At 41.6% G+C, this 859668-nt stretch overlaps 3 protein-coding genes, 1 long non-coding RNA gene and 1 pseudogene across 6 annotated transcripts; 2 read left to right on the top strand and 3 right to left on the bottom strand.

Moving 5' to 3' along the window:
- Positions 1 to 27768: 27768 nt before the first annotated feature.
- Positions 27769 to 44444, bottom strand: OSTC (oligosaccharyltransferase complex non-catalytic subunit). Its single transcript, XM_089668495.1, has 5 exons — positions 44296 to 44444; positions 44073 to 44221; positions 36776 to 36869; positions 31217 to 31414; positions 27769 to 27987 (listed from the first exon to the last, which is right to left on the bottom strand). The coding sequence occupies exons 2-5, from the start codon at positions 44209 to 44211 to the stop codon at positions 27969 to 27971; spliced, it is 450 nt and encodes a 149-aa protein (XP_089524621.1). The 5' UTR covers positions 44212 to 44221; positions 44296 to 44444; the 3' UTR covers positions 27769 to 27968.
- A 15166-nt stretch (positions 44445 to 59610) lies between these two features.
- RPL34 (ribosomal protein L34) lies at positions 59611 to 72294 on the bottom strand. The gene is made up of 5 exons (XM_089668494.1): positions 72215 to 72294; positions 69112 to 69185; positions 68929 to 69028; positions 66186 to 66289; positions 59611 to 59740 (listed from the first exon to the last, which is right to left on the bottom strand). The coding sequence occupies exons 2-5, from the start codon at positions 69174 to 69176 to the stop codon at positions 59656 to 59658; spliced, it is 354 nt and encodes a 117-aa protein (XP_089524620.1). The 5' UTR covers positions 69177 to 69185; positions 72215 to 72294; the 3' UTR covers positions 59611 to 59655.
- A 121040-nt stretch (positions 72295 to 193334) lies between these two features.
- Positions 193335 to 498725, bottom strand: LOC149469884 (uncharacterized). The gene is made up of 5 exons (XR_016311486.1): positions 498510 to 498725; positions 478435 to 478569; positions 226186 to 226706; positions 221742 to 221929; positions 193335 to 193904 (listed from the first exon to the last, which is right to left on the bottom strand). It is a non-coding gene; the product is annotated as an uncharacterized LOC149469884 (long non-coding RNA).
- LOC149469885 (U2 spliceosomal RNA) lies at positions 483950 to 484065 on the top strand (annotated as a pseudogene).
- Positions 498726 to 499416: 691 nt separating the features above from the next.
- LEF1 (lymphoid enhancer binding factor 1) lies at positions 499417 to 677887 on the top strand. 3 transcript variants are annotated; one of them, XM_089668492.1, is made up of 11 exons: positions 499417 to 500637; positions 521685 to 521742; positions 537469 to 537605; positions 608635 to 608767; positions 613747 to 613837; positions 618426 to 618548; positions 622526 to 622688; positions 635306 to 635413; positions 640799 to 640847; positions 648320 to 648363; positions 676297 to 677887. In XM_089668492.1, the coding sequence occupies exons 1-10, from the start codon at positions 500425 to 500427 to the stop codon at positions 648355 to 648357; spliced, it is 1113 nt and encodes a 370-aa protein (XP_089524618.1). In that variant the 5' UTR covers positions 499417 to 500424; the 3' UTR covers positions 648358 to 648363; positions 676297 to 677887. The 3 variants fall into 3 exon arrangements, with proteins under 3 accessions (XP_089524618.1, XP_089524617.1, XP_089524619.1); XM_089668491.1 differs by lacking the exon at positions 648320 to 648363; XM_089668493.1 differs by lacking the exons at positions 499417 to 500637; positions 648320 to 648363 and adding an exon at positions 517873 to 517934.
- The last annotated feature ends 181781 nt before the right edge of the window (positions 677888 to 859668 follow it).

The following is an 859668-nucleotide window of genomic DNA, read 5'->3' as shown; positions in this document are numbered from 1 at the left end:
GCTTGGATCCAGGACAGTCCTTAAACTTGTCAGAGCCTGCTCATCAACAGGAGAGTTTGGGTGGAAGATTAAGAGGAAGTGAAGCTGGAGAGAAGGAGCCTAGGAGGGGGCCCATATGGAGAGGGGCTCACCTACAGGCAGACAACCTTAGAAGGAGGAAAGCTTTGGACTTCACTGACCCCCAGAGAGAGGACCACCTGTAGAGCAGGGAAGGAACGGCCCAGCTAGAAGGCCTGGTAGCAGCCACCAACCGACCAGCAGCACAGGAGAAGGACTGATTGAGTAAACCTGCACCCCTTGGGCCAGAACAGGGAAAGAGGAACTCAAGTGGGAAACTGGATTAGCTATCCTACCCAGGACTGTTTCACACTGCAGTGACAGATACTGGATCCCCTTCCCAGAGATTCACCCAGTACAGCTGGATAAGGAGAAGAGTCATCTGGGGTCTGGGGTGGTACAACAGGAGATGCTTGCTAGCTCTCCAAAAGAAAGATAATTTTTGCAGTAAAGACCTGTACATAGTTGCTAAGGAGTTTGTCCTCCATTGCCATTCCCTTGGGCATCCCATTCAGCCTTTACCCTATCCAAGTTCTAAAATCCCCTAAAAACATTTCAAAACAAGCTCAAGGACTGGTTACTGTCTCCTGGTTGCAAGTCTGAGTGACGGAAATGTGTGTTTCCTGGCTGTGCAGGACTATAGGGGGACCCAAATCTCAGCAACTCCTAAGGGTGTAGTGCTACAGTTGTGACCAAAATTATTCAACCCCCAATGCTGTAAAGGGGTTTAGGGACTATAGTGTACATTTGGAATTGTATTCAGAATCAAATCCTACAAGGACGTTGTAACTACCCAAATGCAACTAAAATGACATCAATTGTTTATGTAATACAGTAGTAAATGGTTCTTATGTGGTTTCTTCATTGCCACAATTATTCAACCCCTTAAAGACTACCACTCTGAAGAACAGAGGTTCATACAGGTGCTTTCCATCAGGTATTGAAAACACCTGTGGATGTCACCGAGCAGCAATCAAGCATAATAAGCACCAATTAGGCAGCTTTAAAATGACTGTGATACTCAGCTCCTTCTAGACATTTACTGGTGTGGTTACAAACATGGTGAAGGCAAGAGAATGGTCCAGGAAGACAAGAGAAGAGGTGATTTCTCTTCACAGGAAGGGCAATGGCTATAAGAAGATTGCAAAGATGTTAAACATACCAAGAGACACCTTAGGAAGCATCATTCGCAAATTCAAGGCAAAGGGCACTGTTGAAACGCTACCTGGTCGTGGCAGAAAGAAGATGCTGACTTCGACTGCTGTGCGCTACCTGAAGCGTAGAGTGGAGAGAAGTCCCCGTGTGACTGCTGAGGAACTGAGAAAAGATTTGTCAGATGTGGGTACAGAAGTTTCAGCCCAGACAATAAGACGCACACTGCGTAATGAAGGCCTCCGTGCCAGAACTCCCAGGCGTACCCCCTTGCTGTCTCCAAAGAATAAGAAGAGTCGACTGCAGTATGCCAAAAGCCATGTGGACAAACCACAAAAGTTGTGGGATAGTGTTCTGTGGACTGATGAAACAAAATTAGAACTGTTTGGGCCCATGGATCAACGCTATGTTTGGAGGAGGAAGAACAAGGCCTATGATGAAAAGAACACCTTGCCTACTGTGAAGCATGGTGGAGGGTCAATCATGCTTTGGGGCTGTTTTGCTTCTGCAGGTACAGGGAAGCTTCAGCGTGTGCAAGGTACCATGAATTCTCTTCAGTACCAGGAGATATTGGATGGAAACGTGATGCAGTCCGTCACACACCTGAGGCTTGGGAGACGTTGGACCTTTCAACAGGACAATGATCCCAAGCATACCTCCAAGTCCACTAGAGCATGGTTGCAGAGGAAAGGCTGGAACATTTTGGAGTGGCCATCGCAGTCACCAGACTTAAATCCGATTGAGAACCTCTGGTGGGACTTAAAGAAAGCAGTTGCAGTGCGCAAGCCTAAGAATGTGACTGAACTGGAGGCCTTTGCCCATGAAGAATGGGCGAAGATACCCGTAGATCGCTGCAAGACACTTGTGTCAAGCTATGCTTCACGTTTAAAAGCTGTTATAACTGTAAAAGGATGCTGTACTAAGTACTAAGATTGAATGTCACTTGGGGGTTGAATAAAACTGATAATGCTGTGAGCACAGAAAAGACATTTGTGGTTATTTCATTATAACTGTTATGTTATATTTGTCTGACCTACAAGTGCCTCTTTAATGTAAATGTAAGCAAGATGACTGAATGATCAAAAGCAATGTCAAACTGGCCAAAACACTCAATTTCAGTGGGGGTTGAATAATTTTGGTCACAACTGTATATACTCTTTATAAGTGAGGGGACTGGCAGACAGCAAACCCCAGTTTTATGAACACACTAAGGTCCCATGCTCCCTGAAGCTCTGGCATTTAAATACAGGCAGAAGGTACAGTTGCATCGTACAGTCCTTCTGCCAGCAGCCTGCTAAACTCTATGGGAAGCTAAACGTTTCTGCAACTGGATGGGGCTGGATGATGCTACACACTATTAGGGTACCCTGTGCTCAGGGATGAATAAATGCTTAGAATGCAGATTTCTTGCATTTTTAGCATTCATCCTTGGGGAGGTACTACTCTAAACTTTGGTAGAACTTGACTCACCATCCAGCGCCATCCAGCTGCAGCAGCTTTCACTTTCTAATAAAGTTTAACAGGCTGGCAGTAGTGGGGCTGGATGGTGCACTTGTGCCTTTCACTTGCATCAAAATGGCAGAACCTCATGTACTGGGGCCTAACCCTGCTGACCGCAGTTGATAGGTCGGGCAGGACATTACAGGTTCTTAGATTTCGGTGGTCAATTTCACCATTATTTCAGTAGTTCTGTGAATCTCAAAACTCACATTTTTGAGGAACCCATGAAACCACCATGCAGGAAACTCAAACGTTATCCCTAGTCAGCAGCCCTAGCAGGCTGTCACTCAAGTGACCCTGGCAGCTACACAAAAGTTTACATAGGAAGATGAAGGGAGGCACAGAAGAGTTGCACCAGCACAGAAAGTAGTTAGACTCAAGCAAAGAGGGTTATGAATTTCAAGAGGAAGTGCTAGGGAATTGACTCCTCCTAGTGTAATGCTCACACCCGAAAGGTTCCTCTGATTTGGTCTCAAGGTTCTTTCCCGAATAAGTGCTGTATCAGCCAAGCACATAGTCTCAGTCACTCTTCTGGATCAATGCAATGCTTAATCTAGGGGTATCCCTTTTTGATGCTTTATTGAAAACTTGAACTTGAATGGATATAGGGTAACCATGGCATACTTCAGTAACATTAAATAGTAATTTGAGAACACCTATCTTCATCTTAAAGATCCTTAGCACAGTCCTTGCAGCAGCAAATTATGAGCTGAGCAACACAGGGACACCATGAGCAATGTCCACTTTTAGTACAAACTGACTCTAATGCAGGAGGGATAATAGCAGCACACAGTCACTGGGATCTCACTATGGTCTGTACTCATAAATGTCTCTGGATAATTGGATTCCTCCTTCCAATATCAGCCACATATTTCTCCCGTGAACTCTTCAGACCAGATTCTCAAAAGGAAATCCCTCTGTCAGGTTCAGCAAAGTTCAGTAAAATAGGCCCCCCAGCTAGCACAACTGGGACCTCGAGGAACAAATGAAGAAGCACAACTGGACTGCCCAGAAGAGCAGCAGAGCTTCAGGCTGGGATCTTCTCCTCCTGAACAAGAACAGGGCAGCACCAGACTCCAGACTATTTATGCTCACTCACTGCCACCATCTGGGCACACTCCCCCAGGGATTGGCTGGGACAATATTCAGCTGCGGATTTGCTTCATCCAGCCAACTTTCCATCCAGGAACCATCCAGAAAACATGGCGAAGCAGTCAAAACCACAGCCAGCGAAACTCAGAGCAGACCAGAGCAACCACAAGCAGCTCCACTGATTACAGGGGAACTAAAGAACTATATTTACCTAACCTACACTGGAATAGAGGTTGCTACACTGGAATAGTTATATTTGCATGCAAGTTCAAAAGCACATTGTAAGTGAATAAAAATAATTTCTAGAAAGGAAAAACACTACAAGTAAGCATTTCAAATACTTTATTTTTCTTTGCTGTTACCTGCAGTTGCTGACAGGGTGTCTGTAAGATCTGTAAACAGGCTTCTTTCAGCTAAAAAGATAAGGTTAGTCACTATACTTTTGAAGAGGAACATAGAGCACCACATGCTGGCTGATGATATACACACACATTTTTAAGTGCAATGTTTCATTTCTTCTAAAAGACAATTTAAAACAAACATTTTGATTGTTCTTCATAGTTCAGAACATAATAAAGGAAGTAAATGTATCCCAAAATTCTATACATTTCTTTGAAAGGCTGCAAGCATGTTCCAACAGACCGCTAAAGGATTGGGATATGCTGCCGGAGACTGAGGGTGTAGTTTTAATTACAGCTTAGGGCTCATGTACACTGCAGCTGATAAACTCACGTTTAGGAGCTTTTCTCTGTTTTTGTTAGCAGCCCCTGAACTCTCCCTAATGTTTTCCTATGTGTCCATGTACACTATGTTGTTTACAGGCAGTTAAGTTTACAATCGTTTTTTTAATGCACCAAACTTGCGTTCAGCAGTAGATTTTATCAGAGTTTCAAATGCCAAACGCTTGTAAACATGTTTAAATGTAGCTAACCGAGTTTATAAGCGTTTGCTTTTAGAAGCGTTTTTTAACTGTTCCATATCCTGATGGTGTCCAGAGCCTTTTTTCATCATCAGAAATGTATGCAAAGTGTTTTCCATGTATTCAAATGGACCCAGTACACCAGCGCAGTCAGTTCCAGGTTTTGCATGAAGGAAAAAATGGTAGAACGTGCTGCATTATGCTCATGATGGGATCCATAGTGAATACAACCAAAAAAGACAGGTAAACTCAACACATACTGCTCTCTCTGCTTCTGCTCGCTCTATTTCTCTCAAAATGTCTGAAATAGTTAATTATTTACTGTGCATTCTGGGCATTTTGGAAGGTCTCCTGAGGTTATCTTTAAAAAAGGCTTCTAAATGCAAACGCTCATAAACGCGCATAAATGCGGTATGCAAATGTGACTGAACAGACGTTTTTTAAGCTACGTTTTCCAGCAGTCAGTTTCCATCATTCAGAAGTGTTTTCCAAACGTCCTGTGTACATGGAGCCTTATTCTGATGCCCACTCCTAGATTGCTTTTATTTTCTCCTCTTTGTCCTTACTTCCATGTCATGCAGAAAACATTGCTTTGTCCTGCACCTGTGCAGTGTCCTGTGTCTTCTAAGCATTGGTAGAAGATACTGGGTCCAGCACTCCCCTCTAGGTGACCTGATGCTTTTGTGATCCAAGGACAGTGAGGGTAAAGATGAGGCTCCAGATCAACGAACACCCATAAAAATTGCGATAAAACTACTGGGTGTCAGGACCCATTGGTTACATGGTAAGAACTGTGGGTCCTGAGTTTGGGATCCAGTCATTTAAATTGATTGGTAGCTTTAGGATTGAATTTGTACTGGTATAAGAAACCCTTTAAAACTTTGCATATTGTTTACATACATACTCTAAATGTGCTGCCCTAAGCTTTCTCATAATAGGGCATAGTCTCTCAAAGCTATAAATAAAAATTGGTTTAATATTCAGAGTTAAATAGAAACTAAGGTATGCAGCACAAATATAGACTATTATGAGTAAGCATGATTAGATATTCCACTGCACTTACAGAACAAAGTCTACAAGCAGAGGTAACCTACAGATACTGTTTTCTTGATAATGAGATTCTGCCAAGAACTTAATGAGCGTTGGAGTTGGAAGGTGTAAAAGAGCAAATATTAATTTTATATCATAAAAAAAATATTCCACAAGGAAAAATAAAGAGGAAATATGTGGGTGAATTACTCTGACTGCTGTTGTGTCTGCGCACCCCTGCCACCCTGTACCAGTATTTCTGGAACATTCTTAGTCTTAATCACCTGAATCCTTTTTCCCCCTTAAAGTGTATAATACTAATTTGCATCTTTTGTACCATGTACTTATATGAAAAAGTATCCTGCTCTCTTTGCAGAGGAACCCTCCTCTTCATCTAGCTGTAGTGAGGGTATTCCCTGGGCAAGGGGGCCCAGAAATGTCCAATAAAGTACAACAGCCCCGGATGAGAAGCTATTTGGGTTTTCCACCTGACTGCCTCCTCCCCTTACACAACCCAGTGGGTGTATGCGTACTCAAACGGTCCTCTCGTGATAGCTTAATGGGTTGGTGGCTGCCTTCAGGCCTTTTGCTGGGCTCACTCCTTCCCTGTTGCTCAGGATATCCTCCCTTGAGGATGGTGGTACAATGGAGATCCTCTTCTCTTCTTCACCCAGCTGCACCGAGGGTAGGCCCCTTCCCTGGGACCCCTTCCAGGCTCCACACTCTGGACACTGACTTGACTCTCCCAGGCTCTGTGATAGTTAAGGGTTGCCTTGATCACCATGCTCAGCCCCCTGCCAGGGGATTGGCTAAGGTCTCTTAAGCATGCAAATCCGAGCTTCCTCCCCTCCTATATTCCTCCTCCAGAAAGCTCTCAGGTTTCTGGAGAGGTGGGGGGGCTACAGAAGCTCTGACTTTCAGAACCTCCCTGGCCTGTACTTGGGCACCCTTTCTACCTCACTCTCAGGCTGACTCATCCCAGGCTGCTACTCAGCCTCTGCCTACATACGTTACATTCTGCCTACATTCATTGCATTCTGCCTACATTGTTACAGCCTGCATTTTGGGGTTTTTTTGGGGGGTGGGGGAGATAGGACTTTTATTTATTCCCAATGCAACATTTACATAATTTGACCTGATATTTACCCCAAAATATAATAGCCAAAGTCTGTTGATTAAAATAATATCACATAAGTTTGGATTTTATGTAACTTAGCAGAATAGTAAAGCTCAAACTGAACATTCGTGTTTTACGTTTTTGTTTTAAGAAAGCTTTATTCCTCTCTCAGTACTAACTGGAAATGCTGCACATTCAGGAGAAAAAAATGTTTTTGGGTAAACTGTTAGCATAACATTAAGATAAGTTGGGGCTGGGTTGGTAAGGGCACAACAGCATAATGGCGGTATTGCATTCATTTCTGTGAGCATTTATTTAATGTTATCGAGATCATCCAACATCATTGCTGGGACCTGGGGATTATTGTGGAGACAGAATATTTTTTGTTAAATATTTTATCTTTTTTTTTTTTTCTAAATTAAAATATAACTGTTTCTTGTTTGCCTGAAACAGATTCTTTCACACTGATAAAATTACTCATTGACCTAGGAGGACATCTAGTGGTTATGTACAGATACTGTTTTATACATACAGTACATAATGTCATCATGTATAATAGTCAACATTACATACAGTTTCACACTTGTTTGTCACTTTGACCTATTGTTTCACATATGTATAAATCAGAAAAGGAGGACAATTCCCTGTTCTTACTACACACTTGCTCCTAGACGTTTTCTCCTACAATGGATCTCCTCTTTCCTTACACTCTATCCACCAATTTAAAACATAATTCAGTGTGAAATTGATAAAGTTGTGGAAATAGCTAAAGTGTATGTACAACCAAAGAAGTTAAAGGGTTAGAATCCCTGTCTGCTCTTACTGCTATTCAGCACTCTATAAGAAGAGGGAAGGCAGAAGAAAGACCAAGGGGTTCATTAAGTCTCCCCATTTATGCAATCTACAGTATACAGTCAGGTCCATAAATATTGGGACATCGACACAATTCTAACATTTTTGGCTCTATACACCACCACAATGGATTTGAAATGAAACGAACAAGATGTGCTTTAACTGCAGACTGTCAGCTTTAATTTGAGGGTATTTACATCCAAATCAGGTGAACGGTGTAGGAATTACAACAGTTTGCATATGTGCCTCCCACTTTTTAAAGGACCAAAAGTAATGGGACAGAATAATAATCATAAATCAAACTTTCACTTTTTAATACTTGGTTGCAAATCCTTTGCAGTCAATTACAGCCTGAAGTCTGGAACGCATAGACATCACCAGACGCTGGGTTTCATCCCTGGTGATGCTCTGCCAGGCCTCTACTGCAACTGTCTTCAGTTCCTGCTTGTTCTTGGGGCATTTTCCCTTCAGTTTTGTCTTCAGCAAGTGAAATGCATGCTCAATCGGATTCAGGTCAGGTGATTGACTTGGCCATTGCATAACATTCCACTTCTTTCCCTTAAAAAACTCTTTGGTTGCTTTTGCAGTATGCTTTGGGTCATTTTCCATCTGCACTGTGAAGTGCGGTCCAATGAGTTCTGAAGCATTTGGCTGAATATGAGCAGATAATATTGCCCGAAACACTTCAGAATTCATCCTGCTGCTTTTGTCAGCAGTCACATCATCAATAAATACAAGAGAACCAGTTCCATTGGCAGCCATACATGCCCACGCCATGACACTACCACCACCTTGCTTCACTGATGAGGTGGTATGCTTAGGATCATGAGCAGTTCCTTTCCTTCTCCATACTCTTCTCTTCCCATCACTCTGGTACAAGTTGATCTTGGTCTCATCTGTCCATAGGATGTTGTTCCAGAACTGTGAAGGCTTTTTTAGATGTCGTTTGGCAAACTCTAATCTGGCCTTCCTGTTTTTGAGGCTCACCAATGGTTTACATCTTGTGGTGAACCCTCTGTATTCACTCTGGTGAAGTCTTCTCTTGATTGTTGACTTTGACACACATATACCTACCTCCTGGAGAGTGTTCTTGATCTGGCCAACTGTTGTGAAGGGTGTTTTCTTCACCAGGGAAAGAATTCTTCGGTCATCCACCACAGTTGTTTTCTGTGGTCGTCCGGGTCTTTTGGTGTTGCTGAGCTCACCGGTGCGTTCCTTCTTTTTAAGAATGTTCCAAACAGTTGTTTTGGCCACGCCTAATGTTTTTGCTATCTCTCTGATGGGTTTGTTTTGTTTTTTCAGCCTAATGATGGCTTGCTTCACTGATAGTGACAGCTCTTTGGATCTCATCTTGAGAGTTGACAGCAACAGATTCCAAATGCAAATAGCACACTTAAAATGAACTCTGGACCTTTTATCTGCTCATTGTAATTGGGATAATGAGGGAATAAACACACACTTGGCCATGGAACAGCTGAGAAGCCAATTGTCCCATTACTTTTGGTCCCTTAACAAGTGGTAGGCACATATGCAAACTGTTGTAATTCCTACACCGTTCACCTGATTTGGATGTAAATACCCTCAAATTAAAGCTGACAGTCTGCAGTTAAAGCACATCTTGTTTGTTTCATTTCAAATCCATTGTGGTGGTGTATAGAGCCAAAAATGTTAGAATTGTGTCAATGTCCCAATATTTATGGACCTGACTGTATATATATATTCAAAAAAAATTAAAGGAACACTTATTAATCAGAGTATAGCATCAAGTCACTTAAACTCCTTGGATATTGATCTGGTCAGTTAAGTAGCAGAGAGGGTTGATAATAAGTTTCAGCTGCTTTGGTGTTAATGAAATTAACAACAGGTGCACTAGATGGGCAACAATGAGATGACCCCCAAAACAGGAATGGCTTTACAGGGGGAGGCCACTGACATTTTTTTCCCTTCTTACCTTTTCTGATTGTTTTTCACTAGTTTTGCACTAGTGTCACTACTGGTAGCTTGAGGCGATACCTGGACCCTACAGAGGTTGCACAGGCATTCCAACTCCTCCAGGATGGAACATCAATATGTGCCATTGCCAGGAGGTTTGCTGTGTCTCCCAGCACAGTCTCAAAAGCACTTAGGAGAGTCCAGGAGACAGACAGTTAGGCTGGCCATACATTATACAATTATCTGGAGATTTTTGGTTTAGATTTACCAAAAACCATATAATAGGAGGACAAACCTAAACAACACTTTCAGTTGTATCCAATTAGGCAGGCCCTTGCGTTACACAGTTGAAGGTAAATCTAAAGGAAATTGGGCAGAAAATTGGAAGATAATTGTATAATGTATGGCCAGCCTTACTCTAGAAGAGCTGGACAGGGCTATAGAAGGTCCTTAACCCATCAGCAGGACTGGTATCTGCTCCTTTGTGCAAGGAGGAACAGGATGAGCACTGCCAGAGCCCTACAAAATGACCTTCAGCAGGTCACTGGTGTGGATGTCTGACCAATCAGAAACAGACTTCATGAGGGTGGCCTGAAGGCCCAACGTCCTCTAGTGGGCCCTGTGCTCACTGCCCGGCACCATAGAGTTCGATTGGCATTTGCCATTGAACACCAGAATTGGCAGGTTTGCCACTGGCTCCCAATGCTTTTCACAGATGAGAGCAGGTTCACCCCGAGTACATGTGACAGACGTAAAAGGGTCAGGAGAGGCCACGGAGAACGTTATGCTGCCTGTAACATCGTTCAGCAAGACCATTTTGGTGGTGGGTCAGTGATGGTCTGGGAAGGCATATCCATGGAGGGACACACAGACCTCTACAGGCTAGATAATGGCACCCTGACTGCCTTTAGGTATCAGGAAGAAATCCTTGGACCCATTGTCAGACCCTACGCTGGTGCAGCTGGTGCAGTTTTTCCTGGTGCACGACAATGCCGGTCTCATGTGGAGAGAGTATGCAGGCAGTTCCTGGAGGATTAATGAATTTATACCATTGAATGGCCCCCACGCTCGCCTGACCTAAATCCAATAGAACAGCTCTGCGATATCATGTTTCGGTCCATCCGATGGTGCCAGGTTGCACCTCAGACTGTGTAACGTACCTGGTGGTGGAGCCTGATGTGGAGAGAGGGCCTCCTCTTACCACTCCCATTCGGGACCCCTGATAGGGTAGACAGGAAGTAATGAGCTGTCAGGAGCACGAGTGCCTGTCGGGTCTGTGGTGACAGCTGGCAGGTGAAGACCCGGAATACCAGGATGCAGGGAGCAGGATGCAGATGAGCAGGTTCAGCAGAGAGGTGTAGCTGAGATGCGGATGACCGTGTCAGCTGGTAGCCAAGGATAGTCACTGGCAGTGTAGAATAGTCAGGCAGGCCGGGTCAGGATCAATAGGACGGATCAGGTACAGAGGAGCAGGAAAGCGGTTAGTCAAAGGGAGAGCCAGGTCAGTGCAGGTGGAGTTCAATCATCGTCAGAGTCAAGCAAGTGGATCACAGGAGTCAGGATACAGGAAACAGGAAGTAGTAGACCAGAAGGCACCTTTCTGTTTGTAGCAGGGGTTTAAATAGCCCGCCTGTGCACGTCAGCACCTGCACGTGTGCGCAGCTGCAACATTCTTCCACCCTGACAGACTGTCTAGGAGCTCAGTGATGCCCTGCTCCAGATCTGGGAGGAAATACCCCAGGACACCATCCGTTGTCTCATTAGGAGCATGCCCATGACATTGTCAGGCATGCATACAAGCACGTGGGGGCCATACAAACTACTGAGTACCATTTTGAGTTACAATTTCAGCAAAATGGACTAGCCTGCTGCATCATTTTTTCATTTTGATTTTCGGGGTGTCTTTGAATTCAGTCCTCTGTAGGTTGATAATTTAAATTTCTTATTACTGTCTGCGTACCTGTTCTAGTGCTGAGGTTACTGGGTACTGATGGACCATGGTATATGCAGGGCTTTTTTTCAGCTGGAACTAGTGGAACTCAGTTCCACCACTTCTGGATCAGGTCCTCTGCTCCCTGCTCACCACTATTACTTGTAAACACAGACGTCCAGCTTCAATGTTTACAAGTGATAACTTGTCTCCAAAAGTTCCCACAGATCAGATTTCCTGAGTAGATCCCACTGAGTGCAGGATGGGGACAAGGGAAATGCAGGTGTCCCGGGGTGCAGTGCAGTCATGGGTGAGGGAGGCCGCGTGGTAGGCTGCACCCTCTGTGATCTTTTTCTTCCTTGGCGCCAATGCCCTCACTGGATGATCTCCCTGCAAGTGAGGGAGGCGGAGCTGTATCCAGTGTGCAGGAAGGTACTAGAGCTGACTAGGTACTTCAACTTAATATTGCAAGAAAAGTAAGATACATGGAAGATGGTGGAACTTTTAAGGTGGGGTAGAGAAGATGAGGGCAGTGGTAGAGGTTCCTGTGCAGATGTCAGGGCTGGAGAGAGGTGAAAGTGAAATGTTGATGGGGAGTGCACAGGTAAGCAGCTATGGAAGAGGCCTAAACTCTGAACTCTGTATGTTGTGCACCCTCTAAACTCAGCACTCTGTGTGTAATGCAACCCTGAACTCTGCATTCTGTACATAGAGCAGTCCTGAACTCTGCACTCTTAATTCTGCACACTGTACAAAATGCACTCCTGGTATCTAATGCCCCTTTGAGACCCTCCCACTGTTAGTGAAGTTTGGCCACACTTTCTTACTTACTATTTGATACAGATACATACAGTGAATTGGCCCAGGTTTAAATTAATTGGTATTTAGAAAAGCGCCACACCCTCTAATTATACAGCAGCAACTCTAACTCCAAAAAATATGGATAAATCAAATCAAACATAAGAGTGCGCTAAAAAAACATAAAAAAGTCCATAAATCAAATATGTGAAAGTCCAATATATATAACTCGTGTGACAAATATATAACACCGTGAGCAATCCACCACCAAATCAATCGAATGCACTCACCAGAGCTAAGTGCTGATCAAATTATAGACCAGCCTTAGCGCTTTTGCTCTGGGAGCAAAGAAAACAACAACCTCCAGACTTTGGATGTAATATTCTGCAGTATTGGATTCCAGCTGATAGACACCCTTCTATAGTATAGGCAGGAAACGGGGCGGACTGACAACTCATGGGGCCTCGGGCAATAGGGGATCATGGGGCCTCTGTGTCCTTGCCCAAACTCAAAAAAGTCTATGAAAAAGGTACCAGGGGTATCTCATGGGGCCCCCTACTGACCCCGGGCCCTCGGGCACTGCCCGAGTTTCCATACGGTCAGTCCGCCCCGGGCAGGAAATGAGGAGGACTACTCTGCAGCCACTCTTCCATGAGTGGGCAATCACCACAGCTCCATGTGTATCGGGACCGCAATGTCCTCACTGGATTGGACTTTCACATATTTGATTTATGGACTTTTATATGTTTTTTTAGCGCACTTTTATGTTTGACCAGGTTTAAATTACCCTAACCCCTTTAACCATTTTGTGCTCTATGAAAGTACGTAGTACATCCTGTCCAGTGCTATCATGTGGTGTTTTGTTAGCCTCCTTTTGATAGCAATAAACTTAAATATAAATAAAGTTTTTAAAAATTAAATTGTTATAAAATGTATATAAAAAGAAAAGATGACGTGTATGTAAACCGTGATGCATCAAACGTGAGGTACTGCCATGAACATCAGAGTCAGAGCAATAGTTCTAGTGCCATATCTCGCGCTTAATTCTAAACTGATGAGCAGTAAAAGCATTTAAAATCGCCTATAGATATTTTTGTGTGCCACAGTTTTTTGCGATATCTTTTTGAAGCAATATTAAGACTTGACACGTTTAGTATCTATTTACTGGACACAACCCTATATTTTATATTTTATCAAAAAGTGGGTATTATATTGTGTGTTTGTACTAAAATTTAAGTGGTTCTAAAGGTAAAACATTTTTTATCTTAATGCATTCCCTAAAATAAGGTAAAAAAAAAAGGTTTTGCCACTTTCTGTGCACAACCTTCCCCCCACCCCCCTAATACTTATCTAAGTCCTGTATCAGTCCTATGTCATGCCCATGTGCTGGTTTTCTCTCCTCTCTCCCCGCTCCCACAAACTTAGCTGAGAACAGCGGGAGCCATTGGTTCCTATTGCTGTCAGTCAAATCCTGTGAGGAGAGAACGGGGGGGTTGGGCCGAACCACGTTGTGTGTGTCAATGGATGTACACAGCCCACTTGAGATCAAGCCTGCACGTCTGCCTCCATAGCAAACGCTTGCTATGGGGGCAGACACTGCAGAAGAGCCAAGGCAGGGGACCCCAGAAGAGGAGGTTTGCTTCTGCTCTGTGCAATACCATTGAACAGAGCAGAAGAATATTACATGTTTATTATGTTCATTTGTAAAAAATTGCCTTTAACCATTTCAATACCGTGCAATTTTACACCTTCCTGCCCAGGCCATTTTTCAGGTTTCAGTGCTCTCACATTTTGAATGACAATTGCGCGGTCATACAACATTGTACCCAAACTAAAATTTTATCATTTTCTTTTGGTGGTATTTAATCACCGCTGGGGTTTTTATTTTTTGCTAAATTAACAAAAAAAGACCAAAAATTTTGAAAAAAAAACACATTTTTCTTTGTTTCTCTTATAAAAGTTTACAAATAAATAATTGTTCTTCATAAATTTAGGCCGAGATGTATTCTGCTACATGTCTTTGGTGAAAATAACCCAAATTAGGATGTATTATTTAGTTTGTAGGAAAGTTATAGAGTTCACAAACTATGGTATACAGTTGTGTCCAAAATTATTCAACCCCCACTGAAATTGAGTGTTTTGGCCAGTTTGACATTGCTTTTGATCATTCAGTCATCTTGCTTACATTTACATTAAAGAGGCACTTGTAGGTCAGACAAATATAACATAACAGTTATAATGAAATAACCACAAATGTCTTTTCTGTGCTCACAGCATTATCAGTTTTATTCAACCCCCAAGTGACATTCAATCTTAGTACTTAGTACAGCATCCTTTTACAGTTATAACAGCTTTTAAACGTGAAGCATAGCTTGACACAAGTGTCTTGCAGCGATCTACGGGTATCTTCGCCCATTCTTCATGGGCAAAGGCCTCCAGTTCAGTCACATTCTTAGGCTTGCGCACTGCAACTGCTTTCTTTAAGTCCCACCAGAGGTTCTCAATCGGATTTAAGTCTGGTGACTGCGATGGCCACTCCAAAATGTTCCAGCCTTTCCTCTGCAACCATGCTCTAGTGGACTTGGAGGTATGCTTGGGATCATTGTCCTGTTGAAAGGTCCAACGTCTCCCAAGCCTCAGGTGTGTGACGGACTGCATCACGTTTCCATCCAATATCTCCTGGTACTGAAGAGAATTCATGGTACCTTGCACACGCTGAAGCTTCCCTGTACCTGCAGAAGCAAAACAGCCCCAAAGCATGATTGACCCTCCACCATGCTTCACAGTAGGCAAGGTGTTCTTTTCATCATAGGCCTTGTTCTTCCTCCTCCAAACATAGCGTTGATCCATGGGCCCAAACAGTTCTAATTTTGTTTCATCAGTCCACAGAACACTATCCCACAACTTTTGTGGTTTGTCCACATGGCTTTTGGCATACTGCAGTCGACTCTTCTTATTCTTTGGAGACAGCAAGGGGGTACGCCTGGGAGTTCTGGCACGGAGGCCTTCATTACGCAGTGTGCGTCTTATTGTCTGGGCTGAAACTTCTGTACCCACATCTGACAAATCTTTTCTCAGTTCCTCAGCAGTCACACGGGGACTTCTCTCCACTCTACGCTTCAGGTAGCGCACAGCAGTCGAAGTCAGCATCTTCTTTCTGCCACGACCAGGTAGCGTTTCAACAGTGCCCTTTGCCTTGAATTTGCGAATGATGCTTCCTAAGGTGTCTCTTGGTATGTTTAACATCTTTGCAATCTTCTTATAGCCATTGCCCTTCCTGTGAAGAGAAATCACCTCTTCTCTTGTCTTCCTGGACCATTCTCTTGCCTTCACCATGTTTGTAACCACACCAGTAAATGTCTAGAAGGAGCTGAGTATCACAGTCATTTTAAAGCTGCCTAATTGGTGCTTATTATGCTTGATTGCTGCTCGGTGACATCCACAGGTGTTTTCAATACCTGATGGAAAGCACCTGTATGAACCTCTGTTCTTCAGAGTGGTAGTCTTTAAGGGGTTGAATAATTGTGGCAATGAAGAAACCACATAAGAACCATTTACTACTGTATTACATAAACAATTGATGTCATTTTAGTTGCATTTGGGTAGTTACAACGTCCTTGTAGGATTTGATTCTGAATACAATTCCAAATGTACACTATAGTCCCTAAACCCCTTTACAGCATTGGGGGTTGAATAATTTTGGACACAACTGTATATCTGAAAATTGATCAATCCTGAAGTACTGACGGCCAATCTAATTTCTTGAGGTCCAAGAATGTCAGAATAGTACAGATATCCCCAAATGACCCCTTTTTGCAGAGTAGACAGTCCAACGTACTTCATAAGAGGAATGGCGAGTTTTTTGAAGTTGTATTTTTTTTGTCATAATTTTTCGGAAAATAAAAAAATTAAAAAAATTATTTTCACTATTTTTTTTTTACATACTGTCACCAGTGCAGTACAGCATCATCATATAACTGGCATGGCGGTGAACAGGGACACTGACTGGTGACAGTATGAAAAAAAAAATATTTTTATTTTTTTATTTTTTTTAATTTTTTTATTATTTTTAATTTTTTATTACATTTTTTTAAATTTTTTTAAGATTTTTTTTTCATATTTTACTATGACCAAAGTAGTACAATGTTACCATAGTAACATTGTACTACTTTGGGGAAGTGATCAGTATTTTTTTTTTTTTTTACACAATTTGCTTATAGCAAAGAATTACTTCGCTATAAGCAAGCATTTACCTGAATGAAATCGATTCATTCAGCTTTTTTTTTTTTTTTTTGTGCTTAGCTGTGATTTGGTCACAGCTAATCACATGACATGTGCATGTGATTAGCTGTGACCATTCACAGCTAGGCACTAGTATACAATGGATGGCATGAATGAAGCCATCCATTGTATACAACTGTCATGTGACCTGCTGTGATTGGTCACAGCAGGTCACATGGTACCAGCACCGGGAGCCGGTACTCGGATCTGTCATCGGCCGTGTCCGAGGTACACGGCCGGTGACAGATCGCGCTGCTGCGCCGCTCTGCATTAGCGCAAACTGCGCATGTGCGGGAGCACGCCAAATGGTGTGCACCCGGAATGCAGCAACACTTTTGAAGCCGCCAAACGGCAATTGGCTGGGCGGCTAATGGTTAAAATCACTTTTGTTTTAAAATATTTTATATTTCCTGAAAATATGCTGGTTTCCTGCCTAGGCAAATGAGGTCATAAATCCCAGCAGTCTTCAGGAGGGGAGGGAGGGTTCTAAGCTCTGCCAATGTCTGAGTTAAGGGCAGATAGATTCCAGGAAATAAGTGCTACGTGAATCATCTGCCCTTACTTAAGATGACCACTACCAGAAATGCTAGGGGGTGTTTTTCAAAATTATATCTCAGCAAAATAAAGCATGGTGACATGGATGGATGAGGGAGTTTGCTTTGAATATTAACAATGAATTAAATTGCATTTTTGGTTTGTGGTGCTCAGATGCAGTGTAGTTCCACTTTAAGTGATTTTATGGCCAGAAAATGCAGATTTTTACATGTGTGCTAAAAAAAATTGCTCTTCACTTTAGCGGAACTAAATTGCATCTGAACACCACAAACTAAAATAGCTATTTTTTTTAATATTCAATGCAAACTCATCCATCCATCCATGACTCCATGCTTGAGAAATCACTTTGAAAAACACCCCATAGCATTTCTTGCTACAGCCATCTTGAGTCGGCAAATAATTCATGTAGCATTTACTTTCTGGACTTCATTTTCCCTTAGCTCAGATATTGTATGACATCATTTGCCTATGCCTAGAAATTGGGAAACACATTAGGAAATGTAAAGAAAAGGTTTAAAACAAGAAAAAAATTATATGCTAGCAGAATAAAGATTAAAGATAGTGTTGATTGAGAAAGTGAAGTTCCACTTTCAAGACAAAAGTAACACTTTATTGCGAAGCTGTATGTGTAGAAATATGGGGACTGCCATCACTGTTTTTAAAGATGCGTGCTCAAAGACTTTTTTGACTGCATACCTGTTCCAGATCAATGACTATGTAGTGAATCCAGGATAGGTTTAAAGGAAAAGCTCACCTTTGGGAACATGTTCCATGTTCCACCCATTCTGAGGGTGTAACATGTAACATGTTCCCAATGTTGCGACAAGTCCCAACACCCTTAGCGGCTGTCGGCTTAGACAGGCTGGTCTGAGTATTTCAAAAACTGCTAATCTCCTTGTATTTTCACGTACAACCATCTCTAGGGTTTACAGAGAATGGTCTGAAAAAGAGAAAATATCCAGTGAGCGGCAGCTGTGTGAACGAAATTTCATTGTTGATGCAAGAGGTCAGAGAACGGGCAGACTGGTTCAAGATGTTAGAAAGGCAACAGTAACTCAAATAACCAGTCGTTACCACTAGGGTATACAGAATACCATCTCCTCCCTTTGGTTCATTGTTGAATGTAAGAGTAACTTACAAGTCTGTTTAATATTACAAAATAGAGGAAGATCAGATCCTACATCATAGGGATTCATTCAGGAAGACATTCCCTAAGGATTAGAAAACTATCATGACTATGGGTTTACTTCAGTGACACCATGTGCAGCACAATTATTAGGCAAATTTATATTCCAGTTTTCTGGAGACTGCCAAGACAAACTGGAACAACCATACATTTAATGAAAGAGTAAACTAAGATCTAACCAAAAAACGAATGTTTGTTATGAGGAAACACAGAGTTCCCTTGCCTGATGAATACAAATGACTTAGGAAAATCTTCAGCACCTAGCAACAAAATGAAAGGCTTTCTTTCTACTTGTCATCTATTAGCCTTCTTATCATGAACAACTCTCTCCTTTCACATTTATCATCTGCTCCCCTTAAAAATCTTTCGGACTAACAAAAACCTGAATTCTCCCTTACAAGGTGCCAATTCTTCACCTAACATGAATTTGTTACACTTTTTTGAGATATGTTAAACTTTCTGTTAACTTCATTTAAAGTGCTGTTATATAATCATACACAATACACACTCACTAGCCTCTTTATTAGGGACACCTGTTCAATTGCTTGGTAACACAAATTGCTAGTTAGCCAATCACATGGCAGCAACTCAATGCATTTAGGCATCTAGACGTGGTGACAACTTGCTGAAGTTCAAACCAAGCATAAGAATGGGGAACAAAGGGGATTTAAATTACTTTGAATGTGGCATGGTTGTTGGTGCCAGACAGGCTGGTCTGAGTATTTCAAAAACTGCTGATCTACTTGGATTTTCATGCACAACCATCTCTAGGGTTTACAGTGAATTGTCTGAAAAAGAGAAACTATCCAGTGAGTGGGATTTGTGTGGACGAAAAATGCCTTGTTGATGTCAGAGGAGAATGGGCAAGATGATGAAAGGCAATAGTAACTCAAATAACACTCGTTACAACCAAAGTATGCAGAATACCATCTCTGGACACAAAACACATTGAACCTTGAAGTAGATGGGCTACAGCAGTAGAAGACCACACTGGATGCCACTCCTGTCAGCTAAGAACAGGAAACGGAGACTACAATTCACACAGGCACACCAAATTAGACAACAGGAGATTGTAAAAATGTTGCCTGGTGTGACGAGTCTTGGTTTCAGCTGCGACATTCAGATGGTAGGGTCAGAATTTGGTGTAAACAACATGAAAGCATGGATCTATCCTGCCTTCTATCAACGGTTCAGGCTGGTGGTGGTGGTGGTGAACTGGTGTGGGGGATATTTTCTTGGCACACTTTGGGCCCCTTAGTACCAACTGAGCATTGTTTAAACACCACGGCCTACCTGAATATTGTTGCTGACCATGTCCATCCCTTTATGACTCCAGTGTCCCCATCTTCTGAGGGCTACTTCCAGCGGGATAATGCACCATGTCACAAAGCTCAAATCATCTCAAACTGGTTTCTTAACTCATGACAATGAGTTCACTGTACTCCAATGGCCTCCAGTCACCAGATCTCAGCCCTATAGAGCGCCTTTGGGATGTGGTGGAATAGGGAATAGTATCATGGATGTGCAGCCAACAAATCTGCAGCAACTGTGTGATGCTATCATGTCAATATGGACCAACACTTTGTTGAATCCACAGTATGCCACGAAGAATTAAAGACATTCTGACAGCAAAAGGGGGTTCAACCCAGTACTAGCAAGGTGTACATAAATATAGTGGCCTGTGAGTGTATGAGTCCCTTAAGAAACAGGGGATCCACCATCAAACCGCTTATATACATTTTCCACAAAAAAGGTCATTCAGAGGAAATGAAATATAATTTGTGAGCCACTACTACTGTAAAATCCAAATTAAAGTGGTTCTAAAGCCTCGATTTAAAAAAAAAAAAATAATAACCATATCATACTTATCTGCTCTGTGCAATGGTTTTGCACAGAGCAGAGTGGATTCTCCCCTTCTTGGGTGCCCCCAGCGCTTCTGGCTCCTCCCCCTTGCCAAGTGCCCCCAGAGCAAGTCACTTGTTCTGGGCGCACTCATTCAGGCTTGCTCCTCAGCCATCTCTATGTGTCTATGGGGCACACAGAGTGTGGCTCAGCCTCACTCCCTCCTTACTGGCTGTGATTAACAGCAGTGGGAGCCGATGGCTCCCACTGGTGTGTCGCAGCCAATGGGGAGACAGAGTGATCCAGGAGAGCTGCTGCTCTTGTGCATATCACTGGATTGAGATTGGGCTCAGGTGAGTATTGCGGGGGCTGTGGGGGAAGCTGCACATTGAAGGTTTTTGTTTTTTTTTATCTTCATGCATAGAATGCATGAGGGTTGAAAACCTTCAACCTTTACAACCACTTTTACAAAGTAGTCAACAGTGCCACTATGGCTAGTTGATCTTGCTGCTTTACATTGCAACGTATGGTTACTGGTTAATACACTGCTCAAAAAAATTAAAGGAACACTTTAAAAACACATCAGATCTCAATGGGGAAAAATATGATGCTGGACATCTATACTGATATGGACTGGGTAATGTGTTAGGAACGTAAGGATGCCCCATCGTTTGATGGAAATGAAAATTATCAACCTACAGAGGACTGAATTTAAACACACCTTGAAAATCAAAGTGAAAAAATGATGCAGCAGGCTAGTCTATTTTGCTGAAATTTCATTGCAGCAACTCAAAATGGTACTCAGTAGTTTGTATGGCCCCCGTGTGCTTGTATGCATGCCTGACAACATTGGGGCATGCTCCTAATGAGACGAGGGATGTGTCCTGGGGTATTTCCTCCCAGATCTGGAGCAGGGCATCACTGAGCTCCTGGACAGTCTGAGGTGCAACCTAGCGGTGTAGGATGGACCGAAACATGATATCCCAGAGGTGTTCTATTGGATTTAGGTCAGGTGACGTGGGGGTCATTCCTTCATTCTCCAGGAACTGTCTGCATACTCTCACCTCGTGAAGCTGGGCATTGTTGTGCACCAGAGGAACCCAGGACCCACTGCACCAGCATAGGGTCTGACAATGGGTCCAAGGATTTCATCCTGATACCTAAAGGCAGTCAGGGTGCCCTTGTCTAGCCTGTAGAGGTCTGTGCGCCCCTCCATGGATATGCCTCCCCAGACCATCACTGACCCACCACCAAAACGTTCATGCTGAACGATGTTACAGGCAGCATAACATTCTCCACGGCTTCTCCAGACCCTTTCATGTCTGTCACATGTGCTCAGGGTGAACTTGCTCTCATCTGTGAAAAGCACAGGGTGCCAGTGGCGGACCTGCCAATTCTGGTGTTCAATGGCAAATGCCAATTGAGTTCTATAGTACCAGGCAGTGAGCACAGGGCCCACTAGAGGCCATTGGGCCCTCATGCCACCCTCATGAAGTCTGTTTCTGATTGTTTGGTCAGAGACAATCACACCAGTGGCCTGCTGGAGGTCATTTTGTAGGGCTCTGGCAGTGCTCATCCTATTCCTCTTTGCACAAAAGAGCAGATACCAGTCCTGCTGATGGGTTAAGGACCTTCTAAGGCCCTGTCCAGCTCTCCTAGAGTAACTACTTGTCTCCTGGAATCTCATCCATGCTCTTGAGAATGTGCTGGGAGACACAGCAAACCTTCTTGCAATGGCACGTATTGATGTGCCATCCTGGAGGAGTTGGAATGCCTGTGCAACCTCTGTAGGGTCCAGGTATCGCCTCATGCTACCAGTAGTGACACTGACCCTACCCAAATGCAAAACTAGTGAAAAACAGTCAGAAAAGATGAGTAGGGAAAAAAATGTCAGTGGCCTCCACCTGTAAAACCATTCCTGTTTTGGGGATCGTCTCATTGTTGCCCATCTAGTGCACCTGTTGTTAATTTCATTAACACCAAAGCAGCTGAAACTGATTAACAATCCCCTCTGCTGCTTAACTGACCAGCTCAATATCCCAGGAGTTTAATTGACTTGATGCTATACTCTGATTAAAATGTGTTCCTTTAATTTGTTTGAGCAGTGTATGTTACCAATATGTTAAAGGATAAGTTCTATTTTATAGCACTCATTCATAGAGCCCCTTTCCATCCACCAGAATTTTTGTCATACACCATACATACCTAAAATACAGCTTTGTGCCCATCTTCCCTGCACAGTCTGTTCAAGGCCGACAATTCTTCAGAATCTTCTCACTGTGGCACCTTGTCCCCAACAAACAGCCTAAAGTCCATTGCCTATACTAGAAAGGCCGTATGCAGCTTGTCAAGCTATAAAAGTGAACCTGTTTCCATATCATGTATTTGCATATTTCGAACAAGCAGTAAGAACACTTTGACCCAAGCTCATTTCTATGTCTAAAAGCATTTTGGAGAAATGCGTTTCCAAAGTTCACAACACAGACAGTTATATCTTAGCAGGGGTTTCTAAGCTGCCAGAAACCACTTCAGGGTGTGTTGTGATCTTTGGGAATAAAGCATTTCACACATGAAAAGCAGCTAGAGAGGTCAAGGGTGACTTGTTTTAAAGCTGCTTAAAAATATGTAAAATAGTTTAATGTGGATAGTCTGGGCATAGGTCCATTTAAGGAGCTTTCACACTGAGGAGAACAGAGTGCAGGCATCAGGAATGGGGTGAATAAGTGATATGTTATCAAAGAGTTTCTAGGCAGGCTGCAATGATAGCCAGGGAACTGTGCAGCCAACCAGAACAGAACATGTGTTTTCACAGAATTACCCGGTAAAAATAAAAGAGAAAAAAAGGTTCAATATATTACATTTTTATTCTTGGGTTTGGTTATCCTTTGAAAAGTACTAAAGCCAAAAGACAGGCAGCTAGCATTTTCAAAGGAAGGTCACCAAAAACAAGCTGCATGTTATGCCCAGTATGTTTCCTTTAAACCTGTTATGAAAAAAAGTATAATCACTTGAGCTCTGGAAGGTTTTACCCCTTTCATGACTACGGCATTTTTTGCTATTCAGCACTGCACTACTGGCAATTATGCAGTCATGCAACACTGTATGCAAACTAAATTTATATAATTTTTTCACCCAAGTCGAGCTTTCTCTTGTTGGTATTTGATCGCCACTGAGTTTTTTGTTCTATAAATGAAAAAAAGACTGAAAATTGTGAAAAAGATATTTTCTACTGTGATAAAACAATTCCAATAAAAAAACCTCAACATTTCTTCATAAATGTAGGCCAAAATGTATTCTGCTGCATGTCTTTAGTATAAATAAAATCCCAACAAGTGTATATTAATTAGTTTGTGTGTAAGTCTACAAACTACGGTATATATACTGGAATTTATGCAGCTGGGACGCTATACTGGCATTGGCGGTGATCAGCAACTTATAGTGTGACTGTGATACGACAATTTCGTGCTAGCTGACACTGGCTGGTATGTATACTGACTGACACTAATGGGAAAAGGTTCACATCTAGGGGCAAGGGTTAATTGTGTGCCTAACAATGTGTAATGTGCTGTTTTTACTAAAAGATGTGGCTGTGTTTTCTCCCTGTAAAGCAGAGAGAAGAAACTGCCACGTTGCTGCTTTGTGTAAAGAGCCCTATGTTGTTTGTAAACACAGGGCTCTGTGCTGTAATTGGACACAACTGATCAGGAAGTCCCAACCATAAATCATTGGATGGGACCTGCTGACAAAATTGCGCAGTGCCCAACCACATCGTGGGTCAACGCCCTAGACCCGGAAGCAGGTTTGCAACATTTATTGATGTGTCGTCCTTCCATGTGCTCCTTGCTGTGAAGGCCAGTTATAGATTGGGGCAGTGGCCATTTTTTGTACTGTTGACTTGGTGAGGGGGTGCAATGGACACCTTGGCTGCCATTGTGCTCTATGCTGGGTGTCCAGTGCACTCCTGTACCTTTAAGGAGGGGTGGGTTCTCCTGCCCTCAGTCTATCTATTAAATACATGTGCCTCTACTATGGGGGCTCTCAAAATTTGTAGAGTTAGGAATTGCAGAATATCGGGGTGCTGTAGAGAAGATCTGCAGCTTACCCATGTGTTTGCAAATATGTGCTAACTAAACCTGTTTTTAACGCATACTGTTAGACAGGCTAATTCGGTTTGTTTGCAAGCTGGTTGGTAAGTAGAGCTGGGAATTTTTCTCTTTTATTGTTTGACATGAGTCACCCTTCCATGTGCTCCTTGCTATGAAGGCCAGTTATAGACTGGGGCAGTGGCCATTTTTTGTACTGCAGCTGCCACCCTGTGCAGCCGGCATGCAGAGCCCTCTCTGTTGGCACGTGAGCCAAGTCGCCCCAGCAGTTGAGCAGCGGATAACAGCACACATTGTGGCCATGCGTATGCTCGAAAAGGAGTAGCGGCACCAGACAATGATGTCGAGTCGTGACTCGTTCGAGCTTTCACATAGCCAGTCAGTGCGTTGCCAAGGATTCACATTTATTGGACTGGCTGTGAGTTATAACACATTTGTTTTTAACACAAGATTTTAGCTTGTGGTGGTGGTCAGTGGAACTTTGCCCCCTTGTGTTGGTGATCAGTGGAACTTTGCCCCCTTGTGCTGGTTGTCAGTGGAAGCTGTTATTGTGTTTTTCTTTTAGCACAAAAGATGGTAATGTATGGGTTGTTTTTTTCTAAACCTCAGTATTCAGGCTTAATTGCAATGTTGGTGATAAACAAGTGGGTTTTGGGTTGCAGTTTGGGCACTCGGTCTCTAAAAGGTTCGCCATCACTGGGTTAAGCAATACAATTAAATAACAGATGGGGCCACAAGGAACCAAAATAATTCAACCACTGTGGTTTGTACAAATATTTGCTAGTACAATTTTTTTTCTTTTGGTCCACATACTGTATCTTATTTTTAAAAGTGGTGGTCACAATACAATCTGCTGTACATGGGTGTTGCTAGACCCAAACATTGCTGTCCTGAGTAATCTCAGAAGATGTTCTTCTGGCTAAAAAGCAAGTAATGTAGACGAGATCCCTATACTTGGCTTATAAACGAATTCTGAAGAATTGGACCTCGTCTGTGCCTCAAACATACATACAATGGAGTGCTGAGCTTAATTCTAATCTACGGAGGGAGGAGTTAACTTATAAACATAGGGTTTGCCCTAAAAAATAAATAAATTCAAAAACATGGTCCCTGTGGCTGGACTCTAGTGAATCAACACATTTTTCACTGTTCTTAACCACTTGCCCTCCCGAGGATTTACTCCCCTTGATGACCAGGCCTCTTTTTGCTACTCGGCGCGCACTAATTCAACTGATAATTGCGCGGTCATGCAATACTGCACCCAAACTAAATTTACGTCCTTTTTTCACACAAATAGAGCTTTCTTTCGGTGGTATTTGATCACTTGTGCACTTTTTATTTTTCACGCTATAAACAAAAAAAGACCAAAAATTTTTAACAAAAACAATATTTTTTACTTTCAGCTATAAAAAATATATAGTAAACTCAAAGTTAGTTATAAATTTAGGCCAAAATAAATTCTGCTACATGTTTTTGGCAAAAAAAAATCCCAATAGGTGCATATTGATTGCTTTGTGTGAAAGTTATAGAGTCTACAAACTATGGCATATATACTGCAATTTACGCAATGTTTTTGCTATACAGCACTGCGCTAGTTTAACGGACAATTGCGCGGTCATGCAATACGGTACATAAATGAAATTTACATCCTTTTTTTCCCACAAATTGAGCTTTCTTTCAGTGGTATTTGATCGCCTGTGCGTTTTTTATTTTTTGCACTATAAAAAAAAAGGCTGACAATTTTGAGAAAAAAAACGATATTTTGGACTTTTTGCTATAAAACATGTCCAGTAAGAAAAAAATTTAAAAATCAAATTTAGTCATAAATTTCTGCCAAAATGTATTCTGTGACATGTCTTTGCTTAAAATAAATCCCAATACGTGTAAATTAATTGTTTTACGTGAAAGTTATAGCGTCTACAAATGGCAGGGAAGATACTGGGATTTTTTTTTTATTATACTAATAATGGCGGCGATCAGCGACTTATGACAGTGATCAGCGACTTATGGCGGGACTGCGGCGGACATTTTGACACTGGGGGGGAACTGACTTGGGGTCACTGACATCCCCAGTGACACCAATACAGTGATCAGTGCAAAAAAAAAAAAACACTTGACACTGTACTAATGGCACTGGGGAGGAAGGGGTTAACTTTTTTATTAAATGAAAGGGTTAACTGTTTGAGAGAAGTGTTTTACTAGTGGGTGGGGGGGGGGTGTACTGCACAGGAACACGCTGATCCTGAGAGATAAAGTCTTCTCTCAGGTTTAGCGTGCTCTGAACTGACAGATAGCTGTGCGATCTGTCAGTGATTACCAGTAATCGCCAGCACGCAGCGGCTAATGACCCGCTGAGATCCAGTGATGGACTCCCGCTGTCGCGATCTGCGGGACAGGTAGGGCGGGCACGAACCTTGCGCGCGCCCCCTACCTGTTTTGCAGAGCGTCATTAAAAGCCGGCGCTGTGCTCACAGGTGCCGCCCTGCAGCAGTAAAAACACTGCGGAGGGTCGGCAGGCGGTTAAGAGCTGATATGGGGAGCTAGGTGGTTGCTCTGCCAATGAGAAAGTTTTATGACCTTTTATCTGCTAAAGATACACTATACGAACCTCTAAAGTGGAATATTAATGGGTACTTGAGTGTAACTTTTCGCTAAGAGAATTGTTACGATTTCAAAGTTTCTTATGCCTGTGGTGGGCACAATCTTTGTGTCGTCTGTTTTCTTTGTACACTATGTTTCTACATTTTGAGAAGCTTGGCTTTGTTCTTGTTATAAGAAAATCTAATAAAAGTTACTTTATTACTATACACAGGCTCAAGGTTGGAGGAGAGACCACTATGTAACTTTTGTTCCTCTGTTGAGAGTACATTTCCCTGCATTTCTCATTCTTACACAGTATGTACTGCTCTGAGAGCAATGTATTAAGGAGGAGAGGAAGGATGCACTACAAAGGAGAGTGGGCAAAAACTATAAAAGGCATGTAACTGTGACAGCCAAGCTGCAAAAAAAGATGCTTGTGGTACTGAGCGTCATTCATGCAGCAGTAAAAGTTTGTGCCAGCCTATTAAGACTACGAATAGCTCAGGACTCTGTTCTGGGGAAAGGAATAGCTTTTAAGGCAGAGATGACATTGAAGAGAAGACAACATGTCCTTCGCATTCACAGGTATGAACAAAAGAATAAACTGGAGAATTTCTTCAAATTTTCCATAAAGTTTCTTCTGGGTTCCAGCATGCATTTTGCACCAATTTTGTCTCCAGGTCAGACAATTAGCTTGGTTATCCTTGTCCAATCATACGGACAGGTAAGGATCTCTAGTTGCTGTTCAAGGTCCACCTTCAGACTGTTCCTGTAAACCACATACTTAAACAGCTCATGTATTTTGCCCCAATCCACTATGGAAGCACACAGAATTACATCAAATTACCAAAACAAAACGTTTTATTCTAAATGAAATAAGGATATAATGCATTGGAAAAATTACAAAAATATTTTGCTGTTGGTAACCCTTGGTTATTTTCTTGCCTCTTGCACACAATTTCTACATCTTTTTACAGTGTGGACATTGCATTCCTTCCAATCATTACTGCTATAACACTGCAAAGTGTTGACGATATGCACCTTCAGCTCATCAAGTATCCTCTGTGAGAAAGAAAGAAAAAAAAAACAAAACTACTTAAATATTCTATTGTTAAGAGTTTGTATACGTAAAACTAAGAGTTAGCAAGCAAAACCCACTGCATACTTGGAATATGCTTCTATGATCAACATCACATTTAGCCCTTTCGCTGCCAGAGCCGTTTTAGCATTTTTTTGCACGTTAAAAAAAAATGATTTTAGATCTGAAGATCTCAAAACCCCCACACATTATACATCGGGTAAAATAAGCATTGAACACTTTACCATTTTTCTAGGTAAATATATTTCTGAAGGTGCTGTTGACATGCAATTTTCACATGTCGGTAATAATCCATACATACAAAGAAACCAAAACAAATAAGTTCAGAAATTAAGTTATGTGTAATAAAATAGAACAAGACAGGGAAAAAATGTTGAAACATGTAAACATAGATACAGCTTTGTTCTTCCTCCCTGCCCGACGAGCTGCGTGTGCCGGCGAAGATCCGTTCAACTGAACTGGCAGATCGGGTTCTGCTGTGACAGTTGACAGCAGAAACAATCTGCCATCCGTGCGCCCGCGCCCCCCGTGAGATGGAAGTGCAAAATCACGTGTATACGTGCTTTTGCACCGGAGAGCCACCCTGTAGCAGTAAAGCTACAACTGGCTGGGTGGTTAAAGTTTTCTGCACAACATTTAGACAAGCCTATTAAATATTGGGAGAATATAGTCTGGTCAGAGGAGACCAAAATTGAACTCTTTGGATACTATAATACACACCATTTTTGGAGGTCAAATGGCACTGCACATCACCAAAAAAACACCATACCAACAGCGAAGTTTGGAGGTGGCAACATCATGGTGTGGGGCTGTTTTTCAGCATATGGTACTAGCAAACTTCATATCATTGAAAGAAGGATGAATGGAAAAATCTCCCAAGACATTTTTTGTAAAAATCTGCTGCCATCTACCAGGGTGATGAAGATGAAAAGAGGGTGGACATTTCAGCAAGACAATGATCCCAAACATAAAGTCAAGGAAACTCTCAATTGGTTTCAAAGAAAATAAAGCTGCTTAAATGGCCAAGCCAATCACCTGATTAAATATCAATACAAAATATATGGAAAGAACTAAAGATCCGAGTTCATAGAAGAGGCCCACGGAACCTTCAAGATTTGAAGACTGTATGGAAGAACGGACCAAAATCACACCTGAGCAATGCATGCGACTAGTTTTTCCACACAGAAGACATTTTGAAGCTGAAGAAAGGATTTTGTAAGAAGTACTAAATAAATTTCAGTTAGCGCGTTCAATACGTTTTCCGTCATTCCATTTTGTTACACATAACTTAATTTCTGAACTTATTTGTTTTGGTTTATTTGTATGTATGGATTTGCATGGGTTGTTACAGACATGTGGTGAAAATTTCATGTCAATAGCACCTTTAGAAATATATTTACTGAGAAAAATGGTGACGTGTTCAATACTTATTTTACCCGCTGTATATTTTCTGAAAGTAGACACCCTAGAGAATAAACTAGTGGTAGTTAAAATGTTTTTATTTCACACAATATTACTGTAAATGTCTAGGAAATGCAGAATTCAGAGAAAACACACTGAAGTGAATTTTAGGGCAAGGAAACGCAATAAATTACCCAATTTTTGATAAAGTATAAAGATGAAGTTGCGCAGAGTAAATAGATACCCAACATGCCAAACCTAAATTTGTGTGCGCCTCAAAAGCCCCTACTGGTCATCAGTTTAGTGTTCTGGAGGAGGTCTTGTGCTAGAATTATTGCTGTCACTCTGGCATGCATGGCGATATGCAACGTGTATTGCAATCAACGTTTTCATGTGTAGGAGACCCTGACACATTTGTTTACGTTCGTACGTGTGTATATGTGGAGGTGGAGGAACCTCAAAATTGTTTTTGAGGGGGGATGTTATGTACTTGGGTGTAACTATTTTTTTGCAGTAAAAAAAAATAATTTTTTTCTACTTGACCTTTTTATGTCTGTCCCCTATGTGATGCTCTAAAAGTAAGGATGCAACAATGCCCTTTTCTGATCAGCGAGTATGTGTATGGACGCAAATTGCACCGCAAAGAATGGTATGTGAATTGAACAGGAATGCGGTACAATTCCTGTCCAACTCGCATGCAGTTTTCCCACTGCTCCTGTGTGAAGCCAAGCTTGTCATAGCCTGAGTTCACACAGGAGCGGGGCAGGGCCAAACACATGATGCTATTATGCACCCTGGCAGAATCTGGTGATGTTCATCGTTTATTATATGCTTGTGATTGTCTTCTTATTGTAAGTACATTACCATATTAAAAGCCCTTGGTTTTAACATACTGCACTATGGTGGTCCCTGGTGCGTGTCTGAATATTTTGTGCTGTGGAACAGCAAGGCGCTTCATGATCTCTATGTGGGATCAGTGTTTCTACTAAGGAGTTCACCTTACATGTGGGTGGTGTGATTTCCTGGCACCCTCTATTCCTGCAGCACAGAATGCTCCCCTTCTTACACTTTGAAGTGCGTCTTCTTTTCCATCTTGATTTTGGACTGTTCAACAGGACATTTTTTCATCTGTTCAGACATTTTGCACATTTGGTTGCTTTATTAATCTTCAATTTTGTTTGCAGTATTGAAAATATCTTTTTATTTATGCTTGTTCACTCAATTTTTGCCCATATGTACTCATATACACTTTTTGAATGTTTTTTCTATTTTGAGAGTGGAGTACTGGGTTATATCACATACACCTTTTAAGTTTGCGTGTTTGTGACATATTTAGGCATCCAGCTTATTATTGTCTATACACACATTTGTCCATCTGTACAGATATACACTCTTCTAAGTTTATTTTTTCCAAAGTGTGGTATGGTGTTTTGGCACAACCTTATTTGTGATTTTATCTTTATATTTATTTAGGTTATTTCATATATTGAGCTCACATTAGCAATTTTCTCTATAATAATATGGTTTGATAGTTATATTTTATGCACAATTGCAATTTAGAAATTTTAAGATACAGCGCACCCATTTTATGACGTAGTTGTTTTACATCTAATATCTAGATTGTGTAGTGGATGCAGCAGTCTATATTTTCTGTTTTTGCTAGCACAAGGAAATCATTTGGTTTGTTTTTAAACTATTTTAACAATGGGTATGAAATGACAGAAAAGAGCAGACAGACTAAAAGAGGACATTTATCTTATGGTAACATAATGAACGTAGCTGAAAACTTACGGCAACTTCATCCTCATGAAGACTCTTGCCATAAAGAAACTGAGCAGAACACAAACAAATCCAATAAAAAGCAGCAAGAATCTGTTCAGCTTTGGAATATTTGGTGCATTGGAACGATCCAGAATAATGAATCCTAAACCTCCCATGGTAAAAAGGAAGCTCGATGCCAGTCCTTCCATGATGTACTGACCATTCACTCTGTGGAGACATCACATCAATACATTTATACACAATCCTCCTAAACCATTAAAGTGCAATATATTCTACCACTTGTACACAAACATACCTTACAGGAACCACTTGAAAAAAATGCTGCATAAATCACAGTGATGTAAAATTATAAAAATATGAGGCATCTCTAACAAGCATTAACAATTTTAATCTTATAAAGTGCAAAAATAGCTAGGGGTTGGCAAGCTGCTATGGGTAAACACACTTTACTTTCCAACATTTGGCATTATTGCAGCTCCGTGTTGTTAAAACAGGCCATAAAGATAACCTATTTATCCAAAGGATAAAGAAACAGCTTCCATTTGTCAAAGGCACTATTAAGTAGTCAATGCTATTCTGCACTGTACAGTTACCCCCTAAAAATACACGGTACATCGAGGTATAGAGGAATATGTGCCACTTGTGGCCCCATGATACAAAACTCTGTACCTCAGCAGCCAATCAACAGGCTCAAGCTCTGTTACATGCATAGACCTGTGTATGTTGTAACTTGAACAGAAATTGAAAACTTAAGAGAAATTCTGGCTAGTGTTGGGATACAAAAAGAGTTAGCACGTATTGCTTTAAGTGGATTTCACCCGCTTTTTCTGCTTTTAATATAATTGCTCCTTTTCAAATCACAATATCATATATTTTTTCTAATTAGCCAGGGTGAGAATAAAGTAGCCCCAGCTGCATGCAGCCTCCTGGGATACTCACTTTATGCATCCCAGGAGGTTTTTGGGCAATCTACTGCAGATATGCATGCACCGCATCATCAGGTGTCGGCTAAAATTAAAGCGACAGCCTGATCCTGATTAAATGTGGCGGATTAAAGCAGGACAATGCTGGAAGACAAGTATATATGTTTTGTTTTTTTTTTCAGAATGACCCAGCAAAAAGTAGCAGAAAAAAACAAAAAAAAACAAAAAAAAACAACAACACACACAGTGGGGGTGAAGTGAACCTATTACTTTGGCCATGTACTAATAACAGGTTAACTTTACGTTGTTGAAGTGGTTAGACAGAGCATGTCATTTTTGATCAATGTACCAAGCAACTGGATTCTGTGATGGACAGTAAAATGTGTTATAATGGGCACTATACCTATATGTTTGAATCTTCATAAACTATACCTGATGTTCAAAATTCATTCAGGTCATTCAGACCAGTTAGAGTTGGCCACTGTGGCAGATGGTCAAAATGCGACATCCACTCCAAATTTAGTTTGGGGACTCATATCAGCACAGCAAGCACCACACCATCAGTTGATGGAGACAATATTTACTTAGAGTTGACAGGATTGTCTAGCTAGTTACCAGTAGAAATTTGATAAACAGTGCCTACAATATTCTTTCCACTTTGTGTAGATGGAAGTACAAAGACATCCTGGAAACTAAAATCTTGTTTAGTTTGCATTATTTTCCATATTTACAATTAAGCACCCAATTTTTTGTTTCATTATACATACGAATGAAAAAATTCTCTCAAAGTTCAAATAATCAAAAAAAAAAAAAAAAAATGTCTTCATTACAACCAGAAATCACCCATGTGAGTGGCCACCACTGTGTAGGGCAAATTGGAGGCTTACCAAATCACCAGACCCCTATTACAGGAGGTCGGATTAGGCTCAATGTGAATAAGGCTCTGTCAGGCAGATGGATTATACTGAGACCCACCGCCCCGCTCCAACCATTCCGGGTTAAAGATCAGTATTGGCTCATAAAAGATAATAAAGAGGTGCCTCTCAGTGTATTATCTCCAGTAATTTTACTAGAACAAGACAAGATTGCACTTACAACAGCTCTAAAGTGACAGGCATCAATCGCTATGTTTGGGTGTTCCAAGATGGCGGACAACACAATGACGTCAGAACATAATCTTGTCTTGTTCTAAAAAATTACGGTGGGTCTCAGTATAATCCATCTGCCTGACGGAGCCTTATTCACATTGAGCCTAACCCGACCTCCTGTAATAAGGGGTCTGGTAAGCCTCCAATTTGCACTACACGGTGGTGGCCACTCACATGGGTGATTTCTGGTTGGTTATTTACACTTTGAGAGAATCTTTTCATTCACAGAGACTGTTTTGCAATTATCTTTCACATTTGAGAACTTTGAGCACTTCAGGGTCCCGTATGGACTGTCATTATCTATTTATTTAGTACATTTTATGGTGCTTTCTTTATATTGTTTGGTTTATGTTGTTCACCCTTAGCACAATACCTTTTATATATTTACACATTGTGTAGGAGGGGGATATCCCTTTTGGTGAGTTTTGCTGCTTTGTGGGGTTGTGGATGTGTGACATTTGTTCAGGTTTTACTTTTATTCTTAATTTTCATTATACGTATAACAACATTTTAAACACATGTGAGAAATGAATTTGGCAACTAAGTGAAAACTGCATATCTTGTATGCGTCCTTGCTTGGGCAGTCTGGAAAAAAAACTAAAACTTTTTTGGCACTAGAGGCTTTAGCAACAAAGGCATTTTTTTTGCCCCTGTATTGCGGAGGATTCACTTTCAGCCCCTCAAGAGAAGTCAGCTGCTCATTTATCCCAGTGCAAAGTCCCTATACTATCTCTAAAAGTGCCTTCTAGTGGAGGCCAGGAACAATGTCCTCTAAAGTAAAGAAGGCTGGAAAAAGATTGCAGGCCACTAAGTGTCTAATGTCATATCCTGTTTTTCTGCAGCTGTAATGGCAAGGACACTTAGGATGTGTACTGTAAGTGAAACACAGTGCCTTGAAAAAGTATTCATACCCCTTGAAATTTTCCGCATTTTGTCATGTTACAACCTAAAACGTAAATGTATTTTATTGGGATTTTTATGTGAAAGACCAACACAAAGTGGCACATAACTGAAGTGGAAGGAAAATGATATATGGTTTTCAAAATATTTTCCAAATAAATATCTGAAAAGTGTGGTGTGCATTTGTATTCAACCGCCTTTACTCTGATATCAATAACTAAAATCTAGTGGAACCAATTGCCTTCAGAAGTCACCTAATTAGTAAACAGAGTCCACCTGTGTGTAATGTAATCTCAGTATAAATACAGCTGTTCTGTGAAGCCCTCAGAGGTTTGTTAGAGAACATTAGTGAACAAACAGCATCATGAAGGCCAAGGAAAACACCAGGCAGGTCAGGGATGAAGTTGTGGAGAAGTTTAAAGCAAGGTTAAAGTTATAGAAAAAATATCCCAAGTTTTGAACATTTCACAGAGCACTGTTCAATCCATCATCCGAAAATGGAAAGAGTATGGCACAACTGCAAACCTGCCAAGACATGGTTGTCCACCTGAACTGACAGGCCGGGAAAGGACAGCATTAATCAGAGAAGCAGCCAAAAGGCACATGGTAACTCTGGAGGAGCTGCAGAGATCCACAGCTCAGGTGGGAGAATCTGTCCACAGGACAACTATTAGTTGTGCACTCCACAAATCTGGCCTTTATGGAAGAGTGGCAAGAAGAAAGCCATTGTTGAAAGTAAGCCATAAGAAGTCCTGTTTGCAGGTTGCGAGAAGCCATGTGGGGGACACAGCAAACATGTGGAAGAAGGTGCTCTGGTCAGATGAGACCAAAACTGAACTTTTTGGCCTACAAGCTATGTGTTGCGGAAAACTAACACTGCACATCACCCAGAACACACCATCCACACCATGAAACATGGTGGTGGCAGCATCATGTTGTGGGGATGCTTTTCTTCAGCAGGGACAGGGAAGCTGGTCAGAGTTGATGGGAAGATGGATGGAACCAAATACAGGGCAATCTTAGAAGAAAACCTGTTAGAGTCTGCAAAAGACTTGAGACTGGGGCAGAGGTTCACCTTCCAGCAGGACAACAACCCTAAACATACAGCCAGAGCTACAATGGAATGGTTTAGATCAAAGCATATTCATGTATTAGAATGGCCCAGTCAAAGTCCAGACTTAAATCCAATTGAGAATCTGTGGAAAGACTTGAAAATTGCTGGTCACAGACGCTCTCCATCCAACCTGCCCGAGCTTGAGCTATTTTGCAAAGAAGAATAGGCAAAAATGTCATTCTCCAGATGTGCAAAGCTGGTAGAGACATCCCCAAAAAAGACTTACAGCTGCAATTGCAGCAAAAGGTTGTTCTACAAACGATTGACTCAGGGGGGGCCGAAAACAAATGCAGGTCACACTTTTCACATATTTATTTGTAAAACATTTTGAAAAATCCCAATACGTGTAAATTAATTGGTTTACGTGAAAGTTATAGTATTTACAAGTGGCGGTATATATACTGGGATTTTTGTTTTTGCTAGTAATGGCGGCGATTGGTGACTTATAGCGGGACAGCAGTGGGCATTCTGACACTGGGGAGAACTGACATGGTGTCATTGATATCCCCAGTGGCACCAATACAGTGATCAGTGCTAATAAAAAGCACTGACACTGTATTAATGACACTGGGCAGGAAGGGGTTTACATGTGGGATGTGGGTATTGTTTACTTACGGTTCTCTCCCTCCGTTGGTAATGATTCTCGATTACCGGGTGCTGGCGAGTAATCACCGGCCAGGACCCTGTGATTGACAGCCGAGGCCGCGAATATCGGCTCGTGCACGCCTCCTACCCGGAACTGCAGTCACGTATATATACACGTGATTTTGCGCACCTGTGCCACCCTGTAGCAGTATTACTGCTATAGGGCAGACGGGAAGTGGTTAACTATGTCAATTGACTCTGAGGCATATGTTTTGCCATACGTTGGCCTGATCTACTACTACAGGTCACAAAAACCAAGGTCAATAGATATTTAGGTGGCAGAACCTGGAACACACTTCAGAATGGGAGGCATGAAGAGCAGTGCAGTACCCACTCTCTTCCTCCATGGATACCCGACATTATCCTTTAAAGTGGCTGCAAACCTCAGACATGAAATATGCATAAGCATATCCCTCAATGGTGTGCACTTGTCTCAATCCAGAGCACTAAGTGTCATTTCTGTCCACTTATGACGCCAAGAGAAAAATGATGACAGGTGAGGGCACAGTCTGTGATTGACAGCATCAGCTCTGTTCCTGTATGAAAGGGGTGTCCCTTCCCTCCAATCAGTTCTCAGAACTCCTATCTGATGTAACTTCAGCTCTCTGGTCCCTGCTTTTCAGAGCTGAGAGATCCTGTGTAAATTCTATACTTTGAATGAATGTAGAGGACAGATGGCTTTCCATAAATGGGTAGAACTTATGCAGAGGATTTGTTTCATCTGTGTATCACCTGAGGCCAGTCACTTCACTGGGTATATGTAAGGGTTAGTTACTGCCATTTTAAAAATGATAAGCAGAAACCAAGTTACATAAGTTTACACATCTTTCGTGCTCACCTGTAGGCCAGGAAAGCTACCGGTCTTTGGTGTCCATGTTCATCTGTCATGGATCCGACACTAGGTGGTTCCACAATCACATCATAAATAATCCCTAGAGGCACAGACATGAAAATAGTGAGGTCAATAAGACAAAATGCTGTACAAATAAATAAAAACATTTTCCTAACTGAACACAAAAACATCTTACACAATTAGTATGTGAAAAAAAAAAGAGATGGACAGAGATTTTACAATGGAAAAGAATAAAAAAAATCTTAAAATGCTTGGTCCCATTTGCTCTCATAGTGAAGAAAGCTCCTGACCCCCAAAGACAATGGGAAAAACTCCCTGGATCAACACTCCACAATGGTATATTTATATTAAAACTAATAGTTTGTGCTTTTACATACAGTCATGGCCGAAATTGTTGGCACCCTTGATATTTCTCCAGGAAATCATGTATTTCTCACGAAACGTATTGCATTAACACATGTTTTGCTATACACATGTTTATTCCCTTTGTGTGTATTGGGACAAAACAAAAAAAGGGAGGAAAGAAAGCAAATTCGACATAATGTCACACAAACCTCCAAAAATGGGCTGGACAAAAGTATTGGCACCCTTTCACAACTGCGGATAAATAAGAATGTTACAAGCATGTGATGCTCCTGTAAACTCACCTGGGGCAAGTAACAGGTGTGGGCAATATAGAAATCACACCTGAAAGCAGATAAAAAGGAGAGACGTTCACTTAACCTTTGCATTGTGTGTCTGTCTGTGCCACACTAAGCATGGACAACAGAAAGAGGAGACGAGAACTGTCTGAGGACCTGAGAACCAAAATTGTGGCAAAATATCAACAATCTCAAGGTTACAAGTCCATCTCCAGAGAACTAGATTTGCCTTTGTCCACAGTGCGCAACATTATCAAGAAGTTTGCAACCCATGGCACTGTACCTAATCTCCCTGGTCGTGGACGGATGAGGAAAATTGATGAAAGATTGCAACGCAGAATAGTCCGGATGGTGGATAAGCAGCCCCAAACATGTTCCAAAGACATTCAAGCTGTCCTGCAGGCTCAGGGAGCATCAGTGTCAGCGCGAACTATCCGTCGACATTTAAATGAAATGAAACGCTATGGCAGGAGACCCAGGAGGACCCCACTGCTGACACAGAGACATAAAAAAGCAAGACTACAGTTTGCCAAAATGTACTTGAGTAAGCCAAAAGCCTTCTGGGAAAACGTCTTGTGGACAGATGAGACCAAGATAGAGCTTTTCGGTAAAGCACATCATTCTACTGTTTACCGAAAACGGAATGAGGCCTACAAAGAACAAAACACAGTACCTACGGTAAAATATGGTGGAGGTTCAATGATGTTTTGGGGTTGTTTTGCTGCCTCTGGCACTGGGTGCCTTGACTGTGTGCAAGGCATCATGAAATCTGAGGATTACCAAAGGATTTTGGGTCGCACTGTAGGGCCCAGTGTCAGAAAGCTGGGTTTGCGTCCAAGATCCTGGGTCTTCCAGCAGGACAATGACCCCAAACATACGTCAAAAAGCACTCAGAAATGGATGGCAAAGAAGCGCTGGAGAGTTCTGAAGTGGCCAGCAATGAGCCCAGATCTAAATCCCATTGAACACCTGTGGAGAGATCTTAAAATTGCTGTTGGGAAAAGGTGTCCTTCCAATAAGAGAGACCTGGAGCTGTTTGCAAAGGAAGAGTGGTCCAAAATTCCGGGTGAGAGGTGTCAGAAGCTTATTGATGGTTATAGGAAGCGACTGATTTCAGTTATGTTTTCCAAAGGGTGTGCAACCAAATATTAAGTTAAGGGTGCCAATACTTTTGTCCAGCCCATTTTTGGGGTTTTGTGTGACATTATGTCATATTTGCTTTTCTGCCTCTGTTTTATATTTGTTCCAATACATACAAAGGGAATAAACATGTGTATAGCAAAACATGTGTTAATGCAATACCTTTTTTGTGTGAAATACTTGATTTTCAGGAAAAATATCAAGGGTGCCAACAATTTCGGCCATGACTGTATATAAGTGTACACTTTTCCAAACAAACTACTTAATATTTTAAATTCAATTTATGTGTAAAACTATTCCACAAGTTCACATCTCTTACTGTCAAAACCACTTTACATATCACAAAGGTTAAGGCTGAACTCCAGTCACACTAACACTTGGCAGAGCTGTGTGCTATGAGTACAGTGAAGCCTTTCAACAGAAAACATTTCAAATGTACTTTAAAATAACTAAAGGCAAAACTTTTTTAGGTTTTGGATAGAGTAGAAAGGAATTAGAACACCTGTCAGGTTTTGATTGTTGTCTGTGTACCCCTTTTTATCACCATGAAAGGAGAAGAAATCGCAAATTTGGGGAAGTCACCAGAATCTTCTGATAGGGATGCTGGTTCTTTTGACAACCAGGGATTCCCTCACTTTGGAGGGACTGCCTCTCACTTCCTGTTTTGGCTATTGGACAGGAAGTGAAGGGAAATCTCCCCAATGGAACACAGTTGGCAAAAAAAAAAAGGGGGGGGTTATAACCCTCCCTTACACTATCCAAAATGAAAAAATAGTTAAACAGTTTTGAATTTAGTTCTACTTTAAAAACTTTACTGTCTGCTTCAAAATATCAGTCAAGTGATCTGATCAGACCGCTTTTCTTGTACACTTCAGGGCTGCAGGCCATTTACCATCACAATGTAACAGGCAACATAAATAAATGTCTGTGCATTCCACACCTACCATCAAGGCAGAAAGGAGTGGCAACCTACAATCAATGTCATTCACAAACTTACACAGCAATACACAACTTGTAATGATGCTGCAACCATGGGTGCATCATCAAGGCCACCATAAGCTGCATTTTGTAAAGGTTTAAGCATACATAGGGCTTGAGATATTGGTGTTAATGAGGACTATAAGTAACAAAGCAACAGAAACACCCACCCAGTTGCTTTGAAAGAAAGTCTCTTGGTCATTTTGGATTTTCCCAATAGCTGTGAATCCCTACAGATAACTTGGTGCAGAGGATTTCTGTTGAGTTTATTGAATTGCCTGCAATTCAACAACTACCTATCGTGGGGGTGGGGGTGACCAAAAAACAATGCAGCTTCTGTGCTCTCCTGTCACCAAACCAGACATATAGCAACTGCTACACTTTCTGCCATCAGTGAAACAGAAAATAGAAAAAAAATGGTAGCAATCCTGGAGCGATCATTGTTGTCAACAATTTGTTACCCAGCACAATGAAAAAAAAGCTGGCTGCCATTTTTGACAGCTGTTTCCAAAAATGTTAGCAGTATACTAATCATGCTGATACTTTGGATTCGATGCTTTCTGAGCTATCAACCCAGAGCAATTACAGACTAAGAATTACAACACTTTTCTCACACTCATATGCTGCAAGGGTCCAGATCTGTATAATAGATACAGCCAGGCAATCAGCATTTCCAGAACAAGACCTGTGATGGCAGAATACATATTTCTCACCTGAGAGATGGGCTTGGTTAATTGACGCCCATTCAACCATCATCCAAAGTCTATGGCCTGGTTTGCATGACAAAATTTCCTTCCCTGAACCACTTCCTGTCCGGACACTTTTACCCCCTTCCTGTCCAGGGCAGTTTTCAGCTTTCACCGCAATCACACTTTGAATGACAATTGCGCGGTCATGCAATACTGTACCCATATGAATTTTTTACCATTGTTTTGAGACAGATAAAGCTTTATTTTGGTGGTATTTATTCACCGCTGGGATTTTTATCTTTTTTGCTATGTAAATGAAAACGTCCAAAAATTTTGAAAAAAAGTGTTTTTCTTACAAAATTTTGCAAATAAATAATCTTTCATCATAAATCTTGGCCGAAATGTATTCCGTTATCTTTATAGTAAAAAAAAAAAATAAGCCAAATTAGTTTATAACCAAAAATTATAATTTTTAAAAAATGTTTTACATTTTTATATTATTAATGTTTTTTTTTACATACTGTCACCCTAGCAGTACAGTGTCACCATGGTGACACTGTACTACTTGTGGGTGGTGATGATTTTTTTTTTTTTTTTTTAGCAGTGATTGCTTTTACACCCATATAGGATGTAAAAGCAATCATTTCTCTTTCTCTCTGTCTGCATTCTTGCAGCCATTGAGAACTACTGAGTGAGCTGTGATTGGTCACAGCTTGTCACATGGTACAAGGCTGTTGTGAATAGCCTTGTACCATGTGACCTCTGTGATCATTCACAGATTTCACACCTAGTAAGCAATGATGTCACAAATAACATCTTGCTTACTACTTTGCATGTGATCACTGATTGGCCAATCAGCGATCACATGATCGGGACCTCGTACAGAGGTCCCGTCCGACGATCGGTGTTTCACTGTGTCCGGAGGACACAGCGGGTATCGGATCGCGGTGCTGCGCGCTCCCAGGGAGCGCGCACAGCTAGAAATGGCGTGCCACCGTCCTGCCATTTATAAATAGCAGGTGGACAGCAAATGGTTAAGTCACGCATGTTGTTAAAAAAGCTAACACCTCTAACACAAATCAGTGGACATGATCAATGCACATATTTTACCTGTGCAATTATGTATGTCTGAAAAAAATGTTCGATAAACCAAAACATGTACATTCATTAGATTTAGAAAAAGTTGGTGAAGTACAATCACTACATAAGACTTAAGGAGAAAGTGAACTTGAGGCAGATATATTGCAAAAACAAACAATTCTTTAAAAAAGTTTGTGTATGTATATTTTTAAACACAAGCATTTGAATGTGACTTGGTGTCAGTTTCCTGCAATCTCCTGTACAGTGTAACCTGATTGGGAAAGGGAGAGAATAGGAGGCAATCAAATGTGCTGGATGCAAATGAGCTGAAGGAATATGTTGGTAAAAAGGCAGGGGGATGACTTCATCATTGCATTGCTTTGCCTTTTTTTTTTTTTTTATTACAGGTACGTATATAGCGCCATCAATTTACACCGCGCTTTACATATACTGTACTGTATAAAGGACAGTGCATACGATTGTGACCTGAAATAAAAAAATAACTGCTGCAAAAGTGAAGACTGAGATTGAGCTCCAGTCACTTTTACAGTTTTCTTAGTTCAGGTCATATCCTGCGCAATACCATTTTGTCTCTTTCGGTCAGTTGATCAGGTTGACCGCGCTTATGCTTATCAGACGTTTTCCAGGAAACTGTATAAGCTGTGATAACTGATACTGTACCTCACTGCAAATAAATTGCCAACAGCGTACCATTTTGTGTAGTGCAAGGTGATTTGATTGGCATTCAGAGTGCTTTAAAAAAAAAAAAAAAAAGTGTGTCCAATGCCACATTTTGAAACAAGTGTAAAAGAGCCCTTACATGGCTGGGACAAACCACTGAACATTGACAGGGGTTCTTAAAATGATCAGCTTTTATGTAAAATCTTCATCCCAATAGAAAAAATAAATTTACTGTAACTTTTAAAGTGTAAGTTGCAGTTTGTCTTCTATTTGTTACTGTATTCAAATCTGCCTATACGTTAAGCCCCCCCTATCCAGACTGACAATGCTGCTGTCTGCTGTGCCCCCCTGTGCTCCTTTATCCAGAGTTGCGTCTTACTAATACAGGATGTGTTACTGGCCAAATCACCAGGTGAAAACAGGAAAAAAAGAAAACTAATGCAGTCACCACATCTAATTGGTAAGCTGCAATATATTACATTTTTGGTTTTAATACTGCTTCAAGGTGCAGTCACCCTTTTAAAGCAAGAGCTGTGAACACAGCACATATTGCTGTGATTAACCAATCCTTGTCATTGTCACCCCCTATTGTTACTTTGCAGCACCTGGAAGACAAGAAGCAGATATATATACATTCACCAGCCACTTTATTAGTTTCACCTGGGCAATTGTTTGGTAACAAATTGCTAATCAGCCAATCATATGGCAGCAACTCAATGCATTTAGATGAGAACAAGGGATGTCTGATCTGCTGCACTGGGGGACTGGCAGGTAAATGCGTTTCAAGCTACGGGTAATGAATAAGCACAGTCTTCAGCGTGAAACACATTTACCTGCCAGTCCCCCACTGTATTACCACTGTCTGTATTGGTTTTATCTTTGTTCAATAAAGTGGGTTGTTTGACAGCCTTTGTTCTCATATATGCAGCACACGAGCTGGACTGTCACCTACGGGAGGAGTTGTGCTTGGAGATTGGGAGTCTCTCTACATTGAGCAGCGGTATACATATATGTGCCAATGCATTTAGACATCTAGATGTGGTGAAGACTACTTGCTAAAGTTCAAACTGAGTCTCAGAATAGGGAAGAAGGGATTTAAGTGATTTTGAACGTAGTATGGTTGTTGGTGCCAGACAGGCTGATCTGAGTATTCAAAAACTGCTGATCTACTGGGATTTTCAGACACAACCATCTCTAGGGAAATCAAGACTCATCAGACCAGTCAACGTTTTCCAATCTTTCCAATCTTCTATTGTCCAATTATGGTGAGCCTATGTGAAATGTAGCCTCCGTTTCCTGTTCTTAGCTGACGGGAGTGGCACCCAGTGTTTTATTCTGCTGCTGTAGCCCATCTGCTTCAATATTTGTCGTGTTGTGCATTCAGAGATGGTATGCATACCTTGGTTGTAACAAGTGGTTATTTGAGTTACTGTTGCCTATCACCTTGAACCAGTCTGCCCATTCATCTCTGACATCAATAATACATTTTCGTCCACACAACTGCCAATCACTGAATATTTTCTCTTTTTTGGACTATTCTCTGTAAACCCTAGAGATGGTTGTGTGTGAAAAATCCTAATAGATCAGCAGTTTTTGAAATACTTAGACCAGCCCGTCTGACACCAACAACCATGCCAAGTTCAAAGTCACTTAAATCCCCTTTCTTCCCCATTCTGATTCTTGGTTTGAACTTCACAAAGTCATCTTCACCATGTCTAGATGCCTAAATGCATTGAGTTGCTGCTATGTGATTGGCTGAATAGCAATTTGTGTTACCAAGCAACTGAACAGGTGTACCTAATACAGTGGCCGGTCAGTGTACATCAATCAAGGCTTGGCAATGACAGCAGGGAGCTAATGTGGTGTACTGAGCCCTGTAGAAAGCACAGCATTCACAGCTGCAGGATCCATGTTCAGCTGTCTTCCCTCCCTGCTCAGGTACATGATATAACCCCCACCCTCCAGATACCAGGTATGACTGTGGCAGTGGATGAGGCAGCCAACCCTGCAGCACTGTGTATACCTCACTGATATGTATGAATGGGGAGTGCAGAGGAAAGCAGCAGTGCTCACCTCCAGTGATGAGGAAGTAGGAGACCACCACCACGGCGTACACCGTCATAGCTGAGGGCATATGGAGCCAGGACGGCTTCTTCAGCTTCAGGTTGGGACATTCCAGCACTGTAAACGGGATTCGGTACAGAGTCTCCATCCTTCACCCCCTGCAAACAACACAGACACGTCATACACCGATCACAGAGAACACCCCCTCCCCCCTGTCACCACTAATACCTACCACTGAGTACCGGGATAGGAGGGGAGGGCAGCGCTGGCCTGACGTGGCGGAGCAGCCAGAGAGGGGCGGGACACACAGCGGAAGTGATCAGACGGGGTAGAGCGGGCGGAACACACAGCGGAAGTCGTCAGAGAAAGTAGACGAGGAAGAGCTGAGTGTTGGAAGAGGAGTGAGAAATGAGGAGAATGTCATCACTAAATTCCGGCTGTATAACTCCCATACATTCACGGTGCTGATAGTAACATGGGAGGCACGTCAAGCACACAAGTCTATGTTCACACCTAAGCGTTTTCCAGAAAAACACAGCACTCCATTTAACATGATTTTCTATGAGACAGATTCACATGTCTGCGTTTTCACCCAATGTGGTTTTTTTTGGAAAGGGTCAGCCTGGGTTCACATTGATGCAGTACAGAATTCGCACTGGTTTCTGTGTGATGGCCGTACCCTGTTCATACGAACCACTGCTGGTGTGTATTTTAACCGCTGCCCGCCATGCAAGGAAATGATGGGCGGGCAGCGGCTCTCGTTCTGGGAGGACGTCATATGACAAACTACGCATGCGCACCGATCTGTGGTGCGCTGTGTCCCTGGGACACAGTGGATCACTGATCACAGTAATGAGCCGATGACACAGGCTCTGTCATGTGATCAGCTGTGTCCAATCACAGGAAATGCTGATTATCCACAGTCCTCTCCTCATGCAGACAGCTCATGAGGAGAGCCAATAATCAGCATTCCTCAGAGGGGACATCTAAACTGATCTTCAGGGCAGCCCTGTCAGTGCCTACCAGTGCACATGAATGCCACATATCAGTGCCCATCAGAGCTGCCTTTCAGTGCCAGTCAGTGCTGCCAATCAGTGCCAAATATCAGTGCTGCCTTTCAATGCCCATCATCAATCATTGTAGCCTTATTAGCGCACATCAGGGAAACATAAAAACTACTTATTTACAAAATTTTATAACAAGCTACAAAAAAACGGGGGGGGGGGGGGGGGTTGTTCACAATTTTCAGCCTTTTTTTAGTTTGTTTAGCAAAAAAATTAAAAAACCCAGAGGTGATTAAATACTACCAAAAGAAAACTATCTAAAAAAAAAAAAGATAATTTTGTTTGGGTGCAGTGTTGCATGACCGCACAATTGTCATTCAAAGTGCAACAGCTTTGGAAGCTGAAAATTGGGCTGGGCAGGAAGGAGGTAAAAGTGCCCGGTAGGCAAGTGGTTAAGTTAACAACACCCCGAAATCAGTTTTCAAACTGCGTAGCAATGTGCAGAATCAGATCGCATCAAAAAGGGTCCTGCACTTTTTTGGTGCAGATGTGGTGCAATTTGAGCCATACAAAATGTATGGCTCAAATTGCACCGCACAGGATTCCTGTGCGAATCACGTGTGATGTGCAGCACCGCATCAGGGTGCACACGGGCTTAGGGACCTTTTTAAAAATGTTGCGTTTTTGTTTCTATAGACTTCAATGGACAAGCTGCAGAAAAGCATGTAGTGCGTTTTTGATGCGTTTTTCGTTTTATTCTGCCCAGCCAGAAATTGGAAAAAACCGCAAGCTGTGTCAAAAACGCATGTGCAGGGGGGCGTGTCCAAGATGGCGACCAGAGCAGCCGCATAATCCAGAGCTCCGTCGCCTCTTCTGCTAATCCGCTGCCATCCTGGCGACAGAGGATTAATCATAGTAATCGGAGGTCCCGTTACCTCTGCCTACTACCAGAGGAGGGGAGCTGAGTGGCTCCGGCCCCTCTCCAGAGCACCACGATCCCACGGCCTACTGCAGCTTAGTGCAGCCAATGGACTTTCCTGCCATCGGAGCCGCCCAAAGCACCGCCGCTCCGCCTCCAGACCTTGCGTGGCGTGCTGGCAGTTGGGGGAGGCTCTCGGAGGTGGTTCCCCAATTGACTGCAGTGGGCTGGGGCCTACTCATACAGAGCCCAGGAGCTCCTACCTGAGGTGGTGCAGCCCCCACAGGGCCCAGGGTCTTCTCTAAGCCGTGACAGCCAGACCCAGGACATATTACAACTGGCAAGCACCTGGGGGGTGAGAGTCCGGGTGTTCCACAACCCCCCCCCCCTCATAGGACTCTGGCACTGAGGTCTGGGTGGTGATGGCCCCTGCATCTCTTCTGGTACTGCGACGGAGGCTGCTTCTCTTCTGAGGCCTGTACCTAAGCTGATTAGGCCTTCCATTCTTATATGGTTTATCAAATATAATTGAGGCCTACACTATGTACACTAACCTGGCCGCTAAATTCCAGTCGGAGCTTCATAAAAGTACAAACGTCTTTTCTCAGGAAATAGCTGCGCGGGGTTCTAGAACAGATCGCTTGGAAACAAAACATGACGAGCTCAGCTTGGCCTATGGTGAGCTCTCCAGAGATCATGACCATCTACAAACGGCCTTTACAAAGCTGCAGGCGCAGGTTGAGGATCTTGATAATCATAATCATAGGAACAATCTACTCATTCGGGGAGTCCCAGAGACGGTAACAGATCTTTCACAGGCTACAATCAAATTGTTCAAATCCCTCCTTCAGGACCACGACACTAGATCCTTTGCATGCGATCGGATACATAGAGCTCTGCATCCAAAGCCTCCTAATGATAAACCACCTTGTGACATTGTTCTCTGTATGAAAGATTTACTTATAAAAGAAGATATACTCAGAGCTGCTTGCAACACCCCTGTGATCTCCTTTGAAGGCTCAACTCTGCAAATTTTCCCTGATGTCTCTCCGGCCACATTGGAGAAACGCTGGAAAATGCGGGAAATCACATCTGCTCTTTTCTCGGCCCAAATTAGTTACAAATGGGGTTTTCCCTTTAAGCTGATAGTTCCACACAATGGCAGCACATATACAGCCACAACTCTTCTGGCAAAGTTGGGTCTGGTGGACACTCCCTCACCTCAACGCCCACCTTCTACCCCTCGGATATCCCCTATTTGGAACACTCCATCTCCACGACAGGAAAGAAGTAGAGTCAGACAAGAACCGGGATGAAAGGGTTTTGCTCTTTTGACTATTATTCATTATTTTGATAAGATGCTGAGACATGTGGAAGACTCATCATAATTATATATGTCTGTTAATTTTGTCTTATCCCTTAGCTGTTAGGATGTGCAAAATTTTTTAATGGGCTCTCAGACCCTTAACTCACAGCCTGCATGCAGATCCTATAGGACTCCTTGATGCGTAACCCCACCCTGTTGCCGAGCATGGCCACAGAAGTCACTGCCCTGATATGGAGTGGCCGCTCTGCATCCCATGTTTTGCGGCGACGGGGTTTGTGACCAGTTGACCCTTTAATATTTTCTCTGTCTTTTCAGTTGAGGCAGCTAGCCTACCTGATCCATGGTTTGTTATGATTTCTTTAGCCATAGGGGTTCTTAGGACCCTACTACTGTTTTATGTTTCTGTTTTTTTGATAATTATGGTACATGCTATTAGTCACATACAACTTTGTGGAATTCCTTGCTGCAAATTTGTGGCTGGGTTATTCCATAAAATGATGCTGACAGACTTCACCTTAAAAGTTATAGATCCGAATGCTCCACAGATAAGACCAACTTTTTTGATACAGCTCAGATGGATACGATAATGTTGTCTGACAATATTTCTCTTATGCTTAGCAATGGTAATTCATTGTATATCCCATAATGTCCAGGGTTTCAATTCTCCAAATAAGCGCAAAACTGTCTTCTTTCAATATAGATGCCTAGGGGCGAAGATTATCCATTTACAAGAAACCCATTTTGCAGGCACCAACCATCCCATGTTCTTTCACAGATCCTATAAGCAAGGGTTTTATACTTTACATTCCACGAAAAGCAGAGGTGTAGCGATTTTTCTCCACAACTCGTTTCTATCTGATGTTCAACATGTAATTTATCATTATTAAAGGCATCATTTCAGGTAGGGAACTCACAATAGCCAATGTCTATGCACCGAATTCGGCTCAAGCATCCTTTTTTTAAATTTCTTTAATGTGCTTGATAAGTTCCTGTCCCCCGATCTATTGTTGGGAGGTGATTTCAACTTGGTGGCTAACCCCCTCCTAGACAGAAGTTCATCCTCACCCTCCTCCCCGGTCTTTCTGAATTCCCTCATCAAAAAATGTGAAATATTTCAGCTGGAGGGCACACAATGTGGGAAAAGGGACTACTCATTTTACTCCCAGCCACATGACTCTTATGCTAGGCTGGATTTTATCTATTGCTCCCAAATTTTGCTGGCCAATTCCATGAAGGTGGACATTGGTCCTTGGTCAGACCATAATATTGTGGCACTGTCTATCACCTTCATAGGTCTAGCACCTACACCCTACTCTTGGCAGTTGAATGACTCTATGCTTACTGATGTTAACTCCCGTCAACACATAGCTACTTCCATGTCCCTGTTACCTAAACCCTTAAAAGATCATCTTCTATCTCAAAACTATAGACCCATCTCAGTGATGAACAATGATCTTAAGATATTTAGCCGAGTTTTGGCAGATAGATTGGCCCCTATTATCTCCTCTTTGGTCTCACCTGACCAATCCGGATTTATCCCGGATAGACTTATCACAGACAATATATGCCTCACTATAAATGTTATTCAGGGTGCTAACCTGCACTCTAAAGAAGTGTTGTTGTTGAGCCTGGATATCAATAAGGTCTTTGATAGTGTTCTCTGGCCATATTTATTTTCACTGTTGCAGAGGATGGGCTTCAGTGATTAATTTCTGTCGGGTGTACATGCTCTGTATGCCTCCCCCCAAACAAGAATTAGACTCCCAGGCTGTAACACTGACTTTTTTACACTGGGCAGAGGTACCCAGCAGGGCTGTCTGCTTTCACCCTTACTATTTGTGCTAGTTTTGGAACCCTTGCCAATTGCTATAAGAACACACCCAGGCATTTCAGGATACCCACTTTTGGTCTCACAATTTAAATTATGTATGTATGCAGATGATGTTATGCTTTTCCTTACTAATCTGTTAGGATCATTGCCTAATTTATGCACATTATTGAATGATTTTGCATCCATATCGGGTCTTACTGTAAATTTTACTAAATCAATTGTCAAGCCTATTAATGTCACTGAATCCCAGAGTGCATCCCTCCATACCTCTTTCCCATTTCGCTGGTTCACAGACCGGATTTCATACCTGGGTATCTATCTTACACCTAGATGCTCAGGATTATTTGCAGCTAATTACCCACCATGTGTGTCACACCTGTCTAGTTTGTTAAAGATCTGGCATGGATATCCTATCTAATTTTTAGGCAGAGTCACGGCGGTGAAAACAAATGTTTTGCCGAAATTATTTATTCTGAGCACTCCCAATCTCGGTCTCGAAAGCATTAATGATCATTTTCAACGGATGATTAACAATTTTATTTGGCATAATAAACATCTTCGTTTTACTTCATCCATCCTTTATCAGTTGCAACAAATGGGTGGCTTCGGACTCCCTGATTTTGGCTTTATTACCTGTCGGCCCACTTTACACAACTATCGCAATGGGCGTCTATTAACTCCCAGATCTCTTGGGTCAGATTTGAATCTCAATCTATATGCCCATTCTATTTATCGGGTCTACTATGGACAAAAAAAACCTCCACACTCGTTGTCGACCCATAATTCAATTGTTGCCCACTCATTGATACTTCGGTCCCGTTATAAACTTAAATTAAATCTTGTCTTCTCTGTTTCACCAGGTTTGTCATTTTTTGGTGATCCGAATTTCGTAGCGGCATTTTTGTCTCCACAGGCATTTCACTGGTGGTACGATCGATCCCTCATTAGATTATCTGATTTTCAAAGAGGTGGGTCTTATATCACTTTTGAGACGTTATGAACACTTTTCGATATCCCACTATGCGAATATTATCGTTATCGGCAAATAAGACATTTTTTCAACTCACACTTTGGTTTGATACCTTCGTCCCTGATTACATTTTTTGAACGTATCAGCCATGACTCCTAGAGGAAGGGGTCTTATCTCAGATTTGTACCGCCTTTTTTTGGCAACTATCTTTCCCTCACCCCCTTTATATAGACAGAAATGGGAAGATGATAATGGTGTCACCTTCTCTGTTGAGGACTGGGACTCCATGGTGGATAACATACGTAAGAGCTCTAGATCTCTTTCTGTCCGCGAGATGGCCCTTAAAGTATTAACCCGCTGGTATTATACCCCCTCTAGACTACACATCATGTTCCCAGAGATATCCCACCTCTGCGTCCGGGGTTGTGTCCTAGCTGGCACCCTTGTACATACATTTTGGGCTTGTCCAAGCCTTTCAGTGATATGGCGTAAGATCTCTGTAGTGTCCCCTGCGGTGGCTGATGCCCCGGTGCATTTGTTTATGCAGACGTGCCTACTGGGAGCCCAGATATCGGGAATACGGACTGAGGCTGATTCACACCATCTGTGTCTTGGCCCTATGGGCTATTGCCCTTCATTGGAGGTCGCCCACAGTACCGTTGACCTCAGTTTTACGAAAAGTCGATACGGGGATGCTCATGGAATGTATTCACTATACGTTATTGGATAGGATGCACTTATTTGACAAAAAATTTAATGTTTGGAAAACTTAGACATTTACTGTCTGACCAATGAATAATCATGATTTAATTGATGGTGTCTTTCTGTTGGTGGCCTTATTGCTCTGCCTACCTTGCTCATGTACTTAACCTTTTTGTTCTACATAACTGTACCTTATTGGAATGAATATTACAGATGTGCCTTTTTTTCTGTTGTATGTTATACCTTATGCTGTTAAGCTGTTTGTGCAGCCTATTTCTTAATAAATAAAAAGTCTGTAAACAAAAAAAACTGCATGTGCAAAAATGCAAAATGACTGCAGAAACTGAACAAATGCAAACTGCATAGGTGTGAACCTAGGCTAAAGCTGACTTGCAGGTGTAAGGATTTAATTGTATAGTTACATTGTAGTACAAACTTTCTAAACAAAAGGACAGTTTGCTGTCCTTCAGGCTTTAGGAGGACTGTACTGTGGCCAGTGGGAGTGGAAAATTACCTGGTGTCATTAGGAATAAAATAATCATCCATCCTTGGTTTTAGTTGGGGTGGGTTGGTATTGCCTCACCATTGGTATGAGTGGGAGAAATGGCAAAGCAAAAGGTCACATCTGGTGAAAACTCGCGTACCGTGTGAGTCACTGATCACTGCCAGTATAAAAATGAAAAAATTCCAGCATATATACTGCCATTTGTAGATGCTCTAACTTTTGCGCAAACCAATCACATGCCTTTTGGGGTTTTTTTTTTTAGCAATATGTAGCAGAATACATTTTGGCCTACATTTATGAAGAAATTTGATTTTTGAAAAAAGTTTTATTGGATGTTTTATAGCAGAAAGTAAAAAAAATACATATATATATATAAATTTTTTTTTTTAAATGTCTGTGTTTTTTCATTTATAGCGCAAAAAATAAAATAGTGCACAGGTGATCAAATACCACCGAAAGAAGGCTCTATTTTTGTGAAAAAAAATTGTAAATTTCGATTGGGTACAGCATTGCATGACTGCGCAATTATCAGTTGAATAAGTGCAGCGCTGAGTAGCAAAAAGAGACTTAATCATTAAGGGGTGTAAATCTACTGGAGGGCAATTGGTTAAGCAGGTAAAAGGTCTGTAGTAGATTCTAAGTGTGGTATTTGCATTTGGAATCTATTGCTGTGACCCAACATCATGCATTCAAAGGAGCTGTTCATGCAAGTGAAACATTGTAAGGCTTCAAAGACAAACACATGTCCATCAGAGAGATAGCAACAACATTAGGAGTGGCCAAATCAACAGTTTGGTACATTCTGAGGAAAGAAGAAGGCACCAGAGAGCTCAGCAACATAAAAAGGCACACAGAAGACAACAGTGGTGGATGATTACAGGATCCTCTCTATGGTAAAGAAAACCCATTCACAACATCCAGACAAGTGAAGGACACTCTCCAGGAGGTGGGCGTATCATTGTCAAAGTCTACAATCAAGAAAAGACTTCAGGAGAGCAAATACAGAGAGTTCACCACAAGGTGTAAACCATTCATAAGCCTGAAGAATAGAAAAGCCAGATTAGACTTTGCCAAAAAACATCTAAACAAGCCAGACCAGTTCTGGAAAAGCATTATTTGGACGGATGAAACTAAGAATAATTTGTACCAGAATGACAGGAAGAAAAAAAAGTGTGGAGGAGGCTTGGAACAGCTCATGATCCAAAGCACACAACGTCATCTATAAAACATGGTGGAGGCAGTGTGCTGGCATGGGCATGCATGGCTTCCATTGGCACTGGGCCATTGGTGTTTATGGATGATGTGAAAGAAGACAGAAGCAGCCGGATGAATTCTGCAGTGTTTAGAGATATACTGTCAGCCCAGATTCAGCCACATGCAGCAAAGTTGATTGGATGGCGCTTCACAGTACAGATGGACAATGATCCAAAACACACTGCAAAAGCAACCCATGAGCTTTTGAAGGAAAGGAAGTGGAATATTCTGCAATGGCTGAGTCAATCACCTGATCTCAACCCAATTGAGCATGCATTTCACTTGCTGAAGGCAAAACTAAAGGCAGAAAGACACACAAAGAACAACTGAAGACAGCTGCAGTTAGAGCCTGGCAAAGCATCAGAAAAGAGGAAACCCAGTCTTTGGTGATGACCATGGGTTCCAGACTTCCGGCAGTCATTGCCAGTAAAGGATTCTCAACAAAATATTAAAAATGAACATTTTATTGATGATTATATTAATTTGTCCAGTTACTGTTGGCCCCTTGAAAAAGGGGGGATGGCTAATCTTAAGAGATGTAATTCTTAAACCCTTCCTCCAATTTAGATGTACAAATTAAACCTGAGAGTGTGCACTTTCAGCCCATATCCATTCTATAACTATGGCTTGAATATGTATTGATAAATACCTGGAAAAAACCCTAAAAATTGTACCTGTGTCCAAATATATTTGGACGTGTGTGTGTGTGTACAGTTGTGCTCAAAATAATAGCAGTGCGTTGAAAAAAAGTGAATAAAGCTCAAAATCCTTCTAATAGCTTTTATTTCCATACACACAAATGCATTGGAAACACTACACATTCTATTCTAAATCAAAACATGAAGAAAAATATATCAAATTTGTGTTGTTCATCGAAGAAAAGTGAATATTAGACTGTTCAAAAAAATAGCAGTGTTTGTATTCTTCTTTTCAAACTCAAAAATTCACTATATAAACTGAAAAATGTTGGAAGATTTTGCTTTCCTTTGAATCACTTAATTAATATTTAGTTGTATAAGCACTGTTTCTGAGAACTGCTGTACATCTGTGTTGCATGGAGTCAACCAACTTCTGGCACCTGTGAACAGGTATTCCAGCCCAGGATGATTGGACTACATTCCACAGTTTTTCTCTATTTCTTGGTTTTACCTCAGAAACTGCATTTTTGATGTCACCCCACAAGTTTTCTATTGGATTAAGATCCGGGGATTGGGCTGGCCACTCCATAACGTCAATCTTGTTGGTCTGGAACCAAGATGTTGCACGTTTACTAGTGTGTTTGGGGTCGTTGTCTTGTTGGAACACCCATTTCAAGGGCATTTCCTCTTCAGCATAAGGCAGCATGACCTCTTCAAGTATTCTGATGTATTCAAACTGATCCATGATCCCTGGTATGCGATAAATAGGCCCAACACCGTAGTATGAGAAACATCCCCACATCATGATGCTTGCGCAACCAAGCTTCACTGTCTTCACAGTGTACTGTGGCTTGAATTCAGTGTTTGGGGGTCGTCTGACAAACTGTCTCCGGCCACTGAACCCAAAAAGAACAGTCTTACTTTCATCAGTCCACAAAATGTTGCACCATTTCTCTTTAGGCCAGTCAATGTGCTCTTTGGCAAATTGTAACCGCTTCAGCATGTCTTTTTTTCAACAGTGGGACTTTGCGGGGGCTTCTTGCAGATAGCTTGGCTTCACATAGGCATCTTCTAATTGTAACAGTACTCACAGGTAACTTTACACCTTTGATCTTCCTGGAGCTGATTGTTGGCTGAGTCCTTGCCATTTTGGCTATTCTTCTATCCATTCGAATGGTAGTTTTTCGCTTTCTTCCACATCTTTCAGGTTTTGGTTGCCATTTTAAAGCATTTGCGATTTTAGTTGAGCAGCCTATCATTTTCTGCACTTCTTTATATGTTTTCCCCTCTCCAATCAACTTTTTAATCAAGGTACGCTGTTCTTCTGAACACTGTCTGGAATGACCAATTTTCCTCAGAATTTCAGAGAGAAATGCACTGTAACCAGCATTTGCTGCCTTCCTTCCTTAAATAAGGGCAATAATTGCCACCTGTTTTTCAAAGAATGAATGACCTCACTAATAGAACTCCACACTGCTATTATTTTGAACATGCCCCTTTCAATTAGTGATTCAATTACACAGAATCAGCAGCATGCATGTCATGACTGTTGGATTTCTATTACTCTACTACACCTGCTAGTAAATTATTTGCCATGTAGAAATATAATTTCTACCAAAAACAGTGATTGCTCAGGTTAGTGATGTCTGACTGCTATTATTTTGAACACAACTATATATATATATATATATATATATATATACACACACACACACACACATACACACTATATTGTCAAATGTATTGGGACACCTGCCTACTACATGCACATGAACCTTAATAGTGTCTTAGTCTGTAGAGTTCAATATTAAGTTGGCTCACCCTTTGCATCTATAACAGCTTCAACTCTTCTGGGAAGGCTGTCCACAAGGTTTAGGAGTGTGTCTATGGTAATGTTTGACCATTCTTCCAGAAGCGCATTTGTGAGGTCAGGCACTGATGTCAGATGAGAAAGCCTGGCTTGCAGTCTCCGCTCTAATTCATTCCAAAAGGTGTTCTGTCGGGTTGAGGTCAGGACTCTGTGCAGACCAGTCAAGTTCCTCCACCCCAAACTCGCTCACCCATGTCTTTATGGACCTTGCTTTTTGCACTGTCATGTTGGAACAGGAAGGGGCCATCCCTAAACTTTTCTCACAAAGTTAGTAGCATGAAATTGTCCAAAATGTCTTGATATGCAGACACTTTAAGAGTTCCCTTCACTGGGACTAAGGGGCCAAGCCCAACCCCTGGAAAAACCCCACACCATAATCCCTCCTCCACCAATCTTTACACTTGGCACAATGCAGTAAGGCAAGTACCGTTCTCCAGGCAACCGCCAAACCCAGACATGTCCATCGAATTGCCAGACAGAGAAGCGCGATTGGTCACTCCAGAGAACACGTCTCCACTGCTCGAGTCCAGTGGCGGTGTGCTTTACACCACTGCATCCAAAGTTTTGTATTGCACTTGGTGATGTAAGGCTTGGATGCAGCTGCTCTGCCATGGAAACCCATTCCATGAAGCTCTCTATGCATTGTTGTTGTGCTAATCTGAACACCACATGAAATTTGGAGGTCTTTAGCTATTGACTCAGCAGTTGGCAACTTCTGCACACTGTGCGTTTCGGCATGCGCTGACCCCACTCTGTCATTTTACGTGGCCTACCACTTCGTGGCTGAGTTGCTGTTTCCAGTTGCTTCCACTTTGTTATAATACCACTAACAGTTAACCGTGGAATATTTAGTAGTAAGGAAATTTCATGGATGGATATTGCAGAGGTGGCAACCTATCACGGTACCACGCTTGAATTCACTGAGCTCCTGAGAGTGGCCTATTTCACAAATTTTTGTAGAAGCAGTCTGCATTCCTTTAAATGACAATTGCATGGTCGTGCACCCAAATTAAATTTACATCCTTTTTTTCCCCCCCCCACAAATAGAGCTTTCTTTCAGTGGTATTTGATCGCCTATACATTTTTTGCTCTATACCTAAAATGACCAACAATTTTGAGAAAAAAAAAATTGTTTTGATTTTTGCAATTACACATGTCCAGTAAAAAAAAAAAGTCATCAGTTTAGGCCAAAATGTATTTTGCTGCATGTCTTTGTTGAAAAAAAAAAATCCCAATATGTGTAAATTAATTGGTTTACAAATGGCGTTGTGTGTGCATATACACACACAGGATTTTTTTTTTTTTTTGTTTACTAGAAAAGGCGGCGATCAGCGACTTATAGCTGGACTGCGGCGGGCATTCTGACACTGAGGGAACTGACATTCCCAGTGACACCAATACAGTGATCAGTGCTAATAAAAAGCAATGACACTGTACTAATGGCATAGAGCAGGAAGGGGTTAACATGTAATGCGATCAAAGGGTTAACTGTGTGCCATTTCACTGTGTGCGTGCTTAACACTGTAAGCACACTGCTGTGTTTGGCTCTGCTATGCAGAATTTTACTGTAGAAATGTTTGAAAAATGAAAACCTTAAATATCACATTGTCACAAGTATTCAGATCCTTTGCAATAATGCTTGAAATTTAGTCTAGGTGCCTCTTTATTTATCTTGATTGTTGTCGAGATGTTTCTACACCTTGGAGTCCACCTGTGGTAAATTAAATTGAGTGCCATGATTTGGAAAGGCACATGCCTCTCTATTAAAGGCCTCACAGCTGACAATGCATACTGTACCAGAGCAAAAGTCAAGAGTTCAAAAGAACTGCCTGCAGAGATCAGATGGGATTATTGCATGGCACAGCTCTGGGGAAGGCTACACAAAACAATTCTGCTGCACTGAAGGCTCCCTAGTGCACACTGATCCCCCTTGTTCTCAAATGGAATAAGTTTGGCACAGCCAAGACTCTTCCAAGAACTGGTCACCCGACCAAAATGAGCAATTGAGGTAGAAGGACTCAGTAAAAGAGGTGACCAAGAACCCAATGAGATCATCCAGAGATCCTGTGTGATGGGACAACCATCATTGCAGCAGTCCAGAGCTGGGCTTTATGGCACAGTGACTAGACGGAAGCCTCTCCTCAGGTGCAAAAGCAGGGATGGTCACTCGATGGTGACCTACCCAAAATTGTGATCAGTGTGTGGCCAGATTAATCCTGGGAACAGTTTGCTTAACAAGAAAAAAAAAAAAAGCATTGTCTTTTAAGATGCATGTCTTTATGGTGATATTAAACACATGACAATCATAGTAATGCATCCACACTCCAGCAGCACACACAACCTATAAATTCTTTTCTTTTTTTACATTCAAATAAAACCACCATCTACCTGTTCTTTGTAGCAGTATGCAGTGATCACGCAGCAGTGTCCGGCCGAGTGCTGAATGTTCTTGTAGAAGACTTCACTCTAATCTGATGTCTCCTGTGATGCTCACAGATGCCCAACCCTCTTTCCAGCCAGTGCTGACTGCATGGAGAATGGATTGGCATGGAGGGAGGGACTAGGATGTCATTTAGGATCTGTATACACGTTCCAATGTGTGATGTCAATGCCATGTGACCTGCCTAGCTCAAATTACTTTCCAGCAATAGACACCAAACTGAGCATGTGCAGGGTGACTCCAAAGACTGTCTTATCAGGTCAGGGACAATTGAAGGGGAGGATAGTAGAGCCTTTTTACACAGTACAGAGGATTAACCCTTTAGGTTCCACAGTACGTATAACAAGCATGCTTTACTGCATATGCAGGCCGATATTTACTGTTGTGGGTTTAGTTACATTTTAAGCAAACAGCAAGTAAGGACAGAAACCGCAGCCTATGAATTAATGCCATAATTGCTTTTCTTTAAATCCTGCTCTTGCTTTTTGAGAATACAAAAAAGGCTAAACAATGATTGAAAGAGGTTATATGTCTTGGTTATTAAAGCGGAGCTCCACCCAAAAGGGACAGTACTGCTTTAAAGCCTGGTCCCTCGCTCCCGATTAAGGATTGGCATCTTTGCGGAGCGGGTACCCAAAATTGACAGGTACCCGCTCCCACTTCCACTGCATTCGCCTAGGCAATCGGAAGTGGAAACTGTCCTCCTACCCTCCCTCACCATAGTCTTCTGGGACACGTGACTTGTCCCAGAAGTCTATGGGGCCATTCAAGAAGCGCATGCGCAGTAGGCACCCGGCTGTGAAGCTGCAAGCTGTCACAGCCAGTTGCCCACACTGAAGATGCCGGCGCCTGGAACACCAGATGACTGGTGAAACAGGCAGTGGGGAGGACACAGCGGGATCATGGGACAGGTGAGTGGCTGGTTTTTTTTTTTTTTTTTTTAAGTCAGCAACTACAGTTTTTGTTGCTGCCGACTTATTTTTTGACAGTGCGAGTGGAACTCCGCTTTAAGTCCTCTATTTGAAAAAGTGATGTTTAACCAATGTAGTCCTCTACACCAGTGTTTCTCAACCTTTTTTAAGTCACGGCACACTTTAAAAGTATTTTTCAGTCTTGGAAGCACATTCTAAAAAAAGCAGTCTCACCAGCATAGAAAAGCAGTTCTGATCGTACAGAGTGTAGTGGTCAGGTGTTTAGGCCTTGTTCACACAGGTGTATGTCTACATAGGGATGCACAGGTGTTCCGTGCATATTCTCCCATTCATGTCAATTGGGATGCAGTGGCTGCACAGACACAGCCACTGCTCCCAATTTGACATCTGTGTGGGCGAGTTTCCCTGAACACACACTGTCTGCATACGGGGACCCACACGGATGTCAAGTTGGGAAGAGTAGATGTGTCCGTGCAGCCTCTGTGTCCCAACTGACATGAATGGGACTTCCTGTGCATCCCCATGTGGGCAAACATGTCCCTCGTATGGGCATATGCTTACGTACGCCCATTTGAATGGGGCCTAACAGTGTACAAACATACATACCTTCCTACCTACACACAAACTCACATATGTACACTCACTCACGTATGCACATACATAAACACACTCATACACAGCCCTTTGTAAACAAGCAATACCTGACAGAGCGAGTGCCATGTACAGTAAAATGTGTTTTTTCAGAGTCCTGCATGGTATAAGGAGGTGGGGCAGTCGGTGGGACATAGAAAGTAGCCTTTTGCTATTCATGTTCTCTCCATTACTGTCCTAATCCAGCTCCCATTCTCCAATGCAGCACTTCCCTGTCTCTCAGTGACAGCTTCTCAGCCAGTCGACCTCTCTCAGTCAGGAAGCTACAACACCCCTGATGGACCCTGACAGCATCCTGGTTGAGAAAGGCTGCTCTAGACACTGAAAAACTAAAATCACCTTTAAAAAAACAAAAACAAAAAAGAAACAACAGTTTACGCAAATTGTATTGCTGATTTTGATCCACTAAATTTGATGTGGTGTAATAAAAACTGGTATCCATTTTACTACTGTGTTATGCTACCAGTAAAACTTCCACATTATAAAAAAACAAAAAACACCATATACACAATAGAAGTATTTATTCTGAAGTGAACAATACAAGTCATGTTATTTTGCCTTCTGGCTCTGTGCTTGGGCCTTCAGTACTTTCACAACAATCTTCTGTTCTTCAATGAGGAATGCCCGCTTGATTCTGTAAAATAAAAATACCACTCTCAGCCAAATGCAAGAATCTAAGTATTAACCACTTCCTGTCTGGACACTTTTACCATCTTCCTGTCCAGGGCAATTTTCAGCTTTCAGCGCTATCACACTCTGAATGACAATTGCGCAGTCATGCAATACTGTACCCATATGAATTTACCATTTTTTTGAGACAGATAAAGCTTTATTTTGGTGGTATTTATTCACTGCTGGGATTTTTATTTTTTTTACTATGTAAAGAAAAACGTCCAAAGTTTGAAAAAAAGTGTTTTTTTAATAAAATTTTGCAAATAAATATTTCATCATAAATCTTGGCCAAAATTTATTCGGTTATTTTTTTAGTAAAAAAAAAAAAATCCAAATTAGTTTATAACCAAAAATTATAATTTTCAAACATTTTTTTTTACATTTTTATTTTATTTTATATTATTTTTTATTTTTATTTTTTTTTTTACATACTGTCACCCTAGCAGTACAGTGTCACCATGGTGACACTGTACTACTTGTGGGGGGTGATGAAGATTTTTTTTTACACTGATTGCTTTTACACCCATAAAGGCTGTAAACGCAATAATTTCTCCTTCTCTCTGGATGCATTCTTGCAGCCATTGAGAAAATACTGAGTGAGCTGTGATTGGTCACAGCTTGTCACATGGTACAAGGCTGTTGTGAATAGCCTTGTACCATGTGACCTCTGTGATCATTCACAGATTTCACACATAGTAAGCAATGATGTGACAAGTGTCATCTTGCTTACTACTTTGCATGTGATCACTGATTCGCCAATCAGTGATCACATGATCGGGACCTCGTACAGAGGTCCCGTCCGACGATCGGTGTTTCACTGTGTCCGGAGGACACAGCGGGCACCGGATCGCGGTGGTGCGCGCTCCCAGGGAGCGCGCACAGCTAGAAAAGGCAGGTGCCGTTTATGAACGGCAACCCGCCCATGGACTGCCACCTCCCTGCCGTTTATAAACAGCAGGCGGACGGCAAGAGGTTAAAGATGATATTGACAGTTTATACAAACTTATAGCCAAAGTACCCCACACTATGGTAACCTCCCTGTCCACTTGGTAAATCCCACTGAAGACAAAAAACAAAAACAAATGCTTGTTAGGTCTATGGGAGAGAAAGTGGCTCCATCACTAACCATGAACCCTGCTCCAGCGCTCTCCTCCACCTGAAGCTCTGGCCTGTAAACAGGGCCTTGGAATTTTATGTACAATACAGGAAAATTAACCCTGTGTGGTACACCAAGAAGGCTAGAGTGCAACTGGAGCTAGTTGCTGCTTACCGAGCAGGCTGCAGAGAATTGGTCACAGTGCTGGAGGGGAGCTTGTTGGAGCAAAGAGGCAAATATTTACTGCCCGATCTTCTGCCCATAGACTAAAAGATCATTTACCCTTGCAGTGCAGAGGTCCCAGTGCAAGATTAGATTTTTAAATGAGTGTTTGGCTTTAAAAAGCAGTATGGACTTAGAAAAAAGAAATACGCATTTACAGTCACCTAGGTGAATGCAGCTATGACACCTTCTCTGCTCTGCACATATCATAAACAGCTCCTACTTTGTTCACATTTTGTACATCAATTAATTTATGGATGCACAGATAAATCCTGGATCTCTCCTGAAATCCTAATGTTTGGTAACAAGGTGCTTCTCAGGTTCCTGCTGTCTGCCTACATCATAGCAGGGGAAGGGGATAGGAGCCAGCACAGACAAGAACTGACAAAAACACCATGCAATTTCCCAGCCACTGCCTTTTTGAAATGCTGCAGGAACCTTTTTCCCGCGTGATATGCGGGCACAGCAGCCCATAGTGTGGCCTGGCCTACGTATCTACCATAAAAAATAACTATTAGCAGTATGAAGTAAAAGCAGTATAGTATGCACACAATATAAGAGAACATCTTGCACAACCACTCTAAAATCTGGGGCGCAAAATAGCTAAATTACACGGCAACTGTCAAATGGAATAATACCAGATTGGGGAACACCAATGCCTATGCAAACACAGGTTTTCAGAAATTGGTATTAGTAGTGGTGCACTGCAATGAAAATTCTGGACCAAAACTGAAAATTCAGGATGCATTTGGCCGAAAACCGAAATGGGCAGGGTTTTTTTTTTTTTTTAAATACACACACACACACTAAAAAAAAAAAAAAAAAAAAAATCTACACCCCCCCCGTGATGTTTCTGTGATGTGAAGGAAAAAAAAAAAAACACAAGAAAAATGCATCCCTTTAAAGTGCTTCTAAAAGGTGTTTTTTTTTTTTTTTTTAAAAACAACAAACATGTCTATACTTACCTACTGTGTGTAGTGGTTTTGCACAGAGCAGCCTGGATCCTCCTCTTCTCAGGTCCCAAGCAGGCTCTCCTGGCTTCTCCTTTGTGTTGGGTGCCCCCACAGCAAGCAGCTTGCTATGGGAGCACCCACTGCTCCGTGTGTCCGTTCACACACACAGCTGCGGCTTGGCCCCACCCCCTCTCCTAATTGGTTGACTGGCTGTGATTGACAGCAGTGGAAGCCAATGGCTCCTGCTTGCTGTCTCAGCCAATGAGGAGGCAGAGAACCGGGGCAGCCGAGGCTGTCATTCACATCGCAATGAGGCTCAGATAAGTATTGAGGGGGCTGAGGGAGTTGCTGCACACAAGTGGTTTTCTTACTTTCATACACAGAATGCATAAAGGTAAAAAAACTTGAGCCTTTACAACCACTTTAAATTCAATGTATGTCTTTACACTGGTCCGTTGTGCTTCCTTTGTGGTGTTAAAAATCCCGGTTGCTGCATTTTTGGCAAGAAAAAAAAAAAAAAAGCACCCCCGCACCTTTTTGCAGAAATGCACTACAGTCCATTTAACATGGTTTCCTATGGGGTACGTTCACATCTATGCTTTTTCAGCCTGCTGCGTTTTTGGAAAGAGCCACGGACTTTTTTTTTTAAACGCAAAGAATTGCGTTTTTGGTTCAACAGACTTCAAGGGAGACACTGCAGAACATGCATGTATTGCGTTTTTGACCTTTTTCATGCATTTGTCACGGTTTGCATTTTTTATCTGCTCAACAAGTTGGCTCAAAAAATTAAAATAAAACACAAAACGTGCATGCAAAAATGGCAAACCGCACTGCAAAAAATGGACAAAAACAAACTGCACTGTGTGAACCAAGCATGAAATGCATTGAAAACACATCAAAATTGCACATGTTGCGTTTGCGATGCACTTTACACTTTTAATATGCCCAGCAACAAGTTGGCCAAAAACAAAAAAAAACGAAACAAAAACCACACGCAAAATGCATCAAAAACATGCATACAAAAAAGGATAAAAAAAAAAAACGCAAAATGCACTGCAAAAAGTACTGGAAAGCAGACAAAACGCAAAAAGTGCATACGTGTGAACCAGGAGCGAAATGCAACAAAAATGCACGTGTTGCATTTTTGATCTGTTCTTAATCTGCCCAGCAACAAGTTGGCACAAAAAACTTTAAAAAATTAAAAACTCAAAAAACGCATTAAAAAAAACCCACGTTAAACACGCGTGCAAAAACGCAAAACGGACTGCAAAAAGGACAAAACGCAAACTGCACTGGTGTGAACCAGGCCTGAAAAGCAAAAACGCACACGTGTTGCGGTTTATGCTTTTTTTGTCACATGATCCAAGAAAAACATACCCTAAAATGGCAAAATCGCACATTTTTAGCAGCCATTATCAGCACCTTTTTTCCCTACTGACAAACTGCCGACAACACTATTTTTGGTCGCCAATACAGCGGAGCATCCCTAGGCATTAGCAAAGATATTTCTGAGCAGTTGTGGTGATGACAGGAATTTTTCTGCACAGGTACCCTTTGAACTAATGCAAAACAAGATTTTTCACAATTCCATTATATACCGAAACCATTTTATTGTAGAAAAGAGGTCTACAAGTACCCATTACCACTGTTCATGAAGATAGTTCATATAGGCACCGATAATGGCTACATGGCTAACATTCCAGCTACAGATAAGTAATGTCACTAAGGCTCCATGCACACTAGCTTTTTTAAGCTCTTGAACGCCCTGTGGGAGGGGCGAAACGCGTCAACGCACTTCCGGTCTGCTGTCACTTCCGGTGAGTGGAACGCACGCTGCTGGGGGCGTTCCAGGCGGCCATCTTCATTGTTGGAACTATTGTCTGTTATCCTCTGCAAACCAGGAGTTAGTGAGGTCCCTGGATTGGATTGCGGTCTTATGGATATATGTGTGCCAATGGAGGCAATAAATCAATGTTTTTTATTCTCTTTAAGCATGTGAGTGGCCTGGTGTTATTTTATTACTATACATGTTACTAGCAGTTTTACACTATGGCTGTTTTGCACCGGTATGGAGTTCTGAATAGGAGTATATCAAGCCATACAGGGTGAAAGGAGTTTTGGAAGATTTTGAGAGGGGGTGTAGGATCCCTAAAATCCTAAAAGGCGCAACAGTCATATTTTTTCACTGGTGAATGTGGAAGCACATTTCTTTTGGAGAAGATTTTTTGCTTGTGTTTTTGGGAAGAAAGAATTTGTTTTTACACACAGAGTTATTTTAATTTTTGGACACCAATTAAGCATTTATTTTAATTATTTTTTTTCACTGATATATATATTTTTTTTAGATTTTTCAATTGATTTATTTACTTATAATTTTTGATTGATATTTACACTTCTTTGATTTATATTGTTTATGGTGAGGAGGTTGATTTGCGCTGTTTTTATCTTATATTTTAATTGGTGTGATACACTGGTGCGCAGCAGCATTTTTTACCTCTACTACTTTTTGGTAGGTAGTCCTGTGCACTGGGATGTGAGAGATATTTATAGCAGGGGGTATGTATGACTAGTAAGGCGATGCACTCATTTACATAGAGTGGCACAAGTGTTACCCCTCTGTGACTTGCATCACATACACAGCAGTAACCTCTAAAGGCTCATTCACACAGTGAAAATATTAGACGAAAGATTGTTCGGGTTTTTTTTTTGCATGCTAGTCTCATCACTAAACTTACGAAAATTCTTGTATAACAGAATAAACCTTTCCGCGGTGATGTAATGAATTCTTTCATTTTTGAGCATGAGTGGTATTGGTTTTTTTTTTACGACCCAATACTGTACTGATTGAACAAAAGTCATTTGTTCTGTTATCATATGAGAAATTTTTCAAGCTCATCCCTTTGGATAATTACATGAACTGTCATGATCAGCTCTTGAAAACAGTGTACCAAATTATTGGACAACCGCTTCAAAAGTGGTATTTTTCGTCTGATTTTCTCAGCACATGTACTAGGCATTAATCTGTGTGCCATGTTCCAGAACCAGCAGCAATTTTGATAGCAAGGCTCCAGCTGGGAGCTGCTGTAAATCAGCAGCTCCATGGGGACATGCACAACATGCTTTTGGCACAGCTTCCTTCAGCTCCCAGCAGCAATCCCAGGGAAGCTGGCAGGATCACCAACCATGTAACTTTTAAAGGAATAGAACTAGAACATTCAAGGTTATCTTTAAAAAAAGAACTATACATATAAACATATGATTAATCTTAATTTCTGGGGTAACATACATAACTTACAATAAAAGAGCTGCATCTAATACTGAAGCTGGTAACGCTTATAAAAAAAAAAAAATCTTTCCATCACTAGAGCTACCAAAACATTCAATTTTCAAGAGTCATTTCAACCTACATACACCAAACTGAGTGGATCTACTTCTCTGCAAGCAGCAACTTCAATTTCACCCATTTTAACTACAGTAATACAGCAGTTCGTACAGTAATTCACACAAAGTGAATTTGCCCACACAAACAATTGAAAATTAACAGTTGAAATGTTTATTGAAGCAATCGCATCAGTGCAACGTTTCAAGGCCATGTAGGAACTCTTTGTCAAGAATGTAGTGATATGACATCACATACCTGATGAGGTCCTACGTGACCATGAAACATTGCACTGACAGTCTGATGTGATTATTTCAATAAAAGTTTGGACAATTACAGATCCATGGTATGCTGGTGACATGTTCTTCTTTTCTACTTGTAGCATTTAAGGCAATAAAAGAAAAAAAAAATCTCTACTAGGATATGTATATTTATGTGGAACCTGCACACTACTGTACTAGTTTTTAATGCATCTGCACTGTAACACATGAAAATGTATTCCAATGCATTGCCTCTTAAGTCTCCAGCAACCAGCATATGTAATACTAACAGAAGTCTACAGAAACACATTGTAAACTGATGTAAAATGTTTGTAAATAAATTGATGCTTTAAAATTATTCTGGGATATTAAGTGAACAGCTCCCGGTTGAACTGTTTTACAATTATGGCACATTACCCGGATATAGATTTTTTTTTCTCCCAAACCACCAAAGATTTACTGCAATCCAAATGAACACACTATCACACCAAGCTTACCTGTCACGAACACATTTAGCACACATGGATCCACCATAAGCTCTGCTGACATGCTTTTTTGTTTTTGAAAGCCTCATAAGCACCTTTGGTCTGACTGCTCGGATCTGTAGAATGATTAGAAAAATTGTTCATAAAACATTTCCAAAACATCTAAAAATATCCAACATTTTCCAAGAAAAACAGACTTTTCTATACGTCACTGTACAGTAGATTAAAGTATGGCTAAAGCCAAAACTCTCTTCCATTTTGAATACAGTAGGTTTAAAAATGGCTGTCCGTTTTTCTCTTGGCATCTGTATCTCTTTACGAACCTTCACTTCCTGTCCTGTAGACAGGAAGGAAAGGATATCTTTCCAATGTGAGGGAAATCACCTCATAGCAGCACTTCACCCAAAAGGGGAAGTTTTCTCCCCCCCCCGTAGCTGGCCAGCTAAGACCAGTCCTAGGTTGCTAATATGGTTCACATATATGTGTATACCAAACCTGCCAATAAACCTCAGTACAGTGTATATGTGCATATGTTAAAGCCAAAAGCAGAATCATTGCTGTAATTTATGTCTTTGATTGTTATATGACATTTATATATTCATTGTGTTAGCAGAAGCAGAAAAGGAAAATATGCCTTTAAGAGTTAAAGATGAGCCAATCACAGACAGCCTCATACTGTACAGAGCCTTAACCAATCCCAGCCAGTTTCACATTTATGCCTGTGTAAAACTCCCTGCTAGGATTTTCTAGAGACACATGCTCACCAGACAGAGGAGGAAACAGACAGTTCCAATCAGAAAAGCTTTATGGAAGCAGAGAAGGCCAAATAGGTATTTAATGCACTTGTGTGTTCCTCTGTTGTTTAGTAATACAGGTAGATCTGTATGTAAAATCTGTTGTGTTTACTTGTAGTTCCACCGAACTTACGAATTAAACGAATCAAGTCACTGTAGAGTAATCTAACGAATTTATAAATCCAAGTGAATTTATCAATCTATCGAAATATACAGAACAAATTTATCAAATCTATTGAACCTATCGAGATAAGCTATTGAATCAACCCAATGTAATACAAATTAAACCATTGTAATATGAAAGAAATAAGCCATTGTAAGCAGTGTTATATGAAGATTGAAGTTATTAAAGAAGTTAACTAAAGTATTCGGTGTGCTCTTTAAACCTACTGCATCCATAGAGCGGCATTGGAGGAATTACAGAGTAAAGTCAGTCTAATCAAACAAAGAAACAGCAATTGCATAATTTTTCTAATGCCACAGCGCACTAGGCACCAAAGGGTGCTACGCCTGCCACCCCCCCCCCCCCCACCCCCCCCAAGTCCCAGTGGACTGGGGGACCATTCAAAGAGCAGCATGGCTTGTACATGCAGAGTGGGCAGCTGGCTGTGAAGTCACAAGGAGTCACTGCCAGCTGCCCACAGTTAACATGCCAGTGCAGGAAACTGAAGACTGGCGAAGAAACCGGCTTAGGAGAGGACAGTGCTGGATCCTTAGGCAGGTGAGTGCTTGATTATTTAAAGTTATCAGCTACAGTGTTTGTAGCTGCTGACTTTTAATTTTTGCAGAATGAATGAAGAACCACTTTAAGCTGGCCAAACATGGATCAAAAGTCAGGCAGCTCAGCAGGGACAGGCTAAATTTCGATCCATCTATGACCATCTCCATTCGAGAGAAGATGTTGGAAAATGTGGGTTCTATCAATGCATGCTGCCAAAAGACTACAGTGGTGGTCAGTGTATTCAGGCAGTGGAGGAGTCCTGCTGTCATAATAAAATACTGTGGAAAGATTTCCTTAATCCACCTCCAATGTGTGGTTGGGGAAGGTGAGGATTTTTTTGAAATCAGCAGGCTGACTGGGGAAAAAAAAAAAAAGGGGTAGGATCCATCTATGGTTATCCTCACTCACTTACATTTCTCATGGCATTGGTAATCAGGACAACTACAGAAAGAGCATCTCTTGATGGGGCAATAAAATCCTGACTGACTATCTAAATCTAAAGAATTTTCATCCATATTTATATGCTCATAACACTATAATGAAATTTCCACAAGCAAAAGGCATGGACAGGAGAAAGTCAACTGATTCCAATAGGCTGTGCAGGCAAACAATTAGTTGTCACTTTCCCGCCAGCTAAAAGAAACAAAGTTTCCTTTTAGTTTATTTCCGGAGGTGAAAGAAACAAAAGTTTCCTTTAGCTCCGGGAAAATTACAGCTAATTCTGTGAGCTATAGCGAAAAAAAGAAAAAAAAAAAAAAGCCGGCAATTGCATTTAAAAATCTGCACCTACATATAGTGACAGCCAGTAAGGGAGCCTCTCTGTATACACTGCTCCCTCCTGCCCCCTCCTTGCACACACTGCCCTGACCCCTCCCCCTTACAAAGAGAACCTGTCACTCATTTGCTATCACATAGGGGACTATTGGTCCCCTATGTGATAGCAATAAAATCATAAGTTAAAACACACACACATTGGAGCCTCCCCACCCCCACATACGCAGCCATTTCGGTTCAGTTTTCAGCCACATGCATTCTGAATTTTCGGTATCGGCACAAGACTTTTAATTCGGTGCACCACTAATTCTAGTCTATGAAATATGTAACCTGCTCTTTTCATCCCCAATACCATCATTTCTCAGACTTGGCAGCTATACAAACTAAGAATATTACACCCACACAACTATAGAATAAGCCAGGTTTTTCAGTATCACCTCAATGTGAAAGCAGATAGCACACTTACACCACGGAGTCTTCCTGGGCAGATGCCACATGCTGATTTAGGGGCTTTGCCAACCTTCTTGGTGTACAAATAAACAATTCTGTTTCCTGGTGTTCGGGACCTATAAAATAAAGAACCATTCAATAAGAGCCCCAACATTAGACATGAACTTATCCAATGCCAAGAGGATACTAATATACTTACAGCCGGGTCTTGTTTGAGGCTGTATTGTAGGACAGCCTACGACGGTAAGTCAGGCGTTGAACCATTTCTGATATCTATACAGAAATAAAAGGAATACACCTTAAAGTCTCTAAAAAAAAAGCCCTTCTGATACAATCACTTCAAAATGTGAAAAGGCTGCCGGCTCCCCATATACCCCTAAAAATCAATTCAATAAATGCAATCGACAACACGGGATTCAAAACGACTTCCAGCACACATCCAATGCTGACAGGTTTCATCTCCCAAGACAGAACCATGTTAACGTTTTTAAAAGAAGAATCATATGATTAGAAATAAGTCTGGGCACCAATAATCCTCATAACCTTATACCAGACCTAAGTAATTGTATATGATCAGCAGGCAGTCCTACTTTGTACGATTTCCCATCTATTACCAAGCTGACCAACTACATGGCACAATTGGATATAAATTGAGGCAGGCGCTCACATAGTTTTGGTGAGAGTTATGCATTGTAATGTGTTAAAGTGCACTGCTAGACAGGTGCTTTGGGGTGCCATTAAAGTGGACTATTAAAGCGGAGTTCCACGATCCCGCGTTGCCCCCGCAGCAGCCCGTTTCACCAGCCGACCTGTATTCCAGAGGGTACTTGTCAAATTCGGGTACCAGTTCCCCTCCTCTCCCCAAAGGTGACAATCCTTAAAGCGGAGTTCCACCCAAAAAGGGGAAGTTGCGCTTTAAAAAATTGGTCCCCCGCTGCTCCCCATTAAAGATTGGCACCTTTGGGGAGCGGGGTGAGGGGGTAACAAGTACCCAAATTTGACAGGTACCCGCTCTCACGTCCGCTGCGATCGCCTAGGCAAGCTGTCACAGCCAGGTATGGAATACAGGACGGCTGGTGAAACGGGCTGTGGCGGGGGCAACGTGGGATCGTGGGACAGGTGAGTGGTTGTTTTTTTAAAAGTCATCAGCTACAGTTTTTGTAGCTGCTTTTATTTTTTTTACAGAGTGAACGGAACTCTGCTTTAATGGGGAGCGGGGGACCAATCTTTAAAGCGGACCTTCCCCTTTTGGGTGGAACTCCGCTTTAAGTAGAAATTAGAAGTTAACAGGTGGTCTTTTATTGCAGAAGAGACCACTATGGGGATACAAGGATTCAACAGAGCATTTGTGATATATATTTCTGTCTCAGATCGCCGTGGCGCATCTGACCAGCAATGGGTGCAGGTACCTGTCATAACCAGGTACCTGCTACCCACTCCCCCCCAAAAGTGACAAATGTGGCAGTGGAAGGGGGGAGAATGCAAACAACTTCCCCTTTGGGTGACGTTCAACTTTGAAGTGTTACTAAACCCAGGACCCTGCATCCACTATATCTGGTCTCCCACAGTACACACAACCTGAAAATGCAATTATTTTAGAGCAGTTTTGTGACATCAGTGTCCAGCAGAACACTGGTTAAAGCTTGTAAGAGGACTTTTCATTCTGCTCTAGGAGGATGCAGGACCCCTGACCTCTGCCTGGACAGTGCTGATTGGCCCTGTGATGCACTCTCCCAAGTGTAAAAAAACCAAAAAAAAAAACCACTGTAACAATACACACCAAACTGACTCCACAAAATATGTCTTATCAGAAGTTAAGAGTGGAACACTGGAAGAAGGGTAGGATCAGAGAAGACCAAATTAAAACAGCATTTTTTTACACAATGCAGAGGAATAACCCCTTAGGTTCCACAGTGAGTAAAACAAGCATGCTTTACTGCCCAGGTGTCAAACACAAGGCCTGGGGGCTGATTCCGGCCCTCCAGGCCATTTCATGTGGCCCTTGCACCTCTCATGTAGGTACCTCCTTGTCTCCACCCCCACTTTGTCTCAGAGAGGAGAATAGAACTCCTCTGCCAAATCCTGCACCTCTCAGTGCAGCACCCCCTCATCTCTGCCTTCCCTGGTCTCAGCAGACTCTGGTAACTGACTTCACTCCTCTTCTGGTCCTCCTCCAGACCCTGCACTTTCTTCTTTCCAGCTCTTCCCCCAAAGGGTGTGCATGGTGATATTAGGAAGGTGTGGGGATTCTTGACATCTGATGTAATGGGGGGTGAGGTGCTCTGGACATTGAGTCTCAAAGATACAACCATAATGCTGATACAGCCCGCGAAGAAATGGAGTTTGACACCCATGCCTTACTGCATATACAGACTGATTATACTGTTGTGAATTTAGTAACACCTTATATAGGCAAAAAAAAAAAACAAATAAGCATTTTCAGGCATTTCCATTGAAGTCTATGGGGACAAAAATGCTCAATTCTGCCCAAAAAGTATCTTGTGCACTTTTTGGAGCGACAAGCGTTTTGCTACAAGGGATAGAAGCCTCGGATGTGAACAGGGGCCATTGGAATGAATGGGATGGTTCTTGTTAAGCATTTTTGAAGAGTGGACGAGGCCTTAGACTTTAATAAATGCCCCACAGCACAGCCATACACATGATCAGAGGAACTATGGAAATCCGACCTCAGGGATGCCATCAATGATGTGTACACACCACATCCCTGTGCTTAGAGGAGATCTCCTGTCCTGAACACACCACATCCCTGTGCTTAGAGGAGATCTCCTGTCCTGAACACACCACATCCCTGTGCTTAGAGGAGATCTCCTGTCCTGAACACACCACATCCCTGTGCTTAGAGGAGATCTCCTGTCCTGAACACAGAACACACCACATCCCTGTGCTTAAAGGAGATCTCCTGTCCTGAACACACCACATCCCTGTGCTTAGAGGAGATCTCCTGTCCTGAACAAAGAACACACCACATCCCTGTGCTTAGAGGAGATCTCCTGTCCTGAACACACCACATCCCTGTGCTTAGAGGAGATGTCCTGAACACAGCACTGCCCAGACACCCGGCTCCCAGGACAACACTGAGACAAGCCGCCTGACACTAACATTCCCGCACCGCTGTCCCCCTCACCTCCCGCCTCGGCTGACAATACAACTACCAGAAGAACAAGGAATATCCCCGCCACTACCACTCCGGCTTCCCGGAGCTCCGCTCTCAACGCACAACGAGGATTAACACGGATTGAGAACGCAAAGCCCTGCTTGTGTACTGTAAAAAGCCGCCATACCTGGTACCGCCGTCACCGGAAGAGGAAAGAGAGAGGGCGGAGCTGAGCCAAGCGGAAGAATTTACTGTCAGCCCGCCCACTTAGTCCTGAGCCGCTTCCGGAGCTATGTGTTTATTTTTCCGCCGAAGATAGATATTAAGAGTATACCTCTGCAAAGACTAGTCACATCATATCTGGTATTGGTTCTTCCCCAGCTATGCCTTCTGTGCTATCTCTGCAAAGCTGTTGCAATCTGTGTGGCAGCGAAGTGAATAAGTGGGCATGTTTCCCTTAACAAACATGGCAGCACAGGCGTCCCCGGTCATCACATGGTTTCTCTGCTCTTGGAGGATGTCATATTAGACTGAGTTCCATACTTTATTAACAACTCGCCTACCGGACACTTTTACCTCCTTCCTGCCCTGGCTAATTTACAGCTTTCAATGCTGTTGCACTTTGACTATTACACAGTCATGCAACATTGTACCCATATGAACTTTTTATCACTTTTTTCACACATAGAGCTTTCTTTTGGTGGTATTTAATCATGATGATTTTTTTTCATTATACTAATAATGGCGGCAATCAGCGACTTATAGAGGGACTGCGGCGGGCATTCTGATACTGGGGGGAACTGACTTGGTGTCACTGACATCCCCAGTGACACCAATACAATGATCAGTGCTAAAAAAAAGCGCTGACACTGTACTAATGGCACTGGGCAGGTATGGGTTAACATGAGGGGGCAATCAGAGAGTTGTGTGATGGGAGTGTTTTACTAGGGGGCGGTGTGCTTCACTGTAAGCACACTGCTCTGGATGGCTCTGTTCAGCCATCCAGAGCAGTGTGCCCAAACTGAAAGGGAGGAGGGCTGTTGGTAAATAATGAAGCCCTCCTCCCTGTCAGACATCGCCCGTAACCCGGTGATTGACACCCGGGGCCGCGATCGGAGGCGCAGGTAGGGCTTGGCTCGCGTGCGCCCCCTACCCAGGAGTGCATAATTTGTTAGACATGCATTTCTTTTGAATTTTTTGTTGCTATTCTGTCTCTCAGTGTTACAATACACCTACCATTCGATTTTAGACTGATCATTTCTTTGTGAGTGGGCAAACATTGTAAATCAGCAGGGGATCAAATACTTATTTCCTTCAATGTATATACGTGATCCTGCACACAGGGGCCGCCCTGTAGCAGTATATGTACTGTGGGTGGTCCTTAAGCGGTTAAGAACTAAAAGCTATCAGTCACAATGGCTGACAGTACTTGTAAACATTCATTCACAGAACTCTGTGAATGAATGACGTGTGGGTAGATCCTTGCATGGTCTTGCTGTTTTCAAACAAAAGGGGGCAAGGAGAAGCAGATCAAGGGGTGAGGTGGTTGCTTAACATGTTACATGTTACACCCTAAATACAGGGACCCTAAACACAGGTGTAACATGTAACATGTTGAGAAAGGTGAACTTATCCTTTAACACAAATTACTGTACATCTTATTCCTGAAAAAAATGCCCCCTTACTTGGGTACAAAAACAAAAATGTCAGCTTCTTAAAAGTCGTAATAGATTCTTCTCTATTAGGATTTGTCTATTTAATTTTTAGTTGTTTTAACTTTTAGTTGACATTTCTATTTTTGTTTTTTTTTGTGAATCAGTAGGGGAACTACTTTATTACTAAAGGGTGCTTCCATATACCAATAAGCCCTCTTGCTCACAGACCCCCACAACCACCATCCAGGGTTGTGGAGAAGAGGCTAGGCTGCATGCTTGGACTAAGGGTCTGGTGTGGATTTTTAGGGGGACCCCTTAAAACCTATACTGGATCTGAAGAGTCATGACATTTCATTGCCAGATTCTTTTAAGAAAAAAAGAAAAACACAGGCCCTTTCAAAGGTCTGTCTTCTGTTTGTTTTTGAAGAAGAAGAAGCCAGCGAAATGTCATTTGCCAACAATTCTAAACACTTTTTTTCTTTGTAGATGTCAGTGCTGCTGTGCTGCAGCACCTTCTGTATATCACAGAGGCAGGATTTCTGTATATTCACAGGCAGAATTAGGGTAACCCCCAGCCATGTTTTTTACCTCTTGGCGCCAGGCCTACACATATATGCAGCCGCTATGCAGGTGGGCCTTAACACTGCGGCCCTATTAAAACAAATAACCATGCTGAGAGAGCGCTCGCTGCACGCTTCTAGCACAGTAGACAGCAGGGATCAGTAAGCTACTGATGCATACTTGCAATTGGGAGTTTTTCCATCATGTGATCGCTGTGAGAGGCAATCACAGCGGTCACACGACCCAAATGCCTGCGTCTGCTTCCTGGCTTTTACAGCTCATAAGGGGCCAGGAAGCGGCCAGCGCAAAGAGGTTTAATAAATTGGGCATTTTTAATGTTTCACTTTAAGCATTTAACAAACAACATCACCTGGCCAAATGAATACAATTTTTATACACTGTCCTCTACAGGTTCATGCTATAATTTGCTAGTATGCACTGCATACTAGCATATTGGGACAGACTTACCTGTCAAAGGATACCCTCCAGCACTGCACTGTAAGTGCTTGGGCACGTCCAGTATTTTTATTAGGGGGAGGCTGGACACATGCGTTTTAGAATGCGCGGGACTGATGTCATCGGTGGCTCGGCCATTTAAGCAGCCATAGCCCGGGAACTCAGAAGGAAGACCGGGTGTAGATGGAAGGCTGTCAATGGTGACAGCGCACCACTGGAGGGCTTCGTTTTAAGGTAAGTCTATCATAATGTACTAGTATGCGTTACATACTAGAACATTATGACATTACCTTGCAGCAGGAACTTTTTTTTTCCAGCAAGTTTACTACCACTTTAAACAAGTAAAACACGTAATATACTCACAAGCGCATGATCATGAAAAGCGTGTCATAAAATCCATTATAGTGATATGACATGTATACAGTAATCATTACTGTATACATGTCATCACTATAAAGGAATACAGGGGAGCTGGGATATACATTACTGTATACATGTCATCACTATAAAGGAATACAGGGGAGCTGGGATATACATACTGTATACATGTCATATCACTATAATGGAGTACAGGAGAGCTGGGATATACATTACTGTATACATGTCATATCACTATAACGAGTACAGGGGAGCTGGGATATACATTACTGTATACATGTCATATCACTATAATGGAATACAGGGGAGCTGGGATATACATTACTGTGTACATGTCACATCACTATAATGGAGTACAGGGGAGCTGGGATATACATTACTGTGTACATGTCATATCACTATAACGGAGTACAGGGGAGCTGGGATATACATTACTGTATACATGTCATCACTATAAAGGAGTACAGGGGAACTGGGATATACATACTGTATACATGTCATATCACTATAACGGAGTAGAGGGGAGCTGGGATATACATTACTGTATACATGTCATATCACTATAATGGAGTACAGGGGAGCTGGGATATACATTACTGTATACATGTCATCACTATAAAGGAATACAGGGGAGCTGGGATATACATTACTGTATACATGTCATCACTATAAAGGAGTACAGGGGAACTGGGATATACATACTGTATACATGTCATATCACTATAACGGAGTACAGGGGAGCTGGGATATACATTACTGTATACATGTCATATCACTATAATGGAGTACAGGGGAGCTGGGATATACATTACTGAGTAATGTATATCCCATCTCCCCTGTACTCCATTATAGTGATATGATATGTTGTATACAGTACTTACTCCTAGTCCCTCCGAGTCCCCCGTGGCGGTGGAGAGGGTGTCTCCTCTCAGCGGAGGAGAGCGGACCTCTCCTGCACCTGTCCCCTCGGTGGTGGTGCCGCAGAAGCCGGAAACCGGAAGTTATAAACCGGAACTCGCTCCATGCTTGATCGTAGGTCTTCTGAGAGCTCTTTTCTGCGAGGCATGGTTCACACCAGACAGTGCTTCTTGAAACCAGTAAACCCAAAACAGGTGTGTGTTTTTTAAGGGCAGGACAGCTGTCAGCAACACATCCAATATCATCACACTGATTGGAGTCAAGGTTGGCTCACTCCTGGCTCCAATTAGCTCTGGGAGAAGTCATTAAGCTAGGGTCTCATACTTTTTCCTCCCTGCACTGTGAATGTTTACATGTTATGTGCAACTAAACCATGGCAACATCTAATGTTTGTGTAGTATTATGTTCAGCAGACTGTGTTCTTCTATTGTTGTGACTTAGATGACGTTCAGAGCACATTTTATGCCCAATTCATGCAAAACTCCACTTAATCCCAAGGGGTTCACATACTTTTTCTTGCAACTGTATATTAATTTAATAATCTTCAATAGCTATAGATTAGTGGAGTGTGACATGATTTTATATAAATTGGTAATGGCAATGTCTACCTTCATTTTGTAAAGTGCTTTGCAAACTGTTGGTGCTATATAAATCCTGTATAATAATAATAATTCTATTTGAAATTGAATTTCAGAAGATGGCTATAGTCTTTCTATTCTATTTCATTCTGTTCGAAATTAAAATTTCAGAATACAGCTATAGTCTTTCTAATTTATTCTGTTCAATTCGATATTCGAATTTCAGAAGATGGCTATATTCTTTTCATTTTATTCTATTCTGTTCAAAATTCAAATTTGAGAAGATGTCTATATTCTATTTTTTCTATTATCTTCTATTCTACTTTTTATTTTCTATTCTATTTTATTCTGTTTTATTCTATTCTCTTCTTTTCTATTGTATTCTATTATATTCTCTTCCATTCTATTCTGTTCTATTATTTTATTTTCCATTTTATATTATTCTATTGCGTTTTATTCTATTCTATTTTACTCTAGTCTAGTCTATCTTATTCTGTTTTACTCTAGTCTAGTCTATTTTATGCTGTTTTACTCTAGTCTGGTCTATTTTATTTTATTTTAAAGATGCTGGCTAATATTCAACCTGAAAGACTGGGGACATCTAGTGGTGGAATATAAGTACTGTAGAGATGGTTCTGGACTGAAGGTAAGTATCGACACAAAAGTTGCCTTTTTATTTTATCTTTCCATAGGCTATTTGCTTTTTTATTTTTACATTTGCTTTTCCTTTGCTGGAGTTCTCTTTTACTTGTCAATAGAGAAATACAGGGACTGTCTTATCTGTTTGAAAACCTATTGAAATTGCCAGTTGCCTGACTGTTACAGTGGCACATTGACTTCAGTATTTTCTGAGTCATCATCCTGGAACAAATATCCATATTTTGTAATGGCGGGTTTACTTTAAAGGAATCCAACTGTCCAGCTCTTCAGGAAAAAGTTAACTTTCAAAAGTGAGTAGTTTCCTGACACTCACATATTTGAACTGCTACTTTAAAGGAAACTTATTTTGAGAGAAATATGGAGGCTGCTGTTGAAGAAACTGCATGGCTGTCATCCTGTTTCTTTAGTTTCAGCAAGTTAGAACTCCTGATCTGCATAGTTGTTTCAGCTCAGTAACTCGGAAAGTGTTAGAACCCATTCATACTGTTGGGATGCAGTAACACATGGGTAATTGCAACTATTATTATTATTATTATACAGGATTTATATAGCGCCAAGAGTTTGCACAATGCTTTACAAAATGGCAATTTGCAATGCAGTGCCATTGATTATTAATGAGACCTCAATGTACCTGCGATGCATTTACCGCATTGCATAGAAATGCACTGCTGTGCACTGTGGTGTTCTGTGTTGCAAAAGTGTGCACGGTGCATGTTAAATTTTTAGTGTGGTCTGGTGTGTTGCCAACCCATTCAAATTAATAAATATGTGGCTATAAGACAATTCTGCTATAAAAAGCATAGTATATAGCAATGCCATTGGATCAGTATGACAACCAAGCAACTATCATTTTCAGAAGAAGAGGTCATCACTGGCACAGCAGGTTCCCTTTAAGACTTGCTTATTAGCCCAATCTGGGAAATGCAGCACTAGATTCAAGCTAGGTTTACCAATCGAAGAATAATATAACAAAAGGATAATACTTTCACAAGACAACTCTACACGTACTGGCTTTATAATGAATGCTATATAAGAGTTTTTTTTAATGTAGTTATCCTTTCCTGATAAGCCATACTAGATGAACTAGTCTTAATTTTTTTACTAATAATGCAAATGCAGATATCCAATTTATTCATTGTTCTTAGAAAATGTCTGTGTTGTTATCTTTTCTCTTCCTAGCCCAGTTTTCCTTATTCCCTCAATTAATTCTTTTCCGGGAGCAGTGAGATGATTTCACATACTTACCTGTCAAGATCTTTCCTTTCATCTCTTTTAGTAGGTGCACTCACAGCGGGGTCACTAGGCAGACATGTGTGCTAATCAATGACAGCTCTCTCTTTGCTTTAACGCTTTTGCTTCCTGCTGGCTCCTTGTGCTTAATATTTTGTTTGCACCACCATCTTGCTGTTTCATTTTGAACTGAACCCATCAGTGACTGCTGCAAAAATTAGGTTATATATTTATGATAGGAAGAAACAAATAAAAAGATCCAGTGACTATGTCCTCATTTCTACACAGTTGAAAAAAAACAATATTTTATTTATTATTTTTCAAAAAAGAAAGCGAGTTGCAGATCCAATCTTGGCTAATGACAGTTTGCTTAATCCTGAACTGAATTTATTTAATCTATCTATCTATATGTCTGTCTTTCTGTCGTCCTTAAAAAAAGTTTAAATAAATAAAGATTACACACAATGTCAATCATGTAATTTTCATTTTAGAAAACCTTGTGAGCAGTGATAAGTTTAGAGTCCAAACCCACTCTCAGCTGCACATAAACATACCCCTTGCATATGTGCAGCTGTAGGGTGGGGAATGCCTCCACTGCCTATGATTGGCTGTTGCATTTGCCAGATTCCTGGTTTGGTCAGACTCATGTCCTAAAACACCTGAGCTCATTCCTATTTGTGACATAATCCTGGGATCCTGCCTGCCCATCTCTTTATTCCAGTATGAATGGAGTTTTCCCTAAGTGTAAAGAGTTTAAAGAGACACAGTGATTAACATGTAGTATCCTTCTTGTTAGTCTGCTAGGCTAAATTTAGTTTTTGGCTTTACTTCGATCAGAGGAGCACATTATTATTATATTATACAGGATTTATATAGCACCAACAGTTTGCGCAGCGCTTTACAAAATGAAGGTAGACATTACAGTTACATTACAATTTGGTACAAGAGGAAACAGAGGGCCCTGCTCATTAGAGCTTACAATCTAGGAATCTATTATTTTTATCAAGTCGGTGTTTCCTAAACTGAGTGTTCGATTTCTTCCATCTGCTTCTAGAAGAAGCGTCCAGGGAGAGCCAAATTACCAGGATGAATATTTATCATGCCCCAGCCAACTATCTGGAAGGAGGTGACCAGAATATAGATTGGAAGGTTATACATGTTTGGGAGTCCTTTACAGAGTGTTCTTTCTTCTCCAGGGAGGGTTCCAGTTCTTCTGGGGCTCTTGCACCTGGGAGATAGCTGGTGGGACAAGGAATTGCAGTCTTGGCTTCATGAGATGCTGGGCTGGAGGCCTGGAGAAGATTTCTGATGGATGTTTGCTGGAGGGCATCATCCTGGAGTTCTAGTATGGAGAAGGATGTTTTCTCTCTTTCACTGATGAACTACCTGTGGACGCTGGGTGGCAGACAGTCCTTGGGACATTGTGAGTAAACACCTTGCTGTGGACTAGAACTAAGTGCCAGTGAACCTCTTAGGTTATTAACAGGTGGATGAGTCTAGCCGCTGAGTTCAGGATAGACTGGAGCGGGGATTGCGTGTGTTGGGGTAGGCCGGTGAGGAGGGAGTTGCAGTAGTCTAGGCATGAGATAATAAGGGAGTGTACGAGTTGCTTAGTGGTGTCTGGGGTGAGGAAAATATGTATCCTGGAGATGTTGCGGAGGGGGAGCCTGCATGAATTTGATAGTGATTGGAAATGAGGTTGGAAGAAAAGGTTTGGGTGGGATTGATGGTGGCGTTGTTAGTCGTGATGGAGAGGATGGGGGGGCGTGGGCTGAGGGGAAAACTAGGAGCTCAGTTTTGGAAAGGTTTAACTTGAGGAAATGGAGCGACATCCAGTCTGATATGTCGTTTAGGAGGTGGGTGATGCGGGCGGAGAGTGAGGGGGTGAGGTGAGGGGTGGAGAGGCAAATTTGTGTGTCATCGGCATAGAGGTGATAGTTGAAGCCGTGGGAGTGTATCAAATATCAATTAAATACATTGGTACTAGCAATCATAATGTGTAAAAAAAAAAAAATCCTGATCACTTGCCCAGAGTAGTTAAATGTTACTATGGTAACATTGTATTGCTTTGGTCACAGTGTGCTGAAAAATAAAAGAAATAAAAAAAAAATAAAGAACAAATGTAATAAAAAAATTTAAAAAATAATAGAAACATTTGAAAAAATAATACAAATTCAATTATTATTATTATTTTCACCAAAGAAATGTAGCAGAATACATTGTGACCTAAATGTATGAAGAAATGTTATTTATTTGAAAAATGTTATAACAGAAATGAAGAAAAGTGCTTTTTTTTCAAAAGTTTCAGGTGATTTTTTGTTTTATTTAGCAAAAAAATAAAAAACTCAGTGGTGATTAAATACCACCAAAAGAAAGCTCTATTTGTGTGAAAAAAATGCTAAAAATTTCATATGGGTACAGTGTTGCATGACCGCGCAATTGTCATTAAAAGTGTGACAGCCTGGGCAGGAAGGGGGTATACAGTTGCAAGAAAAAGTATGTGAACCCCTTGGGATTACGTGGAGTTTTGCATGAATTGGGCATAAAATGTGCTCTGAACGTCATCTAAGTCACAACAATAGAAGAACACAGTCTGCTGAACATAATACTACACAAACATTAGATGTTGCCATGGTTTAATTGCACATAACATGTAAACATTCACAGTGCAGGGAGGAAAAAATATTTGAGGCCCTAGCTTAATGACTTCTCCCAGAGCTAATTGGAGCCAGGAGTGAGCCAACCTTGACTCCAATCAGTGTGATGATATTGGATGTGTTGCTGACAGCTGTCCTGCCCTTAAAAAACACACACCTGTTTTGGGTTTACTGGTTTCAAGAAGCACTGTCTGATGTGAACCATGCCTCGCAGAAAAGAGCTCTCAGAAGACCTACAATCAAGAATTGTTGACTTGCATGAAGCTGCAAAGGGTTACAAAAGTATCTCCAAAAGCCTTGATGTTCATGTGTCCACGGTAAGACAGACTGTCTACAAATGGAGAAAGTTTAGCACTGTTGCTACTCTCCCTAGGCGTGGTCGTCCCGTAAAAATGACTGCAAGAGCACAGCGAAGAATGCTGCATGAGGTAAAGAAGAATCCCAGAGTGTCAGCTAAAGACCTACAGAAATCTTTGACACATGCTTACATTTTTGTTGACACATCTACAATAAGGAAACATTAAACAAGAATGGAGTACATGGGAGGACACCACGGAGGAAGCCATTGCTGTCCAAAAAGAATATTGCAACACGTTTGAAGTTTGCAAAAGAGCACCTGGATGTTCCACAGCACTACTGGCAAAATATACTGTGGACAGATGAAACCAAGATTGAGTTGTTTGGGAAGAACACACAACACTATGTGTGGAGAAAAAAAGGCACAGCACACCAACATCAAAACCTCATCCCCACTGTAAAACATGGCGAAGGGAGCATCATGGTTTGGGGCTGCTTTGCTGCCTCAGGGCCTGGACGGATTGTTGTCATTGATGGGAAAATGAATTCCAGAGTTTATCAAGACATTTTGCAGGAAAACGTACGATCATCTGTCCGCCAACTGAAGCTCCGCAGAGGATGGGTGATGCAACAGGACAATGACCCAAAGCATACAAGTAATTCAACAAAACAATAGCTGCAACAGCACATAATACGCCTTCTGGAGTGGCCCAGTCAGAGTCCTGACCTCAACCCGATTGAAAAGCTGTGGCATGACCTTAAGAGAGCGATTCACACCAGACATCCCAAGAATATTGCTACACTGAAACAGTTTTGTGAAGAGGAGTGGTTCAAAATTACTCCAGATCATTGTGCAGGTCTGATCTGCAACTACAGGAAACGTTTGGTTGAGGTTATTGCTGCCAAAGGAGGGTCAACCAGTTATTAAGTCCAAAGGTTCACATACTTTTTCCTCCCTGCACTGTGAATGTTTACATGTTATGTGCAATTAAACCAAGGCAACATCTAATGTTTGTGTAGTATTATGTTCAGCAGACTGTGTTCTTCTATTGTTGTGACTTAGATGACGTTCAGAGCACATTTTATGCCCAATTCATGCAAAACTCCATGTAATCCCAAGGGGTTCACATACTTTTTTTTGCAACTGTAAGTACCCAGTATTGAAGTGGTTAAGCAATACATTTTAAAAAAACATCCCCACAAAAGGAGACCTGGGCATATTCTCAGTGGCCTCTCTGGGGGCGAACGCTACAAAAAAAACCCAGCATTTTTAACATACAAACCATTAGTCATCTGTTAATTTCAGTCTTTGATCCCTTGCAAAGCTAAGGGTAATGAGAGAATGCTTACCAAATAACACTTCTGGGTGTAACAATTGCCTGTGTCCCTTGTCACTGTAGCTCTGAAATGACACAATTTTAGAAAATTGTTTTCAGATAATTATCGTAATTTTCATCTCCTGGCCTATCTTCATGTCAGCATCAGTTCCTATACCCCTGAACCCATAGGACCATATAGTCTTTAAAAAAGATACAGCTGTCCTCATCTGTGCTTCATAACAAGGACCTCATGACAAAATTGTGGGAACATATGAGGACATGAAGATACTGTAGGCTAGGAAAGGAAAATTGCAGTAAGTATCAGAATACAATTTTCTGTATTCCAAGCCACTCCATGTCAGAACACTACAGGACATAACAAGCAAGAACAACCCAAGAACAACACAAAAAAATCCACTGTACATAAGAACTGCTGCAAAAGTAATATTTGCTTATGCTGATGATACAGAAGCTCCAAAGGGCAAAGATGAAGAAGCCACCACATCGACTAAATAGTGATTGACAAAGGTGTTAGAGGATGCCTAGCTTATTATCTTGCATAAATTTTCTATTGGGACCCTGGCGAGTACTGCCCAGGATGCCTCTACACTTTCCATAGAAAGAGCTTTTAAAATGACACTACATGATATCCTTATTCTCCACAATGAATCCATACACATCCACTACTTAATGACCCTGTAATCCATTTTTCATGAAATTCTTTTTTTACTGTGTTTTTCCTTTCTTGGACCATTAGGGAGCATAGTTCTCTGTCAAACTCCATGAACTTGTTCTTTGTAGGTAAAATGAGATAAGAAAAACTTGTTCCACAGGATTACTCTCTTTTCTGTTGGGAACTTCAAAAGCACTGACTCCCAATTCTGATTAAATAGGGTCACCACCTTAGGGAAATACTGCAGAGATGGATGCTACACCCCTCTCTTGAAACAGCATACAAAAGGGTTCTTTGGCTGAGAGAAGGCTGACATTCTTCTAGTCAAATCCATGACAATGAGAAACACTGCTTTAAGAATCAAATCATATAAAGACCATTACTTTGCAGAATGAAAGGGAGCCTGACTATTGGCAAACCTCATTTCAGGAAAAACAATTCTGTGGCAGATTAATTCTGAAGGCTGCTTGCAGGAGCTGCACTACCATGGCATAGGTTGCCCATCTGGCTCCTGTAAAAGTTGATAAGGCAGAAATCTGCACTTTAAGAGCATACGAACTCAGCTTCTTGCCCAACCCCATGCTACTCACTGATATATTCATCTGGTTATAATTACAGTCCCTGGAAAACTGAAAAAACTGAAAAAACTTTTCTCATATATGAAATATGTCTTGTTAGTCAAAAACCTTCTGGACTTCAGAAAAATGTTCAGATCACCTTGAAAGAGAGGCCTAATTATGTAAACCTCTCTATTTTAATAAAGTTATTAAATGTAGAAGTTGAGGGTCTGGATGACAACAATCTCCCTGGGTCAAGAGGTTCCAAACAGGAGGGAATGGCCAAGATGGAGCTGTTTGCATTTTCAAGAGAAGCAGAAGCCAAGGCCCCTGGGTCAGTATGGGATGATGGATATTACTTCCACTGCCTTCTTTTGTACTTTGCAAGAATTCAAAGGATGAGCTTGAATAAATGTATACCGTCAGAAAGTCCCAGCATTCTTACAGGGCGTCTTGACACAGGGCTTTCGACACTTGAATTGGGAGATGAAAAGAGGGAGTTGGTGATTGCGCTGAGAGGTCATAAAATCCACAGTAGGTAACCTTCCCCAACTATGAAATTTTTTTGAAGTACTTTGGAATTATTCATCCTTTCATTTCTGTCACCCCTTTACCCAATGAAAATCACCAATACCAGTTGCAGAAGATGTCTTGTTCCACACTGTTTGGCTATACTACATTAGTACCATGACCTGCTTGCCCTCCAACAGACTGGAGAAGTATACCCAATGTGTTCCTTCTACTTAACCAGAATGTGAACGGTACCACATCCCTTTTGGAATATACAAAATGCAAAGGAAAAGGGGGAATGTGGGACTTTCAGGTACCTGATAAGTTCATGAGATTATATACAATACTGGAAAAATACAATTTTATTAAAGACAAATAAAATAAAAAGCTCATAAAGCTCTACAGCTTGTTACAAGCAATGTATGCCATAAAAACGTGACAATGATACAATATAAAGTGTTGACATCATGGTACTATAAAAACATCAAGAGTCTAGAGAGAAGGCCAGATGCGTTTCAACTAGCAGATAGTATGTGTCTTCTGCAAGGGGTTTACTCTTCATGATGATTTAACAATTATATAGCATCAAAGCACAAAACAGGCAAATGAGGCTGAGTGTCTCAAGGAGTGCCCTCCACAGGGCAACAGTAAGGACAAGGGATGTGACAGGGCCAAAAGGGGTTATGGGCACCCTAGATTAAAGTAGGTCTTGCTAAAAAATCTCTCTTGAGTCATATTAAGTATATGCTTCAGTATTCACAATTCCCCGGATGATGTAGTCCCAAGGGAAAAGAAAAGTATATAGGTCCCCAGATTTAAATCATGCGTTTATTGACATATTCCCCCCAGATGGGCCAAGTAAACACCTGTTTGGACCAACTGCGCAGCCCATCAGTGTACCTCTCAGCACAGCCCATCAGTGTGCCTGTCAGCGCAGCCCATCACTGTACCTGTCAGCGCATACATCAGTGTACCCGTCGTTTACCCATCAGTGTACCTGTCACAGCGGCCCATCAATGTACCTGTCGTACAGTCCATCAGTGTACCTGTTGGCACAGCCCATCAGTGTACCTGTCAGCGCAGCCCATCAGTGTACCTGTCACTGCAGCCATCAGTGTACCTGTCACTGCAGCCATCAGCTTACCTGTTAGCGCACCCCGTCAGTGTACCTGTCACAGCAGCCCATCAATGTACCTGTTGTGCAGCCCATCAGTGTACCTGTCAGCGCAGCCTGTCAGTGTACTTATCAGCGCAGCCTGTCAGTGTACCTGTCACAGCAGCTATCAGCTTACCTGTCAGCACAGCCCATCAGTGTACCTGTCAGTGCTTCCATCACTCTACCTGTCACAGCAGCCATCAGTGTACTTGTCAGTGTAGCCCATTTGTGTATCTTGCAGCGTATCCATCAGTGTTTCTGTCAGCACATCCAACAGTGTACCAATCAACACTTCCATCAGTGTGTACCTGTCATCAGTGCAGTCTAATCAGCCACCATCACTGCTGCCCATTAGCAGTTTACCCATCATACAGCCATCATGTCCAAAAAATTGTACACTAGTGAAGAGGCATTGCAAATCCTCAGTATGATGGACAAGAGCAGCGGGGAGCTCTCATCGTTCAAATACGTTTTGGAATACGAGGCAGTTGAAAGTAGTAAATTGGCGACAGAATCGGAGGAGGAAGCAGTCCCTCCTAAAAGAATAAGACGCCCTGAGGACCAGGCAACCACCAGCAGTGCCATGCACCCCAGTGGTGAATCGGCAAACACCAAGGGCACTAGACCCCAGGATGAAAGGAACAGTACTAGCACTGGAATATCACACTGGACCCCAAGAATCAGGGCCCAAACATCCTCCAGATGCCATGGCAAACCCATTATGGCTGCCTAGGTGTACAGGCCAACACTGAAAAATTTTCAGAAATTTTTTTTTTAAATTTATTTTTCCCTGCCAATTTACTTCAATTCATTGTGGACCAGACTAAAATTTTTGCCCAATAATATATTAAAGCAACCCCAATTCATGCTATTCCTGTCCGTTTGAATGGAGATGTCTAACAGTGGAGAAGTTTAAATTGTTTTTGGGCCTTACGATCAACATGGGTTTACAAAAAAAAAAAAATGAGTTACATGCTTACTGGTCCACCCACCCCATCCATCACATTCCCATTTTTTCAGCTGTAATGTCCAGGTCACACTATGATATGATCATGCATTTTCTGCATTTCAGCGCCATCATCCTGGCTATGACAAACTATACTGAAATCGCCCCCTAATTAATTTTTTTCAAAGAGGTTTGCTAAACTTTATGTCCCTGATCAAAACATCTGTGCATATGAATTCCTTGTCCACTTTACTGGAAAGCTGGGAATCAAGCAAAACATTCCCAGTAAAAGCGCCAGGTATGGAGTAAAGCTCAGCAAGCTCTGTGAAAGAGCCACGGGATATGTGCATGCCTTTTCCATGTACAAAGGCAAAGACTCCCAGCTCCAGTCCCCTGAGTGTCCAGCCTACATCGGTAGAAGTGGAAAAATTGTTTGGGACCTGACTTTTTCAGTATGCCAAAAGGGGTATCACATCTACCTATATAATTATTACACGATTCTGACACTTTTCCAACACCTGTACCATGAGAAAACCTTGTACCACCTGAACAAACAGGAAGGGCATTCCACAAAGTCTAGTGAGCACAACTTTACAACAGGGGAGAATCAACAAGTCTGAGGAACAAGGAAGTGTTGGCCGTTTAGTGAAGGGATAAGAGAGATGTGTATGTCCCATCCACCATCCTCAGTGACAACTCAGTAGAAATTCACGTAAGAAACGGTCCCATCCATCCTATTATTAAATTATAATTGATGAAACAATCAGATGCTACAAGCCCTATTTATCAGCAAGAAAGTCCCTTTTCTGGTAAAAAATTGTTGCAATTTGCAATTTACCATTTCATTTTTGCCATTTTGTAACACATGTCACCTATCAAAAGTCACCACCTTCCTCAAATTTATATTCATATCACTGTCCTAACCTACCTATGAGGAACTCCACCAGAAATCATTCACTCCAATTGTACCAACAGACTTCATGAGCGCCATTTCCCTGAGCACATTCCACCAACAGAAACAGGAAGAAGAAGCCAAAAAAACTGTAGGGTATGCAGCAGAGGGGGAGTTAGGAGAGACACCAGTTTTCACTGTCCCCAATGTCCCTCCCAACCTGGCCTATGAATCGGAGACTGCTTCCGACGTTATCACACAGCACTAAAATATTAGTTCCCCTCTTTTGTAACAGACCATTTCTAATTTCTACGCTGATCATTTGCCTAATACCTTGAATGGCCATGCCGCTGTCTTCCATGTTAACTGACCCTGGCCTTTTTACCGACGATGCCTCTAACCTGTTGTCTAGATTGTTGCTAAACCATGTTTCTGCCTTTCACCTGAACTGACCCTGGCCTATTTATCAACAATGCCTCTGACTGCCGTCTGGATTGTTTATCAACCACATTTCTGCCTTCCACTTGCACTGACCTTGGCCTGTTAATCGACCATGTTTTTTGCCTGCTGCTTGGACTGATCTTTTGCCCTGCTACTGTAGCAGTAGGATTCAAGATAACATAGGGGTCTCACATAAGTGAGGGGCTTCAGAGTAGTTTTCAGAGTAGAGAAAAACATTTTTTTTGTTTTCTCTGGTTTTTGTCATTCCTAGATCAGGGTCTTTTAGTCCAGAATTTTAAGCCGTTAAAATTGTATTGCACTTTGTTGGCTTTAGAGGCCTGAAGCTGTAAAGAGCAATACTAATGAATGAGAAAATAGACACAAAAAAACGAAAAAGTCCTTCAATCGCAGAGCTCTCTCAGCAGAGAGCACTCAATGGGGTAATGCAGGTTACACACAGCAGTCTGCATTTTATGAATGGCCTGTGAAATGAGGGCTACGGTGTGCATACCCCAGCAGAGAGTGGATTTGTTTGACATTATAAGGCCCAAAGTTTTTTAAACAATGCTTTCTTTAAAAAGAAAGGAGGCCATAGAAATCAGAAGAAAGTTTCATGCCTGGTCCAACCACTCTCTGGTATCTGAATGTTCTGATGTTTACCTAAACACATAATCATGTGGCCATTCCTGTTCGGCCAATTGATAGATGCCACAGAGGTTCACAGCAGATATTTCTGACACCAGTTTGTTAGGGCAAATAGTTCCATTCTGTCTGATCTCCCCACTTGCAGTCCTCATGGTATTCATAGACATTAGAATGTTTTTTTTAGTGAAAAAGACACAAAGGACATCACTATGAGAGAGGAATACCTAATATCTAACATCACTGTGACCACTATTCTGTCCTCCAATAAAATGAGGATCATCTAACTCCACTTTGACCTCTCTCTGTCTTAAGACAGCTAAATGAACATATAGTAACCAAGGTGGCCTTTCTCATCTTACAAATAAAAGATTATCTACAAGCTCTGTCATTTTTCTGATCCTACAAATAAAAGAATATCTAGCACCACTGTGACATCTCTCTTTAGGCAGCTAGTGGAACACTTAGAACCACTTTGACTTTTCTCTTCTGACATATAGAGGAAAACCTAGCTCTACTATTACCTGTAGCACTATCCCTTTAGGAGTTCTTGAAGTTTTGGGTCCCCCTATAGTCCTGCACAGCCAGGCAACACACACTTTTCACAGACTTGCATTCTGGAGTTAGTAAACAGCCCTTGAGCTTGTTTTTAGTAAGTTTTATTAGGGGTATTGAACTTGGATGGGGTAAGGGGTGTATGGGATGCCCAAGGAACAGTAAACTGAGGACAACTCCCTAGCAACTATGTACAAGTCCAAGATAGAAAATGCTCTTCTAGGAGAGCTGTCCAGCCTCTCCTGGTGTACCACCCCAGATCCCAGATAAATCCTCTTCTTTACCCAGCTGTCTGAAGGCATTCCTGGGCAAGGGGCTCTAAAGCTACCACTTTAAATGTAGCTGTCTCGGGTGTAGAGCTAGTCAGGTTTCCCACCAGTATGCTCTTTCCCCTTAACTGGCCCAGGGGGTGAAGGATTACTCACTCAGTCCTTGTCTGTGAGCTGGCTGGGTTGGTGGCTGCCTTCAAGCCTTCTCCTGAACTAGATCCTTCCCTGGCTCCACAGGTAGTCCTCCCTCCGGACCAATGAAGCTGAGTGATCCTCCTTTCCAAGTCTCAGCCTGTAGGTAGGCCTCTTCCCACTGGGCTCCCTCCCAGGCTCCTGCATCTCAGCCTTCCTCACATCTTCCACCTGAACTCTCCTGCTGCTGAGCAGACCCAATCATACTTAAGTGCTCTCTTCTGCCTGGGGAGTCCCTCAAGTATGCAAATCAGCCCCTACTCACCCTTGCCCACTGCAGAGCCTCTCAGCTCTGAACTAAAATTGACCCTGCTGACCATTGCCCAGGCTGCTACTCAGCCTCTCTAACTGAAAAAAAATTAACTATCTCCACTTGGTTATTTAGAGGGGCACTGCATATCTCACTATTTTGACAAATTGGTTGATACCTAATGTGTGACCTCTCTGCTCTGATAAATAGAAAAATGCTTAGTACATCCTGTGGCCTCTGTCTCTCTTCTGACAAAGAGAGGAACATCTAGCTTCACTGTGACCTAACCTATCTGACAAATAAAGTAACATTTAGCTCTACTGTGACCTCTATATTCTGGCAAAGAAACAGAAACAGCCTCTCTTTGACCCAACTCTCTCTCTTCTGACAAACAGAGGAACATCTACACTGGCAATAGTGTGGAAGACTGCATTATAGTTATGAATATTTCTATTTTAGTGGCCAACCTCTAGGAGGTTTACTGCCAGTGGTGTAGATTGGGAGAGGGTTTAAATATTTAGCTCCCTTCTGGGCCTCCTGCCTTGGGGTGGGACATAGATGACTATCTGATTCTCCTAGGCCTGGTGCCAGCAAATGGTGACCATGTGTCTTGATAGAGGCCTACTGTATGTCTGATGCCTATATCAAAATCGCCGTTCACCAGATCCGTATCAATAAGCATATGTGGTGGCCTCAACCAGGTAACAGTTTCGGCTGAGGTTACCACATATGCATATTGATATAGATCAGGTTGGGTGAGCGGCCATTTTTATTTATGTTACTTGACACTACTGGATGTAATATTTGACATGCCAGTATCCCCGCTTCTAAGCCAGTGGGATAACACAGTCTACTCCAGCTTTGAGTAGCACTACAAGATATTTATAGGTCTGAGGCATAGTATGCTGAGCAAGGGGTTCTAAGCGCTATAGAGGAACATCAACCTAATCATGGTACCTGAGAAGCTGGGCAGAAGCTTGGTCCTTCACTTAAGTGTGGTGAGCTCTCCCCAAGGATTTGTAAGACTAATGTCTTACAGTTAGGAGCTGATTTCACAGAAAGCCGGATTCGCTTAATAGTCCTTTATCTGTGAAGACTGTAAGTGCTTTTTGTCCTTCATCTGGACTCTGCCAAGTCCATGGGTGTCCTGTGCCCTATGCCTCTCTCCCAGGAATGTTGAGAAAGTCCATAAAATACATTTCTTTCATCAAAAAGTGAATGGTGCTCATCTGTTCATATTACTTCATTATTGCTAAGCAATATACTCTGTTAGCCCACTCTGTCTCTTAGGTACTTCATATGTCAGGAGGGCCCTACAATAAAAACAAGAAAAGGAGACCAAATACCATGCAACCTCTCTTTTTAACAAACAGCGGAGGGACCTAGTGCAAATGTTGCCTTTCTTCTTTTTAAAACTTGTACATTTTTTTAGGAATTAATTGCAAACAAACCATGTGATTTTTTTATAGGAATTCATTTTAAACCTGAACTACAGACATTTTCCAGTGTGCTGGAACGCTTCTACAAATGACACCACAGAACTTTATTTCTGTTGAATGCTTATTCATTTCTGTAAACCCATACAGTATTGTCAGACATAATCCAGGGTCTGTTAAACTGTTTGTGGAAATCACATAGTACATGACCACTATCAGAATCTTATTTAGCTTCATCCTTTTTCCCCCTCCCTGATTAGATGTCTGCCTAATATCCCAGATGATCTGCAACTGACTTCTCTTCCTAAACTCCCATGAGTATGGAACCAGATGATTCTTCATGAAGTCAAGAAAATGTTAATGCTTGAAAAATTAATTCCAGTGGGTTTTTCACATTTTTAAATCTGTTTAGAGCTTAGAATGCATGCTGCTTAAAGTAACATTCAATTAGTTTAATGCATAAAATTATCACAGCAAATTATACCAATTCTATGTATGTAGGAAGTGGAAGGGGCGGATTTGTATATCTCAATTATGGTTTACAGGGGTAATTAAGAATGTGTCTGTAACTCCCACTTCAATTTCAGCACATACCATTACTTAGCTCCTTATGTCAAATCTATCAGATTATTTATGTACTTTCACAATGAAAACAAAATAATCCATTTCCTTACTTCCTAATCCTATCAACGTGAACAGCACTGTAACTTCTGCATCATCTTTGTAGGAAAATTTTAATTTACATCTTGTTACAAGATAAGTAAAGTTATCATCAGAATTCTAATTAAAGAGGATGATTGACAAAGGTAGAACATCAAAGAGCAGAAACGAATATGATAACTCCAAGTCTTATTAATTAGTCCGCGTGGAAGAAATTTTCTGGGACATCAAGCTGTGGCTTCTGCAAGAGCGAGAGAGGGAGAAGGGGGAAAAAAAAGACAGGCTAGGAAAATGTGTGTTTCTTTGAAGTTAGCAATGGAGAATGTGATGGAGGTAATTGTGCCTGACTGTATCCAGTAATGAAGAGCTGCAGATCAGTGCTTGGAATGGAGCAAGAGAGTCTAGTAACGAATATGGCTGCACCCCCTGCTGCGAAGAAACAGAATGCAGAGCCGCCTAATTGACCCAGTCCCTCTCCCAGGAGCACACTGTTATTATTTATTAATTTTTAATTTCTGAATTATTTACGTCCTGGGAAATTATATCTGACAGCCCGTTAGGCTCAGTAAGTTAATGGTGGATGAAAAGCCTGACTCCCAGAATTAGCAGGGATGGAGGCTCCGGCATCTGAATTTAATGATTTTGGAAAGGAAAATTGATTTCACACAGCGTGTCACTTTACACTACTTTAGGGACACACCAGCTATTTGATTATTTGAGGAATAACCAACTGAAAGTCTATTTGAAGTGTAAATGAATCACAGTGCTTGGCTGTTTATTTTATCTTGTCTAATGAGAGTTCTGGGTTTGCTTAAAGTTGCAGATTTTAACAGATGCAGAAATGATCCTCTTAGCTGCTTGCTGGAATTCATGGCAATATACAGGGAGATGAAAAGCCACAGGTCTTTTCGATTATACCATCTCTTCTCTAATGCTTTCAGCCATCTATTTCTAAAAGTATAAGGGTGGGAGCGAATTTATGGCAGAATGGAATTAGACTCTCTAAATATATTAATTTGCTGTTTGGTTGACCCATGTTTCAGAAGGGAAAATAATCTGGTATGAATATTTATGATAACCAGTCAGTATGCATCCAGAAGGTTCCAAAGACCTTAAAGCGGAAATTCGCTCTCTTAATAAACATTGACTATGTTTAATCCTTATGCTGCTAGCATTAGTACATTCATAGGGAAGTATATCATATTTACTTGTTTTAGCTTTTTTTTTAACATTTCTTCAGTTACTTTCTAGTTTCAATGCCTAGGCAAATGATGTCATACATCCCAGGAATTTTTAGAAGGGGAGGAGGGAGTTTTCCTAGCTAAGCACACCCTCCTGCTTGCATGCCTGAGCTAAAAGCAGATGGAATCCAGGAAGCAAATGCTACATGAATCATCTGCCCTTACTCAAGATGGCCACAGGCCAGAACTGCTAGGGGGGTGTTTTTCAAACTGAGTTCTCAACAAGGTAAAGCATGGAGACATGGATGGATGAGTTTGCTTTTAATATCACAAATTAACTAAATAGCGTTTTAGGTTTGCGGTGCTCAGCTGCAGTGTAGTTCCACTTTAAGGTAAACCATTCAGTAAGAAAAACAATGATATCAGTAATAACATGAGCAGTAATAAAAATTTGGTGGTGCATTTTAAAAACAGGAATGAGCAGGGCTGAGATTTGATTGGGTCATGTCATCACATAGTTTATTATGTGATGTGCAGTGAAGTTAGTGATGTGCAGTTATTATTCTGATTTTTTTCATCCTAAGCAAGCTCTGTAACAGTAAACCAACCACAGTCCTTGCCATTTATACACTTCCAAAGACAGATCATCATCAACATGAGTCAGTACAATGCATTATGGAACATTGCTCTCATATGCATCTTTTGACACTCCCTTTTAGTCTGTAAGCTCTAATGAGCCTCTAAACCAGTGGTTCTCAACCTTTCTAATGCCGCGACCCCTTAATACAGTTCCTCATGTTGTGGTGACCCCCAACCATAAAATTATTTTCATTGCTACTTCATAACTGTAATTTTGCAGTGGGAGGACTAGCGCCCCATCACTGATGTCAGTGGGATGAATAGTGTCCCATCGTTGGTATCAGTGGGATGAATAGTGTCCCATCGTTGGTGTCAGTGGGATGAATAGTGTCCCATCGTTGGTATCAGTGGGATGAATAGTGTCCCATCGTTGGTATCAGTGGGATGAATAGTGCCCCATCGTTGGTATCAGTGGGATGAATAGTGTCCCATCGTTGGTATCAGTGGGATGAATAGTGCCCCATCGTTGGTGTCAGTGGGAGGAATAGTGTCCCAATCAGTGGGAGGAATAGTGCCCCATCATTGGTATCAGTGGGAGGAATAGTGCCCCATCATTGGTATCAGTGGGAGGAATAGTGCCCCATCTTTGGTATCAGTGGGAGGAATAGTGTCCCATCATTGGTATCAGTGGGAGGAATAGTGCCCCATCATTGGTGTCAGTGGAAGGAATAGTGCCCCATCATTGGTGTCAGTGGGAGGAATAGTGCCCCATCATTGGTGTCAGTGGGAGGAATAGTGCTCCATCATTGGTGTCAGTGGGAGGAATGGTGCCCCATCATTGGTGTCAGTGGGGGGAATAGTGCCCCATCATTGGTGTCAGTGGGGGGAATAGTGCCCCATCATTGGTGTCAGTGGGAGGAATAGTGCCCCATCATTGGTGTCAGTGGGAGGAATAGTGACCCATCATTGGTGTCAGTGGGGGGAATAGTGCCCCATCATTGGCATCAGTGGGAGGAATAGTGTACAATCATTGGCATCAGTGGGAGGAATAGTGCCCCATCATTGGTGTCAGTGGGGGGAATAGTGCCCCATCAATGGTGTCAGTGGGAGGAATAGTGCCCCATCATTGGTGTCAGTGGGAGGAATAGTGCCCAATCATTGGCGTCAGTGGGAGGAATAGTGCCCCATCATTGGCGTCAGTGGGAGGAATAGTGTACAATCATTGGCATCAGTGGGAGGAATAGTGCCCAATCATTGGCGTCAGTGGGAGGAATAGTGCCCAATCATTGGTGTCAGTGGGAGGAATAGTGTCCCATCATTGGCGTCAGTGGGAGGAATAGTGTACAATCATTGGCATCAGTGGGAGGAATAGTGCCCAATCATTGGCGTCAGTGGGAGGAATAGTGCCCAATCATTGGTGTCAGTGGGAGGAATAGTGCCCCATTGTGGGTGTCAGTGGGAGGAATAGTGCCCCATCGTGGGTGTCAGTGGGAGGAATAGTGCCCCATCGTGGGTGTCAGTGGGAGGAATAGTGCCCCATTGTGGGTATCAGTGGGAGGAATAGTGCCCCATTGTGGGTGTCAGTGGGAGGAATAGTGCCCCATTGTGGGTGTCAGTGGGAGGAATAGTGCCCCATTGTGGGTGTCAGTGGGAGGAATAGTGCCCCATTGTGGGTGTCATTGGGAGGAATAGTGCCCCATCATTGGTGTCAGTGGGAGGAATAGTGCCCCATCATTGGTGTCAGTGGGAGGAATAGTGCCCCATCATTGGTATCAGTGGGAGGAATAGTGCCCCATCATTGGTGTCAGTGGGAGGAATAGTGCCCCATTGTGGGTGTCAGTGGGAGGAATAGTGCCCCATTGTGGGTGTCAGTGGGAGGAATAGTGCCCCATTGTGGGTGTCAGTGGGAGGAATAGTGCCCCATTGTGGGTGTCATTGGGAGGAATAGTGCCTCATCATTGGTGTCAGTGGGAGGAATAGTGCCCCATCATTGGTGTCAGTGGGAGGAATAGTGCCCCATCATTGGTATCAGTGGGAGGAATAGTGCCCCATCATTGGTGTCAGTGGGGGGAATAGTGCCCCATCATTGGTGTCAGTGGGAGGAATAGTGCCCCATCATTGGTGTCAGTGGGAGGAATAGTGCCCCATCATTGGTATCAGTGGGAGGAATAGTGTCCCATCATTGGTATCAGTGGGAGGAATAGTGCCCCATCATTGGTGTCAGTGGGAGGAATAGTGCCCCATCATTTATGTCAGTGTGGTGGAGGGGGGAATAGTGCCCCATCATTAGGGTTAGGGGGGGGAATAGTGACCCATCATTGGTGTCAGTGGGGGGGGGAATAGTGTCCCATCGTTGGTGTCGGTGGGGGGAGGAATAGTGCCCCATTCTTGGTGTCAGTGGGGGGAGGAATAGTGCCCCATCGTTGGTGTCAGTGGGGGGAGGAATAGTGCCCCATCGTTGGTGTCAGTGGGGGGAGGAATAGTGCCCCATCGTTGGTGTCAGTGGGGGGAGGAATAGTGCCCCATCGTTGGTGTCAGTGGGAGGAATAGTGCCCCATCATTGGTGTCAGTGGGAGGAATAGTGCCCCATCATTGGTATCAGTGGGAGGAATAGTGCCCCATCATTGGTGTCAGTGGGGGGAATAGTGCCCCATCATTGGTGTCAGTGGGAGGAATAGTGCCCCATCATTGGTGTCAGTGGGAGGAATAGTGCCCCATCATTGGTATCAGTGGGAGGAATAGCCTCCCATCATTGGTATCAGTGGGAGGAATAGTGCCCCATCATTGGTGTCAGTGGGAGGAATAGTGCCCCATCATTGATGTCAGTGTGGTGGAGGGGGGAATAGTGCCCCATCATTGGGGTTGGGGGGGGAATAGTGACCCATCATTGGTGTCAGTGGGGGGGGAATAGTGACCCATCATTGGTGTCAGTGGGGGGGGGGAATAGTGTCCCATCGTTGGTGTCGGTGGGGGGAGGAATAGTGCCCCATTCTTGGTGTCAGTGGGGGGAGGAATAGTGCCCCATCGTTGGTGTCAGTGGGGGGAGGAATAGTGCCCCATCGTTGGTGTCAGTGGGGGGAGGAATAGTGCCCCATCTTTGGTGTCAGTGGGGGGAGGAATAGTGCCCCATCGTTGGTATTAGTGACACAAATGATGGGGCACTATTCCTTCCACTGACACCAATGATACTTACCTTGCTGACCCCTGCTCCAGCCTGGGCTCGCTCTCTCCCTCTCCCATCTACAGCCTGCATACCTGGCTGCAGCAGCAAAATTTGCACTTACCTCTCAGCTGTCTTCCTTCTCTGGCCTCTCTCTTCACTCGCTCCTGCAGCTCCCTCGATCTTCTTTGATCTCCGCGCGCTGCCGCTCGGCTCCTCCTCTCCAAGCTCCACCTCTTCGCCGGTGATTGGCCGCCTGTGTGCCTCTCCTGAGCTACAGTTCCGGTGGCCAATCAGCGGCGAGGAGGCGGAGCTGTTGAGTGATCCCGGAGGTGTGGCCAGGTTACAGGGGCAGCATATCATCCCGCCCACAGATCGCCTGAGACAGGAGCGGTGTCTCGGTTCCTAAGACCATCGGAAATATGTGTTTTCCGATGGTCTTAGGCGACCCCTGTGAAATGGTCGTTCGACCCCCAAAGGGGTCGCGACCCCCAAGTTGAGAACCGCTGCTCTAAACTCTTCTAAATGGCTATGTGTGCATAGACACATAGGAGGAGATTTATTAAAACTGGAGCACTCAGAATCTGTTGCAGCTGTGCATGGTAGCTAACCAGCCTCTAACTTCAGCTTGTTCAATTAAGCTTTGACAATAAAACCTGGAAGCTGATTGGTTTCTATGCAGGGCTGCACCAGATTTTGCACCCTCCAGTTTTAGTAAGCCAGGCCATAGAAAAGTTGAAAATAAAACGTTCTGTTGTTGGAAAAACAAAAATGGCGCATAAGATTGTGCCATCATTTGTTTCATTTTTCGAAACAAAATCCAGCATGTTGGATCAGGTACTTTCGATTGCAACACAAAATTTGCATCACAGCTGGCACACTAATAATGCAAAAAGCGAACAACAAAGAGTTTTTGTTCAATTTTTGGCTTGTCTATGACCTACTTTAGTCTCCCCCATAGGCTAACATAGAGGGACGTTTTGGAGCTGAAAAAACTGTAATTCCTGTTGATACAACAGTGTTTGAGTATTGGGGCTGGCTGAAGGAGCTAAATAAATTACCCAGTAACGTTTACCAAGTAGTTAAAAAAAGTGTATGTATAGTATAGCCAAGTCTTTTCTTTTTTAAGTTTACAGAATGATTAGAAGCCCCATCAGGTTTTACTACTAAGTCTTTGTTAGAGATATTTTGCCTTACTACCACATTGACAACAATTTTTCCAGGCAGGAGGTTAGGACAAATATGTAAGATGGGCAATAAAAGAAATAAAACTATTGCAAGGATTCTAGCCTTCCCCTTATCTACTAAAGAAAAAAATATTTGTCTGTGTTGCTGTTGTAAATTGTTCATTCAGTCCCTGTCTAGAACAACCAATGCCTGGATAGCAATAAAACCCTGATAGTGGTTCTGATTCCAAAAATCTCCTTCTAGCTTATGGGCTTATGGAGGACATCTGCTTGACTTAACATGGTGGCATTTCCTGGCATATCTGTTAAACCTCAAAAATAGATGTTCTTCTTTTGGAAGCCTGCAAGCAAATTACATGAAAAAATGCAATTAGCATAGTTTTTCAGAACTTTCACAGTAAAAGTCAGCAAAACAGGAGATTATCTATGAAAGTCAGGAAAAAGTTCTATGACAACGTAAGTGGAATTAGGGGCAAAATCAAAAACTACATACATGATGCAGTCTGTCTCTAGGATTAATACAGCAGTTTTTGCTTTGTCTGATTCCCGCTTTAACATAGTTTTATTACAGGTGAATCCTTTGTTCTGCAGTGAAATTGTACAGTAGCATTGTCACCATGTGGACAGAGTAGTCCAAGGTTGGCATATATAATTTGAAATATGATGTAAAGTGCAACTGTAATCACTTGCCTATTTGCTTCATCAGCAATTATGGATCAAAGCTGTCCATCGGTGCACTGTCCACTAGCACCACCATCTTCTCTGCTGTGTCTTCTGGGTCCTACATCATTTATTTTCACCCACACGGCTGCAACTTCTCTGGCATCCAGCTTGGATAAGTCAGGTTGTACCCTGCACTGTGCACACACCACAGACGCACTCACATACATTCATTTAAAAATTGCTAGGAGTGGGAAGGTTCTTTTTAGTAAAAGAAATCTTTGCAGTAGGGTGACATGGTGATGGTACCCCATCCCATACCAACCAAAATGTAAATAAAGTATCTGGACTTTGGTCTTTTTACTTAATATCTTCCAGCTCATTCCACCCAACCAACCATTCTCCTTGCTGATTTAAATTGAATACCTTGCATAGCCCATAATAATATGTTATGTTTATCATTATACAATGGTATAATATTTCCCTAAGGCTAAGTTCAAACCTAAGCGGCTATGCAAACCATGTATGTGCAGGCAAGGCAGCCCATTCATCGGAGTTTCTTGCAGGAAAAAGGTTTCTGCACCTTTTTTAAAACGCAGCCACAGGGAAATTGCATGGTGCTTTTGTGATTTCCCACAATCAAAAATGTGCTGCATTCTCAGATGCATTGGTGGGCCATTAAGAATTAAAGGCAACCCCACACATCTGCAAAAGAGCACCGCGGTTTTACTGTGGATGGATGCAGATGCGAAAACAGGTGCGATTTACATGCTGTCCTGCACCTGCAACCACCTGGACAAATGTGAACCTACACTTATGCAGCCCTTCCCCACTTAATCTCTCTACATAAGAGTAAGTATAATAAATGGCAGGCTGGGGTGGTGTTGGAATGGGAAGAAGGATTGCATTAGGATCCATATAGATATGCTACTGACACTAAGAACAAGTGATCTGGTCAAACTACCAATCTCTGCAATTACAAATTTAACTGGAAGATGGCACAAGTTTGTAGAGCAAAGGAATAGGTTTGCTTTAATCTCCCCATCCTCAACAACACTGAATAACCTTTTTTTTCTCTTTCTTATTGCTGTATACCCAGTACTTCCAGGTTTGGAGGCAGGAGTGTAACTATAGGGGTTGCAATTGCAGCCCGGCCCCATGCTCCAGGGGAACCCTGCTGCCCCTGTACACCTGGATAGGAGGAGCGGTGGGGAAGCATATAGGGGAATCAATCCCCTCCATTTTCTTCCTGCATCCACTGAAAGACCACTTCTCCTCCTCTCCCTCCCACAGGCATTCAGCGGCTGCAGGAGGAAAATGGAAGGGATTGATTCTTCTATATGTCGCCCCTCCTATCCAGCTTCCTTCTTTTGCCCCTGGGCCTCTGTTTACTCTCCTGGCCCCCTCTTGACTCCCCCCCTTGCCAGAGCTGCTGGGTTCCCCCCTCCCTTCTCTCGTTGGCTGCTGCGGGGGATGTGTCTAGATGGAGAGCAGGGAAGGGACCGGTAAATGTGTCATTTACCGATCCATTGTCTTAATGAATAGAGTCAGTGATCGGTACCGATCACTAACATTGTCCATTCATAACTGAAGCATAGTAAGCTGTGTTTACTATGCTTCAGTTTGTGAATGAACGAGAAGCTCTGTACAAAGCTATTCCTGTCCATTCTTTTTGTACTGCTGAGGCTGCAGAGAAGGAGATTGAGGGCTGTGTCTATTTAGATCGCAGATATCTCACCAAAGACCCTCAACGGGGCTCCTAAAAAAATTGTAAAAAAATTATAAAAATGTAAATAAAATAGTAAAAAATAATAAAAAAATAACAAAAATAAAAAACTACTGACGCCAGTGACAGAACTACCAAGATCGCAAAGGTCGCAATTACGTCTGGGCCCTGGCTTTCTCCCTCCTTCAGAGGGAAGAGCCCTGGCTGGGGGTCAGTGTGGCCCTTTGTGGTTTCTTGCACCAGGGCCCTGAAGATTCTAGTTACACCTCTGTACCGAGGAGCATTTTACTCACTTCTCATAGCTTCTCATAGCTTTTGCAGGATGACTTTTCCTGCTCCTTGCATCTGAACAGAAAGGCATAGTAGCAAAGAAAAAGGTAAGTATTTACTACCTGGGGAGGAGAGGAGGGGTGGAGGGTGAAGTTGTTAAGGTGAAGTTTTTTCACTCAGGCATCAATTTAAATTTTTTTTTATTTCACAGGTACAACATACTAGTGATAAAAAGCACCCCAAGACAGATCAAATGTTATTTTATTGGAATATGATTCAAATCAATTGGTCAGTGTCTCACTAAGGTGTCATTAAAGTGGTACCTGCTGCTTAGACAAAATAAAGTTCATTTTGGGTACAATTTTTCAGTGGTTCATTTTAATACTATTGCGTTTTTTCATTTAAAATCATTCAAAAGATGACACAACTGACAAAATACACTCCAGGATATTCACTGAGGGCTCTACTGAAAAACAACCGCTTCTGAATTTCCTATTTGGATTGGAAGATAATGGCAATTAGGGTGACAACTGGGTCATGTTTTTACCCACACAGCATGCCAATGAAGAATACATATTTGTACAGTAATCACTGACGTTCTTCCTGACAATGGGGATACCCTACACTTGTGTTCTACTAGCTGCTAAGGCATTCTATAGGGTGTAGAATTAATGGTGTACATTTTGGCTTTCCTCTTACATTTCCAGTAGTTAATTCTCTAACATTTTATCCTTTAGGGCCTTTTCACACTAGAATGCAGTGCAGGAAAGCCGATTTCCCGTGCTGCTACCCGCACGGAATTCCAGCCGCACTGCCCTTGCAATCTGCTGTGTATGTCAGTGCAAAGTTAGCAACACCCCAAAAGCAGGTTGTACAAAAGTACCATGCACTACTTTTGGTGCAATGCAATTTCAGACCATTCAAAATGAATAGAGCTGAAATCGAACTGTATGTGAGTCACACAGGAACCATACAGCATTCCTGTGCAATTCACATGCAATTAACTGAACCTCTCCAAAACCGAGCTCCTAGTCTTCCCCCCAGCTCGCACGCCACCCCCCACTGACTTCTCCATCATGTCCAACAATGCAACTATCAGGCCCGCCCCGCAGGCCAGAGTACTTGGTGTCATTCTGGACTCCAACCTATCCTTCCAGCCCCAAGTCCAATCATTAACAAACTCATGCAGACTCCACCTCCGCAACATTGCCAAAATCCGCACATTCATAACCCCAGAAACCATTAAAAAGCTCATCCACTCCCTCATCATATCACGACTCGATTACTGCAACTCCCTCCTCACTGGCCTGCCTCGCCACAGGCTATCCCCGCTTCAGTCGATCCTGAACACGGCAGCCAGACTCATTCACCTTACCAACCGCTCCGTTTCCACCACCCCCCTCTGCCAATCCCTCCACTGGCTTCCAATTGCACAACGGATCAAATTCAAAATCCTAACACCGACGTACAAAGCTGTCCATCATACTGCCCCGAACTACATCACTGACCTAATATCCAAGTACCACCCAACACGCACACTCCGCTCCTCACAAGACCTCCTTCTCTCTAGTTCCCTGGTCTCCTCCTCCCATGCCCGCTCCAGGATTTCTCCAGGACATCACCTATCCTCTGGAAGTCCCTGCCCCAATCCATCAGACTATCACCTACTCTCCTCTCATTTAGGCGCACCCTGAAAACCCATCTCTTCAGGGAAGCCTACCCCACCCCCTGCTAATTGCCGACCTCCTCCACTCTTCCTACCACTCCATCCCCCACAGCTATCTCCTCCTGTACCACTATCCCCTCCCTCCTAGATTGTAAGCTTGAAAGTGCAGGGCCCTCGAACCCCTCGTGTATCACATTGTATTGTTTTCGTACTGTCGCATGTTCTGTCTCCCTTTGTAATGTACAGCGCTGAGCAAACTGTTGGTGCTTTATAAATACTGTATAATAATAATAATGCAGTTCCTAGTGTGAAAGGGCTCTTAAAGTCAACACCCCAAAAAGAAAAATACTACTAAAAAATAGCCACCCCAGATTTCAAAAAGTATTTTCAGAAAGTAATGAGGTCAAAGAAAGTTACTTACATGTAGGTGGGTCTAAACGGACACATGCGTTTATGCCGCATTTCTGGTGTGTTTTGCACCTGTGAGAAGAAAAGTGATTTAAAAAAAATGCACCAAAAACACAACCACGGGTGCATTTTTGATGCTTTTATGCCATGTTTTTGATGCGTTTTCCATTCATTTTTAATGGAGAGGTGCATTTTGGTGCTTTTTTTTACTGCAGCAAACGTACTAAAAATGCAGCAAGCAGGACTTTGGAAAGTGCCACGGAGCAGCAACTGACCACTATGAAGAGTTCCATAGAATTTATTGGTCATGCATTTTTCTTCTGCTTTTTAAGCCTTAGGCTGCTTTCACACTAATCAGTTTTTCTTTAGTTTTATTTTCACAGGTGCAAAATGCACCGGAAACAAGAAAAAAGTTTGACAAAAAGGCATATGCGGTTTTGCCACATTTTTGAAAGGGAACAGTTTGAAAGTAGCATTATTACACATTTTCTTTAAAGATGAACATGACTAACAGCTGTATTTGAATATTCTGCTTATAAGATGCAGTTCTAAGTATGCTCTTGTATAAGGGTGGAAATCCCAACACTCAAAGATCTGTATAGCCCAACCTAAGGTTCCTAACAAGAATGGCTGAACGTGAATGGGTAAAATTAAAGAGTACTGGGGGTGTTCTGTATCATAATAAGGGCTTCAGTAAATGGGTATTTGTTTGCTCTTTTTCCCCATGTGATGCAGAGGAAACTTAATAGCAACTTAGAAAGAACTCAAAAGGAAAAGCAAAAGTAGCTGAGATTGTGCTCAGAATCGCACTCAGAAGATTTCAGAAGCAGTCCAAATTCCCGTCAATGTGTACTATAGCCGTGGTTATACGTCATACTTATCTGTTCTGTGCAATGTTCTTGCTTAGAGTGGCAACGATCCTACTCTTCTGGGATCCCCGCAAGCGTTCCTGACTCCTCATCCTTGGCAAAAACCCCCATAGCAATCCGCTTGCTATGGCGACACTTGTTCAGGCTCATACCCGAGCCGTGCTTCCTACGTCCATAGCACAGCTAATGGCTCCCGCTGCTGCCTCTTTTTTCAGTGAAGAGAAAGAGCAGAGAGAGCTGTTGCTCTAGGGCACAGTGCTGGATCAAGTTTGGGCTCAGATAAGTATTTAGGGGGGCTGGAGAGGAACCTGATCACAGAAGATTAAAAAATTAAAAAACCTTAAGCCCTGGTTTACACTGGATCTGACTTTGAAATCGTGCAACTTGACTTGAAGTTGCACGATTTCAAATTCGGATGGCAGTGCGACTTCGGGTGCGACTTCATAGACATTTGTGTGACTTAATGCACAGATGTCTATGCAGGCGTACCCCAAATCAGGAAAAGTAGTGCAGGAACTACTTTTCAGAACTACTAGAACAGTTCCATTGCCGATCATTGCATGAGATTTGTCATGCAATTTGAATGGTCAAATCGCATGACAAGACACATCAGTGCGAACGGGGGCTAAGTCTTTACAACCACTTGAAAGGTTATTTTTTGTTTTGTTCAAATAAAAAAGATGTTATGCTTAAATGCTCTGTGCCAATGCATTTTTGTCTCAACCTTCTTTTAAAGTAGAACTTTAGTCAGAAAATCAAGTTCTGATAGATCACTTTAGGCTGTCCCCTTTTGCAGGTATAGCTATGTGAAAAATTAAAAATAAGTGCCTATACTGTTTAAAATCCAGTAATGCACTGTCTTCCTGCTCTGCACGTGCTCAGTTGCTCTCTATTCTCGGCACTGTGTCTAAAATCAGAGCCACTAGAGGCTGATCAGCTGATAGCTTTAACATTTACTGCTGCTGAAGAGGGAAGAAAGCAACAGGAATGATACTGACTGTGGGGGGAGAATGATCGGGAGAGGGGAGACCCCACTCCCCTACCATGCATCGGCATGTGGGATACCAGATGTTGCACTAATTACACTTCATCCAGGGTGTTCTGTCCCTGAGCTGGTGGCGAGCTCAAGATATAAAAGAACTGGACTCATCATGGACCTGTGTACTGAAATTTGAGGGCTGTCAGCCTATGAGGATTTAAGACACCCATGTTGCTGGTTACAGATCACTGCATTCAAACCATGCTATTGCTGCAGAAGAAATGAAGAAACCTCTCTCCCACTGCTTCCCACCATAAGTCTTTGGAGGCACCTGAGGGAGCCAGAGCACCCCATTTCTACTGCAAGCATCCAGTTTGCAAAAAGGAACTACAGAGCCATATTGGCTGCCATTCTGTGCTCCCACAATCACCTGCAGCTGCTGAACTCAATTGAAAATACAGCCTAGAACAGCCAATCTGTTCATTGAAGCAGTTGCCTTGCGCATCCAAAAGGTTTTAAAATGCTTATTGTCCAAACTGTGTATGAAAAATGAAAGTTAGAAGTTGACGCCTTGTTGCCAGCAGCACCCACAGCCTAATGATTAGCACTTCTGCTCAGCAGTGCTAAGGCTTCTCTACAATTGTCAGTCTGTGCAGTTAGGGGATTAATGATATAACCACTGTAAAACAGCACAAAGGAGTTTTTTTAATATTCATTGTGGTAGAGGGAAAAAAATAGGCGCTAAGGTTGTGGGTTCAAATCTCCTCCACAATGCCACCCAACAGCTGCCAGTCCGCTCAACCACTGACAGGGTATCAATGGTATAACCCCTGCAGAAGAAAGAGGAGTACATTGTCAATATTTATTGTGGTGGAGGGAAAATATATACATATATAATTGTGACAAGTTGGGGCTTTTGTAGTTCCTTGGTAGTGCAAAACAGTGAGTTTACTCCATGCCAGAAGTACGTTTCAGGGCTTTCCCTGCCCACTTTTATTTAAAAGAAAGCAAAAGTTCTCATCAAACATATTCCCACACAGTAGGATTCCATCATCAAACGAACATAAACAGTAATCTGCCTTGTGGTTCTCTTTGCAGCTCTATTGCTCTGGCCTCATGCCTTGGTCCTCCAGACCATCTACACAATACCAGTGCTCGTGCACAAAACACTGTACCTTTGTCAGCTTGACTTTGTCTATCCTGCAGCTCCCCGCTGCTTCTTCCTTCACAAGCTCATGCCTTTGACTGTCCTGCCCTGGACAGCATGATTCACACATGCACCTCTCTGCTCCTTTACAATCACAACCCCCCCAGGAGGGTGGGGCCCGGGCCCTAAACTCTAATCCTGTTTCCAAAGGCAACACACACCTGTACCATTAGCGTGCCTGTTTTCCACAAATCCTGGCCTACACTGCCATTTTATACAGTGTCGTGGCCTTGCCCTATACACACACTATATGCCAAAAGTACTGGGACACCCCTCCAAATCATTAGATTCAGGTGTTCCAATTACCTCCATGACTACAGGTGTATAAAATCAAGCACCTAGGCATGGAGACTGCTTCTACAAACATTTGTGAAAGAATGGGTCGCTCTCAGGAGCTCAGTGAATGCAATTGTGGTACCGTGATAGGTTGTCACCTGTGCAATAAGTCCATCCGTGAAATTTCCTTGCTACTAAATATTCCACGGTCAACTATTAGTGGTATTATAGCAAAGTGGAAGCAACTGGGAACAACAGCAACTCAGCCACAAATTGGTAGGCCACGAAAAATGACAGAGCGGGGTCAGCACATGCTGAAGAGCACAGTGCGGAGAAGTCGCCAACTGTTTGTAGAGGCAATAGTTAAAGACCTCCAAACGTCATGTGGCCATTAGATTAGCACAACAGCAATGCGTAGTGACCTTCAAGGAATGGGTTTCCATGGCCGAGCAGCTGCATCCAAGCCTCACATCACCAAGTACAATGCAAAGTGTCAGATGCAATGGTGTAAAGCACCATTGGCCACCATGCCGCCACTGGACAGTAAAGCAGAGTATAACTTCTCTGTCTGGCAAACCGATGGATGTGCCTGGGTTTGGCAGTTGCCAGAAGAACAGTACTTGCTTGACTGCATTGTGCCAAGTGTAAAGTTTGGTGGAGGGGGCATTATGTTGTGGGGTTGTTTTTCAGGGGTTGGGCTTGGCCCCTTAGTTCCAGTGAAGTGAACTCTTAAGACGTCAGCATACCAAGACATTTTGGACAATTTCATGCTCCCACCTTTGTGGGAACAATTTGGGGATGGCCCCTTCCTGTTGCAACATGACTACGCATCAGTGCACAAAGGTCCATAAAGACATGGATGAGGGTGTTTGGGGTGGAGGAACTTGACTGGCCTGCACAGAGTCCTGACTGCAACCCAATAGAACACCTTTGGGATGAATTAGAGCGGAGACAGCGAACCAGGCCTTTTCGTCCAACATCAATGCCTGACCTCACAAATGCGCTTCTGGAAGAATGGTCAAACACTCCCAAAGACACTCATAAACCTTGTGAACAGCCTTCCCAGCTGAATTGAAGCTGTTATAGCTGCAAAGGGTGGGCCAACTTAATATTAAACCCTACAGACTGCGACTGTGATGCCATTAAAGTTCGTGTGCATGTATAGGCGGATGTACCAATACTTTTGGAAATATAGTGTGTGTGTATATATATATATATATATATATATATATATATAATACAGTAAATACACTGATCAGCTATACCATTATGGCATTTATTCTGGGCAGCACCTGTAGCCTAACGGTTAGCTCAACTGGCTGGCTGCACTGTCGGTTTGCTTCCCTACAGCCAGTCTGTGCAGCTATTGACAGGGAATCAATGGTATAACCAGTGAGGAAGAGAAGCTTAGGTCTTGTTTTTATTGTGTGGTGGGGGTGAAATATTGTACAGCTCAATTCTGTTAAAGGTTTTTTTTTTCAACATTCTTTTAACTGTAGAAGTTGCCTAGAATAGCCAATCAGCTGTAGTATTGTCTTTTTCATTTTTAACACTTCTACCTAGCAGCACTAGGGTTGTGAGTTCAAATCCCCCCATTGTGAACTATTGCTGTGGTTATACCTACCATTGATATGCTGTCAATGGTTTCCAAATAAATTAAAAATCTAGTAGTGATGGTGAGAGCCCCTCATTATGGTCACAGCAGCTGTGTAGTCCTGAGAACTCGGTGTGTGTGTGTATATATATATATATATATATATACAGTCATGGCCGAAATTGTTGGCACCCTTGATATTTCTCCAGGAAATCATGTATTTCTCACGAAACGTATTGCATTAACACATGTTTTGCTATACACATGTTTATTCCCTTTGTGTGTATTGGGACAAAACAAAAAAAGGGAGGAAAGAAAGCAAATTCGACATAATGTCACACAAACCTCCAAAAATGGGCTGGACAAAAGTATTGGCACCCTTTCACAACTGCGGATAAATAAGAATGTTACAAGCATGTGATGCTCCTGTAAACTCACCTGGGGCAAGTAACAGGTGTGGGCAATATAGAAATCACACCTGAAAGCAGATAAAAAGGAGAGACGTTCACTTAACCTTTGCATTGTGTGTCTGTCTGTGCCACACTAAGCATGGACAACAGAAAGAGGAGACGAGAACTGTCTGAGGACCTGAGAACCAAAATTGTGGCAAAATATCAACAATCTCAAGGTTACAAGTCCATCTCCAGAGAACTAGATTTGCCTTTGTCCACAGTGCGCAACATTATCAAGAAGTTTGCAACCCATGGCACTGTAGCTAATCTCCCTGGTCGTGGACGGATGAGGAAAATTGATGAAAGATTGCAACGCAGAATAGTCCGGATGGTGGATAAGCAGCCCCAAACATGTTCCAAAGACATTCAAGCTGTCCTGCAGGCTCAGGGAGCATCAGTGTCAGCGCGAACTATCCGTCGACATTTAAATGAAATGAAACGCTATGGCAGGAGACCCAGGAGGACCCCACTGCTGACACAGAGACATAAAAAAGCAAGACTACAGTTTGCCAAAATGTACTTGAGTAAGCCAAAAGCCTTCTGGGAAAACGTCTTGTGGACAGATGAGACCAAGATAGAGCTTTTCGGTAAAGCACATCATTCTACTGTTTACCGAAAACGGAATGAGGCCTACAAAGAACAAAACACAGTACCTACGGTAAAATATGGTGGAGGTTCAATGATGTTTTGGGGTTGTTTTGCTGCCTCTGGCACTGGGTGCCTTGACTGTGTGCAAGGCATCATGAAATCTGAGGATTACCAAAGGATTTTGGGTCGCACTGTAGGGCCCAGTGTCAGAAAGCTGGGTTTGCGTCCAAGATCCTGGGTCTTCCAGCAGGACAATGACCCCAAACATACGTCAAAAAGCACTCAGAAATGGATGGCAAAGAAGCGCTGGAGAGTTCTGAAGTGGCCAGCAATGAGCCCAGATCTAAATCCCATTGAACACCTGTGGAGAGATCTTAAAATTGCTGTTGGGAAAAGGTGTCCTTCCAATAAGAGAGACCTGGAGCTGTTTGCAAAGGAAGAGTGGTCCAAAATTCCGGGTGAGAGGTGTCAGAAGCTTATTGATGGTTATAGGAAGCGACTGATTTCAGTTATGTTTTCCAAAGGGTGTGCAACCAAATATTAAGTTAAGGGTGCCAATACTTTTGTCCAGCCCATTTTTGGGGTTTTGTGTGACATTATGTCATATTTGCTTTTCTGCCTCTGTTTTATATTTGTTCCAATACATACAAAGGGAATAAACATGTGTATAGCAAAACATGTGTTAATGCAATACCTTTTTTGTGTGAAATACTTGATTTTCAGGAAAAATATCAAGGGTGCCAACAATTTCGGCCATGACTGTATATATATATACACAGTATATTCTATTTCTGTTGATTACCCACAAAGCGTCTGAGACAAATTCTCTTATTCTCTAGAATTTGGTTGCTTGGTAAGGGCGCAACGGCACCAGTTGGTTGCTATTGACGGTGAACCAATATCACTTGTTTAACCAGTGACATACTGTAGTACACAATGGACAGGATTAACAAAAAACTGTCTAAGAGGTGTGCTGTCTCAACTAGTGAGTAAAGATAGCGTGGAAAATTATTTGCTCACTTGTCTAAGGCATGAATTGCATCAAATAAGTAAGCCAGATATGCCTATAATCAAACCTTAAACCTTCTTGGACAGAATTATCTATCCACTACAAATGACCCTCTGGCTCTATAAATACTTGCAAATTGATAACTTTCTGTTAGACATCCTTAAGCTGGGTATACATGTACCTGTGTACCACTATCTGTTTAGCAGAAGCTGGTCTACTGACTGGCTTCTGTCAAATGGCCCTGCTAGAAAACCAGCTTTCGATCAGTGGCTGCAGTTCTGATCTGTGTATTCTGACAGAGGGAGTGCCCACTGTCAGAATACAATAGGAGGGCAATGGGGGTGATCCCTGCACCTGCATAATTTTTGTTGATCGCTGAGTACACATTATTTCAGGGCTGAGTTCAATATTATTATTTTATATGCATTCTTAAAGGCCTATTTATTAATGTTTCCATTGATTTTCTTGCATGAAAACATTGATAAATAGAAGACACCTTAAAAAGCTAACATTAAAAAAAAAAAAAAATTATAATAATAATTTTCAATGGCACCTGATTGTGATGCGGTTCTACCTTGACTGTTGCGCAATCAATTATGCTTCAATCGTGGCAAACCGTATCGCACAAAGCATGTCGCCCAAAAAAGGGCAGGAGCTTCTTTCAGGTGCCAAATAGAATGGCACCTGATTACGCATGGAGCGTTTTTCCACTATTGCAATGCACTTTGAAATTGCAGGCTAAACGTTTTCCATTATAACTGGTCTTGCTCAGTTAACAAAATTAGGTGAACTGATTTAAGCATACAGTATACCTTTACGGATGCCGATTTGTCTTGGCTATGACTTTTGGTGGTACTCTTTGGAAAAATACTACCAAACTCCAAAAATAGGCTTGCTCAGATTTGCTCTGTAACGTGATGCTTGCTTGCATCTAGATCAGGGTCTTACAGTACCACTAAAATGTATTGTATTGTATACTGTATATAAAGTAATTCACACTTTAAAAGTCTTACTTACTTCATGACATACCTAGGGCAGGAGCACCATCAAGACTGTCTGGCAGGCAACTTAGACCAGCCTTCCTCAACCATGGGGCCACATATGGGTTCTTCGGGGATGTTGTAGCAAACTGCCTAAAAATTGCCCCAAATTTTCAAAAAATTGCCAACAAGCTGGTGGGTGGATCAAGCCTTTCTTTTTTTGCTACCCAAAGCCACAGGTTTTAATTGTGCAGTATTACACCCTTAGGCACCATGCTGGCTTGCAGCCGGCATTATAGTAACTGATGCCACCACTTGCACACCATCCATGTTTGCCCCTCTCCTGCTCCTCTCTGGATACACATTATAAAGGGGGATCTCTGTGCTTAGGTATTAGGGTAGGCAGGCTGCCAGCAAGATTTGTGATACCAAACCAAAAATTACTTGGTACATATTACCTGCATGAGGGAGAAGAGAAATGCTGGAATACTAGTCAGTACCAATGCACAGGTAGATTTGCCTTCTAAAAATAAGTCACCTCCAATGTTGGGTGTCCTATGTGTGTTGATACTGCTGAATTATGTAAGAATATTAGTTTAGCTTTTTTAAATTTTAGAATGAGGTACCTCGAAATTGGGCATAATTTTAAAGGGCACCTTGACTGAAAAACGGCTGAGAAATACTGGTTTAGACTGTCCTTTAGCTACTGCAAGGAATCTGTACTACATTTAAATTTGCTAACTTTACGCTTCAACTTCTGCTTTTCCTTTCTTACTCCTTGGGCGATGATTAAAAAATTGAAAAAGCAAAGAAGAGACCAGAATAAAAAATGAAACCTGGTTGGTCATGAACTCTAACTTTTCATTTCTCCTGATTTTATGGCACAGTCTCTATAGTATGACTTTTCCACCACTATGAAAAGTAAACTCATACAGAAATGCACTGAAAGAAAAAACACCTAATACCCTTTACCCGATATTATACTGTACTGTATTTCACAATCCTTATTGTTATGTGATCTTAGCCAATGACACTCTTTGACTGTTACATACACAATCTGCACTACTAATTTAAAGTTTAATGCAAATTAATTACCAAAGTAACCTGTTAACCTACCCAGGGGCGTTTTATGAAATCATTGGGCATGTGTACAGGATCATATATTGGGCCTCAGACATAAATGGAAAAAAAAGTAGGCATGGTTTAAATTGTGGCAAATCATGGGCGTGGCCCTACAGGTCATCAGTTTAGAGTGAATTGTGAATAATGGGCCTAGAATTATTGCTCTTATGCCTGAGTGTGCAGCAATATGTAACATATGTAGTACAAAAGATGTTTTCATAAGTAGTGCTCCCAATGGGTGTGGTTTCTTTTTTACAGTAGGAGTGGTTTAAATCACGCTAAATATTGGGCAAAGCCCTACAGGTCCGCAGTTTGAATTGAATTGAATTGTGAATAATTGGCCTAGAATTATTGCTCTTATTTTTGAGTGCACAGCAATATGTAATATATGTAGTGCAAGCAACATTTTTAAAGTAGGTGCCCCGAACAGGTGTGTTTACTTTTTTACATTTGCTTACATTGGGAGGGGAGGGGGGATGGCTTAATATATTCGGGGGGGTTTCAAAGTGCTTGCACGTAACTACTTTTTGACACTTTTTTTTATTTTTCACTTAAACTAAGTGATATGATGTTGTTGTGATAGTTGCTCCTTGATGAGGAAGCCACAATGGGCAGTGTGAAAGGGGCCTTAAGGAGATCACGGGGGTCTAAGGAGGAGAGGAGTGGTATGGGAGGTCCGAGGAAGAGAGGGGGAATCTGGGGGAATCTGCAGAGCAGAGGGGGTCTGGGGGTTTGAGATGTAGGGGATCTGAGGAGTAGAGAGGGGAGGCCTGGGGAGTCTGAGGAGCAGGGAAGGTGTCTGAGGAGGAGAGGAGGTCTAAGGAGGAGAGAGGGAAGGTTCAGGGGGTCTGAGGAGGAGAGGGGGGTCTGAGAAGGAGAGAGAAGTCTGTGGGGCTTCAGGAGGATAGGGAAGTCTGGGGGGGGTGAGGAGGAGAGGGATGACTGGGGGATCTGAGGAGGAAAGGGGGGTCTAAGGAGTAAAGATGGGATGTCAGGGGGGTCTGGGGAATCTGAGGAGGAGACATCTGGGGGTCTGGAGAGGAGTGTCTGAGGAAGAGAGAGAGAGGTCTGGGGGGGGATGTCTAATGAGGGGGTGGGTTCTGAAGAGTAGAGATGGGAGGTCTGGGGGCCTGAGAATGAGAGGGAAGGTCTAGTGGATCTGAGGAGGAGTGGGAGGTCTGGGGGGCCTGAGGAAGAGAGGGGAGGTCTGGGGGGGGGGGGGGTCTGAGAATGAGAGGAAGGTCTGGGGGGTATGAGGAGGAGAGGTGGTTTGGGGTGGGTCTGAGGAGGAGAGGGAGATCTGGTGTGTCTGAGGAGTGGGGAGCTATCTGAAGAGTAGAGAGGGGAGGGTCTGGGGGTCTGAGATGAGGGAGGTCTTGGGGGGGCCTGAGGAGGAGGGGTCTAAAGAGGAGAGGAAGGTCTGGAGGCTCTGAGAAGGAGAGGGGGTCTGGGAGTCTGCTGAGGAGAAGAGAAGGGTTCTCAGGGAATCTAAGGAGGAGAGAGGGGAGGTCTTGGGGATCTGAGGAGGAGAGAGGGGAGGTCTGAGGAGGAGAGGAAGGTCTGAGGGCTCTGAAAAGAAGAGGGGGGTTTGAGGAGGAGAGGGGGGTTTGAGGCAGAGAGGGAGGGTCTGGAGTGGTCTAAGGAGGAGAGGATGTCTGGGGTGGGGGTCTCAGGGGAAGAGGAGAGGTAAGGAAAGTTAGAGGAGGAGAGGGGGGCCTCTAGAGAAAGGTCTGAGGAGTAGGGGGGTCTGAGGAGGAGAGGAAGGTCTGGAGGCTCTGAGATGGAGAGGGGGTCTGTGGGGTCTGATGAGGGGTAGAGAGGGGAGGTCTGGGAATCTGAGGAGGAAAGGGGGGAGGTCTGAGGAAATGAGGGAGGTCTAGGGGGGGAACTGAGAAGGGGGGTTAAGGAGGAATGGGGGTCTGGGGGGTCTGAGGATGAGGAGAGACAGGAACTCTGGAAATGTGAGGTGGAGACAGAGGAGGTCTGGGGGTCTGAGGAGGAGAGGAAGGCTTGGGGGCTCTGAGGAGAGGGGGGGGGTCTGAGGAGGAGAGGAAGGTCTGGGGGATCTGAGGAGTAGAGGGGGGTATGAGGAGAGGGGGTCTGAGGCAGAGAGGGAGGGTCTAGGGTGGTCAAAGGAGGAGAGGGGGGGTTTTGGGGGGGTCTCAGGGGAAGAGAAGAGGTTGGGGGGTCTGATGAGGAGAGGGGGCCTCTAGGGGAGGTCTGAAGAGAATGGAGGTCTAAGGGGGGTCTGAGGAGGAGAGGGGGGTCTAAGAGTAGAGAGGGGAGGTATGGGTGGTCTGAGAAGGAGAGGAAGATCTGAGGGGGGGGAGTCTGAGAAGGAAAGGAAGGTCTGTAGGAGGTCTGAGGAGGGGAGGGGTCTAAGGGGGGTCTGAGGAGGAGAGGAAGGTCTAAGGAGTAGAGAGGGGAGGTATGAGTGGTCTGAGGAGAGAGAGGTCTGGGGGGTCTGAGAAGGAGGGGAGGGTCTAAGGAGGAGAGGGAGATATGGGGGGGGGTCTGAGGAGTAGAGAGGGGAGGGTCTGGAGGGTCTGAGGAGAAGAGGGAGGTCTGGGGGCAGACTTGAGGAGGAGGGGGGTCTGAGGAGAAGAGGAAGGTCTGGGGGCTCAGAGAAGGAGAGCTGGTCTGGGGGAATCTGAGGAGGAGAGAGGGGATATCTGAGGGGTATGACGAGGAGAGAGGTTAAGTCTGAGGAGGAGAGGGGGGTTCTGAGGAGAAGAGGGGGATCTGGGGGGTCTGAGGAGGAGGTGGGTCTGGGGGGATCTCAGGGGAAGAGGGGAGATCTCAGGAAGAGAGGAGGCCTCTGGGGGAGGTCTGAGGAGGAAGGGGGTATAATGGGGGTCTGAGGAGGAGAGGGGGATCTGAGGAGGAGAGAGGGAAGGTCTGGAGGTCTGAAAAGGAGAGGGATGGTCTGAGGAGGAAAGAAAGGTCTGGCAGACATGAGGAGGGGAGGGTCTAGGGAGTCTAATAAGGCAAGAGGAGGTCTGGGGAGTCTGATGAGAAGAGAGGGGGATCTGAGGGGGAGTGGGGATTCTGAGGAGGAGGGCTGGGGGCCTGAGGAGGAGAAAGGAGGTCTGGAGCTTCCCCCTTGTACTCACAGATCACAGTGTGAGGTAGCTTCTTCTTCCTCTCTTCAGTCATGTGACATGTTGCATTACAAGGGGAGAGGAAGAATGGCAGTCTGCCCTCATTCCACAGTAGCACCATGCTGAGGAGAGTTCTTAGTCACTGCTCCTTGTGAGTGGCGATCACGATGAGTGGCCACATCCAGTACTCCTCCCCTCAGCATAGTGCTCTTTCAGCCCCCCATTTGTCCTGGCCCTGGCTGCCATCACCTAATGTTACTTCCCGCTTGTCTCCAACTCTCACAATCCCACTCTCAAGTCAGGTATCACTCCGCTTCCAGATAGTAGCCGTTAGCGGCAGTAGGCCAAACTATAATCATATCACCGGCAAATGTGGCTTGGTGCCGCCGCCTACGGTTATGATCGGAAAAGGTTACAAAGCTCATGGTGCCTATAAGCAGTACCTTACCCACTCAGGGAAATATTGGTTGTGGATTTATTTTTTACAATCCATGTGGGCAGTGTAGGTCAGGCACAGTGGGCCCCCCCTTTACTCTGGGGCCCGTATGCCACACACACCTTGCACACATGGATGATACACCACTGGACTTACCCAATATTGTTAAATTATTCACAAATTGGTTAAGTAATAACTTATTAATTTGTTAATTGACTTGTACAGCTACAAATAGTAAATTGTCTTACCAAGTTTAGCTGCAACTTCAGACAAAACAGTTTTACTGACTGTGTCCCCAGTGGGGAGATTTCCATATTCCTGTAATTCATGAATGGAAGGAGGTGGGATATCTCACCATGATGATAGAGATTGACAGAGACTACAGATTGTGGGGGGGGGGGGGGCGGGTTGGGGTTAGGATCTCTTTAAATGTATTTCTATATATTTGACATCCTGGTTTTAAAGTGAGGAGAAGTCTCTCTATCTTGGTCCGAGGCAGCAATATTATTCTAGTTTTTGGCTGAAGGCACATCTTAAGACTTTCTGATATTCTAATAAAGGCCTCATATGCAATAACATACATACAATAAGCTAGTAGTAGTCACATTCAACTGGACTTGTTCCAAAATAGTAAAGATGTTCCACTGCTCATGCAAGTGTAGCAAGTGAGAGAATAAATCTTCCAGTAATGAGATTACTAGGCTGCAGCTAGAGGGAGCTCTAATGATTTGTAGTATGACTTCAAGAGACTAACAACCAACAAGTTCACATTAAACTCGGAATGAGCAAGTAAGCCACATGTGTTTTCTGTTCACCTCTTTAAAGACGAGTTAGTCACACTTGGTTTATGCTATCTTTGTTCAGTTTTGTGTCTGTTCTGGCACTCACCTTTTCTGTTTAGTATTCTATATGTTAGTAATGGTAACTCTCTAACACAAATTCATGTGCTTTTCCATGTGGCCTGCACTTCCAATATCAAGAAAGTAATCATCTGTATAGTGTGATCCTTTTCTGTATGACACATTAAACTTGGAAGAGCAAGTGAGCCACATGTGTTTCCATTTCAAATACAAATAGTACATATTTTCGTACCTTGCAGTCAGATCCTGTAACACAAGTAGCTTTATTTAAAGTTTTAAATAAGCTGCTTGGATGAGCAGTGAAATGTCTTCAACATTATAGAACAATTGACCAGCTGTGACTAGCAATACTATAACCTGGATAAATAAGAACCTTCCCAGACATATCTCACTCAGAGATTAGGAAGAGTAGACACTTTAAGAAAAGTAGACACTTAGGGAAGGATAGCAATAGATATTGTCTTTTCTTGGCTTGGCTTTTTTTTTTAATCATCATGATTGGCTAACAATGGTGACTCAATATTAAGAAACCACACAGGTGGTTTCCCATCCTTTATGAAGGACCTGGGGGTACAAGTTGCAGCCCATTCATTAGTGTAACACGCATTCCCTCAATTCAGCAAAGAGATAACGCCATATAGCATAGATATATCCCCATATAGCACAGAGCCATCTCCATATAGCAAAGGGACAGCCCAATCCTGCAAAGAGACATCCCCATATAGCAAAGGGACATCCCCATATAGTAAAGAGCCTCCCCATATAGCAAAGAGATAGCCCAATCCAGTAAAGAGACAGTCCGATCCATCAAAGTGACAGCCCCATACAGAGGCAAAGAGACAGTCCAATCCAACAAAGATACATCCCCATCAAGCAAAGAGACATTGTTAGGGAACGTACATTCTTATGCACAGGTGCAGGATTCCTGTAAGCCCTGCTTGTGGCTGGTTAGCGCGTGTGCGAGTGTGCATGCGTGAGGCGCATTGGCACCAGGCGGGCTATTTAAGCTGCACTAGTCCTTTGTGTCAGTGCTGTTTGCTCTACTACATTCTTAGCATCCGTGTATCTGTTCCTGTATTGATCTTCTGTTGCCAACCTGACCTGCTATTGCCTGAACGCTGCCTGTACCGACCCCTGGCTTGTCCTCGACTTCTCTTCTGCCTTCTGTTTATGCCTGATCTGCCTGCTAGTTGCCAACCTGGACTTTCTGACCTTTCCTTTATTGTGCTCTCTGCACCTGAACCAGCTGAGCTCTGCCCGATTCTAGCTTCTGTACTTCTGCCAGCATACCATCTGCCAGCTGCTCCTGCATACCCAGACACACATCAGCATCCAACAACAGAAGTCTTATCAGGCACTCGTGCCACTCCTGTAAGGGATTTCCGGCAAGACGAATCGCGATTAGAAATGCGCATGCGCATAGGAATTCCCGGAGAAGAATTACCGTTTGTGCGCATGCGTGCAGAAATGCGCAATCGTGCACGTGCACGGTGAAGATTGGTACCAGACGGCCTATTTAAAGAGTGTCTCTGCCCATGTTCAGTGCTGACTGGTCTTCAGCTCCCCCGTGTCCTGCTTGTTCCTATGTGATTCCTTTGGTGCTGACCCAACTTGTTCCTCACCTGACTCTGATTGCTCTCCTGATTGATACTGGTTCCTGACTTTGGCTCTGCTCCTGACCTTGGCTTTCCTTCTGATTCTGTACCGTGCTGCCCCTGTTATCTATGGCCCCCTTCTGCCCCACCAACCCACAATCATCATGGTTTTCACTCCCTGCACGCACACAGTATTGAGCAGCCAGGCCCCCAGTGAGGGGGTGTGGGCAGGGGGATGTCAGCAGCACCCTCATTGGACACAGGGGTCTGGGGGTTCATGTAACTTCTGATTGGCAGGCTGTTTGGTGGGCGGGGCACGGTATGTACCGTAGATGGTCAGTAAGCAGGTAAGCAGTGAGTAGATGGGAAGCCTGGGGGTAATATACTGTATGTGCTGAAGGGGGCACCAGGTAGTGTTCGGGGTTTGCTGTGTCTGAATTTTCATTATTAATGCTCTGGCTGTCTCTGAACAAGGAGCAAGTGAACTTCACATGGGGCGGGTGAGCCTCTCAGGAAGCCTGGACTCCCTACATATGTATGGGCTGTCCCCCCCTGATGGCCCTGACCACACCCTTAATCAGACAGAAAATAAAAAGAAATATCTCAAACATGACACCATCATCAATAAAATGTTGACAGAAGTTCTCACCTTTCCCCATTCTACTCAAACCTAAAAAAATTAATTGGCTGGGGTTGGGTTTTAAGGTAAATGTGTCTTCTTCCAATATGGTAAAATATCATCCTGGCTGTAGACCAGACTGCACCAGCTACCCACATGCATATTCAGATTATTAATTAGGCACCCAAGGAACTCACAAAGCCAAGGTGCTTTTTAATACAAATTGAAACTATCTGACTTCATCCCGTCTTGCCCTCTGCTTCCCTTGTAGACAATGAGGCCACCCATATTTATATATGGAGGTGGAAGAGGACAGGTCAGAGTGCAGCCATCCTAATCATGTTTTCAATAATACAGTTTCCCAGGTTTTAGGGCTGTGTGGAAATGAACTGAAAGTGCATGCGGGTACTTGGTGGTGTCTGTTCTAAAGCTCAGGTCCAGTTTATCATTCTGAAGAAGCCGCAAGCACATCCATAGTCTATGTCTTTATTTCATTTTTTTAGGATGGTTTAGGAACAGTAAGCAGGAATGCCTGGATCACACTATAATTCAAGATATTTGCTTATATTTCCACTGCAAAAATGAATTCAATACCAAGGGACTCTATGTATTTGAAAGTATATCACTTGCCCATTCACTGCTGGAGGGACTTAGGTAACAACTTCAAAAGATGAACATTTGCCTACAGCCTTTTCGCCTGATACAGAATCCTCTGCATTTCAAATCAGCATGGCCATCTATAGTATGTGAAATTCATACCTAACATTGTTATTTGCTGCCATTTCAGATAAACATAGTTATTTAAAAGGCAAACAGAAGTACAGCAAGTAGAAGGCATCAGTCTGTATTTTTAACTTTAGTAAACTGAAATCTTATAGGTTGCATTGGGTTTTTTTTTATAGCATATGGGTTTGGTACCTACTTCACACATCCCCTACTTCACACATATTTACAATATAAAAATAAAAAAATTATGGTGATAATATTCTTGAACAATCAAAAACTGTGCAGAAATTACAATAGATGAAAAAAGAGGTAAAAAAAAGAAAAGAAAATAATTTTCAGCCAATGAACCAGATTTGATCAGTGGTTTTTTAATTGGATTTAAACGTAAAATTCTCAGCATATGTATGGAGTTAACCACTAGGGGGAGTGAATTAGGGAGAGTACAAACGAGGCTGCACTCATATATGGGTAGTAGAACAATATCCATACATGTAAATGCATGTTTAGAAATAGCCCACTAGATGATGGTGTGCGCATTGGTGGATTAGGTCTATGAATGCCAAAAAAATGAGTAAAGTAGGGAGCATGTATTAATACATTTTTTAAATATAATTTTTATATGAGGTTTTTTATATATATGTGGTCTTTGAGAAGTTTTACTAATATAAGTTTTGGTTCTTCTATATTTTTATTTTTGCATATAAAGATGATTTTGCTAATTGTAAATGTCGGCACAAATCTACAGCGCTAATGAAAAAATTAATGAGGCACCGAAAACGAAATGGTAACCATTCTCCTGTAGACAAAAAATTATCAACCAATTAAAGGTTTGGGTACACTATTTAAAGCTTTGAGAATATGGTGGACTGGAGCTTCCTGAGGACGCCAATTGGCGAAACATGTAGAGGCAGTTGATCTGCCCGCTATATCCGACTTAGTCCTGACATCACTTCCGGTTCCAGGGATCGGAATGCACGCCGAGCTCCAGATAGCGGAGATGTGAGCTGAGTGTATTGGTGCTGAGGTATTGGGCACCTAAGTATGTAAGTGTCTTTCCTATATTTATGTATGGCATGTAGAAATGTATTAAATACTACACAATGAGAGATTATTTTTTATGAGGGGAAGTTGCTCAGCATCACAAAGACCTTTTTATCTACAGAAGAAAAGTGGAAGCAGTGAGCTGGATTAAGATTCTGGAATACCAGGCACATTTGACCTTCCTTTTAATTAAGGTGGTCATAGATCTGTGGTGAGGGCATTGGAGTGGTACAATTGGTGGAGCACTATCAAGAAGATTGTTTTTTTGGCACAGTAAAGAGCTTATTCACATAACATTTGGTGTGGAACTTTTTTGGCACTTATATTTGAAAAACAGGACTATATGTATAGAAATATGTGTGAGCACTGTACCGTTTTTGTTGTTATTTCTATTGCATTGGGTTAGTGGATCTTATAAACCATTACGGCTCATCACAATATTTATTCAATAATCCTACTAATGTTAGATATTTGTTGTTATTATTACCTAGAATTGTAATTATATATCTTTTAGTTTTGTATGCATTATGTAGCAAGACTATCTGTAACAAATGCACTTTTGTCTCTAATTTCAAAATAAAAACATTTTCTAAATTTTGTATAAAAATAACATTTTTATACAAACACATTTAGTGTCTGTAGTAAAGACATATTACCTAAAGAAGTTGAACATTTATAAAGGAAAGCCAACAATTTCAGCTTTTTTTTAAGAATATAATAAGACAAAAAACAAGACCATAGTGCTGCAGTATTTTGATAACTGTGCCTTTTTATGATCAAAAAATGTATATTTCAGTAAACTATAGTCATCTCTATACATATCAGTCAAATGCATTACTAAAATATTTCATCCATTTTTCAGGTAAATAAGTATAAAAGGCCATTTACATAGATTATTTTTGAATGGATAAAATTGTGACAGGTTAGATTTCTTTCAGTTTTTTTTTATTGTTTTCTGTTTTCTGCTGGGTAGATTTACCCTCTCTTTTTGTCCTGGTGATCATTGTTTTCAGGTCAGAAACCGAATGGGAAAGCCAAATGTTTACAGTTGTCACTGTTATAGGAATAAAAAGAAAATATTCCAAAAGCTATTTCTCCTCACTTCCAGGAATAAAAGGGAAATCTTCCTAACAGGACTCAAAAAACTGATAGTGTTTAATCACTTCCTACTCTATCCAAAAGATGACAAGTGTAAGTTTCAATACAGCATTTGGCCGAAAACCGAAACTGAAATGCGCAGTTTTTAAAAATGAATTTTTTTTTTGGAAAAAAATACACTTTGATTAAAATATATATATACCCCAATGTACTTTGTAAAATATGAAAGAGAATGTTACGGCGAGTAAATAGATACCCAACATGTCACATTTTAAAATTGCGCACACTTGTGGAATGGCATGAAACTGTGGTACTTAAGAATCTCCATGAGTGATGCTTTAAAAATTTCTACAGGTTAGCAGTGTAAAGTTACAAAGGAGGTCTAGTGCGAGAATTATTGTTCTTGCTCCGACGTTCGTGACGATACCTCACATGTGTGGTTTGAACACAATTTACATATGTGGGCATGGCCTACGTATGTGTTTACCACTATGTGCGAGAAGGGGGACAGGGGGAACTTTAAACTTTTTTATAAAATTTATTTAATGTTTTTTTTTTTTGCAGTGTAATTTTTTTATTACTTTTATTCTTATCACAAGAAATGCATACATCCCTTGTGATAGAAATAATTAGTGACAGGTCCTCTTTATGGAGAGCTATGGGGTCAATAAGACTCCACATCTCTCCTCTTCAATGTAAAGCATTGGATCAAAAAAAGCATTGATCTAGTGCTTTAAAAAAAAAATGGCCGAAACCGGAAGTGACATTGCTCCGGTCCTCCAAAGGCATAGAGATGTGTGGCGGCCATCTTTCCTTCACACATCTCTATGCCCAGTGCTGGGATTGATGGTTTCTCAGGTAAGGCTGAACTACCGAGTGGTGGGCGGTGGCGGTAGCGGCCATCAGGCGGGCGGAGGCGAGGGGTGGTGGAGGGGCCGCGGCGCGGTGCTGGGTTTTTTCGGCACCTGTATCGGTGCTTTTTTCCCTTTCGGCCGACGGCCGAAAGAGGTGTTTTCAGCCGAAACGTTTTGGCCACCGAAATTTCAGTGCATCCCTACAGGAGACATTTGAGATTCCAATAAGATATTCCATATATACTAACTAAGAGATAAAACTACTTCTAAGAAAATAAGAATTTCACCAGATAACTACTTACGTCTGAAAAAAATAACAAAACAATTCTACTATAATGTGATATAAAAGTTTATGATTTTTTTCAGAAGAAATGTAACATAAAATAAATAATGAATTTCAAATACCATCTTATTAAGCTGAACATTGGAGTACCTTGGAAGTTTTGGGCCACAATACTAAAACATTTGTTATATATATAATGTGCTATATACAGTCAGGTCCATAAATATTGGGACATCAACACAATTCTAACATTTTTGGCTCTATACTCCACCACAATGGATTTGAAATGAAACGAACAAGATGTGCTTTAACTGCAGACTGTCAGCTTTAATTTGAGGGTATTAACATCCAAATCTGGTGAACGGTGTAGGAATTACAACAGTTTGCATATGTGCCTCCCACTTGTTAAGGGACCAAAAGTAATGGGACAGAATAATAATCATAAATCAAACTTTCACTTTTTAATACTTGGTTGCAAATCCTTTGCAGTCAATTACAGCCTGAAGTCTGGAACGCATAGACATCACCAGACGCTGGGTTTCATCCCTGGTGATGCTCTGCCAAGCCTCTACTGCAACTGTCTTCAGTTCCTGCTTGTTCTTGGGGCATTTTCCCTTCAGTTTTGTCTTCAGCAAGGGAAATGCATGCTCAATCAGATTCAGGTCAGGTGATTGACTTGGCCATTGCATAACATTCCACTTCTTTCCCTTAAAAAACTCTTTGGTTGCTTTTGCAGTATGCTTTGGGTCATTGTCCATCTGCACTGTGAAGCGACGTCCAATGAGTTGTGAAGCATTTGGCTGAATATGAGCAGATAATATTGCCCGAAACACTTCAGAATTCATCCTGCTGCTTTTGTCATCAGTCACATCATCAATAAATACAAGAGAACCAGTTCCATTGGCAGCCATACATGCCCACGCCATGACACTACCACCACCATGCTTCACTGATGAGGTGGTATGCTTAGGATCATGAGCAGTTCCTTTCCTTCTCCATACTCTTCTCTTCCCATCACTCTGGTACAAGTTGATCTTGGTCTCATCTGTCCATAGGATGCTGTTCCAGAACTGTGAAAGCTTTTTTAGATGTCGTTTGGCAAACTCTAATCTGGCCTTCCTGTTTTTTAGGCTCACCAATGGTTTACATCTTGTGGTGAACCCTCTGTATTCACTCTGGTGAAGTCTTCTCTTGACTGTTGACTTTGACACACATACACCTACCTCCTGGAGAGTGTTTTTGATCTGGCCAACTGTTGTGAAGGGTGTTTTCTTCACCAGGGAAAGAATTCTTCGGTCATCCACCACAGTTGTTTTCCGTGGGCTTCCGGGTCTTTTGGTGTTGCTGAGCTCACCGGTGCTTTCCTTCTTTTTAAGAATGTTCCAAACAGTTGTTTTGGCCACGCCTAATGTTTTTGCTATCTCTCTGATGGGTTTGTTTTGTTTTTTCAGCCTAATGATGGCTTGCTTCAATGATAGTGACAGCTCTTTGGATCTCATCTTGAGAGTTGACAGCAACAGATTCTAAATGCAAATAGCACACTTGAAATTAACTCTGGACCTTTTAACTGCTCATTGTAATTGGGATAATGAGGGAATAACACACACCTGGCCATGGAACGGCTGAGAAGCCAATTGTCCCATTACTTTTGGTCCCTTAACAAGTGGGAGGCACATATGCAAACTGTTGTAATTCCTACACCGTTCACCGGATTTGGATGTAAATACCCTCAAATTAAAGCTGACAGTCTGCAGTTAAAGCACATCTTGTTCGTTTCATTTCAAATCCATTGTGGTGGTGTATAGAGCCAAAAATGTTAGAATTGTGTCGATGTCCCAATATTTATGGACCTGACTGTATATATATGTAGCATACCCTTGGCTGATGCTTGGCTAGATATATAGGTTCAGCTCCCACCTGAATCTGGTGACACCTCCGATTATACCCAGAACACTTCGACACTCTGAGAATATTTTTTATGGGTTTTATTGAAGAAGACAAACCCTGAAAAAGAACTATCTGATTTAACACAGGTAATATACATAAACACAGATACCACTTTGCATAACACAGTAAGAAGTCACAATTCACTCGCCAAAGACTCCAAAAACTGACTAGTATCACACTGACTAGGGTGACATATGAGAGTGACATTGACACATGAAACAATAACTGTTAATGAGATTTAGCAGCTTATTGACATTTGTTATAGCAGTACTATCTAAAGCAGAAATATCCTACCTAACCACTGGCCAGTGGGATGAAACTTAAAGTCTCTCAACGTTGGGGCCCTTTAATCAATGGAAGAGCGCTCACTCTCTGCATGGGAGAGTATTTGTAATCAAGGGGTAGCAGGATAGCACAGTCTCCTTTAAGCAGAATCTTCCAGTGAACATTGCAATAGGAAACAACAACACTTCAACAAACTCTTTACCATACAGGTGAAATCCTGATGTACTGACACTTGCTCAGTATATTTAAAGCAGCAAGCTTCTGTGGGGATTTGGAACTAAAACACACTCTTCAGCTGCAGCACAAGTTTTGAAGAGACAATCACCAGTAATATACAGAGACAGAGTTCTCTCATCAATCAGCAGCAGGAATAGCTAATTCTGAGCATGTTGGGCTTTCCAAGATCTGTGTCACTCTGAGAATTAGAGAGCAGGCTTTCTCATGACCATTCTCCAGAGATGAACAGCAAGTGCAGCAATATCAAAATCCCCTTTCATCACAGAGTACTCACTGTTTCTGGATTGTCTTCTAGATAGCATTAGACAGTAGTAGAAATCCTCTCTCTTTCAGCAGCTCCAAACTCTGAGAGACACATGCACTTGAGTGGCTGTAATCCTGAGTGTCAGGCAGGACAATCCTTGGTTTGCACACTGTCCTCCTGCAACAATTCCTCTGCTACACACTCCCAGCCCAGTTTATGGGTTCCAGCAGCACAGAGAGTGATACTTCTGTGACTTTACACCAGGAGCCCTTGCTCCATGCGGTCCCCTGAAAATGTCTACCTCCCCACATGTGCTTATTCTTCCTTTTTCCTCTCTCCTTTCCTCCACAGCCAATCATAAGTCCAGCCGCAACAGTGCTGCCAAGGGTGGATCCTTCTCAGCTGTAGCAACAACCAATCAGAGCACAGACCTGCTTTCCCTGTCTGTCTCTCATAAAGTGGGAAAAGAAAAAAATAAATAAATAAGCCAAAAACATCATTTATTTTTAGAAGAAAAGGCAAAAAGCAGAGAAGCAGAGAAAAAATGGATAAAATTTGTGATTTTTCTTGTCACAGATGCATGCAATAAAGTGGTTGTAAAGAAAATTTTTTAAATTAACCACTTCAGTACCGGGCACTTTTACTCCCTTGCTGCCCAGGCCAATTTTCAGCTTTCAGTGTTGTCGCACTTTGAAGGACAATGTGTGGTCATGCAACACTGTACCCATAAAAAATTTGTATCGTTTTTTTTCACACAAATAGAGCTTTCTTTTAGTGGTATTTAATCACCACTGAGTTTTTTCTTTTTTGCTAAATAAAAAAAAACCTGAAAGTTTTGAAAAAAAAACAAATTTTTCTTCGTTTCTGTTATAAAATTTTGCAAATAAATAAAATGTCTTCATAAATTTAGTTCAAAATATATTCTGCTACATTTCTTTGGTGAAAATACCCCAAATTAGGGTATATTATTTAGTCTGTAGGAAAGTTATAGAGTCCACAAATCATGGTATATATATCTGAAAATCGATCAATTCTGATGTACTGACGGCCCATCTCATTTCTTGAGGCCTAAAAACGCCAGGATAGTATACCCCCCACAGAATTATGTAAAGGAAACTATAATATTTTTGGCTCCATTTTAATGTAATTGTTTATTTAAACAATGTTTGTAGATTTACATCTATTTTCTGTTATATATATAATTTTTGATTCCCAAATAAAAATTTGATACATGAATAAAGATTACCAGAGCACTATGTGCTAAAGAGACCACACAGCAATGCCTGCCTGCCTTTTGTCTCACTTTTTCAGATTAAAACCCCAGAATGAGCCATCCGAAAGTGATGAGCCTGTGGGAGAAAAGTCATTTCTGTGACTCATTCACTTGCCTGTGTGAATTGCATCTTCACCCACCGAGTTCTGTAAAAAAATGGCTTCTTTCAGTAAATCTGTTAACTATGGTCAGGTAGGCAGGTGAGAATGAAACTAGAGTTCCACCTGTTATCCATATATAAATATTCAATAACTAGAGAAACCTGTAAAAATGTAATTTTATTGTTCAGTACTGAACATTATAGGTATAAATGGAAGATATGTACAAACTACTCTGGTTACCATCTACTCCAAAAGAAAACTCATTCTCGACCAATGTCTTCATATACCCCAGTTCTAATGAAAATGGAGGCTTCAGTCCATTTTTGTACAGTAAACTGGGCAGAACTAGCACTACGCAAAATTGCAGCCATATCAGTCACACGTTAAATTAATATCAGTTAGAATTTATTCTCTGTGATGTCACTATAACCAGGACTGATGCAGTCTTTTTTGAAGTTGCGTTCTGCGACCAATGGCTTCATATACCCCAGTTCTAATGAAAATGGAGGCTTCAGTCCATTTTTGTACAGTAAACTGGGCAGAACTAGCACTACGCAAACTTGCAGCCACATCAGTCGCAAGTTAATTAGAATTTATTCTTTGTGATGTCACTATAACCAGAGCTGATGCAGCCTTTTTTGAAGTTGCGTTCTTCTGCGACCAATGGCTTCATATACCCCAGTTATAGTGAAAGTGGAGGCTTCAGTCCATTTTTGTACAGTAAACAGGGCAGAACTAGTACTATGCAAAATTGCAGCCACATCAGTCGCATGTTAATTAGAATTTATTCTCTGTGATGTCACTATAACCAGAGCTGATGCAGCCTTTTTTGAAGTTGCGTTCTTCTGCAACCAATGGCTTCATATACCCCAGTTATAGTGAAAGTGGAGGCTTCAGTCCATTTTTGTACAGTAAACAGGGCAGAACTAGCACTAAAATTGTAGCCACATTAGTCACAAGTTAATTAGAATTTATTCTTTGTGGGCGGCACAGTGGCTTAATGGTTAGCATGTCTGCCTTGCAGTAAATGGGTCATGGGTTTGATTCCCGACCATGGCACCTGCTGCATGGAGTTTGCATGTTCTCCCTTTGCTTGCGTGGGTTTCCTCAGGGTACTTCGGTTTCCTCCCACACTCCAAAGACATGCTGGTAGGTCAATCGATTCCTGTCCAAATTGCCCCTAGTATGAATGTAAGTTAGGGCCTTAGATTGTACACCCCTTGAGGGTTAGGGACTGACATGAATATACAATATATATGTAAAGCACTGCATAAATTGACAGCGCTAAATAAGTACCTGAAATAAATAAATACAAATTCTTTGTGATCTCACTATAACCAGAGCTGATGCAGCCTTTTTTGACGTTGCGTTCTTCCTATTAATATAGATTCTGCTTGCAAATGAATACACTATAAAGTAGCAGCAATAATTCAGAGAGCAGTGCTATGTGCTATTATATGTTGTATTATAGAACTGATTTTTTTCATAACAGTACAGGGATTATTATAGCTTCTTTGCAGCATCTATTATGTCCTGGTTTTGCCATACTTCTTTTAAAACAAAATATTTTGATTATGGACAAAGCCAAACATTTTCTCTACCTTTACTTTAACATTCACCAATGTGATTGATTAAATTGCTCATGTATAATTTGACAATACACACACAGTTGCTACATGGTTAGCACTTCCACCTTGCAGCACTAGGGTCATTGGTTTGAATCCCACCCAGAGCACCACCTTCCTGGAGTTTGCATGTTCTCCCTGTGCATGCATGGATTTCCTCCGGGAATTCTGATTTCCTCCAACACTCCAAAGACATGCTGTTGGTTATTTGGCTCCTGTCTACATTGGCCCTCATATGTGTATGAATGTGAGTTAGGGACCTTAGATCAGGGGTGTATGTACCACAAGGCAAACAAGACACTTGCCTAGGGGGGCAGTACCTTCCCCCAGAAGAAGGGATAAAAGAAGGGACACATGCACCAAGGGAACCAGGTGGGATTCGAGAGAGGCTGTGGGCTGCTTGATGGAGTATGTAGAGCCTGACTCTTGTTCCCGGGATGTCCGGAGCTGTGAAGATGAATGGGGGGGGGGGGTAGTCGAAGGCTCTCCCAGGTGGGTGCAGGGGTGTTGTTGGTCAATGTCAGGCTCTGTCTGCTGGAGAGGGAAGGAAGGGGTGGTGTTGGTCGGTGTCCATGGGGGCAGACAATTTTTGTATTGCCTAGGGCAGCATGAAACTTAAATAAATCACTGCCTTAGATTGTACGCCCCTTCAGGGTTAGGGACCGATGTGAATGTACAATATATATGTAAAGCGCTGCATAAATTGACGGCACTTTATAAGTACCTGTAATAAAATAATAAATAAAATACAAAATAAAGGCAGGAGGTGCACCACCACCAGAATAAAAAGGCAAAGCAGCTTTAAAAATTCCTGCATAAAGGCACAGTTCTGAAAATTCTCACTGGAGGGCAGTGTTGTATGAGACATACAGCTCCTCTGTTTAAATGTTTTTGATCCCAGTTAACTAATTTTATTTTCTTTGAACGTCACTCTTTCATCTCAAGTCTGAGGTATTTGCATGCTGAAATCATGCAGTCCCTTATTGTACAAATTACATCTCTTGTACAACAAATTGCTTGGTACATTTTCGTTGTTATCTATAATTTTTTTTCTTTCAGTGAAAATTATTTGAATAAAAGAGTGCAAGAACAAAATATAAGACATTGATGCCAGAATGTGGCTAATGCAGTCTGTATTGTGCCGAATCAACTAGCTTATTGCAAATATAAAACCAGATAGAGATCAAAATAATAATCAGATGTACTACTGTCAGAATTATAAAATAACATAGTGAAACCTCCGAATGTTCATACAGTATAACAGTCTATTTATTTAAAACAAATATGCAGCTATTTGTCCCTTCAACATTGCATGTACATTTATTCTGTGTCAATTAACCAGCATTTGCTCATTGGTTTTAGGGATTTTTCTAAAAAAAAAAAAATTTAATTAAAAAGCTGTGGCTGTTGTGAAAATGTATTTTGTATTTATTTATTATACGTACTGATATACCGCTGACAATTTACTCATGCTTTATATATTTTACAAATGGGGCAAAATCAAACGTTTTGGGGGTATTTTCTCTTCTTATTGAATGTTCTTATGGTTTTTTTCTCCTGTGAACAGACATTCTCAGAACATTTTCTCTTTTGATTTTTTGTTTTTAGGGTATTTTCTTATAAGAGAGAATTTTCTAAGACTATATTGCATCTAACAATGCTTATTGTCACTGGAGGAATCCATATAATTGTGTAAGTGCACATGTATTAAAAACACTGGAGTTGATTTACTAAAACTTAACAGGGCAAAATCTGGTGCAGCTGTGCATGGTAGCCAATCACCTTGTAACTTCAGCTTGTTCAGGTAAAGTGTCACTAAACCCAAAACAGTGAAATCAGTAAAGCATGCTTGTTATACTCACTGTGGAACCTAAGGGGTTAATCCTCATTGTGTAAAAAAGGATGTTTGATCCTACCTTCTCTGATCCTCCCCTTCTTCTTTGTCCCCCAGCTATCTGCCAATAGAACAGAGCCTTGGGGGCAAGTTTCACATGCTGTTTGGTGTGTATTGCTGGAGTGTTTTAAGGCTTACCTCTGGAACCTCTGTCTGGACATTGCTGATTGGCTCTGTGCTGATCACATGCACCCTTCCCAAGAAAACAAAAAAATCTCTAGCAATACACAGCAAACTGAGCATGAGCAGAGTGACTCCAAGAGCTCTGTACTATCAGCAGATGGACTGAGGACAGTAGTAGAAAGGGAGAATCAGAGAAGACAGAATCAAACAGCTTTTTCACACAATGCAAAGGATCCTGTTTTCTCAGATCCTCCCCTTCTACTACTGTCCCCAGTCTATCTGCTGATAGTACAGAGCTCTAGGAGTCACTCTGCACATGCTTAGTTTGGTGTATATTGCTAGAGATTTTTTTTTCTTGGTAAGGGTGCATGTGATCACCACAGAGCCAATCAGCACTGTCCAGACAGAGGGTTAGGGGTCATGCAGCCTTATAGGACAGTCAGGGGAGAATGAAAACTCCTCTTACAAGCTTTAACCAGTGCCCGGCTGGACACTGATAGAAGTCACAAGACTGCTATATGCTACTGATGAGAAAAGGTATTTAGCAGTTTATATTTACTAAAATAACTGCATCTCCATGTTATGTGTACTGTGGGAGACCAGATATAGTGAATGCAGATATAGTGGTTTAGTAACACTAAGCTCTGGCAAATGAACCTGGAAGCTGATTGGTTTCTATGCTGAGTTGCACTATATTTTGCACTCTCCAGTTTTAGTAAATCAACCCCATTCTAATTACATTCACGTTGGATCAAACAGGATTCAGCAAATGCATGTTATATACGCCGTGCGAAATACAAGTTAAATATCAGGGACTATAATTTTGCACATGTTGTAAACTTTCACAAGAATATTATTTGTGACGTTTACATGAATCCTACAACATTCACATTGTGATTTTATTTCTAATAAATACAAACCATAACGGTCTTAGTGTTCTTGTGTGTAAGGAGAAAAAGGTTATTTTACATGCATATCATGTCATACATCAAGCTAAGACCAATATACACAACTATAAGAAAACAAACATTTTATTTACAATGAAATACTCTTCTCTAATTGATAAAACATTGTCTAATCAAAGACATTTTAGAATCAACTATAATCAGACTTGGTTTTGATATAAAGTGGTTGTAAACCTCAGACATGAAATATGAACAAAGCATATCCCTCTATAGCAGCCATTCTCAACCTTTTTTAACATGGAGGAACCCTTGAAATAACTTTCCAGTCTCAGGGAACCCTTGCTCAAAATTACTATAGCTCCCGATGCATTAGTGTGGATAAGGGGTACTGCCAGTCCTCCTGTACGGGGCTCTGGCCAGCAGGGGGGGCCAGGCAGCTATGTGAATCGGATGTGGACAGGGAGGGTGATCAGCACAGCATGGGTGGCAGTTACTGGAACCAATCCCCTGTATGGATCTCTCTGCAGCAGCTGAAAGCTGGCTTCTTCTCCTCTCCATACATAGGATCGGTTTCAGTAATTGCCCCCACTGCACCCATGACCATCCCTGTTCACCATATGTTTCCCCCTGCTGCTCAGACCTACCTGTGTACCCCCACCCCACAGTGCTGCCGGCTTCCCTCCTCTGCTTTACACTAGCAGCTGCAAGCACTCAATAGGATCCTTCAGGATGAAGAGTGGGGGAAGGGTTCGGTAAGTATGTCACATTTACCAGCCCCTTCCTTTTCTGAATGGACACAATCAGTGATTGGAACCGATCACTCACTGTTGATTCATAACTGAAGCATAGTAAACTGTTCTTTTTTTGGGGGGGGGCTGTCAGGTTGGCTGTATGAGGCCCTATAGTTTCTAACAGCAGCCCTGGGAGGTACCCTAGGGTTCCATGAAACCCTGTTCGAAAAGGCTGCTCTATAGTATGTACTTGTTTCAATGTGGAATACAAAGTGTAATTTCTGTCTGCTGCCTCAATCCTCTGCCATCAGCATGAATCACTTCTGATGAGTTTTCCTGACACCAAGAGAAAAAGGGTGACAGGGAAAGGAACAGCCTCAGCTCTGTTCTTGTGAGCTGTGTGGAGGGCGGTGTGTCCATTACCTCCAATCAGCTCTCAGATCTCCCCTTACTGAGTGTAACTTCAGCTCCCTGCCCCCTTCTTTGCAGAGCTGAGAGATCCTGTGTAAATTCAGAAATTTGAACAGATGTCGTGGACAGACATCTGTAGATAAACAGGTTGATTTATTTAATTTGAACTCCAGCATTTAAAATAAAATTCGGTTTAAATTTCCTTGCCTGTATCTAGTGCCTCCACCACGGGGGCGGACTGACCATTTGGAAACTCGGGCACTGCCCTAGGGCCCTGGGTCAGTAGGGGGCCCCATGAGATGCCCCTGGTACCTTTTTCATGGGCTTAAGTTTGGGCAAGGACACAGGGGCCCCATGATCCCCTATTGCCAGGGGGCCCCATGAGTTGTCAGTCCACCCCTGCTCCACCATTTAGATATCCTCAACTTTACTGCCCAGGGATAGCACAGTCTGTATTATCTCTGGTGCCCCATACTTCCTCTAAGGCTCACCATGCACGTTACAATCTGATCCTGCAATCTTTGTACAATCAACATTAGATCTACCAAAGCTATGTCACATGAGAAGCTACCTAATCTATCATGTCAATTTATATCCATTCACTCACATGGAAGAAAAATATATTTGAAAAATATTTTAAAACTATTCTTCCCAAATATATTGCCATATGTTTGAAATGCTACAATTTTGGCCATATTCAATATATTTCAAAATATATTTCAATAAATATATTTATATACTGCATGTTGAAATGTGTTTTTATTACAAAATATATGAAAAATATTTTTAAAAATACATTTCAAATATACTGTATGTCTTTAAAAATACAAATCTACATTTTTGGAATGCATTTACAAATATATGTAAAAATATATGTTAAAATGACTTTTTTATATGTTAAAAAAAAATCTGAGGAATATATTTAAAAAATATTTATTTTTAAAAACAAATTGTTTTTTTTAAATATATTCTTCATATTTTTTTAACATATAAAAAAGTCATTTTAACATATATTTTTACATATATTTTTCTTTACAATTCATTTTATTATAGACAGCACAACAACAAAGAAACAGTCAGAAGCAAGCTCATTGACACAGAAAAGTAAGATGTACAATTCTGTTGATGAGGACATAACAAATGCACTAAAGTATTAACACGGACAGAAACAGAGTACAAAAACACAATTTACAAAAGGATGGAATGAAACCCTATAAATTGCAGTAATAGCAAACAAGTGGTGACCAATGAGCTAGTGGGCAAAGGCCAAGGAAAATCACCAAAGTCACATACAGAATTTAACATATATTTTTACTTATATTTGTAAATGCATTCCAAAATTGTAGATTTTTAAAGACATACAGTATATTTGAAATGTATTTCTAAAAATATTTTTCAGATATTTTGTAATTAAAAACGCATTGCAACATGCAGTATATATATATATATATATATTTATTGAAGTACATTTTTAAATATATTGAATATAGCCAAAATTGTAGCATTTCAAATATATGTCAATATATTTGGGAAGAATACTTTTAAAATATATTTCAAATATATTTTTCTTCCATGTGGGCAGGCAGGCTTTTGCTCAACATACTCGCTAGTAGATCTAAGGGAGTTAGATTATAAAGTGTGTGGTGAGCATAACACAGCACATGCAAAAACTGAGGATGGATTTCGCTGCAGCGAATAATAGCAGAATTTCAATTCTTTCTTTTCACACATGCCATGTGTAGACAATGGTATTCTTATTGGCCAGGCTCATGGCACATTCACATTACATACAACACATTGGGCAATGTTGCTTAATGCAGACCAAAAACATCGACAAGCTGAAATCTAATGTTTTCATAGGGCCAGTTCACACCATCATGTCTATGTTGGTGTAAACATGCAACATTTAAATGCAACACAGTGTGATGCAAAGCATTATGAAACACCATTGGCCATTAAGGAAATAAAAATAAGGTGTTTTGGCTCCATTGTTGAACAAAAGAACAAAAAATTACATCAACACAACACATTAAAAAAAATCCATGTCAATGCACATCAACTCAAATGATAAACCTGCACCTCCAACTTTCTAAATGGAGCATTTCTTGATGGTGAATGAACTGTGCAATAATTTTTAATGCAAATTGCTTGGAGTGGAGGGATTTTTTTGTTGTTTTTTAATGCACAGACTTGGAGTAGAGGGAATTTTTTTTGCACTTATCCTTTAGCTTTTGTATATATTTTGTATATAGCCCTACAGAACAGACAGTCCACATGTGTTTATCTGCTGCTTTTCTGCTAACAGGACACAGGAACTTTTTTTTATAGAGAAAAGACATACAGTTCACCATAGAGATCAGCTACAAACATAAACACTGCCATCTACTGGATGAAAAATAGATCTCTACTGAACACTGGCACAGATGTAGTTGTACAAATTAAATGAACAATGTATTCGAACACTAATGATCTTCTAAGTAGATTTCTATCAAAATATGTTTTTATCCAGTAACATTTTATTTCCTGTTGAAGACAACAGTTAGTGAACACAGTAATATGTACTGTATGTAGTTGTAGTTGTGCTTGATGAAAAACTCCTCTTTTATTGGTAACACTTAAAGTTTTACTAAACCCACAACAGTAAAATCAATCTGTAGATGCAGTAAAGCATACTTGTTATACTCACTGTGGAACCTCTGTCTGGACAGTGCTGATTGGCCCTGTGCTGATCACATGTTCCCTTCCCAAGAAAAAAAAAATCTCTAGCAATACACACCAAACTGAGCATGAGCAGAGCGACTCCAAGAGCTCTGTACTATCAGCAGATGGACTGAGGACAGTAGTAGAAGGGGAGGATCAGAGAAGACAGGATCCTCCGCATTGTGTGAAAAGGATGTTTGATCCTGTCTTCACTGATCCTTCCCTTCCACCACTGTCCCCAGTCCATCTGCTGAAAGTACAGAGCTCTAGGAGTTACTCTGCACATGCTCAGATTGGTGTGTATTGCTAGAGGGTTTTTTTTTGTTTTCTTGGGAAGGGTGCATATGATGACAACAGGGACAATCAGCACTGTCCATACAGAGGTTCAGGGGTCATGCAGCCTCATAGGACAGTCAGGGGAGATTGAAAACTCCTCCTACAAGCTTTAACCAGTGCTCAGCTGGACACTGATAAAAGTCACAAGACTGCTATATACTGCTGATGAGAAAAGGTATTTAGCAGTTTATATTTACTAAATTAATTGCATTTCCAGGTTGAGTGTATTGTGGGAGACCAAATATAGTGAATGCAGGGTCCTGGGTTTAATAACACTTTAAAACACTTTGTAAGAAATTGAAAACCTATAGAAGGCATGGTGTGTGTGGTGGTTGTCCTTTCCCAATTTCTTTCTTCTTGTGTGCTGTATAAAGTGCATAAAGAATCATGGATATGCCCTGAACTATACAGGCCTGGATTTTAGAAGAAGAGTTGGATATCACATGGTCTGGTGTGGGCTGAAAAATATGCTGGTATTAATGTGTGACTAACCTCTACAGTAGACACATGGCATGTCAAACCTTCTTAATAAATGACTACAAAATTGATTAAATTGAGTAAATTAAATTGCTACCTTGGTAGCGAGTTATAATTTTAAGGCCCCCTATTTAGAGAAATGGAAACTGGTTCCTTTCTACACAGTATTCTAATCTGAAAGTTGTTAAGGCCCCTAAAAGAGAAGCTATAAAAGGCCGGATCCTGACCTCGACAGAACAATCCAATGTAATGTTCAAGTGATTTAGAGATACCCTAGGGCACATTAACAACAACATCAGAAGTTCTCATTATTGCACACATGCAATGTGTACAGATGACAGGGCCAGTGCTACTCTCATTGCACATGTGTAGCTTCCCGGAAGTCACTCAAGAAACAGCAAAGCAGCCTTGGTGCTAAAGGACAGCAGATATCTCCTTTACAGGGAATAGCCAGCATTATATCCTAATTTCCAGAATTACATCCATGTCTAAAATTACCTATTTGATCATAAGATTTTGAAAACAATAATATTCCCATGTATTGCAATAAAACATCATACAAAAATAATTGCGAACATATAATAAAACAGCACAAATTAATGGTACTATATCACAGACAAAAATAACATAATATATATATAGTTTAATTGGATTTTCCTCTTAATGCTTGATTTACTGGACAAAAATGCATTAAATGAACTGGTGAATAGTACAAACAGGACATGAATAAAACAGTCTCTAAATGACCATGACTATGTTTTTAGGTTCAATATACTGATCCACGTGAAAGCCAATTTTCTTCTCTTCTATAGCTAATTGCATGTAAGAGGGCAGGAGAATGCCCGCACTTATTGTTCTTTCCTGGAGCTGAGAACCCGAGCTGTACATTTCCGCTGTTGACATTGTGGCATCGGCATAGATCCTGATATCATTGAAGAAGAGAGAGAGACACATTTGCCATCTATTCAGCTCATGAATAGCTTCCCCATACTGCAGCCAAGCAGCAGCACACACTTAATTGCATTTTAATAGCCAAATATGAAGTGTTCAACTCTACTCTTTCAAACTGAGAGGTACAGATGGCAGTGTTTCCAAAGAGACAAGCCTATCTTTTCATCTCAGTGGGGGACAGAGGAGGGGGTATAAGTTACTCTGCAGCAGACACTATTGAAGGCTCCTTCTCAAGCAGGTATAGAAATAATCTGTTTTTCATCATCTTGTTATTGCAGCACAGTTTGTTGTACAAATCTCACTCTACTCCTGTGTTACTAGTGTACCAATGTCAACATTACATGTAGGTCCTATAAAAGTATAAATGCTGCAAGAAATGCAGAGTCTTCTATTCAAAATTACTCTTTTTTACTAACAAAGAAAAAAAGGAAATATAATTCCAGATCTGGTACGTTTCAGCAGAGAAAGCAAAAGTAATATCAAGTTAATCTGCCACTTTGACCATTAAGGGCAGAGGTTCTCCTGATAGCCTGGATTTTCTTTTATAATTTTCCACAGCTCTTTAACTCTGTTCACCAACCAAAGCCCTTGGAAATACCCAATGCTTCCAAGTATGGGGAGCATGAGACCCTCTCACTCTACCACTACTATGCATGGCCTGAGCAGCCAACTACCAACGGCCCATAAAATGTCATGTGCGGTAGGGTGAAGGTTCATAGGCCTTGTGTAAGCACTTATTAGTCCAATATGGAGTTTACACAGGATCAGCATTTCAAGGTTAGCAGTAAATGTAGGGTTAGTGTAGCACCCTCCTAGATAGCTAGGGGGAGCCAGAGCCCAATTGTCAGTTAGGGCTGAGTAGCAGCCTGGGTGTGATAGCTAGCAGGGTCACATTCAAGTCAAGGCTAATAGGCTCTGCAGAGTAGTTCCCTGACACCTCCCCCTAATCTAGAGACTTGGAGGAGTCTCTAGAACTCAGTTGGTGGGAATGAGGAGGGAATGAGCAATCCCCAACAGGGGGCTTGGCATGGGGTTAGGACAGCCCTTAAGAGTGACCGAGCCTGTTCAGGAGCAGGAGATTTCGGGTGGAAAATGAAGTGAGAGCCTCTAGAGCAGGAGCCTGGGAGGGGACCCAGATAGTAAGGGGCTCATCTACAGGCAGGAGAGTTGGAAAGCGCAGGACCTCATCGGCTCCCAAAGTGATGACCATCTGTGTAGCAGTGAAGGAGTGGCCCAGTGGAAGGCCTGAGAGCGGTCACTGACCCATCAGCTCATAGACAGAGGATTGAGTGAGTAGACCTACACCCCCTGGGCCAGAAAAGGGAAGGATCGCTCTAGTGGGAAACTGGATTAGATTTCTACCTGGGACTGTCTTATATTTAAAGTGACAGACACTGGATCCCCTGCCTAGGGATTCCTTTAGACGGCTGGATAGAGGAGTATCTGTGGTCTGGAGTGGTACACCAGGAGATGCTGGCTAGCTCTCCAAGAAGATAATTTTTGCTGCTAAAGAGACTTGTACAAGAAGTTTGTCAGTTACCATTCCCATACATCCCTTACCCCATCCAAATTCAAATTCAAATCCCCCTAATAAAATTACAAGCCCAAGCTCAATGACAAGTTACTGTCTCCGTCTTAAGTCTGTGTGGAAAATGCATATTATCTGGTTGTGCAGGAATATAGGGGGACCCAAATTTCTAGCGACTCCTAAGGGGATAGTGCTAAATTAGTTTTTAGTGTTAAGGGATTAATGCAAAGAGCCCACTTTAACTTTAAAAACGCATTTGCTTCTAGTTTGCTTGCATTATATTTTGTCTAACTGTTTGAGCTCATTACTACACCTGCACTAGACACTTCAAAGACTTCTTATGGGCTGCCCTTTGATCTACATTGGCTCAATGTAGCTGGCATCCATACACTACAACTCCGAATTCCCCCCTAGCTTGCAGAAAGGTTTTCCAAGCAAGGATGGAGTCAGTGGGCCTTTATTGGTGGGTCAGTTTTTTCAACAAAGGTGTCTTTTGAGATAGATTAGATCTATCCAAGCTGACCCCCGATTTACTCTTTGGGCCTACTTGAAAATCCATCACTGGAGGATGGAGTGAATGGCCTATTGGCAGGGGCTTGGGGATTGACAATATATCATCTGATCTGACCTGCCTTGGTGTGTCACCAGGCAGGAAAACATGTGTCCTAGGCAGTGACAGCACACCTGGATGGGAAGTGCGAGGGGTCTCTTTGGAGGGGATCATCGGATCTCAGAGAGCGGGCTGCGGCCCTCAGCTCCAATCACCTCTCCTTTCCACGCAGGTACAGAAGCTGCTGGCAATGCCTCTGATAGATGGTGTCTGGATTTGGGAGGGCCCGGGGAGAGCTCACCGTGCTGTTCAGGAGTTGGACGGCAGAGTGTGTCTTTCCCTCATGCCTTCAGCCAACCTCATCCCCCAGGAGGTGCAGGCTGAATGGGCCAAAGAGACAGAGGGATTGGCGCAGTCAGGGATCCAGGGGTCAGCAAGAGTCTGGGCATCCGTGGTAGTCTCGATCCCCAAACAGGATCAGATGACCAGGCTTTTTGAGGACCTTGGAAAACTGAGCGCCAGCCCTGTGGGTGTGGCACACCCCATGTCCAGGGGCCATGAGGTAATGAAGCATCCGGAAGGTGCCCGCTGTTTAACCCTCATGGACCTGAGCAGGGGGTATGGGCCACCATCTCTAACCCAGGAGGCTCAGGACGAGTCAGCCTTCACCACCCCATATGGCTTACCTGAATTCACGGGAAAGCTAGTTGGGGTTGAGAACGCACCAACCACCTCCCCAGGGGTCAGGAATGCCCTGCAATGCGGAGTGGAACTGGGTGCAGTTGCCCACTTCAGGGGCCTTGCGGTGTTTGGCCCTGTCTGGGAAGAGCAACTTGGGCCCCTGTCACTAGTCAGGAACAAACTGCCCGTGCCTAGTCTGACAGTCAAGAATGGTAACTGTCAGATGGGGCATGTCAGTAGTTCAGCTTTGGGACCCACCGGTAGGAAGAGACCCCCAGAGGTCTGGGCATGGGGAGACTAAGGCAGTTGTGGCCTGGCCTACTCCCCAGGCCAAAAAGCAGGTTACGTCAGTCGTGGATGCAGCTGGCTACGGTAAGACGCCTGGGTGCAACTATCATGGCTCAGCTGTACCTGTGACTGACCTAGCAAACAGGAAACTGATGGAAATGGTGTCCTGGATGCTAGCAGGTAAAGAGGACTGTTCATCTGGGATGAAGGTACTTGTGGACACATCCGGGAGGCAAGTTCCCGAATTCGCCTGTCCGGTTCCAGTGCACACAGGCACCACTACCTTCGAACCAGATGTAGTCCTAGGCCTGAAGAAGAAGATGGGAGAGGGAAATCTCCTTCTCTACCTTGACAAGAAGCTACATATTAATATGTTAGCAGATGACACCCCTGAGCCGAAGTGTTTTGTGAACAGGTGGGCACCCCGGCAGTCGCCACGATATCCGGATAGTCACAGCCGACTGGTGCTCACCCGGGACCACTCACTTGGTTGGGACAGCAGTGTTGCCGGGGAGAACAGCTTCCTTTTGAGAAGGAACCTGGGTCTCCTGCAGTGCATATCACCCCAAGATGACCCCTGGGCACAGTGGCTCTGTGCCCTGGTCAGACAAGCCCGCGGCAGAAGTGGGTTGCGTCAGGAGGGAAATTGCAGTCCCCTCCAATGCATCCACCTGAGGGGGGAGGTGTAGCAAGCGTACACACAGAGATGGACGCGGTTCAACCATTTTGCTCCAACCCTCCATGTTGTTAAGAATTCTCCATGTTCTCCCCTCATTCCCCCCCGAGAGTCACAGAGACATTTGGCCAGTGTGTGTGTGTGCTGGAAGTCTCATAGGCCAGCCAGAGCCCAGCAGGGAGCCCATAGCTATACACCTCTCACAAGCTAAGCTCCTGGGTGTCTAAGAAAGCTGTGAAATATAACACCTCGTAAAAGCTAATGCAAGCCTTCCCAGGAGTTCAAAGAGATTCTAGCTAAGCAGAGCCCAGATAGCCCTTTTAAAATCCATTTTTCCCCTATGTCTCATATCTTGGAATATGAGGGACTTACATAAAAACCAGGCATATCGTCAGATTGGCGAAGAGGAGACGAACAATTTGATAGGTCACTCTCCTTGGCAGGGATACATAGGAAAGCAGAAAAGTAGATCTCCTGAACCATTCAGTGTATAATTTCATATCTAATCAATCCTCAGATGTGTCTGCATAATAATCTACCCACGGGTAGAGTGTCACTTGTGCAGATGGAAAGTTATGAGCCAAAATATGAACCGGAAGAGATTTTGGCTCTAGTTTAGGTCTACGCCCAGACCTTCACACCCTAAACGGGGTATTGGTCCTTGACTTCAGAGACACCCCTGCTGGGGAACTACAAAATGAGCTGTCAGGCCTAAGAGAGGGAAGTTGAAGAATTCTCCCATTGAACATCAGTACCACCTGGGGAGACCTGTGCCCTTTCGCTCTGAAACTTGATCTGCTAACCCAGGACCTTGGCAAGTACTTTAACCCTCTAACTTCTCTCTGTTATCTCTTTGCTGTGCTGTTGTTCTCTGTATATTTATATATATATTGGTTACATCTTTTTCTGTAAATATTTTCATTGCACCCCTTTTGACCTATTAGTAATAAATCTTTCTTTTTGAAAGTGTTGAACTGTTTCTATAGCTCTTTATTGCAATTTCCGAATTCCTGCCTCTAAAAAGAGCGCTACTGTGTTTGCTTAACCCTCTGTATAACTGGCCTGCGGTGACCCTGTTATACAGATGATTACCTCAACCATTATATTGTTATTGCGGATATCGCCGAGTTTCCTCTTTCTCTGTACAAAAAGGAGGTGGTGGCAGTGTGAAGGGTTAATTGCGTAATTAACCTGACCCAGTAACAATCTCTCCCAGGCTGCCGGTACATAGATTGTGGTCCAATTAGCTGAAAAATCGTTGTGCAGGGTGCAGCTGGGCGTGGCATTGTTACGTACGTGACATCGCAGTTTTAGATTGGCTAGTCCTTTGGTCACGAGTTTGGTGAGAAGGTCAGGGGCCTGACACCGCGATGGTCACATATTGGTGGCAGCGATCCTGGGATCGTCACAACTGCCATCTACTGGTTGATTTAGTTGTTGCACAAAATACATGAACAATGTATTCTAACAAGAACTCGCCCCCCCCCAACATGAGTTGATCACTTCTATCCATAGTCTCTTTTTTGCAGATTTCTCATCCAAAATGTCTGCTGAAACCTGGTAAAGGCATTACGCTATCTGAAATTAATTGGAGGGGGACTTTTACCAGTATGCATAAAGGTTCCCTAAATATAACTGCCCAAGAAGGCAATAAGATCTACTCCAGGTGGTACAGAACCATTTCTTTACTTCTTAAAATATTTCACAATACCCCTGATCAATGCTGGAGCTGTGAGGTCACCATGCTCCATATATGGTGGCTATGTCTCAAACTTCAACTGTACTGGACAAAGGTTCATGATATTACCAGTAGTTACTGCCTACCCCTATGAATTATCACCTATTTAGCTACTCCACCACTCAGCGGTCATGGGGGGGGGGGGGGGGCGCACACATAAATCTTTTGCCATGCATATGATTGATGTAGCTGATATGCGCATTCTTGTACTTTGGTGTCAGCAGCAGATGCCGTCTATGAGGGAAAGGTTCATGGGATTTAATAAGACATGGAGGAACACATACCTATATCTCTGGACAGGCTGAGGGAAATTTAGCAAGGTGTGGGTGTGCTGGCTCCACTTTCAACTATCCTCTGAGTATAAGGATATCATGTTGACTGTTCACTTGGGAAATGGGAACCCATTTGGCTCCCTGTATCTCTACTTTCTGCGAGATTAGAGGATTTGGCTGAGTGACATTTCCTTTTTCTCTCTTCTTTCTATTTTGTCTGCTCCTTCTCTTGCTCCTTTTTCTGCTTTGTTCCCTTTTCCCCGTTCTTCTCTATTCTCTCCCAACCCAACATTGTACTACTGTGGGAAAGTGATCAGTATTTTTTTTTTTACACATCGTGAGTTTCACTGCTATAGACAAGCATTTAACTGAATTAAATCTATTAATTCAGTGTTTTTTTGTTGTGGCCTGCTGTGATTGGTCACAGCAGTCACATGGTACCGGCAACGGGTTAGTACACAGATCGGTCATGAGCTGTGTCCGATGACCAGTGGCAGTGCTCACCCCAGCATGGTCTCGCGGGTTCGCATGAGGCAACGATCCAGGAGGATGTCATATGACGCCCACCCAGATCAACGAACGTCCTGCTCAGCCATCATTTTGCTATTGGCAGGGTGGGAACTGGTTAACTCCTTCACTCCCGTACCCATGTGATCAGGCCTTGGATCTCCGTAACATAGATTTGGTTCCGGTTGCTATTGGAAACTGACTGCTAGGGAGGAAGCCAGACATCGACCTCCTCGCTACTGAAGATACCACACTTAACAACTGGTTGCTTTGTGTCTTGAACTGTGCTTAGTTACTCTTAACTACTACACTTCTCCTTGTCTTGCTCAATTAACCCTTTTGTAGTGGTGTTACTTCATACCCCTTTGTGCTTTACAGACCCTGGTTCTTTTACATACACCAGAAGCAACTTGCACCCCTTTATATGACCTCAGATCAGGCACAGAACAGTTGATGTAAGTTTACTGAAGAGAATTCAATATAACAGTCCAATACGAACCATTCCAATCCCTAATTCTAAGTACAATTGTGTAGCTGCCCAGGCATATCTCTATGAGGTGGTAGTCCATGCTGGTAGTCCCTATAGCTTGGATATCTTTCAAAACCCCGGTGCCTTGAGTGGACTGTATGGCACAACATTTGCAACCCCCTGAGTCAAGCAAATAACTGGAACCAACCTTCGGATCTCAGCCTCCTCCCTTTTTATACCACAGCTGGATTGGCTGGGACCAAAAAGCCTGCAATGTAATCACACATAACCTTATCCTTTCTTCAGCTTGAGCCAGCCACTAACTTACCAACCCAACATTAACACAACCTGCCTTCAAACAAACCTTTGGCATAGGAGATACACTCAAAACAAATGTCTACAAAGTTCTTAGGGTTTGTCTCCTAGGTTCTGCCCCTCTTCTCTTGCCACCTCTCCAACGGACACTATTGCCAGTAAATTTGGCTGTCAAAATGACAACCTGGACTTGCTCTGTTATGTACCATAGGATCGGCTGGAGCAGCTCTTGTGTAAAATGAAGCAGTGTTTAGACATGTCCTTGGTAAATACAATAAAACATAATTATTGTTACACTCTATTTGCTGTGTTCTAGTAATATTTAGATTAAAGGGGTGACCTTCAGGGTGTATTTACCACAAGGCAAACAAGGCTGTCAGGAAATGCCTGCCCGTAGTGCAGGTGAAGTTCTGCGGCACACAAATATGCGCAGAAGCATGCGCAGAGTCCTTACGAGCCAAACAGATGTGCAGGCACTTGGACATAGGCACTCGTGCATACAGGCGCGTTTCTGTCACTAATGCTGGTGCCAAAAGGGCTATTTAAAGTTGCTGCAGTAGTTGTCCCATTGCCTTATGATCTTTTCCCTGCTCGTGTTCCCTGATTTCTGTGATTGTCTCCTGATACCGAACCAGCTTGTTCCTGACCTCTGCTTGACCGCTACCTGCCCTGACCTCTGGTCTGTCTTGGATTATCCTTCTCTCTCCTGTCTGATTGATCCTCCATTGCTGACCTGGCCTGTGACCCGACTACTCTTCCTCCTGGCGCTTTAAGCCTGATCTGCCCAACAACACCGAACCCGGCTCGTCTGACCCTGCATCCTCAGCACGCTGCGCTCGAGTATCCATCCATCCTGCATGGCTGCATCAGAACCCTGCTCCCTGCCTACAACTCATCAGCTTACCAGCTATTACTGGACTGATCGCAGGTACTCATACCCCACCGTGCCCCTGCGACCGCTGTCTTACCATCAGCGGTCCTTCAGCCAGAGTTGTACAGCAGGCCTGCCTCTTCACGTCAGGCTCACTATCCAGGTACATGACAAAGGCATTTGGCTAGGGCGGCATTTTTCAGGGGGGGCAGCACTGCCCTTTGGAAGAAGGGACGGAAGAAGGACATAAGGACCTAGAGGTTTTCCAAGAGATGCTGCGGGTTTCATGACGGTGTGTGCACAGCCCGAATCTCGTTCCCGGGGATGTCTGGAGCTGTGAAGGTGAGGGTCTTTCTCTCTCTCACCATGGGGGATGGTGTGGGGTGCAGTGGTAGTGGAAGGCTCGTGTGGAGGCAGGGGTACTCTTGGTCAATGTCAGGTAGGGCAGCACAAAACCTAAATACACCTTTGGTGACCTTTGATCTGCATGTGACATCAGTTAAGGCACCTTTTCCAGAAATGAAAAAATATGTTTGTTTTAAATTAAAATATGTTCATATTTAACTCAGAGTTAATCCTAATCAGCCTTAGTTTAGAGTGCCCACTAAACACTCTTGTATTTAATTGTATTGTAACTGTATCGTCTCCCTCTGTATTGCAAAGTGCTGCGCAAACTGTTGCTGCCATATAAATCCTGTATAATAATAATAATAATAGCCTAATCCTTAAAACCCAACTCCAGGCTAATGTTAAAAAAAAAACAAAAAAAACAATAGTAGTGAAAATGGAAAAAAAGCAGCTCTGGCTGCAGTATTCACCTCCTCTTGGGCACTGTCTCCCACAGTAATTTTTTTCCGCTTCTAGGTGTTTTTAGTCTTCTGTGTTGAATCACTACCTGTATCATGTATTTAAATACAGGGTACTATCATCATATCCTCTGAGGGGGTGGGTCCATGATTTCCCTGCACTCCCAGGATATCCTCAGTGCTCCAGGTTGAGTCACATTAGGCATCATTCAACTAAAAAAGGCAGAGAATATCTAGTGGCAGAAAGAAACTACTACAGGGGATAGCACTGTAGAGGAAGTGAATATTGCAGCCAGATCTGCTTTTTCATTTTTACACCATTAGCACAGAGTTGGGCTTTAACCACCTCCCTCCCGGCCCATGTACATAAACAGCAGTGCCGAAACGGGTTGCCGTTTATAAATGGCCCCCCACATTCCCTGCCTGTGGGTGCTCCCTGGGAGCAACGATCACTGTACGGGACCTCTGTGTGAGGTCCCGATCATGTGATCACTGATTGGCCAATCAGTGATCACATGAATAGGTGTAAGCAAGATGTCACTTTTGACATCATTGCTTACTACATGTGAAATCTGTGAATGATCACAGAGATCACATGGTACAAGGCTATTCACCACAGCCTTGTACCATGTGACAAGCTGTGACCAATCACAGCGCTCACAGTATTTCTCAATGGCTGCAAGAATGCATCCAGAGAGAAGGAGAAATTATTGCTTTTACAGCCTTTATGGGTGTAAAAGCAATCAGTGTAAAAAAAGAAAAAAAAAATCTTCATCACCCCCCACAAATAGTACAGTGTCACTGTGGTGACATTCTACTGCTAGGGTGACAGTATGGGGACAAAAAACATAAATAATAATATAAAAAACAAATAAAAATGTTTAAAAATGTTTTGAAAAATTATAGGTTTTGGTTATAAACTAATTTGGGTTTTTTTTCTACTAAAAAGACAGATGAATACATTTTGGCCAAGATTTATGAAGAAAGATTATTTATTTGCAAAATTTTATAAGAAAAACTTTTTTTTTCAAAATGTTTGGACTTTTTCATTTATATAGCAAAACAATAATAAATTTCCATGGTGAATAAATACCGCAAAAATAAAGTTTTATCAGTGTCAAAAAAATGCTACAAAATTCATTTGGGTACAGTATTGCATGATCGCGCAATTCTCATTCAAAGTGTGATAGCGCTGGGCAGGAAGGCGGTGAAAGTGTCCAGACTTGAAGTGGTTAAACACTTTTTCTTCATCATGTAGAGGTTGTCAGTTTGTTACAGGTAAGCCCAAATATTTGAATTGTTTGCATCTCCCTTACTTTATTACTTTAAAAAAAAAAATTAAATGTTATGTGCTCTCATAGTTGAAGTTGTTGGTCCTCTTCTATCACTCAGGGTTGGTACAAATAGAGACATTTCCTCTTTTTTTCTATAGATTCACTGGTGCAGATGATGGTCTTCTTCTCTATCACCCTTAGGTAAGAGCAAATACAAGAATTTTCCTTTTTTCCCATTTATAACAATTTTATATATATAGTTATTTTTCTACATGATGATCTTCTTCTCTGTTGCCTTTTATTTTTTTAATTATTTACCCAAAATATTATACTGTACAAACTTATACTGTACCTTGCTACTTTTTGTTATATGTATTATTAAAATTTACCAGTGACCAACACAGTGGTGCCATCACCTGATCTCTATTTATTTTGGTGAATTAGGGGGTGGGTAGAGGGAAGGAGTTTTACATTTAGCCTGGGTTCACATATGTGCGGTGCGGTATATTGCATGTGATTCGCACAGGAACAGCACCACATTCCTGTGCAAATCACATGCCATTTGTGTGCGGTGCGATTGGAGCCATACATTTTATATGGCTCTAATCGTACCGCACCGCACCAAAAACATGCAGGACCCTTTTTTGGGTCTGCACTAGAATCGGATCGCATAGTTATTCACACCTATGCGATCTGATTCTGCACATCGCACTGCGTTTGTGGACCGCTTTCGGGATGTTGTTAACTTAACATACACACCCGCAGTGGTTCGCATGAATGGGGTGCGATTCTGATGCAGTGGGGAATTCGTACTGAAAACACTGCGAATTCCCCACCGCATCAGTGTGAACCCGGGTTTAATGTTGCTGGTGTGTATCATACAGCTTCTTTACAGGTTCACTACAAGAATTATTTATAGTCATAACAGACTGAATGTGTGTTTTTAGAAGGGGCATCAATATCCGCAATGGATTTTTTCATAGCCTGTCCCAGTCCACATGTACTGCAGTCATAGCAAGCGTATTTTCTCACAGTGCATATTTCCTCATTGTTGCTGACCGCAATTTCTTTTTTTTTTACAGCCTATACCTCAGTCTACATACACTTCACTGAAAACTACCAGCATTCACTTTTTCACAGGGAATATTTGCTAATTGTTGCTGGCTGCAATTTTTACTTAAATGTTGTGTGCTAGGTGTTCCGTTATGTACTATTACGCTCCATGTACACTGCAGCTGATAAACTCACGTTTAGGAGCTTTTCTGCATTTTTCTTTTTTCCTATGTGTCCATGTACACTATGTCGTTTACAGTCATTTACAGGCAGTTGAGTTTGCAGTCGTTTTTTTGAAAGCACCAAACTTGCGTTCAGGAGTAGATTTGCTTGTAAATGCATGTAAATGCGACTAAACGAGTTTATAAGCGTTTGCGTTTGGAAATTTTTTTTAACTCTTCCAGTTCCAGATGCTATCCAGAGCATTTTTCCATCATGAAAAATGCATGCAAAGCATTTTAGTGGTACTCAAATGGACCTGGTACACCATACTTTGAGGTTTTGCATGAAATAAAATATGTTAGACACTACTGCAATAATTTCTGCACAGAAATGAGCTGGAACACATCCAAACACCACAAAAAAAAAAAAAGGCTAATCTCAACAAATACTGCTCTCTCTGCTTCTGCTCTCTCTATTTCTCTCAAAATGTCTGACATAGTTAATTGTTTACTGTTTTTCAGTGCATTCTGGGCATTTTGGAAGGTCTCCTGAGGTTATCTTTAAAAAACTCTGCTAAACGCAAACGCTCATAAATGCGGTATGCAAACGCGGCTAAACAGACTTATTTTTAACCTACGTTTTCCAGCAGTCAGTTTCCATCGTTCAGAAGTGTCCCGTGTACATGGAGCCTTAGAGTAGATTAATTCCCTGTTTTGTTTTTTTGTATTGCTGGTAGTCCACAACTCCTTTTCACAATTAGCAAGCTTGTACCTTAGCGATCCTGATCTTGGCTGTGCGCCAGGCTATAAAGCCCATGCACATCCTTCTCTGTTTAACATGACAAAGGGGGTGTTGCTCCTGAAACACGTAACCATGCCCATTTCCCCTCTTGGAGTGTGTGATGTCACGAGGTCTCCCCACTGTGCTTGCATACAGTGTGTGATCTGGCTGAATCTTTCTGGTAGTGGTGATCCCCTGCAACAGATAGTGATGCTGCTATTGGCTGACAATGTAGAATGGAGTGGTGTCCTGAATGTGAATGGATTTTTCTAATCTTCCTCTTCCTCAATCATGTGAGGGATCATTTGGCTTTATCATTTCTATTAAAATGTTTTCATTTAGTGCACTTACTCTATGTTTATTTATTTGTTGTCAGCTAAGATTGCCCCCAATCTATTTAGGTGCTGCAGCAAGAGCAGAGAGAGATGTTTTGTCTAACTAACACCTTATGATCCTGAATCTGGCTTTAGAGTTTATCTGCTGAAGAAGCTGGTAGGCATTACTTCTACTATTTTATTCTGAGATGGTATTATGGACTCGCTATTAATACTACTATTTTTATTTTTTTCCTTTTTTGGCAGATGTAATTATTCTGTGTGTACATAGTGTGTGCATGTATGAGTATACTGTATATTCTACAGTGAAGGAAATAAGTATTTGATCCCCTGCTGATTTTGAATGTTTGCCCACTCACAAAGAAATGATCAGTCTAAAAATCAAAAGGTAGGTGTATTGTAACACTGAGAGACAGAATAGCAACAAAAAATTCAAAAGAAATGCATGTCTAACAAATTCGTAAACCGAAACGCAGTTTCCCATAGGAATGCATTGAAAACCAATTCATCCGTTCTAGAGGTCAGAAAAAAGTAAATAAAAAGGTCTTTTCTGTTCAAAATTCTTTGCAAAGTGCACTTTAAAGTCATAAATACTGTACAGGGACATGATTAAAAATTAATTCGTAAATGCATTGAAAACCAATTAATCCATTCTGGAGGTCAGAAAAAGGTAAAAAAAGTCTTATCTGTTCAAAATTCTTTACAAAGTGCACTTTAAAGGCATAAATACTGCACAGGGACATGATTAAAAATTAATTCATAAATGCATTGAAAACCAGTTAATCCGTTCCGGAGGTCAGAAAAAAGTCAAGAAAAGTCTTACCTGTTCAAAATTCTTTACAAATTGCACTTTAATGGCATAAATACTGCACAGAGACATGATTAATAATTAATTTGTTATAAAAATGGGTATAAGTGAGCGCTAAAGGTAACAAAGCCGCTGAACACAAAAGGTACCAAAAACAACCTCCAAAGATTCACATATAAAAAAGTGCAACGCTTATATATTAAAACATGCAAAATGTCAAAGTGCAAGAGTATATAACTGCAAAACGCAGGCAGGGTATAATGTTTATACTGCCCCTTATAGTCTCAATTGACACACAAATATATAGTTCACAATCTCCCAGTGAGTAGGGTGAGGTGAAGGATCAAATGGATCCCTGTTGACACACGGTGATAGCCAAAAAAGGTGATGTATGGTGATATCCAAAACTGATAAAAGATTGTGCACTCACCAGATGCACAACCAATATGCGCATGTAAGAGATAACCCCTCTCAAGGTATAATTCCAGGACTCATCAAAGGCAAAATCTGGTCAATCTCTGTGATGTAGACCCTCAGCTGTCATGCATGGCTCTGTCCCCTATTGCTCTTTGCTCTGCAGGTAGTTGGAAGCTCACCAGAGATTGACCAGATTTTGGACGTACGTTTATTGAACGTACGCGGATTTTTCTCTATATATATGCATTATTAAACGTCCTGCGCCCAGAGCATACCCCCTATGAGTAAGTGCGGTTGCACAGTGACGTTTTACCACCGCCGGCACCACTGGGGTCCCGGCGGCCAACTTTCTTGTCTGGTCAGTATTGTCTTATTATACCCTTTTTGCTGGATGAAATAAACGCACGCATGTTTAAGCAGTATCACGCTATTCTGGCCTCCTTGTTTCTCTCTGGGGTTCTCTGGTGAGCTTCCAACTACCTGCAGAGCAAAGAGCAATAGGGGACAGAGCCATGCATGACAGCTGAGGGTCTACATCACAGAGATTGACCAGATTTTGCCTTTGATGAGTCCTGGAATTATACCTTGAGAGGGGTTATCTCTTACATGCGCATATTGGTTGTGCATCTGGTGAGTGCACAATCTTTTATCAGTTTTGGATATCACCATACATCACCTTTTTTGGCTATCACCGTGTGTCAACAGGGATCCATTTGATCCTTCACCTCACCCTACTCACTGGGAGATTGTGAACTATATATTTGTGTGTCAATTGAGACTATAAGGGGCAGTATAAACATTATACCCTGCCTGCGTTTTGCAGTTATATACTCTTGCACTTTGACATTTTGCATGTTTTAATATATAAGCGCTGCACTTTTTTATATGTGAATAATTAATTTGTAAATGCATTGAAAACCAGTTAATCCGTTCCGGAAGTCAGAAAAAAGTAAAAAAAAGTCTTATCTGTTCAAAATTCTTTACAAATTGCACTTTAAAGGCATAAATACTGTACAGGGACATGATTAAAAATTAATTTGTAAATGCACTGAAAACCAGTTAATCCGTTCCGGAGGTCAGAAAAAAGTCAAAAAAAGTCTTACCTGTTCAAAATTCTTTACAAATTGCACTTTAAAAGCATAAATACTGTACAGGGACATGATTAAAAACTAATTTGTAAATGCATTGAAAACCAATTAATCCATTCCGGAAAAAAAAGTCTTATCTGTTCAAAATTCTTTACAAAGTGCACTTTAAAGGCATAAATACTGCACAGGGACATGATTAAAAATTAATTTGTAAATGCATTGAAAACCAGTTAATCTGTTCCGGAGGTCAGAAAAAAGTAAAAAAAAGTCTTATCTGTTCAAAATTCTTTACAAAGTGCACTTTAAAGGCATAAATACTGTACAGGGACATGATTAAAAATTAATTTGTAAATGCATTGAAAACCAATTAATCCATTCCGGAGGTCAGAAAAAGGTAAAAAAAGTCTTATCTGTTCAAAATTCTTACAAAGTGCACTTTAAAGGCATAAATACTGCACAGGGACATGATTAAAAATTAATTCATAAATGCATTGAAAACCAGTTAATCCGTTCCTGAGGTCAGAAAAAAAGTCAAGAAAAGTCTTACCTGTTCAAAATTCTTTACAAATTGCACTTTAATGGCATAAATACTGCACAGGGACATGATTAATAATTAATTTGTAAATGCATTGAAAACCAGTTAATTCGTTCCTGAAGTCAGAAAAAAGTAAAAAAAAGTCTTATCTGTTCAAAATTCTTTACAAAGTGCACTTTAAAGGCATAAATACTGTACAGGGACATGATTAAAAATTAATTTGTAAATGCATTGAAAGCCAGTTAATCCATTCCGAAGGTCAGAAAAAAGTAAAAAAAAGTCTTACCTGTTCAAAATTCTTTACAAATTGCACTTTAAAAGCATAAATATTGTACAGGGACATGATTAAAAACTAATTTGTAAATGCATTGAAAACCAATTAATCCTTTCCGGAAAAAAAAGTCTTATCTGTTCAAAATTCTTTACAAAGTGCACTTTAAAGGCATAAATACTGTACAGGGACATGATTAAAAATTAATTCGTAAATGCATTGAAAACCAGTTAATCCGTTCCGGAGGTCAGAAAAAAGTAAAAAAAAGTCTTATCTGTTCAAAATTCTTTACAAATTGCACTTTAAAAGCATAAATACTGTACAGGGACATGATTAAAAACTAATTTGTAAATGCATTGAAAACCAATTAATCCATTCCGGAAAAAAAAGTCTTATCTGTTCAAAATTCTTTACAAAGTGCACTTTAATGGCATAAATACTGCACAGGGACATGATTAATAATTAATTTGTAAATGCATTGAAAACCAGTTAATCCGTTCCTGAAGTCAGAAAAAAGTAAAAAAAAGTCTTATCTGTTCAAAATTCTTTACAAAGTGCACTTTAAAGGCATAAATACTGTACAAAGACATGATTAAAAATTAATTTGTAAATGCATTGAAAGCCAGTTAATCCATTCCGGAGGTCAGAAAAAAGTAAAAAAAAGTCTTACCTGTTCAAAATTCTTTACAAATTGCACTTTAAAAGCATAAATATTGTACAGGGACATGATTAAAAACTAATTTGTAAATGCATTGAAAACCAATTAATCCTTTCCGGAAAAAAAAGTCTTATCTGTTCAAAATTCTTTACAAAGTGCACTTTAAAGGCATAAATACTGTACAGGGACATGATTAAAAATTAATTCGTAAATGCATTGAAAACCAGTTAATCCGTTCCGGAGGTCAGAAAAAAGCAAAAAAAAGTCTTATCTGTTCAAAATTCTTTACACATTGCACTTTAAAAGCATAAATATTGTACAGGGACATGATTAAAAACTAATTTGTAAATGCATTGAAAACCAATTAATCCTTTCCGGAAAAAAAAGTCTTATCTGTTCAAAATTCTTTACAAAGTGCACTTTAAAGGCATAAATACTGTACAGGGACATGATTAAAAATTAATTCGTAAATGCATTGAAAACCAGTTAATCCGTTCCGGAGGTCAGAAAAAAGTAAAAAAAAGTCTTATCTGTTCAAAATTCTTTACAAAGTGCACTTTAAAGGCATAAATACTGCACATGATTAAAAAATTTCCAGAATGGCTCCAAAACTCGATGCAAAAACCACTTCAACATCTCCAACACCTCCACACTCGATGCCACGTGCTACCCACAGACTCCAACATACAAGGGGTTGGCGCTATAAACCTCCAGGCGCAATGCATCCTGGGGAAATTAGCTTCTTATTTCGAAAAAAAATGTGTAAACCAAGGCATTATCTTCAATGCATTTTCATTCCTAAACCGAAAATTACGTTAACTGAGGTGCTCGTAAACCGAGGTACCACTGTACTTGTAATAAATAAATAAAATAAATTGTAGCATAATGTGTGTTGGTCCTTTTCTTCTATATTTATGCAAGTGTTTTCCACTAGAAGGCAGTACATATTCATAGATTTTATAAATCTGTTTCTACAGCAGTGACTAATAAACTGTATCCTACCCAAAGGGAATGTTTCTACTCTTACTACTAATTTCAGTAGGAAGAATGTTCGGTTTGCTGGGTTCTGAAATCCTTTTCACACATGAATTTTGTTGTAGGTAAACATCATTAGAGAGTCTACCTTTGTTCATCTTCAGCATTAACAGGGAAAACGTAGAAATAAGCTTGTAAGCTTTTTACTAAATGCTCGCCAACAAAGCGGCTTTTGAAATACATAGATTAAGCCGGCCTTTTTTTTCCTTAAATAAGAAAGAAAAACACACAAACATTTAAATTGCCCTGTAATAACACAATGAAACTTTCAGGATCATTGCCTCCTAATAGTCAGATTCCTACATGTAGAGACATGAGCAAATATTTTTAGTAGCATTCAAGAAATCACGCACATGCATGAATAGTCAGTTGTAGGACATCGGTTCCAAAACACTGTATTAAATCAGTTTCAGTGACATATTTTATATATCCTAATGTGAGCAACTTTCTTTGCCAGGACAAAAGCATCCTGTTTGAACAGGAATTTACTGGAAATCCAAATACTGGTTCATTCTGGAATTGTTTTACCAATATAAAAACTGAAATTTTAGAAAATTCATTACCTCTGAGGATTGCCTCAAAGTGGGGCTATCATTAACCACTTGACCTCCAGAGGATTTACCCCCCTTAATGACCAGGCCTCTTTTTGCTACTCGGCGCTGCACTAATTCAACTTATAATTGCGCGTTCATGCAATGCTGCACCCAAACGAAATTTACGTTCTTTTTTTCACACAAATAGAGCTTTCTTTCGGTGTAAGTTGATCACCTGTGCGCTTTTTATTTTTCACGCTATAAACAAAAAAAAGCCAAAAATTTTGAAGAAAAACAATATTTTTTACTTTCAGCTATAAAAAATATATAGTAAACTCAAAGTTGGTTATAAATTTAGGCCAAAATGTATTCTGCCCAATAAGTGTATATTGATTGCTTTGTGTGGAAGTTATAGCGTCTACAAACTATGGTATAAATACTGCAATTTACGCCATTTTTCTGCTATACAGCGCTGCGCTAGTTTAACGGACAATTGCGCGGTCTTGCAATACGGTACATAAATGAAATTTTTTTTCCCCACAAATTGAGCTTTCTTTTGGTGGTACTTGATTGCCTGTGCGGTTTTTATTTTTTGTGCTATAAAAAAAAAGGCTGACAATTTTGAGAAAAAAAAAACAATATTTTGGACTTTTTGCTATAAAACATGTCCAGTAAAAAAAAAATGCAAAAATCAAATTTAGTCATAAATTTCTGCCAAAATGCATTCTGCGACATGTCTTTGCTATAAAAAAAAAACCAATACGTGTAATTTAATTGGTTTACGTGAAAGTTATAGCGTTTACAAATGGCGGGAAAGATACTGGGATTTTTAGTTTTTTTTCATACTAATAATGGCGGCGATCAGCGAATTATGGCGGCGGTCAGTGACTTATGGCGGGACTGCGGGACTGCGGCGGACATTCTGACATTGGGGGGTACTGACTTGGGGTCACTGACATCCCCAAAAACACTAATACAGTGATCATTGCAAAAAAAAAAACACTGACACTGTACTAATGGCACTGGGGAGGAAGGGGTTAACTTTATTTTGCAGGGAAGGGTTATCTGAGTGTGGGGAGTGTTTTACTAGGGGGCGGGGGTGTGTGCTGGACGGGACACCGCTGATCGAGAGAGAGAAACTCTCCTTTCTCGATCAGCTCATCCTCGAGCTGTCAGGGAAGTGACAGACAGCACAGCTACTGCAGCTGTGCTGTCTGTCACTGTTTGCCGCCGATCGCCGGGAGATAGCCAGTAAGGACCGGTGGTGATCGGCGGGACAGATAGGGCGGCGGCACGCCTCGCGCGCCCCCTATCTGTTTACAAAACATGCGTTTTAAAACGTGGTTTTGCCTGCCAGTGCCACCCTGCCGCCGTATTTCTACAGTGGCAGGGCGGCAAGTGGTTAAAGTGGATTAGGGCTCCATGCACACTAGCATTTTTTTAAGCTCAAAAAACGCTGGAAAAAAACACTAGATAAAAAACACTAGCAATAGCATTTTTTAGTAGCGTTTAGGAGCCTTAGCATTTTATTAGCATTTTTACAGTACATATGTAGAAAAGAAAAGCTAGAAAAAGCCATTAGGAGAGTTTTAGTAGTGTTTGGTAGCGGTTATCGTTTTTTTTTCTGCTGGAAAAATGCTCCAAAAACTACACAAACAATTTTTTTCTGATGCTGAAGCCCAAAAACGCTCATAGCTAAGTAGTGTGCGTGGACACATACTGTAGGATAACATTATTTAGCTTCTAGGAGCAGAAAATAAATGCTAATAACAGCTTCTAGGAGCTTAAAAAAATGTTAGTGTGCATGGAGCCTTAAACTCAAGACCAAAAATGCAATATATTGCAGCTTACCAATCTTTAGATATTGCGGCTGCATTCATTTTCTTTTTTTAGGATTTTTTCTTTTCTCCTTGTGTTCCTGCCAGTAACACACTTGGACAGCCACCTCTGGACAGCAGCATTGTCAGTCTGGGAAGACGGTATTGTTAGACTAGCAGATTTATATGGACTTGACTAGCAAATTAACTGCTTCCCACCCAGACAACGTAGATTAATGGCCAGGCAGGTGCTCTGTTATTTTTGGAGGACATATGGGTACGTCTTCCCACTTGCACAGCAGTGCAATCTGTGACCTCTGTATCCACCGGACAATGCGCATTACAGTGATCAGTACTGGGCTGTTGTGTTTACCATGTGATTGCTGTGACCAATCACAGTGATCACATTATCAAGTCAACAACTGTCATGAATGGCATTCATTTCTGATAGTATTGTTTACTATTGTGATCTCTATGATTGCCTACAGTGATCAAATGGCACAGGACCAATCACATCAGCTCTGTACCATGTGATAGCTGTAGCCAATCACAGCAATCACAATAGTGAACAAAAGTCATGAATACAAGCCACTTTTGCCAGATAGCTTGGTCTGTTATAGGAAGGTGAAAAAAAAACAGACTTACTGTCAGAACCAACAGGTGAAAATAAAAGAAAAATATAAAAAAGTTTTCTTTTAGAAAAAAAACTAATGCAGTTACTACATTTAAAGCAGAACTACACCCTCCGATCTGTTTCTTAAAACAGTTTTATGTATGGCATTCCATGAATGATAACTGTCACAGTTGCTAGTATGCTTATGTTAGCTCTCAACCAAACTGTCAAGCCAATATATAGCAGTTGTCATAGCTGATCACACGTAAAGCATCCAGGCAACTGCATATCAAACAGAGGCTAATGTGGTCGCTTCTTTGGCTGTAAAGGATAGGAGGTTTTAGTTCCACTTTAAGAATTGGTAAGCTGCAATATAACATATTTTGCTTTTGAGTTTATCACCATTTTGAAACTCACACTTCAAAATTTTATCAAACAATTGAGACTAAAGGGTCCATTACAGATGGACTATAAGCCCCATTCACACTTGTGTGACTTTGGACAAGTCGCAGGCCATTCTTTTCACTTTTCTTGGCACTTGTTCAGATCTGTGTGACTTAAAGTTGCAGCGATTTTGAAAAGATGTCTGCACTACTTTGATGCAACTTTTGATGAGGCTTAGGTCCAGAGAAAGTAAAGTCAGATCAAGGTCGCAATCCAAAGTCGCACAAGGTTATTGTGCAACTTTGGAGTCGCACAAGTGTGAATGGAGCCTAGGAAACTGGTTATAAGATCTTGATTAGCCGACACTGCAGATTTGAGGTCAGTTCCCTTATCCACATCTTCTGGGTAGTTTTTCTTAACACAAAATGAAGAGTTTTTAAAGTATCTGTAGAACAGAGTCTATAGTTTTCAAACAGGTCCTGTCTGGTAATGATAAATGGAAAGGCAAAGGATAACCAAGAAACAGATATTGATGGGTAATAAATAAGACTTCCCAATTAACATACCGTATGTAATTATAAACTGTACATAGAAACACATTTTAAGTATAAACAAATGTAAAAGATCATATACTTTTTTATTTTATATTTTTCTGCAGTACTTTACAGAGACCACTGATAAACCATTCATGAGGCAATAATCGGATCTCTGATATGTATTATTAAAAAAACTAAAAAGTTCCCCAATAAACGTATTGAAGTAATAATAAAAGTGTTAACAAGTGCAAAAAAGATGTTTCCCAGACATTTGTCTGGCTGATTAGGACATACAACTTGTTAGCAAAGCACAATATGGTTATAGTGATTACACCTTAGTGTAAAGGGTGGGTTCGGGGTCCACACAAGGCTGTCTGTAACATGGTAAGAATAGGTAAGGCAACAATAGGCTATTTCTTACAAAAGGTAAGGTAACAATAAGCCATTCCTCAACATTGGACTCCTGGGGTCTGTTGAGCAGTGTCCATCCCTTCACTTGCATTGGAGTCATGCTCCTCTCTTCCCACTTCCCGAAGGGCTGATCTTTTTTTCTTCCATCCATAGCTTGGAGCGGAGCCATAAGGTATAATTTTCACTATATAGGTTTTTGAACTTGAAAAAGATGTTAGCTTCTACCTGATTATAATTGCAAGTTGCAGAGAATTGTTTAGGTCCCACTTTTCAACATTATTATTACTATATGTGATTGTACTTTATGGGGACCAAGTTGCATGATCCTTCCTTAGAGATGCACCAATACAATCTTTGGTTATTACCGTGTTATCATCATATGGCCTGCGATCCCTTCCTGTTTGACCTACTGCTATTACTGCCACATTGGCCCCTGCGTGGGCCCATACTGTTTTTGTATACTAGAAGAACATGTTTCATTCACCATCTCAGGTTGCTCTCTGTTAAGCTAATTTGTACAAGCACCTTTTCAATAAAGCACTTTTGGTACCAGAAAGGCACTGAGAATTGTTGTTTTTAGGAGAGCAAAAAATTGAGCCATTTAACGTGGAGTTAAAATAATGATTTGTTAAAAAATAACTTTTGCAGTGAATAAACAGAATGACTGCACACCTATGCGACATATTGATTATGGAACATTAATCAAATGTTTTGAAGATAAAAATACTGTAAGATAAAATTATGCTGTTTAAATAACAGTGAATTGCCCCCATTATTAAATAACTCATACTTCTTAGTGAATTAACCCCATTACTAGTAATAAATATATGGAATTCCAAGTAATTGGTCTGATTATTTCCCATATGTTCTATTGCTGCAGCTGTCTTGAGCAGCATGTTCTTTTGTATGTTGAAGTGAGCTGATGCAAATTTTCAAAATGGGTCAGGGGTCTATAATTTCAGTTGGTCACAACACGTTACACCACTTTGCAGTTGATGCATTTTTGCTGGTGCTCCAGTTTTTTCATCAAAACAATAAGAGATGCAGAGGGGGGTATTAATAGTTTCTGCTACTTGTGTATTTGTATAGCATCTTCAGCTTCTTAAGGCACATTGTGAAGTCATGTAGCAGTAGTGAATGCAAGACCATGTTGCTGCTTGGCAAATGTAGAGACTCAGGTTTGTTTCCCATGCTGTCCACACAAAGGCTGACTGTTTTACATATAAAGCAGTCACAGCAATTGAAGACTCACTCTATTCCAAAGGCAACCACACGTGCAGGCTAATATCGATATAATCCTTTGTGTTTACCTACATGGAAGAAAAATATATTTGAAATATATTTTAACAATATTCTTCCCAAGAATTTTGACATATATCTGAAATACAACAATTTTGGCCACATTCAATATATTTCAAAATATACTTCTATATATACTTTATATATATATATATATACATACACTGCATGTTGAAATACGTTTTTATATATTACAAAATTTATGAAAAATATTTTTACAAATATATTTTTTAAAATATATTCAGATTTTTTTTAACATATACAGTAAAAAAGCAATTTTAACATATATATTTACATATATTTGTAAATGCATTCCAAGAATAATGTAGATTTGTATTTTCAAAGATATACTGTATATTTGAAATGTATTTTTAAAAATATTTTTCATATATTTTTTAATAAAAACGCATTTCAACATACAGTATATATATATATATATATATATATATATATATATATATATATATATATATATATGTGTTTTGTTTTTCTTATATATATATTGAACTCTATTTTGAAATATATTGAATATGGCCAAAGTTGTAGTATTTCAGATATATATCAAGAATATTTTTAAAATATATTCCAAATATATTTTTCTTCCATAGGAGTAGGTACACCGTCTCAAAACCTTGTCTCAAAACTGTATTTGCCTCATCAGTATTTAAAAAAGAAAGACCCTGCACCTAGGACTAATCCCTCTTTGTTTTCCCTATGTGAGCATATTTCACAATTGTGTTTCTGCTGTACTCTACTGTTTTATTGCAGTAACAATGATAGGCAAATTAGAAGCCAAGCTGACAAATGTTTCTGAAATGGCTAATTTGTTCATGACAAGGGCCTCCTATACACTAGTATTAGTTTTTTTACTCCTCTGACTTTAGCTGCTGTTAGGAGGTTAGGGAATGAAAAAGAGAATGCTAAATCAAGACGGATTCAGTGGGCAACTGATAATATTTTGCATCTAGTTTTTAACAGATGCCCTAGAGCTAAATCATTTTGGCTTACGGTATGGTACCATGTTGACAGACCATGAAATGCTTGCGCTGTAATTATAGAATATACATATGTATGTTTGCCAAAGATCTTGTGATGCCCCATACAGTGCCAGCAGTAGCTATTTAATGCATACCTGTGTAACTCTCACCACCTGATTTGGTCACAAGGCTCTTTCCCCAGTAGGTACTCCAGTAGCCATGCCCACAGTCTCAGTCACTCCTCCAGTTCATTGATCACTCTAGGGGTATTCTATTTGATGCTTTATTGGAAAAAGACTTGAACTTGAATAGGTGCAGGGTAACCTTGGCATACTCCAGCAACGTTAAAGCGGAGCTCCACCCAAAAGGGGAAGTTCCGCTTTAAGAACTGCTCCTGTGCTCCCCATTAAGGATTGGTACCTTTGGGGGGCGGGGGGAGTGGATACCCGAATTTGACAGGTATCCCCTCCCACTTCCGGTCCGATCGCCGTGGCAATTGGAAATGGAAGGTGTCCTCCCTCCCTCCCTGTAGTCTTTTTGGACACGTGACAGGTCCCAGAAGACTACAGAACCATTCATGAAGCGCAGCGCTACTCACGCATGCGTAGTGGGTACCCGGCTGTGAAAAGCCACAAGCTATTACATCCGGGTGCCCACACTGAAGATACCAGCCTCCTGGAATCCAGGACAGCTGGTGAAAGTCAGCAGCTACAGTTTTTGTAGTTGCTGACTTTGTTTTCTTTATAGGTCGAGTGGAACTCCACTTTAAGTAGTAACTTGGGGACATCTGTCTTCCTCCTAAAGATTATGAGCACAGTCGTTACAGCAGCAAATAATAGGCTGAGCAACACAGGGACACCATAATCAATGTCCCTTTGACGCACGAGCAGACTCTGAGTCCTTGAATAATTGGATGTCTCCTCCTGATATCTTCAAGAAACATATCCTGTGATTTCCCCAGACTAGATAGCCAAAAGAAGTCCCTCAGTCAGCTCCAATAGAATAGGCCCCCCTGCTAGCTATCTAGCTGGGACCTCGATAAGCTGTAGAAAAGCACAGCTGGACTTCCTAGAAGTGCAACAGCCCTTGAGGCTGGGATCTTCTCCTCCTGGACAAGAATCCAGCAGCTCCAGGCTTCAGACTATTTATTCTCACTCCTAGCCACCATCTGGGCTCCCCCTGGGATTGGCTGGGACCACAAACATATTCATAATGTAGATTTGACTCTCCCAACCCACTACTTTCCAGAACCAGAGCAGATCAGCTCAGAGCAAAATGATTTCCCATGCTGGGCTATTGTAGCGTAATGGCTCAACAGTGTCTGCAGCTGTTTTACTTGACAATTTTTGGCCAAGCTTCTTTGACAAGAATCGGTTGAGTAATCAACTTTTGTTGCACTAGCAGGGCCACCCACTGTTAGAATTTTGTCTGATTCCTCTGAATCAGTTGAAATTCTAACAATGTACATCTAGCTTTAGTCATCCCTCTGCACAGAATTTTCCTTGCCAGCCTGTGTGCAAATCAGCTCACCTGATTGGCTCCTTGGCTCCAAGTGCTACCCCTCCCTCTCCTGGTCTGAATGCTGCTGTACAGGGGACTACAGAAGCCTCAAACTAAACCTTCAGGTACTTACACTAGCTAGTTAAAATATTTTACATAATTTTTGAGTTAACATATTTCTGCATTAAATAGTGTTTTTATATCTGTGCAGAGTTCAGTTTTAAAGGAAATCTGTCATATAAGAAATACTGGGCTATTATTACTAATGTCCTTTTAAATATGTTAATTTCCTGGTTGTCTTGCCAGCTCTTGGGGCTTCATTATAGTTTAAGCAAAGTTGTTAACTCCACTATGTGTTTGTTGACACATTTCCATTAAATTATTACCGCATTTGTTTTAACGGGGACATCACCAGTAGTGATGTAAACTGCTTGTATTAATTGTATTCTCCACCATTAAATTGGTATTGTTTTACTGTAAATGTTTAATTTTGGCTATATTTTAATTATTGCAGCCAATATAGCTACTTGTCTTTCAAGATTTTTCCTGTGTGTTCCTTGATAGCATAAAGCAAGCAAAAGCACCTAAAGTAATGTGGGATATTGTTGCTTTGGACAAATCAATAACTTTTTGGTGGTTAGCTCAAGTGAGGATCACCTTCCGCAGGTAAAGGCAATCCAAACAACAGGGTTTTCTTAAAAGTCTGACTTCTAGTCAGTTTTATTTTAAAAGGTTGCAAACAAAACAGAAATTAAATCCTTGCCATCCAAGCATAACTAAACAGGACAGATTCTTTTATGGCAAGTGAAGGACTTCTCCCAGTCACCAACACAAGAAATGTATTGCAAACCTTTTCTTTTTCTTACGGAGCCATTTCCAAGTGCAGCTTTCTCAGGTGGCTTCTTGAGTCTCATTCCAAAGCACCCTTCTTCTTTATCCCATCTACTGCTGGTCAAAAGTAGGAAGCAAAACCCATCTCAGATTCCTCACTGCCAAGGTGGCCCAGAAAATGTGGACTGGATTCAACATTAGTTTCCCACATAGAAAGCATGCAAGATGAAATATACCATCCCTCAACCGCCTCACCTTTCATTATGTCACACATTGTAAAAACTGACCAATTGTTTAATTTCTTCAGAGCTTCTGTAGTGCTGGTAGGATTCTACAGCAGCTTCAAAGACTTTAGTTTACTGCTATCAAGAGTTCAAAGAGCTCCTTTTTTTTCATTTTCCTATGACCATGAGCATAGCAAACTATTGTAGTCAAGTCATTGGTTAGCAGAGGACAGATAACAGAAAAGTGTCCATAACTCGCCTGTGCTATATTCACTTCTCTACAATATTTATTTTTATCCAGCGACAAACCTTTATTGAAAAAGAGAACCAGTATATAGCCAGACTTAAGACTGCCCAATAAGGCCACTTTCCAGAAATATTCCAAAGATAAGCAATTTCAGATAGTATATTCGTGCAAATAAAATGCATAACCACATGCCCAGGCAAGACATACCAAAAACAGTACAAAGACATGGAAATTTTTTTTCTACAGAGAGCAGAACCATGGACTGGACCTGTCACCTGGCATTATCCCTCAGAAGCCTATCTATGGTCTCTACAATATTTTAGTATGCTGCAAGATATGGAAACCTGAGACTGAAAGAGAAAGTCTATGAATGATCTGTGCTAGAAATAAAACATCCTTATTCATTATGGTTTGGACTACAACATTAATTGTAAAAATGTTTTTTTAGTTAAGAAAATACTAAATATTACTTTTCCAATGCTTTGTATTTTCAAATGTTGACACATGGAAGAAACACATATGCTAGACAAATATAAAATAATAGTACTTTAAAGAACAATTAATATATTTTTTTCATTTATTTAGCTCCTCAGGAGATCAAGTGTGTGAAATACTTGGTCCTGTTTTGACCGGTGGCCCCTAAACACATCTCTATATGTTGGCCATAGTTCCACCACTTTTGAAACCCAAATGATGGACATTCCTGTGGGCGAAGCCACACCACCTCTCTAAGCTCAGTGATCTGTCACTTTCATCAGTGGACCCTCAGGGCTGCTTGTTCATTAATAATAGTAAAAGATGATTCAGAGCTTCAGCGCTGTGCAAAGTATATACCTGTGCCGTTTGTGTGTACCAGCAGTCACATTAAAAGAGACGAGAGCAGCAGATAGAAAAAAAATATTTTTTATGATTTGCTATTTTTAGATTTCAAGCATAGCCCCAATTCCTCTTTTTTGAGGGGCTTATGGGCAGTTTGTGAGTCACTGACCAGGATATATAGTAAATAAAGTGGAGTGACGTTAGATCTGATTTGCCTATTGTTTTTGGGCTTGTTACTTAAAGATTTGCTTTAACATAAAGCTAGGTTAGGCATATTTAACTGCTTCCTACCTGGCATATTGTAATATGACGACCAGACAGGAGCTCTCTCGTTCTTAGTGGATGTCATATAACCTCCTCCAAGCCCACAGACTGACCATATGGCAAATGACATCCTTCAAGCCCACCAGACACAGAGGATGACAGATCAGTGTTCCGGGCTGCTTCCAGTATGATGTGATCACTGTGATCAATTACAGCAGATCACATGGAAATTGTACACAATGGATGGTTTCCATTGAGAGTCATTCATTGTCTACTATTGTGTTGCTCGCTGTGATTGGTCACAGTGATCATATAGTACAGACAGGGCCAATAACATCCCATCTGTACCATTTGATTAGCTGTGGCCAATCACAGCTAATCACAACAATACACACTCAATAAATGGATTCATTCACAACAAATGGTTGCTTATAACAGTGATTATTACTATGGTAATATTGTATTGCCCTGGTCACAGTATGTAAAATTTTTTTTAAATTAAATTAAAAAAATGTAATAAAAAAGAAAAAAAATCTCTTTTTTTCTCTACTGTCTCCAGTCAGTGTCCCTGATCACCACCACACCAGTTATATGATGACGCTCTACTGCACTGGTAAAAATAAAATAAAATATATATATATATATATCTCATAGCTTGTAGACTCTTTCCTACAGACTAAATAATATACACTGATTTGGGTTATTTTTACCAAGGAAATATAGCAGAATATGCTTTGGCCTAAATTTATGAAGAAAGATAATTTATTTGCAACATTTACAGAAATGAAGAAAACACATTTTTTTAAACATTTTGGGGCTTTTTTTATTAATTTAGCAAGAAATAAAAAACCCAGTTGTGATCAAATACCACCAAAAAAAGCTCTATTTGTGTGAACAAAATTATAAACATTTGGGTACAGTGTTGACTGAGTAATTGCCATTCAAAATGTGACAGCACTGAAAGCTGAATATTAGCCTGGGAAGGAAGGGGGTAAAACTGTCCAGTATTGAAGTAGTTAAGGTGGAATAGGATAATATAGAGGCTGAAATATGGATCTTTTCCTACAGAAAATTCTGCTCCAGTCTCCCTGCATTGTAGGCCAAGTCACAAAAAATTAGGTGGACTGGGGGAAACTCTTCTTCCAACGTAGATAATTGGGTTGATTTACTCAAGTAGCAGAGTGTGTTCACTTTACAAAGGTACATTTCACTTAGTTTTGTAAATGTGGTAACAAAAATACTCTGAACGGTATACCCCATGTTTTACATTTTTGCTTGCACAGGATTGGATGACTAAGTCTGCAAAGCTTAAAGTGGAGTTCTAGTCAAACTGTTAAAAAAATGAAAGTCAACAGCTACAAAAACTGTAGCTGCTGACTTTGAAAAAACAGCCACTCACCTGTCCCTTGATCTTGCAGTGTCTTCCCCGCAGCACGTTTCACCGGTCATCCTGTGTTCCTGGCATCTTCAATGTGTGCTCCCAGGTGTGACAGCCTGTGGCTTCACAGCCGGGTGCCCACTGCACAAGCGCGAGTGGTGCTGCTCTTTCTGAATGGCCCCGTAGTCTTCTGGGACCTGTCATGTGTCCCAGAAGACTACAATGAAAGAGGGGAGAAGGACAACTTCCGCTTCCGATCGCCTAGGCAATCGCAGTGGAAGTGGGAGCGGGTGCCTGTCATTTTCAGGCACCCACTCCCCAAAGGTGCCAATCCCTAATGGGGAGCGGGGGACCAGTCCTTAAAGTGGAACTTTCCCTTTTGAGTGGTGCTTTGCTTTAACAACATTCACCGAGCTAAACCTGGCCATAGATGGATCAAATTTTTCTGATTCAGCAGAGAGCGGCCGAACGTCGATCTATCTATGGCCATTCCCATTCAAAAGGAGTAAACCTAGTGATAGGCTCCTCTCAATCGGGACTGTTGAAAAATTGTGTTTGATCAGTGCATGCAGCCAATTGGCTGTAGCGCTGATCAATGTATTCTAGGAGTCCCCACTGTCAGAATACTATAGCACAGGATTCCTTCCTATAGGATTCCTTCATCCACCTCAAATGTGTGGATAGGCGAATCGGCCTGCTGTCTGATCAAAAAAAATGTATCCATCTATGGTCAGCCTAAGTAAATAGGCAAGTAAGCAGCCTATCACAGGTCATGTATCTTTAGAAACTACTAAGCATTTTAATTACTCTTTATTGTTTGCTCATAATGCTTTAAGTTAATATTTCAGTATATAAATACTTTGACGAAGGTGTTTTTTGGCTTTTTTAGATTTCATTTAATTAAGAGAGATTAACCTACTTTGTCCATGATATATATAAAATATTGATTAATGTTTTCACTCATATGCTTAATACAGAATTTAATAACGCCACACAGAAGTCTTATCACAAGGTGCTATATTGTAATAGGTATAATCAAGTAAATAAGGAACTACTTATTTTTTTTTAAAATGACTAGGAAATGGCTTGATTATAAGCCAGTTGGTCAGAGCCCAGCTGGGGTCTGTCTTTGTCTAATCCACTGCAATTAATGGAGAAAGGCCAGTGGCCACTTTACATTGTTTGTAATGTTGTGAGCTGATTTTGCACTAATCTCATCTTTTCAGCGTAATTCATTGAAATTTTAAGATGGTGTAATTTATTTATTTAAATCCGCCAAAAAAGTGCCTTAACCAGAATGAGTGATAAGAATAAAATAAATTCAGATCAAGAAACTGGCTTGGAATGACAGTTCATTGGTACTGTGATAGTTTATGTTGTTCCAGGGGGTGTTTTTTTCTAGAAGGTAAAATGGGAGCTATAATACTTTTAGGCCAATTTTAATTATTTTCCCTACATTTTTTTTTTTTGGGGGGGGGGTTTAAATAAAATACATAGAAAATGCAAATGGTTCCCAAAACACTTTATGATTTCTAAGGTTTAGTTGTCTCCTTTTCAGGCATACTGTCTCTGATTGAACCTTCAGACAGAACTCTGCAAAGGAAAGGGAAGTGAAGTGGATGAGTCAGTGCTCTGACTCATTTAATTGTGCATCAATTTTAGTTTGAGCTAGAGAGCTCTGTAAACATTAGGGTTTGTTTTTTTTGTTGTTTTTTTTTTTTATAAAATAAGGTTATAAGAAACTGAAAAGAACATTGAAAAGAAACCTTTTCAGTTTTATTTTTATTTATTTTTATACACTTTTTAGTTGATACAAAACCACTACACATCCTCTTAAGCAGACTACTTGATGTCAAGTGTTCTTGTTCCTAGACCATTTTTTATAAAGCATTTTGTGTTGTTGTGATAATAGATTGAGCTCAACTAAGCAAGACACTAATGTATAATAATAATAATAAAGGGCCCCATGATGGCAGTAAAGGGCCTCAGGATCAGTGGTAATGGCCTCAGCTGGGGGTCAAGGGGGCCTTTCATTGTTTGTGGCACCAGAGCCCTGAAGGATCTAGTTACACCTATGACTTTAGAAGATAGCAAGTGAGGCAAAATATCCCTAACAGGATCATGGAGAAATAAAGGCCTGATAGAAACAAAACACTTCTCCACTCTATACAAACTAAAAATAACTGGATAACTGGAGATAGGTGTATAGGGTTTTTCAGGAAAATAGGAATGCCCTGTTTATGTGGGACTTCTCTACCACAATTAAACCCTTTCCTTGTGGTGCACCCATGTTTTTAAAACCAAGAGTTGTAATTTTAGATTTACTTTCAGCATCATATTCTGGAAAAATGATTGTTATACCATAATGGAATACAACAGTTCTCCAAAGAAAAACACTAATATTTGCCCCTTGGAATCCAAGTAATATATCACAGTTGTTTACAGGGAGCTTAGGTGGGGCTTCTTGCTTCAAATATTCAGTGTTAATATTACTTGGACATTCCCTTGAAAAGTCAAAAGGAAAAAAGGAAACACTGCCACTGACCTCCCTTGACGTAGATCCTCTGGAACTCCCAACCACAGCATGTCCGGTCAGCCCCCACCCTGTTTGCCTTTAGGCGATCTTTGAAAACTCACTTCTTCAGGGAAGCCTACCCCTCCTCCACCTAAGAACTGTACTTTAATCACCTCCATCAGACCATCCCTCGCAGCTATCACCTTTTGTATCACCTCCCCCTTCCTTTAGATTGTAAGCTCCACGAGCAGGGCCCTCCTATTCCTTCTGCACTGAAATGTATTGTAATTGTACTGTCTCCCTTATATTGTAAAGTGCTGCGCAAACTGTTGGCGCTATATAAATCCTGTATAATTATAATAATAATGTATGGCCTGAAACTGTGCCTTCATTTTTTCATCTAAAATTACAGAGCGCCAAGTCCACTAGTTGGGAAAAAGATAGTGTTTCACTGTGACAATCTATTGTAGCTGCTACTTTAACGTGTCAGCACCTCAATTGCGGAACTGCTTTTTTCAGAAGTTAAGTAAGTGACATCTCTGGTATGTTTTAATTAGTTTGAGTGCTAAAGCATATTGTTTCTGGTAGAGTTTCAGTTAAAAAAAGTGTAAGACACTAGTGAATTAACAGAAGTCCAGGGATAAAATTACTAATATGTGTTATTTAAATCCACTCTGTTGCTTAAAAAAAAGTGCCAATAGACCTGTACCCTGCAGAGAAGCTCTACTGACACTTCTAAGAGTATCATTCTCTTGAGTCCTCATGCTACGAACATCCTGTGGGCAGGTACAGGAACACCCCCCCAGGGTCAATTGGCCGAAGATATAAAATTTAGATATAATATAAATATATCAACAGTATTTCAGTGTTTCATTGCAACAATATTACATTATACACTGTGTTAGTAATCTATACTGATTTCATGTTCCTTGTTACACAAAATGTACATTATGTCTCTTTGTACAAATATGTTTTGTTACGCTTCTTGATACTACATTGCATATTTTTATGTAATGATTTATCTGTTGTAATGTATACTTCTTTTATACAAACGTTTCAAATAAACAGTTTGTAAACAAGAGTGCAACTCTCAAGCAGTGCTGGAGTGTCTGTTAAATGGACCCTGTCACCAACTTAAGCAATTATAGATAAAAAAACACAAAAAAGTCAAGTATGTTAACGCTAACTTGCAGTTTTTTTCTTTTCCATAAACAATTGTTGATTTGCAATCTACCTCTGTACTTGCTAGGGAATTGACACTCCAGAAAGTGTCAAATCACTATCACAGCCTCCTCCCTCAATAGTCCTCTCCTCTTCTGGGAGTATCTAAATAATGTCTGTGCTGGCCAAGTTCCTCCACCCTTCTTCCGTACATAACCTTATATAAAGCTGCTTTGAGAGGCGGGGAGCGAATACAATACTATAGATTGTCACTGCGTCTGCTGGGGCTGCTGACATTACATCCAAGATCACGACATTCAAAAGCAATCTCAGCACTTTTGGATGTCTACACAAGGGAGACTTTAACAAGTAACATACACAAAATATTTTGATTGCACATATAATCTTATAGGAAGATTGTTATTGAAATGAATGGTCTGGCCACAGGATATTTTTAGGTCTAACAGAGGATTCTTTAGTAAGGACTCACCTATAAGTGGTTTCTTGTAATATGTGTAACATAACAAAAAAAAATCTTTACAACCATAAATAAATAAATATGTAATTTATGTTACAATAAATGTACTGTATATTTGTCCCAAGCTACTATTATTCTATTGTGGACCTTACAATTATATATATTGGTAGACTTGGAATAGCCTGTCTAACCGTGCTCACAAGGCATCATGGGAAGCATGATATAGAATGATAAGCTGATCATACATGATAATACATTGCAGATAGACGTGTGGAAGCATCAGTCTAACAAGCCCCTTACTGAGTGTGAGTTAGAAATTTTCAGTCACCAAAGATCATGTTCCCTACTGATCACAGAAACATCACAGAAAGGTCTGACTCAGCAAGAGGAACACAGCTTTACCCTATTTACCTTAATATTACTTAATATTTACTATGCAAGGTGAACATACACATTACTTAAAACGGAGCTCCACCCTAAAGGGTAAGTTCTGCTTTAAGGCCTCGTCCCCCACTCCCCATTAAGGATTGGCACCTTTGGGTAGCGGGAGGAAGGGGGTACCCAAATTTGACAGAAAGTTGTCCCCCCTCCCTGTAATCTTCTAGGACATGTGACAGGTCCCAGAAGACTAAGGGGCCATTCACAAAGCGCAGCGCTACTTACACATGTGCAGTGGGCACCCAGCTGTGAAGCCGCAAGCTGTCACAGCCGGGTGCCCACAATAAAGATGCCTGCGCCGGGGATACAGGATGACTGGTGAACCCGACTGGTGGGTAGATCGCTGGATCATAGGACAGGTAAGTGGCTGTTTTTTCAAAGACAGCAGCTAGTTTGTAGCTGCTGACTTTTATTTCTTTACATTTTTACTAGAGCTCCACTTTAAACCCTTGGCACCGGCGCCTCCCGGCCCTTTAACCACTTCCTGTCCGGACACTTTTACCCCCTTCCTGTCCAGGGCAATTTTCAGCTTTCAGCGCTATCACACTTTGAATGACAATTGCGCGGTCATGCAATACTGTACCCATATGAATTTTTTACCATTTTTTTGAGACAGATAAAGCTTTATTTTGGTGGTATTTATTCACCGCTGGGATTTTTATTTTTTTTACTATGTAAATGAAAAAGTCCAAAAATTTTGAAAAAAAGTGTTTTTTTTAATAAAATTTTGCAAATAAATAATATTTCATCCTAAATCTTGACCAAAATTTATTCCGTTATTTTTTTAGTAAAAAAAAAAATCCAAATTAGTTTATAACCAAACATTATAATTTTTAAACATTTTTTTTTACATTTTTATTTTATTTTTTTTGTATTATTTTTTATTTTTATTTTTTATTTTTACATACTGTCACCCTAGCAGTACAGTGTCACCATGGTGACATTGTACTACTTGTGGGGGGTGATGAAGATTTTTTTTTTTTTTTTTACACTGATTGCTTTTACACCCATATAGGATGTAAAAGCAATCATTTCTCTTTCTCTCTGTCTGCATTCTTGCAGTCATTGAGAAATTCTGAGTGAGCTGTGATTGGTCACAGCTTGTCACATGGTACAAGGCTGTTGTGAATAGCCTTGTACCATGTGACCTCTGTGATCATTCACAGATTTCACACGTAGTAAGCAATGATGTCACAAGTGACATCTTGCTTACTACTTTGCATGTGATCACTGATTCGCCAATCAGTGATCACATGACTGGGACCTCGTACAGAGGTCCCGTCCGACGATCGGTGTTTCACTGTGTCCGGAGGACACAGCGGACACCGGATCGCGGTGGTGCGCGCTCCTAGGGAGCGCGCACAGCTAGAAAAGGCGGGTGCCGTTTAGGAACGGCAACCCGACCTTGGACTGCCACCGCCCTGCCGTTTATAAACAGCAGGCGGACGGCAAGAGGTTAAGGGTTTCAGAAGCCAGGAGGCATGGCGGAGTTTTAGGCTTATGTGACCGCCATGATTCGCTGTCACGGCGGTCACATGCTCGGGAAAGGTCCGGATTGCAAGAGGAGACCGGGACTTTTCGTGAGTACCGGACATGTGCACTGGGAGAGCACAGGGCGCACACTCTCAGCACATATGTTTTTCTTCATTGCACGCAAATGTGCAGCCGCTCAGTGTCAAGGCCCAGACGCCAGGAGGCTGTCGCCAAGAGGTTAAGCCAGTCATAGATGATGCAATTTTCTTTCCTGCAGCCAAAGGTTTACAGGAAAGAAAATCACTTGATTCCCCTATCAACACAGTTAGTGTTGATGAGGGAATCCCTCCTATGGAGCTATTGTGTTCTCCCAGTGGGGAGGCATGGGGGAAAACTGTACCTGCAGGGAGAATACAGTGATTATTGCTAGTGGGTATAGCTGCTGGCAATAATCACATTAAAAACCTGACAGGCTGGTTGTACCCAAGTAATACAACAATCCATTTGGGTACAATCAGCCTGCCCATAGATGGTTCAAATCTCAGCTGGTCCCTGCTGAACCGGCCCAGATTTGAATCATCTATGGTTGGCTTTAGTAAACCTTCTAGTCTCTACCACGCTAGCAAATCCTATTTGTATCCTTTAATTAAAGTAACATTTACATGAGGCATTCTAGAAATAAAATTATGCTGAAGTTTACATCACATGCATGGCTGTCATATTTAAGGATGATTTTTTAGTCTGTTTATTAGTCATCCAACTACCTTTAAACATAATGTATACGGCCATTTTATTTTTGTAATGGATGAAAAAAAAGCAATGTTTGGTACAATTGTCATTGTTCCATACCTGTATTCAGATGATAACAGTAAAGAGACAAATGTTTTATGAGACCTTTTTTATTTAGAAGTGTGTTTAGAACTTGTTTAAACATCTATAGAGAACGTTTACACAAGCCACATCAATGAGTTCCTGTAGTCAGCAGCAAGCAGTGCAGGTGTGACAATAGACGCCTGGGTTCCGTTATCACTTATCTCGCTGGCATTCTCTTAGACATTCCTGTTTCCCCGGTAAGACAAATAAAAGGGCACCCGCAACCTATCTGTTTTGTTAAAGATAACAAGGCAGATTGTCTTCTCCAGGTGATACTTGTTTTGCTTTTTTAGACTCTGTCTTAAAGAAAAGTGTCACCAATAACATTGCCTTACCCATATTGTCACAACGCATAAATAATTTATTATTATTATTATTATTATTATACAGTATTTATATAGTGCCAACAGTTTGCTCAGCGCTGTACATTATAATGGGAGACAATACACGAGACAGTACAGTAACAATACAATACAATACACGAGGGGTTCGAGGGCCCTGCTCCTTGGAGCTTGCAATCTAGGAGGGAGGGGAGAGTGGTACAGGAGGAAATAGCTTTGGGGGATGGAGTGGTGGGAAGAGGAGATGGGCAATTAGGTGAGGGCGGGGTAGGCTTCTCTAAAGAGATGGGTTTTCAGGGTGCGCCTAAAGGTGAGGAGGGTAGGTGACAGTCTGGTGGATTGGGGTAGTGAGTTCCAGAGGATGGGGGAAGACCTGGAGAAGTCCTGGAGACAGGCATGGGAGGAGGAGACCAGGGAACTAGAGAGTAGGAGGTCTTGTGAGGAGCGGAGAGTGCGTTTTGGATGGTAGATGGATATCAGGTCAGTGATGTAGTTTGGGGCAGTGTTATGAACAGTTTTGTACATCAATGTTAATAATTTGAATTTTATGCGTAGGGCAATCGGAAGCCAGTGGAGGGATTGGCAGAGGGGGGTGGCAGATACGGAGCGGTTAGTAAGGTGGATGAGTCTGGCCGCAGAATTCAGGATAGACTGAAGCGGGGATAGCCTGTGTTGAGGTAGGCCGGCGATGAGGAAGTTACAGTAGTAACATAGCAACATTAACTAAATCATTGATCAAGATTTATCAACAGTTTTTTTAAATAGAAAATTAATGTGGAGGATAATGGATTAATCTGTTATGAAAGTAGTTGACCAAAGGATGGGACTCAGATCTTTCCTGATGGCCAACAGTTATCATCATGTAGTAATCAATATTTAACAAATACAAATCAGACATAGAGGTATTAGCATCTGCAATCATATGATCATACACAAAGAGCTGGCTGTGATACATGGGGCCCATCAGAGGAATTGAGAGTGGGCCCAAATGGTGAGGCAGCGATATGCTGTGAAGGTTAAAATAAAAAACACTTGCACAATCACTATCTCACAAATTTTACCAAATGTTAATATACTGTAGCTACTGCTTGCATCACCCAGTGCTCCACACACTTCCAATCACATATACCAAATCTTACAATCCAGTGCTGCTTTCCACCTTGTATACCGTCAATCTAATCATCTACATGTCAAACAAAACCAAAATACTGGTATAAATCTAAAACAATTAAAAAAATAATCCCTAAGATGGTAGAAAATCTTCATATTAAATATTAGTACCACCACATTTATGGTGATAGTCCCACTTTAAATCAAAAGACCTCTTTATGGTTAAAAAGTTTTGTGCCACACTAATCCTCAGTGTTGATCTCCCTTGTGTCCTTCACGTTCCTCACAATGCGCTCACCTTAATCTTTGATTTATGAAATATAGGTCAGGATGCACCTATCCCTTTATGGGGCTCATTAAAAGAGAAGTAGGGCTTTTTTTCCCTATTTATACTTACCTAGGTGGATGCAGCATTGGTCCGGTGCTTCATCTGTGCCTCTCTGGCTCTAAGGGTGAGAACTCAGCGATCACATGACCACTGATCACTGAGTTCTCACAGCCGCTCTGAGCAGAGAGTGGGACTGTCAGTCACTGCTCTCTGCTCAGCCTCCCAGAGTTCACTGGAGCGCTGAACAGTGGAGGGGAAGGGAGTGGCTGGCTCAGGCTCTCAGTGGCTCGCTGAGAGGCTGAGTCAGGTGCCGCTCCAGACTCTAGGGTGGATCCTAACTTTGAAATTGGGATCTTTCCCCAGCCTGGACCGGCTGAGTGACATCAGCCGACAGCAGACTTCAGTTTGCTATCAGCTGAAAACGGGTCACAGGAGTGCAAAACGAACTGCACTCCTGTGGTCCACAAGATAAGTACAGCCAAAAAAAGTTTTAGCTGTACTTCTTTAAATGAGAAGTGTAGACTTAAAAAAATAAATGAATAAATTATGATCACATAGATGGATGCAGCATCAGTCCTCTGCTGCATCTGTTCCCTGTCTGCTCTGCAGTGAGAGATCAATGCCTACTGATCGCTCAGCTCTCCCCCTCTGCTCTGAGCAGAGAGCCGTGTTAGTCTCCAGCTCTCTGCTCTGCCCCTCCAGTGGGTGCGGCTGGCTCAAGCTCTCGACCGCTGAGAGACTGAGCTAGGTGCCAGTCCAGGCCTCTGGATGGATACAGTTCATATGGTTGGAATCTTTTCAGAGTCTGGACCAGCAGAGTTACCTCCACCAATAGGGAACTTTAGCCCATTGTCAACTGAAAACAGGTCACAGGAGTGCAGAATGAACTGCACTCCTGTGATACATTGGAGAAGTACAGCTAAAATAGCTTTGGCTATATTTCTCCTTTAATTCTTGGTTTCACAATCCCCTGTTTTGATCATGCGCTTCCACAACACCTCCGGTCCTCTTCTCCAACAATAAATGTAGATGATCCCTTTTATAAATGGTGCTCTTTATATAATCATTGATAGGTGCTCAAGAAAAAAATAAATCTAAAGATAACTCTTTAAAGCAATACTACGCACTTCTAAAGATGTGGTGAGTCTTTAAAACAAACAAGCAGTAGGCAGTTGTCTTATAACAAATGTCAACCGACAATGATTTTGAGTTAATGGCACATAGCAATCCCTCACATAACAGTGCTTCCCTCCTAAAAATGAAAAAAAAAAATAGAATTAAGCAAAGTTAATTAATGAAATAATATTCTTCTATAGTTTCCACCACCAGGTGATAAAGTGCAGTTCAGTCCACCAATAAATGCCGTCTTATATATGGAAAAAAGTTGCAGACTCCCAATTTAAATTCTCAACTTGAATAAACTTGTCTGCAGACCAAGGATGAAGTTATTATTGATAATTAAGGAATTAATGCCATTTAGGCCGATCAGGCAAATGTTTCTGGAGAGTGATGTGTCTGGAGTAGAGTGTGCCTCTCCAGATACACTGTGGTGATTCAAGTTGATTATTTAAAGTGGATGTCTACAACTTATGGACTTTTTTACATATATAAGTGGACATTCATTGGTGGACTGAATTGCACTTTATCACCTGGTGCTGGAAACTATAGAAGAATATTATTTAATTATTTACTTTCAATTACTTAATTCTAATTTACTAATTTTAGGAGGTGGAGTACAGTTATGTGAGAGATTGCTATGTGTCTGTAAGGGACCGCCCGGCGGTACCACTAGCACTCCACTGATCGGATGTTCCCAGCGCACGGAGTCTAAGCCCCAGAGTACTTGTTCACCAGGGCCCCTGATGGTGGGGATGGACTTGGAGTACCCCAGGACCAGGTCGTGACTACTGAGGACACCCGTCAGTGGTAGGGGTATTCGCCAGGGGCTCCCACGGGAGAGAGCCAGGTATGAGGAGGTCTGGAGACCCCGTTGAGAGGGACGGATGGATGGCTGAGCAAGTGCAGGGTCATACAAGCCGGGTCGGTAACTATGGGGACGGTGCGGTACAGAGCAGCGGGCAAAGAATAGTCGGGTCACACGCCAGGTCAGCAACAGCAGGTCAGATCCAATAGGGGGCATTCAGGAGAGAGGTCAGGCAAGCAAGGGTCAAGAACAGGAGAAAACAGCAAGGTCAGAGCACAATCCGGGTCAGCAACTTACTACAACAGGTTCACAGGTTCACAGGATACAAGGAGACCAAAAGGCACTGAATGACAGCTCAGGGCCGTTTAAATATCCCGCCCTGCGCTGTCATTGGTGCCAGGCGCGCGCCCGTGGTCACTACTGCGCATGCGCGAACCTGATTGCCGCGGTCGGCCAAGTCCCGGCGCCCGCGTACGGGGAGGTGTACTGCGCCTGCGCCGAGCCCAGCGGCGCGGCGATCTCCGACAGTGTCATTAAGTTATAATTATTGTTGATCACAAAAAAAATCATTATAGCGTTTTCTGTTGCCCTTGTCCCACTTTTATTAAATATAAAAAAAAATCACTCACATTTAATCACGCACAAAGTCTAGTGCACCACAGAAAAAAACATGTACTATCTGGCCATAAATGGCCATGTGGCTGTGCTCCAGGCAGACTCCTCTTACTTCCTGTGTGAGAAGTCCTGATGTCGCTAGCTCTGCCCTTTATGCTTTGCACCACTGCCACATGGCTCCATGTTGGAGAGGTGGACTGAAGGTCTTGTGGAGACACTTGACCAAGCCAAGGGACTGTAGAACATGTGGCATCAGGAATTAATCAGCCCCTTAAAAGGGAAGGCACATCCTGACCTATCTTTCATAGGTCAAAGATTAAGGTGAGCGCATGGTGTGGAAGGTGAAGGACACAAGGGGAATCAGCACTAGTAGTGGAATGTGAAGCACAAAGTTTTAAACAAAAGGAGGACTTTTAATTTAAATTGGGACTTTATCACTATACAGGTGGTGGTACTAATATTTAATGTGAAAATTTTCCAGCACGTTGGGATTTTTTTTGTTGTTTTAGATTTATACCACTATTTTGGTTTTGTATGACATGAAGGTGATTAGATTGATGGTACACACTATAGTATATGAGGTGGAAAGCAGTACTGCATTATAAGTTCTGCTATAAATGGTGCTTGTGGAATACTGTGAGTGAATGTGAAAATATCTTCATTCTTAGGGGTATGGTTTGATCGGCAAGGGTTGATGGTAATGGGGCTGTACATTATACAATGCTGCCAAAGTACATTATATCATAATACTATAGCACATTATATAAAGCCACAACAGTACCTAATATGACAACACTATAGCACATTATACAAGGCCATCATACGAAAATATAACAACAGTTATTTTACTCCCATTGGCCTTCATCCTTGCCTCTGAGTACTACTCTGCAAAACTGAAACTAGGCGCTCAGGACACAGCTGGCAGAGAGTCATCTTCGGGGGCTCTAAAATAAAGTGTCAGCTGGACCCAGAGCAAAGCTCCTGGAAAAAAATCAATCCAAACCAAGAGGCTAGTCTTTAACAAGGTGCCTGTGTCAGTAGCAGAGCAGAATGGCCTTTGTCAGTCAGGTGACCTCTACCTCTTGAAAGCTGGCAAACACTAGCCATCTGGCTTTCTAAGGACTTATCTCATCATATACTGTATTAGGGATCCTTATCCACCACTCAATCTTCATCTCTCTTTCGGATATTTTACTGCTGAAGAGCAGGTCTGTGGGGATCACACCACTGTGGCCGGTGTTTGTGTGCTCAGCTGTATTGTTGGGGTTTACCTGAGGATCCTTCAGATCTCCAGCAGGCCAGTTTGAGCCTCCCTGAGCGCAGGGGTTAGAAAATGGTGACATGTCCAAATCACTATTTCATGATGCTACAGGCCTAGCCTTTAGAAATCTGATCAATGGCAGAAGCAAGTCAAAGATTATACAATTTTCTTTCCTTCAAACCATGGGTGGAAGGAAAGAAAATCACTCAATTTCCCCATTAACGCTCCAGCAGAGCTATTGTGTTCTGCTGGCTTTAGTGGTTAGTGTGACGATCGTGGCGTCAGACCCCAGCCCTTCTCACCAAACTCGTGACCGAAGGACTAACCAATCTAAAACCACGCTGTCACGTGCGTAACAATGCCATGCCCAGCTGCACTCTGCACAAAGATTTTCCAGCTAATGGACCGCAATCTGTGCATCTGCAGCCTGGGAGCGATTGTTACTGGGTCAGGTTAATTACGCAATTAACCCTTCACACTGCCACCACCTCCTTTTTGTACAGAGAAAGAGGAAACTCGGCAATATCAGCAATAACACTATAATGTTTGCATAAGCGTCGGTATACCACTGTCACCGCAGGCAGAAATATACCGAAGTTTAAAACACACACACCGTAGCGCTCTTCAGAGGCAGGGGTTCTTAGTTTGCATTAAGGAGCTTTAGAAACAGTTCAACACTTTCAGAAAGTAAGATTTATTACTAAAAGGTCAAAAGGGTGCAATAAAAATATTTACAGAAAAAGATGTAGCCAATATATATACATAAATTTACAGAGAGCAATAACACAGCATAGAGATAACAGAGAGAAGTTTAGAGGGATAAAGTACTTGCTGTGAGCCTTGGTTTAGGCAGATCAGGTTTCCTGAGCCAAAAGGATGCCTTATCTCCCAAAGTTAGTTCCGATGTTAAAAGGGAGAATCTTCAACTCAGCTTAGCTTAGCTTTTTCTAGGAACTCAGCAGGGTGTCTCCCTGAAGCAGAGAACCAATTGCCTCATTTGGGCAGGTGTTGCAGGCGGAGACCCAAGCTATGACCGAAAACCCTCGCAGTTGATGTCATGGTTCATAACTTACCCTGGATACATAAAACATTCTATCCACGAGTAGATTAATACGCAGAATCTTTGAAATATGACATACCTGTTGTGACGGTTAAGGAGATATAATTTTCTGCTTTCCTGTATATGTCAGATAGGGGGTGTAATATATCAGACGACTTGTATTAAAGTGACCGGGTTGAATATCTGCCTGGTTTTTATGTAAGTCTCTCATATTCTAAGATATGTAATCATAGGGGAAAGTGGGTCTTGAATGTGATGTCTGCTTTATTGCTTATCTAGAATGTCTTTGAGGCTCAGCGAGGGACTTGGTTTATGGCTTTACGATCCCTTTCCAAGCAAGAGTCTCGCAGACATATGGGCACCAGCTAATTGGGGATTATAGCCAGGACGCCCTCCCAATGAGTTTGCTGCCTGTGATCTCTGCATCAAACAGACCACATGTCACTCAACAGAGAGGGAGGGGGATATCGGAGGAATCTGATTTGGGAGAGAGAGATACAAGATGGAGGGGTTTGGAGCAAAATGGATGACCGCGTCCATCTCTGTGTGCACGATTGCTACAGTTAGTAATGTAGACTTGCAGATCTATAACTTTGGATTCCATGTCCCTTTGGAACACTCTCTTTGTGGAGGAAATATGTTGTGAATATGTTTGCATGCATTTCCTGCAGGTATTCTGGTACTGGTATTTTTGATGGCTTACATACTGGTAGTTTTGATGGCTTCCATCCAAACAGGCCCTGACGTCTGTATCAGTGGTGGGATGCTTTTAAACTGCAGTACCACTAGAGATATAAAGATGACCCATAGTTGCTACTCTCTAGTCATAACACTAGTTCATGAAGTCCTTACATGGTAAAGGCACACATAGCGAAAGGTTCTCCGGGTGGAGCCGTGTGTTGGACATCGCACAAGTACTGAATCGTGGTTGTACACACATTTTTGTCTTAAAGGAGCTTTAACCTCAGATTTTATGTAAGTGAAATACTTTTAATAAATTGCTTGATTTTAAGTACTATACTATGAGAGGCTGTTCTGTGTTTATCTGAGCATTTGCACAATGGAAGAAAAAGGAAACGTGAGTGTCTATAAGTCCTGGGAAAAAAGATTGTCTACTTTCCCAAGGGGAGACCATTTACCTCATATTTATCCCGTAGCCTCCCTAGCGGTCTGATTATGTCAGTATTTCTGTGCTCAAAGCAGTACATTTTTTTCATGGAAATATGTATTTTTTTTTATTGTAGGCCTGTAATTTTTAGGAATAACTCACTGAAATCTGTCCGAACAAGAGTTTAGTAAACATCCCGGGTATGTTAAAATTTGAAACACGAAATCATAAATTATAATTTAATAAATAATCATAAAAATAATAATATAATAATAATACATTTAATTCAATAATATAATCAAACCAGAAACACTGAAACTGAGACTAGCTGGTTGCCCCCTCTACTTCCAGCACTATTGGAAGCTGCTACTAAAGGATTAAATACAGCTAGAATAGAACTTTGCTTCAGAATTTGTCCTCTAATACCTGCGTTTATTTTTGCAGTATCCTGCACCCTCATCATCCTTCCTTTCTACGTTCAAGTACTGCAATAAATCTTCAAAAATATACCCCTAGATTGAGCCTGAATTGTTTGGTCTGGATATGGTTCCTGGGCTGGCAGCCACTGAACAGGAAAGGAAGATCTGTATTATTTCCAGTGGCCCCATTTGTCTCATCTCAAGTGTGCTTTTAGCATCTTTTTTGCAAAAATCAGTTTGTTTAGGAGCTAAAGTGAAACTAAACGATATCCTTGTTCTGCAAAACAAAATCTATACACATCCACAGCTTATGGCTCTGTAACCTGTTTTCCTGAAAATGTTTCTTACTGTGTTTTTCTGTCTCCTTGTAATGTCTTTCATAATCCTGTGAACTCCCTCTTTTCCCTCCACACGTCCGTTTGTAACAAGCACTGCATGTTAGCTGTGGTCATGTGCACTTCTCTATGCACACTACAAATCCCATAGTCCATAGTCCATCTCTGGAGCAAGCAAGAAAGGGTGGCTATGTTCCCACATACAGTAGGACCATGGAGACCGAACGTGTTGGCAGGTGTTAGTGCCCCTTTATCTGTATCCCCTCCTGAGGTGGTGTAGTAAGTGGAGTTGGTGTCCCTTTATATGCCAGCTGTGGTTAGGACCCAAAGAAGTTGGGGTATGGGAGAAGGACACCCTTGATCAGCAAATGTGTGTGTGAAGGGAACACCAAATTGTGAACCACCCTTGAAACAGACAATAACATCTGGGAAGATGGCTACAAAGGTACACTGAGACTGTAACAAATGTTCTGCACTAAGAGACTACTATCAAAAAGTCATGTAATGGAGGTATGGTGCTTTGCAGTGGCTCTATTACCTGTAGATGTACAGGTGAATGTGCCTGAGTTATGCAGTAAAGTGTTAAAACGCAACTGGACTGGACATTCCTTTATTCCGGGTAAAAGGCCACTGGCCAGGAATATGTGAGTGGGCAGGCTTCAAGCCAGGAGAAGAAGAAGACAGCAGGTAGGTGACTATATCCCCCAAGAAGAAGTGTGGCGGGTCCAGAGTCAACAAGAAGTTTGATCACAGCAGCAAAAAAAAAGGATTTAGAGATTTGGAGATGGGTAAGAGCAATAGAATGGACTTTTTTTTTCAATTAAGAATGCATACTTGAATTGATTTTTTTTATTATAAATTAGTGCTTACTGTCACTTTAAGATGCGTGGCTCAAATCATAGAAGGCAATCCTTGCTGCATGCAGATACTTTTTATTGAATTAGAAACATTTTCAAGAATGATCACAACTGTTTTTTTTGTCGTAGGTACACTGCAATAAAGCCTATAGCAAATTTCATGGGTTTCTGATTTGAGCAAGGATGAACAGATGCATCCCTACCTCTGTCATTCTTAGTGATAGATATACCTGTGTATGGAGATCCTTGCATGACACATACATTATACAAAGATTTTGTTTTGCCTATTTTTAATTTTAATGTCAGCTCTTCTGTTATGGCATGTGTGCAGTGGCTAAACTACTCGTCTCCTTTTTCATACAAAGTAACAGGCGAGGATTATCCAGAATTTGCATGCATGTTTCATTTTTATATACCGAAATCCTTTCCATTAGGCATATGGCCCCCGAACCTCTGTGTGTTTTTTTCCAGGATAGTTATTCATGTGAAACCAAAAGTCTTTGTTTTGATCAGGGATGGAAATAAAGGGATTAAAAGAATCAGAACAGTGATTTGTAATTGGTCTCTAGACTTTTCTACTTACTTTGGTAAGATACCAGCCAGCAAGGAAAGACTTTAGCACTGCATCTAAAGCTTTCTTTTCTAGCCCTGGGATTATAAGAGTTCCTTAACCTTGTCAAGATAAAACTTCAATATTAACACTTCATGTGCTGTCAGGTGCAGCCCACATTTACAAAGCTGTTATTAAACTATATATCAAATGAACAAGTTATGTATGTTAATTATCCTAAATAAAATCAGAAGCATTATGCAATGCATTTTATTTTTTTTTTTAAGCGTACATTAACCCTCATTCTAACATCTATTTATATATCCCTCAAACAGCAATAATAGTTAATAAGGCTGGATTCCAGGTAATTATAAAAGAACTCCAGGCAAATATACATTCATTAAAGCATACGTCAAGGCAACAAAAAAAAACATATTTATTACATCTTGTCAATACATGCACATTTCCCCATGTTTTATTCCCTTAAAGCAGTATTAAACCCACAAGCAAACATTTTGTATATTACAGCTTACCCATTCTTAGATGTGACAGCTGTTTTCTGTTTTTAGGCTTTCTTTTTTTTTTTTGTCTGGTGATCTGGCCAGTAACTCTGTTGTTTTTCAAATTAACAAGCTCTTTTCCAGATGTATCAGTTACAGGGATGAGACAAGCCATTTAACACTGGTAGGTGTACTTGTGTAGCCAGGTGCCTGGCTAGGAGTGGAGAGTGAGAGAAACACTGTCTGCAGCTGCTCTCTGTAGCTATTGCCCTGTAGTACTGAACTGGTTAACAGCTGTATCAGTGAGAGGAGGGAGCTGCTGACTAGGAAGAGTACAGTGGACTGAGTCAGGCAGCACTGCACTGTGGGAACTGTAGTCCAGAGGATAGACTCTACTGTAATCAAGAGCTTTTGAACTGCATTTCCCAGAGGGAGATTGCCAGGAGGAGGGGAAAGAGCTGTATTTTCTCAGGTCACAGCTTGGTCTTGACATGATGGGAACAGAGAATGCACATTGCTGAGCAGTATGCAGCATCACTGTTGCATATTGGCTGCCTGAGCAGTATACAGAGTGCTTGGTTTGGGGGTTCTGACAGCCAGAGTCACTTGGAAGCAGAGCACTAATCGCTGTGTATGACCAGATGGTGAGCTGCAATATTGCTAAGACTGGTGACTTGCTGCTGTGGGGATTTATTATCTGAGGCTGGAGAGACTGAGCCCTTTAGGAACTAACCATACAGCCATTTAGCATACAAGAAGGGAACAAGCGAGCGCACAGTAGAATATAAAGAAGCTAGCATGAAAGGATGAACCCCTATATCCTCAAATGTGAATGAAATGTAAAATGCAGTGCTGTATAATATGAGAAAATAAATAAATGAGCAAATAAAGTGACAAAAGTGACCAAAATGGAAGTGAAGCACATATGATTAAGCGTTAACATGAACTATATTCAATAAAGTGTCTCGCCAAGCAATAGCGAGAATGGTGATTATAAATATATATTAATATATATAAAAGTTACAATAGTGAATAGTCCAGCATAAATATAATGCAAGATAAATAATAAAAAATAATAAAAGAAAAAACAACAAAGTCCAAAAATGCTCCGTGAAAAATCTGTGCAAGTGACTCCGTGCTAAGGGATTGCTGTATGAATGCACTCACCAGAAGCGCATATACAATACAACACTATTAGCACTCCTGTTGTGACTTGTTTATGCAAGCCATTTTCCTTAAGGTGGAACACATAGTTTTTGGCATCATTTTGGCTTGTTTGATCTATGGTGGAGAGGGACCATTTGAGCCATCCCTGTATGCTGTGAGAGGCCAGTGGTTGGTGTTCTGGTGTCTTCCCTGTATGCTGTAAGAAGCCAGTGGAGTTCTTTTCCTGCATCCATATTTCATCACATCCACCGCGGAGGAGTTGGATACAATATTATGCGCATTGTATATGCGCTTCTGGTGAGTGCATTCATATAGCAATCCCTTAGCACAGAGTCACTTGCACAGATTTTTCACGGAGCATTTTTGGACTTTGTTGTTTTTTTTTTTTATTATTTTATTATTTTTCTTGCATTATATTTATGCTGGACTATTGTCCACTATTGTCACTTTTATATATATTTATAATCACCATTCTCGCTATTGCTTGGCGAGACACCTTATTGAATATTGTTCATGTTAGCGCTTAATCATATGCGCTTCACTTCTGTTTTGGTCACTTTTGTCACTTTATTTGCTCATTTATTTATTTACTTTCTCATATTATACAGAGCTGCATTTTACATTTCATACAGCCATTTAGTAGCATTATTGATGCCGGCAGGCTTGACTGGGGCTATTCTTATGTGCACCAATGGTACAATTGGGCCCCAACACTAACTGGAAGAGTTAGGACTAAAGACTGCCCCTTTACAGCTGTTACACAGACACCTTTATTTATTGCCTATGCTAAAAGGTAGCTCTCAGGGGACATTGCACCATATCCTAGCCATCCTCCTAGAGTGCTCTCTAGACTAGTTATAGTATTACTATAGACATAGCAATTATTGCTTAGGTGCACTGTTTATTGTTGACTTTGCCAATTCATAAAATAATCTCAGTCTAGTGTTACAGAACTCTATTCTAAGTTACTTTGGCATAGTGATCATACAATCCAGCAGACTGTGTCTGAACCTACCTTCTGCATGCTTATTTATGCTCAAACCACCATTTACTCAAACCCACACAATACTTTGAGTTCTTTTACCACTGAACAGTCTTGTGTCTATTTCCTGATACTATTTCAGAGTTGAGTATTCATGCTTGTATTCCTCTAAGTCACAGGTATCAAACTAGCGGCCCTCCAGCTGTTGCCAAACTACAAGTTCCATGAGGCATTGCAAGATTGAGTTACAAGCATGTAGAGGCATGATGGGACTTGTAGTTTCGCAACAGCTGGAGGGCCGCCAGTTTGACACCCCTGCTCTGAGTGCATGCAGTACCTTTCACTCAAGCAAGTGTGCTTAAGGGGCTGAGGTTGTTCTTAGAGTCAAAACAAAGAGCCCAAAGTACCAATTGGCTCCTTTGGTGGGTAGCACTACACTTACAAAGATCAGCTTTTATTTATTCATGTAAAACCCTTATCCCAAAAGGAAATAATTGCTGCTATAACTGATTATAAAGCTTAAACTGGGATTTGGCTTTAATGTGTTACTGTATCTAAATCTGCTAGTACACATAACACTCCCCTCCCCCTAGAATTGCAATGCTGCTGTCTACTGTGCCTCCTGTACTCCTTCATCCAGAGTGGGGGCGCTCTGATACAGGAGTTGTGTTACTGGCCAGATCAATAGGTGAAAACAGAGGGGAAAAAAGCCTCAATAAAGAAAACTAATACAGCCAACACATCCAATGATTGGTAAGCTGCAATATATTACATTTTTGGTTTGAGGTTTAATACCACTTTAAACATGCTACAAGTACAAAAATAAATAACTATTGATGTTCCAGAAGTATAGTGTGCTCTTAGCTCTCTCTTTGAAATATCAACAGAGTAAGGGGAATGTATCCAAACTGGAGCAGACAGACTATAGAGTAGCTGTGCATGGCAACCAATCAGCTTCTAACCTAAAAACAAAAATGTATATCATTTGTGGCGGCGGCATTTCTTTCTTTTTCAGGATTTTTCTCCTTCTTTTTCACCTGATGATCCAGTCAGTAAGTCTGTTATATTTCACTTTCCTTACTAGATCAAGCCATCCAGCAAAAGGGGAAGGTTGGGACAAACCATTTAACACTGACAGGGGTGCTTACAATGGTCAGCTTTATTCACTTATGTAAAACCTTTATCCTAAAAGAACATACAAAAACTGTTGCTGTAACTGCTTAAACACTGTTAGCTAGAGTATGGCCTTAATTTGGTAGTCAAGTCCATCTAAAACTTCTAGTGCATCTAACACTACCCTCTTCCCAGATTGACAATGTTACTGTCTAAAGGTGCCATCATTGCTCCTCCATTCAGAGTGTAGACATCTTTAGGTAGGAAGTGTGTTTCACCAAGTGAAAATAAAGGAAAAAAGTCTAAAAAAAAATAAAATAAAACTAATGCAGCCATCACATGTACAGTTGTGACCAAAATTATTCAACCCCCACTGAAATTGAGTGTTTTGGCCAGTTTGACATTGCTTTTGATCATTCAGTCATCTTGCTTACATTTACATTAAAGAGGCACTTGTAGGTCAGACAAATATAACATAACAGTTATAATGAAATAACCACAAATGTCTTTTCTGTGCTCACAGCATTATCAGTTTTATTCAACCCCCAAGTGACATTCAATCTTAGTACTTAGTACAGCATCCTTTTACAGTTATAACAGCTTTTAAACGTGAAGCATAGCTTGACACAAGTGTCTTGCAGCGATCTACGGGTATCTTCGCCCATTCTTCATGGGCAAAGGCCTCCAGTTCAGTCACATTCTTAGGCTTGCGCACTGCAACTGCTTTCTTTAAGTCCCACCAGAGGTTCTCAATCGGATTTAAGTCTGGTGACTGCGATGGCCACTCCAAAATGTTCCAGCCTTTCCTCTGCAACCATGCTCTAGTGGACTTGGAGGTATGCTTGGGATCATTGTCCTGTTGAAAGGTCCAACGTCTCCCAAGCCTCAGGTGTGTGACGGACTGCATCACGTTTCCATCCAATATCTCCTGGTACTGAAGAGAATTCATGGTACCTTGCACACGCTGAAGCTTCCCTGTACCTGCAGAAGCAAAACAGCCCCAAAGCATGATTGACCCTCCACCATGCTTCACAGTAGGCAAGGTGTTCTTTTCATCATAGGCCTTGTTCTTCCTCCTCCAAACATAGCGTTGATCCATGGGCCCAAACAGTTCTAATTTTGTTTCATCAGTCCACAGAACACTATCCCACAACTTTTGTGGTTTGTCCACATGGCTTTTGGCATACTGCAGTCGACTCTTCTTATTCTTTGGAGACAGCAAGGGGGTACGCCTGGGAGTTCTGGCACGGAGGCCTTCATTACGCAGTGTGCGTCTTATTGTCTGGGCTGAAACTTCTGTACCCACATCTGACAAATCTTTTCTCAGTTCCTCAGCAGTCACACGGGGACTTCTCTCCACTCTACGCTTCAGGTAGCGCACAGCAGTCGAAGTCAGCATCTTCTTTCTGCCACGACCAGGTAGCGTTTCAACAGTGCCCTTTGCCTTGAATTTGCGAATGATGCTTCCTAAGGTGTCTCTTGGTATGTTTAACATCTTTGCAATCTTCTTATAGCCATTGCCCTTCCTGTGAAGAGAAATCACCTCTTCTCTTGTCTTCCTGGACCATTCTCTTGCCTTCACCATGTTTGTAACCACACCAGTAAATGTCTAGAAGGAGCTGAGTATCACAGTCATTTTAAAGCTGCCTAATTGGTGCTTATTATGCTTGATTGCTGCTCGGTGACATCCACAGGTGTTTTCAATACCTGATGGAAAGCACCTGTATGAACCTCTGTTCTTCAGAGTGGTAGTCTTTAAGGGGTTGAATAATTGTGGCAATGAAGAAACCACATAAGAACCATTTACTACTGTATTACATAAACAATTGATGTCATTTTAGTTGCATTTGGGTAGTTACAACGTCCTTGTAGGATTTGATTCTGAATACAATTCCAAATGTACACTATAGTCCCTAAACCCCTTTACAGCATTGGGGGTTGAATAATTTTGGTCACAACTGTAGCTTCCCTAGCGGTCTGATTATGTCAGTATTTCTGTGCTCAAAGCGATACATTTTTTTGCATGAAAATATGTATTTTTTTTATTGTAGGCCTGTAATTTTTAGGAATAACTCACTGAAATCTGTCCGAACAAGAGTCTAGTAAACATCCCGGGTATGTTAAAATTTGAAACACTAAATCATAATTTATAATTTAATAAATAATCATAAAAAATAATAATATAATAATAATAAATGTAATTAAATAATATAATCAAACCAAAAACACTGAAATTTGAAATATAGCACCAAGTTCGCACATCGCTGAGCAAAGTCGCAAAATCGTTTTCGGTGTCTGATGATGAATTTCCCCACGAATCATTATCACTCAATTCTGCAAGTAGTTCTGATTTACTATCGCTGTTCTCTAGCTGATCTAAAACCGCTTTTGACCTAAAGGGACACTTTTTGGACGCCATGGACGTTTCTCAGTTTCCAGGCAGAAAGAACAGTAAAAATGCAGGCAGGGCACAGGACAAAGCAATTGGGACAAAATGTATGTGAAATGCTTTGATACAGTAATGTTATACTATGAGATTTTAGTGTATTTAGTGAATGTCACTGCCATTCCATCCCCCGTACGTCCCGATGTCACAGAGAATGGAACCCAGAAGACAGATGCCGGCATCAATTGGAGGACATTGCCGGGGACACTGCAGGAGGAACATTGCGGGAGCAAGGGACAAGGTAAGAGAAGAAGAGATCCCGGGGCAGCGCTGCAAGGTATTCCCGAGTGTAGCCCGGGGTTACCGCTTGTGGTGCTGAAACTTTACCCCGTGCTACACTCGGGAATACCGCCAGGGAGATTAAGGATTGATAAACTGCAATATATTACATTTTTGATTTTAGTCTTGAATTTTAGTTTAATACTGCTTTAACTGAACAAGCTGAAGATGAATTTGATTGGTCATTGTGCACAGTTGCTTCAGATTCTGTCTACAGTTATCAGTTTTGATAACTATCCCCCCGGTGTATTTTATGCTCTGAGAACACAACTATATTTATTAACTGTAACTGGCTGGACTCTCTATGAGGGCTGTATAAATCTCAGGGATGGATGGACAGAAATATAATCATTCGGTAGATACAAGAGCTTCCTTACATGTTTTTTGTTTATTTAGAGGGAGTTGAGCTTGGAGTTTAGCATAAGACTTGTTTCATACTGCTGTGCTGCAGTATGTACCGTGATGCCCCAAACACTCAAATGTGTGTTGGTGCACTGTGGCGCCATTCATTCTTAATTGCACCTCAACCCAGTTTGCCAACAGATTACAATGCACTACAATACACTGTATCACACTTCTGTGCATCGTGGTGCACTAGATGAATTGACAAATGCAGATAATAATTAAAATTTCAAGCATTGCTGCTGCTATTACTGGATCATTTCTGCCCTTCTGCTCTTCCAGCAGTTGTAGGCAATTATAATGCCACAGTTAGTTTTTGGTAACTGAGACACTGTCAACATCAAGTAGCTATAATGGTACTATGTGGCATTTTAAAGTTGGCTATGCATTAGTAGATTTTAGAACGAATGTTAGTAAGTACAGTTGTACAAAACTTAGTATGAAAATCTTGTCAATCTTGTCAATACCTCTGAGAAGACTGGAAGGACCCAGTACCTCCTGATTTGGACGGATCTACCTTGGTCTGGCCTGGGGCTGGGGACGCAAAAAGTCCGCAAACTCAGTGCCCCCTGAGTAGTCGCCTCAGGGGTGTCACTAGTAACACTTGGGTGTGAGACCCCACGGTGTGAAGATGACACATGGTCACTGTTTTTCACCTCTTTTTGCACAGCGCCCTAAGGACCAGGTCTTTTGGCTAAGTCCAGGGCAATTTTTGCTACGGGCCTCAGGGCCTGGTCTGTGCACATTTCGGCACGGTACCATTTTTTTTATTTTATTTACTTTATCTTATTTATTTATTTATTACGCACTCCCACGTTTGTCACTTTTTTCTTTGCCTTATGTGTGTGTTTTTCACGGATGGAGGGTGTGGGTCCTCGGGCCTACCCTGAAGTCTAGGGGGAGGATGTGTGGCCATACGGTTCCTTCCTCCCCTGATCCCTAGAGGACTCTTCTTCGGGAGAGTCCCCTTGCCTAGTACTGAATGTCCGGCTTCGGCTGGGCATAGGGAACGGTGGTCCACCAGGCCTTTTGGCCAGGAGGACCAAGTGGGAACCTTGTCCCCGTCAGGAGCTTCGTGCCCCGGGGGATCAGGGTAAGCGGTCCAAGCCCCTTTAGGGGTAGGACACAGCACACCCCTAAGTGCACTTTTTGTGTGGTGTTTTTGCACTTGCACTTTTTTGTGAAACACTTACGGGTTTTTTCGTATAGTTGCACGTTTGCGGACTTAAAAAAAAAAAAAAATCTTGTCAATACATTCAATGACTTGATGAATGTTGTTTGAAAATACTTGCTTTTAACATTTAATTTTGGAGTGATGAATTTTCTGAACGAAAATACATACATACATACGTTCATTCATTTGAGAAATAGTTTTCATCCTACTCCTTCAAATTTTTGCATCACTGCAGTTGAAATTGAAAATTGATTTGACCCCGCTAATGCATTCTTAAAATGAACATTTCTGAACACATTCCATTAGTGTAACTTTACAAATTGTACAAGGATGGGCAGAAATATTCACCTCCAGTCTTCTTAGAGACATATTTACCCAATGATGGCGAGCTTGAGAAATTATCCAAACACAACGAGATCTTACTTTCACACAGTGTACACGTATGCATGAATGCACATGGCAGGGTGGCTTCTTTTTTAATGTAAGTCTTGTGATTGTGCCTAAATTACAGGCAGCATTTGATGGGTATGTAATATCATTGGGCAGCCTTGTACAAATGGGCAGTTTATTATAGAAACAATAAAAACGGAATGTGTACCAACATGAAATGTGAGTGTAGCACTACCCATTTAGGAGTTGCTGAGGTTTTTGGTCCCCCTATAGAAATGCACAGCAAGGCAGCATGCCTTTTCCACAGACTTGCATTCTAGAGAAAGTAAACAGTCCTTGAGATTTTTTTTTTTAGGTTTTATTAAGGGTATTGAACTTGGATAGGGTAAGGGGTGTATGGGATGCCCAAGGAACAGCAAACTGAGGACAACTTCTTAGCAACTATGTACAAGTTCAAGGATAGGACTTCTCTTCAAGGAGAGCTCTCCAGCCTGTCCTGGTGTACCATCCCAGACCCCAGATAAATCCGCTTCTTTACTCAGCTGTCTGGAGGAATTCCTGGACAAGGGGATCCAGCGGCTGCTGCTTAAAAGGGTTAACAGTCCTGGGTATGGAGCTAGTCAGGTTCCCCACCAGAATGCTCTTTCCCCTTTAACTGGCCCAGGGGGTGTAGGATTACTCAGTAGGGCCTCGCCTTTCAGCTGGTTGGGTTGTTGGCTGCCTTCAGGCCTTCTGTTGGGCTGGCTCCTTCCTTGGCTCCATAGGTGGTCCTCCTTCCAGGGACCCAAGAAGCTGAGTGATCCTCCTTTTCAGGTCCTGGCCTGTAGGTAGGCCCATTCCCACTGGGCCCCTTCCCAGACTCAAGCATCACAGCCTTCCTCACATCTTCCACCCGAACACTCCTCCTGCTGAGCAGGCTCAATCATACTTAAGGGCGGTCCTGACCCCATGCCAAGCATCCTGCCTGGGGATTGGTCAGGATCCCTTAAGTATGCATATCAGCTCCTCCTCACCCCCACCCACTGCTTCTAGAATCTTCTCTAAATTTCTAGAGAAGAGGGAGGTATCAAGGAACTGATCTGCACAGCCTCTAAGCCCTGACCTAAAATTGACCCTGCTGACTATTGCCCATGCTGCTACTCAGCCTCTCTAACTAAAAAAAAATGTAAGTAGCCCCTTCTGGTTATCTAGAGGGTGCTACATGAGCATAATACTTTGCCACCCATAGGCCTTGATGCCTGTTATCTGTCTGAATCAGAACAGGAGTTGAATGACAGATGCTGACCTGCCTTCATCAGGACCCACCAAGTTGTAATATAGTGTATGATTTAAAGTATATGTGAACCTTTACCTTGTAAAACAGTCCATTCAGTTTAAAAGGCAAAATGTTTGTGTATAGATATAAGAAACATTCTAAGTACCTTTTTTCTTTTTTTTTTTCTTTTTTATAAGTGATCACATAATATCTGTTCTCAGCTGTATATGGGGCTAAGGCAAGCCATAGATGATGCAATTTTCTTTCCTGCTACCACAGGTTGAAGGAAAGAGATTTGCTTGATTCCCCGATCACAAGTCATTATTGATGGGGGAATCCCTCCTGCAGTGTCATTGTGTTCTGCCAGCGGGATCCCTTTCCTGTCCGCAGAACACAATGATCACTGCTGGCAACTATAGGTGCTGGCAGTAAATGCATTAAAAAAATCTGACATGCTGGTTGTACTATAGTTGATCACTGGATCAATATAGCTGCTGGCAGTAACTGCATACAAAAAATCCAACAGACTGGTTGTACTGAAGTTGATTGATGGATCAACTTCAGTATAACCAGCCTGCTCATAGATGGATCAAATCTTTGTTGGTCCTTGCTGAACCAGTTAAGATTTGTTCCATCTATGGCTGCTTTAGAGAGATGGGAGTGGAGAAACAGCAGTACACTGATCTTCCCAGTGAATGGCTGTGCAGAGGGGATGTGTCAGCACAAGTCTGAACATTGGAGGACAGGCAGGCTGTTTTCCCAGCACAGCCAGAAAACTGACCACGCTGGGATGGACATGCTTCTATGCCTACCGTGGTCAGTTTGAAATAGGAAAGCAGAGAGACTGGTGGGTTTACCAGGTATTTCACACAAAGGTAGCAATGCAAAGAAAATAGGATCTTTTTTAAGAGAAGTACATGGTACAAGAGACCTATATCAGGAATATGAAATGTTGGGGTGATATATTCTTGAAGACATTGAATTTATTCCTCACCTTGGAATCGGAAGCACTGAGTGAATTTATTTTTCTTTTACCAAAGATTTTATTAAGCATGTTAAAAGAAACATACAAACCATGACAAATCGTATGATACAAAGCTACAACAAACAATTAAGTGAATTTATTTTTAATTATAACTATTTGTTCTTTGCTCTAGTTTTTAGAATAAAGTACTATCACGTGCATTTTGCAATGACTAAAAATATATAAATGATATAAAGGCATGACCTGCCAAGCTTTGGTAACAAAGGGTCTACTAAAGATGAGAATGATTCCTTTTCTATTTTCTGTTAAAATGATATACACGAGTTGAGCTTGGTTAGGCAGTAATGCCAAAAGGTAGGCATGAAAATTTTTAGGAGGAAATCATGCAATAAAGCATAGCAGAGGTCACAGGTAAGACCCTATTCCACTTACGATGATAACTGCCCAGTATTCTTTAATGAAAGGCACAGATCTCATGGAAGATGGATATTCTTCATGCTTCATGTGTATGTCTATGTGTTCCCTCTTGTGTCATCTCTAATGGTTCTACTGCAGCTGGATAGCTTATTTGTCGGTGAAGAATCCTTGCAGGCAGAGGCCAGATTTAAAATCACTTCCTTGTTTAGAAGCTCTTTCATGTCTTTGTTTCAGCTATGGTTTTGTCTTTGTGAAGGCAAGGGCTCGTCAGCCAGGGAAGTTAAAGCTTCTCTCTATTCATAGGGCAGGTGCAAATTCTGTGGACAAAATAGACAGTGTGACCACCCAGCTTATCATATGCCCATTCTCCTCTTGTGTAGAAGACAATACATTTAGATATATTCCGTTTTTTTACTAGTGATTTATTAATATAGTTAGTAACTTGGTAAAAATTAACTGGATTCAATAAGCTGTATGCTGTATTTTAACTGTTTACTATTTCTAGATTGATAGTTTTCTCATCAAAACACTAATTTCTCATCCATTAATTGCATTGGGGTGTCATCGTTATTTCTTAAATATCGCACTGCTTTATTTTTCATGAATATGATTTTTTTCAGGAAATGTTATTCTCACCCATAAATGGCTCATTTTCTGCTATTAACAAATACACCTCATACAACCTCACAATTATTGGCAGTAATAAGCTGTGCAGCTATTCTTGAGAAACGACTTTAATATACATTATACTTCAAAAATAAGCAGTAATAAAAACTATAACACTTATGGTGCATTTGTAACTCTTTAATACACATAAACCTGTAGTCAACTAATAACATTATTATTATTATTATTATTATTATTATTATACAGGATTTATATAGCTCCAACAGTTTGCTCAGCACTTTACAATATAACGGGAGACAATACAGCAACAATACAGTTCAATACAAGAAGGATAGGAGGGCCCTGCTCCTTGGAGCTTACAATCTAATATTATGAAACATATAAATGTAGCGCTACCCCCCCCAGGGTGCGCTTGATAATGATTGCCCCCAGTAGTTGCCCTGACCTTGCAAGCCTCCCGACACCTCTAACACTCTAGGGTTTATTTACACAAGCTGGAGAGTGCTCACTTCTGCATAGAAACCAGTTGGCTTCCATATTTTATTGCTAAAGCTTAACCACTTGCCCTCCAGTGGATTGACCCCCCTTCCTGACCAGGCCATTTTTCGTGATACGGCACTGTGTTACTTTAACTGACAATTGCATGGTCATGCAACGTTGCACCCAAATGAAATTTATGTCCTTTTTTTCCCACAAATGGTGATTTCTTTTGGTGATATTTGATTGCCTCTGTGGATTTTTATTTTTAGTGCTATAAACAAAAAAAGACCGAAAATTTTGAAAAAAAAAAAAACAATATTTTTTACTTTTTGCTATAAATAGTATCCATATCCAGTAAAAAAAATTTAAAAATAAAATTTCACCATAAATTTAGGACAAAATGTATTCTGCTACATGTCTTTGCTAAAATAAAATCCCAATATGTGTAAATTAATTGGTTTACGTGAAAGTTATAGCGTCTACAAATGGCGGTATATATACTGGAACTTTTTTTTTATACTAGTAATGGTGATCAGAGACTTATAGTGGGACTGCAGCGGGCATTCTGACACTTGGGGGGAACTGAATAACTGCCAATGACATCCCCAGTGACACTAATACAGTGATCAGTGCTAATAAAAAGCACTGACAATGTACTAATGACACTGGGCAGGAAGGGGTTAACATCTGGGGTGATCAAAGGGTTAACTGTGTGCTGCTTTACTATACAAGAATGCTGCTTTGTAGTGCTCTGCTTTGCAGACAGAGAGAGGGGGTGAGAGAGATAGAGAGAGAGGGGTGAGAGGGTGAGAGAGAGAGGGGTGACAGAGAGAGGGGGTGAGAGAGAAGGGGGAGAGAAGGAGGGGGGACAGAGGTGGGTGGAGAAGAGGGATGAGAGAGAGGGGGACAGTGAGGGGACACACCAAACTGAACATGTGCAGAATGACTCCACACGATATGTCTTATCAGGAGATAAGAGGGGGACACTGGAAGAAGGGGAAGATCAAAGAAGTCAAGATCAAGCAGCCTTTTTACACAATGCAGAGGATTAACCCCTTAGGTTCCACACTGAGTATAACAAGTATGCTTTACTGAATATACAGACTGATCTTACTGTTGTGGGTTTAGTAACATTTTAAGGATGAGTTCACCTTTGGATCATGTTACATGTTCCACCCATCTTTAGTAACATGTTCCAGCTCCTTCCTCCTCTCCCACCCAATCCCCCCCCCTTTCCTGTGACAGCAGGCAGGGGATATTCTCCCTGCACCCACTGTCACGGTTATGTCATTCATTCACAGTTATGTGAATGACTGAATTACAGCTACCATCTACCACTGTGGCCAACGGCTTGTAGTTCTCAATGAACTGTGAGGGCACTGTTGAGGTATGGGAAGACAGCATACTGAGTGTCAGCAAAATCCTGGCATTGCACCCACGATCTGCTGATTGCGGGTGTAATGCCTTTACAAGCTGCAGAGTAAAAAAATAATAAATGCACGTTTTTCTACCTGCAAAAAAGATGAGCATTTATTATTTTTTTAAAAGGTGAACTTATCCTTTAAAAATCCTGAGATCTAAGATGCTTAAAATTACTGGTGAACTACTGAGGACAGAGCGGATAGCTGGAAAATTGTTATTTTCCTGCATTTATACCCCCTCTTCCCTGACAACTTCTTTCCACAGCACTGGTCCCTAGTGTACTGACTATGCTGACGGCTGCTACCTGTTCCTCCTATAAACATAATATTAAGATCAATCACAGTGTTGCATCCTCTAGTGCGCTGCTAGAATAGTGTAGTCGTGTATTGCTGTTAAAATCATTCTGTAAGGCTCATGGTAACTGTGTGAGTCTGTGACTGAGGTCAGGTTACTGCAGGTCAGCTAGATAACTTCACAGGTTATGGCTCTATCACCTCCTCCTGACCCTAGAGGACCATAGAACTTTCCAGAAGTCGGTAAGCAAGTAGGAGTGGAAACCTAATCTGCATGTTTATGGGAGTCTGACCAATCCCAGGTTTTTAAGGAGAAGAACAGGCCAGGAACAGTCTCTGTACATAGGAAGGAAGTTGTCCTCACTTCGTTGATTCAAGCCAAACTGGGTACCCCATAGGTACATAGTTAAATAGTTAGTCTGGCTGAAAAAAAACAAAAGTCCATCCAGTTAAACCATAAAAAAAAAGTTATAATCCTACACCCACAGTTGATCCAGAGGAATGCAAAAAAACACAGGAAAGCATGATCCAATTTGCTCCTGCAGGGAAAAAAATTCCTCCTGACCCCGTGAGAGGTAATCGGATATTCCCTGGATCAACTTTACCTATAAATAGTAACCAGTTATATTCTGTGTATCCTAGAAAGAATCCAGGCCTTTTTAAAGCAATTCACTGAGCTGGCCAGAACCAACTCTTGAGGGAGTCTAGTCCACATTTTCACAGCTCTTACTGTGAAGAAACCTTTCCGTATTTGGAGATTACATTTCTTTTCCTCCAGACGTAAAGAGTGCTCCCTTGTCCTCTGTGATGACCCCAGGGTGAATAGCTCTACACCGAGTTCACTATATGAACCACTGATGTATTTATACATGTTGATCATATCCCCCCTTAATCTCCTCTTCTCAAGAGAGAATAAACTCAGTTCCTCTAATCTTTCCTCATAGCTGAGCTCCTCCATGCCTCTTATCAGTTTGGTTGCCCTTCTCTGTACTTTCTCCAGTTCCCCAATGTTCTTTTTGTGAATTAGTGCCCCAAATTGAACTGCATATCCCTATTACCCTATCCAAGTTATTTTGCCTAATAAAATAAGAAAACCAAGCTCATGGACTGTTCGCTGACTGTGGATGAAGGTGTGAAAAGTGTATGTTACCTGGCTGTGCGGATCTTAGGGGTAGCCACAACACAGCGGTCTCATGAGGGTAGTGCTACAACAGTATTTTTACATATGCTGTCAAATGCCACAGAGGGAGGTCACCAGTGAGCCCCATCAAAATTTTGATACAAGGTCCCATGATCTGTAGTTATGCCCCTGGCTGAGGACATGCAAGACAAATGTCTGCTCATCGACTGGCTTATGCCAATACATTTGTTGATTTTTAAAAGAAGACAACAGCATTAAATGGTGTTTTTATATCTATCAGTGCAGAATTGACTGCTGCCAAATCTTACAACAGAGGAGTTCAGATGATCTGCAACAAGGAGCTTCCTCCACCTGCCCCCTTCTCCATTTAGCAAATCTTCTAGAAGTCCCCCTTGTGTTTTTGTAATACAATGGTTATCAGTATGTACACCCATGAATCTATTTGATATCTGACTAGGTATTGACCTGATATTACATAGCCAGGTGATACACCTAAAATAAAGAATTTAGCATTTAATTAGGGTCCAGCATACAGCTGAACATCCTTGAGGGAGAATATTGACAGTCGCCCATGTCCACCACTGATAATAAATGGATCAATGCTACCATAGCCATTTCAGCTTCGGATGGTTTCAACCCTTTATGACAAGGCCATTTTTTGCTATACTGCATTGCGCTAATTTGACTGGTGAGTGCGCGGTCATGAAATGTTATACACAAACTAAATTTATATAATTTTTTTCACTCAAATAGAGCATTCGTTTGATGATATCTGATCACCACTGGGTTTTTACTTTTTGTGATATAAATGAAAAAAGACCAAAAATTTTGAAAAAAAAAGTAAATTTTTTTTACTTTCTGCTATAAAACATATACACTAAAAAACATTGTATATGGATAAGTTATAGTGCCTACATACTATGCTATATATACTGGATTTTTTTTATTCTACTAATGGCGGTGATCAGCGACTTACGTATAATGGAACTGTGGGAGTACAGCGGCAATCTGACACTAACTTACACTGAATAACTGCCACTGACATCACCAGAGACATTAATACAGTGATCAGTGATAATACAATATACACTGTCATTGTACTGTGGTAAATGTGTGCCTTACTCTGTGTAATGTGTGTAAAGTTGCTGCTTTTACTAAGCTATCTCTAAGTTTCTGCGGGGGGATATCTAAGTTTTGCAGGGATGAGAACCTTATCAATTGCTCCCTCTGTACAGAGCTCTGTGTTGTTTACCAACACAGAGCTCTGGCCTATGATTGTATAAAGGTGATCAGCAGGTCCCGGCCATGAATCATTGGCCAGGACTTGCTGACAGGTTTCTGCTGTGTACAATCACAGCATGTGCCGACGCACGGGGTAGGGGAGGGCACGCACCCAAAACACAGAAGTAGGCAGTGAGGTACCTGTACGCAGGGGCGGACTGACAACTCATGGGGCCCCCGGGCAATAGGGGATCATGGGGCTCCTGTGTCCTTGCCCAAACTCAAAAAAGCCTATGAAAAAGGTACCAAGGGCATCTCATGGGGCCCCCTTCTGACCCCAGGCCCTCGGGCAGTGCCCGAGTTTCCAAATGGTCAGTCCGCCCCTGCCTGTACGTCGCTTCGCCTGTCTGCAGTACATTGCAGGTGGGCAGGAGTAAAGTAGACAGTATGATGCTTTTATAAATTATGACCAGGGGTGCCAAATACCAGTGCCCACTAAACATGTCTGGCTTTAAAGCGGTATTAAACCCAAAAGCAAACATTTATTAGATTGCAACTTACCAATCCTCAGATATGATGGCTGATGATGGCTGCAATAGTTTTCTTTTTTTAGGGTTTCTTACTTTTATTTTCACTTGTTGATCTGGCCAGTATGTGACCATAGTGCGGCAGCAGTGATGACACAGAGTCAGGTTGAAGATAACTGAAAAATTGTATTGAGGAGTATGCTCAATTACCAACAACCTGAGCAAAAGAGCATGACATTGGGTAAAACTCACAGTTCAGTGCACAGAGGTAGCAGGTAAGATGCACCGACAGCGTCTGTCTTTAGAGGGCAGAATGCTGGTCTGGTCCCAAAGGGTAGGCTTCCGTGAATGGTTGCATGTCCCTACTCGTCAGGAACCTTTCCCTGCCACCAATCACTTTCCCTGACAGATGTGTGATCTTTCCCTACTCTGGCCACTTCACGTAAGCACACCAAAACTAGGGGGCAAGTACCTATAAAGGCTCTGCTGACCCAAGATGGCTGCCAGGAGTCACCTAAATGCAGCATAGCCAATACGAACACTGTTCCCAGGGCCTAGGAAACCACAGAGAAACCAGGTTTCTCCTGACTTCTTCTCCAGCTGTGGCACTGCTCCAGTTGAGCGCCACCTACAGCGGAGGAAGCGGACTGCACCTGCCTACAAGTAAGTCTGAGGTTTTTCAACAGAACAAGCTGTTCTGCAGATGTAGCAGTTACATGGTGGAGACAAACCATTTACAACTGACAGCGGTGCTTACAATGATCAGATTTTATTTATTTATTATTAATATACAGGATTTATATATCGCCAACAGTTTGCGCAGCGCTTTACAAAATGAAGATAGACATTACAGTTACAATACAGTTTGGTACAAGAGGAAACAGATGGCCCTGCTCGTTAGAGCTTACAATCTAGGAGGAAGGATTGACTGATACAAAAGGTAATAGCTGTGGGGGGGATGAGCTGATGGAGGAAATAAATAGCGGTTTTACTAGGTAGAAGCAGGATAGGCTTCTTTAAAGAGAAAGGTTTTCAGGGATCCTCTAAAGTTGGATAGATTAGGAGACAGCCGGACAGATTAGGGGAGGGAGTTTCATAAGATGGGAGAAGCTCGGGAGAAGTCCTGGAGGTGAGCATGGGAGGAAGTGACACGGGAACTAGAGAGCAGAAGGTCTTGGGAGGATCGAAGAGAGCAGTTTGGTTGATATTTGGAGACCAGGTTGGTGATGTAGCTGGGGGCAGAGTTGTGGATTGATGTAAAACCTTTATTCCAAAAGAAACAAAACTGCTTATGAAAAGTGAGTTGGAGTTTGGCTTCAATTTATTAGTGTATCTAAATCTACTAGTACATCTAACACTCCCCTCAGATTAACAATGCTGCTGTTCAAAAGTGCCCTCTGTGCTCTTTCATACAGAGTGGGGACAATCTAATACAGGAGGTGTGTTACTGGCCAAATCACCAAAAGAAAAAAGAAGGAAAAAATCTAAATAAAACTAATGCAGCCAAAGTATCTAATTAGTAAGCTGCAATATATTACATTTTTGGTTTTGGGTTTAATACTGCTTTAAGGTACTGTTATATAAATCATGCTGTATGCACACAATTTCATATTTCTATGCCAAAGAGTGCAACACTTCAGATACTGATACACCCTGCTTTGTATTACGCCTGGCAGCAGTACAGACTGGGTTTTCTAGTAAATATGTATCCAAATGAAATGAAGGCTGGGAAAACACAGCCCCGTGCTTCATGTTTTATCTTGCTGTGTGATCAGTTTTCATACCACAGGAATGAATACACTGACTCAGAAAGCGAACATGAAAGTGTAAATACTGTTTTCTATAACTATCTTTATTTATGTACAGCCTCCAACCAGATTATGTGTATTTTCCAGTAAAACAATGACCAAAAATCTATATGTGAATGAAATCCCAAATTTTACAGCTCTCACCAGAATAAGAAGTGAGGGTATATTTTCCATAGAGGACACCTGTTCTGGTGACGAAGACTTACTAAAATTTCCTCTCACTTTTGTGGGAAAATTATGAGAAATCTCCCCAACAGGACACACACAGCAAAAAGTAATCTGAGAGAGGTTTTAACCCTTCCTACCTGTATCTTTAAATCAATACCGGTTTGTTTGTTTTTTTACAAATAGAATCAGCAGAGATCCAACATTAGAAAACTTAAGGCTGAACTCCAGGATAATCAAATATCTAAATACAAGAGGTATGCTGTATGCATTCTTTTTTTAATCTTGGTGTTCTTTGTGTTTTCCTTTTTCTTCAGTTCCACACAGTAATCCAGTGTGAAAATATACCTCCATGCAGGAGCTTCTAGTAATAAAGACCAGTCACTGCTGCTCTCTCTTCATGTACATGGTGACTGGTCTTGCCTCCACCCCCTTCCTGCAGCTTTCTGCAGGCACCCTGCTGTAGGTGGACCTATTGGGTTCCACTGCTCTGCGCAAGCTATTTGCAATACAGTGATGATGTCACTGCTACTTTTGCAAGGTAATAATTGGGTTTGTAAAGGCACCTGGTGCACACAAAGGGGTTTATTTACTAAAGCTGGTTCACTCAGAATCTGATGCACCTGTGCAGGGTAGCCAATCAGCTTCTAAGCTCAGCTTGTTCAATTAAGCTTTGACAATAAAATCTGTAAGCTAATTGGTTTCTATGCAGAAGTGCACGAGATTCTGAGTGAACCAGCTTTAGTAACACATATAGAATAAAAATATATTTGCAATATATTTTAAAAATATTATTCCCAAATATATTGCCCTATATTTGAAATGCTACAATTTTGGCCTTATTCAATATATTTCAAAATATATTTCAATACATATATATATACATATATATACATATATATATATATACACTGCATATATATTTTTATTGCAAAATATATGAAAAATATTTTTAAAAATGCATTTCAAATATACTGTATGTCTTTAAAACTACAAATCTACATTTTTGGAATGCATTTACAAATATATGTTAAAATTACTTTTTTATATGTTAAAAAAACTTAATATATTTTAAAAAACATATTTTTTTAAAATATATTCTTCAGATTTTTTTAACATATAAAAAAAGCAATTTTAACATATCCTTTTACGTATATTTTTAACTGCATTCCAAAAATGTAGATTTGTATTTTTAAAGACATAGATTTTATTTGAAAGTGTTTTTCATATATTTTGTAATAAAAATTGTAGCATTTCAAATATATGACAATATATTTGGGAAGAATGTTTTTTAAATATATTTCAAATATATTTTTCTTCCATGTGAGAAATAAACCCCAATATGTGTTTATATTCTTTAGTTAATATACGCCAATGAAATTTTTCATGCCCGGGGTTCAGCTTTACAGCCCAACTCCCTGCTCAGGCAAACCCCGACATCTGAATAACTGGTTACTTCTTACTGGAGTCTCCACTGCAATATTTATTTTTTAGTATTTAATTTCTGCATTAATAAACTCGTGTTATTATAATCTAAGTGGTATATGTTGTGAACACCTTGAAAGTAAATTTTCAACAAAATTCATGGTTGCCAATTTTATTAGGATCTGGTACCAGGTAACACATTACATACATATCTGATACATATCATCTACTTTAGCTGACTACAGCCCAGGGCAGGGTCCTGACTTTCCCAATTCTTAACCCAATCCCCAATCCCCAAGAATCTAAAGCTTAAGCCTTAACAACCTCCACACATGTAAAATTAACCTTTAACCTAAACTTGAAATGAACCCTTTCTAGGTAAACTGACCATAACACCTGAATCTTAAAATGCAACTTCAATTTTATTTTGTTGCAAATATTTTTTCTAAGCCACTACTTTTCCCTGTCAGTCTTCTATTCACCTGCTCCCCAAAGAGAGTCTTTGAGATGGCTGCACAGGTGAGATTTTGATGGTTCAGATACAGGTGAGTATACGACTGGGAAATGGAGCTAGGGGCAGAGGGCTTAAAAATGAAACTGTAAGAAGTAAAAAGTATAATAAGTGGGGTAGCATATGGCTCATATGGTTCCTTTCATGTGATAGTGCTGTTACTTTATTGGCCCACTGCCATCACATGGGGGCAGAAGAAGACTCCTCAGCTTGTATAGGTGCCAAAGCTTGGAGCTTCTACAGTGATTGTACTCCTGATCCTAAATACTGAATGGATCACTAGGGGAGTCATGGGATGGCAAGAATGTGCTGCTGTTTGGGGATTTAGTTAAGGGAGCCTGTTGTTTTACCCTGCACAGGTTCAGTTTAAAAAACAGTTATCTTAACCTAATGTTTGTCCTCTTAAATCAGTCCAGTGCCTACTATTGGTACTGAAATTTTGTAAGACTTGGACAAATTTTGAGATGGCCTTGATATAGGAGTAAAGTCCTGTGTGGAAGAGACAAGGGGTAGGCCACAGATGGGCTCCCCTTTAGAAGAACAAGTCATAACCCTGATAGATACCTTTTGTAGGCTTGGAAATTAAGCAGCGCTTTAGAGGGAATATGTGAGTTTGCCTTAGATAGTAGAGAAGTGTCTCACTAATGGGAAAGTAAGTTATAGACTTGCAGCACCCACATCCTGTGTAGATGAGGAAGTGAGCAAATATCAGCATGGGGCTGAACTGTGTTTATGTGAAACTGTTTATGAACGCCAGTTTGTGGAACTGTTATTACCATTATTTGTAACTCAAGTAAAGAAACATCCTGTAGTAAACCGCCTCGTCCCACAATGATGTGGGCCTCCATAGGCCATAACACAGCCTATGAGCATTATCAGGGAAATGGTAAAAAGGAAAGCAACAGGTCTGGAACAGGAGCAAGAGGCTACCAGCTGATGGTGGGGACTGCTGTTGGAGTGGTCAAGCCTGAGACCACGCAAGAAGCAAAGCCCTGCTTATGAGTATTGTAGTGGTGCCTGCCCTTGCCTAAGGGCAGAAGAGTGATACAAATCTTATGCTGTATTTATTTATTACAGGATATTTAAATAGCGCCATTAATTTACCAAGCGCTTTAAACATATATATTGTACATTACATCAGTTCCTGTCCTCAAAGAGCTCACAATCTAAGATCCATAACTCACATTCATACATACAAACTTAATGTAGCCAAGCAGCAGTGCTTACCACTTAGCCACTGTGTTGCCCACTATGCTGTATAAGTAGAACTGGTAGGAGGACTTTGGCTATTTCTTTTCTGAAATGCATGGACGTGAATGAGCCAGGATTAAGGTGGTAGTAAACTCTCGTTTTATATTTTTACTTACAATCAAACTTATAATAAAGTTTACCTGTAGGCAAGGCTATTTATTTCAGAGAATAGGTGCAGTTACTCCACACCTTTTGAGTCACCCTTGTCTACAGCCCCTACCCACCTCAGCGCACCATCCCTTGGTTTCACCCACTACCCAACTCCCACTACTGCCCCTTTTAGAGAATACAGAACCAAATATAATTTTGTGGTGCTAAGTAATGTCTATGGAATTTGTCAATGTTGGAAAGAAAAGCAGTAAAATAGATCCCCTGCAGCAAGAAACAACAGACACCCTAGCAACAACAGACTCCTGAAACAAAATACCCCCAAGCAACAATAGACCCCCACCAGCTTCAATAGACCCTCCAGCAGCCAGCAACAATAGATCCTTACCTCAGCAGTGTGACGATCGCGGCATCAGACCCCAGCCCTTCTCACCAAACTCATGAGCGAAGGAATAGCCAATCTAAAACCGCACTGTCATGTGCATAACAATGTCACGCCCAGCTACACCCTGCACAAAGATTTTCCAGCTAATGGACCACAATCTATGTACCTGTCACCTGGGAGCATTGTTACTGGATCAGGTTAATTATGCAATTAACCCTTCACACTGCCACCACCTCCTTTTTGTACAGAGAAAGAGGAAACTTGGCAATATTAGCAATAACACTATGATGGTTGAATAATCATCTGTATACCACTGTCACCACAGGCAGGGTATACAGAGGGTTAAACACACACAGTAGCACTCTTCAGAGATAGGGGTTCTTAGTTTGCATTAAAGAGCTTTAGAAACTGTTCAACACTTTCAGAAAGTAAGATTTATTACTAAAAGGTCAAAAGGGCGCAATAAAAATATTTACAGAAAAAGATGTAGCCAATATATATATATAAATATACAGAGAGCAATAACACAGCAAAGAGATAACAGAAAGAAGTTTAGAGGGATAAAGTACTTGCCGTCAGCCTTGGTTTAAGCAGCTTTCAGGTGTCAGAGCAAAAGGGCCTTATCTCCCAAAGTTAGTTCAGATGTTAAAAGGGAGCTTCTTCAACTTCAACTCAGCATAGCTTAACTCCAAGCATAACAGCCTTTTTCTAGGAACTCAGCAGGGTGTCTCCTTAAAGCAGAGAACCAATTGCCTCATTTGGGGAGGGGTGTTGTAGGCGGGCAGCTCAGGCTATGACCAAATCCCTCACAAATTATACTATGGTCAATAACTTTTCCTAGGTATATGTAACATTCTATTCATGGGTAGATTAATACGCAGAATCATATGCTGAATGTCTAGATATGAAATATGACATACCTGCTGGGATGGTTAAGAAGATATCAGTTTCTGCTCTCCTGTAGATGTCAGATAGGGGGTGTAATATATCAGGCTACTTGTATTAAAGTGACCAATCTGAATATATGCCTGGTTTTTATGTAAGTTTTGCATATTCCAAGATATGAAATCATAGGGGAAAATGGATGTTGAATGTGATGTCTGGTTTACGACTACCTGGAATGTCTTTGAAGCTCAGCGAGGGACTGGTTTATGGTTTTACGATCCTTTTCCAAGCAGAGTCTCGCAGACATATGGTGGCCAGGGTAATTGGGGTTTATAGCCAGGAGCTCCCCTGCTGGGCCTTGATGCCTTTTTGAACTCAGCATCCAGGGACCAAGTGTCACTCAACAGAGAGGGAGGGGGGATTTGGAGTAGAAAATGATACAAGATGGAGGCCATCTCCTGTACCACTATCCCCTCCCTCCTAGATTGTAAGCTCGAAAGAGCAGGGCCCTCGAACCTCTCGTATATTGTTTTGTTACTGTATTGTCTCATGTACTGTCCCCCACTATATTGTACAGCACTGAGCAAACTTTTTGGAGCTATATAAACACTTCAAAAAAATAGGTTGCGCTTAAATACATGCAAAAGTATAACAAGAAAATAAATAACAAAACAATAAGAAACAATATTATAAATCAAAATAAAATCCAGCAAAAATGAAAAAGTCCAAAAGTTCAAATAATCAATAATGTCCAAAATAATTCATCACCAAGTAAATCCACCACCAAAAATGGTTAAATAGAACTCACCAGAGTAATATGCTGATTGTTGAAAAACCAGCATATAGTACTTGTTATTCTGGGAGAAATGAATAATATGGTGACAACAACACTGAAGCAATGAGGGATGAACTCCAACAGATGATGTGCTGCAAAGTAGAAAATCCACTCCAAAGATGATTTAGTATCCAAACTGAGAGATGATCAGACCGTCACTCAAAAGAAAAAAGCGAACAATCATGGTGCAGTATGTTTTAAAAAGCATCAAACTTTAATAAAGAAATACACTTACAAGCAAGGTGTCCAGACTGACACCAGTGTAAACAGCATGTATAATGAATATAGGCGACTCAGACCCAGCCAAACATGCACAAGCAACGTGCAGACAAACCAGGAGTATTCGGAACCTCACATCCAAAGGCACCGCCTTAAGCTTTTCGTCATGGAAGTCCTCAGGGAGGGGATGGATGTGAGAGGTCAGCTGTTAATTAAATATTCACTGCACCAAACTGACAGCTGGTGACTAATGAGAGTGGACTGTGCAAACAATCCTATCACAAACAACAAGCTGTCATATAAACAAATGGATACAATAGATGGGTAAAATATAACAATATGGTAACTAGCAAACATAACTTCAATATATACAGATAAAAAAAGATAATTAGGAACATAAACATCTTGGGAGACAGTAACAAAATAAAAGATACATGTGTCATTTAAATGAAAATCTTCATTCAGCATAAACACGTGTCTTGTAATGCACGTAGATATCTCTGCACACCTATCTAAACAAAAACCTAATATATCTAACATAAGAATATATAAAAATATCTATACAAAACATAAACATAATGAAGCAACATATGAGAGAAAAAATTTTTTTTTTTTAATTTTTCCTCCTTTTTCCCTTTTTTTTTCTCTTTCCCCCCTTCTCTCTGGCATATAAAATGTCAAAAATTTGTGAGAAAACAATTAAGATCAATATCAACGTTCATTACATTAGGTTTAAGAGCATTCAATTCATAAATCCAATAAGTTTCTTTCTTGGAAATATTATTAATTAAATCCATGCCCCTCCAATGTGATTTAGCCAAATCAATACCATAAAAGGTTAATAAGCTCGGATCACAATTATGTTTCATCTTAAAATGCTTCGAAATGCTTTGTTTTTCAAAACCCTTTTTAATATTGGCAATATGTTCACCTATTCTAGTTTTAAGGCATCTCCCTGTCCGTCCCACGTATTGAAGGTGGCACGGACATTCTAGGATATAAACTACATGGGTTGAATTGCAAGTAATCAGGGAATTAATTTTATATTATTTATTAGAACAAAACAAATTAAAGATTTTTCTTTTTTTCTTTGACTCTCTACGTACTGTTCTGCAACATATACAGTTGTTGCAGTAGAAGAAACCTTTTAGATCTGGGAATAACTCTACTCTTTTAGGCTGATCTATAACATTCTGGGCTATTCTTGTCCTTAATGACCCTTTTTTCCTATAGACAAATATTGGTTTTTTTAGGAATAATTTTCTTTAAGGTATCATCTTGTAACAAAATAGGCCAATATTTTTTAAAAATTCTTTCAACCTTACGATATTGCATATTAAAATTGGTAATGAAGCTGATATTATTCTCAAATTTCTCATACCCCTTCTCCACAAATCTTTCAATAATAATATCTGTTTGATTGATATAATCTGTATTTTCACTACAATTTCTTTTATTTCTCATAAATTGGCTCCTAGGTGTATTGTGAAGCCATCTAGGATGGTGTCCACTAATTGTAGGAATATAGCTATTTTTATCAACTTCCTTGAAAAAAGTTTTAGTCACAATCCTTGAAAAAAGTTTTAGTGTCACTCAACAGAGAGGGAGGGGGGATTTGGAGTAGAAAATGATACAAGATGGAGGCCATCTATAGTACCACTATAGTACCAAGATAGTACCACTATCCCCTCCCTCCTAGATTGTAAGCTCGAAAGAGCAGGGCCCTTGAACCTCTCGTATATTGTTTTGTTACTGTATTGTCTCATGTACTGTCCCCCACTATATTGTACAGCGCTGAGCAAACTTTGTGGCGCTATATAAACACTGTATAATAATAATAATAATAATCTCTGTACGTACACGATTCCTACAAGCAGTAGCTCCCTCTGTGCAACAATTGAGCCTCCAGCAACATAAGACTTCCCCCAGTAACAATAGACCACCCCCCACAACAAAAGATCCTCTGAGCGACAATAAACCCCCCAGTAGCTGTCATCAATAGACCCTCCAGTACACCTCAACACCCCTTGCTATTACATACATTCAGTGTTGGAGGTGCTGGAACTGCGTTCCCTCTCGTTTCTACTGAAAAAAAGTCTTGCCTGTAGGTAAAATGCTTATCTGCTAAAACATTCACCATTTAGGAGATATTCTACAGAGCAGTAGCCAGTGACAGCATGGGCGCATGCCCTTTGAAGGAACAGCACAGGTATGCCAAGACTCCCGTGGCTGAGACTCCCGTGCAGATCGACGGCTCTGCCATTCAAACAGTTGCAGCGAGGGAACCTGGAAGGAAGATTGGGTGAAGATGGAAGCTCTGTCAGTGGTGATAGCTTCGTTCTAAGGTAAGTCTTTCATAATGTACTTGTATGTGATGCATACTAGCACATTATGATATTCCCTTGCAGCAGGAAACTTTTTTTTTTCTTCAATGAGTTTACTACCACTTTAAGCTAAGCAACCCATCTCCGCAGTTGCTGGTGTACCTCTGTGAGTCCATCCCCAGTGCAAGCCCCTAGTTATGAATATCGGCCATGATGCTCTCTGGAAGCTATGGGATGCTTGCAGGTGCAGTACTGTGCTGTGTCCTCAGGTTTTCCAGGAGCTTAGGGCATAGAGGTGCAGTTATCTCTCTAATACTTCTTTCAGAAGGTACCGAATATAAGTTAAGACTTCTGCCCTGTCTAATTTTAGCAAGAACCCTAATTAATAAACAATACGCTGTTATAAATATGTTATGTCTGCCGACTGAATGCTATGACAGTTTCTTCTACCAGCTGACAAATAGCACGCAGTGGGACATAACATAATGACATTTTTTGCATTCAGCTTTCAGGAAACAGATGTGGAGTTTTATATATCAAGTATTTGAGAAGATCAAAAGATTTTCCTGCAAAGCGTCAAGTCAGGATGTGTGCGGAGCATGACTTCTGTGTCGGAGAAATAAACCACTTTTACCTCTGAGTATGCTCCAGATGCATTTCAATAACCTTTTCTCCATTATGATGAGTCCCTCGCTTCGTACACTGCTACTACCATCAATCAGAAGCCTGCAGCTTGTAAAATATATACATTTAAAAAAATGTTGGCTTGAAAAGGTATCAGTGTGGAATGAAAGAGAGGGCATATGCAAGCACAATAGTCTGCTCTGACAAGATGGTATCAGTGTAAAGACAGATGGATTGAGATCTTGTTTGAAGAAGTGTCTGTGTCAGATCGAGAAGAGTGCTTGGTGAGTCACTTTGACAGGTGTGTTCTTGAAGTGATTCAGGTGGTCTGGAATGTCACATAAAAGAGCGAGAAATTATCCATAAACAAATTAGCTGCTTTAGAACCATGAGGGGAAAAACAAAACAGACTATGGCAAGAATACAAAGTTTGTTTTTAAAATGGATTAGTGTTTAAAAAGCTAAGGTGCTTCAACAGATATATAGTATTTTGTGTATTTACTCAGATATGCAGTCTATAAGAAATATGGCTGCCTGTCAAGGAGAATGGTTAGATGCATGTATACGTACCCTAAATCTGGAGCAAAGACAAATCTTGTGCTTGGTTGCCCCACATTAATTATTGGGATTCTACATTTTATTTCCAGTGCTAAGTAGAAAAACTTTACACTTTGAGGACAAATAATAATGCCTTAAAACATTTATTGTGTTGTGCAATACATTGCAGCTAGTAAATCTCTATTTGTTTATTTGTTTATTTTGTATTTGTACTTCTATAGCGCTTTTCTCCTTGGGGACTCAGAGTGCTTAGGAGGTGAGGCAGCCATTTTAGGTGCACTCAGTGAGCCATCCTACCTACCAGCATGTCTTTGTCTACTATGAGTATGTGGGAAGAACAAGGAGAACATTCAAACTCCATGCAGCTTTTAATATTTATATAAATATATATATATATATATATATATATATATATATATATATACAGTTGCAAGAAAAAGTATGTGAACCCCTTGGGATTACGTGGAGTTTTGCATGAATTGGGCATAAAATGTGCTCTGAACGTCATCTAAGTCACAACAATAGAAGAACACAGTCTGCTGAACATAATACTACACAAACATTAGATGTTGCCATGGTTTAATTGCACATAACATGTAAACATTCACAGTGCAGGGAGGAAAAAGTATGTGAACCTTTGGACTTAATAACTGGTTGACCCTCCTTTGGCAGCAATAACCTCAACCAAACGTTTCTTGTAGTTGCAGATCAGACCTGCACAATGATCTGGAGTAATTTTGGACCACTCCTCTTCACAAAACTGTTTCAGTGTAGCAATATTCTTGGGACGTCTGGTGTGAATCGCTCTCTTAAGGTCATGCCACAGCATTTCAATCGGGTTGAGGTCAGGACTCTGACTGGGCCACTCCAGAAGGCGTATTCTGTGCTGTTGCAGCCATTGTTTTGTTGAATTACTTGTATGCTTTGGGTCATTGTCCTGTTGCATCACCCATCCTCTGCGGAGCTTCAGTTGGCGGACAGATGGTCGTACGTTTTCCTGCAAAATGTCTTGATAAACTCTGGAATTCATTTTCCCATCAATGACAACAATCCGTCCAGGCCCTGAGGCAGCAAAGCAGCCCCAAACCATGATGCTCCCTCCGCCATGTTTTACAGTGGGGATGAGGTTTTGATGTTGGTGTGCTGTGCCTTTTTTTCTCCACACATAGTGTTGTGTGTTCTTCCCAAACAACTCAATCTTGGTTTCATCTGTCCACAGTATATTTTGCCAGTAGTGCTGTGGAACATCCAGGTTCTCTTTTGCAAACATCAAACATGCTGCAATATTCTTTTTGGACAGCAATGGCTTCCTCTGTGGTGTCCTCCCATGTACTCCATTCTTGTTTAATGTTTTCCTTATTGTAGATGTGCCAACAAAAATGTTAGCATATGCCAGAGATTTCTGTAGGTCTTTAGCTGACACTCTGGGATTCTTCTTTACCTCATGCAGCATTCTGCGTTGTGCTCTTGCAGTCATTTTTACAGGACGACCACGCCTAGGGAGAGTAGCAACAGTGCTAAACTTTCTCCATTTGTAGACAGTCTGTCTTACCGTGGACACATGAACATCAAGGCTTTCGGAGATACTTTTGTAACCCTTTCCAGCTTCATGCAAGTCAACAATTCTTGATCGTAGGTCTTCTGAGCGCTCTTTTCTGCGAGGCATGGTTCACATAAGACAGTGCTTCTTGAAACCAGTAAACCCAAAACAGGTGTGTGTTTTTTAAGGGCAGGACAGCTGTCAGCAACACATCCAATATCATCACACTGATTGGAGTCAAGGTTGGCTCACTCCTGGCTCCAATTAGCTCTGGGAGAAGTCATTAAGCTAGGGCCTCACATACTTTTTCCTCCCTGCACTGTGAATGTTTACATGTTATGTGCAATTAAACCATGGCAACATCTAATGTTTGTGTAGTATTATGTTCAGCAGACTGTGTTCTTCTATTGTTGTGACTTAGATGACGTTCAGAGCACATTTTATGCCCAATTCATGCAAAACTCCACGTAATCCCAAGGGGTTCACATACTTTTTCTTGCAACTGTATATATACAGTGAGGAACAGAAGTATTTGAACACCCTGTGATCTTGCAAGTTCTCCCACTTAGAAATCACGGAGGGGTCTGAAATTCACATTGTAGGTGCATTCCCACTCTGAGAGGCAGAATTTAAAAAAAAAAAATTCAGGAAATCACATTGTATGATTTTTAAAGAATTTATTTGTCTTGCACTGCTGAACATAAGTATTTGAACACTTAAGAAACAGCAGGAATTCTGGCTCTCAAAGACCTGTTACTGTGCCTTTAAAAAGTCCACCTCTATTCCACTCATTAATCTAACTTAGTAGCACCTGTCTGAGCTCTTTAAAGACACCTGTCCACCCTACAGTCAGTCAGACCCCAACTACTACCATGAGCAAGACCAAAGAGCTGTCAAAAGACACCAGAGACAAAATTGTGGACCCCCACAAGGCTAGAAAGGGCTACAGGGCAATTGCCAAGCAGCTTGGTGAAAATAGATCAACTGTTGGAGCAATTGTTAGAAAATGGAAGAGGCTAAAGTCAGTCTCCCTCGGACTGGGGCTCCATGCAAGATCTCATCTCGTGGGGTATCACTGATGATAAGAAAGGTGAGGAATCAGCCCAGAACTACAAGGGAAGAGCTGGTCAATGATATGAAGAGAGCTGGGACCACAGTTTCCAAGGTCACTGTCGGTAGAACACTACGCCATCATGGTTTCAAATCATGCATTGCATTGAAGGTTCCCCTGCTAAAGTCATCACATATCCAGGCCCGTCTGAAGTTTGCCAATAACCATCTGGATGATCCAGAGGAGGCATGGGAGAAAGTCATGTGGTCAGATGAGACCAAAGTAGAACTTTTTGGTCTAAACTTCACTCGTCGTGTTTGGAGGAAAAAGAAGGATGAGTTGCATCCCAAGAACACCTTCCCTACTGTGAAGCATGGGGGTGGTAACATCATGCTTTGGTGGTGCTTATCTGCGAAGGGGACAGGACGACTGCACTGTATTAAGGAGAGGATGAATGGGGCCATTTATTGTGAGATTTTGAGCAACAACCTCCTTCCCTCAGTCAGAACATTGAAGATGGGTCATGGCTGGGTCTTCCAACATGACAACGACCCGAAGCACACAGCCAGGATAACCAAGAAGTGGCTCTGTAAGAAGCATATCAAGGTTCTGGAGTGGCCTAGCCAGTCTCCAGACCTAAATCCAATAGAACATCTTTGGAGGGAGCTGAAACTCCGTGTTGCTCAGTGACAGCCCCGAAACCTGACAGATCTAGAGGAGATCTGTGTGGAGGAGTGGGCCAAAATCCCTGTTGCAGTGTGTGCAATCCTGGTCAAGAACTACAGGAAACGTTTGACCTCTGTAATTGCAAACAAAGGCTTCTGTACCAAATATTAACACTGATATTCTCAGGTGTTCAAATATTTATGTTCAGCAGTGCAAGACAAATAAATTCTTTAAAAATCATACAATGTGATTTCCTGAAAACACTGTAAAGGCAGAAACAGGAGGCTTAAAACTGGATGAGAAACAACCATAACTCTGCTACTAAGGTGAGGTTGTGGAAGACAGTTTCATGTCAAAGGTCAAACTCCATGGCAAGACAGAGAACAGCAACAGGACACCAAGTAGTTATACTGCATCAGCAAGTTCTCTCCCAGGCAAAGATTTCAATGCAGACTGGGGTGTCAAGATGTGCTGTTTAAGCTCTTTTGAAGAAGCACAAAGAAATGGGAAGCATTTAGAACCGTAGACATAGTGGTCGGCCATGTAAGCTTAATGCAGCAGATGAAGGGCACATCATGCTTACTTCCCTTCAACATCAGAAGATGTGCCATCAGTAGAGAATTGGCAGAAATCAGTGGGGCCCAGGTAGATTCATCTACTGTCTGGAGAAGTCTGGCCAGAAGTGGTCTTCATGGAAGAATTGCAGCTAAAAAGCTATACCTCTGACATGGAAGCAGAGCTAAGCAAGTCAAGGGTCAGGCTCAGAGGCCAGTAGCTATAGCAGTAGAGAGGCTCCCACCAACCAGCTGGATACATACAGCAGCAAGTCACCCTGATGAATGACACTGGCTCACCTGAGGTGCAGAATCTAAGCACTAACCGGTGGTCACCAGAGCTCCTTTTGGTGGAGATGGGTTTTGGTGCATGTTAGTACCAGGTCGTTGTCCTCTGGATCATCCCTGCAGAAGGTGAGCAAGCCAGGGTCCAGTAGCAGATTTAGCAGGCAGGGATAAAGAAAAAGTCAGTCAGTAAAAAAAGCCAAAGGTTGGTAACATGTGGTTGCAGGTTTGGATTAAACAAAAGTGTAGTCGAGAAACAAGCCAAAGGTCGGTAATGAGTGGTAGAGGATATAGAGATAGCAGCAGGAGTGACAAGAGTGAGATATTGGCTGGAGAGAGCACAATAATCTGGCAAACAGGAAGTGCAAAGAAATGGCTTAAAATGGGAAGTTCATGGGAGAAGCAAGGAGTTCAAAGTTCAGCAGAAACAAGGCACAATGCAGGATTGTTCAATGGATCAGACACCTGGCTGTCCAGTATTTCAAGTAGCTCAGCATGAAGAGATTTCGCCAGACACAGCAGAGGTCGTAGGTTAAGAACCGGGTCTTTGAACATTTGGGGGCTGCATTTTTCTGCAAATGGAGTTAGATTTGGTCAGGATTAATGGGGTCCTCAATGCTGAGAAATACAGGCAGATACTTAACCATCATGCCATACTATCAGGGAGGTGTGTGATTGGCTCCAAACGTATTCTGCAGCAGGACATCGACCCCAAACATATGGCCAATGTCGCTAAGAATGATCTTCACTGTAAAGAAGAACAAAGAGTCCAGGTGTGAGATGGGGAAACAGCTCTCATTGTTTGAACACTGTTTGTGTGGAAGTAAATAAATGTTTTGACTGACATTCTGCGGTTTAGCCACAAGATGTCACTGTTTTTCTAACACAGGCTCAGACTGCATAGATATTTGTATATTCATGAAGAGGTGGGATTTTGCATTCAGAGTTGGAGTTTAGTGAACAGGAAGAGGAGACTGCAGCCATGTTTTGGACGATGCTGAATGAAGGGGCCGTGTGAGCTGATGAGATTGCTGGCAGGAATGCTGATGAGATTGCTGTCAGGAAGCTGATGAGATTGCTGCCAGGAATGCTGATGAGATTGCTGCCAGGAAGGCTGATGAGAGCAGAGAAACTAAGCAATATATACGGCAAGACCGCATGCTTGTTGGACAGACATTTGTTCTGTTCAGAGTCACCAGCGGATGCAAAGCAGACCCCGGTCGGTAAGATCGTGCACGCACCTCATTTCATTGTTGGCGCCTTGAGACTGAGTCCAGGCCTATAGCTAGTTAGTTAGGGTCTCTGTTTGTGTCAGACCACAAGTGTTGTTACTGATTATTGGAAGGACTCCACAACTTAAAGTGACATTTCACATTGGGGAGCTGATAAAATCCTACAAACTCAAGCCAGACTGGCGTTTTGCTTAGAAGGAATACTCAGGAACGTGCTACAGGACCAGTTATGGGAGAGGGAATACTGTAGATTTGTGTAAGATTGTAAGCTGTTGTGCTGCACCGCAGACTAGCCCATACCATACACCCATACACTGATTCCTGCTCTTTTAGGGTAATAACAGGTAAGGTGTGGCAGCTTATTTGTGCCCGCCCGTAGGTAAATTACTACACCTTCTACTTCATCCATCAGGAGGCGCCGTGCTGTGCAGCACAAGGGTTTCAGCCTTTGGGCTGGGTGTATGTAAATTTATTGAATATTTCCAGCATTTGTGGTTGTGTTTATTTGCCACATCTAAGTCAAATTCTGTTGTGGTAAAAGCTGGTGTTGGGGTTGCTTTCCTGGTTCGTGACTTCACTGTATCCTGGGGAGCCCACCCCAGTACACGGCTTACACAGGCACAGAGCTATGTTCTTACCATCATCAAATCTGTCTGCAAATACATGAAGAGACAGAAGGATTTGAGGCAGTCTACATCCACAGATGATCAGCGTTTAGGTTGGTTCTCCAAGATGTTTGGAACAACCTACCTACTAAGTTCCTTCAAAAACTGCATGCACGTGTACCTAGAAAAATTGATGTTGTTTTGAAGGTAAAGGGTGGTCACACCAAATATTGATTTGATTTTGATTTCTCTTCTATTCATTTCTTTTCCATTTTGTTATTTGATAAAAATAAACTATTAACATATAATATATATATATATATATATATATATATATATATATATACAGCCCCACAGATAGGACTCAAAACAGACTCCCCTTGTCCCATTGGAAAGAGGGAAGGTGGGTATAATGACACGAGTATAAAGCTGGAGCAAAAGTCGAGGTTTTATGTTTTGTCCCCTTAAAACACTGCAAGTACTGAAAAATACCATATGATGCTGCCATAAATCTACAGAGCTTCTAAATTCCTTTTGTTGGAGGACACCATTCCATCTGCAGCACTGAAATTCCAAACAGTGGTGTCAGCCCTACCGGAGTTTTTCCCTTCTGGACTGCAGAACTCCACCTATGCCCACTCTTTCTGTCTCTCTCTCCCTTTCTCCACATGCATGTGCTGATTTCTTTCCAAGCAAAACAATGCTGCTGCCTTGACTCCCAAGAACGCATTGCTTATGCACTGTATATAGGGAAGGGCTCACGGGAGATGTAGATTTGGGGGTGTGCCAACATTAGTAGTAAATGCCCAAGGGCAGTGGTTCCCTGAACTTCCAGGACATGGCCTTCCTTCTCCTGGTCCTCTAGCCAGTTTCTGATCCCTTAACCTCCCCACAGTGCTTTCTAGTTTCCATAGTGCCCCTCAACCTTTCATAGTGGTCCACACTGCCCCCAGGCCCCCTGAGATCAGGAATCATATAAAATTTGATCTTTGTATGGTCAGCTTTACTCCTATCTCTGTATTCTAAAACTAACAGAAAATCCAGTAGCACATATGGAACATCTTTACAATGACCTCAGCAAGTGGATACAGCTCAGGTATAGAGATCTTGTAGCTAGAGTCCATAAAAGATGTAACAATTCATATTTGTCTCAATCTTGGACACAAGTGTAACACTTGTTCATGTTCGGTGTGATCGATACTTCTATTTGATTCCTCTGTCAAAGAAGAATTATTCTTCAGCTACTTATGTTGTGACTGCTATACACTTCTAATGACACCTGCTGTCAAAGAACATCTGCTTCTCTATTACAAACTGTGCTGAGAGTCTGCTTCTTGTGTATCTCTCTTACAGGGATGCTGGCAAACTTTCCAGGATCAGGCTTTGACTCATGCATCCTCCAGCTGTCAAGCCATCCTAATACTTCAACATCTGGTATAATTTTTCTATTAGTGCAAACAGTCTACATACCTGGATCGTATTTTCTTGTTCTTTGGTAAAGTATAAAATTACATTTCAGGTGTCTGAACCTGCTAGGAATTTCCTTACGAGCAATACCCATGATAAGGATTACCTTGATCTTTTTAAAGGCATATGCTGTTCTGAGGAAAAGCAAAGCTAATAGTATAGAACTAAGATTAAAAAAAATACTTTTTAACATGATCAGTGTTCTATCATTTGTGACATCATTTTAGGAATGTGAAGAATCTTTAGCAGGTGTCTTCAAGCGCTTCTGTGAAAAAATATATTTATTGTGTTAAAGGATGAAAAAAAAACAAATAAAAAAGTTACCTTTTTTTGTAAAACTAAATCACGAGACATTTAGTTGACTAAAGCACTATGCATTGCAAAAACTTGCCATTTTCTAACCATTTTTCATACTTACTTGCTGTGACGATTGTGTGAAATAGAGACATGGACACTGACAGCCATCTTGTTAGGTTGCGGCCATGTTGTCTCTCCTGTCCTCCCTCCTCCCTTTTGAATGGAATGTGAGGCTGTAAGTGAATGGAGTTCAAAAGTGCCTCTTATCCTAAATAAACACAGCTACATGAGCTCCATGGCTGTAAACCACTAATTAGTCTGGTCCCAGGGGATCTTCTTTGAAAAACCACTTTCCTCTGCCCGATCATAAAACAATAACTCAGTCAGTCATGACCTGTTAGGCCATTAGGGCTAAAGCATACCATAAAACGTACATTCCACATGAGTCATTTTTCATACAAATTCATACACTTCAGCAGGAACTGGGCACATTAATATGAAGTACATATTCGGATAGGTCATTTTAATATGAGTGAAACTAGACCTTGCATGACTATATCAATACCTACAAAAGAAAATAAAGCAGTCTCTTTTATCCAGAGTGGCAGGATATGCAAAATTTGGTGTGTGTTTAGAATATAATTCTAAATATTAATCTGCAAGTTGCTAGGATGCTACCTGTACCTATTGAAGGTTATTTACCTTAGTATGAAATTGTAAGGGATTTGGTCATAACCTTGGTTACCGCCTAACACCCATCCCCAAACTGGACAATTGGTCATTTGTTCTCAGGAGAAACCCCTTTGAGATGATAGAAAAAGACTGACAGCCTGGGAAAAATTAGCTCTCCTTTTAACATCGATCAGGAACCACCTAAGAGACTTGAGAGCCAAAGCAGCCTTTTGTTCAGACGATTGGACTCTGCTCAAACCATGGACATTCGCAAGTATTCTGCCTTCTGAACTTCTTTCTTTTATTTCTCTGTTGCTTTATTGCTCTCTTTATATCTTTGTCACATCTTTTTCTGTAAATATTTTAATTGCACCATTTTGACCCTTTTAGTAATAAATCATATTTTCTGAAAAGTGTTGAACTGTCTCTAAAGCTTTTAATGCAAACTAAAGAATCCCTGTCTCTGAAGAGTGCTACTGTATGTAATAATCCTCTGAATACATCTGTCTGTGGTGACAGAGTTTATTACAGATGCTTATACTAATATCATAGTGTTACTGCTAAGATTTGTGAGTTTCCTCCTTCTCTGTAAAAAGGTGGTGGTGGCAGTGTGAAGGGTTAATTGCGTAATTAACCTGACCCAGTAACAATCGCTCTCAGGCTGCTGGCACATAGATGGTGGTCCCGCGAGCTGGAAAATCTTTGTGCAGGGTGCAGCTGAGAGTGGCATTGTTTTACGCAAGTGACAGCGCGGTGTGAGATCGGCTGGTCCTTCAGTCACAAGTTGGTGAGAAGGGCTGGGGTCTGATGCTACGTACCCTCACACTTGCATCTCAGTTTCTCTTCTAATCTATTCCACCCAACAAATGATATTTTAGCTAAAGATGGAGTCTGCCCATTCATACAGTACATTAATTCATGTTTGCAAAGCAAATAAAGGCAATTTGTATGTTTTTTTAGCTAATGTTACAAGATTTTACCCTAGTGTGTTTTCTATGATGTGTTATATCTTTTTTGATTATTAAACTTAAATCTTTACAAACAAATATACTCGTATAATTCACAGTGAAACCACAACACAAGCTTGGCAGAATATTATATATAAAAAAAGAGATCCTAGCAGAATCTTTTTCCTTGCAGACTGTCTCTCTTTAACTGAAACTCTTTCAGAAATTGGACAGAACAGGTGTAAGAGGAATGAGTAACACATCTGACTTATTCAGCAGAGTGTACAGACTTAGCTGCAGCTATCTAGGTCTGCAAACAACAGGCTTTTTCCAGAAAAACAGTTAAAGTGATTCTAAAGATTGTAATTAAAAAAAAAAACAAGCAAAAAAAAACCATGTTATACTTACCAGGTTCGTGGAATGGTTTCGCACGGAAGAGCTTTGATTCTCTTCTCTTTAAGTCCCCCACCAGTGAACCTGACTCCTTCCCCCCTACTGAGTGCCCCCGACAGCAAGCTTCTTGCTCTGCGGGCACTTGAGCAGGCTTGCTTCTGAACCGTGCTCCTGTGAATGGACATTCACACACAGAGCGCAGCTTGGCCCCACCTCTCCTCGTGGGCTTACTGGCTGTGATTGACAGTAGCAGGAGCCAATGGCTCCTGCTTCTGTATGAGCCAATGAGGAAAGAGAGATTCAGAGAACCGTGGCTATCTTGTACATTGTTAGGTCGAGATGGGGCTCAGTTAAGTATTAGGGGGCTGAGGGGGGAGTTGCACCCAGAAGGATCTTTACCTTAAGGTGCTTGTAAACCCTTACATATATAAAGTGAAGTGACTGACTTCAGGTAATGAACAGAGATTAAACAAATCCTATTACACAAATTGCACCTATTTATCTCCAGTCATCTCTTCTCTACATCCATTCAAAGTGCAGAATTTATACAGATTGTCAGAGTTCAGAAAAAAGGGGATGGGGTGCTGAAATTACACACTACAGAGCTCAGTGAGGAGAGTTCTGAGAGTTGATTGGAGGGAAGAGACACATCCCCCTCCATACAGCTCGCAGGAACAAAGTTGAGGTTGTCAATCTGGTGGAAGTCCCTCCCCTGTCACCATTTTTCTTTTGGTTTCAGGAAAACTTGTCAGAAGTGACTCATGCTGTTAGCAGAGGAATGGAGCAGCAGACAGAAATGCCACTTAGTGCTCCTAATTGAGACAAGTACACATTATTTATTCATACTTCATATCTGAGGTTTACACCACTTTAATGCATAGAAAACATCCTTATGCCTTTAGAACCACTAGCAGAACTTCACCCATCTTTTTTTAATATTTTAGATTGACAACGCCACCCTAGCTGCCTTTCTGTCCTAGATCAGAATGATGTTTTTGTGCTATGAAGGTTCTTTGCACTTCATATGCACTTCATATGTCTAACCAAGATGACATAACTAGATACGCTCAGAGGACATCTCACTTTAGCACAAAGCAATCTTCTAGCCACAGGTCCACCCACACCATGAGGGAATGGTTCTAGTACCCTTTTTATTAACTCTTTATGTGTGCATAAATCTTTTTGCCCTACAGGAACCCCACCCCTAGTGCCCTAGAAACACAAATCTCAATTCTCTAATACCAAAAGATGAAGCACATTCGTGTGGGGATGGCACCCTTACATCCCTACAGTATAGCACAAATTAAGCAGTAAAGGTACCGATAAAAAATAGTACAATATTCCAGCTGGACCTGTGGGACCTGTGAGATACTTCAGAATATTCCAGGTGTTGGGCTATATTACGAACAGAATACTGGAGGATTTATCAACTCTCAGACAGATATTTCTGCATAGACTGCCCAAAATTTTTTTTTATTTCAAAATAGTCAATATTAAAGCAACACTTTACCTATAACAGTTTGATAAAAAAAAATAACGTTCTTTAACAAACAAACATACATTCCACATTAATAGTTATGTTATCAAAATTAGTGGGTGCTGTGATGCCTGCAGCATTGCTCCTGTATCTTCTTACCAGAGGCCGCCATTTTGGAGAAGCCCACATCAGTCACTTTCTTATTGGAAACTCTCTCCTTCTCCTTGGTCTCAAACGATATGTCACTTTTTTCAATTTAAATATGCACATTTCCAGCCTTGAATGTATGTTTGGCTCAGTTAGAGAAGAAGTATGACAGATTTACAGTGCTGAATTCACAGATCTGCCTACAAAGGGAGAAAGAAGAGAAAATTAGGGAGATAAGATACTATCCTTGTCCTGCCACATCTCCTGCTTTTCCTTTTTTTCTCTCTCTAATCTGTGTTCCCTCCACACAACCTGTGTCATTCGTGTTGCTTTCTTCACCTTCAGCAACAGTAAATCCTAAAGTTGTCAGCTGATTGGCCTCTCTGATTTTAGGTACAGCCGTTGAGAATAGAGAGCAACTGAGCATGTGCAGAGCAGGGTAAGATTACTAGGTAGGCACCCATTTGTAATGTTTTACATAGCTATACCTGTAAAAGTGGCCAACCTAAAGTAATCTATCAGGACTTGATTTTCTGACTAAAGTTTTGCTATAAAATACAACTGTGTAGTCCAAAGAATTACTTGAACAATACATTAACACTTATATAATATGTTACAAAGGTAATTTAAGATTATGGAGGAATGGCTAAGCCATGCTAGCCCTTTGTATATGACACACACACATACACATGGACACTTCATTTTGAGGTCAGGCGTTCCCATATCTTTCTATTAGGTCCACAGCTGTACACTGAAAATACTAGTCTAAGTCATGGTCTACTTCAATTGCAAAGTAAACATACAGTATATATACAATTATGTTTTATATACCTTTTTTTAAGCTAAAGCTGTGTTTTGTGGCCATATCATGGCCCATTGCAACCCCCATACACAGAGGTTATGTGGGTTGTTTTTCACAGCTGTGGCAAACATTAAAATGGGAAATGTATATATACAAGCATAAAATGCTAATAGCTGAAGCGATGTGTATCACATCCTCAGTTATGGAGTACTAATGGTATTCTGATGTATTGAACTGTATTGTAAATGTACTGTCCCCCTTTATATTGTAAAGCACTGCGTAAACAGTTTGCGCTATATAAATCCTGTAAAATAATAATAATAATAATAGATTATAGGCATAATGTGATGTGATGCTATGTACCGTATTTTTCGCTCCATAAGACGCACTTTTTTCCCCCCAAAAAAGGGGGGAAAATGTCAGTGCGTCTTATGGAGCGAATATAAAGCGGCCGGTCCGGTATTTCTGCCGCCACCATGTCAGAATACCGGGCCGGCCGCTCAGCTGTTCTCTCCTGCAGGGCCTTACCTGTTCCTCGCTCCAGCGCTGCACAGTCTTCCCGCGCTGGCTTCTGTGACAGCCGGGTGCCCACTGCGCATGTGCTGCGCTTTGTGAATGATCCGGTGTCTTCTGGGACACATGACAGGTCCCAGAAGGCGCCGGGCCATTCACAAAGTGCAGCGCTTCTTGCGCATGCGCAGTAGGCACCCGGCTGTCACAGAAGCCGGCCCGGGAAGAAGGAAGGAAGGACCACTCCGCGGAAGTGGGAGCGGGTACCTGTCAAATGCATGTACCCGCTCCCCCTCCCTCCCCAAAGGTCAGCAGTCTCTGGTCATTCCCTGCACTGTCTGCAGTCTCTGGTCATCCCCTGCACTGTCTGCAGTCTCTGGTCATCCCCTGCACTGTCTGCAGTCTCTGGTCATCCCCTGCACTGTCTGCAGTCTCTGGTCATCCCCTGCACTGTCTGCAGTCTCTGGTCATCCCCTGCACTGTCTGCAGTCTCTGGTCATCCCCTGCACTGTCTGCAGTCTCTGGTCATCCCCTGCACTGTCTGCAGTCTCTGGTCATTCCCTGCACTGTCTGCAGTCTCTGGTCATTCCCTGCACTGTCTGCAGTCTCTGGTCATCCCCTGTACTATGTCCGCAGTCTCTGGTCATCCCCTGTACTGTGTCCGCAGTCTCTGGTCATCTCCTGTACTGTGTCCGCAGTCTCTGGTCATCCCCTGTACTGTATCCGCAGTCTCTGGTCATCTCCTGTACTGTATCTGCAGTCTCTGGTCATCTCTTGTACTGTGTCCGCAGTCTCTGGTCATCTCCTGTACTGTGTCTGCAGTCTCTGGTCATCTCCTGTACTGTGTCCGCAGTCTCTGGTCATCTCCTGTACTATGTCCGCAGTCTCTGGTCATCTCCTGTACTGTGTCCGCAGTCTCTGGTCATCCCCTGCACTGTGTCCGCAGTCTCTGGTCATCCCCTGCACTGTGTCCGCAGTCTCTGGTCATCTCCTGTACTATGTCCGCAGTCTCTGGTCATCTCCTGTACTGTGTCCGCAGTCTCTGGTCATCCCCTGTACTGTGTCTGCAGTCCATTGGTTCAGAATATTTTTTTTCTTGTTTTTCCCCTCTAAAACCTAGGTGCGTCTTATGGTCAGGTGCGTCTTATGGAGCGAAAAATACGGTATATGCGTGCAATGCAAGTAGGCTGTTTTTATCCAACAATAAGCTGTTTTAGACTTCATTAACATATTTCATCACATAAAATTCCATTTCTCTGCTGTAAAATGCATTGCTTGATGGCTAGTGGAAGTCTTGAATGTTTATACTGTCTGAGAAGCGGTTATCTTTATACATGAAGGTACTGCCATGGCTATGGAATATGATGTCCTTGGCACCAGAAGTATATGTACTCTTTAAAGTGAAGCTTTGTGGGATGAAATCTTGTATGCACTCAACTTCTTTGGTCCCAAAGTGTGGCTGTAAAAAGAGTTCTTTTACTCTAGCTGTATGTAGCCCACATCTTTTCTAAACTTAGCAAACACAAAAAAACCCTATATGAGGGATAAGGTCATATTCCTTAAAGTAATGTACATTTTAACTGGATAATATTTAGTTTGCTAAAGCCCTGTGCATAATAAGTAACCACAATTCCTGTAAATATCTTCTTCTTTTCCTTTTTTCTATAAGCAGACATTTATGCAGTCCAATCTCTGTAACAGCCATGGCTCCTCCACAGATACAATGGGTGAGTGAATGTAGCTGTCAAGAGACAGGAAGTTATTAGAGGATTCTCATGTAAAACAGGGGAAAACAAGCTTGACAAAATAAGATGAATGCAGCCACCACATTTAGGGAGATTTGAATAGGCTTTTAAAAGAACAGAAAACCAGATAGCTGGTTCTCCATAACCCCTGGTTCACATATATTCGGCGTGCGGGCCACGTTTTGCACGGGCACAAGGGCCCATTCATTTGAATGGACTCCCGTGCCCCGTGACACGGAGGGGAAGAAGTCCTTGCACTTCTTTTGAAAACGCAGTCCACACGGGAACCTCGGTTCCCAGTACGGTTGCATTTTCCAGTACGGGCGGCGTGCCATTAGAACTAATGGCACCCGCCCGCGGGTCCGCATTTCTCTGTGCAGGTGGTGCGGCTGCACGGATTTTCGTGCGCATCCGCAGCGGCACCACCCGCACAGATGTGAACCTAGGGTTAAACTGGAATTTACAGATATATATTGATGTTTTTATGCTGTTAAAATTATGTATTTATTTACATCACAACTAAAAACAGCTTGATTAAAAAATTTAATCTACAGGAGATACAGTCATCCATAGCGTGGTAGATCACTTTAGCATAACATCAGTCAGACCACATGCCAGGTCATCATCTGTAAAGTGATATAAGAAGGGTGATGCAACGCATCTACTTAAAGAGCTTGATGCCTATGTTCTGGAGAAAAAAACACTGACACCCGTTATTGAGGATTGGAATAAAAGGTTAACTCTATCATTGAGGCTGAGTAATGGTTACATACCTGCCAGGATAATTAGAACAAATTTTATAAAATATGGGCAACATGGAGCAATCATGGGCAAACTGAGAGCACCCCTAACCTCTATCTAAAGTGCCAGCTGACATACTGAGGACTATATACACAGCTCTTTTTGTTACTTGAGTGAACACTATTACTGTATATATAAAAGAAGAGAATCCCCAGCGCAGCCACCCATAGGTTATTTGTTGGTTTGGTTAACCCCTTCTACCCCCTGCTACCATCCTCTTGACATTCCCCATCTTCTATGTTCTATTTTTACTAAGCTTGGTTTGTGGTAGTGACAAATAGTTATTGACTAGGATGTACTAAGAGCAAGAGAATGGTACTCATATGATGGAAATCCTAGTTTCTAACAATGTCATATTATGATGTACAGTTTCAAGAATGCCATGTATCATATACATGGTGCGGCAACATAACTTCCTTTTTTCAAAACGCAATAAAACCCATTTTGTGAATCAGAATTGTTTTTATTGTCTTTAATAATGTAGGTACATATCTAAAGTTCTGTTTTACACAGTTTTGAAAATCATATCAGGTAGGTGACGCCCCCTATTGTCCATACACTGATTAAGCCGATTTCTGGCGTTTTTCATGACCCTTACCAGCATAGCAGCGGGTATGTTGGCAATTTCTGCATGGATGTTGGCCTTCAGGTCTTGTAGGGTCCTTGGACGGTTTACATAAATGCGGGATTTCAAAAAAACCCACAAAAAAAAGTCGCAAGGGGCCAAATCGGGGGAGCGGGCTGGCCACTCCAAATCGCCCCTTATTGAGATGAGGCGCTCCGGGAGGTGTTCCCTTAAAACAGCCATTGATGCTCTTGAAGTGTGAGCCGTTGCTCCGTCCTGTTGGAACCAAATGTCCCCTAAGTCCAATTCATCAAGTCGTGGAAAAACAAATTCCTCCAACATGTTCACATACCAGTCTGAATTCACTGTCACTGTGACCTCATTTTCTTCAAAGAACCAGGGACCAATAATCCCAGCTGAGGCAATTGCACACCACACTGTGACTTTAGATGAATGCAAAGGCCTTTGATGCAATCACAGAAAATCCGTTCGAAAAGTAGGCCTCTACGGCAAACGCACGCTGCTCACTGTTCCAACGCATGATGATGACTGACCTGGAAGAGAACAAAAACTTTAGAACTACGCCTGTCGCCTGAGACCACTCCCGCCCCGCTATGGCCGCTACAGCCTGAATTGCATGCATTTCAAAAAAAGAAGTTATGGATATGTTGCTTCTATATAACAATGCTATTTACCACCTTGAAATGTAAACCTGTAAAATGAAAAATAAAAGATTATATATAAAAAAAATAAAGGGTATTCAGCCTCACCCCCTACATGAATGTAAATTAATAATTTCTGCACGATGTGATTGACGATGGATTTCCATTGTGGAATATTTTTTGGCTTAAAAAAAAATACGTTTCATAAAATACTTGCCTAAGTGTGTCTATGTGCTTATTTACGTTACATTTTATTTACTGTGTGCCCCTTGGGGGAGCCAGATATCTGCCCTTCCCCCTTATTTTAAAGATGGCTTCCATGTTCCTTTAAGCCCCCCATCTGCAGATCCTTACAGATATTGGGGCCAAGGTGCTCTGCCATGGGGCTTCATCCTGGCAAAGTACCTTCCCCATGTTAAGAGTAGATAGAGGGAGGCACACACTCATCTCCCCCCTATTTTTCTGTCCTGCCAGGCTGCATGTTTACATAATGTTCTGATATAAATTTTAGGGAGTACCCATTTTTTTTCTTTTTTTTTTTTGCATGCATTTCCCCTGTGTCTGGTATAGAATTTGGGGGACGCCCACATCATTTCTTTTTTTCTTTGTTTAGAGGCCCCCTGGACATTTATACCAGATCCTCATCAAGGACTATGGTCTGGTATATATTTTTAGAGGTAAACCCACACAGGTTTTTCTTTGTGTGTGAGGTCTTCCTTTACCATCCATACCAGACCCTCATCTAGGATAAGGTTTTGGTATAGATAAAGGGAATTCTTAGCTGTTTGTTTACAAACATAAGTAAGCAGCCTTTTACCTGTAATTTTCTTTGTAAATGCAAATTTTGCTGTAGTAGGTTGAATACATTGTACACATGCACCACTATACAGGTAGGTTCAAGGCATCTCTCAAGCTTTTTATTGTAAGGAATTTTGCATTTTTTTCACTTCAAGCATTATTAAAATCAATTCTGCTTGCCAAATGAATTTTAAATACGTTATCTGCATTGGGACATATCCCCCAGGGCAGTTCTCAGTTCCCCAAATTAGAAATGGTAATTTCTAATTTCTAAGATTCTGCTCCCATTGATTTCAGTGTGGTTCGTATTCAGCATCTGAACTTCAGTCAGGTTCAGCGAACCCATCCCAAATCAAACATGGGTATATTTTGCACATCACTAGTCCTGATGATGGCACATAACTAATCAAATCTGTGTATAAATTAATGAGGAATTTATCGTTAGCAAAATCTAAAATTTAATGGTACAACTTTGGGGTTGATAGAAAATGATTATGGACAGGTCAGTAAGTATGCGTTCGTTACTAACAGAAAGATATTTGGAGACCTTTATAAAGTTTTTAAATTCACTGCTAGTTGACCAGAATGTCACGGTGCCTTTGTGGTCTGTCCTTAGACTGGAAAGCCTTAGACTGAATCCAATCCATACCAACTGTGCAAATCATTTTATTTGGTTGTGCTTTTCACTTTTGAGGACTATGATTCCCACATTGAAAGCTATGAATCACACATTTTTGTGGTATGGTATTTTGTTAGTAGGATATACATTTAAATGCTCTTCCAGCTATGTCTGATTGGCTTATCTTGCTGAAAATGCAGCAACCACAATACCACTCTGATGACTGAGAAGCACAACTTGAATGACAGCTGATTCCTTTTCTGCTTATAACAAAAGGTGCTCGAGAAAACAGACTTCTCCCTCCTTCCTCTAGCACACAGTCTCTAAAACCAAGTTCTTTGCTTGCATGTTTATGTAAAAACTCATAAGGGCTTTCGACAGGCAGTTCCTGCAGGTGGATTGAATTCTACCATATGTGCACAGAGATTAGAGCACAGCAGGAAGGCAACAGAAGACAAATACAAAATAAAGAAGTCATGCATTAAAATGTATCTAAATCCAAACATTTAAATAAAATATGTTGTTGCACATGTCCCTTTAATTTTATCAAGTGCAATCCTTATATATTTGGTGACAATGATTATTCAGAAAACTCTTTCCTGCAAACTCCCAAACTGGACTACAAGCAGTGTACTGGCAAATTCTGCCAGAATCATTGCAGTGTTCAGCTGCTGCTGTAGGGCACCCATGTCCACAAGAAGCTATGCAGTTGGATTGGTGGTACCTTTGGATACACTCATTTTGGCCCATGTTACATAGTTAGTCTGGGTGAAAAAAGACAAAAGTTCATCCAGTTCAACCATTAAAAAAAAAAAGTTATAATTCTATACCCACAGTTGATCCAGAGGAAGGCAAAAAAAACCCCAGCAAAGCATGATCCAATATGCTCCTGCAGGGAAAAAATTCCTTCCTGATTCTCCGAGAGGCACTTGTATATTCCGTGGATCAACTTTACCTATAAATGTTAGTATCCAGTTATATTCTGTGTATCTAGGAAAGAATCCAGACCTTTTTTAAAGCAATCCACTGAGCTGGCCAGAACCAACTCTTGAGGGAGTCTATTCCACATTTTCACATAATTTCACATTTTCAGGGTAATGGCATATTAGAATGACATCACCTTTCCTCCATGTTTTAATCAACTTCCGGTGCACACAGATACCTTCAAGCACCAGTGCAATTCCTTTGTTAGACAGGATAAGAATTTGGTCTTAATCTGGACATAACCTATGAAGTTTTCAGCTGTTTCCTATTGAACTGACCCAACATCTTTCCCTAGGTGGCCCTACTGCCCATTGGTATTCTGACAGCCACTGGTGTTGGCTGTCAGGAGGCAACATCTGTAGTGGGAGATTCTTCCATTTGCACTGTATAGGATGAATGAAGGTGCAATGGTCGTGGCACCCGAATAGCTGTGTGTGTGACAGCCATTTTGTTCAGGTCACATGTCTTCCATGCGATTTTGTCAGAAGAGAGAAATGGTCACAGGGATCTTCTCCTCTCTCCCCCTCCCTACTCATTTCAGCTCATACAATCCACAACATCTTAGCTGCTGCCAGACACCCCTTATCAGTCTGGTAATAGGACAAGCAGGATCTAACCTCCAATACACATTGCAGGGCCCAGCAAAGTGTCTGAGTTATGCAGGCCATAGACGGGTCGAAAACACGCCGTTTTAGAAAAAAAAAAACGAAAAATCGGTTGTTCAATAGGCAGACGTTACCACTAGAGATGAGCAAATCGAACTCGGCGAAGTGGAATTCGTTTCGAATATTAGGAAAATTTCCAAAAATGGCGGCGACATGTGCGGCGACGGAGCGGGGATCTCTGGGAAGGCGCGCAGACAAGGCGCGCTGACCCATAATGCATTCATTCATGACATGTGATCGCATTAGCCAATCAGCAGCCAGCCAGCCAGCACTGTGTAATGGTCGAGCTATAAATTGCGGCCATCTTACAGTTCTCCATTTGCCTCTGGTCATTCAAGAGAGACAGACCTCTCTGTATTAGGGACACAGAATCGTTACTTAGGGATACAGAACCGTTACTTAGGGACACAGAACCGTTACTTAGGGACACAGAACCGTTACTTAGGGACACAGAACCGTTACTTAGGGACACACAATCGTTACTTAGGGACACAGAACCGTTACTTAGGGACACAGAACCGTTACTTAGGGACACACAATCGTTACTTAGGGACACAGAACCGTTACTTAGGGACACAGAATTGTTACTCAGGGACAGACACAGAATTGTTACTCAGGGACAGACACAGAATTGTTACTCAGGGACAGACACAGAATTGTTACTGAGGGACACAGAATTGTTACTGAGGGACACAGAATTGTTACTGAGGGACACAGAATTGTTACTCAGGGACAGACACAGAATTGTTACTCAGGGACAGTCACAGAATTGTTACTCAGGGACAGACACAGAATTGTTACTCAGGGACAGACACAGAATTGTTACTGAGGGACACAGAATTGTTACTGAGGGACACAGAATTGTTACTGAGGGACACAGAATTGTTACTCAGGGACAGACACAGAATTGTTACTCAGGGACAGACACAGAATTGTTACTCAGGGACAGACACAGAATTGTTACTGAGGGACACAGAATTGTTACTGAGGGACACAGAATTGTTACTGAGGGACACAGAATTGTTACTCAGGGACAGACACAGAATTGTTACTCAGGGACAGACACAGAATTGTTACTGAGGGACACAGAATTGTTACTGAGGGACACAGAATTGTTACTGAGGGACACAGAATTGTTACTCAGGGACACAGAATTGTTACTCAGGGACAGACACAGAATTGTTACTGAGGGACACAGAATTGTTACTGAGGGACACAGAATTGTTACTCAGGGACACAGAATTGTTACTCAGGGACAGACACAGAATTGTTACTGAGGGACACAGAATTGTTACTGAGGGACACAGAATCGTTACTCAGGGACACAGAATTGTTACTCAGGGACACAGAATTGTTACTGAGGGACACAGAATTGTTACTGAGGGACACAGAATTGTTACTCAGGGACACAGAATTGTTACTCAGGGACACAGAATTATTACTCAGGGACAGACACAGAATTGTTACTGAGGGACACAGAATTGTTACTGAGGGACACAGAATTGTTACTCAGGGACAGACACAGAATTGTTACTGAGGGACACAGAATTGTTACTGAGGGACACAGAATTGTTACTCAGGGACACAGAATTGTTACTCAGGGACAGACACAGAATTGTTACTGAGGGACACAGAATTGTTACTCAGGGACAGACACAGAATTGTTACTGAGGGACACAGAATTGTTACTGAGGGACACAGAATTGTTACTCAGGGACACAGAATTGTTACTCAGGGACAGACACAGAATTGTTACTGAGGGACACAGAATTGTTACTCAGGGACAGACACAGAATTGTTACTCAGGGACACAGAATTGTTACTCATGGACAGACACAGAATTGTTACTGAGGGACACAGAATTGTTACTGAGGGACACAGAATTGTTACTGAGGGACACAGAATTGTTACTCAGGGACACAGAATTGTTACTCAGGGACAGACACAGAATTGTTACTGAGGGACACAGAATTGTTACTGAGGGACACAGAATCGTTACTGAGGGACACAGAATTGTTACTCAGGGACACAGAATTGTTACTCAGGGACACAGAATTGTTACTGAGGGACACAGAATTGTTACTGAGGGACACAGAATTGTTACTCAGGGACACAGAATTGTTACTCAGGGACACAGAATTATTACTCAGGGACAGACACAGAATTGTTACTGAGGGACACAGAATTGTTACTGAGGGACACAGAATTGTTACTCAGGGACAGACACAGAATTGTTACTGAGGGACACAGAATTGTTACTGAGGGACACAGAATTGTTACTCAGGGACACAGAATTGTTACTCAGGGACAGACACAGAATTGTTACTGAGGGACACAGAATTGTTACTCAGGGACAGACACAGAATTGTTACTGAGGGACACAGAATTGTTACTGAGGGACACAGAATTGTTACTGAGGGACACAGAATTGTTACTCAGGGACACAGAATTGTTACTCAGGGACAGACACAGAATTGTTACTGAGGGACACAGAATTGTTACTCAGGGACAGACACAGAATTGTTACTGAGGGACACAGAATTGTTACTGAGGGACACAGAATTGTTACTGAGGGACACAGAATTGTTACTCAGGGACACAGAATTGTTACTCAGGGACAGACACAGAATTGTTACTGAGGGACACAGAATTGTTACTTAGGGACACAGAATCGTTTAATTAAAGAGTATGTCAGACAACATGCAGAGGAGTGGCAGAGGAGGCAATGTTTTAGGAGCGAGCAGACGTGGCAGCAGAGGAAGGGGTCGAGGCAGCACTAGTCGCAGCCAGAGGCCAGTGCTCCCGGTGTCATCCAGCGGTCGTGTCTCCACCGACAACCCTGCCGTCATCGATTGGTTGGCTCGGTCGTCTTCCTCTTCCCAGGTCACCTCTGACACCTACAGCCAACGGTCGGTGGGTACGTCAGACACAACCGTTAGTTGGCATGGCCCGGGAGCAAGCCCACTGAAATCACGTGTCCTCTACCTGCCCCTGTCCTTTGGTGTTCCCTCACCAAGCGAAGTATCGCATGCTGTGGGCTCAGCCCCACTGTACAGTGAGGAAGAGCTAACAGAGGGCGGTCAGGAACAGGGGGAGACATCCGCCTCTTCAGCAGCCAGGCGAAGAAGTACTGGCGAGGAGAGTGGCTCGGTAGCCGGTCTAGAGACAGGTCTGTCTCCTGACCCACACGCAGCCGAGGGGGCTAGTAGTGAGGCGGAGACCCTAATTGATGATGATGAGGCTGATTGCACTTGGCAGCCTCGTCGTCATCAGGCTATTGCTTCCGCATCATCAGGAGAAGAGGGTGCCAGCTTGGCAGCGAGCAAAACAGTCGGTGGGTTGCCCAGGAGGCAGCAGGGTCGCAGCAGTGTCAGTGGAGGCAAACGGCCACGGAGTAGAGCACCAGCTCCACTGCAGCCTACCACCACGGCCAGTAGTGGTGCCGGTGTGCACGGAGGAAGTAGCAGTCAGCCAGTGAGGAGTAGCGGGGGCAAAGTTTCCTACTCGGCGGTGTGGCAATTTTTCGTCAAGCCGCCCGAGGAAGTAAACGTAGCCGTATGTCGACTATGTGGCCAGAAAGTCAAGCGTGGCCAGGGGGCCCATGTTGGGACTACAGCGTTGCGTCAGCATATGCAGCGTCGCCATTCGGTGGCCTGGGAAAACCGTGATAAAGATACGGCGGTTCTGCCTGCCCCAGCCCCCGCTCCATCACCCGCTCCGTTACTTGCTCTGTCACCCGACGTCAATCGCCCTCTATCAGCCAGTCAATGCTCCAACACCTCTGCTGAGGGGAGTTGTCGCTCGTTGGCATCTTCCGCTCGTTCAGATGCTCCTTCTCCTGCTACTCCTCTTCACGGATTCCGTCAGCAGTCTTTCTTGGAATCCGTTTCCAAAAGACAACAGTTTGCGAGCACGCACCCGACGGTGCAAAAGCTGAACGTCCTCCTGTCCAAGTTGCTGTTGCTGCAGTCCCTCCCTTTCCAAGTGGTGGACTCAGCACCTTTCCGAGAAATGATGGCTTGTGCCGCGCCGCGGTGGAGAGTGCCAAGCCGTCATTTCTTCGCCAAAAAGGCAGTGCCAGCCCTGCATTCACATGTAGAAGAGATGGTGGGCCAGTCTTTGAGCATGTCGGTCTCTGCCAAAGTGCACGGCAGCGCCGACGTGTGGAGCTGTAACTACGGTCAGGGACAGTACATGTCATTTACGGCCCACTGGGTGAACGTGGTGCCGGCACAGCCGCACCAGCAACTTGGACAGGTCACGCCGCTTTTGCCTCCACGTTTGCACGTCCTTGGTCCGGCAAAGATGTCCGCCTCTACCACCTCTTCTTCCGCCGTGTCCTCAGCCGCCACCCCCGTGCCAAGTCCCATTACCCGACCAGCATATCACATGTGCAGGGCGCAACGGTGTCACGCTGTGCTGCACCTGGTATGCCTTGGCGAACGTAGTCACACAGGGGAGGAACTTCTGAGTGTAATGAACAGAGAAATCGACAGATGGCTGTCTCCGCGCAAACTGAAAATCGGAACCATGTTGACCGACAACGGAAAGAACATGGTGTCTGCTCTGCGTCAAGGAAGGTTGTGCCATGCGCCATGCATGGCTCACGTGTTCAATCTGGTTGTCAAGCGGTTCCTAAAATCCACCATCCCACTGCAAGACATCCTTAAAATGTCACGTAAACTTTGCATGCATTTCAGCCATTCCTACACCGCAAAGCACACCCTCCTTGAGCTGCAGCGGCAGAACGGAATTTCACAGCATCGCCTGATCTGCGACGTTGCAACAAGGTGGAATTCAACCCTACACATGTTAGACCACCTTTACAAACAGCGAAAGGCCATCACCGATTTCCTGATGTTACAAGCGGATAAAGGTACTCCCCTGTGTAACTTCGATGTCAGCCATTGGCAGCTCATGCGTGACACCTGCCACTTGCTCAGGCCCTTTGAGGAGGCCACGCTATTCGTGAGTCGGCAGGACTATGGGATGAACGACGTCATTCCTCTGTTGCACGTCCTGGAACAAATGCTGTTAACAATGGCTGGTCAGGGTGCGGTAGACGTGGCGCACAGATCTCAACGCCACATGACCCCTGTGGGGGCAGGACAGGAAGAAGAGGAGGAGGTAGAGGACATTGGTGCTCAGGAATTATTGAGTGAAGTGGGTGGTTTTTCCACTCAGCGGACAGGAGTGGAGGAGCAGGAGCATCTGGTAGAGGAGGAGGAGGAGACAGAGGACCCAGACGCACCGTGGCAGTATGCTGTGGAGATGGAGGCAGGGAGTCCCTCGCATTCCTTGGCACAAATGGCCCATAGCATGCTCGGTTGCTTGCGTAGCGACAGCCGAATAATAACCATCAGACAGAGGGATGACTTTTGGCTGTCCACCTTGTTGGACCCTCACTACCGTTCAAAAATGGTGGCCTTTTTCACACCTGCTGAGAGGGAGGCCAAAATAACGTACTATAAAAACCACCTATGTAGTCAGTTGGTCTCTGCCTTTCTGCGCCAACGTCCATCCTCAGACACTGTGGGCCCTGTGCGCTCGCGTTCCGCTGCCATGGCAGCAGGGGAGGGGTGGGGTGGTAGGAGCAGTGGCAGCTCCACCAGCAGCGGCTGCCACAGTCTGCAGTCGATGATGAGTAGCTTTCTTCACCAGCGCAGTGAGGAAACTACTAACCAGCCGCAGCAGCAGCAGCATCAGGTGGACCTGGAGCAGGACCTCAAACAACAGGCTTGGGCCTACTTGGACAGCACCCTGCCAACCGAGGTAGACAATCCCCTTGACTACTGGGCAACGAAACTTGACCTTTGGCCCCAACTAGCTGAATTTGCCCTTGAAAGGCTGTCATGCCCGGCCAGTAGCATGGCATCGGAGCGCGTGTCTAGTGCGGCAGGAGGTATTGTAACTCCGCGGAGGACACGACTGTCCACCCAAAGTGTGGAGAGACTCACGTTTGTGAAAATGAATCAGGCGTGGATTAGTCTGGATTTCAAACCACCAGTTCCTGACACAACTGACTAAATCCGCCATGAATCATGCCCCAAACATGTGCCACTTTCAGGTCTCCTCACACTGCTGGTGGGTTCCATTTTGTCATAGGGTGCTGGCAGATTACGGGCCTCCCATTGCTGCTGCCAGGCCCGTAATCTGCCATGGGCCCCCGTACCACCTCCTCATGCTGCTGCCAGGTCCAAAGTCTCTCATGGGTCCCTGTACGGCCTCCCATTGCTGCTGTCTCCATCGCCACACTCTGCCATGTGCCACTTTCAGGTCTCCTCACACTGCTGGTGTGTTCCATTTTGTCATAGGGTGCTGGCAGATTACGGGCCTCCCATTGCTGCTGCCAGGTTCGTAATCTGCCATGGGCCCCCGTACCGCCTCCTCATGCTGCTGCCAGGTCCAGAGTGTCTCATGGGTCCCTGTACGGCCTCCCATTGCTGCTGTCTCCATCGCCACACTCTGCCATGTGCCACTTTCAGGTCTCCTCACACTGCTGGTGGGTTCCATTTTGTCATAGGGTGCTGGCAGATTACGGGCCTCCCATTGCTGCTGCCAGGCCCGTAATCTGCCATGGGCCGCCGTACCGCCTCCTCATGCTGCTGCCAGGCCCGTAATCTGTCATGGGTCCCTGTACGGCCTCCCATTGCTGCTGTCTCCATCGCCACACTCTGCCATGTGCCACTTTCAGGTCTCCTCACACTGCTGGTGTGTTCCATTTTGTCATAGGGTGCTGGCAGATTACGGGCCTCCCATTGCTGCTGCCAGGCCCGTAATCTGCCATGGGCCCCGGTACCGCCTCCTCATGCTGCTGCCAGGTCCACAGTGTCTCATGGGTCCCTGTACGGCCTCCCATTGCTGCTGTCTCCATCGCCACACTCTGCCATGTGCCACTTTCAGGTCTCCTCACACTGCTGGTGGGTTCCATTTTGTCATAGGGTGCTGGCAGATTACGGGCCTCCCATTGCTGCTGCCAGGCCCGTAATCTGCCATGGGCCCCCGTACCGCCTCCTCATGCTGCTGCCAGGTCCACAGTGTCTCATGGGTCCCTGTACGGCCTCCCATTGCTGCTGTCTCCATCGCCACACTCTGCCATGTGCCACTTTCAGGTCTCCTCACACTGCTGGTGTGTTCCATTTTGTCATAGGGTGCTGGCAGATTACGGGCCTCCCATTGCTGCTGCCAGGCCCGTAATCTGCCATGGGCCCCCGTACCACCTCCTCATGCTGCTGCCAGGTCCAGAGTCTCTCATGGGTCCCTGTACGGCCTCCCATTGCTGCTGTCTCCATCGCCACACTCTGCCATGTGCCACTTTCAGGTCTCCTCACACTGCTGGTGTGTTCCATTTTGTCATAGGGTGCTGGCAGATTACGGGCCTCCCATTGCTGCTGCCAGGCCCGTAATCTGCCATGGGCCCCCGTACCGCCTCCTCATGCTGCTGCCAGGTCCAGAGTGTCTCATGGGTCCCTGTACGGCCTCCCATTGCTGCTGTCTCCATCGCCACACTCTGCCATGTGCCACTTTCAGGTCTCCTCACACTGCTGGTGCTGTCCATTTTGTCATAGGGTGCTGGCAGATTACGGGCCTCCCATTGCTGCTGCCAGGCCCGTAATCTGCCATGGGCCCCCGTACCGCCTCCTCATGCTGCTGCCAGGTCCAGAGTGTCTCATGGGTCCCTGTACGGCCTCCCATTGCTGCTGTCTCCATCGCCACACTCTGCCATGTGCCACTTTCAGGTCTCCTCACACTGCTGGTGGGTTCCATTTTGTCATAGGGTGCTGGCAGATTACGGGCCTCCCATTGCTGCTGCCAGGCCCGTAATCTGCCATGGGCTCCCGTACCGACTCCTCATGCTGCTGCCAGGCCCGTAATCTGTCATGGGCCCCTATACTGCCTCCTCAAGCTGCTGCCAGGTCCAGAGTGTGTCATGGGTCCCTGTACGGCCTCCCATTGCTGCTGTCTCCATCGCCACACTCTGCCATGTGCCACTTTCAGGTCTCCTCACACTGCTGGTGGGTTCCATTTTTTCATAGGGTGCTGGCAGATTACGGGCCTCCCATTGCTGCTGCCAGGCCCGTAATCTGCCATGGGCCCCCGTACCGACTCCTCATGCTGTGACGTTGCAACAAGGTGGAATTCAACCCTACATATGTTAGACCGCCTTTACGAACAGCAAAAGGCCATCACCGATTTCCTGATGTTACAAGCGGATAAAGGTACTCCCCTGTGTATCTTCGATGTCAGCCATTGGCAGCTCATGCGTGACACCTGCCGCTTGCTCAGGCCCTTTGAGGAGGCCACGCTATTCGTGAGTCGGCAGGACTATGGGATGAACGACGTCATTCCTCTGTTGCACGTCCTGGAACAAATGCTGTTAACAATGGGTGGTCAGGCTGCGGTAGACGTGGCGCACAGATCTCAGCGCCACATGACCCCTGTGGGGGCAGGACAGGAAGAAGAGGAGGAGGTAGAGGAGGACATTGGTGCTCAGGAATTTTTGAGTGAAATGGGTGGTTTTTCCACTCAGCGGACAGGAGTGGAGGAGCAGGAGCATCTGGTAGAGGAGGAGGAGGAGACAGAGGACCCAGACGCACCGTGGCAGTATTCTGTGGAGATGGAGGCAGGGAGTCCCTCGCATTCCTTGGCACAAATGGCCCATAGCATGCTCGGTTGCTTGCGTAGCGACAGCCGAATAATAACCATCAGACAGAGGGATGACTTTTGGCTGTCCACCTTGTTGGACCCTCGCTACCGTTCAAAAATGGTGGCCTTTTTCACACCTGCTGAGAGGGAGGCCAAAATAACGTACTATAAAAACCACCTATGTAGTCAGTTGGTCTCTGCCTTTCTGCGCCAACGTCCATCCTCAGACACTGTGGGCCCTGTGCGCTCGCGTTCCGCTGCCATGGCAGCAGGGGAGGGGTGGGGTGGTAGGAGCAGTGGCAGCTCCACCAGCAGCGGCTGCCTCAGTCTGCAGTCGATGATGAGTAGCTTTCTTCACCAGCGCAGTGAGGAAACTACTAACCAGCCGCAGCAGCAGCAGCATCAGGTGGACCTGGAGCAGGACCTCAAACAACAGGCTTGGGCCTACTTGGACAGCACCCTGCCAACCGAGGTAGACAATCCCCTTGACTACTGGGCAACGAAACTTGGCCTTTGGCCCCAACTAGCTGAATTTGCCCTTGAAAGGCTGTCATGCCCGGCCAGTAGCGTGGCATCGGAGCACGTGTTTAGTGCGGCAGGAGGTATTGTAACTCCGCGGAGGACACGACTGTCCACCCAAAGTGTGGAGAGACTCACGTTTGTGAAAATGAATCAGGCGTGGATTAGTCTGGATTTCAAACCACCAGTTCCTGACACAACTGACTAAATCCGCCATGAATCATGCCCCAAACATGTGCCACTTTCAGGTCTCCTCGCACTGCTGGTGGGTTTCATTTTGTCATAGGGTGCTGGCAGATTACGGGCCTCCCATTGCTGCTGCCAGGCCCGTAATCTGCCATGGGCCTTTGTACCGCCTCCTCATGCTGCTGCCAGGTCCAGAGTGTGTCATGGGTCCCTGTACGGCCTCCCATTGCTGCTGTCTCCATTGCCACACTCTGCCATGTGCCACTTTCAGGTCTCCTCACACTGCTGGTGGGTTCCATTTTGTCATAGGGTGCTGGCAGATTACGGGCCTCCCATTGCTGCTGCCAGGCCCGTAATCTGCCATGGGCCCCCCGTACCGCCTCCTCATGCTGCTGCCAGGTCCAGAGTGTCTCATGGGTCCCTGTACGGCCTCCCATTGCTGCTGTCTCCATCGCCACACTCTGCCATGTGCCACTTTCAGGTCTCCTCACACTGCTGGTGTGTTCCATTTTGTCATAGGGTGCTGGCAGATTACGGGCCTCCCATTGCTGCTGCCAGGCCCGTAATCTGCCATGGGCCCCCGTACCGCCTCCTCATGCTGCTGCCAGATCCAGAGTGTGTCATGGGTCCCTGTACGGCCTCCCATTGCTGCTGTCTCCATCGCCACACTCTGCCATGTGCCACTTTCAGGTCTCCTCACACTGCTGGTGGGTTCCATTTTGTCATAGGGTGCTGTATGGCCTCCCATTGCTGCTGCCTCCACCGCCACACTGTGGCTCCACACTCTGGTTTTGGCCCCGTGACTGCCCAAATGAGTGAAGTGTGCGGTGATTCTAAGATCGACGGCACTCATCTGCATGTCATACTGACTGACAGTATTATTTCTCTTCCCCAGCAGACTCCAAGGGCATTTAAATTAAAGGTACAGTGTTCTGCACTAATATAAAGGCTCTCTGAAGCCTAGAAACATCCTTTTATAAGTTAAATTCGCAGCAAATATATTCGCCTCGAATCGAATTTATTCCTCGAATTCGCCGAATCAGCCGAATCAAATTTTTGAATACTTCGCTCATCTCTAGTTACCACCAATGGTAGAAAAAATTGGCCAATTGTTGTCCCGTCTACAGCCGGCATTTAATTACTTCTGTCTTGACATGAAAAAGTATTGCGATTGCAACAAATTTTCCATTTTGTATCCATTTCAGATACAGATGTTTTTATTCGGATACAAATAGATACATTGTTGCAACCACAATACTTTTTCATGTAAAATATAATAGCAGACTGGAATTCTTTTTCTTCTTCTTCTTCTTCTTCTTCTTTTTCTTCTTCTTTTTCCTCTTCTTGCAGGCCACAGCTCATGCGCAGATTTTTTATCGGTAAAAAGATCAGCCGATTTGCCCATCATTGGTGAGAAAATCGGCCGAACAGCAAAATTGGCAGATTTGTTTCCAACTTCACCAAAAAAAAAAAATGTGCCAAAACCCCAAAAATGGCCGACCAATTAACCCATTAACGGTGCGAAAATCGGCCGATTTTTTTTTTTCGGCCGAAAAATCAGCCGATTTTAGACCCGTCTATGGCCTGCATTAGCCTCTTCAGTGACTAGAAAGTTAACAGACATTGGGTCATAAATACATTAGTTGGAATCTATAGAATATGCATATCTGTCTTTCAGCAGAACCCATCATCCTGGTATGTTCCATGGCTTCTGAAATCATGGCAGTATAGCCAGAATAAAGTGATATTCACCTTCATCAGTTATTGGGTACCATTTTGAACCCAAACACTCCTGGTTGTCATTGGTGATGAAATGCGCACTGGAACGTGGCGGCCATGTTGGAAACATCTACCTGGTTTGGTGATATGCTGTTTTTTATTTGATTTGTGTACGTTCAATATTATAAATAAATGAGTTAATTTGATCAATTTACTGCACTATGAGGAGGTCTTTCCTTCTTGGGCTACCATCTGCGTAGATTACTCTTGCCCATTAGGTTGCATTACTTTGGAATTTAGTCCTGGAGGAGATATCTGTGGGGAGTCCTTTTCACTGATGTCCACATTGGTACAACTCTGCGCAGTTTAACCATTCCTTTATAAGGGGGTCAATACATTTTGCTAAGAGGCTGTGTGTTTGGGCTGGTGAAGGCTCTCCCTCTTTCAACAGTAACATCTATAGCTCAATCTGTTGAAGTTCTGCGGGTGGACTTGCTCACACATTTTTTCCATCTGAAGTGCACGATTTGTTTCATGGAAAGGTCTGACTTTATTGGATTGTTATGATTTATTATTTGCACTGCAACTTTTTTCCTGTATGTCTTATATATTGTATCCTGCAATATTGTGCTAGCTGCTGATTTTTTTTTTTTTTGTTTTTAGGTTATATTTTTATAAGTTTCTAACCTAAGCATGATTATTTGTGGTGTTAAAATATGCATACACCATACACTGTAGAATAATGAAAAACAGGTTCAGGATGGCAAAGAACATGCATAAACATGGATCCTTCATAGCAATGTCTGTGTGGCTCATTCAGGGTAACATGTGGCTCAATAGAATACTCTCTATAAGACTCTATACAGAGCACAACAGGGAATCAGAGAACAATGAGAATAAAGCTGAGAATCACTTCAGTAAAACAGTTTAAAACACAGTCACATGCAATTATCCTCATAAACCTTATCTTTCAAAGTGAAGACCATAGTAGGTGTGGTAATAGGTGAATAGCTTTAGGAATTTAAGGGTAAAGAACTACCCCAGTGAAACTGGAGTACTTTCCTTGGTAACAATCATGTATCTGGGTCTTCTAGAGAACCTGCATGCTATTAAGTTCTGGCCTGGCTGCCTGCATGCTGGTTCTGATAGTGGAGGGCCTCTCACCTGTCTGCAGATCACGTGTTTGGCTACCTCTGCCACACCACCTCTCTGAGCGTCTAAAGGGAAGAAGCTGATGAATTTATTCTATTCTACATTCCTAGGAACCCAGAGAGTTGTGAAAAACGTAGTTAAAGGTACCTGGTGAGTAAACGGGCAATCTAGAGCTTGCCCCAGCATTATTTTTTTTCTTCACCTTGTTGCTGAAACCACTTTTATAATTCCTTGTGACCTCATCATAAGAGCTATATAATTTTTTTCAGGATAAGCTGCCAAGAAATCAGTTCCTAATGAAGAAGCTGCTCTCCTAGAACTACAGCTCCCAAGAGCCCTTTACCTATACACAGCGTGGAAAGGCTTTTGGGAGTCAAGACAGCAACATTGTTATGTTGGGATCAAATCAATGTATATATACACTATATTGCCAAAAGTATTGGGACACCTGCTTTTACATGCTCATGAAGTTTAATGGCATCCCAGTCTTTGTAGGGTTCAATTTTGAGCTGGCCCACCCTTTGCAGCTATAACATCTTCATCTCTTCTGGGAAGACTGTCCACAAAGTTTAGGAGTGTGTCTACGGGAATGTTTGACCATTCTTCCAGAAGCACATTTGTGAGGTCAGGCACTGATGTCGGATGAGAAGGCCTGGCTCACAGTCATCCCAAAGGTGTTCTATCCGGTTGAGGTACAGGCCAGTCAATTTCCTCCACCCCAAAGTTGCTCATCCATGTCTTTATGGACCTTGTTTTGTGCACTGGTGCACAGTCATGTTGGAACAGGAAGGGGCCATCCCCAAACTGTTTCCACAAAGTTGGGAGCATGAAATTGTCCAAAATGTCTTGGTATGCTGAGGACTTAAGAGTTCCCTTCACTGGAACGAAAGGACCAAGCCCAACCCCTAAAAAACAACCGCACACGATACACCACTGCATCCGACGCGTTGCATTGCACTTGGTGATGTAAGGCTTGGATACAGCTGCTTGGCCATGGAAACCCATTCCATGAAGCTTTCTACACACTGTTGTTGTGCTAATCTGAAGGTCTCATGAAGTTCGGAGTTCTTTAGCTATTGACTCTGCAGACAGTTGGCTACTTCTACGCACTGTTACTCTTCAGCATGCGCTGACCCTGCTTTGTAATTTTATGTGGCCTACCACTTGGTGGCTGAGTTGCTTTTGTTCCCAGTTGCTTCCACTTTGTTATAATACCACTTACAGTTGACCGTGGAATATTTAGTAACTAGGACATTTCATGGATGGACTTATTGCACTAGTGGCAACTTATCACGGTACCACGTTTGAATTCACTGAGCTCTCAAGCGACCCATTCCTTCACAATTGTTTGCAGAAGCAGTCTGCATAACTAGGTGATTGCTTTTATGCACTTGTGGCCATGGAGGTGATTGGAACATCTGAATCCAATGATTTGGAGGGGTCTCCCAATACTTTTGGCAATATAGTGTATGAGAAGTTGGACAAAGAGGGCTGGGGGATAGGAAGAGTTCTGTAGTCCAGCAGGTCGGGCTGGCAAGGTTGCTTGGGATTTCAGCATAGCATAGACACTGTTGTTAGTGAGAACAGAATGTTAAGGGTTCACCAGATCAACAAGTTTTTTTTTCCATGCTTGCAGAGCTTCTAAATTGATCATGTATATCATTAAGCGTGTATTGAAGGGATGTAATGAATATTTGTTTTATCTTAATTCTCTTTCAAAGAATAAAAAAATGTTAGCAGTTGTGGTTTAAACCATTCAACTTACCAAAATATTTAAAGCTGAACCAGGGCTTACTTATGGGACAATGGTGACAATGCCTATTCTTAGACCAAAGTGCATTGGGAAGGCAAAGTGACATAGAAAGCTGCAAAACACAAATGTAAAAAATGTATGATGCTTGCCTGGCTGTGTAATGTGACTTGGGTTTTTAATCGCTTACAGGTCCCTTGATAATGAACAGTCCACACATATGTATTAAAACTGTTTCTTTGTATGTTTGCCTTGAGTTTTACTATAATGAGACAAATATAATTTGTTACAAGTACAGTCTGTATAATATTCAATTTTAACAAGTGGAATCTGTATCAAGACTGATTCAACAGCTGAACCTGTGCACAGCTTGGCTTGAATAATCCTTTAATACAGGTGCTATGTGTACCATGACTGCAGGGAATAGTAATGTGATAGATGTTAGATTTACAGAAGAGCAGAAAATTGGCTACTGAAAATCAAGCTAATTACAGTGAAAGAAAGGTCATGTCAAACCAAGAATGCGGGCGCACAACCTATAATATTAGGCAATGGCAGGTTTACAGGATCTAAATCACAAAGCTAAACAAAAGCTGAAGAACTACGGCGGACTAAAATGACGTTAATGACATCAAACACTGTAAGGACAATTGCTGACATATTTCAAATCACTAGAGCTTGACTTGGGATAACTATTCATATTCTGTACCACTGAAGTGTAGATGTTCTCGCAGTTTGCTTGTTCACAGGAAATTCCCATATACCTGACTGTATGTGATCCTCACTAGCAGTGTAACCAACCACAGCACTGTTAGCAGTATAGACTCGATAAAATCCAGTTTATGTAAAGCGGCCTTTACATTTGTTAGAGATTTTCTAGTATGCTTAAAAATGTCTGAGAATCATTACTGCTTCATATGTTTTTTATATGTTTTAGGAAAATGCACTATAAATACGTGTATACCAGGGTGGCACATGAACTGTTGTACTATCGGTATCACAGTCTGAATGGTCTGTTGTCTGTGTGTACTGTTACATAGTTTTGTGATATTTGCAAACTCTTCCAAAACTTTAAAAGCATCGTTAACAACCAACCAAGCCTATAAAAAAAATCTGAATATCTAGTTTTAAATGATTAAAATTTTCCAGACTTATCTATAAGGGCCAGATCACACCGCATGCAGTCCAGTGCGTTTTTTTCTACATCAAAAACTCATGGATAGTAGGTTATATGGTTTCCAATGGCATAGTTCACACCAGTGCGGTCAGTGAACTTGTGTTCCAGTTCCAGAAAAAAAGTAGAACATGCATTGGAAAAATGCACTGGAACAAATCAAAAACGCACCAAAAGTGGCGTCACTACGAGGGTGCGGGCGATGGGCTACAGGGCTTTTTTTCTGCCAGAAAGTAACAGAACAGAGTTCCACTACCTCAAACACTAGCCCTGTGTTTTCCTCGAGCTCTTACTGGCTTCTCTCATTTCTAAATACAGAATCCCGGCTTCTGTACTTAAAAGTGACTCGCTGGGCAGTGCAGCTGTACTAAATCCTCCCCTCCCAGGTGCAGCTGAGCTGGTGTGAAGTAGGATAGCTGGTGTGGTGGTCAGCCATCCATCCAGGCTTGTTGTCAGGCTACCTGCTGCAAATGCTGGCACCCACAACATTTTCTCTTTGTTCATTTCTATCCAGGCAGATCCCGTGACATTGCTGGACACTGGTGCAGGGAGGGCATCCATCCAGAAATGCCCGTAGCGAATAGGGAAGAATGGAAATAGTGCAGGGCATACATGACTAGGCCCAGAGTGGTGTACGGAACAGAAAGGGTTAAATTTAGCTCCAGGGAGTGGGGAATTGATTGGGGAATTATAGGATTGGCAGATGTGGAGTGTAGGAGGGGTCTGTGGCACCTTAGGGTGGGGGATTCTGTGGAAAGGGCTTCAGTGGAGCTGGACGTGTGCAAGGACCAGAGCTTCCCTCCCGCCCTCCCTGTTTGGTTGGGTATAGGGTCTCATCCGGGGGCAGGTAAGAAGAAAAAAAAAAAAATGGACACCAGTTGGAAAGGGGGGTTTTTCTGTTGGTTCGTGGGCGGTTGTTGGTCTTTGGAGGCGGTTCTCATCTTGGAAGGTAAAACAATGGTGTGGGACCCCATCCGTGGTATGGGGGGCCCGGTGGATATTCCCAGTTAACCAAGGTTTAACTGGAAGGTGGTGGTGCTGCACTGCGGACGGTATGGTTGTCTCCGAGCTGGTTGGTTGCGGCTGGAGGCCTAGTGTATAGGGTTGTCCGCAGGTGCATTTTGGATCGTTTGTGGGTGCCTTTGAAGACCAACAACAATTCTTTGGTTTCCGTTAAGGAACGGTTGATGTATGTTAAAATGTGAAGTTGTTAATAAAAGGCCATGTTGGCCATTTACTCCAAATGGTGTCATGTTTTTTGTAAAGTTTATTTGGTTAAGGGGGTGTGGAGTGGTATGGATAGGTAATGGTGGAAGTAGGAGTGGACAAGCCTATCTATGGTGCATTAGTCAAGGCACTGCTGCATGCAATTGCCGGCACCTGACCCACAGCATCTTCCCCACAGGACCATACTATCAAGATCCTGATTCCAACAAACCATTCAGGTCCGTGCCAATCCCATCCAGATCCCCCTACCCCCTCTCTCACCTCCCATTTCTCTCACCCCTCTTCTCTCTCACTCCCCTCTCTTTTACTCCACTCTCTCACCCCCCCCCCTCTCTCTCACTCCTCTCTCTTTCACTCCCTTCTCTCCCACCCTCACCCCCCTCTATCTCTCACTCGTCTCTCTCTCACCCCCCTCTCTATCTCTCACTCTTCTTTCTCACCCACCTCTGTCTCTCACTCTTCTCTCTCACCCCTCTCTATCTCTCACTCTTCTCTCTCTCACCCCCTCTATCTCTCACTCTTCTCTCTCTCTCACCCCTCTCTATCTCTCACTCTTCTCTCTCTCGCCCCCCTCTATCTCTCACTCCTCTCTCTCTCACCCCCCTCTATCTCTCGCTCTTCTCTCTCTCACCCCCCTCTATCTCTCGCTCTTCTCTCTCTCACCCCCCTCTATCTCTCGCTCTTCTCTCTCTCACCTCCTCTATCTCTCGCTCTTCTCTCACCCCCTCTATCTCTTGCTCTTCTCTCACCCCCCTCTATCTCTTGCTCTTCTCTCACCCCCCTCTATCTCTTGCTCTTCTCTCACCTACCTCTATATCTCACTCTTCTCTCTCACCCCCCTCTATCTCTCACTCTTCTCTCTCACCCCCCTCTATCTCTCACTTTTCTTTGGCTCACCTCACTCTATATCTCACTCTTCTCTCTCACCCCCCTCTATCTCTCACTCTTCTCTCTCTGCCCCCCCCCCCCTCTTTTTCTCACTCCTCTCTCTCACCCCAACCCACCTTATTTAACCCCTTCTTCCATTTCTCTCCTTTTCCATCTCCCCCATCTCTCTCTCTCCTTCCTCCTATTCCTATCCCTTCTCTCCCCCCTATTCTCTCTATACCTTCATCCCCTCTTAGTTTATAATGGGCGTTTCTGTCATATTCAGGTTCTCAGTAAAAAAATACACTGTCAGTAGATTTTCCATGTTTTCCATGAGTGGGAGCCGAATGAATACACAAGGCGTTTAACCCCTTAATCATTGGGCATCTTTACTGTAGTATGTAAGCAGCAGGTGCTACCTAGAGTCCCTGAAAACCACACCCAATTTTTGCCGTGGTACACTGCGTGTCACATTGCTTTGTCTGATATTAGGGCATAAAATTATGATCTTGCACACAGGCCCACTGCTTTCATAAAAGACCCCTGGTTATGCCATAAAGATGGCTGCTGTGCACTGTGGCAGGCTAGCGGGGGGGGGGGGGAATTAATGGGAGAACTGTGGCAGGCTAGCGAGGTAACACACTGCCAACAATGCGTCAAAAACATGCATGTAGAAATGCATCCGGAACACATCCAGACTGTGTTTCTATGGTGTGAACCGCCCCTAAAAGATTTTTTGGCCCCCTATTTAGCTGTACTTAACCAGTTGGAATCTGACTTTTTGAGCTAAGGGGCTGATTTATAAGGAAGAGCCGATATCTGCTCTCTATTATACTCCACAGTATTTCTCAGTACAGCAGACCTATTTTTGTGGCCCATTTGTAAAATACAGGCGGTTATGTTGAGCCTGTGATAATTCTTAGAGAGTGATAGTAACCCAGAACTACAAATATATTATATTGAAGCTCCAGTCAATAGAAGTGGTGGCTGCATTTGTTTTCTTTTCTTAGGCTTTTTCCTCTATGTTTTCACCTGGTAGTCTGGCTAGTAACACACCTCCTGTATTAGAGTGTCCCCACTCTGGATGAAGGAACACTGGAGGCACATTTGGACAGCAGAATTGTCAGGCTGAGGGGAGTGGAGTGTTCGATGTACTAGCAGATTTAGATACACTAACAAATTGAAGTTAAACTCCAGCTAAGTAAGCCAAGGACGCAGGAGTTAATAAAAACATTGTAACATTTTTATTGAAACAAATGTCCACACTTACATTCAAGGCTAGGGGAGTGCAGCTTGGACATGGGGGGTATTTGGCAGATCATGCAGGATGGAAAACAGAGCATCTAATTATAGCATATTGTGGACTTTTAACATTTATTTGACTGTGAGTTTTTCTTTGTGTTAAAAATTTATAAGCAGTTACAGTAAAGAGTTTTTCTTCTTTTGGGAAAAGGCTTTACACAAATAAATAAAATCTAATTATTGTAAGCACCCCATTTAGTGAAAATTGGTTTGTCTTAGCACTCATAACTGATACAACAGTCCTACTATCTAACTCTAGGTCATCAGGTGAAAATAAAATAAAGAAAGCCTAAAAAAGAAAACAAATGCAACCATCACATCTAAGAATTGGTAAGCTGAAGTTTATTGCCACTTTAATGCAGAAAATGAAAGACACATAACCGGGCTATCCTTTCATCTTTATTTTCTTTTGTTTGACACCCCCATTCATTTTATTGCACTCCCCTGGCTTTGGTCTCCCAAGGCTAGCATTAGCTATGGCTAATGTGTTCTGACATCCGGTCCTGACAGCCTACATACCTGAACATCTGATCGGATGCATCTGCTGATCGACCAACAATTTTCCCTCTGGATCTTTCCATTTTTCTCAATCAAAGGATGTTGGGTGGGAGGGGGCTAACAGGCCCCACACAAAGCAAATGTTGGTAGGTTCATCAAGAACCAGCCTAAATTCACATATTGTATGGCCAGCTTAATTGTTACTGCCCTGCCAACTGTCTGAAATCGTGCTGGTGACACAGCCTGCGTCTTCTGACCTAGAGGTGTATAACATTTACATGGCAGAGCCCTTCAGCAAAGGGTAATGTAAACAACCATGGGACTCTGCTGTGGATACAACATATACTCTTGTGGAGAACTGTTGGAATAAAGTGTTCATGTACTTTGTACAACTACATTAGTATCAGTAGAGATATATTTTTCAACCAGTAGATGTCACTGTTTATAAGTTTGTAGCTGCATCTATGGTTAACCTCTATGTCTTTTCTCTATAATAAAGTTCTTGTTTCCTGTTTGCAGAGAAGCAGCAGATAAACACATGTGGACGGTGCGCAGTCTGTTCTGTAGGGCTATATACATAATCTCTAACAAGAAACTAATGGATAATCAGAATTTTTGGTTACCTGCAATTGAAAGGAGTGTCCACAAGAATATATTAGAAAACACCTGGGGGAACTAGGAATTCTGGCTTTCAGTTAACCCAAAGTTGACTTGATAAGGCTGGGAAAAGGGAAGGTGCCCCTGCTGGAGTCACAAAAGTTTTATGTTGGGTGGTGTTCTGCTTTAATCCTAAAATGAGTAAAGGCATATCTGTATTGATCAACCATTTGTCTAAAATAATTTTTATAATATGACACTGTAACAGTGGAGAGATGTTTGGAGGAAAAATGCAATCTTATGGTATGTGCCTGCCTGAAAATACAAGGAGTTAATTAGTGCCTGGAATGTTATTTAAATATTTTAATATTTCTGTTGGGGCAGTATTGCAACTATTTAAGAATAACCTAGAAAAACACAGCACAAAACTAGAGCATGAAAAGTACTAAAAATACATAAGCAATATTTCCATTTTATTGCCAAAAGGTGCAATTAATTTGTGCTCCTAGTTATGTCCCAGCACTAACAAGCATAGCATGTTTTCAAATGGAGTAATAATTTATACAGAATACAATTAGTGACATGTTGCTTTTCTGCAGATGCAGCACCATTCTCTTCATTTTGGGTGCCACGCTGTTGAGGATAACTTGGAGGATGTACAGGCACTGTGACTTGTTATATTAAAAGAGAACCAAATTGTTTTTATACAAGACTGAATATTCAGTCTTACCTATTACAGAATATGTAGTACCCCAACATTCCATATTCTTGATATATCCTGATGTCTGTTATACACTGCTCAAAAAAATTAAAAGAACACTTTGAAAACTCATCAGATGTCAATGGGGAAAATATCATGCTGGATAGCTATACTGATATGGACTGGGTAATGTGTTAGGAACGTAAATATGTCCCATCGTTTGATGGCAATGAAAATTATAAACCTACAGAGGACTGAATCCAAAAACACCCCAAAAATCAAAGTGAAAAAATTATGTAGCAGTCTAGTCCGCTTTGCTGAAATTTCATTTTAACAACTCAGAATGGTACTCAGTAGTTTGTATGGCCTCTCACGTGCTTGTATGCATGCCTGACAATGTTGGGGCATGCTCCTAATGAGATGACAGATGGTGTCCTGAGGTATTTCCTCCCAGCTCTGGACCAGGGCATCACTGAGCTCCTGGACAGTCTGAGGTGCAACTTGGCGGCGTCAGATGGAATGAAACATGATTTCCCAGAAGTGTTCTATTAGATTTAGGTCAGGCGAGCGTGAAAGCCATGGTATCAACTCCTTCATCCTCCAGGAAAGGCCTGCATACTCTCGCCACATGAGGCTGGGCATTGTCGTGCACCAGGAGGAACCCAGGACCCACTGCACCAGTGTAGGATCTGACAATGGGTCCAAGGATTTCCTCCTGATACCTAATGGCAGTCAGGGTGCCATTGTCTAGACTGTAGAGGTCTGTGCGTTCCTCCATGGATATGCCTCCCCAGACCATCACTGACCCACCACCAAAACAGTTGTGCTGAATGATGTTACAGGCAGCATAACGTTCTCCATGGCTTCTCCAGTCCCTTTTCCATCTGTCACATGCTCAGGGTGAACCTGCTCTCATATGTGAAAAGCACAGGATGCCAGTGGCGGACCTGGCAATTCTGGTGTGCAATGGCAAATGTCAATCGAGCTCTATGGTGCCGGGCAGTGAGCACAGGGCCTACTAGAGGATGTCGGGCCCTCAGGCCACCCTCATGAAGTCTGTTTCTGATTGTTTGGTCAGAGACATTCACACCAGTGTCCTGCTGAAGGTCATTTTGTAGGGCTCTGGCAGTGCTCATACTGTTCCTCCTTGCATAAAGGAGCAGATACCAGTCCTGATGATGGGTTAAGAACCTTCTACAGCCCTGTTCAGATCTCCTAGAGTAACTGCCTGTCTCCTGGAATCTCCTCCATGGTCTTGAGACCTTCTGGCAATGGTATGTATTGATGTGCCATCCTGGAGGAGTTGGACTGTCTATGCAACCTCTGTAGGGTTCAGATATCACCTCATGCTACCAGTAGTGACACTGACCCTAGCCAAATGCAAAACTAGTGAAAAACAGTCACAAAAGATGAGTATGGAAAAAAATGTTACTGGCCTCCACCTGTAAACCATTCCTGTTTTGGGGGTCATCACATTGTTGCCCATCTAGTTCACCTGTTGTTAATTTCATTAACACCAAATCAGCTGAAACTGATTAACAACCCCCTCTACTACTTAACTGACCAGATCAATATCCCAAGAGTTTAATTGACTTGATGCTATACTCTGAATAAAAAGTGTTCCTTTCATTTTTTTGAGCAGTGTATTATGTGATTGTGTTAAAAATGATCATGTTCTCGTTGTATTGCTTCCTTTGTGTGAAAAACCTGGTATTGCTGCCAATCCCTGTGTTTCTATTTCAAACTGACCACACTAGGCACATCCAACCCAGCATGGTCAGTTTTTCCAGCTCTGCTGGGAGCACAGCCTGCCTATCCTCTAATGGCCAAGACCTATGCTGACATGCCACCCCCCCACACCCATTAGCAGGGAAGATCAGTGTTCTGCTGTTTTCCCTTATGCAAGCCCCTTGTGCGGCTGACAACAGGAATTATGAGATCACTTTAAAAAAGTGTATATATATATATATATATATATATATATATGATAATGAACATCCTACACAATACAGACGGGGTTAATTATTAGGGGCAGCACAGTGGCTAAATGGTTAGCACTTCCTCCTGGCAGCACTAGGGTCATGGGTTCAAATCCCACTCATGGCATCACCTGCCTGGAGTTTGCATGTTCTCCCTGTGCCTGCGTGGGTTTCCTCCAGGTATTCTAGTTTCCTCCCACACTCCAAAGACATGCTGGTAGGTTAATTAGTGCCTGTCTAAATTGTCCCTAGTATGTGTATGTATGAATGTGAGTTAGAGACCTTAAATTGTACACTCCTTGAGGGTTTAGGGATTGATGTGAAAATACAATATATATGTAAAGCAGTGCATAAATTGATGGTGCTATATAAGTACCTGTAATTAATAATAATTATGGCATACACAGATCCCTGTAGAATTTGGACTTGCTGGAGGATCAAGAATGGAGCATCTTAAAAAAAAGGTTAGCTGTAGTATTAAGTTTTCTTTTTAATTTATGCTATGTGAATGGGGACATGTAACAAATATAAAGTTGATGTTATCCAAATTTGGCTGCAAAACTGGAATTACACTTTAACCCAGTGCCATGAACACTGTCCTGGGTTATCTGTTTCAGGGTGACTCCCTTCTCTTGCAGCATCCTATGGAACCACCCCTGTATGCAGGCACTAGACTTGTGTCTCCGTACACTGTGTGCCTCCAGACAAACACAGAGCCCCATAGCCCAGAATGGCAAGGTACTCCCAAGTTCCTCCTCACCCCTTCCTTCTCCAAGCTAACAGATTGACTGGAAAGTACATTATGCACTGTTATTTCTTTCTTATGAAGACCAGAGGTTCAGAGAAGCAGCACTGAAGGAGCATGAGCCAGCAGCAATGAAAGTTGTGAACTGCAGAAGCTAGGGTAAGAGTCTAAGGGAGGAATGCTGAAAAATTATTTGATAAAAAGACATTAGATATGATCAGTTGATTGTTTTCATTATTTTGATAGGAAAGGAGTTTTGCAAAGTTTGACAATTGTGACATTTAAAGGAATATTTCAGTTTGGAATATTCCCAGAAAATACCTATAAGGTTAAAATATCAATAAGATTATTCTGCTCTCTATAAAAACAAAATAAAACATTTTGGTTGAAGCTGAGCTCTAGGGTCAGTTCACACTGCATTTGTTTCAGTTGTGTTTTTTTGCATCCAAAATGCACAGAAAGTAGGTTATATGGTTGTCAATGTCATAGTTCACATCAGTGCTTGCAGTTACAGTGCATTCTGGTTGCAGAACACAAAGTATAACATGCTGCATTTTTCCTGCACAGAACTGTACTGGAACGTGGTAAAAAGGCTCAAAAACGCACTGGAACATGGTAAAAGGCATCAAACCGCACTGGAACATGCCAAAAACATGTCAAAAATGTGCATGGAGAAATGCATCTGGAATATGCATCTGGACTGTGTTTCTATGGTGTGAACGGGTCCTTAAAGCTGAACTCCATTCCTCCCTTCGGTCTTGAACAGGTGTATAGGCTCCTCTTCTGTAAAGAAAGTGCTTACTCTAATTTCACAGAGACGCTTCAGCAAGCCAGATAGAGCCCACCCTATTTCCTGACTGGAGGACACCCAGCATCTCCTCGCTCTCGCACCTTTCTCTTTAGCCTTACTGTCCCTGGCCTGCCCTGCCCCTTTAATTATTTGGATTTCAGCTCTTTCAATCATTAAGGTTCAAAAACAATAATACGCATTACCTATGGCAGTCTACCTAGAAATGTCCACTCCTCAAGACTATCAACCCATCATAACATTTACATAACTATTTCCAAAAGCCAACCCACTGGGCTGAGGGCTCTTGACTACAGAGGTAGGGTACTGCTATGTTTTTAGGAAGCTACTGTATGTACAGCACTCTGATGGCCCCTCCAACCAGCCATTACCTGCCTGGATTGCATAGGGAAGCACAGAGCTCTAGTGATGACGTCAGAACAAGAGAACCAGGAAAGCTAAAATTTAGCCTGGGTTCACATATATGCGGTGCGGTACATCCACATGTGATTTGTACAGGAACCGCTCGACATTCCTGTGCAAATCACTTGCGATTTGTGTGCGGTGCAATTGGAGCCATACATTTTTTATGGCTCGAATCGCACTGCACCTGCACCAAAAACATGCAGGACCCTTTTTTTGGTCCGCACTAGAATCGGATCACATGGGTATTCACACCTATGCGATCTGATTCTGCACATCGCACCGCGTTGTGCAAACCGCTTTCGTAGTGTTGTTAACTTAACATACACACCCGCATCAGTGTGAACCAGGGTTTAAGCAGATAAACTTTAGCTTAGTTATATACTGTATATATATATATAGATATATTTTATATATATATATATATAAGAAAAATAAACAACTCAGCGAGCGCTCAATACAAATCAGCAGCTATGCACCGTAAAGGAAACCATAAACCTTCTAAAAGACATGTAAAGTGAAAAAGTGTAGCACTAACAATAAAACGTGAAATAATATAAAGGTGAAATGTAGATAAAATATAATATCTCAAGACATATATATAATAAAAGTTCATAATAGATATATAGAGCTCCTTGTAATTTCAGATAACTCAGTACACCACTTCTTCAAGGTATAGGTGAGAGGCAAAGTACAGATAAAGTGCGCACTAACCGGACGCGCAAAAGAATTGCGCAATGAGTAACAAAATTGAGGTCTGCCAATGGGTCCCTCTCATGATAAGAATGGAATCGACGCAGAAGAAATGGATGTCATCGGGGATATTCAACCAGAGGTCCCCTTTAAGGACCCGAGTGCAGCCTCTTCAATGTGGTAAGGTGGTCACCAGGGGGAGCTCAGCTGGAGTTATGTACTGAGTTATCTGAAATTACAAGGAGCTCCATATATCTATTATGAACTTTTATTATATATATGTCTTGAGATATTATATTTTATCTACATTTCACCTTTATTTTATTTCACGTTTCATTGTTAGTGTTTTATTGTTAGCGCTGCACTTTTTTCACTTTACATATATATATATATATATATATATGTGTATGTGTGTTGAAAATGAGTTCAAAAAGTGCTGAATATATTAGATAAAACCCAGCAGCTAAATGCATTAATAATTAATTGGGAAGCACAGTGGCTAAATGATTAGCACTTCTGCCTGGCAGTATTAGGATCATCGGTTCAAATCCCAGCCTTAGCACCTCCTGCTTGGAATTTGCATGTTCTGCCTGCGTGGGTTTCCTCTGGATACTCTGGTTTCCTCCCATCCTCCAAAGACATGCTGATAGATGATTTGGCTCCCATCTAAATTGGCCCTAGTGTATGAATGTGAGTTAGGGACCTTAGATTGTACACTCCTTGAGGGTTAGGGACTGATGTGAATGTACAATATACAGTTGTGTTCAAAATAATAGCAGTGTGTTGAAAAAAGTGAATAAAGCTCAAAATCCCTCTAATAGCTTTTATTTCCATACACAGAAATGCATTGGGAACACTACACATTCTATTCCAAATCAAAACATGAAGAAAAATATATCAAATTTGTGTTGTTCCTCTAAAAAAATTGAAGAAAAGTGAATATTAGACTGTTCAAAAAAATAGCAGTGTTTGTATTCTTCTTTACAAACTCAAACATTCACTATATAAAATGAAAAATGTTTGAAGATTTTGCTTTCCTTTGAATCACTTAATTAATATTTAGTTGTATAAGCACTGTTTCTGAGAACTGCTGTACATCTGTGTTGCATGGAGTCAACCAACTTCTGGCACCTGTGAACAGGTATTCCAGCCCAGGATGATTGGACTACATTCCACAGTTCTTCTCTATTTCTTGGTTTTGCCTCAGAAACTGCATTTTTGATGTCACCCCACAAGTTTTCTATTGGATTAAGAACCGGGGATTGGGCTGGCCACTCCATAACGTCAATCTTGTTGGTCTGGAACCAAGATGTTGCACATTTACTGGTGTGTTTGGGGTCGTTGTCTTGTTGGAACACCCATTTCAAGGGCATTTTCTCTTCAGCATAAGGCAGCATGACCTCTTCAAGTATTCTGATGTATTCAAACTGATCCATGATCCCTGGTATGCGATAAATAGGCCCAACACCGTTTGTATGAGAAACATTCCCATATCATGATGCTTGCGCAACCATGCTTCACTGTCTTCACAGTGTACTGTGGCTTGAATTCAGTGTTTGGGGGTCGTCTGACAGACTCTCTCTGGCCACTAGACCCAAAAAGAACAATCTTACTTTCATCAGTCCACAAAATGTTGCACCATTTCTCTTTAGGCCAGTCAATGTGCTCTTTGGCAAATTGTAACCTCTTCAGCACGTCTTTTTTTCAACAGTGGGACTTTGGGGGGGCTTCTTGCAGATAGCTTGGCTTCACATAGGCGTCTTCTAATTGTAACAGTACTCACAGGTAACTTTAGACCTTCTTTGATCTTCCTGGAGCTGATTGTTGGCTGAGTCCTTGCCATTTTGGCTATTCTTCTATCCATTCGAATGGTAGTTTTTCGCTTTCTTCCACATCTTTCAGGTTTTGGTTGCCATTTTAAAGCATTTGCGATCATTTTAGCTGAGCAGCCTATCATTTTCTGCACTTCTTTATATGTTTTCCCCTCTCCATTCAACTTTTTAATCAAGGTACGCTGTTCTTCTGAACAATGTCTGGAACGACCCATTTTCCTCAGAATTTCAGAGAGAAATGCACTGTAACCAGCATGTACAACATTTGCTGCCTTCCTTCCTTAAATAAGGGCAATAATTGCCACCTGTTTTTCAAAGAATGAATGACCTCACTAATAGAACTCCACACTGCTATTATTTTGAACATGCCCCTTTCAATTAGTGATTCAATTACACAGAATCAGCAGCATGCATGTCATGACTGTTGGGTCTGTCTGATTTCTATTACTCTACTACACCTGCTAGTAAATTATTTGCCATGTAGAAATATCTACAAAAACAGTGATTGATCAGGTTAGTGATGTCTGACTGCTATTATTTTGAACACAACTGTATATGTGTGTAAATTGATGGCGCTATACAAGTACCTGAAATAAATAATAATAAATTAATAGCCAGACCTTTTCTTGGATGCAGTTACATTGCCTGAAATTCATAGCTAACTCAAAAATTCAGCTTGTGTCTCTGCAAATGTTTAAACTGTTACAGGTTGAAAACGGATGTGATATGTTATATCCATGTATGAAACAGTGCATGCAAAAACAAAAAAGCAGGCATGAGTATATATCTACCCACACACTATATTCATTGCTGAATCTTCTGTTTTGACTGCAATTTTTTCTTTGAAGTCAAATGAGGGCAGTAGGTATATTGTTATAAGAACAGAGAGGATGTACATCTGTATGTGATTTAGTTAAACAAAAAAGGAAAAAGCAATTTTGCTATATTATTATTATTATGCTTAGCTTATAAAATACACTGTAGTATGCAGCACTGCACTATAGTAAGCGGGTGGGGAGTACACTTCCAGGACAAAGCATGCACACAGCTATGACACATTAGAATGAGTCCTGTTCACAGTGTTGCACTGCAATAATCATTCTGGATGGCCCACAATGGCATACACTGCAACTCACAATCATGGGGCGTCTTGCCACGCTACAGAACATGCTGTATGTACAGTATGTGTTTTAGTGCAGTCTAAGGCATTAGCACGCCCATTCAAATGAATGTTCTGTGTTACTGCAACACGTGGAATAACATGCAGCAATGTTAATGGAGCTTATGAGCTTACACTCTAGGACAGCGGTTCTCAACCTGTGGGTTGCAACCCTTTGGGGGTCAAACAACCCTTTCACAGGGGTCTCCTAAGACCATCGGAAAACACATATTTCCGATGATCTTAGGAACCGAGACACCGCTCCTCTATCAGTCTCCAGGCGGGTCCGCCCACATGCAGATACGTCCACATTTCCCTGGACCGCGATGTGTGCGCGGGATGACATGCCGCCCCTGTCATCTGGCCACATCCCTGGGATCACTCAACAGCTCCGCCTCCTCGCCAGTGATTGGCCGACGGAACTGTAGCTCAGGAGAGGCACACAGGTGACCAATCACCGGCGAGGAGTGGAGCTTGGAGAGGTGGAGCCGAGCAGCAGCGCGAAGATCAAAGAAGATCGAGCGAGGGAGCGGCCGGAGAAGGAAGACAGCTGACAGGTAAGTGTCTGTAGCGTGCAGATGGTGCTGCTGCAGCCAGGTATGCTGGCTGTAGATGGGAGAGGGAGGGAGCGAGCCCAGGCTGGAGCAGGAGTCAGCAAGGTAAGTATCATTGGTGTCAGTGGGAGGAATAGTGCCCCATCATTGGTGTCACTAATACCAATGATGGGGCACTATTCCTCCCACTGACACCAATGATGGGGCACTATTTCCTCCCTCCCCCCCACTGACACCAACGATGGGAAACTATTCCTCCCCCCACTGACACCAAGGATGGGGCACTATTCCTCCCCCCACTGACACCATCAATGGGCACTATTCCTCCCCACTGACACCAATGATGGGGCACAATTCCCCCCCACACTAGTATCAATGATGGGGCACTATTCCCCCCCCCCCACTGACACCAATGATGGGGCACTATTCCTCCCACACTGACACCAATGATGGGGCACTATACCTCCCACTGACACCAACAATGTGGCACTATTCCTCCCACGGATACCAATGATGGGACACTATTCCTTCCACTGACACCAATGATGGGGCACTGTACCTCCCACTGACACCAACAATGTGGCACTATTTTTCCCACGGATACCAATGATGGGACACTATTCCTTCCACTGACACCAATGATGGGGCACTGTACCTCCCACTGACACCAACAATGTGGCACTATTTCTCCCACTGATACCAACGATGGGACACTATTCCTCCCACTGACATCAGTGATGTGTCACTACTCCTCTCACTGTGGTTACACCCCTTTAGCACCTGATGGATAAATGCATGCACTAGCTGTATGGATTTGAGCACAGGGATCTCTTGTTTGTTGTATTGTTGGGTCAGTAGCCAGACCTGAACCTTGTAGCTCTCCCCATTGTGTCTTTTCCCCTATGCTAGCATTGTGTCCACAGTAGCACTTGTGTAGGCAGGGCAGAGTAGGACTGGCCATAGAGGGATTACTTTGACGCAGTTGGCCAGCTTAAACATGTATTGCAATATGTGTGAACCAAATATCCCTATTTGTTGCATAGTTTGCTTGAAAGGGTATATACCAGTGTGCAGAGGGTCCTTCAGAATTACTACTCCTCTCACTGACACCAATGATGTGGCACTACTCCTCTCACTGCAAAATTACAGTTATGAAGTAGCAACGAAAATTATTTTATGGTTGGGGGTCACCACAACATGAGGAACTGTATTAAAGGGTCGCGGCATTAGGAAGATTGAGAACCACTGGTCTAGGAGGTGGAGAAACATTAGACATAATGAATAAGAGACATATAGTAGCACTGGCTAGAGCTGGTGAGACTTGGTTAAGTTGCGACAAGCTGTTGGGGTAGAGAGAAAGATGGATAGTTTGTTGATTTTTACGTAATGCTTGAAGGCCCATTCACACTTGTACATTTACCTGTGCACCTGTTCTGTGTATGGTGCATTGTACTCCCATTCAGTGTGGATAGAACCTTGCTAAACTATACAGTAGAGTGCAAAGCACGATGCACCACAGTGCACCACAATGCGTAAGTGTGTGTTGTGATGCGTTGTGTTGCTAAAATAGGGTTAAGTGCTTTTTTATCTATATATTTTTTTAAATATTAATATTGGTTGCCGTAACACAATGCATGTTAACATGGGAAATAACAGGTTAACACACCACACTGGCTTACTAAAGGGTTCTTAAAAGAAATAGGGGTTGCAAAAGTCATATACAGTAGGTATAGCATCCTGCCCTAGTTAGGCTAAATTTAGTTTTTGGCTTTGCTGTATTCAGTAGAGTAGTGATCTTCTAGGTCTGGCCAGGTTCTCCTAAGCTTGGTGGTTTAAAACTCTTGCCTGTCTATGGTAGAAGCTTCCAGACAGGAGGATCAGCCACTGAAGTTATGAATATTTATCTGATCTTAGCATATCCCTGGGAAATGCACCCAGAAGGTTGCTGATGAAGAAGATAAATGTTTGGGGGGCTTGCTCAGAGTGTCTCTTTTGCCCGGGGCTGCTGCCCCTGTAATGGAACCTGTGTATTGAAGAGCTGATGTTAGGCCTCAACATGTCCTTGGCTAAAGGCATGAAGGAATCTGGACTGAAAGATATTTGCTTGAGAGCATCACAGAAGAGTGTTGCATTGAAGCTGGTGGACGACAGATATCCATGGACATAGTGAAAAGAACCCTTGCTTAAAGTGCTTGTTATACTCACTGTGGAACCTAAGGGGGTTAATCCTTTGCATTGTGTAAAAAGGTTGTTTGATCCTTTTCTCTCTGCCCCTCCTCTTGTTGAAATGACCACCTGATACAGACTGTGGTCACATGCACATGCTCAGTTTGGTGTGTATTGCTAGAGGGTTTTTTTTTCTTGGGATGGTGCATGTGATCAGCACAGGGTCAATCAGCACTGTCCAAACAGAGGGTCAGAGGTTTCACATCCTCCTAGAGCAAAAAGAAAACTCCTACAAGCTTTAACCAGTGCTCTGCTGAAGTCATAAACTACACTAACTGCTGATGATAAAAGGTATTTAGCAGTTTATATTTACTAAAATAATTGCATTTCCATGTTCTGTGTACTGTGGGAGACCAGGTATAGTGAATGTAGGGTCCTGGGTTTAGTATCACTTTAAGATTGCTGGTGTGCATGTGCTTATGGAGATATATGCCAGAAGTTTCCGTAAGGACTGGGACTGCTCATAATGAGTCTCAGATTAACTAGCTATCCCTTTCTACCTCCAAACAAGGCTGCTGCTAGAGGATTAATGTTTAAGAGACCATTTTCCTGTTTCTGTTTGGCATTTTGGAGTATCCTGACCCTCCTCTCTCTCTCCTGTTCACTGCTGCAATAAATTCACAAAAAGGCAATCCCTAGGCCGAGCCTGTGTGTCGGTGTGCTTGGAGATGGTGTTGGGTCTAGCAACCCCCTCAGCTGGTAAGGGAGACCTCGGTCATGTTCAGCGGCCCCTCCAGGGGTGAGTGCTACATAGGAGTGCTGGACCCAAGTGGGAAAGTCCTGTTTGATCCCCAGTTCAAGAAAAGCAACTTTCTGATCAGCAGGGTCCTCAGAAAAGTCTGAGCAAAGTACAAAAAGATGACAACACCACATGCTAAGGCCAGTGCAGTAGTTTATTCTTGATAAAAGACTAAAGTCAAAGCATTTTGGGAGCTTCGAACACCTTCTTCATCAGGGATTATGCTTGTTGTGCAGGCACCAGCATGCTGTCATAATCCCTGATGAAGGGGGAGTTCTGAGGCCCCAAAACATGCTGGCTTTATCTTCTGAAGTTTTATCAAGAGTAATAAAGTTATACTAGACTGACACTAACTGGTAGTGCTTGAATCTGTTTACACTTTGCTCTAAAGATATATGGAGGCTGTCATTACTGACCTTCTTTTGAGAGTGGTAGTTATGCACACTCCATATCTTCAGCATTTTCCCACTGACCTGGAAAAACTTATATCAGAAAGTCCCCATATACAGACGGGGAGGAATTCATGAAAGGTGTTATAGACACCATTTACAATTCTATCAGGCTGTCATAAATTTTCAGAGACAGGTACATGAATCTGTCAGAGCCCAGCACTGAAATTGAAGTGTCTATGCTGATCCGCTTTTTTCCTGCCATACCATTGCTACAAACGTCTTTTTGAGATTGGCGTGTTTCTTAACCAAATGCTTTCCCACATTTGTTGCACTTTCTTATGGGCAAAATTGTTCTTTTTGTTTGGTGGTTTTGGAGTGCCATGAACACCAGTGTTGCGCGTGAATTCGCCCAAAAATTGTGCCATTTTGTGCATGTTCATGCTCTACACTAGTGTGAATGCAGGTTTTATAAGCTTTAGTATGTGTTCTGTTTTACTTGACAAATCTTTATTATTCTGTTTAGCTAATCTGATGACCCATACATGCCTGAAAGGTTCTCCAAGCTCTCTAAAGTCTACTTTGCAGTTAAACAAGTTATGCAGTTTAGGTGCTTCTTTAACATATTACTAGTAGTTTATAGAATGGAGCCTAATTTACTAAAGCAAATAAACTAAAGCAGATATAAATCGCCATGGCAGTTGTAGGCAGGTTTCCTACTTGTAGCTCTATTTCTTTTGCTGCCCTGCTCAGGAGGGTTAGAGTTAATGTTGTGCTGTCTTTTCCGGGTCTGTTTTTGCAGGCTTTCTAGGGCCTAACCTACTAGTCCTGTGTGAGCATAAAAGGGACTTGGGTCAGGGTCCTTGAGTTCTTGTCTCCCGTGAAGTCTGGCTGTCAGGTCCCATTCCTGTTTCCAGAGCTGTACACCAACTAGGAGGACTGCTGGGACCTGTAGTCCACCCTGAGGACACCAACTGCTGGATACTGCCAAGATGGACTCAACCAAGCATGGACTCTTTCCTTTGCAGGTACAACGGGGCAGCCACAAGCCTGAGCTAGGGGTTAGGAAAAGATTGCACTTTGTTTGAAGTTGTAATGTTCAGAACTTTCAGTAAAGCCTTTCAACCTTTGCCTTTGCCTGGTCTGAAGTTTTTAAAAAGATGTATGTAATTAATCAGTACACACATGTAGTTTCCAGTCTGGGTCCGAAAGCACATTGGGGTATAAATACAGCAAGTGTTTACCAAGGGTAACAGAGATTTAACAAGCAGGCTGTTGTGAAGCGTGTACCTGTGAGAGGTGGGGCAACCTCTTGTAGTGAGGGAGTTAGTGTTGGAATGATTTCCCCTGGCGGTCTGCCTCCCATAGTAACGGGAGCAAGTCAGCGCTCGAGATCCCCAGCCTGGAAACAGGTATGGAAGAGAGTTAGGTGAGTGCATGTATGGAGTCTGTGCTAGGTATGCCACAGGATTCCATTCCGTTACTGGGAGTGAGGTAGCGGAGATATGATGAACAGGTGGGGAGGGCATCAGCTCTGCATGTCCCTCCTAAATCCAACAAGTGACTGTAGTGGTGTACATTGACATGGGGCTCAAGAGAGTTAACTAAAGCTCAGTCATCTGTTCAAGTGTACACAGTGTATGGCCATCCTTCAGTTAGAGGCCCACCATAAGGTTGAATTATCCCTGAAAGTGACCTCTGCCGTGTCCCAGGAAATTGGTGAACATGGCACAAGCAAAGATACTCCATGTGCAATGCAGTGACAAGTGACCCTGTTCTAGGTGCTTAGCGTAGCCCAGAAGAACCAATCCTGGGGTAGGCCTCCCATGTGACCCACACTTGGCATCCTGCGAGGAGGGGAACATGGAGAAAGTGTCACCATACTCTTACAGACTTGCATAAACATGTGGATATATGCACACATATTGAACTCAACCCCAAACCTAGCTTGGGGTGCATGTTGAACATATTAAATATTGCTGTTTTTGTGCTTTCTGTTCCTATAAAGTGGTTGTGATATGATGTTGCTGTATAAGGAATGAAGTGCAGATTGAAAAAGCAAAGCAACAGGTTTGACAAAGCAATATGCTGGCAAGGCAATGTATATACAGGTAGGTATCAATGAAATTTCCATTTCAAGCACACCAGTATGGAATTTTAGGGTGTGAAATGCTGTGTATGTGCACATAGATACAGACATGTGCATGTCAATACCCCACCAACACCACATGTGTATGGTCCAGTAAGTGGTTTACCAATACGTGTTTATTTAAACTTCCCTTAAAGCAGCATTCAGTTTTATTCAATACGATAACACTGGCTAGATAGTCAAAAATTTTAGAACAGGTCCTCTTTAGACTGCTCTTGAGACCCCAGGTGGTGTCATGGTCAGGGGTCAGGCTCGGAAACCAGTAGCTATAGCAGTAGAGAGGCTCCCACAAACTAGCAGGATAAGTACACAAGCTGGTCACCCTGGTAGAGGAAGCAGGCTCACACAAAGAGCGGGGTCTAAGCACTAACCGATATGCATGAGAACTCCTAATGGTGGAGACTGGTTTTACTGCTTGTTAGTACCAGGTCACTGTCCTCAGGATCACCACACCAAGAGGTGAGAAAGCCAGGGTCCAGTAGCAGGTTGGGATCAAGTCAAAGGTTGGTAACAAGTGATTTCAGGTTGGGATCAAGCAGAAGCGTAGACAAGGAACAAGCTAAAGGTCGGTAACAAGTGGTTGCAGGTTGGGATCAAGCAGAAGTGTAGACAAGAAAAAAGCCAAAGATTGGTAACAAGTGGTTGCAGGTTGGGATCAAACAGAAGTATAGACAAAGAACAAGCCAAAGGTCGGTAACAATTGGTTGCAAGTTGGGATCAAGCAGAAGTGTAGACAAGGAACAAGCTAAAGGTCAATAACAAGTAGTTACAGGTTGGAATCAAGCAGAAGCGTAGCCAAGGAACAAGCCAAAGGTCGGTAACAAGTGGTAGTGGAGGTAAGGACAGCTGCAGGTACCCAAGGGAACAAGATATTGGTATATTAATCTTGCAAACAAGAAGTGCAAAGGCTTAAACAGGAAGTTCATGGAAAAAGCAAGGAACTGACATTTCACCAGAAACAAGTTACAAGGCAAGATTATACAAAGGATCAGATATTGTCCTATCTAGCATCCCAGGTGGCTCAGCAAAAAGAGCCACTGTCAGATACAGCAGAGATTGTGGGTTCAGATCCCAGCCCTGACACGTGGCCTTAAAAAAGACTGCACTAGCACTTTCCGTTGGTGTTGAAGCAGGTTTGAAACCATGACTGAGTGTGGGCTGATGATGTTGTCACCTTTTATATTCATAGGGGGCCATTTTGGCAATTATTAGCTGATTCAATTACATTATAATTATTAACAAAAGCATTACATTCAACCTTATTTTATTTTCTTAGTTTTTTGAGTATCCATTATTTTGGTTTTCTATTCTATTTTAGGTATGCCACGGCTAAGCTGGGGTACATTCAGATGCTGGAGTATACATTCACTAGTAAACCAGTTAGTAAATTCAGCAAGATCACATTAAATACTGTGATGATATGATTTGGTTCTCTGTGTAAATCCTTTAGTAAATCAAACCCAATAAATTCATGACATGTTTACTTTAAGTCAACTTCAGACTGCCCCAGTCCTAGGAATACTTCTGACCAAGAACTCACAGCTTAGGTGTATATACAGCACTAAGCTGGTCATTAAATATTATGTACCACTTGAGACCATAATTCTGCAACATGTGACAAAACAAATTTCTGTATAACCTCTATTAGACAGCTTACATACCTGGATACCTAATATTAATAAAGACTCCACGAAATTGAATATGGCAATATTTTTTATAGTTTTTTCTGAATAAAATTAGATGTTATTACATGACTTTGTAGGCAGTTTCCATGAATGCCTCACAGGTGTTCCAGGTGCAAAAGATTATGGATAATGCAAATATATTAGAGCTTGTGGAAAAGATACATAGAGCGGAGGCTCTGCAAATCCAGAAACAGACACACATAAAACAGCTTGCTTTCCTAATGATGACATTGCAGAAATGAATGTGATTGCTATTTGTACAGCTGCAAATTTGTACATATATCGTGTATGATGAAATTAGTTATTGTGATGTTTATGGGTGCCTGTCCTACATTTAAGGCCTCATGCACACCAGAATTTTATGGTCGCCTTTCTTCTGATAAGAGAAAAGCAGCATTAACAACACCTTAAAGCTGAGTTCCAGCTGTTTTTGTGTTTATTAAATGTCAGCAGCTGCAAAAACTGTAGCTGCTGACTTTTAATAAACACGCACTCACCTGCCCCACGGTCCAGTGGTGTGCTCAACAGTACCATCTCTTCTCTCCCCCTTCTATGCCCGGCGCCAGCATCTCAACTGTGGGCACCAGGTTGTGACAGCTTGCAGCTTCACACAAGGGTACCCGCTGCGCATGCACGAGTCGCGCTGCGCATTCCAATTGGTCCAGCAGTCATCTGGGACCTGTCTCCCCAGGAGACTATGGAAGGAAAGAGGAGGGCCGAAACTTCTGGCTTACTTCGCCACAAGTGGGAGCGGGTACTTGTAAAACCAGGTATTTGCTCCCCTCTCCCCCCCCGGAAGGTGCCAAATATGGCAGTGGAGGGGGGGAGAAGGCAAACAAGCACAGCTTCCACTTTTGGGTGGAACTCCACTTTAATCACATACACACATAATATTCTATCACCGTTTTCTTGTCTTTTTCTAGGCTATGGGGTTGAGAGTGCAAAATCTGTTGCAGCTTTGTACCAGTCCATGATCCTTTTTTTAGTTGTACTAACATAAAATTTTTCAGGACAAGCTTTCAGGGTGTACGCCCTTCTTCAAGGTCCAAGCAATAATACTACACAGTTTTAGCAGAATATTAAAATAAGACAATCTCTAAGTGAAAAAAGAAACAATATTTGATCAACAACTTTCACCCATCAATCAAAATAAAAATGGTTTATTCAAACACACTTTTCAACTTCCTGGACACTACAGTACACATCAGAGATGACAAGAGGCACACCTCATTATACAGGAAACCCACTGACAGATGTAGCTATCTCCATATTTCCAGTTTTCACCCCCAGTACACTAAACAAGCCATCATACACAGCCAGGCCATCAGATACCACCAAATATGCTCAGACCCGGATGACAGAGATAAGCATCTTAGGACACTAGCAGACTCCTTCCATAGAAAGGGTTACAAGTACAAAACCATCAACACCAGCATAAATACAGCCTTGAAAACCCAAGAGAAAATCTACTTCAATACAAAGAGAAAAAAACAAATAACAGTGTACATCTAGCAACCGCATACAATCCAGCACTAGAAGGGATAAGAAAGATCATCAAAGATTTACAACCCATTATACCAGAGGATGAAACTCTAAAATAAATATTCCAGCAACCCCCAATGCTGGCTTTCAGACAACCATCCAACCTCAGACACAAACTAATCAACAGGAAACTTCCTTCTGATCATGAAGTCACATAAAATGGAAACAAACCCTACAATAAAAAATGATGCAAACTATGCAATCAAATCAATCCATCAAAAAGTGTCACACACACAAAAGGGACCTTTAATATCACTGGATCATACAGCTGCACCTCCAGTAATTTTGTGTACCTCATCCAGTACAATAAATGTAGCAAAGGATCTTATGTTGATGAAACAGGACAGAAGTTACAAACAAGGATGAATTTGCACAGACACACCAACAAGGAGCATAAGGAAGATAGTTTCTGCACAACTGTGGGACATCATTTCTCACAACCGGACCACACTATGGAATACCTCAATGTCTTAGTTCTTAAAGGATAAGCTCACTTTTTGACAAAAAATAATAAATGCACATGTTTTTTGCAGGTAAAAAAATGTGTATTTATTATTTTTTGTTTTGGGAGCCTGTAAAACATTGAACTAGTGATCAGCAGATCGCTGGTGCCATGCAGATTTCCAGCAGACCTGTCAGTATATCTGCTTGCCTGTACAGGTTGCACGGCAAGCAAATATACCAACAAGAAGGTTCAATGAACTACCACGGCGCTCCACAGCTCCGTGATCGCTTACTGAGAACTACAAGCCACTTTTTGAAAAAAATAAATAAATATTGCTGATTCAGGTCCCTCAGGGCAATACCCAAGTCCTCATACCCCTTTTATGGCCAATAACTTGCATATAAGCCTTCAAAATGTGCATTTTTGAATTTAAAAGTTTGAGTCCCATAAACTTGCATTGAGTTTGAAGTTCGCGGTCGAAGATTCATTATTATTATTATTATAATACAGGATTTATATAGCGCCAACAGTTTGCTCAGCGCTTTACAATATAAAGGGAGATAATACAGGAATCATACAGTTCAATATAACAGGGTTAGGAGGGCCCTGCTTCTTGGAGCTTACAATCTAAGAGGGAGGGGCTGGTGGTACAAAAGCTAATAACTGTGGGGGATGAACGAATATGTCAGGAATGGACTGGCCAGCAATGGTGGGACTCACCTGCCTTTTGATCTGCAGTACCAGGGCTGGCCAGCGGGTGCTCCCAGCAATCAGAGACTCAACTTTGCAGCCAGCTAACACCTGGAACTGATTATGCTGGGGTATTTAAGGGATGGCCAGACCCACAGACTCTGCCTTGGTGTTGTGTTTTTCCTGGGCCCTGTATCTGTCCTGCATCCTGTTTCTGTTCCTTTGCTGACCCTCTGTACTACGCTGCTTGCTACCTGTCCTGATCCCTGGCTTGTGACCCTGACCATCCCTCTGCCTGACCCTCTGTACTACGCTGCTTGCTACCTGTTCTGATCCCTGGCTTGTGACCCTGACCATCCCTCTGCTTGACCCTCTGTACTACGCTGCTTGCTACCTGCTGAACCTGGCCTGTGACCCCGACCATTCTCCGCTTGCTCCCCCTGTACCTACCTGCCCAATTGATATTGACCCGGCCTGCCTGACGACGCTTGCTTGTATGTACTGTTATCTGTGGGTGGTTGGTTTGGTTTGTTTGCACTGTATTATGTTTAGTATTGCACTGCGTTTATGTTTGTATTGTTAGTGTTAATAAATTACATTGTTAATCACATATCTGAAGTCTGCGTTTCCCTGCGTCAGTCACACATCTCTGGTCATACCTGGGAGCCCTGACAGAATAGGAGGAATAGAAGATTCCGTTATTAGCTGAAGGTGGGATAGGCTTCCCTGAAGAGATAGATTTTCAGAGATCGCCTAAAAGTGGGCAGAGTAGGCGATAGTCAGATAGATTGGGGTAGAGAGTTCCAGAGGATGGGGGAGGCTCTGGAGAAGTCCTGGAGATGAGCATAGGAGGAGAGACAAGGGAGCTATATAGCAGGAGGTTGTGCGAGGAGCAGAGAGGACGGTTTGGGTGATATTTGGAGACAAGAATTAGGTTTGAATGTTCGACCACGAACCGAACATGGGGGTGTTCGGCCCCCTCACTATTAATGACCAGACCTTCAGACCCTTGCAGTCAGGGTTGCCATCCTCCCTTGACTTTTTTTTTCTGAAAAAACATGAAAAATTTAGTGACAGAGTACTTTTTTTTACTGACATCCAGAAATTTGACAGAAACTCCGATTATAAACTAAGACAATCAATATTTAAGCAGTATAAACAATATGTAAACATTAACAATATTCAGAACAAGTAATCTGCTGGCTTTACAAAGAAAAATTCCACACAGAGTGACAAAATGTGAGCATGGTGAAAAGTAAGAGGGTGCCATCCACAAATGTAAAAAAAAAGTGTATGTGGAAAAATGAGAGCCAAAGGAAGCTACCCCTTTAACTGTACAATACACCTTCAATATGTTCACTATGTAAAAATTAGAAGTTGGGTAACCTTTCACAGAAATTACACATGTTCATATAATATCATAAATCATAAATATTACCCCACAGTGCAATCAAAATATTCCAACTCAATATACAGTCCAAATAAAATATAAAGTCCAGCACAATTAATGCAAAAATTCCCAATCAAATTGATCTTGTAGAAGTGATAAAACTCTTAAAAAAGGTGCTCAAATGAATTTCTCATTCCCCGGATAACATCGGCCATCAAAGCAGCCAACAAGCATTAGATGTCAACTCCCGTTTGTGTGGTAACAGCACATCTGTGTGGAAATCCTGAAGCCAGCCAACTTGTGGATCACTGTCCTAAGTTCTCGTTCACACAAAAAAGTTTTACAAGAAATCCCCAAAATATCCATAATGTAGTACATTTTATTAAAAAGAATGGCTAAAAACAAGGTGTAAATGCACTCACATGACATAGGTGTCTATGGGGGAACCAACACAAATAACTCACAAGGGGTATCCTTTCCCTCACACCGCTGCTTGAAACCACAGAGCTGGCGTGTGTTTCAGGAGACCGGGTGTGATGTTGGAGAAGGGCTGGATGTGATGTCAGCAGCTCAGCCTCTATGTATTTTGTGCAGCCGCACGTCCTCAGGACAATGAACACCTTGGTCAAGACTATGTAATGTACAACATAATGTATAGAGTGCAGGGGTATGGAGTAAGTAACATACAAAACAACACGTACAGTGCTGCAGTGAGGATGAACCCCGTGTTCACATCGGAGTCCTCCCTTATATCAAAGCCCTTTGCATTTCCCTATGCATCAGGGTTCCAAGAGTCCCTCCTTACATCACAGTGCCCCCCCCCCTTACATCAGAGACCACAGAATTCTCCTTACACAAGAGTTCCTGAAGTTCCCCCTTAGATTGTAAGCTTCAAGGAGCAGGGCCCTCCTATCCCTCTTGTATTGAACTGTATTGTTGCTGTATTGTCTCCCGTTATATTGTAAAGTGCTGAGCAAACTGTTAGTGCTATATAAATTGTGTATAATAATAATAATAACATCAAAGTTCCCCCCTACATCAGAGTCCACAGAGTTCCCCCTTACATTAGAGTCCACAGAATTTCCACTTACATTAGAGTCTACAGAGTCCCCCCTTACATCAGTCTGCAGGGTTCCCCTTTACAGTGCAAGGGGGAACTCTGTGGACCCTAATGTAAAAGGGAACACTGTGGACTCTGCAAATGAGATCTCTAATGTACAGAGAAATGCTGTGGACTCTAGTGTAAAGGAAAAGTCTGATGTCCCCCCTTACATCAGAATCCTCAGAGTTCTCCTTTACATCAGACTCCACAGAGTTTTCCCTTACATCAGAGTCCACAGTGTTCCCCTTTACAACAGATTCCACAGGTTTTCCCTTTAAAGTGCAAGGGGCAATTCTGCAGACTCTGATGTAGAGGAAATCTCTGATGTAAGGGGGTATCTGGTTAACAGAGCCTGCACTTCCCCATTTACCGAAGAGTCCACAGAGTTCCCCCTTACATCACAGTGTGCAAGATTCCCCCTTACATTGCAAGGAGGAACTCTGCAGACCCTGATGTAAAGGAGAACTCTGATATAAATGGGAATGAGGAGGGCCATGATGTAAGGGGGAATACTGCAGACTCCGGTGCAAAGGGTAACTCTGATCTCTGGTCACCAGAGCCCCTTCTTACATCATGGTCTGCAGCGTTCCACTTTACACTTTACATCAGAGTTCCCCCTTACATCACAGTCTACAGCGTTCCCCTTTACATTAGGTTCCCCCTTGCACTAGAAGAGGGAATTCTCCACACTCTGATGTAAAGAGGAAATTTGCGTACACTTATTTAAGGGGGAACAAAGGGAGCACTGATGTGGGGGGGGGCCTGATGACTACAGACCACCTTCCGTTGAGCTTCTCACATAAGGGGGAACATTTATATCAATGTCTCTCCTTACCTTAGTGTATTCACTCCCCAACCCCCCCCCCCCCCCTGTAAATGCTTGGGTGCAGGGCACTGAGGGCAGGCTCAGACAGCCTAGCTTTGCCTTTGATCGTCTTCTCCTGAGTCCTGGGCCAGTGCTCCCACTCCCTCTACTTGCATTCTCAGACTCAAAATTTTGAGAAAAGGCACCAAGTACCATGACGCCACCATGCGCCTGCCTTGAGCCCAAGCCAACCCCAAGCACCATTCAGCTGGCAACCCTGCACTCAGTGTTGATCGACTGGAGGGTGCTGTGGCAATACTCAACCTTTGCCACCAGTGCTCAAAGCCTCCAGTCAAAAATAGTATCTATCAGGGACAACCCCAATGAGGATATTGAAATCACTGTGTTTTTACAATGGGAAGTAAAAATAACCTGGAAAACATATGAGTAGGAACCTAGAGCTCCACCTGCTGGTTTATGACCTACAAATTATTCATATGCAATATTTTACATTTACCTGAGAAGTAAGGAGTGGACCCATTTAGGAGGCCAGGGGAGAGGTGTTACCAAATTCAATTCATTTTGTTATTTTTTTTATTATGCAGGATTAATATAGTGCCAACCGTTTGCACAGCGCTTTACAATATAAACAGATATATTTACTACTATAAGAAAGGTGTTTTCCCTATGTAGTGTCAACCTATGCTGATGTTAGCTTCAACACTGTGGTTACAGAATCTTAGTAAAGCATAGTAAGATCCACAAACTGCAAGAAGATTACACATTTCAGAAATCTTCTGTGCACCCCTGTACTGACATTTGCAAAGTGTTAGCATTCTCTGAAGACTGCTTTAATACTTTGCTTATTATTACTTCATAAGGCCGATAGTACATAGATATGACATTTAGTTTGGTCTTACACGCTGACACTCAATAATTATCCACCAATTTGCCCATTAGCAATTGAAACCCATTTAATCAACATGATAAATATCAACATCTGCATATGCAGCCCTCGCAGGCAATGTAATCTAGTCAAACTAGTAGAGGGAATTTCCAGCTGCTTCAGGATATTGGCATAAAAGTGATTTTGGCTTACTTACATTGAATGGAAATTCATTAACTCACTATGTTTGCATGTCTTGATTTGCTGTTGCTGATATATTAATCTGAAGATGCCCACCTGCTTCACATTTTACTGTGTATATCTTTTCAGTTAATTTCTTTCTTAATTTTTGTTTCCCAATGTTAGTCATTTTATTAATAAGCTCATTTTTTGTCACCTGGCTGAAACATCCCATGAAAACTAGAAGATTTATTTATTTATTACAGGTACTTGTATAGAGCCATCAATTTATGCAGCGCTTTACATATATATTTTACATTCACATCAGTCCCTAACCCTCAAGGGGCGTACAATCTAAGGTCCCTAACTTGTATTCATACATACACATACTAGGGCCAATTTAGACAGGAGCCAATTAACATACCAGCATGTCTTTGGAGTGTGGGAGGAAATTGGAGTACACAGAGGAAACACAAGCAGGCACAGGGAGAACATGCAAACTCCAGGCAGGTAGTGCCGTGGTTGAGATTCGAACCAACAACCCTAGCAGATAGTCTGATTTGCAGGACAATCTGAATGTCCCCACACATCCCCAAAGGAACAATCCCTTGATCCTAGACAATCACATGAGATGGACGGGGGCAACACATTGCAGAAATCTATGGAACTTATATTATAAGGAGGAAAACAATAGCATTCAAGGTTCCTGGCTGGAAGTGTCTGCTGAACATTTTTAACCTTGTCATTGCATTGACTGCTAAAAATACGCCTGTGATTTCTTTATTCTGACTGGAAGAAAACCCATAATTTGGTCCTTTTTTAATCAATGACTGGAATCAGATATCTGGGAAGAAGCTACTATGATTTTTTTACCGCTTTCTGCAGGAGAATCAACAAGGAATGTGTCAAACTTGGTACAAGTTGTACGTGTCTCCTCCCACCCTGCGAATCCTTCTCTATCCTTCTCATTACCTTTCATCTCTTCCATTCTTCTAGGTTGTTCATCTTCTCACAAATCCTATTCTTCCTCCCTGCTCAGCTGACTTTCTGCTTCCTACATTTGAGCTATTATCCTCCTCATTCCCTCTGTTTCCTCCTTGTCACTTGTCCTCCTCTCATCCTCTCTTTCCTCCTTTTCAACTATCCTTTTGCTCCTTCCTTATCCCCCTCATGGGACTGTAGTCAGCAGTCAAATAAACTATAAATTAAACAAATAAATACATTAGACAATAAACTGGAATAAACGTTGACCACAGACCTTTATTATTGGTATATTACATTTACTAATTATTTAAAATTACCACACCATATAAACAAATAATTTACCAATACCAACAAAAGAGACCCAGTTACTACGACTCGAGTCATTCACACAAATAGCAGGAATTAGAGGATCAACTGTTCTCCTTGTCAACGCAAGGTGACCCACCACATAGTATAGGCTGTCAAAAAGATGGGTGGATGGGGACCTCACCAGTGGTGTACCCTGACAGCTAAACAAATCAGGGGGTCTCCCTGGCTTTATATAGGATTAAGTGTCCCTTTTATACATTTCTGAAAAGACCACCTGACCTTTTCTGACCTATAGGAATAGGTCACATGGCCTTCACCTCACATGTCACCCTCCTCAGGTACATGTGCACGTGTCACATGACCCCCACCTCACATGTCACTCTCCTCAGATACGTGTGCAGCTGTGTGGGGACCTTAAAGCTCCTGACACAGTCCCATGAGTTAAGAGGGACCTTGAAACAGGCTTTCCCCCTTCTCCTATTCACTACCAGCTGTCTTTCATCTCCCTCCTTCTCCCCTCTACTTGCTCCTTCTCAACTCTACTTTTCCTTTTCTCTTCTTCCTTTCTCTCAGTTGTCCATTCTCTCTCCCCACTCCTTTTCAACCGTCCTTCTCCCTCACTCTCAACTGTTCTGCTCTGGGCTCATTTCATTCTTCCTTCCCAACATCCCATCATCTTCCTTACTCTCTTTCTGTTCTTCTTCTCCAGCCTTCTTAACTGTCCATTTACTTCCTACCTCTCTTTTCTCCTTCTCAACTGTCCTTCTCCTTTCTCCTTCTAAAGTTTTTTCTGTCCTTCCCCCTTTCCTCTTTTTCAACTGTCTTTCTCCCTCCTCCTTCTCATTTTTCCTTCTTGTCCCTCCCTTTCTTTCCTTTTTTATCTGTCCACTCCCTCCTACTCAGTTGTCTTTCTCCTCCTTCATATTCCTCCAAAGCTGTCTTTCTCCTTCCTCCTTCTAAATCCTCACTCTCAACTGTCCTTCCCTTCTCATCCTCAATTGTCCTTCTTTCCCATCTTATCCTTCCTTAGCTATTCTTTCCCTACTTTCTTTTCAGCTGTCATTCTCCTTCCTCCTAATTCCTCCCTCTCAACTGTCCTTCCCCTTTCTCCTTCTTAATTCTTCTTCCTCTTCTTCTTCATCTTCAGCTATTCTTTTCTTTCATTCTTTTCATCTCTCTTTTGATTCCCTCTTTCTGCATCCTTCCTCTCAGATGCCCTTCTCCTCCCGTCACTTCACTCCACCTTCTTCTTCTTCTTTTGAAGCCTGCTTGCTTCACTTCTCTGTGTAAGCTCCAGTGCTGCTTTGCTTCCTTCCTTGTCATCCATAATTCTCCTCCCTCCTTGTCAGACTTATATCTGCTTGTCTTTCTTCATTGTCAGCCCTGACTCTCCTACCTCTTTTTCAGGCATAGCTCTGCCTTATTTTCCTTGTCAGCCCAGCTTCTCCTGTCTGAGCCATCCCTTTCATCTCTCACTCTCAGTCATCCTTGCCACTGATCCTTTTTCAAAATTCCAAAAACTAATGTACCGTTATCCCTAAAATTTTAGAATTCATATTTTACTGAACATTGATGAATGTAAAATGTGAACCTTGTTTTGATCTTTCTATCATCATTGAGGGCATGTTATTCTTAGGAATTTAGGTTGCACCATAACTAAAAGATGCCCAAAGGGCATGCCTAAAAACAAGCTCTAATTAACAAAGCAATAGAACACTTGCTTTATTTTCATAAGGCCAATTAGGAGTGCCTAACACAATCCTGGAATGAATTACAGAATACTCCTGGGGTTGATTCAGGTAGTCAGGGAACTGAGCACAGTAATTCCATCTTCAGGCTATAGGCGCGTTCAGTTCTTCTACCTTATACACATGAGAGATATGGCTTTATTAAGCATTTCAACATAAAATAACATGTGGCTCTGAATTTCAGCAATATGCTGGTACTTTGAATAGACTCTTCAATTTTTGCAATATTTTTTAACACATTATTGAATAAAATAGATATCTTGCAAAATTATTGTGTTATTGCACATTGGAGGAAAACATAATCTAGAGGTCACAATAGTATAAACTGTGTCATAAGTTTTTTTTTTTTCAATGCAAAGTATATTTTCAGATTTCCAGGGACAATCCCAGAATGTTCCTCTGGAATTTCTCTTCCTAAACAAGTTTCCACTTTTCTAATGCTGATCAAATGTGCAAGCTCTTGATCTGCATACCAGACATAATTCTCAGGATTAAATCACATTCTATATGCCTAGGAAAGTTTCAAGTCAAACCAGGACTTTTAATTTTACAGGTATCAAAAGGGTGGCGGTACTACAGGCAGTAGTAAGTGGCAAGTGTGTCCTATTACTGATAGGTGGTACACATGTTGAGGGCCAGTCCAGAGACCGTTAATCAAGATGGCAGTGTTAGTGCGTGCAAGGAACGTGTGGTGATGACATTTCTTGTAAAACCCACGGATATCTATAGAAGACTTCAAACACAGTATGGTGATGAGACGCTCAGCCGCAGTAAGACATTTGAATGGTGTAAACATTTCAAAGATGGCGATACGTCCATCAGTAACGATTCCAGCCATGGTGCTTCCCAGCCCACAGCAGTCATTCCAATGAACATTCAGCACGTAAAACGCCTGATCTTGCATAATCGACACATAACCTTTCGTGAACAAGACAAACATGGCGCTATTCATGTGGATTTTCTACCCACTATCAACAGTGAATATTATTGTTGTGTCCTGAGTGATATGCATACACGTCTGTGGAAAAAAACTGACTGGTTTGATCACTAAGGATGTCCTGTTTCTCCAGGACAACACACAAGTTCATACTGCTCACTGCACTATGTAAAAGAGTTCCTCGGCGGTCAACATTCAGCACTGATGACGAAGTGAAGGAAGCTGTCCTAGGATGGCTCAGGCATACTGACAACTTTTTTTATGCTTTCCAGGCATTAGTTAAATGCTGGGATAAGTGTATAAATGTAGCAGGGGAGTATGTTTTATGCTGTTTCCACTCCTTGAAATTAGTTTTTTTTTAATATGAACTCAAAACTCCCTGTTTGACTTGAACACCCCTCGTATTTACAGTATAATAGAATTTTATTATGGATCAAAGTAATTTATGTTTAAAGGGACTCTAACGCCTTATTTTTTAAATTTTGTTTTAATTTATTTTCTTTGTTGTACAGATTAGGGGATTACAGTTGAAAAAATAACCAGTTTAGTGTAATACACTGCTTTTATATTTCCTCTCCATGCATAAATCTATCTATTTTCTGTATCTCTGCAGTCTTTTTGAGCTGTAATACAATTTGGAGAGAAATATAAGCTATGTGCCCTTTATGATACAGAGCTTCCATCATGGCTCATGGACCAAACAGTTGTACAGAGAAAGAAGCAACAAATACCCTGAGCCTGCACTAGCCATTTCTTGTTCCTATTGTCTAACATTCTGGACTCAATGAACACACCCTGTCTGAAGCTGTGTTCAAAACAAATGAGAGTTGCAATTTTATTTATGTAACTGCTGCCATGTTTAGCCTTTGCCAATATGCCTGAGGCTGAACCGGCTCTCCCGTAGCCAAGGAATCTTTGCTCGCAAAGAATAACTTTCCCGGTTTAACATAGTCGAACAACCTGCCAGTTCTTGTGACACACTGAGAAAAAAATAAGACAGATTCAATGTCAGGAGTCTCGTAGTTCATTTTCCTGTGGGGATTACATGGGCATTTCCACCTACCGCACTATAAGCAGTATAAGGTCGTCTTGGCTGCAAATAACCTACAGCTTGCCAGACACTACAAGCACACATTGGACTGCTGCTATTAACATATCAGCAAAGCTACTGCGCGAATGGCAGTTTTTTTTTTTAATTTGGTTAACAATCTAGTAGCAAAATTGTCATTCTTTCAGTGCTTTTGAATATATACCAGTTAGCTTAAAGGTTATGTCTGGGCCAGTGGCAGACTGACCATTTGGAAACTCGGGCACTGCCTGAGGGCCGGGGGTCAGTAGGGGGCCCCATGAGATGCCCCTGGTACCTTTTTCATAGGCTTTTTTGAGTTTGGGCAAGGACACAGGGGCCCCATGATCCCCTATTGCCCGGGGGCCCCATGAGTTGTCAGTCCAACCCTGGTCTGGGCTTTTCCCAAATGTACCCGAAATCCTCCCATTCCCCCTCCATACCACGTCCCAGCAATAATTTTCTTTTTTTACCTGTAGCAAGAAAACATTTTTTTAGTCTATGGGACATTATTACCAGGCTTATAATATTATTACGGGACAGCTACTGGGAACTCAGTTACCAGTGACTGGACATGTGCACAACAGAAATTTTTGTTTTGTTTCAGATGCATTTGTTCAATGAAGAATTTCGTTTAATTAAATCTGTTATGTTCAACCAATTCGTTTTCAGAATTTGCTTCGTATCTTCAGCATTCATTCCATATATTTGTTGGTCCAGGGGGGTTTTAAACATTTTGCAGTTTTTCTGGAAGATTGCTATATATTATCGAACCAGACTAATTCAAATCAGAAGGATTAAATATTTTCGGACGCTTGACAAACCCAACAAGAGAAATGGCATGAGCTGATTGGACAATATATATTATGATGTCATTGGCATCAGAATTAACAAATGGAATGAAATTGGGATCCATTTGTTATATGAATCTGAGTTATCGAACGAATTTGAATACTGAATTCATTTCACCGTGGGCCTAAACTATTATTGTATCATGTGAGAAAATCTGAATGAAATAAATGCATTTGTCAATTTCGTTATAACTTTTTTTCAGATTCGTTGACATTCATTACTAAGTCCATTTGGAGGTCTGATACAAAATGAAAAATGAAAAAAAAAATGAATCGTAAGGAAAGGCACATATCTACAAGGTGAGATAACCATGTCTTGCAGGCAGGGGCGGACTGACCATTCGAGCACTCGGGCACTGCCCGAGGGCCTGGGGTTAGTAGGGGGCCCCATAATATGCCCCTGGTACCTTTCATTGGCTTTTTCATAGGCTTTTTTGGGTGTGGGCAAGGACACAGGGGCCCCATGATCCCCTATTGCCCAGGGGCCCCATGAGTTGTCAGTCCACCCCTGCTTGCAGGACTACATCTCCCTATAACCCAAGCTGGGAAAAAGGGAGAGTCTGAGGATAGACAGCATTAACAATGTTGGTTGGGATTTTAGGACATGAAAGGTACTGTGTTGGCAGTAAAAATAGAAATTTAAGAACACAATACATTTCTGGCAAATTAAAAAGAAATCATACTTACCTAGGTGGATGCAGCAACACTCCAGTGCTGCATCTGTCCCCCACCGGCTCTAAGACTAAGAACTGAGTGATCAAAGACCACTGATAGCTCAGTTCTTAGTGCTCCAAGAGCCGAAAGCAGGTGACTGTCAGTCGCCGCTCTCTGCTCTGCCCCCCCCCCCGCCAGCATTCACTGGAGCGCTGGACTGTGGAAGGGGCAGGAGCAGGTGGCTCAGGCTCTCAGTGGATTGCTGAGACGCTGAGCCAGGTGTCGGTCCATGGATCTGGGTGGATCCCAACTTTAAAGTCGGGATCTTTCCCCAGCCTGGACTGGCAAAGTGACATCAGCCGATAGCAGACTTTAGCCTGCTGTTGGCTGAAAACGGGTCACAGGTGTGCAGAATGAATTGCAGTCCTGCAGTCCACAAGAGAAGTACAGCCAAATGAGTTTTGGCTGCACTTCTCCTTTAAAGTTTTTATCTATTGTTGCAGTATGTTTACAGGGATAAAATTGTGCATATACTGCAGAGGTGCACTGAATGTGTCCAATTTTCTCCCATCCTTATCCCAGTGTGAATATAAATTCTGAAGGTGCAGCTGCACAAGATGGACAAAAAAAGTTGGCCAATTTGTACGAAAAAGGAAGTTTGTATTTGCAATGTGGAGCACTTTAAGATTTTACTCTGCTTATGCCAAGATTTGGGTTGATTACCTTACAGAGAGACTCTAGCTTATCTCATCATACTAGAGGCTTCATGAAAGAATGACTACAACATATTCAAAGGAGTCTTGAGCTGGAGCTTATCTTTTCTTATAAAGTATTATATATTGATCTTTAGAAGTAACTGCACAAATAAACCAAAGCACATTTCTAAAGCAATGGTTTTCAAACCTTCTCTGTTCAGGCCTCACATGTTCCGCTGTAATGACCTTCCAAATTTCACTCTTTTCGCATGTCATCCCAAACCTAATCCTATGGGTAAATTGGACTGAAAATTGAACTTTATACTGAAACTGCAGCAAAAATATACAAATATATTTACCTTTAATTAAATCATATCATTTAAACTCCAAAACAGCATACATTTCTACAATAAAAATGCACATAAAACTTCAAGTGCCAAATGTCACATTTTTGTACTATAACTGTAAATGAAAAGTAACCTTAAATAATAAGCATGAAAAAACAAAAGTTAGGATATGAAAGAGTAAGAACATAAAGTAAACATGTTGCAAATATGGCAAGTTTAATCTGATCATTTGATGAAAAAGCACTTAAGCCTTGGTTACCTCTAGCAAAATTGTGTGCAAAATGTGACTTTCTCTTCAAAAGTTCAGCTCCACCTCCCCAGCCTATTGCTCAGCAAGACCACCCAACACCCAAGTTGGAAGTGATAGGAAAGTTGAGATTTGCATTACAATTACCTGCCAATATCTTTGGATCCAATTTTTTTTTCTGTAATAATTTAATTGAAAAACTTCAAGCCAGTATCAAGATAACATTTGCTTAAGTATTGTTTCACTCTATGATCAACTGGAATAATATGTAGCCTCCACTCCATTATCCCACATAGTAAAATCTCTTCCCTTGTCTCAGAGCATGCACCACTTCTCTGTTTATCAGTGGCGTCACTATGGGGGTGCAGGGGGTGTGGACCGCACCTGGGTGACACCCACCAGAGGGGTGGCATATCTCCGGTGTCCACTCCAGCCCATGGAAGGCCAGGTTCCCTGGCTGGGATGAGCTGCCATGTTCCCAGAGTCCAACCCCCATTCATCCCTTTAGGGGTAGCCAGAAAGATGGCTGCGCCCATGACGCTGGAACAGGAGGTAGAGACTCAGGGTCAGAGTGTGTTTGGAGAGGATGAGATAAAGATTTCTGCTGCTTGTGTGCTGGAGACCAGAGAGAAGACCAGAGACAGAGAGACAGCAGATCAGTGTGTACATCCTCCTCTACCACCAGGGGGAGACATCTATCCCCTGTCCCAACCCCCCTTTGATGTCACTGAGACATGGGGCATTCCAAACCTCCTCTACTGCACCCCTTAATACTGACATGGTACATTCTATCCATCACCCCCCTACATAGTGAGATGGTACAATTCATTCAAAGCCCCCAACATACTGACATGGTACATTCCATCAACCACCCCCCCTCCCACACACACATACTGTCATGATACATTCTATCCATCACCCCCCACATACTAATATGATACAATCCATTCATCACCCCCCTACATCCTGGCATGGTATATTTTATTAATCACTCCTCCCCTAACATACTGACAAGGTACATTCCATCCATCACCCCCCCCCCCCCCATACTAACATGGTACATTCCATTCATCACCCCCCCCCCCACACACACAAACACACACACACACTAACATGGTACATTCCATGCAGAGCCGGGAAGGGGTGGGGGTGGGGGGTGACACCATGTTTTACTGCACCAGGTGACACAAACCCTAGTGACACCCCTGCTGTTTATACGGCTCCAGTTATAGCACTTTATATCCTAAAGTGCTGTACAAACTGTTGACACTTTAAAATCCTGTATAATAATAATAGTTTATGTCCTCAGACTTGCCATGCGTAAAAGGTCCAGTCCAGCATGTTCAAATATCAAATATCATTGCACAGCATGAATAACTTGGACCTCTTTAAAAAAGGAGCTCATACAACATTCTGGCTGCTTGTTTGAAAATATACTAAAACTAGCCATTCACACAATAAACAGCACAGATAGAGGAATCTTCCTTGTCAACTATTGTATTTTGACAGCGAGCACCAGTGGCTTTCACAATACTTGCCCTCCAGAGGATTTACCCCCCTTCCTGACCAGGCCATTTTTTGCAATACAGCACTGCATTATTTTAACTGACAATTGTGCAGTCATTCAATGCTGTACATAAATGAAATTTATATAATTTTTTCCCCAAAAATAGAGATTTCTTCCGGTGGTATTTGATGACCTCTGCGGTTTTTATTTTTTGCGCTATAAACAAAACAAAAGACAACTTTGAAAAAAAAACCAATACAATATATTTGACTTTTGCTATAAAACATCCAATAAGAAAATTAAAAAAATCAAATTTCATCATAAATTTAGGCCAAAATGTACAGTATTGTGCTACATGTTTTTGCTAAAAAAAAATCCAAATAAGTGTATATTAATTGGTTTACTTGAAAGTTATAGTGTCTACAAATGGCGGTATATATACTGGAATTTTTTTTTATACTAGTAATGGCGGCGATCAGTGTCTTATAGCGGGACAGCGGAGGGCATTCTGACACTGGGTAAGAACTGACTAACTGCCACTGATATCCCCAGTGACACTAATACAGTGATCAGTGATAATAAAGAGCACTGACACTATACTAATGTCATGGGCAGGAAGGAGTTAACATCTGGAGCAATCAAAGGGTTAACTGTGTGCTGTGCTGTGTTTTACATGATGTGCTGTGTGTGTTTTACTAGGGAGACATGCTGCTCTGCATTCCTCTGCTGTGCAGAGAAATACAAAGAAGCATGTCTATGCTGACAGGGGAGTTACCTGTGTTGTTTACACACAGGTCTTTCCCCTGTCAGCTTTTCCCGACGATCGCCAGATGGCGGCGGGGAATTGCCGACCGGGACCCAGTGATCTACATCCCTAGCTGCCAATGGCGGCACGCATTACCCTACCTGGACATGCAAGTCACGTATAAATACATGATTTTTCGCAGTCCTGCCGCCCTGTAGCAGTATTTCTGCTATAGGGCAGTGGGCAACTGGTTAAATGCAGTCACTGTTTGGCTGACAACAATTGACTTTTGTTAAACTGGGTGGTGCCAACAGGGCTGACAGTGTATCATCCTAAACTTGTGAATGTGATTTTGGTTACTGTTTTCAGTTTTACCTCATTGCTAACCTTGCTGATTAGACCTTGGTCGAACTCTATGCATGTGACCTACATATTGGCTCTGTCCCATAGTTTCCGAATCTACTAGAAATTAAACCCTCATCTACAACTTTTGTCTCATTCTTTGACATTATTTATACCAGGACAGTTTTGACTTTGGTCTTTTTGACCACTGACCAGTCCTTACCTGTACCGTGCTGGATTAGTCACTCTGCCTAGGCTTCATAAACAGCCATACAAGTTCCTAGGGTATCCATGTACTGGACTACACATATAAACATTACCAGAAAGGCGCCTAAGCTAGTGTCTATACTTCAAACCGCATATGCACATCTGTCACTGTCAAGAAACTATTGCTGCAGGTGAAGAAAATATCACCCAACCCATCCCTTGTGGGCATATTCAATTCCACATTATTTTCCAGTTGTAAGCACCTAAGCATGATTTAGTATATTCTTGAACACTACTAATAGGCATGAAGTATCCAGAGGTATTGCTTCCAAGTGAACCTGTGCATATCTTTCAAAATGCCCATTGGCAGGACTGTCACCTCTCCCCACACAGGAGTCTTCTAAAAATAAAAACAGCTCTTTTATTATTATTATTATTATAATACAGGATTTATATAACGCCAACAGTTTGTTCAATGCTTTACAATATAACGGGAGACAATACAGCAACAATACAATGCAATACAAGAAGGTTAGGAGGGTCCTGCTCCTGGGAGCTTACAATATAATAGGGAGGGGCTGGTAGTACAAAAGGTAATAACTGTGGGGGATGAATTTGAAAATGTGGTTATTAGCTGAAGGCAGGATAGGCTTCCCTGAAGAGATACGTTTTCAGGGATCGCCTTAAAGTTTTTAGAGTAGGTGATAGCTGGACAGATTGGGGTAGGGAGTTCCAGAGGTTGGAAGAGTCTCTGGAGAAGTCCTGGAGATGAGCATGAGAGGAGAAGACAAGGGAGCTAGGGAGCAGGAGGTCTTGGAAGGAGCTGAGAGGACAGCTTGGGTGATATTTGGAGACAAGATTGGTGATGTAGCTTGGGGCAGAATTGTAAATGGCTTTCTATGTTATTGTTAATGTTTTGAATTTTTTATTTCTTTTATTGAAAATATATTAAAATCAGCAGTGAAAAAACAATTACTCCCTAAATTGAGTACATTTCATTTTTACAAGATAGGTATGCAGACTGCCAATATTTGCTTGGAGGTACCCTGAGGGGCTTGCACATATGTGCAAGAGCTTTAGTATCCTCAGCTTCACCTGGATGTCAGGTCGTTCTGGTCAAGCAAAGCTCTGACTCTAAGGCCCCTTTCACACTGACGGTCCGGTCAGGTCTACCTGTCAGTTTTTCAGGCGGACCCAATTGAACCATCCATAGACCTATATGTACCAGCGGGTGTCAGCGACATGTGTCTACTGGCATCTGATCTGATCCTGTACGCCAACAACAGATGGATGGGGATCTGTTCCCCATCCATCCGGCAGATCGGTCAGGCAGTCCGTTTCCATCTGACCACCCCACAGAAGACAGCAGGCAGTGTCTGTGTCCGCTCTGCAGCAGCGGAGCAGACACGGACCTGTCATCCGCCTGCTCAGTGGGGATCAGCAGAGAGATCCCTCGCTGAGCAGGTGGATCCGCTGATGGGTCCACGCCATTTGAAAGGGGCCTTAAGTGTCAATGCTTGCTGCTAAGTCTAGCCCACCCCACCTTGGCTCAGCATAATGATGGGCTGCCTCACTGGCCAGTAGGAATGTGTTGAAGGTGGAATTGGGCAGGCATAAGCACAATGAATATAATAAATACTGCTGCAGTTATGGGCTGCTACCTCTGAATGTTTGAACTTCATACCTAACAGCACCTTCCAGTAATCTTAAAGCGACAGAGCCTTTTTCAAATGTTATTCGAGCAGGACCTTGGGTCACAGCACTCATATGGGCAGGTCCTCAAAGAACTAACAGTATGATAGCTGTAGCAGCAATTGCCCTAGCTCCTTTCTGACACATCAGTAATTTATTTATTTATTACAGGTACTTATATAGCACCGTCAATTTACGCAGCGCTTTACATATATTGTACATTCACATCAGTCCCTAACCCTCAAGGAGCGTACAGTCTAAGGTCCCTAACTTACATTCATACATACACATATTAGAGCCAATTTAGACAGGAGACAATTAAACTACCAGCATGGCTTTGGAGTGTGGGAGGAAACCAGAGTAAAAGGAGGAAACCTACGCAGGCACAGGGAGAACATGCAAACTCCAGGCAGGTAGTGTAATGGTTGGGATTCGAATCAACGACCCTAGTGCTGCCATGCAGAAGTGCTAACCACTTAGTCACTGTACTACTATGAGTACAATTATCAACTCCTGCTCCACATTTTCACTATACACTGTATATATACTTTATTTTCATCTCAGAACTCAACTCAATTATTAATTGATATCCTAATTTGTATAAAAATGGCAGCAGATCCAAAGTATCTCTAGTTATGGTTAACGCATATCACTAGTCATTAGTGTGAAAACCAGGTAACCATCAACCATGAATGTAATAAGATCTTTGAGATTATTAAGTGGCTTCAACAGACCGTTTGAAAATGCTGGTAACTCCAAGATGATCTTTGCAAAATTATTCTTGGCATATTTCACTAAACAATAGTGCAATATAATAAACTTTCTGTCATATATAATAACAGCTTCATCAGTGCTGTGTCAATAGGCTCATATATTGGGTAACTTTGTAAGCAACAATGACCCCTGTGGTCACCAATAAATATGGATGTTAGTAAGTCCAGTCTTCTGACTCTTTGTTAAAGAATAACTAAAAGCAAAGCTTTTTTTTTTTTTTTTAGTTTTGGATAGAGTGGAGAGGGTTTAGAACACCCGTTGAAGTGAAAGTAAGAAAAAATCCCAAATTTTGAGTTGCCACCAGAACAGGAATAGGTTGAAAACCTTCCAAAGGGGACATGCTTTGGAGGGATTTCCACTCACTTCCTTTCTTCCTTTTTTTTAGCTCTGAGACATAAAATAAATGGAAATCTCCACAATTGGACATAGATGGCAAAAAAAAAATGACAGGGGTTATAACCAGGCATGAATACTGGCTTGTTCAGACATGAGTCTGAATCCACCCCAGAAGCAGGCAAATTGGACGGACATTCATAGTTGTCAGAGGAATCCATGCACTGCAGCCGTACGTATACATGTCCCTTGCATTTGTACTGTTGAGGCTAAAGAAATGCCTCCACTACCTATGATTGGCTGTCCACTTTGATGGCTTCCCAGCGAGATAGCTGGGATGGGTTCAGGCTCATGTCTGAACACGCCTGAGCTCATCCCAAGTTATAACCCTCCCTTACTCTATGTAAAAGGATCAAAAAAAGTTTTGCCTTTAGTCCTATATTAAATTCCTTTGGTATCCCTGAAATGTGGAAGTCAACTGCTACAAACAAGGAAAGGCAACAAAATACATATCTCCTTTCAGGATGTGTAGCAAGATCACCTGACTTGGTGGACATGAATGTTACAGCTGTCAGTCAGCACCTGCTGTTAAATGCAATGCAGTCATAATGTGTTTCAAGTTCTGCCAAGGGATCAAGATTTAATGAAGGGGGGATGTATCAGTTACACTGATTATTTCACTCTAGGTTCCCCTTAGGGCTCTGGATTTGTCTCAATGTACAATGTTGCCACCATGGCCTGCCTGTTTCCAGTAATTGTCTTTTTATGTTATCTAGCAAACACTTACTACCACAATATAGTTCCGGAGCACTGCCCTCAGCAAACGTGACATCTTTCTGGGAAAATCCCTATCTCAGTAAAAGCAAAATTAACAAGCATGGAGAACATGTCATTTTTTCATTGTTATTCTACTCTTATTTTTCTTACTTGCTTGAGCTTTTAAATGGAAAACTTAGTATTGTATAACCTCAACTTCCTAAGTACACAGCCAAAAGAGCAGTAGTATAGTAGTTATGACTCTGTCAACTGTATCAGTATCATTTTATTACTGGGCTTTATCTGTAAGCACATGTTGATAGCAACAGTAGTTTCCTGCAAAGACATTGGTGTTTGGGAGTTAACTCATAAATCTGCCTATAGTGATCCAGCAGGAGGTAAAATCGGAATTCAGACCAAAAAAATCATAAGTAATATGACAATATGGATAAAGGCTTAAAATAAAACAAATAGTACAATAAAGTATTGTTAACATTTATTACTACTATACAGGACTTATATGTCGACAACAGTTTGCACAGCGCTTTACAATGTAAAGGGTGACAGTACAGCAACAATACAATCAAAACAAGAGGATTAAGAGGGCCCCAATCATAAGAGTTTACAATCTAATAGGGTGGGGCAAATGGTACAAAAGATTATAATTGTGTGGGATGAGCTGATGGAAGTGATCAATGTCTTTTCAGAGGCATGATAGGCTTCCCTGAAGAGGAATTTTTAGGGATTGCCTAAAGGCTGCCAGAGTAGGGTATAGATGGACAGATTGAGGTAGAGAGTTCCAGAGGATGGGAGAGGCTCTGGAAAAGTCCTGGAGATGAGCATGGGAGGAGAAGACAAGAGAACTTGAGAACAGGAGATCATAGGAGAATGAGAAGGAGAATTTAACAACTTTCCGCGTGCGCCCCCTACCTGTGCTACCATTAGCGGCCTCACCTGCCGATCACCGGGTCCCGGATGGTGATTCCCCACCAGGACCTGGTGATCACTGTGTATTACTGACGGGGGATCTGTAAACAATACAGATCTCTCCCCTGTCAGCTTTCGCACACTGCTTTATATGGCTCTGTCATTAGTACAGTGTCAGTGCTTTTTATTAGCACTGATCACTGTATTAGTGTCACTGGGGATGTCAGTTACAGTTAGTCAGTCAGCCCCCCCCAGTGTCAGAATGGCCCCTGCAGTCCCGCTATAAGTTGCTGATCACCGCCATTACTAGTATAAAAAAAAAAAAAAAATCCAGTATCTATACCTCCATTTGTAGACGTTATAACTTTCACGTAAACCAATTAATTTACAAGTCTTGAGATTTTTTTTTAGCAAAGACATGTAGCAGAATACATTTTGATCTAAATTTATGAAGAAATTTGATTTTTAATTTTTTTTACTGGACATGTTTAATAGCAAAAAGTAAAAACTACAGTTTTTTTCTCAAAATTGACAGACTTTTTTTTATAGCGCAAAAAATAAAAAATGCAGAGGCAATCAAATACCACCAAAAGATAGCTCTATTTGTGTGAAAAAAAGACATAAATGTAATTTGGGTGCAGCACGACCGCGCAAATGTCAGTTAAAATAAGGCAGTGCTGTATCGCAAAAAATGGCTTGGTCAGGAAGGGGGGTAAATCCTCTGGAGGGCAAGTGGTTAATTCGCTGGGCAATTGGAAGCCAGTTGAGGGATTTTCTGATGAGGATACCTGTAGTGGTTTTGTTTCAGAACTGAAGCTGAGATCTGCACAGCGCAGGTCTTATGTATTGCTCTTACTGGTTTAGATTCTTTGCAAGTATCATTTCCCACATATGTCCTGTAGTGGATGGCACCATTTCCCTTGGGTAGTTTTACTGTGATGCGTTAGGTGTCTTTTCATTTTTTTTATTGCTTATTTTGCTGTGTTTATGTAATTTGTTTCTCTTTTCATATGCATACAACTTTAATCCTTGAAATAGTTTGGTTACAGTTGTCTTTGATCTTTTTATATGGGAAAATATGCTAGTTGCTTTGAAAGGAGTTTTATATAGTTGCTACATACTAAAGTATAGTCACTATGTTCAAAATGAGTTTACCCTATAGAGCACATATAACTTCTTTCATTCAGTACATATATTTGCGCCTATAGAAATAATGACTATAGGGGCGCGTTTACACCATTGTGCAGAGACGTCAGTTTTTCTACATGCGTTCTGCAAGGGAACACCAAAATCAATTTTTTTCTATGTGCCCTGTTCACACCACAACACAAGTGTCATGTGCAGATGTTTTCTGCGCAGGAATCTGCAAAGTGCAGTAACACTCATTGAAGCGTGGAATAAAACTGTTGTAAATTGATATCTGTGCAAGTTAAATCTGCACGTTCGTTTCCATCAGTTTTCATGCAGGCATGGTGTGAATGAGCCCTAAATGATAGAAATCATATGTCATTACTGATTAGCTTTTAAAGCACAGGCTCCAGGGCAGCCATACTAATCATTTCTTTTTTTGGTTGCTTCTAAGATACATGTCTAGAATGGTGCAATTGGTGGTATGATGCCAGCCTAGACAGAAAATTGATTAATATTCAGGTAGATATGAATCAATTGGCTTACTTTAAAATGTCCTTTTCTGTTAGATAGTAGGCCCTTATTTGGATAACTATAAAATGACAGAAAAGTGAGTCTATTTCTAATAGCAATAGATTTCAGATTTCATTTCTCAGTGCAGGTTAGGAGTCTATTGGGTAGATTTACTAAAACGGGTGCACTCACAATCTGTTGCAGTTGTGCATGGTAGCCAATCAGCTTCTAACTTCAGCTTGGTCAAATAATCTTTGATAATAAAACCTGGAAGCTGGTTGGTTTCTATGCAGAGTTGCACCAGATTTTGCACCATGCAGTTTTAGTAAATAACCCCAAATGAATTGTCAAGTTACTATTAACTATGACCTTCTTCATTTGCAATTTTTATTTAATCTCCTGACCAAACGTAAATGTATGAACTGTATTTATGTTTCCAATTACGCAACGCGTCTGTACGTCAGTTCCGGTGCCGCACTTCCGGTTGGAAGCCAGGCTGGGCTCTGTCCAAGGATCCATGCAGTACACCCATATTAAGTGGTGGCAAAGCGTTTTTTTCATCTTTTACATGTGAGTGGGCAATTGTATTTTATCTATTGCTGTTTAATAAACGTGTTACACTATGGAGGTTGTTCTGTGCTTGTATTTTGACAGTGTGGCTCTGTGGGGAATGTGACCTGGAATCATTAGCGGACAAGTATCCTGTGCAACATCTTGATTTGGACGTGGTATCGTCGTGGGAGTCATAAGGCGATCTGGCCCTTGTGGTCATTGCTTGGAGGTGAGGGGGCATTTCTGCCATTCAGGATTCCTGTCACCCTGTGTGAAGATCACCCATCACGAGCACCTACATCCTTTGCCTGCAACCCTTTAGGATTTTTATTACATCTTGACACCTGTGTGTCATACATAGTGTTGTCTAGACGTCTATATTTGTTTGCATGTTTTTTTGCATGTGCATCCATTTTGTTATGTGGCTGAGATTCCATCATTTGGACACTTTATTTTATTTTTCACAACTGTTGTGTGTTTTTACCCCCTGAGGGGTCACCCATTCACTCACTATTAGTCCCCTTTGTGGATGGGAGGTTGTTTTTTATTTATTTTTTCCTTATGAAATGGGACTATGTGTATAATTAGCATTTTATTTGATTTAAGTGGATTTGCACTCTATAGGTCCACTGCACTTTTATTGTTTGCTGTGTATTTATATTTTATTTTATATGTTATTTATTCTTTTAGTATTAGCGCTTCACCAGTGTGTTTATGAATGTTTCCAATTAAACTGCCACTGCTGATAAGTACAGAGCCAGCCAGATCATTAACATCCATACATACCAACTGTATACAAGCTGTATCCTCGTTTGCAGCGACATTCATACATAGCTGGGTCTCCAAGTTGCTTAAGATTTAGTAGTAATTTAGGCTACTTAATGCCACTGCCATCCTCTTAATGGCCCATCATATAGCATTTTCCAAAAATGTACTGCGTAATTAGGTATCAATAAATACCATTATTCACATAGTTCAGCAGAGACAATGCTGAAACATGGCGCTGGCTAGGTGCAATTAGTGTCATTCCCACCCATCCTTTTGCAGGTCTTCTTTATTAACTCTTTTATAACCCATGGCTAATAGGGCTCTCAGCAGTGCTCTGATCTTTAGTGACACACCTCAAAAGGTGGCTGCTCAAGGCTATGGTCAGTGTGTTAGTAATTAAACCCAAGCTACAACATTCTCAGGAGTCAGTATTTTGGACAACATAGCTAGACCATTACCAATTACAGAAATATATCCTTCAGGGCAACCTATATCTTTCCAGCTGTTAAACCATGGTGTTGTTATAATATTTTAAATGCTATGCATTAGTATATTTTATTGGTGAATACCATTTTTATGGTGGGCCTCAATACATCCACTAGTTGCCCTTGATATCCCAGGGCATGTGACCTGGTTTCCTTTCCCAAATCATTTTATATCTGAGTAGTATCAGTCAAGATTTAAAAGGTTTTTGGGCAACCATATGTGGTTAAGGGTTCTGAGGTTACAATTATTGTTTAATAAAGGATATCTGAACTATGTGGCAACTACTGTGCCTGACAGGGGCGGACTGACAACTCATGGGGCTCCCGGGCAATAGGGGATCATGGGGCCCCTGTGTTCTTGCCCAAACTCAAAAAAGCCTATGAAAAAGGTACCAGGGGCATCTCATGGGGCCCCCTACTGACCCGAGCCCTCGGGCAGTGCCCGAGTTTCCAAATGGTCAGTCAACCCCTGGTTCCTGACCTCCTAAATGCTAGTTTCCTGGCTGTCCTCCCCCCTGTACTTTCTGAATCACAGACCAAGAATAAAGTCAAGGAAACCCAGAACTCCATAGATAATTTTGGGTTGCTTAGAAAGCACATTGTCTTCAGACAACCAACAGTTTCAGAAGAACATGTCAGCAATAGCAGTCTCTATATTTTCTTGCTGTGGGGTTCCTTCATTGATCAAAGTTGAAAGGATATGAATTTTGTTTTTCAGCCAAACTATGAACTTTGAAAAATGGTGGAGAGTTTAGGTGTACACTCAAAATAGCATTTATTTCCTTGATGTGGAATATCTGGAGGTGCAGATTTTTAGGAATACTACAAGTACCAGATGCCAATATCAACTGCCTCATCTGTGACACCCCCAAGTGATGTGGCCATACTCCAGAGGCTCCACCAACATGCCATCAGTAATTGTTACGTGTTTCAATGATTGTTACAGTGTGATTATGCTACAAGAACAGAGTCTGGGGAGATGGGGTTCTTTTCAGAACAACGGATCACCATTCAGGGTGTTTGTAGCATTCTGGCACCTTTTGAAAAGGCAACCAAAATGATAAACTGTGACGACGAGGAAATTAGTGATACAATACCTAGAGCATATACTGTGTGGCTTGATGGACCAAACACTAGAAGTAAAGCAGTAGGAGGAAGACCAACTGTTTTCTGAGGATCAGCATGAATATTTGCCTACTTCTCCCATCCCTATAAGGCAAATGCAGCAGAAGGCCATAGAGGGAAAAGGGGAGGGTTGGGGAGTTAGTGATGGTCCCTCTTGAAGTCTGCCCCATTTCCCCCTCCTCAAACCCTGGCTATTATACAAGGATGAGGAAGATTATTGAGGATTGAGTCCTCAGTGACACCAAGGACCTTGTTTTTTTTTAATTCAGTCAGCTGAATGAAGAAAAAAAAAACAACAGATTCCTCAATGCATAGAATTGAGCTGGATGGAGGAGTCCTCCCCACTGAGACATTGGGGTTGATTTACTAAAGCTGGAGAGGACAACATCTGGTGCAGATCTGCAAAGAAACCAATCAACTTCCAGTTTTTTTTTGTCAAAGCTTAATTGAACAAGCTGAAGTTAAAAGCCGATTGGCTACCATGCACATCTGCACCAGATTTTGCACTCTCCAGATTTAGTAAATCAACCCCATTGCATTCCGACAGCAGGGACTGAAATAAAATTATGTCTTTTATATCTGCCTATTACCCTGCTTTGATGAACATGGTATAACCACCGCTAAAAGTGAAAGGGCAGTTTTAATCTCTAAGGCTACGTTCACACTAGCGTTGTGTGCAGGTGGCAGAAAGGCATTTGGGAAGCAGTTTTACCGCTTCCCAAACGCCTCGGACAATTCTGCATATTTTTTTTAACGCTCGGCAAACGCCTAGCAACCGCCGCTGAACCGCGCATGTGGCGTTTGCAGAGCGTTTGCCGAGCGTTAAAAAACGCTCCGCAAACGCCGGACCAATGCTTGCCAAACGCTATAAGGGCGTTTGGCAACAGTTGGTAAAACAGTCAAGTGTGAACGAGCCCTAAAAGATGAAAATACAGAACACATGATATACAGTCAGGTCCACAAATATTGGGACATCGACACAATTCTAACATTTTTGGCTCTATACACCATTACAATGGATTTGAAATGAAACGAACAAGATGTTCTTTAACTGCAGACTATCAGCTTTAATTTGAGGGCTCCCAGCTTTCAGTTTGCATATGTGCCTCCCACTTGTTAAGGGGTCAAAAGTAATGGGACAGAATAATAATCATAAATCAAACCTTCACTTTTTAATACTTGGTTGCAAATCCTTTGCAGTCAATTACAGCCTGAAGTCTGGAATGCATAGACATCACCAGACGCTGGGTTTCATCCCTGGTGATGCTCTGCCAGGCCTCTACTGCAACTGTCTTCAGTTCCTGCTTGTTCTTGGGGCATTTTCCCTTCAGTTTTGTCTTCAGCAAGTGAAATGCATGCTCCTTAAAAAAACTCTTTGGTTGCTTTTGCAGTATGCTTTGGGTCATTGTCACATCATCAATAAATACAAGAGAACCAGTTCCATTGGCAGCCATACATGCCCACGCCATGACACTACCACCACCATGCTTCACTGATGAGGTGGTATGCTTAGGATCATGAGCAGTTCCTTTCCTTCTCCATACTCTTCTCTTCCCATCACTCTGGTACAAGTTGATCTTGGTCTCATCTGTCTATAGGATGTTGTTCCAGAACTGTGAAGGCTTTTTTAGATGTCGTTTGGCAAACTCTAATCTGGCCTTCCTGTTTTTGAGGCTCACCAATGGTTTACATCTTGTGGTGAACCCTCTGTATTCACTCTGGTGAAGTCTTCTCTTGATTGTTGACTTTGACACGCATACACCTACCTCCTGGAGTGTGTTCTTGATCTGGCTAACTGTTGTGAAGGGTGTTTTCTTCACCAGGGAAAGAATTCTTCGGTCATCCACCACAGTTGTTTTCCGTGGTCTTCCGGGTCTTTTGGTGTTGCTGAGCTCACCGGTGCGTTCCTTCTTTTTAGGAATGTTCCAAACAGTTGTTTTTGCCATGCCTAATGTTTTTGCTATCTCTCTGATGGGTTTGTTTTGTTTTTTCAGCCTAGTGACAGCTCTTTGGATCTCATCTTGAGAGTTGACAGCAACAGATTCCAAATGCAAATAGCACACTTGAAATGAACTCTGGACCTTTTATCTGCTCATTGTAATTGGCATAATGAGGGAATAACACACACCTGGCCATGGAACAGCTGAGAAGCCAATTGTCCCATTACTTTTGGTCCCTTAACAAGTGGGAGGCACATATGCAAACTGTTGTAATTCCTACACCGTTCTCCTGATTTGGATGTAAATACCCTCAAATTAAAGCTGACAGTCTGCAGTTAAAGCACATCTTGTTCGTTTCAAATCCATTGCGGTGGTGTATAGAGCCAAAAATGTTAGAATTGTGTCGATGTCCCAATATTTATGGACCTGACTGTATACTACACAAACACACACACACACACACACACACACACACATATATATATATATATATATATATACACCATAATGCCAAAAGTATTGGGATGCCTGCCTTTACACGCACAAAAACTTTAATAGCATCCCAGTCTTAGTCCATTTGGTTCAATATTAAGTTGGCTCACCCTTTGCAGCTATAACAGCTTCAATTCTTCTGGGAAGGATGTCCACAAGGTTTAGGAGTGTCTATGGGAATGTTTGACTATTCTTCCAGAAGTGCATTTGTGAGGTCAGGCACTGATGTCGGATGAGAAGGCCTGGGTCGCAGTTTCCGCTCTAATTCATCCCAAAGGTGTTTTATCACACTGAGGTCAGGACTCTGTGCAGGCCAGTCAAGTTCCTCCACCCCAAATTCCCTCATCCAAGTCTTTATAGACCTGTGCATTCGTGTGTAGTTAGAACAGGAAGGGGCCATCCCCAAATTGTTCCCACAATCAATTCCATGAAGCTCTCTACGCACTGTTGTTGTGCTAATATGAAGGACACATGAAGTGTGAAGGTCTTTAGCTATTGACTTTGCAGACAATTGGCGACTTCTGCGCACTGTGCACTTCAGCATGCCGCTGATCTCGCTCTGTCATTTTATGTGTTTCTTTTGTTCCCAGTTGCTTCCACTTTGTTATAATACCACTAACAGTTGACCGTTGAATATTTACTAGCAAGGAAATTTTACTGATGGACTTATTTTATTGAGCTCCTAAGAGTGACCCATTCTTTCACAAATGTTTTTAGAAGCAGTCTGCATGCGTAGGTGCTTGATTTTATACACCTGTGTCCATGGAGGTGATTGGAAGACCTAAACCCAATGATTTGAAGGGGTGTCCCAATACCTTTACCAATATAGTATACATATATATATATCTATATATAGATATATATATATATAAACTGTGCTTGGAAAAATGCATAATTTATACTCATTCATTATATCAATACATTAAAAAAAAAATTAATTAATTATAGAAGTAATTAGAAAGAGAATTGTTTACATTATTAGTATCATTATAATCATTATATCATTTATTTATAGAATGTATTGTTTGCATGTTTTAAACTACTTTGAAATTATATGGTATTCATTTCTGAGTGGATTAAAACTGATTATTATTTATTCATTTGAACTGGATGGTTAATTTAATTTAGTATAAAATGTAAAAGCAATACATAATTTATAAACATTCATTAGCATAAACCATACACAGATTTACAGACTGTTTTTATTTGCAGATGGGCACATTCAGGAATTAATTATTAGGAAGCAACAACAAAATGTCACTGAATTATATTTCACTGTATATTCTGTTGATTTAAAATTGTTCTTTGATTAAAACTTTTTGTTTATCCTCAGAATCCAACTGAAATTACGAACTGTATTATACAGAATGGCAGGTTAAACAGTCTATATATGGGTCAAAATTTTGCTGGTTCAGCAGGGACCTGCTGAGTTTCGATCCATGTATGGCCACTGTGGTTGAGCAGAAGCCAATCTACCAATCAACTTCTGTTTAACCACCCTGATGGATTTTAGCAGCTTTGTTGTAGCCTGCAACTGATCTGTGTATCTGTGAAGTCTCCCATTTGTCAGAATACAAAGGAGACAGTAGTTTTAAAGTATATCCAAAACCAAAACGTTTACATTTTGGACAGAGTATGGAATGGTCAAAATCCTTACAAGTTTTTTTTTTTTTTTACTGTCAGTGTACCAATGGGGAGATTTTTCACTTCACTTCCTGTCATGTACCCACAGCAGGAAGGGAGTAGAAATCTATCTAAAGTGAAGGGAAACCCCTCCTAGGCACTTTCACATGTCAGTGTGGTAAAATCAGGCAGTTTAGGGGTATTTTTAAAGCACCTCACCACCTGTCAAGACCTGATTGTCAGATACCCCATCCACATTGTCACGGCCATAAAGCATGCTGAGTTTGGGAGGCAATCCTGCCTGTAAATGCACCCAAAGAAAGTGAAAGTGGCTGTGCTGCAACCACATTGCAACCACATTGCAACTGCATCAAATGGACATTGTTCAGCACAGTGATGAGGGATCCTCTATGATATAATGTATTCTCTATAACATTAAAAAATAAACATCAGACATAGGGAGTGGTATACTTCATATAGGCCACAGTAGGTGAGCAGACACAGGTACTCAAATGCAGAGATCATCTTAGAGACAGTTGCTCTCAGTAGTGAATCAGAGGGAAATAATTTGAGCATTTCTGGGAATCAAATGTATGTTGACTGTGTGTATTAGCTGTAAGGTAAGTTTAAAAGAGGGATTTTACATGCCTTGCTTTTCCTAAATAAAAGCACTTGTGGGGCCTATTTATAGTGGTGAACTGATACTGCTAGACATTGCAGTATTACTTCACACTGTGTCTGCATTTTCACAAGTCATTCATAAAATGCAGGCCATGCTGTGGAGTCTATAGTGACTCACTGAGTTCTGTCTGCATGATGCTACAAAGAGCATTGTATAGTTGGAGGACTGGTCAGTTAGGTATTTTTGACACACTCTTCCTCCAAGAGTTTTTCACATTCATTCCTTTGCTGTATATGGGACCTCACATGCTTGGGAATCCGATAATACACTTCACATTTGTAAAACAAAATGCTGTGCTGGAGAAGGGCTATATATATATACATATACATTATATTGCCAAACGTATTGGGATGCTTGCCTTTCCACACACATGAACTTTAATGGCATCCCAGTCTTAGTCCGTAGGGTTCAATATTGAGTTGTCCCACCTTTTGAAGCTATGACAGCTTCAAACCTTCTGGGAAGGCTGTCTACAAGGTTTAGGAGTGTGTCTATGGGAATGTTTGACCATTGTTCCAGAAGCACATTTGTAAGGGCAGGCACTGATGTCAGACAAGAAGGCCTGACTCGCAGTCTCCACTATAATTCATCCCAAATGTGTTCTGTCGGGTTGAGGTCAGGACTCTGTGCAGGCCAGTCAAGTTCCTCCACCCCAAACTGTCTCATCCATGTCTTTATGGACCTTGCTGTGTGCACTGGTGTGTAGTCATGTTTGAATAGAAAGGGGCCAACCCCAAAGTGTTCCCACAAAGTTGGGAGCATGAAATTGTCCCAAATGTCTTGGCATGCTGATGCCTTAAGAGTTCCCTTCACTGGAACTAAGGGGCTAAGTCCAACCCCTGAAAAACAACCCCACACCATAATCCCCCTCCACCAAACTTTACACTTGGCACAATGCAGTCAGACAAGTACCGTTCTCCAGGCAACCCCAAACCCAGACACGTCCATCGGATTGCCAGACAGAGAAGCGTGGTTCGCCACTCCAGAACACACATCTCCACTGCTCTAGAGTCAAGTGGCAGTGTGCTTTACACTGCTGCATCCGCCGCTTTGCATTGCACTTGGTGATGTAAGGCTTGGATGCAGCTGCTCAGCCATGGAAACCCATTCCATGGAGCTCTCTACACACTGTTGTTTTGCTAATCTGAAGGCCACACAAAGTTTGGAGATCTTTAGCTATTGACTCTGCAGACATTTGGTGACTTCTACACACTGTATGCTTCAGCATACACTGACACTGTCATTTTATGAACCTACCACTTTGTGGCTGAGTTCCTGTTGTTCCCAGTTGCTTCCACTTTGTTATAATACCGAAATAGAGACAATATAAGTGCAGCGCTATAGATAATGTCCAAGTGGCAATTGAAATATATGATCATCAAATATGAAAGTATTCAAGATGATAGACAGTTCAGTGATGGGGGACTCGCAGGGAGTATAGGTGTAATCCAATCCCAGGAATAGATAAATTACCCGTTTACCAGAAGCGCAATTACAATGCGCATGTACAGGTTATATATAGCCGGGGTCCCATGTAGGCGCTGCTTTATAGTACCCAGATGGTCCGTCAGTGGTAAGACGATGCTGGTCTGGTCGGATCACACTGCTCCTTGGGTCCGCACAGAGAACCTAAAAATGCTGGGGCTGAGGTATGGGAACTCAGTGCCAGGTGTAAGGAGTGAAAATACTCATAGTGTAGTATGTTTTTAAAATATTTATTAAATCCAATACGTAAAAACCATAAGAGTTACAAAACACATGCCTGCAGCCTGTAGCCAGTAAAAGCAGCTTGAAAAAAAGATTCTATACACTGACCAGTGAGAAACATGGGTGGGCCGCCGGACCTCCTGACCCGGCGGCGTGACGTCAAGGCGTGCGAAGGCTCCTCCTAGATGCGTTTCGTGTCAATACACGTCTACTGTAGGGGTGATACCACTAACAGTTAACTGTGGAATATTTAGTAGCAAGGAAATTTCACAGATGGACTTATTGCACAGGTGGGAACTTATCACAGTACCACGCTTGATTTCACTGAGCTTCTGAGAGTGACCCATTCTTTCACAAATGTTTGTAGAAGCAGTCTGCATGCCTAGGTGCTTAATTTTATACACCTGTGGCCATGGAGGTGATTGGAACACCCGAATCCAATGATTTGGAGGAGTGTCCCAATACTTTTGGCAATATAGTGTATATCTATATATATACACACACATTTCTTTCCACATCTCAGCTGAGAAAACAATAGGCAACCTTTCTATTCAGAAGTATAACTGCTCATTTTAATGAACCCTTCAGTAGGTGTAATGTTTTTTTTTTCTTTTTTTTTTATGCTGTCAGGAAAGTCAATGAATTCCAACTAGTGGTCCAAAAATTAAATATTGAAAATCCTCCAGAACTGAGAAACAGAAGTAAGTGTAATGCACACACTTACTGCATCTTGCCCTGAGCTCTACACACTGGAGTTTTTTTTTAATTCTTTAAAATAGAACTAAAGGCAATTTTAAATAGAGTAAGGGAGAGTTGTAACCCCTGTCAGGTTTTCTTTGCCCATTGCAAAAACAAGGAAACAAGAGGGCGCACCGGCCTAGTGCATTACCTGAGAATTAACTTTATTAAGTTAAAAGGAGATATATAATCAAAAACGACTGTGTTGACAAAGGTATATCGGTATCCACAGCAATCACGTCACCAGGTCAGCTCCCACAGCATGGAAAGACCCTCAAATTCGGAGGTGTTTCGAGGGGCGATCCCCGCTTCGTCAGAGCCTATATCAATTGTTACATAAGCAATTCTTTTATATAAAAAAATGAGGTCACATGGGTAAAATAGACTCCTCCCACAAAGGGGAAAGAGTGATGGCCCAAATACTATACAGCTATAGAACAACATATGAGATTTTCTTTCACTTTCAGTTTTACTTGACTGGTAACAGAACCAGAGAGAGTGAATTTCCCTACCAATGAAAAAAACAACAATAAAAACAGACAAGATTTTCTAATCCATGCAAAAGTGTAAGTATGGACTGCTCTGCTTGCAGTGATTGACCTTGGTAGCAGATGTGCGTTTGTGGTGATGGTAGTGGATGGCAATGGATAGACCACAGTAGAATGACAAACTGTCACCAACCCTCTGGTGCAAAGAGTATGCACTTTTATTGGTGCAAAGTCACATATGTAATGTGCAGCCAACACTTCAGGGGCACACAGGGTCTCTTCCTCTAAGCAACATAGTGACCCAAGATCTTGCAGTCCTGATTCCAAAGGTGACATAAAAATAAATGTTATGACAAGAATACTTATAAAGGCTCATTGAACCTCATTTAGGGAAAGGGAGCCTAGACTACTGGAAGCATGGTATCACTGTGGACATGAACCTAAAAGAGAAGTGAAGTGGCTCCCTTAGGATTGGCTACAAAGACCAGAGGTGACTAGGTGGAGCCTGAACTCTAGGAAAAGGTTACGCTGGGGCACGTCCAATTGCTCTGCGGAGATTCAGCTGTCACAAGAGTTGCTCACAGTCCCGCCCGTTGTGATGTTTTGTCACAGAATTATTGGTGGTGTTGACCTTACCAACAGTTGATGTTGCTTTATGGGCTAAGCCCTCACGTTAGTGGGGTTAGTATAATGCCTGTCTGGCACTGATGGTAAGAACAGGCCTCTTAGACTATGTGAGTTTATGTTTTATGGGTGCTCACAGTATAACTTTGACTGGAATTGTTGTTTGGTACATTTGGAAAGTTGGTACATTTGCATGGATCAATAAATTTGTGGCCTTGCCTTATTTCCAACTTAATCAGCTTCCACGTCCTTTTGGGGGGCAAGGTATTGGGTTATCAGTTGGCCATAAATGAGCCTATGCTTCTCAGCAGTCAAGCACTGTAGGTGTTAGGCAATGAACTGCGATTTCCTACTCACTAAGTCAGAGCTTTCGAAAACTACGAATGTGTGTATATAATTTGTCATACAACACTTCTTTGGTATAATTATTAAAATTGCCTATGGCTTTTTGTGACACTTCAAGTGGATTAGTCAGTCGGGTCAGTATTTAGCCTGCCCCCTTTACTTAAACACCGGGAGCAAAGGATTACCTGATAACCAGAGGCTTAAATGAGCTTCACACATGTGTCATTAAGGACAACATGATCTTGTTACACTCCTGTAAATATGCTCTCTGTTTACAAATTAGCAGTGGTCTTCTGAAGAAAAGATCTGCTTCAAGCTACCCCTTATGACCTTTCAATTATTTGAAGTCATAGTAGACAAATGGGGAGGGGTGGGAAGGTATATATTTAAAAGAAACACATCTTATGTTATCTGGAAAAGTCATGAAAACTGGACGAATGGCGTTTACTAGAGGTATTTACAGTGGCTGTCTCACATCACTAAAATGCAAGAACAGATGTATTTTCAGTGAGGGTGACGCAGCTTTAAAATCTAGAGAAGGACAATTACTTTGGTTGTTATCAGACTCAGATTTATCTGTCTGTGAACCTACTCCGCTTATTTTTTATTTGTTCGATATGTGCAAAGATAAATCTGTTGATCCTGTCAGAAATTTAAACCTGTCCTGTTCATTTCTGTGTAATTTGAAGGTGCCTAATCAGTCCTGACAATTCCTATCTTGGGTTTCAGAACAATTTTTCTCCATGTTGTGGAGATGAGGCGAGGAGGAGAGATTCAGTAGCTTAGCAAAAAAAATGGGGCAGGGCTGACATTATTACTTGTGATTTCAGTCTACAAATCACAACAGAGCTGAGTGCATTTGTGGCAGTTCAACAGGTATTTTTTTGTACTTGGGTCTTAAGCTCTGGAAAAATTTATCCCCTTCCTGACCAAGCGATTTTTTTTCAGTACTACGTTACTTTAACTGGCAATTGTGCAGTCAAGCACAATTGTGTGGTCAAGCAATGCTGTACATAAATTAAATGTATAGAATTTCTTTCACACAAATAGAGATTTATTTTGATGGTATTTGATCACCACTGGGTTTTTATTTTTTATTATATAAATGAAAAAGACAGAACATTTTGAAAAAAATATTTTTTTTTACTTTATGCTATGAAAAAAATCCAATAAAAAAAATAAAATAAAAAAATTGATTTTCTTTATGAATTTAGGCCAAAATGGTTACTTTAACTGGCAATTGTGCAGTCAAGCATAATTGTGTGGTCAAGCAATGCGGTACCCAAATTAAATTTATATAATTTCTTTTACACAAATAGAACTTTATATTGATGGTATTTGATCACCACTGGTTTTTTTATTTTTTATTATAAGACAGAAAAAGACAGAAAATTTTGAAAAAAAAAATGTTTTACTTTTTGCTATAACACAATTATAAAAAAAAATAATTTCTTCCTGAATTTAAGCCAAAATGTATTCTGCTACATATCTTTGGTAAATAAATCCCAATAAGCGTATAATAATTGGTTTGCGTGAAAGTTATAGAGTCTACAAACTATGGGATATATACTGGAATTTTTATTTATTTTTTTTATGCTAGTAATGGCAGCAATCAGCGACTGCGGGACTGTGGTAGAGCTACAGGCAATCTGACACTAACTGACACTTTGCGGGAACTGACTAAATGACACAGTGATTAGTGCTAATACTGTCACTGTACTAATGAAACTGGCTGGGAAGTGGTTAATCAAAGGGTTAATTGTGTGCCTAACAATGTCTATTGTGTTTAACAGAGTTTACTGTGTGGTCCTGTTTTTCCTAAGCAATGTGCCAGTGTTTACTCCCTGCTTTGCAGAGAGAAAAAAAACAACACTTTGCTGCTGTCTGTAAAGAGCCAACACAGAGTTCTCTTCTGTCATTCGCTCTGCCATCAGCAGCTCCTGGCCATAAATCATTGGCCGGGACCTGATGATTGGTTTGTGTGGTTGCGAAATGACAGCACTGCTGGGGCAGCGTGGAAGTCGCCAGCGACACTGATACAGTGATCAGTAAAAATCGGTTCACTGATCAGTGACACTGGTGACAGGGCAGTGAAGGGGTTAACTGGGGGGGGATTAAGGGGTTAAACGGGATTACTGGTGTACTTGCGGGCAAACTGGTGCTATCTGGGAGGGGCGCTAACACTATTGGAAGTCGCCAACGACACTGATACAGTGATCAGTAAAAATCTGTTCACTGATCAGTGACACTGGTGACAGGGCAGTGAAGGGGTTAACTGGGGGAGGGGGGGGGGCGAAAATGTCGGGAGCGCGGAACCAGTTTTAAAACATGGTTTTGCACCCCAGTGCCGCCCTGCACATGTATATATACAGTGGCAGGGCGGCAAGCGGTTAAACAATAAAAAATAATATTAAAAAATAAAATAAAATATTGATAAAAAAAATTTTAAGCTTTTTTTTTAAAACTGCTTACCGACTGCTCACAATGTGCAGGTGAGCAGCGGTTCTGGGCAAAGCAATGCACCCTTACGCTGCTTTCTATTTCCGGGTGTCAGCGTGCATGCTTGCAACCCTGCTGCCCCCCTTCGGTTCAGGGAGAGAAGAGAGAACACCACACTGTGAGTAAAAGCCCTACATTTTACACACAATTTAGATTAGAACATTTAACCCTTTGATCACCCCTATTAACTTTTTGATCACCCCTGTCCCCCAACCAGTGCCATTAGTACAGTGACAGTATATAGAATTTTTCACTGATCGCTGTATTACTGCCACTAGTGACATCAGATAGTGTCAGGGTCAGTTAGCGTCCTTCCCAGCCGGAGTCAGCTAGTGTTAGATTGCCCGCAAACTATCACACTCATGCTATGGGTCGCTGATCTTACTAGTATAGTGTTTGTAGAGATCAATATATTGATCATGAACAGAACTATACTAGCACCCCCTTAGTATAGTGTCTTAAAAAATGCAGTGTTAGCAGAATCAGCCCTGTTTGCTGTTAGCACTAGTGTTTAGCCCCTCCACTGCTTTTCACTTGTATCAATTGATTGTGGACCAAAGCAATTTATATGCACAATACATTGCCGCCCACACCCAAATTCAGCTCTTGCCAGACAATTCACATGGAAATCTATCACGGTTTCCAAATGTAAAACTTTTTTGGGTATAACCCTCAACATGGGCATTACAAAAGAGAATGAATTGTGGTCGTATTGGTCCACAGACCCAAAGCCCATATCCTCTGCTGTTACAAATATGTCCAACAAGGACCAGCATTATAAAAGGTACATTTCTGGACTTTGAGTGGTTATACCAGGATGATACATGCAGCTACAGGCATCATCCTGGTATCGTTTTTTTCAGCTGGTGGTCTGCTTTCATGTAAAAGCAATCCTAGTGGCTAATTAGCTGCTGGACTGGTTTTACAAGCAGCGAGAAGGGACATCCCCCCTCCTGCCAGCTTCCACAGCTTTCTCTGGCTCTTCCGTCCTAACAGGGAACCCGAGAATGCAGCCAGCAGTTCTGCCAACTGTCCATAGAGCTGATCAGAGACCTGAATGGCTCCAATCATCTCTATGGTCTAAGAAACTGGAGGCAACAAGCATTTCATCATTTAAGTTTTGCTGGATATCAACAGCTCCATTTGTAAATTGGGAAAGCATCTGATCTTCGTGTGATCAGATACTTTAAGGGCAGAGGAGAGATATAGGGGTTTATTTACTAAAGCTGGAGAGTCCAAAATCAGACTCCCTTCTGCATAGAAACCAATCAGCTTCCAGGTTTCATTGCCAAAGCTTCATTGAACAAGCTGAAGTTAGAAGCTGATTGGTTTCTATGCAGAAGGGAGTCTGATTTTGGACTTTCCAGCTTTAGTAAATAAACCCCATAGAGTCTAATTATTCCCAGATTTCTCAGAAAAGAGTACCTGTCACTGCCTATTGCTATCACAGGGAATATATACATTCCCTGTGATTTAAACAAAATGAATGGGACAGTGTAAAAAAAAAAAAAAATGCAAAATAAACTATTTTTTTTTAAATCACCCCTGCCCCACGTGCTCATGCACAAAGGAGAACACAAGCGTTGGTCCAATGTTGGTATGTAAACAGTGATTGCATCATGCATGTGAGGTATCACCGCAAACAAAATCTATCACTCGACCTCCTCTTTCAAACTAAAGTGGTAACCTGTAAAGGATTTTAAAGCGTCACCTATGGATATTAAAAATGTACTTAGTTTGTTGCCATTGCACAGGCGTGTGCAATTTTATAACATGTCATGTTTGGTATCTATTTATTTAGCATAACATCATCTTTTATATTTTATCAAAGCATTAGGTAATAGAATGTGTTTTTGTGCAGTAAAATTCAAAAAAAATCTGCGTTTGAAAAATCGCTGCGCAAATACTGTCACATAAAAAAAATTGCAGTACCCTATTCTCTAGGGTCTCTGCTTTAAAAAATACACTGATCAAAAAAATTAAAGGAACAATTTTTAATCAGACTATAGCATCAAGTCAATTAAACTCCTAGGATATTGATCTGGCCAGTTAAGTAGCAGAGGGGGTTGTTAATCAATTTCAGTTGCGTTGGTGTTAATGAAATGGTGTTAATGAAATTAACAACAGGTGCACTAGATAGGCAACAATGAGACGACCCCCAAAACAAGAATGGTTTTACAGGTGGAGGCCACTGACATTTTTTCCCTACTCATCTTTTTCTGACTGTTTTTATTTCTGTTTTTCATTTCATTTCTGACTAGTTCTACAATTGTCTAGGGTCAATGTCACTACTGGTGGCATGAGGCGATACCTGGACCCTACAGAGGTTGCGCAGGCAGTCCAACTCCTCCAGGATGCATTGCGAGAAGGTTTGCTGTGTCTCCCAGTCTCAAGAGCATGGAGGGGATTCCAGGAGACAGGCAGTTACTCTAGGAGAGCTGGACAGGGCTGTAGAAGGTCCTTAACCCATCAGCAGGACCAGTATTGGCTCCTTTGTGCAAGAAGGAACAGGATGAGCACTGCCAGAGCCCTAGGAAATGACCTCCAGCAGGCCACTAGTGTGAATGTCTCTGACCAAACAATCAGAAACAGACTTCATGAGGATGGCCTGAGGGCCCGACGTCCTGTAGTGGGCCATGTGCTCACTGCCTGGCACCACAGAGCTCGATTGGCATTTGCCATTAAACACCAGAATTGGCAGGTCCACCACTGGTGCCCTGTGCTTTTCACAGATGAGAGCAGGTTCACCCTGAGCACATGTGACAGATGTGAAAAGGTCTGGAGAAGCCATGTAGAATGTTGTGCTGCCTGTAACTTTGTTCAGCATGACCGTTTTGGTGGTGGGTCAGTGATGGTCGGGGGAGACATATCCATGGAGGGACGCACAGACCTCTACAGGCTAGACAATGGCACCCTGACTGCCATTAGGTATTGGCATGAAATCCTTGGACCCATTGTCAGACCGGTGGGTCCTGGGTTCCTCCTAGTGCACGATAATGCCCATCCTCATGTGGCAAAAGTATGCAGGCAGTTTCTGGAGGATGAAGGAATTGATACTATTAAATGTCCCCCACGTTCACCTGACCTAAATCCAATAAAACACCCGTGAAATATCATGTTTCTGTCCATCTAACACTGCCAGGTTTAACCTCAGACTGTCCAGGAGCTCAATGATGCCCTTGTACAGATCTGGAAGGAAATTCCCCAGGACACCATCCGTCATCTCATTAGGAGCATGCTCCGACGTTGGGGGCCATACAAACTACTGAGTACCATTTTGAGTTGCTGCAATTAAATTTCAGCAAAATGGAGTAGCCTGCTGCATCATTTTTTCACTTTGATTTTCAGGGTATCTTTGAATTCAGTCCTCTGTAGGTTGCTAATTTTCATTTCCCTCAAACGATAGGGCATTCTTACGTTCCTAACACATTACCCAGTCCATATCAGTATAGATATCCAGCATGATATGTTTCCCCATTGAGATCTGATGTGTTTTCAAAGTATTCCTTTAATTTTTTTGAGCAGTGTATATAATGTTTGGGGTTTCAAAGTAATCGTCTTCAAGTGGTTAGAAGAGAGGGTGGTATCTGGCATAAGCTTCTAATGTTCACCCTAAAATGCCAGGATAGTAGAAGTAACCCCTCAAATGGCCCCTTTTTGGAAAGAAGACACTCCAAGGTATTTGTTAAGGGGCATGGTGTCACAAGTTTTTGGAAAATGAAGAAAGAAAACAACAATTTATTTTTTCTTTTCTTTTTTTCTTTTTCAAAACCTTGTGATATATAGAAAATACTCACCATGCCTTTATCAAATTCCAGAATGTGTTTTAGGGTGTTATTCCACATATTTCCTTGGTATATGTGAGCAATATATCATTTAAGTGACAACTTTGTGTAAAAAAAAGAATATCTGTCATCTTCCAAAAATTTGGGGCAAAAAATAAAATATTCCATGGACTCAACATGCCTCTCAGCAAATCCCTTGGTGTGTCTACTTTCCAAAATCATCATTTGGTGTGTGTGTGTGTGTGTGTGGGGGGGGGGGGGGGGTTGACGGTGTACTGCCCTGGAATTTTAGAAGCTCAAGAAATGTGATAGGCAGTCAGAAAGTAAAATCTGCACAAATTCCAATGTATATACCATAGTTTGTAAACACGATAACTTTCACACAAACCATATATATTTATATACTGTGTATATACAGTGTATATAAACAGTCTACACAGCTTCTGTGATGTAAAAAATGAGACAAAGGTAAATCATTTCAGAACCTTTTCCACCTTTAATGTAACCTATAAACTATACAACTCAGTTGAACAACAAACTGAAATCTTTTAGGTGGAGGGAAGTAAAAATGAAAAACTAAAATAATATGCTTGCACGCCCTAATACTTTGCTTTGTTGAAGCACCTTTTGATTTTATTATAGCACTCAATCTTTATGGGTATGAGTCTATCAGCATGGCACATCCTGACGTGACAATATTTGCCCACTCTTCCTTGCAAAAACTCTCCAAATCTGTCAGATTGCGAAGGCATCTCTTGTGCACAGCCCTCTTCAGATCACCCCACAAATTTTCGATCCGATTCAGGTCTGGGCTCTGGTTGGGCCATTCCAAAACTTTAATCTTCTTCTGGTGAAGCTATTCCTTTGTTGATTTGGATATATGCTTTGGGCCGTTCTCAAAGCTTTCTAGCAGAAGCCTAAAGGTTTTGTGTCAATATAGACTGGTATTTGAGACTGTTCATAATTCCCTCTACCTTGACTTCTTCCAGCTGAAGAAAAACAGCCCCAAAGCATGATGCTGCCACCACCATGCTTCACTGTGGGTATGGTGTTCTTTTGGTGATGTGCAGTGTTGTTTTTGTGCCAAATATATCTTTTGGAATTAAGATCAAAAAGTTCAAACTTGGTTTCATCAGACCATAAGACATTTTTCCATATGCTTTTGGGAGACTTCAGATGTGTTTTTGCAAAATTTAGCCAAGCTTGGATGTTTTTCTTCTTAAGAAAAGGCTTCCATCTTGCCTCTCTACCCCATAGCCCAGACATATGAAGAATATAGGAGATTGTTTTCACATGTACCACACAGCCAGTACTTGCTAGATATTCCTGCAGCATCTTTACTGTTTCTGTAGGGCTCTTGTCAGCCTCCCAGACCATTTTCTTCTCATCTTTTCATCAATTTCGGAAGGATGTCCAGTTCTTGGTACTGTCAGTGTTGCGCCATATTTTCTCCACTTGATGATGACTGTCTTCACTGTGTTCCATGGTATATCTTATGCCTTGGAAATTCTTTTGTACCCTTCTCCTGACTGATACCTTTTAACAATGAGATCCCTCTGATGCTTTGGAAGCTCTATGCAGACCATGGCTTTTGCCGTAGGATGCGACTAAGAAGATGTCAGGAAAGACCTACTAAAACAATTGAACTTTATTTAATCAGAGGCACTTTAAATGATGGCAGGTGTGCACTGACTCCTATTTAACATGATTTTGAACCGTGATTGCTTAATTCTGAACACAGCTACATCCCCAGTTATAGGAGAATGTGCACACTTATGCAACCACATTATTTTAGTTTTTTATGTTTACTTTCCCCCCCTTAAAGGATTTCAGTTTGTTCTTCAATTGAGTTGTAGACTTTTTATATCTACTGTATGTATATATATATACAGTTGTGTTCAAAATAATAGCAGTGTGTTGAAAAAAGTGAATAAAGCTCAAAATCCTTCTAATAGCTTTTATTTCCATACACACAAATGCATTGGGAACACTACACATTCTATTCCAAATCAAAACATGAAGAAAAATATATCAAATTTGTGTTGTTCCTCTAAAAAAATTGAAGAAAAGTGAATATTAGACTGTTCAAAAAAATAGCAGTGTTTGTATTCTTCTTTACAAACTCAAACATTCACTAAACTGAAAAATGTTTGAAGATTTTGCTTTCCTTTGAATCACTTAATTAATATTTAGTTGTATAAGCACTGTTTCTGAGAACTGCTGTACATCTGTGTTGCATGAAGTCAACCAACTTCTGGCACCTGTGAACAGGTATTCCAGCCCAGGATGATTGGACTACATTCCACAGTTCTTCTCTATTTCTTGGTTTTGCCTTAGAAACTGCATTTTTGATGTCACCCCACAAGTTTTCTATTGGATTAAGATCTGGGGATTGGGCTGGCCACTCCATAAAGTCAATCTTGTTGGTCTGGAATCAAGATGTTGCACGTTTACTGGTGTGTTTGGGGTCGTTGTCTTGTTGGAACACCCATTTCAAGGGCATTTCCGCTTCAGCATAAGGCAGCATGACCTCTTCAAGTATTCTGATGTATTCAAACTGATCCATGATCCTTGGTATGCGATAAATAGGCCCAACACCATAGTATGAGGAACATCCCCATATCATGATGCTTGCGCAACCATGCTTCACTGTCTTCACAGTGTACTGTGGCTTGAATTCAGTGTTTGGGGGTCGTCTTACAAACTGTCTCCGGCCACTAGACTCAAAAAGTACAATCTTACTTTCATCAGTTCACCTCTTCAGCACATGTCTTTTTTTCAACAGTGGGACTTTGCAGGGGTTTCTTGCAGATAGCTTGGCTTCACATAGGCGTCTTCTAATTGTAACAGTACTCACAGGTAACTTTAGATCTTCCTGGAGCTGATTGTTGGCTGAGTCCTTGCCATTTTGGTTATTCTTCTATCCATTCGAATGGTAGTTGTTTGTTTTCTTCCACATCTCTCAGGTTATGGTTGCCATTTTAAAGCATTTGCGATCATTTTAGCTGAGCAGCCTATCATTTTCTGCACTTCTTTATATGTTTTCCCCTCTCCAATCAACTTTTTAGTCAAGGTACGCTGTTCTTCTGAACAATGTCTGGAACGACCCATTTTCCTCAGAATATCAGAGAGAAATGCACTGTAACCAGCATGTACAACATTTGCTCCTTCCTTCCTTAAATAAGGGCAATAATTGCCACCTGTTTTTCAAAGAATGAATGACATCACTAATAGAACTCCACACTGCTATTATTTTGAACATGCCCCTTTCAATTAGTGATTCAATTACAGAGAATCAGCAGCATGCATGTCATGACTGTTGGGTCTGTTGGATTTCTATTACTCTACTACACCTGCTAGTAAATTATTTGCCATGTAGAAATATCATTTCTACCAAAAACAGTGATTGATCAGGTTAGTGATGTCTGACTGCTAATTTTTTGAACACAACTGTATATATATATATATATACAGTGCCACAGTGCTCGGCATAAATGAGTTCACCCCTTTTGAAAAGTAAGATTTCAATCAATATCTCAATGAACACAAGAACAATTTCACAACAAAAACTACTATTTCTAGTATTTTGTATAACCTCCATGATTTGTAAGGACAGCACCAAATCTTCTAGGCATGCAATGAACAGTTTGGCGACATATTGCAACATCTAGCTTTTTCCATTCTTCAGGAACGACCTCTTTTAGAGCCTGGATGCTGGATGGAGAGTGATGCTCAACTTGTCTCTTCAGAATTCCCCATAGGTGTTTGATTGGGTTCAGATCAGGAGACATACTTGGCCACTGAATCACTTTTACCCTGTTCTTCTTCAGAAATGCAGTGGCCTTAGATGTGTGTTTTGGATCATTGTCATGCTGGAAAAGTGCATGACGACCAAGGGCACAGAGTGATGGTAGCATCTTCTCTTTCAATATAAAGCAGTATATCTGTGTATTCATGATACTATCAATGAAATGCAGCTCCCTGACATCAGCAGCACTCATGAAGCCCTACAGAAGGATACTGCCACCACCATCTTTCACTGTAGGCGCCATGCATTTTTCTTTGAACTCACTACTCCAGAGTACAGAGTCCCAGTAGTCTTCTTTTTCAGCCTGGGCCCTGGCAAATTATAGGTGGGATTTTTTTGTGCATGGGCTTTAGGAAAGGCTTCCTTTGTAGACGACACCCATGCATGTCATTCCTCTGCAGTGTATGCTGTATTGTGTCACAGGAAAGAATCACCCCAGTTTAGCTTTCTATTTCTTTAGCTACCTGCAGTGAACTTATATGGAAATTTTCTTTAACCCTTCTCAGCAGAAGACGCTCTTCCATGGATGGCCTAGACATCTCTGAGAGATGGTTGCAGTTCCATCTTTTAAAATTTTTGTATCACTTTTGCTACAGTATTCTGACTGTATTGCAACATGATCTTGAATGAATTTGTTAGGAAAAATACTTTTTTGTTTTGCAAATGAACAAATCTTTTTGCAATCAATGGCCTGCATTTGTGGTATTTTGTAGTTTAGTGTCCCTTAGAAAATGCTGATTCTGATAGGAAAGTAAAGGTTTTCTGACAAGTCTGTTGGGGTGCACTCATTTATACTGAAATATTTATATATACATATACAGTGGGGCAAAAAAGTATTTAGTCAGCCACCAATTGTGCAAGTTCTCCCACTTAAAAAGATGAGAGAGGCCTGTAATTGGCATCATAGGTAGACCTCAACTATGAGAGACAAAATGAGAAAACAAATCCAGACAATCACATTGGCTGATTTGGAAAGGATTTATTTGCAAATTATGGTAGAAAATAAGTATTTGGTCACCTACAAACAAGCAAGATTTCTGGCTTTCACAGACCTGTACCTTCTTCTTTAAGAGGCTTCTCTGTCCTGCACTCATTACCTGTATCAATGGCACCTGTTTGAACTTGTTATCAGTATAAAAGACACCTGTCCACAACCTCAAACAGTCACACTCCAAACTCCACTATGGTGAAGACTAAAGATCTGTCGAAGGACACCAGAAACAAAATTGTAGACCTGCACCAGGCTGGGAAGACTGAATCTGCAATAGGCAAGCAGCTTGGTGTGAACAAATCAACTGTGGGAGCAATAATTAGAAAATGGAAGACATACAAGACCACTGATAATCTCCCTCGATCTGGGGCTCCACGCAACATCTCACCCTGTGGGGTCAAAATGATCACAAGAACGGTGAGCAAAAATCCCAGGACCACACGGGGGGACTTAGTGAGTGACCTGCAAAGAGCTGGGACCAAAGTAACAAAGGCTACCATCAGTAACACACTACGCCGCCAGGGACTCAGATCCTGCAGTGCCAGACGTGTCCCCCTGCTTAAGCCAGTACATGTCCGGGCCCATCTGAAGTTTGCTAGAGAGCATTTGGATGATCCAGAAGAGGATTGGGAGAATGTCATATGGTCAGATGAAACCAAAATAGAACTGTTTGGTAGAAACACAACTCGTCGTGTTTGGAGGAGAGAGAATGCCGAGTTGCATCCAAAGAACACCATACCTACTGTGAAGCATGGGGGTGGCAACATCATGCTTTGGGGCTGTTTCTCTGCAAAGGGACCAGGACGACTGATCCATGTACAGGAAAGAATGAATGAGGCCATGTATTGTGAGATTTTGAGCGCAAACCTCCTTCCATCAGCAAGGGCATTGAAGATGAAACGTGGCTGGGTCTTCAAACATGACAATGATCCCAAACATACCGCCCGGGCAACGAAGGAGTGGCTTCGTAAGAAGCATTTCAAGGTCTTGGAGTGGCCTAGCCAGTCTCCAGATCTCAACCCCATAGAAAACCTTTGGAGGGAGTTGAAAGTCCGTGTTGTCCAGCGACAGCCCCAAAACATCACTGCTCTAGAGGAGATCCGCATGGAGGATGGGCCAACATACCAGCAACAGTGTGTGCCAACCTTGTGAAGACTTACAGGAAACATTTGACCTCTGTCATTGCCAACAAAGGATATATAACAAAGTATTGAGATGAACTTTTCATATTGACCAAATACTTATTTTCCACCAAAATTTGCAAATAAATTCTTTCCAAATCAGCCAATGTGATTGTCTGGATTTGTTTTCTCATTTTGTCTCTCATAGTTGAGGTCTACCTATGATGCCAATTACAGGCCTCTCTCATCTTGTTAAGTGGGAGAACTTGCACAATTGGTGGCTGACTAAATACTTTTTTGCCCCACTGTATATATATATATATATATATATACTGTATATATATATATATATATATATATATATATATATATATATATGCACACACACACATTATATTTCCAAGTATTGGGACACCCCTCCAAATCATTGGATTCAGGTGTTCTGATCACCTCCATGGCCACAGGTGTATAAAATCAAGCACCTAGGCAAGCAGAATGCATCTACAAACATTTGTGAAAGCAAAATGGGTCACTCTCAGGAGCTCAGTGAATTCAAGTGTGGTTCCATGATAGGTTGCCACCTGTGCGATAAGTCCATCCATGAAATTTCCTTGCTACTAAATATTCCACGGTCAACTGTTAGTGGTATTATAACAAAGTGGAAGCAACTGAGAATAACAGTAACTCAGCCACGAAGTGGTAGGCCATGTAAAATAACAAAGCGGGGTCAGCGCATGCTGAAGCGCACAGTGTGCAGAAGTCGCCAACTGTCTGCAGAGTCAATAGCTAAAGACCTCCAAACTTTGTGTGGCCTTCCGATTAGCACAACAGTGCATAGAGAGCTTTATGGAATGGGTTTCTATGGCCGAGCAGCTGCATCCAAGCTTTACATCACCAAGTGCAATGCAAAGTGTCGGATGCAGTGGTGTAAAGCACGCCACCACGGAACTCTAGAGCAGTGGAGACATGTTTTCTGGAGTGATGAATCACACTTCTCTGTCTAGCAATCCAATGGATGTGTCTGGGTTTGGCAGTTGCCACGAGAACGGTACTTGTCTGACTGCATTGTGCCAAGTGTAAAATTTGGTGGAGGGGGAATTATGGTGTGGGGTTGTTTTTCATCGGTTAGGCTTGGCCCCTTAGTTCCAGTGAAGGCAACTCTTGAGGTGTCAGCATACCAAGACATTTTGGACAATTTCATGCTCCCAACTTTGTGGGAACAGTTTGGGGTTGGCCCCTTCCTGTTCCAACATGACTGCGCACCAGTGCACAAAGTAAGGTCCATAAAGACATGGATGAGCGAGTTTGGGGTAGAGCAACTTGACTAGCCTGACCTCAACCCAATAGGACACCTTTGGGATAGATTAGAGTGGAGACTGAGAGCCAGGCCTTCTCGTCCAACATCAGTGCCTGACCTCACAAATGTGCTTCTAGTAGAATGGTCAAACATTCCCATAGACACACTCCTAAACCTTGTGGACAGCCTTCCCAGAAGAGTTGAAGCTGTCATAACTGCAAAGGGTGAACCAACTCAATATTGATTCCTACGGACTAAGACAGGAATGTCATGAAAGTTCATGTGCCTGTAAAGGCAGGCATCCCAATACTTTTGTCAATATAGTATATATATATAAATATATATATACATGACAGGAAGTGAGGATATTTTTATTTTTTTGTTTTTTAAAAACTTTAACACATATACAGTATATATTTAAAGTAGTGCCCCAGTACAAAAGGGACCTTGCAAACACCCTGCAATGTGTATGACCCTTACATTTAATGTATCCCAATCTCTGTGTTTAACTCTCTAAAGCATGTTTCCTAACTGCCAAAAAAATTTAGTGTAACATCCTGCTATTGTTCAGGCTGAAGGATTTTGCAAGAGACAGAAGGTGGCAGTGTCCTGCAACTCAGTGGCACACACTCTAGTGAAAAACTTTATAGACTTTGTAGGCTGAACCACGGGACTTTGCTGGATGGCATTGAACTAGGCAACTAGATTTCTCAGAGGAGCTGGCGTGTGGGCATATAAATGTAGACGCTCGGTAACCTGGGAGGCAAGAAGTGAGCAGAGAGAGATGTGGGAGTAAGGTGTGTTGAAGGCTGTGTGGAACACCGGAGGACCGGACCAGGCTGCAGAGGGGGATAAAGTGGCAAGAACAGAAGAATAGCTGACATCCCCAAAGAGTCTGGAGAACTACCCGGTCAGCCGTAGACCCAGAGAGCTGTTGTCATGAACGAGCTCAGCAAGAAGAACTGTAGAACCACTGGAAATTGGAAACTGCATTGGAAACTGAAAAATGGTCTGGTAATGAAGGAGTATTACAGACTGGCCCTCAAATTTTTGCCTTAACATATACTTTAACTGTCATTCATTTCAAAAATATTTATTGATATACTGAATAAAATATAAACCATTCCCAATGAATAAAACATACCATTCTAACTTTGTCATTCCAGGAACAGGCACGCTTTGTAATATAAAAATAGTAATATTTTGGAAAGAGCATATTGATTTTTGTATCCTGCTTTGGCATAGGCAATAAGTGGTAAATAAAGTAGGGTTAAGTAAATTTTTTTCATAAATGTTTTATTTGAGCTGTAAATCAAGATACAAGTTGCAAGCGTTGTTCAATGAAGAGTCAAAGACACTAAATTAACAGAAGGAGGGACAATATAGAAAGATAGCGTACAATAGAATTGCAGGTCAGTAACCACAAAATGGTAAATAGTATTTAGTAACCCAAACCATGAGATGTATAATATCAGTTCACAAACAGAAAATCCCCTAATAAGGTCAGGGTAATATCTATGTAGCGAACCTCATAACCACAGAAATAAGGCCATTGGGCCGTACAGAGGTTCCTTAAAAGAGCATATTCAATGGAGATTCCTGGCAGGGGCCGTATGGTAGCAGGGGAAGAAAAAGAGATTAAGAAACAAGAAATATGTAAATCTAAAAGAAAAAAAAGGGGGGAGGGGGGATCTTGGGGGCAGGATGGGGAAGGTGGAGAGGGAGAGAGGTGGGGGGAGGAAGGGGGAAGGGGGAGAACCTGTATACCACATCTCCCTCCAGCCCTCACAGCTCCCCCCTCTTCAAGATGTCTCATAGAAGTGTCAGCTACATCATGTACCCAAAAGTGGGAAACCCAATCACAATGCACCTATCGCAGAAAGGCCATCTATTGTATGTAGTTCTTGTATTGCTCAGTTGTCTTAAAATGAGACCAGCAAGACCAAACAGTTGTAAACTTGTGCAATCGGTCTTGGGATATACAGATCCTCCATCTCTTCTATTTTATTTATTCCAGTGAACCATTCTTTGACCAAGGGCACACGAGTAGAATGCAAAGTCTAGCCGATTGACCAAATGCATAGCTAGGGATTTCCTATAGTGTGTTTTACAAAGAGATGTATGATGTAATAAACATTGTTCAGGTGCGAAATCCAAAGTATACGTGGTAACCAGCGAGATAATATCATGGACCAGTCGCCAAAGAGGGCGGAGTCTCTCGCATGCCCACCAGATGTGGAGCATCATATCAACTCATATGCCACAGCTCCAGCACGTGTTCGGTATTGCAGGCAAGAACTTATGCAGGAGAGCGGGAGTTCTATACCAGCGGGTTAAAATTTTGTAGCAATTCTCCTGAATGACCACATCGAGGAACCCTTTATGAGAGTATTAATTTATGAGAGACCAGTCCTTGTCTGTAAGGGCATGTTGAAGCTCCATTTTCCATGCTTGCCTGGCATGGTCCAGAGGCAGGGAAGAGGTCTGGAGCAGAAAAGATTAAACCATAGAGATTAAGTGTCTTTGGGGGGTACGCTTAAGGCATAAAGATTCAAACTGCGTACAGGGTCTAGACCACTGCATAGCAGACGCCAGGTGGAATAGGATGTCCAAAATGGAAAAGAGCCTGTCTGGAAAGAAGCAGACAGTTGATCATAGCAAAGGAGCTTTTGCCTAGTAAAAAAAATGCTGCGCCAGAATATCATTATGTGGCCAGATCGCGGTCAAAAAATGATTGGACATACCCAGGGGAAAGTCCGGATTGCCCCTCACCGTCGTCAAAGGACCAGGATCTGTCACAAATGCAGGCTATCTGCAGGCTTGTCCAAAGCTAATTATGTTGGGGCAATGAGGGGGTGGGCGAGAAGGGCAGGGGAAGTGCATCTAGGGGGACGCCAAGGGAGCAGGTGCAAAGGCAGGGATGTAAAGGAATTTTCCAGGTGGACCCATGCTTTCCTATGAGAATTAATATTCCAATCCACTATTCTGGTGGAGATCTGGAAGGTCTATCCCTTCCTTGAGTTTTGGTAAGGTGAGACAGAAGAATTTATTGCGAGGATGACAGTTCTTCCAAATAAATATAGTGCAATGTTTTTTATATGCAGAGAAGAAATCTGGCGGAAGGAAAATCAATATGGTTTGCATTAAGTAAAGAAGACGCGGAAGGACATTCAGAGCTGATCGCCCGAAAAAGTTAAGTTAATTTAATGCAGATAGTGAACAGGCACTGGTTACTTTATTTAAAGGATATCTGTCAAGAGAAACATACTTGGGCTACTGTTGCTGAATTTTCATTGTAACAAGGCTAGTTGCTCAGCTGTCAGATTTTTTTTTAGTTAAAATAATTACTGGCTTGATGAATTGGTACATATATCGAGAAAAGGAATTTTGGCTTTTATTCTTTAGTTTGCTGCATGATTATTCTGGGTCTACGAGTCAAGCACTTGGAAGCCCAACACAGCCAGTCAGCTTGTATTTTCAGAAACCAGCAAAGGCAACAACCATTAACTCTTTATTCTTAAAATATATGTATAGGCAAAACCTTTTATTTAGTTTTGGATATAGTAGGGAAGGATTGAAACTCAGTGAAATATTTATTATTTTATTATTGTCTAAATCTTAGTCACCATCCCTCTTCATCTTCAAGATAAACTGTGATGGGAAATGCAAACATTCACAGAACAAGAGGTGAGGAGAAATCTTCATTACACCTTTTCCTGAGACAACTGCCCTCACTTTTTTGAAATTTCCCCTCACTACTTTTTGTGTCTTTGGAAAAGGAAGGGAATTGAGATTTTCCCAAAGGAACTAAGCAAAAATAACATTACAAGGCTTTTTTTTCATTCTCCATTCTATTCAAATCTATAAAAAAGTTTTGGCTAGCGATACACTTTTAGCTGGAAATTCTGTGTACCCTGGTCTAAACTGCTTGTTATCTGCTAGTTGTGTGAATCATGCTGTGTGACCACCCTTTGCTGAATTTTATTAGTATTATACAATTTGTATACTCTTAATTATGGCAGCCTATTATCTGTGATGAATGATACTCTTGGATATGCGTGACAACTAAAGAACTATCATTTATTTCAAAGGAAAGGTCATCAATGGCAGCATTTTGTGTGATGCACAAACCTCTGCTCAGGACTTTTTTTCTCAAAAAATTGGTGCAGACCTTCCCCCTTCTGTGTGACTTGTTGTCTCCATGCCCTATCCACCTCCGAGCACCGTCAATTGTTTCCACCCCTACCCACCTCCCAGAACCTCTCCTTTTAGAGAATACAGAGCCAAGTATCATTTTGTGGTGCTAAATATTTTGTATGGAATTTGTTAATGATAACAAGCAGAAAAATAGATCCCCTGCAGCCAGCAGCAATAGACCCCCCCCCCCACCCAGCAACAAAAGATTCCTCCAGCAACAATTGGGCCTCAAAACAAAATACCACCCCAGAAACAATAGACCCCCAGCAGCTACAACAGATCTCCCAGCAGCCAGCATTAACAGACTCTCCAGCAGCTAGCAACAATAGACAATAGACCCTCCCTCAACAATAAACAATAGACCTATTCCTCAACAGTGGATCCCTACCAGGAACAACTGACCCTCAGCAACAATAGACCACCACAAAAATATGATCACCTTAAGTGACAATAGATCCCCCAGCAGCCAGCAACAATAGACCCTCCAATACACCCCAGCACCCCTTGCCATGACAGTGCTGAAGGTGCGGGAACTGTATTCCCCCACGTTCCCGCTGAATAAAAGCCCTGCCTCTGCTAGTCAGAGACATCACTCTGCTACTTGATGATTAGTAATGAGCTTGGGCTTGGTCTGAACTTGAGTTCACATGGAACCCAAAAGGCAGCTTTAATTAACACCCACTGCCTCCCAATCAACTGCAGTCATGGCATTCCCCACCCCATAGCTGCATTTGGCCATATTGAGTCAATGATCTCACAAACATCCCAATCTCTTTGTGTTTATGCAGCTGCAGTTGATTGAGTGGCAGTGGGCAGGAATAAAAGATTCCTCCTAGATTCAGAGCAAATGGAAGAGATAAGGGGAGATTCACAGTGGTCATGAATACAGAAGAGTTGTAACCTTATAATCGTAATTGAATGTATTCTTGGCCACTGAATATCTCCCTTTGTCAGCTGGCAGGATGGTAATGCTCAGATCCCTACTAAGTGCTATACGAGCCTTCCTCTTTAGTGGAGTTAAGTTGGACAGATGGGACTACCAAGACTTTTAGACTGAATTGTTCAGCCCGTTCTACTAGTATTTGGTTGTTGTGGATGGAAGATTCTCTAGCTGTGATGTTAACCACCACAGAGATAGGTTGGGGTGCCAGAGCAAATTCAGGCCCTTGGCCATCTGTCTTACACATATTCCACTGTTTTAGCATGTCTACTCTAGTGTTTTGACAAATATTCACCCAGGTAAATTGAAGGATTAACACTGATGAAGCCTTCCTGACACCAAGAATGCGATTATGTAACTAGAACATCTATCTTTCCTTGCTAATTAACTCAAAGCATCGGTACTACCTTTGTGAATATAAATGCCAGGGTAGTTTCCCGAAATTCATTTGAACTTAGGAAGTGGCATGGATAATCTACAAAAGTCTTCAAAATGACAGAACAAATCCAGTTGAATGTGACTGTCACGTACCTGGTGAAGATCGAGCTGGAGTGGGGGCTTTTCTTGCGCCTCTTGTCCAGCACCCCTGGTAGTGATGACAGGAGGTGTGAGGTGACAGAATGGCAAGAGAGCCGGTATAACAGGCAGCGCCAGCTGGTGCTTTCAGGAAGCGGATGAATGTAGATCACCCGGCAGGAACTGGAATACAGTGACACTTGATTGGCAGACAGGAGCACAGCGAGGACACAAGCCAAAGAGTCCTAAAACACGGGCAGCAAGGTGCAGGTACAATGGGCAGAGGACAGAGTCAGGATACAAGCCAGGAACAGTACACAGTCAGGTCGTGAGGTACAGAAGCTCAAGACAGGAGCCAGAATACAAGCCAAGGTCACAGCAGGCAGGCAGAAATCCAAAGATAGTTCAGGACCTAGTGGAGTCATACACAGGTAGGCAGGTCAAGGCTCAGGATAAGCAGGAACTAGATGAAGACCACTCAGCAATCCATTCATGTCATAGTCCAGCTTAAATATGGGTCAGCACAGTGGCTAAATGAGTAGCACTTCCACCTGGCAGTACTAGGGTCATTGGTTCGAGTCCTAGCCACAGCACCTCCTGCCTGGAGCTTGCATGTTCTCTCTGTGCCTGTGTGGGTTTCCTCCAGGTACTCCGTTTTCCTCCCACACGCCAAAGACATGCTGGTAGGTTAAATGGATCCTGTCTAAATTGTCCCTAGTGTATGTATGAATGTGAGTTAGGGACCTTAGATTGTACATCCCTTGAGGGTTAGGGACTGATGTGAATGTACATTACATATGTAAAGAGCTGCATAAATTGACAGCGCTATATCAGTACCTGAAATAAATAATAAATAGGCAGTTTGGTACCAGCCATGAGCATATGTTTTGAGCATGTGCTAATACGTTCATGCGTGTGTACCAATGCCCATATCACATTGAGCCTTTGCTCAGAATTGTGAGCATGTGACAGTCTTCTGGTTCCAACACGTACTGATTTTCTCGTACAATAACTACTACTAGATGCCCCCATCTAACTGTTCCAGCCAATATGCAATGCCTCAGAGAATTTATAAATTCAAAAGTACAGAACAAGTTAATTTGAATATGGCTAACTACTACTAGATATACCATGACCTGGATAAATAAGACACAGACACAGTTAGAAGGCAGATGTTAACTGAAAACAGCCAAAGAACAGATATTAGTTTATTGATATCTGCCATGGACAATTGAAAACAGTATGTACGTTTTGCTCCTATTTCCCTAACAAACCCATCATGTTTTTAATGTATGGGTGAGTTTAAGCATGTCCAGTAGAGATCAGCAAATAAAACCCATTCTAATTGGTCTTGCTTTTCATGTAATTATCATATCCTTTTGTAGAGATAAAAAGGAAATTATCAAGTCAGTCCAATAATGGATCTATTACAAATCTGAAAATGCATACAAACAATTGTATCCATTTACTCGCTTTAGTCTAGAAATGACTCTGCTTTTTGTTTCAGAAAATTATCATAACTGTTTGACTGGAAAAGATGAAAAAAAGGGACTGCTGTTGCTTTATGAATTGGCGTCTATGGCAAGCTTTTATGTTGCCCATTATTAATAGCCTGCAAAGGCCTTTCATTGCAGCCTTGTTTGGAAAACACTATTCAGATGTAGATTGTTCTAAATCCTATCAGCCTATTCAAGCATTAGGCTGAGAGCGAGTGACACGAATGCCCATTATATATAGGACAGAAGACCATCTTTATTGAAATAATGGTATTTTTGAACAAATGGCATATATAATAATAACTGACTTTACATTTATCATATTTCATGTCACCGGTCAGATCGTTTGCGAAAGTTAATTTTCCCCTTGCACAATGGACTGAGGGATATTCACAATCTTCCTACTGAAGAAAGGGAATCTTCAGAAGCTTGGCTGCTATAGCAGCATGAATAGGCTAGCTTAGGTTGGTGAAAATGTACCTTGTATTAATTCGCTTTGAGGGGAAAAAAATATACTTAACACAAAACACATGGGTACCTTCTGGTATTCAATTTAAAATACTCAAGCATAGCCTTTTCTATTGCCTGAGTTTTGGGATTGTAACTCAGCCTGGAGCAGCGTAATGAAAAGTGACTTGCTTATGTAAATCATCCACACACAGATTTTACTCTTGTAAAACAGAGCAGTTACCGAGGGTTTTCTAATTATTTTATGCCCTGTGGTTCTGTGATGAGGGCAGAGATGACTATTTGAAAAAGTGTGTTGTGATTGACATAAGTCTGTCCCTCTGGATCTAATTAAATCTTGCTTTACAAGTGGGATACAGAAACATACCACTGAAAATGGATCTCCTGTCTCTTCTGTGTTTCTTTTTATCCATTCATTGAAATATCTATTTATGTCAGAGATAGGCACAAGTTTATTCCCTATCCCAAATTTTAAAGTTTCCTAAACAGTCACCCTTTTCTTTTCAATTTCATATCACTGCCTTGTAAATAATATGAACCTACCAAGTGCGTGTCTGATACCAGCACAGACATCATCAATACGCAATAACTTATGGCGATCAGCCTATGGTGATCACATACTTTAACCTCTTGGCGCAAATGTGCAGCCTCCCAGCGTCTGGGCCTAGATGCCGAGCTGCCGCACATTTGCATTCTATTAAAAAAAACATATGTGCTGAGAGCGCACGCCCTGCGTGCTCCCAGCACACATGTTCAGTACTCACAGAAAGGTCCCGATCTCCTCTTTCGATTGGGACCATTCCCGATCATGTGACCACCGTGACAGCAAATCACGGCGGTCACATGACCCTAAAACCCCGCCCTGCCTCCCAGCTTCTGGAACCCTAAAAGGGCCGGGAGGTGCCGGCGCCAAGGGGTTAAGTTGCACTCCAGTCAATGATTTCACTGCATACTGAGATCTTTTTTTGCCAAATGACAATTTACAGTGGTTGCTGATGAAATGTGTTGAGAATTGGCATCACCATTTATGCATCTGGCTGGCTGTGGTGGTCCAGTTGGTGTTTATAATGATAATTTTTTTTTCTATGGTTGAACTGGATAGACTTTTGTCTTTTTTCAGCCAGACTAACTATGTAAGTACTATGTAATTGATGAGAACTTATCTGTTCCCCCCCCCAGTGATAGTCACTTAGCCAAGAGGATACCCAGCAGCTACATCTTGATGCTTGATGCACTTTTAATATGAGATTGTCTTTTAGTCTTTTTTTTTTTAAAGCTACTGCTCTATGGAAGATATTTTTCTCCTTTTTTTCTGAGTGCTTAACTATCTTTTGAATTGAGATGAATATACCAGCTTTTTCAGCATAAAGATCTGATTATAGTGACAGCTTTAATCAGCTTTGGCTGTGTTTTACCAATTGAGGATACTGATAGAGGCTGGTGTGGATTTAGCTCAATGTATACATTCAAAAGCTATCCAATGGTTATATATACTGTATATCCAAGCTATTATAATTGTAGTGCCACTACCCACATGGAAGAAAAATATATTTGAAATATATTTTAAAAATATTCTTCCCAAATATATTGACATATATTTAAAATTTTGGCCATATTCAATATATTTCAAAATATATTTCAATGAATAAATATATATATATATTGCATGTTGAAATGCGTTTTTATTACAAAATATATGAAAAATATTTTTAAAAATACATTTCAAATATACTGTATGTCTTTAAAAATACAAATTTACATTTTTGGAATGCATTTACAAATATACGTAAAAATATATGTTAAAATTACTTTTTATTTGTTAAAAAATACCTGAAGAATATATTTTAAAAAATATTCTTCACATATTTTGCAATATATAAAAAACGAATTTCAACATGCAGTGTATATATATATATATATATATATATATATATTATATACTTTATTATATACTATATATACTTTATTATATACTATATAAAAGACATACATTATATTTGAAATGTATTTTTTAAAATATTCTTCATATATTTTGTATTAAAAACACATTTCATCATGCAGTGTATATATATATATATATATATATATATATATTATATATATATATATCTTTTTTTTAAATATATTGAATATTGCCAAAATTGTAGCATTTCAAGAATATGTCAATATATTTGGGAAGAAAATTTTTAAAATATATTTCAAATATATTTTTCTTTCATATGGGTAATGCACATTATAAATGTGAGTTGTTTCCTTCTCCTTTAACAGTAATTTTACTACTTTATAATAGTTTTCTGTTCTTTTTTTTATTGGGGTGGGGGGGGTGTATTAATTCACATATTGTCAGCCAAGAGGACTTCATTGGTAGTGCCATCTGAGGAATCAGTATCAGCAATTTATAATATTTGTCCGATCAGATTAGGTGGTGTATGGGTGCCTGGCTGAGTTTATTGGGAAATACAAGCTGTTGATGCACTTTATAAATGTGAATGGCTTTCTTTCTGGTGTTTTGCCCTAATCTCAACCATACTACTCTATGGGAGTTTTCACTTTTTTTCTCATTGCACAATTCCAAGTTTTGAGGCAGAGCTGATATACTAGTTGCAACATTTAAAGAGACATCACAGGCAACATATATAATCAACTTGATTGGAATGGATGATGTAAGAGAGTCTTTACTAGTTTGATTAACAATTTATGTTTATTTTGACCTTCGTATGATCTGAAAGGCAATACTCAGTGAGTGTTTTTCCATGAGGCGATGGCACAGTGGTGATTGTTATTTCAAGAAGCAAAATCTCTACATTTCATCACATTTGGAGACTTAAGGGAGGATTTATTAAAACTGGAGCGTGCAAAATCTGGTGCAGCTCTGCATAGAAACCAGTCAGCTTCCAATTTTTTTTTTTTTTTTGTCAACGCTTAATTGAATAAGCTGAAGTTAGGAGCTGATTGGCTATCATGCACAGCTGCACCAGTTTTAGTAAATATTCTCTTTACTGTTTGAAAAAGGGATTTTTTTGTTCACATTCAGCATTTTGGATGGACAGTTATAAGTGATGTTCTCATATATGTAGTGTTTTAATTTACAAAGGGGCTAATGCGCCTCAAACACCAGCCAAGGGGTTGTCATGAACGGCTGAGCTTGCAGGCATGCCTGGTAACAAATGCTGCCTTAACCTCTTCAATTCTGGACACTTTTACGCCCTTCCTGTCCAGGCCAATTTTCAGCTTTCATTGCTATCACACTTTGAATGACTAATTGCGCGGTCATGCAACACTGTGCCCATACAAATTTTTTAGCATTTTTTTTGAGACAGATAAAACTTTATTTTGGTGGTATTTATTCACCACTGGGATTTTTATTTTTTTGCTATATAAATGAAAAAGTCCAAAAATGTTCTTTTAAACTTTTGCAAATAAATAATCTTTCTTCATAAATCTTGGCCAAAATGTATTCAGTTATCTTTCTAGTAAAAAAATAAGCCAAATTAGTTAATAACCAAAAAGTATAATTTTTCATATTTTTTTTACATTTTTATTTTATGTTTTTATATTATTATTTATGTTTTTTTTAAAACATACTGTCACCCTAGCAGTACAGTGTCACCATGGTGACACTGTACTACTTGTGGGAGGTGATGAATATATATTTTTTTTTTACACTGATTGCTTTTACACCCATAAAGGCTGTAAAAGCAATAATTTCTCATTCTCTCTGGCTGCATTCTTGCAGCCATTGAGAAATACTGTAAGAGCTGTGATTGGTCACAGCTTGTCACATGGTACAAGTCTGTTGTGAATGGCCTTGTGCCATGTGACCTCTGTGATCATTCACAGATTTCACAAGTAGTAAGCAATGATGTCAGGAAGTGACATCTTGCTTACTACTATTCATGTGATCACTGATTGACGATTCAGTGATCACATGATCGGGACCTCACACAGAGGTCCTGTACAGCGATTGGTGTGCTCTGGACACAGCGGGCACTGCATCACAGTGCCGCGTGCTCCCAGGGAGCGCGCACAGGCTGTAAATGCGGGTGCCGTTTATGAACGTCCACCCGCTCCTGCACTGCTCCCATGCGGCCATTTATGTACATGGGCTGGATGGGAGGTGGTTAAATGTGCCGCAGGTGTGATGAGGGCTCCTTGACCCCCATAGGGAAAGGGAGCCTTGACTGACAGGGGCATAGCTTAAAATGGTGGTTACACGTGCTGTGTAAATTGGCCAAAGTCTATTGGTCAGATGCCTTGAGGTGACGGGGTGGGGCCTGAACTCATTTATAATGCTGTTCTGAGGTAAAATCTTGACATTTGAAGAACTGCGATTTGGAGGAGTTGCCCACTCTATTGTTGGTGTGTCACAGCTTCTTCAGTGGATTTTGGACCTTGCCAGCGGTAAAGTTGCCATAATAGGCTATGCCCTTGATTGGAAAGTTGGAATTGGTCTAATGTCTGTCCAGCATTTACGGTAAGGACAGGCCCCTTTAGACTTGTTTAACCTAGTTAAAATGTGCTCACAGTACAGCTGTGACTGGCACCGGTTAAAATGGGTATTTTGAATTGGTCCGTGTTTGAATTTAAATAAAGCTGTGGCCTTGCCCTTAGTTCCAACTAAATTGTTCTACATGTGTTTTTCTTAGATGGAGGCAAGGTTAGGGTAATATTCACCACTTTTACCCCCTACCTGCCCAGGCCAATTTTCAGCTTTCAGTGATGTCGCACTTTGAATGACAATTGTGCGGTCATGCAACACTGTACCCATATTTTTATACATTTTTTTCACACAAATAGTTTTCTTTTGGTGGTATTTAATCGCCACTGAGTTTTTCATTTTTTGCTAAATAAAACAACACCTGAAACTTTTGAAAAAAACACACTTTTCTTCGTTTCTGTTATAAAATTTTGCAAATAAATCACATTTCTTCTTAAATTTAGGTCAAAATTATTCTGCTACATTTCTTTGGTGAAAATAATAATAATTGAATTTGAATTTTTTTCCAAATGTTTCTATTATTTTTTTTATTTTTTTTTACATTTTTTATTTTTTTACTATTTTATTTTTCAGCACACTGTGACCAAAGCAATACATTATGATTGCTAATACCAATGTATTTCATTGATACAGTTGCAAGAAAAAGTATGTGAACCCCTTGGGATTACGTGGAGTTTTGCATGAATTGGGCAAAAAATGTGCTCTGAACGTCATCTAAATCACAACAATAGAAGAACACAGTCTGCTGAAGATAATACTACACAAACATTAGATGTTGCCATGGTTTAATTGCACATAACATGTAAACATGCACAGTGCAGGGAGGAAAAAGTATGTGAGGCCCTAGCTTAATGACTTCTCCCAGAGCTAATTGGAGCCAGGAGTGAGCCAACCCTCACTCCAATCAGTGTGATGATATTGGATGTGTTGCTGACAGCTGTCCTGCCCTTAAAAAACACACACCTGTTTTGGGTTTACTGGTTTCAAGAAGCACTGTCTGATGTGAACCATGCCTCTCAGAAAAGAGCTCTCAGAAGACCTACGATCAAGAATTGTTGACTTGCATGAAGCTGGAAAGGGTTACAAAAGTATCTCCAAAAGCCTTGATGTTCATGTGTCCACAGTAAGACAGACTGTCTACAAATGGAGAAAGTTTAGCACTGTTGCTACTCTCCCTAGGTGTGGTCGTCCTGTAAAAATGACTGCAAGAGCACAGCGCAGAATGCTGCATGAGGTAAAGAAGAATCCCTGAATGTCAGCTAAAGACCTACAGAAATCTCTGGCACATGCTAACATTTTTGTTGACACATCTACAATAAGGAAAACATTAAACAAGAATGGAGTATATGGGAGGACACCACGGAGGAAGCCATTGCTGTCCAAAAAGAATATTGCAGCACGTTTGAAGTTTGCAAAAGAGCACCTGGATGTTCCACAGCACTACTGGCAAAATATACTGTGGACAGATGAAACCAAGATTGAGTTGTTTGGGAAGAACACACAACACTATGTGTGGAGAAAAAAAAGCACAGCACACCAACATCAAAACCTCATCCCCACTGTAAAACATGGCGGAGGGAGCATCATGGTTTGGGGCTGCTTTGCTGCCTCAGGGCCTGGACAGATTGTTGTCATTGATGGGAAAATAAATTCCAGAGTTTATCAAGACATTTTGCAGGAAAACGTACGACCATCTGTCCGCCAACTGAAGCTCCGCAGAGGATGGGTGATGCAACAGGACAATGACCCAAAGCATACAAGTAATTCAACAAAACAATGGCTGCAACAGCACAGAATACGCCTTTTGGAGTGGCCCAGTCAGAGTCCTGACCTCAACCCGATTGAAATACTGTGGCAAGACGTTAAGAGAGCGATTCACACCAGACATCCCAAGAATATTGCTACACTGAAACAGTTTTGTGAAGAGGAGTGGTCACAAATTACTCCAGATCGTTGTGCAGGCCTGATCTGCAACTACAGGAAACATTTGGTTGAGGTTATTGCTGCCAAAGGAGGGTCAACCAGTTATTAAGTCCAAAGGTTCACATACTTTTTCCTCCCTGCACTGTGAATGTTTACATGTTATGTGCAATTAAACCATGGCAACATCTAATGTTTGTGTAGTATTATGTTCAGCAGACTGTGTTCTTCTATTGTTGTGACTTAGATGACGTTCAGAGCACATTTTATGCCCAATTCATGCAAAACTCCACGTAATCCCAAGGGGTTCACATGCTTTGTCTTGCAACTGTATTTGCAATCATTGTTACTGAATTAAACTGATTCATTCAGGCTTTTGTTGTGATTAACTGTGATTGGGCAAAGCTGATTACGTGATACGGATGGGCTGTTATTGGCCTTGTCTGTATCATGTGACTGCTTTGACCAGTCACAGCTAACAACATAATTGTATACAATGGATGGCATGACAGGAAGCCATCCATTGTATACAGTTGACATGTGATCTGCTGTGATTGGTCACAGCAGTCACATGACACTGGCAGGTGTAGGGATATGTCATTGGCTGTGTCCCGTGCGGCCCCACGAGTGGCTCATTTTGACAGGACGTCATATGACACCCAGTCACAATGAGGAGTGTCCCGCTGGGCCGTCAATCTGCTACAGGCCGGGCAGGAAGGTGTTAATTGGGATTCAGGCCTATGCTCATCAGCAGTCATGCAAATCATTAACCCCCGGTTCACATATATGCGGCCGTGCGGGCCGCATTTTGCACGGGCACGAGAGCCCATTCATTCGAATGGACTCCCATGCCCGTGACATGCAGGGAAGAAGTCCCTGCACTTCTTTGGAAAACACAGCCCACACAGGAACCTCGGTTCCCAGTACGGTTGCATTTTCCAGAACGGGCAACGTACCATTAGAACTAATGGCACCCACCCGCAGGTCCGCATTTCTTTGTGCGAGTGGTGCGGCTGCACGGATTTTGGTGTGGATCCGCAGCGGCACCACCCGCACAGATGTGAACATAGGGTAAGGCTGCAATATGTAAACAGCCCCTTCTGCTGTATTTTACACTTTAGGTGGGCAGTTGGGTGGCTGTAAAACCGAGGCACAGTCCTTTACTACTCCCCATCCACCCGTGTGAAAGAGTTCTTAAAAACTTTGTGTGCCGTTTAATTACTGCCATTGTGCCCTGATATTTAGAGAAGTTCTATATTATTACTTTTCCCAGTAAGTGCATTGATCACAGCATCTTTATTTTTGTTTGGTGTGGAGTTATCCAAACAAGTCAGGAAGCCAAGTATAGCAAATAGAATATTTCCATTAAAACATTTCTTCTGAAGTTCGCTGAACTATATACATATGATGACTTAATGAGTCTGCTAATCACTACTGATACTAACTCTACGATCTTGCTGACTTAATCTATTGTCAGTACCTTGGTCACTTACATCTTGTGTCACTGTGTACCTGGCTGATAATATTTACATAGATAGAACTTTCAAAGCATTAATTACTATTGTGTTTTTGTCACCAAGTGTTGTCCTTAATCCAAAAACAACACTCACATCATTTAGCTGAAGATTGTTAGTCAGCATGATGAGGTAATGGAAGAAAAGAGCTGACACTGCAAATCACAGGCTCCGTATTAAAAGTTTGTTTTGATGTTCTAAAGCAAGCTGTTTAAAATTGGGTTCGTCCACATAAGTGCTTTCCTGCAGTGTTTTACATTGATAAGTAATTGTTAGGGGAAAAAGGCTCAGTATAAACATTAGTGGGATTGTCATAGACCTAGAATGGGTAGTTCGTTCATGTTTGTAATCATTAATAGGGTCAAATCAACGTTCGTTTTCAAAGGCAGTGATGAGAAAATTCGAAGGGGCAGAATGGACAATTTTTCTTGAATGAACAAATTTCTAACAGCGTATGTGGTTTTCAATTGGTAAAGTCCATCATTGCAAAATTAAATGTTAAAAGGAAACACAATATTTTGAACAATATTCAAATGCACTAAGAATGTTTGTATGAACCTTCATAAGACTTCTAAGAATTTGTGTTTGAAATTCTACCAACCTCTGGCCAGCTTGTATAATGTATTAATTTACACATACAAAGGCACAAAAGATCTCATAGGTGTGTACAGCCTATTACATTTTGGTGTGCACCCAAAAGCTCAACACACATGCGTGTGTGTATGTATATATATATGGCGCTGACACCTTGCACAATGATCTCCACGCCGGCAAAGTCAAAGAGAAGTGCGGAAGCACTTCTGTTATGGCAGAGCTGGTCAGAGCAAGATCTTTCCCATCTCCCTGCCTGCCCTGAATGATAATGCTAATCAGGGTCAGATCCAAGCGGTCTGATGTGGGGGTGCAGTAATAAATCTCAGAAGGGCAGGTGATGGTAGGTCAGAAGGGCAATGTACAACGGGTCAGCAGGGCAGAGGACAAGGGGCAGCAGGGAAGTGCCTAGTGGGTCAGCTGGGCAAAGGATGGGAGGTCAACAGGTGAAAGTACAGGAGTCAGCAGGGCAAAGGATAGGAGTAAGTAGGGCAGAGAACAGTGGTAGCTAAGGCAGAGGATAGGGGTCAGCAGGGCAGAGAACAGGGTTCAGTAGGGCGGAGAATGGGCTGACGGGCTAATGCACATCAAGTGATTAGGGTGTGCCCAGACATTTTTGCTTGTATGTGTTTGGATGATGGAAGTCAGCAAAACATCTGTTCATTTACTAAGCTCGGGAGCAACTGCTCTTGCAGAGTGCAACTGCACAGTTTATTTACCTTTAGTAAATCAACACCATAGTGCATGTGAATCAACCTTGGAGAATGCTATTGAGTCCAGTTTGCTGCCTATAATTTGTGCAGCAATTCTTTCCGGTGAGTGCAGTTGGATTGGTGGTGGGACACACTGAGGAACTTTGGTGGAGCATTCGGAAAAGACTGATACATCACTGAGAAGTGTTTTTATTATAAGAGCTGTTATTTAGTTATTACAGGTACTTATATAGTGCTGTCAATTTGCTTTACATATACCGTATATTGTATATTCACATCAGTCCCTAACCCTCAAGGGGCGTACAATCTAAGGTCCCTAACTTACATTCATACATGCACATACATGGGTCAATTTAGACAGGAGCCAATTAACCTACCAGTATGTCTTTGAGGTGTGGGAGGAAATCCACACATGCACAACATGCAAATTCAAGGCAGGTGCTAATCATTTAGCTGCCCACATCAGAAATTCTTTTATTTATGGACTATTTAATCATTTATTTTTACTATTTACTTTGTATATTATGACACCTATTATAACTTTATCTTTTGAGCGCTGCACTTTTTATTATATAACTCTACAAAGGTTTGGGCATACTAACCTTTTAGTGCCAGCAGCTGTTTTATTTCCACAAAGTGCTGTAGGCGGCTTCCAAAAGCGTTTCTTATATGTTTTACGCCAGTCCTCACTACCACACGCTGGAGGCAGGTACCAGCATAAATACATTAGGGGTCTATTGCTAAGGAAAGTTTAAAGCTTTACTCACTCATTATTGATCCCTTGACTTTGGCAGGAAGTGCACAAGTCTATAAACTGGACTTCTAAACTTTTATCCCTTTATTTTAACATATAAAAAAGTAATTTTAACGTATACTTTTACATATATTTGTAAATGCATTCCAAAAACTTAGATTTGTATTTTTAAAGACACACAATATATTTGAAATGTATTTTAAAAATTATTTTTCATATATTTTGTAATAAAAATGCATTTCAACATGCAGTATGTATATATATATATTTATATATATATATATATTTTTTTTATTTAAATATATTTTGAAATATATTGAATATGGACAAAATTGTAGCATTTCAAATATATGGCAATATATTTGGGAAGAATATTTTTAAAATATATTTAAATATATTTTTCTTCCATGTGGGGGGGCCAGAGAAGACAGGATCAAACACTCTTTTTACACAATGGGGAGGATTAACCCCTTAGGTCCCACAGTGAGTATAACAAGCATGCTTTACTGCATATACAGACTGATTTTACTGTTGTGGGTTTAGCAACACTTTAATTTATGACACTTCAAAAAAAGCAGACCCCAATCACAGTAGTACCACTTTAAGGTGGGTGGACGATGTGTTGTATGGACTTTTAAATATGGTGGTGGGGTTTGAGCCACATGACTAAGCCTTTGTTAATATGTTTAACCTCTCGCCAACCATGCATATGTATGACAGCAGGAAGGGTACACCTTAATCCACATGCATCCCCGGCGACAAAGGATTCTGTGCTGAGAGCATGCTCACTGTGTGCTCCTAGCCTGATGACCGAGCTGTCACAGACAGTTCCTGTCCTATGAGCTTCTCACACAGACTGACATAGCTGAAATGGAATAATAATTAGCATAATGCACGCTAACAAACATATAAACTTGTGGACATTGTAAATTTATCAAAATAAGGGTTCATGTACACGGGGCGTTTGGAAAATATGTAAGGGGTGGGGCCACCCATTGACATCACCCGTGTGACCCTGCCCCATGTGACATCATCGATTGGGGCATGTTGATCACTGACGTCACACGGGGGCGTGGTCACATACGTGATGGCACCACCCCTTACATATTTAAGAACTGTCAAAGCAGCTTCTGAGCAGACGGCTGGGGGCCAGGGTCGGTAGCTGAGCCTTTTTTTTTTTCAGAGCGGTGGACATAGTGATTGAAGTTGGATCTACTTCGGGGGAAATTTTTTTATTAAAGAACTTGTCAAAGAATGACTCCTGTCTTTTTTCAGACTACAGCTTTTTTTTGTGAATGGGTAGCAGTATCATGTACCCCATACTCATTCACACGAGGGGGCAGGATCTGGGCCCCCCTTGCTAAAGGGGCTTCCAGATTCCGATAATCCCCCCACCTGCAGACCCCCACAACCACAGCCCAGAGTTGTGGGGAAGAGGCCCTTGTCCCCATCAACATGGGGACAAGGTGCGTTGGGGGGGAAGCTCCCCCTACCCCAAAGCACTCCCTCATGTTGAAGGCATGTGGCCTGGTATGGTTCGGGGGGGCGCTCATTTGCCCCCCCTTTCCTGACCTGCCAGGCTGCATGCTCGGATAAGGGTCTGGTATGGATTTTGTGGGGGAACCAAGCATGGGGCTGCCCCTTAAAATCCATACTGCTTAGTGAATTGTGCCCTGGATATGGACCAGACAAAAAACACTTATAAACGCAAATGCTTATGAACACCGTTAACCGTGTTTACAAGTGTTTACAAGTGTTTGGTGTTTGAAACGGCGGTAAAATCCTGAATGCAATTTAGCTGCGTTCGAAAAAACGACTGTAAACTCAACTGCCTGTAAACGACTATAAATGACTATGTGTACATGGACACATAAGAAAACATTAGGGAGAGTTCAGGGGCTGCTGAGAAAAATGCAGAAAAGCTCCTGAACGTGAGTTTATCAGCTGCAGTGAGCCCTAACTTTCAAAGTAGACTATCTTTGTTTTCACTAGTGAGTCATTTGAATAGTCTAGTAGTGCAAAGCCTCATAAATTAAACACCATTCTAACTAATTCGCAATAAAATGTTCAAACAATAGTGGAAGACAATATCTGACACAAAATAGCGCATTTTGTCATTGTATGTCAATTTTTTTTTGTGCAATTAAAAAAAAAAAACAGATGTCTTGGGAGGAGATCGAGTAGATTCATTCCAATATTAAACAGCGTCTTTCCAATCCTTCCTCAAAGAGCTCTGATTGCGTATATCAAGGATTTATGGTGCTTCTAGTCTGTGTGAGGGCCACACTTTGCATTGTTTAATTTTTACAGCAGTCTCCACGGGAGTGCCACACTTCTACAGTGAGAACAATTGTGGGAGGCGGGTGTGTAACATGTTTACATAGCTTGCTTCTCATAACTGTCTTGGGGACGTTTATAACTTAATACACCGATGCTTGTTCAGTCTTCTGTCACTGTTTCATGACGGGCATCACAATATGGTTATTTAGAAGTATCGAGTGTAACACTTCAAAGAACTTTTCCATTTCGAGACAAGCCACTCATTTTATTGGTTCGGCTTAAGTAATTACTGAAACTTTCATAGTTTAGTATTACTGAACTGAACAGGTAATGGACTGTAAAATGATCATAATAAGAACATACTAGACAACAGTATACGTATATATCACAGGTTTACAGGCTTTTACATCTTAAGAGGAGTCCCAGAACGGCTGACCCTTAAGCTGGCCATACACTAAAAGATTTTTTGAATTAACATTTGTAGGAAAATTATCCTCAGTAAATTTAATGATTTGAGTAATGTTGTTTAACCCCTTCACGCCTAAGGGTAAAACAAATCCTAAAGCCTAAGCAAAATTTTGCAATGTTGACATGTGTTAGTAAAACCATCGATATTATCACAACTACTCTGTACATCCAGGTGAATTATACCTTGTATTTTTTTAGGACAAATTGGGATTTCATTTGGTGGTAAATGGTAATGGATATCTCCTGATTTTGTTTTATTATCAAACGAAAGCTGGCCCAAAATAGTAAAAAAAAAAAATATTAGTTTTAAATTAGCTGTGTGTTTCTCGTTACTATCATAACCTAAAACCAAAGAACAACCAAAAATAAATTTTCCAGCTCTTGACGATCGCAGTGATACCATATATGTGTACGTTATTTGTTGTTTGTACCTGTAGTACAGCCCAGAAACAATAGTGCACATTTTGTTTTTTGTTTACCTAAAACACACTGACACTAACTGACACCAATACCAATTTTAAAAAAATAAATCCTGACCTTCTACCCTGACCTTTTGACCTTGACCTTTGACCCTAACCCAAACACTTACCCTGGCACTGAACTAGATCAAAACTTGATCTAGGTATTTTTTCTTTATTTTCTATTTTATTTTTTAAATATTTATTTATCTTTTTTTTTTTTAAGAAGTAATTTTTCCCCCTCTTTGCCTGGAGTTAGAGAGATACAATTTATCTCTCTCCTCCATTCATAGAGGATGAATTATTATTATTATTATTATTATTATTATTATTATTATTATTAATAATAATAATAATAATAATAAACAGAACAAAAATACATTATTATTGTTGTTATTATTACTGCTATTGTTATTATTATTTTATTACTTTTTTAGGTTTTAGGGGGTTAAGGTTATGGGTTAATTGTAGTTATTTTACATTTATTTATTAATTTATCATTATTATTGTTATTATTATTTTTATTATTATTATTAATAATAAGAATGCATTTTTTTCAGATTTAGGTGTTCTTTTTTATTATTATTAATAATTTGTTTAATATAATGTTTAAGGGTTAGGGGGTTAAGGTTAGGGGTTAATTATTATTTATTTATTATTACATAGTATTTATTTATAACTATTTTTATTACTTGTGTATTTATTTTACATTTATTCATTTTTTTATTGTTATTATCACCCTACCCTAACAATAAATAAATAAATAATAAGAAAATAATAAATAAAATATTAACCCAACCCAAATCCTAACCCTAACCTAACCTTAATTCTAACCCCTTACCCTAAAAAAAAATAAATAAATTAATAATAATAATAATAATATTAAAAAATAAATAAAAGCTGATGGAAAAGCTGAAGCAGAAAAACCTAGCAACAAATGATACAACAGATGATATTTTTCTCTATTGGCTAATGCACAAAACGTGCAAAAACTGCTGTAAAATATGCACGACAAATGGTGCAAAAAATGCTGAAAACCACTACGCTCAGATGTGAATGGAGCCTCAACAAAGAAAAACTATCCTGGTATTTGAAATCTACCAATAAAGATGAGCTAGCCAGTCAAAAAAATTAAAACTGCAGATGCCCAAATTTAACCTCATCTATGATAGCTCTGTAGATGCCCCAATTAACTGTTTGCACCACATTACAGATATTCGAATTAACTCTGGCCTACCATTACAATAACCGCTCAGAATAGGGTAGTTCTATCTACTTTGCTACACTTATAAAGAGAGAGATTGTATTTTCTCCAATGATTCATTCACAGCATCTGCTGGACATAGGGAATAGATCTCAAAAACACAGAAATAAGAAAGGTATATGGAGTTAGAAATATTGAACAATCCAGAGACAGAGGTGCATTACACAACAATGTGTAGTTACAGTATATTTATATTATTGGACAGTTATGGACATGCTTGTACTTGTAGCTCTACAGAAACTTGAGATGCAATGTAATCCTATTTCCTAATCTGTTTATGTGTTATTTCTTCATCATTTATATCCAGCTTCTCCAGTTGCTTTTGCCGAATGCACCAAGTGAACCAAATCTGATTGGATTTGCCTTCTCTATAGATAGCCCCAAAAATCTAAAATGACCAATCCCAATGAAAAAGTAAAGTATCAGAATGAGAACATTGCATTTTTATGTATGCATGTCGAGACAGGTGGCAACGGTTCATAAAGGGTACTCGAACGTACATCTTAATATATTTCTGACAAATACAGACTCCTTGCTGGCAATGTTTAAAAACAAGGAAAACTCATTAGCAATTTCCATAACTGTTCTATTTTTAATGATACTGGGTTGAATTTGAGGTGACATTAGGATACACAGACACAGACCCCGAACAAAAAGCCTACATAGCTCATCTGTCTATATATGTTTTTTCATATATATATATATAGATATATATATATATCTATATCTATATATATATATATATATATCCAGATTAATGATGTGTTCTTTGAAAGGGACTCAGTCAAGGAATCAAGGACTCCAGGACTACTAATTTGTCTTGGAGGTACAAGTTCCCTGGTCATCTTTAGCTTGCCTACTTCCCTGGTCTCTCTCTACAACAAAGAAAAAACTACTTTGGTTGGAGTTAGGCTTTAGTATCATACATCTTTATATTGGTCCTGGAAATAAAATTAACAGACATTATATTACAGACATTTGACAGATATTTATTGGCAGATTATACATGAACGACCTTCAACAAAAGGCCATTGTACAAACATGTACACTTGAATCAGGTAACCATCCATAGCTGTGTCTATGGAGAAACAAGTAGCTATCAGTTAGGAAATTGCAACCCAGCTAATTGGTTCTTTAACCACTTCAAGTCCAGACACTTATACCCCCTTCCTGTCCAGGCCAATTTTCAGCTTTCAGTGCTGTCACACTTTGAATGACAACTGCACGGTCATGCAACACTGTACCCATATGATTTTTTTTTAGCATTTTTTTGAAACAGATAAAACTTTATTTTGGTGGTATTTATTCACCACTGGGATTTTTATTTTTTTTGCTATATAAATGAAAAAGTCCAAAAATGTTTTAAAAAAGTGTTTTTCTTATAACATTTTGCAAATAAATAATCTTTCTTCATAAATATTGGCCACATTTTATTAGGTTATCTTTTTAGTAAAAAAAAATAATAATAAGCCAAATTATTTTATAACCAAAAATTATAATTTTTCAAAAACAATTTTACATTGTTTTTACATTTTTTATATTATTATTTATGTTTTGTTTTTTGTTTTTTTTTAACATACTGTCACCCTAGCAGTACAGTGTCACCATAGTAACACTGTACTACTTGTGGGGGGTGATGAAGATTTTTTTTGTGGGGGGTGATGAAGTGGTTAACCAAACAAGCCTGGCCAGGGTATTTCAGTAGCAGTCAGAGAGGGTCAACATACATATGATCTGTCATCACATTCTGTTATGATGGTACTTTCTGCAGTCAGGAAGGGTCTACATATATAAGTTCATTTCCAAATCTGATATTCTGTTATGATGGTACTTTCTGCAGTCATGGAAAGTCTACATACATACTGTAAGTTCATTGCCAAACATGATATTATGTTATGATTGTGCTCTCTGCAGTCAGGAAGGGTCTACATATATAAGATCATTGCCAAATTAGATATTCTGTTATGATGGTACTTTCTGCAGTCATGGAGGGTCTGTACACATAAGATCATTGCCAAATATGCTATTTCGTTATGATTGTGCTTTCTGCATTTCTGCAGTCAGGAATGGTCTACACATATAAGATCGTTGCCAAATATAATATTCTGTTATGATGGTATTTCTGCAGTCAGGAAAAGTCTACATATATATGATCATTGCCACATCTGATATTTTGTTATGATGGTACTTTCTGCCATCTGGGTGGGTCTACATACATATATCATTGCCGAATCTGATATTCTGTTATGATGGTACTTTCTGCAGTTAGGAAGGGTATACATATATATGATCAATGCTGCATCTGATATTCTGTTATGATGGTACTTTCTGCCATCTGGGTGGGTCTACATACATCAGATCATTGCTGAATCTGATATTCTGTTATGATGGTACTTTCTGCAGCCAGGAAGGGTCTACATATATATGATCATTGCCGCATCTGATATTCTGTTATGATAGTACTTTCTGCCGTCTGGGTGAGTCTACATACATAATATCATTGTTGAATCTGATATTCTGTTATGATTGTACTTTCTGCTGTCAGGAAGGGTCTACATATACAGTTTTGTTCAAAATAATAGCAGTGTGTTGAAAAAAGTGAATAAAGCTCAAAATCCTTCTAATTGCTTTGATTTCCATACACACAAATGTATTGGGAACACTACACATTCTATTCCAAATCAAAACATGAAGAAAAATATATCAAATTTGTGTTGTTCCTCTAAAAAAAATAAAAAAAAAAGTGACTATTAGACTATTCAAAAAATAGCAGTGTTTGTATTCTTCTTTACAAACTTAAACATTCACTATATAAACTGAAAAATGTTTGAAAATTTAGCTTTCCTTTGAATCACTTAATTAATATTTAGTTGTATAAGCACTGTTTCTGAGAACTGCTGTACATCTGTGTTGCATGGAGTCAACCAACTTCTGGCACCTGTGAACAGGTATTCCAGCCCAGGATGATTGGACTACATTCCACAGTTCTTCTCTATTTCTTGGTTTTGCCTCAGAAACAGCATTTTTTTATGTTTTCTATCAGATTAAAATCCGGGGATTGGGCTGGCCACTCCATAACATCAATCTTGTTGGTCTGGAACCAAGATGTTGCACGTTTACTGGTGTGTTTGGGGTCGTTGTCTTGTTGGAACACCCATTTCAAGGGCATTTCCTCTTCAGCATAAGGCAGCATGACCTCTTCAAGTATTCTGATGTATTCAAACTGATCCATGATCCCTGGTATGCGATAAATAGGCCCAACACCGTAGTATGAGAAACATCCCCATATCATGATGCTTGCGCAACCATGTTTCACTGTCTTCACAGTGTACTGTGGCTTGAATTCAGTGTTTGGGGGTCGTCTGACAAACTGTCTCCGGCCACTAGACGCAAAAAGAACAATCTTACTTTCATCAGTCCACAAAATGTTGCGCCATTTCTCTTTAGGCCAGTCAATGTGCTCTTTGGCAAATTGTAACCTCTTCAGCACATGTCTTTTTTTCAACAGTGGGACTTTGCGGGGGCTTCTTGCAGATAGCTTGGCTTTACATAGGCGTCTTCTAATGGTAACAGTACTCACAGGTAACTTTACACCTTCTTTGATCTTCCTGGAGCTGATTGTTGACTGAGTCCTTGCCATTTTGGCTATTCTTCTATCCATTCGAATGGTAGTTTTTCGCTTTCTTCTACGTCTTTCAGGTTTTGGTTGCCATTTTAAAGCATTTGCGATCATTTTAGCTGAGCAGCCTATCATTTTTTGCACTTCTTTATATGTTTTCCCCTCTCCAATCAACTTTTTAATCAAGGTACGCTGTTCTTCTGAACAATGCCTGGAACGACCCATTTTCCTCAGAATTTCAGAGAGAAATGCACATAAAACCAGCATGTAAAGCATTTGCTGCCTTCCTTCCTTAAATAAGGGCAATAAATGCCACCTGTTTTTCAAAGAATGAATGACCTCACTAATAGAACTCCACACTGCTATTATTTTGAACATGCCCCTTTCAATTAGTGATTCAATTACACAGAATCAGCAGCATGCATGTTATGACTGTTGGGTCTGTTGGATTTCTATTACTCTACTACACCTGCTAGTAAATTATTTGCCATGTAGAAATATAATTTCTACCAAAAACAGTGATTGATCAGCTAAGTGATGTCTGACTGCTATTATTTTGAACACAACTGTATATGATCATTGCTGCATCTGAAATTCTATTATGATGGTACTTGCTACTGTCTGGGAGGGTCTACATATATATGTTCATTGCCGCATCTAACATTCTGTTATGATGGTGCTTTCTGCAATCATGGAGGGTCTACATACATAAGATCATTGCTGAATCTGCTATTCTGTTATGATGGTACTTTCTGCAGTCATGGAGGATTTACATATAAAGAATCATTGCCAAATCTGATATTCTGTTATGATCGTACTTTCTGCAGTCATGGAAGGTCTACACACATAAGATCATTGCAAAACATGTTATTCTGTTATGATTGTGCTCTCTGCAGTCAGGAAAGGTCTACATATATAAGATCGTTGCCAAATCAGATATTCTGTTATGATGGTACTTTCTGCAGTTATGGAGGGTCTATATAAATAAGAGCATTGCCAAATCAGATATTCTGTTATGATGGTACATTCTGCAGTCATGGAGGATTTACACATAAAGAATCATTGCCAAATCTGATATTCTGTTATGATGGTACATTCTGCAGTCATGGAGGGTCTACTCTACACATATAGAATCACTGCCAAATATGATATTCTGTTATGATGGTACTTTTCATAAAAAAAATAAAACATGCATAGCCTGCTATTCTTTCGTCTATAAATTCGTTGGAAAAATATTTTTTGCAAATGTTTTATATAGTATATTTATAACTGTGCTTTGAAATCAGTATAAAAAAATCACAAATTGCTGCTTCACTGGATTCTAGTACTAGTATCACAACAGATTTAAACAAAGGATTTACAGTTATCTCTTTTTTCAACATTGATGTTTTATGGTTATCTAAGCTTTCTCAAACATACCCCATCAATATCAAAGGTATATTCTATAACTGTTTCATTCATCTTCACAATGATATGGATGTCAACGGGAATCCCTTTGTGTGTCCCAAGTAGTTATCTGTGTTGATAGTGAAGCATTAGGTACATGTGTACTGATATCAGTAATACAACAGACATATCTCATTTAATACAAATGCTACTGCTAACTGAATGATCCATCTATTCAAAGAAAACACTGTTACACATCAAAGAAGGCTTTTTTGTTTATCTATCACAAGCAGTAGCAATCTCTTTAGCACAACAGCTACTGATAAAAATGTATAATAAAGGCTGTGCACATCCATGGTGTAGCTGAAACTCAAACTGACAAAATAGCCTGAGATATGAAACAGCACACTGGGCATCATGATCCCAACAGGACGGAACACCAGGTTATATAACACAATTAAAAAAAATTCAAACATTTGGCCATTGCAGATGACAGAGAACACATCTTTACAAATGCCTAGTTTGATGCTCATGACACGCAAAGTAACATCAATGTGACAAACTCCTGCGCTCCTACCTAAAAACGAATACCTACCAACAAAGGCAAAGCTGCTACATACAGTCATATACCCATGAAACACAAATGATGCAGCGCTACTACCATAAAAATTCTTCACACATAAATGAATAAGTGAAACAGTGCAAAATTAGTGACACAAATAACATAAACACACAATATTAACCAATTCCATACCGGGCAATTTTACTCCTTCCTGCCCAGGCCATTTTTCAGGTTTCAGCGCTCTCACACTTTGAATGACAATTGCGCAGTCATACAACATTGTACCCAAACTAAAATTTTATCATTTTCTTCACACAACTAGAGCTTTCTTTTGGTGGTATTTAATCATCGCTGAGGTTTTTATTTTTGCTAAATTAACAAAAAAGATCGAAAATTTTGAAAAAAAAACACGTTTTTCTTTGTTTCTGTTATAAAAGTTTGCAAATAAATAATTGTTCTTCATAAATTTAGGCCGAGATGTATTCTGCTACATGTCTTTGGTGAAAATAGCCCAAATTAGGATGTATTTTTTAGTTTGTAGGAAAGTTATAGAGTTCACAAACTATGGTATAGATCTGAATATTGATCAATCCTGAAGTACTGACAGCCAATCTAATTTCTTGAGGTCCAAGAATGTCAGAACAGTACAGATATCCCCCAAATGACCGCTTTTTGCAAAGTAGACAGTCCGACGTACTTCATAAGAGGCATGGCGAGTTTTTTGAAGTTGTATTTTTTTTGTCATAATTTTTTGGAAAATTAAAAAATAAAAAAAATTATTTTCACAATTTTTTTTTACATACTGTCACCAGTGCAGTACAGCGTCATCATATAACTAGCATGGCGGTGATCAAGGACACTGACTGGTGACAGTGTGAAAAAAAAAAATATATTTTTTTTTTTATTTTACATTTTTTATTACATTTTTTTTCTTTTTTTTAAGATTTTTTTTTCATATTTCACTGTCCAAAGTAGTACAATGTTACAATAGTAAGATTGTACTACTTTGGGGAAGTGATCAGTATTCTTCTTTTTTTTTTTTACACAATTTGCTTATAGCAAAGAATTACTTTGCTATGAGCAAGCATTTACCTGAATGACATCGATTCATTCAGGGGTTTTTTTTTTTTTTTTTTTTTTTTTTGTGCTTAGCTGTGATTTGGCCACAGCTAATCACATGACATGTGCATGTGATTAGCTGTGACCATTCACAGCTAGACACTAGTATACAATGGATGGCATGAATGAAGCCATCCATTGTATACAACTGTCATGTGACCTGCTGTGATTGGTCACAGCAGGTCACATGGTACCGGCAACCGGGGCCGGTACTCAGATCTGTCATCTGCAAGCGCGCAAACTGCTCATGTGCGGGAGGACGCCATATGGCGGCCTCCCGGAAAGGAAATACATTTTTGCAGACGCCATTTGGCCATAGGCCAGGCGTCAAATGGTTAAATAGTGCCAAAAAACTCATAAATAATCACATGTGACAAGTGTCAATACGATGTCCTAAAAGGACCAAATAACATAAATGGTGCCCCAAGTAATCCAATGGGATCCAATAGTGCTCCAAATCAAACAAGTAAGTCACAACAGGACTCAATGTGCTAAAAAAAACCTCCCACTGGAACTAAAAATCAGTTCCCACCATACAACATAAAACACATGTGCATCCCAATAAACACATAAACTAAGAACTGATCATGCAAACAAACATGAATAAATGAATAAATATATAAAGTCCCGTGAGGTGTAAAACACCTGACAATATACAAAAAAACATATATAAAGTCCACAGCAATTCTTGAAGAAGGTAAAAAAAAAAAAGTGCTGATAAATGTTCAGAGATATCCAAAAATGGCTGAATTGCCCGCTCACCTCCCTCTTGCGACCCGCACAGGGTCAAAAGGCCTTCAGGATCACTAACACATGGACCCTTAATAGTAGGTAATCCTCCACAGCTCTCCACACTGACCTCCCCTCATGTACAGATTCCAGGACAGGCTCACAGGGCAGCAGATCTCCTCTTCAGGCACATAAGATGGCTGCAGCCACTTGATCCCTCAGAAAATATAAGTGAATGCTTGCATAGTGTAAAACTATTTATTCACCAAACAAAGTATCACGTATCGAATATGCTCACATTTAAAATCATCTTGTACATCACATGTAAATCAAACCTCAGATCAGATGTACTTGCATGGGTGTCCAATGTAAATAAAGAAGGCGTCCGACCGGAAGTGCGTCACCGCCAACGCGTATCGTCACACTTAACACGTAACTTCATCAGGACACTTGTCACATGTGATTATTTACGCAAAGTAACATGCTTACAGACCACATTCACTTCTATTGGAAACATGCAGTGCAGGTCAGAGCAGAGTGCACCGTCTGGATGTGGCAGCATGTTCCTATAGGCGCACTGCAGTTTGTATATACCGTAGACATTAACGTCTGTAATGACACATACAGTACATTCATGTTGGTTTGCAAAAGCTAGTGGATGGGTAAAGCTGGTCATAGATAAGTAGAACTTCATTTGAATATACATATAGAAGTTCAGAAAAATCCTTTAATTTTGCCTCAACTCATTTTATTTGAAAGCCCTTAAAATTTTGCTCAGACCTGCTAGTTGAATAGAATTCCAGACTTGTTGCTAGAATTTAAAGTCAGAACTTTTTGTTAATTCAGGAAAACTTTTCCATTCTGCTCCTTCTTTTATTTTCATCACTACGGTCATAAACAATTGACACACTGACCCCAAAAACCATTAGAAAATGTAATAAACCTTCCAATAAGAAGAAATTTCATACACAATTCCACTAGTGTATTTATTATTACAGGTACTTGTATAGCGCTGTCAATTTATGCAGTGCTTTACACATATATATACATTTTACATTCACATCAGTCCCTAACCCTCAAGGAGCATACAATCTAAGGTCCCTAACTTACATTCATACACATACAATGTGAGAAAACTGAAGAAAACCCACACAGGCACAGGGAGAACATGCAAACTCCAGGCAGGTGGTGCTGTGGCTGGGATTTGAACCAATGGCCCTAGTATTGCCAGGCGGAAGGGCTAACCATTTAGCCACTGTGCTGCCCTTAGTGTAAAAGCTGGGTACACATGGGTAGACATATGCGATTCATTTTGCTTGAATCAAAATTTAGACAAAATTTTCGTAATTCAGCGATTCAGATGTATCAGAATTTCTGAATCACAATAGTAGTAAATTTCAGCAAATCCCAAATAATTTATAACAAAACAAATTACCCAGATTGAAAATGAACTTGAATTTGAAATGGAAACATATTGCAATAAATACAGTAAGGTATAAAAGTGAAATTGGATGATGATTCCTACTTAGGCTGCTTCATAGAATAGAATAGAACAGAATAGAATATAAAGGAATAAAATGTAACAAAACAGAATAGAACAGAATAGAAAAGAATAAAATATAATAGAACAAAATAGAATAGAAGATAAAATTATAGAACAGAATAGAATAGAAAATACAATAACAGAATAGAACATAAAAGAATAGAATAGAATAGAAAAAAATAGAATAGAATAGAACAAAATAGCTGGCTTCTGAAATTCTAATTTTGAATGCAAATTTCAAATCGATTAGAAAATCATGAATATACAAAATGAAATTCCGAAAATCATCATTCTAACAAATATGACAAAAATTTAATTATTATCTTCCCAAACAAATCTGACACAAAATTAATTTTTCCGTCATGCACATCACTATCACTGCACATCGTCCAAAACCAGCTGGTTCGGCAGGAACGGGCAGACTATCGGCCTGTATGTACAGCTGCTCATCTGTCAGAAGCCAGACTGGCTTATGTCGAACGGGCATGGAAAGTCAGCATCCAATCAGCCCTGGCAGCCAACGGCTGCCAACGCTGATCACTGTGTCCTGGTGGGGGGTGGTCCCCCTGTCAGAACACAATAGCTCAGCGGGGAGATTTCCGCACTAACATTAGATGTGTTCGTACAGCGATCTGTACATTGTTTTTTTTTTTCGTTCAGCCCAATGGGTTGAATGAAAACAAACTTCCTGTGGGTAACCAGCATAAGAGTTCTGTTTGGCCTTATCTGGCCTAAGACATTAGATAACATTTAAAGGAGAACTGCCAGACAAATTACTGGAAACAATAGCACCTGGTAAAAAATATTAAGCATGCCCTGTAAAAGGTTTGCCCAAATGTATTGTATAGTGTGTAACAATCACCTTTTTTTATTTCCTTTTGATCCCTTAAATATACCAATCATACATTTTATTATATCTGGTTGATAAGTCCAGAAATTGGTGTCCTGTGCACTCTGAAGTTTTATCTCAATTGTCTTATCAGCCCATCTCACTTTACCTCTGTAAGATACAGAACACCTTCCACTTTCCATGCTATGGAGCAATGGTCTCCAAACTGCAGACCTGGGGCCAGATGTGGCCCTTTGCTTGCCTATATCTGACCCTTGGGCACTATTTCTCCCACTGACACCAACAATGGGGCACTATTCCTCTCACTGACACCAATGATGGAGCGCTATTCCTGCCATTGACACGAAGGATGGGGCACTATGCCTGCCACTGAGACCAATGATGGGGCACTAATCCTAACACTGATACCAATGATGGGGCACTATTACTCCCAGTGACACCAACGATGGGGCATTATTCCTTCTACTGACACCAATGATGGGGCACTATGCCTGCCACTGAGACCAATCATGGGGCACTATTCCTAACACTGACACCAATGATAGGGCACTATTACTCCCAGTGACACCAACGATGGGGCATTATTCCTTCTACTGACACCAATGATGGGGCACTATTCCTGCCATTGACACCAATGATGGGGCACTATTACTCCCAGTGACACCAATGATGGGGCATTATTTCTCCCACTGACACCATTGATGGTGCACTATTACTCCCAGTGACAACAATGATGGGCATTATTCCTGCCACTGACACCAAGAATGGGGCACAATTCCTCTAACGGACAGCAATGATGGGCACTAGTCATGCCACTGACATGAAGGATGGGGCACTATTCCTGCTACTGACACCAATGATGGGGCACTATTCCTTTCACTGATACCAGTGATGGGGCACTATTCCTGCCACTGACACCAATGATGGGTCACTATTCCTCCTATCAATAACCATGAGGGGGCACTATTCCTCCCAATGGCAGGGCATTGACACCAGGGCCAGTTCTACACACACTGGCCACAGCCCCACGTCCTCAAAGTCTGAAGGACAAGAAACTGACCCTTTATTTATAAAGTTTGGAGACCCCTGCTATGGAGGATAACTGTGGGTGTCCAGTAGTTCTGATATGCTTCCTGTTCTAGAGTGACAATGCTGCTCCTGCATAGATACAGCAGGGGCGGACTGACAACTCATGGGGCCCCCGGGCAATAGGGGATCATGGGGCCCCTGTGTCCTTGCCCAAACTCAAAAAAGCCTATGAAAAAGGTACCAGGGGCATCTCATGGGGCCCCATACTGACCCTGGGCCTTTGGGCAGTGCTCGAGTTTCCAAATGGTCAGTCCGCCCCTGAGATACAGTATACCCTGGACAGAAAGTGTGTTACTAGCAAGGTCAACAACTGTAAATAAAGGGGAAAAAAAACAGAAAACTAATGCAGACATCTAAGAACGTAGTATACTATTTTTTATTTTTTTGAGCGTAGCTGCACTTCAACTGCTAGACAAATATAAATGCCTAGACTAATGGCCACATGATCAGCACTGGAGGTAACCTAGAGTGGAAATTTCTCAGGATGACTGCTATTAAATTTCATGCCAAGTAAGTGTGGTGAATTAATGTCCTGACTATAGATGGCCCCACACAGGCAGATGTCTCCCAAGAATGGTGGGCAGGAATTCATGTATAGTGCCTGCACTTAGAATTGTTCCCCATCTGACTTACAAAGAAACAATATTTCTTCATAAATTTAGGTCAAAATGTATTCTGCTACATTTATTTGGTAAAAATAACCCAAGCCGGTGTATATTATTTAGTCTGTAGGAAAGTTAGAGTCTACAAACTATGTGTATATTTGAAAAGTAATCAATCCTGATGTACTGACTGCCTATCTTATTTCTTGAAAATGCCAGGACAGTACCTGTACCCCATAACCCATTTATGGAAAGTAGAGAGTACAGGGTATTTAGTAAGAGGCATGACTAGTTTTTTGAGGTTGTCATTTTTTGTCACAATATTTTGGAAAATGAAGAAATTAAATAATTTTTTTTTCTAATAAATTTTTTTTTTACATATTGTCACCAGTGCAGTACAGCTGTGATCATGGATACTGACTGGTGACAGGATGTAGAAAAAAATAAGTTTTAATTACATTTTTTACACTTTTTTTTTACTGTACTACTCTGGAGGGGTGAACAGGGGATTTTTTTTTTACACTCTGTTTGCTGTTACAGAGATGATCACTGTAACAGCAATCATTTGAACTATCATGAATGGGTTTCATTCATAACAGCTGAGCATATTGTTGACATACTGTGATTGGCTACAGCTAATCACATGATACAAGGTGCCAGGTACCATGCAAAAGCTGGGGGTTGATCACAGCATCACTACAGTAAGCACAGCTGTTATGAATGAAACTCATTCGTAACAGTCATGTACACATTGTGACATGTCCTAATTAAAAGGTATGCGCTAATAACAAACTTATACAAAGGTGTATATCATCTTCCAAAAAACATTAGTGTTTTAAATAAATAATTATAGTATCCAAACATAAATTAGTGTCCAAAAAATATATATATATCTTCAGTGACTTGAACCAATTGTGAAAAATCCACCACCAAAGGAGATTAAATGAACTCACCAGAGCTAATGGCTGGTCAGATTATAAACCAGCAACAGCACTTGTGCTCTGGGAGCAATGAACCCGATGTCCAAATAGTTTCGCCCAACCGGTTTCATCACACTGACGTCATCAAGGGGCGGTACTGAAGTCACTGAAGATATATATATATTTTTTGGACACTAATTTATGTTTGGACACTATAATTATTTATTTACCCGCTTGCCGCCCTGCCACTGTGTATATACGTGTGCAGGGCGGCAGTGGAGCGCAAAAGCACGTTTTAAAACGTGCTCCGCGCTCCTAACACATTCGCAGGTAGGGAGCGTGCGCGCTCCCGCCGACCCTCGGGTGATACGATTCGATCCAGGAGGGATCAATCATTAGATTTCAGCCAGTGATTTCTGGCTGAAATCACATGATCGGTCCCTGTCCTATCCTGTCCTGTGTTGACATTTACACAGGGCAGGATATGATGTCATTCTTCTCTGCCTGGACACATTCCGTTCCAGACAGAGAAGAAGACATCCAAAAAGGAAGTACACAAGCACTACACTACAGTTAGAACACACTAGGACACATTTAACCCCCTGATCGCCCCTCCCCCCCCCCCAGTTAACCCCTTCACTGCCCTGTCACCAGTGTCACTGATCAGTGAAGCGATTTTTACTGATCAGTGTCGCTGGCGACTTCCGATAGAGATAGCGCCCCTCCCAGATAGCGCCAGTTTGCCCGCCAGTACACCAGTAATTCCGTTTAATCCCTTGATTGCCCCCCCCCCCCAGTTAACCCCTTCACTGCCCTGTCACCAGTGTCACTGGTCAGTGAACCAATTTTTACTGATCACTGTATCAGTGTCGCTGGCGACTTCCGATAGTGTTAGTGTCCCTCCCAGATAGCGCCAGATTGCCCGCCAGTACACCAGTAATCCCGTTTAACCCCTTGATCCCCCCCCCCAGTTAACCCCTTGACTGCCCTGTCACCAGTGTCACTGATCAGTGAACCAATTTTTACTGATCACTGTATCAGTGTCACTGGCAACTTCCGATAGTGTTAGCGCCCCTCCCAGATAGCGCCAGATTGCCCGCTAGTACACCAGTAATCCCATTTAACCCCTTAATCTCCTCCCCCCCAAGTTAACCCCTTCACTGCCCTGTCACCAGTGTCACTGATCAGTGAACCAATTTTTACTGATCACTGTATCAGTGTCGCTGGCGACTTCCGATAGTGTTAGCGCCCCTCCCAGATAGCGCCAGATTGCCCGCCAGTACACCAGTAATCCCGTTTAACCCTTTGATCGCCCCCCCCCAGTTAACCCCTTCACTGCCCTGTCACCAGTGTCACTGATCAGTGAACCAATTTTTACCGATCACTGTATCAGTGTCGCTGGCGACTTCCGATAGTGTTAGCGCCCCTCCCAGATAGCGCCAGTTTGCCCGCTAGTGCACCAGAAATCCCATTTAACCCCTTGATCACCCCCCTCCCCCCCCCAGTTAACCCATTGACTGCCCTGTCACCAGTGTCATTGATTACAGTGAACAGATTTTTACTGATCACTGTATTAGTGTCACTGGTGACTTCCGATAGTGTTAGCGCCCCTCCTAGATAGCGCCAGTTTGTCCGCTAATGCACGGGATTTTTTTTACCAAAAACATGTAGCAGAATACATTTTGGCTTAAATTTATGACTAACTTTGAGTTTATGATATATTTTTTATAGCTTAAAGTAGAAAATATTGTTTTTTTTCAAAATTTTCGTATTTTTTTTGATTATAGCGCAAAAAATAAAAAGCGCACAGGTGATCAAATGCCACCAAAAGAAAGCTCTATTTGTGTGAAAAAAAGGACGTAAATTTCGTTTGGGTGCAGCATTGCATGACCACGCAATTGTCATTTCAGTTAGTGCAGCGCTGTATAGCAAAAAAATGCATAAATTACAGGATCTATACCATAGTTTGTAGACGCTATAACTTTCACACAAAGCAATCAATATACACTTATTGGGATTTTTTTACCAAAAACATGTAGCAGAATACATTTTGGCTTAAATTTATGACTAACTTTGAGTTTACGATATATTTTTTATAGCTGAAAGTAGAAAATATTGTTTTTTTTCAAAATTTTTGTGGTTTTTTTGTTTATAGTGCAAAAAATAAAAAGCGCACAGGTGATCAAATACCACCAAAAGAAAGCTCTATTTGAGTGAAAAAAAGGACGTAAATTTTGTTTGGGTACAGCATTGCATGACCGCGCAATTATCATTTGAATTAGTGCAGCGCTGTATAGCAAAAAAAGGCATAAATTACAGTATCTATACCATAGTTTGTAGACGCTATAACTTTCACACAAAGCAATCAATATACACTTATTAGGATTTTTTTTACCAAAAACATGTAGCAGAATACATTTTGGCTTAAATTTATGACTAGCTTTGAGTTTACGATATATTTTTTATAGCTGAAAGTAGAAAATATTGTTTTTTTTTCACAATTTTTGTGGTTTTTTTGTTTATAGCGCAAAAAATAAAAAGTGCACAGGTGATCAAATACCACCAAAAGAAAGCTCTATTTGTGTGAAAAAAGGACGTAAATTTTGTTTGGGTACAGCATTGCATGACCGCGCAATTATCATTTGAATTAGTGCAGCGCCAAACAGCAAAAAAAGGCCTGGTCATTAAGGGGGGTAAATCCTCTGGGGCTCAAGTGGTTAAAACACTAATGTTTTTTGGATGATGATATACACCTTTGTATAAGTTTGTTATTAGCGCATACCTTTTAATTAGGATTATTGTTGCCAAAATTTATTTTGGGTGGGATATGCTGCTGACATTTTGGTGTTTTTTGTAAGTGGCGCTTTTTTTCTTTTTTAATTTGGTATTAACATTGTGACATTTGATCGCGTAGTGATCACATGATACCCCACCCCACTGTGTCCTGTGGACACAGCAGTTAAAGGAGTGGCACTCTGTTTGCTGCCTGCCCACAGTAAAAGTACTGTGGGTGGACCTAAAAGAGGTTTTGCAGCTTATATAAGCCACTTCTTTAGTTCAAATGAATTTATATCCATACAGGTAACAACAACACCTTGACTCAGGCATCTGGAAAGGCAGATTATATTTTTTAAGAACAGGATGGGAGGTGACATTTGTGAAACCACCTTGTTATAGTGACATAATCCCATCCCTGGTGTCAAGAAGGCTTCATGGAGGTTATTTCTTTAATTTACATTGCTGAAGGTGTGAATTGTTGTCAAACTTCCTTCCTGTGTTGGGATATTCATTTAAGAGGTTGTTTTGTCTTCCTAATGTACAGGTCTTTGCATTCCTCACTAAACTGCAGTGCATATGTCAAGCTACTTTGCTTGTGTTTGGGTGTTGGGTCATTTGGATGTAAACGTTTCTGTCTCAGTGTATTGCTGATTTTGAAAGACACAGGGATGCAATGTTTGTTAAAGATCCTTCTGAGTTTTTCCAACACTCCAACTACAGTACATACAGGATAACTTTGTGCTTTGCTTCTCCTCTCTTGTTCCACGGACCTGTGCTTTTGCTTGACCTTGTGAATGTTTAAACAAAAGCCCAATTTGACAATTCACACCTTCAGCCATATAAATCAAAGAATTAACACCTATGAAGCCTTCCTGACACCAAGGATAGGATTATGTAACAAGAACAGGATGGTTCCACAATTGGCATACCTCCCATCCTGTTCTTGGACAAAAGCCTCTGCTTTATTAACTGACATTCCATAGAACTGAAGAAGTGGCTTGGATAAACTACAAAACACCTTCAGCATTATAAGACAAGTTCAGTTGAATGTGAACTAGATATACCATGGCATGGATAATGAGGAACTTTCACAGATTTTGAAATGAATCCTTATTTCTAAACCTGGCAATAATTCTTAAATTGCACCCTAACACCTAACCAAAGCTTATAATATATAATCCTTAAACATGTCCAGTAAGATGTAAAAAATCAAATTTCATAATAAATTTAGTCCAAAATGTATTCTGCCACATGCCTTTGCTAAAAAAAATTCCCAGTAAGTGTAAATTAATTGGTTTATGTGAAAGTTATAGCGTTTACACATGGCGGTATATATACTTTGATTTTTTTTTTTACTAGTAATGACAGCAATCAGTGACTTATAGAAGGACTGCAGCGGGCATTCTGACACTGGGGGGAACTGACTTGGTGTCACTGACATCCCCAGTGATACCAGTACAGTGATCAGTGCTAACAAAAAGCACTGACACTGTACTAATGGCACTGGGCAGGAAGGTGTTAACATGAGGAATGATCAAAGGGTTTACTGTGTGCTGTTTTACTGTGTGCTGTGTTAGTGCTTTCAGCTGTAAGCACACTGCTTTGTATGGCTGTGCTATGCACAGCCATACAAAGCACTGTGCAGGAGCTGACAAGGGAGATAACTTTATTGTTTTAATAAAGCTCTCTCTCTCCGTCGGTAATGCTCGGCTCTCACCGGGGTGCCGGAGAGTAATCACTGGGCAGGACCTGGCGATTGACAGCGGCGCAGGTAGGGCATGCGTGCGGTTCGCACGTGCCCCCTACCTGGAAATGCAAAATCACTTATATATACGTGATTTTGCACACCCCTGCCGCCCTGTAGCAGTATATCTGCTATAGGATGGCAGAAAAGCGGTTAATGAAGTATCTATATGAGCACATACCAAAACTTCTGATGTTAGAAGCATCTAATACCACTTCCTGGGGTTACCCCTAAACAGTTCCCTGTCCAAACTCTACATTGTTCTGTCTGATCAGGAAAGGATCAGGTGGTTTATGCACAGCCAAAGTAAGAAGACTACTAATTTATTGAGGTAATGCCTGCACATCATATGTTGTAGGACTTTTCAGCACCCTACTGATTAAACTCTTGTGTTGTCTAAAGCTAGCCATACAAAGCTAGATTTTTCTGGTTCAGCTCATGGGCTCAACAAGAGAAAATCAGTAGATCCCTCCATTCATGCTAAATAGCATGAATATAGAAATCTACACTTTACTTGAGCAGCAACAGCTGTTTAAATACCCAAACAGTAAATGTTTGATCAGAGGCCAAGCTGACAAGAAGGCTTCCCTTGCGGCTCTGGTCCAAGCACCCCTTAATATGGTGACAGAGGCACAAGGGTCAAAGTAGCATAGGTGCAGATAAATGGGTAGCAGGTGGAGACACACCAGGAGAGGATTATGGTTGGCAGACTACAAGATGGCACCTGGAAGCAGAACCTTGGGAATACAGTTTAAAGACTTGAGCAGGAGTAAACTCAGAAGTAGATGTAGGTAACTGCCAGGGTCAGAGACATAGTCAAGGCAAGCCAGAGTCATACACAGATGGGCAGGAGAAAGCGTAGTCAAATAGCAGGCTGAGGTCAGTACCAGGAAAGCAGGCAGTGCATGATAAGAGACAAGCCAAGGTTGGTATCTGGAATTCACAGAGTAAGGTCAGGAGGAAGCTGGGTTAGCAACGGGAGATCAGTTAGCAAGAGCAGGGACACAGATAATTGGGGATCTGAAGAACACCCAGAGATTACCAAACATCAGCACTTCCTTTAAATTGGCAGTTTGGTGCTATTCCCAGGTTTGTGAGTGTGCAGACGCTGTTGCACACAGATCAGCTGATGTGAGTGCAAGTCAGCTATTGGCAAAAGTTCTCTGTCTGCATGCCGGTGCATATGCACAGACATTGACTTCCTGACAGTATCTGATTGGATGCATTCAATATTTCTTAAACATTTGCCACCCAGCTTTTTTTATTTTTTTCAGCTGCGTTTTGTCAAGCTTTGTGGTGTCTACAAAGCCACGCACAGCTTGAATTCCATCTGAATTGGCTAATATTTGAGCCATATATGGCCAGCTTATTTATTAGAGGTTTATAGCTGACAACAAAGCTGTTGCTTACTATGTCTACTAAAATATACATGGTTAGGAAGAATTAAAGATTATATTACACTTGGTGTATCAGAATCCTTGACACCCACATAGGTCTTTATTCAGAATTATAGAAACAAGCTCAATTTGAAAAGATCTAACACAGGTTTTCTAACAATTAATTAAATTTTTCCAAGATTCTTGTCTAACAGAACATACATTTTTTTCTCTAAAAATAAACATCGAATCCTGCAATATTGAGTCATACTCCAAGATCTGCCAAGGATGGTTGACAACACATTAATACACAAAAAAAATGAACAATAGCTTTGTGGTAATGAATGTCTTCAAATGTCTAAAAATCCCCGTAGGCATAAGCTATTTAACCAGTAATAAATAACAATCTAGGGATATATGACAGATTTGCCCCAAAGCAATGCAAGAGATTACTTATCTGGAATCCTCATGGTTGTCTTCAGCAACAGATAGACATCTTTAACAGATGCTCTTTCCTCTTAGTACAGTCATGGCCGAAATTGTTGGCACCCTTGATATTTTTCCTGAAAATCAAGTATTTCACACAAAAAAGGTATTGCATTAACACATGTTTTGCTATACACATGTTTATTCCCTTTGTATGTATTGGAACAAATATAAAACAGAGGCAGAAAAGCAAATATGACATAATGTCACACAAAACCCCAAAAATGGGCTGGACAAAAGTATTGGCACCCTTAACTTAATATTTGGTTGCACACCCTTTGGAAAACATAACTGAAATCAGTCGCTTCCTATAACCATCAATAAGCTTCTGACACCTCTCACCCGGAATTTTGGACCACTCTTCCTTTGCAAACAGCTCCAGGTCTCTCTTATTGGAAGGACACCTTTTCCCAACAGCAATTTTAAGATCTCTCCACAGGTGTTCAATGGGATTTAGATCTGGGCTCATTGCTGGCCACTTCAGAACTCTCCAGCGCTTCTTTGCCATCCATTTCTGAGTGCTTTTTGACGTATGTTTGGGGTCATTGTCCTGCTGGAAGACCCAGGATCTTGGACGCAAACCCAGCTTTCTGACACTGGGCCCTACAGTGCGACCCAAAATCCTTTGGTAATCCTCAGATTTCATGATGCCTTGCACACAGTCAAGGCACCCAGTGCCAGAGGCAGCAAAACAACCCCAAAACATCATTGAACCTCCACCATATTTTACCGTAGGTACTGTGTTTTGTTCTTTGTAGGCCTCATTCCGTTTTCGGTAAACAGTAGAATGATGTGCTTTACCGAAAAGCTCTATCTTGGTCTCATCTGTCCACAAGACGTTTTCCCAGAAGGCTTTTGGCTTACTCAAGTACATTTTGGCAAACTGTAGTCTTGCTTTTTTATGTCTCTGTGTCAGCAGTGGGGTCCTCCTGGGTCTCCTGCCATAGCGTTTCATTTCATTTAAATGTCGACGGATAGTTCGCGCTGACACTGATGCTCCCTGAGCCTGCAGGACAGCTTGAATGTCTTTGGAACATGTTTGGGGCTGCTTATCCACCATCCGGACTATTCTGCGTTGCAATCTTTCATCAATTTTCCTCATCCGTCCACGACCAGGGAGATTAGCTACAGTGCCATGGGTTGCAAACTTCTTGATAATGTTGCGCACTGTGGACAAAGGCAAATCTAGTTCTCTGGAGATGGACTTGTAACCTTGAGATTGTTGATATTTTGCCACAATTTTGGTTCTCAGGTCCTCAGACAGTTCTCGTCTCCTCTTTCTGTTGTCCATGCTTAGTGTGGCACAGACAGACACACAATGCAAAGGTTAAGTGAACGTCTCTCCTTTTTATCTGCTTTCAGGTGTGATTTCTATATTGCCCACACCTGTTACTTGCCCCAGGTGAGTTTACAGGAGCATCACATGCTTGTAACATTCTTATTTATCCGCAGTTGTGAAAGGGTGCCAATACTTTTGTCCAGCCCATTTTTGGAGGTTTGTGTGACATTATGTCGAATTTGCTTTCTTTCCTCCCTTTTTTTGTTTTGTCCCAATACACACAAAGGGAATAAACATGTGTATAGCAAAACATGTGTTAATGCAATACGTTTCGTGAGAAATACATGATTTCCTGGAGAAATATCAAGGGTGCCAACAATTTCGGCCATGACTGTATGTGCCCTGTGTGTTTATTCTTCAACTATTGAAAGCTGGTCACCAGTGGATGCTTAGACAACATGCACATCTAATATCTCGAGGGGGGCGTGGCTTGGTGCATGGAGCTGTAGGACGTGTCCCTCAGCAGCTCCCAGTCCTCACTCCTACTGCAGTGCTATTTACCCTCACTAACTATCCTTAAACCCCACACATTGGCAGGAACCAGCACAGGGACCCCAAGAAGTCCGTAGAGGGCTGCTTTGGAGGCGATTTGGGCTGCTTTTTCACTAGATGTGCAGCAGCGGCCCCACATACCCAGGCCGGCAAGATCACGCCAGTGCCTCGTTCTCCTCCTGGTACGGAGCCTTCGGACAACCTACACGTGAGCTCCCACAGCCACATCTCCTCCCCTGGAGGCTCAGATGGGTTCTCTCAACGCTCCTATCCCAAACTTCATTATGTTTTGGGGATGGCTGGGACCTGAAGTCCCACATCAGGTCTCTGCATTCCTATATTAAATACCTACCTACCAAGGATGACTTTGAGCATTGTGTAAAGCACATTGAAAAGACATATAAACAGGAGATATCAGAGCTTAAGAAAGATATGTGTCCTCATGGAAGAAATTGAAAACACCTCTGATGGACTTTGCAACACCTTGCAATCCCATGAAGAGACTTTTAATTCTCACACGGTACTATTACAGCAACTTATGAACCAACAGGATGACATAGAAAACAGGAACCATTGCAACAATATTAGAATTCGGGGCATTCCGGAATCTGTGGAACCTAAGGACTTAGCAACAGCAGCTACTGCTATTTTCAATCAATTAATGCAACAGCCCAAAGATGCACCCATTGAATTGGATCAGGTACATAGTACCTTAGGCCTAAGAAATCCCAACCCCCTCATTTGTTCATGACACACTGTGTTGAGTTCATTATTACAAGGGCAAAGATGCCATCATGCGCGCGGCAAGTACGCAAGACACCATACTCTTTAACGAAACTCCTGTCATGCCCTTTCCTGACATCTCCCGACACACCCTGAATATGCACAAGGCCTTAAAACCGTTCCCGCAATTTCTTCAAGATCGCCGCATCCGGTACCAGTGGAGATTCCCTTTTCAACTCAGAGCCTCCCACAATGGCAAGTCTGCACAGTTTCACACTCTTGGGGGATTTACCCAACTTCCTTGGCACCTTTGAACTGCCCCAATTGTCTTTACCGGATTGACCTTTTCTACCAACAACGCCGAGATTACCTTTTGCCCTGCAATGGCAACGACAAGGCAAGAAGAAACATTCAAGGTTCTCCTCCCACAAGGCCTCAGATGACTGACTGACTCTCCGCCTTAACTGAGGGGTTTTCCCTCTTTGCCTCCTCCTTGAGGGTTTGTACCCCTGGCGTGCAACCTTATGTGGTTACGTTGGTTAATTGCTTCTGTTGATATCCATTAGTGATTTCATACTCTGACTACTTTGGATTGTGGTGGGCTCCCGCATCCCCCTGTATGTGTCCCCTAGGTGGGAGGTGTGGGGCTTCCTACAATCCTCTGGGATATTTTACAATTATTGCATTCAGGATATTCCCGAAACTTCCAATGCAGCAAACTTAATCTGTTTGTTTAGTTACCAAAAAAACAAAATTGTATCTTTTTTTTTGTATGAAGGTCTACTTCACCTTTTTTGTGTGTTACTCACTCAGTTGAGTGGCTTTCCACTCCATTCATTCCCTGCGGGAGGACTGAGCCAGGAACTGCTCTGTGTGCCTTTGACATTCTCCACCTAGGCCTCTCGGTTCTACCGTTATGCACTGCTTGATGTTTGGACAAATTTCTGTCTGTTGGTTATTTGTTATATGTTTACTGTACTCTTTGGAGCCACTTAGTGGCTCTCCCTCTTTTCTTAATTTTTGGGTGGATTCCATCTCAATACCTGCATTCATCCATGACCTGCCCTATCTGGAGTTGCCGATCCTACCCTCTCTCTCCTCTACCTTCCTTTCCTCTGTCCTTTATTTGTCCTCTCTTCCACTTCCTTCTGACCTTTACTTGGTCTGTATCTTCCTTTCCCTTTTTCCCATCCTTTTCCCCTTTCCCTTCCCCCTCCAGCCCCTCCACCCCCCCTTTTTTTTTCCATACATTTCAACATACCCAGCCTCCCTACGGCTTCTCAAAGATTCCCTGTGTAAGGCGGATGTCATGCGTGCCATTCAAAACTTCGTTCTTGACCATGCTACTGATACAACGGGTCCCCTCAACCAATGGGAAGCCCTTAAGTGTGTCCTTAGGGGTGTTTTTATCCAACACAGCTCTCGTTTGAAGAAAGTCTCAGCATCTGAGACGTGTCAGTTGTTCTCGGTTATTGCAACTCTAGAAACCTCCCATAAGCAAAAACTGGACCCCTCGGTTTATGTAGATTTATCTAATGCCCGTTATGGTCTCCTTCAACTATTAGATTACTCTCATTGCCCAAAATAAGGTGCATAATTGCCATTACTCTTTAGCTAATAAATGTGGTCAACATTTGGAAAAGGTGCTCCATCCACATCCACCTCCCTATCCAATGTATTCACGCGTCTGATAACACTAAAATACGAACAACTGGGGAATCTTCTCCTCATTCAAAAGATACTACTCTCAACTTTACAATCTACCTTCCTCTTCCTCCAGTGACCCTGCTGACCTCTATCTTACTTATATGTTGACATACATTAATGAGATGGCGTGACTGATTATTGATGCACAGGACGACTTGGACCTTGAGGAACCCTTTTCAGTGCTAGAAGTATTAGGTGTAATCAAAGGCCTATGTGTCCATGTTTCGTGCAGTAAAAGCTTCTTTCTGGCACCTCGACCAAACAGCTCATTTTTTTCAAGTGTAACCGTATTGTATTCCTTAAAAACAACCACACCATCTTTTTCCAGAGCAGCCTGTATTTCTTTTGAGGTTGCCTGTGGGTTTTTCTTTGAATCCTGGACAATTCTTCTGTTAGTTTTGGCTGCAATCTTTCTTGGTCTACCTGACCTTGGCTTGGTATCAAGAGATCCCCAAACTTCCCACTTCTTAATAAGTGATTTAACAGTACCGATTGGCATATTCAAGGCTTTGGACATCTTTTTATGTCCTTTTCCATCTTTATAAAGTTCCATTACCTTGTTACGCAGGACTTTTGACTGTTCTTTTCTGATCCCCATGGCTCCATATCTAGCCTAGTCAGTGATTCCATGTAAGAGCTAACAAACTCGTTGACTATTTATACACTGACACTAATTGCAATTTAAAAAGCCACAGATGTGGGACATTAACCTCTTATTGGCATTTTAACCCGTATGTGTCACCTTGTGTGTCTGTACCAAGGCCAAACATTCCAGGGTATGTAAACTTTTGATCATGGCCATTTGGGTGATCTCTGTTATCATTATGATTTAAAAAGGAGCCAAACAACTATTTGATAATAAATGGCTTCATATGATCATCATCCTTCAATAAAAGAGCATTTTTTTGCATGATCAGTCATATTTTCAATATCAATGCTACAATTTCAGAATTTCTGCCAGGGTATGTAAACTTTTGAGCACAACTGTAAGTCACAGGCTACTTGGCGTCAAATGTTGGGCCTTGTCCCCTCTAATGTGCCTCCACAGATACTTTGCTGCACATTCCCTATTCATCGCGGTCTCATTTTATACTATGTAAGTAAATTCATATTCTGTGTAGCCACATCTCTTTAAGCTACACCCAATATTTAGTGCAAATAGCACCAAGCCCATGTGTGCCACTGCGTGTGCAACAATTTATCATTTGCAGCCCAGAGGGCCCAACTTATAGTCTTGCACACAGGCCCACTGCTTTCAGAAAATGCCCCTGATGCAATTAGTACATTAGCAGTACACTTTAACAGTTTGGCAAATCTCTGTACAAGGATAACTGTACTGTATTTCAAGTAATATACTCAAAAGTTAACAAAAATGCACTTAGACTCAGGCTTCAGTCACACAGGCACTAAGGCCTGTACAGTATGAATGAGCCATATGTTTGTGTGGCTAGAGCTGCGTGCAGGCTGCCTAAGATATTGAAGGAGGATGCAGTGGCTGTATGGACATAAGTGCTCATCCTAATTAGACAGCAGTGCAAGGTTGGGTGCCCAACCCTGATGCACACTGTCAGTGCTTGGGGCTTGCACACCTGTCCCTACTCACCTGTCAAATTAGGACAAGCATTTGTGTCCGTACAGCCACTGTGTCCTCATTCAGTAACTTAGGCTGCCTGCATGCAGCTCCAGCCACACAAACAAATGGCTCATTCATGCTCTATGGGCCTCAGCGCCTGCATGAATGAGGGATTCAGCTGGCCATATGTGGATCAAACTTAAGCCGTTTGGCAGGGGCCAGGAGAGTTTCAATCCATGTGTGGGCAGGCTGGTTGTACACAAGTTTATCTATCGATTAATTTGTGTACAACCAGCCTGCTGAAAATGTTTCTGTTGACCAGTGCTGCCAGCTATAGCCGGCAGTACTAATCAGTGTAATCTACAACAGGGAAGTCTCCCCTCTGTCAGAACGCAATAGCTCAGTGGCAGGGATTCCCCTACCCATATGGAGTGTGTGGATGGGAGAATTGAGTCAGTTTCTTTTTTCAACCCACTTGCCAGAAAATAAAAGAATTATGAATGGCCAGCCTTAAGCCAGCCATACATGGATTGAAATTTAGCTGTTTCAGCAAGGACTGGCCAAATTTCAATCCATGTATGAGCTAACTGTTTGTACACAAGTTGATCTATTGGTCAACTTGTGTACAACTAGCCTGTCAGGTTTTTCCCAAATGCTGCCGATGGGGAAGGCTCCCCACTGACAGAATACAACGGCTCAACGGGAAGTATTCCCCCACCCAGCTCAAATGTGTGGATGGGGGAACCGGTTTATTTTTTTCCATTCAGCCCGCTGGCTGAATAAAAAAAAATGAATCATGTATGGCCAGCCTAAGGCTGAAAGACACATGCAAACACACACATTTTGCAGATTTAGCATTAGATAAAACACTTAAGAGGTAGAGACTGCATATTTATAGAGGAAAATCATTGCCCCCTCAAGCACTTCAATGATGGGATAAAATTTTAAGTCACATTATGTTTCGCAACCATTTTTGAGTGAAAATAAATCACTTGAGCAGAAAGTAATGTAATTTATACTTTCAAAATATTGTATCCTCAGGGTGTCCTCTTGAACTTCAAACGCAAGCTTTGTAATTATTGTACCTATCAAAGGAAACCTATAACTTTACCTCAGTCCAACCTTTCCGCCTGGCCTGTAATATTTAACAGTTAATCAATAAACCACATTTTAACATAAATGGCTTATATCATGCCTTATTTGGATCTAATCTGTAATAAGGCTGCCTTTTTCAGGTATATGGTGAATACGTTAAACAAGACAAGACTCTGTGAAATAAGTACTGTAGTAGTCAAAGGGTCGAAATAATAATTTGTGTTATCTGAAAAGAAAAAAATATATATGAAAACATATTTAGGCGTCTCTAGAGCAGAAATGATGGCATTTGAAAAAAAAACGAACTGTAACAGATATCTGTATTGACACACTAATGAAATCTTCCTAGAGTTCCATTTGATGACATTATCACTTTCAGTATAAGATATAGGATAGAACCTAACCAACATTTAGTTTACCAAAGTATTGGGTATTAGAGACAATTGTCCTTTTTTAAAAATAAAATACTTATTTTCATCTGTTTTCATCCCTTGTTGAATCACAGCGCAGCTGATTTCCGGCTGCATCTTTGCAGCCACTTCCTGTCGTTTGGTTGCAAGGCATTTCTTGATGGTGACAACAGTGGACCATGCCTGCTTTTTGTGATTTGAAACAGCAACATGTAGTGTCATAGCACATGTGACTGGGTAACTGAAAGACAGAGAGCTGTCACCCTATAAGAGGAAGTACAATATTGTGAAATGATGCAGCACCAGTGAATATAACAAGAGAAAAAAACTAATATGTACACAGTGTTCAATGTGCCAAATGTGAAGTCTCTCTTAAATCAAAGTCCACATATATTCATATGAAAAAAGATCTTCCAACATACACCACATCCATGTAGTGTACTGAAACCACCGAGTACTGCCATCTTAATCAAATGCACACTAACCAGAGTATAAGCTGTAACAGGGAAAGCAGACACAGTAGGCACATATCATACCCAGGTGTATGCACTTCCACTCCAGAATCACTCCTCTTAGGCAACAGCAAAAGGCAACTCCCACTGGAACAGAGAGAGCTTGAGTCCATGAGGACCCCTTGAAAATGTCTGTTTGGACAAAACTAGTTGAGGTGGAATCTCAGTGCTGACATCATGCCGCTGTACGATCCTGGGTTGTCAGGGGCTTTCTTATTGGCTGTTTGGTGAGCTCTCTCTGTTCCACTGGGAGTTGCCTGTTGCTGTTGTCTAAGAGGAGTGATTCTGTAATGGAAGCGCATACACCTGGGTTGGATTTGGGCCTGAGAATACTGTGTCTACTGTACCTGTAACAGCTTATCTGGTGAGTTGGTCGGTAGGATTCCCTGTCATCCTTAGGAAGGATTCAGAGTTAACACCCTTCAGTTTTTATCAGCTAAATTTCTATTCCCTTCTCTCCATTTACATTTTATGCTGTGAGGGCTCTTATAGCCATGGACTTCTCCTTAAAAAGGTGCATTCTCTTTTAGGTAAAGTTCTGTCTTTTCTTTAAACTTCCTTTTTCCCTAAAGTCAAGGATCAGGAATATTCAACTTGTCCTAAAGCTGTTGACCAAGTGGTCTTTTTCCAGGACATGTTCTACCTGTCAAAGTTTCCTTTCCCCTAAAGGGTTAGGTTTTCTAGGTTTTAGTCTTTCCTGCAGCTGTCCAAAATGTTTTTTCATTATTGGATATAATGGGGTTTATTTACTAAAGCTGAAGAGTCCAAAATCAGACTCACTTCTGCATAGAAACCAATCAGCTTCCAGGTTTCATTGCCAAAGCTTCATTGAACAAGCTGAGGTTAGAAGCTGATTGGTTTATATGCAGAAGGGAGTCTAATTTTGGACTCTCCAGCTTTAGTAAATAAACCCCAATGTGTCAAATCAGAATTGTCCTTTACAGATAATAAATGTCTTTAATTACACTGTTCAACAGATAAAAAGTTTTGGGCATAAAATTAGCTAATCTTACATAATTTTGGGGTGCTGAAAACGAAAATGACCCTAAAAAATGTTGATTGGCTCTAGTTTCCATGATATATTCACCCATCTAATGACGTAAGCCATTCAAAATTATGATGCAACTTCAGCTGCATATTGCGCAATTGATACTGGTGACCAATAGAAAATTGCATGTATACTGAGATGATGCAATATTAGCCTTTAATTGCATCACTTCACTGCATAAAAGCTGCAGTATCTGTAGCTGATTGTAGTTCGACAGCGTCTTTACATTTCGTTTTATGCTTATATAGGCTACTCAGTAATGCCTCGAACTTGTGTGAATAAAGCAGATAATTTCTGCTATATCTGCGGTGAAATAACTTTTATCTCACAAAAAAGGAGGATAACAGGAATGATTAAGAAAGCCTACAACTTGTATTTTGGCTGCAAGATAGGAGACCAGGACAAGAGCTGGGCACCACATATATGCTGCAATTCTTGTGGGACGGCACTGGAGCAATGGTTGAATGGAAAAAAGGCATCTATGCCTTTCGCTGTGCCAATGATTTGGAGAGAGCCAACAGATCATGTTAGTAATTGTTACTTTTGTATGGTGCCTCCAATTGTAAAAGGGCTAAATAAGAAGAAAAAGTTATCTGTGCACTATCCAAATATTCCATCGGCAATACGTCCAGTTCCTCATGGAGAGGGGCTACCAATTCCTAAAGCACCAGAATCCTTCGTGGTTGAGTCAAGTGAGGAAGAACCTGAAGCGTGTAGTCACGTGCAGTTGTAAGAGATAGCCCTTTCCTCGAATACAAGAGAAAAGCCAAGAGAAGCAAAACCGACACAAACTGAAGACAAAACTAGTGAGAATCCTAAGTATTAAAATGATTCAACTTAGCTTATGGCTATAATTTTTCTTGGTAATCCTATGCAATATATTATGCCATTTAGGCTTTGTTATGTAGTCAATATCACTTGCTTTATATTTGTGGAAAGACATCTATCTATATAATTATTGTGCATTATGTAGTCATTACGCCTATAGTAGAAAACTTTCCGTTTACAGAAAAACTAGAGCCAATTGACAAATTTCATTGTTATATTTGAACTCAGAATGTGAAATTCATTAAGAAAGGGATCCTTTTGTTTCCAAAACTGGCAAAAAATAAAAATTTGTTGAACAGTGTTATCTATTCAATCTTATGACGAACAGTAAACATGTGAACTTCTTCCTGTGTTGCACTTCTTGTGCTTAATCCAAATCATATGTAGTGATTTCCACCACTGTTCACCACTGCGCTCACCTTAGCTGATGGGCTGCCTCTTGGGGTTCCTTTGGTGACTAATCTGAATGTGATTTCAATAGCAATCAATATCCTATTGTCCCTGGATATGGGAGCTGTTCCTCCACATATATGGGTGTATGGTCCTTTACAAATCCGATCTCTCTCTCTCTGCAGTGGTCTCATATAAGACAGTAGGTTCCCATAGTGTAGTATGTATTGTTAAATACATTTAGTAATTAAAAATACACTTTCATCAATGTTTAAAAACATGGGCATATAGTACGGGGCCGCAGCTCCAGCATCATTTCCGGTCTCAGCATTCAATCGCCCGGCTCCACCTACACACATATCGTCACTCCATGTGACTTCTTCAGTAGCACTACTGAGGAAGTTATGTAAGTGTAATGTAAGTGCATTTTTGGAATAAGGTGGGAGAATGTAGCTGTGAACAAATATTGTACGTAGTACAGTTGTGTACTGTGTTGTGTGAGGTTTATGTTTGCAGGGCTTACTTTTTGACGGTGAACAAGTACAGGGACTGGTTTGGTACGTTCTATACATGGCCATCTAGTAACACTAAACCTGTTATGTTGCCTGCATAGTAGCTGTTCATGTCATTACCATTTTATATATTCATGAATCTTCCCACCTATGTCCTTATTAGAAAGATTTCTCTCACTTTTTCTAAATTTGGAGTTAATGGGGCAGAAAGTAAGCAAAATCTCTCTAATTTGGTCAGCAAAGTAAGCTGAAACATGGAAGAGGTAGCACCTCTGCTTATGTTTTTTCTATTTTTCATAATTGTGTGTAATATTCTGTTCACTCTATGTGTGGTCACCAGGACAAGAAGTAAGGAAAACTGTCCCCACTGTAGAGATCTACAGACATTAGCGAATGCTTGCCAGATCTAGCTGTTTGCAGTGGATTAGCAAACAGGTATATATGAACCTCCTTGACATTGTACCCAAAACTAAAATACTAAAAATGTGGGTGGAGTTGTGATTTTTTCTTGCCCCTGCAAATATTACTAAGCAAGCAGAAAGTTACTAAATTAGATTGTAAGCTCCAAGGAGCAGGGCCCTCCTTACCCTCTTGTATTGAACTGTATTGTTGCTGTATTGTCTCCTGTTATATTGTAAAGCAATGAGCAAACTGCTGGCGCTATATAAATCCTGTATAAATATAACAATAAATGGATTATGTAAAGTTTAGTATATTTCTTGCCCTATCTCTAGCACTTCATACCGGTGGAAGAATTTTCCTGCCAATGCTTATATTTAAGGTGTGTGTACCTGTATTTCATCCCAACTATGACAGTTTTAAGTAATTAAGCCGTTCAGAAGAAGACTCTTTGTTGAGCTGTTCAGGAACTGCTCCTCAACAATAGGCTAAAAATGTATGCATGAAATACTTTTATTGAGAGACAATACAGCCAACAAAGACATAGAGCTTGTGTCTAATACCAGACTCTAACAGACTATTAATTTGTGGTTAGCTTCCTTGTACCTAAGAAGATTTCCAGATGTTTATCCTTCTAAATCACTCAGAATAACACATCAAAGAGAATATTTGCATTTTCTATCACAGATAACAACATTGACATACTGCATGCTGACTCATACAAACTGCAGAACTAGACAGATCATTATTAATTTCCACTCTAAAATAACTGAGAATATGTTTTAAAAAAGTAATAGTGAACATTTGCATTTTCAAATATGTATTTTAAATATACCTCAGTTGGTATTTGTTGGAGATGCCATGGGGATAGGGGGATGTACCTGCATATCTGGTGGGAATGTGACAAGATATCTTCTTTTTTGGCAAAAAAAATCTATTTCATAATGAAATTTACAGTGAGTATCTTGTCCCCTCACTGGAAATTGCCTTACGTTTTGTCTGCAGTGCGCCAATTTATTGCATCCTTATTAAAAACTGCTATTACTCCCCCCATTGCTCATTGGGTTCATATAGTAAATTATATCATGGGGATGGAAGAGCAGTTTGCTATGAAAGCAGACATGGGGGATAAATTTAACATTCTTTGGATGATATGGATGCACTATTCCTCTTACAATTTTTTTAAAGCGTTACCCCTGCAGGCCTCCAGCCTACCGTATCTTCAGAGTCCTTTCCCTAGCAGCTCCACACAAAACTTCTTTGAGAGTGGATACATGCTCCTTTTTAACTAGTTTGCATATTTTTTATGTTTCATTCACATATCCCAGAGCATCCCCTGCCCCCCCCCCTTTTTTTTTCTTCTTTCCTTAAGCCTGAAATATCAATATCAATAGAAACTGGCCAACATTCAGCTCATGTGGCTGGCTCACTTGTCTGTCCAACAGAAGCCAGCCAAACGAACATGCTTGAAAACTAGCATCCGATCAGCATCGGATCAGTGCTGTCCCCCTCTCAGAAAAAAATAGCTCATTGGGGAGATATCTGTACTCACATTGAATAGTTAGTAAAGCGAGCTCCTCCTGAGCTCTTTAGTTTGTTTTTGTTTAGCAATTGAGCTGAACAGAAAAAAAAACGGATGGTGTGTACCTAGCTTTGCTTTACCTATTCTTTTCCCCTGTGTGGCACCAGTAAGTCATCTTGCAGATAATTTTGGTTTCTAGGGGGCGGGACCAGATGTGAGCTGCTGCAGAGGTGTCTGAGAGGAGCTCTAGCCATCCTGATCTAATCCGTTGACATCTGGGCACTATCGGGCCGGTGAGCACCCCTAATCTCCTCTGCCCCTATCCTCTCTTTCTACCCTTGCTCCCGATGCTATCTAGGAGCCGCTCTGCTAAACAGGCTACCCCATCTCACCCTCCCCAGCTCCGACCGCATTGCCACATCATCAGCCCCAGCTTCAGTTCTTGCTCTGCAACCCTCCGATGGCACATCAGTGATCCAGGCTGCTATAGAACACAGTAAAACCTCGCTCCTGGTGCGAGCGTTTGTGGAATTCTTCTTTAAAGATCTGCTGGACCCGCTAGTAATTTCACCGACCTATGTGGTGGCGAGGGCACACTGGGTGCCCACCAGAGGAACACCCTCCCTCTACCAGGATCCCAGTTGGTGGTCCCTTGAGTGGTGGCCATTCATTGTGGGGAGAGGTGTTCTGTGTCCCATGGGCATACACATGCTGTTTTTGGATGGGGTGGGGTTTTTTCCCTTCAGCCCAATGTCTATCTATGGTATTGACACAGCTCCAGATGATCCACATTGGCTCAAAATTGATATGATCCAAAAATATTTAGACAGATCAAAGGTGAATAATGCACCTGGACCTAATGGCATACACCCATGGGTCCTTAAAGAATTGAGCTCTGTCATTTCAAAGCCATTGTTTCTAATTTTTAGGGACTCTTTAATGACTGGCATAGTACCACTGGATTGGCGTAAGGCTAATATGGTGCCAATATTTAAAAAAGGAGTTAAAACCTTAGGGGTGTACTCACTTTTGTTGTCAGCGGTTTAGACATTAATCGCTGTGTGTTGCGTTATTTTGAGGGGGCAGCAAATTTACACTGTTATACAAGCTGTACACTCACTACTTTACATTATAGCAAAGTGTAATTTCTTCAGTGTTGTCACATGAAAAGATATAATAAAATATTTACAAAAATGTGAGGGGTGTACTCACTTCTGTGAGATACTGTAGCTCGTTTACTGGGGTTTTTCTGTTTTCTTCCAAATTCTATATCATAATGGAACTCAAAGTAGTCTCATGGAATGTTCGTGGACTAAATAACAAATTCAAGCGATCTCTAATGTTCAAGTTCCTTCACTCCCATAAACCACATGTCCTCTTTCTGCAGGAAACCCATCTCCTAGGTAACAAAATATTATCTCTCCAGAGGGCCTGGGTACAGCAGGCTTTTCATGCCACGTATTCTAGTTACGCGAGGGGGGTCGCCATACTCCTGAACAAATCCTTGTCCTATAATGTCATAAATGTGTGCACGGACCCTGGAGGTAGATATATTATTTTGATTCTGGAGATTAGGATTGTTAAATATGCTTTTGTCAATATCTATTTGCCCCCACCTTTTTCCGCTGAAGTACTGTATACAGTGCAGGAGAAGTTGGCACCCTTACAAGTTTCTGGGGTTGTTTGGCCAGAGATTTCAATACGGTTCTAAATGTCCCATTGGACTCCTCTAACCCTTGGGGGACCTCTAGTCCTGATTTGGAAGTATGGGCTCATACCTTTGGTTTGACTGAATTGTGGAGATTTAAACACCCACAAGATCGTTACTATGCCTGCTTTTCGGCATCTCATAAATCCGCCTCCCGGATAGATCTGCCTTTTGGATCCAGCCCCTTATTGGGGCTGATGAGCAATGTCACCTATCTACTGGCAGGCATCTCAGAACATTCACCCTTGGATCTTACTTTGGATTTAGGGTGTAGGAGACATCTGGGATGCTGGAGGTTGGATCCTAAATGGATTCGTAATGGGAAAATCCAAGAGTTATTGTCTGGCTCCTTGACCCAGTTTTGGGAGGTGAATGATCATTCTGCCTCTTCTGGTGTCGGATTCGTTTAAGGCTTTTACGCGAGGCCAGTATATTTCTGCTATTAAAACAATGAGGAAGGAATTTGCTACAGGTATCACTATGTTGGAACACAGCGAGATGGCGGCAGCCTCCGATTTTGCAAGTTCTCCCACAGAGGATAACTACACTAAATTGGCCAAGGCTCGTAGGGATTTGGAGCTGCATTTTACATCTCTTGCCCACTCCGACGCAGCTGCCCTTGCGGGTAGCTTGTTCGAATCCGGTGACAAAAATGGTAGACTACTGGCAAACCTAGTGGTGGATTTTAACCAACACACGATAATCCTGCTCCAAACTCCAATCTTCCACTGGAGAGCTTCTCTTAGAACACTCTCATATATTGCAAGAATTTTGGCTTTATTTTCAATCTCTTTATAGCCCCATCCCTCCACCATCACCCTCCACTTTAGTTGAAACTTTACTGAGCCTCTCTCTGCCAAGGTTATCAGATGAGGAAGTGAGAGCTCTTGATAGAGAAATTTTGGTTTCGGAAATAGAATCTGCTATATGTTCTTTTCCTCCCAACAAAACGCCTGGCCCCTATGGGCTGCCAGGGGACTGGTATAAATGACATGCCACGAATCTAGCACAGCATCTCTGTGGAGTCTTTAAAGAAAGTTACACCCAACAGGCCCTCCCACCCTCTATGTATCAAGCACATATTGTACTAATACCGAAATCTGGCAAAGATCCCCAATTCTGTTCCTCCTATAGGCCCATCTCACTTTTGAACTATGACCTCAAAATTCTGACCAAAGTTCTGGCGAAGAGGTTGATGAAACTCCTCCCTTTGCTGGTCAGTATAGATCAGACCAGGTTTATCCCAGGGAAATCGGCAGATATTAACTTGCGAAGAGTTTTGACATCTCCCTTCAACAGAGTCATCCTCTCGTATTTTGGTGATGTTAGATGTGGAAAAAGCGTTTGACTGGTGATGGGATTTGGGCATTATTTTTGTTCTTGGATAAATATTATGTATAGGAATCCATTAGCACAAATAAAATTCAGAGGTGATCTTTCTGAACCCTTATATAGGTAGGGGGACGAGACAGGAATGCCCACTCTTGCCTGCCCTCTTTGCATTAGTCATGGAACCCTTGGCACAAGCCTTATGTACGTCCCCCAGGGTTAAGGGAATATGGGTGGGCGCTATTATTGAGAAAGTGGCACTATATGCGGATGACTTAATCTTATTCCTTCATTCCCCAGATCCGTCTCTTGAAAAGGCCCTGACCTTGATTTCCAGCTTCTCCCCATTAGCAGGCCTGAGGGTCAATTGGGATAAATCTCAGATTCCCCATCGACGAGGAAGCTAAGGCCCTAGATGATCCTGAAATTCCTTTGCAATGGATCTCAGTAGTGAAATACTTAGGAGCAGGGGCGGACTGACCACTTGGAAACTCAGGCACTGCCCGAGGGCCTGGGGTCAGTAGGGGGCCCCATGAGATGCCCCTGGTACCTTTTTCATTGGCTTTTTTGAGTTTGGGCAAGGACACAGGGGCCCCATGATCCCCTATTGCCCGGGGGTCCCATGAGCTGTCAGTCCGCCCCTACTTAGGAGTTTCTTCGAATCCCTTAGATTTCTGCAAGCTCAGTCTGTCACCATTACTGTTGAAAATGAAACAGTGTATGTTAGCCTGGACCGATCTCCCTCTCTCACTAATAGGTAAAATTAATCTAATAAAGATGAAATTACTTCCCTCCTTATTGTATATAATCTGCCAGTTTGAATCCCACAGAAGTACTTTAAACAATTTGAAACAGCAATGGTTTCTTTCTTGTGAGGCTCGAGACAACCTAGATTTAAATTGAAGGTGCTACAGAGACCATGGACCAAGGAGGAGCTGGCATTTCAAGATTTGTTTACTTATTATATTGCAGCATTGCTCTCCCATGCTCATAATTGGATAGCGGCAGACGAGACTAATGCTGCTATGGTTTTGGAAGCGACTTCCCTGGGATTCTATGAAGCCCTAGGAAATCTTCTATATAGAGGGCCTTTGGCCCCCTTCCCTTTTACAATGTCCATGAGGGCACTCCTTAAAGCCTGGCATTTACAATTCCCCCCACATACTCAAATTTGGTTCCCCTTTACCCCTTTATGGTTGAATCCCTCCTTGTCAGAATTCTTCCTCTTCCCGGAACCCTCAGTTTGGGCCTCTAAGGGTATTAAGTATTTACAACAGATATGTGAAGGGAGTGTGCTTAGAACTTTTGATTCCTTGAAAGCTCAATATGCCCTTCCTAACTCATATTTATTCCGGTACCTCCAATTGCATCATGCCTTTCACCAACAGTTTCATGGTCAACCCCTTCTATTTGTAGTATCTGGTTTTGAATCTCTACTGAGATTCAAAACCAGATACTACAAACTGGTTTTGAATCTCTACTGAGAGATGCCTCCCTCGTAACCTCTCTCCTCTATATATGTGGCCTTAAGGACGTCTATTCATGAAGGCCTTGACAGGCTTCTCTCTGCATGGCGTGGAGAGGTGCTGGAGCTAGACTCAGAGGATTGGGAGGAGATATGGGAATATCCTATGCAACAATTGGTCTCTACCTTTGACCATTTGATTCAGTAAAAAATTCTTCATAGAATTTATTTTACCCCACATAGGTTGCACAGGGTGTTTTCATTGCACCCCTCTAGATGTTGGCATTGTCTAGAGGACCCAGCATCTTTTCTGCATGTTTTCTGGAGCTGTCCTATTATTCAGACCTTTTGGGCGCAAGTGGTTAACAGTATTTCCTCCATAACTACCATCTCAGTGACAATGTCCATTGATGTTTGTCTTCTGGGATTAGTTCATTTACTGGCTGTCTCTCGGTCCATGAAAACTCTGCCTGGCTTGCTACTTTTCTATGCCTGTAAGGCTATACTTTTAAAATAGAAGTTTCCCCAAGCTCCCACCTCTGATTTTTGGAAGCACTTGGTTAATACGGTCCTTCCACTCTATAAATACACCTATGAATCTAGGGGGTGCCCTGCAAAATTTACCAAAGTTTGGCATATTTGGATTGAATCGAGGGACTCTGTTGCCTCCACTTCCGACCAGGGTTAACTCAGGTGTGTCTAGTCCATTTATAGTTAGAGATAGTTGTGATTAATTCTGTATCCTAACCTCCACAACTTCTTTATATGAATATGGATTAAGTCTACGGTGAATACATTCTACCATTTTATTGGGTGCAGTTGCCTTTTGTTGTTGTTCACTGTGTTTGAGTTGATTTTTTTTTTGTTTTTCTTTTATGTTGTTGTGACCTAAGCCTGGGTATGCCCAATAGGCTTTGTTTTGTAATTAACAACAAAAAATTTCTATTATACTCAATAAAGAGAAATTTTATATATATATGTATATATCAGGGGCAGACTGACAACTCATGGGGCCCCCGGGCAATAGGGGATCATGGGGCCCCTGTGTCCTTGCCCAAACTCAAAAAAGCCTATGAAAAAGGTTCCAGGGGCATCTCATTGGGCCCCCTACTGACCCCAGGCCCTCGGGCAGTGCCCGAGTTTCCAAATTATATATATATATATATATATATATATAGGTTTCTACTGACATACTCTTTATCTATCTCTAATGGTTTTGATGTGACATGTTTTTATTTTAATTTTAGTAAATATATATTCAACCATAAATATACCTCAATCTGCAAATAGTAATATCAGATTGTTATAACCATATAAAATTGGCTTCACCATTAAGCTAATTTTAATGCACATTATTGCAACACAGAGAAACACAAATCGTCTAAGAAAAAGAATATAGTTTGATATATATAGAAATGATTCACAGTATATAAAACTCATACAGAAATATGTGTGAATGATTCAGAACCAAAGAAACCTCCAGTGAAGTTGCTATTAAAAACCTCCTATTAGGAAGCCTGTTCAAGATTACTAACCTGTTTTAGTGAAGTATCCTGTGTTATAGGTTTAAAGACTATAGAAAATTAAAGAGACTTTGTCACTTTCATTTTTACAGCCATTGCAAAATTCCCAGTACTTCCCAGTATGAGGGAGCATGTCACTTCCTCCTATGAAGGAGGGTCCATGCTCAGCAGCCAATCACCAGGCCTAATTACTGTTTTATGGCAGAGGAGGTGACATTACTAACCCTGTGTAAGATCCAACACCAGCCAACACAGTCACTAAGTTTACAGTCACATTGCAAACATACATACAGTGTAAGTGTGTTGACTTTAACCTGTTCCCGCCCGGGCTAATAGCAAAATGATGGCCAAGCGGGACTCTCGTCGATCTGGGTGGGTGTCATATGACATTCTCCCAGATCGCACCTCGCATGTGCCTGCGGGGCTGTGCTGTGGCAAGATCTGTCACCGGCTGTGTACTTCAGACACAGCTGATAACAGATCTGTTTACTGACCCATTGCCAGTACCATGTGACTACTGTGACCAATCACAGCAGGTCACATGACAGTTGTAAACACTGGATGGCTTCCTTTCATGCCATCTATTGTATACAATTGTGTAACTAGCTGTGATTGGTCGCAGTGATCACATGTGCAGACAGGACCAATCACAGCCCATCTGTGAAAGCTAATCACAACAAAAAAACCTGAATGAATCGATTTCATTCAGATAAATGCTTGCTCATAGCAAAGAAATTGTTTGTTATAAGCAATCATAAAAAAAATACTGATCACTTCCCCAGAGTAGTACAATGTTACTATGGTAACATTATACTACTCTGGTTACAGTGTGTTATAAAAAAAAAATATATATATAATAAAAAAATTAAATATTAAAAATGTAAAATGAATATTAATATATATTCTTTTTGTTTCATACTGTCACCAATCAGTCTCCCTGATAACAGCCACACCAGTTATATGATGATGCTGTACAGCACAGGTGACAGTATGTAAAAAAAAAAAAACATTTGTAAAAAAACATTTTTTAATTTCTTAATTTTCCAAGAAATTATGACAAAAAAATTACAACTTCGAAAAAACTTGCCATGCCTCTTACTTAATACCTCCTATTATCTACTTTGCAAAAAGGGGTCAATTGGGGGATATCTGTAATGTCCTGACATTTTTGGGCCTCAAGAAATTAGATTGGCCATCAGTAATTCAGGATTGATCGATTTTCATATATATACCGTAGTTTGTGAACTCTATAACTTTCCTACAGTCTAAATAATACATCCTAATTTGGGTTATTTTCACCAAAGAAATGTAGCAGAATACATCTTGGCCTAAATTTATGAAGAACAATTATTTATTTGCAAATTTTTACAACAGAAACTAAAAAGAATGGTGTTTTTTTTCAAAATGTTTGGTCTTTTTTCATTAATTTAGCAGAAAAAAAAAAAAAACAGGGTGTTATTAAATACCACCAAAAGAAAGCTCTAGTTATGTGAACAACATGATAAAAATTCATCAAGATAGTATATGGCGAGCACTGTGTATAACAAAAAGCAGCTAGCACAAGAGACAAAGACAGTAAATCTCACAGTAACATATGTGTGTAAAGTGCAGCGCTAAATCATATAATAAAACATCCAAGAGTTTTGCAAAACACCAAATAAAGTTTATACATAGGTGCAAACAGAAATATAAACATCAGTGAAACAATAAAGGAATAAAGTCCATACGGTGTAAAATATACAGTAGGTGCTAGTGTATATCACAATAACAAGGTGACAAAGTATACAGTAGTCCATATATGTGTCAGTGGTACTGCAAGACACAAAGCAGCAACGTGTCCAACTCCAAAACAGTGCCAGGGGATCCAGTGAACACTCCACCAGTACTATGCACTCACCAGAATGCTACTGGTATAGTAGCAATGATCGATGGTCAATCAGATACAATGTTCATAATCCTTAGCTAGAGATCATCCTAGAAGGAAAGTTTCCCACACGGTCTTTTGGGCTTTGTGTGGTGGGCTTTTCTTCTAGGAGGATCTCTGGCTAAGGATTGTGAACATTGTATCTGATTGACCATAGATCATTGCTACTATACCAGCAGCATTCTGGTGAGTGCATAGTAGTGGTGTGGACGCTGTTTTGGAGTTCGACACGTTGCTGTTTGTGTCTTGCAGTACCACTGACACATACTGTATGTGGACTATACTTTGTCACATTGTTATTGTGATTTACACTAGCACCTATATTTTACACCGTATGGACTTTATTCATTTATTATTTCACTGATGTTTATGTTTATGTTTGCACTGTGTAAACGTTACTTGGTGTTTTGCAAAACTCTTGGATGTTTTATTATAAGAGTTGGCGCTGCAATTTACGCACATATGATAAAACTTTGGTTTGGGCACAGCGTTGCATGACCGCGCAATTGTCATTCAAAATGCGATAGCGCTGAAAGCTGAAAATTGGCCTGGGCAGGAAGGGGGTAAATGTGCCTGGTACTGAAATGGTTAAGGAGACTTTGTAACTCTGCCCTGAATGGCAAAGTCTGTTTAACCGCCTCCCGCCTGCCACATAAGGTAATGACAGGCACAAGGTGGTTCTCTTTTCTGGAAGGACGTCATATGAAGTTCTCCCACTCTAACTGCGCATGCGTGCCCCCGGGACACAGCAGATCACCGATCAACAGAAACAGCTGAAGATGTCGGCTCTGTCATGTGATCAGCTTTGTCCAATCACAGCTGATCACATCTAATAAGGAAATGCTGGTTATCGGCATTCCTTTCCTCACGAGCTGTCACGCTGACAGCTTGTGAGAAGAGGAGAGCTGGTAATCGGCATTCCTCAGAGGGGACATCTACACTGTTCATCAGGGCACTGATGATCAGTGTAGCCCCATCAGTGCCACCTGTCAGTGTACACCAATGCCACCTGTCAGTCCCCATGAATGCCACCTGCCAGTGCCCATCAGTGCCACATCAATGCTACATATCAGTGCCTACTAGTGCACATCAATGCCACATATCAGTGCCCATTTGAGCTGCCTTTCAGTGCCACCTATCAGTGCCAGTCAGTGCCGCCTATCAGTGCTGCCAATCAGTGCCAATCAGTGCCAGTCAGTGCCACCTATCAGTGCCAGTCAGTGTTGCCTATCAGTGTGCATCAGTGCCGCCTATCAGTGCCCGTCAGTACTGCCTATCAGTGCCAGTCAGTGCCACCTATCAGTGCCAGTCAGTGCCGCCTATCAGTGCCCATCAGTGCCACCTACCAGTGCCTCCTCATCAGTGTGCATCAGTGCCGCCTATCAGTGCCCATCACTGCAGCCTCATTGGCGCACATCAGTGAAGGAGAAAAATTACTTATTTACAAAATTTTATAGCAGAAACTAAGAAAAAACTTTTTTTCTCAAAATTTTCAGTTGCTTTTGGTTTGTTTAGCAATAAATTAAAAACCCAGAGGTGATTAAATACCACCAAAAGAAAGCTCTAGCTGTCTCAAAAAAATGATAAAAATTTCATATGGATACAGGGTTGCATGACCGCGCAATTGTCATTCAAAGTGCGACAGCGCTGAAAGCTGAATATTGGTCTGGGCAGTAAGGGGGTATAAGTGCCCTGTAGGCAAGTGGTTAATATCATTATTATTTTAGTTTTTGTTTCATAGAGGAAAGAGAATACCAAGGTAATATTTTATACAGTTCAAAAAGTATTAACGGTGTTCAAGCTATGCTAAGGATGGCCATATGCAGCCAGATGAAAGCAATGCAAAGGATTTGAGCATAGCTTGTGACCATAGGGCTGTAAAGAAGTGCAGAGCCAAGAATTCCTGAATGTGGGAAATATTATACAACTTGTTGAAAAACCTTTTTGCAACCTAAAGAATCTCAAAGTTGAAGCAGGATGAAGATCGTAGTGAGTTACAGCTGTGGACTTGAAAATATCCACCTGTTGCTACCATTGATTTCCCTTTACTACAGTAATAGCAAAGAAAGATGATTTTTCATTAGTTGGTAGGGGCACAGTACATTGCACTAAACTATATCATTTATTTTAAATGCATTTTTTTTTTATCTAATGACAATTTTCTTGGCAAATTGTTACATTTACATACAAAAATATTACATAGAAGTAAAATCATAATTTTTTGAAGATGAAATAGTTAAATGACCATGGGAAGCCTAAATTCTTCATAAATAAGTATCTTTTCTCTAATTAAAGATTTTTTTTTCTACCTCAAATAAATACCTTCTACTGCCTCACAGTTATAACCAGCTGGAAGCTGACAATAGTTTGAGGAACTAGTATATGTGGGATAACTACTGAGAATTGACATTTAGGTTTAAAAAAATACTGTAGGTATAATATAAATACATGCATATACTGTAGTTATGATGATCTGTGTGATAAAACCTAAACAGTATCATAAATATTTAAATCACAAAAATGAGTAAACAATTGCACGGTAATGAAAGTACTGGTTGTGTTATGCCATATGCCTGTGTCTTGGTGCAGTGGGTTGCAGTGGGCAGAGAATGGCACTCCCAACACCCTAACTCAATACATACCCAACACTCCTCACTGCAGTGGACCACAACATGCGGTAACTATAATTTTGGCTCCATTTTGATGCACTTGTTCAAATTAATAGGCTGCTTAAATGCTATATCATTGCTGCAACACAAGACCATTTCTTAACGTACCACAACATGCCTTAATGAATGTTTGTTAACGTACCACAACCCAGCATATAGATTTGAAAGGGCCCTTAGTGATTGATGCCCATTTCTTATATGAATACCCATTTTACATATAAAATATTAAATCTTGTTTTATATTATGCTGTTTTACTGCTTATTTCATAAACATACCTAATTACATCAGTTTCAAAGTTTTAAATTTTTTGGCAGTAATATGCAATGAAATGAAACATCACACATCTCCATCCTAGCAGATATGTGTAGTGAAAGTAGTTAATCATAAAATGGGTTTTCATCGAGCTTTGCTGCTTTCATATGACTCTGCTCTGGCCTGCAGCTCCTTCATCTTAATTGCACTCGCTAAAGATAGGATGCCTTTAATGCAAAATTATTTTTTAAATTGAATGTCAGAAGTAGAGCTGCTCAGATGATTCACGTTATTGGGAGAGGGAGGATTCAAAGGAGGATAAAAATTACATAAAACACCTTTGGGTGTTATTTAAAATTAAATCATTCATCCATTTTTTGCCCCCTATATTCCCTTTTGTGACATGAAAGCCACCAGCTATTGAAAGCTATAGGTCTGCTAGAAAATGTAATATTTTATTATATCTTTTATAGTAAGCCTATCTTTGTTGCTCTTCAAATTGTTTTAAATGTGGATATTGTATTTCCATTTATGCCTCTTGCAGGTGTTTTATGAAGACATTTGGTTACCTTTAGATAATCATCATTGTACTGAAAGCTTTGAAAACAATAATGCGTATTTTACACTAATATAAATCTTAATGGTGCAGATAAGAAGAGTATGATAAAAGAGTTCACCTCCAGGACCAGAAATTTAAGTTGGAGGGTTATAGAGCCTCAACAGATGCCACACTCATCTGCATTCTTCTACATCAGAGATTTAGCACTCTGAAGTACCCACATGGACCACCTACCAACACCATCTGAGCCCTTTCCTTTTTATCATAATTGATCAGCTGTGCTTATTTTTAAGGCCAGTTGCTATTTTTGTGTTGAGATAAGGATGGCTCTAGGGATGTCTGCTCAATTAACACATTCAGTCAATACAAGCATACATTTTCATGAATTATTATTATACAGGATTTATATAGCACCAACAGTTTGTTCAGCGCTTTACAAAATGAAGGTAGACATTACAGTTACAATACAATTTGGTACAAGAGGAAACAGAGGGCCCTGCTCATTAGAGCTTACAATCTAAGAGGAAGGGTTGAGTGATACAAAAGGTAATAGCTGTGGGATATGAGCTGATGGAGGAAAAAAAGGCAGTTTACTAGTTAGAAGCAGGATAGGCTTCTTTAAAGAGAGGTTTTCAGGGATTGCCTAAAGGTGGATAGATGAGGAGATAGCTGGAGAGATTGGGATAAGGAGTTCCATAGGATGGAAGAAGCTCAGGAGAAGTCCTGGAGGCAAGCATGGGAGGAGGTGACATGGGAACTAGAGAGCAGCAGGTCTTGGGAGGATCAAAGAGAGAGGTTTGGTTGATATTTTGGGACCAGGTTGGTGATGTAGCTGGGGGGCAGAGTTGTGGATGGCTTTATAGGTTGTTGTTGTTATTATTTTGAATTTTATCCATTGGCCAGTGGAGGGATTGGCAGAGAGGGGTAGCAGACAATGAATGGTTGGTAATGTGGATGAGCCTGGCAGCAGTATTCATGATAGACTGGAGGGGGGATAGCCTATATAAAGGTAAGCCAATGGGGAGGGAGTTGCAGTAGTTGAGGCGAGAGATAATCAGGGAGTGAATTAGGAGCTTTGTGGTATCATTGGTTAAAAAGGGGTGTATGCTGGAGATGTTGCGGAGGTTGAGGCGGCATGATTTGGACAGGGAGTGGATGTGGGCCTGAAAGGATAGTTTAGAATCCAGGGTTACCCCTAGCATCCTGGCATGCGGGGATGGGTTGATCTTTAATCTCTCCCTCTCCTGCGGCACTTTCCCCTCCCCTCTGAAACATGCACACATCACCCCCATACTTAAAATGCCCTCCCTGGACCCCAATGATCCAAACAACCTCAGACCCATCTCCCTGCTCCCATTTACATCCAAACTCCTCAAGTGCCTAGTCTACACCCGCCTATGCTCTCACCTCAACGACAACAACCTCCTCGACCACCTACAGTCCGGCTTCCATCCCCTACACTCCACCGAAACTGCCTTACTCAAACTCTCCAACGACCTGCTAACCGCCAAAGCTAATGGCCACTATTCAGTGCTTCTACTCCTTGACCTCTCTGCAGCCTTCGACACAGTCGACCACCCCCTCCTCCTCAAAAAACTTCACTCCCTCGGCCTCAGAGATTCTGCTCTCTCCTGGCTCTCATCCTACCTGTCACAACGCTCTTTCAGCATTACCTATAATGCTACCACCTCCCCCTCACTCCCCCTCTCTGTTGGGGTCCCTCAAGGCTCCGTCCTCGGGCCCCTTCTCTTCTCCATCTACACCTCCTCCCTTGGCCAACTCATACACTCTCACGGCTTCAACTACCACCTCTATGCCGACGACACACAAATCTATCTCTCAACCCGCCACCTCACCCCCTCAGTCTCTGCCCGAATCACACACCTACTGAGCGAAATATCTGACAGGATGTCGCTCCACTTCCTTAAACTGAACCTCTCCAAGACCGAGTTTCTTGTCTTCCCCCCAGCCTGGACACCACCCCCCATTGACTTCTCCATCATGTCCAACAATGCCACCATCAAACCCGCCCCACAGGCCAGAGTACTTGGTGTCATTATGGACTCCAACCTATCCTTCCAGCCCCAAGTCCAATCTTTAACAAACTCATGCAGACTTCACCTCCGCAACATCGCCAAAATCCGCACGTTCCTAACCCCAAAAACCACTAAACAGCTCATCCACTCCCTCATCATATCACAACTCAATTACTGCAACTCCCTCCTTACTGGCCTGCTGGGTATCCCCGCTTCAGTCGATCCTGAATACGGCAGCCAGACTCATTCACCTTTCCAACCGTTCCATCTCCACCACCCCCCTCTGCCAATCCCTCCACTGGCTTCCGATTGCGCAACAGATCAAATTCAAAATCCTAACACTGACGTACAAAGCCGTCCACCACACTGCCCCGAACTACATCACTGACCTAATATCCAAGTACCACCCAGCACGCACACTCCGCTCCTCACAAGACCTCCTTCTCTCTAGTTTCCTGGTATCCTCCTCCCATGCCCGCCTCCAGGACTTCTCCAGGGTGTCACCCATCCTCTGGAACTCCCTGCCCCAACCCATCAGATTATCACCTACTCTCCTCTCCTTTAGGCGCACCCTGAAAACCCATCTCTTCATGGAAGCCTACCCCACCCCCTGCTAACTTGCTGACCTCCTCCACTCTTCCTACCACTCCATCCCCCACAGCTATCTCCTCCTGTACCACCATCCCCTCCCTCCTAGATTGTAAGCTCGAAAGAGCAGGGCCCTCGAACCCCTCGTGTTTTGCATTGTATTGTTATTGTTCTGTCACATGTTCTGTCCCCCTTTGTAATGTACAGCGCTGAGCGAACTATCGGCGCTTTATAAATACTGTATAATAATAATAATAATAATAATAGTTGTGCTATTGATCCTGACCAAGAAATCAGGGGAAGAGACACGTGGTGGAGCAAATATTATAATTAAATTGGTGATACGTGAGGAAACTGATGGGGTGAGCTGAGGAGTAGAGAGATAGATTTGTGTGTCATCAGCATAGAAATGGTATTGGAAACCATGGGAAGCTATCAGCTGACTCAAGGAAGAAGTGTAGATCGAGAATAGGAGAGGTCCAAGGACAGAATGTTGAGGGACCCTGACAGTAAGAGGAGTAAGAGAGGAGGAGGTAGAGTTGTAACTGACACTGAAGGTATGGTGAGATAGGTAAGATTCAAACCAACGGAGAGTACAGTCACAGAGGCCAATACATCTTATCAGTCAAATTGTCTGAAGCATATGTTAGATGGGTGGTGAGCTTTGGCAAACCAGATACAAGTTGATCTCTGATTTATACCTTAAAGTATTGTATATGTAAACTCAATCACAAAAAGTTCATGTATGGTTTAGCAATTTAATAACATTTCAGAAGTATGTTAACAATATTTTAAAATACAGATTTTTTCAAATAAAACCTGGCAATCCTATCGTGAAGGTCCTTGTTTAGGCACTTCCTGTTGACAATGTTCTGTGCTTATTTCTGAATTGTGCTTCTGAGTTGTAAGTCTGTCACATAGGCTTTCCATATCCATTTCAACATGCTTTATGCAGCCATGGACCACTGTTGTCGTCATCAAGAAAAACCACCCCAAGTAATACCAAGCAACCATCACCACAAAGCTATCCCTGAGAAAGATAGGCATTTCTATTGTAGCCCTTTGCTCCCTAAACAAAGAAAGAGCACACTGCTGTTTCCTCATGCATCAGTGGGCTGGAATGGAGTTGCCACCGTCCAGGTCACCCTTTTCTCACATTACCTGCTTTATGATTTGATAGATCTGTAAAGTGGCAACACTCTTTCCTCCCTTTGAAATTATTAATTTTTTTTATTTGCTTACTCAAAACAGAATACTTTTTGAGGTACAGTTGATTTACATTATGATAGAGGACTATTATATGCATGATTTACCAATGACCTTTATCCTTTATCTCCAGCACATGCAACATTTGGGTAATCATTGATACATTCATTGATTGGGTGTTTGATGATGAATAGGTTTGATTTATTCAGTTTGAAATATCTGGAAGAGATTCATCCAGCAGCTATCAATAATATGAATATTTTCCATTGTGCACTAATCTATAATTTTTTTTTGTCTTTATCTGTCACAGGAACTTTCCATTTAAATTTGACAAAATTCTCTAGGCAGCAGAAAGCAATATCAGTGATTGTGCAAACTCATTGAAATATCTGACCATCCATGGGATTTAAACCACAACTCCCGATAAAGCTTTTTTTCTCTGCTGTAGAAAAGACTGCTCTTTTTGCTGTTTTACCTGACACCCATCGCCTTGACAGGAAGTCAAGGAAAATCACCCTCAAATGGGATAAAGACAGCAATAAAATCCTGAATGAGATCCTGCAACCTTCTTATGCTACAATAAAATATGTGTTTATAGCTGCATGTATATGGGTTTCCCCACACTCTCTGTCCTGTATTGACACCAGTTAAAGAGGAAGGACGTCCAGAGATTTCTTTTTTACTTTTTGCGCTGTAAAAAAGATTGTAAAATCTCCCAAATGGGGATGTAGTAGAAATTTGATAGAGGTTCGAATCTAACCTATCTATGATATATTGAAAACTATAAATATAGGCTTTAAATGGTAATCAGACCACTGCTCCTACCAAGTATTTATGTGTAGCAAACCTCAGCACATCTAATATCTTTTAACTGCTTACAGCCACACTCCAAAGACAACCAAAACTGTCTGCAGCCTTGAATGCCCAGTAAAAAGCCTGAATGCCTTCCAAGCTGTTGAAATCAGTAGTATAGCCCACATTTTTTTTTTGGTATTGGATAAAATATGTAAGGGTTAAAACCTCTGCTAGGTTATTTTCATGTTGTGTGCAATTGACAGAAAATTTGAGGAAATCTCCCAAAGTCATGGCCGCATTAAGAACAGGTGTCCCTGTTGAAAGATTTTCTCTTACCTCATATTCTGGAGCTAGCTCTAAAATGTTGAGTTTCCCCTACTTTCCTTCTGGTCACCAGTACGGTGAAACTCCTCAATGAGGACAGAAACAGCAATAAAAACTTGACACAGGTCGCTATCTTACTTGATTTACAATTTATAATGTTTTAAGTTACACTTAATAATAGGCAATAAGTAGCCTTTGCATAATGTACACTTGGCTATAATACAGTAAGCACTACAAAATGAGAATATGCAGCAGTAACTTTTTTTTTTTTAGAAACGTGTTAGAAATGCTGTGGTGGCAGTTTATATCGATTTATAGTCCATTACTCCGCATACAGCTTAAATGGTGGGCTGTGTCTGCAGAAAGGGATTTAAGTCTGAATTAATAAAAGGAAAACTATAAAGGCTAATGAAAGCATAACATATTATTATGTTATTTACTTTAATGTAAAAATTACCACCACTTCCCCTATAAATTAAACTTGAGGTTGCCTGGACTTGTTGTAAACCTGTGAACGTAGCTTCTAGCCCAAATCGCTGTCACTGATTGTATCTTGAGTGTAGTATTACCCATACAATATATGCTCATGCATCTGTACATTTAAAAAGGAACTGCAAATGAAATGCAATTAAATTGAAGTACAAGGACTTTAAAATATTTTGGGGTTGAATTATTAAGGGCAGATAGGCAATTCACTTTGCAAGGGAATTTGCCCCAGAGCTTAGTAAATTAAGGGAAACTCTGCTGACGTCCATTATCCAATCACAAGTCAGCAAAAAAATGGCTTTTTTAAAAAAAATTGTCCTTGCATTTGATTGGGTATTCTTTGCAAAGTGAAACTTCACTACATTCACTAAGCTCTTGGGAAAAATCCCTTGCAAAGTGCAACTTCCCTATTTACCTTTAGTAAATCAATCCCATTGAAGCTGATATAGAATGTTTTCCTTCTGTCACTCTTTAAACCATGGTCAAGAAAACTCACACTGGTTTGATGTCAAATGGCAAAACAGCTTGCAAACTTAGCACACTGGCCATAAATAGCCCACATGTTTACAAGTGGTTGGACAATTCCTGGAATTCCAGCAAACCCTCTTTACTAACAAGATCAGAAAACATTCATGTGTCCATAGCTAGCTCATATTTATTTTTACTTGACTCATTTATACAACTCTGACACACAGCATTTTACAGAGTACACTGAACCATTTAAGTTACAATATTCCAACTGACTAACCTAAAATCAGGAATTCTGGGTAAAATGTACACTGTTATTGGTGCCAGGGGTGGACTGACAACTCATGGGGCCCCCCGGGCAATAGGGGATTATGGGGTCCCTGTGTCCTTGCCCAAACTCAAAAAAGCCTATGAAAAAGGTACCAGGGGCATCTCATGGGGCCCCCTACTGACCCCAGGCCCGAGTTTCCAAATGGTCAGTCTGCCCCTGATTGGTGCATTAGATTATTATTATTGTCCTCATTTGTTTTTATAAGACAACGATCTACCGTGGTGCTTTAAAAAAATAACCAGGAAGGGTCCTACAGGCAATGCAATACTGGAATGATGCAAAGACTAAATGTAACGTTGTTTAGTAAATTATAACCATTACAGGAAACAGTAAGAGGAAGAGTCATGCCTGTATGAACTCAAGCCATAGACATCAATATTTCCCTGAATGAGAGAAATCCACAAATTCCCCTCCACACTAAACAGCGTGGATGAATGAATCTCCCACTGCCAGCTATTGTACTATGACAATCAGCACCTGCAGTTCTCAGAATACCCAATCAGCTGTGATCACTGTTTGTCTGACTTTATATCACTCATCTCCTTAGATTTCTCAGTTGAAGTTCGTTCAGTTGATAGTGTCCAAAAGGCTAGCCAAGGCTCAGATTTCACAGAAATTAGCCAAAAATCAAGCCATGTATGGCCAGCCTAACTACGTATGGACATAATGGGTAGGAACACAAGATGTTCAACATTTTAATCACTAAAAGCAGTGAGTCAAATGACAGTTATTTGGCCTAGCAGGTGCATAGAAAAATGGACAAAATGACTCTTACTCTGGTATTAAAGCATCATGAAGCCACCAATGTGGTCTATATTCTGTCTGCTTAAACAGGCAGTGGAAAAACAGATGGTTAAGTTTAGATTTTGAACAAATAGTTCTAGGAGCAAAGCTCTGAAAGCAAAGTGCAGTAACTATGGGTACTCAGTTTTCTCTTTGAATTATATTGAAAACATTGTCGTGATAAATATATTGGATGGAGGGAAATGTTTGCTTTAACCACTTCATGTCTGGACATTTTCACCCCTTTCCAGTCCAGGCCAATTTTCAGACTTTAAAGGCAGACTCATATATGCAAGATCAGGCTATCTTAAAAGCAATATCAAACTTTATTGGTAGGCATATAATATTGATAAGAACAAAAAGACCACATAGGTCCATAAAACCACATAAACAGTGTGGGCTGGTAGGTAATGTTGCATACAATCAAAGAACGATACAAAATACAGGGGTGTATTTATTACAAGGCAAACAAGGCATTTGCTTGGGGTGGCATTTTTCAGGGGGGCAGCAGCATTTTTCAGGGGGGCAGCGCTGTCCCCGAAAGAAGGAAAGGAAGAAGGGACACAGTACGTGGACCAGGTGGGATCTGAGAGAGGCTGCGGGCTCCTTGATGATGTATGCGGAGCCTGACTCTTGTTCCTGGGGATGTCTGGAACTGTGTCTTATCTCTTGTCAGGGTGCGGGGGTTGCAGTGTATGGGGGGCGGTGGTAGTAGAGGGCTCTCTCGGGTGGGGGGGGGCTGGAGTGTTGTTGGTCAATGGGGGAAGCCAATTCTTGTGTTGTCTAGAGCAGCAGGAAACCTAAATACACCACTGACAGAGTACATATACCCTAACATATGGAGACACACCAACAGAACACTGCCAAAGAAGGTGTAACTTGGTCAGCCACGATGTAGTCTTCAAAATATCCGAACATGTTTCTGAAAAAACATTCCTTCTTCAAGGGAAAGAGTTGGGTATGAGTTGGGTGTCAATATTATATACCTACAAAGATTCATATTGCTTTTAAGATAACTTGAGCTTGCATATACAAGTCTGCCTTTAAAGTCCCAGGGGGATTCTTTTTGCCAGTTTTTGGTCTTTTCGATGTTTCAGAGAGGATGTTGGCAGAGTCTCACATACAGTATATATTTTTTATGCTACAGATCACTTGATCTAATATTGTTATATTTCCTGGTATGGGATATGGCAGTGATAAGGATGCTGGTATGGCATATGGGTTGATCAGGATGCTAGTATGCGGCATGGCAGTGATCAAGATGCTGGGAAGGACTATGGGGTGATCAGGATGCTGGTATGGGAATATTGGATATAGCGGCGATCAGGGCGCTGGTATGGTGTATGGTGGTGATCAGGGTGCTGGTATGGCATATAGCTGTGATCAGGATGCTTGTATGGCATATTGTGGTGATCAGGGTGTTGGCATGGGTTATGGCGGTGATAAGGGCGCTGATGTGGGATATGGAAATGATCAGGACACTTATAGCGGTGATCAGGACATTAGTATGGTGTATGGTGGTGTTTTTGTGCACATTGGGACAGATGACAGGGTTGGCTGCATTGTTTATTGTTCCTACACTTGGGCAATGATTAGGGACCCTGAGGTGGCAGGCACAGAAGTCTGTGCCGTAGCACCATGCGGCTCAGTGCAGTGAAATTTTAAAAAGATTCAGGGACTTCTTTCTCTGCGTTTCTGCAAGCAAGGCAGCCCACTGAAATGAATGAATTTCCTATACACAGAATGCAGGTCACAATGATGCAAACCTAGTCTCAGATCCTTCACATCACAATCCCATGCACGGAAAAAGACCCTTTCATCAGCCTACCTATCATCGTGAACAAAATTCTATCATAAGCAACAACGTCCCTTTTTGGTATCTCTTTTTAGCAAAAGTGTCCACTCTTCTGCATGCTTGATGGGGCCCTATTTGGTGCACATTAAGGTTCAGATTTTTTTCCTTGTGTGAAAGCAAGTTTCCCTCAAGATGGTGTAGTCACAGGAAAGGAAAACTCCACCTTAAAATGATGCTGAATTTAAATGAAATTATTTTAATACAAAAGGTGAAGGTAAGGATTTACTAAGATTGTAAAAAGTTCAAAAGCAGACTTTAGCAGAGATAGACTCCTCCTCAAAGATGGTGAGCTAGACTGAAGAAGCAACTTGCTTGGGCATCAGAAGAGACTTGAAAAGAGACACTAATGTGATACTGTATGCAGGGTGCCTGTACTGTAGCAAAGTTCTCTGGCTTAGGACATTAATAAAACACTAATCAGCAGGTCAAGAGCTTACAGTCTGGGCCTTAGTGTGATAAACTGTGATGTAAGGTGTACTGAACTGAAAGGAACAATTGAACAATTGAAATTAACACAGTCACTTACAACTTGTGATGATCTGGGTATGGAACCCTCTCACCTAATCTGTAGCCTTGGTAGCATAGCAGATAGTCTCTCAGTAGGGAGGGGGGCCCCATGTTCTCTTGGTCCCTCTGTTAAGGAGAGATGCCAGTGGTGCCTGCCTGCAGGACTGTCTGTCCTCCTTGTCAATGATACCAGCGGTCTGCGATTCCTTTACGCTGACCATGCACAGATCAAATTTCTGTCGATTACAGCTATATCGGCCAAAATGCATTTTTGTGGGTGGCCCTTTCGGCACCTCCAGCTCGACAAAAGTAAATTTTTAATTTACTTTTGGCACAGGAGCCAGGTAAAAAATTGTCAACCAAACAGTATCTGCATCCAAACAAATGCAGGCACTGTTCCAGTATTCTGACAGATGAGGGTGCTGGCTGTCAGAAAACAATAGCCAATACCGCAGACTCGTATACCCATGCTGTCTAGACTGTATGGAGGAACTGAGAGAATAATCTTGTTTAGTCTGTGGGGCTGAAAGAGATATTGTAAATCTTAAAATGTATGGCCAGCTTTAGGCTCCCATACAGAGTGACTGTGAGTAAGGCAAAGGAGAGTATATGGTATATTGTGGTGGGGGTTGTATACTGGTACTGCACAGTAGTAGCAATATGGTATATTTGGCAAATGGAAATTTAGCTGTCATTTTGCATTTTCAACTTTATTTGCAAAGAAGAATATAAAGCTGATAATTTAGCTGTGTAATAAAGCACATTACTACGTAGGCTGCAAGCTCTGAGACAGTTAATAAACACAGTATTTTCTTCTCTTGCAGTACCATCCAAGGATGTGAGTTTTGAAATTCTGCTAGAGGATTTCCTATGGGACAAACGTAGAAGAGATTTTCTCACAATGAGGAAATTCATGCCATATCGAGCCAAGCATCCCATTTCCGCTCCTTCGGCGTGCTGTGACCAGCTGCGTGTGAGGAGCAGGCTGATCAAACAGACTTATGTACTGCTCGGAAACATTCAGGTGACCTTTCTAGTCTTTTCAAAGACTTGACTTCCTATAAATGGCAGCCACCAGAAAGTAAACATACACAAGGCAAAACCCGTGGTAAGGTGTCATTCAGTTTGCTAATGTAATAATTTTGTCTGGTTTACTATATTTCTTTACTTCTTTATGATCTTTACTTGTGGTTCCTGAAAGGAAAACATCCAACAAAACACAAAATTCAGTAATAAATCTGCAGTAAGGCCTCATGCAGATGGACATAAAAATTTAGTGATGCTTTTATGCAGGATTTTGCTATCCAAAGCTGGCAGAAAGATTCTGAGTAAAAAACACATTATGTTCCATAAAGATTTTGCATATGCATATACATGCAAAAATGTCGTGTTCAACCTCTTCTAGCTGCCAGTGTTGCAATTTATGCGTATACGCTTGTAAATATACCTAAAGCAACATATAGTATATATATATATATATATATATATATATAGTGGGGATCGAAAGTTTGGGCACCCCAGCTAAAAATTTTTATTAATGTGCATAAAGAAGCCAAGGAAAGATGGAAAAATCTCCAAAAGGCATCAAATTACAGATTAGACATTCTTATAATATGTCAACAAAAGTTAGATTTTATTTCCATCATTTACATTTTCAAAATAACAGAAAACAAAAAAATGGCATCTGCAAAAGTTTAGGCACCCTGCAGAATTTATAGCATGCACTGCTCCCTTTGCAAAGCTGAGACCTGCCAGTGTCATGGATTGTTCTCAATCATCGTCTGAGAAGACCAGGTGATGTCAATCTCAAAGGTTTTAAATGCCCAGACTCATCTGACCTTGCCCCAACAATCAGCACCATGGGTTCTTCTAAGCAGTTGTCTAGAAAACTGAAACTGAAAATAGTTGACACAAAGCTGGAGAAGGCTATAAGAAGATAGCAAAGCGTTTTCAGATGTCAATATCCTCTGTTCGGAATGTAATTAAGAAATCGCAGTCATCAGGAACAGTGGAAGTTAAAGCAAGATCTGGAAGACCAAGAAAAATATCAGACAGAACAGCTCGCGGGATTGTGAGAAAAACAATTCAAAACCCACATTTGACTGCACGATCCCTCCAGAAAGATCTGGTAGACACTGGAGTTGTGGTACACTATTCCACTATAAAGAGACACTTGCACAAATATGGTCTTCATGGAAGAGTCATCAGAAGAAAACCTCTTCTACGTCCTCACCACAAAAATCATCGTTTGAACTTTGCAAATGAACATATAGACAAGCCTGATGCATTTTGGAAACAAGTTCTGTGAACCGATGAGGTTAAAATTGAACTTTTTGGCCGGAATGAGCAAAGGTACGTTTGGAGAAGAAGGGGCACAGAATTTAATGAGAAGAACCTCTGTCCAACTGTTAAGCATGGGGTTGGATCAATCATGCTTTGGGGTTGTGTTGCAGCCAGTGGCACAGGGAACATCTCACGAGTAGAAGGAAAAATGGATTCAATAAAATTTCAGCAAATTTTGGATGGTAACTTGATGCCATCTGTGAAAAAGCTGAAGTTAAAGAGAGGATGCCTTCTACAAATGGATAATGATCCTAAACACACCTCGAAATCCACGGGGGATTACATCAAGAGGCGTAAACTGAAGGTTTTGCCATGGCCTTCACAATCTCCTGACCTCAACATAATTGAAAATCTATGGATAGACCTTAAAAGAGCAGTGCGTGACAGACAGCCCAGTAATCTCAAAGAACTGGAAGACTTTTGTAAAGAAGAATGGGCAAAGATGGGCAAAGATACCTCAAACAAGAATTGAAAGACTCTTGGCTGGCTACAAAAAGCGTTTACAAGCTGTGATACTTGCCAAAGGGGGCAGTACAAGATATTAACTCTGCAGGGTGCCCAAACTTTTGCATTTTTTTGTTTTCTGTTATTTTGAACGTGTAAATGATGGAAATAAAATCTAACTTTTGTTGACATATTATAAGAATGTCTAATCTGTAATTTGATGCCTTTTGGAGATTTTTCCATCTTTCCTTGGCTTCTTTATGCACATTAATACAAATTTTTAGCTGGGATGCCCAAACTTTCGATCCCCACTGTACATATAAAGTAAAATGTTCATTTTTTTTCTTATGGCTCAGATAGCTCAGAACTAGAGATGAGCGAATCGAACTTGGCGAAGTGGAATTCGTTTCGAATATTAGGAAAAATTCGATTCGCACCGAATCCGAATTTTAGCAAACTTCGGGTGCACGAATCGAATTTTCCCCGATCAGCCGGCAAAAAGTGTCACTGCAGAGAGCTCCGCTATTTCTGACAGTTCTCTGACAGTTCTGACAGTTCATTTACAGCGGTTGAAACATTGTATCTATTTGTTTCCATTTAGGATACAGATGTTTTTATTCGGAAATAAATGGATACAATGTTTCAACCGCTGTAAATGTGAAGGAACTGTCAGAGAACTGTCAGAAATAGCGGAGCTCTCTGCAGATACACTTTTTGCTGTACTGGAATTCTTCTTCTTTTCATTCTTCTTCTTCTTTTCATTCTTCTTCTTCTTCTCATTCTTCTTCTTCTTTTCATTCTTCTTCTTCTTCTTTTCATTCTTCTTCTTCTTTTCATTCTTCTTTTCATTCTTCTTCTTTTCATTCTTCTTCTTCTTCTTTTCATTCTTCTTCTTCTTTTCATTCTTCTTTTCATTCTTCTTCTTTTCATTCTTCTTCTTCTTCTTTTCATTCTTCTTTTCATTCTTCTCATTCTTCTTTTCATTCTTCTTCTTCTTCTTTTCATTCTTCTTCTTCTTCTTTTCATTCTGCTTCTTCTTCTTTTCATTCTTCTTTTCATTCTTCTTCTTCTTCTTCTTTTCATTCTTCTTTTCATTCTTCTTCTTCTTCTTTTCATTCTTCTTCTTCTTCTTCTTTTCATTCTTCTTCTTCTTCTTCTTTTCATTCTTCTTCTTCTTCTTTTCATTCTTCTTCTTCTTCTTCTTCTTTTCATTCTTCTTCTTCTTCTTTTCATTCTTCTTCTTCTTCTTTTCATTCTTCTTTTCATTCTTCTCATTCTTCTTTTCATTCTTCTTCTTCTTCTTTTCATTCTTCTTTTCATTCTTCTTCTTCTTCTTTTCATTCTTCTTCTTCTTTTTATTCTTCTTTTCATTCTTCTCATTCTTCTTTTCATTCTTCTTTTCATTCTTCTTCTTCTTCTTTTCATTCTTCTTCTTCTTTTCATTCTTCTTCTTCTTCTTTTCATTCTTATTTTCATTCTTCTTCTTCTTCTTTTCATTCTTCTTTTCATTCTTCTTCTTCTTTTCATTCTTCTTCTTCTTCTTTTCATTCTTCTTCTTCTTTTTTTCATTCTTCTTTTCATTCTTCTTCTTCTTCTTTTCATTCTTCTTCTTCTTTTCATTCTTCTTTTCATTCTTCTTCTTCTTCTTCTTTTCATTCTTCTTCTTCTTCTTTTCATTCTTCTTTTCATTCTTCTTCTTCTTCTTTTCATTCTTCTTCTTCTTCTTTTTATTCTTCTGCTTCTTCTTCTTCTTCTTCGTCGTGCCCCGTGACTGCCCAAATGAGTGAAGTGTGCAGTGATTCTAAGATCGACGGCACTCATCTGCATGTCATACTGACTGACAGTATTATTTCTCTTCCCCAGCAGACTCCAAGGGCATTTAAATTAAAGGTACAGTGTTCTGCACTAATATAAAGGCTCTCTGAAGCCTAGAAACCCTTTTAATAAGTTAAATTCGCAGCGAATAAATTCACATCGAATCGAATTTCTCCCGCAAATTCGGCGAATCGGCCGAATCGAATTTTTGAATAATTCGCTCATCTCTACTCAGAACGTATCACTGCATCACGATCACATATCTTTGTGCAGCTCAGGGCTGGTGCTAGCACTAGGCAAACTAGGGAGCCGCCTAGGACGCACTGCTGCTTAGGAGACAGCCATGGCCACTGGTTTCCCTATTCTCCTCCATGGCTGGATCTAGGGGGGTGCTGGGATGGGCTACACAACCAAGATGTAAGTTGTTCCCCCCCAGGTTGGTCTTTCTATGGACACAATGCCTATCCTCTGAGTGCCTTCCTCCATTATTATTATACAGGATTTAGATAGCGCCAACAGTTTGTGCAGCACTTTACAAAATGAAGGTACAATACAATACATTACAGTTACAATACAATTTGGTACAAGAGGAAACAGAGGGCCCTGCTCGTTAGAGCTTACAGTCTAGGAGGAAGGGTTGAGTGATACAAAAGGTAATAGCTTTGTGGGATGAGCTGATGGAAGAAGTAAAAGGCAGTTTACTAGATAGAAGCAGGACAGGCTTCTTTAAAGAGAAAGGTTTTCAGGGATCGTCTAAAGGTGGATAGATTAGGAGATAGCCGGACAGATTGGGCTAGGGCGTTCCATAGGATGGGAGAAGCTCGGGAGAAGTCCTGGAGGTGAGCATGGGAGGAGGTGACACTTGAACTAGAGAGCAGCAGATCTGGGAAGAATCAAAGAGAGAGGTTTGGTTGATATTTTGAGACCAGGTTGGAGATGTAGCTGGGGGCAGAGTTGTGGATGGCTTTGTAAGTTTTGATTTTTATTCATTGGGCGAGTGGAGCTAGTGGAGGGATTGGCAGAGAGGGGTAGCAGACACTGAATGGTTGCTAAGGTGGATGAACCTGGCAGCAGTATTCATAATGGACTGGAGGGGGTGATATCCTATGTAAAGGTAAGCCAGTGAGCAGGGAGTTGCAGTAGTCGAGGCGAGAGATAACCAGGGAGTGTATTAGCAGCTTTGTGCTATCACTGGTTAAAATGGGCATATTCTGGAGATGTTGCAGAGGTTGAGACAGCATGATTTGGACAGGGATTGGATGTGGACCTGAAAGGATAGTTCAGAATCCAGGGTTACACCTAGCACCCTGGCATGCAGGGACGGGTTGATAGTTGTGCTATTGATCCTGACCAAGAAATGAGGGAAGGAGGCACGTGGGGGAGGAAATATTATGAGCTCAGTTTTGGATAGATTGAGTTTTAGGAAGTGGTGTGACATCCAGTCTGATATGTCTGTTAGTAAATCGGTAATATGTGAGGAAATTGATGGGGTGAGCTGAGAAGTAGAGATGGATTTGTGTGTCATCAGCATAGAAATGGTATTGGAAACCATGGGAAGCTATCAGCTGACCCACGGAAGAAGTGTAGATCGAGAATAGGAGAGGTCCAAGGACAGAACTTTGGGGGACCCCGACAGTAAGAGGAGTAGGAGAGGAGGAAGTACAGTTGAAAGTGACATTGAAGGTTCGATGAGATAAGTAAGCTTCTAACCAACAGAGAGTACAGTCACAGAGACCCAGTAAATAGTTTTTGGAGGAGGAGGGGGTATTCAACTGTGTCAAAGGCAGCAGAGAGGTCAAAGAGTAAGAGTACGGAATAGTGACCATTGGTTCTTGCGGTTAGTAAGTCATTTGTGAGTTTTAGGAGAGCAGTTTCTGTGGAGTGTTGTGGGCGAAATCCAGACTGAAGGGGATCGAGGTTATTCTCAATAAGGTGGCAGCTCAGCCGGTTGTAGACTAGACGTTCAAGGAGTTTGGGGGCAAAAGCGCATGTTTTAGAGAGTTGGGGAACTCACGACTGGGACAAGGGGAAAGCAACCTGGAGCAATGAAGCCTGCAAGGGGGGTTTTGTGCTAAAAGGGGAGGGGGATTTGGGTAAGGTTGGAGAATTGTATGCTTGGAAGGGTAATTTGGATTGGTTTTAGCTAGAGGAAGGAATTGGGAGAATTTTGTTCTAGGTGGGTTATTGAATGAAGAAGATTGGTGCTGGGAGGAGGGATTTTGCTAGGAGAGTGGATTGGGGGAATTTGTGTTAGAAGAGGGGATTAGGGAAGGGGATATTTATGTTAGAAGGGGGGATTGGTGGGGAATTTGTACTAGGACAGGGGATTGGGGGGGGGGGCTTGTGCTAGGAAAGAGGATGAGGGGGTGTGTGCTAGGAGGAAGGCTTGGAGGGGTGTGCTAGGAGGAGGGATTTGGGTGGGAATTTGTGCTAGGAGAGGGTATTGGGGGGAATTTGAGCTAGGAGAAGGGGTTGGGGTGGATTTGTGTTAGGAGGGGGGATTGGGGAGAAAATTGTGCTAGGAGGGGGATTAAGAGGGGTTGTGCAAAAAGGGGGGTTGTGCATAGAGGGGGGAGGAAGGATTGGTGCTGGGGAGAGATTTAGGGGGATTTGTGTTAGTAGGTGGAATTGTGAGGATTTAGGCAAGGAGGGAGGATTTGGGGGACAGGATTTGTGCTAGGGTAGAAAATTTTGAGGGGAAAGATGATGTGTGCTAGGAGGGGTGAACTATAACTACAGGTGAAGTTTTATTCTTTTGTTGGGGGGGGTGCAAGTAGCTGGTCTTGTCTAGGGCGCAAAATAGTCTAGCATTTACACTTACATGGGGAGCTAAGAGTAACTGGAGAACAGTTACTTGTAATCCAGTGACACTCCCTTCAGCTCTCTAACTGAAGAAAAAAAACGGAGCTAGGAAAAGAGTCTGCAGGAGGCTGGCATTGCACCCATGATCCAGTTATCATGGTTGCAATGCTTTGAAGGCTCATTTGCAAAAAAAAATATTAAACGCACATTTTTTTCCCTGCAAATACTGTACATGTGCATTCTTCTTTTTGTAAGAGGTCGAGTTAGCCTTTAGGGAAACCAGTCATAGAATAAATAAATATGATTTCTTAAATACGCTGTCTCTGACTTCATTAGTTGTTGAATTATTTACCCAGATCAGATATGGTATGCAGATCAGAAGCTCTGACTTCACTAGCTGCATACTAATTCCAGGCCAGTGACAAAGAAACAACCAAACTCAGAGGATTAGCATAGAAGCCAGTAAAATAGCATTTTCAAGAGGAGTTTAGTGGTGGCATACTAGGTAGTTCTCCAGTGCCAGATTTCCTTTAAGCAGTTTTATCACCTTTGTTCAAAGGCTTGCTTCCTGCTTCCTTTTCATGGTCCTCTTGTGCCTTCCTTATCCTTGATCTGGGTGTTCAGAGATAGCTGAATATGAACTAAATGAAACATGCAACACTAACACCAGCTGCTGTACTCCTCGAATCAGTTTCTCCATAAGAACATTAACTACCATAACTACAAGAGGAATCCACTACGAGTACCAGATGCCCTGGACAGTTGCTCTCTCTGCTATAATTAGAAAACTGTTCTCACACAGCACCACAATACTGCTTTACATACAGTATAATAGAGCCATGGTTGTACTACAGTTTTCCATTTGTTTTATTAGAGATAATGGAAAGGACTCCACATCCCAACCATCCTATAGCAGATATACTGCTACAGGGGTACGCAAAATCACATATATGTACGTGATTTTGTATTTCCAGGTAGGGGGCACGTGCGCCCTACCCATTCCACCATTTGTGGCCATGGCTGACAATTACCGGGTCCCAGCCAGTGATTACCCGCCGGCGCTCAGTGATTACCGAGCATCTGCAATGAGGTGGAGGACTGCTTTTTTTACTAACAGTCTTCCTCCCTGTCAGCTCCTGCACACTGTTTTGCACAGCACAGCCATTCAGAGCAGTGTGCTTACAGTGAAGCACCAACACACCCCCCCCCCCCCAATAAAACACTCCCGGCACACAGTTAACCCTTTGATCGCCCCTCATGTTAACCCCTTCCTGTCCAGTGCCATTAGTACAGCGTCAGTGCTTTTTTTTTAGCACTGATCACTGTATTGGTGTCACTGGGGATGTCAGTGACACCAAGTCAGTTCCCCCCAGTGTCAGAATGCCCGTCGCAGTCCTGAAGTCCCGCTATAAGTCGCTGATCGCCTCCATTACTAGTGAAAAAAAATCCAGTATCTATACCACCATTTGTAAACAGTATAACTTTCACGTAAACCTTTTCATTTACACGTATTGGGAATTTTTTAGCAAGGACATGTAGCAAAATACATTTTGGCATAAATTTATGACAAAATTAGATTTTTTAAATTTTTTTACTGGACATGTTTAATAGCAAAAAGTCAAAATAATAGTTTTTTTTCTCAAAATTGTCGGTCTTATTTTTTATAGTGCAAAAAATAAAAAACACACAGGCGATCAAATACCACCAAAAGAAAACTCAATTAGTGGGAAAAAAACATAAATTTCATTTGGGTGCAGTGTTGCATGACCGCGCAATTGTCAGTTAAAGTAACGCAGCGCAGTAACGCAAAAAATGGCTTGGTCAGGAAGGGGTGTAAATCCTCTGGAGGGCAAGTCGGGGGTCTGTCACTATTTTCAAAGGGTGAAAACGGAAAATCCCTGCAAGCAGTTTATACTTACCTGCCCCACTGCTCGTGATGCTATGTTGTGCTGTGTCAAAGAGATAATCTTGCTGAAAGATATAAATCAGGGTTCTCCAAACTTTCTAAACAAAGGGTCAATTTACTGTCCTTCAGATATCAGAAGGGGGGGACTCTCGACAGCGGGAGTTGAAAATGCCCCAGCACAATTAGCAGTAAACAATGCTTTAGGCTTGGTGGTAAATGGGGGTAGAAAATTACATATTGCCTGTGGTCAGTGGGAGGAGGAATTGTGCTCCATCATTGGTAATAATATAATGACTTGTTGATGTAAGTGGGAGGAATAGTGCTCCACTGTTGGTGTCAGTGGAAGGAACAGTGCCAAATCATTGGTGTCAGTGGGAGGAATATTGCCCCATCATTTGTGTCAGTGGAAAAAATAGTGCCCCATTGTTGAGTTTCAGTGGGAGAAATAGTGCCCCATTGTTGGTGTCAGTGGGAGGGATAGTGCCCCCATCGTTGGTGTCCATGGGAGGAATAGTGCCCCATCATTGGTGTCAGTGGGAGAAATAGTGCCCCATTGTTGGTGTCAGTGGGAGGAATAATGCCCTATCATTGGTGTTAGTGGAAGAATTGCCCCATCATTGGTGGCAGTGGAACGAATGATGCCTCATCGTTGGTATCTGCGGAACGAATAATGCCTCATATCAGCAGGAGAGAAAATGCCCCAAGTGCCAGATAAATGGGGGCAAAGGGTTGCATCTGGCCTGCGGGCCACAGTTTGGAGACCACTGATATAAAGCATCAGGCTGTTGGTGCCTAATTCCCAACCGCACTCTGTGATTGTTTCTACCATTCCTTACATTACTACAGCATGCTTTAGTTATATAAGAGCCAGTGAATGGAACTAAAGAGAGCAGTGGAGGAACAACAACATACCCTTTTTTTTATAGCGCATACCACCACAGCACAGTGATGTGAATAGAACTAATAGCATATACAGTAAAGCCAAGCGCAGCCCAATGAATATGGCATGCATGGGCTCTGACAGTCTGGGATGTGTCGAACGCAGAATATCTTTCAGCAAGATTATGTTTTTAACACATCAGAGTTCAGAGGTGCAGTTCAAGTGAGTATGAATTGCTTGTTTTGTAAAGATTGCATATTTTCCTTTTAAAAATAGCAACAGGGTCACTTTAGGAGATGCCATAGTAAACACTGTGATGAAGGTGTCTACAGTTCCTCCACTGAGGATGAATGATATCATAAACAATTAAGAAGTAGAAGAACTGTAGATTTTAGCGAGTTAAAAGCATTTGAAAACAATTGTAGGCGTGAAGATTTGTTTTGTTTGCTGTTTGATTTGTTGCTTTCCATCTCCTAGCTGCCTAGCATCCAAGTATAGAGCTGTGCTGCCACACAGCATAACACAAAGCTCAGGTTTCCTGTCTTTCTGTGACCATCCAGACATTGTCCTTGGACTTTAGCTCTTGCTGATATTTATATTGCAGTGCTGTGTCTCTGTTCCAAATTTGCTCATTATTGCTGTTATTTTTTTGTAATATACAAAATGCTTTACTCGCTGGGAGTTTTTTTGTAATAGATTTGTTTTTTAAGTTGTGATTCTTGTCCATTTTGGATTTCACTTGAAATTAGAATTCCAAACAATGGAAGACGTTTAGCATTAAAAATCTCATTAGTTGGTGGGTGGCTTTGGCGTCAGTGGAGTATATGGAGTAGATTGCATTGTCATGAGCTCCCATTTTGAGAATATCTGACACGGTTACCCATGCAATTAAATTCCATCTCAACTACTTTTATTCTCCACACAATGCTTCTGACTTGGATAAGTCTCCGTATCAGGACTTTGACACCTGGGATTGTACTGCAGCCTAAGGTGGGCAACTGCTCTCAGGGCGCAATGCATAAAGACTTCCATAAAATTCTGTCAGCTATTGAAACCTGCTGAACAATTCTCACAAAGAAAATAAAAGAGGTCTGAATCAAGGTATCACAACAAGATATTCAGGTACATTGCAATTGCATGCCTAAGACCAGTCAAATATAGGATATGATCCCTACACTCACTTCAGACATGCATCAGCTACAAAACTCAGTTTCCACACTTCAATGATGTACCAATGATCAAGAAAACTGCCTCTGGAGTTCTAATGTGAGGATGGTGGAGCAGTCCAAGAGTGTGAAAGGAGAAAACATTTCCAGAATGCTTGCTGATCTCCCTGTTTGGGCAAGCCATGTTCTTGGAGGCCTTCATTGTAAATTGGGCATACCCAAACCTCCCCCACTGAGTACACGGCCATGTACATTCATTGATAAATTACTCAACCACCTGGACCACTATGCCCTTCTTCGTGCAGCTAGGATGAAAGGACTAATCAAATATGAAAATAACACAGCTTTTTCTCTACCAATGCTCCTTTATGAAGATACAGCGTACCTAAATCTCTATGGTGAAGGAATTTTCCATGTTTTACCCAGTGAAACTTTGCATTGAAAACATGGGTAAAGTATTCTTCTTCCAAAAACCTGAAGCTGCACGTCACCGGATTTAGACCCATACTGGGCCTACACCCTGAGCTTCCATTTTGCCTTCTCCATAGACATAAAAAAAAAACAAGCACCCCCACCCAACCCCAGCTCCCTCAGGTCCAGTTTGTTGCTGTTACCTAAGTTTGGGATACAAGTTTGATTTGCTGTGATGGATGCAGAGCAAGGTAGGTTCTACAGTCCAGTTTGTTTATTACTTGCTGTCTAATCTATGTGATTGCTTTGTACAAATATTATTATATTTACACTTATGCCCATTAATTTAGATCCCTACCCTGATGCCCCCCTTTTTGTATGTCTACTGAAAGATTTAACTATCTTGAGCTTGAATGTTCATTGTCTCTATAGTAATTTTAAGTGATCAGTGGTCTTGAAGTATATCAGGAAACAGAACCTAGATGTTACATCATTGCAAGAGACACATATAATATGGCAGCACAGTTCTACAACTCTAAAGGGATTTGGTTGGCTGGGCATACCATGCCATATTTCCCCAGTAACCTAGAGGAGTCACATTGCTTATAACGAGCACAGTAAACTGAATCAATTGACTTGAAATTAAACCATGCCACTGATGCCAGTAGGTACATATTTCCACATGACATTATTGACTATAAGTCCAATAATATTTTGGTGCTGTACATCCCTCCTCCATATTCAGCTGAACTTATGCATGAAAGCGCAAACCTTCTAGCTACACACCCCAAATCAACAGAAAATGGTTGGTGATTTTAAGTACTGTATGTAACCCAGACATTCAAACTTGCTCTTCAAGCCCCACTTGTCTTCACCTACCCACTTTGCTAAACTCATTCAGGAGATGGGTTGGATTTAATTGAGGCACCAACTTCATCCTGATGAAAGTCAGTATTCCAGCTTTTCATCTTCACATCACTCTCACACCAGAAAAGACAATGTCTTGGTTTCTGCTGATCTATCTACCTTGGTAACTTTGGCTGAGCACCTCCTACGATGATCCCAGATCATAACCCCCTTTTGTTGTATATTGATTGAAACCAAATGTCTCTGTACTCTTTTGGAGATGTCATCCATTCTGGTCCTCCGTCTGACTCTAACAGTGTGGGACTTATTTAAGTATTCTCCCACAGTATACTTCCCACCTTAGGCAGTCCCAGAGTCGCATCTATGACTTGGCCTCTAAGACCACTTTTAATGAGCAACATACGCTAACCACACCTCTGTATCTAATAACCTCGCTGGGTGTAATGCCCTTGGACAACATGAGTTTGCTTATGCTCGAAGCAAACTCTTTTTAGAAAAATAAGTTGCTTTCAAGCAGGACGATAGAACAGGATCTATGCTTTCCTATCTGACTAAAAACTACACCTCCCTGCCATTATTATATTAGTTTGTAAGCCTAATGGTACACTTGTCATTACCTCCCCTGATATTAATCACACTTTTAGCGAATAGTGCCATACATTATACACCAGTTCCACAGTTGTCAAGCCCCAAAACCCTGCCTTACCTGTGGGCAATATGCTATGCTAGATGCCCAGATCTTTATTAATAAGAATACATTTGTATCATTCTACCAATATTCTGGGCTCCACGGACTTTGTGTCCTGTTTTATTAATTGTATAATAATGTACCTAAATTACAACAAGTCAACAATGACTCTTTGGAGTTATGCATGTTGTCTTGCCTGCACAAGCATTTCATAGCAGCACAATTCTCACAATTAGCCAACTGGACTATGAAAAATAGTGTGCACATGGCTCACTTTTTAGATTTCACCTCCTAACATGACCCAAGCTCATACTAAATGGAAAGTTCTTATTTTAAAATGTAGGAGAGCTGCTATGTGCTCTACTATTTTTTGGCAGGCCACTCATAATTGGGAATAGATGGTAACGATCATTCTTCACAACTGGATGATTACACACCCGTTTGGGGTAATGCAGCCTTGATTTGCAAAATTACTGGACACTCCTGCGTGGCAGACTAAAGAGGCTTGGTTCTTCAGTTAGATGGAGTCCTTAAATCCTGTTGCCAACTTTGTCCATCCTTTGAATTATCCCGAGGTTACCTCTTTCGTGAGATTACTACTTTTCCTTCAGCTGAGACATGTGATAAATGCACAATTTCAGAACAATCTACCCATTTTGAGCGACTTAACAAAATTTGCATTAATACAAGGTGTACTATAATACAAGATAAACCTACAGAAAAGGTTTGACCATTTTGCTGCTGGAATGCACACATACTAAAAAGCAAAGTTTGTACATGTAAGTTCACTTTAAATCCCAAAACATTTTTATATTTTCTGACAGCAAAATCCTGTAAAACACAGTATTATACCCATTCTTTTAAAATATAAAATATTAGGTCGTTTTAAATAGATAGATTTAAAATATATCAAGCCTTAATATTGCTAATTCAAGCAGTGAAAACCTTATGGCAGCCAAAATTTTACATAAGTGATGTTTCAATAGCTTTTATAGCTATGAGACTTGGCTAAGCAATCTTTCCGATCATAAAGTACCATTACGTGCAAGGAAGTGTCCAGTTCAAACCTTTATTACTCACCAGATATACATACTTAGCACCTTTCAGACTAGCTAAAAATCCTTGCATTGCATACTTGACCTGTCTTATGTGCCTTACAACAGGGGTTTATTTTTTTTCATCTGATTTGGTAATTTCCTATACTTAACAACTTTTGGGAGCAGTTCCATGCATCTATTTATGACTTCATGGGTTGCCTTGTCCCATTTACCCTCTAGGCTAAGAATTCTTCATAATTTAACACAATCTTCAGCTTTGTTTATTCTATTGCATAACTACAGTTCCAGAAAAGTAGTGGCTCTCAGTTGCATATCTCCCAACTTCCCTCAGCCTGCCCACTGGGTAATACTATGAAACAATGCTTTGTTCTTTAAAAAATTAGTTTACGCTCATAGAAGATGTCCAATTCGCTTTGACAAAATTTGGAATCTCTAGTTCGGTAAGACCCTAATATTTTGTTTACACTTGGTTACACTTGGTCTTCTGTCTTCCTTTTAGATGTGCCAGTTGTATATCTTAGATATCATATGGCTTCTGGATGCCCTCCCTTCCTCTTCCCGATGATCCCCTTATCCGTCCTCCTATAATATGGGTAACATCTTTCTTTTTTGTAAAGGTTCATGTTTGTTGATAATTTTTACCCAACAGTTTTAATATGTATTCCATTTGACCGTATCCTTGTGACATGGAGGTGATTGCTACATTTATTTGTAGCAGATTGGATGATATCTTTATGTTACCAACCGCTCCGCATCTGCCACCCCCCTCTGTCATTCCCTCCACTGGCTCTCAATTGCCCAACGCAATAAATTCAAACTACTAACACAGACATACAAAGCCATTCATAACGTTGGCCCAAACTACCTCACCGACCTGATACCCAAATACCACCCTACCCGTAATCTTCGCTCCTCACAAGACCTCCCCCTCGTGTATTGTATTGTTACTGTATTGTCTCATGTACTGTCCCCCACTATAATGTACAGCGCTGAGCAAACCTTTTAGCGCTATATAAATACTGTATAATATAATAATAATGTAACATGTTGTGGTCACCTTTTAATTGTACTGCATGTTATTGTGTCTATGACCTTCTTCTTTTCCTCAGTACACAACTATTGAAATAAAAAAAAATGGGTTAAATAAATAAACCTGTGTATAATTGAATATTCAGGAAAATGCAAGTGGTCCATTTACAAGTACACAACTTTAGGTGTCACAGTAGAAATATCCATCAGCTTTTACACCATCCCCATTTTAATACTATATGGTTGCCAACATTTTATTTGACCATGTCACATTTATTCCCCTTTAGTTATTTAGCTATCTCTCTATTGAATGATGTTGCCATTTGATAATACATTTTAATAAGTATGTGTTAGCCTTGCTAACTTTATACGCAGACAGATATATAAATATGATGTCATCTAATCACAGATGTCTGAGTAAGCCTGTCTTTGATGTCTGCATTCATATCAAATTAGCTCCTATCTTGTACTTTGATTGTATTATTGTAAATAGTCATAATGTTGTAATGCAATAAAGTGGTTATAAAAAAATGTCTTTTCTGTGGTATTGTAGAAATTTGGCATAAACTGCTTTTACTTCAAGGTAAGACAGAGCTTATCCTCAGTGAAAAGCATCAAACATTTAAGAGACGGCAGAACACGTGTATTACTTCAAAGGCTAGCTAGTTTTTGTTTATTTTAACAGACTGTAAATGCACAAAGCTCTGGTGGAGTGTGAGAAGAAAGCCATTTCCCAAAACATTGTATATTTACTTTCGGCTAAAAGACACATTCAATAGTTCAGTTCAAAGAGTTATGATCATGCGCTAAGTGCAGAAGTCTTTAGCAATTTCAAAAATCATCTGATTGGTTGTTTTAGGTCACTGCACTTTGCATATCACTACTACACTACTTTTTTGCTGGTAGATATATCTTGTAAAATTAGTAGGGAATAGGGAATATTTAAATCTTTTTTTTTTGCTGTGTGTGCCCAGTTATGGAAAATTTCCTCCACTTCCTGTCCCAGAGGTGCAACAGGAAAATAGATATAGTCTCTTCAATATAAGGGCAAAAGTTAGAATTTCCTATCATTCTTGCCCCATGACAATGATTGCAAGACAGATAGAAATGGACAACCTGTCCAGTGAGGGCACAGACAGCAATAAAAAAAACCTAACAGAGGTTTTACCTTTCCCTACTCTATAGAACACTAAAAAAAAGTTTCTGGCTACCCTTTAATTTTCCATATTTCACATAAATGTCAATACAAAGATCACTATGCTGCAAATGCTAGATAAATAAATAAAAAAATACATTATGTTCATTTGATTTTGACATAAGTATTATGTCAATCCCTGTCCAAATCATGCCACTCAACCTCCGCAACATCTCCAGAATACGCCCTTTTTTAACCAACGACACCACAAAGCTTCTAATTCACTCCCTGGCTATCTCTTACCTCGACTACTGCAAGTCCCCGCTCTTTGGTTTACCTTTACCTAGGCTATCCCCCACTTCGGTCTATCATGAATGCTGCTCACAGACTCATCCTCCTTTACCAACCGTTCAGTGTCTGCTACCCCTCTCTGCCAATGCCTCCACTGGCTCATGCAACAAATGCAATTCAAAATACTAACAACTCAGAAAGCCATCCACAAATCTGCCCTCAGCTACATCACTAACCTGGTCTCAAAATACCAAACAACTGCCCTCTTCAAGACCTCCTGCACTCTGGCTCCTTTGCCCCTCCTCCCATGCTTGCATTCCAGGACTTCTCCCAAACTTCTCCCATCCTATGGAACTCCTTAACCCAATCTGTCCGACTATCTCCTAATCTCTCCATCTTTAAATGATCCCTGAAAACTCTTCTCTCTAAAGAAGCCTATCCCGCTTCTAACTAATACACTGTGTTTTTACTTTCTCCATCAGCTCATCCCCTATATGTATTACCTTTTGTATCACTTGACCCTCCCTCTTAGATTGTAAGTTCTAACAGGCAGGGCCCTTTGATTCCTCTTGTACCAAATTGTATTGTAACTCTAATGTCTGCCTTCAGGTTGTAAAGTGCTGCACAAACCGTTGGCGCTATATACTAAATCCTGTATAATAATAATATTAACACTCTTTTACATGGGCACAGAAGCCTGTATACCAATAGAATTTGTCTTATTTCTGCACCTGTTTTTTGCATAAAGTCGTGGCCAGCAGCCTGTAGAAATCAATGACAGGCTGACAGATGTTGGCTATACACATCTGAACAGTTACAAGAGTGACTATGGATGCAGACAGTTTGCATCCATGGCCACTCATCCATCCTGTTACACATGCAACCGCTTGGATGTACATACAGCCACAGCATCCATCTGTCAGCCTGTCATTGATTTGTATGCTGACTTCTTATGGTATACAGCCCCCTGCACCTATGTGAATGAGCACTTATTAATGATGGTGGCTATGGATTTCCAAATGATGTTTCCAATCAAAGTATAACTTGCAATGATTCAGAGAGGTATTGGCAAACATAACTTCCCTTAGGGGTGAATAATAGGTACTTTCAGCCATCTATGTTCAATTTATATACTATTGTCCATCTATCAGAATGCACAGAAAATCATAGTGTGTAGAAATACATGCAGAACTACATAAGAGAAAAGGAGGACGTGTGACTGCCATCCAGTTTTGGTGAGAGATTTGCCAATCTATGGATAACGGATCCCATCTATAAATGGTATTTTCACTTTTGCAGTCAAGTTGGGATAACACCTACTTTATACTTTTTACATGTCCCTATTCACACAGTTGTAACATAACTTAAAAAAAAAATTAAAAATTGCAGCTTACCTTTTTTTAATGCTCTATTATGGACCCTCCAGCAAGAAAAAATGCTACATAGTTCTTTTTGTTTATGAGGGGGCCTGGCAGCTGTGTTTACCATAGGTAACACTGTTCATGCAGATATTCAGTATTAATTGTACCTAGATTTGAACACTGTCTGTCCTATCAAGGGGATAAAGGTGTGGAAGCTGGGATTATTGCATTGTATGTTAATGATGAAAGACATAAACTGGGAATAGATGGTTCAAATTTCATCCGGTTTATCATTCGATCTATGGGCAGAATGGTTGTATTGAAGTTGATCCATTGATTGACTTCAGCATAACCAGCCTGTCAGATTTTTTGCATGTGATTACTGCCAGCAGCTATAGCCAGCTGCAGTAATCACTGTGTTCTGCCTGCCAGGAAGGCTCCCCACTGGCACAATGTAATAGCAATAGGAGGTATTCCCACAGTCAGTGTTCATGGGAATACCTCCAGTGTTGATCTGTTTGCTGAACAGTGAATTAAAAAGCTGCAGGTACCACCACTAGCCAACACTTATGGGTATTCCAGATAGCAGGTCCCCACAGGGTGCTGTGTGTGGTTTCTCCTGCCAGCCCTACATCACTACAGTCCCCTATAGTAACATAAGAGTTGGTGGATGGAACCGAAGGGTACGGCCAGGGACACGCTAACCCACACACCCATATGTGGGTGCAGCAGCGCTCATAGTTTTTCAAGTGAGTAAAGCTTTTCCTCCTCCTGTCTGCAAGATAGACAACTAACTTTGCAGCCTATATTTTTACAGGGTGCCTTCCATAGTTTTTTTTTGGATAGACACAGGGTCATTTTTAACAAATGAAAGTGTAAGGAGATATAAACATGACCAAGCCTTTTTAGTATTTTTTTAAATTCATGGTCCCTATCTTTTGGCTGTAACATGTATTTGTGCCATGATGCTACACAGTCCCAGGTGGTTGTGTGAAAACGAATATCTATCACAAGTCAATTGGTTAGTCTGACCCCACAGTCTGCAGTGCTTTTCAGGAAAAAGGAATTGATCCAAAGAAAGGAAGAAGATCCCAGAAGTGTGTTGTGCATACCCACAGAGATGTCTTAATGAAGGCTTGAGGGAATACTTTTATATAATACAGAATATTATCGAGTACAGGCATGTTAAAAAGAAGATTAAGTGCTTAAGGTGGGGCTAGATTGTAACAAGCAGCTATTTCTTTCTTCAGCATTTGTTGTTAGTGGATGTTCCTTTGAATGATCCAACCTCAAAAGAAAAGAAAAACACAAATGCTTGGATAAATAAGGCACTTTACAGCTCATTTGCTTTAATGAGAGAGTGGTGACAATTTTGCCAGCAACAAGCATTACAAACTTCTGCATTGCTCTGTGTTATACTACAGCAATCAGCGATTACTACTTATGCTTAGATTACATCAGGGCTCACACATATCATCCATCAGCCTTGTCCATGGCTAGAAAAACAAACTATATATATATATATATATATATATATATATATATATATATGCAGAAACTTTTTGAGGACTCCTTATATACAGTATATGTAAAAGCTGATAGTAAAAGACTGTATCTCAACTGATCTTAAGGGTTTAAATTTACAAATTTATAGTGATGAACTGAACAAAAAGAAAGTACAGTTCTTGGGGATCCATTCCCCTTTCCTCCGTAGAGGTTGTATATAAACCTAGATTGGCATTTCTCCAGATTGTTGATCTATCTAAGAATAATTGTATGTGATGCTCACTTTTTTTTGTTTGTTTTGGTTTTTTTTTTAAAACAAAAGTCCATTTTTAGCCTGTATGTTTTACTCAGGCAACACTTGGGAAGCACAGTGGCTTAGTGGTTAGTATTTGTACCTTGCAACAAAAGGGTTCTCAGCTCAAAACTCAACCATGGCACTACCTGCTTTAAGTTTACATGTTCTCCCTGAGCTTGTGTGGGTTTCCTCCCACATTCCATAGACATGCTGGTAGGTAAACTGGTCTTAGTATGCATAGACATAAGCATGGCGGAAGCTAGGGGGGGCGGGGGGGGGCATGTGCCCTAGGTGACGCATTGAGAGGTGAGCCGTCGCTAGGGTTGCCACCTGTGCGGGTTTTGAATCATGTGTCTGGGTTTCAGTCCCCCTGAAACCTGCACATACTATTCAGACCAGACTGTGGCTCCCCATGCTTCGGGGGCCAGTGCAGCCTCCCTGTCACCCCTAGACAAGAGGGGCAGCATTTACTAGAATCAGTTGGCTGCATTTTCCTCCTACAGTCGCTGAAAGCCAAATTCTTCTCCTGTCCAGGTGCGGACTGACCATTTGGAAACTCGGGCACTGCCCAAGGGCCCTAGGTCAGTAGGGGGCCCAATGAGATGCCCCTGGTACCTTTTTCATGGGCTTTTTGAGTTTGGGCAAGGACACAGGGGCCCCATGATCCCCTATTGCCCGGAGGCCCCATGAGTTGTCAGTCCACCCCTGCTCCTGTCCCATTGGTATTCAGCAGCTGCAGTTGAAAAATACAATGACCTCTGCCCTACTGACAAAGTCCACTGCCCTACTGACAAAGTCCACTGCCCTACTGACACTGTACACTGCTCCACTGACTGACACTATGCACTACCCTACTGACACCAACCGCTGCCTTAATGACATGCCCACTGCTCTACTGACACTATCCACCTCTCTATTGAAATGTCCACTGCTCTACTGATACCATTCATTGTCCTACTAAAACCATCCTCTGCCCTACTGACACCATCTGACATTAACCTAAGCATACCCTACCAGACACCCTAGAAGAAAGCAGCAGTGCTTCATGAGGTGATTTCAAGCCTCACTTCTGTAGAAGATTAGGAGGGGTGCTGCCACTACAAAAGAAGTGAGCCCAGAATCAGGTCTTTAATAATTCACTTCTTTTTTCCTAGTGGCACCCCTTCCTAATCCACACCAGAGGTGAGGCTGGAAATTGCTTCATTCAATCCTCACCTCCACATCTCATTAGAAGGGGCATGGCTGCAACAACAAAAAAAACAGCCCAGTGTAGCCTGCCTTTATTAAACCAGCTATGACTGTAGAATGAGGCGATTACAAGCCTCACCTATGCAGCAGATTAGGAGGGGATTCACCAAGAAGGAAGAAGAGAGCACAGAAGTAGGCCTTATTAAAGACTTCTTTACTCACTTCTTATTTCCCAGTGGCACCCTTCCTAATCCACTATGGAAGCGAGGCTTGAAATCGCCTCATTCAAACCTCACCTACGCAGTGATTGTGTAGCTCATGTGCACTTTTACCAAAACACTGACATGACCAATGTGTGCGTGTATATATATATATATACTGTATATATATATATATTGCCAAAAGTATTGGGACGTCTGCCTTTACGTGTACATGAACTTTAATGGCATCCCGGTCTTAGTTCGTAGGGTTTAATATTGAGTTGGCCCACCCTTTGCAGCTTTAACAGCTTCAACTCTTTTGGGAAGGCTGTCCACAAGGTTTAGGAGTATGTCTATGGGAATGTTTGACCATTCTTCCAGAAGTGCATTTGTGAGGTCAAGCACTGATGTCGGACAAGAAGGCCTTGCTCGCATTCTCCGCTCTAATTCATCCCAAGGGTGTTCTATCGGGTTGAGGTCAGGTTTCAGGCCAGTCAAGTTCCTCCATCCCAAACTCACTAATCCATGTCTTTATGGACCTTGCTTTGTGCACTGGTGCGCGGTCATGTTGGAACAGGAAGGGGCCATCCCCAAACTGTCCCCACAAAGTTGGGAGCATGAAATTGTCCAAAATGTCTTGGTATGCTGAAGCCTTAGGTGTTCCTTTCACTGGAACTAAGGGGCCAAGCCCAACCCCTGAAAAACAACCCCACACCTTAATCCCCCTCCACCAAACTTTACTATTGGCACAATGCAGTCATGCAAGTACTGTTCTCCTAGCAACCGCCAAAACCAGACATGTCCATCAGATCACTAGACAGAGAAGCGTGATTCGTCACTTTAGAGAACATGTCTCCACTGCTCTAGAGTCCAGTGGTGGCGTGCTTTACACCATTGCATCTGAAGCTTTGCATTGCACTTAGTGATGTAAGGCTTGGATGCAGCTGCTTGGTCATGGAAACCCATTCCATTAAGCTCTCTATGCACTGTTGTGCTAATCTGAAGACCACATGAAGTTTGGAGGTCTTTAGCTATTGACTCTGCAAACAGTTGGTGACTTCTGCGCACTGTGTGCTTCAGCCTGACCTCACTCTGTCATTTTATGTGGCCTACCACTTCATGGCTGAGTTCCTGTTGTTCCCAGTTCCTTCCACTTTGTTATAATATCACTAACAGTTGACCATGGAATACTTAGTATCAAAGAAATTTCACGTATGGACTTATTGCACAGATGGCAACCTATCATGGTACCACGCTTGAATTCACTGAGCTCCACAGAAGCAGTATTCATGCCTAGGTGCTTGATTTTATACACCTGTGGCTGTGGAGGTGATTGGAACACCTGAATCCAATGATTTGGAGGGATGTCCCAATACTTTTGGCAATATAGTGTATATTATTAATACCATCCATTAGCTTATTTATTTATCTATTACACTTAAATGTGTCTCTCTGGGCAGGGGGCTGGGGCTGTGTGCATTGGGAACTTCTCTCTCGAGTGAAAAGAATATCTGAACTGAGTTTTTGCCCCAGATGAAAGATAGCTTTGCCACTGCATATGAGGTAGGGACCTTTGATTGTAAGCTTCTTGAGAGCAGAGACTGATGTGAATGTACAATATATATGTAAAGTGTTGGCACTGCACAAATACCTGTAATAAAAAAATGTCAGCCTTCAGCTCTGGGAGATCAATGGTTGTTTCCCAGCTCAAAGAGTGGTGCCCTACCCTAAGGGCCTCGTCAATCTAACGCTGACAGTAACATTAACACTAATAGTCTCTTTAGGTCTCTTTGGCCATAGTGCAAGAAACTTTGAAGGAGCGGCACTTTTTAACTATGAATTTGTTTTTCGTACCAGAAAAACTGTACATATTGTAATGAAACCTGCTTAATACAGCTGGGATTACATTCAAATAGCAGGTCTGCACAAAATGTCAAAGGCTTTCAAACAAAATTACTTGACTCAATAATGGCAAAGAAGAATGTTCTGATGAATGTCTTTTCTACAAATGTTTAAATGAAAATCTAACCATGGATGGCCAGGTTTGGTTTCCTCTGGGTCTTTTCTTAAAAATAATCTGTGTTCTAACTATGCAAGGAAAAGCAACAGTTTCACATAACTTCTACACTCATTGGCTACACATATTTATCTTCCTTTTGCTCCTTTGCTGCTACATTAGGGGAGTGGACAATCCCCACTCCCATGTGACAGCATGAAGAAACTAAGACCCCAGTCATTGAGCAATAGTGCTGTTGTGTGAGACAGGAAAGTGAGGCAAATGCTCCAAAAACTTGTATTAGGCAGATATTACTCTTCACTCCTTGTAGTTGAACAGAGCAGGCTTTCTCCAATGTAGGAACTACATTTTTATGGTGGGACTTTTTAGGCACCAATGTTTACCAAACTTTTTTGGCACAAACTGTATATTATATAAAAATAAATTCAACTTTTATTGTACAAAATTTTTTAAATATAATATACAGTTCGTACCTGAAATTTTGGCATATGTTGGTGCCTAAAAAATTGTACCACAAAAATATTGTTTCTAAAAATTTTTATAAATTGGGGTGTTGGCACAATTTCCTCCATTTTTTTTAATATTTCCAATGTAAACCTTATGCAATTCCCAAAGCCATTATAGATTTTCAATGTTTCCAGTTCTCTTTCCTCTTCCAAATGGACCTGGTGGCTGGGTTTGCACAACATATTTGTTTTGCATATTAGATTATACTGTAGTTCTAAAGAGTTGAAAAAAGATAATATATCAATTCTGCCAGTTTGCTGCTTTGCCATCTCTCACATACCCAGTCATATGTGAGCATATTTATTTATTTATTTGTGTACTCCTGTTATATGGTAGCATGGAGTGAAACATTGGGAGAGGGGTCTTTTCTTTTTTTTTCCCCCAACACCTTTATGTGTTTTTTCTTCTAAACAAGGGATAATCAGACACTATTATTCTCACATAAACAGAAACCTATTACTGATTCATATGTTTCCTAGCATCTGCACTTTCCTAAGTACATGCCCTACTAATAGAGTAATTGTCACACTTTTGCTCTCACAGTAATCATCTACTTATTAACCTCTGATCTTTTTTCTCTTTGATAGCATTACTCCTTAATAAGTCATATAATTGCATTTTAAATAATGAGATATTTTACATTGTGTATGTTTATGTATTGATGTTATGAAAACTGTACAATTTGACAGTTTACATTTTTTCTAGATTTTTTTTAGGTAGTGCAATGCTCAGCTGTTGCCCCCACTACATGTATCTAAAATGTAAAATAAAACATTACAAGCTGCACTTGTGTATGAACAAAGGCTGATTCTTTTCTATTAAGGGCTGCATAAGATGAACAGAGGGGCAGCTCCATAGAGCATGTAGGAGACATATCCATCTTCTCTGGAAAGGTGTCACTAAGAACAATACATTAGTTTTCAACATTAGGAGATCACCAATGACTGAAATGTTGCTTTCTAGTGCGGGTGTTGCAATGATTCCATACATGGCTGGTTTGGCTTGGGGTATAGTGACACCATAGGAACAGATAAGCGCTACAATAGCAATCCAGTGGTTGGCAAGTTGCTGCTAACACTGTCACTAGTTTGACATGATCCTAACCCTCCCTGTAACCTATCCCTAACCCTTATATTGGAAATCTGTGCAGCAGCAGACAGGGCCTCACAGTAAAGAACTCTGGAATGGGGAGGAAGGTAATTATTTGAAATTTCAGCCTGCTCTCAAGGGGGTTGGGGATTCAATAAAGGAGTATTTCACTAGTCCTTTAAAATTTGCATAAAAACTAAATGTTCATTCAAGACTACTCTGTCCAAAAGGTGACAATGATGCAATGCAATTTCACTACAGAGTAATTAGCAAGGCCACCCTGTTAAAGGAAACTGAAAAATAATTGATCTACTGACAGGATCAATGGGTAATAAGACTATGATATTAAAACAAGAAGCTTTGGGCGCTGTTCCATGTATCCAAACCTACTGTCTCTGGTGACTTGCAATAAGAAGTTGTCGACAAAGAAAGAGCCTGTCCTAGCTCAAGAAGAACAAGAAGTCCAAACACCACACACTAACAAAAGCACAGGTATAGACAAATAAAAGCGGCTTCAGCACGACTCCAACCCAGCCACAACTGGCGCTTTTTGCCCCACTCAAAGGGCTTAGCCATGGAGGTGGATATCCAATGTAACCATGCATTATGACCATAATAAAACTGTGTTACAGGGAAAAAACATAAACCTCTGTTAATGCTAGTTACAGACTGCATTATATAAGTCATTCTTTACCTTCAGTTATACTTTAACATATATTAATATCGCAATGATGTTTAATCATAATTTTTTCCATAAAATAGTCATATAATTAGTAGTATTTTTCTCCTGAAGCGTCATTTTTATTATCACCTCAATGACATAATTTTCTGCTCTCATCAACTCACAGACAACTCATCAAACCTCAAAATGATCACCTGCCAGCAGTTAGCAGCATTTTACTAGTGATGACCTGTGTGAAATTCTTTGTAAATTGACTTAATAATATACCTAACCTAAACGAAAAGCAAACAAACCAACAAGAAGTTAAAAACATACAGTAAAAATCAGCATATCTTATGCTTTAGCAAATTGACACCTTTTTAATTTTCCCCACATTTTGATAAAAATTGCGAACATTACTTGTAAGGCCCCATTCACATCTGGTCATTTGTGATCTGCCAGCAATCCCAAAATGCTCTAAAGAAATGACAAATTGCACCATGCCTGTTTTTTTTAATGGCACCAAAATGCAGTGTGGTTCTGCTGCGAATGTCGTATGAGAAATTGCACTGCAATTGCAGCAAAAAGCATTACGCGGCGCTATGCTCTGTTTAAATTGCCAAAGTTTGCAAGCAGGATTTGCAGAAAAAGATCTTAATAGAACAGTTGTGAACAAGTGGTAAAAACAGGGTTTCTCACATAGCATCCCTAGACCATTAGTAACAAGTCCTACTGAAAGGTAGATGGGCACAGGTCAAAATGTTATATTGCCGTGAATTATAAGATTTTTATTTTGAGACTCCTTTCTGTCATTAATACAAGTTCTATATATTTTGTTGCCACATTCGAAGCTGATAGACAAATAAATAAGACTTATTAATACAGAGTATAGACTAGAGTCTTGAAATAAATGGAAAAAGTCCACAACAGAAAAGGGATAATATAGAATAGGTGTGTGTGGGTATTTAAATGCACCTGTGATTTTTTTTAAGATTAGGATCATTCGTTTACATTTTCTTAAAAAGACATAAGTAATAGATATATGGCACAAAAATGTTATTTACAGCTACAGAGTATTGAATTCCATATGGGTCATAGCTATAATCGGTGAGTTAGCAGACCATTACTTTGGAATAAACATTTGTACAATTCGGCATTATTATATGCTATGCTATGCATTATATGATATGCTATGCAAACACAACACACATGTCCACAGCAGTTTTCCTAAAAGGCAGAATGTTTCCTAAACAATGGTTTTTTAACAATGGTTAATATTATTATAACATAGAACCCTTGCATGAGCATAATGGGTAGTTCTAGTGCCAGTCCCTGACAAACCCCAGAATGGGGAGAATAAGGAATTCATACCATGTCACCCTAATATTTCCATAATTAGCAACTTAAGCTGGGTATACACTAGTAGAATTTCGTTCAACATTTTTTATTGTAAGAATGTTTGTTCATTTACTTCCTAATCATTAGTGGGGTCAATTCGACATTTGTTTTCAACCACAGAGAAAACTTGAAGGAGCAGGATGGAGAATTTTTTTTGAAGGTACAAATTTCTAAACAGTGTATGTGGTGTTTGTTCAGTAAAGTCCATTTGTTCCAGAATTCCATGTTAAAAGTAAATGGAATAAAATTAGATTACAATCTAGTGCCGTGCTCCACTAACAATAAAAAACAACTTAAACCGTCCACAAATAAGTGTCTAAGCATCAATATACTCCGTAGGAATTGATTATTTCCCCTGTTGAAGCCATGTGACTGTGGTGTAACACGTAGGAGAGGGGCTTTGATGTCATGACACTCGGAGGAAAGTAGAGAGAGGTTTTAGCTGGCTGTGGATGAGCGAATGATAAACACACAGTGGCAATTTTTGGGAGTTACTTTGTACAAAGCGCTAACAAACTTCTTACATGTGAGTGGAATACTGTATATTTTATAAATAAATGTTTTGTAAGGATAATGCACTATGTTTTGGTCATCTCTTTTGGCATTGATCTGATGGAGTAGGATAACTAGGACAGTGAAGGAGATCCAGACCCAATAGACGTCTTAACCATCCTACCATAGTACACTAAAGGGACACATGCTATATAAGACCTCACTTAGCAGTTTGGTCATATACACCAGGTGAGAGCACGACCGGTGGAGGTGTACACACATTGGTGTCAGGGACCCCAGTGGCTGCCGCGATCGCGTGCTGATCTGCGCATGTGCGGTGTGCCCGGCTGCACTAGCGTGTGAGCATTGGGACCAGGGCACCCACGATTGCAGCGGCGCTCATGCATGCGGACTTGCGATCGCGGGCGCGAGCCTGTATGGTCTTATCTGTGTTCCTGAGTTCCTGAGAGTAGATTGTTTGTTGCCGACCTTGCCTGACCCTGATTTGCTGTCCGTCTCCTGCTCTGATTCCTGGCTTTGTCTGACCATTCTCCTGCTTAACCCCGTACGTTCTGACCTCCTGTTGACGAACCTGTTTATCCCTCTGCCTGCTGATTCTGTACCACACCGCCACCACTGTTACTGACCAGGCCTGCCTGACGCTGCTCTAGCTACCTCCTCACATCAGACTCTTACCCACTATACACCTTCAATGGTGCTTCTACCACAGCTGGGTGAACCCAGGGGCCGGGACCTGGTCTCGGCCTGCTCCAAGTCCATCCCCACCATCAGGGGCCCTGGTGAACAAGCAGGTCGGAGCTTAGATTCCGCGCCTTGGGGGATTCCGGTCTGTGGAGTGCTAGAGGCTACCACGATTGGATTCCTGACAATTGGTGTGAAGTAATAAATTGCATGAGGTGTACTAAGAAGCATTTATTCTCCATGCATCGGTGGATACATACAACTACGGAGTATATTGATGCATGGAAACTTATTTGTAGATGGTTTAAATTGTTTTTTATTGTTAGTGGAGTGCGGCACTAGATTGTAATCTTATTTTATTATATTTAACACATTTGTATGGGTATGTGTATGGTGTGAGCGATTCACAATCTCATTTACTACAGTTGCAAGAAAAAGTATGTGTGAATGTTTACATGTTATGTGCAATTAAACCATGGCAACATCTAATGTTTATGTAGTATTATGTTCAGCAGACTGTGCTCTTCTATTGTGACTTAGATGATGTTCAGAGCGCATTTTATACCCAATTCATGCAAAACTCCACGTAATCCCAAGGGGTTCACATACTTTTTCTTGCAACTGTATATATATTATTTGGAATTTGCATTCAGTATAGCAGCTCACAAGATTTTTTATATATTTTCATTAAAAGTAAATGAAAATGAAACTACTTTCAAATGACAATTGAATGTGCTGAGAATTAAGGGATACATTTTCCTATGAATTTTCATAAATTTTTGTTCTAAATTTTACTAGCGTACTGTATATCCAGTTTTACTGACATTACTGGTCTGGTTTAAATCTATTTCTATTATGGAAATCCAGAGATGGTGACATACTTTACAATACCCCCCACTAGAACACATGACATAAAGCAAATAATGTTAGATGGAAAGCAGAACCATAATAAATCTCATCAAAACAGTCCAGGCAACAAGCAGAGCAATTTTAATGTTCCTAAAATTGGCATGTCATAAATAGTCTGGCAAAAGTGGTTTAAGCAATACATCTAAATCCTTTACCAGAACCAAAACCCATTCATATTACATGATTCCTGCTGTGATGGAGTTATTTTTTATAAAGCAACGTGGTTCTGATAATGTATAGGAAATCAGTTGGACATCAAACACACTTATATTACCAAGTTCATCAGACTAATTAAACACATTACATCTAGGCAATAGATGCACACAATTTGTATCACATTTGGTCTCTATCAAATCATTATTTTAGTTGGTGCAATAATATGTTGGTTGTTGAATTGTGAAACCCTGCCACCTGGATATATAGCTATAGATAAAAAGTTGGCATTATGAGCGCTAAGTATCATAAAATACTGTAAGCTGCTTGAGGGCAGTGACTGATGTGCATGTATAATATATACAGTATGTAAAGCAGTGTGAAAATTGAGAGTGCTATACAAGTACCTGTAATAAATAAATAATAAATAAATACTTCCCAGCTCCTTCAGTACAACCCTCAGACTCTTTGATTGGTTGTGTTAAATCTGTAAATGCCCCCTTCAGGGACCTGAAATGATGGCTGCAGCTCTGGAGCTCTCATCCTATGAAACTGATGAAACTCTTCTTTTCTCTACATCCGTTCCAAGTCCAGAATTTATAAAGCTTGTCTGAGCTGTCAGAAAAATGGGGTGGACAGCTGAATTACACACTGCACAGCTCAGTGAGGAGAGCTGAGAGCTGATTGGAGGGAAGGAACAAACCATCCCTCCACACAGCACACAGAAACAGAGCTGAGACTGGCAATCACAGCTAGTGAGCAGAAAGTGGGGGCTGGGCCAAGCTGGACTGTGTGTTAATGGACAGGGGGTAGGAGCCTGGAGTGCAAGAGGAAGACTCCAGAAGAGGAGGATCAAGGATTCTCCGTGGAACACCATTGCACAGATCAGGTAAGTGCAACATGTTTGTTATTATACGTTTACAATCACTTTAAGGAATGCTAAGTTATTTATGAGAACCAGCGACTTAGATATCTTTAGATTGAACTTGTTCTGCAAGTGGATTAGAGTCTTCACAAAACCACCATGCAGACTTTGTTAATTACTTTTTACTTTTAATCCTGTTTATTTTCTGTTGCCAATTGTCTGTTTCATAATATTTTTCAGGTAATATTTTCTTTGACCAGTTTTCTTATCTGACTTGGAACAGCAGATTTTGTGAACTATAAATTTTTCCATTAAAACGTGGTGGTGGCTACCGTGTGTAACTTCATAATTAACCTACCCAGTGGTGACCACTTGCAAAATTTCTGCCTTGGGTGAGACTGAGGTTGTAATTTGTCACAAAGATCACTAAGGATGTGGGGGAGAGGAGAATGGAAGTATTGAAATGAGAATGGTCAGGTCAAAGGAGAATAGACAAGTTGGGGAAATGTTGCAGTAGTATTCCTAGATTGTAAGCTCTAACGAGCAGGGCCCACTGTTTCCTCTTCTACCATATTGTATTGTAACTGTAAAGTCTACCTTCATTTTGTAAAGCGCTGCACAAACTGTTGGCATTTAATAAATCCTGTATAATAAAAATAATAATAAAGGATGGATTGATGACATTCAGAAATCTCAAAGTACAAGTCCACTTTCAGATATCCATCTCCACTGCTTGCTTTGTTTTCTGAGGAACCTACAAAATTATAAAAGTTCACATTTAGAGGTAAAAACTGCAAAGTAATAACCTCTTTCTATATGTGTCCATTGTTTCCAGCTCCACTAGTAGATCCCTCAGTAGATTTACAGTATTAGCTAAGGGATACATAGCATTCCCTAGAATGATCAAATATTAGTTTCCATCTCACTAAGTTCCTATAGCTGGAAGAATGGACTTCCTATGCTGAAAAGAAAGGTAAGTACATGTTGCTGTGCATAAAGCAAAAAAGTGGGTGGCCAAATTCCAGTAAAAAAGATTCCTTGATTACTACCATTTGTAAGCTAGTACAACAAGAAGCGTGAGAGTTCTAGTGAGTTCTTAATCATAGAAAATCATAGAGACATGTTGCTGTGGATGGTGGATTGAAATAAACCTCCTACATCCTAACAGATACACAGATCTGACAGATGATTCCATATCTAATGCTGATACAGCAGGCCCTCCAAGCACAGTGACTCTTCTTCACCTCCACTTCGAGAACATAACAGGTAATAAACATCACTGTCATGATAGGTCTAACTCAGAGACAATAAATCTCTCTGGCTACACTATTCAAATATTTTTATAGAACAATGCATATACCCCTTCAAAAAAAAAAGGGGGGTGGGGGCTTTTAGACAAAAGCCAAATCCATTGCTTCACATTGACTTTGTTAACCTAAAATACAGCCCGTTGAGTTGCACAATAAAGGTTTAATGTTACTTTAAGTCAAAACGTTCATCTTTAAGCATTTCAACATTTCCATTTTGAAGGACATCATGAAAACATTAGTATGAATAGCCTCACTAAAAATGTAACGCTACTGTTTTCTAGGCATTTACAAACCTTAAAACCAGATGTGGAGGGTGAATTCTGGTGTCATTCTGTCCTTGTTGATATGGTGACACTCTACTGAACAAAACACCACTGTTCTGAGCAGGCTGTAGCAGTCAGATTTTTAAAAACCTTTAACATTTGCTTTGTTGATGAGTGCAACTTATTTGCTTTACATTATCAGAAAATTATATCAGGAAGAGGCAGACTACAGTGTTCTTCAACAGGAGCACTGGAAACAAATGTGCTTTATTCTGTATATTATTATATAAGTATCAAGTAACAGAGATGTGTAGTGCCACCCTTGTAAGGGCCGCTTGTATTTTTGGCCAGGTTTCCCCTTTATTTGCCCCTCAGCCAATCACAATGTGTTCTCCACAGCCAGGTACACACACTCTTTCACTCGTTGCCTAAAATGATCAGTCTAAGGGATGTTTGTTACATAGTTAGTCTGGCTAAAAAAGGACAAAAGTCCATCCAGTTCAACCATTGAATAAAAAAAAAGTTATAATCCTATACCCACAGTTGATCCAGAGGAAGGCAAAAAAAACTGCAAAGCATGATCCAATTTGCTCCTGCAGGGAAAAAAATTCCTTCCTGATCCCCCCAGAGGCCATCGGATATTCCCTGGAAAAACTTTACCTATAAATGTTAGTATCCAGTTTTATTCTGTGTATCTAGGAAAGAATCCAGGCCTTTTTTAAAGCAATCCACTGAGCTGGCCAGAACCAACTCTTGAGGGAGTCTATTCCACATTTTCACAGCTCTTACTGTGAAGAAACCTTTACGTATTTGGAGATTAAATCTCTTTTCCTCCAGACATAAAGAGTGCCCCCTTGTCCTCTGTGATGACCTCAGGGTGATTAACTCTACACCGAGTTCACTTTATGAACCACTGATGTATTTATACATGTTGATCATATCCCCCCTTAATCTCCTCTTCTCAAGAGATAATAAATTCAGTTCCTCTAATCTTTCCTCATAGCTGAGCCCCTCCATGCCTCTTATCAGTTTGGTAGCCCTTCTCTGTACTTTCTCCAGTTCCCCAATGTTCTTTTTGTGAATTGGTGCCCAAAACTGAACTGCATATTCCAGATGAGGTGTTACTAATGATTTGCACAGGGATAATATGATATCTCTCTCTCTGGAATCTATACCTCTTTTAATACAAGAGAGGATTTTGCTCGCTTTAGAAACTGCAGCTTGGCATTGCATGCCATTACTAAGCTTGTGAGCTACCAGATCCTTCTTGACCATTGATTGTTTTTGGAGTTTTATTGTAGAACTGGGGATAGGGATGGGGAAGTAGTAGGATACTCCAAAATTAGAACTATTCAAACTGAGGATATCTAGCTGATCTCTTAGTCTGGCACATTTTAAAGTCTTGGCTGAAGCAGATAGCTGACTTCCCATTACTTTGCAGCAGTAAGGAGTAGTAGTTCACAGTAGTAGTAGTTACTGGGCTGATCTCAAGTATAAGCCAGTAACGACAGACTGCGACAGCTCAAAGGTAACGTAGCTGAGCAAAGTCCTTTGCAGTAGCAATAATTGGACAATCTCTTCAGAACACCAGCCAGTGACTATCAAGTATCAGGGGAGGCAGCAAGCACACAGACTCCCCAAATTTCTCAATGTCTGTGCTGATAATGCCTAAGGACAGAATGGTTGCCTCCTTCCAATCTTCCAAGCGAAAGCCTCCAGTGATACCAGACAGAACTTTGGCAGAAAGCTTACTGGAGAACCAGAGTCACTCTGTCTAGGTTCAGTCCCTCAGGTCAAGCCACCTGAGGCCGAATGGCAGCCAGTGCCAGATGAGGCAAGCCTACCTCCAGCCCGGCTTGGTTTAATCATCTCCCGGGAAAGATGCTGAACCCGTGTGCTCACAGAACATAAATACCACTCCCAGCATGCAATGGGACTGCCCTCTCCTGCAATTGGCCAGGGCTGTATCCATATTCATGCTGCTCATTTGCCTAGTTCCCTCCCAGATTCTGGAAAGCTCTCATGGCTTCCTTAAAGGCAGGCAGAAGTCAAGGCAAACTCAGTAGCACCAGAGCATCATGAGCAGACCTGACTAATCCATCACAGCACTCTGTTAAGCAGAGAGCCCAACTAGATTTTCCCAACAGTCTCTCTGTTAGGTAGAGAAACACAGTTATGCTTAACCTAACTATACAAATCTTAGGACCTACCTAGGTGGGGGCTATAGAGGTTTATCCCATTTTCTTAGTTCTCCTTTTTCCAAATATACCTGAAAATATCTTTGCTTTGTTGCTAAACCTAGGACCCTGCATTCACTATATCTGGTCTCCCACAGTACACAGAACATGGAAATGCAATTATTTTAGTAAATATAAACTGAACTTTAATGGCATTCCAGTCTTAGTCCATAGGGTTCAATATTGAGGTGGCCCACCCTTTGCAGCTGTACCAGCTTCAACTCTTCTGGGAAGGCTGTCCACAAGGTTTAGGAGTGTGTCTATGGGAATGTTTGACCATTCTTCCAGAAGCACACTTGTGAGGCCAGACACTGATTTTGGAAGAGAAGGCCTGGCTCACACTCTCCGCTCTAAGTCATCCTGAAGGTGTTCTATTGGGTTGAGGTCAGGACTCTGTGCAGGCCAGTCAAGTTCCTCCACCCCAAACTTGCTTATCCATGTCTTTATGGACCTTGCTTTGTGCACTGGAACACAGTCATGTTGGAACATACAGGGACCATCCCCAAGCTGTTCCCACAAAGTTGGGAGAATGAAATTGTACAAACTGTGTTGGTATGCTGACAACTTAAGAGTTCCCTTCACTGGAACTAAGGGGCCAAGCCCAATCTCTGAAAAACAGCCCCACACCATAATCCCCTCTCCACCAAACTTCACACTCGGCACAATGCAGTCAGGCAAGTACCATTCTCCTGGCAATCGCTAAACCCAGACACATACATCAGATTGCCAGACAGAGAAGTGCGATTCGTCACTCCAGAGAACATGTCTCCACACTTTCTAAAGTCAATTGGCGGCGTGGTTTACACCACTACATCCGACACTTTGCATTGCACTTGGTGATGTAAGGCTTGGATGCAGCTGCTCACCCGTGGAAACCCATTCCATGAAGCTCTCTACGCACTGTTGTTGTGCTAATCTGAAGGCCACACAAAGTTTGGAGGTCTTTAGCTATTGACTCTGCAGACAGTTGGTGACTTCTGCGCACTGTGTGCTTCAGCATGCTCTGACCCCGCTCGGTCATTTTACCTAGCCTACCACTTCAAGGCTGAGTTGCTGTTGTTCCCAGTCGCTTCCACTTTGTTATATTACCACTAACAGAATATTTAGTAGCAAGGGAATTTCACGGATGGACTTATTGCACAGGTGGCAACCTATCACGGTACCACACTTGCATTCACTGAGCTCCTGAGAGAGACCTATTCTTTCTCAAATGTTTGTAGAAGCAGTCTGCGTGTTTCCGTGCTTGATTTTATAAACCTGTGGCCATGGAGGTGATGGAAAAACTTAGAGCAGTGGTGATTGGGAGGTTTATCCCAATACTTTCGGCACTATAGTGCATAATTTGTTTCCCAAAACAATCATAATTCATCCCAAAGGCACCACCATGATGTAGTTGTTTGCACTGAAAGTACTTTTTTTCACTGCAGTGCAGTGTGATGCAATGCACTGCCTCCTACTACGTTGCAGCCAATAAATTACTTACATGCCACTTTGTGACATTTCAATAAATTTCACTTAAAAGGAAAGTAAACAGTGAAACCTGCTTTGATTAGTGCTTTGGCACTGTTGTAATCCTACTGCACAACAGTGACTGCATTGTAGCTCAGTCATTGGTGTGAAGTGTCCTTAATGTCCATCTCAGGATTTTAGACTTTCCTCCCAGTGCACCCCTCTCCCCTTCTAAGGCTGTATTTTTTATTTTTTCCGCCTTTTCCAGATATCTTCATGGCAGTCACTTGATGCCACAGGATCCATTTCAGCTTTTCTCTGGACGGGTGGGCCTCAATGCAGAGAGCAGCGATTAAGTCTTTAACACAGCCCTATGATGCCCTGCACTCACAGTATATCCTCAGTCTTCTGGGCTGACGGTCACTCATTTTGGAAGACAAAGAGAATCCTGTAGAGGCAGTGTGCAGTCTGAGCTGTTTTTTCTACCTCCTGCAATTTTTTTTCTATTTAGGCCAGGGCTTTAAACTCATCTGCGTCCAGACAATTAACTCTTGCAAACACGTCACTGAAAGGATGTCAGTCTCGAAAGCCCCAAATGCACAAATTGGCCATACAGCTGCACAGATGCCATATTGGAAGCAGCGGCTGTGTCCGTGCAACTGTTGTTTCCAAACTGACATGAATGGGACTGCCTGCACGGGGATGCATAGAATATCTGTGCATCCCTGTGCAGGCAAACGTAGCCCGCTCACCTGCTGTGTGCTGTAGTATGCCCAAGTGAATGAGGCCTTAATGTTTCAACATTAAAAAAAGTAAAATAAAACAAAAAGGGTGGACTTCCACCTATACCCGGCATATACTGTATACATATACAGTATATGCCGGGTGCTTTGGCTGGAAAACTTATAATTTTATCAGATTTTGTACCTACAGCTTATGTCATGAAACCAACAGACTACTATTGTTTTCAAGTGGATGTTAAGAGTGCAATTACCATAGTCCTGCTATATCCGTTGAATTTAACATAAAGAAACCACCTCATCAAATAACACACTATTTCTTACAGCTGTCAGAAATGCTGTGCTAGAACAGTGTATGGGATGGGATGATCATCTGACAAAATGCTGGTGGGTTACCCTGGCACAAACATAAAAATATAAAAGGATCAAAGGCATTTTTTATGTTGGATAGAGTAAGGGGGGGCTATAACTACCGTACGTTTTATTTTCTTGCCATCTGTGTCCCATTGGGGAGATTTTCCTTCACTTTGTGTACCAAAGTCAAAACAGGAAGTGGCATTTGTGTCCCATTGGATGATTTCCTCCATATTCCTGATCTGGTGACAACCCAAAAGTGTAGATTTTCTTTCACTTTTACTTATGATTATAACAGTAAACAGGACAAACAGAGAGGGTGAATCTCCCTAACTGGGGCACAGACAGCAATGGAAACCTGACAGGTGTCCTAATCCCTTTCCACTCTATCCAAAACTAAAAAAAAAAAGTTTTGCTTTAGTTTAGCCTCATTCACACTAGTACTCCTGTGTTTAGCTTTTTTTTATGCAGTGGAAGGTGCTTGGGAAGTAGACACAACTTTTATGCCTCCCAGATCCCTTTTTTCCTGATGCGCCTTATTTAACCACTTGCTCTCCAGAAGATTTACCCTCCTTCTTGACCAGGCCATTTTTTTTTTTTTTTTGCGATACAGCGCTGCGTACCTTTTTTTTTTTTTTAAATGTAAACAACTTTTATTGTCAAGATAACAAAGAAAATGGAACAGTACTTACAGAATCCACAATGACATTACTGCAACAACAGGATTACACATAAATAGAACAATGTGGATACGCAGATCCTGTAATGGACAGAATAACAGAAATGGTAATCAAACAAAACAGAGACCACAAGGATCCAAAGCCTTCTTGACAATATCTTGCTTTTTCCTTTTTACCTTTTATTCCTTACCGTCCAGATGTAAACATAAATGGGGGAAAGGAACAAAGCCCAAAACATGCCTTCAAACAATAAAAAAAAAAAAAAAAACATCAACAACAACATCTGGATCACTGGAGACATCTCATAGGAAAAAATGGGGGATGCACATGAACTCCCTTAAGTGTGGAGCCACACAACTGATATAAAAGGTCACACCTGCAAAAGTCAGTCTGCTATTAATTGAGCAGGGACAAGCCCAGGTGTATCCAGCCAACTCCGCCACACCTGCTGGAACTTACGATAAGCATTACGATGTTGGTACATAAGTTTTTCCCATGGGAGTAAAGAATTAACATAATCTATCCATTGCTTACTAGTCGGAGGAGTTGATGATAACCAGTACCTTGCTATCAACTTCCTAGCCAGATATAAAAGTCTAGATACCATAATATACACTCCTGGTTGGAACAGTTCTTGGTCCAGTGCCTCCAACAGACATTGCAAGAGATCCTGGGGAACCGTATATTGCGATACTAGAGAAATAAACTGGAGAACCTCACTCCAATTTCTATGTAACTTGGGGCAGTGCCAGAGCATATGAAGCAGCGTAACTTTAACAAACAATTGCGTGGTCATGCAACGCTGTACACAAATGAAATTGATGTCATTTTTTCCCCCCACAAATATAGCCTTTTTTGGTGGCATTTGATCACCACTGCAGTTTTTATTTGTTTTCGCTATTAAAAAAAAGAGACAAACAATATTTTTTTATTTTCTGCTATAAAATATATCCAATAAAAAAAAATTTAAAATCTAACTTCTTCATAAATTTAGGCCAAAATGTATTCTGCTACATATTTTTGGTAAAAAAGTGTATATTGATTAGTTTTGCGCAAAAGTTATAATGTCTACAAACTATGAGATATATACTGGATTTTTTTATACTAGTAATGACGGCAATCAGCGACTTATAGTGGGACTGCGATATTGCGGCGGACATTTTTACACTGACACTTTGTGGGAACCAGTGACATTAATTCAGTGATCAGTGCTAAAAATATGCACCATTAGTACACAGTACTAATGGCACTGGCTGGGAAGAGGGTTAAACATGTAGGGTAATCAAAGGGATAACTGTGTGCCTAGGGAGTGTTTTACTGTACTGTCTTGTTTACATAGGCAGAGCTCCATTCTGTGCCTCTGCCCGAAGATTGCCTTCTTCTGTGAGTGTTCACAACGGAAGCGGCCTGCCAGTGGCATGCATGCGCGCCCCCTAGGCAGAAGTGCATAATCATGTTAATATATGCAATTTTTCACAAGAGGGCCACCCTGTAGCAGTAAATCTGCTATGGGGCGATCTTCAAGTGGTTAAAGCAGGTTTAGTCATGTTTACATGTGCTACGTTTAGAATGCCTAATTGAATCCTGGATGCACATGTGGAACATTCAGCCCGCTGTCAGCATCCTGCCAAAAATAATGCCAGGCTGAAACAACTGGTGGCTCTGCGCTGTTCCAAGTGTTCAGGGCCGTATGCATAGAGGGCCATATTCTCTAACGTTTGGGGCATACATCCCTGTACAAATATGGCCCTGTATGTAAATACCACTTGGAACAGTGTACAGCCGAAATATATTTTAACCTGTTGTTGATTTTGACAGGATGCCGACAGTGAGCTGTATGCACCACCTGTGCCTCCAAATTGTCAAAATATGTCCTCTTTTTATGCAGTATAGGCAAAGACACTCCTGTGCTTGAGGCTTAATGAAGTTCAGAAATGTGTCTCCATATTTCTCCAAGGAAAGTTGTACAACAGTTATAAGTTACACAGATTCACACGCAGTTATTGTGTACATGTGTGGTGGTGTTCACAGCCCCTCTGAAATGTGCTGGACAGGGGCGGACTGACAACTCATGGGGCCCCCGGGCAATAGGGGATCATGGGGCCCCTGTGTCCTTGCCCAAACTCAAAAACGCCTATGAAAAAGGTACCAGGGGCATCTCATGGGGTCCCCTACTGACCCCAGGCCCTCGTGCAGTGCCCGAGTTTCCAAATGGTCAGTCCGCCCCTGGTGTTGGAGCATTTGGCATCTAACAGGCAACTTGGAGGCAATGTCACCTTCTGTAAACCTGTTTTAACTACCGAAAGGGGGCAGCACCTCTTTGCATTACACACTATTGCAGAGCTGTTGCAGCGCAGTCCCAGGCACTTGAATAGAATGTATTTGACAGCAGTTCCACCTGCCGAATGCAAAAGGTTTATCATATTACGCCTTTTGGTTGGCAAAACCACAGCTTTACAGCTTATTTTTACTTCCCCTCCACTGCCTCCTAAACAAGGCCTGAGCTGGGTAAACTGAGTTTTATTTCTTTCAACCAGCGAGTTGAAGAAATGAAAAACTCACAAATCTCTACATCCACACAAGTGATGTGGATGCAGGGATCCTTCCCACTGCGCTATTGTATTCAGCAGGGATCCCTACCCACCCCACCGTCATAATCAGCAGTTTTTAAGCAGGTGCTTCCAAGGGGTAAAGTTTTTCTGCTGCTGTGCTCATGCTCTGGGGTTATTCAGGTCAACTGTGTTAAGTGTAAAGGCTAAATGTTACAATATATCTTTTTACAACATTTATCCTTGGTTGACCTGGCTTGCTATGTTGGTGCATCTGAGAAGGAAGAGTTAACACTATTGTCCAGGTTTTCCCACATTTTCTCAGAAGGTCACCACACACTGCAGGTCATACCACATAAAAGGGGCTCATTTAAAAGGTGCCCCAGAAGAGAGGGGAAAGTTGTATCCTTCAAGATGTAGCCATTACTTTGTAGGATTGATCCCCCATCTGGGGGTCCCAGTTGGGGGTACGCTATGAGGCTTGGAACCTGAGGACTTACAGCTGCCAATTATGGATTTACTGCCTTTTATGGATTATCACCAGATCATGGACTCTAAGGGATTACTTTTGCTTCTCTATGTTGATTTACTATGTTGATGGGCTCTTGCTTTGAAAGGATTGTTTTTATGAATTTGCCATCTGCCTAAGGTGCAGTCATTTTATAGGACACGTATGTATCGGGAGCTTTCCGGTACCCGCTGGCAACTATGCTGGGAGCACGCTGGGAGCGTGGTCTCGGCTCAGAAATATGTTTACATAGGGACACATATATATGCGGCCTTTTGGAGTTAAAAGTCACCCGCCGAGAGGGCATATATATGCATTCTTCCGACGGATGGTTGGACACATGACCACAGCTCCCTGTCTATGGTTTAGGCATTAGCAAGTGCAGTTCCACCGTGGTCCCACAAGGATGCCTTAAGCCCCGCCTACAAGTTGGCTGATCGAAAGCTGGTTTTCCAGCAGGACCATTTGACAGAAGTGGTTTTACGATCAGCTTCTGTCAAACAGAGAGGAGTCCAGTCGGATTGAAATTTGTCCGGTTCCTGTGTATACCCAGATATAGTGTGAGCGTTGCCAGGCAATACAGAGTTTTGTTTGTTTTATTTTTTTTTGTGTAACTTGCAATACAGGAGCAGAATCAAGCATTTTGGCCCCACAGACTTTTAAATGGAAGCACCTGAAAAATGCATGATTCTGCCGCAGAGAAACTTGTACTTTTTTGAGATTCCCATGACCAGCAATACAACAGTGTGAATGGGCCCATTGAGAATAATAGTGGCCTGTCTCGTAACTGATAGAAGTCTGAATTGACGAGGTCAGCCTCTCTTATATCTTCAACCCAGGCCCCACTGAAGGTGGAACAGCTGGTGCCGAGGGACAGGAGAAACATGAGTGCCTGCGGATGTTGATTATCGAACTTGGGGCTGTAGGTGTAACCTTGGTAAATCAAGCAGGGCATCCGATTATGAACAGAGGAGATGGCCAGCTGAGGTTAAGGAAGCACTCCACTGGAAATGCAAGATCTGGGTACGTGGCTTTGCCAGAACTTCTGATAAGCTTTAGGCCGGAACACACCGTGACAACTGGAGCTGATATAATAGTTAGCCAGAAGAAGCACTCAACAGGACTGTAGAGCCAAACTGGAGCTGGAATTAATATTCAGAGTAATAGCTAGGGTCAGCAACGAGCAGGCGATGAGATACAGGAACATCAGAGTGGGACAAGGTCAGGAGGAAGCCAGGATCAAAAACCGATGAGCAGAAGCATACACAGATCCAAGAGCAGGTCTTGGCAAGCCGGATCAGTAAAGGATAACACACAGGATACAGCAGGACACAGGGAATTAGCTGAAGACCAGTCAGCACTGACAGAGAGTAACAGCCTCCTTTAAATAGTCCATCTGGCGCCAAAAACTGTGGGCACGCTCCCACGTGCGTGCACCCGTGTGTGCGCATTCTTTCACGCATGCGTGAGCCTATGCTCATTTTTATTAGCAATGCGTCTGTGCTCATTTCTATGCGCGATGCTGCGTGCATGTCCATTTCAATGCGCCCGTCACTGTACAGGAATTCCCTTACAGGCCATATGTACTTTGATAAATGATTGATTTCTTTCCTGTCTTTCCTGTCAATATATTATATTAGACTGCATGTGTACCTCATCCCTGTTATACAATACAATAAGAAACAAAACCTGATAGGACTTTGTTGGTACATAAAGCGGACAACCTCATGTTGTACATTAAGCATATTTATTGAAATGCATCTTCCAAGCACATTATATAAAAACAATACTTGGTTAATAAGCCCAAGAAATCACAGCATCGTGTTCTATGGCATCAATGTCCTCCATAGGTCGACGCGTTTTGCTTGTTAGCTTCTTCAGGACCCCAAAACTGGAGGCAAGAAAATCAAATGCCTTAGCTGTAAGATGCATATATATGTATATAAGCCACTAATTGTGCAAACACAATGTTATGAAAACACCATAAACCCTACAGAATCCTTTCTCCGCAGACTCACATGCCAACATAAACAGTGATGCGGGGCAACTGCACCCACACAGAGGGTCAAAATATGCTCTTGGGTGAGCGTCCACATCCACAGCCACCTCCCCCTCTTTCCAAATCAGATGTAACCCTGCAAAAAAAAACGACAAAAACAGTCCTACTATGTAAAGAAAAAAGGGGGGGGCAGGGGAAAGAGAAAAAAAGGAAAGGCGGGGGGGTAATACATCCAAAGCATAGCTGATAGTAGGCCACTCACTGACTCAAGAGACAAGCAGCGGATATATCCGTATGCGAGTATTATTCATATGCAAAGCATTCCATGGATACGTTCCAAGAAGTAATCTAAATATAATAATAAGTATGAAAATCAGTATGGAATGCCGCTGAAAAATAGTTCATAATTTTCTACTCTGACTGATCGAGTTATAATGGCCATACAGGCTTTGATAAACAGTCGATTTCTTTTACAATCTATCTCTTTCAATAGGAATAATCGATCTGTGGTCCCCAACCCATTTGATCAACATGCCACAAACAGAGAAGTAGATTTTGATCAGTAGTTAAGATACTATAATCAATAACACAGCGCAAAAAATGAAATGAATATAGGAAAAATTATAAAGTCCACAATCTCAAAGACAATCCATGATTAAGTGCTCCAATCAAGAGTCCATGCCAAAACGAAATCCAAAATGTGTTCTTCAAAATAATATCACCACACAGTGCTCCGTGATCACTCTCTAATATATTCCACACTCACCAGATTTGATGGACTCTTAGCTCGTAGGGCTTAAGAGTCAAAAACGCTTGTTGCTGGTGAGATGTGCTCCCAAAATTGACGCAATTTCCAGTTCTGGCAAGTTTGTCGTGACGTCACATCCAGGGAGTGGAGCGCACGCGGTTAGCAGCGGTCCGGAGCCATTTTGCTGATTAGCGCTGTACTGATGTGGGCGGTCACGGATTACATACTATTGTAAGGCGTATTTGTTGTTTCGAACATGTGAGTGCAATATGTACTTCGATTTTATTTAAATAAAGGAGTGTTACAGTATTACACTATTAGTGTCCCCTTTTTTGCTTCCATTCTGCCTGCATGAGGAATTTTGGAATGCATTGAGAAATTTTACCCATATCCCATTCCGAATCCTAGATATTTCTGGAAGCACATGTCACTAGTAACAAGCGTTTTTGACTCTTAAACCCTGCAAGCTAAGAGTCAAATCTGGTGAGTGTGGAATATATGATCAGGGAGCACTGTGTGGTGATATTATTTTAAAGAATACATTTTGGATTTTGTTTTGGAATGGACTTTTTTGATTGGAGCACTTAATCACAGATTTTCTTTGGGATTGTGGACTTTATAATTTTCCTATATTCATTTCATTTTTTGCACTGTTTTATTGATTATAGTTGCTATGGTGATTTCACCTTGTGAACAGCAACATTAATTGTCACATATTGAGTTTTTATGTTTTGTCACATAAGCGCAGGTGATTTATTGTATATAATAGTTAAGATACGTTCATAAATTATGATCATAAATGAATAATCACTTCTCTGTTTCTACTACATAATCTCATAATCTGATCAATTGAAATATGATTGTATCCATGGACCAATCAATGCAAAATGACTGATACTTTTCAGTCCTGACAGATCAATTTACAGTAGTTAGACACACTTTGGTAAATGACTAGTTTCCTTTCTGATCGATCTCTTCCAATAGGATTAAGCAATCTATAGTCGACAACCCATTTGCTTGATATACCCACACACAGAGAAGTAGATTTCAATCGGTAGTTACCATAGGATCATAACTTACATTTAAATTGTGAGTAAATTGTAAGTTAACAATCACATCTCTGTTTCCACCATGTAATCGCACAATATGATCAATCAAACATATGAGTGTATGACAAAGTATCCTAGTGTTGCTGATCGTTGCTAAATGATTGATAATTTTCCGCCCTGGCTGATCACCTTTAGATCGTAAGCTGTAACAAGCAAGGCCCTCTGATTCCTTCTGTACTGAACTATATTGTAATAGTACTGTCTGCCCTCATGCTGTAAAGCACTGCGTAAACTGTTATATAAATCCTCAACTTCAAACCAGGGAAGCACACGTCTATTATATCCTGCAAGTTTGGTGAGCTTACTGAAATGCACCACACCTACAAGATACACTATATTGCCAAAAGTATTGGGACACCCCTCCAAACCATTGGATCATTCAATCTCTCCCTCTCTACTGGCATATTCCCATACATCCAAACTCCTCGAGCGCTTAGTCTATAATAGCCTAAGCTCCCACCTCAACGACAACAACCTCCTTGATCCCCTACAGTCTGGCTTCCAGCCCCTACACTCCACCGAAACCGCCCTACTCAAAATCACCAACGACCTGCTAACCGTCAAAGCTAATGGCCACTACTCAGTCCTCCTACTCCTTGACCTCTCCGCAGCCTTCGACACAGTTGACCACCCCCTTCTCCTTCAAAAACTATACTCCCTTGGCATCAGAGACTCTGCTCTCTCCTGGCTCTCCTCCTATCTCTCCCAGCGCTCCTTCAGTGTTACCTACAGTATAACGCTGCCACCTCCCCCTCTCTCCCCCTCTCTGTTGGGGTCCCCCAAGGCTCTGTCCTCGGGCCCCTTCTCTTCTCCATCTACACCTCCTCCCTTGGCCAACTGATACACTCTTACGGCTTCAACTACCACCTCTACGCCGATGACATGCAAATCTACCTCTCTACCCCTCGCCTCACCCCTTCAGTCTCTGCCCGAATCACCTGCCTACTGAAGGACATATCAGACTGGATGTCACTCCACTTCCTCAAATTAAACCTTTCCAAAACCGAGTTCCTAATTTTTCCCCCCAGCCCGCGCCCCCCATCCTCTCCATCATGACCAATAACGCCACAATCAGTCCCACCCCGCAAGCCAAAGTCCTAGGTGTCACTCTAGACTCCAATCTGTCCTTCCAACCCCATGTCCAATCGCTGGCAAATTCATGCAGGCTCCACCTCCGCAACATCTCCAAAATACGTTCATTCCTAACCTCAGACACTACTAAACAACTCATTCACTCCCTTATTATCTCACGATTCGACTACTACAACTCCCTCCTCACCGGCTTACCTCATCACAGACTGTCCCCGCTTCAGTCTATCCTGAACTCAGTGGCCAGACTCATCCACCTTACCAACCGCTCCGTATCTGCCACCCCCCTCTGTCATTGCCTCCACTGGCTTCCGATTGCCCAACGTATAAAATTCAAACTACTAACATTAACGTACAAAGCTATTCATAATACTGCCCCAAACTACCTCACCGATCTGATATCCAAATACCACCCAACACATACTCTTCGCTCCTCACAAGACCGCCTACTCTCTAGCTCCCTAGTCTCCTCCTCCCATGCCCGACTCCCAGACTTCCTCAGGACTTCTCCCGTCCTCTGGAACTCACTACCCCAATCCATTAGACCTACCCTCCTCACCTTTAGGCGCACCCTGAAAACCCATCTCTTCAGGGAAGCCTACCCCGCCCTCACCCAACAGCCGATCTCCTCCACTCCTCCTACCACTCCATCCCCCACAGCCACTTTCTCCTGTACCACTACCCCCTCCCTCCTAGATTGTAAGAGCAGGGCCCTCGAACCCTTTGTGTATTGTATTGTCACTGTATTGTCTCATGTACTGTCCCCCACTGTAATGTACAGCGCTGAGCAAACTTTTTGGCGCTATATAAATACTGTATAATAATCATAATAATAATTGGATTTAGGTGTTCCAGTCACCACCATGGCCACAGATTATTATTATTATACAGGATTTATAAAGCAGCAACAGTTTGCTCAGCGCTTTACAATATAACAGATGTATAAAATCAAGCACCTAGGCATACAGGCTGTTTCTACAAACATTTGTGAAAGAATGGGTCGCTCTAAGGAGTTCAATGCAGTGAATTCAAGCGTGGTACTGTGATAGGTTGCCACCTAAGCAATAAGTCCATCTGTGAAATTTCCTTGCTACTAAATATTCCACGGTCAACTATTACTGGTGTTATAACAAAGTGGAAGCAACTGGGAACAACAGCAACTCAGCCACAAAGTGGTAGGCCATGTAAAATAACAGAGCGGGGTCTGCGCATGCTGAAGTGCACAAAAGTCACCAACTGTCTGCAGTCAATAACTAAAGAACTCCAAACTTCATGTGGACTGCAGATTAGCACAACAACAGTGCGTAGAGAGCTTCATGAAATGGGTTTCCATGGCCGAGCAGCTGCATCCAAGCCTTACCTGACCTCAACCCCGTAGAACACCTTTGGGATGAATTAGAGCGAAGACTGTGAGCCAGGCCTTCTCGTCCCTCATCAGTGCCTGACCTCACAAATGCACTTCTTGAAGAATGGCCAAACATTTCTATAGACACACTCCCAGGGGCGGACTGACAACTCATGGGGCCCCCGGGCAATAGGGGATCATGGGGCCCCTGCGTCCTTGCCCAAACTCAAAAAGCCTATGAAAAAGGTACCAGGGGCATCTCATGGGGCCCCCTACTGACCCTGGGCCCTCAATAGGGGATCATGGTACCCCTGTGTCCTTGCCCAAACTCAAAAAAGCCTATGAAAAAGGTACCAGGGGCATCTCATGGGGCCCCCTACTGACCCCGGGCCCTCGGGCAGTGCCCGAGTTTCCAAATGGTCAGTCCGCCCCTGCACACTTCTAAACCTTGTGGACAGCCCTCCCAGAAGAGTTGAAGCTGTTATAGCTGCAAAGGGTGGACCAACTCAATATTGAACTCTATGGATTAAGACTGGGATGCCATTAAAGTTCATGTGCGTGTAAAGGCAGGTGCCCCAATACTTTTGCCAATATAGTGTATAACAGACATCAATGGCAAAGCTCAGCTAACCTACAGGAAAGCAGCAGGTGCACTATGCTGCACACACGTTGCAGGTAAACTGCAGCGCTTCAGTGGGAAAGCATGCTTATAGGGGGGCTCAGGACAGTAAGGGCTTGTTTACATTTGTGGATTGTGAGGACGGTAAAACTCCATATTTGAGACGTGTTTTTACCACACACACTCACACATACCCAACCACTGGTGTAGCGTCAAAGGTTGCAATGGTGACCCCACTCCATGCTCCAGGGGCAGCCTCCATCTCACATTCTGTTTTACACTTGGACAGGAGGAGCAGCGAGGGTGGCATATACAGGAACCAGTCCTCTGCATTTTCCTGCTACAAACACTGAAAGCTGGTTTCTCCTCCTCTCCTTCCTGCTGGCATTCAGCGGCTACAGAAGTGAAATGTTCATTGTGTTATTCAAAATAAAAAATTGGAAATCATGAACCATTTCATTTCATTGCGGCCCGCGACTGCTTACCAAATCACTTAAGTGGCCCTCACTCTTCAAAGGGTTAAGCACCCCTGCTATACACGCTTTGATAAATGATCAATTTCTTTATTGATGTCTTCCAATTGACCTACAGTTGACAACGCATTTGATCGATATAATCACACAGAGTAGATTTTGATCAATAGTTAGGATACGGTCATAATTTACACATAAGGCTGGCTGGCAAGTTGAGCTGGGAATTTATCTCTTTTATTGTTTGACATGCGTCACCCTTCCATGTGCTCCTTGCTGTGAAGGCCAGTTATAGACTGGGGCAGTGGTCATTTTTTGTACTGTTGATATACTGGTGAGGGGGCGCACTGGACACATTAGCTGCCATTGTGCTATATGCTGGGTGTAAAGTGCACTCCTGTCCCTTTAAAGAGGGGTGGGCTCCCTCAGGTTCACCTGCCCTCAGTCTATCCATTAAATCAGGCCTTGAAATTTCCACTCGCCTGCTCGCATTGGCGAGTGGAAATTATGGTGGGGGCGAGTGTGTCCCCAGGGCCGTCTTGCTGAACAGGCTTGGAACTCGGGGCCGGATCTGTCACTCACACTGGGAGCCGTCAGACTGCTCAATAGTTGAGCAAAGTGAGAGCAAAGAAAGGAGTGTGTGCTCTGCTCTCTGCCTCCCCCTAAAGTGCAGTACCCAGCTCTGTGAGTGAAGGTAACGAAATACTGCAACTTTTTATAGGGCTGTGTGTGTGTGTGTGTATTTGTGTGTGTGTGTGTGTACATGTGTATCTGTGCAAGTGTCTGCGTGTATGTACATGTGTGTATCTGTGTGCATGTACATGTGTGTGTGCATGTAAGTGTGTGTTTATGTATGTACATGTGTCTGTGTATGTATGTATGTGTCTGTATGTACATGTGTCTGTGCGTGTGTATTTCTGTGTATGTACATGTGTCTGTGTGTATGTACATGTATGTGGATCTGTACATGTGTCTGTGTGTGTATACATGTCTCTGTGTGTGTGTGTGTACATGTTTCTGTGTGTGTGTGTACATGTCTGTGTGTGTACAGGTGTCTCTGTTTGTGTGTGTGTATGTACATGTGTCTGTATGTAAACCTACATGTATGGGTGGTTTGGACAGGTTCAGGATGATGTGGTTATTATGGGTGGTAGAGTATGGGTCATTTGAGGTATTGCTGGGTTGGATAGAAGGTAGGATATGCTTGGTAGAGTTATAGTTTTGTGAGTGAGAGATTATGGGGCGTTATGGTTGTATGCAGAGCATGGTCTAAGTATGATGGAGTGTTTAAGGGGACATTGGAGGCCCTGATGTAATGTGGGGGGACTCTGGGGACCCTGATGTAATGTGGGGAACATTTAACAATGTAATTTCATGAAATAATTTACGAGGGCGTGTTTAGAGGCGAAATTAGGGGTGTAGCAGGGTAGGGGTTGGGTGGGGCAACTGGTGGCGAGTAACTCTTAAGGCCTGGCTAGTAGCTCAGAATTTGAAATTTTAAGCCCTGCATTAAATACATGTGCCTTTACTATGAGGGCTCTTCAAATTTGTTGAGTTAGGAACTGCAGAATATCGGGGTGCCGTGAAGAGGCTCTGTAGCTTACGCATGTGTTTGCAAATGTGTGCTAACTAAACCCGTTTTTAAAACATACTGTTAGACAGGTTAATTTGGTTTGTTTGCAGGCTGGTTGGTAAGTTGAGCTGGGAACTTTTCTCTTTTATTGTTTGACATGCGTCACCCTTGTTTTTATTATTATACAGGATTTATATAGCGCCAACAGTTTGCTCAGCACTTTACAATATAACGGGAGACAATACAGCAACAATACAGTTCAATACAAGAGGGATAGGAGGGCCCTGCTCCTTCCATGTGCTCCTTGCTTCGAAGGCCTATTATAGACTGGGGCAGTGGCCATTCTTGCACTGCATAATTTACACATAAACTAACAATAGTATCTCTGTTTCCATCATGTAATCTCATAATCTGATCGATCAAAATACGATTGTATTTATCAGCACAGTATCTCAGTGCTGTCAGTCGATGTTAAATAATTGAACATTTTCTACTCTGGTCCATCGACTCAGGTTGATCAAATGTGATCTAAATGAAGTTGAAACCAAAGCGGAAGGAAAGTTCTGGCTATTTGATTGTTTGCTGGTTTGATCACTATCATTGACTGGATTGTAAAATGGAAGTGTGTGGCCACCATAGTGGAATTCTTCACTTGTGTGAACGGCGTGACACAACGTGTCTGGTAGCGTAGTAGTGGTGTCCTGTACAGATGAGAGTGTACAGCTCAGGCTGATGATGAAGTTGGGAAGTTCCTGTGCACAGCTCTGCTCCAGCCTTTCCCTACACCCTCCCTTCCTCTCCCCGCCTGGCTTGGCTTCTCATTGTTGGAAGCTGTCCAGTCTTGTATTTTTTTTCTTCTTCTTCAATCCACAGTTCAGCATATCCAACTTCAGCCTCTTTGATCTTCGTCTCAGTCTTCTTTACCCGGAAGAAAACCCTTTTGCCCGCTCAGCTGGGAGCTTTGAGCACACGTGGAAAAAAAAATCCTTGCACAAGCTCCAGGATTTTTTTTTTTTTTCTTCTTCCAAATTTAGTCACACAAAGGGGGCCTAAGAAAAAAAAAAAAGAGTCATGGGAGGAGGGGGAGGGAGGAGAGCAGGGAGATGAAAGAGTCTGCCGCCTGGAGATGAAAGGCTCCAGCCAGAGCCCGCCCTGGTATATGTGTGCAGGCCGGCCCCTCACAGACTGCGCTCACACTGCTTCTCACGCAAGTCTGTGCTGGAAATGTGCAAGTGTGTGTGTCACAGGCAGTGCAGGGAACACAGAGCTGTTTGTCAACACCAACGCTCCACATGGACACACAGGATGGCACATGACTCTGGGGACATGTACCACATTTCATACAGCAATCACATTGTCCTGAACAGGGGCGGACTCGCCATTTGGAAACTCAGGCACTGCCCGAGGGCCCGGGGTCAGTAGGGGGCCCCATGAGATGTCCCTGGTACCTTTTTCATAGGCTTTTTTGAGTTTGGGCAAGGACACAGGGGCCCCATGATCCCCTATTGCCCGGGGGCCCCATGAGTTGTCAGTCCGCCCCTGGTCCTGAATGCTTCTCTGTAGGGAAAGTCCCTGGTTTACAACACTAGTGATGCATAACCAATCCCCCCCCCCAGTACATTCAATTCATAGGATGTGTTTACAGAACTTGGGAATTCCCAGGTAATCAGAGATTTTACATTGAGCCTAAAGATAAAAATACAGTGATACCTCATTATACGAATTTAATGCGTTCTCCGGGATGTTTCGTATTGCAAAAAATTTGTAAACCGAAACGCAGTTTTGCATAGGAATGCACTGAAAACTAATTAATCCATTGTGGAGGTCAGAAAAAAAAAAAGTATTTTATCTGTTCAAAACTATTTATAAAGTGTACTTTAACCACTTCAAGTCCGGAAACTTTTACCCCCTTCCTTTCCAGGTCAATTTTCAGCTTTCAGCGCTATCACACTTTGAATGACAATTGCACAGTCATGCAACACTGTACCAGTAATAGAGGAAAATTCACATAGGCTTACCAATATTGGACAATAGAAGATTGGAAAAACGTTGCTTGGTCTGATGAGTCTCGATTTCAGCAGCGACATTCAGATGGTAGGGTCAGAATTTAACAACATGAAAGCATGGATTCATCCTGTCTTGTATCAACGGTTCAGGCTGGTGGTGGTGGTGTAATGGTGTGGGGCAGGGGCGGACTGACAACTCATGGGGTCCCCGGACAATAGGGGATCATGGGGCCCCTGTGTCCTTGCCCAAACTCAAAAAAGTCTATGAAAAAGGTACCAGGGACATCTCATGGGGCCCCCTACTGACCCCGAGCCCTCAGGCAGTGCCCGAGTTTCCAAATGGTCAGTCTGCCCCTGGTGTGGTAGATATTTTCTTGGCACACTTTGGGCCCCTTAGTACTAATTGAGCATCATTTAAATGCCATGGCCTACCTGAGTATTGTTACTGACCATGTCCATCCCTTTATGACTCCAGTGTCCCCATCTTCTGATGGCTACTTCCAGCAGGATAATGCACCATGTCACAAATAATCTGAAACTGGTTTCTTGAACATCACAATGAATTCATTGTACTCCAATGATCTCCAGTCACCAGATGTCAATCAAATAGAGCACCTTTGGGATGTGGAACGGGAGATTCGCATCATGGATGTGCAGCTGACAAATCTGCAGCAAATGTGTGATGCTATCATGTCAATATGGATCAAAATCTCTGAGGAATGTTTCCAACACCTTGTTGAATCTATGCCAATGTCCAACCTGTACTAGCAAGGTGTACCTAATAAAGTTGCTGGTGAGTGTATACTAACTGCCAATGTAACAGGAGAATTTAGACAGACAGCCAAAGTAACGGTAATTTACACTGACCACCAATGTAATGGTGAAATTTATACTGATTGCCAGTTCAACAGGGGAATTTATACTGACCAGCAACGTAACAGAGAAATTTATACTGACTGTCAATGTAACAGGGAAATTTATATTGTCCGCCAATGTGACAGGGGAATTTACACTGACTGCCAACATAACAGGGAAATTTAGGCTGACTGCCAATGTAACAGGGAAATATACACTGACTGCCTATGTAACAGGGAAATATACAGTATAATGACCACCAACTTAACAGGGAAATTTAGGCTGACTGCCAATGTAAAATTTATACTGGCCCACCAATGTAACAGGGACATTTATACTGACTGCCAATGTAATGGGAGAAGGGATAATTTATACTGACTGCCAATGTAACAGGGACATTTATACTGACTGCCAGTATAACAGGGACATTTATACTGACTGCCAATGTAATGGGGGGGAAGGAGAATTTATACTGACTGCCAATGTAACAGGGAAATTTATACTGACTGCCAATGAAATGGGAGGAGGGAAAATTCTTACTGACTGCCAATGTAACAGGGGAATTTACACCAACTGCCAATGTAACAGGGGAATTTACACCACTGCCAATGTAACAGGGAAATGTATAATGACCACCAACTTAACAGGGAAATTTAGGTGGAATGCCAATGTAACAAATAAATTTATACTGATCCATCAATGTAACAGGGACATTTATACTGCCTGCCAATGTAATGGGGGAGGGAGAATTTATACTGAATGCCAAAGTAATAAGGAAAGTTATACTGACTGCCAATGTAATGGGGGGGAGAATTCTTATTGACTGCCAATGTAACAGGGAAATTTATACTGACTGTCAATATAATGGGGGGGGGGGGATTCTTACTGACTGCCAATGTAATGGGAATTTACACCAACTGCCAATGTTACTGACTGTCAGTGTAATAAAGAAATGTATTGATGCCGGGGGGTGGGGGGGGGGGTGTTACGGGTTGGGGGCAAACATAATTTCTGCATTAGGCCGGGACCCCTTTCTGATGTTTATCAACTCCATGTGTATACATTTTCCTAATTTTACAATTACACAGTGGTAACTTGGTTTATGAACGCCTCAGTTAACGTAATGTTCGGTTTACGAATGAAAATCCATTGAAAATAATGCCTCGGTTTACAATTTTTTTTCGCAATATGAAGCAAGTTTCCAGAGGATGCATTGTGCCTGGGAGGTTTATAATACCGCCCCCCGTGCAGGAGCATTTTCACGCACAACCATCTTTAGGGCTTACAGAGAATGGTCCAAAAAAGAGAAAGTACCCAGTGAGCGGCAGTTGTGTGGACAAAAATGCCTTGTTGATGTCAAAGATCAGAGAATAATGGGCAAACTGGTTCAAGATGATAGAAAGGCAACTGTAACTCAAATAACCACTTATTACAACCAAGGTATGCAGAATATCATCTCTGAATGCAACCTTGAAGCAGATGGGCTACAGCAGCAGAAGACCACACCATGTGCCACTCCTGTCACCTAAGAACAGTGGCCCCTAAGATTCTGGGGACCCATTACATGCAAGGGTAAATCCAACCAGTAATGTGCCCCAGGACCTCTGACACCCCTGTTTGCTTGCACGGGCTGCAAAATTGATATGCCTTCTACTGTGTATAAATATACATGTAGTATAGTTTTGGGTCTTCAAGATGCAGCTTTATTTTTCAGTTTTGGATAGACCTAGGAATAATAAATTCTTCTTTCATTATTGCTATTGCTAAACTGGGTCAGGAATGGTTTTGGATTTCAATATCATTAAGATTCTTGATGAACTACCAGATGATAGGCCTCAAACAGATCATATATTAAGCAGGCTGTTCTAAAAACTCAGGTCCTCTTTGCCCATTAGGGAAAACCTGACGTATCAATAAAAAAGAGGGTGGGGTGCCAGAAAAATTAATTGGCTAATTGGTTAGCTGTAAATAATCCATTTTAATCTTTATTAAAAGTTGATATCCTACGTGTTTCAGAATTTCCAAATCCCCCTCCAGGGCTTTTATTACCCACCAGACACCGGGTTGCTGCTTCTCTAAACTACCTCTGCATGATGTCAGAATCTGCTAGGGACAGAGTTTATCTTTGTAGCAACATCTCTAGGCAGAATGTTATTAAAGAAGAACTAAACCTAGAATTAAAAGTATTGCAAGGCAGATCTTTATTATAGAAGAGAAGACACACTTACCTGCCTTCTCGCAGTCTCCGCTCAGCATGCATTTCTGGCACACTGCAGCTGTGCTGGAATGAATGACTCCTGTGAGCTTGGGGGGGGTTACTGATCGGTCAATCAAAAATGGGGTAGGCAGAAGCAGCCTAGGGGGAAGATGTCACCAGCTGGCAAGGGATGTAACCGTCACATCGCTGGAAGGTCGAGGTGAATATCTTGCAGATGTAACACGCTCTAACTTAGCCAGAGAGAGTGTATTGTTTTATTTTTCTAGGCAGAGTCTGAGTAGCAGCCTGGGAATGAGTCAGCCTGTGATTGAAACAGGAGTTCACCTCAGGACAGGCTCGGAGGTTCTAACAGGTCAGGGCTCCTGGAGCCCTTCCACTCTTCCAGAATCTTGGGGAACTTTCTGGAAGAGGGGTGGAGAAGGGGAGGAGGCCCAGATCTGCATGTTTGAGGGATCCTGGCCAATCCCCTGACAGGAGGCTGGGCATGGTGTCCAGGACACCGCTCAAAAGTGGCATAGCCTGAGCAGCAGAGGTCAGTGTCAGGTGGAAAATGGAGTTAGACGCTGGAGTGGGGAGACTGGGAGAGGCCCGGGGAAGGGGCCTACCTACAGGCAAGTGCTGGAGAAGAGGATCTCCACTGTACCACCGTCTCCAAGGGAGGACAATCCTGAACAGCAGGTAAGATGTCAGCCCAGCAAAAGGCCTGAAGTCAGCCACCAACCCATTAAGCTATCAGGAGAGGACAGCGTGAATACTCTTATGCTGGATAAGGGGAGAGGGCAGTCAGGTGGAGAACCCAACTAGCTTCTCATCCAGGGCTGCTGTGATAAATTGGCAGTTTCTTGGCCCCCTTGCCCAGGGAACACCCCAGGCAGCTGGGTGAAGAGGAGGATTCATCTGGTGACTGAGGAGGTACACAAGGATGGGAGAAGAAGGTTGACAGAGGGAGCTCCACTGTGCTGCAGACCACTGAGCAAGGACAGCCTGTTGGCCTGGAAGGGAACCAGCCTGTTGGCCTGGAAGGAAACCAACCCAGCGAAAAGCCTAAAAGCAGTTTATCCAAAGCTTCTGTTCAAGTCCAGATACTCTTGCTTTGGGATACTCTTTAAAGACACCCAGGTGGATGGGCAGTTTCTAGCTGGAGTCTGAAGAGGAGGGGACAAAATGCTCCTCACAGAGACTGTGTTACTGATCCATCAGGAGACTCATGCCACTCTCGAGGGAGTAGAAAGTCCAGGATCCATCCTTTCTGTACAGAATTTGGGAAGTTTGTCCTCATAGCATTGGTTTCATGTCAAGTTGAACATCCCATATACCCCTAGACCCTATCCAAGATGTTTACCCCCTAAAAAAAACAACAAAAAACAAGGACTAGTTACTGACTCTGAATGGACATTGGAAAATGTTTGTTGCCTTGCTATTCGGGTAAATAGGGGGACCTATTACAAATCACAGTGTCTTGAGAAACAAAGTACTGGTTTCATGTCAATAAATAAAAAATGCTGCTCCCAAACACCCTCATATGACCAAAAACCTTGGCATCTTACATCAAACAGCAAAATCCATGCTGCCCTAAGGAACCTGCTCTACGTACTCCTAAGCAGCAGGAGCTGCAGATCCCAGACCTTACAGTTCTGTCAAATACAACAAAAATCCAAAACAATCTGCATAGTTCTCTGCTCAACTATGCAGAAAGTGCAAAAGGTATACACACACAGGTAAACATACATAAATAGAAATGGAACCTTGACGCATTTCACACAGCAGTGCTTATTCTTAAGGAACTTAGACTAGATAGTAGAGATGAGCGAATCGAAGTAGGCGAAGTGGAATTCGTTTTGAATATTAGGAAATTTTTCCTAAAATGGCGGCGACATGTGCGGCGACGGAGCGGGGATGTCTGGGAAGGCGCGCAGACAAGGCGCGCTGACCCATAATGCATTCATTCATGACATGTGATCGCATTAGCCAATCAGCAGCCAGCCAGCCAGCACAGTGTAATGGTCGAGCTATAAATGGCGGCCATTTTAGAATTCTCCATTTGCCTCCAGTCATTCAACAGAGGCAGACCTGGCTGTATGCAGGGAGAGAGTTAGGGACAGAGAAACGTTACTTAGGGACACAGAAACGTTAGTTAGGGCCACAGAATCGTTACTTAGGGCCATAGAAACGTTACATAGGGCCACAGAAACGTTACTTAGGGCCACAGAATCGTTAGTTAGGGCCACAGAAACGTTACTTAGGGACACAGAATTGTTACTCAGGGACAGACAGAATTGTTACTGAGGGATACAGAATTGTTACTGAGGGCCACAGAATCGTTACTTAGGGCCACAGAAACGTTACTTAGGGCCACAGAATTGTTACTTAGGGACAGACACAGAATTGTTACTGAGGGACACAGATTTGTTACTGAGGGCCACAGAATCGTTACTTAGGGCCACAGAATTGTTACTTAGGGACAGACACAGAATTGTTAGTGAGGGACACAGATTTGTTACTGAGGGCCACAGAATCGTTACTTAGGGCCACAGAAACGTTACTTAGGGCCACAGAATTGTTACTTAGGGACAGACAAAGAATTGTTATTGAGGGACACAGAATTGTTACTGAGGGCCACAGAAACGTTACTTAGGGCCACAGAAACGTTACTTAGGGCCACAGAATCGTTACTTAGGGCCACAGAAACGTTACTTAGGGCCACAGAAAAGTTACTTAGGGACACAGAATTGTTACTCAGGGACAGACAGAATTGTTACTGAGGGATACAGAATTGTTACTGAGGGCCACAGAATCGTTACTTAGGGCCACAGAAACGTTACTTAGGGCCACAGAATTGTTACTTAGGGACAGACAAAGAATTGTTACTGAGGGACACAGATTTGTTACTGAGGGCCACAGAATCGTTACTTAGGGCCACAGAAACGTTACTTAGGGCCACAGAATTGTTACTTAGGGACAGACACAGAATTGTTATTGAGGGACACAGAATTGTTACTGAGGGCCACAGAAACGTTACTTAGGGCCACAGAAACGTTACTTAGGGCCACAGAATTGTTACTTAGGGACAGACACAGAATTGTTAGTGAGGGACACAGATTTGTTACTGAGGGCCACAGAATCGTTACTTAGGGCCACAGAAACGTTACTTAGGGCCACAGAATTGTTACTTAGGGACAGACACAGAATTGTTATTGAGGGACACAGAATTGTTACAGAGGGCCACAGAAATGTTACTTAGGGCCACAGAAACGTTACTTAGGGCCACAGAATCGTTACTTAGGGCCACAGAAACGTTACTTAGGGCCACAGAAACGTTACTTAGGGACACAGAATTGTTACTCAGGGACAGACAGAATTGTTACTGAGGGATACAGAATTGTTACTGAGGGCCACAGAATCGTTACTTAGGGCCACAGAAACGTTACTTAGGGCCACAGAATTGTTACTTAGGGACAGACACAGAATTGTTACTGAGGGACACAGATTTGTTACTGAGGGCCACAGAATCGTTACTTAGGGCCACAGAAACGTTACTTAGGGCCACAGAATTGTTACTTAGGGACAGACACAGAATTGTTATTGAGGGACACAGAATTGTTACTGAGGGCCACAGAAACGTTACTTAGGGCCACAGAAACGTTACTTAGGGCCACAGAATCGTTACTTAGGGCCACAGAAACGTTACTTAGGGCCACAGAAACGTTACTTAGGGACACAGAATTGTTACTCAGGGACAGACAGAATTGTTACTGAGGGATACAGAATTGTTACTGAGGGCCACAGAATCGTTACTTAGGGCCACAGAAACGTTACTTAGGGCCACAGAATTGTTACTTAGGGACAGACACAGAATTGTTATTGAGGGACACAGAATTGTTACTGAGGGCCACAGAACCGTTACTTAGGGCCACAGAAACGTTACTTAGGGCCACAGAATTGTTACTTAGGGACAGACACAGAATTGTTACTGAGGGACACAGATTTGTTACTGAAGGCCACAGAATCGTTACTTAGGGCCACAGAAACGTTACTTAGGGCCACAGAAACATTACATAGGGCCACAGAATTGTTACTTAGGGACAGACACAGAATTGTTATTGAGGGACACAGAATTGTTACTGAGGGCCACACAACCGTTACTTAGGGCCACAGAAACGTTACTTAGGGCCACAGAATTGTTACTTAGGGACAGACACAGAATTGTTACTGAGGGACACAGATTTGTTACTGAGGGCCACAGAAACGTTACTTAGGGCCACAGAAACGTTACTTAGGGCCACAGAATCGTTAGTTAGGGCCACAGAAATGTTACTTAGGGACACAGAATTGTTACTCAGGGACAGACACAGAATTGTTACTGAGGGATACAGAATTGTTACTGAGGGACACAGAATCGTTACTTAGGGCCACAGAAACGTTACTTAGGGCCACAGAAACGTTACTTAGGGACACAGAATTGTTACTCAGGGACAGACAGAATTGTTACTGAGGGATACAGAATTGTTACTGAGGGCCACAGAATCGTTACTTAGGGCCACAGAAACGTTACTTAGGGCCACAGAATTGTTACTTAGGGACAGACACAGAATTGTTACTGAGGGACACAGATTTGTTACTGAGGGCCACAGAATCGTTACTTAGGGCCACAGAATTGTTACTTAGGGACAGACACAGAATTGTTACTGAGGGACACAGATTTGTTACTGAGGGCCACAGAATCGTTACTTAGGGCCACAGAAACGTTACTTAGGGCCACAGAAACGTTACTTAGGGCCACAGAATTGTTACTTAGGGACAGACACAGAATTGTTATTGAGGGACACAGAATTGTTACTGAGGGCCACAGAACCGTTACTTAGGGCCACAGAAACGTTACTTAGGGCCACAGAATTGTTACTTAGGGACAGACACAGAATTGTTACTGAGGGACACAGATTTGTTACTGAGGGCCACAGAAACATTACTTAGGGCCACAGAAACGTTACTTAGGGCCACAGAATCGTTAGTTAGGGCCACAGAAACGTTACTTAGGGACACAGAATTGTTACTCAGGGACAGACACAGAATTGTTACTGAGGGATACAGAATTGTTACTGAGGGACACAGAATCGTTACTTAGGGCCACAGAAACGTTACTTAGGGCCACAGAAACGTTACTTAGGGCCACAGAATTGTTACTTAGGGACAGACACAGAATTGTTATTGAGGGACACAGAATTGTTACTGAGGGCCACAGAACCGTTACTTAGGGCCACAGAATTGTTACTTAGGGACAGACACAGAATTGTTACTGAAGGACACAGATTTGTTACTGAGGGCCACAGAAACGTTACTTAGGGCCACAGAAACGTTACTTAGGGCCACAGAATCGTTACTTAGGGCCACAGAATCGTTACTTAGGGCCGTAGAAACGTTACTTAGGGCCACAGAAACATTACTTAGGGCCACAGAATTGTTACTTAGGGACAGACACAGAATTGTTACTGAGGGACACAGATTTGTTACTGAGGGCCACAGAAACGTTACTTAGGGCCACAGAAACGTTACTTAGGGCCACAGAATCGTTACTTAGGGCCACAGAAACGTTACTTAGGGCCACAGAATTGTTACTCAGGGACAGACACAGAATTGTTACTGAGGGATACAGAATTGTTACTGAGGGACACAGAACCGTTACTTAGGGCCACAGAAACGTTACTTAGGGCCACAGAATTGTTACTTAGGGACAGACACAGAATTGTTACTGAGGGACACAGATTTGTTACTGAGGGCCACAGAAACGTTACTTAGGGCCACAGAAACGTTACTTAGGGCCACAGAATCGTTACTTAGGACCACAGAAACGTTACTTAGGGCCACAGAAACTTTACTTAGGGACACAGAATTGTTACTCAGGGACAGACACAGAATTGTTACTTAGGGACAGACAGAATTGTTACTGAGGGACACAGATTTGTTACTGAGGGCCACAGAATCGTTACTTAGGGCCACAGAATTGTTACTTAGGGACAGACACAGAATTGTTACTGAGGGACACAGATTTGTTACTGAGGGCCACAGAATCGTTACTTAGGGCCACAGAAACGTTACTTAGGGCCACAGAATTGTTACTTAGGGCCACAGAATTGTTACTTAGGGACAGACACAGAATTGTTATTGAGGGACACAGAATTGTTACTGAGGGCCACAGAACCGTTACTTAGGGCCACATAAACGTTACTTAGGGCCACAGAATTGTTACTTAGGGACAGACACAGAATTGTTACTGAGGGACACAGATTTGTTACTGAGGGCCACAGAATCGTTACTTAGGGCCACAGAATTGTTACTTAGGGACAGACACAGAATTGTTACTGAGGGACACAGATTTGTTACTGAGGGCCACAGAATCGTTACTTAGGGCCACAGAAACGTTACTTAGGGCCACAGAATTGTTACTTAGGGACAGACACAGAATTGTTATTGAGGGACACAGAATTGTTACTGAGGGCCACAGAAACGTTACTTAGGGCCACAGAAACGTTACTTAGGGCCACAGAATCGTTACTTAGGGCCACAGAAACGTTACTTAGGGCCACAGAAACGTTACTTAGGGACACAGAATTGTTACTCAGGGACAGACAGAATTGTTACTGAGGGATACAGAATTGTTACTGAGGGCCACAGAATCGTTACTTAGGGCCACAGAAACGTTACTTAGGGCCACAGAATTGTTACTTAGGGACAGACACAGAATTGTTATTGAGGGACACAGAATTGTTACTGAGGGCCACAGAACCGTTACTTAGGGCCACAGAAACGTTACTTAGGGCCACAGAATTGTTACTTAGGGACAGACACAGAATTGTTACTGAGGGACACAGATTTGTTACTGAGGGCCACAGAATCGTTACTTAGGGCCACAGAATTGTTACTTAGGGACAGACACAGAATTGTTACTGAGGGACACAGATTTGTTACTGAGGGCCACAGAATCGTTACTTAGGGCCACAGAAACGTTACTTAGGGCCACAGAATTGTTACTTAGGGACAGACACAGAATTGTTATTGAGGGACACAGAATTGTTACTGAGGGCCACACAACCGTTACTTAGGGCCACAGAAACGTTACTTAGGGCCACAGAATTGTTACTTAGGGACAGACACAGAATTGTTACTGAGGGACACAGATTTGTTACTGAGGGCCACAGAAACGTTACTTAGGGCCACAGAAACGTTACTTAGGGCCACAGAATCGTTAGTTAGGGCCACAGAAACGTTACTTAGGGACACAGAATTGTTACTCAGGGACAGACACAGAATTGTTACTGAGGGATACAGAATTGTTACTGAGGGACACAGAATCGTTACTTAGGGCCACAGAAACGTTACTTAGGGCCACAGAAATGTTACTTAGGGACAGACACAGAATTGTTATTGAGGGACACAGAATTGTTACTGAGGGCCACAGAACCGTTACTTAGGGCCACAGAAACGTTACTTAGGGCCACAGAATTGTTACTTAGGGACAGACACAGAATTGTTACTGAGGGACACAGATTTGTTACTGAGGGCCACAGAAACGTTACTTAGGGCCACAGAAACGTTACTTAGGGCCACAGAATCGTTACTTAGGGCCACAGAAACGTTACTTAGGGCCACAGAAACGTTACTTAGGGCCACAGAATTGTTACTTAGGGACAGACACAGAATTGTTACTGAGGGACACAGATTTGTTACTGAGGGCCACAGAAACGTTACTTAGGGCCACAGAAACGTTACTTAGGGCCACAGAATCGTTACTTAGGGCCACAGAAACGTTACTTAGGGACACAGAATTGTTACTCAGGGACAGACACAGAATTGTTACAGAGGGCCACAGAAACGTTACTTAGGGCCACAGAATTGTTACTTAGGGACACAGAATTGTTACTTAGGGACACAGAATTGTTTCTCAGGGACAGACACAGAATTGTTACTTAGGGACAGACAGAATTGTTACTGAGGGACACAGATTTGTTACTGAGGGCCACAGAATCGTTACTTAGGGCCACAGAATTGTTACTTAGGGACAGACATACAATTGTTACTGAGGGACACAGATTTGTTACTGAGGGCCACAGAATCGTTACTTAGGGCCACAGAAAGGTTACTTAGGGCCACAGAATTGTTACTTAGGGACCGACACAGAATTGTTATTGAGGGACACAGAATTGTTACTGAGGGCCACAGAACCGTTACTTAGGGCCACAGAAACGTTACTTAGGGCCACAGAATTGTTACTTAGGGACAGACACAGAATTGTTACTGAGGGACACAGAATTGTTACTGAGGGCCACACAACCGTTACTTAGGGCCACAGAAACGTTACTTAGGGACACAGAATTGTTACTCAGGGACAGACACAGAATTGTTACTGAGGGACACAGAATTGTTACTGAGGGCCACAGAACTGTTACTGAGGGTCACAGAACTGTTACTTAGGGCCACAGAAACGTTACTTAGGGCCACAGAAACGTTACTTAGGGCTACAGAAACGTTACTTAGGGCCACAGAATCGTTACTTAGGGCCACAGAATCGTTACTTAGAGCCACAGAAACATTACTTAGGGACACAGAAACGTTACTTAGGGACACAGAATTGTTACTCAGGGACAGACACAGAATTGTTACTGAGGGACACAGATTTGTTACTGAGGGCCACAGAACCGTTACTTAGGGCCACAGAAACGTTACTTAGGGACACAGAATTGTTACTCAGGGACAGACACAGAATTGTTACTCAGGGACACAGAATTGTTACTGAGGGACACAGAATTGTTACTGAGGGACACAGAATTGTTACTCAGGGACACAGAATTGTTACTCAGGGACAGACACAGAATTGTTACTCAGGGACAGACACAGAATTGTTACTGAGGGACACAGAATTGTTACTGAGGGCCACAGAACTGTTACTTAGGGCCAGAGAAACGTTACTCAGGGACACAGAATTGTTACTCAGGGACAGACACAGAATTGTTACTCAGGGACAGACACAGAATTGTTACTGAGGGACACAGAATTGTTACTGAGGGACACAGAATTGTTACTGAGGGCCACAGAACTGTTACTTAGGGCCACAGAAACGTTACTCAGGGACACAGAATTGTTACTCAGGGACAGACACAGAATTGTTACTCAGGGACACAGAATCGTTTAATTAAAGAGTATGTCAGACAACATGCAGAGGAGTGGCAGAGGAGGCAATGTTTTAGGAGCGAGCAGACGTGGCAGCAGAGGAAGGGGTCGAGGCAGCACTATTCGCAGCCAGAGGCCAGTGCTCCCGGTGTCATCCAGCGGTCGTGTCTCCACCGACAACCCTGCCGTCATCGATTGGTTGGCTCGGTCGGCTTCCTCTTCCCAGGTCACCTCTGACACCTACAGCCAACGGTCGGTGGGTACGTCAGACACAACCGTTAGTTGGCATGGCCCGGGAGCAAGCCCACTGAAATCACGTGTCCTCTACCTGCCCCTGTCCTTTGGTGTTCCCTCACCAAGCGAAGTATCGCATGCTGTGGGCTCAGCCCCACTGTACAGTGAGGAAGAGCTAACAGAGGGCGGTCAGGAACGGGGGGAGACATCCGCCTCTTCAGCAGCCAGGCGAAGAAGTAGTGGCGAGGAGAGTGGCTCGGTAGCCGGTCTAGAGACAGGTCTGTCTCCTGACCCACACGCAGCCGAGGGGGCTAGTAGTGAGGCGGAGACCCTAATTGATGATGATGAGGCTGATCGCACTTGGCAGCCTCGTCGTCATCAGGCTATTGCTTCCGCATCATCAGGAGAAGAGGGTGGCAGCTTGGCAGCGAGCAAAACAGTCGGTGGGTTGCCCAGGAGGCAGCAGGGTCGCAGCAGTGTCAGTGGAGGCAAACGGCCACGGAGTACAGCACCAGCTCCACTGCAGCCTACCACCACGGCCAGTAGTGGTGCCGGTGTGCACGGAGGAAGCAGCAGTCAGCCAGTGAGGAGTATCGGGGGCAAAGTTTCCTACTCGGCGGTGTGGCAATTTTTTGTCAAGCCGCCCGAGGAAGTAAACGTAGCCGTATGTCGACTATGTGGCCAGAAAGTCAAGCGTGGCCAGGGGGCCCATGTTGGGACTACAGCGTTGTGGCAGCATATGCAGCGTCGCCATTTGGTGGCCTGGGAAAACCGTGATAAAGATACGGCGGTTCTGCCCGCCCCAGCCCCCGCTCCATCACCCGCTCCGTTACTTGCTCCGTCACCCGACGTCAATCGCCCTCTATCAGCCAGTCAAGGCTCCAACACCTCTGCTGAGGGGAGTTGTCGCTCGTTGCCATCTTCCGCTCGTTCAGATGCTCCTTCTCCTGCTACTCCTCTTCACGGATTCCGTCAGCAGTCTTTCTTGGAATCCGTTTCCAAGAGACAACAGTTTGCGAGCACGCACCCGACGGTGCAAAAGCTGAACGTCCTCCTGTCCAAGTTGCTGGTGCTGCAGTCCCTCCCTTTCCAAGTGGTGGACTCAGCACCTTTCCGAGAAATGATGGCTTGTGCCGCGCCGCGGTGGAGAGTGCCAAGCCGTCATTTCTTTGCCAAAAAGGCAGTGCCAGCCCTGCATTCACATGTAGAAGAGATGGTGGGCCAGTCTTTGAGCATGTCGGTCTCTGCCAAAGTGCACGGCAGCGCCGACGTGTGGAGCTGTAACTACGGTCAGGGACAGTACATGTCATTTACGGCCCACTGGGTGAACGTGGTGCCGTCACAGCCGCACCAGCAACTTGGACAGGTCGCGCCACTTTTGCCTCCACGTTTGCACGTCCTTGGTCCACAAAAGATGTCCGCCTCTACCACCTCTTCTTCCTTCGTGTCCTCAGCCGCCACCCCCGTGCCAAGTCCCATTACCCGACCGGCATATCACATGTGCAGGGCGCAACGGTGTCACGCTGTGCTGCACCTGGTATGCCTTGGTGAACGTAGTCACACAGGGGAGGAACTTCTCAGTGTAATGAACAGAGAAATCGACAGATGGCTGTCTCCGCGCAAACTCAAAATCGGAACCATGTTGACCGACAACGGAAAGAACATGGTGTCTGCTCTGCGTCAAGGAAGGTTGTGCCATGCGCCATGCATGGCTCACGTGTTCAATCTGGTTGTCAAGCGGTTCCTAAAATCCACCATCCCACTGCAAGACATCCTTAAAATGTCACGTAAACTTTGCATGCATTTCAGCCATTCCTACACCGCAAAGCACACCCTCCTTGAGCTGCAGCGGCAGAACGGAATTCCACAGCATCGCCTGATCTGCGACGTTGCAACAAGGTGGAATTCAACAATACACATGTTAGACCGCCTTTACGAACAGTGAAAGGCCATCACCGATTTCCTGATGTTACAAGCGGATAAAGGTACTCCCCTGTGTAACTTCGATGTCAGCCATTGGCAGCTCATGCGTGACACCTGCCGCTTGCTCAGGCCCTTTGAGGAGGCCACGCTATTCGTGAGTCGGCAGGACTATGGGATGAACGACGTCATTCCTCTGTTGCACGTCCTGGAACAAATGCTGTTAACAATGGCTGGTCAGGGTGCGGTAGACGTGGCGCACAGATCTCAACGCCACATGACCCCTGTGGGGGCAGGACAGGAAGAAGAGGAGGAGGTAGAGGAGGACATTTGTGCTCAGGAATTATTGAGTGAAATGGGTGGTTTTTCCACTCAGCGGACAGGAGTGGAGGAGCAGGAGCATCTGGTAGAGGAGGAGGAAGAGGAGACAGAGGACCCAGACGCACCATGGCAGTATGCTGTGGAGATGGAGGCAGGGAGTCCCTCGCATTCCTTGGCACAAATGGCCCATAGCATGCTCGCTTGCTTGCGTACCGACAGCCGAATAATAACCATCAGACAGAGGGATGACTTTTGGCTGTCCACCTTGTTGGACCCTCGCTACCGTTCAAAAATGGTGGCCTTTTTCACACCTGCTGAGAGGGAGGCCAAAATAACGTACTATAAAAACCACCTATGTAGTCAGCTGGTCTTTGCCTGTCTGCGCCAACGTCCATCCTCAGACACTGTGGGCCCTGTGCGCTCGCGTTCCGCTGCCATGGCAGCAGGGGAGGGGTGGGGTGGTAGGAGCAGTGGCAGCTCCACCAGCAGCAGCTGCCTCAGTCTGCAGTCGATGATGAGTAGCTTTCTTCACCAGCGCAGTGAGGAAACTACTAACCAGCCGCAGCAGCAGCAGCATCAGGTAGACCTGGAGCAGGACCTCAAACAACAGGCTTAGGCCTACTTGGACAGCACCCTGCCAACCGAGGTAGACAATCCCCTTGACTACTGGGCAACGAAACTTGACCTTTGGCCCCAACTAGCTGAATTTGCCCTTGAAAGGCTGTCATGCCCGGCCAGTAGCGTGGCATCGGAGCGCGTGTTTAGTACGGCAGGAGGTATTGCAACTCCGCGGAGGACACGACTGTCAACCCAAAGTGTGGAGAGACTCACGTTTGTGAAAATGAATCAGGCGTGGATTAGTCTGGATTTCAAACCACCAGTTCCTGACACAACTGACTAAATCCGCCATGAATCATGCCCCAAACATGTGCCACTTTCAGGTCTTCTCACACTGCTGGTGTGTTCCATTTTTTGTCATAGGGTGCTGGCAGATTACGGGCCTCCCATAGCTGCTGCCAGGCCCCTAATCTGCCATGGGCCCCTATACCGCCTCCTCATGCTGCTGCCAAGTCCAGAGTCTCTCATGGGTCCCTGTACGGCCTCCCATTGCTGCTGTCTCCATCGCCACACTCTGCCATGTGCCACTTTCAGGTCTCCTCACACTGCTGGTGTGTTCCATTTTTTGTCATAGGGTGCTGGCAGATTACGGGCCTCCCATAGCTGCTGCCAGGCCCCTAATCTGCCATGGGCCCCTATACCGCCTCCTCATGCTGCTGCCAGGTCCAGAGTCTCTCATGGGTCCCTGTACGGCCTCCCATTGCTGCTGTCTCCATCGCCACACTCTGCCATGTGCCACTTTCAGGTCTCCTCACACTGCTGGTGTGTTCCATTTTTTGTCATAGGGTGCTGGCAGATTACGGGCCTCCCATAGCTGCTGCCAGGCTCCTAATCTGCCATGGGCCCCCGTACCGACTCCTCATGCTGCTGCCAGGCCCGTAATCTGTCATGGGCCCCTGTACCGCCTCCTCATGCTGCTGCCAGGTCCAGAGTGTGTCATGGGTCCCTGTACGGCCTCCCATTGCTGCTGTCTCCATCGCCACACTCTGCCATGTGCCACTTTCAGGTCTCCTCACACTGCTGGTGGTTTCCATTTTTGTCATAGGGTGCTGTATGGCCTCCCATTGCTGCTGCCTCCACCGCCACACTGTGGCTCCACACTCTGGTTTTGGCCCCGTGACTGCCCAAATGAGTGAAGTGTGCGGTGATTCTAAGATCGACGGCACTCATCTGCATGTCATACTGACTGTCAGTATTATTTCTCTTCCCCAGCAGACTCCAAGGGCATTTAAATTAAAGGTACAGTGTTCTGCACTAATATAAAGGCTCTCTGAAGCCTAGAAACACCCTTTTATAAGTTAAATTCGCAGCGAATATATTCGACTCGAATCAAAATTTTTCCACGAATTCGCCGAATCAGTCGAATCGAATTTTTGAATACTTCACTCATCTCTACTAGATAGTATAAGAGGGTGAGTTGACTTTTTTGTAACACTACAGACAAAGGCATGAAGATTGTATAGTAACACTGGAGAGAGTAGAAAAGGGTGGCGAGCTGATCTCTGCACAAGCAATCTAGTGTTAGAGCTGTATCTATTGTTGTCCCAGAAAAGCAATGACTAGCAGAGGAAAGCCAGAGAAGGATCTTGGACCTTCATGAGCAAAGCACAGCTTCACCTTAAAAAAATACCCCCCCCCCCTCCTTTTAAATACAAAAGTAAGGATATAGGCTGGTGGTAAGCTACAATATATAAGGTAGCATTGTGCCTTTTCTTCAGGCTGGTAGGGGACCATTGAGGATTACTTGTCCCCTGTTATGGGCTTCATGCGGCCATCTTTGGGAGGATGGCCTTCCTTATTGAATGCCAAAATCCCTCAAGATTTAGAAGGCCATCTTGACACAGAAGTCCCTAAATAGGAGATTCTGCATCATTTGGTGTGCCTGTGGGAGTAGGTTAGGGACAGAGGTGTGCTGATCAGGGAGAAAGTAGGAGCAGTATTAGAGAGAGGTGTCTGACAACAAGGGAAATAGCAGGTTCTCCCTGTCTCACTTGCACGTCTTCCTGGAATAGTCTCTCACTGGCAACCACATAACATAAGGACTTTTTAGGGATCGCCTTCCTCTGGATCAACTGGGGGTATAGGATTATAACTTTTTTTTTCTATGGTTGAACTGGATGGACTTTTGTCTTTTTTCAGCCAGACTTACTATGTAACTATGCAGTGTGGCCCAGTAATACCATAGCTCCTCCAAGGAAAGTGATCCTCTGGCATTCTGTTGTCTGTAAGCGAACATTATTGGAAAGTACTTTGTTGATAAATATTACCCTCTTCTGCCTGAAGAAACATATGACCTGCAACATATGCAGTGCCATAGCTATAAACTGCATTGTTTTTTGTAATCATTCAATTCCTATAAGATTAACAATGTTTAGGTATCCATGTGTGTTGATTCCTCCCAATTATGAGGTACACTGGTTAGGCTCCACCTACAAGGTCATCATTATTTTTCTAGTTCATTTGAGTAAAATTGGGTGAATCAGTAATAGAAAGAGAAAGAGTGCATTTGTGGATCAGACATTTGCAATATCAAAATGCAGCTTCTAAAGGTAGCAAGCAAAAGCCAACTTTCTGGTAGACATCGTTCATATGACTGTAATGCCACCCAATAATTTCTACATCTACAGTAATGTGCCACCCCTGTGAAGGTAATGAAGTCTGATGAACCCAAAGTTGAGTGGGGAGATTTTGAGTCATATTGAACACTGTGCCAACTTATTTTCTCCAAATGTAGAAGTCAGTAATTGTCAGATTTATATCTCATGTCTGCAGTTAGAAGCCAGAGAAAGTGACACATTTCATAAAACTCACTACTAGAACACAGCTCAGCTTTAGACACAAAGCAGGGAAAGTTAGACGGAATGCAAGCAAATTAAATACGCCTATTTTAAGAGGGGCAGACGGCCAATGAACCACCTTGGATTTCCTAAGCAATATATGTTTCCAGTTTACATCATATTTGGTCTCTACTGAATCATTCTGTGCAATAATATGTTGCTTGTTCAAATGCGAAACCTTTTCATCTGGAAACACACCTATAGTTGCCATTAAGGGTATGTCTGCTGAGCATTGTAATATGCTCGCTATCCCCTTCAGCACACCCCTTATACCCTTTAGTTGATTATGTTAATTCTGTAAATGTCCCTTTCAAAGACTTGGCTGCATTTTCAAACAGGCAGTTCTTGCTTATCATCAAAACTATGAAGGGATGCTACAGTTGGCCATACACCAAGAGAAATATGGCCCTGTCAGCCACTTCCCATCTGACACTCATTAGTCGAGCCAAACAGCATTTGCATCCAATTCAGTGCAGCACTGTTCAGGTATTTTGACAGCTGGCAGGGCTGTAGGGGGAGATTTGTCCATCCATGCTGTTTAATGTGGATGGAGGAATCTATATTTTTTCTATTCAGCCGCATTTCCTGTATGACCAGGGTCATTTATGACAGCCAGTGACTCTTAATATATCAGGATAGACTTAATTTGGATAGACCCAAAGACCAGGTAAACTTTGCTGATTATTTCCTATGTTTAATCCCATTTATTTTACTGTTGCTCAAAGTCTGTTCTGTAATATCTTCTTCTGTAATTATTTTCTTGTACCATATTTCTTTTCTTTTTATGAAAATTACATTTCAGAATTGTTAAGCTGAATCTCTGAATGATCTTATCAGAAATTGGAAATTTGTACCTCTGTGAGGCCATTTTGAAAAGTCTTAAAGGTCAGAATTGTAACAGCAGATCCTGGAAATAGTGCCTACTGTTTGTATGTGTTAAGGTGTAATTGTGGAACTAACCTGCCACAGTGATGATCACTCTCAGTCTGCTTGTGCTTAAACTGTTGTATCGCAAACTGGAAAATCTCTGTGCAAGGGGTGCTGAAAATGAATGTGTCACAGCTGGAATGGGCTGTCTCATCTGTCCCTCTTGGGTACCTGGGACCTCCATAGTGGGTGTTAGGATAAAGAATGGTATGAGATCTGCAAATATTCACTCACTGTTCTTCCCTGTGAAAGATGAACAGAAAAGCACTCAGCTGTGAGCACTGCTACCATTTTATTTTGCAGGGTTTCTGCTTTTTGAAAATAATCTTTAGGGCCCAGTATATGCAAATTAACGTAAGGATGCCATCCTTCCCAGTTTCCAGGGGAAAATTCCACTTGTAAGGGGCGACCCCCCCCCCCCCCCCGTATACCCATACAGTCCCCAAGAGCCTGGCAGTGTAGCATGAACTTTGCAGAGCACAGGCACCAAATTAACATCCACACAGCACAAGTGTCAGTCCAAGATGGTACCGTTGTAGCACATCATTTGGATTGTCACTTGCACAGTGAGGCTGCTGATTTGGCACCTGTGCTCTGCAAGGTTTATGCTATGCCGCCTGTTGCACGAGGACAATGCCGGTGGACAAAATATTTTATTATTTTAACAGGGAGGGGATGATGTATCTCAAGGACAAAGCTGCATTTAATACAATGCAACCTGTGAATTACTTTGATGATGCATAATATAAAAATTTGGGACTCCAAATTCTTAATGTCTCCTTTTTTTATCTTTATTGGCAATCCTCAACAGTCTGCTATTTTCCCCTGTTACGGACCAGTTGAGGTCCTCTGTCTGATGAACTACCCACAGTTTCATCCATGTCCATCACTTTTTGACCTCACATACCTTTCCCACCTGGGCTTTTCAGCAGGAACACCATAAAGTGCCCAACACAGAATCTTTTCGCTATCTACCACTCCGGTACTGCATCTCGTCACTACAAAAGCACTTAAAATGTATCTCTTGTCAAAACTGTGTCCCTTTTAGGAGTTTTACTTGGCTTCCTCCTGTCCTGGAGACACGACACAATTTCTCCAAAATTCTGATGGACTTTTGTTGTCACTGAAACAGATGGTCCTACTGAAAGAGTTCCCTCACCATAACCCCTTCCTTTAGATTGTAAGCTCCACGATCAGGGCCCTCACATTCCTTCTGTACTGAAATGTATTGTAATTGTACTGTCTCCCTTATATTGTAAAGCGCTGCACAAACTGTTGGCGCTATATAAATCCTGTATAATAATAATAATAACCAATAGGCAGGGTTGATCTCCCCAGCAAGGACATCGATAGCAAATAAAATTAAACCCAGTTAAAAATAATTAAAAACTATGATCCTTCTCTGCACTCCCAAAAATACTGTAAAAACACGTCACCCTAATAAGGGTTCGCCAAATTCCCTAACACAAAAGTAAAAATGACTGGGTATTCAAGAAGTGCTAAAGTGCATATACACTATATTGCCAAAAGTATTGGAACACCTCTCCAAATCATTGGATTCAGGTGTTCCAGTCTCCTCCATGGTCACAGGTGTATAAACTCAAGCACCTAGGCATGCAGACTGCTTCTACAAACATTTGTAAAAGAATGTGTCGCTCTCAGGAGCTCAGTGAATTCAAGCGTGGTACCATGATGCTAGGTTGCTGCTTGTGCAATAGGTTCATCCGTGAAATTTCCTTGCAAATAAATATTCCACGGTCAGCTGTTAGTGGTATTATAACAAAGTGGAAGCAACTGGCAACAACTGCAACTCAGACATGAAGTGGTAGGCCATGTAAAATGACAGAGTGGGGACAGCGCATGCTGAAGCGCACAGTGCACAGAAGTCGCCAACTGTCTGCAGAGTCAATAGCTAAAGACTTCCAAACTTCATGAGGCCTTCAGATTAGCACAACAACAGTGCGTAGAGAGCTTCATGGAATGGGTATCCCTGGCCGAGCAGCTGAGTCCAAGCCTTACATCACCAAGTGCAATGCAAAGCATCGGATGCAGTGGTGTAAAGCACTGGACTCCAGAGCAGTGGAGACATGTTCTCTGGAGTGACCAATCACGCTTCTCTGTCTGGCAGTTTGATGGACGTGTCTGGGTTTGGCGGTTGCCAGGAGAACAGTACTTGCCTGACTGCATTGTGCCAAGTGTAAAGTTTGGTGGAGGGGGGATTATGGTGTAGGGTTATTTTCCAGGGGTTGGGCTTGGGCTTGGCCCTTTAGTTCCAGTGAAGGGAAGTCTTACGGAGTCAGCATACCAAGACATTTTGGACAATTTTATGCTCCAAACTTTGTGGGAACAGTTTGGGGATGGCCCCTTCCTGTTCCAACATGACTGCACACCAGTACACAAACGTAAGTTCATAAAGACATGGATGAGCAAGTTTGGGGTGGAAGAACTTGACTGTCCTGTACAAAGTCCTGACCTCAACCCTATAGAACATCTTTGGGATGAATTAGAGCGGAGACAGCGAGCCAGGTCTCCTCATCCGACATCAGTGCCTGACCTCACAAATGGACTTCTGGAAGAATGGTCAAAAATTCCCATAGACACACTAAACCTTGTGGACAGCCTTCCCAGAAGAGTTGAAGCTGTTATAGCTGCAAAGGGTGGGCTACCTCAATATTAAACCCTAGTTGTCAGTCTTGATATGTGCATATGATATGTACTCTATTAAACCCTGCAGTACCAAAAGATTACCAGTATTGGGTTAAGGGGGAAAGAGGACTGAAGATTTCAACTAAATCCGCAGCCATCAGCTCAAGGTACACTTTGTATTGATTGTGTGTACTGTCTCTTGTGCTAATTTTATTTTCTTTATTTGACTATGTTTTAAAGAATTACAGATCTCTTAGATTGTAAGCTCCAAGGAGCAGGGCCCTCCTAACCCTCTTGTATTGAACTGTATTGTTGCTGTATTGTCTCCTTTTATATTGTAAAGCGCTGAGCAAACTGCTGGCGCTATATAAATCCTTTATAATAATAATGATAATAATAATTATTATAGTATTGATATATGACATATTAGATCATCCCCTAGCCTAAATGAGCATGTAGCAACTGCAAAGTGGGTGAACCCAATGTAGGGGTATTTGTTTTTCTGTTCCAGAGTTCAGCTTTAAAAAAATGTACTCTATTGCTACAAAATTAAAGTTGACATCATCATCATCAATATATTATAGCCTCTTACCTCACCTGATCTGAATTCACTATATTTCCTTATTTATACTGTAAGTGACGCACTATATCAGTATATATAATTCTATTTATCATTTTGTAATAAAAGAGAAAAATGACTTTACTGAAATGCTCAGACATTGTGTCACTAGAGAGTCATGACTCATGTGGCAGTGAGTCCTACTGGGTCCCCTGGTGTTGAGTCAGTGTCAGGTAATAAAAACTTCAGAGATTGTAACCTGATGGTGACTCAGCCCCTGCATGCCTGTTGCACTAATGTACACAAAGTAAATCTGTTTTGCAATGGCTGCAGGCACTTTGTTTTAGTGTTGGTCTTGTTTGTCTCCTCTCATAGTTTTCATTTCTCATGGCGTAACGCTGGGTCTTCTCAAAGTAAGACTATTGTTATAAACATGTAATTAATGTGGGACTGGGATACACAGAGCTCACTAGCAAATCTAGTTTCTATAGAGAATGTATTTCAAAACTTGCCCTTTGTCTTGTAAAGCATTAAATAACTTGGTCCTTGGTAAGCCAAGGATACCCTGCAGCTTTGCATTCTCTCTTACCCCATACGGTTAGACAGGCGCATAGATACCGTTCATGCCAAGAGTCTATCCTAAGGCTGCAGGCTGGGTGCGGGTGCTGGAATCAATACAATTCACACACCGCAACCACCCGCAGCTGCACTATATTTCTCTTGCATGACTCAAGGGGGGTGCCATTCAGCATCTCATCCCGTACCACGCCCATGGGAACCGCGCAGAAACCGCATGGTCAAAAAGACCACGTGGTTTCTGTGCAGATGCGTTTTTTAACATCCCTAGCCTTCTGATTATGTCCATATTTCTGTGCTGAAAGCGGTACATTTTTTTCATGGAAATATGTATTTTTTTTTATTGTAGGCCTGTAATTTTTAGGAATAACTCACTGAAATCTGTCCGAACAAGAGTCTAGTAAACATCCCGGGTAGGATAAAACTTGAAATACAAAATCATAAATTAGAATTTAATAAATAATCATACAAAATAATAATATAATAATAATAAACTTAATTCAATAATATAATCAAACCAAAAACACTGAAATTTGAAATATAGCACCAAGTTCGCACATCACTGAGCAAAGTCGCAGAATCGTTTTCAGTGTCTGATGACAAATTTCCCCACAAATCATTATCACTCAATTCTGCAAGTGGTTCTAATTTACTATCGCTGTTCTCTAGCTGGTCTAAAACCTATTTTGACCTAAAGGGACGCTTTTTGGACGCCATGGACATTTCTCAGTTTCCAGGCAGAAAGAACAGTAAAAATGCAGGCAGGGCACAGGACAAAGCACTCGGGACAAAATGTATGTGAAATGGTTTGATACAGTAATGTTTTACTATGTGATTTTAGTGAATGTCTCTTTTTGTCATTTTCAAATTTCCGGCCGTTCCATCCCTCGTACGTCCCGACGCTCACAGGGGACGGAACCCAGATGACAGATGCCGGCACCCGCTGGATTACATTGCCGGGGACACTGCAGGAGGGACATTGCTGGAGCGCAGGACAAGGTAAGTGATCAAGGGATCGCGGAGCAGCGCCACATGGTAAGCCCGAGTGTAGCTCAGGGTTACCGCTTGTGGTACTGAAACGTTACCCCGAGCTACACTCGGTAATACCGCCAGGGAGGTTAAAAAGTGCATGCACCTTTTCCTTGCATGAAATGCGGGCACAGCAGAACATTCATATGAATGGGCTGCTGTCCCCTCGCAAATGTGGGCCACAACGGCTCGCACTAATGTGAACTGGGGGTAAAACACTGGGTGAAAAAAACCTTCTGACTTGTGTCTCTTGCATCACTAGCCAACTCTTCCCAGGATGATCATTAGATGTATTAAGACCAGTGCAAACCTGGTCATACACTGCTGGGAGAACTAAAAAATCAAATCAGATTCCTCCATCCACGTTAGACAGTGTATGGGCAAATCTCCTGCTGCGGTTATTGTATTCTGACAGCCATTGCCCCTACTGCTGACTGTCAGAATACCACATCGGTTGCATCTGATTGGATGCAGCCACTGTTCAACTGAAATGTTTCTATTTGGCTACTTTGATTTTTTAAGCAAAGGTTTTCATGGTGGAAGGGCTTCTTGTGGAGAGAATTTTGGCTGCTTCATCAGGAACAAATTCCAGCCATGCCAGCAGGAATCAGCCAAAATCTGAGCTTTGTATGCGCTGGTGTAGAGTTATTCACCCTTAGGTAATCACAGAGGACAAGGGGGCACTCTTTATGTCTGGAGGAAAAGAGATTTAATCTCCAAACACGGAAAGGTTTCTTCACAGTAAGAGCTGTGAAAATGTGGAATAGACTCCCTCAAGAGTTGGTTCTGGCCAGCTCAGTGGATTTCTTTAAAAAAGGCCTGAATTCTTTCTTGGATACACAGAATATAACTGGTTACTAACATTTATAGGTACTGTTAATCCAGGGAATATCTGATTGCTTCTTGGGGGATCAGGAACTGATCAACTGTGGGTATAGGATTATAACTTTTTTTTTTTTTTTTTTAAATGGTTGAATTAGATGGATTTTTGTCTTTTTTCAACCAGACTAACTATGTAACTATGTATAGCCAGCTTCATATTACATCACCTGCCAAAGGGTCTATAAGCCAGACATAGTCTGATGTCACTTATCACCAAACCCTGGTGCAGTGGGTTGAGCACAGAGATGGTCAAGGACCTCAGTACATATTACTAAGAACTGTTATATGCCCTAAAGTGACACTAACCTCTGGTTTTAAAAATAATTCTATTCAAGAATGTACTCAAACTCAAGAAGTACCTTCTATTGCCTTCAGTTACCTCCAAATTTTGTTTTTTATTCTTGCTGTTGTGATCTGATTTCCTGTTAGAGAGGTGGCTTTGTTCGTTCTCCATGGTCTCACTGTATGTTGGAACGTAACCACCATCTCTTGCTCACTCTTAAAATGGACTATGGTCTATGGGATGTGTGCTGTACATAGAGCAGTGTACAAGACCACAACAAACATGAACTGCTCATTGCAAGCAAACACAAGTGAGGGGGAAAATGATTGGTTTGGGAGCTCACAGAAGATGTTACATAGAGGCAGTAAAACACAGTAAGAAACAATTTCATGAAACATAGATTATAGGACCATTAAAGTGATGCTAAACTGACATTTTTTTTATAAAATAAAATAAATTCTATATGTCTTAATATAAGTAGAATTTACCTTTAATCTCTATCTTCCTTCGTTTCATCGTTCCAATGCAGGTTTTATTGTGGCTGTTCTCATGTTTCTACCTTTTCTAGGATGGCTACATTCATTCTCCATGCCCCTCTTGTGTATATTAACGTAGCTTTCCTTTCCTGCTTGCCCCCAAGAAGGACTACACATTTACCTGCAGACGCATTAAGTTCTATGGGAACTAGAGTATGCATAGAGCAGATCATGTGACCAGAAATAACAGCACTTCTTTCTCTACACTAACAGATGTCAGGTGCATCAATGGAGGATAAGGAGCATATTCAGGGGCACCCAACAGCATAATCTGTGACCACTGTGGATCACAGGTTGGGATCCAGGGTTGCTGTGATTGGCCCCTGTACCATGTGATCACTGAGATCACAGCAATCACATTACCAGTAGTAATGGTTGTCATTCATGACGCCATTGTTTACTGCTGTGATCTCTGTGATTGGTCACAGATATTACATGGTACAGAGCCAATCACGGTGGCCCTATACCATGTGATAACTCTGGCCAATCACAGTAGAACTCAATGGCTGCAGGAATGCAGCAGAATAGTGTCCACAATCAGGGGCGTATTTACTGTGAGGCAAAGAAGGCGTTTGCCTAGGGCGGCATTTTTAAGGGGGGCGGCAGTGTTGCCCCCTCCATTGACAACCACCCAGCTTTCAATTGTCTTCCACTCTTCTCCCCCTAGGTGATCGGTGATTTTTTTCCCCCCATGCTCCAACCCCACCCCACCTCCCTCTGGGTCTGCCTGAAGCAAGATTGCCAAGGAGCCGGAGAGCAGACATCCGAGCACAGCACAGCTCCTATGACAGGAGTTTAAGAAGAGGCTGCGGCTGGAGGAGTGGATACTAATTCCTGGCAGCTCATCCTTCTCTATGACTGGCAGGTGAGGGTAACAATCGTACATCTCACTCTCTCCCTCTCTCTCTCTTTCTTTTTCTCTCTCTCTCTTTCTCTCTCTCTCTCTCTCTCTCTCTCTCTCTTTCTTTCTTTCCTTTTCTCTCTCTCTTTCTTTCTCTTTCTCTCTCTCTCCATCTCTTTCCTTATTTTTATTTCTCCCTCTCTTTCTTTCGTGCAATAACTCTCTCTTTCTCTCTCTCTTTCTCCCTCTCTTTATTTATCTCTCTCTCTTTCCCCTCTCTTTCTTTCTTTCTTTCTTTCTTTCTTTCTTTCTTTCTCTCTCTCTCTCTCTTTCTCTCTTCCTCTCCTTCTCCCTCCCTGTCTCTCTCTCTCTCTCTCTCTTTCACTCTCTTTCTCACTCTCCCTTTCTCTCTCTTTCTTTTTCCCTCTCTCTTTCTTTCTCCATCTCCCTCTCTTCCTCTCTCTTTCTTTCTCCCTCTATCTTTCTCTCTTTTGTTCTCCATCTCTTTTTCTCCCTCTTTTTCTTTCTCTCTTTCTCTCCCTCTTTTTCTTTCTCTCTTTCTCTCCCTCTTTTTCTTTCTCTCTTTCTCTCCCTCTTTTTCTTTCTCTCTTTTTTTTCCTCTCTCTTTTTTTCCGCTCTCTCTTTGTCTCTCTCTCATTTGGGGGGGCACCCGATTTTTGTGTTGCCTAGGGCAGCACAACAGCAAAATACACCACTGTCCACAATGATTGTATTCATTATGGCTGTGTAAGCAATCACAGTGTTAAAAAAAATCACTGTTCTGCTCTAATGGCAGTATTTTTAAAATAATTGTAAAGAAAAAAAAATTATAACTTTTTTTACATACTGTCACCAGAACAAGTGTAATGTCACTATGGTGACATTGTACTGTTGTCGCAGTGATTATGTACAATGGCTGGCTGCTCTCATATTACTGTAAGTTAGTGCCACCAGCCATGTCTTCTGATCACTGCCACAACAGTACAACATCACCAGATCCATGCTGCCAGTCAGTGTCCCAAATCAGTGCCACAGCAGTCAGTGTTCCTTATCACTGCCATCCACTCATAATGTCACTAATCACCACTGCACCAATCACAGTGTCCCTGATCACCACCACAGCACTCATAAAGTCCCTAATCACTGTCACAACAGTCCCAGTGTCCCTGATCACTATCACAGCATCACACCAGTCCCAGTGTCCCTTATCACTGCCACACCAGTCCTACTGTCCCTGATCACCGCGGCACCAGTCCCAGTGTTCCTGATCAATGCCACACCAGTCTCAGTGTCCCTGATCACTTCTGCACCAGTCATAGTGTCACCAAAAGGATATTGAATGTGTGCTGCTCTCTGAAGAGCCACCCATGTTCCAAAAACTCTTCTGAGAGCATTTAACAGGCAGTGAGAAAGCATTGTATCACCTCCTCACCCCTTGCTTTAACTTTTTGGACCCCACACAAGCATCCTCATTCATTTGAATGGGTCTCGATCAACAGGTGTACATGGGGTATAATATCTGCCACAGCTGGGAAGCAAAGCATTGTAGCTGCTGCATGTGTACACTTCCAGTCACTGTCTCTTCAGCTAACGGGGAAGGGGGGGGTTTGTAGCAGTTAAGGGGTGGTAAATCTGCAGTTCATCCGCAAGGTTTTACCACACCCCAACCTAACATGTGACCAAGCCCTAATACTGCAGCCAGTCACAGTTCTCTGATGACAGCCACATCAGTCCAAGTTTCACAAGACCAATGTATACCAGCAACAGTGTTCCTTGTCACCACAACACCAGTCACAGTGTTGCCACACCAGTGTAAGCCAGCAACAGAGTCCCTGATTGTCGCTACACCAATCCCAGTGTCACCAATCCAGTGTAAGTCAGTAGCAGTGTCTCTGAATGCTGACACCCTAGTCCCCAGTGTCACTAGACTAGTGTAAGCTAGCAACAGTGTTCCTGATCACCATTACACAAGTCCCACTTGCACCAGGCCAGTGCAGCCAGCAACAGTGTTCCTGATCTTCGCTACAGCAGTGCAGTATTGTCTCTACCTGCCACCTGTACTAACCTTGGCCTGTTTATTGACCACATTTCAGACTGTTGCCTGGACTGATCCTTTACCTGTTTGCTGATCATGTTTCTGCTTGCTGCCTGAATCGACCCGGCTGTATATCTGACTTAATATGTTCCTGGTCCTGAAACCAGAGGAACGCTTTCATTTTTCCTTTCTTCAGCCTCCTGTACTTTCTGGTCAGTGAACATAGAGTTCATGGCTCAGCCTTGCCCCCTCGCTCTTCTCATTGGCTCACTGGTTGTGGTTGACAGCAGCGGGAGCCATTGGCTCCCGCTGCTGTCTCAGCCAATGAGGATAGGGAGTCCCGGGATAGCTGAGACTCCAGTGCACATCGCTGGATCGAGAGGGGGCTTAGGTGAGTATTAGGGGGGCTGCTGTGCAGAGAAGGTTGTTTACATTCATGCATAGAATTCTTGAGGGTAAAAAACCTTGAGCCTTTATAACCACTTTAAGGTGTGAAAAAGTCTCACACATGTGGTATTATCACATTTGGAGGATGTAACAGAATGTGTTTTTGGGTGTGATTCTATGTATGCCTATGCTGTGTATTAGAAATATCCTATTAACCTCCCTAGCAGTCTGATTATGTCCATATTTCTGTGCTGAAAGTGGTACATTTTTTTGCATGGAAATATGTATTTTTTTTATTGTAGGCTGTAATTTTTAGAAATAACTCACTGAAATCTGTCCGAACAAGAGTCTAGTAAACATCCTGGGTATGATAAAATTTGAAGCACAAAATCATAAATTATAATTTAATAAATAATCATAAAAAAAATAATATAATAATACATTTAATTCAATAATATAATCAAACCAAAAACACTGAAATTTGAAATATAGCGCCAAGTTCGCACATCACTGAGCAAAGTCGCAAAATCGTTTTCAGTGTCTGATGACGAATTTCCCCACAAATCATTATCACTCAATTCTGCAAGTGGTTCTGATTTACTATCGCTGTTCTCTAGCTGGTCTAAAACCGCTTTTGACCAAAAGGGACGCTTTTTGTACGCCATGGACTTTTCTAAGTTTCCAGGCAGAAAGAACAGTCAAAATGCAGGCAGGGCACAGGACAAAGCACTCGGGACAAAATGTATGTGAAATGGTTTGATACAGTAATGTTTTACTATGTCAAATTCATTTCTAAGAAAATGACAGTTTTAAAAAATTGTAAAATTTGCTGCCGCTCCGGCCCCCGTACGTCCCGACGCTTGCAGGGACCGGAACACGCAAGCCGGATGCCGGCATCGGCCAGAGGAGATGGCCGGGGACGCTGCAGGGGACACATCGTGGGAGCAAAGGACAAGGTAAGCGCTGCAGGGAATCCCTGAGCAATGCCGCATGGTAAGCCCGAGTGTAGCTTGGAGTTACCGCTTTTGGTACTGAAACTTTACCCCGAGCTACACTCGGGAATACCGCCAGGGAGGTTAACTGATAACTTTGTGTTAAAAAATACATTTCAATTTGCATTTTCCAAAAACTTGTGGCAAAAATTTAAAAACACTCTTTATATCTTTCAGAAACTACCCTGGAGTGTTTGCTTTCCAAAATTGCATTATTTTGTGGGTGTTTCCACTGTCCTGTTGCTCCAGGACCTCCAAAAATGTGATAGGTAATCAGAAAATTATTTGTGTAATTTATGCCCCTGGAACACCTGAAGGTGCTCCTTGGATTTGGGCCCACTGTATGCATCTAGGCTGTGAAAAAGTCTCACACGTGGTATCCCCATACTCGGCATAGCAGTATGTGTTTCGGGGTGTAATTAATTGCCTATACTGTATGTGAGAAATAACTTGTCAAAATTACAACTTTGTGTAAAAAACTAATTGCATTAAATGTATTGGATTTAAAAAATTACAAGTACAAATTACTAATTACAAAAGCTCATTATGTCTTACTAAATACCTGAGACTGTCTGCTTCAAAAAAGAGGTCATTTGGGGTATTTGTACTGTCCTGGCATTATATGGCCTCAATAAATGAAATAGGCAGTCAGTACATCAGGATTAATAAATTTTAAAGCATAGTTTGTAGACTCTATAACCTTCACACACACTAAATAATTTGAGTTATTTTTACCAAATAAATGTAGAATACATTTTGGTGCAAATTTATAAATAAAGATTATTTATTTGCAAATTGTATAACAGAAACTAAGAACATTTTTTAAAATATTGGTCTTTTTTTGTTTATATAGCAAAATAGAAAACCTCAGTTACTAATAAATACTACCAAAAGAAAGCTCTATCTCTCTCAATGAAAAAAACTCACTTAAGTACAGTGTTGCATGACTAAGTAATTGTCATTCCAAATGTGACAGTGCTGAAATCTGAAAAATGGCCTTGGCAAGAAAAGGGTGAAAATTTCCCTTCTTGAAGTGGTTAATTAATGGATGTGTATAGATTATTTTGGAGAATACAGATATATTGTTTAGTGTCACTTTATATGGAGATATTAATGCATTGCGGAACCATGCATTTTAGTAACAAAACACTCAGACTGTGTAATTCTAAATTCCCTCTTCTCCATTCTCATTAATATCTGCCTGTACCATTCTATGTCACATTCGTATAGACCCAACCCTCAACCTTTTTTTAATTTGCTAGTTTGTGTTAATATTTGTAACTCATAGTGTCCAAACTAGATTATGAATTCTGTCAACATACAAACAATTTCCAGCTTGATTTTCTAAACTGCACATATGTTTGGTGTTATTTGTGACTTTGTTCCAAGAAAGGGAGCTACCTCGCCAATGTTTTTTCTTACCGCTAGACAGATGTATTTTATTAAAATATTTTCATTGGTCCACTTTGTAGGTCTGTCCAGGGTAAAATGAAACCTGGTAGATAACTATTTTTGTGTTTACTGTTTTAGCCATATTCTGAGAAAAGTTCCATCCCAACTTTGGAGGCAACATAATCCTGGCACTGCCCTCCTGCTATCTGGTCACAAGACAAACATGCACTATGATGAAAGACATATCCTTTGACATTGTCATTCATTGTGTTGCAGGGATTCCTGAAAGCAAGGGTGGTGGTTTGTATCACACAGTACTGCTTTGTGAATCTGTCACAGCAGGGCAGCTAGTGACTGGAGAAAGGACACAAATGAAGGTGAGAACATTTGCTTTGTTGTGCCTCTAATGGTGCTACTAAATGAATGTTATTACTTGATTCATGGTAAGAATTACAATGCATATTTGTACAATGCTGAAGATGTTCAAACTATAAAAATCAATTCCTGCAACAACAACTTCACTTTTTCAGATAAGGGCTCTAATGCTTAGCTGAACCTAAGTACCACTGTGGTCCCTTCATCGTGGTTGGGTCTGTCCTTTCCTTTATTTCTTTCTTTTGCCAACTTATCTAGTATCTTATCTATCCCCACTACTTCCCGCCTCACCACCATTTTCTTTTTCCTCCTCTTCAACCTTTATTTCTCTGTATTTATATTTGATCTGTAATTATATCTTATTCCCTCCTATCTATTTCCCGTTCTATCCCAAGCTCCTCTTCCATTACTGTCCCTATCTACTCCATTCCTAAATATCCCTACCCTAAAATGGAAAATGCACTTCTCTTAAACTGGCAATAGATACATCGAAATTTGTCTGGTTCAACAGGGACTGGCCAAATTTCAACCCATGTATGGCCATCCCTATTTGACAGAAGTCGATTGTTAGATTGACTTCTGTTGTGCAGGAATGTTGGAAAACTGTTGTCAATCAACAGCTGCAGCCAAATGGGCTGATCAGTGTATTCTGACAGCTGAGTATTCCCACTTTCAGAATACAGTGTCCCAGCAGACAGGATTCCTCTATCTACCTCACATGTGTTGATGGAGTCATTGAGTCACCTATGGCCACCTTTATGCTCCTGCTCCCTACTACAGCCATTCTAAACAGTACTGATTAGACACACGCTCCCATTATATCCTTGGTAAATTGGTTGATGCCAGGCACACTGTCAGTGTTTCTGGAATGGTAGATATGTGGGCAAATTTTTTTTATAATGATTTTATTAAAGACTCCAGACCAATTCTTTAAGCCCCTTCTGCTTTTAGTGCAATTTGGCCACAACTGCCATGTGGCATGATGCACTCCATCCACCACTACTTCCTCAAACTTATTATGATTTTCAAAAGTTCCCATGTATGTCCATCTGTGGACAAAAGGATAGGAAGAAGTGGAACCATGACAGGGAAGAAACCCTTGAAAAAACTATGAATAAAAAAATTTAATGTGAGGGGTTCACACCCCAACTGGAGTTTGGTTTTAAGCAGCAGATCTTACTTGCTCATAGGAATTAATTGACTAAAGCGAATAGGCTGTTTATTTTGAAAGGGAAGATGCATTTTATAAAGGGAGATTACCCCAAAGTTTAGTGAATGTGAAGTTTCAGGCTAACCAATCACATGCAAGGAAAATAAAAAAAACAGTATTTTTACTTGCACATGATTGGATGATGGAAGTCAGCAGAGCTTCACCTCACTCACTAAAGTCTTCAACTCACTACTTAACACTTCTGCAGAAAATTCCCATGCAAACTACAACTGCCCTTGCAAAATGAACTGCCTATTTGCTTTTAGTAAATCAACCCAATTGTCTTCAATGTAGAACACATGCAAAACCTCTTTTAGGCTATTGTCTAGGTTACAACATCCCGCCTCCTCATTTACAGCACAATGTATGCTTACAAGCCTTTAACTCTTCCCATTGGTTCTTTTATTTGTGGAAGAATGCATGGGTGACATTATAATAAAGCAGACTGAAGTCTATAATGTATTGTGATGTCTCTTTCTATCAATTCAAAACATATTTACATGGCCATCTGTGCACAAGTGACATTTTTATACTTTAAAAGTGCCTTATAGTGTGCATGGAGCTTTTCCAACATGAAAATCCCAGAATTAAGGCTGAAATCTGGGTTTAACAAATAATGTCTAAATACAAGTTCTGTTTATTCTTACTTGAATCTTAGTGTCCTTTGGGTATTTTTTTCCAGATCTGTGCAGTAATCCAAAGGGAAACAATTCCTGCATGTTGCCACTGTGCAGGAGCTCCCTGTAATGAAGATCATCACTGCTTCTCTTTCCCTTTATGCAAGGTGGCTGGTCTTGTATCCGCCTCCCATAACCAACACAGTGTTGATGTCACATGTAATTTTACATAGTTATATCTGGGTTTGGAAAGGCATTTGTAGCACATCATTTATGGCTATAAAGGAATATATTTCTTGACATTAGAGCCAGAGCATTCTGCCAAGGAAAAATGTATATCTAAGGAGCCTATAAACATTGAGATCCTGGTATCCTAAACTAGTCCCATCAGCATATCCCACATCTTAAGGCAAATCATAATTTGAATAGGAAAGTAATAACTCAGAAATGAATGACTAAAGCCCTTGTATACACCTAGTTCAAGGGTCTCCAAACTTTCTAAACTAAGGGCCAGATTTTTGTCCTTCAGACTTAAGTGGGGCAGGACTGAGGCCAGTGGAAGTAGAAAATGTCACGTGTCAGCTGGGGTTAGAAAATGATGTAGGGCCTGTGGTTAGTAGGTCAATAGGAGGAGGAATAGAGTCACATCATTGGTGTCAGTGGAAGGAATAGTGCCCCATTGTTGGTGCCAGTGGCGGGAATAGGGCCCCATTGTTGGTATCACTGGAAGGAATAGTGCCACATTGTTGGTGTCAGTGGGAGGAATGGTGCCCCATTGTTGGTGTCAGTGGGAGGAATGGTGCCCCATTGTTGATGTCAGTTTGAGGAATAGTAACCCATGCCTAGTATCAGTGGGAGGAACAATGCCCAATCGTTGGAGTCAGTGGAAGGAATGGTGCCCTTATGGCCAGATAAAGGCAAGCAAAGGGCCACATTCAGCCCACAGGCTGCAGTTTCAAGTCCATTGATCTAGTCTAAAGGTGCTCACATATATAAAATTATCATCACCCAGTCAAATATAATAGGAACACAAAATTATCATCTGTCTATTTTGTGTCCTCTAAAGGCACCCTATATCAAACTGATTTTGGACAAAAAAATCTTTGGATTTACTGTCCCTGAGAGAAAGTCTATACCATGATTGTCTACTCAGTTAATAAACAGTTAATAAATGTAGTGCTACCACCCGCAGGAGCCGCTTGAATATTTTGGGTCCCCTGTTCTATGCCTCAAGTCCAAGAACAACTTCTACCCCTCTGGCACACCTGGTTAGATACAGTCACTGCAAACACAAATGTAAAGGACTCCAATGAAAAGATTAAGATTACCAGATAGTGCTTTACTAGAGGGTATTAAGTCAGCAGAGAAACAGATCGTAAATTGTGAATATTTCCCCACATTGCAAAGCTTAGCTTTGAACAGAATTGTAGCAGTATACAATGAGACAGTAATAACAGTAAACCTTATTGTAAAACTGACAAACCTCCAGTAGGTCTATAATCCCAGGGGTAAGAAAATGAAGAGGAGACCCTTGAGGTCAATCAGCTCCCTCTAAGCTCTGATGCCATAGGCAAAATAACAACACTATACTAGCTCTAAGTAGGAGTTCCCCTTAAACCACTTGCCCTCCAGAGGATTTACCCCCCTACCTGACCAGGCCATTTTTTGTGATACGGCGCCGCGTTACTTTAACTGACAATTGGACGGTCATGCAACACTGCACCCAAATGAAATTTATCTCCATTTTCCCCACAAATGGAGCTTTCTTTCGGTGGTATTTGATCACCTGTGTGTTTTATAAACAAAAAAAGACTGACAATTTTGAGAAAAAAGCAATATTTTTTACTTTTTGCTGTTAAATATGTCCAGTAAAAAAAATTTTAAAAATCAAATTTCGTCATAAATTTAAGCCAAAATGTATTCTGCTACATGTCTTTGCTAAAAAACAAATCCCAATACGTGTAAATGAATTGGTTTACATGAAAGTTATAGCATCTACAAATGGCGGTATATATACTGGAATTTTTTTTTTATACTAGTAATGGCGACGATCAGCGACTTATTGTGGGACTGCGGCGGGCATTCTGACACTGGAGGGGAACTGACTGTCATTGACATCCCCAGTGACACTAATACAGTGATCAGTGCTAATAAAAAGCACCGACACTGTACTAATGACACTGAGCAGGAAGGGATTAACATCTGGGGCTATCAAAGGGAAAACTTTGTGTTGTGTGCTGTTTTACTGTGTGCTGTGTGTGTCAGCACATTGCTTTGTATTGGTTTGCTAAGCAATGTGCAGGAGCTGACAGGGGAGAGATCTATATTGTTTACATTCAGGTCTCTCCCCCATCAGTGATACTCGGCGATCACCAGGTGCCGGCGGGGAATCACTGGTCTGGACCTGGTGATTGACAGCTGAAACCGCCAATGGCGGCGCAGGTAGGGCGCGCACGCACACCCTAAAATGCAAAAATCACATACATAGTGATCAATATTTCTGCTATAGGGCAGCAGGAAAGCGGTTAAATGACCAAGTAATAGTTCAGTAGTACTAATACACAGTTAGCGGCCACCCTATAGATGGAGTCATAGAGGTGAAGGTACTCATTTCCATCCTGCTTATGATGGGGCACAGATTAGTTACTGTGCAATAGCAACAAACCGAATTAAGGAAATTAGCAGATAATACTTCCCAACAGCAACTTCTGATTAGATGAAAGGGAGAGTATGGCTACGTTGACACTAGCTTTATCAGCAGGAGTCAGACAGGCATTTGGGAAGCGTTTTTAATGCTTCTCAAATGCTTATGAATATTCTGCACATGACAACACACAGTGCTGTTCACACTAAAGTGTTAGCGTCACGGCAAAACTGACGCCTCATGTCCAGTCAGGAGGAGATGAAGCCTCCCATTCAAGTCTATGCTGATGCTCCTCAAACGCCTGGCAGGCATTTGCGGGGTGTTTGCGAGGCATTTGCGTAGCATTAATACCATTAAACTTCATTATAGGTGTTTGTGGTGCGGTTTTAATGCTTGGTAAACACCTATCAAATGCCTCAAAAATGCTCATAGGGCATTTGAGGAGCATTAAAAACACTTCCCAAATGCCTTTCTAACGCCTGTCAAACACTATAGGGGCGTTTGGCAAGAGTTAGAAATAAGCGTTGTCTGCATGAAGTGTTTATATTGTAACAGGAAGGTTTGCTGGGCTTACACCAGACCCCTGGGGGATGTCACAACCGAAATCCGCTGCGGCTCTTGGCAGTGCAGGATGCATTACGATTGTCTCCTGACAACCGATCAAACCACAGGTAAAGGTGACTGCAAAATGACCAGTGATGGTCCGATCTCCAACGGTGTCACGGTCCCTGGAACGCTGAGGGTTGCCCCGCGCTGCTGTGTGGTACAAAGCTGCTGAGCAGGGTTCACTTGTTGTACGGTAGAGCTGTTGCTTGGAACTCCTGGGAAAAAGTCACACTCCCCTGTCAGTCTCCAAATCCCCATGCCAAGAGAGTTAGCATTGCTCCAGCAAGGAAATATATATCTCCTCCCAGAATCCCTTTGGTCTCCTTCCTTCTGGTATTTGTACCCCAGGTAATGCTGAGCAAACAGTGTAACTAGTCTGTGTGACTACAAGTCCCAAGATTCCAGATACACCCCACTCTGTCAGCAGGAAATCATGTGTTTACTCTGCACTGAACACTAGAGGGGAAGATAGGAATATCAGTCTGTGCAGAAAACGTCACTGAATTGCAGAATGACATAGCCTGAGCCCGGCTACATCAACATGCAGTAAACATACTAATACTAGCATGCATGTTTATGTACTTATGCAATACACATTAATAGTAGGAAAGAAGAATGTAGCAACCGAATGCATGTGCTCCTGCGCTGAACTGTGGACTCCACAATATTAGTATCCCCACATGAGTTAGAGAAATGCAGGCCTTGCTGCCCTCAACAGACCAGGGAAATCCAAAGAGAACTGTATATAGAAAACAAAGAGAGGGCGCACAGGCCTAGTGCATTACCTTAAAAAATGGGATTTATTAATAAATAGTAAAATACTCACAAAGAAATGTAAAATCAAATTAAAATGGGAGACATGTCGCAAGGGATGCAGAGTGGTTCAGGAACCCCTGTGGGTGGTCTGGTGGGGGACTCTGAGCCTCTCGATAGCTGGTGGCTGACGCGTTTCAAGGTTGTGACACTGGCTCTGAGGAAGAGGTACAACCTCGAACCTTGTGAGTATTTTACTATTTATTAATAAATCCCATTTTTTAAGGTAATGCACTAGGCCTGTGCGTCCTCTCTTTGTTTTCTATATACTGTTTTCTATACACTTTAATAGTAGATATGGCTGTTGGCTGATGAATAAATTACAAATTCATATTACAAACATTTGAACAGCAGCTTGCATATAGTTGGCTTTTTGTATTCTTGTTAACTGTGTGAATAAAGTTAATTGTTGCAGAGTTTTATTGCTGTTAAATTTGTAATTAGAATGAAAGTACTTTTGTTCAGATCTCTTTTTATTGGTTTTACAGAGACCTTTCACCCCGGCATGATATATTTCTTAAGGATAATTGTTCATTCTTGTTCACTCACTGGCTAGCTTTGGTCTCAAGAGATATAATAAGATAAGAATAGGTTCAGTATGTGGCAGTGTTGTACAGTGAAGTGTTCCTTGAATATATGTATGCAGATTGGTCTGATATATTGGTCTGAATTTTGTTTCACAAATGATATAATAGTATGCAGACGGCAATGGGCAGAATTGCTTGACACAGTCCCAACACAAGAATGAGGCAATTTGCCTTATGGCTCCAGTTCACACCAACATATTGCATAAAAAAGATCTCTCACAGGCAACGATTTTAAGGAACATGTGTAAAAAGTTCTCTCACAGGCAACAATTTTACGGAACATGTGTAAAAAGATCTCTCACAGGCAACGATTTTAAGGAACATGTGTTTCTGGGTGTGCTGTCCTACAGAAGCACAAAAAAGCAACATTAAGGACTGAAAACACAATTGCCCTTTGCAAAGTGCAAAGTCTGTTTACCTTTAGTAAATCAACCTCATCATGTTTGCAGTCTGATAAAAATCCAGTGGCACCATCAGACCAGACTTGACAGAAACCAGTGAGACCCTTGTACACCCAACTACAGTCCAGTCTGAAGTGGACTTCATGGAAGACCTGCAATTTAAAAAAATGCCTTTGAAGTGAAAACAAAGCCAAGAAACCTGCCTTTCCATTAAAAAACTATAATTGGTGTGCAAAAAAATGGCAGCAAGTGCTCTAAACTGATGGGCCCAAATTTGAAATATTTCGCTGCAATAGATGGCAGTTTGTTCAAAGACCTGGAAAGCAGTACAAGGATGAACATGTGCATGCAGCAGTGAAGCTTCCTTCCAGATGTGCATTTTTGTACACAGAGTTGATGATTTGGTCAGACCAATGGTCAATCCCTAAAGTACAGGCAGATCTATATCATTCAATACCAACAAGGGGTATCTGCAGCAGGACAATGACCCCAAGATACAGCTAAAGTCATAAAGAGCTTTCTCCACAAAATGAAGAACACAAAGTCATTAAACAGATTCTGTGGCTCCCACAGAGATCTGATATTAGTATCAATTAATTACATGAAGAGACAGAAACAACTGAGACAGCCTAATTCTATGGCTAATAAGAAAAAGAGTGAACCTTACAGTTAACATTTATGGTTTAGAATAGTGTGCAGAGAGAATCAGAGGCAGTAAGGAGAGGTCCTGTTAGTGAGGGGTAATTTAATATTTCCTATGCCTCATTTAGTGGCAGGGTCTCTATGTTGGAGTCCACTGCAGTACAGGACCCGCTTAGGGACCAAGCCTGAGGATCACAATGTGCAGGGCCTTGCAAAGTGAACTATGGTGGCTTCCCCCTGTGTCTACAGAAGGAAAACACTAGCTGGTGTTGCGTAAGAAGTCAAGACTAGCTGGTAGAGTTAAGTGCTTAATGCCACTTTCTGAAAATGTCACATCGGGACAGGTAAGAGCAGACCATGTTGCTGCAGAGGAGGCGCAGTTCTTCTAAAATTGTGTGTGAGGCCCTGAAGGGTGACCTATGGTCCAAGGGTGGCACCAACCCACACTAAAATTCAGTCAATGATGAGCGGTCATGATTTGTAGAACACCTGAGGTGCCCCGTCAGTTGTCATTAGGGATGAGCAAATCTGCCTGGGTGTGTTTCATGAACACCTTTGCAAATTTTGCTTAAAGTTCATGAGTTTTGTGGTGATTCCCATGGAATTACATGAGGGGTGAATCTTGGTATTCTATTCTGGTGATTTGTCAGGCTAATAAGCAGAACATTGTCAAAGATTGAAAGATTAAAAAAAAAATTAAACTTAAAAAAACAGCATCTCTACATAGAATTGTCAGCTCTCCCTAAAGATCCAACACACACTAAGAATACGGCTGTCTGAGCCCACCCTTTTATAGAAAGGGGGCTAGATTATCCCTCCCTTCAAATTATTGGATCTTTTGTTTCAGCTGGCCAGGAGCAAAAGATATTCACTGCGTTATAAGTTGTTCCTTATATATGGTGTCAAATTTGCAAAGAATATGGCCAAAAGTTTGCTATTTGCAAACTGTGAACCCACTGGTTTGGCTGTGAACACATGGTAGCAGCAAACCCAAACCTCATTCCTCAATCAATAAATGTTATAAATTTATTAATAAATATATAAATAAATTATATATATATATATATATATATATATATATATATATATATATAGCCAGGTGCTGAGCTAGAGCAATATGGAGATGGAGACGTTGCCTTTTATTCTTGTCTCCATCTACTGAGATACTGATGTTATGCTGCACCATTCTCTTCTGGCCAGCAGAAGACGTACTGTAGCCAAGCAAGCCCATAGACGTCTATGCATAGCGCGGATAATCCTGGAGTTGTACTTTGAGATGTTAGCCATATAATGGGCCCAATTGACTTCTTAGACTACAGATCCCAATAGGCACTGTGCAGCAGGAGGAGTGAGAGATGATTTTTATTAAACTTCCTTGATATCGAGGGAGTTAGAGAGAGCACCTCTGTCTGGATATTCACCTGTCTGCAGGAAATCATACCAGCAGAGATCCAAGCCTTCACCGCCCACCTCACAGCACCTGCATTGCTGATGCAGGGATACTGGAGCGTTCACTCACCCTCTGCTTCACACCGCTGATCACTAGAGGCCTTGGAGGAGAAACCAAGGGGGCCCCCTTTCTACAGCGAGAGGTCACCATAGCATCCCAGGGACTGGTGAGAGGGCTCTTCCTGTGCCAAGACAATACCATATCTATACTGTACCTGTACTGCATGCAGATTAACTGGGACTATCGTTAAGTGCACCAATGTTCCTAACGTACCCCAACGAAAGCTGGCAGAAGAACATCTCAATGGACTGCCCCTCTTGTAGTAATTATTCTGGAAGTTCCCTTTGTTTCCCTTCTCCATGCATACCCAGGCATTCTAGGACTAGCATCAAAACCATAAGAGCCAGTTCATATATATGCGGATTGGATGCGGTTTGAACCGCATCCAATCCGCATGATATGTGAAATAACATTGCTTCCTATGGTGCCTGTTCACATATGTCCAGTGCACTGGCAGTGTGGATTCATTGCAGACTGAAAAAAAAGTCCTGTATGATTTCTGAGCAGTGCAGTCTGGTTCAAGTGCGGATTATAGGCGATTGGCATCTATGGGAACCGTTTCTAAACCGCACATGTCATCAGTTGTGAACAGGATAAAATCCTGACCTGAACTTGATGTAAAAGTGTCCTGAACCTGATGTAAACATGATCTGAACCACTGAACAACTACTGTATCAATTAACTGTGAAACCTGAGCATCAATTTGCACCGCACATGTGTGAATCCACACTAAATGCTCTCTGGCAGTATAGTTACAGCACTCAGTAAAATAAATCTTACAACTACTCACTGCTGCACCTGTGCTGGCCTTGCTACTGTTTATGCTGATCTGCATGCCAAATGTCATCTTATACTTAGTCCTTACTGTTAATCACTTTGTATACTAAATTGTGCTATTACCATTGTTAATCCATTTTATGTTTGCCTAGTTACCAGGCACTGACATTTATTTACTAAAGCTAGAGAGTGCAAAATCAGGTTCACTTCTGCACTGAAACCAATCAGCTTCCAGGTTTTATTGCCAAAGCTTAATTGAACAAGCGAGGTTAGAAGCTGATTGGTTTCTTTGCAGAAGTGAGCCTGATTTTGGACTCTCCAGCTTTAGTAAATAAACCCCACTGTCTGCCTTTACTACCTAGTTTGGTGCCTGTTTTCTTTGATATAGCCCTACTACTGGGTACTATTTATTACTTTCAGTGATTTTCTATTGTATGTTTGTACACTCAACCTGGTGTGTTAGAGGGGCTGAGGTATTTGAAAAGGTTGAGGCAAGGAACAGAGGACCCACATCCTACACAGCATATCCAACAGGGATAGCGCTATATATATATTCCTCCTTGTCACAGGAAGGTAAGGGAAGGGTTTTAGAACTAGGGAGTTACCCCTTTAAGTTGAAATTCCTTTAACACTTGAGCTTGAAACTTGAAACAACTGGAGAGCTAGAAAGTCTTTTCTCCTGCACTTGAATAAAACAAAAGTGAGCAGCTGTCCTTTCGCCACAACAGCAGCCCACATAGACTTGACTGGAGGAAAAACGAACAGTTCTCTGAGCTTCTGGGGTTTACACCCTCCAGGTTGTGGTCCTGGGTGTTGAATAGTTGAAGTCCTCCTTTTTTTTCTCTCTTCCTGTGACAGCAGCAATCCCCAGATAAGATTCTCTTCAATTTGCAAGGATAGAAGGGGAGGGGGAATTTGGGAATAGAGGGATTGCCCTCTGACTGTACTATAATTGTAGCAACTTTGAACAAAAATTTCCACGGATAGTCCTCACCAGTAAAAATCTGGATGAGGTATCTGGACCATTTTTCCATCAGGGCCCTAGACATTACTGGCCCACACTTAGCTCTCTTGATTACCACCTTGTCAATAAAGATAGACCTTCCTAGGCTCCAATTCTCCTTAACAGATAAGAACTGCTCCCGATCTATTGCGGAAAGGCTTGGGGATGTACATAAAGTCCCATATGTCACACCAGGAATCCCTCTTGATCTCTATATCCTCCTTGACCTTCCTGGGTGCATATGCATAGTCATATTCGTACTCCAGGTCAACTTTCCGCTGCATGATGCACTGGAGGCGTGAGAAGACTCGTGGCAACATCTCTACCAGGTAGGGCATATGGAGTGGTGGCCTTTTGAATAAGGATGTGGTAGGCCTCATTTTCAGGTTGAGCTCGAGCATAATTCTTTGGAGGGGGCAGGTCAGGCTTCCTGTTTGCATATACCTCGCAGAACCCCAGATTTTTAGCACACTGGACAAGGATGGCATCTTCCTCATTAAACAGGTCAGAACACTGGGAGCCTTTCTCTTCTGTGGTCTCAAGGACCCATTCAACCTCCTCAGCTGGCTCCCAGTCTCCAATCCCTTCTTCCAGGGATATTGGAAACTTGGTGACCCTGTGTCAATTGCTCATAGCTCCTCTTCTCCTGAAGTGCCCGAGAACACTAGCCTTTGCATCCTGTAGGCCGTTGCAACTTGGGTCCCCACTTGCGAGTTGCTAATAGCAACTTGCGAGCTGGGTGGGTGTCTCGCACAGAGATGATGCTAGTCTCCCTGGTCTGGCTGATAGTCTTGTGGGTATTCACCACTTTTCCCAGCCACAGTGGCATCTGTCTCATCACTGTCTCCCCAGGGAGTGGAACGGGTAGCTGCAGCAGGTGGAGCTTCCGTGCTGTACCCCATCTCTTAGTTTACAAATAGCATTTTCGGCTGGCTGGCAGTTGCTGTTCACCCGCTCCATTAACATGTTTCTGCAATGACGGAACCGGTCCCATGCATGCAGCTTCACTGTCACATACTGGCATCTGCCACATACCAGTCCCAAATGATCTCCATCTTCTTCACTGCACAAGGCCGGACTCCCGTGAGGGATCAAACGCATTCCAGTGTTGGAAAGCCATACTGGAAGTTCACCACCTTTCTTGGCAGCGCCAGCAAGCACACCTGCTTCAACCATCTTGCTAATCCTCACACGTGGTTCTTCCTCGGCTATACCTGGAAATGGTGGCTTAGCTCCACCCCTCTCTCAAGATTGGCCAACCTTGGGCACCGACTCTACCCACTCTTCCTGATTGGCAGCCCCCCTTTTGGCAGACATTCCCAGAATGCTTTTTCCAGCACTGCACATTAACCCCTGAGCTATCACCATTTGAAAATGTCCCATTACTGTGTAGCAGACAACTTCCTCCATGGTACAGACATCGATAGTGATCCTGTCTCCTCTCACACAAACTTCACTGGTGCTCACACTCTCATATCACAAATTAACTCTTCTACTGCCACCACCTGGAAATGCCCCTGCACTGACAGTGTCCTTAACTGTAAAGCAGATGTTCTCCATTGCGACACAGCAATTCTCCAGCACACCGATTGCCTCCCCACAAGCTTCTCGGCCTTTTGGCTAAGATCAAGTGTAGTATCTGTTCTTATCAGTGTCCAGTGGGGGTGCTCCCGACCATTCTAGCTTTGCGGGGATGGTTGTTGTATAGTACCCTCACTGGTATGATGGGGGTCCGGAAGGCTAGTACCGGAGGGAGAGAAACCGGGGAGCGCCACGAGTTAAGCTGGGGCCCCGGGAGTAATTCCTCTGAGAAGACTGGAAGGACCCAGTACCTCCTGATTTGGACGGATCTACCTTGGTCTGGCCTGGGGCTGGGGACGCAAAAAGTCCGCAAACTCAGTGCCCCCTGAGTAGTCGCCTCAGGGGTGTCACTAGTAACACTTGGGTGTGGGACCCCACGGTGTGAAGATGACACATGGTCACTGTTTTTCACCTCTTTTTGCACAGCGCCCTAAGGACCAGGTCTTTTGGCTAAGTCCAGGGCAATTTTTGCTACGGGCCTCAGGGCCTGGTCTGTGCACATTTCGGCACGGTACCATTTTTTTATTTTATTTACTTTACTTTATTTATTTATTTATTATGCACTCCCACGTTTGTCACTTTTTTCTTTGCCTTATGTGTGTGTTTTTCACGGATGGAGGGTGTGGGTCCTCGGGCCTACCCTGAAGTCTAGGGGGAGGATGTGTGGCCATACGGTTCCTTCCTCCCCTGATCCCTAGAGGACTCTTCTTCGGGAGAGTCCCCTTGCCTAGTACTGAATGTCCGGCTTCGGCTGGGCATAGGGAACGGTGGTCCACCAGGCCTTTTGGCCAGGAGGACCAAGTGGGAACCTTGTCCCCGTCAGGAGCTTCGTGCCCCGGGGGATCAGGGTAAGCGGTCCAAGCCCCTTTAGGGGTAGGACACAGCACACCCCTAAGTGCACTTTTTGTGTGGTGTTTTTGCACTTGCACTTTTTTGTGAAACACTTACGGGTTTTTCGTTATAGTTGCACGTTTGCGGACTTAAAAAAAAAAAAAAAATCTGTTCTTATCAGTGTCCAGTGGGGGTGCTCCTGGCCATTCTAGCTTTGCGGGGATGGCTGTTGTATAGTACCCTCACTGGTATGATGGGGGTCTGGAAGGCTAGTACCAGGGGGACAGAAAGCGTGGTGCCCACGAGTAGAAGCTGGGGCCCGTGAGTAATTCCCCCGAGAAGACCGGAAGGACCCAGTACCTCCTGATTTGGACGGGTCTACCTTGTCTGGCCAGGGGTCGGGAAGGCAGAAAGTCCGCAAACCAGTGCCCCCTGAGTAGACGCCCTCAGGTGTGCCACTAGTAACACCTGGGTGTGGGACCCCACAGTGTGAAGATGGCACAAGGTCACTGTTTTTCACTCTTTTTGCACAAGCGCCCTTAGGACCAGGCCTTTTGGCTAGGACCAGGGCAATTTTTGCTACAGGCCTCAGGGCCTGGTCTGTGCACAATTTGGCACGGCCACTTTTTTATTTTCTATTTATTTAATTTATTTACACTATCACGTTTTGTCACTTTTTCTTACTTTTGTGTGTGTTTTTCACAGGATGGAGGGTGTGGGTCCTCGGGCCTGCCCTGAAATCTAGGGGGAGGATGTGTGGCCTTTTGGTTCCTTCCTCCCCTGATCCCTAGGGGGTTTTCTCTTCGGGAGAGCCCCCTGACCAAGTACTGGGTGTCCGGCTTCGGCTAGGCACAAGGAACGGTGGTCCACCAGGCCTTTTGGCCAGGAGGACCAAATGGGAACCTTGTCCCTGTCAGGAGCTTCGTGCCCCGGGGGATCAGGGTAGCGGTCCAGCCCCTTTAGGGGTAGGACAAAAGCACACCCCTAAGTGCATTTTTTCGTGTGGTGTTTTGCACTTGCACTTTTTTTTGTGAACACTTACGGGTTTTTTCGTTATAGTTGCACGTTTGCGGACTTAAAAAAAAAAAAAAAAAAGCCTCCCTCCAGCCTGGCTTGGTTAAATCCTCTCCCGGGAAAGACACCAAACCCATGTGCTCATAGAGCATAAATACCACTCCCAGCATACAATGGGACTACCCTCCCCTGCAGTTGGCTGGGGATGTATCCCTATTCATGCTGCTCATTTGACTAGTTCCCTCCCAGGTTCTAGAGTGCTCTCATAGCTTCCTGATGGCGCACTTTCATGTATTAAAAAGATTCAGTACTTTATTTACTATACAAAAGAAGTAAGCAACATTAACAAGCAGATCAACTGTATTTTACATCAAAATTGTACATGCTTGCAAATTTTAATATACAGTGCAGCATCATATGCATATAAAAGACTAGCATTTCTATCCAGATATTTAGCAGCTTTTCATTAATCAGATTTTGACACCCCTGTTCTCCATAATATAATGAGCTTAATAATACATTAAACAAATATACAACATTTGGTCATTGCTCTGTTGCTTTTACTAAAGTGGCCCCGGAAGGCCATAGAAACACCGCAAATCTTCCCTCTGTCATTACCTCAATAAACAATATTTTTCATCCACCTTAGTTCTGTGCACCTTTCCTGGCACTATTCAGTTGTACCCTGTTATGTTATTGCTCATTTTTTGTCTCTACTTTTCATGTATTTGCTGTTAGTGATTTAGTAATAAACACATTTAGTGAATGTAAGTACTTTAATTCTATCTATCTTTTTCTGTGAATGTGTTACATTTTTTGCAGTTTCAAAATTATTAAACAAGAAAAATGTGTGCACAGACAAGGGTTTGACATTCTGGTAGAAAAGTATATTTTTCCAACAGGTTGAAGATGCTATATTATTTATATATTTTAAATTTTTTTTTAGTACAGGTACTTGTATAGCTCTGTCAGTTATTTGTGAATTAAACTAATTACTGTAGGGTTTTAAATGTTTTGTTGTCAAATTTGAATGAAATTGATTGCAATAAAGAAAATGTATTTTTGGACCAATTTGGTGGTTGTTGTTTACCTCTTGCTGGTATTCAACCTTTACAGGTGTATATATATATATATGTGTGTGTGTGTGTATACGATATTGCCAAAGTATTGGGACGCCTGCCTTTACATGCACATGAATCTTAATGGCATCCCAGTCTTAGCCCGTAGAGTTTAATATTGAGTTGGTCTACCCTTTGCAGCTATAACAGCTTTAACTCTTCTGGGAAGGCTGTCCACAAGGTTTAGAAGTGTGCCTATGGGAATGTTTGACTATTCTTCCAGAAGCACATTTGTGAGTTCAGGCACTGATGTCGGACGAGAAAGCCTGGCTCGCAGTCTCCACTCTAATTCATCCCAAAGGCGCTCTGCCTGGTTGAGGTGCAGGCCAGTCAAGTTCCTCCACCCCAAACTTGCTCATCCATGTCTTTAAGTAAGGCCATCCGCAAACTCCAAAAGTTGGGAGCATGAAATTGTCCAAAATGTCTTGGTATGCTGACGCCTTAAGCCCAACCCCTGAAACACAACCCCACACCATAATCCCCCCTCCACCAAACTTTACACTTCACACAATGCAGTCAGGCAAGTACCATTCTCCTGGCAATCTCTAAACCCAGACACATACATCAGATTGCCAGACAGAGAAGTGCGATTCGTCACTCCAGAGAACATGTCTCCACACTTTCTAAAGTCAATTGGCGGCGTGCTTTACACCACTACAGACCAGACATGTCCATCGGATTGCCAGACAGAGAAGCGTGATTCATTACTCCAGAGAACATGTCTCCACTGGTCCAGAGTCCTGTTGCGGCGTGCTTTGCATTCTTCGCTTCCAACGCTTTGCATTGCACTTGGTGATGTAAGGTTTGGATGTAGCTGCTCGGCCATGGAAACCCATTCCATGAAGCTCTCTACGCACTGTTGTTGTGCTAATCTGAAGACCACGCAAATTTTGGAGGTCTTTAGCTATTGACTCTGCAGACAGTTGGCGACTTCTGCGCACTGTGCGCTTCAGCATGCGCTGACTCCGCTTGTGGCCTACCACTTCGTGGCTGAGTTACTGTTGTTCCCAGTTGCTTCCACTTTGTTATAATACCACTAACAGTTGACCGTGGAATATTTAGTAGCAAATAAACTTCATGGATGGACTTATTGCACAGGTGGCAACCTATCACGGTACTACGCTTGAATGCACTGTGCTCCTGAGAGCGACCCATTCTTTCACAAATGTTTGTAGAAGCAGTCTGCATGCCTAGGTGCTGGATTTCATACACCTGTGGCCATGGAGGTGATCGGAACACCTGAATCCGAAGATTTGGATGGGTGTCCCAATACTTTTCGCAATATTATATATATATATATATATATACACATATCAATGATAAAGGGAAAAATTGTCCCTCCTTTACAGTTAAAAGCAACACAAATGAAAGCTGATTTTACCAGTTATGTAAGCTAATTACAATTATTACAGCAATCACGCAGGGCTTTCAGTACTAATTACAGATTCACAATATTTAATTCAATATAAATAGTTTCAGGAAGGATACCTTAGAGGTGAAGAGGAATGATTTTTAAAAATCTCAAACTAATTAAGTAAAAAGTCAAAACAATGGTTTTGTGGGGGGTTTTTGCAGCACAAATATTTAAAAAATATTACTGGAATATTTTAAAACAAATATGAAATATGAAATGAAAAGGTTTCAAATAATGTTACATAATAAATATAACTAATTTTAAAAAAATGCCCTGTTCGCATGGGCCGCTGGGGGACAGGAAGCACAGATAGTTGATCTGCATTTTTTCCACCTCCCGTCAACACACCTAAACGGCGCAATTGCAGCCAAGGGTGTAGTATATAGAAAATTATACAGCATGTTTCAATTCCGTGAATAGGGCCATGCAGCAACCACAAGCAAAGCTTTGTTTCATGTCGTTTCAATAGAAAATCCCCTTTGTCTGAAAAAATGACATTCAGAAGGTGGCAGTATCCTGCATGCTTTTCAAGGGCAGCTCAACTATCCTCTGAAAAGTGATCCCCAACAGATTGATTTACAGAGGTGATGTTCAGAGGGATGCCTATGTGAAAAAGGCCTAAAACAGTCTTTGTAGTAACTAACACTTTCCAATAAATATAGCAAATATATTTCACAAAGCACACTATATCTAGTAGTTGGTTGCATTCAACTAAAATTGTTCTGTAATGTTGTATATGTTTCAGAGTTATTACAAGCAACTTCTTCAGTTTAAAAGAATTGAAGAAGTGGCTTGAAAGAATAAGCACTGAAACATTTTTAACATTACAGAAAAGTCCAGTTGCATGTGACTAAGTACTTCTATACTACAACCTGGACTAATAAGAACCTTCACAGATATCATCAAATATAATAAAAGCATGATGACCATGCAACCAATTTACATGAAAATACTTGAATACTGAAAAAACAATTATACCCTTCTGTTCATGTGAATCTCATCCATTCAAAGTTATGAGGGCATAGCTGCCCATACAACAACGGTTGTGCTAAGAGTGAGAGTATATATACAGTAGATTCTCAAGGATTCCGCATCATACGTAAGACAACAAGATGTACCCATATTTGAAAAAAACCTACTCAACCAGGTATCTATGCATCAGTTATGCAACACTATGGGGGTTATTCACTAAAACTGGAGAGTGCAAAATCTGGTGCAGCTGCGCATAGAAATCAGCTTCCAGGGTTTAGCCTGGGTTCACGCTGGTGCAGTGCAGAATTCGCACCGGTTTCTGTGCGATTTCCGCACCGCATCATAATCGCACCCTGTTCATATGAACCATTGCGGGTGTGTATTTTATGTTAATGACACCCCGAAATCAGTTCGCAAATCTCAGTGCAATGTGCAGAATCAAATTGCATGGGTGTGAACACCCATGCGATCCAATTCTGGTATGGACTAAAAAAGAGTCCTGCACTTTTTTGGTGCGGATGCGGTGTGATTTGAGCCATACAAAATGTATGGCTCAAATTGCACCGCACAGAAATCGCATGTGATTTGCACAGGAATGCGGTGCGGTTCCTGCGTGAATCACATGCGATGTGCCGCACCACATCAGTGTGAACGTGGGCTTATTGTCAAAGCTTAATTGAACAAGCTGAAGTTAGAAGCTGATTGGTTACTATGCACAGCTGCACCACATTCTGAGTGCTCCAATTTTAGTAAATCGCCCTGTAAATTTGTATGCTGGGAAATCTTTATAGACATATGATCAAATCAATCCATACAGTGCATAGCTGTGCTATATTATTGCTTTGTAAAACAATGGGATTGAATTATTAAACCAGTAGAGGCTCAAGGTTCAAGTGAATGTTCACTGAGCTTAGTAAATAGAAAACTGTAATCACTCTGATCAACCAATGATGTACTAGCAAGGATTTTAATTTCTCTTGCACATAGCTGGGTATTCAGAGTAAACACTTTGAGCAGGATAAAGTGTCAGGCAATTTGCATTCTAATGTTGGATGGGAAAAACCATTCAGTGACCCAAAGCTTTTTTATGGAATAACCAAAAGCTTTCATGTACGGGTGTTTTCACTCCACTCCAATCTGAAAATCTTAGTTAGAATACCCCATTAATAAAATAATTGTTTCCATTTTTATTACATTTATTTTTAGCACTGAAGTTTCATTTAGTTATTTATTTTACATACAAGTTTAAATACCCAAGTCCTGTACCGACCCCCTGTGATCCTCTGCACTGCCTTAGGCTAGGCTCACACTGCTGTGATCCGATTTTGATCTGATTTTCAGTGTGATTATGTGATGCAGCTTGGATGTGGTTTGCATATTCTATGGGGATACAATTATGCTGGAATCGCACAAAAGTAGTACAGGAACCTTTTCCAAGATCATGCTGTGCTGAGATGCATTGATGTGTGCACAGTGGCTAAATGGTTAGCACTTCCACCTGGCAGTACTAGGGGTGTTAGTTTGAATCCCAACCATGACACCACCTGCCTGGAGTTTGCATTTTCTCCCTGTGCCTGTGTGGGTTTACTCCAGGTACTCCGGTCCCCCCCCCCACACACACTCCAAAGACATGCTGGTAGTTTAACCCCTTTGCACTTGCACCTCTCGGTCCTCTAAGGAGTTTCTGATGCCGGGAGGCGGGGTGGGGTTTAGGGTCATCTGACCACCGTGACTGGCTGTCATGGCAGTCACATGATCAGAAAGGTCCCAGTCGCAAGGAGAGATTGGGACCTTTCTGTGGGACACCGAAACGTGCTGAGAGCGTGCAGGATGCGCGCTCTCAGCACATGTTTGTTTACAAATAGTACGCAAATATGCAGCCGCTCGGCGTCAAGGCCCAGCCGCTGAGAGGCCGCATAATTGTGTACACTCGGCGTGAAGAGGTTAATTGTCTCCTGTCTACATTTGCCCTAGCATGTGTATGAATGTAAGTTAGGGACTTTAGATTGTACACCCCTTGAGAGTTAGGGACTGATGTGAATGTACAATATATATATGTAAAGTACTGTGTAAATTGACAGTGCTATATAAGTACCGCTATATAAGTACCTGTAATAAATAAAAGTGTAATAAAATAAAAATGTGAACATGCACCATTGTAAACAGTTGTTATGTGATTCTGTGTGACTCAAGTTGCATCTGAAATCACACTAGTGTGAATTATTTATTTCAGGTATTTATATAGCGCCGTCAATTTACGCAGCGCTTTACATATATTGTACATTCACATCAGTCCCTAACCCTCAAGGGGTGTACAATCTAAGGTCCCTAACTTACATTCATACATACACATACTAGGGCCAATTTAGACAGGATCCAATTCACCTACCAGCATGTCTTTGGAGCGTGGGAGGAAACTGGAGTACCTGGAGGAAACCCATGCAGGCACAGGGAGAACATGCAAACTCCAGGCAGGTTGTGCTGTGGTTGGGATTCAAACCGACAACCCTAGTACTGCCAGGCGGAAGTGCTAACCATTTAGCCACTGTGCTGCCCCATGAATAAAACCTTATCAGGAGAGGGGGGCACACAGATGCATCACTATTCCGGCAGTCCCATTGCTTTCTTTTGAGACACAGTGGCTGCATGGACAGAGTCGCTGCTCCCAATGCGACATCCGTGTAGGTGCGGATGCAGGGATGAAAATACTGAATTGTGGACGCTTCCTTATGGATGGTAGAGCAGAGTGAAGAACTTATCAGTGCGGTGCTGCTCACTCATTGTCCAATAACAGGCTGGAGCAGGTTCTAGACTAAGCCATAGTGCTTAACTGCAATGTAGTCTTCAGAGAAGTCTCAGAGAGTGGAAGGCATGTTAGGCTGTGCTGTCTGGCAGGGATTTCCGGACCACAACACTGTCTGTACAGAATTGCAACTCCTTTTACCTGTGGGACAGTTTACATATTTTTTCAAGTGTGTATTTACCTGTTTCCTTAGAGTTCAGCTTTATAGTATTCTTAAAGCTTAAGTTTACTTAAAATCAGCACAAGGGATATTACTTATCCTCAATGGGATGTACCATATCTACTGCCATAATCTTCCAGTCTGGTGGGGGTTACTAGTGTGAGGGAGCTGTGACAGGCGCTCATCAAGAGTGCCCGATTATGCCTGCCCTTTGCACTAAGCTCCTCCATTCATAAAAACTGGAACTACAGCTTCTGTGAATGAAACACAATCTATTCAATAAATGGAGGATTGGCAGATGATTGAAAGGTGAACTTAGGCTTTAAAGCTGAAGTTGAATCTACTTATTTTTGCCTTTGCTGGTTCCTCCCCCCACCCTCCTCCAAATGCTAATTAAATATTTGAATAAAAACTTTAAATTTTTATTACATATCTTAATTTAGACCCAGTTATATCATTACATGATCTCTGTGCTTCTCTAGGCAATGCAGGCAGATCATGGCTGGAGGGCAGGTGAGCAGGGTGCTAAAACATCACAACACCCTGCCTCAGTACACATCTCAAGAGATCTTAGATCAAATGCAAGCAGTAAGTTGGCTGTTCAGAAGAGCTATGCAACTATCAAAATGCCTTGATAAGTTAATGTCAGTCTAGAGGAGTGGGTGTCCTTAGGCAGGCTTCAACTGTCCGCAGACTGCCCTAACCAATGCCCATATTTGTTTCTCACCCTTCATTATAGAAACTTCTGAAATCCAATAAATAAAAGGGGCAGGCCAAGGACAGTAAGTGTGGGGATGAAAGTGTTAGATGATACTGGACGTCCTCCAGCCAGGATGAGGCAGGCTGCTGCGTCGTATGCACACTGTGAGAATCTGACCGTGTGTGGTGGAATGTCAGTACAGGAGAGGAGTCTGTACAACTGTGCAACACTGAAGATAAGGCTGGGGTTCAGCTTCAACAGAGTGTTAGCACCAGCATTTCAGTGCAAGGTGTGTCCTTACATTTTTTTTTTCACCTACTCAGAATAAGGGTTTTCCTATTCAGTACTGAAAATTGTTGGTCTAACCACCAAGGCTAATGACAGGGTCATCTGACAGCATTCAGTAAATATTCCTTTTCATACCTGGCATGTTCCCAAAGGCCTGGGTCACACCAATGTGCTTTTTGCAGAAATGCGCTACAGTCCATTTAACATCGTTTCCTATGGGACATGTTCACATCTACACTTTTTTGAGCACCTGCATTTTTGGAAAGGGTCAGAGGCTTTTTTAAATGAAAAAAGCAGTGTTCTTGCTACAATAGCTTTCAATGGAGATGCTGCTGAAACGCATTTAGTATGTTTTTGCTGCATTTTTGCTGCATTTTTCATATTTATTCTGCCCAAAAACAAAAATATTTCCCCTTTAACAAAAAAACAAAACAAAACAATAAAACACTGAAAAAAAACGCAAAGTGTGGTACACACATGGCAAAAACACGTGTGTAAAAATGCTAAGCAAAATGCAAAAAGCATTGCAAAAATGGATCAAAAGCAAACTGCATTGGTGTGAACCAAGCCTAAACCTCAGTTCAAAAATGTAAGTACTTCCCATGAACCTAACATTCTCAAACTTCCATATTGACAAAAAAAATAATATAGAGCATCATGTGATCACCAAATCAATTATTCTTTGATATTAGTTATCTTCAGGTTCATATTCAGTCCATTTATTCCATGAAGGCCCCAAAATTGTATTATACAGTAACTAGATTCTGTGCGGGATTCACACAGGTGTCATTTGGCCTCATCCATGGCTATAAAATAAAGCCACTAGGTCATTGTAGAAAATGTAATCGGGCCCCCATCATAAAGAAGACCCTTTCAACATTTCACAGAATATTTCATTTTTTTCAAAATTAATGAGCCTAAGAGAGACAATAAGACAGGGAAATCCTATACACCCTATAGCTGTGCATTGACCATGGCCATAGTTTTGGTAAAAAAAAAAAAAATGTGCAGTAGAACACCTCTATAGATGGATGAATGAGCCATACACATTAATCTGGTTTAAACCAGATTGCAATAAAGTGTAGTAATGTGCAGAATGATAGGTTTTCTATGACTGTTGACTCTATGGCGGTTTGTTTTATACCATCGTCATGTGTACAGCTCGTCCATCCAAGGTATGCTCTGTTCTATTCCACCCTGCAGCTAATTCTAGTTTCTTCTGTATTTTGTCACAAGTGGCAGGGAAGAGAAACAGGAGAGATAAAAAAAATAAGGTGTACCAGCAATAGTTAAATGATAATAAACAGCTTGTACATACATATATGCTATATATATATATATATATATATATATATATATATATATATATATACAATTACAGTATATATTTGATATATATATATATATATATATATATAATTTATATTTAGCAGCATCATGTTGAGACAGATTTTAATTTAGGGTGCTGTGCACATTTACCAAACATTTACCAAAAGAACAGCAAATATAGTATGTTTTACTAGATCCAGTGCAGTGACTGTCATTTGTAGGAAATAGTCCTTTTGATTATTGGTTGATTTATTGAAAATGATTATATTTGGGCTCTCTCTGAATGGGTGCAGAGCACCATATAGGAACTGCTATCCTGTAGTTATACAGCTGTGGTACCATATATCAGGAAGAATAGAAAAATAAAGAAATGTCATTCTCCTATAGCTATGTTCATATCAGGTTGCAATAAATATATCATTTCTTTGCATTGGACACTCTTATCTGTACCAAGGCATAATGATCATGTGCAAATCACCAACCTGCATCTGCAAAGTAATCATCAATGCATCAACCATGTAAACTAAATGATAAAAGCAGGCACAGTAAAGATTTTTAATAGTATTTACTTTACCTAGGAACCTAGATTGCATTATTTTTACCTAGGAACCTAGACTGCAATATATATATATATATATATATATATATATATATATATTGCATGTTTTTATATTATATATATATATATATATATATATTGTAATTTACTGTTATGGTGTACATTTATATATATATATTACATACGCACACACACTATAATAATATATGCAATATATAAAAATATTTTTTATATATATATATATAATTTTTTTATATTGAATTTGTTTTTTATGCTGTACATTTACTATGTTCTTTTTTTTTCTTTTCTTTTTTTGGTGTAAAAGCAAATACTCAACAAATCAAACATATACTATTTTTTATATATTTAATTTATTTTTTTCTGGGATATAAACATATACTTGACAAATTATAAAATACAAAAAGGCAAAAATAATGTAAAAAGCTATATAGTTGAATCAATTCTCGTTGCAATACACAGAACAGTATATTGACAGTCCCAGTATCAATAATAATTACGTTAATCATAAGAACTGGAGCAGCAAATCTTATACAAATATTTGGATCCCTTTCCATACTGTGCCTATAGTAGATGATTAGATGGCCTATTCAGTGTGAGATCAAAGGGTAAGAATGTACAAAGGAATCCAAACACACAAGTGTCACGAATGAAATGACATCATCAGCACCTATACAGTAATGTTCTGTAAAATGACAGTTCAGTCCTGTGTGCAGTACGTCTGACATATAAACCATTCCTCTAAGCACAAGCCACGTATTGTTACAACTGGTAAATATTTGGACTTCTTTTCACTCCTATCAGCAGCACAACGAATTTCTTACAGATCTGGCTCAAGTGCAGATGTCGTTTGAAAGGAAACGGGTAAAAAAAAAAAAAAAGTATTTTGATGTCGGTTTCCCTGCAGCTTTTTCCTTTCCTGCTCTCCTAATGATCAGCATCCTCTCCTTATCAGTGCCATCTCCTCCTCCCCCGAATATTGCACAGCGCACAGTCGTGCAGGATTGTGTAGTCTACGGTTCAGGCTGGGGAGACCCCATGACATAAATCATCATCCTTCTCTCCTTTATGGAACTGAAAAGTTTTCAGAGTCAAACAGGACTGGGATCATCTCCAGCCCACATGAAAGGGTCCAGAGATAGGGCAGACAGCATCCCTTTTAATGAGACTCACACAGCTCAGTGCTGAGTCTAGAATAAACACACCCTGCAGTCCCACAAACTTCCTCCCCACTTAAAAGAAGCAAACAAACCTGAAATTCATTAGTCCATAGACCACAATTTAGCGCTGGCTACACACAGCTTTATCAGGGAGACACAAGGGTGGGGGGCTTACCCCAAGCCCATTAACCACTTCCTCACCTTCCACTTTAGTCACATGGACACCCCCTGGCATGTATTATGACAGCAAAAGAAGCTAAAATATTCGCTTTCATTAAGAAAATACCAAATTAGCTTGCTCCAATCGTCTAGCCTTTTCCCAAATCCCTTCTGCATGTATGAATGGTACTATTTTTATTATTACCGGCTGCCAGACACATAAAGGGGTTGCAACAAATATATAACAAATACAGAAAGGAGAAATACTGGCCAAAAGAGCTCACAGTCCAATAGTAATGAAAAAGATACATCAAGAAATACTGTATAAATGAATCAAAACATTCATGGATAATAATACTAATATTATCCATACTGATCATAAAATAATAATAATAATAATAATAAATCTAGTGGATTCTTGACAAGCATATAAATATTACATTTATGAATCCAATTTATATGCATGCCTGAGTATGTACATCTACATTTGTGAACCCAGAGACATACAGGGGGAGATATACTAAAGCTGGTACATTCAGAATCTGGTGCACCTGTGCACGGTAGCCAATCAGCTTCTAACTTCAGCTTGCTCAATTAAGCTTTGGCAATAAAACCTGGAAGCTGATTGGAGAGCTTCACCAGATTTTGCATTCTCTAATTTTAGTAAATAATCTGATGATGATGATGATGATGATGATGATGATATAGTCATAAAGATTAAACGATGTGATATTTGGAGGTCACCCTAAAACTGTCACAGTTCTAGTTTGCTCAAGGTTTTTTGTTGTTTTTTTTTTTTCTTTTTTTACAAAGCAATCAGCCTTGCTCTCAGTAATCATTACACTGCACATTTATTGCCCTATCTCACAGCTTGCAATGGAGTCTGGGGCAGGGAAAAGGTGCTCTAAAAATTAGTATGTAAATCCTAGCAATTAGCATGAGGGAGAAAATAGGATTTCCATCGGCAAAATGTGTGAATCTGGAGTAATGTGTCAGTAACTTCCAAATCACTGACTGGCCTCTCATCTGTCACCTTCTGGAGGGCTTTACAGAGTGTCACTGTCTTTCTTGTAAGATGGGAAAGAGAAAGAAAGAAAGAAAGAAAGAAAGAAAGAAAGAAAGAAAGAAAGAAAGAAAGAAAGAAAGAAAGAAAGAAAGAAAGAAAGAAAAAAAGAAAGAAAGAAAGAAAGAAAAGGAAAAGAAGAAAATAGCTAATATCGAAGGAAGGAGGGAAGGAAGGAAGGAAGGAATGAGGGAGGGAGGGAAGGAAGGAAACAAAAAAGAAAGAAATAATATAGCTAAGATTAAAGAAAAAAAACGAAGGAAGGGAGGATGGAAGGAAGGAAAAATAAAGAAGAAAGAAAGAGAGAGACAGAAAGAAAGAGAGAGAGAGAGAGAGAAAGAAAGAAAGAAAGAAAGAAGAAAATAGCTAATATCGAAGGAAGGAGGAAAGGAAAGAAGGAATGAGGGAGGGAGGGAAGGAAGGAAGGAAACAAAAAAAAAGAAATAAATAATATAGCTAAGATTAAAGAAAAAAACGAAGAAAGGGAGGATGGAAGGAAGGAAAAATAAAGAAAAAAGAAAGAGAGAGAGAGAGAGAGAGAGAGAGAGAGAGAGAGAGAAAGAAAGAAAGAAAATAGCTAACATATTTAAGAAAGGACAAAAAAGAAAGTAGCATAGCTAATATAAAAAATAATATCTACTATCAAAGAAAGACATAGCCAATATTAAAGAGATAATAAACAAGTAATATTACAGAACATATACAGTACCACGATCGGATTTTAAAGCCTGTTCATGATCAACTAACACAAAATATTTCACTAAGAGAAATTCAGCATAATGGATTGGTGTGACTTTGAAGTGAGAATGGATGGTATGTACAGTAGACATCAGGGTGTATATTAGGACGAGCTGCACACAGGGTTGTACAGAGGGATGGAGGTGAATGTGATCTGCCAGGATGGATTGGCCCCTTGTGTGCTGAGAGTTGTGCAGGGGGCAGTGAGTGGTGCAGTTGGTCCCAGTGAAGAGGGTGCCATGAACATGCTCACCTCCACATCCCAGATGCCCTTTTCCTAATAGGAGCTCCTAGATTTACCAGCTTTCCTCTCCCCCGTTCTCTCTGCTAATAATAACCTCTTGAGATCCCCGCTTCTCAGGAACGACTCTATCCTTCATCATTCAAATGGGAATCTGCTTGGTGTTATTTCTGTTTGATCTCAGCTTAGTCTTCCACCCAACATTAGGAGAGCTCTCTCCAGCTGCATGCCTCTGGGAGATGGGGTATTAGAACACTTGCCTATTGGGGGGGGGGCAGCGTGCAATCCACATTTCTATATACCTTTTTTTTGCATCTACTTTTTTTTGTTTGTTGCAGGTTTGCTTTTTTCAGTATGCTCTTTCATATTTGATGCTGTCTGCATTTGATACGATCCTGTTTATGTCATTTAGAAACTTTGGCGTGTACAGTGTTGCTGTGACATGGGACTGACAGATTGAGGGGGTGTCTGAATGACGTCACTCCTCCCTTGCCATGAAGCTGGTGTGCAGCTGATCACATGCAAAGTGAACCCTGGAAAGCTTCTTCGCAAGACATGCACACCTGCCCTACTTATTAGATATTTCTCTTCTGTTTCCCTTAATTGCTATTATTAGGAGTATTTCATTTTGGACTGTTTGCCTCCCCCTAGTTTTTTTCTTTTTTTTTTCTTTCCTCTCCCTCCCTTCCACTCTCATCTTGTCCCCTCCTGCCCCTTCATTTGCTGAGCTGGTGTGTGTCTGTTTCCCTCCTCTATCAGCAAGCTGTCAATCAGTGCGGCGGCTTCTCTTTCATCTCTTTCCACCGCCTCCTCCCCTACAGCAGACAGAGAGAGAGAGAGAGAGAGAGAGAAGGGGGAGGAAGGAGAGAGGGAGGGGGGCACAGGAGGAGGGGGATGTTAAAGTTACATTACACAAACACACACTGCTTGCCCCTTCACATTTCACAGGGATAACCAGGCTGCCTTCTTCCTAACCCACCCAGAGGTAGTGCAGGACTTCTGCTGCACAAGGGAGCCACACACAACCAAGAGGACCTGTCCCAGAAAAGAGGATGGAATAAGTTGGGGAGGCTTCCTGGAGTTCTATCAGAGGGTCTAACGGAAGAGCCAAAGGTTCCCGTTCACTGGCCAGTCATCACAGGGGGCTCATTGCCTTCCTGAGTCATCACAGGGGTCTCCTTGATTTACAGAGTTATCAAAGGGGGATCCATTGGCTGTCAGAGTCATCACAGAGGACCCCATTGCCTGTCAGAGGACCCCATTGCCTGTCAGAGTCATCACAGAGGACCCCATTGCCTGTCAGAGTCATCAGAGGACCCCATTGCACTTTTTAGGGTCATCACAGAGGACAACATTGCCTTTCAGACTCATCACAGAGGACCCCATTGCCTTTTTTAGGGTCATCACAGAGGACCCCATTGCCTGTCGCAGTCATCACAGAAGACCCCCATTGCCTTTTTTAGGGTCATCACAGAGGACCCCATTGCCTTCCAGAAGACTACAAGGAAAAAGAAGGATCATATACTTGCTATACTTATTATTATTTTTTTTTCTGCTCAGACATCCTTCTGGTTTACTCAGCCCTGAGTCATAGGCTGGGACAAACTTCGCTCCACTCTTAGTCACACTAACAACAAACTTTTTATTTTCTTTGTCGCTTTTCATGGGACGCTAGAGAGAGAGAGAGAGAAAAAAGAAAGTTTCGATGGTAACACAAGAAGCCCTTTGAAGAGTGAGCTTGCCCCAGGATCTGATCACACGTGAGCCCTGGATCTATAGGCAGGGGAGCAGAAGATCGCACAGCTGCCTGCCCAGTAATTCGGATTACCCTGCTTGGGGCTGCTGGTTGGGGTGGGGGGAAAGTTTGCTGGTTCGGTTGGATTTCTAATCCTCTGTGAACAGTAGTGGTGTATTCTGTCACAGAGCCATGCCTCAGCTCTCTGGAGCAGGGGGAGGCAATGGAGGTGGTGGAGACCCTGAGTTGTGTGCCACTGATGAGATGATCCCATTCAAGGATGAAGGGGATCCCCAAAAGGAGAAGATCTATGCAGAGATCAGCCATCCAGAGGAAGAGGGGGACCTGGCAGATATCAAGTCTTCTCTGGTCAATGAGACTGAAATCACCCCTAACAGCCACGAGGTAACTACAAGTCAGTGTGGCAGGAGAAAGCCTATGGGTGGTCATTTGGGGTGGGGGGTTCAGATCATGTGCATTGTATAAAGTTAGCTAATGCATTGTCCTAGGGATCATTCAAAGTTTACAGGTAAGACAAACAGCAGCCATGTGACACTGACCAGCAGGGGATGGTGCCTATACCTGCATAGTAGGTCCTTTATGTGTTTTTTTCATATGTTAATGTCAGTTTGTCTGAGACTTTGCTTTAGCCATGGTGCACATCAATGCCACTCTCTGCTTGAATAGTATTGACAGTCTGCATCAGCCTTTCTCAACCTTTTTAAACAGAGGATCCTATTACATAATTTTCAGATCTTGTGGAACCCCTGTTAAAACTAGTTAATTGGAGGTCAGTGGGAAACATACAACTTACATTGGGGGTCAATGGGAAACATGCCTCTTATGTTGGTAGTTAGTGGGAAGAATATAATCCTTACACTGGGGGTCAGTGGGAAGAATGCCTCTTGCATTGGTGGTCAGTAGGAAGAATGAACCTAACATTGGTGGGCTGTAGGAAGAATGGAACCCTTATGTTGGTGGTCTGTAGGAAGAATTAAACCCTTACATTGGGGATCAGTGGGAAGAATGCCTTTTACATTGATGGTCAGTAGGAAGAATGGAACCCTTAAATTAGTGGTCAGTAGGAAAAATGGAACCCTTACATTGGTGGTCAGAGGGAAGAATGCCCCTTGCACTAGTATTTAGTGAAAGGAATGACCCCTATGTTAGTGGTTTGTGGAAAGAACGAAACCCTTACTTTGGTGGACAGTAGAAAATATGTTCCTTACGTAAGCAGTCAGTAGAAAGTATGTGCCTTACATTGATAGTCAATGGGAAGAATGCTATTCACATTGGTGGTTAATAGACCTTACATTGGTAGTCAGTGGGAAGGTTGTCCCTTACATTGGTGGTCATTAGGAAGAATTAACCTTATATTGGTGGTCTGTGTAAAGAATGGACCTTTTCATTGGGGGTCAGTGGGAAGAATGCCTCTTACATTGGTGGTCAGTAAGAAGAATGGATCCCTTACATTAGTACTCAGTAGGAAAAATGGAACTCTTACATTGGTGGTGAGTAGGAAGAATAGAACCCTTACATTGGGGGCACTAGAAAGAATGCCGGTTACATTGGTGGTCAGAATGCCACCCTTTCAGACAGGTAAAAAGATCACTGATGTCTGGCACCTAGTTCTGCCAAGTGGCATTGGCCCCAAAAGTATGCATGCATCATCAGATGGGAGGTCAACCACCTACAGCTCAAGGAGACCCAAGCAACATCCGGAGGAACAATTTAGTTCCACAGAGCCCTGGTGCCCTGGTTGAGAATGGCTAGTCTACATCCTTTGTAATCACTTAGTAATACTAGAGTATTTTGGAGTAAACCAGTTTCCATCTGCTTCCAAATTAAACTGAGTGAATAAAACTAAAAAAAATGGAGCGGTCTTCAATAACAGATAGTGATAGCATAAATGGTTGCTGTGAGTAACATCATCACTTTTGTAGGACCAAGGAATATGGTTGCCATGGATATAAACTGCAATTTATTTCCAGTTTTCATGAATCATGCCCTTTTGCACTTGAAGTGGTCATTTCTAAACAGTTGGATAGTGGAAGATGCTAGCTGATTAGTTGCTAAGGCTTTCTGCATGCTATTCGTTGTTTACTTTAAATAATAAGGAAGAGAGCAGTCAGAATGCCTAGGCATTCACACACAAGCTATGATCTTTAGTGGTGCAGATCTTGCCATGTCACAGTTCACTTCATATCCACAATCTGTTTGTAACATGAGAATTTTTAGGCTTTACAGCAAAGTGCTTTCCCTGACCTCCTGTGAACTAGGTGCTCCTGTGGTCTCAAAAAACATCACCACCACTTTTCATGTACGCATTGTCATATGTGCAAGGACCACTGGTAGGGTTGTTTTAATACATAAGTGGGCCCATGGAACAGGATCTTCTAGTGGGCCCTGCTAAATGGTTTCATTCCAGATTGCACCTTATGAGGAGATTTAAATCTCAAAGTATATTTCAAGTCAATACTTTTTTTTCATTTTGGATGTTTGATTTTACCATTTATGATTTTATTTGCCATCTGTGTGTCATTGGGAAGATTTCCCTTCATTTTCTGTACTGTAGACTTAACAGGAAGTGAAAGAATATCTTTCTAATGACAGGAAAATTCCCTCTTAGACAGTTGTCACAGAAGCCAGTGTCCCCATAGGAATATTTCCTCTCTATTTCTATTCTGGTGACAACTAAAAAATCTAGTATTTCCCCTTACATACTTCCCGGGAGCACAGGTGATTTGTACATTTAGAGAGGGTGAATCACCTTAACGGGGGCACAGACAGCGTTAAAAACTCAACAGGGGTTCTAACTCCCTCAACACTCTATCCAAATTTAAAAACATTGTTTTAGATATATTTTAGGTCCCTTTAAGTAGGATCACAGCTCTGTTAGGATTCATAAAACATAGCAATGATTTAGGTAGGCTGGAATGATTAGGTCAAAACATTACATTGTATATATTTTTTAGAGTTGCTAAAAATATTTACAATCACAAGAATCACCAATTGCAATACCATACTTTGCTTTTCAAAACAAGGGATCTTATGGTTTCCTAGAGCTCCACGGGGTTCAGATCCCTTTTCTTCCAGGATCTAGTTTATAGAATCCAAGTGCTAACACTCGGAAGTCTCTTGGTGGGCCCACAATTCTGGGGGGACTTGGGTCATGGGGCATTTTGCCTGTTTAATAATATGGCCATGTAAACAGTTACAGATATCCAGGTAATAAGGCAGCAAAGCAAATTCTTTTCTCTGCATATTAAAATAAATAATTCATTAATTAAAAACATTATATATATATATATATATATATATATATATATATATATATAAATGTACACATTATATAGCGAATTTTGAATATACATACTGATTGACAGTGATTGCTTTATATGTCACTAACACAGTAGTAGTGAGACGGTCTGCACACGTGATGTCATGAATCAAGGCATCTCTTTCTGCATGCGGAAGTATATGGGTTAATACCTGAGTGATAATAAGCATGTAACAGCATTCCAATATATTAAAAGATCTCAGTGACTGTACCCTTTCCTCCATGGGAAAGGGATCTGGCCCTTCACTTTGTATGCACTACATCACAAAGTTGTCGGCAGATAATGGAAAAGGTCTTGGTAGATCTGAGATTTCGGCAGTGACAGCAAGCTCTCATTGCCTGTTGTTCTTAGTGTCATGCATAGGAAGATTAAAAGGTTACTAAAGGTTTGCCAGAAAGTCTTTGTTCACTTCAAACAGCCTATCAAGTTTCAGTTTCTTTATTTCCACTTAACCTGATGGGGTGTCTAAACAGAACCTAGAATTGCTGGACTGGGAAAGCACTAGTAAATCACCCCAGTGTGTGTCCAGTATGTAAGATTAGGCTATCAGTAACACATCCTGGCACTCTGCCATCTTGTGTTATTACATGCCTTCTTACACTGATGTCCTAACTCTCCTCTTGGCGAGATGCCTACTGACAAAAGTCACACATTTCGGGTTGAGATTTTTTTTCTAACCTGCTAATGATGAATTTTTTTCAACTCTTTTTTTTTTTTTTTAATGCAACAGTGATCATAAACCTTGAACATGTCTTCTTATGTTTAACTGCAAGTAAATGTGAGACAAAGAGGGCTGTTCAGTAAGTGTCAAAGCGGAAAACTGGAAGTGGTTCAAAAGGAGGCAGTCAGATTGTCCACAGCTTAACCTGCGCTGGAAAGATGAGAGCTGATATGTGATTGGCTGTTGTGGCTAACTTGCCTTTTTATATCTATCAATCCTTATTAACCCAGTTCAAAGTTGTTTTATTGACTATCACCCGATTTACTGACAGTCAGTTAAATGTCCACTTGTCTTCAGTGATATTTTTTTTTTTAATGATGGTGACATTAATTGCGACATTTGATGGACAATACATAGGTAGTAATAAACTGAATACATGCATTAACCCTTTTAATCCCCTAGTAGACCATAAAGCTTCTCAGTGACTGCATTTTCTATTTGTATGAATGTAATAAAAACTGGATAAAAGACATGAGATAAAATATGTCAGTAATTCTGTATAGCTAATTACATGAAAAAAGTATGGTAATAAATTGACATTCCCATCATTCCCTTCATTATGCCTGTAAAATGTATTTTAGATCACTTCTCCTATAAAAGTAATCTATTGGTATATTCAGTAAATGTTAAACTAATCTAGTAAACTCGGGGACCCAAATTTATGTTCAATAAAGAAAAAGAAAACAGGATGCTAGAGCTGACCACAGATTTACAAATGAGCCAAAGTTGACCACAGGTCTTAGTCTAACATTGAGGTCAGACAGCTTGAGTAGGGGTGGTGTCAAGTGCCAAAGATGAAAGCTTTTGTGGACTTTATATTTATTTTAATCATTTGGTTTATTTCAGCATAATCAAATACAATATTGCAGAGTTCACACTCGGGAAGTTAAGTCAGCTGTAAAACTGTACAGTAGGGTCAATCATAGACAAGCAGATATCTCATTGAGGATGGCAGGTGGTGAAAGACTTGCCTGTCCACAGCTTGTGCAATACTACAGTCTTCTATACAGTTCAATCAGCGCATGGGAAACACTTAGTAAAAGCTTTTTTCCATAGAGAAAAGAATGACTGACTATCAGTCACAAAAAGGTTTTTCAGAATCTGTGCAATAAGGACAATTTATGACAATCATATGTGTTTTTTTAACTAAATTATTGAATTATTACAAACTGAATTATTACAAACAATGCTCAGATCAGATGCTGCATTTATCGAGCTGTACATGGCCAGCCTAAGGGGTCTTTGACAACCGGATTATTCCACGAGAGGCAGTTGATGTGAGCATCTACTGCAATATTCATATTTTTTTGGAGTTAACATGCAAGCATTAACTATTGCATGTTATGGTTCCTTGATAATTTAAGCATAGCAAAGGGAGAGATCATCTAGTTTGCATGAGCTAAGATATAACTGTCACTCACTGTCATATAGCTGAAACACAGAAGTGGGTATGATGGTACAGCATTCTTGTTGATAACAAGAAGATCTTTCAACTGTCTCATCTCTGTTGATCAGTGATCCACCAATCTCTTACCTAATTGTGCTCATAGGCCAACATCTCTTACCACCCCATAGACCAACCTTTTTCAACAAGGGTGCCCTCAGGATTCTTCAGGGGTCCTTTGACAAAATACCCAAACATTTTAGACAAGCCAGCAGTTGGGTCAAGCCTGCATTTTAGTTGCACAAAGCCAAAGGTTTTCATTGTGCACCATTACAACTTTCTAGCCGCAGATGACATAAAAAAAAAACAATGATGTCATCAGTTGATAAGGAGGGCGTTGGGCACCTGCACAGCATCCTTGCTTGCCCTCCCCCTGCCCCTCTCCATCAGCACTAGGGTCAGTGAGAGAGAGAACCTAAGAAAGAAGAGAAACAATGGAATATTAGTCAGCACCAGTGTGCAAAGGTATATTTGCTTTGAAAGAATAAATCACCTCCAACGTTGGGTGTCCCACATGTGCAGATGTTGCAGCATTCTGTAAAACTATTAGTTTCATTTTTACATTTTGTATTGGGTGCTTCAAGATTGTGCAAAATTTTAAATGGTGCCTTGAGATTGTGCAGAATTCTAAAGGGTGCCTTGATTGAAAAAAAGGTTGAGAAACACTGCCATAGACCATCATTTCTTACCATCTTAATGATTCCCATAGACCAGGGGTGGGCAACTGTGGCCCTCCAGCTGTTAGTGAACTACAAGTCCCATCATGCCTCTGCCTTTGGGACTCATGCTTGTAACTGTCAGTTTTGCAATGCCTCATGGGACTTGTAGTTCTACAACAGCTGGAGGGCCACAGTTGCCCACCCCTGCCATAGACCAATATCTCTGACTACCCTAAGGGTGCCTATAAACATTAGATGATATTCTCCACCTCTGGCCTATTTTGGTACAATCAAAATGTTACGAACCTTCCCCAATCGTAGTCACTTCCAATGAGATACATTTGCGCAGTGACTGTTTATGTGTGCCTCCACCCTCCCTCTTATAATGCCAGACCAGGAATGCTTATGCTACCAGAGCATTCCTGTTTAGTCTAGAACTGGTCCAATAGAAATTGTACAATAGTTGGATCCGGGGGGCGGACTGACAACTCATGGGGCCCCCGGGCAATAAGTGATCATGGGGCCCCTGTGTCCTTGCCCAAACTCAAAAAAGCCTATGAAAAAGGTACCAGGGGCATCTCATGGGGTCCCCTACTGTCCCCGGGCCCTCGGGCAGTGCCCGAGTTTCCAAATGGTCAGTCCGCCCCTGGTTGGATCATCCATGCAGTCATTCCCTAAAGTCAATGGCCAGAAATAGCTGAAGAAAACAGTGAAATGTTAACATTTAGTTATTTAATATGTTCATAACATGAGGATCTAGAGGTTGATGTGGATTATAGTAGCTAATCAGCCATCATGGATCGTTCAACAGTTAACCTAAATCTGATTGGTTGTTATTATGGATTAGTGCGCTGTGCATATCGTTAGTACACCTAATATTACCTCACTGAATCAGCTTACATATCATCTATGTTATCAATTAGATAGCATTTATCTGCTGCAAGGATGATGTGAGAACACCATGAACTGAAGGAATAATGCAGTATATGAAAATGTATAGGATTTTTTCATTTGATAAGTACGGTAGATTTGTTCCTTGTTGGGGGTTCTGCAGTGTTAACATTTCTGGATCCAAATATAATCTATCACCCTGTCCTACTAAGACATTACAGGGTGCTCTGCTAAGCAGTCTTTCCATGTAAACTGATTATTAACCTAAACCCAGTACAATTTCAGAAAAACAACTCTTTCAGAGAAAAAAAAATGTACGCAGGGTTTCCATGCCCATAAAAGCCATAAGAAATGTGGGAGAAATATCAAAAATAGGAGCAGCACATGGGCATTTCTTCAAAGTGTGTCGTAGATGCCAAGAAGAGGGGGGCTGGCTGAGACAAAGAACCCATCTTAAAGGAAACCTTTACTGAGAGAAATGCGGAAGCTACCATTGTTGAATTTCTTCTGAACATGGTGGCTGATTGGTTGTTTCTGCCAGCAATACTTTGAGACCTTGTGGTTTTTTTTTACTTAAAGAATAGTGGATGTTCTCCTAGAAAAGCAAACTCTACAGAATAAGAAGAAGCTGTGTTCACTTTGTATACCTAATCATGTGCTTTATTTTTCTTGCACACAATTGGGTATTTAAAGTGTGAAAAGGTTCACTGTATTCACTAACATTCACCTTGCCAAGCGAACATTCACTTTCCAAGGTAAACAGCCTTAATTCATGTAGTAAATCAACCCCACTGCCTTGAAACAAGTATGTAGATGAGGAAAGTCAGAGTGAATTTAGAACTTCTGATCTTCATATTTGTTCTGGATCAGTTTTATTGAAAGTACCAATACCACTGAATTAATATGACAGCCAGAGAGCCAGTATATATTCAGAGGAAAGGTCAGCAATAGGGCTTCCAGATGTCCTTGATACAGGTTTCATTAAAAGCAGGATGGGTGAAGATAACATGTCTAGTTTAAAAGATCAGTTAGTTTGCATATTTACAGCCCTCCCAGCTTTAGAAATTGATATAGGTTATTTTAGGTAATTTAAAGATACTTTCTGACTTTACCTATTTAGGGTCCATGCACACTATTTTAAACCAAACTCTGCTTCTAGAGGAGTTTAACATTTTGCCTGTAGATGCAGCTCAATGTTATCCAGTGTTGTGTCCAGTCACACCAGGATGTTTAAAGGCATATTTTAAGCTCAGCTTTTAGAGGCAGAATAAAAACCCTTCTGTTCTGTGTTTTTGAGAGCAGTTTCCTGGCAGAAAAAAAAGGCTAAACACGCCTAAACGCTAGTACAATAAATGCTCAAAATGAGCATTTTTTTTCTACCAAGGGCACTAGAGTTTTTTTGAGACAGTGGTGCATGGACCCTTAAGGGTTACAAAATAACGGGGGGGGGGGGGGGGGCAATTTAATCAGGCATTTACAACAAACATATTTCTGATGGAGTGGATGTAGTAGAAGCCTTGTGCCAAATTCATAAAAACCTTGCAACATTTTCATTGTTAGTACTGAAATGTTTGACAAATGTTGGAGTAATTTGTTGATTGTATCACATCTTTTGTGACACACAATTCTGTATCAAAATTTTTCTGATATTTGATATGTTTCCATTACTGTCTCCAAGGAGAGATGCTTGTGACAGTTCTGTGAACGTTGCATCAGATTCATATATACCTGACATGTCAAGAATCTGACGCAAATTCCGCCGGTTGTCAAACTACCATGAGACAGATATCTAAGGGTACCTATGACACCGTTTATGAATTCCAGGGAGAATGTCATACTAACTCACTCCTTGACCCAGATATACCCACATAATAAGCTCCTCGCTGGATGGTGTTGGAGCATATCCAGGGGTTAATGATACCACCCCCTCCGTCATGTGTTCTGGCCTGAAAATTTGCTCCTGAGGCCTGTGCACAGTTTCGTGAGAGGAGGTGGCAGGTGAGCACTGTAAAGGTAAGTATAAGTGGATCAGAGGGTGTGCTAGAAAGACACTCTAGTGGACAAAGTGACAGAGTCTCTTTAAATAGCTCTGCCATTAGAGAATATTGTTCTTTTTAAGGGCTAATATACTAAACGGATGGTCTTTACTCTAGCATGTATTCATTACAAACACTCCTTCAGGTTAAGGAAGTGTATAAAACTAGACATTTTCCTGAGCCTGATTGTCCCTATGAAGTAAACACAAACTAGAAAATGACCCATTTACTTAATCAGCTTCTAAAGGCTGCCATACATGGCTTGAATTGTGGTTCTTTGTCTCCTCTCAGCACCACTTGGCAGCATAAGTTGATTGGGTGGAAAATTCTCAGCCAAACAGCACCAATCAGAAGAAGACCAGGTTGGGTATTCTGACAGCCATTGGTGCCAGATGTCAGAATTCAATAGCCCGCAGTGGGAGGTCCATCGGTCTATACTGTTAGTATGGATGGAGGAAACAGGTTTTTTTTTGTTCAGTCTATTGGCTGGGTGAAAAAAAATCTGATTGTGTATGGCCAGTACCAATTGAAAAACATTTGGAAAGTATAGTTAGACAGTTAGTTCCAGGGGCAGATTGACAACTCATGGGGCCCCCGGGCAATAGGGGATCATGGGGCCCCTGTGTCCTTACCCAAAATTAAAAAAGGCTTTGAAAAAGGTACCAGGGGCATCTCATGGGGCCCCCTACTGACCCCAGGCCCTCGGGCAGTGCCCGAGTTTCCAAATGGTCAGTCCACCCCTGGTTAGTTCTACTTTTGTGAAGTTTCTAGAATGAATTGTTTAGGTCTGGTCGAGTATGAAAAAATAGACAATTCATAATACGGTTTCTAAGTGATAAAGATCTCAAATAACACTTCCAGCCTTCTGGAAACAGTTTATTCACATGAGGGTAAAACTGTACAGAAGTATAGCTATCAACCAAAGAGCAAAAACTACTTACAATAGGGTTTCTTGTGAAATAGTGTGCAACCATTCCATTTGGAAGGAACCATTGACTGCTGCTTAAGGGTGTTGTACCATTTGGAGAATAAGCTGATATTAAAACCATTGGGCTGACTCACTAAAGGAGTTGGGAACCTTCATTTATCCAAGAATGTGGAAAGTAAATATGTGTTCAATTTGAATACCCAATCATGTGCAGATGAAATACATGAACAGGAGTTCACTTTTCACATGATTGGATAATTGAAGTGAATATTCACAACATTTATTGAGTGAAGGTTGTCAACGCCTTTAATAAATCAACCTCCAGGTCTTATCTCCGATAAGTGGCCAGCATCTCAATTTCTAGTAAGTTAATTTGGAACATGTAATAACTTGTTTGCCAGCTTAAGCCTGGTACACACGATCAGAAAATCATATGAAAAATACTGCTTTTGAAGAGATCTTCAGATATTCTGATTGCTAATACACAGCTTTCATCTGAAATGATTTGAAGGAACAAGCATGAGCATTTTTCCTGTACGTTACCAGATCGTATGATTTCCACTTAATCAGTGCAGTTTTTGTCCGAAAATACAACACAATATATTACATCACTTCCGAATTTTTATTCTGTTGTTCAAGAATTTTCGTAACTTTAGTAACCTCTTAATTTTCAATATGGAGACTATCATTTGTATGATATTCTCAACGTGTGTGCGGGGCTTTACTGCATGTTCCAAACCTTGCAAATAAAAAGTACAATTCATTCCCAACATCATAAAGGGCAGTGCAGAGTCTGCCTAATGACTGGAGTCTCTGTTATCTTTTGAGGCTGTATGTCTGCTTTCTTTTGCCTGTATGTAAACTTTTTGTAGCCTATCTAATCTAAGATTAACCCCTGTAATGATATAGCCATGCTGCAGTTCTTTGAATTTTGTTTGAAGGAAAGGGGAAAACCTTGGAACTTCCACAGAACCACAAGCTGTGTGTATACATATATGTATGAGAAGCTAATGAGTCAAGTGGTGATTGAATAAACAGCTTTCACTTTTTATGCAGAACAGTAAAATCCCTCCCCCTTTGTAAAAGCACAAGAGGACAACAGCCAGGCACCATAGAGTCTTGTCAGACAGAAAGAAAAAGTTCACAGGAGACTTGTGCCCTCCTGTGAAGTTTCAATGAGCTAAACATATGTTAACAGTTCAGTTTTGTAATTAGGCCCCTCATTGTACTACTGACCAAAATGAGACTGATCTAGCCAATGGGATTGGTTTGTTAAAGAAGAAAATATTCACTTACCAAGTGAAGTGTTCACTTGAAATAACCAATCATGTGCAGGGACTATGAAAAATAGGAATTTCAGTTGCACATAATGGGATGATTGGACAAAGCTTTGTTAGGTGAACATGATCTTGCCTAGGTGAACATGATCCTGCCTAGGTGAACATGATCCTGCCTAGGTGAACATGATCCTGCCTAGGTGAACATGATCGTGCCTAGGTGAACATGATCCTTGAGTAAATCAGCTACATTAATCTTTACCTCCTAGCCTATGTTCACTTAAAACAAGTTAGGCTTTTGGGGGTATTTATTTTATTTGGTATTTATTTGTTGGGTATCAGAGGTAAGCCCAGGCTAAAGTTTAAACATTTCTTTAAAAGTTTTAAAACATTTTTGCCTCAGTCAAATGACAATTTTTCTGCATGCAGTGCTAGTAGTATTAGCTGCAGACAATATTGGAAAAATATATCGTAGGGCATTTGACTGGAAGCAGGGGCGGACTGACCATATGGAAACTCGGGCACTGCCTGAGGGCCCAGGGTCAGTAGGGGGCCCCATGTAATGCCCCTGGTAACTTTTTCATAGGCTTTTTTGAGTTTGGGCAAGGACACAGGGGCCCCATGATCCCCTATTGCCCGGGGGCCCCATGAGTTGTCAGTCCGCCCCTGACTGGAAGCAAACAAGGTATTTGAGCTATCAATTATCTCATCAGAGTTTATTCTCTCTTGAGATGAGATGCTTAAGGGGAGATATGATCACCATGTCTAAATACATAGGTGGTCCGTATAGGGTTATTTCCTTTAGGGTCAGGACAAAGGACAAGGGGGCACTCTTTATGTTGGAGGAAAAGAGATTTAACCTCCAAATATGTAAAGGCTTCTTCACATTAAGAGCTGTGAAAATGTGGAAAAGACTTCCACAGGAACTAGTTCTGACCAACTCAGTAGAGTGAAAAACGAACTGGATGTATTTTTAAATGCACAGATAATAACTGGATATTAACATTTATAGGTAATACCACCAATGATTGTTGATCCAGGTAGTATCTGATTGCCTTCTGGGGAATCAGGAAGGATTGTTTTCCCTGCTGGAGCAAACTGGGTCATGCTTTATATAGGTTTTTTTGCCTTCCTCTGGGTCAACTGTGGGTATAGAGTTCTGTATATGGAGGCTTTCTATTGGTTGAACTAGATAAGTTGCCTCCAATCTGTGGCCTGCAGGCTGGATTTGGCCCTTTGCATGCCTTTATCCTGCCCTTGGGGCACTGATCTTACCACTGATACTGATACTATTCCCCAACAGTGAGGTATAATTCCTTCCACTGACACCAACAATGGGGCATTCTTCTCACTGACACCAAAGATGAAACACAATTTCTCTCTTTGACATCAATGATGGGCACTATTCCTCCCAAATGACACCAAAGATGGGACACCATTCCTCCCGCAGATAGCAATGATGGGGCACTATTACTTCCACTGACACCCAGTTATGGAACAGTATTCTTCCCACTGACATACTCCACCCAATGATGGAGTACTATTCATCCCATTGACATCAAAGATGGACCCTATTCCTCCCAGTGACAACAATGATGGGGCACTATTCCTCCTACTGACACCAATAATGGGCACTATTTACCCCACGGACACCAAGGACGGGCACTATTCCTCCTACTGACACCAACGATGGGCACTATTTCTCCCACTGAACCAAGGATGGTGCATTATTTCTAATTCTACCTACCACAGGTGTTTTTTTTTTACTCCCACTGACCACCAAGTCTGAGACATTGTTTTCTCCGACTGATGCCAGGGCATTTTTTGCTCTCATAATGGCTACAATCCAGCCCTTCCAAAGTCTGAAGCACACAAAACTGGCCCTTTGTTTAGAAAGCTGGAGACTTTTGTTCAATGTGACTATGTAGCTATAATACATTGCAACATACAGTATGTCAGTAGGACCCTGGTACTGAATCAAATGAAGATCTGGTTTGTCATTTGTTTACCCTGAGTTTTGTCAAAGTGTATGTAAACTGTTATAATAAATTTCACTTGTTTTTTTCCCTATGGTCTATTAAATATACCTTTGAAAGAATTTTCTGTTTCTTAAGTGCAAAAAAAAAATACTATATATATATATATATATATATATATATATATATAGTTGTGTTCAAAATACTAGCAGTGTGTTGAAAAAAGTGAATAAAGCTCAAAATCCTTCTAATAGCTTTTATTTCCATACTCACAAATACATTGGGAACACTACACATTCTATTCCAAATCAAAACATGAAGAAAAATATATCAAATTTGTGTTGTTCCTCTAAAAAAATTAAAGAAAAGTGAATATTAGACTGTTAAAAAAAATAGCAGTGTTTGCATTTTTCTTTACAAACTCAAACATATATAAACTATATAAACTGAAAAATGTTTGAAGATTTTGCTTTCCTTTGAATCACTTAATTAATATTTAGTTGTATAAGCACTGTTTCTGAGAACTGCTGTACATCTGTGTTGCATGGAGTCAACCAACTTCTGGCACCTGTGAACAGGTATTCCAGCCCAGGATGATTGGACTACATTCCACAGTTCTTCTCTATTTCTTGGTTTTGCCTCAGAAACTGCATTTTTGATGTCACCCCACAAGTTTTCTATTGGATTAAGATCCGGGGATTGGGCTGGCCACTCCATAACGTCAATCTTGTTGGTCTGGAACCAAGATGTTGCACATTTACTGGTGTGTTTGGGTCGTTGTCTTGTTGGAACACCCATTTCAAGGGCATTTCCTCTTCAGCGTAAGGCAGCATGACCTCTTCAAGTATTCTGATGTATTCAAACTGATCCATGATCCCTGGTATGCGATAAATAGGCCCAACACCGTAGTATGAGAAACATCCCCATATCATGATGCTTGCGCAACCATGCTTCACTGTCTTCACAGTGTACTGTGGCTTGAATTCAGTGTTTGGGGGTCGTCTGACAAACTGTCTCCGGCCACTAGACCCAAAAAGAACAATCTTACTTTCATCAGTCCACAAAATGTTGCGCCATTTCTCTTTAGGCCAGTCAATGTGCTCTTTGGCAAATTGTAACCTCTTCAGCATGTCTTTTTTTCAACAGTGGGACTTTGCGGGGGCTTCTTGCAGATAGCTTGGCTTCACATAGGCGTCTTCTAATTGTAACAGTACTCACAGGTAACTTTAGACCTTCTTTGATCTTCCTGGAGCTGATTGTTGGCTGAGTCCTTGCCATTTTGGCTATTCTTCTATCCATTCGAATGGTAGTTTTTCGCTTTCTTCCACGTCTTTCAGGTTTTGGTTGCCATTTTAAAGCATTTGCGATCATTTTAGCTAAGCAGCCTATCATTTTCTGCACTTCTTTATATGTTTTCCCCTCTCCAATCAACTTTTTAGTCAAGGTATGCTGTTCTTCTGAACAATGTCTGGAACGACCCATTTTCCTCAGAATTTCAGAGAGAAATGCACATGCAACCAGCATGTACAACATTTGCTGCCTTCCTTCCTTAAATAAGGGCAATAATTGCCACCTGTTTTTCAAAGAATGAATGACCTCACTAATAGAACTCCACACTGCTATTATTTTGAACATGCCCCTTTCAATTAGTGATTCAATTACACAAAATCAGCAGCATGCATGTCATGACTGTTGGGTCTGTTGGATTTCTATTACTCTACTACACCTGCTAGTAAATTATTTGCCATGTAGAAATATCATTTCTACCAAAAACAGTGATTGATCAGGTTAGTGATGTCTGACTGCTATTATTTTGAACACAACTGTATATATATATATATATATATATTCTTATCACGCCAGAAATGTTGTAAGCTGACAACTTCCTGTGCTCTCTTCCTCTACAGACAGTCATTAGCATTGTTTCCAGCCATATCTATTGACTACAAAACACCTTCTCCTATATTATGGAGAGGGGTATAATATACTTATTGTGCACTCCCTTCTAGGGCTGACAACGCTTTTGCTTCTATAAACAATATAGTTGTCACCCTAGAACAGGAAGTTTGTTCCTAGCAGGATCTCCAGGTGAAAATAAAGAAGAAAAATGTGAAAAAAAGAAAATGTTAAACAATCACATCTAAGGAAAGGTATGCTGCTGTACAATAAATTTTGTTCCTGGGTTTAAAGACACCTTAAAAATTCTGAAACCTTGTTGTGAAGGAGGCATTATAAACAGGAAACATATAATGAAAGATCATTGAACATACGTGTAAAATAGATAAGATTTAGGCTGGATACACACTTGTGCGGTGCGGTATATCGCATGTGATTCTCACAGGAACCACACCGCATTCTTGTGCAAATCACATGTGATTTGTGTGCGGTGCTATTGGAGCCATACATTTTGTTTGGCTCAGATCGCACCGCATCCGCACCAAAAAGGTGCAGGACCCTTTTTTTGGTCCGCATTAGAATTGGATTGTATGGGTATTCACACCTGTGCGATCCAATTCTGCACATCGCACCGTGTTTTGCAGACCGATTTCAGGGTGTTGTTAACATACACACCAGTAGCGGTTCACATGAACGGGGTGCAATCGCACAGAAAATGCTGCAAATTCTGCATCGCATCAGTGTGAACCTAGGCTTACGGATCTGTTTTGATGGAAGAAAAGAGAGGAAGGGAACAAGGAGGGAAATGGTTATATTTGTAAAAATGTTATTTGACATAAAACCTATTGCCTAGTGCTGGGACGAAGCAACAGGATAACTCAGTGTATGACAGGCAGTGGTGTATTTAGGTTTTGTACTGCCATAGGCAACACAAAAATCATCTGCCCCACAGACACCAACCAACAGCACCCCCCCTTCCCCCTTCTGCGGAGAGAGCCTGACATTTACCCCCGGCGATAGAGAGAAAGACACCCATCTTCACAGCTCCAGACATCCCCGGGAATGAGAGTCAGGCTTTAAATACACCATCAAGCAGCTTGCAGCCTCTCTTGGATCCCACCTGGTTCCCATGGCGTGCATGTCCCTTCTTCCATCCCTTCTTCTGGGGGAAGGTGCTGCCCCCCTGAAAAATGGCGCCCTAGGCAAGTGCCTTGTGGTAAATACGCCCCTGATGACAGGTTTAAGACAGTTTTATAGGAAAGATCAGATCCTAAAATGATGTTTATAGGGGTCTGTAGGGTCTGGAAGAGACTCAAGGCATGTTTGCACATGGAGGAAATCACAGTAAAACCCCTGAGCAGAAACACACTTAGCCTGTTAGGTCCTATTGAAAGGCAGAGACCTGGCACATCTGTGCATAAACAGGGGATTTAGCAAGATTTCTGCAGGTCTAAGTAAGTATCTATTTTTTAATTTATACATGGAACAATTACCAAGGAATAAAAATATAATTTCTGATGAGAAAGATGGAATTCCTCTTTAATATTCACTCTTTAATATTTAATTGGTCACTGATCCTGCCAGTAAACAACTGAGCCGAAAGCAGGAGCAAGTACCTGTCAAAACCAGGTACTTGTCGTCCCCCCCAAAAAAAAGGTGCCAAATGTGGCAGCAGATGGGGAGGGGAGGCAGATAAGCGGAGCTTCCACTTTTGGGTGGAACTCCGCTTTAAGATAAAAAACCTTCCAAGATTAGTTTTCTCATCCTCTCCCTAAATACTTACCTGATCTCACTTCAGCGCTGTCACCAAGAACAGCATCGCTGCTCTCTCTCTCTTCTCCTCACTGAACATGGAGGCAGCAGCAGGAGCCATTGGCTCCTGCTTCTGTCAATCAAATCCAGTGAAAGGGGCAGGGCTGAGCCACGCTATCTGCGTCTATAGGCACACACAGCCCAGCTTGGGAGTGAGCTCACACGTTTGTCCCCATAGCAAGCGTTTGCTGTGGGGGCACACACTTAAGAGGAGGAGTGGCAGCAGGGTATCTGAGAAGAGGAAGTTCGGGGCCACTCTGTGCAATACCACAGAGCAAATAAGTATACCTTGCTTATCATTTTAATTAAAAAAAAAATTTGAATTTAAAAAAAAAAAATAGTCTTTAGTAATGCTTTAAGGATTGCAAGATCTTAATCTTGAGTGTGAGGTTTGTCTGTAGCTGAACACAGATACCCTGGGAAGGCTGAACATAGAGACACAATTTCACCATCCACAGATGTCTTTTAGCCAGCTTTGAACGGAAACACATTTGGGTCACACGTGTTCCTGTGTAGGCGTATGTAATAAGGAGCAGAGTGCTAGTATTTCTAAGAGGGAACAATAGAAACCACTGCCCAGTTTCTTTCCTGAGATCTGTCAAATGGAAATTTCATACACTACCTATAGACATAAGGTTTTTGCTTTATAAGACAATTGAATGGATTAAGTGGCCATCATCTCATGTCTATGGAAACATTATCTTTGGATACCATTTCTATAGTAAGTAAACTAAATTATTATCTTGTGATAAATGAAAACTTGATTGCCTACATGCTATCCAAAATATAGTATTACTGACTAACTTGAGTTAGGCATTTTGTTTAAAAATGTTTGTATTTGGAATGTTCATTCAATTTTCCAGGTTAGCGGGGTCGAATTGACTTTCTTTCACAATCATAGTGATGACAAAATTTGAAAAAGCAGGATGAAAACACTTTTTTGGAAAAAATAAAATTCTGTTAATGTGGTTTTGTTTGGTAAAAATTATACATATTGTAATGCACATGTTCTAGGCACAAAAGAAACCTGTTTAATATGTCTGGGATTCCATTCAAGTAACAGGTCTGGAAGAAATATTAAGGGCTTTCTAATCCTCTGACGAGCGATTTTTCAGAATTTACATATGAGCATTCAAACAAAATTCTACTGGTATATTTTTCACCACCAATATAGCAATCATCACCTGAATAAAGTGGGCTTCTCTCTCACTGCCTTCATCATTTTATTAGTTTCTGTTACACTTAAAAGCAAAGATGGTCATACACTAGTAGAATTTCATTTGAAAATTCTTGTTTTAAGAATGAATGTTTGATTTTCTAATTGGCAAATCAACAGTTGTTTTTGAACACAATTGTGTTTAAATTTTAAGAAGCAGGATGTAAAATTTTTCTCAAACAGATTTGTAACAGTGTATGTGGGTTTCGTTTGGGAAAGTCCATTCGCTGCAAAATCGAATGTTAAAAGACAATTTTTTAAAACTACTTTTGAATGACATTCGTCAAGTCATAGCATGCACTGTAAAAAAAATTGTACAAATGTTTGCCTAAAATTCTACTAGTGTATCTTCACCTTAGCTCATACACTGGCAGTGCCAAACTTGTGTTTATATGCAGCACAGTGGCTAAATGATTAGCACTTTCACCTGTCAGTACTAGGGTCGTTGGTTCAAATACCAACCATGGCACCACCTGCCTGGAGTTTGCATGTTCTCCCTATGCCTGCGTGGGTTTCTTCTGGGTACTCTGGTTTCCTCCCACACTCCAAAGACATGCTGATAGGTTAATTGGCTCCTGTCTAAATTGGCCCTAGTATGTGTATGTATGAATGTGAGTTAGGGACCTTAGATTGTACACCCCTTGAGGGTTAGGGACTGATGTGAATGTACAATATATATATATAAATTGACAATGCTATACAAGTACCTTTAATAAATAAATATGCATTTAAACCAGATTCTATTGAACAAACAGCAGTAAACACGTACCAAAATCTGTCCGAATTTTGGCACGTGTGCCAGGCTTAAATGCAGGAAAACATTATCTGGGATGTACCAGTAGTTGTTTAAATTTCCCACATTACTCCCCTGCATTTAGAAAAGCTAAACACAGGAGTGTCAGTGCGAATGAGCCCTAAATCTACAACGTATTTCTGGCTGTAAATGAAAATCCTACAATAATATTTAGTCAAATGCAGCAGTTAAAAACAAAACCAGCACAGTGCAGACAATATTTATTTTAACACATCTGGGACTTCCAATGCTCAGGAAGTGAATTAATGAACAGATACAAACTGTGTAATTGTTGTCAGATGGCAGTGCCCCTCATTTAGTAAATGTATTATCTATTACCTGGCTTCAGTGCAGGAAGGAAATGCATTGCTAATAGGACACTTTTATCGCCAGGGCTTTGTCGGTGAGCATGTTAATTATATCCGTATATTTTTTTGTGCCGCGTTTGATGTGTATACTCAGGATACTACCTGTATTATAGACCTGAAACCACTTGTTACATGCCTGAGCATGCACGTTTATGTCAATGTAGCTAAGATGGGGGAATGCAGCTACGCCTCTCTGTTGTGGGCTTTCCACACCGCATACTGACACTCAGCTAAAAAAAAATTAAAAAAATCAACCTGGTTGATGCCTGTTTTCTTTTAAATTGACCGTCAGACACCTTAAGATGATGTTCTGTCATATTGATCTAGATGAGTGGATTATCTGTAGAAGAAGGCTGATGGTGTGCTGACAACTTTTAAGGCCATTTGCTTGGGCCCTAAATGGCTTTGATGGAGTTCTTTCCATGGTCCCACTGGTACATGTATGCAGCTATCATATGATTACTCTCCTCATCTCCTGAACAGTTGGCACATGGATGGCCAAATGCATTCCTGATTGGTCTCATGAGACTTGATTTGCTCTTGCAGAAGTAGGTTTAGCCAGCCTTATATAATCCTCTACTTTGAATTTTGTGTGTGTGTGTGTGTACCAAGAAAAAGCTGCAGTGCTCCTAACATTTCCAGCTATGAAACAGATTGGACCATTTTTAGTAAAGATATTTGTTTTTTAATACCTTCATCATGTCAATTTCCCCTTAGCAACCAATAAACTATTATATATAAACTATTTGAATGTAATTGGTGCTTAGTGGTCAAAACAGACAGTAGTACTTTAGGTAGTTTGGTAAATCAGCCAACATAGTGAAGACTTTTTGGGAACTGTGATCTGTAAAAATACAAGTACAACTTGTGAAGTAAAGGTTCTCCAAGAACCAAATGTAGATGGTTAGATTTGATCTCCTATAGCTGACCATATGCCAGGAGAATTCCATCCTAATGTTCATATAAAAGTTCTGACATTTTTTTCTTTAGAGCATTCTTTCTTGCCATTATTGAGTCAAGTAATTGTGTTTGAAAGCCATTAAAATTTGAAACAAAAATGTCCATCCTGCTTCTTTGAATTTTTTTCATCACTACACATGATAATGAGCGTTGATTTGAGCTGGCCAACCATTCAAAAATCATACATATATTTCGAAGACAAATATTTTTAATCACAATCCTACATGTGTATGGCCAGCTTTAATCTTTATACACAGAGACAAAACAGAGGACGCACCGCCCTTGTGCATTACCTTTAACAATTCATTTATTGTGTAAAAAATGGTAATATACTCACAAAGGATAAAATGTCAAAGGCATATCATATGAAGTACAGCAAGGTCCAATCACACTGGATAATATCTGTAATGGGATTAATAGACCTCCAACTTACTGACGCATTTCGAGGCGAAATTGGCTCTGAGGAAAAGGCAAGGCCTCGAAACGCGTCAGTGTGTTGGAGGTCTATTAATCCTATTACAGATATTATTGAGTGTGATTGGACCTTGCTGTATTTCATATGATGTGTCTCTGACATGTTATCCTTTGTGAGTATATTGCCATTTTTTATACAATAAATGAATTTTTAAAGACAATGCACAAGGCTGGTGCGCCAGCTTTGGTAATCGTTGCATGGGGATAACAGTGATACCTGAATTCCAGAAAACTTGAAAGAGTTCAGATTGTTTACCAAAATTAATAGGATGTGTGCATTCCTTTGCAGTGGAATCTCCTCTGTGACTGTATCTCTTTAAAGCTAATTAATTGTTGTAGTTGGTTATGGAATGAGTATGCTTCTGTACTTTTGTGGTAAATAATTTACTATGACAGAATAGATCTGACATTAGTCCAAAAAGAGTTAAATGGGTCTGAGCTGCTCTCATGAATGTGGAAACCAGGATGTCCATCATTTTCTGTCTAAAGCTCCAAAATTCATATCGAAAGAGGTGTGCATTGCCACAGAAGCCATTCACTTTCATTAGTGGACTTGTTACGTACGCTCAGGTTTAGAAAGGGATTTATACTTTGCTCTTTATATGCATTTACAATGAGTGTCAATAACATAACAATAACTCCTTTCTGTGTATTTATCAGATATCCAGAAGAAGGCAAGACTCTTATCATGAAAAGTCTAGAGAGCACATAGACGATGGTGAGTTCAAAGTATTTCAGTTGAATCTTTCATTTTGTGTTTCTGAACCAAATAATCTACTATTTTTTTCATGTAAGGCACTAATGCCAAGAAATGTTATTTTAAAGGGTATTTACAGTCTTTTTTTTATGTATATAATGTACAAACCTAAAACAGGAATGCAAGCACTCAAGGGTCTTGCAGCAGAGATAAATCAATGCAACAGCATTTTACTGTCAATGTTTCAGAACTCAGTCCATCTTTCTCAAGACCATATGTATATAGTGTAGATTTGGTCCTGATAGTCCTAAATTATATATGTGCCCTCAATAGCCTGGATTATTGCCCTCATTTTCCTCAGTACCACATAATAAGCATGCTTTTAAAAGCAGTGATGTGGAAATTGGACTACCAAATGTATTGCACAGGAAAACTCAGAGCAGAGAGCTTTTTGAATTTCTGTGTGTAAAATAAAAGTTACCTTGGGTGAGATGTATGCCAGGTCCAGGTTACTGCTCTGTGCTTTAAAATGTATCCTTTTTTTTAATGCCAGATAATGCAGCCCTTGCTGTACTTCCAGCCGGCTGTACATATAAGAGCTGTTGCTCTCATACATGAAGGTGTCAGTGTAGCTCATCACCCTTCTCTCCCCTTGGCCATTCACAGAACATTGTGTATCCTGTGAACCATTAACAGAAAACACAGAATTCTGTGAATGGCCAAGGGAAGAGGAGGGGCGGATAACACAGAACACTGTATTCTGTAAATGTTTTACAGAATGGCCAAGAGGAGAGGGGTGGGTAGCACTGAACATCATGTGTTCTGTAAATGGTTCTCAGAATACACAGCATTCTGTGAATGGCCAATGGGAGAGGAGAGGCAAATAAACCACATTAGTGCTTCCATCTACAGCAATCCAGAGGTAGAGAGCTGTACTATCTACCATGAAAAATATATACTTCAAAGTACAGATTGGTGATCCAGAAATTACAATTACACCAGAAATAAAAAAAATCTCTGTGCCTGGAGTTCTGCTTTAATTTCCACCCAAGATAAACAAGCCTTCCTTTAGAGTCATAAGTACATTTGTACACCACACACAGTTTTAGTGATCAGTCTGTGAGGGATTTCCATCTAAAACCAAGTGTCTGGCCAGAAGCAGTGGTTTAAGGTAGTTGGGTTTATACTGAAAAGCTCAATTTATTATATATTAAATGACAGAGAAGCAGCTTTTTGAGTAACACCTCGAGTCATTTCTGTAATACAAACATTTTCCATATTTCTACATTTTCTTTATATCATTATATTACGAACATTTTTCCTTCTGTTTGAAACAGAATAAAAAAAAAAAAGATTATTCATAGTGGGAGTTCCATGCTGAAATTTGAGTATATGGTTTGGTTACTTCCTCCAAGTACAGGCTTTTGAACATTCTGTACCAAGAGCATACAATTCTGAGACTTAAATCCAAATTTTTTTTATTTTCCATTTCATCTGGAACATTAAGCATAGAATGTTACTGAAGACTTGTGCAGTTTAAGAATCTAATTTTTAGGTGGTTATTAGCTTTTATGTTGCGTAAAGCACTCTTCCCGAAAGAAGTTTACTATCTCTGAAGGGTCTCAGAACTGATAGGGACTCATTTCAGCATCAGAAATGACATATTCCCACTTGTAAATCAGCAGTTTCTACAATGATTCTATGATATCAGAACATTCTTTTATGGTGCTTAGTTTTCATTGAATTTTAAGGATCCAGACACATCTTGTATTTGATTCCTTACAAGAGAAGAGAATGTTCACTTAGCTTGCCATAAAAGCTGACTCTATGAACTCCACCAAGAATGGAACATAACCAGGTCTTTAGCGCAAAGGTACTCTTGACCTGTAAAAGTGATGCATTTCAGCTATACTGATCTTCTTAATCAGGTTTCATGTGTGCTTGATTTACATAAAATTTGATATATGTATTTAGTTAGAGTTATGAAGGTAACCACAAAAAGAGGGTTTACATCCTAAAAGTCAATGGGGTTGACAAAAACAGTAGCGGATGTTCTCTAAAGTTGGCCATACATAGAACGTTTTTTTCCCAGTTCTTGATAAACTGGCTTGAGGTGACTGTAGCCGTATTAGTGCACTTGCAACAGAAACAATTGAGTACTGTCCGTGATACTTTTGTTATTTGCACTAACAGACAATTTTCAGGACAAGCTTTCAGGGTATGTCCCCTTCTTTAAGGTAGAGTACTGCTTGGACCTTGAAGAATTTGACATACCCCGAAAGTTTGTCCTGAAAATTGTATGTTAGTGCATTTAAAAAAAGGGTCACGGATAGTACTCAATTGTTTCTGATAAACTGGCTGTAACTTGAGCCATGGATGACCCTGTTCGCTCCACTCCACCAGACAGCCCTTGATCTGAAATTCGAAGGAGCCGGATGGAAAACAGCCAAGCAGTGACTGAAGCCAAGTAGCCAGCAGGAGAGGGTCTTCCATTCAGGGTGTTTAGTGTCTGTGGGAGAATCTGTGAATTTCTCTTGTGGGACTGAATAAGAAAAAATCTAAGGCTAGACATACATTATACAATTTTCCTTTAGATTTAACAAAAGCATATAATATCAGGTCAAACCTAAACACTTATCATTTTTTATCCAACCAGACAGGCTCTTGCACTACATAGTTGGCTGTAAATCTAAAGGAAATTGAATAAGAAAATTGTATAATGTATGGATAGCTTTAGAGTGTATGGCTAGCCTTAGCAAAGGGAATGTTTGCTCTGCAAAGTAAATGGTTTGGATATAAGGTCCAGCTTTATTCACTTTGAATATCCAATCATGTGTGAAGGAATGAAAAAAAAATTAAATAATGGCAGGTTGATTGAAGCGATCACTGATTCACCTGTTTACTAAGCTCATTGAATATTCACTTTGCTAAGTGAACAGTTTCTTCTAGTTTGAGGGCCATTTCACACCTGCCTGCACACTAAACCAGAGGGGTAAAGTGTATGGACATTGGCCATTTTGGGCTGCAATTACATGGATCCAGGGAGGGTGTGATGCATGTTTATAATTGCACAAAGTAAAACTTTATTCATGTCAATACACAGCAGCACACTGCAGGGCCATACAGATAGGTGCCATATTATGCAAACGTTGCATAATATTGCACAGCTCTGGAATGCAGAGAAACATCGTATTCTGTTGTGAACATGACGTGTAAACTTATTGATTTCTATGTGTCATTGCAGTTGCTTGCATTTATCCATGAGGAAAATCGCAAGTATTATTATTATACAGGATTTCTATAGCGCCAACAGTTTGCTCAGCGCTTTACAATATAATGAGAGACAATACAGTTCAGTACAAGAGGGTTAGGGGGACCCTGCTCCTTGGAGCTTACAATCTAGGAATCTGCTCATAGTGTGAACAGGCCCTGATAACTTAACCCCAATGATTACTTGCTGCCTATAAATACTGCAACAGAATACACAATGTCATAAAGTACTTACAAAGAAAACAAACTACAGAAAAAACATACATGTCTGAGACAGTCATTTTTGTCTAAATATGTTGAAACTATATAATATAGTCCAAAGAAGTACAAATCTACCAACATGTCCCCTTTTCCTAGCTATGGAGAAACCATCAAGAGAAAGCGTTAGGTTACACTTGTATCACAGCCTGAGTTTAATTGCTTTCAACTGGCATGAATAGAATCAATTGTTCACGTGACTAGTATCATTGAAGAGGGAAGCCAGAGTAGTATATCGTAATCTAAGAATGAAATGCTAGGCTTTCCCATGTAGCAGTGATATTACACAATGGTTCCTATAAAGGCCAGTGTTATGATAAATGAATAGTTGAATAATAAAAAAAAATAACATTGCTTGAATAGAAAGGTGACTGTGGTTTTACTAACAGCTGACGCACTATAAATACAACAGACTAATAACTAATATTTCCCCATAGACAAATAGAAAAGAACTAAGCAAGGTTACTACACTGTCTATTTCCTAAAAGTGTTTCTATAAACCTGGTAATTCAGTGTGATCAGATTTCAGGCCATATCACAGAATTTAACAATAAAATACAATGCCAAAGGGAAGGATGACATTTAAGGGAAAAGGATCAACCAATCAAAAAACATCTCTAAGGGTAGTCATACATATACATTTCTTGTAGAGAAATCTAGGTTTTTTCCAGTCAAGCTATTAAGGAATCTACCTTTCCTGATAGTGTATACTGACAACAGGCAACCACGGATGACAGAATACTCCAACAATAACTGATCTGATTGGAGGAAATCAATATCCCATCAAGAATGTTCCACTCAGCTCCTTGAATGAAATTTGATTGAACCATCAACTTCTGTTGAGCTGGGTGGTGAAGACAGAGCCAACTACAGCACAAATCAGTAACAATTCCAGCCATGTATGGTAGACTATACTAGAGTACACTGTATTCTAGTTGGTGTTCATGGGATGATGAATTTTGCTTTTTTCTAGTTCATACCAGGAAGATCATTCATCAGATACAATAAATATTCAAGAAGTGTCCATTGTGACTGCAGTATAAGAGGGCACAACAGTTCACACAGCAAATAAAATTTTATTGCTAAACTGACTCTGCAAAAACACACTCAAATATACTGAAATCTATTACTTCAGTTGCAAAAAAATTGATTAACGTATGGCCAATGCTAACTCGACTGACTAATGTCACTTGGGAAAACCATCCAAGCCCACATTTTTATGTACCATTGCACCTATCATTGTATAATTGCACCTACCTGTCATTGCTTGCAGCTAAATGGGAGCAAAGTTGTGGATTTTATCCTGTTATAAGTGTAGGGCACAGCTAAAATTAGATTATGCAAATCAGCTCCTGAAAGAAGATTGTGAAAGATGAATACAGAAAGATAGACCCGGTTTCCAGGGTAGCAATTTAGACTTTTCCTGGCACATTTGGCCATGCTAAATGTAAAATGAACATGTATTACCAGTATATAATAGGTAGTCTAAGGGGTTCATTCAGTCTAGTGTTACATAGTTACAAATTTGGGTTGAGAAAGACTCAAATCTGTCTAGTTCAACCAATAAACCTGTATTACATTTTGCTCTGTCCCAGCCCCATTGTGCAATGTTATGTTGAAATTAAATAGTAAATGACAAGAAAGCATGCAATCAATGACTTTTTTGACTATGTATATAGATTTAATTCCATGTAGTTTTATCTATAATACATAGAGTAGTAAAAAAAATCCATGCAAGTAGCTGCACTACATCAGTGGATTTACACCATGTTTTATGATCCAGAAACACAGCAATGTTAGAGCCTCAATCTTCCCTGCAGTAGCTTGGTCAAAGACACACCCCCAGCCTACTGATTGGTCAGTGATGGAGCAGTGGCATGCTAATGAGTCATCACTTTGCTCCTTCCTCCTGTTAGCATATTCTTATCAGCACATGTGCACTACAGCAGTACTACTGTAGAGCAGTGTTTCTCAACCTTTTTTCAGTCAAGGCACCCTTTAAAATTAAAGACATTCCCGAGGCACCCTTTAAAATTATGAACAGTCTTAAGGCACCCCATTCTAAAATGTGAAAGAATATTCTAATAGTTTTATATAACACAGCCCTATCCACACATGAAAGACTCCCAACATTAGAGAGGATTCATTCTTCCAAAGCAAATACACTTTTGCACACTGGTACTGACTAGTATTCCAGGGTTTCTCTTCTCCCTCAGTTTTTCTCCATCACTGAGCTAATGTGACCCCAGCACTGACAAAGAGGGGCAGGGGAAGGTCAAACTAGGATGCTGTGCAGGCAATCGACATCCTCCTTATCAACTGATGATGTCATTAAATGAAGAAATGCAGCGCTGCATTTCTTCATTACATTTACTTTGTTACATGTGGGAACACATTAAATGCTAGCTGCACATTTTTTTTAGGATATTTTATTGCGCTGAAGGTTTTCTATACACATTGATGATGTCATTGGTTGTCAGGACTCCGGCAGCTAGAAGGTTGTAATGGTGCACAATGAAAACCTGTGGCTTTGTGTAACTAAAAGGTGAGCTTGTTCCACCCGCTGGCTTTTATACAATTTTTGGGTAATTTGTAGACATTCTGCCAAGGCACCCCTGAGGAAACCTCAAGGCACCCCAGGGTGCATGGGCACCCTGGTTGAGAAAGGATGCTGTAGAGGGATTTAAGCTGCCCTTATACATTTTTTTTTTGTTCACAGGTCAAATTTAACAGATTCCTTAATCCACACTAAACATCATGGATGGACAAATACCCCCCTGCTTTCCAGTGGCTGTCAGAATACCAAAACAGTGCCTACATCTGATTTCAAATAGGTGCTGAAAATGTTCCTAATGGCCTTTTTGGCCAGGTAGTGACAACAAGGTCACCCACAGAACAAATTTCGTCTGACTCCACATGAATGACCTAAAATTCAAGCCATGTATGTTAGTCTTGCAACACTAGTTGCATCTAACACACACAATCTTAAAGTGCAACTTTAGTTAAAAAATTAAGTCCTGCTAGACCTTTTCAGGCTGGCCCCTTTTGCAGGTATAGCTATGTAAATAAAAATAATAAGTGCCTATACTGTGTAAAATCCAGTAAAACACTGACTCACCCTGCACTGTACATGCTCAATAGCTCTTTATTTTTAGGCAGTGTGCTGAGTTTGTAGAGGCCGATCTGCTGACAGCCTACAGATTTACTGCTGCTCAGGACTCTGGGCTTCAGCAAAATGGCAACCTCCAGCAAGAAGAAACAGGAGCAATGCTGGAAGCAAATTACAACACACACTAATTTTGGTAGCATAATTATTCATGTGGAATGTACCGTATGTTCCTCGTTAAAGAACATTATTTTTTATCAGGTTGTTATGGGTAAAATTCTGCTTTAAATAAGGTAGATGTGCATTAATTTGTAATTTGTTTGCTTATTTGCCTGAAATTCCACATTTAAGGAAGCCTTTCCAGCTATTAACGCGTAGGCTGCCATTGATAAATCTCATTCTGTAACTGCTGGTTGACTGGCAACTTTTACTTCTAAGGAAACCTGTGATGACAGATATGTGAGAGCTGCCACTGCTGACTTTACGGTACAAACTCCAGGGCTATCATCATGATCTTACCTTTGATACTTAAAGTGATATTAAAGGCTTTAAAAAAAAATAGCAAACATATTATACTTACCTGCTCTGTGCAAGGGTTTTGCACAGGGCAGCCTTGATCCTTCTTTTCTCAGGTCCCCTGTTGGTGCTCTGGGCCCCATCCCCACTGCCGAGTGCTCCCTGAGCAAGCTCATGTATGCTATTATTTTTATTATTATACGGTATTTATAAAGCAGTAGATATATAAAAAGTGCAGCGCTAGTGAGCAATAATGAATAATAATAAAAAATAAAAAATATAAATTAATAATGAAAAGTCACTGATATAAGTATTGGGTAGTCCTGTGGATAAGCATGAATAGTTGAGGTGACTCTGTTATCCGTATAGAGGTGATAATGAAATGCGCACTCACCGGACGCGCATATTAAATGCGACGTCACGGCGTGGTGTGGCTCCTCCTGACGCGTATCGTGCTCAAGCACGTCTTCAGAGGGGGGTCGTTTGGCGACCCAATACTTATATCAGTGACTTTTCATTATTAATTTATATTTTTTATTTTTTATTATTATTCATTATTGCTCACTAGCGCTGCACTTTTTATATATCTACTGTCTATTTCATAGGTCTTTGGTACCTATTTTGTGCATAGCAGCTTGTTGTTTCTTACTAAGGCGCTCTTTACCATTTTATGTACAGTATTTATAAAGCGCCAATAGTTCACTCAGCGCTGTACATTACAAAGGGGGACAGAACATGTGACAGAACAATACCAATACAATGCAAAACATGAGGGGATCGAGGGCCCTGCTCTTTCGAGCTTACAATCTAGGAGGGAGGGGATGGTGGCACAGGAGGAGATAGCTGTGGGGGATAGAGTGGTAGGAAGAGTGAAGGAGGTCGGCAAGTTAGCAGGGGGTGGGGTAGGCTTCCCTGAAGAGACGGGTTTTCAGGGTGCGCCTAAAGGAGAGGAGAGTTGGTGATAATCTGATGGGTTGGGGCAGGGAGCTCCAGAGGATGGGTGACACCCTGGAGAAGTCCTGGAGGCGGGCATGGGAGGAGGAGACCAGGGAACTAGAGAGAAGGAGGTCTTGTGAGGAGTGGAGTGTGCGTGTTGGGCGGTACTTGGATATTAGGTCAGTGATGTAGTTCGGGGCAGTATGGTGGACAGCTTTGTACGTCAGTGTTAGGATTTTGAATTTGATCCGTTGTGCAATCGGAAGCCAGTGGAGGGATTGGCAGAGGGGGGTGGCGGAAACGGAGCGGTTGGAAAGGTGAATGAGTCTGGCAGCCGTATTCAGGATCGACTGAAGCGGGGATAGCCTGTGGTGAGGCAGGCCAGTGAGGAGGGAGTTGCAGTAATCAAGTCATGATATGATGAGGGAGTGGATGAGCTGTTTAGTGGTTTCTGGGGTTAGGAACGTGCGGATTTTGGCGATGTTGCGGAGGTGGAGTCTGCACGAGTTTGATAAAGATTGGACTTGGGGCTGGAAGGATAGGTTGGAGTCCAGAATGACACCAAGTACTCTGGCCTGCAGGGCGGGTTTGATATTGGCGTTGTTGGATGTGATGGAGAAGTCAATGGGGGGTGGGGTTCGGGCTGGGGGGAAGACAAGAAACTCGGTTTTGGAGAGATTCAGTTTAAGGAAGTGGAGCGACATCCAGTCTGATATGTCGCTCAGTAGGTGTGTGATTCGGGCAGAGACTGAGGGGGTGAGGTGGGGGTTGAGAGATAGATTTGTGTGTCGTCGGCATAGAGGTGGTAGTTGAAGCCGTGAGAGTGTATGAGTTGGCCAAGGGAGGAGGTGTAGATGGAGAAGAGAAGGGGCCCTAGGACAGAGCCTTGAGGGACCCCAACAGAGAGGGGGAGTGAGGGGGAGGTGGTAGCATTATAGGTAACGCTGAAGGAGCATTGTGACAGGTAGGATGAGAGCCAGGAGAGAGCAGAATCTCTGAAGTATGCTAGCTTCTGAACCCGCTCTGTGTGTCCATGAGACTCACAGAACAGGGCTCAGCCTCCCCTCCCCCCTCATTGGCTGTGATTTATTTTATTTCAGATACTTATATAGCGCTGCCAATTTACACAGCGCTTTACATATATATTGTACATTCACATCAGTCCCTAACACTCAAGGGGTGTACACTCTAAGGCCCCTAACTTACATTCATACATACTAGGGCCAATTTAGATCCAGTTAACCTACCAGCATGTCTTTGGAGGGTCGGAGGAAACTGGAGTACCCAGAGGAAACCCACGCAGGCACAGGGAGAACATGAAAACTCTAAGCAGGTAGTGCTGTGGTCAGTGGTGTGTTTAGGTTTTGTGCTGCCCTATGCAACACAAAAATTGGCATGCCCCCCTGCCTCGCAGAAAGAGCCTGACATTGACCAAGAACACCCCTGCCCTCCACCCGAGCCTTCCACTACCACTGCCCCCCATACACCAGCCACCATCCCCCATGGCGAGAGAGAAAAACACACTCACCTTCACAGCTCTGGAGATCCCCAGGAACGAGAGTCGGGCTGTGCATACTCCGTCATGAAACCCACAGCATCTCTCAAAACCCACCAGGTCCCCATGCCGCTTGTGTCCCTTCTTCCAAGGGGCAGTGCTGCCCCCCCCCCAACCCGAAAAATGCTGCCCTAGGCAAATGCCTTGTTTGTCTTGTGGTAAATACACCCCTGGCTGTGGTTATAATTCAAACCAACTATCCGAGTACTGCCAGGCAGAAGTGCTAATCATTTAGCCACTGTGCTGCGATGATTGCCAATGGCTCCCTCTGCTGTGCCTGAGCCAATGAGGAGGCAGACTGCCGGGACAGCAACCGCTCTCGTACTCATCTCTGGATCGGGATCAAGCTCAGACAAGTAAAGGGGGGGGGGGGCTGCATACTGAAGGTTTTTTACCTTCATGCATAGAATACATCAGGATAAAAAAAAAAACCTTCAGGCTTTACAACCACTAAGGATTCACTGATTTTTCTGAATTTATATATGAAGATTTCAGCCCAATCTGCAGATAACTCAAATCATGATTACTAGATTTCTGAAATTTGTAATTATCTGTGGGTCAGGCAAATCTTCATGGAGATATCAAGGTCAATCAAATACTAATGAAAACAACAATTGTTTTGATTCAGTCATCAGTAGTAACTGTTGTGAAGCAAGCATGCAGCTAGAGCATGTGAAAAGTGAGAATTCCTATCCTGCATACTTGTTTCGGGTCAGTGACTGAGTAACGATCACCCTCTTCCCCCAGGGGACTGGACCTTTAAAAAAAGTCAGCAGTGGCATCGCCTACATTACTGTCCTCAGATATTCTCAGAATATGCTTTCAATGTACTGCATTGCAATGTAATGCATTCAGATGTTGTAAAGGCAGCCATGGAAACCCATAGAGAACACACAGGAATAAGCAAGAAGGCACGTGAACATATATAACCACTTGCCCTGTGGTAGATTTTACTGCTTTCATGATCAGGCCATTATTTGCTTTACGGCACTGCACTAATTTAACTGACAGTTGCATGGTCATGCACGGTCATGCAGCAATGTACACAGATTAAATTTAGTTAATTTTTTTCACACAAATAGAGTTTACTTTTGGTGGTATTTGATCGCCACTGGGTTTTTTATTTTTTGCACTATAAACAAAAAAAAAAAAAAAAAAAATGTTGAGAAAAAAAACATTTTTTTTTACTTTTTGCTATAAAACATACCCAATTAAAAAAAAATATTCATAAATTTAGGCCAAAATGTATTCAGCTATATCTATTTGGTAGAAAAAAACTCAATAAGTGTATATTAATTGGTTTGTATGAAAATTATAGTGTCTATAAATGATGGTATATATACTGGATTTTTCATTTTTTTTTTAAATACTAGTAATGGCGGCGATCAGTGACTTATAGCGGGACTGTGATAGTGCAGTGGGCAATCTGACACTGGCTAACTGACACTGACATCACCAATGACACTAATACAGTGATTAGTGCTAATAAAATGGGGCAGCACAGTGGCTAAATGGTTAGCACTTCCACCTGGCAGCACCAGGGTCATTGGTTCAAATCCCAGCCATGGCAACACCCGCCTGGAGCCTGCATGCTCTCCCTGTGCCCGTGTGGGCCTCCTCCCACACTCCAAAGACATGCTGGTAGGCTAATTGGATCCTGTCTAAATTGGCCCTAGTATGTCTATGTATGAATGTGAGTTAGGGACCTTAGATTGTACACCCCTTGAGGGTTAGGGACTGATGTGAATGTACAATATATATGTGTAAAGCGCTGCGTAAATTGACAGCGCTAAATAAGTACCTGAAGTAAATAAAATGCATGTTTTATTTATATATTCACTATGGAGGCTTCAGGTGTTCGCCTTTCATGCTAGTCGCTCTTTGGTTTTTATCCAGCGCTCGTATTTTTTCTGTTTTTTAAATAAAATGCACTGTCACTGTACTAATGATACTGGGTAGGAAGGGGTTAACATCTGGGGCAATCAAAGGGTTAACTGTGTGCCTAACGTGTTCTTGTTGTGTACTGTGTGCTGTTTTACTAAGGGATGGTGCCGGTTTCTATTCCTTGCTATGCAGGGAGACAAAAATCGGCACATCCCCGCTCTCAGTAGAGACAGTGTTGTTTACATACACAGATCTCTCTCCTGTCACTCGCTCTGCCAATTGCCGGGACTCTTTGGGGGCCAGTGACAGCGCAGCTAAGTGGTCTGGCACCCCCTACCTGGGGGAGCAGAATTACATGTGCATATATATATATATATATATACACAGTATTATTATTATACAGGATTTATATAGCGCCAACAGTTTGCACAGCACTTTACAAAATGAAAGTAGACATTACAGTTACAATACAATTTAGTACAAGAGGAAACAGAGGGAACAGTGTATATATATATATATATATATATATATATATATATATATGATTCCACACTGTAGCAGTAAAACTAAAAACTAAAGTGCACGGTCGGCAAGTGGTTAAAAGCGACATCAAAATTGCTAAATATTCCTTCATGAAAACCACTAAGAGAGAACTTTCTAATTTCTGTTGCACATTTCTACCAGCGATATCAGTTTTAGCATTGCTAGGATAATCAGGTAGTGTAATTATGGATAACAAGCTTTTGCAAGTATGTAACATTTATCTCGGAGATTTTCCTGTATGCTGGCATATCTCTGCCAAATCCCATGGATCATCTGCTTTGCAGCATAGAAAGGGTAACAATCCTTTCACTGTGCATGTGTTAAGTAAAAAAAAAAGTCCTTAAAATTTGAAGGAAATATGATGGCAGCTGGAGGCGGTCAATAAAGTATATAAATGTGATATCTGTTGTGTTTTAGATGGAACAAAAACAAGAGCATACCTTCAGAAAACTGTCAGCCTTTTGATATATCATGCATACCGAGAAAGACTTAACCTAATCCCTGCCCTCTTTGTCCTGTATTTGATTAGTGTTGCCTTCAGTTGTAAGAAAGCCCACAGCTGCCTTCTACCCAGGAGGTAGTCTGCAGGACTCCATTCTAGTCTGTTTCTTTTTACTGCTCACAATTTCACTTTCCTACAACTACAATTGATTAATAATAACACAGAGGCCAGCTTATGCAAAGGATCATGGTAGCTGTAGTTTGGTAGCAAGGAAAGAACCAAACGATTAGCTCTAGATGCTGTTAAACTTTGAAAGGTCTTTCATTGGTGATATATTCAATGCCCAGGTATAAGTCATGTAGAATGTAAGGCACAATATGCATTAGACCAGTGTTTATCAACCACTGGTATGTCAACCACTAGTAATAAACAGAGTAGTTATTTTATTACTGGTACTTATATAGCACCAACAATTTATATATATTTTGTACATTAACATCAGTCCCTGTCCTCAAGGAGCTTACAATCTGAGGTCCCTAATAAACATTCATACATATACATATTAGGCCCAAATTAGGCAGGAGCCAATTAACCACTTGTCAACCACGCTATAATCAAATGACAGCTACAGCGTGGTTGTCCAGTACTGGAAGGGTGTCATATGACGTCCTCCCACATGCCCGGCACTCTCCGTGATCACTGTGTCCTACAGACACAGCTGATCACATGATGAGGTAAAAGGCCAATCACAGTGGCCTTTTACCACATGATCGGCTGCGTCCAATGACATAGCAGATCGCAATGTAAATACAGTTGCTGGCTATCGGCAGCACTTTCCTCCTGCTGTCACTGCATGAGGAAAGTACTGCCGATAGCCGTCAAATGACACAGAGAACATCTGCACTGATCATCAGGGCACTGATGATCAGTGTCCTGATGATCAGTGCCCAGCAGTGCACCCACCAGTGCCTCCCACCAGTGCCCATCAGTGCTTCCCAGCAGTTGCGATCATCAGTGCTCAGCAGTGCCGCCAGTCAACGCCACCCATCAGTGCCGCCTATCAGTGTCCATCAGTGATGCCTATCAGTATCCATCATTGCTGCATAACAGTGCAGCATCATCAGTGCTTCCTCATCAATGCCCACCAGTGCCACCTCATCAGTGCAGCCTATTAGTGCTGTCTATCAATGCAGCCTCATCAACGCACATCAGTGAAGGAGAAAAATTATCTGTTTGCAAAATGTTATAACACAGACAAAGAAAAACTTTTTTTTCAAATTTTTTGCTCTTTTTTTGTTTATAGTGCAAAAAATAAAAACCCCATTCAAGGTGCGACAGCACTGAAAGCTGAAAATTGGCCTGGGCACGAAGGGGGTAAAAGTGCCCGGTAGGCAAGTGGTTAAACTACCAGCATGTCTTTGGAGTGTGGGAGGAAACCCATGCAGGCAGAGAGAGAACATGCAAACTCCAGGCAGGTAGTGCTGTGGTTGGGCGTCAAACCTACAATCCTTGTACTGCCATGCAGAAGTTCTAACCACTTCACCACTGTGCTGCCCAGTTGCATTCATTCATAATCACCATAATATTCAAACTTTCCTGAATTACTCTTATATTGCAAGGTATTAGATTTGAAATAACAAGAGCTCGCCTGTTTCTGTCCCATCTGTTTCTGCCTCTGGTGCCTGGGGAAAAACTGTGCTGCTCTTTAATTTTTTTCCTCCTTCCACTCCATGGTGTGCCACAGTATGAAGGCCATTTTTGCAGACAAATGTCCTTCATACTGACAATCTTGCTCCCTGGGCTTCAAAAGCTATCAGTCTCTGCTGCTGTGTCCTGTGTGGTGCATACAACATCCATAGAGTCAGTTTCATCTGAATGAGAAAAAGTTACATCATAGCCCATCCTCTACGAATCCTAGGAACTACAGGTAACAGCGTACTGTAAGTTGTTGTCTTTCTCTCTATGGGTTAAAGCAGTGCTGTTTCTAAGGTCTAAGACACACTTTGTGCAGTTACCTGTGTTTTACTGCACGATGCCGATCAGCACAAGAACACACAGGAGACAACTGTTTCTGTGTGTCCTATTCACACTGCAACACAGACCAGGACTGCGGTGCTGCAATAAAATGCAGACATGCAGCATTTTATCGAAGTGCACTGTACAGGATCAGCCTATTGCGCTACTGTACAGTGATATGAATGGATTGTCACTTTTGTGTTCTTCAAATAAAGTTTCAACAAAAAAAGGGAGATGTGTGATGTGCTGAATCGTGCACCACACTACTCCCTCCCACAGTCTGGATTGCCTCTCTGGTAGCTGTCTGTTCAGTGTGAATTCGGCCTTAGTGAGTACAATTGACTTTGCATGTTTCTCATTGCATTCATTGACAATGTATGCTGCATTATCAACATATACAGACGCAGTAGGGAATATGGAAGGGAAGCTCATACTACTACTGTGATCTCCACCAGCTTCTGGGTCCTCTGCCGAGTGGCTGCAATGTGAACACAGGAGGTTGACCACTTGGCACAGGTACCATTTAGAGAATACTTGTTCTAATTCTCTGATTGGAACAGACAGAAAGTGGGACACCACACCACATCGCTTCTGCACCTTGTCCAGTTGGTGAATGCTTTGCATTTTTTGAGAAAATGCGAAGTGATCTATGAATGGTGCTTGTGCCGAGCAGGTGACTACCTGTGTTCAGAATGCAGCAGGACAGCCACTTGACACGGGGCCCGGATCTAGTTGAGATCACTGTAGTAGTGTTGCCAACTACAGTGATTTCCAGCTTCTAGGGGGATCCTGCAGGTTTGGTGTATGCATAGTTACATTGGTCCAAGCTGGAACAATTTACAAATATCCATACCTGGAATTCTTCTTCTTGGTGGACCATGGTGGTGAACAAATCTTATTGGGTATCAGAAAGTTTTAGTTAAATGTCTGTTGTTCTCCAAACTTTCCCCAAATCAGATCCCATCACATGTTCTCATAGAATCTAGGGAATAACCTAGGGATATACTGTAAATACCAACATTCCAAGTTTTATATGAATACATGGATGTGGCTTACCTAGTTGTGCTTCACAGGAAATGGTTACTCAAACCCAATATTTCACAGCCTTTGAAAGAACATGCTGTAATGTGTTGTATGCCCTGTTGGCAAAAAAAAGAAAAGCTTTTTCATAAGATGACTTTTTCTCTTTTCTGTTTTTTTTTCCTTTGGGGGGTGGAATAGCTGGAAAACATCCGGACGGTGGTTTATACAGCAAAGGCCATTCGTATCCTGGATACCCAAGCTACATCATGATGCCAAATATGAATAATGACCCATACATGTCAAATGGATCTTTGTCTCCACCCATTCCTAGAACAGTAAGTGCACTGTGTCTTACTGCAGTTGGTTTCTTCTCAGATTCAGTCCAGGTCACATTTCTGTGTAACATTTATGAGCTTTCAAATTCTGCTTGGCAGCACAAAGCACAAAATGGTTTCTTTCTGTGTGAACTGTACCGTTATTGTCTCTGCTGGTTTCTGAAGAACTGGAATACCCTCTCACACTGATTGTTGTTATACTTGCCAGCTTTTCTAAAATAACAAATACAGTCATATTTCATTTGTATTTTTATTTTTTATTTATTTCCTTGCAAAAATCAGGTTAGGTGGAATGCACCTATGTTTTAATGCTGAACGCCAGGTAAACAGATATACACATGTGCATAACATATATGAATGTTGCTGTAACTGCCAATGGATTTGTAATTCTACAAAGGCAGATTGGTGGTCCAGATTTATAGACAGCAGAACTTGACAAGGTTGTCCCACTTCTCAGCATGTTCACCGCCAGCACATCTGCATGTGGCAAACTCTTATTAGGCCCATTCCTGTTCTCACCCAATCTGAAGTTTACCATGCAGAAAATTATAGAAGACTGATATCTAGGCAAATCCAAGTAGTTAAAGTGCTAATAAACCCATGAGAAAAATATAAGGGCTGCCACTGCTGACCTATCTCCCTGGAGACATTAGTTATGTGACTGTCATACTGACCCCATGGCTTCAATTGTTACAGGCAGAACAGATATTGTAACTTAAAGTGTTACTAAACCCACAACAGTAAAATCAGTCTGTATATTCAGTAAAGCATGCTTGTTATACTCACCGTGAAACCTAAGGGGTTAGTCCTCCACATTGTGTAAAAAGGATGTTTTATCCTGTCTTCTCGGATCCTCCCCTTCTACTGTCCCTAATCCATCTGCTGATAAAACAGAGCTCAAGAGGTCACTCTGCACATGCTCTGTTTGGTGTGTATGGCTAGAGAGTTTTCGTTTTTTCTTTGGGAGGGTACATGTGATCAGCACACAGGGTCAAGCAGCGTTGTCCACACAGACTGTCAAAGGCCCTGCAGCCTCATAGGACAGTCATAGGAGAATAAAAACTCCTCCTACAAGCTTTAATCAGGACTCAGCTGGACACAGATAGAAGTCACAAGACTGCTATTTACTGCTGATGAGAAAAGGTATTTAGCAGTTTTTATTTACTAAAATAATTGCACTTCCATGTTCTGTGTACTGTGGAAGACCAGATATAGTGAATGCAGGGTCCTGGGTTTAGTAGCACTTTAAATTAGTTGAATATTAAATACATTTAATTATTTATTAAGAATATTTCACTGCATTAATTTAAAAAATCTGTTTAACGTTCAGTTTTAAGATTGGTTTATTTGTGCAAAAAAAAACCCCACACATTTGAAATTGATTTGTTGCACTGTTTTATACTCAAACTGCTTCTATTTATCGGTAGAAATAGAAACAAAACAGTCAGTTATCCTGTAGTCATAATTCTTCCAGATATTATCTCATCTTTGCTACAGAGACGTACCTTGCTGTTAGAAAACCCTAGTAACAAACCATGTCTTGTTTGTATAATTTTATGAATAGGAATGATCAGCGGGTGCTGCAAATTAATTTAGTATGTTTCTTCATAACTGATTGCTTCAAAGACCAAAATCCATAACCTTAATGGTCCCTTTACACTTCAATTTCTGTGCATTACGGTACACATTTCAAAATGTGATATACCATGCACTGACATGTGTTGCTCCAAGGCTACCCATTTATTTAGAAGGCCTAAGGCCTCATACACTCTACTGCTCATAAATGTAAGTTCAAGAGCTTTTGACGTTATTTTGTGAAAACCCCTGAACTCAACTCATTAAAAGCCTATGGGATAGGTTTACTAAAACTGCTGCACTCACAAACTGTTGCAGCTGTGCATGGTAGCCAGTCAACTTCTAACTTCAGCTTGTTCAATTAAGCTTTGGCGATAAAACCTGAAAGCTGATTGGTTTCTATGCAGAGTTGCCCGATTTTGGCACTCTCCAGATTTAGTAAATAAACCCCATATGTGTCCATGCACACATAGACGTTTATCAGAGTTTAACAGCAGTGGAGTATAGAGCCAGTTAAATGTCCCTCTCCTGAATGCAGAATAATCACATTCAGCAGAGGAACGTTTTGGCCCAAAAAATGCTAAATGCAGCAAAAACGTGTGTAAACACGCCTAATTGCATCAAAGCAGAAGAACGTCACCAGCATACCGTAGATCTCCAATCGTGTGTAAATGCAACTAAGCGCTAACCACATTTAGCGCTTTGGTGTTTATTCATTTCAATGGCAAGTACTCTGATGAATGAAATTAATACATTTTCAAGTGCTAAACGTGAGTAAACGCAGTGCCGCCTTTAAACGTATCTTTGATGCATTTAGTGTTTTTATGCTGTCAGTAGAAAAATGTTCCAGTGCACATGGAGTCTTAAAGTGGTTCTAAAGTCATAACATTTTTTACCTTACATTGTATGAATTAAGGTAGAAAACGCCCCACCATCTCCCCCCTTCCTGGGCTTGTCTAATTGCTCCAACATTGTCCCCGGCAACATCAAGTCTCCTTCACTTCATTTCCATTGGTTCTTGCTGCTGTCAGTCAAACTCCTGTGAGCAGGGATTGGGCTTACTGGCACTGTGTGTGAGCCCAATTGGGAGTATGTCCTCACAGTTGCTTCCATAGCAAGCAGCTTGCTAAGGGGGCACTTATAAGAAATAGGAGCGACAGCGCTGGTGGGGGACTCTCTGTGCAATTCCTTTGGATAAGGCAGGTAAGTATAACATCTTTTTTATTTTGTCAGTGTCTTGTGGTGCTGCTCCAAGATGGATAGTAAGATAAGAATCATCTTGCTGGCACAGAGAGGAGCAGGTGTCTCAGAGCAATTTCAAGTATAACTGATAGAAGAAGGTGGACGCCACTCAACCAACCCTAGGAGTCAGACGCATTGATGGCTTGGACTCAACCACCGCTCTGGTCACGCCTGCTGATGCATTTCACCCCACCCACTGGGGCATGGTCACAGAGCTCTGATCAAGCCCCAGTGGGCATCTCAAAATGCGTCAAAGGCCAGAGCGGTGGCTGAAGCCAAGCCATCCATGCATCAGACTCCTGGGGTTGGTTGAGTGGTGTCCATTTTTTATTTTAAAGAAAAAAAGTTTTATTTTTAGTATCGCTTTAAAGGGTACCTAAACTCAAAAAGGAAAATGTATATTTTAAAGGCCTGCCATGAAAAATGTGCATTTACCCATTTGCTTGAGTTGGGAGAGACATATTTATGTATACATCACCCTGGAGGCATTACCTGAATTCTCCCTCATTAAGGAGAAATGTCCCACTCCCTCCTAGGTGCAACTAAATGCTTTCCACCTAATAATTTTTCCAGTATGTTAAAGAAAAGTATATGTACTAGTGTATGGAGTCCCATGTTGTCTACCTTGCAGATGAACGTTCTCGCTGTGCCATGCTGCTTCTACACTCCCATCTCGAGACTGTCCTTCAGGAGGACTGCCTACTATTCACATGCGTGCACAGACATATCATGGGTCTCAGCCAGGCCCCAAATACTTAAAAAGAGGCCTACAGCACATTGGTATGCACAGGAATCCCATGCATGTGCAGACATGTTGCAGGGTTCTTTTAGATATTTGGGCCCTGGCAAAGACCAGCAGCATGTCTGCACATGTGAAGGATCTCATAGAGCTAGTGCTTCTCACTTAAACACCACCTCCTTAGAGGTGGACATCCCAGGAGGCCATGGAGGTGATCCCTATGTCATCCTCGTCTAGACGAGTCATCAGGAAGTGGTGGCACCACTAAAACAAAAAAGAAGGTATTTACGTGTTCAAAAATATACTAGCTTAAATGCCATTGTGTAAGAGGGAAGGGTTAATAAGCAGATGAGAGAAAGTCATCCAGTGGGTGAAGGCCCACTCTAATGCCTGTAAATTGTGGCAAATAAATGCATGCCATCCACATAAGCAATCCCTGCTAAGGCATTACATTTTAGAGGGGACCTCAGAACTTCTTAACAGCTGGAGTGGCGGGATCTATGCAGCTGCAGTAGCAATTTCATATACATAGTATGGTTTACGTGTAACTAATAAAGGGCCAGACAAAAGAAGACAAACTGTGTTAAATGACATAGGTAGTATGTGACAGGAGGTGTGTCATTTAACACTAACAAATAAGGTGACTATTTGAACACCCCTGCAAGCTGACACTTCAGCAAATTGTTTACCAAACAGCAAAAGTGTCACATCACCTAAGTGGCGGGTTTAAATGCTAGAGCTTTTGGTGTCTGCAGGAATTCAAAGGGAGAGCCTTTGTTCTCAGATGTTTTTCATTCCTTTAAATGTTGCAGCTGTTTGATGGAAAGTGAGCAGTCCACGTGTTGCTGGCAAAGTCAGAGTCTAACAGGGTCTGTGCTGCTTGAAACAGCATGCAACCCAGGCAAGTTTAATCTGAGCACAAATGGGCAGAAACAATGGAAGATTCAAAATCTGCTCTTCTGACTAGAACCAACACAACCGCAAGTCGAAAGGGAAGCTATAATGGGTTTGGGGTATTTATACTTGATTTTTATTTTATTATCTATACATTTTAAACTATTTTTTTTACTAGTTATATCAAATCTTTACTTTACAAAGAGGCATTAATATGCAGGTGTCACAAAACTTGGGTTTTCCAAAAAAGAAAGTAGAGCAGAAGTTTTTTTTTCAGACTGTCTCTCTAGAAACAAAAAAATATGAGGGACAAATAGATCTCATGGATAAGGAGGACACATACAGGATCTAATTGATCCTCTATGTGTACTCCTTGAATAGAGCAGACAGGAAAGTAAAAGGGAGTCATGTGAGAAACATAGAAGATCTCATTTATAAGGAGGACACATACAGGATCTAATTGATCCTCTATGTGTACTCCTTGAATAGAGCAGACAGGAAAGTAAAAGGGAGTCATATGAGAAACATAGAAGATCTCATTTATAAGGAGGACACATACAGGATCTAATTGATCCTCTATGTGTACTCCTTGAATAGAGCAGACAGGAAAGTAAAAGGGAGTCATGTGAGAAACATAGAAGATCTCATTTATAAGGAGGACACATACAGGATCTAATTGATCCTCTATGTGTACTCCTTGAATAGAGCAGACAGGAAAGTAAAAGGGAGTCATATGAGAAACATAGAAGATCTCATTTATAAGGAGGACACATACAGGATCTAATTGATCCTCTATGTGTACTCCTTGAATAGAGCAGACAGGAAAGTAAAAGGGAGTCATGTGAGAAACATAGAAGATCTCATTTATAAGGAGGACATATACAGGATCTAATTGATCCTCTATGTGTACTCCTTGAATAGAGCAGACAGGAAGGTAAAAGGGAGTCATGTGAGACACATAGAAGATCTAATTGATAAGGAGGACACATACAGGATCTAATTGATCCTCTATGTGTACTCCTTGAATAGAGCAGACAGGAAAGTAAAAGGGAGTCATGTGAGACACATAGAAGATCTAATTGATAAGGAGGACACATACAGGATCTAATTGATCCTCTATGTGTACTCCTTGAATAGAGCAGACAGGAAAGTAAAATTGAGTCATGTGAGAAACACAGAAGATCTCATTTATAAGGAGGACACATACAGGATCTAATTGATCCTCTATGTGTACTCCTGGAATAGAGCAGACAGGAAAGTAAACGGAGAGTCATGTGAGACCCCTGAAGTCAGTCTGCTGTGCTTAGAAATTTGCAGTTAAGCTACTGAGCTTTGTAATCAACTGGGTTTTTTTTTTCGGAATTACATTAGCCTGATAAACATGTGAGGAGAAACCTGGCACTCTTGATGCTGACTGGAGATTTTAAAATATGAAACAATAATTTGCAATATTTATTGTTTATCTGTCAACACGAAAACTGAATATTTTTAACATTTTATATAAGCCCTGAACATAACAAGCAATACAAACACATAGAAAAACACTTGACCTTTTAACAATAAGTCTCCTTGCATCCAGGGTCACCTAGAAGCAGTGTGCACCTCCCAATGTTTTAGGGTGCCCAGGAGGGACAGGTGTGGTGTCCTTCCCCTGCAGGCAGCTTGTCAATGTCTGTGGCAAACTGTGGCTGAATGGTGCTGAATGTTCTACCAAGTGGTACTACTGGTGTTTAGGGTCCTGTGCGTTCAGGGACAAAGGTCTGTAACTCAGCTCATCCAGATGACCCCATGTGCAGAGGACCTATAGTGTATAAAAAGTCATTTTTTTTCAGAATGGAAAAATGGTTTGACTTAGAAAATGGAAGTGGTTATACTGTTACCAAATAATTTTTTGCTGTGCCTGTCCTCTGGGGAGATCTCCCATAACTTCCCACCCTGGAAACAAAGCAAGAAATGTGAGGAGTTGTTATAGGAACAATTGTTCCTATTGGAGTATTTTCCCTTATTTTCTGTCTCAGTGACAATAGTCAACAAGAAAAATAGGGGGGTGCCCTTACATACATTTTAACTCAAACTTTACTTCATTCAAGTCTGGTTTTACGGTACATTTCTCTGCATCCAGCAGCATAAGCTTTCAATTTCCATGGAATGAGTAGGCCCTCTTGTATGAAAGTGCTGTACCAGTCTTTCCAGTGCTGCTCAACATTTTTTTCACTCCTGTTATTCTTCACCAGCACAACCAAGGACTGCCATGGCAGAGCTAGTTTACTGATCAGATATGGAGCATGACCCGAATCAGGCACAATTTCATGTATTTTTTAACCTTTTTTTAATCTTAGTTCCAACCTATTTTTTAAGTTAAAGTGGATGTAAAGTTTTAAGGTTTTTTACCTTCATGCATTCTATGCATGAAGGTAAAACACCTTCTATGTGCAGCAGTGCCCTCAGCTCCCTCATTACTTACGTGAACCTCATCACGTTCCATTGATGTGCACAGCCTCAGATGTCCTAGGTCTCTGTCTCCTCACTGGCTGAGACAGCAAGCGGGAGCCATTGGCTCCTGCTGCTGTCAATCACAACCAGTTAGCCAATCAGCAGAGAGGGGGTAAGGCCAAGCCATGGCTCCATGTGTGAATGGACACAGGGAGCAGCGGCTTGGGAACAGCCTGCTCGGGTGCCCCTATAGCAAGCTGTTTGCTATGAAGGCACCCGACAGAAAGGAGGGGACAGGAGCGCCGGCAGGGGACCCGAGAAGAGGTGGATTCAGGTTTCACTGTGCAAAACCACTGCACACAGCAGGTAAGTATAACATGTTTGTTATTTTTAAAAATAAATAAATAATAACCTTTAGTATCGCTAATCAGCAAAAATTCGATCCATGAGTGGAGCTGCCAACATTACCTGAAATCAAAGAAGCCTGGCAGAAAAAAGTCACCCAAACAATGACTGCAGCCAATCAAATGCAGTCGTTGCCCAGGTAGTCTGATAGCTGCGTGTGTCGGCTATCAGAATACAGTAGTCAACAGTGCATAGATATATCCATCTATGCTGTTTAACATGGATAGAGAATGTGAGGGATGGATGAAGAAACCTAAGGAGATCTTTACATCTACTGCTTTACATGTATGGCTAGCTTAAGGGCTGCAGAACCTGATCTTTTAATGTATGTCCAAGACCTAAACTTCTGAATATTGTTATTGTCCTTGTCTCTGTTGGAGAGATTCATTCTTTGTCCTAGTAACCACTGTCGGAGTTACTGATCCAGAACAACCGTGCAGCAAATTAAAGTGTTACTAAACCCAGGACCCTGCATTCACGATATCTGGTCTCCCACAGGACACAGAACATGGAAATACAATTATTTTAGTAAATATAAACTGCTAAATACCTTTTCTCATCAGCAGTTAGAGCAGTCTTGTGACTTTTATCAGTGTCCAGCAGAGCACTGCTTAAAGCTTGTAGGAGGAGTTTTCATTCTGCTCTAGGAAGATACAGATCCCTGACCCTCTGTCTGGACAGTGCTGATTGGCCCTGTGCTGATCACATGTACTCTCCTAAGAAAACAAAACTGTCTAGCAATACACACCAAACCGAGCATGTGCAGAGTGACTACACATGATATGTCTTATCAGGAGATAAGAGGGGCACACTGGAAGAAGGGGAGGATCAGAGAAGTCAGGATCAAACAGCCTTTTTACACAATGCAGAGGATTGACCCCTTAGGTTCCACAGTGAGTATAACAAGTATGTTTTACTGCATATACAGACAGATTTTACTGTTGTGGGTTTACTAACACTTTAAGTTACAATAACTGTTCTATCTTTAACAATTGAAGCCATGGGGTCAGTATGACAGCCACATAACTAATGTCTCCAGGGAGATAGGTCAGCAGTGGCAGTCCTTATATATTTCTCATGATATGTTTCCACCAATTCTGAGGACCTCTGAATAAGTGTATTGTATGTTGTTATGTGGTACATAACCTAGACTCTGTATCACAAAATGAATAACAGCAACATATAACACATTGCTTTCATATGAGGGGGTAAATCTGTTTCAAATAAGGAGACATCATGTTAGAATTCTTTGTTTTCTCTCTACGTTTGGTCCTGCATAGCCTTAATTTAAAGCATTCTTACACTGTGCCACATAGAGACTGTGTGAAATGGGCTGGCTCATGTTGAAAGATACTTAGAAGACCCCCCCAACCCAAGATGAAGTAAATAGCATTTGTGGCTTGGCAAGCAAAGTGAACCAGATTCCGTTATTACTTATATTTATAATCGGAGCAGTATTTTGCTTTTAAACAGCAAATACTAAACTTTTAAAGGCCAATTCCTCCCAAAACTGATATGTTTTTAGGTGGAAGTGGTTGGGCTTAATCATCCACAGGCGTCTTGTGTGTCTTAAGCACTCTCATGGTTCCTCCAGTATTTTCCATAACAAAAATGATAATTGAAAAATCCAACAGGGAGCTTGAGACCCCTTATAATGGCTGCAGCAGGTGGTCAGGATTAAGACCTTGAGATCTCACAGTTAAAATCCCCAAGAGATGTATGCAAGTAGGTGGAGGATTCAACATGCCAGCATCTACTCAGAGAAGAAACATCAATTTTGGGTGAACTGAGCCTTTAATTTGTTTACTATAGAGCTGAACAAGCTAATATTTGCTTTGATCACAATGAACATAAAAAAATAACCAAAGGGCTGTAGCAATTTGTCGGCATTGGTGTTTTGTTTCAAAACCATTAATCTCAATAAAGCTATTTGTAACCTTTGCAGATACATTTGTTAACATTTAAGGAATGTAGCTGCACTGTAGATAGTTGAGCTAAAATTGAGTTCTTAGTAGAAAAATGTGTCCTTGTACATATGATAAATCTATCCCCCTTTGTTTGCCAGAAGGCATTTATGTATAATACAGGGCTAAAAATGTTAAGGGCCGACATTGGCTAATCAGTGACATACATTATAAAAATGGCAAGGTCTATACTTGTTACCGTTTTTATGTTCCTTAAAATAGATCTATGCCTTTAAGGTTTGACATTTAGTTTGCTAAGGAATTGTGTACCATAAATAATTGCTATATTTTATTTTTTTAATTTAAATTTTTTTTGTTTTCCTTTTTTGCATCTAAGTGTTGCGGATCTTCTCCAACCTCTTTCAGCTACTGCCTATCTACAAGCACTTGCATTGCACATCGTTTCTCAGGATGCCTTCCTGATAGTGACAACAGTGAACTAAGCTTGTGCAATGTTTGTCGGCATGGATGCTTTTTGCCTTTATCAGAGGTACAAATGAGAGGGTGACAATGCAGGAGCACAATTAGGAGACAGGTATCACCCTATTACACTAAGGACAGGGCAGTATAACCAGATAATATATTAATAAAATGCAAGAAATATTAAAAAAGAACTACATTAACATATAAAAGCCCTAATGAGATTTTAGTGTTTTGTTGTGCATGGAACACCTTGAACATTAGCAGAAAGGCTAGTAGAAGTATATAAAGCAAAAACCATAACAACCAATAAGGAATTCTGTTTACTGTAGTTAGAAACTAAGGGTCTTAACAATATGTTCTGATATTCCCCACAGCCACCAATGAAATTCCAACTTTCATTACAGGGCTAAGGCTGCCATACCCAGCTCAGATGTCACTACTGCAAGCCATTGAATTCAGGAAGCCACAGCACCAGGCTGCCTGAATACCCAAACGGTGACTGCATCTGATCTGACCCCTGTTTGGCTGATAATTTTCCACCCGCCGCAGACTTTTTAAAGCAGCTTTTTTTTGAGCAGGGTAATCAGAGCCAGATGTAGCCTGTCTGTTCTGGGGTTGCATCATAAAAAGTCAGGGGACATAATGTCAACAGCGTGACAGAGATGCAGGGAACCAGTATTCCCAATTCACTCAGAGTGCTTCTGTGTCACGAGTCGCAACCCTGAAAAAACATCCGACTGGTAGTGCAGAGGCAGTGTAGAAGTGAATAGGGAATGCTAGTATATACAGTATTGGGCTATTATTAGATTAGGATGATTAAATAGAACCCGTGCATCTTTATATCAAGTGTCCCTTACGTCAGGGGGTCGCCATTATAGTCCCTCTTTACCCCAGGTGTCCCCATCACAGTGCCCCATTACATCAACTGACTGCATCAGAGTACATCCCTACATCAACTGTCCACACCAGAATGCCCCCTTACATCAGCTGTCCACATAAGAGTGCCCCCTTACATCAACTGTCCCATCAGAATCTCCCCTTACATCAATTGCCCCCATCAGAGTGCCCCTTACATCAGTTGTCCCTATCAGAGTTCCCCTTAGATTAACTGTCCACATCAAAATGCTCCCTTTCATTAACTGTCCACAACAGAATGCCCCCTTACATCAACTGTCCACATAAAAGTGCCCCATTACATCAACTGTCTGCATCAGAGTACATCCCTACATCAACTGTCCACACCAGAATGCCCCCTTACATCAGCTGTCTACATAAGAGTGCCCCCTTACATCAACTGTCCCATCAGAATCTCCCCTTACATCAACTGTCCCCATCAGCATGCCCCTTACATCAATTGTCCCTATCAGAGTTCCCTTTAGATTAACTGTCCACATCAGAATGCTCCCTTTCATTAATTGTCCACAACAGAATGCCCCCTTACATCAACTGTCCACATCAGAATGCCCCCCTACATCAACTGTCCCCATCAGCGTGCCCCTTACATCAATTGCCCCTATCAGAGTTCCCCTATATTAACTGTCCACATCAGAATGCTCCCTTTCATTAACAGTCTACAACAGAATGCCCCCTTACATCACCTGTTCACATCAGAATGCCCCCTTACATCAACTGTCCACATTAGAGTGCCCCCTTACATCAATTGTCCCTATCATAGTTCCCCTTAGATTACCTGTCCACATCAGAATGCTCCCTTTCATTAATTGTCCACAACAGAATGCCCCCTTACATCAACTGTCCACATCAGAATGCCCCCCTACATCAACTGTCCCCATCAGCGTGCCCCTTACATCAATTGCCCCTATCAGAGTTCCCCCTTGCATCAACTGTCCCCATCAGCGTGCCCCTTACATCAATTGCCCCTATCAGAGTGCCCCTTATATTAACTGTCCACATCAGAATGCTCTCTTTCATTAACTGTCCACAACAGAATGCCTCCTTACATCAACAGTCCACATCAGAGTGCTCCTTACATCAATTGTCCCTGTCAGAGTTCCCCTTAGATTTACTGTCCACATCAGAATGCTCCCTTTCATTAATTGTCCCATAAGAATGTTCCCTTAAATCACCTGTAACCCGACAGAGAGCCCCTCCATTAAATTAATTGCCCCTATTAGGGTCCCTCTTACATCATATGTCTCTATCAGTGTGTCCCTTACATAAACTGCCTTCATCAGTGTACTGCTTACATCAGCTGTCAGTGTCCCTTTTACATCAAGTGTCCCCATTGGGGGGGGCATAACTAAATTCTAGGGGGGGGTTACAGCCCTCCCCCGCACCTGCATAGATCTGGGCTTGAGGGTAATGTTTGCTTGGCCACCCGAGTTTCAAATTTTGACTGATTTAGCAGAAATCAGTCAACATACCAAGCCCTCAATGGGGATCTTTAATGCTAATTGGTGGTAGGGGAGAGGTAACCCCCATTATTAGAAAAAAAATATGATTTTATATATAGCTTTCAGTGCAATATTTTCTTGTATGTATCTTTTATCAAAGAGAGCAATCTAGATTGAATCAGCTGTGTGCAAGTTGCATATTTGGCTGTTCTTGTTAGTTGTGCACAGTTGCCATGGGGGTAATTGCACATCTCTGTGTACTATCTGTAGGTGAATTGTGGTATGCAGATACCAAGAGGAGGGTTGGCAAAGATGAAAAGGGGCAATGAGAAGATGAGGGGGGAGGGGCGGGTTGCTTTAGTACTGCACATGCTCTGGCACTACAGTGATGAAGGCCCCATAACATTTACTGTTTATAAACCTTTAATCAATAGCACCCTGTGAAACAATCACTTTATCAATGTCACTACAGTTTTTCAGAAGAGGAAACTGTTGCAACCACGAATCTCCTGTAGGAGGAAACAGCTGGAATCAAGAATATCTATCTATGTATTTTTCCACCAATTTCCTGTTATCATAAAGAGTTGGGTTATGCTCCCTTGGGCCAGTACACTCTGGTTCCCCTCTGGCTAAAGTATTAGCAGCCCATAATGATATATTTGGGTTGATTTATTCAAGACATTGAGACTGTTCACTTAGCACAGCAAATGTTCACTGAACTTGGTAAATAATATGAAGCTGTGTTCACGTTTTTCAACCAATCATGTTCAACAAAATCCTTTTAGTTTTTTTAATTCCCTCTTAATATGATTGGGTGTTTAAAGAGAGCAAAGGTTCACCTTATGTGCTATCATTCATTACTATTTCAACATGAACATTAACTTTGCTAAGTGAACCGCCTCAACTGTTTTAGTAATGATTTTTTTATACATAAATGAAATGCATATAAATGATAATTATTATTATACAGTATTTATAAAGCGCCAACAGTTCGCTCAGCGCTGTACATTACAAAGGGAGACAGAACATGCGACAGTACAATAACAATACAATGTGATACACGAGGGGTTCGAGGGCCCTGCTCCTTCGAGCTTACAATCTAGGAGGGAGGGGATAGTGGTACAGGAGGAGATAGCTGTGGGGGATGGGGTGGTAGGAGGAGTGGAGGAGGTCGGCAATTAGCAGGGGGTGGGGTAGGCTTCCCTGAAGAGGTGGGTTTTCAGGGTGCGCCTAAAGGAGAGGAGAGTAGGTGATAGTCTGATGGATTGGGGTAGGGAGTTCCAGAGGATGGATGACGCCCTAGAGAAATCCTGGAGGCAGGCATGGGAGGAGGAGACCAGGGAACTAGAGAGAAGGAGGTCTTGTGAGGAGCGGAGTGTGCGTGTTGGGTGGTACTTGGATATCAGGTCGGTGATGTAATTTGGGGCAGTATGATGGACAGCTTTGTACACAAGTGTTAGGATTTTGAATTTGATATTAATGAAAGATCCCTGTATAGTTGGCAATACACTGCATGATTTTCAGCTGATTCCTGCTGGCTTGGCTGCAATTCAAGCAGTTTATGACCTTTTTTGTGGTTGAAAAAAGTTGGTTGTTAGACTTTATTTGAGGAGCCTGTTGGCAAATTGTCCAATAAGATGCAGGTACAATTCGGGTATTCTAACAGTTGGCAAAATACAATGGCCCGGTAGGGGGGATTCGCCCATCCATACAATTAGCATGGATGGAGGAATCTGCTAGACACCTTTCATCCAGCCCATAAAGTGAATGAAAGAAACATAAATGTGGATGGTCAGCATATACTTTGGTCTCTGTCCCTTCCAGGGGCGGACTGACCATTTGGAAACTCGGGCACTGCCCGAGGGCCCGGGGTCAGTAGGGGGCCCCATGAGCTGCCCCTGGTACCTTTTGCATAGGCTTTTTTGAGTTTTTGCAAGGACACAGGGGCCCCATGATCCCCTATTGCCCAGGGGCCCCATGAGATGTCAGTCCGCCCCTGGTCCCTTCTCTTCACTAAGTACAGTCACCTTTGTAGTTCTGCCACTGTTCAGCACAGTGAGATACATAGCTACACAGGATGTTTCCCAGCTGGCCTCTGTCTGTGGGGAAACCATGACTCACTGCTGTGAAGGATACTTTCTAAACACCATAAACTGTGGATCCTTCAAATATTTTCTTGATTAATTACCATCGCAGACAAAACAAAAATGGTGCGGGCCAAAAGGCTTTTAAATAACATTAAATCAAACATGACAAGCATTCATAATAAATTATTTGTTAATGGTGTTTGAAAAATACAACCTTTTTTTTCCAAAGCCTTCATAACAGCTTTCAATTAGTTATACATAGAATAACTTTTCTGATGCCTATAAATATCACATCTTTAGTCACTCTCTGAAACATCATGAGCTACCATACCTTAGTATGTCTCAGTGATATATTGTTTATTTTTATTTTTGAGACCTCGTTAAATTAGGCAGTGCAAAGAACGATGGTAATGTGTTAGATGCAGTATCTCATTGCAGACAATCAGGTTGCAGCCAATTGTAGAGGTGTTTTTTTTGTTTTGTTTTTTATTTAAGGGCAGAGGGGGTTATTTGCTGAAACTGGAGAGTGAAAAATCTGGTGCAGCTCTGCATAGTATTAGAGTACTTGCCATTGAAATGAAAATGGGCATTTTCTACCTTAATTCATACAATGTAAGGTAAAAAATGTTATGACTTTAGAAACACTTTAAGACTCCATGTGCACTGGAACATGTTTCTACTGATAGCATAAAAACACGAAACGAGCCAAAAACACGTTTAAAGGCGGTACTGCTTTTAGCACTTGAAAATTTATTCATTTCAATCATCAGAGTAATTGCCATTGAAATGAATAAACGCCCAAGTGCTAAATGCGGTTAGCGCTTAGTTGCATTTACACACGATTGGAGATCTATGGTATGCTAGTGACATTCTTCTGCTTAGATACAATTAGGCGCGTTTACACGCGTTTTTGCTGCATTTACAGCATTTTATGAGCGAAAACGTTCCTCTTCTGAATGTGATTCTTCTGCATTCAGGAGAGGGACGTTTAACTGGCTTTAAACTTCACTGCTGTTAAACTCTGATAAACGTCTATGTGTGCATGGACACAATGGGGTTTATGTACTAAACCTGGAGTGTGCAAAATTTAGTGCAACTCTGCATAGAAACCAATCAGCTTCCAGGTTTTATTGCCAAAGCTTAACTGAACAAGCTGAAGTCAGACGCTGATTGGCTACCATGCGCAGCTGCACCAGATTCTGAGTGCACCTGTTTTAGTAAATCTACTCCCTTAATATCCTGTTTTGAAGACACAATAGGAATTGAGGAGAAATTTCTACAAAGCGAAGGGACAGTTATTGTTAAAATAGGTGTCCCCATGAGAAGACTTTAGTTGTTAGACTTTAGTTGGTGAGTCTCTTGTTTTAGTGCCAACTATATAATTCTGAATTCCCCATCACTTTTGATTTTGCTTCCAGTTCCTGCATTTTCTTCTCCTGCAATCTGGCAGTTGAATGCCCCTGATGTCATCAAGACTGATGCAGGGACCATAGCCCTGCATTAAACATGAGGATGAATAGGGACAGTCCACTGCTGAAGCGTAGAGGATGGCTGTTTGCCAGGAGAGCAGAGAATCAAGTAAGTTTCAGTTCATACTGCCACGACTTGGGATCCGACTTGTGAGACCCCAAGTCGCATAACATGTGAAATCCCATGTTAGGCAATGAGAGCTGTTTTAATTAGCACTACTGAAGTCATTCCGACTTTAGAAAAATTTCCTGTACTACTTCAAGGTGACTCCTATCCAACTTGTGCCCATAGACTTTAATGGAAGTCACCTCCAAGTCGGATCCTCATCTATATTGATGTGATTTGGATCTGACATTACAGGAAGATTACCCAGGCATTTCCTGAAAGTTGCTTCAGAGTTGCTTCAGAGTCGCTTCAAAGTAGTACACAGTTGCATCAAAGTCTCTTCAAAGTAGCACTCAAGTCACCAGGAAAAGTCGCACTGTAAGTCGCACGACTTTCATGTTGAAGTAGAGTGAACCGAGACTAAAAGTGCTTTTACTATACCGTAGACATAAACAAGTAGTCAACCCATGGAGTGTGGGTGAAGCCCCAGTGCAAAGGAGGACTTTTACTTTTCTTAGATTTGGGCTTTATGGATTGATTACTTATTGCAGTTTTTCTCAACCGTTTTACCCCAGATGAAGCCTTAAAATAGTTTTCAGGTCTTGAGAAACCCTTACTAAAACCAATTTATGAAGGGAGGTCAAAGGGAAAAATGCACACTATATTGGTGATCAATAGGAAGAAAGCTCCTTGTGTGGTCAGTGGGAAAATGCCCCTCTTACAGTGGTGATCAGAATGCCTCCCTTACAAACAGCTAAAAAGATTATTGGTATCATGCTGATGGCTTTACAAAGTGGTGTCAACCCTGAAATTATGCAGGCACCATCAAGGTATAGGTCAGTTACAGTTGAATGAACCCATAGCAAGCTTTGGAGGAACCGTGGGTTGACTAACTGTGGTGGCCAAAACCCTAACTCTTACTTTGGGTTTTATAAATGATCTCAGATCAAAGGCTATCAGAAACTAAAACTTTCAGGGCCCTGATGCAAGAAACCATGAAGGACACCCCTTGACCCACAGCCTGTGTCCTTCCCTTCGTGCCTGATAACGGAATGTCATGGCCAGGTCGACACTGATGTCAGTAGTTTATTTATTTTTGTATTTTTCTTTTTTTGCCATTTTATTTTACTTTTATTTTTTTTTACAATATTATTTTTTACAATTTTTTTTTGGAGACTCATTGGAGGGCTTTGGTGAGATATTAGGGGTCTAAACATGTTTCACCTTCGAGACAGAAAAAGAAAATTGAGCACAGCAGCTAGAATGAATGGACAGGAATAGCTCTGTACAGAGCTTCCCATTCATTCACAAACTGGAGCATAGTAAACACAGTAAACTGAAGCATAGTAAACACAGTTTACTATGCCTCCATTATGAATGGACAGAGTCAGTGATTGGTACCGTTCACTGTCTTTATTCATTCAGTCAAGGAAGGGGCTGGTAAATGACATTTTTACCAGCCCCTTCCCTTGTCTCTGTCATGACACCTCCCCTGCAGCAGCTGGTGGGAGAGGGGAGGGGGGAACCTGGCAGTGCTGCAGGGAGGGGTAGGGGCTGCAGGGGGCTAGGAGAGAGACCACAAGGGTCTGTGGGCAGCAGAAAGAAGCAGAATAGGAGGTTCTGCAGCATATAGAGAAGCCAATCACTTCCATTTCCCTCCTGCAGCTGCTGAATGCCTGCATCTCCTCCTCTCCTTGCCACATGCATTCAGCAGCTGCAGGAGGGAAACAGAGGGTATTGGTTCATCTGGTGTATTGGGCGCTGCACGGGCCCCCTGGAGCATGGGGCCAGGTCGCAATTGAAATCCCTGTGACCCCTGTAGGTATGCCCCTGTCTCAAAAGTATTTTGCCATAATACATGTAAAACTTCTTGGGAGAAAGGTGTTATTTGCTGTTAAATGTAAACAAACAAATACCAAGCAATGACTGTTTGGTGCATGTAAACAGAAATAGGACAGTATATAATATTTACATTTACAAAAGATGCACCAAATTTCAGTTTGTTTGGAAATTGTAAGAAATTTATTTTGATACAGTATGAGAACAAAGATGAAGAAAGGTATTTACAGGTCTTAGGTTCGTGTGTGCTACAGAGTCTGTGTACTTTTTTGAGCTAGCTTTTCATCAGCAACTATTCAAACCCTTCCATCTGTGGGGCCCATAACTGAAAAGTGGCCACAGTACATTTCCTGGAGGTTCTTTTAGGATAGTTTGTTAAAATAGTTAGGAGCTTCATTCTACACTTTCTTATTTAGTGTATGACTATGTGCTTAGCACCGGAAAACTGACTGCTAAACCACAGCCCCAGCTGTAAGCTGTAGGGCTAAAGGGTCTTTTTTTGCCGTTTTGGTTGCTTTACTTCAACTGTCAATGTCTTTTCTATCTGTGGTGAACATACAGTGCGGGAAAAGAGTTTTTTTTCATGGTTTACAGTTTTTGCTGTGACCGTTTACCCAGTAAATGGAATAAGCACACAACTTCTAGCCTTTTTGTTTTGAAATGAGGTATCTGAAGGTCTTCCTGTGTCTGTTTTCTGTAGGTACTGACATGCGAAATTACCTGGGGATATAATTAGTACGTGCATCATTCCCCATGGCACCTTTAAACACTTTGAAATGGCGTCTAGCTTTAATCAAGTCAAACAAGAATGTTACTGAGAAGCTAAGTTTATTGAAGAAACCACTGTATTTATGACATTGCTGGGTGTTTTTGTATAGTAGTGATTCCTTGAATTTCTTTTTATGAAGGCTAAGATTTACATAACAGAATTAAATTAGTTTTTTTTAAAGAAGGCTATACTTTCTTAATAATAATAATCAAGCAGGGTAATGTTTTTATCAGCACATGAATGTAGACAAATGAGAGATACAGTATGGTTGTGTTGGTGTTCATTGGCTGATGGGATTTTTGCCATAGGTTAAGATTCATGGGGAAGAGATTCACTATGAGCATGGCCTTAATATTCTGGTAAAGTTACTCATGGGCATTGCATGTATGTTGTTCAGTATCTGGAATTCTGACTATTTTAAAGCTGGCCATACATGTTAAGATTTCGCTCTTTCAACCTCGTGGGCTGAACAAGAGAAATCATTTGATTCTCCCATCACCACTAAATGGCGGTAGATGAATGAATCTGCAGTGCCGGGTATTGTACAGTTGCAAGAAAAAGTATGTGAACCCCTTGGGATTACGTGGAGTTTTGCATGAATTGGGCATAAAATGTGCTCTGAACGTCATCTAAGTCACAACAATAGAAGAACACAGTCTGCTGAACATAATACTACACAAACATTAGATGTTGCCATAGTTTAATTGCACATAACATGTAAACATTCACAGTGCAGGGAGGAAAAAGTATGTGAACCTTTGGACTTAATAACTGGTTGACCCTCCTTTGGCAGCAATAACCTCAACCAAACGTTTCCTGTAGTTGCAGATCAGACCTGCACAACGATCTGGAGTAATTTTGGACCACTCCTCTTCACAAAACTGTTTCAGTGTAGCAATATTCTTGGGATGTCTGGTGTGAATCGCTCTCTAAAGGTCATGCCATAGCATTTCAATCAGGTTGAGGTCAGGACTCTGACTGGGCCACTCCAGAAGGCGTATTCTGTGCTGTTGCAGCCATTGTTTTGTTGAATTACTTGTATGCTTAGGGTCATTGTCCTGTTGCATCACCCATCCTCTGCGGAGCTTCAGTTGGTCGTATGTTTTCCTGCAAAATGTCTTGATAAACTCTGGAATTCATTTTCCCATCAATGACAATGTTGGTTCCATTCTTGTTTAATGTTTTCCTTATTGTAGATGTGTCAACAAAAATGTTAGCATGTGCCAGAGATTTCTGTAGGTCTTTAGCTGACACTCTGAGATTCTTCTTTACCTCATGCAGCATTCTGCGCTGTGCTCTTGCAGTCATTTTTACAGGATGACCACGCCTAGGGAGAGTAGCAACAGTGCTAAACTTTCTCCATTTATAGACAGTCTGTCTTACCGTGGACACATGAACATCAAGGCTTTTGGAGATACTTTTGTAACCCTTTCCAGCTTCATGCAAGTCAACATTTCTTGATCGTAGGTCTTCTGAGAGCTCTTTTCTGCGAGGCATGGTTCACATCAGACAGTGCTTCTTGAAACCAGTAAACCCAGAACAGGTGTGTGTTTTTTAAGGACAGGACAGGACAGCTGTCAGCAACACATCCAATATCATCACACTGATTGGAGTCAAGGTTGCCTCACTCCTGGCTCCAATTAGCTCTGGGAGAAGTCATTAAGTTAGGGCCTCACATACTTTTTCCTCCCTGCACTGTGAATGTTTACGTTATGTGCAATTAAACCATGGCAACATCTAATGTTTGTGTAGTATTATGTTCAGCAGACGGTGTTCTTCTATTGTTGTGACTTATATGATGTTCAGAGCACATTTTATGCCCAATTCATGCAAAACTCCACGTAATCCCAAGGAGTTCACATACTTTTTCTTGCAACTGTATTCTGCCACCTGCCACCCGTGGCTGTCAAAATACCAGAACACTGGCGGCATGTAATTGGATGGAGGTGCTGATCAGCTTAGAATATTCTGTCTGACACCACCAGGAACAGATTTTGGTCAATTCAGGAGGAATCTGCCCAAATTTTATGGCCAGCTTTAGCATCAAGCTTTCAATATCTGTGGTTACATTTAGACCTCCATAGGACATCTGAGTTCAGTTGTGGTACATTACTGCATGCTTGTTAATGTACAATAATTTGGCGTGTTAACATGCTTTGGTTAAGGCAGCCCATTTATTTTAAATGCACTGGCAATGGACCAGAAATTAGACCTGCAGTGTTAACCATGGCTACGCTGCTTAAATCCATCAGATGAGGCACAGAATAAACAGTAGTGTAACCTAATACTTCAGGTGATGGGCATATGCTTTTCTGCCTGTAACTCCAGCCCCATCTATGTCTAGCCTAAGTATGTGAAAGGAAACATTTAGCAGTATATGAGGCCTCATGCACACAGAGCATTTTTGCAGCCACTTTTAGGGGCGTCAGGTTTTTTTTTTTCCCCAGCTTCCAAACGGTCCTCCATTTTATTCTATGTGACCATGCATACATATACTTTTAGGAGCTTTTAGTGGCAGCAGCGTTTACCAGCAGGAAAAAAAAACCTAGGGCAGTGCATCCAAGAGCAGCAGCGTTTTGGCATAAAAAACACATGACACATGTAAACGCATCTAAACACGTAATAACACTAGGCGCATTTAACGCTTGAGCATTAATTAATTTCATTGGGCAGAATAAATTATTATTCTGGCCAATAAAATTAATTAACGCTCAAGTGCTTGACGCCTGTAAACGCACCTAAACGCTTGTGAAAGCACAAGTGTCTTTTTTCTGCCAAAACTCTGCTGCCAAGAGGAGGAGCGTTTTTAAAACATCCTGTGCGCATGTGTAATAATAAAAAAGTTTATTGCTTCTTGGTTGCCATAGGTAGTTGCACATTCTTCTTTCTACTTGTTAACTAGTTGCCGACCGCAGATAGCCGAATGATGGCTTCACTGCGGCCGGCCAGTTCTGGGGGGACGTCATATGACGTCCCCCCAGAACGCGCTGGGGCGCGCACCCGGCGATCTCCGTGATCGCTGTGTCCTATGGACACAGCTGATCACGAGATGTGGTAAAAGGCCAATCATACCGGCCTTTTACCACGTGATCAGCGGTGTCCAATGACACGCTGATCACAGGGAAATGCAAGTGCTGGTTCTCGGCTGCACTTTCCTCACGCTGTCAGATCGTGAGGAAAGTACTGCCGAGAACCGGCAGTTGTCAGAGCGAGGATCGGCACCGATCATCAGGGCACTGATGATCTGTGCCCTGATGATCGGTGCCCAGCAGTGCCACCCACAAGTTCCGCCCACCTGTGCCCAGCAGTGCGCCCACTAGCTCCGCCCACCTGTGCCCAGCAGTGCACCCACCTGTGCCCAGCAGTGCCCCCACCTGTGCCACTCTGCAGTGCCACCTACCTGTGCCCAGAAGTGCCACCTACATGTGCCCAGCAGTGCCACCCACCTGTGCCCACCCACCTGTGCCCACCAGTGCCACCCACCTGTGCCCACCCACCAGTGCTGCCCACCAGTGCCACCCACCAGTGCAGCCCAGCAGTGCTGCCAGTCAGTGCCACCAGTCAGTGCCCAGCGGTTGTGCCAGTCAGTGCCGCCAGTCAGTGCCCAGCAGTGATGCCAGTCAGTGCCATCTATCAGTACCCATCATCAGTGTCACCTATCAGTGCCGCCTATCAGTGCTGCATATTAGTGCCGCCTATCCGTGACACCTCATTAGTGCTGCCTATCAGTGCCGCCTATCTGTGCCACCTCATTAGTACTGCCTATCAGTGCCCTTTAGTGCTGCCTATCAGTGCCCATCAGTGCCGCCTATCAGTGCCCATCAGTGCTGCCTCATCAACGCACATCAGTGAAGGAGAAAAATTACCTGTTTGAAAAATTTTATAATAGAAACAAAGAAACTTTTTTTTTTTTCAAATTTTTTTAATTTATAGCGCAAAAAGTAAAGCGCCCAGTGGCGATTAAATACCACCAAAAGAAAGCTCTATTTGTGAGAAAAAAATGATCAAAATTTCATATGGGTACAATGTTGCATGACCGCGCAATTGTCAATCAAAGTGCGGCAGCGCTGAAAGCTGAAAATTGGCCTGGTAAGGAAGGGGGTATAAGTGCCTGGTAGGCAAGTGGTTAAGTGACTTTATATTGCAAAAATGTAAGCCTTTTGAGATATAGTTACATAGTTACATAGTTAGTCTGGCTGAAAAAAGACAAAAGTCCATCCAGTTAATATATATATATATATATATATATATATATGTATATATATGTATATAACGGTTATAATCCACAGTTGATCCAGAGGAAAGCTAAAAAAAAAACTCAGCAAAGCACGATCCAATTTGCTCCTGCAGGGACCTTGATGAGGTTCTATATTTGATTATTACTTTATGTAAACTTGGTGATAAACCACTTTTTATTTATATATTGAATTTAACTAAATAACCCAGTGAATTTGTGTTTTCTGCACACATCTAATTGTGTCAATGTAGTATACTTTTTTTAAACTTCATTGTATTTGAAGTGAACTTCAATTAGCTCTATGACTATGACACATGTCAGGGGGTATGACTGATACTGAGGCCTTTTTTCCACTATTATTTGACATTGAACTGTTGGTGTGCGGCGTCTTCAAACTCTATGAACTTCAGGTTGGGTTCACACCTAAGCAGAGCTATTTTCAGATGCATTTTTTGTGAGCATATTTGCCCTTGAATACAAGCATTTTAGAAGCATATTTTAAATATTTTATTTGTATCATATTTTATGTGTATCCAAGCTTTGGGCCTTTTCGTTTTATCCATTGGAAGGCACTAGGGGAGGAGTTCAGCTCTTGCAGGCTAAAAACACCTAAAAATAGTGCCAAAAACATCCAAGTCTGCCTCTGAAGTATCTCATGTAGCTTTTGAAGCCTCAGGCCTCAAGTTACAGGTGCCTGCAAACACATATGTGAAGAGTCATCATTGAAATACGTGGGAATGAAGATGTTGAGTGGTTTGGAGATTTGAGCTTCAAGCTACAAAATGCTCAGGTATGAATGGGGCCTCATGGGACTAAGTAAGAAAATGTACTCTTTAACAGGTGTGCTCAATACCCAGTTGATGCAAGTTGGCAAATTTAAAGAATGAGTTCACTTTTGTGATCCACATCAAGAGTCAAATGTTATGTTTCTCTTAATGTCTAGTTTTAATGGCAGTGGCCATAACTGTCTTAAGTTGCCCATAAATTAACTGATTTCTTTCATTCAGCCAGCGGGCCGAATGAAGAAAAAAAACAAATGGAGTGCCCCATCCACACAAGAGAGGTGAATGGAGGAATTCTCCCTGCTGTAACATTGTTATTTGACATTGGGGATCCACCAATAACTGAATACACTGATTAGTGGCTGCAGCCCATTGGCTGCAGCTGCTGATTGATAAATGTTTTCCAACATTCCTGTTTGAAAGAAGTCGATCGTTCATTAGGCTGAACCAGCCAATTTTCGATCCATCTATGGCCAGCTTTAGTTGGCTGCCCAAGGATTGTAGCACAGGTGAAGCAAGTACACAGAAAATACAATTGCATAGACTAGAACTGTGAACTGATTTTGCTAATTTGCTCCATACATGTCACCTAGGTTCACATCAATGCGGGTGCAGGACTATGTGTAAATTGAACATATTCCCACACTCGCAGCAAAAATGCACTGCAGTTTAGCAGATGCATTTGGGTGACTTTATTCCTAACAGCACCCCACGGATTGGAAACTTCAGTGCGTTTTCCCCTATGCAGAAACATATAGAACCATGTGGTTTCCATGCAGGAGCGATTTTGGAAAAGGTGCATGGACCTTTTCCCTTTGTTTCCTACAGGTACAACAGCCCATGCAAAAGAATGAGCTGCTAAGCCTGCACAATGTGACCGCAGGGAAACTGCATAGATGTGAACCTAGCTTAAGTCCTCATGCACACTTGACATTTTTACAGCTGCTCTTTTTGGCTTTTGACATTTTTTTCTACAGCTAGTAAACCCCCCAGCTTGTTATCCAATGTGTCCATGCACATATAGACTGTAATCAACGTTTTTTGGCTGGGAAAAAAAAAACAGGACTAATGGGTTTATAGAGGAGTTTTTTAGCTGTAAAAACGCTCTAACGCTGAAAAACACTAAAAACGCTAAAAAAAGCGGTAAAACACCACTAAACGCTGCAAACCGCCTCAACGCGAATGCAAAAACGCTGAAAAAGCTGCGTTTTTGGACTTTTTTTTTAGAAAAAAAGCTAAAAAACGAGGGAAAACACCACTAAACGCTACAAATTTCCGCTAAATGCTAATGCAAAAATGCTAAAAAAGCTTTACACAGCTAACTACCACCTTTTCTCAAAATGCCCAGTGTGCATGAGGACTTATGGTTTAGCAGATTTGTTGCTTTTTGCTGATATGTTAACATAAATCACTATTTCAGGCCATTAGTTCTCCCAACATTCTTTGGATAAGAAAAATAACATAGGCCAGACAGTGTTACAATTGTTGTGTCATGTTTGATGAATAATAAAATATTTTAAGTAATCACTTATCTTTTTCAGACGTAAGACGTTGATCAGGTGTACACCTATTTAATAGACCATTGCCTATGTCTAGTGTAAGGTTAGACAATAAGTACAGTTATATTGCCCATTATTTAACCACAGAGAGTTCATTTTGACACTAAGGGGTGGTCATTGTCTCTGACTTTATAAAAGTAGCTGCCTAAGTTTTCTAATGAAAACTTTACTGCCACAAACTGGATTAACAACCATCATGTACAGACAAAATGGGGGAATACAGCAGTACAGTTTTGTAGCGACAGCAGCAAAAAGTAATCTGAGTATATTTGTATAAAATTTGTTAGTCTTTTTGAAACAAGTTTTTTCCAGTGGGGCCATCGGGTAATACAAAATATTGAGATCTGTTTGCTGTTTTAATGCATTCCAGATTTAAAGAAGAGTTACATATTGCCAGCCTATAAGTAATTATATACCTGTTTATCACTATCATTAGTTCTGGATGGGTAATTTATGTGCTTTAAATATAATCCAAACATTATTTACTGCACACATAAATGTGTCAAAATATGTTTACTCAGTTTATCATGTTAGGTTTTACAAGTTAATTCTGAATACGCTTTACTTAAATGAGAAATAGGTTGGCCATAAACAAGCAAATCCAATGGTCCAGTGCAACGCTCAGACAAAATTGAGAATTTAAAAGATAGGAGGCTCTAACAGGCTATTTGTGGCATCAGAAGTGCTTGTTTATCATTTAAAGAGTTTTTCAATGGAAATTCTCTGTGTGATTTAACAGGTCTTTGCCTTTGCTCAAAGAGAGGAGGAAAGGAAGATGTTAACTGTGTATGCATTGGTTCTATCCATTTAGCAAGTGTCCACACAAGTGTGCAGACAATGGACAGATGTCTCCATGCCTGTTGTTTTTGGGGATATATCTGTCTTTCTATGGCTAGCCATAGTCTTATTACATTTCGGCATTAAATTACATTTCAGCCAGCTTTCTGTTTATTTTCAGATCAGCTTTCACGTTATGTTTGCTCAACCCACCATACCCTTATCTCATCCCATCTCCCATCGTACGTATTTTAATACACAGTAGTTCAACAAGTTCATATATTTTTGTATGTCAGACTCATTTATCATAGCATAGTGTAAAATCTTTAAATAAATATTTGTTTACATGAAACACAACCTTAACCCAGAGATATAGGCAGCAGGTAATAGAGGGGCACCAAACAAATAACATTTACTATTTTTTAGAGGGAATGCATACTATTTTCTATATATTTTTCTATATAATGTTTGGAAGTATAACCTTTATTTTTTATTTTCTTTAGTTGGGTAATATCCCAGGTTACACATATAACATCATGTAAAACATACATATACTGCACTCACCAGGTAACACAGATTACATAGCTGAATGAGGCAGTTCAATGAGTCAGAGGAGGATCACTCTCCTACTCCTCTACTGTTTGGACCAGCTAGATCAACCGTTCCCAGGGTACCCAGAGTTCCTTCCAGAAGTTTCTAGGGATTCATTGAACGTTGGCTGATTGACCTCCCATGCCTTCCAATGTAGGAGGCATTTTTGACTTTTGATAAATTGATTTTAGCAGGGGTTCCCTAAGGCCTGAAAAATATTTCAAAGTTTTCTTTTAGGGTAAAAATGTTAAGAAAGGTTCATATAGATGTTTAGACTGCAGGTACAGACTGTGCTCTCTTATTACACACAGTGTACACAATGAAGTGCATAAATACCCTGCAATTTTATTTATTTATATATTTCAGGTACTTATATAGCACCGTCAATTTATGCAGCGCTTTACATATACAGTGGGGATCGAAAGTTTGGGCACCCCAGCTAAAAATTTGTATTAATGTGCATAAAGAAGCCAAGGAAAGATGGAAAAATCTCCAAAAGGCATCAAATTACAGATTAGACATTCTTATAATATGTCAACAAAAGTTAGATTTTATTTCCATCATTTACACTTTCAAAATAACAGAAAACAAAAAAATGGCGTCTGCAAAAGTTTGGGCACCCTGCAGAGTTAATATCTTGTACTGCCCCCTTTGGCAAGTATCACAGCTTGTAAACGCTTTTTGTAGCCAGCCAAGAGTCTTTCAATTCTTGTTTGAGGTATCTTTGCCCATTCTTCCTTACAAATGTCTTCCAGTTCTTTGAGATTTCTGGGCTGTCTGTCACGCACTGCTCTTTTAAGGTCTATCCATAGATTTTCAATTATGTTGAGGTCAGGAGATTGTGAAGGCCATGGCAAAACCTTCAGTTTACGCCTCTTGATGTAATCCCCCGTGGATTTCGAGGTGTGTTTAGGATCATTATCCATTTGTAGAAGCCATCCTCTCTTTAACTTCAGCTTCTTCACAGATGGCATCAAGTTACCATCCAAAATTTGCTGAAATTTTATTGAATCCATTTTTCCTTCTACTCGTGAGATGTTCCCTGTGCCACTGGCTGCAACACAACCCCAAAGCATGATTGATCCAACCCCATGCTTAACAGTTGAACAGAGGTTCTTTTCATTAAATTCTGTGCCCCTTCTTCTCCAAACGTACCTTTGCTCATTCCGGCCAAAAAGTTCAATTTTAACCTCATCGGTCCACAGAACTTGTTTCCAACATGCATCAGGCTTGTCTATATGTTCATTTGCAAAGTTCAAACGATGATTTTTATGGTGAGGACGTAGAAGAGGTTTTCTTCTGATGACTCTTCCATGAAGACCATATTTGTACAAGTATCTCTTTACAGTGGAATAGTGTACCACAACTCCAGTGTCTGCCAGATCTTTCTGGAGGGATTGTGCAGTCAAACGTGGGTTTTGAATTGTTTATCTCACAATCCTGCGAGCTGTTCTGTCTGATATTTTTCTTGGTCTTCCAGATGTTGCTTTAACTTCCACTGTTCCTGATGACTGTCATTTCTTAATTACATTCCGAACAGAGGATACTGACATCTGAAAACGCTTTGCTATCTTCTTATAGCCTTCTCCAGCTTTGTGAGCGTCAACTATTTTCAGTTTCAGTTTTCTAGACAACTGCTTAGAAGAACTCATGGTGCTGATTGTTGGGGCAAGGTCAGATGAGTCTGGGCATTTAAAACCTTTGAGCTTGACATCACCTGGTCTTCCCAGACGATGATTGAGAACAATCCATGACACTGGCAGGTCTCGGCTTGGCAAAGGGCGCAGTGCATGCTATAAATTCTGCAGGGTGCCCAAACCTTTGCAGACGCCATTTTTTTGTTTTCTGTTATTTTGAAAGTGTAAATGATGGAAATAAAATCTAACTTTTGTAGACATATTATAAGAATGTCTAATCTGTAATTTGATGCCTTTTGGAGGTTTTTCCATCTTTCCTTGCCTTCTTTATGCAGATTAATACAAATTTTTAGCTGGGGTGCCCAAACTTTCGATCCCTACTGTATATTGTACATTCACATCAGTCCCTAACCCTCAATGCAATAAATGTTTATTTGTAAAATAACAGTTTGTACATGTAATAATAATGATTTAGAAAAATGTTTATAAAATTGTACATTTTGAAAAATCACTAAAGTTTCCATTTGTTTATATAACATTTTGTGTTGCCTGGCAAAGTTTGGATACCTGTGAGTAAATGTAGAAGCAGATCTAAAGTCATGAGGGAATGCAGGGACATTCATGAGAATGTCCCTGTCAGCCATTTTTCCAGTATTTTAGAGGATTCGTAAATCCAACCTGAAATCCACAAATGCTGCCATATTGAAATCTATGGGAGTCAAGCCTTTTTTTTGGCCTTTTTCAAGACCAGTTTGAGTTTTTGGTAGTAAAAAGGAGATTGATATCTATGTACTGCCATAGGGACATGTACCAATGCAAAATAAAGTTTTTGTCAATGATTAACCCCTGTTCTGAAAATGTATATTATATAGGGCATGCTTGTTAGAGCCCAACCTCTGTAGCCGTAGGATAAAGGTGCCAGATGGAAATCAGGGATGGATGGATGGATGGGGGCAGTAACACTGAGGCAGCTCTTCTTAGAGTGGAAGCAAGGCTCTAATGCAGTAACATGAAAAAGAGAGGAAGACGCCTCTAAGTGCAGTATTGACAATTTAACTATGAGTCTATTTATTTTGTAAGTGCAATTTATCTATTGTTTACTAATAAATTTACTAATAAATTGTCAATACTGCACTTAGAGGCGCCTTCCTCTCTTTTTCAACCCCTTTTCTGAGCAGCTTAGGTTTCGGACAATAGCATTTACTAATTACTAATTTACTAATTACTTCGCCCATTTGGTAAACTATGAATAGCTTTTATTTGGGTTCAACTCATGATTGACCTGAACCTTAAGCTACTCCTTGTTCATGTATAAAAATTAATTTGTTGCTTTGAAAATGACTTGTGATTGTAACTAGCATGGTCTACTGTGATGGGTGGCATTGCACTCTTGGGACTCAACGGCTGGCTTTAAATAATAACACTTGCTCTATCATCTTAATTAAGACCTTTTCAACTCAAGAGTTAGGCTGTGTAGCCTACTCAACAGTTTAAAATGAAACTGTCAAAACTATGTAAAACACTTCTTTTGATGTCTTTAAAACATAACTACGCAGGAGACAGACAGAACACATGTCTGACATGTTATGTAGTAGCATTTACTTGTTTTGCCTAAAGAAAGAGTCACCTTTTGCACATACTTGATCTATTAGGGAGTCTGCTACATTTTAAGAGGCCCCCACGCATTTCATGAATTTGCAGCAGTTCAGTTCTATTCATTTGTTTTTATACAGTGATCAACCTTAACCACAAACTGTTACAAAGCAACTTTAACATTATTTACTGTACTTTGTTTTGTACCACAATCAAATTCATAGAGCCTAGTAACAATATCTCTTCAGCATCTATTCAGTCACTAATAAAAAAACAGTAGCTTTTACTACTGAAAAATACTACAGTTTAAAGCTGGTCAAATACAGCATAGCAGTGAGCAGTATGCCCATGGATAGACTCCACGAGTCAAGGCTATAAGGCCGGTCCTGTAATATTTATGCATGGTGAACTTACAGCAAAAGGTGGATATTCTTGTAAATGACTGTACAGTATGTTGGTCTGTGAGCCCGCTGCTGCCAGCCTGGAAACCACACGTCTTTACTTCTTGTTCCTACCTGCATGTTTAGACTACTGCTCACTGATATCTGCTGATGCTGGCTTATATATATATGTTCATGTAAACTGTCAGTGCTGTTTGATGCCTTACCTGGCCTGCTTCACCTTGCACGTAAATGCTGGATGCTGCATGCGATGGATGTTTCTTGGAGTTAAGGATGCCCAATGCGCTTGGATTTTGCTATTGTGTCCACAATGGCATTTTACACAACAGGAGATATTATTTTAGCGTTGATGAAGTGATTGAGACATCCTTCCACTGCAGGTCTTAGTATATGCATCATATTGCACATTTAATATCTCACAGGGGGAGGATTTTTTATAGAGGGTTTTGCAAGTCCATTTATATGTAGCCTCATAAAGCGTAGTTTTTGATAAGCTTTCCATTTGACCACTTCTTGTTTTTCATATAATGTTTTTCTTAGTCTGGATTGCCTGCCTGTCAGTGCTGCTATATGCCACTACAAGTGCTTGGCTGTAGGTGGTACATCCTTATATTGTTTTCAATTATATATAATATTTTGTTAAATAATAATATATTTTATAATATTTTTCTAATGTATCTTAAACACAAATCCTACAAAAGCCCCCTATTTTGTTCATTTATCTCATACCAGACTTAAACCGTACATATACAGTACATACTGTACTGCCCATGATACAGTGCTTTGTACTGCCTTTGTCTGACTGCAGACAGAATATGCTACACCAAATTTATGCTAAATTCAGCTCATGTGAGTAATAAAAATAGACAGAGGTCTTTAGCACATGTGTTGTGGTTAATTCCTTTTTACATTTTACTTGCATATATTTTAGCTGTGAAAATGGAGCATGAAATTTCAGATTACTTTGTCAAAGTAGCGGCAAATTTGAGACATTAGAAGAAACGCACAGGAAAATGGAATGTGTACTAAGTTCTGTAAAGAACAATTTCTTTGGTCAGGTTGCTGTAACTGCAGAAGTGTCTAGACTAAGCAAATGTGTAAACAATCCAGGCAGAACTACAAATTCCAAAATCATCAACAGCGAGTTCTGGGATATTATTGTTCAAGCGGAAATAAAGCATCAGAAGCCACAGCAACCAATCACAGATTGAGAACCTCTGTGTAGTCATGTTAACAAAACAATTGCTCTGGTTGGAAGCTGTGTTTACTATATAAAAGATGATGGTTTGTACATAGAACATGGGTGATAACAGGGCATTCTTTTGGTAGTAAGATTAAAAAAATGTTCTAAGGTCCTAATATTCAATACGTAGATAAACACTTCACCATGATTCTTATTTTATCTAGTGAGTGGTTATTTTAGATATTTTTGGTATTCTGCAGCATGTGGTAAATGTGTTTTTCTTTAAACGAAATGGCTAAATGGTTAGAATTTCTTGCCTGGCAGTACTAGGGTCATTGGTTCGAATCCCAACGACGGCACCACCTACCTGGAGTTTGCATGTTCTCCCTGTATCTGCGTGCGTTTCCTCTAGTTACTCTGGTTTCCTCCCACACTCCAAAGACATGCTGGTAGGTTAATTGGATCCTGTCTAAATTGGCCCTAGTATGTGTATGTATGAATGTAAGTTACAGACTTTAGATTGTACGTCCCTTGAGGGTTAGGGTCTGATGTGAATGTGCTGTGTAAATTGACAGCGCTATATATGTACCTGTAATAAATAATAATAAATAACCCATCTTATGCAAGAAATCCTGCAAACCATCAAACAGTTATTCAACAAACACATGAAAAATCTGGATCTCTGCCCTTCACCAAGCCCATTGGCAAAATTAGTCTGTATATAATGTTAAGGTTTCCATAGATTTTAGATGACAGTTGCCAATCATCTTTGCCCAGAATCTCATGTATTTTGATAGCTCCCAAGGACATCTATGGTTGCCCCAAATCTCAACAGACCAGAAAGATTATAAGACCTGTCCCCATTGCTATTGTTTCTCCACACAGTAGTAGTCAGCACTGGTCTTCTCCCTGCTGTAAAATCAAATAAAACGTTCAGCGCAGCAATATAAACTCAAATGGTGCTCTTAATACAAACATGCATAAATGAATAGTGAAACAAAATAGTGTATGTGACAATAAATATGTGCTACATCCAATGTAATCTTAACGCATACACATAAATCACCGTAGACTTACACATATGAGTGCTGAAATAAATGTAGATATAAAACCAAATAGAAATATAGGTAATCCATAGAGCGATATACTCAGTTGATGTTCTAGGAAGACTTGCACTGATGCAATGATAGTTGTCTGAAGAAGGAAAGTCATTTTTGAACAAGGATCTCGCCATCAACTAAAGTGAGTGGACGACAGATTGAGAAGTCACAATGTTGTTGCAGCTGTTGGCACACAGGGCCAAGCAATACTTTCTCCTCTGTCACTGTCCTCGGGCCTCACTGAAGCCTTTAGAACATTTTCTTGGAAAAAAAAAGCATCAAGTGTTTTTACTTATGGTTACACAACAGAAGGTACATTTATCGGATGAAGTCAAGAAAGTTGGAGAGAATATTTTATAAATAGTGTAAGAAATGCATTAAATTAGCAGTGATAAAGATTTAGTTCTTCATTTATCTCCAAAATATTTTACATTTTTGAAGAACATAGGCCTCTTATCGAAGAAAATGAGTCTCACTTAGCTATTAATGTATTGAATGGCACTTCAAAGGGGTTTCAGAAGGTGTAACCTAATCAAACATTTTTAAAGTGTATCCAAACTCAGGAATAAAAATATATGTAGCCCTCTTTTGGGGGGTTATGAGAAATGGCCCTACCCAAACAATATATTGTGCTAAATCTGTAAAACCTGTAAGTAAATCAGAGAACCAGACCCTTTGCTAAGTGGAAGAGTGAGACTGATAATAAAGTTGGCAGTGCCTCCACCCAGGACAAGGTCTCTGAGAACAGAGGGGATTCCCTTCCCGGGAAATTAACCAGTAATCTAATCAAAGTAATTGGATGCAGAAGAACTACTTCAACCAGCATATAACATTACCCATAAGGATAGATGCATGCCAGTATAAAAATAATACAAGCTGTATATACAAAAAGATTAATAACAGTACATATGTGTACATTCAATGTACAAACAGATATTATCAGCAAAGCGCCTGGCAGGCGTCCTGGTGGAATCATGTACAGGTATATATAGTTATTTATAGAGATACCTCCAGATGAATGTTGCATCAAAGTCCAATTGCAGGGGCCCCAGGGGAAGATACAGTGTCTGTCTTTGTGTTGGAGACCTGAAGAAAAGATCTGCGGTGGTGATGAGACTCTCCAGCCATTACCCAACCAGTCTGGAACGCAGTACTAATTATCTGGCAATAATTGTCTCTTCTGATCTGGTATTAGTAGCATTAGTAGGATATGAGGGTGAAACCTTCTCTCTCTACTTCCTCCTTCCAGAATCTTTTCCCAACTCCCCCCCGAGTCAGGAAGTGACATACATAATTTTATATTTCAATGTGATTCTAGCAGCTGACAGTAAAGGGCAGCGGATCCCTACATATATATTGGAGCTTACCAGTCCTAAATGTGGTGGCTGTATTATTTTCATTTTTCAGTTTTGTTTTCCTTCCCACCTCCTGTCCTTGGGTGACAATCCTCAATTACTGTACTATATATGCGGAGCAGCAGCATTGTCATCCTAGGTTGCCAGCTTCTGATTTGGCTTACAGAACATCTCCCACTCACTACATCTTCATAACATAAGTGTGCAGATGTTTCTGGTTTACAGAGGTGAACTGGGAAGTCCTGATAATATTGCTGGAGATTCCAGTACAGTACAGGATATTATCAACTCAATGGATATCTGACAGAATCAATGGGTATTTTTGTGCACCTATAGAACAGATATTCCAAAACAGCTTTAAAAGTATATTTAATAAACCAAAAAAAAAACTTCATTGTTAGGGTTTCATGCAGTACAACGTGCAACAACCTACTGTATATACAATGTTTATTGCAAAGCACTGCAGAAATACACCTAACCCGTTGCCTTGGATTACTGAACCATGCACACAGTTATTGCTTATTGCACTTATAAGACAGTTTTTTTCCTTGGTATATAAAATCATTTATAGATTTATATGATTAAAATTGTACCATAACATTGGAACATGATTTAATTGAAGCATTATATTGTGGGCAGGTATCAGACACCGTCTATTAAATAAATTACACAGTACAGTGTGACAACTAACAATTCAAGTGACAACAGCAGCTTTATGGAATGAAAAGTAATTCTCAGAAAACTGGTTTGTTTCCTTTGCTTGTAGGAGGACATAACTGCATTTTGCTTTCTGTATATGTCCTGTATATAGTGTTTCCCTTTGCTGGCTGTTGTACTTTCACTTTTAATTGATGCATTACCATCTGAGGCAGGGATGTACTTTGATAGGGTTGACTGGTGACCTCCTTACTGTCATTGATCTTAACATAAAGTATGTCTAAATCCAGGGCAGGTAGCAGTAGAATACACAGCATAGTTAGTACATTACTAAAGACCAGTGTTGTGGGTAGAAATTGTCAGGAAAGATAATGGGCATCAGTGCAGGGAATTGACTTTTTACATTAATTCAGCCAACCACTCTGCCTTCATTAGTTTGCCAGTGTATTTCAGAATCTCGGATCTCAGGGCCTCCCAGCTCTTCCACAGCTACAGCAAGCAGGTTCTGATAAAAGTGGATTAATAGCCAGTAAAAAAAATAGATACGCTAGAATAGAAAATTGGAAGGGGACAGTGTCTATTGTTCAAATGGTTTCACAGGTACCACATCCATTTATATATGACAATGGAAAACAATAAATCCCTAAAAAAAGAAAGCCAATGGGACTTTAAAGGTATCAAATTATTAAAATTTAGAAATTCACATTTTTATTAGTACAAACAAATTAAAAGAATTTTAAAATGGAAAGAACATCTTTGGCCCATACGTTTGAGTTAATAAAAGAACTGCAATTACATATAACAGATGGACAGATCCCCAGAGGGTAGGGTGGGGTACTTAATACATATGATTTTGACGTGTTTCGCAAGGGCAAAGCCCGCTTCCTCAGGGAAGACTGGCAAAAGGTTCTAAGGATCACAAACACAGTGAAGGTAAGCATCATGCATACACCCCTTTAGATCAGTGGTCTCCAAACTGCATCCGGGGGCCTGATGCGGCCCTTTGCTTGCCTTTATCTGGCCCTTGGGATACTATTCCTCCAACTGATACGAGACACTATTCTGCTAACTGACACTGACAATGGGGCATCATTTCTCCCACTGACACCAACTTTGGGGCACTATTCCTCACAATTGATAACAACGATGGGGCATTATTGCTCCCCCAGATACCAAATGTGGTGATGTTTACTCCCACTGATGCCAGGAAAATTTCCACTCTGACCCCCCTAAAGTCTGAAGGACAATCAAATGGCCCTTTGTTTAGAAAGTTTGGAGACCCCTGTTCTAGATAAACAGATAGGCCATATCAATATCCAAATATATAGAAATTATGAACAGTAGACTACCTGTCAAAAATATTGGGAGTCCGAGAAAACCCACTGCACCTCAAAATTTATACATTATGCAAGGGATTATTATTATTATTATACAGTATTTATAAAGCGCCAATAGTTCGCTCGGCGCTGTACATTACAAAGGGGGACAGAACATGTGACAGAACAATACCAATACAATGCAAAACATGAGGGGATTGAGGGCCCTGCTCCTCGGAGCTTACAATCTAGGAGGGAGGGGATGGTGGCACAGGAGGAGATAGCTGTGGGGGATGGGGTGGTAGGAAGAGTGGAGGAGGTTGGCAAGTTAGCAGGGGGTGGGGTAGGCTTCCCCGAAGAGGTGGGTTTTCAGGGTGCGCCTAAAGGAGAGGAGAGTAGGTGATAATCTGATGGGTTGGGGCAGGGAGTTCCAGAGGATGGGTGACACCCTGGAGAAGTCCTGGAGGCGAGCATGGGAGGAGGAGACCAGGGAACTAGAGAGAAGGAGGTCTTGTGAGGAGCAGAGTGTGCGTGCTGGGCGGTACTTGGATATTAGGTCAGTGATGTAGTTCAGGGCAGTATGGTGGACAGCTTTGTACGTCAGTGTTAGGATTTTGAATTTGATCCGTTGCGCAATCGGAAGCCAGTGGAGGGATTGGCAGAGGGGGGTGGATGATAATTATCTTCCCTAGAAAAAAAACAAACAAAAACATTGAAGTAAAAAAATATGACATAATGTAATATACAGTATATGACATAATATAATATGTCATAGTTCTTACTTATAACCATAACACAAACTTCTCTGTGTGGGAATTTTTTCAGTGCTCCTAACAGTTTTTAGCTGAGGAGATACTCTGGAATTTTTCAGCCTGAGGAATACTAAGTTAAGCCGGCCATACATGGATTGAAAATCAGCCGATTTAGCAAGGACTAGCCAAATTTCAATACATGTATGGGCACTCTGGTTATACAGAGGTTGATCTACCAATCAACTTCTGTACAGCCACCCTGTCAAAATTTTCCCACTATAGCCTGCAACACCGATCAGTGTATTCTGACAGTGGGGAAGTCTACTCGCTGTCAGAATACAATAGCTCAGCGGAGAGGATTCCCCCATCCACATCAAGTGTGTGGATGGGAGAATCAAGTCAGTCATTTATGAACTACTTTAAGCATACTGGGTTAGTTTCAGTGCTGGCTGGGATGACCAGAAACTGTGAGGACTATAAATCTCCACTAATAAGGCAGCTAAGCATATTCTCATTACTGCAGAGCCTGTAAAGGGGAATATGTGACTAGTGGACACAATTCTGAGGTCTCATTCTGTACATCTGATGTCAGCTGTTCTTGACTGCAAATGTCACAAGGGGTACAGGGTCAATGTACGCAGCAACCTCTGCAATCCTTAATAAGGTTTAATACTGGGTTTTGTGTTATCTGTTATCTTCACTTGCACACAAATTTTTTATCTTTAATTTGCCTCAGGAAACCTCCTAATGGGGCCAAATTCACCCTCCAGGCCACATATCTGCTGCTTGGGCTGCTATGGCTGTTGTTCTGCTTCTGTCCTGAGGCTGTACACAAACGAGACTCAGTTGATATGACAAGTAAATGAAGAATTTTGAAGAAGAGAGAAATAATATAGTTTTAAAATAAATTATTCATTATATCACTAAATGCATACAAAATATGTTTTAAAACTTTTCCCTAGGATGGGAAAAAAGTTTCAGCCCAGTTTATGAAATCTTGGAAACCTAAATGTCTGTGACTCTTTCTTCACTTTATCAAGCTGACTGACTGGACAGATCACACATACCACATAAGTATAAACATGTATGGCATCATAGGAGCTAAACTTTCTTGGTTTTCTGAACTACAGCTTAATATCAATTGTAGTAGCTTACAACATTTCCACATATCTTCTGGCATTTGTAGGCAAATTTTCTTATCAAGAATACAGTTTTTATGAAATTATACCACAGTCAATACTGGTTATTGATTAAAAGAAAACCTGTCAGAAACAAAGTAGCTGTAGTAGACATGCAATAGCCTTGTACACTGACCTAGACAGGCTATTGCCTTAGGCAAAGTACATACAACCTTGGGAAACAAATAGTCACTTGTACCCTGTGAACAAATCTGGATGCAACCACTCTCTTAACCGTCTGTCAGGGAGTCAACAGGTTAATATCCTATTTAAAGATTTAAAGTTCTACTCTTTAAGATGGTGGTTGCTGAGGAAAATAAATTATATATATATATATATATATATATATATATATATATATATATATATACACACAGTACCTCACAGAAGTGAGTACACCCCTCACATTTTTGTAAATATTTTATTATATCTTTTCATGTGACAACACTGAAGAAATGTCACTTTGCTACAATGTAAAGTAGTGAGTGTACAGTTTGTATAACAGTGTAAATTTGCTGTCCCCTCAAAATAACTGAACACACAGCCATTAATGTCTAAACCGCTGGTAACAAAAGTGAGTACACCCCTAAGTGAAAATGTCCAACCTGGGCCCAAAGTGTCAATATTTTGTGTGGCCACCATTATTTTCCAGCACTACCTTAACCCTCTTGGGCATGGAGTTAACCAGAGCTTTACAGGTTGCCACTGGAGTCCTCTTCCACTCCTCCATGACAACATCACGGAGTTGGTGGATGTTAGAGACCTTGTACTCCTCCACCTTCCGTTTGAGGATGCCCCACAGATGCTCAATAGGGTTTAGGTCTGGAGACATGCTTGGCCAGTCCATCACCTTTACCCTCAGCTTCTTTAGCAAGGCAGTGGTCATCTTGGAGGTGTGTTTGGGATCGTTATTATTATTATTATACAGTATTTATATAGCGCTAAAAGGTTTTCTCAGCGCTGTACATTATAGTGGGGGACAGTACATGAGACAATACAGTAACAAAACAGAACACGAGGGATTCAAGGGCCCTGCTCTTTCAAGCTTACAATCTAGAAATCATGTTGAAATACTGCCCTGCGGCCCAGTCTCTGAAGGGAGGATATCATGCTCTACTTCACTGTGTCACAGTACATGTTGGCATTCATGTTTCCCTCAATGAACTGTAGCTCTCCAGTGCCGGCAGCACTCATGCAACCCCACACCATGACACTCCCACCACCATGCTTGACTGTAGGCAAGACACACTTGTCTTTGTACTCCTCACCTGGTTGCTTGACACCATCTGAACCAAATAAGTTTATCTTGGTCTCATCAGACCACAGGACATGGTTCCAGTAATCCATGTCCTTAGTCTGCTTGTCTTCAGCAAACTGTTTAAGGGTTTTCTTGTGCATCATCTTTAGAAAAGGCTTCCTTCTGGGACAACAGCCATGCAGACCAATTTGATGCAGTGTGCAGCGTTTGGTCTGAGCACTGACAAGCTGACCCCCCCACCCCTTCAACCTCTGCAGCAATGCTGGCAGCAGTCATACATCTATTTCCCAAAGACAACCTCTGGATATGACTCTGAGCACATGCACTCAACTTCTTTGGTTGACCATGGCAAGGCCTGTTCTGAGTGGAACCTATCCTGTTAAACCGCTGTATGGTCTTGTCCACCATGCTGCAGCTCAGTTTCAGGGTCTTGGCAATCTTCTTATAGCCTAGGCCATCTTTATGTAGAACAACAATTCTTTTTTTCAGATCCTCAGAGAGTTCTTTGCCATGAAGTGCTATGTTGAGCTTCCAGAGACCTGTATGAGAGAGTGAGAGTGATAACACCAAATTTAACACACCTGCTCCCCATTCACACCTGAGACCTTGTAACACGAACGAGTCACATGGCATCGGGGAGGGAAAATAGCTAATTGGGCCCAGTTTGGACATTTTCACTTACGGGTGTACTCACTTTTGTTGCCAGCGGTTTAGACATTAATGGCTGTGTGTTGAGTTATTTTGAGGGGACAGCAAATTTACACTGTTATACAAGCTGTACACTCACTACTTTACATTGTAGCAAAGTGTCATTTCTTCAGTGTTGTCACATGAAAAGATAGTATAAAATATTTACAAAAATGTGAGGGGTGTACTCACTTTTGTGAGATACTATAGATATATACAGTTGTGTTCAAAATAATAGCAGTGTGTTGAAAAAAAATGAATAAAGCTCAAAATCCTTCTAATAGCTTTTATTTCCATACACACAAATGCATTGGGAACACTACACATTCTATTCCAAATCAAACATAAAGAAAAATATATCAAATTTGTGTTGTTCCTCTAAAAAAATTTAAGAAAAGTGAATATTAGACTGTTCAAAAAAATAGCAGTGTTTGTATTCTTCTTTACAAACTCAAACATTCACTATATAAACTGAAAAATGTTTGAAGATTTTGCTTTCCTTTGAATCACTTAATTAATATTTAGTTGTATAAGCACTGTTTCTGAGAACTGCTGGTCATCTGAGTTGCATGGAGTCAACCAACTTCTGGCACCTGTGAACAGGTATTCCAGCCCAGAATGATTGGACTACATTCCACAGTTCTTCTCTATTTCTTGGTTTTGCCTCAGAAACTGTATTTTTGATGTCACCCCACAAGTTTTCTATTGGATTAAGATCCGGGGATTGGGCTGGCCACTCCATAACGTCAATCTTGTTGGTCTGGATCCAAGATGTTGCACATTTACTGGTGTGTTTGGGGTCGTTGTCTTGTTGGAACACCCATTTCAAGGGCATTTCCTCTTCAGCATAAGGCAGCATGACCTCTTCAAGTATTCTGATGTATTCAAACTGATCCATGATCCCTGGTATGCGATAAATAGGCCCAACACCGTAGTATGAGAAACATCCCCATATCATGATGCTTGCACAACCATGCTTCACTGTCTTCACAGTGTACTGTGGCTTGAATTCAGTGTTTGGGGGTCGTCTGACAAACTGTCTCCGGCCACTAGACCCAAAAAGAACAATCTTACTTTCATCAGTCCACAAAATGTTGCGCCATTTCTCTTTAGGCCAGTCAATGTGCTCTTTGGCAAATTGTAACCTCTTCAGCACATGTCTTTTTTTCAACAGTGGCACTTTGCGGGGGCTTCTTGCAGATAGCTTGGCTTCACATAGGTGTCTTCTAATTGTAACAGTACTCACAGGTAACTTTAAACCTTCTTTAAATTTCCTGGAGCTGATTGTTGGCTGAGTCCTTGCCATTTTGGCTATTCTATCCATTCAAATGGTAGTTTTTCAGTTTCTTCCACGTCTTTCAGGTTTTGGTTGCTATTTTAAAGCATTTGCGATCATTGTAGCTGAGCAGCCTATCATTTTCTGCACTTCTTTATATGTTTTCCCCTGTCCAATCAACTTTTTAATCAAGGAACGCTGTTCTTCTGAACAATATCTGGAACGACACATTTTCCTCAGAATTTCAAAGAGAATTGCACTGTAACCAGCATGTACAACATTTGCTGCCTTCCTTCCTTAAATAAGGGCAATAATTGCCACCTGTTTTTCAAAGAATGAATGACCTCACTAATAGAACTCCATTCTGCTATTATTTTGAACATGCCCCTTTCAATTAGTGATTCAATTACACAGAATCAGCAGCATGCATGTCATGACTGTTGGGTCTGTTGGATTTCTATTACTTTACTACACCTGCTAGTAAATTATTTGCCATGTAGAAATATAATTTCTACCAAAAACAGTGATTGATCAGGTTAGTGATGTCTGACTGCTATTATTTTGAACACAACTGTATATATATATATATATATATATATATATACACACACACACAAACACAATATTTGGTAAGTAAAGGAAGGGCTTTTTTTAATCTGTTTTCTGTAAACATCTTTTTTGTCACTTTTTATTTTTTCACACTTCCTTGTAGCATGTTTGTGGAAGAAAGGTGCTGCAGATATCACATTACCATTTGTGTACAGAACCAACAAGACTTGATGCTGGCCAAAACAACCGCTATACAGAATGTTACTGTCCTGAAGGCATGTGTTAGATCTTTTGAGGCAGTAGAGAAAAAAAGCTGGACAGAGCCTGTTCACACTTGTCTGCTTTCCTGTACTAAAGCGCATGCATTTAACTGCAAAAAAGTAGAAATCCCATGCATTGTTATGTGGCTAGTTCAGGTCTATTTGCTGCAGCTTGGTGCATTATAATATACAGGACGTGTAACATTTTACCCGTTAAGCAGGTCTATTGAAATTAATGATAAACACAGAAAACCATGTGTATCGTTTATATTTTTGCTTTTTAAGCTTTTACATGTTTTAAATGCTTCTTCACTGCATCATGCATAATCTGAAATTTACATATTTCTTGAATGCATCCGCATAAACACAGGGGGGTTTATATACTAAAGATGGTTCACACAGAATCTGGTGCACTTGTGCATGGTAGCCAATCAGCTTCTACCTTCAGCTTTTTCAATTAAGCTTTAGCAATAAAACCTATAAGCTGATTGGTTTCTATGCAGAAGTGCACAAGATTCTGAGTGAATCAGCTTTAGTAAATAAACCCATAACACATATCGAAAAAGCACACTTAAGCATGTTCAAAAGTGTGAAGACGCCTTTACATAGACTATGTCAGATTGTCCATTGAGGGCAATGTAAGGGTACCACCTTATGAGTAAGAAAAACATATATATGTTTAGTTGGGGTTGGGATAAGGGGTTTGGGGCAGTAGCAGCCTGCTATGTGCACTGTAGAAAAATCAGCTGTGATTTGTTAAAAGATTCCCAGATTAACCGCTTCCCAACCGCCCTATATCAGAACTACTTCTAAAGGACGGCACGGGTGCGCAAAATCACATATATATACACAAGATTTTGCACAGCCACCAATGGCGGTGCGGGGAGGGTGGCGCGCGCACCCCCTACCTGCACCGCCATTTGTGGCTACAACTGTCGATCACCGGGTCCCGACCGGAGACTCCCCGCCAGCACGCGGCGATTGCCGAAGAACAGTGAAAGGGGAGAAGTCTATGTGTCAGCATGAACAAGCAGCTTGTTTACCTAGTAAAACACACACAGCACACTTAGTAAAACAGCACACAGCACTCTGTTAACCCTTTGATCGCCCCATGATGTTAACCCCTTCCTGCCCAGTGTCATTATTACAGTGTTGGTGCTTTTTATTATCACTAATCACTGTATTAGTATCACTGGGGATTTCAGTGGCTGTTAGTCAGTTCCCCCCTAGTGTCTGAATGCTCACCACAGTCCTGCTATAAGTCGCTGATCGCCGCCATGACTAGTATTAAAAAAATAATAATTCTAGTATATATACCACCATTTGTAGGTGCTATAACTTTCACATAAACTAATTAATTTACACGTATTGGGATTTTATTTTTAGCAAAGACATGTCGCAGTATCCATTTTGGCCTAAATTTATGAAGAAATTAGATTTTTTTAATTTTGGATATGTTTTATAGCAAAAAGTCAAAAATATTTGGGTTTTTTTCAAAATTTTCCGGCTTTTTTGTGTTTGCAGTGCAAAAAAAAGCAGAGGTAATCAAATACCAAGGAAAAAAGGACATACATTTAATTTGGGTGCAGCGCTGCATGACCGCGCAATTGTCAGTTAAAGTAATGCAGCTCCCTATTGGAAAAAATGGCCTGGTCAGTAAGGGGGGTAAATCCTTTGGAGGGCAAGTGGTTAAATGAGGTCTGGTATGTGAATGTTAGAGGGAGCCATAGGCTGTAGAGTGTCCAAAATGGAGGGGTGGAGGGCAGTTGTAGATTGAAGGGTGTCTGGTATGGGGGCAAGGGGTGAAGGGTGAATAGCAGATTGCAGGATGCCCAATATGGTGGGGTGAAGGGTAAATCATGGATTGCAGCATCTTTGATATTGGGGAGAGTGAAGGGAGAACCACAGATTTGATAGTATCTGGTATGGGCAAGGGGAGTGAAGAGGGGAGTCACAGATTGCAGGGTGTCCTATATGAAGGGAAGGAGGAGAGTCACAGATTGCATAGTGTACAGCACTGGAGGAGGGGTGGAGGGAGTGTCAGTATTTCTGGATGTCTGATATATGGGATTATCATGGGATTATCATAGATTACAGGTGATAAAGCACAGTATACCAGATTGGGAGAGGGCAAGCAGATACGAATTTTAGCAATGTAAGCTTCCTTTAACAGGATGGGAGATGGAAGACTCAAGAACTTCACTTATTCAAACAAGCTGCTTGGGCTGCCGCACACTGTGAGATAGAAAAGGCAAGGGGGTAGGTTTGCTGACCTCACACCGGTTGGCTGCTACAAGAATTTCAAATGGGAGATGGAGGCAGGGTAGCTGCTTGGCCACTACAAGCTTTTGCAGGCTCCAGCAAGCCAGGACTGGAGTGAGAAAACAGAAAGCGCCCTCAGACTGTTAGAACCAGACAAGTGGCAAACCTAGGGCAAAGTATCTCCCTAAAACCCAACCCTTAACCCTCTTATACTTATTTTTACAGTATTTCCTGCTTCTTCCTCCTTTGCAGCCTCTGCAAAATACCCTGGTGTAAGCTCTGTGTCAAATGGCGTTAGAGCTTACACAGGGTTGATGAGGTCACACTTTGGTCATGTGGCAGTGTTTGGGCCTGGCGATTGGCTGCTCATGGCAGGATATATGATACTCCCACATGCTCAGAAGGACTGGATATTTTTCAGCAGCTATGATGGAGGAAGAAAATACAATCGAACGTGGCAAAGCATGAGGGGATTGGAAGTTGGAATTTAAAAGAGACTCTGTCACTTTGTCCAGTCAGGTTTTCTATAAGGCAACCCTGTCACAAAAAAGTATTGTTAAAATTGATGTTACCTATGAAAGTATAAATACTCCTCTTTTCTAGTACCCATGCTGCCTTCCAAACACTGATCCGTTGATGTTACCTATGAAAGTATAAATACTCCTCTTTTCTAGTACCCATGCTGCCTTCCAAACACTGATCCGTTGATGTTACCTATGAAAGTATAAATACTCCTCTTTTCTAGTACCCATGCTGCCTGCCAAACACTGATCCGTTGATGTTACCTATGAAAGTATAAATACTCATCTTTTCTAGTACCCATGCTGCCTCCCAAATTACTGATCCGTTGATGTTACCTATGAAAGTATAAATACTCATATTTTCTAGTACCCATGCTGCCTCCCAAATTACTGATCTGTTGATGTTACCTATGAAAGTATAAATACTCATCTTTTCTAGTACCCATGCTGCCTGCCAAACACTGATCTGTTGATGTCACCTATGAAAGTATAAATACTCCTCTTTTCTAGTACCCATGCTGCCTGCCAACAACTGATCCGTTGATGTTACCTATGAAAGTATAAATACTCATCTTTTCTAGTACCCATGCTGCCTCCCAAATTACTGATCCATTGATGTTACCTATGAAAGTATAAATACTCATCTTTTCTAGTACCCATGCTGCCTGCCAAACACTGATCCGTTGATGTTACCTATGAAAGTATAAATACTTCTCTTTTCTAGTACACATGCTGCCTCCCAAATTACTGATCCATTGATGTTACCTATGAAAGTATAAATACTCATCTTTTCTAGTACCCATGCTGCCTGCCAAACACTGATCCGTTGATGTTACCTATGAAAGTATAAATACTCCTCTTTTGTAGTACACATGCTGCCTGCCAAACACTGATCTGTTGATGTTACCTATGAAAGTATAAATACTCCTCTTTTCTAGTACCCATGCTGCCTGCCAAACACTGATCTGTTGATGTTACCTATGAAAGTATAAATACTCATCTTTTCTAGTACCCATACTGCCTTCCAAACACTGATCCGTTCACAATTTTCCCCTAAAGCTCTAACTGGTTCCAGCCTCTCACCTCACACCACCATTCTCTCCTGCAGTGATGTGAGGTCAGAAGGAGAAGCCAGTGAGAGCTGCAGGAAACCCAGGTGATCAATGGTCCTGGAAGTGTTGGTTTTCCCGTGGGCTTTGGGGGACGGGTACTTATAAACAATGTGGCACAGTTACTGGAAAAGGTGATTAATTACTGCCTTCTTTTGAAGATAACAATTTTAATTCTTTAATTTTCACGTCAGGGTCTCTTTAAGCTGGCCATAGACAAAAGAGGGCTGTAAGTAATTTTGACACGATTGGACCACTGAAAAACTTTTCTTCCAAGAGACTTTTCATAAACATGTATGCTGGCATCGGATGAGCATGTTTGTTTATGCCTATGGAGGAGGCAGACCAAGAAGTCATCCCTGGCGCCAGCTTATCCTGGGGAAAACAATAGTAATCTGTCAAAAATATGTAACATGGCTGATTGGCAGGTCCCCTGAGAATGGTCAGCCAGGGATGTCTCTAGCAGTCTGCGAATACCCAGACATTGGGATTGTTGCCCAATGCGGCCACACTGTGCAAGGATCAGCTAATGCCTATTGCTACCTTTCTCATGCACTTAGAGATATATGCTGTCCTTACAGCTTAGAATTTAAATGGTAGAGCTAAAAAGCTGCGAAAAGAGTTATTTTCAGCTCTGTATTTTTTTCCATTTAGAGAAAACAGCTATGGGTGATGTCAGATCGAGTGCTGAAAACACAGAGAGCCCTGGCAGAATGTAATACAGCTGCAGTCCAACATGATGCTGAAATGGGGTTGTGAGAGCATAAAGGCTTTCCGTATTCCCAGGGCGCACAACTGCTTGCGGCCTTGGCTTTGATCTCTTCAAAGGCTGCTGCCTCCTCCTAGATGGGGGAGACTTGGCTGCCGTTCGCTTGCATTGAAAAAAGGCAGAGGTCTCTATTCAGGCAGAAATCAATCACTGTGCAGGAACAATTAAGTGTAATTCAACCATCATGGAACCAGGATGAGATTATGGGTTTGTTACCTGAGTGACTGTGTGGAGATGGGGAGCAGAGGCCTGCTGCTGACACACCACATTCTGATGACAATAATAGGCCCATGAGTGATGTGCAGGCGGGTGTGTGTGTGTGAGGGGGGGGATTGGGGAGACACAATGACAAATCATGGTCATGCTGTCCAGCCGAGCAGAAAATGAGGTTACAATTGAGAGATAATGCTTGCATATGTAACCGTATTTTCACAAGCTGGGCAACTTCAGGGAATGAATACAATGGATCCCAATGCACTACCATGTAAAAAGTGAATGCCAACTTAGATAACATTGAAAGTGGGTTTGTATTTGATTGTGAGTTGTGTAAATGTATGTTTGTTACAAATGCAGAAAAATAATATTTACCTTTTCAGTTCATCATTGGAATAGATTTATTAACGGAGGTTGAATTACAAAAGGAGTCAAGATTGTTCAGTTAGCTAAGTGAATGCTCACTTAGCTTAGTAAAAGAAAAGTGAAGCTTTGTTCACTTTGAATAGCCAATCATGTACAAGGTAAATGAGAAAAAAAGGATTATTTATTCTGCATGATTGGATGATTAAAGCAAATATAGCTTCATTGCTCATCTTAAAAAAAAAAAACACATACTTACCAGTCCATGGGGTCCAGTACTTCCTAGCACCTAAAGTCCTCATTGGTCGTTATGTTCCTGCGCCACCATCTTGAATTCTGGAGTTGGTTGCAACTATACCCAGAGCCGTCTCAGAGCCAACCCCATACTACGCATGTGTGAGATGGTGGATTTCTGTGGTCCTGTAGCCCCCTGGGATATGTGACATGATCCCAGGAGGCTGCGGGTGGGAGTTGCAGACGGAGTGCAACAACATCCTCACTTAGGTGATGAATAAGAAAATGGAAGCAAATACCTGCTGAAAAAGTATTAGCTCCCCCGCACAAAAAATCCAAATGTATAACATGGAGGGGGATAGGCTAAGGGGTCTATGGTTCACTCTGAAAAGTGAACATATCATGCACCTTTATTAATAAAACTCTATTATGACAGTCAAAGCTGGGACATAAATTGTAAAGGAGCTTATTCTTAGTAAAGTATCCTTGTTGCTGATTCCACAATATACAAAAAATGTTATCGGTTGAACCTAGTTGTGTTGTTATAGGTAGCACACTTTTCCTAGCTTTTGGAAATCGCATCACTAGTTCTCTTAAGTCTCAGTTAAACTTCTAAAGCCCGTTACAAACAGGCCAAAAATTGGCCAGTTCAGCAGGAACCAGCCAACTTTCGGTCCATATGTACAGCTGTTTGTTCACCTGAAGTTGGTGTCGACTGGAATGCTGGAAAACCAGCATTCAATCAGTGCTTGCAGCCAGTGGATGCGAGTGCTGATCAGTGTATTCTGGCTTGGGGACAGTCAGAATACAGCATCTCAACACATTGCTTGTGTCAATGCAGGTGTCTGTCAGTTTTGTTTTCATTCATCAGCTGGTTGAATGAAAAAACTGTGTGCGCCCAACTTAATTCTTGGAGAAATAATCCACCAACAATTGGCAGATAATTAGTTAAAGTAGAACTAAAGACATAACTTTGCTTTTTTTATTCTGGAAGCAGAATCCCTGTCAGGGTTTCTTTTTGGCCATCTGTGTACATTTATGGAGATTTCCCTTCATTTCCTGTGCCCAAACTAAAACAGTACGAGAATCCCTGTCACCAGAACTAGTTTCCCCATTGGAAGATGTCACCTGTTCTGGCAACAATCCAGAATTTAACATTTTCTTTCACTTTCAGTATTGGTGAACAGGACAAATAAAGAGGGTGAATCTCCCTAACTGGGGCACAGGCAGAAATAATAACCTGACTGGTGTTCTAAAACCTCTCCACTTTATACAAAATTTAATCCAACCATATATTGTTTTTAACCTTTTAAAACGTATCCAAAGTTTTTTCTTTATCCTTTTGTACAAAGTAGAATATTTTATTTGCACGTACTGTTTTTACAGATCTGCTTCATAGAATGAAAATCCTCCTAGTTTAAAACTCTTTGGCAGTCAGTGAGTATTTTTTAAAGATAAGAAAACTTTATCCCCTCGATATATATTATATTAATGACACATGTCTTGTCACTGAAATCCCGGTCATGCTTGTCATAATATAATGCGGGATGCCTATGTATCTTGTCCTCGCAACCATAAAAATTACAAGTAGGAAATCCTTACTAGCCAATTGTAACAAAAAGTGCCAATTTACTCCTTTATCCCTCTAGGGAATGGCCAATTAGGAAAACAGGCTTTAGAAGCTTATTAGGTTGGCAGTGTCTAGCAGTACTCGGTATTGCTTTGTTGTGGCATGCTTGTCTCTAGTAAGTAGATGTGCAGGCCAAAGCACGAACACGTTTAACAAAGGTGGTCATTAAGCTGGAGCCATGACTGATGTTTCCTGCAATCATTACATGCAGAGCTGACACATGATCAGGTAGAGCTAGAACTTTTTCTTCAGAATCCTGGGATGACAAGGTGGCTTTACATTGGATAAAACAGGTATCTTTATAGTTCCAGTAAATACCATACAAAAATAATAATTTGTAGTTGTTATACTAGTTAAGTAGTATTTTGGCCTAAAGCTATATATAGGTACCTCTAATAAATAAATAAAGCTGAAGTTTAATTAAAAAAAGCTTTAGTTACATTACTTACCTTTAATGAATTAAGTCCTATGATGTGCAGATAGCTGTATTCTGTAGAAATCTTCACTGCAGGGATGCCCTGTCCTCTTCCTGCTGCTGAACTTCCTGCACTGTAGAGTTTAACAGCTACGGGTTTCCAGGCTCAGTTGTACTACAGATAATATGACAGGGACATCCCTCCTCCATCCTCCTCCATTTTGAAAAGGTTTTTCATTGATTACATTGCCTGTAACATGACCTGTGAATGGGGGAGAGTCTGATCAATCACAGGCATACTACTCCCCCCGCCCTTTCACAGATCATGTTACAGGTAATGTAATCAATAACAAACTGTTCTTAGTGGAGGAGAGAGCAGGAGGGGGTATGTCCACATCAGATCATCTTAGTGCAGCTGAGCCCAGGGACCCAAACCTATTAACTCCCAAAGTGCCGTGAGATCAGCAGCAGGAAGAGGACAGGGTGGTTGGTGAAGGAATAGTACTCTGCACTGTGACACTCCGCAGTGCCGCCCTCATTAGAGGTCCCCCATCAGTGTCCCTGGTATTAGACGTCCCTCCATTAGTGTCCCCCTCATTAAAGGTCCTTCCATCAGTGTCTCCCTCATTAGAAGTGCCTCCACCAATGGCCCCATCATTAGAGGTCCCCCATCAGTGTCCCTATTATTAGAAGTCCCTCCATCAGTGTCCCCCTCATTAAAGGTTCCTCCATCAGTGTCCCCCTCATTAGAAGTGCCTTCATCAGTGTCCCCCTCATTAGTGGTCAACCATGAGTGTTCCCATCATTAGTGGACCCCCATCATTAAAGATCCCCTGTCAGTGTCTCCCATGTTGGAATCCCTTACTAAGGGCTGGATGGGATGCTGGGAGCCAGGACCTAGTAGCCTAAACTCTGTGGGCAGGACTTAGAGGGTGGTACTCGATGGGCAGGATTTGGTGGACCTGGCAACACAGTGCAGCATCCAGGTGTAGAGGAGAAATTTCGGTTAACTTCTCCACAAAATGCGAGGGAAGGACCTAACACATGGTTGGTTGGTAGACACCAGGTGGCCCTAGCAACCAACCACTAATGCTGGCAGCATTGGGCAGGTAGTGGGACTGCAGCAGAGGAGCCACAGAAGAATCTTTCACCTGGGCCCCCTACATGTGGCTGCCCCCCCAATGGTGGCCCTGCATGTGGCTCGGCGGCCCCGGGCCAACAGGCGATTCCCGGTGTGCCCTATGGCCAGTCCGGGCATGATAGATTGTATTAGCTAGTAGAGAGGGGGGGGGGGGTTTGTCTCTTCTCTGACTTTTTTATCATTATCACCTGCAATTAAGGCCAATTTAAAAGACAAACTATTCACAATAAATTAGTTAATTACTCTGCAGAAAGCCTGCAATTTCAGCACTGAGCAAGCCGCCTTATGGCTGCAAATGGTAATAATGGAATATTAATATGCAATATTTCATATTTATCTGACCATAATGCATTGATAATATATAGAACAAGAAAGAGAAAAAAATCTACAAAATATTATACATTCGTTTTGAAAAGATTTGGCAATACATTTTTTTTTACAAATCTGGAAGAACTGAAGAAAAGGCAACAGAAACAAAGGTCTGCATATGCTGTCAAATGTGATCATGCTCTTTCATGTGCAGTTGTATATGATTGGCTTGAGGAGTTGTTTTTACACTGTGTGTTGGCATACAATTGGCTTTAGGTGTTATTTTTGCCTTGTGAACATAAACTCGTGATAAACTCTAAAGCTGGCCGTACATACATAAATTTCTTTTGTTTAGCCTGCATGCATAACAGGTTCCTCCATCCATATTAAACAGTGTGGATGGATGAATCTCCCATATTAACGATTGAATTCTGACAGCTGGAGTCTGCCACTGTCAGAATACCCAAACAGTAACTGTAGCTAATTGGCTGCAGTCACTGTTCAGCCAACAATGTACTGCAGTCTCCTTTGAAGGAGCTAGGTGGTTCCAGCAGGGTTACCCACAAATCAGATGTTTCCTGATGGACCAAACTTTGATCCATGTATGGCCAGTTTAAAGAGAGCTAGAGCATATATATTTGGGTCTGCCCTTGATTTACAGAGATGATACTAGTTAATCCTTCATCTTGTATGATATGGATGCTTTCTATTTAAGTTAAAATCTATTAATGGAATTAATTAAATTTTTAAAAATGTCACCTTGCCTCCACGTCTATTTTCTGGATCGGTGCAATAATAATTGAATACCATTTAGGCAAACCTATCTCTTGCCTAATTACCATGAAGAACAATATTTTCCTTTTTTTAAACACACTGTGATGATTCAGGCCATTTTTTCACTGTTGGTTTAAATATTGCTTTATATTTGTCCATCATGAAATATTTATTCCCCATACTTATAAAGAAGACAGTGAAACCTTTCCTAACATTTTAATTTCACTTTTCCAGAAAGGAAATAAAGCACTCTGCTTTAAGTTTTTTGGAGTTAATGCGTAACTAAGAAGGGCAAATAGCAAAATAAATAAATTAACTAAAATGAAATAAAATAGTAACAGCAGGAGTGTGAAGATGCATCGATGAGGAGTTTAGTACACAGGGCTGCATTTACCTTTTATGATGTACAGGCAGAGACATCAGAGGCGTGAGAGCTGCTTTGAGTTACAGATCTTCAAACAATATAAGTCAAAACAAAAAATCAATCCCTCCGGTCCCTGGGAGCAGTTATCTGGAGATAAAAGAGAAAAATAAAGTTATGCTAAAGCAGTGAGGGGAAAGGAACAGACATGCCAAGGGTACATGGAGCATGAGCACTGCTGAAGTGGACCTTATATGAGCCAACATCAATGAATTTTTATCTCATCAAAAAAGTTCAGGCTTGCCAACTCATTTCAGCAAGGCTACAATCTGCTTCAGGGCTGCCCGAAGCTTTGGCTTTAGTAAACTTCTCTCTTTTTCTCCCTCCTATCCTTTTTTCACACTTCTCAAATATAATCACATAGGAATTGTGATTTAAACTACTGAAGGCATGAAACTTTTACTGAAGTCAAGTTTTATAGTAATAGAAACATAACTGACAAGTGATTTATTCTCTGCATTAACAATGCATTGTGTTCCTAGGTAGTCGTATTGTGCATGTAATGTCAACACTATTATTGAGTAGCCTAGATTCTTTGAAATGCATCTCATAAAATGTATTTTTGTTTTTTTTGTACATTGTATGTGTAATTTTTTTCATTCCCAGTACATTTAAGCCTTGAAGTTAGACACAGAAATAACCCGAGGAAAGATCTTAATAAAAGGATTTGATGGTTAGGTATAAGATTTCAGCATATTGTTGACACTTACTAGAGGCAGGAAATATCTTACAAATGTAACCTTTTTCTTGTGTTTATATAGTAATATAATGCTATGTAGAGTTTACAGAGCAAATAAAAAAGTGTCTAATCTGTTAATTATGGGTGATGACTGAACACATTTTGGGGACCAAGAAAATCAGTGCACTTGGCCATACACTACCTGATGTTTGCAAACACTGCAAGGGATTTGAACAACACTTGTGTCAATCGGCCATGTATATGTTAGTTCCCAAGCAATAGTGAGTAGTCTCTTGCTTTCAAAATCACACTCTGAGATTTTCCAGCATGTTTGAAAGTTTTGGCAATTGTTCAGTGTTCTATTGGAGGCTGCCATATCACATGGTATCCAGATGGTAATATTAATGGATCTAGCATAGTCACAGTGGACAGGCAGACTCTGTGGTCTACTTGGTCTTTTTTCTACGTTTCTATGTTTCTTGGTGAGTTGGTCACCTACAGTCAGGTCCATAAATATTGGGACATCGACACAATTCTAACATTTTGGCTCTATACACCACCACAATGGATTTGAAATGAAACGAACAAGATGTGCTTTAACTGCAGACTGTCAGCTTTAATTTGAGGGTATTTACATCCAAATCAGGTGAACGGTGTAGGAATTACAACAGTTTGCATACGTGCCTGCCACTTGTTAAGGGACCAAAAGTAATGGGACAGAATAATAATTATAAATCAAACTTTCACTTTTTAATACTTGGTTGCAAATCTTTTGCAGTCAATTACAGCCTAAAGTCTGGAGCGCATAGACATCACCAGACACTGGGTTTCATCCCTGGTGATGCTCTGCCAGGCCTCTACTGCAACTGTCTTCAGTTCTTGCTTGTTCTTGGGGCATTTTCCCTTCAGTTTTGTCTTCAGCAAGTGAAATGCATGCTCAATCGGATTCAGGTCAGGTGATTGAATTGGCCATTGCATAACATTCCACTTCTTTCCCTTAAAAAACTCTTTGGTTGCTTTTGCAGTATGCTTTGGGTCATTGTCCATCTGTACTGTGAAGCGGCGTCCAATGAGTTCTGAAGCATTTGGCTGAATATGAGCAGATAATATTGCCCGAAACACTTCAGAATTCATCCTGCTGCTTTTGTCAGCAGTCACATCATCAATAAATACAAGAGAAGCAGTTCCATTGGCAGCCATACATTATTATTATTATTATACAGTATTTATAAAGCGCCAATAGTTCGCTCAGCGCTGTACATTGCAAAGGGGGACAGAACATGTGACAGAACAATACCAATACAATGCAAAACATGAGGGGATTGAGGGCCCTGTTCTTTGGAGCTTACAATCTAGGAGGGAGGGGATAGTGGTACAGGAAGAGATAGCTGTGGGGGATGGAGTGGTAGGAAGAGTGGAGGAGGTCGGTCAAGTTTGCAGGGGGTAGGGTAGGCTTCCCTGAAGAGATGGGTTTTCAGGGTGCGCCTAAAGGAGAGGAGAGTAGGTGATAATCTGATGGGTTGGGGCAGGGAGTTCCAGAGGATGGGTGACACCCTGGAGAAGTCCTGGAGGCGGGCATGGGAGGAGGAGACCAGGGAACTAGAGAGAAGGAGGTCTTGTGAGGAGCGGAGTGTGCATGCTGGGTGGTACTTGGATATTAGGTCGGTGATGTAGTTCGGGGCAGTATGGTGGACAGCTTTGTACGTCAGTGTTAGGATTTTGAATTTGATCCGTTGCGCAATCGGAAGCCAGTGGAGGGATTGGCAGAGGGGGGTGGCAGAAACGGAGCGGTTGAAAAGGTGAATGAGTCTGGCAGCCGTATTCAGGATCGACTGAAGCGGGGATAGCCAGCGGCGAGGCAGGCCAGTGAGGAGGGAGTTGCAGTAGTCGAGTCGTGATACGATGAGGGAGTGGATGAGCTGTTTAGTGGTTTCTGGGGTTAGGAACACACGTATTTTGGCGATGTTGCGGAGGTGGAGTCTGCACGAGTTTGTTAAAGATTGGACTTGGGGCTGGAAGGATAGGTTGGAGTCCAGAATGACACCAAGTACTCTGGCCTGCAGGGCGGGTTTGATATTGGCGTTGTTGGATGTGATGGAGAAGTCAATGGGGGGTGGGGTCCGGGCTGGGGGGAAGACAAGAAACTCGGTTTTGGAGAGGTTCAGTTTAAGGAAGTGGAGCGACATCCAATCTGATATGTCGCTCAGTAGGTGTGTGATTCGGGCAGAGACCGATGGGGTGAGGTGGGGGGTTGAGAGATAGATTTGTGTGTCGTCGGCATAGAGGTGGTAGTTGAAGCCGTGAGAGTGTATGAGTTGGCCAAGGGAGGAGGTGTAGATGGAGAAGAGAAGGGGCCCAAGGACAGAGCCTTGAGGGACCCCAACAGAGAGGGGGAGTGAGGGGGAGGTGGTAGCATTATAGGTAATGCTGAAAGAGCGTTGTGACAGGTAGGATGAGAGCCAGGAGAGAGCAGAATCTCTAAGGCCGAGTGTCGTTTTTTAAGGAGGAGGGGGTGGTCGACTGTGTCGAAGGCCGCGGAGATGTCAAGGAGTAGGAGCACTGAATAGTGGCCATTAGCTTTGGCGGTTAGAAGGTCGTTGGAGAGTTTGAGTAAGGCGGTTTCGGTGGAGTGTAGGGGACGGAAGCCAGACTGTAGGGGATCGAGGAGGTGATTGTCGTTGAGGTGAGAGCATAGGCGGGTGTAGACGAGGCTCTCGAGGAGTTTAGATGTAAAGGGGAGCAGGGAGATGGGTCTGAGGTTGTTTGGGTCATTGGGGTCCAGGGAGGGCTTTTTAAGTATGGGGGTGATGTGTGCATGTTTCAGAGGGGAGGGGAAAGTGCCTGAGGAGAGGGAGAGATTGAAGATGTGGATGAGGGAGCGTAGGATGAAGGGGGAGGGAGGTCGTAGGAGTTGTGAAGGGATAGGGTCAAGGGGGCAGGTGGTGAGGCGGGCATCAGAGAGGACCTTGGAGACTTCCTCGATGGTGGTAAGGTCAAAGGAGAGGAGTGTTGGGGGAGCTTCAGTATGAGGAATGTAGGGTGGGGTGGAAGTGGAGGTCAGAGCAGTGGTGGGGCCGTGGGAGAGGGGTGATGAGGGGGTAGCTGAGTGAGGGGGAAGGGGGTTGGAGGGAGTTTGAGCAGCGACGAAGTCCCTGCGGGTTATGTAGAGGGGGAGGAGGGATGAGGGGGTAGCTGTGTGAGAGGGGACGGGTTGAGAGGGTGTGTGAGTTGCGGCAATGTCCTTGCGAATTGTGTCAATCTTGTTTTTGAAGTGATTGGCAATCTCAAGGGCAGTGAGTGAGGTGCTGGGTGGAGGTGGGGGTGGAGAGAGTAGAGAGTTGAAGGTGGAGAAGAGTCGGCGAGGATTGGAGGAGAGGGTCTTGATGAGGGTCAGGAAGTAGGCTTGTTTGGCTGCGTGGAGGGAGGAGGTGTAGGTGCGGAATGCAGATTTGTAGCGGGTGAAGGCTTGTTGGGATTTTGTTTTTCGCCATTGTCGCTCCAGGGCACGACTGCCCACTCCATAACACTACCACCACCATGCTTCACTGATGAGGTGGTATGCTTAGGATCATGAGCAGTTCCTTTCCTTCTCCATACTCTTCTCTTCCCATCACTCTGGTACAAGTTGATCTTGGTCTCATCTGTCCATAGGATGTTGTTCCAGAACTGTGAAGGCTTTTTTAGATGTCGTTTGGCAAACTCTAATCTGGCCTTCCTGTTTTTGAGGCTCACCAGTGGTTTACATCTTGTGGTGAACCCTCTGTATTCAGTCTGGTGAAGTCTTCTCTTGATTGTTGACTTTGACACACATACACCTACCTCCTGGGGAGTGTTCTTGATCTGGCCAACTGTTGTGAAGGATGTTTTCTTCACCAGGGAAAGAATTCTTCGGTCATCAACCACAGTTGTTTTCCGTGGTCTTCCGGGTCTTTTGGTGTTGCTGAGCTCACCGGTGCGTTCCTTCTTTTTAAGAATGTTCCAAACAGTTGTTTTGGCCACGCCTAATGTTTTAGCTATCTCTCTGATGGGTTTGTTTTGTTTTTTCAGCCTAATGATGGCTTGCTTCACTGATAGTGACAGCTCTTTGGATCTCATCTTGAGAGTTGACAGCAACAGATTCCAAATGCAAATAGCACACTTGAAATGAACTCTGGACATTTTATCTGCTCATTGTAATTGGGATAATGAGGGAATAACACACACCTGGCCATGGAACAGCTGAGAAGCCAATTGTCCCATTACTTTTGGTCCCTTAACAAGTGGGAGGCACATATGCAAACTGTTGTAATTCCTACACCGTTCACCTGATTTGGATGTAAATACCCTCAAATTAAAGCTGACAGTCTGCAGTTAAAGCACATCTTGTTCGTTTCATTTCAAATCCATTGTGGTGGTGTATAGAGCCAAAAATTTTAGATTTGTGTCGATGTCCCAATATTTATGGACCTGACTGTAGATAGACATAGACCTGTTCACCACTGTCAAACAGAATTTTATCCCTGTATGGATGGTCTTTTCTGTTGTAGTGAACAGAAATATATGTTCCATTGGGAAACATTCTAACAAGCTACAACAGAAAAGACCATCAATACAGGGATACATCTCTGTCTGACAGTGGTGTTTATCTAGGTCTATGTCTATGTAGGTGACCAACTCACCAAGAAACATAGAAACATTCCGTATACTACCTGCACAGATATAAACATTTTCGGTATTATTGTATAGAAGACACATATGGGGAGATTTACTAAGACTTGATCGTGCAAAATCTGGTGCAGCTCTCCATAGAAACCAATCACTTCCAGGTTTTATTGTTAAAGCTTAATTGAACAAGCTGAAATTGTAAGCTGATTGGCTACCAAGCACAGCGGCACCAGATTCTGAGTGCTCCAATTTTAGTAAATATCCCCCTTCGATTTTGTGGGCTTTTTTTTCAAACCTAGGTGTACCTGTGTATTTGTGGCTTGCACATTATTGATTCTCTTGAACACACATATAAACAAATTGTGAAGTCTGTACAGAATCATACACATCTGGAATATTTTTCTATTTTCCTTAACTACATGATTCTCTGCAGATCTGATAAATCTATATGTAGATATTCACAAAAATGGAAAGCAAATAATTTGTAATTCTTCAGATTTGATCATCCCTAACTGTCCCCTACAGAGCCTCTTATCTCCATGTAAAAGTTTGGATTGGCTAAACATGCCCAGACAGACAACCTTTTTCTGATACTGCTGTGTATGATTAGTCTGGGGAAACATTTGTTTGTAGGCACCCTGTAACCCTCGTTTTTGCTTCTTGGAGAAAGTTGATTGGCTGGAATAGATTTTTCGTAATCACTATAATTTCTTCCTAATGAAATGAAATTGTTCTAGTATGCTTTATATTACAGGGCAGTGTTTTAGTCCCATTCCAAATGTTGCTAGCCAGTAATGATTAATGTCAGTGCTTTAGTTCCTGATAATGATTCATATGCTGTGCTACAATGATGTACAAGCTGGAGTGTCCTGTGCAAAAGTTATGTAATATTTATGAAAACCCATTTTAACATTTTTGTTTCTCATTTAACAAACACAAACACTGGCAAAGGTATCAGTCATCCAACGCACTGACTCATCTGCACAGCAGTTAGGATAGCAAAACACTGAGATCTTGTGTGTCCAAAGGCCTGCCTGGCTGTGCAGTGGTAGATATGAGAAGATGTTTGTGGGATGGGAGTTACGAGATTCTTTATTCATGTAACAAAAGTATCTGTAGAGCAGAAATGCCTGACCTTTCCCAGGCCTTTGATCATACTAGCAAGCGGCAAGATAAGAACAGGGGGTGAAGAAAAAGGAAGTTTGGAAAAGCCTTATGTCTTCAAGCTAATAGACTGATTTCCACATTCTCTGCACTGAAGGACAAGAAGGAAGCGTGGTATATTTTTGCTAAAGGCAACATCTCCACTTTGATTTATCCTAGTTTGTGTTATAAATCAGCACCCATTATTTTTTATTTAGATATTTGATTTACTTAGCCTCAGTCAATGATTATATTCATACTATTTTCCATACCAGTGTCCCTCAGGCAAAAATGTATGGTTGCTGTTGTGCCAGAACTCATAGTGAATCCAATTTCAAGATGCTATGGAGTGTTCAAAGTGTGTTGGCAAAAATATATTTGGGTTCAAAATTGTATTTGAACTGAACACAAAGAAAGGTCTTCTGATGTTTGTTCCTATATGACCTTAATGGCTGGTAAGTTTCAGTTTTCTAGTGTTCCTTGAGTTGCATTGCGTTAGAAATGTTTTTTACACATCTGATTTTTTTTAGCCTCAACTGGTGAGATTTAAGGTGGGAAACACATCTGAAGGATCTCTTGGAGAGCAGAGTCTAAGCCATCTTACACTACCTGATTTAGTTTCATTCACAGTGAGTCGCCTTCCTGAGTGCGATCGGTTGTCATTTCTTTGTAGCACATTGTAGGCTGAAAAGCTGTTTTATACAATCCACTCCAGTTCATTACATGTCTTGTTGGCTGATATCAGTGAAAGGAGCATTACAGTGGTACTTTTTTATGTTTGTCTACACATCTGATTTTTCTGGGGTGCATTGGCCGCCCATTGATTTCAACGGATTGCATTAATGCAACACACCTAACATGCATTAATTCATGCATGCTAACAGAATGATACAATTATAGCTGCACTAAACATTTTGTTCCGGTCTATGGTTCCTGGCCAACACATGACCAACATTGAGATTCACTTTTCTCAAACTATTTAAATTTTATATTAGGTATTTTATACAAACAACCGTAATAGCTGAATTTACTGTATCAACATTTGTAGAGGATAAATCAATGTATTGGATGAGGTTTTTTGTAGTTAAAGGGAGGAAAAGTAAATAACAAAAATAAATTCTTAACACAAGGGTATCCATTTTGTGTATATTTAAAGTTTTACAACACGTAATTTACCTTCTGTTATGAAAAGGCCATTCATGGTCTTGCTCAGTAGTGTTTTCAGTGTAGAACTTGCTGTCCTCTTCCTAGACACAATTCTGCGGAAGTTCAACAAAGCTAGTTTCAGCCATTGGACAAGATGTGTTAAATGCAGACAAAAGAAAAAGGAATAGTTATAAATCACCTAATGATATATTGAATATTTAATAATCATCCAAAAGACTCTAGAATAGGGGTCACAGTGGAGAAACACCATGTCTTTTGTCCCAATTAAACAAAAATTAGTATGTGACATGGATGTCAGAGTTGAGGAGTCAAGGGCCCTCCCGTGGATAATAGAACAATGGAGTATATTTGTATCAGTGATCAGTACCCGCTGCTTCTATTCCCATAAGTATGCAACTGATGAATTAGCTCCCTTTGTTTGCTCTTCTTCTAAGAAGTAAGTTTGACCTTCTTCTCCTGTAGCTGGACATGCTAAATATAGGACATTCATTGTTGTGCTAAAATGGAAGCTTTGGTTTATTACATCCTGTGAGGTCATACCAATAAAAAGAGGGCAGTAAGACTCCTGTCTTATTCATCTTCATCTTGTTCATACATTTATCAAGCTGTGCTTTGCGGTCTTTGGGTCCTTGATATATGCAGGAGAAGTAAAGCCATTGGCAGTTTTTCAGAAGGCAACATACCCATTTACAAGAAAACAGTCACTCCACAGAAGCAGTGCAACAGGTAATGGAGAACGGAAAGGAGGTGAAGCAGCCTGCCTTTATGCCCAGTGCCTTAAAGCTCCTACTGCATTCAAAATTGTTTTTAAAAATTATTTAATAAAGAGCCCTATCCATCCTCTCCAATGCTCCAGTGCTGCTCTCCACAGCCTTCTTTTATGCAGCTGGCCGTCTCCATTTCTCTGAGCCCAGGTTGTCAATGGATCAGAATAGTGCAATATATCAATCAGTGCAGTCACATAAATGAAACCCTTAAACAATATGAACAATTCCAGCCTATAAGACAATCTCACTACACTCTTAAGTGACTGTATGAACATAAATTAGTGCAGCAAAATCCAATAGATAAATATAAAAAAGAATACATGACTATCCACACCAGTAAAATATCAGAACATTTTCAGAAATAAGTCTTATACAGAAAATAGAAAAGTCCATTGTCATAAAGCAGTTTAAAGTGTGCAAATTGAATTCTCATTCCACAGACCAATGAGTGCTTTGTGTTCCCACCAAGAGAGTATACAAGCCGCTCACCTCACCACCATGAACTCTTTATAAACAGACAGGTCATAGTAAGCCTTCCTCTTCTGGGGTTGATCCTCTGGTGACCACCGGTCTTTTCACTAAGGTAACTTCAAGCATGGGGCAGATGTGTATACATGGAACAAAGAGAGAGCCACAAGTGTTCTCTGTATATAAGCTTTTACTGCTAAAAAATAGGATAAAACTTACAGGCTGGGGCTTTATATTAGTGCTGGGATATGAGCTCTACAAATATCGGCATCACCTGCAACCTTAAATTGTTTACGGGATGATTTCACGAACATGGCTCCTCCCCATATGTGTTTTGTCCAGGGTGGGACTTCATCCTTGACTCCAGCTTGAGCCCCCATCCTTGCATTTCCATTTTTACTACTGGCCCTTAACTGTGATGAATTCACTCAATGGCCAATTATTAGGTGTGGAAGGCAGGAGAAGTAGACTCAAGCACTCAACCACATCAGCATATTACTGAATGCCTTTCACCTGTTTTCAGGGCTTTTTGCAAGGTAAATGACTATTCATACAGCCTTCACTAGGTGCCTACATTGCATATTTCCATTACTTCTAAAGTGACTACAGGGTCATTAAAAATAAATATTTGGTTATCGGTGTCTTATATTTGTATGTATGATGGTACACTGTTCATTCGTACTACTTGTTTTTGTAAAGCTATTCAATAAAAAACTATTGGAAACTAAAACAAATATTTGACAATATATGATAAGATATTATTACTATGGCATTATCACCTTTATCAGTTTTTGCCTTCCTAGACCACAACCTGTGTGACTTGTAGTTATGATAGTGGCAGACATTATGAAAATCCTGACCAATGTATTGTGAAATCAAGGACATTTAAAATTAGTTGATCAATGTCATTGCTTCTTGGAAATCATATATTTGTTGGCAGAGTTCCAGATACAAAATGGTTTCCACTTATTGGTTTTGGCGATCCATGTTCCATAGTGTTACTCCAGAAATCATCTTCCATCAATATGAAACCTTTTGATTTTATAACAGAGGTTTTTCTCTTTATGTCGACATTTCTCAATTCCCATCCAGTAACTGTTTTAAACTGACTCCCTCTCTCAAGTATTAACTGCAGAAGAAATCCACAGAGGAAAAAATGGATTAATTATGGAGTATGTGGAAGAAGAACAAACATTTTGTTTTGAAGATGCTTATTCTCTTTGTCTTCTTTTAACCAAAGAGACTTTGTAAATAATCATGTTGTAAGGCCTTTGCTATGACCGTTATGCACTGGGGATTGCACTTCCAGAGCAATGCCTTGAAAACTAAAGAAACACATAGGGGAAAACAGATGTGTTAATAAATCATAAACTGTTTCTACTTCGCTTTATGCAACACATAAGAGATGGGAGCTTGCAGCTATTTTGCCAAAGGACACTAAGCTTGCTTCAGTAATTACTTCTGTTTATATATCAGAAACCTGTGTAGCTGACAGTAGGTCACGGGACAGGCCTTTCTGAACCATACCATTCATGGTGCTCGAAGGATTATTTTGATAAAGGCAGCTTGGGGCATTGATTATCCACACTAGTATTGATTGTCCCTATGCTGTCATTGACTACTTGGATGTTCATGGAAGCACAGTATGGGTCTTTCAATTTAAAAATAACCATGGGCACTAATAAAACCTGCTGTATTGCTTTATAACTTTCTGTATAAAAAACATAAAAAATAACACTAGGTTCTTTATATAAGTAGGTGGGAAGAGGTACATAGAAGGGGTAATAGTACTCACCTGCATATCCTCAGTCTTCCAGTTAGCTTTTGTGTGTTTCGGAAAGTTGGCAAACACCCAAGAGAAGTGTGCTAAACCTTGCTGCAGGGTCCACTGAGGCTAGCAACCTGCTTTGCAGCTGAACACTAATGAAGCCTTGAACCTCACTCCTGCAGAAATTAGGTGCCTTCTTTAAGGAAGACATTTTTTTGTTTAGGTGAAATATTACATTTTCTCCCAAACTGGCCTCCATTAATACTAAAGCGCTGTCTTGCAGAGCAGTAAACCTGATTGTACTCTGCTGTAGTTAAATAACCCTTATAGGACTTGTCCCTCCTCCAGCCTGTGACTGGATAGTAAAAGGAGAAGCAGAAGACTGGTGAGCTCATCTCTCTGTCACTCTCCTCTTGTCTGTAGCACAACTAATTGCCTTTTTTTTTTTTTTTTGCTAAACAGGGGATTGCTATTGTCTGATGACAGGTCAGATTAAGGTACTTACACTGTTTACATTTGTATAATAAATTTAATTGGACATAATAATTTTGACATAATGCATAAGGAGACACAGTAGAACTCTCTGAGCAGAGAAGCAAAGGCCGGAGAGTGACAGGAGAGGAAGCTGTGATGATTATTGGATGTGAAGCCGATGTGTACTGCTTTTAAGTGAGTGTAACCAATTTTGTTGCCAATAAATTTTAAATAAATACTACAGTATTAGTACTCTGCATATGTCCTTTCTATGTTGAGCTTTTACCCTTGAGGAGTGAGGAAACAGAGGAGATTGCTGCCAGTATGAGGGGTCTCTGGAAACTTGGTGTTTAAAGCTATATTAGACCTCTGGCTGGATATGAGGTCCACATAAGAAAGTTAGGGAACACCTTTAAAGCATGTGGTGGCATGGAGTAAAGTGGAGATTGGGATAGCTGGAAGCACATCATCTGACAAGGATTTAGATATTCACAGTAGTGAAAGTTTGGAAGACGTTTTTGGACATGTAAATTATGTTTTGCATGAGGATAACTGGTTCACGTTAATTGGGACTTATATTTTATCACATGTATGTACTGTTTTTGAGATATATGTAATTCCCTGATTGATATATGGTTTCTAATAGGAAAAAAGGTATATAATGTTTAGATCACGTATATAGTTTAGGTGTTTGGCACTGTGATGTTTTGTTATTGAGATATATATATATATATACACACACACACACTACCTTGTCAACATTATTTGGATGCCTGCCTTTACACGCACATGAACTTTAATGGCACCCTAGTCTTAGTCCGTAGAGTTCAATATTGAGTTAGCCCACCCTTTGCAGCTATAACAGCTTCAACTCTTCTGGGAAGGCTGTCCACAAGGTTTAGGAGTGTGTCTATGGGAATGTTTGACCATTCTTCCAGAAGCCCATTTATGAGGTCAGGCACTGATGACAGACGAGAAGGCCTGGCTAGCAGTCTCCGCTCTAATTCATCCCAAAAGTGTTCTATCGGGGTTAAGGTCAGGACACTGTGCAGGCCGGTCAAGTTCCTCCACCCCAAACTCGCCCATCCATGTCTTTATGGACCTTGCTTTGTGCAATGGTGCGCAGTCATGTTGAAACAGGAAGTGGCCATCCCCAAACTGTTCCCTCAGTGTTGGAGGCATGAAATTGTCCAAAATGTCTTGGTATGCTGACTCCTTAAGAGTTCCCTTCACTGGAACTAAGGGGCCAAGCCCTACCGCTGAAAAACAACTCCACACTATATTCCCCCCTCCACCAAACTTTACACTTGACACAAAGCAGTCAGGCAAGTACCGTTCTACTGGCAACTGCCAAACCCAATCACATCCATCAGATTGCCAGACAGAGAAGCATGATTTGTCACTCCAGAGAACACGTCTCCACTGCTCTAGAGTCCACTGGAGGCTTGTTTTACACCACCGCATCCAATTCTCTGCATTGCACTTGGGTGATGTAAGGCTTGGATGCAGCTGTTCGGCCATGGAAACCCATTGCATGAAGCTCTCCATGCAGTGTTGCGCTAATCTGAAGGTCTTTAGCTATTGACTCTTCAGTTGGCGATTTCAGCGCACTGTGCGCTTCAGCATGCGCTGACCCCACTCTGTCAACAGACGTGGCCTAACAGTTCACGGCTGAGTTGCTGTTGCTCCCAGTTGCTTCCATTTTGTTATAATACCACTAACAGTTGACCGTGGAATATTTAGTAGCAAGGAAATTTCATGGATGGACTTATTGCACAGGTGGCAATATCATGGTATCACCCCGAGCTCCTGAGACCGACCCATTCTTTCACAGATGTTTGTAGAAGCAGTCTGCATGCCTAGTTGCTTGGTTTTATACACCTGTAGCCATGCAGGTAATTGGAACACCTGAATCCAATCATTTGGAGGGGTGTCCCAATACGTTTGACAATATAGTGTATATATATACTGTATATATAGTAGTAAAGATGCCATGAGACGTTAGAGAATGCATAAAAATGTGTAGAAGCCTAGCGAGCGCACACGTAAGCAGCTAAATGCACTGAAAAAAGGAACCACAATACCTTTCAATAACAAGCAAAACAAAGAAATAGAGTGCAGCGCTAAAGTAATAGAAAACTAATGAATACAGTCTTAGGTGGACAAGTTCCTTAAATGATATAAGGAGTGTTGATGTAACAGTTCTGTTATGAAATCCAATGCGGTATCCAGTGAAAGAATGGTAAGATTGCCTACTAACCAGAAGCGCAATCAATATGCGCATATAGGAATCCAAGACCAGCTGGGAGTCTGACTTGGGAACGGCCAGGTGGAATGTTGATGTCCTCCAGGGGGTCCCTCAATCAAGTATTGGGTACTGGTCTGGTCTATCACCTCTCTCCTCTGGTCCGAATGGAACACCAGGGGGTCCCTCAATTCAGTAGTGGGTGCAGGTCTGGTCTATCACCTCCCTCCTCTGGTCCGAATGGAACATCTGGGGTCCTGGACTGGGGTTAGATGCTCAGAGCCGAGCGTATGGATACCCATAGTGTAGTATGTCAAGTATTTATTAAGCGTTAAAATATGTGGTATACATACATAAGTATATCAAGGCACAGGGTGACTGTGGATATAGGTAGAAGCGCAGTATAAACCACTGAATACACTGACCAGTATATAAGAGAATGGGTGCCGCCGGACCTCCTTGATCCGGCAGCGTGACGTCAAGGCGCGCAAAGGCTCCTCCTAGACGCATTTCGTATAACCATACGTCTACTGTAGGGGTGATGGTATTGTCTCATGTACTGTCCCCCACTATAATGTACAGCGCTGAGCAAACCTTTTAGCTCTATATAAATACTGTATAATAATATATGTGATCTCAGAAACGATCTCTTAATCTTCTGGTTGTTTGGCCAATATACTGTTTCTGGCATGAGCATTCCAGAAGATAAACCGCGTAGCGGGTGTTACAGCGGGTGTTACAGAGAATGCATGGACGTTTCCCTGTCAACCATTGTTCTTTCCACCTGTGATAGGTTAATGCAGGGGATTGGAGAGTTTAATGCATTGAATAGAAGTTTCCCAGCCGACGTCTGTTGTTTTCCCCTATGATAGGCTAATCCATAGGAATAGTCATGCATTTTTACATTGTGCAGTGCCATTTTGTAAAATAATCCAACCACGTCATCATTTTTAAAACTGGGCCATTTTTGTTTGCAAGAACACAGCAATTTAAAGGCAGTGATTTTGTGATAGTAACAATAATCATTAACAAACAGTCATATTTCTCTTCTCAGAACAGGTATTTTCAACCAGTGTTCCATGGAATCCTAGGGTTCCTCCAGTGGTTGTTAGGGGTTCCTTAAGTTGTAGTTGGTTGACCAGCCAGATGATTGTGTCTGCAAAGTGATGTGGCCAATGCCACTTGGCAGAGTCAGGTGCATTACACCAATGATCTTTTGAGCTGTCTGTAAAGATTGCATTCTGATCACGACTATAGGGGGCATTCTTTCCAATGGCCACCAATATAAGGGGCATTTTTTTTCCACTGATCCCAATGAATTGGTTCAACGAGACCTGAAAATTATTTCAAGGGTTCCTCTGGGGTAAAAAGGTTGAGAAAGGCAAGTATGGAGAAAGCGGAGTAATAATGCATGATTGCTGTTTGATTGCTATGTGTATTGCACTTTACACAGCGCTCTTTAGAATGCAGGGCAAGGCATTTGATGAAATGACAATTGCTTGGCAAAAACCTACAATCATTGTGCCATGTATGGTACATGTTTGGCTACAGCATGTGTTCTTAGTCTCCTTATATTTGATAACCACTTCTTTTAGCATGATACATTATGAAGGTAGAACTGATATAAATAATAGCTGTAATTGTTAATACACACAGGAGCTTCATTTTCTAGATAGCATCCATGGGTTTCATCATAAATAAAAAGTGAACTAAAGTAACGTTCCTATGGTTGCCTTAGCAACCAGTCAGATTCCAGTTCCTATTTTACCAGTGCAGTTAGACTACTTTCTACTTGCAACACTGACCAATGCTTTTTTCCAGTGTTTGTACACAAGGCTCCTTATATTTGAAGCAGATCTTTTACTCATAAACAGCAATGTTTTATATAGCAGACTGAAAAAATTTAGAAATTCTGTATCAGATGCAACAATCAGCTGTGGAAAATCAGTGCCTATGGCACCTTTTACTACCCAGAGTGAATTTTATATTCAATGGAAAACTTTAATTGGGATCATATAATGCTCATTGAAAACATGCTACTTTATCTAACTTGGGAACTCCTCAATTTCCAAGCTCCCCTTTCCTAGTGACAGAGTCCCTTTAAATGTTATGATAATATGCAAACAAATGTGCTGGCAATATTAATTGTTGCCTTTTGAATCACTGAATGACAGACCCAACAAAACCGTCTTTTGATCATAAGTGCTAAAAACAGTGTTTCCTGCTGCTTTCAGATGAAATAAACAAGAATAATGCCAATAAACATTTTTTGTGAACTTTAAATCTCCTTTACATGACAATGTATGAAAAGGACAGGGAAGGGTCAAGCTGGATATTTTCCTGGCTGAACCGAACTCATGCATATTAGAGACTTATTATAATTCTTTTGTTATTTAGTGACAAAAAAGGAATCTAATGCTTGACACACCTACCGGCATTGCGTTCACTTTCCACCCGGCAAAAAATATAAGACAAGGCCACAGCTTAAATTAAAATCCTTAGGTTCTTATCTTCTTCCCACAGGAAAGCAAATCTGTGTTGAAAACCGTAAAATTAAGAGGAGAGCTAGGATGGCATAATTTAGACAGAATTCATGGTGCTAGATTTTTTGAGCTCTATGACTGGAGGGATAGGCCAACCGTTAATAAGATACAGTAATACAACCTCTTATGAATTGAAGTCTGTAAGAAATGGGAAATAAAAACAAAACCAAGGACCTTATTTTATTTTTTTATTTTTGTTTCTATGAATTAGGTAAATTGATTATTGTTTCACATACAGTCAGATATTATGTTTGAACATTATTATGTATAGCGTGTGTTTCTGTGTGGGGAATGGAGGGAAAGGGGGGGGGGGCATTTAATTTCACAGGCATATTTTCTTTTTTCTTTTCTTTTTACTGATTTATGCTAGAAAGTAGTATAGATTTAGAAAAAAATATTTTATGATTCAATTTAGAATAATGACATTGTTTGTCTTCATTGACTGTTAAGTCACACAGATGGGTGGGCCCTATTTTATGGCTGTGTGCAGATGAATGATAAATATGTTGGGCACAGTTAGTTTATAAATGAATCTGCAATGGTTAAAAACAGACTAAAACCATTGGAATGGTCAAATGAACCTAAAAACATGTTTATTTAACTATATAGTTACAGTAGTTTTTGGTAATAATGCAGTACGATGCCCAGGTCCTGAAAAATTATATTTTAATTATATTATTAATTGCTTATTATTCATTTATTTGTTTTAACTCTTTTAAAATCTATTCATTTACTTATCAAACTGTGATAACTGTGACGCTACATGCATCTTTAAAAACCCTGCTGTTTACAAGGCAATGCTAAATCTTGTCATTTTTATTATATAATGATAAAGAATAAAACTAAATATATAAATAATGATATAGATTGTTTAGCATAATGTACATTTATTGAGATGGCGGTAAATAAAATTAAACAAATGAAAAAAAAAAATTAAATTAAGCAAAATAACAACTCTCTGTGCTCTTGCAGTTCTATGTGAATAAAGATAGAAAATAAAACAGCTGGAATGGGAGGGAACTACAGTGTGCCATAGAGATCATTAATTGGCTTCAAATAATTATGGTTTTCTATGTTGCTGAATATTACTATGAATTAGAGAGCTGTTAACCATTTAAAAAAGTGACCCAAACTATTCTGTAGATTTATTTTGCAATTGTTACTAAATAATATACAGCTGTAAATGATTTAATGCTGTTAGCTGATCTACCTATATGTAGTCTTTCAATAGTTATGGAGCTGTGTTTTGTAACTAAAGGGTTTGCAAACAAAGGATCATATTGACTAGGTTCCATGTTTTGGGTGACCTACGGGTTAAGAACTTCTTCCATCATCACTACATAAGAATGCCACTAGCTAACTTGTAGATGGTGACACAAAAGCCCTAAGTGGCTTATTTGGCTGTATGCTTGCTAACCCCTAAAATGCCAAAGGGTCCAACAAATACTGATATCTGACACTAGAAAACTCTACGTCCTTTTTTGTGTTCTTTTTGATGAATTAGGTTTTTGTCTCGATCACTATTGTGTTAGAGTGCCAGCTGTGTACATTTGCAGAGGAAGGCAAATTTTATGGGACAGTGAAAGAAGTTAGAAAGCAAAGCTATGGGAAATGACATCATTGTGAAAATGTAAACAACCGGGGAAACAAACAGGGCAACAAGTGGTTAAAAACTAATCGCGAAACTTTAATGAAATGTTTAACATCTTTATTTACATTTTATCTCACAGTGAAATAGCAGTACAACTGACTGTCCCAACGATGAGATATAGTGGCTAAATGAGTTGAGAAATTTCACACAATAAATATTGTGAAAAGCAAATTTCTGTTTTTTTTTGTTTCTGTGCACATGATTGGGTAATAAAATTGATAAAATTTATTCAGTGAAGAGTCCTAAGCCAAATCAGCTTCACTGTCTAGTTGGGATTCTGAATCCTGTGTTATTACCCTACTATACTGGGGTGCACCTTATAGAGTTGGATACGGGGGGGGATTTACTAAAAGTGGAGAGTGTAAAATCAGCTCAGCATGGAGACCAATAAGCTTCCAGATTTTATTGTCAAAGCTAAATTGAACAAGCTGAAGCTAGAAGCTGATTGACTCCCAGGCACAGCGGTACCATATTCTGAGTGCACCAGTTTTAGTAAATCTCCCTCACCATTTGTTAAAATTCCTGTGTATTAATTAGTATTTAACAGTGTGTAACGCAAAACACTAAAAACGAAGGAACATAATTAAGATAACCTAATCATAAAAAATATGTATGTTCCTAGCAGTATATAAATACAATATATTGTGGTAATATTTAAATGTAATTTGGACCATAGAAAATAAAGAACATTTAAACCAATTTGGACAGAACAGTGAAACAACTGGCTATTAAACCTAATGTATAGCTTGCTTTCATTAATAGGCTGCTAATCATATTAAATCATATGTGTGCAATGTTAAGCCCCAATCAGAACTGAGATATAATTTTGGGAACAGGTAGTTTCTTGCACAGATCTATACTTATATATGTGACAAACACAATTGTGTTCACCCAGTTACCCAACAAAAGGAAACAGAATAGTCAGAATTTTAATGCTTTGGAAAAAACATTACTGGGAGGACTGCAGAATTGATTAGTAAACATTTTTTAAGTTCTAACTGAATGAAATTTAGTCATTCATTGTCATTGGGGCCTATTAAAATTAAATAAAGATCATATGCATATAGTGATATAGGTTGTCAAATCAATGAATCTATGACTCTATTGGGGGGATTTACTAAAACAGGAGAGTGCAAAATCTGGTGCAGCTCTACATAGAAACAAATCAGCTTCCAGGTTTTTTGTCAAAGTTTAATTGAACAAGCTGAAGTTAGAAGCTGATTGGCTATCATGCACAGCTGCACCAAATTCTGAGTGATCCAGTTTTAGTAAATCCACCCTTATGGATCTAACCACTAAGCTGCCTCTCTTTTCCGCATTTGGTAGAAATATAATAAAGTCTAATAATTCACCTATAAGTCACCTGCAAAAGTTTGTCACAGCATAAAAATACTCATTAATCCTGCCAAAAACCTAGAGAGCTTATAAACATCTGCCATTTTTGGGTGTTATCAGAATACATAGGGACCACAGAATACTTGTCCCTATGTTATAGAGAAGAGGAAAGAAGCAAGTGTTCTGCAGTCCTGTCCTAGGGTGACAATGCTGCTTTTCCATGGGTACAGTGGTGAGGTGGTAAGTTGTCACATTAGGTTAAGAAGTGTTTTACTAACAGGATCACTATTTGAAAATAAAGTCCTAAGAACACATAAGGACTGGTAGACTGCCATATACTGTATATTATCTTTATATTTTTGGGTTTGTTCATGCTTTAAATATATGTTATGTCCAGAAAATGGCTGCACCCAAGAGTTTTTTTTTAATTCCAGTGCTAAGTCTGACAAATGTTAAGTGTTATAAATGAATTATTTAGTGCTATTCATGTAAAAAGGCTGTTATTTTATGCTTGTTATTTTGCTCTTATTGTTTCAGTCAAATAAGGTGCCAGTTGTGCAGCCGTCACATGCAGTGCATCCCCTCACACCTCTCATCACATACAGTGATGAGCACTTTGCTCCAGGAGCTCACCCTTCCCATATTCCGTCAGATGTCGGCCCTAAGCAAGGTATGAATTGCGGCGCTAAATATAAGAAAATGCTGTCATGTATTTTACTGAAATAATTTTTTTTTTCCTGCTGGGTCCTGCCAGAAATGAGAAAATTTCCATTACATGTATAAATCATAAGGAAACCATGTGTAGCAATAAAAGGCAATTCTGTGCATGCTATTAGATCCCTTAACATGTTCATTGTGGGCAGTCATCAGGCCATTATAATTGCAGGAACCAAGACACCCTAAATACCACCATTTTTCAAATTTATTTTTAATAATTGTAGACAAATTACTTTGGAAGAACATTTTGGGTGGAATTACTAAAACTGGAGCACACAGAGTCTGGTGCAACTGTACATAGTAACCATTCGGCTTCTAGGTTTTATTGTCACAGCTTAATTAAACAAACTTAAGTTAGAAGCTGATTGGTTACTATGCACAGCTGCTCCAAATTTTGTGTGTTCTAGTTTTAGTAAACCCACCCCTTTCTATTCCTCTCCTATATCACACATTAAAAACATACTTGTGTAAAATGTTCTCAATTAAATCTAGCAATTATTTTGCAAACAAAAACTTCAATACTGATCCAAAAAGAATGTCATGGCGTGAGGACTGCTAGAACAATTAAAGAGTAATTATGTGTTTTTCATTTATTTAAAGTGACATGAACTCAGTAATAATCTCTGCAGATTGATGGGTGTACATGACCTTCTTGTAACTTGTTCGGCTTTCATATATTATACATTCCTGGTACCGTTGTATCGCCTTACAGGTTACTTTCATCTTAGCACTGTATAGGTGGCCATTCTTGTTCTAATCTAGTCCATTTAAGCTTTTTCTGTAGATTTACAACTACTATAGCTATAAGAACTCAGCCCATAAATAATCCAACACCTCTAAATTATCCTTAAAGTGGTTGTAAAGGCTTAGGGTTTTTTTACTTTCAAGCATTCTATGTGTGAAGGTAAAAACTTTCTGTGTGCAGTAGCCCCCCCCCCCAATTCTCACCTGAACCCCATCGCGATCCAGCGATGTGCACAAGAGCGTCAGCTCTCTGGGGACTCTCCCTCCTCATTGGCTGAGCCATTGGCTCCCAATGCTGTCAATCACAGCCAGTAAACCAATGAGGAGAAAGAGGGGGTGGGGCTGAACCATTACTCTGTGTGTGAATGGACAGGCAGAGCAGAGCCTCAGGTGCAAGCCTGCCTGAGTGCCCCCATAGAGAGCTACTTCAGGGGCACTCGGCAGGAGGGGGGGGGGGCAGGAGCATCGGTGGGAGACTTGAGAAAAGAAGGATCAGGGCTGCTCTGTGCAAAACCACTGCACAGAGCAGGTAAGTATAACATATTTGTTATTTAAAATCAAATATGAAAAAAGTGCCTTTAGTATTACTTTCAGATCATCATATGTGGATAAAAGAAACACTTTGCACTACACTATTAAAACACATGAGGGCAATTACTCCTGTAACGATTTTCATGAAAACAAGTTTGATAGCTTTTATCCTGTGTAAATCATTGAGGTTTATTTGGTGTGTACAAAATGTAGATACTAAGCATATCACCTAAATTCATGAGCAAATATAAAGAACAAGAAGAATTGCATTCTGAAGGGAGTACAACAATACCACATGCCTAAATTAGGAAATATGCCAACAGAAAAAAAGAAAAAATGGAGAGAAAGAAAAAAATGAGGAGAAAAAACTCCTCACATGAAAAAAAAAATACTGAGATTTTTAAGGTGGCAAAAAAATATATATAACAATAAAAGCTAAAATGTTACAATATTTATTATCAAATCACTTTAAAAAATGTATACATTTAAATATATCAAAATTTATGATGATACTTATTCAAAAATATATCTGGTGCAATATTTCTCTCTGAACATGTTTCGCCTTTTCAGGCTTCTTCAGGAGATATTAAATGTGACACCTATAATAGTGAATTGATAGTTATACAATATAATAATACGGTTAAATACCTTCAATACTTAACTCAAAAACAAGAACCAATACAAATCTCATTATACAGACATTTCAAAGATTGAAAGTTAATAGAGGGCAACTCACCAAATAGTTCATACTAGCTCAAATAGACAGATAGTATATAGAATGATTGTAGTACAATTAAGTAGGACAAACAAATCCTCAAATAAGCCTGGACAGGCTGGTGCCTCAGACGACTGGTGGAGGAGCGCAATTGATCTAAACATAACAGTAAAAAACATCAACCATTTCTGACAGTTTGCAAAAAATGCTCAAAAAACTTAAATAATCACCAATCTACATATAAAAAGGACGACATAACCACCACTAGTTGAGTACTCAGTATGCAGCAATTAACATCATGTTTGTTAGTGTTACATCGGAGGAAACCAAAAGGTTTCTTGGCCCAAATTGGACACTAGAATAAAATATAAGATATATTACAAAGGGAAACCAATGTTATTCCCAGTAGTCAAATGAATGCACACTATGGATATAGATATAACAGAATATAGGTATAGAGTTTACCTCAATCCAAGTACTAATGAGTCAAAAAGAAGGGAGGTGGTACGTACCCAAAGGTGCAAAGACACAAAATCAGTCAAATAAGGATACAAATACTGGTGAATAAGAAAACACAAAATATAATAACTATTGGGAGACCAAATTTAAATACACGAGCCACGAGCTTCAAAATACATCAAAGAAAAACGTATCACCAAGAAAGCGCCAGCGCCACAACTCCACATCCCCATCAACCAGCAAAGCCTAAGAGCCATTTGGACTCATTTATATATGGGCCACTCCTGCCGCCGATCGGCGTCAATGATGTCACAATACCATCAACGTCATGACGCCATCAATGCTGCAACATGGCATGTACGTATGGAGTCACTTCCGCCCATTTTTTTCCCCATTATTTTCTTCTCTTCTCTGTGCTCTAATTTTCAGGTTAGGAAGTGTATTCATTCAAAAGCATGATTTGAAAAGTGAAAACATCTACTACCATAGATGGAGCTCCTATAATGTTGCAAAAAAAATAAAAAATACTGTTATATACAACAACGCCCTGGTCATACTTCTAATAAACCACCTGAGATACCAGGTGATGAACTAAGTTTTATCAAAGAAGGAGGTGGGTATGTAAATTGATGTTGCCAGGAAAGGGTACAATATTGAGTAACAATCAACGAATGTGCTGGAGGTTCAGAGTGAAGGTGACTGGCAGCCACGTGATCTGTCAGCTCTTGGTGGTAGAGCCAGTATTAGACAGCTGCAGTGTCACACTGATGCTGGAGTATGGAGGTAAGTATGTTTTTTTGTATACCCCATATTTCTCCTTTAAGGAAACATTGTTACTGATTACTCAAAGGATAGAGATGGTTTACTTAGCAACATTAGTGTTTACTGAACTTAGGTGAAGGTGAAGCTCTGTTCACTTTGAACGCCTTGTCATATACTAGTAAATATCCAGTTTTTTTTCACTTTGGAAAGTGAACATTCATGTGGCTAAGCATCTAGGGCCATGCTGCCGATGAAGCCAACTGAGGCGACTGCCCTAATCGGCACTCATGAACACTCCATCCTCAATGCAGGTTCAGCCCTATGTCTCCTTATATCATAAAATGAACATTAGGAGTTTGCACAGGAAGATGCATTTTGCAAGGAATTTGCCTCAGAGCTTAGTAAATGTAGTGTAGATGTACTTTGCAAAGGATGCCCAATCATGTGCAAAAAAAATGAAAACAAAAACAGCATTTTTGCTTGGATATGGTTGGATGATGGAAGTCAAAAGCACTCATTCACTAAGCTCTGAGGCAAATTCCCATACAAAGTGCAAGTTTCCTTGCAAAATTAAGTCTGTTTGCCTTTAGTAAATCAAACCCTATGTGTAGTCCACTACCAAACTATGGTTCAAGGCAGGAAACCACCTATATTATACAAAGTATATACTACTTTAATATTAATAGTGCTGGTGGTCTTATTTCAGTAATAAATAAAACCTGTCAATAATACTGAATTTATTCATTTTGTTCATATAATAACAGGTCTTGTTTGGATTATAAAGTTTAGAATTATGGAGGTGAAGGCAGACATAAACTAGGAAAATGAACAAGGTTCTGGTGGCAAGGTGTTTACTCTAGAACGTGTAAGGCATACAGTCTCGGAGTGTATACTGAAATATGATGTGTAGCTCTTTGTGGGATTTTTCTTTGTACTCTTTTTGTTCTACAAAAAAAGTGCTACCAAGGCAAAACAGCTTGACCTTGCCGCCCAAAGCCGTTAGCTTGATGAAGAGCTTAGTAGAAACTGGAGTGACAGTTGGGAGCCAAGTGAATCATATCAAGAGTGAGCATTAGAAGCCTAAAAATGATTCATAATTAGTCAGTGATCCTCTGTGGTTCAAAATGGAGAGAAAAAATTGTAATGCAACCTTTGGGGAATGTGTGTTAATGGACAGACCCTAATATAATGTACCTAATCTACATTCTGTATTTTAAGCCAAGTTTTTGGCAGCTATCTGCTTTAAACGTTATTGTTGTTTTTTCAACTTTCATTAGAACAACAATCGTGGAACTAAGCTAAAACATTACAGTGTAAAAGAACTGCTGATTTTCTGGGAAATGCTGATCTCTTGTTGGTGCTGGGCCAAGGGTGCTAGTTGAGTTTTGAAGGGGTTAAATCAAAATCACAAATTGCCTAAGCACCTTATAAATGTAAATTTCATGGTTATTGCATTATGCATGCTGTTCATGTATATTTTTTCTCATCCATCAAAAATAGAACAGAACTGGAGGACAGTGACTAATCCATTGAGTGCTGAGAAGGAATTAATGTCCTCCGGGGGTAGAATAGCAACACTTACCACTTTTTTTTACATTGGATCCTAACATTATTTGTTGTACATTTTTCTACAGTAAAAAAAGTATACACTGTCCTGGCATCTGTCTGTATACACGTGAGTGCTCTTTGGGCCAATGTTTGATGTGATATTTTATTGACAGGCATGCACAGGCATCCTCAAGCACCTGACCTTCCTACCTTCTACCCACTGTCTCCAGGAGGAGTGGGCCAGATGACACCACCTCTTGGCTGGTGAGTTTATGCTAACTGACTGAGATGTCTGCAGATATAAGAAAAGTAATGACAAATGGATCTGTGCAATCACAGTATAATCAATGTAGCATGTGATCCATGTTTAGAACAACAGGTCATTTCAAGTAATGCAATCTTTACTTATTCTTTGAGATACACTGCTGTGCATATATGCACACTGAAGGAATGTGGTCACCGTTGAGGTCAATGTATGATCACTGGTCGGGACTTGATGACAACCCAGCTGATGACCTTTCCCGCTCCATGAAAATCTTTCTAGTCTCCTTTAGCAATCAAATGCACCACGTAGGCAACTTAATCAATGTCAAACCCGAATGCCAGTTACTACCTTTACTTTCTTTGTGGCTACAAAGTTGAAAAAAGTGGCACAGTTTAGCATTTTAACACCAGCAACTCTAGGTCTGGTCCTTTTTGGTATTTCAGGATCTGGGCCGCAATGAAAGTGCATTTTGGTACAAACTGGTTTTAAAGTAGGAATGGGTTAAAACACCTATTATATAATTTTTTTTACTGCCTGTGTACCACTGGGGATAATTCTGTTAACACACTGTCCCAGAAACACACCTGGAAATGAGAGGAGTCTTTCCAAATTAATGTAATTCCACTTTAAGGGAGTTGTCACAGGAACAGCTGATGGCCTTTCCCCCTCTCTGAAGATCTTTATAGTCTCCTATTGGAGGATTTTCCTTTATCTGTTGTTTTGGTGTCAACTGTAAAGTTCGGGATTTCTTCTAATTTTTTATCTGATTGTCAATGGTCACTTGGAAAAACAGAAGCTTGAATCTTCCCAGAATGTACACAAATGCCAATAAAAACTTAACACAGGGTCTAACCATTCCCTGCTCTGCTTTAAAATATAAAAATTGTCCTTACAAAACAAAGCTTTGCCTCACAGCTATCTGACCATGCTTTGCTCCAACGCGTTTCATCACTATTGATGTTGTAAAGTCAATATTGACAAAGTCAATAATCGAATAATAATTCAAAGTCAGTAGTCAATAATCGAATGTGTTGCCAACCCACAAGTAAAGTGCGCTACTCTTTTGAAGATGTGCAGGGGTAACATTAATTCTAGTGGCACCCTCATACATTGGAAAAAAATTAGCATTTTTGGGTGTGCACAATTGATTCCATGTGGCTGTATTTTATCAGTGACCTTTTTCCCCACAGGTGTCACAGGTACAGCAGCTCATTCAATTGAATGAGCTGCTGTCCTGACGTGCTCGCACAATAGTGAACCTAGACTTAAACGAACTGGTCTTGCACTGTTATAAAACAGCACAGATGAATCCATACTTGAAGTTTAGATTTTCACCCTCTAACCATTCCCTGTTCTGTTCATCTGACGTGGTGTAAGCTTAATTATATGACCGGGCTAAAGGTTTTGCCAGGAAAATATAACTCAGATGCTGTTTGTCATTTTTTGAACAGAAACACTTTTGTTATAAATTATTATGAAATTAATTAATTTAATTTTGTGTGAAAAAAGTATTGCAACTAACATGTAAAGGGGGTGTGGAACAGTTTCTGGGGACTTTTCAGTGTTCCTAATCTATGTGAAGATGACTTAACCAAACATTCCCATTATCTCTGTTTGCCAAGAGAATCATGGGATTTAAACAGTTAACAATTTAGGTTTGGGTTGTCTCCCAAAACCACTGTTCTTTTTTTCTGTTCAGGAAAAATTCCAGTCTAAATAAATCTTGTTTATTGTTTCTAATTGCAAACTTTTTTTCAGATCTTTAAGTATATTAATTGTTGCACTTGTAACAAAAAACAACTGTTCAATAAAAATGACTTGATTAAAATATATATAAATATCCAAATAGCAATTTTCTTTGTATAATTTATATACAAAGAAGACATTCTTTCATAGTAAATACAGTCTGCTTCCATATCCTTCTATAAAAGCTGATAGATTGATAGATAGACAGACAGACAGACAGACAGACAGACAGACAGACAGACAGATAGATAGATAGATAGATAGATAGATAGATAGATTCAACTGAAATCAGGCCTGGACTATGCACATTTTATATATTCTGAACTTCCAGTAAAAGTACAATAAAAGAACCCATATTCACTTCTGCAGCTATAGGCATTGTGGAGAAATTAACCTTCAAAATTCAGAACAGAGGTTGTCCTACACACAAGCTATGCTCTCCTTCTCTCCTTTCCTCTTGTCCATTCACAGAATGCATTGGGGTTGGTTTACTAAAACTGAAGAGTGCAAAATTTCCTGCAGCTCTGCATAGAAACCAATCAGCTTCCAGTATTTTTGTCAAAGCTTAGTTGAACAAGCTGACGTTAGAAGCTGATTGACTGCCACGCACAGCTGCACTATATATTGCGTTCTCCAGTTTTAGTAAATCAACCCCATTGTATTTTTTGGATGCTTCATGGAATAAAAAGTATTTTGTGACCAGACAAGAGGAGAGAAGGGGTGAGCAAAAGACAGGATGGCTGCCGTGTAGGAGAGCCGCATGTGACCTGCTGAGGGCCGGAAGTATATTGGCGCTCAATAAAAGTGTAAATTGTAAATAATGGGCAGCAATATACCTGAGATTTAACCATTTATAACTCAGTAGATTTTTTCTTTAAGTTTTTTTTCTTGGAGGTCTTGTTCCTCTGGATGGTTTTGTGCATGGAACTCCGCTCCACATAGTTTCAGGAGAACCAGGTCTGCAGTCCACATTTGCAGTCTATTAAATAAACCAGATTTTCCTGTTCATCACTAGAAACATGAGAGAAAGACAAAAAAGAATATAGGTACAATGCCATTTACTAAAACAATTGTCTAGTCACTAGTAGAGTTAGACTACACTAAGACCCAAGGCAAGGTAGCACTAACCAACCCAAAAAATCCAGGTTCATGCTACTGTGAACCTGAATTACAACCTCTCCTTGCTGCCCCTTGGTCTGATCTATGTGTCTGTAAATGCTGTTCATGCTTACATCTTACACATGGATTCACAGAATTGTCTGACACAGTTAATAATGTGCTCCCCTACATGACAGTGTGCTGAAACGGCATGCTGTTTATCCCTGTAGTACAATAGCTGGCAATCAAGACTGGTGTCTAATCTTCTACATTGGAATAATCCCAATCTTCCATTTCATACCCATGGCCTATTCTCTCCAATAAAAACAATTCACTAAGTGCTCGGATTGTCAGGAGAGTGGCATTATAGACGCCTGCAGCTTCTAAAGCCATTTTACATGAAATCTGTCAATCAATAACCCTGTTTGAACTGAATTGATTGAGTCAAGTCGGGTAGGAATGAATCAATTATTCTGTCTGAACTATTCTTTTTAAATATGCTAATCCAGTTCAAAGTGTAAAGCAGCTCCAATCAAAAGGAAGCACAGTGTAATGTAAGCAGTTCAAAGCCCACATAAAACAATAATAGTGATTATGGTATGGTCTATGTATGGTCTATAATTCTAGACATTACAAAAACACGGTTGCAGGATATGAACAAGCATTATAAGGCTTAACATTTGTTCATTTTTATCTTATATATCTTAGTATTTCCTTTTGTAGACCAAAATACGAAAAGGAGTGCAGTGCTAATAAATTTAGGATCATCAAAATATATTCACCAGTACAATTCTTGCTGTTAATTTGCAAGGGTCAAAAACTGTTCTGATGGACAGGTTTCTTTTGGTACCTTTAGATAATGTTGTCAATTATGTCCAATTTCACATGGTATACTGCAGCTTTCCTAAACAAGCACAGGAAAGAATTCTTTATTCATAGGTAATCACTTTATAAAGCAAAGCAGCATTTTTATTATTACTGTATGTGTCAGAACAGAGAGGGGATAACAATAGTACAGCAAGTAATTTAAATCAAAGCATAATGTACCATATACTGTACTCACACACACACAAAAACAATCATCATAGTGGCTTAAATAATAATTTTCAGCGTTAATGACACTCACCAAGCCAAAATGCCCAACTCAAATAAGCAAATGTTTATGTCCTCAGTTGCACATGACAGTACCCTGTAATGATTTGTCATTCTTGCTTATGGAGAGATACAGGAAACTAGGTATAGGTACTGCATTGTGGGAAACCTATACCTATATAACATATCATTCCCCCTATCCTTGGTTATGATAGGCCTCTGTTCAGGAAATGGAACATGTGTGTGTGTGTGTGCGCACACGCGTGCGCATGTGCACTGCAAAGTTTTACTAAGATACCAGAGATCTGAGAAAATAATTTGTTACACAGTTACTGACAGGTCCTTGACCTCACTTTTTCTAGGACTACTTGGTCTATTACTTGTCCCAATCCATAATTGGATACTAAAGCAATAGTAGCACAGGGATCAGGTTATCCCTACATTCTCTCTCTCTCTCTCTCTTTCTGCTGTGTTGGATTTACAGAACTGTACAAAGACATTGAGCTGTTGAAGCACATTTAAAAATACTTTGAATATTTTTTTTAATTCATATATAATACCATGAAATACGGTATGGGTTTTCTATATCTGTCTACAGATCTACTAAAAAAAATGACCTATTGACATACTCTACTTTTTTATTTTGCTTAGGTATTCACATCACATGGTCCCTGGTCCTCCGGGTCCTCACACAACTGGAATCCCTCATCCCGCTATTGTCAATCCTCAGGTTAAACAAGAACACCCCCACAGTGACAATGACTTAATGCATGTGTAAGTCAAGTTTACATCCTTATGAATTAACACTTTCTGTTAAGGTAATGTATTATTTTTCAGTGATTTATTTTTTCAGAGAGAGAGCGATCAGCTTGATGCAAATAATGAGATCTGTTAATGATTTGACAGACCTTGCTTTGCTTGCTCTGTTTTCATTGTATGTATACATTGTCTCATTGAAAACAATGCACTTTCTGTGTGGCAGCTATCTTATTATCTATAAGGTGACAAGTGATTGCAAACTGAGTTTTTGTTTGCTAAGGGGTCAATATAGAAATCACTATATTTAATGTGATAGCACAAATATGGGTGAACAAGTGAAAGTGGCCTGGAATAAGTCTTTAGGGTAAACACAGAAATAATATATAAAAAAGTGGTCAATAAATATTTTTTATGATATGTACAATGCAGTAACTTGCTGATTGGCTTCCATTTGTTAATTCAGTCTGCACACCGATCTTTGCCTTATTGACATATGTGTGATCATATATATTTAGAATGGTACCAGATTCTGATCAGAGTCTTTCTACTCTTGTGAATTTATCTCATATTGTTCAGAGCATACTATTGATTCAGTCTAAAACACACTAGAGAGTTTTGTTCTTGTAATTATAATATTTTACAATGATTGAATGTGTAAAACCTGGTAACCTTTGATGAAAGGGACAGTCTCCTAGAAGTGTTATTTTAGCTTAACTCCGCTAAGATTTTTTTTTAAGGGCCCCTAGGTGGGTTTTGCCATAATGTATTAGTATGCACCACATATTAGCACAGTATGGCAGACTTTCCATCCAAATTAGCCCTCCAGCTATGCAATGTGATCAATCTGGCAGGTGCTGGGCACATCCATGTTCGCCTGGTCTTTCTTCCGGGTTCCGTGTTTTCAGCCACCTAATTGGCGAGACCATGATGACATAACTCCCATGTATGCCCATGGGAGTCACATTACCTTGGCACAGATCTGGGTCCATGAATGTACAATGTGCTGCATATGCATGGCGCAGTGTACATGACAGCTGACAGACAGGAGGTATCTCCTGTCATAAATACCTTGCCTGTCAGCAAAGGTTTTAAAACATGGGTTTACTACCATATTAGGCTGGCCAGAGCCAGTAGCACCGGCTCTCATAATGCAATAACCCAGTGGGACATTCATACATCCATGCTCTTTAACATGGATGGAGGATTCTGTTAGATTTTTGTTTGGTTCAACAAAAAACATTTATGTGTGTATGACCAGCTTTGTTCCCTGGCTTCCTATATGTCTTCATTTCTCCATGAGCAACATCTCCTTACATAATTTTTACATCTCCTTACATAATTTTTATATCTTTGTTCCAGAATTTCATTCTGAATGCTCCATAATATAAAATGTAATATCTAACAGGGAGCATTGGACTCCTTCATAACTGCCAGAACAGCTGTGCAGACCCAAAAACTCAAGAACAGGTATATGACCAGTGAATTACCAGAAAGTTATTATAAATTGTTGGGTAGTTTAACTCTCCAACATTTATCACAAATCAAGAATGAGTTTTAGACACCTTTTATACAGGTCAGACTCCATCCTGATCAGCAGGGGATCAGCTCATAGATCCCCTGCTGATTGGAGCAGAGCAGACAGATGACATATCTCCAATAGGGCAGAGCAGGCTCTGTCCGTGCCCTCTCTGCATAAACTGAGTGGACAGAACCCGGAGGTAAAAATGTGTAAGCGTACAGCAGAGTCCGTTTGCACCCACCTGTCCATAGGGGTGGATGGACCATCCAATCAGGTCCGCCTGAACAACTGACAGGTAGACCTGAACGAACCCCCTGTGTGAAAGGTGCCTTAATCAGACTGACTACTTAATAATCTGACCAGTTATAGGTGTCGGTAGCAGCCAAACTATTGTTTCCAAACACACCTGGAGCTACAGTGAGGCTGATTTACTATAGAAGTTGAGACTTTTTACTCAATAAATTTAATGTGTTAATGTTGTGTTCCAAATTATACACAGATGAAGAAAATAAACAGGAATTAGCTTTTTAGATAATTAGGTTATTGAAGAAAATCTTCAATTTATTAAGGTAAGATCCTCAATATCTTTAGTAAATCATTCTCAGTTTTTCCTAATCAATGAAAAACCCCGGTATTAGTGAAACCTTTTCTCTTCAGAAAAGACCTAACCTCCACTTAACAACTGTATATGTATTTTCTCCATCAGCTTACCCCCACAGTTATTACCTTTTGTATCAATTGACGCTCCCCTTTTAGATTGTAAGCTCTAATGATCAGGGCCCTCTGATTCCTCCTATATTGAATTGTATTGTAACCGTATTGTCTGCCCTCACGTTGTAATGCTCTGCGCAAACTGTTGGTGCTATATGAATCCTGTATAGTAATAAAGAACTCTGGGGTTCATTTACTAATGCAGTGGAAGCTGTTCACCTATCAAATCAATGTTCATTTTGCAAAGGAAGTGTTGATACATAAGGCGAAGCTGTGTTTATTTTCAATATCCAATAATGCACTAGCAAAAATATTTTTTCCCTGGCACATGACTGGGTATTGAAAGTGAACACACTTTGAATTTGCAATGTGAACATTCACTTCATAAGTGAACAGTCTCTACTTCTTTAGAAAATCAACCACGTGTTTTTTTGGAAATGTAAAACACCTCCCCTCCCTTAAAGTGGTTCTTTTTTTTTCACCTTAATGCTTTCTGTGCATTAAGGTAAAACACCTTCTGCATGCAGACCCCCCCCCCCCCCCTCAGTCCCCCTTAAATATTTACCTGAGGCCAATCACTATCTGGCGATGTGCAGAAGAGCAGCAGCTCTCGTCTCTCCCTCTCTCCTCATTGGACAATCACAGCCAGTGAGGAGAGCGCACAGAACAGGGCTGAGCCATGCTCTGTATGTTTCCAGCTTGGGAGCGAGCACGCACTAGAGCCCCCATGGTGAGTGGTTTGCTATGGGGGCACTCGGCAGGAGAGAGGAGCCAGGAGCACCAGCAGGGGACATGAAAAAAGAAGGGTCGGGGATGCTGTGTGCAAAACCATTGCACAGTATGTATGAAATGTTTGTTATTTTAAAGGAAAACAAATCTGTTTAGAATCACTTTTACTTCATATATCTTTTGTACACTCCAGTGTCTATGTTTTTCCACTAGAGTATCTGATTCTTCAAGCTCTGTCCTAATGTTGTGTTCCTCCTGATAGCTTCCATATAGCCAACACAGTAGTTAAATGGTTAGCCTGTTTGCCTTTATGCTCAGGGTATTGGGTTTAAATCCCGCCAAGGATACTCTCTGTGTAGACTTTGGCAAATATATAGCAGCAGGTTAATGAACAAACTACCTCTCAGATTGCCACTACAGTGTTTTAGGGATAGTAAAGTTGGCCACACAATAGTAGAATTTTGTTATAAAATGTTCATTTTAAGAACGTTCCTTTGATTTTCTAACCATTAGTGTGGCCAAATTGACATTTGTTTTTGACAGTAGTGACAAGAAAATTTGAAGGAGCGAGAAGGAAAATTTTTCTGGAATGAACGAATTTCTAACAGTGAATGTGGTTTTAGTTTAAGAAATTATATTCATTCTAAAATTGAATGTTAAAAGCAAATGCAAGTTTTAAGTAGATTCCTCAAATCATTGAATGTACTGAGAATTGTTGCATGAAGATCTATAGAAATATTAGTATGATTGTTCGTTCAGAAATCTAGCAGTGTATGACCAGCTTTAAAAACAGAGACTTACTGTATGTGAATGGATCTACTGTATGTATACTGTAAAGTGCTATACTGAGACACCTACATAAGAGCTTCAGGTAGATAGTGTACAGCTAAACTATTTTCATTTTAAGATATCATTTCTATAAACTTCCACGGTGATTTAAATACATTGTTCTTCAAGTTTCTCCAACTACTAAACCATATTATCCCTATTTTTGCATGTTGATCAACCTAGTTTGTCCCTTTCCATCATTTAGGAAAACTCATCATGAACAGAGAAAAGAGCAGGAGCCAAAAAGACCTCATATAAAGAAGCCGCTGAACGCTTTCATGTTGTATATGAAAGAGATGAGAGCGAATGTCGTAGCGGAGTGTACGCTTAAAGAAAGTGCCGCCATCAATCAGATTCTCGGCAGAAGGGTGAGCTTTTGGGCTTTCTGTTTATCTTTGCTAACCCGGCGTCTGCTTTACAAAACAGTGCCGACTGTCCTTCTGACGCTGCCTTATTCACTGATGACTGCGCTGTTGCTTGGCAACCTGTAAATACAAAGTAAATGAGGAAGTGAACGTCCAGCTTTTTCATTTCGGTTACTTGTCCCAGGCGATTCATTTATAATGTACCAAGAACCAATTTGCTCCAGAAAAGCCTTTGTACATTTTCCAGTAGGCTAGTTTGTTTCCTGTGTTCTAATGGTAGGGTATTTCAATGGCATATCGCTTTTTATTTCACTTCTATGCCATTTGTATTTACTGCAGTACGTTGTGATGTGTTAGAATGCGTCAGATGCATTGCACTGCATTCAAAGGCAACATGATCTATTTTTTTTAGCGCACACCAACCCAGTGCAATAGCATCTTGTTATTTGTCATGATGGTGTTGGGCTATGTAGCCCAGTGAAGCCCATGTTCCCGAATCCTTGCATTTAAATTTGTCCAACCTGCAGAAAGACATACAGTTTCTGCATTCTTAAATTGTGTGATTTTCTGCATGTAAATATTTGGGAGAATCAGAAAATGCTGAATTGGCAATTCTCCACTGGTCACTCTTCAAAATTGCCACTGTTAAAGGCTGAGTTCACGCTACTGTGATGCACTTTTGATGCGATTTTCAGTGTGATTATGTAGTGATGCGACTTTGGATGTAGTTTGCATATTCTATGTAGCCATATCACACTGAAATTGCACCTAAGTAGCACAGGAACCTTTTACAAAATTGCAGTGATGTGAACAGGCACCATTGAAAATAATATGATTTCCTTTGCGATTCTGTACAACTCAAGTCCCATCATAAATTGCATCAGTGTGAACCAGCACAAAATAAAAGAGTATGCATTGTATAAGATCTAGTTATAAAACACAGAATGTAGCAACACATCTACGGTTGTTTACAATATATTGGTACATATATGCTATGTTATATAGAATGCTATTTATTAGACTTATTATCTAAATTTTGCAGTGACTTAAAAAACAAAATAAGCCCTCATGCACACTGGATGTTTTTACAGCGGCTGTTTTTGGCTTTTGACGTTTTTTTCTACAGCCAGTAAACCCCCCAGCATGTTATCCTATGTGTCCATGCACACATAGACTGTAATCAATGTTTTTTGGCTGGGACGTTTTTTGGCTGGAAAAAAAACCCGGAACTAGTGGATTTCTAGAGGAGTTTTTTAGCTGTAAAAACGCTCTAACGCTAAAAAAAGTATCAAAACATGTTAAAACGCCGCAAACCGGTGTTTTTGGACTTTTTTTTGACCAAAAAAAAAAATTTGTGGGGGAAAAAACCTCTAAAAACCACAAACATGGGAAAATGCTGCTTATTGTGGCAAAACGCTGCTAAACGCTAATGCAAAAACGTTAAACAAAGCTGAAAAACTCACATTTTTGTGACTTTACACAGCTAATGTTACCAGCATTATCAAAATGTCCAGTGTGCATGAGGGCTGAAGTATGCACCAATATGAATAGTCCACTACCCAAAAAAGTTTGCTATCCTGTATTTTCTTAGCAAGCATATCTATTGGAAAAAATATATGGTAAATGGTTAATTTTCCAACAGAAAGTAGAATTTTCACTTTGTAAAAACAAAGTGAAGCTGTGTTCACTACAATCATCTAGTTCATAAAATTTTTTTCATATCTCTTACAAATGATTGTGTAAACATGACTTCTCTGCATTCGCTAAGCTAAGGATAGTCATACATGTTAAAGTTTCTTTGGTTTGGCCCTGCAGGTTGAATGAGAGCAATGTACAAAAAGAAAAAGAAAAAGCACCAAACTCTTTTTAAAATAAATAAACTACGTGTCAGCAGCAACACCCACCCAAAAAAATATATACACAAACAATTAATTTGGCAAAGTGAACAAAATCTCATAAGGGTATGCGCTAAATAAATATATATATATATATATATATATGTATATCACCATATATTAAGTGTCCAAAAAATGAAATAGTGTCCAAAAAATAAACTCAAAATATTCTCTGTGACTTCATAACACTGTGAATAATCCACCACCAAATGAATTGAATAAACTCACCAGAGCTATATGCTGATCAAATTATAAACCAGCAATAACGCTTGTGCTCTGGAAGCGGTGAATAAACGATGTCCAGATATTAGATGTGGTAATTCTTAATCACGTCCAGGTAATCAATAATGGTGAATCAGTATGAGGAATAACGTATCACTACCAAGAGCAATACTCTGCAGCCAAGGATTTTCTGATGAATCTCTCCATTTAATTCCATACCTCCATATATGTATGAATCACACTCAGGAACAAAGAAAAAAACATAATGGTGCAGTACATTTAAAACATAGGAAAATTTAATAAATACTCAAACAACTCACAGACAAGGTGTCCAGACAGACACCAGCTTAATCAGCAATGCACAGTAATAAGGTGAGAACAATCCCCGCTCACTGCGGATCACCTCCGGCAAACAATAGGAAAAGAATGTTCTGACGTCAACATCCAGTAGGCCACTGGAGAATATTTTGAGCTTATTTTTTGGACACTATTTCATTTTTTGGACACTTAATATATGGTGATATACATATAGATATATATATATTTATTTAGCGCATACCCTTATGAGATTTTGAATGAGAGCAATCACTTGATTGCCCCCTTTACTCAAAACAGTGTGGATAGAGGAATCTCCTCTGATGGTTGTTGTATTCAGACAGACTCAGCACATGTGACTGTCTGAATATTAACCTCCCTGGCGGTATGATTATTTCAGATTTTTGGTGCTGAAAGCGGTACCATTTTTTTGCATGGAAATATGTATTTTTTTTATTGTAGGCTGTAATTTTTAGGAAAAACTCACTGAAATCTGTCCGAACAAGAGTCTAGTAAACATCCCGGGTATGATAAAATTTGAAACACAAAATCATAAATTATAATTTAATAAATAATCATAAAAATAATATAAAAATAATAAAAAATTAAATTCAATAATATAATCAAACCAAAAACACTGAAATGTGAAATAGAGCGCCAAGTTAGCACATTGCTGAGCTCAGTCGCAAAATCGTTTTCAGTTTCTGATGACGAATTTCCCCCACGAATCATTATCACTCAATTCTGTAAGTGGTTCTGATTTACTATCGCTGTTCTCTAGCTGATCTAAACCACTTTTGACCTAAAGGGACACTTTTTGGACGCCATGGACATTTCTCAGTTTCCAGGCAGAAAGAACAGACAAAATGCAGGCAGGGCGCAGGACAAAGCAGTGGGGACAAGATGTATGTGAAATAGGTTGAAACAGCAATGTTTTACTGTGTAAAATGAAAAAAAAAAAAATGACATTTTTTAAAATTTTTAAATTTCCCGCCGCCGCCGTCCCGACGTCACAGGGACAGGACACAGAAGCCGGATGCCGGCATCGGCCGGAGGAGATGGCCGGGGACGCTGCAGGGGACACATCGTGGGAGCGCAGGGTAAGGTAAGTGAAGAACACATGCCGGAGCAGTGCTGCATGGTATTCCCGAGTGTAGCTCGGGGTTACCGCTTTTGGTACTGAAATGTTACCCCGAGCTACACTCGGGAATACCGCCAAGGAGGTTAAACAGTGACTTCATGTGGTTGGATGCAGTCGCTATTCGGCTGACAATTTTTCACAAGGCTCCTTCCATTTTTCAGTCGAAGTTTGTTAAGCCATGGGGTGCCAACAGGGCCACCCACGGCTTAAATTTCAGCCAGTTCAACAGGAAGCGTGCAAAAGTCAAGCCATGCAACATTCACTTTACAAAGTAATTTTGCGACGTGAATAATTCTACTTCCTTTAGTAAATCAACGCCAACACATATGTAAGTATTCAAAATACTACCCAACTAAAAACATTTAAAAACACATACAGCTATCTTGAAGTGGAAACCAGCTCAATAATTTGTAAATAATTTACTTAGGCTCCATGCTCACTAGCGTTCATTTAAGCTCCTAGAAGCTGTTATTTGTATTTTTGTTCTGCTCCTAGAAGCTAAATAGTGTTCTCCTATGTATCCATGCACACTATTTTAGTCTGTTAGCATTTTTTGAGCTTCAGTGTCTAGGGGCAGAAAAAAAATTGTTTTTGTAGAGTTTTTTGGTGTGTTTTTTCTAGCTAAACACTACTAAAACACTTCTAACAGCTTTTTTTCTAGCTTTTCTTTCCCTCTACATGTACTGTAAAAACACTAATAAAATGCTAATGCTCTTAAACGCTTCTGAACTTCTAAAAAATTCTATTACCAGCGTTTTTATCCAGCGTTTTTTCCAGCATTTTTTTAAGCTTAAAAAAAATGCTAGTGTGCATGGAGCTTTAAAGCTTGCACAAGCAGGACTTCTTCTATGATGTGCCTTGTAACTGGTGTGTGTTTTTTTGTTTTGTTTGTTGCTATACAGTTGTAGGCATTTATTTTAGGAAATCTGTTATGTATTGGTGTTACATGTTGTAAATTAGTAATGTTATTAATAATTTGTAGTTAACTCTGGAGAAAAAGAAATGTAATCTCCAAACACTGAAAGGTTTCTTCACAGTAAGAGCTGTGAAAATGTGGAATAGACTCCCTCAAGAGTTGGTTCTGGCCAGCTCAGTGGATTGCTTCAAAAAAGGCCTGGATTCTTTCTTAGATACACAGAATATAACTGGATACTAACATTTATAGGTAAAGTTGATCCAGGGAACATCTGATTGCCTCTCGGGGGATCAGGAAGGAATTTTTTCCCCTCCAGGAGCAAATTGGATCTTGCTTTGCTGGGGTTTTTGCCTTCCTCTGGATTAACTGTGGGTATAGGATTATAACTTTTTTTTTTAATGGTTAAACTGGATGGACTTTTATCTTTTTTCAGCCAGACTAACTATGTAATTATGTAGCTCAGTAGCTAGGGGATGCTATGTCCTGCATGAAGAGGTCTCTTTATTTTGACTATGTGTGCCACTGGCTGTAATAATCCCAACTTGACTAAGTGATGTAAAATCACTGACTCACTGCATTTCAGGATTATTTCCTGTGACTCTCAGACTTCCAGGAAAAGTTATGATGACACTGTTTGTCATGTTAAGACAACCAAGAAACATGAAGCACCACTAAATCTTAACTTAACCACTTAACAATATATTTAGGTAAAATAAAAGATTTAAAAAAATCAAAATACTATATTTTACGCATTTTACACATTTCACAGTTCAGCTGCCTAATTTTCCATAAGATGGGAAGGCTTTGTAGTCTGAACGTAATCAGTAATAATCTCAAATGGTCTGACTTCTAAGGAGATTTCTGCCCCAAAAGTACCGCATTTTTCGCTCCATAAGACGCACCTGACCATAAGATGCACCTAGGTTTTAGAGGGGAAAAACAAGAAAAAAAAATATTCTGAACCAATGGACTGCAGACACAGTACAGGAGATGACCAGAGACTGCGGACACAGTACAAGAGATGACCAGAGACTGCGGACACAGTACAGGGGATGACCAGAGACTGCGGACACAGTACAGGAAATGACCAGAGACTGCGAACATAGTGCAGGGGATGACCAGAGACTGCGGACACAGTACAGGAGATGACCAGAGACTGCGGACACAGTACAGGAGATGACCAGAGACTGCGCACACAGTACAGGAGATGACCAGAGACTGCGGACACAGTACAGGAGATGACCAGAGACTGCGGACACAGTACAGGAGATGACCAGAGACTGCGCACACAGTACAGGAGATGACCAGAGACTGCGCACACAGTACAGGAGATGACCAGAGACTGCGGACACAGTACAGGAGATGACCAGAGACTGCGGACACAGTACAGGAGATGACCAGAGACTGCGGACACAGTGCAGGAGATGACCAGAGACTGCGGACACAGTGCAGGGGATGACCAGAGACTGCGGACATAGTGCAGGGGATGACCAGAGACTGCGGACACAGTGCGGGGGATGACCAGAGACTGCGGACACAGTGCAGGAGATGACCAGAGACTGCAGACACAGTACAGGGGATGACTAAGAGACTGCGGACACAGTACAGGGGATGACTAAGAGACTGCGGACATAGTACAGGAGATGACCAGAGACTGCAGACACAGTACAGGGGATGACCAGAGACTGCAGACAGTACAGGGGATGACCAGAGACTGCAGACAGTGCAGGGGATGACCAGAGACTGCAGACAGTGCAGGGAATGACCAGAGACTGCAGACAGTGCAGGAGATGACCAGAGACTGCTGACCTTTGGGGAGGGAGGGGGAGCGGGTACCTGAATTTGTCAGGTACCCGCTCCCACTTCCGCGGAGTTGTCCTTCCTTCCTTCTTCCCGGGCCGGCTTCTGTGACAGCCGGGTGCCCACTGTGCATGCGCGAGAAGCGCTGCGCTTTGTGAATGGCCCGGCGCCTTCTGGGACCTGTCATGTGTCCCAGAAGACACCGGATCATTCACAAAGCGCAGCACATGCACAGTGGGCACCCGGCTGTCACAGAAGCCAGCGCGGGAAGACTGTGCAGCGCTGGAGCAAGGAACAGGTAAGGCCCTGCAGGAGAGAACAGCTGAGCGGCCGGCCCGGTATTCTGACATGGTGGCTGCAGAAATACCGGACCGGCCACTTTATATTCGCTCCATAAGACGCACTGACATTTCCCCCCCCCTTTTTTGGGGGGAAAAAAGTGCGTCTTATGGAGCGTAAAATACGATATATTTCCATGACTTTAAGTTTTTTAAGCTTAGTTTTTTTTTCCTTAAAGTGAACTTATGTCTGAGCTCTATGCACATTAAAGTATTACCAAGCCGTACAAGCTCATGTGGTAAAAGCACTTTACAACAAGCTGTAATTCACCAGTGTGCTTATAGGCATTGTGGAAAAATTAATCTTCGAAGGTCACAACAGAGGCACTGAAATCACAGCTCTTTTACGTTATATTTTGTATCTTTTACGTTATATCTTTTATGTTATATGGAGAGCAGAAACATGTCAGCCTACCACCTTTTTAATGTAATTGCACAGTAGGTCATTTTAAATTGTTGGAAGCTGACTAAAACTAAACTTTAGAGTCTCTGTTGATGATCTTTGAGGATGAATTACAGTAAATACAGCTACATAGGCTTGTTTAGGAGCACTTTACCACTTCTTAGGAATATGTTTTGCACTTCAACACACATTTTGTCTTGAAGTGACTGTTGCTAAAAGTATGCGGATATCACAAAGCTCTTGCTTCTCCTGAGGCTGAGCCACCTTTGCTCCCTGATAAGGGAGTAAAATGCAAGAATTTAGTAGCCCTGTCAATATCACTGTAATTGTGGGTCTGGAAAACATAACATAATCATAAAATAGTGGTTTGCAACATTCCTAAAAATGTTAGGTGAGTAAATGTTCATTAGAAGCTTCTTGAACTTCAACTCTATTTGGTTTCCATGTTACTGTACTGTTGAAGTGACATGTTCTCTGGCAGCACCCTTTTTTAGAAATGTATCAAAATTCCTCATATAAACAGGAGAACCTCATTGTAGTTTCCATACTGCTCTATGGAAACTTGGAAGAAGTGTTTCCAGCAATCCCCAGCATATTTTGGAAGGCAACAATGAACTGTGAAGAACTTTGGTAGAGTAGATCTTCTTAGTTGTCTGATGTTCCTCTGAACTAACAGTGACCTGTAACAGAAAAGTTTTGAGGGCTTCAGAGTTAGTTTGAATACACAGCATGATGTCTGTGCTGAGCCATCAATATATTCTACATTTACATGCTTTATCCCCCTTTTGCTCTGCATGACTGTGAAGAACATTTCCTCTGGTTTTATCCAAATGAAGTACAAATGAGCATTTCAGCCATGTGCTTATTTTTAGACATCACGCGAACCACACTAAAAATATAATGTACATATTAGTATAGTCATGTAAATGTAAAAAAATACATGTTAAATAAATAATTTGTTTGATAAATGCAAATCTTTACCTGTATACGTTTGTAAAACAGGTGGTGGCTGCATTTTTTTGTTTTGTTTTTTTTGTTTTATTTATTTATTTTTATTTTCTCCCAGTAATCCTACCAATACCGTTCTTTCCATCGTATGGTGACAACATTTATTCACTACACTGTATATATTAAAGAGCAGTGTTGTCACTGTAGGCTGCTTTCCTAAAAGTTGTTAATTGCAGTTCAAAGGGTAGTTGCTTTATAACTGGGAAAGCTGATAGCATTGTTAGATATTTCAGTTCAATCCACAAGAAGTTATAAAATTATATTGTAAAGCACTGAGCAAACTATTGGCACTATAAAAATCCAATATAATAATAATAATAGAAACACAAGATTTCTGAGAGGATCAACACACATTTTTCTGTACTTGCAGAAAATGTCCTTAGCCTGAATAAAGGAAACTAATGCAGCCACCATCTAAGTAATACATCTAAGTAATATACTGAATTTATGTCCTTGGTTTTAATTATAATTTAAATTGTGAATCTAGATTATACATAAACACTGCTACTGATTTCCTATTGAATATTGTTAAAGGCTAGCTAAAAAAAAAACCCTCTGCTTTCTGCTGTCTGGGTCCTCAAAGTATATTCTTCCCAGTGGGGACATAACAATAAAAATATTTGTTTTATTTTGTAATTTCACCAAAAAAAATTAAAAAACATTGGATGGAGTAGGGTTTTAAAGAAGTGAACACACTATAAGAACATTGGTCAAACATTTTGGTACAAATAACGATCGTATTATTTTCTGATAGTGTGTACACAACTTTTAACAGCTGATTCAGACCTTCCAAATGAAAATTTCCAAAGGGACAAACTCCAGTATTTTTCTCGTACCTGAACAGAATTTACAATTTTCATTTAATGTGTACTGTCTTGCACAAGAAAAATCGATATGAAAGACTGCGCATGATCGGAAACAGTAAACAACAATATAATTTATGTTCAACATTTCTACGTCCAACAAAAAAAAAAGTCTTTGTTCAAGAATTTTCATACAATTAGTACCACCCTCAAGTACAACATGCTGTTAACAATCCTATTTTCTTATAGTGTGTACCCTACTTTAGATATTTACCTTTATTACAACCCTATACCCATATATTCTGGTGGGATAGGGCAAATGATCAAAAATTTACTGGCAGGTGCAATGTGTTCTTCCTAAATTGGCTTTAATGTGTTTATGAAGTCTGGATTTTAAAGGAATTTCAAAATGTGAGTAGATAAGGATTAGAACTCCTATCAGGTTTTTATTGCTGTCTATGCCCCCCCCCCCCTCGGGGAGGTTTATCCTCTCTACTTGTCCTGCCAACCATTGTCACCAAGACTGATAGCAAGGGAAAGATCGAAAATTTTGAGAAAAGAAAAAGAGGAGAGATCTTCCATTGGGGACTATTTCTTGTAACTGCTGTCTAAATAGGGCTTTTCCTCACTTTGAAGATATTTCCTATCATTTTCTGTTGTATTTACAGGACAGGATGTGATGGGAAATCTCCCAAATGGGACAAATATGGACAAAAGCAAATATTACAAATCAGACAAGGGTTTTAATTATTCCTTCCACTTTCCAAAATTAAAAAAAGTTTTGCTTTAGATATACTTGAAGTTGTTGGTTATCTGCATCCTGCAAATCACTGTAAAATGATTTTCATCAAGTAAGGTAATCTTAATGCCTTGTATAAATATATAATCTTAGACTAGCCATTTCCTATAAGTGTGCTGTCTACTGGAGAGAATTATTTTTGTAATATAGACAGATGGGGCTTTTGGTGATGATGAGCTTCAAAGCATACAAGGCAAGAGTGTTCACTTATGCTAATAAATAAAAAGTTGATAAAACTCTGCTCACCAGGGAATGAAATAATAATATAAGCTCTTTACTACATTTTAATAGTGTAGAAAACACTCATTAATTTCAGTCATTTCTCAGGTTGTCAGGCACGCTTAGCATGAAGTATGTTGTTATACCAGATCAATAGTCAGGCAGATCCGCTCCAGATGTTAAGGAAGTGCTAATACCGTTATTAAACATCAGTATGTAATTAAAAGTGGTTGGAGCACTTCAAGAACTAATTAGGTGTCTTTTACAGAGTGGGGATAAGGCACTAATGACTAGGCGCCACTAGAGATCTTGTAGACCCGGGGCTCTTTCCATATGAACTGGGTTATTCTGGTGGCTGCACACTAAAACAAGCACTTATACCTCCAGACTCATAATGTATGTGACATTTTACCTTGCTATAATTACACAAAAATTTCATTTCTTGTTAATGCCATTTTCTTTAATATTGATTTCTCTTCTCCTGTAAATCAGTTGCTTATATATTAACATTTCCAAAATGAATGTTGTCTGGGATAAGCATTTCGATTTACCCTTTTCAAGGATCTAATCTCCATGCCTAAGGCAATCAGGCCTTCCTCTCTTAAAACATGTACAGCCAACATAGTATTTTCCATGGCAACGTAACGCCTATTCACTTCCTGGACATATATGTCACACTGGCGGCTGGAAAACCAACCAGAAAAATGGATTATGGTGACCCCATTTAAAGGATTTACAAATGGCGTTCTGGTTAAAGAAAAAGCAGTATGTTAATTCAGCAGTCCATGTGTACAGGTCTATACATTTCAATTGTGTTACAGATTTTATCAAGCACACTCTTGTTCTTTTTATATCTTGTTTAGTGGACTTTGGACATTAAAGTAATATAATACGATGCTGGCAGCAGTATAAATAAATATAACAGTAGTATTACTTGTGTTTATGAAAGTTTTTTGTCTAATATTATTATGGTATTAAAACACAACATCATTTTTAATTTGGGTTGATTCACTAAGGGCAAATAGGCAGATCACTTTGCAGGGGAATTATCATTTTGCACAGGAATATTTTTTTTAATTTACTTATCACAGGTACTTATATAGAGCTGTCAATTTACCAATGCTTTACACACACACACACACACACACACACACACACACACACACACACACACACACACACACACATATATATGTATATATATATATATTGTACATTCACATCACTCTAGCCTTCAAGGAGCATACAACCTAAGGTTCCTAACATACATTCATACATACACATACTAGGGCCAATTTAGACAGGATCCAATTAACCTACCAGCATGTCTTTGGAGTGTGGGAGGAAACCGGAGTACCCGGAGGAAACCCGCACACGCACACGGAGAACATACAAACCGTGGCTGGGATTTGAACCAATGGCTCTTGTGCTGCCAGGTGGAAGTGAACATGGTAAAAATTCACTTTGCAACCCAATCACATTCAAGGAAAATAAGAATAAAACAGAATTTTTGCTTGCACATGATTGGATCATGATGGAAGTCAGCAGAGCTTCACCTTATTCACTAAGCTAAGGAAACCATCTCTTGCAAAATGTACAGCCTAGTTATCTAAAAATCACTAGTATATCTATTTTGAATATATATATTATCTTGTTTAAATGGAACTTGATGCACTGTAGATGTGTAAAAAAAAATCACCAGTTATACAGTATATATAGCAAAAACAAATAATTGCATTTGCTTTACCTTTATATCACATTTCAATAATCAATCCCTTCTACACAAGAAATAAGGATACTGAGAGTACCGAGAATAATATGTTGGATGTCATGAATGCCCTCGGTTTTCGGGACTGCTAATTGCCTGGCTTGAATGTTGATCCTGTGGATTTAATACTTTCTGAGGCACAGACCTGGAACTAGCACTGGATCAGATATTTTCATTTTGCTTTGACTTAACTCTGTATGCTTATACTTGGTCTGTGGCTGTGATGGTATTAAAGCTTGGCAGCCAGTTCTCATGTATTTTTTTAAAAGGAAATCAACAATGGTAGGCTACATATATTCTTACTACAGGTTCGCTTCAAGTGTGGGACTACTAGTCGGATGAGTCTAAAATTGGACACTGTGTGAAGTGAGCTGGCTTTTCAATCTTCTACACATCAGACTAGGGGATCTTTAGACAGACTTACATCAGGAGGAAAGCACAGGGAGTCCTGCAGAAGTTTGGTAAATCCATTCATAATCCACTGGGCAAGATGGAGCTAGTTATATTGGAAGTTCCAAGGTGGCAGGTTTTGTATAGAGGCATTACCTTCCTTCACTCTATGTATTTATCTAGGTGCAATGTGAGAAAGGACGCCACTCTAACCACTCATGCAGTCCTATCTAAAGATGGCCTTAGTCGTTGCTCTGGACCTCAGAGGGTGTGGCCTCTTTACATATTACTCTAGGAGTGGTTAGAACGGCATCCATTCTCACATTGCGCCCACATGACTGGAGACATTTCAGGACACCGCTCCCCTTTCATACTGGTGAGGTGATTATTGAGCTCCAGCTTGGAGCGGCGCCATCACTTCATAAACACCAGCTCACTATGTATGTTTGTAGCCATTCAATGGTTATTAAAGGGTCATATGTTTATGAATTACTCATGATTATCGTTCATAGGTACATTGGTATTACAAAGAATGTATTATACTGTCTATATCACTCTGCATTTCAGATATGCTCAGTGCGGTATTTTATGTTTTTCTTGCAGTGGCATGCTTTATCCCGTGAAGAACAGGCCAAATACTATGAGTTAGCCCGCAAAGAAAGGCAGCTACACATGCAGCTCTATCCAGGCTGGTCTGCAAGAGACAACTATGTAAGTATATTCCATCTTTCCCTCAAAATGAGTGCCTGAGGCTCCAGCCTTATTGCTAGTTAGTCATTGTATAGCATAGTAAATATCCATTTCAAAATGATCATGAATCCATCCAAGTTGTTGGTCTAGCCTGGCCTAGGGCTGGGTTTGTTTCCAAGAGAGCAATACAATCTTTGTTCTTTTAGAAACAAACTCAGCCTCAGACCAGGAATATAAATCAGGCAGGCAGTTAAGTCACATCAGCACATGCTTGTACAATGTAAATATAACTAGAGGTTGTAGAATTTTTAGCCATGCTAAGCTCTTGTATAGGGCTTTGATAGTTGTTCTGTGCATAGGAAGTCACAAGTGGCCCTTCCTAATCAGAATCCACTGAACTGCATAGATGGATAAGAAAATCCAGTAGTATGTTCATTCTGCTCATCTCAGCATCTCAATCTGTTAATTACCTATTCATATGTGGTCTAATTAGTATAAAATGGGTTTGTATTTAAATGTTAGTGTAATAGTTTTTGGTAGCCTTGTTATATTTTTTAAGATTACATGTTTTTAAACTGATGCTTTATACCACTTTATCATTTTTTTAAAATTATATCATCCAATATTATTGACCTAATGAATGTGATACTTGTGAAAGAATAACACCACTATCTTCTTCCTTTGAGACTGTCTCTCTCTCTTTTTGAATCTTTGTATGGAGTCACAGGACTAATTGTGTGTAATCTGAATTTAAACATATCAGTTCTCTAAAGAACGATGTATTTTTTTCGGCAAGGCAGTTAAAGCAACCATGTCACAAGAGATATACACGGCAGTCATTGCTGACCTCCTTTTGAAAATTCTAATAGCTTCTATTCTTTCTACATCACTGGCATGGACTATGTATGCGTATAAACCGTTAGAAGTCCTTTTTTTTGCAAACTGGTTCTAGATTAGTGACTAAAACAAATGAAGCCAAGGGTCAGTATGGCAGCCTAGTAATGAGCGTTTTCATAAACAGATGTCAGCAGTGGCAGCCTCCATGTTTCACATTTAGGAGGGTATCAGTAAGGTGTGTATAGTAAAAGTAATCTAGAGCTGCAACCTGCTGGATGGAAATATTTCATCTTTATCTGACTAAAACATATTTTTTATTGAAAAGATTTAATTAAAATATAAAGTTTTGCCTGAACTTAGTAAATACAATTGTTTGGGTGGATAAATACTAATAGAAGGGCTGTACTTCTGGGCTCCATAATAGTATTGGTCACATGGCCAATAACCCAGGCATTTGTTTTATCCTGATAAACTCACTATTTTGACTTTTCTATTACTTTTTATTTATTCATTGCTGCAAGGCTGAAAAAACTGAGCACAGGTCTACTTTGAGTGATGAGCCACCCATGTTTGAGAAGGGTTGGGTGGCCTATTTTGGGCATGTGCTTTAACTATATCCGATTCTTTTAACCCCGGAATATGAGCTGATTAACAACTGACAGCATTTACAAGGTCTTTATACTTTGCTAGTAGGGGATACATTTGGCACTGAATTTTTTCACAGTTAATAGTCAAGCTAATCTCAAGTCATATTGTGATCTGATATGATCCCTATGCACTCTCTATCAAGTCACATTGTAGAGCTAAATGAATGTTAACAGCTTGACTATTTACAAATCTGTCAATCATAGTTATTTTGTCTCAAATGAAGCAGTCTTCCATTAAAAAATATTGACTGACAGCCCCGGTTTCAATGATCTACCACCAGCTGAGCTGTTTCATTTATACTTTTTTCAGAAAATGGTAATGGATGTTATTTGTTCATATTGCCATCAAAAGTTTGTAGATAGCTACAACATATATTTATGCAATTTTCAGCTAAATTAATGTAGGGCTGGTTAAGTATAAGCCCATTCCTATACTGCAGAATGCATCATTCAATTTATTTGCTTGTACATGTGTTTGTATAGAGCAATGTGGTCTTATTCAGTACAAAATGCATTTTCTAATGCATGAATATTGAATAAAACGTAGATTGGCCATACACAATCGGATCTATAATTGTTTGTGACAAAAGATGACAGATCAGCCTATCAAGGTGAAATCATCACATCAGTAAGGTTAGATTCCCACCTTTCTGTGCTTAGTTTGATGCATTCTTGCCATTCTTAACAGCAATCACAATTTTTTTCTCTATTTTATTGACCATTTTTGCTAGCAGCCTCTTGCATGCCCATCAGAGTTCCTTGTGAAAAACTATCTTTAGTTTTCACCGTAGCGTGCAAAAAAAACCACATTAAAACTCTATGGTCAATAAAGGTGAAAAGTGATAGGTGGGCGACAATAAAGAAGCAAAGGCGATGGCGGAAGGAGTAAATAATATCACGGTTTCGAGTTCCTGTAGACCAGGGTCTGTAGCAGCTGTGGAACTGGGCTAGCCTCCAAACAATGTATTACTCTGCCAATAAGACAGAAGCCACCACTCTAGTGCTAACCTTTGTTGTGTTGTTTGTCATTTAGCAACAAGTTGCAGTGTAAACATTTTTATGTATATTTTAACATCATGCAGTCTCTATCCCAGGAAAGTTTAAAGTCCATGTGGATGTGGAGTCTTTGTTTAGTCAAGCAGGTTTATCTTTTCTCTTGGGATATACCTTGGCTGACAGAAGTAACATCATTGGCAATGCTGACCCTTGTTGGCTGTCGTCCATCACATCTCTGTGATCCCTTCAGTACAACTGAAGCTTTTCAGTACGGCTGGGATTAATGCTGGCTGCAAACCAGGCAGCAGAATGTGCACTTCTGTACACATCTCATCTTAATAAGTGGACATTTGTACCAATGACATTCCAGCTGGTTAAACATGGACAACAAAACAAGTCCATGCTGTGGCTGTTGAAATTAAATGTTTTTTTTTTTTGGTCGTTATCATTTTAGATTAAGTATCCAAGTGGAAACAAGAAAGATCATTTTATTCTGGAGCAATTTGCTGTCATCTGAAAAAATATTTATATAGAGATATTGACTGAGCCTGTGTTGTCCCAAAATGATTGTCCAGAGTAAAACCGATTATTTACCCTGGAAACATTTGAAGCTTTGTTTCTATGTGAAATTGGATTATTAAAACACAGATAAGTGCCTTATGGGATAACATTTGTAATTAGTCTAGTTTTCAGGAATATGTTTTTTTTTCCATTACAGGAATTTATATAGCACAGACAATTTACATAGCGCTGCACATGCTGTACATTCACATCAGCCCCTACCTTTAAGGAGCTTACAATCTAAGGTCCCTATTACACATGCATACTTACACATACTAGGGCTAATTTTAAACAAAGCCAATTAACCTACCAGCATGCCTTTGGAGTGTAGGAGGAAACCTACTCAAGCATAGGGGAAACATTCAAATTCCATGCAGGAAAAGTTAAAGCTGGGATTCAGCCCAAGGACCCAAGTGCTGCTAAGCAGAAAAGCTAGCTACTAGGTCACCATGCTGCATCTGGTTCTTTCGAAAATGGAAGACACAGTTGCTTTCACAGAGTACGTCAAGATAACTGCAGGTGACAAATCATGGATTGAAGTTAAAGAAGCCACTGAAAGCCATTTTAGGTCCTAATATGAATACAGCTTCTTTGATGTGCCTTAGGTTATATTCACATGAATACTAAAAGGTGGTGCTTGGTGTGTCGTCGGCTCCAACCACCAATCGCCCTGTTAAATGCTGAGTTAGAAGGAGTCTACTAAGCTAAAAGGTGTCGGTTGTACCAAGCTCCATATATCTCCAATCAAAGCATTTCATGCAGTGTTGAAGCTGCACCTGTCACTTAAAAGAAAATATAGCCTGAATAAGATACAGTTAAAGAGCATCCAGTGTAAGCCTATCCATCATACAATGTAGCAGAGAATTTTTCGTGCTGCATTTTCCCTTTGTGTTGAGTCAAGTTCTAGTACAATACAAACCAGCAGCCACAGCAAGTAGCACTTACTGAAAGTCATAAAATGTATACAGTACTAAACACTGAGTGGAATTTATCAAACCTGAAGCAGACAGAATCTGTAGCAGATGATCATGGCAACCAACCAGTTTCTTTCTCAAAGATTAACCAAATAAGATGAAGATTGAAGCAGTTTGGTTGCCATGCACAGCAACTCCAGATTCTGTCTGCTCCATTTTGATAACCCCCTTCCCCACTGTGTCCTAGTGAATAATAGTACTTCAATATTTTTATTTTGAACAGACTGTGGGCATTTAAATCCCCAAACAAGTTTTTCAAGAAGGACTGTGGTCTAACACTAACTAGTCTTAAAAATGTTCCCTCCTGCTACCTGTGCCACCTACCCTGTGTAAAAAAGATCATGTATACTTACCTATGTTTAGTCCACTCTGGTTTGGTCAGGTGATTCCCTGGATCAGTCAATGGTGGCTGCAGGAGATAGGAGGGAACGCTTGACAATTATTATTATTATAATACAGGATTTATATAGCGCCAACAGTTTGCTTAGCGCTTTACAATATAAAAGGAGACAATACAGCAACAATACAGTTCAATACAAGAGGGTTAGGAGAGCCTTGCTCCTTGGAGCTTACAATCTAAGAGAAGACATTGGATTAGGATTCCGGGGAGAACTGTGATGTCACTCATAGGTTACCTTGGCCCCACTGTTGTCAGTGCTCACTCCACTCCCCTGCAGCAGAGGGGAGCACAGAACTACAATAGGTAAGTATACACATCTTATTTATACAGGTTAAGCAGGATAGGTAGCAGGAGGAGAAGAGAACATTTTTAAGAATAGTTAGTGTTAGGCTGGAATTCTACCTGAATGCTAGGAAGTCACCCTTTATTAGTGCAGTGACCATTGTTCACTGGGAGAGAAAATTATAGAAACTCCATTTACAGGTGCCACTGGGAACTCTTCCAATGAGGACAGTGGTTACAGGGGGTATTCTCACTTGCTTGCAAACGATTTCCACAAACTTTCTGATCTGTCTCAAGGATAGGAGGTAAAGGGAAATCTCCACATTGGAACACAAACAGCAAAAAAATACTTGACATGAGTTTTAACCATTTCTTACTCTACACAAAACTAATAAAAGTTTAGGCTTTAGATATACTTTAAACCTGAATGCTCTGAGGTGTCCAGCATGCATCCTACTGAATTTATTAAGCTATGCAAGTAGACCAACATCTATCCACCCTCTGTTGAACACAATGTAGGGCAAATAAAACATGGATTAACAAAAAAGTGCAAGTTCCATGCAAACACACAATTCTGGTCCCAGGACCTACTATTGTATGACCCTTCTTGTTGTAGATCTGCTCTTTAGCTTTTTATTGTGTTCTAACCAGGATGTACGTGTATATGTTGGTTACATGTATACTGAGAAATCTATATTTGCTATTACAGGGTAAAAAAAAGAAAAGGAAGAGAGAAAAGCTCCAAGAATCCACATCAGGTTAGTTGACATGCTTTTTCGTTTTGTGTTTGCAATAGCAAATTCTGTAGATCTTTCTGTGTTATATTTTCTTTTTTCTATTTTCTATTTTCTACGTACTATAGTAAGTACAGCTGTGGTCATGCCAAACGTAAGTTTGCATTGATCGGAAACATCATCAAACAATGTTCAGAAAATGTTCTTTCTTGATCTATGTGAAGCCACATTGTTATACCAGAATCATGCCAGATGTATAGTAAGTGAGGTAGTTGTGGTTTGTCACTTATTCTACAGGTGTGCCGAGTGAATGTAACTAGTACTGTCAACAACAGGTTTTCCATTGAAACATGAGGTTATTGTACTCACTGCTCCTCACCTGTGCAGCAAAATAACACAATAGTGTGGACAGTGTGTTTATTGATTTTAATATATCACTAAGTAACAATAAATGAACTTGTGTCACCAAATACATTCCTCTTTTTCAACGTATTTTTTGCAAAAAGCAGTGCTGTGCTGTAGCCGCTAGCAACCCATTAGAAATCCTTTATTTGCTGGTTGCAGCAGATAACATTTTTGCTTTTTTGCATTTTGGTTTTAATATACAAACATGACAAGAGAAGCACAGAGCTTGTAGTAACCAATCACATTTTCTCTTTCATTAGACTAGTGGAGCATAGGAGGATTTAAAGTAGAATTCCAACTAAAGCCTAACTAGTCTTAAAATGTTCCCTTCCCTCCCCCCCCTAACATCTTTACTAACTAACCTGTTTAAGAAAGATGTGTATACTAATTTTCAGCCCGTTTTGGTCCAGTCAGGTGATCACACATAGCCTCCCATGGTGCAGCCTTTGTCTGTGGTCCCTCCTCTCCCCTGCAGCCGCCACTGGCTGATACAGGGGAGCCAGATCCTGTGACTGGACCAGAGAGGGCTGAAAATAGGTAAATACATATATACATCTTATTTTACATGGGTTATTTAGCATAGATGCTAGGAGGGGGGGAGGGGGGGCATTTTTAAGACTAGTTAGGCTTTAGCTGAAAATCTACTACATGAGAAAGTCTGTTTGATGTGGATGACTAGAACAGTTTTTCCTTTCAAACAGAAGACCCTATGTTATTAAATAATCCCAATTTTGCAATCTATGAGAAGCTTCTCCAGATTCCAAGATGACATATAGAGCCCTTTTTATTTGAAAATGAGGATGCTGTAGCCAGGGGGGTTGTATATGTTGAGGAATGTCAGGTAAAGTGTGGTAAAATGATAGTTATAAACAAGCAGATCTTGTTTGCTGTGATTGATTCCATTACCTAGTGTTAGCCTTTTGACTAGCTTTGTGTAAAGGGTGTTTAGTGTCCTCCAGGCAGTCATCAAAACACCTAAATCCCAGGTTATACATAATTAAAAAGCCACATTTTACTGAACATTCACACTGAGCATTTGTCACTCTGTCAGATACTGGTGTGCAATAAAACTCTCTTTAACACCAAGCTTGACTTCAGCATGCCCCTATGCACAAAAAAAAAATCTAGCTGACCGGTTTAAATTCAAGATAACTTTCATAAAATATAGTACAAGGAGTAATAAACCATAACAACCAGTCACATATCTAGTACACATTCTACAGTGCCAGATGGTAAACCCAACCCTAACTACACCCACATCTGCTCCCTGTAACTCCTGTGAATGTGGGGTCAGACTAAAGCTATCCATAGACGGTTCGATTCTTGGCTGGTTCAACAGGGATCAGATGAGATTTGAACTATATATGGACAGGCTGAATGTACCCAAGTTCATCAACAGAACACAGTGGCTCCATGGGAGAGATTCCTACATCAACACTGATTGTATTGATGGGTAAATGGAGCAATATTTTTTCCTGCAACCCCTGGTTACAGGAAAGAAAAGTGCTCCGTCTATAGCTGGCTTAACAACGCTGTCCAGTCATTCAAATGAAGTGTACTTTTCATGTTTCATTATAGTTAAAGTAGAATTACAGGGAAAACTTTCTTTTTCATTTTTGATAGAGAAAGGTAGGGTTGCTGCCTTGTCAATTGCCTTTTTTTCCATCTCTGTCCCATTAAGAAGATTTTCTGTCACTTCTGGTTCCATAGCTAAAACAGGAAATGAGAGGAAATCCCTTCAAAGTGAGAGAATCCTTGGTTTTCACCAGGGTCACCAGATCTATTGTCCTCATTGAAAGAATCCCCTCTATTCTGGTAACAACCCAGAATATGGGATTTTCTTCTATTTTTATTCTCAGAGAAAACAATAAACAGAACAAATAGTAAGGGTGATGTTCTAATTGCTCTCCACCTTATCTAAAACTAAAAAGAAAAAGTGTTGCCTTCAATTATACTTAAAAAGTGGAAATAAAGTCAGCTTTTTAACTTGTATCCACAGGTAAGCCTACAATAAGGCTTACCTGTAGGTACAGTGAATATCTCCTAAACTTGCACTTTTTAGGAGATATTCACATGGCATGCAGCCTGTGACGTCACTATGGCATGCTCCCTGATGGGGCATACCTGTGCTGTACCTTCAGAGCTCCATGCCTGGGCTTTGGCACACGTGTGGGAGTGACATCATCACACTTATACATTTATACAACTGAAGTGCCAGAACTCAGAAGGAAGACCGGGTGAAGATGGATGTGCCCAGGAGCCATGACAGCCCTGCGCTGGAGGTATCTGTATCCAGGTAAAGCTGCCATAATGTGCTATTGTGCAGTGCATACTAGTACATTATGACTTAAACCTGCAGGGACCCAATTTTTTTTTTTTTTTTTTTTGGGTGGTTTACTACCACTTTAAAGAAACAAAGGGTTAAACACGATTGGTTGTGAGTGGGTACCAATGAGCAGAGCTGACTTATTTAGAAAAAGTTAGCTGGCCAGCTTGACTCCTCCTGCCGATTGATATCACATAAGCAAGCCAAATTAGTAGTTCTTTGACAGCTCTGCTGTGTTGGTTAGGGGGTTTAATATAGAAGTTACATTAGCTTAGTGTTCGGTTCAAATATTATAGAATAAAGATTAGGTTTTGATTCATAAGTAAAGGGTTAAACATTATGTTGGGAGGTTAAACGTTAAGGGTTCGAGTAGGGCCAAAGTTAAGGACTGGTTCACACTTGAAACACACAGAAACATGGTCCACTTTCCTGTGCAATTACTATGCAACTCAATGTGGTGTGATTTTCAGCTCTTTCATTTCAATGGGCTGAACTCTCACTGAATCACACCAAAAGTAGTGCATGCACTACTTCTCAAAAACGCACTGCACAGGATCGCCTGGTACTGTGGTACCATAAAATCTGGTGCAGGCAAACACACCACATTAGGGATCTGAATATGGGGTGTTGTTAGGATTACATTGACACCCACAGCAGATCACATACCCAGTGCATTTTGAATGCAGTGTGGAAAAGCATTCCCTGCGCCACATTCTGATGTGAACAAGCCCTTAATGTTAGTGTGAATCATTGTTTCTGATTTACTAAAATAATAGAGCATGTTCTGCTTGCAAAGTGAGTTTTCGCTAAACAAAGGAATTTTCACTTAGCTGACCCGATATAGTGAAAATTCACTTTGCAAAGAATACTCAATCACGATTGAGTTAGCACATCTTCACCTCGCTGACTGTGCAAACTGAACATGCTCTGCTCACAATGTTACATAGTTACATAGTTGGATAGTTAGTCTGACTGAAAAAAGACATAGGTCCATCCAGTTCAGCCATAGAAAAAAAAAGTTATAATCCTATACCCACAGTTGATCCAGAGGAAGGAAAAAAAACCCCCAGCAAAACACAATCCAATTTGCTCCTGCTTGGAAACAAATTCCTTCCTGATCCCCCGAGAGGCAATTGGATATTCCCTGGATCAACTTTACCTATAAATGTTAGTATCCAGTTATATTCTGTGTATCTAAGAAAGAATCCAGGCCTTTTTTGAAGCAATCCACTGAGCTGGTTACAACCAACTCTTGAGGGAGTCTATTCCACATTTTCACAGCTCTCACTGTGAAGAAACCTTTCCGTGTTTGGAGATTAAATTTATTTTCCTCCAGACGTAAAGAGTGCCCCCTTGTCCACTGTGATGACCTCAGGGTGAATAGCTCTACACCGAATTCACTATATGAACCACTGATGTATTTATACATGTTGATCATATCCCCCCTTAATCTCCTCTTCTCAAGAGAGAATAAATTCAGTTCCTCTAATATTTCCTCTTAGCTGATCTCCTCCATGCCTCTTATCAGTTTGGTTGCCCTTCTCTGTACTTTCTCTAGTTCCCTAATGTTCTTTTTGTGAATCGGTGCCCAAAACTGAACTGCATATTCCAGATGAGGTCTTACTAATGATTTGTACAGGGGTAATATGATATATCTCTCTCTGGAGTCTATACCTTTTTTAATACAAGAGAGGATTTTGCTCACTTTGGAAACCGCAGCTTGGCATTGCCTGACATTATTAAGCTTGTGATCTACCAGAACTCCCAGATCCTTCTCCACCATTGATTTAATGTGTATATAAAAACCTGAGATATCAGAGTTGTCTGAAAGGAAGGTATCAATAATTATAGTATATTAAATTCTTCCTTTTATTGCCACTAGGAAAATGATACCTGGAATCTAGTTGGCTGCTGTAGACAACACAACCACTTTTATTTTTAATGCTTTGGATACATGAGGGTCATTTGGTTCCCTTGTTTAAGAAGCATGTAAAATTGACAGGTTAAGCTATCAAGGTATTGCATAGGTATTTATAAAAAAAGGACTAACCATCAATCTGGTGTATTTACAACTTAAAGCTGAACTCTGGGCATTACCCACCCTAGCCTATGCCTCTTACACAACTAATTGCTAAAATGAACCCCATTTACTTACCTAAATTGCCAGTCACGTGAAGTACCAGATCAAGTCTTCTTCACTGCAGAAGAGTAGTATTCTTCTTAAGGCAATGAAGTGGACATTTCCTATTGGCTGTCCAGCTGTGAGGTCATCTCAGCCTGCAGAGGACTGAACAGTGTGTTGATGTCATGAATAGGCGACAGATGGCATGGGCACAAACTACAATGCTGAATCATTAGTTATCAGGTGCGTTGGAAAGGAACATGGGCAGTGTAAGTAGGTGAGTAACAAAAAAAAAAATTTTAAGCAGGTGAATAGGTGAAAGGATAGTGGAGGGGTGTAGAGTAATGAGCTTTACCCAGGTGGGCTTTAAAAATGTATTCCAAGTGCAAAGGGCAAACTGGTGGGAAACTAGTCAAAATTAATCCTTACAATGATCTCACTCTAATGACCAGTAATCTGATTGGTTGCTGTGTCTAGCTAAACTTTGTACAACCTATAGAATAAGTTTGCAATATCAAAGCCTGCAACATATTTTGTGCTCCTCTACCAATATTCAATAATAAAAAAATCAAATGTGCCATAATTGTATTTCTATTGCAGTGTGGGCATTTTGGGTTAAATTTGGTCTTCAATTAATATCCAGTTATGAGAGGCACCACAACAATGTTCCAGTTATGGAAAATATCAGATATTATAAATGAGGATTACAATTAACCTCACAAACATTTTGGCTACTGGTATACCACATACAAGTAGAGCAGAGAGTTAGTGACATTTGGAGTTTTGTCCTCCTTTGACCTCCAGCGTCCTTAATCTTTAACTTGGCCTTTCCATTTGGTTTGCATGTCATATTTACTGGCTGTTAATTTCCCTAGACAGCTGTCAAAAGATCCCAAACATTATGTAATATTATCAGTTCGGTTGAAAGTCACATTTGTTCCTGTGGAATGGAAAGCATTGGTCTTGAAAAAAAAAAATCACAAGTGTAGCTGTGTTTATAGCCAAAATGTACAACCTATTTAGTGTATGTGAAGGTGGGTGCTCTTGATATCAAGGCCTGTCATATTTCACAAGCCTTCACAGGGCTGTTCACAACATTTGTGAACTAGACTTCAATTCCTTTCCTACATCCGGCAGCTACAAACACTTCTTTGTGGTTTTTGCACTAAAAAAGGCTGTTATTTTAACAGCCATACACTTATACATTGAAGGTTGATTATCTCTACAGAAGCTGCCTTCCTATATTTCATTTTTTAATTAATTTTTGCTATGTAGCTGATTGCAGCATGAAATTCAATTAGCTATCATTTCAGCTCGGGAAGGCCTTGGCCTAGGTTGCAGCTTGTGTGGACTTTCCACAAAACAGGGCATGCATAACTGCTCATGTTAAATGACCAGCCCATCCAAACATGCTATTTTCATTATAGATGCAGTCTCATGAATGGTCAGTCACTGGTTTTCTTATATCTCTTGAAGACTCCAAAGCTGGTTCCAGTATTATGTATCTTGCATCTGTTCTCAATTTTGGGAATTTCCACTCACTTTGGTGGTATTTTGCTCCACCTTTTTCTTTCTCCATAGTATAAAATCAATGAATGCGCCAAATGGAAGAACAGGATCTTTTTGTAATAACCACAATGGTTATGCAGATTCAGAAACACAAATATAAAGATCTCACCACTGAAGTCCTAAAAAAAATAAGAAACTTTTGGAGGTCAATCTCCAAAGCATCTTTCGAAAACTAAAACATCAATTTTGGGTGGACGTATCCTTTATGTTATCATGTGTTTTACCTTTAGTTTGAATCACCTATTAGCGTTGTACTTAACCTATGGTAACAGGGTTAGGTATTTGGAGATGCTTGCATGAATTATTACATTGCTTAGAATCCCAAAACCCAGGAGTTCTATTATGCATATCTGTTGTGCAGCATCTTTGGTTGAGAAATTGAACCTACCCTCTCCCAGCCCTTGTGCCTCATTGTTGGTCAGTAATGCTGCCCATTGTTATGGGCCTGTAGTAAGGAGATTTATCCATAGGAGCAAAAGTGAAAAGGGGGTTGTAGTTAGATCTTGAGCACAGCAGCTGGTTACAGTTTGCATAATAGAGCTCCCCTTGTTTCTTGGACTGCCAGGGTGCTTAAGAAGGTATAGCTCTATAAAAAAATGGTTCAGTCTGAAAAAGTATTTCTTAACTGATCCATGCACTTTAAGAATTTCTCAAAATAAGACTAACTTACTATTTCAAATCTGGTGGTCTCCTAAGCTTTGAAATGATCAAAAGGTCACCAAAAGGACTACCACCTGTAGTTTACTGACTTCACAGGCCAAATATTGACCAAATGTATGACCTTTATGCTAGCTCTAAGAAAAAAGTGTACTTCGTACAATATTAATGCTTCTAGGGTGACACTGAAGACAAGCATCTGTAGTAATTGTGGCAAAATGTAACTATACATGCAAAACAACAATTATCTCTACACTATAAAGCTGTAAAATAGATAACATAAATATAAAGCAAAATATTCTAAAGGCTGGTATAACAACCATTAAAAGTAACAAAGAAAATGAATGTAAATCAACTTAAGAATATGCATTTTGTAATATTTCAACAATTTTGTTAAAAGACCCAAATTTTCTGCAGGTGCAGGCCCACCAAGAATGACAGCTGCCTACATCTGAAGCATGGTAAGAACATCTCTTTAGCTCTTATACTGTTGTTAGATGGGCTCTTGCTAAATAAGCCCTTTTGCTTTTTAAAATGCCCATCTACTGAAATAAACGCTTCACCTGCTAAAGAGACACAGATAGCTTCATAAGACAGAAAAGTGCATTATTAGTAAAGTAGAACTGTTAGAAGAAAACTCTACAATGGTTTTTATACCGGCTTTGTCGAAAAAAGCAGATATATTTAGTATATTGTAATAATGCAACTAAAGGATTTCTCAGACATTGCTGTAGCAGTACATCATGGGCACCTCCATATCATACCATATTATGACCCCTGTAATGCCCAGATACCCAGAATCCTGATGCTGCTTTCAATATTTTCCGATAATATTGAGGACTGTTCCCACTCCACCCAGCCTCCTGCATATCTAGTTGGCACACCAGCCAGCATTTTGGAAAATTAAAAATATGGGTGGCATGACTGGGTGGGCCAGCTCTCAACACTGCCAGAAAGCACGGAAACTGGTATTTTACAATGGATTTGGGAAAACAGTGCATTCCCAGAACTAGTCAAACCAATAAAAAGCAAATTATATAAAAAAATGTAAATATTTTAGTGGCTGCTCATCTTGCTTTGCTTCTCTCTGTAACTATACACACCATACAAGCATTGTGCAATACATGGGTAGCTCATGGTCTCACATCAAAGAGGTATAGAAGTACTGAAGCAAGAGCATCAACATAACAGGCAGCTAACTAGTATTTCCCAGAAGGAGGTCAGCAATGTCAAGAGGGGTGTGTACAAGAAGAATAAGGTTACAGGTCTTTAGAGAAGAAGCAAAACTCATCCTGCCCTTTGACACATGGCTACAAGCATGAAATAGGTAATTTTCCAAGTATTTTCATTTGCGTTTGTGTATGTGCTAAAAAAAAAAATAATGAGGCTTGTGCAAGGATCCTCTTTCCATCTTCCTTCCCTTCCCCCCTTCCTGAATGCATAGCAGATTAATGAATTTTCCATAGTTAAACACGCATTTAGGATTCAGCTATGCAATGGTACCTTGCCTTGAAAGATACTGGGGATAAAAGGTCGGCTTTATGAGTAAAGCAGTAATACAGAAAATTTCCAAAAACATTCAGTAATTCAAATGTGCTTAGCTGAATCTGAAACCTGACTACCTTAGTTACTCTAAAACAAGCCTCCATTTTGGCTAACACTTCATATTTAAATAGCCGGATAACATTCCAGACCACTGGCTCCTGAGATCTTTACACCAGAGCCAAAATCGTGTTGATGTATGCTCCTCTTTAGCCAGGACATATTTGTAAATTTAAAAACGTAATTTGCAAATTTGTTTTACAGTTGTTTAAGCACTCTCCCCTCTTTCCTTACCCAGTCTATAAAATGGAATCCTAGAATGGTAGGCATTTCCTTTCATTTGGCACAGTTCCATTGTTTACAGTCTGTGTGGTCTGACTGCTTGCAACATGCCACTCTTTAGAAGGGCCCTCTCGTTTTAATAAAGACATCTGTTAGGACCCGGACAAAGACGTTCTGTAAGAGTCTTTAGTGGCTGCTGAAAACGAGTCAGCAGTGTTTGACGATAGTTCACACAAAGCAAAAACTGCTTCCATTGCTTCAGTTTTGCTTCCATTACAAATATTTCTTTGCTTGTTTTGTGAATGTTTCCCCCAGGTTTCCACGAACATAATGAGCTAATTTTTATTGTCACGCCGGTTATATTTTATTATGTTCTGGCTTGGCATGTGGATACCATGTGTATATACTTGAGCCATTCTACAAGTCCGTGTATCTATATATTGACTTAAAGTTTACAACAATGCGAGAAACAGTAACATGCAATCATAAATCAGCTTTCATCAGTGTTGTGTAGCCAGACCAAAAATAGATAGCATCTGATTGATCGCCATGCAGTACACTGTGCTCACTGCTGTTTGCAGTATTTGTAAGCAAACTAGTAGGCTTGGGAAAGATACTGAACAGGTTTATAGGATGCAAATGAAGGTAGCTCCAGCTACAGCTAATTTACTGAATGCCCTGATAATCAGTACTGTTTCTATGCAAACAGCATTTAGATCCATTAATTAACCCCTTTTACAAGGATAAAGAGGCAGATCAAATTGTGACCTTGAAAGCTCTGGTTCCTGTTTCCATAATAGAGCAACCCAGCTTTTCAAGGTACTAGGACCATAAAATTAATCAGGGGTCTAGAGGATCAGTATGCTTTCCAAGATCACGGGTAGGACTAAGACTGTCATTATTTCCTTAAAACCATCAATCATGTTTAAACCTGCCATAGACAATGACAAACTCTACATCAAAGAAAACACAGCTTATTAAGCCAACAACTTATAATAAACCTGTGATTTGCTCAGACAGGATAAAACAACAGGTTCACTTTAATGATGGCCCAACCAAGTGCTTATAATTAGCTTCCTTCTACTTCCCTACTGCTTCATGCAGCTTCCTTTCTTTGCTTCTGATGGCTGAACAGGGCTGCAAGGGAGTGAAGACGAATCAGAGTATGGGCCGCTAATAAAGTGATCCTGCATGGGCAGAGCAGATATTCAAAAGCATGTGAGCATCCACCATATACAAAAACCAGCAGGATTGCTTTGTCCACATTTATGGCACCTTTGTTACTGTTAAATCGATTCTAAAGGTTCATTTAAAAAAAAAAAAAATACATGTCTATACTTACCTGCTGTGTGTAGTGGTATTGCACAGAGCAGCCTGGATCCTCCTCTTCTTGAGTCCATTGCAGGCTCTCCTGGCTTCTCCTGTCTGTCGGGTGCCCCCACAGCAAGCGGCTTGCTATGGGGCACCCACAGCTTTGTGTGTCCATTCACACACGAAGCTGCTGCTTGGCCCCATCCGATCTCTCTCTTCATTGGCTGATTGGCTGTGATTGACAAATGGCTCCCGCTTGCTGTCTCAGCCAATAAGACAGAGACCCGGGACAGCTGAGGCTGTTATTCACATCGCTGGATCGCAATGAGGTTGAGGTAAGTATTGAGGGGGCTGGGGGAGCTGCTGCACACAGAAGGTTTTTTACCTTCATGCATAGTATGCATGAAGGTAAAAAACTTTCAGCCTTTACAACCACTTGTAATGGATTGTTACTGTTACAGTTTGTCATTATGTGTAGTTTTCCTAAAGAGACAGTTTTTTCATTAAGATGGTTTTCCTGAAGGAAACATATATTGATTTATATATAATTTTTTGGGAGTTGTAACAGTGCAATGCGATGCCACTGTGAAAATGGTTGGCAAAAATAACACAGGGTTTGCATGTGTGCAGAGTGTGGGATTCTGGAATATTGATTTTGAGTGGAGAAAACTGTTTTTACAGCTTTTGCCGGATTCTGGTATTCCCGGATTAGGCTCCATAGCTTGGAGATTTCTAAGTGTCTTTGAAGGGAAGAAATCTCCAACCTAGTGTCCAGTTGAAGACCAGCATGTCCAGGTGCACACAGCCTAGCGAAGGTTTGGGAATAGCTCAGGGCTCCGGCCAGGAGGGATGTGTGCTCCCGTCTGAAGACAGGCGTGTGTTCTTGTTTGGAGACAGAGGCAACTTACTTGAAAGACAGCACGCCATGTTGCAGAGATTCCATACCCATCTGAGTGAGAGAGCTGGGACAGCCGGGAGACTGAGAGAGTCTGGGAGACTGCAAGATTTGAGGCAATTAGGAAAGAGTCCAAGAAACTCAAAGAATCTGTAAGTCTCAGAGGAGTGAGAAATCCTGGGGTGTCAGGAGAACCCCTAACTAGAGGCCAAAAGCTGGCCTGTGCAGCAAGGTGATGTAGCCAAGGCTGAGTGGGCCGAGAGAGCCAAGTGGATTGGCATTTTTTTTCTGTTACCTGTTTTGCTGTGTGAAACCGAAACCCCTTTGTGAGCAAGTTAATGAACTTTGTTTTTCCTTTTTAATAAAAGTGGGCTACCATGCCCTTAAAGCACAAGTTTGCACTAACTTGCTTCATTAAAATGCATCTGCCACATTGAGCTAACCAACCCCCATATCACAGGGTCAAGACTAAAATAAATGCAAAGATCTACCAGCATGTTGGAGATTTTTCAGAAAATGTTCCATGTCTGCTCTCTGCTTATGTCCTACATCGGAACATGGGCTGAGTTAGAGAGAAATGTTTCTCCTGGTCTCAGTGGTAGGGGACTGGAATAAACACAAGTGGATCCCTCACCCCCCCCATAGTTCTCAGTGACACATATGCCCATGTATGGCCAGCTTTAGTCATTAAGTGAAACCACAATGTTTTAATTAAGTATTGATAGTACAGTTGTGTTTTAGATGAGCACTAATTATAAACAAACGCTGGCACAGTTTTACATTATGTGGGAAGCAGTGCTGTAATTTAGAGCATTGTCCCAAGGCCAGTCACACTGTGTTCCATTTGTCTTTAATCAAGGAGGAAAGTTCCCCTCTGATTTCAGGTTTTGGTTGGGGACGCTAATGAATTCCATAATGGAATCTTAAGCCCCAATTATTTGCAGACATTTTAGAAGAGGCGGCAGTATGACTTGCTATATTTCTGTCCCAGTTTTCCATGGGATCACTTACATTGTATTTTGTAAAAGTTGCACTCTTATTTCTGTGTACTGTAGTACAATAGTATTTGTTGTTATAATGCATACAGTTGTCCAGTGTCCACACTTAACTTTCAGCATTGGCTTTCCCATTACAAAAATTGGCTGATGTAATAGCATTAGAAAAAGAAAAAACTTTGTAGAATGATGTTTGTGGTGTATGAAGTCTTTTATGACGTTTTGAAGGCTCAAGCAGTCATGCGTATGTGGAAGAATGCAAAAGGTGAAAAACATTTTTTGTGGCCCCCATACCCTCCAAAGTTAGTAAAATCTAAGCAGGCCTGACCTGGGAATAAAAAAGCTGAGCCCCCAACTCAGCAGGAGTTGTCCTTCCAGTACTTAGTGATATACTGGTGGAGGTGAACACAAGCATAGCCTGGCCCTCACTCACTCCCAATGAATCTTAAACCTGCTGAGTGCTCATTCACATCAGCCTGTACGCTAAAAAATGCATGTATATAAGTGTGTGTTGTGGAGGGTCAGTGAGGGGCGGTACAATGCAGTTTTACAATGCATCATACTGCTGACTTTTTTTTTTTTACTTTAACCACTTCCTGTCCGGACACTTTTACCCCCTTCCTGTCCAGGCCAATTTTCAGCTTTCAGCGCTATCACACTTTGAATGACAATTGCGCGGTCATGCAGCACTGTACCCATATTAATGTTTTAGCATTTTTTTTAGACAGATGAAGCTTTATTTTGGTGATATTTATTCACCACTGGGATTTTTATTTGTTTTGCTATGTAAATGAAAATGTCCAAAAAAATTTTTAAAGTGTTTTTCTTATAAAATTTTGCAAATAAATAGTATTTCACCATAAATCTTGGCCAAAATTTATTCCGTTATCTTTTTATTAAAAAAAAATAACCCAAATTAGTTTATACCAAAAATTATCATTTTTAAACATTTTTTTTTACTTTTTTTTATATTATTGTTTTTTTTTTTTTTTTACATACTGTCACCCTAGCAGTACAGTGTCACCATGGTGACACTGTACTACTTGCGGGGGGTGATGAAGATTTTTTTTTTTTTACACTGATTGCTTTTACACCCATAAAGGCTGTAAAAGCAATCATTTCACCTTCTCTCTAGCTGCATTCTTGCAGCCATTGAGAACTACTGTGCGAGCTGTGATTGGTCACAGCTTGTCACATGGTACAAGGCTGTTGTGAATAGCCTTGTACCATGTGACCTCTGTGATCATTCACAGATTTCACACGTAGTAAGCAATGATGTCACAAGTGACATCTTGCTTACTACTCTGCATGTGATCACTGATTGGCCAATCAGTGATCACATGATCGGGACCTCGCACAGAGGTCCCGTATGACGATCCGTGTTCCACTGTGTCTGGAGGACACAGCGGGCACCGGATCGCGGTGCTGCGCGCTCCCAGGGAGCGCGCACAAGCAGGATGCGGGGAGGCCGTTTATAAACGGCAACCCGACCCTACACTGCCACCGTCCAGCTGTTTATATACATGGGCCAGACGGGAGGTGGTTAATAAAGTGTCACAAAATGACACTGCATTTAAAGTGTTACTAAACCCAGGACCCTGCATTCACTATATCCGGTCTCCCAACCCCTGCCCCTGGTACCTTTTTTCATAGCTATATTTTCAGTGCTATCACACTTTGTCATTCAAAGTGTGATATCACTGAAAGCTGAAAATTGGCCTGGACAGGAAGGGGGTAAAAGTGTCCGGACTGGAAGTGGTTAAAGTAACCCCTGACCCTTTGTCTGGAAAGTGTTGATTGGCCCTGTGCTGATCACATGCACTCTCCCAAGAAAAAAAAAACTCTCTAGCAATACACACCAAACTGAGCATATGCAGCTTGCCCCCAAGTCTCTGTTCTATCAGCTGAGGGATTGGGGTCAGTAGAAGAAGGGGAGGATCAGAGAAGACAGGATCAAACAGCCTTTTTTCACAATGTGGAGGATTAACGACTTAGGTTCCACAGTAAGTATAACAAGCATGCTTTACTGCACAGGTGTCACACTGGCGCGCCTCCACCTGTTGCCAAACTACAAGTCCCATGAGGCATTTCAAGATTGATAGTTACAAGCATGACTCCCAAAGGCAGAGGCATGATGGGGCTTGTAGTTTCGCAACAGCTGCCAGTTTGACACCCCTGCTTTACCACATATACGGACTGTTGTGGGTTTAGTAACACTTTATCACTAATCACTACAGTGAGTTGCTATGTGACCAGGGGCGGACTGACCATTTGGAAACTCGGGCACTGCCCGAGGGCCCGGGGTCAGTAGGGGGCCCTATGAGATGCCCCTGGTACCTTTTTCATAGGCTTTTTTGAGTTTGGGCAAGGACACAAGGGCCCCATGATCCCCTATTGCCCAGGGCCCCATGAGTTGTCAGTCCACCCCTGTACATGCCGCTTTGCCTTGAGATGAGATGAGTTGTTCTGCAAAAAAAATAATTTTTATGCAGCGCACAGCATCTCAATGCAGCAGTATGGTGTGAACAGGGCACATAGAAAGCATCTGAAGCATTAAGCCTGTTGTGATCTATGCAGATCAGTGTAGCTCAACAGATACGGTGTAAGAAAGCCCCTTTTCAATTTTCAATAGGTTATTTCTATATTTTTAAATGTTTCTGTCATTACCTACTGTGAAACATTTTTGTTTATATTATCTTTACTAGAATTCAAAAAGGAAATGGCATCGGATTTTTAAAGATGCTAAAATGTGCTCACATGGCCAATTGTTGACACCTCAATATTTTACCTTAATTTTGTGCTCCCTGTAAAGGCACTAATATATTCATCAATACATGAAGATTACATTGTTCGTGTTTCAGTCTTCAATCTGGGTTTTATATTTTAATAGATTAAAGATTTATTCCAAGCAGGACTATGTTATAGTCCATGTTTTGTAGTTTGCTGCCACCACCTGGAGGTGTTGGGTATTGTGTCTACCAGTGCAAGGGCAGTTAGTCAATTTCACTGGCAGAATATATCAAGTAGAGGATTTCTATAATGGGGGCAGGCATTGTGTATAATGGGTTAGTAATGAAGACCTCTGTCTGAAGGAAAATGAGGATTATTTTAAGCAGCAAGTAATGAATAGAATGTCATATAATATAGAGCTCAACCATTTTTCACCTTTGATAGGTGCAACAAATAAAATGATAGATCTGGAAAATGCAGTAAACCATGTACATCAGTCAGCTTTCATCAATTCAAAAACATCAGCACAACAAAGATCATAGCTGAATGCATGGTTGGGACAATCCCAGGATTATAAGATTTGCCGCTAGAAATTTATTTTAAGAATACATCCTTGTTTTGCATAGGAAATGCTATTCATATAATCTATTAATACCAAAATTTGGGTTTTTTATCGCAATGTTTGTTTGTTTATTAAAAACAGATTTCCCAATTTAAGGAGGATTTAAAATGCAATTTAAAGGGTCATCCACCAAAAACTGATATTTCTTAAGAGGAAATCATCCAGCAGTTTCTTATGTTTGTTGCGGACTGTATTGTAAAATCATTATTTCTAACTTTCTGGGTGTACATATCTGCTGTGACCATTATTAGAGGGTCCCACTCTGCCTTTTAGATTTTTACTCATTTTATATTATGGAAAATACAAAGAGAGGTACTGAAACACCCAAAGGTGGACAGGAACATCCCAAACTTCCTGATATAAGAGAGAACAGAAACAGAGTGAGGAATTATGGCCTAGAAATATGTTTGTTTAAAAAATATATATTTAAAAAAATGCTGACCCAGCCCATCAGATTTTACTTATAACTAAAATCACTTTAGTGCAGAGAAATCCTCTAATAGAGATCCATTTTAAGGCATTTTATGTAATGGAATTATTTGTACCAACTCAACAACCTCGGAAATGAATTAAAAATAATACATACATTATTGGTTTCCATGAGCCCTGATTGATGCAAATCAGAAGTTCTGACTTCACTTTCTACATGCTATTTCCAGTTCAGAGGAGGAAACCAGCGGATCTGCATGATAGCTGTAGGAATTCAGCCTGTCTATTACAGAGATGAAGCCGTGCTCTGTTTATTATGCTCAGTCCTTACCATGATCATTTGAAGACAACACATAAGAATTTCAATGTTATACTTTTTGTAAATGAATGTGGTTAGGATCTGTCAGACAACATCAGCTACTGACCCTTCTCTGCTCCAGCAGTGAGCGGTGATTCTACTTTTCCTGATCTTCTTCTATAATGAGCCAGGTCTGTGTATGACACAGGGGCGGACTGACCATTTGGAAACTCGGGCACTGCCCGAGGGCCCGGGGTCAGTAGGGGGCCCCATGAGATGCCCCTGGTACCTTTTTCATAGGCTTTTTTGAGTTTGGGCAAGGACACAAGGGCCCCATGATCCCTTATTGCCCAGGGCCCCATGAGTTGTAAGTCCACCCCTGGTATGACATCACATCTGAGAGGAAAGCTCTGAAGATCTGTGGTGTTGCGCACAAAATTGTCACCTTCATAGACCCAACTTATTTTGGTGCGTACAGCTGTTTCTTTGTGATCACAGGTTGTTATGTGATCCAAGTAGAGTTTTCCACTTTGTAGGAAAACATGGCTAAACAGATGTTGCTGGTAAAGATGACAAATACATATTTAGATTTTAAAAATATTATATGTAAAAGGATGGGAGAATGAGAAATCTTTGTCACAGAAATTGCTTTACTGAAAATGGTTTACAGAACAAGTATACAGAAGTGTCAGTTCACACTCAGCTGTACTCTCAGTTTATATTAAATTGGTTTTAAAGTTTGGAATTAAAGTGGTTGTATAGGCTCAAGGTTGCATGGAGTTAAAAAACCTTCTGTGTGCAACAGCTCCCCAGCCCCCTAATACTTTCCTGAGCCCCATCGCAATCCAGCGATGTGCACGAGAGCCTCTGCTTTTTTATTGACTGAGACAGCAGCGAGAGCCATTGGCTGCCGCTACTGTCAATTACAGCCAGTGAGCCAATGAGGAGAGAAAGGGTGTGAATAGACACACAGTTCAGTGGTTTGGGAGTGAGCCTACTTGGGTGCCCCTATAGCAAGCTGCTTGCTCTGGGGGCGCTCAGCAGGAGGGAGCAGAAGGGGACCAGAGAAGAGGAGGATTAGCGCTGCTCTGTGCAAAACCACTGCACAGAGCAGGTAAGTATGACATGTTATTTTTTTTTTTAATTGCCTTTAATATCACTAAACTCTGAAGATACTCACCTATGTTCCAGTGCTAAGAGTACTGACATCCTCTCCCTTTGTTTCTTCTGGATCCCAGGTGTTTGATCATCTTCACTTTATATGTTTTAGCACTTTTTTATAATCTTAAAAGTAATTTATGGCTACGGGGCACATAAAAATACCAAAATTATTATCATTATCATACAGGACTTATATAGCGCCAACAGTTTGCGCAGTGCTTTACAACTTGAAGGCAAACAGTACAATTACAATACAGTTCAAGTCAGAGGGCCCTTTTTGTTAGAGCTTACAATCTAAAAGTGGAGGGTCAAGTGATACAGAAGGTAATACCTGTGGGGGATGAGCCTATGGAGAAAATACATGTTATTATTAAGTGGAGGCAGGATAGGCTTCTCTGAAGAGAAAAGTTTTCAGGGATCACATAAAAGTGGACAGAAAAGGAGACAGTCTGATAGATTGTTGTAGGAAACTTCCATATAATGGGAGAGGCTCTGGAGAAGTCCTGGAGGTGAGCTTGGGAGGAGGTGACAAGGGAACTAGAGAGCAGGAGGTCTTGGGAGGAATAAAGAGAGAAATTTGGTTTATATTTTGAGACTAGGTTAGTGATGTAGCTGGGGGCGGAGTTGTGGATTAACTCATTGGGTGAGTTGCAGCCAGTGCAGGGATTGGCAGAGAGGGGTGGTAGACACTGAACAGTTGGTAAGGTGGATGAGCCTGGCAGCAGCTTTCATGATGGACTGGAGGTCCTAAGATATCCTAAGTAACAGTAAGCCAATGAGGAGGGAGTTGCAGTAGTTGAGGTGAGAGATAACCAGGGAGGGAATTAGGAGTTTTGTGGTGTCATTGATTAGGAAGGTGTGTATATTGAAGATGTTGCAGAGGTTGAGACAGCAAGCTTTGCAAAGTGGGGCCAAAAGGAGAGTTCAGAGTCTAGGATTACACCTAGCACCCTGGCATGCAGGGATGGGTTGATGGTTGTGCCATTGATCTTGACAGATATGTGATGAGACTGATGTTTTGAGCTAAGGGGTAGAGAGATATATTTGGGTGTCATCAGCGTAGAAATGATATTGAAAGCCATGGGCCATCAGCTGATCCAAGGAGGAGGTGTAGATCAAGAAAAGGACATGTCCCTGAACAGAACCTTGGGGTCCCCAACGGAGAAAGGAAGAGGAGAGTAGAAAGCAGATTTGTAAGTGACGCTGAAGGTGTAGTGGGATAGGTAGGATGAGAACCTGAGAAACAATGAACAGCACAGTTACTGAGACTAAAGGAGTAAAGTATTTTTGAGTTGAAGGGGGTGGTCCACTAAGTCAAAAGCAGCAGAGAGGTCTAGGAGTAGGAGTACAAAATAGTGTTCATTGGTTTTAGCTGTTAGTAGATCGTTTGTGAGTTTTAGGAGAGCAATTTCTGTGGAATGTTGAGGGTGAAATCCAGACTGAAGGGGGTCAAGAATGTTATTCTGAATGAGGGGGCCACTCAGTTGTTCGTAGACCAGACATTCAAAGAGTTTGGAGGAAAAGGGGAGCAAGAAGATGGGGCATAGTTTGTTAAGATTGATGGGGACCAAGCAAGGCTTTTTATATATAGGGGTGACTAGTGCATGTTTTAGAGTGTTGGAGAAGGTGCGAGAAGAGAGGGAGGGATTGAAGAGATGAATTAGAGAGTTTAATATAGAGCCAGAGGGTGACCACAGTATTTGAGAGGAATAAGGGTCCAGGGGGTGGTTAGGTGGACATTCGAAAAAAGTTTAGCAACCGTCTATAGTAGTAGGGTTGAATAAGGAAAGTGTTGCATGTACCTGTGGACATGGGGTGCTATCTGTAGAGTGGAGATTTCATCACAAATTGTATTGATCTTATTTTTGAAGTGATTGGTGATCTCCCAGGCAGTGAGTGAATTAGTGAGTGGAGGCAGTGGAAGATGAAGTTAAAGGTAGAGAAGGTGTTAATGAGAGTGATAAAATAGATCTGCTTGGCTGTGTGGAGGCACAAATTGTATATTTGGAGGGCAGGTTTATAATGGGTTTAAGTTTTTGTGAGACTTAGTCTTATATCACAGATGCTCAAGAGAGTGGCTGTGGTTTTTGAAACGTCTGGTATCGTCTTGTTTGCCAGGGTTGTGGGGGTCGGGGCATGATTCTGTGTGTAGTGAGAGGGGCGAAGGACAGGGATCTATTGTAGACAGAAGTGGTTAGATTGGGGCAGGACAGGGATGAGATTTTGTCATAGAGGTGGTCAGTATCAGAGTAGAGAAGAGAAAGGTTAAGGTGGTGAAGGTCTTTACAGGTAATTGTTAGGCGGTTGGAGGTGGTGGAAGACAGAGAGAGAGAAACTAACAAGGTGGTGATCAGAGAGAGGAAAATGATTGTTGAAGAGGTTGGATGGAGTGCTTAGGTAGGAGAATACAAGGTCAAGGGTGTTGCCATCAGAGTGAGTAGAAGCATGTACCCATTGCTTCAGGTCAAATGAGGAGGTTAGACTAAGGAGTTTATAAGTAGCAGGAGTGTTAGTATTAACAGGGATGTTGAAGTTTGCAAGAATGATTGTGGGAATTTCAGAAGAGAGAAAGGGGTGTAGCCAGGCAGAGAAGTCATCAAGGAAGCTTGATACTGGTCCAAGGAATTGTAGATCACAGCAGTTCTTAAAGAAATTGGACAAAATAGACGTATACAGTGAACTTCAAACGATGAGAGGGGTTGAGAGGGAGGAGAGTGAAGAACCTGAAAGGAGCTCTGTGGGGATAGGAGGATTCCCACTTACCTTCCTTGCGTCCACTGGGTCTGAGGGAGTGAGTCTAGAGAAGACCACTATGGGAGAGGGAAGCAGAAAAAGCAGTGTTGGACTCATGAAGCCAGGTTTCAGTGACAGCAAGTAGAATAAAGGAGTCAGTGACAAGGATATCATGAATAGAGATGAGTTTGTTGCAAACAAAATGGGCATTCCAATGGGTACAGAAGAAGGGCACGCTGGTTTGGGGAAAAAGAGGAATGGAAACTTAATTGTGTGGATTGCAGCTGCTGCCAGAGGGTACAGGGTGATGGGTGTGTTGGTTACAGTTAAACAAAGGAGGCCCAGGGTTTGGGGATATATCTTCAGAGGTTAAGAGAAGCAGAAGGGTGAGGGAGGTAATATAAGAGTTTCATTTATATGAGGGGAAATGCCTCAGCATCCTGGGGGTTTTATTAGCATGTGGGATTAGAATTAGGAGGAGATGAGGAGTGCAGTGATAAGGAGGAGAGAAGTGAGAGTGATATATACAGATTGTGGGGTGGAGAAGAGGGGTCAAGGAAACAGAGTTTAAGAAGAGAGGACACAACTGTGAAAAGGAGAGGTAGAGAGCACATGTTACAGAGAAGAAGGAGAGCTGAATGTGGAAACGAGGTCACCTGCAGTCTGATGGTTTTCAAAGTTGCTTGCTGTAGATTTTCGCTTCATGCAATTGCTAAAGTGCAAGAGTGGAAGTGCCACTCATTTAACAAAACCCACTTTATTGGAAGAACCCCAGCATGCACCACCCTGGCATGTGCCTCCCCCAGAAAGGTGATCTAGATTTATACTGTGGAGAGGGTGGGTGTAGAATTTGCCAATGAATCAATCAGAGGTTAATATAAGGCACACAGCTAGCAGAACAACCTTTTCACACCACATTCAAACTGCAAGAGTACCAAGAGGGCAGGCTTGTGAAGATTAAGAACAGTCAGAATTTAGGTAAGAAACTTAAAGACAAAATAAACAACACAACAATGTGAACAGGACTATGGATGGGTGGGAAGTAGAAGTAACATAAATGCATTCAGAGTAGGAAGACATTGAGAGTAGTCAGTCTTATTCAGTTTAAGGTGGATGAGAAGCAGTAGTAACATAAATGTAAGGTTACCAGAAAGACATTGACCACCATATCTAAAAGGAGAATAGCTCTTAATTTACTGCACAGGTCTGTCCATAAAAATATTTGATATACTGAATACCTTTATGGTGTATCATCAAATTTTGTATATTTGGCAAAATGAGTCCACAGGTATCACCATATATTATATATTCATATTTATTCCTAAACACAATAGTTGTATTTGAGAATTTCAATGAAGAGTATACAGTGAAGGAAATAAGTATTTGATCCCCTGCTGATTTTGAATGTTTGCCCACTCCCAAAGAAATGATCAGTCTAAAAATCGAATGGTAGGTGTACTGTAACACTGAGAGACAGAATAGCAACACAAAATTCAATAGAAATGCATGTCTAACAAATTATGCACTGATTTGCCTGTTCAAAAGGGAAATAAGTATTTGATCCCCTTCACAAAACATGACTTAGTACTTGGTGGCAAATCCCTTGTTGGCAATCACAGAGGTCAGACATTTCCTGTAGTTGGCCACCAGATTTGCACACATCTCAGGAGGGATTTTGGCCCACTACTCTTGGCAGATCCTCTCCAAGTCATTAAGGTTTGGTGGATGACATTTGGCAACTCGAACTTTCAGCTCCCTCCACAGATTTTCAATCTGATTAAGGTGTGGAGACTGGCTAGGACACTCCAGAACCTTAATGTGCTTCTTCTTGAGCCACTTCTTTGTTGCCTTGGCCATGTGTTTTGGGTCATTGTCATGCTGAAACACCCATCCACGACCCATATTCAATGCCCTGGCTGAGGAAAGAAGGTTCTCACCCAAGATTTGATGGTACATTGCCCCGTCAATCGTCTCTTTGATGCGGTCCAGTTGTCCTGTCCCCTTAGCAGAAAAACACCCCCAAAGCAGAATGTTTCCACCACCATGTTTGACAGTTGGGATGGTGTTCTTGGGCTCATAGGCAGCATTCCTCCTCCTCCAAACATGGCGAGTTGAGTTGATGCCAAAGAGCTCAATTTTGGTCTCATCTGACCACAACACTTTCAACCAGTCCTCCTCTGCATCATTCAGATGTTCAGTGGCAAACTTCAGACGGGCCTGGATGTGCTTTCTTGAGCTTGTCGGTGTAGTGTGTTACCAATTGTTTTCTTGGTGACTGTGGTCCCAGCTGCCTGGAGATCATTGACAAGATGATCATGTGTAGTTCTGGGATGATTCCTCACTGTTCTCATGATCATTGACATTCCACGAGGTGAGATCTTGCATGGAGCACCAGACCTAGGGAGACTGACAGTTGTTTTGTGTTTCTTCCATTTGCAAATGATTGCACCAACTCTTGTCACCTTCTCACCAAGCTGCTTGGTGATAGTTTTGTAGCCCAGTCCAGCCTTGTGTAGGTCTACAATCTTGTCCCTGACATCCTTGGACAGCTCTTTGGTCTTTGTCATAGTGGAGAGTTTGGAATCTGATTGTTTGATTGCTCCTGTGGACAGGTGTCTTTTATACAGGTAACAAAATGAGATTAGCAGCACTCTAAGCCCTTTAAGAGACTGCTTCTAATCTCAGCTTGTTACCTGTATGAAAGACACCTGGTAGCCAGAAATCCTGCTGAATGATAGGGGATCAAATACTTATTTCCCTCATGAACATGCAAATCAGTGCATCATTTGTTAGACTTGCACTTCTTTTGAATTTCTTGTTGCTATTTTGTCTCTCAGTGTTACAATACACCTACCATTCGATTTTTAGACTGATCATTTGTTTGTGAGTGGGCAAACATTCAAAATCAAATACTTATTTTCTTCACTATATGTTCATATGGACTGGTACTTCAAGATATGTTGTAGCTCAAAAAATATTTGTTTTCCTTCCATAGGCAAATCATAATCTGATTACAGTATTTGCATAACACATAGCATACATTGGTTGTCTCAGTCTGTGTCTTCAAGATGGTATCTTGTTACATTTGAAAGTTCATATACTGTAAAGCAGACATAGGTAAATCACTAAAGATTCCTCTATTCCATTGATGCTGGCTTACTTAACATATAAAATCTACTTTGTATATATGAGGTACCGAATAGGCACTTGAGAATCTTCCAAAACTGTGAATAATTTAATGAGATTATGGTGTGCCTATGGGAGGTATATAAATCTTTTTTGGATTACAACATATTTTGAAGTAATACCAAAAGCATTACAAAGTTATACCTCAACTTGCCACACACCTCAATAACCTGAAAAAAACATTGCTTTTCATATATACGAAGTGTATATTAACAATGAACATAATATCATATGTAATCTGTGAGAATAAATAATAAAAAATGCTACAGTACATGGACATATACCCTTTTTTTCCAAGTATAAGTGAGCTATTGTATTTACAGTAAGAATAGTTATCAACTATATAATATATGGTGAAGTATGACACATGTAGACTCCTTTAGCCAGTTTTCAATATTTATTGATAAGATAGTCAGCATTATACCATTTTTTTTATGGACAGACGAGTGCAGTATGTTAAGCGAGATATTTTCTTTTTAGATATAGTGGCTGGATTTTTGGTGTTTGTTATGTGTTATGTGCTATGCAGAGCCATACAAAGCAATGTGCAGGAGCTGACAGGGGAGAGATCTGTGTTGTTTACATACAGGTCTCTCCCGTCGGTAATACTCAGAGATCGCTGGATGCTGGCGGGGAATCACCAGTCGGGACCTGGTGATTGACAGCCGAGGCCGTGAATGGCGGCTCGCGCACTCCCCCTACCTGGAACTGAGAAATCACACCCGTGCCGCCCTGTAGCAGTATTTCTGCTATAGGGCGGCATGCAAGTGGTTAACGAGGGAAATTGCAATGTGTAAAATGTAATAAATAAACAAACTAGAATTTATCTTTCAATAAACCAACTTTGGTAAATAGAACATTTTGCAAATCATCCTTGCTTTCTACACTGCTGATTAAAAACACAGCTTATAGAGTTAATATGTGAGCAACTTGTACATAGGGTTTAGCCTTGCTGCATTTCCACATTGATGTCAATGTGAATAAAATAGAAGCACTACGCCTTGGAAAGACACAAGGCCGCTCTGGGAATTTTTTCTGGTGTTACCGGGAAATTCACAGCAGTGGCATTAAATATGAAGCCCAACTAATAAGCACACATTGGCTTTTACTGAGCACTGAGCCTAGGACTTCACATATGTAAAATGTGACTTGCAGCTCTCTCTTTGAAGCCTAACCACAGCCAGGGCGCTGTAATTGCAGCCTTTGATTGTGCCGACTTTACTTGTGGATTGGGCCGTGCAGCGGCATGCCTGGCTTGGCAAGGCTTCAGCAATAAGCCCCCCAGTGAAGCCTCAGATGTGGGCAGTCCTTAGTCTGTTAGTTGCATGCCTGTGGTTTCTTGAAAAGAATCCTGATATGACCTGTTTTTCTGTCTGCTTAGTACTGCCAGAGTTTTTCTCAAAGGTGCTTCTCATTTTAACTAGGAGACTAGCACTCGCTGCTGCCTGAAAATGTGTTTCAACTTGTACAGAGGTGAGGTTTTATAGCTGCCAACATTTTACAGTTATTTCTAGGGACACTTTGCTACTGAAGCAGCAAGTGTAAGCAGTCTGTTCAGGACAATGTGTTTGAGGACTTAAGAACTGTAGTTTGGAGGGTGACTACAAATATTATTGCTGTTCCTAATAAAACAGGAAAAAGAATGGACATAGAGAATAAAGGAAGGGGGAGACATCTGCCCAATGTCAGAGCACTGGGGTCACGGATACTAACCTGCACCCTGCTCATACTCTTCGGTTGGAGCCCTCAGAATTCTGGAATATGGTGGAGGAAGTAACCTTCTTCTCATTTTCCCAGGATGCAGTGCTTGAGCCTGAATGGCCAGTTACCAGACTAAACAATGTATAAGGACAGACTCGGAGCTTACACAAGGATTAGACTTAGTGCTCCTGCAGGTGAACTGAGTAGCATGGAAGTGTGGTGAAGGCAAGTTTCAGTTTTTTCTTTGAGGGGGCTGACTTCGGGGATAAGTGTTGACAGCTGACATTCTCTCAATAATCACAGTAGTCTGGATGGCCAAGGGAGCGGCAGGGGTTATGGAAGTTAGGCCTCTAGAAACAAAGAGAAATAAATTCACAAAGCCACAAAAAAGATAGTTTAATTGCTCAGAAAAGTAATAGGAGGAATCTTGTGGTGACTGTTTTGTAAACATTTAAAAGGGCTCACATATAAAATGTAATTATTCAGGTCTTAGAGATACTATCGGATCTTTGAGTTCCTGACTTAAACATTTTTTGAGAATTCTTTTGATGATAGCATTTAAAGTTACTGAAAGCACATTCCTCCTGCACCTACATGGACATCTCTAAATGTTTACTTGTTGGCACCATGGCTAACTTGGGGCAAGAGGTGATTGTAAATTATTATTATACAGGATTTATATGGCGCCAACAGTTTGCACAGCGCTTTAGAAAATGAAGATGGCACACTTACGTAAAATTACATTACTGATGCCTCACTGATGGGCATTCGTTTTATGGGACAACTATTTTTGTAAATTAAGGGCTTACGATAGTGTGATCAACCTTGAACACACAATTCCTATTATTCACCTAATAGGTCTGTCCTTTTCATTGTTTTATTTAGAAGACTGTACCTTCTTATCTAAGGTTTTCTTGTAACATTTTATGTAGAACTACAAACACAGTGAAAAAACTTTGCTCGTTAGTAAATACCTAAAATATACATTATTAAAGATGCTGTAGTAGACATAGGAGGATATATTTTCAGTGCAAATGTTGAGGTTAGAATTCCACCCTAAATGCATGCAAACGTCCAAACCAGAATCGGCGAGGAGTTCAGTCCAATGGAAAGTGACACTGTTCTTACACAAACAGTCATCTCTGTTCCCATAGTCAGTCAGATCCCTGTATTTCTCTTAACCCCACTGCATATTTCCCTTCTAAAGTATGCTGTGGTTTTAGCCACAAAGAGTAAGCCTTTGTACATTCTTTGCTAAAGACCCACCATACTGAAAACTCATTTGTCCCTGTTTTGTCGTGTGTACGTCAGTTATGAATGTTCCAGATCAATACAGTCTTACTGGAAGTTTAAAGTCATTTTAATGGTAGTCCTGCAGAGAAAAAAACATTAAGATATTCACTAACCTCCACTAGTCTTATTAACATTTTGCTTTCATAGAGGTCATGGAGACCCTCTGGGCCTACATGTGAAGGACAGCATTTCTATATGATGAATTATTATCACTATCTTCTCACATACGGATGAAGAGTTCTACAGATGAAGTTCTGCATCTAAGTGAATAACAAAGTTTTTATAACTTTCTGCTAGTTTTGGTCTGTTTTCTTAAATGTCAGCAGGAGTGACTTACATACGATGTTCTACATAGCTCCAACTGTTTTTTTATAAGGAGGAGGTATCCCTCTTTTGGAGCCATATTCATCTGCCCCCCTGCCTCCTCAGTTGTCCCTCTGTTTCGCCTGATGTGTAAACTTCTAAAAAAAAACCTGCATTATTAGCTATGAAAAGTGTTATACTTTGCTTACCCCATTTAGGCAACCCCCAATTGATTGCATTTGTAATGTTAAAAAGCCAGTATAGAGTAAATGTAGTGGTAAAAACACACTCGTTGGTTTAAACTATCATCTTTTACATATTTTTTGTGGCCTGTGAAACTGGGGTGGATGGTATATGTGTATCCTTTATCTATATACTTTGTGTTGAATGGTGTCCCCTTTTTCTTATCTCAAAATGTTGGGAGTTGTGCTATATATTGCTTGCTGCACAGAATTCAGCTTTGAGCACCCCTAAGGTATACATCTTCCCAGAATGGCAACCAACTGCACAGTTCCAGACTAACTGGAACACCGCATCACACTCATGTTTTACATATTCAAATAATAGCCATACAGTTACTAACTATAGTAACTCTGTCTCTGCCCGAATCACACACCTACTGAGCGACATATCAGATTGGATGTCGCTCCACTTCCTTAAACTGAATCTCTCCAAAACCGAGTTTCTTGTCTTCCCCCCAGCCCGAACCCCACCCCCCATTGACTTCTCCATCACATCCAACAACGACAATATCAAACCCGCCCTGCAGGCCAGAGTACTTGGTGTCATTCTGGACTCCAATCTATCCTTCCAGCCCCAAGTCCAATCTTTAACAAACTCGTGCAGACTCCACCTCCGCAACATAGCCAAAATCCGCACGTTCCTAACCCCAGAAACCACTAAACAGCTCATCCACTCCCTCATCATATCACGACTCGACTACTGCAACTCCTTCCTCATTGGCCTGCCTCGCCGCTGGCTATCCCCGCTTCAGTCGATCCTGAATACGGCTGCCAGACTTATTCACCTTTCCAACCGCTCCGTTTCCGCCACCCCCCTATGCCAATCCCTCCACTGGCTTCCGATTGCGCAACGGATCAAATTTAAAATCCTAACACTGACGTACAAAGCTGTCCACCATACTGCCCCGAACTACATCACCGACCTAATATCCAAGTACCACCCAACACGCACACTCCGCTCCTCACAAGACCTCCTTCTCTCTAGTTCCCTGGTCTCCTCCTCCCATGCCCGCCTCCAGGACTTCTCCAGGGTGTCACCCATCCTCTGGAACTCCCTTCCCCAACCCATCAGATTATCACCTACTCTCCTCTCCTTTAGGCGCACCCTGAAAACCCATCTCTTCAGGGAAGCCTACCCCCTGCAAACTTGACCGACCTCCTCCACTCTTCCTACCACTCCATCCCCCACAGCTATCTCCTCCTGTACCACTATCCCGTCCCTTCTAGATTGTAAGCTCGAAAGAGCAGGGCCCTCAATCCCCTCATGTTTTGCATTTTATTGCTATTGTTCTGTCACACGTTCTGTCCCCCTTTGTAATGTACAGCGCTGAGTGAACTATTGGCGCTTTATAAATACTGTATAATAATAATAATAATATCTAAACTAACTATTAACATGAATAATTATTTACATTTTGCTCATCTCTCTCCCATTTGTTTATAAAGAAAAAAATTAGAAAGACGATAGTTTCCCATTAAAGTGTACTGTATGTATAGACAATTTTTGTTTGTTTTTTTGGTAGCGAAGAAAAGTGCTAAAATCCCTGTTAGTTTAATTTTTTGCTGTTTGTGTGCCATTGGGGAAATTTCTCTACACTTCTTGTCCCAGAGATGCAGCAGTAGTTAAAAATCTCTCAGTTGTCCCCAGAACAGAGGTCCCCATTGGAAGATTTCCTTTTACCTTTTGTACTAGGGATACTTCCAACATTTTGAATTTCCCCTCACTTTCTGTTTCAGTGACAATAGTCATCAGGACAGAGTGGTGAATGTTCCCAATGGGGACACAGGCAGCAATGAAAAATTGACAAAGGGTCTGACACTTCCACATACCATCCAAAACTAAAAAAAAAGAAAAGAAAACAATGTTTGCAGAAAGATACACTTTACGTTGTTAGGTGTTAGTTCCACTGGGGCATACTACTTTGTCATAGTAGGACAAAATGTGTACTAAGATTTCTTAACATGTAAGAATATCAGCATTTTAACATCTGTCTGGTGGTTTCGTAGCTTTGCTGGCCAAAAGAAAATTCTATTCTGTTGCTATTTACTAGTTAAGATGATAAGATACATAGAATTTCCTGAGTTTGATGTACAGAATTTTTACCTGCAGTTGATGCCACTAAAGGAATCATGGCTATACAAGTTAGTAGGCTTGGGTTTGAACTAGTTGATACTCAGCAGCAACCAACTGCAGCTGTCTCTCTCCACACCTGCTGCACTTATTGAACACTTCTGTTCTGGTGGAAGAGGTTCTACGACCTCTGAGATTAAGACCAATCATGCATCAGAGGAGCCATGGCCACTTTGAGACAGCCCAGGGCTTTATATTGCTGTGGATGGGCGTGCTCCTTGAAGGACCAGCACCTGAAGCAGAGAGATAACCAGTAAGATGGTATGCAGGAGGCTTTGAGCGGCACCATATCTTTTGGGTATCTTTTGAGCACTGTTACCATGGCTACACAAGTCAAGAGTGGTGGCGCTATGAGTTAGAGCAGCTGGCAAAGCAAAGATAATAGCTAAGTGCAGACAGCAGAGCTGCAGTCCTTGAGGCCTGGCCACCTTAAGTCATAGGCTATGTTGGCTATGTCGTGTTGCAAAAGGAAAACTGGTTCATCACATGTGCTGATTAATCTGACGATAGTGATTATTATTTGATAATATACAACATTGTTACCTATATCAACCAATCACATTGGAGTTGACTAGAATCAGATTTGTTATTATTATTATTATACAGGATTTATATAGCGCCAACAGTTTGCTCAGCGCTTTACAATATGACGGGGGACAATACAGCAACAATACAGTTCAATACAAGAGGGTTAGGATATAAAGTAATTTATGCACTGCCCCATTGAATAAACCTAATTCATTTTTGCATTTTTCCAATGAGACATTTGTAGGAAAGCGGTTATATGCCCTGTCTAAAGTAGAAGTAAATGTAAATAGATTGTAAGCTCCAAGGATCAGAGCCCTCCTAACCCTCTTATATTGAACTGTACTGTTGCTGTATTGTTTCCCTTTATATTGTAAAGTGCTGAGCAAACTGTTGGCGCTATATAAATCCTGTATTATAATAATAATAATACCAAAATCTGAGAAGCAGGAATGACCAAGACCATACATGAATTTAGCACATTGCTTACAATCTGTGTACAAAGTAATGCAATGGTCATCAAACCGACACTTTGCAAAGTTCTTATTAGTTGCAGTAACCCATAGTAATCAATCAGAAATCAGCCAGCCTAATTTAGACCTGTACAACTCTTGACTGGTTGATATGGCATGTTCTATATAGAAATTAACACTAAAGAACACAAAATCCTAAATAAATAAGAAATAAATGTTTGAAAACAATTTCATTTTCATTGTAGATGTCAGCAGTATTGATAGACTAATATATTCGTAACACTGACATTGTCAGATCAATAGCACTGCAATCTCTGAGTCTCCTAATTCCATCAGATTTCATGGCCTGACTCTTACTGCTGAGGTCTGGCTCAGGCCTGCCATAGTTATTATAACCTCCTGACTTCAAAGACAGAGTAGGGAAGGAATGGTCTAAACACAGCATAGCTGTATTTCTCTTGGTGCAGCAGACATTCCTGGCTCCTAATCGGCAGCAGCTCTGAATCACAGCTCTTGTATCGGGCTGTTGTGAACCAACGGCTTGGCGCCTCCGGGACATTCCTCAACAGGAAGCCCAATGTTTTCATGTTAGGCTGAGAGGAAAACCTTCCCAGGAAGAGCAACCTGGACCAAACCCTTTGAACGTCTGGGATGAAAAGGCTAAAAGTAAATAAGATCTGTGGGGTGCTCTCACTAGCATTGCTGTGCAGTTTGCTTGGATAGCTCTTAACCCTTTTTAAAACATCTGTTATCCTTGACAAGGGCATTCGAACTTTGCTGCCATTTTGTAAAGTGTAGAATGGCATTTTTTTAAAGAGTGAACAAAAAGTTAGAATAATACTTGCCCTCACATATTATTATATTATTATTATACAGGATTTATATAGCGCCAACAGTTTGCTCAGCGCTTTACAATATAACGGGAGACAATACAGCAACAATACAGTTCAATAAGAGAGGGATAGGAGGGCCCTGCTCCTTGGAGCTTACAATCTAGGAGGGAGGGGATACACATAATAGGTATTATCAGCTATGTATTGTACTGTAGATGAATTCAGTGTTAAATATACAAGGCAGATTGCAGCATTAGGAATCAGTTTAAAAGGATATCTAAATAAATAGATCTCACTGCACATTATAGTTCATTATTTAGGAGCATTGATTGCCCTCTTTGTGCATTCAATTAAAATGATAAATGGAACAAGTTAACCACTTCCCGACCGGCCGTTGTATATAAACGGCCGGACGGTGGCACTGCAGGGTCGGGTGGCCGAGGGAGCGCGCAGCACCGTGATCCGGTGCCTGCTGTGTCCTCCGGACACAGTGAAACACCGATCGTCGGACGGGACCTCTGTACGAGGTCCCGATTATGTGATCACTGATTGGCCAATTAGTGATCACATGCAAAGTAGTAAGCAAAATGTCACTTGTGACATCATTGCTTACTACATGTGAAATCTGTGAATGATCACAGAGGTCACATGGTACAAGGCTATTCACAACAGCCTTGTACCATGTGACAAGCTGTGATCAATCACAGCTCACTCAGTACTTCTCAATGAGTGCAAGAATGCACACAGAGAGAAAGAGAAATGATTGCTTTTACATCCTATATGTAAAAAAAAAAATAATAATATAAAAAAAATGTAAAAAAAAATGTTTAAAAATTATAATTTTTGGTTATAAACTAATTTGTATTTTTTTTTTACTTAAAAGAGAACAGAATAAATTTTGGCAAAGATTTATGATAAAATATTATTTATTTGCAAAATCTTATTAAAAAAACACTTTTTTTCAAAATTTTTGGACATTTTAATTTAAATAGCAAAAAAAATAAAAATCCCAGCGGTGAATAAATACCACCAAAATAAAGCTTTATCTGTCTCAAAAAAATGGTAAACAATTCATTTGGGTACAGTGTTGCATGACCGCGCAATTGTCATTCAAAGTGCGATAGCGCTGAAAGCTGAAAATTGCCCTGGACAGGAAGGGGTAAAAGTGTCCGGACTGGAAGTGGTTACAAGGGAACTGCAGACAGAATTCAGTACTACTGTAAGATTGATATACTGTATTTGTTTCTGAATACATCTGACAGAATAAAAAAAAAATCAGTATTAAAAATTAAAACCTGGCAACTCACAACTATCCTGTTTCAATGTATAAATTCTTTCTTTAGCTACTGTGGGGAAGTTCATAATGCTCAGTCTAGGTAGTGCTATGGATCTCAGAAATAGAAAGACCGAATGCACTGAACCTGATATTATGTGAGTTTTTGTGATGATTCTTGTAACCATTGCACTCCTACAAAGCAAACGTCACGGTATTTATCTCTGTATATAACAGGCTTTTTCCAGCAAAGCAGTAAAAGTTCATCTAAATTCAAAGCTTCAGTCCTCATGCACACTGGACATTTTCACGACACTGGTAACGTTAGCTGTGTAAAGTCACATTAAAAATGTTGAGTTTTTCAGCTTTTTTAGCGTTTTTGCATAAGCGTTTAGCGGCGTTTTTCCACATTTTCCTGCGTTTTTCCGCATTTGCGTTTTTACCTAAAAGATTTTTTTGTAGTAAAAAAAAGTCCAAAAACGCCAGTTTGCTGCATTTTACCACATTTTCAGCATTAGAGCATTTTTAAAGCTAAAAAACTCCTCTAGAAACCCACTAGTCGTGGGGTTATTTTCCAGCCAAAAAACGTTGATTACAGTCTATCTGCACAGACACATAGGGCAGCACAGTGGCTAAGTGGTTAGCACTTCCGGCTGACAGTACTTGTGTCATTGGTTCAAATCCCAACCACGGCACCACCTGCCTGGAGTTTGCATGTTCTCCTTGTCCCTGCATGGGTTTCCTCTGGGTCCTCCAGTTTCCTCCCACACTCCAAAAACATGCTGGTAGGTGAATTGGATCCTGTCTAAATTGTCCCTAGTATGTGTATGTATGAATGTGAGTTAGGAACCTTAGATTGTACACCCCTTGAGGGTTAGGGATTGATGTGAATGTACAATATATATATGTAAAGTGCTGCGTAAATTGATGGCGCTTTATAAGTACCTGAAATAAATAAATAACATGCTGGGGGGTTTACTAGCTGTAGAAAAAAATGTCAAAGGCAAAAAACAGCAGCTGTAAAAACGTCAAGTGTGCATGAGGGCTTATTCCTAATTTTATATGGAGCAGGAAATATTTAAAACCCATTTTTTTTTTTGTCTTTTTGTGTCCCATTCAGTAAAATTCCTTTCATTCCTGTCCCAAAGATACTCCAGGAAGTGAGAGGAAATCCCTCCAAAGTGAGAGGTCACTGGAACAGATGTCCCCATGGAAGATTTTTGATTTCCTGTTCCCATGACAACAGTAAAATTTGGGATTTGCCTTCTTTTTCTGCCCAGTGATAATATTCAACAGGACAAATAGGGAGGGTGTAGCTTCCCAGTAGGGACACAGGCCGCAATAGCAACCTAACAGATATTCTGACTCTTCCGCCCTTGATCCAATACTTCAAGGATAAGTTTACTTTTACAAAAAAATAAATAAATGCACTTCTTTTTGCAGGTGAATGTATTATTTTTTACACTGCAGTTGCAATCTGCAGTCATCAGGCACTGCAATCAGCAGATCGTGGGTACAATGTCAGGATCCTGCAGACAATCAGTTTGCTGTCGGCCCCTACCTCGTACAGGCAGGCATTTACTGAATGGCAGGAAGAATGAGTGGACTATGAGAGCGCTAACCAGTGCCCTAGCAGGTCATTGAGAACTACAAGACGTCAGCCGCAATGTACTTGTACTCAGGGGTGGACTGACAACTCATGGGGCCCCCGGGCAATAGGGGATCATGGGGCCCCTGTGTCCTTGCCCAAAATCAAAAAAGCCTATGAAAAAGGTACCAGGGGCATCTCATGGGGCCACCTACTGACCCCGGGCCCTTGGGCAGTGCCAGAGTTTCTAAATGGTCAGTCCGCCCCTGCTTGTACTGGTACGTATTCATTCACTGCAAACAGTGAATGAAAGACGCAACCGTGTGGGCGGAACCCTGCACAACCACGCAGTTTTTAAATAGTGACAAATTGTAAATATGAGTGGAACATTTAAATAGTGCTTATGAATTCTTCAGATTTATCTGGCTAGAAAATGAAAAATATATTTAGTTATAAATATAATACAAAAAATATATACAAACCACAATACATTTCTGTTTAGGTAGATTAGAGTTTCTTTTTTACAGTGGATTTTGGTAAACATCCCTACTGGAAGTCTTCTATGATTTGAGGCTTTCTGAATCTGACCTTTTCACTGTATTAAAAATTAACAGCAGAAGTTTGCAAATATGTATTGAGGTTTCAGCCATAGTTTAAATATTTATTTTGCATAGCATTGCCCTTGGTCTGTATCATCCATAAAAACACAGCTACAGACTGAGTTGCCAAGAAGTGTCCATTTTTAAAGTGTGAGACACAAAAGTAAAAAAAGAGTTATATTCTCTGAAAAACAATTTCTAGTTGTTTTCCCAGATAATCACTATATGGCAAGTAGATTCTTTACTATATCTATGCCGTCTATAATACTTTGTATAAACAATTCTTATACTGCGTAGTCCTCATGTACACTGGACATGTTTTTACAGCTGCTGTTTTTGGCTTTTGCCACTTTTCTCTACAGCCACTAAACCCCCCCAGCATGTTATCCTATGTGTCCATGTACACATAGACTGTAATCAGCATTTTTTTGGCTGGAAAAAACCCCCAGAACTAGTGGGTTTCTAGAGAAGTTTTTTTAGCTGTAAAAATGCTCTAATGCTGAAAAACGCAGTAAAACGCTGTAAACTTTTTTTGAGCAAAATTTTTTTTGGGATAAAAAAGCTAAAAGATACTAAAACAAACTGAAGGCAAAAAAACGTGGCAAAACGCCACTACACGCCAATGCAAAAAACGCTGAAAAACTGAGTTTACACAGCTAACGTTACCAGCATTATTAAAACGCCCAGTGTGCCTGGAGCCTTATAATTAGTTGTGTGATGTAGCCAAAGCAAGCATTACAGGATATAAATGTTTGTAAAATCAGCTGTTACCTGAGGAATATTAGTCATGAAGATTAAAGTAATCCATTGTTATGCCCATGAGGAGCATATTTTCCTTTATTTTTATCTGATGATCCTGCCAGTAACACAACTTCCTTTCCTAAGATTATAATGCCCATTCACTGTACTGTAAAAGTGTGTTGGGCCTAAGCAGCATCACCCATATAACTCAAGGGGCTCTGTAGGTGACAGAAGTAAACTGGACAGGGTTGACAATGTTTAGGTGCAGCACAATCGGAGCTCACAGGTAGGAGCACACTTGATTTCTGGCAGGATCAGCAGCGATCCTTCTATATTTGCAGTGTTTTTTAGAGCATCAAATGTGTGAAAATGTGTAAGTATTGCAGAAATATAGTAAATATATATTTTGTATTGTGCCCAGACATACATTTTACTCTAGGTAGAAGGATATACTGTAAAAAGAAACAATACTATAGTAAGGATGACCATGTTTTCTTTTATTTTACAGGCGGGAAAAAGAATTCATTCTCAGCGTGCAAAGCAAAGGCAGCAACAACAACAGGAGGACTTCTGGAGATGGAAGCTTGTTAAACTTCCTCAGCTTCCTTACAACCACCACATTTCCCCAAGAAGTCCGTCAATGACATTATATGCCACTGCTAGAGACACTGTACCGTATAGACAATCACTGCCTGATGTTTGGCACCACTGGTACCACGGGCTTTCATGTAATGCAGCTATGTCCCTAGAGATAGAAAACATTGGAGGAATCATTAGGACATGTTGTAATCCAAAGTTTTCATACTTCCTACCTGCAGCATTCAGTGCATACGTGAAGCTCCTAAACCAGACACAGACCAAACAGAGTGCTAATTTTTGACATAAAACATGGACAAGACAAACCTCTTTTATTTAAAAATGGAGCAAAAGGATCAAAATTTGTGTTTTTGTTTCTTTTTTTTATCATTGTATTGTTTATTCTCCATAAAACTTGAATGCTTTTATATATCAGATTTAGGGTTGATTGATGTATATTTTATTAGTCAGGGTATAAACTAAGCCCTCTCCCTTTTCCAGCAAAAAGATTTCTTTTTGTTTCGCACAGATATATGGCTTTTTTCCCCCCATTCTGTTAGGGTTGAATGAGCAGCCTTCCACATTTCAATGGTTGAAAGTGCGGGATTTCATGTCTAAGACTATGGCTACTAAGGAACCTATACTGTATGAGATGACATCCAACTTGTATCTTGGAAGCTTCCATTGTGTTGAGTAGTACAAAGTTTCAGAAAAACAAGTTTCATTATAAAGGATGATTATGGTGCAGGAATAAAAGTTATAAGGCCTAGGAACATTGATAATTTTGTATAACAATCTGTTGTTGGCCAAGGAAAATGGGCAGTTTATTTGATCAAGAAACGATGAAATAAAGTTTACCAGTTCATCTTTTAGATTCATGGACGACATTCAAGTGAAACTAGGTTCTTCTAGTTTATTTTATTGTCCTTTTTTACAATTTTGTGCAGTAAAATGGATTTCAGTGCCATATTTCATAAATCCTCATAGAAGGGTATACACCCCTTTTATTGGCAGATTTTCTCCACTAATCAGCCTTGCCAGCAGTTTGGCGAATCTTTATTTTTACATAATTTCAGTGTTTCCTCCATTTGTTTTGTCAAATGCCTATATTTAATATAAAAATAATTGGTAGGAAGGCTTGAAGAGTCTTACATTTGGCCTATTTGGAAACACCTATAATACACCCCAAGGAAAAGGTGATACAGTTTTGAGTATTTTCTTTCCACATGTTGTGAAAAAAAGAAGCCCAGCACTTGGATTCATTGTACCAATGTAAATTGTTCTGTATTGTATTTGTATTATTTTCTTCTGCTATCCTATAGTGGGATTTGATGCCAGTTGTTGGGAAAAAAGCATTTTGATGTCTCCCTCTTACTGATGGCAAAGTGCAGGCTTTGCAGAAAGAAAACTGTCAGTTTGTTTTTTCTTTTGTCATTCCAATTTGAGTTAATGTGCTGAGCATATGTTTTTAAAAAAAGCTTTGTAATAAAACAGAAAATATTATACTATTTGTTGCTACGGAATTATCTAGTGTCATCTTCTTTGCGTCATAAGAAATTATTTTTGGAGAATGTACATTTTGTGATGTGATTCAGTAATCATCTATTATTGTCAATGGGATCATAAAATATATTAGTACAATATGTATAATATATACACAATATAATTGTGTATAATATATATAATAATACATAATATACAATATAATAATAATATACAATACAAATCAACATTCAGAAGTTTTTGCTTTAAAAATATATGCCATGTGTGAGATGATATATACATTAGAGAATATCTTTATGTCACAGGAACATTGCACTTATTCATATTGATATTTGTCAACTACAATGGCAAAAAATTAAGAGAAAACTCATCTTGCGCCCCTTAAACCACTGTTTGTGGGCACTGCTGTGACTTCAATAAAATTGGGGAAGGGCACAATGGAACATTGAAACAAAAGTAGTAATGTTACCCATAACAACCTGTTATATTTTCCTATTCAACCTTTACTAGAAAATTCACATCTGACATGAAAAATGTCTTCATTGCCCTTAGCTACAACCTTACAATGATTCAAAATGCTATAATTTAAATTGAACCCCTAAAGATCTCTTACTATCATAATTGCGCAAAACAAGAAAAATTCACATTGAAGCAGTAAACCAGTCAATGCATATGTATAGAAAAACAATCACATTAATAAAAAAATTGTATGGATAGAATATAGTGGTTGTTATTACTTGTCTTTCCTTTTGAAAATGGCAATTTGTTGGCTTACATACTAATCCAATAGCCTTAATGTGGTTCTAAAGGCTCAAGGTTTTTTACTTTCATACATTCTACACATGAAGGTAAAAAAAACTCTGTGCAGCATCCCCCCAGCCCCCCCTAATACTCATCTAAGCCCACTCTCCATCCAGCGGCTGTGATTGACAGCAGTGGGAGCCAATGGCTCCCACTTCTGTCTCAGCCAGTGAGGAGATGGAGTTTCGGGATAGCCGATCAATGGAATCTTGGCTATTCCAGGACTCTCTTTCCTCATTGGCTGAGACAGAAGTGGGAGCCATTGGCTCCCACGGCTGTCAATTACAGCCAGTGAGCCAATGAGAAGAGAGGGGGCAGAACGTGGACATGTACACACGGAGCAGCAGGTGCCTCCATAGTAAGCTGCTTGCTGTGGGGGTACCTGACAGGAGGGAGGGGCCAGAAGCGCCGGCGGGGAACCCGAGAAGAGGAGGATCCAGGCTGCTCTGTGCAAAACTACAAAAATAAATGATGACCCCTTGTCACTGCAGTGATGTTGGTGTCATTGGGAGGAACTACATCAGCCAGAGGGGACCACACTATTTTAATCTTCTGGATGTGTAGAATTGGATTAGTGCTAGAAACTCTGCTACAGCATTAATTTGTATGAATTTTAACAAGCCAATGGACAGGTTTACATGTTTCCTTCACAAACTAGATATTTCATGTTTTTTTTTTTGCCCTCTAACAGTGTCACTTTAAATGCACTTGCAGTTAAGTTGAATAAAATACACTATCATGGGGCATTATAGCTTTTAGTTATCTTCTACAGTGTCTAAAACCCCGTAAACATAGGGTAATCTATTATAAGTTGTAACTTTGCCCCACCCTGTCTACTATTTTTCCTTTGTCGTGACATACAATGAGACATAAGAGCTGGTATTTGCAAAAAAAAAAAAAAAAAAAAATATATATATATATATATATATATATGTTTATGTAAAATAAATATACACAGTGGATATAAAAAGTCTACACACCCTTGTTACAATGTCAGGTTTCTGTGATGTAAAAAAATGAGACAAAGATAAATCATTTCAGAACTTTTTCCACCTTTAATGTAACCTATAAACTGTACAACTCAGTTGAACAACAAACTGAAATCTTTTAGGGGGGAGAAGTAAAAATAAAAAACTAAAATAATATGGTTGCATAAGTGTGCACACCCTTGCACTAATCCTTGGTTGAAGCACCTTTTGATGTGATTCCAGCACTCAGTCTTTTCGGGGATGAGTCCATCAACATGGCACATTTTGACTCGGCAATATCTGTCAGATTGTGAGGGCATCTCCTGTGCACAGCCCTCTTCAGATCACCCCACAGATTTTTGATCGGATTCAGGTCTGGGCTATTCCAAAACTTTAATCTTCTTCTGGTGAAGCCATTCCTTTGTTGATTTGGATGTATGCTTTGGGTCGTTGTCATGCTGAAAGATGAAGTTCCTCTTCATGTTCAGCTTTCTAGCAGAAACCTGAAGGTTTTGTGCAATTATTGACTGGTATTCAGAACTGTTCATAATTCCCTCTACTTTGACTAAGGTCCCAGTTCCAGCTGAAGAAAAACCGCCCCAAAGCATGATGCTGCCACCACCATGCTTCACTGTGGGTATGGTGTTCTTTTGGTGATGTGCAGTGTTGTTTTTGCGCCAAACATATCTTTTGGAATTATGGCCAAAAGGTTCAACCTTGGTTTCATCAGACCATACCACATGTTCCCACATACTTTTGGGAGACTTCAGATGTCTTGTTGCAAAATTTAGCCAGGCTTGGATGTTTTCTTCATAAGAAAAGGCTTCTGTCTTTCCACTCTACCTCATAGCCCAGACATATGAAGAATATGGGAGATTGTTGTCATGTGTACCACACAGCCAGTACTTGCCAGATATTCCTGCAGCTCCTTTCATGTTGCTGTAGGCATCTTGGCAGCCTCTCAGACCAGTTTTCTTCTTGTCTTTTCAGTAATTTTGGAGGGATGTCCAGTTGTTGGTAATGTCACTGTTGTGCCATATTTTCTCCACTTGATGATGACTGTCTTCACTGTGTTCCATGGTATATCTAATGCCTTGGAAATTCTTTTGTACCCTTCTCCTGTCTGATATCTTTTAACAATGAGATCCCTCTGATGCTTTGGAAGCTCTCTGCGGACCATGGCTCTTGCTGTAGGATGCGACTAAGAAAATGTCAGGAAAGACCTACTAGAACAGCTGAACTTAATTTGGGGTTCATCAGAGGCACTTTAAATGATAACAGGTGTGTACTGCCTCCTATTTAACAGGATTTTGAATGTGATTGCTTAATTCTGAATGCAGCTACATCCCCAGTTATAAGAGGGTGTGCACACTTATGCAATGGCATTATTTTAGTTTTTTATGCTTACTCCCCCCACCTAAAAGATTTCAGTTTGTTTTTCTACGGAGTTGTGCAGTTTATAGGTCACATTAAAGGTGGAAAAAGTTCTGAAATGATGTATCTTTGTCTCATTTTTTTACATCACAGAAACCTGACATTTTAACAGGGGTGTGTAGACTTTTTATATATCCACTGTATACTATTACAGAAAGCTTGAAAAACCATATTCTATCCTGATATTATTCTTTTGCACACCAAGACTGGTAAAAGGAGGAGGGGCAGTGTTAACCAAACAGGCTCTGCTGCCTTTAGCCAGCCATAAACAGTTTGAATCTTAGCTGGTTCAGCAGGAACCAACTGAGATTTGAACCATGTATGTGCAGAATGGATATACCCAAGTTTATTGATCGATTAACTTGGGTACAACCAGCCTGCCAGATTTAACATGCGATTATCGCTAGCGGTTGTTACAGACGCTAGCAATAATCACTGTGTTCTCTTGGTGGGGCAGCTCTCTCCTGCCGGGAGAACACAATGGCTGCATGGGAGGGATTCCCCCATCAATACAGACAGAATCAAGCTAATTTATTTCCTGCAACTTGTGGTTACAGAACAGAAATTCGCTCCATCTATGGCCTGCCTTACCCAGTGCTGCCCCATCTAACACACTGAAAGTTAGAACAATTCCTTGGTCAAGCTGCATTGCTCAAGTGCAGTGTAGCCTGCAGAGAAGACTTAAGAAGGGCAGGATCTAATTGTATTGTTTGAAAGGGGTGTTTTAATCACAAAATTCCCTGCATAGAATTACAATTCTTGTCAAGTATGACAATTGAAATATGTATAGTTCAACTGTTTGAGTTCACTTTTGAAGATAATAATACAAAAGATAGATACAAAAGAAGATAATAGTACCAAATAGGAGACTGTCCTCTTTAAACCTAAGGGGTCTTCCTATGATGCCAGAGTGTCCAGTTGCTAACAAATCCCCTATTTCTGGTGAGTCTGCTTTAGAAAATCTTCCCCCTGGACAATTTATAAAGGTCAAATAGATGGTCAAAGACTTGGCCTGCCAATAATGTAGGCCCACAGTGAGGTCAAGAGAAGTGTTCAGATTTAAAAAAGCTGATGTGGCATTTGTATTGAGAACAAACCTGCCCCCCCCCCCCCCCCCCCACCTCACCACAACAACCACCACATGCCATTTGTACATTTAGCAATGGCTAAGTATTTAGAATTTCTCTATATTTAAATATAACTATTTTGGCCATTGACCCAATCATTATTTTCCTCTGGAGAAATAAAACAAGTGCTTGTATCCTATTTTATATGTCTATGTTCCCTTGTATTCTATTAAATATGTTCCCTCAAGATAATAGTGAAGCTAGGGACTAATAAAGTGTCCATGTTCACAGTCATAGCATCTGTATCCACTCATTTCTTGAAGGAATGAAAGCCTCTCATTCCTAAAAAAAATTACTGTTAAGAGAGATTTTCCCATTTGATATTCCTATTTTGGGAAGATACAACACTGGTCATCTAAGGTGTATGGGGATTTTTAACCATAATCTTAAACCTCAAAATGATGTCCCATTACTTCTACTCTTGTAATTCCTGTACTCTTAGTAGGCACACAACACAAAGGATCAAAAGAACAGTGTTCCTTCAGAATAGCACCTAATGCAGACTTTGCTGATAGCTATATTCATTATGTGTGCTTACTGGCCACTTCAACAGAAACCTCTCTCCAACAAGAAGGAAGGCAAGAAAGTATATAATACCCATGACCACTTTTTCCAAAACACTGAAATGATATCCTAAGCAGACAGAGTAACACCTAATAACACACAGCTCCTCTGACCCAAGATGAGGCGCTTAGAAGACTAAACATTACAAATGAATGTCATCTTTTACTGGGCATCCATAAAAACGTATGAAGATATGAAACCTAACCTCTAGCTGCAAACTGCAGAGTAAGAACGCTCCATGGTTAAGAGTAGAGATGAGCGAATCGAAGTATCCGAAGTGGAATTCGAGTCGAATATCGGAAAAATTTCGATTCGTGCCGAATCCGAAAAACAGCCTAATTCGGACGCGCGAATCGAAATTTTTCCGAAAATGGCGGCTGACATGTGCGGCGACGGAGCGGGGATGTCGGGGAAGGCGCGCAGACAAGGCGCGCTGCCCCATAATGCATTCCTCAACGACATGTGATCGCATCAGCCAATCAGCAGCCAGCCAGCCAGCACTGTGTAATGGTCGAGGTATATATAGCGGCCATTTTGGAAATCTTCATTTGCCTGCAGTCATTGAACAGAGGCAGACCGCTCTGTACTAGGGACAGGGACAGAGTTAGGGCCACAGAAACGAGAATTGGGGACAGAGAGAAGTTACTTAGGGACAGAGAACCATTACTCAGGGACACAGACTTGTTAATGAGGGCCACAGAATCGTTATTTAGGGACAAAGAAACGCTAGTTAGGGCCACAGAATTCATACTCAGGGACAGACAGAATTGTTACTCAGTGCCAGAGAATTGTTACTTAGGGCCACAGAAACGTTATTAGGGCCACAGAATTTTTACTCAGGGACAGACAGAATTGTTACTGAGTGCCAGAGAATTGTTACTCAGGGACAGACAGAATTGTTACTGAGTGCCAGAGAATTCTTACTCAGGGACAGACAGAATTGTTACTGAGTGCCAGAGAATTGTTACTCTCACAGACACAAAATTGTTACTTGCACAGACACAGAATTGTTACTCGCACAGAGACAGAATTGTTACTCAGGGCCACAGAATTCATACTCAGGGACAGACAGAATTGTTACTGAGTGCCAGAGAATTGTTACTCAGGGACAGACAGAATTGTTACTGAGTGCCAGAGAATTGTTACTCTCACAGACACAAAATTGTTACTTGCACAGACACAGAATTGTTACTTGCACAGACACACAATTGTTACTCAGGGCCACAGAATTCATACTCAGGGACAGACAGAATTGTTACTGAGTGCCAGAGAATTCTTACTCAGGGCCACAGAATTCATACTCAGGGACAGACAGAATTGTTACTCAGGGACAGACAGAATTGTTACTGAGTGCCAGAGAATTGTTACTCAGGGACAGACAGAATTGTTACTGAGTGCCAGAGAATTGTTACTCTCACAGACACAAAATTGTTACTTGCACAGACACAGAATTGTTACTTGCACAGACACACAATTGTTACTCAGGGCCACAGAATTCATACTCAGGGACAGACAGAATTGTTACTGAGTGCCAGAGAATTGTTACTCAGGGACAGACAGAATTGTTACTGAGTGCCAGAGAATTCTTACTCAGGGCCACAGAATTCATTCTCAGGGACAGACAGAATTGTTACTCAGGGACAGACAGAATTGTTACTGAGTGCCAGAGAATTGTTACTCAGGGACAGACAGAATTGTTACTGAGTGCCAGAGAATTGTTACTCAGGGACAGACAGAATTGTTACTGAGTGCCAGAGAATTGTTACTCAGGGACAGACAGAATTGTTACTGAGTGCCAGAGAATTGTTACTCTCACAGACACAAAATTGTTACTTGCACAGACACAGAATTGTTACTTGCACAGACACACAATTGTTACTCAGGGCCACAGAATTCATACTCAGGGACAGACAGAATTGTTACTGAGTGCCAGAGAATTCTTACTCAGGGCCACAGAATTCATACTCAGGGACAGACAGAATTGTTACTCAGGGACAGACAGAATTGTTACTGAGTGCCAGAGAATTGTTACTCAGGGACAGACAGAATTGTTACTGAGTGCCAGAGAATTCTTACTCAGGGACAGACAGAATTGTTACTGAGTGCCAGAGAATTGTTACTCTCACAGACACAAAATTGTTACTTGCACAGACACAGAATTGTTACTCGCACAGAGACAGAATTGTTACTCGCACAGAGACAGAATTGTTACTCAGGGCCACAGAATTCATACTCAGGGACAGACAGAATTGTTACTGAGTGCCAGAGAATTGTTACTCAGGGACAGACAGAATTGTTACTGAGTGCCAGAGAATTGTTACTCTCACAGACACAAAATTGTTACTTGCACAGACACAGAATTGTTACTTGCACAGACACACAATTGTTACTCAGGGCCACAGAATTCATACTCAGGGACAGACAGAATTGTTACTGAGTGCCAGAGAATTCTTACTCAGGGCCACAGAATTCATACTCAGGGACAGACAGAATTGTTACTCAGGGACAGACAGAATTGTTACTGAGTGCCAGAGAATTGTTACTCAGGGACAGACAGAATTGTTACTGAGTGCCAGAGAATTGTTACTCTCACAGACACAAAATTGTTACTTGCACAGACACAGAATTGTTACTTGCACAGACACACAATTGTTACTCAGGGCCACAGAATTCATACTCAGGGACAGACAGAATTGTTACTGAGTGCCAGAGAATTGTTACTCAGGGACAGACAGAATTGTTACTGAGTGCCAGAGAATTGTTACTCTCACAGACACAAAATTGTTACTTGCACAGACACAGAATTGTTACTCGCACAGAGACAGAATTGTTACTCAGGGCCACAGAATTCATACTCAGGGACAGACAGAATTGTTACTGAGTGCCAGAGAATTGTTACTCAGGGAAGACAGAATTGTTACTGAGTGCCAGAGAATTGTTACTCAGGGACAGACAGAATTGTTACTGAGTGCCAGGGAATTGTTACTCTCACAGACACAAAATTGTTACTTGCACAGACACAGAATTGTTACTCGCACAGAGACAGAATTGTTACTCAGGGCCACAGAATTCATACTCAGGGACAGACAGAATTGTTACTGAGTGCCAGAGAATTGTTACTCAGGGACAGACAGAATTGTTACTGAGTGCCAGAGAATTGTTACTCTCACAGACACAAAATTGTTACTTGCACAGACACAGAATTGTTACTTGCACAGACACACAATTGTTACTGAGTGCCAGAGAATTGTTACTCAGGGACAGACAGAATTGTTACTGAGTGCCAGAGAATTGTTACTCAGGGACAGTCAGAATTGTTACTGAGTGCCAGAGAATTGTTACTCAGGGACAGACAGAATTGTTACTGAGTGCCAGAGAATTGTTACTCGCACAGACACAAAATTGTTACTTGCACAGACACAAAATTGTTACTTGCACAGACACAGAATTGTTACTCGCGCAGACACAGAATTGTTACTCAGGGCCACAGAATTCATACTCAGGGACAGACAGAATTGTTACTGAGTGCCAGAGAATTGTTACTCAGGGACAGACAGAATTGTTACTGAGTGCCAGAGAATTGTTACTCAGGGACAGACAGAATTGTTACTGAGTGCCAGAGAATTGTTACTCAGGGACAGACAGAATTGTTACTGAGTGCCAGAGAATTGTTACTCGCACAGACACAAAATTGTTACTTGCACAGACACAGAATTGTTACTCGCACAGACACAGAATTGTTACTCGCACAGACACAGAATTGTTACTCAGGGCCACAGAATTCATACTCAGGGACAGACAGAATTGTTACTGAGTGCCAGAGAATTGTTACTCAGGGACACCTAATCGTTGAATTAAATAGTATGTCAGACAACATGCAGAGGAGTGGCAGAGGAGGCAATGTTTTAGGAGCGAGCAGACGTGGCAGCAGAGGAAGGGGTCGAGGCAGCAGTATTCGCAGCCAGAGGCCAGTGCTCCCGGTGTCATCCAGCGGTCGTGTCTCCACCGACAACCCTGCCGTCATTGATTGGTTGGCTCGGTCGTCTTCCTCTTCCCAGGTCACCTCTGACACCTACAGCCAACGGTCGGTGGGTACGTCAGACACAACCGTTAGTTGGCATGGCCCGGGACCAAGCCCACTGAAATCACGTGTCCTCTACCTGCCCCTGTCCTTTGCTGTTCCCTCACCAAGCGAAGTATCGCATGCTGTGGGCTCAGCCCCACTGTACAGTGAGGAAGAGCTAACAGAGGGCGGTCAGGAACGGGGGGAGACATCGGCCTTTTCAGCAGCCAAGCGAACAAGTACTGGCGAGGAGAGTGGCTCGGTAGCCGGTCTAGAGACAGGTCTGTCTCCTGACCCAGACGCAGCCGAGGGGGCTAGTAGTGAGGCGGAGACCCTACTTGATGATGAGGAGGTTGATCGCACTTGGCAGCCTCGTCGTCATCAGGCAATTTCTTCCGCATCATCAGGAGAAGAGGGTGGCAGCTTGGCAGCGAGCAAAACAGTCGGTGGGTTGCCCAGGAGACAGCAGCAGGGTCGCATCAGTGTCAGTGGAGCCAAACGTCCACGGAGTAGAGCACCAGCTCCACTGCAGCCTACCACCACGGCCAGTAGTGGTGCCGGTGCGCACGGAGGAAGTAGCAGTCAGCCAGTGAAGAGTAGCGGGGGCAAAGTTTCCTACTCGGTGGTGTGGCAATTTTTCCTCAAGCCGCCCGAGGAAGTAAACGTAGCCGTATGTCGACTATGTGGCCAGAAATGCAAGCGTGGCCAGGGGGCCCATGTTGGGACTACAGCGTTGCGTCAGCATATGCAGCGTCACCATTCGGTGGCCTGGGAAAACCGTGATAAACATACGGCGGTTCTGCCTGCCCCAGCCCCCGCTCCATCACCCGCTCCGTTACTTGCTCCGTCACCCGACGTCGTCAATCGCCCTCTATCAGCCAGTCAAGGCTCCAACACCTCTGCTGAGGGGAGTTGTCGCTCGTTGGCATCTTCCGCTCGTTCAGATGCTCCTTCTCCTGCTACTCCTCTTCTCGGATTCCGTCAACAGTCTTTCTTGGAATCCGTATCCAAGAGACAACAGTTTGCGAGCACGCACCCGACGGTGCAAAAGCTGAACGTCCTCCTGTCCAAGTTGCTGGTGCTGCAGTCCCTCCCTTTCCAACTGGTGGACTCAGCACCTTTCCGAGAAATGATGGCTTGTGCCGCGCCGCGGTGGAGAGTGCCAAGCCGTCATTTCTTTGCCCAAAAGGCAGTGCCAGCCCTGCATTCACATGTAGAAGAGATGGTGGGCCAGTCTTTGAGCATGTCGGTCTCTGCCAAAGTGCACGGCAGCGCCGACGTGTGGAGCTGTAACTACGGTCAGGGACAGTACATGTCATTTACGGCCCACTGGGTGAACGTGGTGCCGGCACAGCCGCACCAGCAACTTGGACAGGTCACGACGCTTTTGCCTCCACGTTTGCACGTCCTTGGTCCAGCAAGCATGTCCGCCTCTACCACCTCTTTTTCCGCCGTGTCCTCAGCCGCCACCCCCGTGCCAAGTCCCATTACCCGACCGGCATATCACATGTGCAGGGCGCAACGGTGTCACGCTGTGCTGCACCTGGTATGCCTTGGCGAACGTAGTCACACAGGGGAGGAACTGCTGAGTGTAATGAACAGAGAAATCGACAGATGGCTGTCTCCGCGCAAACTAAAAATCGGAACCATGTTGACTGACAACGGAAAGAACATGGTGTCTGCTCTGCGTCAAGGAAGGTTGTGCCATGCGCCATGCATGGCTCACGTGTTCAATCTGGTTGTCAAGCGGTTCCTAAAATCCACCATCCCACTGCAAGACATCCTTAAAATGTCACGTAAACTGTGCATGCATTTCAGCCATTCCTACACCGCAAAGAACACCCTCATTGAGCTGCAGCGGCAGAACGGAATTCCACAGCATCGCCTGATCTGCGACGTTGCAACAAGGTGGAATTCAACCCTACACATGTTAGACCGCCTTTACGAGCAGCGAAAGGCCATCACCGATTTCCTGATGTTACAAGCGGATAAAGGTACTCCCCTGTGTAACTTAGATGTCAGCCATTGGCAGCTCATGCGTGACACCTGCCGCTTGCTCAGGCCCTTTGAGGAGGCCACGCTATTCGTGAGTCGGCAGGACTATGGGATGAACGACGTCATTCCTCTGTTGCACGTCCTGGAACAAATGCTGTTAACAATGGCTGGTCAGGGTGCGGTAGACGTGGCGCACAGATCTCAACGCCACATGACCCCTGTGGGGGCAGGACAGGAAGAAGAGGAGGAGGTAGAGGAGGACATTGGTGCTCAGGAATTATTGAGTGAAATGGGTGGTTTTTCCACTCAGCGGACAGGAGTGGAGGAGCAGGAGCATCTGGTAGAGGAGGAGGAGGAGGAGACAGAGGACCCAGACGCACCGTGGCAGTATGCTGTGGAGATGGAGGCAGGGAGTCCCTCGCATTCCTTGGCACAAATGGCCCATAGCATGCTCGGTTGCTTGCGTAGCGACAGCCGAATAATAACCATCAGACAGAGGGATGACTTTTGGCTGTCCACCTTGTTGGACCCTCGCTACCGGTCCAAAATGGTGGCCTTTTTCACACCTGCTGAGAGGGAGGCCAAAATTACGTACTATAAAAACCACCTATGTAGTCAGTTGGTCTCTGCCTTTGTGCGCCATCGTCCATCCTCAGACACTGTGGGCCCTGTGCGCTCGCGTTCCGCTGGCATGGCAGCAGGGGAGGGGTGGGGTGGTAGGAGCAGCGGCAGCTCCACCAGCAGCGGCTGCCTCAGTCTGCAGTCGATGATGAGTAGCTTTCTTCACCAGCGCAGTGAGGAAACTACTAACCAGCCGCAGCAGCAGCAGCAGCATCAGGTGGACCTGGAGCAGGAGCTCAAACAACAGGCTTGGGCCTACTTGGACAGCACCCTGCCAACCGAGGTAGACAATCCCCTTGACTACTGGGCAACGAAACTTGACCTTTGGCCCCAACTAGCTGAATTTGCCCTTGAAAGGCTGTCATGCCCGGCCAGTAGCGTGGCATCGGAGCGCGTGTTTAGTGCGGCAGGAGGTATTGTAACTCCGCGGAGGACACGACTGTCCACCCAAAGTGTGGAGAGACTCACGTTTGTGAAAATGAATCAGGCGTGGATTAGTCTGGATTTCAAACCACCAGTTCCTGACACAACTGACTAAATCCGCCATGAATCATGCCTCAAACATGTGCCACTTTCAGGTCTCCTCACACTGCTGGTGTGTTGAATTTTTTGACATAGGGTGCTGGCAGATTACGGGCCTCCTATAGCTGCTGCCAGGCCCCTAATCTGCCATAGGCCCCTATATACCACCTCCTCCTGCTGCTGCCAGGTCCAGAGTCTCTCATGGGTCCCTGTACGGCCTCCCATTGCTGCTGTCTCCATCGCCACACTCTGCTGCCATGTGCCACTTTCAGGTCTCTTCACACTGCTGGTGTGTTAAATTTTTTGACATAGGGTGCAGGCAGATTACGGGCCTCACATAGCTGCTGCCAGGCCCCTAATCTGCCATGGGCCCCTATATACCACCTCCTCCTGCTGCTGCCAGGTCCAGAGTCTCTCATGGGTCCCTGTACGGCCTCCCATTGCTGCTGTCTCCATCGCCACACTCTGCTGCCATGTGCCACTTTCAGGTCTCTTCACACTGCTGGTGTGTTAAATTTTTTGACATAGGGTGCAGGCAGATTACGGGCCTCACATAGCTGCTGCCAGGCCCCTAATCTGCCATAGGCCCCTATATACCGCCTCCTCATGCTGCTGCCAAGTCCAGAGTCTCTCATGGGTCCCTGTACGGCCTCCCATTGCTGCTGTCTCCATCGCCACACTCTGCTGCCATGTGCCACTTTCAGGTCTCTTCACACTGCTGGTGTGTTAAATTTTTTGACATAGGGTGCAGGCAGATTACGGGCCTCACATAGCTGCTGCCAGGCCCCTAATCTGCCATGGGCCCCTATATACCGCCTCCTCATGCTGCTGCCAAGTCTAGAGTCTCTCATGGGTCCCTGTACGGCCTCCCATTGCTGCTGTCTCCATCGCCACACTCTGCTGCCATGTGCCACTTTCAGGTCTCTTCACACTGCTGGTGTGTTAAATTTTTTGACATAGGGTGCAGGCAGATTACGGGCCTCACATAGCTGCTGCCAGGCCCCTAATCTGCCATGGGCCCCTATAAACCGCCTCCTCATGCTGCTGCCAAGTCTAGAGTCTCTCATGGGTCCCTGTACGGCCTCCCATTGCTGCTGTCTCCATCGCCACACTCTGCTGCCATGTGCCACTTTCAGGTCTCTTCACACTGCTGGTGTGTTTAATTTTTTGACATAGGGTGCTGCAAGATAACGGGCCTCACATAGCTGCTGCCAGGCCCCTAATCTGCCATGGGCCCCTATATACCGCCTCCTCATGCTGCTGCCAAGTCCAGAGTCTCTCATGGGTCCCTGTACGGCCTCCCATTGCTGCTGTCTCCATCGCCACACTCTGCTGCCATGTGCCACTTTCAGGTCTCTTCACACTGCTGGTGTGTTAAATTTTTTGACATAGGGTGCAGGCAGATTACGGGCCTCACATAGCTGCTGCCAGGCCCCTAATCTGCCATGGGCCCCTATATACCGCCTCCTCATGCTGCTGCCAAGTCTAGAGTCTCTCATGGGTCCCTGTACGGCCTCCCATTGCTGCTGTCTCCATCGCCACACTCTGCTGCCATGTGCCACTTTCAGGTCTCTTCACACTGCTGGTGTGTTAAATTTTTTGACATAGGGTGCAGGCAGATTACGGGCCTCACATAGCTGCTGCCAGGCCCCTAATCTGCCATGGGCCCCTATAAACCGCCTCCTCATGCTGCTGCCAAGTCTAGAGTCTCTCATGGGTCCCTGTACGGCCTCCCATTGCTGCTGTCTCCATCGCCACACTCTGCTGCCATGTGCCACTTTCAGGTCTCTTCACACTGCTGGTGTGTTTAATTTTTTGACATAGGGTGCTGCAAGATAACGGGCCTCACATAGCTGCTGCCAGGCCCCTAATCTGCCATGGGCCCCTATATACCGCCTCCTCATGCTGCTGCCAAGTCCAGAGTCTCTCATGGGTCCCTGTACGGCCTCCCATTGCTGCTGTCTCCATCGCCACACTCTGCTGCCATGTGCCACTTTCAGGTCTCTTCACACTGCTGGTGTGTTTAATTTTTTGACATAGGGTGCTGCAAGATAACGGGCCTCACATAGCTGCTGCCAGGCCCCTAATCTGCCATGGGCCCCTATATACCGCCTCCTCATGCTGCTGCCAAGTCCATAGTCTGTCATGGTCCCTGTACGGCCTCCCATTGCTGCTGTCTCCATCGCCACACTCTGCTGCCATGTGCCACTTTCAGGTCTCTTCACACTGCTGGTGTGTTAAATTTTTTGACATAGGGTGCAGGCAGATTACGGGCCTCACATAGCTGCTGCCAGGCCCCTAATCTGCCATGGGCCCCTATATACCGCCTCCTCATGCTGCTGCCAAGTCCAGAGTCTGTCATGGTCCCTGTACGGCCTCCCATTGCTGCTGTCTCCATCGCCACACTCTGCTGCCATGTGCCACTTTCAGGTCTCTTCACACTGCTGGTGTGTTAAATTTTTTGACATAGGGTGCAGGCAGATTACGGGCCTCACATAGCTGCTGCCAGGCCCCTAATCTGCCATGGGCCCCTATATACCACCTCCTCCTGCTGCTGCCAGGTCCAGAGTCTCTCATGGGTCCCTGTACGGCCTCCCATTGCTGCTGTCTCCATCGCCACACTCTGCTGCCATGTGCCACTTTCAGGTCTCTTCACACTGCTGGTGTGTTAAATTTTTTGACATAGGGTGCTGCAAGATAACGGGCCTCACATAGCTGCTGCCAGGCCCCTAATCAGCCATGGGCCCCTATACCGCCTCCTCCTGCTGCTGCCAGGTCCAGAGTCTCTCATGCCATGTGCCACTTTCAGGTCTCTTCACACTGCTGGTGTGTTAAATTTTTTGACATAGGGTGCAGGCAGATTACGGGCCTCACATAGCTGCTGCCAGGCCCCTAATCTGCCATGGGCCCCTATATACCACCTCCTCCTGCTGCTGCCAGGTCCAGAGTCTCTCATGGGTCCCTGTACGGCCTCCCATTGCTGCTGTCTCCATCGCCACACTCTGCTGCCATGTGCCACTTTCAGGTCTCTTCACACTGCTGGTGTGTTAAATTTTTTGACATAGGGTGCAGGCAGATTACGGGCCTCACATAGCTGCTGCCAGGCCCCTAATCTGCCATAGGCCCCTATATACCGCCTCCTCATGCTGCTGCCAAGTCCAGAGTCTCTCATGGGTCCCTGTACGGCCTCCCATTGCTGCTGTCTCCATCGCCACACTCTGCTGCCATGTGCCACTTTCAGGTCTCTTCACACTGCTGGTGTGTTAAATTTTTTGACATAGGGTGCAGGCAGATTACGGGCCTCACATAGCTGCTGCCAGGCCCCTAATCTGCCATGGGCCCCTATATACCGCCTCCTCATGCTGCTGCCAAGTCTAGAGTCTCTCATGGGTCCCTGTACGGCCTCCCATTGCTGCTGTCTCCATCGCCACACTCTGCTGCCATGTGCCACTTTCAGGTCTCTTCACACTGCTGGTGTGTTAAATTTTTTGACATAGGGTGCAGGCAGATTACGGGCCTCACATAGCTGCTGCCAGGCCCCTAATCTGCCATGGGCCCCTATAAACCGCCTCCTCATGCTGCTGCCAAGTCTAGAGTCTCTCATGGGTCCCTGTACGGCCTCCCATTGCTGCTGTCTCCATCGCCACACTCTGCTGCCATGTGCCACTTTCAGGTCTCTTCACACTGCTGGTGTGTTTAATTTTTTGACATAGGGTGCTGCAAGATAACGGGCCTCACATAGCTGCTGCCAGGCCCCTAATCTGCCATGGGCCCCTATATACCGCCTCCTCATGCTGCTGCCAAGTCCAGAGTCTCTCATGGGTCCCTGTACGGCCTCCCATTGCTGCTGTCTCCATCGCCACACTCTGCTGCCATGTGCCACTTTCAGGTCTCTTCACACTGCTGGTGTGTTTAATTTTTTGACATAGGGTGCTGCAAGATAACGGGCCTCACATAGCTGCTGCCAGGCCCCTAATCTGCCATGGGCCCCTATATACCGCCTCCTCATGCTGCTGCCAAGTCCATAGTCTGTCATGGTCCCTGTACGGCCTCCCATTGCTGCTGTCTCCATCGCCACACTCTGCTGCCATGTGCCACTTTCAGGTCTCTTCACACTGCTGGTGTGTTAAATTTTTTGACATAGGGTGCAGGCAGATTACGGGCCTCACATAGCTGCTGCCAGGCCCCTAATCTGCCATGGGCCCCTATATACCGCCTCCTCATGCTGCTGCCAAGTCCAGAGTCTGTCATGGTCCCTGTACGGCCTCCCATTGCTGCTGTCTCCATCGCCACACTCTGCTGCCATGTGCCACTTTCAGGTCTCTTCACACTGCTGGTGTGTTAAATTTTTTGACATAGGGTGCAGGCAGATTACGGGCCTCACATAGCTGCTGCCAGGCCCCTAATCTGCCATGGGCCCCTATATACCACCTCCTCCTGCTGCTGCCAGGTCCAGAGTCTCTCATGGGTCCCTGTACGGCCTCCCATTGCTGCTGTCTCCATCGCCACACTCTGCTGCCATGTGCCACTTTCAGGTCTCTTCACACTGCTGGTGTGTTAAATTTTTTGACATAGGGTGCTGCAAGATAACGGGCCTCACATAGCTGCTGCCAGGCCCCTAATCAGCCATGGGCCCCTATACCGCCTCCTCCTGCTGCTGCCAGGTCCAGAGTCTCTCATGCCATGTGCCACTTTCAGGTGTCTTCACACTGCTGGTGTGTTTAATTTTTTGACATAGGGTGCAGGCAGATTACGGGCCTCACATAGCTGCTGCCAGGCCCCTAATCTGCCATGGGCCCCTATATACCGCCTCCTCATGCTGCTGCCAAGTCCAGAGTCTGTCATGGTCCCTGTACGGCCTCCCATTGCTGCTGTCTCCATCGCCACACTCTGCTGCCATGTGCCACTTTCAGGTCTCTTCACACTGCTGGTGTGTTAAATTTTTTGACATAGGGTGCAGGCAGATTACGGGCCTCACATAGCTGCTGCCAGGCCCCTAATCTGCCATAGGCCCCTATATACCGCCTCCTCATGCTGCTGCCAAGTCCAGAGTCTGTCATGGTCCCTGTACGGCCTCCCATTGCTGCTGTCTCCATCGCCACACTCTGCTGCCATGTGCCACTTTCAGGTCTCTTCACACTGCTGGTGTGTTAAATTTTTTGACATAGGGTGCAGGCAGATTACGGGCCTCACATAGCTGCTGCCAGGCCCCTAATCTGCCATGGGCCCCTATATACCACCTCCTCCTGCTGCTGCCAGGTCCAGAGTCTCTCATGGGTCCCTGTACGGCCTCCCATTGCTGCTGTCTCCATCGCCACACTCTGCTGCCATGTGCCACTTTCAGGTATCTTCACACTGCTGGTGTGTTAAATTTTTTGACATAGGGTGCTGCAAGATAACGGGCCTCACATAGCTGCTGCCAGGCCCCTAATCAGCCATGGGCCCCTATACCGCCTCCTCCTGCTGCTGCCAGGTCCAGAGTCTCTCATGCCATGTGCCACTTTCAGGTCTCTTCACACTGCTGGTGTGTTTAATTTTTTGACATAGGGTGCAGGCAGATTACGGGCCTCACATAGCTGCTGCCAGGCCCCTAATCTGCCATGGGCCCCTATATACCGCCTCCTCATGCTGCTGCCAGGTCCAGAGTCTCTCATGGGTCCCTGTACGGCCTCCCATTGCTGCTTTCTCCATCGCCACACTCTGCCATGTGCCACTTTCAGGTCTCCTCACACACTGCTGGTGTGTTGAATTTTTTGACATAGGGTGCTGGCAGATTACGGGCCTCCCATAGCTGCTGCCAGGCCCCTAATCTGCCATGGGCCCCTATATACCGCCTCCTCATGCTGCTGCCAAGTCCAGAGTCTGTCATGGGTCCCTGTACGGCCTCCCATTGCTGCTGTCTCCATCGCCACACTCTGCCATGTGCCACTTTCAGGTCTCCTCACACACTGCTGGTGTGTAGAATTTTTTGACATAGGGTGCTGGCAGATTACGGGCCTCCCATAGCTGCTGCCAGGCCCCTAATCTGCCATGGGCCCCTATATACCGCCTCCTCATGCTGCTGCCAAGTCCAGAGTCTGTCATGGGTCCCTGTACGGCCTCCCATTGCTGCTGTCTCCATCGCCACACTCTGCCATGTGCCACTTTCAGGTCTCCTCACACTGCTGGTGTGTTGAATTTTTTGACATAGGGTGCTGGCAGATTACGGGCCTCCTATAGCTGCTGCCAGGCCCCTAATCTGCCATGGGCCCCTATATACCGCCTCCTCATGCTGCTGCCAAGTTCAGAGTCTGTCATGGGTCCCTGTACGGCCTCCCATTGCTGCTGTCTCCATCGCCACACTCTGCCATGTGCCACTTTCAGGTCTCCTCACACTGCTGGTGTGTTGAATTTTTTGACATAGGGTGCTGGCAGATTACGGGCCTCCTATAGCTGCTGCCAGGCCCCTAATCTGCCATAAGCCCCTATATACCGCCTCCTCATGCTGCTGCCAAGTCCAGAGTCTGTCATGGGTCCCTGTACGGCCTCCCATTGCTGCTGTCTCCATCGCCACACTCTGCCATGTGCCACTTTCAGGTCTCCTCACACACTGCTGGTGTGTTGAATTTTTTGACATAGGGTGCTGGCAGATTACGGGCCTCCTATAGCTGCTGCCAGGCCCCTAATCTGCCGTAGGCCCCTATATACCGCCTCCTCATGCTGCTGCCAGGTCCAGAGTCTCTCATGGGTCCCTGTACGGCCTCCCATTGCTGCTGTCTCCATCGCCACACTCTGCCATGTGCCACTTTCAGGTCTCCTCACACTGCTGGTGTGTTCCATTTTTTGTCATAGGGTGCTGGCAGATTATGGGCCTCCCATAACTGCTGCCAGGCCCCTAATCTGCCATGGGCCCCTATACCGACTCCTCATGCTGTGACGTTGCAACAAGGTGGAATTCAACCCTACATATGTTAGACCGCCTTTACGAACAGCAAAAGGCCATCACAGATTTCCTGATGTTAAAAGCAGATAAAGGTACTCCCTGTGTAACTTAGATGTCAGCCATTGGCAGCTCATGCGTGACACCTGCGCTTGCTCAGGCCCTTTGAGGAGGCCACGCTATTCGTGAGTCGGCAGGACTATGGGATGAACGACGTCATTCCTCTGTTGCACGTCCTGGAACAAATGCTGTTAACAATGGCTGGTCAGGGTGCGGTAGACGTGGCGCACAGATCTCAACGCCACATGGCCCCTGTGGGGGCAGGACTGGAAGAAGAGGAGGAGGTAGAGGAGGACATTGGTGCTCAGGAATTATTGAGTGAAATGGGTGGTTTTTCCACTCAGCGGACAGGAGTGGAGGAGCAGGAGCATCTGGTAGAGGAGGAGGAAGAGGAGACAGAGGACCTAGACGCACCGTGGCAGTATGCTGTGGAGATGGAGGCAGGGAGTCCCTCGCATTCCTTGGCACAAATGGCCCATAGCATGCTCGGTTGCTTGCGTAGCGACAGCCGAATAATAACCATCAGACAGAGGGATGACTTTTGGCTGTCCACCTTGTTGGACCCTCGCTACCGTTCAAAAATGGTGGCCTTTTTCACACCTGCTGAGAGGGAGGCCAAAATAACGTACTATAAAAAACACCTATGTAGTCAGCTGGTCTCTGCCTGTCTGCGCCAACGTCCATCCTCAGACACTGTGGGCCCTGTGCGCTCGTGTTCCGCTGCCATGGCAGCAGGGGAGGGGTGGGGTGGTAGGAGCAGTGGCAGCTCCACCAGCAGCGGCTGCCTCAGTCTGCAGTCGATGATGAGTAGCTTTCTTCACCAGCGCAGTGAGGAAACTACTAACCAGCCGCAGCAGCAGCAGCAGCATCAGGTGGACCTGGAGCAGGACCTCAAACAACAGGCTTAGGCCTACTTGGACAGCACCCTGCCAACCGAGGTAGACAATCCCCTTGACTACTGGGCAACGAAACTTGACCTTTGGCCCCAACTAGCTGAATTTGCCCTTGAAAGGCTGTCATGCCCGGCCAGTAGCGTGGCATCGGAGCGCGTGTTTAGTGCGGCAGGAGGTATTGCAACTCCGCGGAGGACACGACTGTCCACCCAAAGTGTGGAGAGACTCACGTTTGTGAAAATGAATCAGGCGTGGATTAGTCTGGATTTCAAACCACCAGTTCCTGACACAACTGACTAAATCCGCCATGAATCATGCCCCAAACATGTGCCACTTTCAGGTCTCCTCACACTGCTGGTGTGTTCCATTTTTTGTCATAGGGTGCTGGCAGATTACGGGCCTCCCATAGCTGCTGCCAGGCCCCTAATCTGCCATGGGCCCCTATACCGCCTCCTCATGCTGCTGCCAAGTCCAGAGTCTCTCATGGGTCCCTGTACGGCCTCCCATTGCTGCTGCCTCCATCGCCACACTCTGCCATGTGCCACTTTCAGGTCTCCTCACACTGCTGGTGTGTTCCATTTTTTGTCATAGGGTGCTGGCAGATTACGGGCCTCCCATAGCTGCTGCCAGGCCCCTAATCTGCCATGGGCCCCTATACCGCCTCCTCATGCTGCTGCCAGGTCCAGAGTCTCTCATGGGTCCCTGTACGGCCTCCCATTGCTGCTGTCTCCATCGCCACACTCTGCCATGTGCCACTTTCAGGTCTCCTCACACTGCTGGTGGGTTCCATTTTTTGTCATAGGGTGCTGGCAGATTACGGGCCTCCCATAGCTGCTGCCAGGCCCGTAATCTGCCATGGGCCCCCGTACCGACTCCTCATGCTGCTGCCAGGCCCGTAATCTGTCATGGGCCACTGTTGTCGCTTGTTGGCATATTCCGCTCGTTCAGATGCTCCTTCTCCTGCTACTCCTCTTCACGGATTCCGTCAGCAGTCTTTCTTGGAATCCGTTTCCAAGAGACAACAGTTTGCGAGCACGCACCCGACGGTGCAGAAGCTGAACGTCCTCCTGTCCAAGTTGCTGCTGCCAGGCTCGTAATCTGTCATGCGCCCCTGTACCGCCTCCTCATGCTGCTGCCAGGTCCAGAGTGTGTCATGGGCCCCCGTACCGACTCCTCATGCTGCTGCCAGGCCCGTAATCTGTCATGGGCCCCTGTACCGCCTCCCCATGCTGCTGCCAGGTCCAGAGTGTGTCATGGGTCCCTGTACGGCCTCCCATTGCTGCTGCCAGGCCCGTAATCTGCCATGGGCCCCTGTACCGACTCCTCATGCTGCTGCCAGGCCCGTAATCTGTCATGGGCCCCTGTACCGCCTCCTCATGCTGCTGCCAGGTCCAGAGTGTGTCATGGGTCCCTGTACGGCCTCCCATTGCTGCTGTCTCTATCGCCACACTCTGCCATGTGCCACTTTCAGGTCTCCTCACACTGCTGGTGGTTTCCATTTTTGTCATAGGGTGCTGTATGGCCTCCCATTGCTGCTGCCTCCACCGCCACACTGTGGCTCCACACTCTGGTTTTGGCCCCGTGACTGCCCAAATGAGTGAAGTGTGCGGTGATTCTAAGATCGACGGCACTCATCTGCATGTCATACTGACTGACAGTATTATTTCTCTTCCCCAGCAGACTCCAAGGGCATTTAAATTAAAGGTACAGTGTTCTGCACTAATATTAAGTCTCTCTGAAGCCTAGAAACACCCTTTTTTAAGTTAAATTCACAGCGAATTTATTCGACTCGAATCGAATATTGTCCACGAATTCGCCGAATCAGTCGAATCGAATTTTTCATTTCTTCGCTCATCTCTAGACATGACCACTGATCACTGAGTTCTCACAGCCGCTCTGAGCAGAAAGTGGTGACTGTCAGTCACCGCTGTCTGTTCAGCCCCACCCCTGACTCTCAATGGAGTGCTGGGCTGTGGAGGGAGAGGGTGCAGCTTGCTCAGGCTCTCAGCGGATTCCAGAGAGGCCGAGCCAGGTGCTGCTCCAGACTCTGGGGTGGATCCTGACTTTAAAGTTGGAATCTTTCCCCAGCCTGGACTGTCTGAGTGACGTCAGCCATTAGCAAACTTCAGCCCATTGTCAGATGAAAACAGGTCACAGGAGTGCAGAACAAACTGCACTCTTGTGATCCACAGAAGTACAGCCAAAAAAACTTTGGTTATACTTCTTCTTTAACTAATTTTGATCTCTATATAGACTCGGAATGGCTGAGGTCGATAGGTCTCAAGTAATGACAAATTTCCTTACTTGGACATGAAATTTTCTAGGAATGCATTAGACCTGTTATATTGCTTATGGTGCTTTTCAAAGTAGAGCTGAAAGCGTATCCCTGTGTCCCAGAACATGGGGTGCAGGCTTATCCTAATACCAATCAAGAGAGCAAATGTAAAATATATGTAGTAAATGTAAAAAGGAAAGGATTGCTGCTACTCCTGACCAGCCCAGGTGAACAAATGATAAGGAGCAGCCTCAGCCCTGATGCATTTCACCCTGCCCTATGACTAAGCCCCAGTGGGTGGGGAGAAATGCATCAGGGTGTGTGGTTTGGTAGAAGCATGTAGACTGATGGCCATCCTTTCTTCTTTACGTTTACTAGCCCTTAGGAATGCATTAGACTTATTGATCTGAATTTCCCCCAAGTTATTTCAAAGATTATTTGAGAATTGAACTCATGGAAAGAGCAGCTACTTTCTTGGACAAGTAGATGTTTGCTTGTTTTGAGTGTATGAGAGGGTGAACACTGATGACCAATGTAAATGTTTTGATTGCTGATAAGGGGAGCCCAGTTGGTAATGTTTATAAAGTGTATAAGATCAAAATGGTTTTTCTTGTGTTTTTTTTTGTTGTTTTTTTTTGCTGGGGAACTCTACTGTCATATTGTATGTGACTACAGATTTGTTGGTTGTATTTTATATAATGCAATCTTTGCACTATTTTGTATTAAAATTATAAATGCATTCATTACATGCTGTATTTGAAAAAAAACTGCAAATAACTACTGTATATTAAGAAAAAAAAATAACTCGAGAAAATAAAACAATTGCAAAATTGGAGTTGCTACCAATAGCAAATAATCAAGTACGTATGCAAATCTTTATCTTCCCCAGCATTTCCCCATTTCCCACTAACATTTGTTGATCCTCTTAAACACAGACAGTGTGTATACAGTATATACATTTACAGTAAAGGAAATAAATATTTGATCCCCTGCTGATTTTGAATGTTTGCCCACTCACAAAGAAAAGATCAGTCTAGAAATCGAATGGTAGGTGTATTGTAACACTGAGAAACAGAATAGCAACAAAAAATTCAAAAGAAATGCATGTCTAACAAATTATGCACTGATTTGCATGTTCATGAGGGAAATAAGTATTTGATCCCCTTCACAAAAGGGGATCAAATACTTATTTCCCTCACTGTATATATAAAATATATATATATATGTATATATATATATATATATATATATATATATATATATATATATATATAGATAAATAGGCAACATTTTGACTTTACTGCACACAGTACAAGGGTCATGGGTTCGAATCCCAACCACAGCACCACTTGCTTGGAGTTTGCATGTTCTCCCTGTGCCTGCTTGGGTTTCCTCTGGGTACTCCGGTTTCCTCCCACATTTCAAAAACATGCTGGTAGGTTAATTGGTTCCTGTCTAAATTGGTCCTTGTATGTATGAATGTGAGTTAGGGACCTCAGATTGTATGCTCCTTGAGGGTTAGGGACTGATGTGAATGTACACTGCATATATACATGTAAAGCACTGCGTAAATTGATGGAGCTATATATGTACCTGTAATAAATAAATTTAAAAAAATATTGAGTTGATTAAAAACATCAGCTGAAACAACAGACAAAATTACATTAAACTTTACCCATCATTAGAGAAACATGGAGATTGGTTCCTGATGAAGTCACGTGATTAGTGACGCACTAGTTGGACGAGAGACAGAGGTGTGGTGACATCACTTCCGGCAGAAGGGCCATCTTGATACACCCATAGGTGTACACCCAGGAGTTCCTATGAAGATCTGTGAGCATTTTTTCTCATAACACATGTGAGTGAGCATTTATAGTATTCTTTTATATCAATAAATGAAACAATATCACACTATGGAAGGATTCTTCTTCTTGTTTTATAAACATCGTTGAGGAACCTGAGGTACAAATTGATCATATGAAAACCATCCGGATATCAGGAGAGGTGATACCTGTAAGTTCTGAAGGGGGATACCACCACTGTTTGTGATACCGAATCTGACGTGGAGGATTGGGCGGTTGGCTGTGCTTAATAGCAAAACAGCATTTTGACCCTGTGGGGTCGCTTCATGAAGGTGAGGGGGCAATCTTACTGGTGAAGGATTACACTTTTTGTTCACCTGCCAGATTTATATTGATCGCTGGAGGTTTCTATATATCCAGCCATATTGAAGATTACACGCATGGACGATTTGTTTACTGGTTGTTAATAATTGGTGGCACGTGTTTTTGTGGACTGTGTTATAAATTTAAGTTATGTGTTTATCATAGAGTGTCACTGGATTTTCATTTGTGGATTCACTCAATATTTTATTTAATTATTTTTATTTATTTATTTATTTATTTTTTTCCCCTGCTATTTATATAGTAGTATACAGGGGCGGACTGACCATTTGGAAACTTGGGCACTGTCCGAGGGCCCGGGACAGTAGGGGGCCCCATGAGATGCCCCTGGTACCTTTTTCATAGGCTTTTTTGAGTTTGGGCAAGGACACAGGGGCCCCATGATCTCCTATTGCCCAGGGGCCCCATGAGTTTTCAGTCCACCCCTGGTAGTATAGTCCCAAGTTTAGGGACTAGAGCACGGCAATTTATACTTTGGTACATGTGGGCACTTGTTGAGCGGTGGTCGCACATTAATGTTGAAGGATTTGTTATAGTCCTTGTACATTTGTCTTATAGTCAGGGTTAGTATATCCTGACCGTCCTATTGTTTGTTTTTATAGGCACAATAGTTGTCAGTCTATTTCCACTGCACCTTTGGGCATTCATTTATGCCAAGTGTTTTATCACATGTGGTTCAATACATGTTTGTGATTTCACCCTGTTTAGGGACACAAGTGGGTTTATGTATTGTGTTTTTATGCGTTTTGCACATATATATTTTGTTTTATATGGTTTATCAAACATCACTGTATAAGCTTGCATAATAATATGAATAATTGAGTTTGGGATAATTACACACAGGAGGATTCACTAGGGGTTTAATTGAAACCTCATTTTTGATTTAATTTTTTATATAAGTATAAGTGTGGGAGCGCAGCACCAATTTTGTTATAATTTTGATCCCATTCTATCCAGGTGTATAGCCAGGTGTCAGCAGCAACCCATTCCTAGAATCAGGGGCGTATTTGCTGCGAGGCTAACAAGGCATTTGCCCAGGGCGGCACTTTTCAGGGGGGCGGCACGGCAGCAGCGCCACCCCCCCTTTCCCACGGAAGGGACTCTTACATGGTAAAGGGACATTGGCTGCTGTGTCTTACCTGTGTCCGTGACTCCATGTCCCACGTCGATCCGGTCCACAAGGTGCTGCTGGAGGAGGGGTGCAAAGGGTGTACATCCAGTGTCTTCATCTTCCTGGATCTTGATCGCGATGAGGGTGGGATGACAAGCCGTACCTCGAATCTGGGCACACTCCTGGGATCGCTGGGCAGCCTATGGCAGCCTGTTCCTCCCTGTGAAAGCTCCGCCTCCTCGCCAGTGATTGGCTGCCACATCTGTAGCTCAGAAAAGGCACACAGGTGGCCATTTACAGGCAAGGAGGCAGAGCTTGGAGAGGAGGACCTGTGCGGCAGCGCAAAGATTGAAGATCAAGTGAGGGAGAAGCTGGAGCCGGTGAACAGGAGCCAGGGAACAGGAGCGGCTGGAGAAGGAAGACAGCTGATGGGTAAGTGTCTGTGCCTAAAGGAGGGAGCCCAGGCTGGAGCAGGGGTCAGCACAGCGATGTAAGTATAATTGGTGTCAGTGGGAGTAATAGTGCCCCATCATTAGTGTCAGTGTGGAAGGAATAGTGCCCCCTCATTGGTGTCACTGACACCAATGAGGGGGCACTTTTCTGCCCACTGACACCAATGAGGGGGCACTTTTCCTCCCACTGACACCAATGATGGGGCACGATTCCTCCCCCTGACACCAATGATGGGGCACGATTCCTCCTCCTGACACCAATGATGGGGCAGGCACAATTCCTCCCACTGACACCAATGATGGGGCACGATTCCTCCCCCTGACACCAATGATGGGGCACGATTCCTTCCTCTGACACCAATGATGGGGCACGATTCCTCCCACTGACACCAATGATGGGGCACAATTCCCCCCCCCTGACACCAATAATGGGACACGATTCCTCCCCCTGACCCCAATGATGGGGCACGGTTCCTCCCCCTGACACCAATGATGGGCCACGGTTCCTCCCCCTGACACCATTGATGGGGCACGATTCTTCCCACTGACACTAATGATGGGGCACTATTCCTCCCACTGACACTAATGATGGAGCACTATTCTTCCCACTGACACCAATGATGGGGCATTATTCCTCCCACTGACACTAATGATGGAGCACTATTCTTCCCACTGACACTAATGATGGAGCACTATTCTTCCCACTGACACCAGTGATGGGGCACTATTCCTCCCACTGACACCAATGATGGGGCACGATTCTTCTCCCTGACACCAATGATGGGGTACGATTCCTCCCCCTGACACCAATGATGGGGCACGATTCCTTCTCCTGACACCAATGATGGGGCACGATTCCTTCCACTGACACCAATGATGGGGCACGATTTCTCTCCCTGACACAAATGATGGGGCACGATTCCTCCCCCTGACACCAATGATGGGGCACGATTCCTCCCACTGACACCAATGATGGGGCACGATTTCTCCCCCTGACACCAATGATGGGGCACAATTCTTCCCACTGACACTAATGATGGAACACTATTTTTCCCACTGACACTAATGATGGGGCACTATTCCTCCCACTGACACTAATGATGGGGCACTATTCCTCTCACTGACACCAATGATGGGGCACTATTCTTCCTACTGACACCAATGGTGGGGCACTATTCTTCCCACTGACACAAATGATGGGGCACTATTCCTCCCCCTGACACCAATGATGGAGCACTATTCCTCCCACTGACACTAATGATGGAGCAAGCACTATTCTTCCCCCTGACACTAATGATGGAGCACTATTCTTCCCACTGACACCAATGATGGCACACTATTCTTCCCACTGAAACTAATGATGGAGCACTGTTCTTCTCACTGACACCAGTGATGGGGCACGATTCTTCCCACTGACACTAATGATGGAGTACTATTCCTCCCACTGACACCAATGATGGGGCACTATTCCTCCCACTGACACCAATGATGGGGCATGATTTCTCACACTGACACTAATGATGGGGCATCATCATTGGTATCAGTAGGTGGAGCTCTGATAGAAAGAGGTGGAGCCTACAGAGGAAGGGGTGGAGTTTGCAGATGAAAGGGTGGGACAAATTTAGATGCGGGGAGGGGGTTGGGGGTGTCCAATTTTAGTCTTGCCTAGGGCAGCACAAAACCAAAATACACCACTGCCTAGAATAATACTGTATTCAGGGTAACGCAGGTGGTTCTCCGTTATTTAATGTTCATGTATGACTCTTCTATGTACACTGTATTCTTTGTACTCAGAATATGAGTGAGTGATATTTTTTATTGATATATATACAAAAAAAAATGCAGCTCAACTAAATTGTAACACAAAAATATTGAATTTTGACACTAAATATCAATAAATGAATTACTTCATATGTTTCACAAATTATTAACTCATACAAGCCTGTGAAAGTAAATATCCACATAACCTAATGTACATATATTCTTCACCTTCTGTCCATGTGTTGTGACCATAAACTTTACTGTACAACATTAAAGTCCATTTCCGCCAAATTATGTCTGTATGCAATGTTTTCTGTGATCACCACCAATGCTTGTGCTTCACTACCATCCACATAAGCTGCTTATCTGTATATATGAACCACTATACAGTTAGGTCAATCATTGGTGGTTTCCAATCCTCAGGAGCATAATCTAGAAAAGGTCACAACAGCCCAGCAGCATCTCACCAGACAAACAGTGCATGGCCTTCTCACATTGGGGTTTATTTACTAAAGCTGGAGAGTCCAAAATCAGACTCCCTTCTGCATAGAAACCAATCAGCTTCTAACCTCAGCTTGTTCAATGAAGCTTTGGCAATGAAACCTGGAAGCTGATTGGTTTCTATGCAGAAGGGAGTCTGATTTTGGACTCTCCAGCTTTAGTAAATAAACCCCATTGTGTCTAGTTCCAGCCTAACACCTGCTGATAATTTGTGTCATGGTTCAATATTGTTGTGTTACAATTTAGTTGCACTGCACTTTTTATGCATATATATTTTGGTTGGTGTGGGAACACATGACGGGGTTTAGCTGCAAAACAGCATATGACATTGTGGTTAGTGTATGTATTATAATTGGTAGTGTGAAGGATTCTTTTTTTAGTATAGTATAGCATAGCATATTATAGTAGTATTATACTTGAAAATTTAAAATAATTTAAAAAAAAAACATAAGCCCACAGCTGATTCTGAGAAAGGTTAAGAAAAACTTATAACGCATGGCAAATTTTGCTCCAATTGAATACTCCATGGACCAACACTCTACAGTACATTTTATTAAGTCCATTTTATTTGTGCATTGAGGAAAACATCCAATATTTTTTTACATAACATGAAGAGTTGAATATAGCTAGTTCCTGTGGGGGTCTAGTCTATTACACATATCGGAGTCAGAAATGACTCTACGTTGGTATCGTACACCATACACGTTGGCTAAATTTTATAGTTCACATTCATCTCTATGCTGGAGAGAATGCTGCTCCCTTGGCTCATTGATATACTCTGGAAATGCAAACACCTCATCAGCTTTTGGAGGAAGGTATTCCATCTACTATATGATATCCAAGGCTTTAGCACACCTTCATCTTCCACATTAACCTCCCTATCGGTCTGATTATGTCCATATTTCTGTGCTCAAAGCGGTACTTTTTTTGCATGGAAATATGTATTTTTTTCATTGTAGGCCTGTAATTTTTAACTCACTTAAATCTGTCCAAACAAGAGTCTAGTAAACATCCCGGGTATGTTAAAATTTGAAACACTAAATCATAAATAATAATTTAATAAATAATCATAAAAAATAATAATATAATAATAAATGTAATTCAATAATATAATCAAACCCAAAACACTGAAATTTGAAATATAGCGCCAAGTTCGCACATCACTGAGCAAAGTCACAAAATCGTTTTCAGTGTCTGATGATGAATTTCCCCACGAATCATTATCACTCAATTCTGCAAGTGGTTCTGATTTACTATCACTGTTCTCTAGCTGGTCTAAAACCACTTTTGACCTAAAGGGATGCTTTTTGGATTCCATGGACATTTCTCAGTTTCCAGGCAGAAAGAACAGTAAAAATGCAGGCAGGGCACAGGACAAAGCACTAGGGACAAAATGTATGTGAAATGCTTTGAAACAGTAATGTTTTACTATGTGATTTTAGTGTATTTAGTGAATGTCACTTTTTGTCATTTTCAAATTTCCCGCCGTTCCATCCCCCGTACGTCCCGATGCTCGCAGGGGACAGAACCCAGATTACATTGCCGGAGACACTGCAGGAGGAACATCGCGGGAGCGCAGGACAAGGTAAGTGAAGAACAGACGCTGGAGCAGCGCCGCATGGTAAGCCCGAGTGTAGCTCGGGGTTACCGTTTTGGTAGTGAAACTTTACCCCAAGCTACACTCGGGAATACCATCAGGGAGGTTAAGGCTATGTTCACACTAATGCGGTGTGGTACATCACATGTGATTTACACAGGAACCGCGCCACATTTCTGTGCAAATCACATGCGATTTGTGCGCAGTGCGATCGGAGACATACATTTTGTGTGGCTCAAATCGCACCGCACCCACACCGAAAAGGTGCAGGACCATTTTTTGGCTCTGCACTAGAATCGTATTGCATGGATATTCACACCTATGCGATAAGATTCTGCACATCTCACCTCGTTTTGTGGACTGATTTCAGGGTGTTGTTAACCTAACATACACACCTGCATCTGTTCGCATGAACGGGGTACGATTCTGATGCAGTGTGGAATTCGCACAGAAAACGCTGTGAATTCCTCACCGCATCAGTGTGAACCCTGGCTTACAGATTTAAACCTAAATATTGAAGCTTTCTTTGTGCATTTATGTACAATAGTAACATATATTCTCCTAGCCGCTAGACTAGTTCACTAGACACTGGAAATTACATTTGGCCCCTAAACCCTCATAAGTGGTCATGCTGATAAAAACCAACTGCTTGTATGAGAAATTTCTTGCTTTGAGATCTGATAAATACCTGGTTTGGGAAATAGCTTGGAAACCCTGCTCCATATGGTTGGTTAACGCATGTAGACATGAGCAAATTGACTTTTACTATGTTAATCCTGTAATGTTAATAGAGCCTTGTGTGCTACTTAATGACCTTCTCCTCTAATTCTGTGATGATATTTTCACTGCTATTTTATGTTTGTATGTTTCCATTTAGTAGACATTGTTTGTTTGTTATCCTTTACACTAAAATGTAATGAAATAGAAGAAGCTTTTTGGTATGTGGAGCAAAGAGTACCCTCTTTTTATTTGCAATGACCCTAGCGTGAACAACTGCAAAAAGTTTACTATATGGATATTAGATATTTATACTAGACGATCATATCACTATATTTGGAATTTTTTCATTTTTGTCATTGACGTTTTTGGAGAAATTTTCCAACACTCCTCATACAAATCATTACAACTGCAAATTTAGTCTAAACACCAATATAGATAATTTTTTTTTCTGTAATGGGTGTTTGACCCAGAGCACTAGAATGGTTCATCAGAGTTTCCAGAGATCTTGATTTTCAGCTGTGTAAATGTCATTGACATGAGAGTGTAATGATGCAATTTGCATAATTAACAAAAATGTCACCTACGCTAAAACTAATATGCATCACATTCCTTCCACCAGATTGTCTGCACACCGACATGTCATTAGGATAGATTAATATATGCCTTCTTACAAATGAATCAACCATTTATGGAAGGGAAAGTAATTGTATCTGTATTTGAATAATGGTTTCAGACATGTATACACATAAGGGGCTATTTATAATGGGATTAATAGCTACATCTGCTTTTTATGTGTGAATGATGCTGCTTTTGTGGATTATTTTTGTTTCATTTCTAGAAGCATTTTCAATGCATTTACTCACTATGGAACAGCTTAACCTATGTATGAACAAATTGTTTAGGTACTTTAGTGCCAAATCATTGCTTTCTGCAGAATAATGTATAATAATAATGTATGAATAATGTAACTTTGTATGAGTTATATATATTGTACAGGACACCAGGAATTTGTCCTGAATGGCAGATTCATTTCCCCATTATTTGGGGTGCGGTCTTGTTAAGGGGGACAATTGCAGAGACATTGCAGTACTCTCTAGATCAGTGGTTCTCAACCTTTCTAATGCCGCGACCCCTTAATACAGTTCCTCATGTTGTGGTGACCCCCAACCATAAAATTATTTTCATTGCTACTTCATAACTGTAATTTTGCAGTGGGAGGAGTAGTGCCATGTCATTGGTGTCAGTGGAAGGAGTAGTGCCCCATCACTGATGTCAGTGGGATGAATAGTGCCCCATTGTTGGTATCAGTGGGAGGAATAGTGCCCCATCGTTGGTATCAGTGGGAGGAATAGTGCCCCATCGTTGGTATCAGTGGGAGGAATAGTGCCCCATCACTGATGTCAGTGGGATGAATAGTGCCCCATCACTGGTGTCAGTGGGAGGAATAGTGCCCCATCACTGATGTCAGTGGGATGCATAGTGCCCCATCACTGATGTCAGTGGGATGCATAGTGCCCCATCGTTGGTATCAGTGGGAGGAATAGTGCCCCATCACTGATGTCAGTGGGATGAATAGTGCCCCATCATTGGTATCAGTGGGAGGAATAGTGCCCCATCGTTGGTATCAGTGGGAGGAATAGTGCCCCATCACTGATGTCAGTGGGATGAATAGTGCCCCATCACTGGTGTCAGTGGGAGGAATAGTGCCCCATCACTGGTGTCAGTGGGAGGAATAGTGCCCCATCACTGATGTCAGTGGGATGCATAGTGCCCCATCGTTGGTATCAGTGGGAGGAATAGTGCCCCATCACTGATGTCATTGGGATGAATAGTGCCCCATCACTGGTGTCAGTGGGAGGAATAGTGCCCCATCACTGGTGTCAGTGGGAGGAATAGTGCCCCATCACTGGTGTCAGTGGGAGGAATAGTGCCCCATCATTGGTGTCAGTGGGAGGAATAGTGCCCCATCGTTGGTGTCAGTGGGAGGAATAGTGCCCCATCGTTGGTGTCAGTGGGAGGAATAGTGCCCCATCGTTGGTGTCAGTGGGAGGAATAGTGCCCCATCGTTGGTGTCAGTGGGAGGAATAGTGCCCCATCGTTGGTATCAGTGGGAGGAATAGTGCCCCATCGTTGGTATCAGTGGGACGAATAGTGCCCCATCGTTGGTGTCAGTGGGAGGAATAGTGCCCCATCGTTGGAGTCAGTGGGAGGAATAGTGCCCCATCATTGGTGTCAGTGGGAGGAATAGTGCCCCATCATTGGTGTCAGTGGGAGGAGTAGTGCCCCATCATTGGTGTCAGTGGGGGGAGTAGTGCCCCATCATTGGTGTCAGTGGGGGGAGTAGTGCTCCATCACTGGTGTCAGTGGGGGGAGTAGTGCCCCATCACTGGTGTCAGTGTGAGGAGTAGTGCTCCATCACTGGTGTCAGTGGGAGGAATAGTGCCACATCATTGGTGTCAGTGGGAGGAATAGTGCCCCATCATTGGTGTCAGTGGGGGGAGTAGTGCCCCATCATTGGTGTCAGTGGGAGGAATAGTGCCCCATCACTGGTGTCAGTGGGGGGAGTAGTGCCCCATCACTGGTGTCAGTGGGAGTAGTGCCCCATCACTGGTGTCAGTGGGAGGAATAGTGCCACATCATTGGTGTCAGTGGGAGGAATAGTGCCCCATCATTGGTGTCAGTGGGAGGAATAGTGCCCCATCATTGATGTCAGTGTGGTGGAGGGGAGAATAGTGCCCCATCATTGGGGTCAGGGGGGGGGGGGAATAGTGTCCCATCGTTGGTGTCAGTGGGGGGAGGAATAGTGCCCCATCATTGGTGTCAGTGGGAGGAATAGTGCCCCATCATTAATGTCAGTGTGGTGGAGGGGAGAATAGTGCCCCATCATTGGGGTCAGGGGGGGGGAAATAGTGCCCCATCGTTGGTGTCAGTGGGGGGAGGAATAGTGCCCCATCGTTGGTGTCAGTGGGGGGAGGAATAGTGCCCCATCGTTGGTGTCAGTGGGGGGAGGAATAGTGCCCCATCGTTGGTGTCAGTGGGGGGAGGAATACTGCCCCATCGTTGGTGTCAGTGGGGGAAGGAATAGTGCCCCATCGTTGGTGTCAGTGGGGGGAGGAATAGTGCCCCATCGTTGGTGTCAGTGGGGGGAGGAATAGTGCCACATCGTTGGTGTCAGTGGGGGGAGGAATAGTGCCACATCGTTGGTGTCAGTGGGGGGAGGAATAGTGCCCCATCGTTGGTGTCAGTTGGGGGAGGAATAGTGCCCCATCGTTGGTGTCAGTGGGGGGAGGAATAGTGCCCCATCGTTGGTGTCAGTGGGGGGAGGAATAGTGCCCCATCGTTGGTATTAGTGACACAAATGATGGGGCACTATTCCTCCCACTGACACCAATGATACTTACTTTGCTGACCCCTGCTCCAGCCTGGGCTCGCTCTCTCACTTACCTGTCAGCTGTCTTCCTTCTCTGGCCGCTCTCCTCTTCACTCGCTCCGGCAGCTCCCTCGTCTTCTTGATGTACGCGCGCTGCCGCTCGGCTCCTCCTCTCCAAGCTCCACCTCCTCGCCGGTGATTGGCAGCCTGTGTGCCTCTCTTGAGCTACAGTTCCGGTGGCCAATCAGCGGCGAGGAGGCGGAGCTGCTGAGCGATCCCGGAGGTGTGGCCAGGTGACAGGAGCAGCGTATCATCCCGCCCACACATCGCCGGAGACAGCAGCAGTGTCTCGGTTCCTAAGACCATCGGAAATATGTGTTTTCCGATGGTCTTAGGCAACCCCTGGGAAATGGTAATTCGACCCCCAAAGGGGTCACGACCCCCAGGTTGAGAACCGCTGCTCTAGATGGTTACATTTGTATTAGGGTCCTGACTACAAGGACTTTGGTCCCAAGGGGGATAAAATCCCAGGTAAGGTAGGTTTAAATGGCAGCAGAGGGAAATTAGCAGGTGTGTCAGGGAAGTGAATGGTAGAGAGAATTAGAGATGAGCGAATTATTCAAAAATTCGGTTCGGCTGATTCGCCGAATTCGCGGAATAAATTCGCTTCGAGCCGAATATATTCGCTGCAAATTTAACTTATAAAAAGGGTGTTTCTAGGCTTCAGAGAGCCTTTATATTAGTGCAGAACACTGTACCTTTAATTTAAATGCCCTTGGAGTCTGCTGGGGAAGAGAAATAATACTGTCAGTCAGTATGACATGCAGATGAGTGCCGTCGATCTTAGAATCACCGCACACTTCACTCATTTGGGCAGTCACGGGGCCAAAACCAGAGTGTGGAGCCACAGTGTGGCAGTGGAGGCAGCAGCAATGGGAGGCCATACAGCACCCTATGACAAAATGGAACCCACCAGCAGTGTGAGGAGACATTGTGGGCCATTTGTGCCAAGGAATGCGAGGGACTCCCTGCCTCCATCTCCACAGCATACTGCCACGGTGCGTCTGGGTCCTCTGTCTCCTCCTCCTCCTCCTCTACCAGATGCTCCTGCTCCTCCACTCCTGTCCGCTGAGTGGAAAAACCACCCATTTCACTCAATAATTCCTGAGCACCAATGTCCTCCTCTACCTCCTCCTCTTCTTCCTGTCCTGCCCCCACAGGGGTCATGTGGCGTTGAGATCTGTGCGCCACGTCTACCGCACCCTGACCAGCCATTGTTAACAGCATTTGTTCCAGGACGTGCAACAGAGGAATGACGTCGTTCATCCCATAGTCCTGCCGACTCACGAATAGCGTGGCCTCCTCAAAGGGCCTGAGCAAGTGGCAGGTGTCACGCATGAGCTGCCAATGGCTGACATCTAAGTTACACAGGGGAGTACCTTTATCCCCTTGTAACATCAGGAAATCGGTGATGGCCTTTCACTGTTCGTAAAGGCGGTCTAACATATGTAGGGTTGAATTCCACCTTGTTGCAACGTCGCAGATCAGGCGATGCTGTGGAATTCCGTTCTGCCGCTGCAGCTCAAGGAGGGTGTGCTTTGCGGTGTAGGAATGGCTGAAATGCATGCAAAGTTTACGTGACATTTTAAGGATGTCTTGCAGTGGGATGGTGGATTTTAGGAACCGCTTGACAACCAGATTGAACACGTGAGCCATGCATGGCGCATGGCACAACCTTCCTTGACGCAGAGCAGACACCATGTTCTTTCCGTTGTCGGTCAACATGGTTCCGATTTTCAGTTTGCGCGGAGACAGCCATCTGTCGATTTCTCTGTTCATTACACTCAGATGTTCCTCCCCTGTGTGACTACGTTCGCCAAGGCATACCAGGTGCAGCACAGCGTGACACCGTTGCGCCCTGCACATGTGATATGCCGGTCGGGTAATGGGACTTGGCACGGGGGTGGCGGCTGAGGACACGGCGGAAGAAGAGGTGGTAGAGGCGGACATCTTTGCTGGACCAAGGACGTGCAAACGTGGAGGCAAAAGCGGCGTGACCTGTCCAAGTTGCTGGTGCGGCTGTGCCGGCACCACGTTCACCCAGTGGGCCATAAATGACATGTACTGTCCCTGACCGTAGTTACAGCTCCACACGTCGGCGCTGCCGTGCACTTTGGCAGAGACCGACATGCTCAAAGACTGGCCCACCATCTCTTCTACATGTGAATGCAGGGCTGGCACTGCCTTTTTGGCGAAGAAATGCCGGCTTGGCACTCTCCACCGCGGCGCGGCACAAGCCATCATTTCTCGGAAAGGTGCTGAGTCCACCACTTGGAAAGGGAGGGACTGCAGCACCAGCAACTTGGACAGGAGGACGTTCAGCTTCTGCACCGTCGGGTGCGTGCTCGCAAACTGTTGTCTCTTGGAAACGGATTCCAAGAAAGACTGCTGACGGAATCCGTGAAGAGGAGTAGCAGGAGAAGGAGCATCTGAACGAGCGGAAGATGCCAACGAGCGACAACTCCCCTCAGCAGAGGTGTTGGAGCCTTGACTGGCTGATAGAGGGCAATTGACGTCGGGTGACGGAGCAAGTAACGGAGCGGGTGATGGAGCGGGGGCTGGGGCAGGCAGAACCGCCGTATCTTTATCACGGTTTTCCCAGGCCACCGAATGGCGACGCTGCATATGCTGACGCAACGCTGTAGTCCCAACATTGGCCCCCTGGCCACGCTTGACTTTCTGGCCACATAGTCGACATACGGCTACGTTTACTTCCTCGGGCGGCTTGACGAAAAATTGCCACACCGCCGAGTAGGAAACTTTGCCCCCGCTACTCCTCACTGGCTGACTGCTACTTCCTCCGTGCACACCGGCACCACTACTGGCCATGGTGGTAGGCTGCAGTGGAGCTGGTGCTCTACTCCGTGGCCGTTTGGCTCCACTGACACTGCTGCGACCCTGCTGCCTCCTGGGCAACCCACCGACTGTTTTGCTCGCTGGCAAGCTGGCACCCTCTTCTCCTGATGATGGGGAAGCAATAGCCTGATGACGACGAGGCTGCCAAGTGCGATCAGCCTCATCATCATCAATTAGGGTCTCCGCGTCACTACTAGCCCCCTCGGCTGCGTGTGGGTCAGGAGACAGACCTGTCTCTAGACTGGCTACCGAGCCACTCTCCTCACCAGTACTTCTTCGCCTGGCTGCTGAAGAGGCGGATGTCTCCCCCCGTTCCTGACCGCCCTCTGTTAGCTCTTTCTCACTGTACAGTGGGGCTGAGCCCACAGCATGCGATACTTCGCTTGGTGAGGGAACACCAAAGGACAGGGGCAGGTCGAGGACACGTGATTTCAGTGGGCTTGCTCCCGGGCCATGCCAACTAACGGTTGTGTCTGACGTACCCACCGACCGTTGGCTGTAGGTGTCAGAGGTGACCTGGGAAGAGGAAGACGACAGAGTCAACCAATCGATGACGGCAGGGTTGTCGGTGGAGACACGGCCGCTGGATGACACCGGGAGCACTGGCCTCTGGCTGCGACTAGTGCTGCCTCGACCCCTTCCTCTGCTGCCATGTCTGCTCGCTCCTGAAACATTGCCTCCTCTGCCACTCCTCTGCGTGTTGTCTGACATACTCTTTAATTCAATAAGCACCCCAAAAATAAAACCAGATTTAACTCTTTGAACGTACAATAGTGGTTGTGAAGCAGAAAGTCAGTTTATTTAGCACAATCGGTCAATTGCAGCTTGCCGTTGGCTGTAAACTGTACGTTTATGTCACTGGAATGCACTAATCACCCAAAAAATATTACCGCCACCCGGCGTGTATATGGATTTAACTCTTTGAACGTACAATAGTGGTTGTGAAGCAGAAAGTCAGTTTATTGTACACAATCGGTCAATTGCAGCTTGCCGTTGGCTGGAAACTGTACGTTTAGGTCACTGGAATGCACTAATCACCCAAAAAATATTACCGCCAGCCGGCGTGTAAATGGATTTAACTCTTTGAACATACAATAGTGGTTGTGAAGCAGAAAGTCAGTTTATTGTACACAATCGGTCAATTGCAGCTTGCCGTTGGCTGTAAACTGTACGTTTATGTCACTGGAATGCACTAATCACCCAAAAAATATTACCGCCAGCTGGCGTGTAAATGGATTTAACTCTTTGAACGTACAATAGTGGTTGTGAAGCAGAAAGTCAGTTTATTGTACACAATCGGTCAATTGCAGCTTGCCGTTGGCTGGAAACTGTACGTTTCTGTCACTGGAATGCACTAATCACCCAAAAAATATTACCGCCAGCCGGCATGTAAATGGATTTAACTCTTTGAACGTACAATAGTGGTTGTGAAGCAGAAAGTCAGTTTATTTAGCACAATCGGTCAATTGCAGCTTGCCGTTGGCTGGAAACTGTACGTTTATGTCACTGGAATGCACTAATCACCCAAAAAATATTACCGCCAGCCGGCGTGTAAGTGGATTTAACTCTTTGAACGTACAATAGTGGTTGTGAAGCAAAAAGTCAGTTTATTTAGCACAATCGGTCAATTGCAGCTTGCCGTTGGCTGGAAACTGTACGTTTATGTCACTGGAATGCACTAATCACCCAAAAAATATTACCGCCACCCGGCGTGTAAATGGATCTAACTCTTTGAACGTACAATAGTGGTTGTGAAGCAGAAAGTCAGTTTATTGTACACAATCGGTCAATTGCAGCTTGCCGTTGGCTGGAAACTGTACGTTTGTGTCACTGGAATGCACTAATCACCCAAAAAATATTACCGCCAGCCGGTGTGTAAATGGATTTAACTCTTTGAACGTACAATAGTGGTTGTGAAGCAGAAAGTCAGTTTATTTTGCACAATCGGCAAACTGCAGCACCAACTGTGCACGACAGCCACCAAAAAAAAAAGGGTGTATGTCACTTTAAATTTTCGATTCTTTGATAGCTGTGGCCCTAAGTAACGATTCTGTGTCCCTGAGTAACGATTCTGTGTCCCTGAGTAACGATGATGTGTCCCTGAGTAACGATTCTGTGTCCCTGAGTAACGATTCTGTGGTCCTAAAGTCTCTGTGGCCCTAACTCTGTCCCTTAATACACACAGGTCTGTCTCTCTTGAATGACCGGAGGCTAATGGAGAATTCTAAGATGGCCGCGATTTATAGCTCCACCATTACACAGTGCTGGCTGGCTGCTGATTGGCTAATGCGATCACATGTCATGAATGCATTATGGGTCAGCGCGCCTTGTCTGCGCGCCTTCCCAGAGATCCCCGCCCCATCTTCTCTGTCCATTTTCTCTGTCGCCACACATGTCGCCGCCATTTTTGGGAAAATTCGATTCGTGCATCCGAATTTTGCTAATCTTCGGATTCGTCGCGAATAGAATTTTTCCAAATCTTCGGAACGAATTCCACTTCGTCATGTTCGATTCGCTCATCTCTAGAGAGAATCACAAAATGTGTGGCAAGTGGGAGCTCTCAGACAAGCTGACCCCCCAATGTGGCCTGCCTGGCACCCTTACTATGGAGGAGCCTAACCCCTTTATGGCACCAAAGATTAATGGTGAGCTTGTGGTTTAGCCTTTGATACCACGTTTTGGACTATTTATAGACTTTGGCTGAAGTAAGCTGTCTTTTTGTTTGTCCATGATCCAAATAAATGAACTGTTTTGCTTTCATCAAACTGGCTGGCGGTCATTCCAGAGCTACCCCAGACTACATTTGGTGGAGAATGCGGGGCAGAGTGTAGCTGCAAAAAGCTATTTGGAAGCAGAAGTAACATTTAACTGCCTCCTGCCCGCCATATAGTCCAATGACGGATGCAAGGCGGTTCTCTTGTTCTGGGAGGACATCATATGATGTCCTCCCATTCTCACCACGCATGCCCGGCTCAGGGAGCGCGCAGCACGGTGATCGGCACTGTGCTGTGTCCCTCGGACACAGCGGATCACTGATCAACGGAAAGAGCCGAAGATGTCGGCTCGGTCATGTGATCAGCTGTGTCCAATCAGAGCTGATCGCATGTAAACAGGGAAATGCCAGTTATCGGCACTTCTCTCCTCACGAGCTGTCACGCTGACAGCTCGTGAGGAGAGGAGAACCGGTAATCGGCATTCCTCGGTGGGGACATGTGCACTGATCATCAGAGCACTGATATCAGTGTTGCTAATCAGTGCCACCTATCAGTGCCAGTCAGTGCCGCCTATCAGTTCCGTCTATCAGTGCCGCCTATCAGTGCCGCCTATCAGTACTGCCTTTCAGTGCCCATCAGTGATGCCTGTCAATGCCCATCAGAGCCACCTACCAGTGCCTCCTCATCAGTGTCCATCAGTGCAGACTATCAGTGCCCATCACTACAGCCTCATTAGCGCACATCAGTGAAGGAGAAAAATCACTTATTTACAAAATGTTATAAAAAAACTAAGAAAAAACTTTTTTTTTCAAATTTTTCAGTGGTCTTTGGTTTGTTTAAGAAAAAATGAAAAACCCAGAGGTGATTAAATACCATCAAAATGAAGCTCTATCTGTTACAAAAAAAGATAAAAATTCCATATGGGTACAGTGTTGCATGACCGCGCAATTGTCATTCAAAGTGTGAAAGCTGGAAATTGGCCTGGGCAGGAAGGGGGCATAAGTGCCCTGTAGGCTAGTGGTTAAAGGGCCAGTACCAGGATCCACTGTTGCATGTCCTGGGTCAGGGCTGCACAAGCTCTGAAAACCTCGGAAGGCCACATGGAGGAGGTTATAAAAGCCATGGCTCAGAGCATGATAGCACGCTGCAGAGGCCAACCATCACCATGAGGAGGCAATGGCCCAGCAACAAGAAACTACTTGCTTGCTGGTCACCTAATTCACACTCCACCAAGAAACCATTCAAGCGCAGGTGGCTGCTTTACAGGAAACATTGCTGTGTCTCAAACAGGGTCAGAAGCAAACAGTTGTTGCCCATAGCAACCAGGTCACCATGAGGGCCAACCACTGCCTGCAAAAGTTGATGCCAAGTGATGATGTGGAGGCATTTATGGCTACTTTTGAGAGAACAGCAAAAAGAGAAGGGTGTCCCCAAGACCAGTGGGCTGGTATTGTTGATCCTTTCCTCACAGAGGATCCCCATAAGGCCTATTTCAATCTGTCATCTGCTGATGCCAAGGACTACAAATGGCTGCAGGCAGAAATCCTGGCCCGCCTTGGAGTGACAACTGCTATGCAAGCCCAAAGGGTACACCACTGGAGGTACCACCCGGACTGCCGACTAAGGGCTCAGATGCATGACCTGAGTCAGCTGGTAAAGAAATGGCTGCAGCCTGAGGTGTTGACTGGTCCCCAGATGGTGGAGCAGGTCGTGTTAGACTGGTACCTGAGGTCACTGCCAAATGGCCTTCAGCACTGGGTGAGTCATGGGGACCCCAAGACAGCAGATGAACTAGCAGATTAACTAGTGGAAATGGTCAAGAGATACTCTGTGGTGGAGGATCTATTGGGACCTGCCAAACCTCGAGGACTGTCACCAGTAAGGAGATCCAAGCGAACCATAAACCAGGGAGTCAGCACTCAGGAGAACCAAGGAGCAACCACCCCTGTGTCCCAGAGCTCTGTTCCAGTCTGAAGGAATGGGGCCATTCTGTGCTGGTGGTGTCACTCCCGGGGCCATATCCAGGCCCACTGTCTCCTGCAGGAGGAGCCCATGGAGTGTAGTGCTCTATGGAGGATGTCCTTTTATGCCCAGGAGGTCTGTGCTGCCCACCTGGACCTGACTGTGGGGTGGTTTGAATGTGACCTTTGGGTTAACCAGCTTCACGCCAAAGTGCTGTTGGACTCTGGAAGTATGGTAGCACTTGTGGGTACCAGGGTAGCTGGGGAGGTGGGTCCGGCAGCAAGAACTCCGAAGGTGGTATGCATACATGGGACACCAAGGAATACCCACTGGTATCAGTGACAATCACCATGGTTTGTAGCACAATTGTCCAGGAGGTTGGTGTGGTACCTGACCTCATCCATAATGTTATTATAGGAAGAGACTGCCCTTTATTTGTTGATCTTTGGGACTATGTGAGCCAAGAACTACTGGGACAGTCGGACTGCTTTGTTCCCTTTACGGAACTGGAGACCAAGACTGTAGAGAACACTGATAGAGTTGCAACTGGGGCAGATGGTCATCCAGCTAAGGAGGCCCCTGGGGGGGGGACCCACACTTATGCAGATCATGGCTGGGGAAAACATAGAGGAAGCCTCTGCTCTGCAGGTTATGTCAGAGGAGGACAAGGGAGAGAACTCCTCTAGTCTTGCCCATCCTGATCTCAAGGTGTCACGGGGTGGATTTTATTCTGCCCAAAAGAGGGATCCCACATTAAAAAATGCATGGGAACAGGTTACCATAGTTCATGGAGTGTCACAAGTACCCGAAGCTGAAAAAAGGTTTCCCCGCTTTGTTGTCATTGGTGAGCTGTTATACCTGGTTAATGAGGTTAGGGGAGAAGTAGTCGACCAGTTACTGGTTCCCCAGCCTTTGCGACTCACGGTACTTAACCTAGCTTACAATGACGCATTAGGGGGTCACCTGGAGGCTGACAAGACCGAGGCACAAATAACAGACCGGTTCTACTGACCAGGGGTGACAGCAGAGGTGAGACATTATTGCAATACATGTCCCACCTGCCAGCTGACTATGCCAATGCCCCACTTGAGTAAACCATTGGTGTCATTGCCCATTATCGAGGTACCACTTGAGCGTGTTGCGATGGCTTTAGTGGGCCCTTTGGTGAAATCAGCTCGGGGCCACCAATACATCCTCATGGTGGTCAATTATGTCACCAGGTATCCAGAAGCCATTCCCCTAAGGCAGTGGTGGGCAACCTTTTTTTTCAACTGAGCCAAATCTCGCCAAAACCACGATTGAAATTTATTTTGAGAGCCACATTTTTAAAACTGAAAATACATAGGATGGTACACTGTTTTTAGTTTCAATAAGTTTTTATAGTAATTCATCCCCCATAGTAATTCATCCCCCATATAGTAATTCATCCCCCATAGTAATTCATCCCCCATATAGTAATTCATCCCCCATAGTAATTCCTCCCCCATATAGTAATTCATCCCCCATATAGTAATTCATCCCCCATAGTAATTCATCCCCCATAGTAATTCATCCCCCATAGTAATGCATCCCCCATATAGTAATTCATCCCCAATAGTAATTCATCCCCCATATAGTAATTCATCCCCCATATAGTAATTCATCCCCCATAGTAATTCATCCCCCCTATAGTAATTCATCCCCCCTATAGTAATTCATCCCCCATAGTAATTCATCCCCCATATTAATTCATCCCTCATATAGTAGTAGTAAGTAAGTAGCAAGTAGTAAGCCAAGTCCCCCCTGTGTCAATTCACTTACCTTTGCTCCGCGCGTTCCTCTCGCCGTGTTCCCGCGCCGTTCCAGTCTTCAGGGCGGACTGTGAGAGGAGCCTAGCTCCTCTCACGTTCATCACGCTGCCCCGCCTACACACATCCTGACAGCCAATCACTGGCTATCAGGATGTGAGTGGCAGTGAGACTGGCCAATCATTGCATTTGAGCGCGCTGCCCTGGCTGTTTTTTTTTTTTGGATCACGCTGCAGAGTCCCTGCCGCCCGAGAGGAGGGAGGGGAGCTGGCGCCCGGCACACAAGAGCCTCATTAAAGCGTGTAAAGAGCCGCATGTGGCTCGTGAGCCGCGGCTTGCCGACCACTGCCCTAAGGCAAACTACTTCAAAAGCAATTGCCAGGGAATTGTTTGATATGTTCTCAAAGACAGGATTCTCAAAGGAGATCTTGACAGACCAGGGCACCCCATTTATGTCTCAGGTGATGGCAGATGTGTGCAAGTTGTTCCAAATCAAACAGCTGCACACATCTGTCTATCATCCACACACAGATGGACTGGTAGAGCAGTCCAATAAAACTCTCAAGTCAATGCTTAAAAGGGTTGTGCAACAAGATGGTAAAGACTGGGACTGTCTACTCCCAGCATTGATGTTTACTATTAGGGAAGTGCCTCAGGCATCCACAGGATTTTCCCTGTTTTAAATGGTGTATGGAAGAAGACCACGGGACTTCTTGACATAGTGAAGGAAATGTGGGAAAGTAAGTCCTCTCCTCATAAGACAGTTGTAGAACATATAACTCAAATGAGAGAGAGGATCACTAAGGTGATGCCTCTCGTCAAGGATCACATGCAAAAAGCGCAAGAGGCACAAAGAATGGTGTACAACCGGTCTGACAAACTTAAACAGTTCCAGGTTGGGGTTCGGGTGGCTGTGCTCATACCTACGGTAGAAAGTAAGTTCCCGGCCAGGTGGCAGGGGCCCTTTGAGGTGGTAGAAAAGTTTGGCGAGGTTAACTATAAGACACACCTACCTGGGAAGAGGAAGCCCTATCAGATATACCATATACATCTCCTAAAGCACTGGAAGGACTGTGAGCAGGGAGTTGCCTCGGCTGAAGTTAGTCCTAAGTCCTCGTTAGGGGAGAACTCAATCCTAGTTTCCAACTCCCTATCAAAGCTGTGAACACAGCAGGTGTTCTTAAAGAGGAATAGAGAGAAGTTCTCAGGACTACTGGGTCTCACCCAGGTTATTGAACATGATATTGTCACGGAACCTCATGTGAAAGTTCGGGTAAAACTCTATTGCATTCCCAAGGCGCATAGGAAAGCAGTGACACAAGAAATCCAGAAAATGCTTGAACTCGATATCATTGAGGAATCGCAGAGCGAGTGGTCAAGCCCCATTGTGTTGGTACCAAAGCCTAACGGGACTGCGGCTTTGTAATAATTTCCGCAAACTCAGTGAGGTAGCAAAGTCCAATGCATACCCGAGTAGACGAACTGATAGAGAGGTTGGGACCAGCCCGATACATTACCACCTTAGACCTCACCAAATGATGCTGGCAAATACCTTTAACCACTTGACCTCCAGAGGATTTACCCCCCTTAATGACCAGGCCTCTTTTTGCTACTCGGCGCTGCACTAATTCAACTGATAATTGTGCAGTCATGCAATTCTGCACCCAAACAAAATTTACGTTTTTTTCCACACAAATAGAGCTTTGTTTCGGGGGTATTTGATCACCTGTGCGCTTTTTATTTTTCACGCTATAAACAAAAAAAGGCCAAAATTTTTGAAGAAAAACAATATTTTTTACTTTCAGCTATAAAAAATATATAGTAAACTCAAAGTTGGATATAAATTTAGGCCAAAATGTATTCTGCTACGTGTTTTTGGTAAAAAAAATCCCAATAAGTGTATATTGATTGATTTGTGTGAAAGTTATAGCTTCTACAAACTATGGTATAGATACTGCAATTTACGCCATTTTTTTGCTATACAGCGCTGCGCTAGTTTAACGGACAATTGCGCAGTCATGCAATATAATACATAAATGAAATTTACATCCTTTTTTTTCCACAAATTGAGCTTTTTTTTGGTGGTATTTGATTGCCTGTGCGGTTTTCATTTTTTGCACTATAAAAAAAAGGCTGACAATTTTGAGGAAAAAAAACAATATTTTGGACTTTTTGCTATAAACCATGTCCAGTAAAAAAAAATTTAAAAATCAAATTTAGTCATAAATTTCTGCCAAAATGCATTCTGCGACATGTCTTTGCTAAAAAAGAAACCCAATACGTGTAAATTAATTGGTTTACGTGAAAGTTATAGCGTTTACAAATGGTGGGAAAGATACTGGGATTTTTAGGTTTTTTTTATACTAATAATGGTGGCGATCAGCGACTTATGGTGGCGATCAGTGACTTATGGCGGCGATCAGCGACTTATGGCGGGACTGCGGCAGACATTCTGACATTGGGGGGTACTGACTTGGGGTCACTGACATACCCAGTGACACCAATACAGTGATCAGTGCAAAACAAAACACTGACACTGTACTAATGGCACTGGGGAGGAAGGGGTTAAGTTTATTTTTCAGTGAAAGGGTTAACTGTGTGAGGGGAGTGTTTTACTAGGCGGCGGGGGTGTACTGCAGGGAACACCGCTGATCGGGAGAGAGAAACTTTTCTGTCCCGATCAGCGTGTCCTGGAGCTGTCAGGGAACTGACAGAAAGCACAGCTACTGCAACTGTGCTCTCTGTCAGCGATTGCCGCCGATCGCCGGGACATAGTCGTTAATGACTGGCTGTGACCTGGCGACTGACATCCGCGACTGTGATTGGTGGGACAGGTAGGGCGGCGGCGCGCCTCGCGCGCGTCCCCTACCTGTTTACAAAACACACTTTTTAAAACGTGCTTTTGCCCAGCCGTACCGCCCTGCCGACGTATTTATACAGTAGCTGGGCGGCATGTGGTTCACTAAAGAAGCCAGAGAAAAGACTTCCTTTTCTACCCCAGGTGGCCATTTCCATTGTAAAAGAATGCCATTTGGCTCACATTCCACTCCAGCTGCTTTTCAGAGAGCTATGGATAGAACATTAGACCCACATCAGAAATACACTTCAGTGTCTTTAGATGACATTGTCATCTTTAGTACTGACTAGGAATCCCATCTTCCCCGAGTGTAGGCGGTCTTAGACTCTCTAAAGAAGGAGGAATTTATTGTGAACCTAGAAAAATATGCCATTGCTATGGAAGAGACCATGTACCTGGGGTACATTGTAGGTAGAGGGTTGGTGAAACCATAGATGAACCAAGTAGAGGGTGTCCAGGCTTGGCCCTGCCCAGTCACGGAGAGACAGGTCCGGACCTCTTTGGGAATCATGGGGTACTAGTTTATTATTTTATAGAGTGATTCTTAAAAGTATGTTAATCACTAAACCACGCCAATTGATGCTTTTAAATATTCAATATTATATTCAATCAGCTGCCACTTTAAATACTATGTAAAACTTATTCCAAAAAATACCACTCCTAATATTGGTGATAATTAGCGGCGCATTACATATATATACATGTCACATTAATTCCTTTTGATGCTCTCTATGTGCAAACTCATTTACACAAATATTAAGTGACATAAATTATATGTGACATAAAAATATATGTGACAAAAAATAAACAAATTATATATGATATAATAGTGCCCACAAAACACTGTAAAATATAAGTCCAGTGTAATTAATAATAAATTCCAAAAAAGTCCCAAAAAATCTTCTACAATGTGAATCATCTGTGACTCCCAGTGCAGAAATAAATAAACCACATGCTGTGCCTTTCATACACCCCCTCTTAGGTGTGCACTCACCAGAACATAGCCTTTAATGAGCCTTATTGCATAAATTCCAGAAATTAGGATCATCAGAACACAGCCTTTTTTCCACTTTATATAGACTCCAAATTGTTAAGACTGGGAGGTTCCTCCAATAATCACCCATGATAAGAATGGTAGCCAGGATCATAATATATATTCCTCTTCATAGTTACAAAGAAAGAGAAAGAAATTTGCTCCAATCGTGTATTACCAAAGGTAAACAACTTTAATAAGCCAAAACATTGCACTTACAACATTCCAAAAATAGTTAAGCCTTATTTAAAATAGCCTTTCAGTGAGACCCAGGGTGTGACGGTGCTGCGGACCGGTAGTGACGCAGATACGCAACCGGAAGTGACGAGACGACGTTCTGTCCGGTAGATCCGGAGGTGGTGAGAGCAACTGCGATATCTGTCTCACTGAAAGGCTATTTTAAATAAGGCTTAACTGTTTTTGGAATGTTGTAAGTGCGATGTTTTGGCTTATTAAAGTTGCATCCATCCTGCGGGGATCGTCGGCTTTCTTTACAACTTACCTTTTCTTGGAGTGGGTCTGGTGTCACCCCGTATAGGTTGCATGTGAACGATCCTGCGGGGTGACACCGGTGTATCGGCAAGATGTGTCTCCCATGCAGAGGCATTTGCCTAGGGCAGCAATTTTTAGGGGGGCGGCACGCCCCCCTCCCCCCGAAGAAGCAGCGGCGGACAGCAGGAAGATCGATGTGGGGGAGGGCAGTTGGAGAGCAACGATCGTGCACTTCTCCCTCCAGCAGCTGACAAGCCAGGACCAGGGGACAGCCTGGAGCAGGGAGAGTGATGAAAGAAGCCAGAAGAGGTGAGCTGTGCTGCCTTCTGTGGGCTCTCCCTCCTGTCATCCATCCAGCAGATTACACTGACACTGATCACTGATAGATCGTATGGGACTGCACACACACCCCCCCCCCCCTTCCTGCTGCACCAGCAGCCCTTGTAGAGGGGGGAGGGGTGGGTGTGTGTGGTCCCAAAGGATCTGAGGGGGGGGGGAAGAAAGGGAAGAGGGAGGGAAGAGAGAGAGAGAGGGAGGAAAGAGAGAGGGGGAAGAGAGGGAAGAGGGAGAGGGGGATAAAGAGAGAGGGAAGAGAGAGAGGGTGGAAGAGAGGGGGGAAGAGAGAGAGGGGGGAAAGGGGGGAGAGGGAGGAAGAGAGAAAGAGGGGGGAAGAGAGGGAAGAGGGAAAGGGGGATAAAGAGAGAGAGGGAGGAAGAGGGGGGGAGAGAGAGAGAAAGAGAAAGAGGAAGAGGGAAGAAAGAGGGAGGGGAAGGGGAGAGAGAGAGGGAGGAAGGGGGGGAGAAAGAGGGAGGGAGAGAAAGAGATAAGGGGGGAAGGAGAGAAAGAGGGAGAGAGAGGGGGGGAGAAAGAGGGAGAGAGAGAGGGGGGAGGGATAGAGAGATAGGGGGGAGAAAGAGAGGGGGGAGTGAGAGGGAGGGGGGGAGAAAGAGAGAGGGAATGGGGGAGAAAGAGGGAGAGTGAGGGAGGGGGAGAAAGAGGGAGAGAGAGGGGGGGGAGAGAGAGGGAGAGAGAGAGGGAGAACAGAAAGGGAGAGAGAATCATATATACATACACACACTTATTGAACTCTCTTTCTCTCTCATTGGGGGGGGGTGCAAAATTTTTGTGTTGCCTAGGGCAGCACAAAATCTAAATACACTACTTCTCCCATGTAGATATGTCCCCCTGAAGCAACTGCGCACGTCCCGGTTTCAGGCACAATCAATCGATGATAGAACTACTGCTATCATCGATTGATCGTGTCTGAAACTGGGACATGTGCAGTTGTCCCTGACCCGCTCCAAGAAAAGGTAAGTTGTAAAGAAAGCCGATGAACCCCGCAGGATGGATCTGATCTGCGGATTGAGCATAATGGATCGGAGTCCGATCCATTATGCTCAATCCACAGATCTGATCCACTCTGCAGGGATAGTCGGAGGGGGTGTCACCAAGTGTTACCGCACCGGGTGACACCAACCCTAGGGACGCCTCTGCTATACACACGCATATCTCAGTTCTTGTACTGCTTTCCACCAGAACGAACCTCACCATTCTCTCAGACATGGGTGACAAATGGAGGTAGACTGGCCACTACAATGATAGTCTAGATGCTTAAAGTAGACCTTTAGTCAGAAAATTAAGGCAGGCTATAGATAATCAAAATCAATTTCCCCATCAACACAGTCAGTTTTGAAGAGGGAATGCCTCCTGTGGAACAGAAGGGGAGGGGGGGAACCCTTCTTTGCAAGTAGAATATATTAATCATTTCTAGTGGCTATAGCCACTGGCCATATTCACATGCTAAAAATCTGACATGCTGGTTGTACCCAAGTCAATTGATGGATTGACTTGGGTACAATCAGCCTACCCATAGATGAACTGAATCTCAGCTGGTCCCTGCTAAACCGGCCGAGAGTCGATCCATCTATGCCCAGGTTAAATCCTGCTAGATCACTTCAAGCTGGCCCCTTTTTGCAGGTATAGCTATTTAAAAGATTAAAACTAATCAACATTGAACATACATAGGTCACAGCTAGAATATTTGCGAACAAATTGTACTTCCCTCTCTTGAAGGTATCGAATCCTTTGCTCAGCCCTGTAACTGCCTCTTCATGGTTGAAGGGCTGAACCTTCTTTTCATAGTCCAATATCTCCACAGAAACTTGTAATCCAACCAGTTTTTTGCCTAGAAGAAAAGCGATAAGCAATGAAGCAAACAAGTTAGATATCTAATATGTAGAGGCGAAACTCGAAAAATTAGAATATTGTGCAAAAGTTCATTTATTTCAGTAATGCAACTTAAAAGGTGAAACTAATATATGAGATAGACTCATTACATGCAAAGCAAAATAGTTCAAGCCGTGATTTGTCATAATTGTGATGATTATGGCTTACAGCTCATGAAAACCCCAAATCCACAATCTCAGTAAATTAGAATATTACATGTAATCAATAAAACAAGGCTTGTACATAGAACAATATCGAACCTCTGAAAAGTATAAGCATGCATATGTACTCAGTACTTGGTTTGGGCCCCTTTTGCAGCAATTACTGCCTTAATGTGGTGTGGCATGGAAGCTATCAGCCTGTGGCACTGCTGAGGTGTTATGGAAGACCAGGATGCTTCAATAGCGGCCTTCAGCTCTTCTGCATTGTTCGGTCTCACGTCTCTCATCTTTCTCTTGGCAATGCCCCATAGATTCTCTATGGAGTTCAGGTCAGGCGAGTTTGCTGGCCAATCAAGCACAGTAATCCCATGGTCATTGAACCAGGTTTTGGTGCTTTTGGCAGGGTGGGCAGGTGCCAAGTCCTGCTGGAAAATGAAGTCAGCATCCCCATAAAGCTCATCTGCGGAAGGAAGCATGACATACTCCAAAATCCCCTGGTAGATGGCTGCGTTGACCCTGGACTTAATGAAGCACAGCGGACCAACACCAGCAGATGACATGGCTCTCCAAATCAACACAGACTGTAGAAACTTCACACTGGACGTTAAGCATCTTGCAGTGTGTGCCTCTCCATTTTTCCTCCATACTCTGGGTCCTTGGTTTCCAAATGAGATGCAAAAGTTGCTCTCGTCATAAAAGAGGACTTTTGACCACTGAGCAACAGACCAGGCTTCTGACGTTGTTCGTTGTTCAGGAGCGGCTTGACAAGAGGAATACGACATTTGAAGCCCATGTCCAGGATCCGTCTGTGTGTGGTGGCTCTTGATGCACTGACTCCAGCCTCAGTCCACTCCTTGTGAAAGTCCCCAACACTTTTGAATGACCTTTTCCTGACAATCGTCTCCAGGCTACGGTCATCCCTGCTGGTTGTGCACCTTTTTCTTCCACACTTTTCCCTTCCACATTCAACTTCTTTTGCAATTACCTTTTGAGGCTTAATTAGCAGATTAGAGTGGGACACTTTGAGCCTAGAATATTGCACCTTTTCACAATATTCTAATTTTCTGAGATTGTGGATTTTGGGTTTTCATGAGCTGTAAGCCATAATCATCACAATTATGACAAATCACGGCTTGAACTATCTTGCTTTGCATGTAATGAGTCTATCTCATATATTAGTTTCACCTTTTAAGTTGCATTACTGAACTAAATTAACTTTTGCACAATATTCAAATTTTTTGTGTTTCACCTGTATATTAGAACAGATGAAGTGACATTTCTTTGAGACAAATTCAACAAATTTGTAGTCAGGGTTTCTAATGTCAGCACACACAATCATACTAACCTTTACTTCCTGATCAAGGCCATTTTCTTCCTGATATTGTCCTTGATGTCTTGGTATCCCTTTTTGTAATTTTCTTCACTATAGAGTGCTACTCCCACTGCATTTACAGTTCTTGCTATTAGTTTTCATTGTTTTTTTTGCAAGCTTGGTCACTCCTAAGCATGTGGAACCCAGCAACTAGTAGCACACACTAACTAGATTCTTGACCAATGCCACATTCTCTTCATACGTGAACTTGATATTTCAATGTCGACCATCTGAACGTTTCCTTTTGTTTGGGGTACTGGCTATTTGCTTGACACTGCTGTCACTGGAACTTTCACGATGTCTGCTTTTGTGGGATCTTGAGAGAGAGGTCTTTGGGGAAGCGTCACTGCTGTCATTTGATGATTCTTCCACACAGGGCATGTACATCTGTTCTGCATCTTCATCATCCATTTCTGTGCTGCTATCTATGCAGTTGACTTGATTCAGAGTTAAATGACGGTTTCTTCTCTCTTGAGTAGTGGGCCTTTGGGACTCATCTTCTTCATCACTTGCCAAGATTAACTTTGCCATGTAAAAATAGCACCTATTGTTTACCATAAACTTTGCAGGTTTTACCATCCCATCCTTCCTGCATTTTTTTTGCTGAATGCATTCTTCAACTACAATAGATTCACAAAGGTATGCACAGTTAGATGGAGAAATGCGAAGTATGTTTGGTTGGACAGGAGTAAATATTTTCCGAAGAATGAAGTATGTTACTTTCTTTGGGAATTATCCATTCTGAGGTGTTTTTCCACTTGTGCTTTTTTGCGACTATTCTTTTGGGTGTCTACAGAAAAAAGAAAATGAAGTTGCTTATTTCTTCAAATTTCTTCAAACAACACTAGGCGCATATTTGCAGCAAAAATAGTCACATAATACATGTGAGAGCATTTCAAGACATGCACGTTGGAAGGAAGCTCAATTTGGGATGCAGAATCTATTGGATGCAATAAAAACATGTTAGTACCACATTCTGAACATATGTATGTGTAGGTATGAATAAATACATACTTACAGGGGATCAGAGATGCTTTAACCTCTTGGCGCTTGGGCCTTGACACCGAGCGGCCGCACATTTGCATGCAATTAAGAAAAACATATGTGCTGAGAGCACGCACCCTGCGCGCTCCTAGCACACATGTCTGGTACTCATGGAAAGATCCCAATCTCCTCTTTCAATCAGGACCTTTCCTAGTCATGTGACCGCTGTGATGCCGAATCACGGCGGTCACATGACCCTAAAACCCATCCCGCCTCCCGGCTTCTGAAACCCTTAAAGGGCCAGGAGGCGCCGGTGCCAAGGGGTTAAGGACACATCAGGTGACTTCAGCTCCATGTTTTCAAACTGTAAAGGAAAAAATGCAATGCTTGAAAGGAGCAGAGAAAACAACTGAAGCACATTTAAGACCAAGAAAAAAAATCTTTTACATTGGTTGAACTGAAATGTATATTGACAGTAAAGAGAATGTTGTTGTTCTCTGTTGTTGAGAAGTCTACCTCAAGGTTGGATGTTTGGATCTGTAAATAAAGAAAAATTATTGGTAAGCTTACATGTAGTTTGTGGTTATCTTCTTTTCCTTTTCTAGAACATATGTAACAAATGCACAGCAAACATGTTGGTGCAAGCTTCACAAGTCCAAACAAATGGGGAAAAAAGGCTGAACATTCACACTAGGCATTTTTGGGCAAAAAAAAATATAATGTGTGCAGCAAGCAGTGAGGGATCCAGCAGAGGTGTACAGCTAAAAAGGGGTAAAAACATGCTGAAATAAGCCTAAGAACACAGCTACAAACATATGCCACATATGCTATAAGCCACAAATGAGCCATATCATGCTGAAGAAATATGTGGCACAAACAAGGCATGCACCAGAAATGAGGCAGAAAATATAGCTACAAACATGTGACACAAGCCAAACATGAAAGTGCATTAACTGCTAATACAAATAAGGGTGTTGAAAGGCTTACCATGTGCTCCACCAAATCCAAAATGTTCTATTCTGCAGAGCTTTCCTGCGCATCCCTCACTTCTGCCAGTGCCCTGAGAAGTGTGTATTGGAAGTCCCACCTGCTAAATATGAGAAAACCTCTAGTAAATGACCACAAACCTGAGATAAACTAGCACATCATTTAATGCGATAATTAACGCAAAACACAGCAAAATGCCACATGGGGTATTTTAGTAGTGTTTTTTGTAAATCCCAAAAAACTTTTTTAAAAAGGCTATGAGGTATTTTACCAAAAGTTTTAAAGAAGAAAATACCACTTTGTGAAAGGAGTCCATTATTTTTTGTCAAGTTATTATGGGTAAAGTTCCACTTTAACAACTGTTAAGATATTGAGCATACAGGGAGTGCATTGTTTTCAATGAGTCAGGCAACTCCTAGATGTCCATTGTGAGTGTTTGGCTAGATGTTCAAGTCAAAAATATGTTTGACTCGAACATTGGCCGTTTGTGTGTTCGCTGAACAGTGCATTGTGAGAGTCATGGTAAGCCAAACCAATGCACCTGACCACAGGTCAGGTGCAAAGTTTTGGCCAATCACAGCACAATGCACTGTGAGAAAGTGGTACATGGTTAAATAATGAACAAAAATTAAACTCTCACACAGTATAGAATGGGATGGTGACATAGGGCATAGTGGAAGGAAAAATGGTGGCATTGTGAACACTGTTGATGAGGCTGATGATGGAAGAAGGCATGGACCAGAAGGCAAAAGCCTGGGAAATGACCGACAGCTCCTAGTCAAGGATGTGGGGGATTCCTCAAAGATAAGCAGAGGAAAAGGAGGGCACCAGGACAGGAGGACTAAAATCAGTGAAAAACTGTAAAACAGAAGACTTACATCTGGGATTCCTTCAGTCGGCATGTGGAGTGGAAGGAGCAGCAGAGAAGGGGGATGGTGGTACAATCAGGTGGATGGATCGTTGACAACAGTGGGAGCATGCAGGGAGCCACTCGCAACTCAGCACTGTATGTTCAAAGTTCCCGCCCAGCAGGGAAGATGACAGTTGCCATGACAAGTGCCGTGGAAAGCAAAGGAAAGGAGGTGCCAGGTGAGAATTGGGTAAAAACAGTAAAGGCTTTAATGCAGAAGACTTACATATAAAAATCCTCCAGTCGTCATGCGAAAATGAAGGGTTCCTATTAATAGCCATACCCTTTAGGCCTGCTAGAATTTTTCAGGGGAACCCCACCTCCCAAAAATTGGGGGAAAAAGTGCATAGGGTTCCCCTTAAAAGCCATACCAGTCCCTTTTAGGCCTGGCTGGGCAGGAAAGGGGGGGGTGATAGAACGTCCCCCCCTCTCTACGGCTTACAATGCCACATGCTAATGGGGAAATGGGCCTCTTCCCTACAACCCTGGCCCCGTGGTTCTGGGGGTCTGCGGGCAGGGGGGCTCATTTGCAGCAGGGTACCCCTTTAAATGGGTGGCACCCTGATGCTTCCCCCTTGTGAATTAATAAGGGGTACTTGTACCCCTAACCATTCACTAAAGGGTTAAATTTAGAAAAAATAAAGATGCCAGATTTTTGAAAAATTCCTTTAATTGAACAAAAAAGCAAAAAAAAATAGTTCCATCAATGTAATCCATCGTCCTCCATTTTTTGGGGTGGGGTGGTGTTCCCCTTAAAAGTCATACCAGGCCTAAAGAGCCTGGTAGGGCTATTAGGGGGAACTCCACACACTACTTTCTTCAAAAATCTTACTGTAGGTTGTGTGTGGATTAGGGGGAGGACCCAATGCTGTTTTCTTTTATAAAAATGTAATTTTAAAAAAAATGTCAGTCCTGCTGAATGAATCGATTTCATTCAGGTAAATGCTTGCTTATAGCAAAGTAATTCTTTGCTATAAGCAAATTGTGTAAAAAAAAAAAATAAAAAATACTGATCACTTCCCCAAAGTAGTACAGTGTTACAATGGTAACATTGTACTATTTTGGTCATAGTAAAATATGAAAAAAAATCTTAAAAAAAAAAAAAAAAAGGAATAAAAAATTAAATATAATAAAAAAAAATATATATATATATTTTTTTTTTCATACTGTCACCAGTCAGTGTCGCTGTTCACCGCCATGCCAGTTATATGATGACGCTGTACTGCACTGGTGACAGTATGTAAAAAAAAAAATAGTGAAAATAATTTTTTTAATTTTTTCATTTTCCGAAAAATTATGACAAAAAAATACAACTTCAAAAAACTCGCAATGCCTCTTATGAAGTACGTCGGACTGTCTACTCTGCAAAAAGGGGTCATTTGGGGGATATCTGTACTGTTCTGACATTCTTGGACCTCAAGATATTAGATTGGCTGTCAGTACTTCAGGACTGATCAATATTCAGATCCATATACCATAGTTTGTGAACTCTATAACTTTCCTACAAACTAAAAAATACATCCTAATTTTGGTTATTTTCACCAAAGACATGTAGCAGAATACATCTCGGCCTAAATTTATGAAGAACAATTATTTATTTGTAAACTTTTATAACAGAAACAAAGAAAAATGTGTTTTTTTCAAAATTTTTGGTCTTTTTTTGTTAATTTAGCAAAAAATAAAAACCCCAGCGGTGATTAAATACCACCAAAAGAAAGCTCTAGTTGTGTGAAGAAAATGATCAAATTTTAGTTTGGGTACAATGTTGTATGACCGCGCAATTGTCATTCAAAGTGTGAGAGCGCTGAAACCTGAAAACTTGCCTGGGCAGGGAGGTGTAAAATTGCACGGTATTGAAACGGTTAATGAGCCAATATGGTTGCTTCATGTACATACAGTATATACAGTATCTACAAACTATACATAGAAACAAGGTTTTTAAAACATTAAAAATGTAATGATTAATAAGATCATTTACATCAAGCTGATTTCTTTTACATGTACATTTAAAGTATTTACAATGTATAAAAAAATATTTTAAATTTTGCATTCACTCTAAGGCCAGCAATGTAATCAAAAAGTAGCAGTGCTGACTGTGTGAGAAGTAGAATTTCACATGCTGGTGAAGCCAAAATGATTTTTAAGCAATTGCCTACATCGAATTCCAGACTAGAATAAACACCTCCCCAGTGTATCGCAGACACCCTCTGGTGCCATAATTGACTTTAAAGTGTATTTCTACTTTTGCAGCCAATTTGGGATAACACCCACTGTTTATTTGTGTCATGTTCCTATTCACAATGCATAACTTAACAAAAAAGTATCTGCTTACATATTTACTTGCTTTTATTTGCTTACAAATCCTGCTTAGCTTTACCCTTCTATGTATTAATACAGTATTAAACACAAAAGAGAGCATTTATTATACTGCAGCTTACCAATTCTTAGATGTGATGACTGCATTCATTTTCTTTTTTAGGCTTTCTCTTTTCTATTGTCATCTGGTGATTCAGCCACTATGTCTGTTGTTTTTCAACAGAACAAGCTTTATTGCAATTACAGGAATGAGACAGACCATTTACCACAAGCAGGGATGCTTACAATGATCATCTTATATTTATTTATTTATTTATATAAAACCTTTATGACAAAAGAAAAAGTGATAACTGATTATAAGATATTAGCTGGAGTTCGGCTTCATTTTTTATACTGTATTTAAATTTGTTAGTACAGTTCTGCTGAAAAGTTTGCACACCTTTGCAGAAATAATGAAATTTTGGCAGTGATATTGAAAATATGACTGATCATGTCAAAAACTGTCTTTTATTTAGGGATAGTGATCATATGTAGCCATTTATTATTACATAGTTGTTTGGCTCCCCCCCCAAAGTAGATCCAATGTCAATCACGATGCCCGCCACCACCGCTACCCGAAAAAAGAAAAAAAAAATGCTCCGCTTCCAACGCTGGCTCCTGCCATCTGACTGCTCCACTGCCTTGACAGTTCTTAAATATGTAATGTGGCATCACGCGTGTGACCCCGCTCCCGTGTGCAATCATCGCTCAGGTCATAATGGGTCAATGATGTCACACGGGGCAGGGTCACACTCGTGACACACGTGATGTCACTGGGTTGTCCTACTGCATACATATTTAAGAACTGTCAAGCCAGCGGAGCAGTCAGATGACCGGGAGCCAGTGTCGGGAGCTGAGCCTTTGTTTTTTCTTTTTTTGGGTAGAAGCAGCGGCGGACATCATGATTAACGTTGGATCTACTTCAGGGGACATTCTTTTATTTTCCTTCTTTTAACCTCCCTAGTGGTCTGATTATATCAGTATTTCTGTGCTCAAAGCAGTACATTTTTTTTGCATGGAAATATGTATTTTTTTTATTGTAGGCCTGTAATTTTTAGGAATAGCTCACTGGGGTCTATCCGAACAAGAGTCTAGTAAACATCCCCGGTATGTTAAAATTTGAAATCATAAATTATAATTTAATAAATAATCATAAAAAATAATAATATAATAATACATTTAATTCAATAATATAATCAAACCAAAAACACTGAAATTTGAAATATAGCACCAAGTTCGCACATCACTGAGCAAAGTCGCAAAATTGTTTTCAGTGTCTGATGACGAATTTCCCCACGAATCATTATCACTCAATTCTGCAAGTGGTTCTGATTTACTATCGCTGTTCTCTAGCTGGTCTAAAACCGCGTTTGACCTAAAGGGACACTTTTTGGACGCCATGGACGTTTCTCAGTTTCCAGGCAGAAAGAACAGTAAAAATGCAGGCAGGGCACAGGACAAAGCACTCGGGACAAAATGTATGTGAAATGCTTTGATACAGTAATGTTTTACTATGTGATTTTAGTGTATTTACTGAATGTCACTTTTTCACATTTTTAAATTTCCCGTCGTTCTGTCCCCATACGTCCTGACGTCGCAGGGAACGGAACCCAGAAGACGGATGCCGGCATCAGCCGGAGGACATTGCCGGGGACACTGCAGGACGGACATCGTGGGAGTGAAGGACAAGGTAAGTGAAGAAGAGATCCCAGAGCAGCGCCGCATGGTATTCCCGAGTGTAGCTCGGGGTTACCGCTTGTGGTGCTGAAACTTTACCCCGAGCTACACTCGGGAATACCTCCAGGGAGGTTAATAAAGAACTTATCAAAGACTGTCTCCTGTCTTTTTTCACAATACACTTTATTTGTGAATGGGTAGCGGTACCATGTACTCACTCACATGGGGGGGGGGGGGCAGGATCTGGAGGAAAAATGAACATGCAAGTGTTACGTTTACAACTTTAAGTGTTACTAAACCCAGATCTCTGCATTCACTCTATCTGGTCTCCCATAGTACACAGAACATGTAAATGCAATTATTTTAGTAAATATAAACTGCTAAATACATTTTCCTATCAGCAGTTAGAGCAGTCTTGTGACTTCTAGTAGTGTCCAGCAGAGCACTGGTTAAAGCTTGTAGGAGGAGTTTTCTCTGCTCTAGGAGGATGCAGAACCCCTGACCTCTATCTGGACAGTGCTGATTGGTCCTGTGCTGATCACATGCTCTCTCCCAAGAAAAAAAAAACCTATCTTGCTACACACCAAACTGAGCATGTGCAGAGTGTCTCCACATGATGTCTTATCAGGAGATAAGAGGGGGACACTGTAAGAAGGGGAGGATCAGAGAAGTCAGGATCAAACATCCTTTTTACACAATGCAGAGGATTGACCCCTTAGGTTCCACAGTGAGTATAACAAGCATGCTTTACTGCATATACAGACTGGTTTTACTGTTGTGGGTTTAGTTCTCTCTTTTTGTGCTCATGTTTACAAATCCTAATTTGTTAAAGATATGCTATTACAAATTTTGTGGACTTTGAAGTTTAGATTATACCATAAAAGCAAAACCTAAGTAGAAACACAGGAAAAAAAATGAAACACAACAGCTGTTTCTTCATAATTCATCTTATTTATCATACAGTACAATACAGCACCAGTATGAATCTCAGGGCACCTCTGATCTAAGTGTTATTAATAAATATGAGCTTGTACCGCTGGTTGAATTAATTTTCCTATGTACACGATGCCCTTATGTGTCACTGCTACTCTGTGGAAATTAGATACTTTGAATGCCATTAGGTAATGCTGCAATTTTTCCTTGGCTTGGGGTTCCTACACATCTGATTATCTTTGCATGATGCTGAAGAGATTAAACCTCTTCTATGACAGGCAACTGAAAACTGTATTTCCTTCACTCATTTAATATACAGCAGATTATTTTATATATTGCGGGTTTGAGTGACAGGTTCTTAAACTACTTACAGTACTTACAGTACTTTATAGAATAATTATATTTTAGTATTATACTTTGAAAGTATTATCATCATTTATTGAATGGTATGGACAGATTATAAAAAAAGTTTTTTTTATATTTTGTTATTTGTGTTTCTTTTATTTTCATATGGGTGTAAATCAGTTGAAATCAAAATATTAGGACTTTTATCTAGAAATCTATACAGGCAGCCCCCGAGTTAAAAACATCTGACTTACATATGACTCATACTTATGAACAAAGACAGTGTGACGTCACACTGGTTACTGAAACTGCCAGGCAGCCATCTTGCTGCTCATCACATGTTGCAACCTACTGTCCAGCGGACCTGTCAGCAGACCCACATCTCTACATGGTCATATAAAAATAATTCTTTACACTTTAAAATGTACCTGTTCCAACTTACATACAAATTCAACTCAAGAACAAACCTACAGAACCTTTTTTTGTAACTTGGGGACTGTCTGTAAAACAGAAATTTTTGAAGATAGCAAAATATATGGACAAAGTATATACTGTGAACATTTATATATACACAGTATAGTTACATATTAGAATGCACAGTTTGAGATCTGTGACCATCTGGATAAATAAATAAATACTACTGAGCTGCAGTTACTAAAAGATAAATAAATAAAATAAATCTGTGAATGCAAAAGCTGTGCGTAACCACGCTTAAAGCAATCCTAGGAATCCTTTATAACTAAAAGGTGCATTAAAATACATAAAGTGCAAATACTGGGCAATAAACTATAAATATATATGTAAACCGTGTCTTTAACCATTAGCCGCCCGGCCTATAGCCTAAAATGCATTAGCTTTCCGGGGTGTACGCCATTTGGCATCCTCTCGCACATGCGCAGTTCGCGCGGTTGCAGAGCCACGCAGCGGCGCGATCTATCACCGGCCATGTACCTCGGACACGGCTGATGACAGATCTGAGTACAGACCCTGTTGCTGGTACCATGTGACCTGCTGTGACCAATCACAGCAGGTCACATGACAGTTGTATACAATGGATGGCTTCATTCATGCCATCCACTGTATATTAGTGTCTAGCTGTGAATGGTCACAGCAGGTCACATGCACATGTCATGTGATTAGCTGTGGCCAAATCACAGCTAAGCACAAAAAAAAAAAAGAAAAAAAAAAACCTGAATGAATCGATGTCATTCAGGTAAATGCTTGCTTATAGCAAAGTAATTCTTTGGATAGGTTGTAGGTATTTGGTTATTTATGTATATTATATATACATGCTTTATTGCATTGTGAGTTGTCATTATGTTGCCTTAAGGAAGGGACCCTATGTGGCCCCAAAAGATTAGCTTACATGACAGCTGTGACATTGCACTAATAAAAGTGTGTATATTTTTGCATTGGAGTGCTAGTGATATCCCATCATTTTATTGTGCTTTGAGCAGCACCATCCTCTATAGTAATTATGAGCACCATTTGGAAACTCGGGCACTGCCCGAGGGTCCGGGGTCAGTAGAGGGCCCCATGAGATGCCCCTGGTACCTTTTTCATAGGCTTTTTTGAGTTTGGGCAAGGACACAGGGGCCCCATGATCCCTTATTGCCCGGGGGCCCCATGAGTTGTCAGTCCGCCCCTGATGAGCACCCATCTATTACCAAGGCTGAACATTGCAAGGAGTACAGTCCTCATGCTCTGATGTAAGACCCCTTTCACACAGATGTTCCGATCGGGTCTGCCCATTTTTCAGGCGGACCCAATCGTAACCGCTATTCTCCTCTATGGAGTGGTGGGTGTAAACGGACATGTGTCCATTTACACTCACCAATATCCAATCCAATCCGCCAAAAAGAGACGGATGGGGATCCATTCCCCATCTGTTTGTCGGATCGGATGGGCTGACAGTCGGATGCAAACGGACAGGCGGTCCGTTTCCAACCAACCGCCCATAGAGGACAGCAGACTGTGTCTGTGTCTGCTCTGCATCAGCGGAGCGGGCACAGACCTGTCATCTGCTTGCTCAGCAGGGAACAGCAGAGAGATCCCCCGCTGAGCAAGCTGATCCACTGACAGGTCCGCCCCATCTGAAAGGGGCTTAAGTTAAAACATCCGGACATTTTTATATGAAATGTCCTTTCTATGTGTTCCTATTCAATCCCTTATTAACCTTAGTTCATCCTAGTCAGTCCTAATTAATTCCTTGTTTATCTTGTTGTTTCTATTTTGTTTATTTCTGTTTCTCAAGCCATAAATATTGAAACTTTTGTCATTTTTATTCATTTTCATTATTGTTTTTTATTGTTGCATTAAATAAAGAGCGGAATTGAAAAAAAAATGGTATCATTTCGAACAGAAGAACTAAATATTATACCTTTTTACTCATGGTAACACTCATTTTTAAACTAGCATTAATTATTATTATTATTATTATACAGGATTTATATAGCACCAACAGTTTGATCAGCACTTTACAATATAATCAAAGTAGAAAACGTTTGTTTATTTCAGTTTTGCTACATTTTGTGTCTATGGTTTGCATTAAAAAAATCATGTTTGCAAGACAGTATCATCAAAAGAAAGTTTTTTTTTGTCCTAAATTTGTCCTGAATAACAGGTCTATGATGTAAAGGTTGTGCTGGACTATAGGGGGTATACAGCTGTGAGAGCTAAAGTGGTTAAAGCCAAATGTACAAAATTGTCCATGCTGTGACTGTGTTTTTTTGGATTTCTCCAAAAACTGTCATAATGCAAAAATGGAAATGAGCATTAAAGAGATGCCTGTGGTGCAGATTTTTGTATGACATCCCCTGGACTTGTCATGTGATTATAATAAAAGCAGACACTGGCATTTAGAACTCATACTCATCAGCAGCAGGTTGACAGAGCTGAAGAAACTCACAGGCAGGATTTACATACACTTGGCAAACTGGCAGTGTTTCACTAAGACAGATTTGCAGCTCACTTCCTATAAATCCTTGAATTCAAAGCTGTTGTGGGAAACCCTCTTATCAAATGACAGATGTTCTGTGTGTGTTCTGTATTAGTCTCTAATACTTCAATATCACTTGTGACAGATCCACTGTTTTTGCGGGGGAGGTTTGGCGTATTAGGAAAAAACATTTATCCCACCCCTCCATTCGACATCATCCAGTCAAGGCACTGAGACTTTCTTGTTCTAAAAAGTGCCCATTCTTTATATATCTGCAGAAAAAAATGTAAAACATCAGCAATGAAAGTATAAAGGTACGCTTTTTTTTTCCAGCATTGATTCTCTATAGGTATTCTGCTCAAAGACCAAGCTTTTCTCAGGGTGCAGTGATTTCTCTCAGCCTCACAGGGTTTATCATAATAAAATTTGTATTCTAAGAATAAAGATCACCAATTAGACTTTTAGGGCTCATTCATACCATGTGCAGAGACGTCAGTTTTTCTGCACGAGTTCTGCAAGGGCACAACAAAGTCAGCTGTTCTCTATGTGCCCTGTTCACACCACAACCCTAGTGTCGCCTGCGGATTTTTTCTGCGCAGGAATCTGCTACGTGTATAAAACTCATTGACGAGCTTAAGAAAACTGATGCAAACTGATGTTTCTGTAAGTGAAATCTGTGCATCAGTTTTCCTGCATGTATAGTGTGAGCAAGGCCTTAGGGCTCATTCACACTTGACTAATTTCTAACGCTTGGCAAACGCCCTTATAGCATTTGACAGACGTTTGGGAAGCGTTTTTTATGCTCCTAAAATGCCCTATGAGCTTTTTTGAGGAATTTGATAGGCATTTGCCAAGCATTAAAACCTCACCACAAACACCTACAATGAATTTTAATGGTATTAACGCTCTGCAAACGTCTCACACTGGCCTCGCAAACGCCTGCCAGGCATTTGAGGAGCTTCACTATAGACTTGAATGGGAGGCTTCAACTCCTCCTGACTGGACACGAGGCATCAATTTTGCCACAACGCTAACGCTTCAGTGTGAACAGCACTGTGTGCTGCCATGTGTAGAATTTTTGAGGAGCTTTAATAACGCTTCCCAAATGCCTGTCTAATGCCTGCTAACAAAGCTAGTGTGAACATAGCCTTAACCTCCCTGGCGGTATTCCTGAGTGTAGCTCGGGGTAAACTTTCAGTACCAAAAGCGGTAACCCCGAGCTACACTCGGGAATACCCTGCAGCGCTGCTCCGGGATCCCTTGATCACTTACCTTGTCCTGCACTCCTGCGATGTCCCCCCTGCAGCTTCCACGGCCATCTCCTCTGGCCGATGCCGGCATCTGTCTTCTGGGTTCCGTTTCCTGCGAGCGTCGGGATGTACGGGATGTACGGGACGTACGGGGGCCGGAATTCAAAAATTTTAAACGTGACATTTACTCAATACACTAAAATCACATAGTAAAACATTACTGTATCAAACCATTTCACATACATTTTGTCCCTAGTGCTTTGTCCTGTGCCCTGCATGCATTTTTACTGTTCTTTCTGCCTGGAAACTGAGAAATGTCCATGGCGTCCAAAAAGCGTCCCTTTATGTCAAAAGCGGTTTTAGACCAGCTAGAGAACAGCGATAGTAAATCAGAACCACTTGCAGAATTGAGTGATAATGATTTGTCGGGAAATTCATCATCAGGCACTGAAAACGATTTTGCGACTTTGCTTAGCGATGTGCGAACTTGGCGCTATATTTCAAATTTCAGTGTTTTTGGTTTGATTATATTATTGCATTAAATGTATTATTATTATATTATTATTTTTTATGATTATTTATTGTTTTATAATTTATGATTTTGTGTTTCAAATGTTATCATACCCGAGATGTTTACTAGACTCTTGTTCGGACAGATTTCAGTGAGTTATTCCTAAAAATTACAGGCCTACAATAAAAAAAACAATATATTTCCATGCAAAAAAATGTACCGCTTTGAGCACAGAAATATTGACATAATCAGACCACTAGGGAGGTTAAAGTCATGGGAAACATTTCTACCTGCACCTTGTGTTTCTCATCATAAGATATCAATTATTATGTAGTTTCTTCACAGCTGCGTCAGTATAGTCCTCTTCATCTACTCTGCTAACCAAAGGCCTTGTACACACAATGAATTACGCATGATCATCCATTTTCTTTTTGTATGCTCATAATAAAAACGAATAGGTTGCTAAAGGTACAAAAATTCTTGTTAGACAGAATACAACTTCAGATGTGACTTAATGTATTGTATGTATTCTTTCATTTCCAAGCATGCACAGTCTTGGTCACTCGATTTATATCGTACAAATATTATACTAATTACATAAAAATCATTTGTTCTGTTATCTTAAGAAAATATTTTTCATGCTTGTCCCAAAAGCTTTTTTTTTTTTAATCTGAAATTCTCATTGAACGTACTAGACATTAGTTTTGGACAAAACTACCTTGGGATGTCCCAGTATAGCAAGAAACCCAAGAAATGTCAACTGTTAAGGCCTTCAGAGAAGATATTGCTTGCTATTCTAGAACCAGATAAAGCTTTTTTACGTAGAAGCAGTTGTGGGATAGGCCTTTAGCCTTCTACTTAGTAATGTTTCTTAACTTAGCAATGCTGTAAACACTACAGAAACATTTTACTATGCCCCCATTTTTCCAGGAGAAAAACAGATTCAGGCCTTGTATTTTTTTCTTTTCTTTCACATTGCTTTCAGCTTTCAAAACCTTGGCAGCATATACAATTATGCATACAGTACAGGCTCTCTGTCTTTGCCTGGGTGCCCAGAGCAGTCACTGTACCCTTTGTTGCTCATTGTAAAGTGTCACTTTAGTTTAATTCACTGCTCATTACCCTTTCAAGAGTGAGGCTCAATGCACACTGGCTTAAAACTGCTCCTAGAGTTAACGTTTTGCCTGTAGAAGCAAATAATGTTATCCTATGTGTTCATGCGCACTAGGTAGTCTAAAGGTGTTTTTTAATCTCAGCACTTATAGGCAGAAAAAAAACCCTTGTTTTGTGTTTTAAGAATGTTTTCTGGAAGAAAAAAAAAAGCTAAAAGCTCCTAAACACTTCTAAACACTCCTAAATGCTTCTAAATGCTAGAACACAAAATGCTCAAAATTAGCTTTTTTTTCTGGTGTTTTTTTAAGTTACGTTTATCATCTGTAGACTGCAAATTACAGTACGATGGAAACCTGCAGCTGAATAAGTGAGCACCTCATACTGTCGATGGCTCCTTGTTGAACTAAAGTCGTCAGTAAAATATAATGTTTGATCACTTAGTAGCATTAACCACTTCCCGACCGGCCGTTGTATAGAAACGGCCAGACGGTGGCAGTGCAGGGTCGGGTGGCCGTTTATAAATGGCCTCACCACACCCTGCTTGTGCCTGCTCCCTTTGAGCGCGCAGCACCACGATCCGGTGCCCGCTGTGTCCTCCGGACACAGTGAAACACCGATCGTCGGATGGGACCTCTGTACGAGGTCCCGATCATATGTTCACTGATTGGCCAATCAGTGATCACATGCAAAGTAGTAAGCAAAATGTCACTTGTGACATCATTGCTTTCTACGTGTGAAATCTGTGAATGATCACAGAGGTCACATGGTACAAGGCTATTCACAACAGCCTTGTACCATGTGACAAGCTGTGACCAATCACAGCGCACTCAGTACTTCTCAATAACTGCAAGAATGCAGACAGAGAGAAAGAGAAATGATTGCTTTTACATCCTATATGGGTGTAAAAGCAATCAGTGTAAAAAAAAAAAAAATCTTCATCACCCCCCAAAAGTAGTACAGTGTCACCATGGTGACACTGTACTGCTAGGTTGACAGTATGTAAAAAAAATAAATAAATAAATAATAATATAAAAAAAAATAAAAATGTAAAAAAAAAAAATTATAATTTTTGGTTATAAACTAATTTGGCTTATTTATTTTTTTTTACTGAAAAGATAACGGAATAAATTTTGGCCAAGATTTATGATGAAATATTATTTATTTGCAAAATTTTATAAGAAAAACACTTTTTAAAAAGATTTTTGGACATTTTCATTTACATAGCAAAAAAAATTAAAATCCCAGCGGTGAATAAATAGCACCAAAAAAAGTTTTATCTGTCTCAAAAAAATGGTAAAAAATTCATTTGGGTACAGTATTGCATGACCGCGCAATTGTCATTCAAAGTGTGAAAGCGCTGAAAGCTGAAAATTGCCCTGGTCAGGAAGCGGGTAAAAGTGTCCGGTCTGGAAGTGGTTAAAGTGTTACTAAACCTAGGAGCTTGCATTCATTATATCTGGTCTCTCACAGTACATGGAATTGCAATTATTTAGTAAATATAAACTGCTAAATACCTTTTCTCATCAACAGTTAGTGCAGTCTTGTGACTTCTATCAGTTTCCAGCTGAGCACTGGTTAAAGCTTGTAGGAGGAGTTTTCATTCTCCTCTCGCTGCCCAGGCACCTTTTTTTGGACAGTGCTGTGTGGCCTGTGCTGATCACATGCACTCTTCCAAGAAAAAAAACTCTCTAGCAACACACACCAAACTGAGTGTGTGCAGATTGCCACCAAGGCTCTGTTCTATCAGGAGATGAGTTGGGGACAGTATAAGAAGGGGAGTATCAGAGAAGACAGGATTAAACATCCTTTTTACACAATGCAGAGGATTAACCCCCTACATTCCACAGTGAGTATAACAAGCATACTTTACTTCATATACAGATTGATTTTACTGTAGTGTGTTTAGTAACATTTTACATGTAATTCTTGACAAATATCTCATTTGTAACACTTTAAAAATAATGTGCTGCAAATAAGACAATTGCTAACAGCCACAAAAAGAAATCCATAATTGAAATAAATCTAAGAAAACAGTGTTATTTGCAAAAATATTTGTACTTGTTCAGAAATGTTTAACTTACCACACTGCTTAGTCAACAGCCTGACATAATTTTCTGTCTTTGTGGCTTTGCAGCTGGCTATATTACTAGCCTGCCCTCTAGACTAAGAAAGAGCATCACACGTCTAAAGTCTTGCCTGTTTTGTCCTTCTGTAAAATAATTAAAAATCTCCCCCTCAGTCTTCCAGTATGAGAATACTGTATGTTATGTTGACAACTTGGTTCAATGTAGTAGAGTTGTATTTACTCACAGAGCTTAACCCATTATCAGTGGTTACTGCTGTTCAGGACAGTGATGTTTTAACTCAAAATTTAGAATTTGCATTGAAGCAATGTCAGCATTTATAAAGCTAAGGAGTTTAGCTTGCAGATTACCACTTACCAACACAAATAGAAAGCTTAGATTAAAACCATATTATTTTAATATGATTAATGCAAATAAATCAATAATTATTATAGTTCCTGAAAGCTTATCCCTGGGGAAAAACTAGTTGAGTTGCATGTAATGGTAGTGATTAGTTGGGAGGGAGGGATCAGAGAGATCAGCTTTAACCTTGGCCTTGCATGTGTTTCTGTAGAACAAGTTTATTCTCCTTGTAGCTCCAATACAGCAAGCTGCAGTGTCAGATATGCTCATAATAATAAAAGATCACTGTTACAGTAGGTGGCAGTTGGAAATCAACACATCTGAAATTTGTTGCTGTCATCAGGACAATTTAAGCGCCTGATAAAAGACTGATTTGAAAATAAATACACAGACCCCGTGCATTCATCAATGTAGGATACCTGTGAGTAGTTTCCCCTGTTTTCAATAAAATAAACGATAAAGCTTTTGCAAATGCACATAATTAAGAGCCAGATGGAGTTTTCATTGTTGGAATTTATTGTGATAAGTAGTCTTGCTAGTTGTTACTTTTTTGAAAAATGTTTATTCTCCACAATTATAAATGCAATTATAAAATATTATTGAATTTTGAATTCCCCAGAATAGTTAATTGGGGTTTAAAAAAAAATAAAAATAAAATACAGTTTTCTTAACCACTTGACAATAGCTGAATGATGGCTACAGCGCGGTTGTCCAGTTCTGGGAAGGCGACATATAACGTCCTCCCAGGAATCGCTCCCACATCCAGCACTGTCTGACATGACAAGGTAAAAGGCCAATGACAGTGGCTTTTTACCAAGCAATCCGTTGTGTGCAATGATACTGCTGATCACAAAGTAAATGCAGTTACCGGTTATCGGCAGCACTTTTCTCAAGCGGTCACAGTGTGAGGAAAGTACTGCTGATAACCGGTAAGTGTCACAGAGGACATCTGCAATGATAATCAGGGCACTGATTATCAGTGCCCTGATTATCAATTCAGTCTTAAAAGTGCCCAGCAGTGTCACCCATCAGTGCCCAGCAGTGCCACCCATCAGTGCCCAGCAGTACCACCTATACGTACCCATCAGTGCCACCTAGCAATGCCATCCATTGGTGCCCAGCAGTGCCACTCATCAGTGCCACCCATCAGTGCTGCAAATCAGTGCTGTCAGTCAGTGCCACTAGTCAGTGCAGTCAGTCAGGGCTGTCAGTCAGTGCCCATCAGTGCTGCCTATCAGTGTCCATCTGTGCCGCCTATCAGTGCCCATCATTGCCACCTGTCAGTGCCCATTAGTGCTGCATATCAGTGCAGCATCATTAGTGCCTCCTCATCAATTCCCACCACTGCAGCTTATCAGTGCCCATGAGTACGGCCTCATCAGTGCTTCCTCATCAGTGTCCATCAGTGCTGCCTCATCAACACATATCAGTGAAGGAGAAAATTTACCTGTTTGGAAAATGTTATAATAGAAACAAAGAAAAACCCCCAGGGGTGATTAAATACCACCAAAAGAAATCTCTATTTGTGTGAAAAAAAATGATACAAATTTTATATGGGAACAGTTTTGCATGACCGCGCAACATAAGAACTCCAGTACATTTCATAGTTTAATTAGTTTTTAAACAGTTAATGCTGAAAATGCCTTGAATAATAGCAAGAAATAAATATTGAGCTATGCACTTTCACAGCTCATATTACCCCATATCCTGCACCATCACACCTCAGATCACCTCAATTCCTACATCTTCATACCCTGGTTTATACTGTTGCAATTATATAGGATTTGTTTGTGTGGTGCCTTACAACATGAGGGCAGAGAGTACTGTTACAATACAATTCAATACAGGAGGAATCAGAGGGCCCTTCTTGTTAGATCTTACAATCTAAGAGGGAGGGTCAAGTGATACAAAAGGTTGCAATAATTTAAAAAACAACTAGCTTTTTACTGTGCACCAAAACATGAAGTATGGACGCATTCTGTGAGCCAAAGGGTTTTGAAGGTACAGAAAGTACTGGGACAAAACAGAGCAAGCATAGAAAAAAAACAAACTTGGAAAAAGTTTGGAAAATCACTCTGATGTTGAATGCTCTGTCGAGCTATACTCACCTGATATCTGCACTTGACCTGCTTGTTTGCAGGGCATGGCGATGGTCGAATGCTCATACTTATCCCCATCTTGATCACTGGATTTTTGACTGTTGTCATTTGACCATCTCTATGGCCTTGCTGCCCACTGTGTGACATTAGCCTGCCACCTTTATGGTATCACTGTGATATTCACTACTACCTTATTTTGCATGGGGATTTCCCCCCTCAGGACATTACGGGTCATCATTGATTGCACTATACCCTTTTGAGGATGTATGGACTGCCTCCATGGTCATAGACTCAGACATTTGGCACCACTGTGGCCATAAGTGATATATGATCACCTTTATACTTCCATCATTTCCTACATGTTGTAGCCAGCCCGCACTTCAGATTGCCTTCAGCCCCATTAGCTTCATATTGGGCTCTAGGCCCACAATTTTTGTTATCCCATATCTGTGTGTCCTGTCTGAGTGGAGAGTCTGCCTGTATGTCAGGGTGGATGTTTTTATTATATGGCAATGTTGTCATTTTTATTTTACTGTGCAGTGTGGAGGGGTATTTGTATTTTTGATATGTGGTATATAATTCATCAATAAACATTATTGTTTTTAAGCCACAGATTTGTTCTCTAGTGGACCTTCTTTCTTGTGGGTTCTGTACTCACAGGCCTTTTTTTTTAATTATTGTATCAATCCTGAGGACACCACCCTTTATTTTTTGGGTGAGTCGGTAAAATATTACATAAATCTAATCCTTTTTTTGCAGTGGATCCCAATTTAGTTTTTTTATTTTATTATTTACTGTTCAAGTCCTAACTAGGGATTTTGTATTATGCGCTAATACTAGAGATGTGTGCAATGAAAAAAATTGTTTCAGTTCAGATGCATTTGTTAAAGCAACAGTAAACCTCAGGTAAAAAAAAAAAATTAAAATTCCCCGCAAGGTAATGTCATAATGTGCTAGTATGCATCACATAAAAGCACATTAAGAAGGACTTACTTTGAAAAAAGCCCTCCGGCATGCTGTCACTGCTGACAAGTCTTCCATCTTCACCCAGTCTTCCTTCCGGGTTTGCGAGCTCCGGCTGTCTGATTCGCCAAGCCACAATGATGTCACTCCCGTGCATGCGTGTGGGAGTCCTGGGCCATGGCATAGTGCTCTGGAGGAACAGCACGGGTATGCTGTTCCTTCAGAGCACATGCACTGGCTCTCAAAAAGAACTAATATCGCCTAAGCGATGCGCTTTTAGGAAATATTAATTTTCCCTACAGGTAAGTTTTATTATAAGCTTACCTGTAGGTAAAAGGATTAAAAACGAGTTTAGTAACACCTTAAGTCAATCATTTAGTATTGTCATATTCCTTATGTTAGAATGATTGTTTTTGGAAATAAATTTGTATATTTGTTTTTTGTTTCATATATATTCATTGTTCTGAATCAATTCGTATTTTTGGAAGATATTTTGGAAGATTTGGATTCGTTCGCTATGTTTCTATTTTATTTTGAATGCTTCAAACATTAAAGCTCAAAGTTGTGGGACATCCAATGTGACTTTGCATTGTGACTTGCTTGCCACTTGCTTGTGACTTTCATGCACCTTTGATGTTTTACGACTTTCGCTTTGGCCAATCATAACAATACAGTGTGTGATGCATATTATTGAGCTTACAAAATTCTCCAAAATCACAAATGAATGAAACAAATGAATACAAATAAATTTAGTTGTTTTCATTATAACTTCATTTGGATTCATTGAAATTCATTACTATTGTGATTCAAAAAATCAGATACATTCAAGTTCCCAATTAAAAAAACATTTTATTCAAATTTCTATTTGTAACAAATGAATTGCACATGTCTTATTAATACTTAAGGATGTAGTACCACTGACTAGTGGGGTGAACAGGCATGTTCTGCCTGTATTCACCTGTGTAGATTTCCAGTGTCTGCATGAGCCTGACATTGCACCTGCAATCTGCTGATTGCAGGTGCAATACTTTGCATGCTTTTGTTTTTTTTAAAAAAAGAATACCCCTCACATCTTCTATACTACCATCAGACACTCTCCTACATTAAATCCTGCTGTCCAAGGAGTGTGCATGCGCGGCCGCTGGGATCGGATGTCCTGGCGATAGCTCCACACACCTCCAGCACCGATAACAGCCCATATAAGGGCATAGTGCACACTAGCTCCCGGGCCCCCCCCCCAGACCTGGACCGGACCTCGGGCACCCGCAATATGCCGGGTAAACCGGCGGGGAAGAGCCGTGGAGGCTCCCAGGTGCTGTTCCCTGCGGGGACCGGGAGGTCCAAGATGGCGCTTGGATTGGCGCCCGCAGCTCCTAGTGCCTCCTCTGCCTCTCTCACGGCAGCACCTCTCCCCCAGAGGGAGAAAACAAGCACCTCATCCCACACTGGACTGAGGAGGACTGCGACAGCGTCACCAGCTGGGGTGAGTGACTCCTGCGGCCCCCCCAGTCACCTTCCAGCCCTGTAAACCTGGGGATTACATTACATCTGTTTGCTGAATGCCATTTCAGATGGTTCAATTGTTTTGTTTTGTTCTTGTATTTTTATGCACTAAACTATCGATTTATTGCTGATGGGTTTCTGCTACTGTCAGTGCCGGAGTGTCTTGGTGCTCTCACTGACTGGAAGACTCTTCCCCGAGATCGCTTCTCTGGGCAGACCCATTCCATTACAGGGCTATTGCTCTGTATTTCCTGGTGCATAGTCTGAACTATTTATATAGTAATGTTTCGTGTACCATGGTTACTTGACATGCAGACTTTTGTGTTCCGAATATCTTATCCTTTCTCTTTCCTTTTTCTCCAATTTTTTCTTCTTTGTCTTTTTTTGTTTTCCTCCGGAGTCAGCTGGCAACATTTAGGGACTCTTAGGAACATTTTCACTCTTCAGGAACGTAGGGTCTCCATCCTGCTTAGCTCCTTAATTATTTATAATGTCTTCCCTACGGTCAACTAGAGGGGACATTTGTCTAATTTCTCACAATGTTCAGGGGCTTAATTCCCCCTCTAAACGCATACAGGCTTTTAGTTCGTACCACTCTCTTGGGGCAGAAATAGTTGCCTTACAGGAGACGCATTTTCCCCCCTCCTTCTCTCCGCGCTATATCCATAAAAATTACCCTGTCTGCTTTTTTGCTAATGCTACAGAGAAAAAACAGGGGGTGGTCCTTTGCTTTTCTCCCCGACTGTCCTTTACCGAATCCAAAATTATCTGGGACAGGGAGGGGCGATATTTTCTGGTGAAAGGCCACTTGGGAGGACACCTAATCACTTTTCTAATTTATTATACTCCAAACACCAATCAGGTGGAATTTTTTCAGTCCCTGCTAAGCACCCTGGTCGAGGAATTTGAGGGTGATGTTATTCTGGCTGGTGACTCCAATCTAGCACTGGACCAGACTCTGGATAGTTCCCAAACCGTCACGCTTCAGCCTCCTTCTAGACGGAGCCGTAAGTTGGCCCAACTATTATATCGCTATGACTTTATTGATGCATGGAGAGAGGCTAATCCTACTTCTTGAGACTACTCCCACTACTCCAGGGCTCATAACTGTTATTCCCATATTGATCATATTTTTCTTCAGACGCATTCACTCCCCAGACTTCTTACTGCTAAAATTTTCTCCACGCCTTGGTCTGACCATGACCCAGTTTCTATAACCTTGTTGTCCGGGACACCTGGTAAGGCGGCTTTTCACTGGCATCTTAATGACTCTATTTTGGGTAACCCCTCTCATTGTCGGGAAATCTCCTCACATTTACAAGCATTCTTTGACTTCAATAAAGCAGAGGACATGGACACGGTGATTAATTGGGCAGCTCATAAGGCCTCGGTCAGGGGGTGTATTATTCAACTTTCTTCTTGTCTTAAAACAACCCGAAATGACCTACTTACCGTTAAAACTCAGTTATACACTGACCTGGTTGCTCAACATAAGCAAAATCCCAGTCCTGATTTGTTACTTAAACTTGACCAGGCCTGACTGGAACGTAATTTGTGTCTTACTACCATTGCTGACAAACAACTTTGTTGGTCTAATCATAAATTCTTTACTTGGAGGGCAGACCTGACACTTTGTTAGCACGCAAGCTGACTCCCAGACATTCCCAGACGGCTTTCCCCAAACTCAGATTGGATAACAGTTCGTTATCCCAGGACCCTAGTAAGATCATCCACAAATTTCATTCTTTCTACTCTAAACTTTATAGCTCGCCCAAAGGGGGTTCTTCTTCATCTCTTGACACCTTTTTGGGGTCTGTTCTGCTTCCCCCCCTCCAGGAGACCCATAGGGAGATGATGGAACGGCCTATTTCATGTGAACAAATCGGGAACGCGGTGAATTCTCTTGCCTCTCATAAGGCCCCAGGACCGGATGGTCTTCCCAATAATTATTATAAAGCTTTCCCTGATATTTTGATGCCCCATATGGCCCTCTACTTTAACTATTTGCGAGACGGGGGAATGGTACTCCCAGATGAAAATAAAGCATTCATCAGTGTCATCCCCAAGCCTCTCAAGGACGCTGCTATGGTTTCCAATTACCGGCCTATTTCCTTAATTAATTGTGATTTAAAGATTCTTACTAAAATACTGTCCCTACGTCTCCATAAATTTTTGGCCCTATATATTCACGATGACCAGTCAGGATTCATAAGCGGTCGACAAACATCGGACCAAATTCGACGGACTATAGCTTTGCTGTCAGCAGTGCAGTCCAATTGGGATGGGTCTTCTAAGAGGGAAATTCTACTACTGTCACTGGATTTTCAGAAAGCATTCGACAGTCTGTATTGGGACTATCTGTGTCAGACGTTAGACAGATTCGGGTTTGGCCCTCATTTTACGACGCTGTTACGGGCTCTATATTCTACTCCGTCCACTCAAGTTTCCATTCGTGGATATAAATCAGCCCCTTTTTCGATTGAACGAGAGACTAGACAGGGATGTCCTCTTTCTCCATTGCTCTTTGCTTTGGCAATGGAACCACTTGCGATTGCTATTCGTGCTGATCCCACTATCTCGGGCGTCTACTGTGGTCAACGGGATCATAAATGCGCCTTATTTGCTTATGATGTTCTCATGTATGTTTCTAATCCTCAAACGTCTCTGCCTTGTTTCTTCCACTTGTTTGATCGGTTTTCTGAGGCCTCTGGTCTTACTCTTAACTCATCTAAAACGGTTGCCTTGAATATCTCGCTACCCGATTTGGAAGTTCGTTACCTCCGGGAAAATTTTGATTTTCATTGGGCCCCTGGCACTTTTCCCTATTTAGGGATTCACCTCACGAAATCTATATCGACGTTATACAAGACAAACTATCTCCCGCTTTCCAATCGACTTAAAAATAACTTACTAGACTGTCAGGATCTTTCACTTTCCTGGTTTGGTAGAATTAATTCTATTAAAATGACCTTTTTACCGAGATTATTGTACTATTTCAGGACGCTGCGAATCATGGTCCCCAAATGGGAACTGTTATTACTACAAACAGCGGTCTCTAGATTTATATGGAGGGGAAAACGCCCTAGGATTAACAAGTCTACCTTATTCTCCCTGAAGAGGCATAGCGGTTTGAAACGCCCTAATTTCCTGGCATATTTTCAGGCAGCCCAAATATCACAGTTATCATATACTACGGCCAAGGGATATGTCCCCCAGTGGGTCGAGATTGAGGCTCTTTCGTGCCATCCATACGCTGTGGGTACTCTCATGTGGCTGCCCGGTGGATTGCGTCCTCCTATATTGTGTCCTACTCTATCCTATTCGTTATCGGTGTGGGATAGATGGCGAGCTCGCAAACCTTTCTCCTCTCCACATACTCCATTAGCCCCAGTGTTTGGTAATCCTGAGTTTGCCCCGGGTCTATCTCCATCGGTGTTCCAGTGGTGGATTAATAAGGGTCTGTTATGTATCGGAGACTATTTAGATGGGTTTAGTCCTCGGTCACTTCAACATTTTTTGACGACATATCAGATGCCTCCCAGAGAAATATTTAGTTATCACCAACTTCGCTCTTTTATCGTTAGCAAACTTAGATTACTCAGAGAACCCTGTGCACTTACTTCCCTCGAGGTCTCCTGTGGAGCAGGTGGGATGATGCAAGGTCGTTTATCCTTTATTTATGCTTCCATTGTTGATCCCCTCGCTAAATTGTCCTACATGACCCAATGGGAGGGGGATTTAAATAGTTCATTAGATTTAGATACATGGCGGAATGCGGCTCATACTTTATTGAAGATCTCGATTAATACTGATCTTGTTGAATCCAATTATAAAACGCTACTTCACTAGTATTTGGTTCCTACTCGCTTGGCCAAAATGGACCCCTCAGTATCATCTAGCTGTTTCCGACGCTGTGGTCAAGAAGGTACTATGTTCCACGTTTGGTGGAAATGTCCAGTTGTGAGTAGGTTCTGGATCCGCATATTTAATTTTATATATTCGGTAACAGGAGTTAATATCTGTAGATCACCGGAAGTGGCCTTGTTTCATATACTTCCCGCTGACGTTCCCAAAAAATCGACTAAACTAATTTTATACCTCTTACTGGCGGCTCGCATTACCATAGCTAGAAGTTGGAAACAATCTGTGATCCCGTTAGACAGGGTGAAACATAAACTTAATTGGATAATGGTAAATGATAAACTTACAAGTGTTGTCAATGACGATGTGTCCAGATTTGAGAGGACCTGGGAGCCTTGGATTAGTTACATTTCTGTATTGTGAGAGTCTTACAGCTGACCCCCCCCCCCCTATTTTTTTCCTTTTTCTTAAGAGCTGTTTCCTCCTTCTTTTCTCTCTTTTTTCTCTCTTTTTCTACTTTATCCGCTGCATTGTTTTTGTTACATTTGGTTTATTCCTACAGTTTAGTCTCTGTTTATTAATTGATGAAACCTGTACGTCTTGATGGTAATGGCACTCTCTGTGTGTATCCTTATTGCCATTGTTAGTCAATTTTTTTTGCGTGCCTATCAGTGTTGTGATTGTGATTCTTTATAATGTCCCACCATGTAGGTGGACCCCTTTTTTTTGCCATCCTGTTCTATGCTATTATATGCCTGTTTCTTAATAAAAAATATTGAAATATAAATCCTGTTGTCCAGATACTTTGAAGAGATTTCGCCTTTCTCTGATTGATTGCTTGTTAACCATACATTCATACTATATCTCTGAAGTAAAATCATTGCAGTCAGTAGTTTCCGCCACCACATCTAATGCACCCTTTGTGAAATGATGTAAAGATCTCCCAGAAGATTCTGGAGGACTATCTGAAAGTTCACAAGTGTATAACAAATGAACTATGGAGATAGACTCAGTACAAATTGATACATATCAAATTTATCCTGTTTCTCTCTTTGGACACCACTATTTACCGGCAACGTGCCCTCAATTTGGGACTCCCAAGCCTTCACAGTTTCATCATTTTTGGCTGTGCTCCCCAATCTCAACCTTTTGGAAACAAGCCATTACTTTCATTTTTGGCATTACTGAGTGAGTCCTTCCCAAGATGCCTCTCTTATTACTGTTTATTTACAATGATCCTGGACACTCGCACCCCAGGGAGCATGTTGGCTCTATTCACCATCTATGCCATTTAGCAGCTCGCAAGAACATTTTGAAGGTATGGAACACTTTTTCTGCACCTACAATCACTACAGTTAAGAAGGACCTAACACAACTTCTTCACCGAGAGAAACTGGACACTGAACTGAAGAACTATGCCCCTACAAACAGATTCTTTACCAGATGGTGCTCCTACATTGAACATATGTTCTCCCCTATGGAAAGTATGTCTTTAATGCAATTCCAATACACAGAGTAGTACCTTACAGCCAGTTTGACCAACTCACTGTGCAAATTAAAGTTCAAATCCTCTTGACATTCATGATCCGTGGTGGTTTTGGAGGGCCAATATATACGTGATTTTGCACAGCCGTGCCGTCCTGTAGCAGTATTTCTGCTATAGGGCGGTGCAAAAGCGGTTAATTAAGCAGGAATGTTTTGTTTACACTATACATTGCAATTATTGTTTTACCTATATTGCATTTCAAGGTTTTCCTGAACGTTTATTTTTATGGCATTGTCCTTTTTTTGAAAAATTTTGAACAATTTTCATTCAAATAAAAAAAAAAGAATAAATGCCAATTTTTTTACCTTCAAAATATGTCCATTTATTAATGTTAAATTCAAGGTGAATTTAGCCTTTAACATACAGTATGTCTGGTGTCATCATATTTTTTAAAATCCCTGCAAAAAGGCTAGATTAAAATATTTTCTAGTACCACTTGCCATTTGTATTTTAACATTATATTTCTGTTTTTTAATTACTTCTAATGGAAAACCATTTTAACAAATCAATGAAGAGGAGTATTGGCAAATTGTATCTATTGCTAAGTAAAGCAAAAAATAAGACTTACTAGTGACAACTAAATTGTTCAGTGCTTACGCCAAGCACAGGGCATGTCATATTTACTTGTTTTTATAAGGAAAAATGAGAGAGAAAAAGTACAGTATATATTATGAAAAAAACATTTGGGTCAACAGTTCATTTAATTTGATGATTGTGTTTTTCCCACAGTTCTGCATTGCCTGAACAAAGCCCATAATCCTGGAAAATCACATTGTTTTGAAGAAGAGGTAGATTCAATCAAATTTTTACTTGAAACTCTTTGAGCAGAGAGATTTAGTAGTCTGCACTGAAATCTTAGAGACTAAAATGTACCATACCTATTGAATTTATGGCAATAGGTTATAGCTCAGTTGCTCAACTAATATCAGATTGTCAACTGTTACTTACCAGGTGCTGCCCTTCTCTATGAATTTAAATTATCCCTGTATCATTTAACACTTACTAAATATATGGATAATGATGTGATATCACATTTGGCGTTCCTTCAATCTGAGGTTGTTCCAGTCACTTGGGAAAATTATGAGAGACTACATTAACTTTTGCTGGCATGTTTCCCAATGTATATCACATTCATACATTTCAAACATCCATTATTAACAAGTATCATTTTTCACATCCTTCCTGAGGGTCAGGACTTAAGAAGTGAATATTGTCCATTATGTGGATGTAAGCAAAGCTGGTGGTTCTTGTGTTAATTCCTTCAGTGCTCCTTTCATCGATCATAAACCTTCAGCCTGTATATATATAGAGGATAAGATGCATGAAGTAGATTTTACATTTAGAAAACACCATCAGTGGTTAAATTATGGTTACACACTGGCATGGCTAATTGTAAAAATTGTCATTCACACTAAGAGCAACTTAAAGAAGAACTGATGTAAGGATGAATTAAAAAAAAACATCAGGTCAGATTGCCTTGACTTTTCACCATAATCAGTTAAAATTCATTAAACCTGGACTCTAAGTAAGCAGTTAAAAATGCAGATGATATGCATATAGTGTATGAAATTTGTATTTCCATCCATCCAGAGATTTACAGCTCTGAAAAATAGCACAGCTCTATCTGGCAAGATAGGAGATCTGAACGTTTTCTGCAGCAGGTAAATAACACTTACAGGTCTTGTGACTGGACAGGGAAAGAAGAAGTAGCAGTCAGTTTTCCGTCATTTTGCTCTCTCCTATGCATTTTTTCTTGTTAGCACATGACCACTACAGCACAACTTATTGGCTATTTGTTGTGCTTCTCACTCTTACATTCTGAGATCTACAGGGGATTGCAAGGAGCTGATACCAAGTAATATTCAGGTACTTACGCTACTTACGTTTAAAAAAAAACCTTATGGCGTAATAATAAGCTCACAGCTGCATTCATGTGTGTCTTCTTTAGCTGTGTGTAGTTCAGCTTTAGATATAGGTTTGCAATCATATTATTGTGGCAGCAACAAGCTTGCATTTTCAATACATTTCTAAAAGCTTGAGCAGTAGATCTTTTTTCAAACACTGCATTCAAAACAAAAACACAAGATGTGTTTAATAGTTCTGACATTATTTAATTTAAGTTATGTCTTATATGTATTTTAACCACTACAAGATTAAAGGCTTAGTACCTCTTTTGACTACAGCAGTTTTTGTTTGGATGTATTTGTTTTCCAAAAAGAATTCTTTGCCTTTGTATTCTATCCTAACAAGACAATATTTTTATTTCAGGACACAGATGATTTTATTTTGAAAGCTAAATAGAATATATATATTTTACAAGTATTTATACTTGGTTTTCTTGGCTTATTTTGCCCCCATCAATTTTGAGGCTATATAGTTATTTATCTCCCTTGGTTAGTTATATTAACATCCCCTTATTAGTTAGTGGTGTTTCCTTATTGTGATCTTCATTAAAGTGAAGAGCTTAACAAGTGATAGGAGTGGACTCCAAAAAATGGCCGCCATAAGTCCGCCCTTTAGAGACTGAAGTGTACTTCAGGAAAATGGGCGCCGTAATTCCGCCTCTAACAATTTGATTGTCACTTGGATGGTAATATAAACCAATAGAGATCACCAGAGGGCATATACCTTGATGAAGTCACGTGGTAACGTGACGCAATGCGTCGGTACGCAACTTCTGGTGACGCACTTTCGGCTGGATGCCATATTGGTACACCATGCAGTACACCCATAACATGAGGTGTAAAAGCGTTTTGTGAAGGATATAAATGTGAGTGGGCTAATATTCATCTTATCTTGTTATATTGGCAAAATAAACGTTATTGCACTATGGAGGATGTTTCTGCTTGTGTCTTAATAACATGGTCCTGATGGGAATGTGACCTGAGAGTGGTGTTGAGGAAAGCAGCTAATGCAGCATCTCCACCTGGATGAGATTATTCTTGTAAGGATTGTGGGGTGATCCTAAAAAGGTGAGTTGGTCCTTGTGGTCAAGGTTTGGAGGTGAGGGGGCATTTCTGTAATTTGGAAGATTTTTTTCACCAGAGTGAAGATCACATGATCACGAGCACGTGTTTATATGTTTAAAGACCACAGTCTTTATAATTGGACATTATTTGAGCTTTTTTGTTGATTCACATATGCGTGTTTGTATGGTCATTTCACGTGTTCTAATGTATGTTAATTTGTATTGGCACTTTACACGTATGTTTTTTTTACCTTCAATATAAGGGAACACATATTTTTCACCAATAGTCCCCTCTAGGGACAGGGGGAGTTTTGTGTGTTTTTTAAAGGGATTCACTTCATTTTGAACAGGTCATCCTGTTTTTTCACCTAAGTGCACCTGAGTGGATCCATTTGGATCAGAGCACTGTGTGTATATAATATTCATCAATATATTTTATATGTGTGTTATTATGACCATTGATACTCTTTAATATTATTAGTTGACACATTGTACATATTTTAAGATTAGCGCTTCACCATTTAGTTATTATATATTTTATAGGTTATACTTATGAACAAATGAAAGTAGAAAAATACAATTACAATATGTTTTCATGAAGTTTTATTTCTTTATTGCTGCAACCCCCAAAATCTAACGTAATTATCTAGCTACATTAATATCAAGCGCACATTTTATGTTAGGCAAGAAAATATTCCAAAAACAATAAGCACCTAATGAAATACTACTATTTTTGGCTTAGGTTTCTGTGTGAGAAATTACAGCAGTGTTGTAGCTTTTATAAGTCTCTAAATGCAAAAAGTTGAATGTTTACTTACACTTTCTAGCATGAGGGTCTGGTCATTTAGTCAATGACATTGTCATCCAGGGAGTTCAACAAGTCATGAAAGAACATGCCATTCGGAGAGTGAAAAAAGAGCAACAATTTATAAAGGCCATCCAATGAAACCAACATGTCATAAATGGCATACAAGCTTTAAGAAACACTTAAAAAAATAAAAAATAAAGATAACTGTAGTCAGTTGCAACTGTTTTTGCAGATTAAGCAGAGGAAAAAATATATGGAATCACTCAATTCTGAGGAAAATATTATGAAAGCATTAAAAAAAACACTACGGTACACCACAAGTACTTTTTTGCACCACCTCTGGCTTTTATAACAGCTTGAATACTCTGAGGCTCGGATTTAACTAACGACAAACAGTATTCTTCATCAATTCAGTTCCAACTTTCTCTTAATGCAGTTGCCAGATCAGCTTTGCAGGTTACAGCCTTGTCATGGATCATTTTCTTTAATTTCCAGGCCATGCCATTGACATTGTATGTCTTCCTTGAAGGAAACTTTTCATGGCTTTTGCCTTATGGCAAGATGCATTATCATCCTGAAAAATTATGACATCATCACCAAACATCCTGTCAACTGATGGAATAAGAAAAGTGTTCAAAACCTCAATATAAACTTGTGCATTTATTGAAGATTTAAGGACTGTCATCTCCCTGTACCTTTACCTGACATGCAACCCCTTACCATCAATGACTGTGGAAATTGTCATGTTTTCTTAAGGCAGTCGTCTTTATACATTTCATTGGAATGGCACCAAACAAACGTTCTAGCATCATCACCCTGCCCAATGCAGATTCGTGATTCATCACTGAATATCACTTTCATCCAGTCATCCACAGTCTATGATTGCTTTTCTTTAGCCCACTGCAACCTTGTTTGTTTTCTGTTTAGGTGTTAACGGATGGTTTTCGTTTGGCTTTTCTGTATGTAAATCCCATTTCCTTTAGGCGATGTCTTACAGTTCGGTCGCAGACATTGACACCAGTTTCTGCCCATTTTTTCCTCATGTTTTGTTGTGCATTTTCTGTTTTCAAGGCATGTTGCTTTATGTTTTCTATCTTGACACTTTGATGTCTTCCTCGGTCTACCAGTACGCTTTCCTTTTACGACCTTCCCATTTGATTTGTACTTGGTCCAGATTTTAGACACAACTGACTGGGAACCACCAACATCTTTGGAACATTCTGTGATGATTTACCTTCTTGAAGAAGTTTTATAATCCTCTCCTTTGTTTCTACTGACATCTCTGGTGCTGGAGCCATGATTCATGTCAACCAGCTTGGTGCAACAGCTCACCAAGGTGTGCAAGCATTCTTTTTTAACTGCAGACTAATTAGCAGATGTAACCTGATGCATATATTTGTTTTTGAACTGCAAAGTACATGGTGATTCCATAATATTTTCCTCAGAATTGAGTGATTCCATATTTTTTTCCTCTGCTTGATCTGCAAAAACAGTTGCAATTGACTACAGTTTTCTTTCTTTTTTATTTTTTTGTAAGTGTTTGTTAAAGCCACAAGGTTGGAATGTTAAATGAAAATAGTTTTGAGGCATGTCTGTGATTGTTTGTTTTCTACACAACTACACATTTGAATGAACATTTTCCAAGAGTGGTGATTCCATACTTTTTGCCAGGGGTTGTACTAGGAAAATCACAACAGCAACAAAAAATAATGCTGCACTGTGTTTGAATGATTGAGAAAGAGCAGTCACAACATTCTTCAACCCTGGAAGGTGTACCCTCCTTCCTGACCAGGCCATTTTTTGCTATTCGGCACTGCACTATTTCAGCTGGTAATTGCGTGGTCATGTAGCGCTGTACCCAAAAAAGACTGCGTGTATATTAATTGAAACAATTTTTTATTTTTTATATATATATATATATATATATAAAAATATATACGCATACATTTTTGCAGATTTTATGTTCTGACTGTCTAACACATTTTTTGAGGTGCTAAAATGACAGATCAGTGCAAAAAACCACAAATGACACCTTTTTGCAAATAGAGACCTCAAGGAATTTGCTGAGAGGTATGTTGAGTCCATGGAAGATTTTATTTTTTGCCACAAATTTTTGGAAATGACAAAAACATTGTTACTTAAATTATATAGTGCTCACACATTCCATGGTTATATATAGAATAACACCCCAAAACACATCCTGCTTCTTCTTCTGAGCATGGGAGAGACTTTTGGCAGCCTAACCAAATACAGGCCCCCAAAATCCAATGACCACCTTCAGGCTTTCAAAGGCATATTTCCTCCCTACCTATCACAGATTTGGAGGCCCTAAAATGCTAGGATAGTACAACTCCCCCCCCCCCAATGACCCCTTTTTGGAAAGTAGACACCGCAAAGAATTTGATAAGAGACATGGTGAGTATTTTGCAGATATAATTTTTTGTCACAAGGTTTTGAAACATAAAAAAGTCAATAAAAGGGTCATTTGGAGGGGGGTGCTTCTACTATCCTGAAATTTCAGGGCCAACATTAGAAGCTTATGCCACACATTACCTACTCTCCTCGCCCACACTCAAACCACACCAAAAAAAGCCTATGAAAGGTACCAGGGGCATCTCATGGGGCCCCCTACTGACCCTGGGCCCTCAGGCAGTGCCCAAGTATCCAAATGGTCAGTCCGCCCCTGCCCACTCTTCTAACCACTTAAAGGCCAAGCCTTTTCTGACAATTTTTGTTAACATGAAAAAAAAACATTTTTTTTGCTAGAAAATTACTTTGAATCCCCAAACATTAGATATTTTATAAAGCAGAGGCCCTATAAAAAAAATCAGTGGGTGTTGCAATTTTTTGTCACACAGTATTTGCGCAGCAATTTTTCAAACGCAAATATTTTTTTAAAAATACACTTTTTTCATTTTAATGCACAAAAACACAATATATTGCTCAAATGTTTAATAAAATATAAAAGATGATGTTATGTCAAGTAAATAGATACCAAACATGAAATGCTTTAAAATTGCGCACACCAGAGCAACAGCGACAAACTACGTAAATGTTTAATATCCATAGGTGACGCTTTAAAAGTCTTTACAGGTTACCACTTTAGATTTACACAGGAGGTCTAGTGCTCGATCGTATAGTGATCACATGATCACCGCGTCCCAATTACTGGGATCCATATTCTGCTGTGTACAGTGGACACAGTGGTCACAGGTGGTGGGGTGTCAGCAAGTGTTTAAGATTTGCATATACCTAGTATAATTTTTTTGCTAGTTTGAAGAATTTTGTCCATATAGACAGGCCAAATTTAATGTGTGTTTTATGCTTATGACAAGAAAACACAGGCAGTCAGCATTGGGAAATAGGGTGTTCACTTTGCAAAGAAAGTTGCACTTTGTGAGGAAATCAACCCCAGAGTTTAGTAAAAGAGGTGAAATTCTGCTGACTACCACCATCCAATCATTAACAAGCAAAAATTATGCTTTTTTATTTCCCTTACATGTCATTTTGTTCTCTTTGAAAAATGAAATTTCACATTCACCAAGCTCTGAGTAATATTGCCTTGCAAAGTAAACAGTCTATTTGCCTTTAGTAAATCAAAACCATAAAGGGAATAGAAGTTAAAACTGTGTTTGGAAGCTTAATTGAGAATGATTTGTAACAGTGGGCACAATTTACTAAGTGGTATCTTACTGCATCCGAGTATGCGGTAGGATACTGCACAGCATTTAAAAAAAAAAAGGTTTTTTTTTACGTGATGTCACTGGGTGGCCCCGCCCCTTACATATTCAAGAACTGTCAAGCCAGCGGAGGAGTCAGACGGCGTGAGCCAGCGTCAAGAGTGGAGCCTTTTTTATTTCTTTTTTCGGGTGGCGGTAGCAGCGGGCATCATGATTGACATTGGATCTACTTCTGGGGGCATTCTTTTATTTTTCTTCTTTTAATAAAGGACTTGTCAAAGACTGTCTCCTGTCTTTTTTCACACTACATTTTTTTTTGTGAATGGGTAGTGGTACCAAGTACCACATACTCATTCGCATGGGGGGCAAGATCTGGGAGCCCCCTTGCTAAAGGGGGCTTCCAGATTCCGATAAGCCTGCAGACCCCCACAACCACCAGCCAGAGTTATGAGGAAGAGGCCCTTGTCCCCATCAACATGGGAACAAGGTGCTTTGGGGGGGAGCCCCCCTGCCCCAAAGCACCCCCCCATGTTGAGGGCATGTGGCCTCGTATGGTTCAGGAGGGGGGGCTCGCTTGTCCCCCCCTTTCCTGACCTGCTGGGCTACATGCTCGGATAAGGGTCTGGTATGGATTTAGGAAGGACCCCACCCCATTGTTTCTTAATTTTGGCATGGGGCTCCCCTCAAAAGCCATACCAGACCCGAAGAATTTGGTATGGATGCAGGGGGGGACTCCATGTCATTTTTAAATTATTTTTTAATTGCCGTCAATTTTTTTTTTTTGCATTCAGCTGTCAGCAGGGACCAGTACCAGTACATAACGCATGCTTAGACCACTACTTAATTACCGCATGCATTTAATTATTTATTTCCTTTTGTGGATTGACTTTAAGGTCTTTTTATGTGGTATTTACTGAGTGTTTTTGCTATTTTCGGTAAATACCGCATACTAGCAATAGTGAATTGACATTTTCAGTATTGCATGTGATGTGTGGTCATGTCCCCAATTGTGCCCAATGTTACTGCTAAAACAATGTGCTGTTTCATTCATGCGCAGATCAAAGGTATGGTATCAACCTTGCAATAAAAAAATAAAAAAACTTGTATTAACCCTTAACCCTAATCTTCCATAACACACTCTTCCTGCTCCCATTAGCTTTATTTTGTTTTTGTTGTTTTTTTCTTATCTCTGCTGTTATTTATTTTTAATATTTAAACTTTTTTCCAATTTCACTGGTTTTGTTCATAAACACTTAAGTGTTACATTTTTTTTGATCAATTGCATAGAAAACAAAATTATTTTTGCTACTCAGAATTACCACAAGAAAGCCTTGTTTGTCCCAAAAATTAAAAAGCAATTTTTGTTGTTCAACAAATAAATTATTACTGAACCAATAGGCCTATGACACAAATTTAAATATTGTTCTGGTGCATAATGGGTATTCAAATGTAAAGCTGAAGTGGTTAAATCTTTTGATCCTATTGAGGAGAATGTTGTGGTATAAAAACAAGGATGACACATTCACTCTGTTATTGGTCATTTAAAACTTTATATTTAACATTTTTTGTATTGTACTTTATATTCAAGGATAATGTAGCCATAATAGCCAATCAGGTTCCTTAAATTCAATGTTTTGGTCAAACACAATTGAAGAATTCTCTAAGTAAGAATCCCATGTTTGCTGCAGCACTTTACAGCAGAAATTTGTCTGACACATTCACATTAATATTTCATACTGTTTAGGCAATACTGTCATTTTAAGAACCCATTTTAACATTTTACAAGCTGGTGCCAACAGTTTACCTTGATTCTCCAAAGAACTAGGATGGCTGCACTTAAAATCTGCCTTTGGCTAATATGCTGCAGATAGAAAATGTTCTTCACTCTTTCTTTATAGAAATGCTTTTTCTTTTCTGGCACAGCAAAGTAATTCTTTGAAACTGAAGGTCTGCATTGTCTGCATGTTGCACTGAGTTGGATATTAAAAGGCAGTGGCATGATAGAGCAGGATTACTGGTGCATGAAACATTCACTCCAAACAAAAAAGAATTGGAAAAGACATGGAGAGCCCAAAAGAGAAATAGTATAGGAGAGAGCAGACGAGAAATGAGCGAAGGGTAACAGACAGGGATGAAGATGAAAAGTGATGGAAAAGAAGGTTGGTTCTCAGACACACAAAAGAGTGCATAGCACAAGCTTAGAATACTGAAGTCAAAACCAATGACTTAGTTCTAGAACAGCACAAGACAGTAAATCAGTACACAGTGCAAAAGTCAGAACTCAGATGATTATGATATGGTATTAGAAAAGATGTCAAGTGCCAGATGCCATAGAGCAGAAAACAGGAATGAAGGTGTATTAATGTACAAAGCTATGGTTTTTGCATACTTAGAAAACACAGAGAATGTGATTAATATAATAAACTTTTAATAATACTGTTAGGAGTTACTGATAACTCATAATATACTCAGTGCTTTTTAATAAGGTAATGAGAGCACCAAATAAAATAACCTGTATTTAGATACATGAAATTTAAGGTCTGGTTGACTGCTAGATGCTACTTCTCTTTTCAAACAATTACTCCTTAAAACAAAGATTCCTGGTGTGGCTGTGTTGACTTGTTGAGCACAGTATCTTCTTCAACAAGAAAAACTTCTAAAGCATATGACAGTTTATAAAGGGACTAGGTTCCCAGAATGGTCTCTCTTAAAGCAGCAGAATCAAACTTGCTTCAACAGAGAAGGCTGTATTAAACTACAATCAGAATTGATCCAACTCAAACCTAATTAAGAAAAACCCATTTTCCTGGACTAGTAAAAATAAAAAAAGCAGCTCTCATTGCAATACTCTCACCATCCCTGGCAATGTCCCTTGCAGACTCACCTTATGTTCAAATGATTCAGTGCAGGCCCTGAGGAGGAGGCCTAACATCAGTCAACCCACTTCATGTGAGCTATGGGCATCAAAGAAAAAAATTAAATATAATCAGCATTTCACGATCCTTAAAGAAAAAAGTTTATGTCTAAAGGAACACAATGTCAAAAAAACAACCAACCAACATTTTTGGGGATTTACAGGTCCAATTACCAAGGTGCAATAATATGGATCAGTGGTATTGCCCCTACAGAAAGCCATTCACCCACTAACAGCTTTGGTTTTAGAAATATGTGTATTTGATGGCTTTCTTAGCCAAGGGTATCACTGACACATCCCCCATTGGCAAGTCATCAAGCTACCCTAGACTCACAGAAGAATGTCACAGATAACAATGCTACATCTTTATGTGGCACTGTTCTTTATAGTATTTAGGACCATCTCTTCACTAAGAATGAGGAAGAGGAGGAAAAGGACTCCTCACATCATGTGACCAGAATGAAGACTACATGAATTCTTAGTTCTATGTATTTAAACAAAACAAATTTCATAAATATATAATTTCATTGTATTAAAATAGGACTTTAGTAGCATCTTGATAGGTACAAATAGATTTTTAAAAAGAAAACAATTAAAAAACACTCTTACCAGTTCATATGCTAACCATGCTGTTTGTTCATCAGGACAGAATCCCTATATTGTTACATAATTTCACATAAAGATATACAGACTTCTAGTGCATACATTTATTTGCAAAAGATTACCATTACAGCCTGGACAAAGATTTCCTGATGTGTCCCATTGAAGCTGAGAAAATAATAACCCACATGGTTAATGATCTCTAGTCAAATAGAATATACAAAGTCACTCTAGCACACATATATAAGTATATATAGTTATTTGGGGGGGGGCGCATGCGCGGCCGGCTACGAGATGGACGCGCTGTAGAGTGAGCTCCGTCCATCCGCCAGTATCGTAGTGGCACACACCAGCCCTGGAGGGGGAAATTACCTCAGCTACATCCCTGAAGCGTGCCCGCACCTCACGAGTCATGCCCCGCAGGAGGAAAATACCGGAGCAGCCGGGGAAACTCACTCAAATCTTCCCGGCTGTCATGCCGGGAATCCAAGATGGCGCCCGCAATTCACATAAGCAGGGGGAAGGAGGCGGCCACGAGGAGGATTACAGGGCCCAGCAAGCGGATCCGAGGCTGCAACACCAGCTATACCCAGGGGACCCTGGTGAGTTGTCACCCCCAATGTCCCCCACGACTAGCAGCCCTGCCAAATCTCGGCCACGATTTGACCAGGACCCTGACCCCTCATATCAGGCCTCAAACCTTCCTCCTCAGTCACCTCAAATAGGCCTGCCTCACATAGACGCATTTCCAGCAGCGGACCAACCACTAACAGAAATATGCATGAAAAATATGCTAGCATCACTACGTCAAACACTGCACAATGACATCTCTGCATCATTAAATCAAATTACTAACGCAATACAACGACAAGAACACAGAATTTGCCATATTGAATCTAGCATGGGTAACATAATCACGGCTCACAATGACATGATTGACGCGCATGCAGACCACTCATCTGATATAGAACAAACCAACCTCAAGTTAACCGACTTAGAGGATCGATCACGCCGTAACAATATTAAATTCAGAGGGATCCCTGAATCAGTTACCAACGATTCACTGCTACTTTACCTACAGCAATTCATTAAAATCCTTATTCCGTCACTCTCTGATGTAGCACTGGCGATTGATCGAGCTCACCGGTTACCTAAACCCACATTCTTGGCGGCATCTATTCCAAGAGATGTACTAGCCCGCATACATTTCTACCACGTCAAAGAGAAAATTATGACGATGGCCAGAAACCCTCCACCATTACTGCCATCCCACACAAACCTCAAATTATATGCAGACCTGTCCAAAGCCACACTTCTTAACAGGAAAAAAATGGTCTCTATTACTAAAGCTTTGAGAAACCATGGTATAGCATACCAATGGGGCTTCCTCACAAAACTAACGGTACGACAACAAGGCAGGATCTATACTATCAAATCCCTAGCAGCAGGCTTAGACCTACTCAAAGTCTGGAATATCCTACCCGCAGACCCACAAGAAAATGCACCTGGCTCTATCCAAAATATGGAAGCATCATAACGGGCACCAGAACAATTTCTATTATCAAGCGCTTCTGCATCTCCCTCCAGAGGCCACCTTTTGATATATCAATATCTGGCGATCGGCCTAGATCCGACGAAGATTATTGCACCAGTTTACAGTTGGCATGACCCTTCAGGAGGTCAAAGCCTGTTCATACCCCCCATCTTTGTAGTAGCAATGCATGCTACTCGGTTTACTTGCATTTTACGCAAGTGGTTTTTTATCGTTCTTTACTTCCTTATCCTTCTCCCTTCAAGACACAACCAGCTACGCATCTATGCCACAAGTTCCACAACCTTCAAATTTACAAGGAAAATGCATTCTGCTTCTCCAATCGAGCCTACTATATACCATAGTTACACTATTACTTTCCTCCTCAGCAAGACAACTACTGAGTCAATGCTCTCTCAAACAACAACCCAACTGAACAGATACCTAGCAAATAGATTTATTAATGATTAACATTACATCTCTCAACGTCCGAGGCCTAAACTCTGCTTTCAAGAGATCAATGCTCTCCAGAGAAGCCCGAAAATCCCAAGCAGACATTCTTTTCATACAAGAGTTACATTTTGCTACTGAGAAGACCCCTAAGTTATATCTCCACCGTTTTTCTCAATTGTTCATGGCTACCAACCTTAAAAAGAAAAATGGAGTTATCACGGCCATTAATGACTCTCTCTCATTTCGCACTATTTCCAGCATAGCCAACCCACAAGGACGCTACCATGTCTTGATTTGCCAAATAAATGACTTAACCCACACCCTGGTGAACGTATATGGTCCAAATAATAAACAGATGCAATTTTACCGCAAACTCTACAAAGTCATCTCGCAGTATAAACAAGGCAGACTCATCATAGGTGGTGATTTTAATGTTCTGGGTAACCCTCTTATGGACTCATCTTCCAATAAAAAACCTGCCAAACTTAACTTTAACCAGTTCCTACATGACAATGACTTGTACGACATCTGGAGATGTCAACATGGAACCGAAAAGGATTATACCTACTACTCACCCCCACACCTATCATACTCAAGAATTGATATGTTTGTTACCGACAAATGGACATTACAACAAGTGACATCCTCCACTATTGGAACTATAACATAGTCGGACCATGCTCCAATCAACATATCTTTAGACGACAATCGACGCACAACGATCCCGCCTATTTGGAGACTTGATTCTTCAATCCTGAAATCTCCTGAAAATCAGAAACATATACTTGAAGCCCATAACCTTTTCTTTGAAACTAATGCTACCCCTGATATCTCTATTACTACACTTTGGCTAACATACAAAGCTTACATGAGAGGTATCCTCATACAACTAAACTCTCGAATCAAAAGACAACGGTCCCAACAAATTGACCGACTACTGACTTCCATCCACATAAATGAAGAAATTAACAAAAAGAACCCAAATCCTTCCACATCCGCAGCCCTAAACACTGACAGAAATAAATTGCGCACCATTTTACTACACACGTATGACACTAATCTCCAAAAAACAAAAACCAAATTTTACTCGCTTAGTAACAAACCAAACTCCCTCCTCATTAAAATCATCAAACAAAGATGACTCAAATCTAAAATATTCACAATTCACCCCCCTACCACACACTCTCCAGTGACAAACCCATTAGATATAGCCAACGCTTTTGCTTCTTACTATCAGAACCTATACAATATAAAAGACGATCCGAACACTGTCCAACCAACAATTCCCTCTATTGAAAAATTTCTACAGACCACGAATATCCCCCAGCTCACCTTACCACAACTTGAATCTATCTCTGTGCCGATTTCACCCACAGAGATAGGAAAAACCATAAACTCCCTACCTCTAAACAAATCACCAGGGAACGATGGATTCACTAACGAATTTTACAAAACATTTGCATCTAACCTTTCATCACATCTCTCCGACCTATATAACCACGTTGCTTCTAATGGACAATTCCCCTCTGACATGCTACAATCATTAATTACCACTATTCCAAAACCGGGCAAAGACCCCCAATTAGTCCAAAATTACAGACCGATCTCATTACTTAATAGGGACATAAAAATATATGCCAAAATAATTGCCTTGCGTCTACTCCCATATCTACCCACACTAATTCACCCAGACCAAGTGGGATTTATACCTGGTAGACAGGCCCCTGATGCTACTAGACGAATTATATCCCTAATACACCAACTAGAATCTGTTAACCAGCCTTCTCTTTTTCTATCACTCGATGCAGAAAAGGCATTTGATCGTATTCACTGGCAATTCATGATACTTACACTCCGGAAATATGGAATAACAGACTGGATGCTATCGGCGATCCTATCCCTATACTCTAACCCTACTGCTAGAGTACTGACCAATGGCACACTTTCACAGCCCTTCAGCATATCAAACGGAACCAGACAAGGTTGCCCACTTTCCCCTATTATTTTTGCCTTACTCATTGAACCATTAGCATCCAACCTTAGAGCCGACCCAAATTTTACAGGAATTAAATTTCTTAAAAATGAACACAAAATTAGTCTATTTACAGACGATATTATCCTAATGATGACAAACCCCTATAAATCGCTCCAAACGATACGCACGCATATCCACAACTACGCAACAGTCTCATACTACAAATTGAATGAATCTAAATCAACTATGCTAAACCTCTATACGCCCATAGCAACACAGAATTTAATCTCTAAACACTTCCCTTTTACTTGGGAAAAACATAGCATTCCCTACCTGGGAATTAAAATTACAACCAAAATTAACCAACTTTACACTTCTAATTTCAAACCATTACTTGACACAATCCCCCAGGACCTTAAGAGCCTACGCACAACTACTCTGTCGATACTAGGCAGAGTAGCAACCATAAAAATGTGCATACTACCTAAAATACTCTATATATTTCGTACACTCCCTATACCAGTTCCTTATTCTTTCTTCTCTAAACTTCAAAAAATACTGAACAAATTTCTTTGGAACGCAAAAAAACCCAGGTACAATACAAATCTCCTAATCCGCCCGCCCTCCAGAGGTGAAGCTGGTCTACCTCATTTAAAATCATATTACCAAGCCGCCTTACTGGACCAACTCTTTTTCTGGTGGCACCCTACTATTGAAAAAACCTGGACTGTCATGGAAACCTCCCTGAACCTACCTCACTCATTATCAGATATACTATTCATACCTCAAACATTTCAGTCCCACTTTTTGCATAATCACCCCTGCATACAAGCCTCTTTGATGGCCTGGCATGACTTCCTAGCTTGTAATCAAGCACATAAAGACAACATACATATTCTGTCCCCACTTTCATCCCTGCACCTCATCTCTCCTCACTTAAATCTGACATCATGGAATGCTCGGGGCATACATTACATCCGAGATCTGTATACTATACATAAACTAAACTCATTTCATACAACACAAGAGAAATTTCACCTTCCAGACAAAGAACTATTCTCTTATTTGCGTATAACACACGCCCTTTACAAAACAACTCCACCATTCGAAATAGAAATTCCTGCTACTGCACATCAATTCTTTCATAGGACAAACCATCCTAAGAAAGGAATTTCAACCTTCTACACACTTATAACCGAAACGCTATTCACCACATATACCTCATCCTTAAGTAATTGGGAAAAAAACTTGATCCAACCAATAGCCCAGCATACCTGGGAAAAAACATTCACAATTACATTTAAAGCTTCAAAATGTAGTTCCCATTGGGAAACGTACCTTAAAATTCTACACTAATGGTATCTAACCCCCACTAAATTATCCATATATTACCCTCAGCGCTCCCAGACCTGCTGGAGACACTGCGGAGAAATTGGCTCCCTCCTTCATTTACTATGGACATGTAAGTCCCTCAAATCCTACTGGAACAAAGTTTTCCAAATAATTTCCTCAATTACAAGAATTCCAGTTTCCCCAAACCCGGCCTTAGCCCTCCTCCACATCGGAATAGATAGTTTCCCCATAAACTCACGCACCATCATCATACATATTCTAGCAGCTGCAAAGACCAACATTACTAAATTGTGGCGATCCCCTACCATCCCACTCCTGCCCCGCCTCATGGCTGATCTCAACTTCCAGTGTGAGATGGAAAGAAGAACAGCCCTTCAAAATTCATCATATCAGAAATTTGCAATACAATGGTCTCGATGGTTGAAAAATCCTAATTGCTCAATAAACTGAATACTACCCTATAATACTATAAGGTACTTATCTATGCTACAAGTGTGTCTTCCCTCCCTCTTCCTCCCCCCCACCTCATAGCCCTCCCCCATTTACAACTTACTTGCTCTTAAAAGGTACACAGAATACTGAGCATACTTCTCATGTAAGCATAATCAAGACTTATGGTTTCTCCAGCCAGATGGTGGAGAACCTCCACTCTTACCTGTTTCCTTTATTACTGTTCTCTCTAATGTGTACCATTCTAAGCTGTTGTTTATATATACCCTTGTTATGTTATAATCTTTCAATAAAAATCATTTAAATATAAGTATATATAGTTATTTAGTTACACTAATAAATCATAGAATAATATATATCATACCATCCAATTTTGCACGGAGATCCCCTTTACATAAAACAGAATAAATTAGATCATAATCAGGATGGGATAAAATGAGAAAGGAATATTGATTACTATTATGTATTTCTTCTAGGTATTTTTATGTTATGACATGGATAAAATGAAGGGTATTCATAGGGTTATGTTAAGTGACTTTTGACTTAGTAGTTTAGCAGATCAGCTGACGCTATATTCACATTCAGTAACCAGAGACTTTTTTTTAAAGCATCTAAAGGATCAGATGGCTTACACCCAATAATTCTTAAAGAGCTTAGCCATGTTATAGTTAGACCATTGTTTCTGATTTTTAAGGACAGCTTACTGACTGTAGTAGTATCAGCTGATTGGTGAAAAGAACAAAGGTACCAATATTCATAAAAGGGCCAACATACTTTATATACCTGGAAACTACCAACCAGTCAGTCTAACATCAATAGTATGTAAACTACTGGAAGGAATGATAAGGGAGCATAATCATGAATTTGCTGATGAAAATAGCATCATTAGTAGTAACCATCATGCATTTATTAGGAACTGTGCTTGCCAGACCAAGCCAAACGCCTTATGAGGAGGAAATCTGTAGTTTGGATAAAGGAAGGTCTGTGGATTTAGAGTATCTGGATTTCCATAAGGCACATTTTTACGGTACCCCATAAAGACTTAATTTGAAATGTAAGGTCTTTTGGCATCGATGATATTGAATATGCTTGGATAGAATGCTGCTATTGTAACCTGGGCATCCCAGGGACAATTCTATTTTGTTTTTCTTTATTGATATCAAGGTTGGAATCTTTAGTACAGTCTCAGTGTTTGCTGATGATACAAAGCTAAGCAGGGCTTTGGCTTTAACATCACAACAAGATACTGTATAGTACATTTACAAAGGGACCTACTTAGAATAGAGGGGTGGACAGCTATAAAGCAGATGAGGTTTAATACTGAATAATGTAAAGTAATACGCTAGGAAGCTATGAATATGTATGCAAGTTAAAAGCTTGGGAGAGAACCTCTGTGGGAATCCAGGATAGAAAAGGATCTGGGGGTCTTGGTAGATCATAAACTCAGCAATAGCATGCAATGCCAAGCTGCAGCAAGCAAGGCCAGCAGACTATTAGCATGAATTAGAACTGGGAGGAAACTATTTAACTTAAAAAAGACACATGGCCACACAATGAAGCTGTACAGAAAGCAGTTAAATCTCAAACTGAATAAGGGGTTCTTTACTGTTAGAGCGGTAAGGATGTGGAACTCATTCCACAGTTAGTGGTGTCAATGGGGAGTGTAGATAAATTAAAAAAAATGTATATGTGTTTCTTAGTGAACGCAATGCATAGAGATATGGAAATAGTAGTCACACACACTAAGGTTGAACTGGATAGACTGGTATATTTATTCAACTTTACTAAATAAATAACCAAAAGAGTGTTACAAATAAATGCACAATCAAATTATACCAGATAGCGAATATGCTTTCATACTCTATAAGCTTTGCGAGCAACCTTTCACTCCATCGCTTAATCAATAAGGTTAGTTTTGTTGAAAAAATGTCATTGTGCCTTTTTTGATTTTTATATGGCTTAAGAAGTAATGTATACAAACAATTCATCATCCTCTTTAATCATTTAAAACTAAAGTCCTCCTTAGACCTTGGAATGAACCTTGCTACTCCATTGACTATTCAACTATCTACTGAGAACAGTTGTGTGGCCAGTAAACATGCTCTCACTATACAGTTGGTGAGCTGGGCTTATCTTCAATGTCAGAGATGTTGAGACCCCAGAGACAAAGCCTAGCTTTGCCTAAGGTATAGAAGAGGGCTTTTTGTAGGATAATAAATGTAGCAGCAGGTACTGTACCTGCTCATAGACAGAAGTTAAGCATTTCAATGGGATAACCATAACTGCCATACATAGTAAGTCAATAGTATTAGCAGCCCCTATAAAAAAGAACAATACCTAGTGTAGAAATAGACCCCCTACCTCTATCTTCAATGTGCTTGGTACTCACAAACCTAAAGTGAGCCGTACTAATTTTCTTTAACTCTGACAGTTATACATATGTATAATACAGAATTCACAATTACACTAAATGTATAAGGCATCTGAATATAAATATGTTCAACAAAAAAAGACAGTGACAGTGTCGTGTGCAGGGGCGGACTGACCATTAGGAAACTCGGGCACTGCCCAAGGCCCCGGGGTTAATAGGGGGCCCCATGAGATGCCCCTGGTACCTTTTTCATAGGCTTTTTTGAGTTTGGGCAAGGACACAGGGGCCCCATGATCCCCTATTGCCCGGGGGCCCCATGAGTTGTCAGTCCGCCCCTGGTCGTGTGTGTTTATTACATTTGTACATTCTAAAACACTTTGCCAAGAAGTTCACATTTACTGAGTGTGTTATAAATTTAAGCCTGGGGAGGTCACCCTAAACTTGCAAAAGAAGAATTACACCATAGGCACACTTTTTGTGGAACTTCAGGGGACAGTTCCAATACTACATAACTTTTTCATAAGTGATAATATGATTAACCAATGATTTCTGCTGGGCTAGAGTAGGGGAGGATGGACATCATTACCAAAGTTTCTCACAAGAATATTCTAGTATAGTGTGGCTATTATTTGTCATCTAATATACCAAATAAACAAATATCATGGGTACAAGGAAGAGGATGTTGCAGTAAGGTGATGGGCACAATAACTACTTGCTGTCAGAAGTCAGCTATAATCTGACAACCCCAATGCAGTGTATGAGATCTGCCTTTGGTTCATTATAATGTATAGAGTAGATGATGGCCATATGTTTAATTTTGAACAAATCTATTACTAACTACTGATGAGACCAACATATGATAAGAGCAACTATTATCTCATTTATTTTGCACATGGTCTGCCATTCAGTTTTAATAACCAGTGGAGTTTTACTCAGCTTAGCATTTAGTAAGTGGGAATAGAGAGTTGATATTAACACTTTGGGGTCTTGTAAACATATCACTCCTATTAGTGGGTATTTAAGCACTTCAAGACCAGACTGTTTCACCTTCCAGCAAAGGCCATTTTTCAGTTTTTAGAGTTGTCACACTTTTAATAACGATGACTCCTCCATGCAACAGTGTACAAAAATGAATTTTATATCATTTTATTGAGACAGATATAGCTTTCTTTTAGTGGTTTTTATCCACCACTGAGATTTTTACATTTTGCTATACAAAGAGGAAAAAGTAAAATGAAAAAATTTCTTAGTTGCTGTTATAAAACTTTGCAAACAAAATTCTCTTTCTCTGCTACATTTGAGAGAAAAACAAATCTGTGGATATTATTTATGGTCTTAATAATTATGGTGACACTAGGACTGGTGTGGTGGTGATTGGGGACACTGGATTGCTGCACACTTGAGGTTGGGGGAGGTAAAACCTTGCTGCTGAGCCTAGGTTTTACCACCCAACATCTGCCCCTTTAGCTGCAGAGGCAATGGCCAGGGTTGTGCACATGCCATGGCTGCAATGTTTTTTTTGCAGCCATTGCAGGAACTATAACCCTGTTGCTTTTGGCAGGCGTAGCACCCATGAATTGTGACTCATTCAGGTGAATGGGGATGATTGTGCAGGAGCAATGCATCTCCTCACTGCCTGTCAGATACTCTCTGAAGTGTGATCAGAACATAAATCATTCTTCAAAGAGCACTGCACATGCGATAAAGTCCTTTGGTGACATTGGGACTGATGTGGTGGTGATTGGGAGTAATGTGACTGACTGGACTTGTCTGGGGACATTGTCCTGCTGTAGCAGGGATCATGTATTTGTTTTTTAACATACTGTCACTAGAGCAAGCACAGTGTCACTTTGTTGACATTGTACTGCTGTGGTCGTGATCATGTACAATAACTGGCTGTTCTGGTGACACTTTATATTAGTGTAGCCAGGCAATGAAGGGATAAGGAAGTGCTTGAATCATGGGGATATATTATTAAATAATCAGTATACAGGCCTGTTCATTTAGGTTTTTGCCCAATGGTAATGCTTCTAAAGTTGTCTGTTTGTCAGATATTAATGGCAAGTGTCTCTATTTCTATGACAATGAGAAAGGGATACAAGGAGCAACCCTGCCTAAAACCCAGAGAAAAAGATGGGGTATTGAGACCCTTAACCCATATATTAGACTTTGGATGGGCATAGAGAATGATAATCCATTTATGGCATTTTTTTAATTTTAAAGATTCAATTAGGATGTTGTTGCAGCTCAGAAATATAGGCTAACCATTTGCCAGAGCGGTTGACATACTCAAAATACTGCTTTCTAAGAAATACTAGTTTCATTTAGCATTTTCATGCAACCTGGTCTTAATTAAGCATGACACATTATCCCAACCCTTACTTCAATTTAGTAAAGTTAACACCATCTCAAGCCTTGGGTCATTAATTGGCCCGGAAATAGTGGATTTAAGTGTACTCTGAAGAAATGCCCTAAAGGGATGCCAATTGGATCTGACCTGGTAGGCAGTCATTAGGCATCAGACTGAGCAAAAGAGATAGATTTTCCTTAGCATCTGGGAATGAGTGTCTTAATCCAGTCCAGCTCTGTAACTAGTTGTTGGGGATTAGTAAAGTGAGGCACAGAAGGAAAGTTAGAGTTACAGAATAAACAAAAATATATTAACCCTCTCCCATTGAACATAATTATGAACTTGTGAGATGGGGAAACAGCTCTCATTGTATGAACACTGTGTAAGTAAATTAATGTTTTGACTGACATTCTGCAGTTTAGCCACAAGATGTCACTGTTTTTCTAACACAGGCTCAGACTTCATAGATATTTGTATATTCATGAAGAGGTGGGGTTTTGCACTCAGAGTTGGAGTTTAGTGAACAGGAAGAGGAGACTGCAGCCATGTTTTGGACGATGCTGAATGAGGGGGCTGTGTGAGCTGATGAGTTGCCAGGAATGCTGATGAGATTGCTGCCAGGAAGCTGATGAGATTGCTGTCAGGAATGCTGATGAGATTGCTGCCAGGAAGGCTGATGAGAGCAGAGGAACTAAGCAATATATACAGCAAGACCACATGCTTGTTGGAGAGACGTTTCTTCTGTTCAGAGTCACCAGCAGATACAAAGCAGACCCGGGTTGGTAAGATCGTGCATGCACCTCATTTCAGTGTTGGCACCTTGAGACTGAGTCCAGGCCTATTGTTAGTTAGTTAGGGTCTCTGTTTGTGTCAGGCCACAAGTGTTGTTACTGATTTTTGGAAGGACTCCACAACTTAAAGTGACATTTCACATTGGAGAGCTGATAAAATCCTACAAACTCAAGCCAGAATGGCATTTTGCTCAGAAGGAATACTCAGGCACGTGCTACAGGACCAGTTATGAGAGAGGGAATACTGTAGATTTGTGTAAGATTGTAAGCTGTTGTGCTGCACCGCAGACTAGCCCATACCGTACACCCATACACTGATTCCTGCTCTTTTAGGGTAATAACAGGTAAGATAAGGCAGCTTATTTGTGCCCGCCAGTAGGTAAATTACTTCACTTTCTACCTTCATCCATCAGAAGGCGCCGTGCTGTGCAGCACAAGGGTCTCAGCCTTTGGGCTGGGTGTATGTAAATATATTGTATGTTTCCAGCATTTGTGGTTGTGTTTATTTGCCACATCTAAGTAAAATTCTGTTGTGGCAAAAGCTGGTGTTGGGGTTGCTTTCCTCATTCGTGACTTCGCTGTATCCTGGGGAGCCCACCCCGGTACACGGCTTTCAAACTAATAAGGAGACACCCCTGGAGTAAGAGGAATGACAGGAGTTGCTAGACCACTGCCTTCAATACTTATGGAGATGTTTAATGTTACATCGTTTAGAAGAAGACCTCTCTCACCAGTTTACACCAGGGGCAGACTCATTTCTGGAACCTGCTGGCTTCTGGGTGACATCTGCTGGTGGAAAATGGAACTGCACCTGAAAAAGAGAGAGAGAGAGAGAGAGATTCCTGCTAAGGACTCTAAGAGGAAGACTGGTTCTGAGGATTCCGAGGGTAAGAAGGAGCAGTTCCATCTACAACTAGCTTGAGGGGGAAGACCTATGTGTGACCTAACCCATCAAAGGGTCTCCAGAGGATGCACTGGGATTTTGACTTGTGTTGAGGGGCCTCTTGCCCACCAGCTTCATTAAAATAACCTTGCAGTCACGTTGCATCGTTAAAGAGCATCTTCACTTTAAAACTAAACAAAATTTTAAAAATAAATCACTGTACATATTACAAATCATATGGACAAATACAGATATATGTTTAGGTCTAGAGAAATTGATATATATATATATATATATATATATATATATATATATATATATATATATACACACATACAGTGTATATACTCTTTTAGATCACATTTAGGGCATTATCTTGCATAAATTAGTTTGTGGCATATAGCAGGTTAACAGGAAAAATATATGTAATGATAAAAATATACACACCCCAGCAAATTTCATGTACTTTTTTAGCAGCAGCGAGCACTACTGAAACACATCAAATAAAATAAACATCTAACAGCTGTTCTCGCAGCCTAGGAAATTATATTTGCCACTTTAGGTATCCAGTGAATCAACATTCAGAGAGTGTGTACTGCATCTGGAGTAAAAAGTGTTTGCTTAAATTATGCATGCGGTGCTCCATATTTGCCTAATAAGAAAAATATAGAGGAACTTGTACTTAAAAACACCTGTCATAAAAGGGCACATGGGTAATAATTACACAAATTTACTGTAAATATGAAATTTGTGTGATCAAGCCACCTGTCCAAATAACTCAGTAATTTGACTAACCACAGTACTTACTGACTTTCAATGTGCAAATAAATTCTTAACTAATTCTGGCACATAAAATGATTTCACCATCTAAGCAGCAAAACGTTGCTTTATGAAATTTTTGTGTATGCAGCTCAGTCACTGTTATAACACACTATAACTCATTGCTTAGACTGTTATAATCTCCAGCTTTAAAGTAAAAAAGTTATAAGTTGGAACACGTAATCCCTATTTTAAAGCATATTTATAAAAATTGGTCATTTACAAGGACATTCATGCACTTGGATTTAGTCACATTAACCGGGGAGTAGTCATTTTAGTCATTCCCGGGGAGTAGACATGGTGAACATCTGCATGTGCAAATGAGAATATAAGTCAAAAACTCTCATATGAACTATTTCAAATGTAGAATAGGATAATCCATAGTGGGTCCCCATAGAGAATCAATGGGAAGTCATAGGGATTGAGAAGGCTAAAAATCCAGGAAGAACCCTATGCACACTGCCATATACCCTTTCCAACAAACTTTGCAATAGAAATAAAAATAGTTCACACATATTGTAATACATGTTTAAGCTGGCTCACTGAGTCAAAGTAATCCCATTTCAAATGTATAGCAGGATAGGCCATAGTGGGTCACCATAGGGAATCAATGGGAAGTCATAGGGATTGAGAAAAATGCATTGTGATCCCTCAAGGTATCTCTAAAAGTGATGATTATTTACTGTAGCTTAACCTGTCAACATAAGTCTAAATTTGTAGTTTGAAATACAATAAGAATTAGTCCCATAGCCACAAATTAACACAAAATACAATATATACCCTGTAATAAACATGCACAAAAATCAAATGATGTGTATCTTAATTCACACAAATTAAAATTACAAATACCAAGGATTACTAATATCATGATCAATCACAAAGATGTAGTTGAGAATAATGTAGAAGGGCAATGTTGTAAAAACAGCAAACATGATGAGGTAGAGAATCTAAAGAATAGGCATAACCAAGAGAAAAACAGAAAAATGCTTGTGTCTGTGTGTGTGTCGGTAAAACCTCTGAGAACTAAAATAAAACTTTACATGCTAAATAAATAAAATATAGCAGCAAGGATATGTCTCTTACGAAATGCAATAAAATGAACTGGAGTTACTGATAATTACCAAGGATTTAGATTTTGTGGGAATATCAGAAATTGGCTTGGATGAAAGTTATGATTGGAAAATGAATATGAAAGGTTAAAGTGTGTTTACAAAGAATAGAAATAATAAAAACAATTGAAAAGGGATATGTCTGTAAAATCTTGTTTCTAACCAGCTGTGAATAAAAAGGTCTACAAAGATTGTTGCAGCGTTTAGTTCAAATGGGTATATAAACATGGTCATAATTGTAATAAATGTTGCTGCTGAAGTGTAAGTGCTGCTATGAACTGAAATGGTAACAGCATTAATGTACTCCTTTTTATGGATGATTTCAACAATCCGCACATCAACATGGACATTGATGTGTTTCTAGTGAAGGGCATAGACTTTTATCTACTGTACATTACAAATGTGATGCTGATAAATTCTAATAGACAAGATACCAAGGTAAAATGCAGTTTGGGGAACATTTGGACAACAGTAACCACAACATGTTTGAAACATATGAAATGGCATTGAATATATCATTGAAAAAGGGGCTTACAAAACAATAAAGATTATGTAGGCAAAATCCAATTATTTGCAAGGTAACTTGAGAAATGTAATTATAGAGGAGAAAGCAAAAGCTCTTACATGCACATCTGCATCTGTTTTCACAAACGAGTGGCCGATGTCAATAGAAATTGGTAGAGAGAGAGATAACCAATACTGTCTATTCAATAAGCCCAACACTGAAAGTTACTAATAAACAAAATAAAAATAAGTACCTAACACAGGTAGCATACAGTATATCCCTTTGTGCTAAAGGAATCAACTCCGGTAAAGTAGCTCATAGATGATTCGATCAGCCTGCCCATACATGGTCCCTGCTGAACCTTCCAATTTCTATCAATGTATGGCCAGCTTAACTCATATTTGTCTATATTTTATTTTACCCTTACAATAGTGCAAAGCTACAACCGGGTAACAATAGATCAGTAAGTCTGAGATATATTGTTTAACAATTATTTGAAAGTATTCTGAGGGAACACATATAACATACAGTATATTGTAGAAAGAAATCTCATAACAAAGAATTACCATGGGTTTATGAAAGATTGTGTCTAACTTATATGATAGTTTTTTTTATGAAGAGGTAAATTTAAACCTGAGGGGGAATATTATTGCTGTACATTTTTTTGTTTTGGTTTCTCTAAAGCATTTAATACTAATCATAAATGAGTTGATAATTTAAGGATTAGGAGAGAATATTTGTATATTAAAATGTGTTAAAACTGGGGTTCTTAAAGGTTCTTTTAGTTTGAGGAGCCAAATAAGAGAATATTGACTACACTGGGACCTAAAAAAGGAAATATCACTAAAATGTCTGCAAAACTGTACAAACACAAATAATAATGTCTGTATATTAAAAAACAAAAAAATCCAGTAAACAATTTTTTTTTCGATTTTAGCACTGTTCTCAAATTAGCATTAGTAAAGCAGAAAAGTAGAAAACTAAAATTATTTTTAAAAAGGCAATGATTATAATTCATAACAGAGAACAGATCCCTAAAGTAATTTCAGTGTAAATGCTCATTTACAAAAAAAAATATTATTTTTTTTTACACTATTAATGGTGGCGATCAGCGACTTATAGTGGGACTGCAATAGTACAGCGGGCATTCTGACACTATCTGCCACTGGGTGGGAACTAACAAACTGTCACTGACATCTCCATTGACACTAATACAGTGATCAGTGCTAATAAAAAGAACTGACTCTGTACTAATGACACTGGGCAGGAAGGGGTTAACATCCGGGGTGATCAAAGGGTTAACTGTGCACTGTGTTGTGATTTAACCATGTACTGTGTTGTGTTTTACTTGGGGACATGCTGGCTTTTATCTCCCTGTTTGCTGAAAGGTAAAAACCAACATATCCCACTTACAGGAGAGAGATCTGTGTAGTTTACATTCACAGATCTCTCTGCTGTCAGTTGCTCCACCGATCACTGAGTCCTGCCAATGAATCGCTGGCCGGGACCTGGTGATTGAGACCTACAGGAGCCAATGGCAGTGCAGGTAGGACAGCAAGCATATGCCCCCTACCCAGAAATGCAAAATCACGTATATATAGGGAGAAGATCACTGTCACAGAGTGGGGATCACTGGCAGCAAGAGGTAGCTGTATAGGAGCATGTTACATGTTACACACTAATTATGGGTGTACCATGTAACATGTTCCTAAAGGTGAAATTAGCCTTTAAAATGAAAAACATGCAAAACAGGCTGAAGTGAACAGTGGTGTTCCACAGGGTTCAATTTTATGTCCACTTTTTGTGAGACTGTTTTGATGAATTAAATTGTAATGTTGCCATTTTTGCAGATGACATCAACATTAAGTACTCTTTCAAATTATTGTGATCAATAAATAATAAATATGTGTACTAAACAATAAAAACAAATGTGTGCGGCTGCAAATAGCTGCAGGAAACCCCTGCTGATTTTCTTCCATCTACACACTGTCAGGCAAAAAAGACAGGTGTGAATGTAGCCTAAATGATCAACAGAATTTAAAGCTAAAATTGAAGATTTATCATAGGAGAGTTATTGCCCTTGATGAAATTGATGGAATACAGCTGGAGCTCAAAAGATGAGGAAGCAACAATAAGCTTAGCATACCAACCCAATGCCAAAAGGTAGTTGCACAAGGAAACACAATTTTTAGATGTATAAAAAGTGAGTGAATGTGCTTGTACTGTATTCCCTCCACATAGCTCAATTGTAAAATATTGGGCCCAGCTTAGGCAACCACATTTTAAAAAGTAGCTTTGGAGTGGGTCACGTGTTTTGTTCAGAGAACTCAAGTTCACCTTTAAGTTTTTGTTTTTTTTTCATAAAAATCTAACAATTACTCGGTAGTTTGAAGAGCATTATAAACAAATTTAGAAAAATTAACATACTGACATAACATTGATCAATGTTATATTATGAGATGTATTTGAGAAAAACAGTTCATTATATAGGAACTATAAGATCAAATAGTGGTGTTCACTGCATTTTAATTGAACTAAAGTACTTCAATGTAATCAAGAGCAGGTGCACATGCTGTGTTATTGTAGTCACTCAGAGACAAGAAGTGTGTTACTGGCAAGATCTACAAAGTAAAAAAAAAAAACTAAGAAAAGAAAAGCAATGCAGCCAACCTAATCTCATCTAAGTACTAGTAAGTTGCAATATATTGCATTTTGTTTTTGGGTTCAATTAGCTTTAATTAGCTTCCAGTTCAACAGAGGTTGCTATATTTGCCATGAACCAGGTAAAGACTGGAGCAAGCAGACCAGTAGAGGGTATTTTCTCTGCCTTAGTGTTGCATGCTTTATTAGCAGTCAGAAATGGTGAGGTCATCAGTCAGGTTCATCAACTCTTAGCACCAATGGCCAAGCCCTTAGTATTAGCCTCAGATCTCTGTTTCTTGTCTCATTTATCTTCTCCTTGCATGAATACTCTTGTTTGTTGGATGCCCTGGTCTGGGTAGATTCATATTACCATTCTTGTATAGTTTTGGATTTATGCCATAGCCCAGTTTTTTTTGCAGACTGCATTAGGTTTTCTCTAGGATTAGCAATTTCTTTTTGTTTCCATGGTACCATCTACTTTTATGGCTTGCTGCAGAGAAGCATCCCCACAGCATTATGCTGCCACCACCATGCTTCTTTTGTGCAGTGTTTATTTTCTGCCAAACACAAGAGTTTATTCTGGTATTCACAGACCAAAGAACCTTCTTCTGGCTGACATCAGTCACTTATGTGCCTTCTTGAAAACTGTAAATTATTTATTATTGTCATGTGAATTTTAGTTAACAATGGCTGTCTTTCACCACTATCCCATAATTATGTGGCTGGTGATACACATGGGCTGCAACTGTCAACAGTTGTATGTATAGTCTTTCCAGTCCTAACCAGTGTGGTTTGTAGCTCCTTCAGATTATTCACAGGTCTTTTGGTTGGCTTTCTCGTTAGTCTCCTTCTGCATGGTCAGTCACTTTTGGTGGATGGCATATTCATGGCAGATTTACAGCTGTGCTTTACACTTAACATTTATTCATTATTTCATCATTATGTAACTGTCCATTAATGGATATGTATTGACTTTGAAATCTCATGAATACATCCCTTGACTTGTGCTTTTCAAAAGCCTTTTTGCAGAGTTGCTTGGAGTGTTTTTTTTTTACTATGAGTGTGGACTCTCTGCATTGCCAGAGAAAAGTAGGCCCTAATAAGGGTCAAGACACAGTCTGAGATGTTTAGACTTTGCTGCAGACTAGCTCCAGATTGTGATACAACTGACAACAACAAGATGAGGTACAGCATCAAGAGATGAAATTGTAGTACGGGCAAGCAAGAGGACAGTACAGGTGGCAAACAGGGTTTATCCAAAAAATAGGTAGAGGTTGATGGGAGGCAGACATAAATTGTGGTCATAGGATAGCTGAGTCATCAACAGAAGCCAAAAACTGGAAATTAGAAGTGAGGACATGTGAGCTGAAGCCTAGAAACAGAATATTAACCCCAGAATGACACAATAACACATAAGTGCAGCATCCAGGAGGTGGGTTTTAAACCTAGGCAGAGCATACATTTGCAAGAAAAAGTATGTGAACCCCTTGGGATTACGTGGAGTTTTGCATGAATTGGGCATAAAATGTGCTCTGAACGTTATCTAAGTCACAACAATAGAAGAACACAGTCTGCTGAACATAATACTACACAAACATTAGATGTTGCCATGGTTTAATTGCACATAACATGTAAACATTCACAGTGCAGGGAGGAAAAAGTATGTGAACCTTTGGACTTAATAACTGGTTGACCCCCCTTTGGCAGCAATAACCTCAACCAAACGTTTCCTGTAGTTGCAGATCAGACCTGTACAACGATCTGGAGTAATTTTGGACCACTCCTCTTCACAAAACTGTTTCAGTGTAGCAATATTCTTGGGATGTCTGGTGTGAATCGCTCTCTTAAGGCCATGCCACAGCATTTCAATCAGGTTGAGGTCAGGACTCTGACTGGGCCACTCCAGAAGGCGTATTCTGTGCTGTTGCAGCCATTGTTTTGTTGAATTAATTGTATGCTTTGGGTCATTGTCCTGTTGCATCACCCATCCTCTGCGGAGCTTCAGTTGGCGGACAGATGGTCGTACATTTTCCTGCAAAATGTCTTGATAAACTCTGGAATTCATTTTCCCATCAATGACAAAAATCCGTCCAGGCCCTGAGGCAGCAAAGCAGCCCCAAACCATGATGCTCCCTCTGCCATGTTTTACAGTGGGGGTGAGGTTTTGATGTTGCAGTGCTGTGCCTTTTTTTCTCCACACATAGTGTTGTGTGTTCTTCCCAAACAACTCAATCTTGGTTTCATCTGTCCACAGTATATTTTGCCAGTAGTGCTGTGGAACATCCAGGTGCTCTTTTGAAAACTTCAAACGTGCTGCAATATTCTTTTTGGACAGCAATGGCTTCCTCCATGGTGTCCTCCCATGTACTCCATTCTTGTTTAATGTTTTCCTTATTGTAGATGTGTCAACAAAAATGTTAGCATGTGCCAGAGATTTCTGTAGGTCTTTAGCTGACACTCTGGGTGTTAGGAATGGACTGGCCAGCAATGGTGGGACTCACCTGCCTTTTGATCTGCAGTACCAGGGCTGGCCAGCGGGTGCTCCCAGCAATCAGAGACTCAACCTTTCAGCCAGCTAACACCTGGAACTGATGATGCTGGGGTATTTAAGGGATGGCCAGACTTGCAGACTCTGCCTTGGTGTTGTGTTTGTCCTGGGCCCTGTATCTGTCCTGCATCCTGTTTCTGTTCCTTTGCTGACTTCTCCTGCTCTGATCCTGGCTTGTGACCCTGACCATTCCTCTGTCTGACCCTCTGTACTATGCTGCTTGCTACCTGCTGAACCTGGCCTGTGACCCCGACTATTCTCCGCTTGCTCCCCCTGTACCTACCTGCCCAATTGATATTGACCCGGCCTGCCTGACGACGCTTGCTTGTATATACTGTTATCTGTGGGTGGTTTGGTTTGGTTTGTTTGCACTGTATTATGTTTTAGTATTGCACTGCGTTTATGTTTGTACTGTTAGTGTTAATAAATTATATTGTTTATAACATATCTGAGGTCTGCGTTTCCCTGCTTCAGTCACACACCTCTGGTCATACCTGGGAGCCCTGACATTACACCAAGGCCAATCCTGACCAGAAGTGGCTGCACAGGGAAGCCATCTTGGCTTGTTGGTGGGAAGGATGGATCTAGATGAGGTTGAGTATTTATCTCTGCTAGTGCTTGATGACAGAGAGTATGCTTATCAGACTCTGAAGGAGTATACCCGGGATGAACTGCTAGAATGTATACGGCTCGCTCATGTTCTAGTAGATCAGGGCACAGTTTTCTCTATGGTGCAGCCATTGATTCAGGTTTGTGTTGAGTTGGTTTCATCTGGTTTCCCCGAATGCAGGGATGAATTTTTGCCACCATTTAGTGCAGACCAGGTAGAGTCCCTGGTGTGGTTATTAGAGGATGATGTGGGTTACTTTCTGGAGCGTTATTCCACATGTTCACCACAGACACTGAGAGATTGTATAAACGCAGTACAGTCATTGACCAGACAGACTTTGTGTAAACTCAGCTTTGTTCAACCCCTACTGCAGACATGGACAGATTTGTTGCACCCAGCCTCAGTCAGCTTACAAAGACCCAGTCCTGCTTCTAACTCTACTCCTGTATTCCCACCAGCTCCTCCAGTTACAGCCCAGTATACTTGGCTATCTACCGCATGTCAGTACCCTGTTCCCACTCGCTGCACCTATCCGGCCTTTAACCCTGTAAAAAAGCCCTCTGTAGCAACTGCTCCCTCTCCTGTTCCATCCTCCAGTTCTTCTCTGTCTCCAGCTGCTCCATTCGTTTGCAGACCTGCGTTTACTTGCAGTGCTCCAGTAGTTAAAACCAGAAAAAAGCGAAAATTCTTTCCAACCAATACCATCCTGCCAGTATCCAAACCGGTGAGCCTGCCTTCCGTGGTTCAGACTGATGCCTGTACGCAGCCTGAAGCCTCTACTCGGCCTGAAGCCTCTACGCGGCCTGAAGCCTCTCCTCAGCCTGAAGCCTCTCCTCAGCCTGAAGCCTCTACTCGGCCTGATGCCTGTACTCGGCCTGATGCCTGTACTCGGCCTGATGCCTGTACTCGGCCTGAAGCCTCTACGCGGCCTGAAGCCTCTACGCTGCCTGAAGCCTCTCCTCAGCCTGAAGCCTCTACGCGGCCTGATGCCTCTACTCGGCCTGATGCCTCTACTCGGCCTGATGCCTCTACTCGGCCTGAAGCCTCTACTCGGCCTGAAGCCTCTACTCGGCCTGAAGCCTCTACTCGGCCTGATGCCTCTACTCGGCCTGATGCCTGCATTCAGCCTGATGCCGCTACTCAGCAGGATGAACTGATCCAGCCCGACGATCCTATTAGGCCAGTTGACTCGATGCCCGCTGTTGATCCAGATGATCCGGTACCTGATCCAGTGCCCGCTGTCGTGCCAATTGACACAGAGCCCGCTGTCATACCTGGTGACCCGGTGCCCACTGCCTTGCCAGATGACGCGGTGCCCGCTGGCAAGCCAAATGACCTGATGCCTGGTGACCCAGTGCCCGCTGTCATACCTGGTGACCCGATGCCCGCTGTCGAGCCAGACGATCCAATGCCTGGTGACGCGGTGCCCACTGCCTTGCCAGATGACCTGATGCCTGGCGACCCAGTGCCCGCTGTCATACCTGGTGACCCGATGCCCGCTGTCGAGCCAGACAATCCGGTACCTGATGCCCCGGTGCTCACTGTCGTGCCTGTTGACTCGGAGCCCACTGCCTTGCCAGATGACGCGGTGCCCGCTGTCGAGCCAAATGACCTGATGCCTGGTGACCCAGTGCCCGCTGTCCAGTCAGACGATCCAATGTCTGACCCAGTGCCCGCGGTCATACCAGTTGACTCGGAGCCCACTGCCTTGCCAGATGACGCGGTGCCCGCTGACAAGCCAAATGACCTGATGCCTGGTGACCCAGTGCCCGCTGTCATACCTGGTGACCCGATGCCCGCTGTCGAGCCAGACAATCCGGTACCTGATGCCCCGGTGCTCACTGTCGTGCCTGTTGACTCGGAGCCCACTGCCTTGCCAGATGACGCGGTGCCCGCTGTCGAGCCAAATGACCTGATGCCTGGTGACCCAGTGCCCGCTGTCCAGTCAGACGATCCAATGTCTGACCCAGTGCCCGCGGTCATACCAGTTGACTCGGAGCCCACTGCCTTGCCAGATGACGCGGTGCCCGCTGTCGAGCCAAATGACCTGATGCCTGGTGACCCGATGCCCGCTGTCCAGCCAGACGATCCAATGTCTGACCCAGTGCCAGCGGTCATCCCAGTTGACTCGGAGCCCACTGTTGTGCCTGGTGACTCGGTGCCCGCCGCCCCGCCTGGAGGCCCGAGACCTGTCGTTCCGCCTAAGGGCCCGAGACCTGTCGCTCCGCCTGGGGGTCCGGCACCTGCCACTCCGCTTGAGGGCCCGAGACCTGTCGCTCCGCCTGGGGGTCCGGCGCCCGCCGCTCCGCCTGAGGGCCCGAGACCTGTCGCTCCACCTGGGGGTCCGGCGCCCGCCGCTCCGCCTGAGGGCCCGAGACCTGTCGCTCCACCTGGGGGTCCGGCGCCCGCCGCTCCGCCTGAGGGCCCGAGACCTGTCGCTCCACCTGGGGGTCCGGCGCCCGCCGCTCCGCCTGAGGGCCCGAGACCTGTCGCTCCTCCTGGGGGTCCGGCGCCTGCCGCTCCGCCTGAGGGCCCGAGACCTGTCGCTCCACCTGGGGGTCCGGCGCCCGCCGCTCCGCCTGAGGGCCCGAGACCTGTCGCTCCAGCTGGGGGTCCGGCGCCCGCCGCTCCGCCTGAGGGCCCGAGACCTATCACTCCATCTGGGGGTCCGGCGCCCGCCGCTCCGCCTGGGGGCCCGAGACCTGTCGCTCCGCCTGGGGGTCCGGCGCCCGCCGCTCCGCCTGAGGGCCCGAGACCTGTCGCTCCATCTGGGGGTCCGGCGCCCGCCGCTCCGCCTGAGGGCCCGAGACCTGTCGCTCCGCCTGGGGGTCCGGCGCCCGCCGCTCCGCCTGGGGGCCCGATGCCTGTCGCCCCGCCTGGGGGCCCGATGCCTGTCGCCCCGCCTGGGGGCCCGATGCCTGTCGCCCCGCCTGGGGGTCCGGTGCCTGTCGCCCCGCCTGGGGGTCCGGTGCCTGTCGCCCCGACTGGGGGCCCGGTGCCTGCTGCTCCGCCCGGGGGCCCGGTGCCTGCTGCTCCGCCCGGGGGCCCGGTGCCTGCTGCTCCGCCCGGGGGCCCGGTGCCTGCTGCTCCGCCCGGGGGCCCGGTGCCTGCTGCTCCGCCCGGGGGCCCGGTGCCTGCTGCCCCGCCCGGGGGCCCGGTGCCTGCTGCCCCGCCCGGGGGCCCGGTGCCTGCTGCCCCGCCCTGGGGGCCCGGTGCCTGCTGCTCCGCCCGGGGGCCCGGTGCCTGCCGCCCCGCCCGGGGGCCCGGTGCCTGCCGCCCCGCCCGGGGGCCCGGTGCCTGCCGCTCCGCCTGGTGGCCCGCTGCCTGCTGCTTCGCCTGGTAATCCGATGTGCCTCTGCCCGGAGTCCTGCCCGATGTACCTCTGCCCGGAATCCTGCCCGATGTGCCTCTGCCCGGAGTCCTGCCCGATGTGCCTCTGCCTGGAGTCCTGCCCGATGTGCCTCTGCCCGGTGTGCCTCTGCCCGGAGTCCTGCCCGATGTGCCTCTGCCCGGAGTCCTGCCCGATGTGCCTCTGCCCGGTGTGCCTCTGCTCGATGTGCCTCTGCCCGGAGTCCAGCCCGGTGTGCCGCTGCCCGGAGTCCTGCCCGGTGTGCCAGTCTTTGATATCCCGCCAGTTGCCAGACCCGGGCGGTGGAACATTTTGCCCAGCTAGGACTGTTTGGAGCGTCCTGAGGCCGCTCCTTGAGGGGGGGGTACTGTTAGGAATGGACTGGCCAGCAATGGTGGGACTCACCTGCCTTTTGATCTGCAGTACCAGGGCTGGCCAGCGGGTGCTCCCAGCAATCAGAGACTCAACCTTTCAGCCAGCTAACACCTGGAACTGATGATGCTGGGGTATTTAAGGGATGGCCAGACTTACAGACTCTGCCTTGGTGTTGTGTTTGTCCTGGGCCCTGTATCTGTCCTGCCACCTGTTTCTGTTCCTTTGCTGACTTCTCCTGCTCTGATCCTGGCTTGTGACCCTGACCATTCCTCTGTCTGACCCTCTGTACTATGCTGCTTGCTACCTGCTGAACTTGGGATGTCTGGTGTGAATCGCTCTCTTAAGGCCATGCCACAGCATTTCAATCAGGTTGAGGTCAGGACTCTGACTGGGCCACTCCAGAAGGCGTATTCTGTGCTGTTGCAGCCATTGTTTTGTTGAATTAATTGTATGCTTTGGGTCATTGTCCTGTTGCATCACCCATCCTCTGCGGAGCTTCAGTTGGCGGACAGATGGTCGTACATTTTCCTGCAAAATGTCTTGATAAACTCTGGAATTCATTTTCCCATCAATGACAAAAATCCGTCCAGGCCCTGAGGCAGCAAAGCAGCCCCAAACCATGATGCTCCCTCTGCCATGTTTTACAGTGGGGGTGAGGTTTTGATGCTGCTTGCTACCTGCTGAACCTGGCCTGTGACCCCGACTATTCTCCGCTTGCTCCCCCTGTACCTACCTGCCCAATTGATATTGACCCGGCCTGCCTGACGACGCTTGCTTGTATATACTGTTATCTGTGGGTGGTTTGGTTTGGTTTGTTTGCACTGTATTATGTTTTAGTATTGCACTGCGTTTATGTTTGTACTGTTAGTGTTAATAAATTATATTGTTTATAACATATCTGAGGTCTGCGTTTCCCTGCTTCAGTCACACACCTCTGGTCATACCTGGGAGCCCTGACACTGGGATTCTTCTTTACCTCATGCAGCATTCTGCGCTGTGCTCCTGCAGTCATTTTTACAGGACGACCACGCCTAGGGAGAGTAGCAACAGTGCTAAACTTTCTCCATTTGTAGACAGTCTGTCTTACTGTGGACACATGAACATCAAGGCTTTTGGAGATACTTTTGTAACCCTTTCCCTCCCTGCACTGTGAATGTTTACATGTTATGTGCATGTTATGTGCATTAGATGGCAACATCTAATGTTTGTGTAGTATTATGTTCAGCAGACTGTGTTCTATTGTTGTGACTTAGATGACGTTCAAAGCACATTTTATGCCCAATTCATGCAAAACTCCATGTAATCCCAAGGGGTTCACATACTTTTTCTTGCAACTGTATGTTCCTATGTTTGTGCTGGGAGTGTGCCACACATGGCCATCCCAGCACAGAGACTGAGCTCTTACCAAGAGCCCGAGATCTTGTACTAATGATCCGGACCCAGGACTCCTTGTTCCCAGTCACCTGATTGCTATGATAGCCTCTGACTGGCTATCATAGTGACCAGTCATTGTGTAGCCCACCCATGTGTTTTCTTTCTCTTCTGAATGTATCTTTCATTCCTTGCAAGTAAGAAAGATGCAAACAAAAAGTGTGTAAAAAAATTAACAATTAAAAAAAAGAAGTTTGGTTTGATCTCAAGTTTAATGTTAGGGTCAAGACATGGGTCAAAGGTCAAGACCAGGGTCAAAGATTGAGATCAAAGGTCAGAGTGAGTATATTTTAGGTAGCATTTTAAAATAATGCATTTTTTAATATTAATATCAGTGTCAGTTAGTGTCAGTATCAGTGTCAGTGTGTTTCAGGTAGGATAAAAAAAGCAAAAGCACTATTGTTTCTGGGCCCTACTGTACAAACAAATAATAACATACATATAAGTGGCATCATTGCAATAATCAGGAGCAGGAGAATTTTTTTGGTTCATCTTTGGTGGTGAGTTATGGTAATAGCAAGAAATATACAGCTACATTTAAAAAATATTGTTTTTTTTAATTATTTGGGGGCAATTTTTCTTTGATGATAATAGTAAAAAAAAAACAAAAATCAGGAGATATCCATTACCATTTACCACCAAATGAAAGCCAAATTTGTCCTGAAAAAAACAAGGTAACATCTACCTAAATAAAAAATTAGTTGCAATGATATGTACAGTTTTGCTAAGACATCAAAGTTGCAAAATTGGGTATGGGCGTTAAGGTTTGTTTTATCCTCGGTAATGAAGATAAAGAAACATTTCTGCTCAAGCATCTTACTTGATCTGAGCATTTCTTTATATAGTATTGAAGGTAATTATCCACAAGTGTATTAAAAAAGAATCCCAGCAAATAGTGATATCGAAAATCACTTGTTGGCATGGATGCATGCCTGTGAAACATTCAAAGACAGTTATAAAATCAAACCACTGGGTGATACAGTCTGTGGAACACTTGATACTGCATTTCAGGTGAGTCTGAAATGAGATTTGAATGAGACACAACAGAATTTTCTTAACCAGTTGCAGGCTCTGGGTGTGTTCGACACGCCTCAAAAATGTGTGTAACACCTGCCAGGACCTTCCCTGTCACAGTTCTCCCAATTCAGCTCTGATTAATTAAAGCAGCACTGCTGAAAAGTTTTGACAGCTGGAGCTGTCAAAGAAATGCAAAGCAGTCTGGCAATGTTTATCAACAACACTGCTGAAAATAAACAATGTTTCATTTTGTATCTGTTTATTCATCTACAGATCAAAGGGATGGACTTGATCAGTAGATGAAATCGGTTAAAGCAGTCTGACAAGTAAAAAAAAAAGTTTTGTTTTTTTTGTTTTTTAATTAAATGTTCCTCTGTTTAACTCCTCATTAACCCTTAGTTTATGCAAATCAGCCCTATTTAACTCCTTATTCTCTTTTACCATTCAATTATTTTCCTGCTGATTTTTTTTTAGTTTCTATTTTAATAACTAATAATATTTAAACTTTTTTTTTTTTTTTTTGTTCATGAATATGTTTACACCTTTAACATCTATTTACAGATTTCACATTTAAGAAAAAGCAAAATAGAAAAAAAACACATTATTTCATTTGTAATTAAAAAAGTGTATTTTGTTGCATTTTGTTAGGTTTAATTGTTTGAGGAGTACAAAAAAAGTAATTGTTGCAAGACAATATTCACAAAAAGAATACCTTGTTTCTCCTTAAAAAAAACAATATATGTACTATGTTTTTATCTTAAGTAATGACAAAGTTATCACTGACTAAACAGGCCCATAGCAGAAATGTAAAAATTGCTCTGGTCCATATGGGGTCTATGCTCTGGTCTGATGGGCACATTTTATGTTAAGGGGCACTCAGATGGGCACATTTTATATTAAGGAGCACTCTGATGAGCATTTTTTATGTTAAGGGGCACTCTGAGGGGCACATTTTATGTTAAGGGTCACTCTGATGGGCACATTTTATGTTAAGGAGTACTCAGATGGGCACATTTATGTTAAGGAGCACTCTGATGATCATTGTTTATGTTAAGGGGCACTCTGATGGGCACATGATAATGTTAAGGGGGCACATATGGGCACATACTGTGGAAAGGGGCACTCTGATGGGCACATGTGATGGAATTGGGCACTCTGATTGGCACATGTTATAGAGAGGGGCACTCTGATGGAGAATATGATGTAAAGGGGCACTCTGATGGGGAAATATGATGGAAAGGGGTACTTTGATGGGGACACCTAATGTAAGGGAGCACTTTGATGGGACTACTTGATGTAAGGTGGCACTGTGATGGGGATACCTGATGTAAAGGAGCACTCTGATGGGCACACCTGATATGATGGGGATACATGATGTAAAGTTGCACTCTGATGGTGACACCTAATGTAAGGGGGCACACTGATGGGCACACCCTGTGTAATGTGTCACTGCAATGGGGAAACCTTATATAAATGGGCACTCTAATGGGGACAACTGATTTAAGGGGGCACAGTGATGGGAGGTACCAAATGTAAGGGGGCCTTCTGATGCAGAAACCTGATGTAAGGGGGCACTCTGATAGGAATGCCTGATGTAAGGGGGAAGTATGATGATGGCACCCAATGTAATAAATTACTATGGAGGGGGATCCTGATGTAAGGGGGAACACTAATGGGGACATTTACATTTACAGAGTATCCCCAGTGTGTGAAGGAAACAGTAACAAAAGCACCAGAGAGCATGACTTGCACCAAAAAAAGGAAAGTAGATGCTGAAAATCGAGCCTTCAAAGATGGTTGGACAGACCAATATATGCTTATTCTTCCTATGGTAAGTTTAAAACCAATTTGTCTAATTTGTTGTGAAACCATGGTGATAATAAAAAGTAGCATCACTTCAAAACAAAACACAGTTCATTTGAGCAAACATATCCACTGCATTCCGAGGTGAGGGCAAGTAAAATAACTGAACTAAGAACCCAGAGACAGAGACACCAAAGTCCTCTCACATTCATTTATAGCACAGCAGCATGCAAATGAATGTTCACTTAAACTAGTATGGATTTTGGGGCAACACAAAAGACCATTAAAGATGGTATGTTTCTAAAAGAGTGCTTGAATGCTGCTGCTGAAACTTTACTTGAAGGTAAACAAATAGATGCGCTGTGTGAAAAAAATCAATTAAATCCCATTGTCAGCTTCCACAGCAACAAAAAAGACTAAAATATTAACAGAGGATGTATTGGCACAGCTTGATGCAGCTATTCAGAGTGCAGTATGCGTCTCTTTAGCCATTGGTGAATCAACAGATATAACTGTCAATGCTTAGCTTTTGGTGTATGTAAGATGTTTTCACAAAGAACCAAAAGAACTTTGTGAGAACTTGTTAGGTGTAACACCACTTCAGACACTTACAAGAGGACAAGACATCTATGTGGCCATTAAGGAGATTCTGAGAAAGAGGATAGATTTGAAAAGGGTGGTCTCAGTTACCACAGTTGTGTCCCTACCATGGTAGGAAAGGAGAGAGGAGTTCTGGTATGGCTGAAAGAGGACAACTCTGAACTTATTGCATACCTCTGCATCATTCACCAGACTATTCTGTGTGCCATTCTACAAGAAAAAGTTGCAGAAATAATGGACACAATGATGAAACTCACCAACTTCCTCAGGGTATCCTCATCCCATCAGCATAATTTACTAAGAGAGTTTCTTAGAGAAGTTGAGGAAAATGAAAATGACTTTTTACTGTACAACAATGTTAGATGGCTGAGTAAAGGCAGCGTATTGGAATGGTTTTGGTCCATTCAAACTAAAGAAGCAGCTTTCCTATTGCAATTCAAAAGTCAGAAAGCAAAATAGTTTTCACTGTTTTTACAAGATGAGAGCACAATGGATAATATTGCTGTCCTAGTAGACATAACATAAAACCTTAATGAACTGAATTTAAAGCTGCAGGGCAAGAACAATTGAATTGTGATTTGATGACCACTGTTCGCTCCTTCCAGAGAAAACTGGATTTGTTCAAGGAAATGCATTCTACGAAGGTGAAAGCACAGATTCAAGGAAAGGGAGATGTTTCTTTTTTTGTTGACTTCATAAATAAACTGATTGGAAACTTCAGTAAATGGTTTGGCAGCTTCAGTCTTGAACAACAGCTTCTCCTGCTCATCCACAATCCATTCCTCATTAAATATATCAGTGTTTTCAAAGGAGGTCAAGGAAACCTTGAAGTGGGCACATGAGGGATCTCTACAAACAGAAAGTATTGATATTGAAACCGAGTTTCTTGTCTTCCCCCCAGCCCGGACACCACCCCCCACTGACTTCTCTATCACATCCAACAACGCTACCATCAAACCCGCCCCGCAGGCCAGAGTACTTGGTGTCATTCTGGACTCCAACCTATCCTTCCAGCCCCAAGTCCAATCTTTAACAAACTCATGCAGACTCCACCTCCGCAACATCGCCAAAATCCACACGTTCCTAACTCCAGAAACCACTAAACAGCTCATCCACTCCCTCATCATATCACGACTCGACTACTGCAACTCCCTCCTCACTGGCCTGCCTCGCCGCTGGCTATCCCCGCTTCAGTCGATCCTGAATACGGCTGCCAGACTCATTCACCTTTCCAACCGCTCCGTCTCCGCCACCCCCCTCTGCCAATCCCTCCACTGGCTTCCGATTTCACAACGGATCAAATTCAAAATCCTAACACTGACGTACAAAGCTGTCCACCATACTGCCCTGAACTACATCACTGACCTAATATCCAAGTACCGCCCAGCACGCACACTCCGCTTCTCACAAGACCTCCTTCTATCTAGTTCCCTGGTCTCCTCCTCCCATGCCCGCCTCCAGGACTTCTCCAGGGTGTCACCCATCCTCTGGAACTCCCTGCCCCAACCCATCAGATTATCACCTACTCTCCTCTCCTTTAGGCGCACCCTGAAAACCCATCTCTTCAAGGAAGCCTACCCCACCCCCTGCTAACTTGCCGACCTCCTCCACTCTTCCTACCACTCCATCCCCCACAGCTATCTCCTCCTGTGCCACCATCACCTCTCTCCTAGATTGTAAGCTCGAAAGAGCAGGGCCCTCAATCCCCTCATGTTTTGCATTGTATTGGTATTGTTCTGTCACATGTTCTGTCCCCCTCTGTAATGTACAGCGCTGAGCGAACTATTGGCGCTTTTGAATACTGTATAATAATAATAATAATAATATGCAAACAAATGTTGCACTAAGAGAGCACTTTGAAGGAACTGATCCTGCTAACTTCTGGATACCGACTGTGTCTGAAACTGAATTACCTTGTCTAACCAAGGTAGCACTACATACCTTGACTATGTTTAGATCTACGTACAGCTGTGAGTTGGCTTTTTCCACTATGAACAGTATTAAAACTAAGGTGTCCTTTTATCATGACCACTGCTCAGTTCTCTGGCATTCTCAGAGGAGAGAGTTCTCCTCTGAATACCTTTTTATGAAGCGTTGTAGATCACTTCGAATGAAGACAGAAGTGATCTACAAACGATTTGAATGCTAGAAAATGGCTGCTTTTACTGCAATCTCACGAGATTACAGTAAAAGATCAGTCAAACACAGTTTACTAAGCAAATGTAAATTACCTCTGCTTCGTTTGCGGTTCCCCTGATTCTCCAATTCTGGGCTGGAGAATCTGGAGGGAGAACACAGATCGCCAGTGAAGGGCTGACATCGCTCCTTCATACACTGGCAGTCTGTGTGCTGAGATGATCAGCGGAGAACATGTTCTCCGCTGATCATCTCTGTTTCTTAAACCACTAATGATCTGAGATCAGCAGTGATCCTTTGGATCACAGCTGATCTCTGTTTCATAAAAGGACAACTAAGTATAATTCCAGGCTTACCAATGAGCATATAGATATGTGCATGAGAATGGCAGTAACTCCATTTAGGCCAAGCATCAAACTATTGGCAGGACAATCAAAAAGCCAATTTCTTTTATTAGACAGGGAAGGTAGGGTTTTTTTGGGGGGAAACATTTTGATAACCTTTAGTTATTTAAGTCAGAAGATGCTATTTTCTTTTACTTGAAATATGGATGTGCTTTTTATGTTTAGAGAGATATTTATTTGTTCCTATGTTGTTTCTGCTAAAGATAGTTAATGGTATTCCATACAAATACATGAGCAAATGTAAAGCCATCCTAGTTTAAATCTGAATCTGGCTAATAAATATTGTTGAAATGCTATGAAAATTGTACATTTCTCATTTTTTGATAGATATACAGAAATTACACTCTGAGTCATAGCACAAACATGAGATTTGGACCTCGACCAGAAGAAAATTTTAGTGACCGGACCACCATGAATTTACATTCAATACCCCTGGTTTAGACTATCTGATACCTTTATGCCTTTGATCTGCCAGCACAATTTATTTTATGCAGATAGCAGAGCACTGAACATATGCATTGCGGTGTTGCAACACACCACCCTTCTATGCATTAACATGTGTTTTCCAAGTGTTACTATAATACATGGATATGAATCCACTTAGATATTAGTTTTTTTAAATGGTGTAGAAAGATTACACAGTGCACCAAAATTAACAATTATTTTACTAATCTATATGTCCAATCTCCCTTTAGCGTAGGAGTGACTGAATCATAAAATTTTATCACACTTCTTAAAAAAACATGTTAACACATTATTGTATATCAAATGTTAAATAGAATGGTCCTGTTACTGCTTACCTAACAATATCTGGTATATTAATTCATAAGGAACACATACAGGAAGTGCAAGTTAAGGTCATGCTGTAAATGTTTGCTGGCAGCATATGTAGATGGATTTTACCAGACTCAAGAGTCTAAGGAAATCAAATCTTCCAGTTCTGGAATAAAGCGACAGTAAAAAGCCCAGCTGTGGGCATTAAATCTGTAACAGTTACTTCAACTGCAACTGAGAGATGGCTTGTGTGATGTACAGTATGATTTTACAATCCTCTTAGCACTGACAATGAAAAAACATTCAGTCTGTTAAGAAGAAAAAGAATTAAAATGTGCTTGTACGGGTAAGGAAAAATTAAATATAGCCACTAGAGATGAACAAATTGATTAGTCAATTAGGCAGATTGAGCAAATCTTATCCTTTTCTGGCAAATCATGACTCTTTTTTCAATATGTTTATTTAGATTTGTCCAATCTGCTGCAAATCATACAATTCTTGAACCAGATCAATATCCCTACTTTGCATAATTTGTTTAATAGATAGGATGAATCAGAATTTACATATTAATGAGTATTACAATTCACTGGTAAAGAATCAGATTGAACTAAGTCGGCCAGTTCTTCCAATTCACAGAACAAATCACACAACAACAAATGAAATGTGTTATCCAAACCGAAGTAACCTGTGATTAGTGGGCCACCAAGGCCTATAATACTTAAAATGTGCAGGTATAAAAGATTATTACATTGCATTGAAAAACCATGGAAAGTGTAAATGTGTGTGTGTGTGTGTGTGTGTGTCTCATCCAACATCACAATCATGGTGGTAATAGTTTAGGAGCAAAGAACCTATTGTGATGGTAAGGAAGGTTCTTTAAAAGAAGTTATTAATGCATTTTATTTCCTAAAATACCTGCTATATGCAATGGTATTGCTATTGCACATAATGATCCCTTACCACCTCTTATGGGGTCCCCCACTGGCGCTCTCCACTCTTCATATTTTCCGTGTGTTCCCACAGCAAGCTGCTTGCTATGGGGGCACACGTGTTGGAGCAATTCTGGGCTGTGCATATCCATAGACACACACAGCGTGGATCAGCCCCACCCCCTGCTCCCTCCTCACAAGTTTTGATTGACAGTAGCAGGAACCAATGGCCTCTGTGGCTCTCAATCTATCCTGTGAGAAGAGGAGAAGAAACTAGTACTGCTGCAGATGAGCACAGCACTGGATTAGGAGGGGGGTTAAGTAAGTGTTGGGGGGGAGGGGAAAGCAGTGGGACATTTTTTACCTTAATGCAGGGAATGCATTAAGGTAAAAAAAAAAAGATTTGATTTTATAATCACTTTAAGGAGCAGTTCTAGGCAATAAGTAAAAGGAATCACTGAACAGCTTTGCAATTGTGTTAAATTTAAAATTGTTACTGGTTTACCGACAATCTTAGTAACTCACTGCAGTACCCTCAGACAATGACTCTAGCATGGAGGAAAAGTGTTAATCATTATCAAAGAAGCTTGGAGACATAAACCCGGTCAACAAGGGAACAGAAGTATACCAATCCTAATCATCAGGTTTGTTATAGGCAATGTATTAAAATAACTGTTGCACAATGAGGGAAAAAAGTCAGTATCCCTGATCACCGCCACACCAATCATGTAATGATGCTGTACTGCATTGGTGACCGTACATACAAATAAATTTAAAAAAGATTTAATTTAATTTCTTAATTTTCTAAAAAATTGTGACAAAAAATTACAACTTCAAAAAAATCACAATGCCTCTTAATAAATACCTTGGACTGTCTACTTCCAAAACAAGGGGTCATTTACGAGGTATTGGTACTGCTCTTGCAGGGCCTCAAAAAATGTCTGTACATCAGGATTGATTCATTTTCAGATATACTGTATATACCATAATTTGTAGATTATCACACAGTCTAAATAATATACAATGATTTGGGTTATTTTTTCCAATGAAATGTAGTAGAATACATTTTGGCCTAAATTTATGAAGAAAGATTATTTGCCAAGTTTTCTAACAGAAACAAAAAAAATTTTTATTTTTTATTCAAAAATGTTTTGTATTTTTTAATTTATATACCAAAAAAATAGAAAAAAAACAGCGGTGAATAAATACCACCAAAAGAAAGCTATATCTGTCTAAAAAAATGCTAAAAATTGCATTTGGTTATGGTGTTGCATGACTGAATAATTGGTATTCAAAGTGTGACAGCGCTGAAAGCTAATAATTGGCCTTTGATCTGCACATAATGTCAGTTCAAATTGTACCTATTGAACCCCTTGTTAACACTTAGTTATTATTTTCCACTTGTTATTTTAAATTATTAATATTATTTAATGTTAGTTATGTTACTTATTTAATTAATGCATTTTTTCATTATTCATGTTTAAACTTGTTTTTTTCACTCTTTTTTTCTGTTTGCTGTGTTCATTTGTTTTTGTAGAGACATTTTCAAAAATACATACATTTATATAAAAATAATTTTTATTAGCAAAATACTTCACTATGCACTGTACCAGAAACATAATTTTAGGGTCATTATAAACAGGAAAAAAAACTACAGAATAAAATGTACACATCCTTAAAAAATTCTTACCATTACATTTATAAATTGTTAATGAATAAATAGAGAAGGGGAGAGAGGTGTCCAAGGAACCAATATAGTGTAGTATGTCAATTTATTAAAAAGACCATTAACCACTTGCCCTCCTGAGGATTTACCCCCCTTAATGACCAGGCCTCTTTTTGCTGCTCGGCGCTGCACTAATTCAACTGATAATTGCGCGGTCATGCAATGCTGCACCCAAACAAAATTTACGTCCTTTTTTTCACACAAATAGAGCTTTCTTTTGGTGGTATTTGATCACCTGTGCGCTTTTTATTTTTCATGCTATAAACAAAAATAGACCAAAAATTTGAAGAAAAACAATATTTTTTACTTTCAGCTATAAAAATATATAGTAAACTCAAAGTTAGTTATAAATTTAGGCCAAAATGTATTCTGCTCCATGTTTTTGGTAAAAAAAATCCCAATAAGTGTATATTGATTGCTTTGTGTGAAAGTTATAGCGTCTACAAACTATGGTATAGATACTGCAATTTATGCCATTTTTTTGCTATACAGCGCTGCGCTCGTTTAACGGACAATTGTGCGGTCATGCAATACGGTACATAAATGAAATTTACATCCTTTTTTCCCACTAATTGAGCTTTCTTTCGGTGGTATTTGATCGCCTGTGCGTTTTTTATTTTTTGCGCTATAAAAAAAGTCTGACGATTTTGAGGAAAAAATACAATATTTTGGACTTTTTGCTATAAAACATGTCCAGTAAAAAAAAAATTTAAAAATCAAATTTAGTCATAAATTTCTGCCAAAATGCATTCTGCGACATGTCTTTGCTAAAAAAAAAAAAAACAATACGTGTAAATTAATTGGTTTTCGTGAAAGTTATAGCGTTTACAAATGGCGGGAAAGATACTGGGATTTTTAATTTTTTTTTATACTAATAATGGCGGCGATCAGCAACTTATGGCGGTGATCAGTGACTTATGGCGGCAATCAGCGACTTATGGCGGGACTGCGGGACTGCGGCGGACATTCTGACACTGGGGGGAACTGATTTGCGGTCACTGACATCCCCAGTGACACCAATACAGTGGTCAGTGCAAAAAAAAAAACACTGACACTGTACTAATGGCACTGGGGAGGAAGGGGTTAACTTTATTATTCAGTGAAAGGGTTAACTGCGTGAGGCGAGTGTTTTACTAGGGGGCGGGGGTGTGTACTGCATGGGGGACAAGCTGATCGGGAGAAATAAACTCTTCTCTCCGGCTCAGCATGTCAGGAGCTGTCAGGAAACTGACAGAAAGAACAGCTACTGCAGCGGTGCTCTCTGTCAGTGATTGCCGCTAATGACTGACATCCGCGGCCATGATCGGCGGGACAGGTAGGGCAGTGGCGCGCCTGTTTTGAAGACACACGTTTTAAAAGGTGGTTTTGCCCAGCCGTGCCGCCCTGCCAATGTATTTCTACAGTGGCTGGGCGGCATGTGGTTAAAATAATATAATATTGCACTCACAAGGTTGAAATGTTTGCAGGCATGTCATTATGGCAGAAGTCCATAACTGCAGGGAGACGGCTTGATCCACTGGGAGCTGGATGGAAAGACAGCCACTGGAGGTGAGCGTCATAGAGAGTGGGATTCAAAGCCAAGAGCATAGCAAAAAGTGCAAGAGCTTCAGCCGCTGTGTGCACTATGAAATCGCTGGATTGGAGGATCGCTGGAACCTAAAGGCTGATGAAGGAAGTTTGTTCTTCTTCTGAAAATGCATTGCCTAGAGCAGGGGTCCTCAAACTACAGCCCCCGGGCAAGATACAACCCCCCAAAAACATTTCCAGCCCGCCTGGCCAGCCGAAAACAAGAAAAAAAAATTGGGGGAAAAAATGGCACCGGCCGGCAAATAGCTAGGCTGCTCGCTGGGTCCAGGCACCGGGTACAGTGCATTGAGGTGTCCAGTGTATTACAGAGTACAGTGCATTGTGGTGTCCAGTGCGTTACAGAGTACAGTGCATTGGAGTGTCCAGTGCATTACAGTGTATACTGCGTTGAAGTCTCCAGCGCGATGCAGAGCACAGTGCATTGTGGTGTCCAGTGTGTTACAGAGCACAGTGCATTGTGGTGTCCAGTGTGTTACAGAGTACAGTGCATTGCGGTGTCCAGTGCATTACAATGCACAGTGCAGTGCAGTGTCCAGTGCGTTACAGAGTACAGTGCATTGCTGTGTTCAGTGCGTTACAGTGTACAGTGCATTGCAGTGTCCAGTTCGTTACAGATTACAGTACATTGCGGTGTCCAGAGCGTGACAGTGTACAGTGCATTGCGGTGTCCAGTGCATTACAGAGTACAGTGCATTGCGGTGTCCAGTGCGGTACAGTGCACAGTGAATTGTAGTGTGCAGTGCATTACAGAGTACAGTACATTGTGGTGTCCAGTGCGGTACAGTGCACAGTGAATTGTAGTGTGCAGTGCATTACAGTGTACAGTGCATTGCAGTGTCCAGTTCGTTACAGATTACAGTACATTGCGATGTCCAGAGCGTGACAGTGTACAGTGCATTGCGGTGTCCAGTGCATTACAGAGTACAGTGCATTGCGGTGTCCAGTGCGGTACAGTGCACAGTGAATTGTGGTGTGCAGTGCGTTACAGAGTACAGTGCATTGCGATGTCCAGTGCTTTACAGTGTACAGTGCATTACAGTGTCTAGTGCATTACAGCATACAGTGCATTACAGTGTACAGTGCATTTTAAATATTGTATTGTTTTTTCCTGTTTTTTTGCACTATATCATTAGATATGTGCAGTGTGCATAGGAATTTGTACACATTTTTTTAAAACTATAGTCCAGCCCCCCAACAATGTAAGGTCTGTGAACTGGCCCCCTGTTTAAACCGTTTGAGGACCCCTTGCTTAGAGTCACACACACTCATGCCATCGGTGGTGTTACCAGGCTGCTTATCCTTTCCTGCACAACAGTCCTTTCCAGTGAAGCTTCAGTTCCAGCGATCTACCGATCCACTGATTCGCTAGTGCACACAGCTGAAGCCCTTACACTTTTTGCCACGCTCCTGGCTTTACATCCCGCTTTCTAATGTGCCAATCCTCTGCACCTCCAGACATGCCTGCAAACACTTCACCCTTGTGAGTGCAATATTATATGATTTTAATAATTTGATATACACTATATCACTAAATATATATACACTATATTGGTTCCTTGAGCGCCTCTCTCCCGTTCCCGATTTATTCATTTCAGATATCGGTCTTCCCAAGCCAGACTGGAGTCCGGAGCAGCCTGGTCACGTAGTGTTTGTATACATGTCGAAATATACAGCCTTACCACTGGCATTATGTTTATTCTCACGTCACAGTATGAAGAATTTGTTACATTGTATTGTGTGTTCACTTTTAAGTTGTTTAGAAGGTTCAGTCAATGAGTAGACCACATTGTAACTCAAACAGTAGCAGTGATTTGTTTCACTGAATTCATTAACAGCCCCTGATCTGTTAACAAGTGTCACAGGCAATTTTCTTTTTTTGTTTTCTGACATGTTTAAATCTTTACATTTATACATGCTTACAAACTAGTAGTGATCATATTAGAAAATGCATATATTTAATGTTTTATGCCTTCTTGTTTGAATAAATATTTAAAAAAAAACACTACCATACATAAAAAGAACTATATACAGAATATACAGTATTACTTTGTTTCCCTACGTAATGGCAAAGCTATTGCTAAATTAATAGGAGAAATGTAAAAATTACTAAGATCCATATGGGGGTATACAGTTGCAGAAGCTCAAGTGGTTAAATTAGCCTGCGTCTGCTACAGCCCTGATAATTATGAACCAATTATTATATTCAAGTTTACATATTTTTCTGCACACTCAATGTGTGACAACGACTGAGAAAAACAACATCTTTTTAACCAAAATAACAGGGGTGTGGCTTTATGTGTGAAGTGTTTATGGTTGGGGCTTAAGATACTACATTTTTATGTTTGTAGACTCACAAAATGTAAATCTGGCCCTGACTATCTCAAAGCCTGTATGATATTATTTATGTTGGCAAACTTTACCAGAAAGGAAGGAGGTGGAGGTAACAAAAAATGAGGGATAGTGCAAAATCTTTACCTGTACATTCCATAACAGCATTTGATTGGCCTTAATGATTGTAAGCTATCTAATTTATATTATAAATATACCTGCCTAATGAATGACTATTATACTATATAGCTATTAGTATGGACGAATGGGTCTTATCTCACTTCTTTAGAAGCTAGATGACCAACATGTTGAGCACTACAGCTGTCAGAACTCTCCCTCCCTTCCTTTTAGTTATCTTAGTTTGATCTATCAAGTTTCATTGGCACCTAAATGCACTGTTCATTGGGGCTCCATTATAGTTTCACAATGTTTTTATTAGAAAAATGTTTTCCAGACATTAAGTATTACAGATTAGAAACATGAAAAGGAGAACAATACAAAGAGTGGTGGTGATATTTCCATCTCCTAGTACCAGGTAATACTTATTAAAATACGTCAAAACTCATGAGGAGCAATCAGAGAGCAAATAAGCAATGACAGACTGACAGCCCTCATGGGTAATCCATGTAAGAATGTTTCACTTGGTGGCAGCACAGAAACACATTCTCTAGTAAGAAAAATGAGTAACAGTAAAAAAAAAAAAAAAAGGAGAGGTCTCGAATACCAGTCTGTGAGGTGCTGACCAATACAAGACATCAAGAGCACTTGGGATAGGGGCACTTAAGGAAGAAGGTTAAAACCATTGTTGATGCCACAGCTCTCAATCAAGTTTGTAACAGGACATCCTGAGAATTTATATTTAAAAGCTGATGGCACAGCAGTACAATCTTGTAGGAACTGCATACCAGAGAGAAAACAAAACACACAATAACTAGAGATTATGAAGAGTATGCATTCCACAGGTCATGGAGAATAACAAGGTTGGTGAAATAGAACCCACCTCGAAAAACCTTCACGTTCATGGCATGAAGAAGGTGAAACCATCACGTACATCCAGTAAGTAAGGAAAGAGGAGAAGACAGAAAAAAAGAGAGGGAGAATGAAAGGGAGGAAAGAAAGGAGGAGGTTTGGGTTGGGGGGAGAGGATTGGGGAGGAGGGCAGATTGAAAAGGGAGATTCCACTGTGCTCTGCTCTCCATGCAATAGGCCCACAATGTGCACAGGTGATAACATTGACTTGTGATATTACCTAAAAACAGAACCTACAGTGCTGCGATTGGTTTGGGCATCTTCAGATCTATATATATGTAAAGGTTGTTTTAAAATGAATCCAGCAGACCCAAATTTTATAGAATACTGATTGTTCTTCTTGGAAGGTGTGTATAAGGTCCTCCATCTCTTCTATCCTATTCAGTCTGGAGAACCAGTCCTTAAGTGTGGGGAAACGGGTTTGCCTCCAAAAGCACAGAACACACATATGTGCTGTATTATTCAAATTCATGGTTAATGATTTAAAATATGCTCAGCCCATGGGTGCAGAGTCATGGAGTAGATATTGCAAGGGTATAAATTCTAGCTGGTAAGAGATGATTTGAGAGATGACATTATGAACATTTTTCCAATAGTGTTGTAGGAGCTTGCACTCCCACCAGCCATGTAGCATCCTGCCCATGGCCCATTGGCATCATCAACATTGGTCGGATATATTTTATGTAGGAGAAAATTAGTTCTATACCACTGAGAATATATTTTTGATATTATTTTCCTGTGACATTAATAGAGCCTTTACAGATGGTGGTAAGAATCCTTTCCCATTCTTTATCAAACAATGTGATCCCTAGTTCCTCCTCCCATTTGTAAATGTAGCAGCGAGAAGCAGGGGATTGATCTCCAATAATCATAGCGTAGATGATGGAGATCAGATATCTTCAGGGAGACTTAGAAAGGCAAATAGAGTAAAGGGCCTACTGATGGCAGGGCGATGAAGCGGGTGGGTCAGAAAATGATGCAGCTGGAGTTAGGACCATCAAGGATACAGTCTCTGGGAGTTGAGTAGTATTAGCTACAATCTTGGGCAAAGGGAGCCTTTATTGAAGAACTCACCTGCTCTAACACAGGAAATAGCTTGGCATGATTTTCGCAATGAGGGCTGCAGTCCTGAGGGGAGCGCTAGATTATCTACAAGAGGGTCATTGGTCCAAGAGAAGTTTAAAAGCTATTTGAACGTGGAACGGAATTAACAAAGAAGTGGACCTATCCAGGGGTGCACTCATAGCCGGTGATTCTGATTACCCGTTTGAAACCAAGGACTGGTTCATAGTGAATCATCCAACAGATATTGTTCTAGGCCTACCCAGGCTTTTGTAGCATTATGAATGTGCCAATCTGTCATCTTCGTTAGGAGACAAGCTTTATGAAAAGATTTGAGCTCCAGAAGACTGATAATTCCTACCTATTTAGGGCAAGGTAATTGGGCAAGGCTAAACCTCGGGTTCTTCCCTTTCTAAACAAAGGCAGAAAACAGTTTGAGAATCTCAGCAAAGAAGCAATTGGAAGAGTGATTGGTATAGCCTGCAACAAATAAAGTCATTGAGACTCTATTATACAGTATAATATATTTGGGGTGTACACATTTATTACATTTTTATTTAATTGTGTATTAATGTATTAACATTTGTTATGTATGGATTGTTTTGGACACATCCATTTCGATATATAGCATTTACTCAATAGTAATTCCTAGTCTGTTGCAGAGTAATGGGCAGAAAAAATTGATTACTGAAAAGTGAGTGAATTAATTGATTTTTTTATAAGTGTTTCTATCTATTTTTTGTGGATATCATTATCTCATTGTTTTTTTCTAATAGCACAATAGGTATTTAATGTCAATAATGAGCTTGTGTGGAAGTGCAACTTGGTGTGGCGGCAGTAAAGACACAGAGTCCAGTTGCAATAACACATATGCACTGACAGGATCTGTTTCAGAAGGTGAAGTGTAGCCTGGCTGGTCCGGTCCCAAAAAGGGAGGCTTACTTGAAGATAGCAGACCCCTAGCCTATCCCTCCTAATTAGAAACATAGAAACATAGAAAAGTGATGGCAGAAAAAGACCAAGTGGCCCATCAAGTCTGCCCATTTTTTATTTTTTATTTTTTTTAGTTTTTCTTTCTTGTTTTGTTCTTATTTTTTTGTTTTGTTTTTTATTTTTTTTTTCCTTAGCTTTTTACTGTTGACTGGCTCACTACCTCTGTTGGAAGTTTATTCCAAGCATCAACTACTCTTTCAGTAAAATAATACTTTCTGAGATTAGTTTTAATCATTCCTCCAGTTAGTTTAAGGTCATGTCCCCATGTTCTTGATTTTGGTTTCCTGTTGAAAATACTGCCCTTCTGAACCTTATTCACCCCCTTGATGTATTTAAAGGTTTTAATCATATCTCCCCTTTCCTTTCTTTCCTCCAGACTGTACATATTAAGTTCCTGAAGTCTCTCTTCATAAGTTTTATCCCCCAGACCTTGCACCAATTTTGTTGCCCATCTCTGGGCTCGTTCTATCCTGTTAATAGCTTTTTGTAAGTGTCGTCTCCAGAACTGGACACAGTATTCTAAACGAAGTGAAACTAAAGATCTATATAGGAAAATCAGGACCTCCTTCCTCCTGCTGGTGATCCCTCTAATGATGCATTTTAAAATTCTATTTGTTTTCCCCACTGCCTGGCCACACTGTTTGGTCATTTTGCAATCATTTGAAATAAGTACCCCCAAATCCTTTTCCGCTGTAGTTCTGTACCCCCAATGTTGTACTCTTGTACTATCTCAAGGTATTCTTTTTCCCTAGGTGCATTATTTTACATTTAGAAACATTGAACTGTAATTTCCACTTCTTTGACCAATCTTCCAGCAATGCCAAATCATGTTCCATGTTACAGACACCTCCCAGGATATCAACCACCTCCTATTGCACCTCTGTGTCATCAGCAAAAAGATATACTTTACCCAACAAACCTTTAGTTATATCACTTATATATAGAATAAATAGAACAAGACCTAGTACAGAGCCTTGGGGTACACCACTAGTGACTGGTCTCTGTTCCAAGTGAACCCCATTTACAATCACACTCTGGTATCTATCCTTTAGCCAGCTGCATGTCCACTGAACCACCCAAGGGCTAATTCCTAGCTAGAATAACATTTGTATAAGATCACTATGTGGAACTGTATCAAATGCCTTGCTGAAATCAAGATGTTTTGTCCACAGTGCCACCCTGGTCTAAAACATTGGTAATATAGTAAAAGAAATCCAAACAGATTAGTCTGACATGATCTTCCCTTAGTAAAGCCATGCTGCTTTGGGTCCAGAAAATTGTGCGTTTTTAAATGATCAATGATCCTTCTTTTCCGGATTGATTCCATTAATTTGACTACAACTGATGTTAAACTCACTGGCCTGTAATTGCCAGCTTCTACCGTGCTGCCCTTCTTATGAATAGGTACAATATTAGCTGTCTGCCGGTCATGGGGAACTTCTCCTGTTAGAAGAGATTGATTATTGGTTCAACAACTATACCTTGAAGTTCTCTTAGAACTCTGGGATGAATACCATCAGGGCCCATTGCTTTATTAATCTTTAATCGAGCCAGTTCTGCTACCTCTGTCTCCGTAAATCCTATAAATGATCCATTACTAGACCCAATATGATTTCCCAACCTATTATTGTTAGATCAATTTATTTCTGAGAAGACTGAACACAAGTAATTGTTTAAGTGGTTTTCTACATCCAGGTCTCCCTCAGCATAAGTGTTTTTCCCAGTTTTCATTTTAGTGATCCCATCGTATTTTTTCTTTCTATCATTAATGTACCTAAAAAGGTTATATCTCCTTTCTTAATAGATTTAGCAATTTCCTCCTATTTCTGTGCTTTGGCAGCACTGATAATGTGTGTGGCCTCCTTTTGTCTATTCCTATACTCTTCTCTGTCAGCTACACCTGTTTCCTTGAATCTTCTATATGCTGATTTTGTTTTCCTTTACTATCCTGCATACAGTTGTGGCCAAAATTATTCAACCCCCACTGAAATTGAGTGTTTTGGCCAGTTTGACATTGCTTTTGATCATTCAGTCATCTTGCTTACATTTACATTAAAGAGGCACTTGTAGGTCAGACAAATATAACATAACAGTTATAATGAAATAACCACAAATGTCTTTTCTGTGCTCACAGCATTATCAGTTTTATTCAACCCCCAAGTGACATTCAATCTTAGTACTTAGTACAGCATCCTTTTACAGTTATAACAGCTTTTAAACGTGAAGCATAGCTTGACACAAGTGTCTTGCAGCGATCTACGGGTATCTTCGCCCATTCTTCATGGGCAAAGGCCTCCAGTTCAGTCACATTCTTAGGCTTGCGCACTGCAACTGCTTTCTTTAAGTCCCACCAGAGGTTCTCAATCGGATTTAAGTCTGGTGACTGCGATGGCCACTCCAAAATGTTCCAGCCTTTCCTCTGCAACCATGCTCTAGTGGACTTGGAGGTATGCTTGGGATCATTGTCCTGTTGAAAGGTCCAACGTCTCCCAAGCCTCAGGTGTGTGACGGACTGCATCACGTTTCCATCCAATATCTCCTGGTACTGAAGAGAATTCATGGTACCTTGCACACGCTGAAGCTTCCCTGTACCTGCAGAAGCAAAACAGCCCCAAAGCATGATTGACCCTCCACCATGCTTCACAGTAGGCAAGGTGTTCTTTTCATCATAGGCCTTGTTCTTCCTCCTCCAAACATAGCGTTGATCCATGGGCCCAAACAGTTCTAATTTTGTTTCATCAGTCCACAGAACACTATCCCACAACTTTTGTGGTTTGTCCACATGGCTTTTGGCATACTGCAGTCGACTCTTCTTATTCTTTGGAGACAGCAAGGGGGTACGCCTGGGAGTTCTGGCACGGAGGCCTTCATTACGCAGTGTGCGTCTTATTGTCTGGGCTGAAACTTCTGTACCCACATCTGACAAATCTTTTCTCAGTTCCTCAGCAGTCACACGGGGACTTCTCTCCACTCTACGCTTCAGGTAGCGCACAGCAGTCGAAGTCAGCATCTTCTTTCTGCCACGACCAGGTAGCGTTTCAACAGTGCCCTTTGCCTTGAATTTGCGAATGATGCTTCCTAAGGTGTCTCTTGGTATGTTTAACATCTTTGCAATCTTCTTATAGCCATTGCCCTTCCTGTGAAGAGAAATCACCTCTTCTCTTGTCTTCCTGGACCATTCTCTTGCCTTCACCATGTTTGTAACCACACCAGTAAATGTCTAGAAGGAGCTGAGTATCACAGTCATTTTAAAGCTGCCTAATTGGTGCTTATTATGCTTGATTGCTGCTCGGTGACATCCACAGGTGTTTTCAATACCTGATGGAAAGCACCTGTATGAACCTCTGTTCTTCAGAGTGGTAGTCTTTAAGGGGTTGAATAATTGTGGCAATGAAGAAACCACATAAGAACCATTTACTACTGTATTACATAAACAATTGATGTCATTTTAGTTGCATTTGGGTAGTTACAACGTCCTTGTAGGATTTGATTCTGAATACAATTCCAAATGTACACTATAGTCCCTAAACCCCTTTACAGCATTGGGGGTTGAATAATTTTGGACACAACTGTATCTCTTGAGTGAACCATATTGTTTTTTCTTATGTTTATTCTTACTAACTTGCCTCAATACTTATATGTCTGACACCATTTCTTAGTTTAAAAGCATGTCCAAAAGAAGGCAAGAGGAGGCCTGGGTCTTCCAGATCTCTCACTGTATTATCACGCTACTGCCTTGCTCCATTTTGTGAACTGGAATTTAAATACAGGAGGTAAGTTATGGATCCCCCTAGAAAAAAGCAATGGCAGGCAGGAACTTGGCACATGCCCCTTGGCTTCATTGTACATTCAGGGGCCTCTTGGACTGGGTCTCCCCGCTTTCTTCTGCAACTTTAACCATCTGGGATGGTCTAAACAAGCAATTCACCTTGGCACAATTTCCCTCACTCCTTTCCCCCCTTGGAGGTTACCCGTGGTTTTTCCCAGGAGATAATCTAGTCTTCTTTAAACACTGGTGGGGGGGCCTCTCACGAAACTCGTAGTTTTCATTTTATGTCTGGCACGCATTTATGGTCCTTAATGGATCTCAGCACAGAATGGGGGACATCGCCCTGGGATAGTTGAAAACATAGACAGCTGCACACATTCTTTGATACTATATGCATGTATGTGAGATCCCATGACCATTTATCTAAGTTTGCGTCTATATGTTTAGATAGGGCGGGTGCTTTTCAGCTTCTCTCCAAATTATATAAATTTTTATTGGAAAAATTGACTAACAGAACTCCTTACTATATTCAAGAGTGGGAGAAGGAACTGAGCAGAGACCTGCCAGACTGTAGTGTAGATAAAATAATATCCTTGGCTCATACTTCTTTGGTTAACTCTAAAGCCCAGGAAACTTGCTACACATTTCTATCAAGATGCTATAGGTTACATGACAGGTTATCCTGCATTTTCCCAAAAGTATCTGGGATCTACTGGAGAGGGTGGGGGCAGAGAGGCACTTTCCTACATCTGTGGTGGAATTGTCCAGTAATTCACCCCTTCTGGTTTGCCATTCGAGCAATCACTCATGAGGTGATATAATTCCATCTGGCAGACGATCCCTTACGTAATCTATTCCATGATACAAAACAATCGGTTGGGACGTACAAACGCTCCTTGATACCCCATCTCCTCAGCGCTGCTAAGTGTCTTATCCCAATACACTGGAAATCTCCTGTGCCGCCTTCAGTCAAGGAGTGGCTGCAGAAGGTACAGGACATTATGGAGGCTGAAGAGTGGAGACATCAATGTACATGTATGATAAGTTCTATAGATGTTGGGCCCCATTGCTTGAATTTATCACCTTGACAGGTATAAACAATTGTATTGTATTTCATTCTGACAAACATGTTTCTATTATTAGCACCCTTTAGGGACCTTTTGACCAGGACAGATTATATACTGTATATGTTTTCTATAGCTTTCCTTTTTTTCATCTGTTTGCCCCTTTCCCCACCCCTTTCCCTTTCCCTTTTTTCTTTTTCTCTCTTCTTTTCTACATTCCTGTTTGATTTGTGCAAGAATTCAGATAGATCAACTGATAATGTTTATTACTTACTAGTTGAACATTCTCTGTGACTCTGGTATATGTAACATTGTCATGATATTTCTTTTGTCTTTTTCCTGGAATGTATATATTGGTTTTTTTTTTTTGGTCTTTTCTGTAGTGACGTATGCCAAAATAAAGATTTTTCAGAAATGCATGTCCAAAAAACTTCTGAATTCCATACTAAGATGCTCCCAGTGCCCTTGTGTGACGGATGTAGACCATCTCTTGTCAGCTCAATGTCAGACCACCTGATGTCATCATGACTAACATAACCAAAACCTTCAGCTTTGAACCAATCCTTTAACAGTAGCACCAGGTAAACACCTAACTTCCTTTGACACTTCCACATGATTTCCTAAAGAAACTCCTCTTACAATTGAATCACCAACAAGAAGATGACTTCTCCACAACACTTGCCTGGATTGAAGCCTTCAATGGAACAGAAAATTGTACCATACTTGTCGTAATTTTCCTTTCCTGGTGCCTATCCATGGCAGCATACCTGTGATAAGCTCCAACTTAGACTCCTCCCTCAGGACCAGTGAATATATAAAAAGAAAAGATTAAGGTACCCCCAGCATCTGTAATATAGAATACTTTTGATGGGTGGACGTATCTTGGACCACAAGCAAATCTACGTCCCACCTCTTGTCTGTTGCCACAGAGATTGCTGCCACCTGCACCTTTAAGGTGCCCAGGCCTAAATCTAGGTTGAGGCCTGCCTGGAAGCAGTCCAGAAGCTGAGAAGTGGAGGGCAGATCTGGATTGAAGTTCCTGCTAGCTAAAAAAGCTTTAAACTTGTTCCAAACCCTGTCATACATATTAATTGTAGAGGGTTTTCTGGCTTTGAGTAGAGTCAAAATAACCTCCGAAGAACATCTAGGGCCTGGAATCTCTGCCTTTTAATAACTATATGTGAAGATTCAATTTGTGAGGATTAAGATGTGTGTGCTGATTCTTACACAGAAGAAAAGGTATGAGTGGGATTTTTATTGGTGAGCAAACACTGAGAAACACCGCTACAGGAAACCATGGACATCTCGGCCAGTATGGTAGTACTGCTATCACTGTTGTGACTTCCGTCAGAAGTCTCAAAAATGGATATAGCTTGCCCAGATGATTGAGAGAAAATCTTTTCTCTGTCCTTTTCCATTCCCCTTCTATGACGTCCCTGATTTCATCCATCAGAGGAAAGAAGGTGATTTGCTTTTTACGAAATGGGAAGTAGCTTTTTGATTTCCTTGCTGGGGAGTCAGTTTCTTCCCAACCAATGGCAAGCTTGATTGCCTGGCCATAAGGTCGAACCAGGGAAAAGCAAAAGCCTGAAGGATCTGATTCATCCGAGGAATCTTCTCCAGATTGTTTAGATGGCTGGTCCGCTATTGGGTGAGAGAGTTCGCCCGAGGATGGGCCTGGTAGCAGCGCATATGATGCCTTCTCCTGAGGAAGCTGTGATGATAGTTGTGACGAATTAGCTGCTACAAGTTCTGAGAGTGAATCTTTGACCACTTTTTTTTTGTAGCTCCTCAACCTGCTGGCCCTCTGTACCTCTTTCCTCTGCAAAATGCCTGAAACAGTCTCTGCAGACTAGCTTGACTAGAGAGGTGGCTTCAATTGCCCGGAAGTTTTGAGGTCTAGGGCTTGTGGAATGCGAGGATCGTTATCTTTTGACAGAAGAATGTGCCCTAGTCGAAATGGTATCTGGATCTGGAAGATTGAGCTTGGCTCGGGCTTCCCTTGTTGGATTCCTCATGGCACCTGGATGTCCTCTTAGACCTATTCTGGCGTACAGGGCTGAAATACATAAATGTACCAGCATAAGCGCACTCTTTTTTTTTTTTTACCTTTGAAGTAGAGGAGGGTCTTGTTCGGCGGTGAACGGCTCATCTCAGGCAAAGGGCAAAATGAGCAGCTATAAGACAGGAAGAGGATTTAGATTACTGCATTTTCCCCTTTTTTTCTTTTTTTTTGGAAGAAAAAAGGAAAGATAAAAGAGGATGCATGGGAAAAAAAGAAGAGCAGGAGAGGGAGAGAAAAAACAAAACAAAAGAGAGGACGAAAGGAAAAGAAAGAGAGGGAAAAAAAAGAAGAAGACTTACCGCCGGTGAATAGTGGCAATATTTTCAGGAGCTCTCAACAAGGCCAACCTACACCAAAGCCACGAGAGGCCACACTAAAGCTCCCAGGACTAAATAATGAAAGGGGGGGGTAAAGGGAAACAAATTCCTCTCCCATCCTAGAATGAAAAAACTAGGAATTTAAGTAAGGCCACAAATAACCTGTTTGCCCATAGCCAAGATGGCTGTCGTAGCATCGAGCCGCACCACGCATTCGTGAACTGGCAGCCCTAGGACCCCACCTACCAGCTCAGACATGGCCAGCATCTGCACATGCGCACTGCACCCGGGAAGATGCCGGGACATTCAGAAAAGGCGGAGATGGGAGCGTGCCAGCTCTGTAGGGGAGCAAGAAAAAGAAAGGAATTAAACAAAGGCAAAATAGAGGGGGGGAAAGAAAAGTATCTGGGGAGAGACAGCCAGATCAAAGAAATGCAGCAAATAAACAGAGGAACGGAGAAGGAGTGGGAGAGTACATGGAATGTCATGGAGAAAGGACAGGAATAGCTGCTCCTAAGCTCTAGCGAACACCGTGAACGTATTTGCAGACATCATGCTTCTGGATGAACGACAACTGCTGTCCCAAAAGACCCCTAGAAGGGACTCCCTACCTTATCAGTGCCTTTAACTGCCCAAGAGTAGGGACTGCGACTGGGAGTGACTGAACCCAGGCGGAAGTTGCTCACGACAGAGGTAAAGACAATCAACTTACATTCACTGACCATACATTCACATGCACCAGGAAAATATAAAATTGTATCATACTTACCAAAATTTTCCCCTGGTGCCTATCCATGGCAGCATACAATCCCGCCCTCGATATTCTATATTACAGATGCTGGCGGTACCTTAATCTTTTCTTTTTATATATTCACTGGTCCTGAGGGAGGAGTCTAAGGTGGGGCTTATCACAGGTATGCTGCCATGGAGGCACTAGGAAAGAAAAGTTACTTTTGGGAAAGGAACCTTTCCCTACCACCAGTCACTTTCCCTTTCTCTCTCCTTACTCTACCACACAAAAGTGCACCAAAACCCAGGGGCAGAGACTTATAAAGACCCTGCTGATCAAAGATGGCCACCAGGGATCACATGAATACAGCATAGCCAACCAGCAGGCTGCTCCATGATCCAAGAAACAACAGAGAAACCAAGATTCCCCTGACTTACTCTCCAGGCTGTGGTAACACTCAGTTGAGGGCCCCCTACAGTGGAGTAAACAGTGTACTTGCCTGCAAGCTGGTGCAGTTTTTGTTAACTTTGGTAGGAGAGCTATTTTGTATTAAAACACTTCTGCTAGTCTATTACATACTGTATGCTGTAGAATGTTATATAACTGCAGCCATTTAAATCACAGAACAAAATGAGCATTTTCTAAAGCTTAACAAGAGAAAAGCTAAGTAATAAACCCTAAAAAGCACAGGTGTTAAAATGTTTCAGCCCTCTTGGTGCCACAGGATGATAAAAACACAGAGGATGCAATATAAATAAAATAAACAAATCTGTTAACAATAGGCTCAATATATGAAATCAAAGTAAATCTTTTAACCTATATGAAAAAATCCAAAAATGGACTACTAATAAAATCTTTGCCCTGGGTCCATTATTGCATTAAAGTGCATTTAACCCAAAATCAAAAATGTAATATATTTCAACTTGACAGTCCTTAGTTGAGGTGACTAACTTTTTTTCAAGCTTACTCCTTAACCATCCCCTCGTCCGGCCGTTGTATATAAACGGCCGGACGGTGGCAATGCAGGGGCCCAGGGAGCGCGCAGCACCGCGATCCAGTGCCCGCTGTGTCCTCCGGAACACCAATCGTCGTACGGGACCTCTCTGCGAGGTCCCGATCATGTGATCACTGATTGGCCAATCAGTGATCACAAGCAGAGTAGTAAGCAAGATGTCACTTCTGACATCATTGCTTACAACGTGTGAAATCTGGGAATGATCATAGAGGTCACATGGTACAAGGCTATTCACAACAGCCTTGTACCATGTGACAAGCTGTGACCAATCACAGCTCACTCAGTAGTTCTCAATGGCTGCAAGAATGCAGCCAGAGAGAAGGAGAAATGATTGCTTTTACAGCCTTAATGGGTCTAAAAGCAATAAGTGTAACAAAAAAAAAATTTGTATCACCCCCCACAAGTAGTACAGTGTCACCATGGTGACATTGTACTGCTAGGGTGACAGAATATATTATATTATATATATATATATATATATATATATATATATATATATAAAATAAAAATGTAAAAAAAAATGTTTAAAAATTATAATTGTTGGTTATAAACTAATTTGGGTTTTTTGTTTTTAACTAAAAAGATAACACAATAAATTTTGGCCAAGATTTATGATGAAATATTATTTATTTGCAAAATGTTATACGAAAAACACTTTTTTTCAAAATTTTTGGACTTTTTCATTTACATAGCAAAAAAATTAAAAAGCCCAGTGGTGAATAAATACCACCAAAATAGAGCTTTAACTGTCTCACAAAAATCCTAAAAAATTCATATGGGTACAGTGTTGCATGACCGCGCAATTGTCATTCAAAGTGTGATAGCACTGAAAGCTGAAAATTGGCCTGGGCAGGATGGGGGAAAAAGTGTTCGGACTTGAAGTGGTTAATTTTTATCTGGTAACCCTGTCAGCAACACACTTTCTGTCCTAAGGTGGCAAACCTCAGTCATATTATAGCTATGGAGGAACAGAGAAAAACATTCCCATATTTTTCGCTCCATAAGACGCACCTGACCATAAGACGCACCTAAGTTTTAGAGGAGGAAAACAAGAAAAAAAAAAACAATGGACTGCAGACATAGTACAGGAGATAACCAGAGACTACGGACCTAGTACAGGAGATGACCAGAGACTGCAGACATAGTACAGGATATGACCAGAGACTGCAGACACAGTACAGGAGATGACCAGAGACTACAGACACAGTACAGGAGATGACCAGAGACTGCAGACATAGTACAGGAGATGACCAGAGACTGTGGACATAGTACAGGAGATGACCAGAGACTGCGGACACAGTACAGGAGATGACCAGAGACTGTGGACACAGTACAGGAGATGACCAGAGACTGCGGACATACTACAGGAGATGACCAGAGACTGCTGACATACTACAAGAGATGACCAGAGACTGCGGACATAATACAGAAGATGACCAGAGACTGCGGACACAGGACAGGACATGACCAGAGACTGCAGACCTTTGGGGAGCAGGTACCCGAGTTTGACAGGTACTTGCTCCCACTTCCGTGGCGTTGTCCTTCCCCCTCCCTCCCCATAGTCTTCTGGGACATGTGACAGGTCCCAGAAGCAGGGGCGGACTGACCATTTGGAAACTCGGGCACTGCCCGAGGGCCTGGGGTCAGTAGGGGGCCCCATGAGATGCCCCTGGTACCTTTTTCATAGGCTTTTTTGAGTTTGGACAAGGACCCAGGGGCCCCATGATCCCCTATTGCCCGGGGGCCCCATAAGTTGTCAGTCCGCCCCTGCCCAGAAGACTACAGGGCCATTCACAAAGTTCAGCGCTTCTCGCGCATGCGCATTGGGCACACGGCCGGGAAGCCACAAACTATCACAGCCGGGTGCCCACACTAAAGATGCCGGCACCGGGGAGAGAAGAAGGCGAGGACACCACTGGACCGAGGAACAGGTAGGACCGCTGGAGGTTTTGCAGGTTCTGCTGCACAGAAGAGCCAAGCGGCCAGCCAGGTATTCTAACACGTCAGTGATGGGGGAAATACCGGGCCGGCAGCTCCATATGGCGCACAGACATTTTCCCCCATTTTTTTGGGGTAAAAAAGTGTGTCTTATGGAGCGCAAAATATGGTAGTTGATTATATTCCTTAGGCATGGAAGTTTTCAGTTTAGCTATGAAAAGCTAGTAGCATATACTGAACAGGTACTACATAACTAATACATGTTTAGAAACTTATTTCCAATAATAAAGTATGAAAACATTCTAGATAATTTATTCAGCCTTGGGTTATAACATTTTGTATTAAGTGTTAATTAGATTTAATCAGTGAGGGATAGAACTCACTAGGGTACTCTGTTTCCATAGATGTGATATTCTGGATTTACTACTATGAAATGCTACATGTCCTTTATTTGCACATGATGAAATATTAATTTAATCAGACGACCAACCAAATGCTATGGCTTTATTAGAAAAGTCTGTTTATCTCTCGTGACTGAACATTAACTTATTCTAAAGTCCTTCGTATTAATTTCCCTAGCCACCTCATAAAGTTGTTGGAAATTAATATTCATTTTCAGTAAAGTAAAGAATGGATATGTAGGGTAATAAAACAAAGATACTGGATAAATGAATTGAAGTTATTGCGATGAGAGGGTTAAGGAGACGTTCTGCATTAATTAGGGATTTTATGAAATATTTGATTTAGGTTTTTCATGATGGTGAGATGGCTGCTTTCTGGAAGTTTCTATGCTTGAAATTTTTATGTATCCGGGTATCTGGGTTCATATTCTTTTAGTCTCTTCAGATAGCTTTAGGATGCTAGGCTTTGGCACTGAACATTTCACCTAGGTCTTATTTGCAGCCATTTTTGAAGTCATTTCAAGTATGACAAACATCTGTCTCCCCTTACCTAATCTGTGGGTTATTCTGTACTCTGTAATTCAGCATGGCTGTGTGTAGTTCCATCCACACAGCTGGGCATATCCTCTTTTCCCAGAGATATGTAAATGGCGAGACCCATCTACCATCATGGAAAATAAACCCATAGATCTCAATGGAGGACATGTGAGGTGATGTCACCATACTTGTAATCTACTGATACTTCCTCCAGGCCAATAGACTGCATCTGGTGGAATAGTCTGCAGGAGGCTGTGTATATGCAAAAGCAATCTACTGATTGTGATTGCAATGCTTTGCAGGCTCCAATGTAAACTAAATAAATGCATTCTTCTATCACCTTTGGTGAAATTGTTTTGGAAAAGCTAAACATGCCTTTAAGTTTGGGTTATGAGAATTTTCAGTACATATTACATCCCTTTTTAGAGAAAAAGGTTGTATTAGCACAAAGTATAAATGTATTTCTATATGGCTCAATTAACGAAATAAACCATAAGCAATGGTGGAAGCAGTGGCATAGTAAAATACTTTTAGGTGTGGGTTTGTTCTGTTTCTCTGCTGGGCCCTTTCTTAACAAATGGCCAGGGCACTAACGGTTTGTTGTTTGGAAGGAAGAGGGAAAGAGACCTGAAAGAATACACACAACAAAGAGAAAAGGAAGGAAGAGAAAAGAGATGCAATTGTGGACTTGGAGTCTCATTCTCTTTTTGTTTTTGAACAAGCCCCATAGCATTTACCTAAAGTCTACATGGTTACTCTGAAGCTTTTAGGACATTAGTAATGCCCATGGTAAGAACACAGACAACAATAAAAGCAGAAGGGTCTAACCCCTTACCCAGTCACAAAACACCAACACTTTTGAAGTTTCCACAATGCAAGTTTATTTCTTGATAGTATGACTTTTATCCTATACTTGCTATGAAGAAATACATTTGCATAATGGAAACGTCAAATGTGCTGATGTTTTGTAGCTGGTGTATATTTAGGAGTGTTGCCATCTTGTGGCTTGTAACTGTGTACACTTGGGTAAAAGTGTTGTCCTGCACTGCCTGCAGGTGCATGGTTTCATCTCTGAATACATGGTGAGTTGATCATGTGACTGTTACCCACTGTACTCAAAATTATATACCTGACGCCAACATAGCAGCATACCTGTGATAGAGCTTCCCCTCAGGTATACTGCCCTGGACTGGCTTCAGAAATAGAAAAGTATGGTAAGTATTTGATACAATTTTCAGTTTTTTCTCTATGTGTTCTCTTTAGAGATATTTGTCCTCACATCCAGTCCCTGTGTCACAACAGAAAGTTTAAGAAAATCTTTGCAAAGGGAACATAGCAATAAAAAATTTACAAAGGTTCTTTCCCCTGAAAAAAAAATCTCTCACTGCAGAATAAAGAGAAAGCGTAAAGGTTTTCAGAGAGTCATAGAACTGGAACGATAAAAAGCTGCAAAAGGAGAAGCACACAGGTGGAGTTTAATATATGGCTTAATTCCTTGTTGAGTAGACTTCCTCAGCACTTAGTTAGTTAAATACCCCTTTCCTGAGAGATACATATACACTAACTTCTCATTCTGTAAATGCCTCGCAGTCATAATAACCTTCTTGCTTTAGTTATACAAGTCAGAAAAGGCTTGAAAATAGTAAATTCTGATTTTGTTTTAAACTGAGACCAAAGGGGCAACATAGCTTCCAAGTAACTAGCATTTTTAGCAAGATATCAGCTGCACAGGGGAGAAGGCGAGCACACTGAACCCTGCAGTAATCCACTGTGTGTTACAGCCAAACAGTCCCGCTCTGCAGTCATGATGTGGGGGTGGATTGGGTTTTCTCTTTGCTATTGGGGGATGTCTCTTTTCTGGATTGAGATGTCTCTTTGCAGGATCGGGCTGTCTCTTTGCAGGTTAGGGATGTCTCTTTGCTGGATTGGGCTGTCTCTTTGCTATATGGAGATGTTTATTTGCTAGGTTGGGATGTATCTTTTCTTGACGGGGCTGTCTTTATGCTGAATTGGGCCATCTCTTTCCCATATGGGGCCGTCTCTTTGCTATATGGGGCTGTCTCTTTTCTGGATGGGGATAAAAAATGGGATATTTCATGCTGCCATCTCAGAAGGAGCAAAGATGCACCATATAAAACAGATGTTGCAGAAGAGCCTCTTGTCTGCATTGCCAGAAAACGACAGTATCCCCACTTATGCCCAATGTGCTTTCGAGCCTCAGATCTCTGAAAGAGAAGCAGGGATTGCAGACTGCTAGGGTCCATTGATGATGCAGACACTCTTGAAATTCCCTTGCAGCCATTGTGCTTTCTGAAAGGGCCATAGCAAGTGGTTTTGTAAATGTGACAAAATTAGCCTGTCCCTTGACACTGAGGGCTGGCACACTTTCATAAAAATGTACCAATTGTGGATCAGAAATTATTCCAAATCTCCTCAGCTGATGCTTTTTACTAAATTGTTCCTTGTAATGTAGCCCAAAAATAAAATTTTGGCCTGCCACCATTACATTCTACTTCTATCTCTGCTCGCCTGCCATCATTATTAGCTCCTTCCTCCTCCGTAGCTTACCACCATTACCAACTTCTGCCACCTCTGTTGTACTGTAACCATTACCAGCTCCTTCTACCCTGCCACAAACCAGCTCCTTACCTCTCTATTGAGTGCCACAACTACCATTTCATATTACCGATATCAACTCTTGCCATATCTGCTGGACTGCTACCAATACCAGCCCCTGCTACCTCTCCTGACCTGATGCTGCCACCATAATCAGCTCCTGCCTCTATTACTCCCTCCTGCCACCTCTCCTGGCTAGTCATTGTCACCATTACCTGCTCCTACCACCATTACCAGTATCTGCCACCTCTGTTGAACTGCTAACAGTGCCTGCTCCTGTCACCTCTGCTAGCCTGCCACAGTTACCAGCTTCTACACTCTGTTGGCCTTCCTCCATTACCAATTTCTTCCACCTCTCTTAGCCTGCTTCTGCCACAATTTCCAATTCCTGCCACCTCCGTTTGCCTTCCACTGCCACCATTACCAGATCCTGACACCTCTCTCAGCCTGCTGTTGTCATCATTATCTGCTCCTTCCACTTCTCTTGGCCAACAACCATGATTGCCTCCTGCAAATTTTGCCAGTCTGCCACCATTTCCATATCTCATGACCTCTCTTGGCCTGCCACTGCCACCATTACCACCATTACCAGCCCCTGCCACCTCTGCTGTATTGCGATCATTACCAGCTTCTGATACCTCTGCTGGACTGTCATCATTACCAGCTCTTGCTGTAATGTCACCTTTCTCTTAAAAGTGTCACCCATAATGTTTCTGCAGATTGGTTAAGTTTAAAATTTTGTAATGTTTGCTGTAGGGCAAATCATGCTCTGTTTCTCCAGCCTATTCTAGTGCTTCACTACTCACATATATTTGTGGCTATTGTCTATCTAGAATAATACACATTAATGTTTAATTTAAGATAGAATCTGCCCCTTACATTGTGGTCTAATCAAGCTGCTTACATACTCTCCAATAGTTGTACAATATTTCTGGATGTTGTCTGTGAAATATTACAATATAATTTTTATTTCTTTATAACACCTGCCTCATCCCTCTTGCTAATAAAATGTGTCCTAATAAAGCTGCTGTCACTTACCTGCCAGTGGAACTTGAAATGATGAGGGTGGTCTTTTGCACAATTCCCATCCAAGCACCCCTTGTAGTGGAAACATGGATTGGTAAGGCAATAGATGGGCGCTGATGCCAAGAAGTTGGGTCAGCAAATTTGAGCTTGGAAGTGCTGAGGTTCAATGAACAGAAGCATGGAGTCAGGTCACAAGCAGAGTTTGGTAACAGCCAGGGAGATAGGTACAGAATCACACGGTCAGAGACATGCAAGGGTAGGCAATGTACTGGCAGCAAGGTACTAAATCAGAAGGCAGAATCTCAGTTAAAAGTTCAGGTCAAGGTCAGTAACATAAGAAAGCAGCAGATATGAGCAGGCAAGAGCAATCCAGAGTAGTCATACATATCCAAGTCAGTAACAAGATCAAGCAGGCTTTCAAGAACACAGGTCACAAGGGTAAAAGCTGAAGACCATCTAGCGATGATACCACGCAGGCCTCATGTGTAATTACAATAATAAAGCAAGAGCAAGCCACCAAAAATGACACTAATTGTTAATGTCATAAGCACCTCTCCGACTCACTTGTACAAGTGTGGATACATAAACCCAGGGGACAGCATACTAAACAATATGATAGTGTGACAAGAACACGCCTATCTGAAAAAGAAGGTTTCTAAAAGATCCACGCGGAGTAGTATGAATTCAAATGAATTTAACAATACTTTATTTGATCACATAGATCATGGGGAGGTTAAACATGAGCACGGTGTACATATGAAAAATAAAATCATGTTTAAAAACACTTAGCGTCTTCAATTTAGGGTCATCTTAGCCAACAGAGCACCATATAAGGCAGAGTAGTGTAATGATGGAATAGTTATCCTGGATTTCCGTAGGTTTCCTGCTTAATATTTGTGTGAACCGTATATTCAGTGGGTGTGTTCCCAGTATATGTCAGGGACCTCCTGGAATGTACAAGCTGGAACACAAAAATACATGGTATGTATCTAGCAATATGGAAACCAAATCACATCCAAAATTTACCAGGCCTCCCTCCACAATAGTCAATGGATACTACTGTTACCTTCTCAAAGGTGAGACTATCATACCCGCCTCTCAAATATAGGGACTTCCTGGATAGCCACCCCAAATGGAACAAGGTCCACAGTACCAAATGATTCTGAGGATATACATAGAAAAAGATAATAAATGTGTAGATCATGGGCATCAGGTAACCCCGAAAACAAAACACACATAGAGATGTGGATATATTACCATCAATGAGGATCAAGAAGACTCCTGTCGACTTGAACTAAGATCAGGTCCTTGATGCTTTTCCAAAAATGCATATGGGGGTGAGGGACCAGGTATACACGATGCGTGGATTTCAAACACATATAGTGTGTATATAGCATATAGCAGGCCGTGGATACCTGAATTTAATATACCCAGTAAAGGGTTTCCAAAAATTGCTCAATTTGAGAAGGTTATTTGCGGTTTTATAAGGATGTGGCTATGTCACAGCAAAAGAATACCTGAATAGGATAGCGTATATATATATATATATATATGTAGATTCTCCTCCTGAGAGGATTTCCAAAAAATTCCCCGAGTATACAGGGTAAATTAGGCCCATACAACATGCCCTATGAACACTATGTAGGCTCTGTAAATCTCAACAGCCGTAAGCTTTTAAATAACTTGCCACCGGTGGAAGATATGTTTCCCTGAGGGATTGCCGTTTGCGAACCGCTGTGATAATAGCCCACTGGTAGTTCTCACAAGGTCTTGGGCCTACCTAACAGGGAGCTGTGACACCGCCGTTCCTTCCCGCCTCGTGGGCGCCGCACCCTGTGAAGACGCCGAGCGTAGTGACGTCAATACGTTGACGCGTTTCGTCCGCCAATCACCGCAGACTTCGTCAGAACTGGGAGGGGACTTCAATCTTTTGCCTTATATGGTGCACTAATTGCATACCAAAAAGTCTCCACCTCGCCATCTTGTGTTGAAAGAATATCACTACATTGGGAATATCCAAAAGTGAATTAAAACATATATCTTGAATTTTAAAATGATTGCTGGATGTGGAAGAGGAGCCCAATTACTATGGATCAAATCATCTTCCAAGAGAATGATAAACAGGAGATTATTATTAGCATATTTCACTTTCACATAGGGAAACATCAAAACCAAGTCCAGCTACCAAGATTTCAAAAACAGTCCTATTGTTCTATATGCTCACCACCTAATAAGAGTAGAAAGAATTGAACAATTAGGTTCATATTTTGTCCACAGAGGCCCATATTTAGTTCATATATAAGGTATCGCAATGTAGATTATAACTCAGGGTATATAGAGAGTTCAAGGGAATTTATTTCAAAAACACCCCAAAGTTAAGTTCTGTGTTTAGTCCAGATGGGACAAGTGCCCCTAGGGTATAAATCCAGAATTTTTCTTTTTGTAGGAGGACTTTATCAAAATCACCCCGACGAGCCGAAATATTCAGCAGAAAGATCCCTTTTACTTTTAGACCATCTGTTTTGCCCCCGTGTACTTCTTTAAAGTGTTGCGCCAATGGGTTCACTTTTTCTCCCTTTCTTACATTCCTATTTTCATTTCTAATGTCTCTCAGATGTTCACCAATCCTAGTCCTAAGGCTTCTTTTGGTTTTACCTATATAAATCTTTTTACATGGGCATTCTATCATGTATATCATTTTACTACTAGAACAGTTAATGAAGCTTCGTATTTGAAATATCCTAGAGTTATCATTGTTGAAGAACTGATTAGACTTATGTACAAATGGACAAATCTGACAATGACCACATGGAAACATACCATATACACCAGTCTTCCTAGTTAGCCAGTTTCTCTGTGGTACCCTCTGAAATTCTGATTGTACTAATATATCATTTAGATTCCGAGTTCGTTTTGCCACCATATGGGGGCTCTCTCCTACCACTTTCGCTATCTGCGGATTTTGAATTAGTAAATGCCAATGGGAGTCCAGGGCCTTATTGACTTCATCCCATTGTTGTCCGAATTTAGGTATGAATCTTACCGGTTGGTTTTCAGTATTCGCAGCTGCCTTTGGTTTTGATTTATTAATTAGTTCCTCTCTTGATTTACCGAGGGCTCTTCTTTTTGCTCTTCTTAGGGTTCTATGTGAATAGCCCCTCTCTCTGAACCTTTTGTAGAGCTGGATAGATTCATGTCTATATTCTAATTCTTCTGTACAGTTTCTTTTTATTCTCTGGAACTGACCAATAGGGATTCCCTGTTTTAGACTCTTTGGATGGTAGCTATTAGCATGTAGAAGTGTATTGGCCGCTGTTTCCTTTCTAAATGTTTTAGTGACCAGTTTATTTTCGTGGACAGAGATTGACAAATCCAAAAACGTTATCACCTCTCTATCCACTGTATAAGTAAGTTTGATATTTCTATCATTCTTGTTCAAAAATTCCATAAAGCTTTTAAGCTCATCCATACCTCCATCCCATACCATTAGGACATCATCAATGTATCGCAACCAGGTTATTGCATATTGTTTATAGGGAGTGGAGGGATATACTAGCTCCTCTTCCCACATACCTAGATGTAGACATGCGAATGCCGGGGCCCAAGGTGCTCCCATGGAGGTATCACATATTTGCTGATAGAAGAAGCCCAGAAACTGAAAACAGTTATGGGTCAACATAAACTCAAGCAAATCCAATATAAATTCATTTTGGGCCTCCATTTCAGGAAAATATATCTCGAGAAAATGGGCCACCGCTTTTTGTCCCCAAACGTGTCCCCAAATATTCTAATTTTCTGAGATTGTGGATTTGGGGTTTTCATGAGCTGTAAGCCATAATCATCACAATTATGACAAATCACGGCTTGAACTATCTTGCTTTGCATGTAATGAGTCTATCTCATATATTAGTTTCACCTTTTAAGTTTCATTACTGAAATAAATGAACTTTTGCTCGATATTCTAATTTTGTGTCACCTGTATATGTTTTGGCCTTTGTCTATGAAATATTCCACTCTAACCTGCTTGAAGTAAGTGTACCGCTAGTAATGCTAGTCAATTCATAAGAGTTTTTTTTTCGTGTTTCACATGTAGTGCTTAGTGCAGTTGTTAAATGTGAGTGTGTCATGTCTGCTTTTAACCCTTCAATTTCACTAAATAATATTATACAATGGGCTTGTTTTCTGTCTATTTCCATCTGTAATGAGTTATGAAACCCCCTGGTATCCCTCTGCTATCCTAGAAGAAATGTGAAGCAATAATGATGATGATTGGAGTTTAAACATACCTATTTTATCTTCCTCTATGATGTTTTGACCTTCTGTAAGAAAAGGTCCATCAATTCCAGTGAATCTAACATATTATGTGGAGAATTGTTGTTTTACTGGGTGAACACATAAGAAGGTTCTTTAAAACACATGAAGATTTAAGTAATTTCCTTTTCTGTTGAAACTATTATTTCACAGAATTTATTTGACACAATTTATGGATGTCACAATACAGTTTTAATGTGTTTAATCTAATTCATCCAATTTTTTTTTTTCACGGCCCCAAAAAATACCACTACCCCAACATAAATATGCCAATTAACAGACAAAACAACAGGGACTTTAACTATATCTCTGAAGATGCTGTGGTACACAGACACCATATTAAAAAATGTTTTTTAATTCAAAAAAATCCTTTAAAAAGTTAGACAAAAGTCAGTATAATCAACAAGACATTAGAGAATAATACAAATGAGTCTATTTGTTTCACGGTTAGACATCCACTTCATTTTCTGGTTTTCTGGTTTCACACATGTATTGTTACAGTCTAGAATGAAATCAAAAGGAACAGATATACAGTACAAAATAAAGTACATTGAAATATATATATATATACACACACACATATATACACATATATACATATACATACATACACACACAAAATGTATTTGACATATTAAAAGAGAAGTGTGGGGTTTTCTTTTTTTAAAAAAAGGAAAATCATGTTTACCTAGGTGGATGCAGCACCGCTCTGATGCTGCATCTGTCCCCCGTTGGCGGTAAGAGTGAGAACTCAGTGATCACATGACCACTGGCCGTTGAGTTTTCACAGCTGCTCTGAGCAGAGAGCTGTCACTCTGCTCTGCCCCCCCCCCCCAGATCACTGGAGTGCTGGGCTGTGAAGGGAGTGGCTGGCTCAGGCTTTCAGTGGGTCACTGAGAGGCTGAGCCATGTGCTGCTCCAGTCTCTGAGGTGGATCCCAACTTTGAAGTGGGGATCTTTCCCCAGCCTGGACTGGCTGAGTGACATCCGCCGACAGCGGGCTTCAGCTCGCTGTCAGCAGACAATGGGTTGCAGGAGTGCAGAACGAACTGCACTCCTAAGATCCACAGGAGAAATACATCCAAAAGAGCTTTGGCTGTACTTCTCCTTTACCATATGCCATATAGCATTTATCCACAGACTAGGAGGGAAGAGAGAACAAAAAATTAGTATACCAATCCACATCAAGATAAAAATTCATACCTCGTAAGGTTTATATTATCAAATAAAGAATTTGTGTGGAAAAGGAAGAAAGAAAAGGGAAAGAAGAGGGAGGAGTGGGTGGGGAAAAAAGAAAAAAAGACTAAAGGTGGGAGGGGGGAAGGGGAAAGAGGAGGAAGGTGGAAGACAGAGAAAATAGAAAGGAGAGAAAAACAGAAAAGAAGGGAAAGAACGGGTTGGGAGGCCTTACATAGTGCTGGCTGGATAAAGCCCAGCTAAGTACGTTATCTAACCAACAAAATTACTAAAAGAAAAATCTGTATGTGCTACCACTGACTAAATACCTATATAAAGTTGCTCAAACAATCAATGTGTCGCCATGCTAAAATGACAAACCAGAGTTGCTGCAAATAAGCTTAATACATCACATATCACTTGATAATCAAATAAAAATGAGTGTTGCGCTACTCAGTGATAAAAAATTAATAAAGTATGCTAATATACTCTTCAAAATCAGTGATATGAAATGAATATGCTGATACACTCTTCAAAATAAACAATAGGTTTATTTACTAAAGCTGATTCACTCAGAATCTGATGCACCTGTGCATGGTAGCCAATCAGCTTCTAACCTTAGCTTGTTCATTTAAGCTTTAGCAATAAATCTGGAAGCTGATTGGTTTATATGCAGAAGAGCAGGAGATTCTGAGTGAACTTTAGTAAATATACCCCAATGTATCACCTAATAAACCTCATTCAACTAATAAATTAATTAGATATTATTTGTCTCACAGTTCTTTCTTGTGACATACTGTGACAACATTTTTGTGAGCCACCACGCTTAGACATGCACCACCACCGGAATGATTAACCGCTCACGTGAAATAATGTATATACTGTATATATATATGTCTCAAAAGGTATAACAGATTAATCACACCAATCAGCAAGCAATATAAAAATACAGTACCAGCGCTGTAAAGAAGGCAACTACTGTTTTTCGGCTCCGGACCAAAAGTGATGTCACTTGGTTCCACGCTACGCCTTACGCAATCAAACGACAAGGCTTCGCCATTGGAGGTTTCTCCTTTTCTTCTTGTTTGAGTGTCGTTTACTATAATGGAGATTCTGGTGCCATGGATTTAAAGTGAACCAGTTACCATGCAAAAGGTTTATATGGGTTTTTTCTGCTACCACCTGGAGGCCTACTTAGGAGACCCTTGCTGATGGTTGTGACTCGTCTGTTACGCCTTTTGAGACCAGTATATATCTGTATATAGGTCCATTATTTAAAGTGAGCAGTTAATTCTTCCAATGGTGGTGCACTTCTAAGCGTGGTGGAGTATGAACATTTTGTCACAGTTTGTCACAAGAAATACTGGAACACAGAGACTGTTAGTAATATCTAATTAATCTATTAGTTAAATGGGACTTTTTATGTGATATATTTTTTATTTTGAAGAGTATATCAGCAAATGTTCTTAATTTCTTATCACTGATTTTTAAGAGTATATTAGCATACTTTAGTAATTTCATATCACTGAGTAGCGCAATTTATTTGATAACCAACAAAATTGCCCTGCTCGGTGAAACTGTTTATTCTCACCCCTCTTCCTCCTCCCTTGTTTCTTTCCCTATTTCCTCCCATTCCCTCAGTTCCCTTTCCCCTTCTCTTCCTTCCTTCCCCCCCCCCTTCCCCTATCCCTCTCCTTTCCCGTTTCTCTCTTCTTTTTTCACACAAATTCTTTATACGATCTTATAAAAAGGACTTGCTTTGATACATTTGTTTCCACAGTGGAACTCCATATACAATATTGTAGTGGTTTTGCTGACTCTTGTGTTGTGTGAGCCCCCTTTGACCGGTTTAGCCTGTCTCTGGTCAGCCTTATTCTCTGCTCCTGTCTTTGTCCCCTGAATGTATATTTGTGGGGTGGACCTTACGAGGTATGAATTGTTACCTTGATATGATTATAATATTTGTTTTCCCTTGCTCCTCTTATCCTGTGTATCAATGCTATATGGTATATGGCAGCACAGTGGCTAAATGGTTAGCACTTCTGCCTAGCAGTACTTAGGTCATTGGTTTGTATCCCAACCATGCCACCACCTGCCTGGAGTTTGCATGTTCTCCCTGTGCCTGTGTGGGTTTCCTTCTGGTACTCCGGTTTCCTCCTACGTTCCAAAGACATGCTGGTAGGTTAATTGGATCCTTTTTAAATTGGCTCTAGTATGTGTATGTATGAATGTGAGTTAGGGACCTTAGACTGTATACCCTTTGAGGGTTAGGGACTGATGTGAATGTACAACATATATATATATATGTAAAAAGCGCTGCGTAAATTGACGGCGCTATAAAAGTACCTGTAATAATACTATTACAAATATGTTTTATATATATGTTTTAATGCGCTTTAATATTTACTGTATATTATGAACTGTCCCTTTTGATTTTGCTCTAGGCTGTAGCAATACACGTGCGAGACCAGAAAAACTCCTGAAGAGGTGGATGTCTCGCTGTGATACACATAGACTTGGGTTCTCATTTTTTGGTCTAACCCTATGACATCTTAGGGTTGAGTCTCTGATGGCCAACATGTGTTGTCATAGGAGGTGGTGACACCCGGTTACATATCAACAGGTGCCCCCCACCTCCTATGACGTTGTGGGCATGGTCTTCTCATCAACATGTGGACAAGGTGCTTTGCCAGGTCCTTTGTCTCCCCCATGTTGAGGGCATGTGGCCTGGTATGGTTCTGGAGGGGAAGGCTGCTCACTCACCCCCTCTTTCCTTGCATGCCAGGCTGCATGCTGAGATAAGAGTCTGGTGTTGATTTTGGAGGGGCCCCATACAATTTTATTTGGCAGGGTTTCCCCTTAAAATCTATACCAGACCCCCACCCTGTTTTTTTTTTTCAATCCTTCTGCATTTGTTTACATTCTGCTGTCAGCGAGGAACCTATTTTATTATATCACTAAAATCCACAAAGTGCTACAGTATAGAAGATCTTACTGTACACAGGTTGTTTATTGTATTATTCCTCTCTGAGTTCACTGCCTTCCAAACAAGCCTTTGTACAAATAGAACCTGCATTCTTTAAATGCTCTAAGATTCCATACAACAATATAGTGGAACAAAGACAGATTGATTGACAGACTGAGAGACAGAATGGACAACTGGGTCCACTGCCAGCATGGTTGCACATAGGAGAAATTATATTGAACCCAGCTAATAATGCAATGGATACACTGAGTAAATGGCCTGCAGTTGTCATAAATCATTAGTATGATTTATTTTGGCAACAATACAGTATGCAGTAAACAATAAAAAAAAATTACTCTGCCCAATCTGCTCTAAACGAATACAGTTCAAAAATTGTAAGTTACCATTTTATTAGTACACAAATCTTACTGACCACGGACAATTCTACCAGATTGTTAGCAGAGGTAAGACTGCTTCACATATTTCCTTTTTTTACACACAGTATATATTTTTCTGCCTGTATAAAGCCAGTGCCACAATTACATTATGCTTTATTATATTGAAATAACTGAGAGGCTCAACAAGTGCTCTTCACTGCTTCCAAATACAGTGGAAAAAAAAAACAGACGCAAAATCCACTTATGCAAATATATACAGATATAGCTATGAACAGTTCTATACACATGTATGGTAGTTTTTCGATCACCACCTATGATAGAGTACTTGCATTTTCTGGCAGAAAATCAATTTTCTACATGTAAAAATAATGAGAGAGAACATGCAGGTTTCAAGTGAGTGAATTAGAGAAAAAAGGATAATGTTAGCGGTTCTTAAGGTTGTATTAAGATAAAAGTATCATCTAATTATAGTAACTGGAACAGACAGAGAAGGAGAAAGTAAAGTGTGCAACAGATTAAATTTTAAAGGGTAAGAACAGCCAGACAAAAGAAGCAGAGAATATGAGAATGGGCCAATCCTGTGCATTCAAGCAATGGAAACTAAGAAGAGTTCCAGGCAGTCTTTTGATGCTGCTGTATAATACCTTGCAATTGTTCATTTTTTTCCTTTAAAGGAATTACCATTAATTTTTCTAGTGGAAAAGGTGTAGGTTGAACAGAGGTGAAATGAGTCAATTGAGGAGAGCATCATGACTTTTTAAAGAGCATTTACTTTGTATATAAAACCATTACAGTGGACAAAAACAAAATTTTAGATGAGAAGAGGAGAAGTGCAAGTCATAGGTTTCTGTAAACTGAGTTTTTGATTACCCTTGTTGTACAAATCAGTATAACAATGAAAGCTGCACATTGTTTAAAATAAAGAATAAAGTGCATTCTGTGCAAGGCACTAGGATTCATTCAAGTGATATTTATATGAACAATATGAGAACATGCAGTGATATGTACAATATAGTTTTATATTTATTATTGTGATCTGGGAGACGTTGAGTCCACGTCAGACAGGGACTAAAGTTAAGGGCTCGGCAGCACACTTTTAATAAATTAAATTAAAATAAAGTTCACAAACATGGATTTCCCACATAGGGGTCTTCCTCAACAAACAGTAATGAAAAATGTTAGCCCACCTGGCTATATTTCAGCAGCTCTGCTGCTGTTAGCATTGATCTTCTTGACCACAGGCTCCTCAAGCATCTTGGTTGCAGCACCTCTCTGCACAAGCCCAATCCTGGCCTCTAAACAGGGTTGCCCAGTCCCCGCCTCTGTGGTTTCCTCACCCTTTAAGAGACTTCCAGATTTCTAACAGCCCCCCTGGACTCACTAGCCACCTCAGCTTTCTCAAATAGTTTTTGTTTCCCAGACCTGACTTTCCCAGTTCTTTGGGCAAGAAGTCCCCTGCACAAGGGATGTAGTCTCTGAATGAACAACCAGGATTCCTGACAAGGATCTGTCTCCAAGCAGCAGCAACTGCCACTGAGCTATCCTCAGATTTGGCTTATACCAAGCGTGGACATAACCTGCAGAACGTCAGTTAATCCTGGACACAGGACCTAAGGTTCCATCCAACCCACGACACTTTGGAACCTTCAAACTCCAGGTCCCGATCTGGAATTACCAACTCCAGAGAAAACTTGCAACACAGTTTTTTCTGTATGCAAAACACATGGTGGAGCTTCTCAAACTGAACCTATGAGAGTCCTGTGTCATCTCTACACCAAATTACTAAACTCGCACTGTGGCAGAGCCTCACACTGTCACATATAGATTACAGATACCTGAAGCAGGCTTGAAATAATAACTATGCTGTTTGGTAGCTTGTGTGTCTAGGAGCTCTGGTAGCTTGTGTGCCTAGGAGCTCTATTTTGCCCAGTGTTGTCCTCCAGGAGTATATAGCTTTAGTCAGCCATGGATGATAAATCAGCAAAATGTAATGGTAGTTTATAGGCTGTGCACATGGCTTCTGAAACTGAGCTTAGCCACATATAGCAGAAAAATATAATTAAAAATATAATTACCTAATTCTTTCATTTTAGATTTTCTGTAGGCTAGTCTGCCAAAGTTTAATTCATTTAAGCACCATTGTATAACTATTCATAGGTAGAATGCAAGGGTGGAGAAAAACTCTTGAGCACAGAAAACCTAGATGATATTCTGGGTGGCATTTTATTATTTATAACAAAGTGGAAGCAACTGGGAACAACAGCAACTCAGCCACAAAGTGGTAGGCCACGTAAAATGACAGAGTGGGGGCTGAAGAGCACAGTGCGCAGAAGTTGCCAACTGCCTGCAGAGTCAATAGCTAAAGACCTCCAAACTTCATGTGGCCTTCAGATTAGCACAACAGTGCACAGAGAGCTTCATGGAATGGGTTTCCATGGCCGAGCAGCTGCATCCAAGCCTTACATCACCAAGTGCAATGCAAAGCGACAGATGACAGATGTGGTGTAAAGCATGCCACCACTGGACTAGAGCAATGGAGACCTGTTCTCTGGAGTGACAAATCACACTTCTCTGTCTAGCAAACTGATGGATGTGTCTGGGTTTGGTGGTTGCCAGGAGAATGGTACTTGCCTGACTGCATTGTGCCAAGTGTAAAGTTTGATGGAGGGGGGGTTATGGTGTGGGTTTTTCTTTCAGGGGTTGGGATTCGTACCTTAGTTCCAGTGAATGGAACTCTTAAGGCATCAGCATACCAAGATACAATTTCATGCTCCCAACTTTGTGGGAACAGTTTGGGGATGTCCCTATGTGCAGAGGAACACTTCTTATAGATAGAGGGAGAAAAAAATGAAAAAGTGAGTTTGATGGGACTACCCCCAGCATGGGGCAGAGAATGAGGAGTAGTGTTGTGGAGTGTCCTGAATTGTGTAGTGAAAGGTAATTAATAGTAAACTACATGTTCACTGACCTCCTCATGTGGATATATTGTTAACGAAGAATGTACATCCCTGTTGGAAACCTTGTTCACAGTAAAGTAGTTGAGCAAGAGCAACTGAGTGTGATATTTTCTTGTTGGGGTGCCAAATAGATCTGATAGTCTCTTTGTTAAAAAATGGCATGCTTCTTGTTACAGCATATATACCTAAAATTTTAAAGCTTACTGCCTAATAAGGTTTCATTAGAAAGTTTAAATGAGAAATAGAAAATCAGTAAAATATTGTACCTTTAGCCTTCTGGGCAGCATATACTTCCTATTACACATGTAACCACTTGGATGTGAGTATACAGTATATGCATAAAGATGTAGTTTCTGTCAGCCTGTCATTGGAATTTTACAAGTCCACAATAGTGTTGGACTCAATGTTTGAGCCGAACGTAAGTTCAGCTTGAACAACAGCCGTTTATGCATTGACCGAACACACGAACGGTAAGGGCATTTGGCAGACTGTTCGCCCACCTAGCGCCTCACAATGCTCTATGCTCTCACAGTGCATTGTGAAAGCCATGACTGGCCAAAGCAATGCACCTGACCATGCACTCCCCCCCATTTTTGGGAGGTGGGGTTCCCCTTAGAAGTCCTACCAAGCCTAAAGGGCACGGTATGGCTTTTAGGGGGAACCTCACGCACATTTAAAAAAAATGTTTTACTGTGGGGTCCCTCCTCCTAACCTTCCTACCACACCTAAAGGGTCTGGTAAGGAATGGGGGGGGGGGGACCCATGTTGTTATTTGTTTTTTCTTGTTAATAAAAATGTAATTTGCAGAAGGTTCTACATATATTGTACAGATGTGCAACTTTGCAGGTAGTCTTATCACCTTCCACCCACTGTATAGGGAAATGATGGATGGGTGCTATCTCTCGTGTTCTGGAAAGAGGTCATATGACATCCTCCCACTCTTGCAGCGTATGCATGCCCCTGGGGGCGCATGGCGATCAGTAGTGCACTGTGACCCTTGCACACAGCGGATCACTGATCGCGGTAAAGAGCCGATGACGTAGGCTGTACCATGTGATCAGCTGTATCCAATCACAGCTGATCACATGTAAACATGAAATGCTGGTTATCTGCAGTCCTCTTCTCACATTGACAGCACATGAGGAGAGGAGAGCCGGTAAGCAGCATTCCTCAGAGGGAACATCTACACTGATAATCAGGGCACTAATCATTAGTGCCCTGATTAGCAGTGCAGCCCCATCAGTGCTGCCTTTCAGTGCCCATCATTGCCACCGATCAGTGCCCATCAGTGCTGCCTAAGTGCCACATATCAGTGCCCATCAGTGCTGTCATTTCAGTGCCCATCAGTGATGCCTGTCAATGCCTATAAGTGCCTCCTTATCAGTGCAGTCTATCAGTACCCATCAGTACCACCTATCAGTTCCACCTATCAGTGCCAGTCAATGCTGCCTATCAGTTCTGGTCAGCACCACCTACCAGTGCCGGTCAGTGCCACCTATCAGTGCCATGTAGTGCCCATCAATGATGGCTGTCAGTGCTCATCTGTGCGGCCTATTAGTGCCCATCAGTGCTGACTATCAGTGTTGCCTTATCAGCACACATCAGTGAAGGAGAAAAATTACTTATTTACAAAATTTTAACAGAAACTAAGAAAAACGTTTTAGTTTGTTTAGCAAAAAAATAAAAAAATACAAAAACCCAGTGGTGATTTAATACCACCAAAATAAAGCTCTATCTTTCTAAAAAAAATTATTAAAAAATTTTTTTTTGGGTACAGTGTTGCATGACCGCGCAATAGTCATTCACAGTGCAACAGCACTGAAAGCTGAAAATTGGCCTGGGAAGGAAGGTGGTGAAAGTGCCCAGTAGACAAGTTGTTAAGGGGACCCCTCAGGCATGATATTTAAAGGAATGTTTCATTTTTTATTTTAGGCAATGAAAAATGATTGTACTTTTTTTTTCCCACTGATTCATGTCCCTCAGGGCAGTACCCGAGTCCCCATACCCCTTTTATGGGCAATAACTTGCATATAAGACTTAACAATGGGCACTTTTGAATTTACAAATTTGATTTCGATAGACTTGAATTTTAAGTTCATAGTCAAACTTTTATTAGGTTCAAGCGTACAACTGTGAACTGAATGCAGGGATGTTCGGCTCATCACTAGTCCAGAAAACAGTGGCAGATAGCCAGTAACCAATATAGGAATTATTCAGAATGTTTCAAAGACATTTATTTGGTAACATTTATGTTTACTTTCTAAACAGTTTCCACGCATTACAATTCCATTACTTACAGAGTATGCTTTGATTAAAACACATCTGAAAAATAAAATAATAAGTGGAATGTTTTTTTTTTATTTGTATTTTTTTTCTGTATATATTGCACAGAATGTCAGGTTGTAGTCTGTGCCTTCTCTCTCACTAACTCCATCCAGTCTACCCTTGTTTCATATAATCTGTTCATATGATTTTCACTGCTTAAAGGATGCTTATGTTCTCTCCAGCACAGTAAATTTGACAAAACTCATAAAACATTTTATGAATGTTGTGAATGGCTATGTTCCATATTTTTTGTAATAAAGAAACCATAATATATGTTGTAACCACTGTTGACTGCAGCAAATTTCTGCATTTTCAAATATATATTTCTATATATATAGATGGAGTTTTTTTTAAAAAAGATAGTTTCAACACCTGAATTGATCTGATTTGATCTGCTGTAGGTATTAACTAAGTACCTGATTGCCATTCCTTTTTGAAGATGGCATTATCCTAGAGGCTTGAATCATTTGGACTGGTTTAATAAATTAGTTAACAATCTTTAATCTATAAAGTGTGTGAATATTATGTCATTTAAAAAAGCAAATTTTTGTTCTCATTGAATACCCGTCATGTAAAAATTTATTTAGTAAACAGGAATTTGCTTTTTACATGATAGGATAATCAAAAGGGAATATTCCCACAATTTATTGTGTGGATATTCACTTCACGATTCTCAATTCCTTGAGAAAATCAGTCTCAAGGTTACATCCCTAGCCTTGAATACCATACTATACCAAGGGAGTGTGTATTTATAAATAAGGAGTAGTGTGATTTATCAGATACTGGAGGAGGATGCAGAACAGATTGTAGTAGAGGTAAATTTTGAAGTCTAAAGTTTGCTGAATGGGTTGTGGAAGGGAAATCCAGAATATTGGAAGTCAGCAGAAAGAAGTCGTCCTGAAGGCAATGAAAGGAAAAGGTCATTTGTTGAGTGGAATGGAGTGCAGTAGAATTTTGTTGTGTTCAAAATAAGAAAAAAAAGTTTTATAAAAAGACAGTCAGTAGTGTGAGAGCATGGGATTTAAAAGAGAGTGAAATTAAATCTTACATGGTTGCAATTGGTCTTGGTAATTTTGGACATCTATAAAAAATTTTATTAACAAGCAAAATATTCATTGTAAAATTATAATAGTGCATTAATGAAAAAATTTATGAAAATTAACATTCTACATAATCAAAGTGAGTACATTTCTGTAGGCATGACTGTCAAAATCTGACACCCTTGGAAAGAGAGCCCATAGATCATCCAGTAATTGTTGCTACACTCCCATACTATCTATTGTTATCTATTACCAATAAGAGATCTGTTTTATTTTCACAGGAAATATTCTGAAGAATGGAGACAAAAATATATTTGAACATTCAAGATTAAGCACTTTATGTGCTTGGTAAGGTTTTTAAGTTTATTTAAATATTAGCAATTATTTTAGGGAAATAGGATAAATTGTTCATTAATAATGAACATCCACAAATAGTAACCCTTTTGTGTAGTTCCCAAGTCAATGAAAGTTAAAGGGGCCAGTAAGTCTGCTGCATGTAACAAAGACAATTGTGCTACTTTGTACTGCTAAAGTAAAGTGTATGAAAAGGCTCTTATGTGATCAGTTATGTTAATAGGATTCAATTAAGGAATGCTTGAGACTGTCTCCTCTGTTGAGCAATTCTGTACAAAAAATAGAACATTCTGAAGCAGTTCTAAAACTAAAGCAAGTAAAATATATCAAAATGCAAACTGGAAGGCAGAATAGTTTGTAACACTGCAAGATGAGCAATAGTAAAATACAGCAAAAATATTTGTTTCTGGATAGCGTGGGAGAAATATTAGAATCTTTTGATTTTTTTTAGCCTGTGAGCATTATTACTAGGAAATGGGAGCAAAGAAAGAAAAACTCACCAGAGGTTGTAATTCTTCTTACTCTAATAACCCTTCCCTATTCCAAAACCAAAGAAAATATTTTTTGATTTGAATTCCACTTATGTCATTCTCTAATGTCACAACACTCAAAGACCTCATGCACACTGTAGCTGTCAATAGCCTGCTTTACAGGCGTTTTACATTTTTCTTCTGCCCCCTAAATGCCCCTATTATGTTAGCCTATGTGTTCATACACACATCAGTATTTACAGGTGTTTAGAAGCAGGGTCATTTATGGGCAGAAATTTTAACAAAACAAAATAACATTCAGGAAATGAGCGTTTGGGCAGAAAAAATGCCTGACATCTAAAAGCGTGCAAATGTGTCTAAACTTACCTAAATGCAAGTCGAGTTTAGTACATAAGTGTTCATTTATTTCAATGGTCAGAATAAATTAAGTCTGGCCAATGAAATCAATGCATGCCCAAATGCTTGACATGCCTGAATGTTTCTAAATGCACCTAAATGTATTTGAAAAATGCAATTTAAGGCTGGCCATTCATTTTACAATTTTCTTGTACACTTTTTCTGTAGATTACAAAAAAAACATAATATGAGGTCAAACCTAAACACTTTCAGTTGGTATGCAATTAGGCAGGCCCTTGCACTAAATATTTGAAGGTAAATTTAAAGGGAATTGAATAAGAAAATTGAATAATCTATGGCCAGCTTTTGAATCGTTTTTAATGCTGCTTTTCTACTGTCAGGAGAAAGGCATTCAGAAGAGCCTAGTGTGCATAAGGCCAAAGACTTGAGATTAAAATAAATGTTGCTATTCTTAGCCACAGTTTGCATTTTGAGAAAGGCACAATGCAATAATGTTCTTTGCTTGCTAATCAAACCATGGCTAAATGTGTACATGTTGATTGTAACAATAAGTTAAGATGCCAAGCATGAACTGTTGTGTTAGCAGATTAACTAGAAGTGTAGATAGAAAATGAAAAAAAATAAATAAATCAGGTGAAATCGACCTAAAGTATATCAGTAGTTGGCAATGACAGACAAAAATCTTGCTCTTTGTTACTAGCATTAAACAAGAGAGAATGTTAAAGAAGAATTCCAGGCATGGCAATTTTTACGTTGGACTAATGTAACTAGGCATATACCATACCTGCGGGATTGCTCTAGAAGCTGGAATTCGCTTTAGCAGACACTGCTACTCCAGTAACCTCCACTAGATTCTGAGTCCCATGCTAAGCAGCTGCTCTGATGCATTGAAAACACAGCAGGTCAATCTCTCACCACAGGCACTATTCAGAGAATGCATTTTCTTAATGAATACAACGTGTTCTCTGAATGGAGAAGGTAGATAGCAAGACGCCACTGCCCTGCCTCTCCATCTCTCTTTAACCACTTGGCAACGGAAGATAGTCGAATGACGGCTTCACCGCAGCTGGCCAGTTCTGGGAAGGCATCATATGACGTCCTCCCAGAACGCGCCCTCCAGTGCGCTCCTGGGGGCGTGCACCTAGCGATCTCCATGATTGCTGTGCCCTACAGACACAGATGATCACATGATGTGGTAAAAGGCCAATCACAGCGGCCTTTTTCCACTTGATCAGCTGTGTCCAATGACACAGCAGATCACCAGTAAATGCAGTTGCCAGTTATCGGCTGCACTTTCCTCGTGCTGTCACAGCGTGAGGAAAGTACTGCCGATAACCACCAATTGTCAGAGGACAGATTGGCACCGATCATCAGGGCACTGATGAACAGTGCCCTGATGATCAATGCCCAGCAGTGCCACCCACCAGTTCTGCCCACAAGTGCCCAGCAGTGCCACCCACCAGTTCCACCCACAAGTGCCCAGCAGTGGCACCCATCAGTGCCCAGCAGTGCCACCCACCTGTGCCCATCAGTGCCTAGTAGTGCCACCCACTTGTGCCCAGCAGTGCAACCCACCTATGTCCAACAGTGCCACCCATCAGTGCTGCCCAGCAGTGCCACCCAGCAGTGCCCAGCAGTGTCGCCCAGCAGTGCCCATCATTGTTTCATATCAGTGCCACCCATCAGTGCCGCCCATCCATGCCGGCTCATCAACGCACATCAGTGAAGGAGAAACATTACCTGTTTGCAAAATTTAATAGAATGAAAGACAAAACTTTTTCCCCAAAATGTTTGCTCTTTTTTTTATTTATAGCACAAAAAATAAAGCACCCAGCAGTGAGTACATACCACCAAAAGAAAGCTCTATTCGTGTGAAAAAAATTATAAAAATTTTATATGGGTGCAGCGTTGCCTGACCGTGCAATTGTCATTCAAAGTGTAACAGCGATGAAAGCTGAAAATTGGCCTGGGCATGAAGGGGGTATAAGTGCTCGGAAGGCAAGTGGTTAAATGGTGCCTGTGCCAAGTGCCAGAGTTCACAATGTAGAAGTACAGTCGGTCAGCATTGGACCCGGAAGCTAGTGGCGATCACTGGTAAAGCAGTATCTACAGTGATTTGCAGATCCTAGAAAGATCCCAAAGGTATGGTATATGCATAGTTTAATGAATTTGGGGATAGAGGGCAGTAAAGGTAATTTTCTCGGTAAATATATTTCAGGGAAAAAGATCAACCTACTGTAGTGTTCCCTCAAGATAATACATTAGCTGAAATGTCTGCAGTGCACAATTCTTCAAAGAAGAGAAGAAAACAAACTACCTAGTCACTAAAGATAGGCAAAAAATTTAATTTTTTTTTTTCTTATTCCAATAAAAATTTAAATCTAATTCTTTGACACAAGTAGGCTCTCTACTTTACTCCTCCATACTGGGTAATTCCTATAACCAACCTCCTCTTTACTGTACTTGATGGGAATTGGACCTGAAAAAAAACTCTTCTTCCTGAAGACTGAAGCAGGATTTGGATGGCCCTTTTGAAATGTTCTTGCAACATACAGTCTCTCACAAATTTCTATAAAGTATTAACCTGGTGGTAATTTACTCCTGCCAGAATTGCTAAATGCTTACCCACATGTGACATATGAGATATGATGTATATCTGGTGGACATGTCTCAAAGTCAGACATCTGTGGATCCGGATATATACAATGATTAAAACAATTCTTCAGGTAGGAAGCTCTGTTATATAAACCTGTGATAGTATACTCTTGCATATTTTTTTATGGCAACTAAACAGGCTAGCAGGTGTGGAAATTACCTTCCCTTAATTTTTCTGAAGTAAAGGGTTGTATACAGAGCACATCTATCAATGAGAAGTTGAAGGCTATTCTAAATAATGTACAGGACAGGTTTCTCAAAATCTAGTGGCCTTGGCTGAATTTGCATTCACCTTCCCAAGCCACCACACAGATATTGGACCTGTAGAGAGAGACTACTGTAATATGTAATTTGTTGTGCTGGCTTCTGAGGTGCTCTCTCTTGTTTGCCCCCTACTTTTTTTTACCTTGCTTCACTTCCTTTAGCTCTTTCCTTCTGGTTCATCCTCCTTTTTCTCCATCCTTCTGTCTTTGAACTCTTTAGACTCTGTGACTAATAGAGAAGGCTTCAAACTTCTCTTTTGCCCATTATCATGATACTGCAAAATGGACACCCCAAAAACTGTGAAAAGATACAGGGACGCCATGTTGTTCAGAATTCACAAGTCAGCTATGGCATTTTTGTAAAATGGGGGGAGGTGACAAAAGAGCCAAATAACAGGAGGTCTTAAGAGGAACTAAGAGAATAAGAGAATTACTAGGTTGGTATTTTGAGACTAGGTTAATGATGTAGTTGGGGGGGGGGGGGAGTTATGGATGGCTTTGTAAAATATTAGTATTTTGAATTTAATTTATTGGGTGAGTGGAAGCCAGTAGAGGGACTGGCAGAGAGGAGTAGCAGACACTGAATGACTGGTAAGGTGGATGGGTATGTAAAGGTTGTCCAATGAGGAGGGAGTTGCAGTAGTTGAGAAGATAAATGACCAGAGAACAAATTAGAAGCTTTGTGGTGTCATTGGTTAGGAAGAGGCATATTTTGGAGATGTTGCATAGGTTGAGGTGGCAAGCTTTGGATAGTGATTGGATGTGAGGCTGAAAGGATAGCTCAGAGTCCAGTTAACACCTTGGGATGCGGGGATGGTTTGATAGTAGAGCCATCAATCTTGACAGAGATGTCAGGGGAAGGGGCATTTAGGGGAGAAAATAGTATGAGCTTGATTTTGGATAGATTGAGTTTGAAGAAGTGGTGTGACAGCCAGACTGATATGTCTGTTAGTAAATTAGTGATACATGTGGAGACTGATGGAGTAAGCTAAGGGGTAGAGAGATAGATTTGGGTGTCAGTGTAGAAACGGTATTGGAAGCCATGGGAGGTGATCAACTGACCCAGGGAGGAGGCGTAGTTCGAGAATAGGAGAGGTCCAAGAACAGAACCCTAGGGGACCCCAATGGAGAAAGGAAGAGGAGGAAGTAAAACTTTAAGTGATGCTGAAAGGTGTGGTGGAATAGTTAGGATGACAACCAGCAAACAGTACAGTCATGGAGACCAAAGGAGTGGATATTTTGAGGAGGAGGGGTAGTCCACTGTGCCAAAGGCAGCAAAGAGGTCCAGGAGTAGGAGTACAGAATAGCGTGCATTGGTTTTAGCCATAAGTAGTTTGTGAGTTTTAAGAGAGCTGTTTCTGTGGAATGTTGAGGATGAAATCCAGACTGGAAGGGATCAAGATGGTTATTCTTAGTGAAACGATTTCTCAGTCAATTGTAGACCAGTCATTTAAGGAGTTTGGAGGACTAGGAGATGGGGCATAGGTTGTTAGGATTGGTGGGGTCCAATGAGGCCTTTTTAAATATGGGTGTGATCAGTGCATGTTTTAGAGAGTTGGGGAAAGTGCCAGAAGAGATGAGTCAGAGAGTGTAGGATAGAGTCAGAGGGTGACCGTAGCATTTGAGAACAGGGTCAAAGGGGCAGTTGGTTAGATGTGCATTAGAAAAAAGTTTAGCAACCTCATCTACAATAGTAGGGTTGAATGGGGGAAGTAACATTTGTACCTGTGGATAGGGACTGTTAAGTGGGAGGTGGTGTACCTGTGCAGCAGAGATCTCATTACGAATTGTATCAATCTTACTTTTTAAGTGTCTAGCGATCTCCTGAGCAGTGAGTGAGTTAGTAGGTGGAGGCAGTGGAGGATGAAATAGAGTGCTGATGGAAGGGAAGAGTTGAAGGGGACAGAATGAGAAGTTTTTTATGAGAATGATAAAGTAGGTCTGTTTGGCAGTGTGGAGTCAGGAGTGGCATTTTTGGAGGACAGATTTATATTGGTTGAAATCTTTCTGAGACTTAGTTTCATGCCACAAGTGCTCAAGAGCAGAGCAAGTTTTTAAAACTTTTGATGCCATCTGTTTGCCATGGTTGAAGGGGTTGGGACCTGATACTGTGTGTAGTGAGGGAGGCAAATGTGTCTAGATAGGATGATGATGAACTGTTGAAGGTTTGGGTTTGACAGGGATGAGATTATGTCATATAGGTGGTCAGTAGCAGAGTAGAGAAGGGAAGGGTTAAGGAGGCAAAGGCTTCTATGGTGAAGCTAATAAGGTAGTGATCACAGAGAAAAAGGATTACATCTTGTAGGTGATACCCATCATATTTTTATTTTAATCAAATTATCAAACAGTAATTTCATGCTGGACAATAATATACAGTACAAGTGTCCACCATGTAATCTGTAGGTATTCCAAGATATTAATACTCATAACAAACTGCATCTGAGGGAAAGGCAGCTACATGGTCATAAACACTGAGACATCCCATAGGCCACTCTTCAGGCCTCTTGATTGGTCAGGACATTTCTGGCAACACTCTTCTCTGGGATCAGATAACAAACATTGCACCAGCTCTCCTTTACCATCAAACAAAGCCAATATTTATTTGTTAGAGCCACACTGACCCATATTATGCTCATTGACTAGACTTTGCGGAACTCACAGAATCAGGACTTTATTACATCTAGATTATATCTATTGTGTCTACTATTTTCACTGCTCTTCCACTTCCACTCTACATTAAGAAAATATGTCTTTGCAAAAACTACCCAATAAAGAATTTTTTGAGTGAAAATCATTCATACAGTGTTGCTGCTGCTGTATGTAAGCTAAGGAATGGTGTAAAAGTAAATAAAAGTATTAAAGGTGGCAGAATATGGTGTCACTGATGCTGTCCAAGAGAATCATTGTGCTCTGTAGTACCACATAAGTCATCTCAAATGCATGTTATTGAAAGGATTTATGAATTTTCAATGTTGCCCTTTAAGCTTAATAAAAAGACATTGCCCACACTTATTTTTAAACTTTTGTTTGGGTTGGTACATGTCCCCCCCACTGGCAGTGCCCAATTCCCCATGCTCTTTAGGGTGATTTATCACACAGAATGTAGTGCAACGGTGCATAGTAACCAATCAGCTTCTAGATAGTATTGTCAAAGCTTCATTGAACAAGCTGAATTTAGACGCTGATTGGTTACTATGCACTGCTGCACCAGATTCTGTGTGCTCCAGTTTTAGTAAATCCCCACCTTTGTTTCACAATCCCTTGCCTATTTGTCTTGAATATGGCCAGAAAAGATTTTAAATGTTTGCATCCTATTGACTTCCAAAATAATGTTCAAACTTGGTTTGTCTTGCAAACTGCCAAATTGAACTCTGGTACATTACATTGGGCTTATCACTAGTCCACTGATATACAAATAGTACCCTACTGACACTACGAGAAACATGTCCACCGATACGCAATCAGTACCGTACAAACAGAGTCAAACTCTATAATTGTGTATAGATTAATCATCACCAGTGGACCAGACATCTCTAAGTGGCAGTACCTGCTGAAGACATCCACCCACTCCAGATGAGCTGCTGCTAGCAGACTACATCTGATTCTAGTTTATGTTTTAAAATATTAGGTAGTATCGTGTTATAGCTCAGTTTATGACTATGAATTCTATTTTGCTACTCCTTGTCACAAGTAGGAAATGCCCTCATGTGGTCAACCTATTTCCTTTAATAAGCTGATATTAAAAAAAGACTCTCTTGCTCTCTCTTTAACATTTTCAGGTATCACTCAAGCAATAACTACATTTTCATCCACAGGTGTTTTACAAGTAACTCTGAGCCATCGATGTTCTAAAGCATATCTTCCCATCTCCATTAACCCTGTCTAACTTCAGCTTTAGAACCTGACCCCTTGTTCTGACTATTTGATACTAAACTTTTCCAAGAAAAAATCCATGTACTTCAGAATCACATATCAAACTAGAGTAGCATTTTACATTTCTTAAGCTTTGTACAGTTATTCACTTGTTTTGATGCAGAAAAAATAAAACTGAACAAATGCTACATAAGGTACTGAAACATCAAAATTCATTGATTCCAAAATGACTGTACTAGAAAGAAGCAACTGATTATCATCCGTTAAGAATTGGTAATGAACATAGCAAGGCAATCTGCCATGTGGTAAAAAGCCTTAGAAGTTGGAATGAGGTCAAAGTTTGGTCCCCAGCCTTGTTAACAAAGGGGCAAGGTCTCCCAGGTGATGTCATTGACCAAATATGGCTGCATGGCTATATTTTAAACAATGATATCACTTAGGAAACCCTACCCCTTTTTTTTAACTTTTAGCAGCAGGGCCCCAGGAACTGTCTTTGGCAGCGAGTAAGCAATGTGTTTGTATGTCTCCATTGGTTGGTGGAATATTTTTATTTTGTGGGCATTAGGCATAATCCATTGTGACTGATATGGATACTGTGTATTGAGGTTTTTTACACTACACTATTTTGTTTTGTAAATGAGTAGCAGTACCATGTACCCCATGCTCATTCACATGGAGGAGCTGAGATCTGGGGGCCTCCTTGTTAAAGGGGGCTTCCAGATTCTGATAAGCCCCTTAACCGCAGAATCCCACAACCACCAGCCAAGGTTGTGGTGAAGAGATCCTTGTCCCAATGAACATGGGGACAAGGTGCTTTGGGGGAGCCCCCCCTGCCCAAAGTACCCACCCATATTGAGGGCATGTGGCCTGGTATGATTCGGGGGGGGCAATCGCTTTTCCCCTCCCTTTCCTGATCTGCTGGGATGCATGCTCAGATAAGGGTCTGGTATGGATTGTGGGAGGGCACCCCCACGCCATTGTTTGAAAAAAATTTGGTGTGGGGATTCCCCTCAAAATCCATACCAGACCCAAAGGGCTTGGTATGAATGGGGAGGAGCCCCACGCCATTTTTAAAAATTAATTTATAATTGCCGGCAATTCTTGTTTTTTACATTCAGCTGTCAGCGGGAAACCAGCTGACAGCAGATGAGTCTCGTGTTGTTAAGGGCTTGGCGGCTGGCTTCCTCAACAGCTAGCTACTGTGTAATAAATGACTGTATGAAAGTTACCGTAATAACAATATTTTGCTACATGAGTTATTTACCACAAAATTCTTAGTGAATTGTACATTTGTATAAGATTTATCACATGCGTTATTTTATTCAGTCATTATTTAACTCTTAGTGAATTGACCCCAAACTCTTTTCTCTATAACAAAGTATCTGTTTCCTGTTAACGGAAAAGCAAAAGGTAAACACATGTGGACTGTGCACTATCTGTTCTGCAGCGCTATATACAGTATTAATACAAAAGAAAAATGTGACTGGAATACCAGTCAAAATTAAACTGCTTCACAGGACACACAAGGTGTATCAAAAAACAACCAAGTTAACCACTTGGCATCTTGAGGATTTACCCCCCTTAATGATCTCTTTTTGCTATTCTGCGCTGCACTATTTCAACTGCTAATTACAAGGTCCTTTTTTCACACAAATAGAGCTTTCTTTCAGTGTTATTTGTTCAGCTGTGCGCTTTTTATTTTTCACACTATGAACAAAAAAAGACCTAAAATTTTGAAGAAAAACAATGTTTTTTACTTTTGGCTATAAAAAAATATATATTAATATCAAAGTTAGTCATAAATTTAGGCCAAAATGCATTCTGCTACATGTTTTTGGTAGAGAAAATCCCAATAAGTGTATAGTGTATATTGATTGCCTTGTGTGAAAGTTATAGCGTCTACAAACTATGGTATAGATACTGCAATTTACACCATTTGTTTTGCTATACAGCACTGTGCTAGTTTAACTGACAACTGCGTGGTCATGCAATACGGTACATAAATGAAATGTATGTACTTTTTTCACACACATAGAGCATTCTTTTGGTGGTGTTTGATCACCTGCGTGCTTCTTATTTTTGGCGCTATAAACAAAAAAAGTTTTGAAAAAAAAAAGTTTTGATAAAAAAACAATATTTTCTCATTTCCGTCATAAAAAATATCCAAAAAAACTCAAATGTTATAAATTTAGGCCAAAATGTATTTGGCTACGTTTTTGGTTAAAAAAATCCCAAGAAGTGTATATTGATTGCTTTGTGTGAAAGTTATAGCATCTACAAACTATGGTATAGATAATGGAATTTACAGAGCTTTTACTTTCTGACTGCCCATCACATCTCTTGAGGTGCTAAAATACCAGGACAGTACAAACACCCCCAAATGACCCATTTTCGGAAAGTAGATACCCTAAGGTATCTGCTGAGAGGCATATTGAGTCCATGGAAGATTTATTTTTTTTCCACAAGTTTTTGGAAAATGACAAAAACATTTTTTTTAACACAAAGTTGTCATTTAAATTATATATTGCTCACACAAGCCATGGGTATATGTGGAACTACACCCCAAAATACATTCTGCTACTTCAACCGAGTATGAGGATACCACACGTGTGAGACTTTTTGGGAGCCTAGCCACATATAGGAGCCTGAAATCCAATGACCACTTTGAAAGCCTGAAGGTGCGTAACTTCCTCATTTCTCTTCCACACTACTTATCACAGTTTCGGAGGCCCTGAAATGCCAGGATAGCACCAACCCCCCCCATAACCCCTTTTTGGAAAGTAGACACCCCAAGGAATTTAAAAAGAGGCATGGTGAGTATTTTGCAGATCTAATTTTTTCTCACAAGGCTTTGAAATATAAAAAAAGAAAAGAAAAAATATGCTTGTTTTCTTTCTACATTTTCCAAAAACTTGTGGCAACAAACGAAATCTGCAAAATACTCACCATGCTTCTTATCAAATTTCTTGGGGTGTCTACTTTCCAAAAAGGGGTCATTTGTGGGGTTTGGTGCTATCCTGGCATTTCAGGGCCTCAAAAACTGCAATAGGTAGTCAGGAAGTGTAATGAGGAAATAAAGCCCTTTAAAAGCCTGAAGGCAGTAGATCATCAGTGCTCTGATGATCAGCGTAGATGTCCCCTCTGAGGAATGCCACCTACCTGCTCTCCTCTCCTCACGCTGACAGCGCCGATAACTGGCATTTCCTCTTTACATGTGGTCAGCTGTGATTGGACACAGCTGATCACATGACAGACCCTGTGTCATCGGCTGTTTACTGTGATCGGTGATCCACTGTGTCCCAGTGCACCACCGATTGCCGCGCACCCCCAGGGGTGCACATGCACAGTTAGAGTGGGCGAACGTGAACAACAGAGCCACCGCCCACACGTCCTTTCCTTATATGGTGGGCGGGAGGCGGTCAACTAAATCAACCTCAATGATTCTGTGTTTTTACATTTTTAGGTTTCTGTGCATTACTGTTGAGAAAACTGATCCAAAAAAGTAGAGACTACTCAAAATCGGCCATTATGTGTTTACATTCCTTAAATACAACATGCCTTGATGACTACTTAATTAATTCATGCATTTATTTATTTCCTTTAGTGAACTGACTTTAACACTGTTCTATGCAATATTTATTGAATGTTTTTGCTTTTTGAGGTAAATACTGCATAAAGGGATGGTGAATTGACATTTTTTGCAATATTTGGGAAAATGTGTCAGATCACCTAAATACCACATGTGGTCTGCTTTAGTGAATGGAGCCCTCTGTGTTAATCCCAACAAGTCTATTATTTGGCCCAGTAAACTTACCTTAATTCTTGGTCTTGTCATCTTCTTGGTTCTGCATACAACTAATTTGTCTTGTTAATGTCCCCACCATATCGGCATCATCACACCTTCACTATAATCAATGCAAAACTGTTTGTATTAAAACTTTTCCAGCAATCTTTTTAAATCTGAATCTTGGGGGGGGGGTACATACATTATATATATATATATATATATATATATATATATATATATTGGGGGTTAGCTGTGGTGGGGGATCACCTTCCCTGGGAAAAAGGTAGTCCAGACGGTAGGTCTTTCTTAAAAATCTGACTTGCAGTCAGTTTTATTTAAAAGGCATCATAAACAAAAAAAACCCTCGCCATCCATGCACTAACTAAACAGAGGAGATTCCTATCTCACAGATGAAGGGCTTCTCCCAGTCACCAACAAAACAAAACAGTGTGCAAACCTTTTCCTTTCTTGTACAACACAAACGTTTTCATTCACAGTTCTCTCAGGTATGACTCCCTGAGTCCCAGGCCAAGAGCAACTTCTTGCTCCAGTCCTGCTTTATTTATACCACCTGCTGGTGGTCATCAGTGGACTGCAAAATCCGGTCCAGGACCAACTGTGCCAAAGTGGCCTGGAAAACCCTGATTGGACTCCACCTTAGTCTCCTAGATATGAAGGCATTCGAGGTGACACATATCATCCATCAATTACCTCGTCTTTCATAATGTCACTATATATATACTGTATATATATATATATACCCGGTGATTTTTCCATGAAACATCTTGTTTATGCACTTCCAGTTATGGAGAGAGAGAGACAAATATTTCCCAACTGTGCTCTTATCACCCTACCACATGTGACCTGGTGGATACTAGAAGTGCAGGCACACATTGTGAGGCATGTCTCACCTTCAGGAAGCCAATCCAGATCAATGATGTGCAACCAATGCTGAAACAAGTGTATATATTTGGGAAGTGACGAAAATAGGTTGCAGGAGATCTGCAGAAAGGCAGGAAAGGATGACAAAAAGCGAAACAGTATTTTATGGAAAAAAAACATGATGATTGTTTACACAGTAGGATATACAATGTTTTAGCTAACTAAGTATCATGCAGCTAAGGTTTACAGCTACTCAAAACCTCATTCCAGACACACCTATTTGTATTGTTTTTTTATTCCACTCTAAAGATATCCTAATGCTCATCCTGTACTTCAAAACATTGCTCCATTTCTCCTTGGAGAAGGTTCCATACCTACCTGTGGAAGCCTTCACCTACTCACCTTGCATTATTACTGCCTAAAGCATCTCTGAAGCAGCTGCTAAGTTGGACAAGTTTTGCTGAGCAGACAAAAATGGCACCAACATCATGTGTTGCTTGAAGTCTGCAACTTGGAGGCCACACCAATAGATCACAGCCCAACAGATGCTGTAAATGTATTGAAAGCTATCTTGACATACCAAAGTATCCTTTCTACCAAAATAGAGGAGGTAAATAGATTTTTAACTTATTAGATAAGATTTGCACAAGTTGCATGATGAACCTAAAAAGAAAGAAAGGAGAATCAGCACTATGCAGATCACCTAGTTCCTTTGCACCTTTCAACAGCACCAACTTTAACTTCATTCCATGCTGCAAATAGACATCACTTCAAAGGCTTCCTGAAGGTAGCAGAGGATTTTGACCCAATTGGATTCTCACCCACATTTTCTGTGGAACAGGCCAATCCTTTATATATACTGTATACTGTGTCACGGAGCTGGCCCTTCCTCTCCCATCCTCTAGGCTTGCTGCCTGCCACCCCCCACTCCTCAGCAGCCCCTCACTCTTCTGTCCCATCCATGCTGGGACTTCTAGTCCTCCGCGTCCCTGACACAGGCAGCCCTCAGCAGCCCCTCACCCCCCTGTCACCTGCAGTCTGGCCCCCTGCTGAGGGAATCCACAAACAGACCCCCACCCCCTCCCTTCCCCCTCTGCACATCTTCCCGGGCTCCATGCCGGACAGGGACAAAGGCCGTGTTCCCTGGGCGGGTCTGGAGACCTGGGGGACAGGGCCCGTTGCCATGGTAACTCCACAGGAAGTCTCGAGTTACCACTGCAGCAGCAAGGCGCCCAGCTCTGTACTTAAGAGAGAGCAGGGCAACCCCCCTGCTGTTCTCTTGGCTGCTTGGGTGAGAGAAGCCTGTGCTGCAGTGCCAGCTTCTCTCAGACCACCATCCCCCACCCCCCTTCTCCTCTCCCTGGCTGACCTGTCTGTCCTGCTGCTGCTGGATCTCTCTCCTGTGTGGGGTGAACTCTCTGCTGCCTGGAATCCCTTCCCTGCTTGGATTTAACATCTTGTTCCCTGTGAGCCTGCGGGCTGGACACCTTCCCTGCCTGGATTTAACTCTTTGTTGCCGGACGGAATTAACCCTTTCCTGCCTGGAGCTGCCTGTTTGGATTGACCCTGTACTGCCGGTGTGGACTGTAGCCATCTGTGTCCGGCTCCCCGCATCCAGTAAGTAGACTAACCCCGTACTGTCCAAAAGACTGAGCCCAATGCTCCCCAGGAACCCGAAGTCCCACAAAACCATCCCGCCCTTGCCTTACTGAACCCTGTGGATTACCATACCCCTGTTGTTCCATATTGCCTTCCAGAGAACTTTACTGTGTTGCTGTGTCTGGTGTGGATCTGTGGACTAAAGGAACTGGTGTCTGTGCCCCAAAAACCTCCCCAATAAACGCCCACACGTCGGGTTCTGTGCAATCCGTCTCCCTGTGCTCTCTGGTTTTCTTGACATACTGTATATATATATATATATATATATATATATATATATATATATGCACTCACCGGCCACTTTACTAGGTACAGCTTGCTAGTGCCAAGAAAATATCCCCTTCACCATTACACCACCACCACCAGCCTGATCCGTTGATACAAGGTAGGACAGAGCCATGCTTTCATGTTGTTTATGCCTGCCAAATTCTGATTATAAGATCTGAATGTCACAGCAACCAGTCTGTCCATTCTCCTCTGACCTCTGACATCAACAAGGCATTTTCATCCACACAACTGCCACGCACTGGATATTTTCTCTTTTTTGAACCATTCTCTGTAAAGCCTAGAGATGGTTGTGCATGAAAATCCCAGTAGATCAGCTGTTTTTAAATACTCAGACTAGCCCATCTGTCCCCTAACAACCATGCCTTGTTCAAAGTCACTTAAATCCCCTTTCTTCCCCATTTGAATGACACCCTAATGTTAATAACAATGGCTTAGATGCAAATAAGTCCTTTTAACTAGAAATAGCAACTTGAGTTCTCAGATCTTTAAAGTTCCTGATGTGATAGTAGCTGTTGTCTTCTGCTAGCAATAGTGGGGCCCATATACAGTAGTGAGTAATGGTAATTCAATGAAGACAACAGATATGCTGTGGTAAATGCTCAAAGCAAAGATCTCTTGGTACTGAGGTGTAAAGGTGTCTGCATGCAGTGTCTTTAGAGTGTTGTCAGAAAGAAGTTGGGTATCACCAATCCCATGGATAGCATGACCTTCTAAGAACAGGGTTTCTACACAGGCTCTTGGCTGTTTGCAGAGAAATGCAGAGTTACCGCCTGACAGCCTGTTAGTGGGGCAAGCAGAGATGACTGGCTGAAGACTGGACAGTGACAGTCCCAATGCAGAGAAGGTGATGTGATTCCGGTGTGGTGATAGGTGTCACCACTGTGCTGAGCTGGTATGCAGAGTCCTGCAGTCACAGCCAGCAATCTGTCTCTGGAGGAGAACTGCAGTCCCCTTGTGTTTAGCTCTGAATTATGCACCAAGAGAGCAAGCCAGTTCCATGCTGTATATTAATGGCTCCCTTTGCTATCTCTGAGCCAATAAGTGAGAGAGAGAGAGCCAAGAGAGCCTCTGCTCTTGTGCACATCACTGGATCACGATCAGGTTCAGGTAATTATAAAGATGGCTGGGGGGCAGTATTCAAATCAGTTGCATCAATTATCTATCTTGAGATTGTATTGCTCTCTGTGTCCCTGAAGAAAAGAAATTGCCGGACTGTAAAGGTTAAGTCAGAAAGAGCACTCCCGACCTACCTTCTTAGCATTTCTGCAAGAGTAAAGGAGTGCTGAGTGCACATGCACAGCTGGGTAGAGAGGCTGGAAGTGCCTGTTTGTGGATTTCCGGGGTCATGCATCCTGCCATCTGCAGGGTGGATTGAGAAGAACAATGGTGCCAGCAACTGAAGAGGTGAGCATTTGTTTAGGGAATGGAGCATAGCATTTTAATATATTGAGGACATTGTGGTACATTGGGGCCTTTTTGGGAAACATGCTTAAAGGTTAACCTACTACTCTAAGTCTGGGCTCTGGAGTAATGCTTGTGTTAGTGAGCTCTTTACTGTAATCCACAAAAATGCATGTTTTACACATTTGAGGTGCTGGGGCACCATTTATTCTTCATGGCACTCCAATGGACAGTGGCAACAGGTATATGTTCTAGTGCATTACAATGGTACATTATGGTGTGGTACATTACACTACAAAAGAAGCACATACACTTTTTGGTCTCATGTACTGATTACTCTTATTTCACAGCACAATGATATATATAGCCTGCCTCATTTTCAGGCTAGTGGACACCAAGCATCATCTAGCCTTTTTCTTGTTAGCCTAACTGTCCCTGGCCTGTCCCTTTCATTGGATTTCATTTTCTATTTTCAAAAATGGAAGCTCAGCATCATATATGGGCTAGGGTGGTCTGCATGCAGATACAGCCAGCCCAAGAATGTCCACTCCTCCAGACTGACATCCATCCATAAAGACATTTTATTATTTGTATAACTCCTCCAAAGAGCCAGGCACTGCTTGTGTCAGGGCTGAGAGAAGTACTGAGGTCAGGGCCGGTGATGTTTTCAATAAGGTATGTGCATGTCCCTCGCATCAGCCATAATCTGCTCAACCTGTACAGGGAAGAACAGAGTCCTAGTGATGATGCACAAGGACTACAACAAGGTACATAATGAAAGAAGAAAGGTTTTATATAAAAATATAACCAGTTTTTTTTATTGGGAAGGGGGGAGCAGGGAAGTCAAAACAGAGGCTTGTTAAGTCTATGGGATTAGTGGGATTAGGGGAAATCTCCTTCATGGGGTCACCGATGACAAAAAAAAGTGGTGGAAAACAACTCCTGACTTGTCCTGACAAACTCCCCCCCCCCCCACACACACACACATCTTCACACACACACACACACACCCTCACAGCACAGCCTTTCACTGAGAAGATCAGTGTTCAGTTTTTCAGATGAGAACAGAGGGCATGTGATCATTTATAAAACAAAAAGAGGAAACAGGTATTTATCATTTTTTATATCTTCACACAAATGTTTAGCCTTTCAATTCTGTTTTAAACTGGATGGGTTGTTTTTCAAGGTCAGGGTTTACAATCACTTTAATAAAAGTACAGTGCTATGTAATAGGTTCATCTGAGATTGTTATAGAAACTCAAAAAAGAGAGGAACTTGGGTGAATACTTTTTTAAATATAAAAGGATGAGAATGTTTTTTTATTGTGAAAGCATCTGCAACATGTGGATATTTTAGCAATACAATCCTGACATAGGCTCTAAATGTTCCATATGCCATGTGTCCTCACTGACAGGGTTTCCCCCTGTGATCACTCACTATAGACAAAATGTAATTTTTCTCCTGTTTTCATTTGTCCTGTTTTTATAAATACCTATAATAATAATAATTCTAATTATAAATAATCTTTTTTATTCTCCAGGGAATCCTGGAGCAATGAGACCAACAGCCTATTGGGACTGATTGTATGATCAATGCAATAAAAGCAGAGACACTAGGATAATAACTCATAGGAAATGTGTTCTTAGGGAAACATGGAGGCTGCTATTGCTGAAATTTGGCAGAGATTAGAAAGAAGGTTTATGGGAAGCACACATCACAAATGGAACCAGTGAGAAAGAAGAATGCAGAGCATGGATTAAGGCTAGAATAAATGTGCATTGCCAATCTCTTAGCGATGTCAGTGTCAAAAGCTTCCTGCCCTGCCCAAAGTCCTGACCAGAACCAAACTGTTCTATCCCAGTGAAGCTGAAACATACAAATGTGATTGTTTTATTGGGTTTAGGAAAATGTGTCATTTATTTTGATGTGCTGTCTAGGGAAAGGCTACTTTGCCGAAAGACTGGAAGCAAACGTATTGGCAACAGAGTTTGAAATTAGGAGAATGTACCAAAGACACATACAGAGCAAGCTACAGTTTATTTTTTAAAAATCTCCAAAGCTTTTACATAAATCTTCACCTCCCCAAAATGTCTCCTCCACTCCTCCTTCTCATTTTCCTCTCCTCCGTTCCCAAATTCCATTCACTATATCCCTCTGCCCCTCCCAAACATTTGTATATCGTGTCCTCACTGCTTCCCTCACCCCTCTATGGCACCCACCACCTCCTCCTATTACTCCTCTCTCCCACTGACCCCAACACCTCCACTAGGAGTTTCTCACACTCCTGCACATCCTGCTCCCATGCCACCTTTCTCACCCTTCTCCTCCTCCTAGCCGCGGGGGACATCTCCCCGAATCCTGGCCCTCCACCTCCCTCACCCGCTCAACACCCTCCCACCTCCACGTCCTACTGCAACCCCCGCAACTTAGTATCTGTCCCCCTGCTCCCTAAAATCTCCCCCCCATTTTCATGTGCACTCCTGAACGCCCGTTCGGTGTGCAACAAGCTTACCGCCATCCACGACCTCTTTGTTTCCCGCTCCCTCAACCTCTTAGCGATTACGGAAACCTGGATCCAGCCCACTGATTCTACCTCCCCTGCTGCACTCTCCTACGGAGGTCTCACCTGGACCCACTCACCCAGGCCTAACGGTCGTAAAGGTGGTGGGGTTGGTCTGCTCCTGTCACCGCAGAGCACCTTCCGAGTCCTTCCAAACCCCCCCTCCCTATCCTTCTCCTCCTTCGAGGCCCACTGCCTCCGACTATTCTCCCCAACCCCCCTGAAGATTGCTGTGATATACCGGCCTCCTGGATCCATACCCCGCTTCCTAGATGACTTCTCCTCCTGGCTACCCTTCTTCCTCTCCTCTGAGCTACCCACCATAATTCTTGGGGATTTCAACATCCCTGTCAACCTAGACAACCCGGACACAGCCCGTCTCCTCCACCTAACCTCCTCCTTTGCACTTGCACAGTGCATACAATCCACCACCCACTCCGACGGAAATATCCTTGATCTTGTCTTCTCCAACCGATGCGCTCCCCACAACCTCACTAACACCCCCTTCCCTCTCTCTGACCACAACCTGATAACCTTCTCTATCTCCTCGTCCTCCAACGCCTACCCCTCCAAATGTCACACTACTACCAGCCGTAACCTCCGCAACCTTAATCCTGCCTCCCTCCACTCTGCAGCTGATCAACTCCACGACCGCATCCTCCCCCTGTCCTGCCCCGACTTGGCTTTGACCGCCTACAACAACGCGCTCTCAACAGCCCTTGACTCACTAGCGCCTTTAACCACACGCAACATCAGACCCCGACCGCTCCAGCCCTGGCAGACTGATCACACCAAAACCCTCAAACGACAAAGTCGTGCCCTGGAGCGACTATGGCGCAAAACCAAATCCAAACAAGCCTTCACCCGCTACAAATCTGCCTTCCGCACCTACACCTCCTCCCTCCATGCTGCCAAACAGGCCTACTTCTTGACCCTCATCAAGGCCCTCTCCTCCAATCCTCGCCGACTCTTCTCTGCCTTCAACTCTCTACTCTCTCCACCCCCACCTCCACTCAGCACCTCACTCACTGCCCTTGAGATTGCCAATCACTTCAAAAACAAAATTGACACAATTCGCAAGGACATTGCCGCAACTCACACGCCCTCTCAACCTGTCCCCTCTCACACAGCTACCCCCTTATCCCCACTCCCCCTCGACTTAACCCGCAGGGATTTCGTCGCTGCTCAAACTCTCTCCAACCCCCTTCACCCTCACTCAGCTACCCCCTCATCACCCCTCTCCCACGGCCCCACCACTGCTCTGACCTCCTCTTCCACCCCACCCTACATTCCTCATACTGAAGCTCCCCCAACACTCCGCACCTTTGACCTTACTACCATCGAGGAAGTCTCCAAGATCCTCTCTGATGCCCGCCTCACCACCTGCCCCCTCGACCCTATCCCCTCACAACTCCTACGACCTTCCTCCTCCTCCATCCTACGCTCCCTCACCCACATCTTCAATCTCTCCCTCTCCTCAGGCACTTTCCCCTCCCCTCTGAAACATGCACACATCACCCCCATACTTAAAAAGCCCTCCCTGGACCCCAATGACCCGAACAACCTCAGACCCATCTCCCTGCTCCCATTTACATCTAAACTCCTCGAGCGCCTAGTCTACACCCGCCTATGCTCTCACCTCAACGACAACAACCTCCTCGATCCCCTACAGTCCGGCTTCCGTCCCCTACACTCCACCGAAACTGCCTTACTCAAACTCTCCAACGACCTGCTAACCGCCAAAGCTAATGGCCACTATTCAGTGCTCCTACTCCTTGACCTCTCTGCGGCCTTCGACACAGTCGACCACCCCCTCCTC

Source organism: Staurois parvus, unplaced genomic scaffold, assembly GCF_062004578.1.
Source record: "Staurois parvus isolate SC_StPar_1 unplaced genomic scaffold, SC_StPar_1.0 ptg000058l, whole genome shotgun sequence".
Taxonomy (NCBI): Eukaryota; Metazoa; Chordata; class Amphibia; order Anura; family Ranidae; genus Staurois; species Staurois parvus.
The sequence above is the reverse complement of the archived record's forward strand: the minus strand, read 5'-3'. Positions and strand labels throughout refer to the sequence as shown.

What these genes read in the sequence shown, in the direction of transcription:
- LEF1 (XM_089668491.1), top strand. Translation starts at nt 500,425, where the DNA reads ATGCCTCAGCTCTCTGGAGCAGGGGGAGGCAATGGAGGTGGTGGAGAC. An exon ending in TAGAGAGCACATAGACGATG is followed by an intron (nt 521,743 to 537,468) that starts GTGAGTTCAAAG and finishes GGGGTGGAATAG; the next exon opens with CTGGAAAACATCCGGACGGT. An exon ending in ATCAGATTCTCGGCAGAAGG is followed by an intron (nt 622,689 to 635,305) that starts GTGAGCTTTTGG and finishes TTTTTCTTGCAG; the next exon opens with TGGCATGCTTTATCCCGTGA.
- RPL34 (XM_089668494.1), bottom strand. Translation starts at nt 69,176, where the DNA reads ATGGTTCAACGCCTGACTTACCGTCGTAGGCTGTCCTACAATACAGCC. An exon ending in GCCTCAAACAAGACCCGGCT is followed by an intron (nt 69,029 to 69,111) that starts GTAAGTATATTA and finishes TTTATTTTATAG; the next exon opens with GTCCCGAACACCAGGAAACA. An exon ending in GCCCAGGAAGACTCCGTGGT is followed by an intron (nt 66,290 to 68,928) that starts GTAAGTGTGCTA and finishes ATCATTCTACAG; the next exon opens with ATCCGAGCAGTCAGACCAAA.
- OSTC (XM_089668495.1), bottom strand. Translation starts at nt 44,211, where the DNA reads ATGGAGACTCTGTACCGAATCCCGTTTACAGTGCTGGAATGTCCCAAC. An exon ending in CTACTTCCTCATCACTGGAG is followed by an intron (nt 36,870 to 44,072) that starts GTGAGCACTGCT and finishes CTGTGCCTCTAG; the next exon opens with GGATTATTTATGATGTGATT. An exon ending in GTAGCTTTCCTGGCCTACAG is followed by an intron (nt 31,415 to 36,775) that starts GTGAGCACGAAA and finishes ATGTCTCCACAG; the next exon opens with AGTGAATGGTCAGTACATCA.